This window comes from Alligator mississippiensis, chromosome 2 (assembly GCF_030867095.1).
Source record: "Alligator mississippiensis isolate rAllMis1 chromosome 2, rAllMis1, whole genome shotgun sequence".
Classification (NCBI taxonomy): Eukaryota; Metazoa; Chordata; order Crocodylia; family Alligatoridae; genus Alligator; species Alligator mississippiensis.
Window position 1 is genome coordinate 102,651,952 of NC_081825.1, and position 1,076,628 is coordinate 103,728,579.

A 1,076,628-nucleotide genomic window follows, 5' to 3' on the forward strand; every position below is an offset into this window, starting at 1 on the left:
GAGGAACAGTTGTTGGGAAAGCTGTCAAGGCTTCATAACCATTTATTTGAGAAAAAACACTAGGCAATAACTTGAATGAAAAGGACATGAATTTTCAAATCAGAGATGGCTCTGGACCAAAGCTTCTGCTCCGAAACACCAGGGCACTTTAGCCAATCTGAATGTGAATATTGTGTTGCATGGCAGGCCCTATTGGTTTTAAAAAAATTGGAAGCTTATTATTTTACTCTGTTTATTTGCTTTATTCTTATCCATTTCTATCTTTCTTTTCTGGACTGTAATCTCCCTGGGACAAAGAAGTCGTCTTTCTTTGTACTTACACAAAACAGAGCACAACAGGCCCCCAGACTTGGTTGGGATTTTACTGGCATCAATGAAATAAATGACTTATGAATCCTAGACTAAAATCCATTACTTGGAGGCACAGTACTTCATTATTTTATTAGCAATCTTCCAAAGAAAAGTTTTTCAACAACATTTCTAACTTATCAAATGATTTCTTTGTCACTGGGAGAAAATACTTAGTTTAATGTTTTTAAATTGTGAGCGGGAGCTCCTAGATCAATAATAAAGAGAAAAAAAACTTTGACTCCGGGTTTCCCACCAGTGTTTTTCTTTCCTGTCATGACTTGATGGGAGTTCATTAAAAAAAACAACGCAGGATAACTCTGTGTTCTAATTGTAGTCGAGATTGATATTTTGGCTTTTATTCCCTTTATGCCTCCGCAACCAGAGGGCTGCTCACTTTCCAACCATCAGCCTGGTCTTGGCCTTAGAGAACATGACCTCTGATAGCTCTGGGTCCTTACTAGGAACCCTCAAAGGAAAACACAAAAATCAAAGTACCTGTCACAGGATGGGGTCCCTAAGGACAGCCGTGATCTCCTAAGGCCCCTAGACTGTGCCAATTTGGTCTGACGGGCACCCTCTTTTCTTGCCGGCCACGTCTTGATGTAAATGTAATGCAAGGAGGCTACCTTCGTGTCTGGTTGGACCCAGTTCTGATGGACTTCCCTGGACCTTGTGGGTCCCCAGCCTTATGGGCTATATGCGTGGCTCCCACCACCCCTTTACCATGCCCCAAGCCTCGCAGATGGCATGGACATTGTTCGGTCTGAGCCTTGCTGTGAATGGGCCCCCTTGTCCTCTCTGGGCTCTCTGCAGCCCTGTCTCTGTGCCTCACTGGCGCCTGGGTCTGTGCACCCCAAATGCCATGCCCTCGCTGGTGCTGAGGTCTGTGCACCCCAAATGCCATGCCCTCGCTGGTGCCAGGGTCCCCACACTATAGTGGGGTCCCAATGAGGCCTGCTTCTTCCCCAGTAGCCTCTCCCAAACCACCGGTATTATAAACAACAACCAAACATAATCCCCTGGGCTATAAAATAACACAAACTGCATAAGGTGTGCTCTGCCCCTTTCCATTACTAGGAGCAGAACTTAGTCAGGTCTCTTCCCTTCACTCACTCTAGGAGGGCTCCTTCCCCCTTGGCCGCCGGCAGAGAACTGCCTTCCTTGGTTCCAGCCTGGGGTTTATATGGGCCTAGGCCCTGCTCCTTCCAGCCAGCTGACCAGGTGCAGGTGTAGGCTAATTTCCTCATTAGCTGGTTGCCATGACTGGCTGGCTCTTTGGGCTCTCCCCCAGGCAGTTTCTGCTTTTCTAGGAGCAGGCACCTAAGTGCCCTGCGACAGTACCAATCAGCCTTTTTGTCAGGCAGTTTCTTTCCCCCCCACTTCTCTCTCCATGGGAGGAGGAACTCTAGGCAGAGGATATACAGTCAAAATTCCCATTCCATAACTTTGCTGGAAAAGTCTGTAATTAATTCTGAGTACCTTATCTGGGTTGTTTTTTTGTTTGTTTTTTTTACCACCCAGTGCTGGGTTGTGCTCCACCACATTGATTCTTGATACTTGCTCACTGAGGGACACTGCCCTCAAATCACTCTTGTGCCTCCACACGAAATCAGCTCTGTCACTCTTTCTCGGCATGGCTCTCAATTTCCCTTCTGGGGGTGTTGTTTCAATCTTCACTTCCTTTTAACTGGGTTAGTCCCAATTAGCAATTTACAAGTTTCTTTGTTCCTCTGGTGCGGCAGATGCTTCTGGTACCAGCTGATGATGTCATCCACCTGGGTGTCCTGCCGCTGATCAGGTACATTTCTTTTTTTTGTAGCTACTCTAAGTAACGGAGCCACAGGCTCCCCGTTACATATGTAAACCATGCTTCTACACTTTGAAAAATAAATATGTCCAACTTCTTAATGCACTGAGGATAGGGGAAGGCCTCGAGGATAGGGGAAGGTACCGAACCTGGCAAATGCATGATAAATTCGGCCAAATTCACTGTGAGTGTAAATAAGTGAGGCTTATGTAAAGCAGCAAGAAATCTGACCCATGATGTCTTTGAGTGGCCTACAGAATCACTGGAAACACCAGCCTGGGGATCAGCTCTTTCTGAACTCTTAAGGGAGCATAATATAGCACTTTACACTTTTTTTTCTTTACACAGCTCAGATAGGGCAAGTCAGTCAGAGACAAAGCCCAAACAGAGGGGTGTGGGGATGACAATTCCTCCACTCCCTAAAACTGCACCCTGGCTGAGTACACAAATAAAGAAAGAACTCTTTCCATGCTTTCCTCATCTTCATGTATCCCCACAGGACCAGCCATATTTTGTCCACAAAACTTAAATTATTTGGGACAAGTTTAGGATTGGAATGTCATTTAGGCTAGGGACAGACATTTAAAAAGCCTGAGCCTGAGCCTTCAATCTTTGAAGGTTAGTCTAACTTGGCTAGGCTAAATCAGTTTTGTAACCAGACATCCCAGAAATGCAGGCACATACCTGCAGTGACTCAGACTAGAAGCTGGGGCCACTAGAGCAGCTCTCCGTTCCTGTGTATACTGTTGACCTGAGGCCCTGGCAGGATGTTTGGATTAGGGAGGGGTTCCCCACTCTGCCCTCCATTTCTGACCAGCCCAGCAGGAAACTGATAACAGTGTTTATCACCCATAACTCAGTGTTTATCACCTCATTAAGAAAACAACAGAGGGACATTACCAGCTACCTGTTGATTCTGCCTTTGTCCCATCTGTCACAGCACAGACTGTAGCCAGCATGTGGTTTGCTAGCTAATGCTGTGTGTCTGTGCAAGGCAGAGGGGACAGTGGAAGAGGGGGAATCCAGGCAGATGCCTGCAGTCTGTGCTGAGCTCCAGTCAGGGAGCAAATAGGAGGGGCCAGACCTGCTGTGAAGCAGAGAGCCCCACCTATCCCAGAGAGCATGCTGGGATACTGGGATGTCTGATTTAACTTAAACCAGCAAGGGGTCTGGGACAGACATTGCATAAACCAGTTTGACCCACATCAGTTAAGTCTGATACTACATTCAACCAGGTTTATCTCAAACCAGTTTCAGCCATTTTCACTTCCACAAGGAAGTACCAAATGACAGCACCATAATCATGGCACCATAGGGGCACATGTAGACATGCCCAGAGAGACCTGATCACTGCATCACAGACCAAATTTCTACACCCATTATGTTAAATAAATAAAAGGAAAGTGTGAATGGAAGGAGAAGAAAGTTAATAAGGCATCCTGTGGAGGAGGGGGTGGGAAAGGGGGAGGTCAGAAAAAACAATTTGGAACATGACAGCAGCGAGCTGAAAGAAAAGTACATAACTGAAGCCACAGATATAATATGCTACATTGGTAAGTCTTATGGTGGCTAAAGGCAATCAGAATATATTCAAAGTAAGTATCTATAGACTATTAGTCTATTGTGTGGCTTACTGCTTAATGTATCTGAAGGAACATGTATAAAGTCCCTGCACATATTAACTATTATAGATTCATCTATCATGAATACATCTTAATGACTCTGAGTGGAAGGTACCAAGTTTATGCATTATTATTTTATTTTTGATGAGGATGTGAGTGGATGCTTCCATTTAACAGATTGCAAGGCTTCAGAGGCCTCATATTCACTGATGTGAAAAATTACCTTTACTTAAAAAGAAACAGAGGAGGATAAAGGCAAAGCAACATGGCCAGGCTGGTAAACCCAATAAAATGCATCTACATGAAAGCTAATATATTAAAGAAATGTTAGAAAGAAAGAGCTAAGAGACTTCAAAATTAAGAGGATTTCTTAATTTAGTTCATCCCTGTTCATCCTTGGAATACTTGGTCAAAATAGAGTAGGTTACCAAAACAGTGGGGATGCTAACTCCACTCTACACCTTGTTTGGTCTTTGTCAGTTTAGTTCACACTATTACTATTCCTTTGTCAACAATTTTGAAAAGAAAGATATAGAACAATTTGGCAGAAGGTTTTTTGCAGGCAAGACTACTGAAATGGCAAAGTGCATCAGGCAACCAGACCTCAACTCATAAGATTGCGAATTGAGGTTACTAACAAAACCATAACCAATTGTTACTGGAGCTAACGTGTACCAATAGATGCTGTATGCAGATTTCTAACTTGCTTTCCATGCAAATGTATGTCTTTCTTTTAAAAAAAAATCATATTTATAAAATCCTGAGTTCAATTCCATTTGATTAAGTTGTAGGTGAAACTGAATACATCTACACAAACAATTAACTTGGATCAATAAACTTCAAAGCAGTTTGTGCCAGAGAAAACTGCTCCCAGTAGCAGCGTTTACACATGCACCCAGGACCATAGCAATTCAAGCCAAGGCAGAGCAGCCCCGGGTGGCAGGGGACATGGGGTGTCAGCCCCAGGCTCCAGGTGGCAGCATCAGGTGGCCGAGGGGCTGGCTGGGGCACAAGGGTGCTGTAGTGTTGGGCTAGCCAGCAGGAAGCCCCCACACTGTAGCACCCTTATGCCCCAGCCAACTGCTGTCACAGTCTACATGTGTTTCAGTGTGTATAACTACTCCACAGTAGGATAGTATTGTCCTGGACAGTACTATCCTACAGCAGAGTTAATTAATTTACTGCACCTTAATACTGGCACACACTTTATTGCAGAGCTAATTAGTCAATTCTGCAGTAAAGTGTGCATGTAGATGCACCCACTCTGAACAAGTACTGAAACAAGGTATTTTAATAGCATGTAATTTTTTCCTCACACAATTGAAATTCTGCCTAGAAAGGAGTCAAACTTCTGGAACCAAAGAAAACACAACATGCTGGATATTTACATTTGAACTATCTGTGGGTACTAATAATAATTAGATACAAACACCTGTGCCAAGAGAACAAAACTGAGCACTTCAAAATGAGGAATTACAGAATCTACCCCCTTATGTGTCTGCATTATGTTACAATCTGGTATTACCTAGGTTCTTCTCTAGCACTCCTTTTGCAGCTGAGCCACTTCCCCCTTGTATTTAACAGTTATTAGATAAAATAGATGGAGTTAAGTGCAGTTTTGGCCCCATTAGAAGAAAGGGTCTAAGTTAAAAACTAAGGTCTCTGACAGAAGTGACATTTATCATGCAATCAGACCCCTGAAAGTGCTCTATAGGCATGCTATGACACATGCTCACTACTGCAGAGAGCTTTAAAAGTGGCTAATTGCATGCTAAATTAACCCTCATCTAATGAGGGTTCAGATGAAGGCACTCCTAAGTGGAACACTTTAGGGAACTTCTGTTCCCTATGTTCAGTCTATCAGTGCAGTCTGTCAACCCTGCCTCTGTTGCTGTCTGCAGGATGGGAGGGGAAGGGGGCTGTGAACTAGGGTTTGCCTAACCTGACTTGGAAGAACCTCCCCCCACCTTGATCCCCTCCCCAACCCTCTTCCCCTCCAGCTCAGGTCAGGCAAACCACAACCTGTAGCTCTCCCCCTCTCCCCCTCCCTTTCCCCCTCTCCCTTCCTGCAGATGGGAGAGGCGGGGTGGGGCTAGAGGGAAGAGGCTGCAGGAAGGTCCTTGACTGGATCAGCTCCAAATGGAGCTCTCACCCCTGACCCAACAGGCACATGTCTGTTAGGTTGTGGGGGTTTGCTCTAACTCATGGCACTTTATGTAAAATACCATGAGTTAGAGTGGGGATCTACATGCCTGTCAGCACCCAAAAACTTCCACAACAGCAGCTGTATCACTGAGGACATACCCTCTAACTTTCTTTCTTTCTCTTGGTTCCATATATCTTCCTGTTTTGGCTGTCCAGGGTCCTCTTCTTCCTCCCCCTTGTCATTAGTCATAGGGTTTTTGTCCAGCGACATTGTTGTGACTTACATCCATTATAGGCACATATGCATGACTGGTATGTATGTGGTCAGCTTGTAACTTACTGTGGATGTCTCAGGCTTATAGATCCACAGTGATGGATGACAGAATTGCAATTTGTGTGCAAGTGTTAAAAACACCTGGAAGGCTACCATTTTGGCATCTGAAGATTACTATTTGGTCATGTAGGCATTATGCATCTGGAAGACTACCATTTGGGCACACAAAGGGTAATAGAATTCCACCCTAAGTATTTGCTGATATCAGCTACAGCTGTACATGTTCAGCACTTCTTCAAATCAAATCCTAGAATCTCAAGGCAGACACCCGAAACATGAGAAAAAGTTTTAAGCTACCTTGGAAGGGTCTAACTTACATAATTTGCTCTGCATCTTCTGGCTCAGGCAGATACTCAACTGAGTTCTCCTGTACATGACAAACACAGGCATTAAACACTTAACCTTATCCTCTCCCCTGCCTTACTCTCTCCATGTCTTCCAACGTCTAAAGCATATGAGGCAGCACACAGGCTCATTCACTTAATAAGACTAATTAATTCAGTAAGCAGTGTCTATCCTATGTGGGGAAAAAATAGTATGGTATCCTGTAAATTAAAAAATGTATTATAATGCTTCCACACCAGGGGAGCAAATTAAAGGTGCACAAGACTACCCTAGACCAGCTTTTTAGGGATGTTGGAAAGGAGTCAGTGCCGGTAACCATATTTAGTCCTAACTGCCCAAGATTTGGTCTACAGGGGCTGTGTCTAGACAAAACACTTTACTGTGCAGTAGACTAATCTACTGTGCAGCAAAGCATCACTGTCTGCATGTGCAGGCACTTACTGTGCAGTAAATTAGTCTACATTATCTAAATTAGCATATCTAAATTAGCATATGAAGGTAGTAAGTTTACTGTGCAGTAGAGCCAAATAGCATAATTACACATGTAGATGCACCCAAGGAAATTGTAATAGTACTGACAACTGTCATACACGAGTCCCCGGAATAGTTAAATGCCCATGTCACAATAGATTGAGCGAGCAACAAAACCCCACCCCGAGCAACTGTCGTTGCCACCTAATATGGGCATATCCCGCATCAACAATCCGGTACCGTACCTGGCAGTCTGTCATTGGTTAACCTGCTTTATAAAAGCCCATTTAGCTTCCGCCCAAGCTGGAGACCTCTGAAAACACCTCAGAGGCAATCGGCGGACTGATCAACCCCGACATCTCCCCGTCAATGACCGGCCCGACGTACCCCTTCCCTGGCATGCTCGCTGTGTTCACGAACTTGTCAACTCGTCACGTTACGTTATGTTAACTGTAACCCAGCAAGTACTCCTCACCTACGTCAGTGTCATCGGAGGCGCAAGTAAAAATTCTTTGCAACTAATACGCTGTCTCGGCCTCTCCATTCACTCGCCTGCCTGACGGCCCCACTTCGCTTACCGGCCCCGCTCTTCTGGACCGGCTTGACCGGCTCGCAGAACAACAACATCATCAGTTTTGATATACATGGAAAAGGGGGGAAAAACCAAAGATATTTTCCACAGCAGCATTTAATTTTTTTAAAGAAGGAACTATGCCAAAATGAGGATGTTAGAAAGAAATTGAAAGGGGCAGCAAAGAGTGTTAAAAAGATGTTGTCAGCATAAGGGTTGCTTAAAAATACCATATTGGAGGCACAAATTAAATGCCTACCACAGATAAAAAAAAAATTATTATATTAAGCAAATAGTAAATGGACTATAAAAACAGACAGCATGGCTAATTGGCAAAGCAAAGGAAGCTATTAAAGGCAAAAAGATGTCATTCAAGAAATGGAAGTCATGTCTGAAAGTGAAAAATAGAAAAGAGCATAAACGATGGCAAGTTAAATTTAAAACTATAGAAGGCAAACAAAAAAGAGTTCAAGCAGCAAACCTGCTAGAGGTGTGAAACAATAATATATTTTTTAAGTACATCAGATACAGGAAGCCAGCCTATAGGGCCCCTGCTCAATCAGGGAGTGAAGAAAGCATTCAAGGAGGTGAAGGCCACTGTGAAGAAACTAAATGAGCTCTTTGCATTGGTCTTTACCTTGTAAGAGGTTAGGAAGAACCCCATGCTAGAGCCACTCCTTCCAGGGAACAAATGATTAGAACTGACTCAAACTGAGGTGTTAATAGAGAAAGTTGTAGGGGAAACTGATACACTAAGCAGCAGAAAATCACCAGGACTGGATGATATTCACCCATGAGTTCTGAAGGAGTTCAAGCTCAAAATGGCAGATCTACTGATTTTAGAAGTTGACCCCTTGCTAGAAACACTCTGTATCAGAGGATTGGAGGGCAGTCAATGTAATGACAGTCCTTATAAAGGGCTCTAGAAAGGAAGCACAGACCAGTGAGCCTAACCTATGTTCCTTTCAAATGGTAGATAACTATAATAACAGATAGGATTGTCCATCACAATCTAACTGCACATGTAGGTTCTTAACCTGCATACAGAACTGCTCACACAGGTTCTTAACCTGCAACCAGGACCTCTACCTAATGCAGGGGTTGTACTCAGAGAGTGGTGGTGGATGGATCAGTATCAACCTGGAAAGATGTGGGCACTGGAGTCCCATAAGGCTAGGTCCTTGGACCAGTGCCATTCAATGTCTTCATCAGAGACTTGGACGAAGGCGTGGAGAGCACCCTGTCCAAGTTCGCAGATGATAACAAATTATGGGGTAAAGTTAACACACCAGAGGGTAGGGAACGGAACAGATCCAGACAGATCTGGACAGGTTGGAAAAATGCGCAGAACAAAATAGGATGCAGTTCAACAAAGACAAGTGCAAAGTGCTGCATGTGGGCAAAAAGAACCACCAACACACTCACAGGCTGGGAAGTGACCTTCTCAGCAGCACAGCAGCAAAAAGGGATCTTGGAGTCATAGCTGACTCCAGGATGAACATGAGTCGTCAATGTGATGAAGTGATCAACAAGGCTAACTGCACTTTATCATCCATTAGTGGATGCATGACAAACAGGTTCAGGGAAGTGATGCTTCCCCTCTTTGCAGCACTGGTCAGACTGCAGTTGGAGTATTGTGCCCAGTTTTGTGCCACACTTCAAAAGGGATGCGGAGAATCTTGAAAGGGTTCAGAGGAGGGCCACTCGTATAGTCTCAGGCCTTCAGGAACCCTACAAGGAGTGACTGAGGGACCTAAATCACTTCAGCCTTTGCAACAGAAGGCTGAGAGGTAATCTTGTGGCTGTCTATAAATTCATCAGGGGAGGGCAGTGGGGTATAGGAGATGCTCTATTTACTAGGGCACCCCCTGGAGTAACTAGGAACAATGGCCACAAATTGACAGACAGCAGATTTAGGTTGGCCATTGCAACAGCGGGATCCTGCAGGAGGGCCGTGAGCTCCTTAAGGCCCCCTCTCCGTGTCAAGTTGGTCCAAGGGCACCCTCTATTTCTCGCCCGCCACAACTTTGATGGTCTAAATTGGTTGGGAGGCTGCCTCACGTCTTCTTGGACACGGTCTGATGTACGCTCTAGTCCTGTAGACTCCTAGACCCCCCGTGGGTCTTGTCCTGCCAACGGGTGCTTCGGAGCACCCTAGCCTTATGGGCTATGCGTGGCTCCAACCACCCCTGATACCACGCCCCAAGCCTTGCAGATGGAATTGATGTTGGATTGTCCCTATCTTTCTTTCTACATACACTGCCGCCCCCTCCTGGGGCTCTCCTCAACCTCTCGGGGTCTTCCGTGCGCCGTCGCCCTCTCTCAGGGCCTTCTCTGCGCTGTCACCCCCTGTCTGGGGCCTTCTCAATAGTGCCCCCTCCTGGGGCTCGCCACGCCCGCACTGGGCTTCTCAAATGTCCCCCCCTTTCTGGGGCTCTCTGCGCCCACGCTTGGGCTTCTCAATAAGGCGCTCCCCTCTTCAGGGCTTGCCGTGCCCAACTTGGGCTTTCCAATAATGTCACCCCCTTTCTGGGGCTCGCCACGCCTGCGCTAGGGCTTCTCAGAAGTGCCCCTCTCTAGGGCTTGCTATACCCGCACTGGGGCTTCTCCAAAGTGCCCTTCTCTGGGGCTGGGGTCTAAGCACCCCGTAAGCTGCGCCCTCACTGGTGCCGGGGTCCTCACACTGCGCTGTGAGTCCCCGATGAGTACACTGCGCCCGCTCTGGTGCTGGGGTCCTCACACTTTGTTGCGAGTCCCCAGTGAGGCCTCCTCCAACCCCTTACAGCCTCACCCAAACCACCGGTGTAATAACAAAACAAAACACAAGCCCCTAGGATACAACATAACTATAAGTCGCCTGGCTGTAACCACATTGCTCCAACATCTTAGAGCTGCCTTCTGTTATCTGGCTTAGGCAGTACCTGCGGTTCCCACTGCTTCTCATATCATGGCTGAGGGAGCTCCTGCCTCTCTGGCTGCTGGCAGGGAACTGCCAGCCTAGCCTCAGCCCTGGGCTTTATAGGAGCCAGGCCCTGCCTCCTACAGGCAGCTGACCACTGGCAGATGTGGGTCATTTGCTCCCTCCAGTTGCCCTGGCAACCCACAGGTGGACTCCTATTCCCTGCTAGGGCTCTTTTCCCCGGCAGTTTCCCCTCTTTAGGAGCAGGGCACGTCAGTGCTCTGCGACAGACATGACAAAGAACCTCTTCACAGTAAAGGTTGCTAGAATCTGGAATGGACGTCTGAGGGAGGTGGTGCTCTCCCCTACTTTGCGCATCTTCAAGAGGAGACTGGACAAGCATCTAGTGGGGGACGTCTGACTCCAGTGATCTTTCCTGCCCAGGGCAGGAGGTCGGACTTGATGACCTACTGAGGTCCCCTCCGACCCTAACATCTATGAATCTATGAATCACATGGACGAAGGAGACTTGTTATGAAAGAGCCAGCATGGCATTCGTAAAGGGAGGCATGTCTTACTTCGGGGGTGTATTAGAGTTCTTTGAGGGTGGCAGCTAGCATGTAGATCAGGATGATCCAATCAATATAGTGTGTTTGGGCTTTCAAAAAGCTTTTGACAAAGTCACACAAAGCCTCTTTATAAAATTAGGTGGTCATGGAATTAGAGAGGAAGGTCCGTTCATGGATTAGTAACTGGCTAAACGACAGGAAACAGAATGGGATAAGTGACCAGTTCTCACAATGGAAGAAAGTAAGCAGCAGGGTCCCCAAGAGTTTATGCTAGGACCTGAGCTGATTAGCATAGTAAGTGATTTGGAAAACATTGGGCAAGTTTGCGGGTGACACCAAAGTATTCAGGGTGCTAGAAAACAAAGCTGACTGTGAAGAACTACCAGATAAGGAGTTACCATCTGTCACAATACTTGCCAGGCCTCTGAATGATGGAATCTGTAAGGGGAGAGGTGCAGGAAACATCAATCTGAATATGTCCTGCAGATACATTCTTCCTTTTAGCATCCACTCTCATCTACTGTAAGATTCAGGATATTGAGCTCAATGGATGGACTTGGGGTCTGACCCAGTATGGTACTTTTTATGATCATATGAACTTATGGTGTAGCCCCACTTTCCAGTGCTTGATTTTGCAACCTAAATAACATTCTTTTAACGTATTTTTTCAACTGTTATGATTTCATTTTTAAAGAAAAAAGTCAAAACAAATTCTACTTTGCTGCAACTGCAGCAAGCTTCCTTAAGGTTCAGGGGAAGACCATGAAAGTATTGCACTGAAAATGCTCGAGCAACTGGAATGAAGGAATTACCCAAAGGAGATGACTTGTATCAAGGGGGTGGGTCTGGTGCTGAGTCAGGAGTAGTCTGGCCTGACTCTCCCACTCCTCATCTATTCCTGGAGTTCCCAGTATAGTGCATGCTGCTGCTGAGATCTGGTCTTAGGTGCTGTCAAAAGTTTGCTCATAATGCAAGCAATACAAGGGAAGGTCAATTTTTAAAAGTTTAAATCTTAGCCAAACCTGAACAGAATTTCATGGGACAAAGGAAAGACACTTTTTTTTTTTGGCTCCAAAGCTTTCTCCCTGATGAATTTCAAAGTTCAAGAGTAAGCAAGGGAGGTCTTAAAACTTTCAACAACAACAAAAAAAGCCAAAAGAAATGTTCACAATGGAAAGTGTTCAGCACTAAATATATGGGTTGCTGCCATATGTAGAACTAACTAGTTCTATAATATTTTGCACAATATAGCAGATTACTTCATGTTTCATTCCAATCAACACAGGACCAATCTGTCTTGCAAGGTCTTAAACCACTCAGCTCCTATTAAAGTCAGAGGAAGTTTAAACACTCAGGCTGCCTGTACATGCACTCTGTGGTACAGGGGATGCATTTTAATTAGAGTGTTTTCCCAGAAAGCCACTCTAATTAAAATGCCTCAGTGTCACATATATTAAGTGTTTAAAAATGGTCACAGGATACTTTAGCTAAACCTAATTCGATAAGGCTTAGCTAAAGCACCCCCGTGGCTATTTTAAAACATGCAGTGTCTTAATACACATGACAGTGAAGCAATGCTGGAGCTTTCTAATTAGAAAGCGGAGCAGACTCGATCAATCAAGTCTACCCAATGCATTCTAATTAAAATGTGAACTAGCATGTGCACAGGCAGCCTCACTGCCTTGGAGGACGAGGACCTCTTGGCATACAACTCCCCCAGGCAACACTGTATTTACAAAGAGATGTCTCAAATTCTATCAGCCCCGATTGTGATATTATATGATGTCACACCTGAAGTATTGCCACCTGAGGAGGTACCTAACCAAAATGACATGTCAGTATGTGTCACAGTGGGGTCCTACAGGAGGGCCGTGATCTCCTTAAGGCCCCCTCTTCCATGCCAAGTTGGCCCAAGGGCACCCTCTAATTCTCGCCCGCCACGTCTTTGATGTTTAGGTAAAGTTGGGAGGCTGCCTCACGTCTCCTTGGGCACGGTTAGTTGTACCCTTTAGTCCTGTAGACTCCTGGATCCCTCGTGGGTCTTACTGTATGATGGGTGCTTTAGGGGCACCCTAGCCTTAGGGGCTATGCGTGGCTCCAACCACCCCTGATACCACGCCCCAAGCCTCACAGATGGAATTGACGTTGGTCTGTCTCTATCTCTCTCTTTCTACGTACACTGCCGCCCCCTCTTGAGGCTCTCCTCGCCCTCTCTCTGGGGCTCGTCATGCCCACACTTGGGCTTCTCAAATATTGCCCCCTTCCTGGGGCTCTCTGCACCCACACCTGGGCTTCTCAATGTTGCCCCCTTCCTGGGGCTCGTCATGCCCGCACTGGGCTTCTCAATAAGGCGCTCCCCTCTCTGGGGCTCGCCGTGCCCAACTTGGGCTTTTCTAATAATGTTACCCCCTTTCTGGGGCTCGCCACACCCGTGCTGGGACTTCTCAATAGTGCCCCTCTCTAGGGCTGGGGTCTATACACCCCATATGCTGGGCCCTCCTGGGCATCGGGGTCCCCATACCACTGTGGGCTCCCCCTGAGTATGCTGAGCCCTCATTGGCGCTAGGGCCCCCACACCACTGTGTGTTTCCCCTGAGTACACTGCGCCCGCTCTGGCGCTGGGATCCTCACACTTCGTTGTGAGTCCCCGATGAGGCCTCCTCCAACCCCTTACAGCCTCACCCAAACCACTGGTGTAATAAACAAAGCAAAAACACAAGCCCCTAGGCTATAACATAACTATAAGCCGCCTGGCTGTAACCACATTGCTCCAACATCTTAGAGCTGCCTTCTGTTATCTGGCTTAGGCAGTACCTGCGGTTCCCACTACTTCTCGTATCATGGCTGAGGGAGCTCTTGCCTCTCTGATTACTGGCAGGGAACTGCCAGCCCAGCCTCAGCCTCTGGGCTTTATAAGAGCCAGCCTCTGCCTCCTACAGGCAGCTGACCGCTGGCAGGTGTGGGTCATTTGCTCCCTCCAGTTGCCCTGGCAACCCACAGGTGGGCTCCTATTCCCTGCTAGGGCTCCCTATGCACTGCCAGAGATTTTCTCTGGCAGTTGCTGCCCTCTAGGAGCAGGGCACCTCAGTGTTCTGCGACAGTATGGCAATCCATTACATTGTATGTATCCATTACATTTCTGTATCCATACCTCAGGCAGTTAACAGGACTGGATATTTGTCATTTCAATGAGCCAGGTATTTTAATAGTCAGTCCTGGATGGGATGCATGTTTAAGGATTGGAGCAAAGTACTGCTGGATTCCTACATTCTGTTCTTGGCTCTTCCATTTGCACTGTACTGGACTCTAGGCCTATCACTTGACATTTCTGTGCTGAAGGTTTTCTCATTTGTAAAAGGATTAATACTAACCTCCAGAGGTTAGTGGAGTTCTGAAGCTTGATTACTATTCATGATTTTTTTTGTACCTCTAGACATTTTTACCCATGAATTATAGACCAAAGCATGGCAGATCCTTGACAATTTAAGCCTTTATCTGCAGGGATTTATTTCTCGACCGTGTAAAGGCAAGCAGGCTAATTAAAGACAGGCAGTAGCACTGCCTGTTATAATAACTTCCCAGTTTCCCATTATAGGAAACTGTTTTCAGTGGTTTATAATTTTGCCATCTTTAACTCTTTGAAAATGAAATTGTCTGTGCCAGATGTCTGTCTGAGACTACAGTAATTTTTTCTAAAAATTTCAGACAAAAAAAAATTAAAAATCAGCCATTTTCCAGAATTCAGATCAGGAAAAAATACATGGTCTTGCCTTTGTTAAAAAATAAAATACTTGAAAAGCTCTAACTCCCTCCCACCTCCCCACCCACCCACATTGGAGTGAGGCCTTGAAATCTGGTTGGTGTGGTGGCCTTTGTTTCACCCCTTGAAAGTCAACCCAAGTTTGGCCATTTTAAGATTTTTAGAAAACTGCAGCTTTAAAGTACAGTAGAGACAGAACTTTTCATATTATTAATTTCCCCAAACTTCTATTTGCATGGACATGCATCAACCTGCAACTGCTGGGGCCTGAGCAGGATTTTCCCTGTATTATACCTGTGTAACTCCACTGCAATGAGTGATAGACTAACCCCAGGGAAGAAAGCACAACACAACTATCCACACAGGTGATACTGTTCTAATCAGGGATGCATGCAAAGTTACAACATTTAAAGAAACAGTATTCTTTAGTGGTCCCTTGTAGTCAAGGATAATTGTTTTCCATGACTGTCTTATCTGGGTGTCTGAAGATGTCTGATGAGGGCTATCTGGGATCAATGGACTCTACTGCAGCTCAAACACGTGTTTCCATGTGGGGTGGGTGGTGCTGGATTCTTGATTTGGTCCTCAAGATGCAGTTTCTGCTGCTTGCGCTTTTCCATCTCCTGGTGTTGCCAAGAGGTTTCAAAGCACTGAGATCCTTGCGGCAGACTCTTCCTCTATTTGGGAGAGTCCTGAGTGATAGTCTCCCATGAGCTAACATTGATGCTGCATTTATTAAGTTGGCCTTGAGAATGTCCCTGAAGTACTTTATCCGCCCTCCTCTCCTTGGCTGAGCTGGGAGAATATAATTTGCTTCGGTAGTCTGGAATCAGACATCCAGATGACATGGCTGGCCCAACAAAATTGATGTTGGATAATCATTGCCTCAATATTCATGGTGTTTGCTTGTAGGAGGATGCTAACATTAGTATGTCTATCTTCTCACTAGATTCAGAGAATATTCCTCAGGGAATGTGAATGGTACTTCTCCAACAACTTAAGAAGTTTCCTATACATTGTCCATGTCTCAGCTCCATACAGCAAGGTGGGGATCATAACTGCTTGACAAAACATAAGCTTTGCTTCAGATCTGATATTGTGATCTTCAAACATGTTTCTTCAGATGATGGATTTCTTTGTTGATGTCAGCCTTCTGTGAGAGATGGCTTCCAAGGTACAGAAAATACTCAACATTCTCACCAATGGATCTGGATTACCAGAGCTGGGGACTGCTTGTTAGGAGCTTGTTGGTGGAGGAACTTAGTTTTCTGAATGTTAAAGGTCAGTCCCATTTTCTTGTATGCCTTGCTAAAGACATTGATGATTGCCTCAAGGTCTGCTTACCAATGAGGACACGCTATAGCATCATCAGCATACTGGAACTCAATGACTGAGGTTGGGGTGGTCTTGGTTTTGGCTTAGCATTAGATGAAGTTAAACAGCTTACCATCCATTTGGTGACTTAGTTCCACTGTGGCTGGAAGCTTTTTGGTGATCAGAGGTAGAAACATGGCAAAGAATATTGAGAAGAGTGTTAGAGAAATGACGCAGCTTTGCTTAACTCCCATTTTAACCTCAAAGGGATCTGTGATAGATCCATTATTGAGAATCACCGCTCACATAACATCATGGAGCAGGCAGAGAATGGTGACAAATTTTGGTGGGCATCCATATTTCAGAAAGAATCCTCCACAAAACTTCTCGGCTGACAGAGTCAAAAGCTTTCATGAGGTCAAAGAAGGCCATGTAGAGAGGCTTATGTTGATCCTGGCATTTCTCCTGCATGGCAAGCTGTAAAGATCATGTCAGTTGTGCTTCTTGATGCCCTAAACCCACACTGAAATTCTGGGTAGAGCTCTTCAGCAAGTGGAAGGAGACAGTTCAGGAGGGTTCTCACAATGATCTTTGTGACAGGGGGCAACTTCATGGCCAGATCTCAAAGGAGCCACCCCACCTGCCTAGGGCAGTCTGCCCCATCTCGCGTGCCATGACTGGGTTGTTAACTTGATTTATTAAGTGGGAGGCTGCCCAATCCTTGCCCTGATGCCAGGGGGTGCTGTCTGTGGCTCAGAACCTTCCCTACACCACAGCCCATGCCTCGCAGATAGCATCCAGATTATGATTACTTCCCCCGGCCTGAGGCCAGGGCAAACTCAGTCCATAATTGGGCTCCATTCACTCTCACACTCACTTCGCCTCACCTTGCACAGGGGGCCTCTTGCACTCTGCTCCCCTCTCAGAGGGGCCTCTTGCATACCACCCACCCTGGCCACACTGTACTGCCCTAACTCTTTTTGAGCAACCCCTCGTGGGCTTTCAGGCTTAGCTACTCTCTCCCTGCTACCACCACACAGCAACTTCAGTTCTCGCGAGTTTCCCTACTCTACGTGGCGTAGCCTTAGACCAACGCTGGGCTGCATTTGCCCCAAGCTCCTCACTGGGCAACTCTACATCACACCCCACCCTGGGGTCTCCTCATCATACTTACAACTAGTTACTCATGGGGTTGGCCCTTGCACTGGCCTTCAGGCTTACTCCCAGTTTGGCCCTACTCAGCGTGCTCCTTGGACTGTCCTTCAGGCCTACTCCCAGTTCAGACCTACTCAACCCCCATCTCTCACACAGCCCTTTAGGCCTAGTCCCAGTTCATCCCTATTCTCTCACCATGTTCACCAAATTGGTCTCATACCATGTTCACCAACTACCCACTCTGGGGCCTCCAGGATCTCATATCCCTGCGGGGCTCAGGCACCTACAAGTGAGCATACCTGGCCCCACTACTCCCACAGCTGTCACAATTACCCACCAGACAGTGGGGGCTGGGGTTAAGGCACCCCTACCCACCTTTCACCAGGGAGGTTAGCGGTTCTGGCATTTAGTTGAGACTGCCCTGCCACAGGCAGTCCCAACAAGCCTCCCTACCCCAGCAGAGTGCAGTTTTAGGTCATGCCCGGGAGCCTCTATACCATCCCCATAACTCCTGCCCTTACCCCCAGGATGTTCCTGAGCTGTAGTTCAGCCGGCTGATGTTTGCCTCACGGCCACTGGCAGCAAACTTCTACCTCCCCCTATATAAGCTAGGTCCTAAAACGGCCACCCTAATCAGGCACCTGCTGGCTGCCTGCCTCAGCCCTTAAAGTGGCAAGCACCCAAAGGTGTGCTACCACAATTTTTCCTGTGGTGGACAACAAGATGATGCCTCTGTAGTTTCCACAGTCAAACTTGTCTCCCACCCTGAAGATTGTCACAATCATGACATCCCTGTGGTCATATGGGATTTCTTCATCATTCTAGATCCTTGAGATAAGGGCATGAAGCTGTAATGTGAGCTCCTCTCCTCCCTGATTGAAGATTTCTGCAGGGATTCCATCCACTCCAGATGCCTTGTTGTTCTTCATCTGCTTGATGGCTTTCCTCACCTTGTCAAGAGTTGGAGGGATTCTGAGATTATCTCTGACTGAGTGTTGTGGGATGGAATTGAGAACACTTTCATCAACAACAGAGTCTCAGTTGAAAAGTTCTTCAAAATTCTCCTTCCAATGGACATTGATGGCTTCTCTTTCTTCCATCCTTAGGTCTCATCCTTAGGTTGGTTCCTGAGTGGTTGGACCATAGATGGCTTTGGTGGCACTGAAAAAAAACGGACACATCACGGATATCAGTGAGTTGTCGAATCTCCTTAACTTGCACTTACAATCAATCAACTCTCAGATCTCCTGGTCATTCTCATCAAACCAGTCTTGATGTTTCCTGGTAGAGAGTGGCTCTTCACAGGTGCTGATGATGGTAGCCTTGAGGACACCCTATGTGCTACTGACATTCTCCCATTGTTGTTGATTGAAATTCACCAGTTTTTCATTGAGGCACTGGTGGAAGAGGTCTTACTTGCTTGGGTCCTTGAGTCCTTCAGTTTTGATCTTCAGTCAACATTGCTTCTGCTGCATCCAACATTTGGGAGCCAATTTGAGTGACATAACTGAGTGGAAGAGTCAGTGATCAGTCCAGCAATCATCAGCTCATAGCATAACTCAGGTGATGCCAACATCTTTGCAATCCTGAGCATGGACAATGAGATAGCCAATCAGGTGCCAATGCTTAGATCATAGGTGTTGCCATGATGTCTTGTGCCTGTTTTTCTGGCAGAACAGGCTGTTGGTGATGGTGAGTCCATGTTCTGCACATTTGGTCAAGAGAAGGATGCCACTGAAGTTAATCTTTCCTAGCCCTTTCTTGCCAGTGGTTCCATTCTAGAGTTTAGAGTCCCTTCTGACTCTGGTGTTGGAATCACCAAAAAGAATAAGTCTGTCTCCCTCCAGAATGTCAGAAAGGACTTGGTCACAGTTGGCGTAGAATTCCTTCTTGGTTTCATATTCCTACTGCGTATAGAGCTAACAGACAATATATCACATCCTGAAATTGCAGCTTTGGGATCTTCTGAGCCATGCTGAACATAGGAGTAGGTGCCAAAACAAGTAGCAGACACCTTATCTACCCTGAACTCTCAGTATTCTCATTGGGTACTCAGGCAACATAGAGAAGCCTGAAGTGAATGCAGAAGAACTGGGCCTGGTAAATGTGAGGATAGTAGATTGGGACAAGAAACCTGGTTGAAAGACTGGGATTGGTGACTGGCAATTTTTGGTCGGGAAAAGGGAATTAGTTTTGGGAGAAACTGCACCTGGTTGGAGAAGGAGCCTATGCATGAGGAGCTGGGACATTATGTTTGGAATAAAAAGCCTAAGGGAAGAAGAAGGCCTGACTAGATGAGAACAAAGAGCCAAAGCTGGGGAAGAAACCAGACTTGGGCAGAAACAGGTTGAAGGATACAGCTTGGAATGAAGGTACAGAAGATTCTGTGTCTACTAGAGAAAATCCACTCCAGAATCAAGAATTTCTGAGCCTCGCTATTTCTTTGCTATCAGCAAACATCTGTGAAACCCACTGACAAAGTGTCTCTTCACATCTATAAAGCTGGTCCATATAAAAGATGTCACTACTATGTTGGCAGTTAATCCAGTAAGCAGATGGGGTGAATCTGAAGGTACCAACAATGATGGTAACCCAAATCATCATCAATGCAATGATGCCACATGATGGAAAATGTTTTGGGCTTAAGTTCCATTTTTCAAAATCAAGGAAATTATGCACAAAAATGCTGCTAAAGACATGTTATTATGGTTCTGAAGTCAAGGTAAGGAAGTGAAGATTAGGAAATGCCTGTGCATATGTACTGTATTATGATCATGATTTATACTTGTTCTCGAACTATTTTTCCATAGGGCCCCTGCCTCTTTTAGCATACATGATAGACAGTAATCTTTGAATGAATCAGGCTTGTAGAGAGAAGGAATTTGTCGTCTTTCAGATCTTGCTCCATTTGTTGCAAAAGTCAGTGGTTGTAGGGTAAATTAAGCAGAAAGGACTGTAAGAAAAGAAAGGGCCTCATAGCTAAGGTAGCTGAATGCTGACTTACAAAGCTGGATTCTGTCTCTGCCTCTGTCACAGAATTTGCTTGTAATGCTAATCATTTGAGTAAGCCAAAATAACCATATATTTCTCATTTTCTAGGTGTCTGACTTGAGACTCTGGGGAAGTGTTGAGCACTCACAGCTGCATCTGAGGTCAATGGGAGTTGGCCTTGAATATATAAACTGCTTTCTATATAATGCTAAGTGCTCTGAAAAATCACGTCTTAGGCATCTCATATAGGACACTGAAAATTAGAGAATGCATATTCTGTGTCTCACGTCTTCCTCTGTAAAATGAAGATAATAAGGTTGCACAGACAACCTTAACTTTGGTATTTCCTAATTTCCAGTGCCTGACTTGGTAACTATAATAATGTTTTTTGATCATTGCAGGTTTTATTTCTGTAATACTCGTGTAAAATTGTACATACCTTGGCAATTTTATATTGTGTAAATTAGGTTTTTTACCTTAATATGGTTGCAAACAAATTTTTGGCCAATGTAGGACACTTTTTAAACATCAGTTTGCTTAGCAGTTTACTCTCTTTCCATGGTCTTCGTCTCTTGCTATTCTTACAAACAAGAACAAATAGAAAGTAGAATATTTAGGTGGAAAAATAACCACCACTTGCAGAATAGTTACTTTACATATTTTTATAGCAAAGATGTTATAAAAAGATATGAAGGTAATAAAGTTTTGAAGATGTGATCAAACATTCCAATGTGATGTATGCACTAGTCATCTAACATTTAGTGTGAGACTAGATCCATTTATATACAGGCATATTTAATTGTGAATGGGGAAAATGAAAAATGGCAATGGCACTGTATGTAACAATATCAATACAAGCTTAAAAAATAAGCAGAAGAAACTGAATAAAAATACTCGTTTTGCCATTCTAGAAAACATACAAAGCCTCTTAGAATTAAGGTAAACACAGCATCCTTAACTTTTAAATGCCACAACCTTTTAAATACTACATATAGTTTTGTACTGTAAGCGACTGTCCACAGACCCCCAAATGAAAGACTGTATGCTTTGCAGTTGTAAGCAACACAAAATAGAATTAAATATAGACTGGCTGCCTTAACTCAGAATTTCCTTGTTTATGCAGATTTATATTAATCCTTAATGTTATTTTAAAATTGGGGGGTTTTTTGGTTTTATTTTATCATTAATCTTATTATCATCCAAAAAATTAGTGGCAAATGATTGCTTTGAGGATTGGCACACACATTTCTACAGCTTGAAACATTTAACTGAAACCATGTTGCTTACTTCAGAGAACAGGCTGTCTTTAACTTCTACATTTGAAGGGAATATATTTTTCTTATTTTTTTTTTTCCTTTATGGATTCTAAAGAGACGAGAAAAGGAGAAGACTCTGTGGTTTTACTCCTGAGACCCTCCATTACTGCTGAGTCATAAACTTTATTAAATAATTCATCACAGTCCCCCTGAGACATTGAAGGGCACTGGCCACTTTGTAGAAGTAGACCCAAAGACAAGAGAGATTAGTGCAGAATTGTTCTAATTTCCAACCACTGAATTGATCCCCATGTAGGTTTTGAAACATCCACTTAATAAACTTTCATTATAAACTATGCAAAACCTCTTTACTTCTCAGCCATCATTTTGCATTGGTTAATTGTGTGTCATAGGATGCCACATGGCATAACCAATATAATCTAATGTTTTAAAATATTTTTTTTCTTCTCAGACAAGGACATGCTAAAATGCTGAGTCACCACAGCCTGTGCACTGAGAGATTCAAGTTTGGCAAGCAGGAGATTTCTAATCTAGGGTACTCAGAACATTTTTGTTAATCAAATCTCTGTAATTGTGTGAGCTAAAATGAATAGTTAATAGTGGTTTATAGTAAATTTGCTGTTTGTTTTTATAGTGTGTAAATATGATCTCAGACTAAGACTGAAACAAAACAAAGTTGTACCCCTAGTGTGCCCTGCTGCTGCCCACCTGAAAGGTCTTCATCTATAGTGACAAAACTGAGGTGAAAGCTTTTGGGTTTTCACTGCAATCAGACAAAAGCCCAGGACACTTTCTTTATGTCTCTATGAAAAACAGGATCATTATTAATATTACTGACACACATGAAGAGTCAGAAAGCTGGAGCATAAGGAGTACCTTAAATTAGTTTCTCTAGATTTAATAGGGAGTAAAGCCAGTAGCAACTTCTTGTAGGCAACTGACTAAATGATAAATTCAGGCCAGAAGTGAGTGACCAGTCTATTGGAGCTTGGCTCCTCTTATATCCACTTATTTTGAATGCCCAAAGGTTAGTCCTGAAAATAGGAGTCCAAACTAATTCTCTTAGATAGTTCAATACACAATGGCCGTGTCTACATGAGATGTTAACTGTGCAGTAGCTTGTTACTACTGCGCAGTAGCATCACGTGCCATGAAGCGTGATGTAATGCTACTGCACAGTAGTAACAAGCTACTGTGCAGTCATTGTCACAAAAAAGCCATTAGGGGATGCTACTGTGTAGTAACACTGGTTACTGCACGGTTGTTTAGTACTTGTGCATGCAAGTACTAAATGACTGAGCAGTAAACGCTGCACAGTCAGCGTCTGGTGTAGACAAGGACAATCAATAGTTAAAGTAGGATACATGCTTAGGCATTCAGACAAGTTGCCTTTTAAGAAGTCTCTTATTATTTAACACCTCGGCTGAGAATGGAATCTTTGGAATGCTTTACATGGAAAGGTTCTTTAGATCAGAGAACATGCCTAATACGCTTAAAGATGTACTTGCAAGTGAGTCAGACTTCAAAGATGTATAATTCACATCAAAGTCAATTTCCTTTGAATATATTGAGATGTTTTCTAGATCATTGGCTGGCTAGTCAGAAATTAGGTGAGCAATTGATAGTTTCCTCTAAAAGTTTCAAAGAGGCAATAGGATATAGTGAGGTAAGCACCGGTCAGGGAGCCAAGAATGCCTGAGGTCAAATAACTGACTTAGCCACTAACTGACTGTGTGGCTTTCATCAATTTGTTGTATCTCAGTTTTCCACTTAGAAGATAGGAGTAATATTAATGTTATTCACTCCTTCAGATCATTTTGAAGATGAATGAGTGCGTGTTTCTGTGATATTTCAAACATGAAACTCTATAAAAGGGCTAAGTATTATTAATACAGCAACTCTGCCAAATAAACTGTTTCCATGCAGATACTGAACATAGAAAGTTTTAGTTGGAAATTACTATTCTTGCCAAAGCTATAACTGTTTGAAAACAGGATTTTGGTACAGAACAATTACTGTAACATCCCTTGTGAAATGCTACTAAATCTAAATCTCTTTTAATGTTGTTTATGCACTGCCATAGAAGCATTTCTATAATGAATGTTTTTGACCTGTTTGAGGCAAAGATTTCTTAGGGTGATATTTTTTTATTGGACCAACTACATAGTTGCTTTTGAAGCTTTTGAATGCAAGACATTAGGCGCGTCTACACGTGCATTAAGGCACTTCAGTTAATGTGCATTAAATCTAGTACCGCCATTGTAAGGGTGCCTGTACACGAATGCAGAGGCTGTTCTGATACGCTGCAATTACAGCACATCAGAACAAACTTGCTTAATCAAATCTGCTGAAGTGTGTTAATTACCATGCTCCAGTAGCCTCCTGTGTCTCGTGTACCAGCCCTCCCCGCACTTAAAAATGGCAGCAGGGTGCTTGAACTGAAGCTAGTCAAACAAGCTTTAGTTCAAGTGCCCCTACCATCATTTTTAAGCATGGGGATGCTGATATACAAGACTCTGTGGCACTTTAATTAGAGTGGCTCTTGAAGCCACTCTAATTAAAGTGCCACGCCCTCCCCTGGAGCACATGTAAAAGTGTCCTGAGGTACTAGGAAAATGTATATTAGCCTGTTTTAATGTGCATTAACTAAAGAGCATGGTTGTTAAGTGGTATTTAATACTCATTAGCCTATTTTAATGCATATTAACTAATAAGCATGGTTTTCAGTGATGCTTTAATGCACATTAAAATAAGCTAATGCTCATTAAAGCACACATGTAGACACGCTCATTCTTCCACAGATCTGATCATCTGAGATCAGACATGTAGATGTGCATGTACATGTACCTGTACCTGAGATGGAAACTCTCCTCTTTGCTGCTTCATTTGTACTCTTCCAGAGCCTCCTTTCTTTTTTTTAGCAGCATAGTTAATGCCAACACAACTGCCAGGATTTGGTTCTGCATGACCTTCACTTGATCTGTTTTCATTTCATTATAAAGTGTTTTTCAATTAGACTTTTATGGTGCCATAGTTAGTGTATTAATTGACCTAGGCAGATGAGAGATTCTTGTGGAATAATTCTGGTTTGGGAGGCATTTCTGGTACTCTTTTTTTGTAGAATCTTTTTATTGACATTCTTGTTTTAAACAAATGAAGCTACTACACAGAGATTAAATAAACCTTATGCTACTTATAGGGTGTGTCTACATGTGCATTTACTGCAGGGTAATTTACTGCTCAGTAAGAGGTTTTTACACCAGCATCCACAGTAACGCTGTGTGTGGACTGACTTGGGACTAAAGTCTTACTGTGCAGTAACTACTCGGGTGTAAATTTGCTATGTGCCTCATGCATGTACCTAAGTTATTGTGCAATAACTGTGCACATGTAGACATGCCCATAATGTAGTTATTTCTAGTAAGAAAAGGAGTATGATAGCACAGTCATCAAAGAGTGAATGTTCTATTGCTTCACTGGCCTGTTGTGATGACCAGTTGAAACATGCCAGAAATATAGCCCTAAGTATTGAGAAAAACAGATCAGGTAAAAGCTTCTCAAAAGATGTACAACTGCTATATTATGGTTGAATTACACTGGCCAGCCAACTCATTTAAAGGTATAGTGTAAAATATTTTTATTTGGCCATCTATAATTGACCTTAACAGCAACAAGAGATGAAGGCCATATGCTGGCAGTATTCACACAAAAAATTGTCCTTTAGAGAAAGTGGGGATCAACATTATTCAATGACATACTAATGTGCTGATATGGCCTCTAAAAATAGTTTAACTACTTTTCCTTTAAAGATCAAGCTTAAAGGTTCATCATAGCCATTTCAAGTGGCTAGTGAGCTTTAGCTTTTCTCACAAGGCTACAGACAATTTGTAATGCTATACCCAGTCTTTTCCAGAGCCAGACAAGTGCTAGCTCAAAAAAAGAAAGAAAGTCTCTGCGGCCCAGGAGCCACTTTTGCAGCCCCTACCCCAATCTGATATGTCCGTGCAAAAGCAGCCACCACCATAGTGGTGGCTGACCGTACTGCCACAATCAGCATGGCAGGAGCCAATGCTATCCCATGCATTGGCACCTGCCCTGGGGGCAGACCTGCTCTGCTACACCTTTGCTTTCAAGTAGAGGGTCCTAACACTACCTAAATTAGGCTTACATGCTATGGCAGCTAAGGACTTGTCTTGTAATAATAGGAATATCAAATATTTAAGAATATTTAAGAATATTGAATGTTGATCCAATAATTAGTATGGAGCTTACTGCCTGAATAGATGTATTAAATAAGGCAGCATATGTATATATGCAGGAGAGAAAAGAATCAAGATAGTTACTTATCAGAAAACACTGAAGAACTATTAAGGGACAATGTCAAAATTAGATTTCCTTATTTGGTCTCAGTCTTGGGCAACCTAAAAAATGGTTTAGTTACCAGGAATGAGAAAGGTACTGCAAATGCAGGAAAGCAAAAATACCATAGGTCTTCAAAAGGTATCCTCTTTATTGGAGGGTGGGAGAGGAAGAGACAAGGGGAACCAAACTGAGACAGAGGAACACATTGTGACAGTGGGGGCCAACCTTTTTGTCAAGTGTACTATAAATTAGCCCTGTATCATCTACAAGTGCCACTCCAAACCCCTTCCCCTGCCTGCTCTGCTTTCTACTTCCTGTCCTGTTCTCCCTGCCCAATCTGCTACTCTACTTTTGGTTTCTTACCCTACCTCCCACTTTGCTGCATGCCCCAACCCCAGTCTGCCATGTGCCACACACAGAGGCTGCTCATGCCACAGGCTGGCCACACCTGCATGAGGGTATGTCTGGGGAAACTAGGCCTACTGAGGTCACCACCTGGGGACTGCAGGACTTAGGATACGGTGGACAGGCATATTTATTTTCAGACACATAGGGGTTTTTTTAATTTCTTTTCTCTGAAGGAGTTTTTCTACTGCTAAAATAAAAATTCTCCTTTTTCAAAGGTGACTGGTTGGTCACCCTAGAGCACCTGAAATAAGAAACACAGGCAACGTTGACACCAGCAGTGGACTATGCAGTTGTTACTGTGCAGTCATTTAGTACTTGCATAACCAAGTATTAAATGACTGTGCAGTAACTACGCAGTAGCGTCCCCACATGGTTTTTTTTCTGACACTACTGCGCAGTAGCAACAGTCTACTGCACAATAGCTCCTTACTAATGTGCAGTAGCATTGCGTCATGGTTAGTGCCCCCCAATGCTACTGTGTTGCTATTGCACAGTAGCATCTTATGTAGATGTGGCCGCAGTTGTCTAAATCTAGTTCTATGAGTGGGAAAACTCCAAAACTCCAGCTCAGGACAGGACAAGGTATGAGGCTTAACATATGAGGGAAGTGCATTCAAAGACACCAGAAAAGCAGGGGTACAAGCAGCCCTACAAGCATAATACATATGTATGTACCTTCTGTAGCCAAAAGAGCTCACAGCAGGAGGGTCTAAGCTTCAGCTGCAGAAGATACAGATAGCTATGGCTTGTTCCCTTGAGAAATAAATCCCTCTCTTACTGCAGAAGAACAAGTTGGGGAAAGAAGAGGAATTCCTCAAGGAAAACCTTATGGAAATTTCTTCCCTTATAGCTTTTCCCACTTGAGGGAGAGATCATGTCCTTGAGTAAAGACCTTACAATTTCCCCCATTCCCCTATTAGAACTCCTTATTTACTTCCAGATATCCCCTTATTGATCATTTGGGTACTAAGAATTTAGCTCTTCCCCTAACTTGACTTTCATTCTTCCCACCAGGTTAGTAAATTTGTCCAGTATAAAGTAATATAACCAGGAGGTAAGTTTTTTGATGTTCCATAACCATTTAACCATCAGGCTTAACCTCATGTTTGACCTTATGAAGGGAATAGTTGGAACTCCCACACACACTTGGGTTGTGTATGGTAAAGGGTGTGCTTTTGGTGTGTGTGTGTGTGGGCAAGATGGCCCCTGTTGTTCTGGCCATGTGACCTGCACATGGAAAGTTGAGGCCTGTATTTGGGCAAAATATGTAAAATGGGCCAGAGAAAGCAGAAGATTCTCCAGGCAGAATGAATAAAAGAGAGGCTGGAGCATGGTGGCACTCCCTAATTGGTCAAGGCTTTGGCGATGTTACACCAGGTATATAAGAACAACTCAACTAAGGTTTTTCTCTTTTCCCTGTGGGGCTGCTAAGATCTGCACAGCTGAATTAGAAGCCAGAAAAACTGCTCCCCATGGGTGGTGGGGGGGGGGTCTCCCCTCCCTCTTCACTGCAGAGGCGAGTGAAAGCTATATGAAGGGAAAGTGTCTGGTACAGGGAGAGAAAGTCTTCCTTGGAGTGAGACTCCTATTCCCTCCCTCTCCCCCCGCCCGCCCCCCCCCCTTTTTTTTTTGATTAGGATAATAACATGGGGGTGTTAATCCCTGGAGCAGACTGACCAGGAATGGGATCCCAGCCGTTACTGCCATGTGGGCCTAGGCCCCTCTGTTTTGTAATTGTATCATCTCAGCATAGTGATACAGCTGAGACTGGATGTCCAGGCTGCAGCCATGGGCCTGAGTCCTTTTCGCTGTTTCACAGCTATTGCGTTTCAGCCTGCCTGTGTGGCTGAACCCCAGCCATACTTTTGACTGTCAGATTTAAGCCAGGTTGAAACCTGGCACGGTTTGAGCCTGGCACTTCTTGTTGTTGAACCAGACCTTAGTGCAGCATAGACCTGGCCGACTTTTGCTGCCCGGTCCAGGCCCAGCAAGATAGGCCTGGGCCTCCCTTAGCTCCTTTTGTGGTTTATGTCCCAAACAAGCAGGGCGGTTGGGTGCTAGCTGCAGTTCACACCCAAGCTGAGATGAACCTGACCTTTTCTTCAAACTCTTTTGCAGTTTTCTGCCCAGCAGAGCTGGAATTGGGACTAGGAATTTTGGGGTATGGTATGCCGATGAAAGCCACAGTTAACCCCTCAAAGCCACCATGCAGCAGTTGAAGTCAGCACTCTACCACTTCTCTAGGAGCAACAGAGCCTTGCAGCGCAGTGAACCCAAGGAGTAGCTCATAGGACTCTCCAGTGTGCCCCCCCCCCCGCCCATTGCTGAAGGGCAGACATAGGGGTGAAGGTCCCTAGAACTACACATTGGGGATCCCCAAGTCCCAGACTACCTAGGTCTGGGTGAAGCTTCTCCCAAGAAGGTGCCACCTATAGACTTTTCTTTGTAGTTAATAGTGTTTTAACGTTATGTTTAGTGTTTTCTTTTGGTTTTTATTCTCTGTAATACATTTGGGGTTTTGTGTTTACATTGCTTGCAAGGACAGGGTTTTGTACACCCCAGCAAATTTAATGTTCCCAGATATCTGGGTGGGGGCTTGAGCCCCTGGTATAATTTATGAGATACCCCAAAATGTGAACCCAGCCCTTCTTGCTGCCGACCAGTGCCCGGCAGAAGGGTTACATCATATTAGTTATTTTTCTGATAAAAATATCATTGTTACTTATTCTCAGTAGCACCCACAATCTATGCAAAATACGAATAAATAATTGGAAAGATGTATATCATCTTGATCAGGTGGCTTTTATAGAGATATGCTGGACTGAGGAGGACAGGAAAGTCAAACTACGCTTAGCCAGTAGATACTGCTGGATGAAGAAAACACTTGTACTGAATTCTAGGTTATTAGGTTGAGAACATCAAGATAAATAGGTTAGATTTTACTGGCTTGATTCTGAATGCAAGACACTAGTACAACTATGACAAGCATGCTATAAATACCTAGACAGCCTGACAGGCAGGCAGGCATAGGAGAGTGCAAAGAAGTGGACTGGCAACATTTACGGATTTTTGTCAAACAACAAAGTGTGTGTAGAGAGCACTGTCATTTGTTAGTGACTTGGCTCATTTCTAATTATCACAGAAAAATCCTCTTGGGCTCATATGGTTTGAGCAACTTGCAGGCTATGCAGAGGCTTTTCCCTGAAGCCACGTCAACAGCCACTGGAGGTGAGCAGCCCAAAAATAATATTTGAGAGAGAGCACTGCCAACCTACCCTTTGTGCAAAAGAACAGTTTTCTTTCCTGGCTCTTTTTAAGGTATTAAACGTTGTAATACCAAATTGCTCTGGGCTATCTTTGGCTCCTTACATTGCCTGTCTATCTTTTGTGATTTATTTTAGTTGTCTGTGTTGTCTACCAGGCAATTGCACACTTTTGTTGTTCATTAGTATACTTTGCTGAGTTATCCCATGGCTGCAAATATTCTCTAGTGATTTTTCCTTTATTCCCTTTCCCTTTCAGCAGATTAGCTCCAGGATAGCTCATTTATTAAGAACAGAATTTTTGCCATGAGCATGATAAAATGTCATGAACTCCTCCCCACTGCTGTATCAGTGATGCACAGTACTAAAGGAGAGGTGGAATAGCCAACCATTGAACTGAGGCCTCTTCTGCTGGTCTCAGCCCAGATGGAGATTTAAAGATTCTGTGGTATTCTGTACAAAGAAAGACAGAATTAACCCATTGCCTTGACAACCACCCAGCCTTTGGAGAATAGAGCCTGAGAGAGAAAAATGGCAATGACATGATTGAGATGGCTAGGCTTCTAGAAGTGCCCTCCAAGTCAGAGACAACCATTAGGGCCAGGCTAATGTATGCTACAGAAAAGCAGCTGCATTAATCAAAAGCTGTAGGTGAGACCCTCAGCAAGAAAAGAATATATCCTACAGCTGTTAATAGAGAAGAGCAGATGCCTAGGAAGGTAGGGTAAGGAAAGAAAACCTCCAGGAAGTTTAAAAAAAATAAAGTAAGCCAGCATCTCCACTACAACACTTCCTCACCTCTTAAACCTTATGGGTCAATACTGGATGAAAGCCCCCAATCCAATTTCCCTGCTATTGGCTGTCACAAAAACCTGTGATGAAATTATCTGAATTTCCTATCTTTCCCAAAGTAATTTAGACTTAACATGCCTGAGATCTCTCAATTGCGGTTTTACCATCACCACTCACTCCTTTCAGTAGCCTGGGTGTACTCAGATAAGTACTCCCTCCTCTGATTGAAGAGGAACTGTTAACTGACAGGTGTGCTGTAGACAAAACTGCAGACCTCTTACAGTTCCCCTCTGTCCTTACAGAATCAGGCCAGGACAGTTATAAAATTTAACTATGTACAAATTTGTTAATATATGTACAACATACAGGAAGAAAAAAATAAAATCAATCTCTCTCTCTCTCTCCCTCTATATATATATATATATATATATATATATATATATATTAAACACGCTATTTAGAAATATTTAAATTGCTATACATTGATAATTGACTTCTGGGGCATTGCTCTGAGGGGCCTTGAACCCACACCGGCAAATAAGAAATCTGGAACAGGTAAATACAGGTGAGTTAAGGTAATCAGCAAACACACTTAGGCACACCCAGATAAATAATGGCAATTGGAGGCAGGTGTCAATGGGGGAGGGTTTCAACCAGATATATACACATCCACATATATAACAAATAAACAACAAATGGTTATTAATGACAAAATGTGAGGCGCTGGATACAAAATATAAGGTGCATACCCTCCCTAGATTTCATAGATATTAGGGCTGGAAGGGACCTCAGAAGATCATTGAGTCCAGTCCCCTGCCCCAGGGGCAGGAAGTCAGCAGGGATAACAGGATCCCAACAAGATAAACATCCAAATGTCTCTTGAAGGCATTCAAGATAGGTGCTTGAACCACCTCTGGCAGCAGTCTATTCCAAACCTTGGGGGTTCGGACAGTAAAGAAATTCTTCCTTGTGTCCAGCCTGAAATGGTCATGGAGGAGTTTGTGACCGTTCGACCTTGTCATCCCTTGGGGCACTCTGGTGAACAAACGTTTCCCCAGATCCTGGTGAGCACCCCTGATAAACTTATAGGTGGCCACCAGATCACCCCTGAGCCTGCGCTTTTCCAGGCTGAAGAGTCCCATAGCTCTCAGCCACTCATCATAAGGTCTGTTTTCCTGACCTCTCTGATCATGCGTGTGGCTCTCCTCTGCACTCTCTCAAGCTTCTCCACATCCTTTTTGAATTGTGAAGCCCAAAACTGGACGCAGTACTCCAGCTGCGGCCTCACCAAGGCTGAGTAGAATGGGAGAATGACGTTCTGGGATTTGTTTGAGAAGCATCTATGGGTGCAAGCCAGCATTTTGCTCGCTTTACTAGCCACAGCATCACACTGAAGGCTCACATTCATCTTGTGGTCAGTCATGACTCCCAAGTCTCTTTCGTCCATATTGCTAGCCAGCGTAGCACTGCTGAGCCTGTAAGCATGCTGCAGGTTTTTCCTCCCAAGGTGCAGAAGCTTGCATTTTTCAGTGTTATACACCATCAGGTTCTCGTCTGCCCATTTCCTGATCCTATCAAGGTCAGCCTGGATTGCCCTCCTGTCCTCAGGTGTGGATGCTTTTCCCCAAAGTTTGGTGTCATTGGTGAACTTGGCCAGTCCACTTCTGATATGAATGTCCACATTATTAATGAAGATGTTGAAGAGTATAGACCCAAGGACAGAGCCTTGGGGGACCCCAGTGGTCACAGTGAACCATGACAACTGACTTACATCAACCACCACCTTCTGGGTCCTACCACAGGGCCAATTCCCCAGCCAGCAGATCGTGGTGAGGCCGAGTCTGCAGTTGGCCAGTTTTGCTAAGAGGTATCATGGGATATCAGATCAAAGGCTTTTTTAAAGTCAAGATATATGACATCAATCTCTTCTCCCTTGTCCAGGTGATAGGTCACCTGGTCGTAAAAGGAAATAAGATTAGTCAAGCAAGACCTACCCGCAACAAACCCATGCTGGCTATCCCTCAGGATGTTGCCGTCAGCCAGTCTGTAAAGAATCATCTCTTTGATAGTCTTTTCTAAGACCTTCTCCAGGATAGAGGTCAGGTTGATGGGCCTGTAGTTTGCCGGATCCACTTTCCTCCCTTTCTTGAAGATAGGCACCACATTGGCCTTCTTCCAATCATCGGGCACTTCACCAGAGCACCAGGAGTTCTCGAAGATCCGTGCTAGGGGCTGAGCTATGATGCTAGGTAGTTCCTTGAGTACCCTGAGAGAAAGCTTACCTTCACGGTATTGATATCACTGTGATTACTAGAATCTCCTTTAGGGGAAAAGAACCCGGGACCAGCTCCCGAAAAAGGGGAAAAGGGCTGGTTCCCAATACCTCCCCACCCTCTGGGGCATGGCCAGGACCCTTATCCTTCAGGGCCCTTTCACAGCTCCCCACCCCTGCCTTCCAAGGGGGCTCCTCCCCTGTGGGAAACCCTTGCCCAATAACTCATGACTCCAGCGCCATAAAGGGGGATCAGTGCTCTTCCACCTGAACTGCTTCTCACTGCCAAGCCTCTCAGGCTCCAGCTCCATCCCAGCCGCCTGCCTGCTACTAGCCCCAAGCAGTCATGTGCTCCTGGAGGCTACTGCTTTCTCCCTGGGGTTGGAGGTCTGGGCTGCCTTGTGCGATGCTGGGGCTCGGTTCACTCTAGGACCCTTCCTGCAGTGAGATCGGTCCTGCAACCTGACCCCAGTGCCAGGGGTTAGAGACCCAAGCTGCTGCTATTGGCTCCCAGAGTCTGGGTTCTGCCATGCACTGAAGCCCCAGCCACTTGCCATGGGTTGCAAACCCTTGCTGCCTTTCACGGCTCCCAGGATCCAGCTCTGTGCAACAGTGCCTGCACCCTGCATGCCAGGAGTTACAGACCCGAGCCTCTTGCTCCCAGGGTCTGGCTCCATGCAGAACCATGTGCACTGAATCCCTGCACACCATGTACTGGGGCCAGAGCTGACTTCTGCTCCCCCACTACCATGGGCAGTCTTCTGGAGCTCTTCAGGAGCAACAGGAACTGCTCCGCTGGGCAGCTCTTCCCTGCTCCACTCCATTTTGTCCCTCAGCGTGTCTGTTTTATGCGGTGCATGCAGCTCCTTTTATTCACCTCAGAACCCCGGGGGCGGAGCCTCTCTCACACCTGGCAGAGCAGGGTCTCGAACAAGGTCTGGGGTTTTTTCCCCGCTTTGCCTGGGCAGGGGCGGGGCAAGCCCCACCCTTCCTTTCCCTTGATTGGTGGATGGGCTGCACCAATCACAATGAGGATTGTCCAAGCTCAGCATGCTGGGCTGTTCCAGTAAGTCTGCATAATTTCCAACCAATACTATCAACTTGGTGAATCTGGTAGATCCTGGTGCCTTTTATAAGAAACAATTCTACCCAAATACAGCAGGGCAGAAAAAAAGAACCCTCAAAACATGGTTTATTTCACATGAAGCACAAAGCAAAGCAATTTTCACGTCATGGACTATGCCACTAAGGCCTTCAAACAAAAACAAAAACAACAAAAAAACCCAACATATATTTATGACTTTGAAGGAGATGAATGATCTGTGGGACGTTTATGTCACAGTACTATACAGAATGAGACCTTATTTCAGTAGGTCAGTGTGATTTTGATTATGGGCATCAGTTGGAGAGGGACCAGGCCCTTTTTACCTTTATATAAAGGTGCTTCTCATCAGCCAACACAGGTATAGGTCTTGTCATCCACTTTAACTTTCAGCATGTTATGAGGACATTTCTATATCCTTCGTGAATTAATTATATAGCAGGACGTAGCACCCTCTTTCATATTGGTATCCCTTCCCTCTCATACAACACAACTCTGATATAAAGAAGGAATTTCCTCTATTGACAGAGAAACAATAACTCTATAGTGCCATCTAGTTTTAGTCAATAAGAACAGATCCCACAGGTCAGTTATTCCCCCAATGCTTTCACTGTTCTGATCAACACTTAATTAGCTCCCTACTGGTTTTAATGATGTATTAATTTTTAAATATCTATGGTAATTAATTAGTGTAGATATTTACAAAAAAAATCAAAATACTACTTGGCTTATAGTTTTTGGTTTATTTTTGGGCGGCATAATTTAAGAATTAAATACTTCTCATCAATTTCATACAACATTTCATAGAAATAAAGCCACTTACTCAAAGCAAACACCCACCAGCTTCCAATTTCTTATTAACCCAATAATGACTGAACTAAAATACCTACAAAGTATGATGATTCAGCATACAATTTTATCCCCACATTTAATATCACTGAAGAACTCATGAACAGTTGAGGCATAATCAAGTCCAACAGATATTTCTGCTGTTTGGCTCTTATTTGGCAACCATTGTTACAATATCTGACCACCTTACAAGAACTAAAAACAACATCAGTCTGTTTCTTACTCCCTTTTCTTTCTTCTAGCAGGTAAGATGAAAGTTACTTGCTTAGATGACTGAGAATGTTCAGGGAGGAGCTGATGAAAGATATGAGCTTTGCATTTAGTTCTGAATACTTTGAGGCCTCTTGTTATGCTTATCTCTTTTGATAAACTGTTCTATAGTCAAGGTCCAACTCCCATAAATATTCTGTCTCCTACGCTCACCAGTCCTCCCCTATTACTTGGCAGTTTTATAGCGGCAGTGAAACACAGCTGCTGGGGAAGTTCATGGCCACAGAAGGAGAGGCAATTTCTTAGGTAGTTAGGGTCAGTCCCATAGAGAAGTTTGAATCTCAGAACAGACAATGGGCGCACACCTACATGAGACATTTACTGAGGACTGATTAGCTCTGCAGTAAATGTTATGTGTTTACACATGTACCCCTATTAGGCTGGCGTAAACTCATTAACTCTGCAAGTAAATTCAAGTACTATTCTGCTATGGAGTTTTTAACTCTGCAGTGGTGCATATGTAGTTTCTGCCCCAGCTGACTGAGGCATGGGGGTGCTCTAGTGTTGGGGCTACCTGCTGGCTCACTGGAGCACCCTTGTGCCCCAGCCAGCCCTTCTGCAGCATATTGAGCCTGTGGGAGGTAGCAGCCCCAGGCTGGCAGGCTGATCCCCAGGGCCTTCTGGCAGCCAGCGCTACTCTGACCTGGCTCAACATGCTATGGTCCCAGGCACACATTCAAACAACACACCAGGGAGCAATAAACTCCGGTGCAATAAGCACTGGAGTTTATTGCTTCGTGTTAATTGCACATGTAGATGCACTCAATAGCTTTAAAAGACAGCCCATGTAGAATACAGTGCATCAAGATAATGAACTCACAGAACTCCATGTTATTATGCGGGCAAGCTGCTGGATTTTTATTCTGAATTAAGCTTTTTCAGGGTGTATTGTTTCATTCCTATTAACTAAAATACCCCGACTTGGAGGTCTCAAGTGCATAGATTACTGGAGCCAGATCTGTGAGAGACAGAATGAGACATAACCTTCTAGCCATTAGCAGATGGCAGTAGTTATTTGTTTATATGCTGCTGTGACTACTTTGCATCTGAAGCACTAAGGAGCCTAAAAGGACCTCAGCACAGACATAATCTTAAAATATATGCTCTTTCTAGCAAGCAATGTTATACAGGATGCAAGATCTTTCAGGAAGGTCTCTCTTCCTAATGGCATCAGCTTTTGCCTGCTTCTCTACATTTGCTGTTCCCACACAAATAGCAATAATATGCACTAAACATGACTTATTTTGTTAATTTCATATTTACTTAATATTGGTAGTTTTTGGGGGGCTTGTTTTATTTGTTCCGCCCATTAATGGGTGGAGCTTAGTGACATCCACAAAAGCAGGTAATCCCTTGGTTTGCAATTCATGCCATGTTTTGTGAGATAGAGCATATGCTTGAATTTGATTACAAATGTAGGGTAAAATGGACACCACAATGACTGCCTCCATCTTTCACACTGAAAAAAATCACCTTTTCCCCTGGATAATGCCTTAATATATAGACAGATCTTTTATTCTTCTCACCATCTCATGTCCAGACATTAGTTTCCTGACCACCAACCTGTAAGATTAGTAGCTCGCAATAGATAAAATTCATAGTTTCATAGTAGCTAGGGTCAGGAGGGACCTGAACAGATCATCTAGCCTGACCCGCTGCCACAGGCAGGAATAAATGCTGGGGTCACAAGACCCCAGACAGGTGATCATCTAACCTATTTTTGAATTTGCCCAAGGTAGGGGCAAGGACCACTTCCCTAGGAAGTTGGTTCCAGATTTTGGCCACCCTAACTGTAAAATATTGCCTTCTGATCTCTAACCTAAACCTAACCTAAATTATGACATATCTACAAAGATTTCTGTAATGACACACACCAGAGATTAATTTTTGGTTGTAAATATGACCTACTGCATTTCCAAATAGTTGAAAAGACACTTCTAGTGCTAACATCTTGTGCTATTGCCAAGACTTCTCTATTATTCCATGCCAGCTATCACTGAAAGTCAAGCAGTGGGAAAATACCAGGCTTAGGAGTTAAGCAGACATAACTGTGGGAGTTATCTCCTACAGTGGATTCTATCTAGGTTATACTATTTATGAATTCTTATTTCATTTTTACTGGAAGCTTTATTCTCCCTTATTTTCCTCCATAAAAGGTTATTGAAGTGGTGAAATCTACAAGACATTGTATACCCAATGCTTTGAATTTTTGCAAGCAAAAGTACTTAGTTTGCTTTGCTAAGGAAGACTCAATATTATTTTATACTTTGAGAACAGCTTTTATCTAAAAAACTCACATGCTTTACCATTAATATGGGAGAGGTATTATCCTCATTTCACAGATAGGGAAGCTGAGGTGCAGAGAAGTAAAGTGACTTGCCCAACATGAAACAGAAAGCCCAGAGAGCTAGATATGGAACATAGTTTTGTTTCTCAGTTTGTTGATCTAGTCCAGTTGTGTCAAGCATATGGCCTGCAGGCCGGATCTGGCCCAAGGAGCCATGTCATCTGACCTGTGGGGCTCCTGGAGGGGTTGGGAATTTGGGAGCAAGGCAAATGGGAGGACCCACTGCCAAATTGCAGGGTTTAGAGCCGCACTGAGGATGAACTTTGGCAGTGACTGGTAAGCAACAGCTGCATTATGACCCATGGGTCCCTGATGCCACTCACCCTACCTCCTTGATCTGGATCCAGCCTGGGGGGGGCAAACAATTTTGACACCCCTGGCATAGGTTGATCTGTTGGAAGAAGCACCATATCACTTCCTTTCTAAACTCTCATTTCATTTACAGCCTTAAATTACTCATTTTTAACAAATTACAGATGAAATTTCAGTGGCCACGGGCATTCCAGGTGCCACTTCTTTAAGATCACTGGGGCTCAGTCCTGCCTTCTGCCTAACTTCAGACTAAAACAGATCTTTCTCATCTCTACCAAACAAAGGTTTATATTCATCATAAATTCCGATAAACTCACAGTAGTTGCCACACCCTGAATAGCAATGATTTTGCACGTGAGATGAAGATCAGGGTGAAATCCTGGCTCCATTGAAGTGAATGGCAAAACTCCCATTTACCTCAATAAGGCCATGATTTCACTCCACATTATAACCACATGATAGGTTTTAGGGCTCAAAGGACAAATCTGACAGAAATCATAGAATTTATCTTGGTTTTTCAACAAAAAATAAATATCACGAAGAACCAGTCAGTACTATTTTTATGGGGCAGCCCTTATCTTACGATTCCTCTGCCTAAAAAGATGCTTTTACCTGAATGAGAAACTTTTGTATAGCTTTTTTGTATAAAATTTGCTTTAAACTTGCAAAGATTTGGTTCAAAATAGTTTCCGTCACTGTATTGCAGACATTGTTGCACTGTTTAGGTTGGCAACTGATGTTCAATGTAAGTCCAAATAGAATATTCTGGTTGATTATTTCCCTAAACCAATACACCAAATTTAGCTTGGAATGCATTCTTTGTTCTTAATTGAGGAGGGGGTTAATGGATTTGTTTCCTTTAGATTTTCAACTGAGTATTTTAGATTTTTAACTGAGAATTTTGTTTACCTTAGCAATAAAAATTGCACGTTACCTATTGATTTAGATGTGCATGAAATATAGTATTTTTTCATGCTGAAAGAGCATTACTGGGAATCTTTTTTATTGAGAGGAAAGTAACAAGGATAAAATTCATAGATTCATAGATGTTAGGGTCGGAAGGGACCTCAATAGATCATTGAGTCCAACCCCCTGCATAGGCAGGAAAGAGTGCTGGCTTCAGATGACCCCAGCTAGATGCCTATCTAACCTCCTCTTGAAGACCCCCAGGGTAGGGGAGAGCACCACCTCCCTTGGGAGCCCATTCCAGACTTTGGCTACTCTAACTGTGACGAAGTTCTTCCTAATGTCTAGTCTAAATCTGCTCTCTGCTAGCTTATGGCCATTATTTCTTGTAACCCCCAGGGGCGCCTTGGTGAATAAAACCTCACCAATTCCCTTCTGTGCCCCCATGATGAACTTATAGGCAGCCACAAGGTCGCCTCTCAACCTTCTCTTGCGGAGGCTGAAGAGGTCCAGGTGCCCTAGTCTCTCATAGGGCTTGGCCTGCAAGCCCTTAACCATATGAGTGGCCTTTCTCCAGACCCTCTCCAGGTTATCCACATCCCTCTTGAAGTGCGACACCCAAAATTGCACGCAGTATTCCAACTGCGGTCTGACCAGCACCCGATAGAGGGGAAGTATCACCTCCTTGGTTCTGTTCGTCATGCATCTGCTGATGCACGATAAAGTGCTATTAGCTTTTCTGATGACTTCATCACACTGATGACTCATGTTTATCTTGGAGTCCGCTAGGGCTCCAAGATCCTTTTCCACTTCCATGCCACCAAGCAGGTCATTTCCTAGGCAGTAGGTATGCTGGATGTTTTTCCTCCCTAGGTGCAGCACTTTGCATTTCTCCTTGTTGAATTGCATTCTGTTGTTTTCCGCCCATATGTCCAACCTGTCCAGGTCTGCTTCTAGTTGTTCCCTGCCCTCCGGCGTGTCCACTTTTCCCCACAGTTTTGTGTCATCCGCAAACTTGGACAGAGTACACTTCACTCCCTCATCCAAGTCGCTGATGAAGACATTGAAGAGTATCGGTCCAAGGACCGAGCCCTGCAAGACCCCACTGCCCACGCCCTTCCAGGTCGATACCGACCCATCCACTATGACTCTCTGGGTACGACCCTCTAGCCAATTCACCACCCAACGGACTGTGTAGTCATCCAAGTCACAGCCTCTTAACTTGTTCACCAGTATGGTGTGGGATACCGTATTGAAGGCCTTCCTGAAGTCTAAGTAAACGACGTCAACCCCTACTTCTGTGTCCAGGTGTTTTGTAACCTGGTCATAAAAAGAGACTAGATTAGTCAGGCGTGATCTATCTGCTACAAACCCGTGCTGGTTTCCCCTCAGCATAATTTGTCCTGCCGGGCTCTCACAAATGTAAACCTTGATAATTTTTTCAAAGACTTTGCCAAGGACGGAGGTGAGACTGACTGGCCTATAGTTGCCTGGGTCCTCCTTCCTCCCCTTCTTGAAAATGGGGACCACATTGGCCCTTTTCCAGTCCTCCGGGACCTGGCCCATGTGCCACGAGCGTTCAAATATTCCAGCCAGCGGCTGTGCAATGACGTCAGCCAGTGCCTTCAGTACCCTTGGATGGAGCTCATCTGGGCCTGCCGACTTAAACGCATCCAGTTCCTCCAAGTGACTCTGCACCATCTCAGGGTCTACGCTTGGTAGTCTGGCACCCTGCTGCTGCCTCTCTACAATCTCAGTGAGAGCCTTGTCTTGCCCCTCGCTTAGAAACACTGAGGCAAAGAACTCATTGAGGAGTTCAGCCTTGTCCCCCCTGTCCATCACCAATTGCTTCTGCCCATTGAGTAGAGGTCCTATTCCACCCTGGGCCTTCCTTTTACTCCCTATATATCTAAAAAACTTTGTGGAGTTGTGGGGGAAAAGAAAATATTGTACTATGTTCCTAGACAGAGACGACCCTAGCAGGGCACGGGGCCTGGGGCAAATCAGCCTGTGTGGGGCCCAGATGCAAAGAAGCCAGCAGCAGTGGCCGGGGGGGGGAGCAGTGAGCGGCCAGCTGCAAAGCTGGCGGCAGCAGCAGTGGCAGTGGGTGGGGAGGGGGGATGGCAAGTGGCTGGACATGAAGCCAGAGGCAGCGACGTGGAGGCACCAGCACTAGGTGGGCCCTGCAGGAGGGGCCGTGACCACTCCGCCTAGCTCTGCAGGGCCCTTCCAAAGTGCAGGGCCCAGGGTGGTCACCCTAATTCACCCTCCCTAGGGATGGTCCCGTTCCCAGACATCAGATTCACACAAAGATCTGCCTACTTAATACCCCAAATTAAGATGTTGCTCTCAGTGGGCATGTCTACATAAGACATTTACTCCAGAGCTGACTAATTTACTCCACAATAAACATCTCACATCTACATGTGTGGCCCTATTGAGGTGCAGTAAACTAATAAACTGTCACAGCTTGGTACTTATAAATATAGGCTACTTGTACACAACACAGGGCGTTAATTCAGTTTAGTTCCCTCTAAATTGAAACGGTTTCCACTGTTTCAATTTAGGGAGAATTAAACCAAACTAAACCATGGAGTGTACACAAGGGTGGGGGCCCGATCCTTACCTGCCTCTCTGGCAGTGGGGGTGGGAGGGTGGCAAGCTGCCAGTGGGCTAAGCAGTCCTTGAGCTGCGCAGGGGCCCAGTGCTTCCCTCCACAGCTGTGGGGGGGCTGGTGATTCCCTCCATGGTGGTGGCAGTGCCCCCAGGCGGCATCTGCCTGCTGGCTCCCAGCCCAGGGGGTGTCACAGCCATGGAGGGAAGCACTGGGTCTCCATGCAGCTCAGGCAGGCTGGCAGATTTTGGGAGAAAAAAAAAAAAAGATCAGGCTCCTTGCTGCTTTTTTTTTTCTTCAATCAAGCCTGCTTGCCTGCATGGGCTGCTGCCGGGGATGGTGCATGGGGTGCTGGAAGCCCGCCAAGCTCTGAGCATGTCAGCTTCCAGTGCCCTGTGCACTGTGGCACTTAGTTAGGTAGCAAACTAAACACCTCGGAGATATTTTATCTTGCTAGATTCCAAAGGCATTTAAAGCAGAATACTCTGCCAAGCATGCAAACAGCAACGCCATTAAAGTGGAGTGTGCTGCCGAATGTGCAAACAGCAATGCCATTAAAGCGGAGTATGCTGCCAGGTGTGCAAATGGCAATGCCATTAAAGCAGTGTAAAAGGGCATTTAAGCCCCTTTAAAGGCCAATTTTGTGGCATGTACAAATGCTCATTAGTACTATTTTGCTGTGGAGTTTTTTAGTGCACTGCAACATATGTGTACATGCTGATGGGGCTGGCTGGGGCATGAGGGTGCTTCAGCTAGCCCTACACTGGAAAACCTTTGTGCCCAAGCCAACCCCTCCACAGCATACTGAGCCAAGTTGGAGCAGCCCCAGGCTGGTATATTGTACAGAGTTTAACAGGACTACCATATTTACTTGAATAAGACAATGTAAGACCCTCATCTTATAACTGCATACAAGGAAACCTCATAAAGTACATTGTTGGTCATTAAACTGCTGCCAAATGCAGCATGAGCTTATCAGTGGAAACCACCTATGAAGTTGATTAAATGCAGCCAAGACTGAGCATGATTATAAAACACATAAACCTATGGTGGCAAGCATACTGATGAGAACTTTTTTTGTGTGTGCGGCCCTTAAAAAAACCACAGTTCCTCCCCCTTAAAAAAATGGGCAGTTATTCCCCCAGGACAGAACAAGCACCAGTACTACAATACTAGGCTAGCACCAGAAGGACCAGAGTCAACCCTGACAACCTTCTGTTGGTGCCAAAAATGTTATTAGTAGATGTTTAGAATTATTTAATTAAATTAATTATTTAATTTAATGACAGACAATGTACTTTATGAGGTTTCCTTGTATGTAGTTATGAGAGGAGGAGCCAAGTAACTATAGGCCTGTAAGCATTACCTCGGTCCTCGGGAAGATCTTGGAGAAAACCATCAAGGAGCACATCTGTGGGGGGCCAGCAAGGGAGATCATGCTCAGGGGCAATCAGCATAGGTTCATCAAAGGCAGGTCCTGCCTGACCAACCTGGTTGCCTTTTATGACCAGGTAACTAAATCCTTGGATGATGGTGTCGCCATGGATGTAGTCTTTCTAGACTTTAAGACGGCCTTTGACACTGTCTCTCACCCCATTCTCATTAATAAATTAAGTGACTGTGGCATTGATGCCTACACAGTTGGATGGGTAAAAAACTGGCTGATGGGGCGCACCCAGAGAGTAGTGGTGGACAGGACGTACTCAAACTGGCGAGATGTGAGCAGTGGGGTACCCCAGGGCTTGGTCCTCGGGCCCTCACTGTTTAACAGCTTCATCAGTGACTTGGACGAGGGGGTGGAAAGCACGCTAAGTTTGCTGATGACACTAAGATGTGGGGCGAGGTGGACACACTTGAAGGGAGAGAGAGGCTGCAACTAGATTTAGACAGACTACAAAAGTGGGCAGACGAGAATAGGATGGGGTTCAACGCAGACAAATGCAGGGTGCTGCATCTTGGGAGAAGGAATCCACAGCATACATACAGGCTGGGAAGTTCCCCTCTTGAAAGCACAGAGGCGGAAAGGGATCTTAGAGTCATGATTGACTCCAAGATGAACATGAGCTGCCAATGCCAGACCGCAGCGAGCAAGGCCAGCCGTACCTTGTCATGCATCCAAAGATGCATCTCAAGCTGGTCCAGAGAGGCTATACTCCCCCTCTATGTGACTTTGGTCAGGATGCAGTTGGAGTACTGCATCCAGTACTGGGCGCCGCACTTTAAAAAGGATGTGGCCAGCCTGGAAAGGATTCAGAGGAGGGCCACCCACTTGGTGAGAGAGCAGCAGGACAGGCCCTACGAGGAGAGACTGAGGGGCCTATACCTGTTCAGCCTCAGCAAGAGGAGGTTGAGGGGAGACCTGGTGGCTGCCTCCAAACTCATCAGGGGAGATCATCAGCAAATAGGAAGAGCCCTTTTCTCCCCAGCACCACCTGGGGTGACAAGGAACAATGGTCATAAGCTGATGAAGAATAGGTTTAGGTTAGAGATCAGAAGGCAATATTTTACAGTTAGGGTGGCCAAAATCTGGAGCCAACTTCCTAGGGAAGTGGTCCTCGCCCCTACCTTGGGTAAATTCAGAAAGAGGTTAGATGATCACCTGTCTGGGGTCTTGTGAACCCATCATTCATTCCTGCCTGTGGCAGGGGGTCAGGTTAGATGATCTGTTCAGGTCCCTCCTGACCCTAGTTACTATAAAACTATGAATTCAAAAAGATGAAAAGCCAGTAGGGAAATACAGATCACTCGGGTGAGGGACTAACATAAGAGGGATGGGGGTGAGGGAGGGGAATGCAACTAGGTTACAGAAAATACAATGTTAGCCAACTAAGCCCAGGGGTGGAAGGTGGGGGAAGGGGAGGGAGGGGGTTCACAACACAGAGAGAAAGAAGATAGATACACACAAACCCATACCATGGTCCACAATAGTGGAGGAAGTAAGTTGAAGAAAGTGTCTCAGTCGATAGAGTCTCATCGCAGGGATCCTCTTCAGGTGGAGCAAAGTGGTTCGTTGCTGAAGATTCTTCTCGAAGTGAAGTCCATCAGGCGCAGAGGGGGGTTCAGGCGGTCCCCTTTGAGTCTGGTCCAGCAGCGGTCAGTCTGGCAGGATCAGTGTACTGGCGGTGGCCTGTGATGTGTTCCACGTAGATGTCACGGGACCAGCGGATCGTGTCGGACACCGTGAGGCAGCACATCAGATCGGCATAGCAGTGGGAGACATGGTAGGCATGCAGGATGCTCTCGTTGCTGGGATCCCATGCTCTGAGTGTTCCCACGATGAGCACGTCGACCATCACGTTGTAGCCACAGCCCCTCAGGGTGTTGGCCAGCATGGCGTACTTCTCCCACTTGCAAGCCTGGGCATTGGTGAAGGCTTGGAGCTGGTCCTCGAAGGGGATGGTTATGTCCACGATCACGATCTTCCTGGCCTCTTCATTCGTGATCATGATGTTGGGCTACATTTGATCTTAGCCAGAAAGGCAAGGTACTGATCCTTTTATTTCTTCATTTTGTGTCTTCGGACAAATCGGTTCTGAATTCTATCAACAGGTCAGGGCTCTATTGTTGAAGTCTGTGTAGTTGAGATCCTGATGGGAACAATTTTTTTTGTGTGGCCCTTAAAAAAAATGGGAAGTTCCTCTTCCAGAAGGGAACTGGCAGTGGGCCTGGAGGTACTGCATTAGCAGGCTAGCTCTGGGAGGGCCAGAGCCAGCCCTGACACCTTCCCCTTGGTGCCAAAAATGCTACATTTGATCTTAGTGAAAAATGCCAAAATGCTGATGGGAACGTACCTTCTTCTTTTTTTTAAGACAATTTTTCATGTTCCAGTCCAAATCAGCCAAATCAATTCCAAATCCATGAGTCATTAAAGAACCATAAGTGTCCCTACTACCAGCAAATATCCTCCACCCCACCTGGGGCTTCAGATGTTTCCAAATCCTTTGGCAGACATCCTACATGCAGGCCCAAGTCTGGAGGCTAGGGGTTTGGATGCCTCTGAGTTTCGCTTGCCCTCAGCCATAAGGCTGCAGGAGCAAGCTAGGGAGGCACCTTCCATTTCCATAAAGTGGGCATAAAGCCAAGATCTTCCCACTTGAACAGCAAGTGGGAGGTACTACACTGGGTACTACCCCATGCCAGAAAAGCAGTTATCCCTGGATGCGACTAGGAAAACTGCCCTGGTGGTCATGGTATTTCCCCCGAACCTACCACAGGGGTAAGCCAGTGTAGCACATCATAGCACATCTAAATAATATATATAGTAGTGCCCATTGCATACAATCTCCCTCATCACTGACTCTTTCTCAAGTCAAGGTGAGCCACTACACTGAATACATTTTTATTTCCTCTTCACTCCTACAGCTGAGCTGTGCCTTTTTCTTTTCCATTTTGACTGATTCCTGTTGCTTCACCAGCCTTAAATGTCTGGCAAAAATCTCCAAATGGGGCCCAAACAGTTTACCCAAAACCCCTCTGTTGCCATCTCTCTCAGCCTGCTGAATGTGATTAGTATCATAGTATCATAGTAGCTGGGTCGGAAGGGACCTAAACAGATAATCAAGTCCAACCCTCTGCCCTGGGCAGGAATGGATGTTGGGGTCATATGACACCAGTCAGATGTCTATCCAGCCTCCTCTTAAAGACTCCCAAGGTAGGAGTGAGCACCACTTCCCTTGGCAGTTGGTTCCAGGTCCTAGCTACCCTAACCATAAAGTAATGCCTCCTGATGTCTAGCCCGAACCTGCTCTCTATCAACTTGTGGTTGTTATTCCTAGTTACCCTGGGTGGTGCCCGGGGGAACAGGGCATCTCCAATTCCCTGCTGATCCCCCCTGGTGAATTTCTAGACAGGCACCAGATCCCCCCTCAGCCTTCTCTTGTGGAGGCTGAATAGGTCCAGGACCTCTAGTCTCTCCTCGTATGGCCTGCCCTGCTGCCCCCTGATCATGCAAGTGGCCCTCCTCTGGACCCTCTCAATGCTAGCCACATCTCTCTTGAAGTGTGGCACCCAAAACTGAACACAGTACTCCAACTGCGGCCTGACCAATGCTACATAGAGGGGGAGGAGCACCTCCCTGGACCTGCTTGTGATGCATCTGTGGATGCACGACAAGATGCAGTTAGCCTTACTGACAGCTTTCTCTCATTGGTGGCTCATGTTCAACCTGGAATCAACAATGACTCTAAGATCCCTTTCCGCCTCTGTGCTGATGAGGGGTGTTCCCCAGCCTATAGGTATGCTGCTGGTTCCTTCTCCATAGATGCAGTACCCTGCACTTGTCAGCACTGATTTCCATCCTAGTCTCATCTGCCTATCTTTGTAATGTGCCCAGATCTAGCTGGATTCTGTCCCTCCCTTCTGGCGTGCCCACCTCACCCCACCTTCCATAAGAGGGAGCTGGACCAGGTTACCCTGTGCCTCATTTGCATATAATTTTTTGGAGTATCCCAGGACTTATGACAAGAACACCTGGTTCCAGTCATGACTGGGGGAGCTAATTAGCACATGGCTTCTTTCAGGGGGGAGTATCTGCAGTACATACATATACTGAGCAGTGCTGAGCTATGGGGTTATCATTAGGACTGTGCAAAATTTTGCCAGGTGTTTTGTTTCAAAACTGTTTCAACTCCTTTTGAGCTCAAAACAGTGAAATCAAAACAAAACAGAAAGCTTCAAAACAGCTTAGAAATGAAACAAGGGCACTCGAAACGTTTCAAAAGTTTTGAAGCGTTTTAAGTTTTGAAGCTGGGCTTGCTTTCAGGGAAACTGAAAGTAGGAAGAGGAGAAGGTGGGGAAGGACTGCTCTGATATTGACATGTGTAGCTGGCCAGTGACTGATCCTTCCCTGAGGTCCCTTCCAATCCCAGTGCTCTGGGGGAGGGACAGAAAAACAGCTGTGCCTTAACACACACAGTCACACATCACGAGTTTTGCTTGTCAGCAGCTTGAGGTGCAGTTTCCCAGAAACCCCTGCAGCTACTTCCTTGAAACCTGGCAGGCTTCATGGCCTCAGCAGGGGCTACCATGTCTGCTGTTTTCACTGTGCTGTGCCTTAACACACATGTGACACGAGTTTTGCTTGTCAGTAGCTTATGGTGCAGCTTCCCAGAAACCCCTGCACCTATCCCCTTGAACCTTGGCATGTTTCATGGCCTCAGAAGCGGCTACCATCCCTGCAAATTTCATCCAAATCAGGCAAGAAATGACAAAGTTATAGGCAGTTTTGTGCTTCCTCATTATAGACTATAGGGAAAACATTGAAACAGTGTCAAAACAGCAAAACAGTTTTGACAAAATTAAACAGAACAGCGGTTTCGAAATGCAATGAAACTTGAAATGGTGAAACGGAAGTCGAAATAAAACGGTGCTGTTTCACACAGCCGTAGTTATCATGGCTTGAAATGCTGTTGACTCTTGTGGGGCCCAGCCCAAGAAACTATGTGGTAAAGTGCACACGTTTGGCTTTGACTAATATCATGCATAGTTTGAACTATGTGCGGGTAGGTACAGAAGTGCTGTTTTTTCAGAATGCCTGTGCTAAACTTTGAAGCAGTTTCAAAATAGGTAAAATACATCAATTCTGGATAAACTAAGTCCATGGATACCTGTAGTAATCTCTTTATATCATAAATTATGTTTATTTCAAGGTCAGTGCTTTCATATTTACTCCTCACTTCCACGTGCTCAGGGAGAACATGGTGTGACAGTAAGGAGGAGATGAAGGGACTGCAAAGGGAAAAAGGTTGTGGGGGGCAAAGGGAAAGGGGACTACTTGACTCCCCCAGATTAATTTGCCTTGTGTAGTACTGAGAAGGGGACAAATTCAAGGCAAACTTCTGATAATTAGATTCTATACCTTAGGAATTATAACAAATTCATAAGTTTTCCATATAATCTAAATATTGAGGGTCTCCTTATATTCAGGATCATCTTATATGCAAGTAAATAAGGTATTTCTCTTCTTTCTTACCTCCTTTCTTACCTTCTAACAATGAAATAGTTAGAAGAGGTTTTGCGTGATGTAATGATTGTTAGGCTTCAGCATTCATACCAGCCAAGATGGAGCATTAAAATTTACACGTCTCCCCAGGCTATTATTTCAGACTTTCTGCACACTAAAGAGGGATCAATTTACACTGTTCATGTGGTTAAGATTCTCTTGTAATCGTAAGGGAGAGATTTTTTTTTAAAATGAGAATTTAGATTTTGGAATACAAGGATGCAGATGCTAGGAAAAATAACAGCTCACTGACCTCCTGTGAGTCATCCCAACTGATTGCTAGGCAGCAGAGTAAGGAATATTCTGAGACATGGATATAAAGTACGCTGAATATTGGCATTATGGTTTACAATGATTCTGTATAAATTCTCTTGAAAACTGAGTAGCAAGATTGTTTTTTTAGATCTGCCAGTCATGTAAACTCTGAGACTTGAAAGGCTAATTTTGCTCTTTCTGGCTATGCTCCATCATCATTAATAACGATTTTAACTAACGGCACAGACAGACATAAAGACTGTATCAATAGCAAATGATATAAACTGTTATGATGTAACCATTACATCTGCATGCCTCTGTAGCAATATAAGCATAGCAAAGCTTTTTGCAACTTTAACCGTTTCATACAGTGTTAGTAGTAGTGGATCCAGGACACTGCAAAGGGAGCTGTGGCAGCAGCAGTGGCAGAGAGATTACTGTGCATGTTTGCCAGCCAGGACTAGAGATCTTGGGAGTGAAGCGGGGACTGACAGCACCAGTGCCTCCCACCCTGAATCTATCCCAGAGTGTTACAGCATTACAGCTATTTAGTTAACCCCTATCACCCTAGGAGTATGCAGACATAGCAGTTAGATTGCAACAGCTAATATCTGCACCCAAGTGATGCTTCTCCCTCCCCTTTTCAAGAAGGTCCATACATTTGTCCATATCCACCATTTCAGCTTCAAAAGATGACACAGGGGTGGAATGGAATTAAAACCAAATAATAAACATATTTGTTAAGAGATATAGCTCAGACAACAACCAACAAGCAAAAATATTGCTATTTTTACACAGTAATTTACCTTTGATAGACTGTAGGATGCTAGAATTAGGGGCTCTGTCCTTGAGGTTTAAGCTTAACAAAAGAAAATCAAGATAAAAACTAGGAACATATAATTTTTAAGAATCCCCCTGTGACACCAACCAACCTTTTATCTGAACTAATTATTTAGTAGTTCTGCATAAGTAGCCATTCAGAATGCTGGCTGCTAGCCAGCTTCCAAACAAAAGACCTTCATCTGTCTTTGACTATCCATTATAAAGGAGCCACTTGAGATCCTGGTGCTGCCCCATATTGTATGCAAATATTAGTAGGACAATTAGTATAGACTCTGATGACTGCTTCAAATGCAATGTAACAGAGCTTCAAACCATGCATTGATTTATTAAGACAACTACCATGCAGAATCTGGACTGGCATTCCACCTCCTTGAAATGTAAGCTCTCAAAATATGAGCTACCACAAAAGCAAAACAAAATAGTTTTAAAAACTGTTCTTCCACACTAACTAAATATGTAATCTTCAGAGAAGGCAATACCAGTACTGCTCTCTACTGGATAAGTATTTTATTACCACAGAATCAAAATACTATACTTCATACTGTTTTAGAGGAACCTTAATAATCGATTCGGTGGATTAAAAAAATTAACCCAAACTATTGAAATGGTAACTATGTCTTGCTTTAGACAAGAAGAAGAATACTGGCACTGGAGCCAGAGTAAATCTTTGAGGAAAAACACTGCACATGCAGAAGTGCTTGAAAACAGAACACAATTAGCATTGCAACACTGAGGCCTACCGATCCTAAAACTTAGAAAGTGAATCAAAATTTCTAGGCAGAAAGCTATAGAAGAAGAATATTGAAATTTGATGTTTTTCCTCCTTATTACCATACCCTGTGCCAAATACTGTCCCTACATATTCACAATTTATAAATACGAAATCCCTCATTCAGTGTTTCCTTCTGGGCCAAATCCTCCCTTAAAACATAGCATCATGTTAAGTTGATCCAAAGGCACAAAGATTTTTTTCTTTCAAGGCAGCAGCAAGGCAGGCTTTGTACTTGGCAGTCAGATAGGCACCTCCTGCATGGCCTCCTTCATAAAAACTCATGAGTAGTTGCCCAACAGCCTCCTGCTAGCTAGCACGCTTATAGTTGCTGACATCATGATTTAGTGCCATAGTCTATACTTTCCTCTAAAAGAAGTAAACCAAGTAAATCAGTTCCTTCCAGCCTCTGAACCCTCCAGCCCTGCAACAGCAGAATGATTACAGTGCTATATTGTTCAGAAATCACTGAGTCCATGATCAGCAAAGTAACATGAGCCTTTGTACCATATGACTGGTTCAAACTAGCCCGTGCCAGAGTCACTTAATGGTACATTAAGACAGAGAAACATTGAATCCTTCTACCCCTGTGCAGCCACACCTGTTAACAACAGGATTTGAGGACAGAAAATACATTACAGCAAGAATGATTTGCCTGAATGTTTACATCCTCATTGATTACCATATTATTAATGGGCAAGGCATGATTAAACTGTGTGTACACCTTACAGCTCATTTGTATGTGATTTTTTGCTGTAAATTTTCAATATATTTCTGCCGTGCCTTGGAATGAAACATGTTTATGATGAGGGTAGCACATAAAAGCGGACCAAGAATGGGGCTCTATTGAATGGACACAGTAGTTGACAGTTTCTGGCCCCAGGAGCTGGCAATATAAATAGGACAGACATGTGGTGAGGGAAGGATAACACAGACAGTGAATAATGCAATGGCAGCACCTGGCATGTTAGTTCCATGGTGATTTAATTGTTCAATGGGATGGATTCACAAGGAAGGGAGAAAGCTAAGGGGAAAGAAAAGGGAATGGAAAGAGGGTGAAGGGGGCAGGGCAGAAGAAACTGTGAAGGAAAATGAGAACTGGTATGAACGTTCAATCAGCCTAGGGCAGATAGGGTCCAGTCAAACTGGCAGAAAGATCTCTTAGGGCGCATCTACAGGAGACATTTACTGTGGAGTGGACTAATTAGATCTGCAGTAAACATCTTGGTGACTACACGTGGAAGGCTATTAGGCTGGAGTAAGCTAATACGCTTGTATTTACAAGTACTACCCTGCTGAGGAGTTCTTTTACTCTGCAGCAGCACATGTGTAAACACTGAGCCGGCTGGCTGGGGCATGAGTGTGCTTCAGTGCGGGGGGTTGCCTGTGGGCTAGCCCCACACTGGAACACCTTCATGCCTCAGCCAGCCCCTCTGCAGCACATGGAGCCAGGTGGAGCAGTCCCGGGCTGGCAGGCTGACCCCCAGGGTCCCCTGACAGCCTGTGCTGCTCCAACCTGGCTCAACATGCCGTGGTCCTGGGTACACACGTAAACATGGTACTTGGGAGCAATAAACTCCAGTGCAATAAACTCCATGATAAGCACCAGAGTTTACTGCATCACCTTAATATGCATGTGTAGACACACCCAGTAGGCCTAATAACACTGCGCAGTAGCATACGGGGCAAAAACCATGCTAATATGCTACTGTGCAGTAGTATTAGGCTACTGTGCAGTAAGCATCACTAAATACCCATGCGGTGACACTTGCACAGTAGCATGAGTTACTGAATATTGATTTAGTACTTGGTTATCCAAGTACTAAACTTAATGCACTGTAACTACAGCACATTAATGAACATGTAGACCCACCCTGCAGGTCCAAGACTTTGAACTTGACCAGCTTCTGCAGCTGATCCTGTGAGCTGGAGTCTCTGACTGACTCTTCTCCTCAGTCCCCCTCCAAAAGCTACAAATGAGAGAGCAGAGAAGAAAGGCAATACCTGTACTCTAATGGCTCCTGCATGATGGAGAAGAGAGGGGAGAATCTCTCCTGTATAGTTTTGAGCCCAGAGGATAGCTGTGGGGGAGGGATGGATGGCTGCAGCTCTATCTCATTTTACAACATTTGCCCCTGCTGCTGCTGCTGCTGGTTCCATCAACTTGAATGTCTCTGGCTGGAACCATCACATTCTTACTGATGTTAGTCAACAAGTAATCCCGTTAATGTGTGTATGTTTATAATTAAAATGTCTACTGTGCTTCATGTGCCTCAACTGGGGAAAAAATCATTATTAATTTTCTAAAGAAAAGGTCTTTGATTTAATCATGTCAAAAAGTCAGGATAAAGAAAAAAAACAGCTAGAAAAAACTTGAAGTATTAAAAAAACCCCAACCCTTCTATAAAATAACTGCTCAAACAGTTGAGTTTAATCCTAACATGGTTAGGATGTTTTTTGCCCTACATGGAATTCTACCTGAGTTCCCACATGTAGGGTTATGAAATGTAGGAGAATGGAAATTAGCTTAGCCCTAATGATGATGGAGCAGAAACAGATAATTTCTTATTCATCTTGCCAATTAATTGGTTAGTCTTTTTATATGTAGCTTTCCTTTAAACACACAAGGTATGTTTTAATTTGGTCATTTTTTATTTAAATATCCTATTCTTGACTCACCGGGTAAGAGGATAAACACTTTGCAAACTCATGCATCATACTTCAAAGAGCATTGGACAGAATGTTCAGCTACCAAATCAATTCCTCTAAAATCTCCACAGAGTTAGGGTCCAAACACAGGCTATGTCACATCTTCAGTTTGTGTATATGACCAATGTCCCTCCTCCCCATATGGCTCAAGAATCAGCTCCAACCACACTTGCAAATCTGCCATATTGCATGCAATCAAACAGCGTATGCTAGCGTAACTTTTAACCCATTTCTCTTCAGGAGTAAATTTAATGACACCATTTAAATACTGGACCTGATGTCATTCCAAAGACAAACATGCTTGGCTACCTTTTAAAAGTGTTGGTTTCATCATCACGATGTGAGTATTCAACTTTTGGAAGGTTGCCACAAAGAGGATGGTGCACAGTTGTTCCTAGCAGCCAGTAGGATAAGACAAGTGTGAACCTGTGATCATAATTATTAGACTCTGGAAACAATTCAGAACCAGTGCATGGACTGAGTTGTGGGAAGGAAAGAGGAAGGACCAAAAAAATCACTGCAACCACAGAATGGTTTCAGCCTCTTCAAGCCCTTTAAAAATAACACGATCCGTAGCAACTCCCTCAAGCCTCCTCCTGTCCCTCATCATATGGTGCAACATGGTGCTGCTGTGGTTTCCCTCCTTTATCTGGGGCAGGTTAGGGTGTTATGTCTTGCGTTGCCTCAGGGCTTACAGTAGTTTTACAAAGAGTTTAAGTTATCGATTTGTATAGGGATGATCCTGCCTCAGGCAGGGGGCTGGACTACATGACCTTTGGAGGTCCCTTCCACCCCAACGTTTCTGTGATTTCTATGAATATAAGTAGCTCTTTCCTGTGGTGCAGTACCCTTCAGATAGTTTCAGCCTTGCTAATAAATCCCACCTTTCCTTTTCTTTTTGACCTCCAGGCTTCTCTCCCTGTGAAATCTGTTCTCTTTATAGCTGGCTGTGTAACTTTCCCTCTTATCTGAGCCCTCTGTGCTCCTTGGTCTATTTCTCCTGATATACCCTGGTATCAGATCTTTTAGCTTGGTCCCTATATGCAAACACATGAGGTAGCCAATTCTGCATGGTGAAGCTATCCAGATGGCCATTGGTCTTGTGTTTCCATCTCCTTTTTCTGCTGAGTTTTGGACAGCTTCTGTGTTCATGATCCCATGGATCTACTACCTTTTCCAGCTCTGAAATTTGCAGTGGGCTGTTTCCATAGAAGCCACTGAAAGTTACTGACTACTTGGCAATTTTGAAAATCAGACTGAAGAGCTTAAGTGCTGTGACTCCAGGAGCCATACTTTAAACACCCACATTGAAACAAAAAATCAGCAGCCAAATCGCCAGACAAGGTAAAAGTTTGTTCTGTCCCTTCCCTTAAAGTGAGCTGCTGGGTACAAATCATTGTTTGAAGCAACCTGCATGGATTTTGGATCAGGGCTGTAAAAGCAACAGAGGCTTTTCACGCAACACAGGACAAATAACACAGAGCCTGTATAAAGCTGGTCTAAACTTCAGCAGTGGCATTTTCTGGCCAGGCTGGATCCAAGCACATCCTGCTCATCTGCCCCTGCTTGCACACTCCACACCCAGAAGGATGCCAGTGAAACTGCTCTAAGGTCACACCCAGCACTTGATCTCTAGAGATCCATGGTTCAAAAGCTGCTTCAGAAGCACACCCCCACACATCCTCCCCAGCAAACATCCGACTCTGGAGTATGCTTAAGCATATGCTGGCCAGGACACACTGCTGCCACAGCACAGGCAAGCCCAAAGGCTTCTATTACCAACAGATGGAAAGCTCAACATCATAATAGTTGTTGCAATAGTCCACTAACCCTTTCTTTTCTCTTCTGTATACCACCTCGCTCAAGAGAAACTTGCAGCAGATTAATTCTTCATAGCTTGCAATCTATTAGTTGTTTGACTTCCATATGCATTTGAATCTCAGTCTTCATTTATAGGAGGCCTGAATGTTCCTTTGCCATACTGTTCATCCTGGATGAGTTCCATTTTCATTGTGAATTGTTGCATTTTAACTGGTGTTAATTTTTTGTAGTAATGTCATGTTTTTTCAAGGTGATTTTACTTTTTTATACACCTATATAAGCAAGGAAGTTATGCCTACAACCAATGATACTATTTTTGTATGCAAAGAATCTATCATTAAGATCTATCCTGCTCATCCTTCACCCCAAAATATAAAAGCAGCCAAGTGAAACAGAAAGCATTTAGAATAAAACCCTGAAATCACCCTTAAGTATAAGATTGTTATCATGTAATAGTTAGAATTCATGACAGAATAATACATGCAATTTTAATATACACACTAACATTTTGCTTCTACAAACCTGTAGCTTTCCAAACTGTGTGCCGCGACACATTAGTGTGTCGGCGGCAGTGTGTAGGTGTGTCATGCGAAATGCAGAAAATTTTGTGGAAGGGCACCGCGGAGCTCCCTTACTCGCGTCTGCTTCCCTTGGCCCCTCCCCCGGAACTGAATTACTGTGTCGCGAAATGATGCATGTCTAAAAAGTGTGTCACCAACATGAAAAGTTTGGAAAGCTCTGAGTTAGATGTTGCTGTTATTTATTTTTCTGTGCATCGGAATGCATTTTTGTTAAAGGAATTTGTGGACACCATTTTCCAGAGCTTCAAGCTAGGGCAGGAAAAGTATTAATAACAGTCTTTACCCGAATAGTTATTAGATTAACTTAAATTAATAAAAGCTTTGATCACATTTGAAAATTACTGAACTAGGAACAAAAGAAAACTCCACCCTTCAACTCTTTTGCACTTCAAAATGTCTATAATCCATTCATTGACTACTCCCTGTCCCTGTTCTTTATTTTTCTAACTGAAATACAGTAAAAGTATTGTGCATGTACTGTTTACTGCTGGTTTACAAAAATGCACATTGAAAGTAGTGCTTTATAGCTGAACAACAGTGTTACTAGATACTTCGTAAGCTGGTACACCAAGCATAAGAGAAGCCATTTATAAGAAAATTGAAAAGTGACTATGCTATGTATTTAGAAAAGCTCTGAACAGTTTAATGTGTAGTTCTCATAGTTCCTGTAGAAAGAACACAGTTTTAGAGAATGGTTAAGTCAGTCAAATGATGACAGTGTTGCTTTTAAAATGGAATATTAAATTGGCTTTGTCTACAATTTTGGAAAAATGCTCTCACCTCCAAAGAACTGAGAAGTAATCAATTTGCAGTAATATAAATAAGACTTGCATTCCTCTTTACAGTAGTACATACTGAGCAAAAACAAGAAAGCAAGCAATGTAGAAATTGAATTGGTAGGCATCTGGAGCAGGCAGTAAATCAGGCGCCAACAAATCTATCAAATGCCAATCTAGTTTAGTCCAATAAGGAATTATGGCTGACAACATTTTAAAAAAATGTAACTCCTATTTCTGCTGATTTTTGAGATTAAGAGCTAGTTTTTTATTGTGGGAAGTGAGAAACAGAGATGAATTTTGCAAAGATTTTTGTTATAAACCAAAACAAGTGGTTTTCATTTCAGCATATTCTAGAATTTTATATATTGCATACCTGCCCTGATGATAGATTTTGCTGCCAACTTTTTATCAATTCAAAGGCTACATATATTACCAAAATGGGATAAAAGTACTACCCAATGTGGCTCCCTTTTATATAAGATCTTCAACGAGAAATGGTCCATGTTAAGAGCTGCCTTGCCTTTGAGCAATACAGGGAGTATCTACATGAGATGCTACTGTGCAGTAGCAATGAACTACTGTGCAATAGCTCATTGCTACCACGCAGTAGCATTGCCAGTCACTAACTGTGCTGTGACACTGCTGTGTAGTAATGCTGGTTACTGCTCAGTCATTTAGTACTTTTATAAGCTTCTAGTATCAAAGTATGTGCATAAGCAAGTAGTAAATGTTCATGTAAATGTAGCCAGACACTGAGTAAGCCTATGATGTAGATGGAGATGTGTATGTCAGGACATTAGCACACATATAGCTCATGAAGATAATGAGACAATTGCAGGAAGCAGTTTGGGGATGCCTTTATCAGTGCTTTTCCAATTAGCTCTAAGAATAGAATAGATCATATTATATTTGCTCAGGACTAGGAAGTAACAAGGATGATGTTATGTCCTGCATGTGCATGCTAAAGGTTTGTCTGGAAACCTTCTTTTGCTTGAGGCTTTATCTTGTTTTAAACAATTGCCATCTACCTACTGTATGTTATATTAAGTTTTCATTCCTATACTGTAGATACTCTATCACTAGTTACTTTTTTTTTAAGATGTCAAGAGGGGTTTTTTGTTTTCTTTTGTTTTTTACAAATACTCTCATCAGTGCTGCTTTTGTCATGTTTGACCTGATAGTCTAGGGATTTTATAGCCTGTTTAATCCTCTATACCAGTCAACTCAGGTCCATCTTAGTCTGGATTCATAGAATTTAGTGTCATAAGAGACTATTAGAGGGGTGGGCAATTATTTCAGCTGGCAGGCCATTTAATGAGTTTGGATGAACTGTTAAGGGCCACATGCAAAATAGTTCAGAAGATATAATTTAAGCAAATTATAGATAAAAACAAATCATATACTAAAAATCAAACATCCATTATAATATACTTTATTTAAAAAAAAAATTGTTCCATTATATGGGGTTTTTTTGGAGTAGTGTATATAGAAGCAATTGCATAATAGCTCAAAATGAAGTCTTAGTCTTGTATATTGTGTGTGCAGGGAGGGGGCTTGGGTAGTGAGGGGATGTTTGTGTGTGTGTGTGTGTGTGTGTGTGTGGTTGCCCACATGCTAAGTCTTGGGAGTTGGCCTGAGGTGGGGTGGGTAGAGGGGTGCATGTAGCAGAGCTCACCTCACCAGTATTGTGCGGGTGCATTTCATCCACTTCCACCCAGCCCTGGCTAGCTTGCACAGCTTCTTAGCACAGGCCTGGTCCTGCTGCTGCAGCTGCTCAGGTACTGCTTCCTTGCCTCCCAGCACTTCTAGTAGCTCTTCCTCCTGCTCCTGCTGTACCACTCTAGCTGCCTTCCACCCACTCAGCCACCCACAGGTGGCTGCTTATCATACCAGGTAGTTGGAAGATGCCTGGGAGCTGGAGCTGAAGCCCTGTATGTTGGGGCAAGAGCTGCCTTGCTGCAGCTTCCCCCCTGCCTGAAGTGGTGCAGCAGACGTAGGAGGAGGAGGAGCTGCTGGGGGGGTGCAGGGGGTAGGGGTAACAGAGCAGTATGCAGGCAGCTGCAGCAGCAGGACCAGAGCTGCTAGGACGTTGTATACACTGGCTGGGCCAGGGCTGGAGCAGTGCCCTTGGTGGATGCTGTAGGGTGCAGGTGGGAGTGCAGCACAGGCTACTGCAGCTGGGAACAGGCAGGGCACAGCCCCATGCAGAGTGCTACAAGGGTTTCATGTGACCCTGTGTGGGTAACCAAGGAGCAGCTCCCCACTTAACACAGACAGTGTCTTTATTATAGCAATTTCTTACAGAGCTGTTACAGGGCCTGCTGTTCTCCCCCAGCCTCTCTAACTCTCTTCCTCTTCCTGTCTCCTCCCTCTCTCTTCCTGTTCCTCCTTCAGACTCCTTTCTGCTGCTGATGATTTTGCCTCTGAGATCCATACATATTGTTATAACTTTCCTTTCAACAGTTCAAAACAGATGATTAACTTATTCCCCTGGTTGGGCCAGAGGTTGCTAGCACATAGTCCGCGGTGGAGACTGAGCCTTTACCACTGGTCTGCTGTGTTGTTTAGGGCTCTTAGTGATCCAGGTATGCTGGTCATTGTACCAGCCTCCCACTTCTTGTTTGGTTGATTTTCCTGGGTGCTACACCTGCTTCTGGTCTGTCCGTGTCTTTGTTTTGCGGGCTGGACTCTGCTTGTGTATCTCTTTTCTTTGTGGAGTCCATGGCATCTTTCTCCTCTACCTGGGGCTCACTGATGACTGACTAGTTGTCAAAGTTGTCTTGGTCCTGATACTGGGATCTTTTGCTCACTTGTATTTCTGCTCTGCCAGCACTCCGCAGCTGCTTGCGGTTACGTTTCAGTCACTGTCCACTATCTGTGACAACTTTGTAGGATCTATCTCCCACTGCGCCCTCAATGGTGGCCTTTTGCCATTCTTTCACATGTGGACTTACTGGTTGTACCCAGACCTTTTCCCCTCTGCACAGTGGTCTCACGTCCCTGGCTCCTTTGTTGTACTGTGATACTTGCTGAGACTGTAGATTTTTTTAGCTGCTTCCATATACTGTCGCCTCTTCCCCCCTGGGGTAGCAAACAGTCTCTCATGGGGAGTAATGTCTTAGTTCTACAGCCCATAGAGCCAGGTAGGGATCCCCTGCAGTCTTATTTGCCTTCAACGAGAGTCTCTTGGCTGTCTTTACTGCTGATTCAGCCTTCCCATTACTTTGTGGGTACCCAGGGGATGATGTCTTGTGCTGGAATTCCCATTTAGTGCAGAATTGTTTGAATTCTCTTGAATTGTCTGAGAACAGAGTGTCAGGTATCCCATGCCATGCAAAATGAGCCTTCAGCTTCCTGATCACTGTTCTTGCCCGAGTATCTTTGAGGTAACCCATCTCCCAAAAATTGGAATAGTAGTCTACGGTGACCATATAGTTTCTGTCACTGACATTGAACAAGTCAGTCCTTACATTCTCCCAGGGCCAAGAGGGGATGTCAGGAGGGTTCAATGTCTCTTTTTGCTGTTTGTCACTGTATTCCTTACACACCTCACACTGCTCCATGTATGTTCTCAAGTGGGCATTCATGCCTGGCCAGTAGATGCACTCCCATGCTCTCCTCAGGCATGACTCTATTCCCATGTGTGAAGCATGGAGTCGGTTTATGATGTCTTGCCGCAGAGCTGCTGGGATCACTACCCTGTCTCCCTTGAACAGAATTCCATCCTGTGTACATAGTTCATCCCTCCACTGGTAGTATGCGGCAACTTCTGGCAGTACTTGTGCCTTGTGCTGTGGCCAACCCTCTAGGATGGTTCATTTAACTGCTTGTAGCACACCATCCTGTTCCGTACTCTGTTGTATTGCTTGCTTTGAGACTGCTTTTGGTGATGGGTAAGTCTTGTACCATATTCATGGACTCTATCTCCTGTTCTACAGATCCATCTGTGCTGCACTCTGGAATGTATGCTCTACTTAGTGTGTTTGCCACTTGCAGGGACTTTCATGGGCAGTATTTTATACTCACATCATAGGACTGGAGTCTCGGCAGCATGTGCTGAAGTCTCTTAGGAGCACTCAGCAAGGGTTTTTTCATTATGATCTCTAATGGTTTGTGATCTGATTGCACATCTACTCTGTGTCCAAAAGTGAACTGATGGAACTGTTCCAGTCCAAACAATACTGCTAGTAACTCCTTTTCTATCTGTGCGTATCTCCTTTTGGTTTTGGTCATTGCTCTACTAGCAAAAGCTATGGGCTGCTGGTTCTGCATCAGTACTGCTCCCAGACCTCCTTCTGACACATCACACTGTCGTACTAGTTGCTCAGCTGTGTTGTAGTACTTCAGTACTGGGGCCTTGCTGGTAAGCTTTTTAATTCTTTTGAATGCCTCCTCTTGGGTCTGTGCCCATTCCCAGGCTGCATCGTGTGTTAGCAACCTGAGTGGCTCACAAGCATCACACAAGTGTGCACAAAATTTGGACAGTTAACCATCCCAATAAGGCACTGGATTCCTTTGACATCTTGTGGCCTAGGCATCTCCATAATGGCTTTCACCTTCTCTGGGTCTGGCCATAGTCCTTCCAAAGTCAGCAGATGTCCAATGTAGAGTACTTCTGGTCTTCTCAGCTGTATTTTGTTAGCATTCAGTTTAATGTTCCTCTCCCGGCATCTGTTAAGGAGTTGCTGCAGTTTGGCATCATGGTCACGGATCACCTTTTCCTTATCATCCCCTTCTCTTATGACAAGAATATCATCAGCCACAATCTTGATACCTGGAAGACCTTCCAGCTCCTGGTTCAGTTTCCACTGGAAAACTTCTGGAGTTGGACTGATCCCCATGGGCATCCTTAACAGCAATACCTGCCAAAGGGCATACTAAAGGTTGTCATGTGGCTGCAAGATTCATCTAGCTCCACATGCCAAAATCCATTCTTGACATCGCAAACTGTGAACACTTTTGCCTTAGACAGGTCAGGTAGTACATCCTCAATTGTTGGCAGTGGGTAGTGGCTTCTTTTGAGTGCACTCTTAAGTGATTTTGGATCAATGCACATTCTCAGTTTGCCTGACGGCTTCTTTACTAGCACTAGGCTGCTGATCTGGTCAGTGTTTTTTTCAACTGGTGTGATGATGCCTTTTTTCTACAGGTTTGTCAATTCTTTCTTCAGTGGCTCCAGCAGGGCTAGGGGAACTCTGCATTTTGGTAGTTGTACTGGTTGCACCTGTGGATCTCTTTCTAACTTCAGTTTGCCTTCAAAGAGTCCAGTGTCCTGGAATATGTCTCCATATCTTAACAGAATGTTAGGTGCTGAACCTAATAACCGTTCTTGCTCTTCTGTGACCTGTGTTGTGGTGTTGCACTATAATTAAATCCATGGCCTGTGCTGTTCGGCTGCCCAGCAGTGGATGGGTGTCTGCCCTGTCAATCATTATAAATGCCAGGCAGTACTGTTTCTTGTTGCGTGGATTTATTATAGTCAGCGGCACTTTCCCACTAGCCTCACAGTTGTTTTGTTATACATTAACAGGACTTGGTGACATTTTTCCATTCTGATGCTACTACTCAATAGATTCACAGGAAGGACATTGCAAGTGGCTCCACAGTTCACCTGGAATCTTATAGATCTTTACTCTAGCATCATAGTTGCAAATATGGCTGAGTTGTTGCCCACTTGTTTCTGTAATGTGTGTATCCTGTGAGTCTGTGAATCTGTCAAATTTACGCTGAAAGCTTCATCCTCATCTGTAGTCTCCTGATCTCTCATGACTGCGTGGACTGTTTTTTTTTCTATTTGGATGGCTATGACACTGACCCCTGAAATTATTCTTTTTTCCACATTTTTACACTCTTTTCCATAGGTTGGGCATTTGTCCTTCCACCTTTCATGTAGCTTCCCACAGTACATGCACTGAATCATATTGTTGGAGTTTGCAGTTGGCTTGTCAGGTTCCTGCTTTCCAGAGTCCTTTAGGTCGAGCCTGCGAGCCTGCTCTGTACACGTGGCTATTGATATCGTTTAGATCCTTTGTTTAGACAATTCTGCTGCCCTTGCAATTTGGTGACACTTTTCCAGGGTTAGATCTACCTCTCTTAGTAGTCTCTTCATCAGGGCAGAGTCCCATGTGCCACACACAATCCAATTCCTGATTAGGGAGTATTTTATGTTTCCAAAGTTGTATGAGGATTCCAGAGTTTTCAGTGCTGTGATATAGGCCTCTATTCTTCCTTCTTCCTCTTGGTTTCGGGTAAAAAATTGATATTGCTCTACAGTCTAATTTTTCTTCGGGTCACAGTATGCATCAAACGCTTCCAGTGTGTCAGGGTTCCCTGGGATCAGTTTGCAATTACTTATGACCCTTTTCCCCCACTAGATAGTAAAACAGCTTTACCTTCATTTTTCTTCTTTATTAGCCATGGTTAACTCTGTTTACAGACTGAATTCTTGCTTCCATTGTTTCCATGTCTGTGCCAGGCTCTTTGTGTTGAAATCCAGCTGTCCTGGGGGCTTCAGTCCCTCCATGCTCCTTGCAATCTGTTTGAATCACTGCTGGGGCCCAGGTCTCTCTTTTCTTGGGCTTCCTCACAGACTTTCTGCTGACACCATGTTTCATGTGACCCTATGTGGGTAATCAAGGAGCAGCTCCCTACTTAATATAAACAGTGTCTTTATTATAGCAGTTTCTTACAGAGCTGTTACTGGGCCAGGGCTGGAGCAGTGCCCTTGGTGGGCGCCGTTGGGTTCAGGTGGGAGTGCAGCACAGGCTACGGCAGCTGGGAACAGGCAGGGCACAGCCCCATGCAGTGCTACAAGTGTTTCATGTGACCCTGTGTGGGTAACCAAGGAGCAGCTCCCTACTTAATACAAACAGTGTCTTTATATAGCAATTTCTTACAGAGCTGTTACAGGGCCTGCTGTTCTCCCCCAGCCTCTCTCTCTTCCTCTTCCTGTCTCCTCCCCCTCTCTTCCTGTTCCTCCTTTGCACTCCTCCTTTCTGCTGCTGCTGGTTTTGCCTCTGAGATCCATAGGTATTGTTACAACGAGGGCAGCCGCAGATATGATCAATTTTGCTCGCCCCTGGAGAATTAGGTCATCTAGCTAGACCTCGTGTATGTGACAAGACACTAATTTCACTCAGTTACAGGTATTAATCACTGATCTTAGCCAAAAGGCCGAGAAGCGAACACCATAACTTTTCAACTAAAACATATATTCCAGAGAGTAGGACTGCGAAATTTTGCCGGCTGTTTTGTTTCAATGCTGTTTTGACTTATTTCGAGCTCGAAACAGCAAAATCAAAATGAAACAAAGGGCTTCGAAACAGCCTCAAAATGAAACAAGGACAGTCGAAACATTTCAAAAGTTTTTAAACGTTTTGAGTTTTGAAGCTGAAGCTGGGCTTGCCTGGAGGGAAACAGAAAGTAAGGAGAGGGAGGGGGAAGAAGGGGAAAAGACTGCTCTGACATTGACTGTGTAGCTGGCCAGTGACTGTGATCCTTCCCTGGGGTCCCTTCCAATGCCAGTGCTCTGGGGGAGGGATGGAAAAACAGCATAAAAGTCAGCATTGTTTGAACCAGTCTGCTTTCTGCCTTGGTGTCAGTTATTGAGCTATCTTCCAGAAGCTCAGGAGTGTTAGACAACAAAAGCTACCTGCAATTCTGCAATACCTTTTGCTTTCTTTCTAGACCCTTTTATTATATTCATTGATTTATTCTTTTCAATTCCATAATTTTATTGGATATTATACTATAGAACTTATATAGGAAGGCACATACACATTTATATATTTTTATTTTTATACATTTATATCTTGGATATTATAATATAGAATTTATATAGGAAGGCACATACATTTATATATTTTATACATTTATATCTTGCATATTATAATATAAAATTCATACTGGAAAGCACACATACTTTTATATATTTTTATAAAGACAAGACACTATGAAACACACCATGAAGTGTGTTGGAAAGGCAGCTGGCAAGCCTTCAGGGAGGGGTGGAAGAGGGGGTAGAGGAAGAGGTATAAGTTCCTCCCTGAAAACTGAGACACAGCCTCTTTCCTACAATTAGCAGTGATGAGGCTTCCAGTTCTACAGGCAGGAGAGGGGAGCAGTGCCACTGCCTGTGCCTAAGTCTGTATCCCCTCCAAGAGCACCATGCATAACACCTGTCCACCCCCCACCATGACTAGAAGAAGCAGCACCAGCATGACAGTCTCCTTGACCCCCACTTTCATTTCCCATACGGAGCCTTCCAGGGCCAGAGGAAGAGCTGGAGCTGGATCTGAGTGCCCTAGCAAGGGAAATTCTGGGGAAGGAGGGGGAATCATCTGAGTTTGTGCTCCACACCCCTCAAGTTTCCCCTAGAGCCAGATCTCCTTCTCCAGAAGGCACTTCAGAGGAGGCTGAGGTAAAGGTTGTGGAAGCAAGCAGCTCAGCTGAGTCCGCTCCTGTTGCTGTGACTCTTCCTGCTGAGAAGCGGGACATTTCAGCATCCACACATGCACTCGCACACCAGAAGGGAGGGGGTAGTGTGGGCTGGGATCATTTTGAGCTGGCAGATAACCCCACATACACTATCTGCCTGAAATGCTGAGCCAAAACCAGCCAGGGCAAGGGAACAAAAGACATGAGCACCATGGGGATGCTGATGCATCTCCACAGGCACCACCCCCTTGCCCTTTCTCCTCCTCATCCTGGCACCAGCAGGGGCATGCCCAAAGGGAAATCCCCCTCTCACTCCAAAGCCCTCATCCCCCCAAAGCACAGGTAGGCCATCCTGGAACAGTGGGGGAAAGGTGGACAGAAAGGGGGGCACATTGCAACAGCAAGTGAGATCACCCAGAGCACTGGGGAGATACTTGCTCCGGATGGCCAGTCCTTCTCCTTAGTTGAGCAGCCAGAAATCAGGTGGCTCATGTTGCTTGCACCCCTGTCATTCCAAATGGCTGCCCACATCACCTTTAGCAGGATGGTGATGCCCTCCCTGTATGAGGCATGCAGGGAGTACTTGAGGGAGGAGCTGTGCAAGGCAGGTCCACAGGTGGCCTTATACCTCACCTCAGACATCTGGAACAGCCAGAATGGAGGTCACGCCTATCTCTCCCTCACAGGGCACTGGTGCGACCAGTCAGGTCATCAGTGGGCTCTCCTTCAAGCCAAGGTGATGGGAGTCCCACATGGCAACAGAGATCATAGGGGCCATGAACCACTTGGTGCAGGGGTGGCTCATTGGGCAGGGAAAGCTCACCCATGGGTTTGTGGTCACTGACAATAGGGCCAATATGGTCAAGGCAGTCCATAATGCCAACTTTGTTGGCATCCACTGTGTAGCACACAAATTCCACCTCATTGTCAGGGATGCCTTAGAGGAAGACAGAGCTGCCAGCACCACCAGCAAGCTCATTTACAAATGTAGGAAGGTGGCAGGCTACTTCCACTGGAAAATCAAGGGGGACAAGATGCTGCAGGACAAACAAGCAGAGCTGAACATCCGGTAGCTGAAAATCATGCAGGTTGTGGAGACGCGGTGGAATTCCACATACATGATGCTTGAGAGGCTGGTGGAGCAACAGAAGGCCATCCATGAGATAGCCTTGCTCAGGGAGATTGGGATCAACGGCCCCCTTAATACAGCTGAGTGGGATGCCATCTCCCAAATCTTGGTGGTCCTCAAGCCCTTCATCAAGGCCACTGAGACCCTCAGCTCTGCCGATGCCCTCCTTAGCTAGGTGATTCCCATAGTAAGGGAACTTCAGAGCCAAATGGAGAGCTTCCAGGGAATCAATGTTCCTGGCTGGGGCAAGCCACTTTCACCAGATGTCCAGGCACTGGTGAGGTGGCTGAAGGAGGGCATCATGAAATAGCTTGAACCCTTGCAGTCCAGTATGGTCCACGTGCTGGCTGCCATGTGTGACCTGAGGGTGAAGGACAGTGTATGCAGCAGCCACAGCCTGAATCAGTGGATGGAGGTGCTGGTGAAGAGAGTCAGGGAGGCAGAATGGTGGAGGCAGAGGGGTGTGGAAGAGGGAGATCCACTGTCCCAGGCTAGCACACCATCCACCAGCCAGTCTCCTCCACCACAGGCACTGCCAATGTGGGCCATGGTCATGGCTTCTATGGTAGGGTCCAGAGGCACCAGACCCCACTCTCAGGCAGGTAGCACTCAGACCTTGGTGGCTGCCTATCTCACCAAGGATGTGGAACCACTGCTGTGCAACCCCTTGGCCTACTGGGCAAGCTGCAGCCAGATGTGGCCAGATCTGGCCATGGTTGCTCAGGAACACCTGTCGTGTCTACTGACCAGTATTCCGAGTGAGAGGGTGTTCAGCATAGGGATGTAGTGACACCCAACTGCACTTGCTTGGATCCTGGTTTTGTGGAGCAGATGGTGTCCCTGAAGGTGAACCTCCCACTGCTGAAACTCCCCAAGCTCCAGGTGCAGATGGAGTGAATACCACCCTCCTCACTGCGTCCACACCTATTTCCTTTTTTGATTTTTCAAAAACCATTTAATGGCCCGCTCTCAGAGTTGGAGTGGGCACTCACTGCATCACCAGTGAGCAGGGGAAGAACATATCCCTGCTGAGCTTCCATGCCAGGATCAACTTGGAGGTATGGGCTGGGACTATGGGGAAGGAGGAGGTCCCAGGTCCTAGGCATGACCACTAAAACTTCATTCTGCCAGGGTCAGGAGGCCTGGTGGGACTGCTGGCGGTGCAGCAGCCCCAGGAAATGCCAGGACTGAGGATCCCCCTGGTGAAAGGTGGGTAAGAGGTGCCATAACCTCTAGCCACCACATGCACACACAGTCCTGGCTGGGGAAAGCCCAGACCTGGCATGTCTTTGACAGATCTGAGGCTTGCTGGTTGCAGTGGAACTGTGAGGCTCCAGGTGAGCTCAGCTTAGCTGCCTAGGAATTCAACTTTAGGGTTGAAAAACCCTCTATCAAGCTGAGGAAGCACCTGCAGTTGGTGAGTGTGCTGTTCCTGGATTGAAGGAGTAGTAAAGAAGCCAGAGGCTGGCATGCAATGCAGGCAAGAAAGCCAGTTGGTGAAAATGGAAATAGAGGCGTCACGGGGTGAGGGACAGGCTGGGGTGGGGGAGGAAGGGCAATGTAGCAGTGCAGGTAAAAGTGGAGAAGTATCTGGGGAGTTAGATGGCTGGCAGGTTGTAGTGTGTCACAATTCCAATGTCTATATTGGGTCCATGAATCTCAGTACCTAGGAGGTTGATAAGTGCAGTTCATAGGCTCATCTGTGAAAAGTGGTTTGTAAATTCCCTTTGAAGATCAGGCCTGAGCGACTAGAGACAGGTTGTGTTCTGTTATTGTCTTTGACAGATTTTCGGTGTGTGCTGATTCTGGTGCGCAGTTGTTGCTTGGTGTCTCCACGTGTTTTCCACCAGGGCACAAGATATGGATTGTATTGTGAAGATATCGCCACACTGAAGATATTGTTGGCAGGTTTTGTGCGTCTTGTCATAGTTTCATAGTTGGTAGGGTTGGAAGGGACCGGAGCAGATCATCAAGTCCAACCCCTGCCATGACAGGAAAGAGTACTGGGGTCAAACGACCCCAGTGAGGTGTTCATCCAGCCTCCTCTTAAAGACTCCCAGGGTAGGAGCCAGCACCACTTCTCTTGGAAGTTGGTTCCAGATCCTAGCCGCCCTGACAGTGAAGTTGCACCTCCTGATGTCTAGCCTGAATCTACCCTCTGCCAACTTGTGATTATTATTTCTTGTCACTCCTGGTAGTGCTCGGGGGAACAGGATCTCCCCCAATGCCTGCTGGTCCCCCCTGACTAGTTTTTAAACGGCCACTAGATCCCCCATCAGCCTTCTCTTGTGTTGACTGAACAGGTTCAGGTCCTTTAGCCTCTCCTCGTAGGGCCTGCCCTGCTGACTCCTGATTATGCGAGTGGCTCTCCTCTGGACCCTCTCCATGTTGTCTACATGCCTCCTGAAGTGCAGTGCCCAGAACTGGACGCAGTACTCCAACTGCAGCCTTACCAATGTCGCATACAGGGGGAGGATCACCTCCTTGGACCTGCTTGAGATGCATCTGCAGATGCATGACAAGATGCGGTTAGCCTTCCTGACTGCGTCCCCACGTTGGCGGCCCATGTTCATCTTGGAATCAATAGTGACTCCAAGATCCTTTTCTGCCTCTGTGCTGACAAGAAGGGAGTTCCCCAGCCTGTAGCTATGCTGCTGGTTCTTGCTCCCCAGGTGCAGTACCCTTGTCAGTGTTGAAACCCATCCTGTTCTCATCCGCCCACCTCTGTAACCTGTCTAGGTCTGATTGCAGCCTATTCCTCCCTTCTAGCATGCCCACATCCCCCCACATCTTAGTGTCATCTGTGAATTTGAACAGGGTGCTTTTTACCCCCTCGTCCAAGTTGCTGATGAAGATGTTGAACAGTATGAGCCCAAGAACTGAGCCCTGGGGGACCCCATTGCCCACATCCCTCCAGGTCGAAAATGACCCGTCCACCACCACTCTCTGGGTGCGGCCCTCCAGCCAACTAGTGGCCCGTTTGAGGGTGTAGGTGTCGACGCCACCGTCCCCTAGTTTTTTAATGAGAATGGGGTGAGAGACAGTGTCAAAGGCCTTCCTAAAGTCCAGAAAGACTGCATCCACTGCTACCCCTGCGTCTAAGGATTTTGTGACCTGGTCATAGAAGGCCACCAGGTTGGTCTGACAGGACCTGCTTCTAATGAACCTGTGTTGATTGCCCCTAAGCGTAACCCTCCCCTCCTGGCCCCTCATGGACATACGCCAGGATAACTCTCTCAAAAAGCTTACCCAGGATTGAGGTAAGACTGACTGGCCTGTAGTTCCCTGGGTCCTCCTTCCTCCTTTTTGGAAATGGGGACCACATTGGCCCTTTTCCAGTCCTCCAGCACCTCGCCAGAGCACCACGAGTGCTCGTAAAACCATGCCAGGGGTCTCACAATGACCTCTGCTAATTCCCTCAGCACTCTGGGGTGGAGGTCATCAGGTCATGGCATGACCTGGATCCATTCAGTGTATTTTGGGCTGTAGGAAGTTGGTTTCTGGTGATGAGGTTAGCGAGGTTCAGTGCTTGTTTGAATTTACAAGGCTATAGCTGTCCTCAGCAATTAGCTGGTGGTCATCTTCATCTTTGAGTAATGTGTAGGGAGGCTGAATGAGAAACTTTATGGATCGAACATTAGGAATATACTTCATTTCTGGTGCCCCAATATTACCTGGAAATGATAAAGCAGGAAAAATAATTTAATGAGACTGAAGGTGATGAGTTACTGACACATCTATTTGGTGAGTATCATTATTTTTGGCTAACGTTGTACCATCTAGATATCCCAGATGGACTTGAGACCCCTGTGTGGCTTTCACACTTTGGCCCGTGTAGCTAACTCCTAAACCAGCCTTGCCTGTGGCTCTGTCCCACAAAGGAGTTGACTGCATTTTATGTTTCTGGTTAAGGAAGTGCAGCTGTTACACCCAGCAGTTACAGTCAGGTTGAATTCAGCTCATGACCATATAATTTGAAAGCAGCCTCCATTAGCTCTTTGATACCACAAGCCTTAAAAAGTCAAGTGAATGACCTTGAGATACAGTGTAAATTCATCTGTGTTGTGCTTCAGCGAAAGGAATATTTTAATAATTAAGGCTATCATGGGCTCTTTTATGTGTTTGTGGAAGGCTCTCAGTCTTCTTCACAAGCATTGTGTTCAAATGCCTCCATGAACCAGTCATTATTCTCCCAATTTTATGAAAAGGAGAACTGAGGCATGGAGACACTGTGGCACTTGCCCAAGGTGAAACTGCACATCCGTGACAGAGATGCACTCTGGGGTTTGGCACATGAAGCGTGTAGCATAAGTCTGGCTGCTGATCCTAACCACCAAGAGTTCTGTAATCTCACAGCCTCCAGGGGCAGATCACTGGTTGCTGCTGGCTCCCCATCAAGGTCTTCTTTGTTGTCCCTCATAGTTGCCCTCTCCCAACTGTTCCCAAACTTTCTGGGTATGTGACCCCAATCCTAGGTTTACAACCACGCCATGTGGTATAGCCTGATTTTTCCAATAGCATTTCAGGACTTATTTGGGCATGTTGTGGAATCAGAAAAAATATATGCCTTAAACTTTGATTATTTTAGTTATGACATAACCGCTTTGTGGAGAATTGCTGGCTCTGTACAGTAGAACAGATAAGGGCAAGTGTTTGTTCTTTGTAACTCTTCTGCAACTGCCTGAAGGTAGCAAAAAGTATGTACAAAGTAGATTTCCAGGTGCAAGAAGGAGGTTTGTGAACTAACCTCGCCTCCCCCATCAGTTCCCATCCTGATTACAGCAAAGAAATAATGAAGTAATATTATAGCCGCTTTTCATGCTAATTTCACTATATGATCATGTGAGTTGTAAGTGACTGTTAAAAAGTATATGAGCCTCCTGATTTTGCTCTTGGGGGGGGACCCCTTCCAAGTGCTGGGGAAATCCATGTCACTTTGGAACTCCCCCTACAGCTGTAGTTTCTTTTGAATAAAAGCTTCTGCTGACCTGACCCAAAAGTATGCTGCGTGTGTTTCCACGACAATGTGATCTCTAGTTTGGGAACCACTGCTCTATTCCTTCAGAACAGGCCACAAATGTCCTTTCTCCAGCATCACTCTGGCCAGAAATTTCAGAGCAGGCCCCAGCACCTTCTCATACTCCCAGCACCCTCCTTCCCCCCATCTCCAGCAGCAGAGTCCCCTTCAGGGTTGAAAAGCTGACAACCTTGTTCCTGTAGATGTGTCTGGGCTTGCAACACGGATATCAGTGCAAATGGCAGCAGGACAGAGCCTGCAAGCGTCAATGGATCCGCAGAGCCACTTACTATGCTGTTCGGATTTAAATCTCTGGGAGCAGAACCAGTCCGAGGAGTAGCCATTCAGTGCCACGGCCCGCGCTCTGCTGTAGTAGTACTCAGTGAAGTCTTCTGTCTCACGTGTGAGCTTACAAAAGGGCTGTGAGATGTTCTGGCACTCGGTTTTGGTAAGCCATTTTTTCTCCACGTACCTTAGAAAAGACACAGTGCATGCTTTTAATCCGCCATATACTTTCAATCCACCATATATAGTTCCTAAATATTTAAGAACTGAGTTTTATAAGCATGAACATACTCTGCCTGTGAAGTGTCATTTCCAGCTCTGCCGTTATACAGATGGAGAAACTGAGGCACAGGAAGGAAATGACTCCCCCCAAAGTCAGTAGCCAATCCAGGACCCAGATGACAGATTCCAGACTGAAAGTGGTTTTTAACCGTCTATGAATGAATCAGTATGCACATTTGCGACAATTCCTGGGTCTTTTAAAAGTCCTTTTTTTCAGATTCTGATGAAAGCCAGTAACTTTGCTTAGATCTTCTACCTACAGTGGAGCCTTTTGCTTTTACAAGTCACCAATAACACAAAGGCAACAGTAAATACAGGTAGCTCACATACTTCGTTGAGGCAAAGGTATTGAACTAGGCAGTGTTTTTCAAAGTGAATACTTCATTTACCAAAAACTGCAGTTGCGTTACACTGAAACTCTTTGCTATTGGTGCCTGTGGTAAACTGCGGCGGGTGAATAGCCACCCCTCCAGTACGACCAGGCCGGGGACGAAAGGGACACTGACCCAATTGAAGATGGTATGGTAAAATGAAGTTTTACTTACAACTTATGTAGGAAGACAGAAAACTCTTTAACAACTGTTTGCGATGTTACAGTCAGAGAGCGATTGCAATAACGACAACAGCAACAATAACTGCCACACGAGAGCTCACTATGTTCGGGTATTGAGTATACATTCGACCTAGGGGATGTGGGATCCTGGAAAGGGTGATCAGGCCTCTCCAAACTGATGCGTGGATCCCCCCCCTAAGCTCTGGAGTTCTGTCCCTTTTATAAACTAGTGAGCCAATTAGAACTTGCTGCTGATTTTCAGTCATGAGCCCTGACTGCTGGCCTTGCAGTCACACGCTTCATGTAGCCTCTGATTTGCTTGAGGCCATCTGACCACGCGCCTGTCAGCATTGTGATCTTGAGGTTTTCACACCCCAAGCATAACTTGCTCTCGTGCTTTACATTGGTCTGGCATGTGGACTGGCGTTTGGTCACCTTTATATTCAGACAGTGCCGACTTGGGCCAAGAGTTAAAAAAAAGGAAAATAAATGTTTGCAGCAAGTTAAGTGCTTTTTAGAAACAGGTTGCTTCCACATTTTTTAAATGAAACAATTTGGTATTTCATTTACAGTATTTCCAGATTCATTTTAGCTAAATTTAATTTTTAAAAAGAAAGCTAAAAATGCCTGAAAAAGAGATTCTTTTATCTGCACCAAAACAATATTTTCTTGGTTTTCACTTCAGTGAGACAAGCCAGAAAAAAATGTTTCAGACTGATCTGCAAATAAATTTCTTTTTTTGAACTGTCTGTGTTTCTGAAACAAAAGAAAACAGAAAACCCTCATTGTTCCCTTAGCCATAGAAGGACTGTAAGCAGTGTACACATCTCCCTAGATGTTTGCAACCTGCCCACAATGCATCTGGGACCCAAATATATGCTCACAAGCATAAGCAGCAGGTTTGCTAGGTTCTGGTAATCCATGCAAAAGGTGGGTGAGCTGATGGGAGCTGGGCAGTCCTGATCCCAGCTGGCAGACCCACTCTACAGACTACTTTGCATCCCCCTAGCGGAAGTGTCAGCAAAAGCTGATCCCAGAGCAAGGAGTGTCTCCTGTAGATTGCCAGGTTGAGGAGCTTCTCAACAGAGCCCATGGACTGGCCCCAGTCTGCATTAAGGCTAGGGACACACATTACACATAAACCAGTGCAAGTGATCAGAAACTGGTTTAAACCTTGAACAGAACAGATGTTCAGTGAACATAAACCAGTTTGAAAATGGCTGAAACCAGTTTGAGATAAACCTGGTTGAATGTAGTATCAGACAACTGATTTGGGTTAACCTGGTTTATACAGTGTCTGTCCCAGACCCTTGGCTGGTTTAAGTTAAACCAGACTCCCCCAGCATCCTGGCATGCTCTCTGGGCTGGGCGGGGCTCTCTGCTCCACAGCAAGGCTGGCCCCTCCACACTTCTCCCTGTCTGCAGCTTCCCCCCTCCCCCCACCACTCCCTGCTAAGCAGGGATCTCCCATCCCCTCTGCCTTACACAGACACCCCTCAGCATTAGCTAGCAGACCACATGCTAGCTACAGTCCATGTTGCGGCAGACGGGACAAAGGCAGAACCAAACAGGTGGCTGGTAATGTTCCTCTGTTGTTTTCTTAATGGGCTGATAAACACTATGTTATCAATTCCCTGCTGGGCTGGTCCGAAGGGAGGTGTCTTGGGGGAAGCCCTCCCTAATCAGAGCATCCTGCCTTGGCCTGGCCACACACCCCCTCAGCTCAGACCTGTGGAAGTGAAGGGAGGGCTGCTCAAGCACCCTCTGGCTTCTAGCCTGAGCCACTACAGGCATGGGCCTGCACTTTCTCAGTCTGGAGGGGATGTCTGTAGTTACATACTGATTCAGCCTAGTCAGGTTAGGTTAACCTGCAAAGATTGAATCAATTCAGATACAGGCTTTTTGAATGTCTGTCCCTAGCTTTTAGGTCCCTCATAGCTCTGTCTACCTCTGCTTTTGGGATGGCAGACCTGAAATGTAACCCAGGTAAAGCAGCTGTAGCTCTCAGAGCCCAGGGGTTGCTGTTTTTTCTGCATATGGGGGGGGCAATGACATTAGCAAAGGAGCAGTGTGTGGTTCTCATCCCAGAACATGGGCAGGCGGGAGATTGTTTTGGAGTGCTTACAGGAAAGGACGGCTGTACAGCAGGAACCAACACCCTCCTGGGGTCTCTCCATAATCCCACCAGGCTAAGATCCTAAGATTTCCTAAGAAGCCAGGACTCCTGTGCCCTGTTTCTAATTTTACCCCAAATTGTCATGTTGAAATTTGCTGTTGCCATTTATGCAAATGCACAGAAGCCACTGGAGAAGATTCGTACTGGGCTTCTGATCAAATCCATCTACCCAGGACATAAAGCAATGAACAGAGTCTCTCAGCCAATGGCAGGATCCATCTTGGGCCTGATTCTGCAGCTCAAAACGTTCAGCAGCACCAAGGAAAGCCCCCATGCAGCTAACTTGAGAAAATGCATTTCAAGCAAAGGAAAGACTCCATATTTGGGTCCTGTGAATCCTTGGGACTCTCAAGGCTTACAGGAAGCAACAGATGTCCCTTGAAGGAGTCTTCTTGTCAAAGAACCACTTCCCCTGGAGTTCTTTGCTAGCTCTGTTAGGCCAAGGGAGTCTCCCTTGCTGGGCTGGAGAAGGCATGGCATATCATGTTCCAAGGGGGCAGAAACATGAGCTCTCCTCTGGGAGCAGAAAGCAGGCATGCAGGAAAACTGACAATAATGCAAAGTCCCTGTGTGTGCAGCTGGTATAGAACTATTTGCCCTGTTTCAAATCTGACTCTCAAACATCCCTCCTGAGTGCATGGTTAAACCCTTCTGGGCAGACAATATGTGCCCATTAGGATTGGCTGAAAAAGGACTACACAGTTTCATAAAGCCAAATTTCTGGATATTGCTGAAATCATGCCTTTGCCCAGGTTTTCCAACTATCTCCCATCCTGAAATAATGTTTTACTTGTTACAGTCCATTCCTCATCTCTGTGCCTCAAATCACTCATTAAAGGCAGGTCACTAGTATTATTTGCATTTTACTAATAAGGCAACTGAGATACAGAGAGAAGGGGCACAGGTGAGTGGCAGAACAGGGCCTGGGACTGAAACCCCAGGCTGCTAGCTCCCAGCCCATTGCCCATGTCAGTGGGGCGATACTTTGGTCTCCAGAGCAGCTTAGTGACTCTTCTTAACGTAAGGTCACCTTCCAGCTGAGATAACTCCAAGACCCTGTTCTTTTGCTTGGGTCCTGTTCCAAACAGCCGTGTTGGTGGCAGTAAAGCAACAGCAATTAGCAGCCAAGCCTGCTTTTCTAGGTTGGCTCTTTTTTCTCAGGAAGCACTGATCTCACAACCTATTCAAACAAGTCACCAAAGAAGACACAAACCCTACGTACTGTTTATAGTGGACATTGTACACTGTGCCCGGTGGTATCTCATCTTCAGTTCCCCACTTCAGAATGTTCTCGAAGTTTGTAGAAAAAACTCTGCATTTTTGAGAAGCAGAAGTGGCGATCTCTCTGCAGTCAGACAGCCTAGGGGAAAAAAGGAGCTAGTACTAAAATGCAGGCTCCATGCCACAACCCAGGGGTTTCCAGCTTTGACACAGGTGTCAAAGGCTGTCCCAGGCATGGATGCAGTATGTATCAGTGGGTTCATGAGCAAGGACTAGAGATTTTCTTACTTACAGGCAGCTAACTGGAGATGAGCTGAGGATCAGGGGTTTGGCTCTGGATTAGCATTAGGCCAGGGGCTGAGGCCAATGAACTTCTGTTGCTGAGAGAAGCATGTCTATAATGCTGAATACAGGGTGATTATATAGAGAGTGTCACTCAGAGGAATCACTGAACAGCCTGAAAATGGACTCTGGCCTGAGAGTGTCTGCATGAAGACAGATAATTCCCTGCCCTTGTGTATTCTGGTGACTTCCCCAGGCTCAGAGATTTCTCCAGCCTCGGCTTCGCAGCCACGGAACTCAGTTCTCCCTTGTGAACATGCTCAGAAAACTCGGCTCTGCCTCCGCGCATCAACAGAGAATAATGTAGGCATGAGCTTCTAGGCTTTGAACAGTGCTCAGAGACAAATGTTTCCATGCCTTTTGGCTCCTGTCTTGTGGTTACCCTCATGCAAACACACAATGCAAAGTTTTCCGTCGGCTTATTTGTTTGCCTGAGATTCTGGATTGCAGTCAGTGTTGCCGATCTTGGCCCTGGTGTTTGTCTGTCTTCCTCAGAGATGCATTACTTACACAGTATGCCTCCACTGGTCCTCTAGATGCAGTGGCTTGTATTTTGACAAGTAATTGGTGATTTTGGGTCCCCAAACTTGAGCCATTTTAGAGAGGCCTAATTTTCAGAGGGCACTTACTGAGCACAAGCTGAAAATCAGCTTCTTTAAAACCTCTCAAGCTGGGCTCCCCAAAATCCCTACTTGTTTTTTAAAACAAGTCTTGTACTTTTTTTAAATTGGTCTGTTATAGGCACCTCCTAAAAGAAATGAGAGCATTTGAGATGGAGAGGGTTTTCTTTAAATCTAGAGCAGATCACTGTTTTTTCTTTTGTATTCCCAATACCATTTTAATTTCTTTTCCCTTCCATCTATACAGAAGTAGCCAGAATATACGCTGGACCATTCCTAAATATGGGCGGGGGGCAGGATGTTTTTAGAGTTGGAAGAGCTGAAAGCCAGTCTTAGCAAGACAACATTTTCAAAAGCAGCCAGTAATCCCAGGTGTCTTGGTTCTAGACATTCAATGTGCCCACCATTTTAAGATAAGTTGATCATCCAGAGCTTTTCCCCAATCCCCTCCCCACTCAAGTTTGGCTACATTGGGGACTTTCTGCATGTGTGAAAAAAATAGGCCTTTAAATTGTCAGGCCTTCAGAATTGGTGAGTGATTTGGAACCATTTGGCCTACATAAACCCCTGTATGGTGGCCGATTAGCAGTAAACCCATTCTACAGACAAGGAAACTGAGGCTCAGAGGAGGTTTTTGACTGGCTTAAAATCACAGAGTTTGTGGCAGAGCCAGGACTAACACACAACAGTTCCTGCCCTGCCTCCTCTCTCATGCCTAACCCCCAGCTACCTCTGTGTCAGTAGGGTCCTGCCATCGTCAAGACCACTGCATGTGTGAAGGGAATCCAGGCACAAGGTCTGGATCCAGCTCTGAGTCCTGATTGCCAGGTTATTTGAGTTGAGCACATTGCTGTCATATCCCTGGAAGTGGACCAAGCAAATTCTGCCCTGGCTGGCACTGCCATTCTGCCCCGTGCCAAGCGTGTCAGCAGGGTCTAGCACAGCGATCCATGCAGGGTCTAGCACAGCGATCCTGGCTAGGGCACTGCTGTATCACAAAGCCGTGGAAACGTGGGTATCGGAGGAGCCCATGTGAGCAGGGTGCAGTCCCAAATGTTCCCCAGTCTGAAAGCCCCTCCCACCCCAAGTGTTTTCTCTTGCCCCTTTTCCTACATTTCCCTGCTTCCCTGGGCTCAAATCTAAAGCCTAATGAAGCCAGTCGCAGTCTTTCATTGACTTTGACAGGCTTGGGATCAAGCCCACAGGAGCTCCAGAAGACAGAGGCAGGGATCAAGGCATCTCTTTATGAATCTGTACAGCACAGGGCACTCCAAGGACCCCATGGAAACAACCAGCTAGCAAATAACCCTGTCTGCAGAGAGCTCAAAAACCAGTCTGGAGAGGAGCTAACTACCTGGGTCTCATTCCAAGCAAGCCAAGTGCCTGCCACCTGTTCTGTGGGACCCAGCCTTGCTCGGCTAATCCTGCTACAGCAGAACAATAAAGGTCAGCAAAGCCTCTGGTTGAAAGGAAGCAAAAGCCAGAACTTACGCAACTGGGAACATATGGTCCAAAAGATCAGAGCCTTCGTCATGAGTAACTCTGCAAGCTGGAACGCGAGCTCAGGCATTGGTTCCCCAGCCCAGGTGAAGCACTTCTGAAGGACGCAAACTTCTTGCTGCTTCGACTCTGGTCTGCGCTGGTTGCCCCGTACCAGGCTGCAGAGCTATCAGCCTGCCTGCAGTCGCATTTCAGCTCGCCATGCCAAGTGTGCATTTGTGCACCTCAGTGTGTGCGTGTGTGTGCGTCTCTCTCTCTCTCTAAGAGGAAGCAATCGAGCTCCCGAATGCCTTTTACCTCCCGTGTACACACACCTCAGCGTGCAAAGATGCAGGAGCTGGTGGGCTAGTAGATCCCCAGGTTTCTGAACTAGAGCCAGCAGCCTGCTCCGATAAGGAACATCCTGCCTAGAAACCCTTGCCGGCCTTTTCCACTTCTGAGCCTTGTTTTTCTGGTCTGGTGGCTCTGCTCTCTTATATTTTAGAAGGTAAAACGTGTGTGTACACGTGTGGAATTGTATAACCACTGCAAACAATACTACTTCTTATTCAAGAAGTACTTTGGGGTGCTTCCTTAAAGCAGAAGTCACCCATGCTTCCAGCTTGCAAGCTCTGCTGCTGTTCTAGTCAATGTGCATGCTGCGCCCTTCCCCATCCTGGTTGGAAACTGAACTACAACTGTGTGTCTTGGCTTCTATTAATGGTTAGTCTCCAAGGTGCTTCCCTGCCCTGCCTTCCTCATCAGTCATGCTCAGCTTTTTGGTGTTGTGGCCTAATGAGGAGCGCAGGCTGGATCAGGCACTGTGCCACCTCCATTTGGCCCTGTGCTTTCAAATGAAAGCTTATTCACCTAATCATAGGCTATTGGGAACTGGGCTTTAAGAAAATCACCAAATAATCACAAGACTTGCAATGAAATCACCGGAGTTGTCATTGCTGCGTAGTCTCTATCCAACCTGAAAGACTCTAACCCTGGGAAAGTTCACAGGCATAGTCTGTGTGTGGGAGCTCCCCTGTCACTGCACGTGAATTTTAAGGGGATGATTGCTCCTAGTCTTTTCTCCTGCAGCTACTGAGAATACTCTAAATCCATCATCTTTATAACCATCCTTCAGGTATTAAAAGATCATTATCAAATCCCACCTCAGTCTTCTCTTCTCCAGACTAAACAATCTTAGTTCTTTCAGCCTTCCCTAGTAAGTTATATCTGTCAGACTTCTAATCATTTTAGTTGCTCTTTGCTGAACTCTTTCTAATTTGTCCACATCTTTCTTGAAGTGCAGGGCCCAAAACTGGATGTAGGACTGTAGGTGAAGCCTCACCAGTGATGACTAGATCTGTGGGATGCTCAGAGCCCAGGAGGCTCATCCAGCAGGTGCAGGGGGGCTCCTGCCACTGTGCAAACCTTGGGAGAGGCCCAGGGGGCACATGCACCCCAGATTTGTCTGCAGGGCAGAGGCAGGATGCTACTGCAGGCTGGGCTCTCTGCCCCACTGCCGCTGTCTAGGGTTTGGTAGTCTAGGGTGGCTGGATGGTCCACGAGCAGTGGCATAGGGGACAAGGGTTAGAGGGCTAAAACTAACCTGGTGTCAGGGGGGTGGGGGCTAAGAAATGAGCAGCCCCAGGGCTGAGGCCAGTGGCTGGGTTTTGCAAACCCCAGGGCTGTGCTGGGAACTGTACAGAAGTTCAGTTAGATCAGGTGGCCATTTTTGACCTTATCTATCCTCCCCCTAACTTCCTCGAACATCTGTTCCTAGCCTGTCTGCCCGACAGAGCCCCTCCTTGTGGTTATGCCCATGGTTTTCCTCCTCTTCCAATGTGCTGCCCCAAGGGCTTTTAAAAATGGCTTCTGCAACCTGAGTGGCCACATCTTGGACTTCCTGGGAGGTGTCCTGTCCCAGAGTTTGCAGAGCAGGAAGGAAAGAGGGAGACATTAGTGAATAGACACTTCCACCTCCGGGGAACACTGGTCACACATGCTGGCAGTGCCAGAGCAAGGCCATCCCTGGGGAACGGGGCTCTGGCATGATGTGCGGGTGGGCAGTGCACAATGGATGCAGTGTTGCTCCCACCATCTGATCACCAGCATCTTGAACAGCCCCAGACTTGTGGTCTCTCTGGGTCCCAAGCTACAGAAACTCTCCCCCACAGACATGGCTGTGGCTTCTCCTTTGGGAGCTTCCTGCATTCCCAGCTGACAGGAGATGCCAGTTCTGCTGGGCAGTGAGCAGCTTTCCTGCTCATGGAGGAAGGCTGACATTCTCAACAGCTTCCACTGACAAGGTTCTCCTGCCTTTCCCACCAGAAAGCTTCTCAAGAGTTGCCATTGCCAAGGGGATGTGACTGGCCACTCAGACCTGGTGTGGAACAGGCCTGGTTCATGTTGGTCTGCACCTGATGAAGGGACCTGACAGACAGGCTGCCCAGGGGAGGATTGGCAGTGGCATCCAGTGGCACTGGCTACAACTTTCCCCAACCTGAGGGACCCTAGGAAACCAACTGAGGATGAGGCCTGGGCAGGACAGTCAGGAGATGCACAGATTAAGCTCCTCCGTGCTGCACCCTGCTGCTCCAGGGGAATGTGAGCTGCCTGCTCGGAGCAAGGCTCTCTTAGGTTAAACTCAGGGCAGAGCAGATGCACTGGGCTCCAAAGCACAGGAAGGGGTCGATCCCTGCAGCTTCTCAGCTCCTTCTGGGCTCCAGGAGGGAAGTGCAGGGGCTGGATTTCTTACTTACAGCTCAGCAGGTGCACAACCTTTATCTGTCCACCACTCCTGGGGGCAGCATATTCCATAAGGATGCCTAAACACACAACAGGGAGAACAGATCAGCCTCCCATGGTCAGGACACAAGGAAAACTCAGCCCAGAGGCTGGTCTTTGGCTCCCCTGTGCTGTGTTTGCCATCACAGGTGGGTTGTGCCCAACACGTTCACTGTTGGGTCTCATTATCTGAGTAAAGGGCTGGGAGCCAGGAAGAAAAGGGCAGTCTACACACGAGCTGCTCCCAACATCTCTGGTAATCCACAGAAACCTGCCTCTTTCCCTGGGCTGGACTAGGGGTGTAAAGGGCACCAAGAGCCTCTCTGCACCCTGAGCGCAGGGCCAGGCCGAGCAAGGACCCAGCCTTCCCTGACAAGCTGGGTTGGACATGCAGGCGGATACAGCCTCCTTCCCAGGAGGAAGAGAAGCCGAAGGAGCTTCAAGATGGGCTCAATAAGGTCGTGCAGGGATCTCTCTGACAGGACTGCTCCCAGGACCAGGTCCCTGCACTCAGTGGCCCAAGACGCCCGTGCCCCTTCCCATCTGCCTTCGCCATCAACTGGCGCTAAGCAATTGTGAGCTGTGCTGGGTGACCATGTCCCAGACACGTCTCCATCGCTCAGAACTACTGAATTACAGCACAGGTCTTGTCTGCCACAACCCCCAGCCTTACTGTCCGGTTGAATCCCTCTCAACACCAGCCTTGCAATGCTGGGAGCATCATCCTTTCCAAATCCTTTCAGGGGAACCTGAGGCACAGGCTGATTAACAGCCTGATCCTGCTCACCAACAGCTTTACCATTCCTCTTGGGGGTGAACGGGAGAATGAAAAGGGACCAGGCATCCTCTCTCACCTGTAAATTTGATGGCCACCATCTGAATTTCTGGCCATGGGCTTGAGTAGTGTCCCTGGCCTGCCTGGCAGAGACCCTCCAAAAAAGCAGGTTTCTCTCTGGCCTGGAGAGAACCAAGGACACGTGAGCTCCCTCTGGTGAGAAGTGCTCTCACACCACACGCTGGTACTGATCAGGAGGAAACGGGAACACCAAGGGACTAGAAGGAGCAATCATGGCCTGTCCCGTGCCTCCTGGTCCTAGACCCGAGCCCTGCAGTTATTTCCACTGTGCCCCAGTTCCCTCCCTCCATCCTATGAGCCCTGACCTCAGTCACCTCCTGCCACTCACAAACTCACTCACCAAATGCCTGCAGATGTCCCGCAGCAGCTGTTCCTGCTTCCCCTGCTCTGACCCCTGGATATGAAAGGCCAGGGCGGCCTGGACCCTCCTTAAGCTCAGGTAAGGGCAGCACAGGCCCAGCGTTGTTCTGCACTCCTGAAAAACATGGTCACATCAGGTGTGTACTCCCTGCTGACTGCTGAGCTGAGGCCAAGGGTTGCCTCTTGACCCAGGACTGTGCCCAGGCCAGGAACAGGATGGCCTGGCCAGGAGGTGACTAGCACTAGGCATAAAGGAGTGGCTGTGAGCAAAGGGAGGACTTCTCCTGCCTTTCACATGGCACCTGCAGACAACACCCATCTTCCCCGCAGTAAAGCCATGCAGGGAGATTTCCTGCATGCACAGGGGGTCAGGTGTGCAACCTGCCCTGGACCTGGGGGGCAGCCCCGAGCTCAAGGAGGTGCCTGCATGAAGCCACCTCAGCAGGAAGGGGATGGTCACCACTGGACGCAGGAAGGGCAGAGTGCCCATGGGGCTGGACTGAGGAGACCTGGCGGGGCTGAGGAAATCACTGTCACCGGTTCTTACCTTGGCCACCTGCGGGTTGGGGTCCTCCAGATGAAGCAGGAGTGTTTCCAGGCTCTGCCTCACCTGCCTTTTATAAAAGGCTTGCCTTTTCCTCATGCAGCCTGCCAGGGCACCGAAGAACGAGAAAGCCACAGCACAAAGACCGTCGTTGTCCTGTGACCGAGAAACCCCAGTGTGCTCACAACCAAGCCTCTCTCTCTCTCATGTGCCTGGCACAGCTCCTGACGGGAGGAGCCTTTGGCTTCCAGCCTGCCAGGTGGTGTGCCAGGAGGTGGGCTCTGGCAGGTCCTGGCTCCAGGTGGGCTGCCTGGGCTCCAGGGCACTCAGCAGAGCTCAGGGAGCAGCAGCGAGCCTCGTTCCCTGAACGTGCGGGCACTAGGGGCTCCAATCCTTAATCCCAGCAAAACCACATCCCCCGGCCCCTGCGGTCGCTTGTCTCTGCCCAGCTCTGCTTCCGACTCAGGAGAATCAACACGACAGAGAAGAGCCCCAGAGCCCTACAGAGCCCCATGACCCCAGCCGCAGCCTCGCCTGGTCTCCTGAGCGTCCCTTCCTGTCTACAAGGGCCCATCTGTCATCCTGTTCTCTTCACTTGCTTTTCCTCCTGAAAACTCATCTCTTTCATAGAGCTCAACATCTTCCAGCTTGGGCTGGAACAATGGGCAGCAAGTGCATCTCCCACCTCTGAAACGGCCCCAAATGAAGAGCACTGGAATGGGGGTGGGGAATGCTGCTGCTCACTCACATGGTTAAAAAAGGACCTGACGTGCACAACTGCATCCTCAACCAGGGACCCTGCATCCGTCCCTAGATGTTTAAAGATGCAGGTGAGTGCCCACATGCCCTCCTCCATGATCTCAGCCCTGGAAGGCACGAATGATGCCTGGAACAGGGTCTCCAGGATGGCCTTCTGGTGTTTTTTCAGCTGTAAAAACACAAGACATGACACACCGATCAGTGCTTACGCCCCTCACCTCTGGGCTTTCCCATTCACAGAGCACTTGGGACCTCATCTGACCATGACACCATGGCTCCATTCCCGTATGCCTGTGAGACACAAGGCACCCGCTTCTACACCAAAATTACACTTGTTACACCCAACTGTCTCCAGAGACACCAGAGGGGGAGAGACAGCAAAACTGCATACACTTCTAGTCCCTTCAGCCCTGCCTCACTGTTTGGTCTCTACAGCCGAGCTGCGTTCTAGAGCGTGCAGGGGGATTCCAACCTCACCTGCTCAGGGGCACTGTACATGATGTTGCCTAGTCCTCTGGCTGCCATTTGTTGGACAAGGTTATTTGGGTCCCTGGCTCGCTGGTGAAGTAAAAAAAGGACTGCCTTCAGGAGCTTCTGCTCTTCAATGACCGGGTCACACACAAGCTGAAAAAAAAATAAAATAAATCAATGTGTTCGTGAGATCCAGCACAGTCATTCCCAACAGCCCAGCCCTGCAGCAGAAAAGTAACTCATGCCAGAGCACAATCCCACAGATCACCGCGAGGAAGAGCCTCAGCACATGGCGCACTCCTGTTGGACATGGGGAGGTTTGTCTCCTTAGAGCCAGGCAACTCATGAAAGCAGGGGCTTAGTCTAAGCAGGAGAGATGATGCCAATGCAAGTAGATGGGGACATTGCTTGCTTTAGAGCAGTGTCTACCTGGGATGCTGGGTGGGTATAGAAGATGCAGGAGTTAGGACCAAACTCAGAGCTGCTGGCTAGGATGAGGGCTCAGTAGAGGCAGGTCAGTAAGGCAAGCCTTGTCTGCCTCTCCTTCTCATATGGGAGAAGTGGCGATGCAGGGGCCAGGACAGAAGAGAAACCTCTCATCTGCCTCCAGTGATCCTCCCTCCTAGGAAGGGGACCAGGGGACTCCCCAGGGAAAGAGCACAGCAAACAGCCGCCTGTCCATCAAACTGCTCGTTCTCTATGGGGCCTTACCTGGCTGATGAAGGCTGTACCAGTCACATGGAGATTTTCCGTTGGGGAACTGGCCCACTTTAGGACCTGCCCTATAAATTGGGGCGTTATTATTCCCAGTGGGAGCAGAGCCCTGCAAGAGAAAACCACTAGTTCTGAGATCGGCTGGGCGCTGCCAACACTCATTTGCTCTGAGGCGGCAGCTCTCATCGCTTGGAGCACAAGCTCTAGGTCTCCAGCCCCACGCAACCCTGCATGTTCAGCACAGAAAGTTGCCCTCCACCACTCGTCCCACAGCCTAGAGCACAGATGCAATCCAGCCTGCCTCTCTTACCTTGCCAGCTGGTGTGTCTGAGGGCTCTCAAGTAGTGGCCAGGTTCCTGCTATGCAGAGCTCTGCAGCCTCTCTCTCCCCAAGGCCCTTTGATATAGCGCAGGCCAGGGTCTCCATAGAAAGCCTGGGGAGACAAGATTTACAGATTTACAGACTGTAACAAGATGCTGCGGCCAGAGCAGAACCAAAACGCCCTGTCACTCGGGGGCCTGTTCCTCAGACACTTGCTGCGCAAGGCAAGGAACTCAGATCAGACCGATTTCTCACGCCTTGCAATCCCGACAGGGAGGGCAAGGCCTTGCACAAATCAATGCTGGAAGCCAGACGGGACGCACGGAGGCTCTCCCAAGCCGAATGCACTACGGAAAGAACTGGGCAGCCATTTTTCTCTCCCTACAAGGACAAAGGCCACATGTAGAGCATGGGAGCATGCAGACGTCACATGCCCAGGTCCCAAGCACTGGGAGCCCAGCGTGTGCTGGTTGGTAGGGGACACCAAACAACAACTGCCCAATTACCGGTGGGGGCACATTTCTCACAGGAGGGCCACTCTCTTTCCAATCTCTCAGTCCTGATCCTCAAGGGAAACTTACACAACACTTCCCAGAGACAAGCCTATGAGCTCCATTTCATCAACCTCCTGGATACTAGAGATCATGGACTAAACACAGACATTGGATTTTTGATACATTATAATCTGCCTGGCAACTGACTCCCCAGCCCAGACCCTGGCTTCTTTACTTTTCATTCCATCCAGGAAGAGCACACACCAACTGCTGAAACTTCCTTACCTGACGAAGGGTTTTTGAACCCGAAAGCTTGCTTAATAACTATTCTCCAACTGTTTGGGTTGGTCTAATAAAAGATATCGAATTCACCCAAGGAACCTTGTCTGCCTATGTCCTTAGACCAACACAGCTACAACCTAAACCCCTGCCCCATGACCTGGCATCCTACCTGGAGCTCTTGAGAATGAGGACTCTAGCCCTCAAGGGGGAACGGACAGAGCTGGGCCTGGGCTGTCACTTACTGCGAGAGGTCCCAGGGCTGTGGTGCCCTCAGATGAGCTACCCTCCGTGCCAGCTGGATACTGGATCTTCTTCAGAAGCAAACCGAGTATATGGAGGGTGGAGAAATCATCCCACCCCAAGGCCCTCCAGAGCTCAGAGGTGTCACTGTAATTTAACACAAATTACACATGAGCTGCAGATGCTCCTGTGATGTCATGAAGCAATAGGACACTGAAGCAAAGGCCAAGGGCTCTCCTGGTCTAGGACGGGGTTGGGGCACAGAGATGTCATCTGCCAATGCTGTTAGGCACGAGCCTGGTATTTCCTACCCATACGCACTAGGACATTGACTCTTACCAAGTCAGCCCAAAGGATCTGCAGCTGACTTGAAACTATTGGCTTTGCCAGGCTATGGGATGTGCGTGGCCACCAGGCACAAGAGGTAGGGAGTAGCAAGTACCTGTCCATTGGCAGAGGCTTGGCAAGGAGGCTGGTGATCACTGCCTCTAGGTATAACACGGCAAGAATGCCAACGCCTTCTAACAGGAAGCCTCGCATGGACCTCTCCTGCATTGTTGGCATCCGAATAAAGATGGTGCCCAGGATGTCTGGCACCTGGAGAGAAAAGAGCAAGAACAAGGGTCCCTTTCTCATTCAGCCAGCACAATCCAAACCAATCCCTCCTGCAGTTTGGCATTTTGCTGCCATCTTAGAAATTCCTTCCTTTAAGGGACCAGTGTCCAGACACTGCTGCCTCCAGCTGATCCTAAGAAGTGAGCATGTCCCTATGCCCCTACTTGGGGTGAAAGTGGACACCACGACATGTGGGCAGACACCAACCAGCCCACACACCCTCTAATCTAATTGCATGTCTGCCCGGGACCCATTTCTGCCTGACATGCTCACACAAACACCCCAACAAATATCAACATCTGGGGGTGGTTTTAAGAAGCTAATTTTGACCTTCTGCTGTGTGGATGCTCAGCTGGGGGCCAACAAGCACCACCAATGTCAAAGCCCCTGTAAGAAGCCCTGGCACCGCAAACAAGATGATTGTAACTGCAACTTTTCCAGGTGAGACCAGCTCTGCTGGAACTGCACACTGGAATTCACACTCCTCGTTACTAACTGCACCTCCCTATTCTGCACATGGCCAGGCCTGCGGGACAGTAGGTCCAGCTGCCCATAGCCAGTCCCATCCAGAACAGGGAGAGGGCGGAGGCTGCAGTATCTCTAGCATACATTCTTTCCTGCGCCCTGTTCCCAACCCTGCAGAGAGGAGCAGCATGGAAAGAGCATTTCACATAGCCTCTACCAAGGCTGGGAAATGCCTGAGGATACAGAACCATCTCTAGCTCCTGTCTTGCTGTGGACCCTCTGCATGGTATGGCACTGAGGGAAATGTGCATCCGTTCCTCATGCCTAAGCATGGTGTTCCAGCCCAGCCACAGCCAGGTACCTCAGACTCCTTGTTGCCCTCTCCTGCTGTATTTGCCCCACAGTCTATGTTTCCAAACCCTCTGGGGCTGAAAACTCTTATCGATAACCTAGGTCACTGAATTCCCATCTTGCCTTTCTGTGCTCTCTCTCTTGGCTGCAGCTGATCTGCTCTTCCCCATCTCTGGCTAGTAAGGGAAATGGAACTTGCTTCATGTCCAGGGATCAACACTAAGATTGCTGTTCACTCCACATGAAAGCAGTGCTTGAAAAGCATAAGGCAAATGCAGAAAGCCTCCTCAGCTTCAATTTTACTTCATTGAGAAGGGCATCTCCATTCTCCCTCAGGATTGCACAGAACCAGTGGCCTGCTGCTGTGGCACACATGGGGCTGGCAGAAAGCATGCCATCCATTATTGTCCCCACCAAATCAAGGGCCTGGTTGGAGGGCAAGAATTTGCCAATGACCTGGAAACAAATAGAAAGAAGGGAAATTGCACTGAACCCCAGAATTCAAGACTGATATTAAAGAGTGGTGGTGTGCATCAGCTTGTGCCCTACGGCGACTTGGTGCATGTGCAAGAGGTGAGTCCTGGGTTTGAACGTTCCACCGGTCTTCAACGGAGAGAGCATCATTAGACAACACAACACAAACACAGCCAAGCTGCACCCCAGGATAAGTTAAAACGGGCACACAAGGAGACCAAGTCCTGGCTGAGGCTGTCACTTGGATGCTGTACTGACAAAGGTTTGTTCTTCTGTGCAGGGACAGAACTATCTACCAGACTTTCTAATCTTGCTCTGACTTATTCTTTCTACACGGACATGGGCAAAGAGCAGCAAACAGTGGGTGAACAATATGTGTCCCAAATGCCTCCCCCATGCACTCCAAAGAAAGAGACAAACCATGTGTGAGCAAAAGAATGGACAATGAAGGATGCCCAGCTCCCAGAGTTTCCACACCAGCTTCCTGAGTCACTGACCTTCGCCATTTCGCAGGATGATGTCAGCACAGCCTCAGGACTGGCAGCTTTGAGCTCCTCCCGGAGACCTCTCAGCTCCTCCTCTGCTGCTTCCATTGTCCTGGACTGGTCTGGAATGAAAATAAGGAGGAAAAAGTGCTGTAATGATGTCTAAAACAGAACCGTGGCTCCATGCAGGAACCATGTGCAGTGTCATGAGCAGCATGGTCCAAGGGTGATGTTCGAGGTCGGAGTGACTTCAGTGGGGTCAGAGGTGCAGCGGCATCAGAGCTGCTACAACCCTCTCCCCATTCTTGCTAGGGGGGCTTCTTTTCACACTTCCCAAAGGAGGGTCAGGCCCTTCACACCTGGGAATTGCAGAAGCCCCCAAACAAGGCCTCATCTCCTTCCATTTCTTGAGCTCAAAGACTGTACGGAAAGGCTGGAGGATCCCAAATGGACAGCTCTGGATGCCAATCCAAACTCAAGGACACTGGCAAACCTTCCAAGTTGGACTCTTGCTGGGTTATTGACTTTCATCACCTCATTTCCCTGAGGCATGAGGGAACCCTCCCTTCGCAGACAGCCCTACCCAGTCTGGCTGGCTGCAACAGCAGCTCTGAGAGCCATCCTGTACCTTCAGCAGCAGGTGCTGACACCACACGTTGTCCTGGGAGGTCTCAGGATTTCCTGAAGGTGGGAGGCAAACAAGAAGAGTCCTAGTTGCCTCCCTGGGCATCAAGTCTTTCGAAACTGCTGCATCCGCACCGTCACCTCCTGTGATCCCAAGGTCACAGGCCCTGCGCTCTAGTACATACCATGCTGGCATGTCTGGAAGTTGTGCATGACCAGTTCCTGCCGAAACAGCCATAAGGGGCATGGAGGGTGCTCAGCACCTCAGGGATGTGCTCAGCACAGCACAGTACAGGACTGGGCTTCATAGAAGGGCAAAGTGCACAGAGGTTTCCTCTGGCAACAGAAACCTCCCAAGTGTGCAGGGAACTGCAGGAGAGTGATTGCTCTGGTAGAGTCCTTCATGGGCAAACCCTACCCTGGGTCCCATCAACCTCCGTGTTCTCAAGCCCCTGGATTTGCCCCCTGTGGCAAGGAGTAGAAGCTCTCGAGCAATCGATGCTGCAGAAAGGGAATGGTGCCACGGGGAGCTCCAGGAGGCTGCAACCTCCCCTCTCCCTTTCCATTCTGCAGAGATCACTGTGCTCCTTCCTTGTTACCTTCAATAGTCGATAGCAGGATGGGAATCTTGATCCTCCACTGCTCTCCAACAGCAGGGTGGATCGTGCGGTGCAAAGCCCACAGTCCCCGCAGGGCAGAATGTGCGCAGCTGCCATCACCCAGGGCCGAGGCAACCACCTGACAGCGAGAGAGGAACAGGCCCAGCTCTGGAGCGGGGCTCCATGGCTTTCTTTAGGTGGAAAACTGGCCTCCACCATACATGGCCAGAGCATTCAGCAATCAGACTTAGGCTGAGGTGCTGTGCTAGGCTGATCCTGCATACCCCTCCCGCAGGCTGTGAGGCAGGTGCAGAGCCTGGCTCTGCTCTGCCAAGGGAAGGAAACTCTGCCAGCACAGGGCAGCGCGGAATGTGGGAAGAGACGGCGCGTGCTCCTCCAGCTAAGGCTACAGGCATGAGTCCCCACACCACTGACCCTCCCCACACCTCTGGCAAGTACCTCTCCAGGGCTACTCACCAGGAGTCGCACCACCAGCCCCTGGGCCTTAGGAAATTTGACTGGAAAGAGAAAGAGAGCATGGCCATGTGGGGCTACTTTGGAACAGGGGTGATGCTGCTACAAGCCTGTCCATTCCCAATGCGCCCACCTGTGGATGCTCAGGTCGCTGGGCATAACTGGCACTTCCATGGCACCTTCCGTGTCTGGATCTCAAGGAGCTGTACCAAGGAGCCTTCACTCCCAGCCCCTCTGTGAGGCAGGCACTGCTCAGTCATCATTGGTTGAGTGCAGAAGCTGAGGCAAAAAGGCCCTGGGATTCCCCTATGGCACAGCATAAATCTGGGGCAGCTCACATTGGAGGAGCCCACATTGCCTGGCTCCCCCTCCCAGGTTGTAATGACCCAACTGTCCCTCCCGCCTTTGGGCCTCCTTGTAGTGCATGGAAGAGGCCGAAGATTTTCTACGAGGCAGGTGGAGCGGGTTCAAACCACAGAGATCTGGATTTCAAACCTCTTTTGCTAGGGTCCATGCAAGCCGCTTCTTCTCCCTCCCACTGCGGTTGCTCGGCCAGGTCCCCGAGGCATCGGCACAGGGGGGTCAGAGTGCAGCTGTACTGAGCTGGCACTATGTACTCCAGCAGCCGGGGCCATAAGACCTGGAGAGAAGAGCCAGACAGCTTGGACTCAGCTACTTGTACCCCTGCACCCAGCTCTCTTCATCCAGTGCTCAAGGAGTCTCCTCTTTGTCACCAATGACCCCACTTGAGGGTCCTTCCCCCACCCATGACCTCATGTCTGTCTCTCAGGAATAGCTGATCTCTGAAACCCTGTTCTAACACTGGCCAAACAAGTCTCAATTTCAGAGAAAACTGCACAGAGCAAGGAAAGAGAATGAGGAGGCCAGCTCAGCACAGGGATCCCTTGCAGCTGGGGTGTTGTATGTCAATCCTTAAATGGCGGCAGCTTGCTCCATAACTCACGGCCAGCACTGGCCATGATCTATCTCCATTACCCTGCCAATGCAGAGAATTGCCCAGAGAAGAGGTACAGGGGATGAAGAGAAATTCCTTGATAATGCAAGGGCAGCAACTAACTGATCACCTTCTTGGCTCATACCACTGATTGAGACATCCAGATTTTCCAGGATCTCCACACAGGTGGCTCGGATGCTCTGTTCCTCCTCAGCATCCTGACTGGAACGGTTTTTGGACTTCTGCACAAGAGACCGAGAGAAAGCTCACGAGCAAGTCAAGAGGCAACGACTGGACACTCAGTCTCCATCTCCTTGACAGCCAGCTTGAACGCTGCAGTTACCACTAGATTTTATGTTCTGCTGAAAGCACAACTCACTGGAGCTGAGATAATAAAAGAAAAACCAGGCTGATGGGGCAGGTTCCCAGTTCAGAAAGACCTCCAAAACTGCAACGACTTGCTGGACCAAAGTGTTTCCGGAGCCTCGGAGTGGGTTATGTCTTGAAACCTGCCAACTATTCACCTCCCTCGTCCTTCGAAGAGAACCCTTCAGATTCAGCCCAGCAGACACAAATGTGCAGGCATCACACACCCGTTCTGCTGCGTCTGCTCCAGGGCCCAGCCAGCTCAATTGTCTCGTCACTGTGATTCTACCAATGGGCCAAGCTACGTCCTGGGCACCAAGACACGTCCTCGGGAGTCTATTTCTACCAGAGAGCGTTGCTGTTCTCAAGGAAGTCTCCCTGACAGACTGTGTGGTCAGGGTTTTCACTCCTCAGTGCCTGACGGGGCAAATCTCAGCCTCATCAGAAGATGTACATAGTCCAGATCAGAGTCTGGTCTTGCTAACACCCTGGGGAAAATCCAGAGGAGCTGCACTGACATCCCGAGAGCTCCCTTGGATCTGTTGTACCAGTGGAAATGGTCTGACCCTGGTTCTAATGACTCAGCCTGGCAGCCCTGGGGCACCCCACTCTCCTGCTTAAGCCAATGGCAGGCTTCAGCCTGCTACAACAGAAGCACCAAGTCCCCAGCTTCGATTTCTCTTACCATTTGGCTGCTAGACAAGCTGGACTGCTTGAAAATATAGGCCACTAAGTCCCAGGCCCAGTCATCCAGGCCCTGCACACTGAGCAGTGTCCTGAGGAAATGAAGGATGGCCTTCTTCACCTGGAGGGGAGGAGAGGACAGATTGGAGTCAGGACGGCCCTTATGTCCTAATGGTGGCAGGGACCGGCCATGGCACTGTCTCTAGTGGGTTATGGAATAGAGAAAATCCCACACAATTTACTGATTCTTTTGATGCACTGGCTGGGGAAATTTTTAGCTACTTGCACGATTTCACAATGATTACACACTTAATTCATACAACACAATTTTATTTTAAAATTCTTTGCTACGCATATAACACTGCTTAGCTTTAAGAAATACCACAAACATTAAGAACACAATAACTACATATATCAGAAACAATGCTCCAAATGCACTTCCTTCCCAAACAATGCTATAAGAATTAGTATTACAAAAACAACTACAATTACAACTAAAAGTTGAACTGGAATCAATACTATTATTTTTCATAATATACTTACAATCCTAGAATTCCGAGAAACCAAATCCCCAGGTATACCTTCATTCTTTAGTTATGGTTTTAGAGTTGGTCTCAGTAGTACGATTCAATGGGCTGGCCTCAGCAGTGATAGGAACAAGTCCCCTTCCTTCAGTCCCTTTCGGGCGCTCCGCGGCTTCAGCGTGAACTAAGAGATTCGTGTTCACGGAGAGGCTTACACTTGCGATTCTTCCTTCGATATTCTGCAAGTGAGGTTACCTCCAAATTGGGACAGTAGGTTACAGTTTTTATCGAGTGAGTTGCCGTCTTGGGCCCCTCCTACCCAAACTTGTCACTACTCCCAAATTTGGGCTCGGATCTTACTTAACAGATTCTTTTGCTTGGTAATCAGTTTATTTTCTTGGCTATTCTAATTACTTTGGGGAATTTCCTTATCACTGAATTGACTTTTATTTCCAATCTTGTCAAAGGCCCTAGGGTTTGATCTCTCAGAATGTGGGATGTTTGCTTAAGGGTCATTTTTATGTTAACTTTGTTAAAGGCCTCTAAAGACAAAATTCAAGAGTTAAGACTTTGAGCCAAGTCAGGACCTTCCGCAAGTAGGCCAAAAGAATAGCCTAGATAAGATAAATCGTGTCTTCTTCCTAAACTGGCTAATGGGCAACTATTACAAACATTCAAACTATTACATTCAATATGACAGGCACAACCCCTCCCTCAAACCTTGTAAAGGATAACAGGGAAGGAGAAGGGTCTCCAGGCCTCCAATTTTATTTCTAGGGTTTATAAAGAGGCAAGAGAACAGCGTGTCTTTGCTACTCAGTAGTCCCATATTGGCATCTCAGGGAAAGCAGATCCCCTCCCCACTGGCAAGCTGATAACACTTCCCCAGATCCTGACTCTCCCCAGCTCTGGAAGCAACGGGGCAGACTCTCTGCACTGCCTTCCCTGAAGACGCTGACAGGGAAGAAAGGTTCTCTCTACAAGAGAACCAAGAATCTCGGGTGGGAATTTTGTGTCAGGTCCATGTGCCATCCCCAGCACAGCCACTACTCACAAAGCACCTCACCTCAGTGCTCTGATCACCAAGCGTGCACCTCATGGCCTTGACTACTGCACACTTTTTCTGGCTCATCTCCAGCACTGGAAGAAAGAGAAGGAGGGCACAATATTGCTGTGTTCCGGGAGCAATCCACAGTAACAGGAACCCAGATTGCAAAAGACCTGCTTGTGGTGACCTGCACAACCTCCTGTCTCTACTTTGGAACCTGGAAAAGCGTCTTGGGCCATAACAAAGGGCTCGTTAAACCTCTCAACTTGAGAGTGCTGCCAGGAAAGGTGTCCGAGCAGGATTCGGCCCCAGCATTCTTGTGTCATCCAGCAGGACGCAGGGTGCTACTGGCCCTCTGGGACCGAGCAGCAGAGGATGAAGATCTGACTCTAGCTCTACGCAGCCAGAGCTCTTGAGCGCAGCTAGAGCAGGGCAGGCAATTCATCCTGGACAGTCCTAACTCAGTTCTTGAAGGGTCAGCCAAGACGGCAGTCAGCACGTTTGCTCTGGTCATACTTAGTCAGAAGCAAAGATGCCACTAAAGATAGAAAGGGACGCCACACGGCTTCCCTCCTTATCTGTCTTGAGCCAGGAGCCCACAAGGGAAATAAGTTGGTTTGGGGAAAGACAGGCTTCAGGGGAGAAGAGCAAACCTCAGTGGCCTCAGCACTCCTCGTTCTCATTCCCCTGTCCAGGGTTTGGCACACAGCAGGGAGGTTCGAAGGAAACCCCCGTGTCACTCGGAGCCCCCTCTCCTTACCAAGCAGGCGGAGACAGTAGAACACCTTGACCTGGATCTCTGATTCCAGCAGCTGTGCGATATCACACACCTGTGGGAAGAAGGGAAGGGATTCTCCACAGTCCCAGCTGGGTGCAGATGGAAGTGTGGAATGGATCCTGAACTCCCACTGTCTAGAGTCCTTTTGAGTCCCAGGAGACATCACTGCTATCACAGCAAGAGCCAAGAACTCAAAGGTCCAGACCATAAGCAAGAGGGGACCCTGATTTCCAAGTCCCTTTAGCAACATGGCTGCTCTTGGCTGGACTCGCACCACAGGGTTGATTGTTCAGGTCCTGACTTGCTAGGACCAAGGGATTTGCATGGACCCTCCTATCAGTTGAACTGGACTGAGGGAGACAAGGAGGCCACGACCTGTTTTCTTCTTCTTGGGCAAGCAGAGAGGTTGCCAGCAGAGTGGGGCTTGGCACCTCCATCAGCTGGGTCTGTCTGGGTAATGGGACTTGGACCTGCTGGGCCTTGGGATGAGCGGTATAGAATCAACCTCCCCTTACCTGGGTGTGCAGGGCAAAGCAGATGCTCTTGAGTTTCCCATCGGGGAGAGGGACCTCAAAATCATAGGCCATCTCCAAGATCTGGCTCAGACTCTGCAACAGATGGTGAAAGTCAAAGGGAGGGTTAGAGAGGAAAACCGTGGAGTGAGCAACAGCAGAAAATTAGTGAGTGAGAAAAGATACCTCACTGCCCCATGCTTAGTGCTTTATTGCTTTGGGGCTAGAAGCTTCCACATCTGCAACTCTGACCACACCACACCATACTGTTCTGTTTGAGCCCCTGCCCAGTACCCTGAATACACCCCGCCTGGACTACCACTCTCTGAAGATTCAGATTCCTTCCAAAGGATGCCAGGAGGAGAGTGGGTCCCACAGGTGTCGTAGGCCCCAAAACTGACTGCAGAGTGAGGACCAGCCAGCATCTGCCCCCACAGCCCCAGGGACACAGGACAAGGGAGCACAGAGCTGAAGTGGGATTCTCCCCTGGGGTAAACCTGTGCTGCCTCAGGGGGCTGCCCAGGTGCAAACAAAGACAGAGCACAGGAGAGACATGCTCCACAGGCATAACCACTGTATAACATGCTCCACTTCCATAACCCATAGCAGGGAGCCCCAAATCTCCATGCTTTAAACTGCCAGGCCCTGACCATAATCCCTGCCAAGCCCAGAGGGAGCAGAGCGAAACTCAGCTGGAAGGAGTGGTCTGGTAGTTCATTTCTTTTGTCTCCCCTTTATCAGACTTCCTAGAAAATGGAAGCGGCATTCCCATCATAGCCATGATCTACAGATCCAGCTGCGGTGAGTTTAGCCCCCAAGGGTAGGCAAGGCCAATCTGTTAAGGGGTCTTGAACTGCACCAGGAAAGCTCCGAGAGCTACCGAGTTCCTAGGGCAAGTCGTACATGCACGCACGTGTGCCAGTGCGCACACCCACGTATACAGACAAGAGCCAATGCTGGTTTCCCAGGTGGCATGTCACCATGGTGACATGAAGATTGTTGACCCTTCCCTCGTATTGCTGTAGGAGACAAGGGAGCCTCTCAAAAACAGTATTGCACTGCCTCTCATGGTGGAGAAGGAGGCCCATTGCAGGTCCCAGCACCTTGACCGCAGCCTGCTGCAGCTGCAGAGAAGAAATGCAGGACTTAGTCCCTCCGACAGACTTTCCAGGAGGTTGCTGTGGGTCAGGAAGAGGCACAGCTTTTCTCCTTCTCAAGTCAGCAGTGTCCTTGGTCCATCATTGGACCAGCCCAGTCTGCATGGTTCCCACCTACAGCAGCTGCGCCATTAGCGTGCACAACTGCACACTGCCTGTGGGCAGAGCAGATTCTCAGACACGTGATATGAGCCCCAGAGACTGGGTCTTCCCTGCCAGGACTGTACACCTAGACAGAAATAGTGAAACATGACAGTTGTGCTATGGAGCTAGAAAGACAGCAGCCTTCACCTCCAGGTCCTCGCTTGTCAGCCAGCTGCTGCTCATGAAGTTCAAGAAAGGGAGCACATGAAAACCGTAGTCGGCTGCCCGACAGCTGTGGAACGAGCTCTCGTCCCCGATATGGAATTTCAGGTTGGCAGCCCGGGCAAAGCCTTCCACAACTGCAGAGGGGGAGAAAAGACGTTTGCACAGGAACATCGGAGTGAGGTGCTGCAGGACATGCAGGCCTGGTGGTCATGGCAGTGTGCAGGCAGCCTCAGTGCTGCTAGGGGCAGATGAAGAATTTGGGACAGGTGGAGCATGGACCAGGGGCTACAACTAGGATTCAATCTGCACCATCTGCCCCAGGGCCTAGAGGGAGCTCTAGCCTCGGTGATGGCTCCTGGGAAGTACTGTGCAGGAGTCATGAAGGGCCCAATCCTGCTCACAGCTCAGAGCCTCCAGCCAGCCCAGGGTGGGACAGTTCTCTACTCAGGCCCAGGAAGTGCAGTGAAGGCCCCGCTTACCAGTGTGGGACACTCCAGAAGGGCCCAGGCTCTGTGTTAGGCCCTGGGTGCCCAGTGGGGGCACCTGCAGGAGGGGCTGGCACTCACCTCCACACAGCACCTGCTTCATCTGGTCGGTCTCCACCAGCCTCAGCACAAAACGCAATTTGCTGAGCGTCAGCACAAGGAAGGGCTCAGACCTCAGTGCTGCAGGATGAGGATACATTGTGCAGTTAGAGACATTCCTGTCCACCTTCATCCCTCACTCTCAGGGTGAACAGCACTAAGGGGCTTTGAAGAAGTCAGAGGAACCCCACAGTAACTGCCCTATGTAGAGCAATCCTCTGTCTGCTGCCCCTCCCATGCCCAGATGCAGGGCAGCAGGAGGGAGTGGAGGGTCCTGCCCACCTGATCTGCACTCCTTCCTGTCCTGAAGGCCCTTCCAGCTGTTACAAAAGTTAGTGCTGGCGCCTTGGAGCCAGAAGCTAGGTTCTTCGGGCCCCTAATCCAGCTCAGTTGTGATGGCCCCATTGGGCAGAGTGGTATTTATCCGCTCCCTCCACAATCCCTGATGAGAGCCCGGAAGCAAGGGAGGCAATGCTGTACCATAGGCTGAGGCCACGTCGCCCAGTGTAATCACGAAGTAAATTGGAGGGAGCTCCATGATCCCCATGTGACACTGCAGCTCATACATCACCCAATTATAAAAGATGCCAGCAAGTGCCACGAGGGTTTTTCCTGCTGCCAACCGCACTTCATCATTTTCTTGCTAGAATAAAAAAAGAAAACTGGAGCACATGCCCAATATACAGTTTATACAGTGCTAAGTCAGGCTGGGGATAACTCTGAAATGGAGGGAGAACAATGCACTAGCCTCAGCTCCTCCAGTGGTCCAGTGTCATTTCATCCTTGGCTCCAAGCAAACTGTCTTCCCCACCACCTACCAGCCACAGACTAATAGCTGCTCCTGAATTCACTACATCCCCCTCGTAATTCCTTGCACGAGATCCCTCACTCATAAATGCCAACTGAAACACTTGACTGAACAATGTTTCGGCTCTGGTTGGCTGGCCAACTGCAGAATTCACCTGGGCTGTAGCACACAGCTTCAGCATGGACCAGGAAGCTTCTTGGACAGTCCCCAGCAAAGCACCTATGCACTCTGGTCTCTCTCAGCAGACGAGCTGCCCCGTGTTTCAGAGGAGCTCAACACTGGGCTGGATCATGTCCCTGCTCTCCAGAAACATCTGGAGGAGATCTGTCTTCAGCAAGCCTGCAGCCTCTAACCAGGGTCCATGCAGGAGATACACCATAGCTCAAGCTACATTGGACCAAACAAACTACGCATAGAGTAAGGTCTTGTGAGGAGAAACTGGGCAGAGCTCACTCACCTGGGTCTCCCTCATGTCTTTGGAGGCCAAGTGGATGATCCTCCTGACAAGGTTCCTATCCAGGCTCTTTATGTCCCCCTGCAAGACTTCCTGCAGGCTGGAGTAAATGGTTACTCTCATCTCCTGGGAACACACCGAGAAAGAGAACAATGGGTTTCCTTTGGGACCAGTGCCAGATCATCCAGGACTATGTTGGACATCAGCTAACCAGGGATTCTTCTACAGCCATGCTAATGGGGACCTTGCTCCTGGACAGGAACACAACCCAGGGTGTCTTGTGTTTGACCTCTCATGCAGATGTTCACAGCTGGCACTGACAAGGGAGGAGTGTCAGGCACTGTGAGGGAACAATGTAACAGACTGGTGGAAGACAGAAATATGATCAGAAAAGCAGTCAGATGCATCACAGGCACTGTCACCCCAGTGCACTGGGGAGGTGGGAGTGACTTGCATTTCTTTCAGAGAGGGGGACACCAGGGGAGTGACAAGGAGCTGCCGGGTGATCCTGAGCAGCAAATTTAGCAGCCGTTTGCCAGGCAAGATGCTGCCAAAAACCATTGTGTGATTAGTTCTGTTACTGAATGAAGAAGGGAGTTGAAATATTTGTGAACCAGGTTGCACTAAGCCAGCCGAGTCATACTTGGATGACAGGTATTCACGTAGGGAAAGTGTGTTGCCCAGGGTCTCTAGACAGAGGCTCAGCACCCTTGGCTGTATTCCCAGTTCTTTTCCTGACTTGCTGGGGGACAGTGGGCAAGTCACTTCATTTCCTGGGCGGAGGCTTTCCAGTCTCACAAGGCTGCTGGGAAACTAGATTTCATATCTCGGTGCTGTGAGATACTTGGAGGAAGACACTAAAGAGGCTCATAGCATTACCCGTAGGGTGAGGGCTTGTTTGAATGTGGCTTATACCATATCTATCATCCACTGGGATGGGGGAGATGATGCCCATGTGAGCATGCCCTGATATTGTGACATCACAATATAACAAGGGCATGTTGTATTGTGACCGTTAATAGGAGAGGAGGAATGGAAAAGACACAGCAGATGGACAGGGACCAGTTTTAGTTGGGGTCCCACCCTGCACAGCCTTGGAAGGAAATGCTTAGAGCAGCTGTGTGATACAGAGCCATTTCCCTACCTCCTCCTGTTGGAGTCTCTCCAGCAGAAGGCTCACAGTAATGTCAAGGTCCATGTCTGCCTGGCCAAACCCTGGGCCAAGATTGCCCTGAGCTTGGTCCACCAGGCATCTCCCTGCAGAGGCACCACTGGTGGAAAAACCTGAAATGGAGGAAAAGGATTCTTTTGATTTCCATTGTTCTTGTTCATCACCACCCACTAGCAGCTCTGCTGGAGCCAAACCCTGTGGCCTGGCTACAAAGGAAAGGTTTCCTAGCACAGCAACAAGGGGAGAGCTCTCCAGGCCAGCCTTCTGGGCTGAAACAGCTGGTACTGCTAGAGGCACTTTCCTTTGTGCAATTTAGTTCTGCCAAAAAGCCTGTCTTTGTCAATAGGATAGAGATGATGCTCTGTTCTTAGCCAGCATCAGAAGATAAAAACCTATAATCAGTCTTGTGTGCAATGGCCACAGCTGTACCAGCCAAAGAGGCAAGATAGGAGCTGGTCAGGGAGAAGAAGATGCATCTTCCCCTTTCTCCCGCTCTCTTATGCTAGGAGATTTGCTTGCAAAATGGCCCAGCTGGGTGGAAGGGGAAATTACTGTGACATTTGTTTTCAGGAAAGTAAGGGAAGTTGTGCAGGCAATAGCAATTCTTTTCTCATTGGCAATTAGTTGGAGAAATGGGATCACACGCCCAACATGATGGTTTAGGGCCAACGTTTTTGAAAGCAGAGTTGCCTATACACATACCAGGAATAGGGAGGGGCTGGTTAAATTAGAGTGGTTCCCCAACAGCCACTCTAATTAAAACAGCTCACCGTCATGTGTATTAAGCACCCCATATTTTAACATTGCCATTGGAACACTTTAACTGAAGCTTATTCAATGAGCTTTAAAGCACCCGCACAGCCATTTTAAAATGTGGTGGGGGGCCCTTAATCCACATGACAGCGAGGCAAGGCTGGAGCGTTTTAATTAGAAAGTGGAGCAGACTCGATTAACTGAGCCTGCTCCAACCGGTTCCAATTAGAACACGAACCAGCACGTCTATAGTCTGCCGTCATGCTTTAGCTTAGGTAATGCATACAGAAACACCTCACACCACCCACCTGGCTGCAAGAGGGACAGGGTCAGAAATACCTTGGGGATGGAAGGAGGCCTTTCCCAGAACATCTAACACAGTCTCCAATGACTGGAGGCATATCAGTGTTCAGGGGCTGAAGGCTTGATCCTGACCTGGTATCGATCACCCAAGCTGCAGTCCAGGCCCCCAAGTAACAGTGGTTTGCACAACTGAAAATCTAGCTGTAGCAAAGCTGATTTTAGCTAATCCAGCTATTCCTTGTGCTTCCAAGAAGGGGTGTGGGACTAGAGATTAGGCATGGAGAACATGGTGGGGATATTACTTCTGCCGGGTTGTGTCAGATCGATGACTTTCATTGTTCAAAGTTGGCTTCAACAAGCTTTCCTTCTCTAACGCGCTGAGCAGCTCCTATCACGAAGGCGTCCGGAGGCACTCAGGGCTCCAGGTCTAGGACCCAGGAAAGAGGTGAGCCAACAGCCTTTGTGATGTAAGCACCACTATGACAACTAGGTGACCATGTTCTACCTCACAGGTGGCTGCTGACCAATGAGGGGCTGTGTATCAGGGAAGCTTTCACAGGGCTGCAAAAGGCTCCAGATACAAGTATTCCCAGAGGAGGGTAAATTTGTTTTGATGTAGAATATCCTAGTCCCCCAGATCACCTTCAAGTTTCCTGTCTTCTCTAGGTGTGCTGTACCTTCCAACACTGATCGAGTATTTAAGTCTGCCCATGGAGGAACCAGGAAAAGCTTCCTCTCACTTGCTAGTTTTTGACCTCCTTTGATTTTGCATCTTGTTGTCCAAAAAGGCTTGTTGTAGCCCTCAGATGTTACACCACTGGGCTGCAACCATCTTGTCCATCCAGCCTGCCAAATGCATCCTGCCGACATGGTTCCTGGGTCTGCCTACATGCAGGCCCCACCCACCCCCTCCATCCAGTGCCCCCAGTGGTGGGTGCAGGGTGGACACTGCCAGGAAATCTACTGGAGAAGTCAATGATTCAGGACTTTAAAACCTGGCCCAATGGGAATCTCACACAAATGTCTCACGAGGTAGAAAATCTGTATATAAAGGTGCTCTCATTTCAATCCCTTGTTGCTGCCATATCCCCTAAACATTAGTTATTTAACTCATACACAACCCCTGTCAGATTGCCAACGATCACTATTCTCAATTAGCAGATGAGGATAGGGAGGCAAAGAGAGAGTAAGTGGCAGGTCTAGAAGACATGTGCTGGTGCAGGGAACTGAACTAAGACCTCTTGAGCCCCTTTTCAGAGACCTCTGATGTATCAGTCTCACTGCAGAGGGTTTGCTCTTGCTTTTCCCGAGATTGCCTGTAATTCATGGAGGGGAAGGGAGCTTTTCCCGATGATACTAGAACGGTTGCATGTACTGCTAAACGAACAGATGTGATTAAGTGCAGTGTGCGCCTGCATACACTGGAGGACCTGCAAGACAAGTAAAATAACGAAGTGAATGGAGGAACTGTACAAGATGGTGGAGCTGTTATAATTTTTACGTGAATGCAGCATCTGGCTTAATCAAGCCCTTTTCTTCCTTCAAAACACAGCGAGAGGCTGACACCCGCTCTGTGCAGAGCTACCTGCATGAGCACTTCTCTGAACTTAGCAATAGCAAGGCCTGTGATCTTAGGTGCGCGATGTCTCAGTTCCATATCAGTGAAGTTATGCCAAAGTTTACCATACTATTAAGGCTGGCTGTGCGGCATCTTACAGGGTGCCGAGCGCAAACATCAGTCTTCTAAAATGGTGCCTGCTAGCGGCAGGTCAGGCATGCAGTATGTGCAGCAGTTTCCCTCGATTATTGCATGCTTCTGGCTTGAACTTCAGAAACAGACATCACCCTTTCACTCCTGCTGCAGGTGCTCACACGCTCTGGGAACTAGGCCATCATCTTAACTCCTTCTATAAAGAAATGGGATGTCTTCCACGTGCCATTTCCTCTTAGCTCATGCCGTCTCTTCAGATTTAAAGACGGAAGGAAGTCTGGTTTGGTGTCTGGGGCTAGGATTCCCATCTACAGGAGCTGGATTAAAACTCCTGGTTCACTTCACACAGACCTCTGGGGACAGGTGTCAGTCCCGCCTTAGGACTAGTGTGAAACAATACTCTGGAGTGCCAATCTCAATCATAGCCTTGTTGTTGCTGTCTCTAGTCATAGAAGACATGAGGTATGCTGATATGGGAAGATGAAAGGCTTTGCATGCAGTTAACCAGCTCCCACATCAGCTGCTCTGCCCTTTGGATCTCCCAGTCCTTGGAAGGAGGGAAGCATTAAAGGCCTCCATTTGTACCCTGCAGGTACAAACAGGGGTTTGTACCTCTTGTGAGGTACAAACCTCCTTGCGAACAGGGGTCAATGGCAGTGCATGAACTCCCATCAAAGGCAGTACATCCTACACATATGCTACTGCCAACAAGTTCCTTTGACCTGATAACGTAAGTAAAAGTGCGAGGTCTCACCACCAGCCACTTGGCCTGCCCGCACCCTCCATCCCCCACTCTTATATAGTTTAGTGAAGCTTTGACTTTGCTCAGAGGGATGGGCAGGATCCAGACCCAGCCAGCATGGGAACCGCACCCACCGACAACCAATAGCGCCCGGGGAGGAGAGACAGGAGATGGAGAACTTAGAATATCATTCAGAATATCAAGGCAGCAGGTTTCCCAGGGGTGTAGAGGTGCCCTCAGTTGGGCTGGCCGGGCAAATGCAAACAGGCAGTTATCAATCAGTCCATAGCACCACTGAGCTGCTCTGCTCAGCGAGACTAATTTCACCTCCAACATATTTTTATACAAACCAAAATAAAGCCATCTTTCCTGCCCCAGTGCAGGGGGGCTGGACCTCATGATCTTGTAAGATCCCTTCCAGCCCCTAACATCTGGACAGGTTGGACATATGGGCAGAAAACAACAGAATGCAATTCAACAAGGATAAATGCAAAGTGTTGCACTTAGGGAGGAAAAATGTCCAGCATACCTACTGCCTAGGAAATGACCTGCTCAGTAGCATGGAAGTGGAAAGGGATCTTGGAGTCCTAGTGGACTCCAAGATGAACATGAGTCGGCAGTGTGACGATGTCATCAGAAAAGCTAATGGCATTTTATCGTGCATCAGCAGATGCATGACTAACAGAACCAAGGAGGTGATACTTCCCCTCTATCGGGTGCTGGTCAGACTGCAGTTGGAATACTGTGTGCAATTCTGGGCACCACACTTCAAGAGGGATGTGGATAACCTGAAGAGGGTCCAGAGAAGGGCCACATGTATGGTTAAGGGCTTGCAGGCCAAGCCCTATGAGGAGAGACTGGGGCACCTGGACCTCTTCAGCCTCCGCAAGAGGAGGTTGAGAGGCGACCTTGTGGCTGCCTATAAGTTCATCGTGGGGGCACAGAAGCGAATTGGTGAGGCTTTACTCACCAAGGTGCCCCTGGGGGTTACAAGAAATAATGGCCATAAGCTAGCAGAGAGCAGATTTAGACTAGACATTAGGAAGAACTTCTTCACAGTTCGAGTGGCCAAGGTCTGGAATGGGTTCCCAAGGGAGGTGGTGCTCTCCCCTACCCTGGGGATCTTCAAGAGAAGGTTAGATAGGCAACTAGCTGGGGTCATCTGAACCCAGCACTCTTTCCTGCCTATGCAGGGGGTCGGACTCGATGATCTATTGAGGTCCCTTCCGACCCTAACATCTATGAATCTATGAACCAATGAAAAAATAACAAAAATAAACACAGCCTATATTTTTGGCTTTGATTTTTCTTCTGTTCGGAGACATGGTGACCACGAGTTTCTCCTGAACCCACACAAAGCAAATGTGGCAAAATATCTGTGAAGGAAACAAATTTCAAGCCTTACTTTGGCCCCCAAGGAGGGGGAATAACTTCACAACCCCAGGTGAGCAACTGGTGGTGGATCAGCTTGGGTCCCAAACCTCATGCAACTGAAACCTGCCACATTGCCAGCATGGGCTGGTTGTTTCAGACTTTGCTTTTTCTGATAATTATCTCCCTGTAAAAAAAATGCTGGTTTCACACACAATCCATATCTCACCATGAATTCCTATGGGATGGCAAGGCACCTGCAGTGTTTGCTGCAAGAGAGATGTGTGAGATCATCACTACGTTTGAGTTTGTCCTATTTGCCCAGCAGTAAAATCACAGCGACTTTGGTCACTGAATGGTGACCAGTGATGCAGCAGGATGGTGAATGGGTGTTAGCTACCTGCAGTGAAAGCACACCTTTTTTTTTGCAGTTGGAGCTGTAGCACCTGATAAGACAGATATAAGTAGAAGCTACCCTCTCTGGGTAGTGCTGCACAAAAAGGCACAGGCTGACAAATGGCTTGTCCTTTCATTCCTCCCATGATACCATCAGTTTCTTGACATATAATGCACCTGCAGAGAACCCAGGAATTTAAGCTTTTTCAAGATTTTTTCCTCCACAGTCCCATGCTTTCCCCGTGTCCCAGCTTCAAAAGTCTCCCTTAGCATGGTGGACGGAGGCACTGTTCCTCCTGCTGAGTATGTGGCCAGAAAGTCTGTCTCGCTGTCACAGTCACTTGAAATGTCCTTGTCCCCTGCGAACTGTCAAGTACCAAGGCCAGTGCCGTGTGGAGGAAGCTTACTGGAGTCCTCAGAGACTCGTACTTTCAAGTAAGTTATGTGCTCAGGGAAGGGAAGTCTCTCCAGGTCAGGTTGAAGGTGGCCCCTTGCGGAGAGATGCAAGTCCTCAGAGGAAGGGTTAAAATGAAGACCCTCTGTCAGCACACTCACCTGAAGGAAGGCCTCTTGTGGACATGGACAGGGGCCAACATTATGCTGCTTGTATCCTTCTGCTGGATATCTAGAGTCTCCCAAGGAGGAGCTGTCCGAAAGGAGGTTCTCTCGCTGTCTTGGAAAGCCAAGGTGTCCTCTTCAGTCTCCCTCCAGACAAATATAAGACACCCCACACCCTGTAAAGTTGGGCACAGACCCTCCGTCCAGCTGGGAGACTCCTGATTCAGAACTGGACTCCAACCCTTTCTGACTCGCACTGGACACTCGGCAGTTCGGGTCTCTCTTTGGGAACCTAGGCATTTCAGTGTAGGATGTGAAACTGCTGTCATCCTCCTCCTCCAACAAGGAAAGGAAAGAAGCTGCTGGTGACATGTTGTTTCTTGCTGAGGGATTGTTCCTCCTCTTCTGTGATTCCCGCTCTTCCACAAAGAAGTCTTCCTCATTAGGCTTCTTCTCAAGAACCAAATGGCAGAGGCCTTAGATAGAAAAAAAAACCTAGTGGGGAAATGAGATTTGCAGGTTAGAGGGATTTTTATTTTCCTTTGATTGATGTTTTTTTAAAGCCAAGGCAATGAGTGGGCAACATGCCAGCATCATAGCCTTAGAGAACAACTCTGATCATGGACCTGTTGGTAATGGAGCCCCAGCAGGCTACAGTGGAGTTATGCTAATTTACATATAGGCAGGGTACGCAGGGCAAGGAGGCTCCTTTCTGAGCAAAGCCGCCCAGTTCCAGCAATGCAAATGGCAAGGTGTACGCTGGAGCATCCTATCTGACTGACTCGCCCATTCTAAGTGCCAAGCATCTTTGCCTCCCTGCCTGTCTTTGCTATTAGGAAGACTTGCAGGGGCTTAGCAGCAGGATTGGACCCCTATCATCCCCAATCTTTTCATACCAAAGTTTGAGGTCTCTTCATGCTTTTAGCAACTTCTTTGCACAAACAGTTGATGGAGAAAGCACTGGCAGGAAAAAGGAGGAACAACAAGGGGACAACAATGGTAAGCAGGAGTTTCCCGTCCACTCCTGCAAGAGAGAATGCCATGAAACAATTTGGTCACCATAGACCATGGGCAACTGGTGCCTCCTGAGTCAAGCGGGGCATATGCTGCTCCAGTGGCTGACCGCACCAACTGGGAAGCAGCGCTCCTGCAAGTGCCAGCGGGGCTCCAGCTGGCACCCCTGCTCTCTGGCTGGCACTCGCAGGGGGGCACTGACACTTCTGCCTGCCCCCCCCGCCCATCACCTAAATAGAGAATGCTGCCTGTCAGGGGGTGCACCAGCGCTCAGGGGTTTCACATGTACCCCTGTGCATCACTGCTGCTGTAGACAGACCTTATAAATGATGGTCCTAGGCTCTTGCATGGACTTTCCCTCCAGAGATCCCAGGCAATAGCAGCATCACTGATGTTGGTAGAAATCTGCAGTGAAGAATGCATAAATATTGGACTCTCAGACAGAACATGTGCAGAGACTTTTCACACATAAGCCTATGAACTGCACTTCAGCAACCTCCTAGGGACAGACACTCATGGACTCAACAGACAGTGGAACTCCCCACGCACCTCTCCACTTTTACCAGCGCTGCTACATCACCCTTCCTCCCCCACCCCAGCCTGTCCCTCACCCCCTGACACCTCCATTTCCATTTTCACTGACTGGCTTTCTTGCCAGCATTGCATGTCAGCCTCTGGCTTCTTTACTATTCCTTGGATCCAGGAACAGCACACACACCAACTGCAGGTGCTTCCTCAGCCTGATGAAGAGTTTTTCAACTGGAAAGCTTGCTAAGATATATTTCTGTAATTTTTCAGTTGGTCTGCTAAAAGACATCAGATTAGATTGACCCAAAGGACCTCTTCCAGTGCTATGTCCTTAGACCAACACCTCTAGCACCTGACTGGAAGGATGCAGGGCCGTGGGCACATCTAAGCCCCAGGGCAGCTGCTGGAGAAGCAGCTCCTGCAGGAGAGGAAAGAAAGGCTGTCAGAGCTTGGCTGCCTGAGACGCTGCTGGTGCTAGTGTCAGTCCTCACTTAGTTATTTTATTACCTATTGTTGGTTAAAGTGGTGGACTGAGCTGAGGCTACAGGGGAAAAGGAAGGCCTCATTTGGGCAAACTACTGTGCCGTGTAGAGGCCCCAGCACCAGTGAGGGTGTGCCTTAACACACAGACACGTGTCATAACTTTTGCTCATCAGCAGCCCAAGGTGCAATTTCCCAGAAACCCCTGCACTTATCTCCTTGAAAGCTAGCAGGCTCCATGGCCTCAGTCAGGGCTACCAAGCCTGCAGTTTTCACCCTGCCCCAAAGCTTGGGGCTCAGATACCCCTGAGCTTGGCTTGCCCTCAGCTGTAGGGCTGCAGGAGGAAACTATGGAAGTGGGAGATTGCTCCCTGAAGTGGGAGTAAAGCCAAGATCTTCCCCCTGGAAGTGCAAGTGGGACGTTAACTCTACATACCTCAGTGGGTACTGCCCTGTTGCAGAAGGGCGGTTACCCCCAACGACTAGGAAAACCACCTCAGTGATCACAGTATTTCCCCTGCCAGGAGGCTAGGTTAATGCAGCCCAACTGAATAAGTTATAGTGCCCATTGTGGTCAGTCCTCCTCAGCACCAACTCTTTTTAAACTCACAGTAAACCAGTACATTAAATGCATTTTTAACTTACTCTTCACTCCCACAGCTGAGCAGCGCTTCTCATCTACACAGACTTTTGGTGATATTTGCTAGACATTTAAGATTGGTGAAAAAACAGGAATAATTGGAAATGGGGAAACAAGGTGCCTTCTTTTTCCATTTCCAATTATTCCTGTTCCTTCCCCACCTTAAATGTGTAGCAAACATCACCAAGTCTATGTAGATGAGAAGCTCTGTCACCCACTCTTTCAGCCCATGGCATGAGATTGGTGGCCCTACCTTCCTTGGAGGTAGAGCCAAACCAGATGGCCCCACACCTCATTCACACCAAATCTTTGGAGAATCTCAGGACTCTTGCAGGGACACCTAGTTCCAGTCATAAGTGAGGATGCTAATTAGCACATGGATCCTTTGTGGGGGGGAGAGGAGGCACATGTCTAGAGCAGAAGCACGCATGCACCCACACAGCTGAGCTACGGGGTCACAATAGCTTGACACATTCTTTACTCTATTGGGGCCCAGCTCAATGAACTACATGATAAAACTATAAGCCTTTTGGCTTTGGACTAATATCATGCATAATTAGTACTGTTTATAAGTAGATATAAAACTGCGGCTCAAAAGCTTGTTTGTAGAGTACCTGTACTGAAACTTGCAGCAGTTTGCAAAAAAGTTTAAACACATCAATTCTGGATGAACCATGTTGTAGGTACTTTGAGTACTTAGCCTATATGCAAATTACTCATCCACGTGGGAACCAATGACACAGCTGGGAATAGTCCTGACCATGTCATGGGTGACTACAAGGCTCTGGGGGCCAGGCTTAGGGAGATGGGGGTGCAGGTGGTCTTCTCGTCCATCCTCCCGGGCAGAGGTCGCAGTAGGCATCACAGCGCCTGCATCAAAGAGGTCAACCTGCCGCTCAGGAGTTGGTGCCATCATGCAGGATTTGGCTTCCTAGACCACGACCCACACTTCCTGGCAAGGGACTCCCTGGGGCGCGGTGGACTTTACCTCTCAGCGAAAGGTAAGTCTTTTCTCCAACAGGTTGGCTGATCTCCTACAACGGGCTTTAAACTAGCTCAGACAGGGGACAGGGAGGCAGAAGAAGGACAACATCAGGAACCTGCAATCCATGGGACGTCCAGTAGTACAGCACAGGTAAGCAATAAGCAGGTAAGCAATCAGGGGCCCACAGGGCATCAGAGCCAGGGGGCAACAAAGGCTCCAGTCGCAGGGCTCAAGTGCCTATACACTAATGCTAGGAGAATGGGGAGCAAGCAGGATGAATTAGCACTCCTGCTTGCAGAAAACATTTACGCCTCAGTGGAGTTAACAGAAACCTGGTGGAACTCTACTCACCACTGGGTGGTACACATTGAGGGCTATAAGCTGTACAGAAAGGATAGAGTGGGGGGGAGAGGTTGCGCTCTATGTCAAGGAGTGTTATACATCAAGCCTTATCAAAATGGAATCGGAGGAGGAGAAAGTAGGATTGTGGGTTAGGACAGTGCTTCTCAAAAGTGGTGGTCCCCAGACCGGTGCTGGTCCGCGAGCCACCGGTCGCCAGTCCACAGCGAGTTGCCTGGAAAGAAAGAAAGATATTTTCAGAAGCATAACATTGATATGTCATAGCGCCACAGTTCGTATGTTCCAACACCCCAGGGAATTTCATGTCATGCGAGGTGAGGAAAGAGAAAGAAACAGCCAGTCGCGCATTTGTGTAGCACTATTGCACACAGTTGCTGCCACTGGCTGAACTAGGCACTGGTCCCTGGCCCACTGGAGGGAAAAAAATGGCCAGTCCACCACATCAGATAGTTTGAGAAGCACTGCATTAGGATACATGGAGGTCAAGGAGAAAGGGATTTGGTGGTAGGGGTCTGCTACAGACCCCCACACCAAGGGGAAGAACTAGATTTGGAACTCCGGAGGCAGCTCTCGGAGACCATACAGCTAGGGAAGCGGTAGTCATGGGGGACCTAAACTACCCTGACATCTGCTGCAAGACACAGACAGCAAATTCCCACCGTTAATGCAGGTTCCTATCCTGTGTAGAGGACCTCCACCTGATGCAGGAGGTACATGGTCCCACTAGAGGGAATGCCTTACTGGACCTGGTACTGGCAACGGGGGATGACATGGTAGGGGACCCACAGATCTGTGGTCACCTGGGGTAAAGCGACCATCAAATAACAGAATTCACCGTAAGGTGTAGAGTGGGAAAGGTAACCAGTAGGGTGGAAGCACTAGACTTTAGGAAGGCTGACTTCAGCGAGCTCAGGAGTTTAGTCAATGACACACTGAAGAGTAAGAGATTTGGCAAGATGGGAGCCCAGGAAGAGTGGCTGTGCCTTAAGGAAGCGATCCTTTGGGCACAGAGGGAGATGATCCTGATGCAGGGGGAAAGGGTCCAAGAGACTTCTTTGGCTGACCAGAGAAATCTAGAGCAGCCTAAAGGCAAAAAGCAGGGCATATAAGCAGTGGAAACAGGGAGAGATTACTAAAGAGGAGTATATCTCCTCAGCTTGCAGTTGTAGGGAGGCAGTTAGAAAGGCCAAAGCTACCATGGAGCTGAGGATGGCATCCCACGTTAAGGATAATAAAAAATAGTTTTTCAGCTATTTAGGGAGTAAAAGGAAGGCCCAGGGCAGTATAGAACCACTACTGAATGGGCAAGAGCAATTGGTGACAGACAGAGGGGACAAGGCTGAACTCCTCAATGAGTTCTTTGCCTCAGTGTTCCTAAACGAGGGGCAAGCCAAGTCTCCCAATGGGATCGTAGAGAGGCAACAGCAGGGCATCAGACTACCAAGCATTGACCCTGAGATGTTGCAGTTGCTTGGAAGGACTGGATGTGTTTAAGTCGGCAGGTCCGGATGAGCTCCATCCAAGGGTGCTGAAGGCACTGGCTGATGTCACTGCACAGCCACTGGCAAGAATATTTGAGCACTTGTCACGCATGGGCCAGGTCCCGGAAAGCTGGAAAAGGGCCAATGTGGTCCCCATTTTCAAGAAGGGGAGGAAGGAGGATCCAGGCAACTGTAGGCCAGTCAGTTTCACCTCCATCCTTGGCAAAGTCTTTGAAAAGATTATTGGGCTCATATATGGGACAGCCCAGCAGGAAAAATTATGCTGAGGGGAAACCAGCACGGGTTTGTAGCAGGTAGATCATGCCTGACTAATCTAGTCTCTTTTTATGACCAGGTTACAAAACACCTGGATGCAGGAGTAGGGGTAGACATTGTTTACTTAGACTTCAGGAAGGCCTTCAATACGGTATCCCACCCCATACTAGTGAACAAATTAAGAGGCTGCAACTTGGATGATTATACAGTCCGGTGGGTGGCAAATTGGCTAGAGGGTCGTACCCAGAGAGTGGTGTGGATGGGTCGGTATCAACCTAGAAGGGCGTGGGCAGTGGGGTCCAGCAGGGCTCAGTCCTTGGACCGATACTCTTCAATGTCTTCGTCAGTGACTTGGACGAGGGGGTGAAGTGTACTCTATCCAAGTTTGCAGATGATACAAACCTGTGGGGAGAAGTGAAGTGGACACACTGAAGGGCAGGGAACAACTACAGGAAGACCTGGACAGGTTGGCCAAATGGGCAGAAAACAATAGAATGCAGTTTAACAAGGAGAAATACAAAATGTTGCACCTAGGGAAGAAAAATGTCCAGCACCTACTGCCTAGGAAATGACCTGCTCAGTAGCATGGAAGCAGAAAGGGATCTCAGAGTCCTAGTGGACTCTAAGATGAACGTGAGTCGTCAGTATGACGAAGTCATCAGAAAAGCTAACTGCACTTCATCGCAGATTCAGAAGCAAGGAGGTGATACTTCCCCTCTATCGGGCGCTGGTCAGACTGCAGCTGGAATACTGTGTGAAGTTTTGGGCGCCACACTTCAAGAGGGATGTGGATAACATGGAGTGTCTAGAGAAGGGCCACTCATATGGTTAAGGGCTTGCAGGCCAAGCCCTACAAGAAGAGACTAGGGCACCTCTTCAGCCTCTGCAAGAGAAGGTTGAGAGGCAACCTTGTGGCTGCCTATAAATTCATCATGGGGGCGCAGAAGCAAATTGGTGAGGCTTTACTCACCAAGGTGCCCCTGCGGGGTCAAGAAATAATGGCCATAAGCTAGCAGAGAGCAAATTTAGACTGGACATTAGGAGGAACTTCTTCTCTGTTAGAGTGGCCGAAATCTGGAAAGGGCTCCCAAAGGAGGTAGTGCTCTCCCCTACCCTAGGGGTCTTCAAGAGGAGGTTAGATGGGCATCTGGCTGGGGTCATCTGAACCCAGCACTCTTTCCTGCCTATGCGAGGGGTCGGACTCAATGATCTATTGAGGTCCCTTCAGAGCCTAGCATCTATGAATTTATTACAGATATAGACATTTCAACATGAGCATTTTTGGGTCCTTTGCATTTCAAATTTACCTTTCATTTCCACGTACTCAGGGAGGGACAAAGCCTTAAAAGGGTCTGACAGTAAGGGAGAGGAGTAGGGCAAAAGTTGGTGGGGAGGGGGAGGGGGACAGGGAGGACTGCCCCAAGGGGAAGGGAGCCACCTGACTATCCCAGTCATTTTCCCTGCTGGAGCAGGAACAGGACAAATTTGAGACAAACCTCCAATACTTAGATTCCATACCTAAAAAATTATAACAAATTAATAAATTTTTCCTTATATAGAATATAATTTTTGGGAAGGGCATCTTATATTCAGGGTTGTCTTAGCTTTGAGTAAATATGGTACCTTTTCTGGGGTAAAAGAAATGGGGGCTGGAAATCAAAAGGTAACTCACTTTCTGAGCATAAATAAATTAAAGTTAGTGTTAAAGACAATAAGGATAAAAACAGCAAAATTAGATTTTTGAAATTCTTGATATCAAACATACTAATTTAATTTCTTATTTAATTATACTAACCAATTAGCACGCCAAGCCTTTATATAGGGTTCCAGGAGTGGATGAGCAGTTCTACTGCAAGCCAGGTCCAGGACACTGATCGAAGTGGCAAAACTAAGCAAGGAAGCCATACAAAAAGACTCAAAAGAGATTGCTCAAGGAAGTCACTGACAAATCATTTAAAAATAAAATGCAAGTGTTTAGGTGATTCATGTAAAATTAACACAGGTGCATGACTGTCTAATAGAGCAATAAACATCCTAGAAAGATTCTTTCCATTTAAGACCAAAAATGTATAAAAATAAAATCTGATACCAGGTGAACAAACTTAATTATTCTTAATCCACATCTGCCAATTTTTAGTCTTTTAAAATTTCATGAGATATAGCTAACAGCAAGGTCCAAATCAAAGAATTAGACTGAAAGACAAATAAACAAAGCAAGTCGAAGTTAAGAAACACTCAAAATAAATACACTTACATTTTGAGATCTCTCTCTCTCTCTCTCTCTCCTCCCCCCCCACCAGTAAAGTGTATGTGTACTTAATTTCAGTTTCTTGCTTTGGTTATAATCTTTCACATAGAATGTATATTATAGTTTAACACCTTTGCCTCTATACTTCTCAAGGAACAAATAAAATAATCTTGATACTAGAAGATTAAGACAGCCTTAGAACTCATGACCCCTTCATACTAATGGGCACATCAGCCTTTTGGACAAATAGTTTATGGTTCTGCATATATGGATCAATATTTATTACCAGCTCTCATAGTAACACCGGCCACAAAAGTTATGATGCACTTCCATCTGAATGGAAAATAATGGACAACAAAACTTACTCTTTTTAGAATCACCAGATTTTACTTCTGGAAAATCTAATAACTTTCCAAAAATGTATTAACTCCTAATATTGACAACACAAAATTGATTTCTAACATTTCATATTCTTTAATACTTCTGCAGCCTCAGAAAGTTTTGTATTTTAGTTACAGTACTGCAAGGCACATACAGACCCTCTTTCAAATACACAGCAGATATACTCCCTGAAATAATTTAAAAACCCTCAAAACAATTAGAAATACTACAAAGTTAGCAATTTCTAGTTAAAAACATTTCTCCAACAAGACCATGCATTTTTTCTTTGAAAATGATTTAGCAAACAGGTATAAATGATTTTTTTTTTTTAGACATCTGTACTTGAAATATAGTGAATTTGAATAACTTATCCTGGAAAGTACTATAGCAGGTCACATTTTAACTTATTGCCTTTATTATAAGGTTGCACCCTCTCTTGCACCTTTAAGAATCTATAGATTTCTGAAGGAAAGTGCTATGTATGTAATTAAACTCAACTGAAAGGACTGGCATGTTAAAATGATAGTATCTCTTAAGAATAAAAGTGAACTCTTCCTTCATTAAGTTGGTTGGGGTATACAAATTGATTTAAGTGCATTTATTAAGTTCAATGCAGCGTCATTAGGAATTACATACACATTTTCATTTAGTCTTTTGGCCAAGCCTGTCTTACTATAAAAGCAACTGGAGTTTGAAGAGGTAGATTTTTCCATGATGTACTTGTTTATTTCAAATAAGAACAAAACTGGAAAAAAAAAAGTCAACATTTGTTTTTGAACAAGGATCACATCTCAGAACTTGGTACAACATTTGATACAGTTCAATATTTTAACAGTCCTAAGCAGTAATGGGCTGTTCAGTGTATTCCAGATCTTTATCAGAGTCAAAAAACTAATCTACCAATTGTACTAAATCCTCCCCCACCCCCTCCACCTGTTGGTCCACAACTTCCTGGGGGATCATTATCATCAAATCCATTGGGTCGAAAAGAGCATGAGGCCGAGGCAGCTTGAAGTGCCTGTGTTCGAGCACTAAGTTCTTGTTCCTGAAATTAAATAAATTAAAATCACTAATTAAAAAAAAGATACAACCAATTATCATAAAGCTTATTTTTCATATGCCAGAGTCCATTTTTTAATGATCTCAAATAAGTAATCAATAAGACTAGGAAAAACACCCAAACAAACAAACCAGAAAATAATTAGAAACCACTTCATATCCCAAACTGATTTGCCATTAAATTGTTACTTTATTTCCAACTTGTGATAAAATATTCACGGTCTCTTGCAAAAGTATTAATATTGAAGACGGGTAACAATGTCACAACCTGGACCAGGGTAGATAAAAACAAAACAAAAATGACAATTTTTTAAAGTTTAAATCATATTTTTTGTTTTTAATTTAAATCGTACTTTTAAATTTTTTTTTTTTGGTTACGATGTTTTTAAAAAAAAAAACAACACCTATATAAAGATAGCTTTAATTTAAGATATGTTACAGCTCAAAGATATCTTCATGGAATACAGATTATAACTTCTAATTACAGCAAAAGTGCTGTTATCTGGCACCCACGGGGAACGTGGGGTGCTGGATAACCAAATGTGCCAGTTACCTGAGAGGCCCGAACAGGCATCTTTGCCTGTTCAGGCCACCACCACACCTGCCACGTCCAGTGCATTGCTGCCCTTCCTGCCGCGTCAGTGTGCTGGGGGACAAGGAGGGGGGCCCTCGCACAGGCTGCTATCCCCTGGACCATGGGGGCTCGGAGAAACCAGAGGTGCCCACCGTGGGCACCTCTGGTTTCACTTTTACCTTAAAAACTGGCATGCCAGTTAATAGAGGATGCCAGTTTGTAAGGTGCTGGATAATGATTATTTTACTGTATATGCTATTTGAGACAATATATTTATGTAACCTTTTTTAGAAATAGGTCACAACAGGCCATGGAATATATTAGAGGCCCAATCTTATGGGGTTTTCAGAGGCTCCTTTATAGGTTAGTAAAGATTAAAGAAAACCACTCTACCCAACGGGACTCAGTGTTCAGTCTAGAAGATCTCATTAAACATCTCTGTGATGCCTAGTTTCAGTTCTCAAAGTGGACTTGTGTCTCCAGAAATCACATCCTTGTTAACAGCAGTATATGGAAATGAGAGATGAGACCTGATATTACCTACCCATCAGCCCTATTGTGTCTTTGCAAGCTTGTGTACACAGTCAAGCCCTTACCTCTCTCTAAAAGTGCAAAGTTCCAAGAACTGAAATGAATTCAGGATTGGAGGTGGAGTAGATTTGGGCAAGAAGGAGTCTGGAGATAAATACAAGGAGGGAGGGGCAGGAGAAACAGAAGAAAAACATTTTGAGCAGAATATTCCAGAAGCCTTGAGGGGTAAGTTTCTGAGTATAGCCTCTCCACTGACTTGAGATCTAGTGAGGAAATGGTGTGGTAGAAGAGAAAAATCTATCATTGACAGCAGGCTTGCCAGGCAATAAAAATAGAGAAGAAATCTAGAAAGAAGTGAAGAAACCCCCAAGCTAAAAACATGTGGCTGCGGCACTCATTTGATGTCCTCCTAACACAGCATGGCAAAAGCATCCCCCCCAAATATCCATGATTAAGCTAGTGAATTGGAGATAGATATTTGTGAAGTCACTGGGAGGCAAACTGCCTCAAGTAGCTTTGGTAAATAAAGTAACCAAATCATACTTCAGTTTTCTGATGTAGCTGCAAAAAAATTGATCTGAAAAAAAAAAAATCACAACAAATCACTGCTTTAAAGTGTATAGTATGTACCTTCTAAAATTGAAACCTCTCTCTAAGCTGTGAATAGTATATATTAAGGTTATACAAACAACAAGAATGAACTTTTTGTAGAAAGCTATGGTTCTTTACCAGTGATTTAAAATCAAGTTGATTCGATTTAAATCAAATCCATCCTGACCTGGGCTAATAAACATGAATAAAAGTGTCAGTAAATGTGTTGAAATGGTCTGAGTTTCCGAATTTTTCACAGCAGAAGGAAAGAAAACTTTCATTTTAGCTGAATCTGACACCTTACTAATTAAGCTGGTAAAATGCAGGGTTGAGTTGCACCATTAAACTAACCAAATACTAACTATAACTAGACTCTTCAACTGTTTAATACGATGCTTCACAATTGTATTACTATGAAGTGGCACAATTATTAGGTCCCGAGTAGATATTAATATAAATCAGACAACTGGGAAACAGAGGAATTTTATGCCCCCCCCAAATCTCATAACCTATCCTACCAGATGTAACAGTACAAAATTTGGGGGATCAAGGATAAAATTCATCAGCTCCCAAAAAATTAACTCTCCCTTATGCCTATGTGAGGACTGAATGGCATTCTCAATTCAGATTTTCCTTCTAACTTAAAAAACAAGGAAAGACCTGTAAGTAAGCAAAACTTATACCTGATTATATATCCCTAGGTTAGAGCCCTGAATGGTCCATCTCCTTTCACACAGAAAAAGTAGAATCCAAGGGTAAGATATTAAAAAAAAATATTTTCCAATGACAGGAAATGCCAAATAACATTTAGCTAAAGGTGTATGGTGCCAACTTGCTCCTAATGACAGTGGTGGACACTTACAATTTATTGAATGAGAGACGCTGTGGAAGCAGATGGATTTAGAAAAAACAAAAAGTTGGACATGAGAAACAGCAAACCACTTCTTTTTTTTTTTTAAACTCTCTCCCTCCAAAGCAATAGAGTGAAGGAGAAAAAAAATACCTGCAGTGTTATAGATGATTCCTGTTGCTTACAGTTCTTTATTGTATGTATCCACTAACATCTGAAATGTAATATTATGTTTGGCACACTGCCGTAAGATACTGATATAGTTCAAAGTTCTTTCCCCACAAAAAAACTTAGTGCAACCCAGAGGTCATCTAGCTGGAGCAATTTATTTAGCTTTTTATGCATGTTAATATTCAAGGTGTGTATGTAGTATAATAAATTATTCATCATCTTTATACAAATTAAAGTACTGAACATGTCTAGAAAGCATATATTGCTATTAAAAAAATTCCTCCTAGGGTCTTCAAGAACAGAAAATTACTGTGTGCCTTATGCAGTATTGCCAACTTTCATGGTTTTTGGCATTGTTCCTAAAGTCTACGCTTCGGGAAAATGAAAAAAACCAATACCTTAGCTCTTTTATATATACACACGTATATAAATATAAATGAAAGAGCTAAATTTTTCACTTTCCCGAAGCATAGAATACAACCAAAAGTCAGGAGACTTGGCAATACTGCTTCTCCAACATTTGCTTGACACTTGTGTCCTCCTCCTGTCAGGTGAACAGTCTACTATAAAAATATAAGAACGGTCAATGTGACAGCAAACACAGCAAGCCACCAAGACCTACACCTCCCACTTGCAATATGAGACTACTGACACACAATTTTCATATCTGTTTAACTCAGTCTCCAGAATTTATCAGAAAGAAGATTTCTTTACAATACACCATATCCAACTTATTTTTCCCCCCTGTTTAAAGGAACACCTATCTCATAATGTGCTGAGACAAAGTGGAACAAAAATGGTGAACAGCTGAATTTCTAAGCAATAAGCCCCCACTATCTTGCTAACATATTCAAGACATGATCTTGAAAATCATTTTCAATTTGAAAAAATTATCAATACAGAGCATTTCCTTTTGCTAAGGAAAGATATGATCTTTATCCTTGATGGGACAACATTAAGAGGATGGAATTTAAGGAAAGAATACAAAGGAGGATAAACTGCATCCCATAAAGCTAAACTGCATCCCATAAAGCTAAAGAAACTTTTTTTTAATTATATTTTTTAAACAAAACTGTGTTGGCTAGTTTTTCTTTTTAATTAGAGTACTGCATTTTCAAGAAAGCTATTAACCTGGATTCCACTTGCATGCTACAAGTCAGTTGGGCTCACAAGTGAGACAGTTTATGTGCACCCCATACCAAATGCCATTTGCCCAGTCTACAGGCAAAATTCATTTGGTTGACTGCCAAAATTTGATTTCTGAATACATTCATGAACAGCTTTCATTGGAATTCTATAGCACAGCTAAAAGTCAATAAGAAGGAAAAGTTTCTATGACATTTTATGTATTTGTTTTTATCCCTATTATTCTATAGAACTTAATAAAAAAGGTCTTAATAGGTTAATCTCGAAACCTAGAGGCAAATATACAATCCTGATTTGAACATTATTCAGCTCAGCAGGGAGCCACCTTTTAGTCCGACATGATACAAATTAGCCCCACGCTCTGCTCAAGTACCGTTCCAATCCCCAGCCGCCACGTTCCATTTCTCCCTGCTTACCAAGCAGAAAGCAAGCACACAAAGGCCGTACAGTTGTGGCCATATTTTAACCACAGTTTTGAAAAATAGCAAACCAAGAACAACTCAAACCCACAATCCTCTATAGTTTTAAGTTCTGAAAAGCACCTGTAGTGACCATTAAGAGCTCTTCAGAGTGTTTCTTAATTTCAGTTTAGGTTAGGTAGAAAGGGACATCTCTGATAATTTAACTTACTGGAAGAAAATTAACCAAAATGTTACTATACTGAGAGTCTCAATTTAGCAAGAGGGATTCTCAAATGTTCATAGCATGGATTGTTTTCATACAGATTTACATAGGCAACAGCTTAATATCCTTGCTACACTGTGCACTTCAGGGCTTTCCAATTGGTGGTTTGAGGGATGCATGGAATCCTTGAAAGGTTACCATGCAACCTGCAGGCTCCTGCCTGGCATCCACGAAGGGGCTAGAAGTCCCAAGCTGCAAATGTAAGAGGGAGCTCAGCTGCACACAACACAGGCAGGTGTTATGAGCATGGCAAGGGGGGAAATCAGGCCACTTGTACTGTGGTGAGCAGGGCGGGCTGTGGCGGAGGGAGTGCTGGGCAGCATATAGAGCTGAAGAAAGATTGGGAGGATAGAAGGCAACAGGCTGCCTGCATTATATGAGCACCAGTGGGGGAGTGGAGCTGGGTAGGCTGGGAGCAGGGATGCCTATACTAAGTGCTCAGCAGGGAAGGAGGCGCATGCCCCATGTCCACAGCCCCTGACCACCCAGAAGTTGGACAACCCTTGTGTACTTAATGAAGTTAGGATTTCATTTGGGTTAGTAGCTCCTTGACTGTCAAGAAGAAAACCCAGGGATATTTTACCATCCAGCTTTGCACAGAGTACAAGCAATCAAAGGACCAATCCAATTAATTACCACTACTGTGAAAATTTGATAGGGAATTGAACACATGAAGTTTTCCTGCAACAAGTTTCATAACACTGCATATGGAAAATATGATCCATCTTACTGTATAGTTAGTTAAGTTATAACAAATCCTCCTACAGTTATGGCATCTACATGATTATTCTCAGAAAGTTTAAAAATAAATATAGTGCACAAGTTGATCCACATTCCCTCAGAAAGTATCATCTTTCACACTGTATGTTTTTATCTTACCTGTAAATATAATTTATTGTCTTTTGTAATAGCATCCATAAGTTCTTTCTGAAGAGGAGGGTCTCCGTTCACGCACAGTCCATTTGCTGAATTGGCATTGAAGCGACCAGTGCTACACTGTTTTTTGTACAACAGCACATAGGCAGTGTCCTTTGGAAATCTACTGGTAATTTTCTGGACTGACTGAAATGAAGTAAATGTCACTCTGCTGTCATTAAAAAGAAACCATTCTTTTGACATCTCGTTAGTGTCTGGGTCATTTTCTATAATTGCACTGGGATTCTCCCCTGCCAATAAGTTATTGTGAGGAGAAATGAGAGAGAGAGTTTTTGATTGATGGCACAGTCCTGAACCCGTCACATTTCTGGCATAAGAATAATAATGTCCACTTTCAGAGGATACACCAGAGTGCACTACAACAGAACTCAGTACATAGGGCACCAGTTGTGGGCAGTTCACTTCATCAGCACCTGAAGGCTTCAGTTTTTTAGCAAGGTTTTCTCCAATGTCAGAGAATTCAACATCCTCAGGCCAACCCCCTGACACTGTAGATAAAGGGGATGCAGTTCTTTTGACAGGTAACTCCAAAACAAGTGGCAGAGACACATTGTCCAAGATTTTACGTCTTATGTGACACTTTGGATCGTATGAAAATCTTAGGAGAGTAAGAATGAGGTATTCAGGTTCCTCAATGATTTGCATAGTTTTCTCTGCATTCTGTAGAGAGGCACATTTTTCACAATAATACTTGTTTTCCCCATTAAGGATCTCAGGTGCCAGAAAATAATTCAGTAAGTCAGTAACTGAAGGAGTACTTTCATTTACTCCTTTCTGAGATGCATCTGTATGATCCTTAACTTTGTTCAGAGCAGAGTCTATAGTATTCTCAGAGTCTGGCTCAGAAGAAACATCTCCTGGAGTTCCTTCACTCATGACTGCATCAGAGCCATCACCTCCTGCTGAAGAATTATCAAGTGCTGGCTCTTCAGCAGCCACAGTACTAGCTTGCAACATACAGGCATCTTTCCCTTCACAATGTGCTATGGTTTTCAAGCTAACATTTTCCAAAGGAGTAGGAGGACAAAATGCCAGTGAGAGATCCGTGAAGGCTTCCTCTTTCTGAGAAGTGCTTTTGCAGTTCAGACAGCATATACTGGTCTTCAGTTTCCCTCCAAACATTTTCTCAATTAAAGTTCTCTCTTCACCTCCTGTACATGGTGCTTCAGTAAACAGCTGTGCTTTGTGGGCAATTTCTTGTGCCAGGGACTCTTCATTCATACTTTCAGGAAGCTTTGCTGAAGACAAAGCTTTCAAGGTTCTCTCTTCTTCATGCAGTCTGAAAGAAGAAATCCAAAAGGCACATGATTTTCTAAAAGAATACTTCTGAAAAATTTCATGCAGCACTTTAAAAAAAATTATGCCAATTAATGGAAAGGTTAGCTTATGAGATATTTAGCCAAATTTTGAAGTTAAAAGACAGCATTTTCGTTAAGATTTTCATATGATTTGCATTCAAATTTCAATATCCCAAACGCCATATATAATAACACAACTCTGGAGAGAGGGACTTTTATGGAAACCTGGAATTTTAAAGTGCTCAAATTCATAAGAGCATTTTTATTGATTACTTCAAGATACTATCTACTCATTCTCCATCTGAATCATCTATTTAGGATTCAGTAAGAAAGTTAATAAGGTTGCTACATACATAGCGGCTTAAGGAAAACACAGCATTTCCCTCACAACTGTAAAGTCAAGAACTCATTCACAAGAATGAAAGTTTCCTGGACAAAGCCTGGGCTGGGACGGGTTCGTCATGAATGATCCTGGCGTGAGCAGGGGGCTAGATGAGATGACCTGCGATGTCCCTTCCAGCCCTACTTTTCTATGATCCTAAGTTAGAACAAAACAAGTAAAAGAACAGACATGAAAGCAAGGGTGAGAAGGCTACTTTTTCTGTTGGGGCTGCATTTTGTGGGAAATTGCTTCAAAAGTGCAAACTGAGACACATTAAATGTGGCTTAAATTCTTTTCTAGATATCAGTTTAGGTACATGCTTAGCTGTAAGCATAGGAGTAGTCCCACTGAAATTACTGGTAATAAAACCACTCATGTAAGTCTAAAAGGGGCAATTACTAACCATCAGCAATGTGGTAACTGTTCTCATATCCACTCCCACCCGGCAGTAAACAAAAGCTAAAAATCAAGACAGTTTACACTCACTGAAACAGGACTAAATTACCACAGATTATTTTACACTAGCCACAAGGCATGAACACTTTCCACAGAGCAAGCAACATATGAGAAGTTCCCTTCTCTAATCCCTGGCTGCAATCTGTTCAATTTGCTAATGAAGGCAGTTTTCATTATCCACTTTAATGCTATAGTAGGACTAGTGAACTTAGTCACGATTCAAATATATCTAATTATTACGGCAATATACCTCACTGAGGTAGGACAGATACCCAGATTTTACAGTGCATAGAGAGGCAGAAGCGATTCATAGAACATGCAAGAAGTGGCAGTGTCAGGAATAAGATAGGGAAAGTCCCAACTCTCAATCTTCTACTGTAACCAGTAGAGATTTGTTCTTAAATAAAACTAAGAATTATACAAGTCTGAAGATTTATCACTTTTTCTTCTTCTTTTTGCAATACCCATACCTGTCTAGCAGAAACCTGAGATATTCAGAGCAGTCCTGCTGGGATCTAGGAGTAAACCAGGGTGGCCTGGAGGCCTCAAAGAAAATCCGAGGAGCATATGCCTCCCTCTATCAGATGGAATGAGAAAGAAGCTATTTATACAAGCATTATTCAATAATTTAGTTAAACTACAATATTGACAACTGAAGTCTGAACTGCTCTTCTAAAGGAAGTGTTGAACACTGTCCATTAAATATATCATCTCCCTAAAAAGATTTCTCTCTTATGGGGGAAAAAGGCATGCATATTGCATGCTTTACTAACTGTATCTAGTGCAAAAAAATAAAAATAAGATGAGCAGATGCTGTGTAAACTACAACTATTCCACTGCTTGGATTCACCATTTCTATTAGCTTGTGGATGAGTACAAACTGAAGAGATTGCGTGCAGTAGACCTTATCATTGGCTATGGCAATTTTAATTACATTTACAGTACACGTTACACATACTCCTGGACAAGAAGATTGCTTTCTCTTTTTCAGGGTGATACTAGCATTCTGCTAATACTGCATACTTTAAAATGATTCCACTTTTTAAAAATATGCTCATTTGCAGAAAATAAACTGTGCATGTCTTATTACTCTATTAGCAAAATCTCTTCATGTCTCAAAACACCATAAAAAGTTGAACTGAAATTCAGTTTTAAGAGAGGACTTTAAATGAAAAGACCACACAAACTAAACTACTCCAGGCTTAGAGTTTAACCTATTAGATTTATTTTTAGGGTTAACAAGCTCTACCTTTCGCCCACTTATAAAAACTAGTTTGTCCCCATGTTACAGGGGTGCAGGTACTAGCAGTTTGTCAGCATGATATTTCATCTGATTTGGGAACACACACACCAGGTTTCCTTGAACTTACCAATACTTTGTTTGGTGGTGCCAGGTACTAAGTAACTGAAATAATTCAGACACATTCTCATTCTTCTAGTAGTATCACATTTACATTTGCAAAACACATCTTGATCACATCTAGTACAATTAATATGCCTGTACCATCACAACCAGTCTTGAGTTTTGCCCTTTTCGTTAGACTTAAGAAAAAAAAGATGAAAGTGATTGAACACATACCTGAGTATGAGCCAAAAATGCAAAAAGATGTTGTAGCTTTTTCATTAGGGAATTGCAGCCATTTAGATTTAAAGATAATACATGTCTTCTGAAACTGAAAAGTAAAAAGACAGGAATTTGTTTCTCCATCTACAATGTACCAACCCTGCAAAGAAAACGTATTTATTTGACAGAAGGCAAAACATTTAGTACATGCTTATATGTTCAGTGACTGCTTTTGTATTATAGAAAAGCTTAGAAACCTTTTTCATAAATTGGAAAACGAATATTCTAGAACAAGAACCAATTTATTGCAAAAAGCTCTCCCAAGGCAGATTACAGGAGCACAGCAACAGCAAAAAGTATTTATAGTGAGTCTAAAAATTTAATATAGCACCAGAATTAGCACTGGGGAATAAAACCTTGTTTTGGGCTGGGAATGAGTGCAATATTGCAACTGTAAGCCAATTTCAGACACTGAGAAAACTGACAGTAATCACCTACAAGATTACTCAAGAAGGTACACCACTACAATTTGACCCGTATACATTTTATATTCACTTGACAGAAATGACTGAGATTTCTTTTATGACACCACAGATTTAGATTTTAAAATGCACTTTCCTACATGTTCTGATTTAACAAATGATTACAGAGGAAAAAAAGGGAACACTGATACAGTTCCACTATGAAACTAAGAGCAAAAGTACTTGACAAAAGAAATAATTGGTTTGTGAAGAAAGTTTATTTAACATAAGTTTTAAAACTTACTCTGTGGCCATAAAAAGTGCCTGAATAACACTGTTCATATAGCATGTGTTCCCAAGATTAATAAGACCAGTTTTCCCAGTTTCAGATTTTCCAGGAAGTCTAGATAAACAAGATGGCAAGGAATTGGATTGAGAAGTCCAGGCACTTTGACTAAGAGTCAACTTAATCTTGTCTTCACTGGGCTTGGGCAGATCCTACAAGAGAGAAACATTTTTAAAACCCTTAACAACGTGCATCTGTATCTGTGTTCACAATACGCAATTCATCCAACAAATGTCTTTTATATCATTTATTTCCCTGCCGTCTTCCACTCTTCAACTCTCACCCCCTGCTAGCCTAGAAGATGTGCTACAGTTGTCTTTGAAATTACTGACAGTGCTATTGTTTGGCCAGCCATCAAAGGCTCATACTGTGCATCATGGTCAACCAGCTCCTTCTCAAGGCTGATTCTATCAACTCTGATGCAATTGCAGGACCAGAGGTTTGGAGGTCACCTTTGATGGACAAGTTCCTGCAATCTCTTTATCAATGAAAAACTCTCACGTAAGTTGTATATGTTAAAAGCTGAACACAGGATACTGTGTTCTTCTTACAGACTTCTGTTCCATTAAGTTAGACCGCAGGAGTCAAAAGAATCAGACTAAAAACACTCAGAGCCGAGGCTAGATTTCCATCTTAACACACAAATTTAACCGTCAGTACACTTCACTGCAATACTTCTGATAATATACTTGCCAAAGCCACTCTTAAACTTATTACTTGACAGTAACGTGTTAAAAGTATACAGAATTGTAAGCTGCATGATTCACTTATGAAGTCATGCAGACTGATTTCTCCTATAGATTTAAATGTGCATTTTTCTTTTGTGCTATTGAACAGGTTGGTCAATGTGCATTCTTTTTTTACCCAACAATTAGCCTTAGAAGTAGCAATCAGTAAGTTTTTACTGATTTTCACTGTAAATTCCCTGATTTTAAGTAATTTGGTTTTTACTGATTTACATCAGTTTTTCAGTTCAAATCTCTGTTAACCAGCACGAGTGGGGAATGGCCCATTCCCCTATTGTGCCGGTTAACAGGGATTTGAACTGAAAAACAGGTGAAGCTGGAAAGCTAAAAGCGCTGCTGTGCCAGTTACCGGAGGCACAGGTTTCCAGGCAGACTTGAGGGGGGCATGGCAGCAGCTGCGCGTGGGGGGGGGGGGGGGGGGGGGGCAGTGGCGGCAACCATGCAGGGACCAGGGGAAGATGACTGGAGCTGCTGCCTTGGGGCCCAGGGCTCCCAGCTCTGACCCTGGGCGGGCCGTGAGAATCACTCCTGGGGCAGGAGGGAGTGAGCTGCACCCTGGCAGCTCTGGCTTCGTCCCTGCCCCAGGCACTGGGAGCTGTGAGCCCTGCCGGGGAAAGAGGGGTTTGGGGAGGGCCAGCAGGAGAGCCTGGCCCTACTCCCTGTGTCGGGCGCTGCACCCAACTGCTCCACACAGGCCCATGGGGCTGGAGTTGCTGCCTGGGACCATGGGGTTCCTGGCTCTGACCTCGGGCGGGGCAGGCAGGAGGTGCTGGTGCCAGGGTCACCCCCCCATCCAGCCACGCACCACTCCCCCCTCCACCCAAATGCCAGGGCAGCCTGGCAGCAGGGGGGAGGGGCGCAAATGCAGACAGGAAAGAAAGGCAGGGCATGGTGCCATATGCTTTCTGCCACTGATCCAGGGGCATGCATCCCCTGGGAAAAGCCCAGCACAGGACCCATAGCCTGTAGCCCTCCCAGGGGGACATGAAGCAACAAGAGCTGCGTCTCAACCCCCCCACCCCAGGCATCCACTGACATCTCCCCCCACTCTGCTCCTTGCTGCAGCCCTGGGAGTGGCCGATGGGTTGTGCTGCACCCCTCCCTGACCTCTTCTCTTGTCCCAGCCTATTCCCTCCCTCCACTCCAATTTTTCCCTGATTTAAACGGATTTTTTTCCCCTTCTATTCTGTTTTTGTTTCAAAAATAAACCCCAAAAAATTCCTGGATTTTTTTTTTTTTAAATAAAAAAACCTGAGAATGCAGAACACCACATAGTCCTGTCCAAGAGCATTCTATACCTTTCTCAGGACTCTAGCAGTCTCAGGCCATTAAAAATACAAAATGGAGTAATCAGGTAAAATATTGGATTACAACAACATCGCACCTGACTGGAGAGCATACAGAACTACTGAAGGCACATTCATTTCACTCAGTGAGAAAAGCCTGCTCATGTTGTAGCACAAAACAAAACAAGTAGTAAACAAATGAGCTGACTGAAGTCCAAGGTAAAAAATAGCGCAAGCCCTATAGTAGAAGGCAAGTGAAATAGTGTTAACCCCTCCATTCAGATTGTGGCATACCGTTAACAATAAAAAAATTAAAATAGCTATTGCTTAGATATTTAATTCCCCAGATCCCTTCAAACCAAGATGAGAACACTACATCCCCATATGTCACCTCATGAAAACTCCTGAGCATTCATGGTTTTAACAGCAAAATATGCTCTTGTTATACTCTGGAAATTCTATTAAATAAAGTAAATGCATGCTGTTGAGAAATATTCAAGACCAGTTTGCTGGCTTAAGTTCAAATCTCAAAGCCATTCTTACCATCAAAAGCTCCTTAAATAGTACAGTGGTCCTGAAAAACCCTGTCACTGTGGGTACTTATACAAATTACATTTTTCATGTGATCAGGGGACCTCTGAAAGTGCTCTACACTACAGCCATGCCATAATACATGTTCACGGCTCCAGAGTGCTTTTAAAATGGCCAATCACACAAAAAAAATTAACCCTGGTCAAATGAGGTAATAGATGAAGGTGCTCTAAAAGCAGAATACTTTAGGGAACTTGTGATCCCCCCACAACAACAGGAGCTGCCTCTGCAGCCCAGTAGGCAGGACCTAGCACAGAAAGGCAATTTTTCCTGCTTTGTGAAGCTGTAGGTGGGGGAAGGGGAGAGCGCAGCCAGCATGGAGCAGCCAGCTGCTTTGCCTAGCCAAAGCTGGGCAGCGGGATAAAACTGAGCCCCCGCCCCCCCCCTCACAGGCCCCCCCGCAGCAACCGTGGCTGGGGTGTTGGGGGAAAGCCAGACCTGGGCCACAAGGCAAGGAGGCTCCATTCCACACCCTCCCCCTCCCACCTGCTCTGGCCAGGCAAAGCAGTTAACACCTCCATGCTGGCTGCTCCCTTCTCCACTGACAGCCCCAGAACTAGGTGGGGGGGGGGGGGGGAGGAGGAGGAGGAGGCACAGTTCAGCAGTCTTCTTAGAGGCTACTGGAGTGCCCCTGCCTGCTGGCCAGGGCTGGTGCAGAGGCTCCAGCACCCTCGTTCCCCTCTCCCCCCTCTGCCCAACAGGCAAACATCTGTTGGTTCAGGAGGCGGGGACAAGGGGGCTCTAAATCATGGCAGTTTACGTAAAGTGCCATGAGTTAAAGCAGGGTGTTACACATCTGTAGGCACCTTGGGAAAGGCATCAAGTAAATTCTTGAGGCATCCCTCCTTGCTAGAGACTCATAACAAGCAGTGTAAACAGAGTGGTGGTGAAGAAGCATGAACAGATGAGAAAGATGCAACAGAAGCTAAAGCAAAATTAATTTATAGTATAAAAATAAAACAGGCTGAAGACGGTAGTTCAGGGGTGACCAACCCAAGGCATGATTTCTACAAGTAGCATAGGCAGACTCTGTATGTAGCATGTGGCAAGTAGGACAGAGGCCAGAAAGCAGAGCAGCAGATCAGGTAAGGGGAAGGGCTTAATTTGTGGCACACCTGCCAAAAATTTTTGGCTCCTACTGCACTAGAGTGAGACACTCCCCCATCCCCACCCCCCAACCCCCACCAGATCTTTACAGTAGGACCACAATTGCCTATTGTACTATATTGTTAAGATAGGTGGGAGATTTGTAGAGTTCAGGCTCCCACTTGTAATATTTTTATATAAAGCTGATGTGCTCAGATCAAAACTAGGAACAAGAATATGGGAGTAGTTATGTGAAAGAGGTTTTCAACAACAGAAGTTGAACTTCAAGCTGTTTTTGAAAATCTACTTAACTTACTCTGTATCTTCACTGCCACTTGAGCCATTCATTTAAAAGTCTATACTGCATGATACTTAAGAGGGAATTTTCCATGAGGACTGCAAGTATGAATCTATAAGTACCATCTATACCATCTGATCTATGCTAATGATTAAGAGGTTTATTTTTTAAGCAGGGCTCTACAAGCAAAAAAAAGTAGCCTTACCAAATCACAGGTTTCATTACAAAGAGAAAGCACTTGTTAGTATTCATATTATACCTTTATAGACTCCAGAATAGGTTCGTAGAGTTCTGGAAATCCTGAATAATGATACATCATACAGTGTATCAGCTCAGCCAGTTGCATCAAGAAAGCTGTACTGGAAGGCAGACCATCTCTCTTAAAGGAGTTAACTAAATTGACTACGTGAGGAACAACCTATGCAAAAAATAAATAATGGTGATAATAAAGTCAAAGCAAACACATCTCCCTTAAAGAGAAAAGAGAGTATTTTTTTCTATTTAATGCATTTTTAAATAGATTAGAAATTTGAGGTCCTCTATAAAAGTATGGTAGAGATCATTAGAAAGTTTTCATCAGAAAAATATGCATTATTCATCACTAGCTCATCTAGAATTTTCTAACAACGCCGTTCAATATTCTTTCCCCTCCCCACAATATCCTCTTCAAGTTCTGAAGTTTTAACTCAGTATCTTAACTAAGTTTCTAAGTGACAAGAGTTCAGAAGCACATTTTCTTGAAAGAATAGTCAATGTTTTGCTTATAAGCAGGGATCCAGGTTTTCCATTTCCCACAGAAAAAAGTTGATTTTCTCCTTTAAAGTGCTAGGAGCACTGCACTGCCATAGCCACTTAGGTGAGGTGCCGCACAGTTGTGCTCGCCCATCGCTGTAGTGGGGAAGGGACACTTTACCTTGGTGGTGTGGTGCTCCCGGTGGCAGTAGCAGCACAGAGCCTTCCCACCTCACTCTGCCTTTCCGTGCCAGGTCCTGCCTACTGGGCTGCAGAAGCATCTCCTGACCAGTGCCAGTCCACCATGCTGCAGCCCCATGCCCTGCTGTGGGCACAGAAAACAAGGGGGGGAGGGGGGGCACATGGCCCCCCCACTGTGTTGCCTATGACACTGTCTGTGCCTACACATCCCCTGCCCCACACATCCCTACCCCCTTCCCCACACACTGGGGGGTGCAGGTCAGGAGTGAGGGGCACACCAACAAGGATGGGGGGTTGGGATTAAGGAGCAACAGCATGAGCAGGGGCAAGGCACTGGCATATCAGGGCTACTCAGCATCAAGCAGCAGCTGGGGGGCAGGCAGCAGCCACAGCTGGACCTGCATCCTGGTGAGTGAAGGAGGCAATGGGAGCTCTGATTTTTCATGAGAAAAAACCAAACGCCAAAATAATAAATATTCAGAATGTATTTTATTATAATGACTGAAGTACCGGTAGGCTTCCAAATTCTCTTAAATTATAAATATCTCAATAAAACATTGTGTTCAATGTATGTACGTACTATGTATGGTGGCAGTGTTTCAGTTTAATTGCAGAAAAATACAGGTGGGGGAGGTTAAATCAGAGAATTTGGGATTTCTTTTTTTAATCTGAGAAAGCCAGGATCCCTGTTTATAACCCACCATTAGCGATTTAGTGCCTACTGTTATTTCTCACACATCTTTTAAAATACAGAATAATGTGTTTTATATATAATATACCAATTCACCTCCCTCATATTTTAAGCTTTATTCCTACTTTATGGGGCTGATGTAGCTTACCAGCTCCACCTACTGAAAGTGATATGGCTCAATAAATCAACAGGTTAATTTACAAAGAAAAAAAAGTATGAAACTTCAGAACTGGCCCAGAATAAATTTCTGGTTTTTACAACTGTAAACAGTGATCTTTAGCGCACTGTAAAAAATATGTTTCCTCATTACTGATTTGTAGAATACACAATATCCTCAATAATACAATTACTAGGATATACATCTCTCTTAGCACTTGTTTTTGATAATATTGGTGAAAGGAGTTCATATTCATACAATAGTGAACTAAATATATAGTGACTTAGTTCAGAAATGTGTGTGCAATTCCACAGTTTATCTAAACTGTAAAAAAAAAAAATGCAGGTTAGTTAATAAGCCTGTTCTATAGTAAGAATAAAATGCACAAGAAAACAGTAATCAACCCCCCCCCAAAACAAACAAACAAACCAAAACAAAAACACCACAAACCCAACATGGAGGGAATCTACAATGATTGCAGCAGAGTTACTGGTCCAATTTAGTGAACCACCTCCAAGACAACATAGATACATGTATTAAAAAAAAAGGGTGCTCAACCTCCTGCCCATGGGCTGGGAAATCTGGCAGTGGGTGAATAGCAGCACTGCAAATCTCTGAGCCCACGAGAAGCGCCAGGCCCTGTATCCCGGATCTGGTGCCCAATCCCAGCGTGCAGAGCTGAGCAGGGATTGGGCACCAGATCCGGCACCCTGGGCCCCATATCTAATCTCTGGGTGGCGGGGTCAAGAGGAGGCAGCTCTGGGCCCCCGAGACCCAATGCTGGCATAAAGGGGGTAGAAGAGAGTGGCAGCAGGCCCCTGGGACCCAATCCCAGTGCATAAGGGGTGATCATGGGCCCCAGAGCCCAATCTGACCATTGCTACATCTGCTCCACAGAGCCCAGAGGTTGAACACTACTGCATTAAACTAAAAAACATTGAAAGCTTTTTTGTACTAGATCAACAAACATGGCCTGCTGGCTGCATCTGGCCTGCCTAACTACCAATGGGCCACCAAAAACTGGGGAGGTGGACACACCGGGGGGGGGGGGGGGGCTGGGAAATGTAGCCACAGGCAGAGGTAAGGGAGTGGTCTGCTGCAGTTTCTGGGGCAATCAACAGCAGGAGGGCAAGCAAAGGCTGACACAGCCCTGTCACCCTCCAGCCCCTTCACCGTCTTCACTGCCACAGCTTTACCTCTCCAGCTACTGGCCTCCACCATGTGTCTTGTACTACAGCTGGAGCTACCACTGCAGCACAGGGTGCATGGCAGCAGCAGTTTCAGCTCTGGCACAGGGCACGTGGTGGGGGCTGAAACCACCCAAAATTGATAGAGTGGACAACCCAAGAAACAAGCATAGGCTGTTGTAAAAAGTGATGCTGGAAATATATGAGAGGCTACATGAGCCCTTGTCCACATATTTTAAGTCTTACAAGTTCATGCTGTCATGCAAAATCATTCTTGGAGCGAACAGTGTGCCTAATACAACATTATGCTCTATTTAGTAACTCTGAAAAAAGAAAGCTGCTTGTCAAGAAAGCCATTTACACACAGATCACTCCAGTGGCAAATATGGCAGTCCTGGCAAATGTCAGCAAAATTGATTTCTGGATTGATCTATACTGTAATGCTTGAAGAGCTTGTATGAAAAAACACAACAGAAGAAGAACAATTTAAAAGGATGCACTACTACTACCAATTTTACTGGCTTTGCATTCTATTTTCCTCCTAAAAAAAGGAGACTCTTTAAAAACAGGAGGTGAGAAATTCAGGCAGTTGTGTCTTCTTATTCTTAAGAACACATAAAAATAGTATATAGTTACTAAAGGTTCCCTCTGGATCAGGTACAAGATAAAACAGATTTAGCAATTCCCTGTCCTATTTTACAATCATACTATTTATATATCAAATCATAGGAGTAATTATAGTGCAAGACAATGTGTTCATCAGGAAACCAGCAACAAGCATTAACTTGCTCCATGTAGAATGATGGTGGAGGCATAATGTGCAGCACTTAAATGCAGGAAAAAAATTAAGACATCACCAAAAAGTTTTCTCTTTAGAAAACAAATGTCTAAATTTAGGAGTCAAGCTGTGTACAATTCTGGAGAAAAACCTCTATTTCTGGCAGATGAACGTTTTGTCTGTAGTCTTTTTGGAAAGAGAGAGGAAAAGCAAAATGGTAAATATTTTCTTTAGTTATTTACATTGTGATTAAAAGCTTCCAGGCTGTTTATTTTATTTGCAATTCTGTTTTCTACCATAGGCTAAATCAAAAGTTTAAAGTAAATGGAATTAGCTTTGAAGACTGGAGGGTGGGAAAAAACTTTCAGAAGAAAGCTGACTTTTGACCTTAAAGTGACGCAAGATGAAATTTCTTAAACAAAATAATAAGAGGCAGCACTGGTACAGGCCATGAGAATGCTGCATGATATTCTGACTCCAGATAGTGTTTTCCAGGCTGAAAAACCTGTTTATATGTAAATTGAACAAATATGATGTAGGGAATGCTTCAGGGCTCCTATGCCAGTTTTACAATCATTTTAAAAAACAGAAGTAGAACTATATTTTTAATATTAAGAAGTGACCGGTATCTTAAACAATGTAAAAGTCTCAATTTAAATACTTACCAAGTGAAAAGCCTCTGGAGAATGCTGAAAACTAAGCAGCATGTGGGAAAGGACAGCCAGAGCACCAGGCCTCACAAGAGGAAACCAAAGTCGATTGAAAACCTGACAGCAGGGGTGGGGGGGGGGGGGAAACAGATCTTTTTATACAGTAAATCTCAAAAATGAGAATTCCAAGAGCATGGATATAATTCTAGTTTTATAAGTAAGAGCTTCCCTATGCTACAGCTAAACATCTTGAAGAAATATTTACACCATCCTATCCTGGCAAAAAAGGCAAAATATTATTAAAGCACAAAGTATCTTACACAAACCACCCAGAAAAGTTTTGCACCCCGCATACCAGTTCAATCTTAAGCAGAGTAACATCAATGAGAATGGTAAACTTCTGGACTGCAGCCAGTCCTTTCAGCAATGCTATCACCCAAGTCTCTACATGCTGAGCAAGAGGCCAGGACAGCCAGTCAATCATTCTGAAAGATTAAGAAAAAAAAAAAAGAGAAATAAAGAACACATTCACTATATTCCACTTGTTATTTCAACCTCAACCAAGTTACTTATGCATGTTACTTATTTAAATCATAGGAAATTACATAAAAGCCTATACAAAGTAGGCTGAGATGAGAAAAGCAGCAAGGAAAATAAAAAGCTCTATGTAGCTATTACGGCTGTGCAAAGCTTCGGTAGCCGATTCGATTCAGAGAAGACGCGGTCCAAGTCGGGGACTGAACCTCCAAATCAGAATCAAATCAGGGGACCAAGTAAAAACTCTGAATCGATTTCAGAAAAAGATTCGGCCAATTTGGAGATTCAGCCATAGACTAAATAAGCAGCTGACAGCTGCTCCCAGCTGGTAAATCTGTTGGGGTTGGGAGAGGGAGGGATTTTAAAAAAAAAATAAATAAATAAAAAAAAAAAATTAAGTCCCACTCACCAGCTGCAGCAGCAGTGATCAGGGCCTCTGAGGGCTCGTGGCAGAGGCCCCTGTGTAGTGCAGGGCAGTGGGGAATTGCGCCCCCCCCCCCCACCCCAGCACCTGCGCGGCAGCTGCCCCATGGCATGGGTGCAGCATGGCTCAGTAGGGCGCTGCACGCTGCCTGGGAGCTGAGCACTGCCACGCTCCACCTGACACATGGAGCTGCCTCAGCTCCCAGGTGAATCGAACAGGAAGCTGGAGAATCGAACCGGTCCAATTCCCCAGCCCCATGCTCAATTTGCCTGGGAACTGGGGCAGCTCCATGCATCAGCCAGAGCCCGGCAGCACTCACCCTGGCGATCCCAGCTCCCAGGCAGCGCATGGTGCCCTGCCAAGCTGTGCTGAACCTATGCCACACAGGTGCTAGGTGGGGGGGGCAATCCCCACTGCCCCCCACAGCCCTGCACTGTGCAGGGGGCTCTGCCACCAGTGCCCAGAGGCCCCAATTCCCACTGCTGCACCAGTAAGTGCAGGGCTTTAAAAAAAAAAAGTGCCAGGAGGCTGGAGCCAGGTGGGGGATGGGACCAGGCAGGGCAGCCATGGGGGTTTCTCCCACAGCTTCCACCCCCAACCAAGGAGAGGCAGGCACAGCCACCCGGCTGTGCCTGCCTCTCCCCAGCCAATCTGAATCACCGAATCTGTCCGAATCAGTGCCAAATCTTCTGAAGCTGATTCGGTTCGAATCACTGTCCTCCGAATGCACCAAATCTGAATTGAATACTTCCCTATTCACACAGGCCTAGTAGCTATGCTATACAAAGAAAAAAACATTGTTGAAATGTGTATAGCAATTATACATTTGACATTCTGTCCAAGAAAAGAAGTTAATGTAAAATGACTTCCGTTTACACATTCTTTATGAAAGAGAAAACGGAGTGATTTTTATATCAAACCATACCACCTGTACTGAATTAAAACTGAACTGTGGCCTCATGCTTAGCACTGCAGTGCAGGAAGAAAGCTAGACTTTGCCTCTTAAAACTTAAGTATTGAGAGCACAGAAGAAGCTGAAGGCTTGCAAACATTCATTACAGAAAGTAAAGTAAGTGCCATGAAGGTGAAGATTTTTGCAACCATGTATGTATTACTGATCTGCTGTCTGTGGCCTGAGTGTGTTTTACTCAACACAGTTATAACACAGTTAAGAGATGTGAAAAGGAGTTTGGCAGCATCTAGATGAGTGATTTTCAACCAGGATGTCATGCACCTTTGGGTTCTTTGAGATCCTTTCAAGGGTGTCACACAACATTAGCGCTGTTAGGTGCACACACTTGATTTACAAGATAAAGCCAGAAATTTCAAATAGAAATCCAGAACATAAAAACGTTCTGACCCATTGCACTTCGATGTCTTGCAATAAACCCTCTTATTTTTTTACTCCAGAAGCCTGCATTTGCTCTAAAAGCTTGTATTTTTCCAAGGGTGCCGAGTCCAAAGAAGAGTGACTGGAGTCTACAAAGGTTGAGAACCACTGAACTGGACAGCATAGTGAAAAATTTATAAATGGAACATAAGGGGAGGAAAGGGAAAGCCTTTCGAAATCATAAATATGTTTCCTATAAAGGAATAGCAATGAAAATAGTCTAACTTGTACTTTCATGAGGGTAAACAGATTTCAGCAGGGGTGTTAAATTCAAACCAACTGGTAGGCCATATTCCCTGCTGGCAGCCAGGAAGTGGGTTATCTGCCCCCAGGGCTTGATGACCAGATCCTGATCCAGGCCATGGTGCTTCTCATCACAGCTGCTGGACCACTGTCAGCAGCCATGGTTCATCCCGTCTCATTTTCCCATTGCTGCCTCCCCCCCCCCGATTTTAATCACTGAGGTGTAAGGTGCCAGCAGCAGCAACATTAACCCTCTGGGTGGTGGCCCACGCTGACAAAGCAGCTCTAGCAACAAGTCCCATGGCCTGGATCAGGAAATGGGTCATCCAGCCAATTAAAAGCACTGCAGGCCAGAGCTAGATCCATCTGCATGTCTGATGCTACACAGCATTATAGCAATCTTAAGACATGGTTATTACAATACATTACCATAGCATACATTAAAACGGAGGTCTTACTTTTTTGAGGACCTTTCCTCTATGGCCTCTAAAAAGGAAAATGCTTTTTGGGGTTTTTTTTGTCTTTAAGCACCTTTCCTTCTCTAGATGTCCTGTCATTGCATCATAGAATTTTCTTTATAAAAAGGAAGAAGGGAGAGAGGAAGACAAACTTCCTTACCCCTTTCCTAAAGCACAAGGGATATTACCTACAAACTATAAATTGTACCTGGTCAACTGTTCTGTATCAGGAATCCGTCACCTAATAAAATGCAATCTAGCTTCAGGACTCATTTGCCATCACCATGAAAAGATTAACTTAAGACTTCCACTGTATTAGGTCTTTGCTTGTGTAGCAAAACCCCCAGGTTCTCTTTTTTTAAAATGATTTATTTTAAAACGCATTCCCTCCCCTTCCCCAATCATTTCTGACTTTTTCTCTCCCTCTCTTTTCTCTATAGATAAGTATAAGTAAGCTAAGATGTAGGATAAGCTTTAAACATTTTTATTTTGGTAGCAAGTTTTTGGTTTTGCATATCCACTGTAGTATATTGTATTATCATCATTTTCATACTGATTTTTATTGTTTCATATGGATAGTGTATGTTTTAGGCCTGTGTTTGTAAGTGAACCAAAGTCATGTCAAGTTTCCATTTTATATGTCAAGCCTCCATCTTCTGTCCTCTGCCTGGGCATCCCATGTTGCAACTGTATGAGTCACATACCCCTCCCATGTAAATTGGTTCCCAGATGAATGAGTGTGATTGGAAATGACTGAAATACAATGGTAGCAGGCCTCTACTGACTGGACCATCACCTTGCACTGATTCACCCAGGAACCACGGACCTCACCCAGGAACAGAGACAAGACCAGCATTTGAAAGACAAAGGACCCTGCAAAACCAGCAACTCTCACCATTACAAACACCAGAAACTGCACATCCCTGCACGGAGCACACATGCTCAGTACACCAGGGGCTGACCCTTGCCTGGGGATGCCTCCTGTCACTAGGGTCACACAAGGTCTGCCCCTATAAAAAGGGGCAGTGAAGACGGACCCAGTGGGAACGCCATTTCCATCTGGACCAGCACCATGCCACACCACCTATCCACCCAGAGGCCCTGCCGGCGACCCCCCTCTGGACAAGGATCCTTTCCAGCCCGGATAGGTAGATATTTACCTGCACACCTCCTCCTACAATTTGGACTCTCTCTCTCCTCCTGGACTTCAGCCCCCGCACCAAGCCTCTTTAACCTAACCCCTGCTGCCATGGGGGGGGGGGGGGGGGTGTGTGTGTGTGTGTGTGTGTGTGTGTGTGTGTGTGTGTGTGTGTGTGTGTGTGTGTGTGTGTGTGTGTGTGTGTGTAAGGGAACCAATTTGGCATTGTGTCACCATCTCCCCTGTTCAATAAAACCACTGTCATTTTTAAGCCCGAGCTGGGTCATGTTTTACTGAATCCTAGTCCCTTCCTTATCTTAAATTCCTCCCTCATTCTTTCTCTCTCTCTCTCTCAATTCCAGCCCCCACCCCTCTTCACTAGTTTCCCAATCTCCTCTCAATTCCTACTGCCTTTTCCCTGTGACTTTCTGCTGCCTTTCTCTACTTTCCTGCTGCCCCTCAGTCTCTTCTGCCACTTTTCCTGTGATTTTCTGCTGTCCCCCTGCGTCCCATGCTCCTACTGCCTTTTCCCTGTGGCTTTCTGCTGCCTTTCTCTGCTTTCCTGCTGCCCCTGCCACCTTTCAGTCTCTCCTGCTGCTTTTTCTGTGATTTTCTGCTGTCTGTCTCTCTGTTTTCAGGCTTCCCCCCTCCCCTGCAGCTTCCCAGCTCCTGCGGTTTGCTCCAGCTTCCAGCACCTACTACTTCTCTAGCTTCCCCGGAGCCATCGTCTGGCTCCCCACACCCAGAGCCCCTCTTTAACACCCACACTTTCCCTTAGTCCCATTTTTCCCTCTCCCCATCTACCTTTTCAGCTTCCCCGTAACTCTGGCTCCAGACCCAGCCTCTGTGCCCGCACACTTCCCTGTTCTGCAGGCTTTGGGCATTGTCTTTTAATCAATTAAGATCAATTAACCTAAAGTTACCCCCGAGCCTTAGTTCTTCAGCCCAGGCCCCTGTAGTCTACTGGTTCTAATCCCGGTCCTGGTAACTAACTCCCTACACTTCTACTTTCTTACCTTAACCTTTCCCCAGGTATCCCAAGTACACCAAACACATACATACATACACATCACAACACAGGAATTTACCTGTGTATATGTGTAGGTGGGTGGTGTGTGTGAGTTAGTGAATACACATATATACACACACACCAGTGTGTGTGGGGGGGGGAGGAGATATGAACTAGTAACCCACGTATGTGTATTGGATGTGCAGGTGTTGGTAACTGATTCTGTCCAAATCTGGTGTGTGTAGCGTGTATGGGCTTAAACTGGCGATATGTGTGCATGAACCTAGACTGGTTATTTTGAATGTGTGTTGCTAGTGTGAGTGTGTGTATATATGGCATTGTGTGCATGACATACGAATTAGTGATCTGTGTCTAACTTTTGGGGTGTATAGTGTACGTGCCTGAATTGGTGATAAGTATGCATGTGCCTGGGTTGGTTTGGATGTGTGTGTGCCTGAGCTGGTAGTGTATGCACCTAACTGATTTGTGTGTGTTTTGTATATGTGCAATTGTCACACCCTCCTAACAGCGCAATATTGAGATCCTGAGAGTTGGCCTGATCCCCCAGGGCAACACCTGCACCACATTCCAAACTACAGCATGTATTCTAGTGCTGCACACAGAGATTGAACTTTTCTGCCTACCACTGTGAGCTTACAGATACAAAACACTAAAACAAGACCTCTCATTTGATTCAAATTACTTTTTAAACATTTAAAAACAGGTCTCCCAAGGTGTGTCTAGATGAGCATGGACGTACAGTATGCAGTGTCGCAGACCCATCTATAGAGCCACATATTGCACACACCGCACATGCAGACATTCCCTGCACTGCTACTCTGCAGCATGGAGAGTTTTTTTGACCCTGGGAGATCCTGGGGTGTCCAAAAAAACCCCCATACCTAAAATAAAAAAGGGGCAGCACACATGGCAGAAGTGCACACCACCGTAAGCCAGAGCTGCTTGAGAATACATCTATATTTATTAATCAAAGAAATGCATGGAGAAAACAACATACGAAGTTAAGAGCTTCCAGTTTGTTAAGCAGATTACTAGTAATAAGATTTTCTTTTTTAGGTTTGATATTTTCACTCAGCAGTAATGAAATCAGTAGAAGCCAACAGATCTGCCTTACATTTTTAAATAGCTATTTTAAGGAGGAACAAACCCACTAGCATATCCTGACATTTTCACAAGTGTCATTTTGCAGCTAAGTCAAGCTATATTTTTAATAAGACATCTTGCATCTTCAATACACACAGAAAAAAGCTGCAGGAATTGCTCTGCTTTTTCCAACAGAACAATGTCACAAAAACTGCAAAGCCATGATTGACATGCCTTGCACATAAAACACAGAGCTATGGATGAACGGCAAATTATAAAAGAGACCTTAAGTAACACAACACCTAACATTAAATTTCTAAGCCATTTTCCAGGATTTACACAATGATTATCAACTTACATTTGCCTGAAGTGTTATATTCACAGCTTTAGGAATTCTGGTATCTGATTAATGTGTATGCTGTATGTGCTGTAGCCACTTTGTAGTGTTTATGAAGTCTTTCAATGTGCCCTTGAAAAGGGAAGAGATGAAAGAGAAGGAATATATGCTCTTAGGCACTACAGAAATATACTGCTGCTTTTCTTTTAAAGACATGCATTGCTTAAAACTAATGTACATTTTTACTTCCTTTTGTTTACCTGTAGGGCTCACAAACTTTAGAGAACAGAAATATGGAAGAAGCTTAAACCTGAGATTCTTCGCCTCCAAGAGGAAAAGCAAGGTATGTGTATATCTCTCTCTCAATTCCAGCCCCCATATCTATCATGTTCAGCACAGTACTACACACCCTACCTTGCAACTCACTATACTTTCTTTAAAATAAAGAAGTATCACACACCCCTTATAAAATACAGCTCACCATAAAAACGACTCAAAGTACTCTCTATACACAGCACTTTGTCTATTTCCTTTATGTCAAGGAATAGTGTTACTGGACTAAAGCCTCCTTAAAAAACCAAAACAACAACAACAACAAAAACAAAAACTTGTCAATTGAAGTGGCCCTGACACCAAACCCCGCAAGGTCCCAATCTCTTCAGTATCTTAAGATCCTATGCGTGCTTAGTCCAGAAAGAAGAGGTGCAAGCACTACGAAAGCCTGCCACCAAGTCTGCCTTAGTCCTGATACCAGTAGCTGAGGATTTGACAGAGCTCTTAGTCCATTTTGATACCATCATTACACAGTGAGAAGCCTTAAAACACATGAACACCCCCTCCACCCCCAAAACACAATATAGAGTTCAACTACCTACACATAGTTCTGTCCCAAGCCACTGGTTCTCAACCTTTTTAGACTCAAGACACCCCTGAGAAAGAGTGCTAGTTCTTAGTTTTCACTCTTTTTTTTATTACAGAAAAATAGAACTATTCTCTAGGGCAAAGAACTCAGAAAGACCACAACAGGTCAGAATGATTTTAACACTACGCTATTTGAAATTTCTGGGCTTAGTTTGAGAATCATGTTAGCACTGTTAGTTGTGCAAACATTTCAGGGGTATTGTGGGATGCCATGAAAGGAGTGCTATGGAACCCTGGTTAAGAGTTATTGTCTTAAGCATATGATATTCAAAGACCTTTTGATATGTAGGGTACAGACTAATTTTAGCAGGATGAAAATAGAGGTGCAGGAAGTGCACCAAGAGAATGTTAGGTTGATTTAAAAAAAAGACAACCAGAAAATTCTGACATTAATTTTGGCATAAATCTAAGATGGTGATGCAATGGAACCGTGTTCCTGAAGAATACAGTGAAGGAAGGAATAGCTTTCAGAACTTAATCTTCTTGTAATAGATGTGTGTTCAGAAAGGACAGGTGAAGTACAGGCACACCTTTCCAAAGCCAATACATCCTCTAACCCTAGGCTCAGATCTCATATTAACATTGACTCAAGAAGGAAATTTAGTCTTTTAAAAAACAAAAAGTCTCTGACAGTTAGATGACAGTATTTGCTACACTGGTAGATAAGCATGTTTCTTTCCTCTGCATAAGAGGAACACCTCTGCAATTGATTTTCTGAGCATAGTGGAGAGCACATTGCAACACTGCTCACCACAACTATTCATTGACCACTTGACTGTCCTATTTCTTCATCAGTAATCTTTCTACTGCTTGTTTCAAAAACCACCAGAGCTAGATATGTCATCTGCAAGTCCATATTTTGTTTCCTAGATGACTGGCAGTGACAGAGCACTGTTCCACTTGTTTACAAAGAACTTTGTGGTCACATGATTCTTGAATCATATTCTTCTGTGACAAATGCTGTGGACAAATAATTTTAAGAGACCCAGTTCTCACTATATTGCTTAACATGTGAGACTTCTGAAAGATTAAAAGAATTTCCATGTCATCCATGTAGCTTTTACCCTAACTAACATTGCAACAGTACCATTCACAGTTAAGCATTAACACTTACAAGATCACCATGAAACACAGCACTAAAGACCACATCACTGATCTAGCAGCTTTCCTTCAGCAGGAGTACAGCTTGCTAAATGTCTATAAAGGCTCCCTCTGGTGGGGGAGGGTAGCTGGTCTGCTACAAAGACCAGGATAGCACAGATAGAGGATATTTTCTGTACAGGTACTAAAGTAGATTTCTATTGTTAGTATATCCACAGAACCAGGAATGAAACAAAGGATCACTTTCAAAGATTTCTCACAAAGTTTGTAACAGGCAAATTTGTAAGAGTTAGGTGTATTCTAGTATGGGTACATAAAGGTTCCCTGGTACCCATGGTAAGCAGCTGTCAGTGCCAAGCTTTTCTTGCTGAGACACTTGACAGAGAAAAAAAAGAACTCAGAAGATTAGACTGATTACACATAAGCGAGTGAAAGTGTTTTGTTAAACTAGGACAACTATAATACGAAAAAGTAAGTATAGTCCAAGCTACAAAAGGCTAGGTAGAAATGACAGTATTAGCAAGATCAGCCTGTATGTGCTAAAGTAGGTTTGGTTTACTTTTAATGTCCGTAATAGGATATGGGCCTTCTTTTCAGGATATGAAGCATCTTAGGCAGAAGACTTCCCCCACCCTGAATTAGTGAGGCACTTGCACAATTCCATATTTAAAACGAAATCTATTTCTGCTCTGAAAAGTGATACCATTAGCAGGATCTGTGCCATTCCCCATCCATTTTCATAAAGTAGAAAAGAAAACTCTCTCACTCAGCTCCATAATTCTACCTCATGTTACAAGGAAGTTAGCAAGGGTAAGGACAATCAAATAGCAGCAAGCTGAAACGGCAACAAAAGATTTACTGCAGAACAGCTGATGCATGTTAACTAGATCTTCCTGCCCTTCCCCCTGGTAAGTGAAAGCTAAACCCTGACAGCTTAGCTCCATTTTATTCATGGATAAATCATACCAGGTTACCTTACACTTATCATGAAGGAAAAAGCAGCAGACTGACAGTTACACACATCATCCTGAGTGCTGTCAATCTGCTGTACTCTGTTCACACCCTCACATTCCTCTAAAACCAGGTTTGCCAAACTCATCTGGACCCAGAGGCAAGATGAGCAGCACAAGAATGGTTAATGGACCTAATCAGGCCCATGGTGTCATGTTCCCTGCCCACCCTCCCCTGTGTGCTGTCAGCACTCAACTGGGACCGACAGCCATCACAGTCTAGTCAGAGTTGTCCCATGTGGCATGTGTCAGAGACCCAGGAGCAGCATCAGGGGGTGGATGACAGGGCTCTGTAGGCCAAATCTTTCAACACCCCTGCTCTATACTATATCAAGTTGAATTAGTGGTGACAACACAGCATGAAAGAGCAGAAAAGAAACTTGAAAATAATTACATATATTAAAACCAAGTGCTTTCTAAAAAGGGCACTTCAAAGCTACCTCAAATCATTTCTATGAGACAGACCTTTCTAAACCTTTTAAAATCGGGGACTTTGAGTTAGATCTTGAGAACACATTAAGAGGACAAAAATCTAACAGACGTAAAGATGTCTTATCTTATTCTAGCAATTTTCTAAATCAATACTACATATATTTCTGTAAATTGCAGCCAAGTCTGCAATCCTAAAACATGCCCTGTTCACACTAATCATCCTGATGATCCCAAATGCTTAACTGAGTGATAACAAGTACAGGGGACAACCGATTCAATTCTCATTCCTTCCTTCATTGTTAAATATATATATGTATTATTATTATTAATAATCAATTCCAGCTATATGGAGGCTTCAGGGAGATGGAGGGAGCTAGTGGCAGTCCCTCTCAAACGCCCAAGAATTTAAATAGAACAAAGTCAATTAACTCATGCTCTTTCCAAACTGTCCAGCCTCTTCAAAAAGGGAATAAAAGTAAACATGGGCTATACAGGGCAGTAAAACATCAGTGAGTCAGTCTTCTACATGCAGTAGATGAAAAGTTGCATCCCTGAAAAAGAAGTATCACTTCCTTGCCAGCTCGTGTGCTGTGTGGTATCCTGGTCTAACTCAGTTCCCAAAAAAAGCAACATCAAAAAGAGGACACAACTACCTTTACCTTAGGGCTTCTAATTGTCATTTTACCCTCCTCTCGTCAGGTCAGAGTACTAATCAGACCGCATTAGTGATTAAGGTAACACTGCTGGTAACATTTGTGGCCTTAGAAGCAGATACTTATCTTAAAGTTCCAGGTAACACATCTTAAGCGTCTTCTAAACACCAATTTTAGATTTTTAAGGAACTTAAGTGGTAAATAACTTCAGAAAATAAGTTAGGAAAAACAAGCAGCAAAAAAACAACAAAAAACAAAAAAACAAAAAACCACAAAAAAACAGCCCCCTTTCCAATGAGAAACAGTACCTGCACAAAGCTTGAGTCATACTTGCATCTTTTACATTCGGATCTGTAGTAAGGCTCCTGATGAGTACTGTAATCATCTGTAATGGGATATGCTGCACAAGGCTTGCCAGTGCAACAGAAGGTTCAAATGAAGCATCTATAATAGTTGAACATGACATCTTGTGAGAAACAAAGGTACATAAACAGCTATGTTTTACTTCTTATCCAAACATATTTAAGTTTTTAGTGTGGCTGGAAAAGATTTTAAAAAAAGACACTGATGCCCTGTCCTGATACTGAAGTTCTTTCTGTGTACAGATCAATGTTTATTAAAATGTTAATTTTACTTTATCTGATAGATTCACTTCTTTCATTAAAACTGCCTGACAGATATGGGTAAAGGAAAGTAACAAGTAGTTCAAAGTCTACTTTATTTTGATTGTCTAAAAGAGTAGTGCTTTTCAGTTCACTAAAATGTTTTTTGGAAGATGATTTGTCGCACTCTGCGTTAGAAGCCAAGTGTTGTTTTGAGCTGCTTCATTATGATATGGTATATCAGCACTGCTTTAGCGGCAAGGAAGGTTTCTATAGCATCTGGATTTTTACAATATCAAGTTTCTAGCTCTTCCAACTCGTTTTCATCCAAAAGCTGTCTTTGCAATGCAGTATCTTCTCAGTGAGTCTACATATCAAGTTTATAGGTTTAAGACCAGAAGGGACCATTACAATCATCTAATCTGATCTGCAGAACACAAGTTACTGAATTTCAGCCAGTAGCATATGGGAATACATGCTGATGAATGTAATGCAGTATCTTTGATGTGCATTTGCTTAAAACCTTCCTCATCCCAAGAAAAAACGTTCACCCTGGCATTAAAAATTGTAAGTAGAAACTTGAGTTCCTAGGAAAGTGTCACCATCTATCCTAACAGATTAATTTAGGAACCTGTCTGTTACAACAGTATCCCTGTGAATGAGAATATTATCTCTGAGAATTCAGTCCGAAGCCTCCTACTACACTAGACTAGACAGCAATGAAGGGAGTCCAGCTTTGCCATTTTTCCTCCAAACCAACTGCTAGGAGGGTGACTGACCCCAGGAGAACACTTAAAAATTATAATCACCTTGAGGAATAATATTCAAATTTAACCAGCAGAAGAAAAATAAAGTGTGGCTTTAAACCACACTGAGCCACATTAATGTCACAATTCTCAGAGGACACATGTCAGAGAGTAAGAAGCTTACTCTTAAATTTTTGACTACATGAATATGTACAGGCTTTTTATCATACAGGCACCTGCTCTAGTGATAAGAGTAAAGGTAAGTTCCTGCCTCTCCCAAACCTTGTAAATGACTAAGAGCTTCACAGTGACATGTGGTCATGTTTACAAGCGAGCTTCCTGTTTCTTTGGTCTGATGGCCACTCCATAAGTCAGCAAAGGCCAACATTCAACAGGTGCACCACAAATTAGCCCTGCAGTCTCCCTGAGGGCCACTCCAATCCCCTACCTTTGCCCAATCTGCTATTCTGGTTTCTGTTTCCTATCTCATGCTCCCTGCTCCACTGTCTGCTCCTGGCCAACCTGCTATGCTGGTTTCCACTTCCTGCCCTGCGCCGCCCGCCTGACCTGCTGTTTTGCTTTCTGTTCCCTGCCCAACCTGCCAGTGCACTGTTTGTCCCCTCCCTGATCCCCTGCAAGCTACGTGCAGACCATGCCTGTGCCATTTGTGGTGTCTGTCCCACAAGGTGGCTGCCCGTGTTGTGCCCCCTTCATGCCCAGCCCCAAAGCCCTCTGGGCGACCCAGCAGGTTCCCCCTCCTCGCAACTGCTTGTGCCCGAGACCTCCGAGTCAGAGGCACTAGACAACAGGCACTGCTACCCTCTCAGGGGCCATCACAGAACTACATGTGAGCCTGGAAAGCCCCCGCTGCTGCCCCCAAACTGCCCTCCCCCCAGCCAGGCCAGCCCCTGCTGGCTGGGCCCTCCTCACCCGTGGAGGAGATAAGGGCGAAGAGCTCCTGCAGGGAGGGCAGCAGGGCGTCAGGCTCAGCCTTCCAGAGGGCACGCAGGAGGCTGCTGACCTGGGCCACTTGCGAGACGTAGAGGCGCAGGTCAGGCTCACGGCCGCCCGGCGGGCTCTGGAAGTGCGCCATGGTGCGCACCAGCTGCTGGCAGAAGGCGAGGGCTGGCTTGCGGCCGCGGGGCAGGCACTGCGGGAAGTCGGCCAGCAGCTGGCAGAGGCGGGCACAGAGTGGTGGGCCCGGCCGTTCACCCAGCAGCCGCAGCGCCTCCGCCCGCAGGGCCTCGAAGAGCTCCAGCACCGAGGGGCAGCTGATAAGCAGGCGCAGGCCGGCGCGCACATAGTCCAACACGGCCGGGTCGCCGCGGCGCCGCTCGCCGTAGCCGCCCCGCAGCAGGCCCAGCACCAGCGCGCGGTTGAAGAAGGCCTCGAAGTCGGCGCGGTGGTAGCGCGCGTAGGCCTCCAGCACCTGGCGGCCCACCTGGCGCTGGAAGGGGTCGGGGCCCTGCAGGATGAGGCGCGTGCTGAGCGCGAACATGGCGCGGCACTGCGCCTGGCTCAACGGCGTCTCGGCCGATTCCACCACGCGCCGCACGATCACCCGCTTCAGCGGCAGCGGGTGCGACGAGCTCACCAGCCCCTCCAGGATCTTGTCCATGGCCGCCGGAGGGGGGAAGCGGGGGGCCGCGCTCAAGCCCGGCCCGGCCGCGGCCTCCGCATCCGGCCCCGGCTGCCGGGCCACTCACCTCCCAGGCGCTGACCCGGAAGGAGAACCCCACCCGCCGGAAGCCGGGGGTGGAGCAATTGAGACTACTCAGAACGGCCCAAGCCGCTGCGGCCTAGCAACGCGACGCAAACCTCACCCCCCCCCCCCCCGCTCCTCAGGGCGGCTTCGTGTGGCGTCACTGCCCGCCTGGCCAATCCGACGCGGCCGCGGGAGGGAGGGGGCGGAGTGAGGCGATAGGAGGGGCTGAGGGAGAGCGTCAGGTGCTTCTTGCCTACCCTCTCCGCCACCTGCTAGCTCCCATCCTTGTTCTGAGCGGGGCAACGTTGGGCGCCAACGGCTGGGCCGCGTAGGCAACGCCCTGGCCCCGCGCCCGCCCCCACCCCCCCGCCCTTCTCGGGGTGGGCTCGGACCGTGCTGGCATCATGCGTGGAGGAAAAGCAAGGGCGCCTTAAAGAATACCTGTGCACGTAGATTCATAGATTGTGAGGCTGAAGGGACCTTGTAAGATCGTGGGGTCCAGCCCGCCCTGCACCAAGCGGGAAAGACAACTGGGGTCAAGTGACCCCCAGGAAGGCGACCATCCAGGCTCTTCTGTACATACAGACGTGCATGCGTGCACGTGTACGCATCTAGGTTGTAGCCCTAGTGGTCTAGAGGCAAAAGGAATCAGAACTCGTGACAGAGCAGAAGTGATTTGGGCAAAAACAATTCCTTTAATGCCAGCGTTTGGGCACAAACACCCTTCTTCAGGAGAAAAGAGTGTACCGTTCTCCTGGGGATTCCAGCTTTTCTCTTGAGCCGAATCTGTGTATGTAATGAACTGCTCCAAACTGGCGATTTTATCTTCACCTCTCCTATGAAATACAAGCTTTCATTTCTACCCAGGAGAATGTGTACAATCTTTTCTCCTATGCCTGAAGAAGGGTGTTTGTGCCCAAAAGTTTGCAATTAAGGATTATTTTTTGCCAAAATTTAGCTGATCTAATAAAAGATGCCACCACTGCCACGAGCTCTGATTCCTGTGTACATATATGTAATGGCAGCCATCAACCGTGTGTGTGCACGCGCTCCTTAGACTCACTGTCTCAGGGGTGTATCAGGTCCTGTGCGTAGGAGGGTGCCACACCAGTGCTCTGGCCCTCAACTCTGTGGTCCCATGGGTCAGAGGAGTGCACAGGGAGAGTGCCCAGGTCTGGCCTCATGATACCCAAATGAGGCACCGGGTGCCTGGACCCACGCTTCGTGCAGCCCAGCTCCTGTCTTGGTCTGCCCATATTGGGCCCCATGTGCCCAGGTCTTGCTGGGTCCTGTCCCCTTGCGCTACCCCAGCTCCACATGCCCCATTCCATGTGGAGGGCCTTGCTATTCTGCCTGCAAGCAGGGTGGGAAGTAACCCTGGCAGCAGGGGAGTGGCAATTAACACTGGCATCTCTTACCCTCCTCCCATTGTCACATTTTTGGACCCATAGGAAGCCCAGCGGGCTGGATGCCATGGCTCAGCAGGCCAGGTCTGACCCCAGGAGTGCCCCATGCTAGAGCACAAGGCCAGCTGCCCAAGAGCAGGACTGGGTCCTGCAGGAATTCATCATGAGTTTTGGTTGGCTTCATGAGCCCGAGAAGGGTACAAAAAACCTTGTTACAAGGTGTAAACTGTAATCTTCTGTCCTGTCCCTATGTAATATGAATGTATCACTAACAGAAGCTGCTCTATCACTGGACTGAACTCAGGGGACAAGTGTGAAAGCAGCTGAGTAAAGAAACCAACCAACCAAACAAGGTAAACCGGTCATAAAACCATTCTTAGTCAGAAAACAAAAGCAACTAAAAAGGCCACACGTGCAAAGGGCAGATTACTTTGGATGTGATTTGAATCTAAATAAAGCATTTTTCTTTCTGCTTTTCAAACGTGCCAGTATCAGAGTCTGGTTTGTCCCAGCACAGGATGGTGCCATATATAACTACATTCTTAACCCATTTAATCCACTAATGGGTTCAAGCCACTCTGTACTTTTGCCGTGTTTCTTCCCTCATCTGTAGAAGGCGATAATACAGAGCTGTTGTGTTGATTAATTATGAAGAGGCAGCACTATGATCATATGTGCTAATTATTAATACTATGCAGGAAGTGGTGACTAAGGTAGGTTCTATGCATTTCCAGGTTGCAGCACAATTACAAACTACTTTGGCTTCATTCTGTGATTACTGTGGTGTCATCAACAATATCTAATGTGTGTTTGCATTATCATACAACCTTTAATTACATGATCACATGCCATAGCCAGGTATTTCATGGTCCAAAAATGAGGATTGGACAATTAGTGGCCAGCTGTGAACATACTGGTGAGTGAGTTCCTTGTTCAACCTCGTATTGGAGCTCTGTGGCAAAAGCAGAGATAGAATCCAGTTTTCTTTAGTAGCACTCCCTTTTGGGGTAGACATAGTCTATCCTTGCTCCATTCACTGCCCTCCTCCCAACTTATGTAACAAAGGTCGTCTTACAAACAGCATCCTTCAGTTTACTACCAGAGAGCATTTGAGCACTAAACGATGCTGGGGTTCTATATAAAAACATCAAGGGATCATGTAATTAAAGACTGTATTGCATGAGGGCATTTGGCGTGTTGGATCAGATGTATCATATTTTGGGAAAGACATGCATAGGAACCATGGTTCTAATGGTTTTGGTATGGGGGTGTTGATTGTAGCAGCAGTGGAGATATGTTGATAGGTTAAGCATTTCTTTCAAGGCTATGTCTCACTTGATATCTGTTGAGCAATGGAGTATTTGCTTCTGGTGATGGATTGGACAAGATTAAGAGGTTGTTTGAAACCCAGGAATGGAGGGGTTGGGAATATTTCTCTCAAGATCTGATCTTTGTCAAGTATAGGTTGTAGTTATTTGATAATTCTTTTGTTTGGTTCCAGCATGGGGTGGTAGGTGGCCACCACAGAGGTGTAGTCGCAGGGAATTTCTTATTGTATTGTAGTAGGTTTCTGTGGAGTATTTGGAAAGCTCTTTCAAATGTACAGTCTATTTCTCTGCTGGAGTGTCCTTGTTATATAAAGATATACAAAAAACTACGGTTTCTACACATGACTTTTCCAAACTATGATGCATCTCATCCAGTTCACCAAATGGCAGCAGCATGAGTGCAACTAAGCAGCAACTATGCACCAGAATGAACTCTCACAGGAAAAATATAAAGACCAGGGACCACATACACCGTTTCTCACAGAACAACTATTCCCTCTGACCTTACTATCCTCGTGCTCAAGGAACACCTACCAAACATCTTTAAAAGGCAAACCTGGGAACAAAAATTCAGAATCTGGCTGGACACTAGGAACCAAGGATTTGACATTGATATTGGTTTTATGGCTCATGATAACCTACCAGATCTCTGAATTCTCTCCACACATGAAAGGTCAGGTAGACCCTCCTCCTCTTTGATAGGCCTGGATCTCCCAGTAATCAGCTAATTGTTTGTCTGAAACCACTGGGAGTTTTTCTCCCTTCTCTTGGAACTTTTTTTTTTACTATGCTGTGTTGGCTCTCACTGCTCAGACCCAATGAAGAATGTTTTGCATTCAAAAGCTTGTCTAATTCTATCCTAAGTAAACATTTGCATAATTCCTGGGTCATTATAGCTACATCCTCACGCTAACACTACCATAACATTAAAAAAACAAAGTAAGGGGGAAACCCATTGGAATTCCAACCAGTATAACTATACTGACCCTCTGCATCAGTCATCATAGATTTGGACCTTTAGATCCACAACAGAGATTTATGCTGTTTGAAATAATGCAGTAACTAGTTGCATTAGTGGGCTGTTATCATGTACATGGACTAAATGCTACAGGGGAAGGAGATTCCCACTTGGTCCCTGGGTTTCAGAGCTTGTCACTGACATGCTGAGGTTGAGAACTTCTTTCTACTTCTATTCACCACCTTCACCAGCTCCTATTCTTTCATCTGCTGCTGATGCCTGCCTCTCTCCTTCTCCCGCACTGAAGGGGATTCAGCCCCTCCCCTTGATTTTTTTTGTCTTTCCAAGGTGCACCCTGACACACCACTTTCCACAGCCTCCCATTTTTCACCTCCCTGCACTATAGTCACTGCTTTTCCCATTTTCTCCACACCACTGAGTACCAGTAAAAGGGACAGTGAGAGCACAGAAGAGTCAGGCTGTCTACTCTCAAGTTTTGGTGCCCAGTGTTACAATAGCTAGGAGAAGCAATCACAAGGAAAAGTTGTGGTTAGTCCCTGGGTTGGAGCATAATCAGTGCAGACAGATTATTCAGAGGATTTAGATGCTACATCTCTACTTAAGTGTATGCCTACTGAAATTTTTTTCAGGGACTGATAAATTGGCCAAATACAGATCAATATTGTTAAGGAAAGTGCAGAGCCCATTCCTAACACAAGAGAAATTTGCTCTGTCAAATTTCAAGACCTGTTTGAAACAAGGAAGAATTAGAGCCTCTTGATAAAACAGCTGCAAAAAGCAACACATTTTTTTCTTACTTTGTTTTTATAAACAGCTAGATCATTTTACATGATCCATTTAAAAAAAATCAACCTGGCATAGACAGGTCTCTGACAAATTTCAGCTCAAACAAGTAAAATTTGACAATGGGATCAGATCAGACAACGTTAAGTGCTGCCACTAGCTCTAACAAACTTAGCAATTTTCAATGCTCTGTGAGCTCATGTCAGCCAGTGCCATCTCAGCAGTCTCTGGATCTGAGATCTTCCATAAACTCTTCAAAAACATTTACCCTGTCCAGCTGTTAGAAAAAACATCTTTATTTTAGTTTTTCTTTACTTGTTTCTTCATTGGTTACAGACCATTCCTTTACTTCATCTACTCTTTAAAATCTTGCCCTTTAAAACACCATCACTTTTCACTGATGCCTGATGGTGTAATGACCTACCTTAACGTCCTCAATACCTGTTCTACAACCTTCCATAGAATAGGAATTGTTTTCTGAACAATCTTCTTTGATTTGATACTGGTTTTCAATCTCTACATGTTCTTCTTGCCCTCACTATGACATCTATGTCATTTGCCTGGCAACTGTCACTTTGGTTTCAGGCATTTTTCCCCTGGGTTTTGCTTCTATGTCATGTGTGATCAGTCATCTTATTATTGCTATTTTTTTCCTTTATCACTAAGCATTCAATCTCCTACAGCTCTCTTCCATTCCATCTGTACATTTCCATAATTTAACACTGGTTAAATTGGACATAGCCTTTCATCTCACCAACAATGCCATATGAAAATTATACCTGAACCTACCGTGAAAGTAATTCCATTGCCATTTCAGCCTGTTCTTCACTCTTTCTTCTCTGGCTTATCTCAAATTTTCAGCATTCAGCTTCTTATTTGTACACCTTTTATTTTCACACCAGATAACATCCTTGGCAGGGATGTAAAATAAAAAGTTCCACAGCTTGAAAATACCGTGAATTTCTTTCCCGGAGTACTATCGAAGAACAAAGTTTACAAGCCTTCAGATTAAAATATATCTCCAGCATTAAGAACCCTGAAAACTAAGCTCCACCTCACTAATTAAAATAAACCAACTCAGGCCAACCACATTAGTCACAGGGTGAGCAATAAACACTCTGCTATGCAGGTGACTCATGCCTACACTTTGGCATAAAGAAAGTGGTAAAAATGTCTCAAATTAATCTCTTGGTAATAGCTGCTGTGCAACACGTGCAGAATCTAAATCAGATCCAAGCTGATAGTAGACACAGCTATCTGAAAAGAACAGCAAACCTTACAATAATGTAATGTTGTAGCTAGCAAAAATAACTGGCAAACCTCTCCCCAGCCCCACAACACTTACCCCCCAAAATAGGTATGGGATCAGGAAAATCAGAGTTAACTTTAAAAGGAAGTCTAATGTCTCCTAAACTTTAGAAATGTACAGTCAAGGTATTTAGAGAATCTGAACTCCTCTGGATTCCAGTCTTCCCTCAGTTCATTCATAAAGCCCAGTTCTAGAAACAGTTATGTACACAATCAAGCAGAGACATAACAGGAAACTCACTTCCTAAACATGACCTCATGTGACTGTGTAGCTCTTAGTCATTTACAAGGTTGGGAGAGGCTGGACTCATCCTTACTGCTATCAAGCAGGGCAGAGATGCCAGAGAGCAGCTGAAGGAGGGAAGAGGAGGGAGAGTATTTCCTGAGTGCTGGTGAGTATGGGATGGTGATGGCCAGTCTGGAGAGTCTTATCTGATACTGGAGACTCAAAGGTCTCACATGCTGCTGCTGTGGCACAATCTGCCCTTACACTGATTGCTGCTGCCTCTATGCAGGCACCCTCTCTAAATCAACATCCAGGCCCAGCGCCCCACTCACCCACTCCTAGTTATGCTACTGCTCAAGAGCGTGAAGTTTACCAAGCCAATTACAGGTGATACCTTGCAAAATGTATCAGGTTTTGATCAAGGACTTTACAGAGGTCATAGACTAGGGCTGTTAATACCTAACATTTTTTAACTGTGTGAGCTCCACATAATCTTTTCAGCTTCTTTTAAATGTGTCATGGCTATATCATTTTGTCAAAAGGACTTTCAGAAGTTTACAATCTATGTCCACAGAAATCTTACCTTTAAAGGGACACCGTATTTTACAGTCTGTACAAACTAGCTTGTTTAATGACAGGTGCAGGTATGGTGCTCTGTTTTCATGCTAACTATTGTCCTTTTGTGTATGTGCTATAATTTCATGGTTCAAACTGAACAGTTTTGTATCGTCAGATATGCTCATCTGTATTCACTTTTAGAACTATTATTCATGGCACAATCCCTGAAGCTGGGAAGTGTATAGAAGAAGGCTGTCAGAGTCTCTCTTAAATGAGTTTTAAAGTAAGAGAAAGTGTCCATGAGCTGTGGGTTTGGTATCATGGTATCAGTGGCACATGGAAGGGATATGGATGGTCAAGGCACATGCCAGGAAGGTTGTATGGAAGAATCAACATGTCCGAGACACATAGGATGTCAGAGGTTAATAGAATGCAGAAATACAAGACATATGGGTAGAAGCTCATGATGGATGGGATTATAGGTCAAGGGCACAGGAAGATCAGAGCACTGATTAGATGAACAGAAGTCATGGGAAGAAAAGGTCATATGGGTAGTGCAAGAGTAGGCATGCAACAACTGCTTCCAACGAGTTGTGAGTGATCCCTTGGAGCATAGGCTTCATTTACATGGAAAAAGAAGGTAGAACAGAACTCTGCCAGGTGGGCTTAAGGGATGGAACTATTAGATCATGAAATAGATCTATGTGGCTGGAGGTGGGGATCTGGGGAATGGATAGCCAGTCCCAGGGGATTTCCCTGTAGATTTTACTTTTTTGTCCACAGAACCATATCTGAAAACCTATAATTTACAGGAGACCTGTGAAGTTAGCAGGTAACAGGGGATGTAAGGCTACAACGTGGTTCCCTTGCCTGTTCCTCCTGTCCCCGACTTAGGGTTCTGGAGGAGCAGGTACGGGAGCTCCAGGCTGAGGTGAGCAGGCTGCAGGGGATCAGGGCTGCAGAGGATGTAATTGACTCATATTTCTGTTCACTGCAGGACCAGTCATCCAGTGTACAGTCCCCTCAGGAGGTGCGTTCAACACAGGAGTGGCAGAAGGTATCCACCAGATCCAGGGCTGCTCGGGCTAGCGTGGTGGAGGCTCCCCAGGTACAACTGGGGAACAGAAACGAGGCCCTGGCAGCCATGGTGGAGAAGGATGAAGGGGATGCCTCCAGCGGGGACGATGCCACTTCATGCAAGACACAGATGGCGCAGAGAGGGAACATCAGGAGGAAGAAACGCTGGGTCCTCGTCATTGGGACTCCATCCTAAGGGGAATGGAGGGATCCATCTGCTGACCCGACCCTATGGAACGAGAGGTCTGCTTCATGCCTGGGGCTCAGATTCAGGACATCACAGAGCGGATTCCAGCCTACATTCGACCCTCAGACCAGCACCCCATGATTCTCATCCACGTGGGAACAAATGACATGGCCAGAGGCAACTCAGACCGCATCATGAAGGACTTCGAGGCCCTGGGGCACAGGTAGTATTCTCCTCTATTCTCCTGGTGAGTAGGCATGTACGGCGACATGAGGCCTGCACTGGCAAAGTCAACCGGCGGTTGGGGAGTTGGTGCTGCCAGGCAGGCCTCAGGTTCCTGGATAATGACCTATACTTTTGCGCAGCGGACTTGCTTGGGTGGGATGGGCTACACCTCTCTCCTAAAGGCAAGCGTGTCTTCTCTTCCAGGTTGGCTGATCTCATGCGGCGTGCTTTAAACTAGCTTCACTGGAGGATGGAGCCATAGGAGGACTTGAGGACACCTCCCAACCAAGACAGGTGACATGCACAAGGAGTACCCAGGTAAGCAACAGGGGTCCTGATAGTTCTGGGAATTGGCAGTTGGCACACACACCAATTCAAGGCCTTAAATGCCTCTACACCAATGCTCATAGTATGGGGAATAAGCAGGAGGAACTCGCCCTCTGGATAGCTACTTCAAACCCAGATATAATAGGGCTCACAGAAACCTGGTGGGATTTATCCCATGACTCGGCAGTTAACATTAGGGGCTATAGACTATACAGGCAGGATAGAACGGGGAGGAAAGGCAGGGGTGTGGTGCTCTACGTCAAAGAGCAATACACATCCTCAACCAGCAGGATGGGGTCTGAGGAGGGGCAGGCTGAAGTGCTCTAGGTCAGGATACAGGGGGCTCGTGGGGAAAGGGACTTAATGGTGGGGGTCTACTACAGACCTCCCAAACCAAGGGGAAGAGCTGGACCACGAATTCTCGGGTCAGCTTGCGGAAGCACTTAAGGCAAGGGATGTAGTTGTCATGAGTGATCTAAATTACCCAGACATCTGCTGGGAGGAGCAGTCAGCCAGGTCTGACCACTCACAAAGGTTCCTTGCCGAAATACAGGACCTCCACTTAACCCAGGAGGTGCACAGTCCCACCAGGGGGAATGCCCTGCTGGACCTGGTCCTGGCCACTGGCAACAACCTGGTGAGGGGACTCCAGGTCCTTGACCACCTGGGTGATAGTGATCATCACTTGCTGGAATTCACCATCCAGCTCAGGGTGTCAAGGGCCTGCAGCAAGGCAGTAGAAGGGAGCAGCAAGGCAGTGGAAGGGAGGGGCTATCACCAAAGAGGAGTATACCTCCACCACTTGGGTCTGTAGCGGGGCTGTTTGGAAAGCTAAGGCAGATACGGAACTAGGGCTAGTATCAAGGATAACAAAAAGTCCTTTTTTAAATTCATAGGGAGTATGAAGAAGGCACCGGGTAATGTGGGACCCCTGCAGGATATGTTTGGGAATCTGGTGGTTGCACCAGAGGAGAAAGCTGACCTCTTTAACAATTTCTTTGCCTCCATTTTCTTGTGCAGGGACCGGGACTCCCCTACCGAGATTCAGGATGAACTCAGGAGAAACTTCTCCAGGCCTAGGGTCAGGGAGGACTGAGTTAGGGAACATCTGGAGGGGCTGGACATGTTCAAATCAGCAGTTCCAGATGCTCTGCACCCCAGGGTGTTGAGGGAATTGGCAGGGGTTATCGCGGGGCCCCTGGCATGGCTTTACAAGCACTCGTGGTGCTCTGGCCAGGTGCCGGATGACTGGAAGAAGACCACTGTGGTCCCCATCTTTAAAAAAGGGAAGAGGGAGGACCCGGGCAACTATAGGCCTGTTAGTCTTACTTCAATCCTGGGGAAGCCTTCTACGATCAGGTCACAAAAGCATTGGATGCAGGTGTCGCGGTGGATGTAGTCTTTCTGGACTTCAGGAAGGCCTTTGACACTGTCTCCCATCCCATTCTCATTAAAAAGCTAGGCAACTGTGGCATTGACGCCTACGCAGTCAGATAGATTGCAAATTGGCTGAGGGGTCGTATTCAGAGAGTGGTCATATTTGACCTGGAGGGAAGTGCGCAGTGGAGTCCCCCAGGGCTTGGTCCTTGGGCCCGAACTGTTCAATTTCTTTATTAGCGACTTGGACAATGGGGTGAAAAGGGCCCTGTTTAAATTTGCAGACGACACTGAGATTTGGGGTGAGGTGGGCATGCTAGAAGGGAGGGACAGATTACAGTGGGACCTGGACAGGTTACAGTGGTGGGCAAATGAAAATAGGATGGGATTCAATACTGACAAATGCAGGGTGCTGCATTTAGGCAATAGGAACCAGCAGCATACCTGTAGGCTGGGGAACTCCCTTCTCAAAAGCACGGTGACAGAAAGAGATCTTGGAGTCATTATTGACTCCAAGATGAACATGGGCTGACAGTGTGGGGAAGTGGTCAGGAAGGCCAACTGTACCTTGTTATGCATCCCCAGATACATCACAAGCAGGGCCAAGGAGGTGATCCTTGCCCTCTATGCCACACTGGTCAGGCCACAGCTGGAGTACTGTGTCCAGTTCTGGGCACCACACTTCAGGAGGGTTGTGGACAGCACTGAGAGGGTCCAGAGAAGGGCCATTCGCATGATCTGGGGACAGCAGGGCAGACCCTACGAGGAGAGGCTATGGAACCTTAACCTGTTCAGCCTTCGCAAGAGAAGGTTGAGGGGGGACCTGGTGGCCGTCTATAAACTTACTAGAGAGGACCAGCGGAGATTGGGATAGATCTTGTTCCCCCGAGCGCCTCCTAGAATAACAAGGAATAACAGCCATAAGTTGTTATAGAGTAGGTTCAGGCTGGACATTAGAAGGCACTACTTCACAGTCAGGGCAGCCAGGATCTGGAACCAAATTCCAAGGGAAGTGGTGCTGGCTCCTACCTTGGGGGTCTTTAAGAGGAGGCTTGACGATTACCTAGCTGGGGTCATTTGAGGCTGGTTTTCTCTCCTGCCCAGGGCAGGGGGTTGGACTAAGATCTACAAGGTCCCTTCCAACCCTACATCTATGAATCTATAAGAGCATGGAGAGAGGATTTTTCCATTTGACTCATGACCAAGCACACCTACTTTTATTTCACATAGATACATTTCAAGTGCTAAAACTGTAACATGCAAATGAACTGGCAACGCAGGATAATGATTGGTTGAGTCTGTTAGTGTTGTTATGACATCAAGGGGCTCGTCCACATTTGCAACTACAGAAGCTCAAATAGCAGCTACACAGATTTTGTGTCTCAGCACACGTGCCTGAAAATACACTTTGGTGTGTGTCAAATTGTGCCACTTGGAGCAAACTGACCCTGCCCAGCTCCTCCTAGATCTTCATCCAGGGGGAGCTAGAGGTGCTGGCCCCAGCAGTATAAAAAGCTTCCCTGGTGAGCAGCTTAGGGCTACTTGCCCTCAGGAGCTTCTGAGGCCTGGCCAGTTGGTATCTGGGGACACTTGCCCCCTGTGCCAGCTGGACTGCTGCAGCAGCCCTAACCTAGAGTGGCCCCTGCGCTCTCTACCCACTGCAGCAGTCTGGCAGTGGGGGCTGCTGCCTGGCTGTGACCTGCTGCCACCTGTGACAGCATCCTCCCCCTTTGGACCTGCAGCCCCATGGCTGCGCACCTACCATGGCTGCCTGGGCTGTGGTACGGGCACTGTAGCAGAACCACCTGCACCTCTGGGCCAGCTGCCAGTGGCTGTGGCTGCACAGTTGGCCTTTGTGCAGCATTACTGTCATGTCTTCTGGTGCCCCCACTCTGCCATGTGGATAGCTATTGCCCAGAAGATGTGTTCCTTGCGGTGGCTGGCTTGAAACTGTTGAAGAATGTCCTCCGAGTCCCAAATGGCCAAGAGGTCAGCCACCTTGTCTTCCCTCCATGTGGGTGCTGGCCATGGGTAGGCTCTTTTGCCCAGGTCTCTCCACTTGCCTCACAAGCGGAGATCCTGGTGTTCCCTATTTAAAAAAAAAAAAAATTAAAATACCCCAAATTCATGTTCTTCCACGATTAAACTGAAATGCTACTATATATAGAGAGATCAGTTGGACAATGTTTTATTGATATATTTACAATTTTAAAGCAATTTGGAAGCCTATCACTGCCTTTATCATCATCATAAAACAAATTCGAAATACCTATACACTTTTCTGTTTCCTTTTGGTTTTTTGTCATAGAAAAATCAGAGCTGCTTCTGCCTCCTTTGGTCACGAGGATATGGGGCGCTGAGCAACACTGATATGCCGGTGCCTGCCTCTGCCCTTGCTCCTCACTCCCAACTCACAGTTCTGTCAGTGTCCCTCATCCTGACCCACAGCCCCTGCCTGCCCCCACTAGCTCCCTCCCGACAGAAGCTTTGTCCCAGCACCAGGACATGAGGCCAGCTGCAGCTGTTCTACCTGCTGCTTTGTGGCTCTGAGCAGTGCCAGCCCTTGCTGTTCTGCTCTCTGCACCTGTGCCCAGGCCCCAGCGATCCCCATTCCTGGAAAGCCCTCAACTGGGGCTTAGAGACTGGGCTAGGCAAGCCTCTTCCCTTTCAGGCTGGCCTTCCCCTGCACAGGCTGCTTTAGAGGGCTAGGGAGGCTCTAAGCCCAGCTCTGGTGGCTTCTCCTATTTGGAGCACTACTCTATCCCTGAACCCTATCTTTATCTCTTTCACACACAGCACCAGTGTGGTTATGGGGATGTGATGCAGTGCTGCAGTATTCCCTGCAACCACTCCTGCTGGTCCTGTCCCATCCTGTCTGGCTGTGGTCCATGTGGGTACAAATGATGCATCCAAGGGCAAGCTGGATAACATCATGGAGGACTATAAGGCCTTGGGACACCAATTGAAGAAAACAGGAGCCCAGGTGGTATTTTCCTCCATTCTCATGGTAAGTGGACGGGGTAGGCATCATGAGGCCTGCACTGACGTGGTTAACCGGTGGCTTTGGAGCTGGTGCCACGAGGCAGGCTTTGGGTTTTTTGACAACGACCCACGTTTTTGTAAGGAGGGCATGCTGGGGTGGAATGGGCTTCACCTCCCCCCTAAGAGCAGACGTATCATTTCCTCTAGGTTGGCTGATCTCGTACAGTGGGCTTTAAACTAGCTTCGCCAGGAGAAGGGGCCACTTCGAGTGGAGAGGATGCTTCACCAGCACTCAGGGTGACAAGAGGAAGGGAAGCCCAGGTAAGCATCAACGTCCAGGGAGCAGGGGGCCACAACTGTCCTGGGAGTGGGAGAGAGGCATGTGCACCCTCAGGAGGCCTCAGATGCCTCTACACTAATGCTCGTAGTATGGGGTGTAAGCAGGAGGAACTGTGCCTCCTGATTGCAAGTAAGAACCCAGACTTAGTAGGGCTCACAGAAACCTGGTGGGACCCTACCTACGACTGGGCGGTGGGCATTCGGGGATACACCCTATATAGAAGAGACAGGACAGAGAGGAAAGGTGGGGGGGGTTGCGCTCTATGTCAAAGAGCACCTCACGTCATCAAGGATTAGCTTTGGGTTAGAGGAGGGTCGGGCAGAGACACTATGGGTCAAACTACAAGGGGGGCGTGGCAAAAGGGACCTTACAGTGGGTGTTTACTATAGACCACCCAATCGGGGGAAGAGCTAGACTAGGACTTCTCCAGTCAGCTTATGGAGGCGGTTAGGTGAAGGGATGTTATTGTCATGGGTGACCTAAACTACCCAGACATTTGCTGGGAGTAGCAGACAGCCAGGTCTGACCACTCGCGTAGGTTCCTGGCTGTATTACAGAACCTTCACCTGGTGAGGGGACTGCAGGTCCTTGATCACCTGGGCAATAGCGATCATCACCTGCAGGATTTCATTATCCAACACAGGGTGTCTAGGGCTCACACCAAGGCTAAAGCCCTTGACTTCAGAAGGGCCAACTTCAATGAGCTTAGGAGACTAGTGGGGGAGGTACTAAGGGCCCAGAAGGTAGAGGAGATGGGAGTCCATGAGGGATGGTCATCCCTTAAGGGGGCGATCCTCCAGGCCCAAAGGATAACAGTCCCTGAGAGAAACAAGGTGGGTACGAGTCCTCAGAAACCCCCTTGGCTCAGCAAGGGCATTCAGGAATGCTTGAGGACTAAAAGGGGTCATACAACCAGTGGAAGGGAGGAGCTATCACCAAAGAGGAGTACTCCTCCTCAGCCCAGGAGTGTAGGAGGGCTATTAGGAAGGCCACGGCAGAGATGGAACTCAGGCTAGTGACCAGGATTAAGGACAACAAAAAGCCCTTTTTCAAGTACGTTGGGAGCAAGAAGAGGGCACCAGGCAATGTAGGGCCCCTGCAAGACACAAACGGTAATCTGGTGGCCACGCCAGACAAGAAAGCTGATATTTTTAACAGTTTCTTTGCCTCTGTTTTCTTGAACAGGGACCAGGATATCCCACCCACCAGAGGTAGGGACAATCTTGGGGATAGCTCTATCAAGCCTTCAGTCAGCGCAGATGTAGTTAGGGATCTTCCTGAAGGGCTGGACATTTTTAAATCTGCAGGTCCAGATGCCCTCCACCCAAGGGTGTTGAGGGAGCTGGCAGGGGTCATCGTGGAGCCCTTGGCCCAGCTGTATGAGCATTTGTGGTCATCTGGTCAGGTGCCGGGGAATTGGAAACTGGCTAATGTGGTCCCAATTTTCAAGAGGGGGAGGAAGGAGGACTCAAGTAACTATAGGCCTGTAAGCCTCACCTCCGTGCTCGGGAAGATCTTGGAGAGAATCATCAAGGAGTACATCTGTGGGGGGCCTGCAGGGGAGATCATGCTGAGGGGCAATCAGCATGGGTTCATCAAAGGCAGGTCCTGCCAGACCAACCTGGTTGCCTATTATGACCAAGTAACTAAATCCTTGGATGATGGTGTCGCTGTGGACGTAGTCTTTCTAGACTTCAAGAGGCCTTTGACACTGTCTATCATCCCATCCTCATCAATAAATTAAGCGACTGTGGCATTGATGCCTGCACAGTTGGATTGGTAAAAAATTGGCTGATGGGGCGCACCCAGAGGGTAGTGGTGGATGGATTGTACTCAACCTGGCGAGATGTGAGCAGTGGGGTACCCCAGGGCTCGGTCCTTGGGCCCGCACTGTTTAACATCTTCATCAGTGACTTGGACGAGGGGGTGGAAAGCACGCTGCCCAAATTTGCTGATGACACTAAGATGTGGGGCGAGGTGAACACACTTGAAGGGAGAGAGAGGCGGCAACTAGATTTACACAGACTACAAAAGTGGGCAGACGAGAATAGGATGGGGTTCAACGTAGACAAATGCAGGGTGCTGCACCTTGGGAGAAGGAATCCACAGCATACATACAGGCTGGGGAGTTCCCTTCTTGAAAGTACAGAGGCGGAAAGGGATCTTGGAGTCATTATTGACTTCCCAGGGAAGTGGTCCTCGCCCCTACCTTAGGCAAATTCAAGAGGAGGTTGGATGAGCACCTGTCTGGGGTCTTGTGAACCCAGCATTCATTCCTGCCTGTGGCAGGGGGTCAGGCTAGATGATCTGTTCAGGTCCCTCCTGACCCTAGCTACTATGAAATTATGAAACTATGAAGTCCTAGCCTAGTCACGTCCTAGCATTTTTCATCTTTTGATCATGTGTCCCTGAAGTTTATTCATCCAAAGCTTGTAGCTCACCCCCATTCCCTGAAACCTGTCATGACAATGTAACAAATGATTTTCAAAGAGTGGAGCTTTGTCCTATTGTTAAGCTGTTTCCCCGCTATTGTGGGTGTGATGTGTCATGACTCGGGTTCATACTAGTGGTACCTTCATGTTCTCATGTAACCAAGAAAAATGTTCATTGAGTCAGGCCTGAATAGCAAGCCAAACATGCCACACAGCTAAGAGGTGTAAGTAACAAGTTTTGTGCAGATATACCAAGGGGCAAGAGAGGGGAGGGGAGTACCAGATCTTACTTTTGGAGAGACACCACCAATCTGGCCACTGCTGCTGCAGATGGGCTCCCAGCATATGGGCTGCTGCTGCTGCCACTCCCAGGTTGCATCTACACATGCCTGGCAAGGGAAATATCATGACTACGAAGGTGGTTTTCCTAGTGGCTGGGAAAAACCATGAACGTGGCAGGGGGTAGTATCCTGACTGAGGTAATGCATAGTTAGCCTCCCACTTTCACTTCCAGTGGGAAGATCTTGGCTATACACTGACTTTATGGAAACGGGAGACTCCTCCCTAGTTTGCTCCTGCAGCCATATGGCTGAGGGCAAGCAAAACTCAGGGGCATCCAAATCCCAAGCCTCTGGGTTTGGGCCTGCATGTAGGATGCCCGCCAAAGGATTTGGAAGCATGTGAAGCCCCAGGTGGGGGTGGAAGATGCTTGCTGGTAGCAGGGCTACATATGGTTCTTGAGTGACTAGTGGATTTGGAATTGATTTGGCTAATTTGACCTGGGACGAAAAATTTTCCTTAAAAAAAAAGGTGAAGCATCTGCACACGTGCCTGGCATTGCAGCACGTTGAGCGGAGTCGGAGAAGCCCCGACTGGCAGCGTGCCCAAGGGCTGCTCCCCCACCTGCTCAAAGTGCTGAAGAGGGGCTGGCTGGGGTATGAGGGTGCTTCAGTGTGGGGCTACCCAACAGGGAGCCCCGCACTGAAGCACTCTCATGCCCCAGCCAGCTCCTCCAGCGTCTACCATTGTGCTGCTATGGAGTTCTTTACTCTGCAGCATGATAGTAATTGTATTTACAAGTACTTGTATTTACAAGTACTATCAAGTTGTGGAGTAAATTAATTTACTCCACCCTAATAGGGACACATGTGTAAATGCTGAGATATTTATTGCACAGCTAATTAGTCAACTGCACAGTAAATGTCTCATGTAGCTGCATGCCCAAAGAGCTCCCTGGGACTGCCATTCTGGTGCCTCCTCTAAATCAGCACCTGGAGGTTGTATCCCACTCACCCATCCCTAGTTATGCTACTGCTAGTAGATATTAAGATTATAGATATGAATGTCCCTCCCTCTGTAGTAACAGTAAGACTTAAAAGGGAGCTGTGATTATGTATGTTAAAACAGGCACAAAAAATAGCTACTTCTCCAACTGTGATAAGTAAGTAGCTGGCTGGTCAAAGCATAAATGGCTGAAATCCAAACACGGGGAGGCTTCTAGAGAAGGTAGATGAGTTCCTTGGTAACAGTCCAGCAAGAAACTGCCCTGAGACTAGGCCCCAGAAATACAGCAGGCTGGGGAGAAGATCCATGTTGTTGGGCCTTGGGGAGGAGACCGGGGGCAAAGCAGGCATATTGTGGACTGGAGGACAAGGAGGCTGGTGTTTTAAAGGCTTATGATGCTAACTTGAGCCCCCACTCACAAGGTCTAAAATAGTAAGAGATATCTTTATAGTATCTTGATTCAGTGTTGTGTCACTACACTGGTACAAATAATCTATTCAGATCCAATTCTACACTTCCTAGCTAGACAAAACTGCCTTTGATTTTAATGTATGATTCCCTCAGTAAGGAGGGCATCTTATATTTAACCCCTCTCCATCAAAAAGATGACTAATAATGCTACATAAAATGTCTTTCTCTAAAAAGTAGAATATATGAAAGAGTGGCAATGCCAGTTACTACACCTGTAAGAAAAATGCCTGTTTTTGTGTTCGTCTCTTTGCACACTAAATGCTCTATAAATAAGCATACTAAGCTAGCTGTAGCTATACAGTGGTGATTAGTGTTATGTTTCAAATACTAGGAATTTAGTTTTGGATGAGATGGAATGATTACTTATTTCTCAATAAATATTCTCCTTCCATTACGCCAGAGTGAAATATAGAGTTACTTCAGTAAAGTCCCACTAAAATCTAAAGGTTTTACTGTGCCATGAAATTTGCAGCGACACACTACTCTCATCATAGGTGGAGGGATAAAAAATTATTGGGTTGGGGCTGTGTGTGTGTGTGTGCACCCCACGCCCCTGCCCAGCAGGTATGTTTGTGGGGGAAGGGCCTGGGGGGGGTGGGGCAGATTGAGGCCCCCACTGTGAGGGAAGGAGAGGGGCAGGGGCTGGGGTGAATGGGACCCCAGCTGGGCTGGGTGATGGGACAATCCGAACCCAGACGGCTCACCCAGGGGTGCGGGGGACTCCCAAAACTGTACGCACCTCAGTGGAGGCCCGGGGGACATGTGCCCCCCTCCACCAATCTGTGTGTGGGGTGGAAGTGATTGCAGCTGTGGGCTAGGCTCAGTTTGCTGCTGCCAGAGTAGCCACCACGAGAGCCATGCAACACTATGTGCTTTCCTCCACGGGGCAGGCAGGGGGCATGGTGCAGCCCAGCAGTGGCGAGACATACATGGCATCCTGCTGCTCCCTGGGCAGTGGCAGCAGCGTGCTGAGCTCAGCCCACAGGGGCAGCTGCCTCCACCCCATGCACAGATTGGGGGGGCCACAGAGCCCATGGCCAGGCTGCCTTGCAGCCCTACCCACTGCTGCACATTTGGGGGGCTGAGCCCCATCAGCCCTGATTTTCTGCCGCCTATGGCTGTCATTAATGTTTATAGTTCAGGTCTCACCAATAAATTCATATAGCTTTAAACGCTGACATCTCCAGCTGGTTAACTGGTAGCATGCCTCTTTCTTCTCCTGGAACATTCAGAACTTCACTACTAGTGTCTGTAGTTGTATGAAAGCCAGCATTTAAATATCTAACCAGTAAGTTAACATAAAACATGTTATACTTAGGATACAAAGAGCCAAAGAATCAGATTAAGTTATGCTAGCAAACTTGCATTTGTGTGCTCTGTTAACCATGTTACCTTTGGTGCTGCATTTGAAAAAGGGTCATATATAGGAATGTATATACAATGGTGCATTTCCATGGAATGGTTTGCTCCAGCCTGCTTGATTTTTTTGCTCTTGGCAGTTTCATCTGCTTTTTTGGGGGAAAAAAAATATAACACTGATATTGCCTCTCAAGAAAAAATGTTCTTGCATACAAAGAAAAGTAAAGTTTTTATGAAGAGCTTCTTTTGATGAATGTACATGCAATAATAGAGCTCAGGTACCTGCTGTGGGAATAGTCTGCTTATATAAATATATCAGCCCAGCTATCTGTCAGATAACAGTAAAAATAGATTGGCTACAAAGTCATCTGTGACTCAGAAATTAGAAAGAATGTAGACTGTGGAAAAGCCAGCTGTGAGGCCAGAGCAGAGAGTCTGTATACTCCATTGAATTTGTACTGAAAGATGTGTCACTTGAAGGAAAAGATTCATCAAGTGAAGAAAAAGTGAAATACTGTATGATGCTGTGGGGGGGGGGGGGAGGTTTTGCACAGAGGACTTACAAGGGTGGTTATGCTTAGATATTTTCATAACAGCTTTTCAGAAACATGTAATGACTGTAGATGGATATATGCTATTTATCTTATGCAAATATGACAAAACGCTCCCTTTTTTGCAGTTTCTTACTTAATTAAACTAGAAAGGCACTTGCTCTTTTATTAGATCAGGCAGATCAGATACTGAAATTCCTGTGGATACCTACCAAAACTTATAATGCCAGGCTATTTAAGGAAGGTATAAATGGTACCATGGAGCTGCACTGATTGTCTCCAGTTCTTTCCATGTAAGTTCCCAATAATGATGAGTGAAAATCTGTGTCACCATCTTCATTTTGGACAGGCACAGACGTTACACTTTTACCAGTATAAGTGATCAGAAGCTGATCTATACCCACAACAGAACAGAAATTCAGCACACACAGACTGATTTTAAAAAGGCACAACCCCATCTAAAATTTGCCTCTCCCATGGGAGAACATGTGCTCTGTTTGCTACTGATCTAAATTATGCCACATACAGAAAACCACATCACTTAGATTGATTCTGCCTCGGGCTTTTTGAATATCTGTACCTGGCCATAAAGTCCCTGTTTACAGTAGCTGATATCTATCAAGGCAAATATTTTGAACAAGAATAAGCAGAGTCGCCAAAATGCTAAAGACTTCCATCTTCTTGTTATAATGTAATCTAAGAACACACATATTTCATAGACATTAGGGCTTGAAAGGACTTCGGAAGATCATCTAGTCCAGCCTCCTGCCCCAGGGGCAGAAAGTCAGCTGGGGTCTCAGGATCCCAGCAAGATAAACATCCAATTGACTCTTAAAGGAATCCAGAGTAGGTGCTTGCACCACGTCTGACAGCAGTCTGTTCCAGGTCTTGGGGGCTCGGACTGTAAAGAAGTTCTTCCTTATGTCCAGCCTGAAACGGTCTTGGAGAAGTTTGTGACCATTTGACCTTGTTATCCCTTGGGGCGCTCTGGTGAACAGGCATTCCCTCAGATCCTGATGTACACCCCTTATATACTTATAGGCAGCCACCAGGTCCCCCCTGAGTCTGCACTTTTCCAGGCTGAAGAGTCTCATAGCTCTCAGCCTCTCATCATAAGGCCTGTTTTCCTGCCCTCTAATCATGTGCATGGCTCTCCTCTGGACTGTCTCAAGCTTCTTTACATCCTTTTTAAATTGTGAAGCCCAGAATTGGATACAGTACTCCAGCTGCTGCCAGAGTTTTGCTCACTTTGCCAGCTGCAACATCACATTGGTGGCTCATATTCATCTTGTGGTAAATCATGACCCCCAAGTCCCTTTCGGCCGTGGTGCTAGCAAGTGTAGCACTGCCGAGCCTATAAGCATGCTGTGGGTTTTTCTTCTCAAGGTGGAGTACCTTGCATTTTTCAGAGTTGAAGGCCATCAGGTTTTCACCCGCCCATTTTCTGAGCCTGTCAAGGTTGGCCTGGATCACCGTCCTGTCCTCGGGTGTGAACGCTTTACTCCAAAGTTTGGTGTCATCAGCAAACTTGGCCAGTTCGCTTCTGACACCAACGTGCACATCATTAATGAAGATGTTGAAAAGGATAGGCCCAAGGATGGAGCCTTTGGGGACCCCACTGGTCACGGCGCATCACAATGATTGACTTCCATCAACTACCACTCTCTGGGTCTGACCTTGGAGCCAATTCCCCAGCCAGCGGACTGTGATTTAGCCGAGGCTGCAGTTGGCCAGTTTTTCTATAAAACGATCATGGGATACCAGATTGAAAGCTTTTTTAAAGTCGAGATATATGACATCAATCTCCTCTCCCTTGTCCAGATGATATGTCACCTGGTCATAGAAGGAGATGAGATTGGTCAGGCAAGACCTACCCACAACAAACCCGTGCTAGCTGTCCCTTAAGAAGTTGCCTTCAGCCAGTTTGTCAAGAATGATCTCTTTGACGATTTTCTCCAAGATCTTCCCGGGGATGGAGGTCAGGCTGATGGGCCTGTAGTTCCCTGGATCTACTTTCCTCCCTTTCTTGAAGACAGGCACCACATTGGCCTTCTTCCAATCTTTGGGCACTTTGCCTGAATGTCATGAGTTCTTGAAGATCCATGACAGTGGTCAAGCTATGATGCTTGCCAGCTCCTTAAGTACCCTGGGGTGTAAGCTGTCTGGGCCAGCTGACTTGAAGGTGTCCAGCCTCTCAAGGTGTTCCTTTACATGGTCAACATTGATGAAGGGTAACAGTTTTCTCTCACTCCCCCATACCGTATTGAGCAGGGCGGTCTCTTGGGGCTGGTGAAAAACTGACGCAAAATACCCATTGAACAGGTTGGCTTTTTCGTGGGTGTCAGTTGTCAGTTGACCCATATAGTTTAGCAGGGGTCCAGTGTTGCCCTTGCTTTTCCTCCGGCTCCCCACATATCTAAAAAAGGACTTTTTATTGTCCTTGATATGTGTAGCCAGTTGGAGTTCAATTGTAGGCTTGGTTTTCTTGGTTCATGCCCTACAGGTCCAGACCAGTGCAGAGTACTCCTCCTTTGGGGTAGATCCAGCCTTCCATCCTTTATAGGCCTTTCTGTTTTAGATGCAGGAGGTCCACTAATTCCCTGCAGAGCCAAGGGGGCTGTTGTGCCCTTTTGTTGCCTTTCCTCCAAGATGGGATAGATATTGCTTGTGCTTTCAGGATCGCTCCCTTGAGGAGCAACCACTCGTCCCGAACTCTCCTCCCCTTTGGGTCATGGTCCCCTAGGGCCTTACCAACAAGCCTCCTGAGCTTGTCAAAGTCAGCTTTCCTGAAGTCAAGGACTTCTGCTTTGCTAACTGACTTGCCTGCTTTATGGCAACTGTTGAAGGTGATCAGCTCATAGTCACTGTCTCCCAGCTTCCCTTTGATCATTAGGTCACTGATTAAATCATCCCTTATTGCCAGTACCAGGCCGAGCAGCGCTTTGCCTCTCATCAGTCTATAGACTTCTTGAGTCAGATAGAGCTCATCCACACACATGAGGAAGCTTTGCAACTGTTCGGATGTGGCCGAGTGCTCTTCCCATGAGATGTCACTGTGGAATCAGAAAAAATATATGCCTTAAACTTTGATTATTTTAGTTATAAGATGACATAACCGCTTTGTGTAGAATTGCTGGCTCTGTACAGTAGAACAGATAAGGGCAAGTGTTTGTTCTTTGTAACTCTTCTGCAACTGCTTTGCTCACCGCGGCCTTGAAGGTAGAAAAAAGTATGTACAAAGTAGATTTCCAGGTGCAAGAAGGAGGTTTGTGAACTAACCTTGCCTCCCCCATAAATTCCCATCCTGATTACAGCAAAGAAATAATGAAGTAATATTATAGCCGCTTTTCATGCTAATTTCACTGTATGATCACGTGAGTTGTAAGCGACTGTTAAAAAGTATATAAGCCTCCTGATTTTGCTCTTGGGGGGGGACCCCTTCCAAGTGCTTGGGAAATCCATGTCACTTTGGAACTCCCCCTACAGCTGTAGTTTCTTTTAAATAAAAGCTTCTGCTGACCTGACCCAAAAGTACTCTGTGTGTGTTTCCACGACAATTCCTGGTGCCGTGACTCGGATCCAGAACACAGGCTGAGGAAGGAGGACCACAGGCTACCCCTCCCCCGAACCCTGAGGCGCCAAACTTGAGAGGTAAGAGACCTAATTCAAAATCTCTATTGGGGTTTCGGAGGAGGACTGCCTGTAAGCTCCCAACTTGGCCGTGGTAACTGGATCTGAACCTTGTTAAAACAGGTCAGTCTGAACCTTACTGCTGGCTAAAATTTTCTGTCTGGTAAAGGATCCCATTTTGTGTCTGGTAACGTACGTTTTAGGGAGAAACTGTTTGAGGCACCTTCATCCAACAGCACATCGGGCTTGTAGTTAATTAACTAAGGGGGCGTGGGGTAGGAGGTCTGGCTGACAGGGCTTATTGAATGAATGTGTGTGTATTTAGAAATATGAGCCACTGACCAGGACTGAGACTACGGTTGGGCTCAGCTGCCCCAATTCTGCCTGACAGGGCAGTTTTGAAAGCAAGGGGGCCCAACTGGAACCTCGTGACCCAGTGGACAGGGCTTATTGAATGAATGTGTGTGTGTATTTAGAAATATGAGCCACTGACCAGGACTGAGACTACGGTTGGGTTCAGCTGCCCCAATTCTGCCTGACAGGGCAGTTTTGAAAGCAAGGGGACCCAACTGGAACCTCGTGACCCAGTGGACAGGGCGTCTGAGTGATTTTGTCTTTTCCAAACCCCTTGTCCCAGGAGCTTCTGCCGAAAGCAGGAGTGAAAGGATCCCTCTAGTGTTTCCCTCCCCATTTCCATTTTATGAGCCGGTGTTGGGTCAGAAGCCTTTTGTCTGGGCAGTGAAAAACTGCGGGGCAAGGCACTGAGCGGCCCGGACATCCTAAATAAGCCTCTCCTACGTCTCCCTGTGTGACTGAAAATGGGAACAAGTCAGTCTAAACAGGTTCCTGTCCCCCCTAAGGGGACTCCGGCGTACTTTATGTACACACACTATTCTCCCGAGACTTGCAAGTACCTGGATAAGTGGAACTGGTATACTAGGGATGATCCTGTGAAACATTTTCCACAGGAAGGAACATTTGATCAGGATAAAATAGTGCACTTGAGAGGGGCGTTAGAGTCCCGTGGATCCAAAACACCACAAAACCAGTGGGACGCGTTCTTTTATTGGTATGATAAAATGTCCAAAAGGCGGACAGAATCTCAAACTAGGAGCCTAAAAGACTCTCAAGAAAAATTAAAACAGCAGTTAAAAGCTGTTCGGGAGAAATTGGCTGCTCCCCCAAATTACACGCTGGCCACTGCTCCGATGTATCCAGCATTGCCCGGGGCGCCCCCACCACCGGAGCCAGCAGAGGATATCCTTGACCGTTGTTCGAACCCTGCTCTCCTGGGACTCCCACATCAGCAACAACCGGTTCAACATCAGGCTGCAGCCCAGGCTAGTGACCCATTAGCTGAAGCTCCTTCAGTAAATCCATCCACGGAGCTTAATAGTCCGGACTCATCCACCATATCTGCCACTCAATCATCACCAGTGTGGCAATTTACTCCTGGGTCACAACCCACCACAGGTGTATTTAGAAGAATGGGAATAGGCATGGAAAGATCTCCCATCAATCTGAGATCCCGAACTGCACAAGTTTACCCCCTAAGACAAATGCCAGGCATTGGCACCGATGGACAAATTATAGTAACCGTGCATGCACCCTGGACTCCAGGTGATCTCTACAATTTAACTCAAAAGTTCCCAAAAATCAGGGAAGACCCAGAAAAATTTCAGGAAGAATTGCAGACTGTTATAAATTGTTATAATCCAACATGGGCTGACATTAATCAGCTCATGCGATCCATTTTGCCCAAGGAAACTATGCTACGTCTGTACGCTGCCTGTACTTGGCCAGATCAAAACCCAGGGATTGGCCAAGACTTTATTGACAAGATAAATGCTTTGGTTCAGGCAGTTCTCACAATTTGCCCAAAAAAGGCAGACTGAACCAAAATAAATACCTGTAAACAAAACAAAAATGAACACCCCAGTGACTATTTAGAACGCCTCAAACAGGCATTTGAACGATACTCAGGAATGGATAACCCAGTCGGAAATGCTAAACAAGCAATAGTGGCAGCATTCGTCCAGGGACTTAACCCTAAAATTGCTGAGAAAATTCAAACAGTAATTATTGGCTGGGAAACTAAAGATTTGACCGAAGTCCTTGCTGCGGCTAACCATTTTCATAACAAATTGGAACGGTCTAAAGACAGTGCCGAGTTTAAGTTAATGGCCTTACAGATTTCTCAGTTGCAGGGTCCAGGTAGAAGAAGGGGACGAGGACGGGGAAGGGGAGGCCCAGGTAGATTCAGGGGAAGAGATAGATCCTTGAGCCCACAAAACCCAGGCTATGGGAACCAATGTCATTATTGCAAGCAAGAAGGACATTGGAAATCAGAATGCCCCAACCGCCCCGGCCAAGGACCCAGACCCCAGCCCCCACCTCCACTTCCTGTCAATTTTCCCAGTGTTGAATAGGACAGCCTGAGGGACAGTGACATCATTGCTCCTTTGCTTGCTACTGACCAATCTGGTCCGTTTGTTGAATGCCTTATTTCTGGTAAACCTGTCTCCTGTCTTGTTGACACCGGAGCATCCCGCTCCACACTAAAGGCTGCTGAGTTTCCTTTTCTACCTTATTCTCCTGAAACTGTAAATGCTGTCGGTATAGGCGGACAACCTATCCCACATCCCGTCTCTGAACCTGTCTCCATCTCTATTGGCCCTTTGTCTGAAAATCATGCCTTTCTTCTTAGCCTCTGTGCACCTGTCAACCTTCTTGGTAAAGATTTGCTGTGTAAACTGGGATGCGTGATTTATTGTAGCCCAGATGGTGTTTACCTTGAGGTACCGGAACATAGGGAAACCGAGCTTGTGGCTTTGCTAACCCAGGAGTACTCTGATCCTGACACTTCCTACTTGCAAGAGGAACTGTTGGCACGAGTACCTCCACAGCTGTGGTCCACCCATGCGAATGAAGTGGGGCACATGCTGAGTGCTGAACCAGTGCGTATCATCCTGAACCCTGCCAAGCCACTTCCTCATGTCCCACAGTACCCCATCTCAAAGGAAGCTGAGGAAGGGATCAAGCCTGTCGTTTCCTTACTCCTTGAGCAAGGGATTATTGTCCCAATACGCTCCCCTTGCAACACACCTATCCTCCCTGTCAAAAAACCTGGTAAAGATACGTATCGCTTTGTGCAAGATCTTCGAGCTGTAAATGCCGCTGTTTTACCCTCTTTCCCCGTGGTCCCTAACCCTGCCACTATTCTTTCCTGTATCCCTTCATATGCTACATATTTCACAGTAGTGGATCTTTGTTCTGCTTTTTTCTCTATCCCCGTTCATAAGGATAGCCAGTATCTGTTTGCATTTACTTATCAGGGATTTCAATATACCTGGACAAGACTCCCTCAGGGATATACAGAGTCCCCAACCCTGTTTTCCCAGATCCTAAAAAAAGATTTGGATCCTATCATGTTCAAAGGGGGGTCCACCCTTGTTCAGTACATTGATGATCTATTGTTAGCCTCACCCACTTTAGAGGCCTGTGAGCAAGATACTTTGACACTCCTCACAGCTTTAGCTCAGAAAGGCCACAAGGCCTCAAAATCTAAATTGCAGCTCTGCAAGTCTAAGGTACATTATTTAGGGCATGATATCTCAGCAAGAGAACGACACCTTTCCCCTAGTAGAGTTGAAGCTATCCTCAACATTCCCAAACCTATGACTAGAAAACAGATGAGGGGATTCTTAGGTGCAACGGGTTATTGTAGACAGTGGATCCTGGGTTATGCTGCTTTTGCAAAACGCTTGCAAGCATTCACTCATGATACCACCCCGGAACCCCTCCCTTGGACTCCTGAAGCCGAACAAGCATTTGTGGCCCTTAAGCAAGCCCTCACTCTTGCTCCCGCTCTTGGACTTCCTAATTATAAGAAACCCTTTACCTTGTTTTGTCATGAACGGAAAGGAATCGCTTTAGGAGTACTCACTCAGCTGCATGGTGAAAAGTATCGCCCAATTGCATATTACAGCTCTGCCCTTGATCCCGTAGCTGCGGGACTTCCTCCTTGCCTCCGTTCAGTTGCAGCTGCTGCCTTGTTGGTTGAAAAGGCAGATTCTCTAGTTTTGGGACACTCTTTAACCGTTGCAGTTCCACATGCTGTGATGGCCCTTCTGCTCAAGGGCAAAACTCAGCACATTTCCAATTCCCGTCTTACTAAATATGAGAAACTTCTACTGTCAGCTGCAAATGTAACCTTAAATCGCTGTTCAATTCTGAATCCTGCATCACTTCTGCCTATTGCCTCTGATGGTGAGCCTCATGATTGCCTGTCTATCACAACTCAATTGTTAACCCCTCAAAGTGACCTCAAGGACATTCCTATCCTGAACTCTGACCTTGTTTTGTTTGTTGATGGTTCCTATCTTAGAAATGATGCAGGCAAATTAGTTGCGGGATATGCAGTATGCAATCAGTATGCTGTTTTGGAAGCCTATTCTTTACCCCAAGCTCGTTCTGCTCAAGTTGCTGAACTCATTGCTTTAACACGTGCTTGCATTCTTGCAAAAAATCAAACCACAACCATTTATACTGACTCTAAGTATGCTTTTGGTGTTGTTCATGATTTTGGACAAATCTGGAAACAAAGAGGGTTCCTCACTTCATCACGGACCCAAATCAGTCATGGTTGTTATGTAAAAGCGCTCTTAGAAGCTGTTCAATTGCCTCTTGCAATTGCTATTGTTAAATGTAAAGCTCATGAGAAACCCTTTGATGATGTCACACGAGGAAATGATCTGGCAGACCGTTCTGCCAGAAATGCGGCCCTTTCTGGCCCACAGGCTCCTAACTCTGTTTTTGTTTGTTTTTCAGCAGACCAGTCTCCTTTGGCTAGCCTTTCAAGTCTGGCCCTTCTTCAAAATCAGGCCCCAAAAAAGGAAATAAATGACTGGCTGCGTGCAGGATGTTCACTGCACCCCGACTCTCTCTGGCGCTCCCCGGACGGCCGCCTGGTGGCGCCTAGAGAGCTTTTGCCACATCTTGCTCGTTTAACCCCCTCTGTGGCCCATACGAGCAAAGGAGGAATGATTGCTACAGTACAAAGAAATTGGTTTGCCCCAAATTTTCCTTCCATGGCACAACAGTACTGTAGCTCCTGTCCCATCTGCTTAGCTCACAACATTGGGCAACGGGTAAAAACGACACCCGCAGCCCATCCCCCTCCATGGGGACCGTTTGTAAATCTGCAAATTGATTTTGTGCACCTACCTAAGTGCTGTTCTTATGAATACATTCTTGTTATTATTGATGTGTTCTCTAGATGGGTGGAAGCCTACCCATGTGTACATGCTGATTCCATCACTGTAGCAAAGAAATTGCTCAAAGAATTCATCCCTAGATTTGGATTGCCCCTCACAATAGATAGTGACCGTGGCACCCATTTCACAGGACAGATAGTAAAAAACATCTGCCAAGCACTCAACATACAGCAACACCTACACTGTAGTTATCATCCACAGTCAAGTGGTGCTGTAGAACGTAAAAACTCTGATTTAAAAACGCGCATTTCGAAGATTTGTGCTGAAACAGGCCTCAAATGGCCTGATGCACTGCCCATTGCTCTTATGCACATTAGGAACACTGTTAACAGAGAACATGGCCTAACCCCTTATGAAATACTCATGGCACGACCCATGAGGATGCCAGCTACACCACCTGTTGCCCCTCACCAAACAGACCTACAATTAACTGATGAAACTGTACTAAATTATTGCAAGGCATTAATGAAGTATGCCAGGTCTGTTCATTCACAGGTCCAAGAAGCCTTACCTCAACCACCGGATGTTCCCTGTCACAACCTTGAACCAGGGGATTGGATCTACGTAAAGGTCTATCAACGGAAAAACGCACTTCAACCCAGATGGAAAGGACCTTTCCAGGTACTTCTGACCACTAATTCTGCTGTTCGTTGCCAAGGTCACCAAACGTGGACTCACGCCTCGCACTGCAAGAAGGTATCACCTCCATTGGACCCCGAAGCAGCTGTATTCCAACCAAGGTTGAGATCTTTCCCTGAGTCCAAGGACAAAGACCCTAAGGACCTCACTCAGGCAAGTGAGGAGCATCAGGGTGCAAGTGCTAATAACCTCTCCCCTGCACCCAACACCTCAGCCCAGCCGGATTCATCAGTTGAAGAACGAAGATATCATCTTCGGCCTCGAAGAAAGTGAATGCTCCCATTCGGAAGATCACCACCTCGATCAAGACCAAGAGCCAACATTATCAGTCCTTTAGGTAACTTGAGCCCAGAGGACGAAGAAAGACTTTGGCTGCCATCCTGGGTTTGGCTGATAGTGTTCTTTTTCTTACTGGTGCTGGTTATGTTTGTTGTTAAGATTCTTTGTCCCTCCTGTATCTAAAAATGGCACTGATATCCTTATATATCACACTTGGGTATCTCAGTATCACCCAAGGGGGGTGGGAGAAAAATTTGTATTTGCAGATCTCCCATGCCGTGGCTCAAGCTGGAAATAAAAGTGACTGCTGGATATGCTCTCACAGCCCAGCACACCTACACCAAGGAATCCCAATGATCGGAGTACCAATATCCCTCCAGCAATGGGGAACAATAAACGGCAGCTTCGTTAGACTCTACTCGTTAGCTGCCCATCGGTCCGCTCCTAAAGAATTGAGGGCCGCCCCTGCTAACTGGATAATCTCCCCAAGAGTAGAGGCGCCTTTCTGTTACAGATCCAACAACACCGGAGCTTATAATAAAGCCACACCTGTAGGACACTACCCTCATTGCCTAACTACTCTAGATTATAGCCCTAGTAGCACCAGTGGAATCCTGTTGGGTAATGTACCCTCTCTCAATTGTACAGGATTCATGGTCTACAGCTTTTCTAAGGAATCTCATGTTGCTCTCATTGCAAACAGATCAGAATTTTACATTGACTCCAATTTTACTTCTTGTAATATATCTCGGTCCAGCAGGATAGCAGCTGAACGTGGTCCGTCCTATACGATGCATATCAATCGAAAGTGCCGGATATGGCACAACAACTGTCGGGATTTGAGTACCCTTTCTGCCCCAGGCCTTTACTGGCTCTGCGGAAACAGGGCTCATAAAATCTTGCCCTGGAATTGGGTGGGGGCATGCACTCTTGGACGTGTTATCCCTGGTTTTGAAATGCATAGTGCAATATATCTGGAACAAGTAAAACATTTCAACCATCACATGAAAAGGGCGGTTAACCCCTTAGCTACCAGAAACACAGGGTTCCATCGATTTGTGAGAACCTTCATACCGTGGCTTGGAGTAAGAGAATTGGAACTAGCCATAATTAACATTTCAGCCACAATGGAAGCTATGGGAAATGCCACTGCGGATGCAATTCAGGCTCTGCAAAAAGAGATCTCCCAGATCTCACAAGTAACTATACAACACTGCATAGCCCTAGATTACCTATTGGTATCCCAGGGAGGAGTATGTGCCTTAGTAAACTCCACCTGTTGTGTCTATGTCAATCAGAACATGCGAATCGAAACTGACATTCGCAAAATCCGAAATCAGTTAAGGGTCTTACATCAAGTGGCCTCAGAAAATACTGACTGGGGTCTAGAAGAAATGTGGTCTTGGCTAACCTCCTGGCTCCCAGATTTCGGGGCCCTTGGCAAGAAAATCCTGTATGGAATATTGTTTGTCTTGATAGTTCTGATAATGTTCTATGTCTTAGTGCAACTGATCCTCTGCTGCGTGACAGCCAGCAGGAGAAGCTTTAGTAAGGCAAGAAAACCCACAGCAGAGTCTAGAATAATGGTGTTACAAAAGTGTGAGCAGATTGAAAGAAAACATGAAAGGCTGCATGATGAAATAGAGGGGCTCATGAGAATGGAAATTTAAGGCTAAAGTGAGACTAAATAGTCTCAAAGGGGGAGCTGTGGAATCAGAAAAAATATATGCCTTAAACTTTGATTATTTTAGTTATAAGATGACATAACTGCTTTGTGTAGAATTGCTGGCTCTGTACAGTAGAACAGATAAGGGCAAGTGTTTGTTCTTTGTAACTCTTCTGCAACTGCTTCGCTCACCGCGGCCTTGAAGGTAGAAAAAAGTATGTACAAAGTAGATTTCCAGGTGCAAGAAGGAGGTTTGTGAACTAACCTCGCCTCCCCCATAAATTCCCATCCTGATTACAGCAAAGAAATAATGAAGTAATATTATAGCCGCTTTTCATGCTAATTTCACTATATGATCACGTGAGTTGTAAGCGACTGTTAAAAAGTATATAAGCCTCCTGATTTTGCTCTTGGGGGGGGACCCCTTCCAAGTGCTTGGGAAATCCATGTCACTTTGGAACTCCCCCTACAGCTGTAGTTTCTTTTAAATAAAAGCTTCTGCTGACCTGACCCCAAAGTACTCTGTGTGTGTTTCCACGACATCAGGGTAGTTGAAATCTCCCATGACAACCATGCACTGGGAGCATGCAGCCTCAGCTAGTTCCCTGGCGAATTCCTGGTCAAGCTCTTGGTCCTGGGTAGGAGGTCTGTAGTAGACTCCCACCATTGTGTCCCCTGTGCCTTGTTCACCATGGATTTTGACCCAAAGAGTCTCCAATTGTCCACCCTGGGTGCCAATGTCAGCTTGCAGGGATGTGTAGCTTTCCTTGACATAGAGAGCTATCCCCCCACCCCTTTTGCCCATACAATCTCTCCTGTACAAGGTATAGCCATTTATACCTGTGGCCCAGTCATAGGTGGAGTCCTACCAGGTCTCTGTTATCCCTATGAGATCATAATCCTTTTGGTTTAGCAGGAGGACCAGTTCCTCCTGTTTGTTCCCCAGGCTCCTAGCATTGGTGTACAGGTACGTGTCCCATTGGGGGCCCTTGTCTTTCCTACAGATCGCTCTGGGGCTGGAGTAGGGGTGGATTCCCTTGAGTGCTTAGCCTTCTTGGTTTTACAAAAACTGCCCAGTGGGCTTGCAGTGGCGGTACTCCCCGCATCCCCTGGTGGGCTCATTTTAAAGCCCAGTTGAGCAGGTCAACAAGTCTGGCTGAGAAAAGCCTCCTCCCCAGTAGAGTGAGGTGGAGACCATCTCTTTTCAGCAGCCCACTGTCTCCCTCACCAAAGAACGGTCTGTGATCATGGAAGCCAAAGCCTTCACAATGACACCAGTGCCACAGTCTCTGGTTGACTATCTCAACCCGTCTCTCTCTCCTCAGCCCATGACCCACAACTGGAAGGAGTGAGGAAAAGACCACCTGCACCCCCAAACCTCTAAGCCCCACTCCCAGAGCCCTAGTCTCTCATGACCCAGCTGGGATTGCTCCAAGCTGTGTCATTTGTGCCCACATGGATAAGGAGCATAGGGTAGTGGTCGGAGGGCCGGATAATCTTTGGGATCCTCTCGGCTATGTCCCAGATGCGGGTCCCTGGGAAGTAGCAGACCTCCCGGGCTAGGGGGTCGGGGTGGCAGATTGCTCCCTCAGTCTCCCTCAGGAAGGAGTCTCCCATGACGAGCACTCTGCGGTTTGTCTTAGAGAGATTGGGGTGGGTGATCCTCCCTTTCCTGCAGGAGCTGGCATCTCTGCAGGGTCTACTGGGGCTGCAAGAGGTTCGTACCTGTTGCAAAGCCCCAGAGGGGAGGGGACCTTGGTGTGGCAGGCCTTGAGGTCCTTGACCACCTTGGTCCAACCGCCTGGTTGGACAGCATGGGAGATCCCTGAGTCCTCCCGTGTCCTAGAAGATGACCTTGGTCTACCCTCCACCTCCAGGGGGTGAAGTGCCTGACAGTAGGAGTCTATCTCCTGCTCACCATCCCTGATGGCACGCAGTTTCTGGACTGTGGCCTGGAGCTCCTCAATCTGATGCCCCAGAGACTCCAAAGTGGAGCAAAACCTGCAAGGGGAGGTGGCCATGCTCCCAGTCCCATGTGCCTGGAAATGTGCCAATATGATTTACTCATGACATCTGAAGAAATAACTATAGGCCAAATGGTACCTTCCAACTGAAAAAAGCTCAAGAACATGTTACACAATTGGCCTTACAGGGTATGTACAAGCATCACATTTATATGACCCTATTCAAAGTTAGGGTGATCTAATTGGCTGGGCCTAAAAAAAAAGCCCAGCTTTTGCAGGGCATAAGTTCCCCTAAAAATGATGTGTCCAATTTAAAGTTAGTTCTGGTCAGAAGTGAACCAACTTTAGATCAGCAAGGGGTTGACCTGGCTCAGTGAATGCTTGTACATGTTCACAGCATAGCTCTGGGGCTGTGCTGTTTTTACTCCTTTGCCAACTCCCCCAGACTGGGACCTCCTCCCTGGACCTGCCAACCCTTCCCAGACCTACCAGCCCCCCTGAACCTGCCAATCTCCCTGCACATCTGCCAGCTTCCACCAGACCTGTCGGCCCTTCCCCCCTCGCTTACCTTCCTGTAGCCGACTCAGCCTTCTCCAAACAAGCTGGGAATGCTTGCATACTCTGATCTGCTCACATTTAGGTGTCTTGAACTAAGCCACCTGAACCTGAACAAGGCCCTGAGAACACTTGTTTGCACACCCAGAGTAAAAATGCAGGAAAATAGGCCATGGAAAAGTTATGGAATGTAGTGCCTTAGCTCGTTTGACCATGAAGATTTGCCAACAAAAGAAGAACTATGTATTGGAACAGGGAATCATTAATTCTGTGTACCTTCACTCTATAACAATTCTATTATCTAAGTTCTCCATGCTTGCATAAAATCCACTTCTTTGAGACCCCAACTCTATAATGTATTTAAGCATGCACATAATTTTGGCAAATTATTAGTCCCATTGCCTTTGATGGGACTACTCTGATGCTTAAAGCTACATGTATGGTTATATAACCTGCTGAGTTGGGAACTACGGTTACAAAACCAGAATTAATGCTTGTTCATACAACAGGGGTTCTATGAACCCCTTCTCTCTCTCTCTCCCCCCCCCCCCAGCCTGTCTCTCACCCATTGACTCCTCAATCTACATTTTCACTGACTACCTGTCTTGTATGCATACCAGCCCAGCCCCTGGCTTCTTTACTTTTCATTCCATCCAGAAAGAACACACATCAGCTGCTGAAACTTCCTTAGCCTGACAAAGGGTTTTTGAACCCAAAAGCTTGCTTAATAACTATTTTCCAACTATTTGGGTTGGTCTAATAAAAGATATCAGATTCACCCAAGGAACCTTGTCTGCCTATGTTCATACAACATTAATTCATGTGAGGGTATCTAAGGATATATTCCAGCTGATGGGTAAAAAATGGGGAAAGCAGCTCCTTCGCACAGTCTTGTTTTCATCAAATCTCATCTAACCAACTCTCTGTGAGGCACTGCAGAAGGCACTTCAAAAGTTATGAGAGAAGAGAAGAAAATGTGAAGAGGTGGCTCTTTTCTTCCTTTCTGCCCATTACTTTGAGAAATCAAGAGGCTGTCTTAGGCCCTATGCTTTTCAGCTCTCATTTGTTTAATCATTACAAAGCTAGCTGGCTACAACTTTTTATAATGTCTCTGAGTCTTTATCCCTAAAAGGTACTAAGAACATTTTGGGATGAGTTTTAATTGTATTATGGTAAGGAAACTTGTCACTGTTTATTGATACTTCCCTGTATAATAGCTATAATGCTTATGGAATATTACCTCACATTTCTGAATGAATTACACTGCTTCATTAATTTTGTAGTTTCATCTGTGAAAAGATCTCATCTCAGCCCTTTAGTCTCAATATTCTATAACTTTTTAATAAGCAATCCATGATGGAATCACCTTATAGTAGATATCACTTTGGGAGAATGCAGCAAAGAAAGTGTACTGGGTTCCTTGCATGGCTGGAGAATTTTTCATTTAACTCTCAAACAGAGATGAATAGGATATGAAGCATTAGAACACATATTTCCTTTGTCTCTTTTCATATCAGCTTCCCTCCTTGTTTATCATTTTTCCTCCTGTCAAAATGTGAAAGCTCAGTTCCTTTGGTATAATTCAGGATGTATGGACCTATGTGTTAGAGAGGAATGGTTGCGGTGGCTGGGCCTCTCACAGTTTGGTTTTGTCTCTGGTTTGCTGCACATAGTACGTATAGAAACAATACAGTGGCCAGGTCCACACAAACAGGGGTGTGACTTTGCAGCAGCGCAAATAGTTGAGATACAAATTTGTGCCCAAGTGCATGTCCCTGCCCATGTGCTTTGCAGTGGAGAAACATTGTCCCTCCGCTTCATATGCTGCAGGGGAGGCCAAAGGGAAACATTACAAAGGTAATAATATAGGGTAAGAAAAAGGCTGTCAATGAAAAAGGAAAAGTAGGAAATCAGGGAGACAAAGGGCAGAAAAGTAGGGGAGGGAAGGAGAGGGGAGAAAAGAAGAATGTAAGAGGTCAGGTCAGGCAGGTACCTGTTGAATCAGATGTCAGGCAGGATGTAATGTGTCATAAAACAATGTCTATATTGAGTCCATGACTTTTTGTATCCAGTAGATTTATGAAGTGAAGTTCATAGGCTTGTCTATGAAAGGTGTTTTGTCAGTTTCCTTTGAGGATTAGAACTGAGAGATCAGAGAGGGAGTGATTGTCCTGTGAGAAGTGTGCCCCCACAGGTAGTTGCGTATTCTTGTCTTTGATAGATTTTCAGTGTGTGTTCATTCTGGTGCGCAGTTGTTGTTTGGTTTCTCCAACATATTTTTCATCAGGGCATTTTTTGCACTGGATGAGATATATAACATTTCTGGAGGTGCAGGCGTAAGATCTAGAAATAGTGATGGTTCTGCTGTGAGGTGTACAGGCAGTCCTTGGACTTACAACACAATTGGTTCCTGAAAACCATGTCTTAAGTCGAAATGTTGTAGCTCAGAACCGATTTTCCCAAAGGAAACAATGTTATAAATGGCGCATTGGTTCCTGAACCAAGGTCAATACCCTATTTTCACCAAAAAATAACCCAGAATTTTGTACTCAATCAATTATAGATGAGTAGCATAGCTACATTAATGTATTTATATTGTAAATAGCAATCATATTGATTTTGGAAGGACTTCTTTGAGGTGACTTTGCTGGACTTTTTGAAGGGTTCTTGGCTGGAGTCTTCTCAGGAGTCTTGTCTGCAGGTTTTTCTAGAGTCTTTTCTGCTTTCTTAAAGAAAATGTACAAGAAAGTTTGGACAGATGTTTTCCAGGGAGATGTACGACGCAGTGAACTTGTTCGCTGGTGTGGTGTTGCATCAGATCAAGTGTTGTAAAGTCGAAACTGACATCAGAAAGTTACAAAAGTGTCAATTTATAAACTTTCTAAGTGTGAAACATTGTAACTCAAAACATTGTAAGTTGACGATTCCCTGTAGTTATAATGTTGTGGGGGGGGATGGGGGGTGGAGATGTGTTGGCAGGTTTTGCATTCCTTGTCCTGGCATGTTCAGGAACCATTCAGTGTGGTTTGGGTCATAGGGAGTTTGCTTCTGGTGATGAGGTTAGCAAGGTTCAGTGCTTGTTCAAAGGCTAGGATGGCTGGATCTGGGAAGATCTCTTTAAAAGAGGGGTCTTCTTATGCATTGAATAACTGTAGAAAACAATCTGATTCTAATGATGCCATAAGAAAATTACTACACTAATACCCATGCAGGTATACCCTATTTCACTACTTTGGTATGCATACCAATTAGCTGTCATCCTCCCTGTTAAACCTCCCTTCAAACCTTTGTATCTTCCTAAAAGTTGTGTCCTTTGACAGACTTATCTTCCTGGTGTGATTTGCAAAGGCCTTAAAAGTCCCTGCTTCTGTTTTTGGCAGCACATTTCTGCCTGGTTTTATCTTATTCTGATGTTATCACCTTCCAGGTAGAGAAACGGAAGGAGAGTGCAAAACTTAGTTGGAAGCTGAGACCTCATTAAATTAAGGAGAAGTGGGGGGATGAAGAGAGAGAGGCTTGCTAGAAGCTGAGGCCTTGTGGAGCTAAGGGTTTGCTGAAGCCTTAGCAAGACAGTGTTTCTAGGGTGGTGGTTCTCAACCTTTTTAGATTGACAGCATTCCTCAGAAGATACCAGCTGTTAGGTTCTTTTCAGTTTTTGGCTAAGGGAAAAATAATAGAGGAATTCTTCTGTTGCAAAGAAATCAAGAGAACTACAATAGGTCAGAATGTTTTTAATGCTATTTGAAATCTTTGGGTTTATGTTGTGAATCCTGTTTGCATACCTAACAGTGCTAACATTGCATGGCACCCTGTGGCATCCATGAAAAGAGCTCAAGGATCTCAAGGCACCCCAGGGTGCCGTAGCCTCCTGATTGAGAATAATTGCTCTAGGGCCTCTAGTCTATCCAAGAAGAATATGCAGCCAAAGACTATTGACTTCTGACAAAAAGCTTTAGTTCATTTTAATGGTACCTTTGTATTGTTCAGTAATCACTCAGAGTAAGGAATCAAATAGAAGTCAGTTCCTTAACTAATTAGCTTTGTTTACCATTAGGCTCCACATAACATAACAATTAGGTCCACCTTGCATATACTGGAGTCTTTTAAAGGTACAGTTTTCCACAGCCTTCACCTGGCACAAAGCTCAATGGTGACAAGCAATGTAAATACATTTTTCTCCTCACCGGTAACTGCATTGTGCATAGATATCACTGTCCTTCTTGGTTCAACTGGGATGCAAATTGACTGCTCCCACTCAGACCAGTGGGAATGGATCAAACTTTGTATTTAATAACTCAGAAAGGCATTCTGGAACAATATTTAATAGAAGGTTCTATGTAACACTAGATTGCATTGTCATTCAGTGTTGATGCCATGTAGATCTTATTAGACCGCATTCTTGTTTGTTGTTATCCAAAAATGAAACCTGTCTAAAAATAATTTACCCACGGCTAATCCAATATTCTCCAAGCAGAAAGATATTTATGTGCACTTGCAATCACAAACCATGAATGCCATTTTCTACTAACATATACATTTCTGGCTGAAAATCTAGGATTTGCAAGGGAATTCTCCTAGTCAGAAAGCTGCACATCTAGCTATTTTTCAGGCTCCTACTTTTTGTAAGGTATACAGGGTTTGGCAACTTACCATCTGTGGGCTGAATCTGGCCCACAGAGCCATTTCATCTGGCCTGCAGAGCCAAGGGGTTTGGTGGTGCTTCTGTTGCAGGGGCTTTGCCTGGATGGTGGGCAGACACAGGAGCAGGGCACTGCAGATAGGCAGGGGAGCAGGAAGCAGCGACTGTGGCTTTAGCTTCAGCTCTGACAGTAGTGGCACAGACCAAGTTGGAAGTAACCCAGAGCTAAGCTCCATTAAAATGGCTTCTTGTCACAAAATGTTGTCAATGCCAGATTTATACAGTTAACTTGAAGCTTTGAACAAACATTGATTGCTTCTCAAATGACATTATATTTTCCAAGAGCAGAAGATCTACAAAAGTCTCTATGCAACACTTATATCCCTCACTAACGGATATAAATAAAAGTGGGGCAGGGCAGCACATCTGAACCCTGCCTTATGCAGCATTGAAGATCTCTGACTTGCAACCCAAGAAAACATTTTTACTTACAATCTGCAAACTTTTTACCGACAACCAAACTTTTATACTGACACATATTTTTACTGTCAGTTAAAAAAAACAAACAACTTGGCCAAGCACCCTTACTTGACTGCAGCAGTAGTTTTACACCATGCTGCTTCTACCCATGGGTCCCCTACTCACCCTCACACTCTGACACTCCTGACTATACCCCATGCAATACTGTCCCCACTCCTGCACCTGACCCCCTAGCCTTACACTCACTGGCCCTACTCCCTCCATCCCAGCACAGACCCCAACACAGACCCCAACACTCTTCCGACACAAGCCCCAGCCCCACAACTCTTTCCTTGTTCTGCTCAGCCTGGGGCTGCATGACCCTAAATACTTTCTGGATGAGCACAGAACAGCCAAGTGATGGTTAGGACACTCAGTGGCAGCACTTGCTAGCATGGGAGGAGAGAAAGAGCTACTGAGAAAGCCTTGACAGACAGTTTACTGCAGGGCTCCAAGCAGTGCTGTCATTAGACACCAGGCAGCATTGCTCTGCTCTCTCTGTCCATCCATGCTTGCTTTCCAATTTCATTCCAGTGGTGACTAGACCATAGATCTTCAAACAAGTGCACTGTTTAGGAGTTTTTTTAAGGACAACTTCTTTTTTATTTTTTTACAGATTTCACAGACAGGTGTTTTTAGCATCTTTGTTTTTACAGATGGCCTATAAATTTACAGACAGTTGGAAACCCTGTCTGTACTGGCTTTGAATAAAGTGGCATATTGAGAGCAGGTTACAGGAGAAGCCATTGGATCCAGTGGATCCTATGTAAGAGGAGAAAAGGAACTCCCTGAAAGCCTTGTGTCCTGTCCCGTCCTATTCCCAAGTCCCACTTAGTTACCTGACCAAATCGCATTTAATCAGATGTTATGAAAAGATGAAGTAGTCATTATTATCATATCAGATGCAGTGGGCTCTTGCTCACAAAAAGTATGTATTTCTGACTCAGTCTACAAGGTATATCTCTATCCTGGCTTCTGCCTGACTTCAAACTAACATGACTAACTACATCCCTCCCTATAAAAAGTGAACATGATTACTGAACCAGACGTCAAGCCAGCTCCCCTAGCCAAGATCCTTCAAAATGCAAGGACAGGATACCACGTGCATTATATTGCCCTTGTACTGTGCAGACATCCTCAAAGATTTCACACTTAAGTAAGCAGATTACACAGAGACAGGAATTTGCCCTTAAGACATAATGTAGTCAAACTAATAATCAGAATATGCAATTAGTTTCCATCTTCTGTTAAGCATGTCAGTGTCTTTTAGTGATTTTATGGAGAGTTATTACAGTTATTAAGTCATTTCATGGTGAGGAACTCCCCTGAGTGCAAGGTGGGTAAGTGGGAGTGGGTAGGGATGGGAGGGAATATTGTAGGGTGGGAATTTTTGTTTTCTTTTACAGTGGTACTGAATGTGGTTTGGGCAGTGAGGTTGGGTTGGGCTGGGGGATGCTGTCCTTGGTCAGAGCCAGGGGAGGAGTAGGTTATGGATTGACTTGGAATTCTGGGAGCTTGTTGTATCTTCTCATTTTACTATTTTATTTTGCTTCTGTATTTTATTGTAAACTGCCCTGAGCCTTGTTCTGGGAAGTGCAGTATAAAAATCAAATGAATAAGATTCCATATAAGGTTTCTCTCTTTTCTCTCTTTTGAGGTCTACTCAAATTTTGGAATCTCAGAAGGATTTTTTAACAATAAAATAGTACATCCAACTCCAGCTTTATTAACCTGAAGCTGGGATTTACGAAGCAAGCCAGCCTGCTCTTGACTGAACATTTTGAGCAGAATTGCATGCAATTGTTCCAGAGAGATAACATGACCCTAAAGTATAACTCATTGTGGTTGAAATAACTGAATTTTGCACTGAAGATCTGAAACTTTTTTCCCTTAAAGGTGCCTCTGATATCCTTGAAAACAAACATTTAAGAGTGTTAATTGAATGTGTGTCATAAACATTTTATATAGAAAACACAGGGAAATATTGCAGCAATAGTTCTGTTTCCACTGAAAACTAAAACTCTGTTAGCACTGAAACTCTATTTGAATACCATTTCAAATTTCAGTACAGGTGAATTATTAATAATAATATTTTGTTTCATCTTCAAAAAAGGAACAAACTTATTCTGCACTCACAGCAGATTCTAGGAGACGCTTAGTTTAATGCATGTGACAACTGCTTTTTGAACAGTTGGGCAGCTTCTCAAGGTCCATCCTCAGTATCAGATTTTTTAAAATCAGAGATGAGTATGATTTTTATTGATGCACCATATCTGCTGTAATTAGTTGGAAAGAAATTCCTGTGAGAAATACAGTGATCCTATAGAAACAACTGTGCAACATTACAAATAACTTGTGATCAGGCAAATATATTCAGCTTATAGAAGTTATTAAAGCAGCATTGTATGTCAAGATGAAGTATGTACTTCTGTGCTCTGATTTCAATTACTTTATTCTTCAGAGGAAGGATCTATTTAGTGGAAAGGAAGGAATAGCATACATTTATATCAAACAAATAATTAATTTTTCATTAAACAAAGCAGTTTTGTTATCTACAATTCATACATACATATCCAGTGGTGAGAAAATGGAAACTCTTTAAAAGTGTGTTTAAAATGTGCTTTAAACATCGAAATGCATTTTTACAAAATGTGTTTAAAATCAGGTTTTTACCTCCATATAACTAATAAAGGAGCTTGAAAGGAAGCCTTTTTCTTTAATAAATAAGAAATCACTTTTCTGTTTGTTTTTACATTAAAACTCAAGTTTCATTAACCCTAATTTTCCTCAAATTTAACAACTAAAATGAAATGTGACAAGGTTGCAATGCCACAGATGCCAAAAAAGTGAAACCTAATTAATTGAGAAGAAATGTCATTTTTATTCATGCTGCTTGCAAATCTTTTCTGTTAGCACACATTTAACTGAAACATCTAGCAAGCAGATGATAAACAATTGTTTGTTAAAGATTCAGCACCTCTTTTAAAGACAGTTGAGACAGTTCCTAGTTCACTTCTTTGGGCTCTCCAGAGAGTCTTATATGTTCTTGTTCATCCTCAAAACATGGACCAGGAAAATCTGCAGAGAAATTTCATTCATGGATTTTACCAGACTGTAAGGCAAACAATGTAAGCAGGGGAAGCTCTTATGTCTCAATTGCTCCCTATTTCAACTTCTTGTTAGCAAGTCTTTTTGTTTCTCTTATATTTTGTTTCTCTCTTATATTCTCTTATTCTCATAATTGTTTCTCTTATATTTATCATTATTATCAATAAGGGCCCCCCCCTTGCTTTTCTGAGTCTGAACCTAAACAGGGTCAGCTGAACCTAATTGTGTCAAAGTAGAATAGTCATTCCTAGCTGGACTCCAATTTCCATGCTGGTACTTAGTGCATAAATTCTCCACGTTTCTGCCAGCCTTGTCGGGACATCTTCCTGTAGCTGTCATCAAAAAATAGATTATAGGGCTACCGAGCAACCTGTATATCCTGTGACAGTCTGATTTCCCCCACTGTCACTAGCTGGCAAAAAGCAACTCCTACTCTTCACTACACAGCACTAGTGTACACTAGTGGAGCCTACGCACTAGTGTTTCACCCTGTCCCTGATGGGTGGGACCCATAAATACCTGGCAGACCACATTTAAGTGTTGCTGCCAAACTTGCCTTGGGACCTGAAACCCTTGTCTGAATGGCTCTGTCAGATAATTAGGAGTCTTGATTTATACAATTATTGAATGAAGACCAGATCTTCCAGGAAAAATGGATCCCTTTTGTAATACTTGGCATTTAATTAATGCTTTACTTCTGATCTCATAGAACTTTCCAAATAATTAATTAAGCTTTATAATTTCCCTGTGAGTTCCCTAGTACCACCAGCAGCTCCCTGGTAGGTATCACTGTACAGAATATAAAGAATTTACCCAGGCCACATAGAGACTTGACCGGTAATTGGAATTATACTTGCTGTTCTCTTGCAAAATTATTAAAAATACGCATTTTGTTCATACTATAATTCATGTGTATTTCAAATATTTCATGGCCACATTTAAAAGGGCTTGAGAGAAAAAAGATTTGGAGTAGGATTTTCAAAAGTGTCTAAAGTGACGCAGGAATACAAATCAGGTAAGAAAGATGGAAAGAGGATAGGAGTGTGTTTATGTTGGGAGAAAAGGAGACAGTAGGGTGCTCTGTGAGGCAGAAATGGAGTCAGAGATCACACCCCTCCTAGCAAAGAGCACAGCTTAGACAACAGCCCAGAGAGAGAGACAATCCCTCTCTTGCCTGGCAAGAGATCCTGATAGCCTTGGCTTCTAGTCTGCCCTACAAATAATGCTTCTATAACTTTATGTTGAACAACATATATTATGACACAATGCCTGAACCAGGTCTTTTACATCTCCATCTTTGACAATTACAGTTTTAAATTTGGGGGATGCTGACTCTGATTGGCCAAAGGCCATTGGTGGTGGTGGCAGTCCAGAGGGATGGGGCAGGGGGAGAGGAATGGATCATGAAGGGCAAAATGACAGCTGGTTCCGGGAGCTGCCAGAATGACATATGAGTACACAGCAGCTCCGTTTGAGCCCTGATTCAATATCTCTGTCCAGTCAGGAACAATGGCCATCTGGAAAAGCCTCATTTGGGTTTCTCTGTCCTGGCAAAGGGACTGGTCTTTCCTGGTGTAACCTGTGAAATAAACAAATAGTTTGTAAACATTTCTAACATAGATATTGATTTCAAAAGGGAGTTTGGAGATAATGGATTGTTGTCAGAATTGTCAAAAGTGTCTGTATGACATTTGGACACAAGTCCAAATGAAAGACAGGGAGATTTTTGTTCCTTAGTGACTTCAGTGCCTTTGAAAATCCATGTTTCAATAAAATGGACATGAATCTGTAACTTCCCCTCCAAGGACAGTTGCTGAGGAGTGTTGAAGAAGCCAAGCGTTGCTTAGTCCCTCACCAATTTTTGTTTTCCAGCAAAAGCCATTTATTTCAGCTTCACTTCTTTACCAGATGTGCCGTAACACTATGGATCTTCTTTTTAAAAAGCTGCTCAAGGTCTCATGATGTATACAGGGCACATCAATTTGCCCTGGCCCCCCATCCTAGGACACATTTGCACCATTCTAGCCAGTCCTTAAAACCACCAATCTCAGCAGCCTTATAGGTGGTTTGAATGATAGGTATTCATAAATATAACTCATAAAAGATATTGCTTTAAATCACTTGTCAAAATTATAAAGCAAACCTATGAATGAGGCAAAAATGCTACTTTAGCTACCAGACTATGCTTTCTCCAGTCCAATTGTGGGAAATTTTTCACTAGACTGACCTCAGGGCCAGACCAAAGAGTCCCTAGGTTTAGCTGCTGTGCTGTCATATTTCCACTAGAATCAATGTAGCTTGCATTGTATCTCAGTAGCTTACAATTAGCATAGCAGAGCCCTCTTCAATTTAGTTTTTGCACCTTGTGCTCCTCTGAAATGGTTCTCACCAAAGTCTCTAACAGCCTCTTTCTGGCTGAAGCTCTAGATCAGTTTCCCATCCTCAAATCTAGACTAGATAAAAAAGTCAACTAAGTTATGTTTAACTGTGTGTAGACTATGATCTCGCCTACGCTTTCGTGACACTATCCTATCTGGTTCTCTTCCTGTTCAGCTGCTTGTTTTATAGTTTAATTTGGAGGGTCCTTTTTTCCACTGCGTTTCTCCCCACTCCTCTCCCCTCTGTCATTACCCAATGATTGTGTGTGCGCTTTGGCACTGCAGAATTATTTCCTGCTACATGGAGCTTTCTTTGCACGGTGCAATTCTCAGCTGCAGAGAGAAAACCCCGGTGCAAAGGAGTTCCCTCCACTCGCATGTAAATTTGTTCCCCATTATTGGCTGTTTCTAAATTATTCCCACGTGGCGGCTAGCGATTGGCTTGCTAGCCGTATAAGAGGCTTGAGCGGTTTCCGCCCAAGTCGGAGATCTCCGGGGAGGACCTCATTCAGGAGGACTCCACATCCATCTCATGGAGAACTCTGGGCCACGTGGTAGAGCCTAGCAAACTCTGCGCGTGTCTCGGAGCCAACCGGTGGTTTGATCAGCCATCAAGAGTCTCTCCCCGTCGCTGACCGATCCCTCGACGTACCCCTACCCTGCGCGCTCGTCGAGAGTCACCTTTCAGACTCTCATTTTGGTATCCAGAGCTCTGCCCGGTTCGTTTTACGGAGTCTAGCAAACGCCGTGTGTGTGTGTCTTCAGTGGAGCCTAGCAAACTCCATGTGTGTTTATCTGTAACTGCAACGCAAGCAAGTTTTCCTGCCTGCACCGCGACCATCTACGGTGTAAGTAAAATAATCTTTAATCAACCTCCACGCGTCTGTGCCTAATTCTAGTTCACCGTGCCGACTTCCCCGGCCCACGTGCCCGGGCTGCTGGCCACAGCCCCTCGGCCCCGACACCCTCCAACTTTCTGTGAGGTTCCACAAGGCCCCAATTCTAGGTCCTGTCCTCTTTTTGATCCTCACCTTTTCTTTAGATGTCTCATTCTCAAAAAAGATCAGCAGTCATATCTATGCTTGCATATCTACATTTCCAATCCCATCCTATTTCTTTCCGTCCAAACTAAAATCATGGACTGTCTTTCTGGCATCTTGTTGTACATGTTTAGCTGTCAAATGACTCAAACTGGTCATTTTCTTGGCTCATGTCCTCAACCATGTCATCCCTCTTCTTTCATCCCTCTGCTCACTCCCCTTGCTCTCCTTCTTTTCACTTTCAAAGCCCTTCACTGTCTATCACTGGCCTCTCTATTTGTTAGTACATGCTGCCAAGACATGACCTGCATCTGCTCTGTCAATGTTGTTAGTTCCATTGTCCATCTTTTAAGTTTTCTCCCATGTCATTCCTCATGGCAGGTCTATGCAAAATTGCCTTATTGTTCCTTTTCAAATATTTTCCTCTGCTATCATGCCTATCAGAAAATTTGACACTGGTCAGGCTCTGACCCCTTCCTATCTTACTGACTAGTATTAGAATCATAGCAATATAGAAAAGTAAAGCTAGAAGGGACCTCCATAGGTCCAACCCCCTGCATTAGACAGGATTATCCCTATCCAAACCATTCTATACAACTGCATTGTCTAAGCCAGGGTGGGCAAAATACAGCCTGCGGGCCAGATCTGGCCTATGGAGGGACTTTGTCCAGCCCGTGGCGGGTCCCTCAGTCCCACCTGGCCCAGGCGCCATCTAGCTCATGGCACATCCTGCTGCCCCCTGGGCATGCAGTAGGGCTAGGGCAGTTTCACAGCTGGACTACCTTTCTAGGTGGCTCTTTCCGGCTGCTGCCACCACTGGGCCCAGCCCTGTGGTAGTGATGGGGACCCACATGCACAGCCCCAGCCATGGCCTGCCCCTTGCCAGCTCCAGACTTGGCTAGCTCCGGACCAGCTGGAACCAATGCACACAGCCCCAACCCCAGCCCACCCTGTGCCTGCTCCAGACTCATCTGCCCATGCTGAGCAGTAGCAGTGGTGGCCAGGCAGAAGCTGCTGCTCAGTGCAGAAGAAAAGCAGCCCTCCCCTTCACTGCTGCTGGGCCCTTCTTGCTGCAGCCACCCGGAGCCCATGCCTGGGCTGCTCTGGGGCTCCTCTGCACTGCCACTGTTGCCCTGTTGGGCCACCTGGATGTGGCGGTGATGGCAGCAGAGAGGAATCGCAGGGCAGCCTGGGCATGGCAGCGGCAGCAAGAAAGGTGCAGCAGTGGTGTGCAGGGGGCTGCTTTTCCCCCATGACAAACACAGCTTCTGCCTGGCTGCTGCAACTGCTCAGCATGGGTGGGCAGCCTGGAGCAGGCATGGGGTGGGCTGGGGTCAGGGCTGTGGGTACGAGTGCCAGCTGGTCCACTCTGGCCGGGGTAAGTCCAGCGTGGGCACAGGGTGGGCTAGGATCAGGGCTGTGCACTGTTGGCAGTGGCAGGGTGGAGCTGCAGGGTACATGGGCTCCAGGCTGTTGCAGAGGGGTGAGGTGCTCACCAGCCTGTGACAGCTCCCTAGAACTGTCTATGTGGCCTGCAAGCCCAAATAATTGCCTGTCCCAGTCTAAACTCTTAGCAAAACTACATAATCAGCCTCAAACACCATCACAAGGTATAACACCCTAACCTGCTACAGATAAAGCCAGGGGACAATGGTGGCCAAAGTCTGGCTGCTGTAACTGTTCTTAAAATACACTAAAGGGATCAAAGGAAGAGAGCCATGCCCACCACTTCAGAGGAAGGCAAAACCCCCCAGTCAATTTCAATCCAATCATGAGGTAAAATTCCTCTCTGCCCCTCAAAAATGGTGACCAGTCTGATTCTGACAGGAGGGGAAAGACCCTCTAGTCAGGAACCTCAGGGTTTAAGTCCATAGGCAGTGGAAGGCTGGGGCTGACGGGGCTTATTCCCCACAAACACAGGCAGCCCAGGCATGGGCTCCAGGCAGCTGCAGCAGGGAGAGGTGTGCCCACAGACAGAGACAAGCAGCTGGAGCCTGCAGGTGGCTGGGAACGCAGCCCGGCCCGGCCATGTGTGGAGCAGTGCCCAGCAGGTAAGTGTGTGGATGGGAAGGGGCGCCGAGGAGGGAAGGGTCTTGGGGTGGGGCAGATTGAGGCCCCCGCAGAGGGTTTGAATAGGGCCCTGGGATGAGTCATGGGACACACAGAGCCCAGGCGGCTCATCCAGGGGTGCAGGGGGGTTCCTGCTGCTGCCCGCACCCCTGGGGCAGGCACAGGGGATACGTGCCCCCCAATCTGTGCTGCGCATGGGGCAGAGGTGGCTGCCAGTGTATGAATCAGATGTCCCCGGAGCAGCGCAACACCACGTGCCTCCCACCACAGGGCAGGCAGTGCAGCCAGTGCACAGGAGGCATGTGGCATTACACTGCTCCTGGGACATCAGCACTGGGGTGCTGACCCCAGCCCACAGTGGCAACTGCCTCCACCCAGCGCACAGACGGGGGCACATGCCCCCTGTGCCTACCCTGGGGGTGTGTGAAGCAGTGGGAGCCCCCGCAGCCCTGGATGAGCCACCCAAGCTTTGAACATCCCATGACCCACCCTGGCCCCGGGCCCCATTCCCCCCAGCCCCTACCCTGTCTCTTCCCCACTCCCTCCCTCACTGTGGGGGCCTCAATCTACCCTCCCACCCCCCTTCCCCATGATAGAATTACTGGCTGGGGGGAAGGGTACGTGCACATGTGCGCTTGCACAAGCACTCATCCCCACAAACATATTTTCTTCCTCCGCCTATGTTTAAGTCCCAGAAAGGGCACTGGTGCACCCCAGTCCAAAACTTCAGCTTTGGCAGCTGCCATCACCCAGTGCTTTTAAGGAAGGCGAAAAAATAAAAACCCTGATATGTGTAGCAGAAGTGTGTTTATGGTGAGGAAGGAGGGGACAGAAATATTTTCCCTGCCCCACGTGGCAACTTCAGAGCCCAGGAGCATGGGAAAAATCCATAGTAGAACATAAGCATAGCTTTGCCTAGAGCATCCCTGAACATCCTCCCTTGAAAATCTCCAATGTTGGAGAGTCCACAACTTCATTAGGAAGTCTATTCCACTGCCACAGTGTTCTAACAACGAAGAAGTTTTTCCAGATATCTTATCTTAAACCTACTTTTCTGTACCCAGATTCTGCAGCAAAAGAGAAAAGGTGTTTTTCCCTCTTCTTCATGAGGCCTAACAAGTGCTGAGTAAACAGCCAACATCACTTCTGTGTCTTGCACCTAATGCTCCTATTGATGCAGCCCAAAATTGCATTCACATTTTGTGTAGCTACATCATGCTTCAGACTCATATTAAATTTGTGGTCTACCAAGATTTCCAGATGCTTCCCTAGGCGTCAACCATGTATTTTTTTATTCTTCTTCTTGAGGTGTAGCACCTTGCATTTATCAAAAATGAACTTTGTCCTCTTAGTCCTTGCCAGGTTTTCTTCCTTCCCTGTTACATGTCATCTACAAATTTGATCAAAAACTCTCTATGCCAGCATCCAGATTATTAATAAATATGTTGAACAGCACTCAGCCTAAGACAGACCCCTGTGTGATTCCACACTAGACTGCCTGTTGTTCTGACATGGATCTATTTATAATTATCCGTTGCTTGTAGCTATTGAGCCAATTGTCTATTTACCTTAAAGTAGTTTTATCTAGTCCACATTTCTCCAGTTTATAGGAAGATCACATGATCTTTGTCAAAGTCCCTTAATGAAGTCCAGATGCACTATATCTACACTGTTCCCTTCATCTACCCAAGTAATTACTTTGTCAAAGAAGGAGAATAGATTTGTCTGGCAGGATTTATTCTTAGTGAATCCATGCTGGCTGCTTGTGATCAGCCTTTCCTCGTCAAGATGCTTGCAAATGGACTTCCTTATGATGTACTCCAGTAACTTTCCAGGCATTGAGGTGAGGCTAACCGCTTGGGTCCTCCTTTTTATTGTCTTATTGTTACCCTATGCACCCCCTGACTACTGTTCTCTTGTCTTATACATAGGGAAATGTTCCCTATCAGGCAAAAGGAAAATGAATTTCCATGGAAGGACGTACATGGAGTAACATGCAAATTCCTTCATTATGAGATGGCTTTTTTTAGCACGCTTACCTTACAGCAATAGAAATTGCTTCCAAAAGAATGGAAGCAAACAAGTGGCAACATTTATACAAAACCCTCTCTGTATCTCATTAAGGGTTTAAACTAAGTAATATAGGCTCTGAGCCTCATGGTAAAAAAATGCAGTGGGAAAATGAATCACAAAACGATTCTTTAAAACAAGCAATCAATGTTATGGAATTTACCCAGTACATTATCAGTACTGGTAGCTGATTCACATGCTTCCTGAATTCCAGTAATGTCCTACTCATCTAAAGAACAGTAGCTCCACTATCTGTCTGTACAGTCGGGATACTTGGGTTTCATCTGGAAAGTATGAAACAGAACCAGTTTTTCATTAATTTGAGAAGTAAAGCAGGAGAAAGATAACAATTATAATGCTATTGACACACTTGGTAGCACAACAGAAATAAATCAGGATTCCAATTTAATGAGATTTTGCAGAAAATGAGAAATTCTTTGGATTCTTATTGATGAAAGAGGCAGAACTGTTACCAAAGGTAAAAAATAGCAATTGTCAAAATGTCGCATGTTTAAGAAATGGTGAAAATCCTACATTGAAAAGCAATGTAGGAATACTGATAAGCATAGCTGGTTTAGCAGAGTTTCAAAGAAAGGCAAGATTCAAAGAAAGAACAGACATTATTTTCCTGTTTTTACAGCAGCTGGGAGTGGTATTAATCAAAACTGAGATAAGATAAATTTTGAATGTATGCTTCATCAGCAAAGTCTCCTCTGTTGTTCTCCGCTGACAAAATGTTTCTATGTACATTTGACATATAAATAATATAGTTGTTATATTGAAAGTAATATAGTAGAATCTATAGTGCGATTACCAATGGTAGCCTAATGTTAAGGGTTTTTTTTAATTGGAAAGCACTTTGGGTTGTCCATTCTAGAAGGAATACATACAATCTATCCATTTTCTGATATGACAAAATTATCCCAGCAGAAAAGGATGGATTGTGGGCAAGGCATTGAATACGATTAAGAAACTTACATCCAGTTCCTGTTTCTGCCAAAAATGCCTTGGGACCACTCTGCCCACCGGCATCTTGCTCTTCCCTCCCCGCTGCCAGCGAGGCAGGTAAGTGCATGGTTCTGTGCACAACACAGGGGGTTTACTTGGCCCTAAATTGAAGCAGTGTTTTTAAAAACCCACCACTTCAATTTAGGACCCCCACTTCATCTACACACACCCTATATGAGAGCAAACCTCTGTTTTTATTCAGTTGTTATTGTACCTTTTTTATTTACCATTTACACTGATAGTGAATTTGAGAATGCTATTTATTTAATGGAGAGGAATTATTTTTTATCCAAAGATTTGCTTGTCTAAATTCATAAGCCTAATTACTCCTTTAAAACTTAGATACATTATGAGATTAATTTAAATCATTTTTCTTTGATTTGTCATCTGAAGCTAGTGTGGTACATTAATATGGTATTAACATTACTATTTAATGATAATGTGTAAAATTTAATGTGCCAGGAATATACCATAGGTTTCTAAAGGGTAGAATAATAATAATATACCATCAGATTTGTCTAGATAGGTAAAATATTTTTTGGATGCCAGAGTTTCTTTTAATTATTCCTAATTATGGTAATTAATACACATAATTATTTAGTTATTAGAAATTAAAAATTGTAGTGGTTAGAAAACTTGAGTGGAAAAACTACTGTCACCTTCAAATAAAACATGAAATTAGCCACTTAGAAAGTAAAAATAGCTAGTTTATTTTTTTAAACATTTACTGCAATCACAATCCTTTTTAACTGGCACAAGTTGATAAGCCACAGTGGTTTTGTCTGGAAGTGAACCAAGGCAAGAGTTAATATAATTTACCCATCAATAACAATCTACTTGCTGCTGCACACCCTTGTTATGCTGAATTGTGCATAATATTACCATACTTACCTATGAAGCTGAAAACTTTTTCTACTTCTAAAGCTCTTTTTTATTCTAATGTGGGGCATGAATGGGTACAGGTTGCCCTGAGGACTGACTGTTAGTGGATCAGGTCATAGAACCCACAGTCTTAGCTTGTTTGTGGGTTTTAGAAGGAAAATCAAAAATGGTTCAAACTAGCATCAATAGGTTGGACTATGGATGTTGAAATGGCCAACTGACAGGTGCCTGTGGTATACCCAGTTGTATTATGAATGCATTCTGTGGCAACTGGAAAATATTTTTGTGACCAGTTGTAATCTGAATGAGGGATATGGCCAGGTAATACTTGTGCAAGTGATGCTTTAAAACAATAGGAAAAACACTATTTCATCATTGCTCGGTCTCAATTGCAGCTTGTTGCAGTCTTGCCTTTGTTGATAGGTATGCTCATCTAAAGTTCTGATGACACTGTGGGTCAGATCCTATTTCATCTCTAATGTGTGGTGTCACTTATGTAGCTTTTAGGCACCTAAGTCACAAAACACAATCCTATTCCATCATGTGCATCAGCCACCAAATCACTGGGAGATATAGATTTTTCTAAGTTTTGCCCTAAGTCTTATGTTCCACTTGGATTTTCTTATGTTCCATTGGATTTATAACATATTACAACCTGCCTGACATCTGATTCACCAGGTACCTGCCTGACCTTACCATTTACACTTTTCCCCACTTCTTCCTTTCCTCCCCTCTTTTTCCATCCTTTGTCTTCCAAATTTCTAGCTATTTACTTTTTCACAGACTGCCTCTTTTTTCTGTCTTAGAGAACTTTGTTACCAAATTTGCCCATCACTTTGGGGTGCACTCATTTATTAGAGTTACGTTTCTGGGGTCTCTAATTCTGTCAATGTACTGCTTGTGTCACTCGTATTCCTATACAGAGCTCTCTCTCTCCCTTCTGCAAGTCCCCACCCCCACACACAATGGAGCTACCCTGCAGGGCTTAATTTCAACAGGGCTGGGTTCCTCCAGCCACAGAATCAGTTGAACACGCACACACACACACACACACAAACACACACACACGTTAACAGAGCACATCTGAGCAGACAGGGTCAATCAGCACTTCCAAGCTGACATCCTCATATGCCATGGACTCAGCATCCCCCCAGTCTCTTGTCACAATCGTTCTTCTGGTAATAACTCCCTGGATGAGCAGATGCCACTGGATTTTTGGGCACTACCGGGATCTTTAGCTTAGGTAAGAGGAGCGTTATTGCAGAGCAAATGGGGAAGTTGAGGAAAAGAAAGAGTAAATGAGATTCGGAGACAAAGTATGGCAATCCTCTTGACCATAAAAGTTATTTTATTGCCATGTATATAAAACTTATAATGTTACTAATGGTAATAGCTGTACAAGGAGAAACAAACAAAACAGTTACAATATTACACGGTTTCAATTGGGTATTTGGGGAAATCTAGCTCAAGTTTGATCAACAAAAGTCAGGTTTAGAAAGCTATGCCTGGAGTAAGAGAGAGAGAGAGAGATTAAATCAAGTCTGAGGTTTAGAAAGTGGGCTTAAACAAAAAGAGAGAGAGAGAGAGTTGGGGTCACACCACTCAGTGAAGTTTGAACCAGTCGAGGTTCCCAGGTAGGAACTTGGAGCTTGTAGACAAGCTGCTTAGCTTAGGGTCCAGAGTGCTTGAGACAGGCAGAGCCCTCAGCATGATCAGTGAAGATATTCCAGGCAGCAAAAGGAGAAGGTGAAGTCCCAGTGAAACTGGTGCAGCTTTTGGATCCAAGCACCAGTACAGGAACTTGAGCTTGGGTAGGGGTTTTTGTAGGGAAACGACAATGGTTCAAGGGAGAACACTAGATTTGTTTCTGGATAAATGATGGCTCAAGAGAGTTTACCAGAGTTATTTTGTTTACGCTGGGCAATAGGAACTGATCATTCCTGGCTATGAGCAGTGTTATTCTGAGGGAGCTCACAATGCAAGCATGCAGATTCAGTATTTTGGGTACCAATAAAGGATTCATCACTAGAATTGGTCTGATAAATGCTGAGCTGGTGTGTGCAGGCTTGGGCTCGTTAACATCTGGAGCAGAGAACCCCCATCATGCAGTGCTCCCCTGCTTCTCTGGTCCCAGAGTTCAGTGAGGTCCTTGCCTTGGAATTTCTGTTCTCTGCTCTGAATGTTAATGGAGTTGCCACCCTGTCCCATCTTCAATGTAAATGAGAGTAGGGGACTTGCCTTAATTCTGTCACCCTTGTCCAGAGGGGTTTAGGTGTGTCTCCCACTGCATCTTCCATCCCACTAGTCGGCGACCTAGTGATCGATGGGAAGCTGGGTGACAGTGACCACGAGCTGATCACCTTCACCATCCGCCGAAAAGCTGGCAAGTCAGTCAGCAACACAGAAGTCCTTGATTTCAGAAAAGCCAACTTTGACAAGCTCAGGAGGCTTGTCAGTGAGGCCCTAAGGGACTGTGACCACAGGGAGAGGGGAGTTCAAGAAGAGTGGTTGCTCCTCAAGGGAGCAATCCTCAATGCACAAACTAAGTCTATTCCATCTCGGAGGAAAGGCAGCAAGAGGGCACAGCAGCCCCCCTGGCTCTCCAGGGACCTACCAGACCTCCTGAGGCTAAAAAGAAAGGCCTACAAAGGATGGAGGATGGGAGTCACCTTCAAGGAGGATTATTCTGCACTGGTCCAGTCCTGTAGGGAGCAGACCAGGAAAGCCAAGGCTCCAACTGAACTCCAGCTAGCTTTGAGCATCAAGGACAATAAAAAGTCCTTTTTCAGATATGTGGGGAGCCGGAGGAAAAGCAGGGGCAACGTTGGACCCCTGCTGAACCAGATGGGGCAACTGACAACTGACGCCCAGGAAAAAGCCAACCTATTAAATAGGTACTTTGCGTCGGTCTTTCATCAGCCCCATGGGACGCCCATGCCTGCTACTGGGCCGGGAAGTCCGGGTGAGGGTGATCCCCTGCCCTCCATTAATGCTGACTTCGTGACTTCGTGAGAAGCTGGATACCTTCAAGTCAGCCGGCCCTGACAATCTTCACCCCAGGGTACTCAAGGAGCTGGCGAGCATCATAGCCCAGCCTCTAGCGCGGATCTTTGAAAATTCTTGGTGCTCTGGTGTAGTGCCCGAAGACTGGAAGAAGGCCAATGCGGTGCCTATCTTCAAGAAAGGGAGGAAAGTGGATCCGGCTAACTATAGGCCCATCAGCCTGACTTCTATCCCGGGGAAGATCTTAGAAAAGTTTATTAAGGAGGCCATCCTTAATGGACTGGCCGACGCCAACATCCTAAGGGATAGCCAGCATGGGTTTGTTGCGGGTAGGTCTTGCTTGACCAATCTCATTTCCTTCTACGACCAGGTGACCTATCACCTAGACAAGGGAGATGAGATTGATGTCATATATCTTGACTTCAAAAAAGCCTTCGATCTGGTGTCCCATGATCGTCTCTTGGAGAAACTGGCCAATTGTCGCCTTGGGTCCTCCACGATCCACTGGCTGGAAAATTGGCTCCAGGGTCGGACCCAGAGGGTAGTAATTGATGGAAGTCACTCATCGTGGTGTCCTGTGACCAGTGGGGTCCCCCAGGGCTCTGTCCTTGGACCCATACTGTTCAACATCTTCATTAATGATGTGGACACTGGAGTCAGAAGCGGACTGGCCAAGTTCGCCGATGACACCAAACTTTGGGGCAAAGCATCCACACCAGAAGACAGGCAGGTGATCCAGGCTGACCTGGACAGGCTCAGCAAGTGGGCGGACGAGAATCTGATGGTGTTCAATGCCGATAAATGCAAGGTTCTCCACCTTGGGAAAAAAAACCCGCAGCATCCTTATAGGCTCGGCAGTGCTATGTTGATTAGCACTATGGAAGAAAGAGACTTGGGGGTCATCATTGACCACAAGATGAACATGAGCCTGCAATGCGATGCTGCGGCTAGTAAAGCGACCAAAACGCTGGCTTGCATCCATAGATGCTTCTCAAGCAAATCCCAGGACGTCATTCTCCCCCTGTACTCGGCCTTAGTGAGGCCGCAGCTGGAGTACTGCGTCCAGTTTTGGGCTCCACAATTCAAAAAGGATGTGGAGAAGCTTGAGAGAGTCCAGAGAAGAGCCACGCGCATGATCAGAGGTCAGGGAAGCAGACCCTACGATGACAGGCTGAGAGCTCTGGGGCTCTTTAGCCTGGAAAAGCGCAGGCTCAGGGGTGATGAATGCCACCTACAAGTTTATCAGGGGTGACCACCAGTATCTGGGGGAACGTTTGTTCACCAGAGCGCCCCAAGGGATGACGAGGTCGAATGGTCACAAACTACTACAAGATCATTTCAGGCTGGACATAAGGAAGAATTTCTTTACTGTCCGAGCCCCCAAAGTCTGGAACAGCCTGCCACCGGAGGTTGTTCAAGCACCTTCATTGAACACCTTCAAGATGAGACTGGATGCTTATCTTGCTGGGATCCTATGACCCCAGCTGACTTCCTGCCCTTTGGGCGGGGGGCTGGACTCGATGATCTTCCGAGGTCCCTTCCAGCCCTAACGTCTATGAAAACTATGAAATCTTCATTGCCTTTTGTAAGTCCTTCTTCTGATTAGTTCTGGTTTAGGCAGAGGTTGGGGGGGGGGTGTCCTTTGTGAGTCAGACAGGCTGGGTACCATGCCAGAGTTTCCCAGGAGCACAGAGCTGACAGGTAACAAACTACAGTAGAGTCTCCCTTACTTACCTTTGGCATTATTTCACCCTCGTTTCCACACACTACCTTCCCTTCTCTACCCTTTGTTTTCCTTATTTCCACCTATTTACATTCTCCCTGACTTCCTGTCACACTTGTAGCTTCTTTCTTTCCTTGGAGATCTCAAAACAGCAGAGATTCCCTATGCCTGAAGAAGGGTCCTTGTGCCCAAAAGTTTGCAAATAACCTTTTTTCCACCTATTCAGTTGGTCTTATAAAAGATATCACATCTACCCAAAGAAGCTTGCCTGCCTATGTTTCACTTAGGTGTCTAACCTCACTTAGAGTCTATTGTAACCAAGTTTAATGAGGGAAAAGACATACACTCTGTGCAAGTCCCTCAATTGTTAGTCAGAGAAAAACCACAACTAGCAACAGGCAAGAGAAAGGCTTTCCCACCTTTTAGTTAGTGCTTACATACAATATTTGCCTGAAAAGTAGGAGGCCTGGGATAGAGCCTCCATCTTCAGCCAGAGTGGGTTGAACCCACCTCTTACACTTCCATGGGGCAGGCAAAGCTGACAGCATCCTCCCGCACTTCAACGAGCTAAGAGTAAAGGAATCAGGGTGTCAAAAGCACAAGGGAATCCAACTCTGTGGACCAGTGAAAAAGTCTGTGGCCTGGAAAAGAGGAAAGCCTTGAGTTTTAACCCCTGGTTCCAATGCTACTTATTTTTTAATTAAACAGGTACTGGATAAAATGCATAAATAGTATTTGGAGCAAACTGCATGGCTCCCTCTTTCCCTGGGCACTGCCTGCCTTGCTGGACCAGAGCCCCAGCATTCCCTGGCAGGAGAGGATAGAGACCCCCCCTCCACACAAACACAACAATATATGCCATTAATCTAAAACACTGGTTGGATACTCACTAACGCCTGAGTGCACTGCTAAGACTCATGTTCATATATATGTACTACTAAGTCTTTGCTGAATCTGTTTTAGGCAAGGAATGATTCAGAACGATGGATTTTTCATGCAAAGGATGGTGGCAGGTTGTTTCAATGATAACTAAGAAAAAACAAAGATAAAATGAAAATGTGGAAATATCAGGACAAATATCTGATGAATGGCTTCACATTGATTGATTCCATATAACAATATATAGTGTGTTCAAAAGTGTCAAGAGTATGAAAGCTCAAAAGTCACTGTGACATTTAGAAACCAAATATCCATCAATGAAAGATAAATCTGAAGGGTTTTTTTTCCCTGAGTAAACTTGCAGCCTTGAAAAATCAATGAGTTGAGCACTCAGACTGGCAGTGTCAACATGACTGTCCTTCAGGGATCCTATCTAGTATCTCTGCCAATCACACAACAATCTAAGATATACACTAGTGCAGAAGGTCATATTTGTCTCTGTAAAATAGAAATAGTTTGGAAAGTTTGAGGGCCTGAATTGTACACCTGTCTGGAAAAATCAGATTGCCTGGCTTCTTGAAGTAAAGTGGGTCAAAAGTGTCTGTAATAAAACAGATACTTTTCAGCAGGTTCTAATTAAGAGGTAAGGGCAACATATAAGGCTAAAAAAAGGTGGGGCTTGGTGCTTGTGGGACCTATGGCTGTGGTCTAGTGAGAACTAGCAGTGTAGTATTGAGGTTTAGCTGCTGGAATCAATATTTGGTGAAGGTAGGAGAACAACAAAATGGTTGGGTTATTGGGTTTTCCTAGCTGGAGTGGTCTGAGGAATGGAAACAGTAGCACAGTCAGGGCCGGACACAGACATGGGCAAACCAGGTGGCCACCTGGAGCCTGGACAGAAAGGGGGCCTGAAAATGGAATTTTTTTCCCATTGTCTGATTAATACTATTATCATTATCTCTGGTGAAGGGGAGCCCAATACTAAAAGTTTGCCTGGGGCCACCAGGAGTATATGGTGCTGAGCACAGAGGCTTGCTCATCTCTTTAAGATGGAGTACCTGACCAGGAGGGGGTTGAGGTCTGAATATAGGCCTTGCCTATCAATTCAGCCAGGAAAAAGAATGAACAGAGTAGCAAGACGGGTGGATATTTCCCTAATGAAAAGAGAGCTCTTGGCAGAGAAACTGGCATGTTCTATTAAGTGGAGAAGGAAAGGACTCCATTGGGAAGGACTTGGTAACAAGGGAACAAAACAAAAGCCACATTAATAGCAGAAGGTGCTGGAAATTGAGGAACTAACGTTGGCATTCTAGGCTTGAGGATTTTCCAGTTTTTATATGCATTGTGTGGAACCAGTGAACCAAGTGCTTAGGAACTTTAGGAACTACAGTATTTTCTCATATGACAACCATCTTCTCCCCTTCACATTCCAGCAGGCATTTTTTTTTTGGTGGGGGGGAAGTGCATTTTATAAGTGAAGAATAATGATAATAGCAATTTCTACTTCTGCTGGCATAACTAAAAGTAATGCTGCACTGGGCTCAGCACAATGAGTATAGGGCTCCCTAGCTGCTGGCTGTGGACACTTTCTCCCCCACTTCCTCCCTAGCAGAGACTCCTGCTGCGGAACCTGCTATTTGGTTACTAACGGTAAGAAAGACCTTTCTTTCCTCATTCTGCCTTTCAAAGGTGTATAACTTATTGGGGGAGGAGGGCGCATATGATATATGAGAAAACATGGTATGTGCATTTTCTGTGTAAGAAGGGAATATGTAGGCAATGCCCCCGTGATAGGCAGCTGCCCCCAAGAATTGCTTGGGCAGTAAAACATACCTGTCACACAAGCAGAGTCTTGCACCTCTTTGCAAATGTAGGTGCAAGGGATAAGGGTGATATTAGGAAAGTACTCTACCTACTTTTAGCTGCTTCTGATATAGTCTAGCTACTGAAAATGAGAATGTGCCAACACCACATAAAAGACAGCTCTCTATAGGCTACTGGTGAGTTCTCCCTAGAATACAAGTGGGAAAACTGACGTCCTAGTGATAGAGCTTTTACTACTTACTTGGAAGACTGGGATCTAGTAGTCCTCACCTGCCAGGGGAAAAAAAAAGAATAAACACTGGAAGTCTTTTCATCCCAGTTTTGTCTCTAGGCTTATCCTCCTCTTCAGTCCAGCCGTATGTCCTTCCCTCCAACCAAACTAAAATGCTGATATCTCCTTGTGGATGTCAGCTATCAGTTTTAATGCAGCATGGTCTAACATGAGCTTTTAATTTATCCCTCCAAACTTTCCTCTCTCCCTTTATAGTATAGCTCTGCAGACATCCTAGATATCCTCTTTAATTCAGTCCTGTCTTTCAGAACAGGCATTCAGGATTTCTCTAAATCTTACCATTTTCCCAGCGCAACTGGAAAAACAGTGCTACCACTGATACCACTCCCCCACCACCAGATTTCCAGACCTGTGGCGACCTCCCTGAGTGGATGACATGGCTCCATGTACTCCATCAGTTCATGGATGGACTCAGCACACCAGATTGGACTATTTCTGGTTCAGGAGAAAGCATATGTGGAATGTGCCTGGCATGTCTCAGTAACTAGTGCCAAAATTGAGAGGTGTAAGTGTACCCTAAGTCCTAAAAATAGCAAGATGACTCCTGGTTCCTTATATAATGTAATATGCTAAAGAGCATACTTCTGAAAGTTTAAAACTTGTAAAGTTCACTAGACATGGATCTGTTCATCTTGCATCTGAGCTGACAACTGGAACAGTAACTTACCAGGGGATTTTGTCTAAAGAAACATGTGTCTTTAGGATTAGCTGTGGATAGCAATCTATGAATTGTCCCATTTTTCTAATGATATCAAGAACTTCACTTCAGGCAAAAAGTTGACAACTGCCCTAGTAACCCCATTTTTTCTTTCTCAGATATGTATGTTCTCTTCCAGATTTCTTGATTTTTATAAATCTGCTGCTCACTTCAATTATGTGAGAAAATACAGTATTCACTTGTTTATCTTGATTCCTTCTCCACATGGGAAAAAAACTCCCAATACTCTACCAGAAGCAGCAGCACGTTACTTTGACTCAGCTCCACAGCATCTGTATAGACTGGACACTTCAGCAGGGCTTTTTGGTGCTTTTAGCTAAAGCTGATTCAATCAGCTATTAGATAAAAGTACCAAAGAAGCCCCACTAAAGTGCCTGATCTCTACAGATGTTGGGAAAGCTGGATGCAACTAACACATTGCCTCTTCTGGACATGTGCTGGTCTTGGTGTGGGAGTGCACTGAATTTCAAGCAGAGTGCTGTTATTTATTTTTTTCCACATCTGCAAGCACTCTGAATATCTGTTAACTTGCTTATTGGTTCAATCTACACAACTTAGGCAAACCTACAAAGATTGAATTGATTCATCCTCCAGCTTTTTGACTATCTGTACTTAGCCTACTTGTCTAGATCTTCTAGTTTAGACTGAAATACCAGGCTTCATAGATTCTACAGAAATAAGGCTAAGTTTTCACAGTGTCTTCATCATGAAAACATGAAGACACTTCATATTTCCAAGAAACAACATTGGTACTTTCCCAGTGTAAGGAAAATCCTGGTTTCTTCTTCAGCTATTTTCTGTTAACTTACATTTTTAATACATCACACATGCTATCAGCATTCATACAGAAGTATATCATCGATGCAAAATAAAATCATAAAAGTGCAAGAATAAAAACATCAAAGATGAAAAACTGCTAATAAAATTTTATACTACCTAAGGAATATTAATATAATAATACAGAATTAAGGGCAAGCCATAGATTACCATAATTTTTTCATCTCCTGAAAAGAATATTATTATAGTTAAAATGTTAACTGATATTAATACTCTCTCTCTCTCTCTCTCTTAATCTCACTTAATAAAGCTTTTATTCTATGAGGGGTCAAATTAATTTTTGGTGGGACTTTAATATATATTGTATATATATATTTATTGTATGCCTTTCAGAGATGCTGAACACTGTCCCTTACCATTCATCTTAGTTTGACCATGGATGGTCAGCATTTCTGAAAATTAAGCAACTATTCCTTAAGATGCTAGGGTCATGAACATTCTGTGTCCCATGGGCGAATGGTGCCTCCGTATTCAGGGGGGGCACATGCTCCCCCAGTGACCAGTCAGTGAATGGGGGGGGAAATCCCCCCGTGGCCGATCATGCCAACTGGTGGGGATACCCCTGTGGCCGATCATGCCAATTGGGGGGGGGGTGGGGGTCCGAAAGTGGCCACGGCACTTCATCCAGCACTCCTACTCCCTGGCCAGCACTCGCAGGGGGGCACCAACACTCCAGGCTGCCCCCCTGCCTGTCGCCTAAGCGGGCAGCACGGCCTCTCACAGGGTGCACCAGTGCTCTCAGGGTGTGCATGTGCACCCCCTATGCTTTGCTACTGCTGTGTGCTATCAAACCCTCTTCTGAACTCAGTAATAGGTTTGCTTACACTGGGATGTAGAGTTATTAGTACCTATTAATGTCAATCTGGGCATGACTATACTACAGCAGTTGGTACTCAAGTGGACATACTTGGGCTAGCTTTAAAACTAAGTATCTTGGATTCTACACACAGGGCAGTCATGACAGCATGAAATTCAGCCCAGCTGCAAAAATCACCTGAGAAGCTTAACTAGCTAACCCACATTGAGTTCTCTGGTGTTACCGGTCCACTGCTAGGAGTAATTCACCTGTCTAATTTAAAGCTGATTTTGGGTATGTCTAAAAAAGCTGCAGACACTGCAGTGTTGATTTACTCAGTATCATGGATAAATGGACCATCACTCATTACAAATGGGTGAAAATAAGCTAACAGGGTAAGGGGAAACATGATCTGTTCTATTCTATCCTTTCTTATGTGTATACTATTACCTTTTCCTCAGAAATAAACCAAAATGTCTCTTGCAGTCATTGGAATTACTATTGGTACTTCTTTGTTACAGGGGTGTAGGTTGTAGCTGTGTTGGTCTAAGGACATAGGCAGACAAGATTCTTTGGGTGAATCTGATATCTTTTATTAGACCAACTTAAACAGCTGGAAAAAAAACTTTAAGCAAGCTTTTGGGTTTAAAAACCCTTTGTCAGGCTAAGGAAGTCTCTGCAGTTGGTGTGTGCTCTTCCTGGATGGAATGAATAGTAAAGAAGCCAGAGGCTGGTCTGGTATGCATGCAAGACAGGAAGTCAGTGAAAATGTAAATTGAGGAGTCAGTGGGTGAGAGACAGGTTGGGTGGGGGGTAGAAAGGGGATGAATGTAGCAGTTAGATAGTGGAGAGGTACCTGGGGAGTCAGATGTCAGGCAGGTTATAATGTGTCATAAAGCCAATGTCTATATTTAGTCCATGATTTTTTGTATCCAGGAGGTTGATGAAGTGGAGTTCATAGGCTCGTCTCTGAGAAGTGTTTTGTAAGTTTCATTTGAGGATCAGGACTGAGAGATTGGAGAGTGAGTGGTTTTCTTGTGAGAAATGTGCCCCTACGGGTAATGGGTATTCCTGTCTATGATAGATTTCCAGTGTGCATTCATTCTGGTGTGCAGTTGTTTGGTCTCTCCTACATAGTTTCCATCAGGGCATTTGGTGCATTGGATGAGATATTTTACATTTCTGGAGGTGCAAGTGTAAGATCTGGGAATGCTGATGGTTCTGTTGTTTACACAAGTTAGTACATAGAAACACAGCATCTCATTTGCCTTTTTCTTCCTTACTGCTGCTGTGCACTTGACTAATGGTCTCAATGATTTTCCTACAACAAACGTCAAATCTTTTTCCTGTTCACTGTACTGCATGATTGTTCTATTTAGCACATGCTCTCTTAACTCGATTCTTCACTTCCAGACTAATCATTTGACAAGGTGGACTGGCAAATAAAAACTGTTACATTAGATGGTCGGCTTTCATGGCCATCTTTTTCTCTGCAAAAACAACAAAGCAAAATTCAATAAGAATAAAGAATGTGAGTGTAGAGTTTACCTGGAGCACAGCCCATCTCCAGAATGCTCTGTAAATTAAGTGACAAAGAACAGAGATCAATGAGGTGCTGTGCTGAGGATGTCCTATCTTAGCACTGCAAGCTTCCTTCTTTCCCTTTCATGGTATCTAGGCACTTTTTTGCTGCAGTGACATCCTAAAAGATCTATATTTCTTCACTTACTGCTCTAAACATGGTTATATAACAAGTAAGGTACAGTCATTTTTCTACCATCAATTTCCATCTTTTTTCCTGGGTTATAAGGCTCAGAGCCTACATGCAAATTATCCCTCAGCCAGTAATTTCCTCCTCCTTTTCCTAGGATACTGGCATTTACCTTTCTTATTTCAAGAATCAATTTTTAGGAAGACTTCCAAACTGATAAAGATGTCTGAACAGTTCTCTTCACCACCACAGCATACAAATAAATAAGAAAAAAGGTCAAGCATGTGAATTTGTATATTGACCTTAACAAGTGAGCAGTTTTCCCCGTGATGGGATGTGTGACCAGTGGCAGAAGGCAAAAAAAGACTGATATACAATCAAGAAATGTGTAGGTCAGTCATCTCAAGTGAAGTAATCCCTTAAAATACCTATTCTCATCGAAGTTCTTTGGACAAACACAATTTATATAGTAGAAGCCAGCAGTAGCAGATGCTTTTGTAATATATGGCTATTTGCTTCACTAAACTTTTTGTAAGTTTTGTTTCAGCAGCTGTGGGGCTGAGTCAAAAGAGGGACAGTGTCTGAACTGATGGATAGAAAACTGGAGGCAGAGGGAAGGAGGAGTACATGAGAAAGTATGGAGAGAGTCATTTAAGAGAAATAGTTTTTGGGAGTTGTTTGTCGTTTTGTTTTGTTTGGTTTGTTTTTGATGATAGATCATGACCAGGAAGGTTTCTGATAAATTGAACCCCACAGGAGAGGGGCTATTTGTTCTGTCTCTTATAGTCATTCTCTTCATTTGGGATTCTATCTAGGTTTAAGGCAGTAGTGCTGTGCCCAGAGGCATCCTGGTTCATTCAGTTGAATGCTTTTGTTAACACCAGGGGAGCAAATGCCTAAGCAGAAAATTTTAGTTTCTTCTTCCCTCTAATATGTCTGTCTTGATTCTTGCAGAGGTTAGAATCCCACAGCAAATCAAGAACTAGATCTATTACAAAGACATCTTCAACCTCTACAAGTACGTGCAATGTCTCCAGTGGAATTAGTTGTCTTCCAAAGAAAATAAAACATAAAACAAGATCAGATATATTGAAATGCCGGAACTTATCAGATAGCATGATCAACTATTTCTGTTCAGTGTAATGAAAACTAACCTAGTTTCTAAGATGGAAGTTATCTCCATTATCCTAGACAACTTTGCATTCAGTCGTTTACTGACCCGTAGTTTTGAAACAGTGACTGGAAATAATTTTTCACTTAATACTCTACAGTAATGCATACAACTACTCAGTTGAGATAACTGGTTAGGTGGAAACTTACAGCTCAGGCACAGATCAAGAAGAGCAGGAGAGGAGGCTAAAAATACTATGTGGATATTGGCACTGGTTTCTCTCATTTGCTACAGTAAATTAGATTCTGAGAACTGTAGTGTCTTTGGGCAAGCATAGCATTATTGTTGTACTGATCAAGGAACAGAAATGAACAGAGCTTGAAGACTGACATTGGTAACATACCAATTGTCTGATTCTCCCACCTTAGAAAATGTTTCTCTCCATCTAACTCTGCAGGGTATCTTAATGGATCTGCACTCTAGGAGCTTGTTGCATTAAAGAAATCAGTAGAGCATAAAGACGTTTCCATTTTAGACACCATAGGCATGAGAGGTTTTTCTGGATTATGTGTTGATGTTTTTTGGCAGGGCCTCTGAACTACTTCCCCTGCTTATAGTGTTCTTTTTACAAGATTTTATTTTTCCTCTCTGAAATATTTCTGTGCTGCACCAAGATGGGAGCTGTTAATGCACAGCCTTTAATAAACCTTTAATAACAGTAAGAAATGAAATGTTTTTTGCTTCAGTCAGCATATTTTCAGAAATGTTGAAGAAACATAACTGAATGTTAGCACCCTAGACACATACAAAGAAAAGAGTTGACAGGCATTTGGCTGACAGGGAAAGTTGAGCTCATTTCAGTGTTAGTTAATGATTTAGCAGTGCTTATTTGAAATGTTCTGCTAAATTACTCTGCTTCCTATTTAATCCTTTTATGCCCTTATATTTCTTCATGTGTAACTTCTTTTTTTCTTTATTTTCCTTTCCTGTTCTTTAGTAAGTTTGAAAATACTGTCATCATCTCTAACACAGTTACCACCAATCTGATCGTGACCACCAAGTGCACTCTGGTCAGACTGACGGACAAACTCATCAGAAGCAACAGGAAATGGAAAGTAATTTTGATCCACTTAGTTCCATGACCCTACATACAGCAATGACTGTAACGAATTTCCAAGGGAGTTTCATTGGCAAATGTTTATGAAACTGATCCTGCAAGATGCTGAGAGCCTTCCTCTCTTGGTGGAGCAGTGGAAGTTGAATTGTCTTCGCTCCCAAGGATGAGGTCCTATTCTCATAGGTGTTGTCAGAAACTGTTACTTGTAGTCTGATACCACTGTGTGATCTATCAAAGTATTTTCCTAGATCTAAATGATTCTTCTTGTAGGTTTCTTATCTTTTTCTGATTCTGACTGACTGATGTGATTGCACGTATTCACTCTGGAAGACTCGGGATGTCTCAAGCCATCTTATTTCAGTGACTCTGCTCAACCAGTAGGACACCCTGCCCCACACTGGAGTAGTATCAGGTTTTGGCCCACTATGAATCAGCAAACAATTATTTTAATTACCTTCCTAAAATTTGATTTGTCAGTGTTTCATCATCTTGATAAAAATGTTGATGGTTGGGAGGGGAAGGAGAGGCGCAAAGAGGAGGAGAGACTATGCCTGGTCACATTGAGGACAATGGGAATTTTAATACTGATTTTAGTGGAATTGGCCTTATGAGCAATCTCTTCCAATGCCTTGAAGTTGCAAAAAAGTAGGTTTAGATTGGATATTAGGAAAAACTGTTACCGTTAGAACAGTGAGGCACTAGAACAGACTGCCTAGGAAAGCTGTGGACTCTTCATCACTGGAGGTGTTCAAGAAGAGGTTGGACTGGTCGGGTATGCTCTAGGTGTAGCTATGCCTGACACTGAGGTACAGCTTTGAGTCAGAAATACTGAGTTTTCAAAAGGAAGAGGACTGCTAGAATTGCTGAACATCCCCCAGTCCCAACTTCAGTGAGAGTTTAGAGCACTCAGCTCTGTGGGACCAGGCCCTTGTCAATCACTTCTGTTGACAATACTCAGGAACTCTATAATCTTTTTATTAGATGCTTGCTCACTCTCTCTTAGCTAGGCCAGTTCTACAGGCTAACAAGAATAATGTTTATTTTTGTCATTGCATTCAGCTGACATGGCTCTGATTATGCTAAGGGAATAGATCTGTTGATTTAGGCAGAGACATTTTTATACAATCGCTTTTCAAATTACATAACAGTGGAAAATATATTGAATTTTATAGTGGTAAAATACTTATGTTCCTGTTGTTCTCTGTTAAAATGAGGCTAGATGATATTGTTTATTGCTGCATACATATTTTACATCAAAGGTGAATACCTTGTATTATATCTCTCCAAGTAAGTTCTTGATGAACCCAGAAGGGAATATATAACTATTTATATAGGAAATAGTAGCTTAGCTCTGTTGTTTTAATATTTTTCCACTAGGAGAGCTGATTTTGAAGTCTAACTAATCATTTGATTTTGAGAGCTGAGCTAATGTTGAGTTCAGCTGTCATTACAGCGTAACTAAAAGCTAGTTTTGGCCTACAGAACTTTTATGACACATAACGGAAAGGAAATAATCCTGCTTGAATCTCAGAACCCCATTTGATTATGAAAAATTTGTACTTAGGGGAAAACCACTTATATTTAAAAATTAACACATTGCTCTAATTTAGTTGAGGGATGTATGACTGCGAAGGCCTACCTTTCAATAGGAGCTGAAAGCTCTTGTCACTTCCCGGAACCAGACACTAGTGGACATCTGGTACAGCTGGACTTGTTTGAAAGGTTCCTTTATGTTGCAAAGCAGGTAAAACAAACAGAATATTAATGCCCTAGACTCTTCTGGAGTAAGTTTTGGATGTATTGGTATTAATGACCCCTGAGATCATGCCTTGTGACAAGGACTTTCCCAGGTAAGAACAGAGTAAGGCAAAGGCTTTGAAAGGGAGCTGCTTTTTCAGCTACAAAAGCAGATGTAAAAAAAGTGAGATACCTTTGAGCCTAAGCAGAATAATCTATATGTAGCCCTGTTGTTGTGTTCACTGAAAGCAAGTAGATTTGCTTATATAGAATTATAGAAAAATAGGTCTGGAAGGGACCTCTGGAGGTCATTTACTCTAACTTCTTACTCAAAGTAAGATCATCCCTATCTATACCATTCCACAGAAGTGTTTGTCTAAATTGCTCTTAAAAAATTCCGAGGATGAAGATGACACAGCCTTTCTCAATGGTCTTTTTGAATGCTTAACCCCTTTAATAGTGAGAAGGTTATTCCTACTATCCAACCTAAAAATCCCATCTTGCAATTTAAGACTGTTACTTCTCTCTTTCCTTGCAGCCACAGAAAAAAGTCTATCACCACACTCTTTATAATCACCAGTCTTTTTCAGGGATTTGCAAACTGCTATCAAATCTCTGTTCAATCTTCTCTTTTCCAGACTAAATATTCTTAGTTCTTTCATCTCTTCCTAAGTTATGTTTCTTCGATCTGTAATGTTTTCTCTCTCTGCTGGACTCTTTCTAACTTGCTTATTTACGTCTTTCCTGAAGTGCAGTACTCACTCCAGGTAAAAAAAAAAAACCTCATCAGTACTGGCAAAAGCAGAAGAAGCACTTACCTTGACTTGAAAGCAACTTTCCTTTAACAGGCTTTGCAACAGGGCCACACTGTTGATTCTTATTCACTTTGCAGTCCACTACAACCCCAAGATCCTTTTCTGCAGTCCTGTATCCTAGCCAGTTGTTCCCGATATATATTTGTGCACGTAATTGCTTTATGATAAATAAAGGACTTTGCATTTGTTCTTGTTGTATTTCATTCAACTAATTTTGGATAATTTTTTTAGTTTATCAGGTCATTCTGAATCCTAAGTCCTATCCTCTACAGCAGGGGTTTTCAACCTTTTTTAAGGGGTGTACCACTTCTGTTGGGTACCTCTTTGGAGTGTACCCCCTTGTAGATGGGGGCTGACAGCCAGTTAAACACAGTCAGTGGCATGCAGTGGCATGGGGAAGTGGCAGTGTGGAGTGGTGGATGGCTGCAGTAGGGGGCGGCGAAGTGGCGTGCAGCAGCGCAGAGTGGTGAACAGTGGTGGCAGGGGGCAGGGAGCTTGCACGCAGCCGCCACCGCTGCCATTCACCACTCTGCACTGCCACCACACACTGCTTCACTGTGTATACCCCCTGGGTCCATCCTGAGTACTCCCAGGGGCATGTGTACCCCCAGTTGACAACCCCTGCTCTAGAGTGCCTGTGATTCTACCCAATTAGTGTCATGTGCCAATTTGCTAACTAGGCACTTAATCCCATCCTTAATGAATATAATAAAAATAGTACTGGGCCCAGGACAGGCCATGGGGAACACCACTTGATACCTTCTCCCAATTAGACATCGAGCATGGCATCACTGAGCATGATGATTCAACTAGTTATGCATCCACATTCCAGTATTTTTGTGTCATCTGTATTTCCTTAGCTTGTTAATGAAAATGTCATGGGATACAGTATCAAAAGCCTTGTCAAAGTTGAGGTATGCCATATGCACTGCTCTCCTCCCATCCACAAAACCTCTCACATGCTGAGAGAAGGAAATCAGGTTAATGAAGCATGACTTGCGTGTAGTATAAATAAATTAAATTAGAAAACATGCTGAGTCTTTCTTTCTAGCCAAGGACAGGCATTCCTCTCTAATGGTAAGAAATTCTTACAGGTAGAAATATAGCCCAGGAGCTGGAACACACACATATTCCAGGTGAGCTTTTCAGCCAGGGAGCACTAGAGAGGAGCCCATTAATTGACAGCCTACCCTCTCCCCTGCCTGGGAAGGGGGCAGGCTGTTAATTGGTAGTTGGCACCTGCTGAAAAGCAGCAGCTGCCATGGACAGTCCCTGGGAGAATGCAGCCTCCTCATCCCACCAAACAGCTGACTGGCGAGCTGGGGGCTATTTTCCAGTGAGGGTACTCTCCTAGTTCCCTCGGCAGGAGAACAGCTCCTGCTCCTTGCAATGTTACAGGTTGATCCAGAGCAATGATCCAGAGTCAGGATAATTCCACCACAGCGGCAAGACTCCCCAAGCCCCAGGGAGCCCTGCAGCAGCAGCAGCAGCACAGCTGTCTCCTATTCCCTGCGTGCCTCCCAGTGGATCTGGAGGCATGGGGTAGGGAGGAAACAATTCTTCCAAGACTGCAAGGCTCCATGCTCCTGCGGAGCCTTGTAGGGGCAGCACAGCTGTCTCCTGCTCTTTCCCCTGCATATGTCTCAGTAGAATTGGAGGAGTCTGGGGGTGAGGGACCACTCTCCCTCTGTGGCAACCCTCCTGGGGCTCCAGGGGAGAAAGCTCCACTCTCTGGCAGATCATCTGATTGACAGGGGATTTTCTCATGCAGGGTCCCCATAGGGCTTCCTCACAGCTCACCCCTGGGGAGGCTATTGGAGAGCCAGTGCTCTCCTTCCTTCCCTCTACCTTGGTGTGAGGGAGGAAGAGTAGAGGACTGTGGAGCACTGCAGGGGTGTAGCACACCTGAGAGAAGTGCACAGCCACCCACACAGGAGGGCTTCCTCATAGGTAGGTAGTCTGCTTTTTGGTGGAAGAGCCAGTTCTCTTCCACAAGAAAGTCCTTGAATGGTTCTCTCTCTCTCTCTCCTTTTATTTTGCCATGAGAGAGACTTTTTTTCCTGGCACAATGTAACGCCTGTTCATGGCCTCCACGTCTCTCTAACATCTCTTCCAGGAAAAAAGTCTCTGAAGCCTCAAACTTATTATTGCCTGACAGAGGAACAAGACTGATCTTCAGGGAAGATACCATTTTTTAATTCCAGTTCACACAGGCAACTGGTAGGAGGAGCACAGTGGGGCATGTGCGCCCCCTAAGATTGGCCCCCGACTCAGCACCGCTCAGTACAGGGCAGTTTTTTTTGCCACATGGGCCAGTGGCGTGTTGGTGGGGAGAGGCACTAAGCCATGGCACAGAAGTATAGGAGTGGATATGGGGCTTTTGGCCCATCTCCAGGCCTGCCCACAAATTGTGCCCCCCCAGACTCAAGAGGCACCAGTCACTAGAGCTGTGCAAAATGGGCCCTGTTTGATTTGGATTCAGCCTGAATTGGGGACAGTGATTCAATGAATTGATTCTGATCACTGTCCCCGATTCGATTGGGATGAATCTAAATTTGAAGATTTGATGCTGATTTGCAGAATCAGTGATTCAGACATAGATACAGCTTTAAATGTTTTTTCTACATACCTTAAGGTACCAGGCGCAGCTCATGAACACTGCAATGCTGGGGCAGATGGACTGTCCCACAGGAGTACAGCCCCCCCCGGTGTGCTTGGCATTGAACCCAGAGTCTGATGGGGAGTGTGCAGGGGGGCTCCCCCTGCCTCCCTCCCGTGGCTTGGCAATTGGCTGCAGGGGCATCCCGAGTATTCCCCCCGACCCAGGAAGCACCAGTTGCCAAGCTGGGGTGGTGCAAGGGGTGCCCCATGGAGTCCTCTCTGGCGGACCCGGAAGCGGATCAGAAGTGCTTCTGGTCCACTTCCAGGTCTGCTGCCGAGCGCATTGGAGAGCCCCATGCTTATGTGGGAGGCTCCATCCACCCCAGCATCACAGCATTCATAAGCCGCCTGCTACCTACAGGTATGTAGAAAAACCATTTAAAGCGGTGTCTATGTCTGAATCGACGAATCTTTCTGAATCTCTTTGCATCAATTCAGAGGGTTCCAATTTGATTTGGAGAGATTAAAGGGTTCTCTGATTCGATTCCGATTCAGAGATTCAGCCACCGAATCGGGCCAAATCTCTGCTGAATCAAATCAGGGACTAAAGCTTTGCACAGCCCTACCAGTCACCCCTGCCATTTCATGTCTCTTGATGCTACTGTAGTGTCAGTGATAAGTTAATTGTATAGAGTAGAATAGAAATCTGGATGAACTTGGCCCATTGCTTCTTTCTTGTATGCTATGGCTAGGTCTATGCACGTCAATGTAGATGTCTATTTAAAGGTGTTTAAAGGACTAAATTAACCCATTTAAATTATAGGCACAACTTAGATTCTTTTGCTATAAAGCTTTTATGTATGTTTTTCTTGTTCCTTCATTCATTTGACTAAATGGGGTATGAAGATTGGATTGTATATCATTTATCAATTAAATCTTTTCCCACTTAGCTATTTTATTAGCAAGATGTAGAAAGATACAGTCCATTATTAAGCAAATACACTTTTAGATTCTCCTTAAATCACATTGAAAATGACTGCAATAATCATAATAGTCCAGTAGGTGGAGAAAATAAGCTTAGTTTAGCAGCCTGCAGGCACAAGTCAATTAATCAAAGGAGCACATGTTCACCATATTTCCATTTCCATTTCTATTTCAGCTAAACGCAAGTGAAAACCCCAGCAGGAAAATACATACATAATAAGAAATTGCTTCTTTTTTATGACATTTTATTTTCCCTTTCATGAACCTCTGTAATCTTCTTCCCTTCAGAGAAGTGTGTGTGTGTGTGTGTGTCTGTTTGTTTACAAGTATTTGAAAGGAAATGCCTCTTGCAAGAGCTTCTGGCACAAGGGAATTAGCTCTAATGTGCACAATCAAGTTATCAAGGCTGTAGCTTTAAGCACAGTAGCTCCTGCTTTCAGACAGCTGGAGAAATAAACACCTTTTTCCTAATTAGCCGGTAAAAAATAGGCTGACATTGTGTCATAATAAAACTTTTATTATATGCTAAAAATGTTCGGAAAACAGGTATTGGAATGACAGTGCAGCACTTTCGCTGAATTAAATAATGCCCTCCTCTACTATGAACCAAGCCGTACGCAACAATCTTTCATGCAGAGAATTAAAAGAGAATTAGCTCTGAAATTAATTGGGAATCTCACCTTTATGCTGGCCCTCTCCTGGAAATTGTGGTAATGAAAGAAATCAATGTGTGCCTTGATTTTTCAAGGAAGCTGGTAAAGCTCTAAATATTACAGAGTCTACTCTGTTATAAATTAATTGTACCAATGGCTCCCAAACTGTGCTCCATAAGGCACTGCTAACCAGTAGAGCATTGCTGGTGTCAGGAAAAGCTGGCTTTTCACATGGTGTTTCTTGATTCCAACTTCTACACTGCATTAAAGGTAGCTCAAAACACATTAAATAATTCCCTAACATTACTTTACCATGTAAGTAGTTACTACTGCTGCCATAAGGTTTATGAGACTGAATTGGGAAAAGAGGCAGCCTATGTTTCAGTGAATGAAAGGGCAGGGTTGTTGGTATAATCAGGAAAAGGGGATACACTAGATCAGGGGTCAGCAACATTTTTTGGGTAGAGTGTCAAAAACACCCACAACCTCAACTTGTAAGATATTGGTGTGCCGGGGGAAGATGGTGGGGGAACCACAAGGGGCCCAATCCTCGTTGTGGCAGTTCAGCCCCAGCCCTTTACCTGCTGTCCACCCCGAGGCGTATGTGTAGCCACTGCCAGTATTGAGCCAGGCCGGGGCTCCTCAGACTCTGGTGCAGCCACTTGCAGCCTCCTGGCTGCCTGCCACAGCTGGCCTGGGCTCTGGGCAGGCCCCTTGCTGCCTGCCACAGAGCCTGGACTGCTTGCAGCAGATGGCAGGGAGGCTGCAAGCAGCTTCACTGGGGTCTGTGGAGCTGCAGCTTAGTTAGCAACAGGTGCGCATGCACCGAGGTAGACAGTGGGGAAAGGGCCGGGGGTGCCCTGCTGCAACAAGGATTGGTCCCCTTATGGCTCCCCTGACATCCACCCCAAGGCATGCATGCCAAGGAAAATGCCTTTGTGTGCCACGCTCTGGCATGCGTGCCACGGTTGCCTACACCTACTCTAGATGCTCTCTATTAAAATATGGTCTGCATTCTGAAAAAATTTGAGAACCCTTGCACTGTGTATCAGCAGGCCATGAAAAGGCCTTGTGGAGGGTAACGAACTTAAACTCATGTGCCAAAGCTCCCAGCTTCTGAAGTCACAGGTTACATTAAAAAAATAATTAATTAAAGCCGCCCCCCATGGATGCAAAGAATAGCTTTGAACACAGAACTGAAATCTAAGCAAGTTATGTCTCAGTCTGTTAAGAAGATGAAATGATAGCTCTAGGAGGTATAGATTTCCCTGTTCATTTTAATTGAAACCCTGTGCAATCCAAAGAGGGGGAGGTAAGGGTACAGCAATACCCTGTGGGTTGAGGAACACCACTTGGATTCTGTTTAATGCTCAGAATTTCCTCATTAAGCTCTGAAAGCACTTGGGTTATCATCTGAAGATATTCTGAGAGGTGCTTTACTTACATGCTGTTGTGTACCTAGGTACCTGACAATCGGTGGCCAAAGAAATAGTGAAAATAATATAAAATCTGAAAGTACAGTAATAATGGATGAGTTTTATGAGGGCTGTTTTTAGGTACAGAATAAAATCCCAGTTGAATTGCCATTGGCAGTTTGTTGTAGTAGCTCACACTGAATTTTCTCATAAACTAAGACAGTGTTGTTTTAGTAGAGGGTAAGCAGCCCCTCAAAGGGAAGAAATGCTAGTGATATGCTGTAGTCTTAAATCAGAAAGAATTGCCTGTTGTCCTGGTTTAACTGGATTTTTATTCTAATATTATTAGGTGCCTGTAAATGTGTGAGATGCCTGCTCTGACGCATTCTAATTAGAATTAGAAAGTGTACACGATTAATTGAGTCTGCTGAAGCACTCTGTTAATTTAAATTCTCCAGTAGCCTTGCCATCATGTGTATTCAGTGTCCCCACATTTCAAAATGGCAGCAGGGGCCATTTACTTTAATGAGCCAAGTGGGACAACGTAATGAGCATTAGTTAAAGTATCCCCACCGCCATTTTAAAGCATGGAGCACTGACTACACAAGACACTGTAGGTATTTTAATTAGAGTGGCTCTTGGGAGCTAGTGTGCCAGGTGTTTTAGTTAAAGCCTCCCTGCTGCCATTTTGAAGCTTGGGATGCTGAATATACAAGATGCTGCAGGTGTTTTAAATAGAGTGGGTGTCAGGAGTTGGTGTGCCGGGGCAGATGGTGGGAGAGCTGCAATGCGCCCAGTCCTTCTTGTGGCAGTGCAGCCCCGGCCCCTTCCCTGCTGTCCACCCCAAAGCATGCATACACCTACTGCGAGCAACAAGCCAGACCAAGGCTCTGCAGACGCGGCTCTTGGGAGCTGCTCTACTTAAAATACCTCTCCCCACCCAGGAGCACATGTATAAATACCCATTATGATTTAATTCTCCCTCCCTCTTTTTTCCAACTTAATTTTTAAGAAGCTCAGATTTATAATAATGATCAGAAAAATATTTAAATGTTTTTGAATCAGAAAATGATGTTCTGGCAAAAACAAATGTTTTCACCAATTAAGTTGATTTTGAAACTTAGAAATGGAACAAAAACATAGAAATGTTGCAGTGTCCCATTTCAACGCTTGCAGAATGAAAGTTTTGTCTGTTGTTTGGAAATGATGTCTTGATGAACCATTACACAATTTTTATATAGAAGGGTCAACATTTAAAAAAATCTTTATTTGGAATGAACTACATTTTTTTTTTATTTCATGAAAAAAGTTAAAAGTTCAGCTTTTGGTCCAAGTTGAGATAACTTTTTTTTTTCAAAATCTCAATTTTTCATATGATGTGAAATCTATTTTCCAACAGATTTTCATGTTCCTATATTTTCATGTTCAAGTTCAAAAGTAGGAACTCATGACAGCTACTGAAACCCTCTGTCAGGTTCCTTTTTATTATTTTTATACTTTTCAGATCGATGCCGGTTATATTTAGCTTGCTTCACTCAACAAAAGAAACCATACTTCATAATGATAGCTTTGTATTTTACATTTAAAATATTGATAGCCTGAAAAATTCACTTGTCATGAGATTGATCCAACAGTCATGAGAGGGAGAGAAAGAAAGAGTAACTTGTTTTAGTTCCTGATCTGTGAATTCCTACAACTCACATCTATGTTAGTCAATTAGTAGTCAGTGTTTACAAATGTGTATGGTAAGGCCTTACTTTTACTGCTACTACAGGAGCACACCTTACAGAGTTCTCAGCCAGGGTGCTACAGCCTTGCAAGCTTCTGTCTCCAAGGCTAAGTAAAAACAGTCAAAAAGCCCAAGGCTGAATTGATTTAGTCTTCACAGGTTAGTCTAAACTGTGTAGATTGAACTACTAAGCAAGTGAACAGACATTCAGTTTTGATTTCAGAATTGCAGCCACATGCCTGCAGTGGCCCAAGCCAGAAGTTGGGGCAGGGGAGTGCTAGAACACACTTCTCTGCTAGACTGGAGCAGACAGCTGTGACCAAAGCTAGCCTGCCCACCCTGCGAGCAGCGGAGGGGTGGTTGTGGGGGAGGTACAAAGCATCCTGGGATGCTGGGGAACTGTGACTTAACTTGAATCTGGACGGGATCTGGGACAGAAATTCAATAAACAGATTTAAACTAAATCAGTTAAATCTGATACTATATGCATCCAGGTTTATCTTAAACTAGTTCTGACCATTTTAAAAGTGGTTTATGTGCACTGAATTTCTGTTGTGTTATAGATTTGAACTAGCTGCTGATCACTTATACTGATTTATGTGTAATTTCTGTCCTTAGCCCAAGAGGTATATGCAAGGCCAGACCAGGAAGTTGCTGCAGCAGAAGGTGGTGCCTCTGTGTGTATTCAGTTTATCTAATAAAGTCAATAAACCGAGATAGTACAACAGGGATTCAAAACCTGGGTGTTGCTAAATTCAGAAAGTTTATGGACAGGTGCCCAGAATCTAAAAAGATTGAGAACCACTGCCTTAAATGTTCTAGCCACAAGCAGGGCTAGGCACTGTGCAAAGACAGACCAAGAATTTAGTTAGTTTAAACTCTTGTCTGACACACAGAAATGTATGTTTAAGGAGGAGCTAGAAATAAAACTGACCAAATAAATCTTGTGTAGGTAGGGACTACCTAACTTCTGCAAATACAGTACAATTTTTAATCCCCATTGAGTCGGGCAGGATTTAATTTGTTTATCAACAGGTGAAAAGCCTCCTAGATCATTAGCAACACTGTAAGGATGCAAGCTCCATAAGCACTAATCAGCGCTGTAGCAATGAAGTTTGGCGCCAGGGCAAAGCCAGCCATGGCAGCCTGCCCTCACCCCTATGCACAGATCCGGGTTGCACATGCCCTCCCGTGCTTGCCCCAGAGTGCTTGCAGTGGCAGGAGTTGAGCTTCCCCCATCCCCATGCCCCACCCAAATGAGCAGCTCATAGCTCTGTCCTGCGCCCTGACCTAGCTGGCACCTGTTGGCACCCCTTCACTTTGGGATCCAAGGCAGTTGCCCCACTTGCCCCTCACCCCTTGCTACCGCACTGGCACTAATATTTTGCCTTTGAGAATGAGGTTTGTGTTCTGGGAAAATGATGGGTCTTACCCAGAAATGGGCTTCCCCTCTCTGGACATAAAAGCAAAACCTCCTATACAAATTCCTCCGTTCCAGGCATTTACTAAATCTACCCCACCTGCCCTGAAAGGGATAGCTGCCTTCTGTCAAAAGAGCAAATAATAAAAATGTAGCCACGGAGCAAGTATTAACACAGTATTTGTAGGGATAAAGTTTTGCACAAATAATATATTCCAGTAATTTTTCCTGAAGCCATATGCAAACTTTTATATACATTTTAATTGGGTCTAATTTTTTACCCAAGTTGGGGAATTAGAAGGTTTTGAACAACCTTAAAATCCACAGAATAGACTTGTTCTATATTAAGAAAGGAGTAACAGAGCAGAAGGAGAGTATGCTAATATTGTCTATATGTACCAGTCCCTTCAGGAGCTACAACAGTGGGTTATTTGTGACAAAGCAGTAGAATAGTGGGCATCTGGATTCTAGGTTTCTGTTCCTAAAATGAGGACCAGATTGTGAACCTGTAAGTATGGGTAGAAAAATCAACTGTAATTCCTGTTTGGGTCATCCATGAAGAATGAGCCTGGGACTACAGGAAGTAAAAGACTGAATCTCTACAACTAGATTTGAAAAAGAAGCATGTAAGCATACAAGCACTAAACCTTTAGATAAGAATCTAGCCCGGGGAATGTGGAGCATAGTGTAAATTACACCAGCACCTATTTTGAAATATTATTTCTGTAAGACTGTGTGGTAAATAGCAAAATCCTTGACTCTCTTCTGTTAGAGGCTCTGTTGCCTTGGTTCTGTTTACATCTGTGCCAGAAGTCACTGCAGGCACCTGTTTGTGAAATTTATGAATAATAGCTGCTGCTTAATGCAAGAAAGGCACAGAAATATTAACAGTGGTTAGTGGGATTCTAAGACATGTATACATAGCTTTTGGGTTGTGACTGAATTCCCATTCCACAAAGCGAAAGAGCATTGTGAGGAGAGTTATCATTTCATTCTCATTCTGTTTCCCAAAAAATTGTGTGACAGCTGCAACTTTACATTTCACTGCAAGACAGCCAAAATTACATTATCTGAGATAAAATAATGAGGGTTGGCAACACTGTCTTAATACTGCTTTTTCAACCTTGAAGAATCCAAAGCATTAATGACTTAGGGCTTGATCCCTCCCCTTGAAATCAGTGGCAAAAGTCTCATTGCTTCGTACTAAGCAGGAGTAGATCTCTTAAAAAACGAATATACAAATGACATATGCATGGCTCAGTTAATCTTCCGTTGACTTACCAGGAGGAGATTGAGACAGAAACAATGGGTACCTTGTACGTAGCACAGTAGGGATTTTGAGCTACCCCACAATCCACATGCAGCTCAAGATGGGCTGCCATAAAGTAGAAATGCTGAGAATTTGCTATCTTATGCCAGGGTTAGTTTTTGGCTGGATGAACACAGGGGGCAGCAAAATGGCAGCATAAAGCCATAGACATCTCTGTGCGTCTGGTTCCAAAAGGCTGTGCTTTTTGGAAGCCAGTATGAAATCATGCCTCTGGGTTTTAGGTCTTATTTGAAAGAAGAGCCTTCAGCAGCTTAGCACTCTCCAACTCCAACTCATCACTGGCTGAGGGGAAAAAAAAGAGAGTATAATTGGTATCTGTCAAGACTCATTTTTTACATGCCCCCTCCTTGATACAGAGGCAATGACCATTTTGTGGTCAGATGCAGCCTGCTACAGAGGAGATATGCAAACCATCTCCCTGGAAGATCTTTACATTGGTTTTTTCTTCTTCATGTATTCGTCTAATATAAGATAAAGGTCATTTCTGAGAAACATAAGAAATTTGGGGAGGAAGATGAAACATCTAAAGCAACAAAAGAGTGAGGAGGTTGAAAATGGTTAAAGCACCTTAAAAATGGAAAAAGGAAAACCAGCTGCTTATGGAAATATGTAAGGTTTCTCGTTTAAATGAAAGATGAACCATTTGTATTATATCTTTAGAGAATTGGGCAATGTTTTATGAATACCTATAAAAACACTTAAGTGGAAAATCAGTTTCTCAGTCATTGGTAGGGAATTTGATGCTTGCAGCACTTCAAAACCTATGTTTTCCAAAAAAAACCCAACTGGGTAAGATGGAGTGGTGCTTAACAGAGGTACTTAAATGTTATGTGCCAAAAATAAACTTGTAGCTCAAAGTTATAAACGCCATATAAAGTGAAACAAGTTATAACAGATAGAAGATATCCACCATATGCTGAATCATTTTTTGCAGCATCCAGCTATTTCTTCAAGGTTTCCCATCCATGTCTTAATTGTGAAATGGGAGAGAGTCAAAACACAAGGTGATAGTACTGCAAGCATTATAGTTAGCAAGCGTGAATTTGAGAAGGAGCCCCTCAAGCAGTTGGGGCACTCCTCTAATGGTACTTTTCAGCTGCTTAAACTCTCTGAATGCTAATCTGAATCACGATGACACCAAAGATTTTTCCTTCCTTTTGTAATCAAGATTTTAGGGCTGTTTTACTGCTAGGTAGAGATGCATAAAGTAGGGGCTGCTGGGGTTGAAGCTGAACTAATAGCTAGTTGGGACCCAAATCCTCTTTATGTGGAAAACTAGCTGGGTCAGACTGCAATACAAACTCATTTCAGTCTGACTAAATTGCCAGAGATTTAAATCTGGCAAATGATTGACATAAAAAAACTGGCCCAAATTAAATTATTTCGTAGTGGTCTCAATCCAGTTCTTATGGAGCAGTAGGGCTGGTCAAGAGGTCACCTAGACTGACTCCCTGCTCAAGGCATGATCATTTGTGTCCCCTCTATCCTAGTCTTTTTCTAATTTGCTCTTAAAAACTTCCAAAGATAGAGATCCCATGACCTCTCTAGGTCAGTGTTTGGCAACCTCTTAACGCTGCAGCCCAGATTGATGCAATTTTTGTAGCAGGTGGGAGACTGGGCATTAGAAATCCACTGTTGCAATGCTACCTGCAGGTTATAGGCAGCCAAGCTCTGCTCTAGGTAATCTGTTTTAATATTTAACCATCCTCAAAAGAATTAATAGTGGCTAATAACTACTCATATCACACCAGTAGAAACCACCAACATATCTGGTACTAGTTGTTACTCATCTTGGTCAATGGATGAGTTGTTACACATCTCTGAATGGAAACGCCGAGGACTGAATGGGAATATAAACAAAAACAGACTCACATCCCTAGAGCAGGAGTCAACAACCTTTTGCTGCTATGAGCTGCTACTTGCAACATGGCCTGCGTTGCAGGCCACAGATCTCCATTGTTCAGAGTACCCAAGCTACTTGCACTTACCCTGCCACCAATCCCTGTCTCCATTGGCATTACAGAAGGGCAAGTTGTGCAGCAAGGGTAAGTGCAGGCACAGCTGAGCAGCACCAAGGACTGGAGGGAGATGGGACACTGAAGAGGGGATGGGCAGCATGGTACAGCTGTGTCCCATTGATTCTGCATATCACCTCCATGCTGCATCAAACCTTTGTAGGCTGGATTCAGCCTTCTTGAGTAGTCTATTTGGCCCGTGGCCTTCTAGGGTTGCCAACCCCTGCCATAGAGAATGGAGTCATAGCTGATGCTAAAAAGAAAGGATTTTTGGGGGTGATATCTTTTATTGGACCAAGTGTATAGCTGGAAGAGATCATAGACAAACTTCCAGACATAGTATTCTTTCCCCGTGTCTGGGAAAGAAACAGACACAATTTAAGCCAAAGTGCAGATAGAATAAATAGCCTGTGTAAAACTTCATATGGAAATGAAAACCAAAAATAGTCTGCTTAAAAGAATGGAGGAGGGCTTCAAAACAGGGGGGAAGAGACATTATCAGGAATAACAATCCTATTCAAGATGGAGGAGGGTATTTATCACTTGTGGAGTGCAGAGGGATTAGCAGACATCCTAGGTGGACTATAATGAGTCATGAAGTCGATGTCTGCCCCTGGTTTTTAGTGTCTCATAAGATCATGAATGTTTGTTCGCACACCTGTTTTCTGAAAGTGTTTGGTTGATTATCCTTGAGCACTAGGATTGTGTGGTCCATCTGCTTATCCTCTAGTTTATTTCAATGAGGAATTCAAAATAGTTCCCTCCTCCGAAAGAGATAATTCAGTTCTATCAGTCAACCAGCAGAGTGTGCTCTATGAATATGCAGTTGCAGGCTTTCAGTGAAGAAAAAAATCATGTTACTTTCATTACTTTTAAGAAATAGAAAGGGAGATTGTACATTCCTTCAAAATAAGAATTGCCAATTCTTTAGCTCCATGGTTCTGTGATTTTTATACCTTTTTGGCAGATGAACATGGATAATTTTGTAAATATTGACAGGGAATGTGGTTGATGTGCAAAGCAAATCTCTGATTTGTCCCCTATCTTTTGTGCAAATGGTCCCAGAAGGCCCATGCCCATAGTGGGGGTCCTCCAGCAGTCTAGGGTTGGTATAGCGGGCTTCAATGTCCCCTATCTATTTCAAACTATAGTAGGAATATGGAGAGGGAAAAAGGGGAATATATCCAAAACAGTCATATTCCTCACTTCAGTGCTGTTGGTAGCAAGTGGAAAGTAGAGCAGTTGGAAGGCTGCTCTAAGTTATGCCAGAGGAATGCCATGGTACATTACTGGCCTCAGAATATGGGAATATATATATGAAGTAAAACTATTTGTATTCACACCCAATGTGAGGGTGTGGACCATGGTGCATAAATATATGTAACAAACATGTCAGCTGGTAATATTACTGACATGTTACTGAAAAAGAAGAAGCTACAATGTGAGACTGAAAATCATAATTAAAAAGGTCTTTTTCTGACTAAATAAATGTATTTTTACATGATTAACTTTCAATATATATAAATACGCTTTGTGTTTCTGAAACGTGCTGGATTGGCAGCTTGAAGACTGAGGTCCTCTGTTTATCCATAGAGCAGGTTCAGCACAAGCAATGACAGTGTAAAATACACCAAACTGAGCTGCCAATGTGCCTTTATGCTAAATTGGCCATCTCCTAGGAGTTAAAGGGCAGTTCAGTCCTAATACTCCTTGAATCCATGGCCTTTCTGCTGTGCCTGCCTACAGGGAAGGCAATTAGTGCTTGCTTTTTTGACATAAACACAAAGAGCTGGAGTGTGAGCATCTCAAGAAGGTCAGATATATTTTTCAAAACAATGCTTTTCATTTTACAATATTTTAAATTGTTATATTACACTAATTACTGCATTACATAGAGATGCTAGAGTAGGCCTGCGTGACCAAATTATCACCATCACATTTAGTTTTCTTCTTTAGGGATAAAATTTGACTTGACCCTGCCATCACTCCCCCTGCATACAGAGAAGAAATGCTTCTGCTTATTTCCCACCCTCTTCCCATCTCTCTCTCTCTCCTCCCCTCCCTCTCTCTGCCCCCCACCCTTCACTCCCTGGCAAGTAGAAGTAATAGGAAATATGAAAATACATAGACCTTTGACTCCTGGCCAGCACAATTCAGTTTAGCTGGTGTACAGGGGGCTGGGGGGAGGTTCTATTGACCTCCAAGATTTGTTTCATCTAGGGTGGAGAAGAAGTATGTCACCTTAGAACAGGTAATACCACCTTTGGAAATTAATATTAAGGATAAAAATATTAAGATGTCAAAATTATCAACATATTTAACACATCACTTTATTTCAGATTCACTTCCTGGGTTACATTTTTATTTGGAAGCAGTAGGTAAGTTTTCTTTTTTCAAAAAAATAAGCAAGACATATCAGAGTAAAGTGTTGTTGTTATGATGGAGAAAGACACTATACAGGAAAAGCCTTTCAGAGCAGGGCTAACTTGTTCCTCTAAGCATTTTAACTGATTAAACTTAACTTTCAGTGGATGTGTCCCTGTGATGGGCTGAAATCTCTCTCTCTCTCAAACATACATTATTTGGAGTGAGGCAGCCATGTAGCAAAATAGTTCTTTCCTTACTTCATTCATATTAATAATTCATAGAGCCCTGTAGCTGTACAGAGCACTATGTAGGGGAAGAAATGTGTCAGGCAAGTATCAGGATCCCTGTCCCAAAGGAAGAATCTAGGATGTTAGACAATAATACAAAAAAATAAATAAAAAACAGACTGGCATGGGGTATGTTCAGCTGAAACGCATTAGGAAACAGGCAAATAGGTTTTGGAAAAGTAGGGAGGTGGAGTCTGTTTTCGTTCTTGCAGTTGGTATGAATGAAGGGAAGAATGGTGCGAACACAATTATGTTGGCCTTTGTGTAGTCATTTAGACAAGTACAAAGTCACCATAAAACACTACTATTTTCACCTAGATGATCTCAGGTAGATCTTAGAAGTCAACCTCAGTGCTGGGACACGTGACTAAGCATTTTCAGAGCACCAGTCTCAAACCTGGAAGCTTTGGCTTGCAGGGCATTAGGGCTGCTTACAGATATTCTGGGAGGTGGGGTGGGGGTTAGATTTTGTTAAAAATGGCAACCTGCTCCAACTTAGTTCATCTATGTGTGGACCTCATACTAGTTAGGTGGAGCTAGGTATGAGCTGTACAGAAGTTCAGGACAGTTAGACTGATGTAAAAATGACCAACCTGATCTAAGTTAAGCGTACCTCCGAGCTAATCTAAGTTAGCTCGGATCCAGCAAGACTAATTTAACTGAACTCCTGTACAGTTCCCTGTGCAACCCCCACCAATCCCCCACACTCCAAAATGGACAAACACCACTACCACAAACCAGCCAGTGCCCCACCTCCCCCGAACCACCACAAGCCCACCAAACCCCCCATCCTGCAAGCTGTTCCCAGTGCTGGTTTTATCAATGTTTACTGATGCCAGAAGCTAAGGACATAAGTCAGGGTGGGAGAGAGCAGGAGGGATGGGAGGGTAGGTTCACCAGGGTGCAATTGTTATCCAGGGGGTGGGGGGCTTGGGGAGTTAAAAATAGCCCCTGGTCCCAGGGAATGGGAGTGAGAGCTCCCCTATCTCCCCAAGGTCCCAGACAGACTCCAGGAGCCCCCTGATCCTGCCAAACCCTCTTGGACCCCAGAAACCCCTCACAGAACCCACCTGTCCCCCCAATCCCCCCTAGGGTCTGCCTGTTCCTCTGATCCCACCATGGACCCTCTGGTCCTCCTCCAGTCTGCTTGCCACCCCAATCCCCACAACCCCTTCACTAGCCCCCCTCCCCCCTCAACTTACCTTAGATTGGGTGGCTATTTTTAATGTGATCTAACTTCCCCTTACCCTCCCTGAATGTCTGTACACAGCCTAGGTTAGCACTAGTGTAAAAGATTGCACATGGTATTTCCTACCACACAAGGTTACCAGCATTGCTGTTTCAGTTCCCTCTTGTGTGCCTCCTTGGTTTTCCTGCTGAGGTTATTCTCCCTTTAGTGGAAAGTGAAATTTTCTCTACCTTCTCTTCTGATAGAGGAGTTTTATTTAATTTAGGATACTGTGAAGGTTTTCATGTTTTGGGTTAGTGGACAAGGTAGAAGACTCCCTCCAGCATAACCAGAGCAGTGCAGGACAGTCTTTCACTTCCCTTGGCTCAAAAGTCCTTGCACCACCCCCAGGCAAAGTGGTGGAGCCCCTACATGGATACTGCATTGCTAACCCATTTCTTCCTTAAATTTACATGTCTGTTTTCCCCTTCTTTACAGGTGGCCTGTAGGAGAATGGGGGGATCTCAGAGTGAGAGTTCCCCGCTTTCCCCCTTTCCCTGAGCCCCTGAGAACCAGGCCATCTTGCTGGCACTGGGACGAATGGCAGCAATGGCCAGAGTGGGGCAGCAAGCAAGCTAGCCCAGATGCCATCCAGCAGAAGCACCTCGAGGTAAGGATTTTTTTCTTACCTGTTGCCCCTGATTAGGGGACAGACAACCCCAGAAGTGAGGGAATAGCAGCATAGAAGTTCCAAGGGATCTGGCGGCCTGTACAGCCCTGGTTTGGCACCTTAAAGGATCCCTTCGGGAAACAAGGCCATCTAGAGAAAGAGGCCTTATCTGGGAACATAAGAATTGAGAAATAGCAGTTTGAGTGGGCAGATTCTGGAAAAAGGGAACACTTGACCCTAGGTTACCCCATGTGGTTCCTATTAACACAGGAGAGGTGAGCCACAGTTAAGGAGCAGAAGCCAACACTGCTGGGCTGGTAGCATCTAGAAGATACCCAAAAGGGATGCCAGAAGTAGTAGAGGGAGAGATCTTCTGCCAGAGAAGGACAATCTCAGATCGTGAGGGGTTGCTTCCCCATATCCCTTTATTTTTGCATCTGATGACTTCTAGGAATTCCTGGTAGTTGCATGGGAAGGCACTGAGACTAGCTTCTTAGCTGTGAAACTATAACAGCAGAAGCCAATAACTGTGTCAGACTGGAGGCCAATGGTGAGGGTGTAGGAGATGGAGGAGCCCCTGTTGTAGGCCTGAATTCTTATCAGAGGCCATAGAGGACTATGCGTCTGAGAAAGAGGTGCCCTGATGAAGGAAACTTTCGCTTCCTATGGGACAGAATTCTACTGAAATTTTCCATTGAGTCATGGCACAAAATTGTTCCAAGGGAGTGGAAGTTTCCTTAGCAGGGCATACTGTACGAGTCAAGCCACTGAATGGGGCCTGATTACACGGCCCAATAATAGATATCCCACACAAGAATTCTGGCCTCTTACACCCCTTCAAGCCATTCTTCACCCTTCTCAAGCCAGTTGCCCCCCTCTAAGTCTATGCCTAAGCTTGATACTGCCATGGGCCTTGTCAGAGGTCTAGGAAATCCTTTGTATTCCAAACTCCATGGAATGAAGCCTAATCACCTGCTTCATTTTTCCCAGAGCCACTTAATAGATCTGCCTAGCTCCTCAAAAGTCTCCCTGAAGCTGCTTTATCCAAATTCACCACAGGCTTAATCCTCACCTACTTTCTTGCAAATGATCCATCCTTCTTCCCTCAGATTCCAGACTACACATCCCAGTTCTACACAGGACAAAAACAGGACCTGACTTTACCTATAATCATCTTCACAGAGCCCCTGTACAACCTATTACACTAACTAGCCTTTCCCTCCTCCTTGCCTGTATTTTGTTATCACTCATGTAAGAGGAAATTGGATTTAGGTTTTATTCTGAAGCTTTTCTCCTGCTGTTTTGTGCCAACTAAATCTCTCCAGTCATATACTCTCATAGTCATAGTTCTTGATCATGGAGTTTTAACTTTGTGTTTCTTTTGTGGTATCCTATAGGCATGAAAAGCATATAGTAGGTCTGACTTTTATCCCCCAAAAGAATGAAGAATCCATTTTTCAAAGAAAAAAAGAGAATATGTAATGGTGTCCCGTCATGGCCACATTCTTGCTTTTACCACTCTTCTTATTAGTAAGCTTTCTATGTAACTTCAATATTTCATTTTTGGTCATTAAGGCAATTGTAAACAGGATTTGAAATCCCAGTCTTGGGTCCATTTTTTTTAATCATACCTGATACTTTGTCAGATTACCTATTTTAGGTTATAGACAGACATAACAATTCTATTGCTATCAAAGGATACCAATACAATGTTACTTCTTTGTTAGGTCTGCCTGAGTTTATAGTATAGCAAACCCACCTAGATTTAATCCCACTTGATTCAGGAGAAAAATTAGGGTGATTTAACTCATTTGTATCACTAACAGGATCTTGAAAATGTAACAGTTAGATCATAACAGCTGTTGCATTTTCCTTTTTAAGAGGGATCATGTTGACACTTAATTGCCATTCCCAGTATTTTTAATTTGGTATTCATTTTAACTTGGCAGTCCAGGATGAGAATGCTCTGCAGAAATGCTACAAGTGAAATAGGCTACGATCAGCTTCACAGGTAGGGGAAGACAGTTTTCTGTGTCAGATGCCAGATATCAAATGTCTTACAGTAAGGGCTCAGACAGATTTAACTCTCGCTCTCTTCAAGTCTTGAGTCAAGCCTTATCTCTTTAATAAGACTTTTACCTAGTCATTGCATCTTCCCAGAACCAAGCCACAGTTTAGGAATAGAAAGAATTTAAAAACAAAGAAACAAACAAACAAAAATGTCATCTTTCTCTCCCAATCTCCCTGCAAAAACCCAACAAATACAACCCCTAACCTTAACAATACTGACTAAAAAGGCTGCTGTGAGAACCTTCCCACAAAAAGCACAGTCAATACTATCTCCAGTTGCTGAATCCACATGACTCTGATACCTCTGATAAGTACTTGGGAAAAACAATAGGATTCATTGCTACCAGGAGTACATTCATTGTCTTTGTTTGTGAATTTGGGTGTCACCAGTGGGAAAGATGTCTTAAAGAAAGATGTCTGTACTGCTGGCAAAGCCCTGTCCCTTGGTAAATCTTGCAGACGTCCATACTGTTTGTGTTTGTGAGAGTCGTATATTCAAGTTCATTACCTCTTATTGCTCCGTCAATATATTGGAACTGGAGATAAATTGAAAGGCTAACAGTCATTATGCTAATGCTGCTTGATTAAAGAATGAAGCCAGAGCTTAAAATCAAATGCATGCCCTTATTTTGACAGTCATCCCATTGTTATATCAAAATCCGTTTGCTGCTGTACACTGAGATGGTAAAAAAGGAAGATAGTAAATTTCTTAGGTTTTGATTGAGTATTATGCTTTTACTCCTATTTGTTGTGATGCCAGTTAAATGACATGTCATGGCACATTTCAAGTGAAAGCTGCTTTATTCTCACATGCAACCCCACTGAGCTAACTTCTGATCTCTGTTACACTGATGTAAACCCAGACTAACTCCTTTGAAGGCAAAATAATTAGTCTGGATTTCTGCTGGCATTACTGGCCCACTGGGATTACTCTTCTGTAAATGCAAGCACAAATTGGCACAAAGTATGTCATGATAGCCTGGCATGAATTATGTTCACATTGTTGGTAGTGAAGGGCCAAGAGGAAGGAGTAGGGATGATAGGCCCAGGGTGTGTACAGAAGTTACATTTTTCATGTGATGATGCCCCTGAAAGCACTCTGTATCCATAACACAACAAATGTTCACAGCTGCAGAGCACTTTTAAAATGGCTGACTGGGTGAAAATTTAATCCTTGTCTGATATAGTATCAGACGGGCACTCTAAGGCAGAATGCCTTAGGGAACCTATGTACAGGTTTCATGAGAAGATTAATTTTAGGTGATTCTGCCCATATCCCATGTGGCTTTGTAAGGTTGGGCTGGTGCTCATGCAGGCAAACACAAGCCTAGCCCCATCCCTGGAGCTGTCACAAGAGACCTATGTCTCCTCCCAGAGCAGCTAGGGCAGGGGAGGAAAGAAGTTCCACTCCTCCACTGTACATGCCCCGCCTAGCTACCTCTGCTGGGGTCTTGGGGGAGCCAGGCTGGGCCTGCTTGGTGGGAGGGCTCCCTTCCACCTGCTCCCTGCACAAGTGTTCTGATAGTGGCAGCTGCTGCTGTGCCTGGAGCTGAAGTGGGGGGATGAAACAGAGCCCCTGCCTTGTGGACCTGGCTCCACTCAAAAGCTCAACAGGAGTAGTTGGGGTGGGCATACAGCAGGGGAGCTCCACCCCTCTCCTTCCCCTGCAGCTACTGCTGACAGTTACCAGCTGGCAGAGCGAGTAGGACTGGGCAGAGGAGCAATCTGTCAGCCCCCTGGGAAGCTGCTGGAGCACCCCCACCTATTGTCCTGGGACTGTGAAGACTCCCCTCCCCACCTAACAGGTGAATATTGAACCTGTTATGTTCAATGGCATTCTAACTCATGGCGCTTTGTGTAAAGTGCGATAGTTAGCATGCCTTCCTGACAGGCTGCCTGAACTTCTGTACATACCCTCAACCCTGTTTCCATTAATTAGGCAAAATTCCCAGTGATTTTAACAGATGATGTGCCTGTTGGAAGGGACTCAGTTTTTAAACAGATCATTCACCAGCATCTAATAACCTTCTTCTGGGCAAAAAGGGAAATAGGCAATAGCTGAGTGCGAACCTGCAAATATTTGGGGAAAATGGTACTAAACAGGAAATATCTGACTTTAAAGCTTTGCTTGTTAACTTCCCAATCCAGCATAGTGCTTCTACAAAACATACTAGCATGAGAAGCTACTAGCTGGGAAGAGAGCCAAGAGCCAAGAAAATTAGTGAAGGGAGAAAACATGTACTATAGAGGTTGAGCTTCAAAGAGGATACACTATAATCTGATCTTTTTACAGTTTCCTTGGGATTGATATTCATATCCTTAAAGTACTATAATTTTATATGAATAATTGTTTCTTGACTTTGAAAAGTAAAAGATTTTGCAATTCCTGTTTTTCCCCATGAGCTGAAGAACAGATTATAGTAATTGTTTTACAGTAGACCTTAGGATCACCGAATTAATGTTAGAAGTTGAAATAATTTCCTCGATTTTGTCACTGGGAGCAATTTTATAAAGAAATGGTCAATTTTGGTGGTCCACAATTCTGTTTATTACTAACCTAGTTGTAAAGTATTCTATAAAATTATAAATTTCTCTGGGTTTGTAGTCCCACACCTCATTAGCCTGTCAAAATGAATAGTTACATACAGTTTTGATATAACAACACACATAATTATAAGATATAAAACTTGGATGGAAGCATATAAAGGAAATAAACTAGATTGTATTGCATAAAAATGAGTCAGAAGGGTGTAGTGTCCTTTCAATAAGGAACATCATATTTCAAGGAACTGATACCAATGGTCATAGGAGAATTCCACCTCAGAAAATAAACATGTCCTGGGGAACAGAACTGTTGGATAACATGTCATGTTAAAAATAATGCTTTCATTGTTGAGTATTTTATAACAAAGTATAGGAAATACAGTGGAATATCATGGTTTGGCTGATACAAATACTTTTAAATATTTATATTGAATGTTGTTGCCCAGACAAAGGCTATTCTGGACCATTTCTCTGATGTGTGCGCTACTCAGATACTTCAAATTGCTACTGTAAACTATGGGAACATACAAAGTTTGTAAACAGGGCACTGGTCTCACATCAATGTTTTGTACTATATATACAAGGTTCTTTGGGTAGATGTGATATCTTTTATTAGACCAACTAAATAGTTGGAAAAATTGTTCTTTGCAAACTTTAAGGCACAAACACCCTTCCTCAGGCATAGGGAGAGTCTCTCCCTCTATACTCTCCCTATGCCTGAAGAAGGGTGTTTGTGCCCAAAAGTTTGCAAAGAACAATTTTTCCAACTATTTAGTTGGTCTAATAAAAGATATCACATCTGTCCAAATAATCTTGTCTGACTATGTCCCTAGACCAACATGGCTACAACCAACAACCCCTGTACTATGTATGTCACCTCATAGTTGATTAGAAAGGACCCTGTAGATGTTAACTTAGTTGAATTAATCCAAACTCTCTTTAATGCACTTTAGCATTAAATTTGCTTTTTACTTTCCTAATTTTCTACTTTCCTACACTGAATGTGAACAGATCCCAAATATTTTGTCTTTCAAGTTGACCTAAGCACCAGGAAACTGAGATACTTTGTAGCTAAGGAAAGTGTGTATGCAAAATGTCTGAAACTTAAGACTACAAAGGTGAAAAAAACCTTTGCAGAGTTATCAAAATTGGTAAATTGCTCTACCTCTGGCACTGAAAGATTGTGTTAGCATGACCAGTGATGAGTAAAGCTTTTTGAAATTGAAAATAATAAAACCTATTCCCATTCTTGCATGGGTCACAAGAAGTTGAACAGATTAGATGCTTAAACACAGCAGAAAGTTGTCTTTTCTTAAATGATAAATTGCTTTGTAGCAGAGAAATCTCTCACAAAGTGATTTTATATTCCTATTTTCTATAAAATATGTGATTGATTTTATGATCATTTTACTTTATTTTATTGCTTTCATAAGAATTCTTGTTATAAATTTTCAGCATGCTTTTTACAAGTAGAATGGTAAAATAGGATGATATCATTATATGGTTGCTGAAATTTATGTTTACATAATATATAATTTTTCCCACCCAAAAACTTTACTAACTTATTAACTTAGCGTGAAGTTGCCTGAAGTTAATACTATAAACCATATTCAAGCAAGCTCACTACAGCATTCCCTTTCAAAAAAATCCCTAAGCACTGAAAATGCCCTGCAATGAACACTTGGGGTTATTTACATAAATATTCTATCACCATAATATATTTATTTAGTTACTAATAATTAAAATGTGTGAAAATTCACACATCTTAAGCATACAGATAACATCTTTCCCTCTGACTCTGACTGTGACCACAATTTGCTGCTGTTCACCCAAAGTTGGGGCTAACCCTAGGAGCAGACAACAGGCAACTCTGCTCTACTCTAATGACAACAAGCTATGGCCCTAAGGGTCATTTGCCATCTGGCGATTGCTGGCACACAGCAAATTCCAGCCACACACCTCACTCAGGACCCATTGCATATCCCTGTGTTGCAAGCTTGCTACACAGGCTTTAGACTCATGGAAAATTCCCCCATGCTGGGAGAAACCCCCAACTAGGGACATGTGACCAGTTTCCAAGTCTTCTGTTTTGGTGGAGCAATGCAGAAGAGATGGAAAGGCCAAACAGTCTGGCCTATAATTTTAAATTCCTCAGTAAGAGGCAGATGCATAAAGCTCCTACACTGATATACAGCAGGGACCCTGGATTTAATTGGCCAGATGTTTTGTCAGCTGGGAGCCTGAGGGTACCATTACAGTTGAAACCTGGTTGTTCTACACATGCACAAGTTTAAAAAACATGGAAAAAATTATGTCCTATGTGTAAAACTTTGCCTTCCCTCACAGGCCCATAATGGTGCAAGTCTTCCAGTTTCCCTCACTTCCACAGTGCCAGCAGAGAGAGTTCATTTCCACCCATCTTTAGACCCTCACCTCCTGAAAATCTGGACAAATTGAAAGAGAGAAGCACTGCTCTGGGAAACCTCATGTCCCCTCCTGTGGATTTTTTCCTGGACAGTAACTGGAGAAGTTGCTTCTAAATCAAGATTTGCATTTCTGCCAGTCTCCCCAGGGTAATCTCAGTAACAATCACCTTAGATTCTACTGCATCTCAGCACAATAGTGATTATGGGTGACTGGTGTCACCTTAGTTGGGGGAGGGGGCACATGCCCCTCCAGTGACCAGTCAGGGACTGGGGGGGTCCCTGCCCCAGCCAATCTCACCAACCAGGAAGTGGCCACAACGCTCCCGGAAGTGGCCGTGGCACTACATCCGGCATTCTCACTCCCCGGGTGGCACTTGCAGGGGGGCACCAGTGCTCCCGCCTATCCCCCCTGCCTGTCGCCTAAGCAGGGACCACGGCCTGTCAAGGGATGCACCAGCACTTTCAGGGGTGTGTGTGCACCCCCATGCACCTGCTACGCGTTGCCACTGATAGTGATTCTCAGTCAGGGTGCAGGAGCATCTTGGAGTGCCTTGAAATTCTTTCAGGGATGCCTGGCTTGCCATGTAATGTTTAGCACTGCCAGCTGTGCAAACCTGATTCTCAACATATACCCAGTGGCTGTGTCCACTCGTGCATGGACGTTTGGTTTATCGGGGACAGTTAGCGGCGGTGCACCTTGTGCCACTGCTAGTTCTCCCCTGGCAACGTCTGTGCCATGCATCCTCTGGTGCATGGCAAATTACCCTGGGTGGGGCAGGGGAGGCTGAGGCCAGCACTGGGCTGGCCCAGCAGCCTTACCTGAGGTCCTGGGGGTCTTCTGGGGCTGCAGCAACAGTAATCCTGCTGCACAGAGTCTGGCTAGCAGTGGAGCGTGGCTCCGGCCAGCCAGGCTCTGGTTTTGAGCGGCGTGTACTGCCCCTGTGTGCACTGCTCCGCTTTTTCTTCTGCAGGTATTTTTGACTCCTGGATATCCAGGGGTCAGTCCTCCCCCTCCCTCCCCCCAACCATGCTGCTCCCTTGCAGCATGGAGAACAACTGAACATACAGTATGTGGCACCGCAGACATGTCTATGGTGCCACATACTGCACAGCTACACTTGTCTGGATGTGGCCAGTGATTTCAAATAGTAATCTATAATGTTAAAAACATTCTGACCTGCTGTGGTCTTTCTGAATTCTTTGCAACAGAAAATTGCTGTATTATTTTACCATAGTCCAAAAATGAGGGAAAACTAAGAGCTGGCATTTTCCAAGGGATATCTTGAGCCTAAAAAGGCTGAGAACCACTGCAGTACAACTACCACTCTAACTGCAAACCTTCTCTGCTTCCTTCCAACCTATGATCTGCAAAAGAGAAGACCCTACTAGCAAAGAGATTGTATTCCATTATGTTTCTAACTTAATGCTTTGCCTTCCTTCCGTGTATATGGTGAAGTCTTTTTGCTTTATCAAATCTACTATGGTTTTGTGTGACAATTCAAAACACTGCACTGTCCTGTGTCATGCCTTACCCTAAGAACCAGATGAGGAAACGGTGACTGCTTTGCTGGACATAGTAATCTTTCACAAATGTCTGACAAGGAGATTTTTTTTACAAGAATAGTATGCGTACTTCACACATTTGAAGAATGTGTTGGTCTGCTCTGGATAGATGTTTGTCACAAAAGAGAGTTATTTTTGGTATCTAAGAACTTTTTAAGTCTCTTCAGCCTTCACTCAAGATGTATAACTACTCAGTACTTCAAATTGTGGCATAAGACAGACAACAGCATATCTACTTTGCATTAATACACCTTTTTGAATACACATTAAATTTAATACCTCCAATGTGAGATACTAAATTAATGCATATTAGGCTATGCTAATGCACAGTAGTGCATTGGCATGTTTTTTTAGCGATGTTTAATATGCAATAGACTATTTTATTGCACATTAGCATGTCATGGTTTTTATGTGATGCTTTAACGCGCAGTAAAACAGTCTACTGCACATTAAAGTGCACATGTAGACGTGCCCAGTGATAGTCTATAGGAGATATTAACATCTGTGACACTTACCTTAGACCATCTTTTACATTAAAAGAGAAATTGAACTGCCATGGTGTTGGTTTACAATTTAATTCCAATCTATATAATATACATTTTCCAATCTCTTATATACATAAGACTTTGTAGAGACCAGAAAATTTGCAGTTTCTTGCTTAAATAATCACTTTGTAGTAGAGATGGGTTTAAGTCAGGGTTTTTCAACCTCCAGCCCACAGGCCAGATCCTGCCCATGGAATAATGTCATCTGGCCTGCTGGGCTCCTCAGTGGTCTGGAAATTTGCAGTGCAGAAGCAGTGGCAATCTTAATAGGGAGCTCAGTGGGCTGGATAGTGTGGTCATGTGCATTAGATCAGACATGTAGGACTGGGGCAGTTCAGGGCCATATCACTGCATGCAGGGCCAGGCTAGGGTGGTGCAGGGTCTGATCCAAGCATGCAGGGCAAGGATGAGGCAGCTTGGGACCTGACTTATATGCATGGGTCTGCACCAGGGGCAGCACCCCACATGCTGATATCATGAGGGGTCTGGCTTGTGGACCTGCCCTGTGCATCTCATTCAGTCAATGGGGCTGAAAGGTTGAATGCCACTGATCTACGCTAAGTCCTGGGTGTGGAATACACACAAACAATTTTGGCTGTGCCAAAATTATTATAATGGATAGAACCAAAACTCTGGATCCAAACTCATCAGAAGATAGTGCCTGCTTCTTTTGCACTAGTTGAAAGTACTCAAATTCTGTTACAATAATTGAGCTCCAAGACTGGAGAAGGGATTTGCCACCTGGGAGGTGCTGAGAGTCTCCTGTAATTTGGTCATTGGAAGCTGTTGAGTCTTAGTCCCTTGAAGTTGCAGGTCTTGTCATATTTCTATGAAATGAGCCCTGTGAACAGAAGACATATGTTTATTTGGTAAGTGTTTCAGCTGTGTGAGTAACAACCTTGTCAAAAGGTTAAACAATTTGCCCTCCTAATATGTAAGGGAAAAATCTTATTTTTTTACTGTGATTTAAAATACACTTGAGTCAAATCCTGCAGTCTTTACTAAATCTATAGTCCTTACACTGAGAAATCACTCCTATTGAGTTACTACTGAATTAAATGTGTGTTTATTCTATAGAAATAATTTGAAAAAAAGAAAACAGGATGTTAGCTCCTGACTTTAAGGACCGAAAGTTTTCTGTAACTGGTACAGGAAACCAATTATTTGCAGATCATAGTAGATTAAATCAACAAATAAAGAGTTTTCATTTTAGCAGCTAGCCACTGGTCAGCTTGGGGTTAGAGAAACTAAAATAAGGTTTAATGGAAAGAATCAAGGCTGTTCTTCATATACCCAATGGTACAGTTACATTAGCAAACTTTCCAAGTAACCTGTGATCAACAACGTGACGAAGCTGTGACCATTCAGAAGATTTTGCTGTTCTCCTAGAGAGAAGCCTAATATTCTAGATGCATTATCATGGAGTCCATTGTCCACTTTCCAAAGTACTAGATATTCAGTTGCAGTTCATTCTCCATATGGAGCCATTGGTAGTTTAACTAAGTTACATCTTCAGTCTCAGTGGGTTCCACAAATTATGACAGCAAATACAGATAACCATTGTGCTGAAAAATGTAAATAGACAACATGGCAGATGTTTTAGCTCAAAGGCATGTCAAACAAAAATCCATATATGAGTAAAAAGAAGCCTCATGTCATCCAAGATGAATGATCCCATTAGAACCTGTAGGCACCCCAACTCAAAATCACTGGTACACTTCACTGCCAATCTCACATCCATTTTAAAAGCCCTGGATGCGTCATTTACCACTTCTTGTATGTGAGCTAGCAATTATGTCAGCATTCAGTGGGGAAAAAGTGGAATGCAGGGCTTCATGTAGGCAATGTTTTGTTTTTCTATACTCAGGATAATGTAATAAAAAGAAAATGACATATATGGATGCACATCATTATCGGTGCCTTATATCATAGGTTTTAATAACATTTATTTTTGTGGTGTACATCAATTACATGACAGAAATCTTTTACAAGAACACAGTACTCTGTCCTTAAAGAAATAGGATGCAAGTCCCAGGAACACTGAGGTCAGAATGCAGTCCTAGGCAGCCATTATTCCTCTCCGGATTCTGAGCTTGCCAAACCTGGCCTAGTACCTGCAGCAAGCTAAAGCAATCCCAGGCCTACCCCACCTACATCTATTTTGAAGAGCATCATTGCAAACATTCCATCTGCTGGGTGGGGGTCAGGGGAACACATCTTTTGAGATCAGATCACTCCCTCTTTAGTTGATCCTGGCACCAAAAAGAGCTGGTATAAAAGTAAACCAAAGCAACACAGCTTCTCAGATTAGCCCTAAATATCACCAGCTACCCTTGAATAAGAAATGCCAAATCATCTCTGACAAAAGATCCGACAAATAAGTATTAGAATTACTTTTAAAAATGAAATAGACCTAACCAATATTTCCAGTACCAATATACAGCTATACCAGTATTTCACCTATGGCTTAACTGTCTCCAAATTTGTCTAACACTTCTCATCTAGTCAACCCATAGCTTGAAACGGACTGGATCAATTTGGATTTTTTTTTATTTTTTTTTTTACAGAGAAGCTGACAAAATTAGCTTTATCCTTATTATAATCTGTTCTGTCTCCATAACATGTAATTACTAATCCCTGAGCCACTGAATTTCCCAGGGGAAATGTGTATATTATGTGACTGCCTAGCTGGCAGTGATTTAGCCCAGGGGTTTTGAAAGGGTAAAAGATGATTGGAGGACTTGGGATTCCCCTTCCTCACCAATCTGGCAGTGATTTGGCCCAGGGGTTTTGAAAGGGTAAAAGATGATTGGAGGGCTTGGGATTCCCTTTCCTCACCAATCAGGCCTCAGAGACTCACCCTCCCTGTCCCCTGATTGGCCCCTTGGGTCACCTGGAGGGGGATAAAAGGGACAGTGCAGTTGACTCAGAGGAGACCAGTGAAGGACCACAAGGAAGGAGTCTCAAAGAGCTGGCAAGAGCTGGGCCAGTGGGGCGGGAGCAGTTGCCCCAGAAGCACCTGAAGGAGTGGGACCTGCAGGCAGCACTTGGACCCTCAGCAGTGCTGCGTGTGGCTGGTAGGAGAGGCTCCCTGCTGGGCTCCAGGATCCCCTACGAGATGCTGTGGCCAGCAGGAGAGGTTCCCCAGCTCCAGCAATGATCTGAGCAGTGACCTGAGAGGTTCCCAGCTCGGCTTCCAGCTCCTCCAGCAAGAGACCAGGCAGCTTGACATGAGGCCGGGGCTCTTGGAAGGTTAAGCCCTCTAGCAGCTTGGAGTGGCTGTATGGTAGCGTTCTTGTTTTCTACATGGGAGAACCAAGTTCAAGTCCCAACTGTGATAAATTGGGGTGAGTGAAGTAACATAGGGAAGTTCTTGTTGCAGTGGAAAGGGGTCACTGTGTTTTCCCACTTCCCTCCCCCTCCAGGTACCTAAGCTCTATATCTCTTGTTATTTGACATTTTGTGCCTTTTATATTTTGCCAACCAGTATTGTTTGTTCTGCTGTTTGTGTTTTTATATTTTGTTAACCCTGTCTTTTGTCAACTGGATGAATATGTGTGTACCACCCGGATTACAATTATATATCTTTTCAATTTAAAATCAAATGATTAAAATATATAAGGCCATGAAGTCAGTATTCATACCAACTATGAGCCACCTCTCTTTTATCTTTGTTTTATTTTTTTGTAGCTCTTGGCCCCTATTGACGAATCCAGACAAGCCCACACATGCCTCTTGCAGCATCTCAAGACAGTTTGGGATGCCACAAGAGGCATGCTGGGAACAAAAAACATTCCCCACGCTGCATATTTTTCAGCACGAGCTGAAAATGTAATACCTGGAAATCCAGGTATCAGAAAAAGAAAAAAAACCCCAAGGAAAAAAAGCGGGGCAGGGCACAGTTTTTGACCATGCCCTGAGGGAACCAGAGGCTAGGGTCCTCCAAAGAGATGCTCTGGTAGCTGACCAGAGTGTCTCTTTGGCTGCCCCTTGCCCAGTGCTTCAGCACGCTGCTTCAGGGTGCAGGGCATCCTGGAGCGGTGCAGCCTGCAGCCTGATGGGACTGGGCTCTGTCCCTGGTAAGTAAGGGAGTTCGGGGTGGTGGGGACCAGAGCAGGGGGGCTGTGTGGGTGCAAGAGTCTGTGGGTGTAGGAGGGGCTGTTTGGGAGGGGTGGGGACCTTGCCTGCACCCCACACAGCCCACAGTGCCTCTGTAGCACTGGGCAGCATGGCACAGCCCGGGCTGCCTGGCACCTGGCACTGCCTGTACCACATTGCACAGGCCCAGCCCAGCTTGGCACAGGGCTGTATGCCTTCAGGCAGCTCCGGGCCACTTGGGCTGTCATTCATGGCTCAGCGCTGCTCACAGAGACCACGTGTCATGCCCGGCTGGGTCCTGCCTCCACAGAACCAGCTCGGCCCAATGGTGGGAGGAGGCAGGACCCAGCCCAGCGCAACACACCATCCCTGTGAGCAGCACTGTGCCCCAAGTGATGGACTGAGTGGCCCAGAGCTGCCCAAAGGTGCACAGCCCTGCGCCGAAATGGGCTGCCCCATGTCATGGAGCGGGGCTGTGATAGGAGGGCCTCAAGTGCCCTGCTGGTGGCTGCTGCTGATGGGGGGGGATGGGACATGTGGGCCCTGGGGGGACATGTGGCCCTGTAGGGGGAGCTGTGGCCCTGTGGGGGGGGGGGGTTCTGTGGGGGGATCTATGGGTCCTTTGGCTGAGACAGTTGTGTGCTGTGCGGGGGGCTGCACCTTGTGGGGGGGCAGGGGACCTACCCCTCCTGTGCAGCCCCCCCATACAGCCCCCCATACCCACAGTCCCCCTGCAATCTACCTACAACACCCACATCCTCAAGCTACCCCCACAAACCCCTCACCCACAAACCCAGCCACAAACTCCAAACCCCTGCACAAGCTCCATACCCCAACAAACCCTACACCCACCCACAAACTCCCCCAACCCCCACCCTCAAAATTGCTTTACACTTGTAAATATATCAATAAAAATTGCCCAACTGATCTCTCTATATTGGCATTTCATTTTAATAGTGGAAGAAGACTATTTTGGGTATTTTAATGAGAGAATTTGGGGTTCTTATCAGAGTATTTGCAACTTTTAAACAGGGAACACCAGCATCTCTGCTGGTGAGACAAGTGGCTGATGAAGTGGCTGACCTCTTGGCCATTTTGGACCAAGAGGACACATTTTGACAGTTCAAAGTGGGCCACAACAAGGAGCACATCTTCTAGGCGGTAGCTGCCCAAATGGCAGAGCCGGGGCACTCCAGCCGGGTCTGGCAGGGGTACAGCCATGGGGCCACAGGTCCAAGGGGGTGGATGCTGTCGCAGGTGGGAGCAGGTCAGTCGGCAGCAGCCCTCACTGCCAGACTCCTGCAGTGGGTAGAGGGTGCTGGAGCTGCTTAGGTTAGGGCTGCTTTAGCAGTCCATCTGGCAGTCCCCAGATACCAAGTGGCTGGGCCTCAGAAGTTCCTGACAGCAAGTAGCCTTGAGCTGCTCTCCAGGGCAGGTTTTTATACTGCTGGGGCCGGCACAGGGCAGGTTTTATACTGCTGGGGCCAACACAGGGGCTGGCCCCAGGCTCTAGCTCCCCTTGGCTGCAGAACCAGGAGGAGCTGGGCAGGATCATTTTGCCCCAAGTGGCACAACTTGCCCCACACCAAAGTGCATGTCCAGGCACGTGCGCTGAGGCAAAAATCCCCAGCACAAATTTGTGCAGCTTCTGTTTAAGCTGCTGCAAGTGCACATGGCAGTATGTGTGGATGCGCCCTATCAGACCCTAATTAAGACACCCAAGGATGCCACGTATCCTAAGACCTGCGCTGAACACTAAATAACATTTAGAAATAATTTTACCTTGTGATTTTTTTTTAAACTAACATAGACTGTGCAGAAGTGCTAGGCACATGTTTTATTTATGGTTATACAGTGTTTTCAGATTTAGCATGTTCAAAAGTGTAAAATCCACTGAGATAGTCCGTTGTTGGTGTAATTTCACTGAAGTCATCAGAACTAGACCAGAGATTAATTTGACCTCAGTTCTAATAGAAATAATTTCTGAGTGCTAAGAACTCCTACTGGGCTATCTCTAATTTTTTCTTATAGTTAAAAAACATAAATTAAATTTATTATTGTTATTGTTGTTATTTCTCACCCATGTTGAGTAAGGATAAATTTGATTTAAAAATATGTTTGAATACATAGAATGCAGAAAACTTATATCAAGAGTGAATCTGTCTTTCTTGAACTATGAAAACTGATCCCAGGAAAATCCTGCAGTAATTTAGTCAAGAAACTTTTGTGAAGCTAAGGTCATGGCCTTTGAAGAGGTAAGCCTGAACATAACCTCATGATGACCATGCAGCTCTTTCTAGAAACACATGAGATTTGTGCTGCATTTTGCCTTTTTGGGATGAAATGCCTTGTTGTCAAAACAGCTCTTGAGGCATCCTGGAAGATGTTGACTAGAATAAAATCCTTTAGTTTAGTTCTGTTTGTTTTTTTTAATGATAAGGATATTTCTGTGCTGCAGCCAGGATGTTACAAGCAGAAAAGAGGTACAGCATCATCAACAAATGTCAAAGCTCATGAATTTAAACTCGGTAACGAGGAGGGAAACTACTGCTAGATAGCAGAAATAGTTTGCTACATCTATTCTGAATGTGACTGTACTCTAAAGAGTACAAGCTGCAAGTATGGAACAAGTTCTACACATAGACTTCCCAAAAACAGTGGATAATCAAACCCATAGTTTGGGCCAAGACCTATGTCTCTCCTGTTAATTATAATATAATAATTTGGCTGTTTTATTAGTCTTTATTTTTAAAGCAGTAGGCTATTCTCATAAAGTCATAGAGAAGAAGAACTGGAAGGGACCTCCAGGGACCTCTGGCTAAATCTAATGGGTAGGGAAAAGTTTATGAATTTATTAAATTATTATATTAATGTTAGTCTTTGTTATGGTTTTAACACTCATATTACATCTCCTCTCTTCTGTAAGAACTGGCTTGCATGCACATACTGCTCTTGCCAACAAAGGGTCCTAAAAATGAGATTTGGAAGTGCTACATGTTAAAAACAGGAAGCAAACCATAGCGTTTGGGGCTGTGGAACAGAGAGGGAGTTTTTTGAGTGGGAAAGAAACAAGAGAGGCAGGTTTCTTAATACAACTTTTGTTAATCTTCCAAAACATTATAGGCCTTTATATTGCAACTATCATATATGTAGGAGTATTCTGCACAAGGTCTACATGCATTATCATAATTAACTAAGGCAGCGGTGCTCAATTTTTTAGGGTGGTAGGATGGGTAATTGCAACCCAACTACACTGCAAGCCACCACTCTCCTATCATAGGAGAGGAGGGAGGAGGAGAGGGGAGGGAAGTGACTTTCTGCTGAGTACTTAGCTGCCAAGCACCAAGCCCAGCCACTGCCAAGTGAATAGAGATAGGGCTGAGGGTACCAGCTCCTAGCCAGGCCCTGGCACCTACTCTCAGGTTCCCTGTTACCTGCAGCTTCCTGCTCTGGTGCTATCATGGGCAGAGCCTGAGGCACCCCCAGCCCCTCCCCTTTGCCATAGACAGAGGGGCTGTTAATGACTTGTCTCTGCAGTGCAAACCTGCCTCTGACAGCAGTGGCAGGAACTCCTGGGTCATGGAGCAGGAGACTCCCAGGAAGCCCAGGCTGCATATAATGGTTCAGGAACCAGAGTCAGGTGGTCAAAGGCTTGGGGAGTTTCTTGAAACTCTAGATGAGGCTGTTAAATGATTGCATAAGGCTGCACTGCCTCAGGAGTACTACTTCTTCTTTTTTCAGTTGAGCAGTCGGTACTCGATCAATGCAAGTGAACAGTGGGAGATGGAGCCAATGTTTCTCCATTCATCTCAACCCTTCCCTGCAGAGGAAGAAATGGGCAAAAGACTTTACTTGTTCGTGCAATATATTTAGTGGTACAATATAAATGCAGAGAGAGGTTTATTTTTTCTTCTCTGTGTAATGCAAGTAACACATGGTCACTTTGAGTGGCTGGTAGGGGTCACTAGTATGGGTAAATTCAACAGAATATTCTTTTTCACTCTTTCATGAAGCCCTAAGCTCGTTTTTTCTTTGTTGTTTTCCTTAATCTGAACCATCCATACTTAACCTTTAACTTTTTTGCTGTTTGTCTCTAGGAAGCATAACAGAATGAAACTTGATTAAATAACAAATGCAATTTCTTAATAAATGTCTCGTTGTCATATAAAGTATAATTGTATGCCTGTAAATAATTGCATTACTGTTCAGAGTTGAAAAGCACCAATTGTTGAATCTAACCTACCTGGAGTCTTACTGTTCCTGTCTGAAAGATTTATCTCTGGAAGGAGGAGGATGGGGGTAGGGGAGAGAGGTGTGAGGGGAGGGAAGTGAGGAAGAAGAGCTATGGAGATGCTCAAGAATGTAAATGACAGCTGGACTAGGGACAGAAGTTACACATAGACCAGTTTAAGTGATCTGTTACAGGTTTAAATCAATTTTTGAATAGAAGTGCAGTGTACATAAACCAGTTTCAAAATGGCTGAAACTAGCTTAAGATAAACCTGGTTGAATGTAGTATCAGACTTAAGTGATTTAAGCCAACCCAGCACTCTTTCCTGCCCAGGACAGGGAGTTGGACTCAATTTGCTAAGGTCCCTTCTGACCCAAATATCTATGAAATTTGTCTTCCAGCCCCCTTTCTGGTTTAAGTTGAATCAGAACTCTGGCATCCTAGCATGCTTTCTAGTCCTGGGCTGTTTGCTTCAGTGAGCAAGGCTGGCACCACCCCTCTGCTGACTAGCTGTGGCAGTAAGGGCTGGCTCACTGTGCCCCCCAGGCAAACCCCAGCTGAGGCCTCGGGCCACGGTGGGGGGTTAAACTCACCGTCCCCCAAGTACATAGGTGCTCTGCCCTGCTAAAAATAAGTGCTGGTTGTGCCTGTGAACTAAAAATCCCAGAGGCACCTGGAAGCAAGAAGAGGAAGTTATGAGCAACCCTCCACCATCCTGCTGCTTTGATGCTGGACTGCAAATCCCAGAGAGCTTGGGGGCAGCAGGAAGAGTAAATGAACACACAGCTCTGGCTGTGTTTATAGCTCTTCAGTTTATAGATTTTTACAGAAAGAACTATTCTTGTTCAAGCTTTTATGAATTCAATGCTACTACTTTCCTCTCCCCACCCCCACCCCCAACCCAGGCAGAGCCTGGGCTGGGGCCTGGCCATCCCCCTCCACTCCAGCAGGACTTTCTCTCTTCCCTCCCCTTTGGCAGTGGTTGGCAGGCCTTCTCTAGCAGCCCCCCCCCCCCCAGCTTCTGGCCTAAGCCACTGAAGGCTGTGGCTGCATTTCCTGAATCAAAAGTGAACGTCTTTTCATTTGCTTATCAATTCAATCCCTGAAGCTTAGACTAATCTGCAAAGACTGAATCAACTCAGTCTGTACTTAGCCTTAAAGCTCAACTTTCTGCAAGACTATCTTGCTAAACAAACAGGCGATGTATAATGAGAAATGGCAGAGGAACAGTGCCTAATTTTTGCCTATTCATAAATGGGTGTTCAAGAGTGCAAGGAGCTCGCTCTCTCCACTAATAAGCACCTACACAGGAGATAACCAAAACCCTGGTTCAAATAATAACTGATGCTCAAGTTGTGAGTTGTATTGATCCACTTCAGCAATTGGCCATAAGGGGAAAAACATAACAAATAAACGCAGTATGCCATCATGGGATATGAAACCTGTTGCAGCTTCCTTTTATTAGGTAAAATGAAAGTTTCTTGACTTCAAATGGAAGCAATTTTACACTGAACTTCAATGACTCATAGTGAGTTCTGTTTAATCTGATTTAAAACCAGGCCTTTAACTGAAATTTTTTCTTACATTATAAAATAGTGCAATAAAAAACAACTTGTTTTGTTATCTGAGTTAATGATTTATTTGGTTTGCTTTATCCTGGACTGCTTGTAGAATAGTAACAAGACATAGTACCATCTACCAATTATCATTTGTCTGTGATTTCTCCTACATAAAAGCCAATCTGTCAATGTTTTACAGGTCAAATCCCTTTATTGTCTGATTGATTGTCTTTCTTTCACTCTTTAGAGACATTTCTATAAACCTTTAAGATACAGTTGATGTGAAAGATCAATAATTGTTTTCGTAATTTTTAGGAAACTTCAAAGAAAGCCAAACTGTCAATATTTTGCACGTTTATTCCCAAATAATAAATATATATATATAAAGATCATGTACTATTTTACTATGGAATTTTATAAAGAAATTACACAAAAGTGTTTTAAATTGCATGCATAAGTAAACTCATTAACAACAGATAAAAATTAGATGGGAAAATGTGTATTTTTCAAGAAAGACATTTGTATTACAATATACATATTTCTATGTTACTTTTTGGAGAAGGGGAACATTATTCTTCCTGCTAAACATAGGTGGACAGGGAAGTTGTGTCTATGCTGTTTTCTAAATTTCCAATAAGCATCTAAATAAAAATTCAAGCAATGCAAATATTTTGGTTGGTTAGAGCAAAATGACCCTATCAGATTCACCAGGTGGATTTCAGCATGGAGTTGAAAACTTGTAAAGGAGGAAAGGCTGAAAGAACTAGGGTTATTTAGCCTGGAGAATAAAGGACTGAAGGGGGATTTGATAACATTCGTCAAATGCATGTGGGGCAATTACAAAGAGGATGGAGTTGGGCTATTCTCAATGGCTGTAGGGGACAGGACTAGGAATAAGGACTTAAAATTGCAACAAAGCAAATTTAGGTTGGAGATTAGGAGGAACTTTCTGACTCTGAGAGTGGTCAAGCATTGGAACAGGCTACCTAGAGAAACTGTGGCATCTCCATCCTTTGAAGTTTTCAAGAGCAGGTTAATCAGACACTTGATTGGGATGGTTTAGTCAGGGATATTCCTACCTTGAGCAGGGAGGCTGGTCTGGATGGCGCCTTCCTGCCCTGCTTTCCTATGATCCTGTGACTATAACTTGAAAATATTTACCTGACAAAGGGTGTTAAAGCTCCAAATAAGTTTAAAGAAGCACTTCTTGGTTATGGATTCTGGTGAAGGGATTGTTCAAAAAGATTTGATTCAATCCTCCACACAACAGAGAGGTCCACTCTTGCATTTTATTCACATTGATGCAAAGTCCTGGTCATTTGCTTTAATTTTCTTTATTTTTCCAGCTACAAAGATCAGGAGGATGGGGTCAGCTCTTTCATCATTAGCCAATGGGACAGATTCAGCCCCTGCTGGTGAAGGGAGGTGAAAATGTGCCTCTCCGTGCCAGGGCTGACTGCTGTACCCTTGAAGGGATTCTCTGCCACCCTCCCCCAGGGATTCCATATGGCACAACAGCTTTATATTCTGCCAGAGTCTCCACAGGAGCCCTGCAGATGAAAGCTGCAACAGGGATCTGCTGGCTGCTTGTGGGTCCCTACCTGGCACAGGCCTCCTCAGTGGACTGTGTACTGCAGGGGCCTTATGACCGAGTCTGAAAGCCATGGACTGTCAGCTTAGAGTCTGGGGTGAATACGATTCAGTTCCTTTGTCGTCTCCTTATCAACATTTGAAGACTGTTAAGGACCAAATCCTCTGCCTGTGTAAACCGGAATCAGTGAAGATATATCAGCTGGGGACTTTTACATTTTTTCCCCTTAGCTATAACAGGGAGAAATTTTGTTTTAGCACAAGACCCAAGGGCTGATCTTAGAAACTCTTGCGCAAGTCATCTCAATGAAGTGAGTGAGGTTGTTCACATGAGTAAAGACTAGTCCCTCAAGGGTTTGCAGGGCGACTTCTTCATACAGTGGAGTTATTCTGGAATTGTACTGGTGTAGATAAGAGCAGAATTTGGTGCTAAAGAGACAGGAATACTTAGTGACCTGGATTCAGTCCCCCATTCTCCTATAGACTTCCTGTGCAATCATGGGCTATTACCCTCTGTGGCTCAGTTGCTTCTCTGTAAAATGGGGATAATAGCACTTGCTTACCTCACAGAGCTATTGTGAAAATAAATGCAATGAGAACTCAAGTGCCTAGTCACTATAGCAACAGGGCCAAAGACATATCTTAGATTGGTAATATAACAATGCTGTTAGTCTGCAAGTAAGCAGTTGTGCTCTGCTTAGCTCCTTTGTCACAGCTCTGCTGCAGCACTGCAGACAACACAGAGATGGAACCTAAACCAGTGATGGTTCCTGCAGACAGAACCTATTACAGCCTCCCTCAAGTATGAAGTGTAACATCTTTTACTCTTGAAAGTCAGTGTGACTCCCATAATTTATTCATCCCAAGATGCATTCATCCATCTATTATTTATTTAGGTTTGTTTTACTCGTATCATTACAATTTTATAAACAGCAGCAGTGAAGGAAGAGAGAAAATGTTAAGCCGGGATATTGTTGCTGCCCAAAGGGTCTGGGTTAGGCTCAATTTACTCCTCATTAATAGTTTCCAGGCTCTTGAAGCATGAATGCCTAGTACAAGGGTTCCAGATCTTCTCCCTTTCCTTTTCCTTTGTTAAACAGTGAAAATCCATTGTACGTTCCAGGTGAATTCTGTTGTCATTTGTACCCATTTAATATGGTGAATAAAACTATTGGGCCAATGGCTCCATAAGGAAAGGGAGGCAGGTGTGGGAATGACAGCCCTGACAAGATTCCCCTCGTCCTCCCGGTCTCTGTGGATAGGAGGAAAGAAGTAGGTTAAGATGCATGGAGGAGGCTGCACTAACAGCTACAAAGGAAATGGCTGCTGTGTTGAAAATGGTAGCTTGGGAGCCAGGGGATGAAGTTGTATGTGTTGAACTTTACCTCCGCAGTAAAGGCCACACTCTGTCTGCACAGAGCACAGAGATGCAGGTTTACTGTGTGAGGAGAGGATTTTACCCACCCTACAATAAAGCACTAGATCAAAGGCCATGTGCCTTCAACCATTTGGGAACTAGAGTCATACTACTGCTCTTCCTGAACTGAATTATTGATTTTATAAAAAACAAAGAAGAAATTTTTGTTATGAGTATTGCCCTATAGACATGCCTCTTAGAAACAATTCTACTACAATGCTACTTTACTTTTACAGAGGAAAAAAAAAAAATTGTCCATGGAATTACCTGATTTACGTAAATCAGGAACCAGTGGCAAAGTGTAGGGGTGCACAGGGGTGCCCATGCACCACCTGCGAGTGCTGGTATATCCCCTCACAGCCAGTGTTCCCTACTTAGGCGGTGGGCAAGGGGGGCAGGTGGGAGCACTGGTGCCCCCCCCCCCCCCCCTTAGAGCGCTGGCCAGGGAGTGGGGGCAGCGAAAGTGCTGCTGGCACTTCCAGGCAGCATTCCCTCTTAGAGCCAGCTTAGAGAGAATGCTGCTTCCGGGTTGGCGTGCATGACCAGCCACACAGGGACTTTCCCCCGCCCCCTTGGGTCAGCACAATCAGCCATGGGGGGACCCCGCCCCAGTCACTGACTGGCCACTGGGGGGGGAGGGGGGCAAGTACCCCCCCTAACTCAGGAGGCACCAGTCACCCATTTCAAGAGGAGAGCTTGCACAATTATAAAATAGTCATTTAACCCTCATCTGCTTTCATTAAACCATAACCATTGTTGTTCTCCTGGGGTAACTTGTTACCCCCACAATTCAACATAGTTGGTCTCATGGGGTAACTTGTTACCCCACCTGCATGAACCAAATGGAATTAGTGACAACAGTATAAATGTACCAAAAACTATTGATTAAACATACAGAATGTTTGAAAGGGTATTTATGATGATTTGAACTCAAAATATTATTTAACTAGAACTATGAAAAAAAAATTAAACTTTTTAGAGTTTCAAAATGTAAATGAACAATTTGCTAAGTCTGAGGTTCACACTGATTTCAAACTAACAATTACTTCCAAAAACATTTCTTAACTGTTTTAACTAAATATTGCATTGCTTACAAAGCAGCAGTGATGTACTGTGGTGCACACAAGCAAATCACTTACAATCTTTGCATCATTTCCAGGTTTTGCGGTCATCTGTCCTTGGACAAAAAGCACATCCACTCATGCTTTCAGAAGGTTCTGCTGTGGGGTGTTGTGGCAATTTGTAATTTAGGGCAGTCATACCAGACTTGACAGACTTAGACAGATTAAGTGTATCCATCATTCTTCATTTTATTTGTCCATCTCTCAACTGTTATCCAAGCTCCTAAAAAAAATGTGTCATCTTCTTAAATGTGATCTTTGCTTCTAGTTTGCATTGTGGCCTAGCCAAATGAGGCTCACAATAGCAGCCACATCCAGCATATTGAAAAATAGTGTCATTGGTCACCTGTTGATTTTCTGTCTGCAGGTGGTCATACGAACTAAGTAGTCAACTTATCCACTCCACCCTTGTTTTTATGGTCATCATGGATGATGTTCGGCTTTCTTTGCTCCCCACCTACTGACAGCTCATGGTATATGCTTGACAGCAACAGCACAAATTTTGGACTTCTTTGGAACACAGGAAGCTAGGGTGCGTTCCCCATCAAAAGCAAAAGTGAATGAAAAAGTTTCCCTTCTTAAATTTGCTTGCATTTTGTTTGGGATATTGGCTTTGTTTTTCTGAATCATACCCACATAGATCAAGTCCTGCTGTAGCAGTCTTTTGCCAGGTCAGTACTTGTGAACAAATCATCACCCACAATATTCCTTCCCATCTTGTACCAGGGATGAACCAGTTTTTCAGTGACCTGGGTATCAATATTACCTTGGCATGGAGCTTCTGGTTGCTTGCCCAGGTAGATGTTTCCAGACAGGGGAATGATGTTGCTGCATCACAGCACCAAATTTTCAAGCCATATTTGGCAGGCTTGCTGGGCATATAACGTCTGAAGGGACAGTGACTCCTGAATGCAATGAGCTGCTCGTCAAACGTCCGGTGTATTCCTGGAATATACCATTTCCTGAGCTGCTCCATAAATTGTGTCCAAATGTCTCTGAAGGCAGCAAGCTTGTCCATAGCTCTCCTTTCCTCACGTCAGTTTGTTGTCAAATCTCAGGTAGTTGGCGATTTGATGGAATCATTTTAAACTCATAGTGGCATGGAAGCAAGGACGCTCGATGCATTGCTCCCACAACTCCTCCAGTGCCTTGTGACCACCATGGTATAGACCACTCAGCAATAGGAGGCCAATGTAGGCTTTCAGCTCTGTTTCGTCCAGCTTTTTCCACTCCTTTCTATTTTCAGGATGGCTATCATTCCACTCCCTGCATCTTCTTTCTGCCTCTCTGTTTGTTTCTCTTATGGTAACAGTCAGAATATCTTGTGAGAGAAACAGGTGGAACGTTTCCACCACTGTGTCTTTATTATTTCCTCTTGTTGGCTCAGCACTTTCATGGACTATGTCCTTGGCTGTTCTCCAACGAAGTATTAGCTGTGGACTTTTTCCACACTGCCATTCCTTCCCCTAAAGGTGTCATTCATCTGCAATGTTTTCTGGGGGTGGTGGCAGTGGTTCTGCTCCACATCCTGCTGTAGCGCTCCTCAGTCTTCCACAGTAGCTCTGGGCTGGTTCTGTTCCCTTTCCTGCTGGAAGTGTTGGCATCACTTCTGCTTGTGGCACCAACTCCTCCTCATCTGAGCTGGATGAAGCTTCCATAGACACATGGTCTTCTTGCTCTGAACAATCTCCCATGTCTGGAACAAAGTCAGCATGCTTACTGCCCTAGGATATGATTTCATCAGTGGATGTGTCACTGTCATCCCCAGTTACCTGTGCAAGACAGGTTTCAGCACTGAATATGTGCTGCCCTCTCATTCTGGACTGCATAAAAAATGTAACATGTTACCCCAGATGTGAATGTGTTTTTTCTTTATGGGGTAACAACTTACAGCAAGCCCATGTTAACGCATTGGGGGTCCACAGTCACAGATATCCTGACTGTGATCATAAGAGAAACAAATAGAGAGGCAGAAAGAAGATGCAGAGAGTGGAATGATAGCCATCCTGAAAATAGAAAGGAGTGGAAAAAGCTGGACAAAACAGAGCTGAAAGCCTACATTGACCTCATATTGCTGAGTGGTCTATACCACGGTGGTCACAAGGCACTGGAGGAGTTGTGGGAGCAATGCATCGAGCGTCCTTGCTTCCATGCCACCATGAGTTTAAAATGATTCCATCAAATCACCAACTACCTGAGATTTGACAGCAAACTGACATGTGAGGAAAGGAGAGCTGTGGACAAGCTTCAGTGCAGATGCTTCTTGATTAGGGAATGTCATCTAGATACAACTCTCTCACATTGTGTCCCATAAGAAGCGGGTGTCTCTGGGCCAGTCCACTCATTGGCCTTCCCACTTGCCTTTGGGAAAACTTCCTGCCTACCTCACCTGCCACACCTTGGTGTTAATATGTATCCGGTGTTAATCAGGCAGGTGGCTGCCCATTTGCATGCCCCAATGACAAGGACCTTACACATGACTGCTACCTTCCCTTATCATCATGTCCCATGCCTTGCAGATGTTTCTCCAGTGGCTCACATTGGGACCCAGAGTCTCACCAGGACTCTCACTCCCCACCAGAGCTCGTGGTCTCAGTGTCTTCAACCTGGGTTCTTTCTTTACACACACACACACACACACACACACACACACACACACACACACACACTCTGGGCCCCCAAGCCCACACACTCTGAGCCCCCAAGCCCACACACTCTGGGCCCCCAAGCCCCATCCCCTTGCCCTCCCTGGGCAATCCCCTTATCCCTGGCCCCGGGAGCTTCGTTAATAGTTCCCCAAGGCTCAGGGCCCCACCCCACTGGAGCTTCAGTCTAGCTCCTATGCAGCCTCAGATCTCCACCGTGAGTCTGGGCACTGCCACAGGTCCCTCCACTGACCTGGGCCCTGCCTCCATACTCATAATTAAGAAACTGACCTAAAGAAACACTTTCCCACATGATTCATTCAGATATTAGACCTTTGTTCACTGCATAAAATTGCTAGACATTCAAAGAACTGAGAATATAATTTTTTTAATAGAAAGAACAGTCCAAAATGAAGTGGAGTTGTATGGCATGTTCACAATAAAACCTCAGAATGCTAGAGACTTACCAAATCTGGAGTTTCATTACAAACTCAAAATTCATTGCAGCTTTGTAGAATGATTCACAAACCTTTCAAGTGAACCTGAATCTGGTTTCAAGTGGATCCGGCCTGATTTGTGGTTGTTCACTGATCTCACAAGGATTTGCACTTTCTCATCATCTGGCTACAAAAATCAAGGAAAATTGAGTGATTGTGATGGCGTTTCATTTAAAAATGTGTGGATTTCAATCAAATCTGAAACAACAATAATTTAAGGTATAGACACGTATGCTTTGAAAACAAATAAAAGGACTCAGGATGGTCTTTTGGTAAAGCCACCAGACATCTGTGTTCAATTCCTTATTCTACCACAGGCCTTATTCTTTGAGGTCTTGGGAGAAGATGTATACCATCTTCTCCCACTGATTTAAGTGAACTCAGGCGATTAGTCAAGGACGCACTGCAGAGTAGGAGTTTTGAAATGATGGGAGCCCAAGAAGGGTGGCTGTGCCTTAAGGAAATGATCCTTCGGGCACAAAGCGAGACGATCCCCATGCGGGGTAAAAGAGGGAAAGGGGCCAGGAGGCTTCCCTGGCTGACCGCAGAAATCCAGGGCAGCCTAAGGGCCAAAAGGGGAGCACATAAAAAGTGGAAACAGGGAGAGATCACCAAAGACGAATATACCTCCTCTGCTCGTGCTTGTAGGGAGGCAGTTAGACGGGCCAAAGCTACCATGGAGCTGAGGATGGCATCCCAAGTAAAGGACAACAAGAAATTGTTTTTTAGATATATAGGGAGTAAAAGCAAGGCCCAGGGAGGAATAGGACCCCTGCTAAATGGGCAGAAACAATTGGTGATGGACAGGGGGGACAAGGCTGAACTCCTCAATGAGTACTTTGCCTCAGTGTTCCTAAACGAGGGACACGACAAGTCTCTCACTGGGGTTGTAGAGAGGCAGCAGCAAGGCACCAGACTTCCATGTGTACACCCTGAGATGGTGCAGAGTCACTTGGAAGAACTGGATGCCTTTAAGTTGGCAGGCCCGGATGAGCTCCTTCCAAGGGTGCTGAAGGCACTGGCCGACATCATTGCAGAGCCACTGGCGGGAATATTTGAATGCTTATGGCACACGGGCCAAGTCCCGGAGGACTGGAAAAGGGCCAATGTGGTCCCCATTTTCAAGAAGGGGAAGAAGGAGGACCCAGGCAACTATAGGCCAGTCAGTCTCACCTCCATCCTTGGCAAAGTCTTTGAAAAAATTATCAAGGCTCACATATGCGAGAGCCCGGCAGGACAAATTATGGTGAGGGGAAACCAGCACGGGTTTGTGGCAGGCAGATCGTGCCTGACCAGTCTAGTCTCTTTTTATGACCAGGTTACGAAACGCCTGGACACAGGAGGAGGGGTGGATGTCGTATACTTAGACTTCAGGAAGGCCTTTGATACGGTATCCCACCCCATACTGGTGAACAAGTTAAGAGGCTGTGACTTGGATGACTACAGTCCGGTGGGTGGCGAATTGGCTGGAGGGTCGCACCCAGAGAGTCGTGGTGGATGGGTTGGCTTCGACCTGGAAGGGTGTGGGCAGTGGGGTCCCGCAGGGCTCGGTCCTTGGACCGATACTCTTTAATGTCTTCATCAGCGACTTGGACGAGGGAGTGAAATGTATTCTGTCCAAGTTTGCAGATGACACAAAGCTATGGGGACAAGTGGACATGACGGAAGGCAGGAAACAGCTGCAAGCAGACCTGGATAGGTTGGACAAGTGGGCAGAAAACAATAGAATGCAGTTCAACAAGGAGAAATGCAAAGTGCTGCACCTAGGGAGGAAAAATGTCCAGCACACCTACAGCCTAGGGAATGACCTGCTGGGTGGCATGGAAGTGGAAAGGGATCTTGGAGTTCTAGTGGACTCCAAGATGAACATGAGTTGGCAGTGTGACAAAGCCATCAGAAAAGCCAATGGCACTTTATCGTGCATCAGCAGATGCATGACGAATAGGTCCAAGGAGGTGATACTTCCCCTCTATCGGGCGCTGGTCAGACCGCAGTTGGAGTACTGCGTGCAATTCTGGGCGCCGCAATTCAAGAGGGATGCGGATAACCTGGAAAGGGTCCAGAGAAGGGCCACTCGTATGGCTAAGGGCCTGCAGACCAAGCCCTACGAGGAGAGACTAGAGAAACTGGACCTTTTCAGCCTCCGCAAGAAAAGGTTGAGAGGTGACCTTGTGGCTGCCTATAAGTTCATCACGGGGGCACAGAAGGGAATTCGTGAGGATTTATTCACCAAGGCACCCCCGGGGGTTACAAGAAATAATAGCCACAAGCTAGCAGAGAGCAGATTTAGATTGGACATTAGGAAGAACTTCTTCACAGTTAGAGTGGCCAAGGTCTGGAACGGGCTCCCAAGGGAGGTGGTGCTCTCCCCTACCCTGGGAGTCTTCAAGAGGAGGTTAGATAACCATCTAGCTGGGGTCATCTAGACCCAGCACTCTTTCCTGCCTATGCAGGGGGTTGGACTCGATGATCTATTGAGGTCCCTTCCGGCCCTAACATCTATGAATCTATGAATCTCCATGCCCAAATCATCCTTTTGTACAATGAAATGGCTAATAGTCAAAGACAGCAGGCTCTTTAGAGCAGGGCCTGCCTTTTGCCTTTGTGTGTCTGTGGATACCTAGCAAAATGAGGACCAGATCCCTGATTAGGCAATCTGAATAGTACTAAAATGGCTAACAGATTGGTAAAAAAACCCTCTCCAGAAAACCATCTAACTTTCATGTGTTTTTAGTATGAAGGTAAAGTTGTAGGTTTTTCATAATACCGCTGTCTAGTGCAGCTAATCAATAATTTGCTGACATATTTTTCCATTGAAACTTAAGGAAAATGGAGTGATTAATGCATCAGCTTCATTACACTTTTCAAGGATATTATTTTAATGAGGGCAAAAGATTTTGTTTCAACTTTATAATTTGAACTTTTATATCAAATTTGCATCAAAATAGGGTTGAAATTTAACTTATTACCCAAGAGGTGGCAATGTTTTTAGGTACAGTGCCAAAAACACCAACAACCTCGACTTGTAAGATGTTGGCACAACAAGGGAAGACAACAGGGGAGCCATGAGAGGCCCGATCCTTATTTTGGCAGCACAGCTCTCTTCCCCACTGCCTGCCTCAAGGTGCACGTGCCAAGCAAAATGCCTTTGCATGCCACACTCTGGCACCCATGCCAGGGGTTCCCTACCCATGTTTTACTCTATCAAAACAAAATTTTTAGAATGTTTTGTTTCTTATAAAATCAAAAGATTTTGAATTTATCCTGATTGATTATGCAACCGTGTTTTAAAATTTTGGAATGTCCCATAAGTTGGAAATTCCACTTTTCAAGCTGCTGTCTTATAAAGTATACAATGATATCACCATTTTAATAAAAAACACCCTGAAAGCATTAATTCCACTATTACTAATTCAAAAGCTTCATAGAAATTTAATATTTTAAAAGGACATTTTTTCTTGAGTTCACATTTATGTATACACACGTACATGCACAGACATAAGTGTGTGTGTGTGTGTGCATGTGCATGTGTGCATGTGTGTGCATCCATGCATATGTGTGTATGTAATCACTCAGATACAGCTGCACTGAATAAGAAGCAGCCATGAACTATAGATCTAATTACTGGGCAGTGCTAGCTCAGTAGTCATAACAATTTAGCTGTGAATTAACAGTCCAGCCTCTGTTATTAAAGTGTAACAATTACCTCTGGTAGCAAGCAAATGCTGTATCTGTTTACAATAAAGAAATTAATTAAGTGAAAAGATTAAATCAGTTTATGTGTCCTAAGGAAGTCCAACTAGAACCAGGTCTGTCATTGCTAAGCTCTCACTGAATTCTAATCAGTGTATGAAAATCAGAGAATGGCTGTCTATCGATATATATTGAGACCTGTGATCTGCTGAATTCAACATGAGGTTGGGCATTCAACTCTAAAAGCTGCCTCTGGCTTACTGTTTTGGAAAATGCTCATCAGGGGTTTAGTTCTGTTCCCATTGATTTCAACAGAAGAACAGCATTAGGCCAACAAGTGCTTTTTAAGATTCTTTATTTATCAACAGGAACCAGATTACTCATGCTCTGAGGAAAGGGTAAGAAGGTAAGAAGAAGGAAATCTCTAAAGAATCTCTTGTGCAGTTCTTTTCAAATTGTATTGAGCATGAGGTTACTCCACCATGGAGTATAGTGCTGTGTACTATACAAACCCCATGATAGCTAGAAAAAGTGAGAAGAATGAGGGTCCAGCCCACACACATAGAAGACCATGGCTCTGAACCAGTTTGGGCACCTTAGCTCCCAGAAATGCAACTGGCCTAGAACTCTCCCTTGTAAGGCAGCCCCTGGACAAGATTAATAGGGTTTGACTGTATTTGCTTTCTTCTGGCACCTCTGTATCTAGATCATTCCCTCTTCATAGGTGGATTCCTGGATTTTTGTTGCTGAGCCAATTGTTGGGTTGATGAGAAAAGGCAACATTGATGCATTGGTTGGTTGTTCCAAGATATGCAGTACAATCTTTGCAGAGAGCGTCTGCCATATCCAGCTGAAAGGCATGATCAAATTCAATGCAAATGCTTACATTTCTGCCCCTTTACGATGCTTCCCTCTCTCTCTAAAGGAAAATTCATTTGCTGATATGGTGACACTTGTCACTAAGAAAATGAAAGAGAAGGAAAGATAAACACTAGCCAGGAGAGAAATAGCTTAGTTAAGGCTCTGCTCATGGCAGGCTCTGCATGTCTCTGAAATGAACAAACGTGAGGTCTGAAGGAGAGTAACATTCAGATAGAAATGATCTATATGACAACACAAAAACAAACATTTTCCCATCAAAAGGCTGTGGAGCCCATCAGCCAAAGGTGGGGTGCTCATGCAAAAGGCTTAAAACCTAGCTTATCCAAACCAAGAATGACATCCTCAAGTAGCATTTACCTCCTCAATGTCAATTGGTTCCCAAACCAGTTGCTTTGCCTCTTGCTTTTGCCTCATATTGAAACTCCTAAAAGAGGAATTTTGTAGCACTTGCTGAATTGAGCAGTGCATCTGAAACCAAGGGAACTGGAATAAGCAGGGACAACATAATCAGGTTTTAAGTCAGTAAGGCTATAAGGCTGGATCCTAACAGACAAAATTGGAAGTGTAAACTTACCTGTAGGATAGCTCCATTTTAGATCAATAGCATATATCAAATAGCATTCAAATTGGTACTATAAAAAAGGGGATGCCTGTGTTAAATCAGAAGATAGAAATATATATATATATATCCCATGCCTCATTAATTCACTACTAGTAACACAAATCTGTATAAATTGTCTGGAAAAACCATTATGCGAGGAAGGTGATAGTAAATAGTCCTCAAAGCTTATGATAATGTAGTGCAAAAAAAAAAAGGACTTGGCTTTGTTCCCACTGCTCTCAATGGCAAAGGTCCCATAAATTTCAGGGCAGAATCAGGTCTAAAATGAGAAAGGAGAGCTCTTAGGTGGCAATTTTCAGACTGTCTGAATCCAACCGTGAATACCCTACCCTATCCAAAAAAAAAAGACTCTGTGGAGGAAGTAATATTACAAGAAAATTTCTAAAATATCTGTTCCCATATAGTCATTCATTATAAACATAGCAAGTTGTGTTTAACCAGGCACCCAAAAAATGACAAGAATATTTTACTCTAAATGCTGCAGAAAAAAGTTTCCAGTTCTAAGTAAATGTCCAGTTATGCTTCTGAAATCAAAGGCAAGATTTTAGTTGTCAAACAAGAGCTGTATCAAGCTTTCAAAGCTTGTGAAGATCCCTTAGTCAAAATGTCTATCCAGAACCGTTGACACAGTAATATCAGTCTAGCAAACAAAACAAAGCACGCACATGGCATCTTAACCAACATCCTGAGGGGATGCTACTGAGGGTTGATAGTGAATTAAAACACAGAGCAGCCACTTGCCAAATATTAGTTTACACATACTGAAACTTCACAGGTGCTAACTGTGACATGAGTCAATATATATGGTATACACCCTCCAGTTTACAAATAAGCCCATCCTAGCTCTTCCTTTGTTGTTTGCCCAACAAAATTGAACGTCTCAAATTATCACTTTGTAGCAGCAATGTGTGGCACATGCAGTAAAATGTTAGTGGTAAACATTCAGGACTGTATCTTTAAATCTGCTTAATATTGCTATGACAGTATAAAGGGGTCCTAAAAGTAGGTGTTAAGTTACACTTGTACATCTATTGAAGTCCCCTTCATATTGCCAAAGTGATATACAGTGGCCATAGAGTAAATGAGAACTAGGCCATTATAGTTTTAAATCCAGCTATTATTAGAGAAATTGCCAATTTCAGTCCCTTTTATCTCATACTGGGGAAAAAAACAACAAAAATATAAAAAGGAAAATCATGGGAGAATAAACTTGTCATTGATAAATATAGGCCATAAATGAAGACTGCAGATTCATTTCCTTGATTTTAGGTGACAAAGAAGATCAAGTTAGAACAAATGACACAGAAAAATGCACTTTAGATTTGAGCTGTTTCAACAATAATTTGTTGTCCATCAGACTCATGAGGCTTAACTAATGCTTTGTGAACTATATCAACTAGGATATCCTTTTCCTTCAAGTATGTTTTCCAGTTGATTAGCTTGTAACTAAAATGTCTCTTGAGTAAGGTACAAATTCTGGAAGCCCTAATAAACTGACTCACCAGTAATCCCTTCCTCAGAGCTGCATAGTGATAACTTTCATAATTCAGGAGGCTATTTTTGTTGGTGTCAATTTTCTACAAAGTGAGTTGATTATTCCCCACTGCCTCAATGTCTCACCTTGCCCTTCTAAATGTTTGTATAGAAAATGAATGCAATACTGAAAGCTGTCAACATAGGCTTTGGACTTAATGACAGGATGGACAATGTTGATTCTTCTACCATATCATATAATAAAAATGTCACACTAGCATCACAGATCTAATAGGGAGAAGTAGCTGGACCCTTTTTAAGAATAACAGATTGGGCTTAACTTTCTGAAGTATGTCGTAAAAAGATAACAGTTAACTGAAAAAAATTACAAGAGATTTTTTGGGTTACTACAGATGTCTTCAATTAAGGCAGCATTATTCTTTGTTGTCTATTAGAAACAGAACAAGAACTTACCGTTACTAGCAATAGACTAGCAACATAAAAACTGAGATGTTACATTAGTAGATGTGCATCATAGCAAAGCTTTTATTTTGCAGTGACATGGTCCAAATAATTTTTATGTACAAAACAAATTTTCATTATCATGCATGGCATATTAGACATGAAATTTCCATTTATGGGCGTAAGAAAGGAGTTACCATTTATACTATGGTATAATTTGACTGAAGGCATATTTTCTCATTGTGTTCAGGCAGCTTTTTCTGGTCTTAATCAGGCTTTTTATAAACACCTTTCTACGTGCCTCTATCTGCACTTAACGGTTTACTACAGGACCTCCATCTAACCCAGGAGGTGCATAGCCCCACCAGGGGAGATGCCTTGTTGGACCTGGTGCTGGCCACGGGCGATGACCTGGTGAGGGGGCTGTGGGTGCTCGACCACCTGGGTGACAGTGATCATCGCCTGCTGGAATTCATCCTCCAGCACAAGGTGGCAAAGGCCTGCAGCAAGGCAGCATCCCTGGACTACAGGAGGGCGGACTTCAATGAGGTAAGAAGAATAGTCAGGGAAGCACTGAGGTTCCAGAGGGGAGGGGAGTTGGGTGTCCAAGAAGAGTGGTCGTTCCTTGAGATGATCCTCCCAGCCCAAAAGAAGGTAATCCCAACACGGATCAAAGGGGGCAAGAGGGCGCAAAAGCCCCCATGGCTCACCAAAAGCATATGGGAACATCTCCTAGCTAAAAGGGAGGGGTACACTCAATGGAAGGGAGGGGCCATCACCAGGGAGGACTATACCTCAGTTGCTAGGGGCTGCAGGGTGGCAGTCAGGAAGGCCAGGACGGAGATGGAACTGGGACTAGCTACCCGGATCAAGGACAACAAGAAGTCCTTTTTTAAATACATAGGGGGCAAAAAGAAGGTACTGGGTAATGTGGGGCCTCTGCAAGACACGCTAGGAAATCTGGTTCTCACATCAGATGACAAAGCTAACTTATTTAACAATTTCTTTGCCTTCTGTCGCGGCGCACCTTGCTGCCCCGCTCCTAGAGAGGGGAAAACTGCCAGAGGAAAAGCTCTGGCAGTGCATAAGGAGCCCTAGCGGTGATTAGGGAGTACAGCTGTGGGTTGCCGGGGCAACTAAGGAGAATCAGCTGCCAGTAGGAGGCAGGGCCTGGCCCTTATAAAGCCCAGGGCGGAAGCCAGGCTGGCAGTTCCCTGCTAGCAGCTGGAGAGGCAGGAGCTCCCTTGGCTAGGATATAGGGAGAACCCTGATCGCAAGTATAGCTCGTGAGATCTCCAGAGGCTGGAACAACGATGTTGTTACAGCCAGGCGGCCTTGAGTTAAGTTATAGCCAAGAGGCTTGTGTTTGCTTTAGTGTTTGTATTAAACCGGTGGCTAGGGTGAGGCTATTAGGGGTTGGAGGAGGCCTCATAGGGACCCCCAGAGGGATGGGGGCCCCAGCGCCTGAGGAGGGCGCAGCGTACTCATTGGGGACTCACAACGAAGGGTGAGGACCCCAGCGCCAGAGCAGGCGCAGCATATTCAGGGGGAACCCCCAGCGGTGGGGGCCTCACGGCGAAGTGTGAGGACCCCGGCGCCCAGGAGGGCGCAGCATACGGGGTGCATAGACCCCAGCCCCAGAGAGGGGCAGTATTATTAGGAAGCCCAGCGTGGGCACAGCGAGCCCCAGAGAGGGGACAGTATTATTGGGAAGCCTCAGGGCGGGTGCAGCGAGCCCTGAGGAAGGCCTAGTGCTGCAGTAAACCCCGGAGAAGGGCGGTGTACTGCGGTGAACCCTGAGAGAGAGGGGGTAGTGGTGCGGTGAACCCTGGAGAGCGGGGGTAACAGTGCAGTTGGGCCTGAGAGATGGGTCGCTCGTCAAGAAGTCCCAGAGGGGGCACAGAAGTCCCCAGGAAAGGGGGCGACATTGCAGGGTAGGCCCCAGAGAGGGGCAACATTGCAGGGAAGGCCCCAGAGAGGGCTCAGAGAGTCCAGGAGGGGTCAGCACAACATAGAAGGCCCGAGAGACGGGCAGGAATATAGACAGAGAGACACACCAACATCTATCCCACCTGCGAGGCTTGGGGCGTGGTATCAGGGGAGGTTGGAGCCACGCGTAGCCCATAAGGCTAGGGTGCCTGGGAAGCACCCATCATACAGGGAGACCCCCGGTGGTCCGGGAAAACACAGGGACAGAGGTTCCAGCTAACCGTGCCCAAGGAGACGTGAGGCAGCCTCCCAACTTAACCTAACATCAAAAACGTGGTGGGCGAGAATAGAGGGTGCCCTTGGGCCGACTTGGCACGGAGGAAGGGGCCTCAAGGAGCTCACAGCCCTCCTGGAGGACTCTGCTGTGACACCTTCATTTTCCTGAGCAGGGACCAGATCAGCCCCCTCATTGAGACCCCCACAGGCCCCAGGGGAGGCGCACCCAGGCCTAGGGTCAGTGAGGATCTAGTTAGGGAACTTCTGGAGGGACTGGACATTTTTAAATCAACTGGTCCTGATGATCTCCACCCCAGCGTGCTGAGGGGACTAGCAGAGGTCATTGCGGGACCCCTGGCATGGCTTTACGAGCACTCATGGGACTCTGCTCTGTTGTGGTGCCAGAGGACTGAAAAAGGGCCAATGTGGTTCCCATTTTCAAAAAAGAGAGGAAGGAGGACCCAGGAAACTATAGGCCAGTTAGTCTTACCTCGATCCTGGGTAAGCTTTTTGAGAGAATTATCCTGACACATGTCCATGAGGGGCCAGCAGGGGAGGTTATGCTTATGGGCAACCAACATGGGTTCATTAGAGGCAGGTCCTGTCAGACCAACCTGGTGGCCTTCTACGACCAGGTCACAAAATCCTTAGATGCAGGGGCAGCAGTGGACGTAGTCTTTCTGGACTTTAGGAAGGCCTTCAACACTGTCTCTCACCCCATTCTCATTAAAAAACTAGGGGACTGTGGCGTCGACACCTACACAGTCAAATGGGTCACTAACTGGCTAGAGGGCCACACCCAGAGAGTGGTGGTGGATGGGTCATTTTTGACCTGGAGGGATGTGGGCAGTGGGGTCCCCCAGGGCTTGGTCGTTGGACCCACACTATTCAACATTTTCATCAGCAACTTGGATGAGGGGGTAAAAAGCACCCTGTTCAAATTCGCAGACGAAACTAAGATGTGGGGGAATGTGGGCATGCTAGAAGGGAGGAATAGGCTGCAATCAGACCTAGACAGGTTACAGGGGTGGGCGGATGAGAACAGGATGGGTTTCAACACTGACAAGTGCAAGGTGCTGCACCTGGGGGGGGAAGAACCAGCAGCATACCTACATGCTGGGGAACTCCCTTCTCGTCAGTGCAGAGGCAGAAAAGGATCTTGGAATCATTATTGATGCCAAAATGAACATGGGCCGGCAGTGTGGGGACATGGTCAGAAAGGCCAACCATACCTGGTCATGCATCCACAGATGCATCTCAAGCAGGTCCAAGGAGGTGATCCTCCCCCTCTATGCAACATTGGTCAGGCCACAGTTGGAGTACTGCGTCCAGTTCTGGGCACCGCACTTCAGGAGGGATGTGGACAATATGGAGAGGGTCCAGAGGAAGGCCACTCGCATGATCGGGGGGCAGCAGGGCAGGCCCTACGAGGAGAGGCTAAGGGACCTCAACCTGTTCAGCCTCCACAAGAGAAGGCTGAGGGGGCCTGTTACAAACTAGTCAGAGGTGACCAGCAGGCAATGGGGGAGATCCTGTTCCCCTGAGCACTACCAGGAGTGACTAGAAATAACGGTCACAAGCTGGCAAAGGGTAGATTCAGACTAGATATCAGGAGGCGCTACTTCACTGTCAGGGCAGCTAGGATCTGGAACCAACTTCCAAAAGTGGTGCTGGCTCCTACCCTGGGGGTCTGTAAGAGGAGGCTAGATGAACACCTTGCTGTGGTCATTTGACCCCAGTACTTTTTCCTGCCATGGCAGGGGGTCGAACTTGATGATCTGCTCAGGTACCTTCTGACCCTACCAACTATGAAACTATAATGTAGTACTTATGGCTACATACAGGCATTCAAAAAGCCCAAGGTGGATTCAGACAAATTTACATGGGTTTCTCTAAGAAGACTAGGTTAGTTTGGTAGTGAACAGAACACAAGTTCACCCTTTGGTGGGAGGGGCATGCAAGCTGCCTGCACTGACTGAGGCCAGTAGGTTGGGGGTAGTCTTGCACTGCCAAGCCCAGCCCACAGGCTGGGCCACTCCCAATTGGCTGCCAGGCCTATGCCCCCCTCCCTCTGCTGGTCCTCTGTCAGCCACAGGCATGCCAGCTATAGACAAGCAGAGGAGCAGCACAGGACAAGGAGAGTCAGCAGCACAGTCTGCTCCCTGGGTCTGTGCCAGCTCATAAGCAGCATGGGGTTCCCTGGGTGGGCTCCCACACACCTACCCAGGGATCCCAATAACCCCCGTGAGTGGACACAAACCCTGGGAGCATGAGTGGGCTGCAGGGGATGGCCAAGCACCTCTCTTCCCCGTCCCCCAGCATCATCATCAGGCACTGTTCTGACTCTGCTCTGTGAGAGGCTAGGGGCAGGGCTGGCTGGACACTTGGCTGGAGCAGATGAGCATGGGCCGAGTTCCAGCATAGGCCTCCCTGTGCAGGGGAGGGGGCTAGCAGAGACCTGCATAGGCACCTGGGATGCCAAGGAACTGTAAACTGACTTGACTTGATAGGGGATCTGGTACAGTAGTTCAATGCTTCAGACTTGCCTCATTCGAATAAGTTTGACTGCACGTTGATCCAGGACTCTGTTAGATCCAGTTCTGCCATTTTTAGTCCAGACTGTGTGCCCTGAACTTCTGCATGGTTCAAATACCAATCATGCAGATTATGTGTAATGTCTGTACCTAGCCTATATTATCTTTACAGGGAAGTAGCAAGATTAAAGTTCAGCACCCTAGGAGCGCTCAAAGGGATTCCCAGATAAAGGAATCTGAACTTGGATAAAGAAAGGGGAAAAAAATACTGGTCAGGGCCACTACCCACTCACCAATAAGTGGATGGGATGACTGTATCCCCTAAACCAACATGCACATGTTCCAGCCAGCAAATCTGAGCTGGCATAAGGGTGAGAAAACATATTATATCCTGCAGCAAAGGGGAAGTAAGAAAATAAGTGTTACTCTCAGGTATAATTCACTCCCCATCACCATTTTGCTACCTGATACCCTAATTCAGGCATAATTGTTATGTCTCAGTCCAAAGCTAATTCTACTACTTCTCCTCATGTTCAGTAGTAGTTTATTCTGCCAATAATTTCACTCATTTCAGGGGGGCTATTTGCAGACTGAGGCACTATTCAGTGCGAAGCAAAGTGATAGAATTGGGCCATTATAACCAAACACAGGTCTCAGGGACAAATGAACGGGTTTGTAGAACAGACTTACCCTTTAATAACCATTTATCTATTCTGGTGGAGGATTTTTCCACACAACTCTTCTGCTGCACTGTTCAGCTGGAGACAGAGTAAAGGAATACTGGAGTAGACTGCAGGATTTCCTCGCCGTCTATTTTTGTTCACTGTCCTTGAACTGATATTATCCTTCTTTCGTGATGTTCATTACTTTGCTTATGATAAAGCCCAACCATCTGACATGATTAGCTTGCTTACAACTTGACATAATTAAAATGTTCCCTGAAGCTTCTGGGAGGGGAGGAATTCAATGAAAGCAAAGTAGAATGGCCTTCTAGTGTCTTTCACTACTTGGTGCCAACTGCTCCTGAGTCGGTTCACAGATATACAAACAAACATTCTCTCAAGTGCTGTCTGGTCAGGTTTGTATACCCCATGAGCTTCTTTATGAATTGCGAGTTTAAAAAACTCAAAAGCTCAAAGTGAAACACTTTAAAAGCAGACGTAAAATAATCTAATTTCCCATTCAAATGGCAGGTTCTGCATGACTGCAATGCAAAACTATTAAAACTTGTGTTTACTTGAAAGAGTCAATTTTTGGATGAACCTGGTCTGCGTTATACACTGAAACATGAAACTCAGGCAAGTTTCCTGTGATTTCAGTTTCTGCAAATAAAATATCAATAGTGCCTTTATGCTTTATGCTCCTGCCTAATATGACCATGAAAAGACATATATGTGTTATCAAATGTAACATTTCTGGTAAGTTATGAATATTTAAGAACCTGCCCAGGTATTTTTAAATAACTTTATTTAAAAAAAATGCATATTTAACTCAGGCCATATAAGAGAAAACAAAGGATGAATGGCATCAGGAGGGAAAGGTGTGTGCCTCTATATAGAAAGATCAGGCTGGGGTCTTTAGTTTCTATAGAAAGTGATTGAGTAGAAAGGTGCAAGGAGAATCATGTAATACGCATTTTCAAGACCAGGTGAAGAGAATAGCTGCAGCAGCTCATACAGTGGCAGTAGATCACACAGTTTTTTCTAGCCACATTTTAAATACTGGCACTTTCTCTCTTTCTTAACCAACTGGCCTTTTTGTCCTTCAGAGACCTCAAGTTACTCTTCTAGCTGAGGTTTATTTGTTTGAGGAAGGTTTTTTAGGGTTGGGGGGGGGGGTTGTCAGATTTGTAAATAAAGAGGTTTCAGGGATGCATGTTATATTTATTCATAAAAATACATTTGCATTTGATTGTATCTTTGCTATATAAAGCCATACATCTTTTTCCTATGTTAAACTGGAAAAAGCAAGTGTTTCAAATAAAAAAAAATACTAGATTTTCAGCAAGTATGCTGCACTTACAGATCTTATTTTAGAGAAACATTTTCTTTTGATGTGGTTCCTGACATTTTATCTTTTATGCTACTTTATTGCCTATTACCAACTTTCAGCTGTAGTTTGTTGCCATGATGCTTTCTTGGAGTAACATTCCTAGCTGGCAGTCCTGTTTACCACTCTTGTGTGGAGCATCTCTCCCAAAAATCCTAAAAAAAGGTGTAGCTGACCTCTCTGTTGTGATGACAATAACAGCCATACTAATGCCCATGCATTTTAACAATTATAGTAACACTTTTGTGTATTGACATTAAATTCACAAATATGTGCTTAGCCTTTTTTTTTTGCCTCCTTCTCCTGAATGTCTTTACATAAACCCATATTATACTGTGTGCAGTGTATACAGTCTATAACGGCAGTTACCAGTCCACAGTTAAGTAGAAATTCCTTTACAGCATTTTGTTTAATCTGCTATCTCTTTTATGTGCATCTCTGCTGTTAGCTTATTTTTTTCAGGAGAAATAATGATATAGAGCAGTGTGGGTTAAAGTCTCTGGCAAGAAAGCGAAGCTACTATTGCCAGTGGCTGTTGAGGTAATAAATGTCAATGCTAAGTGAAGGACTGCAGCAGCTCAAAGAGCAGCTGATTTTACTGTACTGATTTTCAGTACTTATTCAGATTTTGGTTGGATTATCTCTTCAACCACATCACTTCCCCACATCCTAAATTTGATTGTCTTTTTGCTAGCAATGCCAGTTACATTAATAACATTTCAGTGTATAACAAGAATGTGCTACTGATGAATGACAAAAAAAAATAAAATACTTTGACCTATTCCTCATGAAAACTGCTGCCTCACATTTCATTTCCCTTCATATATGATGCATTCAAAAACTAATAGAAAATGAATAGGTATGTTAGTGTGTATTCAGTCTATAGGAATGAAAAACAGAGGCATCTGTCAGAATTAGTACTTTTAAAAAGCTCTGAACTGACAGTCTTGGAAACTCAGGTCCTCCATTTACAGGCTGCTGCAGTGACAGCTTTTTCACCCTATACACCATAACCCTGTTCTTGCCTCTACCAGTGAAAGGGCAGTTCATTCTCCATGACCTCTCCATTGAGACTGACACCAGGGGGGAGGCAATTAGTGTTGGTTTGTGCTATAGAGATTATCCAAAGGAACTGGATTAATATCATGAATCTCTTTCACATAAATGCCTGAATAATGAAGGAACTGCCACCTTGGGTAAGATTAAAATAATAATACCTAGCCTAGTGTTAGGTATTATTAAGGTTAGGATAGACAGTCAATCCAAAATCCCAGCTATCTGCTCTAGTCTGAGCTTGTTTAGGCCTGAGTGCCCTAGGGATGCCTCAGTCATAGCCCTGATTTACCTCCAGCTGGAACCTGGATCAGCCCCAGCTGAGTCTAGACTTGTTTCATATTGTCCCCCTATTTAGTCAGGTCTAAAACAAAACTTAGCCCCACCCCAGATGCGGACCTGGATAGCCTTTTTCACTAGAACTTCCTTAAATGCACCAGGCTATTAAAATCTCCATGTTCTGTTTCAGATACCAAAGCCTCATTCTCACACCTATATCTGGGAGAGAAAAAGCTGTAATTATGGAAACAGGAGTTTTTGCAAGTGTATCGGCCTTTTCAGTGAGGCCCCTCCATAGAAAGCCTCCAGATATCAGCTTGTATGGTTAAAATGGGGAGAATAGAGGCACTTCAACCCTTGCTTGGATGAGAACCCAGTGCAAAGTGGAACTATAATTTATACTGTTTCACCTTCATGCTATGAAACCTTTTAGTTTAAGTGTGGTAGGGAAGCATCTAAAAGCTCCGACTGCAGGTGCTGCTGGAACTGTATACCAGGAAACAAGGAGTTACACTTCCCTTCAAGAGATTCACAGTTTGAAGGGGTGAGTTTGCTGGCTTTGTTTGCTAACCATGGCCTCCCCCCAAAAAACAATTAGGAAAAAACTTTTCCTGCAGCTGTTATTTGCACATAGGGAAGAATATAAGAATACTGTAACATTTACAACTCCATAGATTCCCCTTCCTACCTGTCACACATCTCTTTTTCTGCTTATTGTTTTCATCATTAAATCAAATTAATGTTTCCCTCCCCCTACCCCTGTATGACAAAATTAACAGAGATAAACATCTAAAGAGAGAAGCCTGGAAATGCAAAAATGCAAAATCTGTGTATACATTTGAGTGAGCTCCTTCCCCACGGTTGCCCCCAAGTTCTAAGTAAGGGGGCAGATACAAACCTGATGATGTTCAATATTGATAAATGCAAGGTACTCCACCTCAGGGAAAAAACCCTGCAGCATACTTATAGGCTCGGCAGTGCTTTGCTTGCTAGCAGCACTGCTGAAAGAGACTTGGGGGTCATGATTGACCACAAGATGAACATGAGCTACCAATGCGATGTCGCAGCTGGTAAAGCAAACAAAACCCTGGCTTGCATCTATAGATGCTTCTCAAGTAAATCTCAGGATATCATCCTCCCACTGTACTCGGCCTTGGTGAGGACACAGCTGGAGTACTGCACCCAGTTCTGGGCTCCACAATTTAAGAAGGATGTCGAGAAGCTTGAGAGAGTCCAGAGGGGAGCCGCATGCATGATCAAAGGGCAGGAGATCAGGCCCTATGAAGAGCGGCTGAGAGCCATGGGACTCTTCAGTCTGGAAAAGCACAGGCTCAGGGGGGACCTGGTGGCTACCTATCAGTACACAAGGGGTGTTCATCAGGATCTGGGAGAACATCTGTTCACCAGAGCACCCCAAGGAAAAACAAGGATCAATGGTCATAAACTCCTACAAAACCATTTTAGGCTGGACATAAGAAAAAAAATTCTTTACTGTCCGAGCCCCCAGGACCTGGAATAGACTCCCTCCAAAAGTGTTGCAGCCACTGGCTCTGGATTTATTCAAGAAACAGTTGCATGCTTATCTTGCTGGGGTCCTATGACCCTAGCTGACTTCCTGCCCCTGGGGCAGGGAGCTGGACTTGATGATATTCGAGGTCCATTCCAGCCCTAAAGTCTATGAAATCTATGAAAATCTCTTTGCAAAGATTATTCAACATTGTCGCATCAAGGAGTTAATACTTTCTGTCCTCTGTACCCTACAGAATAAGTCCCAATTCTGACCTACAATCTTGAGATATTTCCAGGGACTCATAGTCAGGCCTAAGCACATAGATGTCTAATGTCTTATGTCCTTGTGCTAGCTCAGGCTCTCAACACCTCCTGTCCATGCCTCTGGCCTTCCTCTCCTACCCTAGCCTTAATTCATCTCCAACTCCCAGGATCCGCTATAGAGTATGATAAAGGGATCAGTACTGCAAAACAGGCTGAGTGTCCACTTACTCTCCAAGAGCAAGGAGCTGTATGGAGGAGTGTTCCACCTGTAATTATTCTGTAGCAGACTTACCTTTTGAGCTCTGTATGAATCCTGGGCTCAAAATTCTGCAGTTCCAATTGGTGGAGCCCATCCACCAATCAGAAGCATACCAGAGTAAGCAAGGCCATTCCCTTTCCCTGAAGGGAGGGGATAGGGAGCAGTCTGGACCTGGGTCGAGACTGCACCCTGCCAGGTCCAGAGAACTTTGGGGGTGGAACCCCTGGAGCATATAAAAGGAGAACGTGCTTGGCATGCTGGAGAGAGAAGGGACAGCAAAGAGAGAGGAGCTCTGGAGAAGACTGTCCTCAGGACCCTGCCTGAGCTTTGACAGTACGAGGATCGGTGCATAGCACTCAGGCTCTGGGAGCCACTCAAGGCGGCTTGAGCCGGTAAATTTAAGAAGTGTCTGGGAGGACAGTGCATGGATCCGTGCACGGAGAGCCAGCCCTAGGAGCAGCTTGAGGCTGCTCGGGCCCCACCCAGTGTGCAGACCAGCACACAGAGAGCCAGCCCTGGGAGCAGCTCAAGGCTGCTCAAGTTAGCCCTGGCTCTAGGTTAAGTGACCAGAGCCCCACAGTGTGGCTCTACATTAAACTAAAAGGCCCCAGTGCCCAGAGCAGGGCCCAGGAAAGGGAAGGACCCCCGGTGTGAGGCCAGAGAAGCAGAGCCAGTAAGGGGTCAGCTCCCGTAGGAGCACATTGGGATTCCAGTGCAGGGCACCAGGCCATCGAGAGGAGCCAGAGAGAGGCCCTCACAGGACTGGCCACCAGGGGATGAGACTTGGCTGCTTCAGAGTAGGAGTGGGACTTGCTGGGGAAGTGGGTCCCTCAGGGGAGGTGGGCTTGGGAGAAGAGGGTCTACAGCCTTCACCCTCCTCCATTGTGGGAGGGGGCGTGTCCACATCCCAGGGCCGTCAGGGGGAGGGGCTCCAGGGAACACCCTGTGGGGTGCTGAGTGCATCCCCATACTTTGTGATTGAGTTTGCTTCATACTGTAGCGGTTAATATAGTTATGGATACTTGTGACGTCGGTGGGCCTCACGTCCAGTACCACCCTTCGTCCGGTAGCCCCTCCCCCTCGTCCCGCCTGCCACGACTTGGATGTTATAAGTGATTCAAAGGAGGGGTTCAGTGGAGATCTTCTGTCAGAGGGGCTTGCCCGACGTGGGGGGGGTACTCACAGTTGGGACCTCAGATGTTCCATGGGGCTCCGCCACCCCTACACCCCATCCACTCGCCAACCGGTCACCTGTCGATGGGATGGTTGTCGGCTGCTACTTGCAGCCCTTCTTACTGACAGGCCTTCCCAAGACCAACGGTCATCTTCAGGCAGCCTGGCTTAGCCTCCGCCTGACCCGGGCGCTAGCTCAGGTCATTTCTTTTCTTCTTTCCCCTGTTCTCAGAAATAATACTCCTCGGGAATGGGGGGACTTCCCGAGTCGCTGCTCTGGTCCCGGCAACCCCTGGGGATCACTCCTCCTGCCCCCACCGGGGTTTCCGGCTCTCGCCTCAGCTGCTGGGCTGATGCCCAGCTGCCTGCCTGAGGCTCTGGCTCTGGGGAAGCCGCAGCGGCAGCGACGTGCTGCATGCCTCCTCTCCCCTCCTCTGGCTTCCCCCCTCCCACGGGGTTTGCTGGAGTTTTTAAACGCCCTGCGACAGCCACTGCGGCTGCCGCGATTGGCTCAGCTCTTCCCCTTATCGGGAACAGCTGTTTAAACAGCCGGCGTAGCGCTGGCTCACGCGGCTGTAATGGCGGCTGCAGCTGCTGCCGCGATCCTGGCTCCGATGCCGACTCCACTCCCGAAGGTAAGTATCTCAGCCCTGGCTTTTCTTGAAGGGGTGTTGCTGCCCCCCAATCCTGTCTGTCCTCCACCTGCGTCCTTGATGACAACGGGCCGCCGTCACAGACCTCCCCCTTCAAGTCGCCTTGTGGCGTCTGTGTAGTGTGTTGTGCCCCCCTTCTGCCTAGGTTCTCCGCGCCATGGCAGTGGTCTGGTTCTCCGAACTGGTCCAGGTCTTCCCATCTGGATAGGAAATCGGCAACAAAATTATCCGTGCCCGGATGGTGTACCACGGTGAACTTAAAAGGTTGCAACGCCAGTGCCCAGCGGGTAATTCTGGCATTTGTACTTTGCTTCCTCGTTAGCCACTGTAACGGAGCATGATCGGTTATCACTAGGAATTCCCTCCCCAGGAGATAGTACTGGAAATACTCTATGGCCCATCGTATGGCCAGGCACTCCCTTTCTACGGTAGCATACCTTGCCTTGGTGTGACTAAGCTTTCGACTCGCAAAAGCAATCGGGCGTTCGCCTTCCTTCCCATTCTGTAACAACACGGCTCCCAACGCCCGTCCCGAGGCGTCCGTCTGCAAGATAAAGGGAGTGTTAAAATCTGGGGTATGCATTATGACAACTTGGCACATTGCCTCCTTCAGGCGGTGGAAGCTGTCTCTCATTCCTCGGTTCCATATTAATCGTGCCGAGGAGACTCCGGCCAACGCGTCTGTAAGGGGTGCCGCCATTCTTGCGAAGTGCGGTATAAACCGGCGGTAATAGTTGATGAGCCCCAAGAAGGAACGTAACTGTTTACGAGTCTGGGGCTCCGGAAACTGCCTTATGGCCCTGACTTTATCGGACAAGGGATGTATTGTTCCCTGTCCTACCCGGAACCCTAAATAGGCCGTTTCCCTCTCTGCCAACTTGCACTTCTTAGGGTTAGCTGTTAAACCCGCTGTTTGGAGTTCTCCTAGGACCGCCCTCAGGTCCTCGAGATGCTGCTCCCAGCTGGAGGTGAATATAATGATGTTGTCTATGTATGCTGCAGCATAAGCTGCATGGGGAGCTAGTAGCGTCTCCATTAACCTTTGGAAGGTGGCAGCCGCTCCATTAAGGCCAAAGAGCATTCTCACAAATTCGAACAGGTCCCAAGGAGTTCCAAATGCTGTCTTGGCGCAATCAGTGGGCCGCAACAGGATCTGCCAGTAGCCCTTAGCCAGATAGAGGGTGGATATGTACCGAGCCTCTCCAATCCTCTCGATGAGGTGGCTCACGTAGGGCATTGGGAAGGCATCGAATGTTGTCAAGGTGTTCAATTTCCTAAAATCTATGCACAGACTGAGGGAGCCATCGGGCTTGGCTACCAGCACGATGTGGCTACACCAGGGGCTACGAGAGGGCCATATAATCCCCTGCTCTTGCATTTTTAAGACTTCCCACCGTACCTCCTGCTGCCATTGCTGGGGTATCAGTCTCCATCTCTCTCTTACCAACGTACCGGGTGGCGTTCTTATTTCGTGCTGGATATTTGCCGTCCTCCCTGGGTTCTCCTGGAACACCCTGTGGAACTCCTTGATTAAGGCTAATAGTCCCTGTCGCTAGTGATTATCTAACTCGTCACTCAAGTGGACGGCCTCCTCCGAGATGGTACGTCCTAACCCTGGGCAAAGGGGTCTTAGATCCCCTTCACCTGCCTTCTCTTGGGCCATCCATGCCTGCGGGATCTTCCACTCCTTTAACCGATTTACATGGTAGATCTGCTGCTCCCGGTGGTGACCCAGTTTCCGGACCTCGTAGTCCACTGGCCCCACTTGCCTAATGACGGTGAAGGGCCCTTGCCACATCGCCAGCTGCTTACTGGAAATGGCCGGTATCGAGACCAAGACTTGGTCTCCGGGTTGAAAGGTGCGGGGCCTTGCCCTCCTGTTGTAGTGGGTCTCCTGCCGTTCTTGGGCCTCCCTCACGTTATGTCGTGCGATCTGTTGGGCCTTCTGGATACGATCCTGCAGGTCCCGGCGGTACTCTTCCGCAGAGACCCCCAACCCCATCGGTCATTCCCACTCTTCACGGACCACCTGCAGCAAGCCTCTAGGGCTGTGGCCATACACTAATTAGAATGGCGAATAGTGGGTTGATTCCTGGGGAGTGTCCCTCAGGGTGAACAGTAGAGGTATCAGCAGGGTATCCCACCGTCGGGGATCTTCCTGTGCACAACGCCTCAGCAACCGTTTGATGGTACCATTTAGCCTTTCCACCAGGCCATTGGTCTGGGGATGGTAAACTGATGTTCTTAGTTGCGTGATGCCCAGGGTCTTGCAAAGGGCTTTCATCACCCCTGACATAAAGTTAGTTCCTTGATCAGTCAGTATTTCTTGCGGAATGCCCACCCATGCTATCCATTTAAGAAGCTCCTCAGCTACTTTTGGGGCTGTAATGGAGTGCAGCGGGACCACTTCCGGGAATCGGGTGGCGTAATCCACCAGGACCAATATGTACTGATAGCCATTGTGCGACTTCAGAAGAGGACCTATTACGTCCAAGGCGACCCTGGAAAATGGTGTCTCAATTATCGGCATGGGTCTCAGGGGTGCCTTAGGCGGCCCCCACTCCTGAGCCTTCTGACATTCCAGGCATGCGGCTCCCCACCGATCCACATCCTCGCGTAGGTGTGACCAAAAAAACTCTTGGGCCAATCTAGCCCGGGTTTTGGTGTGCCCCAGGTGACCCCCTAGCGGCGAGGCATGGGTCAGCCTCCAAACAAGGTGCCGTAGGGGAGACGGGACCACCAATTGCCTCCCTTTCAATTCGCCTCCCTCTTCCCGCTGTACCCGATATGACAACCCGCCTATTACCTTGAAGGCCTCCTGTCTCCGAGACGTTCCCTCTCCGGGGTCACTGGTCCTCAGCTGCTGGAGCTCCTGGTCCTCCGGTTGAGCTTGTCGGAATTGTGCCGCGCTCACCAGGGATTCCACACTAATGCCTTCCCCGCCTTCCTGACGGGAAGGCTCCGAGTTTTCTGCCGCCCATCCTTCCATTCTTTTAATTCGCCTCCTCTCCTCCTCCGTGGCTTGCACCTGTTCTAACACCCTGTAGAAGGGTTCCCATTCGCGGCCCAGAATCATCTCACAGGCTAGGGTGGGAGCCAAGCCCACTCGTAATTCGCCTCAGAACTCCATCACCCTAACAGTTACGTAACAGCAGTGGAGTTGCATTTCCCCGCCTAGAATGCAGGTCATATTGATGATCCCTGCCTCTCTTTTTTTCCCCAGCGGGGCTAGGTCTGCCCGAAGCAGGGACTGAGAGCATCCTGTGTCTAACATTGCTCGCACTGCTCGACTGCCTACCCAGGCTGTGACCATGGGACGGTTCCACCCTTCTTCTGGGTTGGTGAACCCCACACTACAATCCATGGGTTCCCCCGTGCTCTTCTCCCTGACCTTCTCTTTTGTCGGCAGGAACACTACAGGACCACGGCTTAGGTCACTCAGCCCCATTCTGCAGTCCCGGGAGATGTGTCCCGTGCATCCACATTTATAACAAACTACCCCCTTCGGGGCAGTCTTCCTAGGGGCTGCCCGGTTTTCTGCCTCGCCCCCCGAGCCTTCTTTCGAGACCCGGAAGCCTCGTCCACTCCCTTTCTCCTTCTCTGAGTTCGAAAAGGCCTCTGCTAGGCGCAAGGCCTTCTCAGTGGACCGTGGTTGATGCCTCTGTACCCACCTCTGGGTGTCTTCCTCTAAGTCCCAGAGGAACTTTTCCAGTAAGATCTGATCCAACACCCCCGCATGATTGAATTTGCCTACCGGCAACCATTTTTGCAGGGTGTCCTGGAGAGTTTGCAGTAGGCCCCGGGGTCGTTTACTCTCCCTTGGTTTGCGTGCCCTGAATGCCTGCCAGTAGCTTTCGGGGGAGATCTCCAGCCAATACAAAATCGCAGCTTTGACGGCCTCATAATCCTGGGCCTCCTCTCTGGACAGTGCCCTGTATCCTGCTTGGGCTTCATTGATTACTAAGGCGCCCAGCTGGTGGCCCCATTGGCTTCAGTCCAACCCCGTCTGAATGGCCGTCCGCTCAAAGGCCTCGATATAGGCCTCAGGGTCATAGTCCTTAGTCATACGGGGCATCCTGAAGAGGGCTGCGCTGCGCTGTATCCACTCTTGCTGATTCGCTCCCTGTAACTGCTGGACCGCCAACAACTGCCCCATAGCCTGAACCGCTTGAGTCAACAGGTCCACCTGGGACAACCCTGATGGCTGCAACTTGTTTTTTTATTCCCGGGTGGGGCTCTGCCCCACGGCCCTTGACGCTGTCGCCAAGCTTCCAGGCCAATGCACCACTGTGACGTCGGTGGGCCTCACGTCCGGTACCACCCTTCGTCCGGTAGCCCCTCCCCCTTGTCCCGCCTGCCACGACTTGGATGTTATAAATGATTCGAAGGAGGGGTTCAGTGGAGATCTTCTGTCAGAGGGGCTTGCCCGACATGGGGGGGGTACTCACGGTTGGGACCTCAGATGTTCCACGGGGCTCCACCACCCCTACACCCCGTCCACTCGCCAACCGGTCACCTGTCGATGGGATGGTCGTCGGCCGCTACTTGCAGCTCTTCTTACTGACAGGCCTTCCCGAGACCAACGGTCGTCTTCAGGCAGCCTGGCTTAGCCTCCGCCTGACCCGGCCGCTAGCTCAGGTCATTTCTTTTCTTCTCTCCCCTGTTCTCAGAAATAATACTCCTCGGGAATGGGGGGACTTCCCGAGTTGCTGCTCTGGTCCCGGCAACCCCTGGGGATCAGTCCTCCTGCCCCCACAGGGGGTTTCTGGCTCTCGCCTCAGCTGCTGGGCTGATGCCCAGCTGCCTGCCTGAGGCTCTGGCTCTGGGGAAGCCGCAGCAGCAGCAACGTGCTGCACGCCTCCTCTCCCCTCCTCTGGCTTCCCCCCTCCCGCGGGGTTTGCTGGGGTTTTTAAACTCCCCGCGACAGCCGCTGCAGCTGCCGCGATTGGCTCAGCTCTTCCCCTTATCGGAAACAGCTGTTTAAACAGCCGGCGCAGTGCCGGCTCGCGCGGCTGTAATGGCGGCTGCGGCTGCTGCCGCGATCCCGGCTCCGACACCGCCGCCGCTCCCGAAGGTAAGTATCTCGGCCCTGGATTTTCTTGAAGGGGTGTTGCTGCCCCCCACTCCTGTCTGTCCTCTGCCTGCGTCCTTGACGGCGATGGGCCACCGTCACAATACTCCTTAAGGGGGTTTATATGGGTTTATCTATCTTTATTGCCTATATGTGTTTATTGCCTATTATCGGAATTTACCTGTATTATTGCCTGTGTACATCTACGGTATTGCTACCTCAACTTACCTGGGTTTACCTAAGTTGATGCTTTATATATGTTTATTGTGTTACCTGTTCCAAAGTGTTAATGCTTATTCTGTGCAGGGGGGTTAATTATTGCCTATGCTGTGAATCATCCGATTTATGTTTTGCAGGCCCTCGAAGTGGTGCAATACGTTGATTGCAGGTTATTGTGTATGGTATCACATACTAATTTTAGTGTAGTTATTTAATGTCCTTTCTTCATATGTATTTTTGTGTAGCAATAAATTTATATATAGTTAAGCACTTTGTCTTGTCCTGGCTCTATAGAGAAGAGAGTGAAATGCTCCCAGGTGGCAGGCCCCTCTCATAGCACTCTTGCCTGACCACCCCATCCCTTCCACTTGGGCTACAGTTAGGTTGTCTAATGTACAGTGAGTAAAATCCTGTTCTTAATTCAACCACAGCTAATTCAGAATAATTCAGTTTAAAAATACAGGGGTTTTTTTTGGATTTATCATACTATAAAGAACAGGATCTGGCTCTATACATACAGGATAGGTAAGTTATTTTATGACAACCGTGAAATTTACATTTTTTATGTCTGTCTTGGTCGAATTTAGTGGATGTATGTTGCATTTGTCATGTATATTGTATTGTATTTCACATATAATTTATATGATATATTGTAATATATACGTATATATTCCTAATATACGTATATACATGAATGTGGGTGTGTATACACACAGAATATATATGTATTATATTGTAGTTGACGTTACTTTGTTCTTATCTATAACGTTCTACAAAGTTGAAGAGGAAGTGGTTACCAACAGTTCTTGATACTGTCTTAGCACTTACAATCACTAAAATATTTTTCTAAGAATCATGTTTTAAACAATTCTATAATTAGCTGAATTATAAAAAGCAACAAAAATACTGCATAAGTGCAAAAGCTTTCCTATAAAGGGTTTAAATTTGGAAGTGGGAGGTGGGAAGTAACTTACCTAATGTTATGTGACCTTTACAAAAATTGGGATTTAATCATTACTGAAAAAGCTGATTCTAGTGCTTGCGCTGAAGAAATTATATTTATTTGGAATTAGGTTGTAGGAAAATCCCTGCTAAGCAAACCCAAGCTAGTTTTAACATTACTTAAAATGGCTGACTCAGGATGGCCAAGAGAACATGCTTTATCTTTCACAACATGTGCTATATATAGACAACAGAAACCTGCCATATGTGATTTTAATTCAGGATTCAAAGACTGTTGAATAGCATGCAGAATCCTTCATGATAGCAGCAAAACATTAAAATGTTTGTAGACATATAAGCACAAATATTATTCTAGTCCAAAATTCTCAACTGTGGAGCTCAGAAGGAGATCCTGCAACCTTCTGTGAGTAGAGCTGCATTGCATTAAATGGGATTAATTATATGAGTAATAAGGAAAGGCTTCAGAATTATCTTTGGCTCTGATAAATTTCTTCATGATCCCAAGAATAAGAGAAGGAAAGGAAGAAATTGTACATAGAAATTATCTAAATAGAACCCAGGAAGATAAAATGGTGAAGAACCTATCTTTTTTATTCTAAAAATGACGGCCAATGCAGAAAAGTAATCATTGATGAAAAGGAGTGCAATTTCATGTATCCTATCTGACCTGTGGGGCTCAAATTATGTTTAAAATATATTAATAGTAACTTATTTTCCAGAGCCTTTCAACTAAGGTTGTCTGACCATTTTAAAAATAGCAATGAATTAAAACCTATATTGCCATAAAAAGGCATAGACCTGGGCAAAACAGTGTGGTAGCACACCACCCTACTAGAAGCCTTTTAGCATCTTTAAGGATTGTGCAATCAGCACTCATGGTCATACCTCTGGCCAATCTCTTTGGAGCAACATGTACCCTTTGGGACTCAAGGAAACAACTCATTTCAAGGCTTTCCTGAAAACAAGGGCTGCTGTTGTGCTCATAAAGGGCATGCTACAGGGCCTTTATGCCTGGAGCCCCATCCACTCAAACAAAAGCAAGTTGTATTCAAGTCCTATTATTAACACCACCCTCTGTGGTAGGTAGGTGTTGTTATTCCTATTATGCAGGTGAGTCAGAAAGTCTAAAGCTAGGGACAGGCATTCAACATAAACTGGTTTAAGTGATCAGAAACTGATTTAAATCTGTAACAGAACAGGTGTTGAGTGCACATAAACCACTTTGAGAAAAACCTCGTTGAATGTAGTATCAGACTTAACTGATTTGGCTCAAACCGGTTTATGCAATGTCTGTCCCAGACCCCTTGCTGGTTTAAGGTAAACCAGACACCCCTCTCTGTTTCACAACAGGGCTGGCCCCTCCGCTCTGCTCCCTGGCTGTAGCTCCCCCGCTTCCCCCTCACCACTCCCCGCTAAGCAAGAATTCCCCCCTTCCCTCTGCCTTGCAGAGAAGTGTCTGTGTATTAGCTAGCAGACCACATGCTGGCTATGGTCAGTGCTGATTCAACAAGTAACTGGTAATGTCCCTCTCTTGTTTTCTTAATTGGGTGATAAACACTGTTATCAATTCCCTGCTGGGCTAATCAGAGCTCCTGGCCAAGCTTGGCTACACTCCCCTCAGCTCCATGCTGTGGAAGGAAGGGAAGGCTGTTCTAGCACCCCCCAGCTTCTAGCCTGAGCCACTGCATGCATGTGCCTGCATTTCTGGGATGTCTGTTGGGTTACAAAACTGATTTAGCCTAGCCAGGTTAGACTAACCTGCAAAGATCGAATCAATTCAGGCTCAGGCTTTTTGAATGTCTGTCCCTAGCCTAAGTGACTTTCTCAAGGTTAGACTGTGAGTTATTGACAAAGTTGGGACTAGAACCCAGGATTTTTTATTCTTGGTCACTAATTATTCTTATTAATAGGTATTTGTAGAGTCTATGGCATTCTTTCGCTATAGAAGGGAAAATATGGTCCCTGCCCTGAAGCATAGACAGTCCACTTTAAGCAGCATTTGTTCCCCTCTAGTGTATTCATGTTACATACTGGCTTCCACAGGTCCATGCAGGGTCAATATTCAAAACAGATCAAAGATCAGGACATGGCAAAGATAGGGGACATTATCAACTAGAAACATTCCAAGATAGTTTAAATAATCCTTGTAGTGTTAAATTTCAATACAATAACTATAATAAAGTAAATCAGTAAGCAAAGATGATTTTAGATTAAGCATTTACTCTAAGACACTGCTGTAAGATGATACATAGAAAGAAGACTGCTATTTTTGAATATCAGATTATGAAATGAAGCACAGTGGGTAAGAAAATCCTGAACAGGTTTGAAAAGTGATTGCTCATCTGTGTAGTAAAGTAGGCTCTTTTTTAAAGCCCTGCTGCAACCAGTATAAAAAGGTTAGGAGGTGGGAGTATGGATGTGATCTGCATAGTAGGTAGGAGATAGAAGGAAAATCACTGTGCAACCTAGCTCTTGGTATGTCGTTTTTATTTTTTAAAGTCTTTTTGTTTTCTTAGAGCAGCTGATTATGGGTATCTTTAGGCTTGCTTCTTTGTATGAATTTAGCACATGCTAGTATACTGTATCTATATTGGGTGAGAATTAATTTCATTTCACAACCTACCATTAACATGGAATCATATAATCCTGTTACTTCAATCTGTCAGACATTTTGTGCGTGTTTAATTTTATTGAGCTCTCATGATTTAAACACAGTGCCACAAAAAGGAGCAAAATTCTGTTTCAAACCAAGCACCAAATTCTCTCTTTCCCTTGCAGGGAAAACTCTCATAATATGAATTCCATTCCCCCTCACCTAGCACTTTACTTACATGCATTTTGCACTCAATTTACAGTTAGTGTAAACAATTATATTCACATTAGGACAAAGGGGAATTAGATCAACAAGTGTGTTCTAATGTTTTTTCTACTGGGGGATTAAAAGAGATCCAAGAAACACTCCCCCCCCCCCCCAAAAAAAACAAAACAAAACAAAAAAACTTCAGTTTTTTGGTGTGGTAGTGTTTGAGTGATGAAGCTGTAATGTTCCAGGAAATGTGGGAGAGGCAAGAATTTTTGTGGATCATATCTCATGTAGTTAGTCCAGTAAAAAGTATCACCCCCAAAAGGCCTTGCCTTTATGTGTGCCACACAGGAATCTGCTTAAGGCAAATGGCAACTTCAGAGAGGTGTTATGTACTACTAGCACCTGGATGGGTTCTTTTACAAGTGCCGAAGCTGAAGGAAATACAAATGTGATACAAGAAAACTTCCAGATTCCCTTGAGCCCTTAGAAGAATCTGAAGAGAAAAGCTTGTTCATTCTCTTCCCAGAAATGATTAGTGCAATTGGACACTTGGATTGAAATTTGGATGAAAAAAATGGAGGTTGCATCACCAAGAACAAAAGAAAAAGTGCCAGGAAAATGATATTTCATCTCAGACCTTCTGAATACTTTTTAAAAAAGAAGTGTTTATTTGGTTTTGGACATGAGAAGAAGAGAGACCAGTGATGATGAAGGTTATTAGTTCCTAATATTTTGATTTTCTGGCGTGCATCAAAGGAACACATCAAAATAAATCTGTTATGGATGCACAGAAGCCTTTTCAGAAATACATGCTGTAAAGTAGAAAACATGAAAAAACCAATGGCAAAGTGGTCAGTAAATAAGGAATTCTATATTCCCTGTATTATTGCTTTTTTTGATGATTTTATTGCTTTAGATGGTATACTATTTTAGTGGATGGCCTGGCCTTTCACCTTCTGTGCTATACAAGTGTCGCAGAAGAATATTAGACATATTTTACCTTTACAGAGAAGAGTTGTGTGATTTTTTTGGCAGAGGTTAAGTATCCAGGGTGTATAAACAGGGTTTAGATAGAAAGCTGGTGTATTTCCAGTAAATCCATAGACTTCATATGAATTTCAGTTTATACAAAGGCCAATATGGTTTCTCCTCTTGAAACCATCAGGGTGGGTTGGTACTAATGTAACTGGGAAAATAATTTGATTCACTAGACCTGATTCTCAAATGCCTTGCACTTCAGGCAGTTATTTGCCTAGGTTAGGTATTTACCTGGCTTAGGTTGATCTAACTGCCCAATGGTACAGGCATGCAGAGGTCTCATGAGTAGGTGCACTAACTTAGATTGAGATTGGGTTAATGTGATTTTGTGAAAACCTGTCTGCATTCACAGCACAGCCCTGGGGTTGTGCTATTCCCACCTCTCTGGTCCAGACTGGGTTGCTAGAGGAGGAGACAGACCTTGCATTTCTTTGTGAAGGGAGATCCACATTTTATTTTTCCAGATGATAATGAGGCCGTGAAATGAGTGTACTTCATTTCAATAATACCTTACCGGCCTGACAAGCATTCTAAGTATTTCCAAAACACAAAGGAGACAAAATCTTCAAGTAGGTACAATCTATTCAAGGTTTATGAGGTGGGCTTTTACTTTGTGCATTACTATCCACTTCTGATTCGGTACATAGGATGATGCCAGCTCAGCCCTCTCTTTTTAAAGGGCGTATTCACTTTTTCTTCATTGCTTTTTAACAAAACATATCCAGTCATTTTTGATAATCTGAGAAACTATTCCCCCCCCACCATTTCATTTGGCAAATAGTGGTAGAAAATATCTCTCAATTTCATATCCCCCTCTGTCATGTTGGTTATATAGTTTTTCTTTTGCACATTCATCCTGCCAGTTGTGCTAAAATCTAGGTGGGCTCAAAGGATGGCTTGTCTCGAACAGCTTGAGAAATGGGACCTTAGTTTGCTCAGCTCTTTGTTTTTCAATTTCTGTCCACAGAACTTGATTCTCTACTGTCTTGCCCCATTTGTAGTCATTTACAGTTATTTAAAGTGAAAGCATATGGGGTGAAGAAACAGAATAAAAAATTAGAACAGGAACATTTTACACGCATTTTTTCACTGGTGCAAATGACTATAGGGGGTGCAAGACAGTAGAGACTCAAACTTGTATTTCATGGTCAGTGATTCTGCATTGGTAAGTCTGCCTTAGCTTAGCAGATTTCACTTTACTGAGTTAATATGCAGTGACATTTCTGTGCAGGGAGCCGTACCAATAAAGCTCATTGTTGTTTAGGATTTTCTTCCAGACCTCCCCAGAGGCTTTTGTTGGTGTTTCAGGTGTTGGTCTAGTGCAGGGGTTCCCCAACTGTGGTACACCTACTCCTGGAGGTACACAAAGCATCTCTGTGGGGTACATGGGAGAAATTGTGTAATGGTGGATTTAATTTTTTTCATTATAATAATAATTGGCATTCAGATGGGATTGTGGATTCAATAGCCAAGGGTTGGATGCTGTTAAAACATGAGAGTGATAAGTGATTGATATAGAAATGGATTTTACCTTCACATTTGGTTGTAATATTTTTTTATCTCGTGCTTTATACTGTGTATTGCTTTGTTTAGTACAGGGCTTTCCTTTTCAGTATGTTGGCTAGTATGGGAAATTTAATTTGCTTCTTCTATATAGTAATTTATGCTGGCATTCCTGTGAACATACAGGACAGCGCTGTCCAACTGGCAGCCTGCGGACCACATGTAGCCCCTAAAGGATTGGCATGTGCCATGCTGCACTCCTCTCCTCCCAGTTGCTCCTGTCCCAGTGGCCAGAAGGGGGATGCTATGTAGCAAAGAAGGGATGCATGCAGCAAAAAAGGGAGCTGAGCTGCCCACCCTGTGAGGGCTGCACACACCACCTGCAAGACAGCTAGGCTACCTGTGCTGCAGAGGGGTGGGAGGGTGCTGCCCACACAGTACATGTGGTTGGGAATGGGGTGCTGCACATGTGGTAGGGAGAACCAGGCTGCTTGTGCTGTGGGAGGTGGGGGACACACACACTATGTCAGGGGCAGGAAAAATGCAGTCCGCGGGCCAAATCCGGCCTGCCAGGCCATTCTATCTGGCCCTCAGGGCTCCTAATAAATTTAGTAAATTAATATTTATTCACTCCAGGCTCCCTGTCAATGCTGACAGGTGCCAAGGGCAGTAGGACCCAGGGGAAGCCTTCAACAGCCCAGCCCCGCCCCACCTGTAACCAGTTCCCAGCTTCCTGCCCCTGCCCTGCTCTAGCACCATGTGGCTCCTGGCTGCTTCGCATGACCGTGGAGCACGGGACTGCACTGGTAGTTGGTGTGTGTGTGTGTGTGTGTGTGTGTGTGTCTGCAGGCACAGGGCAGTGTGTGTGTGTGTGTGTGTCTGTGGGCACAGGGGCTGAATGTGTGTGTGTGTTCATAGGATGAGTCCCACATGCACATCCCAAAATACACATGCACCCACACTTCCCCTTGCACTGCCATACACATATCCCAGCCACCCTCCCCCCATACCTACCCACACCCCACATATCCACACACACACACACCCACATGCTCCATCACCCCACATACCCACACACCCACAGCCCCCATAAACCTATACCCACCCACCACAGTATACAAGAGTAAGACTTCATTTTAAACTATTGTGCAGTCACGTCTGTGTAAACTACACAAACACACATAAACCAGGACAAAAATATTTTTTTTTAAATCAAATTAATGAATGTTGTAGATGTTCAATATTTAGAATATTGTATTTTTCTGGTTCTGAGATGGCAAAACCCCTTGCTGAAAGGAGTATATCCAGGGGCAAGAGGGGGGATTTCTGGTGGCAAGGGTCAGGGGTTAGGGAGCGGGGCATCTGTCAAGATGGCAACCAGGGGGCAGGGCCCCTGTCAAGGGCTACCCATGTGGCCCTTGACAGTTTGCCAAAACTCGTTAAGCGGCCCTCCGCCCGAAAGAATTGCCCACCCCTGCACTATGTGCATGTCTGGAAGAGAGAGGGAGCCAGGCTGCCCATGCTGTCCACACAGTGAGGGGGGTGGGTGCTAGGTAGCCCCATGGTGGGGAGAAGGTGGATAAGGTGCCTACACATCATGCAGCTCCTGGGTCTGTGGCCCTCACAACATGCAGTCCCTCTGCTACCTGGAAGTTGGACAGTCTTGATGCAGGATATGCTTTTTTCCCTTGGAGGGTGGTGACTAGGATGTTGTGTCAGCCACAGGGAGAGCTATGCTGTACAGTCTTGGGGCAGGTGGGCTACAGCACTATGAGCCACATGCCATGTGGGCAGGTGGGTGAGCAACACCCCAGCTCCCCACTTCAATGTACAGGCTGCCAAGTACCTCTACCCACTGCACACACAGCCCTCCCCCTCTGCCCCATCCACACTTGCTGTGCGGACAGTCCCCCTCCCAGAGGACAGGTAGCTCAGTTCCCTGTACAGTCACAACAGGGTGTGCAGCTGAGATGGAGGGGTGGGGAGCCAAGATGCCCAGCATACCACTCCCGCCATGTGAACAGCACAGAAAGACCAGTTTTCCCACCTTCTCAACTGTGTGGGAGGTAACCTGTGGACTGGATGTTAACCCTTTGGAGGTCACATGTGGTCCACAGACTGTCAGTTGGATAGCCATGCTTCAGAACCTTTTGGTATCTTTTGAGTGCACTTTTTTGATGATAGGCTAGGCTTCCTGCAACTCTCTCCAAGGTGGAACCCCATGGTTCAACTTGTCTCTGAGTAGATCTCTGGTAGGCAACCATATTAGGGCAACACACCTATCATGGGCACATTTTGTTTTCCTAAAATATGTTTTGTTGATATATAGTAGGTTTCCACATGAACATGTTGGAGGTTTCTGGTAGGTGCATGCTCCTTTAGCACCATCTTGCACGTCCGTAGCATGACTAAGTTATCAACATGCAGTAGTTTAAAAAGCAGACTTCCTCTTTTCTTTCCTCATGCTATCTGGATGGGTTTTATTAGAGATTTGTCAAGGAAAGAACAGTGCTTTTCAAGCACCATCATTTTGATAACTTTTCCTGCCGTGTACATCTAAGTGTTCACTTCTATATGTTTAAGAGTTCTTTAATACAGCATGTATACAGATGTTATCATAGCAATTTCTGCTAAATTAACTACATTTCAGTTTTTCAACCTTGATTGTCAGTTCTGCCAACATGGGGATCATTTCATTTGTAAAGTGACACTATATTGAAATGTTGCCAGAGTGCAATGAAAGGAATAACCTATATTATAAAATTATAATATCAGTCCTTTATTGATAGCACCATATGTCCCCTGAAATGGATTCATGCAACAGGACATTACTGATTTCCATTGCATTGTGAGACACTGGGCCCTGGTAGACATTACAACCCTATTCCTGGGGAAAGCAGCCGTGCAGTAACACCCTCCTTTGATCTCTCTTCCACCCAAACTTAAAAACCAACTGACTGGGAGGAGCAGCAGCATATCTATTCAGGTAGTAAAGTGACTTAATGGGTCATTATTTATCTCCCTAATTCCTGCTCATCTCTCTCCACCCACAAGTGTTAACAAACTTCTGTCCTTTTTGATTGTTTGGATATTCCACTATTCAAACCATCCTTTCTTCTGCAGTCTTGCTGTCTGTTAACTATTCTTGATAATGGTTCCCTTCTATCTCACAACCCTGCAGGCTGTCTTTAGCTCTAGCTAAAACTTTAATCAGGTGTAGAAATGACTGATAGTGAATGAAGTATTGGAAGATATTGTTTTATGAATTGGAATGAAATTTAACTATAATGACAAGATATCTTTTGACTATTTTGACGAGTTTGTTGTGTTTTTAAATGGTTGCAGTAGTTAGCAAATAAGTACACATTCCAATAGTAATATTTGTTTTTGCTTTGATCTTAAACTGAATAATGCAATGCTAGCCCTCTAGCATATTAGTAAAATTTCTAGTTTCTTTTTAACTCGAGAAAAATGTGTTGTTATATGTGATGATTTGCTGCACCATTTGCATTTCCCTTGTGAAAATCCTAGATTTGCCCATGATGGTGTCTTAAACAGTAACCCAGCTACACATTCAGGTAATTAATGGTGCAATAAATCAGGAAATAAGCCACAAAATGATTATACAAAACTATGTATCATAATTTTGTGGCTATTGTGTGTTAAAGTAAACTTGTGGCAGAATGGACAACACCCTGCACAATCAGCTGATGGTTGGCTGGATCCAGGACTGCACTTGGGCTTGAATCAGTCCCAGTACAGTCCTTGCTGGCTGACAATTGGCAAATGATTGTCCGACTCTGGTCCCCGTGGGTTCTCTGCCAGCTGAAAATCAGGTGATCATTGGCAGGATCAGTTCCAGCCCCAGTGAGATCAGTCAGCCTCAATCAGCTGTTTATTGGACACTCTAGCTTTCAATTTCCTGGGGTGGGCAAAGCCCAGCATCATGGTCCTCAGATCCTCCTCTACTGGCAAGTAAGCCATGCTTGGGATCTAATTCTTGATTCCCAAAATCACACGGCCTGGCAGAAGGCGTGATTTTTGAGACTTAGGATCAAGTCCTTTCACATTTTTAAATGTACATTTGTCAGCAGCCATAAAAACTGCGCACAAAAAAAAAAAAAATGGGCAGAAATGTCAGAGAAGTAAAACTTTATTCTGGAAAGATATGAAAGAGAACCATTCTTGGATTTAGATGAAAAGTTTCATTCTAACATAACAATTTATAAAGTTTTAGTTCTGATCCTGTAACATTTAGACATACCAGTAATTTTAAACACAAATAATCCTTTTGGATTCAGTCTTTTGTATGTATTACTTATGTGCTAGAACTGTTTTTAAGATTTAAAAAAAAACATTTTCTCAGTATTTTTGAGTTTAAACCATTTTATATTATAAGTTTAAGTTAGCTTCCCCCTTTATATCTCCAGAACTTGCTGATCTCCAATATAGGATTTTTGTTTCAGGATTTGGGATTTTAAAGTAATTGTAAAGTAATTTTACTATTAAGCTAAACCACTGAATATACCACTGTATTTATTAACTGGAAAAAAAAAGTGGGGGAAAAAAACCAACTGGAAGTTTCCAAAGCAGAGTAATTAAAAAAGATGCGATTTTGGATAAAGCACCCTTTAAAATGGCATATCTTTTCAGAATTCCTTTAAAAATATGTGAGGTGTATTTTTTTTTCTCTTTGACTGTCAATATATATTTTTTAATATGAGAAATCCTATCCTAACATCTGATCCTGCAGTAAACTCTACCTTGGTGGGCCAAACATCTGTCAGAGTTTCATTAACTTCACTGGGGCTTGATGAGGAGGACAAGGGGGTGTCCTACTGCAGATGTAGGTCCTAAGTAAGACCCAGTCAGGAAATGATTTGTGCATAAGCAGTAGTAGTCCTGTTGATCCTAATATGACTTTGAAGCACCTACTGACTCTAGTAGAAACAGCTGAACTGGCAGATTGCTGCCAAATATATAAAATAAACAAACTGGGAAAAGATTTACTCCCTCCCCTCCCCTCGCTTAATTTTCTTGGGTGCAGCCACCGTAGTTATACTGTAGCTATGATACATACATAATTTCCAGAAGCATATTACAAAACTGATATAGTCCTGATACTACTTTCGACCCAAGAGATTAATCAATATACTGGGCTTGCCAGGTTGTTTTCATTGGGAAATCAAATTGATACTATAAATCTGTTGTTTCTTTAGGCCAGTCGTGTTTACAAAAGAGTATACACACAGTCCTGGCTCTCAGTGAAGTAGAAACAAACAGTAGGAGGCTGTTTCCTGCTGCAGAATTTCCAAGCTTAGGTCTCTAGCCTGTCCTGTACCTCCAGGGGCTGTTTCTCAATTCCCTCCTAGGGTCACCATGCTCACCACCAGTTCTCTCCCTTTCTGCCGGGCTCCTGACCTAAGACACACATGCATAGCAGCAATCAGTCCCCTCATACCTGCCCCTAAGAAGGTACCATGAAAATAACAGGCTGTAATTTAGACTAGTTAAGAATGATATCTAGTTTTTCTTCCCTGTCTTACAAACCAAGGGAACTGCATAGACCAGTGGTTCTCGAGTTTTTTTAGCCTCATCGTTGGAAAAAGACAGCTCTTAATTTTCACTCATTTTTTTGACTACAGAAAAATAATAGAGCAATTTTTTTCTGTTGCAAAGAACTCAGCAAAACCACATCAGGTCAGAAATGCTTTTAACACTCTGGTTTCCTATTTGAAATCTCTGGTTTTATCTTGCGAATTATGTTTCACACTTAGCCGCCCTAACGTTGCAGCAAAAGGATCTTGTGGCACCTTGGTTGAGAATTACTGGTTTAGACTAAGGAAACTTTTTCAGCCTTGCCACGGAGCACATTATCTTAGGCCTCATCTGTCAGCCAAACTTTGAGGGCGTTCTCACTCAGAGCCCCTTCAGTTGTGACTGGACTTTGCCCATAGGGCTATGCCACATCTGCATGGAGACAGGAAGGGACTGCATTGGGATGGGATCAAGCCCCAGTGCCCTCCTGGATCCAACAGATGATCAGATGATTTGCCCAGAGTGCAGTCCACTGAAGGGGTGTGGAGACGCTCTTGTTGCATCTTCAGACTCCTGCTGCAGCCGCTGTGGTCTTGGTGACCTCTCCAGAGCAATTGGCCTTGTAGCTGCACAGCTTCTGAGTGGAGCCCCACCAAGGCACCAGCAGTTTACAAGTCTGTACAGAGTTGTGGCAGCAGAAGCAGTTTGGGGCACACAAGGCCTGAGACAATGGCTTCTTTTCCAGCTAGACCTAGAACCTAGACCTTTCATTGCTCCTTACATTTTGCCTCCCTGAAAGGCACCTGGCACATCCCTTGGCCTTAACAAGGTCTCTGACTCCCTATTGATCAAACCCTGCTGGGTAGAAGCCATTAACACTTCCTAGAACAACCCCTTTTCAGCTTGGCCCAGGCTTGGGTAATGCGACACCATAAGCTGCTACTACTGTTGACGTCCTTCTCCATAAACATTTATTTTTGGGAAGCTATTCCCCGCTTTCTCCTCGTGATCTCTACAGCCCAGGTGGCTCAGCAGAGTACACTCAGTAGCTGCCTTTCCTAGGGTGCCCCTCTTCCTAGCTCTCCAGAAGGCATCACTAACAGCTCTGCTTTGGCCATGAAGCATCATGTCAGCCAAAGGAGTCCAAAGAATGGTCATGCACACGATTAGAGGTCATATGAGTAGAAGCTGAAAGACTTGGGACTGTTCAGCATGGGAGAGAAGACTGAGGGGATTTGGTGGCAGCCTCTAAGTATATCAGGAGAGTACATCAGGGCCAGGGGGAGCAGCTATTCACCAAGGCCCCCCAGAGCAGGACTAGAAGTAATGGGCACAAACTAACTGCAGATCGCTTCAGACTACATGTAAGGAGATAAGGAAAGACTTTTTTACAAGCTGAGTGCTGAGGGTTTGGAACGGGCTCCCCCCAGAGGTGGTACAGCAGTGGTTCCCAACCTTTTTTTGCTGTGACCCACTGCTGGGAGCAGTGTGGCCGCTGGGGGCACGTGGTGTGGCTCATCCTTTGTGTGCAGTGTTGCCACTATGACCCTTATTTGGGTTGCAACCTGAGGATGGGAACCGCAGTTACCCACCCTGGCGATCTTCCAAAAGCATCTTGATGCCCATCTTGCTGGGGTCACTTGACCCCAGCGGTCTTTCCTGCCATGGGCAACTGGTACCTCCCAAGTCTGGGGGGGCACCAGGTTGCCGACGGAGGGTGTGTGTGTGTGCGCGTGTGTGTGGGGGGGTCCCCCAGTGGCTGGTCGCGGAAGCACCGGTGGCAAAACCTGAAGCGCACTTCCGGTTTTGGGGCTGGTGCTTCCAGGGGGCGCACCGCCAATCTCAGGGGGTGCATGTGTACCCCTCTTCACGTCACCAGCGTTTCCTGCCCAGGTGCAGGGGGCTGGACCCAATGATCTGTAAGGTCCCTTCCAGTCCCTAACAACTATGGAATCGTGCATTTGATTTCATGATTTCAAGCTATGCAATCGTGCATTTGCCTGGGTTTGGGGGCAGTCTTGGTTGTATGGGATGGGCTGGTCCTGCCTCAGGACTAGGGTCCCTGCTTCTCTAGGACCACCTGGCCGAGGCCGGGTGGCTGGGGCCGAGCAGTCCTGGATCCCGAGCCCCTGAGAGAGGACCCCGGTGGCTGGGGCCCTTCCCGACCCCCGCGGGGGGGACCTCCTCGTTTGCCCGCCTCACGCCCGCCTTTGCCCGGCGCCGGCGGTGCGTGGCAAGCGGCAGCGGCTCCCCCCACAGCCCAGCGACGGCCTGTGCTCCTCCTCCAGCGGCGGCAGCAGCGGGTCACCTCTGCACGGCGCTGCCGGGCTGTGCCAAGCGGGGGCCAAGCGCACACGGAGCCGGGCAGGGGAGGCGGCGGCAGCAGCAGCAGCAGCAGCAGCAGCAGCTCCCGCGGGCGGGCGGCGGTGACATTGGGGAGGAGGAGAGCGGGCTGCGGGGAGACGCCGCGCGGGGGAGCGGGCAGGAAGGGAGGCTGCTCGCCCAGCTCCGCTCCTGCTGCCGGGCTGCCGGCCCCGGACTATAAATAGCCGGGACACAGGCGCGCAGAGGCAGAGGCAGATCGGCGCTGCCCGGCCAGGTAAGGAATGACCCGGTCGGCGGGGCTGTGGGGCGCGGGGGCTGAAGGGCTGGGCGCGCTCCGGGGCAGGAAACCTCCTCAGCCGGGGAGAGTTGCAGGTGCTGCGCGCCCAACTCGGCGGCACGCGCCGCGCGTGTGTGGCAGAGAGACCCGGCGTGTGCGTGTGCGGGACCTCGCGGGGTGGAGGGGAAGGGGAAGGAGCCTCCCACCCGCCTTCGGTGGCAGGAGGCGGGCAGTCGCCGGCTCCGCGCTGCCCCCGGCCCGGGAGCGGAGCCGCAGCCTGGCAGCGCCGGGCCTGGTGCCGCGCGGTGCGGACCCCGCGCACAGGCGCAAGTTGCGCGCGGGGCCCGCGCCGCGGGGCAGGCGCCGGGCGTGCGCGGGGGCGGGGGAGCCCAGTGCCGCGCTGTTAGGACTCCCCCTCCCCGGCCCCTCAAGGGGAGAGCCTGGCTTTTGCAGCAGGGTGAAGACCTTTCGAAAAGACCCACGCCTGCGAGCTTCTCTCAGCCCGCTTTCCCCTGCTGGGAGGTAGCTGTTCCCTCGCCGCCTGGTTGGCCGGGTGCGTGCGTTTCCTCGTTTCGTTGCACGTTAATGAGCAACTAAAAACGAGCCGGTCGGGTTGGTTATACCGGGTCATATTGTACTAATGCTGGAATCGTATCCTGCTCTATCATATCATGTATTATAATCCTATCATACTGTAGCCCACGGTATCATGCGTTACACTGGAAGCATGTCAGACTATATTGAAATATATCCATATGATGTGACTATAACATAATATATTATGATATAGTATGCCATGCTTCCAGTGTAATGCATGATACGGTGTGACACAGTATGATGTGACTATAACATGTCACATGGTATCATGCGTTACACTGGAAGCGTGGCATACTATATCATAATACGTTATGTTATAGTTGCATGATGCATCATACTATGGCACTCTCATGTATATTATAAGCATATACTACATCATAATGTATTAATCGCTCTTATAATCATACTATATCATGGATCCAACTATATAATGATGTATAATCATACTATATTATATCATATGACACCATATTTTATAACCATACATTGGATCACATAATCGTATGCTATATCATACTATTTCATATTCATATTTATAATATTATATCAAAATCCATTTAATTCTGTTGCCAAGTTCAAAGAAAGTAGGTCAGACTCTTTTCTAGCTTTCGTTGATGGTCACTGTCTTTATTGAAGGCTCTCTACTTGGCAATACTTGGTGTCATATGTTGTGGACATCTGCCAGATATTGGAGACCCACTTTTACAACATAGCAAGGTAGTAATCCATATTAACTAATTGCAAGTGAAACCTGACCTGAAAAATGAAGATCTTGCTGGCATTGTGATACATAAATCATAGAGACATAGGAGGGCTGGAATGGACCTCCAGAGGCCATCCAGTCCAACCCCTTGTCTGAGAGAGGACCATGCCTATCCAAACCATGCTATATAATCCATAATCTAAATTTTGCGTAAGACTACCATCAACCCTGATGCAATACAGACCTAGCACCCTAACCTGCCACAGGTAAAACAGGGAAACCACAACATCCAGCATCATGATTCAATGAAATGTTGTCAATATATGCTCAAGAGATGGGCTGTGGTGGGGGCTCAAGAGATCCCAGGTAGAGTACCATGTGTCCCCTGCTACAGAGGAAAGCAAAAACTCCCACAGTCCTTACCTGTCTGATCATGGGGTAAAATTCCTTCCAGACCCCAAATATGGCAATCGGTCTGACCCTGAGCAGAGGGACAAAACCCTCTAGCTGGGAACCTCTGGTGCCAGCAGAAGCATTTGAACACCCCTGTCAGAATCCCAAGCCTTGGTCCTCATTAGTGTTGTTTGGAAGGGCAGCTCTCATACAATTGATGTCTTAAATGACATTTAGATTCTTGTTGAAATCTTGGGCCTGGCCTCTAATTCAGACATTTGGATCTCATCAGCATGATTTGCAGGAGAAAATGCAGCTTGACTTCTGTATCAAAATTAAGGTACTAGTCATGAGAGTAAAGTGAGCAAGAGTTGACCCTTATCACTTTTACAGTCCTGTTAATACTGGAGTTTGTGTCCGTGTCTGGCACCTTTGTGGCTTGCTTTGGAAGTTTTCCCCGTGCCCCAGTTTCCTGTGAAATCTCAAAGCTCTCGCAGTTTACAGAGGATAAAGTAGTATCACCCTTAAGTTGCATCTCAACAGCTTTACCAGATGCAACCCTTTTTGGCCAAACAGGCTTAACCTTTTGCTTTTACGTCTTCTCCAGTTCATTTGAGACTGTGTGCTTTGCAGTTTCAGGTATCAAGAGAGTCTCTCTCAAATCTTCTCTTACCCTGGTTCTTTGGATTCACAAGTGTCTCCCTTTGGCTCAATGGGCTGTGCAATGATTCTGTTAGGTTTATTCAGTCCCACTCTATCTATTGACAGTGAGCTCTTAGCATTTCGTGCATCTTCCCTTTGGTTCTGGGGCCCTTTTCTCTGGGTTCTGTTGCAAATCTGGCAGTTTTCCATGTCTACTCCACACACTGCATCCTCTCTCATGTTTCATGGCTAGTCACAAGGGACTCAAGTCTCCTGGCTCCTTAAAAAAATTATCTAACTCCTTCCTTAGTAAGATAATTGCCCCAAGCCCTAGCTGATTAGGGTCATTTAGAGTTAGGAGTGCATAGTTGATGTATCACAGACAAGGCTGAGCCGGAGTTCTCTTAAAGGACCAGCCAACTTGTAGCAGAATTGCACCAGGTTTAAGCCTCTTCAGAGTTAAGTTTAAAAATAAGTTTGTGGATTTAGTTTTAAACTTCTTAGCAATTTGAAGATAGCCTTGTTGACACAAAACACAAGATAAAAATGGTGTGAATGGTAAAGAGGTTTTTGTACGTCTTTCACTGCACTTGGGAATCCACATTTAATTTAATTTTCTATCTTAAGAATGAGCAGAGATCTAGAGAAACTATTTCTTCCTATAATTTAGAGGGAGAGAATTTTAGTAATTTAGTCTTACTTCAAGTGGTTTGCCCTGTTCAAATCATTCTAGTACTCATTTTCTGCTACCTCTCTAGGCATTTTTATACTTGGATAAAAATTGATTAGATTCACAAACTGCTCATTTAAACCATTGTTGAAACTATAGTTAGAAGAATTTTTACATTTCTCTATCTATATAACTTAACGTTGTGTGTATATTATTATTTTTAAAATTTTCCACTTTTATTATTTATATTTCTTGATTAGCTCTTCCATTTATGATGGATATTGGCAATCAGTAAAGTCAATTTCAGAGGCTCGTTTTTATTTTATTTAGAACCTGATCACTAGGAGGATGATTTTATTTAAAAGTTAACAACTTTCATTTGACTCATTTCTACATTAAAAGATTCTGCTGGTTTGCTTCCATTGGTAGTACCATACATTTTTCTGCAACACACATTTTTGGGTTATATTTAATTTGACACTTCCTTTACATGCAAAAGATAAGGGGCTGAATATTTTCTCATTTACACTGAAGTAATTCTAGTGATAGAAAAGTTATTTAATAAGCAAGTGGAAATGAAAAGTGTTTGGGTCCAAGCTGTTTAATAGGCCTCCTGCCTCATTCTGTTGGACTAAGGTTCTTCAACCTTTTTTCCTTTTCTCCATGTCCCCTCCCCCACACAACCCATTGACCTCCTCTAACTTATTTTAACGAATGCAAAGGTTTGCATTAATGAAAACTTAGACAAACTACTGCTAGTTGTGTGAAATATGTTATAATATTAAATGTCTGGTGTTATTTATTGGATTTATTTCTGTGATGGATGAAATCACTACTGCTTATGCTCTCGTGTCCAAAAATGCTTTTAAAAACATCATTTTGTTTTCTTGGTGGACATGTCTCACTCATGAATATTCAGTTGCATTGGCAATTCCCATATTATAAGACCCATGTAATGCATTTCTTGATGGGCTTGCTCCTTGACATGGTACTGCACATGTACCTGGCATGTTGTAGGCATTTTGATGTGAAGGAATCAAAATGGTGAAGTGATCCTTTGTGTTTTATCTGAATGAGAAGCAGAACTGATTTGACAGATTGTTCTTGTTTAAAATGAAAGTATTCCTTGTAATTCACCAGTATTCTAATCCTGTTGCTAATATATACCTGCCAGTGGGACACCTTCCTGCAATGTAGACGATAATGTGGGAAGTGTAGGGAAATCTGTTAAAAGCAGCCTCTAAAAGGACTCTAGTTGTTCTGTTTGTTTGAGATGGGCATATAATATGGTATACTTTTTATGGGAGGCACAGTTCCAGGAAATGAGATTTTAATGGTCATTAATAAAGCTTTCACTAATATAATTTACATTGATCCAGAGGGATCAGAGGACGACTACCTCTACGTATTGACTTGCATTGGGTGCTGTTAGGTGGCTAGGCACTTATAATAGCTTGTCTGCCTTTAGCCATGTGGTGTTCTTTTAAAATGTCTTTGAAAAGGTCAGGGAATGATTGTAAATATTTAGGGCTTGCTTGTGGGCTTGGACATACAATACACTTCCTCCTTGAGTAAACACCTAATGTCCTTATGTAAAACCCTATATACAGCCCCTCAATTGCTATAATTTATCTGCAGTAGAGTTACCTCAGGAAAAAATTTGGTATAAGCACTTGAATATTTGGAGTTATAGGCAAATGAGCTATTACTTGCTCTCTGTGACCTAGCGATGAAGAGCTGTAGTAGCACCTACTCTGAACAGCTACCCTGGAATAGTTGGTGATCTGTTCACTCTCAAGTCCTGATGTAACTTTACAATGGTGTAATAAACCAGTGCAAATGCCACTGGTGCAATTTACATTGACTGTTCAAGCCCTCAGACTTTAACCATGTTTTTTTCTTTGTGCAAATTTAGTGTGAAACACTACCAAATCAGATTGGAAGTGCTGTGCAGCGTTAACAAAAGAGCAGTAGCACTCTAATGGTATTTTTATATTCTCCTTGCACATGAGTAAATGGCTACACAGAATAGATGGCAGTAAGAAATTAGGTGTATGCAGGTTTTTTTCTCTGTTACAATGGTGTAAATCTATAGTAACACTCCATTATTTTAATGAATCACCCCCACATACACAATTGTAAATGAGAACAAATGTAGCTTAGAACTGAACTGTTGCACCTGATGTTCAGAATAATTGCAGCCTGTCCTTGTTAGTGAGCTCTCTTTTAATAACATAAATTTCAATTGTAAGGAACACATCTTAGATTGACAGATAAAAAATATAACAAGGGGTGTGTGTGTGTGTGTGTGAAGGACCTTTTTACTTGTAATCAAAGTAACTTAACAATTAGCCCAATTTCAAAAGGCATTTATTACAGAAATACTATTTATGGACTTTCTCTGCTGCTGGCTGTCATGACAAACAATTAGTGTGGCTGTTGTAGAATAGTCAGCTGACACTGCTTAGTTATGTTATTTGGAATAATGACAGAATATTATCTGTGAGGGGAAAGGTGTCATCTGCACAGGTCATGAAGCTAACTTTCCTTTAAGCCTTTTTGCTGGCTTGTTTTTCAGCTGCAGAGGGGTCAGGTTTCTCATTCAAAGATGTTGGGTTGTAGTGTTTGAACACTTAAGTAAAGAAATGGAAATATTTGAAATATTTACATTGAAATAATCTAACTGCTGAAAGGTATTAGTGGTTACCTTCTTTAGCATGGAGAGGTGTTAAACTTGGAGTATCTAAGTGTCCCACTTTGAAAATAAATAGTCCAGGTACACATAATTAGTTTTATACACTGAATAAGGAAAAAAACTAACTTGAATTCTCATATGTTTAGGCATTTCATAATTCTAAAACTCTGCCTCTTTCATGACTGTCAACATCTTCGTATTTTTATATCCTGAATTTGTCAGACTAGACAATTTCATTAGTGTGTACAAATATGAGGATTTTTGAGAGAACTAATCTTTCAAACAATGTAAACAAATGGACTGGTGACTTTATAGAGACATTTTGATCCATTTTGATGCTCTTGAGGTCTGTCAAATGCTTGGAATATAAATATATCTTACACTAGATGGCAGTATATGATACAAAGAAGCTATAGGTCATTTTAAGTAACCAATTATTAGAAGGTATGGGTAAAATTTTCAAAAGCACCCAAGTGTCTTAGGCTTGTACATTTCATTTTTAAAAATCTCTCAAGTATTTATGTCAGATTTTCAAAGATATTTAGATCAGCACAATGTAACAAGGACTAAGATCCTCAAAGGAAGTAATTCTGAGGCCAAAAATCTGTTCACTTTAAATCAGAAATTAGGCTTCTAAGTCATTTAGGTGCTAGTGATAATGTTTTCCAAGATGACAGTTTAAAATTGTATGGACCTGAATTATTATAAGTGAATTCACTTAATCCCAACAGGTAGATTAAAATCTCAATAGTTTAACACCGATCTACTAGTACAATTTAAAGTGGTATAATTTTGTATCTCTTGATAGGTTCAAAGGCCCCTTTATACACCTAAAGTGATGGAAAGGGATTTAAGTGAAATTGAGAATTAGTCCCATTGTTTGTGAGTTAGCAACACATCCTTTTTAATGTGACTTAAACTTTTATCTACATAACAGTGCTGGTAACTGGAACTATTGCGATATGATTATAGTACTAGAGAAATATAGAAAAGAATGCTATGAAAGTAGTAACTTTTCCCCATTGATTATAAATTAGGATTTAAATGTAAATTCAGCTGTTTTAAACAATAATATTAAGCGGCAAGCTAAATTAAAGATTGAAACCAATAGCTTTAAAGAAAGGAAAAATCAAATTTTATTACGAGCCTTTTAGTTGCATTGTGTACCATTGAGTGGTGATAGCTACATACTAGTCATGACTGCAGACATAAAAGCAAGGCAGACTGATTTAGATGATCTAACCTTCGAGGCGTACAGGCACAGTCTGAGCAGCTTTGTTACATATTTTTGCAAATAAAATTTTGTTAGATTGATGGAAAATGTGAAAGCTCCGCACCCCCCACAATCAGATTTTCTTTCTCAAACTAAAAAATCTAGACCTGATGATTTTTTTTAGAAGTATATATTGAAAGAAGCAAAACTATTCACATGATAGGATTATTAAGTCTTCTCTGGCTATCAAAATATACATGGATCTGTATGGTACTTTGTAAAATTGGAAAGTAATCAACCCAGTGGTAAATTGGGAGAAGTGGGCGTATTTCAAATAACGTTCATGAAATGCTAAATCTGTTTTTGTTTTTTTTATGTTTTTTTTTTTTTTTTTTGGTGGGGGGGGAATCACTTTTAAAAGTACAGTATAAACCAATTGCTGTTCTTCTCCCCCCTCCCCCCTTTGGACTATGGCTGAAAAATCCATTACATGAAAAAAGCATAGGCAAAAACGTTGGTGAATAAAATTCCTTGGTGGTCCTGCTTCAGAGTGAAAAGCAATTAGAAGTACCAAGCTTTAGTAAACTGTGATCTACCCAGATGATGCAAGTTTACTGTGGAAAACATATGCACCAATAATTATAGTAATTTGGGATGGGAAGGACCTTCTGGGCTATCAAGTCCTGTTCTGTATATATTTGCATTTTACAGAAGAGTCTACAAGAACATCTACTTCAGCTTCACTTTCATACCAATGCCCCAATGATCTGGTAAAAACAACCACAACCCCTACAATTTAAGCCTTTGCTTGCAAGCAGACACTGAGGTGGGAGTGGGAGTGATTTAAATATGTTTTTTTGGAGGCTCAGCAGGTGAACAATTTATAAAGTCTTCTGAAAATCCAGCTTTGATGTTTGTCATCCATTATGTGCAAGAAGGAAATCCCTATATAAAACTTGCTTACTAGCTTAGAAGATCAGGTACTATTTAGCTGTTCGTTGGACTAAAACTCGAGTTGAAGTGGAGCTACCAAATTACAAATCCAAAATTTGAGTTTGTTCTTAGCTGAATGATAGCATATTATGGTTAGCTGGGTCCAATGAAGTAGCATTGTTGAATATCCATCTTAACAGTAAACAGTGGTCCTAATACTGCTGGTATTGAGGTTTAATGGGACTTTTGCTAGTGACTTGAATGAAAAGATGAACTGGGTCTATAGGAAGATGGGTGCAAAGAGTGCTCCAGATTTTGCAGAGATAGCCTCCTGAATTCATACCATGAATAGCTCTTTTTGTTATTGTATTTAAACACATTTTTTTCTGTATTTAGAAAGCATTGTTTTCATGTTATTTTGGGAAGATACATTTATTATCAATATTTTAACTATCTAATTCAGTACTGGTTCAACAGCTCACTAATGAGGTGTCAGAGAGCTAACCGTGAATATTTATTAAGATTTATATAAACGAGTGAATACAGGAAAACCGGTCTGTTTTGAAACAGAAAAATTATGGTTTCTCAATTTTAGATGTGCTGAAATTGTGTCTAACAATCAATTTTGACACAATACAATAGAATGACATAGTTGGGCATCTCGCCTGAAGCTGTGGTCTGCTTTTTCTTCATTTTTCTTTGCACTGTCTAATGCAGTTAATCAAAACATATAACGGGTAATATGAAGTAGAAATTCACCTCAGGTTTATGGTTATCTTTTATTCAGAGAATTAATTTGCTTCTTAAACTCCTCTAATTCATGAATTAGACTGTTCTTGTCTGTTAGTTTGTTGAAAACAATCCATCCCCAGGTCTGGGGAATTTTCTCTACATTTTTCTTGTCAAAAGCTTTTTAAACTAAGCATTGGATTTCTGTTCTTATGAGCCAAAATGGGTGTGAAACATAGCCTGTGGCACCCCTGGAGGGACCTGGAAATTTGGAGTTGGGGTGGGAGTCCACCACTGAATTCTGGGATAAGGAGCTCCACTGGAGACAGTTTGGGTGGTGGTGGGGTGGGCAATGGCTGTGTTAACCCCCCTTCCCTCCCCAGATCATTGGTGCCACTTACCCCACCACTGCTTGCTCTGCTGCCAAAGGTGGGTCTGAATTTGGCCTGTGAGGGACCCTGTGTGGCTCTGGCTTGGGGTGGCAGTCTAGGAGAGCAGTGTCTTCTAGGGCTGTGTGAAGCTTCGGTCCCTGATTCAATTTGGCCTGATTTGTTGGCTGAATCTCTGAATCCAAATTGAATTCGGAGACCTTTTAATTTCTCCGAATCGAATTGGAACCCTCTGATTCAATTTGGAGACTTTTGGAAAAATTCAGAGATTCGGACATAGAGACAGCTTTAAATGTTTTTTCTACATACCTCGAGGTACCAGGTGGCTCGTGAATACTGTGATGCTGGGGTGCATGGAGTGTCCTACAGGAGCGTGGGGGGCTCCCCAGCGCACTCGGCAGCAGACCCGGAAGTGGACCAGAAGCACTTTCGGGTGCACCGGGGAGTGTGCTGGAGGGCTCCCCTGTGCCCCCCCCCCCCCCAGCTCAGCAACTGGTGTTTCCTGGGTCTGCAGGGGCACCCGGTGTCCCCCTGTGGCTGATTGCCAACCTGGGGGAGGCACGGGGGGGCCCCTCATATGCTCCCCTGTGGACCCAGAAGTGGACTGGAAGTAGTTCTGGTCCACTTCCAGGTTGACCGCCGAGCACATAGAGGACCCCCCCGCACTCCTGTGGGACACTCCATACACCCCAGCATCGCAGTGTTCACAAGCCATGCCTGGTACTTTGAGGTAAGTAGAAAAAACTTTTAAAGCTGTGTTTATGTCCGAATCGCTGATTCTCTGAATCAGCATCAAATCTTCAGATTTGGATTTGGCCAAATCAAATTGGGGACAGTGATCTGAATCAACTAATTTAATCACTGTCCCTGATTTCGGCCGAATCCAAATCGAATAGGGCCTGCTTTGCATACCCCTAGTGTCTTCCCTTGTTCTTTCAAAGCTAAAGGCAGAAGTATTTTGCTAACACGGGACACATATTTTGGTTTTAAAACAGTTTAATCTGTCATGGTTAAGGGGCTTTTGCAAATAGGACACAGTAACACCAGCTATTCAGTTGTGACTCTAGGGGGGGGGGGGGGTTTGTTTGTTTTTAGTTTTTTTCATCCAGGGGGATTGTTTTTACTATATTTAATCATTCAACACAGCCTTTGTTGTGCAGTCAGCAGCACCTCTTATCTATCAGCTCTCTTAAGTAACATGCTTTGGGCCAGATTATGACCCTGTTTACACTGAGGTAAACTTTTTCTGAAGCTAGAAGGAGCACTATGGTGTAAATAAGATCAGAATCTGATCCTTGATATTCTTCTAAAAATAAATCTGTTAAAGATACTATGACTATTAACTCTATTTTAAAACTGTACTTTTAATTAAATTGAGGTCATGTTCTATTACTCCTGAAAAATGCATGGATGAAGCAAACTGGTTCAACAGAATAGTGATGGAACTGGCAGTCGGGAGACACATGTTCTGTCTACAGCTTGGTTGCTGGCCCACTGCGTGGCGTTTGCCCACAATTGTACAGATTTAAAGATGTGTTGGGGGTGGGAGTTTAGATGGATCAGCTGATGTATACTCACAGGTAATATATTAAGTGTTTCAAGAAAGTGCTTCTATCCCACCTAAGTGAAAGATGAACCAGGGCAGTTTACCACAGAATAAAACTGCAGAGGAATAGGTGATTTAGCTTCCACTTTCTGAGGGACAGAACAGATACATGAATGGTGTATCAGGCTGATCCATTTGTAAGGCTGCCCCTGAAATTGGTACAGATTGTGTCTATCCAGGCAACACAAGTTTATTTATACTGAGTTTAAGGTTTTTCCATCTCTTTGGGTTGAAGGGCCAGAATCAGATTTTGGTTAAAGCTATGGATGCCTTAATAGAAGGGATTAGAGGGCAGAATGCCTGGAGCCACTGTTTTGTGTATTAGGCAGAAGAGAGAAGTGAGGAGGCAGAGGAGTTGGGAAGTAGAATGCCCACTGTGTATGCTCATAGGCATTGGTGCTAACAGAAGACCCCTTCCCACTGCCAGAGGTTGACTTAACCCTACGTAGAGTCTAAACTGGCACCTGTTGTAGGCTTTATTTTTAACCACTTGGGGAATGAGGATACCAAAGTTTAGCTTAGATCCTCTTTCTTCACATGTTTGGTTGCTTCTTTTCTCTTCACATAAAAACAAACAAACTATTCCCTCCATCCGGAGCACCACTTCTGCCATCTGTTCACCTGGGTTGGGTGGTGAGCTGGTTGCTGCAACAAGTCAGTGAATCTTGGGTAACGTACCTGTGCAGGAGCAGCTCCTATTAAAGGAATGGGATGTTACAGCATGGCTTGAGTTCAGGGAAAGAGTGGTGTCACCTGGAATGGCTACTATTTGATAATCTTTCCATATTCATGCAGTGTTGACCTTGATAATGGTCAGCGGCCGTGTATTGTCCTTGATAATGGCTTCCTGCTTCACAAAACATTGAAACCTGTCTTTTTGCTATGTGATTGGAAGTTTTCCTAAGATAGGGATGCATGTAGTTCTCTTACATCCCTGTTGCATCTCCTGGCACTCAGCCTAGTGGCATACTGGAGTATGGTGGGAGGGCTTCTATATCCTAGAGGTTATTGGCTGCTCTAACTTCAGCTGTCCTGTTAAATGCTGCTGTAGTTCATCTGGGGTCTTGTTCACCCGTTGGTTGGACTCGGAATCTGGGGGATGCAAAAGTGTTGAATGTCCACCTCTGTTCCTGAGGACAGTGTCAGAACAGAATCAGATCACTGTGTACTGAGTATAGCATTGCTTTTGATATGGTGAGCAGACTTTTAAAAACTGTATAATATAGACTGTACAATCCAGTCTTTCTCTTTAAATTGATAAACTTAAGGGCTATTTTATGACAAGAGATGACAGCATAACAAGGGATTCGTTCTTCAACCTGAGGATTCCTATATTAGAATCTCTGATTTTAATACTGTTATTTTGCAAATACTTTATAAAAGGGACATGTCTTTTTGTTTTTTCAATCTTCTGTCCCTCTGAAATTGCAAGTTGTGAGAGCGCTTGGTTCAGTAGATATCTGTAGTGTCAATTCTTCAAATATTTATGTACACAGTAAAACTTCAAAGAGAAATTAGTATATGTTTACTGCCAATGACCTTACCACTCATTTTCAATTTCCCTTTGCTCAGTAAGACTATTGTAGTGGTTTTCAACCGTTTTTGACTCAAGGCACTTCTCATTAGACTCAAAGTACCCCCAAGAAGATGCCAGCTCTTAGTTTTAGTTGTTTCTTGACTGTGGAAAAATAATAGAGTAATTCTTTTGTTGCAAAGAAAACTTAGAAAGACCGCAACAGTTCAGAATGTCTTTGACACTGGATTTTGATTTGAAATTTTTGGGTTTATCTTGTGAATCATGTGTAGTTGTTTACACACCTAACAGTGCTAATATTGAATGGCACCCAGGGGCACCCTTATAGGATCTCATGATACCCCAGGGTGCTGTTGGCCCTGATTGAATATCACTGGACTATTGAGAAAATGACAACATTGAAACTCCAGCAACATCTCTCCTTTGACTCCATCCTAAGGTTTCAGAGCAGGACATGAGTAAAAAACTGCTTCGTTGCTAAGGCTGGCTGCTGCCTAGGAGATGCTCTGTTCTTATCTTGTTTCTGCATTCTCTGGCAGTTTTCTGTGGCTTATTCTATTCGGCTCTGGGTTGTCTTTGTCATGTCTCCAATCCAGCCTTTCTATATGGTCTGTTCCCCATATTCTGCACAAGCCACTGTTTCTGGTGTTGGTGTTGCCAGATCTTGTTGGGTACATCGTGGTGCTACAGGGCATCTCAGGAGATGATCTATGGTTTGCTTCTCCTGACAAACATGTTGGTCAGTTGTGTAGAGGCCTCGTGATTTAATGAGAAGGTTGCATCTGCCGAGACCCACTCTGTCTTTTCAGGCCCTGTCATGTATGCTGTTTGTAGGTGGAGCTGGATACTAACTCCTCACTGGGGATAATTCCTTGCTGGCTCCATTCAACAGCTTGGTTGCCCAATTTTGCCCATTCTTTTTGCTAGAGGGTAGTTCTGGCTGATGCTGATGTGGTCAGTGGTATGGTAGAGGAAAAAAATGCTATTTCTTGATGAGCTCTGGGTCTTTGGATTAAAGGCATGACTAATTTGCTATGCTAAGTGGTGGCCTTAGGGTTGTTGGGGCCCTGGGCAAGTAAGTCATTTGGGGCCCCTTAGAGGCTTGCTTTTGATGACCTATAAGCAAGTCTGACATTTTCAATTTCAATTTTACTTTGCCCTATCCATGAAACTGCAATGAAAGTATCTTAATACAATAACGATAATACAACAAAAGAGTTTTTTAACATTGAACTATATTCTAGTTTCATTCTGGATTCAAAATTTTGGGGCTCCCTAAAGTTTGGGGCCCCAGGAGGTTGCCCAGTTTGTTGTCCCTTAAGGCTGCTACTGCTATGCTGTAGCTGCATCCTTCTAGCAGAAACTTTCTGACTTTAGGAGCTGCTGGAGCTGAGGCAGTAAATAAAATTTTTCAGGACCTGAATTTTATGTGACTCTGTGTGTACAATTTATGCATTACTGTGCTTCAGACATTTAAATAAAACTTCATATCATCCCTAAAAATAAACTAGGCTGCAAAGCATTTGTCTAAATTAAACATGATCCTATCTCTGAAAAAAAAAATTAGTGTAAATAAGTTTATAGATGAACTTTAATGGAAAAAGACTAGGCACACAGCATCTATCATGCAGCAAAGGCTAATGCCATGCCAGAGAAGAGAAATGCCTTAAAAAATCTACCAGGCAGCCAAGAGATGATAAAGCCATGAAACACAGGAAGTTTTATATTCATTATGGGTAAGCAACTATATCTGCTAGAGGCAAAGAGCCAACTTAATAAATGTAAATATTATAATAAAATATCAAATCCAATTAACTTCACCAAAGAAACCATCAGAAATATGGGCAGACTTTCAAGAAAAGTAAAGAACTTTTAAAGTTCTCCCTTCCTTTCCAAATATAAAAATTAAACTTTTTTGCTGTAGTTTTAAAAAGATCAGAAATGTATTTTACAAAATTTGATTGAGTCTTAGACAATCTGACATTTATTTCCTTCTTCTTTTTGTAAATATCCTTTTTTATATACTCATTTTGGTTGAATGAATTTTAGGTTTAAATCCTGCATAATGATGACAGTATTAATGTTATTCAGTGTTTGGTCTACAGTTTCTGACCATATAATAGCAGTTTTAATCAGATAGTGCTTATTCATTTGGAGAAATAAAATTAGCCACTCAAAATCACAAATCTTTGGAAAATTATAACATTTTTTCATGTTCTTTGCTTTCTTTTTTTCTCTCCCAAGGGTCAATAGAGACTGTTCCTCCATATGCATGCAAAACATCACAAATCACCAGCCTGCCAAGCTAAAATGAAAGGGAGAAAAATTCATGGATCCCTAGCAAAAATGTATAACTACTACTTAAACAGCCAGGAGATTAAAGGCACACAGGCATTAGATAACCACAAACATAATTAAAAATAGCATATCAGAATGCTAATTTCAAACCACACAGGAAAATGAACTGCTGTTCAGAAAATGTTAAATATGGTATGTCATATACTGTAAAACATGAGAAACATAATGTATATTCTTGAAACACTGGATGAAATTAGGCCGTAGTTAAGTTAGCAGTTTCAAACTTGAAACAGACCTACTTTGAATACCTTGTAATTTGGAATACACCAATCCTTTAGGGGTGTACACTCTGAAAAGAAAAAAAAAAAGGGTGAGTCTCAGATTAAATCAACTGTATAAAAATTTATCTCCTACATGGAAAACAATACAGGACAGAAAAATTCAAGAATTTTTATTTGAAGACTTTCTAATCCGTTAGGAAGAGGGAAGTAGTTTTCTAAATGTGAAAATCTTTGATCTATGTAGCTTCAGAGTTTTCTCTGAGCTCCCCAGGTATATGCTGTCCTCAGATCTGGGGATGGGATTTCCACTCTGAATGTGATAGTAAGATTACATAAGCAACATAAACATTGTTTTATTCTATGACATTTCAAGGGATTGAGCTAGGAAGTTTGACTGTTGTAATGGCTTGGTGACCATCTTTCCAGCCTCTTGCCTACCCACTTATGTATCCTGATTGCCATGAAGTTCTTGTATGGGTGTGCCGCTGGGATTGGGTGGTATGATGCTGTGAGATGAGACTTCCTTTTGTTCTTAATGCTCAAAATAAGATACTGAAGGAGTTGCTTCAGACTAAAAGAAGTGGGAGTGCAAGTGAACATATTAGGGAATTTTTCATCAGTGTTTATTCACCTGAGTGAAGGTGGCTGAGTAGAGAAGAGTATGTGGCAAAAGTAATATCTCTTCAGCAGTTGAGAGCCCTAAACCCAGAATCATAATATTTTCAACATGCTTCTCTAATACAACTATAAAGTCCTTTAAACCCTGTGTATTGGAATCTCTGCTAGATCAACCTCTGAGCATAGCACCAAATGGTCTCTTTGTTGGGAGTCCCTCCATACTAAGATGACAGTCTTCCAGTAGATAGAAAAGTCATCAGTGAGTTTGGAGAGGACTCAAGGCCAATCCAAAATTTGCATATCCAAGTGCAGACATGTCACCCAGTTCTAGAAGGAAAGAGTGGATCCTGGTGATGCCAGGTCACAGCTCTTTCCCTTTGTGACAAGAGTGTCTATCCGCCTCCATAGTGAGACAATTTTGCTCAAAATGATTGATGCCCTGCTGTACTTCATGGCGCCACTGGACAATTCAGTGCTTGAGTTTACCAGGTCTTGATGTTAATATTTCATTTTCAGATTGGCTTACAAGGTGTCATTTGAATCTCTTCTTTTGCTCACATCCACAGCAGTAACCATTGGTGAGTTGGGGAGCCAACTGTCTGGCATCCTTATGACTTACTGTCCTATGAAGCTGGTGCCATATAAACATGGCTTCAATGCTGGTGGCGTTTACTTGAGCCAGAATGCTGGTAGTTGTTCGTCTGTCCTTCCCGTTGATATAGGGGATTTTCCAAAGACATCACTGATGATAACATTCCAAAGCTTTCAGGTGTTTTTGATATGTTGTTTAGGTTCCACACCCATACAACAGGGTAGGGATGACAACACGTTGGTAGACAAAAATTTGGGTCCTGATGTCATGATTGAAGACACTATTTTGGAGACCTCCAGAGACAACACTGGCATACTTTATGCAGTGTTGAACATCATTATCTATGTTTACTTTTTGGGACAGGTGACTACCCAGGTAGGGGAACATTCGCCAAGGACTGCCCTCTAATTGTAAGCATGTGGGTGAGCAGCTGATTGGTTTGGGGTAGGCTGGTAAAGTTTCTTGGTTCTCGTGAAATTGACAGTCCAGGTGAAGCTCTTCAATTGAGTGGGCATACATGATGCAATCATCAGCATAGAGAAGATCAGTAATGGAGGTATTGATGATCTTGAATTTGGAACCTAACCAGTTGATGTTAAAGAGATTCCCATCCATACAACTGGATGCTGACTTCAGATGGAAATCTGTGAGCAATGAGAAGTGGAATAACTGAGATATAGATGGGGAAAAAAGTGCTGGTGCAATCACACATATTTGCTTGGCTCCAGTTCTAATGGTGAAGGAGTCCATTCCCAAGCCATTGCTTAGGGTGATTGCTTTCATGATGGTCTTCTGCAAGGAGGCACACTGGATTTACTCCAGTTTATATTAGCTTCTGATGGCTTAGCCTAAGACAGTGTTGTTGTGGGGCCAGTCTGTGGGTCAGCTCAGACTCTGTACTCCAGCATGAGGCCCACACACCTGGATCTAGACTATGCTGCCTGGATCCAGTCCCTCATGCTGGGATCAGGGCTGCAGGACCTTGCTTCGTCTCTCCTGAGCTCTGAATGTCAGGATTGGCCCCAGGACCCCATGTTGCTTCTACGTAGCATCATGTACAGGGATTGGCCATGCCTCATAAGGTTTCCTATGGGTCCATGGGGAGCCCTATGGGCTGGATGACAAAGTACAGGGGGACAAATTTGGACTGCAGGCCAGAGGTTGATCACCCCTGGTCTCAGGCACAGAACTTCCTTTCACAGAAAGTTTGTCCAACCACCTGTGATGAGTCAAGACAACTTGCTTCTACAGCTGATGAAGCCTTGAATGTGTTTGGCACTGGCCAGAGAAGAGAGACCCAAATTGGCTAGGGGTTCAATGGAGTTTTTCATTTGGGTAAAGTTGGGTGTGTATAAGTGTCCCCCAGAATGAATCTCTTAATTGAAGGTGCCAAATCTAAAACTTTAATATGTGTGTGAACTTGGCCGAAAAATATTCATGTGAAAATGCTCCCTGTATTTATTACTTTAATTGCTTGTGTGTGTAAACACCCATGCTTGTATTTAGTTTCCTAAGAATTCTGTTTTAGTGACTTTTAGTATGTGAGCATGTAAGATGATCCAGTAAATATTACATCACAGGATGTAAATGTGTTAGGCAGTTAATGCTTTCACATGCTACAGTTAATATTTTTGAGGCATCAGGGTGTAAATGAAGGTAAACACAAAGCCCTTCATTCATTCTCCCATGCTATCCTTTCTGCATGGCATGAGTTTCCTTAAATATCTGTAAAGTTACCTCCTTATCCCCCTTCATGTCCTTTCTTAAAGCTCTCCTTTGCTGCTGTTGTGTCTGTAACATACTGCCAATGTGGGCTCACCAGATTGGCATGAGATACTTACCCTGGGCTAGAAACAGTGCAGGTGAACTCGGAGCGACCCCAAGGGTGGAGTAGGGGAGCCCTGCCCTGTGGGAAAAGGAGAAGCCAATCGAAAGAAGGGGTTTTCAGTCCCCTCATTTGCATGGAAGGGGAATGGCCGGGGTGGGGGGCCAGCCACCCTGAGCCCTGCTTAGCTGGTTTGCAAGCCAGGGAGGGACCACCGGAGGGAATAAAAGCAGCAGCTGAACTGGCGTGGGGGCTGCTGACAGCGACTCCAGGGAACAGCGCAGGAGGCCTAAGAAGAGCTGGGGTGAGCTGACCCAGCAGAGGGAGCAGAGAGACCCCTCTGAAGAGCCTCGAAGGCCCTGGGAAAAGAAGGCAGCAGCAGTCGGCTGTGCCTCCAGCCCTGCAGCAGAGAGGGAGCAGCAGCCAGGGCTTGGGGCAGAGAGCTGGTGCCCTAAAGCCTCATTGCAGTGTGCTGGACATGCTGGGCATCCCAGAGGCTACGGGTGGCAGTCGGCCCCCCCACTTCACTGCAGAGAAGAAGCAGCGGCCAGGAGCGTAGGCAGCATCCTTATCCGGACCAGGGAGCTGGGCCGGTGAGTTGAGGAAACCCCTTACCTTCCCTGGGGAAGCAGGACAGCAGCAGGCAAGGCATTGGGATCCTGAGGAGCAGCAAAGCACCGGGACAAGGGTCCCTGGGAGCTCGGGGCACAGGCTGGCACTCGGAGCGGGACTGGTGAGCCGTGAGGTGTGTGGGGGTGCCCGGCCAGTCATCTAGAGCAGGGGTTTAGAGCAAAGACCCCTGGGAGCTGCCTGTGCTGTTGACCCTCTGCCACTGACTGCCTCAGAGGGGACTCAGTCCTGTCCCTTATTCTGCAGCTGATTGTCATTGGATGGAGTCCCTGAGCTTTGTGCTTGGGTCATGCTGTTTGCTGCAGGAGCCTACTCAGTTGCTTGTTGCTTGCCTTTTTAGTTGCTACAGAGGGTCACCCTTCAGCCTCTTTGGGGGGTTGGGGTTTGATACAATTTGATTGCTGCAGACCAGAAGACCTTAACCTGTTGCTTATTGGGAAACTTGTTGGAGCTGCTGGGAGTGACCACCTTGCTTCCTTGTGGTAGCATCTCAGCAGCAGCTGAAAGCTGCCAGTTACCCTACCTGTGGTTCTTGAGTCAAGGGTTGACTAATGCATTCAGGTTTGTTTTGTGATTCTGGTTATGTCATTTAAGTTCACTTGTAAATAGCCTTTCCTATTCTTGTTTTGTAAATAAAGTGTAAACAGTTAAATCAGTTAAGTGTTAGACCTTCTTGGGACCACGGGCTGCTCTGTGGGGAGCAGGGGCCAGCTGGAAAGTAAATTGGTGCTGTCCAGAAGCCCTGCACCACTCTTACCTCACCATCCCTGATATTGGGCAGGGGTGGCAACTATTGAGCCGCCACCCGAGTTACATATCTAAAAAGAATCAAGGGTAGTTGGTTATGGTGCACCAGCTGCTTTCTGCTTTTCCTGCTGTGCACGGTGATCTACTGGTATTCTTGCTTCCTTGTTTTGCAAGCTTTGGGAGAAGGACTGTCTCTTTTTGAGGGGTGGGAAATGTAACACCCAGCATAGTGGGGCTCTGCCCACAATTGCTCAGTCCCTGAAACTGCAGTACAAGTAGTAGTCAAACACCTTGGAAGCCATTTAACATTCTCTAACTATACCTTCATTGGGCATTTAATAACAGAATCACAAAGGTGTTTTTTTGTGTTTGGTTTTTTTGTAAATAACATTAAGAAATATTGATGTAAGTCAGTGACAGAGAATATACCATCCTATATATGGATTTTTTTGCAGTCTGAATATGTCTATGCACTCCGCCAATGCTAGGGCATCCCATCCTTCCTATTATGTATCCGTCATATGTGAGCCTGTATTGACATTCTAGATCCAAACACACACAAAGTTTGGAAGAATTAGGATCCAGATCAAAATTTGTAGATTTACCTAACATCTAAAGTAGTGTATCATTCTGGTTTACAGGACTTATGACTGCTCTGTGTCAATGTAAGGTACAGAATGCTGGGCTAAATGGACCTTTTGTCTGGCCCATTATGGCATCTCTTATCTTCTCATTTAAAATAATGGGATTCTTTATGGTATGATGGGGTTGGTTCTCTTGTGACCTTCAGGGAGCACAAATTGAGGGACATCAAGTAGCTATCTGCAGCTTCTTAATTCTGTGCCAGGGACTGGTACCAGGGTGAGATCGGTGTAGAGCTCTGCGCCTGACGGGTGCATAAGCCATCTCTTGTGGATCTATGTAAGTAGGATTTCTCTCTGCAAAGGGGATTTTTGGCCACTAACAGCCAGAATCCAGAAACTTTCGTACTGCCTGAATAGTCCAACAAGACAATGGGTTAAGACAATGGGTTGCATTATCTTAAAATCCTGACTGTACTGGGGATTTTAAGAGGTTGTACTATGAGAATGAAAAAATCCAAATGCCTTAAATCTGTATGCTTATGAAAAAGAGAATGGGTTAGTATTTATGGGGGGTGGGAAGTGGAGGGGGAGAGAAGAGCCTCACTTCTAAACCATTGTTTCAAGTAATTTTGAAAGTCTTTTCACTAAGTGGATTCCCTTTGTCTCTCCTTTCTCATGAATCTTTTAAAGATATAAGTAATACATTTGCTAGTGTCTGTTGGCTTCCCTGGTTATCAGTCAGCTTCTTGTTAGCACCCTTGAGGGTGCATGCCGTTGCTACTGCTTCTGTTTTTTCCTTGCTTGGCTTTATAGGAACAGGCTGGAGACTGTTTTATGCTTGGAATAGAGCTATCCATTGAGATACCCATTTTGAACCAGAGTGCTCTGCTCTACCACTATGTTTAAAAAGAGATGCCTGACAAATAGAAAACATGCTACTTTTCTTCTGTTTCTCTGTAATTAAGAAATAGAATAAAATACAAAATATTTACTTTGAGTTCAGTTCAAAATGAGGCTTACAACTTCTGGATGGAAATATCTTACCTTTTTCGAAGTGGAAGAAATGAGAGCTGGTGTGGGAGTTTTTAGTAAGAGGTTTTGGAAGAAATTATGGTGAAGTTCCATGAAAAGCATAACCTGATACCTGGGGATGGAGTGATATATATTTTAAAGGAGCTTCTGTAAAGGGTGAAAATGCATCCGTGGGAAGAGCAACTCTCTGTCAGTACCGAGAGATTTAGTTGTTCCTAAATGGAAGAGAGGGATTATAATTGAATTGGGGATTATGTAAAAAGGACTGGTAGGCTTTAGGATCAGGTGAGGATGGAGAATGGGAGACATGGCTACTGGAAACTGGAAAGTTGAATGAAAGGGCATTTGGAAAGCCTTGCTCAGTACATGGAGATTTATCTATTTATTTATTTCTTCAGGCCTGATTTGAGGAGTCTTTTATGCCTGAGTCATGAATCCTAGTTGTGAAAATGCCTGTGTCGCGAAATGCCTCTGTCCATATGAAGTTTGCCATGTGCTGACAGGGGCTGTACCTGCCAGACTAGGTACAGTAGGAAATTGTGGGAACTTAATGGCTGCTTATTTCAGTGGTGTAGCACCTTGGTATCCAGCAAGCATGTTGACCAATGCCAGCTTTTTGCAACCTCTTCATTGTTGTATTATGGGGTTTGGAGCATAAAGAAGTTCCAGATTTGGAATGGACAAACCAACGTGGTTGATATTGGTTTTAAAAAAAAGTAGAGTTTGGGTGGGTCAGTTTGGGAAGACTTTCAGGCCATGCAGTTAGTTGTGAGGCAGGAAGAGGCAGACATTGCAGTGGGAGTAATTCCCCTTTAATTGGGGGAATAACCCATTTTAGAGAAAGTGGGCTCCCCTAGAGAGGCACCATGATTCAGAAGACAAGCCATGTCCTACAGGGCACTGACCTTATCCACAGAGTGTTGCAAAATATTGAGGAAACTGAGACTAGGAAATCTGTGTGTAGAATCTGTTATTCTGGGCAAAATCTATATTTTGTGCTATGTTGTGCAGTTGAGAAACCCTGTTCCTTAAAAGTCCATGTGGCTAGGGATAACGCTTCTTTTTATTAAAATGTTTAAAGTATGCCTACCACTAGCTCCAGTTCATCTAAGTGGGAGCAGAAAGGAGGAGATCAGAAGCAGTCTGGGTGTGGGAGGAGCCTGTGCTTCTGGACAGGTCCCAGTGGAACCAGAGCATAGGGTGTGGGGCACTGGAGGACCAGATGAAGAAGAGGCAGATGAAGAGGGTCAGGGACTGAGAAATGAGGCAGCCAGAAAGCCAGAGACAGCATTTAGGAACACTGGGAGAGGAGGCTATTGAGATAATGAGTACTGTGGTAGGGAAGTACTGTCAGTGAAAGAATTAATAAGGATTACTAAGCATTATAGCCTGGAAAAATTTGTGTCTTGGTGATTACGGGTGAGAGTACAAGATTATTAGGTGTGATCACTAATATCACTATTATTCATCTCTGCTCATTGGCCTTGTGATGCATTTGTAGTTGTCATGCTTGAGGCAAGGAGTGTTCAGTGCTTCTAGTGACCTGCTCTTATCCTAGTTCTGGCATGTGATATGGAGGATCACATTAGTGACTAGAAAAATGCACTGTTGACTGGAGACCCCATCCAGAAATAAAGATGTGGCAGCCAAGACATAGCAGGGGTCTGTGTGACATGACAAGTCATGTGCTCTGTGAAGTTTTGTCCCTGAAGATTTAAATAATAAATTCTCAAGGGTGGCATTTTGGAAAAGCATGTGCCTAAGATGCTGGGAGTCTGTTGGGCAAAAGGAGGCTCATCACTGCTGCTGGGGGCTAGGGTCATTTGAGTGTGGAGCCCTGTTTTCAGATTCAGCTGACAGAGCTTGTGGCCAGGGCTTATTCAGAGGAGTGGGGAGAGGGACTGGCTCCCAGCAGCTGTGCACACTCCTGGGGAGGCAGGGGGGACCTGTGCCCCCCAGACTGGTGCATGGGGTGGGCTGCCTGCTGTGGGCTTGGGCCTCCGCAGCCCGGCAGATGTGATCTGGTACTGCAGGGTGGAGCAGGGCCACACAGGGATCTCCTTGCTGCTGCGAGTCCTGTGCTGCCCTGGTGACACGTCCTCTGTGCTCATGGCTGCAGTGAGGGGCAGGAGCCTGCAGCCCACCCTCACCCTGTGCACAGATCTGGCAGGAGTGCAGAGTGACAGGGAGCCAGCCCATCCTGCCTGAGCCCACAGCAGGCAGGCAGCAGGGTAGGGGGAGCTGGGCTCTGTGCTCTGCTCCATTGCAGCAGCCACTGCTTCCTACTGGGGGCAAGGGGCTGTGGACCTGGGTCCTTGGCCCCATAGTCCTGGCATAGTTCTGGGGGCCCCCTCCAGCAGGGTGGGTGGGGTGAGGGACACCAGCAGGGCTGGAGGGACTGTGGGGGCGGGGGGGAGAGTGAGGGGCACGAGCAGAACCTGGAGGCTTGGGGGAGGGGGCAGAGTGAGGGGCCTTTAGTTTTGATCACAGATTCAGGGGTTTTATCAGAGAAGTTGTGATTTATTTATTTTATCAGGGAAAACCAGGATCTCTGATGATCAGCACCCTGGACTTAAGTTTCTAAATTAGACAGGCTGCTTTGACCAATTATTACTACTTTTAAATATTTAATCATTTTGCTTTGTAAAATATCAGAAAACTTGGATATATAGCTGCTAGGCATGAAATACAAGGTAATAAAAAAGGAGAAAACAAGGAGGAGTGGAATGCTTTTGGCTTCTTTATTGCTGTGCAGTGTTATAGTACAACCAATATATTATAAATGACATGCTTAGTCCTCATTTCTTTTGCTGGAGTCATGATTTTCCTAAACAAAGCTTGCTTTCTGTCTTTATTTTTCTCATTCTGTATTTTTGCCAGTCTGCCAGATATTTGCCAGCATTTATGGGTCAGGAGAAACTTATACCCAATTCTTTGTCATTGTGCATGGGAAGGAGAGAATCCCTTCCCATGCACAATCACAAATAAAATACACTGCTCCCCCTCCCACTTCCTCTGCTCTGTACTCAAATCCAAGATGAGGGGCTTGCCCCATGGGGAATACCTTGTCTTGGATCTGAGTAAATACAATACAGTATATAAATTTAGTTTTTGAATGAGTTCACAAAAGTTATGAAGGGGTGCCTCCAAAAATGTTAAATCCAAAAAGCCACACAGTTTACATCTGCAGAATATTTGGCCCACTGTTTGAAACTAGATAGGCCTATATACTGCAGGGCAAAAGCAGTTTAATGTACTTTAAGAAGATTGTTCCCAGATTGATTATTTATCATTTTAGAATCAATATGCAAACTACCAGTCAAACGTATTAATTGCTTTATCAGCATCCATGGAAATGAAATTAAACGGGAGAGAATACAGCTGTCAGTGGGACATGTGCTCAATTAAGGAGTTCAGTATTTGGCTGCAGGCTTGCAGTCCCTTTTATTTATATATTTATTTTGTATGTAGAAAGCATTTGATGACAAGCATTTTGGTCTACAAACACTTCAGCATTTTGACATATATTTAAATGCATGTAGACTGTTTTCTTACATCTATATTTACCCTTTTGTTTAACCTGCAGTTTTCACTTCAAGCCAGATAAATGAACAGAGCAGTCAATACATTTTTCCTGAATGAAATCCGAGTGACATCTTTAAAGAAGAGGTAAAACAAACTGGATGTCACAATCTTGGTAGATCCTGTTTGACCTGGCAAAAATGTCCTTCAGGGCTTATATATGAGGGCACGTGTTGGTCTCAGCAAATAGACTTCTCAAAGTAAAAATATTAGTGGTGGGCATGCTATTTTGTGTTCATAATGATTTGTTTAATGGTAAATAAGCAAAGAAAAATATGGCTTTCATTCAGTGTGCTGCTTTGGGGTAAGATCCTAGAGTTATTTTCTCCATCTTTGTTTGATGTATGGAGGCTGACAACACAGCTGTTTGTCTGTCTCTCTCTGGAAGTGGTGTGTAAAAGAGAGAGACAGACAGAACAAGTTCAGAGAGTCTTGAAGTGTGTTTTGTCCTTACAGAAAAAGAGCCCTGAACTATATACAGTATTGTGCGTCTCCAAAGTGCAGAATAGCAGATATGGTACAGCAATTGAGGGAGCTTCTTTTCTTCTGTCTACCCGCTTCCCCTCCAGTCCCTTTTGGTTTTCCTTCCTACTGTTCCAGCCAGTGTGTGTTGTGTTCTGACTATAACACCTCTCCTATCCTCAGATTGGTCCCTAAAAGCTTCATGCATTGCAGGGATAGTTCAGGTCATTATGCTGCTGAGGGTGTTTGTCAGAGGATGACTTTCTAGCCCCTTCCTTTAAGGGCCTGCAGTGAATCCCAGGATAGGGACAAACATCATTTTATCTGTACTACACATTTCTACTAAAAATATCTCCAAGCACTATGCAAATTTTAATGGTGAAGCCATTTATGGCTATGTTTGTCACTGATTTATTTCAATTTAGGATGAAATGAAGTGTTTGTTTAATAGCATGCATGAAGAACAGCATAACACATCCATTTAAAATGGAACAGGAAATTTTAGGTAGGCCACTTGGTAATTCTAATCTGGCTAATAACATCTTTAATTGAAGAATGCCACATTATCTTTCATGCTTAGACTGGATCTGCCAGCACCTTTCAGGTGTATGTGTTCATACCTCCTACTGAATTGCCAATATTTTATTTATTTATTTACGCTTTTGATGGTCAGAAACCTTTTCTATCTTGTTACTAAATCCTAGAAGAATACACTTGAAGGGCTATCAGGAGGCTGTCTAGTCCAACCTAGTGCTTAAGGTAGGATCATCCCTGTTTAAACCATGTTAGACAGTCTTTTTTGTCTTACCTACTCCTAACCTGCATCAATAGATGCAACAGCCTCTAGGCAATTTGTTCCAGTGCTTAATCATCCTCCTATTTAAACTTCTTCCTAATATTTAACTTTAAATCTCTTGCAGTATAACCCTATTACTTCTGATGCTGCCTCCTGTGGATACAACAATTGATTGGCAACAATCCTTTTGATAACAACCATTTTCATATTTGAAGACTAATCAAATTCTGCCCCTCAGCGTACTCTTTTCTACAGGCTAAAAATCCCAACTCTTTCAACCTTTCCTCACATGTCTTGTTTTCTAGACCTGTCATGATGAGTAAGGGAGAATTTTGGATTACCTGAATATTGTCTGGGTGTGATCTTTTTAATCCCTTTGCTGTTAGCAATACAGAAATGCATGATTCTACATCTTCACCATATTTTGTTGCTGAAACAACAGCAGACTGAACTCCCAGCTTTCTGAATTGTGAAACTTAATGCAACTAGGGATGTAAATATCATTTAGAAAAATGTTTAACCACCTCCAATTATATTGGTTAAATGGTTAACGGATAGCACAGCAGCTCAGACATAGGTGGTGCTGGGAGCTGCTCCCATACTCTTTTACAGTGTGGGGATGGAGGGGGTGGCAAAGCCAGCCACACAACACAGCCCAAGTGAAACCCCTTCACTTGGAAGGAAGGAACTAACTGAGAACAAGCAGCTAATTGTTTAATTGAGCCATTAGGCCACCTGCTGTTTTTTCTTTTTAACTTCATAAGCTAGGGGTACTAGTCCCCTGTCTCCCTCCCCCCTGCCTGCCCTGCCACCTTTTAATTCCTTTTGGGGCACCAAGCAGCTTCTCTCCCCTCCCATCAGACTGCACCCCACCCCTTGCTAATGATATAACCAGTAAACTAGCTGGTGATCACTGGGATTATCAGTTAAATTATAATTAAGTGATTAATCATTTAACCTTTCACATCCCTAAATGCAGCTGGCAATTTATTGCAGAAAGATTTCAGAAACTCATGGATTCGGACTAACATTTCTTGCTTTGAGGAAACTTTAAAAAAATGACAAAACAAACAAACAAAATCAACCCATTGTTATGTCTTGCGGCTCCACAGTGGTGGGGACATCAGACTAGCCTGGGAGAGAGACAGCAATGCACAATTTACATGGTTGGTAAATTTATTGTTTTAGGAGGAACCAAAATTGCAAGCAAACATGGTGCCTAAGGAGGCCCACAGCAGAACCACATTTAAAGAAACAATACCATGTATACTGCCTAAGGCACAATATGTCACATCCACAAACATCCTGCTCACCAGCCCTCCATTGTGACTACCTTCCCAAGTCTTGGTAGGACTAGCACCAGGGGCTGCAACAGCTTCTTTTGAAGAGGATGAAGTCCTGTTACTTGGTCTACACGAGTACCTAATTTTTCAGCGCACCTTGATTAAGTCAGCAGTGAAAGAAGTACGTGAGGAGAAGCAAAGTGAATCACGGCCTCCTGCTTTTTGTCTCCCTACAACCGAGAGTTAGCTTTAGCTTTTTTAACATAACGCACTGCCTCAAAAAGATACGGTGTTTCTTCATCAAAAGGGGAAAGGGGTGACAGTGCTTTTTTATGCTTCTGGAAGTGGGAAATTACTTCCTATCTTCAAGACAGTTACATTTGGACACCTCTAATGCCCTTGCAACTCCTAGAAAATAAACAAAACCAAGCTGTCAGATCAGTCAGCAGGTTGTCCAGGAGTGCTCTAATTCTCCCAAACCCTAAGCCGTTGAGTACAGAATCTAAGTTCTGCTCCTTGAAACAGCACAAAGCAGAAATCACCATTTCAGAAGGCATATTAAGTATAGGCAATCACAATGCATTATTGCAATGTGTAGAGTCACTGCCTGTTTGTTAAGAGAGAGTTTTCTGATGTGTTCAAGTACAGGACCAAGGAGGATAAGGGGGCTTGGGGCTCTATAGCCACTGAATCAGTCAGTTCTGGTGTGAAGTGACATGTTTACAAGGCTGCCAGAATTCACAAAGAACTACTTACAATCCAAAGGGGCTGTTATGCTACTCCAGCATGTATCACTAGAGCATAATGATTTGTGTTGTTCATGTATCCTCTTCCATTATGAAGTATAGTAAAGGACTGTGTCCAGTCAGCCCAGATGACTTAGCTGTGAGAGGTTGTGATCCGTGCAAAGATCTTAGTGGCTTTGGAAGGATGCTTCAAGATGAAGCTGTATGATATCCTGAAGAGTCCTGTCTGGGCTGGGTGAATGGGCCAGGTGCTTTAAATTGGGGTAGTTCTTTGCTTACATAACCTATTTGATTGTGGTGGAGGTTGTGGCATTACAAAGGACTAATTCTGTTAGGAGCATACCTCCCATACTTAGAAAGAACAATGTGGACGTGAATTCCTTTTGAGGAATTTGACCAGGCTGAGCTTCCCAGCCCTGGCTTGAGATGGTGGGAAACTGAGACAAGGAACTCATAGGTTAAAAATAAAAGCATGAGCTCAGAAAAGACATGGAGAATGTTGGGAGGGGGAAATTAAGTGAACTGCTTTCCTAGAAGGGGTGAAGGCAGGGGTGGCCTAGAAATGCAAAGTTTCTCTAAGTTTACTATCTAAGAGTCTGTTTCTGCTAAACACCATTTTATTGTTATACTCCAAGGCCTACCGTTGAGATAAAACAACACTTTATTTTGAAAACATTGGTTTTCACATGATTGTGCGCCCACAGATTAGGCTAAATGTTACAGGGCAGCCAAGTTCAGTGGAGCTTGCAAAATAATTGTGATTTGTGAACTGGAGTGCAGCTGTAGACCTGGTGTAAAGAATGTGTGAATGGATCATGGGAAATGGTACCAGAGAGGTGAAGGATTAGAGCTGACTATCTGAATAGCTTTCTAAGCAGAGTGAGAGAGGGGTCAGAGAAGCAGTAGCCACTAAATATTGACATTTGTTTTCCTTCAGACATGTCTTGTATGCCAGTGGCTGTATGGTTGGGCTCCTTTTACAAAGGGAGGATTTTCCACTACCTAATTGAACCCATTTAATTGTGTAGAAAAAACTAATTCTAGCACAAAACCCAACCCTTTAACCAACCCTCCCTTCCCACCCTCCCATAAAATAAAATAAAACAGGAGCAGCAACAATAACAAAACAGCCTGGCACTGGCTCTGTAGTTCTCTTCATTGAAGGGATCCAGTGGATCAATCCAAAAGCTCCAGTTCTAATAGGAATGGGGTGTTTGCTGTTGACTCAGCCAGATTATTTTAATGTGGGAAGAAAAGGCTCAAATGCTTTAGTGGCAGAATCCATGGGTCTCTGATCAATAACTTTTCCATCCATAGCTGTAGCAGATGAGACTACAACTTGATCAATCAACCTCTGAAAGGGATTGATATCTAATGGTGTAGCAATGACACTTCAGTTAAGGTAAGAGCTTTGATATTGTAGCAGTAAGTGAATCGTTACCCATTGTTGGCAATCTTCAGCAGCAAAGAAAAACAAGCATATTTAGACCCACATATATGTAATATTTGAACACTCGTGGCACGTGGGCCAGGTCCCGGAGGACTGGAAAAGGGCCAATGTGGTCCCCATTTTCAAGAAGGGGAGGAAGGAGGACCCAGGCAACTATAGGCCAGTCAGTCTCACCTCCATCCTAGGCAAAGTCTTTGAAAAAATTATCAAGGCTCACATTTGCGAGAGCCCGGCAGGACAAATTATGCTGAGGGGAAACCAGCACGGGTTCATAGCAGGTAGATCATGCCTGACTAATCTAGTCTCTTTTTATGACCAGGTTACAAAACTCCTGGACGCAAGAGTAGGGGTTGATGTATACTTAGACTTCAGGAAGGCCTTTGATACGGTATCCCACACCATACTGGTAAACAAGTTAAGAGGCTGGGACTTGGATGACTACACAGTCCAGTGGGTGGCGAATTGGCTAGAGGGTTGTACCCAGAGAGTCGTAGTGGATGGGTCGGTATTGACCTGGAAGGGTTTGGGCAGTGGGGTCCTGCAGGGCTCGGTCCTTGGACCGATACTCTTCATATCTTCATCAGCGACTTGGATGAGGGAGTGAAGTGTACTCTGTCCAAGTTTGTGGATGACACAAAACTGTGGGGAGAAGTGGACACGCCGGAGGGCAGGGAACAACTACAAGCAGACCTGGACAGGTTGGACATATGGGCGGAAAACAACAGAATGCAGTTCAACAAGGAGAAATGCAAAGTGCTGCACCTAGGGAGGAAAAATGTCCAGCATACCTACTGCCTAGGAAATTACCTGCTTGGTGGAACGGAAGGGGAAAGGGGTCTCAGAGTCCTAGTGGACTCCAAGACGAACATGAGTCGGCAGTTTGACGAAGCCATCAGAAAAGCTAATGGCACTTTATCGTGCATCAGCAGATGCATGACTAACAGATCCAAGGAGGTGTTACTTCCCCCCTATCGGGCGCTGGTCAGACCGCAGTTGGAATACTGCGTGCAGTTTTGGGTGCCACACTTCAAGAGGGATGTGGATAACCTGGAGAGGGTCCAGAGAAGGGCCACTCGTATGGTTAAGGGCTTGCAGGCCAAGCCCTATGAGGAGAGACTGGGGCACCTGGACCTCTTCAGCCTCCGCAAGAGAAGGTTGAGAGGTGACTTTGTGGCTGCCTATAAGTTCATCACGGGGGCACAGAAGGGAATTGGTGAGGTTTTATTCACCAAGGTGCCCCCGGGGGTTACAAGAAATAATGGCCATAAACTAGCAGAGAGCAGATTTAGACTAGACATTAGGAAGAACTTCTTCCCAGTTCGAGTGGCCAAAGTCTGGAATGGGCTCCCAAGGGAGGTGGTGCTCTCCCCTACCCTGGGGGTCTTCAAGAGGAGGTTAGGTAAGCATCTAGCTGGGGTCATCTGAACCCAGCACTCTTTCCTGCCTATGCAGGGGGTCGGACTTGATGACCTATTGAGGTCCCTTCTGACCCTAGCATCTATGAATCTATGCTTACCCTCACCTGGTTGGAACACAGGGTAATGCAAAGGAATCGTGTTTACAAAGTTATTCTTATTCCTTTGGGGTTTTTTTCACCTAATTGGTTCATGCACTGCCTGTTGGGTTTTGTTTTGTTTTCCTTTGCTGCTTGGAGCAATAAAGAAGGCTTAAAGCAGTAATAACTGCTTGCCACTTGCCTTTAAATGCTTTGAGCATTTTCTCAATTTTGAAGACCATATTAATGATTTTCAAGATAAGGAGCTCAAGGAAAAAAGTTTGCAGAATGTCACTGCATCTCTGCTTTCACATCACCAGCATCTACCAGCTGACTGCTGTTTTGCCATCAGAGAGCATAAACACTGTAAACAGCCTGTGCTACTGTTCTTCTCCTAGCATGTTAAAGGGCACTGTCAAAAAACAACCCCTCCACACCCCTCATAACCCTCACTTTATACCTACTTGTTACTAAAGATATCTGTGTGACTGGAAATAGTTAACTACATCAGCGGAAGAAACATACAAGTTGCTTTTTGTTTAAGGCCCATTAAACTTTGTGCATCTCAGCTGTAGTTTTTGTTTAAAATTAATTTGAGCATCTAAAGGAAACTTACTATTCAATAATTTAAGACACTTTCTGTATCTTTAAATATTTCAGTTTTTAATTTTTCTCTCTTCTCTTCCTATTGTTTGACCTTTTAAAACTTCCTTTTATGGGTACAACATTTGAAACTAAAATTAATTCCATATACTAATGAAAAGATGAATTACTTTTTTTTTCTTTTCTTGAGATATTTTAAGTTGGTATCATAAGCTACAGTTCATATTGTGTGTATAAATTTATATTTATAAAATATTTAAATTTACATTTAAATATTCAGGTTTATAATAATATGATATAATTTATGTTCTGTGGGATTTGCTATTTTGAATTATATGGTATATGCCTCCGCCAGTCCATGGCAAGGGGCAGGGCCTCCAGGAAATGCCCGTGAAATCAGCTCTTCATGCCATGACTGAGTTGACCATAATTTATTTTGTGGAGCATTCTACAAAAAGTTTTCGAATACTAACTAGCAGTACTCTTAATAGAAATACTGTCACTTCCTTGACTGGCTCTTTCACTTTGTCTACATCACTAGCAGACAGTAACTGAATCACGTGATCTATGGCTACAGTGATTGTTGCATTGTCTTTGTATTGTGGTAAGTTTTGTATTGAGACATTCTAAAACAGTGTATTATATAAATAATACGCTGGGTTGTTTTCTTTTTAGAGTTGATTTTGCAGGAAATCATGGCCTATGTAATACTTTTTGGCAGTAGCAGAAATACTATTTTTTACGGTTTCCACGAAAACTGCAAAACCACCGATTAAGTAAACCCCATCAATAACAAAGGCTGTAACTAGAAGGGTTCTAAAAGACATCTCACTTAATACTTGGCAATAAGTAACTTCTGTTCTAATAAAATAATAGAACAAATATTGAGACAAAACTCTGAAAATATCTAGACCTAAGAAAATGAATAGCAAGCAACAAAAGTTTAGAACCACACCAGACAAATGTGATAGCTTTATGCCTAAATTATAAAGTGATCTTCCTACTATCACTGCTAACCTCGCTGTACTCCACACATAATAACAATTCTCATCCCTTTTGAATGGTCTTACTTTTTACGTAATTGTATTATTGAGTTCAACTGCCCCCCCTTTTTTCCTGATGCTCCCTTTCTCCTCTCCCCAGTATGCTACCCAATTTAATCTGCAGTGCAGAGGTAGGTAACCCCTGGCACACATGCCAGTGTGTGCCACGCAAAGGTGTTTGGCTTGGCATATGCGCCTTGTGGTGGACAGTGAGGAAGTGGCCAGGGCTGCACTGCCCCACAACAAGGATCAGGCCCCTCATAGCTCCCCCACCATCTGCTCCTGGCACACCAACATCTTACTAGTTGAGGTTGCAGGTGTTTATGGCACTCTGCCCAAAACATTGCCCACTTCTGCTATAGTGCACAATCACAGCAGCTTTTCCCAAGAGGGGTGGCTGTAGTTGTGCCCCACCCAGTAGGATGGTATTCCTCAAACAGGGTGCCTTGGCTTTTCTGCCTGGCTCATCTCCCTGCTCCTCATGCACTCTCAGGGCAGGTGGCTCTAGTCACCAGCATGGAAGTCTCTGAAGGAGCAGCTGCAGCAGCAGGTAGAGGATGGGGTCAGCGAGGAGGCAGAGAGTAGATTAAGCAATATTCCACAATATTCTTATTTCCAGCAATAAGAAAATGTTGCTAGAAAACATTTCATTTTACTGAAATTTTTTTAAATGTCATTTTTATTTTCCTTCACAGAATACACTACTGTATTTACTGGAATTTAAGGTGACCTCCCCATAATTACATTCTGTACACGGGGAAAACTTAGAAATTTGTTATAAATTTCCATATATAATTGTTGAAGGGTTGTGTTTTAAGTTATTTCCCCCCCCCCCCAAACTGCTGTAGCAAGTAAAGCAGTGGTAGGGTGCAGGTGGTGGTAGAAAGGCAGCAATAGGGGAGGTCAAGCAGTCTGACCCCTGCCTCTTGCCCCTGCCCCCCCAAACCTTGGTATCTGAACCCCCTTGTAGTTGTTGTGACTCCCTCCCTACAGCCTCTGCTCCCCCCACCCACCTTGTTTTTTACCTTCTGGTTAAGGCAGGGTTCTGCTGTAGCCCAGTCTGATGCCAGTGATAGTTCTAGCCTGGGCTCTGGGGTCAAGCCAGAGTTACAACTGCTGCTGCATCATCTGTTACATCTCTGGGTTGAGGCCAGGCTGTGTGCTCCATGTTTTGCGCTGGAGTGGAGCCAGAGCCTTGCCAAAGCCAAAGGGTAAGCAGCAGCAGTGAGGTGGGTAGGACTGAGGCTGTTGGGGGAGGGTGATGGCAGGAGACAGGCAGCATCTGTGACTATAGCCCCAACCCCAGGTTGGCACTGGAACCACAGCAACTGCCTGCCCTCTTGCTGCCTTATACAAGAATCCAAGACAAGGAGCTCCCTCCCATGTCAAATGAGGGGGAAAAAACCTTGTCTTGGATGTAAATTACTGCAGTATTTTCCAACCAGCTCTTACTTCAGAGTCCCTGGATAGAATCAAAGGAAGTATCTGGCTATTTTTTTTCAGAATTAGGTTTCCATTTTTGAACCAAAAATCTTTTTAGTTCCTGTAGTTTGGGAAAGTTGGCGGTCAGAGTGTCAGAGTGCATCTATCAGCACCGTACCTAGGCTTCTGGTGGCCCTGGGAGAACTTTTAGTATTGGGACCCCTTTCACCAGAGATGATAATAATAATAATTTTCACAATTTTTAGGCCCCCTTTCTCTCCGGGCCCCAGGCGACCGCCTGGTTCACCCATGTTTGTGTCCGGCCCTGGCCCCTATCAATATTAAAGTGTTTTTTCTTAAAGCAAAATTACAGTGAGTGGAAATATGGCTATTTGTGGAGATTCAGGAACAGAAATGGAAGCCAGTTGAAGGCAAAACTGAACGTGGCTCACTGCATACAACAAGAACCCTATTTTGTTTCTCTAGACCAGGGGTTTTCAACCTTTTTGGTTCAGTATGCTCCCAGCAGCTGGACGTGGACAAGTGTACTCCCGGTGGCTGGACATAGTGGCAGGAGGAGGTGGAGTAGGGTGGCATGCGGCCAAATGCGGAGTGGCAGCGGGCACCACATGCGAGCTTCCCCCGTGTCCAGCTGGGTGGGTGGTGCCTGTTTGGCAGCATAGGATGGTGCATGGTGGTGCTCCATCCCCGCCTGCCCGCTCATACCCCATAGGGCCTTCTCAAGTACCCCTGGGGGTACACATACCCCCGGTTGACAATTCCTGCTCTAGACCAGTGATTCTCAGCCAGGGTGTCAAGAGATCTTTTCAAGGATGTCATGGGCCACTGCTCAATACAGTGGCTGTGCAGTACAAAATGGCTGTGGGCCCTACGTGAGGAGGTAAGCCCTTGCTTGTACCCCATCCTGGTCAATAAATTGGGGTGCTACTGCATTCCTAAAAGTTGTGGAGGGGTGCCTCAAGTCATGCTGAAAACAAGTGCAGTAGGCATTTTTTCTTTTTCTCTGCAGAGGTACAAACTGTTCATCATGATGCATGTAGGATTTAATTCTTGTTGCCTTCAGTGGCAAGTGCTAGGTTTAACATCTCTTGGGATTAAGCTAATTGTTTAACAAGATCACATTGGATCTGTGAGGATCTATGCCTTTTTTCACACTTCTTGTAACTGTGGGATACAGGCAGTTATACTCAGAGGGCTACTGTTTACTTTGAGTTTTTCTGCAGTAATATCTCAGTTCATTAAAACGATTTCAAGAAGTGATTCCACGTTTTTAGCAACCATATGTTAAAATGGTGACAAAACCTGTGTATTTACTTATTAAGTATGTGTGAGTAACGTTTGTTTGTTTTTCCTAATATAAAACATAAATAGCAAATGTGTTCAGATAGCACATGCTAATAAGATTTACTGTTCCTTTTCCATAGAAGAAAATTTTATGATCTTATAAATTGTAGTAATAAAATTAGCATTTTTGTCATAGGCTTCTGAACCTGAAGCAAAACATCATGAAAACAGGATAATCTCAGAGAATTTAAAAGACTATATAGTGTTGTTAGAAAGCTGCCTTAAATATGTTTAAAAATGAAATTTCTGCTTGTTTCCTTTTTGTTCAATGTTATAAAGAACTAAAATTATTTCTTTGCTAGCCATGTTGCTACTGTGTAAGTTTGCTCATTTTGTATTCTCTTTTGAATAAATAGAGTTTATAATCTTGTGTAATCCAACATCTTGTTTCAGAGACAGTGCTAGCTATTATGTCATTCTAAATTGCTTCTAACTTCATTTTACATGTGGGGAGTTACTGAACTATTGATTGTGGTTCCTGGTTTCGCACTTTGTCATAATTTTCTTTCTCATCTCTTAAAGGTGACAAGTTGCAATTCAGTATTCAGAGACTTTTTATTATGGAGGTACTTGCAGCTGCATAGTTAAGGTTGTTTTGCCTCTATAGGAAGACTAAAATATCTCCCTTTTTGACTGAATCTGTTCCCCATATTGAATATGCTCTTGCTTTTTTAATAGGCTAATTGTATTTTCTATAATACAGCTAAATGTTTTGTAACTTTGGGGAGAGAACTTTTAGGCGTTATCCCATTTAGAATTTTGTCCTAAAATTATACCGCCCCCACCTGGCACCAGTGATTAAATAGTTGCGGTTTTTCCACAATACCTCCCGCTCCAGGTATTACATGCAGAGACACTCCTAGGCATATCCCACTCTTTACCTATACATGCAAAAAAAAAAAAAATTCTACTTATAACCTATTTTATTTCTGAGGGGGAAAAAGCTGACAGAACTGTCAAGTTGCACTAGCTTCTTTTGTTTTCCAAAGCTGTTAGCCTGCTTTGCTGAGTCCTCAGCTTTGTTCAGGAGAGAGAGAGATATTGGAGTAAGCAAGGTCTATAGTGCTGTTGATGACATGCTATGATAAAAACTGGAGAAAGAGGGATAGAGGAGGAAGAACTGAGCAAATTGGAACTTGCTGCATTTACCTTTTCTTGCACCTAGCTGCAGCCATGGGGGCATGAAAAAGAGAATGAACAGGACTCAGAGATTACCTTTCCTGAATCTTATTGTATAGGCAAAACCTGAGCCTGTGAGAGAGCATGATGGGAGGCTTTTTGGCTAAGTACAAACAGTCAAAAAGCCAAAGGCTGAATCAATTCAGTTTTTGTAAATTAGTCTGAACTGCATTGATTAAACTGAGAAACAACTGGACACACATTCACTTTTGATTCAGGAAATGCAGCCAAATGCCTGCAGTGGCTCAGGCCAGAAGCCGGGGGAGGGGAGGTGTTAGAGCATGCCTCTCTGGCACCTAGTCAGCATGGGCTGTGCATTTTCTTCCTCTTCCTGCTGCCCCAGAGGTCACTGGGATTTGCAGACCAGAATCACAGTAGCAGGACTGTTTTGGGTTGCTCATTACTTCCTGTTCCTACTTCCAGGTGCCTCTGGGATTTGTAGTGCACAGTTGCAGCTAACAGTAACTTTCAGTAAGTTTAGCAGCAGGGCAGCTCTGTACTTTGGTGAAGGGGGGTTTACCTGCCTCCCTAGCCCCAGATCCCAGCTGGGGTTTGTCTGGGGGAGGGCAGTCCCTGCCTCCCCATACCTTCTCTGCTGAAGCAGACAGCACAGCCCAGTCCAGGGCTGGAAAGCATGCAGGGGGACTGTGATTTAACTTGAACTAGCAAGGGGTCTGGGACAGAAGTTTCGTAAGCCAGTTTGACCCAAATCAGTGAAGTCTGATACTACATTCAACCAGGTTTGTTTTTAAACCAGTTTCAGCCATTTTCAAATGAGTTTGATGTGCACAGAGCTTCTGTTCTGTTACAGGTTTAAACCAGTTTCTGATTACTTAAACTGGTTTGTGTGTAATTTCTGTCCCTAGCCTTTGGAGAAATGGACTTGCTCCTTCCCATTTTCCCCAGGCCCACTACTGTCCTCCTATGATTGGCTTCTAAATGTTGATACCTATATAAAAAGTCAGCTATGAAGTGCACACTGAGCTTGTCTACCTCATAGACATAATTTTAATTTTCATGTGCAAATAACACTTGCCAAGCACATATGTGCTGAAAGTTTAGAAAGAATGTTAATCTTATGTGGTTAGAGTTGTACATTTAAGTCCTGTATTTTCAGTGCTTGTTCATCTGGTTCAGTCAGCTGTTGCTATTTGGTACAAGTCTAGCAGGTAGTTTGGCCATTATGCTATCTTTGTATGAGTTGTAAGAACAACTCTTATTTAGAGCTGCAACTTTCTATTGAGGTTTTAATCCAATTAAATTGAAACGGCTCTAAAATATATTTTTTAAAATTGCCTTAAACCTGTCACTTTCATTTCAAGAGATTAATGTTTTATAGGATTTTGAGCCTTCAAAACAGGTACTGTCAAACTGACAGAACCAAATTAACATACTTTAAAAATCACTGGATATACTTAATTGGGTTGTTCTAATCCTTTCGCTAATGTGTTTTTTACCTCTGTAAAAGATTTGCATTTATTTAAATAGAATTTTTTCACTCCAAGTTAGCCTATTAAAACAAACATTGTCCACTCTGAAAAGTAGAAGCCTAGTGTAATTTATTCACCTGACTGTGGGTAATGTGTCTGTGAATATCTTATTTTTACAGTCCTACCTATTAAAGCAGATAGAAGAACAGTTCTTATTTAGTTTGACTAGTATTACTCCAAAGCAGAGCCATTTAATTAAACAGATTTACTCCTAGGTTTAGCTTGTTTCAAAGGAAAGAAATCTATGAGAAGAAGCCCTGTTTCCATTTTGTGTAGTCTTGCATGCATGAAGAAACTCAGATTTTGTAATTCTTGAGCTAAAGAGTGGTATGTTCGCTTGGAGGACTGCTAAAGAAAATTGACTTTAGGGACAAGAGTTGCAATCCTGGAAGCTGAGATAGTTGCAGTTTTTGTGAGATAAGATGGGAAAGAAGTGCATTGATAGTAAGCAACACATCAATTAAATGCTTTTGCCATTTCCAAGCTGCAGCATGTGAATAGGAAAATAAACTGCATTACTCTAGATATTTTTAAATGGATAGCAGTACTTGTTGCAGAGAAACTAGAGTAGAGTTTGACAAACTTTGAGCCAAATGGAGATTTGTACAGTTATATGAGTTCTTTAATTGTTTTTTATCTTGTATTTTACTCCCATAATTACCTCAATGAAAATAAATTAAGTGCTGCTGCTGCATATTAATATCTATAATAGCAACCTAAACTAGAAGGTGCATTTCCACTGTTGGTTTAACTCAGGCTTTTACCCAGTCTCTCCCCAAACTATCTACTGGTATATAGGAAATCTACAACACAGGTGTTCTAATTCTAGTGTATTTTAATCAAACAACCACCCTGTTGATCAGAGCCCAGGCTTTGGCTTATTTTGCTGCAAGTGGCTCACTTTGCAGTGAGATGCAAGCTAAATTATTCACAATCTGGTAGTTGTGTAAGATCTTTCCCATGGTTTCATCTGAGGAACAGACTAATAAGGGTACCATTTGCAGTGGAATGCTAGGCACCCTCTATACATGCAGGTAAAGGTGCGATGGGGTCTGATACATGATTCACACATTTGTGCCTCTTACCGTACCACATTTGCATGGCTGAAGGTGTGACTGTGGAATTGCACATGAGATCCCATCATGCCTTACTGTTGGTGCAAGGGGAGCCTGATCTTGGGCTCCCCCTGCATGGGCAAGAAGCAAGCTTCTGCAGCTGGGAGCCCCCTCAGTTGAGCCTGAAGCTGGGGGATTGCAGCAGCCATGATCTCCTGGGCTTGGAGGCGCATGAAATCCGCAGGGCTCAGGTGTGTCTGATGCAGATTCAAGGGAGACCCTGCTACATGTGCAAATTTAGTTGGTTGCTATTGAACTTTAAAGTTGGTACACATTTTCAAGGTCTAACTTTATAGCTGTTTGGAGCTTTTTATCATGTGATAAGTACTTTGCATGGGTAGCTGGTTTTAAGGTAATTGTGCAATTAACCAGTTAATTGTGCAATACTTGTAATGTGCAGTGGGGGCCCTAGGCTAGGCTTGGATGTCAATCACCAGACTGTGAAGTTTATTTGCAATGAATTGGGTCTTTCCCTTTACCTTTGTCATGTTTTGGTTGATGTTTCTATCATTTACTTTTGACAAATCGTTAGCCTGTGATCATTTTTTCAGAAGAATTTTCCAGCTGGTTGTTGTATTGGGAAGCATTTTTTGTCATGTTCTGGAGTGTGAATTTAGTAGTAAATAACCTGATACTAGGTTGCTTGCTGTGATGAAGAGCAGGCCTGATAGTAATAGAAACTGCTTGTTTGTAACAGAATTTTTTTTTTTGGTTGGTTGGTTGGTTGGTTGTGTCATTAGCATCCAGGTAACGGAAACTGATCCAAGTGAAAGTAGAGGCAACAGTAGAGATGCTAGAGAATGAAGTTTTTGAGATCCATCTTTAGCTTAATAAAAATGTAGGAAAGTTCTCCAGTCTGGTGATCTTCAAAACCTCTTTAATCAGTTGACAGCTGAAAATGGATGAGCACATTTTACATAGTGTGACACAAGGATAGCTGCTGATATACTTTGAGTAGTCTAGCCCTGCCATTTTTGTTTAAATTCTTTTTTACAAACCTTAATTCACAAAAGGACTTCTTTAAAGAAAAATAGTACCAGTCTTTTCTTGGGGTTTAAATCTTCCTGCCACTATCTGCAAACCAAGTATTATAGTGTTTTTGTTACTCAATGACAGTTAGATAATTAGTCTTTTATCTGCTACTAGCAACATCTTAAACAACTGGAAAACTGTTGTTTTATTAATTTTCACCATTTGTTGTTTGGCATTTCGCACTTTGCTAAGTTTGAACAAAATTCATGTTCAAACTTGGCAGAGTGCAGAGCAAATAAATCATAAATGGCAAAAAATAATAAAAGAAAAATCTTTTTCAATTTTGGTTTTTTTTTTCTGCTACTAACATCTTTAAACAAGGAAATTTACTCTGAAAGTGTCATGACCTCAGTATAAAGGTTTTAAGAACAAGAAACTAGTCTTTCTTGGCAGTGTGTTAAGACTTGACCCTTGTTACCCAGACAAGCTCAAAAGACAACCTCTTGGCTTTCTAAAAATAGAGTACAATGTGCTGCTTCATCTTTGTTTCCTAAAAGGACCAAAAGTAAACAAAAGAAAGGGAAAGAGCAATGTGTGTGGCTGGGCGGAGAGGAGAGCATAGAGAAGGGATGTGAAAACTTGATCCTCCTCAAATTCCCTGATTTCTTTAAGAAAAGCAGAGAAGAGACTGAGTCATTTTCCAGGTTTACTTTTTCCTCTCTTGAGATATGTTGAGACACTGCTGTCATAGGTGCTTTGGTAATAACTTGCATGAGCAAACTGAGTGGACTGTTACTGTAAAATATTACTGTGAGGGGTATGTATGCATAGTTAAAGTTGTAACCTGTAAATTCATCATCCTTGTTATTAGTCAGTGATAGGCAAGGGCAACAGCCATTTATTAGCAGAATTTCTCTTGTTTTGTTTAGAGGCATCCTTTTCTGGATCCCTGTCTCGCATTTTAAAAAAAGAAAAAAATTCCTGACAGCAAGGCAGTCACAGTAACAGCAGCTTTGTAGGTACCTGTTTGACTAATATGCTTGAAAATAAATTCAGGAAGGAGTAAAATGCACCAGTTGACGTGTTTGTTCACTGCAGTATGGCTCGCTTGCCTTATGTGCCCACAGTACCTTCTGGTCTTTGTAATATCCATCAGATCAATTAGGGCAGGGGTATCAAACTCAACCTTCCCCATGGGCTGGGTACTCCCTGCCACCTCTTCCCCCCTGGCTAGGGACAGAAGTTGCACATAAACCGGTTTAAGTGATCAGAAACTTGTTTAAACCTGTAACAGAACAGATGTTCAGTGCACATAAACTAGTTTCAAAATTGCCGAAACCAGTTTGAGATAACCCTGGCTGAATGTATATCAGACTTAACTGATTGAGCTGAAACCAGTTTATGCAACTCCTTCTGTCCCAGACCCCTTCCTGGTTTAAGTTAAACCAGAGCCCCCCAGCATGCCCTCTGAGCTGGGCTGTGCCCTCTGCTCCAGAAAAGCAGGGCTGGCCCCACTCTTCTGCTCTCCAGATGGAGCAAGGGCAAGCAGGGGTGGGGGCCTGTCCAGAAGCCAGCTCCAGAAGGGGAGCAGGGAAGAAGGGGGAATAACCCTCCTTCCTGCCCTCTCTGCCTCAGGCAGTCACAATGGCCAGCATCTGGCCACGTCCTGGCCTTGTGGCTGTAGCAGCAAGGGGGAGCAGCCAGTGGACTCCAGCTCAGGTCCATGCTGGTGAGACAGGGAAGGGGGAATTAAATCTCCTCCCTGGTCAGTTCTCTCCAAGCTACTGCTGGGGTCATGCCCCACCACAACCGCCAGGTCAGCTTCCCTGCAGCTGAAAGTGTGCTCTAGTGCCCCCCGGTTCCTGGCCTGAGCCACTGCAGGCATGTGCCTGCATTTCTTTAATGTCTTTTCACTTGCAAATTTGGTTTAATCTAGGCAGGTTAGACTAACTGCAAAGAATGAATGAATTCAGGCTCTGGCTTTTTGAATGTCTGTCCCTAGCCCTTGATGCTGACATGCAAGGCTCTGGACCTCAGATTTTGTCAGTGGCCACTACCTCTACTCGCTCCTTCCTCGAATTTCCAGCCTCTCTGGGAGTGCTGCTGGGCCTGCAATGTTTTTCTATTGGCCATATATTTGACAGCCCTGAGTTAGAGCCTGAGGTTTACTTGTGTATAGAGCCTTGGTATTACAGCAGGACAGAGGTGCGGATGGATGACCAAACAAGACTCTTTTCTTAGCCAGAAGTTGACCCATGTGGGGTGCCAGACTCTTGACTTCCCTGTCAGTCTTTTTGACCATCAGCTGCTATGTGAAGGATTCTCTTCAGCTAAGGACTTGATTTCAGGGATTGCATCCTTTCCTCCCTTTTGGATATGGGAAGCAACCATCCAGTCAACCTATGCCACAAAATCTGTATCTGAGACTCCAAGGCCAGGTATAGACATCACACTTTTACTGGTACAGGTGATCAGAAATCAGTGTATATGCATAACCAGAACAGAAGTTTTTCACACACAACCTAGGTATACCCATAACAGAACAGAAGTTTAGCATACACAGACTAGTTTAAAAATGGTGGAATGCAGTTTAAGATTTGCTCTCCTCCCAACCTCCCCCAACCAAAGGGTGAACATGTTCTGTTCGCTACCAGGCTAAACTATGCCACTTACAGAAAACTGTGTCATTTAGATTGATTCCACGTTGGGGGTCTTTGAAACTCTGAACAAATTACATGTACAAGGTGCCCCAGAGCTGCATGTAGGACAGCAGGCTTTCTAGCTCACAATCCAGCCTCTGGTACAAGCCCAGCTCTTCCAGTAAAATATCTGTGTTGCTCATGAAAATGTACTTGAGATTGTGACCCTAGTTTGAAGCCTAGAATTCCCACAGCTTAGGCCAGGAGTCATTATGTTTAACTTCTTTGGGAACAATAGGGCAGGAAATTAAGAAATGCCTTTGCTAAACCTGCATTCCTTGATCACAGAACTTTTTAAAACTCATGACTTCTGTTTGAAAACAACAAAGTTCTGAGACATGCCCTCACCTTTTTGTAAACTTGAGGATTGATTTATTTTTTTTGATGTTCTAGTACGATGAGAATTCCTTCTGCCATCTGTCTCTTGCAATTTCCCCCTTGTGAGTGCTGATGGCTCACTGCCCTGCACAGAGCAGCACTTCACTAAGTTTCTGTTCCTGTGTCACATACTCCGTCTGGGAAGCTGCACCCTTTCTCTTCCTGTTTGCTGCACCAGGCAAGCAAATCCCTAAGTAAAAAGTTCAGTTTTTCCATGGGGATAGGCTGATAGTTGAGAGCTTTTCACAGTTGATAGTTCTCTCCAATGGGCCTGTAACCACTCATCAAAACAGCTTTTCCAGGGTTGGCTAGAACTTCAGTGAGTAGGTTGTTGGACAAGATCAAACAACTAGTCAATGCACAGTGCAAAAGAATTAATTTTTCAATTACAGATGTAGCCCATTTTGTCATAATTGCATTGGATCACTACCATATGGTATTCAAAGTCCTTGACTTGTCTAAGGCTAGGGACAGACATTTACACACACACACACACACACACACACACACACACACACACACACACTGGTTTAAGTGATCAGAAACTGGTTTAAACCTGTAACAGAACAGATAGTGCATATAAATCAGCTTGAAAATGTCTGAAATGGGTTTGAGAGAAACCTGGTTGAATATAGTATCAGACTTCACTGATTTGGGTCAAACCAGTTTATGCAATGTCTGTCCCAGGCACCTGCACGATGGCGAGGCCTACTGCTACCTGGGGATGCCCACCGGCCACCGGGCCAAGCAGACGCCTGAGGAGACCATCAACGGGATCGTGCAGGATGCCCACAAGCTGGACTCTGCCTTGCTGGCCCCCTGGCAGAAGATAGACGTGGTGAACACTTTCTTCTTCCCCCACTTCGTGTTTGTCCTGAGAGGCTCGGTGGTCCCCAAGACCCCCCTCAAGAAGGCGGATGCCGAGATCCGGCGGCTACTCAAGAAGTGACTGCACCTGCCGCTAAGGGCCAGCAGTGAGGTCCTGCACATCCCCTACCGGCAGGGAGGTGCCAACGTACCCTGCATGGGAGACCTCTGCGACATTATGGTGGTTACCCACACCTTCCGCCTCCTGACCTGCCTAGATGCAACATAAGTACCATCGCCACCAGTGCCCTTGAGGAGACCGCCTGCAAGAGGATTGGGAGGCAGCTGACCAGACATGACTTGGCCACCTTCCTCAGCGGCTCACTGGAGGGTGAGTTCAGCAGAGACAGCAGGGACTTTGCCTCACTGTGGAGCCAAGCCCACAGTGCCATGCGCTGCCTTGGGAAACGCATTGGCTGTGCCTGGACCTGGACCGAGGAGCGCCGGGAGCTGGGAGTCTCCTTGCAACCAGGCCCACATGCTGACCCCGTGACAGTGACACCCCGCACGAGGACCTTCCTGGAGAGGTTCCTGAAGGACGCCGTCTGAAACAAGTATGCCGGCGACCTGAGGGCCAAACCTGACCAGGGCATGGTCTTTGATGTGACCTCGAAGTGGGACTCCAGCAACCGCTTCATGCCCAGTGGGAGCTTCACGCACTTCGTGGACTGGTGCTTCTTCCACCACGCCTGCCTCAACTGCCTGCCTCTGAACGGGGCCGTCAGCTTTGGCCACTGGGACGAGGTGCCGATGGTGTGGCTACGTGGCAGAGACCCTCCCCCATGTGCTATGTAGCTGCAAGCTGCATGCCAGAGCCTGGCAGCTCTGCCACAACGCTGTCCAGAACTGCCTGGTGAGGGCCATCCCGGCCGCAGTGGGGGAGATGTCCATGAACTGCACCATCCTGGGCTGCAAGAGCCAGATGTGTCCCGACATCGTCATCACCAATGAGGAGGCCAAGAAGGTCATGATCATGGACGTAACCATCCCCTTCAAGAACCAGCGCCAAGCCTTCACCGACACCCGGGCTCGCAAGTGGGAGAAGTACACCCCGCTGGCCGACATCCTGAGGAGCCATGGTTATGACGTGACGGTCGATGCACTCATCGTGGGAACGCTTGGAGCCTGGGACCCCAGCAACGAGAGCGTCCTGCATGCCTGCCATGTCTCCTGCTGCTACGCCAAGCTAATGCTCTGCCTCCTGGTGTCCGACACCATCCGTTGGTCCCGTGACATCTACGTGGAACACATCACGGGCCACTGCCAGTACTCTGACCCCACCAGATGAACCGCCGCCGGACCGGACCCAGAAGGGACGACCTGAACCCCTCTGTGCACCAGATGGACCTTCACTTCAAGAGGATTCTTCAACTATGGACGACCCTGCTCCACCCGAAGAGGACCCCTGTGATGAGACTCTATATGGACTGAGACACTTTTTCTTTGAACCACCTCTTCCACCATTGCAGACCATCGTAATGGGTTTGTATGTATCTATCTTCTTTTTCTCTCAGCGTCGCAAACCCCCTCCCTCCACTTCCCCCCACCCCCGGGCTTACTTGGCTAACATTGTATCTCCTGTAACCTAGTTGTGTTCCCCTCCTCACCCCCATCCTTCTATTGTTAGTCCCTCGCTCGGGTGCTATGTATTTCCCTACCGGCTTTGTCATCTTTTTTGGATTCACAATCCTAAACATTTACTAATAAAAGTCAATCAGATTAACTGATTGAGGTTAAACCAGTTTATGGAATTCTGTCCCAGACCCCTTCATGGTTCAAAATAAATCATAGCCCCCCCAGCATGCTCTGCAGCCCTAGGCTGGGCTAGGCTGTGCTGTCTTCTCCAGTGGAGCAGGGCTGGCCCTGCCCCTCTGCTCTCTAGCCAGAGCAGGTGCTGGGGAATGGCCAGATGCTGGTAGGCATGGTCCCCTAAAGTGAAGAGGACAGGGAAGGGGTTTATTTTCCTCCCTCTTCCCCTGTCCCACAAGCATGGACCTCAGCTGGGGTCTGCTTGGCAGGGGCACAGCAGCCTGTCAGGCATTTTGCCCCCTCATCACTTAAGTGGAGGGGGTGTGGCCATTCCTGGCACCAGCCTCAAAGAATGGGGGACAGCAGTGTTGAATTCCCCACTACCTTGTCCCAGTGGCATGCTGGGGTGTGTCTGGCTGGAGCAGAGCAGCCCATGTCAGGGTTTCCCCTTCCCCACTCCCCCTCACAGCTGAGGCAGGGGCATGGCCAGGTGCCAGCCCGGCATGGCCACCTGAGGTAAAGGGGGCAGGGAGGGGGCTTATTTCTCCCCTCCATCCCCTCTCCCACTGGGGTACCATAGATGGGGTCTGTCAGACCCTGGCCACCACCTCCACCACTCACACCCATCTAGGCAGACCCTGGCGCTGCTGTTCCACAGGGGAATAGGGGAGGAGGGGGGGAATACGCACCTGCCCTGCCCCCCTTGCCTCAAGGGGCCATGCCAGCTGGCATCTGGCCATGCCCCCGCTCCTGCCACTGTCATGGGTGTCCTGGAGAGCACAAGTCTCTTCCTGGTGGGCGGGGGGGGGGAGGGGTGCACTGCAGGCAAGGAAACTTATGGCCAGCTATTATAGAAATAGACAGTTAAAACAATAACTTGATGTGACTTACATTTTTATGCTTTATTTGTTGTTCAATTTTTGAGGCAATCTGCTCTGTTTCACCTCTTTCCCTGAGTGTGTTCCTCCCGTAGATAACATACCATCTTTTAAAACTGAGACCTTCACTGCCTGTTAATAATGTATGGTGCAGTTAAAATGATTTATTACTTTTTAATATAATGGCATTGAAGTATTTTCCATTTTTATTCATTCAGCAGTTGTTATGGTCTCAACTGATATTACCTTTTTAATTAGAAAAAAGGTATTTGTGTACTTTCAATAGTCCATGTGTATTAAGGATCTTGTTTTCAGGAACTTTATTTGAGTTTTTAATTATCCAAGTAAATAATGTCCTGGAATTGAAAAGTTAATTTTTTTTTTTTTAAACAACATTTCCTCCCAAATCAAAAACTATTGAGGTAAGCTTAGTATTCTGTTATATAGTGCTCAGGGAAGAAGGTCATGCCTTCTTAGTGCTGGTCTCCTGAGTTTGGGAGCTGTGGAATTTTGGGGGGGGGGGGGGGGGTTGTGTATGCCTCTTGTTGCTCATTGGTTAGTTCTGTGCATGTTCTTGGAGTAGCATGGACTGTCTTTTGTATGAAGGCAAATTCTCTTCTTCCCTGTTAAATGTAAGGTGGTAAAGTTGAGGATAATGAAAAAGAAAATGGAAACATTTTGAAGGGGAAGATATGGTTGCATTAGATGGAACTTGCAACAGCTTTCCTCTAATAAATGTTGGAAGGCAGTTTTTCCGTATTAATTTTAAAGGCTGAATTTCTACAATTTGTGTGTACCGCTAATTAGAAACTGACTCACTGAGTTGTCCTTATTTATCATTAAAACTAGTCGGTTGCCTGTCAGGAATGATGGTGGGGGGAAAGCATGTGGTGACGGTGCCCAGTGCTCTCCCCATCTGGGCCCACTCCCCCTTCACCTCCTGCTGCTTGGGGTCTGGTCCCCCTCCCTGCTGGAACAGTGAGAGGAGGGGAGGAGTGGGTCCGGGCCTGATGCAGGGGAGGCCTGGCCCAAGGGTGGGGAGAAGATGGGCTGCTGTGGCGAGGGGAGCAGTGGACCCAGGCCGACTCGGCAGTGGTGGGGGAATGGCAGAAGCAGGTTTGGAACCGCCCCCCCACCCCCCTGCTCTATCATTGCTACCTGGAGGGAGCAGGGCAGGGGGAGTGAGGCCAGTGCTGCTGGCCTCGCCCCCCGCATTCCGTTCACTCCATTGCCCCTGCCTCCAGGGAGGAGGGAATAGCGGATGAGAGGCCAACTGTACTGACCTTGCCCCCCCCTCCATCCCCTGTGTCCCCACCATCATGGCGGCACTCCACCACCGCCAATTTCTGTTTGAACACCTGTTCACACTCTGATTGACCGTTTATCAGCCTATCAGAGTGCAAATAAAGCGTTATGGATGGACGGACTCAGGCTTTAATAATATTAAAATACTTGGAGGGATCTGATTTATGCACCAAAATCTGACCCTTTCCTTACAGTAGAGCTGTCCAATGGGCAGCTAGTGAGCTGCATATAGCCCATATATTAAGTCTTCATTGCCTGTGGGCTCCTGTCTGGCTGCTATTTCCCCCTATGACTCCTGATGCGGTGGCAGTCCAGGTCTCCAGGGGCCTCCCCTCTCACATTTTGGCTTCCACTTCTTTCCTCTGGCCCCAGGCATGAGATTGGAGTAGCAGAAAGAGGCTGGGCTGCTCATACTGTGCATGTGCCCAGCAGGTAAGTCTGGGGAGAGGGAAAGTGGGGTGTGGGGGGTGCAGATTGAGGCAGAAGGATAAAAAATTACTTTGGGGTGCACCTCCCTAGCAGGTAGGTCCCACCTGGCCGGGACCCCACTCACCTTACCCCTGCTCATGCCTCTATGGCACTGTCCCTTACTATGGGGGCCTCGATCTAGCCCCCACCCTTTCCCACCCCCATGGACTGACCTACTGGGCTGGGGCACGTGCATGTGTGTATGCAGGCACTCACCCCCAACCCCAGCCTCGGATTGACTCCAAGAGGCTCCGAGATCTACTGGTGGATCGAGGTCCACTAGTTGGTGACCACTGACTTAGAAATATCTCATTTGTCTTTTTTCAAGCAATGTATCACAGTGGAACAAAAAACTGTTTTAGTACAAGAGTTCATGACGATAAAAATTACGAAATCTCTAATGGAAGCTTTTCTTTTGAAAAAGTGTTTTGTTTTTTGGTTTGTTTGGTTTTTTTTCCTCTTCAGGGTGCCCAGAAGATTTCAGACTCTAAAACTGCGTAATGTGGTGTGTTTATAACTAAAAGTATTGTGCCTTTTCAAATGTGGGAGGAAGGGAAGAGGAAACGAATGAGAATAAAAACTTTTGACGGGGTCTCTGAGGGTTTTTAGAATTAAGTAAAACATTTTTACGTTGGAAAAGATTGTCAGTAAGGATGATGACATACAATTTTACTGATCTTATTTAAGGGCTTAGAGTCTGTGCAATCAAAAGCCCTGTACTTTCAAAAACAGATTTGCAGTGATTTGAGTATTATTATCTAAATATTTGGAATTTAAATGCAATATGAATAAAAGCTACAAAATGTTATGATCTTAGTTCTTTTGTGCTGACTAACATTTAAAAATTCATCGTAGGAAATTTGGAGCTTGAAAGGAAAATGATCAAAGTGTTGTTCTAAATGCTGTGCAAGTGGTCATGGAGGCAATGGCAGTTTTTGATAGTGCTGCCGCTGACCTCCCTGCAGTCATTGCTTTGAGTTGCTACTTTTAAACTATTACTAGTTGGCAGTCATCCTAATCTAACAAAGTACTGTTCATTAGTTTTTCTGATTCTTTTACGAAAATACGAGTTGCTGATCAGCTGTGAATTATTTTGTGGAATTGTTGGTTTATGTAGGAGTCTTATTTGCAGAGGCCTATCTGGATAAGGCTAAATGATGCTGACCTAGAACCATTTTAGTAAGTGAATAATAGTGCTTGCACTTACTGCTTGTTTTGATTTCTCATTCTAGCACTTACAAACAGGATCAAGGTGTCATTTTCAATCCTTGCAATTAAAGGAAAACAAGGCTTTTTGTTTGTTTGCTTGTAATTACAATACAAAACATATATTAGTGGCTAAAAATACTTGGGTTTTTTTTCCCTTTTCATTCTATTTATTGTGTTGGTGCATCTACATTCATAACCTCTAACAGTTAGAATGGTTCAAAGTTCTTGTTTATCTTTATTTGAATCGCTTTCCTATAATTTCAAAACAACTTCATGTCTGCAGAAAGCAGCTGTAAAAGCTGACTGAGTGAATAAACTGGATTCCCTTTGCCTTCCAAAGACTAAGAACTATACAAAATGGCTCCTAATGTAAAAAAGTTATTGTTTTTGCTTATTTAGAACTTATTATTGTTTTTGCTTATTTAGAAGGGAACTGATTTGTCTGATCTACGTACAACTGATGGTTGCAGAAAGATGAAAAACGTTAGGGATGCATTTTCAATGTGACTCTCCCCCCCCCCTCCCCCCCCCGTTAGCAATGATTTTTGGAAGATGCTGGCTTCATGAGGGAAAAGGGAAGGGGTTCACTAAGCCAAAAAAAATCTCCCTGCCTGTTACGAGAGAACCACCAGCACAGCAATGAGGGACATTTTCTGTAATTTTTTTTCTTTAGTTTTGTCCCAGCTCTGACCAGAAGGTTACCAAGCTGCTGTATTACAACCAAACTGGATCTCAGTGACTTGGGTTTGGGCATTCCCTAGGACTCTCTCATAAAGTCCTGGAGAACAGACCCCAAAGCACTGGTTCCCCTTTGGGATAGGGGATGTCCCAAAGCAAGAGGGCAGCTCTGGTTTCTTCTCTGACTCCTCTGGTTTCTCCATTAGCTTCTGCATAGGATAATGTAAAGTTAAAAGACTTAGTAAAGGATTTTTTAACCCTCTATGCTTTCCTGATAGGTAAAGCACAAAAATATATGGTTTTATGGAAAATGATGAACATCTTGTACAATCTCTCCATGTTTGATGTACCCCTCCTGAGGTTCTTTGGGTGTTGGTGCTGTTCCAAGGAGTTCAGGTTCTTCTTGCATTTTCCCTCCTGCTAAATCTTTTTTTTCTGGTCCCTTATTAGAAAGAGTATTACAAACTACAGGCAATCCCCCCTTAACACTGTTTTGTTTAGTACTATTTCGCTATATCACTCATTTTAAATTGATACTTGATTTCACTTAGCGCTCAGTGAGTTTCATTATAATGCTCACACTTGCCATGTTTGGTCATTAAAAACACTTACGGTTGCCATCTCTGATCGTTAAATAGTTTCGGTTTTGCTTAACACTCAGTTTTTCAGGAACCAATTAAGAGCACTAAGCCGGGGTTGCCTGTACTGTTAGAACACACCTTATCTCATTTCTAGGACTCTTTCATTCTGAACTGCCACCTATATTGTACTTTTGTGTTCAGTATAGCTTGTAAGAGTCATTGGCACACCGAGCAGGGGGTGGCCAAGAGTCTCACGTCTGGCTACATTGTTAAGGTTAATTCAATTTGGTGGTGGTTCTTAATAGCTCTCTAATTCAAGGCCAAGCTACCTGGGGGCCAGACTTTCCTTTACACAAGCAGTCTAGCACACAGTGGAAGACAGCAGTAAGGGCATAAGCATATGAAGTGCAGAAGATGGGCTGGAATTCATCAGCTACAGATTTAGGTCACAGATGTAATGTGTTTAAAAAAAATACACATATTTTTAAGAAAGATGGAGTGCTGAAATATACAAAGGGAATTGTAATTTCCTTGCACTGTGACACCTCAACGAGGACACACTTGTGACAGAACTGTCCAAAAATAAGGAGCTACAGAACAAAGCAGGCAGGGAGCCTGTTTGTATGACCAATTAGCAGCAGCTATACAAATTCCACTGCTGAGCTTTTAATAAAAAAAAAATTCTCAACCCCTAAACTCTTTCATCTATCAGAATACAGTTTATGAAACAGAATGGGTACCAAACATTCCAAACCAAAACTCCCTGTTTAGCCATATGCAGACAGCAGAAGGCTAGGGCTCATGGGGCTTAGCCCCACCAAATACGGCTCCACTGCTCCAGCGCCACTGACACACCCTGCCCCTGCAGTGCTGTGCCCAGCACCCCTATTGCGCACAGGCCCTGCAATGGCCCTGTGGGAGGGAAGGGCGGCCCCATGCTGCCCTGCACTGCCCACCTCTGAAATAATATTTTCTCCCACCACTGCTGGCCATGTGGCACAGGCCAAGCTGGTCCTTTCATAGATCATCATTAATTTTCTGGAAATTATTCAGCTCAGAAAGCATCTGCATGTTTTTTTCTTCTTCATTGAACTTTCATCTCTCAAAAATCTTTTTAGGGTTGGACTATTATTTAGTGTAATGTCTTATTTGTATACCATGTGATAGTAACCATTATAGAAATTATACAGTTGTGATCCTTAAGGCTAGGTACAGACGTTCAAAAAGCCTGAGGTGGAATCAATCTAAGTTATGCAGTTTTCTGTAAGCAGCATAGTTTAGAGTGGTAGTGAACAGAACACTTATTTGCCCTCTGGGAGGGAGGTGGGTGTTAAAGCTTAGACTGGGTTCTGCCATTTTAAAACTAGTCTGTGCTGAACTTCTGCTCTGTTGCAGGTACAGACTGGTTTCTAATCGCTTATACTGGTAAAAGTGTAATGTGTGTACCTGCACTCAGATTGCAAAATGGGGGCAAATTTCTGCACCTGCATAGTATGTCAGTGGAGATGAAAGGGATAGAAAAAGTTGAGGAATAAATGCTGCAGATTTTGAAATGCAGGGAAACAAATGGCATGATACAGTAGAAAACATTTAAGTCTCAATATTTGAAACCATTGGGCGCATCCACTTGAGCACGCATGTGCCTCTTGCCTTGCCTCAAACCCCTTTGAGGCAGGGCAACAGGCACGTGTGCGGGGAGAAAATTAGACCCCTGGATATCCAGGGGTCTAAAAAAAAAATTGGTGTTTAAAAAAGCAGAGCAGGGCACAGTCTGTGACCGTGCCCTGAGGCAACTAGAGGCTGGGTCCTCTACGGAGACACTCTGGCTGCCAGAACGTCTCTATGGTTGTCCCTCACCCTGGTGCTGAAACACGTGGCCAGCCAGGCTGCATGTTTCAGCACCAGGGTTCTGGTGCCGGTGAGTAAGGGGTCGGGGGGGGGCTGGGGGAGGGGGGAGGGAACCATGGGCGGACCCCCGACGGCTCTACCCATTTCCCCCAGTCCCCCTGACCCCTGCCAGCCCCCCCACCCCGAGGCCCCTGCCCTGGCTGGCCCCATCCCCCCCAAGCCCCCCAATCCCTGCCACCGCACCCCATAGTTTTAAAAAAAACCAAAAAACCCCCCACCAGCACTTACCTGCAGTCTGGCTGCCTGGGGCCCTGCCCGCACAAGAGCAGGGCAGGGTGACAGCCCCAGCGGCCCCAGCCTGGGCCCTGCTGCCCCCCCCTCCTCCACCCTGTGCTCCCTGGGGCAGCTCTGTCAGGAGGCCCTGGAGCCGCCCCACCCCTGCTTCTAAGGTAAGTAGAGGCTTTTTTTCCCCCATTTTTTTTCTGTTTTTTTTTTTTGTTTTTTTTCCTTAAGTGATGGTGCCTGGAGTTGTGGGGGTGGCCATGGGGGCCTGGGGGTGCAAGATGGGGGAGGTGAGGCTGGGTGGGGCAGCCATTGGGTCTGGGGGAGCAGGGGTGGGGCAGTCATTGGGGCTGCAGCAACTGATGGGGGATGGGACCAGGTGGGGCAGCAGTTGGAGGGCTGGGGTGGGGTATGTGGGCCCTGCAAGAGGGGTGGTAGCCAATGTGGGGGCCATTTGGCCCCTGTTGGGGGGCCTGTACCCCTCGTGTGGGGGATGAACCCCCTGTTGGGGGGTCATACCCCTTGTGAGAGGGCCAAAGGCCCTGTTGGGGGGGCCAAACCCCTTGTGTGGGGGCCATCGCCCTGTGGGAGCGCAGCAAAACATGTATTCATGAATTCATGAAACATGTATTTGGAGTTCACTTTATTATTATGATAAGAGACTTGCTTTAACACTGTAAGATATATCAATCAAACATTGTCCAACTGATCACTGTCTCTGTCTTGCTTTCTGTCTTTATAGTGGTCTTTTTTTCTACTTGTGGAGGAACATGGATTTGGGGGTATTTTACAGAGTGACTTTTGGATTTTTTTTATCAGGGATTTTTCAGTTTTCCAATAGGGAACACCAGAATTCCTGCTAGGGAGGCCAGTGGCAGGACCCTGCCTGCTCAGAGCTGGCACCTTGGACCCAGCTGGAGGTGGCTGAGCTCCTGGACAAAGGGGGCCAGGAGATCATTTTTTGACAGTTCAAAGCAGGCCACCACACCTGGAACGTCTTCCGGGTGGTAGCTGCTCAGATGGCCAGGCAGGGGGCACAAATGTCAGTAGTGCTGCACAAAGGCCAACCCTGCAACTGCAGCCTACTGGCAGCTGGCCCAGAGGGGCAGATGCCTCTACTGGTTATACAGCCCCCATCCAGGTCTGGCAGGCATACAGCAGGTCACAGCCAGGCAGCAGCCCCCACTGCCAGACTGCTGCAGTGGGTAGAGGGTGCAGGAAACTCTCAGGGCTGCTTCAGCAGTCCAGCTGGCACAAGGGGTAGTGTCCACAGGTACTAGTTGGCTGGGCCCCAGAAGCTCCTGAATGCTAATAGCCCTGAGCTACTTGCCAGGGTGGCTTTTTATACTGCTGGGGCCAGGACAGGGTAGCTTTTTATACTGCTAGGGACAGCACAGGTGCTGGCCCTGGGCTTTTTAGCTCCCCCTGGCTGAAGATCCGGGAGGAGCCAGGCAGGGTTATTTTTCCCCAAGTGGCACAATTTGCTCCACAACAAAATGCATGTCCGAGCACGTGCGCTGAAGCAAAAAAGCCCGGCTCAAATTTGCACAGCTTCTATTTGAGCTGCTGCAAGCGCACGTGCTTGCATGTGTGGATGCGCCCATTTGGTACGTTAATAATTTTTCATACATAGGATTACTAGTGTTTGCGTGCTCTTTAAAGGATCAAGTTTCTCATCTTCTGCCTAAAGATTATTTCTGCAATTTTTTATAAGAATATTCAAGACTCTTTTTTGGATTTTGCTAAGAAATGTGGAGTATTTCATGGAATCCTCTTCTGAATACTAGTTTTGCAATTAGGTTGGTTTCACTGTATGTATTTTTACTAGTAGGAAAAGTGCTACTTAGGCACCCTTCTCCGCACTTGCCCATCCCGCCATACCTATGCCCATCTACCTGGCTCCTGCTGCCACCCCCCTGCTCCCTCGCTGTCACCTGTCCTCCATGGCTCCAACTCTGGGCCCATTGTGGCTTGGGGTACAGAGCACATGGTCGCTTTAGCCCTGCCTCCCCCAGCCTGGCAGCAGTGGTTACTGCAGCTCTGGCCCCAGCCCTGGAGCTGCTGCCACATCTACTACTACTGTTTGGCCGGGCAGAGGCTGGAGTGACCATGTGCTCCATACCTTTGGCCAGCATGGGGCCAGAGCTTTGGAAGGTGAGTGGTGGTATGGGGAGCAGAGGTGGTGGAAGTGGTGCAGATGAGGGTACAAGAGGCTGTGGGGGCCGGTGATGGAGTATGGTAGATGGCTGTTTGGCTGTGGCTACAGCCCCGACCCTGGCTGGTGCCAGAGTTGGAGCTGCAACAGCTGCCTGCCCCCTCCCCTGCCCCGCTTGTACTCAAATCCAAGACGAGACTCCCCCATGTTAAATGCGGGAACAAAGCCACGTCTTAGATTCAAGGAAACACAGTAACTTATTTTCTGATGATGCCATTGCTTCCATTTTGAAAAACAAAAGGGTAGTTGTAGAGGTTTGTTGTTTAGCAGCAAAAATCTTTCTTCTGAAGTTGGCTTATCCATTGCCTTTTGAACATGCAGAAACACTAAAACCCATCTGAGAAACCTGAATTTCTTGGATATATATAATGATAATAAAAGATGTGCTATAAAGAAGAATCTTTGAAGGTAGGATTTTATCTGTTAATGTTACCGTTTGATTTATAAAACCGTAGTGTACTTCCTGAGCAATAAGAGATACATGTTTTAAACTATTTGTTCCTATGTTGTTTTTTCTTCTAGCATGACTCAGTCCCAATCCAAAGACAGAAGTGACATTTTATGCAGCATTACTCCAATAATGAAATATTTTTCATCCACCATGCCTCCGTCTCCACTAACAGATATTATCCTTAAAATAGAATTAGTTTGTTTGAACTGCATATTCAGAACTTTTGTTTTTATTGTTTGAATGTATAATTCTCTGAAAACACTGCAAGAAATGTCCAAGGAAGATAAGACAGGGGTGTTTTGACACATTGTTTTTCCCAAATGAGGAATTCAGTCACAGAGATCATATCACAGCAACCCAAATAATATTTAGTAAATTTTTCATTAGTTAATAATGCTACTCAAATGAAGATGTGAATGGCTTTGGAGATGGGATTCTTTCTCTTTTTATGTATTTACATGAATGCAAGCTTGAATATTTTAGTTTATTCCATAGATAAGTGTACTACTGGTTGGAATTGTAAAATTGTGCATGGAAGTACAGCATAAAAATCATTTTCCTGCATAAGCTTGGGGAGGGAGTGTACTCAAAGTTAATATAGATGCTGCTATCAAATTTTATTAATAGAAAGAATAGTAATGTAGCCTTCCACTGATTTTTTTTATGTTAATCGTGACACTTTCATATTTTGAAAGAATATAAACTGTATATATAGCATGCTCATGAGATCCGGTATAGCATCATAGTATATAGCAGCATCTTCTTTTTCTTTTCTTTTTCTTTTCTAATATTTCAGTTGACCTTGATGTCTGCTGTTTTTTAGATTTTGCTTCAACAATTCGTTACCATCATAATTATTTTCCTCCATCCCTTACTCCTCCTCTTCACTTGTAATCCAGTGAGGTTCAATGCCAAAGTTCTGGCTTCACTGGCTAGAAGACCATCAGCTTGTTTTGATAAGGAAGGAAAATTGAAGACTTGCAGAGTGGTCGGGGATGGAACTTTGATAGGTAAAAATAGCTTGTATAAAAAAAATGAATAGGTAAAAGTACCTTGTATGAGAAATTATCGTTTATTGATGCACGTGCTTGGCTGCTGCTGTCAGCTTTCAGTTTCACTAATCACACATTTATCAGTGGGCTTTTTGGTTTTCTCCAGTGCTAATGCTTGAGTGATACTGTATACCTTTTAAAATGAAAATGAGGGTTTGAAGGGACCTCAGGAGGTCATCTAATCCAACCCCGTGCTCAATGGTGGAACATCCCTGACTATATCATCCCAGCCAAAGCTTTGCCTGCTTGGGCCTTAAAAACCTGCAAGGATGGAGATTCCACAACCTCTCTGGGTAGCCTGTTCCAGTGATTTCACTATCCCCCCCACCCTGAGTTGTTTCCTGATATTTAACCTAAACTTCCCTTGCTGCAACTTGAGACCATTGCTTCTTGTTCTGTTATCCACCTCCACTGAGAACAGTCTAGCTCAAGGGTGGTCAAAATCCAGCCTGCAGGCCAGATCTAGTCCACCAACAGATTTAATCCAGCCTGCAAGTGGATAGCCACCAACTCAGTGGATCTGGCCTGCGGGCAGCCAGTGGCTCCAGCTGCTGCAGGGTACTGGGCAGGTGTGCGGGACTGCTTTGGCTCAGCAGCATCAGACATCAGCTGAGGACCTGGGCAGGGCTTCCCCCACAGTGGGTGGGCAGCAGTGTCAGCTTTCGATGCAGTGGGCAGATTCAGGAGCCTGGATGCAGAACCTGCCAGAGGTGTCTGCAGCTAATCCACCACTCTCCCAGTGTGTTGGAAGCTCCTGCGCAGAGCCCTGACCCAGCTGCCTGCCAGAGGCATCAACTGTGGACCCAGGCAGGAGCTGCTGTGGGTGGATGGCAGCTTCTCTCTTCTTGTCTCTCTCCCTCTCCCTCCAAAACTGGCTGAAACTGATGCAGCTGCCCACCCAGCCTGGGTCCATAGCTCGGCCTTGAGGCTCTTAGTGAACTACAGCTTCAGTTGGGTTCTGGAGGGAGGGGAGGAGGGGAAGACAGAGAGAGAGAGACAGGCAGAGGAATAGAGGGACAGAGACATGGATAGGGAGGGAGAGATGAACAGAGGGAGAAACAGAGGAGGAGGAGGAGGGAGAGATGGTGAGAGGGGGAAAAGATGAATGTGACCCTTGACATTACCCCAAAACTCATTAAGCGGCCCTCCAGCTGAAATAATTGCCCACCCCTTGTCTAGCTCTGTCTTCTTTGGAACCACCAATCAGATAATTGAAGACTGTTATTGAATCCCGCCAGTCTTCTCTCCTCCAGACTGCATAAACCCAGTTCCCTCGGCCTCTCCTCAGAAGTCATGTGCCCCACCTCCCTAACCATTTTTGTTGCCCTCCATTGGACTCTCCAATTTGTCCACATCCTTTCTGTAGTGGGGGAGGGGGGGGGGCAAAACTGAACACAGTACTTCAGATGTGGCTTCACCAATGCTGAATAGAAGGGAATAATCACTTTCCTCAATCTGCGGGCAACACTCTTACTAATGCAGCCCAGTATGCCATTAGCATTCTTGGCAACAACAAGAGCACGCTGTTGGTTCATATTCAGCTTCTTGTCCACTGTAACTCCCAGGTCCTTTTCTGCAGAGCTGCTGCCCAGCCAGTCAGCCCCCCAGCACGTACTGGTACATGGGATTGTCCAATCCTAAATGCAGGACTTTGCACTTGTCCTTGTTAAACCTCATGAGATTTGTTTTGGTCCAGTCCTCCAATTAGTCTTGCCATTTGTCCAATGACTTCTTTCAACTACATTTTCAGTAGCTAAGTTAACTTACCTAGCTGCTCTTATAAAGCATGCCATTATGGTGGATGGGTGTGTGCACGTGCGATATAACAATTGTTGAGGCTTGCCCAATAAATGATTTTTCTGGGGAAAATACTGATCTGCATTGTAATGACATTTAGCTGCCAGTCATGATCAGGAACCTTCTAGAATTCCAGTTTCACAAAAAAGTTAAAGTGTTTCCTGTTTCAGCAAACTTTTGTAGCCCAGTGTCTTCCCACCCTCTCCCATACAGGTTTCTGTTGCCTTGTATGGTAATGTGTTTAATATATCTCAATTTCCAGTAAGCTTGAATAAATGTCTGTTCCCTAGGCTGTTGTTAAAAAATCACTCCTGTTTAGCTGTAAAATCATTCCTAATGTAATAATTCCCACAATAGAGAATATGCTTTTTTTCCCCCCACTTGCCCTATAAGGGGGGGGGGGTGTGTGTGTGTGTGTGTGTGGAGACAAGAGGTGCAGATATTCACCAACCACAGGAACAAGCCTGATCTCTTAGCTGATAAGCTAAGACTGAGTGAGGCTCCCCCTGCAGACAGCGCACTAGTGAAAAATACAGAAACCAAACTTTGCTGTGGTCTCTGGATTCTGCTCATAGGTACCATTTCTTGTACCAGACTGTGGATAGTAAATGCTTGTTGCATCTGAAGGCAGCCTGTCTCTTCAAGCCTGATATTTCATTAGATTTTTCTATTCCAATGAACTAATTCAGTGCTGCTGCTTCTGCAAAGACATTTTTCCAGGATCAGCAGTAACATTCAACTGGTTTGATTCTTTTCTTCTCTGTTTTACTTCAGGCTAGAGGTAGAACTCAAACTGATAAAATGCTTGTCTAATGCTTTAGAGTGAAATATAACACTAGAGGTGTTGTCTGCAGACTTCAAGTAACAATACTGCATTACTTCATTCTGTTCCATTCCACGTTGTATTGAATTTTGTACTTCAGGAGTATTATCCTATACTTATGTACTAAGAATCTAAGTTATTTAAAGAATGTGATATCATTATACCCATTGCTGACAAAGGCAAGCTTCTCACTTTCCAGTAGTCTGTAGCCAAAATTATTTTTGAAGCCTAGTTTAATTGACTTCAGTAAAATTATCAGGACAAAGAAATATTCTTATTAGAACTTGTAAGCAGTCCACCTAATCAATAGCCTGTCTTTAGTGGCTACTTCCAAAAAGGTGCAAGGATCCCATAGAAAAATCCCATACAGTAACCAAGCACAGGTTTTCTGAAATCAGCCTCTAATTTAGTGAGGGCTATTTCCTGAAACAGAAGGTTTTCTGTCCCTTCCAGACTTGTGGGGGTTTTTTTTGTTTGTTTTTAGTTTGTTGTATCTACATAGCCTGTTTTTGTCAATAAAGATTTAATTGTAGGAAGGTAATCCAATATATCAGGCTGTATTTTGAAATACAGATGAGTTTAGTAACATGCATCTCTTTTGAATAAAGATTATTTTTGGAAAGTTAATCTCTGACATTTTTTCCTCTCTTTAAAAGAGTTTGAGTATACAGAAATCATGCACTGTAACACTGTTCATTTTTCTGTCAAGGAATGGTAAAGTAGCAAAACTAGAAAGCTTCTATAAATATTTTAGTTCTCATTTGGTGTTTTCAGATAACTGTACATTTAGATGAGTTCAATTTGTCATAATCCAAGTAAAATAGTAAATATTATGTCCCAGTAAGATTTATCTGTTGAAATGATGGAACCAAAAGCTGTTCCATGCTAAAGTGCCAGTTTCTGCTCCCATGTGAGGAAAGGGAGAAAAGCAAAGAAAACATAGTTGAATATATGCTGCAGTCACCAATTCTCTCAGCTGCGGGGTAGAAGAAACCTTCTGGGATGTTACCTGGCATTTAACAGCATGTTGTACATAGGCAGCTGCTGAATGAAGTCTTTTTTTTAAGATTTCTTCTTTGACCTTTATTACTAATGCATCTTCTTTAAGAAGCATTTAATGTGCAAAGACAAAAGGTTGTTTTTATTAATCTCTCACTTCTTTGCATACAGAACCGAGAGAGAGATGGTGCCGTCTGAAAGGAAATCTGCTTTTTCTAATGAAAAATAAGACCAAGGTAATTCTTTTTTTTTTTTTTTTAACTGATTTTTTTTTTCTTGCATTTTGGTATAATCGTCCTAATTTTAAGTAATTTTTTCTTTGTGGTAGTTACTGACATTTGTTTTAGGGACAAAAATTACTCTATTTTTAGTGTGGTATATGTGGGTGGGGGAGGGGGGAGAATCTCATTTACTTTCATAATATAAGGTATTCTCCATCAACAGCATTCGTTAGCTGACTTGCATGTGATTATATAGGGCCAGATTCTGCTTGTATTGCATACTCTGGAGTAACAATATTGACTTTACTGGTATAACTGAAATACAATGTTTGTACTTCTCAGAGTGCAATTTCAGACCCAATACTCAATGCCCCAATGTCACTGAACCTGATGTGAGATGGGGAGTTATTTTTTCTCTCTCCACATAAGCAGGTCCCTCTGATCTAAAGGGCAAATATATATCCAGACCCCTTGAACTAAGGTCTGACCCTGCCAGATCATGAAGGTCTCCTGAGAGTCACTGAGTGTTCTCATGCCCATTGAATTTAATAGTAGTGAAAGGCAATTGGTATCAGGAAGAAAAAAGCGCTATAAGTAGAATAGCTTGTTTTCTTGCTCTTTTTGTTTTATATTATGCCTATAGTTTATGTAGGTGGCTGAAAATGCAGAAGTGCATGAAATCCTAAAGAACTGAAGGAAGTGTACGAAATTTGAAATCACCTGTCATTAACTGCAAGCATTTCATAGCCAGTTCCTAGAGTATTTTTGTATTGCATGGGCCAGTGGTTGAATGGAAATGATAGCGATGTTTGACAGATTTTATATTCTGTTTAGAAAGATTTTCAGCATGGCACAATGGATTTTTTTTAAATATAGTTCTAAATGTTCATATACAATGAACAACAGTTCTTGCAAACATACACATGGAAGTTTTATGTGTATGCAGACAAGGTGATGTAGCATGGCATAAAGGTTTTATTGGCAAGAGTTTTTGGTTTGGTTACATTACTTCTGGACAGTGAAATGACAAGTAGATTTTATATAGGTTATATCATATTCATGCCAAGTACATGCCTCTCTCTCATACCTTCACCTATTATATACAGGCAGCATAATTTATAGAAACTGTTTCTAGTATGATGAGAGTTTTTAAAACTATCCTGTGACTTCCCCCTTTGCTTTTCAGTCTTCTATGGTCTTAACTTCCTCATGATGCTTGAATGCTAGCTAGGAGAACACTTTGTGGAAAGTGGAGACAGGTCCTTTCTCATTTCCAAAGCTTGGTTTTACAGTGACTCCTGGCATCTACAGAAGTAACAGCAAGGAGAGTCCTGTTCAAACTGTACAGCCCTGGGATGGAGTATGTTCAGTAAAAATGCAACCCTTAGAGAACTTAAGCATACAGCTCTAATAATCTTCCACTTGTCATATCCATTGTGGGGTTCTGCACAATTCAAGACTAAGTCTGAGTTCCCTTAATGGCTCTATTTGAAAGTAAATATAAAACTGTTGCTGAATCAAAATTTGCAGATAACACGGAGTTGTAGAAGGGTAGATAATGCAAGTGTTATGTATTGATCTGGACTGCTTGGTAAGTCAGTTCAGGCCAAACCATGTTTTTAATGTAGCTAGTTAAAAAGGAATAAAGAATTTGTGTTGTACCTACAGAATGACTGTCTTGGACAACAGTGACTTTGGAAGAGGGCTTAGGGATCACAGTGGAAAAGCAATCTATTGATAGCTCTTGGTGCAGTATTATGACACAAAAAGTCGAGTGCCATCCTTGAATGTGTAACAGGCAAACGGTGAGTAGGAACAACTGACAAGATAGGTAAAAGTACTGCTCTATCTTGTTAGGAAGACCGCAGTTAAAATAAGGCCTATCATTCTGGTATTCCCATTTTAAAAGGGCATTGAAAAGCTGGAAAGGCTGCAGAAAAGAGCCACAAAAATGATGCAAGAGCTAGAAAAATGCCTTATATGGAGAGACTTAAAGAGCCCAATCTGTTGATCTTATCAAAAAGAAGATTGTGTGGAGACTTGATTAGTGTCTGAGTACATTCATGGGGGTGATATAGTTGGTATTAATGAGCTCTGTAATCTAATGGTGAAAAGGATAAGAAACAAAGGCTGGAAGGTGGAGCTAGATGAATTCCGATTAGAAATAAGATACAAATTTTGAGAATTCTGGGAAATGTTTGAATTATTTCTTATACAGTTTTTGTTTGTTTGTTTTGTTTTGGTTTTTTTCTAAGTCAACATGAGACAGATACATGGTATGGAAAATTTTAGCCTGAATGGATGAAGTTTAGGAATGTAACAAAAACCTGGAAACTGGGTTTTAAAATAGGCATGGCTGCTAGTTTTCTCTTTAATTCTGACTTAGAAAATGTCATTAGCCTAGGAAATGTAAAGTAGAGAGCTGGGGCTAAAAAGCTGATAAAAACACCCACCCTCTGTGTTGTCTTAATCAGACTTATCTGCTGTAGTTTTCTACACAGGATGGGAACTTTGATCCTTAGGAGGCTCATTTGAATGAGACTCCTGCTGGTGAGTGGATTACAGTAAGCAGTGTGGTGGGTAAAAGAAAGAAGTAGACTTGTTAGCTATTTATCTGTTTCTTGTAGCAGTACACCTGTTACATAGGGATTCATATGTAATAATGTGATGGATGGACAGTGCGGCCTTCAGCCTCATTCAAATATTTTATTATCAAATTACATGCTTCCTGGAAAAAGGCTCTATTGTGGAAGTACTCAAAGAATTTAACTGTGAGACTGCAAGCTATGCTGGTGGGATTTTGAAAAGTGGAAAAGTGAATTTAGAGGTAAAAGACCTGTAGAAAGTCAGTGGAACCTATACTGTTCTCACCTAGTCACTCAATTCCATCATCATATCCCATACACTAGGTACAGACATTCAAAAAGCTTGAGGCAGAATTGATCTAAGCGATGTGTTTTTCTGTAAGTGGCATAGTTGAGATGGGTACCAAAGAGAACATGCCCTTTGTTTGGGAGGGGAGGGGAAAGGATCTTAGACCGGGTTCTGTGATTTTTTTTTTTTTTTAAACTAACTAGTTTGTGTGCTGAACTTCTGTTCTGCTAAGGGTATAGACTGGTTTCCAGTCATTTATACCAGTAAAAATGTAATGTATATACATGAAATAATGTCTTACACCTTGGAAGCCTCTGACTCGTTCACTTTGACAGACAGTCAGCAAGCCCAAGCTGGAATCAATTCAGTCTTCACAGGTTTCTCTGAGTTGCATAGATTGAACTGATAATGAGCTGAACTTGCATTCACTTTTCAGTTGGGAAAGGCAGCCAGATAACTGCACTGGCCCAGGCCAGAAGGCGGGGACACTAGAGCATACCTCCCAGCCTGATGACCATTGCTAAGCCCAGCCAAGCAGGGGCCATCTCTGATTAGCTGCCTAGCACATACACCTAACCTCCTGCTGTCCTCACACCCTGCAGGGGAGGGAAGAAAAGGACCTCCCCCCCACAATCAAGGTGCCAGCCCCCAAGCTGGCTGGGGTCCCCCAAGCTCTGGTCTGCCCTGCCATGGGAGCAGAGGGGAATTTGCTTTTCTCCCTCCCATCTGGTCAGGCTGCAGCTTGGCCTTGACCCTGCAGTCCTCCAAGTCGGTGCTGGCCCCTGCAGCCAGGCATCTGCCCACGTGCTGGGGGGGGGGTACCCCATGCCTCAGTTCAATTCTCCTGCCCCAACCCAGGGTCCCCTGAGCCCTGGTCTGCTGCAGCATGTGGGGGAAGGAGTCAGGAGGAGTAATCTTTCTCTGCTCTCACTGCAGGGCAGACCAGGGTTTGGTAAGTGTTACAAGTGCAGGCAGGACCCATCTAGGTCTATCTTCAACCCAGTTTGGCCATTTTAGACTGGTCTGCATGCACTGAACTTTTGTTCTTTTACAGGTTTAGACTGGTTTCTGATCACTTATACTGGTTTATGTGTAATTACTATCCCTAGAACAAGGGAAACCTCTACTATTTGTAATGCCTACTTGTGTTAATAGGTATACGTGAGTAAGTGTCAGTTTCCTTGATTTAAGAATACAGCCTTGAATTAATGTTTGCAATCCATTTCTGTACATCATGTTAACTTTTTTTTAATCACAGATTTTGGAGCTGATTTCCTTTGCTTTTGGGTTGTTTTATCCTCTCTCCTTTTTATTTTCAATTCATTCCCTGTCCTTTTCTTCTAGATTACTGTGGTGCATCCTTTTCTATTTTCCACATTTTCTCTCAGAATAATTTTTGAGCAATTTTCATACTTGAAAGAAGTAAATGTGTTACTTTACTTTCAAATCCCTCTCTTTCCTCTTTGCCAAACTCATTTTTCTCACTTTTTCACACCTCTGGCCAAAAAATTGTCAATTATACGTGTGAATCTGAGTTAATTCCATTGAACTAAAAACAAGTTGCCTAACTCATCTATGGTTTAGTTTCTTCACATTTACAATGCTAATACTGGTACTTGGCCAGCTTATTAAACCAATTTGTAATCGGATGAAAAAAGGCATCTACGTACAAAGTACACTTATGTTATTACTGTTTGGTAATGGTACCAAAAGACACCTTGTGCTGTACTGTGCAAACATGTGTTTTGACATGTGTGCTTATTTTAAAATGAGTACTTAGACATTTATTTGAAAGTGGATTATTTGAAAGTGATCCATAGCAATTAATGCCTATTTTAAGAGCTGTTAGTGTCTACTGTGGAAATCTTCCTTAGTTTGCAGTTTAATGATCCGTTGTCTCTTCGGTCAATTTGTACAAACATATGAAACCACTATACTTACATTACTTGGATTTTTCAGAGTTTTCTATGTGAAAACTTTGCATCTTGGAAACAGCGTTAACCATGTTTTACAACTTGTTTTAATTAAAAAAAAATCTAATAAAAAGAAAAAATACGTTTAAAACAAAGCCATTTAAACAAAATATCTTCAATTGGCAGTCACCTTGTATTTCATTTATGCTTGTCTAACTAAACCAGCTAGCTGCACGTTTTTAAGGTAAAAATGCTTTCTGGTAGCAAATTTTGCATGGTAATTTGTGCTGTAGTGAATTTGTATGGTAGTTTCCTAAACCCTGAAAATAAGGGATTTATTCTGAAGCTATGACAGATGTAGTTATACTGGGATAAGCATGAATTCCATCATACAACTAATGCCCAAGAGAATTAAGTAAAAGGGGTATTGTTTAGAGACTGGTTCTGTAATGAATTGCCTCTTTATCTGAATGCATTACTTGGCATAGGAGTGTTTGCAGACAAGATAAATGAGCAAATCTAAATGGTCATGCTGTCAATAATCCCAAGCTTTCATGCAATGTTTGTAAAAGCTTAACATAAATTACGTTGTTCTAGCATTTATCACAACTCTAATGTATTATTAACAGTGGACAGAAAAGCATCAAAGTAAAATTGCAGATTGACTCATAAATCAATAACCACAGAATTATGTGCAAGATAGAAATGCCACTATTTTATTATTTCTAAGGTTTTGACGTGACTTGCATAATAATGCAGTTATGAAAATACTGTTCAGGTTTTTATGGCATGGGGTATTCATTGTCCACTTAAAAAGTAAGAATGTATCAGTGAATCATGCCTGCCTGCATTCAAGCCAAAATGTACAGTGTGCCTTTCAGTATTTCAATACAGCCATATATTTTAAGATGCAATTTATTTATTATTTAGTTTTAATACTTTTAGTACTCAAAAAGGTAAAGCTTTTCATTTCTGAATTGTTCTTTGAGTTGTTACTTTTTTTAAGTCAATGATCTCCCTAGGGCATTTTATAAATAAAAGCCTCACTTCTGGCTAAGGATGTACTTTTCTATAGATTTTTTTCCCCAGTGTCAGATGCTTAATACCCCTTAAGGTGCTAGGGTCTGAGCAATGTGAGTTGTTGCCACAAGTTGGGTGCTACCTCATTTGGATATCATTGTTGATGTACGGATGGCTAAACGGTGAAAATATGATGTATTTGTACAGCAATATTTTGCAATGTTTGTAAGCATAGAAGCAAGGAAGTAAATTAGTTTTTGTAGTGGAATATTCCTTCAATGAGTTTTAGTAAAGTTTCCTTTTCTAGGGCTGATATGCCTTTGGGGGTATAGGGTAGAGATGGGAAAGTTATGTATAATAAGAACTTGGAATATTCTTTGAAATGTATCAACTATTGCAGCTGCAGCAGAGTTTGCAGAATAGTTCCAGCTCACTTAAACTCCCAACCCTGTGAGCACTTATGCATGTAATCTAACTAATATATTATCTAAGGAAGTTGTCCACTTTTGAAATTGAAACCAGTCATAAAACGAAGCACATGGAGGAAATGCTTGCAGGATAAGTGGATGGCATATTGTAATGTAGCTCACTGTCTAGTAAAGAACTGACGAAGTATTTGACAAACAGCATAAACGTTTGCTTTCCCAGGAGAAACGCTCCTGGGAGTCATTTAATCATGATTGTTCCCAGGTTATTTTTCTCCTAGAGTGGCCATTTTTAGTCTGGTAGAAAAAGCCTGAACATCTGTTCACTTGTGACTTTTCTTGAGAGAGCAGTGACTCTCCCAGGAAAAACTGAACATCTGTACAAGGCCATTATGAGCTGCTGCTTACAAAAGATTGATGCATTTCTGAATTAGTCTAAAGTGCAATTCTACCCTGCACTCTGCCAGGCTAACATGGTTAACTACCTCTCTCTTGTAAAGAACTGATTATATATGGAATGAAGCATAATAATAATATTTTTAATGCCCAAAAAGGTATTTTAGTCCTGATATAGCCTGATATTTAATTGTGTGTCTAACTAAACATGGATATTCTTTTTCTGTTCACTAAGACTATTTGCCTATGTAAAGTTAAGCAAGTGCTTAAGCACATTACTAAATCAGGACCTCCATTTTTAAACCTTATCTTTTGTTATGCAGTCCTTCACACCACACCTAAAAGCCAGTTGAGACTATTTCCCTTTTTTCATATCTTTTTGGTAGTAACATATTATATCCACTTCCAGCAGTTGTGTCTTTTGCTTTCTGCCCACATTAAAGTAATTTTGAAGTGAACTGAAATGCTGAAAATTATTTTTTAAATTGCCCTTTTAAATAAATACTAGCAGCTTTCCAAATCATTGCTGTACAAATATTAAAAATACAAATATCAACAATATGACCAACTTACATGTCAGATACTAAAATACAATTTAGAGCTAAAAGAAGAGAATGATGGATCCAGTAAATATTTGATTTGAAATGCAACCACAAAAATCTTGATTTTTTTAAGCCAGAAGATTTTGAAGGGTTTATGCTGCTCGGAGGAGCTCATGAATTTCATGTACATTGGAATGTTATGCATCAAACTACACAATACTTTTTGCCAAGAGAGGTTGTATATGGCATGATGGTTTTCTTTTATGGAGGATGTAGTATTTGTCTACCACTGCCACATGTCCTTGAATAAAACTGCTTCAGGGAAATTTTTTTTCAAATCAACAGTTATTTCTGGTATCAATTAAAAATCCAGAAAAAATACCTTTTACCTTCTGTCCATTTATCACCACGTGAACAGAAATTAACTCATAACTTTTTCTTTGGGCCAAGTGTCTTTAAGGTTTAGTTGCACGGTATTGTGAGTTTTTTCTACAAAAGATATGCAAATACAGCAGTTGGTAAAGCTTTTTAGGAAATGCTGGAAAAGGAAAAGATGGAAGAAAAGAGAGAGGCACTACCACTGACAGTGTTAGCACAAAGCTTTCTCATATTTACAGATTGTGTAGTTTTGCCCAGAGCTTGTAACCATAATTTTATGCAACTAGTTTTTGGTGTTAAACATCATAAGCTACCAGCCAGCATGCTGGTGGCTTGTGCAGCAGATAGTTAATACAAAATTTTAGAATAGGGAATTCCTGTTTTTTAGATATTAAAATGTGTAATTGAAAATAGCTGGTGAATTCAGTTCTTGGCATGTGTACTATGCCTTGGCCTGTTGTCACATCACTGAGTTCTTCCCAATAGAATAATAAAATAGATGATAATACTTCTGCTAGTTGAAGAATTCGGAAAAAAACTGGTGGACATCAAGAATGTTTCTGTACTACGCTATAAAGAACATGGATAAAAAAAATAAATGCTATGAAAACAGTAATACTGAACCCCTCTTTTCTTCAGCCATGTTTAATTGGAAGATGATTATGCAGATGTTCATTTCATACTATAAATCTTTTTAGCTTAGAGGTTGACCATTGTGATGCCAAGGCTGTCTCTTGTAAAATGCAGAACAATTATTAATTCATGCCACTATAACAACTGTGGAACACAATAAATATTGAGTCAAGACTGTTACCAAACTATGCAACAGATAATAATGGAGACAGCAGGCAATCCTTTTTCTGGTGTCTTGTCCCAACAAGATCCGAGTTTGCTCAATAACTTGATTAAAAAGCTGAATTTCTGTACATGCAGAACTGCATATTTCAGTAGTCCTACAGAATGTGCAGGGTGTGTATGGTGTTTTGTATAGGTCATTTCAATAATTCTTAATATAATTTATGATAAATAAGGTACACATGTTTAAGAATAGGTCTTTCTGTAGATTACACACAGTAAAAGCTACTAGAAATAGTTGCATTACCATGCTATTACTGGAGATTTTATTCTTAATACTGTAGAAGCCAATATAGGTGTGTGGTAGATGTCTGCTATGCTGCCTTGTAGACCTTGACCTTGTGAATAGTTCAGAGTAGGATCATGCACATGTGCTAACTGACTTCGCATAATGGTCTGCTTTTCTGGGATTCATTTGTAGAATTGGAGCCTAAATATTGATCACTGTTTATAGCTGCTATTGCTACAATAGGAGATCTCATTGCATCTTAAAATTGATTTTTCATATGCTGCTAAAATAAACTAAACTTCTACAAGTTACCCTCCTAAGTTAGTAGAGAAGTCCCTTTTCCATAAATGACTCGGGCATTTGGATTATGAAGACCCATTGATTGGCTGTGAGGCATTTTTGAATATTTGAGTCTATTCTTCTTGGGGTGCAGATTTGTAACATGTTTTACTACAGAAGACTTCTTCACTATTAGCATGGTGTGGTGGTAGAATAGATTGCCCAGGGAAACTGTGGACTCTCCATCACTGGAGGTGCTCCAGAAGAGGTTGGACAGCTACTGATCAAGGATGATCTAGGCATATGTATGCCTTTTTTTACCAGAGGTATTTTCCTTCTGGGTTTTGCTGGTTGCCCCTGCACCCCCCTGCCCTCCTCCCCCTCCACTATATGGCTAGGGACAGACATTCAAAAAGTTTGAGCCTGAGTTCATTCAATTTTTGCAGGTTAGTCTAACCTGCCTAGGCTGAATCAGTTTGTAAACATTCAGGCATCCACTCTGGCCTGAAAAAAATACAGGCACATGCCTGTAGTGGCTCAGGCCAGAAGCTGGGGAGTGCTGTTGTAGCCCTCCCTTCCCTTTCACAATGCTAAACTGAGCTGGGGTGTGGCCAGGCCCTGGCAGGACGCTCTGATTAGGGAGGAGTACCCCCACTTCCCTCTTACTGGCCAGCAAGGGAGCCAGCTGGGATTTACATAGCATTTAGCTATACAGCAGGGAGCACTTATCACCCCATCAGCAAAATAAAAACCTCTCTCATTAGTTCAAGCTCTTCTTAAACAACTTCTTCCAATGAAGGAATGGAGGGACATTACCAGCTGACCTGTTGATTAGCTCCAAAGAACCCTAAGTGGCACAGCCCTGCCCGTCTTTGTCCTGTCTGCCACAGCATGGACCATAGCAAGCATGTGGTATGCTATCTAATGCTGAGAGATGTCTGTGTAAGGCAGAGGGGAGGAGGAAATCTCTGCTTAGCAGCGAGTGGTGAGGGGAGAGCAAGGGGAAGTGAGGCAGACAACTGCAGTCTCTGCCGCAGCTCCAGCCAGGGAACAAAGGGGAGGGGCCAGCTCTGCTGTGGAGCAGAGAGCTCAGCCCAGCCCAGAAAGCATGCTGGGATGCTGGGAGTGTCTGGTTTAACTTAAACCAGGAAGGGGTCTGGGACAGACATTGCATAAACTGGTTTGATCTATATCAGTTAAGTCTCAACCAGTTTCAGCCATTTTCAAACTGGTTCATGTGCACTGAATATCTGTTCTGTTACAGGTTTAAACCAGTTTCTGATCACTTAAACTGGTTTATGTGTAATGTCTAGCCAAGAGGTTCTGAGTAGAGGGCCATACCCCGTGCTACAGGGAAAGGCAAAACCCCCCACAGTCTATACCAATATGACCATGGTGTTAAATTCCTTTCTGACTGCAAATATGGCAATTAATCTGATCCTGAGCAGCAGGGCAAGATCCTCTATCTGGGAACCTCTGGCTTTGGTCCCAGCAGGAGCATTGCTCCAGAGTTGGGCTGGCTCTGCCCCTCTGCTTTCTAGCCAGAGCAAGGATGGAACATGGTGAAACACTGGGCCGCATGGCCCCATTAAGGCAAAGTGGGCAGGGAGGGGATTAATTGTTCCCTCCTCCTCTTCCCCCACTGCAGCCAGGGTCTGCCTGTCAGCCAGGGAGCAGAGGGGAGGGGGCTGTGGCAGTGGCCCCTGGGGCTGGCAAACCCTGGCTACAGGGCAGAAGGGATGGAGGAAGGATTTAACCCTTCTTCCTGCCCGCTTCACCTTAGCGGCGCCATGCCAGGACAGTTGTCTTGCGGGGCAGAGAGGGGGGCTCTGTTCTGTGCTGGAGGGGGCTCTTTCACAGTCTTGCGCTGATGCAAGTCACTTCACTCTTAAAAACCCCAGAAGAGAGGGAGGAATATACCCAGGAGGAGATATATCTGGAGTATTTTTGTCGAAACTGAAGCTCCCCTGAAGCAGCCAAAGATTGCGCTGTCAAGGTACCAGTTCATAGTGGGCCACTAGATTTTTCCATCTGAATCATGTGGAAAGTGGAAGGCAGATGCTATACAGTGATGAATTCTAGGGACTGAAGGGCAGCCTGGCATCAGCACATTGAATTTCAACATTACATAGCAACTCCTTGTGCAGCACTCCCTGTACATTTTCACTATGAATCTGTACTGAACAAAGTTTGCAGCTTTTTTTTTTTCCACTTGTGCTTTGATGTGTAAATAATTATGTAACCAAAACTGACTAGTGTTCCAAAGGGAGAAATGCTCTATAAACTAACTTTACTTTTCAGTGCATTCAAACCAGGATTTCCTGTAAAGAAGCCGGAAGTGCAACATAAAAATATATATACTTTTTCTCTGGCATTTTAACTGTGTTGATTCCTAATTAGAATACTACTATTGTAGTATTCCAGTATACTGTCATACTACTAGTAGTATTTCCATTGAGAATACAAGCTTTGGATCAGGCCTTTTGTGGGCAGGATCATGAGTAGGAAGGAAGAAAGGAAGGGTAGGTTATGTTTTTGGCACTAGAGTCATCCTGCAGTTGCAGAGATGGATTGCTTTGCTTGTAAACATGAGGTGTATGTTAGTGTCATGTTTCTGGGCTTTTGTAGATGGCCTGAAGGGGGCAGGTATTTTTTTTTATAGGTCTTCTGTGAAGCAATGTTTCTAGAGCAAGCTGTCCCTTGGAACTGGTCAGTGCTGGAAAATGTGCTTCTTTGAATTTCACAGCAGAAGAAAGAGACTATATAATTCTTTTCAGCAAAGATCCACAATGAAAATACCACTTTCTCTGTCCATGAAGCACTGTGTGTTGGCTAGAAGTGGGGATTTGGCTGATGCATGCTGGTGCTCTTATTGTGTCCTATAGACCTAGTTGGTGGGTCTTGCTCACATAATCAGGTCAAACTGGCCATCAGGGGCCAGGGTGAGGGCAGCTGTTTGTTTGTTTGTTTACTTTCCTCTAATACCTTCTTATGACCATCTGGTCACATGCAGATAAGCGTGGCTGCACGGTATGTGGCATCAGTGACGCATACCACACATTCAGTTGGTCTCTTTGCTGCAAGGGAGCAGCGTGAAGGGTTTTTTTTGACCCATGGATATCTGGAGCCTGGCTGGCTAGAGTTGTACTCTGCACCCATCCAGGCTCCACGTGGTAGGATTGCAGCCCTGGGAGGCCCCTAGCACTCCAGGTAAGGCTGCTGGGGCCAGCACTGGGGGGCCAGCCTCCCCTACCACACTTGGGTAACTTGCTGCCCACCAGAGCATGCGTGACACAGGTGTTGCCTGGGGACAACTGATGGTGGCACAAGATGCACCGCTGCTAGTTGTCACTAAGGAACCAAACATCCAGGCTATGTCCGTCTGGACATAGCCTCTTAATATATTTTGATCTAATAAATTTCTTGCCATGCCTGAGGTGTGCCTTTATCTCCCTTTCTCTTGTCTATGGTGTGTTGCTTCTCTCTCTTTAAAAAAAAAACAACCCAACAACTGTATGGCTGTGCAAGGTAGCCTGGAGAATGCTTTTATGGACACTTTTGGACAAACAAGGGGCCAGACTTAAGACTGGAAGGGACCATCATGTTCCAGGAGAGTTTTGTGAAAACAAATTAGATCAAAGGGGCAAATTTTGAAATGGGAAGGCTATTTCTCTTCAGTGTTTTATCATCACCAATATATTTCAGCACACGACAGAACAAGGTTATGTGCAAGTGAATTGTGTTAAAGTGTTTAGGATGGCAAACATAGTGGAAGGGTTTATTGGGAAGCTGTTGCTAAAGCTGATTTGTTGAAAGGTGTCTGTAATTGTCTGAAAGATTATTTTTCGTGCAGTTGTCTTCTGGGTGGATAGTGCTATCAGAGAGCCTCCCTGAAAAGGCTGATCTTGGGGAAGGCAGGGGAGAGGGGGATCAAGTGCCAAATTCTTTGAGTGTTTGCCTAATTTTAGATTAGATTATGTGAGCTCTTCATCCTCTTACTGTTGATTGGTTTTATATTGTTTAGAATGGCAGTTGTCACTAGATGGCAGCAGCAATCTCTTCAGTGGAAAACAGATTTTGCAGATTACAGACATGTTAACTGGCATTTTATACTGAAGGTAGTGAATGCTGACAGGAAGATCTATTAAGAATAAATTAGTCAGTGTGAAACCTTTCTTTTATTTTAGGCTTGATCTTGAAACCAAGGAATCCTGGTGGCTACAGTTAATTCTGACTCAGTCTTTTTGTGAGCAGGATGATTAGAGTAGGAAGGAAGCAAGAGGGGTAGGCTATGTTTCTGGCACTAGAGTCATCCTGCAGTAGCAGAACTGGATTTGTATAGATCAGTGGTTGGCAACCTCTTCAATCAGGGGGCTGGAACGACCCAGTCTGAGTCTGAGGAAGGCTAGCGCTATGACCTGGCTGCTGCTTCTCTCCACTGCTGCTGCTCTTTGCTGCCTGATTGTGGTGTGGCACAAGAAAGTTCTTTGCTTCCTGGCTGTCTAGCTGCAGAGTGCTGTGGGCAAAATCCCTGCTGCCAGATCCAGTGGCTCCGTGGGCCATAGATTGCCAGCCCTGGTACAGATTAGCAAAGGGACACGTCACTTACCTTCTCAAAGAGTGCTGGGATCCTCTAGCTAACATACATTAACTGTATCTATCTTGCAAGGCACACTAATTAGTTAGCTAGAGGGGATAGGCTGGTTGTCTGCCCCTGAATCAAATCCCATCAAGTTCCACCTGGTTCATGCTGACTTTTCCTTCCTAACATGCTTTATATCATAGGAGAGAAATTCTGCCTTGCTTTTTCATGAAAGTTGTAGAGAACACCTTTTATGCTTTCCTCCCCCTGCCTTTGCAGAAGGATATGGAATTTTGCCCTAGTTGTAATCAGTTTATTAGAATATATATATATAATATCTTTTTAAAAATGAGAACATCCATAACAATTCCAATAACTTGGTGTTTATAGCGCACTACATTTTGACCGGGATTATTTTTATCTGGTGGAAGTGTAATAGAAAAATCAGGTGAAAATATCCAGTGTTGAGATGATATAGACCATATTTCTTCCCTAAAAGTAAGGAAACTGACAGATATGTCTCTCTTCTGGTGAGGTGCTGGTAGATTATTTTTTTCCCCCCTCTTTAGCCCAATGTAAGATTTCCAGACGGTACAAATTTTTTATCATGTACTTTTAGGCCCTTTTTGTTCTTCACTTCCTAAATTTTTCTTTCCCTGCTTGCTCTTCACTATTTGAAAACACATTCAACATTGCATGTCTGGAACTGTTTTCAGTGATCCCCTCTTTTTGTTTAGAGAAACATTATAAAGGATAGACAAGGTACGAAATGCTAGGCATGTGAACTAAAATTGATAGCTGTGTGTGCGTGTGTGTGTATAGATGCATAAAAATTATATATATATTTAAAGCTTTCTTAATGTAAGAATGGTTCAGAAGTATCCCAGTGAGAGGGAATAAGATGTGATTTAAAAAATAAATGTAGTCAGCAGCACTGTGGTTTAACTTACTAATGCTAACAGATCAGCTCTTCAGAGGATGAAATTTAATTCTAGTTCTAAGTGCAATGCAATGCAGATACCACTGCAGCAGTGCAGAAGAATCCCTCTGTCCTAGCAGCATCAGGTAGTTTTGATTGCACTGGTACTGTGATTATGGGATGCAGCACTGCTGTTTGTAAAGAAGATTATGAAGAATCTGCAGTTATTCCATTATCTCTCTTTCTTTCCCTCCTTGTTTTTTTAAAGCAAGGATTGCTTTGAGTGATCCATATTGATAGGATCATGAAGGGTAAGGAGGAGAGATGGGAAAACAAATAATTCATTTGTTTACAACCTCCTCTTTATATTCTGAACCTGGGAACACATTGCTGTTTAAAAATTAGTAGAGATCTGATGGCTGCCAACATAATCTTTGCTTTTTTTTTACTGTCTTTCAGATGTTCAGGAGAGTTTAAGACAGTCCTAAATGTAAGTTCTGTCTTAGGGCTCGCTCATTGTAGTATGACAGTCTCTAGGGCTAGGGACAGAAGTTACTTATAAACCGGTTTCAGTGATCAGAAACTGGTTTAAACTTGTAACAGAGCAGAAGCTCAGTGCACATAAACTAGTTTCAAAATGACTGAAACTGGTTTAAGATAAGCCTGATTGAATGTAGTATCAGACTTAAATGATTTGGGTCAAACCGTTTTATGAAGCTTCTGTCCCAGACCCCTTCCTGGTTCAGGTTAAATCACAGTTCCCCAGCATCCCAGCATGCTTTCCAGTCCTGGGCTGTGCTGTGCTGTCTGCTCCAGCAGAGGGGGGTTGGGGGGGGGAAGCAGGGACTGCCCCCTCCCTCGGCAAACCCCAGCTGGGGTCTGGGGCCAGGGAGGGGGGTTAAACCAACCTTCCCCTGAGTACAGAGCTGCCCTGCTGCTAAACTTACTGAAACTTACTGCTGGCTGCAACTGTGACTGCTAGCTGGTTGCGAGCTAGCTGGCTGCAACTACAAATCAGAGGCACCTGGAAGCAGGAAGAGGAAGTGATGAGCAGTCCTGCAGAGTCCTAGTGCTATGATTCCGGACTGCAAATCCCAGAGACCTCAGGGACAGCAGGAAGAGGAAGCAAACATACAACCCGTTCTGGCTATATGCCATAGCCATGCTCTAGCACCCCCACCCCCCAGCTTCTGGCCTGAGCCAGTGCAGACATGTGGCTGCATTTCGTGAATCAAAAGTAAATGTGTGTCCAGTTGTTTCTCAGTTTAATCTCTGCAGTTTAGATTAAGCTTCAAGGCTGAATCGATTCATCCTCGGGCTTTTTGCTTGTCTGTACTTAGCCCTGGGCTTCAGTAGAAGTTGAAGGATTAAGATCTTGTAGGAATGGGCATTAAGATTAAAAATAATGCTTAGGATCAATTGCATGGAGAAATGTTTCCCTGCATAAAGAACAGGAATGACCGATTTGTTAATAAGACAGTTGTTGAGGTATTGCTTCTTTATTTTGTCAGTCATTTGATAGGTTCAGGTTTGCTTTACTTTGTTTGAATGGCCATGTATATGGACATCTTAATACTTTCAAGGGACTAAATATTCATTAATTTGATTGTATTCTTTGGGAAGACAAAACAGCAGTATTAGAGTCTAATTTGTAGTATACCTGTGGATTGTAATTTTAACAAAACAATAGGAATGGAGGCATACTTGTTAAACCTTTTAGCTTTGCTCTGCTTGGCAAATATATATATATATATATAAAATGTGCGTGTGTAATATGCATATACATATTGCTGCCTGCAGCTGGATTTCATGTTTACTACTTATTCAAAATGACTTGTTGTTTTGGGGAATAAATAGCTTCCTTTTAGTCAAGTGAAGACAGCAGGGAAGAATTTAAAACTAGGCTTCCAACACATTGTTGTGTAGACCAGTTCCTAAACATGTTTTATAATGGTATAAGTACTTTAGTTATGCTTTCTCCCTTCTTCCCTCTCCCAGCTCTATTTGCTGGGTTTTATTTTAGTGAAGATGCATCTATTTTTAGGATGAAATTGATAGCACCATGAGGCCTATGTTCATATACAGTGGCCATCTTTTTGGTGGTTTACACTGGCATGCATTTTAACATTAAGTTAGCAAACTGCATTTTTAAAATCTATCCTTTTTCCCCTAGTATCATTTGATTTTTTTTTTTTTCCTGTTTTGGTGCACTGAATAGTGATCAACGCACAGGGAGGGCATTTGCAAGAAAAATTGCCCCCCTCCCCCATTGGCATTCCTCTTCATAATGGTTTATGTCCCTATACAGTTTAATTGTTAACTGTACACGTTGTTGTCTTGTCTTGTGGGCACACACAGAAAGTGGGATCTGAAGAGAATTATACAAAGCAGTTCTGGGGGAAGGCCTAAGGGAAATGGTGATGTTCCTTAAAATAAGTACATAAATTAAAACCCTTGGGCATTTATACACATTTTTTTGTGTGTATATAATTTTTGATTAATCTAGTCTGTTTTGCATGTGAGCTGACACATACTGCGCTGCACTTCATGCAGTTGTACAAGCAGTTAGTTCAAAAGCGCACTGCTGCCATTTTCTAAAGCACCTTCAAGGTGTTTTAATTAAAAAATGCACCATCGCCATTTTCTCTGCGCTGAGGTGCATTTCGCCACTTACACAGCTGTAAGTGTTGCAGCGCTGGATGCTTGCACTTGTAAAAATGCCCCTTGTTTTCTGCTTTTGCGACAGAAAATCCAGCACGGGCAGCCAAACATAGGGTTTGCACCAGTCATCTTCTCTAAATCTGTGCTTGTTTAAAATTGTTTTGTGCATACTGGAATATGTGGTTATTTTAAATTTTTAAGGATTTTTGGTTTGGGTTTTTGCTTTTTAAATGTGGATTTTTTTTATTTGCAGTAGGTAATAAATAGGGTAGGGTGCTGCCAAAGAGGCAGGATCTGGCATTTGAAGTGTGAAGATCTTGGCTAGAATGGGTTCTACTCCACTGGTTCTTTAGTTCCCTTGGTTTGGTTTGTTGTGGAAAAATAACTATTTTTTTGTGCATTATAATTGTTCATGGATATTTAGAATATGTTTTAAGATTGGAAAGCACGCTAATCATAGTACAGAGAGACTGCCTGCAGTGAAAAGAAATTAAAATTTGAATTGGATTAAAACTTAGGTAGTCAGCTCTGCCATCCTAGAATGTGTGCATTGAGGCAGGGGAGAGGGGGAACAATATTGTTTTGATAAATGTGTTGATAAAAATGCTAGAGAATTCTTTGAAATGACCCATGTTTCACAGAAGAGAATGGAGGAGAGAACACTGTATCATAGGGGAGACAGTAAAAGCCACAACAGGACTCTGAGTGTGTCTGAGCTGATATTCAGAGGTAGGGTTGCAGCTCATTTTAACAGTTGACTTATCTTTGAACTACTAAGATTGGGTACCAACAGATTCAGATGCTAAGCATACCCAGGGTCCTCAGAGGCCTGTGCAGCTTATGGAATTGCAGCTGTGTTGCTATTTCTAGGACATCTGTATGAGCTGCTATCCCACACTGAATGCAGGTAGGCATGTGCTGGTGATGTTTTTATCTTGATGATATGACAATCTGTCCTCTTTTGGCGGCTTTTTTTCCTTTTGTCTTGTAACATTGTGTACACCAGGAAGTCAGGAAGCCAAAGACTTTGGGTAACTAAGCTTTGGGGGGCGGGGGGTTGTGTGTGTGTGTGTGTGTGTGTGTGTGTGTGTTTGAATTCCACTAAATTTCATCTTCAGTCATCATTGTCTTCAGCAATTCCTTACAGTTGCAAGGGAGAATGTGTGTTCTGTTCACTACCAATCCAAACTAAGCTGCTTACAGAAACTCTGCAACTTAGATCAATTCTGCCTTGCACTTTTTGAATGTCCGTACCTAGCCTTGGTGACAACTTTGGGGGAGGGAGGAGAGCAAAAAAATATTGGCTGCTGCTGGCACCTGTGTGACTGGAGCTATGATTGCGGCAGCAACCAGAAGTTGTTACTGCTTCTCTGCCTTGAGTGCCTGGCTGTGTCCCTTGTTGCTGGCCAAAGATTTCTGCCTTGCCCAACCATCTTTGATTCAGTCAGTTCTGGCATTATGGTAAGAATTCTTCTTCCCATTCTGTTGATACCTCTGGTCTTTCAAGCTCTGGTTCTTCTGTTCTCACATATTCAGTGTCCTTTAGTTGCTGTCATACAATGTAATGCCTCTTCGTTGTTCTTTCTTTGTTTCTCTATCCTAATTCCTTTTGATGCTGATTGTTCTTGATCAAATATTAATACAGACCCCCAGCATGCTTATATGACCAACATCCAACTCCTACTTCCTTGTTCTAAGAGTCCCAGTAGAGGACAATATAAAAATGACTGATTTTCCTTAAAAATAAGGCAGAAACTTCCTACACTTTTTCAGATCAAAATAATATATTAAAGAAACCAATTAACATGGTGATCTATTGCTAAAGTCACTGGCAAAAAGGAAAACATTTGAATGCTATTGATACAGAGCTCTTAAACTAACTGAAATGGGACTTACTGACCATAATATGGAAATAACTGTCAAGCTGTGGAGCTTGTTGACTGTGATCAGTTAGGCCAGGTACAAACATTACACTTTTATTGATATAAGTGATTGGCAACTGGTCTATGTCTGTAACAGAAAAGAAGTTTGGCACACAAAGCTGGTTCATACCTGTAACAGAACAATTTTAGCAAACACAGAATGGTTTAAAAATGGTCTAAGATTTGCTCCCCCCACCAAAAGGCGAATGTGTGTTCTGTTCGCTACCAGTCTAAACCATGCTGCTTACAGAAAACTGCGATACTTAGATTCTGCCTCTGGCTTTTTGAATGTCCGTAGGTAGGCTTGTCTCTAGTGGGTTATGGAATAGAGAAGATCCCACACAACTTACTGATTCATTTGATGCACTGGCTGGGGGAGTAGTTAGTTGATTGTACGATTTCACAATGATTACACACTTAATTCATACAACACAATTTTATGTTAAAATTCTTTGCTACGCATATAACACTGCTTAGCTTTAAGAAATACCACAAACATTAAGAACACAATCACTACATATATCAGAAACCATGCTCTAAATGCACTTCCTTCCCAAACAATTACAATTACAACTCAAAGTTTGAATCAATATATTATTTTCATAATATACTTACAATCCTAGAATTCCGAGAAGCCAAACACCTAGATATGGTTTCATTCCTCAGTAGTACAATCTAATGGGTTGGCCTCAGTAGTACGGTTCAATGGGCTCGCCTCAGCAGTACGATTCAATGGGCTGGCCTCAATACTGATAGGACTAAGTCCCCTTCCTTCAGTCCCTTTCGGGCGCTCCGCGGCTTCAGAGTGAACTAAGAGATTCGTGTTCAGGTGATCAGTCTGATCCGGCCTACACTTGCAATTCTTCCTTCGTTGTTCTGCAAGTGAGGTTACCTCCAAATTGGGACAGTAGGTTACAGTTTTTATTGAGTGAGTTGCCGTCTTGGGCCCCTCCTACCCAAACCTGTCACTACTCCCAAATTTGGGCTCGGATCTTTCTTAACAGATTCTTTTGCTTGGTAATTAGTTTCTTTTGTTGATCATTTAATTACTTTGAGGAATTTCCTTTCTTTCCAATTTTTTCAAAGGGCCTAGGGTTTGATTTCTCAGAATGTGGGATGTTTGGTTAAGGGTCATTTTTATGTTAACTTTGTTAAAGGCCTCTAAAGATAAAATTCAAGAGTTAAGATTTTGAGGAAAGTCAGGACCTTCCAGACATAGACCAAAACAATGGTCTAGATAAGACGATGAATCTTGTCTTTTTCCTAAACTGGCTAATGGGCAACTATTAAAAACATTCAAATGTTACATTCAGTATGACAAGGCTTAGAGTATAGGTGGGTATGAAATGGCTGCATAGGGTAATTCTGTGAAAGTGAAGGTGAGGCCATTTTTCATACACTGTGCAATCCTATTGAATTTTGTTCAGGAACAGAGTAATGCTCACATCATGATGATAAGAACTCAGGCATTATTACAAAGATGTATTTTAATTTATACATTTTTATTCTACTCATGAGAAACCTGTCTCATGGTTTCATTATTTAAAGGTGGGTTTAGCTTAATTCTATTCTATGGCATGCTGATCATTTAAGTAAATTTAGACTTTCCAGTATTCAGAACTTCTTTATAGGAAGAAAGCTTTTCCAATAGTCCAGTGGAGAGTGACAAAAATGATTAGCGGCCTGGGAAATATGACTTGTGAGGAAAGACTGATTAGTCTAAAGAGGAGAAAAACTGGTGGGGGGTTTGATAAATCTTCAAAGACCTGAAGGGCAGTTTTATAAAGGGGATGGAGATGGGCTTTTCTTTGCAGCTGTAGGAGACAGGATTAGGAGCAATAGTCTCAAACTGCAGCAGAGGAAATTTAGGTTGGAGATTAGGAAGAACTTGTGGACTATGAGGCTGCATTAGAACAGGCAAGTAGAGAAGTTATGGACTCTCTCCATCCCTTGACATTTTCAAGAGTAGTGTAATGGGTCTAGATCTTTAAGTGGGAGCAGACAGCCTGTGGTAGCATCCCAGTTGCAGGTATCTATCTGCTCAGGGAGTACCCACTGGCAGTTAAAGAATCCAGTAAGAAAGCAAGGAAAGAGTTATGGAGAAGGTGGTTCACAAGCAGGAGGTGGACTGAGTTTGTATTTAAGGGATTGGCTGAGGAGCTACAAGGAAGTAGGGTCCTGTCCTGACCTAGATGACCTCCTGAGGTCTCTTCCAGCTCTAGTTTCCTATGATCCTATGGTTGGTTAAATGACATTTCATCTGACACAGTGGTAATAGAAGGACATGGAGAATTCTTGTGCCCCATTCATCACTTTGCTCTAACTTTTCTTCATTACAACAGGTGCATTTATTGAAGTTTCAGGTAATTTATTTGCTGGTAAAAAGACAGTAGCACTTCATGCAGAGTGCATAAGGGTAAGGTTATGGGCATTCTGAATGTTTATTACCATTTTAACAGGAAAGCATTTTCTAGTTCTAGTCTTAGATCAGCTTGGAGATTCTGTTTTTGTAAAATCACAAATAGGTAGCCTTGGATCTGGATTCTATTGGTTAAATGCTCAAGCCATGGGAAGTGTGTGGATAAATAGCCCTAATTTTGGCATCTCCTCTTTTTTGAGCAGTTTCAAATGTATGTGTAGTGGGACTGTAGTTTGGGGAGTCATGTTTTGGGGAGTCAAGTTCTCCACTGCTTGGAATTAGAGACAAATTGCATAAAGCCAGTATTCCACTATCATCATTAGTTGCAATGATTTTTTTCCTCATATCTTCAATATTCCTGGATTCCTTTAAGCATGCATATGGTATGGGCATTGCTCCTGCAGTATTCTGTTCAGAAGGACTTCTGTGCAATAGAAGAGTAGTTTTAAAAAAGGCCTGAAAACCTACCCCATTTCTACAAGCCAGGAAAACTGGAAAGGGGAGGTACAGGCAGAACTAGCTAAGGTTGGGAGTGACTATGATTACTGATTATATAAGGCTGCTTTTTTTTCTTCCTATACTTCTTCCAGTCACTAAGCTGCTGCTTCTGCTTCTGTTGTTGGAACAGAAAGTTCAGAGTTGATATACAAATTCTTTTTTCTCCCTTAATTAGAAGTAGTATATTTTAGACTTTGAATGAGAACAGAGCTAAATATTCCCTCCTTTTCACCAAGGGGAAAATTGTAACCCCTAAATGGCGTGTTGCCACTTATAGCCTCAGTGGAGGAGCTATGTATGTAGACCCAGTGGGCACAGTCTTTGACATGCTGGGTATCAGATGCTTCCCAGAGGTTGCTAACCGAATGTCCAATGATTTGTGTGCACCTGTGCACAAGTTACAATTAGGTAACTGATTAACAACTTTGTATTGGTCCCACTCTGAAGGGAATGGTGCAAGATGGAATGAGACTGCAGAACAGCTGAATGAAAATCAATGTGATAAGCATTCAATTTACTGAAAGTTTGCAAGAGAAGCACCACTCATTTCCAGAGCAGTTGTTTACACAGCTTTGCCTCACTTCCTGTTAGCCATTGTTATCTGTGTGCAAGCAGTTTCTAGAGCTCTCAGCCAGCTCTGGTGTTATGCACTGCATGAATATACTAAAACTGTTTCCACTAACCCATAAGAATTTAGAGTCTAAGCATGCCTCAGTATTCTGTGGCACCAAAATGCCATTCTAGTCAAATGTTGCATACAACTTGAGCTCTCTAACTTTCCCTCACCCCACCTCAATCCAATGGGAAAGCTAAAATGCGTTCCTGTTCTTTAAAACATATTAAAACTGTTAAAAATACAGCTTTCCACTAAAATTTGAGCTGGCTCAGACTATCCAATCTTAAAAGCACAAATCAACAAATATGTTTGTGAGTTTTAAAGGTTACCCCATTGGGAGTCTCCAAATATTTACTGTTTTGTTTTTTTTGTAAACAAGTTTTCCCATCCTAGAACAGCCTGTAAAATACTGTGTAATATAAACTTCTCCCTAGTGAAGATTTTTTTTTTTTTTAAACCATCTTTGGCTTTCCCTTTTTTCTGCAGTCTAAGATTGCAGTCTAAATTTCTGCAGTGCCAAAACTGTAAATATTCAAATGTTCTACTTGTAAAGCAATATATATACACTACTTTCTTTAGAAAGTAGAAGAGTGCTAGCAGATGCCAGCTTTTGCTTATTAAATATATTGCTATGGTTTGTAAAATAGGGAAATGGAATATCTGAAGCTGCAGTATCCATTTTGATGTATCACTGACTGTTAGGCCTTTCAGAATTATAAAAGATGTACTTAAGTATGAATCAGAGTAATGTTGGAGGAAATAATGTCACATTTTGGCAGCAGTTTAAAACCAATTAAACTTTAGAGATGTTCAAAGTCAAAAGCCTTCTTTTTGATTTATTCCATTGCATTAACATATACTCAGCATTCTGCATGCTGACTGACCTTTTGTATTTAAGATTTCCTAAAATGACAGTGTTGTTGTTTTGGGTTTTTTTGCTAACTTTGTATTCCCATTTTAGTACATTTTTTAAATGAATAAGAAGCATCATTTTCACTCAGGTGTATGAAAAATTTCCAGTCCAATAAAAATTTCAACCTGTAGGGGGAGCTGTGGATTAAAACTGTGTTGAGAATGGTAACTGGAGGATTTCAGAATTGAGCTCTGTTCCAAATGGGAATGAAACCCAGCATATTTTTGGAATATTCTGTGACAAGGAATGGAACTGGGGCACCCCTAGCAGGGTGCTTCAGACCTTGGGCTACAAAGGCTCTGGGACAGTTCACATAGTTGTCTGTTCCAGTTTTGTGGGCTCTAAAAGCTGTGGGTCTGCTGGAACCTTGGGCAGTCTACCTGGTAGGCTACCTTGAGCACATGGGTCCCAGAAAGTTGGGCTGTTTGTCAGAACTGATTTATTCAGGTTCTCTGTGTGAAATGGTCTGATTTCATTGAATCAGCAGATTCTGCAAAACAGTATTTGTTCTAAAAATTCTTATCAGCTGTACTGAGGCATTACTAACCCCCATGCCTAGAAGGAAGAGTAAAATAAACTACTTCCTAGCCATATTCCAGCCCTGCAAAGTTATATGTAGGTAGAACTAAATGCCATAATTTTGTATGCATGCTCATGTATTAGAGGCAGAGTATGGGATTGGAACTATATTTTCTGAAGAGGAGCTTTGGAAAGGATTGATGGTTCTTGGTTGGTTAGGGTGTGGTGCTAATAACACTAAAGTCAGAGAGTCTATCCCCAGTTGAAGTAGACGATCTCTTGAGGTCCCTTCCAGCCTTACTTCTCATTAAGAAATCTTCTTCCTTGATTGGATAGATTAGAGGAATCATAGAAGAGACTACTTCCTTCTCTTTCTTTTGGTGAGTGGGTACACTTTGCTACTAGAAGCTTACTGATCTGTTTTGGTTTAAGTTCTTAAATAACGCAATGATGTATACAGCATAAGTGCTTGCGCATTTAGTTTTTTCTCCAAAAAGTTGCCATCAGAATTGGAGACCAGCCAAACTAGAAGCTTTGGATCAAGGATGATTGTACTTGAATTTTGGATTCCATTCATAAGGTAAATGGTTCCAGTTTTGGTGCATGCCTAATGGAAGTGTACATTTTATTTTAGTTTAGCAAAATAATGAAGAATCTGAGGAACAATCAGAAATGAGCCAAAAGGACCTCTGCTCATCTTATCTGAAAGAGAGCAAGAGTAAGACCTTCTAGTACTGAAATGTTATACAACCATTGACTACGAGTTTCCATGAACAAATGACCATAATTGCAGAGGCTTATTGACTGACTGAGTAGGTATGATGCATACGTGCAAGTGGTGACTATTTTCATCACAAATTGATACTTTAAGTCAGGGCTTACCCACTTTGGGCAGCTGGGGGCCACACAACACACAGACCACACTGGTGGGGATCACATGCCTCATGGGCTGCAATAGTGTAAGCCATTCTGCCCCCATATGGATCCTTCCTCCACTTCCCCCCACACTGTACCATGTACATGGACAGGTGCCCCTCTCAACACCACACATGCAGCAGGTGGCATCTCCTCCCTGTACAGTATGCTTCCTCACCCCTGCTGCCTTGTACTTGTGCGCAGATGCTCCCTCTCTAGCTCACTGGCCACAAGCTTCCTTGCTGCACCATTATTCAGGCTTCACTCACCTGGGCTGTGCTGCACGTGTTCTGTGTCACGTCACAATGCCCTGGGGCAGGGGCAGAAAGCAGAAACCAGAGGGGAAACTGAGAGCCCCTAGCTGTTGATGCAGTAGAGCGATAGGAAGAATGGCAACTGAGTGGGAGCCTGGGGGACCCATTGTGGACTGCTTGCAGCCCACTGGGTTGCCAGTTGGAGAGTCGTGCTTTAAGTTACTTTGTCATATGTGTGTGTTCAACCATGTGGTAAAGCAAGAGGGAGCAAACGTTGTGTTTTGTTGAAAGGAACATAAAGTATGTTAACTAAGAGGTTAATGCTGACTACTTCTTAAGAAACAAGAAGTATTAAGTTTATTGGAACAACTTGTTCTATGTATTTCCTTGAATGTTCTAAATGTATTTATCAGGAATATCTACTGTTCTTTTAATTAGGGCCATTAGTTTCTTATGTGCAGCAATTGTTCTATCTGTTATTTTTAAACTCTAAACAGGAGTTGATAGAAACAATGAAACATTAATTCTTCTCTGGAGGAACCAAGCATGAAGCAGAAATTTGCATATGTCATGAGTTTTTAATGGAAGTTATGTTCCCTGAAGAAGTATGTAACTCTGCTTGATTTTTGCATGGCCATTCTCAGCCAATTGGGGCAGGTCTCTCATTTTCCTCGTGTACCATATATTCCTTTATTTAAAAGCTGAAGACTAAGCTCATGAAAATCCATTACATCTAAATATAAGAGCTCCCTGTGCTGCCATAAAACTCTTTTCAGTTCAGCGATATGGAAGTGTAACTGGTTTACATTCCAGAGGTGCGGTTCCTCAGGTATGAGGGAAAACACTATTAAGAAGCAAAACTGAAAGCAATATTGGACTTGTTTTCTTGCAATAGAAGTAAAAGTTTGTAATTTGCTAATCATAACAGCAGTTGAATCTGATAATACCATAGTTACTTGCATATCATTTGCACCTTTCCGCAAAAAATCAGCCCCCAAATTTGTGGTATCTGGCAAGTGGGGAAGCTAATTGTCTGCTCAGAATAGAAGCACCCTGCTTTGATTCCTGCTCCAAAGCACAGCAGCAGTTTGCTTTCTACTCAGTCAACTGCCAGAGTCAATTGACTTAATGGCTTATTGTCCTTCACAGGTGTTAATGACAGTCTCTCCTTTTTAATAGTCTTGATGTTTTAAACTACCTTTTCTTAGGGTAGTATTGCTTTCTGCTAGATGATCCTGGTTTTTCTTCCCCTGTTTTGAGCCCTGGAGACTTCTTAAGCTCTTTTCAAAATCACACAGGTCCACCCATAGAGACCAGTCTTCAGTGGTAGCTGGGGTTTCAGCTTTTGGTTAATCAGGAAAGGAGGAGTGTGTATGAGCTGAAGATTAGGCTTTGTCCCTGCTCTTCACAGCCATAACTTTGGAAAAATCTTTTTTTCCTTCATTCTGGGTTTCTGGGAGAGAGCAGGGGATTTAATTCTACCTCCTTCTCTCCCATCTTCCTCCCTTCCCTCTTATTCCACTGCCATCACCTGTACCCAGTTCTGCTGCTGATAACTTAAAGGGATGAAGTGTGGTCTTGGTTGTGACCATTCTGTTTGCAAGAGTTCAGCATATTGTCTTAAGTATCAGGCGGAGTAAAGGGAAAAAGTAACAACAGTGTACAACAAAATTTGGTCGTAGATCCTACCATTGAGCTTCTGGGTTTCCACCTGCAGTATAAATATAGGATTGTACTGAAGCACATTCATATGGGACACAGAAGTTGTGTCTATTTATTGAACAAATGGGACATTAAGAATTTGCTGAACTGCATATGCAGTGAGGTGCAGTCAGTGAGCCACATGGCAAACTCCTGCCCTGAACTTGCACGTAATGAAGGGATTGAAGCAATCCATTTAGCCAGCCTGGATGTTGTCAGCTGGCTATCAAACCTCAAAACAGAACTTTAATTAACCTGCATCTTTTCTGCTGTTACTTGCCCTAGCCTACTAAAGAAGGGAAAATGTACAAAAATACTCTTTGTTCACTGTATCTAGAACTGTACAGAATAAAAGCCTGCTGAAACTGGGAAAATGCTTGCATTAAAAGAGCTATTAATGAACACAGTGCTAAACATGTCGTAGCCATTAATGTTGACAAGGAGAAAAGTGTTTTTAAAAAGTGTTAGCTAGTTGTAATTAACCCTGGAGTCCTGACTTCCACCATAGTCTGCTAACATATTTTGATTCATGACTGTTCTTGCCCACACTGAAGGCTAAATTGTGTCTCATATTACGTTAACAATTTTTCTAACACATTTTTCCAGTGTAGACATATACTATAGGAATAGCTGTATTTAATTCTATGCATTACACAGAACTCTGAAATTTCTTGTAGTTTCCCAAATGAAGTGTTAATGTTTTAGTATAATTCAGTTCCATGAAATAGCTATTTTAGGCTTCCAAATTTAAAATGCAATTAAATTGAATGCTTCAGGTGCAGAACTTTTTCTTTTCTCCAATCCACACTCACACCACAAAACAAGCAAGCAAGCCAGCAAAGAACCCCCAAACCTTCATAAATTAAATCAGTGTCTCAGGAAAATAAGAAATAGAATTAAACTATAGGTCAGTAATCTTTTAAAAATGCTGTTATGATTTTGTTGATTTGCGGTTTTAAAGTGTGGGGGCAGGGGAGGGAATCCCCCAAAACCTGATAGCAGGGAATGATAACCGCTGAAGAGAGATTTCAAATGCTCTGTGTTGAGAGAGAGCGCGAGCAAGCACAATTTGAAACTGAACATTCTTTCGAACAAAGTCTCCAGAGATACTCAGAGTTTAATTCTTAAGGAACCATTTATAGTTATAAATAAAAATGTATTTTAAAAATAACATATTTTTAGGATAGCACAATACCTAGCACTTTTCAGCTGTGTTATGGAAACATCTGTGCTGTGCCCCAATTAAAAGTTAATGAGAATTAAGCAATTCCCCCCCCCCCCCCCGTGTGATTCTTTTCAGTGTAAAGTATAATTAGTGAAATATTAGAGATCTCTGAAGGCTTAATTCGGGTATCTCTATCCAGAAGTGGGTTCATTTTTGTTTGGTGTTGGTTTTGGTCTTTGAATTTTATAAATGAACAATGTCATGCGTTACTTATATTTTTACAAAATGCGGTGTGCTCTGAAATGAGTCACATTTAGTAAATGTAGTTCTTGAGCTCTGTAATGATACCTGCCACGGACTGTGGTATTCCGTCACCCTGTTGGAGATGAGCTTTTCATGGTATTGCTTGTCTGTGTACACTTGGGTTTGCATTCGTCCAATTTTAAGATGGTATTAAACATTACAGATTAGTATATCCTATTGTATATTATACTAGTGCAATTCACAGATTTTTACAGCATTTGTTTTCAGCAGGATATTCAGTCCCAAGTGCATTTTTCATGTGTCATTCATTATGTACTTCACAATAATTATGAGAGGCTTGTGCTTCAGTCCTACAAACTTGTCTTGCCACTTGCAAGACGCTTGTCACTTACTTTAATGGGAGATCCTGAGTGCTGTAATAGGGCAGTTCTTTAAATTCAAGATTGAATACTGTAGATGTTGCATTGATTCCGGAAAATGAGTAAGACATAATTATACTGAATGTAAGTTTATTGCATTAAATATTCGGGGGAAGGGGGAAGGAAGGAGGGAATGCGAAGATATGTCTAAATAGTATAAAGCATGATGGAACAAATTAACTGGGTGAAAGACGGACTGTTTTCACATTGTTAAAAAAAATTGTTTTCAAATGTCATAAAGCTGATGATGAAGTAACTTAACTGGCATTATTGCGTCTAGGGCAAAATGTAATTATAAACAGTGGGAAATGAAGAATGCTGTAAGTGCCAGGTCTGTTTTTAGATTAAAAATGCACATGGAGGAGGAAGATAAAATGCAATTCAGTTGGTCACATTTTTTTGAGGATACATCAAGGCTAAGTGAGAAAGTTAACTTAACAAAATAAACCTAAAGAATGTGAATACTAATAGAATTACAAAAATAGCATTTTATTTCTGGAACTAGGAATTGGATATGCTTGCTTGGGATATATCTGGGAGCTTTATTTATAACCTCTGGGAATATTTTTAGGCATTGCTCTGGCATCCCCTTTTGGTCAGTGATGAGGGTCTTTGAAACAATAAAAGGGAAACATTCTTCCCCCCTTCTTCCCCCCCACCCCTGTAGTCTTAGAGATTTTCAATCTCATTTACTACAATTAGTTAGAAGTAAACATCCAAATTCCTTAGGCACTTTAGACAGAGAAGGATCTTTGGGTAAATGTGATATCTTTTATTAGACCAACTGAATAGTTGGAAAAATTGTTCTTTGCAAGCTTTCCTGCACAAACACCCTTCTTCAGGCATAGGGGAAGTCTGCTGGTGACTGTGTACTCTCCTGGGTGGAGTAGAAGCTTAAGACAATATACAAAATACAGGTCTCTGAAAACGCACGTGTGTGGCAGGGAAGATCAGAGGGGAAGCGAGTTAATAGGTGTGAGACAGGTGTGGGGTGGGGGGACGGCGGGGTTGACCAGTGATGAAATGTAGCTGGTAAAATGCAGAGAGGTTACCTGGGGTCATTGGATGGCAGTAAGGTTATAATGTGCCATAAATGCAATGTTTATATTTAGTCCATGATTTTTTTGTATCCAGTAGAATTATGAAGTGAAGTTTGTGGGCTCATCTACAAAAAGTGTTTTGTAAATTCCCTTTGAGGATTAGAACTGAGAGATTGGAGTCAGAGTGGTTGTCTTGTAAGAAATGTGCACTTGACACTGGCTGATTGAGCATTTTTGCCTTTGATAGATTTTCAGTGTGTGTTCATTCTGGTACACAATTGTGGACTGGTTTCTCCTACTTAGTTTCCATAAGGGCATTCAGTGCATTGGATGAGATGTATAACATTTCTGCAGGTGCAGGTGTAAGATCCAGAAATGGTGATGGTTTTGTTGTGGGGTATAGTTACTGTGAGATGTGTTGGCAGGTCTTACATTTCTTGTCCTGGTGTGATGTGGATCCATTTGGTGTGCTTTGAGCAATGGGAATTTTGCTTCTGGTGATAAGGATGGTGAGATTCAGTACCAGTTTTAAAGGCTAGAATGGGTTGTTCTGGAAAGATCTCTTTAAGAATTGGGTCGTCTTCTAGTATGGGCTGTAATTGTTTGAGGATTTTCCATATATGTTCCACGGAAGGGTGGTATGTCATAAATAATGGTGTGTGATTTATGGGGATGTTCTTTTTTTATTGCAGCAATTCTTCCTGTGGTATCTGGGTGGCTCTTTCAAAAGTGCGATCTATCTCTGGAGGAGCATCCTTGTTGAGTGAAAGCCCTTTTGAGATTTGTGAGGTGATGATAGCGGGTGTTCTCAATGAAAATTTGGTGGTATTAGAGGGCTTGGGTGTATATTACAGCTTTCTTTGTGTGTTTGCAGTGATTGCAGATTCTGTGCAAATGCGTATGTTGGTTCACGGATTTCTTGTATATGATGGTTTGTATTAGGTAATTTAGAAAATTTCAGCCATGTTTTCTGGATTAGACTATATGAAGCTCTGCAATATTGCCAGGGCCTGTTTTAATGGAAAGATTCTGAATTCTACTGGATATTCTGTATGGTGTTGTGTCAGATGAAACTAATTGCTCCCACTCCATAATGTGTAGAGTGAATATTGTTACCCTATCCCTGTCCCCTCGTGCATATTTTGACATCTGGAATTTGGTGTTAGCTTTTCTATGTGATTACTGTACAGATGCTCAGTTTCTACAGGGAGAGTTGCTGTTCCCCCGGTAGAAAACAAGTGTGCAGGTGCTCCAGCTTATTATTCCAGAATGGCCACTTTGGGAGAAAAATAACCTTGGAACAACCAGGGTTAAATCGTTCCCAGGAGAGTTTCTCCCAGAAGACTGAACTTCTTCATGCTTTGCTCCGATTTAACTTCTGAGGTTGAGGAGGAGTGGAGCCAGTGGAACCTTTCAGAGACCAGGGTTACTGGTTTGGTCAGGAGAAGGCACAGGGAGCAGCTGCTTCCCTCATCCCATAAACTAGGAGAGGAAGGGTGGAGCAGCTACCAGCTGTTCCTCAACTGCTTCTTGCACCTAATTTCCCAGTGTCAGAAGCAGACAAGGGCTTTGCCATGCAGGTTCCTCTGCTTGGCTCTAGGGTACTGGAAGCTGAGTACAGGAAGCATTGACCCCTGCCTGCTTCTCCTTGTACCCCTTGCTGCTCAGCTGAAAAGCACATCCAGGAGCTGGGCTTGCAAGTCTGACTTTTGGCTGCACCTGCTTTCTCTTGCTTCCCCCCTGCCGCTCAGCTGAGCACCAGGAGCAGTGATGTAGAAGCTGGTGGAGCTTAGAGCTGTGCTTAGGAAAAGCTTCTTAAGCCTGACTCCCAGTCCCTCCAGCTTCCTCTTACCTTCCAGGAAGAGCACACACCAACTGCTGCAGCTTCCTTAGCCTGACGAAGGGTTTTTGAACCCAAAAGCTTGCTTAATAACTATTCTCCAACCATTTAGGTTGGTCTAATAAAAGATATCAAATTAACCCAAGGAACCTTATCTGCCTATATCCTTAGACCAACACGGCTACAACCTAAACCCCTCTTACCTCCCCTGCCATTTAGCTGAGTGGTAGGGACAGTAATTTTAAATGCTGGCTGGGCTGGAAGTTGAGCATAAAGACACTTTTCCCAAAACCAGCTCCTAGCCTGGACAGCTTCCCTTTGCTGCCTCCACTGCTCAGCTGGATGGTGATTTTAATAGAGGGGCTAGGAGGAAAATTCTGCACACTTGGCTCTAGGTTCCACTTGCCAGCTATCCAGCTGACCCGGAGCAGTACCAGGCAAGATAGGTTGCTTTTGCAGTCACAGCAAGGTTTGAGAGTCTTGTTGCTGTGGAGAAATACTTTCAATCCCCCAGTACTTCTGTGGGTCAGCCCAGAGGAATGTGGAGTAAGCCTATAGCCTTGCGGTTGTGGCTGAGTGCTCCTGCAACCTCTCTGCATTCCTCTGGGTCAGTCCAGAGGAGTTCAAGGAGTGGGGCTGTTTTGCGGGGAGAATAAAGGGGTTTCCCACAGCAGAATACCCCTTCCTGACAAGAAGCTGATTGGCAGGATGGGTTTTAGGGAGGGGGAGCATTATCCTGGGGCTGGAACCCACCCAGGCTGTCTGTAGCAGCTGCCAACTGCTGCTTGACAGCCTGCCCACTTCCCAGGCAGGGACTGGAAAGGCTGGCACTTAATTTGCTCCCCTAAAGTGGGGTGACTCAGGGAGTAGCCCTCTAGTGCCTCTTGGCTAGAGAGCTTGCCTGTGAAGCTCTCCAGCTGTGGGGCTGGAGGAATGTTTCTACAGTCCAGCTCCTAGGCTATTTTACTACTGGAAAAAATTTCTTCTGGCCAAAGCAAACATCTGTTTGCAGCCTGGAAACTATATTTATGAAGGCAGTACTGTGAGACTAGTGCTAGTTCTGTATAGTTGAATAGCTTTGACTTGTGCTACCCAGAAAGATCACGGAGCATTTTCAGCAATCTTTGATGATTCAAGGATGATCTCTACCATGGCTCATGATGTCTTGAGGTTACTTATGAGTCCAGTTCTAGAACCATACACCTTTCTGCAGAGGCTGCAGGTTTTTCTACAGGGAAGAGTAGGCCCATAGGTTGGAATTTCTCTCCTTTCCCTTGCTCCACTCCCTCTTCTAAGCCTGCACATGACTGTTTAATGTTGAGGAAGCTGATGCGTGGAACAGCAACCACATGATCTTGACAAGGCAGAGATCTGAGCCCAGGGGCAAGAACTCTAGACCATGACAAGGAATTCGTGGAATTCATTGTAAAGCACCTAGAAGAGAACAAGGTGATCAGGAACAGTCAGCATAGCTGATTTCCTTCTGTGACAGGGTGACAGGCTCTGTGGATGTGAGGAGAGCCATGGATCTCAATCTATGGTTCAATGTCTAGTTGGGAAAAGGTATCAAGTGGGGACTTTCCAGGGGTTTGTTCCGGGTATGGTATTGTTTAATATTTTCATTAATGATATAGATGATGGGATTAAGTATACGCTTAGCAAATTTGCAAATGACACCATTGGGTGGAGTTGCAGATGCTTTGGAGGGTAAGGCTAAAAGCCAGAATGACCTCTATAGGATGGAGAAATGGTTTGTAATCAATGAGATGAAATTAAACAAGGATGATTCCGAAGTTCCATGCTTGGTATGAACAATTACAGGCACAAATACAGACTGGGGAATGACTGGTTCAGCTGCAGTACTACAGAGAAGGACCTGGGGATGACAGTGGACCATAAACCGAGTATTAGTCAACAGTGTACTCTTATTGCTAACAAAAAGCTAACAGTATACCGGACTTATATTAACAGAAGTGTCACTTGCAAATCAAGGGAAGGGATTCTTCTACTCAATTCATGACTGAGGTCTCACTTGGGAGTACTGCATCCAATTTTGGGCCTTGCACTTAAAGAAGGATGTGGACAGATTGGAAAGAGTCCAGCACAGAGCAGCAAAAATGATTAGGGGCCTGGGAGGCAAACCTAATGAGGAAAGGCTGAAAGAACCAGAGTTATTTAGTCTGAAGAAGAGAAAGCGGGGAATTGATAATGGTCTTTAGATGCCTGAATAGTGATCAGAGAGGGGATGGAGGTAGGCTTTTCTCTGTGGCTCTAGAGAATGGCCTCAAACTGCAGCAGGAGAAATTAAGGTTGGAAAGAAGGAAGAACTTTCTGACTATAAACTCTTTTTGTTTAGAAATCAGTGCCCCTCTGCTTTGAGATCTTCCTTGACAGTTTAAGAATCTCCTATAATGCTTAAAATTTGAGAACATTCCCAGTTGAAGGTTCTACCTTTTTCAGCATCTTGCTTTCTCCTGTTGTCTATCAAAGCATGATCTGAGTATTGATTAATTGATTTTTTTGCTCATTCTGTTTGTTTTGTTTTTTTTCTGTTTCACTAATGCCCAAAACAGTGGGATCCAAACTTCTGGCCTTGTCACCCAGATGAGTGGTCTAGGGTTGGTCTGTGGGCTGGATAGGGTCAGCATTTGGGGCTCCATATTGGCCTGACCTTGTGCATGGGGCCATGTTATCTGGCCCGTCGACCTCCGCAAAGGTCCAGGAGATTGGCAATCAGTGCTCTCCCTGTTCCCTTACTGCCAAATTTCTGGACCTTTGAGGAGCCCTGCAGGTTGGATGACATGGCTTCATGGGCCATGGGGTTGAACACCTTTGTCTTAAGGTAAGAAATGTCTGGCGCATCTTAGTGCTTAGGATAGATATTTTGAAATGACCATAACCAAAAGTTCTGCAATAAAATACAGAAGACAATAAAAACACTGTAGACTATGTGAACAAATGGTAGAGCAGTACAGTTATTGTTGGAGTCATACCTCAGCCAAAGAAACCTAGGATCGCATATTGACAAAAAGGTACACTAGCCTCCTGGTAGCAATACCAGACAAAATGTGTGTTTGTTGCTTGTTCTGACAGCTGAATTCTAGTACTTACTACTGTTCTGGGTATTTATAGGTTGTCTAGCTGTCACACTGCCACAGTAAGATAAATTAATGAGAAACTGCTTCTACAATGGCTGTGTTTTTCCAAATGGAGTTAAACATGCAGTTAATCTGTGTGTTTTAAAATCTCTAATTTTAAAATATTATGAAAATGCCTGCCTGTTTTTTGAGAGTGGCTTTACAGGGAACTGTGGATGACCAAGTGTTAGGAACTACATAAAATAACAAATTTTTTCTTTGACCACAAACAATATTTTGGCTTTGGCAACTCAGAATAAGTTAATTGTTTTTTAGTAAAAAAAAATTAATTTCAGATTCATACTAAGAGTTTAGTTTAACCAAAAAAAAAAAGAAAAAAAGAAGGTTTTATTTTGGAGTGACTTCACTTTTTTAACCCTATAAAATTAAGGTCAATTTTAGAATAAAAGCATTTTTCAAAGTGAAGTGTTGAAATACTTTTTTGTTTTAAAAATGTTGAAGCAATAGTTGATTCTTTTGAGTGTTCCCCCTTTTAATAGATAGAACTGCTCATTGAATTGGACCCCCCATCATGAATGTTTTTAATTGGTTGCAAACTACATTTTTGGCTAATATGTTGGAAATTATTTTGCACAACATAATTGGATTATTTGACTTGATAATTAAATCAAAATTTAATTTTTAACAAAAAATCTAAGATATTGAAAGTGATACTAGCAGAAGCAGCTGCAAGTTGGCCCATAAATATCCAGCTAGGGAAGATGTCATGTGGATCCTCAAGAGGCTGTTGATAAGCTCTTTTAAAAAAAAGAATAATTTGGGAATTCTTCTGGTGGGGCTAGAAGGGATAGGGAGTTTGGCATGTACTTGGTTTTTGGTTTTTTGGAAAACTCTTACCTCTCCCCTGGTACCTTTCCATAGTCACACTTTTTGGGATAGCCAGCATCTTCTACTGTAGTGTCTCCTTGAGGGTCCAGCATGACACATGTTCTTCTGTTTTCGAAGTGCCATTCTATTTAGACTTCAGTGGAGTCACTTTGGGAGCTGGTTGAGGAAGAAATAGCTTGCATAAGAAATTACTTGAAGCTGGCACCTGCCACCTCTTAACAGTTAAGACCATATTTTTAATGTTTATGTCAGGGTCAGTGCCAATGCCTTTTTTGTTCACTTGTGAGTTTTCAAAGGTCAGCTTCTCTCTTAATGGTTGAAAAAAAATATTTTTTGCACTCCACTCCCAAGTGAGAGATGGTTAAAAAAGGCAATCCATCAGCAGGAATTTCTGAACACATGTTTTAGATCACAGGGGATATACAGATACTAGTGAAGATTCCTAGCAGTGAGCCATTTTTGTATATCCTCATTTGGACCCAGACTTTCAGGTTATACTCTCTAAAAGGATCCAAAGATATTCATAGAGGCTGTGGAATATGCCACAGAACCTGAATTTCTCCTTGTGGCAATTCACCAGAACAGGAAGCCACTGGTGTTGTGCTCGGGGCTCCCACCCTGTTGTCCCCCACTGCCCCCCAGGGGCCTCCATAGCTCAGTGGGCAGACCCAGCATGGCAGGCCAGAGTGGGACTGGGCGGGGAAGCTCCATGCCACTGCTGCAAATTCTGTGCTGCCATAGCGAGGTCCCCCCTGCCTGCCCAGCACCAGTGAGTGGCACAACTGCATGCCACCAGTCCTGCTGCTGTCAGCCAAGCAGGACGCACCTCACCAGGGCAGCATATGCAGCTGAAATACCAAGCTTCCCTGCCCCACTCTGTCCTATCATGCTGGATCCTGCCTGCTGGGCTGCAGAGGCCCTGAGGGGAGGGAAGCAGGATGGGGAAGCCTGAGCCTGCAGCTGGCAGCGCCCCCTCCCACCCCATGCACAAATCTGGGGGATATGTGCCCCCCCCCATGCCTCCCCCAGGAGTGCGTGCAGCAGTGGGGAGCCAGCCCCTCCCCTGCTCCCTGCCTGGGCCCCGCAGCCATGCATTTTGGCCCTGGGCCCCAAGGTCCATGCACTGCCCCAGGTGGGCAGAACCCCCAGCCCTGCCCAGCTCCCTGCCTCCCTCCCTCCCAATGGGGACCTCAATTCCCCCCTTCCCCCTCACCGCCAGACTTACCTGTAGGAACTGCTGTCAGGCTGCTTGGCAGCCATGTGCATGTGTGTGTGTGTGTGTGCATGCACATGGTGCCCCCTGCCTGACTGCCCTCTTCCTGCTCCCCTCAATGCCGGAACTCTGCCAGCCTGCAAGGGAAAACCCACAGTTCCCCTTATTTTTCTCTTTACAATGAGCAAATCCGGGTTTTACTGCATTTTTCTTGCTGAACAGAAAACTCGGATCCCTGGTTATTAGTGAATAAGGGCCTTTGTCACCTGTGGCAGAAATCATATGGTGCTACTGTAGATTTCCAAGAAAGGAATGATGGGGAGTCTCCAAGACCAGCTTTGTAGCACAGGACCAGATCCTGTTCCACCTACTGGTCCTAGTCTACTCCGCTTGAGTCCCTGAAAAACTGTTAGTACAGATGGTAGGTAAGTTCTTCTCCATCTTACTCTTTGGTAACTTCATCTTAAGCCTAATATGATAGCATGCTAAAAAGATGATCCATTAATGGATTTTTAGGGAGACAAGCAAAGTGTAATAGGATAAAATTGATGCATTTAATCAGTAAAATAGGATCTGGCCCATTGTCTAAAGGTATTCTTTCCTATACAAATTCTTGTGGATCTGAAGGAGCTACAGATTTCTGTGTATTTTAAATGTTTTTAACAAGCAGCACATAGTTTAAAAAGAAACAAGAAAATAGTGGATCTAGTAAAGAAGAAATCTACAGGGGAGAAAAGAGCTTGTAGGCTCTGAATCAAACTTTTCTTGTTGCGGTTTGGGAATTATTGTCACCCAACCAAGGTAGGGGTGGTACTGAATTGTTCTGTTTAATAATGATACTTGGAGGGAAATCAGTCTATTGATAAAACACCTCACCTTTTACTAGTGATAAACATGGAGGTGTTCTTACAGGGTGATGAGAACATGCATCAGGAAGGCATGTGAGCCTTCTGCTGGTCCTTGGACCTAACCCATAGTTCTAGTTAAGAGAAAAGATGGCAGTATCAGATTTGGTGTGGGCTGTGGAAGACTAAGTGAAGTCATTTTAAAGGCTTCCTGTCCATTACTATGACTAGCTGACACCCTGGATACTGGAGCGGGTTCACGCTAGTTTTCTACACTAATTATTTCAAAATCAATATTGGCAAATGGAAGTAGATCCAAAGGACAAGATGACAACTGTTTTCACAGCAGGAGAAGACCTGTAGTAATTAAAATTTATGGTTTTTGGCTTGTGTACCTGTCATTTTTTAGAAGATAATGAAGTGGGTACTGGTTGACATACCTCCTGGTCTGTTTGTTATATCTAGATGATATTCTTGTGCATGTCAGAACCTTTGCAAGGGAGTCTTTACAAATAGACTGTAATACTCTTAAGACCGCTGGTCTGAAATGTAATCTAAAGAAACAAAGTTCTTTTTCAGAAAAAGAGAATTTAGCTCGGGCACACATTGAGTCAGTGGGAGAGAGGAGGTGGAATTTCTACTGAAAATTGAGGCCAGCTCCCCAGACACTCATAAGTGCAGATTTTAGAAGCACTTTTTGTCTGTTATAGGAGATTTATTCTGTGAGTTTGCTGTTATTGAAAATTCACTACATAGGCTGGGTAAAAAAGAAAACCAAGCCATTCTGTAATCAGCTATGTGATTCAGCATTTTTAAAACTCCAGGGCTCTTGTGACTGCTCCAGTCACAGCCTACTTGTGTTCCTTAACTTCCTAACACAGATGTTAGTACTTACGATTTAAGAATAGTACTGTCACAAGAAAATGAAGAAGTTCAAAAGGTGGCTGCTTATTAAAGCAGAAACCAACCTGTTTTCCTGACAGAAATTACTCAAAAGTGACTCCTGGCAGTAGAACAGCTGTGGAACAGCTTTTACCATTGTTTCTGATTATGGAAGTTTGTGACTGCCTACAGACATTCATTTTTACCAAAAGAAATTTCTTTCGGTAGAAAAATAGTTCAGAAGCTGGATTGTACAGATGTTCCTCTAGCCCCACGGCAAGAGAACTTGATAGGCAAGCTCTCCAGCCAAGGGACGCTAGAAGCCTGCTCTCTGAGCCACCTTGGCCTTAATGGGAGTCTATTAATTGACAGCCTGTCCACTTGCCTGCTTGGGAAGGGGGCAGGCTGTCAAGTGCATGTTAAAAAGCAACAGCTGCCACAGACAGCTGGTGGGGTCTTATCCCTGAAATGCTGATTTGCAGGTGGATGGCAGGTGGGGTCAGGGTTGGCATTCTCCCATTGTAAGAACTCTTATGGTTCTTCCCTGCAGGAGAATAGCTCTACTCCTTGCACTCCTCCAGGCTGACCTGGAAGAGTGTGGTGTGTGGGGGGTGCACTTAGCCACTGCTGCAGGGTTCTGGGAGGCTTGCTGCTATGGCACAGCAGGCTGTCACACCCTACTCTCCTTCAGGTCAGCTGCATGGCAGGGGAAGTGGGCAGGGCTGGGAGCTGGGCTTGGGGAAAGATGTCAGGCTCCCAGTCTCTCTGGCTTTTAAATTTTCACCCTCACTGCTCAGCTGAGCAGTGGGGGGACAGTGGGTAGCTGGATGGGCTTGAAGCCAGCCTTAAGATGCTTTTCCCAAGCCTGGCTCCAAGCCTCTCTGGATTTTCAGCTGTGACTGCTGGTGCTCAGCTGAGGGGAGGCAGGGGTAACAGGAGGAAGCAAACAAGGAACGACATTTCCTGTGTTCAGCTCCCTGTGCTAAGAAGGCAAGCAGAGGAAGTGGTGTGGCAAACTACTCTGACTGCTTCTTATATCAGGAATTCCATGTGAGGAGCAGGTGGGGTGCAGATGGTGGCTTTTCCTCTTCTTCCCTACCTATGGAAAGGAGGCAGCAGCTGCCCCTTGTGCCTCCTTCACATTGGGTTGACCCAAGTTTCTGGAAGGTGCCTGGAGCCTTTTTCCGAGCTATACCTCTAGTCCCCAGAAAGTATGCAGATGTTCTGTCTCCTGGGAGAAACTCTCCCAGAACAATTTTAACTTTGGTTGTTCTGAGGTTATTTTTCTCCCAGAGTGGCCATTTTTGCTCTGGGATACAAATCTAGAATGTCTGCACCCTTCAGTTTTCTACCAGAATAAAGATTCTTCCAGTAGAAACTTGAACATCCCTACTATGGCTCTTAAATTCAGGAATCATAAGAAGCTACTTGCTTGGTAGCTGGAAAGATAGTGATGGTATGATTTCACAGTCACAGACCGACTGGGGACAACCATGGAAATACACAGATTCATAGATGTTAGGGTCGGAAGATTTTGGCCACTTTAACTGTGAAGAAGTTATTCCTAATGTCCAGTCTAAATCTGCTCTCTGCTAGCTTATGGCCATTATTTCTTGTAACCCACAGGGGCGCTTTGGTGAGTAGAGCCTCACCAATTCCCTTCTGCGCCCCCATGATGAATTTACAGGCAGCCACAAGGTCGCTTCTCAACCTTCTCTTTCAGAGGCTGAAGAGGTCCAGGTGACCTAGTCTCTCCTTGTAGGGCTTATCCTGCAGGCCCTTAACCATACGAGTGGCCCTTCTCTGGACCCTCTCCAGGTTATCCACATCCCTCTTGAAGTGTGGCGCCCAAAACTGCACGCAGTATTCCAACTGCGGTCTCACCAGTGCCCAATAGAGGGGGGAAGTATCACCTCCTTGGATCTGTTTGTCATGCACCTGCTGATGCATGATAAAGTGCAGATAGCTTTTCTGATGACTTCGTCGCACTGCCGACTCATGTTCATCTTGGAGTCCACTAGGACTCTGAGATCCCTTTCTGCTTCCGTGCTGCCAAGCAGGTCATTTCCTAGGCAGTAGGTGTGCTGGACATTTTTCCTCCCCAGGTGCAGCACTTTGCATTTCTCCTTGTTGAATTGCATTCTCTTGTTTTCTGCCTGTTTGTCCAACCTGTCCAGGTCTGCCTGTAGTTGTTCCCTGCCCTCCGGTGTGTCCACTTCTCCCCACAGTTTTGTATCATCCACAAACTTGGACAGAGTACACTTCACTCCCTCGTCCAAGTCACTGATGAAGACATTGAAGAGTATCGGTCCAAGGACAGAGCCCTGCGAGACCCCACTGCCCTCGTCCTTCCAGGTCGATACCGACCCATCCACACCACTCTCTGGGTATGACCCTCTAGCCAATTTGCCACCCACCAGACTATGTAATCATCCTAAATGCTTATTTCTTCCAGACAGCTAACTGTCAACACCTCCCATATGCAATAGTACTTTGGAGGGGCGAGGGGCAGCAAGGGAGAGTAATGCTCTCAGTGTATTTCAGGCTGTGCCTAGGACGTAGTCTAGTAATCAATATTTATTGGACTACTGTGTAAAACGACATTAAGATTACCCAGAAAGCAACCAAGAGGGTATTAGAGTAGCAGAGGTTGTAAGGAATGAATTATTCACCAGAAATGGGGCCTGTGGTTGGCCATTCAGTCACAAAAAGGGGAGAAACTTTGAGATGTTTTCGCAAGTTTGACAGACTTTAGGGATCTATAAAACGTACACTGCCCCAGCACATTCAGAATTTGGTGGGATGTTGGAAAGATTCTCTGACTCTTTTGATAGAGCAGTGCTAAAGGCATTTGGACCACTGTGTCGCACTGAATAATCATTGTTCTACAAACTCTTAAAAAGGAGAGTGTGATATGTATCCCACCTCTCTTCTTGAAGTTAGTTCTTGGGTATGAACTAAGCATTCAGCAAACTTGGTCTGTATAGATCTTAATTTTCCAGTCCGGTTGTCATCTTTCAGTTCCTTCCTTCCATTTATGAACAGTTTTCTTCTCTAAAGTGCCCAGAACTGAATAAAATATTATAGATCAGTGGTGCTCAACTTCTTGGCCCCATGGGCCAGATGAGTGGCATGGGGCCCATCTGTGGGCCAGATAGGCCCTGGGGTCTGGCACTGTCCTCTCCCAAACTTGTGCACCAGGATTAAGTCTCAGGGGCCTATCACTGTCCCCTTCCTGTTTCCTGCATGCAGGAATTGGGTACTGGGGGGCCTGGGGCCACTTCCACCCCCATATGCTGGGATTGGGCCTCAGGGGCTCAGTACTGCCCACACCCAGTCCCCCACACAGGGATTTGGCCCCATGGATTCAATGCCACCCCTCCTGGCCCTGCATGCTAGGATTGGGCACCAAATCCAGCACGCAGGGGCCCAGGGCTCCCGATGGGTTTAGAGATTTGGTAGTAGGGGAGTGGTGCTACTGCTCTTCCACTGCCAAGTTTCTGGACCTATTAGGAGCCCCACAGTGCAGATGACATGCTGCCACCCCTGTTTTAGACTTGTCTAGTGCTGGTTTTGCATAATATTAGAGAAAATGCAAGAATTGCTTAGATCAGGGGTGCTCAACCTCTGGCCTGCAGGCCAAAAGTGGCCCATGGAGGCATTGCATCTGGCCCTCAGGACTTCCTACAAGTCAGGAAATTTGGCAGATGGGGAGTAGTGACCATTAATATGCAACTCTAACCGTGAAGAAGTTCTTTTTGATGTCAAACCTAAATCTACTCTGTCAGCTTGTGGCCATTGTTCCTGGTTATTCCAAGGGGTGACCTGGTAAACAGAGCATCTCTTATTCCCTGCTGCTCCCACCTGGTGAGTTTGTCTATTGCCACAAGATCCACCCCCTCAACCTTCTCTTACGGAGGCTGAAACAGTCCAGGTCCCTCAGTCTTTCCTCATACGGCCTTTCCTGCAGGCCTTTAACCATATAACTGGCCCTCCTCTGGACCCCCTTAAGGTTGTCCACATCCATCTTGGATTGCAGCACCCAGAACTGAAAGCAATACTCCAGCTGCGATCTGACCAGTACCTTGTAGAGGGGAAATATCACCTCCCTGGACCTGTTCAGGATGCACCTACTAATGCATGACAAAGTGCGGTTAGCTCTGCTAATTACTTTGTCACATTGACTACTCATATTCATCTTGGAGTTGACAATGATTCTGAGATCTCTTTCTGCCACTGTGCTGCTGAGAAGGACATCCCCCACTCTATAGGTATGCTGGTGATTCCCTCTCCCTAGATGCAGCACCTTGCACTTGTCCTTGTTGAACTGCGTCCTATTGTTCCCTGCCCACTTCTCTAACTTGTCCACATCTGCCTGGATTTGGTTTCTTCCCATCATTTCTTCACCCCATGGTTTTGTGTCATCTGTGAATTTGGACAGAGTGCTTTGCATACCCTCATCCAGGTCTCTGATGAAAATATTAAACAGCACTGGCCCAAGGACCGAGCCTTGGGGGACCCCACTGCCCACATCTTTCCAGGTCAATACTGACCCATCCACCACCACTCTCTAGGTATGACCCTTAAGCCAGTTTGCCATCCATGTGACTGTGTAATTGTCTATGGCACAGCCGTTCAGTTTGTTTATGAGAATGGGATGGGATTCTGTGTCAAAGGCATTCCAGTTTATTAATAAGTAAAAACGTTGCATCTATGTTATCAGCCCAAAACTGTTGGCCTGTAAGCCCAAATATTGAAAATGTGTTTCTAACTTGCTGTCTATTGCCCATACTGCTTTCCAGATATTTCTCTGCCATGAAATATCTGTCTCTCTTTATGTATCCCAAGATATATTTGTTTGCATTTTTCAGGGTTAAAACTTGTGTTACCAACCTTTTTAATTTCTCTGGGTTTCTGTATGTATGCTTAGATATTCAGAGTCATTACCTAAGTCCTGAAGGTTCATTAAGGGCTTGGACATGACATGCTTACATTATGATCAAGGGGAAAACCCACAAAGTACAGTTCTTCACTGTGTAACTTGAATCCAATATAGCATTAGCCTGAGAAACTATGCTAGTTTAAGTTACACCAATGTAGGTGTCATGCTCAAAACTGCCTGGTGGGGTACCTGTTGTTAATAACCATAATAGAGCCTACTGTGAGCTGCTGTCTCTAGGTACTATCCTGTCTGATTAGTGTAATTTACTTCAGTGTATGAAACTGATGTAAAATATACCAGGGTAAAAGTATTGCACTCGGGCTGTAATTAACTACCATAAAAAGACTCTGGGATGCATGTCATCTGGGCATGTAACTTTTGCTTACAGTATCTAGGTAATTAATTAAAATTTGGAAGGTTTTTTCAACAGCAATCTTTATTAGAACCTTATGTTTTCTCTATTTTTCTTGATATGGATTGATTTCTCTAATCAGCCTAAGAATTTGGGCCATTTTAGATGTATTGATTTACTTACATTTGGTGCTTTAATTTAATTTAATTTTATTATTTTATTTTATTTTTACTGCTTTCGCTTTCTCTCTGAATCTTTCCTTCATGATACATTTGTGCACAGCAGTATGTTTGCAAAATAACAATATATAAGGCTTTGAAGAGGTAAAGCACTGTATATGTTCCAAGGATTATTTTTAATCTTTGTTTTTGAACTGTATCTTTTTCTCCAAATATTTCTTGGCTTGTCTTCTCTTTCTGTATCATCAGCTCACACTAATCAGTACTAGATTCTGTTTGATACCACTGGTAATACATGTTGCTTATTTCCCATACTTTATTAATGCCTAGATATAAATAAATTAATGTCTTTTATTCATCTTACTGATCATTTGCAAAACTATTCTGTGCTGCCTTCTTTTTATAGTGCAAACTGGGATTGAAAGTCAACTTTTCTTTTTCTTACAAAATGATTCTGTTATCCCAGTTTGCTGTTGGCTTTGAAGATTTTATAGTTAACTGCTTTAAACTTTTATAGTACAGTGACTAGACACTGAACAAACCACATGTAAAACTGTGTCAGGTTTTTGAGCCCTTTTTTCATTTTATATTCAACCTCAACTTGTGTTTCTGAGGTATACCTTAACTCCACTAGGACAGTAGTGGTTATAAAGATTCGTTGTTGTTAAAATTTCAGTTAATAATTTATTATTTTTTAAAGAATAGTATAGATTATGTATTGTAAAATTGGGGTCAAATAATTCAGTTATTGTACAGATTAAGTAAAATAGCCCCTCCAGGGCTAGGGACAGAAGTTACACATAAGCCAGTTTAAGTGATCAAAAGCTGGTTTAAACCTGTAACAGAACAGAGGCTCAATGCATATAAACCGGTTTTCAAAATGGCCAAAAATAGTTTAAGATAAACCCAGGTGAGTGTAGTATCAGACTTCACTGATTTAGATCAAATTGGCTTATGAAACTTCTGTCCCAGACCCCTTCCTCATTCAAGTTTAAATCACAGTCCCCCAGCATGCTTTGCAGTCTTGGTTGTGCTGTCTGCTTGAGCAGAGCATGGTTGACCCCACCCCCCTGCTCCCTTGCTTGAGCACTGATGGTTGGCTGATAAGGGAGTGGAGGTGGGAAACCTGGTTGGCATAGCCTGGCTTGACAGACTTTTTCTTGCTGGAGTGGAGGAAGGGTTAGGGTACATGAGCCAGCAAGCTCCGGGGAAGGAGGGGGTTTAAATCTCCCTGCCTCCTCTCTCCTACCCACATGGGACCCCAGCTCAGGTCTGCTTGGCTTCCCGTGCTGCTTGCTGCTCTAACAATGGGGGGCATGGCCAGAGCTGGCCTGGGCAGCAGCCTTAGACGATGGGGGCCAGAGGGTGATTAATTTCCCCTGTCTCCCCTCTCTACCAATGATATGGGGACCCCAGCTGGGGTCTGCTTGGCTTTCGACATTGCTAGCTGCTTGCAAGGTAGGGGGCATGGCCAGAGCCAGGATTAGGGCAGAAAGCCAGGCAGACCCCAGGAGGGGTCCCCATGCTGGTGGGAGAGAGGGGAGGCAGGGGAGTTTAATCCCCCTTCCCACCCACCCACCCCCTTTTGCCTGAGGGTGCTGCTCAGACCAGCTCTGGCCATGCCCCTCCCTGCAGCTATAGCAGGGAGCATGGGGGAAAACCAGGTAGATCTGGGCCGGGGTCCCTATGCTGGCAAGAGAGAGGGGAAATGGGGCTGGTTAATCCACCTCCCTCCCCACCCCCGCCTTTGCTTGAGGTACTACCTGGGCTGCTGGCTGGCCTTGCCCCCTGCCACTCAGGGACTAACCTGGCAAGGGCTGCTTCCCTCTTCCCCCTCCAGGCACACCCTGGCTAGGGTCCCTGGCTAGGGTTTAAAACCCTCCCCAGTCATACTCAGTGGCCTGCCTGGGCCTGGCCACGCCCCCTTCCCACCCCAGCTCAGCTTCCCTTCAACCTTGTGGCTGCTGTCAAAGGGAAGGGAGGGCCTGCTCTAGTGCCCCCTACCTTCTAGCCTGAGGCAATGCAGGCAGGTGGCTGGATTTCCAGAATCAAAAGTGAATGTCTGTTTCCTTGCAAATCAGCTCAATCTATACAGGTTAGACTAGCCTGCAAAGATTGAATCAATTCAGGCTCAGGCTTTTTGAATGTCTGCACTTAGGTCATAGGCAGACAAGGTTCCTTGGGTGAATTTGATATCTTTTATTAGACCAACCCAAATGGTTGGAGAATAGTTATTAAGCAAGCTTTTGGGTTCAAAAACCCTTCGTCAGGCTAAGGAAGCTTCAGCAGTTGGTGAAGACCAACACGGCTACAACCCAAACCCCTGCACTTAGGTCAGACATTCATTTTGTTTTTAGCAGGGTATCAGAGCCAACATACTTGAACATGGACACTTGTGCTGTCCTTTTATTTTGTACCTTTTTTGCTTGTTTCCTCCTTTTGAATATCTTACATGTTTTTGCTTTTATTTTGACATCTTTCCATGGCTGAAAAACCAAAACTTTCAGCAAATTCTCAGCCTACCTGAGATACTTTAATACATCTGGTAGAAGGAACTTTCAGACTAGTAATAGGTGTAAAACTATTTATTGCACATTTAACTTCTACTTTAACCATCCCTAAGGAACCTTTCACACCTAACTTCACCTTAAGATAGCCCTAGAGTGGGCTATGGAAGATGCATAATGCAAACTTTCTCGCAGTGTCTGGACATTTGTGTCTCAAACCCTGAGAGACAGGGACTTGACTCTAAGTTCAATGGTGTAATTAGCTCCATGCTCCAGTTATGTTGGAACAGTCAAGTAAAGGTGGAAATACCTTGCCAGCTCTAACTGTGGACATTGGTTCACAAACAGCAAATTTTAGGCCCTCAACCTGTGGTTTTTGTTTTCTTTTTTTAACAATTTCAGATTGGAATTCAGACTAATTTGCAGGAAGACAATTCTTACTCATTCTCAGTTCTTTCATATATCAAGTTCCAGTATATCCATGTTCTATTATTTCATTCTTTTCTGGAGCTTTTTCTTCTTTTTTTTTTTTTTCATTTTTCCATCCTTAATTTTCTTCCTTATTTCTAGCTATCTCTCAGCTTTCTGCTTTTTCTTTTTTTCTGACCCCTTCTTTTTCTGTTTAACTTTGGCATGCATTGTCCTCAGTTCTTTGTCTTGTTTTCAAACTTCTTTTTCCACTTCTTTGTCTCTCTCCTTTTCCATTTCCTTCACCTCTCCCTGCAAGTCTTCTAGTTTTACTTTTCCCTTTTCCCCCTTTTCTTTGTTTTGTCTATCCATGCTGTGCATGTATGCATGTGTACATTTTGTTTTAAATAATGCTTAGCATACTATTAGATAATCCTTAGTTTACTTTTATTTTAAAGAAATCGTTAAACTTTATGGACCTAGTGACTTTTACAACAGTATGCAATAGTAATCAACACTGTTAATCAAAACAGCCAGATTTGTAATTAAATTGATACATTTGATTAGTGTCACAGGATAATTATTTACTAGTAAAAATATAATGTTAGTAGTAAGAGGTAAAATCTGAAAGGCAATCAGCACTTCTATATAGTGTGTTAGTTTACAAAGAACCACTGATATATGCAGTTCTTCAATAGGGTATCATCTTTCAAAGAGTTGTATTTTTTCAGTATCCACTGACCAATCAGCACCTTACTGGAAATACTCTATAGTCTACACATCATGGGACTAAATCTTAATCATCTACAATTGAGTTCACATACATTTTCTTCTCTAATTTGCAAATAAGTATTTTTTGAGTAGATCAAGCAAGACTTGCCCCTTCACCTTTTCCATGTATAAAATATAGGAACAGCTCTCTCAAAATCTTGTTTTAATTGCTATCTAGAACCAAAGGGATACCTTTGAACTCCAGCTGTGAGACTACAGCAGATTTTCTTCCTGCTAATAGAATGTAGCTCTGTCAGCAAGTAATTCTGAGAGCATATGCAGTGAACACATTTATGTGAGTCGCATCAAACTTCTAAATCAAAACCCTTAGTATAAATAAATACACTCAACTAACTGTTGATTTAACACACAGTTCCTAAAGATATACTTGCAAAGTTGACAGATTTCAAACTTAGGCAACTCTAATTTTACAATAGATTTCCCCCCCCGCCCCCCCCAATCTGCCTCTTCAAAACTGAAACACCACCAAACACAAAATCGAGGTGCTGAGGTTTCTTACAGCTGTGAGCATAGTTGCATGTGGTATGCATCCTTCCTGAATGCCTGCCTGTCTTCCATAAGCAGTTGGAGCACTGAAATATCCTAGAATATGTTGGAATATAATCACATTCAAGTCTCTTGTTTACTTAAAAAGGACAATATATGCAGAGATGGGAGGAGAGAGATCAGAAGAAGGGCTTGTGTCTACAAATATCCACAAATTAAAAATGAAATGATGTATTTAATTTTAGGCCTAATAATCCTGGATCTTTTGAACAAACCCTTTATAGCTGCCTAATTAAAAGTTGACTTTGTTTCAGAACTGTCAGCTGAGAGCTGTCTTTAGCCCAGGCTGGACCAGTCTGCCTTCTCACTCGGCTGGGAAGGAGGAGGGCCTCCAAAGTCATCCCTCAGTGTCCTGAATGACTGGTGTTACAGCTGTGGATGATGGGAGTACTGTATTTGGCAGGGTTGTAGAGCTGTACTCCCTGCAGATGTTCAGACCTAGTTAGGTATCTTTGCTGGTCCTGTCCATGTGATGGTATGCTGCGTGCATGCCCTGCCAGTTGTCAATCCTAAGCCCCACTTACTGGTTCATTAAAATGAAACCATATAGACTAGAGTGATCTATTACTTGGACCAGTTTTTTCAGAACCCACATAAGACTGCTTTGTGCTCCTGGTATGCAGCAAATAGATTCCCTTGCTTTTATCATTTTTCTTGCAGCATTTTTTGAAAGAAATAAGCATGTCACATAGAGTAAATACATTTTCTCTGCAGCAAAACAAAACATAAGAAATGCTATGATACAGTGGAGCTTTATCACATAAATACCTGTCAAAAGAATATATCGGTTAAAAATACAAATAACCTATGTACCAAAGATAAAATATGGTAGTAAATTGATCCCTTATAGGAATTGACATGCTCAAAGAGTGCCCTCAAGGCAGAAAACATGAAATCAAATACAAAATAAATAAGATTTCAGCCATGGGGTTTTAGTGCTACCGATTGTCATTGTTGGGCCCTAGTGTAGCACAATGGCACCAGAATGGCTAGGCAGGTAGCGGGCTGAGACCGCTCCAATGGAGCTGCTTAAAAGAAACAAAACAGGAATACTCTAAGGCTATAGACAAAGATAACACTTGAACTGTTCCAAGAATGTCACTGACTGGGAGCCAGTTTGCATTTGTCCATGGATAGCAGTGTCTGCCCACACACTGCTAGGAGATCTAAATAGAACCATCACTTTTTAGGGATTGCATTGCTGCTAAAACACCCCCAGGGGGTCATAGAATACCCAGACCATCACCAGACCCGCTGGACATGTCTACATGTTCTGGGCACCACGCTTCAAGAAGGATGTGGACAAGCTCAAAAGGCTGCAGAGAAGGGCTACTCACATGATCAAGGGTCTGGGGGACAGCCTATATGAGGAGAGACTTTGGAATCTGGGACTCTTTAGCCTGAGCAAAAGAAGGCTGAGAGGCGACTTGATAGCCTCGTACAAATACATCAAGGGACAAGACCAAGACCTAGGTAAACAGCTTTTCAGAAAAGCCCCCCTGGAAAGATGCGGACCAATGGGAAGCTAGTCGAGGAAAACTTTTGGTTGGACATAAGGACAAACTTATGTTCTGTACAGTAACTAGAATCTGGAACACACTTCCAGCAGAGGTGGTGCAGTTGCCATCTCTGGCAGTTTGTAGGAGGAGGCTGGACAAATACCTTGTTGAGCTTGTTTGAGCCCAATTACCTCCTACTCATGGCAGGGGACCGGACTTGATGATCTTATAGGTCCCTTCCGGTCCTTCTTTTTTCTATGGTTAATGCACTTTAGGTAATGCACATTAAATCTAGTATCTTCATTGTGAAGTACTAGAAAATACTCACTAGCCTGTTTTAATGTGCATTAGTGAAAGAGCACAGAATTTTTGTGACTCTTTAATGCACATTAAAATAGGCTAATGCACATTAAACTGCTTGTGTAGATGCATCCACTGACTTCTAGAAGTGAATGCCTGAAGTTTCCCTAGGATTACTTTCCAGGTCTTCCCACTCCTCTATTACCTGGATACCAGGAATGAGAAATACGTCATTACCCACATCTGCAGTTTTTTGCTCCCTCTTCTCAAAAGTGCTGAGTTAAAAAAGTCTGATAGGATTTATTTAATAAAGAACATTGTTGCACTTTACCAAAGTCTGTGTAGTTGACTGGAGATGCACAGGTCTGTGGGGGGAGCAGTCTGAACCCCACTTGCCATGGTCCCTGGGCTCATTTAGGGCAGAAGCATGGTGGAAGGTGGAAGGGTTGCCAGGTGCTGGTGGGGCCTGTGTGCTCTCCTGCTTGTGGTTCCCAGGGGGCTTCATGGTCTGTGGGGCTCCCAGGAACTCCTTGGCTTTTCCAACCCCTGCCCTGGGTTCCAGTTGTGCCTATTCACCTGCCCACTATGGACCCTGGGCAGTGGGGTCCCAGCAGGGTTGCCAGTTCTCCATAAGTTTACAGAAACTTGATAAAAATCAAGCCAAAATGCCTGTCAGTAAAATCCATAAGCAAATTCTGCTGTAGGAACAGGAAGCCACTGGAGCTTCAGTTAAGGTCCATGGCTGGAAAGAAGCTCACTGTTGAAGCAGAGATGGAGTAGAGCAGCACCACTGAGTGTCCTGAAGGGAACTCTTTTAAAAGCTCATGAAATTCTCCTGTGCTCCCTGCCCCTCACTGAAGCCATATGCTCTTTCTTCTGCTTCTGTGTCTCCTGTGCCTGTAACACTACTTGTGCTACTTGTTTTGGGTTGATCCCAGACTCATCTTGGGGGAGGAGGGGGCTGGAACTGGAGGGTTCACTAGGTGTTGGGAGCGACTTCCTTGTCCCTTGCTTCTGAGCTGCCACGGCTGCTCTCCATCCAACCCACAGTTTCCCTGCATGCCTAACCTGCACAGTCCAGGCCAGTACTTGTTTGCACATTACCAAACTCTGTGGTACTCAGACTGGGGGTGACCAGGCATGTATGTGTGTTAGGGGGCCCAGCTTCTTCACCAGGGGCTGGTTGCTTTGAGACTTCCCATAGTCTGCCTCACACTGTGACTGGGAGCTTTTCCCCTGCTCCCCACTTGAGCAGAGGGGTGGGAAGTGTGGACAGATGCTGGGCAGACTGGCAGCCTGAGGTGGAGAGGGGTTTAACCCCACCCCCTCTGCCTCAGCCTATTGGCTTGCCCAGCATCTGGCTGTGCCCACCCCCCTGGCTCTCTGCTTGAGCAGGGAGCAGTGGAAAAGCCAGGCAGGGGCTGCTTTGCCCCTGCCAAGCAGACTCTGGCTGGGGTCCCTTGCAAGCAGGGGAGAGGGGATTTAAAACCCTCTCTCCCTCCCCTCCATCTCATCCTGCTGTCCTGCCTGGAATCTGGCCCCACCTGCCTCCCCTCTGCTCCATCAGGAAGCTGGGGAAAAGCCAGGTAGAGACTGCCCAACCCCCTCACCCCAGGCAAATGTTGGCTAAAGTCCAGAGCCCCTGCCTCAGCCTGGAAGCCCTCAGTCAGCTTGGGCATAGCCATGCCCCCTGCCCTCCATTGAAGTAGGGGGGCTGGCAGAGGCTTCCCCGCTTCCCACAAGGTAGATTCAAGCTGCAGTCCCATGCAGCCAGTGAGGGCCTCCCCACCTCAGCCTGTGAGCCCCTGACTAGGGTGTGGCCATACCCCCCACAACTCGAGTGGGGTAAAACCCTGGCAGGGACTGCCCCCCTTAGCAGTGAGTGGGGGACAGAAGGCTGGCAGGGGCTTCCCCCTGCCCCTGGCAGAGCAGGGCTGAGGTCCCATGTTGGCCAGGGAGAAGGTTTTAAAGCCCTCTTTCCCCTGGGGCCTCACCATGCCCCCTCCACTCAAGCAGGGAGGTTGGGGAAGCCTTGGAGGGCTTCTCTCTTCACTTCCATCTGGCAGTGGCTGGGAGGCTTGCTGTAGTGCCTCCCAACTTCTCTCCTGAACCACTGCAGGCATGTGGCTGCATTTCTGGAATTAGAAGTGAATGTCTGTTCACTTGCTCCTCGCCATTTAGACTGACCTGCAAAGATTGAATCGATTCAGCCTCTGACTTTTTGACTGTCTGGACTTAGCCTTAATGCCATTGTACAATGACTGTCCCTTCTCTCCCTTCATCTCTGCCTCCCCTGCATCCCCCCCAACACAGCAGTTGACAGGTGTTTACTGTTAGTGGCCCAACCACCTATGCACTACAAACAGGGAGTCGCACAGAAACTGTAAAGCCCTCCCACCATGCCCAGTGCATCTGGGGCTCATAGAAGGGAGGTGAAATTGAAAATATACTTTTCAGTGGAGGCAAAAAAAAAAAGGAGTTCTGGAGAGGCCCTTGGAGTACCCATCTTCTTGGAACCACAGATGGCAAACCCCTAGCACCTGGCTACCCACTCCCTGTCCCCAATGAGCTTGAGACTCCCATCCAGGGACCTTAGCAACAAAGTGCAAGTGACACAGTCTTCCTGCTTCCCCACCCCTGTGTACTGTGATCTCTGTAGGTGATAGATCTTTGGACAGGAAAATCCTGTGCATCCCAAGGCATCCTCACCACCACCCTTGCCCTGCACTGGTGGGCAGTAGTGAGCTCAATAACAGTGAGAAATAAGAAACCAACCAAATAAAAAATATCCACTGACTTGGCAGATGCAAACATGACATTAGTTTTACTATATTCATTTTTCCGAACTTTGTATGCTGTGACTAGATACGCTAAGACAGGTGGGCAATTATTTTGGGCAAAGGGCCGCTTACTGAATTTTGGCAAGCCATCGAGGGCCGCATGACAAGCAGTCAGGGGCAGATAAATGTTAATTTTCTTAATTTTGGGGGGGCCCCGCAGACTGGATAGAATAGCCTAGTGGGCTACATCCAGGCCCTGGGCTGCATTTTGCCCACACCTGCCCTAAGAAAATACTATATACCCTAAGAAAGTTGCCTTAATAGACTGGTCACCAAACAAAAGTTTGGTGTTTGCTGTGTGTTTGCTTGTGGTTGCCCTGTTTGCTTGTGGTTGCCCTATAGGTGGTGGGCACCTTTATTAGCTCTAAATCTATTTCACCTAGCTCTAAATCTATTTCTTGTCCTGTTAAAGAGAGTTGTGACATCGTTAAAAATCATTAATAATATGTTCACCTTCTTATTGATCAGTTTCCACAGGATTGTGAAGGGAGGTGACCCATACTGCAGTTTTTCAAGTTCTGGCATATGGTATGACAACGTTTTAGAAGAAGAAAGTTGGCCTTAAATGATGTGCTATATAATTAAAAAGAGCATTAAATCATTAAACCAAAGATTTACTAATGTTCGGTTTGTTTAAGCAGCTTATGCTGCTTTAAGGCCCTTGATGATTTAGTGTACAAGCAACATTACATGGAAAAGCAGTTGTGGAAAAGAAAGCTTAATGGCCGTTCCTTGGTGGGATGTGTACATGTTCCATAGAGACTTTTTGAAATGCATGCAATTAGAAAAGGATGTACATCAGCATATGTAATCCTGGTACTGGGTCATTCCAGTTGGCCTCCAGACTTTGGTTCATTAGTGTGTCATTTATGAATGATGCTAGGTATTAGACAGTTATGCGAACAAGGGAAAAGACATTAAGTGGCTGGTGGAGTGGAAACAGGACACATTCAGCTGGTGAAAAGCAAAGGATAATTAATAGGGGTGCACCAATAGAGATTTTGGGGGCCGATACCAATAGCTGATATTTAAGGAGGTGTATCGGCCAGTACTGATCTGATACCTGATACAGCTGCCTCCACATGGTAAATCTGGTGTGGTGGAAGTGGAAGGGCGAGGGAAGGGGTGTGGAGAGGGCAGATCAATGCCCCCCTGGTGGTGACGGAGGGGGCAGGGGTAGGGGCAGCCGCTGCCCAAGGGGGTGGGAGGGCATGGGACAGCGCCACGGCTCATGGGGTGGGGGTAGCTCCCACTGCTGCTTGCACCCCAGGAGGGCGGGGGGGGGGTATTTGCCCCTGGATCTGCATGGCGTGGGGCAGGTGGCAGCTGTGAGGTGGAGCCAGAGCCAGCACTGCACAGCTCTTATTGCCAAGGACTGGGGTGGAAGGAGGCTGCAACCACCCCAAATTTCACTGCATCTCTGATCCCAGCCCCACACCATCTCCCACTGCCTGGCACAACCCTGGCTGAACCCCCGCCTCCACCCAAGTGGCTGCAGCCTCCTTCCAGCACCACCAGAGTCCACTCTGAGCTCTGCCCTGGCAAGAAAAGCCCTGTGCAGTGCTGGCTCCGGCTTCACCTTGCAGCTGCTGCCTGCCCCGTGCCATGCAGATCCAGGGGCATCCCCCCGCCCCACCTTCCCAGGATGCAAGCAGAGGTGGGAACTGCTGCCACTCCACAAGTTGTGGCTTTGTCCTGCATACCCCTGCCCCTCCTTGGGCAACCCCTGTCCCCTCCCTCACCACAGAGGGTGTTAATCTGCTCTCCCATGCCCCTTCCCTCCCCCCTCCCCTTCCAATTTACCAGCCGGAGGCTTCTCTCCACTCTGCATGTGGGCATTTATCAGCTAGATTATCGGCCCCATCGGGCCCATATCCGATATAGACAATTTTCTTCATATCGGTACCAATCCGATATCAGATCGATGTATTGGTGCACCTCTAATACTTAATCAAGAAGATACGCTGTGATCTGTAAATAAAGGAAATAATTTTACATTTTCAATAAAAGAAAGCCGTTTGGAAGAAAATAATCGTTAACACCTGCTCCTATTTACATTGCAGTTTCCATGCTCTTATAGAAAAACAAAATGGATTAGTAGAGTCTGCTGGAGCATGGTAATTACTGTACAGCCAGCCTCTCTCGCATATCAGTGTCCCTGTGCTTCAAAATGGTAGTGGGTGCACTTCATCTAAAGCTCATTTGACGAGGTTTAGATAAGGCGCTCCAACCACCATTTTGAAGCATGGGGACACTGATGCATGAGGGGCTCCCGGGCACTTTAATTAGAGCAGCTCCCAGAGTCACTGTAATTAAAGTGCCTCTGCCCTACCCCCAGAGCACGTGTATAGATGCCCAAAGTACTGTGGTAATGATGGTGGATAGAATTACAATATCATGGCAAATAAACTTATGTTATGGCAGGAGGGATTGTTTTTTCCTCAATTTAAAATGCTATGTTAGATAGAGCTCAGCCAGGATGTTTTTTTTTTAATAGACTTTTATTTAAAATTTGAACTGCCATGGATCTGAACATAGCTGTTTCTAGTACCTAATACTTTATTGGCTTATTTCAGTTGTTATTGTTGGTAAATCCTTAAGACATTAGACAATAAAAGAAACTAGAATCTACAGATTTACATTTGACCTCAGATTTCCATCTCCTGCCCCACCATTAGGAAAGATTTTAAATGTCACTATAAAAATTAAGAGAGAAACGAGGTTAATTGAACTCGTACAATTTTTTTTATGCTAGAGCAGGATATGGTGTAATAGGCTAAATTCACTGCTCAAGTAATTGCAATGTATAAAATATTTTTAGGCTTACGGGAAAATACAATGCACCGTGCAGTCCCGTTCCATCCCCCCCCCATCCCTCTCCTCTGTCCCTCCTGCCCAAATTTTGTTGTTAGTATTTCAATTACCTTCTTTGAAATCTGTCATGTGTATATGTAGGTCTACTAGAAAAATGTATACTATTTTTTAAAATGCAGGAAAGAAGGAATTGAATTTATTTTGTGTGTGTGGGTCAGGGGGCTGTTATTGAGGTCTGCCTAGAGTTTAAGCTGCATTTAAAGGACTAAGGGAACAGGACAAAGGTAGCTCTGTTGGCCTTTTGGTATTTTATCCTGACTTATTTGAGCCCTGCCTGTATTCTGAGCACTGTCTAAATTGTACCAAGCAGTCTAAAGTTCCAAGCATCATTGCAGAAGACCTTGAACCTTCCTTTTCTAAACCATACTTGTGCCACAAGTTGCAGGGAAGTAGTAGTGTAGTATTGTTGTAATTCTCAACCTAATGGCTACGTTGTTTCGATTCAGCTGAACCTGTTTCAGAGTTTTGACACTGTTTTGATGTTTCGGCCATAGGCTATAATGGGGAATCATTAAAATGCCTATACATTTGTCATTTCTTGCTTGATTAGGATGAAATTTGCAGGGATGGTAGCCCCTTCTGTGGGCATTAAGCCTGCCAAGTGTCAAGGAGATAGGTATAGGGATTTTTGTGAAACTGCACCTCAAACTGTTCAAAGCAAAACTTGTATCAGTTGCCAGCAGTGGCAGCATGCTGTCATCCTGCACGAAGATCCAGGAGTCTGTGCCCCCTGGGAGGGCTGCGGGGCTGTGCTGAACCATTCCTGAGGGGTGCAGGCCCCTTGATCTGCGTGTGGGATGACAGCATGCTGCCGCTGCTGGCTGGGGCCAAACCTGAGTCTGTTCTGCTCACCCCGTGCCGAGTGCTGGGAAGACTGGTGCTGCCGTTGGCCCCATTCAGCAGTGGTAGCATGCTGTCATCGCACACAAGCCCTTGGATCTGTGCATGTGATGACAGCAGGCTGCCATCCCTCCCTCAGAGCACTGAGATTAGAAAGGACCTCAGGGACAGATCGCAGACACTGGCTAGCTACAGATGTCAATCAGAGCAGTCTTTCCCTCCCTCTCTTCCCCCTCCCTCTTCTGAGTTTCTGTTTCCCTGCAAGCCCACATCTGAAACATTCTGAAACATTTCAGATGGTTTCGCTTCATTTCGGAGATGTTTTGGAGCCTTTCGTTTCATTTTGGATCTGGTGTTTTGGGCGCCAAAACGGGCCGAAACACGTCCGAAACAGAGTGGCTGCCAACATTTCGCACAGCCCTAGTAAGCACCAAGCAGCAATTGCTTTCTCTTTATGTGCTAAATAGTTGGTCTGAAAAATAATTATAACATTACAAAATGTTGCGATCTCAAATTGAATGTTTAATTTGTGTGCGTTTGTGATGGGAGTTGAGGAGAGGACAGTTAATCAAGCAGTGAGTTTCCTGCACCCTGTTGCAACATTGAGGGACAATCTGGGAAGGTATCATATACTTGTCATAACCAGCATAAACATTTCTAGAATTATTTATGGTCTTCCTCATATATTAAAATTATCATTGCATGTATAGTATACTAGCATCACATTTTGTTTTTAATTTTCTTTGTTCCTACAGACATGAAGAATTGGGGATAATCTTCCCAGTTATTATTTAAACTTGAATGGCAGAGCTAGGATTCAACATGTAATCTCTCAGGTTCAGGGAGGGAGAGGCGGTGCAGAAGGGGAGGGGAGGCAGTCAAAAAGAATTCTAGCCCAGCAAGCATATGAGGCTAGCCAGTATTTTAGTGTTTTTGAAATGTAAACTGTAGAAGAAATTTGGAGTAAAGAAAGAGGGAAGCCAGTCTATGAATTGTTTAAGCTAACCCAGTATAATGTCAGGAATGTTAATAGCATATGTAATACTGCTACCCAGAAACCTTTGGCACTCCAGTGTGAATTTTTAAGAGTTGACTTTGCTTGCATGCCTTTTGAATAGGCAATATAGTGTAGTGTGTAGCTCTTTTTTTAAAGATACACTAAATATTGGAAGCCTTGTGCTCATGGGGGGGGGGGGGGTTCTAGAGACACTTTTATCTATTATTTATAATACACTGAGATCAGGAGTAGTGATTTTTAACATTTCTTGTTTGCCCTGTTTCTCCATATACCATCACAATTTACTGCCAAATGCATTACTTTAACCCTGGTAGTTATTCTGCCTTTTTCTCCTTCCCAGTACTTCAAAGGCAACTTAGAATTTGGTGTCATTTGGTCAAGTGAAAGTTGAACTCCTTAATGCAGACAGATTTGTGCTGCAAAATATTGCAAGTGTATTTGTTTTTTATGTGTATACTTTCAATTGTGTGTCTAAATAATTTATCTGAACTAAATGGTTAAAGATTTTGGACCAAGTCAGATCATATAGGTATAAAATATTGTAGAGTTTAGCTCAATATCAGATTGTTTTGTTTGGGAACTATGGCAGTTCAGATTCTGTGGCCTGCTCTCAGAGCGGGGCGCTCGGCTCCACCACAGGGCTGGCCCCTTCCCTCTGCCCCCTGGCTGGAGCTCCCACAGAGACTTGCTGGCACAGCAGGGTCTGTCTGGCTTCCCCCCTCACCATTTGCTGCTCAAGCAGGGATCCCTCCCTCCCCTCTCCCACAGCACGGACCGTAGTCAGCATGTGGTATGCTAGCTAATGCTGAGAGATGTCTGTGTAAGGCAGACAGGGCACAGACAGACAGGACAATGTCAGCTTAAGTCTTTTTGGAGTTAATTAACAGGTAGCTGGTAATGTCCCTCCATTCCTTCCTTGGAAAAAGTAGTTTAAGAAGAGCTTGAACTAATGAGCGAGGCTTTTGTTTTGCTGATGGGTTGATAAATGTTGTGCAACTCCCTGCTGGCTCCTTCACTGGTCAGGAGCAGTGAGGGGGAGGGGACCCCCTCCCTAATCAGAGCATCCTGTGGGGCCTGGCCATACCCCCTGCTCAGCTCAGCACTGTTAGAGGGAAGGGAAGGATGCCCAGCTTCTAGCCTGAGCCACTGCACGCATGTGCCTGCATTTTTTTTAGTCCAGAGGGGATGTCTGTTCTGTTCTGAACTAGTTCAGCCTAGCCAGGTTAGACTAACCTGCAAAAATTGAATCAGTTCAGGCTCAGGCTTTTGAATGTCTGTCCCTAGCCTAGAGGCATTGAAGAACTGGTGCTTACTCCTCTTTACCTCTGGCCTATGGTGTTTGGGGAATGGAAAACAGGGAAAAGAGTGTAGAAGAGCAGCTCCTAGGTTCCATTGGTGTATGGCACTGTAGGGAAGCAGGCATTTGAAATTCCTCCAGTACTGGTTAGCATAGGATCAACGAGATTACCACCAACAACCTACCGTGTGTCTCTTGTTGCAGTGTAGAAATGAACTGGAAGTGCAGTTTATCCACTTCCCTTGTATCAATAACTTTTTTATAGCAAATTCTGCTCTCTTATGTAATAGCTTCCCTATTGGAGTTAATGGATTTGACTTCAGAATGACACTGGTGACACTCAACAGATTGTGGTCTGTTTTCCAGGGTGGAACTGTCCTTTTGAAATCATAACAGTTGCCAGCTTCAGATGCAGTATAGTTAGTGGTTGATGGCTTGGTGTTCTTTCCAGCTTATCAGTTGAAAACAGAGCAGCCTCTTGGGATAAATCATATACATGCTTGCAAGAAAGTTCTTTTTTTTTTTTCTGTCCTTAAAAAAAAAAAAAGGGGGGGGGGGAGGGGGATTCAAAATTACTCCACATGTGGATTTTTTCCATAACACTAATTGGATGGTTAAAATGCTGTGACAAATAGAGACTCATGTGGTAGATAAATTGTTTTGAAAGCTGCTAAATTTCACCTTCAAAGTTTTTATCTGATTTCACAGGGGATTGTCTATTTTAGGGTAAAATAAGTTTTAAGAGTGACTAGGTGTAGGAAAAGAGAGAAAATTGCCAACGCTTCACTTAGGCAGGTGCTGATAAGTGTCTTTTCTGATATAATTTTTCTGTAGCCTTCAGATAATACTGAAATATCAGAAGAGGGGAAGGCTTTCAAAATTGGTCCATCTTATATAATTATGGTCAAACTCTTGGCAGTCTGCCTTGTTTTCTCCTGTGCACTTTAAAGCTGGTATTAGTTATTGTGGGTTGATTGGGGATGTGATAAGATATTTGCTCTTTGCAAAGAGCTACTAGACACGGTACATTCAGTATGATAGCATTAAGACTATTTGGGTACTTGAGCTCATGTTTTTATGCTAAAGGTTGTGGACTGTAGTGAAGAAAGACTGCTTCTAACTGTCTTGACCACACCCAGGAATCACACTTAGAAATTTACTTATACAGATTAAATGACAGAGTGGAGTATAGAAATGAACTGGGCAGTTTTGTTTAAAATGCGGTACCTTTTATATGCACTAGTTATGCTAATAAGCTGTTCCTAACATTGAAATCTGAACTGTACATTGGGCAGAACTTGGCCCTTTATGTTCCTTTTGCGGATGAATATGATTGATAATTCCAAATGTAATCAAATAACTTGGTAGCCTTAACTTATATGATAACCTCACTCAAGTCAGTGATATATATTGATGATCTCTACTATGTATATCTATCTGTCACAATTTGTTTTCTTGATTGCTTACATCTTATTCTGTATGAAACCAAAAGAAATGCAATTAAACTTTAGCTGAAGTGAGAGGGAGAATAAATTGAAATGAGTGCATACCATAACCTAATTGGAAAAAGCTTATGCTTTAAGAAGACTTGTCTAACGTAGCTAATTTCAAATTTGGTTATCTGAAAAGAATATGCAATTGTGCTGACTTCTTTCTGTTTTTTTGAACCAGCGTGAGTTAATGTTTTAAATTAAGTGGGGGTGAATGTTTTACCATCAAGGACAAGATGTTGATCTGATCTAACATATACTTAACAATCTGGGCTGCATTTCTTGACCATTTCCTCAGACCTGAAGCTATAAATCAAAATTGGTCTTTTGCCTCACTTTTCCTTTTAAACTTTTCCAAACAGTATGTTTGGAAATCTTGCTCCTTGGGGCACAACTTCCTGATGAGGTCCAGAGCTCAAATTCAACAGCATGGCAGATCAGGTGGAAAGTTGCACACCCCTGTGACCTTCAGAGTTGTTTACTGAAGGTATAGGGCAGTTTTCATTTCAGTCTTCAGGGTGGGTAGTATTGGTCTGTCACTTCTCACAGTCTAATATATAAGTTTTATCCACTACAACAACCTGGTGAATTAAGCTCTGACTAGGTAGAAGCTATTGGAGTTACTCTAGATTTACACTGAGAACATAATTTCCCATAATTCTTTCTATTTTTTGGATATTATGCTGTTCCTAATCACTAGGATCTGAACATGTTCCATGTAAAATAAAGAGTGGCAAAGTCTGTAATGGATTTTATGGAGTCTACAACGTTCTTCTTGTTTTGGAGCAGGGTGGGGAGGGGAAGCTTGGAATAGAGGTTGTATTTTAAATGATGCAGTTATTTAAACATTCAAACTATTTACATGAATGTAAATCCTAATCAGTCTAGTTAATTAAATAAAAATTCAGGTGCGTAAGGAAAGAAAATCCAGAAGTTATTGTTTGCAGTCTTCTTTTCAGCATGTCTATAGTCTTTGACATCTGCCAGGGGCCTGAGAGATATACTTAGGACATGATTAACCTGTACTGGCAGGATGGCACAATGGGGATCTGATTCCCCATCCCACAATTGCACCTCCTGTCATGCACATGTAACATGACTGGAAGCATGATTGTTGCAACCATGTATCAGCTCACATGATGTTTTTAACTAAACATCTGGCTTTGGGACAAGTACAAGATTGCAGTTGATTAGGGCACTATCCTTGAGTTCTGTTCTCTATTTTTCTGTGATGAGTGCCTGTGACAGTGGGCCGTCATGTGGCTGGTCCAATCATTGTCCCACCTAAACCTGTCTAGGACAGTCTGCCCACCTAACTCATCTGCCATGCCTTTGATGCAACTCTGAAGTAGTTGTTTAGAAGGTGGGAGTCTGCCCATTTACTGCCTGATGCCAAGGGCATAAAACCCAGCTATGTACTACCCTTACACCATTACCCATGCCTCACAGATGGCATCACTATGTGGCTCTGGCTCCACTCTGGGCCTCACTATATGCCCACCAGACATTTGGACCTCACCTGGATCCCTCCTCCTCAGGCGGTCTAACCTCCACCCTCATTCTGGGCTGCAAAATTCTGTAGGCCCTTTTCCCTCATGGCAGTGGCCCCATCTAGGACCTTTGGACACACAGGCCTTGGCAGCACCTCTAGGCTAGTTGGGACTCCAGGCCTCTAGCCTCTGGCCATCCCTCGTGGTGGGCACTCTGGTCCCTTGATTGGTCTGGTCCTGGTCCCAGCATGGGCCAGTCGAGGTTATTTTGGGTAGGTTATTGAGCCACTCGCCCTTCCTCTGCCATATGGGTCTCCCTTCTTGGGCCCCCTCCAAACACAGTTAATTAGATCACTAAGGCCTATGTACAGCCCTTCAGGCCTGCCCACATGGACCCTACTCTGTGGCCCATGTACAGTCCTTCAGGACTTTCATGCAGATTGTACTCTACACAGCCTACTGCTTTTTCATGTGCTCCCCCACCCCAAGCCACTACGTTCTCTCACTGCGGCTTTTGGGCTTTATGCCCCTTGGGTCTTAGGTCTGATGACATGCCAAACCCCTTGCCTGTTCCCTTTATGGGGTAACCCACCAGGTCATGGGGGCTGAGGCTATACTGCACCCCATACTCACCTTTCACTGGGGAAGCACAGATGTGGCATTTCCTGGAGACTGCCCCATCACAGAGAGCCCCACCACACTATCCAACCCCAGTAGGGTGTAGTTTTAGGTCATGCCCCAGGACCAGGAACCTCCTACATCCCCATAGTTCCTACCTTTAACCTCCAGGTGTGCCAGGAGAAGCAATACTTCAGCCAGGAGATGTTCATCCTCTGGCTCCCCAGTTGCAACTACCAGTTCAGCTCTGAGGGCCTGGGTTTATACTGAGGCTGCTCAGCCCCATCCTAGAATACAGGAGCCCTCTTGCGATCATGTGACTGCCTCATTAAGCCCACTCACACCTGGCAGATGCTCCCCAGCCTGTTCAAACCTCTTAAAGTGGTAGGCACCAAAGGTGCCCTGCCAGAGTGCCATATAAGGAAGAAAGATAAAGGTAAACAGAAACGTCTTGAAATGTTTCTGTGGTGTTCCAAGAAGGATTACAAAGACCTTGGACATCCTCCACCTTCCTTCCCCGGGGTTGTTGAGAGACTTAAACCACCCAATCCAGTGCAGTCTACTGTGGTTTTGTTTTATTTTTCTCGAGTTTTTCCCCTTCATCCTTTAAACTCTGATGTCACTCTCCTGAATTTATATGAACACAACAAAAAGGAGCATCCTCAGCAAGCCCTCTTTTCCCTAGAATGGTAGTATATCATGAATCAATCAGAGAGTGAGCATGGTTGGAATGTACTGTTCCCCAGCTCTCTACAGGTGGTGGATGGATACTGTTCTGTGTTTGAAGGGAGAGGTGCTTAGTTAGAACTGGCGGGCATGTGCCCTGCAGCATGGAGAGTTTGGGCCACATATATCTATATTCACTTCTTATAACTTGTATGAATGGGTTTGATTTTTTACTCTATCTTATTTAGGAAGAAATAGGTTCCATCCACCTGGATGGGGAAATTCAAAGCACCCCTGTTTCAAAATAATTGTTTCTGACCTGGGGAAGAGAGGTTTTCTTTTCTAGATTGTTTTGTTCCAGTGGAGAATTGTGAATTGCACAGGTTTTGTTCCAAAAATAATCAATTTTTTGCAGTGAGTCTGCATGGATATTTCAATTTGAAAGAAAGGTTCCCTTGTGTGTAGAGCGCTCTGCTTTTTTCTCTTTTTTTTTTCTCATCTCTATTAGCTAGAAGTTCAAAAGAACAAGCCTAGAAAAAGAAAGAGTTTTGATGACTCCCTTTCTGCCTTTCAGATTCTGATGTATCTATTTTTTTTAGCTGCAAGCAGTGAAACTAGTCTGGATAGTTATATATCCTGATCTTAGAGTTAGAATCATATTGTTCATTTGAACATCTGGTGGCCTTGCAGCTGAAGAAAGGGGAACCAGTTTTACTTCCATTTAGGTAATCAGCCATATTCTTGTTGAATTTAGCATTACTTGAGTAAAGCTGTTTTAGAACTTCTTTGTTTGTGGCAGTTGACACGAGTTTTTATTGATGCTAGTGGTCTCAATTTTCTATAATAGGTGACTAAATATGTATTTAGCTACCTAATGTCAGGTGTACAAGTTGCTATTTATTCTTCTGAACCTGGTTGCTGGTGCCTAGGAGCATTTAAATCAATCCAGTCATGCTCATTTAAAACTGTACCTGAATTACGTAACATACTTTTTTCAATACCTAAAATAGTGATGAGAATTATTATAACTCCAGTAAATTAGAATTGGAATACAAAATACAGCAAACATTGAATCACACTGACAATTGTTAGCTTCCATTTAATAAAAATAATTTGTTAAAGTCTCTTTAAGTCCTGTGCCAAGAAGTTTGTAGCAGATTTATTTATTAGCCCATATATCATAGAGTTAAACTTGTGATGTAGCTGATTATTTCCAAAATTGAAAGCACAATATAATAGTTCAGTATTCAGGTCAAGGCAGCTAGCTACTGGAGAAATTATTTATGGATGGAAGGGAGGGAGGGAGGACTTTGACTTTTTAGCTACTTTATTCAGGGGTTCAGGGTACAAAAAGCTGGCCCCTCTGGGGTCCAGGTCTAATACTATTGCACCGTAACATCACACCGTGACAAACACTGTTGCAGTATTACACGCCATGCTTAACACACCGTTACATGGTTGGGACACCCAACCACGTGGTTGTACAGACCGGAGCCTTCCATCTGACAATGCCTTCAAACACTTGCACAAAAAAGAAAGAGCAGAAATCAGTCTGGTGAGGACCCAGGGTGCGGCATAAACATAGGGGTCGTAGTCCATCACTAAGCCCTCCTGGTCGCCCAGACTGGTTATGCCATCAGAGCTCATGCTGAAGATGGTCATCCTCCACATGGCACAGTGTCCCCTCAAGGGCCCAGTGCACCTCAAAGGTGGGCACCGCCAGCTGGAGCACACCATGCTCGAACTCCAGCGAGAGGTGTCCCTGCATCAGGAGGTGGAAAAGCCACAGGATGTCATCTGAGCTCATCTTGGCAAGCCAATTGCGGTGGCTCTTAAGGACAGCCATCTTGGCCTGGCCCAGCAGAAAATTGGCCAGACATGTGGCACCCCGTTCGGCTGCCTGGTATGGATAGGAGTACACATAGGTGCTGTCTGAGAAGCCCCTGCCCAATGCCTGCAGTGGCGGCTCAGAGGCAGTAAACAGTGGCCGTAGACGGGGACAGTCGAGGAAGGTGTGAACGAGGCTCTCCTCAATGCTCCTGGGGCAGAAGGGGCAGGTTGTTGAGGTGGCCAGGTCAAAGTGGGATGCGAACGTGCCAGTGGATAGGATGCTGTGCAGCAGCTGCCACTAAGTCACCAGTCTTCTTGGTGGTTGGCAGCTTATACAGTGTGCACCAAGCTGGGCAGGCCAGTGGGGAAACTAGTGACCCTAGGCATTGTCACCACAATGTATCGGGATAGCTCACCAGCACCTGGGCATGGCAGACACAGACCACCCAGGTGTACAGGTTTCTACGTTTCAGGGAAGCAAAAGGGCAACCCAAGTCATTGTCAGGAGGCATGGGGAATGGCAGCAGGGTGCCTGGTCCACCGCCTAGCTCCCTGGCCATGGCCAGGGCAACCAGGAGTGGGGGGTAAGAACTCACTTGGGCCATCCATGGGGAGGAGGACCTGATGTGCCCAGAGGTGATCATCCAAGGTGGTTGCTGCCTCCGGTGGGAGGGCGGCTTGGATGACACGCTGGAGACAGGTCACACTGTGTGCGTGTCCAGCTGGGTGGCTAGGGCTTTGGGTGGAAGCCAGGTCGACCAAGCAGGGTTAAGGAGGTGACCCAGGTGGAGGATGTGTGCCTGGATGAGGGTGGCTGTAAGGCTGGCAGAGGCCAGGCTCGGCATCAGGCACTGCAGGGCCAGGTTGTGCACCAGGGGCTTTTTCATAGCTGCAGGAATAGCAGGCTCTGGGCCTGGGGCTGGAAGTGAATGGCAGCCTGCTAGGCTTGTACTACCCCACAATAGAAGGCTGGTATCACTGCCCAGTTCAGAAGTGTGAAGTCCAGCAGGAAGACCTCTTGGTCGAAGCTAAAGGCCCCCACTGTCTGCAGGAAACAGTTGTTGTTAGGGCAGGCACTCTGTGCTGTAGAGGAGTCACTGGAGGGTTTGTAGAAGAAAGGCAGCCTTGTTGCTTGCCAGGTCGACCAGGACCTGGCCCCCTTCAGTGACAGGTAGGTAAAGGATGGCTAGTGGGAGCCACTGGTGTCCATCCTAGAAGACTCAGAGGACTCTGGTGAAGAGGGGTCCGAAGCCAATGGCCTCAGTGATCTGGAAGAGGTAGGCATGGCCTACCCAGCTGAAGGTCGTCTCCTGGTGTAGGGAGATGAGGCCGATGTCCAGGCCAAAGAGTTTACTGGCTGTGAACAAGTCGTGCAGCAGGAACAGATTGTCTTGAATGGTTCTGCCTGGCATGCAGTAACTCTGCTTGGGCCCAGTGATGGAGGCCATGACGGTGTGGAGGCAGGTCACCAGTGCCTTGGCCAGAATCTTGTAGTCTTCACACAGCAGGGAAACTGCCACCACTTCTTGATGCAGCCGAGGTCTCCCTTTCTTGGGAAGCAGCGTAAGTACCTCTTGGCAGCAGCTGACTGGTAGGATCTTGTTAGTAAGGCTCTTCTGGAAGACATGCAGGAGGCAGTGGCCGAGGAGAGGCCAGAAGGCCTTGTAGAATTTGGCGGGTAGCCCGTTGAGACCTGGGGCTTTGCCGGAGGCGAGGCCAGCCACAGCGGCTTCCAGCTCTTCCATAGACAGCTTCTGCTAGAGCTCACTGGCCTTTAGGGCACAGAGGTGCAGCAGGCCCTCGTGGAGCTCCCGCGTGGCCTCAGGGCAGGGCAGCTTGGCCACAAACAGGTCATGATAGAAGGTGACAGCTTGCTCGTGTACTTCGTCTGGGTCTGTGATTACCTGGTCCTTGGGGGTCTTGAGGTGATCCAAGACTTTGCCCACTGCCACTCCAGGTCAAAGAAGTGGGTTGAGGCATCAGTTTCTGTCAGTTCCTGGCAGGAGGTGTGGATTCTCACTCCGTGGGCTGCATTCTCCGCCACATTGCACAGACATTTCCTGTAGAACTGGAGGCTCTTGCGCAGTGCTGTGTCATTGTTGGTGGCCAGCAGGGAGGTCTTGAGCTCTGCCACATCTTCTAGCTCTTAGATGCAGCAGTGCAGCTCACTTGTGGTCAGCTGGGTGTACTGTTGGCAAAAGGCCCAGATCTGTACCTTGCCCACATCCCACCATAGTTTCCAGGAGCAGTAGTGCATTCTTGTGGCCTCCCAGCCCCACCAGAAATAGGCAAAGCAGTCCCAGAAGTAAGAGTCTTGGAGCAGGTTGACACTGAAGCACCAATAAGGTGCTTGCACAGAGGTCCTGCGAGGCAGGTTCAGTTCACAGTAGGCCAGGCCATGATCTGACCGGCCAGAAGGGACTCTTCAGCTGCCTTGCAGGAATGGCAGATGATGTTTAGTGACGTAGAGGCGCGGTTGAGGTGGGCCAGGGCAAGACTGCCAGTGCTTATTCTAACCCAGATGTACTGGTGCGCATCAGTGTGGAGGGCTCGCCAGGCATTGACGAGGTCTACGGTCTCCAGGGAAGACTGCAGCTTGTGGGCTGAAGGCAGGTGAGCCTCTGGCCCTGTGTGGTTGAGCAAGGTGTTGGTGGTGCCGTTAAAGTCCCCGCCCATGAGGAGTAGGTCATTTCTGTGGCTGGCGTCGTGCAGAAGGGCAGCCAGGGTCTCTAAAAAGGTGACTCTCTCCTAGCCATTAGTGGGTGTGTAGACACTGATGAGCAGCAGGTGGTGTTGCACTAGGGCAATGCAAACGGTCAGCAGGCGGCCAGGGACTACTTCCCATGCCACTGCTGTATCAAGCTGCAGCTGTGGTGATAGGAGGGTCACAACTCCAGTGCCGAGGCTGATGCCGTGGCTCAGGAACAAGTGGCCTTGCCAGGCAGCATGCCAGTCTACTTGTTTGAGCCCATCGGAGTGTGTCTCATGGAGGAAAGCAACAGCCAGCTGCTACAGGTGCAGGAGCTCAAGGATGGCTGTTCGCTTCACCTGATCTTGATGTCCATTGCTGTTGAAGGTGCCAATGGTCACAACTGTCATGAGTGTGGATATGGAAGAGTAAGATAAGATGCGAGGGGAAGAGCAAATACCCAAGGACAGAGCAAGGCAGCAGAGGCAGGTCAGGGAAGACCTACCATGCCCTACCCTACTCCAGGGACCCTCCCAGGACCCACACATCCCTCACCCACTGTGCCGTCTTCTCTAGGTAGTAGGTCATCTGCTGGGTGCCTGAGTCTTGCTGCATGAGTTTGGCCGCAGCCCTGGTAGCTTGGATAAAAAGCGTAGGGTCTGTGCACCACTGGGTGATGTGCCCCACTACATTCTTCTGTCCCTTAGTCTGCTTCAGGAAGGTCAGCTTCTTCTCATCAACCAGGTCAAGGACCTGTTCTAGAAGAGCAATCCCTGCCTTCTTGGGGGAAACAATGTTATCCTGCTCCTGAGGTCACTTATGATGCTTGGAAAGCTGGATCTCCATCTTGCCATCCTCGCCAGCTGGCCCAATGGGTTGAGGCACAACTGAGGGGTCAGTAGACTCCTCTGCTGCCCTCTGGGTCAGGTCCTCACGAGGCAGGCATTCTATATCATCTTCACTGCCACCTGACTCCGGGAGCTGAGAGGCGGGTGAGGGGTCAGTAGACACCCTCCCCCCCTGCCACCTTCCACGCCACTGAGTCATCTCCAACTGTAGCCATGTGCAGTGGGGACACCGGCAGGACAGTTGGAGTGGGGTCCGGTGCCCCAGCGGAGGCCTTTCCGGCACTGACCAAGGAGAGCTCCGGTGGGGGTGAGGCCTCCTGAGAAGCCCCTCTCATTTTCCTCTCCCTGTTCTTCTTCTGTGAAGAAGCAGCAGGCAGCCTCCCCTTTGCAGGGGACTGACAGGGTTGCCCCCGGCCTGCCTCCGTGGGGCCAGTTGCCCCAGACAAGGTGGTGGTGGAGGGTGGCCAGAAGGAGGCCCAAGCTCCATCATCTGACGGGGCCCTGGTGCCACAGTCACTGGCTGCCTCAGCTGGGGCAGTCAGGGGCCAGGTGGGAACATCAGCCCCTCCACTTGTTGGGGCTCCTGCATTGGGGGGGTCAGCACCATGGGTGTAACGGGCAAGGGAGGGGGCCGGGTGGAGGTCCTAACTCCTCCACTGGATGGCGCTCCCACGCCAGAGGCCCCAGCTCCCTCAGATGGAGCAGGGGTAAAAGGAGGTTGGGAGGAGGTCCTGGTCCCTCCACTAGGTGGGACCTGCATCCCAGAAGTGGCTATGTCATTTTTTGGTGCAGTTGCCAATGTCTTGGCTGCTCTTCTCAGTAGGCACTGGGTAGCTAAGTGGGAGGAGTTACCTCACTGGAAGCATGTGGTCTCCCCTAGGGAGAGAGAAATCACAAACCTCCGCCCATCTACTCTGAAGCTCAAGGATAGGGATAGGGACTGGAGGCCCTCCTTGAGAAGCATGAAGACCTGCCTCTGATAGGACAGGACGTGCTTTAGCTTCGGATCTTTGCTTCAGATTGTCAACCGGCAAAAGGGGCTTATAGGAACCCCAAAGGGTTCAAGCCCCTTGGCCAGTTCCCGATCAGATAGGTATAGGGGTACATTGGAAACTACCACCCTTACCACCTGGGTCTCTAGGGGTGTGATGAGATAGTGTATGCCTACAATGTCCAGGCCCTCCATGCACGTCCTGTTGACCAAGATGGGAGTACCTAGGTAAATCACCGGGACCATGTTAACACGAGCCACATAACATATGCTACGCCATCCCAGGAGATCAGCCAGAGCACCTGCGCAAACCTTGACCCTGACGTGGCAGGATATGGACCTTCAAGCCATGGTTAAGGGGGAGGTCCTGAGAGGCATCCCCATACCAGCCACTGGGTGTAAAAGCAGCCATTCCTGCTAAAACACGCTTAATCCCAAAAGCTGAAGCTAGCTAAAAAAAAAAGGGGGGGGAGGCTTGAAGGGAAGGAGAGAGGGAGTGAGAAGGAAAGGGTACAGCTGCAGGGAGAGGGAGAGAAAACAAAAAACAACCTGGGGGGGAGGAGGAGAGGGGCAGAGGGTTACTGCAGGAGAAATGGCTGAGAAATGGCAGGGGAAAAGGCAGGAAAAATGAAAAGTGGGGGGCTGCAGTGGGAAAGAGGCCAGACTGGGGGAGGGAAAACAAAAAAAAGAGATGGAGAAAGGCTCACAAAACAGAGAGAAGCTCTCAGAGCTCTGACCAAACACACTTGTTGAGGCCTGGGGAGGAGGGGAGACAGGACTTGCCCTTTCATCAGGAGTCTCAGCATCATAGATTCATAGATGTTTGGGTCAGATGGAACCTTAGCAAATCATCAAGTCTGCCCCCCTGCCCTGGGTAGGAAAGAGCACCACCTCCCTTGGAAACCCATTCCAGATTCTGGCAACTCTTACTATAAAGAAGTTCTTTCTGATGTCTAACCTAAATCTGCTCTCCGTCAGTTTGTGGCCGTTGTTCCTGGTTACTCCAAGGGGTGCCCTGGTACACATAGGATCTCCTATTCTTTGTTGCCCCCCGATGAATTTGTATGCAGCCACAAGGTCACCTCTCAGCTTTTTCTTGTGGAGGCTGAAGAGATCCAGGTCCCTCAATCTCTCCTCATAGGGCTTTGCCTGCAGGCCCCTAATCATACGAGTGGCCCTCCTCTGGACCCTCTTGAGGTTGTCCACATCCCTCTTGAAGTGTGGTGCCCAAAACTGGACACAGTACTCAAACTGTAGCCTGACCAATGCTGCATAGAGGGGAAGTATCACCTCCCTGGACCTGTTTATCATGCACTTGCTAATGCATGATAAAGTGTGCTTAGCTTTACTGATTGCTTTATCACATTAACAACTCATGTTCATCTTGGTGTCAACAATGACTCCAAGATCCCTTTCTGCTGCTGTGCTGCTGAGAAGGTCCTCCCCCAGCCTGTAAGCGTGCTGGTGATTTCTTTTCCCTAGGTGCAGCACCTTGCACTTGTCCTTACTGAACTGCATCCTATTCTGTTCCGCCTACTTTTCTAACCTGTCCAGATCTGTCTGGATACATTTCCTACCCTCTAGTGTGCTAACATTTCCCATAATTTGGTATCCTCTGCAAATTTGGACACAGTACTTTCCACTCCTTCATCCAAGTCACTGATGAAGACATTGAACAGCACTGGTCCAAGGACTGAGCCTTCTGGGACTCCACTGCCCACATCTTTCCAGGTTGATTCTGACCCATCCACCACCACTCTCTGGGTGTGACCCCTAAGCCAATTTGCCACCCACCCACCTTCCACGCATTAGGCCCTGTGGGAGCAGCATTCTCTGAGAAGTTCTGTGGGGGACATCAGTCCCCGATTTCTTGGGAGAGGTGCTCTTCTTGGCCAGGCACTCTTGCTCCCAGAAGGCCCAACCTCCATGTCAACCTCATCAGGCTCAGGGAGCTGAGAGGCAGGGGGAGGGTTGGCAGACCCCTGCCCCCAGGTCACCCCGACCACTACTTCTGGGGAGGGGGACGAGGAGGCAGGAAGAGGCTGGGGTTCCTAGTCACTAACCTCAGCTCCCCTTGAAGTGGTGGGGAGGTCTTGAGGGGATGATAAGGCCTTTTTAGAAGACCCCTTCTGTTTCTGGGACTTGCCCTTCCCAGCAGGAGTAGTCAAAACCTCCCCTATGGGGGGACTGAAAGGGGTGGCCTGAGTCCAGTGCTGCGGAGCCAGCAGTCTCTAATGAAGGTGTGGGGAGTGGCTGGGAGGAAGGCCCATCCCTACCACCCGACAGGGCTACTTCACCAAAGGCGGACAAGATACCATTGGGCACAGCCACACGTGGCTCTGCTGTGGTCAACTTCTTCTTTGGGCACTAGGTAGCCAGATGGGACCATGAAGTGTCCCCAGTGGTGAGGTAAACCTTGTATCTCTGCTCATCAATCAGGAAGGACATGGAGTGGGGCAAACCTTGACTCTTCCTGTCAAGAAGCATGAACATCTGATGTTTTAAGGACAGGACGTGTCGGAGCTCAACGATCTTCCTGCCAAGCAACAGTCACAGACTGGGCCCATTACTATGCCATAAGGGCTTAGGAGGCTGGTGAACTCATTGTCTGAGAGAATGGGGGGACATTGGAGGCTACTACCCAAACGGCCGGTGTGTTAAGGGCGTTGTGAGGCAAAAAACACCCCCGACAGACGCACCTATACCAAGACCTCAAGCACTAAAGCCGGGGAGCTGAGGAAAATGATAGGGGTTGAACTCGCCCCAACAGCATAAAGGACATTTTTGCATCCTACCAGTTCCCCCACAGCAGCAGCACAGTTCTCCACTCCAATGGAGGGAAGGGCATGAAGCTGGAGACCAAAGCTCCGGTCCAGAGGGGCAGAAGCCCCAGCAGTGAACCACCGGGAGCTGCCTTCAGCCATTCCAGGAAAAAAAAATCCTGCAAGGAACCAGAGGGGTGGGGGATGAGCAGCCCTCTGCTAGCAGGGAACAAAGAAGCTAAAAAAGAAACAAACATCAGAGGAGGGGAGAAAGGTGAGCAATGTAGCAGGGAAAAGAAGAACAGCAGAGCAGTTGCAGTGAGTGGGGGGAAAAACAAACAAACAAACCCCAGGGGGTGGGGAGAGGGCAGAGGGGAGGGTTAATGCAGGAGAAAGGGCTTTAAAAAAGGTGAAAAAAGGCAGGAAAAAGTAATGAAAAGTGGCAGGCTGCAGTGGGAAAGGGGTCAGACTGTCTGGGGGAAGGAAAACAAAGCAAGAGAAGGAGAAAGGCACACAAAACCAGGAGAAGCTCTTAGAGCTCTGAGCAAACACACCTGTCGGTGGCCATTTTGAAATAAAGGAAGAAAGGAATGAATAAAGAAAGAAGCTACCTATTTTACAGCATCTCATAAAAGGGAGATAATTGTGGGATAATGCCAACTTGTAATCAGGTTTTGTTTATGCAAGGTAGTTTTGATGATAGCATTTGTTTAATATAATCCTTATATTCATTCATATCCCACAAAACCACCAGTTGCATTCTGTGCCGTTGTTCATAGATTCATAGATGTTAGGGTCGGAAGGGACCTCAATAGATCATCGAGTCCGACCCCCTGCATAAGCAGGAAAGAGTGCTAGGTCTAGATGACCCCAGCTAGATACTCATCTAACCTTCTCTTGAAGACCCCCAGGGTAGGGGAGAGCACCACCTCCCTTGGGAGCCCGTTGCAGACCTTGGCCACTCGAACTGTGAAGAAGTTCTTCCTAATGTCCAGTCTAAAAGTTGTTGTGGGTCTGCTGTAGTCTTTTTTTATTAGTTTCTCTCTCTTGTGATTCATGAGTTCTGTAAACCTAAATAAAACAACTGGGCATGCATACATCTAAATTATAAGCTGAATGTCTTGGGAATTATTTTCTAGAAAGACATGCCCATCCCTGGAGGGATTTTTTTTTTTTAATTAAAATTTTGTTCCATAGGGCTGAATTATGGTCCAGCAATGATAATGACTTACTATTCATAGTAGTACAGAAAAGGGGCCAGGCTGTATTGAATTAGTATGCCCCCTTCCTCCCCAGTGCAAATGGTTTATCCCTGTAGGGTACCAAACTGCTGGCTTTTAGGCAGCATATACTGGACTGGATTTAATATCGGTGCACTTAATTTTATCCTTTAAATTGATAGGAAACCAAGAGGGAAACAGGATTAAGGAGTGTCATCTCATATCCCAGGCTGCTTTTCAAGGCCCCTTTCATTGAGCTGATCTGTAATGACATAATCCAGTCCTAGATTATTGGAATCATATGTGGCTATTGAATCTTTTACTGCAACAGGAAATTAGAAGCTACTGTTGTAGTAAGAACTGAGGCTAGCAGAGGCAATCCACTCTACAGATAGAGAAGATGTGTGATTTATTTTTAGAGGGCCAAGCTATTACTTTGTTTCATTCTCTTGTTCATCTTTATCCAACAAATAATTGTCTTTAATGCTAAATTAATCTATTTTTTTGAGGACAACATTTCTTTTCAATCCTGTCTCTTGTAACTGTTTGGAAAGTGAGTTTTAGTTTAGGTTTCAAATAGTAAAAATTATTTAACTTAAAAAAATCCTGTTTTTTTTGCTTTTTTTGTTTTGTTTTTAATACAGAAATAAAAATAAAATATGGAGGAAACTCCAGAATAAAGCTAGTATATCTGCCCAATATTTAGATCATGGGCAGTTGATAGAAGGAGAGAGAGTTATATTAACTTATTGAATGTTTTAGGGAAACATCTTTTTCCAAGTGAAGTTGGTTTTCTTAGGCTGCATACAGATATTCAAATAACCTGGAAGAATTCTCTCAGGTTTGTTCTCTGGATAAAGAAACTTACCCAGAGCCATGTCTGCTAGCATGGACTGCTGAGGCACTGAACACTGGAGAGCTTACAGTACAGATACTGCAGCTGGAAGGGGGAGGGGGCTGTGCACCTCTCTTGGAGTGCTCTGCAGGCTTCCTTAGTCTACCTGGCAACAGATGGCAGCAGTGCATAGGGCAGCCCTGCATTTCCCTGCAGCATAATTTGGGGATTGCCAAGAGGGAGTGTTTTGGAGCAGCAGAGTCCAGTGAGCAAAGAGACATAGTCTGCTTGGGGGAGAGGAAGAGAAGCTGGAGGACTGTTATCTTCTGAGAGAAGCCATGTCACATATAGACAGTTGCTGTTCGCAAAGAAACTCTACTGAGACTGATTTTAATCCTTGTTGTTCCCAGGTTATTTTTCTCCTGAAGTGGCCATGTTTACCCTGGGAGAAAAAGCCTGAACATCTGTGCATTTGCGGTTCTTCTGGGAGAGCAGTGACTCTCCCAGGAGAAACTGAATGTCTGTATGAGATGTAGCTTCTTACTCAGTGGTCTTGGATGTCAGTGAAATAACATACAGGGATGCTGGAAAATTCTAAGGCAGTTTTCTCAAATTGCATCTGTTTTCAACTTTTTCTTTTTGTCTGTTGTTGTTGTTCTAGGGCCATTCTTGAGGTCAGAGTTCACATGAGCTAATCAAATACAAGATTAAATCATTAGAAACAACGGCAGAGATTCTGAAATGAATGAATCTTCCATTTCTCTGTAACCTCGAGTTCACAGTGAAATGTTACATGGTGACCTTGCTGATTCAAAACAGACTGTATCAGTCAATAACCTATTAATTTGACAGCCTGCTTTCCTGCCCCCAATTTCCATAACGACTTAAGAAGAGTTGGAACTGAGTGAAGTTGTTGACTGTGCATGAATACCTGAATGACCTTTAAAACGCATTGCATATGGTAGCGATAATATTCCAGAAGCTCTTTTTGAGCAGTTTTATAAGCTTATTTTAAAGTTCTTCTTCAGCTTGTATTAAACTGAGTGTTATGTTTTTACAGCTTTTATATGTACCATTTTTTCATTTAATCAAGGAAGTTGGTTATTTAAAAAAAGTTTTTACTTGTATTTTTAAAATGGCAATGTTTGTCAAACTGCAGATTTTACTATTACCAGTAGGTATTTATTGAGGCTTTAGCAGGATGTTCTTGACCATAACTTGGATAATGAAGGTAAAATGATCAGGGAGGGCATGGGTTATTGTGTGAATTAAGCATTCCTGTAATGAGGTAATTAATTTAGCTGTTGCTTAAATATGATGGGATTGGCCAGATGGTTGGTACCTAATATAGACCATTATTATTGGAAGGTCCTAAAAACAGTTTATTGCATTTATTTGACAGAAATAATGATGAGGGTGTTTCAGAACCTAATGGCAAAATGGCTGCTCATGCTCTATGTCTGCAACAAAGTGGTAAACTACACAGCAGTGGGGAACACTGATGGTGCCACTATCAAATACACCTATTGTTTACAACTGTCTATAGAGAAGTCCAGTAAATATGTAGAGAGGTTCAGTAAATTATCATTGCATGGGTCCTATTTTATAGGACCTACTCTGCCATGAATGGACCCACCATGTTACCACCAGGCCCTCCATTTGGATGTGGTTTATAGTCATACCCAGGATCTGCATCTTATTATGCTTAAATAAAATAGTACTGTGGGGAGAGGACAGAGTACATTTAGAGGGATTCTGGGATATTGGGATAGTGGTAAGGAATAGAAATCTGAAAAGGGAAAAGTTCTCTGTCTCTTATAGCAAAGATGTCAAACTTACCCTATGCAATGTGCCAGATCTGGCCTGCAGAGCTTCTCACAGGCCAGATCCAGACCTGGAGGCAGCAGGACATGTGGCAGTGGTAGCAGGGCCAGTGACTGCAGCACTGGGGCCAGTGGTGGGCCAAGCAGCATTGGGAACAGGGCTGTTGCTGGCATAGCCTTTGCTTGAAACCCTGCTGCTGACAGCCTTGCCCAGAAGAGCCCCATAGCCCCAGACACTGTGTCAGGTCTTGCCCCTGCTAGCTCCTTGTCCAGCAGTTCTCTGTGGGCTGTATGGTTGATACCCTTGCTCACAACCTCAGCCAGCTGCTTTGGGAAATGTACTCTGCATCATTTGTCATTCCTGAATTTTAACTTGTAAACTGTGTTAGCGTAGAAAAAGATGAAGTATGATTTCTTTTTTTTTTTCCTAACCAGGTGTTAATTTTCTTTTAACCCTTAGGAATTCTGACCAAGATATAATTTTACATTTTATTTACACAGTGGACTTGAATTGCTTCATTTGAGTGCAGGGGTGTGTGAAGCTGCACTGTTCAAATGCTTTTTAGAAAGTTCTGACCAAGCAACTTCCTCTTTCTGAACTTCTAGGATAATATAAAGATTCAGAGTTACTGGTAAATAACCTTTATTATAACCCTTAGGGATGAGCAAAAGGCACAACAATTTGAACTAGTGATTCAGGTCACAACATTCCTAATCAATTATGAAAACAGGGCAGCAATAAGCAAGATCTGTTGCCAAACTTTGGACAGCACAGATGTTAATGACAGTGTCCCTAATTTCCATCAGGGCAAATTGGACTCAAGAATTCATTCAATGGACAGCGGTTGGTGTTGCAAGAGCAGAAGCTACGTTAGAGCATCTTTGACCTTTTAATTCTGAAATGGGCTGCATCACACTAGACACCTCTCTGCAGCAAAACTTAGAAGGGCAGGAGGTCTTGATATTTTTCTTCAGACTTGACTGACTGTTCCTGGGGATTATTCACTTTTTCACTCACCTGGGTTTGGGAACACGTCTTCCTTGCATTACAAAGGGCCAGATTTGCCAAGTGATGGGTTTTACAAGGACTGTACATGCTTTCAGCCATGACCATGATTATCTTAATTGATATTAATCTATTCTTCATTGAGCTAAAGTCCAGGCAGATTTGTTTACATCATCCAGAAGTGATCATCAGGGGTCTGGGTTTTTCTGTTCACCAGGGCAATATGTGGTAAAGCCTGGATTTTTCTCATTTTAAGTAGAGTTTAAGCAGAAAAATGTGGGAAACGGTGGGTTTCCCCTTGCAGACTGGCAAAATTCCAGCCTTCCAGGGGCTGGGGCGTGGGAGGGAAGAGGGCAGTCAGGTAGAGGGTGCTATGTGCATGTGTGCATTTACATATGTATGTGGCCCCCAGGAAGCCTAGAGAGCAGCTCCCCACAGGTAAGTCTGGTGGGGGTAGGGGTGGAAATTGAGGCCCCCATAGAGGGTGGGAGGGAGTTGGGCAGGGCTGGAGTCTGGGCAGCGCACAGGGCTTGAGGCCTGGGGCCAGAATTCACAGCTGCAGGGCCCAGGCAGGGAGCAGGACGAAGCCATGGATGGCTGGGTTCTGACTACTGGGCTGTGGAGGCCCTGGGGTGAGAGCAGCAGGGTGGGGAGCCTGAGCCCGCAGGGCACAGCCTACACCTCCCACTCCCAATGGGCTTTGCTTCAGCTCTGTCATTTGTGGGGGAGGGGGAGCTGGGCTCTGCTGCAGCAGCTGCCATCTGCGGGTGGCAGCTGGGGCTTGGGTGCTGCTGCAGGGGCTGCAGACCTAGGTCCCTGGCCTTGTAACCCTGGCAGCTCAGGGCCCTTTGTGGCAGGGCTGGGGGGAGCAGGGGGGCTGTGGTTGGAGAGTAAGGCACACTGGCAGGGGGCGGGGAGCTGTGGGTGGAGAGTGAGGGGCACCAGCAGAGCTGGGTGGCTATGGGTCAGGAGTGAGGGGCAATGTCATGGGCAGGGCACCAGCATATCAGGGCTGCTCAGTGCCACAAAGCAGTGCGGGGGGCGGGGAGGACAGCTGCAGCCGGATCCGTGTCATGGTGAGTGAAGGGGGCAGGGGAAGCTCTGATTTTCCATGATAAAAAAACAAAACAAACCCCAAATCAAATGTCAAAATTTATAGGTACTTAGAATTTATTTAATTATAGTAATTGAAGCACTGGTAGGCTTCCAAATTGCTTTGAAATTGTAAATATAGCAATAAAACACTGGTGTTCAATTGTTATCTCTCTCTCTCTCTCTTGCTCTCTCTCTGTCCCCCATGGACTTGGGCATCTTTTAATCAGAGAATCTGCAATTTTTAGAGAGAGAAAAACCAGGATTGCTGGTGATCATGCAAAACTAAATTGAACACTGAAAATTAAGCCATAATAGTCCCTCAGATATTTTTTGTTGATCTACTTAAAATATACTTCTGAAGTGTAGCAGTAAATGTAAGAAGTCTTTTTATGTCAGCTTTGTGCATAATTTCAGTGAGGATCCATGGCCTCTTTCCACTAACTTATGCCTACTTTAAACTTTTTAATGCTTCTAGAATAAGTGCAAATATGGTCCTTTAAACTCACAATAGTGATTTGTTCTAATATGAAAAATATTTATTGCAATAAAAAATAATCAAGCTTTGATGTATTAGGTGCATTTGATTATTTGATGCATTAGGTAATTTTATGCTGGTTGGAAAGAGAATCTTATGAAGTCATATCTCATTTCTATTGACAGTCATAATGTGGCATTTTACTTAAGACTGGAGCATGTAGCCAAAAGGGACCTGTAAGTCTTGTCAGAAACACCCTTTGAACCTCTAGAGCAGCGTTTCTCAACTGGTGGGTTGCAGCCCAAAAGTAGGTCGCAAGAATATTTGAAATGGTCACAAGCAGGTCCCCAGAGAAACCTGTGAAAGTACAGGTTTTCCCTTGCAGGCTAGCTGTGTTCCAGCCTACAAGCGACTGCTTGGGATGATTGAAGACAGTGGCTGCACATGCATCTGTGCACGCAGATGCACATGGCCAGCACAGTGAGGCCAGGTTGTGGGAGCAGCTCCAGCTGCTGGACACAGGTACGTATGGGGAGCAGGAGATAGAAGTCCAAGGGACTGTCTGGAGTGCTGGGTGTTTGTGCGTGTCTGCTTGCCTGCCTGCCTGCAGCAGGGGAAGGCACGGGACGGTCTTTTGCAGCAGGGAGCTGTGTGCTTGGCCCTGCAGCACGGAGAAGTATTCATATATGCAGGGGCCCTCACTTGCTGCTCATACTCTGGCCTGAGCAGGACGGAAGCAGCTAGGGGCCCCCTCTGGCAGGGCTGGGAGGGGGCAGGGGGCTGTGGGTCAGAAGTGAGGGGCAGCAGGATGGCCTTGAGGGCAGGGAGCTGTGACTTGGGGGTGAATGACACCAGCAGGACCAGGGGACTGTGGCTTGGGGGTGAGTGGCACCAGCAGGGCCCAGGGGGCAGGGGACCGTGGGTTAGGCACCAGTAGGGCCAGGGCAGTATGGGTTGGGACAAGCCGTCAATATTGGCAAATGGGTCCTGGTATGAAAAAGGCTAAGAACCACTGATTCAATCAGCTATTGACCTGCTGAAACATACAGTCAATACAGATGCTGGGAGTGCTGGGTGAAACTGACGTGGTTTCTCTTCCAGTAAAATGCTGCTTCCTTCCTCCCCCCACATCTGTCAGCAGCGTATGAGTATCATGAGGTTTTACTCTTTTATTTGACTTGAACTGTAGAGTTAGTATAATGCTGGCTTTGCAGAAGTAGTAAAATATGGAGGGGATAATGTGATTTTTGGGAATTCTAAGATTGTTGGGTTATACAGTAAAAAGGGCAAATATAAGCTGGAACACATTTTTTCATTCCTATTAGTACTGATGGTAATCTTTTTGTACAAATCCTGTGAACAAGAGGTTAAAGCACAGCTCAGAAATCTTTTTAATAACTTTCCCTTTCCCACAATCTCTCTCTCCTGTGTGTGTGTATTGTTTTTTTTCCTTTTTTTTCCTTTCTTTTTTGATGTGCTATGGATATCTCAGAACAAAATGTATTTTACGTTTTATTTTTACATGCCATATTGTAAATTTGAACGTCTGATAGTTTTGTTAAAAAGCCCTTCATTTTAAGCTTTTGTAATTTTTTTCTACTACTGACCTACTGACGGAGAAATAAATATAAATATTACATAATACTGTGATTAAATTGGAAGCTTTTTCAAAAAAGGATAGGTTGAGAAAACATAAGACTGAATTATCTTTCACCTTTATAACAATAATTATGCTAGTTAAAAATTGAGAGATGAAAGAACAATGTGCATTTTTCTTTTCAACTTAGAATTTGCCTGTATGGTAGGGGGAGGATGGAAGGGGTGTGTGTGTGTGTGTGTGTGTGTGTGTGTGTGTGTGTGTTACTAGCGCTTCAATGATTTATATAGGGAAGACAGATACAACATTAGACACAGCAAATCCATTAAGCATACTGTAGATCCAGACTATGATACTATGTCATAGTCATCCATGAAATCTTGGATATGGGTCCACGGTGAGGACTTGAAGGACCTGTTTTGATGTTGGTAGATCAAGTGATGATTGTGTTAACCCCAACAGCTGCTGATGCTGACACAGGGATAGGTTCTGCTAGACATGGATTCTGCTATGGTCTAGAACCAGTCTGTAGGTCCAAATTAATTTGACATCCTTGTTATAGAGCATAGTCTGTGCTGTTCATATATCACTAATATGAAGGTTCTGTGGATGATGATAAAATTAAGTTCAAAATAAAGAATTTAGTAGGTTTATGTTAATTCTGTCCACAGTGAATAAATGGATTTCTTAACTTTCAATAGCAGAAGTACAGGCAGTCCTCGGACTTACAACACAATTGGTTCCTGAAAACCGCATCTTAAGTCGAAACGTTGCAATTCAGAACCGATTTCCTCATAAGAAACAGTGTTATATATGGGGGATTGGTTCCTGAACCAAGGCCCGATACCCTATTTTCATCAAAAATATCCCAGAATTTTGTACTCAATCAATTATAGATGACTAATATAGCTACATTAATGTATTTATATTGTAAATAGCAATCATATTGATTTGGAAGGACTTCTTTGAGGTGACTTCGCTGGACTGTTTGAAAGGCTCTTGGTTGGACTTTTTGAAGGGTTCTTGGCTGGAGTCTTCTCAAGAGTCTTGGCTGCAGGTTTTTCTGGAGTCTTGTCTGCTTTCTTAAAGTGTTCAAGGAATTTTGGACAGATGTTCTCCAGGCAGATGTGGTGTTGTGTCGGATCAAGCGTTGTAAAGTTGAAACTGTCATAAAGTTGAAACAGGGTGTCAATTTATAAATGCTGTAAGTGCGAAACCTAAGTGCGAAACGTTGTAACTCGAAATGTTGTAAGTCGAGGATTGCCTGTATATAGCTACAACTTTAGAGAAAAAAATATGGTTTTAGTAGGTTTTGTTGTATTTATTATATTTAATTATCAAGTAGAATATTTTGTTTGTTTGGGACCTAATGATATCTGAAAAGTTTCTCTCTGCCCCTCTCATTGCATGCACAGCATGGATTCCCAGTTTCAGATCAGATGCATTTCTCAGTTGAACACTATCATTTAAAAGTATATTCTTTTCATGAGGTTAAGTAAATGTAATATATGTGACACTCTGACAGCCTGCATCTGTACATAACAATGATAGTTGTGAGTTTACTTAATCAGTCATGTACTCAGTATTTGCAAACAAAAAATTTGGCCACATTTTGTGTAAAATTATCAGGGCTTGCTGGGGGCAAGAATGGTCATTTTGGTGGGTGAATGCACTAATTCAGCCCTTTTCAACAGTCTCCACTAGCACACTTTCTGTGGAGCCGCATCTGAAGGTTTACATTAGACCCTGAAGTTACTCCTAAGTACCATGAATCTTCAAAATATCAAGATACAGTGATGTTAGTGACAGTGTGTATTCTGTTCTGATAAATATCTTCCAGATCACAGGGGTCTTGCTGACATCGGTCAGTATAATTTACTTGCCTCAAGGTCATATTTATTGAATCATGCTTGTTGATTTCAGTAGTTAAATGAACATCCACAGATGCAACTGAGCAAAGAATCCAAGATTTAGATTTTTTACATTTTATTTTTTAAGTGTACAGCTTCCATTTAAAATGAGAAATGTTATTCCTAAAAGGAAAGAATAAAGATGAAATCCATACCTCTGTCTTGCACCTGTTTTTTTTTAATGTTCAGCATAAGCTACGTGGTTTTGATTTATTATGCCCCTGCATAAATATCTGCAAGTGCTAGAGAAATAAATGTATGATACTCTGTGGAAATACTATGTGGTGTTCTAATCCCAATATAGCATTTCAGTTTTTATCCATAGGTCTCAAAGTGCTTTAAAAAGACAGTATTGTTATCCATATTTACAGATCAAGACATCAAAGCAAGAGAAGGCCTACGGCATTTGGGCAGATTAGCAACAGAGCCAGCTGGAAGTTCCGAAGTCTAAGTGTGTGTAGACTTTGGACACATTTTTGATCCCCTAAACAGTCTTTTGATTGAAAATCTGGAAAATACCTAAGGCTTACAACTTGCCCTTCCTCCCCTCTTCCTCAAACCAAAAACCCTCATGAGTTTTGATAAGACGAGTAATAGGCTGGTTATTCAGGTGACCTATGATGGTCAGAAGATTAGGTAATTAGACTAACTTTATAATTATTGAAGTTTAAGTTGTTTGCATATACTTTTTCTTGTTCTTTTTTTAAGAACATCGATAAGTTATGTTATAAATTAGAATGAATTTTCTAAGGTTCTTTGAGTAGATGTGATATCTTTTATTAGACCAACTGAGTAGTTGGAAAAAAGTTTTTGGCAAGCCTTTGGGCGCAGCCACCCTTCTTCACACATAGGGAGTCTCTGCTGGTCTGAGATTCCAAGAAATGGATGTATCCGTTAGAAATTAGAAAGACAGGAGGTAAAGCAGAGAGCGGAGGGGGAAGAAACCAGGGGGAAAAAGGCTAAAGAGAGATATTAGAGTGATAGAATACAAGGTAGAAAAGAGGCTTTTAGCCTTTAGTCTTTTCCCCCCCCCCCCCTTTAGCCTTTCCCCCCCCCCCCCCTCTGCTTTACCTTTTGTCTTTCAAATTTCAGAAAGACAAGTCAGAAAGTGTTTTGCTAATCTCCAACCTAAATATCCTCTGCTGAAGATTGAAGCCATTGCTCCTAATCTTGTCCTGTCTCATACAACCACAAAGAATAGTCTATCTCCATCCTTTTATAATCTCTTTACAGGTGTTTGAAGACTAGATCAAATCCCTCCTCAGTCTTCTCCAAACTAAATGATTCTAGTTCTTTCAGTCTTCCTCACAGGTCATGCTTTGAGGCTTCTACTCTCTCTGTCTCTCATATTCAGTTTATGGTCCACTGTGACCCCCCAAGCTCCTTCTTTGCACTACCAGAACATTCCCTTTGCTTTCCCACTTTCCCACCATGAGAGGATAGGGTACTATGGCACTCTTAAGAAACTATTCTGATTGAAGGTTTTCATTAAATAGCACTGATGGTATTCTTCCTAGGACCCTAAATACTAGTAGTATGTCTTCTGAAAAAGCTTCCACTGTGGTTTATAAAGAGGGGTAAGTATCCTTTATCCCAGCTTTTATAGATGGGGAAACTGGCATTTATTAAGGTTCTAATTTGACTGTGTCAAATAAGTGACAGATCTTAGAAAAAACTTATTCCCATGTCTGTGTTCAGACAAAGTGTTTCTTAATACAGCCAAATGGAAGTAATACATCAAAGAACAAGGACTGTGGGTCATAACAACAGGATGAGCGGCTATGGAAAAAGTCACGGGGGATAAGCAACTCATTACAGGTTGCCAGCACTAGGTTGCCGCGCAAAAGATGTTGCCAAATATGTTTTATATGAAATGATTATCTCTGCTTGGCAAGCAACCAGACCAAGAAATTTATCTTTTTCTAAATTACATTTACTCATTTTATTTTTTCTATCTCTGATTTTTATCAGTTAATTGTCTGGATCATTTTCAGCAGTTATACCTCTTTGTAAAGAAAAACAGATTAACTTTTTTTTGTCTAGAACAGAAAAAAACAGATTAAATCTTTTCTCTTTTGTCTAGAACAGCAGTTCTTAAAACAATACATCCAGTTGAATTGTTAATGAAAGACTGAATTTTTTAAATGAAGCCTGCCTTTGCACTGCGTGTCTGAAAGTATGTTTTGACAGCCGGGTTGGTTAAATTGTTAAAGTGTGATTTACAGACTTTGCTACAGTCTCCTTCCTTTAACTTTCATGACAAATTGAGAAATGTTCAATTCTCACAGAATCAACCAATCTGATATTTACATATTGCAAAGGAGCATAGAAGCCTCCAGATTTGTATCAGATTGAGGGAAGGGGGTGGGGGGCTTTTTTAAATTATGAAAGCCTATAAACTACCTTTATAAATATGTAATATTTTACCTATTGTTCCTCCTTTTACCCTTCTCATTTCATATTTTAGCAGTCTATGTATTCCTGCATTTGTCAGCAGTGTGGCTTTCAGCCAGTAGATGATTAATATTGACTGAGGTCAAGTGGAAACAGGGAAATGCCTTTCTTTCTACTTATCCATTCCATAGGTTATTTTGACCATGCCTTTTTTTTTTTTTAGATTTAGAAAGAAAAGTATTTTTCAGTTTATCATGCAGGTTGGGTGTACCAGTATCACATTGATGTGTGTGCACATGCACTCACACATGCTTCATACTTCAGGCAAATCTAAGAGAACCAGAGGATGTAGTTGGAAGTTTGCTTTCGCAAAAAGTATCCTAAAAAGTTGCAAAGAATTGTGCTCCAAGGCATACATGGAATTCATGTATTTTGTATAGTGTCCCAAAAATTTAGCTTCTTATCCCATCTAGTGACACCCAGTTGTTATCTGTACCCTTATGGAAGTGGAGCATTCATAGTAATTGGAGAAACGATTTCAAAGAGCACAGAGAAAGGAGCATGTAAAGGTCATTGCAGGGCTCAGCAGCTAAAAAGTCCCTGTGTTCTCACTATTCTGAGATGACAGAACAGCTCATACAGTTTTTGTAGTGTGACAGACTATGGTTTTGTTCTAGCATTTCTGTTTTAAATGTGTTTGTGCTGGAATAATATTACAAATGTCTCCATTTCTATGATGAACTTGTGCACAGGGAAAGAATGTGAACAGAGTCCCTGCTAGAAACCAGAGCTGTCTGCAGGATGAGTAGGATAAGATGGAGCTTGACCATCAATAGGGAGGTGAATAGTCCTGGTGACACATCAGGTACACTTGATACTTATTCTTTGGAGAAGATGCCATGGAGGCATCAAGGGAAGCAGACTGAGATAAGTGTCACAATGAACAGAAAAGCCTGATGAGGATTTCAGTTGTGGAATGGGGGGAAAGTCTAAAGAGAATGAACAGCTGAGTGACTTTGGGTCTTGGGGCTGTAAAAACCGGAGGGAGAACAGCTGAGCTAAGTGTGTAGTGCTCATGGCTGTGCAGGTGAGACTGGGCAGCAACTTAAGTCTTTGGAAGGGGCAGAGAACCTTTGTCAGGGTGGCCTTTGCTCCAGTAAATGCCTTAATTGAAAAAGACCTATCTATTTTCGTGTTTGGTGCCCTTATTATTAAGAGGTGAAGTCCTTACTTTGTACTGGAAGACAACTGTCTGAGGCAGGACCAGGGATACCCAGGAGAGGGTCAGGGACCAAAAGGCTGGGGTCTCAGGGTCAGAAAAACCTAGGGCTTCCCTCCCACTAGAGTGTTTAGACAAGGTTGGAGGTCCTGAGTAAGTGATCATCTGGGAGACTCCATGACATGTGTCTATAACATAGCTCTAATTTATGGTGTTACCCTGAGCACAGTAGGACTAAAGCATGCCTTAGCTAGAATAGGCAGGTCAAGGGAAACTCTTCCTTTCAGTTTGAAGAAATTTACTGTAAGTCTAAGTTTTACCTCAAAAGTGTGAGGTTAATCAAATATATGGTTGTTTGTATTTTTGGATTCAAAGTACTTTACCAGGTAGACAGTTTAGGGAAAAAATAGGTTTTTTTAAACTTTCCAGAAACAGCTTTTTCACTTGGAGGATGAACATGAAACTAGCAAGGAATTTCTGGAGGATGGAAGTAGAAATGCTGTGCTTCAAACATTGCTGTAAATAATGTTGGTGAGTGCTGTGCATGTGTTTCTATTTTTTTTGTGTTTTTGTTCCATTGTGCTTCGTGTTTTGGGCCTCAAACATATCCAGGGATAGAGCTCTTATATTCATGTTTCTGGAAGATTGGAGTATCGAACTCACTTTATGCCTTGGGCTGGATCCAGACTATGGTGCTCCTCGTGGGTCAGGTCTAGCTTAGGAAGTTCTGGCAGCAGCAGTTCTGGCTTTAACCTAAAGCATGTAGCAGTGGCAGCAGTTCTGGCTCTGACCTGGAGCGCGTGGTAGCTGATCCCCAACCCCTGACATGTATCCTGTGATGCAGCAACAGCTTCAGCTCCAGCATGAGTGATGGCAGAGGCTGGGGAGGTAGAGTTGTGATAGGCAAAACAATGGGCACAATGGCCAGAAGGTGACTGGCAACCTGTTGCAGATCACCATCTCCACTGGGGTCCAAGGGCCCAGATTCTGTGACAAACCATGCCCCATATTTCCAGTGGCCTGCTGGTAGGCCAGTGGACCATGTAGAGCAGTTCTTCAGGCCAGATACAGCCCAAGGACTGTATGTTTGACACCTGTGCCATGAGAAGCGTCTTCCCTAAACCCTTCAGTCTTTAATCAGTCCCAGTGTTTGAAGTGTCTCAGGGATTAATCCCTTCCTTCCAGTGGGGGTAGTTTCTTTGTTGGTGGACTGAAGAGATACTTGGTTCATGAAGTGCAGGGTGAGGGACAAGAGAAGAAGAATAAATTGGAAGTGTGAATGTTCATATTGCACAATCTCTGAGAAAATGAGATTTCTTGGACAAGCAAAACCTGACATGGTTGTCACAGATGCCAGCAGGGGAAATAATTTTTATAAAGATGAGAGGGTTGAGGAGAAACTTAAGAAACAAAGTGGCACTTATGATCAGGATAGAGAAAAGAACCCTAAGGAAGTATCACAACATTTATTATATACTCAGTGGGTGTGTCTGCATGAGACGCTTACTGAGCATTAGCCTGATTACACTGTGCAGTAGCGTGGTGGTTAAAAACTGTGCTAGTAGTTTACTGCACAGTGTGATTAGGCTACTGCACAGTAAGCATCACTAAGAAACCATGCACTAGCACTACTGCACAGTAACTCTAGTTACTGCATATTTAGTTAGTACTTCATTAAACAAGAACTAAACTAAATGTGCAGTAAGTAGGGCACATTAATGAAGGCATAGATGTGCCCAGTAAGTATATCATGCACTGAGGATTTTTTCTGGAAGAAAGTCAGAAAGTTACAAGGGCATCCCTGTGGTAGCAGCTACTAAAAGAGGTTCTTCATGCTATTGAGCATGAGAGTTAGAGGTACAGCCAATGAATTAGAACTTCCAAGATCTTAAATGCTGGAGGCTGCAAGTGAGAGAGGAACGGGGGGGGGGACGGGACCCTTGGTCATACTCCATTCACTCTCCCTTTCAGCATTCGCTCTGCTTGTGTGAAACAGGATACTAGGTGAGATGGACCTGTGGTCAGCCCCAGTAAATGGCAATTCTTATATTATGTTTAGTCACGTCAGAAATGAATGACTTGCATTAAGAAGAATGGATAGAGAATTCAGAACAGGGCACAAAGAGAACAGGAGGGTGTTCCCTGTCATCCTGGAGCAAAATAGGGATGCGGTGCCAGAACTGGACAATATCATACTTGCAGGACAGATTTTTTGCCAGTGGTGATGCACATTGTGACAAATAATATGATATCATGTAGGCTACAGAGTTTATAAAAGTTATAAAGTAGCTTGGATGAGAGCTAAATAAAAGGAACGTCTCCATGGTTTCGGAGATCTGACTAGTCCCATGAGCAAAAGAATAGATAACATAACAGAGAGAAAATGTTGGCTGTAAAACTGGGATGAAAACAGGCTTTGATTTTTGCAGAATACTGGCCATTTTTCGTGGGATTGGGGTTTGTATGAATGTATTCTGTTTCTCTGATAGAGGGCTGGTTGTCATCTTTAGAGACTAGCTAAGAACATATTAAACTAGCAATGCAAGGAGAGGGTACCAACTTGAACCAGCATGTTGTGAACAAATTGAACTGATCTGGCAAGGAGGTAAAAAAGGATTTTTTTTTGTAATTGCTGCATGCCAGTGTGAAGAGTCTGGTTAACAAAAGGAACTGGAAATTCTCATTTATGGAAGGGGAAGAGGGAATATATACTTTGTCTTACTGAAACGTGGATAAACTGCATGATTGGGATGTTAAAATCTCTAGTTCAAACTTGTTTTGGAACAGTAGAGTGGTTACTAGAGGCATGTAGGGGATGACATCCTACATCTTGCATGATATTCCTTGATTTAGAGTTCTTGATAACTCAGGACTGTTGGATTTTTAATACGTATGGATGAATGTGCAAGTTAACAAAGCTCAGGATAATGGGATATGAGTGTCAGGGTCTGCTGCAGAGGACCAAATCAAAGTAGAGAACAGAATGAGTTGCACATTAACCATCTATCTGAAATGGGTTGAATGGAAAAAAAAATGGAGACCTGGATTGAGGTCCTATGCAGGCAGTGGTATCATCATTCATTTCTAATGTACAAAGGTTAATACTGGGTTAATTCTATTTTTTACTTCCATTATGTTTAACTAGGCTAATTGCAGAATTGGCCATGTAAGGACAAGTGATTCTTACCTTGCATATGGGCCAGGAAGACAGTCTCCACCAATGTTAATACTACATAGTTCACGAGTCAGTTTTCCAAAGCTGAGGAAAATTCTTAATGAATTTCAGCAGGAGAGGAAAAATGGTGAAAAAATATGAATGAAAGCCAACAGTTCTTTTAGAATGTATTAGGTGGCAAAAAGCTGTAATCCTGTAAGGAAGGACAACTTTGGCTGAAAGCTTATTCTAGTCCAGTGGTACAATGAAGTTAACAACTGGAAATGGAAAAAAGGAGAATGTGAGAGAAATCAAGGTAAATCACAAGCTATAAAGTGATACTGTTTGTTTGTTTTATTTTTTCTAAGGGTAAAGGAAGTAAACCACATAAAAGAAACATCCAGGTCGGGCAAAGTTAAGGATGGTTAGAAACAATTTAATCATGTTAAGAGCAGATGAAACCTTAGAAATGGTATAAGCCTGTGTGTTGAATAGAAGTGGTAGAATTAATTATAAAGAATTGTTAACAAAGGAGTAGTTGAAATGTTCAATAAATATTCATGTCTTCTAGTTGAAAATAAGGGGTATACTGCCCTCTTACTGTAGGAGGAGGACTAAGTCACTAATAACCAAGCAGGATGTTGGTCTATCCAGCTTGATCTGACCTAACTAATCATTTGTTACTAGGGTCCTTTATTTTAATTATTAAACTGTTCTAGAGAGAGCCTGGAGATAATTTTATGCATGATTATAACTCTTCCTGGTCTGGATAGAGATGCCAGCAACCTACAGCCACGATAGCCTGACATCATTCCCAGGCAAAATAATAGAAATGTTGATATAGGATTCCTTCTGGTGGAGAACTAAAGGATTATGTTTCTGTGTAGTTAAATTTATTCAGTATGGTTCAGTGGGAAATAGGTATGTCAAATAAATCTGATTTCATTCTTTGCAGAGATTAGTATAGTTTGATTGATTAGATAACTGCGCAGATGTAATACAGACTTCTGTGAGGTATTTAACTGAAAAACACATGACATTTTGATTAAAAATAAGATATCAATAAAGCACATGCTAAATAGATTAAGAATTGGCTAACTGGCAAATCTCAACAAGTAGCTGTCAATAAAGAATCACTGTGTCTATAATGGGGTTCTACGGAGTCAGAACTAGGCTCAGCACTACTGAACATTCAGTAATGATCTGAAAGCAAATATAAAATTGCTGTTAAGATTTGCAGAAAGGGAAACAATGATGTCAAGGTTGTTTTATAATGTGATCTGGCTCACTTGGCAAGCTGGGCCCATTCAGACAGAGTGTTTCTTAATACAGCAAACTATTTGAAAGTGATACATGTAGGAAGAAGGACTGTGGACACTAACAGCAGAATGAGGGACTGTGGAAAAAATCATGGTGGATGAACAATTCAGTAAAAAATGCCATTGCAATGCTGTGACAGAAGGGGCTAAAGTATTCTTGTAAACAATAGAGTAGCAATTTGGATTAGTACTTTTATCTCCGTGCATAGTGAGACTGATATTGGAGTACTATATACAACTTGGTATAAAAAAGATACCAAAAATTGGGAGAGTGTAGAAAATGGCCACGCATGACTCAAACAGGAAAACGCATCTCATAGTGAGAGATTTGATGATCAGTCTGTTTAGTGTATTTAAAATAGATTGAGATGCAATCTGATTAATGTGTATAAATGCTTTTTATGGAGGAGAAATATGAAGTACAAAAGATCTATTTACTTAAGTATAAAAAACCATAGATAATTTCTACTGATTTATTTCTGGGATTCTTAAAAATAGTGTGTTCTGTAAGTTTTTTTTTTTTTTTTTATATGTTAATAAACTCTATAGGGTATACAAGAAAAATATTACTGAGAATACCTTTTCCAATCCATATATTTAATCATAGTTCTTTGAATTTTTTCTATATCTAATCAGTCTTGTCACTTCAGTGTAATGAAACTATATCATTACTGAGTTGAACATTGGTATGCATATTCTGTTGAAGACAATTGTTTTATGCAAATATTTGGGCAATTCATGATGATAATATTATCATTATTTCCTGAAGAAAAACAGGTGAAGGCAAAAGCAGACTGTAAGCTTTCATTGCTTTACACTGAAAATAAATGCTTATCTTTCATCAGCTAGCTGTGAGATGGATTTTTTTGGATTTACATTGACATCTCTCAGCAGTTAGGATTAGGAAGCATTTTTGCAGTCTCAGATGTCAGAGAAGCAGCTGACAACATTGCGTATATAGGACTTCAGCAACTGCTGGCAGCTGTGCTGAAGTAGTAAGGTTGTCACTATTCCAGTCATGTCTAAAAACAGGACATTTGTTCATAGATTTCATAGACCTTAGGGCTGGAAGGGACCTCGGAAGATCATCAAGTCCAGCCCCCTGCCCAAAGGGCAGGAAGTCAGCTGGGGTCATAGGATCCCAGCAAGATAAGCATCCAGTTTCATCTTGAAGGTGTTCAATGAAGGCACTTGAACGACCTCCGGTGGCAGGCTGTTCCAGACATTGGGGGCTCGGACAGTAAAGAAATTCTTCCTTATGTCCAGCCTGAAACGATCCTGTAGTAGTTTGTGACCATTCGACCTCGTCATCCCTTGGGGCGCTCTGGTGAACAAACGTTTCCCCAGATACTGGTGGTCACCCCTGATAAACTTGTAGGTGGCCATCAGATCGCCCCTGAGCCTGCGCTTTCCCAGGCTAAAGACCCCAAGGGCTCTCAGCCTGTCATCGTAGGGTCTGCTTCCCTGACCTCTGATCATGCGCGTGGCTCTTCTCTGGACCCTCTCAAGCTTCTCCACATCCTTTATGAATTGTGGAGCCCAAAACTGGACGCAGTACTCCAGCTGCGGCCTCACTAAGGCCGAGTACAGGGGGAGAATGACGTCCTGGGATTTGCTTGAGAAGCATCTATGGATGCAAGCCAGCGTTTTGGTCGCTTTACTAGCCGCAGCATCGCATTGCAGGCTCATGTTCATCTTGTGGTCAATGATGACCCCCAAGTCTCTTTCTTCCATAGTGCTAGCCAACTTAGCACTGCCGAGCCTATAAGGATGCTGCAGGTTTTTTTTCCCAAGGTGGAGAACCTTGCATTTATCGGCGTTGAACACCATCAGATTCTCGTCCGCCCACTTGCTGAGCCTGTCCAGGTCAGCCTGGATCATCTGCCTGTCTTCTGGTGTGGATGCTTTGCCCCAAAGTTTGGTGTTATCTGCGAACTTGGCCAGTCCGCTTCTGACTCCGGTGTCCACATCATTAATGAAGATGTTGAACAGTAAGATGTTGAAACTTTTCTAAGATCTTCCCCGGAATAGAAGTCAGGCTGATGGGCCTATAGTTAGCCAGATCCACTTTCCTCCCTTTCTTGAAGATAGGCACGACATTGGCCTTCTTCCAGTCTTCGGGCACTACACCAGAGCGCCAAGAGTTTTCAAAGATCCGCGCTAGAGGCTGGGCTATGATGCTCGCCAGCTCCTTGAGTACCCTGGGGTGAAGATTGTCAGGGACGGCTGACTTGAAGGTATCCAGCTTCTCAAGATGTTCCTTCATGAAGTCAGCATTAATGGAGGGCAGGGGATCACCCTTACCCGGACTTCTTGGCCCTGTAGCGGGCATGGGTGTCCCATGGGGCTGATGAAAGACCGACGCAAAGTACCTATTTAATAGGTTGGCTTTTTCCTGGGCGTCAGTTGTCAGTTGCCCCATCTGGTTCAGCAGGGGTCCAACGTTGCCCCTGCTTTTCCTCCGGCTCCTCACATATCTGAAAAAGGACTTTTTATTGTCCTTGATGCTCAAAGCTAGCTGGAGTTCAGTTGCAGCCTTGGCTTTCCTGGTCAGCTCCCTACAGGACTGGACCAGTGCAGAATAATCCTCCTTGGAGGTGACTCCCATCCTCCATCCTTTGTAGGCCTTTCTTTTTAGCCTCAGGAGGTCTGGTAGGTCCCTGGAGAGCCAGGGGGGCTGCTGTGCCCTCTTGCTGCCTTTCCTCCAAGATGGAATAGACTTAGTTTGTGCATTGAGGATTGCTCCCTTGAGGAGCAACCACTCTTCTTGAACTCCCCTCTCCCTGTGGTCACAGTCCCTTAGGGCCTCACTGACAAGCCTCCTGAGCTTGTCAGAGTCGGCTTTCCTTAAGTCAAGGACTTCCGTGTTGCTGACTGACTTGCCAGCTTTTCGGCGGATGGTGAAGGTGATCAGCTCGTGGTTGCTGTCGCCCAGCTTCCCATCGATCACTAGGTCGCCGACTAGGTCATCCCCAGTAGCCAGTACCAGGTCAAGCAGCGCTTTGCCTCTCGTTGGCCCATACTTCTTGAGTCAGGTAGAGGTCATCCACGCACAAGAGGAAGCTCTACGACCGCTCAGATTTTGCTGAGCGATCCTCCCATGAGATGTCTGGGTAATTGAAGTCACCCATGGCAACCATGGTCCTGGAGCAAGCTGCCTCAGTCAGTTCCTGAGCAAACTCCTGGTCAAGCTCAGGACTTTGGGTGGGAGGTCTGTAATAGACTCCCACCATTGTGTCCCCTGTGCCGTGTTCCCCATGGATTTTAACCCAGAGGGTCTCCAGCCGTCCACCCTGGTCGCCAATATTGTTGAGGAAGTATATGTTGTCATATTTTTTAAACTCTGCTTTCCATGGAAAATTTGATCAAATTGATTAAAGAGCATCGATTGATTGCTTAATAGGATACTTAATTTTAATATTCTGGTCATTACACTACTTGAAAGGCATATACTTAATGCTGTGTACTATCGAAGTCCAAAACCTTTTGCTGCTAGAATGTCCAGTGAAATTTTGATGATAAAAAAGTCATTAAAGATCTAACTTCAACTTTATTTCTGTACCCAGGCTAGGGTCAGAAGTTGCACACAAACTGGTTTAAGTGATCAGAAACTGGTTTAAACCTGTAACCGAACAGAAGTTCAGTGCACTTAAACCTTATGATGAGAGGCTGAGAGCTATGGGACTCTTCAGCCTGGAAAAGTGCAGGCTCAGTCCATCTTTAAAGGACTGGCCGATGCCAACATCCTGAGGGATAGCCAGCACGGGTTTGTTGCGGGTAGGTCTTGCTTGACCAGTCTCATTTCCGTTTACGAGCAGGTGACCTATCACCTGGACAAGGGAGAAGAGATTGATATCATATATCTTGACTTCAAAAAAGCCTTCAATTTGGTATCCCATGATCACCTCTTGGCGAAACTGGCCAATTGTGGCCTTGGGTCCACCATGATCCACTGGCTGGGGAACTGGCTCCATGGTCGGACCCAGAGGGTGGTAATTGATGGAAGTCAATCGTCATGGTGCCCTGTGTCCAGTGGGGTCCCCCAAGGCTCTGTCCTTGGACGCATATTGTTCAACATCTTCATTAATGATGTGGACATTGGAATCAGAAGTGGACTGGCCAAGTTTGCTGATGACACCAAACTTTGGGGCAAAGCATCCACACCTGAAGACAGGAGGGCGATCCAGGCTGACCTGGACAGGCTCAGCAAATGGGCGGACGAGAACAAGATGGTGTTTAACACTGGGAGGAAAAACCTGCAGCACCCTTATAGGCTTGGCAGTGCTACGCTGGCTAGTACTACGGAAGAAAGAGACTTGGGGATCATCGTTGACCAGAAGATGAACATGAGCCTGTAATGCGATGCTGTGGCTAGTAAAGTGACCAAAACTCTGGCTTGCATCCATAGATGCTTCTTAAGCAAATCCCGGGATGTCATTCTCTTCTTGTACTCAGCCTTGGTGAGGTCGCAGCTGGAGTACTGCGTCCAGTTTTGGGCCCCACAATTCAAAAAGGATGTGGAGAAGCCTGAGAGGGTCCAGAGAAGAACCTCGTGCATGATCCGAGGTCAGGAAAACAGACCTTACGACAACAGGCTGAGAGCTATGGGGTTCTTTAGCTTGGAAAAGCGCAGGCTCAGGGGTGATCTAATGGCCACCTATAAGCTTATCAGGGGTGACCACCAGTATCTGGGGGAACGTTTGTTCACCAGAGTGCCCCAAGGGATGACAAGGTCGAACAGTTATAAACTACTGCAAGATCATTTCAGGCTGGACAGAAGGAAGAATTTCTTTACTGTCCAAGCTCCCAAGGTCTGGAATAGCCTGCCATCAGAGGTGGTTCAAGCACCTACATTGAACACCTTCAAGAGTAAATTGGATCCTTATGTCAGGGGAGATCTGGTGACCACCTATAAGTTTATCAGGCGTGCTCACCAGGATCTGGGGGAATGTCTGTTCACCAGAGTGCCTCAAGGGTTGACAAAGTCAAATGGTCACAAACTCTTCCATGACCGTTTTAGGCTGGACATAAGGAAGAACTTCTTTACTGTCCGAGCCCCCAAGGTTTGGAATAGACTGCCATCGAAGATGGTTCAAACACCTACTTAGAGCGCCTTCAAGAGACATTTGGATGTTTATCTTGCTGGGATCCTATGATCCCTGCTGAATTCTTGCCCCTGGGGCAGGGGGCTGGACTCGATGATCTTCCGAGGTCCCTTCCAGCCCTAGTGTCTATGACTCTATGGAAAAAAAAAACTGCTTTCAAAATGGCTGAAACTAGTTTAAGATAAATCTGATTGGATGTAGTATCAGACTTAACTGATTTAGGTCAAACCGGTGTATGGAACTTCTGTCCCAGATATCCTCCTGGTTCAAGTTAACTAACAGTCCCCAGTATCCCAGGATGCTTCACAGCCCTGGGCTGTGCTGTCTGCTCCAGAGGAGCAGAGTCTCACCTGCCTCCCTGCTCCCTAGGCAGAGCACTGTCATTCCTCCGGCTGGCTGAAAAGGGGGAGGGGGAACCCCCCCAGCTCAGAACCAGATCCCCAGCCAGGGCCTGGCCAGTAGTGGGGGGGAAGGCCGCAGTGGGACTTTTTATTTCACCCCCCCTTGTGGCCCACAGCTGGGAGCCAAGTGATTTCCTGAGCCATGCCCTTGCCTCAGCCCTGGCATGGCACTGGACCCCCAGGGGGAGTGAGGGAGAAAAGCCCCACTGCAGGCTTCCAGTCCTCCCCCATAATGGGGAGACTCTGGCTGGGGGTCTGGTGCTGGGTGGGGTGGGGTTTCTGCCCATGCGCCCTCTTCAGCTGGCTCCCAAGGCTGAGGATCTAGCTGGGGGAATCATATGGCTCCCGGCTTTCTGCAGTGGTCCGCAGGCTGAGAGGCATGCTCTAGCACCCCCCGGCTACTGGTGTGGGCTGCTGCAGGGGTGTAGCTGCTGTTCCGGTTTGAAAAGTGAACATCAGTTCGTTTGATTATTGGCTCAATCTTCTCAGTTTAGAGAAACCTGTAAAGATTGAATTGATTTAGCCTTGGTCTTTTTGACTGCTTGTAATTAACCCCTCTGGATATGTACTGCACATGGGGGGCCCTGTGTGTGCTCTGTATCTGTGTGGTTTAAGGAATCCATCCTTCAGTTATCCCTGCTCAAATACTGTATTCCTGAACCTAAGTTTTCCTTTAGAAAAAATGTTTCTAGCACTAACAGGTGTGCTGTAACCATGCTAATGTGAACCAAGTGTAAGACAATATATTTTCTTTCTGGCTAGGGACAGACATTCAAAACATTGGAGCCTGAATTGATTCAATCTTTGCAGGTTAGTCTGACCTGGCTAGGCTAAATCAGTTTTTTAACGAGACAGATATCCCAGAAATGCAGGCAAATTCCTGCAGTGGCTCAGGCAAGAAGCTGGGGGGGTGTTAGAGCAGCCTTCCCTTCTCTTGCTCAGTACTGAACTGTGGGGGGAGACCAGGCTCAGGATGGTCTGATTAGCCCAGCAGGGAATTAATAACAATGTTTATCACCCCATTAAGAAAGCAACAGAGGGAAATTACCAGCTACCTGTTGATTCTGCATGTTGATTTTACGTATCGATTCAGCAGGGACCGTAGCCAGCATGTGGTCTGCTAGCTAATGCACAGACACCTGTCTGCAAGGCAGAGGGGAGGGGGGAATTCCTGTTTAGCAGGGAGTGGTGAGGGTGAGGGAGGTAGACCGCCTGCAGTCCCTGCCAGAGCTCCAGCCAGGGAGCAGAGGGGAGGGGCACCCCTGCTGTGGAACAGAGAGCCCTGCCCAGCCCAGAGAGCATGCCAGGATGCTGGGGGAGTCTGATTTATCTTAAACCAGCAAGGGGTCTGGGACAGACGTTGCATAAACTGGTTTAACCCAAATCAGTGAAGGCTGATTACTACATTCCACCAGGTTTATCTCAAACTGATTTCAGCCATTTTCAAACTGGTTTCTATGCACTGAACATCTGTTCTGTTACAGGTTTAAACCAGTTTCTGATCACTTAAACTGTTTTATGTGTTATGTCAGTCCGTAGCCTCTGAACCTGCAGGACAGATGGAAACAATAGTGTTGAGAGCTGTCATTTGGCTCGTTTATCTCAGTGGGTAGTTAACTTTGATTCCTAAATGTCCCATATACTCTGTGGCAAGTTGGACCTTGATTCTGCAACTAGATATTATGTGGCAGACTGGAAATCTGCCAGTTTATAGTACCATAATGAATGTTTTTAATGAATGAAATATGAAGAGAGATAATAGGACTGTTAGAGTAGCCTATCTTATTTATTTTGCCACTAATTGCATTTTAGCTTTGTTCAGTCCGCTGTAGAGTTTTGGGGGGTTTTTTGTATTAACCACAAGTAACTAAATCATGAAAGTTGTTTGGGTAAAGTTGGGAGTTCTGGCAGTGGTACGAAGGGGCTTTGGACACCTGAAGAAGCTTATGAAGTAGGTTTGTGATTGTGGTTTGTGCAACAAACATTTTAACTGAATGCTTCTGCTAAAATACAATGAATTCTCTGAAAAGATCAAGGTTACATACCTAGAGCAGACCCCTGGCCAGGGGAGTTTGCCTAACCGCAGCAGTGTGGCCATGCTCTAACGGGAGCTCCCGACTTTCCCCAGCACCACTTTATCACCTCTTCAGGTGAAGCGGATTGGGCTCATTAAGCAGCCCAGGGTTATTTCCCATCCCTGGAGATGGGACGACAGCTGACGGTAAGAGAGAGAGATGGGGCATACAGACAGTGTGAGTGCCTGTCTGCTGCCCAGAACTGAAGTCCCTGGGAACAACGGGGTGAGAGACCTGCATGGTCTTGAGAGCTTGGAAGAGCTGACATACCCAGGGGAAACCGATGCTCCTGCGTTAATTGGCTGCTGTGCGCGGTCAATTAAGCCGGCGTGGCATCAATCACTGAAGAAGAAGAAAAAAGAGGAAACGTTTGATCGTGGCTTCAGCGATCAAGTATCCAGGGATTAAGGAACCAGGGGAGTAAGAGGCTGCCTCTGATTCCCCTGCAGCTGGGAGAAGCACCACTGGACAGATGGCAAGTTGCCTGTAATTTTACTTCCTATGCTAAGAAGTTTTGTTTCATTGAGTATACCTGGTTGGGCACTGGCCAAGTGACAGCCAACTCTGGGTCAGGGAGTCATTACCCCTCCCCCCATTAATTAGGTCATCAAAGTCATAGCAGGCGAGATAATAGAGAGGAAGACTGACCCAGTTGAGTTGCCCAGCTGTATACATGACCCTTAGCTCAATCTTTTAGGTTAGGGACAGACTTTCAATAAACTTGAGCCTAAATTGATTCAATCTTTGCTGGTTAGTCTAACCTGGCTAGGTTAAATCATTTTGTAACTACAAAGATATCCCAGACATCCTTAGATGATGGTGTCGCTGTGGACATAGTCTTTCTAGACTTTAAGAAGGCCTTTGACACTGTCTCTCACCCCATCCTTATTAATAAATTAAGTGACTGTGGCACTGATGCCTACACAGTTGAATGGGTAAAACCTGGCTGATGGGGTGCACCCAGAGAGTAGTGGTGGCTGGGTCGTACTCAACCTGGCGAGATGTGAGCATTGGGTCCTCCAGGGCTCAGTCCTTAGGCCTGCACTGTTTAATATTTTCATCAGCGACTTGGACGAGGGGGTTGAAAGCACATTGTCCAAGTTTGCTGATGACGCTAAGATGTGGGGCGAGGTGGGCACACTTGAAGGGAGAGAGAGGCGGCAACTAGGTTTAGACAGACTACAAAAGTGGGCAGATGAGAATAGCATGGGGTTCAACATAGACAAATGCAGGGTGTTGCACCTTGGGAGAAGGAATCCACAGCATACATACAGGCTGGGGGGTTCCCCTCTTGAAAGCACAGAGGCGGAAAGAGATCTTGGAGTCATTGTTGACTTCAAGATGAACATGAGCCACCAATGCCAGACCGCAGTCAGCAAGGCCAGCCATACCTTGTCATGCATCCAAAGATGCATCACAAGCTGGTCCAGAGAGGTGATACTCCCCCTCTATGCGACATTGGTCAGGTTGCAATTAAAGTACTGTGTCCAGTACTGGGCGCTGCACTTTAAAAAGGATGTAGCCAGTCTGGAGAGAGTTCAGAGGAGAGCCACCCATTTGGTGAGAGGGCAGCAGGACAGGCCCTATGAGGAAAGACTGGGGGACCTGAACCTGTTCAGCCTCGGCAAGAGGAGGCTGAGGGGGACCTGGTGGCTGCCTACAAACTCATCAGGGGAGGTCATCAGCAAATAGGAAGAGCTCTATTCTCCCCAGCACCACCTGGGGTGATGAGGAACAATGGTAATAAGCTGATGGAGAATAAGTCTAGGTTAGAGATCAGAAGGCAATATTTTACAGTTAAGGTGGCCAAAATCTGGAACCAGCTTCCCAGGGAAGTGGTCCTTTCCCCTACCTTGGGAAAATTCAAGAGGAGGTTGGATGATCACCTGTCTGGGGTCTTGTGAACCCAGCATTCATTCGTGCCTGTGGCAGGGGGTCAGGCTAGATGATCTGTCCAGGTTCCTCCTGACCCTAGCTACTCTGAAACTATGAGACTTGCAGGCACCTGGTTCCAGTGGCTCAGGCTGGAAGCTGGGGGGTGCTAGAGCATCTCTCCCTTCCCCTGCACTGCACTGAGCTGGGGTGGGGTGTGGCCAGGCCCTGGCAAGATGTTCTAATTAGCCCAGCAGGGAATTGATAACTGTGTTTATCACCCCCTAACTCAGTGTTTATAACCCCATTAAGGAAACAACAGAGGGACATTACCAGCTATCTGTTGATTCTATCTGTTGATTCAGCAGGGACAATAGCCAGCGTGTGGTCTGCTAGCTAATACACAGACACCTTTCTGCAAGGCAGAGGAGAGGGAGGAATTTTTGCTTAGCAGGGCATGATGAGGGGGAAGGATGGAGCAAACAGCCCTTTTTAAACAGCTTTTCCAAGGAAGGGCATTAAACTACCTGTTGATTAACTCCAAACAGCCTGTTTGCCTTAGTCGTCTCTCACAGCACGGACTATAGTCAGCATGTGGTATGCTAGCTAATGCTGAGGTATCTGTGCAAAGCAGAGAGGTGGTGGGAATAATCCCTGCAAGTTTCTGCTGAGCTGCAGCCAGAGAGCAGCAGGTAGGGGCCAGCCCTGCTATGGAGCAGAGAATCCCATCTAGCACAGAGAGCATTCCAGGATGCTGAGGGTATCTGGTTTATCTTAAACCAGGAAGGGGTCTGGGACAGACATTGCATAAACCAATATGAGCCAAATAAGTTAACTCTGACACTACATTCAACCAGGTTTATCTCAAACCGGTTTCAGCCATTTTCAGACTCGTTTATGTGCACTGAACATCTGTTCTCTTACAGGTTTAAACCAGTTTCTGATCACTTAAACTGGTTTATATGTAACGTCTGTCCCTAGCCTTAAGCTATATTGCTGTGAGGCTCTAAAGTGTATTTGTTTCCTTGCTGTCTCTCTCAAACCGCACTCAAAAGAAATTATGCAGTTGTCATTGGAAAAGCTCAAAGGTAGGGTGATCTGTTAAAATGAACCAAATGTGCACAAACCTACCATTGGTGTTGTATACACACACACAGTCAAAACTGCATATGAAACAGCATCACTTGATGAGGGCCATAAGGTCACAGGGGAGTGGTGACAGTACTCCAGAGGTAAGATGACTTGGCTCCATGGGCTGGATCTGACCTCTCGGCTGTATTTTGAGCACCACTGGCATAGAGGAAACCCAAACAAGCCCTCTACCACTCCTGTAAGCCCTTCAAAGGCATGCTGGGGTGCATGCTCAGGACTTCTCTAATCTGTCTATGCTGCATAACTGCTGGTGCTGGGCACGTGGAAGGTGGGAGTGAATGGGATGTTTTCTGGTGGGGCAGGGCATGTGGAAGACGCAGTATTGACACAGATCCTGGGTCACTGAGTGCTGTCCCCTACTTTCACAGGCAACCATGTAAATTAAACTAAGCAAGGTCCATCTTTCAGTGGCTCTTTCTACTCTAATTGGAAGTTGATTCCAGAAACTGATCGCTTAAATGGGTAGGGACTAGGGCTGTGCAAAATGTTGCTGGCCGTTTCGTTTTGACACTGTTTTGACTCATTTTGAGGTCAAAACGGCAAAATCGAAATGAAACAAAGGGCTTTGAAACAGCATCGAAACAAAATGAGGCTAGTCAAAACATTTGACCATAGCGCTGGGGATGGGAAGTCAGTCCAGCTGGGCTGAGGTCCCCTCCACAGTGCCACCATTGCACTGGGGAAACTCAGCCTAGCTGGGCTGAGTTCCCAATTCCAGTGTGGCGATCACACTGAGAAAACAAACTCAGCCCAGCTGGGCTGAGTTCTCCTCTCCAGTATGACCATCGGGCTGGGGATGAGGAGTCAGCCCAACTGGGCTGACTTCCTGTCCCCGGCCAATCTAGCAAAACAGAGTTGAAACAGCCTCACTGTTTTGATAAAGCAAAATGGAACAGCTGCTTCGAATCAAAATGAAATTTGATATGAAACGCTGTTCTGTTGAAACCTCAAAATTCAAGGTGAAACAACGATGCTGTTTTGCACAGCCCTAGTAGGGACCTCCTTATGCATTCCAGCTGAAATTTATTTATGAACGGTTCATACCCATTTGCTTTTGTGTCAGCATTGTCATTCAGCTTAAGCTCTTTTCCCTCCCTGTCGCTTATCCCCCCGATGCATTTATACACAGCAATCCTATTCCCTCTCAACCTTCATTTTGCTAGACTAAACAAGCAATGTTCTTCTTGTCCCCTTTCAATGTAAGGCTGTCCCTTTCCCTGAGTATCATCCCCCTGGATTTATCTTTGCTGAATACATACAGCCTATGTGAGGATGTGCCAGTGCCTTGTGTAATGGCATTAATAATGGTTTTTGTTTGGTCCTTAAATGCATGACTGTATATTTTGCACAACTGAATTTCATCCACTTTTCTTACTCCTGTCCTTTAGGTCATTCACTTCTTCCTGTGTGATATCAAAATTCTCTTTTATATTAACTATGCCTTTTAGCTTTGTGTCTTCAGCATGTTTCTACTTCATTTCCAAGGACTTGAATGGAAAAAAAATCAAACAGGAAGAGTCCCATGACTGGTCCCCAAGGAGCAGCACTAATAAGTACCCTATAGCCAGACAGTTCTTTTTCCAACACTGCCTGTTGGCATTTCCTTTCGTTGCAGCCTCAAGTGTCGGAGTTGCCTTAAGTGGTCCTTTTTACTTTTCTTCTGAAGGAAAATTACAGCTGTCCCTTTCCCTCTGCCCTTCTCACCCCATTATTTCTTTTTGGAGTTGCTGTTGAGCCATTGCATGCATGTAGTGGGCATCCTCTTCACAGATACCAAGTTCACTCCATCTTGTCCTGCTACTGTTAGGCCTACACAAGTGGAAAGAGGACTTGGTACGGTGGCCTGACATCTTATAATGTTACAGCATTACTGTGAGTCAATATGCCTTTGGCAATTGTTTGGTTGGAAACAGTCATAAAGTAATGTTGTCTGTCACAAAATCTCTTAGGATATCTCCAAAGAATATGTTACCTGCATTATTCAGAGATAATGAAAAGGTTTCCTAAAGCAGTTCAAATATAAAGTACTAGCTTCTAGCTGTCACTCTTTTAAATAGATGTCTTAATCTTGAAGAGTAGGTGTGTTATCTTGATGAACTTTGTATAACTGACATTTCACAGTATCTCTTATGTGTTCCATTAGCAAGCTAATTTTTCTAGTAATCTCTTCTTACCTTCAGAAAGGGCAAGGTAATAAAATTTATAATTTGTTTTAAACGGTTATAATTCCCTATGAATGGAATTGTTAATGAATAACAGTTATCCATGACTAATAAAGGAAACAAGAGGCTAATTATTGTGTGAATAATTTTTTTTATAGTTTAATGCTTTGAAGCATACATAGAGACAGACTGTGAAGCAGACTTTCCTACCTGAGGTAGCACTTGTTTCCTTCCCTAGGAGGCACCCACACAGTTGCATCCCTTAGGAATGGTGCTGATCACTGGCCTGCACGGCTAGTTTGCTCATGGCAGATATAAGGGGAGGGCTGCCCCTTACCCAGCACTCTCAGTTCCTTGTGGGGTGGTTTGCACTTAGGCTGAACTGTAAGGCTTTTTTGCAAGCGCACAATAACTTAAAGCCCCAACGTATGAGTTGTGAAGGTGTGTGATGCATTTTGGGCCTTCCATTGTGCTTTGTGCACCTGTGCAAGGGCTAGATATGCTCTGTCCCTAGAGAAACTCAGATGTTAATTTTGATATGTGTATGTTTCTTCTATATCAGAGAACAGAGGTTGGAATCAATGCACTGGAGGTGTTTATTAGCATATACTACTGCTGGAGTACATGGCGATTGTAGTTTTGCAGAACTGAGTGCATGCTATCTAGGAGACGAGGTTGAGAAATAATACCATAATAAGTATTGTAGAAACACTGGCTCTACCTAAATTTCTGCTCATCAGAGTATCCTACTTAATTAATTAGAAATAACATTTATCCTAAAACTGATTTGGGAAATTTCAAAATGATAACAGTAATGAAATATTTTCACTTTAAGCTTAGTTGGCAGATACAAGCAAAACATATTTTGAATGGTACATATCTAAGAAAGCAAGTGGTAATTACTTGTAGGGTCCAATAAAAAAATCCTGTACTACTAACACATTAATATGATTCTTCAAAAGTGGCCTTTTTATACACTTTAGTGGAGAAAGAATGTATTTTAAAAATTCAGTTCTTGCAATGCATGGTGCTACTGTTGCATTTTCCGATTTCCTGCTCATATTGTACCATGGAGATGTACATCCTACAACTTGTTTAAAAAAAGCAAAGCAAAAGCCCTCCCACCCCCTGGTTGCAATTAATAGCTGTGGACCTTAAGCACATAAGCAGTTCAGTATACTGTTTTAGCAGTATGGAAAAATATCTTGTTTTTAGAGGCTTCAATAGTTTTATCTCTTTTTCAGTTGTTTCACAGGGATAGATATCAACTCCATACTTAATCATGGAAAAAGAATGCAAAAAAGCCAGTAGCCTTGAAAGTCAAGATTAATTTCTGTAAAAAAAAGTAAGAACTTCTTGGTGTGATATTGCTGTTTAATATTCTTTACCGTTCACTTGGGTTAAACTTCAGATGAATTTTAAGAAATCGCTTAGCGTGGGTCAATTTAGAAATGGCACAAGAGATTAAACATTAGCTACATTTCTCTCTTAATATTGCATTGGATGTGATGTTTATGAAAGCTGATTCTGGTTTCTTTTCTTTTTTTTTTTTTTCTTGTAAAGCTTTGTGCTCAAATGATAAATTTATCTCAAGAGATGTTCTCTAGTTAAGAATTAACAGAGTGATCATGCACATTGATGGCAATAGTAGCGGGAGAGCAGGTAAAATGGGTCCAATTTATCTTTTCCTTTTCTCAGAAAAGACCGAGGCAGGTGGAATCCTTAGAAGAAATTAAGAATGTGTTGTAACTATAATTACAATTAAGCTTAGTTTCCTTTCTTCAGTTTATTGACTTTTATGACTCAGAAATGAGGGAATGGTGGCAGACAAGGAAGTATCTATTAGCTTCTCTGGCTTAGTTAATCAGTGGTAAAGCCAGAACTTCCCATCTCATGCCCTGTATAATTTACAACTGCAAAATGGATTCTTTTGTTATAAATTTCAGGATTAAATATTGTGCCCATTTAATAATTAACAATTGAATATATAAAAGTCTTTTATCCTCTCTTCCTTCTCCTTCACTTTCTTTTTTTGCATATTGTTTCATAATTTCTGTCCAGGTGTTGCTTCTCACAAATGCATGTGCTTTTTTACTCTCAATTTCTTGCAGTTAAAGTGGTATTGAACAAAAAACCAGAACAAAACAACAATAACAACAAAAATGCCCCTTTTTCTTGTCCAAACGCCTGCCACTAAAATTGCTGAATTTGAAATGCTCTGAATGACCCCACTTTTTCCCAGGATTCTTTCTTCTGTTGTGTTACCTTGTTGCTGGTCTTTCCATGGATATAACTCCAAACCTAGCACGGCAAGAATGTCATCCTCTGCCCAGGTGTGGGAGAGGAGGGTCGGAATTTGGTTCAGAGGCTCACTTGAACTTACTACCTCTGGAAGTCTGGAGGAGCCATCTCATAGTGTGTTTGGTTTGACTCTTCAGGTTTGGCTAGTAGGATGGTAAATTACTTTATGGGCAGGAACAAGGGATTTCTAGGTCCTCTTGTTTGTTAAAAGATCAGATTGTTTTATTATAATTGAGCCAGGTATGTAGAAGTTATAGATGTAATTTTATATGCACATTTCCTGAAAATCTGTTACAGATACATCAAGTCCAAACCTACTTCTTTAAATCATCAAAACTAATATATATATATATATATATATATATATATATATAAATACTTGTTTGGGTCAGTAAGGTATCCTGGCCACACTCAGCCAGGTAGAGTCAGCTCAGTCCAATCTGAAGCTCAGTGGGAAGCTTGTGGATCAGGCCCAAGATTGTGGGTTTTTTTCTTTTTCTTTTTTTGTCGTTTTCCTTTGCGGCACTCCCTCCCATTTTTCGCCTCTTGATTTGTCCTCTTGTGTCAGACAGACTGCGGAGGATATAAGTCTCACAGCCCTTGAATATGGGTGAAAATAAATGATGTGACCAGGACTGCTGAGTTTTTGTGAAAAGCTAGGAAGATAGTAGCTGGGGATTTACTTATAAACAGGAGAATGGGGGAGCCTGCATTGACTATGATAAAAGGGGAGATGACTTATTTAACAGGATTTTCCTATTATACCTGTAGATTTCTCAACCAGCATGAAGGAGTTTGTAATCAGCACAATATGCCAGTGGAGGCTAAGCAATAAATATAACTCTAGCATTAGTGAAATACCCATAAACAGGATCTGCGCTGACTGCTGGTTTTACAGTATTCTCTGAACTACTCCTGGAATTTTATCCTGCCTGTGCCAAAAGGAGCAAAAGTACTTCCATTATTGTGTTGCTATAGATTATTTTCCTCCAAATATGCTGGCTGAGTAATACCCCAAAATCTAGTTAGGGCAGTAAAGAGCAAACCAGTTTCCTTTTGTGGGTGTGGATACTTAACTCTCATACTTCAAAATTGGCTTTATTTATATGCTACAACATTTGACAGATTGTTGTGTATTCCCCTGCTTCCATGTATACACTCCTTTTGTTCCTTGCAGAGGTATAAACAATGACATTGTACACTGATATGCATAAAACTATTCTTGGACAATTAGAGACAAAATGAACATACAATTTATCAGCTATGCATTTATCTTCCTTTTCCATTGTAACCGTTTAAAAAGTTGGCCTATCACTATTAATTCCTTTTGGTATTTATTGCAATAATATTAATACTGATGAACTCATCAGGTACTAAAGTGAATGTTATAAGCCCTTTTATAAGGTTCCTGTTGTAACTGGATGTTATTAATGTGCTATTTCTTTTATGTGTTGCTATTTTATTACACTCTAGATTGTTGGGTGCCCTTTATGTCGTGTGGTTTGGAGGAATTTTGTGGTGAACATCTAATATTATGTTAAATGTTTAAGGGATAATGCTTGTAGTGGAAAAGTATACGAGGCAAATGGCTTTTGTGAGTGATTAAACGCCAAAGCAGTGATGAGGTATCTGAGAACTGAAAAGGCTCTCATTTATTGAGAATCTATTGCGACACAAGGAACATTTTTATATTATTGGACTAGATGAGGATTGTTAACATCTTTTTTTAACATAAAAATAAGCTGCTTTCTAATATCTGAAAGGACTTCAGCGTTTGCTGCTCATTCAGGTTTTCACTTTCTGCGTGCGCTGTTGATAGAAATTGGTGTGAAGGATTTATCGGTATGGAAGAGGAGTGATGTGATTTCAAGCTCAAATATTTTAGAGTAGATGCTAAAGTACTCCCATGTAGTTATAAACAGATTAGTATAAGTGCAGTTGCATTATTTTGTGAACACACGAGTGATCACAGAACCTTGCAAATTTTGTATACATTAAGTGAACATTTGTTTCTGAAAACGGGGGCCGGAGAAGATTGCTATTTACTTTGCTGCCATTTGTTAGAAAATATATTGGATTTTTCTGGGCTGAGACTAGCATCCCTTTTTATTAATTTATTAAAAGCTTAAATATATCTAATTTGCTAATAAAGATCAGTGTCAGCAATCCTAGAAGTACGTGTTGAATCTTCCACATTTTGGAACTGACTTGGAGCTCCAGTTGACAGAATTTGAAGACCAGATTAAGGTTGAATTTGCTTCTGAAAAAATGTTTCTGGGCTGATGTGACACAATACGCTTTGACATTTCCAGAACACTGTAAATTTTCATCATGTTTAATCCAATCTTCTCTGATGCTTCTTCTTTTCACAGCAGCCACAGGATATATTTTAATTTTGTTCTGGACATACTTTTTGATAAGTTAATTACTGTTATCTATAATCAAGGATGTTGAATAACTGTCACAAAAAAGTTTTGAGTTTCTGAAACGAAAGAAAAATGAAACACAGAAGGGCAAGATAAAGGTTATAGTAGCATATCCCTGATTAGTGAGCATAAAGTAATTTTGGGTTGCCAGTTTATAAGTACAGCACAGACAGAAAAATAGAAGATGAACATCCTGCTCTTTGTTTTTTCTGTTTACTGTACTACAGGAGACAATGATCTCCAGTTTCCAGGGGCAAGATTTTTGTTTTTGTCTCAGTGACAAAATGAGATCAGAATCTGTGATCTTGCTTTGGACCAGTGCTATCAAATATATGGCCAGCAGGCCAGAGGGGACCCACAAAGCTGTTTTGTCCAGCCCACTGAGCTAACGACATGGCTGGGAAGGAGTGGCCTTCTGCATAATTTGGGGCCCTCGGGCTCTGGTGAACACGGTGATTGGCTGCAGTAGGGTTAGTGAGGGCTGACACCAGGGATGGCGCCAGCCTCTTCCCAGTGGGGAAGCTGAGGTGGGCTAGACAAAAAATTGAGGGGACTGTGGAGACAAAGGGGACACGGGCCCCACAGGCTGGGAGTGCTGTGCCTCTGCAGGCTGTGGGCAGGAATGGGGCAGGCTCAGCTGCGTGGGGCAGGCAGCGTTGGCCCCGGGGAGAGGCAGGGAACTTGGACAGGGGTGGAGCTGGGAGGGGCGGATACAGGGGTGCTAAAGTGAATTTTGGGGTAGCTCTAGCCCCTCAAAGCTCCCCCTAGTGCCACCCCTGGCTGACAGTCCCGGTTGCCCTCTGTCAACTTTGCTCATGCACACTGCTATGGCCCTACCTTCCGACCTGCTGGGCTCCCCAGCTGCAGCACAGGGCACATGTGGGAATTGGAGCCACTGTTGCCAGCTGCAGGTTAGAGCTGGAGTTGCTGCCACCACTGCAGCTTCCTTATCCTGCAAGGAGCCCAGCAGTTTGAATCTGGCATGATGCATGAGGTGAGTCTGACACCCTTGTTTAGACCATACTACTCACAGTCCAGTCTGTGGATGAATCCTTGTTCTGCAATTTCCATTCAAGCTCATTTGAAAGTTTTGCTGCCTAACAATGGGAACTGTCCAGAGAGGTTGGCATGAAAGGTCCAGAGAGGTATAAGAGATTTGCTACAAGCTTGTCTCTGTTTCTGGAACTGGTGTCATGTTGGTGTTCATTTATTTCTCCATGTAGGGATTGCCCCTTTTATCCTGTTATCTGGATTAATTTTGATAACCTATGTGTCCCTCAATAGGTTAATTGCTTTTATCTCTCTCTTATCTGCGTTACCTCTCAGCAGCGTCCATCTCCCACCACTTCCCTACTGTTTGTATTCTAATCACTGCTTTCCTGCAGTCCCTTCACAGCTTATGATGAAGGAAGCCTTGTGCTCATGTTATACACCTGTTTTAGTCTATAAATGCAAATCTTCTCTGCCTTCTCCCTGTTGTTGTTGGGGGGGGGGGGGGTTGTTGTTGTTTTTTTAGCTAGGCAGATTTGAGTGCCTCCTCTGATTTCAGTGCTCTCCAGTTCCAATCTTTCCCTTCTTGACTGCCAGCCTTGCCTTTTTTCCCTCACCCCCTTCCAGTCCTAGATGAGCCTTGCTTCCTGGATGGCTTGTTTTCATTAGTTTAGCAGCTGTCTGTCTCCTTTCCATTTGAATCCAGTAGCTACGTTTTCTGTTTTCCCTGAGTACTGTGTCACAGAGAACACTGGAGAGCAGACTCCCCTCCCCTCCTGGAGTAGCTTAGATCTGCAGTTACAGGGAAGGTCCTTTGAACCCCCTGAATTTCTTGCTTCAAAAAAAAATAGTTGTTCAGTGATCAGTAGATCTAAACCCATTGAGTTCTGATGGAATTCTGTGTTCATTCTGTGTCTTTATTTTGGGCAGGTGCTTAAGAAAATAACTATGGTACTGCTGAAAATTATATTTGTTCTCTTGCTACACTAAGTTTTCCTCCTCGTTACAAAAATACAGATTTCACATAGCTACTGTGTTTGTTGATAATGTTATTCTGGTTTACTGTGGTACAAATAATTTGACTTTGTTTTCTTTTTGTGTTGCAATTTCACCTAAGACTAAAGAAACTATAGTTCTCCAGGATTGTCAGTTTTGTGGTAAATGAAATCTACAGGTAGCTAGCACATCTGGTGCAAAATTGTCTTGTTTCACTTTTATGGCTAGTCACTCTTCTCTGTTGCTGACCTTAAAGTAATTTTACAAAGTTATGATTGCCCTGCCATCGTATCTAGCTATAGCAGAGTGTGGGAACTAGCTTGTTGGGACATCTGACATACAATTGTTAACAGTGAAATAAGGGTTTTGTATGTCTTCTGTTCTAAAAATGTCAACAAAATGTTTGGATGTACACGAGAAATTTAAAAAGGCTTAATTTCTAAAACTTTCTTAAGATTTGAAAATGTCTTTTGGCAACTCAGCAAGTTTGCAGTTGACACCAAGTTGCGGGAAGCAGTAGATAAGCAGAAAGGTAGGGCTAGATGTGACAAGTGGGACTCCTCCAGCCAGTCACAGCACTGGCCACCCACCCGTCTTTGGGCAAGCTGCCTGCGTGCTTTCCTGCTATGCCTAGTGGGTAAATAATGAAGTTGGGAATTAGGCAGGAGGCTGCTCTTCGGCTGCCCTGATAACAAGGACCAAACATACATGCTTCGAACTTCCCTTATACATGTCCCGTGCCTCGTAGATGGTTCTCACAGCTGTGCAATGCTCCGGCCTGAGGCCACGCCGAATTTGACACAGTGTTGAGCCTTTTTCATTCCCCCCTGCTACAGGCCACACTCACCACCCCTCTCTCACTAGGGCCTCTCACTCCACCGGCTCTCACCCAGGCTCTATCATGCCGCCCTCTTTGGGGCCACACTCATACCGCCCTTTTCATGCAGATCCTCAGGCTTTGCTCTTCACCCTTCATTCAGCCCTGGCACAGTCTTTCGGGCCTTTCCCAGAGCCATCACCTGAACGGGACTTAGTGATTCAGAAAACATTAGGCTAATTCTGCCTTCTGTCTCATGCCAGGTATCACACCGCAGCAGTTCCCTTCAGGGTCTGAAGACACCCTCTGTTCACTAGCAGCTCTCACTCTGCCATCTCTACTGGCCTTCGGCCCACTTGCAGCCCTAAGGCTTACCTGGACCAAGCCAACCCTTCTCCCCAGGGCCCCAACTCACTCACCTCTCTCACTGGGGCCTCAACTATTACACCCTCTCAGGGCCTCAACTTACTCATTCCACTCCCAGGGCCTCAACTTACTTGCCCCTCTCCTGGGGCACAGCTCTCTCAGCCTAGCACCCAACCTCCTGTGTGGAGGCACACACCAGGTCCTCCAACTCTCACCCTTCTTCTTGCCCCTCTCTGATGCTCACAGGGTCTTTCACCCAAAGGGCTCAGGTGCCCCTTTTTCGGGCGTGCGTGGGCCCTACTACTATCCATGCTACAGGGTCTTACATCCCAACAGGCTCAGGTGCCTCACATGGGTATGCCTGGCCCCACTACCCTCTCTCTGGGGTCTGACACTCCTAACAGGCTCAGGTGTCCCACATGGGTGTGCCTGGCCTTACTTCCCTCTGATGTTACAGTAACCCACTGGGTGGTGGGGGCAGGGGTTTAGGTGCCCCAACCCACCTTTCACTGAGAAGGTGAGCGGTCCTTGCATTTGAATGGGGCTGCTACACCACCGGCACTCCTACCACGCCTTCCTTTCCCAGCAGGGAGCAGTTTCAGGTCATGTCCGTGACCTCTTTTGCCATAGCCTCACCCTTACCTCTGAAGTAACCCTGAGCAGCAAGGGAGCTGAGTGATGCTTGGCTGCTGGAAACAGACTGCTCTCCCTGCTTGGCTGGCCTTTGTTTGAAAATGGCCACCCACATCAGGCACCTGCCAGTTTCCTGCTTCAGCTCTTAAAGTGGCAAGCAACATAGGTGCTCTGCTACCACCTTCCCCTTAAAATGGTTCCTGAGGGGGAAGCTTCTCTTAGGGCCATAGCCCCTAAGTCACGAGCACCCCACTGGTACTTTGCCACACTAGGATTCAGAGAGACCTCAACAAAATGTAGGATTGGACCAAAATAAATCTCATGAGGTTTAATAAGGACAAGTGCTAAGTTCTGCATTTGGGATGGAACAATCTCACATACTGCACATGCTAGAGACTGACTGGCTAAGCAGCAGCTCTGCAGAAAAGGACTGGGGAGAGGGGGTTACAGTGGATAATAAACTGAATACAAGCCAAGAGTGTGCCCTTGTTGTGAAGAACACTAACGAGGTACTGGGCTGTATTAGTAGGAGCATTGTCAGCAGGTCGAGGGAAGTGATTATTTCCCTCTATCTGGCCCTGGCGAGGCCACGTCTGGAGTACTGTGTCCAGTTTTTGGGTCCCCCACTACAGAAAGGATGTAGACAAATTGGAGAGAGTCCAGAAGAGGGCAGTGAAAATGTTTAGAGGCCTGGGGCACATGACTTATGAGGAGAGACTGAGGAAACTGGGCTTATTTAGTCTGGAGAAGGGAAGATTGAGGGGGAATTTAGTATCAGCTTTCAACTACCTGAAGGAGTTCCAAAGAGGATGGAGCTAGACTAGTCTCTTTGGTGACAGACGACAGAACAAGGAGCAATGGTCTCAAGTTGCAGCAAGGGAAGTTTAGGTTACATATGAGGAAAAACATTTCCCTAGGAGGGAAGTAAAGCATTGGAAAAGGGTACCTAGAGAGGTTGTGGAACCTCTATCCTTGGAGGTTTTTAAGACCCAGCTAGACAAAGCCTGGGCTGGGATGATGGTCCTGCTTTGAGCAGGGGTTGGTCTGGATGACTTCCTGAGGTCCTTTCCAACCCTAATTTTCTGCGATTTTTGTGATTGTAACTGACCAACAAGTGTCTGTCTCCGAGGCTTAATGTTCCAGAACTTTGCAAAACAAGAAAACTTTGAGTCAACCAGGAGATTTTTTTTTTTGTGTCATTCCTATTGTGGATCATACTAAGTGTCTAGAAGGTCCTTAAGGTTATTTGATCGTCTTTCTGCAATGTGTGTATGATTTGCTTGTGGATGTTTATAAGAATGAACCGTCAAAGAAATAGTAGTACGATGTTTTCTAGGTCATAAATATGACAAAATATACAATGGTAGATGTGCTGCTAAAGTTGTCTCATAACTGCTATTTGGCTACTATGGTTACATGTTCATACTTGGGTTTAAATACAAAACTTCAGATTTGTCCACCCCAACCATTACAGCCCTCTGCTAGTAAAAGTCCTACTGGCAGCAGATAGCTGCTGCCATAGGGAAGTTGCCAGAGTGCATTATCACCAGAGTGCATTATCACCAGTGTGACTTCTGGTAGTTTCATACAACTCCATTATAGTGCCTACAGCCAGAAGATGCACAGTGGCCAGTCACCTGATGTTAGATGCACTGTAGCTGCTTGCAGTCAGTATAGACACAATTTCATGAGCTTTCTAGGAACTTTAATAACTGGAGCTTCGTGTTGGTTGTAGAGCTGGCTTTCTTCTGTCAGTAGAAGAATCCCTGCCTTAAGGAACCTCCCAGTGTGGATGTACATAGTTTTGTCAGAAGAACCTAGGTACTGTAGATAAAGCTCTGGGTATACTGCTAATAAAATTAGCCATAGCATGCTTTTCCTTAGACACTGGAGCCCGTAAGTATGCGTCATTTATGCACAAGATGTGTCCCATTTACTGCTTCAGGACTATTCACAGTGAATGCTTTAAGCTTGTAAAATTTTACAGGATAAGGGGGTAAGCTTTAAAGCTCTTTCATAGGCTTTCTGTGGCTGCTGTGTCCACATTACTTTGGTGTGTAAATTATATAGGCTAGGTACAGGCGTTACACTTACTGCACATGAAGCGCTCAAAAAGCACTCAAGCTGTGACAGAATGGATGTTCATGGCACTTAGTGTTTTAAAAATGGTGGATCCTGCTCAAAGTTAACCCTTGATGAATGTGGTATTAAACTAAAGCACTTTAGGTTAGAGGACTTCTTTGAATATCTATACCACATCCATCATGCTTCAGTGTGCTGCCATCATAAGGGCCCCTCTCAGGACAGCTTGCTAGCCTTGGCTAATGCTTGTCTGCTCTAGGTGAGCAGCAGCCCAGCCCTGCTCATAGGCTGTGAGAGAGAGACAGAAGAGGTGGGGGAAAACGGAGCCTCTCTGCCACATGGATATCCACCCAAATCTTGTGGGGTCAGGTCTTGGTAGGAGTCAGGCCAGGTCCGCATGGCAGAGAGGCTCCATTTTTTCTCCCTGGCCCCAGTTCCTGGTGAAAAGCTGCTGCCCCGCCCCCCCCCCCTTGCTTTCTGGCTGGGGTTTCAGGGTGTGTGTGTGGGGGGGCACTGGGCTGGGTCTGCACGGCAGGGAGCCCCAGTTCCTGACATAGCAAAAAGCTGGGCTGGGCAGCTCCATGCTGCAGCTCTTGGCTTCAGTTGTCAAGAGGCGGTGGCAGAGGGGAATGGGAGTGCCCATCCCATTCAGACCTGGCCCTCCCCCACCTTGAACTCCCAAGGCCCCAGTCAGTAAGCTGTGGATTGGCCCTTGCAGCAGAGGGAGGTTCCGTTTCCCCCCCGCCCCCCTTTGCCCCCAGCCGCTGTTGACAGTTGCCAACCAGCAGGGTGTGGGGCTAGGGAGAGTGGCTGCTCTGGCAGCTTCCTAGAGGTATGCAGGAGCGCCTCCCGCTTGCTGGCCTCAGTCAATGTAGGCAGGCACTGAGTACCCCTTGCCAAATGATGAATGTCTGTTTGGTTCATTGCCACTCTAACTTATAGCATTTCAAGTAAAGTGCACCTTCTGCCAGGGTCAATACTTAACCCTAGTGCTACTTTAATATATAGTTTAGGGTAAGTATGTTCCTGGTCCAGTTTATGGTTAATGCACAATATATCTACACTCAAATCTCCAGTGATAAGAAATCACATGTCCATTGCAGTGGAAAAATAAACTTTTAAAATCCGTTATTACTTTTTTTTCCTCTTCTTCTTAAATTTCTTGAAATCTGATATTTGTTCTGCTTCCCTGAGGGGGAACATAGTTTGTTTTCTTTATATGGTGGGTATTTATTTGATTTTTTTCCCCTAACGTTCCATATTGATGTAGACATTGTTTCCCTTCTATTAAAATAATTCAGTTAGGAAATGAGCAGCTTGAATTTTTATGGGTGCTTAACGTATTTTCTTGATGTGAGTAATATTTTGTTTCCTTAAGAATATAGATTTCTAGATATTTCAATCCTCGTCTTGTTTTTCCTTGCAAACATTTTGATTTTAATAATGTATATAGTATAAATAGACTAAAGAAAAAAGTTACCATAATTATGCCTTTAGTGCTAGCAAAATCTTCTGTCCTTTACTTGCACATTTTGCGTTATAGCCACACTGGAAAAATTCTGTTTTCTTCCCAGCTTTAAATAATTGATGATTAAAACCCCACAAATAAGTCATTTAATTTTCTGTAAAAGCAAAATTTACATCTACAGACTAGCATATATTTCAGTCAATGAATAGTTGTGCTGAGTCCGTTTTGGCATTATAATCTCTAACTTTCTTATATTTCTTTCCTGTTTCTCTTGTGTATACATTCATTTGGGAAGAATTTGCCCATACATCACTATTATTTAGCAATACTGACTAAAAATGACCTTCATGCAGATTCTTAAAGAACAAGCTCTTAAAAGAAACACAATTATAATATTAAACAAAGATAGCACTGCTTTATTCAAGTGTAGAATAGACTCTTTTAAATCATGTTGTAATAACATTCAAAGTAAAATCATCAGCTTAGCCATTATAAAAGAGAAATTGTCCAGAAAAAGCTTCATAAATGTGTTCAATCAGCAACATGAGACAGAGTTTTTGTTTTGTTTGGTTTGGTTTGGTTTGGTTTTTTATATATAGTCTTTCAGGCAACCTGCCCAACATCTTTTGAAGTTTTTACTTCAGAAGACAAGACTGCAAATAAAATTAATTGATCTTCTGGCTGAATACCAAGGACAGTGAACCCTGAGTTGTAGAACTGCTGGTTGTAACATATTTTCCAGGAAATCCCTCTTTTCAGCATTTTATTTTTAATTAAGAAACTTGTACTTGAAATATAGGATTTTTGTTTTATGAGAGTCCTAGTTTATGCTCTCAGTGTTTTGTACAATTACAGTTTTAGGCTAAAAAGTGTGTGGAAGGTGCATGTTGTAACTCTTTGCAACCTGATACTTAATTTTGTCTATGGTTGTGTAAAAATACTGCTTGGTAGTCTTGCATGGGAACTGCTTTACAGTCCAGAAATAGTCATCTATGACACTGGAAACTATAAGAACACCTTATGGAAGTCTGTGTACGAATTATCTAGCTGCCAATTCCTAATGACTATGTAAACCTGAAGAATTTTAACTAAGGTATTTTGAGCCATCTTGCTAAAATAAAGGCAGAATGCTATTTTAAATTTTATTTAAAGATGTATCCAACCTTTGAATCTGGGGTTTTTGAGTATATTTGAATAGATCATAATGTTTCTGGAGGGGTGTTTTATTTGAAGACAAGTATGATCTTATCATTATATAATTTAGTTATTATTATTAATCTGTTTTATTTTTAATTATACTCAGTATGCCTTACCATAGACCCTTGTTTCCTTAAAATAACGGTATACATAGACTTTCTTGAAGTAAAAGGTATTAGATGGACATAGCTGAGTAACTTTTCACTGCAGGGAACATAACTCCATTCTAGATAATGAGGGCTTTTAGTAGAGGTGCACCGATACATCAGTCCAATATCAGATCAGCAGTGATATAAAGAAAATTGATGGCATCGGAAATTGGCCTGATGTGGCTGATAATTTGGCCAATAAATGCCCGTGCATGCGCAGAGCTGCAGCACAGCATGCAGGCAGTGAGGAGCACAGCCCGGCAGCTTGGAAAGCTGCGTGCAGCTATTAAGTCTGTTGTGGTGGGAGGGGAGAGGGGAGAGAAGCATGGGAGAGCAGATAAACCCTCTTGCGGTGAGGGAGGGAGTGGAGCAGGGGCTGGGGCAGGCACTACCCAGCCATGGCAGGGCGCGGGGAGGCAGAGTGTGGCTTCCGCTGCTGCATGCCCCACAAAGAGGACATAGGGGTCATATGCCCCCGGATCTGTGCAGGGGGGTGGAGGGGCTGCAGCTTTGGGCTGGAGCCAGTGCTGTGCTGGGCTCTTCCTGGTGCATGGGGGAAGGAGGTTGGGCTGAGGCTGTGCTTGGGGGATGCAGTTCTGGTGCTGGGAGGGGGTGGCTATGGGAGGGCTACAGTGAAATTTGGGGTGGCTGCAGCCCCCTCCCCTGTAGCCCTTTCCCAGTGCCACCACCACCTGCCCCAAACGCAGCCTGGTCCAGCCCTCTCTGGGAAAAGCTCAATGCAGTCCTGGCCCCTGCCTGCAGCTGCATCCCGCTTAGCCTCGCCCTGTGCAGATCTGGGGGCACAGGCCCTCACCCCCCTCCCTGTGCCCTCCTGGGCTGCACACAGTGCCAGGAGCTGCTCCCCCTCTGTGCCCCCTGGACGAGCCACAGCTCCATCCCACGCTCTATGCCAGCCCCCTCCTCAGCCCCAGCCCAACTGCCTCCTCACTGCAAGGGCCTTGATATGCCCCCCTATGCCCCTTCCCTTCCCCCTCTCTTTCCACTACAACAGACTTACCAGCTGCACACAGCTGTGTCAGAAATCAGATCAGTATCGGCCGTTATGCCTCCTTAAAAATCAGCCCCCAAAATCTCTATTGGTGCACCCCTATTTTTTAGATAAGGGCATGTTGTAAACATTATTTGTATGATGCCTCCTTAGTTCTAATTTTTCCAGGTTGTGTGCAGATTTATACATACATTCTTATGGTACCAAGCTTTTCAGATCTATTAACTCCTAGCTTAACTCTGTTTACCCTTGGCTTCAAATAATTATTGTTGAAGGTGTTGTCACTTATAAATGAGGTAGTGACTGAATTTTTCTGATTTTTAAAAATATATATATATCCTGATTTTTTGTAAAGATGAATACAGAGAACATTTTTAATTTTATTCGAAAATGTTAAGAGTCATGAAACAAAAATGACAAAGCCATAAAGGAAATACAGAGTGCCCAAGTGAGGGGCTAACATAAGAGGGATGTGGGTTGAGGAGGGGAATGCAAGAAGACTAGGCCAGGCCTAAATACAGGAGTATATATGCCTGTATTCATTAATATATATTTACTTTATTATGGGCTTTAATATGGGACAACCCAGAAGTATCCAGAATTGTTCTCTGATGAATTTTGCTCAAATTATTTGCATTGTAGATTAAATTTTCAAACAAGCTATACATTTGAAGACAAATTTGTTTGCCTCCATTTGCTAAAACACATGATCTGTTTGCACATGTTAATTTTCCTTGCAAATTATTTAATATGCTGCTTTAAAAATTGTGACTTCCTACACAGGTCATTCTAAAATTAGTTTAAAATGTACCCATCTCTAGTTGTTACGGTTCCTTGTACTTCCAATATTGCAAAGTCAGGGGAAAGATAAAGCACAAACACAGTCAATACCTCACGGAATACAGTTGTTCAGAATATTTTATTGCATCTACAGTTCGTGATATGGAAGTACAATACATTAAAATAAAAAAATAAGATTAGTGTTTCTGAAATGCCTCCCCTGGTTTCATCATTTGTTTGGATCAGAAAGCTTTTGGTTGCTGCCTGTGTTCATGAACATTTTCTCAATTGTTCTTCTAACCCTTTAACATTTTATCTTTCTTCATTTATTATTGTTTATAATATGACTGTTCAACTGGTCCCCTTTTATGCAAGAGTGTTTGTGGTGGTCCTAAAGAGCTGAAAGTCCAGTACTGAATTTAAATTAATGGAATTAAAAAAAAATCAATATGGAAGAAGTGCGGTCTTGAACTAATAGCAAAAAAAATGTTGTGTAATCTATTGCATTTGTAGAACTTGTGAGTTAAACTTGTGAGTTCCTTTTAGAATTACGCTTTAACATATAATAAGATTAACATTGGTTCAGTGTTTTTATAATGTGAGAGCCATCTGCAGTTTTTTATTACTTTGTAAAATATTAAGACATTTTGCTAAACTAAGTAAGAGAGGTAATGAAATATACTTTGTCTTTTTCTGTCATGTACTGCAATATTTGTTTTGAGCTGTATGTTTAGTTTCAATACCAAAGCCAGGGAAATATTAGAAGAATGGGGAAAAAATCAGGCAGCTAATTCTGGGGTTAAAAAAATTGAGCTGGAAGGGAAATTGTTTTTTGATCCTAGATAATTCATTGTTGTGGGTTTTTCAGTTTTTAATTTCCCATTCCTATCAGGAGAAAACCAAGAGAGAATTTACAGAAACAAACAACCCTCCCCCCAACCCTCCCCCCCACCAAATGAAAACAAAATCACATGGCAGAGATGGAGAACAGCTCAGTGATTTGGATACTCACCTTGGTCTCTGACATTCCTAATCAATACCCTAACCTAACCTCTCCTTACCTTTACCTCACTAATCTGGCAGACCTTTCCAATAGAAGTTTTGTTTTGAAGAACTGATATTTTTCCTAGTGTAATACCATTGAATCAAAACTTTGCCTATCAGCTTCAGTTATAATAAAGGGAATTGCCCATTTACTGGGCAAAAGGGGGAGAAAAATCTGCATACAATCCACAGGGAGCAGGACAGTGAACAGCCCCAGCTCCCTAGCTGCTGCTATTCAATTACTTGCTACAAGGAAATATTTTTTTTCTCTTTACTCTGACTTTTGTAAACAAGGTGCATATCTTAATCCAGGGGGGTGTTATATTAAAAAAATGGTATTTTATATTTAATTCGGGTTCTATTCAGGTTTAGAAGAGGGGAATGATATAGCTCTGGGAATTTAGGGATTTTTCCAGGTTTTTGGTCTTTCTTGGACAACCACTTAAAGAGAATACATATTTTTCCCTTGAGAAATATTATGCAAAGTAATATGGAGTTACTTGCTACTGTTGATAGGAAGTATAGCTTAAACATTAATAGGAAAGACATGTAAAAAAGCAAGAAAAAAGCCTGAGGAAATCTTGATCATAGTTGTGCAGTGATTTGCTTGAGAAGAGCATGTTGCAGTTAGTGTTGAAAAATATAAAGTGGCTATTTGAAAAAGAAACACAAATATGAACTTTCCATTATTGGCTGAACATAGTATATGAGCCCATTATATTTTGAATTAACTTTTACCCTTAAATATACTGTGTTCTGTTTATTTCTTTTCAGCCAGCCAAGTATTGGTCTTAATTTGATTCCTAAAACTAAGCTTTGCTTCTGAAAGTTAAGTTATCATTTATAAAATGTTAGATGATGAGAACTATGCAATACCCAGTATCTATAATACTTCCTTCTAAAAAGTACTGTATGTAACTTCCTACCTAGTGGACGATTCCTTAAAGACTACTACCGGCTGGAAGAGTTTGGACAGTTCTCCCCTAGGGTTACTGCAGTTTAATACTAGCCAGAGTCACTATAACCTGTTCTCTGGTGACCTTCCATCTGTAATTCTCCATGTGAAAATTTAGTGCAGCAGAGAACCTGGGCCAGCTTATTTTTGTTGCTTTTTAATTTCCCAGATATCTTTTAGTGTCTTTCAATTATTCTTTTGCTTAAGTAAGTAAAGATACAGATTTTTTAATTATTAAGTAAATGGAAAGTTGAGGTCACTAGTTTATTGAATAATGAAATTTAGATGGATGGACTCATAGCAGATGGAAACAAATACCCATATTATTCAGTTTTGTAACATCCTGAACACTTGAAACTGTCAAGGAAAGATTCTCTCAGGATTGGGCTTTCAATATGCAGTGCATCTGAGCAGAAGGGGCAGGAGAGGCTGAAGAGCTGAGAGGTACAATCTCGGTTTTATAGAAGAAAGAGAACCAGAGTTCGTCAGATGCAAAGAGAAATACAAAATTGCTTTTACGCTCTCAGCATAATAAATATTGTTGAGAATAGCTTGGGTAGTTTGACAGATGGAAGGGAACAAAAGCAGATCCCACTGAGAAGAAGGTAGGACTCATGTAATTTTATGGATCAGAATTCCATACACGCAAGAAGAGTGAGAGGAGGAGTAAAGTGGTGGTAGTTGAACAAGAGCATATAAATTACACAAACAGAGTTGTAACAACCAGTGTCTGGGCCCTGGACAGCAGTGGTAGAAGGGGTGATAGTAGGAGGTGGGCCAGCTATAGTAGCTGGCCCAGCAATGGCAGCATCTGAGGTTCTTTTAAGTGCATGAACGACAAGTGTCCCTGGAGGCTGTGGGGCATGACAGCTGTCCACTGGCAGCAGTGGCAGGGGAGTTGTGGCAGCTAGCAGGCAGCTCCCGCAGGTGGCCGTGGTGGTGTCAGCGGCAAGGGGGAGGGGGCGGTGGTGAGCAGCAACTGCCCACAGGTGCCACCAGCATTGGCAGCCAGTCTCAGGGGGTACACATGTACCCGTGTACACCCATGTCGCCAATGTCTAAGTGGATGCCTGGAACTGGTGTACCAATTGCCCGTTCCTCATTATGCTCCTGCAAATTAATAAATAAATACCCCGATGAGGAGAATTTTAAAACTCTGCCAGCCAATGTGCAAATAAGATGAGGATAAGGACATGAGGCTTAATTTTAGAGGGGAGGCGAGAAACCTATTATAGAGCTAAAAATAGACATAAGGAGAGAAAGCAGGACACCCTGCAAAGTACTTTTGATGCCATATGTAAAAACATAAAGATAATATGGGACAAATAGGCTAGACTGTAAGTTACTATAATATATAAAGTAAATAATGCTTTAAACTACAAAGTGTCTGCAATGCCAATTTATTTATGCAGTTGAAATATCAGCATATCAGGGCATAGATTATTCTGGTATATAGATATGAGGGGGAAAATGGGTATATATTTCAATATATGTCTAGGAAGTATGCACTTGCATCTCTGGATGAATAAAGTGGGGAAAAGAAAAAGTATTTCTGGTGCAGATCTACTATAGGCTACTAAATCAGGAAGCGGAGGTGGTTGAGGGAAACGGATAACAACAAATATTTAAAGAAGCATGAGTTAGTAGCATTGGGTTTTTTTACTTCCTGATGTCTGTTTAAAAAAATGCATCAAAATATAACATGTTCAGCAAGGTCTCATTATGGCTAGTAGACAACTTTGAAGTGTGAGGAAACATTGATTTTTGGATCTGGTTCTGACCAGTACTGATTAGCTGATTATGAATATGACAGTAGTGCATCTTATAAGGAAGTAATCTCAATAGGATAGAATCCATGAGTCTAATGAAAGGCAGACAAAAGAACAGCAAACACAGACACCATTTCCAACAGGTGGATTTTGACCAACTTGGCAAAGTAGTAGATAAGGTTTCGTGGACAGACACATTTAAAAGAAAATTGAATCCAAGAGAGCTGTCAGTTCATAAAGGAAGTCAACATCAAGCTATTCCAGTGGAAAGAGATAAGAACAGCAAGAGGTCCATATGGCTTTATAACAGGAGGTTTTTTTAGCTATCTGAAAATCAAGAGACATACAGGCAATGTGAGCAAGATCATGTTGCTTAAGAAGTACAGAAAGGTATAGTGTGAACTTGTTGAGATGATGAGGAAATCAAGGGGGTGATGGTAGGAAAGAATTGTACCTGGCAAGAGATATTAAAGAAGAGGCTCTACAAATGTGTTGAGTAGAAGAGAGAGACAAGGTAAACTATGGATCTGCTGCTCCATGGAAATGTGAAAAAAATTCGAAGACAAAGGTGCTCAGTACTAGGGGTGTGTGAAATGGGCTGTATTTGATTTGGATTCGGCACCAGTCACCAAGCCGGGGGGAGCGGGGGGAGCCTCATGCTTCTTGGCAGACCCAGGAATGGACCGGTAATGCTTCTGGTCCACTTCCAGGTCTGATGCTGTGTGTGCTGGGGACCCTCCTGTGGGATGCTCCATCTGCTCCACCATCTCAGCATTCATGAGCCACCTGGTACCTTGAGTTATGTAAAAAAAACCAAACCAAACCAAAAACATTCTATGGCCAAATCGTTGAATCTTTCCAAATCTTTCTGAATTGGAGGGTTCTGATTCAATTCAGAGAGATTTAAAGGGTCTCCTGATTCAATTTGGATTCGGAGATTTGCCCACCGAATTGGGCCAAATCTCCACCGAATCAAATCAGTGACTGAAGCTTTGCACAGCCCTACTCAGTACCTACTTTGCCTTAGCCTTCACAAGAAATAAACAGTCAGACTACTGGCAAAATATAATATAAACAAAATGGGAGAGATTCAGTTCATAAGAGAAGCAGCTGTCAGTAAACATGAAAACTGGAATAAGATTAAGTCAGCAGGGCACAAAGGAATTTGCCCCTAGGGTGCTAAAGCAACTAGCTGAAAAAAAGTCTTGGAGCCATTGACAATAATATTTATAACTTCTTGGTTAATATTTTTGCAATCCTAGGAGACTAGAGATTGGTTAACATAGGGCTCATCTTTAAAAACAGTGAAAAGGAGATACTGGGGTTTTATAGACTGGTCATACTGACTTCAGTGCCTGGGGAGTTACTAGAGCAAAGGCAAGACCTCTTGCGTTTTGGGGTTTCATTAACAGAAGCATCATGTGCGAGACATAGGAGATAATAGTATCACTTCACTTAGTGCTGGTTAGGTGTCACTAAGGGCTCCTATACATGTGCAGGAGGCTGCTCTGATGTGCTGTAATTACAGACTAATCTTACAGACTGATGTGCTGTAATTACGGTTAATCGAGTCTACTGGAGTGTGGTAATTACTGTGCTCCAGCAGACTCCAGCGTCACATGTTTCTAGGAGCCACTCTAATTAAAGCACCACTGCATCTCCTGTATCAGCGTCCCTGTACTTAAAAATGGTGGCAGGAGTGCTTGAACTGAAGCTTGTTCAATGAGCTTTAGATTAAACACCCCCACTATTTCCCATATGCTGGAGAAGCCTCCGTGCTCATGTGTAGGTGCCCATGGTTTTTAAGTGATGCTTAATGTGCATTAGCTTATTTTAATAAACATTAAATAGCATGGATTTTTAGTGGCACTTTAATGTGCATTAAAATAGGCTAATGCACATTCAAGTGCATGTGTAGATATGCCTAGTGTGTCTCAGTGGTGTACCTGACCATATCCAGGGTCAAGGTCTGTCACAGTAGGCAAGGTCTGTCACGGGAGGTCTGTCCACTGGAAGAATCATGAGTAAATTTCTACAGTTTTAAGTTACACTAGTTCAAGTTTTGTCTCTCTGCTTCTACCTTGGGGGTAGCTGTTTGCTAAATCCAAGCAGACTACTAACCCTGCCACCTAGTGATGAGCCATTTTAATAGCCCCTAGGACTCTGGGACAGCCATATGTCTGTCTACTCTATCACAATGCAATTTGCATCAGTCTACAACCCTGATATAAATTGTATCAAGGTAAGGGAATGTCTGCCTATGTCCCAGGTGGAGGGTAGGGTAGGGACGTAATAGGAATTTTGCAATATGTGGAAGACTGCCATAAAGAAGATAGATGGGAAATTGTTCAACCTGGTCTCTGGGGACAGAACATGAACAAACTGCTTTAAACTATAACAAAACAGATTTAGATTAAATGTCAGGAAAACTTTCTAAGTGTAAAAGCAGTAGGACAATGGAACAAACTGCTTGGGAAAATCATAGGATCTCCTTTCAGTGGAGGTTTTCAAGAAAAGTCTGAGTCATCTATCTGAGATGATTTAAGAACAGAAAATCTTTTGTTGGAGTTTTGGATTAGATGACCCTTTTTAGTTCCCTTCCAACACTGACTCTATGACTTCATTGTGTTAGCAATGGTCAGGTAAAGCATGTGCTTCCCAGAGAGCACTGTACAAACAGTGCTTCACCTGTGTATCTATGCTATGGTTCTTGAAGAAAAACTTTTGATAGTCATTGGAGAACCTATACTGTGTACTTTTTTCCTTTCCACAGCTTTCAGTTATGGAAGATTGTGTCTAGGTTTTATGTGCTAGCAGTTTCTTAAATTTTATGGATTAGATTTTCCATTTTAAGAGGTAATCTGTAGCTGTAATAGGAGTGTGCAAGAGAAGTAATTGTAGCCTCCTCAGGAAGGGAAATCATTGCTGTAAAAGGGGAACTTCTGGTGTGTTCAGAGGATCTTTTCCAAAAATCAGATTTAAAACTTGAAAACAGGTTTGTCTTTAATAGCAGTAATTTATATACTTTTTCAGAAAAACCCTTTAACAAATAAGAGTCTAAATTCCATATGTATTTTCAGAAATCTTCTATCTCAAGAACTGTTTTGTAGAATTGTTATACACTGGTAAACAGCTGCTGCATCCTGCCTGATAGTTGAAAGTATTGTCTTGGAAGGCAGAGGGATTCCTCTGTATGTAGGCATGAGCGTCGTTAATTTTGTCTTCATGTATAATTATCATATTGTTGGTATGGAAAAATTAGGAAGTGCAGAATCTAAGCGAAGGTGGCTGAAGACCTTCTGCTTCCACAGGGCACAGAAGTGGGGAGCCAGTTGAGCGAGAGAAGTGTGACTTTAATACTTCTGATCCATTGCATTCACTGTTTCCCTTGGCATAATCAATCAGTTTCTCGTGTTTTCATGGCTTTTACTCAGCGGTATGGAAGGAAAAATAAGGAATAGGAAAACGTGAAACAGGAAACTACTGAACTAGGAAAACAAATTGTTAAACTATCAGTCACTACTTTGTGTTCATTTTTATATTGAATTAAGAAATTGGTGTCTCCTTTCAGGCAGCTTAAAATAGGTTGCAAGATGTATCTAGTTGCCATTATTGTGAATTGGGTATCGCAAATTTGATTGTCTGCTCTTATAGGCTGTTTAATTTGTAAAATGCACTATTTCAGGCTTCTGCTGTCTCAGTACATCTTTGGTGTAATCCAGTGCTTTGGTGTAAGGATCATATTTTTTTAAAGGAGGAAATATTTGATAATGGGGTTCAAACATATAGAAGTATATAATATAACATGATGCATTTGGGAGCAACTTAATATATTTTAATCAGGGAACCTTAGAATTGCTGCAAGTGTTAAGAGGTATTTGCCAGTTACTTCAGTAATGCTCAATAGCCAGCTGTTGTTAATATGACACAATTAGCATAGTTAACAGAACTGTTGGCATGCTATTAACAGCTGGTTGTCTAATAAAATTATTTCACATTATTTTACTTAAAATGCAATAAAATTGATCTATGAAAATGACTATTATGAAACACTCCAAAGTCCTGTATTAAAATATAAAAATGCTGTACACATGCAGAGCAGCTGCTAGCTCTGAGTTGTTTACAACCCATAGAGCTACTGGTGGGTACCAGAACATAAAACTCATGCGGGTTATAAAGTCATCTAAACCATGAGATTTGTTACAAGGTTTTAAAAAGCGTAGCCAGAAGTAATGACATATACATATAGTATACGGTCAGTTTGAGTATTAGAAATCCAATTTTGTTATTGTGCTAAGCATGTGACAGAGAGACAATGTTAAAATGACAGCAATACTGAACTTTATTTGGCAGGCTGCATAGGGTGCCTGACACTTCAAGAGGAGAACCAGCTGTCATAGTAGCCTGCACATGGGGCCAGAGCTGATTACAGGGTCATCTGACCCAGGGAGCCTGCAGATGGTGCCTAGGGCTGATTGGAGGGAGTCATCTGATGCAGGAGGAGGGCTGGGCTTAAGGCAGATATACGCCTGGGCCCTGAGCAAAGCTGTCAGTAAGACCTTAGAGCCTGCTAAGAGAACGGGGGGCTGCAGCTTCAGAAGGTCAAGGTGGAGGGTAACACCTAAAGCAGTCTGGTGGTTTGGGAAGGAACTAAAGGAGTGGAGGAGGTTCCTGCAGACCCAGGGAGGAGTTTGGGTGAGGCCGGAGAGAAGGGCTAAGTGTATGGGACCTATTGTGGGGTCCAGGTGAGCCTAGAGAAAGGCACCAAGTATATGGGACCTGATGAGGGGTCCAGGGCCTTGAGAGAAGGCAAGAGTGTTGGACCTGATGAGAGGTTTGAAAGAGGCTGAGTTTGGGACTTCAGAGAGACCAGGGTGGGGAGAGCTGGGGTCAGAGGGCCCGGAGGTGAGACTTTTCTGGGGTAAGACGGCCTGGGGGTCTGTAGCCCAAGAGTATATAGGGAGTAAAAGGAAGGCCTAGGGAGGAATAGGATCCCTGCTAAATGGGCAGAAACAATTGGTGACAGACAGGGGGGACAAGGCTGAACTCCTCAATGAGTTCTTTGCCTCGGTGTTCCTAAGTGAGGGGCACGACAAGTCTATCACTGGGGTTGTAGAGAGGCAGCAGCAAGGCGCCAGACTTCCATGCGTAGACCCTGAAATGGTGCAGAGTCATTTGGAAGAACTGGATGCCTTTAAGTCGGCAGGCCCGGATGAGCTCCATCCGAGGGTGCTGAAGTCACTGGCCGACATCATTGCAGAGCCACTGGCAGGAATATTTGAAAGCTCGTGGTGCACGGGCCAAGTCCCGGAGGACTGGAAAAGGGCCAACATGGTCCCCATTTTCAAAAAGGGGAAGAAGGAGGACCCGGGCAACTATAGACCTGTCACTCTCACCTCCATCCTTGGCAAAGTCTTTGAAAAAATTATCAAGGCTCACATTTGTGAGAGCCCAGCAAAGCAAATTATGCTGAGGGGAAACCAGCACGGGTTTGTGGCGGGCAGATCGTGCCTGACCAATCTAGTCTCTTTCTATGACCAGGTTACGAAACGCCTGGACACAGGAGGAGGGGTGGATGTCATATACTTAGACTTCAGGAAGGCCTTCGATATGGTATCCCACCCCATATTGGTGAACAAGTTAAGAGGCTGTGACTTGGATGACTACACAGTCCGGTGGGTGGCGAATTGGCTGGAGGGTTGCACCCAGAGAGTCGTGGTGGATGGATCGGTTTCGACCTGGAAGGGTGTGGGCAGTGGGGTCCCGCAGGGCTCGGTCCTTGGACCGATACTCTTTAATGTCTTCATCAGCGACTTGGACGAGGGAGTGAAATGTACTCTGTCCAAGTTTGCAGATGACACAAAGCTATGGGGAGATGTGGACACGCCGGAGGGCAGGGAACAGCTGCAAGCAGATCTGGACAGGTTGGACAAGTGGGCAGAAAACAACAGAATGCAGTTCAACAAGGAGAAATGCAAAGTGCTGCACCTAGGGAGGAAGAATGTCCAGCACACGTACAGCCTAGGGAATGACCTGCTGGGTGGCACGGAAGTGGAAAGGGATCTTGGAGTCCTAGTGGACTCCAAGATGAACATGAGTCAGCAGTGTGACGAAGCCATCAAAAAAGCCAATGGCACTTTATCGTGCATCAGCAGATGCATGATGAATAGGTCCAAGGAGGTGATACTTCCCCTCTATCAGGCGCTGGTCAGACCACAGTTGGAGTACTGCGTGCAATTCTGGGTGCCACACTTCAAGAGGGATGCAGATAACCTGGAAAGGGTCCAGAGAAGGGCCACTCGTATGGTTAAGGGCCTGCAGACCAAGCCCTACGAGGAGAGACTAGAGAAACTGGATCTTTTCAGCCTCCGCAAGAGAAGGTTGAGAGGCGACCTTGTGGCTGCCTATAAGTTCATCACAGGGGCACAGAAGGGAATTGGTGAGGTTATATTCACCAAGACGCCCCCGGGGGTTACAAGAAATAATGGCCACAAGCTAGCAGAGAGCAGATTTAGATTGGACATTAGGAGGAACTTCTTCACAGTTCGAGTGGCCAGGGTCTGGAACGGGCTCCCAAGGGAGGTGGTGCTCTCCCCTACCCTGGGGGTCTTCAAGAGGAGGTTAGATGAGCATCTAGCTGGGGTCATCTAGACCCAGCACTCTTTCCTGCTTATGCAGGGGGTCGGACTCGATGATCTATTGAGGTCCCTTCCGACCCTAACATCTAGGAATCTAGGAAGAGGGGCAAGGAATGGAGATGGAAGCCCATGGCCCAGGAGGGACATGTAACATCAGGATTGCTAGAACAGGGTAATCTATAGGTGGTCCTGAGAAGGACTGAAAATTGCACCTTGCTGAGTTTTGTGGTCACAGTGGTATGGCTGCTTCTGGCTGGGTAGCCCCTATAAAGTGACACCGGTGGGAAACCCCAGGGAAGGGTGAATATGGGGTGCCTGAAAACCCCAGGCCCCACTGCCTTGTTAAGTCACCCCTTTTTGGGGGAAAGGCTAGGGGAGCACACCCTAAGAGAAAGGCACTGAAAGGTTTTAGCAGTCCTAGAGCCCAAGAGGGAGTTGGGTAAAGGGACCACAGCCAGGATAGTTAACAGCAGAGCCAAAGAGCCCATGGGTTATGGGCCCAGTGAGGGGCAGATTGGAGCCCAGGGGAAGGCCTGAGAGGGCTTGAGCCTGCAGAAGAGGCATTTGTTAATAGAGTAAGCTGGCTCATGGATGAGTAAGGGCTGGCAGCAGAGATTGACCCACAGAATCTCAATTGGCCCATGTAGGTCGAGGGCCCAAGAGGGGTCAAAAGGTCCAGGAGGGAATGCAGCTGAGACTGCTGGAGACTGGAGATCTCAATTAGCCAGAGGCAGGGCCAGGGTCTTGGAATGGATAGGTCAAAGGTCCATGTGTGGCTACAACCTGAGAGGAGGGAGATCAAGGAGACTGTGGTCCTGCATTATGGTGGCTAAGGTGGTGCCATCTGAATTGGGGAAGGGTCCAAAGGAGAAAGTAAGAACAAGAGCCCTGCAGCTGAGAGTGAGCCCAACAGAAAGAACAGGAGCCCTCAGGCAGGGGGAACTGGAGCCTAGAGCAAGAGTGGGACCAGAAGGGTCCAGAGGCCCACTGAGGGGCTGGGAAAAGAGTGCACCAGAGGGGTCTGGAGGCCCAGTAAAGGCCTGGGGAAGAGTGATTCAAAGGGATCTGAGAACTCAAAGAAGGGACCAAGTGAGAGACTGAGGTGTCTGAGCCCATTGAGGGACTGAGTGAGAGGTCAAGGGGTCTGGCAGCCCAGGGAAGCCCTGTGTGCATAATGAGAGAACATCAATGAGGATGACATATGCAAGGTTTGTATGGATGGATGGATCGGAGCCGTGCAATCAGCCCATAAGGCTTGGACCACAGACAGCTGGCGGTCATTCAGTTAAGACTAGGGGAGCCTCCCACATTTTAATGGCAATTACCACCAAGACATGGTAGGTGAGGAGGGCGGGCTGCCCATAGAGCAGAGTAAAAGTAAATGTTTTGGTCTCCAGGGGTTTTACAGCCACCTTTGGAGATAGTACCCTGTGACACTATATCTATATTTTAAATCTCAGACATATGTTGGTTTTGGCATCTACCTGCTCATGTAAAGTAATGAAGTTAATAGGAAACAGATAATTTGAAAAGATGTTTGTATATTATATGAAACTATTGTACTGGCAGTTGGAGCCCCTTGTGATATGTCAGTTTTAGATGGTTTATATTTGTGTTGATGTATTGGGATTATTTATTTATTTATTTGATTATCTCTCAGTGAATAATAGAAAGAGAGAGAATGGGATAAATTCTGAAATCTAAGGCCAAAATTCCTGTTAAGTTTTTTTTTTTTTTTTACATGGTTCTGGTAAAAGCTGTTATCTGAGGGACTCTAAAGCTATATATTTGTAGGCACTCAGCATAAAGAAATAGGATTTTTTTTTAAAAGCTCGCTATACCTACGCCCTTTGTGTGATCAGTACCTAAAATGCAGAACATACAATGGAGCCATAAGAAACCGAATTTTCCTGAATGAATGAGATGACCAATTTAGTCAAATTAATAGCAGTTGCTTAGTAACAGAGAATATTCTCTTGTAATAATTCATTATGTAGCCTTTGGAGCATTATTCCCTTCCTTTATTGGTCGGAACATTTCTTTCTTTGTTGCATTGTCCATCACAGTTCTTCTGGCAGAGTTTTGAGCATGTTTGCACTAAAACTGTTTTGCGGTAGCAGAGCATTCTGTTAGCATTACTTCACCTGTTCTGAATGAATTGAGACTGCTGCCATTATCCATTTAGCCACCAGTCGCTCCCAGGGAGCACTTACAGCTCTAGTGACGCAGCTGCTGTAGCAGAGCCTTGCAGAGCTGTCAGCAGGATGTGGGTATGTGTGTACTCTGTGGGGGGGTCACGGGGCGGATGCTGCCTGCTACCAATGTTTTAGTTATGTGACTCACTAAGTTGAGTATATTTCACTCACATTATCACTTCACTTAGCCATTGAAGCTCAGTTAAGACTGGAGTGCTATATATTCTGTTCACTGATGTCCCCCTCAGTATCAACAATAGGAACAGATCATGCCCATTAAGGCATTCATCCAGAATAGACTCCCAGTAGGGTTGGTGCAGGCACCTACCCTGGAGATCTTCAAATGGAGACTGGGTGCACACCTTGCTGGGGTTATTTGACCCCAGCAGTCTTTCCTATCCAAAGTAGGGGGCTGGACCCGATGATCTCACAATGTCTCTTCCAGCCCCTAAACTTCTGTGAATTGTGGTTAGGGTGAAAGTGGTATTGTGTAGGCAGGGGTACTCAGCCATTGGCTTGTGAGTCACATGCAGCCTGTGACACTGTGTCATCTGGCCTGGGGGCTCCCCACAGATCTGGAAATTTGTAAGTGAGGGAGCAGTGGTGCTTGGGCAGGTAGGGGGTGATTATAAACCATAGGGACCAATACTGGTGTGCTCAGCTCAGTCTGGCCTGTGGACTGGCCCCATGTCACTCATCTGGCAAGCTGGGTCAAAATATTGAACATCATTGGTATAGAGCTGTGTTTGTGGGGGTCACAGTAAATGCTTCACTTGATTTATTTTATATTTTTTCCCCAGAGTTAGAATGATGAAAATTTAAAAATTGTTGTAACCAGAAGACATTCACTAGCGGTAAATGTTGTATTCTATGTATATAAAACTGGAGAGACTACATGCATCTTATTTGTGTTAATAGCATGCCACAGATCTGAACACTCCCCCATGTTCCACCGCAACCAACTGTAACAACCCCCCCCCCCCAGTTAAATGCTAATTTTTTATTGATTAACTTGTAATATTTTTCTTAAAGAAAAATGTAACAGCATCGTTCCCATTCTCCTCAATAAACTAGATTCATCCCTGCCAAAAAGCATGCATTTTGCTGTATCATTGAGAGCTAACAAACTTTGTAAAGGATTCATCTCCGGGTATTGGAAAGTGGTGTCTCCATCACAGCTACTTATCCCTGTGGATTCCCCCAGGATAAGCAGTAATGTGAGTTCCTGTTAGTGTTTTCAGATTGGATACTTCTAAATGGGAGAACTATGGCCTCTTGTGTGTAGCAGTGGGTGAGTTAAAAACAGTGCTGTCAGTCTTAGGCAGTCAGAAATAGTGTTCCTCAAAAAGTAAAGAAATTGGTTTAACATCTTGAGTATTTTTTGTTTTAAGCAATAAGTTTTTGGGATCTTTTGGTTTATATTTTTTTCAAGCTTTTCTTTCCATGAGGACTAGAGACTTTTGTCGTCTTTAGTGTTAATAAAAATATACTGTGAAACTGGAAGCTGGAATGTTACAAGAAAAACCTGAGCCTTTCAATAAAATAGTGAGAGGTGACAGATCTAGCAGGAAGTATCCCTCATTGTCTGCCTCTCAGATATCCAAAGGTATCATGTCTTCCACAATGCCTTGTAGCAAGATCCTTACCACCTTAACTTCCCTGGCACCACTCAAACTCATCAGAGCTGCAGTTAAGTTCTTAAAATTTTATTTCAGAATTATAAGTAATATTAAAATTCTTAGCATTTAAATCTGCCTCTGAAGGAAATGGCAGTATGTTGAGGTTTATGCCAGGGGTAAATTTTTCGAAATGACAGCCAAAGCAGTTGGAAAACACATGAAGACAGGACACGGTTTTAAGAATATATTATTTAAGTTCTATTTTTGTGGGCGGCTTTTATGTCATAAAATGTAACTCAGAGAAACTAAACTAATTTGCATTTGATCTATATATAATTACCTTTATATAGGTAGGGTAATTTGAGATTGGTTTTCAAGCTGCATGGAAAATATAGAAGGAGCTTAATTTTCCCTTTAATTATGGTTTTGCATGATAAAATGCATCAATACGGATATGAATTAATAGAATTTGTGTTTGTACATTGTTATTACTGTTTTGGGAAAGGTTAAGAAATTGGCTATTGTTGAAGTACTCACATTTGTTGAAGGCAATATTATCTATATTACCTTTTTTGTTCTGAAAGATTTGTTCAGTGATGTAGCAACTCAACAATATTATCCAAAGTGAATGCAAATTGTCAGTATGAAGTTGGTAACTGGTGGCATTGCATGATGGATTAATCACAGGGGATAGTGCACTGTCTGCATAGGATGATGGAGTATCTTTCAATGAGCTGACAGTCTATAAAGGAGATAGTAGCAAGCCAGCAGGTCACTGCCACTCTGGATTAATTAAACTATCTCATTGGAACCCTGGATACAGTATTTTTCCTTATTGCATAGTTTGGATCACAAAGGTATAAAATACTCTAGATACTAACTCAGAGCATAAGAAAACTAATTTGGTACAGGGATGTGGGGTATTAAAGAAGACTTCAGGATGTTGAGAATTGAATATATCGCACTGAACTCTGTTTGCAGAACATTTGAGATTTTTAATTACATATTTTACCTAGTCCCATATTAACAAATGATTGTACGGCATAAAAAAAGAGAGTAGCATGTTTGGCTCTTCTTTGAAATATGTATGTTACTTCTAAATAGATTGCAGCAGTCTTATTCTTTACACCTTGTTTTTTTTTAAGTTAGTGCAAGAAACACCACAATATGAACTTCTCTATTTATACATAAAAAATGTGTCTAAACAGTTGCAGAGCAAATGGGCATGTTTGAACTAGCTTTATGTTTGCTATTGGTGTCTCAGCCAGCTATGAAGCAGTAGCTGCATGGGCTTCAGTGTGGGCTAGCCTCCCAAGTAAGTGGCCTTCACCCTCTGGCCTAGGCAGGGTTGTGCAGCTTGCACTGAAGACCATGCCACCGTAGCTTTTCTGCTGTCAGTTCCTAAGCTACTTAGACCAGGGCTGCCCACCTTGTGAGTGGCTGGGGCCCTCAGGCTATAGGGTCTGTACACCCCTGGGCCATGTGCTATATAGGCCACATGGCTCCTTCCCACCCTACTACCTGCTTTGGCTGCCTTTATACCCTGTGCTGCATTGTGTGACTCCTCCCATCGTGCTGCAGCAAGTGACTCCTCACTGTGTTGCATCAGTCCTTTGTGTCATACAGGTCCCCAGGTCCTTGACTGCAGTCTCTCTCAGCTCTGCAGGCTGTATCAATGCCACCCCACCACCATGGGTGAGGCAAGAAGCAGAAATCAGAGACAAGAGGAGAAGCCCAGGTGACAGCAGCTGGAGACCAGCTGGTGGGGAGTGGTGCCTGGGCTAGGAGCCCAGAGGCTACAGATTAACTCCTTAGGGGATGCAGATGCCCTGGGAGTTACCAGTTAGACAGTGCTGACTTAGATTAGAGCTAGTTCAGGTTGCCTGTGTGTGCAGACATGCATTTAATTGCAAGACACTGACAGTGTGATGGACAGAAACAGAATCATCAATACACTGTGGATGCAGACGAAGAGCAGCTCCCCATTGCAACTTTGTAGGAAGCATTATGAGTTGCAACGATTCCCTGGACCGAGCAGAAGTTCACTGTTGGGTCTGGGAGTTGCTTGGAGCCTGTACCCTGGTCTCCACAAGAATACCACTCCCTACTCCCAGCCTGGACACAGAATGGAAGGCAGGGAAGGGAGCAGAGAGTGAGGGGCTCCAGTCTACCTGCCCCATTCTCCAGCGCTGGCTGTAAAAATCCCAGACCAAACTCCCTCCACTCCCTTCCCCACTCCCATGCAATGAGGGTTCAGATTTTCATGGGATCAGGCTCTTTTAAAGTGGTTTGCAGTCATGCACTTCTGTTTGTTCATGGCTGTAGAGCACTTTCTGGGGTCAGATTAGATGAAAAATTTCACTTCTGTCTGTGCCCTGTGTCCTACCATTCTTTCTGAACAGAGTGGATAAAAATTGATGATTTTTTAAAATTAAAAATCAGATTTTTTAAAATTTAGATAGGATTTTAAATTTTTTAATTTAAATTATAATTTAGTTTTCCTTTTTTAAAATAAATCAGCTTAAAATGAAATTTGAATGTAGTACAGTATAGGCTAAAATAATTTTTAAAAAGCTACTAAAATAATTTAAAAATAACTAGCCTCAAATAAGAATTCTGATTTTCTTCTATGCAAGAATGGGTGGGGGGAGAGGGGCAAACATCTAACTTTTGAAGTCAGACTTCAAAAGTATGACATAATATTTCATGTGGCTTGACCCTGCAAGGGATGTAGCATCTGTACTGTTGGTCAGCAAAATCATCACAGGTGTTGGACACTGACCTCTGACTCCAACAGACACCCTGGTGTACTCCTTTATCAGGCTTAGCCACTGATAATGACTTTCTCATTTTAAAGAGATTTAAACAAGTGGGAACTTAAGCCCAAATGCCTTTCACTTACATATTTTAGAAAATTTCTCCCAGAGTAACCTGAAATAATTGGTTTAATTCACTAAACACAGTTCATAATTTTAATACTATAACCATTAATACCAGTGTTTAATAAATTAGTTGTAAATGAGCACTATGTTTTTATTTTAATTTTTTTTTGAAAGTTTCTGTATCCAAAACACTAATGTTTTTGTTTAATAAATTTTAAGTGCTGGTTTTGTGTCTTTAAATTCAAATTGTCATCTTAATGTAGCTTGATACAAATATGAGCAAAAATCATCTAATGAATAAGGAACCTATATTTTACCATTTTATAGCACACTAAAGATAGGATTTCTAACAATCCTATCCAACTATCTTAAGCTATATAGTTAAAATGTTTATATAGTTTGTGAATCTAGAAAACATATGTTTTACTACTGTAAAAACTGTTTTAATCAGGGTTTGAATTATGGGGGAAGGCGTGATCCCCCGCCCCATAAAAGATAAGAGATGAGAACCCTGCCCCCCCCCCCCCCCCTGCAGCTGGGCAGAAAGTGCAAGGTGGGGGGGGGGGGGGGGAGAGGCTTCTCCCCCTTGTCATTTCTGGGTGCTTTTTGCTGCAGCTGCCTGGAGCCTGAACCCAGGCTACCCTGCAGCTTCTCTCCACTGTCACTGCTCACCCTGCCTTCCCCTAAGAGTCAAAGTGTAATTCAAACCCTGGTTTTAATTATGCCAACTAATGAATATACACCTTTCTTTACCATTGCATAATTTATTTTTTTTTGTTTCTTAAAGTTGATAAAAAAATCAATTACTTAAATTGGGCTTTTAGGTTGCTGATTTCAATCTGATTTAAATCAATTTGATTTAAGCAAACCCACTTTGTTTCTGAGGTGTTTATCTCTTTGGTGGGAGAATTATATTTGGACTGCTGTACAGATGCACTTAGATACTTTAATAATGCACATAGGTGCTTAGTGATGTTCACAAAAACACATAAATTAGTTAAGTACTACCTCTCATTCACTTTCATGACAGTTAGGCACCTATCTCATTTAAACACTTCTGTAAATTGACAATACCTTTGTAAATCTGGTCCTCAGTCTGTGACTTTTCCACTGAAACTGCCCACTGTAGATGTCAGTTTAGTTGGTAGTTTTGTGGATATTTGTTCATTAATAACTTAAGTGTCATTAACAACTGGAAAGTGATGATATTGACTTTAAAATGTCCGTTACTGACATAAATTGAATGCCTAAAGTTGAAGCATTCTGGCTGCTATTACCAATCCCCAGAGCCAACGTGTCTTGTGAAATGTTTTATTTAAAAATGCACGCTAACTAAAATGACCTCCTATATTTGTGTGTTTTTTTAAATACAGTTAATTTTACCGTGTTTCTAGTAACCATCTCTCATGTTCCACATGTAACTAGTTATATCAATTATAATTTTGTTTTATAATTCACTTCTAGTAAATATTTTAATATTGACAACTTGTCATCACTGTAATATTTACAAGTGAAAATGTGAATAAGCTATAGCACATATGAGTTAATTTACTTTAAAAAATGGCAAGTGTAGCAGTGCACTTACAGTCCCTAATTAGCAAGTTTTTTGATCACGTGAGCAATGAAGCATATTAAAATGAACTCAGGTGTAAACATTACAAAAGGCACCCTCTGAATAACATGGAATGAAGTTTAACTTTTAATTGTGTAGCCTTATGCTGTTTAATATGTATGATGTTTACTGTTCTGTGTGGTATTTTCCTGTTGACAGAATGACTTTTTTGTAGTATCTTTTGAGTAGTCTTGTGCTTTCAAGGTTTTTCTAATATTTTGCTCACATTTTTACACGATGTCATAGCCTCTCTTCTTTACACACTGTTCTAACACTGAAAAATTGTTTAGGAATGTTATTTTGGATATGAACTATATAGGTTGAGTTCAGCGCTTGACACAGCTACTAGACAATCTTTCTCCATGACATCAAAACATCCACAAAAGCCACTTGAGATTATAGCACCTTTTCACATTTTTCTTTTATGACACATGGAAGAAGATCAACAGGAATACAGAAACAGCTCTAACATTCTGGCCTTGTCTGACCACTTTCAGAGCCTTTGCTAGAACTGTCATTCTCTGGAGTGGAAAAATATGCTCAAACAATAAAATAAAAAACAAAGAATCAAAATATTGGGATAGAAAGAATCTATAAAATAAAATCTGATTAAGTTACGTATCCAGCTATAATAGTGCTTCTCCTTCTACTATCAAAAACCCTCTTCCTGCACTATCAGTCTGTTCTCATTATACTCTTTTTATACACCCTTAAAATGCCAAATTGGTATTTTTTACTCCACCACTTATGCCAGTTTTCTGATCTTCTTCCATTTGATATGTACCTTGCATCATGATCTAATTTGAGCTAGATTCCTGCATGGTAGAAGATCTCATCTAGTAGTTACAAAGGATTTTAATTCCTATACTATAAGATTTGATGAGAAGATCTGCATGCACATGTCCTAGGTTTTTGTTTTTTTTGTTTTTTTTAAACAGTCAATAGGTTCCTATAATTCTGGGTGTAAATTCAATGGAAAGTGGGACTTGCTTCAGCTCTGTTACAATGGTGCAAATTTATAGTAATATACATGGTATTATAGATGGATTTGCAATGGGGCAACAGTGTCAAAATCTGGCTCATATATCGAGAAACTAGCTTTTAACTACTTCAGAGTTTTGGACTTTGTTCCAATGACATAAGCAGAATGATTGGCACATTTCATTTAGGTTTATGATGTCATGACCTCATTATACTCTGAGAGTTTGTGGGGTGTCATGAGTGTTTTCTTTTATTTCACTGATATAGTGTGTCTGGTTTCGTTGGAAAGCCTGTTATGATATATCCATTATGTTGCTGTTATCACTGTATAGATTCTTATGCTGTCACTATATACCTTTTTGATTTGGGACATGGTTTAACCAAGGAATTGTCAGAAGCATACTTAAGGAAAAGGGAATGGGTAGAACTGCTAAATATCTTTTTGCCATTGTGTCACTAGGGTAAGAAGAATTGCCACTCTCAGACATAGGTAGAAGGAGACATTATTGGACTGAATGCTTAAGGCAGGGGTTGTCAACTGGGGGTACACGTACTCCTGCGGGTACTTGGAAAGGGACTAGAGGGTACGTGCAGGCAGGCAGGGACACAGCGCCGCCAACCGCCACCCCGCACTGCCGCCTCCCAGGAACAGGGCCGGGGGGATTTGAGCGCAGCGGCTTACATCTGCGGGCTGCGCAGGCACCACTCAGCTGGCCGGATGCAGCGGGGGCAGGGGGGAGCTTGCATGCCATCCACCACCCTGCACCACCACCGCATGCAAGCCCCACCCCCAGCTCTGTGTCCGGCCACTGCTACCTCCCTCCCACCCCTCCTCCACCAGATGTGTACCCAGAAGGGGTATACTCCTCAAAAAAGTTTGAAAACCCCTAGCCTAAGGCATTGCCTGCCTGTAATGGGGAAATTAACTTTATAGAAAGGCACCTGTGAGAAATGGCTTATTAGCGAGAGGTATGCCACGTGTCCCAGGGAGAAATTTCTGGAGGATTCTGGAGACCCATGTGGAATTGGGAGAGTATTGATGGTGGGGAGGGGAGGCCTGGTTTAGAGGTATTATAAGAATGACCATATTATTTTGAAGGAAATCTGGGACAGGCGTAAGGAAACCCAGGATTGGAGGGTGCCATGTGTGTGCACATGTGCACACACACATCCCTGATCCCAGGCCTCCCAGAAGCCCTGGTGGAGGTGTGGAGTGGGACAGGACAGAGCTGAGGTCTGAGGCTAGGCTCTGTCCCCTGCACACGGAGACTGGACCTGGGGCCCTGGACTCTGCTGGCCTGTGATTTGTGGCTGCAAAGTGCTTCCCCTGCCACTGGCAGCCACCCAGCAGCCAGGCACAAGGCTGCTGGCAGAGGGCAGCCATCCTGGCTGACCCCACACAGGTGCCAGAGCCCCAGGCTTGTCCTGCCCAGGCCGGGCCGATCCCTGCCCCAGGCAGGAGTGGTGCTCAATCCAGCCCAGCCTCCAGCTGTTACTTGGGAGGAGTGGGTTTGGGCACATGTGTGCAGGGTGGCACCACCAATCTCAGACTTTTGCTTCAATTTTAGCCAAAAATCCAGGATGCTGGGACAACCTATAAAATCTGGGACTGTCCTGGCCAAACCAGGACATATGGTCACTCTAATTATAAGGATGTTTGTAAGGTGATCAGGGTCTTCTGCACTTCTCTAAGGATGGAGAAGGGTCCAAGGTCCCAGCTGCCTGTGCTGGCAGAATAAGCAGGAAGGCTGTTTTCTGGAGATACTGACAGGACTTTCAGGTAGGCTAGGTGGTAGCTAGAGAAGAGGGTACGAAAATTTACTTGTCTTTTTGTTCTGTCTCTAAACTTATGGTCTGTTTTTCTTGTTTTTCACAATCCCAAGGAAAGGCCACCTAGGGCAGGCAGAGATTCCCCTCCTGCATCGGTGAGGTCTGGTATAAAGGCAGTAGAGCTGACGTTTGCAGAGATAACTACTTATCCCAGGGAAAACCTTGGTCTGTTCTTTGGGATAAGGGTTGGACAGCAGGGAGAAACTTGGGGCTATAGGGCATCCCATGGACAGGTTTGTGAGACACAAATCATGTAAATTCTTCCTCCAAACCAAAATTGCAAAAGTTTCCTCATTCTGGAGGCCTGGTCTTTTAACCCAAGTCTTGGCTCTATGCTTCTCATTTAAGGTTATTTCTGTGCAACATAATGAAATAGCACAATGCCAGTTGGTTACGCTGGATCAGTGTTAATAAAATAAATCACTGAACAAGCTTTCCATAGTTGTTTTTATGGTAGGAATAACCATGTCTTTGGATGCCAGCATCTACTGTAGCCCTGATTCTGATCTCCTTTTCATGGGAGTAAATCATATAAATCTCATCCAAACAAGCTGGCTAGGTATTTAAACCAAGATAACACTTTTAGGCCCCTTCAGATGCTCATAAACAAAGTTGATATCCATCAGTCACCCATAATGTGTCCCTTGATTACAGCTCTTGTCATTTCACTTGTAAATATATTTCTCATTATCTTTTTATGTGCCAGAGCATAGAGCATATCTCATCTAAATAACATGTAGTTAACGCTGGCCCTGAAGCTTTAATTTTTGCCTCGTGGAGGGTGGGACAGGGAGCACACGGCAACTTCCCATCACAGCAACTAAGGTGCTTTGGGACAATCCCAGAAAAAGCATGTTCTTTTTTTCCTTCTTATTTAATCTTTTCCTTTCCTGCCACCTTCTCTTCCTTGTACCCAGTGATCAGTTACTGTGCATCATCTTGAGGTGTGGAAGGGCAAGCAGATTCCTTTGAGGTTGCAAGGCTGTGTCACACAAGCTTCAGTACTGTGGATGAACAATCTAAATTGCACTCATGTCTCCAAAGAAACTTGACAATATCACTCTTTAGAATGCCTACAGCCCCAGTTTTCCTAAATATCAAGACACTTGAAGAGTCTTGAACCTTGGTCTCTTGTGCTTGTAGTTAATCACATGTACAACTAAACCACCAGCCTCCAACACCATTGCCATTTCTGAAGTTTTTGTAATCTTTCTGTAAAAGTATTTGAAATCTATCTTTAGCTACATGCTTCATCTTTTCTTATACATTTCCAAACATCAAGAACTTGACCTTCATCAACTAAGAGCTACTGACTTTTTTTAAAGGCATAAATTTGAGTTGGAAATACACCTAAAGTTCTCATAGGTTTAGTGTCCCACATTGTTTATACTGGGTATACACAATTACTCATTGCTGGTTAGACTGCTAAACATATACCTTTTCACCTTAGCTGGCCTGGTAAGTTATTGTTCCAGTCTCTCTTTCTCTGCTGCTTTGAAGGAATTATCAACTAGGGTGGTCCAGTGACTTTCTAGACTCTTCATTGCTGCTGAAACAACACAAATGGACTATAGCAAGAGAGAATCTAATCTATGTATGTATGCATATGCATGTGCATGATGGGCTGGTTGAAGCTGCTTATGTGAATGCACATAGCAGGAAGAAGGAACATAGAACTTCATGGGAGTGAGGTTTTCTGACAATGAATGAGTTGGTCTGGTGAGGACAAGTGGGCTAGGACTATTTATCCTCTAGTAATAGATTTTTCATCTCCAGGTTGTGTCCACTGGAAGATCTTTGTCTCCACTGGAAACTATTTTACTTGTGTACTGATTCTTTAGCACTTTGGACACACCTTAGCTTTCATGAAAGCCTCCATGGAGGCTGCAACCAGTGAGAGACCCTATAGAATACCATAAGAGACTGCTTACCCTCTGCCATTCTTTTGGCTGTTTTATTACCTTTTCATGATCTATTACCTTCAGTTTCCAGGAGGTTATTGGGTAGAAATTGGAGAGAGGAGGTGATTATACTGCTTTACTCTTTAGTACAGGCTTTCCCAAGTACATCAATCCCCAGCAGCCATGGAACAAGAGATGCTCCCTTTTCCATTACAGAGGGTTACTCTAACCTCAAAATACTTAGCATATTCAGGTATATTGCATACCTTTAGTTAGTTATTTTTGTTATTTACGTCTCATTAAAGAGCTTTGTACATCAGTCCAAAGGAAGGCTGCATATATACTACTGTCAGATAAAGGGTAACACAGTATTCATACCGGGAGGGACGGGGGGAAAATGTGAGTGAGGGAAGGAGTATAGTGAGCAGGAGGCAGTAAAAAGATGCTTTTAGCTGCTAAGGAATCACTGCCTCAGCAGCTGACCATTGTTAGTAACCTAACATCAAGACAAGGTTTGCAGTTGAACCTGAGTGGAGCGACGTGCCTGTATTTGTGATTTTTTTGGTGACAGATTAAGTCAACCACTTCAGTATGTCTACATGCCATAATGCAGCTGAGTTTTTATAAACAGCTGTACAGTGACACACTAGCATAGCTGTGGTGCTTTGGGTACTCAAGCTTACTCATTCAAAGTTACTTTAGTTAGTTCCATGTGGCCCTGCTCCCCTGTCCCTAGTCAGCTTCTTCAAATTCCCTTTCTGAGTATGTTAACTATCCTCTGCATGCTGCTGAGAGCTCTATGGATGACATGGAACAACCTAAGCTTGGACTGAAAATACCACTTAACAGGAGTGGGCAGTCTCTGCTTAGCTAAGCAATGCCTACAGTTGTTTAAACCAGTGCTTCTCAACGTTTTTAGAGTCAATGTTCCCCCTCAAGAGACTCAAGGTACCTCATGGAAAATGCTAGCTCTTAATTTCACTTATTTTACCGTAGTCAAAAAACAACAGAGCAATTCTTCTGTTGCAAAGAACTCAAAGACCACAACAGGGCAGAATGTTTTAACACTATGACTTCCAATTTGAAATCTCTGGGTTTATCTTGTGGATCATGTCTGAACACCTAAGAGTGCTAACACTACTTCACTAAACCCCTGCAACACTACTTGACACTTTTTGAGGATTTCAAGCTTAGGTGTTCAGACACGATCCACAAGATGAACCCAGAGATTTCAAATTGGAAGTCATAGTGTTAAAACATTCTGCCCTGTTGTGGTCTTTGAGTTCTTTGCAACAGAAGAATTGCTCTGTTATTTTACCGTAGTCAAAAAACAAGTGAAATTAAGAGCTAGCATTTTCCATGAGGTACCTTGAGTCTCTTGAGGGGGAACATGGACTCTAAAAACATTGAGAAGCACTGGTTTAAACAACTGTAAGCATTGCTTAGCTGATTGAAACAGATTGTGCATTCCAAACACAGTAGAGCCTCAATGCGAGTGAGACCTAAAGGTACTACTTCAATATAAAGATTAAAATAACTCATCAAAAATAAACTAGGTATGTGTTTAAACTATACCTCTCAAAGCCAAGCACAAGCCTTCTATTTTACTGCCATTCAGAAGCTTCAAAAGCTGTTGCAGAATTTGCTCTCCTTTGCTACACATTCTTTCTCCATCTGCAGGAAACTTCCCCCTTCCCCCCTGCTCATGTAAGTGTCCGTTTCAGTTGTCACCTTGGCTAGGAACAGAAGTTACACACAAACCTATTTTAAGTGATCAGAAACTGGTTTAAACCTGTAATGCAACAGAAGTTCAGTGCATATAAACCATTTTCAAAATGGCCAGAACTGGTTTAGGATAAACCTGGTTGAATGTAGTATCAGACTTAACTGATTTAGGTCAAACTGGTTTATGGAATTTCTGCCCCAGACCCCTCCCATTTCAGGTTAACTGATGGTCCCCCAGCATCCTATGATGTTTTGTATCCCTGGGATGGGCTGTGCTGTCTGCTCCAGGGAAGTAGGGTCTGCCTCACTCTACTGCTCCCTAGCCAAAGCACTATCACTCCAGGTGGGCGAGGAGGGGGTGGGAAGAAAAAGAACTCATCTCTCTGGCCCAGCACCACACCCCCAGCTGGGTGCTGCCAGCCTGGGGAAGAGAGGGGGAGTCTGAAGCAGGGGCTTGACCCTGCCCCGCAGAGCTGAAAGACATGCCCCCTTCTCAGCCTCCGGGCTGGCTGAGGGCAGGGGATGGGGAAAAGCCTGCACCGGGGCTTGGATCCACCCCCAGAACCAGGAGTCACAGCCACTTTTTAGCCTCTGGGATGACTGAAGGGAGAGGGGAGTGGGGAAGGCAGGGAAGGAGAAGCCTGCACCAGTGCTTGGCTCTCCAGGAACCATACCTCTTTCTCAGCCTTCCGGTTGGCTGGGAAGAGGGAGAAGCCTGTACCGGGGCTTGGCTGCGCTCCCCAGAGTTGGGAGCAGGCTGGAGTTCCCTTGCCATGTCCCCTTTTCAGGCTCTGGGCCAGGGCAGGGGCAGAAGCCCTCGGCAAGGCTTGACAGTGCCCCTCCAGAGCTGGGAGCCATGCCCCGCTGTCAGCTGGCCCAGGGGCTGAGAAGACAGTGTGGCAAGGGACTCCAGCCCTGCTCCCAGCTCTGGGGGGGTGGAGCCAAGCTCCTGTGTAATCTTCTCCCTTTTTCCAGCCAGGTGGGAGGCTGAGAAGGGGGCATGACTCCTGGCAAGCTAAGCCCTAGTGCAGGCTTCTCCTCTCCTCTCCCTCCTTCCCTCCCTCCCTTGACCCTCAGCCAGCCCTGAGAAGAGGCTGTGGCTCCTGGTTGCAGGGTCAGAGCCAAGCCCCAGTACAGGGTTCTTCCCACCTCCCAGCCAGCTTTGGGGGGGGGGGGGGGGGGGCAGTGCCAAGTCCTCTGCAGTTTTGCCCCTCTCTATGCTCAGCCTGCCCAGAGGCTGAAAAGGGGGCATGACTAGGGGACTCTAGCCCTGCTTGCAGGTCTGGGGGGAGACAGAGCCAAGCCCTGCTGTGGGCTTCCTCCCCAATCAGCCTGGAGGCTGAAGAGTAGGCGTGACTCCTAGCTTCCAATTGTGGGGGCAGAGTCAAGCCCTTGCTGCGAGCTTCCCTTCCCACCTCCCCTCAGCCAGCCCCAGGCTGATGAAGGGGCATGGCTCCTAGCTCCCTGCTCTGGGGGCAGAGCCAGGCCCAGGTGCAGACTTCCCTCCCCTACTGCCTCAGGCAACTGGGAGGCTGAGAAGGAGGCATGGCAAGGAGATTCCAGCCCTGCTCAGGGGGGGGAGGGGCACAGGGTAAAGCCCTCAGTTTCAGCTTCCCCTCCTCCCTCCTGGGCTGTTCCCAGCTGGGGATCTGGTGCCAGGCAGGATGGGTGGGTTTTCCCACCTTCCCACCCCTTGCTCAGCTCAAGGGGAGGCTCAGGAGGGGGCGTGGCTTGGGGAAGCCGAGGTCTCCAGCTCTCTGCAATGGCCAGCAGGCTGGGAGGTGTGCCCTAGCACCTCCCGACTTAGCATGGGCCACTGCAGGGGGCTGGCTGCCTTTCCTGTTTAAAAAGTGAATGTCAGGTCACTTGCTTATTGGTTCAATTTATGCAGTTTAAAAAAAACCCTGCAAAGATTGAATTGTTTCAGCCTCAGGCTTTTTGACTGCCTGTACTTAGCCCCTGAGCTCAGATCTTGCCTGCTACTGTCTCTACCTCTAGCTTTATTCAAATCAGTAGTGTTAAACAGTTTAGCTTTAGTAAATGAGGAAAATGTTTTGTTTTGTTTTGGTGCCTTATACCTTGTGCAGTTCCATATGCCTGTGCATGGTTGGTATAAAGCACTGCCAAATCACAGTTCTTCATCTGGTCATTGCTGCTGCCTGGGGATTAAATACTTGAAGGGCATGTCACTGAAGAACAGCCATCAATAAATGCTGCCTCTATTATTCCTTCTTACTTAGTTGTTAACTTTGACTGCAGGCTTGTTGTATAGTTTTTGTATTTTTATTTAAGAAATTAACTTGCACTAATGCTTTCTGAGCTTTTCCAGTATTTAAGAAAGTTTATTTTTTTAACGCATAATCACTTGTTTTTCCCTGCGGTGTGCTTTGGATTTTCCTGTTCCCTTTCCCGAGTCTTCCCCATATTGCAGAAAGCTAAATTTGTGTCTTTGTCTTCCAAGAAAAAACAGAGCAAGAACATTTGTAAAAGTATAAATAGCACAATCAAGGACTTGCAATTATTTTTTTGTAGTCAAGAAATGTATGAAAGATGAGCTGACATTTTTTGACAAGTGCCTTGAGTTTTAAAAGGTTGAAAACCATTGAGTTAGTAAAACATACGTGACACAATCCACTTTATTGATACCCTGATTCACTATATTGCTGTTAATCATTTATGATTTGTATGATGGGGTTGAGTACATGCTTAGCAAATGTGCAGCTGACACCAAATTGGGTGGAACTGCAAACACTCTGGAAAGCAGGGCTAGGGTTCAGAATGACCTGGGTAGACTGGAAGAATGGTCTGCAATTGATGAGATGAGATTCAGCAAGGACAAGTACAAAGTCCTGCACTTGGGATGGAATAAATGCACCCAGAAATACTGGCTAGGGAATAACTGACTTGGCTCAGAATTGCGGAGAAGGACCTGGGAATTACAGCGTGTCTCTAGTGGGTTATGGAATAGAGAAGATCCCACACAACTTACTGATTCATTTGATGCACTGGCTGGGGAAATTTTTAGCTACTTGCACAATTTCACAACGATTGCACACTTAATTCATACAACACAATTTTATTTTAAAATTCTTTGCTACACATATAACACTGCTTAGCTTTAAGAAATATCACAAACATTAAGAACACAATAACTACATATATCAGAAACAATGCTCTAAATGCACTTCCTTAAAACAACTACAATTACAACTAAAAGTTAAATTTGAATCAATACTATTATTTTTCATAATATACTTACAATCTTAGAATTCCAAGAAGCCAAACACCTAAATGTGGTTTCATTCCTCAGTAGTAAAATTTAATGGGTTGGCCTCAGTAGTACGGTTCAATGGGCTCACCTCAGCAATACGGTTCAATGGGCTGGCCTCAATACTGATAGGAGTAAGTCCTCTTCCTTCAGTCCCTTTCGGGCGCTCTGCAGCTTCAGCGTGAACTAAGAGATTCGTGTTCACGGAGAGGGTGGTTCAGGTGATCAGTCTGATCTAGCCTACACTTGCGATTCTTCCTTCATTGTTCTGCAAGTGAGGTTACCTCCAAATTGGGACAGTAGGTTACAGTTTTTATTGAGTGAGTTGCCGTCTTGGGCCCCTCCTACCCAAACCTGTCACTACTCCCAAATTTGGGCTCAGATCTTACTCAACAGATTCCTTTGCTTGGTAATCAGTTTCTTTTGTTGATCATTTAATTACTTTGAGGAATTTCCTTTCTTTCCAATCTTTTAAAAGGCTCCTAGGGTTTGATTTCTCGGAATGTGGGATGTTTGGTTAAGGGTCATTTTTATGTTACTTTGTTAAAGGCCTCTAAAGATAAAATTCAAGAGTTAAGATTTTGAGGAAAGTCAGGACCTTCTGCACGTAGACCAAAACAATGGCCTAGATAAGAAGATGAATCTTGTCTTTTTCCTAAACTGGCTAATGGGCAACTATTTACAAACATTCAAATATTACATTCAATATGACACAGTGGACTGTAAGATTAATGAGCCAACAGCGTGCTCTTGTTGCAAAAAAAGACAACAGCATCCTGGGTTATATTGATAAGCATCATTTGGAAGTGGTTCCTCCACTCTATTCAGCACTGATGAGGCTTCGCTTGGAGTACTGGGTCCAGTTTTGGACCCCATATTTCAAAAGGGACATGGACTGTTTGGAAAGAGTCTAGTATGGAGCAACAACAAAAATGGTCAGGAGCCTGAGACATGAGACCTACAAGGAAAGGTGGAAAGAACTAAGGTTATTCAGCCTGTAGAAGAAAAGACTGAGGGGAGATTTGGTAAGCGTCTTCAAATACCTGAAAGGTGATTATACAGAGCATGGAGACAGGCTGTTCTCTGCGGCTGTAGGGAACAGGACTAGAAGCAGTGGTCTCAAGATGCAGCAGGGGAAATTTTAGGTTGGAGATTAGGAGGAACTTTCTTACTATGAGGGTGGTCAGACATTAGAGCAGTCTGCCTAGAGGAGTTGTGGAATTTCCATCCCTGCAGGTTTAGACGGACACTTGGCTGAGACATGGGGGCCTGGTCTTTTCCAGTCCTACTTTTCTGTGGTCCTATGATTTCCACCCCTCCCGCTTTATTTTTATTTTTTTTTTTAACATCCCATTGGCTGGTTTTCAGTGTGTGACAGGGCAGCTTACTAGGCCAATCTAAATAATTTTTCATATAGTAAATGCTTTCTGAATACATTTACATACCATACCCGCTGCATTTTCTTTAATATGATAGTTTGATTAGGGACTTAAAGAAAAAAGAAAGTAAGAAATGTACCAGGTTTGTCCTCTTCTGATTATCTATTACTTACAGATAGAAGCCCACAGTATTTATTGTACCTTTGGCCACAAAATCTGCTATATTATAAACAAATTCAAGGGGAGAAAAATAGTCAATATGAACTTCTTCAACTAAAAGTGCCTCGTGAAACATTTAATCTTACTCCTTTAGACTGAGAATTTCCTGGTTCCATTTCAAACCTAACATTCAAGCACATGTATTCCAGACCCTATTCTGTTAACCTTTTTCCCCCCCTACAAAGAATATTCACTCATGCAAGTACTCCCATAAAAGTCCCATATTCTTATGGGAGTAAAGACCTCCTTGTAAAGGATGCAGGATCAGGCCATCCTTTTAAGGATACGTTTAAAACTGTCTGCAGCAAAAATGACAGTTTTGGCATATGAATCTGACAGGCCAAATCACATAATATAAGTACAGAAAATGAAATAGACATGAGCTTGCTTTCCTATGAAGCAGCTGTTATTGATATAAAAGTATTTTATGGAGTAATCTCTTAAAAATAGCAAAAGTAAGTACAAAAAATTTCACATTTGGAAAACTAGTCTAAAATGAGATCCATTCCTGTCCTTGGAATCTCCTTGAGTATAGAAGTGCCTGAAGCAAGCACATTTATGGAAAAATTAACTTCTGCACTTCTTAAGCTCAGTCAAGTAGAGGAATGGCTCTGCAAGACATCAGGATCCTAGTAATGAAGAAATGTATAGAAGAGCTGTACTCTAATGGTTATTTATTACCAGATGTTGGGGATAAAGAATGGATGATAAAAACTCCAAGAAAAAAGGAGATTAATTGTGAAGGGATGATTGATAGCTTCACTTTTCTGAATAGGAATCTCATTTATTAAAGCTAAAAGAAGCTTCATCCTCTCAAAAAGGGATTTAATGAAAAGAACATTATACTAGTAACTTCAGCTTCCTTCCCTGCAGTGGTCCAAATCACTTACCATTACCTGAGTTATACATTCTGGAATATAGAGGCAGCATCCAAGTTTTCAAAGATGACAATATCTCTTATAAAAAGAGATTTAATGAAGGTTTCTATTACAGGTTATCTATTTTATGTCAGAATTAATTTTATTGGTATGAAAATATTTTACTTTTTGACCAGAATATCTGGTCTTAGTCCATACTATCTATTTAATAAATGTGATTTAATATTATTAGTTAAGTACTTGGAAAGAAACAGGCTGATTGTTTAGAAATTTCTTGGCATCTTATATTGACTAAGAAAGGGACAAGAAAGAGAAAATTTGACTACTGTGTTTTTTCCATCTTCTTTTCTAGTATCATCTTTTCTCAGGAATTTTGCCCATAATAGTTTATCGAGTTGAAGCAGAATGACACAGAAGAGTAATTAAAGGATGGCTTATCCATCTGCCTAGCAACTATTATGTTTTGTTGCCTTTATAGCTATAGGCTATGTTAGGGGTTGGCAATGTTTTTGGGTAGGGTGCCAAAAACACCCACAACCTCAACTTGTAAGATGTTGGCGTGCCAGTGGCAGACTGTGGGGAAGCTGCTAGGGGCCTGATCCTTGTTGTGGCAGTGCAGTCCCGGCCCTTTCCGCACGGTCTGCCCCAAGGTACATGTGCTAAGCAAAATGCCTTCACGTGCCGTGCTGTGGCACATGTGCAGGGGTTGCCTCCTCAGGGCTACATCAACATGTTGGATATGTTGGCTGTGAGTGCACTAACAGAAGGACTTCCCAGTAGGTTCAAAATCCTAACATTTTGTCATCTTTATCTCTTACAGAGTTCTGAAGCTTATGAAGTGGTAATTCTGGAGCGGTGCTGGATTGTGGAGTTCAGGAATAAAAAAGTTGTTTCAATAATTCTCAGTAAGTAAGCTAGAACTCCATGTGTGTATAACATTCATTTTGTGTTCCTATGTCAGTATTTAGAAAAATAATTGAAATTCTGCTGAACATTTTTATCTTGTTGTCCAATACACAAACATCCATCTTGGCATCACTTGTTTTTATCTCAAGTCTAAAAAGAAAATATCAAATGGCTTTTGTTGCCTTTTCTGAAATTGAAAGAAAAGCCATATGTGTTGTAGCTCCTTTGACAACAGCATATGGGTTTAATGTTCTGGTTCATTAAAAATAATGTACAATATGGGTCTTGAGTTGGTGCATAACAATTCAATTTTTTTTCATGATCATTTGTTTTTAATCCCAGTCATCTTTCATGAAATGTGGGTTTTATACATTGCCTTTATAATTTTGGCATTTGTATATACTCATTCTCCATTTAGTGGATCCTTTCAAGAACAATAGATAAATATAATTTAGAATAATGTAGCATTTTAAATATAAAGGTTTTCACTTGTAAAAATATATTTTCAGGGTTTTTTATTATAAATATTTAAGTATAAGTTTTTGTCTTTGAAAGAATGGCTTACAGGATTGCTGTCAACCAGCTGCTATTATGGTTAAAATTACTGTGATTCAAAGTTGGGCTGATATTATGACCAACTTTTAAAGTCTCTTATATTAATTTACCATGTTTTGGTAGCTCTTATGGTCCCTACATTCTGAAAGAAAGTTGACTGAGACCTAACTGGATTGAGGTGTCATGATTCTTTTATTCAGTGCCAAGCAGGTTCTCTCAAAGCATAACCATTTTAAGGTATGCAGTGAAACATAAGTGGTACAGTTGGACTCATTCACAAGCCTTTAACTTGTGGATATTTTAATTTAAATGCTTATATCTGTTTTGTGTCTACTTCAGGGAGTATCGAGGATTTGGCACTTGATGGATATGTCTTTGGTATGCATCTCAGAAACAAAATGACACATTTAGACTTGGTTGACTCTCGGTTCTCAGGAGAAGTATAGGATTAGTTTGGCAGGAGTTTTGCAACTCAGGATGCTGATATACTAGCAAAACTATATGCAAAGTAATTTACACTTCATTGACATGTTTAGGATCTGGATATAATTGTTGTTGGTGATTTAAGTTGTTATTGGCAAGCTTGTTATTATCATTCCCTTATACAAGCACCAAAATCCACTCTACCAGGAAAAAACTTAAACAATCTCTTTGCTGTAGCCCTGAGATGATTCTCTGTGTTCAGTACCATTTGTGAGATAAGTAGTTTAAATCTGATATATTTAAATTTTTAAATATTTTTTTCACGGGTACTTTTCTAAGGAACTGTTAAACACTGCCTCTCAATGATCTGGATTAAACCACGCATCATGTACCTTAGGTGAAGCAATTGGTTGAAAAAGACTTTTTGACTAAGTACAGATGGTCAAAAAGCCCCAGGTTGAATTGATTCAGTCTTTGCAGGTTAGTCTAAACTCTGTAGATTGAACCAAGAAGCAAGTAAATATACATTCTGAAAATGCAGCCATATGCCTGCAGTGGCTCAGGCTAGAGCCTGGGGGTACTAGCGCAAACCTTCCCTTTGGCAGTGGCCAGAAGGCTGGAGGGAAGCTGGGAGAGAAGCATTTCAGACTTTTCCCACTCCCTGCATGAGCTGGGGTGGGGGGAGGCATGGCTAGGCCCTGGCAGGCCTGCTGAGTATGATTGGGGAGGGGGGTTTAAACCCCCACGCTGGCCTGCATGGACCTCAGCTGGGATGTCCTGGGAGTGGGGAAGCTGCCCCTGCCTGTCTTTTCTTCTGCTCCCCACTGGAGTGGGAGGGTGTGTGTGGCTAGACCCCAGCTCAGGCCAGCATGCTGAGATGGATGAGGGGGGAGGGGGGCTTAAACCCCCTCACTCTCATTGGACCCCAGTAGGGGTCTGCTTGGCAGGGGCACAGCAGCTCCTGCCAGGCTTTTCCTGCTCCCTGCTTGAGTGGAGGGGCTGGGGGCATGGCCAGACACTGGCCCCAAGCCAGCACACTGAGGCAGAAGGGAAGGAGAGAGGCTTTGAACCTCTGCTTCAGCATGCCGGCCCAGAGCTGGCATCTGGCTGTGTGGGGAGTGTGGAGCTGCACTCCTGCCAGCAGACCTGGGCTTGAGGAGGGAGAGGGGTTTCAACCCCCTCTCACTCCCCTCTGCCTCAGTGCGCCAGCCCAGGGCCAGCTGAGCTGGCAGCAGGGAAAAACCTGGCAAGAGTTGCTGTGTCCCTGGCAGGCAGACTGCATCTGAGGGACAAAAAGGGGTTTTAACCCCCTTTCCCTCCCCTCTGACTCAGCATGCCAGCATGTGGCTGGCATCTGACCATGCCCCCTCCGCTTAAGCAGGGAAAAGCCTGGCAGGGGCTGCTGTGCCTCCCTGCCAGACAGCCCTTTGCTGGAGTCTCGCACAGTGGGAGAGGGCTTAAAGCCCCCTCTCTTCCTCTGCCTCATTCTGCCTGCCTGGCCCCAGGGTCTGGCCACCCCACTTTCTCTGCTCCAGTGGTGAGTGGGGGAAAAGACTGGCAGGGGCTGCTCCACTCTAGGCAGGCAGACCAGGCTGTGGTCTGGAGCCCTGTTTCCCACCCCCACCCTCTTCTAAGCCAGCTGGAGCAATGTTAGTGCTCCAGCCAGGGAGCAGAGGGGCAGGGCCAACCTTGCTCTCTGGAGCAGACAGAACAGCTCAGCCCAGGGCTGCAAAGCATCCTGGGATGCTGGGGGCTGTGAGTTGACTTGAACCAGGGAGGCGTCTGGGACAGAAATTCTATAAAGTGGTTTGACCTAAATCAGTCAAGTCTGATACAGGCAGTCCTTGGACTTATGACACAATTGGTTCCTGAAAACCGTGTTTTAAGTCAAAACGTAACTCGGAACCAATTTTCATATAAGAAACAATGTTATAAATGCAGGATTGGTTCCTGAACCAAGGCCTGATACCCTATTTTCACCAAAAATACCCCAGAATTTTGTACTTGATCAATTATAGATGAGTAATATATCTACATTAATGTATCTTTTTCATAAATAGCAATCATATTGATTTAGTTGCAGATCCAGGAGGAGCCAGGTAGGGTTATTTTGCCCCAGGTGGCACAATTTGCCCCACACCGAAGTGCATGTCCGGGCACGTGTGCTAAGGCAAAAAGCCCCGGCTCAAATTTGCACTGCTTCTATTTGAGCTGCTGCAAGCACACGTGCCTGTATGTATGGACCCGCCCATTCAGTATTAGTCAGGAAGGTGATGCAACTAGTGATCACTGTACTTAATCCATTCAGGGAACTGTGCAAGGTCAGGGAGAAACAACTGAAATGTTTGTGTGTTAATGCAAGGGGGCTGGGCAACGAAATGGGCCAGAATCTGCAGAATGTGAAACTAGGTATTACAGGGGTAATAGTAAAATAGAGGTAGAACAATCATGATGGGAACACAGGTGTATTGTGTTCAGGAAAACTGAAACAAAAGAACAAGTGATGGGATAATTATGTATATTGACATGATAGACTACAAAGGAACAAGAAATGATAGCATAGGATACAATCTGGGCAAAAATCACTCTTGATGAAGGATGGTAAAAAGTTCTTCAAGGGTGGTGCTGGGCTGCTGCTGCAGAACCCAATGGTTGTATTTAGAGACAGAAATCTCTAGTAGTAGTAGAAGAGAGAAAAATATTACTGGAAATTTTCATCATGGGGGGGAAAAAGGAGGACAGAAAAGTTGTCACTATGCAGTGCAGTCAAGAATAAAGATAATCTAGGTATAGTCCCATATCTAAATTAATACCGTCTTAGTTTCCAAAAGAAAGGTGATCTAGAACATAGGGGCATTGGGAATAAGTGTATAGAAATGGAAATGATCACATCCAGAGGTGGGGAGGATCAAAACTCTAATTGCTTAATGCTTTAAAGGTGAAGGTAGGGAGAACTAGACAATATGTAGCTCAGAATACTGAAATTTCTAATACACGAAATGGCAAGTGTGGTAATATGGAGTTTTAATACATTTTTTACATTGTAAAAAAATAATGTGTATAGGACCAATAGACTGGGGGCGGGGGGGGGGGTTGAAGAGAGGGGGGAGCAGGAAAGACCTAGACCATGACAAACCCTTGTGTGACCAGAACAGTATGTAAGGTTTTGGAACACGCATCAAAGGAAAGAAAAATTAAAAATATGGAGATAAATGGAAAAGGGGATCAAATATGACATGTTTACAAAAGTTGAATCTTGTTGCACTCACCTGATATCTTTGATAATGGTTTTCTTAAAATGAGGGGATTATGATAGATCTAATCTGTTTGAACTTTTGTAAAGCTTGTGATATGGTTCCATTTGGGTGAATAGTAATCTGAAAAAGACTGGGTTTAATATAAGAATTATCATATCAGAACTGGTTGTGTTGAAAGGAGAACTATAGGCTAGTTCCAAGTGGAGTTCCACAGGGACTGGTTTTAGGACTAAGTTTATTTAAGATTTTCATTAACTGCTTCACACAAAAAGTAGGAGTTTGCTAAGAAAATTTGCAGAGGACATGAAATTAATAGGCTGTGTCAATATAGAGAAGAATCACAGTTTAATATGGGAAGAAGTATATGACCTTGAGGACTGGAAGTAATTGAAATGGGCTTGAAATTTAATAGTACAAAGGGCCATGTTCTTATGGCTACTCAGAAAAAATTCTCCTGTAAGCTGAGAACTTGTCAATGGGTAATGACGCAAAGGGTACAGATCTGGGGGGGTGGTATTAGTCATGTATCTTATGATCTACCTCTACAGGTTAAAGCATGGAGAATACATAAAGTAAGGAATTTCCAGTAGAGAGAATAAATATTTAATGCATTTGTAAACGACACTACTAAGACCACATCTGGAATGTGTTTGCATAGTTTGGTCACCCATATTCAAGAGACATGACCTCAAACTAAAATAGGTGAAAGGGAGGGAAACTAGGATGATTAGGAAAATGGAGGTGAAATGAAAGCTTGTTCAGTCATAGGCTGGGAATAGATATGATTACCCACTAGAAATATATCAGCGAGGAAAATATTAGGGTGGGAGAACTGCCATCTAAACTAAGGGACAATGTTGGCATAGGAACAGAGTATAAATGGGCCAAGAATGAAATTAGGCTGAAAGTAAGGAAGTTTCTAACCATCCAAGGAGTGAGATTGTAGAATAGCCTTCCAGTAATAGTAGTGGAGATAAAAAATAAAAACAAGTAAGTGCTTTAATACATTTTTGAGTGGAGTTATACTAGGGGTTCCTAGAATAGCAGGGGACTGTAGTCAGGATACAAGAGGTTCTTTCCAGTCATATCTTTCTACAATTCCATGTCCTCTCACCAAGGAGGTCTGATGTCCCCACCCAATGCTGTGTCATTGCAGCAAGTGAGTGAAAACTTCTACTAAGCCTAAAAAATATTTCAAAGCAATGTTCTTAATATTTCTGAAGTAAGAACTGAACCTTTAGCTCAGGGCTCTGTCTACTCCAACACTCTTCTTTCCTTTTCCCTCCCTTGCCCTGCTCCATTCCTCCTCCCCTGCCCCCTTCCTCCTTGGGCAGTCTGGCCATTAGCACCCTAATGTGCTTTTACCTGGCCTGGCTTCAGAGGTGCAAGCAGCAGAAAGAGCTATTACAGTGGTCCTCAACTGCTCAGATAGTGCCGGTTTTTAGTTTTTATGTATTATTTGACTACAGAAAAATAATGGAGCAATTTTTTGGTTGCAAAGAAAGAGAGCTCACACAGGTCAGAAGGTTTTCAACACTATGGATTCCTATTTGAAATCTCTTGGTTTATTTTATAAATTATGTTTTCACACCTAACAGTGATAACATTACATGGCATCCCACAACACACTTGAAAGTTTCTCAAGGCACCCCAGGGTGCTGCAGCATCCTGGTTGATAATTACTGGGCTATTACAAGAGAGCCACTGTGAGTGTAGTCACTTGATTTGTTTTTATTTTTACCTAGTTACAATCAGTTCTGTAAAGAAAGGGACTCTACTCTTTCAGGAAGGTGCTATGCAGGCCTTAAAAGAGGGGCAATGGCTGCGTACACACATTTAAACAATCTGGGATAATTCTCCCAGGTTTGTTCTCCTGGTAAAAAAACTTAGCAGAATTGCATGTACAGACATTTGAATGCTAGGGCCCTAAAGAGTGGAGAGCTTGCGGTACTGACATTATGATTTAACCCGGGTTGATTCCAGGTTATTTTTTTCCTGGAGAAGTCATTTTTACTTTGGGAGGAACAGCTTGAACATCTGTACACTCATGGTTTCTCGTGGCAGAGTAGTGACTCTCCCAGAAAAAAAATGAATGTCTGTACGAAGCCGGCATGTGCCTGATCTTGTATCCAGAAAACCATCTTTGAGGTGTACTATCAATTAGGTGGCATGAGTCCTGATGAGCAAGGGCATAAATATCTTATGTGACAGCTTCAGGAAATGTGTGTGTTAACTATGGATTAGAGCATCTGCTTAGTAGAAGAAGGTTGACATTTAGTGGATAGGTCATGTCTAAAAATCTTTGACAGAGTGATCAAGGATCTTATGGGAGCAACAGGTTTTGTACTGATAAAGCCATTGGTTTTCAAAAACTCCCTTTTATGGGGGCCCACAGGTTTGAGAGGAGATTACAGGGCAGGAACAGAGACCTAACCCGAGCTTGTAGCACTAACACATGTGGAAAGAGGAGAGAGAGAGAGAGTCCTTTTAAAAAATGAAGCTTATTTAAGCAAGGGAAGCTAAACAACGCAAGAAGAATCAGACAAAAAGTGTTGCCAGACCTAAGGACAGTTTCACTATCTTCTGGTACAGACCTTCATACACATCCTCAATGGTTTTGGTTCCCTGCCCCTACAATGAGTGCATGTTCTTAAAGAAAGTGACGGCTTGCTTTGCTTTTAACTTAATGGGCATTTTTCTCCTTAATCCTATTCCAGTAACTTTTTAAACTGTTTTTCCTCATTTATTTAGTTCACATTTCCTTTAGCAGATAGGCTCGCTACTGTTAGCCGAGAGTTTTATCTGTTAAGCTCTGGCTTTTTTCACTTGAAAATATCAGTTTCTGGCACTACACTGGTCTGTATACCAAAGTCAAGTTTAAATTAATAAATGTCACATTTGTTTTCACACCTGATAGTCTCTTTACCTTCTGGTGCAAAGTTGGTTATTTGTCCTGTAGAGAATTTCTGTGAGCTAATGGTAGGGTTGTTACCTTTTGCCCAAGCTATACACACTCCGCTAGCATTCATTAAGTCTTCTGGAGCAGTGTAGTTCCTGTATCATTTTCCCAAAGGCCAATAATTGTCTTGGTTTGTGCTGTTGATCATGGTGTGTGTAGCTCCCTTTGCTGTTTTGTGGACTCTAATTTTACACTCCCTATGCGTTTCCACCTCAGGTCTCTGTTCCTGTTGCAGTTTGGATTCTCTATTATGATAACAGTGTTGAAGTATTGTCAACCCTTCATGAACTTGTCTAAGCTAGGTAACTTACCTTTCTTGCCAAATTTTGATTGCTTTCTCAAGAGATAACTCCAGGTCTTCCTTAAGTTTTTGTCCCCAGATTCTAATCACTAGGATGTCTCTTATAAGGGAGTTGGTTAATCTACCAAAAGTTCATGAAAAAGCTAATGTTTTAAGTTTTTATCTTTTTCTTTTACTACTCAAAAGTTGAAATATCTCTCTCAGATATTTCAAATTGTATGTAAATTTCTATCATACAATTTCACTGTTAGCCTCTTCTGCTAAAGTCAACTGAACGCGGAGAACACAAAGTGCTTCAGAATCGGCTATTTCCAGAAAAGAAGCTGTAATTTTGTCTGTCTTCCTTTTCTTCTGGCACCCATTGCTTGCATATATGGAGTGCTGTTTAAATTTTTTCCAGTGATCCTTCAAATTTCCAGATATGTTCAGCTCTGCTGAGAACTCTAGCTGATCTATTCTTCCTCTCAGGCTATCTTCATACTTAATTCTGTGCTTAGTATCATCTGTTCTTCAGATATCGCTTTGTGCTAAGGATTCCAAGAGCAGTCCACTTCTTTAAGTGCCTTGAATTCTAGGTGGTCAGCGTTGTGTAATAAGTGCCTCCACTTTCCCCTGCTGCTCGCGCCCCACAGTTTGGACTGGCTGGGAGCAGAGCCCCTGCTGGGTGCAGAGCCAGTGTGAGTGGTGGGTGGGGGCACTGCGACTGCCAGGCACTCCGAGGCTGTGGTGTTCACTTTACCAGATCTTCCTGGGGGTGACATGGCCCTGCCATACCCCTGCATCCCCATTTGCCCACTGTCTCTTAGGATGCTGGAAGACTTCAACTTGGGCAGAAAAGCTGTGCAGAACAGCCACAAATTAATGGAATAGGAACAAAATTAGGTAGATTAGAGATGATCCTGCCCTGGAGTACTGTAAAGTTAAAATGAATAATGAGTGCTTTAAGACACTTAAGATGTTAATATGTAGTCAGTCTAGGGGTTAAGAGCTCCAGAAGCTACCTAAAATTACCATGTAACAAGACTCTTCTTTCTCGCTTTTCTTCCATCCTCTGGATCAAAACCACTTTACATTGAGCTCTACTCAGTGCCAGAGGTTCCCTCCAGTTCAGACAGGATTCTGCGCATTCCTCCTACCTTTCTACGTTCATGTTGAACGACTTCATATCATTTTTGCATGCATTGTGGTACTGCCACAGAGGGCAAACCCACTTTCTAGAGCTGTCTTGAATCTCATTATACAAATTCTTGGGGATACAGTCTTCTCCCATTCTCCTGACATAGCTAATCCATCGCAACCTTCTTTTCATAATGGTTTCTAAGTGTGTCAGTCCTGCACCCTCAAGTACCTCTGTCTATTCCCACTTTATTTTCAGGATTTTAAACATGCAGGAATCTCACGTGAAGGGTGTTCAGTCTCTTTATGTGCCTGACATGTTTCTGAACCACAAAGCGGGGTTGACAACACACAAGTCTCGTAGATTGGTATCTTCACCTTATCTGATAGTTTGCTGTTATTCCACGTATAGTTCTGTAATAGCCTGAAATTCTTAGCTGCTTTTCTGATTCAGTTATTCAGTTCAGTCTAAAGGTCAAGATTACTGCTAAGCATAGAACCCAAGTAGCAACACCTATCAACAACAGTGAGAGATTGAACCTCCAGAGTGCTGCTGGGCTTAAGGTTAAGCTAAATAACCACAGAATTTGCATTTTTCTAATGAATTTAATGTACCTGGTAGCAAACTTAAAACAGCAAGATTTGCAGGTAATTTACAAGGAAGATGAGATTCATACCTCAACATACATACTCCCACAGTCAAGGATAAGATCCAAAGTTTGCTGGGTATAATGAACCATATAGGGAAATGCGTGCCTAATATGATATCTGAACCAGCAGCCTCTGTGCACTATTGTTAGGGGTCGGCTGAAGTCAAGGTGGCTGCCAGCTGATTTTGCAGGCAGGTTGCAGGCCAGGCAGCCATTTTCATGGGCAGAGTGTGGACCTCCCCTCCCCACATGCCTCTGATTGGTGAAGAGGTCCCAGTGGCCCCAACCCCTTGTTGCTGATTGGCTGTGAGGGAGCCAGCATTTTATTTTTAGTGAGTTACTTTTTTTTTTTCTTCAGGGAGCCCACCAAAAGCATAGACCCTGTGCTTTTTTGTGGGGCTGGCACTTTTTCATGGAGCCTGCCTAAAATCACTGTTTCTCTGAAAATCTCAAAATCATGATTTTTGTATGTCCCTAGCTATTGTGTAAAGATGTCCAATGAGCATGAGATGCAAATCTTAAGAATTGGAACAACTGAAGAGTGAAGGTTAAGAGCCCAGTCCTGAGGCTCTGAGACAGGAAGTGTAAAAATTAAGTTGTCTTCAAAAAAGGACTGTGCAATACCATCTGTCAAAAAGTATGGTGATAGCTGGAAAAACATGGTGTATGTATCAAGAAACTTATTAAAAATGGGAGTGGAGTGACATAGTTTCACTCACACTGCCTGCATAAACCTTGTATGTGTCTTAGATCCAGGCTATTCAACTTCTAAGAAGCTAGGAGCCGGATCAGCACAGGCCACAGGCCCCAGGGCTGCACAGCATGAGGGTAAATCCTCTCCTCCATGTGGCTCTTCACATGGGCATCCCAACAATGAACCCCTGTGCTGTTCTGTGCCATAGGCTGCTTTGGCCCTGCAGGCTCTACTATCCTGCACTCTGGGGTTGGGGCAGGAAGCAGAAGCCAGAGGAGTGGGGCTGGAACCCAGAGCCCCTGGCTGCTGATGCAGCTAGCTTTATGGGGGGAACAGCAGCTGGGTGCAAGTCTATGAGCTGCAAATTAACCCCTCAAGGGTCGCAAGTTGGACAGCCCTATGTTAGATGATTAATCTTACTGTCCTGAGAGAGCCTTATTAGAAATTAAGACGGCTAAACAGGCAGTCTCACACATCAAATCCATATTCACTAAACATAGTATTACTGACAATAGATCTCAGCATGGTAGGCATGAGTTTAAGCAGGTAATAGACTAAGGAAATACAGTGACAGGATAAAATATATACTGGAAAAAGCTGTAGAGTGAGATTGTAATCCATATTTAGCATTATTAAATTACAAACCTACTGCAGTGAAACAGGGGTTGTCACCTCCTGGTATTTTGTTCAACAGAAAACTAAAGCCACTGCACTGTTAGAAAACTGATGTCAAAGTTGGTGGGAATTTGTAGATCTTGCTTTCTTGCAGTAATGCAACTTTCCTTGGTACATTATGGCTAAGTACAGACAGTCAAAAATCCGGAGGCGAAATTGATCGTAGAGATTGAACCAACAAGCAAGTGAACAGACATTCACTTTTGATTCTGCAAATGGAGCCACATGCCTGCAGTGGCCCAGGCCAGAAGCTGGGGGAGGGTGGCGGTGCTAGAGCATGCCTCCCTGCTAGGCTGGGGCAGACAGTTTGGGCCAAGGCTAGCCTGCCCACCCTGCACGGGTGGAGTTGTGGGGAAGGTGCAAAGCATCTTGGGATGCTGGGGGACTGTAAGTTAACTTGAATCTGGAGGGGATCTAGGACACAAGTTAAACAAACCGATGTAACCTAAATCAGTTAAGTCTGATTTAGGTTACATGGGTGTGGGCAGTGGGGTCCCTCAGGGCTCGGTCCTTGGACCGATACTCTTCAATATCTTCATCAGCGACTTGGATGAGGGAGTGAAGTATACTCTGTCCAAGTTTGCGGATGACACAAAACTGTGGGGAGAAGTGGACACGCCGGAGGGCAGGGAACAACTACAAGCAGACCTGGACAGGTTGGACATATGGGCGGAAAACAACAGAATGCAGTTCAACAAGGAGAAATGCAAAGTGCTGCACCTAGGGAGGAAAAATGTCCAGCGTACCTACTGCCTAGGAAATGACCTGCTTGGTGGAACAGAAGCAGTGGACTCCAAGATGAACATGAGTTGGCAGTGTGACGAAGCCATCAGAAAAGCTAATGGCACTTTATCGTGCATCAGCAGATGCATGACGAACAGATCCAAGGAGGTGATACTTCCCCTCTATTGGGCGCTAGTCAGACTGCAGTTGGAATACTGCGCGCAATTTTGGGCGCCACACTTCAAGAGGGATGTGGATAACCTGGAGAGGGTTCAGAGAAGGGCCACTCGTATAGTTAAGGGCTTGCAGGCCAAGCCCTATGAGGAGAGACTAGGGCACCTGGACCTCTTCAGCCTCCGCAAGAGAAGGTTGAGAGGTGACCTTGTGGCTGCCTATAAGTTCATCACGGGGGCACAGAAGGGAATTGGTGAGGTTTTATTCACCAAGGCGCCCCTGGGGGTTACAAGAAATAATGGCCACAAGCTAGCAGAGAGCAGATTTAGACTAGACATTAGGAAGAATGTCTTCATAGTTCGAGTGGCCAAGGTCTGGAATGGGCTCCCAAGGGAGGTGGTGCTCTCCCCTACCCTGGGGGTCTTCAAGAGGAGGTTAGATAAGCATCTAGCTGGGGTCATCTAGACCCAGCACTCTTTCTTGCCTATGCAGGGGGTCGGACTCGATGATCTATTGAGGTCCCTTCCGACCCTAGCATCTATGAATCTATGATACTACGTCCATCCAGGTTGATCTTAAACTGGTTTTGGCCATTTTGAAAGCAGTTTTTGTGCACTGAACTCCTGTTGTGTTACAGATTTGAACCAGTTTTCAATCATTTATACTGGTTTATATGTAATTTATCTCCCTAGCCTCTCTGTGTATGTGTGTGTGTAACAGGGCCCCTGCCCCATTACTTAGAAGGAGAAAGTAGAAGAAGGGTGAAGCCCCTTTAAGAGGACTCTGGCTTTACATGTTATTTGCAAGGGATAGAGCCTAGCTGCCATAATAGCTAGGCTCTGGGAGCTGAAGTCTGTCTAGTGCTGGATGTGATAGGGAAAGCAGCTCCTGAGACAACTGCAGAAAATTGGAGCATGGAACCTGAGCTTAGCAGGATTTGGCTGTCTGTGCTATCTGTGGGCCAAACAAAAAGATTCCTGCACAACAATGAGGGTGCCAAGACTGTGGGTTCCTTTTGTTTGAGATAGGAAGCATTGCTTACTTTGGGAATGTGACTGCTGGGAGCCCTTGGGTTCTGTGAGGAGCAGAATTCTATGGGTTGCTGACAGGTGCCACCACTCTGTTCAAGTCTGCAGGACCATGGTCGAGCTCCAGGTTTCTAAGTAGACTTGGTGAGGCCATTGCCTGGCCAAGAACTCTGTGGGACCATTGAGGACCCTCCAGTGGAACTGTAAAATTGGATTACTGAAGCCTTAAACTAATGCTTAGTGAAGAGAGGTGGCAGGTGTTTGAGGGTAATCCTATAATGGAGGCAAGTTGTATGGTCCAAAGAAGTAAGGACAAAGGTCTGCAATGGAGCCATTCGGTTGCTTACGGGCTTACCTGAGGAAGATGGAGAAGGTGTTGTAAGATGTAAATAAGAGCCTGAGAGAGACTGAGTAGGGAAGAAATTGGGATTCTCTTAGTGGGAAGTGGGGGCCAGATTGACAATCACACTACCTAATGGCAGTCTCCCAAATCTGTTGCTTTCAACATCAAGGTGTGGCAGGCCAGTTTCACATTGGCTTCTGGGTGGCCAGGTCTGGGCCCACTTGGGAATTGAGGTTCTGACCAGGGTCAGGAGGAGAAGTTGAATTCAGCGACAAGCTGGGTCAGGAAGTTAGGAGGCAAGTCTGAGAGCAGAGTCTAGGAACAAGCCAAGTCGAGAAGCCAGGAGATCAGAGTAAGAGAGCAAGCCAGAGGGAATAGCAAAGCACTCTGGGATATAGTTGAGTTCTGTTGCCCCAGTACTACCTGTTCCTGCACAAGAACTTTTATGGGGGAAGTAGACGCAGATCAGAGACTATGGTGATAGGGAGTGGGAGGAGGGCTAGGCCCTGATGGAGGCACCAGGCCAGCCTTGTCTATAGAGGTTAGCTGTAGGGTGGCAGGCCAGGATGAGTACCCATGGTGGCTCAACCAGGTCCCCTAGTTTGGTGCTGTGGTCTGACAGTGAGATGGGATAGTGTACTAGGGTGCCAGGGGAAAAAAAACAGGTCACCAAGATCCACAGTAATCTCAAGGAACTCCAAAGCCTGCTACAGTATTGGGAAGAGAGAAGGCAAAAAGGAACCTTAAGATTTGGGGGAGGGTGTCAGCAGTTGCTACCATTTAATATTTATGATGAGGACTGTAATTGCAAAAAGCCTTCGTTATTACAAGAGCTAGCCACACAGGTCAGGTGGTTGTTGCCTGAGATGGACATGCTTTGTGACAAAATAGCCAACACCTCTAAATTCCAACAGGGATCAAATTGAAGGACACTGAATGAGCCATCTTTCTTGAGAAGGTCTCAGACCAGGCAACAACCACAGCAGGTTGAGACGGCTGAGCACCAGGACATAGCACAACCAGAACTAAGGTATTTAAGAAATTACAGAATCTCCTTCATTGAAGATTTTCAGCAAAAGGCTGGATAGAAATCTGTCTGGTTTGGTTTAGGAATAGCATGTTCTGCAAGACCCTTCCAGCCCTATGATTCTGTAATGTATTGTTGTATGCTTGCAATTGTTCTCCTATTTTTGGGGAAGACCTTAGGTCTTGTTGCAGAACAAGATACCTCATGCCTATGAGATTGTTTACATGTATTAATTATGTATTATGCTAATATTGACGGAGATGATGGTTATGCTAACTGGGCAGAAGCTGTGGGCTCTTAGAGGCTCTGTGAAGATCCTTTTTGAACCAGTTTCTGTGTTATATGGAGGTTCATTTTACAAATTGCTGATCAGAGTTAAGGTTGTAATGATAAAAGTTATCATTTACAAACATTCCCTATTTAGAAATGTTGGGAATTTGGAAATGGTCCCTCAGTTAGGGAGAGTTAGTGAAAGAGAGGGTCTGAAGAGGTTTGCCTGGTGCTTAACAATTAAAATTTGTTGTTCACTTCTCATTAATGTATTTCTGTTTTTATTGAACCTGATAATCACTACATGCTGCCAGAAGTGGTAAATGAGAAAGTCTAGAACTCAAATTCTTTTAAGTTCTGAAAAAGAATGTAGAAATAGAGCAAATGGAGAAATATGGAAGGACAAAGACCTCTGTAGGTGAGCTGCACTAAATAAGTAAAAGGATAGTTAGTCATGGAAGTGTGGTAACCTCCACCTGCCATTCAGATTTTGCATAATATAGCAGAGAACTGGTGGGTGTTTAGACAAAGGTTTGCATGGTACCTAGTAACCAGAAGAGAAAGATGATGAAGTAAAATAATGTAACTTTTTGCGTATTGTAAGAGATGAAGCCTTGGCTGTATGCAACACCTTCACTTTTGCAGAAGGCCTAATAGTTAACTGTTATACTGTACAAATTTGAGGAGTGTTGCATTCCAAAAATGAATGAGACCCTTAAGTTACAGATTTTCAATGTGAAAACAAACAACAGGAGAAAGTCTAGATCAGTATGTTACTGAACTAAAGAGACAGAGTAAAAACTGCTTTTGGGAACTTGACAGAATTTGTATTAGATAGGATTATTTGTGACATTGCAGACACTGCATTAAAAGGAAAATTATTGCGTGAGGGAGACTTGTCCCTAGGAAAGGCTGTCCAAATGTGCAAGGCAGCAGAAACTGTGAAGGCCCAGGCTGCAAAGTGGAATGCATCAGAAGGGATCATCTATGCATTAGGCCTTGAAAAAATGTGGGCAGAAGCAGCCACCTCACAGGGTGAATTTTCGACTGGCAAGAAGCTTCTGCACAGGGTGAAATTTTCCATTGATAAGGAGACCTCTAAAAGAGAGAGAGCTTACAGGCAGTCATGCAGGAGGTGCGAAAGGCCACCTGGCCCCAAACACTGGGCTGCATTTGGAAAGCTCTGTTCTAACTGTGACAAGAGGAGTCATTTTGGTAAATGCCACAGGTCCAAAATACAAATTTCAAGTGCACACAGTTGAGCTGGAAGAGCAGTTTTTGTAGATATAGTAGAATAAAGCAAAACTATGAGAGGGACTGGATTTTGCTAGTGGAAGTGCGAGGAACAATGGTTTCATTTAAATTGGAGATCACATTAATATTTTATCAGAGTATGAATATAGAAAATAGAAGTTCAGACTAAAACTGAGTCCAACAAACATCAAAATAAATGGCTATTTAGGAGCAAATATACCAGAGAAATGGAGATGCATTGCTAGCATCTAATATAAAAGTAAAGTATATAAACTCTCATTTATTGTAGTAGTCAGGAAGGTGATGACAACTTTAGAACTGGCAGCCTGTGAGAAAGTGAATCTAGTTAAGTTAGCCATTATAAGGATCTCAAGTCTTTCAAGATTTGGAGAAAAAGCTTCCCACCAAAAAAAAAATTGGAAACTAAGTTGGAGGAAAGTGAAACCATCACTTTCCTTCAAATTTATTGGTTGGAGGAATATGAAACTAGATTTACTAAAGGTTTTGCAAATGGAAGGGGAAAAGCCCTCTGCGGTTGTGGATGTTCACCCCAAGTCTGCGCAGCACAGCGTAGTAGGTGTGCCAGCACCTGGCACTCTTTTCTTGCTGCTGCGTTGGGGTGCCACATGCAAGTGGACGGGGGACTCCCAATGGATCCCAGGTGCCCAACTCATGGCAGGGCACCTGGGATCCCTATCACTCAGGACTGGGCCCTTAAAGGGGAGAGGCAGCGGATTGACCATGGGAAGCAACAACCTGAGTGAGGTCTATTAGACATCCGTGAAGCAGATCAGCTAGTCTGTGACATACAGTGGCATAGCTGATCACACTCCACAGAGGGCCTCTGTTTCCAGCCTGAGGGAGAAGGGGAGGGAAGACACAGGTTCTGCCAGTGGGTTCAAATGTCTAAGTCAGACTTTTCAAATGATGTGTCACAGCAACCTGGGGTACCATGGGATGTCTCAATACTAGCACCATTAGATGTGCAAACACCTATACATTATTCACATAATAAACCCAGAGATTTCAGATAGGAAACGAAAGTGTTAGAAACATTCTGACCTGCTGTGATCTTTCTGAATTCTTTGAAAAAGAAGAATTGCTCTGGTATTTTTTCTGCAGTCAGAAAATGAATGAAAGTTAAGAGCTAGCATTTTCCAAGGGGTGCCTTGAGTCTAAAGGTTGGGAACCACTAGTCTTGGCAACCAGGCTGCAGGGTACCAGTGTCTAAGAACTAAGTCAGATATGGGGTTCTTGTCATTCAAGTGTACTTGAGACATCCTTGTACAAGTTTGGCCCCATCTTCCTTCTTTGGTAATCACAATCAAGGATGATTGTTTTCCATGATTGTCTTATCTGTGGGTCCAAAGATGGCTGATGAGGCTGATCCAGGATTGACAGACTCTCTTCCAACTTGGGCACATGTTTTCACATGGGTGTGTGGCTCTGGATTCTTGATTCTGTTTGTGATGCACTGTTTCTGCCACTGCCACTTTTCTGTCTCCTGTGGTCGTTGTAATATTTCAAAGTAAGATCCTTGTAACAGACTCTTCCTCCATTTGGGGTGGTCCTGGGTGATTAGTCTCCCATAAGTTGATGTCAGTGTTCCATTTTTTTCGAGTTGGCCTTGAGGATGTCCTTTAAGCTCTTTCTCTACCCCCTTTTTGAATGTACGATGTGATTGAACTGAGAGACTAAAACTTGCTTCAGGGGTTTGGAATTGGACATCTGAATGATATGGGTGTAGTGAAGCTGATGTTGGGTGATCATTGCAACAATGCTGTAGTGTTTGCTTGTGTGAGGACACTAATGTTGGTGCGCCTGTCTTCCCACTGGATTTGAAGGATCTTTTCTAGGCAGCATTGATGGTACTTTTCCAATTACTTGAGGCGTCTTCTGTATGTAGTCCACGTCTTAATGCCATACAGTAAGGTGGGGATCACAACTTCTTGATAAACTATGAGCTTGTTTTCCGATCTTATGTCATGATCTTTGAACTCCCATTTCTTTAGGTGTCTGAAGGCTGCACTTGCACATTTGAGGTGATGTTGGATTTCTTCATTGCTGTCAGCCTAATACACAACATTCTTCAGAGTCTCACTGTGAATCTGAATTACTGAAGCTGGGGACTGCTCTTTAAGAGCTTATTGATGCAGGACCATAGTCTTCTGAATGTTAAGAGTTAGTCCCTTTTTCTTGTATGTCTTGGTTAAGACGTTGATGATTGCCATGCAGTTGTGGCCCCATCATTTAGAATAATAAATAATTTTTCTTATAACTTGCTGCATTTTTCAGTAGAAGATCTTGAAGTGCTTTATAAAGAGAGGGAATTATTGTCATCTCTCTCTTATGGATGGGGAAACAGGTACAGGTCAGCGGTTGGGCTGGGAAGAAAGTCTAAGTCATGCCTCCCAAGTAGGCAAGTGGGACTGGGATGTTTTTTCTAGCTGGAAAATCAGTCTACTGCTTTTCAAAGGCTATACGTTTTGTGGGTGTTGCATTGCTGCCGTTTAGTATTTTTGCAATTGATGTATCATTGTATAAACATTTGTGTGGTCTCCCTTGTTTCTAGAATAGATGTGGCATTGATTTAATTACGTTTGCAGAAACGAAGAAGGTGAATGGCATGTATAAGTAGTTGCTGATGTTAAAAGAAACATTATTATGCTGCAATATTTAATGAGAGAGCACCAAGTTATGTATCATGTTACATTAATTTCAAATACCTTCAGGCACTCTTCATGAGCTTCTCTGGGGACCTAAATGGAGATTATAATGGTAACTTATATAAGTTTATTCTCAGCATTGCAACATAAAAAAAGACACCGAAGATAAAATTTTAAATTAAATTCTTTATCTTTGATTGAAAATTTAACTTGCAAAGGAAGATTAACACAGCATCATCAGTAACCAAGGGATGATTTCATCACTACTAATTTGAACATGAAATGCATCAGCATATAGAATTCACTCAGCTTTGTGAATTAAAAGTCTCTGATGTCTGTATTAGAAATATCCTGCAGATATAATTTACGTATCAAAGCTTCCATTCTACTTTTGTTAAAGCATATGGTGGTTAGTCGTGATGGTGCTTTATATTTTAGAGGGACATCAACTCATTGATATTCCCAACCATTTTCCACTGCTGAGGTAGCAGTTCAGAATTACTGTTTGCCAGTGTGGTATAAAAAGAGAGAAACACTTTAGCCACTTTGAACTCTTATTTTTTGTGTATTGCCATAAAAAAAAAAAATCACTTTAAAAATAACCTTTGGAAAAGGGTAGCTTTTACATAAACATAGAAGCTGCATACTTTGCCCAATAAATACTTCAAAGAATTTTCTAACTTAATGCATAAGCATTTATGTTTACAACTCTCATTACTGGGAATAGAGCAGGGTAATGCCTACTACACTTCAACACTTTTCCTGTCACTTTTCCATGGTTAGCACAGTTTAATAAAAGCTTTGTATGATAATTGGATTGACAGTTAATGCTAAGTGGAAAAATATTTAAAAAAAACTCAAGTTTTTTCTCGGTAGTTTAAAAAACTTTCACATTTTAAACTTCCACCTTTTCAGTGAAAAGTATCTTTTCTAGAGACATATTTGAGTTTTATGGTGACTCATTTCACCTGATGAAAATAATTTTCTGATGAAGTAAAGCACCATCCAGGTTATTCTCTATATTTCTCTCTCTTCCCCCTGTCTCTTTCCAGGAATTTCCCAAAATATCTATGTAAGGGAACAATGCTGAGATTAAAATCAAATACATATTTTAAAATGAAAATGCAATGTTAGGTTTAAATGACCTGTCAGCATCCATTTTAATTTTAGGAACCAGAGTATTAAAGAAGTAAATTGCCAGCTGCTGCTTTAAACTGATGTGGAGATGATAGTTGTTGTCAGTTTTTCCTTGCCAGTAAATTTGTTGCTCTCTATGTTGCCTTTAAGTAAAAGCACCAAAGGAACCTTGTGTGTACCTTCAATAGAAGGGATGCAGGAAAAAATTCTCTCTCCTATGCTTAAAGGGGTGTCTCTCTTTCTGTCTGTGTGACTCCTTGTAGGATAGGAGTTTTGTTGTTCAGGCTTCTTGTATTCTTTATTTGAAATACAGGAATCCTCTGGGACTATAACCCTTTTCTATTTAATACTTGCTTCTGTGGGAGAAAGTCTGTTCAGATCAGGTTTCACTAAAAGAATTCCTGACAAGCAGAATCCTGATCAGAAGAGACTTAGACATGTCAGCTTTGTAATAATATTTGGTGTTACCGCAACAAGCTCTCCCTACTTTTCATTACTTTGGACTGAGGCCTGCAAACAAAAACAGGAAAAAAATATGGGTGGAGTTAAGCTGTTTAACAGGGAAGCCAACTATTTGTTAGTGAAATACATCTATATTTAAAAGTATGTTTAACTTAAGGTAGCCACAGGGCAGCATTAGCTGTCAGTTACTGGAAGTGTGGAAGGTTTCAGTGTTTCTATTTACTGGTCACATGAGCAAAACGCAGGGCCACTTAGTTCAGGAACTGGCATATTCAGTGTTAGTCTTTTAAAGACAAAACCTCTTCCTGAATATGTGCATGCTTATTTTTGGCTGAGCAGGGCAGCCTGACTCTGTGATACTAATACATCAGGGTGGTAAAGGTGTTTGTTTTTTAATGAAATATTTAACCCAACAAGGCATTTTCTGAAATTATTTCCTCGTTCTCCTTTTCTAAGTTATTGCTAACACGGGAAATAGAATGGGGAAATAGAAGTGCAAGAATCAGCATGTTTGGGCACAGCCTGCATTTTTTTTCCATGGCTATGAAAATACTTTAAAATGATTATTGGTGAACATGTCTGAGAAATAGTCCTGAAGACTGAAATCCAAATGCTGCAGGGCAGGTATGGTATGCCTTGTTACAGGTTTCAACAGACTTCGCTAGCTGTACCTTAGCCCTGCTTGGCCTCCATCGTACCACCAGTGTATAGCAGTACTAACTTTTAGTGATTACTTTTTGGGATTAAAAGATAGTCCATCTTTGCTACTTTATCAGTCCTTTTTTTCCCCTTCTGGAATTGATTACTTTGATTTTTTATTTTTTTTTAAATCAATGGAACAACTGTCATCTAAAAGTCAAACAGGAGTCCACATAGCACTGTCTTGTTTGACTTGTCTTTGTGACAAAACAACAATATTTGGGCATATATTTATCCACTGTACAGTTCTCATGGGCTAGGGACAGACCTTCAAAATCCTGACCTGGAATTGATTCAATCTTTGCAAGTTAGTCCAACCTGGCTAGACTGAACCAGTTTGGAATCGGACAGACATTCTCTCTGGACTGAGGAAATTCAGGTACATGCCTGCAGTGGCTCAGGCTAGAAGCTGGGGGGAGGGGGGGGAGGGTGTGTGCTAAAGCAGCCCTCCCTTCCCTTCTGTAGGGAGCTGAGCTGAGGGGGGGCATGGCCAGGCCCCAGAAGGACACTCTGATTAGGGAGGTCTGCCTGCACCATCCCAGGCTTTTCCCTGCTGGCTGCTCAAGGGGCAGGAGTATTGCCAGACCCCAGCCTAGCACTCTGAGTTAAGGAGGGGTGTGCAGTGCATGCATCTGTTGATGATATGGAGCTTTTCAATGTCCCTCCCTACTTCTTTATACTGTCTGCATCAAACTGACAGGAAAGCAAGCCAGCAGGAGGCTGATAAGTGTTTATCATCCCATTAGCAAAACAATAGCCTTTCTCCATTAGTTTAAGCTCTTCTTAAACAGCTTACCAACTGACCTGTTGGTTAGCTCAAAAAAGCCCTACACAGTTGCTCTTGCCTTTTCTAGTGAAATTGGAGACATACACACAGAGACATCTCTCAGCATTAGCTAGCATACCACATGCCTAGGGGCTGTGGGGTTGGGGTCCATGCTGTGGGAGATGGGAGAGGGGGATCCCTGCTTGAGCAGTGTGGCGGGGTAGGGCAGGGGGAAGCCAGGCAGACCCTGCTGTATCTGCAGTCTCTCCCGGAGCTCCAGCCAGGTACCAGAGGGGAGGGGCCAGCCCTGCTATGGAGCACAGAGCCCCACCCAGCCCAGAGACCGTAATGGGATGCTGAGGGAGTCTGGTTTATCTTCAACCAGAAAGGTGTCTGGGACAGACATTGCATAATCCGGTTTGATCCAAATCAGTTGTCTGATACTACATTCAACCAGGTTTATCTCAAACCAGTTTCAGCCATTTTCAAACTTGTTTTGTGTGCACTGAACATCTGTTCTGTTACAGGTTTAAACCAGTTTCTGATCACTTAAACTGGTTTATGTGTAATGTCTGTCCCTAGCCATGTAGTTAATGCAATCAGCCTTTATAATGGTGAACACAAAGAATATCCCTAAATATGCACAGTATATATTTTCATTAGAAGATGAAGTAAGTAGAACTAAATTATCCCTTAAATTCTTGGCTATATGTCTGAATAGATACTATTTTCAGGAAAGATCCAAAGTAAAGCTTTTTGTAATGTTGGGTTGGGCTTTAATTTAAATTAGAAATGTGCAGATCTGAAGTTGATCAAGTTTTTCTATGAACAGTATTGGATCCCTGCAACTACACTGGGTTTTTGTATACACATACGTATATTTACCTCAGTACATTGACTGAACTCAGAATCTTATCCATTGCATCTGGTTATTGAGCTTTTGCTCACCTATATAAACTTTGCTTCAAGAAAATAGGCAAATGTGTAACATCTGTTTTGAACTAGGAGTCAGTAAGTCAACTGTTTATTTAAGGTTTTGCTTTTCCTTTGATTCGCCAAAGGAAAACAATGAACTTTGAATGAAATACATTGTTGTTAGGAGTGCAAGTGAATAATTTTCTTGGGTAGATGCCACCAAAGTTGAATGTCCTGTACCACAGAGACTATGTAACAGTAGAATAAAAAATACTGTTGTGGTGTTACACAATATTTGTCTAGATAAGTATAAAACTGTCCTAACAGTATTATATGTTCTTCTTAAATCTCACATACTCATTCATAAAAAAATATTGTCATAATTTTAAAATTATAGTGACACACAAAGGGTGAAATCAGTGGCCTCTTTGGAGTGAATGGTGAAAGTTGTATTGACTTCAGAAAGTCCAGAATTTCACCTAGCATTTGTGCCATGTTGTATAAAGCTCTGTAAAGTAACACTGTGTACAATAGTGTGGCATGCCATTCATGTTTACTCATGCTTTAGCTATAAAATATAGAGTATTTCATTCCCTGTAAATAGAATAATTTGTATGCAGAATATTTCAATACGCTACTCTTCTTGAGAACTTGATGAAATTTGATATCCCTTTATAAATCTTCAGATTCAGGGAGTTTCAATTCAACTAAATATCTCTGACCTGAAACTTGGCTTCAAAGCTATGAGTCTGAGAGGATTTGTATTTATTTACTTTTGAGGAAAGCAAAACTACTTGGCAATTAGTGAGATGGAAAAACTAGATGTGACTACTGTATAAAAAGAAGCCCACTCTTTTATCAAAACAAATATGTGTTTGTAGTCTGAAACATGACTCTCTGCTGTTTAAAAAAAAAATAAAAAATACCATTGCAGGAGAGGCAAGGATTTTGTGGGTAAATCTTTTATTAGAACAAATGCATAGCTGGGATAGACTTTGAATACATTTATTTGAAAGCTTGTCATCCCAACTCTGCTGGTTGTCCAGTAAAGAATACCACCCACAAAAATCCTTGCCTCTTACCTGTGTCCTGGACCATTTAAACTACAACATCACTCCAGTGCTACTACCATGCCTATTACATTATTTTACTTCAAAAATTGTTTGCAGCACATGCATACTTTGTAGCTCTTTTAGGATACAAATTTATTGCATTTACAAATTGTTTTCCACATTACATTTCAAAGTATGCAATCAGAGCGTTTGATCTGCAAACTAAAATGTTTTAACTTTCACACTGATTTGGAGCCTTTGTAGTAGGTCATGGCAATTGATAGCTAGAGCCACCTATATCTGACAGATGCAGTTGTTATGGTCAGTGATCTGAGAAATGCAAAGATCTTGATACAATAAACCATAATATTTCTGAAATGTGGATTGGAATGAAGGTCTGGGTCTCAACCTTAGATCATGTCTGGCCAGAATACATTAAATCATTGCTCTCTGAGGTAAAAGTAGATCAGATGCTTGACAGGCAGGCTTTCTTCATTATAAATCACACTACTCCAGGATAAAATAAATCCATGGAAAGTGAGGAATAATTATGCACCAGTTTAGGTTACACCGGTATATCAGTTGCGCCTCTGCTACCCTTGTCAGTAACATCCTGGGATGGCTGTTTGCCCAACATTTACCCAAGGCAGACTGGGTCTTCTACCACCTGCTGCCAGGGACCATAATAGCAACTCTTATGGGCCTCTCTTCTAGGAGATCTAGTTGCATGTTGCTGTGTTAACACAGAGTAAAATCTAGGGCAAACTATGCGGTAGTAATCACGTCACGTGTCTGCATCTGAAGTCAATAATTAACAAAACTTATACTCATCTATTTTCTATTGGTGTTAGAAAATCAAAGCCAGTACTTCCTGTATAGGTGAGACAGCCAACACCTGACCTCTATTGTGGATAAGTATAGCACTATCATTGCTCTTTCTGTATCTGTCCTGGGGAATATATAATGAAGGCCCCAATCTCCATGTTGTATATTTGTTATCAGTAAAGCTGAAAATATTCAAACTTGGTGTCTAATTAGAGGCACCTCAATATTCATGTTTTAGAACTTAAATATGTGGTTTGATGGTTGGTACCTCTGATGTCAAATATCAAAAATATTTTTATACTTTAAATGGAAACTGCAGATGCTCAACACCTTACAAAAACATCATTTTAAGTGTGAACAGATGGATTTAGGTGTTCAACCTTAGATACCCCACTTGAAAATGCTAACCTAAATTTGCAGGTTTTATGTAGTTTTGCATATTTTAGGCTAATTGTTAATATGTCTAATTGTTTTTGTTTATTTAATATCTTCTATGGCTTGTGTCAAAATATTCTTCGCATTCAGCTCTAAGAGAAATAGTTGCCAACTTTATTAATAGAGTAGATAGGCATTTAAATAGCTTTATGTTTTTTCCAGATAAGTAGGTAACTTCTTTTAAAGCAGCATTGATTTCCCCTGCGCCCCCCCCCCCCCCCCCCCAATTTGTTGGCCATGGATATCACGCTAAATGTCACACTGAATTTACAACTCTGTGAAACTGTCTATGCCATGGGATTTTAAATGCCTGGAGACTTTTTTTCCTGTGCTGTTCTAATCAAGTGAATGGCTCTTGCTATTGCATGCTTTTCCCTAGGAGTGTAAGTGATTTTTATTCTTTTCTTCTTCTTAGAAAATCTGATAATTAAACACTTAGACTTTTATCAGGCAGAACAGCAACAAACTCGTGGATTGTAATGAAGTCGGAAGCTCCCACATACAACCTGTTGGCTCCTCACAGAGGAGCTATGTCACGCTAAATTATCTCCACATGCTGATGAGCAGTATTCTGGCAGGGATGGATTAGAGGCTGAGCATAAAGGACAGTTCTAATAGAAGAAATGATGGACACATTCACCTTTGTGAATCCCACTGGTCCCTTTGTCAGAATGCTGGCTGCTGCTGCTGCTAAATCGAATTCTTGTTTAAGGTAGCAGCCCTGAAAGGTACCTGCTGAGCAGCAAAACATGTACTAAAAAAGGATTTCCCATTTCAGCTTGATGTTTCTTCCACCCAGTTTAGCAGTATATTAATTGTTTTTGGAACTGCTACGTAATATGGGTTTGGTGCACTGAATGTGAAACAACAGGGCTTTCTTTCAAGAAGGCGTGTTTGGTTTTCTGGCAGGAAGACTAGATACATGAAAGCTTTTACTATACGCAGGATCAATCCTGCCATGATCTCCAGCCCATCCTTTGATATCTGGATCCCTAAAAAGTATATTAATGTTTTCTGAGTGCAGAGTTTCAGAGTGGAGAACCAGATCTTTACCTTGAAGCTGCATCAAAGGCTGACTGTGAATCTTGGGCTGTGGCTCTGGGAGAAGCAAACTCAGAAGGTTTGCACAACAAAATTCAGCAACTCCAGAGGTTGATCATGGAAATCAAAGAGGAGAGAACCTCAGATGAAGCGCAACAATTTCTCTCTCCAGTGCAGGCAGACAACCTAGGAGAGTTGCAGTTTACAAGTAAGTGAACATACGCTTTATGTCACGTTACACTGTAATGCTTTTAAAAATGTTCTACATTCTGTAACTGTTGGAATTAAATTGCAGTTTCAATTGTTGACTGACAGTCAGCTATAGTAGTGGGAAGAAATGGAAGAGAATTAAAATATTCATGATTAGCTATATTTAGGTTCAGTCAAATTAGTCTCCTTTGGGGAAACAAAGGTGTGCTTACAGCGTCAGGTTTTCTTTAATAAATGTTGTTTTTCAAGTTTGAAAACTCTTCATTTGAAAACAAAAGAATAACCTCCTTTATACCACAGATGAACATGCAAACTATGAGATAACAAAACATAACTTTGACAAACTTAGGAAGAAGGAGATACAGTAAAACTGAATATTAGTACTAATGAATTGTTCCTTCTGTGTGGCAAAAACACTGTAGCTTTGAAAATGTCTGGCCATATGTTCAACTCATGTTCATTGTTTTATTCTGGAACTATGCTGTTTTCTAGGAACTGTCATCTTCAGAGGATTTTAGTTGTCCAATTACCTAACCCTGTCAGGTATACATTTGGGCTGCGCATAGAAGTCATGTTATAGACAAGTCCGCTGCCAGTGTGAATGGTAGCTTGATTTTGGGTAATTTTTCAGAACACTTAATTGTTAAAAACATTTTTGAAAAACCTAATTACTTCAAAAGGCTTTTAAACTCTAGGATAGTTTTGAATTGTTAACTCTAGTAACACTACCAATTTGAAACCAAGTTATCTATACTTCAAGCTCTTGTGGAGAGGATGCAGTTTAAAATTCATAACCTCTCTTCTACCTGCCGCATGTTTGCGTGCATGTGTGTACACACACACACACACACACACACACACACACACACACACACACACACACTGTATCTGAAAACCTGCTCTTCCCATCCACGTACACGCTTTCTTCTTCATGTTAGTCTTTTCTGTTGGAGTCTTTTCTTTTGTAATGGTAGTCCATTGTATAGTAACACTGTGTGAACAGGAGGCAATTACATAACTGCATCTTCATCAGTGTTGCAGGCGTTATCTGGTTATATTCTGAGGAGGCTGAGCAAATCATGTTTACTTGCACACCTTCCTTTGGTTTCCCTACCTTTTCCCATTGGCCAGTTTTGCAATTCAGTGGTTCCTCCCATGCACTAATGAGTTAAAAGCATGCTTCCATTTCAAGTTCAACAGTGGGCATCAACATTATTAATAACTCAGAAATGCAGATATGCAAAGGATTATAGGGTACTTGTCCTCAGTACATGAGAGAGAATTAAGTAGCATTTTTTCCTACATGTATAAAAGCACAGGCATTTCTGTTTGCATCACAACTTTGTGCTAAAATCGCATAAGGTAACGTGTTACTTTTAGTAGCCTAATTGATGGGTTTGGAATAAATATGGTTATTTTTGTTGCAGTCATATATTTTTGTTCAGATAGGTATTTAAGCATTATACAGCATTGTTTAATATACACCAAATACATAACATTATTAAATATTTTACTAAAAAGTGCATAGCCATGAAGGTTTTCTATTTTTTTAAAATGAATTTTCATTCACCTAGAGCTGTCTTCTGGGCCTCACAACCCACGGACGTCCCCCACACTGTGTGCCCGTAACCCACCCACCACTGCTGCACTGTATACCTGTGACCATCCCACTTGCTACACTGAACCCCTAAGCAAGTGCTTGCAATTAACTGTGTACCCGTGACCATCCCAGCTTCCCACTACCTTGCACACCTGCATGGGTGCCCCACTGCTACATCACATACCTGTGACCCTTCCTCCTCTGCTGTACTGTGTGCCTGAGGCTCACCCTCAGCTCCCTGCGTTGCCACACCCTTTGGGAGAGGGGCAGGAATTAGCAGTGGGGAGGGGAAGCCCAGAGACTCTGGATTCAAGAGCCAGAGTAGCAGGTGGACAGGAAACGTGGGGGCTGCATATTTACCCCTCCTAGGCTGCATGTGGTCTACAGGCCACTGGTTGAACAACCCTGGCCTAGAAAAAACAAGTAAAAGTGATCTTCCTAATTGCTGAAATAAAACAAAAAACAGGTTTTCTTTCAATGGACAGGCACATTGTGAAACTGTTTCTTTACAATATGTTTTCCTTAAAAATATAGTAAGTTCATAGATATATCTAGCAATGGTAAGGGTATGTGTAAAAGCAAGGTAAGATGTGTATTTAAAAAAGATTATATTATATATTTATTAAAAATAATATCTTTTCTAATTATTATTTTTTTAAATATTCTTCAAGGTATTCAAAGGATTGCAAATGAGCCAAAGCTGGAATTCAGCGTAGGTAAGCCATATTTTTTATTTCAGTTTAAAATTGGAGTGCATGGGGCAGATCATGTTTAAACAACTTGCCCTGCTATGTAAAGGACTCTGTGCTCCTGGATATGAAATATTGGGGCCAGACTTTTAGATGATGTAAATAATTGGAAATCAACTAAGTTAGTTGAGCTATTATTACTTTGTGAGGTGAAAAACTGATTCTTAGTGTTGTATGAAACATTAAAGGCTTTTGGTTAGAGAATTGAAAATCACAGTTCTTAAAAGTATAGGGAGTTCAGATAGAAATACTTTTAACTTTAGTATAGTGTGTACACTTGTTTAAAAGTACAGACTATTATTTTTTGGGGGGAAGGTTAACTGCAATTTCATTTTCAGTGGATTTTATTGCTGCTCTGGTGGATGTACAATGGAATAATCTGTTGCTGCAGGTGTTCTGTTAGTTCCTGCTTCCCTGTCTATTCAGATGCATATAGTATGATTAGGAACATTCAGTCAGTCAAGCAAGCCAATTGACTGAGCATGTTTTGTATTACAGGATAAGGATAAAGTGAAAAAATGAATACTTCACTATATTGTGACTAGATATTTGGTAACAATAAATATTTAAATTAAATTACTTTCCACTGTGAAGTCTGGTACATTTCCAACCTTTTTATTTTAACTTCTTTGTCCATATTTTTAGTTATCTTTTTCAATTTTCTAGAACAGAAAATCATTACATATAAAAAGAAAAAAATTGTGTTCTTCTGGCTCAATAAAATTAAATTATATTTGTAGCCTAACAGAAGTGTCATTTAGAAAGAAGAATTGTCTGCTTTATATCTGCGTTTTAAAATCTGAGTAAGATACCTTTATATTTTTAACTTTCAAGCGATTAAGAGAAAAAGCCGTGCAGGCTAGGGCCAGACATTCAAAAAGCCTGAGCCTGAATTGATTCAATCTTTGCAGGTTAGTCTAACCTGGCTAGGCTAAATCACTTTGTAACTGCACAGACATCCCAGACATGCAGGCACATGCCTGCAGTGGCTCAGGCTAGGAGCCAGGGGGCTCTAGAGCAGCCCTCCCTTCCCTTCTACAGGACTGAGCTGAGGGGGGGGGGAAGGGGGCATGGCCAGGCCCCTGAAGGATGCTCTGATTAGCCCAGCAGGGAATTGATAACAGTATTTATGACCCCTAACTCAGTGTTTATCACTGCATTAAGAAAACAACATAGGGACATTATGAGCTACCAGTTGATTCTACCTGTTGACTCAGCATGGACCACAGCCTGCCTGTGGTCTGCTAACTAATATACAAACACCTCTCTGCAAGGCAGAGGGGAGGGGGGAATTTCTGCTTATCAGGGAGTGGTGAGGGGGAGGTGGGGAACAACTGCAGTATCTACTGGAGCTGCAGCCAGGGAGCAGAGGTGAGGGGCCAGCCCTGCTATGGAGAACAGAGCCCTGATGATGGGGATTCAGGCAGGGAATTGAGTGGTAGGGGGCAGGTGGCCAAGGTGGGCAAGTAGATGCAGTAACAGAAAATGAGGGGAAGAGGGTAGATTTTAGGGAAGCAGGCACTGTGGGATGAAATTGAGGGGGTAGACACCCTACCCCCTGTGCTGCTTGCCTGCCTGCCTCTGCCTTCCCGACCATAGCAGCAAGGGGAACACATTTAAAAATACCTTACAATTATTAGATTCTATGCATCAAAAATTATAACAATTTTATAACTCTCCATGTATAGAATCTAATTATTGGGGAAGGGGGTGTCTTAAATTGGAATTGGAATCAGAGAAATATTGTGTTTAGAAGATATTATATATAAGCTAACTTCCTTATTGTTATAATTTTATGTTCATATCATGAAACAAAATGCATTTGATGGTGTATAGGTATACAAGGAAGAAATATTAATACTAAATGCTAGTCAGTATATATCTTTTACAATAAATGAACATGTATAATAATATGATCAAGCATTTTAAAATACTTATGACATTTTCACTAATCTTTGTACTAGCCTATGCAGATTGTGAGAAACATATTTTCTAATGCTAATTCCTCATATCCTCTAAGTCTGTTTTGCCCCATTTCACCAACAATTTTCAGTGGTATAACAGAATGCTTCAGTGGTATAGAGCAGGGGTGGCAACTGTGACCTAAAGGCTAAATGCAGTCAGTGGAGCCTTGATATCTGGCCTGCAGGACTCCCCTGGAATCAGAGCAGCCCTGGAATCAAAATTTGGGGGGAGCAGTGGCCATGACTATGGCCAACCTCTTTGCTGTGCATGGCCCTTCAGAGCTGGCCTGTGCCCCTTTACCCCCATGGGACCAGGTCACACCCCTTCCCTCACATCTAGATTGGGGCTGGGCCATACCCCCTCCCCCTGAGGAGTTGAGTTGAGGCCCAGTCATACCTTCTTCTCCCTGCCCCTTTCCCCCCTGCCTTGCCAGGTTGAGGCTGGGCCATGCCCCCTTTCTCCCTGCAGGGCCAAGCCACACCTCTTTCCTCTAAGGGGCTGGCTTGCAGCTGTGCTGCTCCCCATGCCCCTCCACAAAGCCAAATGGTGCCCACCATGCCCGCCCTGGGTGCTGGATCAGGACCACTGGCCATTTCTGGCCAGGATGGATTGGATACTGTCCACCTGGCCCGCGGGTGTGGAGAAAATGTTGAACACAACTGATACAGAACATTAACTCATTTGATGTCAAACTGACCTTCCTTTCTCCCCTTCTTTTCACTTTTTCAATTCTTTTCTTTGCCCTTCTGCCTAGGTAATTTCATACTCAGAGCCCCACCCCCCAAAGATTTCAAATAAAAATTGACCGAAAAGTCATGACACAAATGTGATGCTTGTATACCAGCAATATGCTTACATACTTTTATTGGCTATAAATCTGATTGTAGACTGGTTCAGTATCTTTACCCTAGTACAAGGATGTCACACTCGCCATGCTCCCCTGCCCCCCACCTTGGGCCATGCACAGACTCCTTATGGACTGGATTCAGAAGCAGCAGCAGAATTGAGTGGCAGCTGCAGTGGGGCAAGCAGCTGTGGTGGGGGTAAACTCAGCCATCACTCACCCCACCCTCCCTGATTTCCCCCGCCTTCCACCCACAGTCCCATTTACTCCAAATGGGATCTATGTCCTGGATTTAGGGAGTAGGCACAAACCCTTGTGGCCCCACGTCCAAATTACCAGTTCTTCTACCAGTCTTGGGTGCTACACAGTGCAGCTCTGCAGGCCTGCACTTGTATAACTGGCACTTCTGCACTAGTATAATTGCATCTGACATTCCTGCACTAGTATATTTGCATCTGTTTTATGGGGTGGGTTCCAATGTAGCTATGCTGGTTTCAAAGTGAAAGTATAAATATATCAGTGCAAATCATTTGCCTGTCTTGTCTACTTGGACTTTACACTGTTCTGTACAGGGACAGCCTCTTGTGGCCTTGTACAGTGTCTGGCATTATGAGTAGGGACCTATTCAAGTCTTAGTTTCATGGAAATTGCAAAATTGCAGATTTTGCAGACAATGTCCAAAAACAACCCCTCCCCCCCGCAAAAGTAAAATGCTGGCCCCCAGTGGGAGCCACTGGTCCTCATGGCTGCTGTGGCTTGGCCTTGCAGCCTAGGGGGAAGTGGGGGGAGGAAAGGAGGGGAGCTGCTAATGCAAGGAGGAGCAGCCATGATGGCAGCTGCCCCCTTCCCCCTCCCTGCCTCTCACTGCTGATTGGCTGAGAGAGCTTCATATTGCATGGCACTGCTCCTTTCTGATAATCAACGATGAGGCACAGGACTACATGATGGACAGCCCTCTCTCCCATTAGCAGTGAGGGGCCCCTTGGCCAATCAGAGGTGTGGAGGCATCCCTCCACTATGAGCCCATGAAATCGGCTGTCTGCCTCCTTGATTTTGTTAGGTTCCTAATTATGAGGCTCTTCCTGCTGGCCATAAGGCCTGATAATATTTTCATTATAAAGAACATGAAGTGGTAGGTTTCTCCTACGCTATCCAACCTAGTAGCCTATATTATCGGTGATGTGACCATGGAAGATGGTTCCCTTGTTGCTGTGCCTCTACAATCTCCAGCTTCCAGAATACCTCTTTAAGATCCATTGCAAGTGCTTGCAAAATAGATATGTGCTGCAGGGAGTACTGACTTAAGAATTAATGTGTGATGGTGCTAAGATGATACAAAACCATTTTTTGCTCCTTCAGATACTTGAGGCTCTATGTTTGGCAGAGCTCTGTCAGACTAAGGCTGTAGTTTTATTTTTACATGTGCATTAGTTGTTTCTATTAGTGACTGACATTTTATGGTTCATTGTGTAACATTATTAATTATGTCATTGCAGATTTAATAATAAATTTTGTTAATTAACTACTGCTGCTTGTTCACAAGCATATGGCGCACAAGGGTGCCTAATAGGGCTGTGTGAAATTTCACCGTCTGTTTTGTTTCAACACTGTTTTGACTCGTTTCGAGCTTGAAACAGCGAAATTGAAACGAAACAAAGGGCTTCGAAACGGCCTTGAAACGAAATGAGAGCAATCAAAACATTTTGAAAGTTTCGAAACATTTTGAGTTTCAAAGCTGAAGCTGGGCTTCCCTGCATAGAAACAGAAAGTAAGGAGAGGGAGGGGAAAGATGGGGGAAGGACTGCTCTGATATTGACTGTCACAGTTTGGCTGCCTGAGATGCTGCTGATGTTACTGTGCTGCTGCTTACTAAGTTATTACCCATTGTCATTTAAAGTGGTAGACCAGGCTGAGGCTGTAGGGGAGGAGGAGACTTCATTGGAGCACACTACCATGTCATGTAGAGGTGCCAGTGAGGGTACACACACACAGTCACACACGTCACAAGTTTTGCTTGTCAGCAGCTTTAGGTGCAGTTTCCCAGAAACCCCTACACCTATCTCCTTGAGACCTGGCAGGATTCATGGCCTCAGTAAGGGCTACCATGCCTGCAGTTTTTACCTTGTTGTGCCTTAACACACACATGCGACATGAGTTTTGTTTTCAAGACTTTGAGGTGCAGTGTCCCTGCACCATCTCCTTGAAACTTGGCAGGCTTCATGCCCTTAGAAGGGTCTACCATGTCTGCTTTTGTCATCCAAATCTGCCAAAAAATAACAAAGTTATAGGCAGTTTCATGCTTCTCCATTATAGCCTATGGGTGAAATGTCAAAACAACATAACAGTTTTGTCTAAACAAAATGGAACTTTAAACAAATCACTGTCCCGTTGAAACAGCGAAATGGAAGTTGAAATAAAATGGTGCTGTTTTGCACAGCCCCAGTGCCTAACCCTATGGTACTATCTTTCCAATGGTTTGTGTGCAAGAGCTGACAGCAGAGCATCATGCCCTTTATGATAGGGCATTCAAGTGAGATCTTTTGTTTCAGATTTTCCAATTAAGCCCCCTTACATTAAATTTGACTTCCTTTCGGTAGCGAACAGAACACACATTCGCCCTTTGGTGGAGGGAGCAAATCAGATCAGGTTCTGCCATTTTTAAATCAGTCTGTGTCTGCTAAACTTTTGTTCTGTTATGGGTATAGACTGGTTTTGTGTGCTGAACTTCTGTTCTGTTACAGGTGTAGCCTGGTTTCACATCACTTATACCAGTAAAAGTGTAATGTCTGTACCTGGCCTAAGGGTAATGTGAATAGACTTTTCTTCCCCAAAGGTCACTGGAGGATGCTGTAGAGTAGAAATGGTCAGGATTAAACTGTGATCTAGACATTTTTAAACATTGCTTGTTAAAAACTGGTCAGTTAGATTCCTAAGGCCCAAGCCCTTAATGATTCAAACAATATAAGAAATTGTGATTGATTTGTAGTGGGCAACCACAAAGAAATCAAAAGTTGCTTTGAAATTGCTTGATTTACTAATGTCAATCATGTTGGGATCAGAGCTTTCATTAAATGCAGGTCCCTGGCTTCCTGCTTCTTGAGAACTTTCTGGGATATGTCCTTCTTTTGAAGCCCAGACCTCTTGGGAGTCTTTATTTTTCAAACTGCTTTTGCTCTTTGGTTTTCCTAGTCATGCTGTTGCTCACTGTATGCTGGTAGTGGAGTGTGCTAAAATCCTGTTTTCTGAAGGATCAGGAGTGAGGCAGAAAGTAGCACATGAAATCCAGCGCACAGAATGTGAGGGAGAAGGAATAAAACTGAAAAAGAGTGGATGGTAGAGCAATGAGTGAGAGACTAATCCAACAGCGATGGGCACTGGGTTGGCCCCTCTCAAAATGTGTTTCTTTTAAAGTGTGTTTGTTTTGTTTTTAATTCTGGACTCTTACTGATTCAACAATATTTTAACAGTGAATTGGTGTTTTTGCAGCCCCTGAAAAGTCTTTAAAATGTTTCATTGTCTAGTACCATTTGCATTCACTTCTAGGTAAAACAATGAATAATAGCGTTGTGGAAAGTGGGCCATATTCGGTTTGGATTCGGCCTGAATCAGGGACAGTGATTCTATTTGTTGATTCGGATCACTGTCCTGATTCAATTCAGCTGAATCCAAATCTGAAGATTCAGTGCTGACTCAGAGAATCAGCGATTTGGAAATAGACACAGCTTTAAAAGTTTTTTCTGTGTGCCTTAAGATAGCAGGCGTGGTTCGTGATTGCTGTGATGCTGGGGCGCATGAAGCATCCCGCAGGAGTTTGGGGGGCCCTCCACATACCCAGCGGTGAACTCGGAAGTGAACCAGAAGTACTTCCAGTCCACTTCCAGGTCTGCTGGGGACTGTGCAGGCTTCTCCCCCCCGTACCCTCCTGGCTTGGCAATTGGCCATAGGGGAACCTCAGGTGCCTCTTCAGATGCAGGAGGCACCAGTTGCTGAGCCGGGGAGATGCTGGGGGGGGAGCGGGGGGGCCAGCACACTCCACAGTGGACTGGGAAGTGGACCAGAACTGTTTCTGGTCCACTTCCAGGTCTGCTGCTGAGCACGCTGAGGAGCCCCTCACACTTCTGTGAAACTCTCCATCTGCCCCAGCATCACAGCATTCACGAGCCTCTGCTACCTCAAGGTATGTAGAAAAAAACATTTAAGGCTGTGTCTGTGTCCAAATCTCTGAATCCTTTCAAATCTCTCTGAATCGATTCGAAGGGTTCCAATTAATCATGGAAAAATGTGGATTTTGGGTTACTTTTTTTAACCTGAAAAATTCTGATTTTTTTTTTTTTATCAGAGGAAACCAGGATCCCTGCTGATGAGCATGGTAAACATTTCTTTGGAAGCCAGAAAAAAATAACCAAATTATAATTTAATTCCATTAGTGGCTGTGGAATTGCACTGCACGTTTGCTAGGACTATTGATGTTTACTATGGTGGGTACTAAGAGTATATCTGAATGGGTTGATTTCACTGTTGTACAGAGATGGTCTAAGCTGGATGTGAATGAACTATTGCTTCTTTGCAGAGGAAATTAAGGCCAGGCATCAGAGGGATAACTACAAAGTTTTGCACCCTGGGTGGTAGTAGCAGCCAGCTTGGCAGTGGTGGCAGCTGCCATTCTTGAGCCCCCTCTCAGTTGGTGTGTGGAGATGTGGTGCCCCTTTCGCCTACCCCTAATTATACTACTGACAGGCATAATGCCATGCTAAAAGTGATACACTGCTTCAGGTTTTGGAGTTGGATCAGCTCCACTTTGCACAGCATAGATATGACTGAAGATGCTATGGTGAAGCAATATGGGTGGTAGTTGGATAAATCATAAAGACTGTGTTACCCTGTGTATATATTGTGTTAGCACATAAGGCACTAATGATATTCAGTCTATTGAGCATCTCAGATATTTTGTAGGGTGTCTGAAAACATGTCTGGACAAAGAGGTTTGAAAGGCTGGTCCTGATTTGTGTGAGCTCTAACTTATTTACAGAAAAAAAGAATAAGGACATTTACTGTCTGTTTCAAACTCTCATGAAATAGCATGATTCAGTACAAGTGTTGTTCCGAGAGGGTTAAAGATGAAGTTTAAATCTATAGGGGACTTGTTTCTTTTCTTCTTTCCCAGCAAGATTTGAGTGTGGAGCTGTCTACATGTACAAGCAAAAGGTTTTGTTCTTTCTGTCATAACATTTCTCTCTGAGTAATATTGTGATAGCACTTAATTGGGATAAGGTCATGGAGCTGATCTAACGCTGCATACTAAACCTAAATGTTACACTGCATAAGCACTCTGACTAAATGTTTTCTTCATCTTGGATACACCATCTGGAGCTCTTTAGGCAGCAGTCTTGTCACATGAAGGAAAAGCAGAAACACTGTTTAAACCACTAAAATATTTGTGTCGCAACTCCTCAGGCTTTTTTGTTTGTTTTTGGTTTCTGGCTTTTAACACTTATAAAAATTTAATGTTGGCAATTTTCTAAACACAAATGTCATTTTAAATTGTTAATTAAAAATATCAGCTGAAACATTTTAGTTTTTCTGTTGTAGTTCTTTTTTTGTTTGGTTGGTTGGTTTTGTGTTTACAATTTTTAGCCAAAACTAGTTGCCAAATTTGAAATGAAATTACAAAGCTGTATTTTTTCACAGAATAAACATTTAGTAGAGCAAAATTGCTCACCTTTAAAAGTGAGTTTTAGAATTGGACTCTTGTTCACAATGCACAGAAGTTGGATACTCATTAATTAGTCCAAGGCAGCTAAATGAAAAAGAAAAGATGGACAGGGAGGAGGCTTTAGGAATGTATTTTCGGGGAGCTCTTTCAACCCACTGGTGCTGGGTTGTTTGTCTCTGCTGGTCTCAGTACTCTGAAGTGTAGAATGAGAAGTCCTAAGAAGTATTTGTATTCTGCACACCCAATAGCAGTTGCTCTGGTTAGCTTGTCATGGACATGAAGAATTCTCCTGAAGATGTAGAAAACACTAAGCCTAACCTATATTTAGGGGATTTTTTAACTTTGGGGGGTTAAGTCCTAAACTAGGTACTTGAGGAGTCGCTTCTATTCCCATGTTGTAATCCTGAGATACCTGAACCAATAGGCCCCTAGATTAAAAGTCAGGGGACTAGTGATGGGGCACTTTCCAAGAGAAGTCCTGTGGAACCTAGTCTGCTTCTGTTAGGTTCCAGATTTTGCTTGAAGCACCTCTTTCTTTTCTAGCAGCTTTTGTTGTTATGGAGGTTTGATGGACACAGGGCAGTTTGATAAGAGAGATTATTTTTGAGTTGTTGGCAGTGCCTCCTTGGCCAAAATTAAATTAAAGCGTTATAACTCCATTTCCTAGGCTCTACCCCTTCCTCTCTACTACGCTTCTACCAAAGGAAGCCAGTGTTTTTGAATTTCATCTCAAAGAAGAGTCTTATTGTAGCTGTTTTGCATGTGTGGTGTGGCTAAAATTGGTTAGGCCATGCCTCCCCGGTAAAGTTTGGCTGTTTGTACCACTCCAGTGATACAAAGGGCATCTTTACACATGCTCTGGGTGGGGGACTTTAATTAAAGTGGCTCTTGGGAGCTTTTCATGTATTCGGCGTTCTGTGCTTCAAAAGAGTGGTGGGGGAGCTTTAACTAAGCTTGCCATTTGACTGCCACTAGGGTAGTAAAAAACAAATGTTCAAGTCTTATTTTCATTGTTAAGGCCTTACCTAGTTCTCCATTAGTCTTCACCCCTCTATAAGCTACTCCACCCTACCTCCCATTAGTCTGTCACTCTTTCAACAGTGCCAGCCTAGATGTCCCCTTGGTTATTTGTTCTCTTCTTTCATTGTACACTTTTATTTTTAATGCTGCATGTCTTATCCTGGTTTGCTAACTACAACCTCTCTTCCATCTTCAGCTCTTTAAGACTTTCTACAGAATTAACAAGAAAAGAACAGAACCAGGCATCTAAAATAGAAACTTTTCTAAAGTTTTGACTACAAGACAAGAGTCAGATTTTTAAATCTGTACCTTTATCACTTAAGGTACCTTAACATTTTGATATTGAATCTCTTGAAGGCAGGAATTCACACATCCCACACACTACTGAGCACACTATCACTGCTTAATAAACAAGAATAGCAATAACAACATTGTAATTGCAATAGCAACATGCATGGTAAGTTGAGAAACTTGATTTATGGTATATGATCTAAAAGATTAGTGTTTTTTTTCTGTCACTTTTTAAATGAGAGCATCTGGCCTAAAAGCTCGAGATTGGAATCTGGAGGTGCTGAAATATGGCTTTTAGGTATACATTTGAAAAATAGGGTATGCAAATAAAAATGGTTCCTTTCCTGACAACACATCCTGTGTCCAGTTTAACATTATTCCTGCCTCTCTTCATTTTCCTTTGCTAGCTAATTAGCTTTCATCTCAGTAATCAGTGTATAATTGTTGAGGGAACTGGTCACAAGAAAATGTTTTCAACTTGTGTAGCATCTGTTGCTACTTAATGATAAATGGAAAATGGGATGTACCTTAGGGCTCCATTCATTAAATGGCTATGTTTTGTGTAAACTCCAATTCTGTGTAGGTTAGGGGGATAAAAATCCCACACTGCCCCTTTCTGTGTTGTTATTATTCATCACTACTGGCTTCTTATTGAGCACAGGGATGCTTATTTGCTCTGTAGCGGGTCAGAGCACATGCTGAACCAGCATGTGTGGTACAAATGACTGACACACTGGTACCAAAAGCAGATGATGTGAGGGCAGCTGCCTTTTTTTGGGCACCAGCAATAGGAAAACTAGCAGCAGAATCAAGAGCAGACTGTTTTGAGTCACTTTTTTCCCATTCCATTATATGAACCTAAATTGTTTTCCAGGTTCTTGTCAGAAGCTGTTGTATTTTTATGAATTATTTTTTCCCTGAACTAATTTGTGCACTCCAAGCAAAAAAAAAGTGACAACCTTATAAATACAAATATGTTTAATACAGAGCTTTGAGTGGGGAGAACTTTTATTTCAAACCCCGTGGAATAAAGACTTTACCACACTGATTTGCCTACATGTCTTGGAATACATTTTATATGTAAGGATAGATTTTTGAATAGCTGAAATTAATCTATTTAGAGAAGAGTTTGTGGATAACTGAACTTGAAAAGCTTTAACAGCTGTAAAGGTTCTGTTGGGATTTGACCATTTTCAGAGAGAGGGTTTTCTCAGTATTGTTCTGGAGTGATGCAGCAGATAATGGGATTGAATTCTGACATAAGTGCAAATTCTGAATTCTTGGTTGCAGATGATGAGTGCTTCCTTCTCATGAAAGGGAAAAGCAGGGAGAAGGGTGGGAGAGAGCTTTCCTTTTTCTTTGAATGCAGAAATGTTTACACTCTAACTAAAACCAGAGGTTTTGTTTGACATTATTCTTTTACATACTTTCTTTTGTTGGCTATAAGTGTTTTCTATAAACCTTAAAAAAAGATGAATACAATTTTCAAAAGCACTTAAGTCTACTTTTCAGTCTGTATGCCACTTAAAAAAAAAAAAAAAAAGGAGAGGTAGATGAGGTAGTTTAAAACAAAACAAAAAAGAAATTTGTTTCGTGACAAGGTGAACCAGTACATTGTAAGTATCACAGTCATTGAAGGACAGATTTTCAAAGGTTTGCACGTGTCTGAAGATACAGATAGACATCTTTGGTACTTTTGAAAAATTTACTCATATCTGACACTCAAGTTTATTTTCTTTTAATTCTCTTTTCTAAAATGATGCAGGTTTTAAGGTGAATTCAAAGTAAATTCTTGGTACAAAAACATTATATATAAGAACTCAGTGGGTTCACTTCAAGTATGATAGCTTATCATAGTTGCATACTCCATTTAAGGCAGAGGGTTGTTCTTTTACGTATAGGATAAAGACAATGAATGCTGCTGTTGAAACACATTAGTTTTGATTTTCTCATTTTGATCTTGCTTTTATAAGTGTAATAAAGAACCCCAGGTGCAGCCACTGAAAAATATTTAATTTGACAGAATCCAAGATATATAATTTTGCTTAAAAGAAGGAAAAGAAAACTGTAGTCAAAATAAACAGGTAGACAGTAGGGCTGTGCGGAGCTTCGGTCACTGATTCGCTTCAGCCTAATTTGGTGGCCAAATCTCCAAATCGGAATCAAATCAGGAGACCCTTTAATGTCTCTAAATTGATTTGGAGAGATTCGGAAAAACTCAATGATTCAGACATAGACACAGCTTTCACAGCGTTCATGAGCCATGCCCAGTACCTTGAGGTACATAGAAAAAGCATTTAAAGCTGTGTCTATGGCCAAATCGCTGATTCTCCAAATCAGCATTGAATCTTCAGATTTGGATTCAGTCGAATCAAATTGGGACAGTGATCTGAATCAACAAATCGAATCACTGTCCCTGATTCAGGCCAAATCTGAATCAAATATGGCCTGTTTCACATACCCCTAGCGACAGGACTAAATCATACAAATTCTATCCCTATTTTCTCATCATTCCCATTTATCTCACCATTTTAAAAAATATTTTAAAAATTTGATTATTTATTACATCATTTGATATCTACTCTTTCTATCAAACAACAGCTTCTTAATATTTAGCAGGTCTATCTCGTATCTGTATTTTCCCTTTTTACTTCACTCTTGGTTTTCCTTTTCTCTTTTTTCCTGTGTTATCTCCTCCAACAAATGTGAATTGCCCTTCCTCTGTCATTACATTCCTCTCTTGTAAGCCGCAGTTCTAGTCTTGTCCCACTTCTTTCACACGCACACTCAAGCAGACTTAAGCACCGTCTCTTAAGATGGCCCCAGTATTATCCTCTCTCTCCCCACTACAAAAGAGAAGTATCAAGATTCTTATCAAGAGTCATGTTGCTGTATAACGGGATATAGTTAGAAGATAGCCAGACCAGAGTCAGCTACTTCACTGTTCAAAAGAAACTGGAAGAACTTTTCATCTTCAGCAGTCTTGTGGATAGAAGGTCTCATGCTTTTTTTTTTCTTTTGCCTGCTACCTAGTTTTCTCTTCCTAGACTATTCCTTACCCCACCCCATCTTTGAAGATTGAAGGGCAAGATATGTAGCATGAAATGTGGTCCATGTTCATCTTCAAAATTCTCTTCTGCAAAACATTTGCAGTTGGCCTATCTGTCACCCATCTTGCAGCAGAAGGAACTGGAATCGAAAGGGTTTTGCATCATGATAGGTTACCAGTTCTAAAATACTGCTTCCCCTTGACTCTCTCCTCTTCCCCACTTCCCTTCCCCCAAAGCATAGGCGATGTGTAGATGGGACATGGGAGGCATGTGCTGCTGCAGAAGTCACCGCTGGCTTCTGTAGTGGTCGCTGCTCACCACCTGCCCCCTCTCACTGCCAATGTGGCCGGCAGCGTCTGCAGGCAGTCCCCACTTGCTGCTCACCACCACTCCCTTCCCCCCACTGCCAATACCACCGCCGGCATCTGCGGGCGGTCCCTGCTCACCACCATGATGCCCTCCACAGTCTTGGAAGGCACCAGTTGTTCATGCCCCAGAGGCTTATATTTATCAATAAAATTGGTTCGGAGTTGTGGTATTTTGGTTAGTGTGCTATGGTAGATTGAAATCTGTCCTGCAGTCTTCACCTCTGTTCCTAGCTCATGTCTCTTGTAGTCTTAGCTGTCCTCAAAAGACACAAGATGTGCAATACTTGCAGCTGCAGCCAGGTCTGAGCCACATGAGCATTCAAAGTCAGCTCTTTCTCCTGCTGCTCTTAAAGGACCCAAAGTAGCTCAGACAAAGGAGGAGACAGAGCACATACCTCCCACCTTTTGAATGAATGCTCTGACCACTGAGCTATTGGGAAGGGAGGCTTGACATGGATCCTCCTGGTATGGTTTGAAGGAGAGTATGGTCCCTGGAGTACTTTGCACAAAGCCTGGTACAGTTGTTGTGATCCAAGAATGTCTACTGAGTCAATCCTTTAGGGTGTGATAGTCAGCGAGAGACCTGCTTTATGAATCCCCATGAGGCTTAAGCATGAGACAGACTTGACATTGCTCAGTACTGTTAAGACTACAGTGCTTTACAGAAGCAGAATGTTGGGCCTAGAAATATAATGTTGAACACCTAAGAAGTTCAGGTATCTCCACACTTAGGTGGCAGTTGAATGGAAGTTTTAGGATCCTGTCTAAGTCCTTTTCTGGATCTAGCCATAAACTTGTTGCTACCAGTTGTTCTGGCTGGTCATCTCTAACCTTGAGCTTTCTCCATGAAATAGTTAGTAGAAAATTATAAAGAGATTACTTGAAATCTTTTTCCTGTAAATATTTGTGTCTTTCTCAATGGACTGTGTAGCATGGTATGGTCACAATGAGGGTTACAGTGGACCATAAGTTGGATATGAGTCAAAAGTGTGCCCTTGTTGCCAAGAAGACTAACAGCATACTAGGTTGCATTAGTATGAGTGTTGCCAGCAGATCAAGGGAAGTAATTATTCCCCTCTGTTTGGCCCTGATGAGGCTACATCTGGAGTACTGTGTCCAGTTTTGTGCCCCCCACTACTGAAAGGAAGTGGACAAATTGGAGAAAGTCCAATGGAGGGCAAGGAAAATGGTTGAGGGGCTGGGGTGCATGACTTCTGAGGAGAGGTTGAGGGAAATGGGCTTATTTAGTCTGCAGAAGAGGAGACCGAGAAGGGATTTAATAGCAGCCTTTACCTACCTGAAGGGTGGGCCGAAATAGGATGGAGGTAGACTGTTCTTAGTGGTGGCACATGACAGAACAAGGAGCAATGATCTCAAGTTGCAGCAAGGGAAGCTTAGGTTGGATAGTAGGAAAAATGTTCTCACTAGGAGTATGGTGAAGCAATATGATGGGTTACCTAGAGAGTTGGTGGAATCTCCATCGTTGGAGGTTTTTAAGGCCCAGCTTAACAAATACCTGGCTGGAATGATCTAGTTGGGGCTGGTTTTGCTTTAAGTAGGGGGGTGGACTAGACCTCCTGAGGTCCCTTCCAATCCTCATTTTCTATGATTCTATCAAAGTAAGTTCCCTTGGTATTCTAAAAAATGTGTGTTTTGAGATTAGAGTCTATTTTGGGGAAAAATGTGAAGCAACAAGGCTTATATTCCTGTAGTATTTTTCAGGATCATTATTGTAATGTGAAGCATGGTATAGACACAAGAGATATGGAATCTTTTGTTAGGCCAAAAATATATTAATATATAATTTTTAAGTAATGTAATGCATGATAGATCTTAATGGCTTATTTGAAACAAAATTTCAGTTAAAATGGTACAGTGCTATTAGTATTTCAGAAGTTTAAATATTTCTTTATACCTACTGAAAGATGTACAATTAAGCTTTTATGTTATAAAAATACTGTTTTTTCATGAATATAAAACAAGGTATTTTCCCTAATCAGCATGGGGGAAAAATCCTCATCTTACATTCACATACAAGGAAACCTTACTAAATACTAGGGCTGTGCGAAATTTCACCAGGTGTTTTGTTTCAAAGGTGTTTCGATGCGTTTCAAGCTCGAAACAACGAAATCAAAATGAAACAAAAGGCTCTGAAACAGCTTCAAAAAGAAACAAGGGTGCTTGAAACGTTTCAAAAGTTTCAAAACATTTTGAGTTTCAAAGCCGGGCTTACGTGGCTTCAGCGCCAGCAGCAGCAGCCTCCTCTCATCCGGCGCACAGATCCAGGGGCTCACAAACCCGGGAGGACTGTGGGGCTGTGCTGGACTCGTCATGGGGGTGTGAGCCCCTGGATCTGTGCGCCAGATGAGAGGAGGCTGCCGCTGCCACCTGAGACCAGTGGCAGCAGCAGTCTTCCCTGGCACTGGGCGCAGGCTGTGTCCAGCACTGTCCCAGGCAGCAGCCTGAGCCTCCTGTCATCTGGCATGCAGATTTGGGGGCTCACACCCCCAGGAGGAGTCTGGCACAACCCAGCATGCCTCCTGGGGGTGCGAGCCCCCAGATCTGTGCCCGAGATGAGAGGAGGCTGCCCCTCCCACCTGTGCCCAGCACTGGAGAAGATTGCTACTGCCGCCTGTCCCAGGCAGCAGCAGCCTGAATCTCCTCACATCTGGCACGCAGATCCAGAGGCTCGCACCAGTGGGTGGGCTGGTGGGCTGTGCCAGACTCCTCCTGTGGGTGCGAGCCCCTGGATCTGCATGCCAGATAAGGACTCCCAGGCGGCAGCAGCAATCTTCTCCAGTGTTGGGTGTGGGCTGCAACCAGTGCTGGTCCCAGGCAGCAGCAGCAGTCTCCTTTCATCTAGCGTACAGATCTGGGGGCCCACAACCCTGGGAGGACTCTGGCACAGCCCCACAGCCCTCTCAGGGGTGCGGGCCCCTGGATCTGCATGCCAGATGAGAGGAGGCTGCTGGCAAGTGTCAGGAGTTTTGCTTTAAAGAATTTGAGATGCAGTTTCCCAGGAATAGCTGCACCTATGAAACTTGGTGGGCTTCATGCCCTCAGAAAGGGCTACCAGCAATTTTCATCCAAATCAAGCAAGAAATTACAAAGTTTTAGGCATTTTCATGTTTCCCCATTATAGCCTATGGGCTAAACGTCAAAACAGCAAAACGGTTTCAACAAAATGAAATGGAACAGCGCTTCGAAATGAAATGGAACGATGAAACAAAACACTGTCCGTTCAAAATGGTGAAATGGATGTTGAAATGAAATGATGGTGTTTCACACAGCCCTACTAAATACATTATCTATCGTTAAACTGCTACCAGAAGAAGCATGTGTTCAGTAATGAAAACCAACTATGAAATTGATTAAGTACAGCCAGTACTGAGCATGACTATAAAACAAATAGCCCATACTGGGGTCATGGGGACCTATCACAAGGATAGGTAAGTGAAGCCTATCTAAATAAGATATACAGTAGTGCCCATTACATGCAATCCCACTCAGTGCCAACTCTTTTACAAGTTATGGTAAGCTACTACATGGAATACATTTTGACTTCTTTTTCACTTTCACAGCCGAGTTATGCCTTTCTTTCCCATTTCCAAAGATTCCTGTTTCTTCACCCTTCTTAGATGTCTGGCAAACATCACCACATGGAGCCCCAAACAGCTCACCCAGAATCCTTCTGTTTTCTTGTCTCTGATCCTGTTGCATATAATTAGAGTAGCCCCACTCTCTATTAGGTGGAGCCAGGGCAAGTTGCCCTGCATCTCATCTGCGTATACATTTTTAGAGGATTCCAGGACTCATGACTAGAACACCTGGTTCCAGTCATGAATGTGGGGCTAATTAGCACCTGGATCCTGAGCAGTGCTGAGCTATGGGGTCACAATGGCTTGAAATGCTGTTGACTCTGGTGGGTCCCAGCCCAAGGAACTGTATGGTAAACTGGAAGACTTTTGGCCTTGGACTAATACCGTGCACAGTTTATACTATAGATAAGTAGGTACAAAAGTGCTGCTTAAAAGTGTGTTTATGGAGTACCTGTGTTAAAACTTGCAGAAGTTTAAAAAAACGGTAAATTGCATCAATTTTAGATGAACTAAGTCTATCGGTGCTATAGGCAAATTAGTACAGGTATGTTTCCTTCAAGTTCATTGTTTTCAAATTTGCCCCCCACTTCCATGTGTTAAGAGGGAGAAGGGGGTGTAGGGAGAAGAAATGGGGGAGGGGGGGCGGCTACGGGGGCCTCTGATTTACCCCAATGTATTTTCCCTGCAATAGCAATGGGTGGGGGGCAAATTTAAGGCAAGCCTTCAATAATTAGATTCTATACTTGGAAAATTATAGTGAATTTAGAAATTCTCCAAATATAGAATCTAATTATGTGGGGTGGGAAGGTGCTGTTATCCTCAGTGCTGTTTTATATTCAAGTACATATGGTACCTCACAAGACTTTCTTCAAATCCTTATGCATGTGTTTGGAAGTGTCATGGAAAGAAACCATTATCAATAATGGAGAGCTGAAGTCATCCTCCTTTTTTGATGTCTTATTTAAATATATACTTATTTAGGAGGTTTTGAAAAATGAGTCCTGCCTTGTTCTATGACTTGAAAATGAGGGTCTTCTGCGGGTCCTGAGAGAACTGAAATTTTCATATCGCTAGCAGTCACAAAATACAGTGGGCACTTATACACATGCAGTTTCATCCTGCGACACACCGGAGATCTGGTTGGTCAGAGAAAGCTTGATTCATCGCAGCTGATGCGCACTGCGTTGCATCACGTGCAGTTGCAATATGCACGTCAGTGTGCAGAAAGTGGCAATGGTGAGCTTTTGAACAAAACACCTTCAAGTCAACCTTTAAGGTGTTTTAGTTCAAAATCACACCACTGTTGTTTTCTCGGCACTGATGCACATTTTGCCACTTACAGAACTGGATGTGACACAGTACTGGGCGCTTTTAAAAGTTCCTAGCTCTGAGGTGCAAGCATGTATACAAATGCCCAATGCGACATCTGTTCTAAGATGGCTGCTATGACTTGCTGTCAGGTTCATCTGAGATGCTCCAAAAGGGCTCACTTTAAAATGAAAATAGGTAATTTTTCATGGTCTGCATGACTGAAAAGGGGTACAGGCAAGAGATTGAAATGTCTAGTGCAGTGATTTGACTCTTCTGTGAATTAAAATGTGCCATGTTTTTTAAATATTGTTTATATAGAACATTACAAATATTTAATATAATAAGAAATTGAATGGAATTAAAAAATTAAGTAGCTTGAAGTATTTGCTCTGGATACCCAAAAATAGTTAAAGCTGACACTTGCCTGAAATCTGCTCTTGTATACTTGGGTAACTCCACTGACTTCATAAGGGTTTCACGAGTGGAACTGATTGCAGAATAACATGCTATGAATGATGAAGAGTTTGTCATTCCTAGCAGTTAGCTCCATAGATCTAAAGAGCTGTCGTTTAAGGATTTTAGTGGTTAGAGTTTGCAACAGAATTGCTTTTAAACCCTTTAAGTGCTAGAATATGAGATATGTGGTATAATATATTATTAGTACTGGCTACCTGGAGTTACCACCTTATTCCCATTGAAATCAGTGGATCCAGTGCTATCAACTTCATTGACAGCAGAGGCGGGCTCATTGTACATGTCAGTTTTAAATCCTTTGCGAATCCCCTATATGAGGAGATAAAAGAAGTTTAGTTTTTGAAAGGTTTAACTAAATCTTCTCATTCTGGTAAATTAAAGTCAATTATTTTTTGCAGTGTTTTTATTTAAAGCGAGGATGGTGGGTGGCATTATTAATTTACATAATGCAAGTTTAGAGCAATAACAGCAATTTCAAGCATGGTCAGTGTTCCAACATGAACATTGACCTTTTAAGGAATTCAGGTGGAAATAACGGTGCATTCGGTTTAGTAGGATCAAGCAACCTTGCTTGTATGCAACATTGAGGTTGTGGAGTCCATTGATCTGTGGATGGTGAATAATGTATTTTTCTTTTTTGATAGACCTTAAAACACCAGATACAGTTATCTTCTCTGCTAGGTCATGAGATGATTATTTAAAACAGTGCCCTTAGGGCCACCTTCAGTCTTCTGAGGAGATGAACCCATTGTTGACATTAAAAGTTCTGAAAATACCAATAGACGCACTATTTAAAACAAATTTATTTTGAAATCACCTTGACTTAGTTTTGTAGGAGCTACCCACAGGACACTATGGCTAGGGACAAACATTCAAAAAGCCTGAGCCTGAATTGATTCAATCTTTGAAGGTTAGTCTAACCTGGCAAGGCTAAATCAGTTTTTTAATCAGACAGACATCCCAGAAATGCAGGCACATGCCTGCAGTGACTCAGGCTAAAAGCTAGGAGGTGCTAGAACAGCCCTCCATTCCCTTCTCCAGAGCTGAGCTAAGCGGGCGTGGCGAGGCCTGGACAGGACACTGTGATTAGGGAGGGGTCCCCTCTTGATACCAGATCATTTGTCAACTCTGTTATCAGCATTTAACGCCCCTTCAGAAAACAAAGCCTCACTCATTACAAGCTCTTCTTAAATAGCTTAAAGATGTTTAACTGTGTGTTCAAATATCCACATAAAAAAAAAAATTTAGTTGCTCAAACATGAGTCTTTCTTTTCATTTTGAGATGCTGTTTTTCATGGAATCCCAAGACATCATCCCTTCTCTGAATCCTGCTGCTATTGCCACATATTACAGTGTGGTCTCAAAAATACTCTGTAGCAAGCCTGTAATGTCTGTGTCATGAAGAATATTAGGAAGCAGCTGAATTTTAACCGTACTTTGTACTGAGGTGCTAAAAAAAGGACTTTCTCATCAGGCTTATCTTCAACCTTGTAAAGCTACTGCTGCTGCTGTTGTCTTTGCAATTTTTTGATGTCTATATTGCAGTGCTGTTTGGGGCCAGCAAGGTCAAGGCTCTTTTGCTAAGTGCTATACAGACAGAAAGTAAATGACAGTCTTGCCCTTACGAACTTTCAGTCTAAGGGTATGTCTGTATTGCAGTTACATATCCATACTGCTTTTAACCTAGCTAGCTTGATTACAGGTATTGATCTGACTGTGGCAGAGTAGAACTTAGTGAAAGCTGCAAAACCTGCAAGGATGAATTTAGCCTGTGCTGAGCTCTTTGATCCCTAGATTGCTACCAGTACTGAGGGAAGCTAGTTAGAAGACAGTTGTGGTATTTGTATGTTATATTCCAGTTGCCAACAATTCATGTTTCATGAAATGCATCAAGTAGGCCATTCAGTCTTTTCAGAGAAATATGTCTAATACAGTCTTTAGGTTTCATATTGTTCATTTTTTGGTTCCTTTGTGAAGGAAACTTCTTTATAGGTGAATATAAAAGTGTGATTTGAGGATGCATCTGATGATAGAGTGAAAGAAGAAAAGGACTTATTTTGGTATAAGTAGTTTGTGGCTGCAGTAAAGCATTATTCAGGAAATCACTCTCATTGTTTTCCTTTCTGCTACAGGAATTCAGATTGGTGGTTACCTTGCAACCTGTTTCAAATATAGTGCATACATTATTATAGCATAATATTACACATATAAAAACAAATAATACCTCTTTTGTCAGGTATGAACCAGTATATGAACGTTAGTGCAAAAGATAAATATCTTTGTGTAAAAGGCAAAGTCAGTGTATCCGGCTGAAAAAAAATTCTAAATTAGGAATCAGTTAGAGCTCTTTATGTACAGTTTGCTTCCTCTTCTTGCATTTGTGACAAGTCTTTTCCTGTTTGTATTTTTTTAGTTTCATCCAAAATAAGCCCGCAGGTAGGAACCAGTGGAATGCATTTCATTGGTAACATTTTAAAATAAATTACTCAAAGATTTAGTGTTTAGATCTAGATCCTGAATTCACTCTTTTTTGTGCAATGGGAAATCTGTGAGCAGAATTCTCACGAGTTGGGACCTTTACTACAACAGGCATTTGATATGACTGAATATTAATAGCACTGAAGTGGCAACAGTTGCCACTGTTTCCAAGGGATGTAAATTCTAGGATGGTATTCTAAACTATCAACATGTGCCAAATTAGTTATAACTTTGGAATATCACTGTCTAAACCCATTGCATTTTGTGTAGAAGACTCCAAGCACTTTAACAGCAGGTTCCCCCCCCCCCCCCCCCCTCAGATTTTCTCCCCTTTCTCTCACCAGTGAAATGAAGTCACCTCTGGACCTGTGGGCCAGAATGGGAGTGCCATTGTTAGTAGTACCAGCCACTAGATAGTTTAGAGGAGGTAATTAAAAATCTAAATTGACTGCTGAAGTTCTGCTTTGCTGTTATTATTCCAGTTATGTTTTAGCAATATATTATTTTACGCTAATGTTAAAATTCTCCGCAAGTACTGGATTTACTTGAATACAAGACAATTTTTTCCCCTCCCAATCAGCATGGGAGAGAAAAACCTTTGTCTTACATTTGTCCACAAGAAAACCACATTAAATACATTATCTATCATTAAACTGCTGCCAAAGCAGTATGTGCTCAGTAATGGAAACCAACTGTGAAGTTCATTAAATGCAGTCAACACTGAGCATGACTATAAAACACATGGCCTGTAATGGGCAAACATATTCTTGGGAACCTACTATAAGGATAGGCTAGTGCAGACCTTCTGAGCAACATATGGCAGTATCCATTGTGCTTAGCCCCCCTCAGCACCAACTTTTTCAAGGGGTCCTCATATATTCAAGGCTGTCTTATATTCAAGTAAATATGGTACTTAATAGAAGTATGGAAATATTTTTTGTAAAGGAGGAATTAAAAAAAGAACATATGACTGTACTAAAAAGATAACCTAGAGTCATAGAGAAGTAGGATTGTAAGGCACGTCCAGAGATCATCTAAGCCAACACCCTGCCAGAGGCAGGATCGTCCTTCTCCAAGCCATCCCATACAACCATATTCTAAATTGTACTTAAGATTACCCTCAACCCTGACACAACACCTAACAGCATAACCTGCCACAGGTAAAGTAGGGGAACCACAGCAGCCATGAAGCTATCGGACCTGAGGAAGGGCAGTTGATGCACGGAAGTTTGTCTATCAGCTCTTTGAAGTACACAGTTGATCCAGTGAAAGATATCGCAAAAAAATCCTTGCCTGTCAGGCATTTCCTGGACCGTCATTACTATAGCAACAGTCCAACTCTAACATAGCATAAAGCTACATGTACACTAGTAGCTTCCAAAGTGGAGTGAATTTATAGGATTTGTCAAATGTACCATCTTCTTAATTTTTTTAATAGAGGTGGCAGTTTTATTTCAAACAAAACTGAGACCTCACATCCCAGTGTATTGGAATGTATAAAAGAGTAAGTTGTATACCCACTGGTAGGAGGGAAGTGTGTATGTGTACTACAGTGGTTATGCATCAGGCAAAGAGAGCTGATCCTAGTCTGAAAATACATGTGGAGACCCATGGCATCAGGGTGTGCTCATAAAATGAACTGCTCAAAACAGAACATGCAACACCAGCAAGTAATAAATGGTGCACTATTCAGATTTACTGCTGGAGCATGGTTATGTGTGCACAGCATTGCACCTGGATCTTAGTGCCCAAAGAGAGGTGCATCAGTAATTTGCCCTTGGCTATCCCTTATGATGAACATAACTGAGGACCATAAACAGAGCTTCCCAGATTGATCTGTGCGCCACACAATGTACCTCAGGATCTTAGCATAGCAGTGGTATCACTTTAGGGTGAATATGTTGTATTAATTCCTCTCGTAAGCTAGAGCAGGATGACCTTCTCCTTTCATTGTAATGTATACACTGGCTGGGAAGGGTGTATGCAGCAGTTAGTGCTGGTTACTGAAGTCCTAGATGTCAACTATGATTCAGAAGTGATAGCCTGTGGTCTGATCAAGTCTGAGGCACCCACTATTCCACACACAGGATATAATAAAATGTAATTTTCTCTAGTACTGCAGTTACCAACCAAAGTGATCAGACTATGTTGTGGAATAGAAATGTTATGGTATTGACCATGGTAATTTGAGCTAGATTTCTTCCTTTCACATGCAAATAGCCGCTATGCGCATGTCCAGATGAGTGCAGTCTTGCAGTATGTGGCACTGCAAACACATTTGCAGAGCCACATATTGCAGTCCGGTGTTCTCCATGCTACAAGGACATGGTGCCTGAGTGTTTGCTGTGCTAGGTTTTTTTCTGCAGGTTCTTTTTTACTACTAGGGGTCAAAAAGACCCACAGAAAAAACAAAACAACGGTGCAATGCACACACAGCCAGTGCACACTTCTGAAAAGCAGAGCTTGGCCACCCAGAGTCATGTTGCAGCTGCCAGCCAAGCTCTGTGCAGCAGAATTGCCACAGCTGCAGCCCTGGGAGACCCCAAGGACCTCACCCCAAGTAAGGCTTCTGGGGGCCTCCTTGGGTTGCCAGGACATGGCTCTACAGGCTACCTCTAGTCTGCTGGCTTTATGACACTCCTGTCCTATATTGATGGGTGGTTCTGAGGCAAGACCTGCCAGTGGCTTTAGCACTCCTCTCTGAAGAGGGACACTGTAACCTTCATGCAGCTAAGGGAGGCCATCTCTTTCTTATAAGTAGATTGTTATTGCTATCAAGAAGGTGGCTACCCCAAACTGCTGAATTTTAGAGGTTGACCCAGTTTGATGTTGACAAGTCAGTTGGTGGTTTGTGCAGAAATGATTATTGTGGGTCATCCACATGTGGTGAAGATTGCTGGTGATCCTGAAATAATTGCTGGCTTTGAGAAAATATGTTTTCCAAACAGTCTTAGTGCCATCAGTCCCATGCACCAGTACAGGATATCACCCCAGTGCTATCCCCAGCCTCCCCTACCCAACCCAGGGCAACTTGCCATCTGCCAAAGTGTGCATGGCATGTGCTTCTGCCCAGGGACAAGTAGCGGTGGTGCAAGGAGCACTGCCACTACTTGTCCCCAGGGAGCCAAACATTGACACATGTCTGGACGTGCCATGTGAGTATAGCCGGTATTAGGGCTGTGCAAAACAGCACCGTTCCACTTCGACTTCCAGTTCAACAGAACAGTGTTTCGTTTTGAATTTTGTTTTGAAAGCACTGTTCCATTTCGTTTCATCGAAATTGTTTCAATGCTGTTTTGAACTTTCACCCATAGGCTATTCTGCACCCATAACCAGGAAGATCAGTGCTGCCTCTGGCTCCAGCTAGCAGCACCAGCCAAGAAGCCCTTGTTTCATTTCGAAGCTGCTTCAAAGGCTTTTGTTTCATTTTGTCTTTGCTGTTTCAAGCTCAAAACACATCAAAACAGCTTTGAAACGAAACCCCAGCTGAAATTTCGCACAGCCCTAGCCGGCATCTCAGCTTTCAGATTTTCACATCTGTGGCATCTCTGCTCACACGTTTCCCCCCTTGCACCACAGGCTTACAGTATTTTCCTACAGTGGCCTTCATTTTCTGTCACATGGTCGCATCGGCTCACGCTAGACACCTTCAGCCACATCTAAAATGACCATAAGTTTGTTCTAGTTGCAGTGTAGCAAAATGATGGGTTTTTTTCTTATGGACTGCAGCAGGGCACTAAAAGGTGCCTGTTCCTTTAAGGCTGAAGCAGTCTGGCCAGGGAGCTCTGCTTAGCCAGCAGAGCTCTCCAGCTGTGAGTTGCCGGGGTAACAGCATAAGGAGGTAATTGGGTAACACATGCAGGAGACACATGACTGAAAGGAGGCAGGGTTTGGGCTATATAAGCTAAGAGCTGGAGTTGGCTGGGTACTTTCTCTGGCAGCTGCCGGAGAAGGAGCTCCTGCCTGTTGAAGTTGTCTGAGAGCTCATGCTGCCTGCTTTGTTACTCACGTGGTGCGAGCCTATAGGAACCTCACACGTACTAGGCTAGAATTGTGTGCTGTTATTAAGGGTGTTGGTTTGATCTCAAAAGAGAACATAAACTGTTGCTAATACTTAAATTATAACCTAGAGGCTTTTGTTGGTGTTTGTGTTTACACCAGAGGAGCAGGATGAGGCTAAAGGGGGAGGTTTGGAGGCATCGTTACTGCCTGGAGAAAGGGTTCAAGGATTTGAGTTGAGTAGTGATAGGCACACAGACTGAGAGATGTCCTAGAGCCAGGAGGGCTCGGAGACAAGGGCGCAGAGAGCCCTAGAGCCAGAGGGGTGTAGATACAGAGGTGTAGAGGTGCTCAGTGTCCGAGGGATGCTGAAGTGATGGAAAGTAACAGCACCTGCAAGGTTTGGGACGTGATAGGGGGAGGCTGGAGTCATGGATAAACCCTAGACATAGTGATAGTAAAACAGGCAGCCTCTCGCCTAGAAGTAACTTATTCATTCCATTAAAGGCATGTAGGAAAAATACGTGGGCAGACTTTCCAGATAGGTGAGCAGGCCAAGGTGACAATTGGCCTTGTGATATACACCTGTTACATGGACCATACAGACTTATTACTTACAGGGCACTGTTATTGTTATGTTTGTCCTTTTGCAAATCTATGGTGACAGACATCACTTGGATTGCTGTTTTATTGTCCCTAGTCTAACTGAGACAACCCCTCTTTCCATTCTTCTTCTGTGAGCTGTTGATGGTAATTGTGCTCCCACTGGTAATTATTGACATCCCCCTGAAAGATATTAACTGCCTTATGCATGTACACTTCAGTTGAACTCTAACTTGGTTACCATAACAACCAGTTGGGAATGCCAAGGAGCATCTGTTTTGTCTGTATTTTCATACATACTTCTCTTCCCAGAGAGATGAGGGCAGCAGTCTGGGACCTTCTACTCAGAGAGGCAGGAAGGGTTGCAGGTAAAAAGTGTTTAGGTGTATCTGCTTGAATGGGTGTTCAAGGTGCACTTTTCTCTTCCCTCCACTAAGACTGTATCTTCTCTACACTGATACTTCAGTAATCAGGTTGTGTGTTAAGACTTCTGGGGTTGTATCTCATGGTTTTTAGCACAGAATTAACCTCACTGCTTTATGAATTGTCACCATAGATTTGGAGAACTTCAGAGGCCCTCCCAGGCCCTGACACAGAAGTGTGATTAGCCCATTAACACATAAGCTGAAGCAGTTGTGGCTTCATGCTCCGTGTTTCCTTCTGTGATTGCTGATCCAGCTGGCATCCAGACATAGATCCAGCTCAAGACACTGACTTGTTCAAACTGTTTCTGCTGTTAGTGCATTGTCCTTTTCCACAACTATGCTGTGCTGGCTTTTACTGATCAGACCTGAGAAAGAAGGCCTTGCATTCAAAAGCTTGTCTAACTAACCCAACTAAGCAGTTGATGCAATAAAAGATATCACCCTAAGAAATCCTTGCCTCTCTCAGTTCCTGGACCATCATGGCTAAATCACTCTAACACTACTGTTTCCACAACCACAGAGAAGTGGAGAACATGGTATGTGGTGAAGGACTTTAATGAGATAGTGGGCTGTAGACAGCTGATAGAGATTGGTAAGGGCTCTGGGATCCCCCCTACCAGTGGTGTCAAACTTGCCTATCCCCCAGGGGCACTTGTGGACCATGAGGCTCCTCATAGAATGGCACTGGACTGCAAAGAACCACTAGGACTGGATCTGGACTTGGCAGTGGGGCAGGTAATGGCAGAAGGGGTTTACATAGCCATTGTTGTTCCACCATGCTTGCCCGTGGGGCTCCATTGCTAAGAATTCAGCATCAGGCTGTGCTGCCTCACCTTGTCCCCAAATTTCTAGCCCCTCTGTGCGTTTTGTGGGTTGGGTGGCATGGCACTACAGGCTATCTCTAGTTTGCAGGCCTTAAGACACCCCTGTCCTATACTGATGGGTGGTTCTGAGGCAAGACCTGCCAGTGGCTTTAGCACTCCTGTCTGAAGAGGGACACTATCGCCTTCATGTAGTTGTGTGGGGAACTTGTCGCAACCCTTCAGCTCCAGGACATGCAGCTAAGGGAGACCATCTATTTCTTATAAGCAGTTTGTTATTGCTATCTAGACGGTGGCTACCCCAGACTGCTGAAATTCAGAGGCTGACCAGTTTGATGTTGACAAGTCTGTTGGTGGTTTGTGCAGAAATGAGTTTTGTGGGTTATCCACATGTGGTGAAGATTGCTAGTGATCCTGAAATAATTGCTGGGTTTGAGAAAATAAGTTTCCCAAACAGTCTTAGTGCCATTAGTGACACACAGATACCCATTATATGCCCCTCCTTTGCCAGCTTCCCATAAGATACATTCTAACATATGAATTGAAATGGATATGGCTTGAATTGGAAAGAATATGGTGCAGATGATGCCAAGCTGGCAGGGAGTAATAGAGGGATAGGATTCAGAGAAACCTAGATAGACTGAAGGATTGGACCAAAAGGAATCTTATGAGGTTCAATAAGGCAAAGTGCAAAGTCCTGCACTTAGGATGGAACAGTCCCATGCACCAGTACAGATTGGGAACCAATTGGCTCAGTAGTAGTTCTGCAGAAGAAGACCAGGTATTACAGTGGACAACAAGCTGAATATGAACCAAGAGTGTGCCCTTGTTGCCAAGAAGGTTAATGGCATACTGAGCTTTATTAGTAGGAGCATTACCAGCAAATGAAGGGTTGTGATTATTTCCCTCTATTTGGCATTGGTGAGGCCACATCTGGAGCACTGTGTCCAGTGTTGGGCCCCCCACTAGAGAAAGGATGTGGACAAACTAGAGAGAGTCCAGCAGAGAGCAATGGAAATGGTTAGGGGTCTGGGGCACGTGACTTATGAGGAGAGGATGAGGGAGCCAGGCTAACTGAGTCTGAAGAAGGGAAGACTGAGAGGGGATTTAATAGTAACCTTCAACTATCTGAAAGGTAGTTCTGAAGAGGATGGAGCTAGACTGTTCTTTGATGGCAGATAACAGAGCAAGGAGAAGTGGTCATTGCAACAAGGGAAGTTTAGGTTAGATAGTAGGAAAAACTCTCACAAGGAGGGTAGTAAAGCACTGGAACAGGCTGACGTGTGAGGTTATGGAATCTCCATCCTTAGAGATTTTTAAGATCCAGCTAGACAAATCTTTGGCTGAGATGATATAGTTGTGGATGGTCCTGCTTTGAGCAGAGGGTTTCATAGTTGTTGGACTAGATAACCTCCTGAGATCCCTTTCCACACTAATTTCCTATGATTCCATGATTATGTAGCTGCTGTTGAAAGAATATATCATGAATATAATGCTGTTTCCAGGCTATCAGGTTAAGCCATCACTTGAACTACTGTCACTAGCTCTGATTCCTAATTGCCCAATCATATTCAAAGTGCACCACTACTTCTCTCTTCAAGCCTGCTCTATCAGCTGTTTTAGCATTTTTAGGCAATGCTCTGACCTGTCTCAAAGTTCTTATGCATCCCACAAAGTGGCTTGTCCCTAACTCTTTTTCTCTTCACCCCTAAGTTCTCCTAACAGGAATGGATGGATATCTTAATCCAGCTGAGATAGATGGCACTGCAAAGACTATGAAAAAAATGCTTGTCTAGGGGCAGAAAGAAAAATTTTTCTCCTTTTAACTTTCTGCCATAGCAAGACCCTAAGTCTTCTCTCTTTGTATACCCTTTATTCTGTCTGTCTGCTTTTGTCTGCTAAGAAACAGATGAATTTCAGGTCACCTGCTTACCACTAGTAAGTATGTCATGCATTTTGGTCTAAGAAGGATTTGGGTCCTACAGAACAAAAACCTTTTATTAGCCGGAGAAAAGCATCTATATATGTTGAAGAGGATTACAGTGAGGAGGGAGAGGAGTATGGGAAGTTTATCTTGCTGAGGAGTCTCATGGACTGTCTTGTGTTTCTTCAGAACAAAAGATTATCAAATGTACTCCACTAGGAGTGGACAAAATACAGACACATGTAAACAGGATGCTGTACAAGGATGTGGAAGTAAACTTCCAGCCCGCCCTTTATCTCTCCAGATACTCAACTAGTACTACCAAAAGACTTTTTAAAGAACTCTGTACTTAATACAGGGACAGGCCATACAGTGGGCTTTATAATTTGGATATCTTGGATAGTAGTTTAGTACTTGCGAGATATGAAAAGAAAAAACTGAATATGGTGCAGGGCATGTCCAAATTCTGCTTTTGCTGTGACAGGCAGCACTGTGCTGAATGGCACCACTGCTCTGCATGTGCTACCTTCTGACCAGTTTGATTAGTTCTGTCTTTCAGCAGAGCTAATCAGACTACTTAGAGCACAACATTAAACACCACATTATGTTGCTTTTGCTTTGTGACATGGTATATATGGAGCAGCGTGGCATATTTAAACAGGGTATCATTTACCCTGTAAATAAGCTGTACGGTAAATGAACTGTATAAATGTGCCTATAGATATCCAGGTTAGTTTGTCATGTGTCCCTTTGCATATATGCATTATTTGTTTGGTAATCCTAATTTGAAATGCATATGCTAGTATGTGCCATTCTAGCACAGTGTGTATTAAAATAAATGGGTAGCTACTTGTTGCATATTCAGTTTTTTTTATCTCCCTTGAACTCCATCTTGGTTTGAATGTGGGTGTGAGAGGTGGGGATTCTAGGGGTGGCCATGACATGTCCTGGTTCCCCATGACAGGGCCAACTCTGCCCTGAGGGTACCTACTTAACTCGTGGGCCATGCCTTGTTGGTATAATAATAACTGGGGAGGCTACCCCTGAACCGTTGCACCTCTCTGGTGCCGGGCCTTCCGGCCCCTGCGTCTGCGTACCCCTCTGGTGCTGGGCCCTACACAGTAGGGTGCCCTGCCAACTGTGCACTAATGAGGCTCCTTATAGCCTCATCCACCATTCAAATAATAAGACAAACCACCATTCAAATAATAAGACAAACATAAGCCCCTGGGCTACAACACAACAGTTATAATGATGACTGTGTTCTGCCCCTTTAAGAAGGTAAAACTTCCACTGTAGGGCATACATCTCCTAGTCCTAGGTCAGCAAAGCAGGCAGCCAAATGTCTCTGGGTAGCTCTCTAAGGCTGTGCTCCTTCCCTTGGCAGTCTCTGGAGAGAGTGAACCTGCTAGCTCCAGCCCTGGTCTTATATGTCCCCAGGGCCTTGTGTCCTCCTGGTTATCTGACTGCCTGCAGGTGCTGGCCAATTAGCCTATTAGGCTGTTGGTCAAGCAACCTGCAGCAGTGGAGCTCTGTCTAGCCTGCCCGGCTCGCTGGCTGGGCTGATTCTATACTTAAAGGAGCAGGCATATCTTAGTGCCCTACTACAGTGGGGAAAAAGGGGGCCAGAGAATGGTATGGCTCCTGCCTCAACTGAAGCACACGTTTCCATGCAGCGTGCACAGTTCTCTAGAACAGTAACTGCATTAATCACAAACTGGTAAAAACCTTCCTTATTTATAATGAAATTTGCTCGCTAATGATAACAAAGGTGACGTTAATCTCTTAGTCAGCTGCGATTCTGTTGCCAGTCCCTCTATGATTCCTTCTTCGACCCTGCTTCCTAAGAATTCCATGAACAAAAGACCAAGGATGTTCCTCGAGCTCTAAGAAGTCGTATGGAGACAGCTCTTTTGGCACAGCCTGAAACATTGGTCTCTTAGGGGTCTACCAGCCTCCTACTTTACAATGGGCTCTATGCTCATGACATGGCTCACGATCAAACTTTGTTATAGAGCAGATAGATGGTGGATTTCGAGACTTGTTAGTGATGTATTTCTCGCCCTTACAGTATGTGGTGTTCAATTTTGTATTCTCCTCTTACACTGAATTGCAAATCTACACTATTTCCTCTTGTGCCATGTCACTGAAGATGTTGCTACACTGATGCTAATTTCAGAACTGTGGTGTAATTCTCTGGTCAGCTAGCAGGGTGTCCTGACAGCATCTTGGTTTAAGTACTCTTTGAGTGATCTGCTGAAACAAAGCAAGCTTGTCTCAGTGGGCGAGGGAAGGGGCAGCGATGTTAGCATCTTCTATCAAGCTGGGTACTGCTGCAGTCAATGGGGGACCTCAGAAGTGGTCTTCAGCTCAGGATGGCATGCAGTCCTAAGGCCCACAGGCTGACTAGCCCCTTTTTTGTTTGTAGGTGTTAGGGAGTTTGAGATTATCTGGTCAAGAGCCCTAGTTAATTCTGTTGTGAAGGCAGAAAGCATGTGGTTCAAGTCTAGTACAGAAACGGCCAGGAGCAGTCTAGCTGTGATAGCACAGAGCTCACTCAGCATTTGCTGTTTTACCCTAGCGAGCGCCTTGCTGCTGTGTCTAGACTGCTACCACTACCTGAGCAGTTACTTACAAGTTAGCTTGAGTATCTAAGCTGCCTGTTGATGTGAATGTTTCAATTCAGACTGCTACCATCTGTTGTTTCAAGCTCTATGTAGACTATGGAAGATGCTACTAAAGTGGTTACTTTTGATTCCCATCTTCAAGATTTTTTTCAATAACTACAGGGGCCACAAACTTCCTTTTTATCTGGAAGTTTAGGTTCTGGTGCGACTCCATGAAGATAATCCCAGCAGTAAATCCCTTCCACAGTCTTGACATTCAGATAAATAACAAGCCCCAACAAAATGCAGAACAGTATGCTAGTGAAGCAGAGAACAGATCATAATATTAAATGCTGCAGGCCTCAAGAACCAAGTATGATTTAATCGTAGAGAGAAAAAAAGCATTTTGATGGGAAGTGTCTGTGAAATAACAGTATAGAATCACACAAACAAAATAGCAGAGAGGAATATGCTCTTTCTTTACTCTATACTGTAGATTGTACAAGCATAATTTTAGTCTTGATAGTGGAATAGAAATAGTTAGTCATGGAAATGGAACAATATTTTAAGTACTCTGTCTATACTTTTATTCTTTTGAAAGTAAACTTTGTGTTGAAGGATATAATTTATTAACAATGTGCTTGTTCTAAGGCAGTTCTGCTGCATTTATAGTATAAAACAGCATTTATACTGTAAAACAGTTGTGTAAAGAGTCTGGAAGATTTTGTAAAATGTATAAATATAATCAGGCTCCAGTGTAATGCTGCTTTTCTTCCCACATTGCCACACACCAATTAACTTGAACATCCCTCATTATTTTTATGCCCAGTGTTCAGTGCCTGCCTTTCCTTTTGTTGACTTAATATTATGGGACCTTTTTTCTCTACATGTCTTCAGGATTTTTTTTTATCCCTAATGCTTCTTGTTTCTTAAGCTTTCATTGTACCCTGGTGGACTTAGCAGAAACGGGATCATCATCAGGATGAATGACTCAAGTTTTTGAACATTGAGTCAATGGTCACAATGAATCGATTCATATACCTTTAGTGAGGAAGTACAAGCTGCAGTGTCTCAGTGCACAGTTTTCTGAGCACTGTTGAAAAGTATTATAAACATATACTATATATATTCTACTATTTTATTAACAGTATCATAAACATACACTATTTATTATATTATAATAAAAGTATTATAGACTATTTATTTTATTATTATAAACTGTGTGGCTCAGCTTAGGGTATGAGGGGGAATTATTTATCTTTTGCCTTCTATATTATACTTCTGATTAAGAATAAAAGCCTTAGAGTACATATCAAGGTTGTTTCATATAGGTAACTATTTATTTTTTAAAGTAGTTCGTTTGCCATGTTAGTCTGAAATCAGGAAGAAGACAGAAAAATGCTACCTTGCCCTGCCTTTTTCCTAAAGTAGATTTAAATCTATATTAGATGGATATGCATAATTATATATAGACTTTTTATTCAGTTAACAGATGCTAGTTTTCTGAGCCATACCATAGTTCTCTTTCTCAAAGGAGCATTAGGTGTTCTCTTCAAGCTTCTAAGATCCAGAGCAGTGATTCTTAACCAGGGTGCAATGAGGTCCTTTTAAGAGTGATGAACAATGTTACCGTTGTTAGGTGTGCAAACACCTAACATGTCTACACATGATTCACAGGATAAACCCAGAAGTTTCAAATGGGAATCCATTGTGTCAAAATATTCTGACCTGTTGTGGGTTTTCTTTGCAACTAAAGAATTAGTCTAATATTTTCCTGTAGCAAAAAATGAATGAAAACTAAGAGCTGGCATTTTCTGAGGCATGCCGTGAGTCTAATGAGACAGGTCTTAAGTTTAAACAGGTTGAGAACTACAGATCTAGAGTCTCCCAGGGATGTTACCTATACAGCTATTCAGAAGACAAGAATGTATTGTGAACAGGATTTGGAGAACTTTATATCATCTCAAAGATTTCATCTCTTGAAAATTCACACTGGAGTATGACATTCCCTTAAAGAAATTATGAACAATAGACATACCCTTAAACAATTTTGAAAATGTTACCCCAGATACTCAATAGTTGTTGTCCAAACTTGCTATATTGGCTGAGCCCGGTGACTCTTTGAAGGCTTTCTAGTCATGTTCCAAGGTAGCTTGCTAACAACCACAAGTCCAATTTTTTTTTTTTTTTTTTGCTCCTACTGAGGCACTTGTAGTAGGGTCAGAGTGTATATTTTCATGGATAAATTCTGGATTGGAATCACAGATAGATAGATTAGAGCCTCTTTGGATGGGGTGTGGGCAGAAGCAGCTTTTAGTTACCCAGATTGAGTTGCCTGCCAAACTCTGAAATCTCCACTGGCACTACATAGGTTTGATAGCATTTTTTTGCTACTCAGTTTGTCAGGCTACAGATGCCTGTGTCCCCTTATCATCTAATAAGGCCCTGGCTAATGGGTTTCAAATATACCACCAGTGAAATTAATACTGTAATCAGTCAGATGTCTTTTTCCTTGGTTTTAGTAGTCTGCTTCTTGTAACACTTCAGTTGAAGAGGTGAGGGGGGTGGTGGCTAGGATTCTGGGCAAAGCTGTAGCCTAGTGCAGCTGAACTTCTCTCTCTCTCTCTCCCCCTCCCCCCCCCTGTAATCTAGTATTTTCCCATCATATTTAATGTTTTGTTGAATTGGTTCACGCCTTTCTGTATTGGCTTCTGTGCTCAAATGACTTCTCAAAAGTTTGGGTCAAAGGAGGTAGTTTATTATCTGGAGTGCCTCTGCCACAGTACTAGCTTGGGACAGTGAATACAGTCTTGCAACTTCACTTGAAAGGTATCCAAATATTTTTCTAAAATAGTAGATTTTGAAGTTCTTCACAGCTAATCCCAAATCAAAAACATTGGATAAGTCAGTCCCTTAGGAATTGGGTAAATAGCCAGAGATTAGGACCTTGAGAGACATAGCTGGACCCAGAATTTGTTTTAAGAACTGCTACCCTCAACTATTAATAATTTGCTTGATTTACTGTTCCGAACCTTATATCCTGCTTTGCTTTGTCCTTCAAGAATGGTCCAGTCCAGATAAGCAAGTGTGTACCTGGCCATCTTGCTTCACGAATAACTTTTTTCAGTAATATAGTGAGTTAACTTCCAGTCAGATAAGGTAATGCTAGTATTAATATAAGTTTCAGTAAGTTGGTGACCTATACAAGCTCCAGGTCCAGGAATTGCTTCTCATTTGGCATCTGAGCCTGCTGCTATTGTGCCAGCCATTTCATGAGTTCTTTGACAGACATAGAAGATGTCCATTTTCTCACTATTAGTGTCAAGTTACAGTAGGATCAGGATACAGTGCCCTTGCATGCAGTACAGCATGCAGTATAGCTTCTACTTCTCACTTCTGAAGGACTGTCTCATCACTGTTTTTATAGCACCCTTGCCCTTTCTGTTTCAAGGTATGGCAGTCTTGATCTAGGAAATAAACTCACGTGCATGTACAGCTCTGTGAAGCTCTAATCTCAAAGCTATGAACCCACCTTGAAAATTCATTATTAATTGAAAACTGAATTCTTCCTTATTGATCCAGTAAAATGAGTTTTAATAATGCTGTGTTTATAGCCAGAGTGCAATGACACTACCCATTTGTATCTGTTAGTCACTGACAGAGCCGTTGATTTTTGCTGTCTGCTTTTAAAAATGTAGATCTTTACCCTATGATTAGTGTTATCGAGGTATTGACAATCAGGTGCTAAAAGATATAATCAGTAAAACATGTTAATTGTTTTAGAATTTTCTTAAAGTAGTTCTTTACCATGAAGTTTGTTAGACAGAAGTTGACGTGAGAGAGATTACATGACAGATTAACTGAAAGCTCATGTTGCAACTGAAACATTATCCACTATCATAAAACATGTGTGCACTGATATGCAAGAGCTGACGAGCCTGTCAGGGGTGGCTTGCAGGAACTGCACATGTGGTTAATGGAAATGAAATCTAAGTGCAGTTCTGTAGCATGTGACTTCCTATTTCTGCAAGGTACTTCCAAGGGACTTCCTCTACTGAATCGGCTCCTGTCTCTAGGGATTTGATCTAGAGCTGTTGCTTAGTCTTTTTTCCTTCGGTGGAGTTTTCTGAGTTTTGTTTTTAGAGTTTTTTGTTTTTTTTCCCCCCCTCTTGTGCCTTTTCCAGCATGCAAGGATCTAGTGTCTACTACCCGTGACAGGAAGCTGAATACATTTGTACAGATCTCAGTGGTACATCCAGCAGAACAGACTTTGACGAGATATTCAAATACTGAAATCGTGGAGGTGAGCTGCTTTTTATCACATTAATATTCATTGCTGAATTTTATATTATTTACTTGTAAAGTAAATGAACAGCTGAAGCAAGTTAGTACATGGTCTGTAGTAATGGAAGCATACTGGAGTTGTTAGTAAAGCATACCTGAGAATGTTCTGAAGTCCTTGGCATGTAACCAGGATAAACAGTCAGAAATGAAGTTGCCTTTTCATGAAAGGTCTGTTTTTCTAACAGGAGACATAAAGAACAGTCTGGCTTTTCAGACATAGATTTAGAATGAGCAAGGAAATAGTTGCTTTCATTAAGGAATAAAGCTATGTAAAATTAAACTAAAATATGACTGCAATGAGTTTTGGTTGAACATTTTTATTGTAGGAGAATGTAGTACATGTAATATTCTGCTATCCATTCATTTTTCATTTATTCTCCTTTCAACTGGAAACTTGACATTTTTGTAGCTTGAAAAATGTGTGCTTGCTTTTATGATTTGAAAATGAGGATATGTACAGATTTGAACAACCTACATTACATTTGACAGCAAAACTTACATGGCATCGCTTTCCTAGTATTTGTCTACACTCCCTTGCCCCTTGCTCTAGAAATGTTAGTGTAAGAAAAAAAAAAAAAAGTAGAGTCTATATTTACAAAAATGCTGGGTCAGGCCACATAACACATTGTTTGATGTATTAAATGTTGGAGAAATTATTAGAAGCAGGAAGTTCTCTTTCCAGATTATTTTAACAGGGAAAAAATGAATGGCTTAATAAATCCAAAACACAAGAATGTTTCATGAGCTCTTTTTGTGATCTTCTGATTCCAACTGACTGCTTATTCAGTTGTCATGATTTGAACCATCAGCCACCCCAAAACTGCCTAACTCAAGTAGCCTGCAATACATCAGAATGGTTCAGTGCAGGCTGGCTGTCCTGATATGCTATAGGAGGTAGAATAGATGTTTCAGTATTTTATACCTTTTCTAATATGGGGATAACCCAGATTCTGAACAGAATCCTGAATTTCTTGTGTTGTACCTTTGGGTTTCTGTCACACTTCCTTACTAGTAGCTTATGAACATCACCAAACTTCACCAAAGGAAAAATTTTCTTTGTGCAAAATCCTTCCTTTCACTTTCTGGAAATGTAAATGCATCTTCCCAATAATATTTACATTTCATATGGAGTTTGCTTGTTTTGTTTTGTTCTTTAAAAAATACAACAACTCTTTTATTTGTGACTGGGAAATGACAAGCAATGGTTTCATATGGTTTATTTAGAAGTTCTAATATCTTAAAAGATAACATTATTACTATTGTTTCTCTATTTACAATTGTTCAAGAGAACTAGAAAATCATCATTTTATAGGATTCTGTCAAGCCTTATTAATTTGGTATTGTTTAAAAGAAGGAAATGTAACATTCAGGGTCAGTACCAGAATTAGTTGTTCCTAAACTCTTTTGATCAACATACCACTGTCATCTGTCAACGCTGCTTATAGACCACCATGCCCTCTTATTGTCACTCTTAACAGAAAAGGTATGTATGATTTGTGAGCTGCCCATACAAAGACTACCCATGATCTTTGAACCACAGTGTGGGAACTACTAGGATGTCATGTTATGCACATCCTGAGCCAGAAAATTATCATGAGATCATTCATTCTATATGTATTAGGGTAAAATTCTTGTATATGCCAGTCAGGGCTACGATTAAAGATGAAACTTCAAAAAAAGAAAAAAAATCAATGAGTACCATCCAAGTACACTTACATTCTTGAATTAAAAAAACTGAGAGATCAATTATGAGCTAAGAAATTGAGTTAATTGTCACGGTGGTACTTGAGCCCATTGAGTCTTTTAAAATCATGCTGATACCATTCTGAACCAAATTTGGAGTGTTTTAATCAAATATCATCAACAGTTGATAGAAGTTATACCTTTTGTCCTTGTAAATGGAAACAAAAAAATAGTGACTGTTGGCCCTAAGCAAGTACCTTTGTAAAATTTCTTATTGGAAAAAAAATATTTCTGAACTCTTAAAAGTACTCATATAGGTTACTTGGCCTCTCTGAAGCACCTCTTTTCAATGTGATTAAGTTTTTATGCTATAAAGTATTATATTGCTAATGTTGAGGTAGCATTTTGCAATTCAGGTAGGTCTCTATGTTAGCAGAAATATTTCTTTTTAAGAAGCCCGTAGTTTCTACACATTTATCCATAACTGTACACTGCACAGCTGTTACCTTACTGAATATAAGCTGTTTACTTGTTCTATACAGGGAACAAGAGACCCACTGTTTTTGACTGGTGTGACGTTCCCACCGGAATACCCTGTCTATGAGGAGACTAAAATAAAACTAACGGTCTATGATGTCAAAGATAAATCTCAAGACACAGTAAGTATCTAGCTCCTTGTCTTGCATAAATATAGTTCAGAGTTAGGTTTTCTTGTCTCCCCCCCCCCCAACACACACGCACACACTTTTTATCATTATTTTAAACTGAAGGAAATACATGTGAGGTTCTTGGAATTGCTCTTTCTGTATCCCTAAAATGATATTTATGTATTCATAATTTCATTTCGAGAAACCGAAAGAAATTATTAAAGAGGAAAAGTTGCTCCTTTCCACCGCTTACAATGGACTATGTAGTAATGGTTAACGTCTTTCTTTCTGAGTATTTTGAACTGTTTTCTAGTAGAGAGCATATGGAATAGATTGAGATAATAGGACTGCAAATAATCTTACCGGAAATATGTTACTGATCAGATAATGCTATCCATGTCAAAACCATGGCAAAATTGAAGCCTGGTATTTGGGGTTTAAGAAAGATTATGAGTAATCACATTTTGTTTTAATCTTTTGCATGTTGAAATCTGTAAGCCTTTCCTCACTGTCATTGTTATCAGTAATTGTCTAAGACATTCTGGATGATGCAGGAAAATGTAAATCTAACCTTGTAGAGACGGATATTGCATATCTCTTATGCTGGTGAGCAGTCACTCACATGAATGTTCCTGTTGAAGTCAGTGAAACTATTTGAGTGATTAATTTGATCACCAATATGAGTCAGAATTATCTAAGCTAATGTACAGTAATGGCAGTACACAAACATTATCTAGAGGCCTCAAGTAGGAAACTGAGCATGTAACTTAGCTGTTTATCCTGATGATCCCATAACAGAATACCCAGTTAAATTACTCCAAGTTCATAGGTATTCATGTTTTTTCTTTAATAAAGAAAGGGATGGATGTTTGTTGTGCATCTATTTTGGATTTGCAGAGAGTGAATCAATAGGTCCATGGAGTGTCACCATTAGAGTAAGAAAGAGTAGCTGACCACCAAAGACTTGTTCTCTTCTGAATGCATGGAGGATTTTAGGAATAGTGTTTTAGAACTTGTTTTATCTGTATAGCTTGCATAGCTTAAGGTCACGTCTAATGTATTTAAGATACTGGAGTTAACATTATTATTTACTTTTTTTTTTCTCGCTATTTTAACAATTAAGGTGTTCTAAGTATTGAGTACAGAATTCTAATAATTCCAGCAGGGAACTTCCCCACTTGGGAAACTATGCTTCATGATAAAGTGGGAGAGAGTTGGTGAGGGGATGTGGGCACTGTGTAGACCTTTCACTATAACGCTTCCCCTTCACCCAGTGCAGCTGAGCAAACACTGTGGGTAGTAATCTGCTGTCCATATGTACCAGCATAGTATGAGCAAAGGGTTGCTTCTTCCCTGATCAGATATTTGGGTGGTAGGCCTCCATGGCACCCCTTATACAACATGGACTATAAATATCCAGTCTAGTCTTATTTAATTCATACAGTTGGATAAATTTTGCAGCTTTTAAAAACTATTCCATAAAAATTACTACTTATAATCAGTGCTGTAGAATTTTACAGGATTGTTCACAAACCTACAAGGAGAATTTTTTTCTTTTTCAAATTCTATAGCATATAGCTTAACTTCTCATCTCTAGAACCATATTTCATTCCATATTCATTCTGTTATATTTTATAGTACTTTTCCATCGGGGAAATGTTTTGTACCTTCTTTAAAATTTCATATGTTTCAAATATTTAGCATCTGTGACATTGAACTGCAACATGAAAACAAACAAACAACCTGTAAACTATGGATGTAACTAGCTAGTAGAATATGTGCGTCATCGCTGCTTGGACTGCTCCCCAGTAGATTTTAATATCCAGTCATACTTGAACCTTTATATGCATGGTGGCAAATAAGCTTTGAAAAAGATCATGATTAGCTTTACTTCAACAAGGCACTTACTAGAAGTCATCATATTTGTCAGTCAGTGGAATGAGCTGATTGTGAGGCTTAGGAGAATGTGCAAAGCTGGCTTGGTGTAGCAGGGCACTAAGTTGCCTGCTACTTGGAGAGCTGGGATAACTCATCAGGTGCCGGTTGCTGGGGCAACCAGAGGAAGCCAGTGACGCACACCTGCTAGCAGTCAGCTGATTGGAAGGGGCAGGGCTGGGCTCCCATTTAAACTCCAGGGCTAATGCCAGTGGGGGAGTTCCCTGCTAGCAACCAAGGGGGGAAGGAACCCTGATGGAATGAGTAATTCATAGAGACCAAACTGCAGGTACAGCCCGAGATTGGGGACAGCTGAAGCAACTCTGGTGTGACGAGAAGAAGGTTGGAGCCAGATGGCTTAGATTTATGTTATAGCCCAGGGGCTTGTGTTATGTTTGTTGTGACTGGCGGTTTGGGTGAGGCTAAGAGAGGATGGAGGAGGCCTCATAGGGGACCCACAGCAGCGTGGGAACCCCAGCCCCAGAGAGAGGGTGCAGCAAGAAGCCTCAGAGAGAGAGGGCGCAGTGCGAGACGGGGCCACGGAGAGCCCGAGTGCCACAGAGGGCGCAGTGCGAGATCGAACAATGTCAGTTGCATCTGCGAGGCTTGGGCGTGGTACAGGAGCCACGAATAGCCCATAAGGCTGGGGTGCACAGAACACCCAATACAGGAACGGGACTAGTGATAACAAGAGAACTGTGGCCAAGAGGACAAAAGGCAGCCTCCCTATAAAATATATATGACATCAAAGTTGTGGCGGGTGAGAGTTGAAGGTGCTTGTAGGCAGCTTGGCACAGTAAAGAAGGCAGCAGGGGAGAGCACAGTGACCCAGCCCGCCCTCCTGTTACACTTGGATATTCACCGTGATATAGCTGCAACAGCACAGATCTCAGTGTAGGCCACGAAGTTTGCCTGAGAAACTGGGTAAATGGTTTGGGTGACTTGCCCATTCTAAGTTGCTGTGGCTGTGTTGGTAGTAGGAGCTAAGTTAGCTTGTTTAAAGCTAGCTTGCATTTTTCTAAGCAAACTGTAGTCACAGAAATAACTGTAGGGTACAAATACCCCAGGTCACTGGAAGCACAAAACTAGTGCTGCTACTACACTGCCAATAGAGTCCATCTGCTCTGGAGTCAAAGCTGTGATTGCAACTTACGTAGACATACCCCAGCTAGTGCTGTTTAGCTAGCTCAAACATCTATAAGATTATAGCCAAGGCAATGTACAGGGTTTGGTGTGGCTTATAAAACCTTCCTTGGTGTAAAAACTGTGGCAGTTTGCTTGTTCTAAATAGCACTTTGCCATGGTTGACTACCAGTACTCAAGCTAGTAGTTTAAACCGTGTGTGTGTGTGTGTGTGTGTGTGTGTGTGTGTGTGTGAGCTGAATTTACTCTTTTGACTGCAGTGAAGACAAGCACTTTGTTATTCTTTGTGGCTTCCTTTCTCCTGAAATTTAAAGCTGAAATAGTTAAATTGCATGTATTTGATATGTGTAAATGTTTGATCAGTGTAATTTGCCTGCCAAAAATGGGGGGGAATATGGGAGGATTTTGATCTATTTTGTGCAACCCCACTCTGTCCTGTCATAAGAGGTATAGGCCTCATGTTCAAACACCATGGAGGTGCTAACATAATAACAAAATGGTAGGTAAATCCTGTTCAATATGCTCACGCAAGTAGTCACAACAAGATAACATTTTTGGTTTTGGTAACGTGCCATTAGTGCTGCCTTTTTAACAGATTACTTCAAAAAGATTTGAGGATAACCTTGCAAAATCAGAACACAGAGATTTAATTTCTGTGCTGCCTGTCATTTAACTTGAATTTATATAAGGGCAGCTTAATTATATCTAAGCACTGTGCACCTGTTATCACATTTACAGTACTTGACATACTGGCTGCTGTAGCCACACTTTTCATATTTTGTGCAGATTTCTATTATTCTTGTCACAGTTGTGACGTGGCTGTGTGCTATAATAGAGTTTCTCATAAAATGAAACGGCTTTTATTATTTAAAATATGCTATGCCTAGTTAGGAAGACTGTTTTATTAATTCAGGGTTTCATACAGAATTAAACTTTTTCATGAAAAGGTTGCTTTTTACTTTACTTTGTAGCAGGAATAAAGAATGCTCAGGTTAGCACTGAAATTCAAAAGAGATCATTTTAAATTTAGCAAGCAAAACCATGTGTTCAAGGCAGCAGGTGATGCCACACTCTGAAAAATGTACAGTGACATCTGTTTCCACATCACAAAGATTTTCTTCCCATATTGCCATAAGCCAGTTTATTTATGTTTCACTGACTTAAGTCAAACTGTCTCTAAGATTTGAGAGTTGAGTTTTGCCCTAATGTTTGGGCTGCAACTGTTCTTTAGATCACAGTACTAGAAAGCCAAAATTTAAACCTCATAATATGGATTGTTAAAATAATGGCATTTCCCTTCTAATATGAGACTTAAAACCTTTGTGAAAGTTAAGAATTCTTTCAGTTGACTTCTGTATAGCATGCACACATTTGCACAAATTGATCTAGCATATTTTGATGTAACATACTGAAAATGGACTCATTCTTATATGAGATACTGTATAGCACTAGTCAGATCATATTCTCATATGTGTAGTTGAGCTGCAGGAAGAAACTATAATATAAAGAATTACTGTAAATTACAACTGAGAGAAGAGCATGTCTTTAGGGTTGGAGTCAGGACTCCCACTCTTATAAAAATTAAAATACCATAGTATTCTGCAGTAATATTCCTGAGACACTGTTGTTTCAAGCAGTGCAGCTGCATTGATTTAGTCAACAGTTGTGAAATAGTTGGCATTGTTTTTATCAGGATGTATTCTTCTGTTTCCAACCCTGCTGCTGACTTGCCTTACTGGTGTGATCTTATACAAGAAACTTAATCTCTCATTTCCATAAATTTCCCATCTGAAAAATGCTCAAAATAATATTTAGCTACTTCACATAAGCCTTTGCTATAAGAGTCTTAGATTAAAAGAGTTAGAGATTACGAGGCCCTCTCCACACACTACATTTATGCAGTGATTAACATGGTAATTGCAGCATAAATGGCTAAGGTGCTACATGTGCACTGAATTTAAGGAGCTATAAAATGACAAACCAGCCATAAAAATGTTCTACATATAAAACATTTTTATGGTTGTTTTGTATGGCTCCTTAAACTGAACATGGTTGGGACCAGATCCGACCACCAGTTGATTGTCAGCTCTGGCCAGAGACTATACCAGGGTCTTGAACTAGTCCTGGTGAACTCCAGGGCTGAACTCCAATCTCTCCAGCCCCGGCCCCAGATTTGCACTGAATTTATAACCCAAATACTTTGTTCTAGGTGAACCCAAACCCTCAGACCGATGACAGCCTTTCCATTTGATAGTAGGTGAATTTTATTGATATGCAGTAATAGCAGATAAGAATAATGCAAACAATTCTATATCTACCAGTCCCAGGGTTGTCACCCAAAGGAAGGTACATCTGACCAGTATGTGAACTTCACTCCGAGGTTCCCTCTTGAATGTCAGATGGCAGCAGCCTGGAAGTTAGAAGTCGAAGCCCAGTCCTCCCAGTGAGGTGGATGAAACGTGTTGGTAATATGCCCTCTGTCCATGATGCCTTGGGTTCCCCTCACAGGGGCACTTTTCTACTCTGAAATCCCTTCTTTTGTATCTTTTTCCCTCTGTAATGACTCTTCATTTCTGGCCATTGCTGATTGGTCTCTCAGTGGTCATCATACTGTCTATGTTTTGTCATGTCATCATAAGCCTTTGTTTCACAAACCCAGTACATGCCTACATCCTAATTTGAGCATTACTGGTATCCTCCTAATTTGGTCTGTTCCCCAAAACTGGAAAGCCCAAGGGCTCTCAGGTGAGCGCTGTGACCTGATGCTACCTTATCTCATGTTATGGAACATTGTAGTACATACCTACAGTTTCCCAGTCTGTGTGTCTATCCCTGCCTGCCTTGAAGGCTGTGAAACTGTGTGACAGTCAGGTTTTTAGAAATCAATTACTTGTTGCTGTTGTCCTGGACCATTGTTCTAATGCATATCTACTTTACCTATAAACCAGTTCCCAAAAGCAAACCTCTAAATACCATTTTCTAGCCATCGTGCCAGAGCATAAGAATGGCATGTTACAGGCTGGTTACTTCCTTGTGATCAACATGCAGAACTGTCTTTAACACTTGGATCTGAGCTTCCTGCTCATGAGAGAGGAGATTCAGAAATTCCTATAATACGGTGCCCCAGATCTAGACAGGATCCTGTCAGATCCAGACAGAATCCCTTTACACAGATTCCAGATGCAGGAGGAGACAGAGATAAGGAGGTCTGAGACCACAGGGCTAGACTCTGGTCCTGTAGAAGTTATCTGGAAAAGATAATACTGAGTCACAAAGAGCCAACCCTAGGGGTGAGTGGGGCCCAGGCCATATCAGTCTGTGTGGTGGAGGGCTGGGAGGGTAGGGGAGGGAAGGAAGGAAGGAGGGGGTGGTGAGCAGTCAGCAGCTGTGCGGAGTGCTGGTGCCCTTGGCAGGGCCTTTCCAGTATTGTCCGAGGTGCCCCACAAAGTACAGGGCCTGGGGCGGTCGCCCCGATTTGCCCCCTGCCAAGGGATGGCTCTGGAGTCACATGACTTGGGGCTGCAGCTCAGGGGATAGCAAGTCTGCACTCTGCTAGGAACTTCTGACAGCAGAAGTCACTTTTAGGGGATGACAAAACCTGGCTTCCTGTGGATTCAAGAGATCTACTCGCATTGGCAAAGTTACCTTAACGCAATGCTATGGGAAACCTATATTATGGATTTTTTTTTATTATTTCCAGGCCTAGTAATAAGAAGAAACAGAATAATCTAGCCTGTTGTTATCTATTAATATTTAGAGCAGTAGTTTTCTGTGTTAGTCTGAAGTCAAGCAGAAGGCAGGATGAAGTGGCACCTTATATACTAAACCCATTCAGAGAGACATGAGCTTTTATGTGGTACAGCCTATTTCATGAGATGCAGTAAATGAATTTGCAGAAAGCCGGGGTACTAAATAGAAAGGAATAAAATAATTTAAACACAAAGAATAGGGAAAGGAGGAGGGTAGGAGAGAGTGCTGCTGAAATGAAGGTGGGCTGAAGAGATCAAGTGGATTAAAACCATGTCCCTCTATGTCCTTCAGTGGGTTATACAAGCTAGTCCAGATACTGGGATAAGAATTCAGTATCAATGTTGAGACCATGCCTAATACAAACCAGTCTGTAGATCATTTTCTTGTTCTGCAATTTTGTGTTCAAGTTGGGGTTGTGGTTTTTTTTAGAGTTTTGTTTCTTAAAAACAGCTACCTTGAGGTCGATGATGAAATGTCCAGGGAGGTTAAAGTGTTCTGCCACAGGCTTTTGGGTCTTGCTGGAATTGATGTCAGATCACTGCCATTTATTCTTTCACATAAGGATTGCCCCATCTGGCCAATGTGGGCAGCATAGAGGCACTATAGGCAGGTAATAACATATATGATGGTGGCAGAAAAGCAGGTGAACAAATCCTGGATGTTATAATCCATGTGTGGTCCAGGGATGATTTTGTCTATGTTTGAGGTGATTCAGCAAGCATCTGGATCTGTTGCAAGACCTGGTGGCTTGATGAGAAGAGGAGTTAGGTAGGCTTGCTGGAGAGATGGTTTAGTTTTTTTTGGGGGGGTAGCCTGTAAAGTAGGACAGGCTTGTGCCACAAGGCTGCCTTGAGATGGTTGTTATTTTCCAGGAAGGGTTGAAGATCATTAATAATGTGTTCAAGCTATTAACCTTTATATAGCTTCCTTTTCAAGGATTTATTCTTTTATACAATGCATATGTGGTGAAGTTGTGGTCTTACTTTTAAAAAAAATTGGAAGTATAAAATTTCTCAGAAGGAGAAATCTTGCATAGACTGGTTGAATCTGAGTAACTGTATTATTTGCTGTATAAGAGTTAGATGCTGGCATGGAAAAATAAGCCCTGTTTGGCTATACTTAACAGCTGGAATTTATATGGGGCTTGTAAAATACAAACAGCCATCCAAATGCTGGGTTTCTAAAACAACTAGAAACTGGAGGCATACATGGCAAATGTGACATAACACATACCACCTGTTCTGGGCCCTGCATTCCATATATACCAATCTCTCCATTCACAATTAACAATAACAATCAGTTTATTAAACAGTTTCATAGCTACTCAGAAAAAATGGTTTTGATTACAGAATGTATTTTTACAAGAATAATTTCAGGTTGTTTAGGCCACAGACTGTCTTTAATTGCTGTTTCTGTTCAGCTCCCCATTTCTTAGCAGGTATTCACAATGAATGCATTCACATAAGAATGTGACTTTCCTTTCTTGCCTTTGCTGGTCTCCCTGTATGGAAAAAAATCACACTGGGGTAACTAGAAATGGAGAATTTCTATTGTAAATGAGATGTTTTAAGATAAGTAAATTTAAAAGCAAAATCTAAAGTGACAATGTTCTGTGTTCCTAGTGGGTATTGATCTATATCACAAAACCATTGCACAATTTTGCACGATTTGCTAACTAGGTCCAAGGCTGGAATACCAGAGATGCTGCATAACAGGATTTGAAATGCATTCATAGAGATGTATGTAAAAGCTTGCAAATTACCTGCATGCACTATATACCTGCCTCTAGCAAATGCTATTAGATGCTCACTTTTACGAACACCAACGTCTCAGAAGACGGATTGGCGATTCGGATCGGCTGGGGAGAGGAAGGCACAGCTCGGCAGCTGCAGGTTCTCTCACGGCTCCTCCAGCTGTGCCTGCCTCTCCCTGGGTGCAGGGAGCTGCGGGAGAAGCCCCCATGCCTGCCCTGCCCGGCCCCAGCTCCCACCCGGCCCAGCCCCCCCTGCCTGGCACCCGTGCAGCAGCTGTTGCATCATGTGGGTGCAGCATGGCTTGGCAGGGTGCTGCGTGCTGCCTGGGAGCCGAGGCCACTGGGGCTGTGTGCTGCCAGGCTCTAGCTGACAGGTGAAGCCACCCCAGTGCCCTACTGAGCTGCACTGTACCTGCACAATGGGGCAGCTGCTGCGTGGGTGCCAAGTGGGGTGGGCAATCCCTGCTGCCACCCACTGCCCTGTGCTGTGCAGGAGGGCTCTGCTACAAGCCCTCAGAGGCCCCCAATAGCTGCTGCCAGAGCTTATGAGTGCAGGACTTTTATTTTTTAAAGTGCTGGGAAGCTGGGTGGGCAGAAGATGGGGTCACATGGGGGCTTCTCCCGCAGCTCCTTCAGCTGTGCCGGCCTCTGCCCCAGCAGGGGGAGCCACGGGGGCTATACCCTGCTGCTGCTTGCCCAGCCAGCATGCAGGGGGTGTAGTGCAGGCATGGCTCACTCCAGGCAGCGGCAGTGCATAGTCCCTGCTCCCAGCTCTGCCACACCCACATCAGTGCTGCGAGTGGGGGTTCTGCCCTACTGTTGCTTGTGGGTGCGGCAGCACTAGGAGCAGGGGCTATGTCCTGCTGCCGCTTGCTCCCTTCTACCTGGAGTGAGCTGAGCCCACATCCCACCCTCCCCCAACCCTGGCTGGGCAAACGGCATCAGGGAAGAGCCCCCACTCCCAGCACTGCTGCGCCCACATCCCACACCTCCTTGCCCCCCTCCCTGAATAACATGCCCCCCCACCCTGGCTAGGCAGCTTGCCCCAGTCCTTCTCTCCCCCCTCCCCCAACCCCAACAGACTTACCAGCTGGAGGCAGCTGTCAGCTGCCTGTTTAGTCTATGGCCAAATCTCCAAATTAGCCAGATCTTTTCCGAAGCTTTTCTGAATCAATTTGGATGCTTCAAATCAATTCAGAGCTTTTAATTGGCCTCCCGATTTCAATTCAGATTTGGAGATTCAGTTCTCAAATCAGGCTAGATCTCCTCTGAATTGAATCAGCTACCTAAGCTTCACATAGCACTATTGCATATCTACTGGGTAATGATGCATAATGATTTAAGTCTTTGTAAATCTCAGAACAACTTTAATATATACTTTTATCATATTCACAACTTGTCAGTTTGTGTTTGTTCCAAGGGTTCATGTTTACCCCTCCAAATGTCAGCATTAAATCTGCAGGAAACCAAGAAGTTTTCATTTACAGGCAGTTGGACCTTTTGTATCATTTTGGCTTCAGTTCAGTCTCTGCTTGAGACAGTATTTTGCACCGTGAGGGTGATGGTACATTTACACAGAAGAATGCAGTGCAATTCAGAGGTATCTGAAGTAGCTCAGGTATCCACAGTAGTACAGCTACCTAAATATGACACTGTTCATAGGTTAAGTAGATCAGCTGAGAAGGCAAGTATATTAACCTGGGCTGAGTGCCCACACTAATGTGAATATTCTGCTTCCTTTATCTATGATTGCTGTCGACACTGTGCCATGTAGACGTATTCTGAAAGTGCTTAACATGATGATGATGATGGTGGTGATGTGCTGTCTTGATAGTGAGCATCACAAAGAGCAGTCTGGTTTCAGGAGCAGGAACTTCTCTGTGCTGCTAATGCTGAGCTTGGAGATATTTGCTTTCTGTACTTTATTGTTGGGGAAAAGTTACCTGTGTCTGGCAAATGACCTCTTCCAAAGAAACTGGGAGTTGTTACCTACTTTTTAATCTGCTTCCTGTCAGTAGCTTCAGAAACCCCAACTGAGGCCCCTGGAAGTTCATAAAACTTGATCTTATGTCAGTTTAAGTTGTGCGGGAATTTTACATGCTCATCTAGGCTGTCAAAAAGCCTGAGAATGAATTGATTCAATCTTTGCAGGTTAGTTTAATCTGTGTAGATTGAACTGATAAGCAAGTGAGCAGACATTTGCTTTTGATTCCAGAAATGCAGCCATATACCTGCGATGGCCCAGGACTGGTGGGCGGAGGGCAGGTGCTAGAGCATGCCTTCCTGCTCAGCTAGTGCAGACAGTTTGGGCCAAGGCTAGCCCCCACACCCTGCAAGGGTGGGTTTGTGGGGGAGATGCAAAGCATCATGGGATGCTGGGGGGACTGTTAGCTAACTTGAATCTGGAGGGGATCTGGGACTGAAGTTTAATAAACCGATTTAACCTAAATTAGTTAAGTCTGATACTACGTTCATCCAGCTTTATATTAAACTAGTTTCAGCCATTTTGAAAGCAGTTTATGTGCGCTGAACTTTTGTTGTTACATATTTGAACGGCTTTCCAATCACTTATACCAATTTAGGTGTAATTTCTGTCCCTAGCCCCAGATATTGCAGACATTGTGAGATTTCCTTTGCTGGCTTTAGCGAAGGAATTCTGTGCTGTAGCACAGAAAAATCCTAAAGGCTTGGTGGATCTGATGTGATGTAGTTTTACTTCTTTGAGAGGTAGTTAGCCATGTTAGTTTGAAGTCAGTCAGAAGGCAGGGTAGATATGCACCTTTAAAGACTAAATAAGATATAGAGAGAGCATAAGCTTTTTGTGAACCCAAGCTGAGGAAGTGAACTTGGGTTCACGAAAGCTTGTGCACTCATATATATCTTATTTAGTTAGCCTTTACTTAAACAAACATAGCTCTATGAATGCTGATAACTTCTTCCCAAATAAGTCGTAGAATAAAATTATGGCAAAAAAACCTAAAAGATAAGAAGCTGTTTTTTTGAGGCTATAACTAGTGCCATGTTTACCTATATGCCTAGGGCCTGATCCAAAGCCTGTTGAAGTCAGAGTATTTCCATTGACTGAAATGATTGACTGAGCTTCAAATGGGCTAAATCCTTGGCTCACAATAAATACAGGACTGTGTCCGAGAGAGAAAAGGATTAAGCAGATGATTTCTTTAGAAAAGAAATTCCATTTTTATGTCTGTCAGACCCATTTTATGGCAGTCTAACTCAGCCCTTAGTAGATGCCATGCTGTCTTGTTGATGTGCTGAGCACTCCTGAATTTCAGTGTATGTGGCAGGCAGACTTGTGGAAGGGTCAAAGCTTGTGTCTTGGTTTGGTTCTTTCTTTAAGTTTTCTGTGTTTGTCAGATTGCAGCAGTTAAGATTTACAAGTGCTCTTCAAACTTATTCTTTCTATATGTACTGGAAAAAATACTCTTTTATTTTCTAATATTCATGTAGCCAAAAGCATGTGTATTAAACAAAAATGAAATATCTATAGGTTACTCAGTTAAATATGGCTTTTTTTTCTAGCATCAAAAAATTTAGACTCTCTTACTGCCTTTTATTCTTCAAGAGGGTATTTCCATGTTTTTTCTCAAAAACCAATTCCAGATTAAAGAAAATAATTGCAGCAGTTTTCCTAATAAATTCTTCTCTCTCTCTGAAATTTATTATCTGAATTCTTAGCACCTTGAAAGGTCAAACATTGTTATTCTATTCATCTTCTCAACCATCTCCTGCCTTTATAAAAGGGCACCAATCTACACAATATTGAGGCAAAATAGAATGTATGATATGTTCAGAACTTAGCTCTTCAATTAGACAAAATGTGACAGTATATAATAAAGTCTATTTAGACACAATAACACTTGAAAGGATAAAAATGAATCCTGTATTCTGAATTGCTGGAAAACTTTGAAATTATAATATTGCCCTATTATTATAAAAGTATGCAGTTGAAGTCATTTTATAAATAGTGGCTAATTGTCCTCTAAAGTTTTGCCTTATAAAGTGTAGGAAATTGAAAATAGAGCAAATTCAGTCAGATTAATATGCAGGCTTTTCCCCCCAGTGGGTCACAGAGAGGGAATTACATTTTATTTTATTTTATTTTATTTTGCCATTGTAGGCATATTTGTATTAGGAAATGTTTGTATCTGAAATTGTGTTCTGATTACAGTAGAGCTGAATGAAAAATTCTGTTAAAAATTCAACCTAGAAAACTCTACTTTCAATGCAGTAAGGGGGGAAGAGAGGGGTCTTTTCTTAATAGTTTTTCAAAGCATGCTGTAAACTGCTGTCAGAATGGGCTAGCTAAATATTTAGAACTATTTATTCCTCAAGTATATAAAATATAGCACCTGAAATCTGTATAGGCTCATACACACTTGTTAGGAACTGATGATTTCACAAGCGATTCATATTGCATTTTGATTGTTACATCTATCCAAGACCTCTTATCTGCATATAGTCAGTTTATTATGTAAACAGATCTATGTGGGGCCAATGTTTTCCATGCTTGGTCTCACTGCAGAAGTCATCTTTTTGTTTTGTTCTTGGAGTAAATGTGAGTATAAAAGCTTTCACTTTTTAACGTGTGGTGTTTTGTAAACTGTTTGTGAAGAGCAAGAGCAGAAAGGTCACAGTTATGAGACTCAGTCAGTAGAAAAAGCACAATTCTCAAGATACAATAAAACAAATGCCTGAAGGACTCAATATAAACATACTTTTCGCTGCATAATGAATCAGTAGCATTTCTTCCTAAATTAGAGGACTCCTTGATAAAATCATGGGAAGGATGAAATGTTTTTGTTTTGTTTTCCTGTGTACAAATGGCTAATGCTTCAGTGAGAACATTTTTATTTAGCTTTTTTCATATTTCAGGTTTAATATTCACAGGAAAAATTAATTCAGTTGAGGAACTTCTCTCTAATTCAGGCATTGTTTCAAGGCTTGGATGTTCCTGTAGCACCTTTTATATTGTCACCTTCAGAATATTTTGGACCATTTATTGCTCATATATACTTCACCACAGTTGTCTTGTTCTACTGATGGTAACCAGAGTCCTGAACAATATTCTGCAGGAAAATATGTTTTCTCATGCTTTTTCAGGTTTCATCGGTCAGAAGTTTTAGCTTCCTTTATTACGCACCTATTTTGGAAGTTTTCAAGAAAAAGCTGTTATTTCAAGTGTCAGTATAGGTTTCACTCTTAAGAGGAGAAAATTTTAAATGTAACTATTTTAATAGTCCAAATTAGTATTAATTGAGATCTCTAAGTAATGTAACTTAGAGCAGGGATGTCGACTTCACCCCAAGCCAGATCCAGGCTTGCTCTACAGAGCCAATAGCAGTTGCAGCTGGTCCATGTTTGAGCAGCAGCACAGGTGTGGGGGCCTGCCTCTGATGGCCATGTCCATTGGGGCTCAGGGACCCCAGCTTCTGCATCAGGCCATGCTCCCACTTCTGGTAGCCTGCCATATTACCAAGGCAGGATAAAATGGTTCTGGAGGCCAGATCTGACCCCTGGGGTATATTTAATTTAGTATATGGTGAGGTACCTCAATTTGCAAAGATTTAGTCTGCACTCTCCAAAAGCTACAGGCCTTTTCTTAAGCTGAAGACAACTAGAATTTTTACTATAAAACTTCTAATTAAATGCAAAATCCCTCTTGTATTCAGTGGGAGGGCAGTCCTCTACTGTGAGTAGAGACGTATAGTCTATCTAGCATCTAGCAATCTAAATATGTTTGTACATACAGTGAGGGCAAACTAGCAACTGTTCTAATGAGGAAGTTATTTCTGCTAAAAGCAGCAGATAAAAAAAAAAAAAAGTAAAAAACAAAGCGTAGCGTTTTTCTGATTGGACTCCTATGATTACATCCTGTTGGGGTAGGGTTACTTTTGTGTCTCATGCTTTTGGTTGTATAGCAAGAATTTGGTCTACTGTTTGCAAGTGCTATTATTAAAGGAGATGAGGAAACTCGGGTATACATGGGATAAAACAGTTTAGCCTAGAAATCTTCATTAGAATAGAATTATGCACATGTTTTTAGCTGTCAACTATATATATTTTTCTGTTCCATCATTTGGGATCAGAGCCAGAAGCACAACTGGGAAGAACAAACATGCTCAAAACGTGTAATCCAGAAAGATTACATATTTTACAGTGTACAAGAACATCATCTTTGCTGTCCTGAAGCACCTAATTTAGAGCTTGATTTAGCCACATTTTCTTATCTTAGACTCAGGGTGCATTCACTGCATAAAAGATGGATTTCACTGCTGAGATCAATTCTGACTAGATTGTCTGGCTCCCTGACAGCAGAACAGTTTCCTGGGGGCAAGTGTGTGTCTTCTCTACATCAGTTTCATCTAGTCTCTCACTGAGATGATGGGGAACTTGAGGAGCCCATAACCATCTTAGCTGGTGATATCTAGTGTGGAGGTCCTGGCTTTTTGTGACAGATTCTTAGTACCTTCTTTCAGGGGAGTAGCCTGGTGGCATTATAAGGAAGAGTTGCTAGGTTTTTCTGCAGGAAACCATCTAAAAGATTATTAAAATCTCCTGAGGATCCAGACAATTGTTGTATCTCTTTTGTCCTATCTGCTGTTCATTATGGCAGGAGAGAAGAAATACTGGCAGTTTCCAAGTCAAATTTTGTCAGTTTTGTTTTAGACCTGGGCTTGACACAAGAGACACTGTGTTAGTTAATTATTTTCTTCTAGTCTCATTAGTCAGTTTCTTCTAATGGACAAAGATGTATGTACCTTTGTTTCATAGATTTCATAGACATTAAGGCTGGAAGGGACCTCACAAGATCATTGGGTCCAGCTCCCTGCCCAAGGGGTAGGAAGTCAGCTGGGGTCAAATGATCCCAGCAGGATAGGCATCCAAGTGTTTCTTGAAAGTGTTCAGAGTAGGTGTTTGCACCACCTCTGGGGGGAGTCTATTCCAGACTCTGGGGATGTGGACAGTAAAGAAGTTTTTTCTTATGTCCAGCCTGAAATGGTCTTTGTGGAGTTTGTGACCATTAGAGCTTGTCTTCCCATGGGGTGCCCTGGTGAACAGATGTTCTCCAAGCTCCTGATGCATACCCCTTATATACTTATAGGCTGCCACCAAATCCCCACTGAACCTCCGCTTCTCCAGGCTGAAGAGTCCCATGTGTCTCAGCCTCCCCTCATAAGGCCTGTTCTCTTGTCTTCTAATCATGCGCGTGACTCTCCTCTGGACTGTCTCAAGCTTTTCCACATCCTTTCTAAAGTGCAGAGCCCAGAACTGGACATGGTATTCCAGCTGTGGCCTCACCAGGACCAAGTAAAGTGGCAGGACAATTTCCTGGGTCTTGCTTGAGAGGCATCGGTAGATGCAAGTCAGGGTTTTGTTTGCTTTGCCAGCTGCGGCATCCCATTGGTAGCTAATGTTCATCTTGTGGTCAGTCATGACCCCCAAGCCTTTCGGTCATGGTGCAAGGGAGTGTAGCACTGCTGAGCCTATGAGTGTGATGTGGGTTGTAAAGAACAAGAGGTTAAACAATAGAAGCAAGGGATATAAACACTTGAATGACAACTCGGGTAAAAAGGATGAGATATCCCATGCTTCTTAAATTGTTTAGCTAATTTGGAAAGTAATAATGACCACACCAGCTGTAAACCCACCCACTGTCTTAGGCTAGGTACAGACATTCAAAAAGCCTAAGGAAGAATTGACCTAAGTTACACGGAGTTCTGTAAGCGGCATAGTTTAGATGAGTAGCGAACAGAACACGTTTGCCCTTTGGCAGAGGGCAAATCGTAGACTGGTTCTGCCATTCTTAAACCAGTCTCTGTGCGCCAAATATCTGTTCAGTTACAGGTATAGACAGTTTCTGATCACTTATACCAGTAGAAGCGTAATGTCTGTACCTGGGCCCAGGGCTGTCCCCTCCGTGTTTTGAGTTTCATTTGCTTCCATAGCCACTTTGGTTAACACTGAAGTAGTCTGCAAAGGATCTTGAGTGTAAAAGGCTGAGAGATAACAAACTAAGCTAAAAAAGAAAACCCACAAAACAAACAACCTCCTTTTCCCTCCTCCAGAATTTAGTATGATCAGTTATAACAGCATACTTGGTTCACTGTATGTGCTTTTATGTTTTTTGAAAAATGTGGCCTGATATCAATAAGCATAATGTGTTGAATTGTACTAATAATATACATTCCTGCCTGTGACAATCTAAACAAATAATATTTAGCTATGAATAGACCACTGGATTACATTTCCCCCATCTTATGCCAAAGTAGCAATTTCAGATAATTGTCCTGCATTTTATTTGTGGTTTCTCATTTATGTGATTTATGTCTTCTTGGCTGGGGGAGATACCTTATTAATGAGTCCTTTAAACTATGAAAGGCTGCCTATAACATTTTATTAGAGCCATTACGCTTTTAATATTTTACCAAAAAAAAAGTTGTCTTTTTATGAGGGAAAACATTTTAAAATACTGTTAAATTAATGTAATAATATTGCATAATTTGTATAATCAGGAAGCAAGGTCAGAAGGAAATTGTACTAACTGCAAAAATTGTTTACTTTTGCTAAAATTAATAATATGAAGAAGGCATCCATTTCCAAAAGCTCTGATTTATTTTTTAAATAAATGCTGTTATATGATAAATAATTAAGCTTGTGGTATGCATCAGTGATTCTTGCTGCATTTGCATTGTACATGTATTATGAGCTTCTGTATGAAATGATTAATGTTCTGAATGCACACTGCATTTAATTGATGTATTCCCACATCTGAAATAAACTTTCCATGTAGTTTCAAATGTAAACCTGTACAAATTGTGTGACAGTTTATGGTTTACCTCTTGGCAGAAAGGTCACAATCCAACTGCAGACTCTGCTAAATGGTAGGACAGCCACTATTTTTATTTTGCTGCATTTTCTTGGGTCATTAGTTATATATAGTCTTTATGATTGTGAATTGCCTCCACAGAATTAAACAAATAAAACTATGTTTTTTGCATATAATTACTCTGATTTCCTGTGTAGTTCCTTAACTGGTTTTGAATCTTTGCTGGAAATGCTAATAGAAGGATTGGCATGGCATAATAGCAACAGAAATAATTCTATTTACAGATCCTGTTAGTAATGCAGTAAGTATATTTACTGAAAGTTGAGAACAAGGTATGGAGCTAGGAGTGGTGGTGGCAGTTTGGCTGCACCCCTCTTTGGCTGTGCCATGCATATGCTGTGAGCTTAGAGCTCACCACCTGGTCAGCGTGGGCTCCCATTGATTGTCCCAAGATGTGACTGCTTTTGTGTGGATCCAGAGTGCCTAGGTGAATAAGAAAGGTCCTTACTCATTGGGCATGCAAAGCTTTGGCTAACCAGGCGGTGAACTCAGAGTTCATTGTACATGCATAGCAAAGTCAAGAGGATATATGGCTGCACCCCTCTACCCCACTCCTGGATCTGCTGCTGTCTTGAGACTCTACCACTGCTACCTTTTTGCCCTAATTGCACCCTTTTAATTATCCTATCTTTTATTCTCTTCTTAGTATTTTTCTTTTAAATGTATGTTGATAGTTCTTCCAAACTAACATATACAAAACTTGGAAGACCATATCTTGTTCTGCTAAGTAACTGCTATTAAATTAATTGGGCCACTTGCTGTGTGACAAATGCTGTGTTTGACTTGTTTATTTTTTTTCAGATAGGTCCTTTGCCTGTCTTCTGTGAAATGTTTGGAGAAGAAAATAGGTTTTAAATTGTAGTACACAAGTTAAAAATCATTGAGTGTTTGATAAAGTGGTAGATGGATATCGTTCCATCCATAAAAAGTTTGCATGTATGTGTAAACTACATATGTAGCTTGTTTGTTCAGTCTTTTGTGTCCTTTTAGTCTTCTCTCCTTGCGTGAAATTGAATTAACAGCACCTTTGCTATCAAATGATCAGGGTGTGTAGTGCAGGTGGTTTGAATTTTTTATACCTTTGGGCTTGTCGTGTCTAGCCCATGTGCATATTGTTATCTTGTGGCTCTGCAGGGTTGGGAAAATGAGACCTAGCAGAAAGCACCATACAACTGACATATCTGGTAACGTTATTATTCTGAACAGAAACGAAAACTGAAAATAAAATGTGGGCTTAAGGAAGCACACAACATAACCACATTTAAAGGAACAGTATATACAGGGGCTTCATAAAGTTATTGAAGTTTAAAAGTTTACAAGAACTTAGGTTGTAGGTATGATAGAAGCAATCTGTAAACAGCATTTAAACGCAAATTTATTAAAGTTTTAGGGCAACTAAAGTACAGAATGATAGACTTCATAAGTAATACATTTATTCTTAAGCTTATTCTGTCACCTCTACAAAACTGGTGGGTTCTTATGGAGGTGGTGAGTGACCTGTACTGAGGACATTGCTCAGTAGGTCAGGACAGGTTTCTGGCAGTGGAAGAAGAGGGCAGGAGCCTTGAATGAGCCATGTCTGGACCTAGTCCTGACCATCCTGTCTTGCAGCTTTTGAAACCTTCCTTGACTCCTGAGATGTACACTCCAAGTCCTTGATGCTGCCACAAACATTGTGGAACCACACACTGCATTTGGACTACATCTAGAAAATTGTGGATGCTGTCAAAATACCAAAGTGCCACTATGCTCTGAATGTACAACAGTTCCTAAATAAAGTTTTCCCAGAGAAGTGGATAGGCAGAAGTGGACCAATTGCTTGGCCACCTTGTTCATCTGACCTGTCGCCATTGGACTTGTTTTTATGGAGACACGTTAAAAGTGTAGTTTACTTGTCAATACCACATTCTTTGGTGGAACTTAGGGCTAGGATCACCAATGCAATTAGTGCAGTAACTCAAGAGGAACTGGGAAATGTTTTTAAGGAGTTGGAAGATTGGTTTGAGCACTGTATCATGATGGATAGTGATTATGTTGAAGTCTAGCACTGTGTACTCTAATTGTCCTAAAACTTTAATAAATTTGCTTTTAAATGCCATTAACAGATTGTTTCTATCATACATACAACCTAAGTTTAAAAGTGCACAAAGACTTTATGAAGACCCTATATAATAATTAATATCCAATACATCACATTCCTCCCCACCCCACCTTACAAGTACTACACTTCAAAATAATAACACACAAAATAACAACAACAAAAGGGAATATTCGGCTCGTTGCAACTTGCCAACTAAACAATTTAAACATCAGGGTGCATGACAGATTTTCATACCCTCTTAAAATAATTTGCTGAGGATAAAGTGGTGTTGCCTTGTACCACAGGATCATCTGGTGGTAAGGAATCATTAGTGTATGGCACTTCAGGCTTCTCCAATATATCAGCACAATCAAAACTTATAACTGGAGCAGGGTTACCTGCGGGAACTGGACATTCAAGTGGGGCTTTCTTAGACTCCTGTATATATCATAGTTTTAACTGCTCTATATGTCTTTTCCATGAAGTACCATCAAAGAGTTGCACTATAAATGAAACAGGCTCCATACATTTAATGAGTTCCCCAGGTACCCATTTGTCTCTATCAGAATAATTACAAGCCCAAACCAAGTCCCCTACTTGGAATGAGCTACTGAGAGAGACATGTCATTGATCCACTTGTTTGCTTAGGAATCTGAGTACCTGTGAGGTAACATCAGGATATAAACGGTCAAAACAAGTATGCAATGGTCTATTCCAGGTATGGGCAATTATTTCAGCTGGAGGGCTGCTTAATGAGTTTTGGTGAGCTGTTATGGTTATGCTGTTATGCAAGGGTATTCCTGCCCCTTGACAGATGCCCTGCCCCCCTGGTCGCCATATTGGGACCAGAAGTCCCACCCCTAATCCTGACCTTTGCTACTGGAAGTTCTTTCCCTTGCTCCCAGAAGTAATCCTTTTGGGAAAGGTGGGGAGAGGTTAGTTGCCATCCTGGAACTGAGAAAAACAAAACAAATCATATACTAAAAGTCAAACATCTGTTATAACATATATTTTATTTAAAAAAATACCGGGTGTAATAGCTCAAAATAAAGTCTTACTCTTGTGTATTGTGTGTGTGGAATGTGGTTGGGGTTGGGTGTGTGTATATGGTGGTGTGGGGGCAGTTGTGAGGGTGTAGGGTATGTTGGGAGGTGTGGGGGTATGTATATATGGAAGGGGGTGTGTGGGAAGGATGTGGGTGTGTGGGGTTTGTGGGCTGTGAAGGAGGGTGGGGAGGTGTGGGGACCCTCTCCCCACAACCTTTATGGCACACAGCCCCCATCACTGAAGGCAGCAGCAACAGCAGGTGGCAGGTCCTTAGGTTGCTCATGGCCTGCACAGGCACAGCCACCCAATGGCTCATGGCTCCAACAAGTTCTAGGAGCTGCATGTGCAGCTCCTGCGAGTCTACCAGGAAACAGGAGGTAGGGCTCCCTGCCACTTCTGGTGGAGTCCCAGGAGCTGCAGGTGGTGGTAGGGAGCAGGGAAGGCATCCAGCTCCATCATGCAGGCTTCCTCCCAGTGGCATGCGAGTCCCAGGAGTTCCATGTGAGCCACGGGGAGTCCTTCATAATAGGCAGGCTGGCCTGGATCTACTCCTTGCCTTCACATGCAGCTCCTAGAACTGGCTGGAGCTGTGCACCACCAGGAGGCTCCGGCCACCATGGGCCACGAGCACCCCAAGGGCTTGCTGCCTGCTGCTGCTGCCACCAGTGACACGAACTGCACGCCTTATTGGGGGTGCTGGGTGCAGGCCCTTGGATCTGTTCTTCTGCCAGCCTCAGCCCTGCATTACACACTCCTGCCCAGCTACAGCGTCCTCGCACCTGCTGCCACTTCCCTACCTGCTGCCTGGAGTGAGCGCTGCAGAAGGCTGGGGAAGCCAAGCAGGTCCCTGGGCAGCTGCAGCAGTGGCAGCAGCAGCCCCACACGGAAGCTGTGCATGCTGGCCTGGGCCGGGGCCTTCCCACACACAAGGGTGGTAGCGAAATGTGTGGGCTGGGTAGGGTACAATTTATTGGTGGGTGCCTATGGGCCAGATGAAATTGCCTGGTGGGCCGGATTTGGCCCGTGGGCTGTATTTTGTCTGCCCCTGGTCTGTTCAGTAAAAGAGTAGCAAGTGACTCCTCCATAGTAGCATGGGGTGTGTTGCAATAAATGAGTAAGAAATTGTCCAATTTGTGTTGAAGACTTATGGTAGACTGATTGGCTTGTAACACATGCTTGAGAGTTTGTACAAAATGTTCAGCCAGTCCATTTGTAAAAAGATAAGGATCAGAATATATGTGTTGAATTTCATTGGAAACAAGGAACTTCCTAAATTCCTCCAAAGAGAGCTGAGGTTTATTATCATTCACCAAATTGCAATGGTAGTCTAAAGTAACTAAATAATGTATGAAAGTGCTAAGTAGTCTAGGTAGCTGTACAAGAAGACATTTGGAAAAATTCTGAATGCATGGCTGTGGAGTGTGAGGACATGTCCGGGGGTGCAGATAAGCTGGGCCAGGATCTTTCTGAATTTATTTACATGCAATACAGCATTTTGCTGTCCTCTCAATGTCCTGATTAATGCCTGGTCACCACACACAACTCCACACTAAGGCTTTCATCCTCACAACACCAAAATGTCTTTCATGAAGATCTGACAAAACAAATTTTGGAGTGACCTCAGTATGATCACTTGCATCCTCTACAAGAGGCAACCTTCAGGCACCAATAATTCTGACTGATGTGATGCAGAGGTGTCAGCTGAGGGTTGTTGTAGTTTAATAGGGTACCTTTTAGAACCATGCCTTTCAGAAGAGAAAGAACAGTATCCTTAACAGTTTTCTTCTTAATTTGTGTGTAGGTAATAGGTCCATCAAATTCAAATAGAATACTTCCATGGTGTCTTCCTTTTGGTGGTCACTGGGACAAGGCAGGGGTGAGAGCCCATGAGCATTGCTGTGCTAAGCTCCTTTTCAATACTGAACACTATAAGAGTGAGCAGAAAGTAACAATGCCCAGCGTTGTTTGGGACCTGCTGCAAGGGAGGCAATACCTTGAATTGGTCTAAAAATAGAAAGTAATGGCTAGTGATTAGTCAATAGAGCTAAGTGTCTGCCATACAGATAAGTATGAAATTTCCATACTCCAAAGATAATAGTGAGAGCCTCCCTCTTTGTATATAATTCCTTTCAGAAGCAGTTACTGTTTGTGAAGCAAAAGCAATTGATTTCTCTGAGCCATCAGGAAAGGTGGCGAAAGGACTGCCCCCACTTCATGTGGTGAAGTATCACATCACTACAATGGAAATGAAGCATCAAAGTGTGTAAGAACACCAGTCGATGTCAACATTTTTTTTGCTTCCTTAAAGGCATATTGATATTCTCTAGTCCACTTCTAGTTCTTTTTTGCTTGTAATAGTTCAAGTGTCCATACCAATATTATTGCTAGATTAGGCAAAAAGTTACCATAATAGGTAAATAATCCTAAAAAGGAACATAACTGACACATTCCCTGGGGTGGTGCTTTGAAGGATTGCCTTCTCTTTCTCTGGTGATTTCTTTACCCTTGTGGCATCAAGGTATTTAGTAGAGGTATTTAGTAGAGAGCTTGAAAAACTTGCATTTGTCCCCGTGCACTCGCAGTTATGGTCTTTGAGATGTTGCAGGATAGCATCAAGCTTCTGACAAGCTTCCTGATCTTTTCCTGTAACCAATATGCCATCCTGTACTCCTTTCAGGCCTTTTAAGATTTCGTCCATGGCTTTCTGAGAGAGGGTAGGAGCAGAAGTAGTGCCAGAAAACAATCAATTATAGCAGTACAATCCCTTTGAGTGTTTATTGCAACATATTTGTGAGATGCAGGATCCAGTTCTATTTGGACGTAGCTAAATTAGCTAATTTGCTAAATCAGTTTCCTCTACTAAGAGCAACAAACAAATCTTCAGTGGTAGGCAAAGGGTATTGGACAGCACATAAAACCAGATTCATTGTCACTTTCAAGTCACCACAAGTTCAAACTGAGCTGTCCTTTTTGATCACTGGAACAATGGGTATAGCCGAGGCTTGGGCAAAATACAGCCCACAGGCTGAATCTGGCCTGCCAAGGGATTTTGTCTGGCCTGTGTTGGGTCCTTTGGTCCTGCCCGATGAAAGCACAGGGGGCAGCCCAAGCCATGGTACACGTGGTCATTTCTGTTGCCCCCCAGGAGCACAGCAGGGCTGGGGTGGGTCCACGGCCAAACTTGCTTCCTGGCAACCCCAGTGGCAGCAGCAGCTTCTGGCAGCCACCGCTGCCCACATGTCCCTGTGACAGGTGCGGGTTCCACAGGCAGAGGCATGTGGGGAGTGGATTGTAGCTCTGCCCCAGGCCTGCACTATCACTGCCCCAAAATCCTGGCCCCAGGGCTGGACCTGGACACAGCTCTCTGCCCTCCCATGGCCCCATCCTGTTCAGCTGGCTGTGTGCCTTGCCTGTGTGAGTCCCAGTTAGGCAGTGAAAGGGGGGGGGGGGCAGGGCCTGAGGCAGAGCTGCAATCTGCTCTGCATGCATCTGCCAGCAGAACAGGCACCTGTTTCAGGGGCATGCGGTAGATAACAGTTCTGCCCCAGCCCCAACCCCATGCTGTCAGCGCTGAGCCTGCCTGTCCTGCTCTCAGATGCCTCTCCCCACTTGCCCGCAGCCCCATCCCTGCCACTCAGCTAAGCACAGGAGTTAGGGAGGTTTGGTGAGCTCTTGCATGGGTGGTGGTGCTGATCTGGCCCGCAACAGCTCACCAAGACTCCATATGTGGCCCTTGGGCCCAAATAATTGCCCACTGCTGGTGTAGCCCATTTAGTATGTGCAACTGGTGACAACACCCCACTGCTTACTAAATAGTCCAAATCAGCTTCCACTAGCGGTCGCGGAGCATAAGGTACAATTTTGGGCTTACAGTATTTTGGCTGACTTGCAGGCTTGATTTTGAGCTGCAGTAGGCCTTGAGGTGATTTTCTGATCGACTTGATCTTATTCCAAGCTTCTTTTAGCTTCTTTAGCTAAGATCTGCCAAAAATGGTGGATAATTTCCTCCAATCACATAGAAGGGTAAATGGACTGGCTGCCTGTCTAGTTGAACAGTCACACTTTTGGGACTATCTTTTCTCCAGTGTAAGTCTTCAGAAGTATGGAGGTTTTCTCCAAAGGTACCTGTGGCAAAGACTGGCTATACAGAGATGCAGGTAACAGGGAATCAGCAGCCCCTCTATCTAGCTCCATTCTTATAGGGATGCCTTCAGTTAAGGGTGTGGCCTGGATACCATCTCTCACAGCTACTTTTGATAGTATATGCAAACCCAGGTCTTGGTCAGTCACACTAGTACTCTGGTCTTATTATATATTCTGGACTTATGTCCTCTACTGGATCTCTCCCTGATAGATGCTTCGCTGGATGGATGGCTCCAAGGTGTTACTCTGTTTTGAACTTTGCAACAGGCCACAGCAATGTGTCCTTTTTTTTTTTGCTGTGCTTCCTGCAAGTGACCTGATGGTGCCTACCCATCCCTTTCATTGTGCTTGGTTTGTGTACAAGGGCCACAGGAAAAGTTCCCAGGTTTCTGTGCCCCTCAGTCTTGCTGGTGCAAGCAATGCACTTTCCAGTCCATACTAAATTCCTGGGAATCCTTCTCAGCAGTTTCCGTGGCAACTGCTATTTCTACAGCTTTGTGAACGAAAGAGTGGACACAGTCAATAATTTCCTCTGAGTTTGTTCACTGTGCAACCCTGCAACAAATTAATCTTGTAGGGCATCATTCAACCCTTGTCTAAACTGACAGTGCTCTGACAACTTTAAAGCAGCCACAAATTGTGCTACAGACTCCCTGTTCTCCTTGGTTCATCGGAGGAATCAGTACCGTTCTGCAGTCCTAGATGTGGTAGGTAAAAAAGTGTTCTTTCGTTGCCTCAGTTTTTTCTGCATAGGTGGCCTGTCCTGGCAAGGTTGGAGTCCAAAAAGCCCATAGGAGGCTTTATGCCCTGGAATCTATCACTGTCAGCAATGTTGCAACTCGTCCTTCTGCACTTGAACTACAGGCTATAAACTGTTCAAAACATCTGATATACACTACCCACATCTCTTGGTTTTCATCAAATTCACCAATATTGCCTGTACAAGTGGCCATTTTTAAAATTTTTTTTTTTAAATCTGTCCACACATGAGCTCACCCTGCTGACAGTATGCTCTCTGTGCAGGCTGCAGGCTCTTTTACTTTAGGTGAGAATACAAAATGACTATTCTCCTGTCTGGCATGTTTCTTTTCTGTACTTCACAATGATTGCACTGCATCCACTTTTGTTTAGTATCAGTTTGTTACTTCTATTTCTCTGCTAACCCTTCTGCTATGACCACAGCAGTGATTGTAGGTCTAACTGGATGTTCATATGAATCTCTTCAGTGCATATGTAGTAATAATAAAGTATTTTCTTACTGTTCTGGATCATTTAGGCTATGGCTCCAACCACCAGTAAAAGTGAAGATCCTTGTCATCAAAATCATTGTATCTCTTGGTTTCATAGTGACGGGAAGATTCAATTAGCTGAGAGAGCACAACAGCTCACATGGCTGGTAATCTTATTGTTCTAAAAAGAAACCGAAGCCGAAAGTAAAACATGGTGCCTGAGGCAGCACACAGCCTAGCCACATTTAAAGTATATATATAATGACTAATGCACAATACATCACACACATCATTTCTGGAGTCTGGAGCATGGGGTAGGAAAGATGTGCATAGGTGAGTATGGGATAAAAGCAAATTCACGAATGATCATACTGTTTTTTGTGGAAGAGAGAAATTTTTTTACCATTCCCTTTGGTCAAAAATTCTTTTGATTTTGTGTTTATGAGAAAAATGAGGTTGGAGTTCCCTGCATATTTTTGGATGAGACAGAACTTTGAATACAAATGTAGTTCTGAAATTCTCTCAGTGTTGCCATTTGGGGTATAGTCTTATTGCTGAAAGGTAAATGAATCAAGTCAGTTCAGTATGTGGTAAATATTTGTTCAATGAATTACAGGACACAACTGCCATATTTGAAGGATTTCAAGTAGACAAAAATATCTTTAGAAGTATGGAGGTTCAGAAAAATGGAAACAATACCTACATAGTTCTAAAAAGTGTTGGAGGACAAAACTGAATAGTACTTGCCTGAAGAAAACTTGAATAGTGTTCACTCTTCTCTGTTGCTTTGCATGTCACATAGTTATTTATTTTAGTGTAAAGGTCTACCAAATCACTAATCTCCATTTATTCACATGGGCAATAACTTTTTGTACCTAGTTTTTACTTGCTTTTGCATGGGTGACCACACAAAGTCCTTAGCAGTGGAGAACCAGATTGAAAGGACTTAATGTAGAAACATTAAAAACAAGGTGAAGTCAAAAGAAGGATTGGGGGTACATGTCATGTTTTATGTTATATTGGTATAAAAGCAAGCCTTAGAAGGGTGGGAAGTTTGAACCTTTAATAGGTGTGCAGCTGCTCTTTTGGGCTAGGGACAGACATTCAAAAAGCCTGAGTCTAAATTGATTCCTTTGCAGGTTAGTTTAACCTGGCTAGGCTGAATCAGTTTGTAGCTGCACAGACATCCCAGACATGCAGGCACATGCCTGCAGTGGCCCAGACTAGAACCGGGGTGGGGATGCTGAGCTGAAGGGGGCATGGCCAGGCACTGGCAGGATGCTCTGATTAGGGAGGGGTCCCCCCTACCTTTTGACCAGCCCAGAAGGGAATTGATAACATGGCGTTTTCACCCATAACTCAGTGTTTAGTACCCCATTAAGAAAACAACAGAGGGACATTATCAGCTACCTATTGATTCTGCCTTCTTCCCATTTGCCACAGCATGGACTATAGACAGCATGTGATCTGCTAGCTAAAGCTGAAAGATGTCTGTGCAAGGCACAGGGGATGGGGGAATCCCTGCTTAGCAGGGAGTGGGGAGGGGAGAAAGGGGAGCAGAGGGAAGCCATGCAGATGTCTGCAGTTCCTGCCGAGCTCCAGCCAGGGAGCAGAGGGGAGGGTCAAGCTCCGCTGTGGAGCAGAGAGACCTGCCCAGTCCAGAAAGCATGCCAGGATGCTGGGGGAGTCTGGTTTAACTTAAACCAGCCAAGGGTCTGGGACAGACATTGCATAAACTGGTTTGACCCAAATCAGTTAAGTCTGATACTACATTCAACCAAGTTTATCTCAATCAGGTTTCAGCCACTTTAAAACTGGTTTACGTGCACTGAACATTTGTTCTGTTACAGATTTAAACCAGTTTCTGATCACTTAAGCTGGTTTACGTGTAATGTGTGTCTGTAGCTTTGGGAATAGCCTGTTAATTCATGTTAACTAACCTCTCTTTGCATACCTCAGAACAGTATCTGGGTCATTCACTGATTCATAGATTGTAGAATCAGAAGGGACCACGAAGGTTCACCGTGTCTGAACCCTGCCTCAGGCAGGAAAGAGCGCTGAGGTCATACGACCCCAGCCAGGTGTCTGTTTAGCCTCCTCTTGAAGACCTCCAAGTTAAGTGAGAGTACCACCTCCCTTGGCAGCCTGTTCCAGATTCTGGCCAGCCTTACTGTGAAAAATTTCTTCCTAATGTCCAACCTGAATCTACTCTCCACTAGTTTGTGGAGACGTGCAATCACTCTCCCTAGGTGGATCTGTGGTTTACACTTTTGCTCAGCGCTTTTTATTTAAAAAAAAAAATTAAGATAAATTATTTAGTAGTATAAATAAAGTTCACTTTACTGGGGGCGATGGGGATATTTAATTTTGCCCTCTTGGAATTTACTCTTATAGGTTGTGTACTATATCTAGAAGTTGCAGTTTTAGCGCTGAAATGGAGCCATCTATGGAGTTAAGTACAACAACTGTGCAGTGTGAAGGAATTTTTTGGTATGCAGAATATAGCTGGTCAGATAATTGGCTAAAATACTGGGGATAACACTTTTATTCTTTGGTAGAGTGCCATGAGACTTGAGGGACAGATCTTCCTGTGAACTAAATTGCTACTGCATTTCAACCTCTTCCCTTTTGCTTTTTTTTTCCCCTCCTAATTGACTTCAGTGGAGATACGTCAATCTGCTATATGATGATCTGGCTCTCAAACCCACTTGAATTTGCATTAGAGCAAGAGCCTGGATAAATGGTCAGGACAATGGTTTTATGTCAAACACCAAATAAAGTCTGAGAGTTATTTATGTCCTAGATATAATGGAAAGCCAAGGTCCTGATCACTGTGGAGATCTGGCTAAATTCCAAACTGAGCAATTACATTCCATTTAACTGAACTCTCCTGGCAGTTTTAAATATGTATAGTATTCATTACAGTGGCATTTACAACAGAAAGTGACATATTCATTGTATACCCCTACTAGCTATGTTTTCCCCTAGAGTTGTTAGCATTCCTGTTGGGGGTGGGGGGTGAAATGAACCCTGTAGATAGTTTAACTGAAAGCTGTTTATAATGAAAGGCTATGTGTGCTAAATATAAGATCATTAGGGCTAAGTACAGACAGTCAAAAAGTCCAAGGCTGAATCGATTCAATCTTTGCAGGTCAGTCTAAATTGTGTAGATTGAACTAATAAGCCAGTGAACAGACTTTCACTTTTGATTCCTGAAATGAAGCCACATACCTGCAGTGTCCCAGGCCAGAAGCCTGGGGGCGCTAGAGCATATTTCTCTGCTTGGCTAAAGCAGACAGCTTGGGCCAAGGCTTGTCTGCCCACCCTGTGAGGGCAAGGCAACATTTGTGGGGGAGGTGCAAAGTATCCTGGGATGCTGGGGGACTGTGAGTTAACTTGAATCTGGAAAGGGTCTGGGACAGAAGTTTAATAAACCAATTTAAATTAAATTGGTTAAGTCTGATACTACATCCATCCAGATTTATCTTAAATCAGTTTCAGCCATTTTGAAAGTGGTTTATGTGCACAGAACTCCTGTTATGTTGTGGATTTGAACTGGTTTCCAATCACTCATACTAGTTTATATGCAACTTCTGTCCCTAGCCTAATGTCTTTCTGATGTCTTTAAAATTATTACTTGAATCTAGTATGTGCAAAAATAGCTAACACTAAGTCAGCAATTTTCCTTACTTGAAAGTGAAAAGAATATATCCCTGAAAAAGAAGAAAATACCAATCTTTATAAAAGTTGTTAAAACCAAGGTCAAGTCAGCAAAAAATACTGCCATTTTGTTGGTTTTTGGTTATTAAAGTTACTGCCTTTTGAACCTAGGGAGAGAGAACTCCATAAATATTGAATCAAAATATATTTACCATAACACCTTCAGCAGCTAGTGAACATCAGGAATGCCATCACCAGCACAATGTACATTGGGGCAGCCACCATGAGTAGTTGGAAATGTAAGAATAGCAAATATTGAAGAAGTGACAGATAATACCAAAAAAGCCAACTAATGGAATGTAGTCAGATTTGTTTGCTCTGTTAAGATGAAGTATTTTTTTTCAAATAATTTCTATTCACCTCTGTGTGGCTTTATAATTTATGATATCCTCTAAGATATTTATTATCAAGAAAAGTATTTGTTAGTTGTCTGCATTTGAGTGTGTCCTAAGATTCTATTTACTTTCCTGCATTCCTTATTTAATGGCATTCATTATGTGGTGTTTTCTGACACATCTTGTCAGTGTTATAGGAACACTTTATGATATTCTTAAATTCCTACTTGGCAGTTGTATTACTAAGTTGTTGTGTAATGCCTCTTCAGTATTCCGTTATTTGTTAATTCTGTCCTGTCTTTTCAATGGCACTGAAGTTCACATGGAATTCTTTGGTTCTTACTTAGCAATCGTTTTTTGAGTTCTTATAGAATCCAAACTGTCTTTATAAGTTTTCTTTATATGCTTGTTTATGTATTTTAAAGATGTTTAATTTAAACTCAACAGAGCATGTAGAACCACTGATAGGAGACACTGTGAATCTGGAAACCTTTTTCAGCTTTTTTTCAAGATACTGGCAGTTCTCATTTGAGATGGGTGAAGCAATAAGTAGCAGAGAGTTTATTTGTATCTGGATCATTCACTACATAAAAGAATCAAGGAAAAAATCACTGCAGGTCTATTGGCTTCTACCAGTACCCCTCTTTTTTAATATCAATGGACAAATGAACCACTAATGTTTAAAAGTTTTGAAATGAGATATGAATTACATTTTAATTTATGTTTGTTCTTGAAGCAGCATGAAAGTCTTTGTGTGAATAATGGGCTCTTATGCATCTAAATCTTCGTTATATAGCAGCACTGGATAAAGGAAATTAAAAATTAATAAAGTGTTTATTATAGCAATGAGAACACACTTACTAAAGCCTCTGTCAGCATTTCCTTTATAAACTCCTATTCTCAGGATTTTATAACTCAGGCATAAAAACTGGCTAGGGGATGAATGTTAGAAGATTTAAGACAATTTTTATACTAGTGCATAGAGATTTTGCTGCATAAATCTCTCATGGTAGTGATGAGACTATAACTCCTTGTTTGGAAGATGCATTGCATTTTAACAAATATGAAAAATACATGTTCTGTCATTTTTAGTTACTTGCATTTGTTTTATTTATTTATTTTTACTTTTTCATTTAAATACTTTTGGCAGAGGAAAAAAAATTAAACAATTAGTGTGGTTGAAGCAGTATTGACTTCTGGCTCATTCCTCACATCATGATGATGATGATATGACATATGGCATTTACTTCATTGCTAAAAGCAGGAGTGTGTTCATACAAATTCTTGGACCTGTGAGCCAGCTTGTGGCATTCCTGATGTGGTTGAAGGTTGAGGGTAGCAGGGAATATTACTAAGTGTTCCAGAAATCCAGAGAAATGAGATCTACTACATTTCATTTATCTGGAAAATGAATTATCAAAGGAAGGTATCAGGTTATTATGGCATTATCTATTTTTGGTAAATCCATGTTGCTTTTTATCTTACTTTCCATTTACCTACCTCCATTTATTCTTTTTTCAAAATTTGTCCTTATTCTTGCATACTATTGGGGTCCGGCAAATGTGTCTGTAGTTCTTTTGATCTCTTTTCCTCCTTTCTGAAATATGGTACTATGTTTGGTACTTTTAGTCATATGGCACCATTCCTATTTTAATGGCATTATTAAAATCATGCTGTGGCAGAGCACCTTTGGTATCTGCCACTTTAAGGCTGTCAGCAGGCAGCCGACAGGTGTGGGCCAGCTCTGATGAGGTGGCCATTTTAGATCCAGGCCCACAGGGCTGAGCCAGCAGTCAGCTGCAAGCAGCCAGGGAGCAATAACACCCGGCTGAGCTACTGCTCATAATACCATGGAGGTAAGGGAGGAACTATGGGGATGGCAGGAGGTTCCTAGGGGCCCAGTGAGGGCTCAAATCCCAGAGAGAAGGCTTTGGGCCTAAAGAGAACAAGGCCCAGCCTGTGAAGGCGCTTATGGTTTGCAGGCCTACACAGGGCTAGGCAAGCCCCTGATGCGGAACAGGCAGGGGTGAGGCCTAGGGCTCAGGTGAGCCCAATTGAGAGCAGAGCTATGTTATTAAGACTTCTGGGGCTCTAAGTAAGGGGTGAGGGCCTGGAGAGTAGCTGGGAGAATACATAGGAGCTAACACCCTGGAGAGGGGCCAGGAGAATGATTGTAGGGCCTGGTAGCCCAGAGAAAGGGGCCTGAGCGAGACCAAGGGACCTGGTGGCCCAGGGAGTGAATTGGGTGAGACAAGGGGTCTGGCAACTGGAGAGGGGCCAGGAGAGAGACTGAGGGGTCTGAGGACCAGAGTGGGGCTGAGAGACCAATGCATTGGAAGGCCTAGAGAGGAACTGTAGCAGTGACTGGCAAAACATCTGCAAGGATGCCATGTGAGGCATAGGACAATGGTGTAGGTGAGGTATAAGCCATGCAATTGGCCCACAGGTCCATGACCACAATCTGGGTGGTTATTGTAATAAGATCTGGGAAGCTTCCTTCTTATCCTATTTCCATCAAGGCATGGCAGATGAGACGAGAAGGTGCCCTAGGGGCAGAGTGGGCACGGTCCTGGAGCTTCCAGGGGGTGTCATGGCCACCCTTGGTACCCCAATATGTGACATGTGGCTTAAGAACCTTTTACCACTTTTAAATTTTTTCTTTGCAATATCTAAATCAACCTGCCTTTTATTCGTTTTCTTATCCCCTTGCACCTTGCTTTCTAACCCGCAAGATGTTTTTTTTGTACCAGGCAATATGGGCAGCTCTGCCTCTTCATCAGACTGGGCCACACTGGGCCACAGCAGCACAGTGCACTGTGCTGAACTGTGCTGCTAACGTGGTGGGGTGAGGGAGATACCAAAATAAAAGTTCTCCCAGGACACCATTTTCCCTAAGGCTGGTTTTGCAGTCAAGTGTACTATTTCGTGAGAAATGAAATTAACTTTGGTTACCAAAGCAGGGGAAGTGAAGAGACAAATTGGAAATTACTGCAGGAAGAAAAAAAACATGAGTAAGGAGAATTCAATTAAGTATTCAACAGGTCTGACTTTTGAGAGGAAAATAATTAATTAGCTAACAGGAGCCTTACCTCTGGAAGCAGTCTGTGCCACTAGGCAAAAAGAAAAGAGGAGAAGAAAAAAATCCACAGACAAAGCAGGTAAAATAATTATTCTTTGTTAACCCTGCAGTTTATCATGTGCCATTATATTCTGTATTGCATTTAGGCCCATAGGATGCTGAACCATAGGCAACAGAATTGTTCTCCTAGAATTTGGCCCGTTGTCTCTTATTTGCCCTTATTCTACTGGATCTCTGCAGTGCAGGAACTGATAGCAGATGTTTCATAGATTGTAGGCTCGGGAGAGACCACCAAGGATCATCGTGTCTGACCCCCTGCCCTTGGCAGGAAAGAGGACCAATGTCAAATGACCCCAGGCAGGTATCTATCAAGCCTCCTCTTGAAGATCTCCAATTTAGGTGATGATACCCCTCTCTTGGAAGCCCATTCTAGATTCTGGCCACCCTCAGTGTAAAAAAATTCTTCCTAATGCCTAACCTGATCCTACTCTCCACTAGTTTGCACCCATTATTCCTAGTTACTCCTAGAGACGCTCTGGTAAATAGCTCATCTCCAATTCCCTGTTGACCTCCCTTGATAAACTTATAGGCAGCTACAAGGTCTCCCCTCAGATGTCTCTTGTGAAGGCTGAAGAGATTCAGATCCCTCAACCTCCCCTCGTAGGGCCTTTCATGGAGGCCATTAATCATGCTAGTGGCCCTCCTCTGAACCTTCTCCAGATTCTCCATGTCCCTCTTGAAGTGTGGCGCCCAAAACTGGACACAGTACTCCAACTGCGGCCTGACCAGTGCCGCACAGAGGGGGAGCATCACCTCCCTCGATCTGTTGGTCATGCATCTGCTAATGCACAACAAGGTGTGATTGGCTTTGTTGATGGCTTCGTTACACTGCTGGCTCACATTCATCTTGGAGTCAACTATGACTCTAAGATCCCTCTCTGCTGCTGAGGATGTCATCCCCCGACCTATAGGTGTGCTGGGGATTCCTCCTCTGTAGGTGGAGTACCTTGCATTTATCTTTGTTGAATTGCATCCTATTTCGTTCTGCCCGCTGATCCAACCTGTCCAGGTCGGCCCGTACCCACTCCCTGCCCTCTGTTGTGTTAACTTTGCCTCATAACTTGGTATCATCTGCGAACTTGGAGGGGGTGCTCTCCACATCCTCATCCAAATCACTGCTGAAGATATTAAATAACAACGGTCCAAGGACCAAACCCTGCGGGACACCGCTGCCCACCTCCTTCCAGGTTGAAAACGATCCATCCACCACCACTCTCTGGATGTGGTCCCTAAGCCAGTTGGCCACCCACCTGACTGTGTAAGCATCCATTCCACAGCCTGCTAGTTTCCCTATGAGAGTAGGATGCGAAACTGTATATAAATAAAGTATGTTAATAATTGCTGGCTTCCTTTTAGATCCTCATTGCACTATACTAACTTGCTACCCCAGCAGTGGGAAAGAGAAAGTTGCTGAACCATTAATGAACGACGGATAATTTTAGTTTGAATCAATACCTGATCAATTCACTTTTCCCATGTAAAAGCCATATCTCACATTAAATCGGTGTCATTCTGTAAGTACACACTCCCAGAGATGGATCTTGTGGTATAGCAAAGCTTGAGTAAGAAGCTAAAATTTGGACTTGTAATTGTTACCCAATTTGCCAGAAGTTATATCCCAGAAATGGCACAATCTGAATACATTGTGTGTGTGTGTGTGTGTGTGTGTGTGTGTGTGTGTGTGTGTGTAGACCAAGGGTCAGCAATCCCTAGCATCGGTGCCAGTGTGTGGCATGTGAAGGCATTTTGCTTGGCACACGCTTCTCGGGGCAGACAGTGGGGAAGGGGCCGAGGCTGCACTGCCACAACCAGGATCAGGCCCCTCACAGCTTCCCCGCTGTCTGCCCCGGCACTCCAACATTTACAAGTTGTGGTTGCAGATGTTTTTGGCACTCTTCCCCAAAAACGTTGCCACCCCCTTGTATAGACTTTCTTCAGAAAACCTTTACTTATATTTTAGTGTGTTTGCTTCAGCATTGTGTCCACCAGATCCATAATGGAACAGTCCAAATACCAAAAGTACTGGCTCTTGAGTCACTCTTGCTACTCCTTGTAATACTTTTTTTTTTTTATTGGGATTTTGGATCCAAGTAAATGGAAGCAGAGAAATGAGAAGTGAAGAGTGGTTTAGCACAGCTGGAACGCTACAGAAAAAAATACTCAAGAAGAGAAAACAATCCCCTAGTTATGTAAAATATGACTTTAACAGACTAAATGTGGCTGCTGTTTAATGCACAGACATTTTAATTTAATAGTTAATGAAATCAGAAACTTGAGGAAGACTGAAGTTAGTGATTGTACAAGACCAGTAATGACAAGATGAGAAAATATAAATGCACTAAACAAGATACTTTTGGCAAAAGATGTTCAAAGAAGAAAATTTTAGAAGTACATAAGAAATGGCAAAGAAAATTGTTATTTAACAGGGAAGGAAAAAATAGGTGATGAGGAAAGGACTGATATATTTAATAGCTATTGTGACATTACCACATTGGTATATGCAGGCATCCTTGCTATGAAAACAGGAAAAGAAAAGGCAGGCCAGTCCAGAGTACTACTCTGTTCAAAAACAGTAATCTCTACTTTCAGTACTACTGAATTTGCATTGTGGATTAGTTTATCACCACACCAACCTCCACATTTTACAAATAATAATAGTGTACTTCTCGCTACTTCCTTTCTAGTTATTCAGGCATTGTTCAGGAGCCCCATGAAAGATGGGTAAGGACTCTGCACCTTATCCTTCACTGACTTTAACATTTTTCTAAATTAGGAGTAAATTTACTGCTGATTGTACAATGATATGAGAGAAGCACATGGTACTCTCTTCCTTGAAAGATATCCATAGAAATATAAACTGATCATTAGGGATAAAAGATTAGTTCACTGGCTTAATTATACTCTTATATTCCTTACATGAAGAATGTTCTTGAACTCTTTATTCAAGGTCATCCTAGAATTTTCAGTGCTCATAATTTTATTGCAAGTCTCATAGGTTTGGGGTTTTGTTTTTTTAAGCCCTAGCTTCTGGATTCATGGATTTACATGAAAATTTGATTTCTGGGTTAACTTCTATTTTATTTTGTTTGTTTGTTTGTTTGTTTATATATTTATTTTTTTAGTAAGTTTCAAACCACCATGGTTTGTGGAAAAAGTTTGAAAATGAAGCAACTGATTGGAAAATCAGTAGAATTTACAATTCGCTGTTTCTAAATTTTGATGAATTTTAAGCCAGTCTATTAAATATGTAGAGAGAAACTAATGATTTTGATCATGTTAGGCCATTGACAGAGGTGTGTTTGTAGTGCTGCAAGGGCCACGGTGCTTTGTATTGCCACAAAAATATAGCTCTAGCGGGGGTGTATGTATGTTTTGAGCCCCCTGGCTGGATCACTACTAAGTCACCAAAAATGCTTGGTGGGCTGTCATTGAACCAGCTGTTTACCATTCCTCCCTCAAAGGAGCTAGGGAAGGGTGGAGCATTATGGGATGTGGAGGAGCAAGAGACCCTCTGTGGCACTACATTACATGTAGCTCTAGAAAACATTGGGCTCACCAAGAAGTTGCTGTTTCACTAGGAATATTTATGTAGTGCTGCAGGCAGAATGCACATTTGCACACCTGTTTTTGGAGCTCTACAAGCATAATGCCTGTCCACAGCTTAGAGTTTGTAGTGCTAGTGTAGTCTTGGAATTTATGAAAGCCATGACTATAGATTTGTCAAATTGTTGGGAAGACCCCAGGCTAATTTATAGCCATCGGTAAGGTACTGATTAGACTGGCCATTACAATTTCCCTCTCAGCCAGTTTGCCAGTAAGTGATCAGGTTGTGAGAAGTTTAAGCACAGAGACCACAAGAAGCTGCATGGGCATAGTAGACAAGAAATGAAATGTATAAAAAGGAAATCCTGAATTTCAGCACAGATGATTGCGTGACTTGTGTTCTAGAATGTCTGAGCATCTTTGAACAATCAGCTGTTTTGGCACTTTTGGATGGTTTTTCTCAGCACAAAAGCCTGATTTTGTAAGATTGGTTTGTTTGCTTCATTTAATTATTCCCTAAATTCCCAAGTATTTATCACGGTAAATGTATTAGTCACAAGTTTGTAAAAGGTGTATCCTGGATATGTTTCTCTTTGTTATATACCACACACACTTACAAAATGTTTTTGACTGTAACTTCTATTATAGCTTATTGTCACGGCGGGGTCCTGCAGGAGGGCCGTGATCTCCTTAAGGCCCCCTCTCCATGTCAAGTTGGCCCAAGGGCACCCTCTGTTTCTCGCCTGCCACATCTTTGATAGTTTGAATTGGTTGGGAGGCTGCCTTATGCCCTCTCGGACACATCTCTATGTTTATTCGGACCCCGTGGTTTCCCAGACTCCTCGTGGGTCTCGTTCTACAAATGGGTGCTTTGGGGCACCCTAGCCTTATGGGCTATGCGTGGCTCCAACCACCCCTGATACCACGCCCCAAGCCTCGCAGATGGAATTGACGTTGGTCTGTCGCCCTTTCTCGGGGCCTTCGCTGTGCTGTCGCCCTCTCTTGGGGCTCATCGTGCCCACACTTGGGCTTCTCAAGTATTGCCCCCTTCCTGGGGCTCTCCTCACCCTCTTTCGGGGCCTTTGCAATAGTGCCCCCTCTCTGGGGCTTGTCATGCCCACACTTGGGCTTCTCAAATATTGCCCCCTTCCTGGGGCTCATCATGCCTGCACTGGGCTTCTCAATAAGGCGCTCCCCTCTCCGGGGCTCGCCATGCCCACGCTAGGGCTTCTCAAAAAGTGCGCGCCCCTCTCTGGGGCTTGCTATGCCCGCACTGGGGCTTCTCAATAGTGCCCCACCTGGGGCTTGCTATGTCCGCAGTGGGGCTTCTCAAATGCCCCCTTTCTGGGGCTGGGGTTTAAGCACCCCATAAGCTGCGCCCTCACTGGCGCCGGGGCCCCCACACCACTGTGGGTCCTTTTATGAGGATACTGCGCCCGCTCTGGCGCTGGGGTCCTCACACTTAGTTGCGAGTCCACAATGAGTATGCTGCACCCTCCCTGGCACCGGGGTTCCCACACTGCTGGGGGTTCCCCCTGAGGCATCCTCCAACCCCTTATAGCCTCACCCTAGCCACCGGTGTAATAACAAAACAAAACACAAGCCCCTAGGCTACTACATAATTATAAGCCGCCTGGTTGTAACCACATTGCTCCAACATCTTAGAGCTGCCTTCTGTTATCTGGCTTAGGCAGTACCTGTGGGTCTCGCTGCTTCTCGCATCCCTACTCCCAGAGCTCCTGCCTCTCTGGCTACTGGCAAGGAACTGCCAGCCTGGTCTCAGCCCTGGGCTTTATAAGAGCCAGCCTCTGCCTCCTACAGGCAGCTGACCGCTGGCAGGTGTGGGTCATTTGCTCCCTCCAGTTGCCCTGGCAACCCACAGGTGGGCTCCTATTCCCAGCTAGGGCTCCCTATGCACTGCCAGAGCTTTTCCTCTGGCAGTTTCTGCCCTCTAGGAGCAGGGCACCTCAGTGCTCTGTGACACTTATCTTTCAACTTCCCTGCATGTACCAAAAAGCAGCAGATGGTTCTAAGTGGCTGGCAGTTGATTGGAGACATAAGGTGGTGCTAAATGTTGCTAAATATCAGTGTTGTTCATTGTTTGTTTGTTTTTTTTAATTTTACATTTATACTTCTTATACTATTTTAACACCTAAACTAAATTGGAGCAGGACTCGTCAGAATGGAACATAAGCTTTCTTTAAATGCAAAAATACATTATTTTGACTAGGGCCTCTGGCAGGCATGATGGGATTGGATTCCTGGTTCCAGCAATAACACTTCCTGCCATGCCACACATACCTGGAAGGAAGCATGCTTTTGGGATCAGGGATCAGATCCCAATTGTGCCCTACTTGCCAATACAGGGTGATTCATTACTAACTGGGGAGTGGGTAAACTTCCAGGCTAGGGACAGACATTCAAAAAGCCTGAGCCTGAATTGATTCAATCTTTGCAGGTTAGTGTAACCTGCCTAGGTTGAACTGGTTTGCAACTGTCCAGACATTACCTCTGGACTGAAGAAATGCAGGCACATGTCTGCAGTGGCTCAAGCTGGAAGCTGGTGGGGTGCTAAAGCAGCCCTCCCTTCCCTACTGAGCTGAGGGGGGGCATGACCAGGCCCTGCCAGGATGCTCTGTTTAGGGAGGGCACAGTCCCAGGCTTTTCCCTGCTCACTGCTCAAGGGGCAGGAGTGTTGCCAGACCCCTTCCTGCTAGCACTCTGAGGCAAGGGTGGGGGAGGTGTACAGTATGCAGTGCATGCATTTGTTGATGATACTGACCTTTTCAATCTTCCTCTTCCTGTTTCTTCATACTGTCTGCAAACCTTGACAGTTGAGAGCCAGCAGGGGCCTGATATCACAGAGTTTATCAGCTTATCAACAAAACAAAAGCCTCTCTCATTAGTTCAAGGTCTTCTTAAACAGCTTTTTCCAGGGAAGGAATGGAGGGACATTACCAGCTGACCTGTTGATTAGCTCCAAAAAACCCTAAGCGGACATGGTTTTGTCTGACACACACAGGCACTTCTCGGCATTAGCTAGCATACCACATGCTTAGGATCCATGGGGCTAGTGTCCATGCTGTGGGTGATGATAGGGAGGGAAGCAGGGAATCCCTGCTTCAGTAGCAAAGAAGGGGTGGGACAGGGGAAAGCCAGGTAGACTCTGCTGTGGCTGCAATCTCTACTGGAGCTCTGGCTATGGAGCAAAGGGGTAGGGCCAGCCCTGTTCTCTGGAGCAGAGAGCACAGCCCAACCCAGAGCTGCAAAGCATCTGGGATGCTGGGGGACTCTGGTTTAACTTAAACCAGAAAGGGGTCTGGGACAGACATTGCATAAACCAGTTTGACCCAAATCAGTTAAGTCTGATACTACATTCAACTAAGTTTATCTTAAACCAGTTTCAGCCATTTTTAAATGGGTTTATGTGCACTGAACTTACGTTCTGTTACAAGTTTAAACGAGGTTCTGATAACTTAAACCAGTTTATGTGTAATATTTGTCCCTAGCCCATTGACTTCAACCTGAATGGAATTAGGCCATGGATAAAAGCAAACAAAGCCCCAGGTTGGTTTTTTTTTTTTTTTTTAGAGGAATAGGAAGGGAGTGGAGGGGGTGCTAAAAAACCTAAATGAAGAAAAGCTTTTATAAAAAAAAAAAATGTATATGTATACTATTAGTTATTACAGTAATTACTAAAGATAACAATTCTTCAAATCTAAAATATTGGCCTAGTACAAAACCTGAATCTCCAAAACTATTTTAATGGATTAGAATAATCAGCTATGCGCCAAAAATGTTGCTTAATCAAATATAGCAGGAATGTCAGACATCGGGCTCATGGAGTTCCACGCACAGCTGGAAAGTTGGCAACAAGGTGAGGGTGGCAGTATTAATTGGTACTGCTTTTGGAGTTATGGTAGTCACTGCTTGCCCTGCTGCCAAATGTTTGGACTTGCCTCTGTGCTCCAAATCCTGGTTGCAGGGCTACCCACTGGCAGTAGGGTTAGTAGTGGCAGCATTAATTGCCACCGCTCCTGGCTAAGGTAATTAACACTGCTGCCACATATCCTACCAGTACCACCCAATTTCCAGCTCTGTAGGATGGATCCAGACCATGAAGCTGTGTCATCTAGGTTGCAGGGCTGGAAATCTGGCAGTGAGATAAGTGTTGGCTACCGTGACTCTGGGAATGCAGCAATTAACATTGCTGCTGCCACATTTCCAGCCCTGTAGGCAGCCCCGGGGCTAAGACGACATTGCTTTATCCTCCAGATCTGGCCTGCAGATCAGACCCAACTGCCTTACCCAGCCCATGGGGCTGTGTGAGTTTGACACCCCCAAAGTATAACTATTAGTCATATATACTAATTAATCTGTCTTAATGCTTTGAAAATCCAGACTCTTGTTTTATAAAATATTGCAGTCCATATGTGTGTAAGATGCCTTTTGCTGATTGTGTATAAATTCAGTATGGCAATTAAATTTAAGAGGTCTCTGTAAAGCCTATTTTTGAACATGGCTTTGCCCAGCTGCATGTTTTCATCTAGTTGTGGCTCTGACAAATGTTTTTTAGACATCTTCAATTAAGTGATGGACTCTGAAGAGACCTTTAAATTAAAGCAACGTTTATTAAGACAAAATCTGTGATCTGTTTCTCTGTTCCTAAGTTTGCCACAGGCTTATTGGTTATCACAGGCAGTTCATTTAGCACAAAATTTTGGGGCATTCAGATTTTGGAAATTTGACAAAAATGTTGCTTTGTAAAGAACAAATCATAGTGCTTAAATTAAATGGGTTTGCAAGTTCAGCAGGATCAGGCCTTCAAAGTCACAGTTCAATTTTTAGATGTACTTACTAGGGACATCCATTCAGTTACCCTGCAGTTTCACCCTCTATAAAATGGAAATAAATAATACCCAAATATTTCACAAAGAAGTGTATAGTTAGTTTTTTTCCCCAAATCCTTAAATAAAAATCACTATTGAAATGCCAGTCTTTTCATCTTTAGCTGTTCTTCCCCTCTCCAAATTATGATCTATTGCAAAAAAAATTGGCATAAGTAAGCTTATTTTAGGCATTTTTATTTTCATTAGTTGTTTTAAACACAAAATAAAAGCTGTTTTGTTTTAAAGATAACCCCTTGGATGTAGGGTTGATGCATATGGAAATATACTCATCTATGACAGAGTAGTTATGAATATTACAGTTTACAGCAAATTTGAGATGTTTCAAAAGCTTAATTCCAATAATGTACTAAAGATTAATTCACACACTTGTTTTTGGTTGAAGTAATGTTGATAACCATTCCATAATGAACATTTAAGTTGCTTCGTGCTTATTAACATTTAAAGTTAGAAGTGGCAGCATATCATTAATGGTATGTCTGTCATCCTACTTCAGGGTGAAAGTAGGATGTTTGGGTCAGAATTGGGTTCCTGTTTTTGTGATGCAGCTGTTCGCAATTGGTACTGACTCATCTTGCTGTAAAATCACATATACATATCAATGCCAGAAAGAGAATATCTGACCATATTGTTCAATGATCTGCTTGGGAAAAGAACCTTTTATTTACCTTTTATTTACTTTATGTCCACCTAAATCTTTTGTGGAAAACTTGACATATTTCTGTTAGGTAAAATTTTTCTGTTATGTTGCTTATGTGCACAATGGCAACAAGAGTGGAGCAGGACTGCTGTAATGTAAAAGGTAGTTTCTTACTGGCTAATCCAGATAACAGCCCTAAAGTTAAGTGTGTGTCTCTTGCTCGTGGATGTTCTAGCATACCAGCACAGATTAATGTGAGTAGTACAGCTAGCATATTATTATTATCAGAGTTCACCTTTTATTGGCAATGAACTGGATACTGTCACAAGAGAGTCAGGAACAGCAGTGCTGCTGTAGCTTCTGGATTTGTTTGGTCCATGAAGTCTGGTATAGTAGTATTGAAAATCTATTGATAATGACTTGTGGTAGAGTGGGGGAAACATGACTTGAGCTGCACTGAGTTTACAAGATATCAGTGATTAATTTGTGTGTTACTGTTGTGTACTGCCTATAGTGTATGTAATCACTTCTGTAATATTTTATTTTGGTCCACTTTGCAATTGAACCAAGAACTTCACTTTCATTTTTCAGTTCAACCTCTGTTTTCATTTTTCTTTATTAATTCTCATTTAATACACAAACATCTGGGAATATTTTGTAATCTTACAATCTTTAGGCATAACTGCAAGGGCCTCCAGATGTACAAGACAGGAATTCCTGTAATTTACAGGAGGACAAAGCAATAGGTGAGAAAATACTTTCCAGCGTGCGAGAGAATGGAACTCATTCTTTGAAACTGGAGAAGCAGGGAAGTCAGTAATGGACTATAGAACAATTATTAAACTGATGGTGCGTAGGGTTTCAAAGAATATGGATTCTTGATCTATAGCAGGGGTTGTCAACCAGGGGGCACACGTCCCCCTGGGGGTACTTGGGAAAGCCATGAGGGTATAAGGCAGTGGCACAGAGAGGCGGGGGCACTTCTAGTTTTGCTGCCGGCACTTCTGGTTTTGTCGCTGTGTGCGGCCCCCACTGCCCCTGCTTGTTGAACAGCTGGGGGGACTCCCTGTTTCTCAACTGGCCACCAGAGGTACACCAACCAAAAATGGTTGAAAATCCCTGTTCTATAACATGTAGTATACGCACAGCATTTCCTTGGACAATTTGTGTGCAGTCCCATTTTACCATATCTGTCAACATATATTTCTACTTTTTGTGGTAACTAATATTAGGATAAGGTATTTAAGTAAAAGGCCTGGTTTTACAAACTTTTAATATTTCAACGCCATGTTATATCCATGCAATAAGTATACAAGGTCTTTAATAGAAAAAAAGCTGTATATGCATTCAATGAAAAAAGTGGGGGTTTTGTGATGTGAACTTTTTTAACATTATATATATATATATATATATATATATATATATATATATGCTTGATAGTTTGTACTTTTGTCTAGAAAAATAATACACCAAGAGCTGTCTCTTCTCTAACAATTTAGTGCAAATGAAACAGTGCTTTGTCTTAGTATGTCAGGCATAGACTCTTTTTTTTTTCTGGCTGTGTGCAGCTATACTGCTTTTACCTCTTCCGTGTACATGAAAAGTTATTCTGCAGGATGATTCATAGGTTACCAAAGTCATAAGGCTTGTAAAGAATGTGCTGGCACCCTTCATTATCAAGAGAGGGATGCAGGAAAGTAAGATAGAAAGAAGTATAGGAAAAAATGATTTCCTATGGGATTTAAACTGTTCAGTTAGAAACAGCTTTTGGTATTTTACACAGAGGCTACCATTGGGAACATACCAAGAAAAGATCAATAAGAATGATGCCATCCATTATGTCCTGTTGCTTATCTTTAAAGAGAAGGGTTTTCAAGGTGAAATGACAGACTGTGTTTTTAATTCTTAGAAAGAAGAGATTACTGAGACGACACTATTATTTAGATTTAAATAAAACAAGAAAAAATTGTTATGCTCTTGAGATATCTTAGCATCTGTAACACTGTAGATTACAGAAAGGTTAAAAGCATGAATAATTCTAGGTCATTTTGAAGAACAGTTCTTAACAAGGGGAGAAAAAAATCTTTGAGGCTTAACTTCAGAACAATTTTCCTCTGCAGCTTATTTTATCCAGTAGTGTTAGCAGTAGTAGTACTGCCACTAGGTTTCTAGAGCAGAGGTACTTGTAAACTGAAGTGTATGACTATACAAAAGATCTTAAACCCAGTTAGGAACTCAAGAGGATTAATAGGTAATCTGTGGCCATATTACTTGTGTTGGTAGTGGGTGGTGGTAATGATGTACTTAAACAGCCACTTCAGATCATTGCTTCCAGGAAGATCTGGGCTTGTTGAAATATAAACTGGGTGCATCTACACTTTCAGTTAATGAGACTGAATATACTCTGGCTCAATTTGGTTAGTAAACTAATCCCAATGACACTGTCTACACATGCATTTAAGCACAGTAACTTGTTGCCCTGCCAGATACTACTTGTATCTGATGGGATTATCTGACAGTGCACTAAATTAGTCTGCTACACCTAATTGCCACACATGTGTAGACGGTGATGCTTTACTGCACAGCAAGTTAGTCTGCTGCACAGTAAATCATCTCATGCAGATGTGCCCACTGTATAGCTAATATTTATTTTAAGTATAGGTGAAGTTGAAGGGTGTGAAATGCTTGGTCACTGGGATATTTTGTGAAAGGAAAGTGTGACAGAGTAGAAATTAAAACTTTTCTTAACCTTCAGATGTTGTGATCTTTTCTCGTTTTTTAACTGTAATATCTGTCATATTCACCAATTGAACTGAATTCTTTATCAGACTAAAGGTGAATGGATTTTTTTTTATGTACGTGTTGCCTGAGTCCTCTATATGTAATGTAAAAGCAGTTCACATTTTTTTCTGATAGTTTATAATATAGCTAATGTAAAACATATGTTTTATCTAATGTACTATAATTTGAGATGTAACTCAGTTGTGCCTCTGCAGGGCATGTGAAATAAAGATCTTTCCTACAGGCATTACTGTTAAATTGTAGCTAATATAGCTAGCTATTGTATTGTAGTCTAGCATAGTAAAAAGTTGGCAAACTAGCCAGGGGATCTTTCTCTTCAAAGGAGTATATAAACACTGGAAAAATTGCATGTGCTGTGTGATCCTCATTGGTACTGTCAAGGCTGAGATGTAAATATCAGCTTCTGACTGCAGTCTTGCCATTCTCTGCATTCATCTAACAGCTGAGAGGAGCAAAACCATTCTCCCCTCTAGCAGGAAAAAAAAAACCCTAGGGAGAAGATGCATTTGTGGTTGGCATGTTTAAATTCTGAAGCAAGGTAGGGCCCATTTTTGGATACAACATGAGACCAAACTGATTCCCTCTTAAGAAGATTGCAAATATCATTATTAATCCATGCCTTAATGTGTCTGTGACTTTGTTTTTTCATTGAAAGAGAGATTTGTAAATGAGAAAATGATGGGAGTTCATGAATTGTGAGGTTTCAACATCCACTGTTTACCTGCCAGGAACAAAAATATTCTTTAGAAAGAGAAAATAATTGAGTTTTGGATTAGAGGTGGAAGGGTCGTATCAAAACAGGCTATAGAAGTAAAACTGAAAGAACATTGAGGCCAATCTATCAGCCTCCTAGACTTCCAAAGGGCAGAAAGAATCATATCCTCTAGCATAGGCATTTAATTCTTCAAAGGGAAAAGGTCATTGGCTGTGATAGTAGTTTGATGGTCTCTTTCTTTCTCTCTCAGGTTTAAGATTGGTGAGAGAGAAAATTGCATGGGACAGCTACAACAGAAATGTGGCTGACCATACTTAAAATAAGGGAAGAGTAAAAGAGGTAGTACTTTTATTATATGAATGTCTGAAAGACAACTGGATTTGAAGCATTTGCCACTTCATCCTCTGGGACAGAGGGAGGGGGGAGCACTCCCACATAACAGATAGGATTTTTTTTTTTAATTTGGGGTAGTAGAACTTCTTTTTCAGCTTTTAGTTAATGGAACTTTGTCCGACTTGCATGTGGCTCAGTTTTCATAGTCCAGTGGAACCCATAAATCTGTGTAGATCTTCTTGAGAGATTGATGGGAGCACAGGACCAGAGAGGTCTCTACGCATGTTCACCCCAGTACACAATTTACCCCAGTATTCCAGTATAGATCAATGGAACAGGGAATAATTCATTGCACTCATGCCCTCCCATATCCATTTATCCTGATCCTTGATTAGATCATGATTTTAAACCAAAGTGTTTAAATCAGGACTGCCATATCTTCATATTTCCTTGCCAGCCCTATGAATGATTGTGGACCACTCGGGTTGTGGCAGACAGGAGCTTAAACTATTTTGTATGAGTTTAGGGACGTGCTAGTCAAAGGCTGACTACTTTCCCCTCGCACAGCTATCCAGGGAGAAGAACAGTTTGGTAATTAACCACCAAATATATTATTTGATTGTCTGTCCAGATCTTATTCAAGGCAAAGAATGGCAGAGCAGTCTTTTTAAAAGACCATACAGCATTTGGAAATGACCAGAGGACAGAGCTTTAGGTAGTTTCCTTTTCAAGAACTCCTGAACTTCAAGAACAGATGGTCAAAAAGCCCAAGGCTGAATTGATCTAGTCTTTGCAGGTTAGTCTAAACTGCAGAGATTGAACCAATTAGCAAATAAACACACATTCGCTTTGGATTCAGGAAATGCAGGCACTTGCCTTCAGTGGCTCAAGACAGAAGCCAGGGGAGCACTAGAGCATGGCTGTGAGCCACTCAAGGGGAGGGACCAGAGAAAGCCCTCCAAAGACTTTTCCCCCTAACCACAGCATAGGAGGTATGTGTGCTTCCTCTTCCTGCTGCCCCTGAAGTCTCTGGGATTTGCAGTCCAGAATCAGAGTAGGAGGACTCCATGGGGTTGCTCTTCACTTCCTCTCTCTTTCTGCTTCCAGGCTCCTCTGGGATTTGTAGTCCACAGTCACAGCCAGCAGTAAGTAACCCCACAGGGCAGCTCTGTAGTCAGGGGAAGGGCAATTTAACTCCGCTCTCTGGCTCCAGACCCCAGCTAGGGTTTGTCGGGGGGGGGAGGGCAGTGAGCCAGCCACGCCTCAGTGCTCCATATAGGGAGCAGAGGGGCAGAGCCAGCCTTGCTCTCTGGTGCAGACCGCATAGCCCAGCTGAGGGCTAGAAAGCATTTTGGGATGCTGGGAGACTCTGATTCAACTTAAATTAGGAAGGGTTCTGGGACAGAAGTTTCATGATCTGGTTTGGCCTAAATCAGTTAGGTCTGATACTACATTCAACCAGGTTTATCTTAAACCATTTTTTGCCACTTTGAAACTGGTTTATATGCACTGAACTTATGTTCTGTTACAGGTTTATGAGTAAATCCTGTCTCTTGCCCTGATGTGTTTGCTGTGTCAAAGGCTTTAGAGATGATAATAAGAAGCTGTCTGCACCAAATTCCTAGTTCATGAGCATGTAACCTCCTAACTTTGCAGAGCCTGTTAGTTGTAGTATCTCCATTCGGTGCCACTACACCAGTCTGAATGAAAAGCTGATATGCCAGCATGTGGAAGGCACTTCAGGGCTTGCCTTGTCCAATGGAACACATATTGTTATTCTCTCTGATGGATTTGTTTGGTCTTTCCCACTGCTTTGCTGTAAAGTTGAGACAGCACTAATAATTACAAGTCTGACTTTTCACAAATACACTGTTTATTAACCCCCACCCCCAACCCTTTTAAGCATCTTATATTATCCAAGCCAAGTGGGGCGGGGGGGGGGGCGGGTTGTTGTTTTGTTTTGTTTTTGGAGAGTTTTAGAAATATCTTTCTGTCATTTTTGAAGTGTCAATATTCAGATGAGCTGAAGGTACATTTTATCCTGCATGGAGAAGATTATACTGAGCATAATGAAATGAATTTTGTATTTAAACCTCTGGTATTTTATCTGTTTAGGAACAAAGACAGTGAAATGTAACTGAAAAACATCACTTGATTCTATGTTAAAATTGAGATTATAATCCTGATAAATACCAAGTTATTTGGAGTTAAGGTTTCCACAGTAGTATTAAATTTGCTACCTTTTGTATGCATCATGTTAAGGGCTTCAACTGAGGAACATATGCTATTTACAAAAATAATCAAATAGAAAGAAACCAGTCTTTTGATGTAGCTTGTTGGTTAAATTTGTATAATGTTGTTCTGAAAGTACATTTTTCATTAATGTACATTCATTGACATAGGGTTTGGTACAATTTTTATACTTTTGTAAACAAAAATAATAGTAGCAGTTCCTGAGAGAACCTTTACTTTTGAATTTTCTGCAGTTAAAATCTAAACATCTGCATTGAATTATTTTGCGTTGAGCAACATTTTATTTGGCAAACTGTAGGGAAAATATAAATTATGTTTCCCCTTAGTCTCCTTATCTGAGAGAGAAATTTAGTGCCTCATACTCCATATATCTATTTAGAATTTTTCATGTATTAGAAAGCCGCAAACTAAAGGAGAGTGAATTAAAAAAAAACTTTCATCCGTGACATTAATTAAATAACAATTAAAAAAGGGGTTCCAAAAGCAGCAAAGGTTCATATTAAAGTTCAGGGAAAATGATGTAAATATACACAAAGCTTTGGATTTATTTATTTATTTATTTACTGTTTGTTTAATCTTAATTGCAAGCCCTGCTCAATACCCTGAGACTCATTGATCTATGGTCAAGAATTCCTTATTAGTAATAATAATACTGTCCAGTGAATTTAGTATTCATAAAAGATCCTTGATTGACAGTCTTATAAAGTTGTTACTCAGAGCAAGTAAAGAACGGGCAGTCACAGTGAAAACATCTCTTTGGTATGTTGGCCTCAAACTTAATTTAGCAGTGGTGCTTCCAGTGTGAGAGCTGCTCAGCTGCATAGACATTTGGTTCCTGGTCTTCCTAGACATGCTGCATGTTAGTGCAAACTATGGTGTTGGTATTTCTATGATGGGGAAGCAAAGTTTTAGAAAATAGGCAGTGCAACCTAGGCCTGTAAACAGCCTATCGATAGCAACACATTTTGGTTAATATCAGCATGGGCTAAATTCAGACAAAGGGTTACAATTCACAGAATGTTACTAAGCCTTAGATTAATCTGTTAGGTTCATAGGAAAGTAGGGCTGGAAGGGACCTCTAGGCCATCTCGGCCTTCTTGCCAAAGCTGGATCATCCCTGACTAAACCATCCTAGCCAAGTGTCTAGCAAATCTGCTTTTGAAAACTTCTAAAGATTGAGATTTCAGGATTTCTCTAGGTAGCCAGGTCCAATGTGTGATTGTCCTCACAATCAGAAAGTTCCTCCTAATCTTCAATCTAAATTAAATTTCCCCTGTTGAAGCTTGAGATCACTGCTCCTAGTCCTGCCCCCCACAGCCTCTGAGAAAAGCCCTTTTCAGTCTTCCCTATAATTATCCTTAAGGTATTTGGAAACTTATCCAATCCCCCCCTTAGTCTTCTTTTCTTCAAACTGAATAATGCTAGTTCTTTAGGCCTTTCCTCTTCAGTCTTGCTTCTCAAGTCTCTAATAATTTTTTTCCCTGTGCTGGACTCTTTCCAGTCTGTTCACATCCTTCTGAAAGTGTGGAGTGCAAAACTGGACATGGTACTCCAAGTGAGGCCTCAGGAGTGTTGAAGAAAGCAAAAGAATCACTTTCCTTGATTTGGAAGTGACACTCCTGTTGATACAACCCAACTTTTTTTACAAGAGCACATTGTTGGCTCATATTCACTGTCACGGCGGGGTCTTCGCGGAGGGCCGTGATCTCCTTGAGGCCCTCTCACCGCGCTACTCCGGCCCGAGGGCACCCTCCATTCTCGCCCGCCACGTCTTGATGGAATATATGTAATAGGGAGGCTGCCTTGTGTTTCCTCGGGCCTGTCAGCTCCTGGACCCCTCGTGGGTCTCCCCGTATAATGGGCGCTACCCAAGCGCTCTAGCCTTATGGGCTATGCGTGGCTCCTACCTCCCCTGATACCACGCCCCAACCCTTGCAGATGTAATGGACGTTGTTTGGTCTATACGCCCACTTCCCGGGCCTCCTCTCTCATGTGGCCCACTCTGGGCTCCCTCTCTCGTGCCCAGCCTCTTGCTGGGACTCCCGTCTAGCCCACTCTGGGCCTCCCCTGCCAGTGTGGTTCCGCTCCGGGACTCTCCAGCGGGCCTCCAGTCCTATGGGCCAACCGCACGGACACCCTCCCTGACTCTGGCTCCCTGCGCTGCTACTCCCTGTCTTCTCAGGGGCAACTGCAGCGCCCTGCCTTGGTCTGAGGGGGATTGCCGCAGTAGCCTGCGGCCGAGCTCGCTATGCCCGTGTGCCCACACTGGGCTACTCAACAAAGCACAGTGGCGTTCCCCCTTTCTGGGGCTCGCTGCGCCCACACTGGGCTACTCAATAACGTACAAGGGCGTTCCCCCTCTCTGGGGGCTCGCCGCACCCACACTGGGCTACTCAACAAAACACAATGGCGCTCCCCCTCTCTGGGGCTTGCTGCGCCCACACTGGGCTACTCAATAACATACAAGGGCGTTCCCCCTCTCTGGGGGCTCGCCGCGCCCACACTGGGCTGCTCAGTATGGCACTCCCCCCTTCTCTGGGGCTCGCCGTGCCCACACTGGGCTACTCAGTAATACCGCCCCTTTCCTGGGGCCGGGGGCTATGTTCCCCCCACACGCAATCCGGGGTCTCGGTCCCCGTCCGCAACCTATGGGTTGTGCCCGCGACCCACTGGCCGCGCTCCTCGCCGCCAGCTGCTCGCGCAGTGGCGTGCGAGCTGCGCCTTCGGGGTCTATGCTCCCCCACATGCAATCCGGGGTCTAGGTCCCCGTCTGCAACCTACGGGTTGCGCCCGCGACCTACTGGCCATGCTCCTCGCCGCCAGTTGCTCACGCACTGGTGTGTGAGCTGCGCCTTCCCTGGCGCTATGAACAATAATGCGCCCTCCTGGCGCTAGGGCACCCCACACTCTCTGAGGTCCCTGTGATTGAGGCCTCCTCCAACCCCTACAGCCTCACCCAAGTCTCCAGGTGTAATAGCACAAACACAAAGTAAAACCACAAGCCCCTAGGCTGTAACACAAATGCAAGCCGCCTGGCCATAACTCATCATCATAGCTCAAGCCTCCAGGGCTATTATGAGCTGTACTTGCCACAACCTCACTCTCAGAGCTCCTGCCTCCCAGGCTGCTGGCAGAGAACTGCCAGCCTGGCCTCAGCCCTGGGCTTTATAAGGGCCAGGCCCTGCCCCCTACAGGCAGCTGGCTCCGCTTGGTTGCTCCGGCAACCCGCAGCTGTGCTCACTTGGTTCTGCCAGGGCTCTCTCCCTGGCAGTTTCTCCTCTCTTAGGAGCAGGCACTAAGGTGCCCTGCGACATTCACCTTATGGTCTACAGTCACTCCCAGATCCTTCTCTGCAGTATTGCAGCCTAACCAGAGGTTAGTTGCATTGTCAGGACATTGCGTTTTGCTTGTTAATTTATTTTTATATCTTTTAGCAGTCACTGAGAAAATGAGTTTTTCACCATTTTTATTGAAAATTCTTAAGTCAAAGCAAAGAGTACGATGTGGGAAAAAAAAAGAAATGAAACAGCCAATTAATTGTTAACCATTGTTCTGTCATCACTGGTAAGTTTTCACAATAAAATTTAGTTAGAATGGGGAAAATAATAGATTTGTTTTCCAAAAGTTGCTGAGGGAGGGATCAGTCATTCATTTCTATGTTGTCTGCAGCACTCACTACTTGGATTTCTTTAAACTGTGTTCAGAAGTCTCTTATATGCATGTACGAAGAGTTACATTTATCTCATCAATCCAGCTATCAATTAATATATACCTTTTTAAGTTAATAAACATTTGCAACGTAAGTAGATCTTTGAAGCATGTTTCCGCAGTAATAATGTCTATTGTATCCAGGTCTTATGTGGCAATCAACTATAAAAACAGTTTCTATAACCATTGGAATGAAGCCACTAACATGAAGTAATCTATATGTTGGCATTTAGGTTTTTTTTTAAATTGGTAATTAAAATGATCTGAAGTCAGACTAAAAATAATAAATAAAGCTTAGCTATGATTATTTCAGACAACACCAGAGTAGTAGTTCAGGCTGACTAAATTTGTAATATTCAATTAAATTAGTCACATATATATATATATAGCCACAGCCACTTAAGTTTCTTTGACATAGAGTGTGTTTATAATATATATAAATGAATCTGTCCAAGTGTGTAATTTAATACAAAACAGTATTGATGTCACTGACCTGAATCCTAATCCTGTTATATGTACACTGAGGGGCAGTTAGGTTTTATTTCTATGCAGAGAAGCCATACTCGCAAGAGCAATTCTGAATGTGCCTTGGGTATGGGGCAGAAGGGATGATGTAGCTTCTCCATAGTTCCTCAGCCTCATTATTGTAAGGACCTATGAAGCTAACAAGAAATGTTGGGGGAACGGGCAGATCTGTTCCTCATCCTTCTCAGTAGTCAACTCCCTTTCACAGGTCAACCCTCTCCGGCTCTGTTAAGTCCAAAAGAGAATTACAGCAGTCTTTGGGCTTCAGTATACTCAGCAGGGATAGACATTTGGAGGGGGCTGGAGGTGGGGGGGGGTTGGGGGGGAAGGTGATGTGCTTTGAGTGCTCACCAAGCAAAACTAATTTTAAATATTTAAGAAAAGTCATGTGTAGGAAACTTGTGGTCTTTCACCTTTTCTAATAATTTATTTTGTTCTTTCTGCCTGGTGGGTTGGTTCTCTCTAACTCATAGCTCTGTCTTTGAGCTGTCAGCCAGTATTATAAGCTGGGGTCCAGTTGGTCCTTAGTGTCTGTCTCCCCAGCTGCCATTCACATAGGAAAACCCAGACCTCAAGCATGTTGAGGGGGATGCAGGGTACTTCTCCTTTTGACATCAGTTCACTTGAAGCCTTACTAATGTTTTTGGGCATTACAGGACAGATTTTTTTGGCTGATATAAATTGCCATAGCTCTGATCTCAGTGGAGCTATGAAAAATTGTATAGGTCAAGGATATGGCCTGTTCTCAGTGGTGACAGATAACAGAACAAGAAGCAATGGTCTCAAGTTGCAGCAAGGGAGGTTTAGGTGGGATATTAGGAAAAAAACTTTCTCACTAGGAAGGTAGTGAAGCACTGGAACAGGTCACCCAGAGAGGTAGTGGAATCTCTGTCCTTGGAGGTTATTAAGGCCTGGCTCAAAGCTGTGGCTGGAATGATCTAGTTGGGGGTGATCCTGCTGAGCAGGGGCTTGGATTGGATGACCTCCTGAGGTCCCTTCCAACCCTTATTGTCTGTGATATGCCTCAGTGACTCAGTCTCGGAGGTTAAGGCTGAGTGGCCCTGAATGAGCTCTGCAGCCACTGGTGAAGGATATATTTTCTAGACAGATTAGGGCTTGGTCCTTTAGGAGACGTGGTAGAGTCAAGACTAATTAATAGGGAAAGAAAAAGAGTAAAGGGAATAGCAGGGGAAAGATTGTAAAACATGATACAAAGTTGAATCTGGCCTTACAAACTTATCTCATATAGGTTGTGAGTAAATAACAACTTTTAAAAATATGATTAGCTTTGTTAGTAATAAACTTTCTAAGAAAAATATACTTTAATCAGATGGTATTTAGAAACTTGTTCTGGAGAAAAATAACAATTCCAATATTTATTTTAAATATTATTATTTTTATTTTACCTAATAGCTTTGTGCATTATACTGATTGGGATGTACAGTTGCATTTTTATATTCATGTAAATGCTGTCAGTCATTGTGAAGTGCGTCATTCAGTGGCATACTTGTATTATTTGTTACAGCAGTTATGAAGTTTTAATGACAGGCCTATAATTTACTGGATACATATAGACTGTGTATAGATATTATAGCCAGAAGTTAAGGCAAGTTAGATCAGGTTGAAAATGGCCCCCTGACCTAACTTAGTAATAGATAGGTACCAGAAGCCTGAACCTAAGGTAGCAGAGAGGGGCTAGTGGGGGGAGGGAGAGGACTTCGGCAATCAGGGGGCTAGTGTGGTCTGCAGGTGAGTTTAGGGGATCGGGGGGCCAGCAGTGTCTGTGGAGGGGTGGTGGGATTGGAGAGGGGGCTCAGTGGGATCAGAGAGGCTTCCAGACCTTGCCACCCTGCCCCCCCCAGCCCACCCCAATGCTGCCAAACCAACCCAAACCTGCAAATAACTCCTGGGACAGGTTTTACCAATATTCTGTGGTCCTGGGAGCCCAACTGAAGAAAGATAGGATGGAGGGAGGAGCAGGCAGACTGAGGAAGCTGGAGGCTTTGTGGGGTGTTGCAGGGATCAGAGAGGGTTGCTGTGGGTAGATTTGGGGGGCTCCCCCCCAAACTGGCTATTTTTAGCCCTCTAACCCTCCCTCCCTCTTACCTGCCCCATGAACAACCCCCCGATGAACAAACTCCCTTCCCAGTTCCACCTGTCCCTCCCCCTTCCCTGACTTAACTTTGATTGCCTCCTGCCACCAGTGAACACCAGTAAAACTGGCACTGGGAGCAGCTTGCAGACCTGGGAGTTTGGCAGGCTTGTGGGGGTGGTTGACCTTTTGAGGGTGGGGGGAAGGAGCTGGGGCAGGGTGGTGTCTAAAAATAACCTGGTCCCTAGGGGATGAAAGGGGGAGGAAAAGCACAGCCCTAGGGCTGCCCTCTGAACTTGTATAGAAGTTCGGTTACATTGGGCTACCTCTACCAGATCTAACTTAGTGCTCCACCAGGATACAGTTAAGTTAGATCGGTTCAGCCATGTTTTGATGGATCTAACCTTCCTGGACTTTTGTACAGTTTGCACTTAGATTGACCTAACTAGGGATCTAAGTGTAAGGTTTGCATGTGAGTGGACTAAATTAGTTGTGGTGGCCAGGGCCCCGCTCGCCCCTGCCCCAATCCTTCACCCACCACGGGGGCCTTGATCTGCCCTGCCCCCCCCATACTGACTTGCCATGCCCCCACAGTCCAGCCCAAAAGTGAGGGGTAACTGCACCATTATACTTCCTCCGAATCTAAACCTGATCAGTAGTTCTCAACTTTTTAGGTTCAAGGCCCACCTTGGAAAATGCCAGCGTTTAACTTTCACTCATTTTTTGACTGTAGAAAAATAATAGAGCAATAGATTCTGCCTGCCCTGAGGGGGAGGCTGAGAGGAGTGCAGCCACCTCTGCAGCACAGGTCACTGCTCCCACACCCCACTTTTTAAAAAGCATGGTGCTGTTTGCTTGTCTTTCATGGAAATGGGATCCTTGCTTTCGCTGGCTTACGCTTCCAATACTAATGCTAGCCTTTTAGACTCTACAGGTTTTCCAGAACTATGACATTGTGAACCCTCTATATTTCCACTTTTACTTTTCAGAGATGCATAATCATGTCATAAAACAGGCACACAGATCTTTGCATAATTTGTCCACTCTCACATTCTCACCTGTGGGTATGTCTGAAATCCCCTGACCTTGGACCAGAGACTGAACAGTGCATCATTTCTGCACCTCAATGGCCACATCTACATGAGAGGCTGACTGCGCAGTACTGTTGCATGTCAGGGAACATGATATGGAGCTACTGTGCAGTCCGTGTCCCCTAAAAGCCATTTGACAATGCTGCTGCGCAATAACTCTGGGTACTCTGCAGTCATTTAGTACTTGTTTAGGCATGGCCAGTATCTCTGAACTGCCTGGCTAGAGATAGATTCTCACATCCTACCAGTTCTGAGCCTTAGGTAACACTCCAAACTCATATTTCATTTTTCTCTTTTCTTCTTACACTTTCTGAATACCTTCACTGTTCTGGGAAGCATGCTTGAGAGTCCTTTTCTGCTGTACAGCAGGCTGCAGTCTTCAGCTGCTGCTTGGTACCTTTACCTGGTGCCATCTCCTTTGTGAGACTGCATTGAGGCGCTGCCATATTGTGTCTTTGTTGGCAAAACTTTTGGTTTATTTGCCAATCATTTCCCTTTTGCCCTTTTTTATCCCAGTATTGTACCCTTTAAATCAAGGCAGGGAGCACTTTTTTCTTTTATCAGAGTTACCTTCTCTCTGGGCTTCCAGATTTTCATGTGCCAGTATGGTCTCAGCCTCTTGCAGACGTACAGGCTGCCTTTTTCTGCCTGAGGGATACCTATATCTTTGACATCTTCTCAATTTGTTGGTCCCTCAAACTGAAAACTAGGAAAGACTGTCTCCCACCAGGTAATTTGTTATTTAATAACCCCCTTCTGGAGGATTTCAGAGACTTGTTTGCCCAGGGGATGCAGCTTTGTCTTTGGGTGCTTCATTTGCATGGACAATCTCCAAAATGTAATACTTCTCAACTGTTAGGTCTGTGTATTATGAAAGACTTTATTCTGACACTTTCTAATGGTTTTAGCTCACTCTGGAAACAAAGGATGGAAGAGGAGTTGACAAGTCCCCACATTCAAATTGGGTTTGCAGTCTGACACAGATGCACAGAGTCCCACAATATCAAACAGAATTTACAAGTTGTAGCTAAAATCCTCATATCATCCCATTAGTTGTCTTCCTCTTTATGGTCTAGTTCTCACCTTGAATAAGAAATTTTCAGTATCATGGAGAGCTGGTAGCAATCTCTTGAAAACTGACAGCACTAGTTGTGCTATCATGTTGCATTTGATGTATTTATGATTTGTAAAGGATGCTTTGGAAAATCTGCAGCTTCAAACATAAAGTAATTTCTTTCTCTCATAGTCTGATAATATCGCATGACGAATGCTGATGGTGTTGATCTAAGGAGACATCCTGTCTCTGGTTTAGCTTACTGTGAGATGAGAATTCATAAGTCATTTTTTGCTTATCATTTGCATATCATTTGATAATGAAGAAATTAATTTGCTGTCTCTTCAGTGCTTGAATGTGAAATCTCCACTGAAATGTTAGGCAATTTAGGAATCAATGTTAATGATTCACTGTTTAGTACAGTCATATCATAGCCAATACTGAAGAAATGCCCCTAAATGGAGTTATGTAGCTACCCTGTATAAGTGCTGTTTTCATTTTGGCATTACAAATCTTATAGCACATATTATAAAACTAGGCATGTTAGACCCTGACATTCTTGCTCAACTGAGCTGAGATAATGTAGTCAGTTTTATAAAATTCTCCCTGTAATTTCTGCTAGATAAAGAATGATTTATTTACATTGTCCAATGCTGTTGTGTGTTACTGCTGTACAATTTTTCATGGCTCCCTACTTTTACCTTTAAGGCGATTGCATTTCAGCAATAAATGTAATGAACCACTTGAATGGAAATAAATAGTCTCCAGTCATTTTGTAAATGTGTTGATTGAGCTGGAAGATGTTATATGAAAATAATGTTGTTAATATTTTCTGTAGAATAATGACATGCAGGCTTGTCATACTGTTACTTTGTATGCACTCTTCTATATAAATTTTTGAGTTGTAGAAGGGGAAACCATCAAACTTTAATTTTCCAGAAGAATTGCCAGCAGCACTTTCAGCAAATAGGTTCACATACTATCCACTACAGCTCATTATATCTACCCTTCGACTGATAATGACTAATTTTCAAAAAAACTATTAATTAAACAGCATCTAACGATTTTTCCCAGGCAAAAAATTGCTGTACATTTCATGGCCATAACAAATAAGTCTCAAAATTCCAGTAGATCCCATGATATGAAAACTAAACAAGTCTACTCCTCTGATTCACCTGTATTCAAGCCAAGGATAGATAGTCAGCCCTGTGATACAAAATGAATTATAGTTCAAAGATCTTCTTGCCAGACATTGACTTTCTAGTAAAGCCAAAACACAGGTTTTTTCATGATGAAAAAGTGTTTTTCTAGCAGACTGAATTTCAAATAGAAACAAGAGCACAGGTCAGCCTGACTCAAAGGTCCAAATACCTATAAGGCTTGGTCCCAAATTAAATATGGACCCCACAAGTATATTCTCTCTTAGAAAATTGGTATTCAGGTATCTCTGATTAGTATTCTTAGAATAAGGCCAACTAAGAATAATTGCTAACAATACCTCAGAACCTCATTTTCCATTCAGGAGTGCTGAAACACAGGGGAGCAGCTTTTTCTTTTAAGATTTCAGTTCCTGACCCTGGTGTATATCTGCATATCCTGATTTATGAGGCTCAATGAAATCTCAGTATTCACCTCAGTGCTTTGTGTTGCTGTTTGAGGCAGTACTGAGTGAGTAAGTGAGCATTGTCTTCTGACCACCACTAGCAAAACAGTGGTGGAGGCAATTAAGGATGTGGTAATGAAAAAAAACAAACAGGTATTCGTCTTCTCTTATTATTCGTCATAGGTGAAAGAGCAGAATACAACACATGAATGTGAAGCCCAAGAATGGGGGAAGAAGGCTACAGCAGGACTTCATGCTGTTGTATTTTCCTCCTTTTCTTGTGGTGATAATGGTGGTTCTTTTATTTTTGGTAAACTGTAGACCTTTTAATGATATTGAGACACTGTGTTATGTTCTTGTCCTGTCAGCAGATTAGCTACCTTTGGGCTAGGGACAGACATTACACATGAACCATTTGAAGTGACCAGAAACTGGTTTAAACCTGTAACAGAACAGGTAAACAGTATATATAAACAGTTTGAAAATGGCTGAAATTGGTTTGAAATAAACCTGGTTGAATGTAGTATCAGACTTAACTGATTTGGGTCAAACTAGATTACACAATGTCTGTCTCGGACCCCTTGCTGGTTTAAATTAAATTGAATTCCCCAGCATCCTGGCATGCTCTCTGGGCTGGGTGATGCTCGCTACTCCACAGCAGGAATGGGTTGGCCCCACCCTTCTGCTCCCTGGCTGGAGCTCTGACAGAAACTGCAGGCATTTGCCTGGCTTCCCCCTGCTCCCGCCCTAACCCTCCCAACTCTCTGCTAAGCAGGGATCCCTCATCTCCTCTGCCTTAAACAGACACCTCTCAGCATCACCTAGCAAACCACATGCTGGATACAGTCCACACTGTGACAGACAGGACAAAGCAGAATCAGCAAGTAGCTGGTAATGTCCCTCTGTTGTTTTCTTAATGGGGTGATAAACACTATGATATCAATTCCCTGCTGGGCTGGTCAGAAGGGTGGGGGGGTATCCCTTCCCAATCAGAGTGTCCTGCCTGGGCCTGGCCACACCTCCCATAGCTCAGCACTGAGGAAGGGAAAGGAAGGCTGCTCTAGCACTCCCTGGCTTCTAGTCTGAGCCACTGCAGGCATGTGCCTCCATTTCTTGGATATCTGTTCAGTTACAAACTGATTCAGCCTAACCAAGTTAGACTAACCTGCAAAGATTGAATCAATTCAAGGTCAGGCTTTTTAAATGTCTGTCCCTAGCCTTGGAGTTGTAGAACAAGAACAGTAGTTCAGGCATAAATGGTAACTTTTTTTGTTTTCAATGACTATAATTTTCTTAAAAAGAATTTACAAGATAGAATCCAAAGCACATCTGCCACTTGCTTCTAAAAATGTTAAGATTCATACATTCAGATGCGTGAACCTTCTTAGTGCTTTTGTTGTTTTATTTTACCCAAATATTTAAATTTATTTGATGTTCACGGTAGGTCTCATACATTTGTATGCTGAAAACCTAGGTTCTGAAATAAATGAACAAGTTCATCTTTGAAATACTCCCCTTAATGCTTTATTCAGATTTTTGTGAACCAAAAATATGAGAATTTAAAATACTTGCTTTCCATGGTCATGTTATGACTATCCTTCTACAGATCCTCCTTATTGGCTTCAAATAGAAGGCTTGTAGCTTATTCAGTTTCAGCTAAGATGTTACAGAAACATAATCTTTCTTATTTAAAAGTACTGTCATATGTTTGCTTTAAAAGGAAGTTGACAGTACAGGAAATGTATATAGGATATGGTACAATGACTCAGATTTTCAAGTAAAGAAAATTCAACTTTCTGAGAACTCCCTTTGAGAGCAACATTGTGACTACTCCATATAGAAAGCTTTATGAATACAGTCTCCTGATAACAAAATAATGAACCATATGTGTTGTTTCTTTCTAATGAGAGGGAAGAAAGAGTGGTGTCAGGTTTTTTTTGTTACATATCCTGTAGTTAATAAAGTTATCTCATCTTTGCTGCACATACAATACAAGGCCACACAACAGCAGCTGATATAGCAGCTTCTCTGAACTGTAAGAATGCATTTGTGTATTCTGTGTGGTGTTTGAAGATGGACTATTAGGTAGCAGAAAGTCAGGTAACTAAGTAAGAGAACAGGTAATTAACATGTGTTTAATATAGATAGATGCTCACATCACAGCACCATGGCATATGGACCCAACTCTTAGAAGCCTGGAGCCTAGAGTCTGATCCTGGATACATCTAAGTTATCACAGCCAATCTAATTATCATCAGTCATGAAAGGGAGGAAGAGCCTGAGAGAAGCCCCACTCTACCCCAGAATCTCCTTTGATATCAGAAGTGACTTACTTCATTTTCTCAATACAGAATGGAGACTGAAAATCAATCCCAGTATCTGGGCAACCTGTATACATAGATTTAAGTACCTAAATTAGGGTATATAGGTTTTAAATATCCTCTAATCCCAGAACATAAAACACATTCTCAAAAGAGAAAATAAATGCATCTCTGTCAACAAGGGATAGTGTTTACATAACAGAAAAATCATCATAGCATAACTTCTGGGCATACTTCTTAAAATAATATATAGGCTTCAATCCATATAAAAGGTGTCTCATCTGGGATTGACTAAACTTCTTGCTTCAGAACAATTTTTATTTCTTGAGGAATGTTTCAAGCTTGTAGTACTGATAATGTTAAAAGGGACATATTTCATCTTCATACATTTCATAGACATTAGGGCTGGAAGGGACCTCGGAAGATCATCGAGTCCAGCCCCCTGCCCCAGGGGCAGGAAGCTAGCACGGGTGGTATCATATGATACCAGCAAGATAAACATCCAAATGTCTCTTGAAGGCGTTCAAAGTAGGTGCTTCAACCACCTCTGACAGCAGTCTATTCCAAACCTTGGGGGCTTGGACAGTAAAGAAGTTCTTCCTTATGTCCAGCCTGAAACCGTCCTGGAAGAGTTTGTGCCCTTTCAACCTTGTTATCCCTTGGGGTGCTCTGGTGAACAGGCATTCTCCCAGATCCTGGTGAGCACCTCTTATGAACTTATAGGTGGCCACCAGATCACCCCTGAGCCTGCGCTTTTCCAAGCTTAAGAGTCCCATAGCTCACAGCCTCTCATCATAAGGTCTGTTTTCCTGACTTCTGATCATGTGCATGGCTCTCCTCTGGACTCTCTCAAGCTTCTCTGCATCCTTTTTGAATTGTGGAGTCCAAAACTAGACGCAGTACTCCAGCTGCAGCCTCAGCAAGGGCGAGTACAATGGGAGAATGATGTCTCAGGATTTGCTTGAGAAGCATCTGTGGATGCAAGCCAGCATTTTGCTCACTTTACTAGCTGCAGCATCACAATGAAGGCTCGCGTTCATCTTGTGGTCAATCATGACCCCCAAATCCCTTTTGTCCATAGTGCTAGCCAGCGTAGCACTGCCAAGTCTATAAGGACGCTGCAGGTTTTTCTTCCCAAGGTGGAGAACCTTGCATTTTTCAGTGTTAAACACCATCAGGTTCTCATCTGCTCATTTCCTGAGCTTGTCAAGGTCAGCCTGGATTGCCCTCCTGTCCTCAGGTGTGGATGCTTTACCCCAAAATTTGGTGTCAGCGGCGAACTTGGCCAGTCCACTTCTGATACCAATGTCCACATCATTAATGAAGTTGTTGAACAATACAGGTCCAAGGACAGAGCCTTGGGGGATCCCAGTGGTCATAGTGCACCACGACAGTAGACTTCCGTCAACCACCATCCCTCAGGGCCCGACCACAGAGCCAATTCCCCAGCCAGTGGGTCGTGGTGAAGCCGAGGCCTCAGTTGGCCAGTTTTGCCAAGAGATGATCATGGGATACCAGATTGAAGGCTTTTTTAAAGTCAGGGTATACAACATCAATCTCTTTCCCCCTTGTCCAGGTGATAGGTCACCTGGTTGTAAAAGGAAATAAGGTTGGTCAAACAAGACCTACCTGCAACAAACCTGTGCTGCCTATCCCTCAGGATGTTGGCATCGGCCAGTCTGTTAAGAACAGTCTCTTTGATAATTTTTTCTAAGACCTTCCCTGGGATAGATGTCAGGCTGATGGGCCTGTAGTTAGCTGGATCCACTTTCCTCCCTTTTTTGAAGATAGGCACCACATTGGCCTTCTTCCACTCTTCAGGCACTTCACCAGAGTGCCAGGAGTTCTTGAAGATTTGTGCCAGGGGCTGGGCTATGATGCGTGTCAGCTCCTTGAGTACCCTGGGATATAAACTGTCAGGGCCGGCTGACTTGAAGGTATCCAGCCTCTCAAGGTGTTCCTTCACAAGGTCAGCACTGATAGAGGGATGGAATCTCCCTCACCCAGGCTTTCCTGTCCCATAATGGGCAGGGGCGTCCCTTGGGACTGGTGAAAAACTGACACAAAGTACCCATTTAGCAAGTTGGCTTTTTCCTGGGCATTAGTTGTTAGTTGTCCCATCTGGTTTAGCAGGGGTCCAATGTTGCCCTTGCTTTTCCTTCAGCTCCCCACATATCTAAAAAAGTACTTTTTATTGTCCTTGACACTTGTAGCTAGTTGGAGTTCAGTCACAGCCTTGGCTTTCCTGGTTTGCTCCCTGAAGGTCCAGACCAGTGCAGAATATTCCTCCTTGGAGGTGGATCCCATCCTCCATCCTTTGTAGGCCTTTCTTTTCAGATGCAGGAGGTCCGCTAGTCCCGTGCAGAGCCAAAGGGGCTGCTGTGCCCTTTTGCTGCCTTTCCTCCAAGATGGGATAGAATTTGCTTGTGCGTCCAGGATCGCTCCCTTGAGGAGCAACCACTCATCCTGAACGCCCCTCCCCTTTGGGTTGTGGTTCCTTAGGGCCTCTCTGATAAGGCTCCTGATCTTGTCAAAGTCAGCTTTCCTCAAGTCGAGGACTTCTGTATTGCTGACTGACTTGCCAGCTTTATGGCGGATGGTGAAGGTGATCAGCTCATGGTCACTGTCACCCAGCTTCCCTTCGATCGTTAGGTCGCTGATAAGGTCGTCTCCCATTGCCACCACCAGGTCAAGCAGTGCTTTACCTCTCGTTGACCCGTAGGCCTCTTGAGTTAGATACAGCTCATCCACGCATGTGAGAAAGCTTTGCGACCATTCAGATTTGACCAAGTACTCTTCCCATGGGATATCTGGGTAGTTGAAGTCTCCCATGACAACCATGAACCAGGAGCATGTGGCCTCAGCCAATTCCCTGGCCAACTGCTGGTCAAGCTCTTGAACCTGGGTAAGGGGTCTATAGTAGACTCCCACCATTGTATCCCCTGTGCTGTGTTCCCCATGGATTTTAACCCAGAGGGTCTCCAGTCATTCACCCTGGGCGCCAATGTCAGCTTGCAGGGACGCATAACGTTCCTTGACATAGAGAGCTACACCCCCGCCTCTTTTGTCCATGCGATCTCCTGTACAAGGTATAGCTGTCTATACCTGTGACTCAGTCATGGGTGGAGTCCCACCAGGTCTGTTATCCATATGACATCATAATTGTTTGCATTGAGCAGGAGGACAAGTTCCTCCTGTTTATTCCCCAAGCTCCTGGCATTTGTGTACAGGCAGGCAAGCGTCCCTTTGGGGGCCCTTGCCTTGCCCCATTCCAGGGCTGTGGCAGGGGTGGGCTCCTTAGACAGCCATGGCCTGCTGGCTTTGCAAGGGTTGCTCAGCAGGCCAGCAGTGGTGGTAGTCCCCCCACCCCCCAGTGGGCTTAATTTAAAGCCTGGTGGAGCAGGTCAGCCAGTCTAGCTGAGAAGAGCCTCCTCCCCAGTGGAGAGAGGTGCAGGCTGTCCCTTCCCAGCAGCTCACTGCCTCTCAGCAAAGAGCGGACTTTGGTCACGGAAGCTGAACCCTTAATGATGACACCAGTGCCGCAGTCTTTGGTTTACTACCTCAGTCTTCCTCTCCCTCCTCAACCCGTAGCCCAAAACTGGGGGTATCAAGGAAAACACCACCTGCGCCCCCAGCCCCTGAAACCTGGCTCCCAAATCCCTGTAGTTCTTCATGACCCGGGTGGGATTGCTCTGAGCCGTGTCATTCATGCCCACAAGGATAAGGAGCATAGGGTAGTGGTGAGTGGGCTGGAGGAGCTTAGGGATCCTCTCTGCAATGTCTCAGATACAGGCTCCTGGGAAGCAGTGCACTTCCCAGGCTAAGGGGTCAGGGCAGCAGATTGCCCCCTCAGTCCTGCTCAGGATGGAGTCTCCCATGACGAACACTTTGCGTTTTGTCTTAGGGAGATCAGGTATGGTAGCTACAGTTGAGCCTGCAGGAGCTGGAAGCTTAGCAGACTCTCCTGGGGCTATGAGAGGTTTATACCTGTTGCAAAGCTCCAGCAGGGGGGGACCTTGGTGCAGCAGGCCTTGGGGCCCTTGATCACCTTGGTCCAACCCCCTGACTGGACAGTATGGGAGATCCCTGAGTCCTCCCTTGTCCTAGGAGGTGACCTTGGTCTACCCTCCACCTCCAGGGGTTGAAGAGCCTGGCAGTAGGTGTCAGTCTCCTGCTCATCATCCCTGATGGCATGCAGTCTCTGGACTGTGGACTGGAGCTCCTCTAGCTGGTGTGCCAGAGACTCCAAAAGGGATCAGACCTCACAAGGGGAGGTGGCCGTGTTCCCAGACCCAAGAGCCTTTAAGTGTCAGGCAGCCCCTGCAGCTGAAAGCCAGAGGCTCTGTCTGTGTGGAGCCCAGAACCATGGGTTCCACCTGGGTGGAGGCCTCTGAGGTGCCAGAGGGGGAGGCCGCAGACTTTGAGGGGACCCTTGGGGTGCAGCACATACCCATCCACATGATGCTGCTGGTAGGCTGGCTGCTGATGGGACTGGCTTCCCTAGGGCGCACTGGCAGGGCCTCGGGCCCTCCTGCTTACCCTCCTGTGCAGACTCCATGCTAACTCACATGCCTTGTAGACAAGCACGCCTGTTTCCACAGCCTGCTGTCAAGGCTCTGGTTGTGTGGCTCCCTGGGGGGCCGGGCGAAGTAGGAGCTGGGGCGAGATGAGACCCTTCTCAGCTCCTCTCAGCTGCCTCCCCACAGCTGAGCTGGGCTAGTCCCCTCCCACCGCAGGCCCCGCTTACCTCCGGCTGTGCTGAGGGTCGGCGGGGGCTCTTTGCAGCTGTTGGGGGTCGCTGGGGGGCTTCAGGGTGTGGGAGCATGAAGGGCTTTCACCCATGCATCTCGCGCCACTCCCTAAGCTCAACTGGGGCTTTTTTTCCTTTGGCAGGCCCTTTAAACCCAGTCTTGTCACATCATCATTTGCCTGGGAGCTGCAGAATGCTTTAGGGCTTTTCATTATTGGATCTGTGGCTGCAGCTATTAGTCTGGCATAGGATTCCTTAGACTTCAGTGGTGCAGTTTACATGGGTAAGCTCTGCCTTTATTGATTGCCTATAGAGACCATTTAATTAATAATTTAGCAATTTCAATTGGCAACTGTAACATGTTTCCTTTTGTTTTGGTTAGCTGCAAATAACAGATGGACACTTGTTGGTTTTGATGCTAGTACATGACCCTAGTGTGCAATAAGTGCCCTACACAACACTTATAATGCTGGGCCTAAAACAGCAGAAATATCTTCTCTTCTCTAGCTGCTACTCAACAGATGCTCCAGAAGCCTCCCAACTGGTATACTCCTGATTCTAATAAGCAATTTTGCCTCTCTTGGGGTCAACGAATACTCCCCTTTCAAAAGCTGGACATGTCTGATTGACTGACTAGATTTCTGTGTGCTTCAGGCTCCTAAAAATGACACCTTTGGACACCAGTGAGAAAATTCCTTGCTGCCCTAAAGAACATGTGGATTGGCTGAATGTCTACAACCGGCAAAAAGAAGGCAATGGTGCAATGGATTGGCTCAGTGTCCTTGTTTTTGTAAAAGAAGCTTAAATAATTATACTCCTAAGGTGACAGCTCCATGCCTGTCATATTGGAAGGACCATTATCTAGGTGAATAGGACTACTGGCTGTGAAAAATGAGTTCCTTCTGGTAGTCAGAAACCTTCCCATGTAAGTGAAAAAATAAGAAGAAACTTAAAGTGTAGCCCTCCCAATCTGTTTAGTTTATAATTACTTCACTCGTCATTTATAATGATCATGAGGGGTGGATTTACTTAGAAATACCCTTATTTTAGAAAAAAAAAATCAACTTTTAAATAACAGAGTTGACTATCAAACCCAGAAGTATTATTGCTTTTTGTTTTAAGAAGAAAACTACCTCTCATCCTTATTATCAGAATATGTCACTGACCTTTTTTCACAATTTCTGTCAGATAGTTTAAGACCTCTTGTAGAACTGAGTTGTGTGACCTTTCCGTAGTGTGCAGGCCCAGCAATGATGCAGAGTAGCTAAAATTCTATCAGCCTGAGTCACAGGTAAGCTCTGAGGAGGGACTGTCAGAAACTAGCAGTATGTAGGGTTACCATACATCTGGCTTTTCCTTGACATGTCCTCTCTTTTGCCCCCCTGTCCTTGTGTCTGGGCGGGTTTTTAAAATGGGAGCAAATGTCCAGGTTTTTGCTAAGTCTCCACTTTCCCTGGGCTGGAGCAGCTTGGCTGCTTGGGGCTGGGAGCAGTGGGCAAGGTGATTGGCTGTCAGGGGTCACCTGCTCTGCTCTGCATGGGCCCCAGCAAGTGTGTGTGTGCACGCACGCGCACGTGTGCTGGAGCTCCATGGGCATCAGTATTGGGGGGACAGGAGGCTCTGGGTTAGGAGTGAGGGGCAATGGCAGGGCTGTGGGGCAGGGTGCTGCAGGTCGGGAGTGAGGGGCACCAACAGTGCTGGGGGGTCAGGGCTGTGGGTCGGAAATGAGGGGCACCAGCAGGGCTGGGGGGCAGGGGATTAGGAGCGAGGGGCAGAGGAAGGGCACAAGCATATCACTGCCCCCCCACCCCTCACAGTCATATTACCTGCCCCACTTCCCCCGGCTCCCTGCCCCCTTTTTTTTTTTGATCCTGGAAATATGGTAACACTAGCAGTACGTAAAGCAAAAGAAATAAAACACTCTAAGAGCTGTGACTCTGTGTACTTCAGATTCACTCCTTGTTCAGTCTAGCTGGAGTAGACCAGGAGTGGCTCTGGTACTAACCCTGTCTCCTACCCCAGTATCCATATTTAAAAAAGAAAAAAAATCTTATTCCACATGGTTTCTCTTTCACAATAAACCAAACACGTTATCTTTCCCAGCCTGTTTAAGCTCCTGTGCATCTGATTGTTGATCAATGTCTATTTTAGAAGTAGATTTTAAAAGGTGAGTTCCATAAGCTTTGCGATGTTTAAAATCCAAAACTAATTTAGAAGGCTGCTAGTACACTTAGACATAGAAATAGAATATGTGCATCTGTGTACACAGATGCAACATTTATTTCTAGACTTGGACTAGGCCATTTTCTTGAGGCTGTGGAATACTTACTTGTGTAGGTGAATAAAATTTCCAAAGAAATAATTTATATATTTTTCTTTCTGATTCATACCTGGGCTTGTAATGATTTCACCACCACAGAAGTACAGTGCAAGTGATAGGTAGACAAGGTTCTTTGGATAAATCTAGTATCTTTTATTAGACCAACTCAAATAGTTGGAAAAATTCTTCTTTGCAAGCTTTTGGGTTTAAGTTCCCTTCATCAGGCTGAGGAAGCGTCTGAAGTTGGTGTGTGCTCTTCCTGGATGAAACGATTAGTAAAGAAGCCAGAGACTGGTATACATGGAAGAAATCCAGTCAGTGAAAATGTAAATTGAGGAATCAGTGGGTGAGAGACAGACTGGGAGAAGGGGCATGAATGTAGCTGGTAAATAATGGAGAGGTACCTGGGGAGTCAGATGTTAGGCAGGTTATAATGCGTCATAAATCCAGTGTTTATATGTAGTCCATGATTTTTGTATCCAGTACATTGATGAACTGAGGTTCATAGGTTTGTCTGTGAAAGGTGTTTTTAAATTCCTTTTCAGGATTAGAACTGAGAAATTGGAGAGAGAGTGGTTTTTGTGTGGTATGTTTTTATTGTTACTTTTCTTATTCAGTGACCAACAATAACCTTTGCTTTTGACAGTGCTGATTTAATTGATGTGGTATTAAACCCATTTTAGGTAATGCCTTGGTGGAGTTGAACTGGTGGTAACTCTGGGAATTTTTAGCTCAGACACCCTAGTACTGACATAACCTAGGAGATAGACTCTCCATAGCAAGGCTAAGGTACATTGGGATAGCAGAATTACTGTAGAAGGCTTACACTGAGATTCACTTAAATAGAAAATATCAAAATATTTAGCTTTTTTGATTGGTAAATTTTGTGACAGTTCTCTTCGCTACTTCCTCCTCAGGGAATTAAAACTGGTTAGCACTCTAACTTTATGATGCAAAAATAGATTCTTCAAAATGCTTTTGAACTTTAAAGTGTCTGTATACTCTGTATCTCTAGGCACCAGCAAAGCAAGACTATCCACTTTTAAAGGAAGTTTAAATAGAGCAGCACGTTTGCTAGGGACAGGACTGCTCCATCTGCAGAGAATTTAAAATTTTAAGAGTCTAGCTTTCAAGTGCTCCCTCAAGCCAGAACGTTTATGGAAATGCTGAGTAAAGAACTGGAAGGTCTTGAGTTGTATGGGAGAGCAAGAATGTTTTTATATTTAATGCTTGAAATGTATTTGTATAGTTTAATTGAATTGCTTAATTGAATTGCTCTTTATACTTCTAAGAGCTAGGAATGTTTAGATGTAAACACAGATGTAAAGGACCTACGTTTCATGTACCTTTCATGTCATAGCAACTGTTAGCATGTTCAGAATTAGTGACACTTTTTAGAGGAACGTTGAATGCATTTTAAACAGTCTAAGGCCCACAATATGCAAAATTGAGTGCACACAAACAAATTTTCTATTTTTCAAAAGTGGTTAGTGAATTTTAGAATAAGTGTGCTAACCCATTTCAACATCTGGTAAGAGAGAGAATTCATCAGATTTTAGCTAATTTATGGAGAAGGTTTTGTTCTTGTTTGTTACATCTTCCCTCCATCTTCTCTTCATGTTTGTTGGCTTTTTTTCTTGAAGATATCCATGACTTGACTTGTAAATAATAAATCTATGGCACAGTGTCCCAGTAGTACTTCTGTTGGTCTGAGTGGTTGTTTCTTTCCCCGTGTTAGCTGGTATGCTTCCTTGGACCAGTTCCTGTCTCTGTTACTGCTTCACACAATTGGAACCTTACTGCTGTGGATCCCCCAGGAGAAGTGCTGACACATTCCTTTCCAAGTGCTCCAAACTTGTGGATCTCCTCAGTAATGCATGATAGGAGCAGCAGAAAGACATAGTAAGATACCCCTTTCCTTAAATACTCCCAATAAATATTCAGATCCAGACAAAACAATAATTGCCTACCAATATTTTTATGCCTCAGTTTCCTTGGAGTATCTGTATCAGCTCTGATTTTTTTAGCGTAGCCATGATCCCTTCTTGTACTTTATGGCTTCTATCCCAAATCTTCATCTTACATTGCCCACTGAGCCAAGAAGGCAATCTCCGCATAAAAGAATGAATGGACACTGATTTGACATCAGTTTCAGAAACACTCAAAAGCCCCTGGGAGAACACTTTAACCTCCTTGGATGTCCATCATTAGCCTCAGAGAAGCTGTCCTTAGACCATAAAATTAAAAAAAAAAAAAGTGGCATAAATTCTTTGGGTGACCAGCTGCATGGTTGGGATAGATATAGGTAAGCTTTTGGGTATCATGGTGCCCATCTTCAGGCCTCTAGGACAGGAGCAGAAACAGCAAACTAAGCGGCAGAACAAAAGCTTGTATAAAACTATATGTAAATGAAAACAGGATACAACAGAAATTATCAGGTTGCTAACAAACAAGAGAGATGCAGTAAAAACTTGATAAAAGAGGAACAAGATTGTTCAAGAGGACTGTTATCACCTGTGAAGTGCAAAGGTTAGTGAATATCAGGTAGATTATAATAGACTATGAAGTCATTGTCTATTTTAAGTCCCTGGTACTTCATGCCAAATAGGCTAATGCATTTCTGTTCCCAAGCTTACTTTGTAAATTGTGGGGTAGATTTCCTTCGAACACAGGAACTGTGAGGTCAGACTTCGCAGGTGATAAAGACCTTCTGAACAAACTTGTTCCTTCTTTACCAGGTTTCTACTGTATTTCTTCTGCCTTTTGGCTACCCAATAATCTCTCTTATATCCTCTTTTATTTACCTTGTTTACTCAAATCCAAGATTTTTCCCCCTTCAACTTGGGGTGCCTACAGATGTTTAGGGCCCTGCTCTAGCTTGTGGCACTTGACACAAATTGCTGTGAGTTCAAGCCCCTCCCCCCCCAACAGATATTCACCTGGGGGCACTGGAGCCTGCCTGCACCAGCACTGGCCAGCAGGCAGGGCTGCTCCAGAAGCCTCCGAGAAGGAAGCTGCTGTACTACCCCTCTCCCCAGCCCAAGTGGTCCCAGCTTGTCTCTCCCAAATACCCCAGCCAGGGTAGGTGGGAGTGGGGGCATGAAATGAGGGGCCTGCATTCCACCTGGCCCCATCCCCACCTCTAGCTCTGGCCAGGCAAAACAGCCAGCAGGTCCATCACTGGTATGAGCACCAGCCAAGCCCTGGAAGGTGGAAAACATTAGCCCTGGAGGGAACACAAGTTCTCTTCATCTGTTTACCCACATGTGCCTTCATCTATAACCTGATTTGATCAGGGTTAATTTTTCATGTGACCATCCATTTTAAAAGTGCTCTGCAGCTGTGCAAGCATGTTACATCATGGCTGTAGCATGTTTTCAGGGGCCTGATGGCACAAAAAAATGTTACTTTTATATAAGCACCCTTGGGGTAAAAGGCCCCCTCTTCTATGACTTAAATTCAAGGTGATGGGGGGTGCAGGGGAATGGCAGCTGGCTGCTGCTTCTCTGGCTCCAGTCCTGAGCTGGGCTGGGGATCAGAGTTGGAACTGCATCAGACCCCACCCCCATGCCTCCCCCGCTGTCTGCCCTCCCTACCTTCTGCCACCACTTACTGCCAGTTACAGCATCAGCTCCAGTTCTGGCCCTACTCTGGCTCATTGCATAAAGTCCATGATGGCTCCAACCCCTCCTGCCCCTCCTCCACCACTCAGCCAGGCAGCAGTCGTTGCAGAAGGGGCAGCTCTGGCTCTGGCCCTTGCCCTGGCCCAAGGTCAGAGCCAGGGCCGGAGCTGCTGCTCCCACCACCACTGCTGCTGCTACCATATGCTCTGTGCCCTGGGCCAGAGCTAGAACTAGAGCTGTGGCTCAGGGTAAGCAGCAGCAGGGAGAAGGGGTGGCAGGTGCTGGGGGGGGGCAGATAGCAGCAGGGGCAAGTGGCAGGGGTAAAGGCAGAGGAGGATAGAAGGCCTGGAGGGGTGGAGTCTAAGGAGGCAGGCAGAAGTTGGAGTAGGTGGTAAGGAATGAGGGGGGAGAGGGGCAGCGGTGGGCAAAGTCGGAGGTTGAAAGCACCACTGAGAAGCATGTGGGGGGCAAGGAACACATAGCAGGGGCACAAGCACCAAGGGACAAGCTGCAGGGGGACAGAGGGCAGGGGTCAGGCTACTGGACTACCTGCCACCCTACCCCCTGTCTCCCCCACCTTGTCCCGTTCCCCCCTCCCCCCCCCAACAAACACACCATTACTGCTTTCCTTGCTGCAGTGATGAGGGGGCAAATTTAAGATGGCCCTTCAATAATTAGATTCCACACTTGTCAAATTGTAATAAATACATTTTCCATGTATAGAATCAAATTATTGTGGGGTCATCTTAAATTCAAAATTCTTTTGGGTTCAGATAAATATGGTGCATATGGAGTTTTACACAAGCTTGTGTTCCATCGGCTGCTTGGCTCTGCTGTGTCATCTTCTCTCCAGATGCCTGAGGAAGGGTGCTTGAAACCTTGCATATATCTACCCCATCCATGAAGTTGGTCCTGTAAAAGATATCGCCCACAAGAAGTCTTGCCTCTAGCATATTTCCTGGACCATTATGGGAACCAACAGCAACTCAGCACTACCAAAACTTTAAAAACAACTTGAGTATGTAATTGCAGAACAAGAAATCACCCACAGCCTTGATTGCATTAGAAATGGTTTCAACAAAGACTATGATTCTTATTCCATTACCTGGACTAGCTATTAACTCCAGCTGTTAAGTGTGATGTCTCTCACTGTGTTAACTGCCTTCCTTTGTCCTATTGATCTAATATATCCTTTTTTTCTCTCTCTCAGCAATGGCCCTTCCCCTTTCCTTTAAAACCCTTTCTTTCTTTCTTTTCTTTCTGCAGTCTGTTTGTGGCATCTGACAAAGTTGGCTGTTGCCTGTGAGAACTCACACCAGTTAGTCTCTAAGGTGCTTCCCTGCCCTGCCTTCTGCCTCTCTTCAGTCTAACACTACTAACAAACACTACTAACAACTTTTCTCGAAATTACAGAATTCATCTGTCCTACAGCTAGCTTTCTGCTCCTCATCTGGTCTCTCTGTCTTTCTGTCTCTTTTATAGCATCCTGTCCCCTTTGTCAGCTGAAGCCCTGATCATCCTCATCAAATTCTGTTGCTTAGTTACCATGCTGGGGTTCACACTTGGAAAAACTGGATGATAGCTCTTGGTTTAAAGTATGGCAGTAATCTAAGATGAGTGACCCTCTATTACTGGCTTTCAGCCAGATGCAGGAAATTCTCGTAACATCTCTTGCAGGTATATGTTTGCAATAGAAGCAAGAGGCAGCAGAAAAGATTCATTCCTAAATCCCAAACTCAGATTTGTCCCAGAGTTTGCACCTTCGCATAAATATGCAAAAGGCCCTAGACAGATTTCTCAAATCATCTCAGAAGAAAATTGGCAACATAGTAGAAAAATAATTCTACTACTTTTTCATGAGTATAAATTCTATGAGGTATGATCCTGTATAATTGGAAGTTCAAAAATACCTAGCACTCATACAGTCTTTTAAGATTGCAGTGTTTTGTTCCAAGGAGATGGGAGACAGAAAACCATTCACATATTTTGCCACTCTTGGAACATCTGTCAACATGATGATGAAAAGCCTCTGAAACTACTGCTGCCTTGAACTTTTAAAACTTGACTGGCAACCTATCTGCTAGGTGAAATAGAAACATTTGGCATGTTACATTTATGGTGTAGCTGGGTAAGAGCCATGGTACAAGTATCAATTCATGTTGAGCTGTAATGAACTCTGTTGCTGACCAACTATATTCATTGTCACTTCCCTAGGGTGAATACATGTGTGAAGGCTGACAACATGATTGCAGTGGATGCTGCAGGTCAGCATTTTGTGGTTCATAATCATTTACTTCAAGTCCGTGTGCTTAATAATTTAAGGCTCTTTCAAAAGAGTTGCTCCTCTGCTGAGGAATGTCAGACTATTTGCTGAGCTGTGGGGCACGTTCCATGAAACTCTCATGCCACCTCCTTGGAACCCCTCCAGGAATAAGGGCACAAAGCAGTTGGTAGGGCATTCATTTTGGATTCTTTTTCTGAAGATGGAAGTACCCTTAGGCATTTAGTTTAACAGCTGTGAATGGTGCATTTACTTTAGTCCTTTATTTTTCTGAATAAACTGATGTCTTCGGTCTCCCAGTAGTTCAACCACCATTGCTAGCTGCTTCCTTTATCAATGTTTGCCATATGCACTGAAACCACATGGTGAAGGCCTTCTTTCCTCGCATCTGCTCCTAGAATCTAGTGAAGGTAGCTCTTCTGTGCAAAAGAGGCTTTTGTGAACATAATACAGCCTTTCCTCCTCCATTGAGAGTAATGAAGTTTTAGCAACTTACATCAGCAGAAGGTCTGCACCCTGAGTCTATATAAGAAAGAAATTAATTACTAGTAGTAAGTGAGCATCTTTTTTTAATGATGCTGAGGCTAGTTGTTAATTATCTTTAATTTATGAGGATCATTTTTCTTCATGGTTTTAAATCCCTCACATATTAATTATAGTTTGTCATATCTTTATCCCTTGGAAAAAAAAGTATTGTTTAAGCTAGTTTAAAAAATGAACCTATTGCTCATGCTGTGTGCCCTATTAGCAAGGTAAATAAATAGGCTGCTTCCTTCCTTTCATTTTTTATTGCATTTACTGAAAACATATTAAGATTATTTAGATTTATATAGACAGATTTGGCAGCCTTCTTGTATTTACACTAACAGCAAGGTATAAATCAAATTAGGGTCTCTAACTGCAAAAATAACTTATTTTTATGTGAAAGTAAATCAGACATAGATAAAGTGTTATTGTTAGAGCTATGTTTGTAAGGTATGAATTCCATTGTTTCAATCAATGTTCTCTTTGGACCTAAAGTTTATCAATTTATAGTTTGCATTTTCTAATGTCTTTTGGTAAGCAGTAAGTGATTGGCTTTGTGTTACTTTTATGGGAACATGTTTTGGGACAAACGGTACTTTTTTCTTTTTTTTTTTAATGTCTGTAATCCAGTTTCTCTAGTAATTTTATTTCTGGGAAATGGCAAACAAATTATGAGAGAGGTTGTCCCTTACTAACTGTATAATTTCTGAAACATGAAATTTTAATTTTGGAGGTCTAGGATCACAGTTTGCTTCTCAAGGGCTAGGAACAGACACTGCTTTTGTCCCTGGACAAGCTGTGCCTGTGTTTGTTCTAGAACAGAAATGTCCTGAGAGTGGTGTGTATGCATAATTATCACCCTTCTAATCAGAGTTTAGTGAGGAGCTGAATGCACTCTTGCTTTTATGCCATTGATTCAGAATGCCCTGGGAGAACATGTTAGTACTTCTTATCTTGTGAACCTTTTAAAGATTTATCCTAGGACAGTGGACATGGATGTTTGAAGGAGTGTATTTTGACCCAGGATAAAATAGTTTATCCTGCGATAAACACACTTGTTTGTAGCCTAAGTTGAAAATGGATTTTCCTTGTCTCTTTATAGTTCATATACAGTTGGCCTAAATCCTGTTTTCTTCAAGCTCTCACTCAAGCAAAACTTCCAGTGCTATTCATAGTCTTTCTATTGTTTAGCCAGTGCCCTGAGTCTGGGGATGGTGCAGACACACATGGTGACTTTGCAACAAAAGAGATTATACAATTGCATGATGGCTGGGGTGGAGAGCAGTCTGTGCCACCTCTTATGGACTCCCCACAGTCTATCCTGTAAATTTCTCTTGGGTAGGAGAAATTCTAGCCACTCCTCAGGCCAGTGGTTTATGGAAGAAAGCTTCTTATTCCATCTTCTACAAGAGGAGCTATAATCCAACTTTTAATCACCACCAAATAATGGCATTTTAGGTAATTTTTTACAAATTGAAACGAGGGCAAAATCTAATTCTATTTTAAATTAAGGCATTGTGGTAAAGAGAAACTTGTAAAGTCCTGGTCCTTTATTAAATACGTTCTTAGCGACTTGCCCTGTAAACAAGTGCCTAACCAATAATATTTAAGTAAAATGTATTTTATGCCAGAATTATATCATGTGAACTGTTTAGTAACTTTTCAGTTGTTCCAGCACAAAACACAACATAATTAAGTTACAACCCAATGATCTTGTATTAATATGAGGGAAAATTAATTAACATTTTGGTGTAGTAGGTAAAGTAGTTTAGAAATTCTACAGCTCTTGAATGCTTTTTTTTGTAATCCTTTTTTTCTTCGTGATACTCCAACTTCTGGTTTCAGGACTTAAATTTGGCTTAATACATTTGCATGAAAAATACAAGAATTGCAAAATGCTAACCAATAGGATCCATACAATTTTTCTGAGTTGTTACCTCTTCCATTTTTGTATCCTAAACAAACGTCTTCACCTTAGTACAAATGCTTTCTCCTCATCATAAAAGCTTATTCATTCTTAAAACAGATCTTTTTGGCACTTGAATATTCACCTTTCTTAATTCCCAACTGCTTCCCAACACATACTAAGATTTCTTAGTATTTAATACCTGAGTCTGAGAGTCTGATAGCTGGGACAGTTTTATACCTGTGCAACAATCTGATCATTTCTGTTATATTTATTATGACAGTTGCTTCATTTATTGTTTTAATAGCAATAGTAGTATTGCTTGCTACTTATATAATACAGTTGGTTCATGGTTTATAGGTTATAGCTAGGTTGAGACTTAAGGAAAGGGGTAAATGGAGGGACAGATTCAGAGAGAATTCTGAAAAGGGTATTCTGGCTGTTCAAGTCCAAGAGAGAGGCTGTACTATGTCTTACTGCTGGCAAATTCCAGGGCATTAAGGGCAGATGATTATTAGGTCTGTGCAAAGCGGCTAGTATTTACTTTGTATTCAGATTCAGCCGATTTGGGGGACAGTGATTCAATTCGGTGATTTAAATCACTGTCCTGAATTGATTCACCCGAAATCTGATTCAGAGATTCAGCCACTGCTGAATCGGCTGAATCTCTGAATCAGTCAGGCCCCATCCCCGCCTGCTGTCCCAGCCCCATCAATGGCTGCCGCCCAGCCCCAGCTCCCAGTTCTTAAAAAAAAAAAATAAAAAAAAAAAGGCCCAGACTCCCTGCCGGGGAGGGAGGGATCCCCACTCCCCCATGCCACGGGGGCTCTGGCACGGGTCCCCCGACCCCTTCTTTCTCTCCCAGCCCTCCTCCCATTGCTGCCCCACCCGGCCCCAGCTCCCGGTTTAAAAAAAGAAGAAAAGCCCTGCCAGGTGAGGGATGATCCCCACTGCCTCACACTGCATGGGGTGCTCTGTCATGAGCCCCCAGAAGCTCCAAGGCCTCTGCAGCATCCGGTGAGTGCAGGGCTTTTTTTTTTCCTTTTCCTAAAGACCTGGGAGCTGGGGTGGGCAGGGCAGTCATGGTGGAGGGGGGGAGCTGGGAGAGTGGGTGGGGGTCGAGGGGCTTTTGGAAGGGCAGTGGGGGGCAGCAGAGATCACCCCCCACCTGGCAGCAGTTGGTGAGTGGCAGCTTTTTTTGTTTTATTTAAAGAGCTGGGAGCTGGAACTGGGCAGGGCAGCCATGGTGGGGCTGAGGGAGCAGGCAGGGGTCAGGGGGTATTCAGGGGGCCTGGGGGAGCAGGGATAGGGTCTGGTGGGGGTCCCCCCCCATGGTCCCCTCCCCCCTTCCCCACCACTTACTTACCAGCACAGAGTCTGGGTCCAGCTCCCTGCAGCAGTGAGCGGGAACTGCCCAAATCTCTGAAGCTCTCTGAATCTTTTCCAAATCTATTTGGAGATGTTTGAATCTATTCAGACCTTTTTCTTAATCTCCTGATTTGATTCGGATTTGGAGATTCAGCCAAATCTCCTCCAAATCGAATCAGCACCTAAAGCTTTGCACAGCCCTAATGATTATTACCTTAACATTTGTGGAAAGCTATAGCTGCTGGTTGTGTCAGCTGCATTTGTAACCCACAGGCCACTGGTAAAATAACTGAAGAGGGAAATGCTAATCCATTCTTTCAGAGCAGATCCAGAGAATATTGGTGTGAGAAAGGAAACTCCAATGAGTGTAAAAAGGTTCTGGGAGACTTCCCACAAAGAGCTAATGTATACTAGATCGTAGGCCATCAGTCCAGCATATCTTTCAACAGTGTATCTTATGCTGCTTTATGACATGTTCTTATAATGCCTAAATATGTCGAAGTGTCATTATTATGAGACTACTCCAGTAAGTAAATAGGTGTTAATAATTTAATGCATTTTAAATTCCCAAAGTAATAAATATCATGAATGCAATCTAAAAGCAAGTGGAGTTATTTTAGATTTATGTTAATGTAACAGTGAGCAGAATTTGGCTTTCTCACTTTAGGGTCTGCAGAGCTCCTTCTCTGAGCCTGGCAAGGACCAGTCTGAGGCCCTATCAATAAGTCCAAGATTATAATAAGGCCCTTGGGTTACTTAACTTTTAAGTACTTAACTTTTAAAAAATGGTTACTTAACTTTTAAAAAATGAAGTTCACAACTTACAAACAAGTCTTCAGTCATAAAATGAAATGTAGAGGCTTGAACTAAGGTCAGGCATAAAATATTAAAATGAGAAATTGTCTTTCACTTCCACCTTGAATTAACTACTTGTGGCATGTTTGAAGGTATACAAAAAAGTATATTCTTTTTTAATTATACTAATTCTTGTATAACTCTGAAGAGGTATCAGTGATGGTAAAGGTTCAGTAAGTTGAACACTAGCATGGTGTACATGTGATGTAGTATGCTAGGAATGACCAAAAATGTCCTGTTTAATTAGCCTTTATCTTCTACTATAGGAGACTAATTAAAACGGAATTTAACTTTTATCCAAAGAGGCATTTAAGACTTGGGTAGCTCAGTGCACTATGAAGGCATGTGAATGAATATTCTAATGTAAATGCTGATTTTTCTATGATTAAAATGCTCATAATGAAAACTTGTACTAGTGACAATTTCAATACTAAGGCAAGAACCACTGAAAGAGAGCTGCCCCATAACATGCTTACCTTTTGACTGTCTTTAGAAACCTGTTGTCTCTGGTGAAAAGATAATATAATTTGTTCTAGTCGAGCTTAATCTTGTGTGAGTTCTGAGCAAAAAATTTCCTCAGTGCATCACACTTTACTTTGAAAAGCATGAGCAAATTATGGGGAAAATCTTTCTCTCCTCATGTAATGTTTATCTAAGCTTAAAAATCTGTCTATAGATGTAAATAACAGTTTAGATGTGTTCTAGTGATCCTATGGAGAATGTTGAGGGAATTGCTACTTATGATGAGATTCTATAGGCTAGGGACAGACCATCAAAAACCCTGAGCCTGAATTGATTCAATCTTTTCAGGTTAGTCTAACCTGGCTAAGCTAAACCGGTTTGTAAACATTAAGACATCCCCTCTGGACTGAAGAAATTCAGGTACATGCCTGCAGTGGCTCAAGCTATAATCTGGGGGGGGGAGGGGGGGCACTAGAGCAGCCCTTCCTTCTCTTCTACAATGCTAAACTGAGGCGGGGCAGGGCCTGGCAGGACACTCTGATTAGGGAGGGGTCCTGTGCCCCCTTACTGTTGATAACAGCATTGAGGTACACAGCAGGGAGTTAAACAGGGAGTTGTTAGCATTTATCAGCCCATCAAACAAAACAATGGAAGGGACGGAGGGACATTACCAGCTACCTGTTGATTAGCTCCAAAAAAGCCCTAAGCGAACACTGTCCTGTCTGCTTTTGTCCTGTCTCCCACAGCACATACCGTAGCCAGCATGTGGTATGCCAGCTAATGCTGAGAGGTGTCTGTGTAAGGCAGAGGGGAGGGGGGAATCCCTGATTGATCAGGGGGTGGTGGGAGGGGGATGGGAACAGGAGGAAGCCAGGGATAAGTCTGCAGTCCAACCAGGAAGTAGAGGGGAGGGGGCCAGCCCTGCTGGGCTGGAGCAGAGCCCTGCCCAGGGCTGCAAAGCAACTGGGATGCTAAGGGACTCTGATTTATCTTAAATCAGCAAGGGGTCTGGGACAGACATTGCATAACCTGGTTTGAGCCAAATCAGTTAAATCTGATAGTGCATTCAACCAGGTTTATCTCAAACTGGTTTCAGCCATTTTCAAACTGGCTTATGTGCCCTAAAGGTCTGTTCTGTTACAGGTTTAAATCAGTTTCTGATCACTTAAACTGGTTTATGTGTAATGTCTGTCCCTAGCCATAATGAGGCCCGTGTCCAATTACTAAGGAAAAGAAGGCCAGAGAGAGATAAGGGACCTTCAAGAAGAACCTAGTTTGCCTAATGTGGGGCAAGCTCCAGAGCCCTGTAAGAGCTGCTGTCAGGCTCCAGGGCCCCATGAAGAGCTGCAGGCAGGCTCAAGGGTTCTATAGGAGCTGATGGGAACCCAGAGACTGAGTTACAGGGCTGCTGTTCCTACTTCTGTGACTGGGAGCACCACCAAGCAACACAGCCAGAAAGCTGCAGGACTCCGGGCCATTATCATCAGGCAACTAATTGGATAAAAACTGCAACTGACCTGAGTCCCACAAAAAAGCTCTTGCAGCCTACTGGGAAACAGGCAAATTGGGTAGATGAAGAGGAGGGGCCCAAGGGCCTTATTATAATCTCAGACTTATTGATAGGGCCTCAGACTGGTCCTTGCCAGGCTCAGAGAAGGAGCTCTGCAGACCCTAGAGTGAGAAAAGTCCTGCAAGAATTTCTATACTCATTTGTGTTGCTCCTTTTTTTTCTGTGCCTGTTTGAAATCCAGAGTGTGGCTAGAGGACTGGAGGGACACTAAGGGCACCTGGAGAAGGTACTGTAGATTTTCCTGTAAGACTGCTAAAGACTGTGAAATGCAGGAGAGAGGAGCCTGAACTCTGTGGGTCTGTAGCCTGGCTGAGGACTGCAGGCTAACCCTCTAAAAAAGGGCCAGAGGATTGTGAAAAGGACCAAGTGAGCCTAGAGACTTACAAGAAAGGCCCAGAGAGGCACAGAAACTGTCGGTGGTGGTGAAGTCCAAGGACCCTGTAAAAGCTTTTTCAGGGCTTTAAACCAGTTGTTCTCAACCTTTTTAGTCTCAAGGCACTCTTGGATAAGCTCATGGCACCCCTAGGAAAATGCCAGCTTTTAGTTTTCACTCTTTTTTTTTTTTTTTTTTACTACAGAAAAATAATAGAGCATTTTTTCCATTGAAAGAACTCAGAAAGACCACAACTATGGATTTCTACTTGCAGTCTCTGGGTTTATCTTGTGAATCATCTTTGCATCTACCCAGTACTAACATTTATGGTGCACCCCGCAGTGCCCTTGAAAGGATTTCAAGGCACCCTGGGGTGCTGTGTCACCCTGATTGAGAATCTCTGCTCTAAACTGTTGCTTGGCAAGGGAGGTGTGGGTATTTTAGGGCAAGACCAGTGGGAAGGCAATACATACAGCACAAGCATAGAGCGGACGTCCACAACCCAGAACAGCCATGCAGGCATACACAGACTTACCCAACACTAACTCTAAAAGAGAGAGAGAGAGAGAGAAGACAAAGGAGAGAGAGAGAGAGACAAAGAACTCCTTTGCAGTGAAAGGATCTCAGATAAAATGTGGTTAAACAAGTAAAGTCTCCCACTCTCGTAACATCAAGCTGTAGCAAGCAAGCTTGGAGAGTGTACCAGGTAGCCAGCAAGGTAAGCAGGCTAGGGCAACATGCCAGGGGTCAACAGACTGCCTGAGGCATGCCAGGATTGTTACAGATGCCAAAAAGGAAAAAAAAATGTAACGACAAGTTACTTGCCTAATATGTTTTAAAATGCTTATTCGTATTTGTTTAGTCTTAATCTTCATGACTTGGCATGAGAGCTCAGGGAACTTTTCACAGTAATAGTTGCCATGTGTATTCATCATGTATAAATATTAGCTGAACAGTTCCATACATTTATTTCAGTCTATGGTTTTTCTGAAAAATAACCCATTCATTTTTAGCTGCTGCTTTGAGTATTTGCCATTTGTTCTCTGTATTGTCGTATGGGTTACTTCTCTGTGACTATTTAAAAAAGTCTGCAGTGTATCATGACAGATGGAATCTGTCCCATAGTAGGATTAAACTCAAAACATAGTAGAGAATAGGGAAATGAAGCAGCAAAACTACCATTCCAGGAGGCACCATGGTGACATCTGAATCAAAATAGTTCTGTTTTTAGGTGATTTTTTTTGTTCAAAAGTTTAATGTTTCCATGGAAAACAGATGCTTGGCACAAAAATGTCATTTAATTAAAAATCCATTTTTCATTAAAAAGTCTAGGTAGAAAGTTTTTTAAACAGCCACCACAAAAATGTTTCCATGTAGTCTTATTCATATAGATATTTGCTCACAAGCAGCCAGCTGTTCTAATAAAAATGAATTTGCACATTTATACATTGTAAACTTATTTGTAAAAGTGTGTGAATGTGGCTAAATTAGAAAGCAAATTAGAATTGGCAAATTAGGATTGTAAATAACTTTTCCCACTAATCCCTCAGCTATACTTAGGGTTTAATTAAAATTGTTCCTCTGCAGTTCCTCAGCTCAAGAGAAATTGTTTCCCTTATTTAATTAATTCACTTTTTATGTAATCATAAAATGTATCTACAAACTGCAAGGAAGTCAACTCTGTAGGTTTGCTGGTTTTTTACATATTTGTTATACATATTTCTTTCTACCAAGACTCTGCCTCCCTTGCTCCTCTTACCCAGTACCTGCAAGCAGCTCTTCAAAAAGGGTGATTTAAGTGCTCTCTTGAGTTGAGACCATCATTTCGTTTACACATGCCTCTAAGGATCAATCCGATCAGGTTCTAAGCCTTACCTAGGAAATGATACTGCAGCAAGTGTAGAGGACGTTTATCATTTTGCAGAATAAGACCCATAGTTATTTTATTTGAATATGTGTCTGCCTATTTGACAAATTAGCTGGGCTTCAGTTTCAGTGGGATTTAAACAAGGACTTAAAACTGCACATGCCTCAGACATTTTGTTAACTGGAGAGTCTGGTTGCCCAATGCAACTGCATAGGAATCAGTGATAAAGAAGAGTTTGCACGGTAGTTCTTAAGCAAATTATTTTTTAATTAAGATTATTTTTTAAGTATTTAAGTTGTTGTTTTTTTTAAAGAAATATAAGATTAGGGAATTGCATTACTACAACCCTGGGCCAGATGTTACTTTTTAAATGTTAATGTATTACACTAATTTTAGCTTATTAAAAATGCATGCTAACCATAGCCTCCAATGGATACAAAAGCTTTTCTTTAAAGGACCATATGTATTCTAACTTCTGTTCTTCCCAGCTCCTTAAGTAGAACATCTCTTAAGAGGAAGTGACATGAATTTATTTTCTCTTGTAAAACATTGTGCTATTGTGTTAAAGCCATGATTGTGTTTACAACTGCTTTAAAATTTAAAGATTTCATTTTTGTGCAAGAAACTGAAATAAACGATGTAGATGACGTTATATTCCTCTGAACTGGCAATATTTTACTAAAGAAATGTACCAAATTATCAAATGGTATCCAGAAAAATATTCACATAATGTCCTACTGTGGTCCAGCTTGGGGGTCAGCAGCCTATGGCATTGGGACCAAGTATGACGTGCCAAGATCAGCTTTGGCTTACAGGGGGTCATGTTAAAGCAGCAATTTAAAGGTTGCATGTTGAAGTGATTGCATTAACACAGCAATTTAAAGAGACTACATCAGGGGTAGGCAGCATTTTTTTGGCTGGAGTGCCAAAAACCCCACAATGTCAACTTTGGAAGGTGCTGGAGTGCCAACATGCCAGAGTCTGGAACAGCTGTTTGCAGCCTCCTGGCTGCAGCCGGCCCACGGAGCCTTGTCTGCTTGCAGCAGGGCTTGCAGCCTCCCAGCTTCCTGCTGGGAGCAGCCTGGGCTCCATGGCTGGCAGCAGGTGCTCAGAGCTCGGGGTGGTGGTTGTGTGCCGAGCAAAATGGCCTTACGTGCCATGCTTGGCATGCATGGCAAGGGTTGCTGACCCCTGGACTACATTAAAGCAACCACTTGAAGCCTCCTTATCCGTGCCCTTGCTGACAAATTTGTCATTCTTTGTTGGCATTAGCTATGGGTTTTGGTGGTACCTGGTAAGCAGAGGGCACAGAACAGGGAGGGGATTGGAGCAGCAGGGGACAGGGGGTGGGGGATTGGCAGCCCATGGTGTCATCCAGCGTACAAGTGCCTGGCCTGCTACTCTCTTGCCCAAATGACTTGATCTTCAGTAGAAAAAAGGTAACATCCTGTATCTTCAAACTTTGTGAAAAAAATGTTCTTCAGTACAGTAACTACTAGGGAATATCAACATCTCCTTGCTCTAAGGCAGTGGTGCTCAACCTATGAGAGCTTGTACAACTTGACCTCTAGCTTGTGTGGGGTCCCATGGGCCTACTCCTATGTACTTGATCATGGCAGCATGTGGGGTTACCTCACAACTAGGCCTGGTGCATGGGACGAGGCTGGCATGTGCAGTCACATCTACAGACTAATATGGGATCCAGCCTGTAGACTGACCCCTGCACTACTCCTCAGGGCTGGATAGGTTGCGTTCCACTGCTCTAAAACATAGGTACATTTAAGGAAACAGTATTTCTCATATTTAAATTGGCAAATGAATAAACCAGATTAAAATTGCCATTTTTTTTAAGAAGATTTCTTCCAGTTTATAAATTCTAACTAGAATAGAAATGCTTTGAAAGATATTACTCAGTTTCAGGCTGTGGACAGTTGAAAAAAGTATAGTAGTAGAAGGGGATGGAAGACTTACTATGCATCATGGTAACTGTTTTTTTCATGTCCACTTTATCCCATGCTAAGATGAATCCAAAATGTTGCAATTTAGTGGTTGTTTCATTCAGGGAGACATGGTTCTGGCTTGGCTGTCACTTGCTGCATAAAAGAGGTGATGCAGTTACTATGCATCAACTGATCGGTAGTAAGGGCTAAATCCTTTTTCACTTGACATGCCTCAGTGGCACTTACATAGCCACGTAACTGCAGTTTTTGGCACTTTATACTTGGTCTGAGAAGGATAGCATGAACCCTTTTAGATCAACGAGGAAGAAACTTCCATAATCTCTCTGCTTCTTTTCCAGTAAATATAAATGCAAGATGAAGTGGGTCAGTTTCAAGAGGAGAGTTGAAGAGGGATCTGGTTAATGCCTGACCTCTGGGCTGGTCATTAGAGCACACTGCTGGGAAGCAGAAGATGCAGGGTCAAACCCACTCTTGGTGAGAGGAGTCTAAAATCAGGGTCTCTTGCTCCCTGGGCATGTGCCCTAACAATCACTATGCTGATAGGCTAAAACAGGGGTGCTCAACCTCCAGCCTGCTGGCCACATGCTGCCCATGGAGCCATGGCATCCTCCTGCAGGACTCTCCAAGGGGGGGAAATTTGCTGATGTGGCAATACTGCCACTCTCCCCTGCTTCTAAATTCCCATGTCCCCCATAGCTGAGTTGGAGCTGGGCCATGCCTCCTGTCCCCAGCACAACAGATCACAGCTGGGCCCCACTTTCTCCCATCAACAGGGCTGGGTTGGGGATGGCCTGCCCCTGCCCCCGGCTCCCTCTGTGCGGCCTAATTGGGACACCAGCAAACCCTCCCTGGCCCTTGAGTCAGGACAGCCTGCCAGCTGTGCCCCACAGATGGTCAGGGTATTTTCCATCAGGCCTGCAAGGCAGAAATATTGACTACCACTGGGCTAAAACATGGAAGCAACAGAAACCAGAACTGTGTATGTGAAAAAGTTGTAGTTACATAGCTACATGCATGCCATTTAGGCACATAAAGTGAAAGAGGATTTAGCCCTAAATCTCCCATCCTCCTTTTACCTCAATAAAATTGCTTCATCCGTAGCCATAGTTTGACTTCTGTTACCAATTTCAACTCTACAATAAGCACTGTAGTCTACTTTTAACTTATACATACGAAAATTAGGTAGTAAAAATACTTACAAAGCATTGCAAAGCTGGTTATTGAAATTAAAATTAGGCCATATTGTCCCTGGTGTTTGCCAGGAAAATGAAAATTAGTCATGCATGCCGTTCCATTTTGTAGAAGGACCAGGGATAATGGGAAGCGTGTATCCTTGGAGGAACTTAAGGACTGCTTAATCACGAAATGCCTTAGGGTAAAGGATATGAGAAGACATGGAATAGACTGGTGAGGTAGGGAATCAGGCTGTTTCCTGATGTGAGCATTACCCATCTGTTGCAGTAGAGTACATAATGGCCAGGCTGCCATTATGTCAGTGGAAGTGAACTTAATTTTGATTTGGTGTGTATTTCTACTGAAGAGAAAGGAACATTTACTAGAAATTGCAATACCTACTTGTTTACAGTACACAGTATCCCCACTGAAATCACAAACATGCTGGGAGAAGTGAAAATTTTGAAGAGATTTGAAAGAAGTAGGGCAAAACAGGTTTGCCTGTAGGGCCAGGAAGAATATTCTGTACTTTGCCATATGTATGTTACTAGAGAGTAAACAGCATAGGTTATGATTTAATTAGAACTGAAATCCAATCTAAGGACTTTTCTAGACCTGCTGCTTATACTAGTTTAACTAAATTATTTTAAAATCAATGTAATAAAACAGATACAGGTATGTTAATAGAAGTTCGTATTTCTGTTTTAGGTTGATTCAGCTCAATCTGTAGAAGTAGGGTTAAGTTAAAAAAAACAAAACCCTGCTCTTAAGTTGAAATACATGTGGTTGTTTATGTACCTGCTTTAGTTTAACTACACTGGTTTAGAAACATTTTAGGAAGTTTTGGGTTATGAAGAGGTAGTGTGCAAGTGTGTATGCCCAAAGGTATGTACTTTGATAAGTGAATCTGCAATACAGCCCAACCTTGTCATGACATCATCCTGCATTATATGAATGAATCATTTCCTAAGAGTGACCCTAAGTAAAAAAACCCCTGTAAACACTTTTCTGGCTGTAGAGTTATTTTTACCGAAGGTCTAATGTATGAGGGGAGCAGTTGAGCACAGCTCTGTCTCCTGTGGAGAAATGGTAGGTTTTGGAATGACAAATGGGTTATTGCAAAAGAGGACTTGGATAAGAGGCCAAAAATGTTGAAGTGTTAAGTTATTAAAAGAAAATATTAAATTATCAGAAGTTACCTGGGCCTGGCCTGAGCCCAAAAAAGGTAGAAGGAAGAGGAAGAAAATCCACATGTAGCTTCTTTTATTCCCTTTAAAAAAATACCAAGATGGTTTATGGTTTGTTTTTTCCAGGTCCGCACCAATGTCCTCTCTGAAAACAAGGAGCCAAGAACAGATGCTGGGGTGAGCATTTTCTGTTCAATTTCACTTTGTGTTGACAGCTTAACCGCTGCCCCTTCACCCCCTCCTCGGCCCTCTTCAAACAAGAGACACACTCTAACTTTAAAATACATGTAATGCTTCTAGATGGTTATCAGGTTATTGGGAGCTAACAGACTCAGTTTCTATTGGAAGGTGGGGTAGCTTTTTAGAGGTTCTTGACAGGAATAATAGACTTGATAAGTGAGTTGCTTTGAGTGCATTTATTCCTTGACTCCTGAAAACCCTTCTCATATAAAGTTAATCTCAGTTCATTGAAGCCTTCTAGAATACTGCTATTATCATATAACTAACTGGGTTAGGTATGGAATTTGGGATCACACTTATTTGAATAAGCATGGACTTTAGTTTTCAGGGGGTGCATCTACACATGCCATTAATGTGAAGCAACAAACCTTGGAGTTTATTGCTCTTGGGCATGCTGTTTGACTATGTGTGTGGAGCCATAGTATGTTGAGTTGGGTTGGAGCAGCCCCTACTGGCAGGGGACCCCAGGGGCCTGTGCCAGACCAGGGCTGCTGCTCCCCAACCCCACCCCACTGCACACACACATACACAGCTCAGTGTATTGCGGTGGGGCTGGCTGGGGCATGAGGGTGCTGCAGTGCAGAACTAGCCAGCAGGCATCACCCTCACTGAAACAGCCCTGTCAGCATCTACATGTGTGTAGATGCATAATAAAGAACACTGCCATAGGATAGCACTTGTGTTTAGAAGTACACCAGCAGCAAAGTTAAATAGCTTACTATAGTCTAATAGGGGTGCATGTGTAGATGCATGACTTTTACTGTGGAGCTGACTAGTCTACTCCGCAGTAAATGTCTCATGTAGATGCTCCCAGCATGAAGCAGAGGGTAAATTTACCACTGCTATAACAGTTATCTTTGTTGTGTTACTAAGTAATTTTGATGATCTGTCTAAAGCCCACTGCTGTGCCCTACTTTTAAAAAGGGGCCTACTTTTAGGGAGGAATTGGGCTATTGCTTCTATGTCAGGGCTTGATAAACACAAATAAAACTGAAATGCCATCGGTTTGAGAAGTGGCAACCTTGTTATGTAAGAACCCAGAGGCTCCCCTGATTGCATTTTGAAAAATCTGGAGTCACTTTCTTCCACAGTGGAAGCATCTACACTATTTATTGATTGATTTATTTGATTTGCCCTTCTCCAAAAAGGCTCATGGTGGCTTACAATAAAAACAAGATAAAATATAAAAACAGATAAAATATTAAAGTAATAAGTAATAAAGCAATTCCCCAAACAGTACCTTAGAACTTAACCCCACTTGCAGTAACATAATATGGGCTAGGTGAAGAGGGCATGTTTCCCAGGCACTGCCTAAGGGCGGGGTGGCGGATGCCTCACTCCTGCTTCTTGCTCAGCTTGTACTTCCCAACTACAGGAAGCAGCAGGTTCAGGAAGTGTGGGTCACAGTATTCCAGAAGTCATAGTTTTATAGGGCAGCAGGGGAGTTTGCTTTTGGGCTAGGGACAAACATTCAAAAAGCTTGAGCCTGAATTGATTCAATCTTTGCAGGTTAGTTTAACCTGGCTAGGCTAAACCATATTTGTAACCAGACAGACATCCCAGAAATGCAAGCACATGCCTGCAGTGGCTCAGGCTAAAAGCCCGGGGGGGGGGGTGCCTTAGTACAGCCCTCCTTTCTTTTACACAACAGTGAGCTGAGGGGGGGGCATGGCCAGCCCCCTGCAAGATGGTCTGATTAGCCCAGCTGGGAATTGATAATTGTTTATCACCCCATTAAGAAAACAGAGGGACATTACCAGCTACCTGTTGATTTTGCCTGTTGATTCAGCACTGACTGTGGCCAGCATGTGGCCTGCTAGCTATTACACAGATACCTCTCTGCAAGGCAAAGGGGAGGGGAGAATCCCTGGTCAGCAGGGAGAGGTGAGGGGGAGGTGGGGAGCAGCCCACAGTCTCCACAGCTGAAGCTTGGGAGCAGAGGGCCCCACCCAGCCCAGAGAGCATGCCAGGATGCTAAGGGAGTCTGATTTATCTAAAACCAGCAAGGGATTTGGGAAAGACAATGCATAAACTGGTTTGACCCAAATCAGTTAATTCTGATACTATATTCAACCAGGTTCATCTCAAACCGGTTTCAGTCATTTTCAAGTTGGTTTATGTGCACTGAACTTCTGTTCTGTTACAGGTTTAAATCAGTTTCTGATCACTTATACTGGTTTGTGTGTAATGTCTGTCTCTAGACCTTGTAGTAAGGGACAATTGACCCCATTTTTTTGCCAACCAAATTCAGCAAATTTTTCCCACCCAACATGGACTTCACTGGCAAAAAACGGAGTGAAAGTTTCCACCTAGCAGCAGCCAACTCCACTGCTACTCTACAGAACTACCTGTCCCAGAATGTTTTGCACTCTATGATACATTTCCTGTGCCTGTTGCTTGTAGCTACTCTTCATGCTGCCTTGTGGGAAAGGCTGAAAGAGGTCTAGCCTCTACGCTTTTGCCCACCTAATAAAACCCTGCACAAGTAGAGTTTTATTATGATTCCTAAAGATGTCAGGACTCAGGCTGTGGCAGGCCTCAAGAAGGAGGAAGCTGAAGGTGACTATGGGGGATAAGCTTCCATGTATTGTCTCTGAACAAACTTGGGGCACAACTGGAAATTGCAGGAGGTCTCAGCTTACCTTTGGGATTGTGATGAAACATAGAGGAGGTGGTTCCTTAGTTATGTAGGGCACAGGCCATTTGTAAAACTTGCCTAAAATTTGGAGATGGGGCACCAAATAAATTTTTAAAGGGCAAATGATTTATTTAGTGATATATAATTTTGTGATATCTGAGTAATTGTTCTGAGGTGGCAACTTATATTGAGTTGGGATAAAGGGGAGGAGTTGTCCCACTTAGTGTTACCTTCCTTATATGACCTTGACAACTTTTAGTGTAAAACATTCCTCTTCCTAATGAAGGTCAAGACAAAAGCTGGGACAGGCAGAAGACTTTGGGACTAGAAAATAATGGTTTGGGGTTTTTTTTTTGGGGGGGGGGGTCCCCAACTCCCCTCCATCCCTGCCTCTCCCTCCCCCCCTGCTCCCCACAATACAAAAATGATGTTTGGAATTTAGAAAATAATACTATTTTTACCCTGTGTTCTATGAGCTTGGAGAAGTTAGGCTAATTCCCAGAGGCCTTTCAGACCTGTAATAGCAAAGGGTCTTGGCTTAAGAGAGCTGCCACAGATATCCAGATTTTCTTATTTGCTATTTCATTTCATCACTATACATTTGCATTACAGTAATACCTAGATCCCAACTGAGATCAAAGCCCTGTTGTAAACCCTGTGTAAGATAAGAGAAAGTGAGTTAGATGGTGCTTATCATGGAAAGCTAACTTATATGCAAAAGATCGTGTTAAAGGATTGATAACATTTCAAAGTCAAGTGCACACGAATTGGGAAATGTCCAAATAGACTTTGTTTGTGTGCAGTTTGTGATACTGTCTATGTCTTTAATTCTAAAACTGGTTTGCTTTCACAGTGTTATAGCTAATTAGAGTTAGGTATCTAGTCTTGGGCATTATGACATGAACTGGCTACCTTGAGGTGAAAGCTACTTGTATCCTGTCTCACTAGGACTGTTCATATGTGTATGTGTGTGTGTGTGTGTGTGTGTGTGTGTGTGTGTGTGTGTGTATATATATATATATATATATACTGTACTTCCATCCATCCTTGCACACACACACACACACACACACACACACACTTCCTTGCATACAGCATGCAAATTTTCCCCCCCAAAATAGCCCCCAAAATTAGGGTGTGTGTATTCAGTAGGGAAGCTGATTTTCTGGCTGGAATGGAAGCACCCTACTTTGATTCCTGCTGCATAGCACAGCAGTTGGTGCATTACTATTCAGGCAGCCTAGGGAGTCAGTTACTTAATGACTTATATTGTTCTTCACTCCAGGGGAATTAACAATCCTCTCTCCTTTTTAACGGGCTCGATGTTTCACTAATTGAGCTAATCTTTCTTAGGACAGTTTTGCTGTCTACTGGCTGCTTCTTGTCTCTCTGTTACTATTTCACAATCTTGGAGACACTTTAGTTCTTTTCACCCATGGAGACCAGATTACAGCAACAGCTAGATTTTCAGCCTTTCTTATGCAGGAAATGCAGGTGGAGCCATCTGAAGACTAAACTTTGTCCATGCTCCATGTAGTCCTAATTCTGGAAAAATCTTTTTTACTTCATTCTGTCTTTCTAAAACAACGTGCGTATTATATTCGGGGGCATGTTGTATGCAAGATGATACACACAGTTTATTTAAGTTATTCACAGCACTTTGTAAAATCACTTTTTGACAGTAAAGACTTTGCCACATTCTACAATTACGTAACCACACTATTTTTTACCCTCTGTTTCTGTACAGTCTCATTTCTCCAATCTGCTTCCTTCCTCCCTGGGTTTCCTATTCCCCCAACCTTTGTCTTGGTACTTTCCCTCACCCATACTGTTTTGAATTTCTGTACCTACTCTCCTTGCCTTCCTGTCTAACTGTGCAGCAAAGAGAGGGAAACTTACATGGACATCACCATGAGTGTGGGACTGGGGTCAGGGTTGGGGGTTTGAGTAGGCCTTGCTGAAGACCCCATTTTTCAAACTCAGAAACCATATTTGGGTCCCCAAATTGACACTTAGGTTTATATCCATGTATTTTTAGATGCTTGAAAAATCTGTCCGGGCACTAAACCTCTGTGCCCACTTTTAAAAATTCAAGGATCCAAAGGCAAGTTGACCTTACTGATGGAGGCATGGCCCAACTTTTATTCAACAGTAACGAGTGTTGTTCATTTTCAAGAGCTGAATGTGCTGTCTCCATAAAGCTTAGGCTGACACTTGAAGCATGTAACTTGAGCCTAGGACCTTCTGTCCCTGGGTTCTCCCTACAAGAGCACATTGCTTTTGCCATTAGTCTTTTCCCTTTTGTTATTTTGTTAATCTGACAAAAATAAAACTAAGTATATATGCTGTGACAGAACTTGGTGCTTATTTGCTTACCCTGTTTCCAAGTCTGTACGTGAACTAATGAAAATACCATCTTTTTGTTTAGTCACAGACAATCAGAGTGAGTTGTATATTGAAAAAATATTGGCATGGAATATGTACATAAGGTTTTTGGGGTTTTTTCCCTTTCTTGTTTGTCCCTGGGATAGAAAGAAATTGATAAATTGATATTTCAGTGTTGAGAGCAGTGGGGATATCAGAAGAGGATGAAAAGTTCTCTCCCAGAAAGGGAATAATGAGTTTGAGTTTTGCTATTTGTACTGGTTGCTCAGAGATGCAAAAAGGGTGACCTTGAGAGAGACATGACATGTAGCAATGTTTGTCAAGAAAAGTTTAGAAAAAATGAGCAGGGTGAGCGCATTTCCCTTTAAATGTACTAGAAAGTAATTGGTCCAGCGAAATGTGGGAATAACAAAGAAAACAAATGTTCATGTGTTTGGCTATAAACTAGGCAGATACAGTATTTCTATTAATAACTTGTATTGAGCTGCACAGAAAAATAGCTCCAGCAAGCAAATACATTCATATCTGGAGTACAAAGATGATAGAGTACAAGGGATTGAGGAATTACTGTAGCAAGAGCAACATGGGTAAAAACCTGAAAATTTAACATTTCCTGTATTACAGAAATCACTTGCAAAGGGGAACTCCTTCTCCATGCAGAATGAAAATTTTCCTGTGGCTCTACTTTTCATGGCCTGTATGTGGCAGGTTGTTAGACTGTTTGTTTTTAATGAAAACGAATGGGTTCCCGTCTGTAAAAACGGAGCTTAACAGCTTATCGATAATCATGTCAGTGATGTATGAAAGCATTCTGCAAGATAATACCTCAAGGCAGTGGGCTTCGTTTTAATATTTCTCTCTTGCTGCGAGAGACAGATTTGCAGGCATAGGGCTAAAAGTTAAATGATTAAAACTTCGGGAATTAATAAAGATGTCCTTCTTTCTTTTCCCCCCCCACCATTTATAGCGAAGTTTCCTGGGCTGCACTACTTTCAAAGTAGGGGACTTGGTCAAATCAAAGGAGCAGCAGTTGACCCTTAGCCTGAGGTAGGTCTTTTTGTCTATTGTAAACCATTTCAAATTAATAACCTGTGACATTTAATGATTGCTGCTTGACTGTATTTGAAACTCAAAATTACTTCAGGTATACTAGATGTCAACTTCAGGTGCTTCTCTTTCTAGTATGCACAAAGCCAAAGTGAAATAGCAATTATTTAAGTCAGAGCTGTCCAAGTGTCAGGTTAGAAAAGGTTACTAGCTCTTTTGATATGATCTCCTACGGAAAAATCCCAGAGCAGTTGAATTGAGAAGAGTCCTTTCAAAGATGCCTTCAGCAAGGAATATAGATGTTATTCACACTTATTTAATAAGTTATTCAATTTTGTAAAATTTAAATGTTAACACAGTTAGTAAAGTTATTAGGACTTGAATGTTTAAGAATTTATATATTTTAGACCCAATTTACCCCTACCTTGCATCTTTTGTGATCACTGTATAAAGTGAATATTAAACGTTACAAATTGGGATAACAGCCCTGAACTGTGCAGAAGCATGTGTAACTAGACAAGCCACAGGGTTACGGAGAACAAATCTGGTGTTTGTTAGATGTGGCACTATGTAATCAGGAATAAAAGGATGGAGTGGATAAGCTTGTGGTTAAAGCAGCAAGCTTGGAATCATGAGGATTCATTCTCCCCTCTGAGACAGACTTGTCTGAACTTAGGCAAATCAGAGCATGACCCAAAGGCTTTTGAAGGCAATAGAAAAACTCATAGGGCCTGATTTTTTACAAAAGTTGAGAGCACTTTTGAAACCAGCTTCCATTCATCTTGAATTTCAGGTGCTTAATGTCCTGCAGGTTGAACATGTGTGGTCTCTGTTCAGTTTTGATATTATAAACTACAAATTAATATTTCTTTAACTCCCAATGGTAGGGTGAATCCACTAACATCCGTGAAGCATTCAGTCATTCTGGTAAATGAGGGCCATATAGCACTTAAATATCTAAGCAGATCACTCTTTCAGACTTTGAGCCCTGTATTCAGAGCTTGTTTTCAATAGAGCCTCTTAAACCTTCCTGCTGCTTCCCAGTTGGGAACTAAGAAGTTATATAAAGCTATACAGATGCACTAAGAGGCTGTCTAAAGCTAAATTCCACAGGGAATATAATATATACATACACTGTGCCTTGGCTGTTAGCCCAGACCCAGATCCATTCAGCACAACTGCAGTGGTTTCATTTTGTCTAGGGCCATCAACATTCTTTGGAAAGGGGGACAAATTTGCATGCTCTTGCACCTGCATTTGTATTTAAAGTAATAACAGTTGCCTATGTACAGGGGGGCAGCCTGGGCAGGAAAGGTGGAAAGAATATACTCCTCAATCTATATACATATGTATGTGGGTGACTGGTGCCTCCTGAGTCTGGGGGGTGCACCTGCAGAAGCCACTGGCAGCATCGGCGGGCACGGGGCTGGCGAGCACACACGGAAGCCACCAGTGGCGGAAGCAGCAGGGACAGCCCTGTTGTGGGGGACACGTGCCCCCCCCCACCAGTTGACTATGCATATGTATATACCAATCTATATTGGTAAGTAAGTATATAAAGAACCTTGGCTTTATTATATCTTATTATATAACATTCCTTTATAACATAGTATTTTATATAGTAGATGTCACAAACCCCAGGGCCTTGAGTTTTAAAGTGGGTTAGCCTGGAATGTCAGTTGCCTGGAAAATCACTTCCACAGGCAACCAACAAGGAGACATAACAACAAAAGGATTTGTTATGCAAGAGAAAAGAATTATACAGACGAAACTGACCATAGGTTTGAAGACAGAAGAACAAGACAAGTAAAGCTTCTTTCCGTCTCATTTGGCTACACCCTAGACTTCTTGAGAGTCCTGCCAGAATTTTTAAGAGATCAGCCTTGCAGCTGATTCTATCAGCCCTGGCTCCTAGGGTCTTGGCCCTTACTCCAGCCAGGTAAGAATCCAAAAGACAAAGCATATCCCACAGATCATTTCCTAAATCACTCCAAACCAACCCCCAAGTCAACCTTCTCGTGAGTCATCAGAACCCTCCAGAATTTCTGGCCTCCCTGAGATGCCTGGAATTCCTCTGGCCAATGAGCCAATTGTCTCTGTAACAGGACCAGACCCCAGGGGCAACCATGATGCAGTGCGGCTTCTGTTGGGCTCCAGCTCTGGGTACCCCCCTCTTTTGCCCTCTCACAGCCTGCTATACCTTGTTGGTTGGCAGCTAGTTTACAAGCAGTTAGCCTGTGTATTAGCAACCAGCCAGCCCAGGGCCAGCTCAGTTTGCTGCAACTCGTCTTAAAATAATAGGAGCACTTCGGTTTCTTAGTAGAGTCTTAGATGCCTTTTCTATAGAGGAGTTGATTTCCCCATTACAGGCAGAAAGTGCCTTGGGTGCCCAACCCAATAATGCCTCCTTCTGCCTGTGTCTAGGAATAGCAGTTCTTTTTGCCCTAGTGTCACAACAGCAAGAAAGATTTGGCAGTTCTGTCCACTCCCTTTCCTTAGCTAAACCATGCCCCAAATCTCAAAGATATACACAGACAACATAACATGACATATATGGGAAAAAGCAACATAAATGGATACATCATAACATGGGCTTTCCAATGAGACTATACATGCCACATCAGTGAAATAAATGCAAGAAAACAGTCATGACACCCCATGAAGCCCTGGGCCAAAGGTGGAGGTCATGACAGTAGAGTAAACTGTTTTTTTATAAAATATGTACTGATCAGACTCTCGTATGCAGAACTTGCAGTTGGGATACGTTTAGGTAAATACCCATGTATCAAATCAACCTTCCCTAGTCCTGGTGTGAGATTAGTGTGTGAACTGAAGGTGTTGTGCAGAGGCTGTAGAAATTCAGATATTCAGATTGTAAGCTGTTTGTGGCTGGGGCTTTGTCTATCTCTGTGCCTAACTAATGACACCTGAGTCTGATCTAGGTCTCTGGCAGGTACCATAATATAATACCAGTGAAGTGGCAATACCAGGAAGCTTGCAAAAGGGTTCAAAAGTTTAGATAAGCTGTAATAATTATGTAAAAGATTCCTGCTTGGCTAGAATTGAACCTTTGAACCCATGTTCATTACTTTATTATTAGTCTTGTGTTTGTGGGATCTGTTTTTGTACATACAATATTTAAAATCATTCCAGTCAAACTCCAGACATTTGAAGTTGTAGTCATTGTTGGCTGCAAATTTAAAAAAAAATATTTTCCAAAACATTATTAATATTGAATTATTTATCTTGGACTTAGTTTCACAGATGTGATCTGCTCCCTTTATGTTGCCAGGCAGCACAAAAGAAGTAGAAATTATGCCCACACCTCCTCAGTGACAGTACAGCCAATGGAATGAACTCTAATGTATGGAGTGTGTTCACCTTTTATTAGCACCCCTTGCTCAGGTAGAACTGAAAATTAAACAGTATAAAGATGGACTTTGAAAGAGTGGTCTTCTGTCATCTGAAACACTGTAAGTAGGGTTCTTTTTCTCTGGGATATAGAGGCAGTAGTGAGAGATTGGGAAAAGCAGTGATTTTGTTCTTGTTGAAGTTCCATTCTTCCCCAAAGCTTGCCTCCCCCTGCCCTATCCCCAACCCTACTTCCTTTTCTATTTGTCAGTGGCTAGGATACAAGCTAAAGATTTGTATTCCTGAGAGATTCACAGGGTTTTTGATTTATCCCTTCCTTTTGGATTGCCATTTTTATTTTATTTTATTTTTTGTATTGCAGCCCTTAACATTTAAAGCCTTAGAAAAAAAATTCTGGACTCTCAACCAAATTAATGTTTAGGAGGATAGGTGTGTCTGCATGTAGTTCTGTAAGCCTGAACAGGTCAATTTGAAGAATTGCTTTTATTTCAGCAGTGTACAAAACCATTGTCTACAGAAAAAGCTTAATCACTTAGATATTTGCCTTACAGAAGTTTCCAGTCCGAAGGGCTAACTTCCCTTGGTAGATTCAGATTTTTCACTTTGCCAAGGATACTGCAGTGCAGTTTTTCAAAATTTAGCGTGTTTTCATAGGGTGTTTGTGATGTGCCAAATGTGGACTGGGAAATAAAATTCTTGTCCTATTTAGCAGTCTGAATTTTAGCTGAATATTCACTGGAAAATATATGCTGACAGGATATTCAATCTAACTATCCCTGGACTGCTGTCAGAAAACCTCAGTATGGAGCACTGATCACAGATTCAGTAACCAAGACTGATTTAATTCGTCAATTTTGATTGCAAGGTCTTCAAAAAGGGCCAGTGTCTTGCTGTATTTTTGTACCGTGCATAGCACACTGTGGCTAGGTACAGACATTCAAAAGCCTGAAGTGGAACCAATCCAAGTTATGTGGTTTTCTGTAAGCAGCATAGTTTAGATCAGTAATGAACAAAACACTCATATTCAACCCTTAGTGCAGGAGACAAATCTTAGACTGGGTTCTGCCACTTTTAAACCAGTCTGTGTGCTGAATTTCTGTTCTGTTATGGGCATAGATTGGTTTTGTGTGCCAAACTTCTCTTCTGTTACAGGTATGGATTGGTTTCTGATTACGTATATTGGTAAAAGTGTAATGTCTCTACCTGGCCTGTGTTTCACCATTGGCTGGGACCTTTGTCCTTATTGTAATTACTGACCCAAATAGTAAACTTTTTCTGTCACTGAATTTCCAGTAACATCCAGTAAGGACCTTATCGTGCCTTATTCTCTGTAAGGTCCTTTCAGTTCAAGTGCATTATATCCATTATTCCAGAGTTATTCTGGAGTACTAATAGCTCCATAGGCTTGTACTTTATTACTGCTCCTGTTCAGTGTTCAGTGATGTTACCCTGGGAGGTGGCCATACAGGTGCACAGATGTTATTTCTTTATTGAATTATGATAGTGTGCTTTTCATTGGGCTACACAGTGGTAGAAGTGCTGCCAAAAGGGTGGTGGTGCTCTTATGGGTATGCCTTGTGAGTTCCACTGGATTCCTCAGAACTGTCTTTTCTGGGGAGTTTGGGTTCCTTTCTTTGAGTTGGGCTTCTTCTTGACTGGAAAAAAGAATGCCCTGAGTGGAGTTATCAAAGTACCTGGAATCATGGTAACAAACTAGATCATCTCTGGCAACAAAATGGATCATCTCTACACGTGATACTATGTCACCATAGTGACATGCAATGGCAATGAGTTACTTGCCTATAGCATACCACAACGGTGACGTAGCTACTAAAAATAACCATGTACCGCCGGAAGCAAGTACTGCCTAAAGCAAATAACAGCTGCACCGTGGGGAGCATGTATAGATGCACCCTCTGAGTAGGCTGTAAAGAATAAAAAAAAATCAGATCTACTCCTTTCTGACATGCTGTGATGAGCAATAAATGATTTAACTAGCTCAGCTATTCAGTTGTTTTTAGCTATTTTGACATGCAATATTATCAGTGGCATCTAAGCTATACCCATGGCAATGCATGTGACAGTTTGCCATCTCAGAGCTCTTCTTTCAGGCAGATATCTTTGTCTCAAATACAGGATGTTCATATTTTCTTTGCAAACACAGCAATTAGAGATTTACTTAAAAAAAAAAAATGTTAAAATTTTAGAAGAGCAGGAAGAGAGCATGGGAGAGGTCTGCCATGCTAATGCCCACTACTTTCATTTGAACCCTCAAGGTACACCCTTTGTGCCTGTGCCTCTGATTCTCTGAATCAGCATTGAATCTTCAGATTCGGCTGAATCAAATTGGAGACAGTGATCTGAATCAACGAATCGATTCACTGTCCCTGATTTGGGCCAAATCCGAATTGAATAGGGCCCACTTTGCACGCCCCTATAGTATACTACTTCCAGGAGATAACTTGGGTTTCAATATTTTCTGTACTTTTGGTGTGTATCAAAGTTCTGAGCATTCCAGCACAGGAAGACTTTTATTATAAAAGAACAGCATACAGGAAATAGTGTACTCTTTGTAGATACTTAATAATGCAAGGTCAGTTTTTTTTTCTTTCCTGTGTATTGCTTTGCCTTCTTCTCTAGTAGTAATCTATCACAAGTTATCTATCACAGTCTAGTAATAGTATTACTATACTAGAAGTATTTGATACTTGTTATCCTCCCTAGAAAGATTCTGTAGTTGCAATTTGTTTGCCATGTAGTTAAAGTGTTGTTTGGTTTCTTACTTTGCTTTGTCCTTCTGGCTTATATATTTTCCCTCAACATGCAACTGGAACAAATCCAAATACATTTTTAAAAAGATAAATCATAGCTATTTTCTAAGATACAGGTTGAAATTGTAAGACTATGGTTCAGTGGGCCAGTGGATGGTGACATCATTGAACATGAATGCTATTTAGCTTCATATAATTCAATGAAAATAAATTTGAAAGCACCTGCATACGTTTTGCGATTTGTCTTTGTGTATATAATTTGCATAACAAACAGTACAAAAAAACCTAACACATATGGTCTGTTCTTGCCCTTTAAAGATCAGATTGAGTCTCTTCAACTAGTTTCACTTAGTCTACCAGATGAAGTTGTTTTCTGGTTGCTTCTGGGCATGTTATGCCACAGGAGGCAGATGGACAAAAAGTTGGCTTTACACACTAGGCAGGACTCCAAGAGAGTTGAGAGAGACTTGTTGTGACAAAGAACGTAATTAACATTACACTAAATACATGACAGCAGTGAATACACTAAATGATAGTTTCTAGTATGCACTTACCATAGGTTAAAGCATCTTTTTTTTTTTTTTTTTTAAAGGTATGAGGCAGAATGTTGATTGACATGGGCCCTAGGTGGAATTTCCCATAATAAACAAAAGAAGGGAAAATTGCTGTCAGAAAATGTTATTTAAAATGAATTATTTCCACGTTAAAGTATTTTTTGTGTTAAACTGTGTATGAGTCTGCTATTTAGCTTCATTGCACTTATTGTATATGTTATGCCATGGCAAAAAGGGGCTGGTTGTGAAACTGGAACAACTGAAAATCCTGAATTTTCCTTTTCAGGCAGTTACTCATGAATCTCATTTATAATTTACAAGACTATGCAAATACACAGTCTGCCTCTCTTTGTGTTCTTAACCAATTTTAGGAGTGAATATATGGCCATGGGAACCAATTAGTAGTTCAGAGTTTGCATATTCTGAGAATGTATTAATAGTCAATAACTGTGTAGGAGGCAAAATGGATTGAAGTTTTCAATCCTTCAAGAGTTAGTAAAATCTCCATTTTTATGATTGGCATAATGCATATTCATGTAAATATGAACATATATATTCATATTGATATATATTGATTCATATTCATGGGGGGTATATGTGTGTATGGATGGATTGTTGTGTATATACTGGTATATATATTGGTGTATATATGTATGGATTGTTGTGTGTGTGTGTGTGTGTGTATATGTATATATATAGGGTTGTGTGTGTGTGGTTAAACTGCATATTGGTTTCCTGTGTTGCTTTGTTTTTCTGACTTATATTTTTCCTCTCAACACTCAACTGGAACAAATCCAAATGTGTTTTTTCTTAGATAAATCATAGCTATTTTGGAAGATACAAGTTGAAATTGAAATACTATGGTTCAGTGGGTGCACACACGCATGCTTACTCACATATTTGATTATATATATTTGATCATGCATGTAGAAATACACACATATATTTATGTATATTAACATTAAATGGTAGCATTAGACACAGAGGAAAGTGACTGTGGTTTTGAAACCCGAGTTGTCTTGTCTTCAAGTCATCATCAAAGAGCTCCTGGACAGTATCAAAGAACTAAATAGGCAACACATTTGCAGCTAAAGATGACAGACACATTCGTTCAGATTTAAAGGCACACTGTTCTATTCAGATTTAGAGTAGCTTACAAAATATATAAATGAAGACACTATTATGGGGAAGCACACGTTCTTCATGCAGTTAGAACACATTCACTGCATTGGAGGCTTGATTCTTCCTTCTGTGTAATACATCAGTGTAATTTCAAAAGTTTTCATATTTATGTTTTCCTGTGCATTATTTGCAGCGTCATTCCTAATATAAGGTCTTCAAGACCAAAATGCAGTAGATTTTAAATCTAATTTTGAAAGTTAATGAGGCAGGATCATTGCCTCACTCCTTCCTTTTACTTGTGAGGAGCAGAGGAGGAAGCACAAAAGGAGGAGAAACCACCACCATTTCTCTGAAAGGCAGAGCCTGTTCTTGTGTCCTCATACTCTGCTATGATGGTGCACTGGCATACCCAGCTGGCTGTCTAACATACACTAAAACCATGCATGGTATGGAGATGAGCAGAGAATTAGAGCTCCCAAGCTGCCTTATTCCCTGCCAAGCAGGTCTTCTGTCCTTCTCAGAGTCTGGTTAAATAGCTCTTGAATTTGTAATATTCCTTATGGAACAGTGACTAGTGAGATTAGTGTAGAGTTTCCAATGACTGCTAGAACTAATAGGCTTTAATTTAAAGATGGGGAAATCTCTCTCTCTAACCCTTTTCCTTTTAGAGAGAGATCTCAAAATGTAATTTGTTCACTAGGGACATTTTTCAATGGGGGAAAAAATTCCACCATACAGTCATAGACCCTTTTGTGAGATAAGGCAAGCGAAGTGTGCACATTAGTGTCCAAAAATAATTTTTATATGACTTGTCCTTTTCACTGTAGTTGTGAAACAGCAGTAGCAGGTGTTATTTTCTGTCTCGCTGATCATCTGTAGGGATAGACATGGTTTTTAAAGATCTACAACTGAAGAATCTCAAAACACACATGTTCTTAGTTCTTAATCATGTGAGCAATAGAATGGCTTTTCAGGTCCTCTCCTGCGGCAGCATGCAGCCTGAAAAAGGAAAAAGAGATGAGGAATTTCTATAACTGCCCTTCACAGCACAGAAGGGGAGGAAGAGGGGAGCTCACTGTACCACGCATGCCTGAGAGTAGAGGGAATAGAAAATTACCAGTGGTTACCTTCCCCTCCTGCTAGAATCCCCACCTTTCATATTGTTCCTAGGAGGGTTTCACTTACTGCATGTCAGATGGGGATATTCTTAGCATGAATTTATTACAGAGGGGCTAGACTGCTTTATATTCACACTTTTCTTGGTATCTTCCCCTTGTACACAAGCTCTTACACTAAGAAAGTCAAAAACAACAACTTGTATTATATTGTATGGCATAACTGTATTTCCTTATGCTAATCAAAATAAGGAACACACAAAGAAATACATCAGTCTTTAACACTGCAGAAAAAAGATTTGGTTTCTGTTGCCTTAATTAATGTCTGTATTGAGACTGTCCTGGTTTTACTGTATAGGCAGTACTCAGACTTACGACAGTTGGTTCCTTATAATTGCGTCTTAGGTTGAAATGATGTAACTCGGAACCGATTTTCCCATAGGAACAATGTTTTAAATGGGGGATTTTCTGAACCAAGGCCCAATACCCAATTTTCATAAAAAATAACCCAGAATGTTGTACTCAATCAGTTATAGATGAGTAATATAGCTACATTAATGTATTTATGTTGTAAATAGCAATCATGTCAATTTGGAAGGACTTCTTTGAGGTGACTTTGCTGGTCTTTTTGAAGGGTTCTTGGTGTGCGCGCCGGGTCTGACCCTGGGTCGCTTACGTCGCTCTGCACGCGGGCTGTGGCCAGTAGCCCGGGCAGGCCAGATCGGAGAGGGCGGGCGCCGAGCTAGAATTAGGCACAGACACGTAACGGTTGATTTTAAGATTATTTTACTTACACCGAGATGGTCGCTGAGAACTTGCTTGAGTTGCGGTTACAACAAAAAACACGAACACACGTGGAGGTTGCAAGGCTCCACGCAGACAGAACACGAACAATCACGTGGAGGTTGCTAGGCTCCACGCAGACAAACTCCGGATGTCCAGGACAAGCGCGCATTAAACTCGTCGTTACATCTTATTGTAGGCTCCGTTCGAAGACGGGAAGAGGTGGGCGGTGGATCAGGCCGCCAAACTCCTCTGAGCGACACACAGGGTTTCTATTACCCTGCCGCGCACACCCAGAGTCCCCACGAGATGGATGCGGAGTCCTCTTCGGCTTGGACGGAAACTGCTCAAGCCTCTTATACGGCTAACAGGCCAATCGCTAGCCGCCACGTGTGAATAATTTAGAACTAGCCAATTGCGGGGCACGAATTTGCATACGACGAGCGGGAAACCTTTGCACCGTGCATTTCTGTGCTGCAAAGGAAATGCACCCTGCAAAGATCGCTGCAAAGTGGCGGGAACACTTCCCTGCACGCGGGTTCTCTGCGCAACAGAACTCCTCCGTGCAACGAAGTTGTAATCCCACGGGGATAATTCTTAGTGCCGAAGCGCACACACAAAAAAATCAGACCTTTGGGTCATGACACTTGGTTGGACTTTTTGAAGGGTTCTTGGCTGGAGTCTTCTCAGGAGTCTTGGCTGTAGGTTTTTCTGGAGTCTTGTCTGCTTGCTTAAGAAAGTGTCCAAGGAAGCCTGGACAGATGCTCTCCAGGCAGATGGGTGATGCAGTGAACTTGTTTGCTGGTGTGGCATTGCCTCAGATCAAGTGTTGTAAAGTAGAAACTGATGTCAGAAAATTGAAACAGGATGTCAATTTATAAATATTGTAAGTGCCATTTATTGTAACTCGAAACGTTCTAAGTCAAGGACTGCCTGTATATACCTTTAGGAACACATTCATAGGAAAAAAGAATTGGAGAACTTAGTACTTTTTCCATCTAAGGCCAGATTCTGTCCTGATTAATATTATTACTTTTCAACTTAAGGTGAGAACTTGATGATTCCTAATGTTACTGTAAAAATACTAGTTCTTTAAATACATTCATTAAAATTGTACAAATCTTTCAACTTAATGCAGAGAGACCAGAAATAGTTTTATGGGATCAGGGGGGCTTATGGAGTCCATGCAGGGGATGGGGAGCTCTCTCTCCCAACCTCCAGAACTAGGGGAAGATTTTAGCCCCCAGAGCCCCCCTTCACTCCCAAATGATGAACTCCCACCTCACACCCACCACCCCACCTGCCCTTCCTCCCACCCCAGCTTATTTGTTTGGCTCCTGACACTGGCAGATGCTGGTAAAACTGGCACTGGAAGCAGCTTGTGGGATGGAGGGGCTTGGTGAGCTGGGGGAGACATTCATAGTACTCTCCACACCCTCGTCCGAATCACTGCTGAAGATATTAAATAACACCAGTCCAAGGACCGAACCCTGTGGGACATCACTGCCCACCTCCTTCCAGGTCAAAGACAATCCATCCACCATCACTTTCTGAGTGCAGTCCCTAAGCCAGTTTGCCACCCACCTGACTGTGTAAGCATCCACTCCACAGCCTGCCAGCTTCCTTATTAGAATAGGATGCGAAACTGTATCGAAGGCCTTCTTAAAGTCCAGGTAGATTACATCTGCCTAAACTCCAGTGTCAAGGCAGTGTGTTAGTTGGTTGTAAAAGGCTATAAGTTTGTCAGGCAGGATCTACCTGTGATGAACCCATGCTGGTTTCCTTTCAGCATCAATTCTCCTGCTGGGCCTTCACAAATGCGCTCTTTAATGATTTTTTCCAGTGTTTTCCCAAAGATAGAAGTAAGACTGACTGGCCTAAAGTTACCCGGCTCATCTCTTCTCCCCTTCTTAAAAATGGGCACCACGTTGGCCCTTTTCCAGTCCTCAGGGACCTGGCCAGAGCACCATGAGTGCTCAAACAGCCATGCCAGTGGCTCAGCTATGACATTGTCCTGCAGGGGCCCTATGATACACTGCGCCTTCCTTTTGCTTGCTATGTATCTGTAGAAGGACTTTTTATTGTCCTTGATGGTTGTAGCCAGCCTAAGCTCCAGTTCTGCCTTGGCCTGCCTAACTGATTCCCAGCAATAGTGTGCCAGGGAGGTGTATTCCTCCTTGGCGTCTGCCCCCCACTTCCACTGCCTATAAAACTCTTTCTTTACCCCCAGTCTTTTCTGGAGTTCCCTGTTCAGCTAAGGGGGATTTTTTTGTCCCCTTTCCCCCTTTCCTGCGTAATGGAATAGTCTCCTTTTGTGCACCAGGGATCACTCCCTTGAGAAATCGCCAACCCTCCTGGACCCCCATAAACTCGATGCTCTTGAATTCAGCCACCTCACTAACTAGCCTTCTAAGTTTACTAAAATTGGCCTTTCTGAAGTCTAACACTTTAGCCTTGCTGGTTATTTTTCCCACCCTTCACTGGATTGTGAATTCGACGAAATGATGGTCACTATCTCCCAGGTTACTGTGCACTCACAGGTTACCCACAAGATCATCCCCTGTTGCTAAGACTAGGTCTAGCAAGGCATTACCCCTGTTGGGTCTGGTCACCTCCTGGGTTAGGTGGAGGTCCTGCACGCGTTGAAGAACCTGCATGAGCAGTTAGTTTTGTCTGTCTGCTCCTCCCAGCAGATGTCCAGGTAATTTAGGTCCCCCATGACCACCGCCTCTCGCATGAACAGCCTCTGAGAGCTGCCTGGAGAATACCAGGTCTAGCTTGTCATCCTGATGAGGAGGTCTGTAGTAGACCCCCACTACCAAGTCCTTTTCCCCTGGACCCCCCTGTATCCTGCATTGCCATCTGGGAGTTGTGGGGGAGGGGCAAAAGACAAAATAGTCCCCTGCCAGGGAGGAGGTAGGAAAAAGAAGCTCTGGGGCTCTGCTGGGAACTGTAAGGAAGTTTTAGATAAGTCTAAAATTGGTTGACCCGAACCGAAGTATACCTCCACAATAGGGTTGACTTAGATTAGGTCAGCCATTTTTAGACTAATCTAACTGTCCTGAACTACTGTACAGTTCACACATATATCTACCTAATTAGTATAAGGTCCTCAACTGGGTGAACTAATTTAGTCCAGGCAGCCATTTTTAATGCAATCTAATCTCCCCCTCACCCCCTCTACCCCTCATGTCTGTACCTAGCGTTAGTTAAGTAGTGAAACCTTTTGTTGTGGACTTTCTTAAGCTGCATCAAGTAGGATTTTCTATCAGTTTAGCTTCCCCTGTCCACATGCGGAGTTGCAACATTTTAACTAAATAAATCAGATCAGTGTTCCCCACCTTAAGATAAGGGTGCATAGATACCTAACTGTGTGATAAGCTATTGTATGTAATTACAGGGTGTCAGTTGGGGTACCTGGCTATTGCATGCATTTTCCACATGGTAAATGCAAAGCAGCTTACAAATGAATGGCTTAAACAACCTTACATTTACTTTGGGGTAAAAGTGTTTACACAAATTGTTACCCCATAGTAGCTGTGCTATAATTATACTGTCTAGCTTATCTCACAGTATGGGTCTGTCTACCCCATACCCTTAGGTACAGTTAATATAGAAACAGTTACTGTATGTCCTCAGAATAATTGGTTCAGATTTAGACCAGTGTTAACAAAATTAGATTCTGACCCAGGGTTCCTGACATCCACCATATTATGCAAGGTATCTGTTTCTTATTTTTCATTAAAATTTTCCATTCAGTGTTTTTTTTTATTTTTACACTGCTGTAATAAAGACTGGGGTAGATCAGTTAAGGTATCTTGCCACAGCTCCAGAAGTATGAGTTCAGTCCCTGCACTGGACTTATGCCAAAGGCTGCCTGCAGTTGACCCAGCTATAATTGGGTATCCAACCATTTGGGGAATTGATGACAGCTGGCTGTGATGCTGGCCATATCACTCCCTAGTGTGCTGTAACCATGCTAGTCCAAGGGGCTGCTCAGCTTGTGTGGATCTTTAACCTTAACCTTTGTAGTAAAGAACAGTTTAGAATGCATAAACCAACTCCCATAGCAGTGCACCAGCTTTAATCAAGCGTTGGGAGGTCACAGCTGCATTATTGGAATTTTGAAACTAAGTTTTGTAATTTTTTTATACTACTTGGGAAACGTTATCTTTCTTTATAAGCATTTTATACTGTGGGCAACATGTGCACAATAGCGGGTTGTTAAATGCTTAAAACCAGTTGAACTAAGGATAACTGGTAAGATTGTCTCAGTCAAATGTGCTATAGTTAGGGCATCTTACATTAATTAGTCTCCCATGGTCATCACTTCTGTTTAAAACACGTTTAGTTAAGACCTCTAGAGGTGAGGATGCCTTGATCCAAGAATGGCCAACCTGTGGCGCACATGCCACAAGTGGCATGGGCAGTCTCTGTGGGCACTGACACAAGTGATATTTGTCAAATGATTGGCCCCTTGAAGGCACTCTACAGCTGTGCCCTGACAGAAGTACATAGCTGCAGAGTGCTTTAAAAGTGTTTAGTTGTGTGACAAATTAACCCTTGTGTAATGAGGGTTCATATAAAGGTGCTTCAAAATGGAACCCCTTCATTAACTTCTGTCTGTTCCTGCACATGATCAGGGCTGGGCTGCATCAGCCCAGCCCTGCCCCTGGTGCTGTCTCCAGCAAAGGAGAGAGAGAAGGGATGGGGAGGGAGCTTCAGTCTGGGGTTTGCCCAACCTGAGCTGAAGCAGGATTTGGGGGGTGGGGGGGAGGGCTCCAATCCACCCACCGCCACTCCAGCTGAGGCTACACAAACACCAGCCTGGAGCTCCCTCTCCTCCCTTCTCCCCATTCTCATCCTGCAAACAACATTGGAGCTGGGAGGGAGGGAGGCCATGGTTAAGGGAGAGAGGCTGCAGACAGGTAGCTCCTCCTGGATTGGCTTCAAAGTAGAGCTCAATCCAACACACCCCTGACCCAACAATGAACGTCTGTTGGGTTGGCGGGGGGGGGGGGGGGGGGGGGGGGGGGGAGGTTGTGCTAAGTCATGGCACTTTCTTTTCCCTGACACACTTAAAATTTAGGGTGTCAGGGAAAAGATACAGGAATTGGGAACAAGTAAAGAGATTGTGATGATTTGGGGAACCTAATATGACTTCTGAATTTTGGTTGATCTTGTAGAATTATGGAACTACTTTAAAATTAAAGCTTCTATAATTATGTGCCCACCTCTGTCAAGGCCAGTATTCAACTGTTAAATGAGGGGGGGACCTAATTAGGTTTTAATCCATAATTTTATTAATGGATTTTGGGTTTCTAATCATAAAATTTGCAGGGGAGGGGGTAGCAGAGAATTTGCAATTTTTAAACAGAAAAAAACAGGATCCTTGCACAGTACTAAGTAGAGAGGGAGAGAATTTCCCAAGTTCAGTGTACTTCCTATTGCACTCATGACAACTGTTCCTTCATTAGTACTTGAATGTTTCTTACTTGTTGAGGCCCAACAAGATGCTTATAAAGACAAAATACAATATGAAGACAGTCCATGCCCCCAGGTACTTACAGTCAAGTTATAAAAACATAGAAGATGTGTACTGCAAACTCCAACAATAAATGGAGTATTACATGCACACATACATATGCATACATACAATGCGTGAAAGCTTAGCAAACCAATAAAGCACCGGCCAGCCTGGCCCAGTGGTACATGGACTGGGAGGGAGTCATGTGCCATCAGGCTGGGTGGACTCTGTGCCTCCACGTGGGCCTTCCAGCACTCCAGCAGGAAGCCTCATATGGAGGCAAGCAGGAATCCACTTAGCCTGACGGTGCACGACTCCCTGCCTCCATGTGTGGCTTCCCAACTGGCCCAATGACACGTGCCTTCTGGTCCAAACACCATCAGACTGGGCTGGGCCGGCCCTCCATGTGGGGCTTCCAGCACTCCAGTGGGAAGCTGCACAAGGAGGCATAGAGTTGTGCACTATTGAGCCAGGCAGGCTTGTGCTTGCCTCCACATGTGGCTTCCCGCTGGAGTGCTGGAAGCCCCACATGGAGGGCCGGTCTGCCTGGCCAGATGGCGCATGGACAGCAGCAGCAGCTCGGCACTCACCCCAGCCTCCGGCATGCCACAGCGTTCCTTGAGCTGCAGCACTGTACTGTGACCACTGCCACCTTCTCGCAGGAGCGGGTCACAGGGCAGGTGCCCTGGCTGTTCAACACAGATAGACATGCAAGTAAAAGACCCTGCCTGCCCTACCCCTGGCAGGGCGTAGGGATGCTGCCCGGGTTCTCCTATGTTGGCCTGAGAGTGCCTACAGACACTGTCCCACTCCTTCAGCCCTCCCCCTACACACCCCTTCCCTGCCTCCCACCTGTCCTGCTGGCTCTTCTCACAGCCTCCAACCCACCCACCAGCCCTGGCAGTCACCCATACCCAACCTACACCCCCCACCCAGCCCTGCCAGTGCCCCTCATTCCTGACCTGCAGCCCCTTACCTACCTCCTCAGCCCTGCTGGAGAGAACCCAGAGCTGGCCCTCAGCCTGCTGAAAGCTTCACCTACCCCAAAGGCTTCAGGAGGGAAAGTACGGCAGAGCCAGGCCCTGGCTGACTCAAGAGTCTCAAGTCCTACCCCTTCCCCCTCTCCCTCCCCCTCAAGACGGGGATTAGGGTTTGCTGCCTTTTTTTAAAGAAACTCTTGCAGGCTGAAACTCTGCCAGCCTGCAGAGAGCTCTTTGTAAAAGTGGAAAATCTGTGCGTTTCTCCCTCAAAATGAAAAATCTACTTTTTTTCTCAGTTGAAAGGGAAAATCTAAATTTTTTCCATGGGAAATGGAAATCCTGGATCCCTGGTAATGTGTATGCATGTGCACTACTAGAAATTGGATAAAGTAGACAGGCATGTTCATGGATATCCCACCATATTCATTAGCACAAGAGCAAATGACAATTGTTTTAACTAAATTTAAGTAGGTTCATGTTTTTGTTTGTTTGTTTACTGCGTTTCTCTTTTCTTTTACTAGTTCTTGCAAGATTTTAATTTGATATTTGTGTCTTCACAAGTTTTAAATGCATGGCGTGTCTATTGTCTGAAGGCTCTCATACAGCAATGGTATTTTAAATTCAGTGTCTGACATAGCTAATGATGGTTTCTCCCTGGACACTCTTTGTTGATTTGTGTGCCTGTAGCATTAAGAAAATAAACCTTGTTTCATATTGTTGTTACATTTCCAGAGCCTTTTTTTCTTCTTTTTTTGCTGTGGGGAGATGAAAGACTATGAGAGCATAGACAAGATCTCAATGTTTTAGTTTCATTCTGTTATAGAACATTTCTTTTGTAGTTTTGAACAGATCTATGTTTCGGCATGCAGTATGGCAGACTTTATTAGGATGTGGGAAGTATTCAAGAAATAACTATTTTAAAGGTTAGATTAAAGATAAATTATATTAAGTGCATATTTCAAACTGTGTATGGCTAGAGTAATCAGATAGATATTGATGCTGAAAGGAGAAATCCAGCATTCAAGGGGAGGGAGAGAGGAAAGAGATTTTGCAAGTGCTTTGTAAGAAATATTTCTATTTCAGTTTTGATTTATTTGGTCATGTCTTGCATTGTAGCACCATGGATGATTCTCTTGTCAGCTCATTTACAAAGTGAACCTAAGTTGTCATTCATTTTCATTTTCACCTGTTTGATACTGGTATAAGTGACAATAGACTCAGTTCTATTGTTTCCAGTACAATCTCGAATATGCCTGCAGGTTTACTTTTGCCCTGAAAACAGAAACCATTTAAATCCAGTACTGACTGCAGGTTTTAGTTAAATATTTAAGACAACCAGGCCATAAGGCGGAAGTTTGGCTTATTGATCAAGATGTATTCAATTTTTGTGAAATACTGGTCTTTTATCAGCACATCTGCCATGGCACCTGGATTTTTAAAGTTATATGTGACTTGGAATTAGCTGTTTGCATTGCATATTCACTTGTTCCTCACAGGGTGATTTATCCAGTTATTAACATAGCCTGACCTATTCAAGGCAATTATGACCTGAAAAGAAAAAAGATAGAAAAATAATAGGTCAAACAAGTGAAGTGGTCTGTAGTAATTCAGAAAAAGAAGTGACTTGTCATTAATTCATTACACACATTTTGTATTTTGTTATTTAAAAAGAAAATACATTATTTTTTCATCATAAATTTTAAAATTAATATTATGTACTTTTGTCAGTGAAACCCTCTGGCAGCTGAAACATGATTGCTCACTAATAATTTCCACCTTTGTTTTATATTAACTAGTTTGTTCATACAGAGTCATTTGATTGAAGCCTGCTGGAATTGGTTGGTTTATTTATTGTCGTATCACTGGTGAACTTGTTTTGAACCAAACAAAAAAAAGCCCCAGGGCACAGTGTAGATAATTATGTAAAGTTTGCAAAGGTTTCTATTGAAAAGTATTCAGTTTGTTTAGTGTCAAATAAACACATTTAAATGTCTCCCATGTTAGAGAATAGTGATCAAGACCAAAAGCAAACATTTTTAAGTTAAAGTACAGAAGTAGACAATTTGCAAATTTATTCCAGAATCTGGAAAATATTCCAATTTAGAAACGTGGAAAAGGGCCTGACTGTGAAAAGCTATGAGCATATGATTGTAAGACTTCACTAGGACTACCCAGCATGTGTGAAATTTGTAAGGACATGTGAAATCATTGAAATTTGAGGCCCATATTACTTTGGAAAGTTGCTTAGTATTCTCTTGGTCTGATTCCTTATTAGTAACATGGGGAAGATAAGGCTATTTCTTATCTCATAGGAATGGTGTGAAGATTACTTACCTAATGTTTTTAAGATGCAGAAAAGATTTGATGCAGAGGAGGAGTGCGATGTTTTCCTGGAATGAAAATTCTCCCAGGAATACAGAATATGTTTAGTCTTAAAAAAAAAAAAAGTATATTTCCCAGCATTATCTTGACTCTGGAAGTTGCTATTTTTCTCCTAGCCATGTAGTCTTTTCCGCAATGCCTTCATTCAAGTGCTCATCCTAACCTATAAGATTATACCTGATGCCCCAAATGCTTCTCTGCTCTCACTCTCCCCGTTTCTTATATTCCTCCCAATCTGTTAAGCTCTCTACAAAGCTCCTTTCATCTGTTTTTCTTGCTCTCAACTTTGCCTTTTATCTTGCTCTCCCCTATTTCTGGAATAGTCCTTTACTCTCTATCCTTTTTCTCCTAAAAGTCCAGTTCTTCAGTAATCTTCACCTCCTTCTTTTTTCTATTCACAATCCTGTCAACCTCCCTTTCTTAAGCTGTATTTTATGGTCAGTGAGATTTGAGGAGGTACTTCAGCTTCTGTAAGGATATAGGTTTTCAAGTCCCCAGAATCTATGAATACCAAGGTTATCCCATCACAAATTTGGAGTTCTGCATCTAAACTTAATTTCTTTGATTGAAGGAGACTTTTTCCAAGTCTAATCAAATCAATGTAAAAAGGAATGTGTTTTCTCTGCTTGTTCACCTGATATAATAGCAGTGTTTCCCAGGCAGTTGAGGAATGGTACTTAGCAATAGTTAGACAAGGAAATCAAAGAATGGGTATTCACACTTGTTTTACTCTTTGATTTGGTTTAGCAGTAGATTTTGTGATATACTAAAAATGTTCTCTCTTCACAGATAATGCTAGAAGCAGGTACTGATGTATGCTATGGTGTTGTAGATTATAAAGGGATTTGGGCAAAAGGGGTATTTTATTTTTTCTTAAAGTACCCTTATGCTGAGACCATTTAGAGCATCTCCCCACCATGGCAGATGGTGGGGGGAGGCTACCTCCATCCTCCATAGTTTTAATGAAAATTTTCAAAGTTATCCTTGGTATAAGCAGGAAGATGCAAGTAATTTATTTATAATTTGCTTTATGGTGGCAGAAAAGCAGTTTCAGAGAGCTAAAAAATAGAAGAGTAAATATGTACTGAGTAATATCATTCTTGAAAAAGTCTTCTGAAGAATTCTTTTTTTTTTTTTAACCTAATATTTGGTTTCAGGACTTCTGATGGTGGAAAAACAGTGGGTACCATAGAAGTCAGCTTTGTGAAGATGGGAGAGATAGAGGATGGGGAAACGGACCACATCACAACAGATGTGCAGGGACAAAAGGTAGGAACTCAATCAGTTCACTGCACAAATTAAATTAGAATGATCAGTTATGCCAGATGCCTATATTACTAATATCACACCGGGGTTTAAATGTGTGTTGTTTAAAAAGCTAGAAAGAAATCCTCTCTGGAATAAAGCAAAATGTTTGCTTTCTAAACTAAAAATAGATTTGTTCCAAGTCATATTCTGTTCTCATAGTTTTTCCTTATGTGGTTTTTTTAGAATAAAAGTATTCATTTTACCCTCAATTAACCACTCCTTGAGACTGTCACAATATTGAATGAGGTACTTTAGATAGTTCAGTTCCCTGTGCCGTACTTGGTAGAGGCATTAAACTTTAATATTGCTAAACTTTTCATGCAAAGGGCAAGTCTAATGAGAACTTCACATCTTGTGAAATAGCATGGGAACGCATTTTCAGAGAAGCAAGGTTGGAAATAAGAGGCCGCATCATGAATGGTTTTACCACTTTTCTTCTGTATGTTCAGAACTGTGGGCTACAGGTCTGAATTGTAATGATACACTTTCTGTTTCTGTACACCATTCTTCTCAAAAGATACCAAAACACTTTTAAAATGTTAGGCCATTGTAAACAGGTAGTTTTTTCACCCACTTCCAAAGCAGCCAGGAAATGCTGTGAAGAGTCAAAATGTGCTTTTTTTTCATGGATTTGGCTCTTTTAATAGAAGTTGGCACAAAACATGCAACATGAACTACAGCCCTTGCTGCTGTCCTGGGGATCCAGGCCGACCTAGATAGGTTCACAAGGTGGCCGGATACAAACCTGATGACCTTCAACATAGAGACATGCAAGGTCTTCCACCTCAGGAGGAAAACCCTGCATCATACCTATTGGCTTGGCAGTACTTCACTGACTAGCACTACGTCTGAAGGAGACCTGGGGGTCATGATTGACCACAAGATGTATATGAGCCTCCAATGCGATGCTGCAGCCGGCAAAGCAAATAAAACCCTGGCTTGCATCTACCAATGCATCTCAAACAAGACCCAAGATATCATTCTCCCACTTTATTCAGCCTTGGCGAGGCCATAGCTGGAGTACTGCATCCAGTTCTGGGCTCCACACTTTAAAAAGTATGTGGAGAAGCTCAAGAAAGTCCAGAGGAGAGCCATGAGCATGATCAGAGGTCAAGAGAGCAGGCCATAAGAGGAGAGGTTGAGAGGCATGGGACTCTTCAGCTTGGCAAAGTGTAGGCTCAGGGGGGACTTGGTGGCAGCCTATAAGTATATCGGGGTGTTCATTAGGACCTGGGACAACGTCTGTTCACCAGGGGTCCCGCAGGGAAAACAAGGTCCAACAGTCAGAAACTGCTGGAAGACCATTTTAGACCAGACATAAGGAAGAACTTCTTTATTGTCCGAGTATGCAGAGTCTGGAATAGACTCCCCCCCAGAAGTGGTGCAAGCACCTACCCTGGACACATTTAAGATGTGCCTGGACAATTATCTTGCTGGGGTCCTCTGACCCTAGCTTTCTTCCTGTCCTTGGGCAGGGGGCTGGACCAGATGATCTGACGAGGTCTCTTCCAGCCCTAATGTCTATGAAATCCTCAGACTTGGTTGTACCACATTTGGGATAGGGACAGACATTTTAAAGCCTGAGCCTGAATTGATTCAGTCTTTGCAGGTTAGTCTAACTTGGCTAGACTGAATCAGTTTGTAACTGTACAGACATCCCAGAAATGCAGACACATGCCTGCAGTGACTCAAGCTAGAAGCCAGGGGCCTCTAAAGCAGTCCTCTCTTCCCTTACATAGTGCTGAGCTGAGCGGGCCGTGGCCAGGCCCCAGCAGTATGCTCTGATTAGAGAGATCTGCCTGCACCATCCCAGGCTTTTCCCAGCTTGCTGTTCAAGGGGCAGGAGTGTTGCCAGGCCCTAGTCCTGGGCTACACTCTGAGGCAAGGGAGGTTTGTGCAGTGCATTCATTTGTTGATGATATGGAACTTTTCAGTCTCTCTCCCTGCTTGTTTATACTTTCTGCAGCAAACTGGCAGGCAAGCAAGCCAGCAGGGGACAGATAACAATGTTTTATCACCCCATCAGCAAAGCAATAGCCTCTCATTAGTTCAAGCTCTTTTTAAACAGCTTTTTCCAAGGTAGGAAGTCGGGACCTTACTAGCTGACCTATTGATTGGCTGCAAAAAGTTCTAAGTGGACACTGTCTTGTCTGCCTGTCCCAGTGAAATTGGAGACACACACACAGACACCTCTCAGCATTACCACATGCCTAGGGTCCGTGGGGCTGGGGTCCATGCTATGGGAAATGGGAGGTTGGGGGATTCCTGCTTGAACAGCAAGGGTGGGGGAGGGGGGAAGAGGAAGCCAGGCAGACCCTGCTGTGTCTGCAGTCTCTGCTGGAGCTCTGGCCTGGGAGCAGAGGGGAGGGATCAGCTATGCTGTGGAGCAGAGAGCCCTGCCCATCCCAGAGAGCATGCTGGGATGCTGGGGGAGACTGGTTTAATTTAAACCAGCAAGGGGTCTGAGACAGACATTGCATAAACTGGTTTGACCCAAATCAATTAAGTCTATTATATTCAACCAGGTTTATTTTAAACCAATTTCAGCCATTTGAAACTGGTTTATGTACATTGAACTTATGCTCTACCTGTCGCCCAGAGCCTGGCAGCACACTGCCTCAGCTCCCAGACAGCATGTGGCGCCCTGCCAAGCTGTGCTGCACCCGTGCAATGGGGCAGCTGCCGTGCAGATGCCAGGCGGGAGGGGGGGGAGGGGGGCAATCCCTGCTGCCCTGCAATGCATGAGGGGGCTCTGCCACGAGCACCCAGAGGCCCTGATCCCTGCTGCAGCCAGTGAGTGTGGGGCTTTTTTAGAGTGCTGGGAGGCTGGGGATGGGGGCCAGGTTGGGTAGCCTTGGGGGCTTCTCCCATAGCTCCTCCCCACCTGAGGAGAGGCAGGCACAGCTGGAGAAGCCACGGGAGAACCTGCAGTCTCTCGGCTATGCCTGCCTCTCCCCGGCCGATCTGAATCGGCACCAAATCTCCAATTCTTATTCACCCGAATAATCAGAATGTCCTGCAGCGGCCTGGCCATGGCCGCCTCACCTGCCTTATGGAAGCAAAGGGAGGGCTGCTCTAGCGCCCCTCAGCTTCTAGCCTGAGCCACTGCAGGCATGTGCCTGCATTTCTGGGATGTCTGTGCAGTTACAAACCAATGCAGTCTAGGCAGGTTAGACTAATCTGCAAAGAGTGAATCAATTCAGGCTCAGACTTTTTGAATGTCTGTCTGTTGCCTAGAAGTCCATCAGCGTGGAGATGGCCTGGAGAGTCCCTCTCAGTTGAAGCAACTGACAATTTGTTTTAGAAAAATTAAACCAAAATGTTTGGATTTTTCTGCAAATAAAAGTCTAAAATATGTTTTGATTGTGGAATTCTAACAAATATACTTTTTGCCCCAAATTGGCATGAAATCTTCACATTTCAACCAGCTCTAATAAAGAGGCAAATACTGTTTTTTGACTGCAAAGAATTCCATACTAGTGTAACCCATGACACTCTGCTGGGGGACTGGGATGAGAAGGTGAGGTGACACCCCACTTCCCCCAGCTTCCATTCTGACACTCCATCCCCCTCAGGAAGTGCCCAGGGCTCATGTCCTACTCATTTACCCACACTACTGATACCAGCCATAGTTTTATCATGTATCTCATCTAGTGGCTATAGAACCACTAGCCATATGAACCCATTGTGAGTCCTGGAGGAGGAACATTGCATTTGTCCTGGGACAAGTTATGCTGTGCCTGTTTGTCCCAGAACAGAAATGTCACAGGGATGGCATGCACACACATTTCCCTTCCAATCAGGGTTCACTGTGCAGCCAAATGCACTATCAATTTTCTGCATTTGATTCAATGTTGCAATCCTGGAACAACACTTCAGAAGCACTTTACAATGTCCGTAGAGCAAATGTTAATACTTCTTATCCCATGAACCTTTTTTAGGGTTTTTTCCTGGGACAGCAAGTATGGATATCTGAATGATTACACTCTGTCCTGGGATAAAATGGTTTTTCCTCGGGCAAATGTCACATCTGATTGCAGCCTTGGAAACTTATATTCATCCCTTGCCTTTTGTTCCACCCCTTTGGGCGAGGTGTGTTGAAGCCACAATGGCTACTGCATCCTTGATGCATCACTAACAGTTGCAAAGCACTAGTCTTTCCAACACCTTTAAGAATGGTTCCTTCTCTCCTACTCCATCTTGAACAGATTTAAACACAGCAGAGGACTCAGGCTGTTTGCTAAGATTTGAGCCTAAATGAAATGCAAGAAAATAAGAGAAGTTGATGTGCTGCCTTTGAAAGCAGGGAAAATTTGACATAATTTAAAATATAAGCTTTTAAAAATATATTAAGATTGAGAATTATACATGAGAGTAGGGCCAGAAAAGCAGCCTTTAAAAATGAAGTTGAAGATTGATGTAGAAAGTAGCACTAAAAATGAAATCATAAGGTGAGGAAAGAGATGTTGGGAAAGAATAGTAAAAAATGCATGTTTTAAAAAAAGTGTATATAAGTTACTAAGAGTCTCCAGCAATAGCCTATATGCTTTTCATTAAGGACACTGTTCATAAAAACATTTAGAAATGTCTCTCCCCATATCCCAGTCTTATGCACTATTTTATTAATTTCAAACAACACATAGTTTTCATGGGAAATAATATTAATTGCTCTAGTAATAGCTTTCATGTCGGATAGATAACTTCTGTGTGTGAAATAAGGTAGTGTTTGAGCTGATGAAAAAAACAGAAATATCATCCTGTAGAAGATTCTGAGATTTTGACATATTCATTTGGGCCAAATCTTTCCAGAAAGTAGGAATTTCACCATTTTCCAGGAGGAAGCATGCTGAAAGATTAGGTTTCAGCTGTACTATAAAAATTGAAACAATGTTTTAGGCTCATCAAGAGACAATATTTTGATAATTGCTCCATAGTAATTTTGATTATATGAAGATATTACCATGCAGGAGCAGCAAATGCTTGCTCACTGCTGCTGTGGGAAATGTCACTTCCTTTGTTGCCTTTGGAAACCAGTATTTTCTTTCCTGCTCAACACTTGTGTCCATGGAAAAAAAAGAAAAGGAGATGACATCTCTCCCAGTGGCAGAAAATCTCTGGCCACTGTTCCTGCAGTGTGTGCTGCTTGCACTCAGGGTCTGTTATACCTCTGGCTGGTTTTTTTTATTTTATTTTCATATGAAAGCCATTTCATTAACACATTTTTACTTGCTCAAAGTGTTATGTAATGCCATATTAGTAATTGTTTTGAGCCATGAAGAATAATAAAGACAGGTGCAATAACATATGGTATATGTTTAAGGATCAACGAGTCATTCTTTGGTGCTTTTTTCATCAACCATGAGTTTAAAATTTTTGGGCTCTTTTATTCTGGTTTAATGATGCAAGTCCATGGCCTAACTGGGAGGGGAGGGCAACTGGGGGACCAGCCACACGTAGTAAATCAGAGTGGGTGCCAGAATGGCAGCCCCCAGGGGCCTACATTGGTGCTGCAGCCCATTTAAGTGACCTTGCACCAAGGCAGCAGCAGCCTAGGCCACTGCAGCCACAGCCCCTTACTTACTCCCCACTCCCTTTCTGCCCAGGGCATCAAAATTTAAAGTTACATCTCTGGTGTCAGTGTCTTGTCGTTAGTAATAACTGTATTGCTTTGCCATTGTTCTCACAAGAAGTAATGCTATATATATACATAGGCAATGCATAAGGGGGGCACAGGGGGGATGTACCCCCTGCGATTGGCCACTGTCAACTTCTGAGGGCACTCACTCCTCACGCAGCCACCGCTAGCTGTGGGCGGTCCCCACTCACTGCTGCCGACAGCGCAGACGGCAGCTGTGGGCGGTCCCCACTCCCCACCGCCCCACCCCTGCCACCACCGCTGCTTGCGGGTGGTCACCATGTTCAGGAGGCACGCATTTTTGTGTGTGTGCGTGTGTATATGTGTGTATATGACTATTACTCAGTATGTGCGTGTGTGCATGTGTACATGAAGTTTCATATTTTATAAACAGTTTCCAACTACTGATTTTTTTTATTTTTTAATTTTTGGTGGAAAGGTAATTATGTTAGTGGTTGTGTGTGAAAGTGAATGTGATGGTAACAGAACGTGATGGATCTGTTACTGAGGTCCCTGGCAAACGTTATACTTTCATGTAATTAGCTTTACAATAAAACATGGAATAAGCCACGAAGTTATTACAATAAATGTATTAACTTAATAACAAAATGTATAATAACTTTGTGTGTTGTTCCCATTGCAGCTGAAACTGAATGTGTGTTCAGCACTTGAGAGTGTAGTGGAGCCCTTCAGAATCCCAGTTTTCCCAGGCTAGGAGTTCCAAACAGCTAAGTGGTGAAGCCACAGGCAGACCAGGCAGTCAGCTTACTACTTGCCAGTGCAGGGGAGCCAGGCATCATGACCTCGGCCTCCCTCTGCACTGGTGATTGGGATTTAATCCTTCATCCCACAGATATGCCTCCTGTCATGTGGCATTCATATGCATGTGTGGCATGGCAGGAAATATGGTTGTTGGAATCATGAATTAGATCCCACCATGCTTTCAACTGAACATCTGTCAATGGCCTAAAAGCTAAGAGCAGCCATGTCCAAATTTAGTGTTCATAGGATATTAAGAATGTAGGAATTCTCAAAATTGGAGCTAGTGGCTTGTCATTGTTGGTGATTTGTGTATATTTCTGAGAGAGGTAGGCACTCGATCTGGTTGAAAACATGTTCTTTGCTGTGCAGCTGTTCCAGCTGCCTTGGTGGACAGGTAGGCAGGAAAGACTGAAGCTCTTGGACTAGGGACAGACTTTCAAAAAGCCTGAGTCTGAATTGATTCAATCTTGGCAGATTAGTCTAACATGACTAGACTAAATCACTTTGTAACTGCAAAGACATCCCCTCTAGACTGAAAAAATGCCAGCACATGCCTGCAGAAGCTCAGACTGGAAGCTGGGGGGCACTAGAGCAGCTGTTCCTTCCCTTCCACAGCGTTGAGCTGAGCTGGGGCCAGGCCTGGGCTGGATGCTGTGATTAGGGTGGGGTTCCCCCCTGCTTGATAACAGAGCGTTTGTCAGCTCTGTTATCAGCATTTATCAGCCCATCAGAAAACAAAACCTTACTCACTAGTTCAAGCTCAACTTAAACAGCTTTTTTTAAAGTAAAGAATGCAGGGACATTACCAGGTGAGCTGTTGATTAGCTCCAAAATGCCCTAAGTGGACACTGTCCTGTCTGCCTTACACAAAACTAGCCAGCATACCACATGCTGGCCACGGTCTGTGTTGTGCGAGAGAGGAGGACGGGATCTCTGCTTAAGCAGCGAGTGGTGAGGTGTGGCAGAGGGGGCATGGAGAAAGGGGGCAGGGGGAAGCCAGCAGACCCTGTTGTGCCTGTAAGTCTCTGCTAAGCTCCAGCCAGGGAGCAGAGAGGAGGGGCCAGTCCAGCTGTGGAGCAGAGAGTCCTGCCCAGCCCAGAGAGCATGCCGGGATGCTGGGGGAATCTGATTTAATTTAAACCAGCAAGGGGTATAAGACAGACATTGCATAAACTGGTTTGACCCAAATTAGTTAAGTCTGATACTACATTCAACCAGGTTTATCTCAAACTGGTTTCAGCCATTTTCAAACTGGTTTATGTGCACTGAATGTCTGTTCTGTGACAGGTTTAAACCAGTTTTTGATCACTTAAACAGTTTATGTGTAATGTCTATCCCTAGCCTCACAGTTCAACCCTCTCCCTCCCTGATGCTGCCAGGATTGAACCAGCTACCACAGAGAAGTCTTACACTAATATGTACTATAAGCAGTAGAAATTATTAGATAAAACAGTTTTAGAAGATGATGATAATAACAGATAAAGTGTTCTAAAATCATGTCCTGACACACTACATTTTAAACTGAAAATTACTATCTTTGACTGTAACTCATGTGAATTTTCATGTAATCACAACCCTACTCCCCAAAATGATTCTGTTCTGTTTTCTAAGTAACTCTTTTGGTCACAAGTGGCAACTTAAATTTTAAATAGTCCCTCTAGTCTTCATCTTTCCCCCCCTATTTAATATTGCATTTGTGCTAAACTATGGAACTGCCTGCTATGTTTCCACAAAAGCCAAGGTGAATGAGAGCTCTTGAATGTGTATTACATGTCAGAAATGTTGTGCTCTGCCATTGTATTGCTGGCAACATCTGTTTTCTGCATTTAGGGACAATCTTTCATGCTTTGCCCTCTTCTCTATCCTGGCTCTGATTTGAAACTAAGGCCTCTTCTTATGGCTAAGATATAAAGGAAATAGGCAAAATAGGAATTAACAATAAAAACCCACTTAAATATGAAAATGTTTCATAGTACCACTAGGATTGGAAATTTGTCAAATATTTGCCCAGAAGATATATACTGGCTTATATTTTGCTGCAGCAGCATCTGAAGACTACTTTTTTATGCTAATATGTTATACTTTTTCTTTTTTAGTGTGCATTGGTTTGTGAATGTGCAGCCCCTGAAACTATAAGTGGTAAAGACAACTTACCTTTGTTAAATGCAGGTACGTGTTTTAACATCTATAATTATGAGAATAATTAGTGTTAGGAAGCTGCATATATTTATATATATATATAATATAAAATTAGTAGAAGAATTCAGGGGAGGAAATCTACAAAGTCTCAGTGGAAATCTACAAAATCTCGATGGACTACTGAATATAATACTTTTTAAAATGTGGTGCTCCATTTAATATTCAATTGAAGTTTAATGTTTACATATACACTGTACTGATATGTTTAGAAAAACAAGCTAAAAAGGATATTGAATGGCATATTAGCAGTTCAAACCACAAAATGTATAATCCACTTGCATCCAATCCATCCAACACATTTTAAATTCCCATTTGATTCAAAGACAGTGTGCTGTTTGACAACAATATGAAATGAAGAGTTTCAGAAGTATGAAAAATTACTGTCTTGCAAGCTCAACCCCTAGAAGCTATCTTTATTCACTTGAGAATGGTCCTGTCCCATTGATCTCTTATATGAGTAAAAATTTGTAGTCTGGCTGTTACATAGCACTTTCTGATACTCTTGAATTCTTCCTCACTTAAGGCCTGATCCCAAGCTCACTGAAGTTGGTGGAAAAACTCCCAATGACTTCATTGGGCATTAAGGTCTTTTTGCATATGTGTGTTAGATTTGGAATTGTATTGCTGAATCTTAAAGCAGTTATACTGAATATATGGCTAATAGTTAGGCGTATAATGTCAGCTTGACACGCATCATTTAAGCTCTAACTACCAGAGACTTGTGCCTCCCTTAGTAGATACAGTGGCACCTGTGCTTGAGCTGAAAGTCCTGAAGTTTTAAAGAAAGTAGGCTTTTGCAGGGCATTGAAACTCGGTTTGTGCTTTGGTCTGATGCAGCCTGAAAATTCAGTCTATTTCTCTTTCATTATACAAAGAGTTACTACCTGCAACACTATAAAAGTTTTATCAGCCTGAATTTATGAATCCATATTACACAGCAGTAGCAATACCCTGCTGCAAAGCAGCAGTTTTGTAAGATATCCAAAACACACACCACCCTCAGGTATCTTGCATATGCTATTTAATGTTTTAGATAATTGTAAAACATTTAATGTAATTTCTCTCATATATTTCCACCTGCAAAGTCTGGTTCCCTATTTACCATGAGTCCAGTTTTTCAGGTTTCAGAGGGAACCATGGAAATCTCTGCTAGATACCTGAAATCATTTTTTCCATGTATGTGAATTCTGCATGTCTTCCTTATGGCTGTCGGGTCTAAGCAAAAAGCAGAGAGGCTTCTTTCTGTAGTGACAAAGTCACCATTTATAGTTCTGCCTGGCCATGGGATACATCGGTATTACTTCAGTCCACCTGAGTGTACGTGTTTGTGTGTTCTTTTAAAAGAATGTTGCTTCGGTTGCAAAGTGAAGCACTTTAAAGCTAAAAAAAAAAGTTGGAATTAAACCTATCTATGCAGTCTTACTAGTTCTTCCTTGTTTGTATACATTATAGTATATAGTCTTTTGAATACAGAATTACTTCACATGTTTTTTTTGTACAGTACTTCTACCTCTAGTTCACAGGCTTTTTTTTTTTTATCCTGGGAAGGTTTCAGGACCTTGACACACAAGATTCTGAAGGACAAATAATGGAAATAAAATGATGTGGGTCAGGTTCATAAGTTGGAATGGGACATGAAACAGGAAAGCCTGGAAAGTATCCATTGCTTCTTAAATGGATATTGTCCTGTGATACTCTGTGCAATGACCCATAGAAACAAATACATGGAAGTAGTCCTCACAGTCACCAAGGATTCCTTACTCTGCCTTAGCCTCTCATCTTGGCTAGGGTTGGGTCCCTTGGTAGACTGCTTCTAAATTAAAAAAAAGTGCAGGGGAAAAATGAACCCAGATCCTCAGCAGAAGTTCCTAGAGGAGGTAGAAAAAAGACTGCAATCCCATGTGTATACATACCAGGATCTCTTTTACCCACAAAAGATATGTGTCAAGAAACTTTGTAAACAGAGATCAAAACATTCCTGTGTTCAGAGCTCTGTAGAGTAACCACTGACATGACAGGCCATGGACTTAAAGTGGACTAAAGGCTGGCCCATATGAGCTTTGTCATTCACTGATGGTAAAAGATCTGATCACTTAGTTGGGGGGTGGAGAGAAGGGGAAAGGAACAAGAAGACAAGTAAATGAACTGTATAGACCATGAATGTATATAGTTTTTATCATGTGGCTCTGGTAGCTCATTGAAAAACTGGTGAGTGGCTTGTAGGTTAAGGCCTGACTTCAAGATCTCGAGGGCCAGATGATATGCCTCCTGTAGGGCATGCTTGAGATAAACAAGAGAAAGGGGACCTGTGAGGTGGGCAGGTTTTTGTGCTGGCCAAATGTTACAGGGTCCATTTGGTCAATAAGAGCTCTGATTCTGGTGACAACAGTGACAACTAACGTCCAATAAAGCAAGGGAACCTCCATCACTGTTCAGTAAGATGTAGGTAATATAGCAGAGTTTAAGTGAGGAGATCCTCACCCTTGGTAGCTGCAGTAGACCTGGTTTCAGAGATCAAATTCTAGGTCCTAAGAAATTCTGGTGAAAGTCCAGCAAATATCTCAGGGGAGACCACTTTTGATAAGTACTGAAGAATTGCTGGTCACAGCAGAGCCCTCAGTTATTGTAGAGGAGTCTACCAGGGCCATTCAGAAGTAGCTTATTTTATTCTCCTTTTAGCCTTACAAAAGTGAAGCTGGTGGAGTCATCCAGATGTTGATTGTGCCAGACAGGCCATAAAAAGTGGTGTTTTCTCAGTGCCTGTATTGAACTCGGTGATTCAGGAGGTCCTGGAGCCTTCAGTTTCGCTATATAAAGCTTTGTCACTTGCTCTAATGCAGGGATGCTCAAACTTTGTCATAGTGAGTCTAACTGAGCAATGGAAAAAATGACTGCACCTCCCCATAACTTTGTCATATTTTCAACCTTTGCTTTTTGCTGGAACCTCTGCTGCTGTGCTCTCTTTGGCTTGGGTTGTATGCTTTTCTCCCTTTGTCACAAAATGATCCATTTTGCATTTAAGCAGCTTCTCACTAAGCATGCTGCTTATTTTTAAAATATTTTTAATTTAATTTCAAAAAATATTTTTGCCCTGATTACATGTGTAGGCGTACCATATATAGAAACAATTGCATACTAGCTCGAAATAAAGTATTACTATTGTATGTTGAGTGTGTGGGGTTTGGTTGGGAGGGGGGTGTATGGTGGGGTGTGTGTGAGAGGGGGTAGGGAAAGGGTGCGTGTGGGAGAAGGTGTGCAGTTTGTGAAGTGCGTGTGTGGGTGGGAGGGTGTGCGTATAGGTATGAGGCGGTGTGCATGTGCCAACGCCCCCTCCTCCCCCCCCCCCAATGGTGCAACAGCAGCAGCAAGAGACTGGCCTTTGCGTTGCTCATGGCCCGTGCAGGTGGAGTGCCCTGATGGCACATGGCTTCGGCCAGTTCTGGGAGCTGCACACAGTGGCAGAGAGTGGGGCCAGGCTGGCCCAGTTCCATTGGGCAGGGCTTCTGGTGGCTCATGTGTAGTTCTCGGGACTCACACACTGCTGGGGGGGGAAGCCCCATGCAGTGGAGTCAGTGGCCTGGCTCCGTTCCCTGCAACCATGTGCAGCTGCTGAGACCCCACTGGAAAGCAGGGAGTGGGGCCAAGCTGGCCTGGCTCTATTACACGGGCTCCTTGCCACTTCCACTGAAGCCCTGATCTGGACTCTGTACTCCTGCTGCTCTGCTGGGCATGAGCCCCGTGTTTCAAGCTCCTCACTCCTGCTGGCCCCAGTCCTGTGCTCTGTATTTGTGCCCAGCTGCAGCTTTCCCCTGCCTGCTCCCCCTCCCTACCTGCTGCCTGAAGCATTGCCCTCTCCTCAGAAAAGAAAAAAAACCTCACAGCTCATGCCTCCCTTGACGTGACACTGCACCTCCCTGGGGAGGCCTGCCTCACAGTTTGAGAACCACTTTTCTAAAGGAGTAACTGACAGCAGCAGTAGGTGTCCCAGTTTCAAGGGAAGGAAGAATTGATAGCAGAGGCTTAGTTAGTGTCAGGAGTGTATACCAGCGAGCACCCAGTCTCTACCTATCCAGCCCTTCTCCCCTATCTCTTCCACTGTCCCTGCCTTAGCCCTATCTCATTCACCACTGGTGCATTGTCCCAGTCTCAATCTCCTCACCTAAGCAGTCCTAATCTCTAGTCTGTTTTAAGCTTCTGGACCACTTGATGGACTCAGTCTCCTTTCTCAGTCTCATTTCACTAGACTCCCTGTTCTAGTCTCCTCCTGGATCTCATTCTCCTTGTTGAGGAAGTCCCAGTTTCTTCTACAGTACTCTGTGTGCTGCCAAACCATGCCATTCGCATTGCACATTTTCAATGTCCCCAGTGTTTCCCAGCCTCTTTTCCCAGGCTTCTTATACCCAGCCTTGCATCCTCTGACTCCCTGTCTCAGTCTCTTTGCCCAGCCAGTCTCAGTCCCCTTCTCGCCCCTCCCAATAACCTGTCTTCTGACAGATCTGTCTTCCCTCTGTTCTCAGTCCCAGACTACCGGATGTGGCTCTTTTTCTAATGTCAGTTTCTTCTTTGCCCATTGACTCCTTTTTCGTCCCCCACCTTATTCTATTTGGCTTCTAGACATGGTCTCCTTGCCCAGCCAGTCTTAATCTCTTGTCCCTTAGCACTGCAACCCCTTTCTCTACACTACCACCATAAGAGCCTCTAGTCCTGTTCTTTAAGAATCTTGTCCCTGGCCCTTTCCTGATGTTTCTTTTGCAATTCAATCAGCCAGTTTAATACTGCTTATGTCAGAACAGAACCAAGATAGGCTCTCTGCTCTCAGTTCCAATGCCCAGTCACACCACAAGCTTGAGCAGCCTGCACCAGCTGTCACAGGAAAAATCCAGCTTTGCTTGTGTAGCCAAGTAGCTGTGGACTGGAACACAGCCACTCTGTGGTGGTGTTGCATGCCCAGCCTGGTAAGCATTAGAAGCTCTGAGAGGCTCAAGCATGCTCAGCGAAGCTCTAATCTTTGAACATTTTAGATGTCAAGTTCTGGGAAGTTGCTACTGAACATGTACAAACTGAATTTTAAAAAGTGGCTAAATTTGGACAAATTTCCATGGGGGTGGCAAAAACTATATCCCTGACACGAAGGCTGCATATGCTCCAAATTTTATGTCTTCATTCCAAAGTTTGGGATAGTAGAGCTTTCCAAAGAAAATGTGGATAGAATTTTAACAGTGACTCCTCCTACCCAACTATTTTTTTTATCCAGTCTTGTTCTCCGAGACAACTGAACTGTTTTGATTGGAATTTTTCCCAATATACTAGGTATGGGACCGATAAAGTTTAGTCTGAAAGTCTGGAAATGTGAAAAGCAACTTGAAACAGAGTCATATAATGGACATTATTAAGCAACCTCTGTAATGAAGTAATAGTCCATGGTATCATCCAGTTTGCAATATGCACCTTTGTTTCCCCTCTCTATAAAACATACATGTACAATGAGAGATGCATCTACAGTGCTACACAGATACAAAATTCATATATGTGGGTATTATTTATAAGTGTACATATATATACATACATATATATATGTGTATGTGTGTGTGTGTGTGTGTATATATATATATATATGTGTGTATGTATGTACTGGAGTATAAACTTTTGGCTGTCTCTTGAATTGTTTATCATGCGTTGAAAATTTTGAAACCGAAAAAGTACCCCCATGTGAATTTTAGAGCCTGAAGGCAAAGAAAGGCGTTGGCTTTCTTTCTAAGCCTAGATCTTAATATATGGAACTCATAGCCTTCAAGTGAGTTATGAAGCACTTATTGAGTGAGTGGGAATGAATGTCATATCTCAAAGAGACTCATCGCTATTCCATGTATACCTCAAGAGATTTCAGTTATACTACTAGAAATTCACTTATCCACTTATAACACTGAAAAATTTCTCCCCATGTTTTTCTTGTAAACATATTACCCCTAAAGGTGGAAATGAGAATTAAAGTAATTGAAATTGAAGCAAAAATAAAAAATCTGAGGTTATTTTCCTGAAATAATATGCACACTTGATTTTCTTCTAGAAAGGCATACATAGAAGTGCTTTTAGTAAATTAAAACATGACAGCAATTTGCTTTGATCTTTGCTTTGATATTATATGGGGAATAAGAATTGAATCAAAGATAGTGTTCATTCTTTTTTATTTTTTTTAATTTTACTTGTGGGTGGGGAAGCAGTGTAAGGAAGTAAAGGATTTGCTTAGAACAAAAAACATGGAGATCTCTAAATTTAGAGAGAGAATGCCAGATAATGCATGTTGTTAGATAGCACTGGTTTCTAGGGTTTACCTACAAAAGAACTTTTGAAAGAAAGCTTTTCCCCATTTTACCCAGTGAAGTATTTTGATAGTTCATATGTAAGCAGTTTTCACTGTAGATACATTTCACAAAAGCAAGGGTTTTTTATGATATCTTTTATTGGACCAACTGCATAGTTGGAAGAGATTTTGGATAAGCTTTTGAACACAAAATGCCCTTCCTCAGATCTGGGAAAGAAGCAGGTATAGCTGAAGCTGAATACAAGCTAAAAGAATGGCTTATGTTTAACTCCAGCTGTAAAAGAAAAGAAGCACTTAAAGGAGTGGAGGTGGGCTGTAAACTATGAGCAAAGATAAATTATCAAAACTAAATTCATAACAAGAGAAGATTCGTTGAATAGATAATCTAATTATGTAAAAGAACAAAACTGTTCAGAAGGGAAAAGGGTTGTTATTACCTGTGGAGTACAGGGAGGTTAGAGAAACCAGTTAAATTATGATGAGTCATGCAACCATTGTCTATGTTTAGTCCATGGTGTTCAGTGCACAGTAAAGTTATTAATTTTTGTCATCTCTAACCTCCCTGCACTCCAGAGAGGTCTAACATCTCTTCCAGTTATACATAATTATTTAGTTTCCCTGGACCATCATAGATTGCTTTGTGCATGCCCTTTCACAGCATCTGATAAAGTGAGCTCAGGCTCACAGAAGCTTATTCATCTCTAATTTAGTTAGTCAACAGAGTACATCTCTACCCTGCCTGCTACAGCACTCCAGCCAACTTCATAGCTTTATAAATGCAGGAGGGATTAAATTTGATGAAGCTTTCCATACATGTATAGTTGTGCACTCACAGTATATATGCAGTATTTCCAAATTTTTTTTAAAAATCAGGAATTAAATTGCTCCTGCCCAAATTGGAAGACTGATTTAATCATAAGGTTTGGGGGTGTTTTCATTTGTCTTCTAGCGTTCAGCCATTGAAGTGTTCTAAGCCTTTCTCCACCTCCATAAAGGGAGAAACTGAGGGCCATGTCACATGGGACACTTAATGTGTGTTAAATGCACTTAACACATAAGCATCCATGCACTCAAGCAGTAGAACATATGCTAAATGCACTCGTATCATAGCAAACTTATAACTTTAAGGGTGAGGAGTATCTTTAGTTCATATTAAGTAACACAGATTCACATAACATTGGCCTGCTCCATGGAGATAATATAAGCAATTTGTGGTTCTCCAGCATCCCAGAATGCACCAGTCACAGCCCCTCTACTTTCACTCCAAACACTGATCTATCCCCTTGCCCAAACTGTGTTGCCTAGGGGGGTGGTACCAACCACAAGGTGACATCCCTGTCTGTCCTGGGGATGTGTAACCATAGCCTACATGGCATCACCTGAGCACCCACTGAAGGCTACCAAGGGTGGGAAGAACACCTAACAGAACCAGTCTGTGAATGCATTGAGGCCCAAATGGTGGCTTGGGAGCACCAGCAGGACTGGTAACAGATCCACACTATATCAAGTGCATGAAGTTTCAGGATGTTTAGGACAGGGACACCAACAACCATAGGCACTGCAAAGGCTAGTTAAGGCATTCAGTCGTTAGGCCAGTTAGAGTTAACCCCACTTAAGTGTTAATTCATGCATGCAAAGCAGTTGGAGGAAACCCAATCCACCTGCCCCAGTCTAGACCATTTGTCTAGCAATGGCAGTTGGCAACACATACCAACCCCCCCACCCAGAAATCCCATGCACATTACAATACTTTGGTGGTTTTGGGGGAAGCTGCCTCCACTCTGGTCCATATTGGTTGCTGCTGGTTAAATTTCACATGCCATTACCTAGGGGTGGTCTCAGCAGAGCTCCTGCCCACATGACCAGGATCCAACATCTCCATCAGATAAGTTTTTCAGGGTAACAATATGCAGAAATACACAATCAAAGGCTTTTTATAGGCACATATGAGCATGAGCAGAGATGTGGCAGAGGGGGTAAAACTCTGAGAGGAGGGAAAGTTTAGATCACACTACAATGCCACCCTACATCTATGCCCCCCAAAGACACTGTTGATATGACTGGTGGCAGTCTTATATGTTTCTCCTTGGGGGCAAGGCATGGACTAATCTGGCACCGGGAATGCTTCATTGGTTGGGTCCCAGTATGGTAGCTGCCTCTGTCATTCCAGGGATACTGGGCACAGCCATTTCAGGTGGCAGTGAAAACTGTCATCCTTCAAGATTTCAGGTCCCCTCACAGCTTAGTGTCATGGGGACAGTGGTCTCGGAAGTTTTGGGCAGGGCATGAGACAGGGCATCATTCTTTAGGGGAGACCTTGTCAGGGGGATAACAAGGTGATCCTAGTTTAGGACATGATCATTTATTAATTTCACTGCTATGAGATCTGGCAAAGCTACGAAGCTGTAACACAGATGTAGGAAAGCTTCCAAACCCTCACCTACATATGGAGTCATACACACCTTTCCTAGGAAGCCATCATAATTGGCTATCTTTTCCATGAGTCTGCAGCTGGTTTTGGCACAGGAAGTCACAAGAAGCATCAGGACATATCTTGCAGGGTTGCTACCTGCAAATTCCAAGTTAGCTTGAAAAATGTTTACTAATGTTTTGGAAAAGCATATTAAAGTACATCACAGCAAGTAAAGGGTTCACAATCAAAGGGCCCCTAAACCCCCTCCCACTTGGTAAAATATTGTCTCAGAAAGCCAAGGCCTCTTTGATCAGAACAGCCTGGAGGTGGTTCTTTTCAGGACAGTTGACTGGCAGTGCAGGTTGAGCCCAGGTGCCATCCAAAGTGCTTGGGGCTTCCCCCAGTGTGGATCTGTCCAGAGCTGGCATGGTTTTCTGGAAGGTTTTCCTGCTCGTCTCATATATATTGTGGAACATGCAAGAAGCTGGGAACATTTCTCAGCCAGAGTTCAAGGCAAACCCCAGGGACCTCCATTGTGTCTTCAGGCACCCTTCACAATCAGACATCTACTCACAGTTGCCCCCTTCCTGAGGTCCAGCTGGCTGATGTATGGCTTCATGAGCCAGGGGAGCAGCAGGCAGGCCAGGTCCTTGATCAGTGGGGGAATGGTCAGACTGCCTAAATCCATAGTGGGAGTGCCACTCCTCCACTCTCCATCATTTCCATGAAAATAGTTTCTGATTACATTGTGTACCGAGCCCGAACACCCAGCACTGATGTTAGTGAAGCATCCCACAGTGGTACATGACTTCCTGGAATATAACTGAAAAGAACCCCTTATGATTGATATAAACTGTGGCATAGTGAAGGGGTCTCAGAATATGGATGTGGGTCATGGCCCCTGTGCAGTTCGTGAAGCCCATATTTTTGAACTCAGTGATGACCTCATGAGGGTCCTGTGCTGAATAAACTGAGGCCCCAGCTCCTCAAGTATGGTATCACACATTTTGTGTACAGCTGTCATCACCATTGTCTGTTCCATACCAATTTGGCTGGTGAGAGAATAGAGGCTGTCGGTGTTCACCAACTTCCAAATCAGGGCTATGCCTCTCTTGATGGACAACGAATGTCAAATCCCAATGTCCTGCAACTGGAGCACAAGGGACAGCTCAGTGCAAAGGTTCATAAATGTGTCACAAGATATCCTAGAGTTTTGCCTCCACTCTTCTTCATCCCAGATTCCAAGCATGAGTTGTTTCCACCAGTTCTCACTGGTAGTGACCAGCAGCAACAATATATCCTCTGATACCCAGCCTACAGCACCGTGACTTGTGCAGCATCATGCATCTCCTGCAAATGGGCCGCTATGAGCTTGTTACTAGATTTGCCCATTGCTTTGGGGTGTGCTCATTTATTAGGGATACATTTCTAGGGTCTTGGTAATTTTATCAATGTACTGCTTGTGTTTCTATACGGAGCTGTATATCTCCCTTCTGCAAGTCCTCACCCTCAATGGAGCTATCTTGCAGGACTCAGTTTCAATGGGACTGGGTTCCTCCAGTTACCAAATCAGTTATACACACACAGATTAACGTGACACGCCTGACCCGGCCAGGTTGATCAGCATGGAGAGGCTGACACCCTTATATGCCAAGAATCAGTTCATCAGAGCAACAATACACTGCAGTCAGACACAAGCACACAGGTAAACAGAATGCCTCTGAATCTGGCTGGGTGTCCAGCTGACACCCTCATGGGCCAGCATTCAGTTCATAAGGGCACGTCTGAGTCAAACTGGGTCGATCAGCCTGTACAAGCTGATCCCCTTATATGTTTCAAACTCAGCATGTCCCAATCTTTAGCCTCTTGATGAACAGACCCCACAGTATTTTTGGGCTTCCCAGGGATCTTTAGCTTAGGTAAAAGAAGCATTGCTGCACAGCAAGTGGGGAAGGAGAAGTAGAGAAAGAGAAATATACCCAGTTACTACCAGTTTGACTATAAAAGTTGTTTATTGCTAAGTGTATGAAATATATAATGGTACTAGTAATAATAGACATGCAAAGGAAAAACAAACACAAACAATTACAGTATTACCTTGGTTTCACTAAGTATTTGAGGAAACTTAGCTCAAGCTTAACTAATATAGTTCAGGTTCAGAATGTTATGCCTAGAGAGAGAAAAGAGAGAGAGAGAGCGAGTGCTGGGATCTCACCAGTCCAAGGCACTTGGGTTTCAATGCTGACAGGTAAAGTAAAGTTCTTAGCACAATCCTTGAAGGGAGGTGATCTGTTTCTTCCAGCCTCTTGAGAAGAACAGCGGGTGGTGTGAGAGAGACTTCTCCTCTTGAAGCACGCACACACTTTGCTGGTTTTTACAGATTTTTATACTCTCAGTTCAACTTCTTCAAAGCATTTTCAATAGTGTAAATCATTGTCTTTTCTCTTGACCATGGGTTATCTGGTTTGGAACAACTCAAAAAAACCTGATTGATACTCATGAAAACATAAGGTTAAGGAGTAACCAGACACTTAGGAGCCAACTTGAAATTCCTATGGGTAGACTGATGGAAGCTGGCAGCATCAGGATTTTGGATTTTTACTTGTTGTGAACAAGCCTCAGCTTAGCATGACTTTTCCAGATCTTACTATAGTCTTTTAACCAACTTAAGGCAATTATTGGAGTGTTTATAACCTTCTGTGAGGGGAGGACTTCTACCAGTCGTCCCAGGAAAGGTATGGCAACACTTGTGGTCAGGCCTCCAACGGGCTGGATGCTGTGATGAACCCTTTACCATTGTTAAGATGTTGCCCATACCCCCTAGGACTCGGTCTCTTGCCTCAGCATTCCCTAACCCGGCAACCGTGTTTTTGCCAATCAAGTTTAAATAGACCTCCCATAGTGGGACCGGGGAATGTACGGCCCGAGATGCCTATTAAACTTTACTTCTGCTTAGTTCTGTGTGCTTGTGTTTTGGTGGGGGAAGTCCTTTATAAATCCAGATTAGAACTGGTCTGATAAATGCTGAGCTGGGTGTGTGTAAACATGGGTTGACTAGCATTTGGAGCACAGATTCCCCATCATGCAGTGCTTCCCTGCTTCTCTGATCCCAGAATTCACTGCAGGCTCTGCTTCAGGCTTTCTGTTCTCCATCTCCCATGTAAATGAGTTGTCATCTGGTTCCATCTCGGATGCAAATGAGACCTTGGGCAGTTGTTTCACTCTTGTCACCCTTATCTGGAAGGTTTTAGGTGTATCTCCCACTGTATCTTAATTGTCTTTCATTATCAGTTCTTGTTCAGGGGCGGGTGGGAAGGGGTGAGTCCTTTGTGAGTCAGACAGGCTGTGTCCTGTGCCAGGGTTCCCCAAGAACACGGAGCTGAAAGATAACCAGCTCCATGGCAACATCACAGTCCGCAGAGTTGTCTCATCAGGGCCTGGAGCTTGAGAGGTCAAAGAATGGGATGTCTGTAGATAAGAGTGGTCAGAGCAAGGATTTGCTCAGTTCCACCATTCATCGTCTCCAGGAAGGTCCTGGAGACCCAACACTAGCTGGAACGGTCGGTTAAAGAGGGATTATAATTCATGTCCTTGTCTCACATCACTTAAACCACTTGGTGCTTTTGTTTGCACCTGGCTGTTTTCAGCTGCTGTCAGAAATATGGGAAAAATTCACTCCAAGGTGGCATGCCAGGAGGCCTGCTCACCGGCTGTCTAGCGGCAGAGCTAGAGGGCATTAACTGTGCATGTAGCGTTTGTAATAAACATTACTGGATGAGCTCTCAGAACACATTTTAACTTTTAATGCCTCATAACATCCCATAGATTTAACACATACTAAGTGTGACAAGGTCCTTAGTAAGAAAATATTAGTTGAAAATCTCATGTGATGAATCGTCTGACCCCAGAGATTGTGTTTTTAAGAAAAACATTTTCATTTAAGGCACAAGAATTAGTAACGCCACAAATGGGACTATTTGGATTCCTTCTATAAGCAAGATGCAGGATCTTCTCTAGAGCTTTAAATTGAAATAGAAATTTTCACCATTTTCATTTGGGATACTGCTACAGTGAAAATGCAAGAGAAGAGATTGTACCTTAGTCTTTATGTTGGCTGACTACTCTTTAAAGGAGAAATACAAAACCCTAAATATTCAAAGTGATCTACATGTCTGTCTCTCTTCCTTTTTCCATTTTTTTTCTGGCATTGTTACATCTGCAACCTTTGGCATTGATACATACACACTTGCACAAGCAAACAATGCTTGCATTTACTGACCCAGCAGTTAAATGACATCTTCTTGGTATGTGCATATTCACTTTGCACGGGTAAACATGGTAAATTTTGAACACAAATTTAGCAGCTCTTTCTGGAAGTGTCTCCTTTAGTATTTAGGTGCATTATTCAAAAAGTTATGCAGGGGTGAAATGCAGTAAAGAGATTTTTGTCTGGGTTATCATCCAAAAAGTATTGAGTATTGTAAATGAAGGGTCAGTGTGCTTTTTATTGAGAAGGTCTCTACCTGGCAGAGAACAGAGGTTGGCAGCATCCAGCCCATGAGTTGCAATCCTGCCCATGGAGCCACTGGATCTGGACTGTGGAGTTGGAGGTCTTTACCTGTGTCCCTGATGTTGCTGAGCAGCAAGGGGCTATGTCAGAGTATGGTGGCTTGCACCAGTGTCCTTGCCACTGTTGCTTCTTCCTGCTCTTTCAGCTCTGGTCTGACGTGGGTTGGGTGTTTTCAGCAGTACACCAGAGGCGGGGGTGGGGTGTCTTTGACTATACCTGTGCCAGGCAGCTGGATGTTGTGCCTATGCCACCACCACTTTTCTCCTGCTCCCTTGCTGCAACAAAGGTGCAGCTTCCAGTCTATAGGGTGCCAGCTATCTGCAGACTGTCCTTGTTGCTGCCACTTCTCCTTCCTTGCTACCCCTCAAGCTGCAACGTGGGTGCAGCTTCTAGTCAGTGGGGAGCTGTGCTGGGGTGAGCAACTTCCTGCTGTGCCTGCACTGTATCTGGGCCCTGGGGGTGTGGAAAAGCAGGGAGAAGCATCAGTGTGGGCACAGTCTGCAGATGCCTGGTCCTGGTACAGCTCCCCATGGGCTGGAACCTGTGGTACAACTGCAGCCAGGAAGCAGGGAGCTGAGAGAAGTGGCAGTCATATGGCTGCAGCTCCTATCTGCTTGACTCCAGACCAGGCACAGAGAAAATCCTCCATTGTTGATGCACTGCTGAAGCCACCCAGACGATATTGGACCAGAGCTGGGTTCTTCTGGCCTATGCCTTATAAAAGGTTGCTAGCCCCCTGCCCTAGAATGTCATTCATCTTGGCATCTGCATATTCTTGAAGCCAAAAGCTGAATTATCCATGCATATTGAGCTACTTTCATTCTGGCAAATGTCTTTCCCTGTCTTGGTTGTGGAACACTGATGCATGGAACTACTGGTGTGGTTTCTGGTTTATGGATTGACAGAGGACTTTGCTCTTCTGTGTTATCAATAAAACCTCTCCCATGAACATAAAAACATTACAAAAATAGGAAGAAAATGGGGAAAGTTTTCAATATATTAACCAAATTACATTTTCTCAGAGACAGCTCCATTGAATAGGGCACTGTAATGAGAGATTCTTTTAATTTGGGTAAGTCTTATAACCTCTGTTCCTAAATTTCTTCACCTGTAAAACGTGCTTAATGATGCCTGATCATTGCTGTATTTTGAATTCTATGCATAAAAACATACTGCTGTTCATAAATGTGAAAAATTACTAACGACCCTGTTTAGTTGTAAAATTCTTCTTCATTAATATTAAATGAAATGTATTAATAAAAAATTAGGTTGCAAAGCCTTGTGTTTCACATGAAAGAAGGGTATTTTAATTAATCTTAATTTAAAATGTAGGAAAAGCCAGGTTGTACAGGTTCTCTAGTAATAAAGAAGCATTATTTAAAAAATAATATCTGCTATGTTAATTGTATATGAAGTGGATTGTAAATCTCCCTACTAATAATCAGCTTGTTTATGTTGATTTTCAAGTGTCAATGTTTTCTGTTCAATCTTTTTCTGAAGGAGTTTTGTGTAGAACAGGATGGCGGTTTTTGGTATTTTGGAGGGGGTTTAAAGGTTCTTTTGGAAGTCTTTGGTGATTTGGCTTTTCTTTATTACACTTGTATTGTTCATGCTACATGAATCAGTTGTACACAGGCAATGAAAACAGCTTCTTCCACCAACAAGTTACGTAATATAGGTTGCAAGTGCCACTTGTTGATGGGCTTTTAAAAGCAACAATTTCTTTAAAATGAACACAGGTAACAGTTTTTTGAATGATGCACAATATTGAGTGGTAGAATCGATGAGAGGCAGCTTTTAGCAGCAAGCTGATGGAAAGATACTTTTGTAGGTTTTGAATTGCTGCCTAGAGTCATTCTAAATTAATAGAGAGAGAATGTTTCTGCATGTGCATATAATGACAAATATTTATCTCCTGGTAAGCTTGTCTATAGTAAAATGAAAGTCATCCTTCCTAGGTTTTGTCCCATATGCTTCTTCCAGAAAATTAGTTTAAAACAGGAAAAAGTTGTAAGGGAAAGATGAGACCAGCCTTGAAATAGCACAACCTTGTGACAGAATGCTGGTATGAGTAAACGTATAACAGGTCTGGGAGAAAAAAAAAACAAATGTGCTTTTCTGGGGCTTGGTCCTTCAAGGTGCTGACCACCATGACTCTCATAAGTAAGGAACCAAAGTACAAAAATAACCCCCTTTCTGGACTGGGAGCAAAGTGTTCAGTGCACTGCCAAATTGTATATTCTGTATAATTTTCTAGGGTGCCAGCTTCTTGTCTAGTGACACAGCAAGACTTTTGTCCTTTAATAGAAAATTGGGAGAGTACAATACCGCTGCTCATGCATGTTTACAGATAATGTTCTTATTTATTAGTATACGATTTCACTGTTTATTAGTACATTAATAATTTTCTTGCTTTTGTCTCAAGTCTAAGTGGTAGAGAGCTTGAGCTTGAATTCATGCGATAGCTGAAATGATGAATTCATCACCAGCTCCACTGCAATAGACAAAATTTAGTTGTGTACTCCAGCTGAGTAGTATAATCTTCAGTATTATGCTTTTAATAAATAATATGCATGTTTTTGGACCTTGGTTTGGAAACTTAGGGAAAGATAAAGAAGAAACTTTTTATCATTGGATTAAAACACTTTGAATGCTTTTGAAAGAAACACATTTAATGTCATCGTTTTACATTTAATATCATCATTTTCTCCCTTTCTCCAGTGTTAAAAAACCCAATCTGTAAATTATACAGATTTCCTACTTCTGACAACAAGTGGATGTGTATTCGAGAACAAATGGCTGAAACAACTCTTTCTTTCCATGTTCCCAAGGAACTGATCAACCTGCACATAAAGGAGGATATGAGAAGGTAAGGGAAACAAAATTACAAATCAGATGCTATTTTTTCCTAAGGAATTCTTTCTCAGTTATATTATACATGACTACTGATCAAGAGAAGCTAAAATATGCTGATTGATATTATGAAATGGGCAGAGGAAATATGGTGATGTCCTTGGCTGATAAATTCATAGCTATGACTGCAATCAACACAATTCATTGCTCAGAAATTTTCAGCCTCTAGTGACTTCATGAATTCCTAGTAGTGCATTGTATTAAATACAATCGTGGTTCTGAACTTCTGAGAATAAGCAGCTTATTAATAATATAAATATTTTGAAAAATTAACATGTTTTAAAACCAAATAGCATATGGTAGGTTGCAAACTGCATTGGAGTGTGTTTGGCTTTCTGCCCTAGCATCATTAATGCCATGGAATAATAAAATACAAGCAATAAGGTAAAGGATGGTTGAATGAAGGATAGGACCAATAAGTACACAAATTATTTCCAGTAATTGCTTTGCATTATTCAGTTAAAATGCTTATTTTCAAATATGGGGCTTTAAAAAATCTTCATGTGTGAATGTGATGGTGCAATCAAAAAGGATATCTGAGAAGCATCTCGGAAGGTACAGTTCAGAGAGGGAACAACTGTGGCCAAAGGTGGCCGTATGCCACCCCAAATCTGAGGTGCCATGGAAACTGAAAAAGGAGCCTGTCCGTGGCCGTCTATTTGTTGTGCTGCAGCCCAGAATTTGTATAGTTCTGTAATAGTATAATTACATACTCCATAGCTCCCCACTCCCTACTTGTTGACTCCCCAGTATGTCCTCCTCTTTGTAATCTGTGACATCCTGACACTGTTTTATGTTGCTTTTATCTTGGGAGTATTTTTGTCACAGTCTTTACAGCTCTTCCATGACAATTATATGTCACTGGAACCTGTAGCTGGGATCCAGAACTAGTCCGCCAGCTTTACTCCCACTGATAGTGGTGTCAAAATTATTGGCCCCTTTGATCCTTAAACTAATGGTATTGAGATGGAAGGATGATAAGTGATATGAAGCACATGCATAAGTTATTACAGAATTCTCCTTTGTAATGTTGCGTTTATAATTTGCATAGCCTGATCCTGTTTGGGAATGCTAAATTGTCAGGTTTTTTAGGTGGATACTGAAAGCAAATTGCTTTGACTGCACAGTATAGACAGGTCCCAGATTTTCATTCATTTAAATGGGTGTGTATTTTTTAACGGAGGGTTGAATGAGCTGTTTCATTTATATTCCTTCTTAGGCATTAGCAGTACCAAAGCTGCTTTGGAAACAGCACGTTTTATTACACTGTTTATAAGAGTGTACTGCATAGGTGAGGTCATAACATGTGATTATATATTAAAATAAGAATGGGACATTGGAAGGATAAATAGGCATATTTCTATCCATCGCCCATCAGCATAATATCTGAGTGCCTTTCACAGCCGAATAAATACATTAACAGCTGGAAATGCTGCCCCAACCTTCTCTCCAAGTGGTACAAGAGACATATTTCACAAGAAACACAAAATCTCCTCCGTTCTCAGGAGTGCCTACTAGAGATAGCCAAGCCTCTGCCCCTCTCGCATCATCCAAGTGAGAAATGAACTAAAATAACAACTGCTCAGAGTCTAAGTCAAGAGCTGACAATTTCAGTGCTGCTGCTGGGGTAGCTGTTGAAGTCTGCTCGAAAGTGTGTGTGTACATGAGCATGAATGTGTGAAATTCACTGTACTGACATGGTGAAGTGGGGACACAATGATGCCAGAGATCGGTAGCTACCAAAAGTAGGAATACTGGCAGCTGCTAGGTTGAAAAATAGCGATGTGATTACACTTGTGTAGGATAGTGCATGTCCTCACTTTTAAATGATTTTCAGGGGAAAATGTCCCAATAAACTTGCAGTTACAGCAGTGGTTTATGTTGTGAAAGCTTTTCTACAAAAAGAGACACTGCGAAATTACTTTTTTATTTTTTTAATGAAATCTTAGATTAGTACTGACATTTCAGCACTAGCAGTCAAGTTATTGGCAGAAGGTTTTACTGCCATAGTTGCTGGTTTACAGTTAGTGCAAAATTGTGGGTACTTCTGAACATTTTAATACAGATTTTCTTCAAAACTGGATTTCCATTGACTGTTGTCTTTCAGTCTGTGTAAGGGGTAGGGTATAGTAGGGTCTTTTTTCTTTTCTTTTTTTTTCTCTAGGATTTTTTTTTTTTTAATCTTCCCATGCCTACTGCATTTTTTTCCTTTTTAAAGAAACTAAGTACAAACTATGTATGAGTGCAGTGCTCTGTTTCATATTTGTGACTCCTGTGGCAAGTCTTACAGTTCCTATTAAGATACTAACATACTCCTGTTGTATATACATCATATTTTTAATTTCTATTTCCCCTCATAACCTGAGATAATGTTTCCTTACAAGATAAACATACAAAAAAAAAATATTGTAGCTAATCAGAACTTTTACATTTCTTAACATTTATTTGTTTTTGAACAGGCAACTTGAGGGAACATTTAACTTCAAAGGTGAATAACATTAACTTTGTTGGTGCTATGGTATTTTAATAGTAACTAATATTCTCCAAAACACAAATACATGAATTAAGGACTTATGCAAATGTCCACACAAGAAAGTCTCCATAAGGATTATAAAGCTGTATTTCAATTTTGATTTTCTAGTGTAACAGCAAATTACTTTGGATTCATTCTGAGGGTTTGCAATAGGTTTCCATTTTTTCTGTAGTTTTATATTATGTTAAGAAGGTTTTTGGATAGGGTAGTATGAATGGCATGGATACTGTTTATCATTTTTGTTCGCTTACCATCTTTCATATAAGAATAGCATATTCATTTTTCAAATTTCAAACTTAAAGATTATAAATAAGGAAAGGAATGAATTCTTACAATGAATTATTCAAAAAGTTTTGACAGCTCTACAGTATAACGCTGCAGTAATAAAAACACAGCCTAGACTGGCTTTAAATCAGCACAGCAAAAGACTAGGAAGACTACAGTTGAGGCTGTTTTCACTGTATGGCTAACAAGTTCCAATGAAGTTTCTGTTAATCCCTTGGGGTCAATCTTGGCTAAGAAGGAATGTCACCAGTTTGTCGGGGCTGAATTTGGCTCTTGGGATTTATGGACAATACAAATTGCAGGAATTGAACTACTGAACTTTCCATGAGCCATCTTTCTAACTTACAAAGCATAATCAGACTTCTTTCTGCATCAGGATTTCTAACTCCAGCATGCTTTTCCTGTAAAACAAATACGTTAAAATCCATTTGTCTGATTTTATGGATTCTTTTTTGTAATGTTCCAAAATATTGATATGTTTCAGACCATATTCCAGAACTGTTTTCCAATATCCCATCTTGAATAATATTCCCATGTGGGAGCGAAATTGAAAGGATTTTTTAGACTCTTAACACCAATTCCAGATTTTGTGCAATAGCATTCATTAGCTCCAATTTACAAATGAAGATTTAGTTTGACTCCTTTGCTGTTGTGCAGAGAATAGGATATTTAAGCTATTATAGTGGCTTCAGTAATGGTAATAGTGTAAGAAGGTTACACTGATTTTTTTTTTTGACATTTTAGGACTTAATGCCTGGGTTATGGTGGTTGATGAGCCTTTATAGGTGCGTCCACACATGCAAACATGTGCACTTGCAGCAGCTCAAATAGGGTGATGCAAATTTGAGCCAGAGCTTTTTGCCTCAGCGCAGATGCCCAGACATGCACTTTGGTGTGAAGCAAATTGTGCCACATGAGGCAAAATAACCCTGCCTGGCTCCTACCAGATCTGCAGTCAGGAGGAGCTAGAGCCCAGGGCCAGTACCTGTGCTGTCCCCAGCAGTATCAAAAGCTGCCCTGTCCTGGCCCCAGCAGTACAAAAAGCTGCCCTGTCAAGTAGCTCAGCGCTGTTTGCTCTCAGGAGCTTCTGGGGCCCAGCCAGTTGGTACCTGGGGACAGTACCCTTTGTGCCAGCTGGACTGCTGAAGCAGCCCTAAGAGTTCCCTGCACCCTTTACCCACTGCAGCAGTCTGGCAGTGCGGGCTGCTGCCTGGCTGTGACCTGCTGCACACCTGCCAGACCTGGATGGGGGCTGCACAGCCAGTAGAGGCATCTGCCCCTCTGGGCCAGCTGCCAGTGGACTGTGGCTGCAAAGTTGGCCTTTGTGCAGCACTGCTGCCATGTGTGCCCCCTGCCCAGCCATCTGAGCAGCTATTGCCCTGAAGATGTTCCCAGTGTGGTGGCCTGCTTTGAACTGTCAAAGCATGTCCTTCTGGCCCCAGTTGGCCAGGAGGTCAGCCACCTCCAGCTGGGTCCAAGGGTGCTAGCTCTGAGCAGGCAGGGCCCTGCCACTGCCTTCCCTAGCAGGAATTCTGGTGTTCCCTATTGGAAAACTGAAAAATCCCTGATAAAAAAATCCAAAAGTCACTCTGTAAAATACCCTGAAATCCACGTTCCTTCACAATTAAAGGAAAAGACCTCTCTCTCTCTCTCTCTATATATATATATATATAGAGAGAGAGAGAGAGAGCGCGCGCGATCAGTTGGGCAATGTTTTATTGATATATCTACAGTGTTAAAGCAATCTGGAAGCCTAAGAGTGTCTTTATCATCATAATAAAGTGAATTCTAACTACCTATATGTTTTGCTGCCCCCTCACAGGAGCTACAGTCCCCCCACAGGAGTTACAGCCCCTCCAACAGTAGCCAAATGGCCCCACAGGGGCTACCACCCCCCCTGCAGAACCCAACATGCCCCACCCCGACTTGCTCCCCCAGCCCCCTGGATTGCTGCCCTGCTTGGCCCCATCCCCTGCTGGCTCCTGCAGCCCTCCCGATGGCTGCCCACTCCAGCCCCCCTCCCCCCAACCACTCTCCCGGACTACCTCAGTGGCTGACCCACCTGGCTCCATCTCCTGCTTGCGCCCTCAGCCCTACAATGGCTGCACCCCCCCCCCCCCGGCACTTGAATTAAAAAAAAAGCCTTACTCATCGGCAGTAGTGGGAGCTGTGGGTCCTCCTGTAGAGCCCCCCCCATACAGCACGGGGAAGCAGGGGCCAGGCTGGGGCCACTGGGGCTGTCACCCGGCCCTGCACTGTGCGGGGAGGGCCCCAGTGACCCTGACAGCAGCTGCTACTGCCGGTGAGTGTGGGGGGGAAGGGGTTTTTTTTTTTTTTAATTGCTGGGATGCTGGGCCCAGAGGGACAGTGATCGGGGGATTTGGGGGGATGGGGCCAGGAGGGGCAGTAATGAGTAGGCTTGTGGGGCAGGCAGAAGGTAGGGCTGGGTGGGGCAGCCATCGGGAGGGCTCGGGGCAGGTAGGGGATGGGACCCAGAGTGAAAGCAATGTGGGGGCTGGGGGAGCGGGCAGGGCCAACGGGGGTCCCCCCCCATGGTCCCCTCCCTTCTCCTCCAGCCCCCAAACCTCCTACTTGCCGGCACTGGAGCCCAGGTCCAGCTCCCTGCATCTGGCACGCTGCCTTACCCTGCACATGCAGGCAGTGTGCTTCAGCACTGGGGCCATAGAGATGCTCCAGCTGTTATCGGAGCGTCTAAGTGGAGGACCGAGCCTCTAGTTGCCTCAGGGCAAGGTCCAGGACCGTGCCCTGCCCTACTTTTTTCTGCTGCAGGTTTTTGGGGTTTTTTCCCCCCTGGATATAGGCGTCTAATTTGCCCCTGCACCGCAAATTTGCAGTACAGGGAACATTTTCTCATTCCCACACATGCCTTTTGCAGTATGTCAAAGGACTTTCAGATGCTGCAAGATGCACATGCGCGCTTGTCTGGACAGGCCCTGTGAGCCTACTTGAGGTTTTATTAAGACCTTATTCTGGGTAACTGCATAACATATTTTGTCTCTGAAAATTTTTTTAAAATATCAAAATGAAATATCATTCAGATATTATTGTGCAGTATGTTCAAATGTCTTTTTCCCAGTTAATAGATGGATTTCTTTATACGTCAAGAATGAATAATTCCCGAATACTCAAGATGTATGTTCTGTGTGCTCTTCCTCATAGAGGACTGAAGTTCTATTCAAGAATAGAAATGTTTTTTTAATATGTTCCATGCAGAGTTGTTAACAAAATGCACCTAAGATTCCATGCAAAAAACTAGAACTCTTGGTTCCAAAATGATACCTTTTATTAGACCAACTGGAAAATGGCAAGAAAATTGTCCTTTTCTGCAAGCTTTTGGGATCAAAGTCCCTTCGTCAGGCTCTGGGAAAAATGTAGACGGTACAAGATGGTAAAAAGATTGGCTAAGATTCCATGCCACTTTGTACAGTTAATCCCTGCTCTCAATTTTCTTCTGACTTTGCCAACTCTTACTTAAGGGTGAATTGTCCATGCTTCCTTTGCCTTAAGCTGAAGTTTTACAAGACTACACCCAAAGAGGTTCTTTTATTTATGGAAATGAGTTGATTAAAATGGGTAGTTTTTTTTTTCCATGGCAGTCTTCCCACTGCTTCCACCCTTTCTCTGAAGAGATCTAGTTCCTCTGAGGCTTGAAGTAAATTGACATTTGAAACAGGGATACCCTAAAATAAGGGAGTTTCTTTTTGCTGTGTTCCACAGGCAAATCCATTTAGATTCCTAAAACCATTGTATATTTGTTAATTTAGCTGCTTCTAAACATGTCTGTTTGGTGGGGGGGTGGGGTTACTGAATACAAAGACCTTCATGCACAGTAAATTAATAAAGTATTGTCGTCAAGCCCCACAGAGTCTCCGTATGCAGTAGGCACAGTGCTAGACCTCCAGATGAAGGTTTGGACAGCAGTACAGAAAATACCATTCTTCTCAACAATTTAATGTTTGGGTCATTTAATAATGTTCAGGATTTTAAAAGCATGTGAATCAGTCATTCTATGGCTTCTGAATTTTTTTGAAGACACCTAGGTTTTGCTCTGATCTATACCCAAGTCGTCCTAATAGGTCTGACTTTACTGAAATGATACCAAGGTTGAATTCAGCCCATTCACTTCCATGAAAACACACAAGGCATGAATTAGGACAGAATTTAACTAAGTACAAAAGAAGTAATACTTTTTTTTTAACAGAAAAAAATGTTGCACAATTTAATTATTTTATTTCAGTCAAACATCTCTAGTATTTATTTTGAATGAGGCAGTCTGACTAGCAAACGGGATTTTTTTCAAAGTTTAAGTAATCATCCAATTAATCATCTGCTTTATCTTACCATAGACAAGGGCTCAAACACAAAGAAATTAATTAAATCAACTCACAAAGAAAAGCCACAAAACTAAAATGTTCATTATAACTCTAGAGCATCTAGCTCTAGTATATAAAGGAAAGCATTCCTGTAATTTGACCCAAACTTACTTGTGCTGTTTTCTTTTGACATAAGCAAACGTAGTGTTCAATTAAAAAACAAAAATGCCCATCTAATAGCCGATTATTAAAATATAATTTTGGATTAAAATGTAATTGATACAAACTCCTTTGTTCAGACTGTTACTGAGTTTAGGAGCCCTCTTGTGTAGTTGAATAAGTGAAGAGTTGCACACAGCTGTTCCATGAATATTATGCAAAAGTAGAAGTCTGTTAACCCAATACATTGTTCTCTTTGGAGACTAAGGAGTTAAGTGTCTGCTTGGGAAAAGTGTAGGTGATAAGCATCACAGGAAGGGAAGAAATCAGCTAAACCAACTCGAATGTTATCCAGTATCTTATATTTGATCTGATATGGAAGAGGGAGACGGTAATGTTATGGGACAGCACCATTCTTGCTGGTTGTGGGTGAGACAGGCTAGGTCAGGGGCATCAAATTCATCTCATGCTCCAGACTGGATCTGGACTGCAGAGCCCTTGGGCGGGCTGAATCTGAGGGTAAATGGTCATGGGCCGGACAGCCACTTGCTGTGGCAGAGGCTGGGCAAGTGGCAGTGGGCTGAGTGGTCTCACCCCCAGATGTCAGAAACCTCTGACCTTATTAGAACTGTATCAATTTATACCACCTTAGAATCTGAATCAATAACTTTGCTTTTTATTCAAGGGTTTACTAATACCTACTGAGAGGGCCTACACATGCACAGTTACTGTGCAGTAACTGAAAGTTACTGTGCAGTACAGGCACATGTCTACACATGCTGCACAGTAACTATGGCAACTTGCACAGAGTTTAGCAAATTTACGCCCACTTAATTACTGTGCAGTAAGGCACATGTAGATGCCTTATTCCACAGTAATACTGTGTGTGCTCTAACTTTACTCCCAAATTGGAGTGCACACCACATTACTGCGCAGTAACAGCTACACATGTAGGCTCTGGTCTAAAAGCCACTTACTGTGTAGTAAGTTACCATGCAGTAAATGCATATGTAGACATGCCCACTGTCTCTAGATCGCACCTGTTACTTGGCTTAGATTTTGTAATTTAATGCAAGATCCTCAAATTGATTAAAGGTAAAGTAGTAATTCTGAAAGAAAATAGACTGAAAGCTAACTGCTCTTACATTGTTCTTTGGTTATAAACTGCAATTTCTTGCAATTGCAAGAGAGAGTGGGAAATATGTTTTGTTATGTGAACTTATTCATTTGCTTTCAATATAGCTCTCTCACACTTAGTAATGTTTAACCTCATAAAATATTATTGAAGAGGTTTAAGTGTTTCTATTGTAAATATGATACAATGTTAAATCATAATTCAAAGCAGAATTATTATCAGTGAGCTTGAAGGTAAGATTGCAGATGTGACGGGTAGTAATAAAATTCTAAAACATCCATTAATAACTTCGTTGTTCTGGGGCACAAAACTTGGGTTAGCCCCCTGGCTGCAGCACGGTTCCATGCCCAGGTTGACCTGGTGCCCAACCTCCACCCGGAAGTCTGTATGGGGTCGTTCCAAACCACATTGCCCGACTGCTCAATCCAGGTGGCTGGGGCCGGATGCCACATCTACAAAACTTTGAGAAAACGTCCGCGGAGATTTTTGGGGTCACGTTTTTCAGGACCCTAAATGCCCAACTTTGGTTCCCGAAGGGCAGTGAAAGAAACCTTCAGTGCAGAACCATGCTGCAGTCGGGGGGCAAACCCGAGTTTTGTGCCCCACTACCATGTCAACCGAGAGCTGAGGAAGGGGCCTGATCCGGTGGGCCATGCCAAGCGAGAGTTCCAGGAGCCTGGCCCAATTCCGGCTTCGCCCCGGTGACCTGCCCAGAGGTCGGGCAGGCCGGGGGCAGCTCTAAGGGTCCCGGCAGGTCTGCGGGGCCCTGGGGTCAGAGCCCAGCGCCTTGGCGAGGGGCGGCTGCCCTGGGGTGGGGCGGCAGGAGCCCACGCAGCCCTCCATGGTGTCATGTCAACCCAGAGGTCCGGAGGGGGACCGTTATGGCGGGCCAGGCTGGGCAAGAGTTCTACGAGCCCGGCCACAATTCCGGCTTTGCCCTGGTGATTTGCCCGGAGGTTGGGCAGGCCGGGGTGCTTCCCCAGGAGTGGCAGGGTTCTCCTGTTGGAGAACTGGGAGGACCTGGTGTCCAGCGTGGGACTTAGAAAAATTTCACTCTCCTGTGTTGCGAGCAGTTGACATGGGCCTGGCGGCGTGGCCCAGAAGTCCGTATGGGGTTGTTGAAATGGGCATTGCCTGATCGTTCGATCCAGGAGGGCGGACACTTTTGGTGGCTGCCCCCAGTCGCTGGGCCGGGTGCCACATCTACAAAACTTTGAGGAAACGTCCACGGAGATTTTCAGGGTCATGTTTTTCAGGACCCTAAATGCCCATCTTTGGTTCCAGAAGGGCGGCAAGAGACACCTCCGGGGCAGAACCGTGCTGCAGCCAGGGGGCAAACCTGAGTTGTGTGCCCCACCGCCATGTCAACCGAGAGCTGAGGAAGGGGCCTGATCCGGCGGGCCATACCAAATGAGAGTTCCAGGAGCCCGGCCACAATTCCGGCTTCGCCCCGGTGACCTGCCCGGAGGTCGGGCAGGCCAGGGGCAGCTCCAAAGGTTCCGGCAGGTCTGCAGGGCCCGAGGGTCAGAGCCCAGTGACCCCGGCAAGGGGTGGCCACCCCAGGGTGGGGCAGCAGGAGCCCGCGCAGCCCTCTGCAGTGCCATGTCAACCCGGAGGTCTGGAGGGGGACCGTTCCAGCGGGCCAGGCAGGGCAAGAGTTCCAGGAGCCCGGCCCAATTCCGGCTTCGCCCCAGTGACCTGCCCCCGGCCTATAATTACTCAGATCCTCCTTCCTCCCCTTCTTGAAAATAGGGACCACATTGGCCCTTTTCCAGTCCTCCGGGACTTGACTCAAGCGCCACAAGCACTCAAACAGCTGTGCCAGTGGTTCTGTTATGACACTGGTCAATTCCTTCAGTACTCTCGGAAGCAGCTCATCCGGGCTGCTGACTTAAACACATCCAGTCCATCCAAGTGACTCTGCACCAAGTCAGCATCGATAGTTGGTGGGCTGGTGTCCCTCTGATGCCTATCTAAGAACCCATTAGGAGACTTATTGTGACCCCTGTTCAGGAACACCGAAGCAAAAAAGTCATTGAATAGCTCAGCCTTGTCCCCCTTGTCTGTCACTAATTGCTCCTTCTTGTTCCATAGGTGTCCTATGCTGCCCTGCCCCTTCCTTTTACTCCCTACATACCTAAAAAAAGACTTTTTGTTGTCTTTAATTTGTGTTGCCAGCCTCAGCTCTGTAGTTGCTTTAGCTTTTCTAACTGCTTCCCTGCAAGTGCGGGCCGAGTAGGTATATTCCTGTCTGGTAGCTTCCCCCTGCTTCCACTGCTTATATGCCTTCTTTTTTGCCCTTAGGTTCCCATGTGTTTTGCTGTTTAGCCAAGGAAGTTTTCTGGCTCCTTTCCCCCTTTTCCCTCGTACTGGGATAGTCTCCCTCTGCTCCTGAAGAATAACTTCCTATAGAAATGGCCACCCTTCCTGGACTCCCATCTCGGCAATACTCTTATCCTGCTGTGAGTCATTGACTAGACTCCTGAGCACACTGAAGTTAGCCTTCCTAAAGTCAAGCACTTCCAACCTACTAGTTATCTTACCTATCCTATGCCATATGGTGAATTTGATTGATTGGTGGTCACTGTCCCCAAGATGACCACGAATCTGCAACTCCCTTACCAGGTCCTCCCCTGTAGCCAACACCAAGTCCAGTAAGGCATTCCTCCTAGTATAGCTCCTGCATTAGGTGAAGGTCCTGCAGGCAGGTTAAGAACCTACATGAATGGTTGGTTTTGGTTGACTGCTTCTCCCAGCAGATGTCAGGGTAGTTTAGGTCCCCCATGACAACCATGTCCGTAGATTGTACAGCCTCTGAGTGCTGCCTCAAGAATTCCAAGTCTAGCTTTTCCTCTTGGTGTGGTGGTCTGTAGCAGAACCTCACCACCAAGTCCTTTTCCCTTCAACCTCCATGTATCCTAACCCACAATGTCTCAACTTTCTCCTCCTCTGATCCCATTTTGCTTACAGTAGATGTATAATGCTCCTTTACATAGAGAGCAACCCCACCCCCTTTATTTTCTACGCTGTTCCTTCTGTACAACCTGTAGCCCTCAATGTGTACCACGCAGTCATGGGTAGGGTCCCACCAAATTTCCATTAGCCCCACTGCATCGAAGTTATTGTCTGCAAGTAGGAGTGCAAGTTCTTCCTGCTTGTTCCCCATACTCTTAGCATTAGTATACAGGCACTTGAGCCCTCTGAATGGTGCCCCCCCGTTCTGATGCCCAGAGGGCCCATTGGTACTTACCTCGGGTGTACTGCTGCATGTCTCACAGTTTGTAGGTTCTAGACTCTCTCCATATCCTGCCTCCCCATCCCCTGTCATACTTAGTTTAAAGCCCAACGTGGGAGGTCAGCCAACCTGTAAGAAAACAGACTTACCTTTTGTGGAGAGATGAAGCTCGTTGCGTCACAGGAGGTCCCTTGCATGAAAGTGCGGATCATGGTCCAGGAAGTCAAAGCCCGCACAATGACACCAACTCTGGAGCCGTGAGTTGACTTTTCTGACACTGGTGACATGATGCCTACTGCGACCGCTGACCTGGAGGATTAATGTGAAGACCACCTGCACCCCCGTTTTCCTGAGCCTGGTCTACAGAGCCCTGTAGTCCCTCATGATATGGTCTGGACTACTCCTGGCCACATTGTTTGTTCTCACATGGATGAGGACCATGGGATAGTTGTCAGAGGGCCGGATGAGGTCAGGAATTCTCACCATGATGTCCATGATCATGGCTCCAGGCAGGCAGCAGACTTGTGCCGTGGGTTCCGGATGACAGATGGGTCCCTCTGTTCCTCTCAGCAAGGAGTTGCCCACAATGATGACACGGTATCTCTTCTTCTGCTTACCTGGCCGGCCCTCAACTCACTCAGTGATGGCAGCAGGCCCCTCCAGTGCACTTTCCCCCGCTGCACACTCCTCCAGTGCAGCCAGGGCATCATATTTGTTCCCCAACTGCCCCGGGGGAGTTGTCTCTACTGCAAGAGGTCTGGCTTCTGAGGTGAGCGTCTTCCACTCACCAGCATCTGCTTTGGGGCATTCCCTTGCAGCTTCTCCACCAGGTGTCTTGTCCTGCACAGAATGAAAGTAGCCAGCAATCTCTTCTTCAATTGCCCTGATCCCCCGCAGCCTGCTCACCTCTGCTTGCCCTTCCAGGGCCTCAATCCAGGCACATGTGGGGCAGGCATGGGAACCCACTGCCCCCACACTACCCCCAGGCCTCATAGGTCCCACCAGGCACCCCCTGCAGACAGGGGGTCAGGTCACTGCCAACCTAGCCAAGGGGCGTGTCTGGGTGGAGGCCTCACAGGAGCTCCAGGCCGGAGGCAGCAGCAGGGCAGGGACCTGGCTGCGCTCCATGTCACCACCCCCATAGAAGCCCTCCTCCTCATTCACTTACCTGAAATTTTTGTCAGAATGTCCTGTGTACTCTGGCCCATGACTGGCCTGCGAGCTGCCTGCAAACTGCTCCCCTGTTGGCAGTCCCTGGTCACAGGCTCCCTGGTCACCTGGGGAGTCTCCTTTTATACCCTTCTGAGCCTGGGCTGACTCAGGCCCAGGCAGCAATCCCACAGCAATTAACAATCAACAGTGACTCAGCACTCACTCCCAGCTTCTCAGAGCACACACCCACCAAACAAAAAACAAACAAACAGTCAGCTAAACCAAAGGTACAGGCAGATTTTCTAATCAGAAAGTTCCTTCTAATCTCCAACCTCTGTGACAGTTTAAAGTTATTGCTCCTTTGCCCACTCACTGTTTTCTTCTCCAGACTAAGTAACCCTTGTTCTTTGGGCCTTTTCTTATAAGTCATGTTTCCAAGGCCTCTAATGATTTTTGTTACTCTGTGCTGGAGTTTTTCCATTCTGCCCACATCCTCCTTGAAGTGTGGGGCCTAAAACTGGATGCATTACTTCAGATGAGACCTCACCAATGCTGAACAAAGCAAAAAGAATCACTTGATTTGTAAGTGAATCAAGCCTGTTACTACAACCCAGTATGCTTTTGGCTTTTTGTAATGAGAGCATGCTGGTGGCTCATATTCATCTTATGGTCCCTGTAACCCTCAGGGACTTCTCTACAGTACTACAGCCTTGGTGATCACTTCCCAGTCTGTATTTGTGCATGCAGTTATTCCATTCCCAGTGCACAACTTTGCACTCGTCCTCCTTGAATCTCATCTGATTGGTTGCAGACCATTTAAAGAGGATAGCCACTAGCTCTGCAATTACCTGGCCAATTCCTTCAGTACCCTAGGGCTAAAGGATCCCATCTGACCCTGCTGACTTGAAAGCATGTAGCTTTCCTAAGTAATCCCTAACTTGTTCTTCTGGTACTCGGGACAGTTTGTCCCTTTCCCTTTCTTTGCACTCATCATATGATAGTTGCCTTTATTTGTGAAGATTGACGTAAAAAAAAAGGCATTAAGCTAAGTAAGTAGCTTAATGTAAGTACAGGTTGGATGAATGGATTGTAAAGTGGACAGAAAACTGGCTAGACTGTCAGCCTCAGAGGGTAGTTATCAATTTCTTGATGTCCAGCTGGCATCCAGTATCAAATGGAGTATCTCAAGGGTTGGTCTGGAGGGTAAGTTTAGGATTCAGAGAGGCCTTGACGAATTGGAGGATTGGAGCAAAATAAATCTCATGAGGTTCAATAAAGATAAGTGCAGGTCGGAACAATCCCATACACCAGTACAGGCAAGGGACTGACTGGCTGGGCAGAAAAGGACCTGGAGGTTACAGTGGACAATAAGCTGAATATAAGCCAGCAGTGTGCTCTTGTTGCCAAGAAGGCTAACAGCGTACAGGGCTGCATTTGTAGGAGCATTGCCAGCAGACTGAAGGAAGTGATTACTCCCCTCTACATTCTACAATGCTTACATTTCGACTTCCTCTTCACTCCGACAGCTGAGCTGTACCTTTCTTTCCCATTTCCAATGATTCCTGTTTCTTCACCATTCATTAATGTCTGGCAAACAGCAATAAATGAGGCACTGTACGGTTCACTTAGAATCCCTCTGTTACTCCCTCTCTCTGCATATACATTTTTGGAGTATCCCAGGACTCATGACAAAAACACCTGGCTCCAGTCATGAGTGGGGAGGGAGATGTAATTAGCACATGGATCCTTTTGCAGGGGTACTTAGAGTAGACACACATACTGAGCAGTGCTGAGCTTTGAGGTCACCTTACCTTGAAATGGTAAATCAAGAGCCTTTGTCTGTGGACTAATATCATGCATAGTTTGTACTATACATGAGTACAAATATGCTGCTTAAAAATGTACTTATGGAGTACCTTTGCTAAAACTTGGAGCAGTTTCACAAAGGGTGAACTGCATCAGATCTAAATAGCTAAGTCTATGGGTCCCTGTAATAATTTGTCTATATTCCACCTACTAAAGGGATGCTTATTTCAAAATCAGTGTTTTCAAATTTTCTCCATGGTTCTGTGCGCTCAAGGAGAGTAGGGTTTGACAGTAAAGAGTGAGGAAGGGGCTGCAGGGGAAAGAATTGGGGGGGGGGCAGAGGGCAGGGGGGCTACCTGACCCTCCCCCTAGATTTATTTTCCCTGTTGTAGCAGTAAGGGGGGAGACGCATTCAAGGCACCTCCAATAATTATATTCTATGCCTAGAAAATGATAACAAATTTATCCCTTTTCCATATGTATAATCTAAGTATTGGGAGGTCATCTTATAGATTCATAGATGTTCGGGCCGGAAGGGACCTCAATAGATCATCGAGTCCGACCCCCTGCATAGGCAAGAAAGAGTGCTGGGTCTAGATGACCCCAGCTAGATGCTTATCTAACCTCCTCTTGAAGACCCCCAGGGTAGGGGAGAGCACCACCTCCCTTGGGAGCCCGTTCCAGACCTTGGCCACTCTAACTGTGAAGAAGTTCTTCCTAATGTCCAGTCTAAGTCTGCTCTCTGCTAGCTTGTGGCCATTATTTCTTGTAACCCCCGGGGGCGCCTTGGTGAATATAACCTCACCAATTCCCTTCTGTGCTCCCGTGATGAACTTAAAGGCAGCCACAAGGTTGCCTCTCAACCTTCTCTTGTGGAGGCTGAAAAGGTCCAGGTTCTCTAGTCTCTCCTCGTAGGGCTTGGTCTGCAAGCCCTTAACCATATGAGTGGCCCTTCTCTGGACTCTCTCCAGGTTATCCGCATCCCTCTTGAAGTGTGGCGCCCAGAATTGCATGCAGTATTCCAACTGCGGTCTGACCAGCGCCCGATAGAGGGGAAGTATCACCTCCTTGGATCTATTTGTCATGCATCTGCTGATGCACGATAAAGTGCCATTGGCTTTTCTGATGGCTTTGTCACACTGCCGACTCATGTTCATCTTGGAGTCCACTAGGACTCCAAGATCCCTTTCCACTTCCGTGCCACCCAGCAGGTCATTCCCTAGGCTGTAGGTGTGCTGGACATTTTTCCTCCCTAGATGCAGCACTTTGCATTTCTCCTTGTTGAACTGCATTCTGTTGTTTTCTGCCCACTTGTCCAACCTGTCCAGGTCTGCTTGCAGCTGTTCCCTGCCCTCTGGCGTGTCCACTTCTCCCCATAGCTTTATGTCATCTGCAGACTTGGACAGAGTACATTTCACTCCCTCGTCCAAGTCGCTGATGAAGACATTAAAGAGTATCGGTCCAAGGACCAAGCCCTGTGGGACCCCACTGCCCACACCCTTCCAGGTCGAAACCGACCCATCCACCACGACTCTCTGGGTGCAACCCTTTAGCCAATTCTCCACCCACCGGACTGTGTAGTCATCCAAGTCACAGCCTCTTAATTTGTTCACCAGTATGGGGTGGGATACCGTATCGAAGGCCTTCCTGAAGTCTAAGTATACGACATCCACCCCTCCTCCTGTGTCCAGGTGTTTCGTAACCTGGTCATAAAAAGAGACTAGATTGGTCAGGAACAATCTGCCTGCCACGAACCCGTGCTGGTTTCCCTTCAGCATAATTCCCTTATATTCCTCCCTTATATTCAGGGTTGTCTTATATTTGAGTAAATATGGTAGTTAAATGTAAATTTAACTACCACATTTATTTTTAAGATGTATCTAATAACATCAGTAACTGAATTTAAAAATAAAGTAGAGTCTAATCATACTTACTTCTACTGGCATTGTTTTGAATTTTGTTTTTGTGTTCCAGTTCAGTATAAATTCAGTCTAATCATATATACTTGAAGTGATGATGGCAAAATATAAGGAATTAAAAAAAAAAAAAGGTTTTGTGAATCACTGGCTCCTGTCCAGAATTCCTTAGAATTGTTGTTAATTTTGTTTTGTTTTTTGGGAGGGTGGGGGTTGGTTTGTTGGGTTTTTTTTACTAATTGACAACTCTGAGAAAGTGGTTCATAGAAATTATGTTAAAACAATCTCTCAGCTTCCAGTCATTGTCTTGTGGCTCTGTATAAACTAGTGGTAGAAGTGAGCAAAACTTTCATAATATCATTCAAGTTTTCTTCTGAACAATTCAGTGTGGTATAGAATCAAAATCTGTACTTTTCAACGCCTTTGAAAATTGTGTGTGTTTTGTGTGAAGCAGGGACACCAAACATTAATGGAAACTTTAAGATAAACTTGAGTAGCAGGTTGGGGGAGAAAAAACAGAAAGGCCTAATTCACTATAGCTGCACTTGTTTATGTAGGATATTAAAGTGATCTCAATTTTGTTCAAGTCAGCTCTCAAAAGAACGCACAGGAAAATGAATAATTTGCTAAAGGATTTCCTTTTGGATTTTCAATGATATGTCTAGTTTCCACAACACTGGTATTTTGACCTAGTGAATGCAGCTGCAAGGATGAAGATTAAGCATTAGAAGAATGCATCCTGATTCAGCACTTGATAACAGTTGAAGGGGAGAGGAAAATGGTTGTTGGTTTTGCTGATGTTTTTAGAAATGCTGCATTTGGGTTTCTTTGTATAGGGTTTTTTTCAGAGTAAGAATAACATTTATGAAAGAGAAATAAAGTATTGAGGAACTTTATGCCCAGCAAAGTAGCAGTTAACATGTCTTCACAATGCTGATTGAGGGTTCATTTCCTCCTTGTCCCGGAAAGAGGCATTTTTTTGGGATGCAGAATAGTCCTCATGCCACTGAAGTTATGCCTACTGAACACCATTTTCTTCACAACTCAGTAATACTGTTCTTTGAGAGCTGAGCTCATTTCACATAGGTCACGAAACAGATGTGAGGTTGTAATGACTTTATATTTAGTATTAGCTGATCTCCATTTAAAACAGAAACTCCATCAAAAGTCTATTTGAAACTTTGTATAAAGAACAGATTAATAGTTTATAACCATTAAATATTAGATTTTTCTTTCAACAAATGGAGCTGTTGTATGTTTTCTTAACGCTCAGTAATTGGGCTAATGCTATATTTTTTGCCTTTTCATACAGGAATCAAGAACTAAAAGAGTTGGGGGAACTTGCTCCTCATTGGGACAACATGCGTAAAAGTGTAATTGCGCACTGTGATCAGATGTTGAACATGTACCAAGACACTCTTGCAGAACTTGGGAAGCACACAGGTATGAAAATAATCTCCACGGTCCTTCAGAAGAACAAATACCTAAGTTAATCAGTATTTTATATGAGGGTATGCAGCAGAAATAAAAGCACAGTTAATCATAAAATGATAGAAAAGTAGGACTGGAAGGGACCTCTGGAGGTCATCTATTCCAAACCGCTCCCAGAGACAGGAAAATTCCTATGCAAACCATCCTATGCAAATCCATTGTTTAACCCATTAGTAAAAATATGTAGTCAACTCTGACACACAGCCACAAGACATAACACCCTAACATGCCAGAGGTAAAGCAGGGGGACAGTGACAGCCAGTGTCCTGCTGCTGCAAGTGTTGTTAAAATGCACTTAAGAGATCCAAGAGCCCCCACTACAAAGCAAGCCAAAACCCTCTACAGTGGGTACAATTACACGTGCAATTAATGCAACTGAATAAACTCCAGTGCAGTTTGAGCTGGAGCAAACTAATCCTGACATGGAGAGCGGGCAGCGAATGGGGCCTGTTTGATTCAGAAATTCGGCCGATCCGGCAGTGGCCAAATCTCCAAATCAGATTTGGCTGCATCAATTCAGAACAGTGATTTGAATCACTGAATCAAATCACTGTCCCCTGAACCATGCATGCCAACCCTAGAAATGAGATGGTGAAGCTGTGCTCAGGGTATTGCCCAGTCCCTGCTGTCAAGCATATTAGAGGCAGCTCTTAAGAGCATCTGCATCTTCAGCACCCTCACTGCATCTTCAGCACCACTTTTCCACTTTTGTCCTGTGCAGAGTTAAAATGGGCAAGTGGAGTGTGCTGTACAGAGGTGCCACAGGGACCAGAGAAATAGACATGCCATAAAAAAATATTTCTTGATAAACATTTCCACCAGCATATGTGGTCATGTATGCTGTGAGCCTACCATTTACTGTGCATGGGTTTTTTTTGTAGAACACCATTAAAGCCTACACAATTCCCTGCAGGTACAAAGTTTTGCCTCTGCATAACCAGTTGGGAGACTGCAGCTTGGAATATTTGTAAAAAAACAAATACAGAAGAGATGTGAATAGTAATTTTAAAATTCCAAATAAAGATTTGGGATATATTTTACAGTATTTGCCTATTTCTATTTCCAGCTTTTATCAGTTCGGTTATGAAACTGTCTCTTATGTGTACAAAAAAATATGAAGCGTCTCAGAGACAAATCTTTCTCTTCCAAAATGGTAATGGTATGAACAATTCACTCATCCTTTTTGTGTCTCATTTTATTTTTAAAATGATCATGATACCTAAATGTGATTCGGTGCTTGTTTACAAAAGAGGCTGTCAAACAAACAATTCCTGGATCCCATCATTTAAGATTTATTAAAACCATACTCTGGAGGTTATATTATATGGCAATTACATGTGGATATAAATAGTAAAACCCATTTGGATCACAATTTCAATAACCTATTAATCATTTAAGAACAATGGATTTCTTATTTACACACATGCACCAAAAAAAACCCCTCTCTAGATGCAAGTATTTAGAATAACTTCCTGTTGGACTGCAAGCTGTTAAACATTAGGTAGTCTGACTTTCAAACATATCATTAAATCTTTAATGAGCTAAGTGAGTTTGAGCAAGTTGATGGTTCTGATTTATTTTTCTTAAATGTTTTCTGAGATGGCCACTAGGGATTGTGAAAGCTAAGATTACTGAAGAGAACAAAATAAGCATACATAAAAAAGAGATGAGAAATAAAGAATGAACGGATAATCGGAAGACTAACATTCAGACCCTTCCTTAAAATTCACTTCTGCTAATTCTTTTTGTATTAATCAATATTGAAAGGTATTTGTTGATATATGTAAAAACCTGTCTTTTTCACATTAAGCCACAAAAAGTGGCTTAATTACTGTTTTGAGAAGGCCATTGTAGCGGAACCGTTGAGATGTGTGCACACTGAAACCATTTTCCTTGCCCCATATTTTTATTATTTTAATTCTAGTTTATTAAGATGCAGGTAAAGTTAGATTATAAATCTTTCAGAATACTGGCCTTTATATGTGTTCTGTAAGGCTATAAATAGATGTTGTCAAATGAAATGGATCAGCTGTTCTAGGTTGTGTCCCGGTATAAATGATCCACTTTGTTGGGCAAAACATATACCACCTGTTGTCCCACCCATTGATCTTGCAGGACAACAGGCAACGTTTTCCCCACTTAGAGAAACGAGCCCTGGGAATCCCCACAGTATGTCTCTGTAAGTAGAGAAACTCCGGCTTTCCCTGGTGCCCCAGATGCCACACCAGAGCAAATTGGAAACTGCAGCGTGGTCCCAGCACTGTAACTGATTGGTGGTCTCAGCCCCAGGACTGAGTTAGATACTTCAGTGTGATCCTGTAGCTGGGATCACACTGAAATGTTGACAGGCACCTGGGAAATTACAAATGGGGGAACCCAGGCAGGCATAAAATTTATTATGGTAGCACAAAGGCAAAATCTGTTTCCACCCTAAGGTCTCTAACATGCTTTTGAACACTACATAAATGCATAATGTGCCATACCAAGGCTCCAAACTTTTATTCTGATCCCTTTGAGAGTGCAAGATTCATCCCCCAAAGTAAGGTATACAGGTTGCTCAAGTGAACCTTCAGAAGCCAGGGTGGTTTGAAGGCTCACAATATACATGTTGTCTTTGGACCCTTGGCTGAGGACTTGAGGCAAAACACATTTACACTGATGTAATTGACCTTTACACTGGTGTAATCAGACAGTGGATGCCAAATGTACCATAGTAACTTGAATCTTAAACTACCCCAGGAAAAATCAAAGGTAAAACTAGTGTAAATTATGCAGAAACGCCTTGAGTATCTGCAGTTGTTATGAGGTAACCATTTGTTATGGTCAAACAGGCTAATACCTGCTCCTCTGCCCCCAGTGGCAAGGGGCTATAATAGCAATTCCAGCATAGCTGAATGCCTGTCCAGTCCGTATCTCAGTGTAGTGTACTCATCAGTGTATAAAACCAGAATAAATTGCACCAGTGTAAATGTGTTGTGCATACAGGACCTGAGATTTTTTGTTTTGCTCTTAAAGGTATGTTTTTGCTTCAGACTCTTATGGGTTCCTTAAAGTAGAGTTTTCCATGCTGAGGTCGAATTGTAGAAATTCTAAATATATTATCATACACATTGGTGCAAGGATGAAAAGGGCAGTTTGTACTGTTTCAAAAAAGTTTTGCATTCTATCCCAATGTACTATTAACAGTGAGCTTATCTGTATCATTTTTACTTGATCAGTGTATACTGAATATGCCGTTGGTTATGTACTGCAACCAAAATGGAAAACGAATAAAACTGAAACTTAAAAAATATTTATTATTGACTTTGAAGTCATCCTAAATCAGCCATGAGAGTTGCCCTTCCTTATCTCTAGCACACCTTATAATCTGCACCAAGACATCCATATTGTGCTGCTTTTCTCTCAAAACATGGCAGTAAGGTATACTCCAGTTTTCTATGTAAAACCTTTTTAGGAATATCAGTATGTCTTCAGAGTACTTGTCTCTTCTCTGGGGTTATCTCTGGTTATGGGTGGTTGAGAGAAGGAGTGGCATGCAGGAAGACAGGAACAGGGAATAGTGGGACTGTTGCTGGCAGATGTCCTCCACTCAAAGTCTGCAGTGTGCAGATGACTTCTAAACATACAGCTGAAAGTGGAGGGCTAAGCAGGAGTGGGACTGACCAAGTTCAACAGAGCTTCTGCAGCTGGGCTGGATGGCCACCAAGGGAGAAGCATAGTGATATAGATAGTCGGACAGGCCTGGAGCAGGGCTGTCTGACTGGCAGCCCATGGGCCTACAAGGGATTAAGTTGCAGCCCCTGGGCTCTCGTCCTACTGCCTCCCCTCCCTCTCACCCTCCGTTCCATTGCTTCAGCTGCAACAACAGAGAGAGTTTCTGAGATCCTCTTTCTTCCTCTGGCTGATGCTTCCTGGTGAGGTAGTGCAGTGAGGGGCAGAGAGAACTGAGGGTGAGTCCAGGGTCGTGCGATACAACAGCTGGGAGGCTCCCGGGTGGGCATACATTCAGCAAGGGGGTGGGGAAAGTGGAGTTGTACTCAAGTGTTCCAGCAGAGTTGAGGGATCTTGCTCATGCTTTCTAGCAGGGGAATGAGATTCACACTCATGTGCCTGCCCTATCCAGTGGGGTGGGGGAGACAGTGTGCCCACTGCAGTGGTGGACAGAGGGGTACTTGCACACCCACATGGTACAGTCAGGGGGGCTGGGAGGCTGTGTCCATGTAGCTTTAGAAGGCTGAGAATTTGCACAGTCCTGGTCTAGCGAGTGACCTTAAGGTTAACTTAACTATCAGGAAAGATGTAACTAGCGTTGTCATTTTTCCACAACCTGAGCTTATTTGACTGCCTTAATTATGCATCTTTATTGGCAGTTTTAATTATTACTGTACTTCCATTTTTTCTTTTGAGCCAACTGTATAGCCATCACTGTGTGTGCATAATCATTTAAGAGATGAAAAACAGATAATTTAACTGTAAAGTTAGGTGGCTTATATATGACTTTTTTATTTTTTTTTAACTATTGGGCCTCAATCCAGCAAAGATTTATATGAACACTGAAATTTATACTGTGAATGGTCCTTTTTTGATTTATGTGTATCCATTTATCTTTCTGTAATATATATGCTGTTTGTGGATGAAGATATTTCATTCCATTTCAGACTTCCCTCAAAAATCTCCATTTCAGTTTAAATTATGAATTATTTATTATAAATTACTCTTTGGTGTCTTAAAGTTTGGTACTCTTGAGGTACTGAGTGCCTTTTTGTGAGATACTTATTGCTCTCAATTTGGGTTCCTAAAACCTGTGAAATTCATGATGTTTCCTTTGTTACAGTTGTTATATCTGTATCGTGTGCTAAATTATGTTTCTTATTTATAAAATGCACAGGTATTTATTAGGTGATATCTCAAAACCAAAGGAAGGCATCTTTCCCCATGTAGCTAATTTAAATCTACATCATTAGGATTGTTGTTTCCTTCTTGTCTACTAACAATATTAGAATGTGTCCCAATCCCCTTCTCAATCAAACTGGTTCAGACTGTTCGTTTACTTTAGACCTACCAATGTTTTTTAATAGCCTTCTTTGATTAATCCTGACAAAGTTTTAATGAAGCTCTCCTGATATCTTCTATCTTTGGTCTGTAGAACTTAGTATCTATAGATTCTCTGTATAGACCATTACTTGTTTCTGCCAGATGTTTTTCTTCCTGAATCAATTCTTCTATTGCACAGAGATTCATCTTTCCATTCATTGTTTTCACAAATTTGTCCCTAGTCCTTTTCATTAAAATATGATAATGCTGAGTAAAATATATATATATATATATATATATATATATATATTTATCTGTCTTGGAATACAAAAGAAAAACAAGTAATAAAGTATTAGATTTATTATTAATATATCAAAGAAGAAGGGTCCAGAAATCTCAGTGCTCAACTATGTACAAAGATGGTTTATTAACTTTTTCATTTGTATTAGTAAAAGGAAAGCATGAGATTAAAAGAACACTTTAAAGGTTGTCTAAACCAAAAAGAATACCCGCAGTAACCTGAAAATTGCAAATTTAATTTCACTATTTAATTTCCCTGAATTTTTTCCACCCAAATAAGTATTGCTTCAGTTTGAATGAAAATGGGCCTTTGAAAAAGGAAGTCAGAAGAGTATTTTCTGCAAGAAGCGTAGATTATAGTAGTTTTAAATATAACGTCTGATCAGAGGCATAGGAGATGTAAATTGTTACATATTGCACATCCAAAAAAACAACATTAAGAGAAACGTTATTAAGACTTCAGTTCAAGTATGCAAGAAGTACCAGAATTAAGGATGCTTATGCAACATTAATTTGGTCCACCTTATATTTATTCATTATGATACAAACTTACATTCTGCTTTCCTCCACAAAATCCTTGTATAATTCAATGCAGAGGCTAAGAGTAGTTCTGGAGATGAATTTGGTTTCCATAGTAAAGAAGGCTGTTGTCAGTGGTCTGCTTAATTTATTATATAAGTTAGAAAATGTAAAATGAATGAGTCAGGAACTGTGGTTAAGCTTTTGAAATTATTTTGACTGAGAAATAGAGTTTTAGGGCAGACCAAAACTGTTTATGAATGTGTGTTCAGTTCAGCAAATAGCTTCTGCCAAAAAAGAACAGTTTTGAAAATGGCAAACTATTTCTGTTTCTAACCAAAAGTTTGCGGTTTGTTAGCGTTACCAGTCAGTAGCAGTCAACCTGAGCCAGCGTTCTCCCCAGCTGAGGTCTGTGACTAACTGCTTTCTGAGTAAACTAGTCCAGAGTAACCACGGATAGACTGGCCTTATGTGATTCTGATTTGTGGCCAGTAGGTCTGTGATTTAGGGCAGCATCTATAGTTATTCTGTGCTTATTAACGTTGATGTTTTTGGCTGTTTCTCCAAACTGCACTCCATCTTTTGATTTTCTTCTTGATTCTTGACTTTGACCCTGAACCTCAGTCTGTATCCTGGTTTCAAAACTTGGCCCTAACTTCTGATCTGGGCCACTGGCTCCCCATGCCCTTTTTCAGAGATTATTTTTATTTTTATTTTTTTCTGGCTAAACCAAAAATTTTAGTTTTTGGAGTCTTTCCTTCAGTGCAGACTTTCTGTGCAGTGCTTGATAAGTCATTTAAAGAAGACTTTTACAGGGGATAACTAATTGTGTATACCTCATCTTTCAGGTGCTTAGCTTGAAAAATCATGATCTGTTTTTCTGAAGTGATTAATACTCAAAGGGAGCTCTGCTTTTAACATACAAAATGCTATGTAGTGCTAAGTACTCTGCAGATCAGGTCCTGGATGTCAGAGTTAATGGATGTTTTTAACCTTATAGAGTTTGTGCCTCAGTTCATTGTCTGTATAATGGGCATCGTATGGGTAGAATTACAATATATTCATTATTCTCTGTGAAGCACTTTAGTGACACACATTGTAGAAAAAACCTGTAAGGAAATTCTCTTTTCCAAGCAGGATTTGAAGGGTTCATTTAATAGGTTATGCCACCGACTAAAAAATATCCAGGATTAATGATTATTTTGCTTTCTCTTTGTGAGCGTTCTCCATTCTATACACTGAATGAGGTATGGGTCTTGTGGAAAAAAATAATTTGTGATTGTCATGAAAGACTAATATAATCCCCATGTGCAAGGGTATCATTTTGAAGTTGCACAAGAAACTTTCATAACAGTGTTACATAGTTTCTCATAATCTTCTACTTTTGATGTGATGAGTATGAAGAATCTATTAATCCTCCTTGAAAGCTAATTTAAACCTACTGAAATAATATAAGCCACTCAATGTATTTTTGAACTTTCTGGGAGGAAAACAATGGCATAATCACTATAAAAGTTTTGATTTAAAAAAAATATTAAGCATTCCTTTGCCTATGCAAATGTGTATCACCTTTGCATGGTGCCCTTGTATTTTAGCACAGTATAAACATAATATGTGTTAATTCTGGCATCTTTTCCACCATGCTACAGACCGATTGCAGACAGCAGGAACAATGTCTATCACCTAGAAAAAAATTAGATTGGTTTGTGAATTAAAAGCTGTTTTGTCGGCTGCAATATGGGTACATGCTGAGATGCAGTTAGGAAGCCATACTTTTCTTAATACACAATTACACATTAAAAGCAAATTAAAGGATGCTGCTGACATAAACTATTGTCCTCACATTTTAAAAAATGAGAAAACATCTGGTGGGTGCTTAAGATAATGATTCTTTAAACTTTTGTTTTCCAGGATCTTCCTTCAAATCAAGCTGTAGTAAAGGAGAAAAGACACTAGAATTTGTTCCAATAAATCTCCATCTGCAGAGAATGCACGTGCACAGTCCTCGGTTGAAAGGTAAAGTATATTCTACCCAAAAATGCCATGTATAATGTGTCACTAGATGATTTGTATAAACAGAAAGTGTTTTGTTTTCTTTTTCAATTGTATGCATTTTAATTCACAGCCTTGCTGTTACAAAATGTCTTATTTCTTCTGTGTTATACTTCTGTTACCAGAGAGACGCGGTGATAAGACAGATGAGCTTTCAGGTGAACTGTATATTTTCATTAGTATTAAAACACTTGTTTATGTAGGGCCAACTTCTGGTTACCTTATGGAAAGCGGAATTTTGTCTTTGATTTTAAAAGAACCAAGAATTCGCCAGTATTTAAACACAGAAACCATAAACATGGTGCCTGAAGACGTATAATGGGAAACTGGTGAAATAGCTCAGTTTCCTTTTAGTTAGGCTCTTCAGTAGGTTTGCATACAACTTTGCTGGCTTTAGTAGTGGGAGTATAGTGAGAGAAATATTCAAAAGGTTTATACATTTCTGGAGGCAATTTTGTGTGAGCTGTGAAACTATTTGCTTTTTGTTAACATTCATGTTGGGAAACTTGTATGTATTAAAATACTTGTGAGAAATGTTTTTTTTAAACCATAGCTAAGATTCATATCGTCACAACATATGCAGAAGTTATTTATGAAGTTTAGGTAAACCAATCAAAGAAGGGATGTAACACCATGTGATTGTTGTAACCAATTACATGGTTCAAATACTCTCAGGGATACATGTTCAATATCTAAAGGACTACTCATGGTGAAAAATTTGCAGGTATACTGTACCCTGGAATTTACAAAGATATTTCATAAACAATTTCAGTTTCAAATGCAAGTTTCTAAGAAATTCAGTCTGCCAAGTTGATGAGAAAGAAAAGAACTGAATTCCACAAATACGTTGCATGAATGAAATGTATATCCAGGTCTAATTAAAACTATTTTTCCCCTCTCTCAGTTCTCATGGTTTAGTGTCTATTGAATTTTGCTTTAAAATCTCAGTTTGTTAGAACTTAGTGTAAAAAAGGAAGAATGCTACACACACCGAGTGATGGCATGTTTATACAGCCCAGTATAATTCCAGGCTATTTCAAGCAGTAGGTGAAAAGCTCCAACTGGGCTACTTCACCCTGGTTTTCTGGGAGGGCATACTAGCTCTGAAGGAGCACCACAGTAACACTTGGGTAATTTCTGTATGGTACTGCACTGTGATGTGTAGATGCATCCTGAGTTGTGTGAAGTCATTTAAGATTAGAGCTTTGAGACAATGAGTTGGGAATAGGAATGGCTTCAGCCAGAAGCTCTATCACACTACCAGTTGTGACAAACTAAGCTGTTGCTTACGAAAGCTTATGCCTCTCTGAATTAGTTTATAAGGTGCCACTCTGTCCTGTCTTCTAGCTGTGTCATGGTGCATTATAAAATCAAAATGAAGCTTAGAAACTCTGTTAAAAAAATCTTTTGCTCCAGAGATGCAGCAGCTTTCACGTTACCATTTTAATGGGCCTTAAAAATGTTTCAGATGGAGATCTTTTTTGTGTTTAACAAAAGCCTGAAACTTAACTACTTTCACTTTCACTTGCACTTGAGTTGCATTATTTCCAGGCTTACATAACTACAAGTAGTTATTGGGATGTTAGGAATGTTTCTGGAGGCATTCAGCGATGTTTCTAGATCAGGGGTGGGCAAAATATACCCTGTGGGCCAGATCCAGCCCTCCAACTGATTGTGCCTGACCCGCAGGCAGTTGCAAAGTCATGGGATCCAGCTGGTGGGTCATGCCGGGCATGTCCTGGCCTCTTCCACAGCTTACACCAGCTCCTGCCTCATGCACTGAAAGCAGCGCCATGTGGGCAGTGGCATCAGCTGTGGACATGGCCAGCAGATTCTGTGTGCAGATCAGGGCTTGGGATTTCTAGCCTTGTCTGGTCTCTCTGAATACCCACTGAAGCCAGTCCAGGTGTGGCTTCTGGGCAGTATCCAGAGAGGGAATCCTGACTCCTCTTAATCCTGTGACCCCAGCTGTGTCAAAGGGGAAAGAAGCAAGTTCCAAGCAGCAAAACAGACAGTTCCTCTTCAATCAAGGTATTTAGCTGGGGGCAGAGGTGAAAGAGCAGAAAGACCATGACCCCTCAAAAGGGTTAAACAGTCCTTTTGTCCCCAGTCCAACCCAAATATCCTTGAATACCCAGTTAGCTCAGCTGTTTCCTTGCTTCAGACTCTGTCCAACTCCAGGTGAAAACCTTGCTTTGTAGGCTGCACCATCCCTCTCTTTCCTGGAAGTCTCCCAGGTGTCACATCCAATCCTCCTGTGCTGCTTCAGGTCCGCCTTTTCTCATCCCACATGCAGGTAGCTCTGAGTCCTAGCAGGGACTCTAGCTCTTCTTTCCCCATGTTCAAGCTAGTCAGGGAAACTGAGGCACGTAAGATCATGGTTATTGTTTGGTAATATAGTCTTAATTCCAAAGGACCTTTATTGAACTAGCTGTAGGTCTTATTAAAGAAAAAGAAAAGGTATGATAGGTTTTGGATTATAATGCAATTTGCTGAGATAGTATGTGATGAAGGGAGCAGCTGAAGTTTGGTGTGTAGGTAGGAAAGTCAGCCTATAGGATAAGTTGGGGACTTGATGATGGGATTTTATATAATATATTTTTATTATGATTTTTCTCTAATGTGTTTTCTGGATTCGTTTTCCTTCCTTTCATATGTATATGCTTTGCCACTACTCCTAGTGTCACTGGCGTGTGTGGCAAGAGGGAGAGGTATGAAGGTGTCAAAACATATAGCTCCAGCACAGGTTCAATATCTGCTGTGATTGGGATGGGAGACTTAACTCCTTCCTTTTGTGTATAAATTGATTAGAGAACAATGTTGGAAGTTACCATCTTGCAGGGCAGTACTTTTTCTAGTTAAACATTAGGTGTCTTAGACTAGTAGCAGGGATTTCCCAGTGAAGGGCCTATAGCTCCATCCCTGGGGCCTTAAAGTACATTGAATGTAATGCAAATCCTATCGAATTGGAAGTTATTGCAAGGCTCAGCAATTAGTTTACTATGATCATAGTCACTACATTGTTTATACTTCCTAAATTATGATCATCTGCCTAGGGACATTCATGGTAGGCTTGTTCTGATAAATTTAAAAATAAGTAAAATAAAGGCAGCGCACACATCACCCAGAATACAACTGCAGTGATGATGTGCCAATGTACAAAAAGGTATAAAATGTGTTTTACTCACTGGGCCATTGAGACTGCCAAAAGTCAATAGGATTGGGAAAAGCCATGTTTCATGTTCCCTCCATATGTTTTTTACAGGGTATTTTTTCAGTGTCACTTATCTATGCTTACTGCAGAGTATTCTACTGGTGCTGCTTGCATATGGTTTTACTATCATCTTAGTCACTTAAAGAAATGTTGACAAACAAACTCCAGTATAGTTAGGAAAATATTGCCTATAGACCTATCACATTTTGTTCTATATTGTGAAACAAATGTAGAACATATAGCTTTTAATATCTGTATACCATATTGGCTCTGCCCAGTTTCTGAAGGGCTTAAGAACCTGTGCTGTTTGTATAAGTCATAGGCATGGGCTTGTATAGAAGGTAACATGAATGGGAGGGAACGTGTGTAACCATTTGTATCCTATACTGTGAATATGCTCCTCTTGGCAGGTCCTTGGGAGTTGTTTACTTTTAAATTGTTGTGTAGAGTTGTTGTTTTGTACCAGAAATGAAGAAACAGCATATCTAAGAGACCGCATGGGGATTTAGTAGGCAGAATATACCTACACACATTTCAATTTAACCAACAGCCTGAAGCTAATGCCTCCATTTCTCTGAAAGTACTATCATGTTTTTAATGACCACAAGTTGCACAGAAGTTTAATTTATGCCTCACCCAAGGACCACAGCTGTCCAGTGCTGTGCTGTTAAACAGCAACTCAGAAGGAAGGTTGCCACTTGATTAAATCATGATTAACATTTATTGTTCCAGCACCTGACTTTTCCAGAGCAGTCTTCTTTTCTTTTTGCCATCCCATTCTGACCCCTTTAGGCTGGGAGATAAAACATTACAACCTGAGGTGACATGATTGTCCAAATTTGGGGTTTGTTTAAAAGAGTGAATTAAGTTGCCTGAGAAAAATTCCAAATTTTTGTCTTTCTGTCCACCCCTTAAGGAGGGTTTTTGGTGGTTTATTTTGTTTTGTTTTTTCTATAAGATGTGGTTATCTCAGTGACATCAGAGCTAGATGGACACATTCCATTAAGCTCAGTGAAATTCACAGATCTAAAACATTAACTATACAAAGAGATGCTGCACTGCAGTCAGTGGCTGTCTACATGGAGGCAGAAGTCTGCTTACGCATACCTCTGCAAGATTGGGATTTCAGACTGTAAATTCCTTGATACGGGAATCATCTTTCTATTTATATGTGTTTATACTCAGTAGGGTCCTAATCCTGATTGGACCCAGAGGTAACAGCACAGTACGAATAATACATAATAGTAAGTCTCTGAGCGTCAGGGTAAGGATAAATAATTTCTGAGCATATGTCCTATCTGGCTGTCACATTACATTTAGTTTATTGAAATAGGTTTCCTTTGACAGGCACTAAAGACTGATGCTTTGTGTCAAATATATGCTGTGAGCAGTTCAAAGTAACTGATAATCCTTTTGTGGAAGTTGCACTTTGACATCCAGTAGGTATTTTCTCATCTTATGCTTCACTTGTCATGTTTCAAAGGGCATCCAGGGTATTCTTAAGGGGTTTGCAGGAAAAAAAAATTAGCATGTAAATGTTAATAGAGATAGTGATTAAACAAGCTGATGAGTCATAAAGCTGCCATTAACCCTCAAACTGTCAGATCTCTTTAGTGTTTTGATACAAAATGGGTCTTAATTTCATCTACCAAATGTTTCTTGCTTAACACTTCAAACTGACATGCTCAATGTCAGTTCTTGAGCAGTTGGTGATTACGTGGGAGGAATGTTTGATGGCACTTAACAAATGCAAATATGCACAATATTCTGTGCTTTGTACACTTCATATATTTACACTGAAAAGGACCTATGCATGATCTTAGAATCAAATATGAATGATTAACTAGCACCCACCAAAAACCTCCCCCTGTTGTATGTTCAAAGTAGGGCAACTGTGCAGTTCAGTGAGTATTGATTTAAACAATGATATAATTTTTAAGCAAAAAAGAATGAAATGCAGTCTTGAGCACTTGACCAGTACAGGACTTATTCATTAGTAAAGTTTCAGTTAACTATTCAAATTTGTACTGAAGAAGGCTTTTAATGAGTCATGGGTTCTGTACTGGCTTCCTGTTTTGGTATGAATTTCACCCCAAAATGCCTGCTTGTACAAAATATATGAACAGGCTCCTTGGCACATGCAGTTTCACTTTTGTTGGAATATTTGGCTTTCTTTGTGACAGATATGGTGAATTTGTGTATGTGTTGATTGTATGAACTTCTATAGACACCAGAGGGTTTGAAGACAGTAAACTTTCATTCAGTTATTTAATCAATACTGCTGTCTTTTATGTGTGTGTGTGTGTGTGTGTGTTTCAATTACTTGAATATATATATCAAAACCCTCTGAAATCAGAAAACAATATTTCATTTTCTTTATCCATTTAGAGAGCGCCTTATTTGCTGGGGTGGGGGGGAGTTTGTGCTTCAGAGGTTGTGTTTAAAGGTGGCTCTGGCTTTTGTTTATTTTAATATCCATACAATAAACCTGCAAGATCATTAGAAATGGATTGGATAGGAAGAACCAAAGGGAACCATACATTCTATCCTGCACTTACAGAAAATCAATCCCATTTTAACAGGGAAGAAGCAGCTCAATTCAGAAATATACAGACTTTGCTTGCACTAGAGAAGTGCTCTTAATTGTATTCATAATTTCTCTCACATGTATTCCTAGTGTCTGGTAAGTGGTGCCTATAATATTTCTTGAACCCTAAAGGTTGTTTTCTTACCAGCAATAGTCAGACATAGATTCATAGATGTTAGGGTCAGAAGGGACCTCAATAGATCATCGAGTCCGACCCCCTGCATAGGCAGGAAGGAGTGCTGGGTCTAGATGACCCCAGCTAGATGCTTATCTAACCTCCTCTTGAAGACCCCCAGGGTAGGGGAGAGCACCACCTCCCTTGGGAGCCCGTTCCAGACCTTGGCCACTCTAACTGTGAAGAAGTTCTTCCTAATGTCCAATCTAAATCTGCTCTCTGCTAGCTTGTGGTCATTATTTCTTGTAACCCCCGGGGGCGCCTTGGTGAATAAAAACTCACCAATTCCCTTCTGTACATACATTTTTCTGTCTGGATTTACCTCTGAAACTTTATTTGTTGTTTCAGTTACTGATGTGTTTGTAGTTTTCATAGATTTCATAGTCATTAGGGCTGGAAGGGACCTCACAAGAACATCAGGTTCAGCCCCTGCCCAAGGGGCAGGGAGTCAGCTGGGGCCAAATAATCCCAGCAACATAGGCATCCGAGTGTTTCTTAAAGAAATCCAGAGGAGGTGTCTGCACCACCTCTGGGGGGAGTCTATTCCAGGCCCTGGGGACTCGGGCAGTAAAGCAGTTTTTCCTTATGTCCAGCCTAAAATGGTCTTCCAGAGGTTTGTAACTGTGGGACCTAGTGTTCTCATGGGTTGCCCTAGTGAACAGATGTTTTCCCAGTTCCTGGTGCACACCCCTTATAGGCATAGATGATGCATGGGGGGGGGGGAACAGGAGGGCACATGTCCACCCTGAGATTGGCTGCCGCTGAAACCACCACCAACTTCTGCAGGTGGTTGCCCTCCCCTCCCCCCCACTACCAATGCAGCCACTGGTGGCTGCAGACGGTCCCCGCTTGCCACCCATCGCTCATCACCCCCCACCCTTGCCACTGAAACAGCCATGGCCACCTGCAGGCGGTCCCCGCTTGGCCCACCCTCGCTGCTGACGTCACCATGGCCACCTGTGGGTGGTCCCTGCTCGCTGCCACCATGCCCCTGTCACCAACACTGCCACTATCGCCTGCGAGTGGTCGCTGTGCCCCCCCTCCCCCATCCTCAGGAGGCACACATTGTTCATGCTTATAAGCTACCACCAAGTCGCCCCTGAACCTACGCTTCTTCAGGCTGAAGAATGCCATGTCTTTCAGCCTCTCCTCATAAGGCTTGCTCTCTTGTTTTCTAATCATTCATGTGGCTCTCCACTGGACTCTCTGCAGCTTCTCCACATCCTTTCTGAATTGCGGAGCCCAGAACTGGACACAGTATTCCAGCTGTGTTCTCACCAAGGCTGAGTAAAGTGGGAGGATGACTTCCTGGATCTTGTTTGAGATACATTTGAAGATGCAGGCCAGAGTTTTGTTTGCTTTGCTGGCTGCGGCATCTTATTGGTGATTCGTGTTCATCTTGTGGTCAATCACAACCCCTAAGTCTCGTTTGGATGTGGTGCTATCTAGCATAGTATTACCGAACCTATAAGTGTGGTATGGGTTCTTTCTCCCAAGGTGGAGCACCTTGCATTTCTCAGCATTGATTGCCATCAGGTTTTGATTGGCCCACCTTCTAAGCCTGTCGAGGTTGGCCTGGATTGCCAGCCTATTCTTTGGGGTGGCTGCACTCCCCCATTGTTTGGTGTCATCAGTAAATTTAGCCAGTCGCTTGTAACACCTAAGTCCAGATCATTTATAAACACATTGAAAAGTACAGGTCTGAGAACAGAGCCCTAGGGGATGCCACTGGTTATTGTGTGCCAAGTTAATTCGGTTCCATCAACTGTCACTCCATCCACAGAGCCAGTTCCCCAGCCATCAGACCGTGAAATTGTCTAGACTGCAATTCCCCATTTTTTCCATGAGGACATCATGGCACACCAGGTCAAAGACTTTCTTGAAGACCAAGAATATGATATCCACCTCTTCTCCTTTGTCCAAGTGATGCATCACTTGGTCATAGAAGAAAATCAGGTTGGTCAGACAAGATCTACCCACCGCAAAGCTGTGTTGGCTATCTCTCAGAATATTATCTTCTGTTAGGATGTTGGTAATGGTCTTAATGATTTTTTTCCAGGATCTTTCTAGGGAATGAGGTCAAGCTAATTGGCCTGTAGTTCCCTGGATCTTCCCTTCACCCTTTCTTGAAGATTGGCCCCTTCCAATCATCAGGGCACCTCACACGAGGACCACAAGTTCTTCAATATCTTTGCCATAGGCTGTGTTATAATGTCAGCTGGTTCCTTCAGCACTCTTGGGTGCATTCCACCTGGGCCGGCTGATTTGTGGATGTCTAGCCTCTTAAGATGTTCCCATACAAGATCAGTGGTAATGGTGGCTGCAGGTTTGCCCTTCCCCTGGTGATCCTGCCTCTTGTCAGGCAGGGTGATCCCACTGGGATGATGGAAGACTGACGTGATATAGTCATTAAGGAAATTGGCTTTTTGCTGAGTGTCTGTCCCAGCCGCCTGCGGAGGGTTTGGAATTGAGAGTATGGTCGGGGGTAAGAAATGTAAGAAAGGTTTATTGATTTAACAAAAACACAACTATGAGCAGTATACTAAGACAGATAATGACAGACAATAATAATTCATGTCGGCAACGTATCGGCAGTCCCCTCTGATGCCTGATGTACGACAAGTTTCTCTTTCCACAAAGCTCAGCAAAGTCAGGCATCCCTGATCACCGCTGTCCGAGAGGTACCAGGAAGGACCTGGTATTCGGTCCTTGGGCTCTTTGAGATCCACGAGCCCGCTGATCCAGGTCAACAGATAATTAGTCCCTTTCACAGAGCTGTATCTTCCTTCCACATGATTTCCAGATGTGCCAGCCAATGTATACCTTCTGAGCTATGCTGATAACTTACAGCCATTCAGATTCTTCTTACTTCAACTGTCTTTAGGACTGACCAATAACAGTACAAGCCTTGCGTTCTTTTGATAAGGTTAATTTTAACTATGCCACAGGGCCTTACTGCTTCAAGGCTTTGTTAAATTTACTAGGCCTTACTTTATACGAGTCTTTGCTACATCTTTGACTTTAATTAGGTTCATAGCAACATCATATAGCTTACTATCTGAACAAATGACAGAAAAACACTTGGTCTAATCTTCATAGAGCCTTCAGCTAGCACCTTTATCACACAGACATAATTTTCAGCTATCACAAGTGTCGGTTATCAGCTGCTTGTGATTAAGACATGGGAACATTTTTGTACTAGTGGTGCCTGATGAAGCCCTGTGGGCTGGAGGTTATCTGGCCCATGGGGCTCCACACAGGTCTGGAAATTTGGCACTGGGGAAGAGTGGCAGCATTAATTGCTAAGATTTCCAGAGTCATGGCAATGAACATTGCCATGGCTCTGCTGCTACATTTCTGGACCCATTGGGAGTCTTGTGGGTCAGATGATATGGCCCCATGCACCAGATCACACAGGTGTTGTAAGGTTCCTACACAGCTAGATCCAGTATGCGGGGTCAATCTAGTGCACAGGGTTACACTCATGGACTTACTCTGTATGCCAACCCCATGCTGGATCTGGCCTGTGGACCAGCCTTATACTATTTATCTATCTTGTGACGGCAAAAAGTTGAGTAGCACTGTTTTGGACAAAACTTCTCAGGGAAAAAAATGCAGATTTAACAAAGTCAGACTATTTTAACAATGTTTTTATCCTTTAAAAACAGTCAAGAAAGGGCAAAGGGTGTGTGTGAAGATTAAGTTGAGAACATTTGTTTCAGCATTTGAAAAATTGTTTTGATTTTTTTTCTTAAAATGGCTTTCTGTTCCAAAATTCATCTCCACACAGCTTATTTTAAACAAAATGTTTAGAAATGCTTGAAATTGAACTGAAATATTTAATTTGGAGCTCTAAATTTAACTTTCCAGTTCACTGAAATGCTAAGAATAATTCCATTGGATCAACCCACAGTGAAACAGCTGGAAGTTGCAAGCAGTTCTACAAGTACCAGATTGCTTAACTTTAGTGCAGGGGTGGGCAATTATTTGTGTTGGAGGGTCACTTTTGGAGTTTTGGTGAGCTATTGCAGGCTGGTGGGGGGTGCTGGCATAGCACGGGGTGGTGCTGAGCTAGTGTAGTGGTGGTGGGGGCAGGGGCATCAACCCACCGCTGGGGGAACCAGACAGATTGGGTAGGTGGCTTCTCCATGGAGATGGTCGGGACCCCTGTGGCTTGGGCATGCTTGGCCAGGTGGATAGGAGGGATCACAGACAGGGAGCAGCAATTGGGAGTGGAACAGGCAGGTAGGGTCAGGGTTGGGGCTAGGACTGGGCCCGGGGCCGGGCCAAGATTTGGGGTGGAAACAGCGCAGGGTTGCGGCTTGGGTCAGAGTCACAATCTACTCCCTGAATCATGGCTCTGACCCATGTTGTCACCACCCACAATCCCATCCCTGGCCCTGCCCACCCATCCTGCTCCCAGATGCCACTCCCCATCCACCCACAGTTCCCATCCCATCTGCCTAGTCAAAGATGCCCTTCCTTCAGGAGTCGTGGGCTGGTCTCCATGTAGAGCCTGCCCACCCATGCCATGTGGCACCCCTGGCAGCAGATGTGGGGTGGACAGGCTGGGATGCCTGGGCAGCAGGGCTGGGTCCAGTGGCAGTGGCAACACTGGCAGTGGCAGCCAGAAGGAGCAACCACTCCCAGGGGTGCTGGGAAACTTAGTTCAGCTGTTGTGCCACCCCAAGCCTGCTGCACATCTGGAGGCAGTAGAACCAGCCCACGGCTGGCACCACGGCCTAGGTTGCCCCTGCGCTTGGGATGGGCAGGGCCAAGGGACCCACCATAGGCTAGATAAAATCCCTGGGTGGCCTGGATCCATGGGCCATATTTTGCCCACACCTCTTCTAGTGGGAATTTGTGTGGAGTGCATTGCCACTAGAACTGCTTTGATTTTCATCAGAAAATATCCTGCAAATAAGGAAAGAATATTTTCAAAAACTTGACTTTTCTCTTTTTTATTTTTTAAAACTATTTTCCTGAAATTTACATATAATTTTATTAAAAATATTATTACCCTGTTGTTTAAATTGTTTATAATTTCTTTCTAAATAAAATATAAAACATTTGCCCTGTCCTGTGAGGGAAGGACAGAGGTTTCTCCATCACCCTCACAATCAGTATCTGTTGGTGCAGTTTCTATACTTAATCTGGATTTGGAACAGGAAGCTTTAACTCTGGAGCTAGTTCCCTTTGCTCATATTTCAGCTATATTGCAGGACTCATATTTTAGTGAAGTTTTTCTTGACTAAGTTATTTGGGATGATGAATTAGGTAAAGAAGAAATGAGGAGGTAAGGTATCAGGGAGTCTTCTTACACAGTTGTTCAAGTATTAATCTGTAATTAATGTTAGGGGATGTACGTGTCAAAAGGTTTGAGTTGAGGACACCAGTATTTTAGAAGTCAACATAATTTATAGAAATAATTGGGTTTTAAATTAATCATCCTCTATTTTCTACTCCTTTTGCATTCTCTTCCTTCACATTCTGTAATAATTAAGTTGTGTTTTTAACTGTTTCTGTAACTTTTGAGGTATGCATTGAAACTAATGATTTTTGCCACATTTTCTGCATCTACTTCCTTTCAATACACAGTAAGCAAAACCAGCGATGTTCAGTTTTTAGAAAACATTTCATATCGTGTGATATCTAAAAAAACAAACATCCCATGCCATTATACAGTTAAACTAAGTGTTTTGTTTTCACTGTTTTCTAAAGTCATTTTTGTCCTAAGCAATATAACAATTTACTGCCATATGTAATAGTGTAGTTCTAATGACCCAAGATTATATATTTTTGATAAATCTTTATGATAGACCTGTAAGACAGGATACTTTAGGAACTTAGGAGTTCACTTGAGGCTCATGAAATTGTTTCACTTCTACTTTTAAATGGAACTGAAGAGCAACCAATATATCAGTGTTAAAATAAATTTGAATGGATCTACTTTGAAATTGAGCACCACAAATAAAATACAGTTCATTAACTGTGAATCATTTCTACAGTGTTCCAGCTTATGGCGACATTTGTCATCAAAATGCAACAAAGATACATTTGAGGACAGGCTTGGATTTCAATTTAAATGTGAAGCTTCCTTGAGGGATACAAATTGTCTTAGCTAGAGACAGAGCCTTTTACAGTACCTTTGGAACCAGATTTTAAAAGGGCCACAACCTGACATTAATTTTCATACCTATGGTTATTGTGGGCACAAAATAATGACTAAATCCAAGCGTAAATAAAAGCAATTAAACCTTCAGCTACCAAATTTACTGATGAAATCAGATCTCTAGCTAAACAAAATGTGTCCACAAATAATTATGTCAGTAATCAAGTATTAGTGCAAAACAAGCTATTTTTCAACCTCATCACTTTTTGTTTTTCCTTTTCTTTCTCCGGTGCCAGGAAACAATAAGGAATATATGCTTGATGTGTTTTTTGAAAAAAGTGAAGACAAACATCACAACAGTTAAAAGAAAGGAGAGCTAGTGTTTCACTCTTAGAATTAAAGGTGTTGCAGGGTTTTTTTCTGTTTTTCCCTTCCAGTGTAAGTAAAATTGGCTGTGAATTTGATTTCATAGGATCATAGGAAAGTAGGACTGGAACTGAGCTCACAACATCATCTAATTCAGCCCCTGCTCAAGGCAGGAACATTGTTCCCAATCCTATACAGGAACCTATACAGCGAGATTTCTGAAGAGAGAGGGCCCTTTATTTAATAAGGCCCAATGGCTGTAAGTTGAAGCTAAACAAATTCAAACTACAGAAAAATGCAGTCTTAATAGAGAGCTGTATTAACCATTAGAGCAACTTACCTCCAGAGGTGGTAGATTTCCTGTCACTTGGAGTTTTTTAATCAAGTTTAGATATCTTTTAAAAAGATATGTTCTAGTTCAGCAGAAAGTTATGAGCTTACTGCACGAATCACTGGGAAAAATCTGTGGCCCATATTATACCTGAGGTCAGTCTAGTTGAGCATAATGGTCCCATATGGACTTAGACTCCATGAATCTATGAAATTCAACATTACTGCAAATTAAACAATATAAGGCACAATAAAGTGAAATGCACAAAAGACCAATTTACATTGTAGCTGAGCAAACTACAGAGCTAGAACATATTGTTCTACGCTGTGGCATATCATTAAAATGAGCTAATAAATCAGATAAACATCCTAATTTTCTGAGGTATGTAGGTGGCTGTGTGGAAGCATTGATCAAGCCTTTGCCCCTTGAGATAGAGGCTAAATGCAGATGTTCAAAAAGCCAGTGGCAGAAAGTGCTGTATCACACCTTATGTAAAATGCTATAAGTTGGAGTGTGTTATAACCAAGCAGATGTGTGCTGTTTAGTTGTGGGGGGCAGGCTCAGTGTCTGCCTGCACTGGCCACAGCCAGCAGGTGGGGGCAAAGGGGGAGCGCCTTCATGCCTCCCGGGAGGCTGCTGGAGCAGCACCCCCTCCCACCACTTCCCCCCTCCCCACCACCTGGTGACTGTCAGCAGCAGCTAGGGGTGGAGAGATGGGGAAACAGAGCCCCTCTGCTGCAAGGCCCCCACAGAGCATACTAGCTTGGGGGGGGGCACTGGGCCAAGTCGCCACAGGAGAGGACTCCCTCCCCTGCATCCCCCATTCCCAGCATGGGGAAACACTGGGCTAGGCTGCCCCTCCTGCAGCTGCTGGTTGCTGCTGTCAAGAGGCTGCGGTATGGGAAAAGGGAGTCCACCACCATGACCCCACCCCTCCCCAAGCTTGCTAGCTGAGGACTTGGGGGGGCGGGCTGGGCTGTGTCCCTGTGGCAGGGAGGCCCCCTTCCCCCTCCACCCAAGCCTCTTGACAGTGGCAGCCAGCAGCTGGCAGGAGGGACAGCCTGGGCCAGCATTTCCGCATGCCAGTAACTGGGGAGGAGGGTGCCCCTCTGCCATGCAGGCCGGCCCAGCCTCCCCAAAGACCCCATCTAGCAAGATGGGGGGGTGGGGAGAAGCTCGGTTTTCCCCTATCCCAGCCTCTTGACAGCGGCAGACAGCAGATGCAGCAGAGCTATCTGGCCCCATGTTTTGCTGCATTGGGAAGTACAGCCAGGGGGAAGGGAATGCCAGTACCTCAGACTGACCCCCCCACCCCCTCAAAACAGCAAGCTGTGTAGCTTTGTGGCACAGGGGACTCCCTTTTTCCCTGGCCACAATTTCTGGCGCAGCGAAAAGCTGGAGCAGCCTTGCTCTGCAGCTTCTGGTGGCAGCTGCTAAGTTGTTTGGGTGGGAGATTGGGTGAACAGAGCCCCCCTGCCATGCTGATCCAGCTCAGACCAACCCCTCCCCCTTCCCCCCCCCCCCCCCCGAGCACCAAGCCAGCAAGCTGTTTGCGGAGCAAGGTCTTCATGGCAGGAGGGCTCCATTCACTGACCCTCCCCACCCAAGTGACATGGCAGCTGGAGCCAGAAGCATGCAGTGTGGAGCTGCTCCATGAATTGCAACCAGGGGTGAAGTCTCTGTGCTGCACAAACCCAGCCTGGCCCCTCCCATGACCCTTTGCCAACAAGCTATGTAGGGGGACCCTTGCAGCAGGGGGCTCCCTTCCACACTCTGCCCTCCAGCCACTGCTGACAGATGCCAGTTCATGAGTAGGCAGAGCTGGAGAGATGGGCAGTGACTGCTGGGAGAGAGACCCCACAGCACCTCCTGGCTAAGATGTGGCACACCATGGGCCTGGGACAGTTGAAGGGATAGAAGGCCCCTCCCTCTCCTCCCCCCATCCCATGGCCAGGCTGTGCAGGGTGCCGGGATCAGAAGCTACCACTGATTTGGGTCATTGCAAATCAGCTCTACTTGAGGCTAGAGTGCAGACCTATGCAATGCTGTCTGGGATGGTGGCAACCGTGTTCTAAGTTAATCCCTCGATGGGATCTGGCACAAACATTCAATAAAGCACCGTAACGGAAAATGCTTTAGGTTAGTACACAACCATCCAGGGTTAACTTAGAGTGGGATCCATTTTTAAAGTGCTCTAAGCACTGTGAATGTCTGTTCTGTTATGGCTGTAAAGCACATTCTGCATGCTTAAGTGTAACATCTGTACCTAGCCAATGATGCTAGGTTGTTTCTGGCATAATATGATGTATCATTCCCTCCATTTCTTGTATAAGGAACACAATAGTGCGGCCATGGAGTGGGAGGGGTGTGTGTGTGTGTGTGTGTGTGTGCATGCACACACAGCTCAATACTTTGTCTCTTATCATTCCAGATTCTCTGTATGATGTCATCACAGTGGGAGCCCCTGCAGCACATTATCAGGGATTTAAGAATGGTGGCCTTCGGAAACTGCTGAATAAATTTGAGGCAGAAAGGCGAAAGTAAGTACTTATAAATAAGTAGGACACATTGCACTGCAATTTGTCATCTGCTGATCAAATAGTCTTATCCGCTTAATGTGTAGCAGGTTAAATGTACTGGCATCAGATAAGGCTCTGCTTGCCAAATAGCTTCTTTATCTTCCACTCTTTATTAGATTGTTTTAATTATTTGGGATTCTATTTTAGTTTTTATGGGCAAAGTTTGTTTACCATGGAATCAAATAAAGCAAGGGTGTCAAACGTAAAGCCCGTGGGCTGGGTATGGCCTACAGAGCTGCTCTGTCCAGCTTGGAAGACCACCAGAAGTTGGGGGTGTGACCAAGGAAAGTGGTCTGCTACAAAATCCAGGACCCTTGGGCCCTGATAAACATTGCAGTTGGTGGTGGGAGAGTGAGTGAAAGCTTATACAGCCCCAGGTTAGTCAGAGCTGCTGAAACCACCGTTGTCACATATCCTGGGCTGAATCTTTTCAGCAAGGAGCCCCATAGCCGAGATTCAGCCTGGGAGGAAGTGGTCCTCTCCCCTACCTTGGGCATATTCAAGAGGAGGTTGGATGATCACCTATCTGGGGTCTTGTGAACCCAGCATTCATTCCTGCCTGTGGCAGGGGGTCAGGCTAGATGATCTGTTCAGGTCCCTCCTGACCCTAGCTACTATGAAACTATGAGTTTAATACCCCTGAAATAAAGTCAAGTCAAGCTATAATATTTTTCTCCCCACATTTCAGGAAAGGAGCACTTGTGTTTGAAATTACGTCCATAAGAAAGGGCAACCTCTTCTGTAGCATTTTATAAAGGCTTTGTAACAATCTGTGCTAACAGAGAAAGTAACATATAACCACATTTCAACAGTTCTTTCCTTTGTAACAATTGTACATAGAATGTCTGTAATAGCACTTCACATTTTTTCAGAGCTATATGCAAGTATAGATACCATCTTCACAAAACACCCCACTGAAGTAGGTAAGAAACTATTGTCCTTATTCTACAATAGGGAAACTGGGATTCCATAAAGACAGAGAGCCTTTTCATGATCCTGGCTCAGACAAGCATCTGAGCCCATAGTTACAGTCAACCTTTCAGTTTAGTATGTTGCTGACTGAGTAGGAAATGCATGTGCTTGCTGAACTGGGGCCTTTCAGGAGTTCTGATGAGCCTGTAACTGTCACTGAATTCAGTGGTAGCTGTGAATGCTTTGTCTTGTTGATATTTAGGCCTGCAGTGACTGAACTAATCTCCTACAATTTAATCCACATGTCATTTGGATTAGAACTCAAGGGTTACTGACTGCTGTTGTCATGTTCATTTATTAGACTGTCTTGAGTCTCCTTTGAAGATGAATTATCATATATACCCAATGCTAAACAATGTTTATTGTTATCACCATCACAAAGCACACAAAGGAGACTGATGAAGTTTTACTGTTTACTTCAGTGTTGTGTAATAGCATTTTTGCATTAATCCCCCCATGCACACGGTTTGCATTTTCTCTAGTGAGCCGTCAATAAAAAATGCATTTTTATGCTGTCAGCTGCACCTCTGCTCCTGACTTCTTATGGTAGCAGAGTAAAATAAAACATGACTATTAACAATAATAATATTACAGTACCTAAGAGCCCCAGTCATGTATCACAGCCCCATTTTGCAAGGCACTAGACTAACAGACAGTACCCAAGGAGCTTATTATTTGAATTAATTTTGAAGGCTGTTTGAGTGAGTGAACTACTTGCTTATGCAGTTGTGAAGCAGCACCACAGGGAATGATGGAAGTGATTAGCTCAAACATATCTGATGTTTTAATAGCTTCAATTTTTTTCTATTTTAAACTGTGCATGGATATAAAAGTTTTAAGGAAAAAGTTTCCCTGGCCTGCTTACAAAGCAGAAAAGTTACTGGTGAAAGGCAAATATTGCTTAGCACTGACAAATTCCTGAAATGGAAGTTAGTACTGAGAATACATAGGATCATAGGAAAATAGAGCTGGAAGAGACCTCATGAGATCATCTAGTCCAGCCTGCTGTTCAAGGTAGATATACTTCTTCCATTAAGAACATGGTTGTTCATAGGCACCAACTTTGGTTTTTGCCAGTGGGTGTTTAAAGACATAAATGTGCCCCACCCCCAAAAACGGCACTTTACTTTGAACTTGGCATGTTCCTGTGCCAAGCTCCGCACATGCCCAGAAGAGGCAGCACGCTACTTCAACCTGGCTCTGGAGCATCTGTTTAGATCAGGCACTTCAGTGGGGCTTTGGGGGGGCTTTTATCTAATAGCTGATTGAATCAGCTTTAGCTAAAAGTGCCAAAAAGCTTCGCTGAAGTCCCTCATCTTTACAGACTAGGCAGATCTGGGTCAAAGTAATGCACTGTTTTTTCTGGTAAAACACGTTTTTGTTTGGTTTTTTTTCACATCTTGGCCATGGCTCGTGGGTACTGAGCACCCGCTAACTTTTTTTCAGTGGGTGCTTAAGCATGAGAGCACCCACAGAGTTGGCAGCTGTGTGGTAGCTTGTGTTCTAGAACAGCTGGTTTCTTTCTAAAAAGATTGTCTGGATGTAGATTTTAAAAAATTGTGTTGTCTTGTACTGTAAGCACACACATAACTAGATTCAGTTTCTTAGAAGCTGCAAGACTCTAAATTGGTGTCAGGTCCTGAGGTACCACAATGAATAGGAGTTTGTATGCTGTGTGTTTATGTTGGATGCTAGCAGTGCATCTCCCTTTCACTGGTATGATATGTTCCTGAATAGCCAGTTATTGTGATGCTTGTTGGACTCACTTTTGGTCTGTTATAATTTTCAATATTCATGCTCTGGTATAATGTTAATCCCGAGCTCCAGTGTCCAATTTAAATGTAACTATTGTTCCTTGCACTTCCACTGGCAAAATCCAATCCCCCTCCTTGATTTTGCTTGATTCTACTATGTCTATAGAAAATTCTTCTGATATGCTGTCAACTGTAAGCACTTGAACTATTTGTGTTTGGGATCTGCAGTACCTGACTAAATGGTTCCACCTGTTACAGTTAAAATAAAGCTTTCCAAATGCAGCACATTTGGGTTCATTTTGTCTTTCATAGTTGCTGCAAAATTGGGTGACTGCTTTCTCTTGTTTACAGTCCCTTTGCTAATGGAAAATACCACCCTGTAAGGTGGCTTTTTCTGGCAACATTATTTCATGCATGCTGCATGGACAATGCCTTTTGGTGCATTCAGCTCTATAGTCTGAATCTTCACAGTTTCTGCTGCCCTGTACATCTGCATAGTCTTTTTTTAGGGATAAGTCTTCCTCACACAATAGTTTTTCTTGTAATCATTGTCTACAGTGCCACAAATAATCCCATCTCTAATCAGGGATTCTGTTGGGTTCCTAAAAGCACTGTTCTTACTCAATCTCTTTAGTTCAGTAACATTCTGATCTGTACTTTCTCCTTGTTTGTTTTCACATTAAAAATCCGTATCTTTCAGGTGTTTTATACTTTTCTTGCATACAGTATTCTTGAAATTTGGACAGTATTACATTTAACTACTTAGGTTGGCCTTTTGCAAAGGTAAAAGTATTATTAACAGCTTTTTCCCCTACAATATGCAAGAAGTTTGAGGATTTGACTTTGTTGTTTTTCTATTCTATATCTGTGACTGCTAGATACTGCTCAAATGTTTGACTGAATGTCTTCCACTTCACTCTTGTATTGCCTGACATCAGAAGGCCAAGTGGAGGTTGCAAAACTTCCACAACTGTCTATTTACCTAGATTATAATTGTGCAGAAAGATCATTTACAGTGGCTGTTGTCCTTCCACATGACTCATTGCCCCAGGTACTGTCAGTTTCCATCTTCTGTTTCAGTCTCAAACTCAAACTCTTTCAAGTTCTTTCTGACTTACCCCTTTCTCACTTACCCCTTATTAGCTTCAATACATACAGGTTTACAGTGAATGAGAAGAACTACAAAAACTTTGAGGAGAAGTAGGTAACCTCTGCAGCCCCTTTGTCTCTGTCCAACTCAAGTAGCTCTTTATTTTAGAGACCACCTCCCAATTCTCAGCTCCTTCAGCCTACTATCAGGAAGTGTCAGGAAGTTATTATTTCAGTTAATACACATCCCAAGTACAGGGCAGTTCAGTTACTACATATCCCAAGTACAGAACTTTTTATTTGTTTGTCCTTGTTGAATTTAATCTAGTTGATTGTGAATCGTTCTTCCAGTTTATCCAGATTATTCTGGGTCTCTGTCGTACATTCCAGAGTGTCTGCAACTCCACCCAGCTTGGTATCATCTGCAAATTTGCTAAATGTGCACTCAGCCCCATCATCCAAATCAATAATGAAGATCTTAAACAATACCAGACCCAGGACAAACCTCTGGGGAATGCCTCCTGATACCTCCTCCCAACTAGACATTAAACCATTGATGACTACTTGGTGAGGACAATGATCCAATCAGTTTTGCATTCACCTTACAGTACTTGCATTTAATTTGTATTCTCTTAGTCTGTTAATGAGAATATGGGAGACAGTGTCAAGAGCCTTGCTAAAGTCAAGGTGTATCACATCCACTGCTCTCCCTCCATCCACAGAGCCTGTCACCATATAGAAGGAAATCAAGTTGTAATTTGCTTTTGATGAATCCATGATGGCTGTTCCTGAGTACCTTTTTCTCCTTGAGGAGTCTCTACTTACAACTCCAGCAAATGGCTCTGAAGAAACCCAACCCCGAGAATCAGGAAGAGTACGCTCCAACTGCCAAAACTTCCTTAGCCTGATAAAGGGTTTTTGAACCCGAAAGCTTGCTTAAAAATGTTCTCCAACTATTTAAGTTGGTCTAATAAAAGATATTAGATTCACCCAAAGAACCTTGTCTGCCTAATTTAGATGACCAAGTTTTGAAAATTTTATCCTAGGTGATTTGCCCAAAATCCTACAGAAAGCATGTGGCAAAGTCAGAAATGATGTCCTATGCTTTAATCACAAAAGCATTCATATCCAGTGCACAAAAGCAAGTCCAATTTTGAAAATGTTGCCTTTACCATAAGTTTGTTTTAGAGATCTTTTTTCTCATAAGGAAAAGACTCCAAAATGTGCAGAAAAACTTTGTAAGCAGTGTGTAAGCACACACTGCTTACAAAGTTCTTGTAGCATGATTTTGCCCTCAGGATCATGGCTGATTTAACAACAACATGGCTTTCACATTCTTGAATTGCCATTCTCCCCTTCCTGTGCATGTGCTGAGACTATCACATTACATACTTTGGAGGATGTCAGGGCATTCTCAACTATACAGCTGGCTCTTAGCTGTCTGATTCATAACTCTAACAAGCTTCTTTTCTAACATTTGTTCTTCACTTTTCTTTTTTCAGTTTCTTTTACTACATTTGAGAAAATAGTTAATAACTATAGGAACTGTTCTCGCATCAGACTGTTTCCTTTGTCCTGGCTTCTGTTTTGGCATCCTAAAAATAGAGAAAATTGATATTGATAGATGTATGTAGTACTTTCTGTATCTGCTCTATTTTAATATGTGCACCAACTTTTGTGTTGAACTTTATTTTTTTCAAATGTATGCAAGTCATTGAATTTGCTGTTGCTCCTCATAAATACAGCTTAATGAGTCTAATTACTTCTAAATAGAATGGTTTATATTAGTATAGTGCCTCTCCTCCAGAAAGATCCCAAAGAACCTTATATATTGGTTTACATATTGCAGATTTATTCCATGGAAAGAGTTGAACTGCATTTTCAATTTGGGTCTGTACATTAAGGTTCCAGAGTTAGATACCATATAGAAACCTCAGTCCACAGCGAAACTCTGTTACTTGCCAGTCAGAATCTTGTATGGAGACTCAGGATAGAATATGCTCCCTCCAATACTAACTAAACATTCATTATTAAAGATAACTATAAGACATACAAAAAACTAGAACTCTTGGTTTGAAAATGATACCTTTTATTAGACCAACTGGAAAATGGCAAAAAAATTGTCCTTTTCTGCAAGCTTTCGGGATCAAAGTCCCTTCATCAGGCTCTGGGAAAAGTGTAGATGGTACAAGATGGTAAAAAGTCTCCATAGGTAGGAAATAAACTTCATTTTTGCACAGAGGGAGCTGAAGATGGAAGGCTGTGCCTCTGGGTCCATGAGAGTGTCTTTGTGAGCTGTGTTGAGTAGCTCTTTGATGTGTTGATCAGGTAGAATTCCTTCCCTGGAGGTGTCAGATGGCAGGCAGGGAGGTAAAAGAACTTCCTTGTTGTTCTGCAATGAAGTTTAAAATCCAAAATCAGCTAAAATTCGGCATCTTCCCAAAAGCTTGCAGAAAAGGACAATTTTCTTGCCATTTTGCAGTTGGTCTAATAAAAGATATCATTTTGGAACCAAGAGTTCTAGTTTTTGGATGTCTTTTTGTCTCAGACCAACATGTCTACCAAGTACACCCCTAAAGACCACCCCCTAGATGCTAATGCACTTAGCCTGGCAGAAAAAAATATTGTGTGATGTGTCTCCTTTTTTTGATCTCTTTCACTCAACACATTTTTTTCCTTTTCTGTCCAGGAAGTAGTCTCCATATTCTTACCAGACTCCAAAACTGTTCTGCTTTCCTCACTCTTGCCTCACTCTTCCTCATTCTTGCCTCTCCCAAATCTTGCCTTTACCTTGGGAAAAATAATTTCCTTCTGGGACCTTAAGCAGAGTTTCTATTTCTCTGCCCAGCTCTAACCTTACCCCAGAATATAAGGGGAAGGGGCTGAAAAATGTCTCACTTTTCCAGGCCCTTGATTTAAGAAGCATTTCTGCACCCACCTCTGTGATGGAAGGTGGCAGTTTTGAAACAAAACATAGTAGCCGTGCGCAGCAATAGACAGCAGGAAATGAAGTAGGAACCAACTGAAGTCACTGAGTGAATTTAGAAGACAGTGTTTGTTCCCTGAATTGGAATTTGGCTGGAACATCAAGGGTAAGAGCCACACTCTTATACGAAGTCCATAAACACATTTTGGTATGTGCAACAATTATGTATATGTCCTGGTCAGTCAGGAACTGGGGGAAATTGCCATGTAAAGAAGAAACATGACCATAGAGTTTCTATAGGGGCTGCATATGTTGCACAGTTCTTCAATCCGTGTCTACTCAGCTTTATTTCTACCACTTGTGTCTTTACACCACATTTGATCATTTTGTTGCACATACTTGTGCTTCTTTATTGTACTTTGCAAGGTCTTTCATTGTACATGTGCCTTCAAGCAGTGGGCATTGCAGCTGGTGTTGCATAGTCTGAGGCTCTGTGCCACAGTCACAGGTGGTTAAACCAATGCTATATCTCCACTTCTTCATGAGTTCCTCGGAGCATCTGACTCCTTTGCCATGGTTTATCAGCATGGTTCATGAGGACTCGGCTGTTGGAATGTCCATTTTTCCTCCGTCATGTATTTTCTTCAGCCTCTTATAGATTCATAGATATTAGGGTGAGAAGGGACCTCAGGATATCATCGCATCTGACTCCCTGCCCTGGGCAAGAAAGAGCGCTTGGGTCAGATGACCCCAGCCAGGTGCTTGTCCACATCTTGTTCCACATCTGTAGTTGTGTCTCCTTGGGTGTAGCATTGAGAGGTTGGGTGCTGGTGATGAAGCACCTGCATAACTTCAGATGTTTGTGTGCTGTGGGATGGTCGTTCAGTGGGTGTCTCATATCTTTAGTTTGTCTCCATCTTTATATCTCACTGGACCTTTACTTCTGTCTTTACTGAATAGGATCAATGGAGGCATGACTACTTTATGGCCCCCCATCAGGCAAGTATATCAGCTCCACTCAAAGAAGTCTGCTTGCTGAACTCCCAGAGTAGGAGTAGGGGAGTAGGAAACAAGAGTCAGAAAAAAGGACAAAGAATGTTGTGGGGTTGTTAATGAAGAGGGTACCAGCAGCCTCCTTTTACTTTTACATTCATATGTCAAAAGGTTATATCCTTCAGATGTGTTGCTATGCAGAGGGGCTTGTATGGTTTTCAGGGGCTAGGAAGTGAAGGCAGTGCTGCTTTCAGTGCTGCTTACATGCTTGTTCCTGAATAAGTTCCAAAGTCTGCCTATGAGGTAATATAAATATGAATAGTATTGCTGTCCTTTTTGACCCTTTTCATCAGTGGTCTCTTTTTCAGCTCTGTACATGAGGGATTCATATACCTATGAATCCTCAAGAGCCACGAAGAGCTGCATCCTCCAAAATGCACAGTCCCTTGCACTGTTTACCTGAGAGGGCAAAGGAAAGGGGGCACTGTCAACATTTGTCCTCTTCCTCCTTGACCCCTGTGTGTATTTTTGTTGGAAAGTGGAAAAGAGGGACTTGCAAAATAATCATACACATCTTAATGTAGGGAACACTTTAGATAGGCAAAGTGTAAGAGCACAAACAGATATTTGAAAGGACCTTTCTGATTTTTACCAGGAAGATTTTTTTTTTCAGTGTGGCAGTGACAACTATTTTTGTATGCACATGTTTATTTAGTTGCATGAAGATGCTTTGAGGCCACATAGCATTTCCAAGGGCAGCTTTTACAATTCAAATTTTCTGTATTGTAGAAGGAACACCTGTGTGAAGCCTCAATTGAGGGAAGAGGTGACACTCTGAGATAGTAGGCAGAATATAAAGCGAACAGATAAAAATGCAGATTTATCAGCTGTCCCCTCTGGGACTGAGTTGAAGACCTAGAGAGATATGTGGGAAAAGATTACTTCCCAAGACTACCTAGGACATTTTTTAGAACTGCGTATTCCTCACATCTTGAACCTCCAGATTAATTACTACAGCAGCTTATAGAAATATCAAAACAGTGTCATCATTGAAAAAATACCATTCTTTGAATGGGTGTCTTCATTTTGCTTCACGTCTACCTATGGTAAGTTATACCACTGTCCAAGTTATGATCTAATTACTAGTTTGCAAGAGTACAAAAACAGAAAGAAAAATCTATTGCAATAAAGTTTTTACCGAGGCAGAAGAATGAAAAAGATTGCATACAAATTGGAGGCACATTGAAGGAATTTGCAATTATATAGACTTCACTTATAGCAGAAGAAAAATACCATAGATGCTGCTAAATCCAATTATAAAAAACACTATTTTTTCAGCTCTAACCGTGATCATTATAACCAAATGATTGATATATCCAGGTATGTAAAACATAGACCTAAATGAGGTACTTGCAAAGAAAAAAAATCCATATTTCAAGAAAAAGATGAGGTTTACTGGGCATTTGTCCCCAAGACAGGTCAGTTAGGTTATAATAGGGCCCAGCTGGCACATTCACAATCTATATATTTCTTTACCAGGAGCAGAATGGCATTCAAAACAATGTTACCATTGGAAACAGCAGACATAATAATTCCATCTAAAACTTACCCCTTAAAATTACATATCCCCCAGTCAAGATAACAAAACGTATGCACCTCAGCATCAGGAAGAAAAAAAAAGGAAGTAATGTTTGAACCAGATGAAGAAATCAACCCCAAGAGAAAATATACCGAATTCAATGTCTATGAAAGATAGAGGTGTGTTGCTGTGATGTGTGTCAGCTTTTAAAATACAGGAAATACAGAATTTCCTGTGACTTAAAAAGAAGAATTAGTGGGACAGGTGTATGCTCTCTCTCTCCTCCCCTCCCCCACCCCTTCAGTTTTTTTAAATAAATTGGACAGTGGTGATGTATAAATAACCTGCATGTAATATTTTTTAAAATGTAAATGTTTTATAGCATAATTCAGGGATGGCAAATATACAAGCCACAGAGCCATGCAGAGCTTGTGCAGGGAGTGTGGCTGGCAGAGGCACCACCAAAATCCGGGTTACAGAGCTATGTTGGGGACACATGTCAGTAGCAGGGTTTGAGCGATGGATTCAGTAGCTCCCTCTCTCTGCCACCATGGCTGCTGCTTCCCCCACATTGCCACCTCATCTGGATCCAACCCATAAGCAGACCTGTGGTCCAGAATCAGCCAAGGAGGCCAAGTGTGTTTGATACCTCTAGCTTAGTGATTTTTTTTTTTTGCTTTATTGTTTCTTGTTTTTCAAAACAAAGCTATAATTTCCAACTTTCAAAAGACAAAAGAAAGTCTATTGTCAAAGTTGTTCTCCAACTGGTATAAGCTGCTGCTTCTTCTAGTAAATGGAAGCACTTGTCTTTTCACCAGTATACATGGCAAAGCTAATTATTTTTTTTTATAACAGAGTTGTTCAGGAACATAAAGTCAAATGTACTGTAAGGTATATTGATGCACTGCATCGATGCTCTAAATGTTTATAAATCATTTTCAAGATACACTGAGGACTTTTTCTCTTATTTTAAAGCTAACTTGATAATACATGCTTCAGCTAAAACACACTGGTTTTAACGTTTGATAAGATCTTTAATGCCCCAGTACTAACCATCAAGCAAAACAGAGGTGTCCCAGATGCTGAATTAGCTTCTAGGATTTGTTGTTTGTTTGCCAGTTTTTAACAAGGACAGTGGAAATACTCCTAGTCTTCAAGAGATCAAACTTGAGGCTGAGAGAACACTGAAAGGATATTTTAAGAGCTGTAATTATTTGATTTGGGTTTAAACTATCTAAAAGACACCTCTTTATACAACTAGACCTATAGATCTTGGGTCAAAGTGTGAGGTGAGTGTCTTTGACAGTGTACTCATTACAAGAGATGTCATTAAAGTTGAAATCTGCAGGGTTCCTATTACCTGAGTTTCATAACTTTCAACCCATTTCTATCCTCTGTGGAGCCTGAATTGGTACTGTTTCACAGAAAAAAACAGAAATGTTGAAATAATAATGACTTGTGTTTGATCTAATTGTAGCCTTTATTCTCAAAGGGAAATCACAGCCTGTCACACATAGCACTTTCCAGGAAGACATTATTCTTTGTTCACTTTCCCTCTCTTTGTGTGTGAGCTTGTATCTGTGCGTGAGGGAGAGACGAGATGTCATGGAGATGAACATTTTTGCATTGACCGTAAAATTAATGCATCAGGTCTGTGGATTTTTTTGGTAAAAATTCAAACAAAAGATTTGAGTGCTATTCATTTAATATGTAAAAAACCTGTCAAAATATTTCCTGTTTGCTAGATTTTTCTGGGTCAGATTGCCCCAAACATTTCTTCAGTTGTGAAATAAGGGAAGGAAGGGACCTTGAGCTTCCCACAAAAGGGCCAGGAAGGATTACAGTTGCCTGGGTTGGGAGACTTTATTCAGCACTCCTTTTGTGACACTTTTATAATCCTTAAAAGCAGTAATGGTACGGTGGGGTTAGATCCATGGGTTTGTTCTGTCTTCTTGGGCAGCCTACAGTTCAGGCAGGGAAAGAACATGGCTCCATTTTGAAGGCTGGCATAGCATTTGTACTCCTGAAGAAGTGCATCTTAACCCATTCCTAGCAAAAGATTTTGCTTAAAAGACTCAATTTATCTAGCTATGCTTTGGGGTTTGGTGGTAGCATTAAGGATTTTCTAGTTGCATGAGAACTGTGCTCGCTTACCTGCATTAGCATTCCTGTGATTCATTTGGCCATTAGAGGCCTGCCCCCATCATAGGATGTTCCTTGGGTAGCATAAAGCCACCAAAGCAGCGCAGATACCTCTGACCCCTCACCCTGCATGAGGCCATTAGAGATCTTGCAGACGGTAGCACTGAATACTTTTAACCAGGCCTAGAGAGCTGATGGCATTTGAAGCAGTTGGAGACCTGTTCTAAGATTTGGGAGGGGAATGGGAGGTGTCACCTAGACAGTCTTTGTAATCATTCCTAAAACTGTACATTCTGGCCTTGATGTGGCTGAAGACTGTGACCTAAAACAATTGATTTGTTAAATGCAGGTAGATTAGATTATAGAATTGTATTGAGTTTTACATTGTAATTTGGGCTGTCATTTTCAAAGAAGCCGTAAAGAAGTTGGTTGCACAGCCACTTGTGAAGCTCAAAAGTAGCCCAATCTGTTATTGCAACAGGCATGTTTGAAAATCCCAGCCCAAGTAAATGGGTTCAGTTTTATTTCCCAGGTACTGTGAGTTTTCCATATTTTTATCCATTTAATTTTTATCCTAAATTTTTGCTTCCAAGTTTGTTGCCATGAGAATAAATAGGACCAGGAGCAATGGATACAAACTCCTGGAAGGTCACTTCAGGCTCAATTCCAGGAAAAACTCCTTCACAGTCAGGGTGACCAGACTGTGAAATAAACTCCCTCCAGTGGTAGGGCAGTCACCTACCCTGGAAATCTTCAAAAGGACACTGGACAGTCACCTCACTGGGGTCAAGTTGTCTTTTCCCGCGTAGTGCAGGGGGACTGGACCTGATGATCTACAAGGTCCCTTCTAGCCCCTAACAATCTATGAATCTTTAAACAACAAGTTGCTGCATAGGTTGCTCAAGCGGCACATGCACACACTCAAGGTTATGCTGTAAGAGATGTTTTCTTGCTATACGTAATTTATACGCATTCCAAATGTTATCATCATTACTGAGAGAAACAGTAGGTCAAATGTTCATTGCTAAAACATTTTAACCTAGTCCCAGATGGTGGCAATTTAACTCACTTACAAGAATGACTCAGTTAACAGCAGGAGTGGAGTTACACTGAGCTTTATTAAAAATTCAACATTTAACATACTGCAATATTTTTCCTAAACAAAAACTCTCTTCACTTAAAAATAATTCCTGAAGTAATGTATATACTTTTTTCAAATAACATGAAAAAGCCATTACTGTAATCTGAAGAATGAAATGACCTCTTAAGATAATGCGAATATAGTTGCCTATTGGTAGTAACGATGTTGAAAATTTGCTTTGTACACTCCAGTGAAAATTTTTACTCTAACCCAGAGGACGTAAGTATAATTCTTTCAACATATACATGTCTAATTATATACTTAGCATATCAAATGTATATTTTTTTCTGTGCTTACTGAATTCACTGGTAGTGTTACCTAGGGTTACCATATTTCCAGGATCAAAAAAGAGGACACCTGTGGCGGGGAGGGGGCTGAGAGCCGGTGGAGGGGGAAGAGGGGGAGAGGGGTATATGACTGTGGGGAGGGGGCAGTGATGTGCCTGTGCCCTGCCTCAGCCCCTCACTCCTAAGCCCCTGCTCCCTCAGCCCTGCCAGTGCTCCTCACTCTTGAATCGCAACCCCCAACCCACAGCCTTGCCCCCCTTCCCCCCCGCAGAACTGCTGGTGTCCCCAATCCAAACCTGCAGCCCCCCCACAGCCCTGCTGTGTGCATGTTTACACACACACACACGCACACACACATATACACTTACTTGCCAGGCCCCTGCATGCATCCAAGCTGCTTGTGCCTGAGAAAAGCAGAGGCAAAGCAAAAACCTAGACCTTTGCTTTAATTTAAAAAACCCGCCCGGACCTGAGGGTAGGGGGCCAAAAACGAGGACATGTACAGGAAAACCCGGACGTATGGTAACCCTAGCGTTACCACATTTCATTTGCCTCAGTACACAAGCTTGTTTTCAGTGTAACTTCATTCAGCTTTTTATTGATGTGCCTGTCACAGGAACAGTTTTTCACATCAGTGTTATTGTCAGAGCCTCCTGTATACATTTTCAATAATATTGAAATACAACATTTTTTTGTGTATAAAAACTGAGTTCTGCAAAGCATGTTGCACAGAATTTAATTAAAGAAACTATTTTTTTGGTTAATCCGGAGGACAAGAAACCTTTTAATCAAGTATGGGAGCATAAAATTTTTTTTTAAGTCCTTTCCTTCAGTGTTGGGACAGAAAAATCGATGGAAACTTTAAAAATCCATAGAACAGATCGTTTTAATTGTTTCTGCCTACGTATTAATTCCCCAGTTTTCTTAAAGTTTTACCAAAAATTGTTGTTGTCACTGAGCATTGATCTTAAAACTGAACTCCCTGAAGGTTTTGAGTGGTTTGGTATATTGTGAGGCCCAAGGCATGGCAGAATCAATCAGGTAATGGAGAGCTATGATGTCAGAGACTTTCAAACTCTCCATAATTTACATTTATTTAAAAATACATAATTTTCTGTATCTAGGAAGAAAAACACCTCCCATGTCTCAGAAAATTTTATAACTGTGTGTAGTATCTTCTTATTTAATGGCATCCGGTATAATATCTTTGCTACAGTATTTACCATGAAGAAGAGTCAGGGATGTTTGGGATTCAAAGGGGTAAGCACTAAACAGAGGTGTAACCGTGTAGCTCTGTCCTGGGCAATAGCAGATCTTGGTTACCAGTAGTGGCATAAGCCACCTGGCAGCTGTGGCAGCCATTGCTTTTGCACCCATGCACCCCACTCCAAGCTGGTGCCTTCGGTGCTAACCCCATTTCCACCCCCACCCTTAATTATGCCACTGGGATTAAGGATGTTGAGAGAGAGAATGTAAAATGTTAGGCAGCCAAACGTATGAGAAAAGGAGGCTAAAGGATGAAAAGGAGTGGAAAACTAAGAAAAGGAACAAGCAGATCCAGTGGGTGGTGTGGTGGTGCCCTGTTTTGCTGCCAGTTCAGCAAGAACTGATCCCAGTTGCCAGATGCATGTGAAGTGAGCTTACTGCATGTGCGCTGCCCTCCTTTTTACTATCCTGGGTCCCCTAAGGAAAAGGAAGCATGGGGAATGGAAAACATCAAGGATTTGGAGGGTGTATTTTAATTGGAGAGTTAAGTTTCATAGTTACTCGAGTCCCTAGGCTTATTTGCATGCACACACAAAACCTCTGTGTTAAGTTAGATAGTGCTTTTAACTGAGAGTAGCTGGCTTAGGAAGGGTGGGAAGTGGAGAGGTACAGATTTATGCTCAAATATTCTTTTTACCTATCTGCTTTGCAGTGAAGACAGTCACTCAAGCTGATAGTCATGCAGTGCCTTCTGACAGTTCCTTCCTTGTGACCAGAAGGACAGTTAGTTTCTCCCACAGTTCACTGGAAAAGAATCCTAAGGCAGCACTGCTTGGTGCAGCACAGAAAACCATGAGACAAGCTCCTACAGTGCCACATCTGGACAAGTGTGGTCCCAGTAAAGAACACCATAATTTGAGTACAGTATGGTAATTCTCCAGTAGGCTAGACTAACCCAGGTGCTCATCACTCAGGTTAACTCTGCGGTAAATACATCATTCAAAATGAGAAGGAGTAATGAAAGGATGAAAGTCAAGAACAGGATTTTAGGTAGGATTTTAAGAAAATAGTCAGCCAGATACCCATGGTTAGTTTAAAACATGCATATTTAACAAAGGGCTTAAGCATAGTTAGTTCTCCTTGCCTTGCTTTGATTAACCAGACTGATAGAAAGAGAAAACTGATGGCAAATGGTAAGTCAGGTGCACAGTGAATAGAGAGGGGCAACTGGAGGTACAGTAACTGAAGAAACAGAGAAGAGGAACAGGAGAGAACAGAAATGAAAGGATGGAAAAATCAAATGTAGGACAGAAATAAAGATGTAAAAGAAGAGGTGTGAAAGAGATGGAGAGACTACAAAATGAAGAAAGGAGGCATGGATAGGAGGAAGAAAGAATACAGTAGTGATTTGTTACTGGTAACATTTCAGAAGCCACTTAGGAAACGAATGTGTTGCATCCCTATGTCACTATAATGAGTCTTATACCAGGCAAGGAGACTAGGACACGGTTGCCCTAAACTAAAAGCAAGTTTATTGAACCCTAACAGATACAATTCTAATTCAAATTGAAGCAGCATTAGCAGTTAAAAATTTGAGGTTTGTAGCTAGTCAAAGCAGATGCTCACCACCCCGTAATGTTATGAATGCAACTTCACTGGTTCACCATCAGGCCATGAAGTCTTGTCCAGGGCTCCTGGCTTCTATGTCCGACGTTGAGACAGGATCTTGGATCGCTGACAGGATCTCTTCAGGCTTTCTTCAGTAGCGTTCTGAAGGATACACTCTCTCACCTCTCTGTATATACCATATAGCTTGCATTTCTTAATACATAAAATTAATTTAAGCCTTCCTCCTAATGCATATTAATAATTTTGCTTCTGTTTGCCAAACATAGTTTCCTTTAACTGGAATTTTCTATCCTGAGATAAATCTTTTCATTCGTAGGTGGGGGTAGATTTTGCTCTGACTGTTCCTCTTTTGCCCAGGTTATATTTATTCAATTTAGTTAGCTAACTTCCTGATTTGTTTTAAGTCAGGGACAGTATTTTTCCATCTGCTCCTTTCACAGAGCACATGTCTCAACCACAATTCAAGATAAGCATGCAGCTTGGGCTGAGCACAAAGGTCAGATCTAGGTCTGAAGGCTTCTGGGTCCCAACAGATAGCATAATGGTTTAACTAATGTTTACAGTATTCAGCAACAGCAGACCAGAACTACCCTCTACCAAAGCTCATCTCATCTTCCCCATCCTGGCATTCTCTAGGTTTAGAAATACTGCTTATAAAGTTTGATACCCCTATGGAGAAGACAGTGAGGTTAAGCTAAAATCTGGTGGAACCCTAGGATTGCCAGCTGGCAACTCTTGGAAGCAGCTACGGAAAGTGGGGGGGGGGGGGGAAACGGACTCTCCCGCCACAAGGACCCCACACAGCTGGAGTCTCTGAGGGACCTGGGCTTGGTCCCTGAGGCCCCTGGTCCTAGTTGCTGGTATGGGGACGTGCCGGGCTGGGCTGCCTCTCCTGCAGCTGCTGGCTACCATTGTCAGGAGACTGGGGCAGGGGAAAAGGAAGCCCTCAAGCCATGTTGGCCCCCCTACATTTAGCTAGCTGGGGTCTTTGGGGGACCAGGCCAGGCCAGGTCCCCAGACTGTAGAGGTCTTCCTAATAGTGCACAGAGCTATTAAATGTATAACTAGATGAGGAGTGGGAGATAAGGGTATGAAGAGAGTATTGTGTGGCTGGTAATAGCGAGAAAACAAATGAGGAATACATTTTAAAAAAGATAAGAGAAAATGTAAAAAAAAAAAATCAACAAAATTGTTTGTGGGCAATGAAAAAATGGAAAATAATAATTTTGTGATAAGGCACTGTATAATTAATTTCCTCTCTCTTCTGTATTCTTTTCTTCCTTCACCTTTGTCGTCACTTATTTTGCAAAATTAGATGTGTGACCTTACCATTGGAAATAATTCCTGTCCTTACTACTGGGTGGGCAGATCACTGATGCCGATCAAAACATATTATGAGCCATTAATCAATTAAGCACTAATGACCCATTTTGGAGGACTTCACCAAATAGGTAATAACTGGATAGGGAAGTTAAGATGGAAACCTAAGTGGCTCTTTCTGGTCATTACCTGACCCGTGTGGATTTCTGAATGAGTCATTAATGGCATTATAAACCTTTCTTTTCTGCAGAATTATTAAATAAAAATTGAAGGGTTTTCCTTTTTTTCCCTCTTGTCACAATGAATCATTCAGAGCACCAGGGGGATAATTAGTTTGAATAGCACTGTCTGGAGTGTTCATCGATGGACAGCCCACTGTCCTTTAGCATTTCAGCCAGGACTGCTTTTTAGCCTATTGGGATGACAGACTTCAGTACAGATGTATTGTAAAGCTTAGAATGCCTTTCTTTCTTCCAGTATACATGGTAAGAGTGTTAAAATACTGTGAACAGTTAGCCAACCTGGCTACTAAATAGTGGAAAGAATTTTGACTATTATATAACTGCCTTTGCATTTCTTGTTACAGCACTGGGTACCAGTGTATTTATTACTCACCTGAAAACACAGCCAAGGCAAAAGAAGTTCTCAGCAACATCAATCATCTGCAACCTCTCATATCAAGCCATGCAGACCTGCTGCTTAATTCTGCAAGCCAGCATTCTCCAGACAGCTTGAAGAATTCTTTAAAGATGCTTTCTGAAAAAGTAAGATTCAAATCTTCACTGCAATGGAAAATGGAACAACCAAATCCCTAACTGCTGTCTTTTTCTGCATAAATTGACTTTCATAGTACTAGGAAATGTTAAGTATGCTCACTTAAAATAAGATTCAAAATGTTGCCATAGGAAAAAGAATGCAACAGTCTTTTTGAATAATGATTGAGCATTTCCTCTTGAATTATTACCAAGCATTTATTTAACCTTGCATGTAGGAAATAATGCAGCTTATGGAGTAAGGTTTGGCTTTATACAAAAGTATTAATTTTATTTACATGTCGTTATTTTCCTCTAGTGGCCACACAGTGAGAGGTTATCAAAGATAACTACCTTGAATTTTGAGGGATGTTATTTTATTTACCTTTCTTCCCATTACTTTTGTCTACTGACTGCCTTCCACTTGCAGTGGGTAGTTCAGGCCTCTTTTAAGTCTGAAATAATAGTATGAGCCCACACACAATGCAGGTGGTGTATCTGAAGGAATAAGCGCAGGAGTTTTAGTAGCCTGTCAGTTCTAACTTGCCTTTGACACTCACTGGCTTTGGGGGCCTTGGGCAAATCCTTCTCTTTTCTGCCTCAATTTCCCAAGCTCTAAACTCAGAACAATAATCTTTCCTGTCTGTCTCACTGTAGGGATTATTTAGTTAAAATCTGTAAAGAACTTTGAGCATATGTCACACCATGACCATAAGGCTAGGGGCAGAAATTACACAATCAGAAACCGGTTCAAATCTGTAATACAACAGAAGTTCAGTTTACATAAATTACTTTCAAAATGGCCAAAACCAGTTTAAGATAAATCTGGATGGAAGTAATATCAGCCTTAACTGATTTAGGTTAACTAGGTTTATTGAACTTCTCTCCCAGATCCCCTCCACATTCAAGTTAACTCACAGTCCCCCAGCATCCCAGGATGCTTTGCACCTCCCCCCAGCCCTCCCTCCCACCCCCCCACCCACCCCCCCCCAGAGTGGGTGGGCTAGCTTGGCTGCAAGCTGTCTGCTCCAGCCAAGGAGGGAGGCATGCTCTAGCATCCCCCAGCTTCTGACCTGGGCCACTGCAGGCATGTCGCTGCATTTCTGGAATAAAAAATGCCTGTTTACTTGTTTATCAGTTGAATCTACTCAATTTAAACTAACTTGTGAAGATTGAATCGATTCAGCCTTGGGCTTTATGACTGTACTGAGCCCAGAAGTTAAAAAAGGTTCCTTGTGCTTGATAAGCCACATCCACTGTAATGTTTTCTTTCTGTGATTTAAATGACATTACCAATAATCATTTAAATCAATAATCATTTAAATACATCTCCAACGCTGATCTGTTGAGCAACTCTGCACTAACAGTACATCCTTCAAAGTGGGAGATTTGGATCTGAATATTGAGCTCTGCTTCATACTGTGGAGGCATTTCATTCAAACACTGGGGGGCACAAATGTTACTCTCACTTACAGTTATGTAAATATACTGTGAACAATAGAATTACTGCAACTTTTAGCAGTATGCATGATAGCAGAATTTTGCCTCATTTTGCTCTGTTGTGATTACTGCTGGTTGTTTAACAGTAGTATTAAAGAGAATCTGGAGTAAGTCATGTTTATGTCCTCATAGTAAAAGTAAAACTGCTGTGAAATGAAATTATTCAAGTGAGATGCAGGAATGTTGTTCAGAGATAAATTATGAAAGCAGCTCTGTGGGGCAGTGTTCAACACCCTGTACCTTAAGAGCAATAGTTTGAGCCCTAATCAGGGTTTTTGCTCTTCCCATTACATTCTGTAATCCTTTTCTACCTGAGTGGAAAGGAGAATCCCTTTTATGAGAGGCGGAGGTTGGTTGTATGGAAAAAAACCTTTTCACTTGGAAGTCAGCCTCTTACAAGAAGTTGGTCAGAAATCAACCTCAAGAAAGACAGCCCAGATATTTTAGAAAAGGCTTTAAAATTGTGTCAATTTAGCTCTTATGAGTGGGTCCAGATGAGCACACACATGTGTTTTCTCAGGGACAAATAGAGCAGCACATAATTGAGCCGCTCCTACCTGTTCCCGGGGAACGCCCCTGCATGTGCGCTCTGGCACACGGGAAATTGCCCCAGGTGGGGTAGGGAAGGTTAGGGCCAGCACCTGGGCTGCCCCCAGCAGCCTGACATGGGTTCCTGGGGGCCTCCTGGGGCTACAGTGTTGGTGATCTTACCAAAATTGCTCCAGTTTTGGGGGGCACATGCTGCAGCTACGTATACTGCCCCACCTTTTTTTAAAGCCATTTTTTTAGATACTGGAATTTCCTGGTATCCAATTTTGGCTCCACATTGCATGCAGCTCAGAGAACCTCTTCACATGGGTCACATATGTTTTATAGGCACCTCAAAGCACATGTAGGCACTCATTTGGACATGCCCTATGTGTCCTAATGAATAACACGTAATTACTAGTTAGCATATAAACACCAGTTTCCAGAAGTGAAAAGTGAATGCTGTAACCCCAAGCATGATTTCAGTATCCTAGCAGTGGGAGGGACTAGGGACTAAGAGGGTGTTTGATATGAATTAGCAAAGATTCACGAAGAACATTGCAAAATGCTAGCCTGCGCCATTCTGATTCTGACACAGCTGTGTGAGGTTTCTGAAAGGCAAACTGCAGCAGGAATGAAGCAAAGCAATATGGTGCTGATCCCTGCATGGCAAACAGTGGGATTAAGATGCCTAACAGCTGAAATACCAGAAGACCTACCAAAATATACCAGCGCTTGTCTTTTGCTGCACGAAAATGCACGTGCCTCTGTTCTTCTCATATATGTACGAAGGCATTGTTTCTACTAGCATCATTCCTAGAAAAGTGTGTGAAACACAAAATAACCTGGGGTGGGTAAGGTTGACACAAGTGCTCCCTGTTTACCAGCCTGACAGCTGTGCCTTAGTGGTGTCATAACCCCTTTTACCAGCAAACCATTTCAGCACTTTGTATTTTTGGCTGGGACGACAGCCTTTAATGACCGTGTCCACATTTACCCTTGAGATAAGTCAGAATGCCTCTTTCTAAAGATTTTAGTTGGCAGTTAGTGCATCTGAGAAAGAGAAAAAGGAAAACAAAATGGAGAGAAATATTGCAATAGAGGCAAGTAAATCTTTTTTTTAGGCCTGGACTTTACTGGGTGAATCTGAAGTGAATGTTAAAGGGAAAAGGTCATTATTTATTTTCTCTGTGTGTCAGAGGCAGCAACCAGTCCTCATCTACAATTCACTGCAGTGGTGCTTTTTGTTTTCTTGGGCCTACCCTTTTTATCTAACACTTTCTGTTAATTAAAAAAACTCTTTAGTGTCTATACACTTATCAGTATTTGCAGCTTGCAGTGGTCTTGATGAATACATTTTTCCAGCTATGCCTATTTTTATTTGCAAAAATTATTCATTAGTCAGGTATCTAAAAGAATTTGCAAGGTTTGCATTTCTTCATGCATACTGGCATGGCAGAGATTAGTACAAATTTATAAATAGATGTGTTCTCTGAATTTAGCTTTACATAAGAGAAAGTTCTCTGAGTAGCATTTATTTAGTTAATCCAATGAAATCCTCGAACAGAATTTAATTACAGAAGCAGTTCAGCCTCCATATGAAAGAAAACGGAATCATTTCATTTCCATGCCAGTTTTTTTTTCATCAAGACTTTTTTCCCCATTAAAAATATTGGCAAAAGCCAAGTGATAGGGGTGGATTGGAGCAGAGAGGTTGGGACATAGGGTTCAAGGAGTAGGATAAGGAGATAAGATGGAGGTGATAGAGAATAGAGGATGCAGAAGAGCAGATAGGACAGTATGTTTGGACAGTAAATAGTACTAGAGGGAAAAAGGAGGCAAAGAGAACCATGATGGAGTACTAAGGAGCAGAAGGACACAGGGCAGATACCCTTAAAGTATATTCTCCTCCTTAGCCTGACATTGAGCACTGAAGTCCTGAGTTGACATTTTTCTGCCAGAGGTTTAACTAGCCAGGAGTGTCTAAAACATATCAAGGACTTAGTATCTTAAACTTTATACCTAAACAGTACAAAATGATTAATGTACAATAAGGGGTCATCATCATCTATGATTATCTGGGATAATCTGGACATTTTTTATCACACCAAGGTTACTTGGTGTGATAGCATGAGCTATTGCTTTTTGAAGTTAATAGTCTTTCAGTGTGTGTTTGATCAGGTCCTAAGTGAGGATATAGAAACTGCATTCATCACCAGAAAATTGTGGCAATTAGCAGGGATAGTGTAGTTAAACTACCTGCGCTATGGCAAGCAAATCATGAGGGTTTATCTGTATATGTGAAGTTTAGTCAAGCATCATTTATCCAAACATTGATTATCTGAAAAATGTTTTTATAGTAATCCAAGTCCTAATCCCTGGCATGTATCTACTGCATTGAAAAGTCCTTTGTCTGTTCAGAACCTGGATTACGAAATTACTTTCTCATCCCTCAATTCATTCAGATAAAGAAATGTTGATGTTACAGGCGAAATTTACTTCTGCTGTAACTCCATCTGTGTCACTAGAGTTATGCCTCTACTGTACTGTAGAAATTCTTCTGATATAACAGAAGTCCTTACCCTGCTTCTTATAGTAGAGGGAGCACTTTGTTTCCATTTAAACATTTGATAATTTTAGACACCTGGCATACATTACATTTATGAAATGATTAACCAGTTAATCATATTTTAAATATTTACCCAGCCACCCGTTAATGCAATTAAAGGTGTGATAAAGCAAGAAATAAAGCTAGCACAAAATAAAGGTGTGATACAGCAAGGAATAAGATGTGATAAAGCAAGGAATGAACCACAAAGTTATTATGCAAAATACGTGCAATCACCCTATGGCTAGTTCCTTTCGTGCTATTAATTGAACTTGTGGCCAGACTAATATCTGGTTCCAGCCTTAGGGACCCATCAGAGTCCAGGGCTCCTATGTGCCTTGAGCCTGAAAGCTGCAATCAGTTGCTGCTCCCAGCTACAGGGACACATCGAAACCCTTGATTCCAATACACCACCTCCAGTGGGAGCTGTGCGAGATTGGGTCTCCTGCCTCCAGCTGGAGTCAAGGGTTCCCCTGCAGTCCTGTGCCTGGGAGGACTATCTGTTGATTCAGGCTCCCAGCCACAGGACAGATGGTGATTCCCTGTGCTGGAAGCCTGGACCAGCTGAGGGCTCTAAGTTGTGGGGGGCATGGTGCTGATGGGGCTCTGAGCAGCAGGAGCCCTACATCAGCAATATGGCATAATGTGATCCGATGCTTGATCTCACCATCACACCTCCTACCATGCATGTGTGGCATAGCAGGAAGCACGATTGTGGGAATCTTGCATCAGATCCTATCGTACCTTAAATTGCACATCTTCCAGAGGCCTTAGACATAAATATTTCCTGAGAAGTGTACCAGTGCAGTAGTGGTGCTTCATGTAAGTCTGTAACTCCATATTAAATCTTTTATACTAAATGGTCTGCCAAATCACCACACTTGTGTTGTATCACATTTTAAGAGGCCTGACATTCTTTTAAATAAATTCACAGATTTATTTGATACTTGCCTACATGGAACTGGAATGGAACTTCACTGATAGACCCTTTCTAAGGAAATACAGAGGATAGTTGCTAGAGGATGGTTGAATTATTATGAAGTAGAACAAAGTGATACAACCCTAAGCTAATGGAAACTGATAGGGAGCAGATCCTAGGGGCACAGGATTAAGAATCAGTTGAAGTTCAGTTACACTTAAGTATAGGTTAGGAATTGGGAGGTGCACAGAGCATGTGCATTTGCTGTGCTCAGTGAAATCTAACTCCATAGAGCTTCCTGCATGCTGTCATATCAGGGGATAAGCTACACTCAGTCTTTTTATAGTTTAGTGGTTTTTGAGAATTGAAGACACAGCAGCCTTTTATGTGGAAGCTCACAGAGAAAGAGTGGAGCAGGTACAATGCTACTTTATTAGCTTCCCTACAGCCATTTCATATAAGATGTACATATCACTCTTTAAATCCAAGAAAGAACACCATCCAAGTGACTTATAGTGATGCCACTTTTAGATATGCTGTCATGATACCCCAAAGCAGTGAAGTGAAGAAATGGAACATTTAATGACCTTACTATATACTGGATGTACTCTTCTTTTAGCTAACAGGTCTTTAATCATCTGGGACAGGTACCTGTTTTTGACCTGAGGATGGCTTTGAAAAGTGAGAGTTTGACAATTTATAGCAATACAAAATGAACGGCAGTGTGTGGGAAGGAGGAGCTTACCATGGACAAATTTAACTTCCACTGCACCACTATTCTCTGTAGGGATGTTATTAGTGTCTGATTAGGAAACAATGGTAGGGTCTGACTTTGCTCATTAATTTTGTTTACAATACAGTTATCTTCAGCCAGTGATTTTTCCTGTTTTAAAAATATTAGAGGTCAGTTTTGGAAAGAGAATATCTAAGATTCTTCTGCTGTTTTTCTTCTGCACAGTTTGCAAGGGGTCCAATATGTCTCCAATCTCATATGTGGGACCTTTGTTCAAACACAGCACATCCTATATGTCCTAGTTTGCCATGCTCTAGGGCACAACATGAGTTGGCTTCACATCTGCATTATGATCTTGCCCTGCATTTGGAGTTATATGAGGGGAAAAGGTCTGCTTCCCTGCCAGTCAGTTCAAGTTCTTTGTAGTTTATTTTTCCCCTTGGCAGCAGGGGCTCTTTCTCAGGACTACAAGAGCACACTCTGCTTTGAACAGGTAAAGCAGCAACATTGTGGTTGCCTAATACGTATGCAAGGAACTTATTCAAGCATGACAGCTTGGGTAAATAGGGCCGGTATCGGGTATGCTTCTCTTCCTGTCACTCACAGAAGCCTCTGCTGGGATGGTGTGGGCAACAAGTCCTAGAGCAGTGGGTTGTCCTAGTAGACACTCTGTTCAGATGAATGGAACAGTTTGCAGTTTTCAAAGCTGTGTTACTTTATCACTCATGCTTGAGTCACTTTTTCAAGAGATTTTCCTGGATTGCTGTTATAGCTGTGATGATCCAGGAAACACGTGAGACATGCAAAAGCTTGTCTAAGGCTATCCCATGGGTAGCCAAGCCATAGCACACATGCCACAAGCATGACACCATTGCCCTAGGGTGCAGATTCTATTTGGTATACCTCTAGCGGCAGGGATCAGAGAATTACTTGGGGAGGGTTAGGGCATGTTTGCCAAAAAGGTTGGCTACTATTTGTCTGTCCCAGCTATGCAGTTGATCCAGCAAAAATATCACCCACAAAAATTCTTGCCTTCTGCATCAGTAAATATTTGTTTTACTTATATTGTTGTAAAATATTAAATACTTAAACTATACTAAACTATTTTAATAAAGATAATTAAACTATTATACTTTGTGGTTAATGCTAACTTTCCATTATTTCTCTCTAGACAGAGTTATTTGTGCATGCATTCAAAGATCAGCTGATCAGAAGTGCCCTTTTAGCACTATACACAGCCCGTCCAGGTTGTGTCCTAAAGAAACCAACTGTGCCCAGGAACAGTGTGGAAGAGGGTGGTGATTCACAGCATCAGGACCATCCATCTCAGATCAAAAGGCAGGACTCTATACCTCACCACTCAGAATATGATGAAGAAGAGTGGGTAAGTAGCCTCAAAGCTCTTGCTTGAGGTTCAATCACAAAAAAATATAGCTCAGATTAGACAAATACAAGTGGTTGATATCCATACCACCTCTTGTTAGAGAAAGGACATTTTAAAACTATTTTGCTGATGCCTAATCCTGTTTTGATTCATTGGATTGCTCTTCATGTAGAACTCCACAAAAGTAACCTGAAATAATTTTCTTAAAAGTAATTTATTCACATTTGAGTGCTCACAGCCTACAGTAGTATAGATACTGAATATCTTTGGGTCCAGACAGGAAACTAGCAAGGCTGAACATTTACTTCAATCCTGTTGCCATTTGAACACATATAATCAGGACAAAAAAAAAGTGCGGAATCAGTTTATGCCAAGACAGAGAATAAATAGTTTTAAAATGTGTGAATTAACTATTGGTGAAAGAACCATTTTCCGTGAGAGTCTGCTCTTAGATGCAATCTGAAATTACATAAAGGAATCCAACATAGTTTTAAAATTTTAATATTCTTAGATCTTGCAGTGATTTGTACTATTTCTACAGCTGAGATTTTGTGAATTAATTATTTCAAAAGATGGTCTTCAGATCTGTCTTCTTCCTCACCCTCCCTGTGCCCTCCATTCTATTTCTATTCAGCTTATGCTCTTTTGCTCAGTTGATCACTGTGGTATCAGAGATGCAAAGAACACTAGCCTATTAAATTTTTGTTGTAAATAATTAATTACTTTGCATAAGGCACAGTATCTTCACACCTGAGCTATAAAATCTTCTGTACCAAGAACATGGAAAGAAAAGTATATTTTAAAGAAAGAATAATTCTTTAATAATCTTATAAAGAATAATAATCTATAAAGAATTATAAGACTAATTGGGGATTACTAACCCCAATCATTCACTAATCATAGAATGAAAAACAACAAAGAGAAGTGTGGGGCAGTTCTTTTTATTTGCCAATTAGCTTCAGAGGCTTCAGTCACATTTTTAAGCATCCACCACAACCACAACAGATAAAAACATGCTTTATTATTTAAAAAAATGAAAGCTAAACTTCTCGTCTCTTCACTTGACTCCAACGTCCAGGGTTTTCAGAAACCACCAAACTTCACAAGACTTGTGAAAAAATCATGAGAGTTAAGAACAATGAGAGGCTGATATATTTGTGCAAGTTGAATCTAGCTTTGTTTTACTTATTTATTGAAGCTTTATTTATTTATAACAATGGTTACAAAGTGCTCCCTGTTTTCTGTCCAGTAAATCACTTATGCATGTGTTTACTAAGATGTGTATTAGGTATTTACACTGAAGTAAGTGGGATGATTTGAGTGCTTAAATATTTTGTGAGGCCATGGCCCAAGATAGAAAGTCACTTGCAAAGATGGAACAGTAGGGAGCATCTTAGAGAACATTTTTCTAGCATTCAAGAGCTATCCTCCTCATTATCTTTATGTACTCTGTTTTAATGGAAAATTAATGGCACGTACAGTCCTAATTTTAATTATCAAACTTTCATTAACACAGTGGAAATAACAAAGGGCAAGCATTTAGAAAGTTTAGGAAAATGTTTTCTGTTGTTATAGAAACTTTTAAAGAAATCTATTAATTCATAACTTAATTTCAGACTAAATTAAGCAATCTGACCTCAATACTGTATTATGCATATGATATAATGTGCGATATTCTTCTCTTCTATGTTGATAAAAAAAATATTCATTTTCTTTTGCTATATTAAATGCCACCGATGCTTCTTGCATCTGGGATCTAAGATTAGTTTGCTTGAAATCTGAAATACTGTTGTCCTACCTAATTTAAATCAGATTTACTAAAAATGATCCATTTTGGCTGCTTTAAATAATTATATTATTTTTTACAATGCTGCTGATTTAGTCTGAGTACCTGGCATCAGGAATTCAAAGCTTGATTTTTTTTTTTTAATTAAAGAAAAAATAACAAATCTTCTCTATAAAAGTAGCTTCCAACATTTTTCCTTTATATTCTGTTTCTCACACTGTGTGTAGAGCAACAACTGAAAAAAATAATTCTTCTAACCCTGAATTAGTCTGTGCATCATACAAAGACATTTTGGAAGAGTATGAATATACAGCTGTCTAGTGGTTTTTGAATACATATGAATTAAGAAGCATGCATTTTAAGCTTAGAAATTACTTAATAAATTTAAGTCCTTTTGGAAGAAAAGTTCCTTTTTTGTAATTTTTTTTCCTTATCGTTCCTATCTGGTAATGGGGTTTTACAATTTTTTTTAAAGGATAAATCCAAAATTCTATTACTGCCACTGACTCAAAAACTATGGATTTTTGGGGCTCCTACACAAACTGTGGTCCTAAACAGTGAGGCTATTATACTTTTCTCATGTCAAATGCACGTATTAATATCACACATTTGGCAGCAGTATTGCCTGCCATGTTTCTGTTGAGGTAATTTGAAGAAGTAAGTGTAAGCAGTACTAACCCATTAGTGTTTAAGCAAAAATATTTAACCTGATACTTACAAATTGCTTCTTTATAGTTATTCCCATCTCCTCCTGCCCGCTGTTTCTGTCATCATAGAACTTCCCTGTGGAAAGAAAAAAAAATGTCATGAATAATACAAGAGGAGGAAGTACCCCTTGGAATAATTTATATTCTGCATTTCTGACTGACTTCTTAATGTGTTCTGTGTTATAGTTCCGTGTGGAAAATAATGAAAAATACCTCCCTTCCCCCCAAGTTTTATTTCCTTAATTAAAGCAGAATTTCTAGACAAGTTTGAGTCGAAATATTTAAAAGGAAAACAATATACTGAAAACTCTACATATATATTATTGAACACTGACAATGGGAAATCGTCAGTAGTTTGTATGTAACCATGTTTCTTATTTAAGCTAGGGATAGACATTACACATAAACCAGTTTCAGTGATCAGAAACTGGTTTAAACCTGCAACAGAACAGATGTTTAGTGCACATAAACCAGTTTGAAATAGCTGAAACTGGTTTGAGATAAACCTGGTTGAATGTAGGATCAGACTTAACTGATTTGGGTCAAACCAGTGTATGCAATGTCTGTCCCAGACCCCTTCCTGGTTTAAGTTAAACCAGAGTTCCGCAGCATCCAGGCATGCTCTCTGGGCTGGGCAGGGCTGTTTGCTGGAGCACAGTGGGGTTGTCCGCGCCCCTCTCTTTCCTAGCCAGAGCACTATCACTGCTCCAGCTGGCTGAGGGACTGCAGCAGCTGCCAGGCTTCTCCTTCCCTGCCCCCCTGGCTGCTCAAGCAGGGATCCCTCCTCCTGCCCCTCTCCCACAGGAGGGACCCCAGCAGAGAGACATGGCATCTGGTCATGCCCCCTCCCATGCCAGCTAATGCTGAGAGCTGTCTGTGTGGGTCTTCAATTTCACTGGAACAAAGGGGCAGACAGCTAGTGGCTTGCAAATGCACCCTGCAGATAAGAAGAGCTTGAAACTAATGAAGGCTTGATGGGCTGATAAACTGACTGCAGTCTGTCAGTCTTCAAGAAGGGACAGCAAAAGGTGTTAGAAATCACTTGGTTTCCAGACAGTCTGAAGAAGCAAGGAGACAGAGATTGAAAAGTTCAGTATCAACAGATTCAGGGTCTGGCAACACTCCCACCCCTTGAGCAACTAGCAGGGAAAAGCCTGGTGCTGGAAAAGACCAAAGTGTATTTTTCTCACTCTTACATGAAATCAGTTAGGCACATTTGGCAGGTAACTAATCATGTTAGGGATGCCACCAAGACAGGGTCGAGTGGTCTTATCTCTTAATAAGCTACCTTTACATCATTGGCTTCACTGGAGTTACTCCTGGTTTGTAAAGCTGGTTAAAAGAATGCTGAATCATGATTCCAGGAGGTACCTGCCAAATGTGCCTAACTGATTTCATGTAAGAGTGAGAAAATACACTTTGGTCTTTTCCAGCACCTTGCTACAAAAGCAGAGCACAGCCTTCTGCATACTGGCATTTATGGCATTCAGAATAATTACATTTTTGGAGTGGGAGACGTTAGACAGAATTGTTTTACAGACCCACCTAAAAATTAGAAGCCTTGGAATGCTTGCTAAAAATATTCAGCCTTCTCAGAGGATGAGACCAAGTTCACTGCTGCCCTCTCCAGTAATTACCATGATGTAGGTACACCAGGTGCTGCCACAACAGCTTATGAAAGAGAAACTTCCCTCCCATATCACTTACACATACCACTAGATGTGTATGGGGCACGTACCTTAAATTCCAAATGCCTTTTTAGAAGGAAGAGAGGACACAAAAGCCAAGCTGCTGCTGGACCGAGTTGCAGCCTTGTCTTCTGCAGCTCTTCTCCCTTTCTGCCATTGGCTTGCCTGCCTGAAATTGAAACAGACAGTACTGTCAAGGATACAGAAACCCTGTTTTCTTTTTCTTGACCTTCCATCACCACTCCAAGAAACCTGCTTCCCCAGGTGAGCCCTCTGGCAACCAGATGAGGAATACCTTGCAGTTAGGGAATTTGATTTCAGGAATCAAATGGGATCCAATATCCACTCTTCTGCTACAGAAGATGCCCTTTTTATTGCCGACCAATGCACAGTAAGGGCTTTCAGAAGAGTTTACCTGCTATTGTTGCTGACAGCAGAGACTTGAAGTGCATGCTCCTGTTACTATTCATTATTCCTGTAAGGAACCTTTCTGTGAAGGAACCCTGAAGAGAAAACATGGTGGGTTGCAAGGAAAAGGGGTGGATTGAAAGTGTGATGGGTGGAGACAAATAGTATGGAAAGAATGCATTTTTGAGAGGTTAGAGAGAAAAGAAATTGGATGGATTTCTCTGTGGAGGAGAATAGCACAAATGGATTGTTTAATAAGAAAGTGGGTTTTTTTACTCAAATGGCTGGTGTTTTTTGTCATACGGCTGGCATGTATTTTTTTATGGGAGGTGGGGGCAGGGGAAGTTCTTATTAAAATTTTGATGTACTCATATCTGGGAAGAATGCACTAATATCAAAGTTAGCCATGCAAGGTATTTGGGACAGTTTCTCATATGGCATAGAAAAAGGTCCATACAATAAGGACACGCCTTATTTCTCTCTGGCTCTCCTGTATACACAGAAACTAGTCAAATATATTACACCCAAAAATTGATTTTTCTGTATGTGATTGCTTATGACCTCAAACTAAAAACTATTAGGGAATATTCATGAACTGTTGAGTTAACAGATGATGTAAAGAAGAAAAAATGTATTTATATTAGTTTGTGCAGTAACCAAAAAGGCACATTAATGACTTACCATTGCTTAGGCACATATTTTTTATGTTTATTATATTTTGTAGAATTCCTTTCCCAAAATCACACACTCAGTATTAGTTGAAAATCAACAATATTTTTACATATAGGGCCACACTTTCAAGGAATATTGTGCCACACCCCAGATGCTGTTTTTAAATGTTATGCTTGCATGTGAAAATTGAGTACAGAGGTGTGTAAATGCCTGATTTGCATGTATAATTGTAGAATTTTTCACTCATTTAATTGTATGTGCAGTATTTGACAGTTATTGTCGAGGTCATCTTTGGAAATTATGGCTTCTTTAGCTAGTTAAGTGGTGGATTATTTTCCTGCCTTAGAATTGGCAATTTCCTGTATTTGCAGATACCCATAGAGATTTTCTTCAAAACAGCCCTCTGTTCAAGAAAGGTCCTGAAAGAAGCATTTATTAGGGCTGTGCGAAGCTTCGGGTGCTGATTCGATTCGGAGGAGATTTGGCCCAATTTGGTGGCCGAATCTCCAAATCCAAACTGAATCAGGGGACCAATAAAAAGGTCCAAATCGATTTGAAGCTCTCCGAAAGTTTGTAAAAGATTCGGAGACCTTCGATGATTCAGGCAGCCCCTGCCTGCTGCAGCAGGGAGCTGGAGCTGGACTCGGAGCTGGTAAGTAGGGGGCAGGGGAGGGGGGGGGCTGGAGGAGAGGAGAGGGGACCATGGGGGGACCCCTGCCAAGCCCCATCCCCTGCCTGCTCCCCCAGTCCCCCAAACACCTCCCAACTCCCGCCTGCTCCCATAGCCCCTCCATGGCTGCCCCACCCACCCCAGCTCCCGGGGCTTTAATAAAAGCTCCACTCATGGGGTGCTGCTGGGTGGGGGGGAATCCCTGCTGCCCCCCACTGCCTCACACTGCATGGGGGGCTCTGCACAATCCCTCCGACCCGCCCCAGCTCCGGCCCTTTAAGAGAAAAGAAAACAAATGAAAAAAAACCCCGAACTCGTGAGCTCCTGCAGTGCCCTCAGAGCTTCAGGGGGCTCATGGAAGAGCCCCCAACATGGTGTGGGGCAGTGGAGAGCAGCAGGGATTGCCCCCCACCGGCCAGGAACTGGTGAGTTTGGGGTTTCTTGGGGTTTGTTTGTGGTTTTTTTTTTACTTAAAGGGCCAGAGCTGGGGGGGTGGAGAAAGGGCCTGGGACATCAGGGGAGGGTTGGGGGGCTCATGAAGTCCCCCCCACACAGCGTGAGGCAGTGGGGACCAGCAGGGATCGCCCTCCTGCCCGGCACCACCTGGTGAGTCTGGGCTTTTCTTTTCCAAGTGCGGGGAGCTGGGGCAGACGGGGCAGCCATGCAGGGGTGGGAGAGCGGGTGGGGCATGGGGCCTGTTTGATTCAGACGAATTAATTCGGGACAGTGATTCAAATCGAATCACTGTCCCCCAAATCGGCCAAATCTGAAGGAAATACTAACTGCTTTGCACAGGCCTAGCAGTTACTTAAATCAACAGCAGTTCTTTAGGCAATGCTACTTTTTTTTCTTTGAACTGAGATAGGCAACCAAGCTGAAGACTGCTAATGCTTATAATGTGTCTGGCTCTTTATGGACCGTATATAGTTGGTGTTTATATCATTTGTTTACAAACAAGTATACTTTATATATAGACACGTTTTCATAATTAACAGTGAAATCATTATATCTTAATGATAGCCATTTATCATATGAACAAATTTTATGCCATACATGGCCACTGTTGGTTATACTAGCTGATTAACCAATCTGTAACTCATTACATCCTTTGCATTACCCCTGAATTTGTTGTGTTTGGAGTGTTGGAGTGGGGGAGAATAGAAAAAAAAACATGTAGTGGATTAAATTAAGTGTATAGGAGTGGAACTTTCTTATGGAGGATGTGGCACATATTGAGGGTATAGTACAGCTAGTAACTAATTGGAAGGTAGAAGATAAAGCAGATAATAACCTTTAAAAATGGGAATATGGTAGTAGAACCTGGCCCGTTGTTTTTAGGAAATAATTTCTAAAAAAATTAAAGCAGCCACAAATCTAAGGTTGTCCCAGATGTAACCAAGCAGTTTTCAGTAGTTTATGCAGACCCTGTAGACAGAGTACTTAGCTTTCAGACTGACTACTGTATATGACTATTATAATAAAATATCCTTAAAACTCATTGCAATTTAAAAAACTAAAAACTACCATATATCCTTACCAAAGCCAATAGTCTTATAAAGTTGCCTCTAAATAATAAGATGACGACCGAGTCTAATGGTTATCTCAGGATACCCATATCCCTAAAGGACATTGAAATTGAAGTCCAGTAGATATTTTTAGCACTAAATAAGTTATAGCTATCCCTGTATGATTGCATATCCAATTATTACTTTGAAGGATTTATTTTAAAGCGGCATGAAGCACCATACTACAGAGAGTGTTTTATTTAGATGCCAGTTTTTGATTTTCCTTTTAAATTGCACTTCACTCAGTGATGAGTGCGTTTTTTTTCCTTTTTAATTGTCACCACTTCTCACTTGTGATGCATGCTGTATAATACATACATTGTTAGTACTAAACATATGTTGTTTTTCTGTTGCCTTAAATATACTTCTTGTTGTTCTGCACATCCTCTAAATTTAGAATATTATTAATAAATCAGCATTAGTTTACAATATCAGGTAAGTTTAGTCACTACATTTTATTTGATCTGTCATAAATTGGATATAGTAATTTAATGTTATATATCCTGCTTCACAATGGCAGTGCAGTGTCCACCAACACCTTTGTTATAAGCAAAGTTTCTCATTAAAAGACCTTCAGAAACCAGGAAATCTCCAGATATCAAAAAAGTACCCATAAATAGCTGACATACCTTAGCAACTTCTGAAAGTATATTTTCTATGAAAGATTTAAGTATTTTAAGTAGTGGTATGTAATTCAAAATAGTTATTGAACTAAAAAGCTGGTCTGTCTGTGACCTTACTTTCTAAATTTGCCTATTGTCGCTTCCACAGCCTTGTCTGTATTAAAGATGCCTCTTTAATTCTGACTGCTTAAAGACCACATCCTTACCCTATTTCCTCACTCTGTCTGTTCCAACTCTCTTCTTACGCCTTCAAACCAAGCAAGATGGCTCTGCCTACCATATCACAAATACAAAGAACAACAAGCACTTTACAACTCAGCTTTCAGAATCCATATCAAAACAATTCAGTTTCAAAAGCATGGACAGGCTCAGGCTCTTCACTAAGCCAGTCTCTAGTTATCTGGCTCTGGCCTCCTACTGGTTTTCCACGCAATTCTGCAAGAGTAGTTGCAAGACCCTTCTCTTCTGTTGCTCTTGTGGCTACCTGGAGGGGGCTATCCTGTGACACTGTGCTCTCACATAACAAGCTCAATTTTATCTTTTAATCTTACACCTTATGATTTATCTCAATTTATCATTTTGCTATTTATGATAAATTTTGTAAATTTATCACTCATCTCCTTACTAGTTTGGACCTAAAGTGGCTATGCAACTGAACATGCTGTTTAGTGATTGTTGGAGATTTCAGTTCTTGGTTTCATATAATGTGTGTTAAAGGACCGATTATAATTATTTCAGTGCCTTAAAAAATCCATTGCAGTAAAGTAATTTACAATGTAAAAACAATGTCAATAGAAAAACATGAAGTAATGACATTTGTAAGAATCTAATCTTTGTTTTACACAACTATCGTTCTACCACAACAGCTTTCTATGTTTCTTTCAATAAAGTGTAGTGATACTGATACTTTTTTCAGGACAGGGTGTGGGCCAATGTGGGGAAGAGTTTAAACTGTGTTATTGCCATGGTGGACAGACTGCTTGAAAAAGACAACAGCGGCAATGTGAAAGAAGGTGAAATTGCCCCTTCCCCAGCAGATCGCATGGTATCTCATACAGGTGGTAAGCAACCTTTTTTCAAAACATTGACTGAGTAAAGAGCATGAAAAAATTACAACAATGTGAAGAGTCAATAGTGTCTTTGATGAAAATTCTGATAGCAAGCTATTGCACACTCCTGGCCTTGAATGATAGAAGCTATTTATCAAATTGTATCTCAGTTATACACTCAAGAACTGCTTGCATTGCTTCTTTTTTTTTTTTTTGGCTATAAATAAACACCTTGAAAGAACAGTGTTTTGCTTTGAAGTTTCTGGAATGATTTAATTTAATTTAGGTTTTCCTTGAAAAAATTAAGAGCATACATTAACCCTTAGCAAACTTGTAAGGAAGATTTAACACACTGTTTCAAAATGCTTTTTGTTTATACATCTTCCACTGCTTCCAATATCAATTTGATTTTTTTTTAATAATACACTGCGTCTCTTTTGTGAGTACAGCAGTTACTTCAGAGTTAAATATCAGGTAGAGAATGGTTTAACAATACTGTGAGAAAATTCTGCATGATCTCTACAGTGGACGTTGACTCCAATATTCAGATTTTCCTACATGCTAGGATTTTTAACTGTTTTCACTACATGCTCTGTACATATCAAAAGGACAAAGGTCTGTCTGAGACAAATAGTCCATCAGGCTGGCACACTAGTTAAGGCACACTAGTTTCTGTAGCTAATGGTACTATCATGTTAGTCTTCCTTTGACTCTCCAGTCCAAATAACTTGATAGGTCATACCTGGGCAATAGGGACAGCCTGCACATGTAAAGAAGGGGAAATGTTGATGTTGAGATAACTTTATAAATATGAGGAGAGTCTTTTTAAAGTTTATATTGTACCCTGGAAAAGCAGGCCTTCAAAGGTGTGTGCTATACCAAAACCTTAGGAAGGAATGCTTACTTTTCCTTAGGACAGGAAAAGAAATAGAACCCACTTTTGTGCTAGACACCACTACAGAACCTACCTTTCTTTTATTAGATGGCCTTAGTTTTGGTTCAGTGGTTTCTTTTATGCTCTTTTTGCAGATGTTCATGATTTGGTCTTACATCAGAGATTTTTAAATTAGGAGAGTTAGTTTTTAAGTCTATGTTAATTTAGTTAGAACTAAAGGTATTCTTCTTGTATTATTTGTGTATTGGCTTTTGGTTCTATCCTTAATTTTGAATGAAGCTGTAAGACTAACACCTTTATCAGTATGACAGGTTTGTGCCAAGAATGATGCCATTCCAGATTTCTGTGACAAATACGTTACTTCCGGTTCTTTATATTTAGACCTGGGAGATCTACAGAAAGAATGTATCCTTTACATTTGCTTCTAAGAGTTTTTTGCTGTCAGGTAGAGTCTACCTGTCCCTTAGAAGAAGAATGAATGATTAATTTGTGTTCTATGCTATATTCTCCAATAGTTATCTCAGGGGCAGGGTATCAGCAGAATACATTTTCGAAGCAATGCTTTACTTACTTACTGTAATGTGTCACAACCCAAAGTTGTGATTTTTTGTTTGTGTGTGTGCTTCGGCACCGCTAAATTATTTCCCGCCAATTTGTCGCTTTCTTTGCACGGTAGAGTTCTCTGCTGCTAGAGAGAACTCTGGCGCAACGGGGGATTTCCCGCCAGATTACAGCTTCTTTGCAGTGTGCATCTCTTTTGCATTGTAGTGATACACGCTGTAAAGAAGTTCCCACCATTTGTATTAGGATTCGCGCCACGTTATTGGCCAATTCCTAATATAGGCACATGTGGCGGCTAGCGATTGGCTTGCTAGCCGTACGAAAGGCTTGGGTAGTTTCCGCCCAAGCCGGAGGAGGGAGGACGAGAGAGATTCTGTGTGAAGATCTCCAAGCGCTGCGGACCCTCGCGGACCTGACGTGCTTCCCCTAAGCAGGCAATAGAGGCAATAGAACCGAGCCTACGGAGCTTTCGCTTCTCGCTTCTCCCCGTCGCCGAGCGCAATCCTAGACGTATCCCTTTCCTGTAACTTCGGACCCGCGGAGCCTAAGTAACTCCGGGGAAACTTTTCGAACCCAACTTAACCGGACCCGCGGAGCCTAGCAAACTCCGTGGGAGCAATTGATTTGTCAGAGTCCTCCAACGAGGATTCAAGCGGGAACTGTGCCTGGAAACCTGTCCAGCCTACACCAATACCATCTTTGGGTGTAAGCAAACAATCTTTTCAATCAACCATTACGCCTCCGTAACTAATTCTAACTCGCGCACGCTAAACCGCCCCGCGGTTCTCTCTGGCCCCTCATGCCCGGGCTGCTGGCCACAGCCCGTGTTCAACGAAGACGGGTCCAGTACGACCCCAGTTCGCCCCCGGCTCGCCCATGGCGGCCAGAATGGAATTGGAATCACCACCGCACATGGCGACGAGGGCAGGATCGGGGCCCGGCCCACACATGGCGACGAGGATGGGATTGGGATCGGGAGAGAATGCACACGTAACAACTCAGACGGAATTGAGAGAACACGCTGGAGTTAGAATTGGTTAGGAATTGCCCTTGGCGCGATAACCAACGCCAAGTGAAAAGCTTTGAAGAATTAGAGATCCATATCGCTTACCACCAGGCAGGCAGAACGGGTGAAAGATTTGTAAGCGGCCGTTTGTCACTAAGGGAGAAGAGGGAATCTCCGAAGACGGAGCCCCGAGAGAAAGGGAAGTGTACTTGCTCCCTGCGGCGTTCGGGTGTATAATGAGAGATGAGTGGGTCCTGTTTAGGCCCCTCGATACTGTGTCCCTAGCCAAGCCCAACCCGGCAGGTGAAACGAACCCAAATTTCACCTGGGAATGTGCCCGATGCCTACAATATGCTCGGGAGAGTGAAGAACCGGAGCCCATCGGCCCGTTCTCTCCGTGTATGGTAATGTCTAGATTACGGGGTTGTGAGCTTCCATCCGAGCTCCGCGAAGATCTGGAGACGGAGGAATGCCCCGCGGACAAAAGAATGGCCTTGCGGTACGACAAGGGGGGAGAAGGTAGTGCAACTATTCATACTATAGTGAATCTAATGCAAAGGAATTTAAATTTGAAAACCCAGCTGTAGATGGCGATCCGATCGGTCAAAGAAGTGGCTGAGAAAAAGGAGCTTGAAACTCCAGTTCAAGATGGCGCCGAGCAAGAGGGAGACCGCGTGGAAGAACCGGAAAAGAAGGGTGGAGCTTCTAACGAACCCGCGAGAGTTCAGTCAGCGACTCCACCCATTGACGCAGCGTCGTTGCCAGCAATCCCGCCTAGCGACGCAGCAGCATCTCGGCCGATCACGCCTTCCTGCCGACGAAGGAGAGAGTCAAGCGGAGGAGTACATCCTCCCCTCCTGCCTGAAGCAGCAACAGCAACAGTAACCCCCGCGGCAGCAGTTCAGCCAATGACAGCATCATCTCCCGAAGGAGCAGCTTGTTCTACAACAACAACTAACCGAGTTGCTACTACCTATTATGCTCGCACTAGAACTGAGTTGCAGGATTTATGTAGAGCATCAAAAATTCAACCTGAAGAGACTCTAGCTGTATGGTTAGGACGTTTAGTCATTGAACTTGGATCCGACCTGCTGAACCAAGAAGAAGCAAGCTTCTTAGTCAGACAAGCTTCGTGGAGTAGAGGACATGTCACCGACATCGACATGATAACATGTAATACTCACTGGCCTATTCCACTGCCAGCGCTTGTTGCAGGGCTGATTAGTCAAAAGGCCCACGTGTGGCATGCAGGACGGCCAGAATATGTCGGTGCAGATCACCTTATGCTGGCAATGATTGGTGTCTCGTATTGTGCTTGGAACCCAAGAGCATGTGCGCTAGGACTAACATCACTCCAGTGAATAAGACCATGGCCTCACCGTCACTTGCAAGATCCTGGAACCGTTCCACTAACCTCTCACAGTCTAGACAGTTGTCTCGAGATCTACGGACAAAAGAACATCGTCGTTCTTCGAATTCTGTTCAGTCCAATGGTAAACCAACCCGTGAGTAATCTTCTTTGTCAATTGCCGAGACTGCGTATCCTGATGGAGCCAAGATTGTCTTTTGATCGGGACTGTCAACACCCGACCAGGACCCAAGGACACAGACGACGTGGATCCAATCTCCCACCACTGCCACCGAGAACCCTAGAGGAGCGATACATGTTTGGATTTCTCCTACAGCGTTCCGGACTTAACAAGCGGCAGCTTCGGATTTTAGGGGACGCAGGCCAGTGGCAATTAGCTTATGAGTTAGGTTTCCGTTATTTAGAAGAGCCAGATGATGAATCTTCAACGATCTCGTCTAATTAAGCCATGAAAATCATTTAAAATGTTTTAAGTTTGTTAAATTAGGTCATTAATCTGTTTTGAGAGTTTTCTGTTTACAGATCCGGGATTCAGAGCATATGGCAAGGAGGAGCCTTAGGAGAGATGACATCACTGAGGAGAGTGAGGAGACGTGTAACCTCGTCACGATGCCCACTGAGGCCCTGATCGTGCAATTTTTGTTATGAATCAGATTATGTGTTTATGTTGGTTATTATTTCTTGATTGTTATGTAACTTGATCCCAGGACAGCGAATTTTATGTTTGTGTATTTGTTTGATGGCTTGTTTACTCGTTGGATGATCACGACAAACTTCTAGATTACTCAAAAGAGTGTGGCATAATTTAGCTATGCTCTCAGCAAGGGGGGATGTCACAACCCAAAGTTGTGATTTTTTGTTTGTGTGTGTGCTTCGACACCGCTAAATTATTTCCCGCCAATTTGTCGCTTTCTTTGCACGGTAGAATTCTCTGCTGCTAGAGAGAACTCTGGCACAATGGGGGATTTCCCGCCAGATTACAGCTTCTTTGCAGTGTGCATCTCTTTTGCATCGTAGTGATACACGCTGTGAAGAAGTTCCCGCCATTTGTATTAGGATTCGCGCCACGTTATTGGCCAGTTCCTAATATAGGCACACGTGGCGGCTAGCGATTGGCTTGCTAGCCATACGAAAGGCTTGGGTAGTTTCCGCCCAAGCCGGAGGAGGGAGGACGAGAGAGATTCTGTGTGAAGATCTCCAAGCGCTGCGGACCCTCGCGGACCCAACATGCTTCCCCTAAGCAGGCAATAGAGGCAATAGAACCGAGCCTACGGAGCTTTCGCTTCTCGCCTCTCCCCGTCGCCGAACGCAGTCCTAGACGTATCCCTTTCCTGTAACTTCGGACCCGCGGAGCCTAAGTAACTCCGGGGAAACTTTTCGAACCCAACTTAACCGGACCCGCGGAGCCTAGCAAACTCCGTGGGAGCAATCGATTTGTCAGAGTCCTCCAACAAGGATTCAAGCAGGAGCTGTGCCTGGAAACCTGTCCAGCCTACACCAATACCATCTTTTGGTGTAAGTAAACAATCTTTTCAATCAACCATTACGCCTCTGTAACTAATTCTAACTCGCGCGCGCTAAACCGCCCTGTGGTTCTCTCCGGCCCCGCGTGCCCGGGCTGCTGGCCACAGCCCATGTTCAACGAAGACGGGTCCGGTACGACCCCGGTTCGCCCCCGGCTCGCCCATGGCGGCCAGAATGGGATCGGAATCACCGCCGCACATGGCGACGAGGGCGGGATTGGGGCCCGGCCCGCACATAATGTTTCTCTGATAAGAAGGTACATAGTAGCACAGGTGACTGAGGCATATTCTTAACTTTGTAACTGACCTCAAGCATGGAACTCAACAATCCTACTCTGATAAAGGAAACGAAACTGAATGCTGGCATTCTTGTGGAAAATGGCTCATTTCCCTCTCAAATAATTAGGTTTAACTAGTTTTCTTACTATTTGATGGTATCTACTGGATGTTTAAATAGCAAATATTGGATTTGGTTTGTAAACAAAGCAAATACTTCCAGACTTTCCCCCCTTATTTTTACTAAATGTGTTTGTTTGTATATGAACAGTGCTTTATCTGTACTTCAGATGGCATGGATTACCTTGCCTGTAGAAAGAAATTTTAGGTTATTTTAATTTTGTTTTACCAATCTAAAGGAAATACAGAATTTAGATTCATAATGTATGTGTGGTTTGGATGGAGACCCTCTGTTTTCAAAAATAAGAAATTTTTGAAGACACAGAAAAGCAAAAGTTTAAAAAACTGACTTCTACTTTTCTCTTGTTCTCTCAAGGCTTGGGGACTTTTCCTCTGAGGTCCTTTATAGATTTAAAGATCTTTGAGCAGTCTCATCCCATTTCAGTTTGCTATTGCATATGGCCATAACAAATGGTGAAAAAGTGCTTCTGCTTTCACTCAAATTTTACATTGGTAGTTATAATATTGATTAGAATTGTAGCTCAGAAACTCAATATACTTTGAATTACATTCCTCTAAGAGATTTTAGCTTGAAGAAAATTTAAGAAATGTAATAAATTTTGCCCTTTAAGATTGAAGATACTGCTCTATGCTTAGCAATAACCGTGTTTGTAATGGTTTGGAAATAATGGGAAATGGCTTTTGTGAGACATCAGCTTGCGAAGTACTCTTCTTGAGCTAACAGGTTTCTAGAAATTACGGCCCTGGAGTAAATTCTTCTCTCAAACTCTTCTGTTATTTCTGCTCAGTGTTTGCTAAGGGCCTGATACTGCTGAAAGAATCTCCAAGAATTGATTTCAATGGTGACAGAACTGGTCCCTTATAGAGACTTTTTTCTGGGTTTCTGAATCATCTAACTAGTGTCACATTATAGGTTCTTCATCTCTTTCTGCATCGCATTTTTTCTCATGAAGGCTTGCATTTAATGGTCATGTTAGCTTAAAGCAGTTTTATCAAGGATGAGTCTAGGAACTGAAATATTTTGACATATTAGACTTAGGTCCACATTAAGAAAAGTTTGGAAAGCAGCAGCAACTGTTTTATTTCAAGGTGCATAATGGTTTCACTATAACTTCCTGAACTTTTTACCTTTGGGGCCATATTTTCCATGCTTGATCTCTGCCTAAAAGTAAGTGTTCCCCCCACCCCTTTTTTCATGAAGTGCAGCATCTAAGGATGCATGGTTACACACCCAGTAGCTGAAAGTTGTAAACTAAGCCTTAGCTCTACTCACTTAGACATAACAGCATGTAGCCTTTTGGTTACATGACACCTTACTGTTTCTCAAATCCAATGTATTATGATATATTTTAGCAGCAGTAGCAATGGCAATCCCTCAGTTCAAGGATGATCTCTACCATGGATCATTGATGGGTCTTGAGGTGACTTAACAGTCCAATCCTTGAGCCACACATCCATGCACAGAAGTTGCTATTTTTTCCCCAAGGGAGAGTAGGTCATAGGCTGGGATTTCTCTCCTTTTCCTTCCTCCATTCCCTTCTCTGTGTTGAGGACAACATCCTTTACCACTTAGTTGGAGTTGCACTCCCACTGCAGTTGGTTACCAGCCAGCTCCTCCCAGGTCTTGATTTTGGCATCCATTTTTTGAGGTATGCCTTCAGTGTTTCCTTGTAGCATTTTCTCTGGCCGCCCCAAGATCTCAGGCTGCAGCTAAGCTAGGAGTAGAGCAGTTTGAGGATCACTGACACGATGCTGGTAACATTGGTTTCAGCAAGGATGCTGGTGTTTCTGCAGTGATCTTCCCATTTGGTGGAAAGGATTTTCCAGAGGCTTCATTGGTGATAGTTCTACAGGCTCTTGTGGTGACAACAGTAGGTCATCCATGTTTCACATCTGTAGAGGCAAATAAGGATGATGACTATGTTGTAGATTCCTTCAATTGCTTATTGATATGCATGTACTCCCCGAGTGCACAGGTACCACAGTCACACAAGCTTGGAGATTTATTTGCTTTAATTGTCCTTATAGACCATGAATGGGGTACACCCACCCTTGCGTTCCACCCCTAGACCAGAAAGGTCAGTGCAACCTTCACTCCTCATTTTCTTTCAACCAGGTTGTCTTAAGAACTAGCATTTTTCCTACCAGCTATGATCTGCTCTGGCCTCTAGCTCTTCAAGGCCTTTTGTCTCCAGATTCAGTCTGGTTTCATTCTTTTATCTCTTTTACTTTCTTTACCACTCTCATCTTTCATTCAACTTTTTTTTGGTTGGGGAAGTAGGGGAGAGAATCCTTCTTCAAGTAACGGGACCCTGCTTCCTTTGTTTGTATCACATGGTATCTCCATACCTGAGGCCCATTATTTTGGCTTCACACTCAAAAAGAACTCACCCCAAAATGCTCTCTCCTTTTTCCTTTCTTTTATTCCCATCATGATGGTTTCCCTCAGTTTCTCAGGATTTAATCTATGACTTTGATGTGACAATGCCACACCTTCATCTAATGGGCATGAGAAGTTGTTATTGCCTAGAAGGGTCTGACAATCCTGGGAAGTGCACCAATTGCAAAGTTTTAACCTCCCTAAGCTAGAAAAGAACATGAGACCACAATTCAAATCTAAAGTCCATAGGGTTGGTCTCTGATCCTTTTTGAAGAGAGAATCTGTTTTTCAGAACCTGGAAAGACTGCTACAGAACACAGAGCCAGAACTTAGAGAGTGAAATTCTCAGAGGGTGCAAAGTTTGTTTAATTGGATGTTGAATTGTGTTAAAGTTTGCTAAAAGACCACCAAGATGGGCTTGCCATCAGTGGTTACAGTTTGTTTTACCAATGTACGGGCAACTTTAGCAGCTTCCCTAAGAAAGGCTTTAGATTGAAATCTGCAAATTAGTCCCCTGGAATTTAATTCTCACCCTTACAAAATGTTCAATTGGTGGAAGCCTCCAGCAGTGATGATGCATTTGACAAAGGGTTCCTGCAACAGATCTATGACTCCAATACCCACCTCTGGGTAGCATGGGTATTTGATTTGGAGTTGCCTACAGTGAGAATATGCATGTAGGCAAGCACTCAAAGGAGAAAGAAAAATTACTTAGCAGTAACTGGAGTTCTTCAAGCTCTGTTGTTCATATATGAATGAAACCTTCTGTTCTCCTTTCCTCTTCCCTGGAGTCCTTTACACTGTGGAACTGTGGTTGAGAGAAAATTGAGAAGTGGGAAGTCTTCAGTATAGAGCACAGGGAGGAGCAGAGTGCATGTATGATGTGTAGGTAACACTCAGGCAAAAAATCTCCCAGCATGTACACTTGAAGCACAGGTCCATGTGCACAGTAAGTGCATCTGGATAACTGCTAAGTAACTTCTCATTTTGTGCTCATGTACACACATGCATGCTGTGTTATCTGTGTGTTAGACCCAACCATGGAAATCATTTATAGGAAAATTTTACAATAAATTGAACTCCAATATTATACATGCAGTGTATGTACAATCAGCTAATTAATACTGAAAAAAACTTTCACTAGTGAACTTACAGCTAAGTTATTTCATAATCGACTGCCCTATCCTGGGATTGACTCTTAAGAAAGGCTGTGGTTTTGATTGAAAGAAAAATGTATAATACATACAGAGAGGAGAATCTATTATATAAAAAGTCTGTCCACAAGAATTTATTAGCTATAATGGCATGAAAATAGTGTAAGTTTAAAATAATTGGGGGGGGGGAAAATATGTTCCAAGACATGTAACACACATGCATATAAGAAAATATGAAAGTGATACTCAAAATTATTTAACCCATTGCTTATGGTCCTTAATTAAAAACTCATTAATTATATACACAGTAACTGCAAAAAATTGGGTTGTGCTTGCAACTTCAGTGTTGGCATTTCCTGATTTCTCTGTTCAGTGTATGGAATTCCTAAAATTTTTAAATAAATTATCTTTAGCTTTTAAATTTTTTCATCATAGTTGCTGCCCATTAAACATAAATTATGCCCTCCTTAATCTAACATTTTTCTTGCAGTCTGACCTTTGAATGTATTCTTAAGGCATTCCTTAAGTATTCTTAACCGAGTTATCGGTTTCCAAGGTAACAGTGTACAGTTTCATCAGCACAGGATTATGATTTCATTGCAGGATAAAGCTTGAAAGTGAAGATGGATTTTAAGGGAGAGCATTCTTTTTAAACATACCTGATTTTGCTGTTGAAAATTACTTGAAAAGTTACATTTTTTTCCAGTTTTCTTTTTTTTTAGTACAGAGTGCAAAAGTCTCTTTTTCAGGATTACAGTAGTTTACCATAATTCAAATACAGAATTATATATTCATATAAATATATATCTTATAAATTATATGTGAAACAGACTGAGCGGATAGTTTTTGTAGATGGATCTGCTCATTAAAATTAAGAGGGATTCCACAGATCTAAATTGGATCACTTCCATAATTACATATTCTTTGAAACCAAGTTGAGTGTCTCTGCACCTGACCTGATATCTTACTTATGACAAAATAAATCCAAAGCATTTGAAACCATGCTTTTTATTATTTTCGTTCCTAGTTGAATAGTTTGGTGTTTTAAAATTGCCATTAATTCAGGGGAAGATAAACAACTCCCCAGGGGAAATTTGTTTTCCCTAAACATCAGAAGCTATCTACTTTTGAAAGTAGAATAATGGATACTTCCACAAAATTTTCTCTTACGTTCCTTCCTTTTCCTTTTGTCCTCCTATCCTTTCTCTCCTTTCTCATTCTTCTGCCCTGTAGCTTTCCTGTCTAATCCCCTTCTTGTTTTTGCTCCTGTGGCCCTTATATAGTTCCTTATCTTTTCCCTTTTCATCATATTTCTTCCCCCTTTTTATTTTCCTCTTCTTATTCTTTTCTTAAAATATATATAGCCCAGACTACTGAGATGTGTCCAACTTTACTTTGTAATTTCCATCTAAGTCACTGAGGTACACAAGATCCTCCAGGAGCCTAAGTTTTTGCTGAGGACCTAAATGTCAGCTATTTAGAATATGCAGAACTGTTGCCATCTTGCCTAAACCAAGTGTTTAGGGACCTATCTTCCACCTAAAGCTATTTGGGATTTTCAGTCTAGGTACCCCTGTGACTGAGTTCCTAGTGAGGTTTGTTCCAGTAGATTTGCTATGATATTCACTTCAGTGGACCTCAGAGCCATGTTTCCTTCCACAGCCTTTCATATGAAAGGATGACTTTGATGATTAATTCTAAGTGAGGGTTTCAGATTGTGAATCCCAGTCTCACATAGGTACCAAACAGCTGCAAGTAGTTGCTATGGTCCGAGGAAGAGAGGCTTTCAAACACACCCCTCTGTTCAGCAGTTCCTGCTGGCTGAGTTGAGTTGTCCCACACTCTGAGTTTGGCAACAGTTGTGGATTTCAATCCCACTCCTAAACACCTGACTTTTTTCATTTAAAGTATAGAGAATTTAGATCCCTAGTTTTTGAATTCTGCTCTTGAGTTGGGCACCTAGATCTTAAGTGCAGAGACTCTCAATGCTGCCACATCTAACCCTTTATGAGTTTCACCTACATATTTTAAATGAATCAATAATATTTTGAAACATATCATTTGAAAATGATATAATTCTGTTAGCGTATAGATTTGGTGAGTTTTGTGTCTGTAGAGTTATTAACCACCTTCTGTTTTCTGCATGGCTTTTCTCCTGAACAGCACTGATGACACACATTTGTTTGTGTCACATGATTTCCGTGTCCACTGTTAATCAGTGCACATGTATAATATCCCAGGTCCTTGGCAGTAAACTAATAATCTAACTTTAATCGTTGATGCTGAACTCCACTTCAGCATCAAAGTTGAGGAGTTGTGCAGTTGTTGTGCAGTTACAGCAATTTGTGGCTTTTGTATTGCAAACTATAGCTCTAAGTGAAGCTATTATTATTACTGTAATACTTACCACAATAACACCTGTAAGAGCTTAGCTGCTGTCTTTGAGTTAAACCTAACTCTGAGACCTTAATTAGAAAAATAAATTGTTTAACTTCATATAGTACTAAGTCACATAATTTGAGCAATGATAAATAAGATTTTTAACACCCTCTCAAAGATGCTTACCTCAGAAAAATTATTCTATTTTAGCAAAAATAAATTTAGTTTACCTAACTTGCTTAATTTGTGAATAGCAAGACAGCACTTTTTTGTTCCTTCATTTGTGTTGCTTGACTTATTTCATTTCCCATCTTCTAGTGTTTCTAGTAGGTTGTTTACCTAGTTCATGTGCTGAGGGAAAAAGTGAAAGAGATTAAGTAAGTAAATAGTAAAGTTACTTGTGAAGTATGGGCCCGTTACCTTTTCTTTACCATAGCATCCAACAGTGGTAACTCCCCCTTCTGATTTCTATGATCATTCATTTTGTCAGGTTTTTAATTACATATACTTTTTATTTTCATTCTGAGGCAGCTGGAAGCTTCTGCAATCTATGGCCATGGACAGCTGTTCATTTCTAGCAATAAGAATTTCTCTGAAATTTCTCCCACCATAGCACAGTAACCTGTCTCCCTCGTACTTTAATAGCAGCTTTCAGCTACCTGAAGGGGGGTTCCAAAGATGGAGGATGGAGCTAGACCGTTCTCAATGGTGGTAGATAACAGAACAAGGAGCAATGGTCTCAAGTTGCAGCAAGAGAAATTTAGGTTAGATATTAGGAAAGACTTTCTCATAAGGAAAGTAGTAAAACACTGGAACAAATTACCCAGAGAAGTTGTAGAGTCTCCATCCTTGGAAGCTTTTAAGAGCCAGGCAGACAAAGTCTTGGCTGGGATGATCTAGTTGGGGGTGGTCCTGCTTTCAGCAGGTGGTGATGACCTCCTGAGGTCCCTTCCAACCCTAATTTACTATGACTCTATGATTCTACTGCTTTGCATTGACCTGGAGGAGGCAGGGGGCCAGGGCCCTTTCTCTCCAGCAGCAGCCTGTCTGCGGTGCAGACAGAAGTGACAATTTTGACTCGATCTGGCCACAGAAAGCAGTTTATAGCTGTGATCAAACATATGTGCATGGCTAGAGGCAGCTTCAAAAAATGGCTGATCAGGTGAAAATCTGACCCTCATTGCATGAAGTATCAGATAAAGACATTTCCAAATGTAGCATCTTTTATAATTTGTGTCTGTGGAGCTCCCAACCTGTTGCTGTTTTCAGAATGGGAAGGGAAAAAGGGAGTGGAAGGAGTTCACTCTGGGGTTTTTTCACCACCACCCTCCCCCACAGAGCACTAGCTGGGGAGCCCCAAGAATGATTCCCTCTGCTTCCTTTCCCCCCTCCCATTCTGAAAACAGTGAGCACTGGCAGAGAGTCATCGCTGTTGCTGTGGGAACCTGGCTGCAGACTCCCAGCCCACAGCTAGATTCCCCTCTCCCCTGGAACCAGCAGTGAACTTCTGTTTGGTCTGGAGTAACGTTGTATCTCAGAACGCTTTTCAGAAATTGTTCTGAGTTACAGCTGGGAGCTGCACTTCTGTCTGCACTCCTGCAGATCCAGGAGGACTTCTGTTGCAGGAGAATGCCCCACCCTGCCCACTGGACAGCTGTTGGTGGGATACATCCCTGAACAGGTTTCTGCTGCAAGAGAATGCCTCCACCCTACCAAGCAACTGATTGGTGGGAACAGGATGAAATTTTTCAAGGCAGGGTCCCTGAGAGCTCACTCCTGGACAGGCTGTCAGAAAACCAGTGTTCTCCTTTCCTTCTCCTTCCTTAGAGAAAGAAAAGAAGAGAAAAAGACTGTGGGATATTGGGTGCCCTCAACACTCGAGAAGCATATAGCCACTCATGTTAGATTGAGAGGAAAAAAGGCTTTTAATCCTGGTGTTTCTTGTGTTGTTCTGAAGGTTCAAGGTTTATGTAAGTACTTGATAAAACACCTGTTTAAGGAAGTTGTAGTTTGTACCACTTTCTTCCTTCAGGAATTCCATTAAGAAAAAATAGTTTTAAAGTGCAATTAGGATTCTGTGGGGCTAAAAGCAAAGGTAGCATTTAATCCGAGGCTGGAATTAACCACTGTTGTTGTCCTGGGGCAAAGTGTTAATTCAGATACTTCTCTGGTACTCAACCTTGGATAATAGGGTTGGCCATCTATAGGTTCTTGCTATAAAAGCCTTTGTCCTGTGAGAAATCCAATACCTGTTTTTGGTTTAGGAGATCTACTGCTGCCCAGTAGATGTCCTGAATCAAGGTAATCTGCCAGCCACCACAGCAGCAAACAGTTTGGAACTAGCTGCAGGCCCTATGATAGAGGGGAAAGTTCTTCGCTACTGCTGCCATCCTCTGGATCAAATTAATACTGCTGGAGTCTTACCACATAGGTTATGGCAGCAGATGACAGAATAACCTAAGGTTGAATACAGATTATTATTATTATTATTATAATCTTCTTTTATAAAGCTACCTGTATGCGACACAGTTTTACTTGGTCAAATTTACTAAGTCAGTAATAAATTCTAAAATGTTCCCCATAAATCATTCATACCTCATTTCCCAAGAACAACCTAACAGCTGCAGTAGTTCCCAAAAATAACTGCTTCTATGGGCTATTCAGAGATTTATGTAGAATGAACTGATGACTTCAGGTTACTTCCTAGTTGAAGTATCTGCATCAGAGAATCAGTAATCATAACTGATGTCCTTATTGGTGTTTGTGGCAGTGCGTTTTTGGTGCATGTCACTTTAAGTGCAAGGAACAGGCACCCTGCCTGTGCAGGCCAGCACTGATGAGGCGGCCATTTTAGGTTCAAGCCCACAGGGCTGGTGCAGGAGTTTGCTGCTAGCAGCCAAGGAGGCAACATCCATCTGAGCTGCTGCTCGAAACACCTTGGACGTAAGAGCTGGAGCTATGGGGAAGGAGGAGGCCCCGTGGTCCTGGGTATGGCTTGAAACTCTACCCTGCCAGGGATGGGTGGCTTGGTGGGGCTGCTTATGGCGAAACCGTCCCCCAGAAGTGCCAGACCAGTTACCTCCCTGGTGAAAGGTGGGTAGGGGTGCCTCACAATCCTAGCTCCCACTCTTTAGTGCGTGATTATGAGGGTAGGGGGCCAGGCCTGTCTTTAAAGGCACCTGATCCCCATGAGGGGAATGTATGTCCCTAGAGGCCCCAGGGAGGTGGCCGTAGTGTGGCCCCAGAGAGAGGACAATGAAACAGGTGGACCACACAGAGTAGGGTGTGCAGCAGTGGCCTGAAGGCCTGTGCAGCAAGAGTGCTGAGTAGGGCTGAAGAGATGGCTTGAAGGGCAGCACAAGGGGTGCGTTGAGTTGGGCCAAAGAGGTGGCCTGAAGGGCAACATGTGGGCCATCCCCTATGACTTTTTATGTATATGTATGTAAAGTTGCCCGACGAGTGGCTAGGAGTGGAGCCAGCCCAATGTTTGGAGAATCGCCTGGCCACCATACAGATGAGGGTTGCAGAGGGCCTGAGAGGCTGTGTGCTGGCCAGCCAAAGAGTGAGTGTTGCTAAGCCTGATGGCCTATGGGAGCTGCTCAAGGGAGCAAGGCAGGCCCCGTAAGGGGGAGCACGAAAGAGGCCCAGTGGGAGAGGGCAGAGAGGAAAATGCTCCCAGTGAGAGGGGTGGTGTTATGAGTGAGACCCGGAATAGGGTAGTATGGGAGAGTCCTAACAGTATACTGTGTGTGGCTCAGCCTCAAGCGGGAGCAGATGGGTGCCATTTGCAAGCCATGGGCCATGGTGTAGGGGAGATACGGAGCTGTGGATAGAGCCCCCTGGCATCAGAGCAGTCAAAAGGGCAGTCTCCAGCTTATTATATCAAATAGTATAGCAAGTCATGGCAGGCGAGACGGGGCAGACTGCCCTAGGCAGTGGGCAGGCCGATGTGAGACCCAGCCCCCTATCAGTCTTCTTAATGGAGCCTGAGGGTCATGGAGACCAGCCTTAAAGCTGGACCCATCAGAAATACATTGACAGGCAATAATGGGGAAGCTTTCAGTCTTCTTGTTGTTGTTCCTGTTCCATGGATGGATGGATGGATTGATGGAAGCACTTAGTCTCTAGGTCTGCCAGTTTGGAATTTATTCAAATATTTAATTTCACTTAAAAAAATTAAAAGAACAAATATGAGATTATCCCCTTCAATGAATGAATTCTCTGGTTTTTACACATGAAAGGCTACTCTAGTTTTATAATGGAGATTAAGTGGCAATGCAGTCCTGCTCCAGACTTATTAACTAGCTCCACCTACTGGAGATGAAACATAATGTACTTTTAAACAGCAAACAAGTTTTCAGCATAGTCAAGCAGTTGTTTGCTTGGTACAAGTTACATAGATCAGTTTGAATAATTGTATCTCTTAATCTGCTGGAAAACAAATCTGTTTTTATTCTAGATCAATGTTCCAGTGTTGTCCAGAACTAACAGTGATTGTCCTCATAGGGCATTCATGTAAACTGAGTAATGTTTTCATTGTTGTTGAAAACCATTTTTATAAGTGTGACCAAAAAGAAGCATCAAAAGTGATATAAATATTTCTAATGGGTAATTTGTCTGTTACTCCATAGTGTTTGTAGGACTAAAAAGTTCAATAAGAGTTAGCTGAGCCATTCTTGTATACTCCATGTTAGTGTTTTTGACTATTAAAGGAAAAACTAGTTTTGAGAAATTCCAGAAAGTGTCAATCACTTAAAATTGTCAGATTAACTAAATTATCAACATGATGAATCATTCCTTGTTTTCATCTGTATACTCAAGGAAATTGCAAACATACTTGGATGGCAGATATCCAGAAATATCTTGGTGCTGAAGGAGTTTATTGTGGTTCAGGACTGACTCACAGAATGGTGATTCAATAGCTATCACTTTTTTAACTATCTTGTTTTAATGAGTGCTGTATTACTGGCAAGGGCCACTTGTATTCTGAGATATAAAACCATGGCTGTGATTGATTGAAATCATTGAAAATTATGAAAATGTGTAGTTCCAGGCTGTAATTCCTTAAAGCACTTCATTAATTAGTGTCACGGTGCAGTGTCTCCTGTAATTCTTGTACTATCTTTTTATCCTGATGTTCCATGAAATTTCATTGTGAACCGTATGATTCTGTCTAAGTCCCACTGAAGACTGTGGTTATTCTCTGCTTCTCACAATGCTCTGTGTTCTTGAACATCAGAGCATTGGTCTCAATTTCTGAGGCAAACCTATTTTTATGTTATGTTATGCATTGGATGCATCTAATGTCTGGCCCTAGCCATGATTTTTTTCAGCTGAAATGTTCTGTTAAGGGGAGTATAATTATCCCATATTGTTATATTGACTTAAGGATTCTTTAAGAATAAAGCTTAAGTTTTGTGGGAGTACTGATTTAGTCCTGCAGAGTTGGAGTTCCAATGCTGCTGATTATCGGTCCCATAGCATTTAATAGTTTTTTGGGCAGAAGCTCTCTGGAAGACTTCTGTTCTTTTTCTCCTCTGTCGGATAGTTCTGTGTATTTATAATCTGGATCCCCTCTGCAACAAAAGCCTTTTCCTGCTTTTCTTTCTGTTGCCCAGCATTTTTGGTCTCTCTCTCTTTTCCCATGAGTCCTTTTAAAAACCATCCTTTGACATGTCTGTTCCATCTGCCCTGTCCACTTATCCCTTGCTTTAGAGGATGGAAAAACTTAGATCTTCCAAGCCAAGCCACCTCCTTAGTATATCTGTTCTTAGGCAAACCACAGCTGTCAGTCAAGTGCTTTCCTTGACTTTCCTCATCTTGTGAGTACATATTGGCAGCCATGTCATTAAGATGAACATACAGTGACAGAGGCATTCATGATACAGCACATTTCCTAGTAACAACTATATAACAACTCTATAATATTAACCAAAATTCCCAAGTATTAGAGTTGTATTTCTCTCTCCTTTCCAAATTAGTAGTTATTTGAAAAGTGCTTTGGGGACCTCTCCTTTAGAAAAGGGCTATTATGATTAATGTATCCTCCTCAATGCTTGTTGTTTAAACACAAGATACAGGTCCTATATAAAAATTCCTTAGCTCTGCCTAAGTAATCCCAAACCAGTGAAGTTGTATAAACTAGGTCACAAAATGAAACTAATTTCCAGAGCCTACATTCTCCTTTTCATTTGCTCTCTGGTTATCGTTGCATTTGCCAGACCTTCAATGATGTGGCATTTTGAAGTTCCAAGTTCCCTGATACCAGCAAGTTCTGACCCTTGAGATTGGACAGATGTCTGTCAATTATACTTCCAAGGCTACTCTGATGTGGCCAGGTGTGACCTTGTTCATTACTATGCCAAACATGAAGAAAAATCCTTTTTTTATTGTTAAGAGAATAGACTCTATTCTTATGCAGGCAACGTTGCTTTTGTGACTTAGCATATATTATATGTTCCAGGCTCAGTCATTATTTTATTTGCTATCATTATCAAACTGTTTTAATAGATTGGCAGAATTTGAAACTAGAACGGATGATTAAATCATCCTGTCTGACCTCTTGTATAGCGCAGACCATTAAATTTTACCTAGTTAGGCCTGTATTGAGCCCGCTAACTTGTTTTGATGTTTGATTAACATACCTTTCAGAAAAACATCCAGTCTTTATTTGAAGACAGTAAGAGATTGACAATCTACCACTAACCTTAATAGTTTCTTTCAGTGGTTAATCATCTTCCCCTTTAACTCAGATTTAAAAAATTGTGCCTTATTTCAAATTTGAAATTGTCTTGCATTAGTTTCTATCCATTAGTTCTTTTTATGTGTTTTCCCCCTAGATTAAAGAGCCCATTAGTACCTAATAAATCAGAAAAATCAAGTCACTTCTCAGTTTCCTTGTTCACAAGCTAAACATATTAGCCCTGTAAGTTGAAGTAAGACATTCTCTTCTTTGTAATTCTTCTCTGTTCAGTTTTAATACTTCCTAGTTTATATATCCTGTTATCTCAAGATTCAAGAATTACACTGGAGTTACAGAATTACACTGGAGGTTCATTTTTAATTGTTTGTCCACTGTGACCACAGTTCCTTTACAGTCACTAAGTTTCAGGTTACAGTTCTCCATTCTCCAGACATACAGCATTTCTTTACTCACTTGTATAACTTTCTATGTGACTGTATTAAAATACATTTTGTTGGACTAGGTTTGGTTTACCAAGCAATCCGTATTATTGCCTTGTCCTTGTGTTTGTTTCCTGTAATATGGGATCTGAAAAGATTGATTTATCCTTTGTAGTTCCCTATCCGTATTATATACCTTAGCCAAAATTAAGTTCATTTGTATATACATGTTTGGATGTCATAGCTTATATCCATTTCCCCACTTCCACACAGGACCTTTCTGTCTTCCCTGCCAAAAGATTTTTTCTGCATTTAAAGTTGGCCTTTCCCTGATCTGGCTTGGCATATTACCTAAAACAATTTGTCATTACCTGTCACTTAATTATGAATTTAAATGGAATATATGTTCAGATAAATTGGTCATCCTTAATTGCATTCATTTATAGCTAATCTGATTTCTTGATGGACAGGATTTAGTTGGTCATATACCATATACTTACTTGTAGTGTTTTCTGGATCTTTTGATTGCCATATACAACTTAAAATGATATGATTAAAAACTGCATATCTATTCCAGATCAGTGTGAACTTTGGTTTGATAAAATTAGGGATAGGCAGATAATGTGTGGTTAAGACATAGGCCTTACTTTATTAAAACCTACAAAACCTGAGATGTGGTAGGACCAGTTGGGATAAATGATTCAATTTTTGTATATAGTTATTCTTTTTTGAAACACTCAAGCATTCCATTTTTTAAGGATTTAGGAATTCTGTTTTTCTAATATTATCCTTCCTATACACAGCAAGACCTATTTCAAAATACGGTGACACATATTCATTTTCATTACCTTTGTCTAACCTTCAAAGAATTCCAAAAATATTTATTATTTTCCATCATTAAATACCCAAAAGAAAAATACATATACAGTTCAAAAAAAGGAAAAGAAGAATGACTTGGAGGTTAGTGCTTTTCTAGGCTATAAATTAAACTATTACTCCACCATGCTGGTATCATTTTTGTATTGCCTCCTTCATGATTCTTTTCTCAGCTCTGAGCTGTTCTGCCTTTCATGACTAAACAGTAGTTATCTGAATGTGCAGACATTCAAAAAGCCCCTGGTGGAAGCGCTCTATCTTGCTTTACTTAAAGTACTATAAGTTAGAGCATGAGCAAACCAAAAAGACATTCGCTATTCAGTGGGGGGCTTCAAACCTGTCTTCACTGGCCACTGAGTGTGCTCCCCCCACACCTCCCAGGAGCCCTCTTCCCAGCTCTGTCCCCCCCTCACCAGCTCTCAACTGTCACTAAAGGTTGGGGGAGGGGAAGGGGAGACCCTGGACCCCTTTCCCTGCAGCCCCCTGGCCAAGCACATCACGAGGCTGAAGTTGCAGCAGGGAGAAAGACCCCCACATCCCTTCCCCCAAAGCCCCCTAAGGTGGGCAGCCCTCCCAGCCAGCCCGGTGGGGTTGCAGGGGAAAGGGTTCTAGGATCTGTGTCCCTGCAGCACCCCAAGCCAGGCAGCGGCCTACTGTGGGGCCAGGACTGCTGTGGGGAGAGAGACCCTGAACCTCTTCCTCTGTGACCCCCCCTCCCCCCCCCCCGGACAAGCTGCAGACCACTGTGGGGCTAGGACCATTTCAGGGAGAGAGACACCCCTTCCTCCCACCCCCGCTGCTATGGTTCTCAGCTGCCAGAGGGAAGAGGTGGGGCTGGGATCAGAGGATGTCACTGACGTGGGTCAGTGATAACTGAGGAGACAGGGCTAGCTGGGGCAAAGCAGACAAGATCTGCCCGAAACTTGAGTGCAGCCTGTGCAATGGGATGGCAACAGTTACACTCTAAATTAACCCTTGATGGGATCTGGCACAGATGTTCAATAAAGCGCTCTAACAGAAAGTGCTTTAATCTAAAACCTTGTCCATCAAGGGGTACCTTAGCATGTGACCTGACATTTTTAAAGCACTCTAAGATCCATGAATGTCTTCTTTTCTGGCTTTAGTGTGTTTTCTGTGCTTAAAGCATAACAGATGTAACATCTATACCTAGCCTTAGATTTTAAACTTTATCAGTGTAGGTGATATAGCTTATTTTAAATTGTCATAGTTCCACTGGCTTCAACTAAGCTATGTCACTGTAAATATTTGGTCCTCTGTCTTCCTCTGCATTTTGTATGGAGCTTCAGCAATTGTGCTATGATACATAACATCATAAATAAATTTAGCAGCTTGGTATACACAAAAGTCTTTGTTTTGGGACAAATTTTTTCCAGCTCCCAGCCTGAGTATCTAGATTAGGAACTAGGGAGTTCTTCAAGAAAAAGAAAGAGAAATATTTCCCCATTTGAACCATCCTGTGGATGTTATTGTAGTGAAATTATTTGCAATTGTAGGTCCACCCAGTCACTACCAAGCATCCCTGAGAAGAAGCTCTTGACTGCATTTCTTGTTTTAATGATCTAACCACTCTTGGTGTTCTGTGTTGTTCCAGGTGACTGGTATGAGCAGCTTTATCCTCTTGTGATTACTCTGAAGGACTGCATGGGAGAGGTGGTAACAAGGGCAAAGCAATCAATGACTTTTGTTCTGCTTCAGGAACTTGCATGTGGTTTGCCACAGTGTTTAATGCTGACCCTAAGAAGAGATATCGTCTTTAGTCAAGCAGTAGGTGCTTCTTGCATCATTTGTTTCCTGTTTCAGTGACTGTTTTTGTTGCTCTTGGCATTACTGTAACTAGTTATGGTGTACAGACAGGTGTTCAGCTTTTTAGTGCGGTTTTTTTCTGTTCATTCACTTTAACATTCTGTACTATGATGAGGGAAGAAAATAAAATACTGTCATAGTAATTCTCAGGCTGGGTTTTTGAAAGAGCCAAGGGATTTTAGTGCATAGCTGCTATTGAATTTCAGAGGGAGTTGAAAGTCAAATGCCTTTAGGCTCCTTTGAATACCCCAGTTTTAAACTATTAATAACCTTAAAAACTGGATTCTGATCTCTGCATATCTGCATAAATTAGATGCAAGACTTATGGCGTAAGTAGTTTGCTTAATGTAAGGAAACATCTAAATAAGGTCAAACTGAGATCAAAATGTTTTATTATATTACCATTATTGTATATAAATTGAGGTTTGAATGTGCATGTATGTGTTTCTCAAATGCCAAATATAACTCAGTTCATGTACAAAAAGAGCAAATGTTAGAATTGCTGTTAGAATATATTAAGGCAGAGGTGGTCTACTTCCTGCGTGCATGCCACAAGTGGCACAGGCAGTCTCTGTGGGACATGTAGCAGACTGGGGACAGCCAGCACAGCAGCAGATTAGATAGAAGAAGGGAATTGGAGTGGGCAGTTGGGGAGGGCATGGGGCTTTTTTGTGGCATGCCTACCAACAAGGTTGCTCCCCACTCACAAAAGTGTTTGGTTTGTTTTTTTTTCCTTAAATTTCTCTCTCTCTTTTTTTTTTTTTTTCAGCTTGCAGGATTGGTCTGTGGGTTTATAATCAAATTGCACACAAGCTTACATGACCAAGGCTTCCTACAACAGCTTCATACTGTTGGTTTGCTTGTGCAATATGAAGGACTTCTCAGTACATACAGTAAGTATTACTATTGAATTACACTGCTTACACATCCTTGCACCAAGAAATTCACCCAGTAAGCTATTATTTTAACTTTCATTCAGGAATTTGGCTTATTGAATCAACAAATATTATCCCATTAGGAGTCAGCAGGCTTCCACATAATAGTGCATTTGAAGTCACTGATATAGTGCTATATATCAATTCAACATCACAAATTACAGTAATTTTTTCCCCAATTTCTTTTGGAACCTTAACTGCTAATTATTCAATGCAGAGTACTAAACTATATTGTCTTAAATACAAGAGACTCATTTTCACAATGCAGCTAGTGGGACTTTTTCCTATTTGAAAAATACTGGGCACATCTACACGTACAATTAATGCGAAGCAATAAACTCCAGTGCTTATTGCATCACAGTTTATTGCTTCCCAGGTGCCACATTTACACATGCGCCCAGAACTGCAGCATGTTGAGCTGGGTTGGAGCAGTACTCTCTGGCAAAAGGCCTGGGGAACTGACCTGCCAGCTTGGGGCTGCTCCAGCCTGGCTCTGTGCTGCAGAGGGGCTGGCTTGGGCACAAGGGTGCTCCAGTGCGGGGCTAGCTGGCAGGCAGCCCCCACATTGAAGTACCCTCATGCCCCAGCCAGCTGAGCCAGTGTCTACACATGCACTGCTGCAGAAACTCCACATCAGGATAGTACTTGCATTTACTAGTATCCTGCTGCAGAATTAATTAATTTACTTCTGCCAAATAACACTCCTTGTGTAGACATGAGACATTTCCTATGCAGCTAATCAGTCAACTTCAGTAGAAGTCTCATGTAGCTGTGCCCACTGTGAACTACACTCATACGAGCATTAAGCATGGCCCAGCTAGACTTTTTTTACAGCTGAGACACCAAGCTAAACTGCTGCCAACTCTGGGTGATTTCAACCCAGACAGCATTTCTGCAACTTGCAGGTCAGACTTTGTGATATGAAGATAACTCTAAACTATTCATTCCCAACTTATTCATAGATGCCAAAATTTATATTAGCTATTAAGATGGATTTTTGGAAAGAGAAATTGTGACATACTTTACGCACATTAAAGAAGTTGGATTTTTTTTTCCAAAACACAGACTGACCTGTGTAAGCAGGAAAAATGTCACCACTGGAGCTGTTTACCAGTTCCAAAATATGCTGTAGAGCCCCACTTCTAAAGTTACTGCAGTATAAGGGGCTATCTGCCTCATAGCTACCCTGAGGATTCAGACAAGCAGTCATTATATCAGAACAATCTATAAAAAAGGGCTTTCACAATAGACAAAATTAAAAAAAAACCCACCTGCCTGCTCTAAAGTTGTTTGTCTCTCTAGTCCAATACACTGATTTTTTTCAGAAATGTTCAACATCCAGAGATACTATTAAGACCATTGGGAAGAGTGGAGGCAGATACTATTCCACCTATTGGGCAGCTAAGTACACATAAGCACCTAAATATGACACTTTCACCCTGCTCAAATCCATGAAAATATACAAACACATCTAATTTGTAACACACCATCACCCTTACTTTTAAGATTAAGTCACAAAAGAGCAGCAAAGAGAAGGACCCGCCTTTTATGTTTCAGGGACTTGAGCAGACTGGAATAGGCTCAAGGTTGGTACCTAAGTCCACCTATGCAGCTAATTGCTGAAATAAAATCTAGCCCTTAAAGTTCTCGGCTTCTTTGAAAATAGAGTTTCTTTATTTAGGAGCCCTAAATGTAGCATTAGGAGCATAATTTAAGTACTCAGGTTTCAAAATGCACGTATGGCACTTAATTCCCTTTATTACCTTATAAGTATCAGTTCTGTAGCTAGTCAGACACATCAGCATCTGTTAACATTTCAAATTTTTCTACATAGGTGAAGAAATTGGAATGCTGGAAGACATGGTTGTGGGCATTTCAGATTTACAAAATGTAATGTTTAAAATCATAGAAGCCAAATCAGATGATTTCTTGCCTATTATAACTGGAAGGCGGTAAGTAGGCGCTGTTTTCTGAAGCAAGAGCCTTATTGCTGTGTAGTTTTACATGCTGGTGGTAAAATCAAGTGGGAATCCAGTTAATGCTTCTCTTCTTTCTGTGTTTCCTTATGTTGGAAATCTGCAAGTGTGATTTTCCTGAAGTGAATGGAATTATGAATAATTTTCTGGAGGACCTGTAAAGATGAACATGAGCCGCCAATGCCAGACCGCAGCCACCAAGGCCAGCCATACCTTGTCATGGCATCCAAAGGTGCATCTCAAGCCGGTCCAAAGAGGTGATACTCTCCCTCTATGCGACTTTGGTCAGGCTGCAATGTTGGAGTACTGCGTCCAGTACTGGGCACCGCACTTCAAAAGGGATGTGGCCAGCCTGGAAAGGGTTCAGAGGAGAGCCACCTGCTTGGTGAGAGGGCAGCAGGACAGGCCCTACGAGGAGAGACTGAGGGACCTGAACCTGTTCAGCCTCAGCAAGAGGAGGCTGAGGGGGACCTGGTGGCTGCCTACAAGCTCATCAGGGGGGATCAACAGCAAATAGGCAGAGCCCTTTTCTCCCCAGCACCACCTGGAATGACAAGGAACAATGGTCATAAGCTGATGGAGAATAGGTTTAGGTTGGAGATCAGAAGGCAATATTTTACAGTTAGGGTGGCCAAAATCTGGAACCAACTTTCCAGGGAAGTGGTCCTCTCCCCTACCTTGGGCAAATTCAAGAGGAGGTTGGATGATTACCTGTCTGGGGTCTTGTGAACCCAGCATTCATTCTTGCCTGTGGCGGGGGTCAGGCTAGATGATCTGTTCAGGTCCCTCCTGACCCTAGCTACTATGAAACTATAAAGGTAATAAGTAGGGCTTCATAGTGCCTTCCTGCTAAGGATCTCAGCGTTCAAATGTTAATACATGGTAATCCTAATGTTATCTCTGTGAGTTATGAGCTGTATTCCTGTCCCCAACACATTGGGAAACTGAGGTGCAGAGAGCTGTGGAGATCAACATTTTCATAAGTGGCTTCTAATTATGGGTATTTCAAAGGTGAGGTCTCAGAGTGAGACACTCTTGAGTTCTCTTACCATTCAGTTCACTTGGACCCATGGCACTGCATCTCTGAAAATCAGGCCTGAGGTATCTTGAGTTGTGAACTCAGAATGAGATGTCCCAAATTAATGGATGCTTTTTAAAAATAAAGCCTAAGATCATACAGGCAGTCGGGGACACCTGTACTTTACCCACTAATACATTATGCTTCTCGAATTACTTGCCCTGGAGTACAGTACATAAATTGAATGCTATAATAATGCCTGTGACATAAAGGAATTAAAAAGGATATGTTGCCTGTGATGAACATTTTTCTCTCTCTCCATTATTATCACAGTCTGAAGCTCCAAATGTTTTTACTTTTGCAGAAATCATTTTCTTAATAGTACCATAATTCTTAAGATGACTGTAAATTAAATTCAGTTAAAAGCAGCAACTTTTTAGAAAAGATGTATTTCCTCTGTCATGGGGGCATACGCCACTGTTTTTCTTAATTATTTCTGACAATTCACTCTCGTAGCCTGAGCTTTCCGAGAAGGGATTGAAATAAATAGCTAGGAAGGGCAAGACATCAGGAATAATTAAGAAAAATTATGGTATGTTGAGTTAAGTCCTAATCAGAAGAAATTCACCCTTTGTAAATCATTTCCATCAAGTCTTGAAAAAATCAACAGCCACTGCTATTGGCCTGGTGCCATTACTGCAGTACATTGAACTGTCACACTTGGAGGTCCAGGTTTTGAAACAGACATAAGCTTCAAGCTGCCCAAGACATTATGGATTGAGGGAGCAGTCAGTCTTTAGGAAGAAGAGTTACGGTCTGTGATTACTATACTGTACTTACTGGAAGGTGATTCAGAGAAAGGAATTGGTGATTTCAGTTCAGAACGAAAGAAGGTTTAATTTTCCTAAGGCTCAATCCAGTTAGATTTGATGACATAATATCTATAAGGAGATAGAAGAGGGTAAATGTCAAGAGTAAAAGTGGTGGACAAATTAACATTTTTCTGATTGCTGTTAAAAATAAATGCTTTTCTAAAAACAACTCACCCCTTTTTTGGTTAATTCCTATGCAGCATGGCCTTCTAAAATGAGATTTAAACCCACACTGCAGAAATGCAAGTCAGGAAATTAATCTGCCTCTGTAATAAAAGAGCTTGCAGAGTCACAGTACTTATTTGTAATTTGTTATCAAGGGAAATGCTTAAGCACAAGTTTCTGTGCCTAAAAACAAATCAATCTTATGAGCACAATACTAATGAAAAATATGTATGTGGCTGACCCTAAATATCTTAATGTAAATACATTTCAGTTCAAGTGCCAAGGAGTTATTATAAATAAAAGTAGTTACGATTTCTTTTTAAAATCTCTCAGCAATGTTCTTTTTTATTGTGCATCTGAACTTTGAAGCATCACACAGTAGGGTACTGTAAAAATTTCAACTAACGCTTGTTATCATTATTGTGTGGTTATGCCGTTAGGCAAGTCAAATTGTGGGAAGGAATATGCGTGATCACTTACATTCATCAAAGAATATTAATTTTAAATAGATAATTCCAAAATTTAAACTATTACTGCTGAAATGTACTGTTATGTTTTATTATTATTCCCTTAAACTACTTATTTTTTCTGTTTTCAAGAGTAAATATTATGTGATAAGAATTCTGTAACCATTTTATGCTATAGTGTCCACTCTCTGGGAAATGTAGTTGTATGGTTGTCTAACTCAACCTAAGTGCACTAAGCCTATCTAGAATGAATCTAGCTATAAAAAGAGAAAAATTACTTGACAAGGAAGCATTTTTGTTTTATTACCATTCCTTAGTTAAATAGACCCAGCGGGTATTTATGGTCCAGGAGTTGTGGGGGAGCTGCTCTAATTAAAGCACCCAGAGCATCTCATGTATCAGCATCCTTGCACTGAAAAATGGCTGTGGGGGTGCTTTAACTAAAGCTCATCAAATAAGCTTTAGTTAGAGCACCCCTGCCACCATTTTTCAACTTGGGAATGCTGATACATGTGAGACTGGAGTCTGCTGGAGCACAGTAATTACCACACTCCAACAGACTCAATTAATCGCCTCTGCTCTGACGCGCTGTAATTATGGCACGTCAGAGCAGCTTCACTGCACGTGTATAGGCACCCATAGAACCTATAAAACAGCATTAAATTAGTCTCTAATTAGTCCTCTGAATGTCAGTGCTTGTTTTTCTCTCACCTGATTTCAGTGTCACTCTTTGGCCCTGTTATGTTTCTTCAGTGGCGTTTCACAAAGGGATTGCAAGTGCAGCTTTTGTGCACATTGTGCAATAGAATGGAAATGTAAGAAGTCATAAAGATGGTACCATTAAGGAAATTCCATCCTAGATGGGGGAAAAAATCCAAATCAACATTCTCAAGGTCTTTCAAATGCACCCATTGTAATGTGTGACAGGGGGCAACCTCTGCAGCCTGGTCACAGTACCAGCCCACCCACCTGTCTAGGGCAGTCTGCCTGGTCTTTCATGCCACACCTTATTGTTATGATACTGGTTGTAATAATATGGGAGGCTGCCCACCTAATGCCCCGATGACTAAGACTTTACATATGGCTCTCACCTTTCCCTTACTATGTCCCATGCCTTGCAGATGGCATTATAAGTTGGCCATAGCTCCAGCCTGTGGCCGGGCCAAACTCTGCCCCTTGTAGGGTCCCTAACACTCAGCTCACACACTCTGCTCTTCCCAGGGTCTCTTTCATACCACCGTCTCTCACAGGGCCTCTTTCATACTACCCCTCACTGGGCCACTCTCAACCCGCCCTGCTCCATGAGCAGCCCCCTTGGCCCATCAGGTTTAACTACTCTCATTCTGGCCAGTCGACACGCAGCCCTTTGGGTCATTTGGGCAACCCTACTCTATGTGGCACTGGCTTTGTGCTTCACACTGGACTGATTCCTCCCCCAGCCCCTCGTTCGGCAACTTCATAAGTTCACATTCTTATGGGGGTTGGCCCCTGTGCTGCCACTCAGGCTGCCTCTACAGCCCTACTCAACACCCAGAGTGGAGCCTTTCAGCTTGCCCTTGCAACCCTACTCTACACCCCAAAGCACCATCCTTCAGGCTGCAACAGCACACCCTACTCTGTGTGGGCCACCATACTGACTTCTGGAGTTGCTCTATCTCTCTGCCCCCCCTTACTGGGGCCTCCAGGGTCTTTCACCCCATGGGGCTCGGGTGTCCAGAGATGTGCCTTGCCCCCGTGCCTGTCCCTACATTGGGGTATCCCACCAGGATGTGGGGGCTGGGGTTTTGAGGGACTCCTACCCACCTTTCACTGGGGAGGCAACGGGCCTGGCATTTCTGGGGAACTACCTCAACACTATTTCACCAGACCATCCTTCCCCAGCAGGGTATAGTTTTTGGTCATACCCAGGACCAAGCAGGCCTACCTGCCTTTAGTGTAATTCTTTCTCGGGGAGCCTGGATGTAGTTCCTAGGCTGCTCTTTCTCCTAAGCCCATCTCTCACACTGACCCCCTTTTGGAATCCTCCCCTCCAGAGGCTGTATTGCGGCCTCCTTCATCACAGCCATTATGCTGACTGCCCTCTGTTGGCTGTGATGTGTCCCTCCCTTGAGAGGACCTTCAGCCTTTTTAGGTTCTGGCCCCACCTCCAGGCCAGTTGGGGTGCCAGATAGCTCTCCGCAGCCCTGGCCTGCCTCTTGTGGTGGGCCCAGTTGCCCTTTGGCCTTATAGCCCTGGCCCCCTTGCATTGACCAGTTGTGGGATCAGAAGGTCAGTGTGGCAGCCGCTGCCCTCCATATTCCAGAGGGGGTCCCCCTCTAGACCCCACTATATAGCCATCACCTCAAGCCAGGCTGACAGCAGCTCAGCAAAGTTGCAAGAAGCCTAGGTCCACTGGGTTCACTTGAGCCCCCTGGCTTCACCCCTGCCTGATCTAATCAGGGCCTGCCTAGCCCCTGCATAGGCCAGCAAGTTGTAAGCCCCTTTTCTGGGTTGGGCCTTGCTCTCTCTAGGCCTAAGCCTTCTTCCTGGGACTTGGGACCCTACTGGGTCCCCAGGACCCTCCTGCCAGTCCCCATAGTTCCTCCCTTACTTCCAAGATATTATGAGCAAAAGCAGCTCAGCCGGGTGTTGTTGTTTCAGCTACCAGCAGCAGACTCCTGGCTCAGCCCTGATTCCTGAACTAAAATGGAGGCTGCTCAGTCCTCCCCTCCAATCACATGGCCCATCCAGCAGCCATGTGACTGCCTCATCAGGGCTGGCCCGCACCTGCTGGTTACCCTGCTGCATGCTGTTGTGCTTAAAGTGGAAGGCACCAAAGGTGCTCCACTACACCTCTTCCGTCTTAAAATGGCTTCCCTGGAAGCCTGCTTCCTCTTAAAATGGCTTCCCTGCTCACCATGTAGGTTCCTCTGTAGCCTGCAGCAGCCCATTAAGTGGCAAGCAAGTGGTGCTCTGCCACAATGTGATAATGATACAGCAGTATTTGACAGTCAAATTCAATAAACAGTAATTAAAGCCTGCAGAACTAGAATGAATAGCACTAGAAAAAGTTTGTATGTAAAGAACCTTCTATACAAGCAGACTGGGAAGCCAAATAAAGCAAGCCTAAATTAGCCTTATCTGGTTCTTTTTTTCCTTTTAGACTTAGGCCCCCTCTATATGTGCAGGTAAAAGCATGTTGGGATCTAATGCACAATCCATGCAATTGTGCCTCCTACCATGCCACACATGCATGGCAGGAGGCACAATTGTGGGATCATGCATTAGATCCCATCATGTTTTATTGCCAGTACAAGGATAGCCCTATCCTGGGGGGCCCCCAGCGCCAGCAAAAAACAGGTTCCTGTGGCTGGGAGACCCATACACCCCAGTTGGGCTGCCAGTCATGGGGGTACCCCTGGGAAACCCTTGTGGATGAAAGATCACTGCAGGGACAATCCCGATGCCTCAGAGCTGTAGGGAAACCACTGGAGCCAGAGAATCATTTCTCCCCACTTCCCAGGGCAGGGGCATAACCCCTGTCATGATCCTACTCCCCACATCATGAATTGCAGCTGCCATGATCCCTAGGGTGTGATTGGCTTTGTTGATGATTTTGTTACACTGCCGGCTCATGTTCATCTTGGAGTCAACTATGACTCCAAGATCTCTTTCAGCTGCTGAGCTGCTGAGGAGGTCTAACCAGGAAGTCTTTACTTTCACTGATGCTTTAATTGTGTGGAAAGTTTGTGCTTCCAGACCTTACGCAGAGTTTCTATTTCTCTGCCCAGCTCTAGCCTCACCCCAGGATATAAGGGGAGGGGGCTCAAAAAACAGAAAAGAAGTTACTTAAAATTCCAGAGAGTAACTGGTGGAAAAGTTGAGTTCTAAATCTAACCATTCTTTCCTATGAGATCTATGAATTCCCATCTCTTATTTTTCCTTTTCTTTCCATAGAGAACATTATGTAATAGAAGTCCAGCTTCCAGCAAAGATGTTTGAGTTGCTGCCACAAGAGATTAAAGAAGGAAAGCTGCTCCATGTGTACCCAGTGCTCTTTAATATTGGAATCAATGAACAGCAAACGCTTGCAGAGAGGTACGACAGTCCCTTTTGGAAGGTTCATTATTCAGTTTTTTTGCTTGAACATGCTGTGGTAACCTTGATGATCTCACACTGGATAACACAGGATCCTTGTTATTACTGGCCCTTGTACCAACTCAGTGAGTTTGGTATATATTACTAAATTAGGTTAAAGAAAAAAAACCCACAAGGTATGAACTAAAACAAAATAATGAAAAAAATTACGAGAAAAAAAGAAAGAAAGAAAGAAAATCAACTCATCTATTTCATATCACTAAAGTCCATTTTTTTTCCTGGAGTGTGCATGCATAGCTCTAGTTCACCCTTGCAAAAGTATATCAAAGAGCAGAATACGGCTCTTTAAAGCTTACTTTGGAAAATTCCCAAACCACTTCTCTATAACAGGTGAAGCTGAAAAAGGTGAGCAGGTTGCAGGCCTTGGAGGGTACACTCCTCATATTAATTGATAGTATAGGGTTCATGAGCCAAGGGAATCAACAAAGTAGTAATGGGTTATTGTAACAATAGGGTCATAGCAGCAGGGGGATGATGTTTTATTTTCTTAAAATTCTTAATTATGTTTGCCCACTTAAAAGATCTTAATATACCCCTTGAGCTAGTTTGGTGCCTCAGCCTAATCCAACTATGCAGTTCCAGTCAGTTTCACCCACCTAGGTGGAGAAAAACTGTGGATCACGTCAAATAACCCAAGACGCCTGCTGCTAGTATTGCTGGGCTCACATATACAATTGGACAAAGAGAGGGTGTGTCTACACATACTCTGGCAATCCTGAAGCTGCTGCCAATAAAGGAAGCTCCACCCATTTGCTCCATTTCACACGCACTATATGCTGAAAAATGTTACTTATTTCTTACCAGCAGTCTTTGATTGCCAGAAAGGAGACACAGACCTACCTATGTTTGCATGTTTGTTATAACTGAAGCACCTAGGAACCAAGGACCAAAGACCCACTGCATTTAGGCACTGTACAAACACCAAACAAAAAGGTGGTCCCTGCAATATAGATATGAGATAAGAAAGAACATGAACAGAGAGAGATAAGGGAAGGAAGTAGTGAGAAACTATTGGTTGGCCCAGTAGATGGGAGTTTTAGCACACTGGCAGTATATCTGTTGTCAGTTTTTTTGTACACATCCTAGCAGAGAAAATGTTTAAAGAGGATTCAAAAAATATAATGAGGTAAATTAATGGATGTTTATGGGGAACTCTTCTCAAACTTGAGGGGACAGTATGGGAGGATACACAAGATGCTGCTATGAAAATTTAGCAAGTTGGGAACTGGATAATTGGCCAGTCAGAGATAGGATTCAGCATCTTAGTAATGAATCAGAGGGTTTAGGTTGGGTAAAGTAGGTGATGAAGAACCTTGAAGGTGAAGTAAAGTAGCTTTTATGTTTGGTGCAGTAGAAAACACAAAACTAGTGGAGAGATACAAATGAGACTGGTAGGAAGCAAATCAATAAGAAACAAAAATGATCTTTACAGAAGTATCCTGAAAAGATATAAGTAGTGCAGGTTTCCACTTTCTAAGGCCAGGGGAAATGATGTTGCTGTAATCAACATACTAGATTGTGAGAGCCTGGTTGAGAGCTTTAGCCATTTGGGGAGAGAGAAATATTTTGCAGAAAGAATTTGGCAGGATTTAGAAATAACCTGCACACGAATACCTAGAAAGAAGTCTGAGTCAAAGATGGCAACCAAATTATAGCACTGAGTGACAAGCAGGATGGTACTATTTTCTAAAATGATTGGTGTGCTGCTCTTTTCTGTATACAAAGGAAAGAAAATCATACTGCAAAAAAATTAGAAGTTAAGGCAATATGTCCATCAGGCAAATGCAGTGAGATCAATTTATGGAGAAATAGCAGTTCTATAATTACAGATATAAATACGAGACATCCAGAGTTTAGAATCTTACCTGAGTTTACTGGTCTCTCTGAAGTTTAGGGCTTAACATTTGTGCTTGAGATATGAAATTAAGATTGGAATCGCTGAGTCTGGTTTTTCAATAAAAGGTTACCTATAAGTATTGCAGGAGAATAACAATCCTAAGAGGAAACATTAATAACAATAGAAATAATCTTTTATTTATTGTAAATGTTATTTCAGTGGAACCAAACATATGCAGTTTCAATGAAGCATGTTTGAAAATATATTTGATTTAAGAAAACGATAAGCAAGGTTCAACATCTGAACATTTATGGTTCATGTCTATTTTAGTGACGTGCATGGATGTAACATACAGAGCATGGGACAAAATGTTAAGATGCAATGTAACCTTTTATGATTTATTGTCACCAATACTCTTCTGTTCACTTTATATATGACAGAGCAGTTAAAACATATGGGGTGTGTACACGCAGACAAATAATCTGGGTGAATTCTCCCAGGTTTGTTCTCCTGGCAGAGAAACTTACCCAGACCTGCATGTATAGATATTTGAATACTGAGACCCTCAAGGGTAGAGAGCTTGTAGTGCTGACACTGTGAAGCTGGGAGAGGAGGAAAGGAGGCTCAGGTGGGCCTGTGCACACATTTCAGCATCCTCTACAGGCTGCCTTAGTCTGCCTGGTTACAGATGGCAGCAATGTGTAAGGCAGCCCTGATTGGCCGACCCAGCAAGCATTACAATGTGGGGATAGTGAAGGGGACATGTTCTGTTTCCTGCTGGAGTAGCAGAGTCCTGCAAGTGACACGCTGTGTGGTAGAGGGCTATGTTTTCTTCTGAGAGAAGCCACAGCATGTACAGACATTGCTTTCCCAGGAGAAACTCTCATGGGAGTGATTTAACCCTGGCTGTTTGCAGATATTTTTTCTCCTGGAATGGCCATTTTTACTGTGGGAGAAAAAACCTGAACATCTGTACACTCACGGTTCCTCCTGGGAAGGTCCTGCAGTGACTCTCCCTGAAGAAACTGAATGTCTGTACAAGGCTTTAGACAGAAATTCTGGACATATAGGCACTACTTTCAGAATATAGTTCCACTGTGACTTGTGTGGACAGTGCAAAGATGGACAGGAGGGATGATGGTACGGCAGTTTAATCTTAAAACAGCTAGGCTTGTGCATGATTAATTTCAACGACTACACACACAGCACTATGACTACACATTGTAGTGAGGAGCTCTTTAAAAATAACTAGATAATAAATGGATGCAATAGTGACTGAGGTCAATCAGTATGCTATGTGGAAAACCACACAATTCCTGTCTGGGACTCTGTCCTGCATTTATTACCAAATGGCCAAGATCTTTCCACACATTATGACAGCACACATTAGACTCACTGATTTCTAATCCATTTTCTTCTCACTTCTCTCTGTTCTCTAGCCCCCTTTATAATTCCTCCTTTGTTCTTCAGTCTTCTCTTTCTTTTTGTTGTAGTTGCTATGGAAATGCTCAACTGAAAAAATAAGTGTTGTGTGTCATTCTGAAGGCAGTGGAGCTTAAGGCTATTCTCAAATCTTCCAAAAAAAAGTTCCACAGTCTTGGGCTTACTGCCAAGATTCTTCCATCTCCACTCTTAAGAGTTTCATTCAAGAGGTAGAGACAGTCTGTAGTTTCTGCAAAATACTTTTCATGGGAAATTATGGGGAGAGAAGCATTGTCTTAGGTATCTTGCTTGAGCCAAAGCCATGGAGAGCCTTAATGATGAGAACAGATACCCTGAAGCTGATTACGTTTCTTGGAAGAACCTAGAAAATGAGCACTTGCATGATATTTTCTCATTAACCTGTATTGCTGAAAAAATGGGCAGAAGCATTGTGGAAAGACTGAAGTTCTTTTACCTTGCATAGTAGTTTTTGCCTGAATGCTGTAAATTGCAGTTATCTAGCATGCAGGTCTCAGTAGTAAAGCTATGTTCAACAGTACTGAACAGAGTTTATTGGCAAGTAGTAGTAGATATAAGAAGGAATGCTTGGAAACACAGCCTAAGTGTTCATAAGGACCCCAACTTGATGGACAAACTTGCAGCTCTGTCAGATGACAGTGCTGCTGTTGTTGTGCCCTGTCAGATTTATTCCTTCTCCTTCGGACATAATTTCTATCACGGCTGGGTTCGTCCATTGACTTTAGCTAGACACTGAGATAAAAGAGTTAATGTTGTTTAAGCAACATTGGCATTTGAGACATCCAGAGGAACCTTGCAAAATATGGATTTACTCTGGCTTTTTTCAGAGTGGCAGGATTTGGGCTTTAATAGTATGAAAGTAAGTGGATTTTTTTTGTTTGTCTGTTGTTGGAGAGGTGTACGAAAGTAATATTAGAAGTAATATTTCTGAACAATGCAAAGATTCAGAGGTTAGTCACTTAATTTTTTGTTGCATAACATCTATTTGAACAACTATTGGAAAATAAAAGGAAATTCAGTTCAGTGTTTACATTCAGAAGGCATAGCTGAGGTTGGATTAGATTGGGGATATCAAAGGAATGGGAGACTATTTGTTTTTAGCAGGTCTATCCAACTGGCAGACGGTTGACCCCATATGGACCCTGGGTTCCTGGTGTGGGTGCTACTCCCCACCACTGCTCTGGCAGCTGCTACCACTGGAGTCTCCAGGCTCTCACTCCCTTCTCTGGCTCCTGCTGCCTGACCCCTAGGGGTGGCCCTAGAGGCAGGACTGAATAGTCTGCAGGCAAATAGCTCCAGATGACCCAGGGACCCTATGTGGTGCGGCACAGCACAGCAGACCCATGTGGCATGGCAGGCAGGATATGGGGGCACTGAGACAGTACAGCCAGTGGGGCAGGGTGCTCCCACAGTTCAGAGAGGGGTGGGTGTGCACCCACTGTGCCAGGGAGGAGGGTGGATGAGTGCAGTACAGTGTGGTATGTGGCCCACACAGCATGCAGCTGGGTGTGACCTGCATGGTGTGTGGCACAGCCACTCAGAAGTTGGATGGCCCTGTTTTAGAGAATGGTTTTTATATTTATTATTTTTCTGTGGTCTTTTAGGTTTGGAGATACCACTTTGCAAGAGAATGTTAACCAGGAACATTTTGAACTTCTTAAGGAATATTACACATTGTTTACTGAAAAAATGCCTCCTGATTGTAAGTATAAAATTAATAGAATCTAACTGGCTTTTAAATTTTATAGGCGATGTACCATAATTCGTTGCAGTGGTGAAACGTTAACAGACTTAGCATGTATCACCTTTATATTTAGCCCTTAGTCCTCCAACTTGCTCCACAAAGTAAACAGCTGGGACTAGTAATGGACCCAGTAAGAGTTAACCCATGCAGAACAGTTTGCAGGATCAGGGCAATAGAGAAGATGGTGGAGAAGGTGAAGCAGAGTAAGAATATGGTATATTATAATGTGTGCAGACTTACTAAAATATTTGTTCACAGTAATCTAAGTAAAGGATAATGGACACTTAGAATACTTAGTGAGGCCGCAGCTGGAGTACTGCGTCCAGTTTTGGGCTCCACAATTCAAAAAGGATGTGGAGAAGCTTGAGAGAGTCCAGAGAAGAGCCACGCGCATGATCAAAGGTCAGGGAAGCAGACCCTACGATGACAGGCTGAGAGCCCTGGGGCTCTTTAGCTTGGAAAAGCGCAAGCTCAGGGGTGATCTGATGGCCACCTATAAGTTTATCAGGGGTGACCACCAGTATCTAGGGGAACGTTTGTTCACCACAGCGCCCCAAGGGATGACGACTAGGTCGAATGGTCATAAACTACTACAAGACCATTTCAGGCTGGACATAAGGAAGAATTTCTTTAATGTCTGAGCCCCCAAGGTCTGGAACAGCCTGCCACCGGAGGTGGTTCAAGCACCTACATTGAACACCTTCAAGAGCAAACTGGATGCTTATCTTGCTGGGATCCTATGACCCCAGCTGACTTCCTGCCCTTTGGGCAGGGGGCTGGACTCGATGATCTTCCGAGGTCACTTCCAGCCCTAATGTCTATGAAATCGATGAAATACATAAATACCTGATAGAAGTTTGTATCCATTTCAGTCTCTTTCTGAATACATGGCAAGATGTAAACAGCTAATGAGTGATGCAGATAATCTAATTCCAGTGAAGTCAGAGGAGAGGTTCTCATTCACTTCAGCTGACATTAGCTCAGGCCCTCTCAGTAGATACAGTGTTAGAAATATAGTACCATATAGTACTTAATTGTTTAAATCAAATGTTGAAAAGATCTACCAGATCATCTAGTCCTGCCAAAGCAGGATTATTTCTGAAATTATGTTCCCAAGTGCCTTGTCAAGCTTCATTTTAAATAACCTGAATGTAAACTTCCATCACATCCCTTATGAGATTATTCCACTATGTAAAGACCTTTTTACCTTCACAATTAAGGTTCTGGCCTTATATTTCTCCTTTGCTCAATTTGAAAACACTATCCTTGTACACATCCACTTGTACCATCCTTAATATTTTTTCTCTTTTGTGTATACTGTCAGATACATTTGTGTTCCTTCTGACTCATCCATGGTAATTTAGGTTTTCAGGATCAGGACTTTGTATTAGCTCATTATTATTTGCACTGGGCTCAACAGTTGTAGTACAGTAATGTCGCATCTTACACAGGGGTTACGTTCTAAAGGCAGTGCGTAAAGGCAAAAATCGCGTATAGTGAAATCGCATATTATCGTGCCAGCGGTGACTGCCTATGCCTCCAAAACCTCCTGCTGCCACGGTGGAGCCATGCTTAGAGCTCTGCGGCCGGCGGCAGCGGCGCAGCGTGGGGTGGTGGTGGGAATGGCTGCGTGCCGCCCGGCCACCACCACGCCCGGTGGCCGGCCACACAGCTCCGGGCACGGCTCCATGGTGGTGGCGGGAGGTTTTGGAGGGAGAGGCAGTCACTGCTGGTAGCGTGGTGGTGGCCGGGCCTCCAGGTAAGCGGCAGCGCCACGTGCAGACTCAAGCCCTGCCCTCCCTCCCCACCTGCGTATAGTTGAATTCACGCAAGTTAAATGTGCGTATGATGCGACATGCCTGTATTTTCTTTCTGATACCAACCCCATTATGCTAATCCATATTTTTGTCACTTTGAGGTTCATAAAATTACTTATCACCTCTGGGCGCATCTACACGTGTGCTTTAATGCACATTAGCTTATTTTAATGCACATTAAAGCATCAGAAAAAACTGTTCTTTTGCTAATGTACATTAAAATAGGCTAATGTGCATTTTTCTAGTCCCTCACAATGGAGGTACTAGATTTAATTCACATAGATTTCACATTACCTAAAGCACATAATTTAAAGTGTAGATGTGCCCTCTATGTCTCTTCCTTTGTTTACCCACTTTTTTCAAGGGCTGAGAGCACTACAAATGAATATGTATTCTTTTTATTTAGCCTCCGTTACCTGGAACCTCTGGGGACATCCAACCACCAATGCAGGTTTAACTTAAAATGTACCATTAATGTGTTTCAAAGGTTACATTCTTGCTCAGTATTTTAGAGGTGCCCATCAATTTTGCTTGTGGAAGCATACATACTCTTATAACAATCCTATGGTAATACCCCTATCATGAGATCCCACTGCACGACTAATAATTGACATTGTGCTTATGCTTATGCCACAGATTTTCTTCAGTTGTTACACCAACTGATTCTATAAGTCAGTGTTTTCTTGCATTTTCATTTGAAATTTCTCAGAAATTGAAAACAAAAATCATAATGAAATGTACTCTCTCCCTTTTAATAATCACAATATCTGATTTTCTAGAATTTGTTATAGCAAAACCCCATAATATTTTTATACTTAGATTATGGGCAAACACAACTTTTCTTAAAAGGGGAAAGGGAGATGCTGCTGCGGAGTGCTTATCAGCTATTGTGAGCTATCTGTTACATCTGCATGTTCCTGTAGGGCAGAAGTGCTCAATCTCCAGCCTACGGGCCAAATGCAGCCCTGCAGAGTCTTGGAATCTGGCCCATGGGGTTCCTCTTGGGTTGGAAAATTTAGCAGCAGAGAGCAGTGGCAGTTAATACTACCACCCCTCCCTGCTGCCAAAATCCTATGCCCTGTGCAGTGGATCAGAGCACAGGACTAGGTCATTCCCACTTCCCTCGCTGTGGCTGATTTGGAGCCAGGGCATGCTCCATTCCCCTGTGCTGCTGGTTCATGACTGGGCTTGACCTGTCCCCCCTCAGTGGTCATTCCCCCTTTCCCTCTGCCTGGACAGGTTGGGCCAGGCTACACCATTGCCCATTCCCTGGATCAGGGCCTGGTTGGGACCAGGCCAAGCCCCTTTCCCTTGCATGACTGGATCAGGACCAGGCTGCCCCCCACCCCCTCTGCACAGCAGATAGGCCCCCAGAGCACCTGCTCTGGTCACTGGATTGAGACCACCAGCTGGATCAAGCCTGCAGAGGGACCCATCCCTGCCTATCTAGTTAGCTGGAGAAAAAGGTTGAGCATCACTACTGCAGGGTGAATCACTATAACCATCACCCTAAACAAATTAGGGTTAAAATTGCAGTGGTTTTGCTATATTTGTATTACTACAGAATTGTGTAGCTACAACAATTACATTGAAGAATTTTTTTTAAGTATCCTTTGATATCAATACAGGTATGATATCTCTGAAATTGTCTTAATCTCTATCTACCAAAGTTATAATACTTCTCTCCTTTTTGTAGTTCATATTGCTTATGCAGAGCCAGGCGTACAGCCCTGCCAGTGCTCATCTCCAGCCAGGCTTGGTACATCACATCTACTTAGATTATAACTAGGCTTGGCAGAATTCAATGTTTATTTTTTTTAACACTTTCAACAGATAATATTGATGTTTATTTTTTAAGCGTTCTTATGATTTTTATTGACTTCAATTTTTCAGGATTGTGCAAAATAGCACCCAGCACACTAGCAGCCTGCCTGGGGGGCTCCAGGGGGCACTGCCACTGCAGAGGGAAGAACTGGGCCCCCTGCAGCTCAGACGCCACTGGCAGCTCACCCCACAGCCACAGGAGGTGTGTGCAGGCTCTGCCAGAAAAAAAAAATAAAGTGGGACCCTTACCACTCCCCCGTCTCCTTCCCCACTGGGGCTTCCAGCTCCCCATGCACTGTCCCTGCTGCCTTCCCGCTGCCTGGGACTGTCCAGGATTAGGATGGTTTGCTCCTGGGGCAGTGCGGGAAGGCAGTAGTAGGGTAGCTGGGTGTGCTGGTGGCTGGAGAAAGTGGCGGGGATGGTGCATGGGGCACTGGAAGCCCACCAAGCCTGAGCTTCTGCAAACTTTCCCAAGAGTCCAGCGCCCCATGCACCATCCCTGCTGTCTTCTCCAGCCACCCTCCTTCTGCCTTCCTACACTGCCTTGGGGGCAAGCCAGCTCATTCCCAAATTGCAGGAAGGCAGCAGGGACAGTGCACGGGGCTCTGGAAGCCTGCCAAGCCTCTCACCACTTTTTTTTTTTCCAGCAGAGCCTGTCTGTGGCCTGGGAGCGAGCTGTTGGTGGACCAAGCAGCCCCTGAGCTATGGGGAGGCCCAGGAATGGATGCATCACCTGCAATTTGTTTCGTAGCAAACTAAAATACATTGGGATGTGTTTTAGTTTGCTACATAACAAAGTCATTTAATATGCAGTGTGTGTAAGGTGTGATGGGATTAAACCACTAAAAAGGGCAATTTCATCACAAGTGACCTGCATGACTGGAATGTAAAATGGTGGTAATAAGAGTCATTTCCTCTACCAGAAAAGCTTACAGTCTAACAGGCAAAGCTGTAATTTTTATTCTAGCCTCCAACCCTGCACACTTGCAACATTCAGCCTTCCACGAAAAGGGATGTGCAAATAGAAAATAATTTTTACAAATCTCTTTATAAACATCCTTTTTTCCTATAAGCATGTGGTATAGATAAAGATATTAACCCTTTCTTCATTATATCAAGTTCAAAGTTTTGGTGCTTATTGTCAAAGTCCCTCACAATTCTGCCCATCTGTGCTTGACTGCTTTTATCTCGTCCTGTGTTCTGAAATTCTTTGTACGTCACTGCATGCCCTCTTACATCTAACAGCATACTTTCTTTTATGTCAGGCCTGGAACATGACTCTTGAACTAGCTATTACTGTTCCTGGACTGCAGCTCCTGCCTCCCAAACCCCTCTTATCACAACCCCAGCATACAATTATTTGCCTAACTTGGCAAGAGAGAAAGACAGTTGCATAAGGGGTTTTCAGTATGATTGACTAAATAGTCTCTTGGTTTGTTGCTTGTCTTTTACACCAGAGGGTGCATCCAGGTGAGCATGGTCATGCAATTTGTGGCACTGCAGACACATCTGTGGTGCCTCATACTGCACATTCAGCTGTTCTCAACACTGCAAGGTAGCAGCACAGAGGGATTTTTTGACCCTGGGAGATCTCGGAGTCAAAAAAACCTGAACAGAAAAAAAGCAGAGCGGCGCATGTGGGGACAGAGCACTTCATCCAAAAGCAGAGCCTGACCATCCAGAACCACACTCCAACTGTTGGCTAGGCTCTGAGCAGCAGGATCGACACAGCTGCAGCCCCAGGAGTCCTGAGGACTCCAGGTAAGACTGTTGAGGCCAGCCTAGTGCTGGCTCCAGCCTCGCCTCCCCACCTAGGGTAACCTGCTGTGTGTCAGAGAGTGCGTGGCACAGGCATTCCCTGGGGACAAGTAGCAGCAGCACAATGTATGATGGTGCTTTTTGTCCCCAGGGAAACAAATGTCCATGCTTGTGTGGATGTGGCTAAGGTGGTCAATCTGTGGCACAAGCAGCCTCTGTGTGTGGCACATGAGGGAGCTGACAACAGTGCCAGATAGTGAAGGGAGCAGAAAGCAGAGCAGCAGATAAGACAAGAGAAGAGGATCAGAGTAGCATTTGGGCAGGGTTGGGCAAGTATTTCAGATGGAGGGCCACGTACCAAGTTTTGGCAAACTGTCAAGGGCTGCATAGGTAGCCCTGCCCCTTGACAGGGGCTGTGCTCCCTAATCTTTGACCTTTGCCACCAGAAGTCCCCCCCCTTGCCCCTGGAAGTACTCCTTCCAGCAAGGAGTTGTGCCCTCTCAGAACCAGAAAAACATCAAATGATATTCTAAAAAGTGAATGTCTACAGCGTTCATTAATTTGATCTCAAAAAATATTTTTGTCCTGATTTACTTGTGTTTGTGTAGTATACACAGAGATTATACAATAGCTTAAAATAAAGTCTTATTCTTGTATGTTGGGGTGGGTATAGGATTGTGGGGGACTGTGGGTATGTGGGGTGTGGGGAAAGGTGTGGGTGTGTCTGTGGGGAGTGGATAGGGGAGGGGGTGAGGCTGTGGGGTGAGGGAGCATATGGGTGTGTGGATATGTGAAGTGTAGGTGGGTATGAGATTTGTTGGGGGCTGTGTATGGGGGAGGGTAGCTGGGGTGTGTGAGAGAGTGTGGGGGTTTACATGTATGGCAGTTTGACGGGGGGTGCATGTGTATGGTGGGGTATGCATGTGGGACTCACCCTATGAACACACATACACACACTCCGCCTCTCCCTATACACACACACATACACGCACACATGCTCTGCTTCTCCCTACACATGTGCGCGCACACATACACCTTGGGTACTGGTGTATCCCCATGCTCCCACAGTTTGGTGATGCAACTGGGAGCTACCTGGTGCTGGAGGAGGGCGGTGGCAGGGAAATGGCTGGGAATGAGGGGGGACTGGGCTGTTCGGTCCTGCTGTGAGCTCCCCCTGGGTCCTACTGCTTCTGGCTCCTGTAATCTTTGGCAGGCAGGCAGGAGCAAATAAATATTAATTTACTAAATTTTCTAGGAGCCCCACAGGCCGTATTTTGCCTGCCCCTGCATTAGGGGAAGATGTGGATTTAATTTGTGGCATGCCTGCCAAAAAATTTGTCTGCCACTGCCTTGCACTCAGATTGTGTCTTTCTTCTTGTGTGGTCTGTGACTAGCACATTGTGATTGCTATCATAATAGGAAAAAAAATAAATGCAAGTTGTTACATGTTTAGTCTGACTTGTGTAATTCACAACCGGCTTTCTTAAGGCCACCCCAAGCTCATGTCAATAAACTTTTATGCTATAAAAGTTGTTTATTTATTTCATGTATAGAGGGTTTGATATTGGAAAGGAGGTACACTGATAAGCCTATGCAGGTTAACTAATATGTTCAGTATGAGCTTTTCAACAGTAAACTTGGTGTCTTTTATAATCAGGCCCCATATTCTACTGACTCACTTATGCTTAGACTGTAAGAGCATCAATGTGAATAGATAACCAAGGTTTTTTTTTTTAAAAAGAAAATTTATTCACAATAAGTAACTCTCAGTGCTTGGAAGCATTTTCGAGGAGTCTCACTGTCATCATTACTGCTGCTTGCATTTTCTTTCTTGCTGGTTTTTGACAGGTTTGACTCAAGGCTTTGTGGGTTTACGTGATGAATTTTAGCAAGTGCACACTTTCCTGCCATAACAACATAATTATATTCCATATAAGCTGGTGGGTTCTTACTTGCTGAGATTTTTAACAGTTGCTGAAATTAGCACAATTCAGGTTAATCCTCCTTTTTCCTTGACAGTTAATCAGTAAATTATTTTCATCTTGGGCTGCTACAACTTGACTTTGATGTTTGGAATAGACATCTCTGCAATCTAAAAATCAATGGAAACTTAAGTACCCTGTAAGAGATCCTGTTTTGCCTGAAACTGAGAGTTGTTACATTAGCTTGAAAGTAGTCTTTCACTAATAAATTTACCCACTATTTGCATGCAGCAGTAATCTAAATAGTTTACAAGCTGAGACATTCAGCATTTCAAATGGCTGCATGAGACTACTGTCCCTGACAGTAAATTCTAATTTTCAAGTACCTAATCCTGAAGAAATGGTGATTCTTCTTCTTTTGTATAGCTGACTTGGAGCAACAACTATAAGTACAGTTTAAGGTCAGTTAACCAGTCTAATGTTCTTGAGGAAAGGGACCGTATCTCTGTGATGTCATCATCAAATTTGTATAGAGAGCAGAGTGTTGTTATGTGATCCATAGGTTGATCAGGATTACCGCAGTCACATTTTGCAGAACTCCTAATACACCATTTGTGTATCAAGTGACCGCAGCTTTGCTATCATGTCCTACAAGGGCTTGTACGTGTGTCCACAAATCTTTCCGGGAGACCAAGTGGTGAGCTTGGAGGTTCTTTAAATCTCTGTGGATGGGAAGGTCTGGGTTGTTATTCATGTGGACAACCCTCTGTATGCAGCTTCGTCACTATGAATGTCTGGGGGAGCAATATTGGCCAGCACTGGTAACCAGTGAATTAGTGTAGATTTCATGGTTCCAGTGATAGCACACATTGCAGAATTTAACTGGACAACCACACATTTGGTATGAGTGCTAGCAGCCCAGACAGATGCACAGTACTTGGCCATTGTGAAGACCATGCCATAGCAGAGATGTGGAGTACTCGTGCGGTGGCACCCCAGCTCATTCCGGCTAGTTTTCTCACTATGTGATGAAATATCTCTTCTAAATAAAGTGCAAGATAAGCTACTTTTGAGGACCTTTTGTGAGAAAACTGACCCTTAAGAAGATCCCAGAAGTTCAGCAAGTAAATATTGGAGATTCAATGATAATTTTTACCTTTTCTATGCTAAATGACTAAGAACATGAATTCCATGTAAAGGTGTAGAACAGAATTATTTGTGTTTCTGAATAAAAGCTGTAAGACTTTACAATTTTAAAGTGGGGTTAACTAATAGGTTTCACAGTTGACTATATGGCCATTATTTTCAAAGCAATTTCCTTTTAGTGAATCCATGAAGCAGTTCTAGCAGATGTGTTTTGTAATGAAGTATTTGTTTATATAATGCATGTATAGATTTTCCTTAGATTCTTCATTGTTACAAGAAACAGTTTTGTATTATATACTTTTGAGTACATAGCATACTGTAGTACTTGAAACTGAAACACTGCATAAAATTGTCATCTTTTCATGGGGTTTTAAGGTGGATCCCATGACCCACTCTTCTTCACAGTGCAGAATCTTGTCATCTGAATTCTGGGCAATGACAGGCCTGACTGGAAGTTTGGCTTGTTTTACCCCTCATGTCCGGAGGGGGGAGGTGTAAAACAGCATGCATGTGCAACCAATTCAGGATGTTTCTGCTTAAAGCAGTCTGTGCTTCTATATAGGAAGTTTGTCCAAACCATGAATAGGATCCCCATGTGCAGAACATCTTGAAGAAATACAGTTACTGTAAAGTTAAGTAGCCATGTTTTTTATCCTGAAAGACATGACTTTCATTTTTGTAGGCCATCCCTGACTTGGTGCATATGTTTTTGCCAGGATTGAGGATTCTTTCTATCCACAGTGCACACACATGGAGCTCCACATTTTTGTATATTAAATTAATTTTTCAAGATCCTACAGCAGTGTATGTACAAGAAAATACTAACTGATTTAGGATAGTATTGGTCAGATAGCATGTTGGGGAACAGTATTCAGTAATCCTTCTTGGATGAGTTCCAAAGTCTGCTATGTCCCCTGGACCTAAATAACTAAAAAGAAAAGTTCTCATACAAATAGCACTTACTACTTTTCATCACCTGAGGAACCCATCCGTAAGTGTGTCTCTGAATAGTTGATCTCAGACTGCTTTTAGTTTCTGATTTATATGCTAGTTCATTAATTTCAAATGGATGGAAATATTTTTTGCTTGTTTTCACTGTCTTCTGGTCTTGCACATACTAATCTCTACACAATGAGTTATGCTTCAGAATCTTTTCCCTTCCAGAATTTTTTTAAGCTATGTTTTTATTTTAATCCGACATTATTTATTACTTATTCTTGGTCTAGGCTGTCTCCAATTGTGTGCATATGTGCACGTGTGTGTTGTTTTTCTTTTCTTTTTTTAAAATAAAAAGCTACTTGATCTGTTTACTAGGGCTGTGTGAAGCTTCAGTTGCTAATTCAATTCAGTAGAGATTCCACCCAATTCGGTGGCTGAATCTTTGAATCAAAATCAAATCAGGAGACTCTTTAATCTCTCCAAATCAAATCGGAACCCTCCAGATTTATTCGGAGAGATTCAGTGATTCAGACATAGACACAGCTTTAAATATTTTTTCTACTTACTTCAAGGTACCAGGCGGCTCGTGAATGCTGAGATGCTGGGGTGGATGGAGCATCCCACGGGAGCATGGGGGTGTTCCCAGCTTGGCAGCACACCCAGAAGTGGACCAAAAGCACTTCCGGTCCACTTCCAGGTCCTCCACGGAGTGCATGGGGGACCCTCCCCCTGGCTTGGCGACTGGTGCCTCCTGGGTCTAGCGGTGCACCCAGGGTCTGTGCGTGGTCAATCGCTGAGCCTGGGTGGGGTTTCCCCGCATGCTTGGTGGCAGACCTGGAAAAGGACTGGAAATACTTCCAGTCCACTTCCAGGTCCGCCACCAAGCACGCAGGTCCACCGCCATGCTCCTGTGGAATGCTCTATCTGCCCCACCATCACAGCGTTCACAAGCCGTGTCTCGTACCTCAAGGTATGTAGAAAAAACATTTAAAGCTGTGTCTATGACCAAATCGCTAATTCTCCAAATCAGCATCAAATCTTCAGATTCGGATTTGGCCGAATTGAATCAATACAGTGATCTGAATCAACTAATAGAATCACTGTCCCCAATTCTGGCCGAATCCAAATCGAATATGGCCCGGTTCACACATCTCTACTGTTTACATGTTGCTGCCAAAACGTAACTGCCCTTTTCTAGGTCATCCTCATTTTACTTCATTCTTTTTTTCTGCTGATTACTTTCAGTTTCTTTAACCTTATTGCCATATTACAGACTTGGACATTGCATGGTATTCCATTGCCCAGGGCCACTTCCAAATCTGTGTGAGTCTCTCACGTTCCATTTAAGAACTAATGCTTATCTGCCTTAGTCACCACTTTCTTTAACTTCCATATATTTTCCATCTCTGCTCATGGTTCTTTTTCCAAGAGCCCTTTCTCTATAAAGATTTAAAGGTTTCTCCTTTTTTATGTTTACCTTCTCCCTTTCTGCTCTTTAGTTCCTCTCACACGTATAAAAATGTGTGTGTGTGTATATATGTGTATATACAGATGTGCATATATAACCACTAATAAGCTGTAACTCAATGGTGTAGATACTGTTAAACACCTTTTACCATTTATTCCTGTCAACTGTATACATCATGTCTTGACCAAATACATTCTGGCTTATTTTCTTATCTTAGGAGACCTTACCAAGCATCACTCTCTCTGAATTATTGACCCATATATATTCTTCCACCCCTCTGCTTCTATCCAGTCTTGTATAACATCCAGGCCACTAATTAAGTCCATTTTTCCCATAGCCTCCTTTTCCTTGTGCCTCCACTGTTGTCTTTTCCATCCTTCTGGCCTTCAAAAGTCCCAGTTCTCCAACATTTTAAAAATTCCATGCAAAGTAGGATGTCTACATCATCCTGTCACAGACTAGTTTACTCCTGCTCTTTAAAAAGACTCCTATTTTTCATGAGCTAATTCAAACCACTGAATCCCACATGCCTAACCACTGCCTCAAGTTATGGATCACTTGGGCACACACTCCAGGTATACATCCTGCACCCTTTTGGCACTGGTATCATGTTTTCTGCCCTGGAGGCAGTGCCTTAGACATAATGAATTCCCAACTTACCTAAGCAATATCTCTCTTGAGTCTTCCTGGTTGTTTAAGCTGTGTTGCTAGTTACTACATGGCAGTAAAGCAAGGAGGCAGGTTTAATAAAGGAGTTTCTTAAAGAAGTATATGCTTTACTCTTAAAAAGTACAAAAGAGTTACAGGTCTGGAAAACAACAAACACCTGATATCCCCCCTCCCTATCACATCTCATCCCCCCCTTTTTTTTTTTAAGAATCCATGGGGTTTTATTTAAGTTCTTATGGAAGGCAAAGGCCCTGTTGCCTCCACTCTCTTTCAGAAAGTAAAATGACCCTTCCCGTTTGGCCATGTGGTTAGTTGGATAAAAGTGCAGCTCTGCAGCCATGTGCTCAAATTGAGGGAATTCTTGCTCCACCTTTTATCTAGACATACTTCTTTGAAGAGAGAGACCCTTCAAAAGCAGAGGTCCTGCCGGCTGAAATTCCTCTGGTCAAACAAGTGAAAACCATTCAATACTGATTGCCCTTAGATTATATTGTCACACCTTTTCAAAAATAGTTTCTTTCCAAGGGCCAACATCTTGCCACAACATAGATATCTCATTCACAATGACTAGGTCTACCTAAATCAAGGTGGTTGCTGGCTGATTTCACAGGTAAACTGCAAGCCAGGCAGCAGTTTTCACAGGCAGAGCGCAGCAGGCACCCCATGCCTCTGATTGGCTGAGAGGCCCCAATGGGTCAGCCTCTTGCTGCTGGTTGGCTGCGAGTGCTGTCTATCATGCGGCCCCACCCCTCCCTGCTGATTGGAGGCCATATGCTGGACAGCCCTTCCAGCCAACTGCAGCAAGGGGCAAGGGTGGCAGTCATCCTGCCATGTCAGCAGCCCCACTTCCCCCATGGTGGGCTGTGTGGTCAGGCTGTTGTGGCCACAAGGACTGCTGGCTCCCCAAAGAGAGCCAGCATTTTATTTTCAGTAAGGTTTTCTTTTTCCCAGAGATCCTGCCAAAAGCACAGATCTTGTGCTTTTTCACTGGGGCTGCCTGAAATTCCAGTTTCTGTGACAATTGTGAAATCGCAGTTTTGCTAGGTCCCTAACAATGACAATTTAAAGTCACAGTAGTGTTGCCAAATCAAATGGAATTCATAACTAGATACAGGCATATTCACAAAACTGTCATATACTGCCATTTTCAGAGCTTCGTTGTCTGCCTCTTCATTTCTATATTGCATTTTGGATTCTGGGGGGAAAAAGTAATGCTTTTTAGGAACTACTCAGCACACACTATTAGTTTCCATCTTGTGCCTCTATAGTCCTCAGTCTCTCTGCTCTTCAGTCCTCTTCTGTTACTCTGCTAGTTTACACTGTTTTTGGTTTGCAAAATTTCCTCTACAGATTTGCCGTCTGGAGCAGTCATGCTGTATTTCTCTGCTTCATTGACTTTCCAACTTAATTCAAATCATACTGAAAAAAAAAATCTTTCCCCCTGCCTATACTTCATTTTTCAATCTCTTTGACTTGTTATTCCTATTAAACTGAAAATAATCAGTGATGACAATATGTTTTGGAATAAATTCCTACCAAAATGTGGAACATATCAAGTTGTATATTTGTGACCCAAAATACAGTACCTCTGCTAGAGCCTCATGAGTACACAAATGTAACATGTTTATTATAAAATAAATGTGATTAAATATACACAAAGGCAATAGTGTAGTGGAAGAATGTTAAGTTTCAGTTTAAGGAACTATCAACTTGAATTCAGAAGTGCCCATGTCACTGTGGTTTTACATTGCCGTGTTGATACTTGAGTAGCACCCATTCTGGTGTCAGACTGTTGTGTGATGTTCCTCTCCAACCTGAGCAGAGGCTGGCATGCAATATTCTCAGGATCCACATGCAAATCAAGAATCCCTGGCTTGGTACCATGTCACTTCTGTAGACTGTGCATTCCTCAGAAGAGAAGCTGACAGGATTCAGTGATTCTGGGTCATTTTCCTCTATAATCCTCAAGAATGATTTGTCAGTTTAATACTGTTAAAAGATTTTCAGGATTTGAACACTGTCAAACGTGCCAAGATATGACTTATTTTAGGAATGTTGTATGTTAAAAACAAACAAAACAAAACAAAAACCCCCTTGCCATATCAATAAAAATGCATGTCTGACTAATTAAACATCATTCCTATGTGTTGGAGAAAGGGCATATCAGGGAACTAATACTTCCATATTGATAATATGATACAAGTTTAGAAATATTGAGGAACAACATTTTATGTTGTTGCTGTAGATTTAAAAAGTAGATGCACTATATCTTTCAGATATGTAGGGAAGGTAATTTTCAATAAAATTATGAGAAAAAATATAACAAAACCAGTTCTAAAAGCATTCTTCAATATTCTTTGGGCTCTCAGTGGTGCAATATAGCATGTGGATCAGGCAACTGCAAGAGATTTTTAGCATATTCATGTTTCTTTTTATGTATTTTTAAATGACTTCTCAACTATGCACTATGGATGAGAGAAACTAGCATTCATTAGAGATAAAAAATGAAAGTTTGTAGATCAAACAGATGTCATTCTAGCTGTGGGCAGGTTAGGAGAATGGATATTTGACCTGCATTATAATACCTTTTAGTTTTTACTCTGTGAATTAGAAATAAACTTGGCTCACTCCAGTTTTAAAGAACGTGGTTTCAGCAGTAGGAGGAACACCCTGATTGGTTTTAGTGTAGGCAAAATGAGTCAATTTACCAACCTGAAGGAAAGAAAGGCTTCTGAATAGGTTTGGTTCCATGATGCTTTCTCTGGCTCCAAGATATTGTTATATTTTGAAGCATGTTAACAGCTAATGTCTCCTTTTCTTCACTTCTATAAGAAAAAGACATACGGAAAAACTGACAGAATTTGTCTCTACTATTATTCAATACTAATGAGTACAAAGGTGATGTTAAATATGCTGTTCTTTGCCTAGATACATGAAGCACTAGAATAACTGAAAGTGGCCAATACTTAATTGCCTAGTCACTAATGTCTTCCAATGATATGTCCTCAAGAGGGAATTTGGGTGTGTAAAGAATGCAGCTGTACAAATAATGTATTTTCCTGCCCCATAGTTAAACAGAGATATGTTTTGAAACAATCATATTAGGTCTACTCAAAATTATATTTTAAATTGGAACCTACCCCAACAAATTGTCATGTTGAACAAACTAGTCTGTTTAGCTTTTGGGACTTTTAACCTTTCCTCATCTCTTAAAAGTGTTGTAAGCAAAGACATTGTTTTGACCCAAAAAGTTGAGACGTTCTTTTTGAAAATATCAACAAGAAATTTTTCAGCATTTTAAAAAAATTGTTTTCCATTTTCTTTTCTTTTTCTTTTCTTTAAAACCCAGATCTGTACACAGCCATAAAATACCAGATTTTCTTCGGACTCTCTTCTCAGCTTTCTCACTTCTATTTTAACTGTCAAATATGATCTAGCACTCAGGCTACATGGAAGGTGCCCTATAGTCTCAACTATAATTTAAGAGAGGGTAATTAAAACACTTAGTATCTCACAGGATGGGATCTTTAAAAATAAAGCCCTTTATTTACAAGGAAAAGGTACTTTTTCTTCTTCATTAAATAGTCAGTATTTATCATTGCAATCTGCATGAATTCTAAATGAGACATAACAGCTTTTGTATAGTGAAGAAATCCTTGTCAGCATAACCTTTCCTTCTTTTTAGGCTTACCACATTTTCAAGAACAAAAAGACTTAAAAGGATTACTAGAAAATCTCCATCAAAATATCCAGTCCAAAAAAAGAAAGAATGTAGAAATCATGTGGCTGGCTGCAACGGTAAGCTTTCTAGTTTTCACCACTTTCACATATGATGCACTAATTTTCCATATATATTTTTGGTATTTTAAGGAAACACTTCAGAAATTATAGTGATTGGGGTCACAGAAGCAGCTACAGAACCATGGAGCTATATTTGTCTGGTTTTATTCTGCAGATATTTTTAAAGAAAGAGACCCTGTTGTGGGTCTAGCTGGCCTCTCAGCACCTGAATCCCCTAGTTCTCAATTCCCCAATTTCCTCACTACTAAGGGCTCCATTGCCAAAATTATTAAATAAAAAATGTATATAATTCAACCCCTTATATCACTGCTGAAGACTTATCAGTATCCTGCAGTTCATCCCCAGGAGAAGCAGCTTACATTTAAGAAAATTGTTTATGGTGAAGCTTTATGAAAAAAATTTAATGAGATTCAGTAAAATACAGTATGATATGCATATCTACATACCAGTCCTTCGCTTAGCTCCACATAGTCAAATGCCTATGCCTGTACCTATACCTATGAAAATCATTACAACCCCATGTATGTACAAGAGTGAATTCTTGTACAATGCTGTAGTATCAGTACCTTAGTTAATAATGCATACTCATAAGAATATTAACTAAATTGAATGTTATTTCTTCCTAAATTTAAACTAAATCCATCATTGTGGGAGTCCAAATTTCAATTAGTCAAGCCTATCATTTCTTTAGAAATGAGGGGCATGATTCATAGATTCATAGATCGTAGAGTTGGAAGGGACCACAATGGATCATCGTGTCCGACCCCCTGCCCCTAGCAGGAAAGAGGACTGAGGTCACATGACCCCAGCCAGGTGACTATCTAGCCTCTTCTTGAAGACCTCCAAGCTAGGTGATAGCACCACCTCTCTTGGAAGCCCATTCCAGATCCTGGCCACCCTTACTGTGAAAAATGTCTTCCTAATATCTAACCTAAATCCACTCTCAACTAATTTACACCCGTTATTCCTAGTCATTCCCTGGGGTGCCTTAGTAAACAGCGCTTCCTCTATTCCCTGTTGACCTCCCCTAATAAATTTATAGGTGGCCACAGGATCTCCCCTCAGCCGTCTCTTGCGAAGGCTGAAGAGATTCAGCTCTCTCAACCTCCCCCCATAGGGTCTTTCATGAAGGCCACTAATCATGTGAGTGGCCCTCCTCTGGACACTCTCCAGATTCTTCACGTCCCTCTTGAAGTGTGGCGCCCAAAACTGGACACGGTACTCCAACTGCAGCCTGACCAGTGCCACATAGAGGGGGAGCATCACCTCCTTTGATCTATTAGTCATGCGCCTGCTAATGCATGACAAGGTGCGATTGGCCTTGTTGATGGCCTCGTTACACTGCCGGCTCATGTTCATCTTGGAGTCACTTATGACTCCAGGATCCCTCTCTGCCTCCGAGCTGCTGAGAAGGACGCTCCCCAACCTATAGATGTGCTGGGGGTTCCTCCTTCCCAGGTGAGTACCTTACATTTATCTTTATTAAATTGCATCCTATTTCTCTCTGCCCATTGATCCAACCTGTCCAGGTCAGCCTGAATCTGCTCCCTGCCCTCCGGTGTACTAACTTTGCCCTATAACTTGATACCATCAGTAGACTTGGAGAGGGTGCTCTTCATGCCCTCGTCCAAATCGCTGATGAAGATATTGAATAATACCGGTCCGAGGACCAAACCCTGCGGGACCCCACTGCCCACCTCCCTCCAGGCCAAGAAGGAACCATCCACCACCACTTTTCTGGGTGTGGTCCCTAAGCCAGTTGGCCACCCACCTGACTGAGTACGTGTCAATGATGATGAAAGATGCAATTCCTTGATTTGCTACTTGTTTCATATTTCTAAACCTCTTTCTCATTCTCAATTCTCATTCACTCTGTCATTAGAGTACTTTAACTTTGTAAGCAACCGTTTAGCTGCTACTCAACAGGAATTCCAGGAATCAACTTTAAATAAATAGTACTTATTTTATTCATTTGTCTATGTCATCATGGCATGTAGGCATGCAATTTGATGATTTCTAGCATGTCTGGGACTTGAACTGGGCAGGGTTATTGTCCCCAGGATTAAAGATATACCTTTGCTACCCTTGTAAAGTTTTGCCCATTTATACCAACTATGAGTTTGGCCTTTAGTATATACTGTAGTTGAAATATGAACTCTTTTCCTCCTGCAAATTCTGAAATGCACATACTACTTAAGTCAAAGTAATGGCACAGTAATACAAAATATTAGTATAATATGAACTGCCTTTCATTAAAAGGGTGAATTACAAGTTCCCAGTTGTGAATGACATTCATGTACTTTCCTTAGTAATTAATAATGTTGCCTTTTTTTATATTACTAAAACAATTTCATATTGAGACTAATACATTTTATAATACATTTTTCAATAGCAGTCCTGTAATGTCTATAACAATAACATTTTTCTACAATGCTTATAACATAGCTTTTAGAAGACATAAAAGGTAAATCAGTATAGGTCTTTATAAAATATAGTGTGAAGATCTGAGCAAGACTTACTTTTACTTCAGGTCTCCAAAGATTTCATTGGTAACTATTCAGCACATCCTCAAAAAATTTGTGGAAAGAAACAGTCTTCTGAAATACAAATACTTCAACAACTGTCTTCATTATGTTACATATCCCCTAATTTATGCTATTATGAATAAACTCCCTGATTCTGATTAGTCTGAATCCTTTGATATTGATAACATAATGCATCAGTGTGTTTGTATTGGAAAGTCACAGTTCCCAGCTGTAAGGTATTAATGATGTTATTATGATATATATATATATTACCCCTTGTTATATTGGAACGATGGTATAGCTATACAAAATGTATAAAAAGCCTACATTTGCCAAATGGTTATTACAGACATTTAGTTTTCTAAAGTTAGTAGGAAAGTTGTCCATGTCCACTGCATAGAAAACATTGGCAAATACTATTAATATAAAGGTTTCCTGTAGTGGTGACTACTGAGTAAGAGGTGAAAGCTAGATTTTGTACTTGTGGGTGCATGCCCCCATGCAGGGCTGTGTGCTTGCAGTGGCAAAAAAGCAGTGGCACAAATTTGTGCCATTATTTTTTGCTGCTGCACGCACCCCTGCTTGTATATTTTCATGCAGGGCAAAATGCCATTTCCCCACTCTTCCCAGCTCCCAGTGTGCTGGTGGAGTAGGGGTGGCATTAAAGGAAAGTAGGCCCTCTGGCCAGCAGCCAAAGTATCTCCCAGGAGGACCGAGCCTCCATGTCTGCCAGTGGCTCCTATGGTGTGTGCCCCTTTTTTCAGGTTTTTTTGTTTGTTTGTTTGTTTGGTTTTTTTTGCTATCAAGATTCACCGGTAGCAAATTTTGCCCCCATGATGCAAATTTGTAATGCAGATCATGTTTTAATGTGCCAGGCATGTGGCTTGTGGCATCACAAAGAGGTTTGTGGCACCACAAAACACACACATCTGCACGTCTGGATCTGGCCAGTGGGTGCATCTACATGTGCCATTAAGGCAAAACAATAAACTCCAGAGCTGTTTGAGACGGAGTCAACCGCTCCTGGATGTAGCATCTACATGTGCACTGAGGGCAGGAGCAGTTTGAGCCAGGATGAGGCAACCCTGGGCCGGCAGCAAGTTTAGGGTGGGGGGTCAGCCCCAGGCTCCAGGTGGCGGCATTGGGTGGTGGTGGGGCTGGCTGGGGCACGAGGGTGCAAAACCTACCAGGTGGCAGGCAGCCTCTAGACTTTAGCACCCTTTTGCCCCAATCAGCCCCTGTCACCATCTACACATGCATTTTGTCACATTTAATTACTCTGCTTAAGATAGTACTGTCCTTAACAGTATCATCTTATTCTGGAGTTAATTTACTGCACCCTAATACCAGCACTCATGTAGACAGTGACGCTTTATTACAGAGCTAATTAGTCAACTTCTCAGTAAAATTCATGTGTAGAGATGCACGCAGTTACACTTATTTATCTTCCTTAAAATCAGATTTTGCACTTAGCCTGTGAGTGAACAGAGAAACTATTTAACTGGATATAACCAGTATCTTTTCTGCTGCAGCATCCTGTCTCCAGCAGTGACTGAGATCTGATGCTACAAAGGACATTCTAAAAATTAAGTACAATTAGGGAATACAGCCCATAGAGAATTTTTCTTCTTACCACCAAATGTTTAGACCTTGAAGTATGAGAGAGTTCTTGTACCATATCTTATTTGAGGGCCTTGTAGACCCTACACTGTGAGCTGCACAAATATTGATCAGTGTTAGTGCTAGCTCAAGTTTGGAGCAGTCACACTTCAGGTCAGCAGGGAACTGGAGGAATGAAAAATAAGAATACCCTCCCTTCCCATTCTGGATTTTCCCCCTGTCCCCTGCCCTCTGGGTCTTCCCTCCTTACCCCACAGTATTCCCTCTTGCCTCCTGACACTTACATGTGGCTGCCTGCTCTGTCTGCCCCAGGGAGGCAGGCAGGGAAGGGTTAACTTGCCTGCCCAGCCCTGCTGCCACTGCTGCTGGACAGCTTCTCTCTCAAGCCTGGCCCAGAGAGCAGCAGCCATGATGGCAGGGCCTAGGCAGGCAGGTTAACCCTTCCCTGCCTGCCCCCACAGGGGAGATGGCACAGGCAGACACAAGTAAAGGAGGAGGTGGGGACAGTGGGGTGAGGGGAACAGCGGGTCCAATCTGGACCAGCAGGGGAGGGGGGCGGGTGGGATGTCTATGGTGACGTGTAGCTAGAGTGGCTACACCTTAGTGTAACACAAGCTGGGTGGCAAAGATCAGAGAGAATCCTGCCCTGGAGTGGTGTAACTTTGAGCCACATAAGGAGTGCTTAAAACTAGTTTCAGGTGTTAATGTGTGAACAATTCAGGTGTTTAGAGCTCCAGGAGCTGCCCAAAATTACCACGTAGGAAGGCCCTAATATAACTATAGTCATTATTCATAAAACATCTGATCTCTTTTTAGCTAGGATTTTAATTGAATGGGGTTTTGCACCACTGTATTCCATTAGGTCTGTGCAACCCATTAATTCTCTGCTATGTAATAATATTTTTAATAGTTATAAGTATACTGTCTTTCCATTTAATCAGTTGTACCCTTGATATTGCATCATAGGAAAGAGTTAATAGGAGTGTTTTCTTAAAGAGCCACCAAGGCTGGGGATTTTGATTGGGATTTGCAAATGCTCCTATTGGGACTTAAACCTAGAGGTTCCTGACTAAAGGACCTTGTCCCTCTACTCAAGAGTCAAACCCATTGCCATATTTGAGGTCAGGAAGGAATGTTTAAACTTTACCCTGTGCTCAGATCTGTATGGACTGTGAGGGGTTTTGCCTTCCTCTTTAGTGGTGTGGCATAGCTCTCTTCCTTGGATCTCTCAACCATATTTTAATGACCTTTGCAGCAGCAGGACATTGGCCATCATGGTCCCCCTGCTTTACGTGTGGCAGATTAGGGTGCTATGTCGTTTAGTTTTGCTAATAGGTTCGACCAGTGAGTGTCACAGGGCTGGCCCATGGATTAGATTGGGTCTGCATACACCCTCCTACCACCCACCCCTCCTCCCACATGCCAGATCCAATGCATACAGTGCCTGTTTTGGCCAGTGTGGGGCCAATGCCTGTCCTGGATGGTCCTAAAGAGGCTGGAGCAAGGACCAAGTGCAGCAAAATCTCAGACTGGCCAGAGCAGGCACTGCATGCAGCATGGGGCCCAGACCAGGTATTGCATGCAGCATACATCCCAGGCCCTGTGTGCAGGGCTGGACTGGTATGCACCATGTGGGTTAACTTCTGAGACCCAGTGGTAGCACTGAGGGCCAGATGATGGGGCTCTGGAGGCCAGATATGGCCCAGGCTATATCTTTGACATCACTGGGTTAGACAGTGGATTTGTATAGGGTGGTTTGGATGGGGATGATCCTGCCTCCTGCAGGGTGTTGGACTAGATCAGCATTTCTCAACCTGTGGGTCATGACCCAAAAATGGGTTGCAAGAATATATGAAAGGGTTGCAAACAAACTTTAAAAATGGATCCTTCTTTAAAAGAGAAAAATGTGGAAAACCATGGGTTACCCCTTGCCACTCTTCTCACACCACCCGCACTGCCTGCTACCGCACCGCCCTTCCAGGATAGGTTTAAAGAGCTAAGTGGCGGTGGCAGTGCCTGGGCCATGGTGCCAAGGTAGAGCTGCAGCCCAGTGCGCAAGCAGCTGGTGGTGGGAGGTGGTAAGGGTAGTACAGCACTCCCCATCCATTACTCCCCATGTTAATTACAGCACAGCTGGCATGGGGGTCCCAGCTGTGGTGGTGGCAGGAACAAGTTTCGCTGCCTTGCTCTGCCCTCCCATGCTGGGTTCTGCCCACTGGGTCGCAGAGGTGGCTTCTGCTGAAGCCCCATGCCTGCTGCAGGTGCACAAATCTGGCGGGAAACATGCCCCAGACACCCCCTCCCTGCCCTATGCAGCCAAACCCTGCCACACACAGAGGGCTGGGGCCTGGGAACAGTGGTTAGGGAGTGAGGGGCACCACTAGGGCCAGGGGGCTATTTTCTATATAAACTATTTACTGAGTCAGGACTGGCCATTGATGTTTACAAATGGGTCCTGGTACAAAAAAAGTGGAGAACCACTGGACTAGATGACCTCTGGAGGTCCCTTCCAGCTGTATATTTTTAAGATACTATGATTCTGTGATATTTTCCTTGTCTTATGCCCTTTCATAACTCTTATTCCCTCTTTAAACCTAACCTTATGGCTGGTCTTTTCAGTTCTCTTCATACAGATCTTCCAAGCCATGAAAATCGTTTATGCCTCTCTTTGTTCTTTTATTTTTGCAATATATGTTGTGTGGAATATGAACAAAAATGATCACAATAATCAAAGTGATGACATACCAATGATTGCATGTTTTGGTATTATAATAAGTGTTGGCTATGTTCCCATTGTAGTTCTTACACATTCTAAGAATAGGTTTGCTCTTTTTTTTACTTTTGACTGCCTATCGGGCAAATGTTTCTTTGAGCAAAGTTTACTTTGAACTGAGCTGTATTAAGGATTGAATCTGTGCCAGGGTATTAAGTTGACATAGGTTTACCTTTAGTTTATCTATAGTTTAAGTCAAACTTTAAAAAACATCATTTAATATTGTATTTAATTAGTCCACTTATAAATAATTATGCCAACTGCTTGCCAAAGAAACTCCTCTACATGTGTTTATTAATTTGTTTGTTCTACCTGGGTGTGTATCAGTCAAAAATTAGTGTTCTCACTAGTGACTTATGTATTTATACATTATCAGCATAGAATTAGGACTTAGCTCCTCTCACCCATTAAATAACAATTCATCAGTCAAACAATTATCTTGTTATCCCTCTAAATCATTCAGTCCTGATATTCAGTATGACTCATGGAATTCAAGAGATAGTAGAGTAGAGATTAATTATGTTAACCATATTAACAACCCTACTCAGTCCTTTTAAAAAAAAAACTGATTTATAGAACATGGGTTAAATCCCAAATGGAACTTCCCAGATTTTTAAATCTCCAGTTAAGTTTCTTGTACATTTAATTCTCTCCATATTATACGTTATGTTAACTGTGAGTTTGAGGTCACTGTAGGCACATATGAGACTAGAACTAGTCTCGCCCCCTTACTCACACTGCCTTTCAGGTTTAAGTCACCAGATCTACACACTTCACTATTTTGTTTATATTATAATTGTCCAGAAATGGAGCCCAGGGGCCCTGCTTTCTGATATTCTTGGGCAAAGCAATCTCATTTGAAGGAATTGAACTATGGATGAAGCACCCAGAAGAATGTATCTATGTATTTATTTGATTTCTATGCTACCCTCCCTGGAAGAGGCTCAAAGTGGCTTACAATAAAAAGAAATAAAATAAATGATAAAATGATTCCCCAGATAATACCCCAAAACTTGACTCTGCCTGTTATAAGCCTGCCCAAGTAAGTTCTTATACCACTTCTGAAAGCTGTCCAGACTCAAAATCTAGTGAGCCTCAAGGCAGAGGGAGTTCCAAAGCTAAAGAACAACTACCAAAAAACCTCCCACATTTTTTTGCCAAGTAAAGTTGATGCACAGGTGGAACTTGCAGGAGGAACTTACTTTTGGGTGACTTTTAGCAGCCACGATGGGAACATAAGGGAAGAGGTGGTCCCTTAGGTACATAGGACCCAGGCCACTCAAGCAAACTCAGAGTCAGATCTTCTTTAGGAAATGCTAAGAAAAAGTTCCTCAAAAAAAAGTTAAAGTAACAGAGAAAGTAAAAAGTAAAGTAACAGAGCAAAAATAAAAAAATTATCTGATCACCTTCTCTTCCATCTTATTCAAAAGAGCAGAATTATTTTAATGAAAACAAAGAGAATTAGAGACCCTGGACTTTGCTACTGATTTCGTACAGCAGGAGTTAGAGACTGAAATGATGTGTAACAATATAAAACTCTAAGACAGAGTATTACTTACAGGAAATTGTGCTGTTCCAAAAGTGTGTAAGCTATATCCTCTTCTAGCGGCTGAATTATATAAAGATTTATTCATAAAAGTAAGTAGTTGTCCTTAAAAGGTATTAGAGCTAGCGACCATTATAGTTTGTCACTTCCTTTCAAGGTATGCAGCCAAAACAGTCAGTTCAGTCATTGTTCCCCATTGTGATTGTTTGGATCACAGACTGGATGATACGAATATTAAAAATTAAGAATGACTTTGAACTGATGACTTCAATATAGGACCAGATTCTGTAAGTTCATGCTTTCATGAATAAGGATGAATGAATGCAGATTTACAGGCTTAGGATTCTATGTCAGTTTTTTCCTCCCCAGGTCACTTGATTCACATAATGGGATATATACAGTGGAACTTTAAATGAAATGGGCCAATAGCCCAAGAAATGAGAACAGACAGTAAAAGCCTTTTTCCTTTTAACATTTGACAGTAGTCTCCCCAGCTAACACAATTATTTTCAGTTCCAAAGCCAGGAAGTTGTAGTATCTTAGGGCATTTATAGACATGGTCCGGGAGTGGGGGAAAGGAGGCACTTTAATTAGAGCAGCTCTGAGAGCCCATCTAATTAAAGCACCTGGAGTGTCATGTGTCAGTGTCCCCACACTGAAAAATGGTGGTGGGGGTGCTTTTACTAAAGCTCGTTGACAAGCTTTAGTTAAAACACCCCCACTGCCATTTTTCAGCACAGGGACACTGATGCATATGACGCTGCAGTCTGTTGGAGTGCGGTAATCACAGTGCATCAGAGCAGCCTTGCTGCACATGTATAGGCGCCCTTAGATTCCGGGGCTTGATGAGTGTTTGTAAATGTAGACTGTAATATACTTGAATGTGCTTATGAGAATCTAAGATTGAATTTTTTGCTATTGAATCTGCTGTTGGTAACTGATTTACAGGTTTCCTTCCACAATGTATTCTATGCAGTACTCCTACGGCACACCAGTGTGCCGAGTGGTCTTGCTTGTTATTCTAGTTGGAAGAAACACATTATACTTACTACTACTATTCATGTTTATAAGTACAGGCAGCATGCTTTTCATATGCTGCATCTAAATTTGACTTTTCTTGGTCCTTATTGCACTACTGTTCTCTCCCCTCTGTTACATTCTGATTGATTATTTTAATGATTCTGATTGAACATTTTTCTTTTAATAGGCCCTCTCCACACATTACATCTATTGCACAATTACCTGGTTAAATGCACAATTAATTTAGCCTGGTGACGCTTGCATATTAATTGTGGTTCCTTAAAAAGGGCCAACCAGCTATAAATGGTGTCTATAAACATGGTCCGGGGTGTGGGGGTGGTCCAAGCAGTCTGCCTTGCTACTGTAAACAGGCAGCCCCTCCCACCATCTGTTTCATTTACCATTGAGCTGTGACCTGGGCAGGAGACATTCCTAAGAGAGGGTGGGGACCTGCTCCCTTTGTTTCAGTTTCCCACTCTTGCAGGTCATGTGACTAGTTCTCTCACCTGGTTAGTAATTTGGAAGCATCAGGCAGCCACCAGTAGGACTGCTTCTGGTGGGAACTTAGTGATGAGGTCATGGCAGGGATATATAAGGTCCCTTCTTCCTGGAAGTGGGAAAGATATGTTTTGGGGACACAGCCAGCTAGCCATGCAGCCTCTAGAGCAGGCTCAGTCAGCCCCTGGACAGAATTGTGATTAACTTACATAAAATGTAGCAGGGAATTTAGAATCTAGTATTTTAGTTGCTAGTCAGAAGGCTACCAAACCATTTCTGTTTGCTCTAGTATTTTCATGTGATACTTCTCTGTCTTCTACCTATCCCCAAGTCTGCCCTCTCTACCCAATAAAGGTACGCATTAGCCAGCCTTTTGGTACATGGTTTAGAGAGTTTGAGCATGCCTTTCTGCTCCTTTCCCTTGTCTGACTAAGGGAGACTATCTTCTATGCTTCAGGCTAATAGAAGCACTCCAAGATCCCAAGGTCTATGGGGCTTGTGTATCCCGGGTGGCATGAAGCCCAGACGAAGACCAGAGTCCAGGTGGTGGCAGCGCTACCCCAGGCTTGCAGGTGTGCTCCAGGAAGGGGGTAGACCATATGTAGGAGCCCCAAGGGAAGCACTTGAAGCTTGGTTTTTGGCTGGGCGCAGTGAGGCGGGCAGCTCAGCACAGGAGTGTCCCCTACTGGCCTGTCACACCCCTGTACTGGCAATGAGGCACTAGAGGATCTTATGCTGGCTCCCACAATCATGCCTCCTGCCATGCATGTGTGGCGTGGCAGAAGGCAAAATTGTATGGATCATGCCTTAGGTCCCATTGTGCCTTTACCTGCACATGTAGAGGGGGCCTTAGAAACTGAAATGTTAAAGGTTGCATGATAGAAGTAGTAATTGATAATAGATGGGGACAGACATGGAAAGCTAAGAGGGAGTATCTTAAAAATGCAGCCTTGTCAGTAATGTTTTCTGTACAGGCAACCCCCCTTAACGCTCTTAATTGGTTTCTGAACAACCGAGTGTTAAATGAAACGAGTGTTAAGTGAAACTAAAAGTATCTGATGATCCAAGATGGCAAACACAAGTGTTTTTAATGACCCAAGATGGCAACCACAAGCATTATAAGGAAGCTCACTGAGCACTAAGTGAAATAAGGTATCAATTTAAAATGAGCATTATAGCGAAATACTGCTAAGCAAAATAGCATTAAGCGGGGGTTGCCTGTATTAGAATCCCTGATTATTGGTCCATTTTCAATTTCTAATATACTTTGGAAGATAAAATTGAGAGTAGCCAGCAATGTTGCCATGACCTCCAGATCAGTTGTTATCATCCTTCACAAAATGTATTTGCATTCTGATGGTACTGCCCTCATGCCTTTAGTCTGTATTCTGCTTTGCATAGAGATGCTATTCCTCATGGGACATGTGGTGAGTTATAAATTATGATGCAAAACCTACTGGTGCTGTTAGTTATTATGGCTAATAGCAATTATGCAGAAAGCACGGCCTGATAATGAAATACAAAATAACAAAAGAAAAATATGTAAGACCATCCAAGTTGTGTTGTATGAAGCTATTAATGATCACCTTCCATGGTTGAAGTCACAAGGCCAAAGCATTGGAGCATCAAATGTACTGGAATTATATATTTATTACAGGAGACTTCAATGTAACAAAAATGCTGCATAATCTCAAACACCAACTGGCTGTAGTGCATGAGTGCTCACATTTACCTCTTAAAATCTTCTAGATAGCCTTTCAATTTTTCCCACTGGACCAGATATTTGTAGGCCTGTCCTGCTAATAAAGGACCTTAACATCTAGTTTTAATATATGTAATTTGGATGTAATGGTCTGGAATAGAAGCTGAAGCCTTCTGGTACTATTTACAGGGACTGTTAATGCCATGAAAATTAAGTTAAAAAAAAAAAAAAAGGATTCAATGATCCCTCCTTCATCTCTGTTGCTTCCATGTATGCCAGCTGATATAGTCATGACATGAGCCCCCTCTGCATGTCATTCTCAATGATCTTGTTTACAATGGAAAGTACATTATGATAGGAAATAAGTTAGCTAATATGTTAAAGTGGATGAGGACAGTAGGACTAACATGGCTTTATGAACAAGTTGAGGTCAATCTTAGGACAAATACCAGGATTAATTAAAACTAGTTAACATGTTTTTTAACACATGACTTGTCCCTGACTACACTAAGAACAGATAGAAAATTAGTTAATTAACATATGTTCATATAATACATTTTTTGTGGGGTAGAAATGGACTAGTGCAGTGATTCTTAACCTAGGGTGCCATGAGACCCATGCACCAGCACCATCACTGCCATGACTAGGTGAAACTGCCCCCATGTCAGGAGGAGCATGGAGGGGACAGAGATGAGGGATGGGCTGCAGCAGGAGCAGGCACTCCTCCCTTCTTTGCTTCCCACCACTCTCCTAGTGGTGATTAGCATATAAATAGGACATGCAGACAGAGCAGACAGAGCCGTCCCTAGGGGTGTATGGTGGCTGCAGTGGGTCCTATACAGAACTGACCACTGGGGCCCCACAAAGCACAAGGCCTGGCCCGGTCACCTCAATTTTCCCCGCGTGCCGCCCCCCACCCCCCTGTATGCAGGAGGCAGCCCACAGGGGGACTCTTTGGGTGTAGGGCATAGCCACATTTGACTTCTGAAAAACTTCCATGTCCTGTTTAAAAAATGCCAGCCGGGGGAGGGGTATATAGCAGAAAAGGGAAAGGAGGGGAAGCAAAACCTAACACAAGCAGGAGCACCCACTCCTGCAATAGCTGCTCCCTTGGTTGGCCCCTCATGCCCCTCCTACAAGGAAAGGGGTGTGAGGCAGTCCCACCTGGAAGTGGTGACAGCCTTGGAAATAAAGTAGGCAAGTTGAAACTTCACAGTAGTTCTCAACCAGGGTGGCGCCAAATTCAGGAAAGTTATGAGAGGTTGTCTTGAGTTTAAAAGGTTGAGAACCACTGAGCTAGTGGATTCAGACCACCAGCAGATCCTGAGTGTAGCCCCAGCTGGGACAGTAAGTAGTGCAGCAAACCTTGTAAAGCACTTCTGTGCCTGATTGACTTACATGTTAGAGGCAAGCCACACTTTTGCAATACTTCTAGTGCTAACTTGGCAATATAATATAACAGTGAGCATTAATTACAGTAGAGCATGTTACTGTAAAAAAAATGGGTATTTCCTTCTTTATTGGGCTCTTTTCTGTTTAACCATTGATGTGCTAACTGGCTAGCCTACCTACACTAGCATGTCAGAAGCATAAACATTTCACTTCCATTGACTTATGCTTCACAAGAAAGAAAAGTTTTTGGGGAAAAAATTCAGCCTAGAAGTTTAAATTTCTGTAGTACTATAATCTGAGTTCCATAACATCCTAGCCTTTACCGTATATAGGAAGCATAATAATAGTGACAATTTGATTTTTTACCTACATTGTAGATTTGCCGCAAACTAAATGGCATCCGTTTCACCTGTTGTAAAAGTGCCAAAGACAGGACATCTATGTCAGTGACACTAGAGCAGTGCTCAATCTTGAGAGATGAACATCAGCTGCACAAAGACTTCTTTATCCGGGCACTGGACTGTATGAGAAGGTATATATCTATTTTTTTCTTTTTCCTTTTTTTTTTTAAACATATGTATATTTAGTAGTATATTGCCTTATTAGCCAATAGTGAATGACAGAAACTTTGGCTTAGTGAGGAGTAAGGACTGCACAATTTGGCCAGTTAATTAGTAGCTCATTTTTCAACACTGGTTCATAGGCTTTCATAAGACACACAATTTTAGCAACATGTCCTTATATTGTGAAAAAGAAAATAGCTTTTGCTCTTTTTCAAGACTTTCATGCTGTTTTAAATTCTCATTAAAACATTTGAATAAAACTGAGCCAGACAAATATTGCTAGATCAAAATTAAACATTTGTTACAGTTGGTTGTTCTTGTTAGCTCATATTATCAGAGATAAAAAGGACAACCAAGCAAGTTTGGATTTATGTCGATTGTCACTTTATATTTAATTGAATTCTTGTAATTTTTTTTTAAACTTCCTTGTATTGCATTGTTAAGTGTAGCTATGCAGAAGTTAATATGGAAGTAATCAAGAATGTGTAATTAGGAGATCTAATGAGGGTTTGATTGTCTGTATTTTAGACACATGGAACAGATTTTAAGCAGGCAAATTTGGATCGTAAAATAAACTTCTCCCCTACATTCCTTTTTTCTGTTAGCTGTAATGGGACTGCTGTTTCATAGACTATAAGTAGACATCTCACTTGAGGTGGTCCTGATTGCCCTGGGTTTTAACCCAGATCAGAAAATAAGCACTACAGCCATTTACATGTGCACAATCCCATTAGGTGTTCAGTTAAAGGTACCGTGGGGTCTGGTGCATGATCCCAACAATAATGCTTCCTGCCATGCTACACATGCATGGCAAGAAGTGTGACTGTGGGATTTCCAATCAGATCCTAATTGCTCTATATTGTGGGTGGAAGTGGAGCCCAGGATCATGACCCTGGGCTCCCTCTGCTCTGGCAAGTAACAAGCCAATCAGCAGGTCTCCGCACCCAGCCTCACGAGTCAAAGGCTCTAATGCACCCCCAAGGCTAGGAACACCAGCCAGCTGACTGCCACTTCCAGCCTTGGGGGCACATCGGAGTCCTTGACTCCAATGCATCCCCAAATATTGGAGCCCTAATCAGCTGCTGCTCCCAGCCTCTGGAGCTTAGGAACCCATGGCTCCACTGCACTCGAGAGGCTGGGAGCAGCAACTAAATGGGAGTCCCAGACTCTGGGGTATTCAAGGGCTTCAATCAGCTGCTGGCAACAGCAGCTGATCAGGGCTTCCGGCAACACATGAGAGTCAAGGACTCTGTTACTCTCCTACAACTGAGAATGGCTGTCATCTGTTTGGCACTTCCAGCCTTGGGATTGCATGGGGAATCAAGGTTTCCCATATACCCGCAAAGCTGGAAGCCCCAGTCAGCTGGTGCCTGGCAACACGTGCAATTTAAGGCATGATGGGAAGGAGCCACAATATTTTTACACATATTTTATGTAATAACTTTGTAGCTTATTCCTTGTTTTATTGCACCATTAATTACATTAGCATGTGTTCAGGTTAATACTAAAGTCATGATTAATTGGTTAATCACATCTTAAGTGTAACGTCTGCCAGGGGCCACAGGTGTTCCAAGCTGCTTTGCTGCCCCTCTCTCAGTAGGTGGCCAGTGAGAGCACACAGCCTGACAGATCTGTCCTTGCAATGACCCGTAATTAACTTAAATGACTAGCAGCATTGTCCTGGGGAAAAATGTTATCACAAACTTATTTCACATATTTATCAGGATACTTAAAGTGGTATTATGGATTTATGTGTCTGTAGGATCCTAGGATGAAAGGCTTTCTGGTGGGAGAAATGTGACATCTGTTTATACCCATAGTTAGTTAATTTTCATGAATACTATATAGTTATGCAGGTGCTGTTTGGTAAGATTTTAAAAAACCATTTTGCAGGCAAGTTTTTTAAAGCATATATGACAAAAGCACTGCATAACTAAATGTCATAGCAGGCTCACATGAAGTTACTGTTTGGCCTCCATTGGAGTGTAACACATGATTAGAATTTCTCTCCTACTTTCTTTAAATTGTTTAAATCTCCTAATTCGTTTGCAGAGATTATACCTAAGTAAATGATTGTGTTATAAAACTCCAAACCAATGTTTTGTATTCTTGATGCTAGAAGTTTCATTTCTAAATTGATTTCAGCTGCTGTTAAATCTTGACGTTGTTGCTAAATGGATGCGTTTGCAATGTGTCCTTCAGCAGGGACACACATTATTTATAAAGAAAAAGTTAATTGCTGCAGAAGGTAATTCAGCAGAGCATAGTGAGGGCTCAGTAGGATAGTCAGCTTGCAAGTTGCTAATGTAGTGTGATGTTATACTAAAGTACCATTTAGTATATATCATTAGCTTCCACAAATCCTTTAACCACTGCAGCATTTCAGCTAGAGGGTGACACTTTCATGCACTATCTTTCATATTTCCATGTTTTACCACTAATGAACAGTTTTTGAGTTTTCTATATCAAACACTTCTTGTTGGCATTTCAACTGTTTTGTTTTTCTTTTATAAATTGCCCATAAATGTAAGTGTTTGCAAGCTGCTGTGTGTTGCTGGGCATAAGCATCTCAATCATATAAAATATCTTCTGATAAAGATTAACACTCAGTGGTATAACAAAACAATTTAGTAGTAAGAAACTTAGTAAATTGGACCCTGTGTATCATACAGAATAACACATTGGTACAGAAGTACCATAAGTTTTTGAGATAAAAACACCCCTCATATTGGAACTAGTGTAATTTTATATCCTTATAATTAATCTGAAAAGTGAAGTGAATGGTGCACCAGTGAAAGTTGTAGAGGGTACCAAAATAGAACTTTTAGGGAACTGGGCAAATAAAACATGAAAGTTAGTAAGATGCAAGGTTGCATATGTAGGCTCTGATTTGGGAAAACATCCCTGTTTAGGAAGGGCACTCCAGTGCCTGCCAAGTATTAAATATATGCTGGAAGGTCAGCATTTTCTTCAGCCTATTTCTAAAATTGGCATTTAGAGAAGAACACCACTAAACAATAATAATAGTAAACTGAATTAGGTTGAATAAAATGCATTGTAATACAAAAACTAAGTTAGGTGGTAAGGGTCATAAACTGCTGTAATATACATAATTATTTCCCCAATAGCTTGAACCAGTGAATATAGCAGCTTATGATTTATTGCTAGCTAATGGAGCTAATCCCTTAGGGTAACACGTCCCAGTGTTTTGGGTATTGAAGGTTTGATCCCATCAGTCAACCATGGTGTCTGCTTCCACATACCACAGTTTGTCACATCATTAAATATGTTTTCTGTATGAAATACAGTAAAATGTCAAATGACATTGTTTACTAGCCTATAAAAATATAAAACCCAAATAGTGATAACTCCTCTATATGCAGTGAAACCAACTTAATTTTATCAGGTTTACAGTGGTAAAAATGATAACTGTCTATATTCTACTATTGATAAAACCTCATTTTGAGTTACTAAGGTTACGTTTACAGTTTTTATAAATCCAGAAACCTACCACTGTGGTCAAATGAGCCACTCTAATTTTACATCACTGGTATTTATCTCAGAATCTGTACAGTCCAGAGCAACCTGCTATGGATAAAATAGGGATAAATTAGATGACTTACAAAAAGAAGAGTTGTGAATGTAAGGAAATGGAACTTCATGTAGTTATGCTGACAAACTCTCTTTTCATAAGTTCAGCAGAAAATTTAGAAAAGAGTGGCAAGTTTGGGCAGAAAATAATCAAAACAGGAGAAAGGAAAATGTCCAACCCCCCCCCCCCCCCCCCGCTTTTTTTTTTTTTTAAAGAAAATCTGCAAGATAAAAAAAAAAAAAACATTTATCAAGAAAAGCTTTGAAATTGTGTATTGGTTTTTACAAAAGTAAGGGGGAATCTAGTTTTGGAACTTCCAGTTTTTATTCCTCCTGTTATTTTCATTTTCAGAAATTTCTGAAGAGCTAATGTAGAATGTTAACTTTATGTCATTTTTATATTTGTAAGGGAGGTATGAAAGAAAAAAAAAAGCCATTATTTTGTTTAATATAAGCATATTAACAGTACCTTGGTTGACATGTTGACTACGGGGGTGTTTTCTAAGTTGAGAGAGGTAGAATTGACTACTAATTAAAGCAAGACCACAGGTTAACACATTTGAAAATATGAATCTACAACATTCTGGAAATTAGATAGATAAATAAATAAATAAATGGTAAACATTTAGTTCATGCTAGAGTCTTCCTGTGCTAGACTGCATGATGAGTTTCTGATGTGCACAACAGGAGATTTGACTGAGAACAGAAAATTCATTTTTCCTTGTGTGATAATTAAGATCTGAGACAAGCTCTTGAGAATGAACTGATAAAAAATCAAATAGAAAAAGCACTTAACATTAGAGATTGGTTAGGCAGTTGAGGTCTAGTTTTATCTATCTGAATTGTTGCTCAAAATCTGAAGTAAACTTTTAGACCTTTAAGCTGGTCTCTATGGGCATTTTTACATGTGTAAGTGCCATAGTGCTGGGTGCTCTGAAAAGTGCCAGGCGCAGCCACGCTTGCAGTTGTATAAGCTGAAAAATGCACGTCAGCTCTGAGAAAATGGCAACGGCACACTTTTGAATTAAAACACGTTAGAGGTGCTTTAGTTCAAAAGCGCACCACTGCCATTTTCTGCACAGATGCATATTTCGCCACTTTATACTACTGCATGCGCCGCAGCAGACTCAATTAATCTCTGGTGCATCGTGGGATGAAAAAGTATGTGTATAAATACCCGTTGCCTGGGCCCACCCAGAAATGAAGATTTGAATTATTGGGCAAACAATATTGGGCAAACAGAAATTCCTGGATATTATCCAAACTTCACCTCCTCACACCCAGCTTCTCTCAGCCTTTCTGAGATCTCCTGAATTGCCACAGCCTAGCCCCACAATTATTATCCAACTTTCAGGAAAGGGGGACCATTGAGGGAGAATCATGATCTAGTTCAGGGTAGGCAAATACAGTCCATGGGCCGCATCTGGCCCACCAGGTGATTTCATCTGGCCTGCAGGCAGGTGCCTACCAATTCACTGTATCTGGTCCAGCCCTGGGCTGTCACTGCTGTGCTCACATAGGACCAAGCCCCACTCACTCCCATGGGGCATTGCATGCTGTAGTCCCACCCTTGCCCATGGGATGGCCCTGACCCCAGCCCTCCAGGGAAACAGCAGTGGATGGGGAGGGACAGCAGCAGCAGGCAGGAAAAGTGATGGCAGCGGCAGCAAGCAGAGGGAGGGGAGGGGAGTGGCTGGCAGGTGGGAAGGTAAGGAAGCAGCAGAGGAAGAGCAGCAGTGGGAGAGGGGAAGTGGTGTCAGCCACAGCGTCAGCAGGCAGGTGAGGGGAGTGGCAGTGGCAGCGAGTGGAAGTAAAGCAGCAGCTGGGCAGGTGCATGGGGGCCCATGCCAGTGCCGTGGGGCCAAGGCCAATGAGGATCCAGGGCAAGGTGGCAGGAGTATGGAGCCTGGGCCAGTGAGGGCACGGGGTCTGCCTGGCTCCATTGGAGCTCACATGCAGCTCCCGGGTTCTCTACCTGAGCTGCACATCTCTGGGTGGAGCCTCACATGGAGGCAGTGGCCCAGCCCCACTCACTGCTATGCTCAGGCCATAGGGAACAGCAAGGAGCTCCAACCTATGGAACGAGGCCGGCTCTGCCCCTCTCCCTGCCATCCTGGCTGAGCCCCATGATCTGCACCACCAGCTTCATCATGTGGGGCTCCCCCAAGCTGCACATGGCTCACACACACCCCACCATACACATGGCACACACCCCAGCCACTCTCCCCCTCCATACACCCCACAACTCCCACATACCCACAGCCCCCACAGCCACCCCCACATCCATACACACCCTCACACCCTCCCCTACACCCCACATACACACATACACCCACACCCCCATACCTTCCCACATCCCCCCACAAACCCTACACACACATCCACACACCTACACTGTCCCTCTCACCCAACATACCCACACACATATACCTACTCCCCCATACCTCTACACCCCTCAACACCCCCCAGACAATACTGAAGAGTAAGAATTCATTTTGAGCTATTATGCAATCACCTCTATATATATGATGCAAACATACACAAATCAGGACAAATATTCTTAAAATAAAATTAAAATGTGTTATTGTGGATGTTTGATTTTTAATAAACTATTTGGTTTTTTCTCTGGTTCTGAGCTGGCAAACCCCCTACCCAAAAGTACTTCTGGGAACAAGGGGAGGTACTTCTGGTGGCAAAGGTCAGGGGCTAGGGGTGGGATTTCCAGTCCCAAGATGGCAACCAGGGGACATGGCATCTGTCAAGGGACAGTGCTACCCTTGTGGCCTTTGACAGCTCACCAAAACTCATTAAATGGCCCTCCACCTCAAATAACTGCCTATCCCTGATCTAGGGCCTTTTGATGCAGGGAGCTCAAGAGAAGAGAACTGGACAAAAACAGATTTGGGGTAACAAACCAGAGAGGAGAACTGAGGGAAGGGATCACAACTGGACAAAGGGGAGAAAAGCTACAGTTTTTACCAGGGGATGTAATGGCCTTCAAACAAACACTCACTTGATTCATTCAAAGGAACTTGACAACCCTGTTCTGGGAGCTTGTCTAAACAAGGTTAATGGACTTGATACAGGATGTGACACTTCTGTATTTATCCTTTCTATCTCTTTGATTACTGCTGTACAGTGTTATTTAGAAGCTTATGCTGTGCATTACTGAACTCTTCATTCTTTGCCTGCAGAAGCTTTTAAAATGGTTTATGCCATTGAAGAAAGCATTTTGTTTTAAGTATAGACAGAGGCACAACATCAGTGCTTCTCTAAATGTGTATAGCTTGGGCAATTTTCCTCTGATGAATCTCTGATAGAGCACTTCGTTAAGCCCCATGTCAATTTCATACGTTTGTGATGATTGCCAGGGAACACTTTGAAAAGAAACAGAATACAAGAAAAGCTAAGTTTTAACCTACAGAAATGTTACAAGCTGGATTGAGCTTTGAAAGGTGACTTTTCAGAATTAACAGCAGGAGCACAAAATGGTGTACAAGCTAATTGGTTTATAAAAGTAAATAGAGATTTAAGAGAAGCCTTGACTGGAAACTCTAATTCTGAGGCATAAAAAATCCTGGGAAAATTTTATAGGTTTCATGTTTCCTTCTTCTCTGCCCATTCTGCCATGGCCGTGATTAATAATTATACAGGGATGGAATAAGTTTGTAGCCCTCTTCTGTTTTGGCCTTGTGGGAAGTTTAATGATGAGGCATAGATTCATAGATGTTTGGGTCGGAAGGTACCTTAGCAGATGGTTGAGTCTGACCCCCTGCCCTGGGCAGGAAAGATTGCTGGGAGAGTCAGGACTCCTAATACTTATATCTTCCCATTATTTGATACCCTTGCATAGCATAGTATAAATTTAGCATGCATCAGAGGCTACCTCTCACATTCATATTTTGTTTAATTTTTATGCTCTGAAACCTTGCTTTGTAAATTCTGCTAATAGGGGTTTTTTTAATCTTATGGTATGACAGTTAACCATTAGAAGAATTTGAGACTTGTACTGAAACTCCATGAAATATTCATCACTTGTAAAAAAACAAAAAACCCAGAAAAACAAAAAGCAGTGTTTTAATGGTTGTTTTACTGTATGTCCTTTTAACTTAGTACAAATGTTACAAATTAGCTAGAGAAATTCAACTTTACTATCTACAATGCAGGTTTATCTTCTTGGTATAATTTATATAATTAAAATACTCATGCAAGTAGGGGAGTGTTCATGTTTTTAATAAATAATTCTGTATATGAGTTAGTCTTCCCTTGCTACATATATAATCAGTCTTAATGGAGTTATCTGCATATTTACGGTGACTATAACCAATGCATTATTCCTTTGAATCAAGTATCTCATTTCATGTTACCAATATTACATCTTTGATATCTCAGTCTTCATCAAATGATATGATCATCTTTTCTTGTCTTTTATTTACTAGAATTTGTGCCATCTTACATTGTTCCTATATGGGACAGAATCAAACACAAACACATTTACCATAATTAACCGCAGGTTACAGGCTACCACACAATGCTATTTCTTTTCCTTGGACCTTCCACTCCTTAAGAGGGGTTGGACCCCAGAAGGTAGCATAAATTGAAGCTGCTTTCTATAGAACTCTTACATTTTGTGCCTGTGTTGCCTGTTAAATTGTCCTTTTCAGTGAACTGGTCCGTATCTATTTCGAGAGTCTTGTATGGTAAATAACCAGAGAATCTCTCTTATTTTCAGAATGTTTCCAATAAAGCCTAACAGTGAAATATAAATGTGACAAATCTACTCTCTTCAGTGAAGCCTCAGGGCTGCCAAGCCCATCATCATTCTTAGCAGGAAGCAGTACCTGTCAGATGTTTTTAGACAGTGAATACAAAATTTGATTCAATGCAAGACGCATTGTTTTCACTCGAAACACTGGTTGAGGATATTTTGAATAAATTGCCTATCAAAGAGCAGATTGAAGCACATAGAACAAAGAGTGAATGGTCTGGGCAACAAGATATAGGCTTTTGATGGTCCAATTGTGAAGCAAATAGCTTATTTTAGAGAGCTATTGAAGGCTTCATTGCACAGAGATCACTAGCAAAATCAGCTCACTCAAAAATGCTTGAATTTTAAGAATAGGACTCGTTTTTTGTAAAAGAAAGGACAGCTGCAATCTCTCTTCTATAGCAGCAGCATGCATTATGCCTTACAGGAAAAAAAGGAAGGCAAAATGAAAAAAAGGAATGAGAAGTAATGAAAAGCAGTGCAATCAGTGCATGTTGTTGGCATTTTAAATGTATCCATTTATGCTTATTTGGGAGGACTAGGATTTTATTGATCTTCTGGGAGAAGTACATATTAAGGATTAAAAGTTTCAGTGAGATATGGGGGACCAGGTGAACAAATAGATTCTTAATGATGATGGCAAAAGGCTCAGAAAATATTAAGACAATAGTGGGTTGCATGGGACACCTTAATTCCATCATTTCCTAACTCCCGAGTGCTTGGCTTTGTGACTGGAAAGTTACTTTATATTTTTAACTTTTAACTCTAACTTTTTAAATATTTAAAAAACAGCCAAAGGGTCCTGATATAAACCATAGTGACACTCTACCTGGGTCATCAGCACAATTTATATTTTCAGATCTGAAGTATGTTCCCTCTACCATTTGGGCTCATGCAGTAGCTGGTTAGTGGCTGTTAACAGTAGTGGCTGTTAACTCTTAAATGGACACTGACTTTTCCAGTGGGTTCAACAGGTATGTGCTGACAGCAGAGTGATATAGAGATCTAGGACTGTGGGGCTTAAGTCGAGGTTCTGTAGCAGAGTGTGCTTGAAACAGGAGGCATAGTAGGGCAGCTTCGTGCCTTGGGCAGCTGCAGTACACAGGACAGTGCTGGACTGCTGCAATGCTGATCACAGTGGCACGATAGTCCACTGCTATGATGGTAGCTGTTTTTGTGTGCCCCTTCACAAATGCAGTGATGGGAGCTGCTGCCCCATGTCCTCCCTCTCCCTCCTCCCACCCTAAGCTACTGTTTGAGAGGTTCCTGTCCCACTTTATGAAGTCAGACTTCTACATCTGCCACCTCCAGCCTGGCTTCATCCTGTGACATCTATCATAGCCTCCCCTCACTCCTTTTCCTCTGTCCTACTCCATGGCACCAGCCCACTTGTAGCTCCTCACCTCTCTACATTCCCATGTGGACGTTCTGAGTTCCTCCTCCCCCGCCACCACCATATGGTCTGGACACTGGAAATTTAAGGGCCCAGGACAGCCAGTTTCCCTGCTCTCATCCCCTAACTACCAAGAAGACTAATTACTGGGAAAGTTTTGTTCAGCATCTGCAGGCCCATCCTAGACTATACTGTGTGTGGACACAATCTTCAGCAAATTCAGCTGCCAAACTCTAACAAGTCTCTATTAAGCACAGGTGCACAGACATTTTCAGAGGCTCTTCATCTGGCCTAATTTGGATGGATTATCACAGGAACAGCAAAAGTCTGTCCTAACACCATGATGAACCCATTGTAAAAAATCAAAACAGTTGCTTCTGGGGATGGAGGCGTTACTAAATTTTCATACTACTTTTTTGCTATAATTACTGGTTTGTACACTTGAAGTTTGATGCATATATTAGCTACTGGAAAACAAAGTCTTAAAATGAAGTGTTTGATAAGAACTATAAGTGTTCTTATCTGTGCTGTCTGTATTTACAGTTAGTGGTCCTGAGATTTGTCTGTACTGTAGACATAACTACTGGGGTTTTTTTTCCTTCCCAGAGAAGATGGTACAAGCTCATATTCTATTTTACAAGAAAATACCAAGAGAGACATCCAACTCCATCTATTAGGCAGCTAAGTGGTACTTAGGTGTGTAAGTGCCATCCTATTCTGTCCTGCTCAGGTCAAGTCCCTGAAAAAGTATTAATATAGCATAAAGTGTTGGGACATTGTGTTTCTTGCCATTTTTTTGTGATTTAGTCTTTAGGCTAAGACTAAATATGGAAATATGTACAAAAGTAGGCAGTACTGTTTTTTTCTAAGATTCAAGGAGGTGGAATAGGAATGCACTTACACTTTTTATGATACCACTTGGATACCTGATAGGTAGAAGAGTATCTGGTCCTATATTTGCATCAATTTGTGAAACGATCAATGTACAGACAGGAGCCATTAAAGGAAAAATACCTCTTCTTGTCTACATAGTTGGCCTTTTTGATCTGCTTTCTTAGTGTTCTTATACCCATTTAGCTAAAGTCCCACCACTTGACAGGCTATATGATTTGCTTTCCTTCCTTTCTTCTCATGTCCTTGTAGTGACAAGGAATTTAGCCGAATATGCAGATTCTTTGAATCTGGCAGGGCCACACCATAAGCACTTGTGCTATGGCCTTGAACTAGCAACCTCTGGCCTGTCAACTATGCGCCTTAGCACCCACACTGCCCCAGTCCCCATTTATTTCCTTAAAGACAGCCATAGTAATGCCAGTCAAGGTTCCAATGGCTTGTGCTACATTTTTCTGCTGTGATTATTTTATTCTCCTGTGGAAACAATGACATGATAAATGATGTCTCATCTAACACATTAATATCCAAAACCTTGCTGGCACATATTAATGTCACCATAATTTTGACCACAGTAAGAAGCAGGGAACTTAACTACAGTTTCTGTCAGTGAATTTTTTAATTCCAGTATATACTGTGGATAAGCTACATGATGAATCTCATACAAGGTGAGGGTTCTGATATTCAGCTTTCAGTGTGGATGCCAACCCCTTCCATACATATTGTCACTTACGTTATTTTAATTGCAGGATGCATCCTTTACAGCAGATTAATTTCAGTATCAAATGTTGAATAGTTGGAAATGTACTGAAAAGTGCTTGCAATGTTTGTTCTGTTTTAAAGCCCTCCTGAGCAGCAGTAATGCACAAGGAAGCATTATTGGCTGCACTGCTAGCATCATGGTGGCAACTGGTCTGGGAGCACTTCTGTTTCTTTGCCCCTTTCCCCTGCCCCTTCCCCTCCCCCCCCCAGTTGATGCTCAAAGCTGGTGCGCTGGTCATTCCGCTTTGTTATGCTATTGCCTCCTAGTATAAGATGTTCATTATCACAATAATTGGCCAGACATAAACTATAGACGCTCATGACTTCACACTAGGGATGTAAATATCATTTTTAAATAATCATTTAATCTCCTTTAATTATATTGGTTAAATGATTAACCAATAACACAGCAGCTTGGACACAGCTGCTCCTGGCTTCTAGAGCCCTTTGACTGGGAGGAGGAGAGGAGGAGGCAAGTCTAGCCAGACAACACAGCCTATGTGAAGCACTGATTGACCCTTGGCAAAGATGGCCCTGAGCTCTTCAGAAAAGCTGGGAATGAGTATGGAGAACCAGCAGCCCCAACAGTTTTTCTTCATCTTTAATCTGTATAAAGCAGTGTATAAAAGTCTCCAATCCTATTATCCTCCCATCCTTCCTGTTATCTGTTGCCAAGCTCTCAACTTTCTCCATTACTCAATGCCCTCTTGACCTTGCTTATTTCCACTGTAACGCTTAAAAATTCCTTATTTTAACCATACTTTTTTCTTGCTTCTTTCTGTCACCATACAGGAGTGCTCCTGTGTCCTCACTCCTGAAAAGACAAGTAAGCTGCACTTGCCCTGTATCTGAATTCCATTTTTCACTTTAATTCTTCAGTACACTCCTTGCTTTTTCAGATCAGCTCTATTTTGGCATTTGCTCTCTCTACTCTGCTGAAATGGTCCTTAGCAACAGCTTTAATTTTCCATTTCCCATCCTTCATTTCTGCTATTATTTACTCACACTGTGAAGCCCCAGCAAAGATCAGAACCACATTGTTCTAGGTGCTGTAAAAAGATGACCTTGTCCTGATTAAAAAACAAAATATAAACAAAAAAAATTAAAGATGGCAGAAAAAATATTACCAGCACCATTTTACAGATGGACAGTCTTTGTCCAGGGACACACATGTCACTGACCAGAACTATCAGCCCCAGGACTCTGACATGAGAAGGGGATGGGGGGGTAAGGAAATGAGCCAGGCTGAAAAGAGCAGCCCCACATCCCCTGTCTGTGGTAGAATGTGCTGCTCAATGTGTGGGGGTTGCTGGGTGGCAAGAGATGGCAGCAGGAATGGGAGTCCCTGGACTAGTCACAGGTGCCATTTGTCCCTGGGATCTGGGGCAGGCATAGGGTACCAGGCAAGGGGAGGAGTGAGCATTTACCTCCTTGCACAAGAGCCACCACACCTTTAAAAGGATTTCATATCTCCCCAGTTGAGAATTCCTTGGTAAGACAAATCCAGCATGTTACCACTTTACAGTAATTTCCAACTTCCTGTGTTCTTCCAGCATTTTGTGTTCACTTCAAGATCCTGTTTATTATTATTGGGACAATTCATCAGCAATCTTATTTGCACACTGTAGATTTGCTCCTTACAATCAGCAAAATGGAGGCTGAGTCTAGTTCCATCATTTAGAGAGAATTTCTTTGATGAAACTCAATTCCACTTGAAATCGAAAATAAAGTGCATCTCTCTTATAAGTATCCAGTAGCATTTTTATTCTTTATTTTGGTTTACAAAAGCCTTCAGAGTTACTGTTTCTAAGAATATTATAAGGGCCTGATCCAAAATGAAATGCACCTAGTCAAAGCCAAAGTAAACTAAAACTTCCAGCCATGGCAACACTGCCTATAATGAAATTCAGATAAAAGGAAAGGTACGGGAATAAATAGGCATGAATTAACTGCTACTAGAAACAGAATTAATAGTAGTCAACCTTTGCATGAAACTATCTGCCTTCAACCACTTGATATTGTATTTCAAATAATTTTGCCTGGGAAGGAAGTTCTAGTTAATTTCTGCAGTCATGGGCAGTTGAAAATTATTGACAAGTTGGAGGGAATTCAGAAAATGGTAACTAACATAAGGAAGGATCAGGGGAATTTGGCATGTGGAAAAAGATTTAAGGTGCAGTGTCACTCCTTTGGTCATACAGTCTCCTAGTACAACTCTAGTCAGTTGCTGGTATATAATCTAAAGCATGGTAAAGCTTTTCAAACTCCATTTTTCATTTTCATTTAAAGCTCCTTTAATCTGCCTCTGACTTTTTGTTTCAATATATTGTACACTCAGTGTCCCCATTTTGGTCTCCTCTTTTCCCTACTCTAATGGTCTCTTCTACCTATCCATCAGGACTGCTTCCGACTTTCTTCCTCATGCAAGGTCCTTGCTCCTGTCTTCTTCGTTCGGATGCCTGTCTTCCATCACTTTATGCAGTGTTTCCATTCTGTTCTGCCTCTGCACTGCTTTCCTCTTTCCATTGTTTCATTATTCTAACTATTTACTAGTTGCTATTGGCATCCACCTCATCACTGAATCTATAATGATCTCCTACAACGACTCCTATGGTGTCTGCACTCAAATCAGTCCCTGAGCATTGTCTCCCAAGTGTTCCTCCACCATGCTACACCTCTGGCAGCAACTCTTGTTGGTCATGGCTGAGCTATAGCAGTACCTCTATCAAAAGAAAGTTCTTCAGTTGCATAGGCAATGCATAAGTACTGACAGTGGAGGGGCACAACTCCCCACTGCTGCCACTCCCACTGCTGCCTGGTGTTGGATCCAGCCGGGCTCCAGCCCCACACACTGCCATTGGCACAGAAATCACACCACTGCTGCCACCACCCCCAGTGCTGCTGGGCCCTGACTCCAGTAAGGCTGCAGCCCCGCGCCTACTGTCAGTGCAGAAATTGGGGGAGGTACTTCCCCCCCATGCCTCTCCAATGCATCATCAATACTTGGTTGCTTTCTCAGGGAGTAATTTCTTGCAGCTGCTTGCATTTGGGTGACAAGCAACTCTGGTTATGAGCCCACATCACCTGCTGGAAGTCTCCCAGCTTGCAGACATTCAGGCTGGAGCTGTATGTAAGAATTTGAAGCTCAAATTCCTAAACTACTTGAAGGGGCCCTAGAAATACATTTGCAAACGTGTAGAACCTTATATAGTATGCTATACCCCAGGAAATCTGAGTTTACCAGGAAAATTAATAATGAAGCAGAATATGAAATACAATGCAAAATCCTCCAAAAACTCACAGCAAAGCCACTTTTCTGAGTCTATATCAAGTAAAATGGTTTCTCCTTATATATTCAGTTCTGTGTATAAGCAGTTATTACAATTTTTCTTCTTTAAACATTAAAGAAACTAATAAATCTAATTTTAACAAGAGCTTCTTCAAGAAGTACAGTTAGCTACTGGACCAAAGCAAACACGAGTTAACTCACTGAAGACTGAGGTGAGATTTCTGCCTTTGTTACAATGATTAGAGTTGCTCTTCTTTTTTACTTATATACCAGTGTGCACGAGATCACAATTTGGCCTAGCAGGATTACTTACTAGACAACAGGATTTAGCCCTCAGAAAAAAGCTTAAATGAAATGCCTAGTAGACTGTGACCTGTTCAGGACAGGGACTATTTTTTCCACACTTCGGGTACCACTGCAATCTAAACGAGATAAAAGAAAAGATGACAGCCATGACAGTTAACAGGTCAGTAGAATTAAAGTTTCTAAAACAAAATAAATATATCTCCCACTGTCATGTATATCTAGAGTCTTCTGCAGCATCTTTCTTCATTTGAAATGAAGATTTCTGTTTCTTCTGTCCCAAATACTCTTCAGTCAGCCCTCTGCCTGGGCAGATATGAGATTTCCATTTGGTTTAATTATTTTTTAGGAAGTCGGTCTGAATTTTAGCAGGTTAAGAACAATCTGGTCCTATATCCAAATAGTTTTAACAGCTTGCTCCACAACCATCTGATAAATAATTCTTGTCTTGTGTAAACTGTCAGTTTCAACACCAAATTTATTATTCCAGTTAAAAATAATACATTTTGTTTTGTATGCATTTTGAAAAAAACACTGCTCTAAAGCTGTTTGCTGAATGTTATTAAAATTGTGTGGTAGCTCATTCATAACTGTTGACAATGGGATGCTGAACAGAATGCAAAACAGTGTCGACAGCATAAAGATGAACTGTGCAACCAGCCCCGTACTATCAATTGCATAACTAGGGATGGGCAAGTGGGGTACCAGCCCCGGGCACCAATTTAAGAGGGGTGACATAACCTTACCCTTACCCCCATAGAGCCTGTGCCCTCGCAGAAAAAAACAACCCTTCAGTGTTGTTCTTTCAATTGCAGCAGCCAGGTACTATAAGAACAACTGAGGCAGGCAGAGCATGCAGCAGTAGCTGAAGCAGCAGCAGCTGGGGACTGTTTTTGAGTCCCCGGCTTAGGTAAGACTCCTGCATTTCCTGCCCCCACCTCCTCTGAGTTCTGTCTTGGAGCACACACCCACTGGCACTCTCCCCATCCTTCCCCATGCTTTGACAGGTTGTGCCCAAGGCTCATCACCCCTCTGCTTACCATAATGCTGCTATATAGAGAAACTCTTTTAAATAAAGACTTCAGATGTGAAATAAACACCATCCTATTTAATACTGTTTCTTTTAGTAGTGTTAGTTCCAGAACTGACCTCAAGAATCATTCCTAATATTATCTCTTTTGAAGTCCATTTTATAAAATAAAATGGCCCATTACACTGCATGTTTTGAAAAAGTCCATCTGAAAGGCAGAAGCATCTTGTCACTTTGTCAAAAGCATTAGTATTATTATCGGTTATTTTCATAATGGCCAAAATAGCACCATAATGATTTCAAAATACCAGCCGACTAGGAGATGATATAATTTCAAGCTAAATAGTGCATGAATTGATGGTTAATACTTCCAGAATTTTAGAACAGGTTAATTAGATGCCTACTGGTTTGTAACATTTTAAAACATGTTTTTCCATTATCTTTAATTTTAAAAAACTCTTTTACTATCTTGTATACTATATTGCTTATATTCCACTGTATTAACCTATGTGGTTTGTACAACTGCAGGGTTTAACTAGTATGGTTTGTGCCCTAGACAGACAGTTCTGAAAACAGGTGGGATGGGGACCAAGAGTGAGGGGGAGTGCCACTGCATACTGGAAGGGAAGGGAGTGCTAAGAGCAGGGCAGGAGTCTTACCTGCTCCAGAGACTCAAAAGTCCCTGGCTGCTGCTATTGCACTTTGGCTGTTGCTGCCCTCAGGGAGGAGGGGAGTACCCCTTCTAAGGTGGGCTGGTGCTCCACTCACTTCCCCTATATCACACCACTGCTCAGCAGACACAAATGAAGTTGCAAACTTATACCTTGTGCCTTTAAAGTTCTCCATTTTTGTCTTTCTGGTACATCTACAGGGTGATAGATGCTTTCCAGACTTATGATAAAGCATGGTTCCTGGCCTGAAGTTTTTATTGCTCATCCTTTTCCTCCCACAATATGTATTCTGAAAAAGATGGATCTTTACTAATTTTTCATGCTTAATGTTTTCTACTTTATATTGCAACTTTCTATCCAGCAGTGACATACCAGGGCAGGGCATTGGGGGTGGCTGACTTGGAGGGCGGTGGGAGTGGATGGAATAGAAAAAACAGCTGCTGCAGCAGTCACATAATCATGCCAACAGCACAGTGGCAACTGAAAATCGCTGCTACCCGCTATGTGTCGCAGCTGCCCCAGGGGCCCTTCCGTTTCACTATGACTCCATCTAATAGCTGTTGCATGTGTGCTTATCTTCCCTCAAGATAAGCTAAGTGACTTGCGCTTAATTATTATATCTCCTAGTCACACTAGGAGGCCTTGATGGAGCTTGGAGCCCCATTCTGGTCAGTGCCTTACAAATGTATTACATAGAAACAGTTCTTGATTCCAAGATCTTATCTCTGAAATAGACAAGCCAAGTAAAGGATGTGTGAAAGGAAGCAGCATTCTCCCAGTTTACAAATGGAAAACCAAAGCATAGAGAGATTAAATTATTTATTCCTAATTGCTTATGAGGATGTCTGTGACTGATGCAGGAAACGAATCCAGGTCTCCTGAGTCCCAATCCAGTGTCCTAAGCAGAAGATTCTGCTTTCTGTCCACCACCTATCTGAGAGAGGGATGGGAAGGATCTGCTGCTATACTTAGGTGCACAGTAGCTGCCTTTGAGCTGTGGTTTGTGTAAGCTTATGCATCTCTAATTCTGTTTGTCTATAAGGTGCACCTCCTCCCTGCTTCTGGTTGATACAGTTCAAGTCTAGTGCCTCTTGAACATAGCAAAGCTGGTGGACTGGCAATGGTGGTAGTTGGTTGTTCCCTCCCCTCCACTGTCTACAGTGCTAGTTTGGAAACCTACCTTGCTGCCCAAGGGAGGAAGTGGGTTTATTTGCCCTTCTGCTCCATAGGAATTTGCTCTTAGTACACTCAGGAAATTGGTAAGCAGTTGTTGAAAATGACATTTATCTTATGTAGTATATAGAATCATAGAAGATTAGGCTTCAAAAGGACCTCAGGAGGTCATCTACTCCAAGCATATAAAGCAGTATGCCACAGTGAGAAGTTGCCTAATACTACCTGAAAAATCAGACCATACGTGTGGAGCAATTACTAAGTTTAAAAAAAAAAAACCTGCTTTCCTTAGAGATTTAATCAATTTGTTTTCTGTTATCCCTAGCTATTAGAAATGGCCTTGTAGTTTCTGCCTCAGGTCTCTCACTAATAGGTGAGCATTCATTCTAATTCTGTATATTCCAGAAATTAGTCTTTACCCTATATCTCCTTGTTGCTGCACTTTTTGAGAAATTTGCTGCTACGGCTTGGTCAGTAGCATTCTCATCTCTGAGAAAAAAACTGCATTGCTTCATCAAGCCCTACAGTAGGCTATGACCTTATGTTTGATGCCTACCCTGTAAGAAGAAGAGCATACTGCTCAAGGCAAGAGTCCTGTCCTTCTTTAATGAATGTAATTTGCAACCCTATTAGATTAAAAAAATTACCAAACAGTTTTTTCAGATATAGCTAGGACTGAAATCCATCACAGCTGTGATAGCACGTAACTGAGCGAGCATATAGGAAGGTCCATTTTCTAATCCACATATTAGATGCCTACATATAATCTTCTACCTTGCTTGAGTCTCTGCAAAATAATTAGCTTAAAAGTGAATGGGTAGTCACAGAATCACAGATTTACAGAAAATTAGGGCTGGAAGGGATCTTGTGAGATCAAGTCCAGCCCTCCTGCTCTGGGCAGGAAAGACTGCTGGGGTCAAATAAACCCAGCAAGGTGTGCATCCAGTCTCCTTTTGAAGATCAAGTCAGCAGGCCCAGATGACCTCCATCCATGGCTGCTGAAAGAATTGGCCAGTGTCATAGCTGAGCTGCTGGCACAGCTGTTCGAGCACTCGTGGTGCTCTGGCCAGGTCCCTGAGGATTGGAGAAGGGCCAATGTGGTGCTCATATTCAAGAAAGGGAGAAGGGATGAGCCAGGTAACTTTAGACCAGTCAGTCTTACCTCTATTCCTGGGAAAATGCTAAAGAAAATAATCAAAGAACACATTTGTGCAGGCCCAGCAGGGGAAACGCTGCTAAGGGGAAACCAGCACGGGTTTGTCACAGGTAGATCCGGCCTGACAAACCTTATAGCCTTCTATGACCAGGTCACACGCTGCCTGGATGCGGGAGCCGAGGCTGATGTCATCTTCCTGGACTTTAGGAATGCCTTCCACACAGTTATGTACCCTATCCTCATTGGGAAGCTAGCAGACTGTGGAGTGGATGCCTACACTGTCAGGTGGGTGGCCAACTGGCTTAGGGACCGCACCCAGAGAGTGGTGGTGGATGGTTCCTTCTCGGCCTGGAGGGAGGTGGGTATTGGGGTGGTCCCGCAGGGTTCGGTCCTTGGACCAATATTATTCAATATCTTCATCGGCGATTTGGACGAGGGCGTGGAGAGCACCCTCTCCAAGTTTGCTGATGATACCAAGTTATGGAGCAAAGTTAGCACACCGGAGGGCAGGGAGCAGATTCAGGCCAACCTGGACAGGTTGGATCAATGGGCAGAGAGAAATAGGATGCAGTTTACTAAAGATAAATGTAAGGTACTTCACCTGGGAAGGAGAAATCCCCAGCACACCTATAGGTTGGGGAGTGCCTCTGCTTGGAGGCAGAGAGGGATCTTGGAGTCATAATTGACTCCAAGATGAACACGAGCTGGCAGTGTAACGAGGCCATCAACAAGGCCAATCGCACCTTGTCGTGTATTAGCAGGTGCATGACTAATAGATCAAAGGAGGTGATGCTCCCCCTCTATGCGGCACTGGTCAGACAGCAGTTGGAGTACCGTGTCCAGTTTTGGGTGCCACACTTCAAGAGGGACGCAGGGAATCTGGAGAGGGTGCAGAGGAGGGCCACTTGCATGATTAGTGGCCTTCGTGATAGACCCTATGGGGGGAAGTTGAGAGAGCTGAATCTCTTCAGCCTTCACAAGAGACGGCTGAGGGGAGATCTTGTGGCCGCCTATAAATTTATTAGGGGAGGTCAACGGGGAATAGGGGAAGCGCTGTTTACTAAGGCGCCCCAGGGAGTGACTAGAAATAACGGGTGTAAACTAGTTGAGAGTGGATTTAGGTTAGATATTAGGAAGAAATTTTTCACAGTAAGGGTGGCCAGGATCTGGAATGGGCTTCCAAGAGGTGGTACTATCACCTAACTTGGAGGTCTTCAAGAGGAGGCTAGATAGTCACTTGGCTGGGGTCATCTGACCTTGGTCCTCTTTCCTGCCAGGTGCAGGGGGTTGGACACGATGATCCATTGTGGTCTCTTCCAACTACAATCTATGAATCTCCAGGGTAGGTGTCTGCACCACCACTGGGAGTCTATTCCAGAGTCTGCTCACATGAACTGTGAAGGAGTTCAGGTTTCCTCAGCCCCAGGAGAAAATAAAAAGGGCTCCAGCCCAGGTGGCCTGAGAGCCTTAAAATTCTGCTCACAGCTTTTTAGTGACTTCATGTTAAGGCTAAGGCTATAACGTATATTTTAGTCTCTCCAGTATAATCTCATAGCCACATTCAAACAAAAACCTAATACATAAAAAAGTATAAATGTCAGTGAATAAGGTGTTATTTTAACTTATTGCCTTCACTATAGTTTTACAAGTTGTTTTATGATATCGTGGAATGAGTTTGGAAAATTAGTTGGGCCAGTTTGAACACATAAAATGTGTGCATATGCTTTGGTAAGAAATGGAGTTTGACATATATACATTTAAACCTGCAAATTACACTAGCAGATATGGAGTTGTGTATGACTTCGATCACAATATTTTGTAAGCATCTCATTTTATATGCTTTTTATTTAAAATGTCATTGAAAAACCAACTACCTTTACTCCCCTGAATAGGGTAAAGCTACCTGTTTGTACGTGCAGATTTTGTTGGCCTTCCTTAAGTACTGGTATTTGAAAACTTGGCTGCTTGTCACGTACTGGGATGTGGCATGGCATCCTTCTGTTTGATACTATGGTGGGAATAGGAACAGGAGTACACTAGCATTTTTTCAATCAGGCAGCAGCTCTTGCTTTCAGACAGCAGGTATTCAATGTGAAACAGGTGCTGAAAGAAGAGGGAGCACAGCAGTCCATGAGCCATCTGTAATGTTAGATGATTTTTCAGGATTATTCTGTGGAAGAGGCATCTCAAATTCTATGTTTCCAGTCCCAAAGGCAATCATTCTCCCTATTCTTGTGAAGAATCTTCCCCTAGGCAGCACAATAGGGATAACAAAACTCATTTCAGTCTCAATTTAAGTTTAATTCCCAGCTGAAACTTGAAATGAGGCTATAATGAACTTGAACTTGCACTACTGATTATCTCATGCATGCTTATAAAATTGTTCAGATACAGTACTGGTATTTTCCAGACAGAATTCCACTCTGAAGATGTTATTTTCTTTTGAGCAGATTAGAAAGGAGAAAGTTGCTGCTCCTAAGTGTCATTACAGTAAATACAGGAAGAGAATCCATAATTCATTGTTTTATTTTATGCTTAACTCAGGCTTCTGTAAATACATGTGAACATCAAAAGAACACTTGTAAAATAAAATAATCTTTATGACTAATTTAGCATAGGGGTTTCTGGGGAAAAGGGAGTTGTCAGAACAATGAAGGACAAAGATTTTGCTAATTTCCCTCTCCCTGCTAAAGAGAGGAAGATAAAAAAGTTATTATAAGATATAATTTTGAGGCAGAACTTTTAAGTTAGGCTTTCATGACCATACACATGCAATCTCTGGTGTGCAAAGAAATCTGGCACAGATTGTGATTTTCTCCTGTACCCTGGAATTTGGCTCTGTGTTTGCTTTTGTGGCAGATACATTAACTATACGCAAGGGTCCAAAATCTTTCATCTGGTACAAATCAGCATAGCTGTAGTGAAGTCAATGGAGCTACACTAATGAACACTAGCTGATAATCTTACATAAAATAGATACACTCACCTCATTATTGCATGATGACACATGCTGTATTATATCAAAGTGAAACAAAATTGCCATTTTTTATCAAAGCAAATATCAACATGTATGGTAAAACCATAATGCAGTGCTCCAGCTCACACTGGGACTTCGGCCAACCAAGACAGCAGAATCAAGTCCTCCCAGCTGGCTCCCTTTGTATTTGTTCTTCTATACGAAGCAAATTTCAAAGGCAGATGAGAATCTAGCCTGTCATGTTGCTGGGAACAGTGCCTTATCCCAGCCTGCTCCCCAGAAGCAGTCTGCTAAATTAATCTTCTTTGCTTGGGTTGGCTTTACTGAAGAAAAAAATGAGATACATTTTCTCCCTAAGCTTGGCTACCTGCTTTGGCACCTTCTATGGGTCATCCCACCTCACTTCAATTCAGGTGAAGTACTGGATCACGCTGACCTCCTGGAACTCCAGTGACCTTTTTTTCTAACCACGATCAACAGCTGCTAACATGGTGGGCCGTTTTATGCAAACTCTCCCACTTTGTCACTTACCACTGTATTATAAGATATATTAAGCATCTAGGTTCTTTCATAAATGAAACACTACATTACCACAATAGCTACTTTTAAAGCTGTTGTACAACTCAAAATACAGATACTAAAACTAATGGAACTAAATGAACCTCTTCTGCATTCTAATCCTTGAATAGAACAATGTTTTTGGAGGGGTTTTTTATTATTATAAAGGTTATTAAACGGAACACACTACAATGAGGAGGCAAAGTTGAATCATCTTTTATTGCAAAAATAGAAATTTGAACCTTTTACAGTGTACTCCACTGGGCATGAAACACTAAGAGAAATAGAAAATTTTAGCCTTGCCACAAAATTTAATGTATTGTACCATATCGTAACAGAATCTAATTCAGACAATTGCTTGCTTTTAATTTTTTCCCTTTAATTTTCATTTCAGTGAAAAGTCAGATTAGTCCTTTTAAAATATGCTGGTGATTCTTTAGTCAAACAAGCATCATAGTGTGGTTCCTCATTCAGATTTACAGCATTTAGGATGCTGGAAAGGGGTTTTGAAAAGGAGCTTGCCTGGTACAGTATTTCAGTTCAGTGTCAAAGCAGTAAAATTGATAAAGAGGCTAAGATGAAATGTATGATTCAATAATGGGCAGCAAGGTATGATCCAAAAGAGACATGCAAAAATAATAAAATGGATGAGATTCAGAAACACTTGTAAATTATGCTACCTTTTGCAAGAAATGCCCCGTGTTTCTTAAAGGATATTTTCTCCTATGAAAATAGCAGTCCATAAAGAGACAATTCTTCTTGGAGAAAGTGGATGAAATTTATGTCTGCACCCTTTCCCTCTAAAGATCTGGCTTGTTCTGGTCCTCTGTCCCATTAAGGGGTTGTGGCACATTGCATTACTTAAAAAGGTTGTGTCATTGGGCAAATCTGGCTGAGCTTTTACCAACATATGTGACAAATAAAAATGGGACCCATCTTTTTTTATCTTTGTTATGTGCAAGTCCAGCAGAGCTCTTAATTATATGCAGAACTTTGGCTAAGTGTCTGGGTAGTATTTTTCTCAATATTTTTTTTAAATCTGATGGTTGCTATTTTTTTTCCAGGGAACTATATATTACATTAGCAAGTGTATGATATAATGGAATTTTCTATCTCCAATCTCTCAGTGATCAAACTACTGGTCTATACCCTCCCCTCCTTACCTATCTGTGAGGCATTAGCTTTCCAATGTAGGCTGTTATATTAAAAAGCCAACCTATTTTCTTGATTTAGAGTCCCGTATATATTTTTCTCATCTCTCTGCAATTTTGTTTGAAAAAAATGATTTTGTGATATCCCCTCAGCTGCATATGTGTATTTGTTTAGGTAGAAAATAATACACAGGTATGGGGAAATATTCAGTAAAGAACAGTTTAAGATGGGTGTCAGAGCTGTGTGCAAGTTTTAAAAAGTGTGTGGGGGGAATAGAAAAAGAAAATAGAGGCCCCTCTTTTGACTATTGCTTTCCTTGAAATGTCCAGCTTCTTCTGTTTAATGGTAGATAGTCTTTAAGTTTAGTTTTAGAGAGCTGGGAACTTTTCCCCACCTGTTTATATTAAACTGGGGAAATAAGATTCTTTTACAAACTAAATTTTATTTTTGTTTCATTGCATTCTTATTTGACTACTAGGTATTGACATGAATGTCATCCTCACTTGGTATATAAAAGCCAAGTACATATCTGCTATTGTACTTTTGTGATCAATTGGTGTACTTCCCAAGCAATCTTCACAGAGTTAGTATCCTCCCAGCATCTTCTCTTGGGATCAGCTTGAGGGAGGAGAAAGTAATGTACATGTGTGGAATGGAGGGATGTTGTGAGGAAAAGGACATCATTTACTTTTCAGACTTAGGAAATTGGAGAGAGATGGATCTGTTGATCACTACATAACTGTAAAAATAGCTGTTGACTTCATAGAGATTTGGATCATATCCCTGTGGGTCCTGCTAAAAGAACCTTTATTTAGCATTCAGAGCAGGGGCAGATCCAGAGGAGGGGTGGCAGCGCAGTCGCACACCCCTTTAGCTGTGTGCCACATGTAGTGAGCTCATTGTGGGTGGCAAGGGGTCTGCCTGGTGTTTGTGCCTTCAAGCAGACCCAGAATCCAAGGGGTGAAGCGGCTGCTGTTTTCTCTTTCCCAGCCTTCTCTGACTCCTCCCGATTAAGCATTAGAGGAAAAGAGGGGATGAGCAGCCTCTGCTTTCGCCCAGAGCCAGGATGCCACTGCCACTTGTCCCTCCCCTCCTTTCCCCTGCTGCTGAATCCAGCAATAGGGAGAGGGAGGAGACAGGGAAACAGTGAACAAAAGCAGGCTCTGGAGCTGCTTGAAAGCGAGGACTCCAGCAAACCCTGCTCCAGCCAGGTGGTGAGTCCACAGAGCACATGGCACATCAGAGCAAGAGCTTTGCTGACATGCCGGTGAGCTGTGAGGGCTCAATGATGTCCAGAATCACAGTGAGGTGTTGCAGCTGCACCCCTTTTAGCTGCAGTACGTATGCAGTGCACTTTTTTTACTGCATATGTGCCACATTGCATGTGCACCACATCGCTGAAAGAGGGGTGGTTGCACCTCTATTGCCATGATCCTGGATCCACTCATGGTTCAAAGAGATGGTTAGTAATGAGGTCACAATGAAACACCACTATTTAATTGCACTTCTTCTTCTTTAAGGAAAAATACTTAGACCATACTGTTGGGGGTGTTGGTTGTAGCCATGTTGGTCTAAGGATATAGGCAGACAAGGCTCTTTCAATAAATGTGATATCTTTTATTAGACCAACTAAATAGTTGGAGAAAGTGTTCTTGGCAAGCTTTTGGGCACCAACATCCTTCTTCAGGCATAGGGGGGTTTGCGTATGGGCTTCTGTTTCATCCAGGAGACCACAAAACAACAGCAGATTCTTCTGATGCCTGAAGATGGGTGTTTGTGCTTGTAAAGAACAATTTTTCCTACTATTTAGTTTATTTAATAAAAGATATCACATTTACCCAAAGAACCTTGTCTGCCTAGACTATATTGTGGTATGTAATAAGCAAAGATCTGTATTTTAAAGGAGAAAAACCTGGGAAGCCACATGTTTCCCCTTATAGGCTGAGAGAGTTCCTTCCTCCTGCAGCAGTGGGAGGAGGGTGATCAGAGACATGGGGGCACCATGTACAAGTGTGTATGCACACATGCATGTGGCTGGTAGATCTAGACAGCATGGTGAAGAGCAACTCCCTTCAGATAAGCCTATGGCAAGGGATGTAGGCAACAAATAGGGGGACACATTGTGGGGCACAACTTGTGGGGAGATTGAGGTAGCAGCAGTGGCTTGCACTGAGCTTGCAAGGTGAAGTAGGGGAGTGGAGCAGGGGTAGTGGTTGGTAGCTGGGGCTGGGGACACTGCCCAGCTGGGGCATTGCCTGGGGGCCGGGGCCGGGGCTGGGCCTGGAGCAGGTGGGAATTCACAACAACGGGGCCCAGCTGGGGAGTGGGATGTAGTCATAGGTGGTTCATCCCAGGACAGGGGTGGGGAGGGTGGCTCCCTGCTGCTGCATGCAGTCGTGGGGAAGGGTCAGAACCATAGACAATGCTTGGGAAGGACAAGAGACTTTCTAGGGTGAGGAAAAATAAATGATTCATTAGGCAAACAATATCGGAAATTAACTTTTTTTTGCTTTCAATTTGGCAGCTTCTTTTCTGATAGATAATGGCTCAGTTTTTCTATTTTCAAAAGAGGGAGCCAGATTCTCAGCTGAGGTGAATCAGCTTTATTCTACTGAAGTCAGTGAAGCTATGCTGATTTACAGCAGCTGTGAATCTATCTATCCCACTGTTCTTTCTGCTTTATATAAAATATTGCATTCTTAACTGGTATCGTACCTGGGAAAGTATTATTCATTGCTTCAGGCACCCCTAATGTCCTGTCTGCATTAATTTGCATACCTGTTTGGCAAGTGGGAAAGTTGGACTGCAAACATACACCACCAGCTTTGTTTTAATCAGTGTAACTGCTATTCCCACACTTTTATGCCAAGAATACTGTACAAGGCTAGTTTAGGGCATTTCTGCTAACTATGTGATTTAGTCATGTTGTTGGAGAGTTAAAAGGATATTATTAATCTAACAGTACATAGTGCGTAAGCTCAGTTCTGCACACTGTGTACAATTAATAAGATAACAAGACAAGCCTGTAGCTATGCAGTGATAATTTTAATTTTTTCTACTTAATTGAAGCTTTTGTATTTTACTGACTGTGCTTAAACTGTGCAAAGCAACTCATCATAGAATGCATTTTTTAACTAATACAGGATTAACTGCTAATAAAGTGAGACATGCAAAACTCAGTTCCCCTAAAACTTCCTAGTTAGGCTTGAGCTGAGACTGTATGAAACTGCTTAGTTTGATTTTGACTAAAGGCCAATTTACAGTCAAGTTATGAAAGTTGCTGAGACCTTCTTAAAGACAGTTCTGCTGCTTTGTCTAAATGTGCTTGCTTGGCTGCCAAAAAAAAAAGAATTAAAATAATTTAGAATAATCAATTTAATGTATTCTGATAGTACAGTTAATGTGTGCCAAAATGGGAAAATAACCAACCTAGCCAGAAACCCATAACACCAAGTACTGTGACAGCTAAGAACATAGCATTAAACAAGAGACAAAGAAAGCAATCTGCTCTGTCCAGAACAGGTGGATACAATTTTTCATAGTTTATGAGGCACAGGAAGGTATGAGAGGATTCTGAATGCTGATATCTTGCAGTGCCCCAAACTGCAGCATCATGGCCAGTAAGGTGTATGTGGGATATATTACAAGATAATGGAAGATCATTATCATTTATTAGAAATTAAAAAGAAAGCAGAATCCCTCTAGGGTTGCCATTGTAATAGGCACTCGTGGAGATGAAGGGTTTCTAATTACCAGCCTGTGTGCTGTTAGAAGATGAGGAAAACGTCGAGCTAGTCTGAGCACCTGGCTTCTGGCGCACAGACAATCAGTCCAAACACCTGAATTATGTGAATGACACTGATGTTATTCTTGAAGTGGTAAAAAAAAAGTCTTGGTTAAGACATTAGTGTCTGTGGCAGACACTATAATAAATGCTCTTCCACGCCACAAGCCTCATCCCCAAGTAGATGAACTAAGTGACTTGCAAGACAAAGACTACTCTGATTTAGGTCAGGTTGAGCATCTGTATTGATATAAAGAGACTTAAAAATGGGAGGATCCAAGGGTGTCTTCCAGCAAAGCCCAGTTTGATTTTCTGTTTAAGATATTCCAGATTTTTAAAAAGACAAATATTTGCCATAAAATCTTTTTTTTTCTTTTTTTTTACTCAAATATTTACAACTTTTCCCCCAAAATCAGCTGTCCAAGATTGGGGTGTATATCTTAAGCAGGGAGGCTGAGTTTCCTGAGCTGGAATAGAAACAGGGGAGAATAGAGCAACCAGACACTATGGCTTATGACTGCCGCTTCTCTCTGAGGCTGCAAAGAGCAGGGCTTGAATCCAGTATTAACCTGCTCATAGCCACTAATAAGGCAGTAGCTTTTGGCTGGAGAGTGAGAGTTGGTAGCTGAAGGCGAGCAAGCTGCTGCTGCATGCAGTCTGTAGTAACTTGAGAAGGCTTGGGGTATGGAAACAACACTTTATTATTTACAGGAGATTATATAAAAAAACTGTTTACAGTAAAGATGGAAGAGTCTTGCTACTGCCCTCACAAGAGTTTGGGGCCTAGCCTCATTGCTGTCTTGCCACAGCACAAAGTTCCTCCTGCATCACATAGAACAAGGGCGCTCAACTTCCAGCCCATGGGTCATATGCAGCCTGCTGAGCCATGGCATCCAGCAGGAAATTTGGTGGCAGGGAAACAGTGGCAAATAATATTGCCACAACTCCCCTGCTGCTAAATTTCCAACCTCCATGGAACGGGGCCACGCACCTTCCCCGCCCCTCCATATGGCCAAATCAGGTCTATGGTCCATGCCTTGCCCCCTTACCCTCATGTGGCTGGATCAGGCCCAAACTATGCATCACCCCCCCCCCCCCCCAACACAGCCAGATCGGGGCCCAGACATGCCCCTTTCCCCCCTGTACAGTCATATTACAGCAAGGCCATACTCCCTTCCCACCATGTGCCCATATCAGGGCCAGGCTATATTCTTCCTTTGCCCCTGCCGCCACTTCCCCCATGGCTGGATCAAGCCCTGCCTCACTGCCCCATTCACCACATCATACCTACAGACCAGATCCAGCCTGTGGATGGACTGAGCACTGTCTTTCTGATCTCAGTGGGGAAAAGGTTGGGCACTACTAACCTAGACTATCTCCTGGAAAGACACACTTCCTGGATACTTTGTGTATGTCACACAGCCAGCCATGACTGTGGAAAAATCTTTTTTTCTACCTTCTGCGTTCCAGAAACAAGATGCATATTTTACTTGGGGACACATTACATGCCAAAAAATACAATATACATTTTCTATCTGAAATGGGAATATTGTGATGAAATGTTGTGTGGCTGGGAAGTTTCTGAAGCTTCCTGCTTCAAAACTACCCCCACTACCCAGTATGGGAACAACAGGGAGTACCTGATGGAAGGAAAGCTGTCCAGGCAAGCCCTCTCCTCTATCCACTTCAATAGAGGAAAATTTGGAGCCTGCTGTTTGCTTTCCCATCTCCTTCTGGGGACTTCTCTTGAATTTTCATAATCTTCCAAATTAAAGGAAACTGCATTGTAAGTTTCAGGATTTTCTTAGAAAAATACCCCTTCCTCCCACCTCTGCTCCTGGTTTTATGTTCTCAGTGGTGGTTTGTATAGAAATGGGGTGGGAGACATCACAGGGATCCACACATACTTTTCTGGGGTGTCTTAGGGGCATGCTTGAGGACAGGAACTGCCCTCTGGCAAATTTCTTTACATGTTCCTGTTCTCAGGAAGCTCTCTGGAATCCCCAAAATAACAAACAAGTGGTACTTCTTCTACCATGAAGTGCCAGCTCTCTGCAATAGTCTTCCAATTGGCAGTATACCAGGCTGTTGTACTACCCCTGGCAGAACAAGGGTTAGCCACTGCTTCTGTGTTCATACTACATAAGACAGCATGTTTTTTTCCAATTTAATCCTGATTTTTTTTCCCATTAACCACTACCCTCTTATTATCCCACTATCCCAAGTAGAAGTCGGATGCTGTCCAACTTCTAAGTGGCCAGGGGCCGCACACCACATGGACCACTCACCAACTGAACTATACTCCATGGCTGCCCTGTGCTGCATGCAAGAGTGCCTGTCCCACTCTGTCTCCCCCACCTTCCCCCCACGCTGTATGCATGTGCACCCCACCTTTGGATCTCCTGCTGCACCACGCTACACAGACTCTGCCAGGAGTCCAGGATGCATCATGCCAGCCACCAAAATGGAGGCAGAAAGCAGAAGTTGGGGGAGGGAGCGGGAACCCAGAGATCCTGCTGCTGCAGCCAGAGCAGTATTGGAAGTAGTGGCCAGTTGGGAGCCTGGAGGCTGCAAAATTAACTCCTCATGGATGCATGCAGCCCATAGGGCCGCCAATTAGACAGCTGTGGTATACTGTGCACTCTTTATTGCATACAAGCAGTTCTGACACTGAATATTTTTTACTTCTAATAAATCACTCATTGATATCTATGTATTGATCTGCAATCTCTACCTTTTTGGGTTACCACTTACGATAATTGGGAAGATATAGCATTCACTAAAAAGAGAATGTATACGCCCTAGTGTTTTCTTTTGTCTGTCTCCTTACAGCTATATACAAAGTGTTAGGCAAACACAAGAATGTAGAAGGCATGCTGCCCATGGGGTCCTTAATGTATAATTTCTACTGTGGTTCCATTGCAAACAGTCAAATCTTATGAGAGTTACAGAAACAAAAATGTAGGGGACACCATTTTTTTTACTAATGAACTCTATTTGAATTTATGAAATGATAGCACATATGCCCTTGATTAAGCTAATATTAACTTTGCAGTGCTGCGGAGAAGTAGAAATAATTAGAAAAGGAAGATTGAGGGAGAGGAATCTGTTTGAAACCTTCTGGGTAGAACCCTATTGAAAATCTGCCCGCAATGCTGAGAGTTTGGTGAAGGGCCACACAAATGGAAACAATGCTGATAATGACCATTGACAGGAAAAAAATCTGCAAGACAGTCACTCAAATGTATTGACCAAAAGTTCAAAACCCTTCTAAGTGCAGCCTCACTGCTGTTTGGAAAAATACTTTCTTCTTTGTTGACACCAGGACCAATTCCCAGTCTTTGTGCAGTCAACTGCGCACCTTCAGTATGAGACAAATGGGAGATGGTCACGCCAATTCCCAGAACATACTCTGTTCTTTAAAATCTTTATATGGCTATTACTAGAAGACAGAACAAATACATGAATGTAATAGAGGAAATAAAAACATGTCTAGCTCAATAGAATCTCCACCCCTTAACTATTCAATGATTCCCCTCTGAAAGTCTGGGGAGAAGTAGTGCATGAGATGTACTTTGGGGTTGGAAACTAGTGTTGCTTCTATTTCAAAGGATTCCTTTGTTGTGACTAAACCACCAAAACAGAAAAACAGAGATGTTTTTTGATTAGATGCTCATAATTGGCATCCTCAGACACCAAAAATAACATCAGATAAATGTGTGAAGTGGTTAACAACCTACACAAAAAATATGTATTTTTTTTACTTGGCTTCATCCGGTACTGCTAACACCAGTTGTCTTGCAACATCAGTTGAAGTAAGGGGTGAAAGTCCTTGGTTCTAGCATGTCTTCCTGAACAAGTAATCTACATGTGTGTTTGTTATATTGATACCTGGGCCCTGCCTTTGATACTAATGCTAGCAGAATATCAGGTACCAGATTAGATCAGGTCTCAAATACTCAAATATATAAAAAACAAAGTAATGGCAGAGTGTCAGTGAAAAGGGATGTCATTTAAATGGGCATTTATTTGCATCTTGTGATTTGAAGTAATTTGCAAATCAGCCTTGTGACTCAGTCTTCCAAAATATTTTGTTAGTCCTAAAACTCTCTTGTGAAACCTACAGTTCCATGCTTAAGAAACCTAAGTTATAATTTGCAGATTTATGTCTGCTTACTGCCTAACACCTTGATATTGAGATGTTTGAATTCTCAGCATCTGGAAGGTATTGTTAAGATTGGTTAAACAAATTGAAACTTTTGCATGATTACAGCTAAACAGTTAATACTTCAGCAGCAACCAACACAAGAGATGATGGTCAGCTGCCTATACTGAGGCTGTTTAAGGGTTAAGGAGACTGTGAGTTTATAACTTCTGACTCTTTGTGCTTCAGTTTTCTGTGAATAACTTTGAAGTAACCTGTTTAGCTTCATCTTAAAAGTGAATTACAAATGTACTGTAGTTCACTATTCAGGTATCTCTTGGTTTACATCTCCTTAATTTTGTGTCATCAGTTAGTGCTAGTATTTAAAGATTCATATATTAATTTCAGATTTTAAGCACTAGGCGCAGCCATTTAATAATGGAATGCTGTTTTTCCCTTCTTAAATCATACTTTGATGTCCTAAACCCTCTAAAACCAAGTTAAAAAAATACACTTCCACTCCTCTAAAAAACCAACCCAAAAGCAATTTAGCAGTCAGGGAATTATTTATAAAGGCTTTTCATGCACAGCACGAATCCTATACCAAAAATGAGTGCAATAGTAAAGTTATTTAAAATTTACATATGACTTCACATTTTTAATGTGCTACATAAACAGTGGGCCAAAATAAAAAAATAAGTTTTTGGTAAAACTCCATTACAACAAGCAGAATTGTATTTGAGAGGAAAACATCGGCGTACTAATTATTTCTCATGTCATCCCCTTAAGCAAGAAAAATATTATTCCAATTCTGTAGACTCATATGTTTTTGAAGTGTACCCAAAAACTTAGCCTGGTTACAGGTCACAGAGAAACCAGAGATTTGTTTGGCATCTTCATAAATTCATCAGGCAGGACAGATTTACTTGAAAATTAAGAACAGGTTGAACTGAGTTTCAGGTTTTATAATAAAGTTCCAAGCCAGGTAAGAACTGAAATTTTGTCCTGAACATTTTACACTGTGGTAATCCTAACTTCTCACTCCAAACAAGAAGCTCAACAAGTCTATTATAATAATTATCCCCACTTTAAAGTTAAGATAACAGAGGAACACAAAGAGTTAAGTGATATGCCCAAACTTACTGACCAGAGATGAGAACCTAGGGTGCCTATACATGTGCTAATTAGAACGTGTCAGATTCATCGAGTCTGCTCCATGTTCTAGTCAGAACACTCTAGCATCACATGTATAAGCCCCCATGGGTTTAAAATGAGCTTTATTTAAAGCTTCCCATGGCCATTTTTAAACACACAGGGGCTTAATACATGTGACTTCCTGGGAACTGCTGTAATTAAAATGCACCCCCCTGCTCCCTTGAGCACATGTATAGGCGTGACTCCAAGGTTTTTTTTACTGAATCAGGCTACCTCTGTACTGGTAAAAGTGCCCAACATTTTCAGAATTATATGTTTAAATGGAAACAACTACATTGATAAATAATAATAGAAAATAGTAAATTCTATACTTCAAAGTAGGACAAAGCTTTTGCATCACATTGGTAAGAAGATTTAACATCCTGATCAATCAGAAAGAATAATAAATGTGATTTATAAGAAAAACTAATATAGAAAAAAAAAAGTGATGGTCTTGATACTGAGTCAAGTTTGCAGATTAGAAACAAGGAGGTAATAAAATGGGTAATGTCCTGTTCCTGACATAACATTATGTAGGGCTGTATAAAATTATAGAAGAGTACATCAGTTCAGTGGTCTTGGAAGAGATCTTGTATTTTTCTCTAGGGCTACAGTATTAAGACTTAAAACTTGCCTTTCAACATCCTGCAATTGGTATAAGAACCTGGTTAAGGCCTTTTAGAGTAAATTTTATTCAGAGGAGTTGGGCTGACATCTTGCCTTTTATCAGCGGCAACTGGGCTATGATTTAGACCTTTGATATTATAGATTTGTCTGCAATACATCACAGGTTATGTTAGTCAAGTATCACCTCCCAAAACTGATCTTTTATGTTGAAAGTGACCCCTTAAGTGGCTAATGCCATGATTTTGCAGTAGCCTGAATGCTGTGACAGTAGAAAAGAGTGAATATTAGAGGCCATAATTTTTAATATTTTACATTTAAAATTAGCGTATGTATTAATTTGAAAGAAAATTTAGTATGTGTTCTATATGAGCCACTGGGCACATCTACACGCAACACGCTATAGTGACATAGCGTTGGCAGGCACAAACCGTGATGCCACAGCTATGTTACCGTAGCAACGTACTTCCTCAGTATAGTGCATTGTTATGGCAACATAGCAACTAAAAATAACCGTGCACCTCCAGCATGGCGTGGTACAGGCTGTTACTGTGCCATCATTTAGGAAGTACTAAATGATGGTGCAGTAACAATGGCACCATAGGGACATTTGTAGATGTGCCACCTGAGTGTGAAATCCTGACCTTAAAGAAGTCAAAGACAAAACTCACTTGGACTTTAGTAGGGCCAGTATTTCACTGTGAATTTTTCTGTTATAACTCAGCAATTATCTATATCTGAATCACTTATGCCTTTCAATGAATCATTACACTTTTGTTGCTATTCTTAGAGTAGTTAATAATATGTTATAATTAGAGTAGCGTGAAAAATGGAGATCTTGGTTTTCTGGATGAACCAAAAAAATGGGAAAAAAATGGTTTGGGTCTGTTGTGTGTGGAATATACACACAGTCATCTCACAGTAGCAGCCACACACACGAAAAATACTTCATTTTTGGATATTGGGCACAAATCTCCCCATGTTTCAAGACAGAAGGAATTTTATTGGTTTCTTCCTAATATTCAGTGGAGATCACATGGTATACTGTACTTACTAGATTAGAAAGATGTTTTTTTTTTCACCCTATTTAACATGGGGGGGGGGGGAACCCCTTGCCTTATAATTGAGCTCAAGGTGGAGGGGAGGAAGAGCAGGCAACTGCTGCAGCTGTGGCCCCAAGCCAGTGTTGGGGCTGGAGTTGGAGCAGGAGCTGGAGCCACAGCAGCCAACTCTCCTTTGCCCTCCTCTGCTACCTATCCATGGTCTCCACTCTCCCCACAGACCCTAGTCTCCATAGCCCTCTCCCCACCCATGCGCCACTTCTCCCTCTCTCCCCCCACACTGTTGCATTCCTCCTTACCATTGCTCTGCACTGGCATGCTCTATCCCGGCTGTAGTCTGGGGCACAGAGCAGTCCTATAGCAGTAGTACTATAGCAGTAGCAGTAGGGAGCTTGCATTGCTGCTACACAGTTGGGCTAGAACAGCAGTGCCAGCTCTGCATGACTGCTACAGGGCCAATCTGGAGCCATGCTCCATGCCCCAGGCTACATCAGTGACAGAGCTTGCAGGCATAGAGAAAAAGTAAGTGGGGAGTGGAGAGACAAGTGGGGGAAGAGACTTCAGGAGGGAGAGAAAAAAGGAAGGGGAGTGGGGACATGAGGCTGCAGGAATCAGAAGCAGTGTGGAGGGAAGATGGGGGGAGAAGGGGGAATTGGGGAAGTCTGAGGCTGTGGGGAGAAGGAGCATGCACACTGAGGGGTAACTGGGGGGCAGACAGCAGGGGGCAATCTGCCGGCCTCTTTCACTGCTTGTCCCACTGCCTTCACACTGCCTCCCCCCCTGCCCTTACCATGTTCTTCCCATGCCTCCCCCACTGTCTGTCCCTCACTGCTTGTGCCAGTACTGCCTCCCTCATAACTTCCCCCACCCCATCGGCAGTGGGTAGGAGCAAATTTAAGATGATTCTCCAAAAATAAGTGTCCCTACATGGAAAGTTATAATACATTTATAAATCTTCCATGTGTAGAAACTAATTACTGGTGGGCGGGGGTCATCTTACGTTCAGGATCATCTTGTATTTGGGTGAATACAGTATGTGGCCACTGGTAGGCACAATGCATAAAGTAGGAGACAATACAAGGTGTTTTCCAGATGAGGACCATCAAGGGGTATTTTTCAAAACCATAAATGAGCATTAATCATTTAGCTCCATTGACTGGTAATCAGAATTGGACACCTAACTCCTCTAGTCCCATTAGAGAATCCCAGCCAAGATATGTTGGCAGATCTTGGTAGGAAGCCTTGACTGCCAGTGCTTTTATTCCTTTATGTTAATGAGAACAACATTTGCCCAACAGAGTTACACAAATAAACACTGGGATAAATTGATTTTTGTTACACACTTGTATTCTTTCTACAGAGCCAGTGCTTGTCTGGTCAGTCACTTAAAATAATTTAGTTTTCCTTGTATGGCTTTGTTAATTCAAGCCAGTTTGCTTGACTTTTCTCCAGTTATGAAATATGGTCAGCATGATATAGAGCTGCCTTCTGCTTCATCTGTCAGTGTCTGGTTTTACATTCTTAACCTATCCCATCACAACAGCAATGATATATTTTAATGATAGAATGAAGGTTAGAATTTGCAGTTTGTTAAAATGCATTTTAAATTTTGCAGTCACTGAGGTCCTGGTACCCAACAAATAGTCTCATACTCCTAGCAAAAGATCTTCTATCCTATCTCCACTGAATATTTGTCTGGGACCAAAATGGTTTTTGTAAATCAGCTGGTCTTATGGTGGTCTGTTAATTTGCAGTGACTTTTTGATATTATCTGGGATGGGGCAGGGGGCACTAGGAGTGGGTCAGCAACCTTTTACTAATGCTGACTGCAGCTTGTGACCCAGCTGCCATTACAGCCTGAAATTGCCCTCCAGCCCCTCTAAGCAATAATGAGCAGAGGCAGCACTCCAGGCAGGCGGCTAGAGTTCCCAGGGGCTATTGACATCCCATTATCAAAACAGAGTAGATCAAAAGGCTGCAAAAACCATAGTAAAAACCAGACCAGATCAGGTTTTGTGGGTTAGAGCCAATCCCTTTGCAGGCTGAATCTAGATCTGGCCCATGAGGTACAGGTTGCCAACACCTGGTGTAGGCATTTAAGCAATATTGTGTTTTTATACACAATACCAGTAACAATCTAAACAATTAGTCCATTAGACCTCCAGTGTATGAAATTACCATTATGTCAAATCTCTCATTAGAAACACAGCTAAAACTCCAAATGCGTACATCTTTCAGGTGTTTCTTAATGTCAAAACTTCTCCATTTGAGACTGTGGTCACCTCAGTCCTTGAATAGATAGCTGGATGGTTCAGGTTCATAACTTCTGTATTACTGATTCAGGAGCAAAGTTGCAGAACCTGTTGGAGGTTAATTGCTTTGGTTCTGTATAAATAGTTACAGTGCATTTATATAGTCCTCACTGGCCATGTCTACATAACACACTGACTGCACAGTTGTTACAGCAGTCATTTAGTACTTGCATACCCAAGTAGTAAATGATAGGGCTGAGCGAAATGGCTATGTTTTGTTTCAGTTTTGGATTCGGCTATTTCAGAGGAAGAGTGGTTTGTTTCAGTGTTTTAGATCGCTGTTCCATTTTGATTCAGCCAAATCTGTTTTGGAGTGTCGGTGCTGATTCGGAGATTCAGAGCAGCCGGGGAGAGGCAGGCACAGCCGGGTGGCTGCAAGTTCTCCCACGGCTCCTCTGGCTGTGCCTGCCTCTGCTCCAGTGGGGGAAGCCACGGGAGAAGCCCCCATGGCTGCCCTGCCCGGCCGCATCCCCCACCTGGCCCCAGCCTCCCAGCACTTTAAAAGGGGCTGTGCCGAACTATTCCCAGGGGCTCCTCTAAAACATTCCAAAACATCTAAAACATTTACAAAACTTTTTGGATGGTTTTGTTTAGTTTCAGAGATGTTTCGGAGCCTTCCATTTCATTTCAGATTTGGTGCTTCAGGCACCAAAACAGGCCAAAACACCTCCGAAATGAAACAGCTGCCGAAATTTCGCATAGCCCTACTAAATGACTGCACAGTAACTGGAGCTACTACACAGTAGCATCCCCGCATGGTGATGCTGAATGCACAGTAGCTCGTTACTACTGCACAGTAGGGTCGTGTCATGATTTGTGCCACACGATGCTACTGCACAGTAGTTACTTTGCAGTAAGCATCTTGTGTAGACGCAGCCACAGTGGAGGGATTTATAAATCCCTTACCCCACACTGGACTGCTTTGAAATGGCCACAAACATGTGCAGTGATCATTGGGTTCCTCAGCATTGCTAACCCTCTGGTTTGGTTGAGCCTATACTAATAACAGTTCGTAGATCTTGCCTTTGTCTGAACTACAACACTTTTGTAGTTCGTATAAGCAGTTGCTGAATGCAGCTAATCCACTGATGTAACTGAATGGGGAGCTGGTGAAGTTTCACTAGGAGACATATTTGTTCCAAAGAAATAAAAGGTGTCACCACATAAAAAGAATCAATATGATATACAAAACAGTGCGATAATCCAGGGCCAGCATCTGCTTTCACATTCATGGTTGACTTCATTGAGAGTTACATGTGCTTATGAGAAGTATTTTACTTCTTTCATTTTCTCATCTACAGCGCTTAGGGGCTCTTTGCCAGTTTCACTTGGTAGTAGGCATGTAAAGCTACTCCAGTAGGAAATAGTGGGCACTTCTACACATTCATTAATGTGCCATAATTACAGCACCTTAAGTTTAGTTCCTGTAATAATAGATACTATTTAATGCACTGTAATCAGTGCTACTGTGCATTAGCATAAATGAACGGGGTTTTTTGTGATGCTTAATGCTCATTGAACTAAGTTTACTGTGCATTAGCACGGCTTTTGCCAGCCACGCTGATGTGCAGTATAATTAGTCCAATGAGCATTAACTGTCTCGTGTAGATGCGCCTAGTATAACCAAATGAAATGGAAGGCAGATTAAAATGATCCATCCTTTGGATGGATTTGGTGGTAGCCTCAGGTAAAAGAACCTGAAATAAAATTATATAAAATAGGATTATAAGGTTGAAGAGGCACTTGCAGCCCCAGGTATTGATGGTTAATGAGCTTCATGCTCTTCATTTCCCCCTCTTCTCTCACCCCTTCCCCCAAAAGACATTGCATCTCAAATCAGCTGTGAAATAAAATCTTACTTGGGCTTCTTGAAACTCATTTATGCTTTTTGGCATAGATTCAGTGCTCTGAGGCAGTATGGGTGACTGGGCGGATGACAACTGAGAATCCTAGGCTTGTTCATCTGGGGCTTTGGAAAAAATGTAAACCAAATACTTTACATTTCCCTTCTGTAATCTGGGGCCCAGATAAAACTGTTTGCCCATTTCAGGTTCTGAAAATGAAACATATTCATACATTCAAAATGTGCATTTCAGGATATACTTTCGTTTCCAACCCTCTCGGAGAGGACCTTTCCAGATTTCAATACATTCAGCAAAAATGCAGTATTGGAGAGAATTGCACTTCTTTAGGAGTTCCTGAATCAGTAACAGATCAGTAACTAGTGAAATCAGACACGTTCACACACTTCATAATTTTACAGGGTTTAAAACTGCACCTTTTTTTAATTAGGATACTCCAGTCTGCCAAGTTGGATGGGGACATGGCAGAGCAAGGATTTGCTACATCTGATTTCTCTACTGAGGGAAGCCTGTAACCAAAGCATAAGTAAAATCTGCCCATTTGCAGCTTTTACCTCTGCTGGGTCAGTCAGATGAGAATAGGGAAGTAGCATGCAGCTCCCTGTTATTCCCCCGCATTGCAGCTGAGACTTAACCTCCTGATAGCTTCTGCCCTTTTCACAGGATTTAACAATTTTTCTGAACAATTTAGGATGTAGGAGAGGGTGTAATTCTGGGCCCAAATCAGCAGAAAGTTTTGCTTGTTTTTCTATGCTGTTCAAGTGCAAAATGAGAGCCTTTGCTGGATGTGTAATTTTCCAAGAAAAGGTCAGCCTCCAGAGGAAAGCAAGAACCAAAGCAAACAAAAATTCTAAAAGATCCCTGACCAGGATCATTGACACTGTTAGGTGAGGAGATCTGGCAGAGAAGAGTTCTTTGTTCTTCAGCTGTATATGCAGAACCTGATTCAAAGCCAGTGATGGTCAGTTTAGTCCTTCCCTTGAGCTCTATGGGCTTTTGGTCAGTTTTTTTTTTATGATGCGACTGACTTTTATTCAGGTTCCTTAGAAAGAAACTACCTGTCCCTTCCTTTTCTCATATCACTTACATTTCACTGAGCCCTACTCCCATAGATCATTTGCGTGCTGAGCAGAAGCCATGACTCGTCCTTTGAAAGGGGTTGAGTATGATTAAACACATGATCTACGGTTGCTAATGATGAAAGACTTGTCCCTCAGAATACTAACAGTGGCGACGTATAGGGGATGCACGTGCATTGGCCGTGCACCCCCTGGAAGCACCAGCCATGAAACCGGAAGTGCGAGTGGAAGTGCACGTCCTTTTTCGCCACTGGTGGTTCTGCACTCGGTGATTGGTCTGCGATCAACCACAGGGGGACTGCCCCCCCCGTTGGCGATCTGATGCCCCCCACAGACATTCACCAGTCACCCATGAATACCAAGATGCTGTGTGCAAAGCTGGCAGGGTTTTTATGGGACAGCACTTAACAGTGGGAGCAGTGTTCAAGAGTCACTGCATCCTGGACAGACAGACAGGGAAAAAAATACTATCAAGTTGAGGGTAAGTCTTTGCTTCGCTTGGCCAACTCCCTGTTGCAAAGGACACTGAAATCCACATTGGTGCTGCAGTAGGTTACTTTTAGTAGCATCTGAGAAAATACCTGTGTTAAGATAAAGGTGTATTTGGATATTTTACTTAGTATTCAATTGAGTTACCTCATAATGGATTGAGACAGTACTCTCCTGTCCTCTGCTTTGACAATATTTCTTATTGTATCATGTATACAATAAATGTGTGTTAGGTGATTAATTCCTTGGAATAGAATTCCAGCACATCAACTGTTGATAACATGGGGTATCATGGGTTAAAATAATATAAAATAAGCATGATAACATGGGGTAAAATATAATATCTATTATGTAAATTTAAGCAATATTCAGGCTTTTTAATATATATCAAAGAGTAAATTTGCTGTGGAGTGTTAGACCTTTTAGCTATATTCCTGTTGATACACACACACAAATCCCAGTGATCCTAATGGGAGCTCTAGAAGTACAGATGAAAGAATACAACTCAGTTACTGAGGTGCAGACCAACAAAGAACTGACCATCCAAAATAAATAAAGGAACTGTGTTCATGAAATAACAGCATGTAAAGCTCTGCACTCTACCCAATTAAAATCAATTAAAACAATATGTGCAGTGCTGGTGCAAACTGACAACCTTATGTACTTCACCTCTGTTGATGGATAAAGTAGACAAAGAATAGTCCAGTCTGTCTTTTGTGCCTTGAGTCTATTATGAATTTGATGGCAAAAGACACATAGCAGGAGCCATCAGTGAGACAGACAGACATGTATTGTTGAATGATTGAGTGATATGTCAGAAGTTAAGTCTGTGAATCAGTAGCATGTTGGTGATAGCATATAACCATCAGGTCACCAAAAGATTGGGAAATGGCAAGGGCAGAAGCTTCTGGAATTCTGTAATGGGCCCCTTACCTCATTATCAAAGAGGAGAGAGCCAGGGGTACCCAGGTGCAGGAGGACCTGGGTAGGGGGCCCATTACAGGTATGGAAAACCCAATGAGGACTATGATTGCCAGGCCTGGTGGGGAAGTGATGGGTTAGGCGACCCAGGCTTCATAAGGACCAGGACCGTAGTTGAGGCCTCAGACTGGTTTTGACCTGCCAGGGAAAAGGAGCTCCCGGGGGCTAAAAGCAAACCCCATGGCACTGGGTACCAAACCAAGTTATTTTGGTTATATTCTTATTTGTTCATATGGTGGTGTGAGACAGATCCAAGCTGGAGAAGGACTTTAGTTTGGAAGCAGTTTGCTTGTGCCTGTGTTCGAGTTTAATACTGGAGGACCAGGAGCGGCTGTGCGTGGAGGCTTGAAGGTTGTGCCCAGTACCTAGGGGTGTGTTGCTGTCATTGTAGGAGGACTGGGATGCAAACCAAAGATCCAAACCTGCAACAAAATAGACTGTGGCTGCAGGCCCAAACCCCATGGGGGACAGGAGGGCGAGAGAGGGCCTGAAGCCCCCAAAAATGAGGGCAAGAGCCAGAGCAGACAAGGCAGGGGCCAAGGGGCCCAGAGCCGGAGAGGGTGAGATAGGGGCCCTGAAGGCCAAGTGCTGCATTGGAGGCTGGGGGGAGCACTCTGAGTCAGTACCCAGAAGGCTGAGAAACATGCAGTGGGGTCAGGACTCTGAACCGAGCAGGCCAAGCTGAGCCTAAGGAGAGGTCCCTACCCTAAGCCCACTAGTTCCTAAGGTAGTAGGGATGTGTAGGGGGCACAGCGGGGTGCATGTGCACCCCGTGAGAGTGCCAGTGCACCCCCTGACTGGCCGTGTTCACTGCTTAGGTGATGGGCATGGGGGGCAGGTGGGAGCACTGGTGCCCCCCTGCAAGCGCCGGCTGGGGAGTGGGAGTGCCATGGCCTCCCAGAAGCGGCCACAGCCACTTCCGGAAGTGGCCACAGTGATTGGTCACGGGGGACCTTCCCCCTCCCCTTCCCCCGCCCCCGGTCAATGGGATCGCTGACTGGTCGGGGGGGGGGGGCTGACTAAGAACTAGTCGCCCATGTTTTAAGGGCAACATCCCCACTTTACTTCAACCTCAAGGCATGGCAGATGAGATAGGGTGGGACCCTGAGAGGCCAGAGGGGCAAGTAAGGCAGGATCCCATTGGTCACTGGGGGTGACATGATGACATGACTGCCCCAGGGCCTGACCTTTCTACAGATTCCCATGGAAATTATGATAAGAAAAGAAATACAAGGCAGTATATTCCAAAAAGGACACAGAAATTAATGTTAAAGAAAACAGAAAGTAATGTGTCCCTTGTGTGGATGCTACATGATAAAAGTTAACATTTTGAACAGAGAAGGGGGGTGTCATTAGGTTAGACACAAACTAAGAGATGTCATCCAGCTGGAGAGATGTAGAATACAGTAATGTCCCTGTAAATCTAGGTCATAGCACTGAGCAAATCAGTATAACATACTAGGCCAGCTTCATTTCTGAATAGTTTCTGTGCAAATTTTGTCTCGGAGCTTTTTCATTAAGGGCCATTTACCGGCACTCAAAAGCAACAGGCCAAGCACTGCAGGCAATTTACGACATTTCATACTAAAATGAATAGTCACAATAAGGGCCTGATCCAGCTGCCTTTAAAATCAATGGGCTTTTGGGCCTTTAACTTTATTTTGTTGTCAGAATACTATTGGGAATCCTTTTTACCCTTTGCTACAACATAGACTTAAAATGGAGTACTTCTCTTTCTCTTTCCTCTCCCTCCTTCCATAGTCTTTTACAAATATGATTGCTCGGTGGCAGTTTTTGTTCAGCTCCTTCTTTGGCACCCCAACCATAATTGCAGTCCTTGCCCCACCTGAGTACAAAGACTAATAGCTCTGTGAGTATTAATTTTTCTAATGAGCCAGAAGGAGGCCGGCACTTGTCTGCCCTTCCGTACAAGTCAGTATGGTAGCCTAGCTGCACTCTTTGCACCCTGCTACAGGCAGTGCCGTAACATCATAGTCTTTCTGTATCTTTGTTCATAATAAATAATATTGCTGTGGCAGGTGGGTCTGAAAAATGCTGTGCTGCAATGTGACACCTTGGCTTTTTTGAGCATCCATCCTTCTGAGCAAATTTTTCTTTGGAATTATTATTAGGACTCTCTGATGATGGCAAAAGAGTGAATTCAGTTTTTAATCTTATGCCTGCCTAAGAAAAAAAACCTTCACCAGAAATTGCGAACACATGCAAACATAACTTTAATGGGGTTGAAAGGGTTAGTCCATAATTCCACTGACTAGAGGATATCTGGATGAGCTATAAGGGTTAAAACAGAAATGGCTGAAGAAGCTTTGAAAGTATTCTTACTGCTCCGGTACTGTGGCTACACAACTCTTAAAGATTCAGAAGACCTTGATATAGAGGCTAGTCTTCAAATTAAAAAACAAGTAATTATTTGTATTTAAAAATTGCTATTTCCTTTTAAAGTTAACTATTCTGTAGAGTTAGCAGAAACTAATCAAACCTGTTCCAATTATTTTTAAAGACTGTTAAAATAATCTTGTATACATGCAAAAAGAGCTTCTGTACAAGAAGGAGATAGTGAAGCAGGTGTGAATTAAATCACATGAACAGGACAGAAACACTGCTTTATCGCTGATGTCACGTTGTGACACATTTATGTCCTTATTTCCTTTTAGCTAAACCCATGTGTTTTCCATTTATTTCACTTCAGATCGGTTCATGTGTTTGTTTGAGTCACAGTCTGTTTTGTTTCAATTCTGTTATTAATAGCCGCTAACCTGTTGAATGCTGCTTCAATACACTTAAATGGCTTTAGAAAATATCAGACAGCTAGTCAGCTATTTCATTGTGCTTCCCATTCCAGTGCAGAATAGGATAAAATACTTGGAATTATTTGGCATAAAACTGTCACATCACAATGGCCATATTTAGCATCTCTTTGTTGTCAAAATACCTAAGTGTTGGCTTTCTTTGCTATTTAAACGCTATTCTATTTGTTCCTAACTTCCCCTGTTTAACAGCAGACAAACCCAGGGAGCACTGAATGAGTCGGATGATCCCGAGACAGGCTGTCTAACTGATAACAAGCCAACTTCTCGTCACTTCTATCCTGTCGCCTTGCTGCTTGTCAGCTCACACTTGCTGGTTGTGTGGCTTATTTTAAGTCTTGCTTTACTATTAGCCAAATATCAATAAACTTCACTTGTGTCCCTTGCTTTTCTACAAACATCAACAAACTAACTTAAAAAAGAATTATTCTGTAAGGTTTATACATTTTCAGACCCAGAGGATTTGTCTTAAAGATACAAATGTCTGAATTGTACAGTGTTTTCATTATTTTTTCTGAAATTTAAGAAGTATACTATGCATCAGGTGAATTATTTTGCTTTTTTGTTCATGGCAAAGCTTCCCTCTGTAATTAGCTCAAAGAAAGATCATTTATATTAGTGTCTCTCTATAAGACAAAATACAGGATCCTGAAAGCTTGAACCCACTTTCCAGACTCCTATTTAGTCTAAAATTTTAAAAGGTTAAAAATTATTTTGCACACTGCAAGCTAACTCTGAACTAAGAATCATGGATGGGACAAATCTGTAGGATTAATTTTTACTGTGCTACTTTCATTGTTATTTATTAGCTGATGGACTCTTCTGTTTTGTTTAACAAATAGGTTATGTTATTACTTTGCAACAACTAACCCTTTTCTGTCAAGTAACTACATGGAAATATAGAATAAGTTCTGTTTTGTAATTAAATTAGCCTGTTTGTAATTGTTGCTTCGGTTGCTTTTACTTTCAAGACACTTTTATATTCTTTTTAACAAAGTCTCGTTTGTGTCTAGATGCACCACTTTGGCACTTGTGACTTTTGTACTGTATGTGAGCAAACATCCTTTCTTTATGAAGCAGAGAGTTGGATCAGGCTGTTTGAAAAGCCATTTTCTCTTTTTTCATTGCAAAGCTAAACATATTGAAATAAAGTAGAAATGAACCTTTCCTTTACAAATCTATAGGGCCAGACTTAATAAAATGCCTTATTCCTAGAACCTGCATACTTAGGGCTTCGTGTAGACTTTAACATGTATTATAAAAAGTCTGAAAAAATATGAAAGGATGTAAAAGGCAAATATATTTCTAAAGTTAGAATTAAAATATATCATTAAATAAATTATTTAAAAATTTTTACTAAACTTTATTTAAACCTTATGGGCAAATATTTAAAAACAAACGAACCCCATTACTGATTTCTGAGGGCAATAACTATATTGGGCCTGGCCTTGGATTTAATTTGTAAGATGTATCATCACTTGTGGAGAAACAAAAATGTAGAGTTCAATTTTTGTTATTTTTACTTCAACTGTTGCTGAAACTCTGCAATGAACAAATAAAACATATTTATTTATTCTGTGTTTCATGAAGTTGTACTTTTTCCCCTTTCACTAGAGAAGGATGCCGCATAGAGAATGTACTGAAGAATATCAAATGCAGAAAATATGCATTCAACATGATACAGCTGATGGCTTTCCCAAAGTACTACAGACCACCAGAAGGGACATATGGAAAAGCTGACACCTAAGTTTACAAAAATGTAATCAGGAACACACATCTATGCTAATTAGCTAATATAAAATTGCTGTTTGTGTATCATGAATTGGGAATGTGTAACAAATCTAGGAATTAACTTCGTCAGCTATCACCGCATCTATTTTAAGTTATAAAAACTAGTCAGTCGCTATGAAAGAAAGCACAACTAACTAAATATGGTCGGTTGAATGTTCTCAAAACCAAATAATATGCAGTCCTTCTGTGTCAGGGATTAAGTTAACCAGATCAAATAAGCTAAGAAGAAATCAGGTCTCATGAATTTTTGGATAGAAGAAAAAATGATGTGGATTGCTGCAGGATCTGATGTTAGTGATTCAAAGGGCGGCAGGCACGGTGGTGGTGGTACTTGGCCCAGTACCTGAGAACTCTGTGAAGAGGCAAAATCCAGTTGGTTGTGCTCTTCTCAGTCAAGGGTAAAATGCATGTCTTGGCTGCTTATGGTCAAAACCCCACAGAGCTCTCTTCCAGAAATGCTGATCTTAGTCTCCCAGTCAAAATTATGTTGGTAATTATATTTTGCTTCTCTATAGAAGCTTGGTAGTTACATAATGTAATTTTAGTAATTACAGCATGTAATTTGCTAATTACATTCTTCTCCTCTGTAGTTTCATTTGGGTGTATTATTCTTTGCTGTCTGTACCCATGCCAAATCCTATTCATTTTACTTAAAAATTAGTCTCATTGGAGTCAGATTATTCATGAGTAAAGTGACCTGAATTTGACCCATATACTCAGTGTTGCTGTGATCAGTGAAACCTCAGTTCTAGCTTCATTTTAACAGTAGTTAAAGTGATTTCTGTATATCACTCAATCCAGATCTTTTGGATGAAAAAAAACTGTATACCTGTAAGATTGTATTATTTTTATAGCACAAAACCCAACATAAGCATAAAAATCAATGTAAATACTCCTTAACCTGTGCACTATGACTGATTAGGTATGACAGCTGATTATATATCACATACATGGACACAATGCTTTAAAAGATGTATTTTCAGTGTTGACTGAGAATTCTAGTGCTTTTCTCAAGTTGTGTCATATTTATTGTGTAGCTGTCATTTGGGTTTTTAGTTGCATCAGATTACTCCCTCTCCCCAACAAAAAAAAAAACACATTAATTCAAAGATTATTAACATTTATATAGACCCTTCATTTAAGGTATAAACAGGTTAGGAAAGGAAGAAAATAATTTTATCCAAGTGAAACCACAATGGAAATTAAAAATTCTTTGGAAAAATATAATTAGCAGAATCAAAATTTAGTGAAGACACAAGCTAATGAATTTCTGCTGTTATAGAAACCACACAAATGCTAATGCACTAGGAACTGTTACCGTATTTGTTTTAATAAAAATACATACTCAATAGCCTGATCCTGCAAAATATAAATGTGTAATGTTATGGAAATGAACTGCTATGTGAGTGGAGTTACACATGTCAACATGTTTGCAAGATCAGGTCTCTGGGCAATTAGTAAAACATAGGGAATGAATTCCTGCCCCAACTCTTGGGGACATCATTGAGCTTGGACTTCATCTGTCTAATGTATATACATGATGAACAGCTTTTTCAAAGCAAGTGATACTGATATTTAAATATTTTGGTAAATTGGTTTACTCACATTTTATGGCTCCTTTTGAGGGGTCTTCTTCTGTCATAAGATATAGAAGTTGTTTTTTTCTCTTCATGTGAGACCACAAAAGAGCCTTTGCAGTTGTTATAGAACCTTCCATAAATACAGTAAATACAGTACATAGTTAAGATTGGGCCGACATAAACCAAAGGGATTTTCTTTTTAGTACTATGTAATTTATTAAAAGAGGTGGCCATTACAGTCTGTCATGTAAATCTGTATTTGTATATGGATTAACCATTATGACCTGATCTGTTTGTTACTTCTAGGTTTATTGAACTGATGGCTTCCTAGGAACAATATAGTCTATGCTGTGAATCTGTCACATTAACACTCCGCATCTTTTTTGACATGTTTACTATAAAAAGGTGACTGGATGTGCTCACTAAGTGTGTAAAACTGCATTTCTCATGCATCTCTGGAAAAAAAAATCCCATGGAATTAAGAAAAGAATGAGAGATTTTTTACACTGTTTTCAGATCAATCTGCCAAATTCTGTGGCAAGGTAAAAATATTACAGGTTTTAGAGTGGTTTATCTAAAGCACCATTCATTTTATCTAAATTAAAGTCCACAGAATTTTCCCCCTCAGAAGAAATAATTCAGGGCCTTTCCTTTTGTGATCTTTCCTCAACATTTGGGACCTAAATTATCCTTACAAAATAATCATATTCTGTTTGGCTACTTTAAGCAGAAGAGCTATATGAGTCATACTTGTACAGGCAGAATTTTGAAGTACACGCATTTTTCTAGCCTTTCTCATCTTAAATATGCCAACAGCGCATTCTTTTGAAACTTATGTTGCCAATCAATTCTCAATATTCCAAGACAATATTAAAAGATGTTTCAGTGAAACACAACTTTGTGCACATGATGGTATCTAGGCTGTCCGGGAGAGAATAAATATTACTTTGTAATCTGACAAGGTTGAAGCTTTGCATGCCAGGTTTTTGACTGAAACACATTTTTACAGATTAATGATAAGCCCCCTGTAAGAAATGCTAATGCAGTTTTCAAGCTTAACATGAGCACTGCTGCTTCAGTACGTTCATGTGAAATATTTGCACTGCTATGGATTCCAAGGGGTTTTGTGGCCTCTAATGGTTTTGCCAGATAAATATTTGTCCCCAAATTTGAGTGGCCAAGTAGTCATAAATGCCAAATTTAAGTATTTTTTTCTTTTTTTAACACAAGTAATCCTATGCAACTACCTGGTGGTTGTAGCTCCAAGAATTGCATGCCTCCCTGTCCCAATAGAGGACATGCAAAAGCCCCCAAGACCACTTGTAAATTTAGCAGAGGATTAGTAGTCCCAAAAGCCTTGAGCAAATGCTTTGCAATGGAGTAATCCAGGCCAAGTGGATTTCCATGGGTGAACTACGTCTATGATATTTGCCAATGTATTATTGAAGAAAACATGGCAGGTCTTAATGGGAGACTCACAGACCATGCTCTGATTTTGCACTGTATTAACTTTTGTAAGGTCTGAAAAGTTCTGTCTTGAGATCTGAACAATCTTTCAAGGGGTAGAAAACAGCCATATTGGAATAAATATATGGCATTTATAGCCAAAACCAGCTTGCTTTCTTCAGGCCAACACTTTACTTAAATCACTGTTGCTACTTGTTTGAGTAAAGTCAGCAGGATATCACTTGCTGAAGTCTGAACAAAGGTGCTTCCCACTTTGATGTTTGTTTAGTGTATTGTTCCGTAACTGTATATATTTTATACTATAGCTAAGTGTTAACATAGCAAACCAGTTTAGCTTTTCCTTTTTTCTTACAATTTATAGAAAACCACATTGTAATATTTTTGCAGTGATAACTGTAAAATTGTTATACTGTGTAATAAATGAAGAAATGACATTGTCATACAGGCAGGTTTTTTCTTCCACAGTCTTCTTTTGAGGAGTTTAGCACAACAATATATTCATTTTAATGTCTATAGTTTAGTTTTTATTAAACGATGAGAAAATAGAGAACATTTCTAATTCCATTATGTCTGTGTAAAGCAGCTCAGATTGAAACAGTAGCAAGGCACGTACTGCAGAAAAATCAGCAATATACAAAGCCTGCCGAAGCCAAGATAATGTTAAGCGATTCAAGGTCTTTTTGCTATGAATGTTAATGTCCAGCTTATTGGCCTCTAGTGCAAGTACAAAAATGAAAATTAAGAACAAACATATTTTTGTGCTAAACTTTTAAATAAATATCAATCAATCTAAACGCATGGTGTTATCTTAAGCTTGGCAATATTCTAACTCATCACTGATGTTTTAAGTGCAAAGAACTGCAGCAAATAATTTATTTAGATCAATACACAATACGCATCTTATTGTCCTCAGGAAATAAATTTAATTTTTATTTTCAGTTCTAACAGATTCTCTGGCAAAGTCTGTAGGTAGCTAGTGTTACAAAGTGGTTAATATATTGAGCATCTACTGGTGTAATTATTAAAGAATCACATTTAAAAAAATTATACAGGACAGAGTGGTGTGGTTCATAAATGTAGCCAGTTGAACATTTTTAAAATATTTAATTTCAGTTGGCCGCTTAAACACTTGTAGCCATTGGATTCTATATTTATGTTTTATTGCCATAAAGAGGGTGATATCCTGGCATGCCATTGGACAGAATTTGCATCTCAACTTTTGGTTTTTTGCAGTTTAAAAAGAAACTGTGTATCCAAAGAGATGTTTACAATGAAGCAAAAAGTGCTTCAAATAATTAACTCTGCTTTAAAAGGGAAAAACGAAACATACTTGAAAGATTAAATATTTAAAAATAATTCATACAATTGTTTCCATAGTTAGAAAAAGAAATATTTTCCCAGTAGCTTGGTGCATTGATGAGTATTTTGTTTCCTTAATCATACAATACATCAGCCATATTTTGCTTTCTCTTACTAGAAGATTCAACTTATTGTTTTATAGCTTCTTAAAGTTTAAAATACTTTCCTTTTTTTTCAAATGCTATCTCCTGAAAAAGTAGCATAGAAAATAAAGCAAGCTAAAAAGAGGCTACAGTATATAACCAAAAATTAAAACATGAAAAGTTCTATTTGGTCATACAAGCTTTGGAATCAATACTGTAAAAATAAAAAAGCTTGTGAAAAGACAGTTATCCAAATTCCAGTGATGACACAGGGAAGAGAAAACATCAGAAGTTTGCATATCTGAAGAATTGGTTAATGGATGCAAAATAATATGGTGCTCTGGGTGTGGGTGGGTTGTTTTGCTTGGTTGGAATTTTTTTGGATGCTGCTGTTCTGATGACCTTCTAGTAGCTTAACTAGCGCCTGGACAGTAGTGTTTGTATGTCTTCCATTTGGTATGCATATATTTCTACTATATATACTTTTAAATTATGGATTTTTCATTTTTTTTATGAATAGTCTGTCTTTCAGATTTTAGTGAAAGAATTATATAATCACGGGTTACTTCTGGTACTTGGTCTCCTTTTGTGTACCTATTCTAATGTAATTGCAAAGATCAAATTGCATATTCTCGCTAGTCAATGGGACAGCTTTTATGAGGCAAAGTAACAGGATTTATCCCATGCTTTGTGTTTATGAAGAGAAACTGATGCACAGCTAGATAGCCTCAGCTCCTATCTTTGTACTTCAGGAATTATCATTTTGTTTTGCTGTGTGTAAGCCATATCCATTGTACACTGTGTGTATATTTTTATTTAAATAAATGTGACTTTTATTTTTTATGTTTCAGACGTTTTGTGTTTGTCATTTATTTTTCATTTTCATGAAAGCATCTAAAAGTAAACTTGCTTTTCCCATCTATCTGCAATCTCATTGCAATTTTCATCTAAGCTTAAGGTGGAATTTATATTTGTTAATAATAACAAAAAGATACCTCTGTGTAATTGCTGATCCCCAGAGGGATAATCTAACATGATAGATGTGGAATCCATATTTCTTCACAATAATGATCTTAAGAAGTCGAAATAGTTTAGTTCTGTACTCAATTTGGTATCAGCTCCATGGGCTCAGTGCTTTCTGGCAGAGTCCAGATTTTAGGAAATAAAGAAGGTTTGCTTTAGGCAATATTCAGTTTGTCTCCTCCCATTGCTGAAGCATAACTTTACTGTACTGGTTATGTTCACAGTGAAAGGTAAGTCCTCCATGGTTCACTGAAATATAATAGGAGACCTTCATTTGTCTAGTTTTGGCTACAGGGTATTAAAATATGTTTCATTATCTACTTACCTCCCATATTTCAAACTAGAACAATGTTCTGTGTATATGTATATGTTTAGTTTTTATAAGCTAGTAAATCTAGTGAGCTGTTAATTGCCCTTAAGTGTTTTAATTGCATTTCAAAAGAGCCAGGAACTCAAAAGTTGTTGTTTTAGTAATCTGTTAGGCCTGGTAATTTTGTATCTAATTAATAAAAATGAATGTATTTAAAAATAGCTCCTATGTTTCTTTGCATAGTACAGACTTCACCATCCATTTAGATTATTCTGCTGTCTTTCTAATGACAAAAGGGTAAAAAATACAGAAAAGAGAGCAAAATTAATCTAAAAATGTAATAAGGTAAGAAAACACAACAAAGCTGAAGCATGCATTTGCTCTTGCAACTTCCCTCCTGTAAGTTCCTTTCCAATGTAGATAAACAGAAGTGTGAATGACCTGAGGCTTTTGATCCATAAATTGCCTTCAACTGGTACTAAAATTTCACCGTTGTCACTGGGAATGATGTGCATTGATTATGAAGGTATTCTTGACATTTCCGAACAAAGTCAATGCTACCATCTTCAATGGGAGCATTAGTTGAGCCTTCTAAGGCTCCGTTTTTATTTATGTAAGTAGCTCTGTGGTCCGTCTGACTTGGCTTGTGTAACGTAATGGGTTTTATTTATCTCTTGATATTTAATCTAATTGTTAAAGTACATCACTGCTTTTCTTACCCAAGAGAGTAGATCCCCTGATATGTGTGTGAGCTGTTCAAATTCCGAGTTAACTTCTTCACCTGCAGGGGAAGAGACATGATTTACCCACAATTTGAGGAAAACTGTCTAAGAAATAATATTTAAGGGCTAGTCAGGATATTGCCTTGATATACATAATGTCATTATAATGTCTTGGAGGGGAAAAACAATAATGTAGGATAGCACTCAAGGGGATGAGGTCATTACAAAATTTAAGATATGAAGTTTGAAAAATTATCCCTATTTAAAATGACGCAATTTTATACCATTGATTTTGGAAGATTATTGCTTATGGAAGAAAACAAAGGTATATTTGCTCTTCATTCTCATTTTCTTGTTGTCAATCATATGCTCCCCCTTTTTATTAACAAACCCTCCCTACCTTTCCCCCCCCCCGCCCCCAACACATTCCTTATGGATTTCTACTTGCAGATCTCTTCTGCCTGAATAATTCTTGATCATTGTGCTTTACAGGAAGAGGCAATTTAAACATTTGATTTGAATAAAAGTAGTGTGTCACACGCACACAAACTGATAATCACATTCGAATTTGCCCTGCACATTCTTCATTGTAAAGCTTCAGGTTTTTCAAATGGGGAGTGGAGGAAGGAAGAAGGTAAGGCCTGATCCTGAAGTGATTAAGTGTTTACAGATACTAACTAACTGTGCAGTAGCTGTTGCTCACAGTTGCATGAAGCCTTGCTGTACAGTAAAGCATCTTGTGTACACACGTTCCTTATGTGCTAAGCTACATATAGCAGTCAGAAAATTGTCCATCATATGGGGTAGACAGTTAATCTTTGTACCCTAGAGGTGTGGCTGGGCTACTGCCAGCTGCACCAATCCAGCAGCAGCAATGGTTGCTATTTTGCACCCTCCCCAAGTTGGTGCCTGAAGCTGCTGGCCTATACTCCCCCATTTAGTTATGCTGCTGCCTATTGTCAGTGACATATTTTTTGGTGGCATCTGTCAATTCTAAGGCTGGTATTGGAGTTAAGGCAGGACTAGACAATTATTTGGCCTGTGGACCACATAGGGAGTTTTACCGAGGTGACACGGGCTGGGTCAATCCCTCTACCTCTCCCTCCCCCCACACAACATCTCACCAAAACTCCTTATGTGGGATGGGCAGGCTGGGAGCAGTGTTCAGGAGTGGGCCAGGCCAGGATAATGGGGCAGGGTCATGGGGTGTGTCAGTGCGGGGCCTGAGGCAGAGCCACGATCTGCCTCAATGTCCCTGCAATGGGTTCAAGTTCTGTGAGCAGGGGCATGCAGGGAACAGATCACAGCTCTTCCCCAGCCCAACCCCATGCTGTCACTGCCCCAAGACCCACAGCCTCCATGGAGACTGGCTGGGAGCCATGCAGGCAGGGCAGTCCAATCACATCCACCTGGCCGCATGCCCTGTCGATATGGCTGTAGCCTTGGTTGATCTGTCGGGAGCCTCGGAGGCAAAGTGCTCCTATCGCATCTGCCCGACAGAACAACCTCAGGGATGGGTCTCCATAGAGACCAGCTGGGAGCTGAGTGGACAGGGTGCTCTGAGTGCATCTGCCCAGCAGAGCACTGCCTGCGCAGTTTCCAGTGGGTCTCTGTGGTACCCGGGCAGCTTGGCTGGGTCCAGTGGCAGCTGGAAGGCGCTGCTGCCAGGAAATGGAGCCAGCAGGAGCACTGCCTCTGCCCCACTGTGCACCCAGGCACATGCCCCCACTCCTGGGCTGGGCAAGGCAAGGCAGAGAGACCTGCCACAGGCTGGGAAAAATAGTTCTGCAGGCCTGATCTGGCCCACAGGCTGTATTTTGCCCACCCCTGAGCTAAGGTGACCTGAGAAATAATGTGATTGAACCTTAAAGAAGTGTGAAAAGCTGAGAAAAAGCTTCAGGCAGGCTTTGAGTAACAAAGTAGTGAGAGTGAACGAGATTTAAAAAGCTGAGTCTAACAAAGCAGACATGACAGCACACTTAAATAGGATTAAGTGATGTCTTTCAAATTTAAATAAATGTTTTTTGGCAAATGATTAGTTTCATTTGCCTTATTTAAATGGCTGTCTGCCTTACCCATAGGCATCTTACATAGCTTATACTATACTGTAATAAACATAACAAACAATAATGATGCTAATTAATATATGGCTTATAAAATAATAAATCCACTTGTATAACAGATTTGCGCACAGAAGAAGATAGTTATCTTGACAGAGATATCTATTATATATTAAACAGATATATTATATAAATAGATAAATACATAGACTGAGATATCTATTATAGATATATAATAAATAGATAAAAAATAAAAATTATTATTTTCTATTATTTCAAATAGTTATCTTGACTTTCACCATTTGTAACTTTAAAAGGGAGATGTCCAGTAACATTTGCAAGGCTCCTACATAACTCTGGAGTTTTTTATCCTGGGACTGAATCTCTTAAACCTCTTAGGCACTGCTGAAAATGTTACCCATAGAAATTAAAGGTCAAATTCTGCCTTCTTATACTAATAAGGCCATTCTGATACAGGTCTAGTAGAATTTGTCCTTCAGAAACCACATAATGGTGCACTGAATCTCAAGCCTCTAGTTAAAAGAGTTTTAAAGAATTTATCTTAGCTAAATAAGTTTGGCAGATAATTAGACACTTAACATTTTCCAGAATACTAGGAGATGCTGATGAGTAGTGATGTCTGTGCTGACATGCCACATAACTTGACTTGGCTCTATGACAAATAGTTTCATAGTTTCATAGTTGGTAGGGTTGGAAGGGACCTGAGCAGATCATCAAGTCCGACACCCTGCCATGGCAGGAAAAAGTACTGGGGTCAAACGACCCCAGCAAGGTGTTCATCTAGCCTCCTCTTAAAGACCCCCAGGGTAGGAGCCAGCACCACTTCTCTTGGAAGTTGGTTCCAGATCCTAGCCACCCTGACTGTGAAGTAGTGCCTCCTGATATCTAGTCTGAATCTATCCTCTGCCAGCTTGTGACCATTATTTCTAGTCTAAATATTGAACTGTAACAAACTATATCTGCATCTTGTGACAGCAGCTAAACTTATTTATGCAGAACATGTATCTGGGTGGAGACCACCCATTCTGGAGTGTTTCAACACTAAGTTTTATGCCCATCAATGACGGCTGTAGTAACCCAAAACATACATTCCCCCTACTTGTACTGGGACTTTCAAAATGGAGTTGTGAAAGATACCAAGCTTTTTATTGACCAATGGTATCCATAAAATTTCAGTCTTTTTGAATGACAGGAAGATATAAGACAGAGTATTTTGCAGCACTGAGGCAGCAAAAGTCTTACATTTTTACTGCTAGGTAATCAAGCATTTCCATTGCAGAATCAGAATTAGTTTAAGGGATGTACAGTGACAGTCGAAAAGATACCTGGAGGATAAAATAGAGTCAGAGAACAAAGAGGTATCTGCCCTAACCTGAGCTGCAATAGCATTTTATATTTTGGATTGTGTTAAATAGTTGTGCCTTCAGTCAAAAAAAAAAAAAAGAAGCTTTGAAGTGATGAGCACTTTGTTGGCTCAGGACTGCTGTAGCAGCCTTAAATTATCAGTTTGTAAGCAAAATCATGAAGAATTATGTGCAGAACATCCACACACAGACAAAAGGGTGGTTTCATTTTAAAAAGCTGCTGGTTCCCAAGCAAAACAGCTTCATGTATATATGTATATAAATATATGTATATGTTGTATGTGCATTTACACAATCACATAAACCTCTGTAAAGCAGGGACTTTTTCAGAGATATGGTTAGCACAATCATTGATATATCTGAAAAGCAACATGCTTGTAAAATTGGAAGGGTAGAGAAGTACAATGTCAAGTTATTAGAAACCATGGGAGAGAATATCGCAGGCATTGCCTCTCATACTTAGACAATCCAAAAAAGACAATGCTGTAAGTGAGAGGCTCCACTAAAAGATCTAGTCCAAAGAAGATATCTTCAGTATGTTAAGTAAGCTAAATGCTTTACACCACTTCTGAGGATCATTTGATAATTTAAAATAATTGTTGCCACCCTGGAAAGAATGAAAAGAGTCCTGATAAATTACCAGTGTGTTACACTCATTGATACTTTTAGCAGATGATTTTTCCATAAAGACTACACATGGGAGAAGGATTTAATGAACACATGGGTACAGAATGAATTGCCTGTGTATTAAAAGTCACAGCCAAAGTTTGTCAAGATGAGAAGCTATTACAACACAATTTTCAGGGTATGTCTTTTTTCTTCCTTGATAAGAGAAATAAGATAGGAGAAAACATTTTAGATAAGTAGAAAATAGCTGCTAGTAGCTGTTTTGTGTGCATGTGTGTGTGTATAACTTTAGCTAACATGTTTGGCTATGAATTTCAGATAAGAGTTGGTTTTAAAAAAGTGAAGCACCCAATTTATATGTATATATTCATGGGCACAGTTAATGGACATCAGCAGGGAAGATGTGCTCCCACACTTTTCAAAAATCAACAGGGAAGCATCAAGCATACCATACAACTCCCTTCTGCATTAAACTTATTAAGTCAAATCAATTTTTATGGGTACATAGGCCAGAGCTGTGGCACTTAATTCCTTTTGATCTTCAGCCTGCTAAATTCCACTTCCCACTGTGCTACCCTGCAGTTTATTTTTAACAGTTAATTTGTTTGGACATCATTAAAAAGAAAATGCTACAACTTTAGAAGCAATAAAGCACTAAACTGCCTGTCAATCTATTAACTCCACAAACAAAGAAACAAAAGGCAGTTTCAAATCTAACAAAAGTGTGACCTGTTCTATTAATGAAATGAAAGAAACAACACACCTGACATTGACTTTTGCCAAACCAGTTTTGCAAATAGCTCCCACCAATTTCCACGCTCAACAACTGTCATGGCCATTAAGCAGTTAGAGAAACAGCATCTTCGGAAGTGACAGATTTTGATAGAAAAACCCTGTTGAGTGGTTCAACTTGTTTTTCGTATTCTTGAAGTGATGTTAACTCTCATGATTTATCTATTACTGTGGGCAGAGGCACACAAACAATGAGCACAGGGATTTACAAGGCATCAGCTGCTCCACAGTTAACCCTGCACATGCTGATAAATGAACACTAATCCATAGCAGTTTGCCCCTCCCTCTTTTATTAAGAACTGGCTTTCATTTACCATGGGATAAGAATGGGCACACAAGCTGTTATTGTGGACCAAGTGACACTCTAAATCCCCTCTCTCATTTACCTCATGGTAACATGTTTGTGTGTTCAGGGCATTACAGATATGGCATGAAAAATAGGCTTTCCTAATTCTGGATTCCTTGGTTAGTTTGTTACCTAATTCTCTAAGTGCCTGTTGCATAAATATTGCATATTTCTTCAAATAGGTTTTCTGTGTGTGTGTGTGTGTGTGTGTGTGTGTGTGCGCGCGCGCATGTATGCGCGCAGGTTAAATCCATTATGGATCATGCTACGATATACATTTTTGAGTGGATTTTTAAAAATGGTATTAAAAAATCTATTTAATATTCCATTAAGTAATGGTCCCCAGAAGGAAGGAATTTTCCCAGGGCTTGTCTACAAGTGCATTTACTGTGAAGTAACTTACTGCAAGCAGCTTTTAGATCCACGCCTACACGTGTAGGTATTACTGCACAGTAACACTGTGTGTGCTCCAACTTTGAAGTAAATTTACTCCCAAATGGGAGCACACGTACAGTATTATTGGGCAGTAAGGCATCTACACGTGCCTTACTGCACAGAAACCAAGTGGGCATAGATTTGCTACCTGCATTATGCCGGTAGCAAATTTACACCCAACTCAGTGCAAGTTGCCATAGTCATTGCACAGTACGGGCACACGTCTACATAGGTAACATGTACCTCCTGAGGCTGGGGGAACATGGCGACTGCCTGCAGGGGGTGGCAGTAGTGTCAGCGGTGGGGCATGGCGATGGTGAGCGGGGACCGCCTGCAGGCTGCTATGCTGACATCAGCGGCGAGGGCAGGCCAAGTGGGGACCATCCACAGGCAGCCAGGGTGGTGTTGTCGGCAGGGGAGTGGGTGTCCCCCCCGCGGCTGGACACCAAGCCTGGAAGTGCAGGCAGAGCTTCTCGGGGGGGCACCAGCGCTCCACCTGCCCCCTGTGGCCCATCACCTAAGCCAAGAGTGCTTGCTCTCAGTGGGGCACCAGTGCTCTCAGGGGGTGCATGTGCATCCCCTACGCATCGCCTATGCATGTGTAGACACGTACCCATATTGCACAGTAACTTTGCACATGTAGATGCCCCCAAATGTGTTCATCATTTTGAAGCACCCAGTTTCACGTTTGGGTCAAGTCAGCACTGCTGTGCAGTAAAGGATGAAACTTACCAAGGGTCAAAGGGAATGGCTAGGGTCCTCAAAAGTGTGCAAATTGAGTGGCTGCTCCAAAGGATTTCATGTGCCTGAACACAGTTACCAGCTAATAAAGTGATTAGCTTGTAACTTCCAGAGTTAGTTACTAGCTAATAGATACAGGTAACTAACTGGAAAGTAAGTTTAGGGTTGGGTGAGAGCACATCCAGTAGGTCTGTGATTTGGATAGACCATGTAGGAAATCCCCAGGGGTCATAGTAGCTAATCCATTGGTTAGAACGAGTGTCCTGAGCCTTGGCCACACTGAAGTGGCCTTTTCCCCCATCTTATTACCACGTGTCCTTGAGCTTTGTGTAGGAGCTACACAAAAGGTGTGGATGCATGTCAATTTGAATAATCAAATGTAGTTGGGTTAGGTGGTAATTGCACAGTCTTCCTCTTTGAGCCCCTCAGTGCCATTTAGTAGAGGAGGCCGAATTTTTAGAAGTATCTTAAAGAGGAAAATAAATTGTAAGTACATTTATTCAGTATCATATGCCTATGCATCAGATCAGTAGATGTGTAGATCCTATCAGCCATGATATGAAATTGTTGTACTTGCATTTATTGGTGATAGCAATGTGGGGCACTAGCTTTCAAACCCTTTTTAAGCCCATTAAAAAGAACAATCACTTCTTCAAGACCTGAATTAATGTGAGTTTATAAGTGTCATAATTCTATCTCAGCATTTTAGATTTGAATGTGTTTATCTCTCACAGACCATTAGTGATAGGTTGCCATTTTTATTGTGCCTCTTCAACAAACACACACACACACACACACACACACACACACCCCCTTACCTTGCATTCCCAAAGAATGACAGGAAAATCCAAATTGGACACTTGTCCATTGCCACACATACACATGTGTGCACACATAGTGATCACCCATATCATGGTCAGACGCTATATAGTCGTACCATGAAGTTCTGAAGTCCATTTTAAGGTCAATTAATCAGGTAAATAGTTACAAGCTCAATGAACAGTACTTTTAATTGTTTTACAGCTGAATTTTTCATTGTGGAAGGTATTTTCATAGAAGCATAATTATTTTTAGTTATGTAATAGAGGTTAAAGGTCAATGCTTTTCACACTCCTAACAAGTCTCTTGTTGGGATGAAACCCTTTTCTCCTGATTGCATTTGAAAATAATTATTAAAAAAGTACAGAAGAGTTAAGAGAATTAACTGAATTTAATAGGAAATCTTTAAGTATTCTCAGGGTTGGCATTTTGATTGATAGGCTTGAGACTTAAAAACTAGTACAGCAATATAATTATGTAATAGCAGCCTCAGCCTTCTTGCATGCTGATGAAGCCTTTTTTTCCACTTCAACAACCTGTTCAATCATTTTTATCACGGTGTACAATTCAATACAAGACTCTGTTCGACAAGTAAATGTGTCATAATATCTGCTGCTAATGTAACACATTATAGAAAAACCAAAATGAAGATGAATAGCAATCGAGTCCATATAGCTACTAGTTCAGTACATAAGGTGGATTAATTTTAGATCAGCAGAAATCTTTTTTTTTTTTTCATTTCCCACTTAAGCAACTATAAATTTGTATTTGTGGGATCTTATTTTCTTCATGCAAACAATATCAGAAGAAAGTGACTCTAGAACGCTATGATATGTTAGAGTGCTCTCCTATTTTGTCTAATATGCTGCAGGTTTTGCTGGCTGAAAATTTTCATTCTCCTGCACTGACTAAATAAAACATAAAACAAATGAGTGAAAGAGGCAGTCAATCAAAATACTGTATGGCGATATATATATTTTTCTACATAATTGTGTTTATATATTGGCATTTATGGAAATACCCATCTATCATATACTTCTCTCTCTAGCACTGCCCCAGCTTGCACTAGAGCAAGTTAACATCATTCTGGTGATAGATTCTGGAAGCTGAGATGAAATCTACAGCAGTGGAAATAACACAATTCTCACAGTTTTCCAAAAACTGATTGCACTGCGCTTTTGAAAATGACACAATACCTAATCAGTTGTCACTACGGGCCTGAGATTGCTATCTATATCTAAAGAGGCATTTTTTTTGTTTTACCTCAGTGCCTTGACCAGACAAATTCCATGGACATCCTTTCCACAAGAACACCAGACATTTGCATTCATTTTATTTAATAAAATAAATTGTAGTTAAGAATCCTGACTTCAAAAGTGACCTAATTTGTATAGGATGAGTCATTTCCTGTACTGTGGTTCTGTGCATCATTTGCATTTGAAGATAGGTCATGACTCATTCATAACTCATTCATACTTTTTGTTTTCTGCAAAGATGTATAAAATTAATTATCTGATGATAAAATTAACACAGCAAGAGAAGCGGAAGGCAAATGAGGGTTTACAATGATGAAAAGGCAAATCTGTTCTCCAATAAATCACAGGCCATTGAAATTCCTCAAACTATGAAGTCCAACATCTTTAGTTAAACTACAGGATTTCACTTTTTTGGAGACTATACTACTGCACACTATACCACTACTATATTGTACACATGCCAAAAAACAAGAGAGCCAATGCTCCAAGGCCCTGTACCAGTAGGGAATGAATCATGTGAGCTATGCCCGCACAATCACAGAGGGTAAATAATTGACGCTGCAGTGGAAGGCACAAAACTCCTAAGGGAACCCTGCTAATCTGACGGGGGGAGAATTGCTTTTTGACTGTGAATTTGATGGTAATTCTAGACCTGGTGACAATTCTAATCCTGAGCAAATTTGTAAGACACACCACTAAGGCACCAAAGCAAAAGGATTCTTAGTTTTCTGCAATGCAGTGGTCTGTCCCATCTGATGCCCCATTTCCAACTGTAGTAAGTGGAGGTGAATATTAAATCCAAATTATCCAACATTTGAACTACTGAATTCAGAGTTAATTAGGCTTCCATCTTTCACTTCAATGCATAGTTCCCTGAGACAAAAATCTTTTCTTTGGGTGACTTCCCCTGCAGGATTTGAATGCACCTACATATATAAATGCAGATAGCCATACTTTCAGACAATTGCACACAAAAAATAAATAAATTAAAGGCCAAGATGCATTCTAGTCAATAAGAAGCAAAAGGCAAAAAACAGAAAAAGGAAAAATAAGATGCTTAATATAACAAATGCTTAAAAAACTCTTCAGTTGGATGAACTGCAGCACAGTGGGAGCTGAGAGCCATGGCCAAGGAGCCTACATGTTTTTCTGGTATATTATTTCTCATAACAAGCTTCCTCAGGTGCATGTACAGACTGGTCAAAAGTCTGATTCTTTGTCGGTGTTGTAAATTTTTTCAATGGTGAGAAGCAAGATTTGTAAGGTGAGGTAACAGTAATCTATTGGGCCACCTTGTATGTTTGGGAGAGGTAAGAGAGAAGCTTTTAGGCTTCAAGCATCTTTCATTAGGTCTGGGAAAGAAGGAATGTTCCAGTGTAGAATGATGTATGACAACCAGAGGCATAAGGTCAGTGGTGGGGCGAGAGGGGGGATTTTTTTTGGTACTGTATTAGGTTTGTGCGGGGTTTTCAGGTGGTTCCTTCAGAGGTGTGATCTATTTCCTTGGTAGAATTTCCTTGTTTGCTAAAGACAGTTTTTAGGTTGACAATGGGGTTGACAGTATTCCCTGAGCAGATGTGGTAGTATCTAAGGGCCTGGGTATAGATTACAGTTTTCTTGGGTGTTTGCTGGTTTAGTGGATGTAACATAGTTCATAGGGTTTTAAAAATCATTTGTTTCTCTCATACCCCTGCACCATTACGGCAACAACATTTTCTAAGGTACTCACTCTTGTGTATTCTGAAACATTAGTCTTCACTCATATGGCTTGTTAATACAAAACATACCACTTCCTGGTCTTGGCCTTGAATCTTGTGTTTTTCAAAACTTATTTGGTATTCCAAGTTGTGTGTTATGAGGTCCAACTTGTTTAAAATCTCTAAACCTTGTGTTGCTCTCTTCTGGACTCTCTCCAGTTTGTCTTCATCTTCTTTGAGATTTAGTACCTAAAACTGGACAATAATTAGGTTGTCTTGCTTCGCTACTCCAAATGGAAGGCTGTTCCACAATCTCAAGGCTCTGATGATTACAAAACAACTCATGATTTCCAACCTAAATGTATTCATGATCAGTTTGCACCTATTTTTTCCTGTCCCATAGTCCACTAGCCTGTATGGCTCTTCTCCATCACTGGTGCTTATCCACTTGATATATTTATAGAGCACAGCCCTATCTGCTCTCTGCCTTTGTTCTTCTGGATTAACAAACTATGATCTTCTAGTCTTTTCTCAAATCATCCTGATAGCCCTTTTCAGTACCTGTTCCAGATCAAATTCCTGTCCTCAGGGTCATCCAACTCTTTCTTCATGACTGTCTGATCCTTTTCTTGTATTGATGATGCCTCTCAACTTAGCTTCATCAGCAAATTTCACGAACACATCCCACTTTTTGTGCTAAGAACATTTAGTGGCTTTTTCTGCATGGCAATGGATCGGATACTTCAGTGAGGTTCAGCTAACTGGCTGCATTTTCTCCCTCTATAAAAACTATGATTCTTTTTTCAAAGAAACCTACCAGATAATTCTGGCAAAATCCATTTTTGATGAACCATGTTGCATTTCATCTCATGTTCCGTTTATTTCCCCATGTATTCACTATTCCTTCATTATATGCTGGCACTACTGAGTTGATAGATTTACTAAAAATACTTGCTACTGGCTATGTGATTTCAAGTGTCAGTTCTTTCATAATTCAGGGATAGAGGTTAACTGGTGTCCCCAACTTGAGTACATTAAGTTCTTTGAGTTTTATTTTAACCTTGGTTATGTTAATTTCCATTCCCATACCTTTGTTCCTATTATCCATCTCACAGTTGGCTTCATCAACATCCCCCTTATTGAAACCAGAGCCAATTTAATCACTGCATTTTTGGAAAATATTTATATTATCCTTAATGTCTATCCAATCCTCTCTACATAGTGGTCCCTCTTCTTTTCTTATCATCTCCTTATTTATATGAAGAATCTTTCACTATTTGTTCAAATATACTTTGTAAGATTGACTTTTAAAAGCTAGATTTTTCTGGCAATTCTCTATCCCTACCTTTCTTGACCTCTAAGATGTAGCTTTTTTGCTGACCTGTTCTTTTTTCCATTCTTTATAGGTTCTCTGGTTATTCCTAACATCTTTTTGTGGGGGAGTTATTCATCCAGTTAGGTCTGATTCCCTCTCCTACCAGTATTTTCTCATTGTTCAGAATCTAGATGCCTGACAATTTTAGCTCCACGGATTTAAAGAAATGCAAGGCCGCCTCCACATTCAAGTCCCCCAGCTCCTCAGGGAAGTTGACTTCATTAACTAGTTCCTTTAGCTTAGGGGTGTCAAACTTACCTGGGGACTTGGGCCAGATCCAGAACATGGGGCTCCTCACAGACCAGATCCAGTCCAGGACACAGGAGTGGCTGCCATGGCCCCTGTGGCAACAGTGACCACAGTGGCAAAACAGCAGGTCTGGAGGTGGTGAGTGGTCCACCAACAGCACATCTGGAAGTGAGCTCAATCCTTTGAGAAAAGTCCTCTTTTTGTTCATCTTTCATACAAAAAAAATGGTGTCAGTATCTTTATCTTTGTGCATTTTGGTATTTTTGGCGATTCAGGAGATCTTGGCCATTTGAGACATTACCAGGGATCACTACACCTCTTTCTGTGAATGCATGCCAATGGTTTAACATCCAGAAACCTTCCTTTAGAACAAATCTTTGATCTTCATGATGTTCTTACGTATTCATCCTCATTCACTATGGAATGGACCAGCTGAAGATCTTCTGCATACTGATGTTGTTATGCTTTAACAGTTCTAGCAGGAATCTTGTAGTCATTTCTCCCAAAGTGCAGATGACCAGCAGATTTTTTCCCACTCCCCTCAGGATCCCAATCAATCTGAGGTCTGCATCTCATATCCTTCTTCCTCGCACAGAAAGCCTTTCTATTTTCTGGATCTGCTCTGGTAACATGCCGGGCAGTTGTTTCTTCTCTTTCTCTCTCTCATTTTTTTTCTTTTTTGGTGAACTTCCAGTCCTCTTTTTTCCATTATGCCTTTTGTTGGCAGCACATTCTTCCAGTCTTCTATATATCATCATCCTTCAACATATCTAACATCTTCTAGATATCATTCTTCCTGGGTCTGCAGTGCCTACTTATCCTCATTGCTTCCTCTTTGTATCTGGAGCTATTGCTTTTTCTCAACTTATTCTTTCATTAGCTCCTAAAATGACTTCCATTTGGTTTGAAATAGGACAACAACAATTCTTAGGAGATGATTTTTGAGGGCTTAGTCTCTGCAGTTCCTGCAGACTTAAGTGGAGTTGTGGATGGTCAGTGTTTCTGAAAACCCAGCACTTAATGAGTTCTGCATCTCAGTAATTTAAGCATTTTGAATGTACACTTAAGCATATGTACATTCCAGACAAAACAGATAGTCCTTCAGGAATACTAAGCATCACAGGATTTAAATGTGACCCAGTGTACCAGAGTGTGTACTCCCCTCTCCAATAGAAGGGCAGGATCATCAGGGTGTACATGCTGGAGATGGAAACTGCAGCTTGCTTGCAGCTTCCCCTTCTCCAGTGTCTCTATAGAGGAAGACCACGACACAGTATCTTAACAATATACATGGTTTATCCAGGTGCAGAATAAAAGAGGAGGTGATAGAATAAACTGGATAGGTGATAAAGATGATATTTACATATAATATATTCAAGTCAGCAAATAACAGAACAGGTAAGTATAGCAGTCCCCCAAGACCCATGAGAGAAACCTTGCCCATGGATCCCCAGAGGGTAAGCATTTCCTAACAATCAATGGATAAGTACCCCAAAATATAAAGCGCAATAAACAGTTAATAAACACTCCAAAATATAAGATGCAGCAAGCAATTAAAAATACTCCAAAATGTATGGTAATCCCAAATACCTACCTCCTCTAGAGGAGTCTCTCTCTCTCTCTCTCTCTCTCTCTCTCGCATAAACCCCCTCTGATGAGACTATCCACTGTGTCCCTCCCCGGTGGGAAACCCCTTGCCCGAGAACTTATGCTTCCTGGTGAGTAGGGTCCAGCAAGCGTTCCCTGTGTTTCATCCCCAGTTAGGCAAGCAGCTCCTATAGCGGGTGGTCTGTCTCAGTCCCTGCATTGGGTGCGTGGCTTGTTCATGTGCCTGAATGGCTCGGCCTTCTCAGCAGGTTGCAGGCCTGGGCCTCCTACTGCATGTCTAGTGCCGGTGCTCCAGTACAAGCCCACTGCGCTGCCGAGCCTGCACTGCCCACGGGTCCTCGCACGCAGCAGCAGGGAATGGGGCCCAAACTGCCCCCTGCCCCCTTCGAGGGCCCTCAGCCCAACAATGACTCACTGTGCAACAGTATCTGCATCAGTGCCAGCCTCATGCTGGGGTTGGAGACCTGAGACACCTCAAGCAGCTCCCAAAATCCCGGTCCCTCTTGGACCTTCTGTGCAGCGACGCCTGCACCATCCAGCCTCGTGGCAGGGTTGGAGACCTGAGCCACCTCAAGCGGCTCCCAAGGTCCCAGTCCCTAGCAGACCCTCCATGCAGCGATGCCTGCACCAGCTCACCGTGCTCTCTTGTGTCAAGGGGTTGGGGATGCGGCTGCCTGCCGCTCTGGTCCAGGCAGAGTCTTCAGGCTCTTCAGGGCAACTGGAAGCACCCTGTGGCTAGCTCTTCCCCAGCTGTTCCTGACTCCTGGGTTCTTTCTTCTCTGTCCCTCGTCTCCTGCACACGCTGTGCAAGCAGCTCCTTATATACCCTTTTGGGGCTCTGCCCCAAGATTGAAGACTAGCCTGTCAGGGGGGAGGTGGAGCACAGTCTTCAATTAGGTCCGCTCCCTGCCTCGCCCCAATGTAGGGGTGGGGCAGACTCCTGAGGCTCCTCCCCTGCCAGTCTCTGATTGGTGGGTTTGCCCCATCAATCGCTTTGGCAATTCTCTAAGCCCAAGGAACCGGGAGGAGATAGGCAAGCCCGCCACATAAACATCTATGTTATTTCAATTTCTATGCCTTTCCAGGTATATTTTACATTAAACACCAATAAGGGCAGCCTTGAGTTTAATGCTTACTATGCCAGATGATCTGTAAAGTAAAGGAAAATCCTTATTCCAAAAGTATTTCCATTGCCAATTAGATCAGTGTCTCCTGCATAGAAGCTCTGTCAAGAAAAGCATATGCTCTAAGAAGCACAGTAACTTCCTTAACTCTTAGAGCACTAAAATGTTCCTTGTAGTCAAAGAATGCTTAATTCAAAACGTTAATCAAATAGAAAGGGATTTTTTTTTTTAGTGGTTATCACAATATTCTTCTGAAACTTCACTGTTAGACTCCCATTAAATAGTTCTCTGAGTTATCTTCCTGGTAGGTAAGCTATACGCTAGGGATGATTTAGATTGTCCTCCTGGGTCTTCTTTTAACTTCATTAGTTTCTTTCTTGTCCTCATCGAGTTGCACATTGCAGTAACCTTCCCTCAAGTGAAGACAGCTATGCATGGCTCTTCTTCAGAAACTCATCAATGCTACTTTTATGCATTGGCCGGAGGCAAATGTGAAATAGAAGTCCAAAGTACGCTGTACACCCAGCCACAGGGAACTCTCTCTGCACTGCTTTCCCAGAGAGAACTCAAAACAGGCATGGCAGCACAAGCTCCAAATTGATCATCTATGATAGTAACACATTCCTCAGGCAGCAAGTTGAAGCACTCTATAATCAGAAAATATCAGCAAACAAGGTGCTCCCACAGCATTCATTCTGTCTATTTCCCAAACTAAATATTTTATGGGATACATTAAAAACAAACCGTAATGCACAGATGCTTATATGTGGCCACTTTTTAAAAGAAAACAGTAATAAGACCTTCTATTTTGCATCTGCAGTCAAGTCCAAGGAACCAATGTTCTCCCAGGAAGGCATGTTGCCAGAGAATGTGCCAGTGTAGTTAACACCTCTGTGCTCCATCTAGAGGGTGCATCTGCTTCAACCTTGCATGTGCCATTAGATCCAGTTGACATTTTAGGCCAAAAAAACCCTTAACTTTAGAAATTTTCTAATGTTTGAAGCCTTGAGTTTGCAACCATAAAATACTACTACATTAAAACTAAATCTGTGCCTTTAACAGCAGCTTCGCTTGCTCTTACAAAAATGAAAAAGAAAAATCCAGAGCTATTTCCTCAGTGCAACTTAGAAGCTTTGCAGATCTGAGCAACATAATTTTCATGTTCCTTGAACTACAGAAATTCAGCCCTTGCAGCTAGCAAGCTCTGATGGCTTCAGCAGCAGAGCTTGTCAGCTCAGTGTTCCAGGGCTAATGGACTCTCTTGCTACAAAGGTGCTGAATCAGGAGGTTAAGAGCTAAAACTCTTCCTATCTTAACTATAGTGGACACAACCACTATAATTATACTGGAAATATATTTAAACATTTGCAACACTCTACAAGTGTAAGGCCTATAGCACTGTACTTGGAAAATGGAGAACGCCATTTCAAAATACGAGTATTTGAAATATTCTAAAAATCTATGTACTTATGTTTCTTTTTTCCTTCAGTTTCTATAAAGCCACATGGAAGATCGCAAAAGAGTGCTTATTATAAGTGGCAACTGTGTAAATCAGATTAAGATATAACTGAGCTAGGAATCAGCCCTCTGTTTCTTGCTCACATAATACTTACTAGTCAATTGTTATACAAAGACTGCTGGGTAACTGAGTAGCTGCTTCTACTATTGTCTGTAACCATTTAATTCAGAATTTTAGAAATATGGCACCATTTTTCAGCAAGTGCAATAGGTTAAAATATTATTTTTTTGCTAAACTTTTCTGATAGCCATTCCATCTTTTACTTTGTTCCATGAATTAAACCACCCCTTCCCTTTCTCTTTTCTGGTCCTCGGATCTCAATTCCCTGTAAGGTAGGCTATAGAATTAACAATGCCTGACAAGGTCTTTGGGTTTTGAGCACCATTACCCATATTCCTTCACATTTCCTAGACACATGCCTCGGGTGAATACACATCTGCCAAATCAAATGTGAAACTTTAAAATGCTTATTCAAGCACCAGTATTTAAATAAATGCCTGCCTTTGTGTAGCAGTGCTTTTTCTTTTGCATGTTCAGCATATTAGATCAGTACATGACAAACAGGCTCCAACAATGTGTCATATACTATATCTGAAACTAGCATGCAGGACCACATTCTTATCCCAGTAACGTTAACTGAAGAGTTGCCAGAACTTTGAGGCCAGGGCTTTGGATAATATTGGATATTATAATGCATTCAAACTTGTTCATATTAACTACTGAGCCTAGGATGTAAGACACCACTGTGCTGAGTCAAGTATTTCACTGAGGACAGGGAAACAATTGCTGTCAGAGCCATGCCCTGCCCCCCATGAGTTTGGTTTCTTGAATCACATAAGGACTATAAGACCTGATGGAGGTTAACGCCTTGTGTAAAAAAGAGGTCTTTGTGATACTCTGTGCTAAAAGTTTCCAACAATCCTTGAGATCTTGGGTCTTCCAGGACCCGCCTTCCCCTTTGTACCACTAAGACATTTCACAGAATATCTCTATCATTTCTATTCCTTTCTTGAGGTGGCTGTAAACCTTTGGGTGTTTCTGTCTATATAAAGCAATACAGTTTTTATTTATGCTGCAGGAAAGCTACCTTTAGCTGTGACTCAGCTTAATTGGGTGTTGCTGGGGAATCTGGGAGGAAAGGGGACAAGTGATTCTACACCACCTTTGTGGTATCCAAGTATACTCTAACTCACCCCTAAAATAACTGTCTAATTTGAGCCCTGGCATGGGGGGATGGGGCCCATGAGCCTGAAGCTGCCTTTATATTGCTTTTAAACTGCACTGGTTGCAGTGGTCCAAGGGGTCATCAGGCCAAACAAAGATCGTCATAGTGTGGCAATATCCCTCACATGGAGGAGCTTGCTTAAGGAGGGGAACAATCCTTACACCCACCCACCGTGGTAAAAAGTGTTCTAAGGAGGTGTGGAGGACCATGTATTGAAGGTCTTCAGGAAGTTGAGTATGACCAGCAAAGTATCAGTTGTAACCTGCAGAGGTGTGCCATACTGTTATTCATTCCTGAATATATTGGAGACTTCATATGCGCTGAGGGCAAGCTGAAGAAGCTATACTGAAGAAAAATGCTCAAGGTCTGGAGGCACAATTTTCCACACAATTAAAGCATCAGTGAAAGTAAAGGCTTCCTGGTTAGAAGTCATGAATTCTATCTACCAGCATGGCTAAAAGAGAAATCAAAAAAGGGAGCCAGGCAAGGTTAGAAAATAAGGAAGGCAATTGGCCACCAGAAAGAAGTAAACCATGAAACATCTGCACAAATGGAAGTAAGCACATATTTTCTAGCTTTCAGCACAACTACTGCAGAAAGTATCTCAGATCATAGGAATGTAAGCCTGAAAGGTACCTCATAAGATCATCTAGTCCAGCCCTCTGTTCAAGGCAGAATCATCCCCAACTAAACCATCCCAAAATAATGATAAATTTGACAAAAAGGAGCTGGTATCCTTGGTTGGAAGATAGGTACTGCACATCCTAAAAGGCCCACCCCATCACACTACCACTGACAAGGAGAAGAAAGGTGGTGACAGTTGGAGGCTCTTTCCTAAAAGGGATGCAGGCATCCATCTGCCAGCCTGACCTAGCTACCCAAAAGGTATGCTTCCTGCTCAAAGACTGAGTGTGGGATGTGACAATAAGGTTGATGAGACTCATCAGACCTGATCACTTCTCTGTCTAGCTTGGTTTGGCCCTGAGGAGATCAGAAGAAATGTTGAAGCTCTAGGCAAAGGGTTTTAGGAGAGAGAGGGCCAGGTGGTAGTAATCTTTCTTTCTGAAGGCAGAGGCTCAGACAAAGACCATCATGTCCTGGAGGTAAATGCTCCTCTGCTGTCTACATGAGGCAGCCGGACTGATCCCTAAATGATTGAATGAACGCTGAACTGATATGAGCTACAGAAAGATGCGCAGGCCTGTGGCAGAACACACAAACCTCCTTGGACAGTCCATCACTGACTTGAGAGTGGCTGTTTGGAGGCAGCAAACCTTTGAAAACTTATTTGAACAGGAAATTGCAGAACAAGAAATCATCCACAAACCAGGTTGTTAAGCATGGTTTAAACAAGGACTATGGGTTCACATCCCATTATCTGGATCAGTTTTTGTGACTCCTTTGTTCCTATGGGTTTATTGCTTGTATGTTTGCCTCTCCCAGCACTGCACCCTCCCCTCTCTTACTCTCTGCCCCTCTCTTCTGCTTTTGTATTCAAATATCTATTTCCTTACACACGTCTTTCACAGCATCTGATGAAGTGAGATTCAGTCCCCGAAAGTTTGTGTTATATATATTCTTGATGCATCTTTATATATCTAGATCTACTTGGATTAATCTATAAGGTACAAATCTACCCTGCCTTCTACAAAATTAGTGTCATTGGGATAGCGTTGCTTTCTTTCATAATGGGCTGTTGCTCCATGATAGAATATTTACAGACAGGGATTGGATTAATTGTACAAAGTTCATAAACACCATTTTTTGACATCGCTTGGCAAGCCTGGTGAGTAGGGCTTTAAATTAGATCCTATGGAGAATAGAGACACTAAAACTGTAGGCTACTTTAAAAGTAAGAATAAGGGATGCTAAAAACAGAGAATTCTAGAGAAGGGTTAGGAAACTATAATAAAATGAGATGATGATGCAGGCCAAAATGCAGAAGGGCTGTCTGCCAATTATCACTGATGCCCATACACCAATGTGAGGAGGCTGGATACAGGAACAACCTGGAAATCACAGTACTTAAGGAAAACTATGATTTAACTTGCATAACAGAGAATAGATTAAACAAATGCTATTACTAAGATACTGAAGTGTTTAGCTTGCTCCAGGATAAGCTGGGGAGAAAGGGCATAGAGGCTTTCCATTGTATGATAAGAATGCATTAAGACAGATGCATTAAGAATATCTGGGTGGAGATGAAATAAGTTATGAAAGAGAATTTGGAGACTACCATTTGGAGACCTGCAAATAAGGAAGTGGAGGATGATGTGGGATTCTTCAAACAGGTATCAATAATATCCAAAAAAATCTGAAGTAGTAATAATGGAAGCCTTCAGCTATAATGATATCTGCTGGAAGGATAATAGAGTCAAACAAAATGCCCAACAAGTTCCTGAGACCACTGTCTCATTCAGAAAGTTGAAGAATCAGGTCAACTATTTTAAATTTGGTTCTGACCAATATTGAAGAATTGGATGAAAATTTAACTTGAACTGGTTGAAAAGGCAGCAAGTGACAGTCATAGCATCCATGACCCTAAACAGTATAAGGTGGATGAGCAGCAAAGTAAGGATGGCAAACTCCAGAAAAACAGATTTTAATACACTTAGGCAAATGGCAGATGAGGTCCTAAGGACAGATAAAGAAAAAAGAAGTTCACAAATGCTGACTATTTTTAAAAGATGTGATTGCAATCCATGCTCATGCCCAGAAACATAGGATAACTCAGAATAGAGCAGCATAACTGCACAAGGTGCTTTTTATGACCTGAAAATCAAGGAATGGAAGTTAAGAACTAAAGGTTAATAGGAAGTATCATAATGTATTCACTAAAGATGTATGCAAAGTATGTAGGGATAAGATACAGTGCAATACAAGTTACAGCTGGCAAAGGATGTCAAAAGCAGCAAGTATGCATAAACAATAGAAAGGTGAAGGAAACTGCAGGTTTGCTACTTAGTAGTAAAAGATGTTATTAATAGAAAATATAAAGAAAGCCAAGCTGCTGCCTATGTTGCTTCTCTCTTCATAAAAAGGTACATTTTGAACAGATGGTTAGCAAAGTCAGCATGGACAAGGACAGGGAAAGGATGCAGATCAAGATAAGAAAAGAAGGCATTGAAGAATCTTTGGCTGTTCTAAAAGAATTGAAGGCCAGTAGGTTTTAAAGAAATATAATTTTATAGTAATGAAGGAACTTGCTGATGAGATCTTGGACTAAATATCAAGTATATATGAGGAGTTTTTGGTCCCACAAAAAAGGCAAACAGTGCTTGAAAGGGAATAAAAAAGACCCAGGGAATTTATAGACCAATCAGCATGGTTTCAATACCCAGAAAACTTCTTTTAAGCAAATTCTAAAACAACCCATTTTTTCAAGTCCTTAGAAGACTAAAAATGATTATTAGTAGCCAATGTAGATTTCTTAAGAACAAATCGTGACAAATCAATCTGGTTTTCCTTTTTAAGAGGATAACTGGATTGGTGGATAAAGGGAACACTGCACACATAATGTATTTTGATTTCAATAAGGCTTTTGACACCAAAATAGAGGTTGGTGAATCCCACTCCCCCGGGCAACAACATGCCCCCATTGCCGGAGAACATGTGCATCCAGAATCAGGCTCCTCAGTCACCTGAGAACCCATCAAGCCTGACGGACTTCATCCTCAACTTCGAGGGACCACCACCGAACAGCTGGGTCCTAGTGCCTACCCATCTCTGACCTAGGGTGGGTCATTCCAGCCAACAGCCATGTAACATTCTGTAAGCTGGCAAAATGTGGACTAGGAGGAACTACTGTATCATGGAGATACAAATGTTTGGAAAGCTGTACATACCAAGTAGTTATGAATAAATAAAGATAAAAGGGGAGGAGCTTTGAGTGTGATCCTGCAGGGATCAGATCTGGGGCTGATCAATATTTTTATTTGAGGTTTTGATGGAGGAGTGGAGAGTATATACACCAAGTTTGTAGATAATATAAAACTGTGTGATACACTTTAGAGGACAGGATTAAAATCCAAAACAATTTTAATAAAATAGAAAGTTGGGTCATAACTATAAAATGAAACTCAACAGGGACAGATATACAGTACTTTGCATAGTAAAGGAAAAACTAATGCACAAGTGCAAAACGGGGAATAATTGATTGGAAAGCAGCACATCTGAAAACAGTCAGAGGGTTATAGTGGATCACAAGCTAAAAATGATTCTGCAACATGACACTGTCTCCAAAAAGGTAAATGCCATCTGGGCATCATACCCAAGACGTATAAAGCAAAGGTATTTTATCAACTTTGGGAATCACATTACAGGAAGGATATAGTAGGAAAGGACCCACAGCAGGATCATGAATGGGTTTGGAAAGTAAGGTATGTGAGGAAAGACTGAAGAAGTTGGGAATGTTTTTCTGAGGAAAAGAAAATTAAGAGGTGACATTATGATAGTTTTTCAAGTATTTGAAAGGTTGTCACAGGGGGCATGGTGAGCTGTCAATTTCTTTAGTTGCTGAGGGTAGGGCAAGAAGCCATGGAAGGGAAGCAGATTCAGATTAAACCTCAAAGAAATGTACCTAAATATCAGACCTCAAGGAAATATACCTACGTATCAGATTCCTAAATTGTAGAATCTATTTCACTAAGTATTCTGAAAACAAGGCTAGAAAGCCATATGTCAGGGAGGGTATAGCTACAATAAAACCTGTCAATGTGCAGGGGAACAGACAGGATGGTCCTTGAGCCCTGTGATTCTATGTCCCAGCACTTGTCACAGGCCAGCTGGGCACTGTGAGTGTATCAATTTTATCACACACCAACTGGGCTGTTTAATTCAGTTTTGGATCGAGGAAGCAAAGTTAGGAGTGAAGTAAAGGCAAATCTATTATAGCTTACACACACACAACAGTTAACAGAAAATAAATGCGATAAGCAGATAATGCAGTATTAAAGAGCTAATAGTAAATAATAATAACAGATAATAGCAACAGATAGATAAATCAATTCTGTCGCAGGCCAGCTGGGCACTGTGAAGGTATTAGCCACTGGGCTGTTCAAAACAACAGATAGACAGACATGGGTTGGCAATTTATCGATAGTACCTTGATGCCAGGTACGCGTCAAGTGATTCTAGCAAAGTCAGGCGTCCCTGATCAGCGCTGTCAGAGGGATTACCAGGGAAGATCCCTGGATCAGGATCTGATCCTCACTGACACCGGGAGTCCGGGGTCCAGGCATGGAACACCAATAACCATTCTGTTCCTTCCTTCCTGCTGATCACCTGATGCATGTGCTTTTTATACCCAGTTTTATGCTAATATGTTGGCTTTAGAGCCACTCACAATGTTACCCTATAGCTGTTACTCTATGGGGTTGAAAGGCATTAAAAAATATCATAAAAGGTTACTACCCAAACTCAGGTTCATCCAATAAGCAAATTATTATGCAGCACCTTTAGGTTTGAAATCGACATTGCTTCACCTAAACCCCAACCCCTTTTAGGTTTCATTTGAATATGCTTTCTTGGAATGTGCTTTCCTGGAATGTGTTGGGTGTGCCAGGCAGTTAGATCCAGGCTTATCATCAAGGCTGAACCCTGAGCAAAAAACTGTTAGGTCTCCTAATCTTACAGCTACAGCTTTGCCTATGGGTCCCAGTCAGTTCCACAAACAGTTAATTTATCATTTTGGTTAAACTTATGACAGACAAGTTACATTTGCAGTTTACAAACTTACAAGCTTTATATTAATTAATATTACCTGTTTAGGCAAAATACCAAATGCCTCCAAGAAGCATATATTTATTGCTTATTAATCCCTCTGGTTCTGGCCATAGAGCACTATGGGCTCTATGCAATTCAGAGATTCCCCATGTCAGTGTTATATCCATCTTATGTCACCAAAGTGGTACAAAATAGCTGTAGTACCAAGATCTGTCCCACAGTCTGATATCTTCATCCTTAACACAGAAGCATGGGTGACCTGATAGGACTCTTTAATGATGTTATACACTTACATAACAGGGTTTTTTTCTGTCAAATGTTCTCTACATATTATGCGCAGAATATATTGCTAAGTATATAACTAGAAGTATAAGAGACCTATTATTCCCCCTGACCACATTTCTGTGTTTTCCAAAGAATAGCAAAGTATTTGAGCTTCCAAGTGTCCTAAGGGGCTCTTTCCACTCTCCTTTGCTCACACCTCTCAGGAATCACTTTCTGGTTTTCTTGAGGAGGGTTGCTTCTGTTTATTTTTATAGAGGAAGCATTGACTGTCACTTATCTCATTCAGTCATGAATCAATATATTGTGCCATGCCTGGGGGTGTCCATTCTGGCTATAAAATATAAGTAACATAGGATTTACCATTAAACATTCGTGAGTGAGTGAAATTACACAACAGTCACTACATAGAAAGGCCATGGGGATCTGGAAAACCTTGCATTTAGTATAGAGAGGCTTGTTTGTGAGATAAATAGCTAGCAAAAATTTAATTACTATACTTAAAAGCACATATACAAAAGAAAAGCAAGCACAAAACTGGCACATATCATTTTTTGATAGTACCTGATTCCTCTATACTTTTTAGGTGCAGCATTACCTGAGTTATATTTTTGGTGATTCTGGTCCTTGCTTCACTTCACTTTCTTCACTTTCAGATATAGAAGATGACATGTCATTAGTGGTTATCATTATTATAATTTTTGCTCTCACTAACTATAGGTTTTCTATCACCCAATCCTATATAGTTATACCCTAGATCAGTAGCTATGAGAGGCAATTACTTTTCTCTAGAACTTGCGTTTTCATTTTTGTTCTATGCCTACAGTCTGGCAGCTAATTTCACACCAAGGACCTAATTACTTTGCTTCTCCTGGCATTTCTTCTCTACTTCAAGCATTCATAAAGATCATGTAGCTGGGTCTCAGGTTCTCATTAGAACCGTGAAAAACTTGCCCAGGAAGCAAACACCGCTTTACACACATGCGCGCGCGCGCACACACACACACACACACACACACACACACACACACACACACGTGTGTGTGTATGTATATATGTGCATGCATATGTGTGTATATACATATATATATATACACACACACACACATATATGTGCGTGTGTATATGCGTATATGTGTGTGTGTATGTATATACACACATGCATGCGCACACATACACACATGTATATACACACGCATATATATATTTTGATACTTCTTTGCCTAGTGAAAGTTGCATTGTACTATTTTAAAATGGGAAGTGTCTGAAGCAGGAGTGGGGAAAATTATAAATGACAAATCAACATTGTACCATGTACTTATGCTATTCATGCAAGCATTGCAAGGTTTCACTTTTTTTTAGATACATCGACCTCCTTTGCACATTTTATAAACTTCTACTTCTCAAACTGCATTTCTGTTTATATTAAATATCTAAAATCTGGGCATTTTAGTAAGTGGGAATTTGGCCATTGCTTTCCCAGGGGCTAGGTTTTCACTGCAATTTCTTACTGAACCCCTGACCTAACAGGTGGGTTAAGACTGATGCCCTAACCCTAAAAAACGTCTCTCAAGTGAACAGCTCTCATCCAAATATACCAAGGAACTATGACTGCATACATGGGACTTGGTAAAAAGATAGGAAATTTTCATTTAGTAGTTAGATTGACTGCTAAAGCTGCCAAGGGAAGCCTTCCAATTTCATTTTTTCCTTCTTATTCACAGTCTTGTCTTATCCAGTTTAGCAGCTCAAAACTGATCCAAGTAGTTCCAGCGTTCATTTTCTAGTACTTCTGCTCTGAAGGGTTGTCGGTGTTCTCCCTGGAGTAAAGCCTACAGTTAAAAAACACAGTATTTAATTCCGTCAAGTAGTTACAGCTATAAATCACCTGAAGAAACGGCAATACTTGGCACCTTACACTTTCACTCCACTCTCCAGACATGGCAAGTTACATACTAGCAACCATGAGCCTACTCTGTCTTTTTAAGAGAATAGGACAGTCAGGCAGAACAGGTCTAATTTTGAGTACACTCATCTTTCAAAGAACAGCTGAAGATATTTAACTAGGGGCAGAACTGACTTTTCTAGACTTTAAGAAAGAATAAGATAGAGAAAAGACTAGAAATTGGAACTAGAATAGAAATAGAACACAAAAAATGGAAATTAGAATTCATTATTAACAGTAACACTGACTTGTACAGATACTAAAATATACTGAGCATAACAGTCTTTAAAAACTGGTTTCAGTCCCTTTAACAATGAACAATATTGAATGGCTTTTCCCATGGGAATATTGGAGCAGTGCCTATCCTGTTGTTTGGAACATTAGAGTGGTGGCAATATCAAACCAATTTGAGCAGAAAAGCAAGAGCATTACAAATAAAAATAGATCTGGACCTGAAACCTACATGTAACCCCTTCCCTGGCTTTGGGAAAATTCAGATCCAGAAACTTTGCATTATGCTCAAAGTTGCCCTTGCTAGATGCATTAACTAAAAATGTAATAATAGAAATTAATTATTAACATTTTATAAGTAATTAACTTATAATTAATTGAAAATGCTTTAAAAAAAAGCTAAGATAGCAGTTGCTGGGCTTTCTGTTTCTAAGTAATTTGTTTATTCCACATGATGAGCCCAAATGTACAATTTTCTCGATAAGCCCTTTTTTCTTATCCAAACCGCTACTGTGGTCTCCTAGCCCTGACATCAGCACAGAAATTTGCATGAAGGGAACTGCTTGGAGGTTAGTCTTTACTATATTTATAATACTTGACTGATTTGCACTTGTTTTTCTTTTGTGGTTAATGGCGGCAATTAAAGTGTGCTTTATAGTTTACACAATAGTTTTCTTTTAGATGAAGGAGATGGCTTTAAAGAAGCCTATCCCCTATTTTGCAACTGTTTCTCTGAGTCGTACTGTGTTAAATTAATCATCTGGATTAACAAGGAAAGCAGTGATTGATATGTACAAGGAATTATTGCTTAATAAGCTCAGCTTTGTAAATAAAACTTCATATATTTTATAGATTTAGCACAGCAGAGCCCTCATCATTTGTGGTCCAGTGGAATACCTAATATGGTGATGCTGAGTTCACAGGCACCATTTTCTTGTTTATGTGCAGGAAGCATGAATGCAGAACGCTTCAGTTTCCATGAGTGAATTCTGCACCTCTTCAGACTACATCTTTCCACTGGCATGTGGAGGCACATGTAGGGCTTGATCAGATGTGCTGGATAGTTCCAGAGCTGGGGTTTGCTCCATTTACCTGACATCTTTGGCAGCTGTGATGTGAGACAATTAATAATTTACAAAGGTATGACAGATTACAGGGTTTAGTGTGTTACTTTTGTTTTAAACATGTTCATTTTGTAATCATGTTGTGTGCCTCAGTTTTCCTTGGCTACTTTATACAGGGGACAAAGAGTAGGTTAAAGAGACAGTGAAGCCAGAGTTGCTGGACAAGGACTTGAATAGCTTTGTTGGCACATCACCAAGGTGGGATGGGCAGTGACAACCAAGAGGCTCCAGAGAAGCTTGAAGGAAATGTGTGTGACAATGGACAGTGCAGGGTAAACCAGCCAAGTGCCTCTTGATGGGAGAGGTGAGAGAGACTAGCTGAGAATCTTTTGGGTATGGGAGCTGAGCAGATTGGAGAGACTAGAGCTGAGTTTACTTTGGGGTATTCAGGGTGTGCAGGCTGGACTGGGGACAGAGGGACTGCTTAATACTTTGAAGGGGTAGGGTGCTTTTGTTCTGTGGCCTTTGCACCAACAAATGCCGTTATTTAATAGGAGCTGTCTTGTTCCAGTTTTGCACTTTGGGTTACACTAGTTATCTCTAGGAGAGAAAGTTGCTCTCTCAGGAGCTGAATTGAAACACAGTTCCTTGAGTCAGGGCTATGGGGTGCATGTACACATGACGGGGTTTAGTCCTCAGGGTTTTATTCTATTCCCCCTAAATTGAAATGGTGAATTTTTAACTGAAACCTACTGCTTCAATTTTTCTGTCATGTTATGACACAGGGACTGATCTGTTTTGGGGTTTTTTTGTCAGAGTTGGAGTTTGCCTGCCATCAGGGGGTGCTGCTGGCAGGCCAAGCAGCCCCTGAACTATGAGGGGTCCTGGTCCTCCCTCCACAGTGGCTGCACCCTCTGGGGCTGCCCAGGTAGGCTGCTAGCAGACCGGGCTCTGCCCCAGCTCAGAGGCAGCACCCGTCCCGAACCAACTGTGGGTAGTAGCACCTGGTCAGCTTCCAGCAGGTGGGCTCAAGGAAGAGTTGGATCAGGCTGGGTGGTGCTTCTGAGCTGGGACAGCACCCAGCCCACTAGCAGCCTGCCCTGCCAACCCCAGGGGGCGCGGCCACTGGAAGGAAGGACCGGGGCCCCTGTAGCTTAGGGGCCACTCGGCCTGCCTGCAGCTCACCCCCGCCCCCAGCCAGGGGAGAGGTAGGCAGGCACCTCTGGGGAAAAAAAAGGATCAGGCTCCTCACTACTTCTGCCTTCAGCCAGCTCCTGTGGTCAGCAGGGCAGCTGGGGCCCCCCAGAAAGAGGCTGGTTTGCCCCTGAGGCAGCATAGGAGAAGGCAGGAGGGATGGTGCATGGGGTGCTGGAAGCCCAGGCAAGCTGCTAGCTGGTCTGGTGCTGCCCCAACTCAGAGGTGTCCAATCCAGTGGGTTTCCAGCGCTCAATGCACCATGCCCGCCACCTTCCCAGGCTGACAGCAAAACCAGCTGCCCTTCTGCCACCTTCCCGGGCTGCCCCAGGGGCAAGCCAGCCTTTTCCCAGGTTGCCCAAGCCCTCCTTCTGGCCCCCAGAGCCTGCTGAATGCAGAAGCAGAGGCTTTTCTGTGGAGCCTTGCCTGCCTCTCCCACTGCCGGGGGGTGAGCTGACAGCTGCATCATTGCAATTTGCAATATTGCAAACTAAACTACATCAGGATGTAGGTTATTTAGCAACAAAGCAAACTCATTTAAACCCCTCAAACTCCTGCACATGTACAGTGTGACACCATTAAGCCACAAAGTGACATTTTTATCACGTGTACATGGTAATGGCATCGCATGTACAAGCACCTATGGACAATTAGGGAGGGTTGATGAATGGAAGGCCAGGGTCTCTAAGTAAGAAGGAGCCAGGGCTCTGAAGCCACACTGAAGCTGCTGTATTCCCAAGCATGTACCGCCAAGAAGGATATTCATGCTACAGTACAGCTAATCTATCTTTTGTCTTCAAACCATGTGCCCTTCTTTTCCACACTGGTGGAGTGTTTTGTGCCATTTAAGTGTTAGCAGATCGGACCATAAGAAAAAGTACATTTATCACAACGGTTACATAAAAAGGTCTCTGGAAAAAAGATATTCTTCCATAAATTGAGTTTCCATGTCTAGTAGATCTGCATTATTATATCATGCAACTGGGAGGAAAGAGCCTCTGTAAAGCAAACGAAGATATAGTTGTACTTGAATTTTTGCTGAACAGGGTGGTTTATGGGCTTCCAAATATAGGAAGTCTGCCTGACATTTTTGCTGACACACAGGCCTCTTAGTAAAAATCATGTATTACATTAAGAAAAGTGCCAATCTAGTTTTCCAAAAAATATTGCTGGATAGATAGATAGATAGATAGATAGATAGATAGATAGATAGATAGATAGATAGATTTAAGGCTTTTGCTAACAAGATTACCTTGATAATTAGATGCAAATATGGTCAGCCTTTTTGCATCCAATACTGATTACTTATTAAGCATGGGACTGACAACAGACAGATACATGGATGGCCTTATTCCAGCAGCCAAAAGCCTGCTGTGTAGTGGTAGGAAAAAAAGCCAGCAAATCTGCTTTAGTCTTGCAAATCTCAGCAAGAGCAATTTGCAAAATCCTGGAAGAAAAAAGGATAGAAATATTGTGTAATTCATACTAAAAATCTCAATTATTTGGGCAAAGTCCCTCAAACAAAATTTCTTAACTTTTGTTTCAAAAAACCACATCACCTTGGAAGTTGAATAGAGACTGGCTCTCTCTTTCAATTTACACTGTAGTCTTCTTGGGGGGTTTTTTGTTTGTTGTTAAAAACCCTCTGAATGCCCCTAAACTATTACAGAAATCAAAAGTTCTTGATAGTAATGTAGATGAATGCCTGACATATACTTTAACCCAGTGAAAGTATATGGATCAACGTTAATTCATCTGCATTTGAATTAGGAAAAGGGATATGCCTCGTGCTATAATATGTTAAAGTTTATTTTTAATTAACCTGATTTGCACTTGTAAATCAAGCTAATTAGCAGTTTGTTTGTTGTTTATATCTTTGGCCACTGAGGATGTCCTTTTTTTATCTGTTTGATTCAAAGCCACAGAAATATACTCATGATATATACTCAAGCCTTCCACTGAATTAATACTAGCATCTGTTGGGCTTCGTATTTAAGTGCAGTTTTATTTTCTAGGGACGGATCTACCAAAATCTGGAGGCTATAGTCCTCCACACTGTGGAAATTGTTGAATGTAGATGCAAGATGCAGATTTGGCTTTTGCAGATTGGGCCTGTTTCAGTTATATTTGTAAGTAGCCCAGGGACTGCTTCAGCAGTAAAATAAAACAGGTTTTTTTGTCTGCTTGTTTTTGTTTTTCCCTGAAGTAGAGAGAATACTTTAGATAATAGGGTCAATATACTCCCCTCACTTCAAGAGCATACCTGGGAGTGGACAAACTAATGGGAAATGGCCTGTGCGGGCTATTTGGAGAGGGAATACAACAATGTTGTCATATCATGGACTGTACCCTCCTCCTCCACCAGGCCCTGTGCAGAAAATAGTTCTGCGCAAAGGAGTAGGTAAATCTTGAAGGGATGTTAAGGGAAGGGAAAATGAGGCAACATACATATGCTAAATATTTCTACGATGTCTTGAGATCCTTTCAAGGGTGCTGTACGATATTTATCACTGTTAGGTATGCAAACATGATTCACAAGATAAACCCAAAGGGCACATTCACATGAGTGCACACATGCCTCTTACAGTGTCTCAAACCCCTTTGAGACGCTACAAGATGCAAGTGCGGGAACTAAAAAAGTTCCCCGTGCTGCATATTTGCAGTGCAGGGGCAGAATTTGATACCTGGAAGTCCAGATACCGAAAAATACAATGGGGGAAATAAGTGGGGCAAGGTATGGTCCCAGACCATACCCTGAGGCAAAAAGAGGCTGGGGTCCTCCACAGAGCCTCTCTGGAAGCCAGCCATAGTGCCTCTATAGCTGGCCCTTGCCCCGTTGCTGAAGGACACTGCCTACCCATACAAGGCAAACAGCAGTGCAGACTGCAGGGATCTGGACCCGGCTTTGTGCCAGATAAGTAGGGTGTTAGCAGGGCTGGAGGAAGGAGGAGGAAACCGGGGTGGGAGAGGGGGGGGCCCTGTCTCCAGGCCCCCCTCTCATTCCTCCAGCTCCCCATCCATTCCCCAGCCCCTGCTGATTTCCCCACCTCCCCATCCTTTCCTTCAGCTCCCCGTGCTTCCCCAGCTCCCTGTGCATTCCCCCAGCCCCCGCTGGTCTCCCCAGTTCCCCGTGCTTTCCCCAACTCCCCGTTCATTTCCCCACCCCCATTCATTCCCCCAGCTTCCCGTGCATTTCCCCAGCTTTCCATGTTTTCCCCCAGCTCCCCGTGCTTTCCTCAGATCCCCATTCATTCCCTCAGCCCCCACTCATTTCCCTAGCTCCCCATACCTTCCCCCAGCTCCCTGCACTTTCCCCAGCCTGCACTTTCCCCTGCACAGCCCACACTCACTGACATTAGCAGTGGCAATCAAGGCTGCTCAGAGCCTCATGGCAGAGCTCCCCCACATGGCATGGGGCAGCAGGGCTTGACCTCAGTTACCTGGCACGTGTGCTGCTGTTGCCACATCACACGGGTGTGGCCTGGCTCAGCAGGGCACTGTGCACTGTTGGGCAGCTCAGGGGCTGCTGGTGCCGAGTGGTACCAGCCCTGGTTGACAGCCTGAGTGCCCCAAGCTGCCAGACAGCACGCAGCACTGTGCGGGGCCCTGCCAAGTTGGGCTGAACCTGCGTGATACGTTAGCGGCAGCACAGGTGCCAGGCGGCCGAGCCCCACTGCCCCACGCTTCATGGGGTGGGGGGCCTCTGTCATGAGGCTCCAAGTACCCTGATCACTGCTGCTGGTAAGCTCTGGCTGTGCAGGGGAGGGGCAGGGGGCTGTAGCCCCTGCTGGGGGGCTCTGGGCCCTTCAGAGAGGGCAGTAGCCCCTGTGGTGGGGCTCTGGACCCTGCAGGGGAGGGGCTGGGACCCTGGGGCAGTCCATGTAGTGTGGGGGGGGCTTTGCCCTGTGGGGGACAGGGGACCCACCCCTCCTAGGCAGCTGCCCACACAGTCCCCCCACGATCTTCCCATACCTACCTACACATTGACCCACACCTCCCACGTCCCTCCACACCCACGCGCACACCCACCCACATCCCCCACCCGCCTCCTGCAAACCCACACCCCTGCATCACACACCCATTGTGTGATAAGAAAACCAAAAGCAAATATCAAAACATATATTTAGAATTTATTTTATTATGATTATAGTGACACTTGTAGGCTTCCAAGTTGCTTTAACATCGTAAATATATCAGTAAAACATGGCCCAACTGATCAATCTCTTTCTCTCTGTTACTGAGAGAGAGAGAGAGAGAGAATGGTCTTTTGTTCTAATTCTGGAAGGACATGGATTTTGGAGTGCTTTAAAGAGTGAATTTGGGATGCTGGTTTAACAGTCCAGCTGCCACAAGAGGTAGTGTCCCCAGATCCCAAGTGGCCGGGCCCCAGAAGCTCATGAGAGCAAGTAGCCCTAAGCTGCTTGCCACAGCAGCTTTTTATACTGCTGGGGCCAGCACAGGTGCTCACCTCAGACTCTAGCACCCTCTGGCTGCAGATCCGGGAGGAGCCAGGCAGGGTTATTTTGCCCCAAGTGGCACAATTGGCCCCACACCAAAGTGCATGTCTGGGCACATGTGCTGAGGCAAAAAGCCCAGCTCAAATTTGTGCTGCTTCTATGTGAACTGCTGCAAGCACGCATGCTTACATGTGTGGACGTGCCCAGAAATTTTACATAGGAATTCATAGTATTAAATATATTCTGACCTACTGAGGTCTTTCTCAGTTTTTTGCAACAGAAGAACTGCTCTACAATTTTTTTTTTTGTAGTGAAAAAGGAGCAAAAACTAGGAGGTGGCATTTTCTGAGGTGTCTTTAGTCTAAAAAGGTTGAGAACCACTGGTTTAACTAGATGTGTGTTTTAAATCAGTACACAAAGCTATGCATTTTCATTTTAAAGCTACCTATTTTCTTTATATGGAATTATTAGAAATAGGAACTGGAATAAACCACTCAAAATAAATAAGACTTTCCATGTAAGTGTTTCACTCTTATTTTATGTTTTTATTTGTATGTAAATAGTTTCTGTGCTTCCTTACTCTCTTGTTTAGAGTAAAATCTTAAGAAAAAAGGAATTAAGTTCTGTCACTTGGCTCTCTCTTTTTTAGAGGTTAAAAGTAAATTTACCATTGGTTTCAAAAAGGGTTTTTTTCAGTAAGTAAAGATTAAATCTGGGGGAATAAAGCAATCCCTGAGTTGAATCCTTACCCCTGCATAACTCAGTGGACAATGATTTTTATCCAGACAGAGGAAAAAGAGTCATTAATGACACACTGCATGACTGTCTTTGACAAGCAAAGATCTTCGTATTCTGCATGAAAGTGAAATATGAGGAACTAGTTTGTGAGAAATTACAAGCATAGAGAACTTCTGAATGAGAGTACCTTATACTGTGTTTGACAAAGAAGAGCTATTGCACACTTTTGCTGCTATGCTTTTACTTTGAAGGAAGACGGCACCATGAGACATGCATTGGCGAGGTCAACTGGCAGCTTCAAAGCTGGTGTTGCTAGGCGGGCCTTGGGTTCTTGGACTATGACCCGCATTTCCACACAGAGGACATGCTTAGGTGGGATGGACTTCATCTGTCCCCAAAAGGTACGCATGTTTTTTCTTCCAGGCTGGCTGATCTCATATGGTGGACTTTAAACTAGGTTCGCTGGGAAACGGGGATGCAGAGGAACATGAGGAGACTTTGCCGTCAAGCCAGGTGATGCACACAGGTAGTACTCAGGTAAGTGACGGGCCAGGGCAGGCTTAGGAACAAGGGGGTGGCACGGACACCTACAGGAGGCCTCAAATGCCTCTACACAAATGCTCAAAGCATGGGGCAAAAGCAGGAGGAACTCGCCTTCCTGCTAGCTAGCAAAAACCCAGACCTAGTGGGGCTCATGGAAACCTGGTGGGAGTCTATCCATGACTGGGCAGTGGACATCAAGGGATACAAGCTGTACAGGTGAGACAGCAGGAAAAAGTGGAGGGGGGGAGCGTAGTGCTATACGTCAAAGAGCAGTACATGTCCTCAATGATCAGGATTTGGTCAGAGGAGGGGCAAAATGAGGTTCTCTGAGTAAGAATGCAAGGGTGACGTGGGGAAAGGGACTTGATAGTGGGTGTCTACAACCTGGAATTCTCAGGTCAGCTCACAGAAGCTGTAAAGTCAAGGGATATGGTTGTCATGGGTGACCTAAACTACCCAGACATCTGCTGTGAGGAGCAGTCAGCCAGGTCCAACCACTCATATAGGTTCCTAGCCAGGATACAGGACCTCCACCTAACCCAGGAGGTGCATAGTCCCACCAGGGGAAATGCCTTGCTGGACTTTGTCCTTGCCACAGGCGACGACCTGGTGAGGGATCTGTGGGTACTCAACTACCTGGGCAACAGTGATCATCACCACAGGGTGGTGAAAGCAAGCAGCAAGGCAGAGGTCCTTGACTTCAGGAGGGCTAACTTCTGTAAGCTAAGAAGGTCAGTAGGAGAGGCATTGGGGTCTTGGTGCTTCAATGAGATGGGAGTCCAAGACGGGTGGTTGTTCCTCAAGGAGACGATCCTCTGAACGCAAAGGGAATCAGTCCCAATGCACACCAAGGGGGGCAGGAGTGCTAAGAAGCCCCCATGGCTTGGAAAAGGCATCCAGGGATCATAGTTTCATAGTTGGTAGGGTCGGAAGGGACCTGAGCAGATCATCAAGTCTGACTCCCTGCCATGGCAGAAAAAAGTACTGGGGTCAAACAACCCCAGCGAGGTGTTAATTTAACCTCCTCTTAAAGACCCCCAGGGTAGGAGCCAGCACCACTTTGCTTGGAAGTTGGTTCCGGATCCTAGCCACCTGAGGGCAAAAAAGGAGGTGTACAAACAGAGGAAGCAAGGGGCTATCACCAACACCTCCATTGCTCAGGACTGCAGGGAGGCTGTTAGGAAGGCCAAGGCAGAGATGGAACTAGGGCTAGCAACCAGAATTAATGATAATAAAAAGTCCTTTTTCAAATACGTAGGAAGTAAAAAAAAGGCACCGGGTAACATAGGACCCCTACAGGATAGGCTTGGCAATCTGGTGATTGCGGCAAATGAAAAAGCTGACCTCTTTAACTAATTCTTTGCAAGGTACTGCGTCTAGGGAGAAGGAACCAGCAGCACATCTGTAAGCTGGGGAACACCCTTCTTGTCAACATGGTGGCAGAAAGAGATCTTGGAGTCATTGTTGACTCCAGGATGAAAATGAGCAGCCAAAGTGAGGAAGCGGTCAGTAAGGCTAACTGCACCTTGTCATGCATCTACAGATGCATCACAAGCAGATCTAGGGAGGTGATCCTTCCCCTCTATTTCTCATTGGTCAGACCACAGTTGGAGTATTGTGTCCAGTTCTGGACACCACACTTCAAGAGAGATGTGGTTAGCATTGAGAGCATCCAGAGGAGGGCCACTTCCATGGTCAAGGGGCAGTGGGGCAGACCCTATAAAGAGAGGCTAAAGGGCCTGAACCTATTCAGCCTCCACAAGAGAAGGCTGAGAGGGGATCTGGTGGCTGTTTACAAACTCACCAGGGGGGACCAGCGGGAATTGGGGGAGGCTCTGTTCACCCGGGCACCACCTGGGGTTACTAGGAATAATGGCCACAAATTATTAGAGAAGATTCAGGCTGGACATCAGGAGACATTACTTTACACTTAGGGCTGCCAGGCTCTGGAATGGGCTCCCAAGTGAGGTGGTGCTCTTTCCTACCTTGGGAGTCTTCACAAGGAGGCTGGACAGATATTTGGCTGGGATGATATGACCCCAGCACCCATTCCTGCCAGGGCAGAGGGTCAGACCTGATGATCTTTTTAGCTTCCTTCTGACCCTAAGCACTTTGATACTATGATACTATGAACAAAAGGCAAAGTTTTCTTCTAACATCTAATTAAAGAGTGTGCATGTCCGCATCTGGGTATATATCTACACACTTTAATACGCATACACAGACATATATTCATTTACTCCAAGGATAAAGTTCAAAATCTGAGGGATGCTTCCTGATGTGCTTATGGCCTTTTTTAGTTTTAGTTTGTACCATCCTTTGCCCCCAACTTGCGGCTGATTTATCTCTGCATTAATTCCCTAGCTAGGGAGGAAGAGAGATGAGGGAAAGAAAAGGAAAGCAAATGCAAGTTAAAGCTGTTTTTCTGAGATGCTAATATGTTCTTTGGGAAGTCACCTCTCAAAGGAGACAGTTATTCATTTTAGCAATTGCTGTCTTTATGCAGGGAAGCTGCTGAGTTTTGAAGGTCTGTAATGTCAATGTTATTTTTGGGTCCTTTAACTCTGTGTTGTTCCCCCAAGTCTCAAGTATTTTGTATCTACTTTGTTCTATAGTAGGTTTGTCCATTAGTCTTACTCTTATCTGCAGTACTTCAGCTTTTATTTCAGCCTATAATTTACCCCTTTATTTATGTATTCTGGCTTTTCTTTCATAAGTGATTTTATTTGTTCTTGGTTTAATAGGTCACTAACAGGAAATACGTACTGTCAAAGTTAGAATTTCTAGAGCTGGATTCTGAGATTCTGCTAATGCAAGGTCAAAGGCATATGAAACCTCTAGAGTCTATGAATGTCATTCTGGGTACATGACAGCCAGCTACTGATCTAAATGTCTGTTAGATCCAGATAAGGAGACCACACAATGATTTTTTTTAAATAGCACATCATTTGTAGCCATATTTCAAAGCAGTTCTGGGTGAACTTTTATTGCTCTGAGTTTTCACTGCCCTGTACTCTTAAACAGCATTGTACAGACATGTCAAAAGAATCCAGTGAACACAAAGGGAAAGTATCTCCATTCTATTGCTGGGTTGCTGCCATTGTTGTTTATTTGCATCTAAAGACCTGAGTCAGGGACCAAAAGAAACCCTGCACTTGGCACTTTATGCTGACATATAATTAAAGACCCTGTACCAAAGAGACCTAAAGTCACTTCTACAGTTCACTAGGCTTGAGCAAAGTGGACTGCAGTCTGAGGTTCTAAGCAAATTCCAACAAGTCCAAAACATGCAACACTGCGGGCAAGCTTAAATCCTATTACCTAGATGTGAGTCTTTAACCACACTCTCCTTAAGACAAAACGCAAAGTGTTTGTCATGGGAGACACCATCCTGAGCGGGACTGGGGGGGGCGGCAATCTGCCACCCCAACCCCTCAGCTCGGGAAGTCTGCTGCTTCCCGGGAGCCCGTATCCAAGACATTGCAGAAAAGATCTCTGAGCTCCTCTGGCCCACTGACCACTACCCTATGCTCCTTATCCATGTGGGCATGAATGACATGGCTCAGAGCTATCCCAGCTGGGTCATGAAGCGCTACAGGGATATGGGAGCGGGGCTTAAGGGGTTGGGGATACAGGTGATGTTCTCTTCGATCCTCCGAGTCTTGGGCTATGTGCTGAGAAGGGAGAGGATGATTGAGGTAGTGAACCAAAGACTGTGGTGCTGGTGTTATCGGGAAAGTTTTGGCTTCCATGACCACAGTCTGCTCTTTGGTGAGAGAGACAGTGAGCTGCTGGGAAGGGATGGTCTCCGCTTCTCTCCACTGGGGAGGAGGCTCTTCTCAGCTAGACTGGCTGACCTGCTTTACTGGACTTTAAACTAAGCCCACCAGGGGGTGGGGGGACTACTGCCACTGCTGGCCCGCTGAGCAACCGTTGCAAAGCCAGAAGGCCATGGCACTCTAAGGAGCCCACCCCTGCCGCAGCCCTGGAATGATCTGTGGGCAAGGCAAGGGCCCCCAAAGGGACGCTTGCCTGCCTGTACACAAATGCCAGGAGCTTGGGGAATAAACAGGAGGAACTTGTCCTCCTGCTCAACCCAAACAATTATGATGTCATACGGATAACAGAGACCTGGTGGGACTCGACCCATGACTGGGCCACCAGTATAGACGGCTATACCTTGTACAAGAGATCGAGTGGACAAAAAGGGCGGGGGTGTACCTCTCTATGTCAAGGAAAGCTACACGTCCCTGCAAGCTGATATTGGTGCCCAGGGTAAATGACTGGAGACCCTCTGGTTAAAATCCATGGGGAACACGGCACAGGGGACACAATGGCGGGAGTCTACTATAGACCCTTTACTCAGGTTCAAGAGCTTGACCAGCAGTTGGCCAGGGAATTGGCTGAAGCCACATGCTCCCATTCCATAGTTGTCATGGGAGACTTCAACTACCCAGACATCTTGTGGGAAGAGCACTCAGTCAAATCTGAATGGTCTCAAAGCTTTCTCACATGCGTGGATGAGCTCTGTCTAACTCAAGAAGTCTACGGGCCGACGAGAGGTAAAGCACTGCTCGACCTGGTAGTGGCAATGGGAGACAACCTTACCAGCGACCTAACGATCAAAGGGAAGCTGGGTGTCAGTGACCACGAGCTGATCACCTTCACTGTCCGCTGTAAAGCTGGCAAGTCAGTCAGCAATACAGAAGTCCTCAACTTCAGGAAAGCTGACTTTGACATCCCTGTTCCCCAGCGAACCTAGTTAAAACTCGCTGTATGAGATCAGCCAGCCTGGAAGGAAAAACACGCGTACCTTTTGGGGAAGAGATGAAGTCCATCCCACCCGAGCATATCCTCTGTGTGGAAATGCAGGTCATGGTCCAAGAACCCAAGGCCCTAAGAAACCACAACCCAAAGGGGAGGGGAGTTCAGGATGAGTGGTTGCTCCTCAAAGGAGTGATCCTGGATGCACAAGAAAAATCTATCCCATCTCAGAGGAAAGGCAGAAAAAGGGCACAGCAGTCCCCTTGGCTCTGCAGGGAACTAGCGGACCTCCTGCATCTGAAAAGAAAGGCCTACAAAGGACAGAGGATGGAAAATTCCAAGGAGGAATATTCTGCACTGGTCTGAACCTGCAGAGAGTGAACCAGAAAAGCTAAGGCTGCGACTGAACTCCAACTAGGTACAAGTATAAAGGACAATAAAAATTCCTTTTTTAGATATGAGGGGAGCCAGAGGAAAAGCAAGGGCAACATTGGACCCCTGCTAAACCAGATGGGACAGTTGACAACCAACGCCCAGGAAAAAGCCAACTTGCTAAATGGGTATTTTGTGTCGGTCTTTCACCAGTCCCATGGGATGCCCCTGCGTATTATGGGATTGGAAGGCCTGGGTGAGGGAGATTCCTTACCCTTCATCAGTGCTGACCTTGTGAAGGAACACCTTGAGAGGGGGGATACCTTCAAGTCAGCCAGCCCTGACAGCTTACACCCCAGGGTACTCAAGGAGCTGGCAAGCATCATAGCTCAGCCCCTGGCACAGATCTTCAAGAATTCTTGGTGCTCTGGTGAATGCCCAATGATTGGAAGAAGGCCAATGTGGTGCCTATCTTCAAGAAAGGGAGGAAAGTGGATACGGCAAGCTACAGGCCCATCAGCCTGATCTCTATCCCAGGGAAGATCCTAGAAAAGATTATCAGAGAGACCATTCTCAACAGATTGGCTGATAAGTTTATTAAAGAGGCCATCCTTAATGGACTGGCTGACTCCAACATCTTAAGGGATAGCCAGCACGGGTTTGTTGTGGGTAGGTCTTGCTTGACCAATCTCATTTCCTTCTATGACCAGGTGACCTATCACCTGGACAAGGGACAAGAGATTGATGTCATATATCTTGACTTCAAAAAAGCCTTCAATCTGGTTTCCCATGATCGCCTCTTGGAGAAACTGGCCAATTGTCGCCTTGGGTCCTCCACGATCCACTGGATGGAAAATTGGCTCCGTGGTCAGACCCAGAGGGTAGTAATTGATGGAAGTCACTCATCATGGTGTCCTGTGACCAGTGGGGTCCTCCAAGGCTCTGTCCTTGGACCCATACTGTTCAACATCTTCATTAATGATGTGGACACTGGAGTCAGAAGCGGACTGGCCAAGTTTGCTGATGACACCAAACTTTGGGGCAAAGCATCCACACCAGAAGACAGGCGGGTGATCCAGGCTGACCTGGACAGGCTCAGCAAGTGGGCGGATGAGAATCTGATGGTGTTCAACGCCGATAAATGCAAGGTTCTCCACCTTGGGAAGAAAAACCCGCAGCATCCTTATAGGCTCGGCAGTGCTATGTTGGTTAGCACTGTGGTAGAAAGAGACTTGGGGGTCATCATTGACCACAAGATGAACATGAGCCTGCAGTGCGATGCTGCAGCTAGTAAAGCAACCAAAACGCTGGCTTGCATCCATAGATGCTTCTCAAGCAAATCCCGGGACGTCATTCTCCCCTTGTACTCGGCCTTGGTGAGGCCGCAGCTGGAGTACTGCGTCCAGTTTTGGGCTCCACAATTCAAAAAGGATGTGGAGAAGCTTGAGAGAGTCCAGAGAAGAGCCACGTGCATGATCAGAGGTCAGGGAAGCAGACCCTACGATGACAGGCTGAGAGCCCTGGGGCTCTTTAGCCTGGAAAGATGCAGGCTCAGGGGTGATCTGATGGCCGCCTATAATTTAATCAGGGGTGACCACCAGTATCTGGGGGAACATTTGTTCACTAGAGCGCCCCAAGGGATGACGACTAGGTCGAATGGTCATAAACTACTACAAGACCATTTCAGGCTGGACATAAGGAAGAATTTCTTTACTGTCCGAGCCCCAAGGTCTGGAACGGCCTGCCACCGGAGGTGGTTCAAGCGACTACATTGAACACCTTCAAGAGCAAACTGGATTCTTATCTTGCTGGGATCCTATGACCCCAGCTGACTTCCTGCCCTTTGGGCAGGGGGCTGGACTCAATGATCTTCCAAGGTCTCTTCCAGCCCTAATGTCTATGAAATCTATGAAAAAAAATCCACACCTGAGGACTGGAGGGTGATCCCGGCTGATCTTGACAGGCTCAGGAAATGGACGGACGAGAACCTGATGGTGTTTAACACCAAAAAATGCAAGGTTCTCCACCTTGGGAAGAAAAACCCGCAGTATGCTTACAGGCTTGGCAGTGCTACGCTGGTTAGCACTACAGATGAAAGGAACTTGGGGGGTCATGACTGACCACAAGATGAACATGAGCCTTCAGTGTGATGCTGCAGCTAGTAAAGTGAGCAAAACACTGGCTTGCATCCATAGATGCTTCTCAAGCAAATCCCGGGACGTCATTCTCCCCCTGTACTCGGCCTTGGTGAGGCCGCAGCTGGAGTACTGCGTCCAGTTTTGGGCTCCACAATACAAAAAGGATGTGGAGAAGCTTGAGAGAGTCCAAAGGAGAGCCACATGCATGATCAGAGGTCAGGAAAACAGACCTTATGATGAGAGGCTGAGAGCTATGGGACTCTTTAACCTGGAAAAGGTCAGGCTCAGGGGTGATCTGGTGGCCACCTATAAGTTTATCAGGGGTGTTCACCAGGATCTGGGGGAAGATCTGTTCACCAGAGTGCCCCAAGGGATGACAAGATCGAACAGTCACAAACTCCTCCATGACCATTTCAGGCTGGACATAAGGGAGGACTTCCTTATTGTCTGAGCCCCCAAGGTTTGGAATAGACTGCCACCGGAGGTGGTTCAAATACCTACTTTGAATGCCTTCAAGAGACATTTGGATGTTTATCTTGCTGGGATCCTGTGATCCCTGCTGACTTCCTGCTCCTGGGGCAGGGGGCTGGTCTCGAAGATCTTCCAAGGTCCCTTCCAGCCCTAATGTCTATGAAATCTATGAAGGGGGTACTGTAGTGCTAGGCTTGGTGTTCTTTGAAAATGCAGCCAGAAACTGTGGCACTGGTAGTAAATTTACACACACATACATTATAAATTTGAAAGTATTTTCTTGGCCTTGAAAGTTGGAGCCCAGATATTTAACACAAAATTATATAAAGAGCTCTGGGCATGATCTCAAGCCAGTTCTCCAAAGAAGTGGGATAGTTAACAAGGATCTATGTTATCACTTTCTGGTATCCCACTATCCCCTCTTTTTTTTGCATTTGGGTATGGGCAGAGTTAATCTACACTCACTGATGGACTGCCTGGATGTAACAACTTCCAAAGGCAGTGGTTCTGAAAAGAAATAATTACATTAAAGATTGAAGGTCCTCCTAATTAGGTCTCTCTCTGAGAAGCCAAATCAAAAAGTGAACCTGAAATGAAGGACTTCCCTGATATGGACCTGCAGTTTGTGACAATATAGTGGAATTCAGGAATTTTTTTTCAGTGAAATGTTGAGGTGGGTTTTTCTGCACTAAAAGTGAGCCTGCAGAGAGGGAATGTCTCTTCCTAAGGTACCAGAGACAACAAGCATGACTCTCCAAAGGCAGACATATTGCTGTTAGAAAAGCTGTAACATTTAACTATTCTGGGAGCTTAGCATCTCACAACATAGTATTCAATAAGTAGGAAACAGGAAAGGAATAAACTCCGTGAACTGCAAACCAGCATGGAACCACGCTGGTTTGGTTTACATTCTGTGTTTAGGATTTAATAAGAGATGACCAATAACAACAAATAAACTACATTATATCAAGATGTTAAAACTACTTAAAATAAGCAATCATCACTAGGGATCTACCCTATTCACGATTTCACATTTTTCGCAAAATATATATTATATATATTAGAGGGAGGAGTAATATATATCATCAAATATGAAGCTTAGAAGATCAAAATATATGTAACCTTAGCTTTGTAAATGATATAGATTTGTTATCAGGATCAGTAAGGAAGCTGTTAGAATTAAGAGGGGCTAAACAATATGGCAACATCTCATGGACTGAAAAGCAGTGTGGACAAAAGTGAAATCATGTCTGTAAGTGAAAATAACAATATGGGATGTAATGAAACAAACTTTAAAGGAAGGCATTTCAAAATGTGAACTGCTTTAATTACTCACAAGCCATTATTGTGAAAGATTGTACATTAGACAAGAAAGTAAAAATAAAATTGCAATAGCAATTTGGAGAATTGTCCAATATCTTTTAGGGTAATAATATTTCTATCAAAACAAAGATCTATCCTCTTGGATTAATGGCAATAACCCATGTAAAGGATGGAATCCGGTTGTAGAAACACAGGTACAAGCATCTAAAAAAGCATTTTAAAAGTGCCTTAGGCTGTAAGCAGATGTTGCATTTCTCCTGAGAGAGAGACTTTTGTCTTGGGTTCGTACAAACGTTCACATCCTACACTCATTGTCCTGCTTCAAGTACCTGTGAAGTACGCCAGATGAAATGTGTTGACATGTTTTCCTAGGACATTGCTCAGGGCTCGTGGACAGAGGTGATATCTTTTATTAGATCAACAAGATTCTTACAAAAAAAACTTTTTAATTGCAAGCTTTCAGGCACAAGCACCCTCCATCAGGCATCAGAAAAAAGGATTGTAAAAGTTCTCATGAAAGTTCATATTTTATATTCATACAACTTGAATACCTTGGATATTGCTCTGTACTTCTAGAACATGGGCAGGCAAAATATGGCCCGCGGGCCATATCCAGCCCACCGAGTGATTTCACCTGGCCTGTGGGCAGGTGTCTACCTATTCACTATATCCAGCCCAGCCCCAGGCTGCCCCTGCTGTGCTTGCATGGGGCCAAGTCCTGCTCACTCCTTCTGGGGGGGTGCACACTGCACTACCACCCTTGCCCGTAAGACGGTTCTGATCCTGGACCTGCAGGTAAGGAAGTGGTGGCGGGCGGGGGGGGAGGGGGAGAATTGTCAGCAGCAGGCAGATAGAGGGTAGCAGAGGAGGTGAAGGGAGTGGGGCAGGTGGGTGAAAAGGTAGGGAAGTGGCAGGGGAAGGGCAGCAGCGGAGGGAGGTTGGATTAGTGGTGGAGACGACAGAGGACAATGGTGGTGGTGGCAATGGTGAATGGACCAAGGGAATGGTGGCAGCAGTGGGAGGCAGCTGGGTGGGAATGTGGGGTCTGTGCCAGTGCCCTGGGGCCAGGCCAGGGCTAGGACCAGGCCTGGCAGGGACCCAGGGTGGGGCAGCAGGAGTGCAGAGCCTGTGTTGGTGGGGGCATGAGGCCCACCTAGCTCCATCACATGGGGCTCACATGCAGTTCCTGGGTTCTCTACCTAAGACATGCACTTCTAGGCATAGCCCCACATGATGGAGCTGGCAGCCCGGCCCTGCTCACTATTACATTCAGATCATGGGGAACTATAGGGTGCCCCATGCAGTGGGGCTGGGCCAACTCTGCCCTTCCCACTGCTGCCCCAGCCAAGCCCCATAATCTGCACCACTGGCTTCATCATGCAGGGCTCCCCCAGTGGTGGGGTCAGGCATGTGATCCCTGTGTGATGAGGCTGGTGGCCCAGCCACATGCAGTCCTATGGCTGGCTGGGACTGTGCAGTGCCAGGGAACTCTGCCTGCTGCTGTCGCTAGCTGCAGGGGCTGTGTGCAATGTGGGGGGAGGGCAAAAATACACCCCACCATACACATTCACCCATACTCCCCATGCACACCCCACACACAGCCCCAGCCACCCTCCCCTCCACATACCCCACAACCCCTCCCACACACCCCCATATATCTCCACAAGCACACCCCCACAGCCCCCATACTAACCATGCTACTCACATCCCCACATCCACACACACCCCCACACCTCATACATACACATAGTCCCCCCAAAAACCCATACCCACCCACCCACACACCCCACACCTACCCAGATTCTCCCACAAACCCCCCCCACACACACACCTACAGAACCCCACAAACCCCATACCCCCGCCCCCACAATATACAAGAGTAAGATTTCATTTTGAGCTAGTATGCAATCACCTCTATATACACAATGCAAACACACACAAATCAGGACAAAAATATTTTTTGAAATAAAATTTAAAAATGTTATTGTAGATGTTTAAGTTTTAGTATATAATTTGTTTTTTTTCCATTTCCAAGACGGCAAACCCCCTTCCCAAAAGGAATACTTTTGGGGGCAAGGGGAGGGGTGTCAAAGGTCAGGGGTTAGGCTATGGGACTTCCAGTCCCAGGATGGTGACCGGGGGGGTGGGGCACCTGTCAGGGGTTGAGGCTACCCTTGTGGCCCTCAACAGCTTACCAAAACTCATTAAGTGGCCCTCCAGCCGAAATAATTGCTCACCCCTGTTGTAAACCAGTGCTTTTCAACCAAGGTACCAGGGCACACTGGTGCTGCCAAATCCTTTGAAGGATGCTGTGAGTTGTGAGGAGATAAGCAGATAAGCTAAGTAGATAAAGACAGGCTCAGGTTTGTTCCTGCCTGAACAATCTCCCACCTGCAAGGAGGTAAGCACTGTAAATATGTAAATTTATTCTTGAAATTGAGTACCACTTTAGTAACAAAAGTCATGGAGGGGGAACTTGAGTCCAAAAAGGGGGAGAATGACTGGTCTAGACTCTAAGCCAGTTATGGTTCATTTAACTTAACTGTATTTCATTCCACAGACAGTCTTCTCAGGCTCTCCTTGGCCAGCTACTGGCAGAGGGGCAGCAATGGAGCTTAGAAGGGCTACGTGTGTAAAGACTATGCTGCTTCTGTTTCACTCTGAGTCAAAACCAGCAATAATCAGAAACAACTCAAATGAGACATCAGTTTACAGCCTTAAAAATAAGGACAAATCAGGACAAATCAGTTGCTAAGACTCAAAGTTGCAGCCACTGTTAGAAAATATGAAAGTATCCTGGGTGCTTCAAGACATAAGACAGTTCAACTTCTTTATGAGACATTTTAGTTTGGCCAATACAATACTTAAAGGAAAAATGAATGGAAGAGGAAAGAAGCAAACAAAGAACAAATGTGAACAGATAGCATTGTTGAATGGACAAGACAGACCACAACAGAACTTCCTTACTTGGTCAAAATGACAGTAATGGAGATAGGCTGTAAGCAAAATGTTATGATGACACCATATTACCTTGGAAGTTTTGAGAATTTGACAGGCTGGTTTTGGAAACTGGTTCTGACTTTTAGTTCTGAGAATACACCAGTGCCATAGAAAGTAGATCTTTGCTGTTGGTCGACTCAGAACAAAGAATAAAGTTTTCTTTGGCTTATGTTGTATTGTTTGAAGAGAAATAGTTAAGTGGCATGGCATTAAAATGACACTAAATGGTTTGTTCTGGATTATACATTATATCTATAGCTAGATAACTATATCTATATCTAGCCTCTATGAATCTATGAATATCTATATATCTCCATATATACATATCTATATATCTATATATCTAGATATAGATATAGATATATAGATATGTATATATGGAGATATATAGATATTCATAGATTAGATATAGATATATAAATATGTACATAGATATATATAGATATGTATATAGATAGATACATAGATATTCATAGATTCATAGACGCTAGGGTCAGAAGGGACCTCAACAGATCATTGAGTCCAACCTCCTGCCTAGGCAGGAAAGAGTGCTGAAGTCAGATGACCCCAACCAGATGCCTATCCAGCCTTCTCTTAAAGACTCCCAAGCCACCTCCCTTGGAAGCCCATTCCAAATTTTGGCCACCCTTACTGAGAGGAAGATTTTCCTGATGTCCAGCCTAAATCTGCTCTCTGTCAGTTTGTGACCATTGTTCCTTGTTACCCCAAGAGGCACCCTGGTGAACAGAGCATCTCCGATCCCTTGCTGTGTCCCCCTAATGAATTTGTAGGTGGCCACAAGATCACCTCTCAGCCTTCTCTTGCGGAGGCTGAAGAGGTCCAGGTCCCTTAGTCTCTCTTCACAGAGCTTGTCCTGTAAGCCCCTAACCATACCATTGACCTTCCTCTGGACCCTCTCGAGTCTATCAACATCCTTCTTGAAATACAGTGCCTAAAACTGGATGCAGTACTCCAACTACAGTCTGACCAATGCTGCATAGAGGGGAAGTATCACCTCCTTGGTTCTATTTGTCATGCATCTGCTGATGCACGATAAAGTGCGGTTAGCTTTGCTGACAATTTTGTCACGCTGATGACTCATGTTCACCTTGGAGTCCACTATGACGCCGAGATCCCTTTCTGCTTCTGTGCTGCTGAAAGGATCATTTTCCAGGTGGTAGGTGTGCTGGATATTTCTATGCCCTAGGTGCAGCACTCTGCACTTGTCCTTGTTGTACTGCATCCTATTGTATACTGCCTACTTTTGTAACCTGTCCAGGTCTGCCTGCAATCGTTCCCTACCCTCCGGAGTGTGTACTTCACCCCACAATTTAGTATCATCCACAAACGTGGACAGAGTACACTTCACACCCACATCCAAGTGACTGATAAAGATATTGAGGAGTACAGGTCCAAGGACAGAGCCCTGCGGGACCCCACTACCCACATCCTTCCAGGTCAATACCGACCCATCTACTACCACTCTCTGGGTGCGACCACTAAGCCAACTTGCCACCCACTGGACCATGTAAACATCTATGTCACAGCCTGTTAATTTATTTATGAGAATGGGATGAGATACCATATCAAAGGCCTTGCTAAAATCCAAGAAAACTACATCCACCTCTACTCCTGTATCTAAGCATTTTGTGACCCTGTCTAAAACAAAACCAGATTGGTCAGGCATGATCTACCTGCTACGAGAATCCATGCTGTTTTCCCTACTGCATTATTTTTCCTGCTGGAGTCCCAGAGATACCTAGATATAGATCTATCTATCTATCTATCTATCTATCTATCTATCTATCTATCTATCTATCATTACAATCCATTAATGAAGAAATGTATTTTCTGTAGTCAGAGAGCATAAAGGTGGGCTGCAAAATTTATTATAAGCAATGCCCCTTGTACTGCAATCACTTTCCCAAGCATGGTTTACTTCAATGGTATCTCAATGGGACAAATGCCCTATGTATCAGTCTGTTACTAGTAAAATATCACCAGGCAACATACTGTAAATTATAATGCAAACATAATTTCAGATTAAACCTGCAACATCTGTTTCATCCTTCTATTGCAAATGGAGAGAAAAAATCATTCTTGCATCATAAAAATAAAAGATGTGATTAAAATGCATGTGTTTGAGCTTTACTTACTGCAGTATTGCATCTGTTATGGGTTTCTAATGTTTCATCCTCAAACCAAGGAAAAGCTTTTATTTTGCTCATGCCATAAATTGTCTCAATGAATTGTTTTAATGGCAAACAGAAAATTCATCAGAAAATGATCACTGCATGGTATAAAGCACCTTCAAAATGAATACAACCCTAACCTCTAGTAACAGAAAACAATGAACATAACAATACTACAAAGTTTAAAAACTTGTAAAATAACAGTATTAATGCAACATTGAGGCAAACTTAGGCACTCAACATTTAACAAATGCATACTTTAAAGGCTAACAGATGAACATTAGCCTGTTACAGACTTCTTAATAGCCTAAGTTTTGTACATATATTATTTGGCAAATAAGCACAATATTAATATTACACATGGCTCATATAAAATATACATAGTTTTCATACTTAAACTAGATTTTTGAAACTATAGTAAACTCTATGAAATGAATCAGGTTTGAAGAAAAACAATTCCAATAGTTTTAAAGTTATCAGTTATGACTATGGGGAAAAAATGACAGTTTAATATTAGGTGAACTCTCAGAATCAGTTGAGATGTTCCAACTGTTTCATATATATTCCAATCAGTAAGTTTATTCATCTGTATGTTAACAATAGAAGAAAATAGCAAAAGTCAAAATTGGCTTTGTTTGAGATTCAAGAAATAAATCAATTTGAATCAAAGTTGGTACATTAGTTATAAAGTTATGATAATTAACATTTGCTAATTTAACATATGTAGATATACTGTAATTAACTGGACATAAGGTTATATAATCACAGTCATATCTTGTCGGCTGAATTGTTTAATATGTATATTATGACAAAGAATCTATTTTAAGGTACGCATGTGGGAACACAAGGAGTTAAACTGAAGCCCCCCCAGTTCTATATCTCCTTACATTTGAGTGCTTCATTTCTGGACCTTACTTGTACAAATTTTTAGCTAATTTTGAGTTTTAGTTTTAGGGGTTTTTTTATATGAGTCTTATAATTTAACTGAAAGGGGAGGAAAACTCTCTGCAAGCTGTAAATCTCTTGGTATGGAGTTATATAGCTTAATGTCTTCTGAACACAGGTTATATTCTTAACCCTTCTCTTATCACTTTAACAACATGGCCATGTCAAAATCTATGTCATTTCAAAAGGTTAGATCTACAAAAATCCAGGTAGTAAAATTCTATTGACATCTGTGACATTTTTAAATGTAAAGTGTCCATAAAACCACTCAAACCATTTTCTTCAAATATAGTGTATTCCTTAGATCTTAATGAGATCTATAAAGTAACATGAAGAGTGTTATTTTTTTTTACTCTACTGGTTGATTCCTAAATATGAAGTTTCAAACGGAAGTTGGGAAAATGAGTATTTTTCAGAAATAATGTAAAAATAGCTCCATTATGGTTTTCCATTAACTTTCAACAACAGCAACACTATACCTGTAGACTCAAACCAGACTCGGCAATTGTAATTCAAAAGGAATTTGTTTGAGAAAGTTATAAACAATTAGAAGTGGGGTAAATGGACTAGAAAGGAAGTTAATGGAAGTCATGCTATAAATTACTTGCACTCACTTGAATATTCAAAGATAGCTGCAATGATAGATTCAATACTGTATTTGTTCTCTTTCCAATGCTAAAGTACAGGACGTAGTTTGAAAAAGAATCCCTCCACTTAATTATTGTCAGTATCACAATTTTTTATATGTTGCAGTAAAAAGGCTCATTCAGTGCTGGAAAGTGCGATTGAATGCCTGTATACAATTTAGGCCGTGAGACCCCAGGCAAGGACATAAATGCTGCATAGTCTTTCCTGTGGTGCTCCTCAAATAGATGAGTAAAGCTGTGACTGATGAAGTAGCAAGGTAAGGAAGTAGGACCACAACTTGTCTTTGTTTAAACCAGAGCTGTCCAACTAATAAAGGTCTGGGAGCTAGGGGCTACAGGCCCCCAACCATGTCACAAGGGCCACAAATCCCCAGGTCCTCATGCTACATTGGCCAGAGGCTGCACCACACCAACACCTGGTGTTGCACTACATGGGCCTAACCCAATCACACTGCAAGGCAGATGCCCTTGCACCATGCAGGGCTGCTGGGGCCTCTGGGTCCCCTCAAGCCCATCAGCCCTGGGTTTCTTTGGCCCCTCAGGCCAAGTAGCTCCACCCTGCACTGAGGGCTGAGCCAAGAAACAGAAGCTGGAGGAGGTAGGGGGAGCCCAGAGACCCCAGTGGCAGCAACAGGAGAGCTTAAAGCAGAGCAGTATGTAGACAAGAGCCACCAATTGGATAGCCCTGATTTAGAACAAACAAACTGCCATATGAAATGAATTATTTGGTAGGAGAGGAGCCCAGTATTTGTTGCATTTAGGAAGTTAGGAATATAATAATATACTAAGAGATATATTATTGGAGGAGATGTTGACCTATTTCAGATGTTTTGTGTCAGCATTTAGTAGCTTGTCTGTTATAGATATATTCCTAGTTACCTGAGTAGTATCTACATACCTGTGGTAAAGACTCCTGCTGTATGCTTCAAAGGAAACATGGAAGAGGAAGAAGTACAATAAACCTATACAAAAAAAAAAATAATCTTGACACTGAAATGAGAAGCATCAGTCTATTATATCATGTGATTCAGTTGTTCAGTTCATGTTTTAACATGTACAACTGATGAGGTTGTAATTTGTTAGACATCTAGCTCACATTTGGCTAACAGCACCCATTGTAGTCATTTTGTTGTTACGGATTTCTATGCTATATGTGTATCACCTTTGTACCAACCCAATAGTCTTCCAGTTTTCAAATGGCATGTTAGTGTAATAGTACTGCCTATTCTTCAGGATACCTAATGTTTTTCATTATAAGAACCTTTCTTCAATTGCTTATAACTTTGCTAAACTTAAGCTGTCTGAAGTTTTCTGTGATGGCTCTCTGCCTTAGGCTGCATTTTTTTAAAAGCTTCAGCGAAGGCAGTAATTTCTGAGAATGACATTAGGGGAAAATTGTGTATTTAGCCAGTTAAAAAAAAAAAGAATAAAAAAAAAAGCTTACAACTGTTTCAGCAAAAAGTGCTAGCATTTCCTTGAAACGAATGGCTAACCAGAATATTTCTCAAGTGCTATTGTAGAAAAGCAACTGGTGTTTAAAGTGTTTTCTTCTAACCCTGCTTATGACTGATCTAATTGACATGGTACCTAAACTCCTGTTGGTACATGGTCTGCAGTAGGAATCCCAAATTTGCCTCTGTCAGTGGAGCCCAACTCATATTAGGAACAGTGGGAAAATTTGAAATATTTCCCTAGTGTAGCCAAGACCATTGAGTGCACACAAATCCTTATCTGTGCAGCTTAGTAATAAGCTGTGAATTGAGATATACCCCAGTGTTATAAAGAAGTAGAGACTTGCAGCTCTGTTGTCCTTAAATGTCATTTGTAAGCATATATCTGTCTCTTACATGGCTTCCATCACTAGAGTACCTGACAGATCTCCTTTTCCAGATTCTGAACACATTAGAAAACAACATAGTTAAATTGCAAATCCTAGGAAAGAGAGATAAAAGTAGCTTGTTTATTTTTAGGGCTTGGAGCTACTATGATAGAGTAGTGCAACGTAGTGCAATCTCTCTGGGGAGGGATTGATGGAGAAAAAGCCTAGCACCTTTTGGTGGCTTGCCCAAGCACTCAGCTCACTCTGTCTCTGCTCAATCTTCTGGAAACATTCAGTTAAACATTAGTTATGCTTAACATTCACATGAGCATTATTAGGATGGGTACTTTGATCATCTTCTTGCATTTCTCCCATGTCAGTTTAATGATATATCTCTTTTCAGGGAACTAACTAGTTTAATTGCTATATAAAGGGAAACAGAGTAATGCTTTCTCCCCTCTTTTGTTTCAACTGACTGTTGGGGCCACACAAACCTCATTAAATCAAGACTGAGATTCTACAGACCCTATTAGAATGAACTATTTGAGCCACTCATCCCTTTCTGATCAAGATTCACAATGATGTATTCTTTGAACAATTAGGTCATGCACCAAAATTACAACAGACAGCAGGATACACTATTTAGCAAAACAACAGGCTTCAAAGTCACAGTACCATGATCAAAATGTTAAATTGAAGTTAAAAAGTAACTGAACCAAGTAATGCATTAGCATTTTTAGCAGCATGACAAAGCTGAGATATGTTTATAAGAATGAATGCAACGCTAAAAGAAAAAACATTCATTATTTTTATTTTAAAATATTTCTTTGAGACTGGATGTGTGGGGGAGATCATGTCAGAATGATGGAAACTGATCTTATTACCTCCAGTGTTATCTTATCTCATATACATGCTAAAGAATCATGGTCAAATAGATGTAGACAGCTTTCATTAGGTACTGTAATATTAGTAGGAATGTTTTCAGGAGGTTAGAGAGAGAATTGGTAGCTAGCACTGACTGGAAATTTCTGATATGCTTCTCCTCGCTCCCTCCCCCAGCATTTGAATGTTTGTCCAAATTGAAATTCCTTGTGGCCATGGCTTGGTTTTGAACAAAGTTCATCCAGCAGAAACCTGTCTGACTTCATGCCAACCTACTTGCTTGGCTCTTAAGCAGCTTATCCTGTGAGCTGCTGCTAAGCCTGGGCTTCAGAGTCTCTCTTCCAGGGCAGATTCCACCAATGAAAAGCAAACCAGAGTTTCTAGGGTCTACAGCAGCCTGCCAAGGAGACAGGGAAGGCCAAATTGGAGGGTTTTCATTATAAATGTGAAAAAAACATATTTTCAGTGTAGCTAAATTCTCTCCTACATAGAATAACTTTCTTCACTTAACCGAGCTCTGCTATAGCCCTGGTTATACTTAAAGTTCCTTGGTCCTTCCCATTTTAGGCCCCCTTTTTTGGTTGCTTATAATTAGGAACTTACTTAATTTGTGATTCTGCAGATTTCTTGGAAACCGTGAAATCTTCAATTATCCATAAAATCAACTTAAAAAAACTTAAAAATACAATGCTGGCGCCCCAGTGGGAGCCAGTGGTCCTTGCAGCCCGCTCTGGATTGGAGGGTGCCAGCTGGCAGGGCGGCACAAAGGGCAGCCAGCAGCCAAGATGGTGGCCACCCCCTCATCCCTCCTCTCCCACCTGGGGCTTCTCTGCCAATCAGTGGTGAGGGGCAGAGCTGCCAGAAATGCCCGTGAAATCAGGTCTTCATGCCATGACTAAGCCACGACAATTCCTTTGTCTGGCTGCAAATGATGTAGGTCTCTACTTCTAATCTTGCCAAAATTTCAGTGTTCAGAAAGAATGTTTCCATGCCAGAGGTCTACTTCAGGCTGAATTCATTAACAAAAGATTCACCAACAAAGATTTGAAGGACAGAATTAGTGAAAATGTCTTGTTTTTCCAATAAAATGAATGTATGAATCATACATAATGATAAAGTATTCAGTAAAATATTCTTCCCACAGTTTCACTGAGAGGCACTAATACCTTCATGTTTTAGTAGGAGGGCTTGACATTTGGGTGGCAAGGTTTCCTTCCTGCCAAGAGTATCTTTCACCATTCCTGTGAAACATTGCCAAAAGTGGGTCCAACTGTAAGGCTTTGACAAATCTCAGTTCATAGGACTTCTTCAAGTGTCAGAGTTAAATTGATTTGTAATGTGGTTTTAAAAGTATATTTTGTCACAGGAGTGCAGGGGATGAGCAAGAGGTGTGCATGAATTGCTCTTCCTGGCCACTGTTCCCCTGGCTATCTGAACTGACAAGAGAAAGATTGGTTTTTTTGTACTTTGTTCTACCCTGCCTGGTGTCCAGGCAGTAAAGAGCAGGAAACAGCTTGATCCAGATTCAGAGGAGACGGGGGCCAGACAGCAGAGAGGAGGGCAGCAAAGACAGAATAGTGGGAAAAGAAGAGTGAGCAGAGAGACTGGAAAGGACTGGGACTAGAAAGCCTATCATGGTGATAGGATAGGAAATGGGGACGGGGGTGCCAAATGGAAACCATGAGCTAGAAGACTAAGGCTGAATGAGAGGATGGTTAGACTGAGGCAGGCTGGGCAAGGAAACTGGCACAAGAAGTCTGTAAAGGAAGACTAGAATGAATGTAAGGAGAAAGTAATGTAGGGGAAAGGCCCAGGATTCAGCTTGGCAAACCAAGAACAAGACTTTGGATAAAGTCAAGGAATTAGAGTCAAGGAATTAGAGACTGGAACTGGCTAGGAGAAGGGACTCTGAAACAGAAGAAGAGAAAGGGTGTAGAAGACAAGAAAGGTAGAAGAATAAAGCAGAGGGAACAGGGATGGAAGGATTTCTAACCTTTCTGAAACCCAGAGTTGAACTGAGGAGCCCAGAGTCTAAATATTCCTATGCTGTCAAAACTCTGGAACTCTTATTAGATTAAAGCAGTGAAAGATGGTAAAGGTCCCCAAAATGCTAATGACTCAGGTGGGGGTAAGTACGATTCTGAAGTGGGGAGGAGGAGGGAGAAGAGCCCTTCCCCACCACCAAACAGAGCTACCCTCCCAGCCCTGAAGCAGTGGGGGAGAGGGAGGAGGGGGACGAGTTCCCCTCTAGGGCCAGGCAACAGTGTGTGCCCGGATTGCTCCCAGCTGTTAGGGAGCCACTGGGGTGGGCCTGCCGGGGCCTAGCCAGCCCCTCCCCACCCCAGCTCAGCTTCCCTCCGGGAGGGCTGCTGTAGCATCCACGGGCTTCACTCGCTGCAGGTTAGACTAACTTGCAAAGACTGAATCAATTCAGGCTCAGGCTTTTTGAATGTCTGTCCCTAGCCCAGGGGAACAGAGAAGCCTGGCCAGCAGACCTGTTTTCCCCTTGAATCCAAGACTGTGTAAGTGCTGTCTTTATTAATACAAATAAGTCTTTGCTGTTGTGTATCCTAATAAAGTTTTCAAGTGACTGGAATATTCTCAGTGATCATCAGTCTCACTCTCAACCCCAGTTAAAACTTGGAATAAATAACACCAGCATTGCAGACCTTGGAAGAAAGGGATCTCTGGCACTGGACCGTTTAACCTGTTTGGGAGTACAGGGTCCGGGGCTGTGGGGGCAGACTAACTAGGCTGAGAGACTTCAGGATTCCAGGGTCACAGTCATGCCAAAGCTTCCTGGCCGAAAGCCCTGAGATCCTCAGCTGTCCTGGATCCTTACTACAGAGCCTATGAGACCTGAAAGCCATGGTCAGGGCTTCCAACTGCAGAGCCAGAACTTTCCCGAGTCTGTGACTCCAAGTTAATTCAACAGATGGGGCTGCTCAGGAGCCACAGATGTTGGGAGCCCCCAAGCACCTTACCTATTAGCAGCAGCGAGACAAAAATACCAACTCCACTGAGCAACTATGGGGTTACATTTTTTAATGTCCTCTTCACAGGAAGTGTTGAAATTCCTATTCTTACTTGCAGTTCTTGAAGAAAATCCATTCTGAAATGACTTTCTTACTGAGTAGACTTTCTGAAGGCATACCATCTTTAGTCAGAATACAACATAATCAGGCCAACACTAGTCAAGTCCAAACTAATGCTGCCAGTTGCATTATTGCAACACAGGTAAAAAACTAAGTTCAGAATTTTACTGCACATAACCAAAGTGAAGCCAACTGGTATGTGCAGTAAAATTCTGAACTTAGTTTTTGACCTGTTTTGCAATAATGCAACTGTGGCAGCATTATTTTGGACTTGACTAATCCAAATTAACTGGTAGTCCAAGCCAACTGATATGGCCATTGTTCAAGGATAGTTATGCATTAAAAAATTACATTAATGGTTAAATCATTTGTTTCAATAAGAAGTTTGCTTGGCAATTTTGCTTAGTCTGGCAAAACCTTTGCACCTGTCCACAGCCCTTTTTCTGACTGGAGTCCTAACTCGTATGCCCTGAAGTTTGTCATCATTTTCCTTCTAAAGGGAATATTCCCTCTGACAAACATTTTTCAAGAGATTGCTTAAATATCAGTAGCTGTTCACCAAACCAAAATCTCATGGGCATGGATTATTCCATATAATAGGCACTATGCATAATAAACTGCTTATCTTTGTTATGGAAAGTGGAAAAGACCAGTCACAAAGTCTCAGAAACATATATGTGCAAGAACCACTTAAGCTTTGAGCTCCACATTTCTTTTTTTTTTAGAATGGTTGTGCTCACTGTACAATTTTTTCAGAAGTGAATCAGGAGCACAGAAAGGAGAAAACAACCAAATATAAACTAAATGCCAGTCTCTCATTGCAGGGGTGTAGGTTGTAGCCGTGTTGGTCTAAGGACATAGGCAGACAAGGTTCCTTGGGTGAATTTGATATCTTTTATTAGACCAACCCAAATAGTTGGAGAATAGTTATTAAGCAAGCTTTTGGGTTCAAAAACCCTTTGTCAGGCTAAGGAAGTTTCAGCAGTTGGTGTGTGCTCTTCCTAGATGGAATGACAAGTAAAGAAGCCAGGGGCTGGGCTGGGGAGTCAGTTGCCAGGCAGATTATAATGTATCAAAAATCCAATGTCTGTGTTTAGTCCATGATCTCTAGTATCCAGCAGGTTGATGAAATGGAGCTCATAGGCTCATTTCTGGGAAGTGTTATGTAAGTTTCCCTTGAGGATCAGGACTGAGAGATTGGAGAGAGAGTGGCCCTCCTGTGAGAAATGTGCCCCCACCGGTAATTGGGTGTTTCTGTCTTTGATAGATTTCTGGTGTGCGTTCATTCTGGTGCGCAGTTGTTGTTTGGTCTCTCCTACGTATTTTCCATCAGGGCATTTGGTGCATTAGATGAGGTATACTACATTCCTGCAGGTGCAGCTGTAAGATGCAGGGATGCTGATGGCTCTGTTGTGGGGTGTAGTAATTGTGGGGGTGGTGGAGATGCGTTGGCAGGTTTTGCATTTCTTGTCATGGTATGGTCTGGATCCTTTCAGTGTGTTTTGGGCTTGAGGAAGTTTGCTTCTAGTGATAAGGTTGGCGAGATTCGGTGCTTGTTTGAAGGCTAGGATGGGTGGCTCTGGGAAGACCTTTTTAAGAATAGGGTCTCTTTCTAGTATGGGTTGCAATTTTTTGAGGATTTTCCGTACAGGTTCAAGGGAGGGGTGATATGTTATAACCAGCGGTGTGCAATTTGTGGGGGGTTTTCTTCTGTACTGCAGCAATTCTTCACTTGGTATCCAAGTGGCTCTTTCAAACGTGCGATCCATCTCTCTGGAGGAGTGTCCTTGTTGGGTCAAAGCCTTTTTAAGATCAGTGAGGTGGCAATCCCGGGTGTTCTCTTCAGTACAAATGCGGTGGTATCTGAGGGCTTGGCTGTATATCACAGCTTTTTTAGTGTGTTTAGGGTGATTGTTGGTTCTGTGCAGATATGTATGTTGGTCTGTGGGTTTCTTGTATACTGTGGTCTGTATTTTACCCTTCTGGATACTGATCATTGTATCTAAAAAGGAGATGTTGGTGCTGGAATATTCACACTTACACTCGCACTTACTTATGATCATGTACTTTGTTCGCTTAAGGGTTCTAATCTGCAGGGAGGATTGTCATATGTTTCTAAATATAAAGTAGCAATTGCTTGAAATATTTTTAAATGCATCAACTCTGACACAGTTTACTGCTTTGTAAAATTCCTCGCAAGAAGCAAATGGCCTTTTGGACCATAGAGTAGTCTTGGAGTTTTGCTGTCATTCAGTGGAAATTTACCTCTTTATTTTATATATCTGATAGAGGCATTTTTAATCATTCCTCTTATACCTGGATAATATGACAATGACAGAGAAGTCTTCCCTCATTCTTTTGCCAAATAATTGGAATAATCATCTCTCATGTAGGTATTGTTTCTTTTGTTGTTTGGAATTAAGGTTGGATCTTATCTTATGTCATTCGTAATGAAATGAAGAGAAAAGGCTTTTTGGTTGTAAAAGCTAGATTTAACCTGGGCAGCACTATAACCTCATAGGAAAATCTAACCTTTGTGCCCCCATGAAAAACAACCGTAATTGCAAACTCTTACCTCAAAATGTATGGTTATAATTTAAACCACAGACATAATCATAGTATCCCATTTAACTTCCTGCTTAGGTTTTTGTAGAATTGAAAGAGGTTCAAGAGTAAGTGTGCACTTAAGAATCTCAATCAGAAAATCAAGTATTTGTGTAGCACTCTTTAATCAACAGAGCTCTCAACTGCTCTACAAAGTTAGTTAAGTTTCACAAGGCATAGAGAAGTTAAGTGACCGGTCCAAGATTGTTCAATGAATCAGTAAGAGAGCAGTGAATAGCATTCAGGCCATATCTTTAACTGGTGTAGTTATTGTAACTCCCTTGAAGTTGCTAAATTTGCAACATTGCTGAAGTACTGGTTCTAGGTCTCCTGAATCTAGTGCCGCAATCAACCTACTGAACCATGTCTGTGTTAATGGGGAAAGAAGAGAAGAAATCAATCCATATTCCACTGAATGAGTTTGAATATTGTAATCTGAGACTACTAAAATCAAATGATGGACTTTATTTGAAAACATTCAGTTATCTGGAAAATGTCCCCAATTTGTCACTCTATGCTTCAGGATTTAAATTAACACTATAATGTGAAATGCCTAGTCTATTATATTTTAAAAAGTAGTTTCCTTCCAAAGTTGCCAGTTGTACATTTATAGAATCGGGGTGGTCTTTGAACAAGAAGTTTCACCTTAGAGGAAACAGGATCACTGTCCTGGAGTCCCAACTGACAGTTCTCATATTTTAAATGAAATATGGGGTGATATTTAGGATACACTGTCTCATTTAATTCTTGGGATTGTGAATTTTAAGAGTCAAATTGGCAGAAACAGAGGCAGAAGACTTGTTCCAGGTTTGAGAAAGTAGAGTCCGTTGTTGGCGTTCTCTGTTTGGAGTAAAACCTGTCAAATCTGAAACAGAACTTGAAACTATGTTTTTGGGAATCACCTCAAAGTGCTCTATGTGGGTGCTTGTACATGTGAAGGGGGTTTAGTTGTCCCAAAATTTAATCAGTGGGTTTTTAATTGGTGGGTTTTTAATTGTGTCATTAAAAAACCCATTGTTTCAGACTAGGGGCTTCCGTGATATCACGTGACATCACTGTGCATCACAGCCCTCTGCCAACTCACCCGCCACCCCCTCCTACCCTCAGGCTCCACCAGAAAAAAAAAAGCAACGAGGACCCTGATCCTTTTTTCCCCCCCTGAGCCTACCTGCCTCTCCTGCAGTGGGGCTGCTGACAAGCTACCAGTGGGCTGAGTGGTCCCTGAGCTGCAGAGGACCCCGGTCCTTACCTCTACAGTGGTGGCACCCACCCACTAGCACCCCTCCCTGAGTGGTCCCAGGGGGAGTCACCACTGCGGAGGGAAGCACCTGGCCCTGCACAGCTCAGGGGCTGTGCGACCCAGTGGCAACTCATGCAGGCAGACTCGAATGAAGAAAAAAAAGAAAAAAGTGGTGAAGAGCCTGATCTTTTTTTTTTTTCCTCTGGTAGCCTGCCTGCCTGCTGTATCTGTGCAGGGCCCAGTGCTTCCCTCCACGGTGGCGGTACCCCTTGGAACCACCCAGGTGGGCTGCTAGCAGGTGGGTGCTGCCCAGTGAGGTGCCACCGCTGCAGAGGAAAACACCAGGCCTTGCACCAGGCAGACAGGCTCTGGAAGAAAAAAAAATCAGGTTCCTCGCTGCTTTTTCCTTTTTTTTCCCTCAGTCGAGCCTACTTGCATGAGCTGCTGCCAGGTCGCACAGCCCCTGAGCTGTGTGGGACCTGGTGCTTCCCTCTGCAGTGGCAGCACCACTGTAGAGACAAGGTCTGGGGTCCCCCACAGCTCAGGGGCTGCCAGCAGCTTGCCCCCTGGCCACAGGAGGGACAGGTGGGCTCCAGCACCCTGTGCAGTGTTCCTGCTGCCTGGGACTGCCTGGGAATGGGCTGGCTTGCCCCTGGGGCAGAGCAGCAAGGCAGCAGGAGGGTGGCTGGGTGTGCTGGTGGTGGGAGAAGGCAGCAGGGGCAGTGCACAGGGCTCTGGAAGCCCGCCAAGCACGAGCTTCCATGAGCATATCTGGGCTTCCACTGCCCCGTGCACCATTGCACTTTGTTGTGTAGCAAACTAAAATACCTTGGATGCATTTTACTTTGCTATGTAACAAAGTCATTTGAAGTGAAATATGCCACTGAAGTGTACATCATCATGCAATTAAAGTGGAATACACTGCAAAGGTATAAACAGCGGTGCAAAAGGGCAATTAAGCTGCTTTAAAGGCCAATTTTGTAGCGTGTACAAGCACTCTGTGAAACCCCCATTTTCTGCCCCTGCTTAGCCAATCATTCTGTAAGTGGACTGTAACTTTAAGGTGTATGGATAGTTTGGTAGATTGGTAGCAGGTTTCCTTGTGGGAGCTAGAAATATCTGGCCTTTCTTGGCAGTTCATATATATAAAGAGTGCATGTTTTCCTTCAATTAAATATTTTAAGTGCTTCAGAGTTAATAAAATGATTTTCAATTCTAGATATTTTATGTTCCTTACTTTCAGGCATCCTCCAAACAAGCTAGTGATTATCCTATCTGCTTTTACTAATTAACCCAGGAAAAAACTGTTTCTGTTCCTATGTACAGGCTTAAACAAAAGAAACAGTATTTTGGAGGGCAACATTTATTTTCTTGGCTTGATGAACAATGAAAATGGGAAGGAGGGGGTAGGAAATTAACATCTTTAGGGGAAAATTTGAAGGCACATTGATTTAAAGATATTAATGCATGAAACCAGTATACTCAAGAGTCCTATAAAAGGATCTGACATATGCCAGGATCCAGTTTACTGCATCTTCTGAAGCTTCTTTTCTGTTATACGTGGTTACTTTTTGATGCATCTTTAAACCATGGGTACAGAGGTCAGAGTACAGATAAATGTTTTCTTGATTTATGATTGCAAACATTAGAGAAGATGTATTGGTATTCATGCATCTAGCTTGACTTTTTTTGTAGCATTCTCTGAGCCAAAGATCATCCAGAAACAGGGGCGACAAGTAGGGGGTGCACATGCACCCCCTGAGTGTGGTGGTGCACCCTCTACAAAAAGGCACCACTGACACTGTCAGCAGTGCCTGTAGGTGGTCACTTCTCCCCACCCCTGCTGCCGAGACCTCCACTGGTGTCTGCAGGTGGTCACCGCCCCCTGGTCAGTGCTTGCCACCCCACCCCCAACTGCTGACAGCGCTGGCGGCATCTGTGGGAGCTCCTGCTTACCACCGCCACGCTCCCACCACTGCTGTGCCCCTCCAGCCACCGGGGGAAAGCATCATTCATGTCCAGAAAACATTAGATACATTTCTTTAGTTTATATCTAGGATGCCTGCCTCAAAGGGCTTCCACTATGGACATTAGGATATTTGTCTGTGAATGTCCTTGGAGATGCTGGATAAATCTAGATACTATGCTTTGTGCTTCTTCTAGATCAGTTGAACCACCTGCTTTTCTAGACCTGTTGAATCTTGAAAGATAAGTTATGCTGAGTGGAATGTAGCAGACTTCCTTAGGAGGTATGTAAAAGAAAAGACCCTGCTGTGATATTGCCAATGGAAATGGCTTGAAAGATACTGAACTGTCAGGAAAGGTCAAATATTTCATCTTCCACAGAGAAATCTACTACCAGTTTACCAAACTATCCATTCACTTTAAAGTTCCACTCCATTTTTAGACTGATAGGCTGAGCAGGGTAGATTAAGGGGGTTTCCACACCAAGCATTTAAAGATAATTCCCAAGAACATATTCATATTCAAAGTTCTGTTTCAAGGATGCTTTATTTGAATTGGAAGCTGCATTCAAATAGTGACATGCTGTGCAATTTTATGCTGATGTTACATAATTTTTGGGTACCACAAACATTTTATGCATAATCCATAGTACTTACGTTGTGACAAATTGGCTATCTCTCTCTAGTAGAGAGCTATTTTAACTGTTTCTGAAAGTTGCTAGAAATCTGAAAGTGAATGCATTTTGACTTAAGTATTCCTAAGATTCTATAGAATAACCCTTGTGAACTAGGTAAACTATTCACATTCCCAGTCTATTGACCGTGAAACAGAGACAAGCTTTTTCAGTGCAGAGTGAAAACATTTGATGTGTGGAATCTGGAGTCCTATGGTTTTGATGGTTGTGGGTTGACTTAAATGTGTTCAAGTCATTTTCCTCCTTTACTGTTTCTATTTTATCCTTTTCTATCATAGTTTGGATGAGCAGGATGTTGCAAAAGAGAATATCTGAATTTGTGGTATATTCTGAAGTATTTTCTGTGAACAACATTTTTTATTTTTCAGGTATCTACACTACTGCTCTATTTTTTTAGGAAAAAATACCCTCAGAGTATTTTAACAATATCAGATTGTTTAAACTTGGGGACTGTTTCTCTTTTTGCAACTATATTTGATGCCACAGGTTGCACTTGTATATCTTAAGGGATAGCAGCAAAGCAATGATATTTATACTATTTATACTAGTGATTTAAATATACTATTTATACTAGTGATTTAAATGTGCTGTTCATAGCTGCAGATATTCAGGGGATACTGTCTGTCTATGTTCCGAAACAGTTGAAAGCCTAACAGAAAACAGACTTTCAAGGTTGTTAATGTAAGCTTCTAATCAGTTTCCAAGTCAGATTTAATTTTCCTATCCATTGGTTTCTTGGGAAAAAAAATCCCTTTCAAAGGATGCAATCATGTATTTTGCTTGGTAAAGGCTTGCTGAATATATCTATGTTGAAGACTGCTGTGGAGTGTGGGGATACCCGAGCTATTCCTACAAGCCAGTTCACATACCAAATACTTTGTAGTTGTAGCAGTGTTGAGCTCTGGGCTGGCTTGTTGTTTGAAAGACAGGGACAACTAAGGTCTTACTATACACTATAGTCAATGAGTAGAGTGACAGGATCCACTTTATCTTTTACTATTCACATTCAACTTTTGTCTTTTGCATCTTCCTCCTGTTCTCTTTCATCACATCCTCTAAAACAAAATGCGATCAAATCTACTTTTAGCATTATATAAAACTTGTTTTCTGAAGGATTTGTCTCCTTCCTGAATTTTCAATTTTTGGATTTGATTATTTGTATTGGGGATTTAAAACATTTCTGGTGGAAACACTTGAATTTTCTACATAGGTCATTTGGTATGATATTCATTGTCTTCCCTGGTAGAACAGTTGGGGAATAAGGAACAATTGCACTTCCACTTATTTTTTTAATCAAAGACTTTTTTTGATAAAAAAGCAACAAGCTAAGAGATCTAAAAAAAAATATGTATCCTTTGTTTGTTTGTTTTCTAAAATAAATCAATTTAAGAGTTTCTTTCTCTCTGAAAAAAAAGATCCGTCTGTGGAATAGAATTAAAATCTCTAATATAATTTGTATGTTGAATTTTCAAATATAATAGATTGGACTAACAGCAGTCTATTTGGTTTACTTCTGCAAGGCGGAGGTAACCAAAACTATTTTAAGAACCCTTCTCCCTTTTAACCACCACTCTGAACTCGTTGTTTAAATATCTTCTTCTCTGAGGATCTAAGCTATTTAGTATCCTTAACTTTACTTTTTTCCAGCTCTCCTTCTTCTTTCTTCCTTTGAGAGGATTCTTTGCTTCTTGGACTATCTGGATGAATATGGGAACTAATAGTGAGTGTGGTACTGGAAAATTAGAAAGCTGAGAGAATTTGTCCATTGCTTGATTCAACTGTATAGATATTAGGGCTGTGCAAAATTTTGTCAGGTGTTTCATTTTGAAGCTGTTTGGACGTGTTTCGAGCTTGAAACAGCAAAATTTAAATGAAACAAAAGGCTTCGAAACAGTTTTGAAATGAAATGAGGGCACTCAAAATGTTTCAAAAGTTTTGAAATGTTTCAAGTTTTGAAACCAGGCTTACTTGGCTTCAGCACTGGTCCTAGGTGGCAGCGGCAGCCTCCTCTCAACCAGTGTGCAGATCTGGGACCTGCACCCCTGGAGGGCTGCGGGGCTGTGCTGGCCTCCTCCCGGGGGTGCGAGCCCCTGGATCTGTGTGCCAGATGAGAGGAGGCTGCCTCTGCCACCTGGGACCGGAGCTGGGTGTGGGCTGTGCCCAGCACCGGAAAAGATTGCTGCTGCCGCTTGTCCCAGGTGGCAGCGGCAGCCACCTCTCATCTGGCACACAGATCTGGGAGCCTGCACCCCTGGGAGGGCTGCAGGGCTGTGCTGGACTCCTCCCAGGGTGCGGGCCCCTGGATCTGCTTGCCAGATGAGAGGAAGCTGCCGCTACTGGCAACTGTCAGGGGTTGTGTTTTGAACAGTTTGAGGTGCATTTTCCCATAAACCTCTGCACCTATCTCCTTAAAACTTGTCAGGCTTCATGCCCTCAGAAGAAGCTACCATCCCTGCAATTGTCATCCAAATCAGGCAAAAAATGACAAGGTTTTAGGCATTTTCATGATTCCCCATTATAGCCTATGGGTGAAACGTTAAAACACGTCAAAACAGCAAAACCGTGTCATCGAAATGAAACGGAGCTACAAAATAAAACACTGTCCCTTCAAAATGGCAAAAAGGATGTCAAAATGAAATGATGGTATTTCACACAGCCCTAATAGATATACCCCATTTTACAAAAGCCGTTCTGTCTTCGAGGGTAATCTGGTGAATCTGTAAATCTATGTGGCTTGAAGAAAAGGCTGCGCAGCAGTCAGCCAAAAGGTTTCAGATTCTTGTCCTGATTCTGCCACAACTTTGTGGAGACCTGTGCGTTACTTCAGTGCAAGTAGTTTCCCTGGCCTACTTCACAGGGTTGTTTTGCGATTCAGTAATTAAAGCTTGTGTATTGCTTTCACTACATAAAATGAAGCAAAATGCAAAACAGAACCTACAATATACAGTGCAATCAGTTACTGAAAGACATAAACAAACAAGGGGAAGCTGCAAAAGCCACAACACAAATTCATTATTAGAAAAGTATAAACAAACAGACTGCTGGAGCAGAGTAAAAGCATTATGAATCAGGGAAGGCTGGACAGCAAAAGTTTTGGAAGGAAGAAGCTCAAGAACTGAAGGGTAAAGAAAACAGGATATGAAAATGATAAATAAAGAAGATTGGGTTATATAAAAATGCAATCAGGTAAACAACACAATTTGTCACAAAAAAAGGAGCTATTTATGAAGTGACAACTACTACTAAAGAGGTCTTTGAAGTATGGAAGCAGAAGCCTGGCAAAGTGCTAAATCTGTATTCCACCAAAAGGCACGTATTCTGCATGGGAAAGATGAACAGGACAGCTTGCAATGCAGAATAGTAATCAGTACTGAAACACCATCAACAAACAGAACAAAAAGAGCAAAGAAGGTAGTTAAAAATGCAGAGCAGCAGAAATATGTCATCTATTACAACAACCAGGCTTTTAAAAGCCCGTGGGGCAAATGTCAAACCAAGTATTAGAAAAATATATATAGAAAGGTATGGGAACAAGAGTAGGGGCCCGATAAGTGGGTAAAGATAGAAGAATCTGGAACCAATCTGGAAGAAAGGAGAAATCCTGCCAATATGAACAATTAGAGGAATACATGTACTGTCAACGCTGGGCAATCATGATGAAAGTAACCGCAAACAGATTAAGGTCAATTTTAAAGGAAGTGTGTAGAAATAGCCTTTCCCTGAATTGAAGTTGCATAATACAGTGTCCAGCTGGAAATATGGCAAAAGTGAAAATAGGGATTAAAGATGTTCATCATTTTCCTTGACTTCACAAAGACATTTGATTCCATTTGGAGGGAAGCATTGTAGAAAACAGCCAAATCAAATGGTGTTCCAGATGAAATAGCTGCAGTTATAAAAGTTTATATAAGACTTCTGCAGTGCTGTAAAATCTGGTGGAAAATCAAGAAAGTGGTTCACATCAGTCTGGTGTAAAACAAGGTGGAATAGAATCATTTTTGCTTTTCATCATGTTCCTAAAATGGACATTAGGAATGTGCTATTTCAGGCAGAGCACATGATCACGGTTGATCTGGAATTTAGCTCTTTAGTTTAGGCAGATGACATTGTACAATTGGCAAAGTCATTTGAATTAATTATGTTACTTTTTCCTATCTTGGAAAATTGGTGTTGTCGACCTGGTCTTACAATAAGTGTCAAGAAGATGAAGTGGTTATATCCAGGAAAGGAAATAATAGATAAAAAGTTGAAAGGCAGTGGTGATGAAGTCATAGAACAAGTAGATTTTTATGTGTACCTAGGAAGGTTCACCAGTGCTGTCAGTTCTGTCAAGGACAAGTTAAAGGAGAAGTAACTCAGATGCAAACACTGCACAGGAATCAACAAAACTATGGACAAACAGAAGCACTATATTTAGTATCAAAGTGCAAAACAGTTCAAAGCACTATGTTAACTGTGTTTCTCTATAAATTGGGAACAGCTAAAATAAATGATAGACATTAGAAGGATGGAGGAAGAAGAGGTGAGAGGTCTATAAAAATGGCAGGTATAATAATTTGAAAACAAATGAAGTAGTTAGGAGAAGATCATATGGAAGCAAGGTACGAGACTGGCTACAAGTAAGGAGCTAACAGTGGCAATTCAAAAGACGCACAAAAATTAGAATGCAAAAGAGAATCTTGCAAACTTAACCAAGATCAATCCAACCCAGTGGCTGACCACCAGCTAAATGGCTAGACATAATACAAAGGGATGTGGCCAAGTTGGAGTTAACTGAGGAATAAACAATGGACAAAAATTGGAATGGCAGCACTTTACTGCTCTCTATGTCTGCAAAGGGAAGGGAAGTGAAGGGAAGGGAGTCTTAGCACTTGAGATGAACATCACTAGTAGCATTACTTTGTTGTACAAACAGAGAGGTCCTTATACCCTGGAATCTGTTTATGTTCTCCAGAGCTGCAAATCAGGGCAGCTACTCTGAATGTTGACTTCATAGATTTCATAGACATTAGGGCTGGAACAGACCTTGGAAGATCATCAAGTCCAGCCCCTGCCCCAGGGGCAGGAAGTCAGCTGGGGTCATAGGATCCCAGCAAGATAAACATCCAATTTTCTCTTGAAGGCGTTCAGAATAGGTGCGTGAACCATCTCCAATGGCAGGCTATTCCAGACCTTGGGGGCTCAGACAGTAAGAAGTTCTTCCTTATGTCCAGCCTGAAACGGTCTTGCAGGAGTTTATAACCGTTTGACCTTGTCATCCCTTGGGGGGCTCTGGTGAACAAACTTTCCCCCAGATCCTGGTGAACACCCCTGATAAATTTATAGGTGGCCACCAAATCGCCCCTGAGCCTGCGCTTTTCCAGGCTGAAGAGTCCCATAGCTCTCAGCCTGTTGTAAGGTCTGTTTTCCTGACCTCTGATCATGCACATGGCTCTTCTCTGGACTCTCTCAAGCTTCTCCACATCCTTTTTGAATTGTGGAGCCCAAAACTGAATGCAGTACTCCAGCTGTGGCCTCACCAAGGCTGAGTACAATGAAAAAATGACATCCTGGGATTTGCCTGAGAAGCATCTATGGATGCAAGCCAGCGTTTTGCTCGCTTTACCAGCTGCAGCATCACATTGAAGGCTCATGTTCTCCTTGTGGTTAATCATGACCCCCAAGTCCCTTTCACCCGTAGTACTAGCCAGCGTAGCACTGCTGAGCTTATAAGGATGCTGCAGATTTTTCTTCCCAAGGTGGAGAACCTTATATTTTTCGGTGTTAAACACCATCAGGTTCTCATCTGCCCATTTCCTGAGCTTGTCCAGGTCAGCCGGGATCGCCCTCCTGTCCTCAGGTGTGGATGCTTTACCCCAAAGTTTGGTATCATTGGCGAACTTGGCCAGTCCGCTTCTGACTCCAAGGTCCAACGATTTGACAGATGCATTTCTTGCCATGAGTAAGGTAGAAAAGAAATGTGTTAGTTTTGTTGCAAATTTCTTTAATGTCTCAATCTATATAAGTTTATTGAAAAGTTTTGGTTTATGAGCAACATGGGCACATCTACGGGCGCATCCACATATGCAAGCATGTGAACTTGCAGCAGCTCAAATAGAAGCAGCGCAAATTTAAGCTGGGGCTTTTTGCCTCGGTGCACGTGCTCGGACATGCACTTTGTTGTGGAGCAAATTGTGCCATTTGGGGCAAAATAACCTTGCCTGGCTCCTCCCAGATCTGCAACCAGGGGGAGCTAGAGCCTGGGGCCAGCACCTGTGCTTCCCCCAGCAGTATAAAAAGCTGCCTTGTCCTGACCCCAGCAGTACAAAAACCTTCCCTGGCCAGAAGCACAGGGTTACTTGACCTCAGGAGCTTCTGGGGCCCAGGCAATTTGTATCTGGGGACCCTAGCCCTTTGTGTCAGCTAGACTGCTGAGGCAGCATCCCAAATTCACTTTTTAAAATACCCCAAAATCCACATTCTTTCACAATTAGAAAAAAGAGAGAGAGAAAGGGGGATTGATCAGATGAGCAATGTTTTATTGTTATATTTACAATGTTAAAGAAATTTGGGAAGTCTATCAGTGTCTCTTGCATCATAATAAAATAAATCCTAAATACCTATATGTTTTAATGTTTGCTTTGTGTTTCCTTATCACATGGTGGGTGTGTGATGGGGGGAATTGGGGTTTGCAGGAGGGGGCGGGAAGGGGGATATGGATGGATGTGGAGGGATGTGGGGGGATGAGTCACTGTGTGGGTAGGTATGGGGGAACTGTGGATGTGGGGGCTGCTTAGGTAGGTCCTCTGCATGAACACCACATGCCGCCGGTGACCGGTGGGGCACGGCGGCGCTGGTGGCAGTGGGAGCGTGGTGGCAATGTTAAGTGGGGAGCTCCCAGAGATGCTGCTGGCACTGTCAGCAGCGGGGGGAGGGGTGGTAAGCGGCAAGCACCCACAGGCACCACCGGCAGTGGCCAGCGGCAATTGCTGACTGCCCACAGACACCACTGGCAGCAGGGAGGGGTGGTGGCAAGCAGCAACCACTTACAGGCACCACCAACAGTGTCAGCAGTACCTTTTTTGAGGGGGTGCACTGCCATGCTCAGGGAATGCACATGCACCCCCTATGCATTACCAATGGTCCTCTGCCCCCCCACAGGGCAGCCCCCCCCTCCCCCCACAGCACATGGACTATCCTGCCTGCAGGGTCCTAGGACTCCCTGGGGCAACAGCTTCCCCCACCCCGCTGGTCTCCAGCCCTCTGCTCATTACCCTGCTCTTCTCCAGCCTCTGTAGCCACTTCTCTCAGGAGGTTGGAGAGAATAGGAGAATGATCAGGAGGCCCCTTTCCCCCTACCCCCATTGGTTTCCCCAGCTCCCCATTCATTCCCCCCATCCACCATTCTGTCCCCCTGCCCCCTGTTCATTCCCCTGCTCCGCAGTTATTCCCCCTGCCCATTCCCCCAGCTCCCTGCTTGCTCTCCCAGTGCCGCAACACTCACTGGCAGTAGCAGAGAATGAGCAGGAGGCTGGAGAGAGCAGGGAAAGTTTCCAGCTTATATCCAGGGGCTTGTCTCCAAACTCCTGCTAGTCTCCAGCCCTCTGCTCCTTCCCCTGCTTGTCTCCAGGCTTGGGAGGGAGCAGGAGGTTGAGACTTCCTCTGGAGACATTCCCCTGCTGTTTCCAGGCCCCTGCTCCTTCCCTTGCTTGTCTCCAGCCTCGGGAGGCTAGAGACAAGCAGGGGAAGGAGCAGGGGCTGGAGACAGCAGGGCTGCTTCCCTGATGGCCCCGCTTCCACCCCGCTCCATCATCGCCACCTGCAGGGAACAGGGAGCAGGGGGGCAAGGCCATAAAATTGATTTTGTGTCAATTATATCTGAGAAAGAATGGGATGAGCGACTTATTTTTTGCAAGATAAGTAATCTTTGGAAAATCTGATGAGAAAAGCATTATTTTAAAAAAAGAACTGTTTTACAGCTCAGACAATTAAGCAATTCAGTGCTGCACTAGTTGAGCTACAGGGAATGACCTCTACTCACAATCTATTTTCTGGACCAGAGAAAGTTTTCCTGATGCCTGCAGGGGAGGAGTCCATTCCTTAACATAACTCCTCATACCACAGAATGAAAGCACTCCTCCTGAGGAAGCTGAGAGTTACTTTGACTGGTCTTCACCAAGTTTCACTAGTGTTTCCCTTGTTGCTGTACCTGTGCACTGTCATGGCAGCTCCTTCAAGTGGTTAGTGGGCTAGCCTTGGACTGAGGAGACTTGGCTTCAATTCCCTACTCCACCTCAGACCTGTCATGTGATTTCAGGCAAGTTATTAGCCTCTCCATGCCTGAATTCCAATCAGTAAAAGGGGGAGACTAATACTTCTCTACCTCAAAAGTGTACCATGAGAATAAATCCATTAAAGATTTTTAAGCACTCAAACTACCACAACGGGGGTATAGCAGTACTTAAGACAGATTTCAACAAGACAAATACATTTTAAAATGTACAACTTACCTAAATACAAACATTTTCCAGAGTGCATTGAAAGTGATAACATTGTGTAACTGAAAGTAGGTGAATTGGCTTATCTTTCAGTTCTTTGTTGCCTACATTGTTTTGGGAGAATAGATATGAACAGAGCAACTGCAACTCTGAGGAACTGACTGCCAAGCTAGTTGGACTAGTGTAACTTTAATCAGCTTTTAAACTGATATAGTTAAACTGTACAAAGGGTTACATGAACGCACCTATTTTGGTATCAAGGGTGACTTATTTTAGTTGACTTAAATTTGCTTCTATTCTATTAAGATAAACTCAAATAAGTCATTTTATTCTGAAATAATGGAGTATAGTAAAAAAAAGGACTATAGATCACTGTTATAGAGTGGTCTTGATTAGTTGTCCAAATGGTCACAATCCAACAGTATGTGGTAAAGCTAAGTGCAAGCTAATACGTCTAATTACTGGAAACAAGGAATGCAAGATACACTTACAGGACAGAATACAATATTTTGGAAATCAGTGACTCATAAAATGATCTAGGGATCATTGCGATTAACTACCTCATGATCAGCCCTCATTGCTGTGTTTTGGTGGAAAGAACTAATGTGATCCATAAATATATAAGAAAGGGAACTATTGTTTAGAAGTAGGGTGGTGATCTTGCCTCAGTATGAAAAGCTTTGTCCCATTCTGTCGTCCGCTCTTCAAGAAGGATGTTAAAATACTAGACAGAGTTCAAAGGAGGGCCACAAAAACAACGCTGATATTGGAAAACGAGCTTTTGATGTGAAGCTTAGTATTTAATGTATTGACCTCACTGGAGACAAAGCTGGGAGATGACTTAATCACTTTGTATAAATACTTATATATGAGGATAGTTGAGGGAGGGAGGAGGGATTTAGGATTTAATGGCTGAAAGCTGAAGTGTAAGAAATGTAACACTGAAATAAGATGAAACTAACTGGCCTTAGGAGTTGTTAAATATTGCAACTGCTTACCAGGGGAAGTATTGGTTTCACAATTGCTTCCAGTCTTTAAGGCAAGATGGGATTTTTCTAAAAAGATATGTTTTACTCTGGTTTTTAGGTGAAATCCTTTAGTTTGTGTATGCAGAGGGCAATTTGGGGTAAATAGTTGTAGTAGTCCCTTCAGGTCTTGGAATCTGTGGGTCCTGTGTCTCCCTCTTCATTCCCTTGCTTCATTAACAAGCAAAGGAAATAGAGACAAGACAAAAGTACTGTAACATAACTGCTTGAATTCTCATGCTCAACAAGTAGTCATCAAAGGCTCAATGTCTAGTTGGGAGGGGATATCAGGTGGGATTCCCCCACTGGGTCTGTCCTGAGTCTGGTACTGTACAACATCTTCATTATTTATTTGGATGATGGGACTGAGTGCATACTTAGAAAATTTGCAGATAGCACTTAGTTGGGTGCAATTGCAGACACTCTGGAGGGCAGGGTTAAGATCCAGAAGTCCTGTCCATGGGATAAAATAATTTCATGTACAACTACAGGCTGGGGAATGAGGAGCTAGGTTGCAGTACTGTAGAGAGGGACCTGGGGGTTACAATGGACCATAAGCTGCATATGAGCCAACAGTGCTCTTGTTGCAAAAAAATGACAACAGCATCCTTGGTTGTAACAGGACTGTCACTTGGAAATCAAGGTAAGTGATTCTTTTTCTGTGTTCAGTTTTGGGCCCCACGCTGCAAGAAAGATGTGGACAGATTGGAAAAAGTTGAGCATGGGGCAACAAAAATTATTAGAGCCTGGGAAGTAAGAGTTATGAGGAAAAGCTGAAATAGTTCTTTAGTCTGGAGAAAAGAAGACTGAGGGATAAAAGTCTTCAAATACCTGAAGGGCAAATACAGGCCTCTGTGGCCACAGGAGATAGGACTAGGATCAATAGCCTCCAGCCACAGCAGAAGAAATTTAGGTTAGGGATTAGGAGAAACTTTCTGACTGTGAAGGTAGTCAAACTTTGGAACAGACTACCTAGAGAAGTCATGGAATCTCCATACTTGGACATTTTTAAGAGCAGATTGGACAGATACTTCGCTGGGATATTTTAGTGCCTTGAGTAGATGGCTGGATTAGATAATGTCAGGAGGTCCCTTCTAGCCCTACTTTCCTATGATCTCTGGACATACTCATAATACTTGCAGCTCAACATTAAGATAACAATAATAATTAAATCTTTTGATTCAGGGCTTCAGCCAGTCACCTGCAGTGAATTTTCCTTCTGATGCATAATTTGGCATCCTGTTTTCTCCTTACTCTCACCTCAGAGAGAGGGTATAGTTGAAGATGGGATACTGAGGGGGATGAACCTGTCATCTGCGGTGATACAGAGAGTCCTCCAGTCTTTTGGTGTATCTCGCTCATGTGATCAGGGTTTACTGATAGCCAGATTTGGTGTCAAGGAATGAAGGATTTATTTTTCCTAGGTCAGATTGGGGGAAGGAAGGGTTGCCTTAATTTGCTGTATGCAGTAGGATTTGCTTGTTGGGATTATCTGGGTATCTTTCACCTAATAAATTCCCTGGCACACAGGCACTAGCATGGACAGATTTAGGATTTTGAAAAGAGTGCAGATGATGTGGTACACCATCACATATAAACAACGTAACAAACAATTTCGTAAATGTAAACAAACAATTTCCTCTAATTAAAGAGAAACTAGAAGCTTTGCTAATGTGCTGTGGGGCTAGTACTTTATTATTCCATTTAACATCAAAGCAAAAACAAAGATAACATTATTGGAATGTGCACTAATTGGCTAAATTATATCAGGAGCAATCCCTCAATTCGAGGATGATCTCTACTATAACTCACTGATGGGTCTTGAGGTGATTTATGAGCCCAATCTTTGAACTGTAGATCTATCCACACAAGTTGCAGCCTTTCCACAGAGGAGAGTAGGCTGTAGGCCAGGATTTCTCTCCTTTTCCTTTCTCCACTCTCTCTTCTTTGAGGGCAAGGTGCTTTACCTCAATGTGGACTGCCACTTAATTGAGGTTGCAATGCCCTTGGAGTCAGTTAGCAGCCAGCTCCTCCCACGTCTTGATGTTGCAACTATTTTCTTGAAGTATACTTCATTGTGTCTTGAAGTATACTTCATTGTGTCATTGTGGATTCCATCCAGGAAGAATGCACACCAACTGCTGCAGCTTCCTTAGCCTGACGAAGGGTTTTTGAACCCGAAAGCTTGCTTAATAACTATTCTCCAACCATTTGGGTTGGTCTAATAAAAGATATCAAATTCACCCAAGGAACCTTGTGTCTTTGTAGCATTTCCTCACACTGTCATGAGATCTCATGCTGCAGCTAAGCTGAAAATACAGCACTTGTTTTGGGAGTTGAGCATCTGCACAGACTGGACCAGTGAAGTTGGCACTTGAGGTTTATTGACTCAGTGCTGGTAACATTGACTTCAGCAAGGATGCTGTTGTTTGTGCAGTGATCTTCCCATTTGATATGGGAAGATCACTACATGGAGGCATAGTTAGTGATTATTCTCCAGGCTATTGAGGAGATGACAATAGTAGGTCACCCATATTTCACATCCATAGAGGAGAGCGGGGATGACAACTGCATCATAGACCTGGAACTCTGTGTCTTTCCAGAGATCGCAATCAATAAAAACACACTGAAGCAATTTCCTGAAGGAAGCACTTGCACACTGGATCCTGTGCTGGATCTCTTCACTAATGTTCACTTTCTGAGAGAAGTGGCTACCGAGGTAAAGAAAGTTACATTCATGGAATGGAGCAGGCTGATGGAGCACTTTAGCCTTCCTAGTATTGAGAAAAAGAGACCCAAAATTTGGTAGGCTTCTGCAAAGAGATCCAGCATGGTTGGGGGGAGGGGTTTCCTGCAGTATGTGCAAGAATGCTCAAGTCAGAGTATTGAAGGTCAAGGACGGTTGTTTTGAATGCTTTCGTCTTCAAGCAAAAATGTTCCCGATTTGAAAAGCACTCCATTTGTTCAGTACTCAGTGTCAGTTCTGGAAGGGAGGCAATCCTTAATGAGAACCAGGAGGATGCCGGTCAAAAAAATGGAGAACAGAATTTTGGCAAGAATGCATCCTTGCTTGACCCCAGTTTGGAGACACATGGATCTGTCTCTGATCCACTACAAAAACCCCCCCACCAGTCTCAATCATCTGGTCATGGAAAAGCTTCAGGACCTTAAAGTACTTTTTAGGGCATCCAAATCTAGCCAGTACTTTCTACAAGGCTTCACAGCTGAGTCAAAGGCCTTAGTGAGGTTAGTGAAAGCCATATACAGGCCCTGATGCTGTTCTTGACACTTTTCTTGGACCTGGTAGACAACCAAGATCATATCAATTGCCCTGTGGGATGGTCTGAAACTGCACTGAGATTCCAGCAGGAATTTCTTGGCAAGAAGTAGAAGATGGTTCAGGAAGTTGTTGGGGCAGGTTTTTCCTTCTGTGGATGGGAGGGTGATACCTCAATAATTTCTGCACATCATGAGTATCTTCAAGGAGATATGTTTATGTTAGCATTCTGCAGGTCCCCAGGGAATCTCCTTGTTGTTCCAAAGCTGAAGAATAAATTTGTGGTGTCTTAGTACCAGTTCCTCTCTGCCAGCCTTGAAGATTTCAGCAGGTATGCCATCCAGTCCAGTAGCCTTGCCAGAATGTTTCTAGGATAGGATGGTTGGCAACAGATCCCTTTTTGGGATCCTAGGGAACAGACTGTCACAACTGACTCACAGTTCAAAAATACCTCAGTGTTCTTTTCATCTAGCTTGGATAGATTCATTGTCTTGCAGGATGGTTCAACACTCCGCAAATTGCAGGAAAGTAGGACCATGGGAGGTTGGATTGTAGATGGCTTTTGTTGCCTGAAAGAAGCTATGCATCTCATATTTGTTAGTGCAGAACTGAATCTCTTTTTGCCACAACTGTTTTTTGATTTCTCAGATCCTCCTTGAAACCTCAGCTTTGAGAAGCTGATATGTCTCCTTCTGAGATGAGGTGTCACGTTGCCAGGCAGAATGAGTCCTTCTCTTCCAGTCAAGGAGGGTTTGGATCTTGGTGTTGCTGTCTACGAAACAGGCTTGGTATCAGTGGGTCATATAGCCAACAGATTCAGCACAGCCATATGGAGAGAAGTTTTAAAACCCTTCAAGATTTCCTCAATATTGCCTTCAGTTGTGGGCAGGGCAGAGAGCTTTTGGGGAAATCACCACTGGAAATCCTTACAGACCTTCAGCTCTTGAAGAGATTGCATGTTGAAAATGTTTTGCATTATTTGTGACTGTTTTTGGTATTTTGGAGCCATCCAAATTTTTATACTGGATCTGACAAGATGACTATCTATCCAGCAATAATCAGTTCCTTGCATTAGTTCCTCACTAATTTGCTAAAATATATTGTAACCCTGGGCGTGACACTACATGCACCCTCACCTGAATAATGGGATCCTAGGGTACCCAGTAGCCCTGCCCAGCCCCCCGGGAAGCTGCTGCAGTGCCCCCCGAGTGAAGAGCCTCCCCGTACAATCAAGCACCCTTGCAGACAGTTCTCAAACTATTTACAAGATTTAATTACATCAAAATAAATAATCATTAAGTAAGCACATGGATATACTGTCTAATAAACCCTCAAGAACTTATTTACACAGTCTCTCACTTGCACACGGTGTACTGGGGATCCCGTGTGCACTGCCCCTGGCGGGGTATCTCAGGGAGCGGGACTGTCTGTGTCCCTGCATGAGGTCTGTGCACACTCCCTGGCACTGGTGTCCGATTCCATGCTCCTGGGGTCTCTGAGCAGCAAGCAGCAGCTCCTCTGCAGTTCCTGCAAGACAGCCTTCCCCTGCCTTTGCCCCCTTTCCCTGGTTCTGCTGTGAGCAGTGTCTGGGCTGCAGGCTATAGCAACCCTTCTGCCCCACACAGCCTCACAGCCCCAGCAAATGCAGCCCCTCCCTGGGCTTTGCCTGCCCTGGGGCCCCTCACCCCTCAGGGAAACTAGGGCAGACTCCAGCAGTCCCCACCTGGCTCTGCTGTGCTCACCCAGCCACACCGGCTGCAGTCAGGTCTCTTCCGACTTGGGTTCTCCACACCAGCAGTCCCTGCCTGCTCCTGCCGCGGCACCTTCTCCACTCTGCTCCTGCAGGCCTCTCTCCGGGGCTGTCCGAGAGACCGCTGCGCTGAGACTCTCAAGCCAGTCTCCAGCCTGTCCCTCAGCCCCCTCTCCCTCTCTCTCTTGTTCCCCCCCCCCCGCGGGAAAAACTGCTCCCCCTTTTATCCAAGCCTCTCAGCCAATCCCAGCTCAGGGCCCTTCCAGGGCTTTTGCTAAGGGCTCTCTTTCAAACTTTGCTGGGGTTACATCACCCCTCCCACTTCCAACAGGGCTGCTCCCAAACAGCTTCACTCGCCCTCCGAGCCTACAGTGTCCCCTCGGGGACAAACTCCGTCTCTGCCAGGCAGCTCTTCCCTCTTCAGGTGGGTCCATTTTTTAAAGGTGCTACAATATATTAATTTTTAAAAATACAAGAAACTAGGCAAAGATGGTCAAAATAGTGAAAAAAATATTGAAGTAGGTTGGAGGGGGATAACAGGCTACTTAAACCCCCACCCAAAGCCCAGAGTGGGGGGAGGGAGGTAAGAATATTTGAGCTGGATCAGAAGCAGTAGCTGTGGAGCAAGGCAGGCCTGAGAGGGACAGCACAGCTGGAGGCAACAAGGGGGAGATTGTAAAAGGAGGTGAAGCAGCCTACTCGTGGGACTCCAGTTAGAAACAATACAAGTTTTGTTGTTTTCTTGGCCTTTTTTTTGCCATTCTGGGGGCGGAAGAGCTTTATGTTGTCAATTTAATTTAAATCAATAAACATCTAAATTAACACTTAAAAATAAACATTGATTTTAGTTGTCAAAATTATTAAAAAAATCAAAATTGAATTCTGCCATATCTAGTTATAGGGTATATGGGTAATATTTGAATAGCCTGTAATACACAGGAGGTCAGGTTAGATGATCTAGTAGTGTGCCCTGGCGTTACTTTCTGTGAAATGAGAGTTTATCCAGAGTCTCTTGCCGGGTTTACTGTTTTGGTGCAATTTTATTTTACAGACCAACCTTTAATTAACAGCCTGTTGTGTTTGATTATGTGTACATAAAGGTAAAAAATACATTCTGTGATTCTGGCAAAAGAAGTACTTACAGGGCACATCTGCATGAGACACTACATTGTCATAGCTATGATCATAGCTCATTGCTACAGCAATGTAGCATCGCCAGGTACAAACCACAATAGCAATGCTACTGTGCAGTAGCAACTAAAAATAACTATGCAGTGATGGGACAGGACTGTGCGGTACCACCGGTTACTGCGCAGTCATTTAGTACTAAGCAACAGCAATCCAGCACACATGTAGATACACCCATAAATATCACGGATGAAAGCAGAAGGCTAGAACTACTGGGGCACAGCCTTTTAGAGCCTAAAACATCTGCAAAATATTTCTAAGGGCATGGTGCTTTGTAGATCTTTCTGCTGAAGAAATATGATTTCTATTTTTATGATTAACAGCAAACCCACTAATAACATGCAGGAAAAGCAGGTATCAATTAATATCACTAGTATACAACAACAAATCAACTGCAAGTGAGGAAGGAGAATTATAATGAAAACTTATCAGGGCTAGGTACAGACATTCAAAAAGCTCGAGGAGGAATTGATCTAAGTTACATGGTTTTCTGTAAGAAGCATAATTTAGATCAGTAGTAAACAAAACTCACATTCACCCTTTGTTGGGGCGAGGGGGCAAATATTAGGCTGGCCTCTGCCATTTTTAAACCAGTCTGTGTTGCCAAACTTCTGTTCTGTTATGGATATAGACATGTTTCTGATCACTTATACTGGTAAAAGTATAATGTCTGTACCTGCCCTATGTGTGTTTCAATCCAATTTACAAATTTTCTCCCAGCCCATTTTAATTAAAACCAAGCATATGAGTTGCATCCATTTTTGCTTTTTCTGCAACAAGGTTTGCGATGGCCATTGGGGTGATCTGACTGATTACAAAAATGAAATCTAGTAATTGCCTTGTGAATATTATCATGTCTCTGCCTAGAAGAAATTAATCCAGTTTAGTTATTATGGTTTAAGAGACTGATTTACTTTTAAAATCTCTTGGCAACTATTTTCAATGTTTGTTAGAAGTCTCTCTTCACACAGCATGTTTCAGTCTTTGTTATTTGAAACGGAAAGTAAAGTATGACTATTGAGATGCAAGAAAATTCAGTTTTTATATATAAATAAAACCCGTGTGTGTGTGTGTGTGTGTGTTTAATAAAAATAATAGGTAAAATAAGTGTCAAAATATCAGTATATCTATCAGGGCTGTGCAAAGCTTCAGTAGCCAATTTGATTTGGAAGAGATTCGGCCTGATTTGGTGGCTGAATCTCCAAATCTGAATTGAATCAGGAGACCTATTAAAACAGGAGGGGGCAAAATACGGCCCCAGCCCACGAGGCTATTCTATCTGGCCCACGGGGCCCCTAAAAAATTTAGAAAATTAATATTGATCTGTCCTTGGTTCTTGTCAAAAATGAAGGAACCAAGGGCAGTAGGACCCAGGGAAAGCCTGGCAGGATCCCACAACAGCAGAGCCTGCCTGGCCCCGCCCCCAAAACCAGAGGCCCCAGCAAGGGCTTCTGGCCTGGGACTACATGACTGCCCCAGAAACTCAGGTAAGGGGTGGGGACGAAGGGCAGGGAAGGAGCCTGGGGAAAAGCAGTCCCTCACCCACTGCGTGGCTGGCACTCCCTGCTGCAGCCACTCGCAGCCTACGCAGGGCTGTCTGGAGCAGGCACAGGCAGCCCCATGCGGGCTGCGAGCAGCTGCAGTGCAGGGCACAGGGCGGGGGGGGGCCACTTTTCCCTGCCGCGCTCAGCACCAGCTTGTAACCTACCCCCACTGCCAGCCCCAGGCCAGCTCCGGGTTTGCCCGTTGGGGCTGTGCCTGGTGGCAGCAGCTGCGGCCCCCTGGCTTGCCATGCCAGGCAGTGTTTGCTGCTGCTGCCCACCCAGAGCTCGCTCGCTGGGCAGCCCAGAGGTGGCGGTTGCAAACACTGCCTGGCACGGCAAGCGGGGGGGCCGCAACTGCTGCTGCTGTGCACAGCCCCGACAGGCGAACCTGGAGCCGGCACAGGTCCCAGGCTGGCAGTGGGGGCAGGTTACAAGCTGGTGCTGAGGGCAGAAAAAGTGGCCCCTCGCCTGCCCTGTGGCCGGCGCCCCATGCTGCAGCTGCTTGCAGCCAACATGGGGATGCCTGTGTCTGCTCCAGACAGCCCTGTATGGGCTGCAAGTGGCTGAAGCAGGGAGCGCAGGCCATGGGGCAGGGGAAGGGCCACTTTTCCCCACGCTCAGCACCAGCTCGGTCCCTGCCAGGGAACAGGGGGTCGGGGCTGCACGCTGCCCCCCGCCTGTACTGCAGGGCTGGGGGGACACTGGGAGTGAGTGGGTGCACTAGGCCCACACCAGTGTTCCGGGGCCATTGCTGGTGGTGCCCAAAGTAGAGCAGCAGGAGTACAGGGTCCCAGCCGGCAGGGACTCTATGGAGCCGGGTCAGCTTCCCCCTCCCTGCTGGTGCAGCCCTGCCTGGCTCCACAGACCCCTGCCAGGCTGTGCCCTGCTCTGGGCCCCACTGGTGCTGGCCTTGGGACATTGGTACCAAGATGGTGAAAAGGGGGCATGGCACCTGTCAAGGGGCAGGGCTACCCATGCGGCCCTCGACAGCTTGCCAAAACTGGGTAAGCGACCCTCCACCTGAAATAATTGCCCGCCCCTGTATTAAAAGGTCCGAATCGAATTAGAAGCCTCCAGATTGATTTGGAAAAGATTCAGCACTGCTTCAGAGATTTGGCCATAAACTAAACTGGACACAGCTGCCTCCAGCTGGTAAGTCTGTTGTGGTGGGTGGAGGGGGGAGGGAAGAGGCATGAGGGGGCACAGATCAACACCCCCACATCCAGGGAGGGATCGGAGCTGGGGCTGGGACCCGGGCTGGGGCAAGTGCTGCCCAGGGAGTGGGTGGGGCAGCTCACACTGCTGTGCACCACCAGTCCAGGAGCTTCTTGTTTGGTGGCTTGTCCAGCAGCTCTCACCACTGCTCCTGCCACCAGTCCAGGACGGCATGGGGTGGGAGTGCGTGCCTCAGGATCTGCTCAGGGTGGGCAGGGCCAGGGCTGCCCTGGGTGAGAGACAGAAGATGCTGGGAGTAGGGGGCTGTCTCAGCCAAACTTAATATCAAGAGGGCATTTGCTTTTCACCCATTCAAAGGAGTAAAGTTGGGGCTTGGGGTGAAATTCTAGATTCACTAAAGTCAATAAGAGTTTTGCCATTGTTTTCAATAGGGTCAGAGTCTCATCCACTGTGACTTTGTTAATTTAAAAACATAAATAATAACAATTCACATAAGGGGACTCAGCAAACATCTCAGGCCAGTTGCATACTTGAGAACACTTCACTAATCCTTGCTCAGTGCAAGGGTCTTCTTCACAGCCTTGAGGACTTTGATTTTCTTTTTAAGTGAAAGTTTGCATGCTCTAAAGTCTAGTTGATGACAGACATAGTAAATTACTTTGTCTTATTCTGATATAAATGAAAACATTCATCCCTAAAAGAGAAAATTAAAAAATAAAGCATAATTAACTGAAAGAGATGGGTATCATCTTCAGAAAAAAAATCAAAAGACAATGTAAGAGATTATTTGAAAGTGGTATTCAAATATTACTATACTCAACTAAAAATTCTTAGAATATTCATTCTGTACTCCAAGAATGCATGCTGAATTTTTTGGAAGGGTACACAAATGTTATATATATGGAACACTTATTTAATCCTTGGCTTTAATGCATCTCTCAATAGAACTGTAGCCAAGAAACCACTGGTGGCATGGAGAGGGTGCACACAAGTGCTCGTGCACCCCCTGAGTGTGGCGATGCACCCCCTGTGAAAAGGCACTGCCAACACTGCCAGTGGTGCCTGAGGGTAGTTGCTGCTTGCCACCCCTACCCTCAACTCCGACACTGCCAGTGGCATTTATGGGCAGTCCATGATTTCCACTGGCTGCTGCCGCCGCTGCCGGCATCGTCTGCAGGTGGTTGCTGAACACTGGTCAGTGTTTGCCAGCCACCCCCCTGCTGCCAACAGCGTCACTGCTGCTTGCGGGAGCTCCCCACTTGCCGCTGCCATGCTCCCACTGCCAACAGCACTGCTGCCACCTGCAGGAGCTCGCTGTGCCCCCCAGTGTCTGGGGGCACGCAGTGTTCCTGCAAAAAACTGATGTAACAACACTGAGAGGTTATCCAATGTAAGCACTAACAACTAACTGTAAAGCAATCCTGCATCTTGAATTGCAGTGGTGCATCACAGGGTAAAGGGTGTGGGGAGAAATTCTTATTTTTGTTTTGTTTTGGGACCTGTAAGATATGGAAGGCTGGGGAACAGATGGAAAAGTGTGAAAGCAATGCTGGGCAGGAAAAATGAAACCAGTGAAGGAAAGGAGTAGCAATTTTGAAATCCTTTTCTCACTCATTATCATTATCAGATGACTGGCTTAGAGATTCAGGAGCTAATGTTCACTGGTTGTGTCAGTCACAGTACTGAGACTTGGCTTCCCACAGCTAAACAGGATAAAGACAAAAATAATATGAAGTTCAAGTCTCTCATCGTTTCCTGCAAGAACGAGACTTGACTGTCACACACACAATGAAAAAAGAGTTAAAGTTGAAAAAAAAATTGAAAACCTTGTTAATATACAAAGCAGCTGTTTCCTTTAGTACAGTGGTGCCCCTATCCCTCCTGCCCCATGGGCCAGGAAAGTGGTGGAGGGCTAGTCTGCATGCTGGATCTTGTGCAGGGTCAGCACATGGGGTTAGGCTTCATGTATCCTGATTTGGTCAGTCACCACCTGGATTAGGCCTGGACACCTAGACCTGGTCATGTGGACCTGGCCTTGCACCACCTGGATCAGACCCTATGCACCCAGACTCAGCCTTGTGCTGCCCAGGTTGGGCCCCACACACCTAAATATGGCTTCACGCTGCCTGGATACAGCCCTGTGCCTCCCAGATCCTGCCTCATGCTTCCCAGATCCCATCTCATAATGTATTGATCACACCTGCACACCCAGATCCCACCTTGTACTACCTAGATCAGACCCACACTAACCTGGCATTGTGTGCATGGATTGGGCCTGTGCTGCTTAGCCTCCATGCATCCAATTTAGGGCATAGGGCCATGCTATCTACCTGCAGGGCTTCTCATAGGTCTGGAAATTTGGCAACCAGTGAGTGGTAAATAATGCTGCCACTACTCCCCCACTGCCAAATTTTTAGATCTTTGGGGATCCCTTTAGGCCAGATAACATGGCTCCACAGGCTGAAACTGGCTCACATGCTGGGGGTTGAGTACCCCTGCTCTAGTGAGTTTATAGGATTTTCTGAATTAACAGCAGCAACAAATCACCACAGCTCTTTTTTGTTGTTCTTCTTTAAAGCTTTTCAAGGCATCGAAGGCAGTAGTTGCTTCTGTGATTTTTTCACATTATTTTATGTTTTCACTTTTATGGGATTTTTGCATGTGTATGGTTGGTTATACTACTAAAAAGCTGAACCAGTTTCCTTTGAAAGGAGTCTGATCCAACCCTGGGCTACCTTGGAGGGTAATATGAAGTAGCCCTTTAGTGGCTCAAACTAATGAGTGCTCAGGGGAAAGGATTTTAATTCATCCAAAGTGTTCAGGTTTCTTCTTTTCTGAAAGGTAAAGAAAAAATAATTTGGAAAGAGTTACATCAGTCCACTGTGGCACCACACTTAGCTTGTTCAAGTCTACCCAGTTGTAATAATAATTCTATTGTTATTAATATCTGTTTGGAAAGCACACAATTCTATAAACATATTACAAATACAAAGATTGGAAAGAATAGAATTCAGTAGAGGGTTTTTTTTTGTCAGTTTAACTCACTTCTTGCTGAATTGAAGTTACAATATTTGCAGTAAAATGGCAAATTAAGTTTATTTGGGATATACAATAAGGCCTGTGCCATTTGACTTTTAAACAACTACAGTTATATCACAATAGCAACTTTTCATTCTAACATGAAAAAACAGTTCCATGCTTAAACAGCCTTCACCATAATATACTCTGTGGGGGTGTCTACACGTAAACATTTGCTGCACAGTAATTTAGGTCAACGCTCAGTAACCAAAAATTACTGCACAGTAAGGGTATACGTTTACACGTGCATGCCCTTACTGCACAGTAAGTATGGTGACTAAGGCAACTTGGGCATAAATTTGATACCCGCATCACACAGCTATCCAATTTATGCCCAATTAGTTATTGTACAGTACCGCATTACTGCTCAGTAACATTGTGTGTGGACTGACTTGGGGCTAACTTTAGTCCCAAGTCAGTCCACACGCAGCTTACTGTGCTTTAACAGCTACACATATAGACGCTGGCCTAAAAACCCCTTACCATGCAGTAACTAACGGCGCAGTAACCGCGACATGCAGACACGCCCTGTAAGTACAAATTGTAGTAAATACTGCTATGTGTAATAGATGCTGCCAGATTGCTTTTTAAATGTGAATTAACAAAGAAGTAATTGTTATTCAGCAAATGTTCCTTCTGTCCTACTTAAAGATTTTGAGATTCATTAATATTAAAAGATAATTCTAGGAAAAAAAATTATGTTAAAAATAAAATCCAAGCATTTTCTCATAAACTCTTGATCCTTATTCCTTATTTCCCTGATATACTCACCAGAGAGAACAGCTGCCTTTGCCAATAGCCAGAATTCTTGTAAAGAAGAAAGGAAAAAAAAACCCTCATGTCCAACCTGTGTATGTTACTACTACATCACATGGCCATAAGTATATCTAATTTGGCTTGAAAATACTTTTTTAATCGAAAAAATTATCTTACCGGTTTTTCATAAGGTATTAGACCAGATCCTCAGTGGATATGCACCAACCTGTGTATGTTACTACTACATCACATGGCCAGAAGTATATCTAATTTGGCTTGAAAATACTTTTTTAATTGAAAAAATTATCTTACCGGTTTTTCATAAGGTATTAGACCAGATCCTCAGTGGATATATACCAGGGTAGTCCACAGACTTAATTATGAAAATTGACCTATAGCTTAACAAAATGGTTTGTGTCCTAGACCTGCACCAGAACTCTGCTTAACGAAAGCAAGAAAGAAAGTGGGAAGTTGTCTGTGGCTGTGTCTACACATGCATTTGATCCAGGATCATTTAACTCACAGGTAAACTACTCCTGAGCACATAGCTTGCTTGAAAGTACGAGTCTCTGAGGACTCCAGTGAGTTCCCTCCCCATGACATTGGCCTTCAGACTTGACAGTTCGCAGGGGATGAGGACATTTCAAGTGACTGTGACAGCGAGACAGACTTTCCAGCCACACACTCAGCAGGAGGAACAGTGCCTCCGGCCACCATGCTAAAGGAGACTCTTGAAGCTGGGACACTGGGAAAGCATGGGACCGTGGAGGAAAAGATCTACCAAAAGCTTAAATTTCAGGGCTGTCAGCAGGTGCATTATATGTCAAGAAACTGATGGTATCATGGGAGGAATGAAAGGACAAGCATTTGTCAGCCTGTGCCTGTTTGTGCAGCACCACCCAGGCAGGGTAGCTTCTACTAATGTCTGTCTTATCAGGTGCTACAGCTCCAAATGCAAAAAAGGTGTGCTTTCACTGCAGGTAGCTAACACCCATTCACCATCCTGCTGCAGAAACCCTGTGACCATAAGTCACTGCGATTCTACTGCTGGGCAAATAAGGCAAAATGAAACATGGGCAGTGATGATCTCACACATCTCCCTTGCAGCAAACACTGCAGGTGCCTTACCATCCCATAGGAATTCATGGTGAGATATGGATTGTGCGTTAATTATCTCTCTGTAAAAACACTGGTGTATCAGAAAAAGCAAAGTCTGAAACAACCAGCCCATGCTGGCAACGTGGCAGGTTTCAGTTACATGTGGTTTGGGACCCAAGCTGATCCACCACCAGTTGCTCTCTTGGGGTTGTGAAGTTATTCCCACTCCTTGGGGGCAAAAGTAAGGGTTGAAATTTGTCTCCTTCTCAGACATTTTGCCACGTTTCCTTTCTGTGAGATCGGAAGAAACTCATGGTCACCATGTGTCAGAACAGAGGAAAAATCAAAGCCAAAAAAATAGGCTGTGTTTATTTTTGTTATTTTTTCATAGATTCATAGATGTTAGGGGCTGGAAGGGACCTCACAAGATCATCAGGTCCAGCCCCCCTGCACTTGGGCAGGAAAGACTGCTTTATTTTGGTTTGTATAAAAATACGTGTTGGAGGTGAAATTAGTCTGGCTGAGCAGAGAAGCTCAGTGGTGCTATGGACTGATTGATAACTGCCTGTTTGCATTTGTCCAGCCAGCCCAACTGAGGGCACCTCTACACCCCTGGGAAACCTGCTGCCTTGATATTCTGAGTGGTATTCTAAGTCCTCCATCTTCTGTCTCTCCTCCCCGGGCACTAGTTGTTGTTGGTGGGTGCAGTTCCCATGCTGGGTGGGTCTGGATCCTGCCCATTCTTCTGAGCAAAGTCAAAGCTTCACTAAACTACATAAGAGTGGGGGACAGAGGAGGAGGGGGCAGAGTGGGGGCAGGCAATAGGCCAAGTGGCTGATGGTCAGACCTTACACTTTTACTTATATTTCCAGGTCAAAGGAACTTGTTGCCGTTCTATTCCAATAAAGGAAATAAGGACAAATGACACTACTAAATAAGAGAGAAATGCCAGTAGCACATGTGTAGGATGTATTGCCTTTGGTGGGAGTTTGTGTGCTGACATTGACCCCGCCTCATCCCCCCAGGTTCACAAGGAGGGAAGGACAGCAGGGTACAAATGGAGGCCTTTAATGCTCAGATCCTTCCGAAGACTTGGAAATCCAAAAGGCAGAGCAGATGTTGTGGGAGCTTGTTAACTGCATGCAAAGTCTTTCATCTTCCCGTATCACTGTACCTCATGTCTTCTATGACTAGAGACAGCAACAACAAGGCTCTGATTGAGACTGGCCCTCCAGACTATTGTTTCACACTAGTCCCAAGGCAGGACTGACACCTGACCCCAGAGGTCTGTGTGAAGTGAACCAAAAATTTTAATCCAGGTCCTGTAGAGGGGAATCCTAGCCCCAGACACCAAACCAGACTTCCTTCTGTCTTTAAATCTGAAGAGAGGGCATGAGCTAAGAGGAAATGGCACATGGAAGACATCCCATTTCTTTATAGAAGGAGTTAAGATGATGGCCTAGTTCCCAGAGCGGGTGAGCACCTGCAGCCGGAGTGAAAGGGTGATGTCAGTTTCTGAAGTTCAAGCCAGAAGCATGCAATAATCGAGGGAAACTGCTGCACATGCTGCATGCCTGACCTGCCGCTAGCAGGCACCATTTTAGAAGACTAATGTTTGCGCTCGGCACCCTGTAAGATGCCGCACAGCCAGCCTTAATAGTATGGTAAACTTGGCATAACTTCCCTGATATGGAATTGAGACATAGCACACCTAAGATCACAGGCCTTGCTGTTGCTAAGTTCAGAGAAAAGTGCTCATGCACCCACGTGGGCAGGGTGCATTTGGCAGGCTGGATGGACAAGATGGCTGCAACCCAGTCGTGTAACATCTGAGGGCTACAACAAGCCATTTTGGACGACAAGATGCAAAAACAAAGGAGGCCAAGAACTAGCAAGTGAGAGGAAGCTTTTCCTTGTTCCTACTTGCTTTTATTTCTTACAAATTCAAGTGTAGCAGCCTTTAAAAAAGGACCCACCTGAACAGAGTGGGAAGGGCTGCCTGGCAGAGACAGAGTTTGTCCCTGAGGGGACACTGTAGGCTCTGAGGGCGAGTGAAGCTGTTTGGGAGCAGCCCTGTTGGAAGTGGGAGGGGTGATGTAACCCCAGCACAGTTCGAAAGAGAGCCCTTAACAAAAGCCCTGGAAGGGCCCTGAGCTGGGATTGGCTGAGAGGCTTGGATAAAAGGGGGAGCAGTTTTTCCCGCGGGGGGGGAACAAGAGAGAGAGGGAGAGGGGGCTGAGGGACAGGCTGGAGACCGGCTTGAGAGTCTCAGCGCAGCGGTCCCTCGGACAGCCCCGGAGAGAGGCCTGCAGGAGCAGAGTGGAGAAGGTGCCGCGGCAGGAGCAGGCAGGGACTGCTGGTGCGGAGAACCCAAGTCTGAAGAGACTTGACTGCAGCCGGTGTGGCTGGGTGAGCACAGCAGAGCCAGGTGGGGACTGCTGGAGTCTGCTCTAGTTTCCCTGAGGGAAGCGGGGCAAAGGCAGGGGAAGGATGTCTTGCAGGAACTGCAGAGGAGCTGCTGCTTGCTGCGCAGAGACCCCAGGAGCATGGAATCGGACACCAGTGCCAGGGAGTGTGCACAGACCACGTGCAGGGACACAGACAGTCCCGCTCCCTGAGATACCCCGCCAGGGGCAGTGCACACGGGATCCCCAGTACACCGTGTGCAAGGGAGAGACTGTGTAAATAAGTCCTTGAGGGTTTAGTAGACAGTATAGCCATGTGCTTATTTAATGATTATTTGTTATGATGTAAATAATTAAATCTTGTAAATAGTTTGAGAACTGTCTGCAAGGGTTCTTGATTGTAAGGGGAGGCTCTTCGCTCGGGGGCACTGCAGCAGCTTTCCAGGGGGGCTGGGCAGGGCTACTGGCTACCGGGTACCCCAGGATCCCATTATTCAGGTGAGGGCGCATGTAGTGTCGCGCCCAGGGTTACACAAGCATAGCTTCATAGATTCATAGATGTTAGGTTCGTAAGGGACCTCAATAGATCATCAAGTCCGACCCCCTGCATAAGCAGGAAAGAGTGCTGGGTCTAGATGACCCCAGCTAGATACTTGTCTAACCTCCTCTTGAAGACCCCCAGGGTAGGGGAGAGCACCACCTCCCTTGGGAGCCCGTTCCAGACCCTGGCCACTCGAACTGTGAAGAAGTTCTTCCTAATGTCCAGTCTAAATCTGCTCTCTGCTAGCTTGTGGCCATTGTTTTTTGTAACCCCTGGGGGCACCTTGGTGAATAAATCCTCACCAATTCCCTTCTGTGCCCCCATGATGAACTTATAGGCAGCCACAAGGTCGCTTCTCAACCTTCTCTTGCGGAGGCTGAAAAGGTCCAGTTTCTCTAGTCTCTCCTTGTAGGGCTTGGTCTGCAGGCCCTTGACCATACGAGTTGCCCTTCGCTGTACCCTCTCCAGGTTATCCGCATCCTTCTTGAAGCGTGGCGCCCAGAATTGCACGCAGTACTCCAACTGCGGTCTGACCAACGCCCTATAGAGGGGAAGTATCACCTCCCTGGACCTATTTGTCATGCATCTGCTGATGCACGATAAAGTGCCATTGGCTTTTCTGATGGCTTCGTCACACTGCCGGCTCATGTTCAACTTGGAGTCCACTAGGACTCCAAGATCCCTTTCCACCTCTGTGCCACCCAGCAGGTCATTCCCTAGGCTGTAGGTGTGCTGGACATTTTTCCTCCCTAGGTGCAGCACTTTGCATTTCTCCTTGTTGAACTGCATCCTGTTGTTTTCTGCCCACTTGTCCAGCCTATCCAGGTCTGCCTGCAGCTGTTCCCTGCCCTCCGGCGTGTCCACTTCTCCCCATAGCTTTGTGTCATCTGCAAACTTGGACAGAGTACATTTCACTCCCATGTCCAAGTCGCTGATGAAGACATTAAAGAGTATCGGTCCAAGGACTGAACCCTGCGGGACCCCACTGCCCACGCCCTTCCAGGTCGAGACCGACCCATCTACCACGACTCTTTGGGTGCGACCCTCTAGCCAATTCGCCACCCACCGGACTGTGCAGTCATCCACATCACAGCCTATTAATTTGTTCACCAGTATGGGGTGGGATACCGTATCGAAGGCCTTCCTGAAGTCCAGGTATACGACATCCACCCCTCCTCCTGTGTCCAGGCGTTTCGTAACCTGGTCATAGAAAGAGACTAGGTTGGTCAGGCACGATCTGCCCGCCACAAACCCATCTGGTTTCCCCTCAGCATAATTTGTCCTGCCGGGCTCTCACAAATGTGAGCCTTGATAATTTTTTCAAATACTTTACAAAGGATGGAGGTGAGACTGACCGGCCTATAGTTGCCCGGGTCCTCCTTCCTCCCCTTTTTGAAAATGGGGACCACGTTAGCCCTTTTCCAGTCCTCCGGGACTTGGCCTGTGCGCCACGAGCATTCGAATATTCCCGCCAGTGGCTCTGCAATGACGTCGGCCAGTGCCTTCAGCACCCTCGGATGGAGCTCATCCGGGCCTGCCGACTTAAAGGCATCCAGTTCTTCCAAGTGACTCTGCACCACCTCAGGATCTACGCATTGAAGTCTGGCGCCTTGCTGCTGCCTCTCTACAACCCCAGTGAGAGACTTGTCCTGCCCCTCGCTTAGGAACACTGAGGCAAAGAACTCGTTGAGGAGTTCAGCCTTGTCCCCCCTATCTGTCACCAATAGCTTCTGCCCATTTAGCAGGGGTCCTATTCCTCCCTGGGCCTTCCTTTTACTCCCTATGTATCTAAAAAACAATTTCTTGTTGTCCTTTACTTGGGTTGCCATCCTCAGCTCCATGGTAGCTTTGGCCCGCCTAACTGCCTCCCTACAAGCACGAGCAGAGGAGGTATATTCATCTTTAGTGCTCTCACCCTGTTTCCACTTTTTATGTGCTCCCCTTTTGGCCCTTAGGCTGCCCTGGATTTCTCTGGTCAGCCATGGAAGCCTCCTGGCCCCTTTCCCTCTTTTGCCTCGCTCGGGGATCATCTTGCTTTGTGCCCAAAGGATCGTTTCCTTTAGGCACAGCCACCCTTCTTGGGCACCCATCCCATCAAAACTCCTACTCTGCAGTGCTTCCTTGACTAATCGCCTGAGTGCAATGAGATCAGCTTTCCTAAAGTCTAGCACTTTCACCCTACTAGTTACCTTACCCACTCGCCGTCTTATGTTGAATTCTATTATAAGGTGATCACTGTCTCCCAGATAGCTACCGATCTGGAGGTCCCCTATCATGTCATCTCCCGTTGCCAATACCAGATCCAGTATGGCATTCCCCCTAGTGGGACCATGCACCTCCTGTGTCAGGTGGAGGTCCTGAACACAAGTTAGAAACCTGCGTGAGTGATGGGACCTTGCTGTCTGCGTCTCCCAGCAGATGTCCGGGTAGTTTAGGTCCCCCATGACTACCGCCTCTTTAGCTTTTATGGTCTCCGAGAGTTGCCTCAGGAGCCCCGCATCTATTTCTTCCTCTTGGTGTGGGGGTCTGTAACAGACCCCTACCACCAAATCCCTTTCTCCTTGCCCCCCATGTAGCCTAACCCACAATCCTTCTACTTCCTCAGCCTCGGATTCTGTCTTGATGAGAGTTGATGTATATTGCTCACTGACATAAAGTGCAACCCCCCCCCTTTCTTCCCCGACCTGTCCTTTCTATACAATCTATAGCCCTCAATATGTACCGCCCAGTCATGGGATGAATCCCACCAGGTCTCTGTTAGCCCCACTAAGTCATAGGTGTTTAGTGCAAGCAGGAGCGCTAGTTCATCCTGCTTGTTCCCCATGCTCCTAGCATTAGTATATAGGCACTTGAGCCCTGCGACTGGCGCCTTTGCTGCCCCCCCGCTCCCAGTCCCATGGGGCCCATTGTTTCTTACCTTCTTGTTCCTTACCTGTTCTGTTGTGCTGGCCTCCCCATGGCTTTCAGGTTCCCAATGTTCTCCTTCTTCAGGCTGGGCTGTCCTTGTGGGTGCCACATGGTTTGGTGGTCCACAGCTTCCCCTGCCCTCGTACTCCCCTCCCCCCGACGAGCCTAGTTTAAAGCCTGCCGGAGGAGATCCGCCAACCTAGAAGAAAACACACGCTTACCTTTGGGGGACAGGTGAAGCCCATCCCAGCTGAGCATGTCCCTCGTCATGATGTGCGGGTCATGGTCCAGGAAGCCGAAGCCTGCCTCGAGACACCACTGCCGATGCCGCCAGTTGGTCTCTCTGATGCAGTTCTCCTGCCGTCTTCCTCGTCCGGTCACTGGTAGGATGGAAGAGAAAACCACCTGGGCACCGAACTCCTTCAGCACGCCGCCCAGAGCACAGTAGTCCGCCATCAAGTGATCGGGGGTTCTCCTGGCCGCATCATTAGTACCCACATGGACTAGGACCATGGGGTAATAATCGGTGGGCTTGATCCTGGCCTGGATTACCTCCGTCACATCCCGAATCTTTGCTCCAGGGAGGCAGCATACCTCTCGTGCTGAGGGGTCCTGGCGACAGATGGGTCCTTCCGTACCTCTCAGGATGGAGTCTCCTATGACGAGCACTCGTCGCCTCCTCCTCTGGGTCCTCGTGGATCTCTTGATCTGTTTGGGGTGTGAAGAACGTGGTGTTTCTTCTTGCCCAAGGGTGTCCTCCTCCCCTTCCATCTCCTGCAGGGTCGCCAGGGCCTCGTACCTGTTCACCAGTCGGACTGGAGAAGCTGGTACCGGTTCACTGCGTGCCGCTCCGGTCCTGGCTGTGACCGTCTGCCACTCTGCTGTGGAGGGTATTCCCCGGGGTGCTTCTTCCTTGGGTGCCTGGGCCTGCAGGGAAAGGAAATAACTGTCAATTTCATCCTCCGCCTCCCTGATCCCCCTCAGCCTGCTAACCTCCTCCCGGAGCTCCCTCACCTGCGCCTCCAGAGCCCTAAGACGGGCACCTGCTGGACAGGTGTGGGGGCCCCCAATCTCTGCTCCCCCCGGCCCTGCTGGGGATACCCCACAGGCCAGGAGGTAGGGGGACACCGGCTCCCCCATGGGCTCGGTCTGGGTGGAGGCCTCAGACCTGCCCCTGGTAGCCTTGTCCCCCTGGGCAGAGGCCCTAGCAGTACTCCTCGTAGATACCATTCTACAAGCTGCTGTTTGTAGACCTGCGCGGTGTCTACGCCCTACCCCTACAGGAGTCCCACTCCTGGCCCTCCTGGCCCGCCCTCCGGCGCGAACGCCCGCGCAAACGCCGGCGTGCTCTTACAGAGTGTGCCTGTTTGCGCGCTCTGTTCGCGCTGCGCGGCTCGGGAGCGCGGCTCCCTACCGGCTCATCTATATGGGACCCGGGGGGCTTCCCCTCCGGATCCGGCTCAGCTGCGCCGGGTCCCTCCGCCCCACTTACCTTCGGGGGATCAACTGCTGCTGCCCCCACTGCCGATTCCTCTGTTGTTGCTGCTGCCGCCGCCGCCTCCGGTCAGTTGGTTGGTAAGAAGGGCACACGTGCGTGCGGGACACACGTGTGCTGCCTCCTCTCCTTCCCGCTGCTGGTTCCCGAGTGCCCGCTGCTGGTTCCCGAGTGCTGCTGCTGGTTCCCATAGGCAGACTTAAATACTCGATCAGTGTTGGAAGGTACAGCTCACCTGGAGAAGACAGGAAACTCCAAGGTGATCTGGGGAACTAGGATATTCTACATCAAAACAAATTTACCCTCCTCTGGGAATACTTGTATCTGGAGCCTTTTGCAGCCCTGTGAAAGCTTCCCTGATACACAGCCCCTCATTGGTCAGCAGCCACCTGTGAGGTAGGACATGGTCACCTAGTTGTCATAGTGGTGCTTACATCACAAAGGCTGTTGGCTCACCTCTTTCCTGGGTCCTGGACCTGGAGCCTTGAGTGCCTCCGGACACCTTCGCAATAGGAGCTGCTCAGCGCGTTAGAGAAGGAAAGCTTGTTGAAGCCGACTTTGAACAATGGAAGTCATCGATCTGACACTACCCGGCAGAGGTAAGATCCCCGCAATGTTCTCCATGCCTAATCTCTAGTCCCACACTCCTTCTTGGAAGCACAAGGAATAGCTGGATTAGCTAAAATCAGCTTTGCTGGAGCTAGATTTTCAGTTGTGCAAACCACTGTTACTTGGGGGCCTGGACTGCAGCTTGGGTGATCGATACCAGGTCAGGATCAAACCTTCAGCCCCTGAACGCTGATATGCCTCCAGTCATTGGAGACTGTTAGATGTTCTGGGAAAGGTCTCCTTCCATCCCCAAGGTATTTCTGACCCTGTCCCTCTTGCAGCCAGGTGGGTGGTGTGAGGTGTCTCTGTATGCATTACCTAAGCTAAAGCATGACGGCAGCCTATAGACGTGCTGGTTCGTGTTCTAATTAGAACCGGTTGGAGCAGGCTCAGTTAATCGAGTCTGCTCCACTTTCTAATTAAAACACTCCAGCCTTGCCTCACTGTCATGTGGATTAAGGGCCCCCCACCCCCCATATTAAAATGGCTGTGGGGGTGCTTTAACTAAAGCTCATTGAATAAGCTTCAGTTAAAGTGTTCCAATGGCAATGTTAAAATATGGGGTGCTTAATACACATGACGGTGAGCTGTTTTAATTAGAGTGGCTGTTGGGGAACCACTCTAATTTAACCAGCCTCTCCCTATTCCTGGTATGTGTATAGGCAACTCTGCTTTCAAAAACATTGGCCCTAAACCATCATGTTGGGTGTGTGATCCCAATTCTCCAACTAATTGACAAGGAGAAAAGAATTGTTATTGTCTGCACAACTTCCCTTACTTTCCTGAAAACAAATGTCACAGTAATTTCCCCTTCCAACTGGCTGGGCCATTTTGCAAGCAAATCTCCTAGCATAACAGAGCAGGAGAAAGGGGAAGATGCATCTTCTTCTCCCTGACCAGGTTCACTCTTGCCTCTTTGGCTGGTACAGCTGTGGCCATTGCGCATGGGACTGATGATTCTAGGTTTTTAGCTTCTGATGCTTGCTAAGAACAGAGCATCATCTCTATGCTATTGACAAAGATGGGCTTTTTGGCAGAACTAAACTGCACAAGGGAAAATGCCTCTTTAGCAGTACCAGCTGTCTCAGCCCAGAAGGCTGGCCTGGAGAGCTCTCCCCTTGTTGCTGTGCTAGGAAACCTTTCCTTTGTAGCCAGGCCACAGGGTTTGGCTCCAGCAGAGCTGCTAGTGGGTGGTGATGAACGAGAACAATGGAAATCAAAAGAATCCTTTTCCTCCATTTCAGGTTTTTCCACCAGTGATGCCTCTGCAGGGAGATGCCTGGTGGACCAAGCTCAGGGCAATCTTGGCCCAGGGTTTGGCCAGGCAGACATGGACCTTGACATTACTGTGAGCCTTCTGCTGGAGAGACTCCAACAGGAGGAGGTAGGGCGATGGCTCTGTATCACACGGCTGCTCTAAGCATTTCCTTCCAAGGCTGTGCAGGGTGGGACCCCAACTAAAACTGGTCCCTGTCCATCTGCTGTGTCTTTTCCATTCCTCCTCTCCTATTAACGGTCACAATACAACATGTCCTTGTTATATTGTGATGTCACAATATCAGGGCATGCTCACATGGGCATCATCTCCCCTGTCCCAGTGGATGATAGATATGGTATAAGTCACATTCAAACAAGCCCTCACCCTACAGATAACGCTGTGAGCCTCTTTAGTGTCTTCCTCCAAGTATCTCACAGCATTGAGATATGAAATATAGTTTCCCAGCAGCCTTGTGAGACTGGAAAGCCTCCGCCCAGCAAGTGAAGTGACTTGCCCACTGTCCCCCAGCAAGGCAGGAAAAGAACTGGGAATACAGCCAAGGGTGCTGAGCCTCTGTCTAGAGACCCTGGGCAACACACACTTTCCCTGCCTGATTTGCTGTCATCCAAGTATGACTCAGCTGGCTTAGCGCAACCTGGATCACAAATATTTCAACTCCCTTCTTCATTCAGTAACAGAACTAATCGCACAATGGTTTTTGGCAGCATCTTGCCTGGCAAACGGCTGCTAAATTTGCTGCTCAGGATCACCTGGCAGCTCCTTGTCACTCCCCTGGTGTCCCCCCCTCTGAAAGAAATGGAAGTCACTCCCACCTCCCCAGTGCACTGGGGTGACAGTGCCTGTGATGTATCTGCCTGCTTTTCTGATCATATTTCTGTGTCTCCCACCAGTCTTAAATTGTGCCCTCACAGTGCCTGACACTCCTCCCTTGTCAGTGCCAGCTGTAAACATCTGCTTGAGAGGACAAACACAAGACACCCTGGGTTGTGTTCCTGTCCAGGAGCAAGGTCCCCCTTAGCGTGGCTGTAGAACAATCCCTGGGTAGCTGATGTCCAACATCATAGTCCTAGATGATCTGGCACTGGTCCCAAAGAAAACCCATTGTTCTCTTTCTCGGTATGTTCCCAGGAGACGAGAGTAACCATTTACTCCAGCCTGCAGGAAGTCTTGCAGGGGGACATAAAGAGGCTGGATAGAAACCTTGTCAGGAGGATCATCCACTTGGCCTCCAAAAACTTGAGGGAGACCCAGGTGAGCGAGCTCTGCCCAGTTTCTCCTCACAAGACCTTACTCTATGCGTAGTTTGTTTGGTCCAATGTAGCTTGAGCCTATGGTGTATCTCCTGCATGGATCCTGGTTAGAGGCTGCAGGCTTGCTCAAGACAGATCTCCTCCAGATGTTTCTGGAAGGCAGGGACACGATCCAGCCCAGTGTTGAGCAACTCTGAAACATGGGGCAGCTCGTCTGCTGAGAGAGACCAGAGTGCATAGTTGCTTTGCTGGGGACAGCGTTGTCCAAGAAGCTTCCTGGTCCATGCTGAAGCTGTGTCCTACAGCCCAGGTGAATTCTGCAGTTGGCCAGCCAACCAGAGCCGAAACATCGTTCAGCCAAGTGTTTCAGTTGGCATTTATGAGTGAGGGATCTCATGCAAGGAATTATTAGGGGCATGTAGTGAATTCAGGAGCAGCTATTACAGTGTGTGGCTGGTAGGTGGTGGGGAAGACAGTTTGCTTGGAGCCGAGGATGAAATGACACTGGGCCACTGGAGGAGCTGAGGCTAGTGCATGGTTCTCCCTCCCTTTCAGAGTTATCCCCAGCCTGACTTAGCACTGTATAACTGTGCATCGGGCATGTGCTCCAGTTTTCTTTTTTTATTCTAGCAAGAAAATGATGAACTGCAGTTGGCTGCAGGAAGAACCCTCGTGGCACTTGCCGGCACCTTTTACAATTGGGTGATGTATGAGCTGCAGTGTCACATGGGCATCATGGAGCTCCCTCCAATTTAATTCGTGATTACACTGGGTGACGTGGCCTCAGCCTATGGTACAGCATTGCCTCTCTTGCTTCCCGGCTCTCATCAGGGATTGTGGAGGGAGGGGATACATACCATTCTGCCCAATGGGGCCATCACAACTGAGCTGGATTTGGGGCCCGAAGAATCTGGCTCCTGGCTCTGAGGCGCCAGCACTAACTTCTGTAACAGCTGGAAGGGCCTTCAGGACAGGAAGGAGTGGAGATCAGGTGGGCAGGACCCTCCACTCCCTCCTCCTGCCCTGCATCTGGGTGTAGGAGGGGCAGCAGACAGAGGATTGCCCTACATAGGAGCAGTCACTGTGGGGTTCCTCTGACATCTTCAAAGCCCCTTTGTGCTGTTCACCCTGAGAGTGAGGGATAAAGGTGGACAGGAATGTCTCTAACTGCACAATGTATCCTCCTGCAGCACTGAGGTCTGAGCCCTTCCTTGTGCTGACGCTCAGCAAATTGCGTTTTGTGCTGAGGCTGGTGGAGACCGACCAGATAAAGCGGGCGCTGTGTGGAGGTGAGTGCCAGCCCCTCCTGCAGGTGCCCCACTGGGCACCCAGGGCCTAACACAGAGCCTGGGTCCTACTGGAGTGTCCCACACTGGTAAGCGGGGCCTCCACTGCACTTCCTGGGCCTGATGCAACCACAAGTGGAGAACCGTCCCTCCCTGGGCTTGCTGGAAGCTCTGAGCAGTGAGCAGGATTAGGCCCTTCATGACTCTTGCAGAGCACTTCCTAGGAGCCGTCACCGAGGCTGGAGCTGCCTCTAGGTCCTGGGGCAGATGGAGCAGATTGAATCCAAGTTGTAGCCCATGGTGCATGCTTCACCTGTCCCAAATTCTTCATCTGCCCTAAGCAGCACAGAGGCTGCCAGGACACTGCCATGACCACCAGGCCTGCATGTCCTGCAGCACCTCACTCTGATGTTCCTGTGCAAACGTCTTGTCTTTTCTCCCCCTCTGCAGTTGTGGAAGGCTTTGCCTGGGCTGCCAACCTGAAATTCCACATCGGGGACCAGAGCCCATTCTCCAGCTGTCGGGCAGCCGACTATGGTTTTCATGTGCTCCCTTTCTTTAACTTCATGAGCAGCAGCTGGCTGACAAGTGAGGACCTGGAGGTGAGGGCTGCTGTCTTTCTAGCTCCATAGCACAGCTGTCATGTTTCACTATTTCTGCCTGTCTGTGCAGTCCTGGCAGGGAAGACCCAGTCTCTGGGGCTCATATCATATGTCTGAGAATCTGCTCTGCCCACAGGCAGTGTGCAGTTGTATGCACTAATGGATGCCAGTGTGGAATCAGAAAAAATATATGCCTTAAACTTTGATTATTTTAGTTATAAGATGACATAACCGCTTTGTGTAGAATTGCTGGCTCGGTACAGTAAAACAGATAAGGGCAAGTGTTTGTTCTTTGTAACTCTTCTGTAAATGCTTTGCTCACCGCGGCCTTGAAGGTAGAAAAAAAAAAAAGTATGTACAAAGTAGATTTCCAGGTGCAAGAAGGAGGTTTCTGAACTAACCCTACCTCCCCCATAATTCCCATCCTGATAACAGCAAAGAAATAATGAAGTAATATTATAGCCGCTTTTCATGCTAATTTCACTGTATGATCACGTGAGTTGTAAGCGACTGTTAAAAAGTATATAAGCCTCCTGATTTTGCTCTTGGGGGGGGGACCCCTTCCAAGTGCTTGGGAAATCCATGTCACTTTAGATCTCCCCCTACAGCTGTAGTTTCTTTTAAATAAAAGCTTCTGCTGACCTAACCCAAAAGTACTCTGTGTGTGTTTCCACGACAATTCCTGGTGCCGTGACTCGGATCCAGAACACAGGCTGAGGAAGGAGGACCGCAGGCTACCCCCCCCCCCCGAACCCTGAGGCGCCAAACTTGAGAGGTAAGAGACCTAATTCAAAATCTCTATTGGGGTTTCGGAGGAGGACTGCCTGTAGGCTCCCAACTTGGCCGTGGGAACTGGATCTGAACCTTGTTAAAACAGGTCAGTCTGAACCTTACTGCCGGCTAAAATTTTCTGTCTGATAAAGGATCCCATTTTGTGTCTGGTAACGTACGTTTTAGGGAGAAACTGTTTGAGGCACCTTCATCCAACAGCACATCGGGCTTGTAGTTAATTAACTAAGGCGGTGTGGGGTAGGAGGTCTGGCTGACTGAATAAATGTGCATGTGTGTGTGTATTTAGAAATATGAGCCACTGACCAGGACTGAGACTATGGTTGGGCTCAGCCGCCCCAATTCTGCCTGACAGGGCAGTTTTGAAAGCAAGGGGGCCCAACTGGAACCTCGTGACCCAGTGGACAGGGCTTATTGAATGAATGTGTGTGTGTATTTAAAAATATGAGCCACTGACCAGGACTGAGACTACGGTTGGGTTCAGCCGCCCCAATTCTGCCTGACAGGGCAGTTTTGAAAGCAAGGGGACCCAACTGAAACCTCGTGACCCAGTGGACAGGGCGTCTGAGTGATTTTGTCTTTTCCAAACCCCTCGTCCCAGTAGCTTCTGCCGAAAGCAGGAGTGAAAGGATCCCTCTAGTGTTTCCCTCCCCATTTCTATTTTATGAGCCGGTGTCGGGTCAGAAGCCTTTTGTCTGGGCAGTAAAAAACTACGGGGCAAGGCACTGAGCGGCCCGGACATCCTAAATAAGCCTCTCCTACGTCTCCCTGTGTGACTAAAAATGGGAACAAGTCAGTCTAAACAGGTTCCTGTCCCCCCTAAGGGGACTCCGGCGTACTTTATGTACACACACTATTCCCCCCGAGACTTGCAAGTACCTGGATAAGTGGAACTGGTATACTAGGGATGATCCTGTGAAACATTTTCCACAGGAAGGAACATTTGATCAGGATAAAACAGTGCACTTGAGAGGGGCGTTAGAGTCCCGTGAATCCAAAACACCACAAAACCAGTGGGACGCGTTCTTTTATTGGTATGATAAAATGTCCAAAAGGCGGACAGAATCTCAAACTAGGAGCCTAAAAGACTCTCAAGAAAAATTAAAACAGCAGTTAAAAGCTGTTCGGGAGAAATTGGCTGCTCCCCCAAATTACACGCTGGCCACCGTTCCGATGTATCCAGCATTGCCCGGGGCGCCCCCACCACCGGAGCCAGCAGAGAATATCCTTGACCTTTGTTCGAACCCTGCTCTCCTGGGACTCCCACATCAGCAACAACCGGTTCAACATCAGGCTGCAGCCCAGGCTAGTGACCCATTAGCTGAAGCTCCTTCAGTAAATCCATCCACGGAGCTTAATAGTCCGGACTCATCCACCATATCTGCCACTCAATCATCACCAGTGTGACAATTTACTCCTGGGTCACAACCCACCACAGGTGTATTTAAAAAAATGGGAATAGGCATGGAAAGATCTCCCATCAATCTGAGATCCCGAACTGCACAAGTTTACCCCCTAAGACAAATGCCAGGCATTGGCACCGATGAACAAAATATAGTAACTGTGCATGCACCCTGAACTCCAGGTGATCGCTACAATTTAACTCAAAAGTTCCCAAAAATCAGGGAAGACCCAAAAAAATTTCAGGAAGAATTGCAAACTGTTATAAATTGTTATAATCCAACATGGGCTGACATTAATCAGCTCATGCGATCCATTTTGCCCAAGGAAACTATGCTACGTCTGTACGCTGCCTGTACGTGGCCAGATCAAAACCCAGGGATTGGCCAAAACTTTATTGACAAGAGAAATGCTTTGGTTCAGGCAGTTCTCACAATTTGCCCAAAAAAGGCAGACTGAACCAAAATAAATACCTGTAAACAAAACAAAAATGAACACCCCAGTGACTATTTAGAACGCCTCAAACAGGCATTTGAACGATACTCAGGAATGGATAACCCAGTCGGAAATGCTAAACAAGCAATAGTGGTAGCATTCGTCCAGGGACTTAACCCTAAAATTGCTGAGAAAATTCAAACAGTAATTATTGGCTGGGAAACTAAAGATTTGACTGAAGTCCTTGCTGTGGCTAACCATTTTCATAACAAATTGGAACGGTCTAAAGACAGTGCCAAGTTTAAGTTAATGGCCTTACAGATTTCTCAGTTGCAGGGTCCAGGTAGAGGAAGGGGACGAGGACAGGGAAGGGGAGGCCCGGGTAGATTCAGGGGAAGAGATAGATCCTTGAGCCCACAAAACCCAGGCTATGGGAACCAATGTCATTATTGCAAGCAAGAAGGACATTGGAAATCAAAATGCCCCAACCGCCCCGGCCAAGGACCCAGACCCCAGCCCCCACCTCCACTTCCTGTCAATTTTCCCAGTGTTGAATAGGACAGCCTGAGGGACAGTGACATCATTGCTTCTTTGCTTGCTACTGACCAATCTGGTCCGTTTGTTGAATGCCTTATTTCTGGTAAACCTGTCTCCTGTCTTGTCGACACCGGAGCGTCCCGCTCCACGCTAAAGGCTGCTGAGTTTCCTTTTCTACCTTATTCTCCTGAAACTGTAAATGCTGTCAGTATAGGCGGACAACCTATCCCACATCCCGTCTCTGAACCTGTCTCCATCTCTATTGGCCCTTTGTCTGAAAATCATGCCTTTCTTCTTAGCCCCTGTGCACCTGTCAACCTTCTTGGTAAGGATTTGCTGTGTAAACTGGGATGCGTGATTTATTGTAGCCCAGATGGTGTTTACCTTGAGGTACCGGAACATAGGGAAACCGAGCTTGTGGCTTTACTAACCCAGGAGTACTCTGATCCTGACACTTCCTACTTGCAAGAGGAACTGTTAGCACGAGTACCTCCACAGCTGTGGTCCACCCATGCGAATAAAGTGGGGCACATGCTGAACCAGTGCGTATCATCCTGAACCCTGCCAAGCCACTTCCTCGTGTCCCACAGTACCCCATCTCAAAGGAAGCTGAGGAAGGGATCAAGCCTGTCGTTTCCTCACTCCTTGAGCAAGGGATTATTGTCCCAATACGCTCCCCTTGCAACACACCTATCCTACCTGTCAAAAAACCTGGTAAAGATACGTATCGCTTTGTGCAAGATCTTCGAGCTGTAAATGCCGCTGTGTTACCCACTTTCCCCGTGGTCCCTAACCCTGCCACTATTCTTTCCTGTATCCCTTCAGATGCTACATATTTCACAGTAGTGGATCTTTGTTCTGCTTTTTTCTCTATCCCCGTTCATAAGGATAGCCAGTATCTGTTTGCATTTACTTATCAGGGATTTCAATATACCTGGACAAGACTCCCTCAGGTATATACAGAGTCCCCAACCCTGTTTTCCCAGATCCTAAAAAAAGATTTGGATCCTATCACGTTCAAAGGGGGGTCCACCCTTGTTCAGTACGTTGATGATCTATTGTTAGCCTCACCCACTTTAGAGGCCTGTGAGCAAGATACTTTGACACTCCTCACAGCTTTAGCTCAAAAAGGCCACAAGGCCTCAAAATCTAAATTGCAGCTCTGCAAGTCTAAGGTACATTATTTAGGGCATGATATCTCAGCAGGAGAACAACACCTTTCCCCTAATAGAGTTAAAGCTATCCTCAACATTCCCAAACCTATAACTAGAAAACAGATGAGGGGATTCTTAGGTGCAACGGGTTATTGTAGACAGTGGATCCTGGGTTATGCTGCTTTCGCAAAACCCTTGCAAGCATTCACTCATGATACCACCCCGGAACCCCTCCCTTAAACTCCTGAAGCCGAACAAGCATTTGTGGTCCTTAAGCAAGCCCTCACTCTTGCTCCTGCTCTTGAACTTCCTAATTATAAGAAACCCGTTACCTTGTTTTGTCATGAACGGAAAGGAATCGCTTTAGGAGTACTCACTCAGCTGCATGATAAAAAGCATCGCCCAATTGCATATTACAGCTCTGCCCTTGATCCCGTAGCTGTGGGACTTCCTCCTTGCCTCCGTTCAGTTGCAGCTGCTGCCTTGTTGGTTGAAAAGGCAGATTCTCTAGTTTTGGGACACTCTTTAACCGTTGCAGTTCCACATGCTGTGATGGCCCTTCTGCTCAAGGGCAAAACTCAGCACATTTCCAATTCCCGTCTTACTAAATATGAAAAACTTCTACTGTCAGCTACAAATGTAACCTTAAATCGCTGTTCAATTCTAAATCCTGCGTCACTTCTGCCTATTGCCTCTGATGGTGAGCCTCATGATTGCCTGTCTATCACAACTCAATTGTTAACCCCCCCAACTGACCTCAAGGACATTCCTATCCCAAACTCTAACCTTGTTTTGTTTGTTGATGGTTCCTGTCTTAAAAATAATACAGGCAAATTAGTTGCGGGATATGCAGTATGCACTCAGTATGCTGTTTTAAAAGCCTATTCTTTACCCCAAGCTCGTTCTGCTCAAGTTGTTGAACTCATTGCTTTAACATGTGCTTGCATTCTTACAAAAAATCAAACCACAACCATTTATACTGACTCTAAATATGCTTTTGGTGTTGTTCATGATTTTGGACAAATCTGGAAACAAAGAGGGTTCCTCACTTCATCAGGGACCCAAATCAGTCATGGTTGTTATGTAAAAGCGCTCTTAGAAGCTGTTCAATTGCCTCTTGCTATTGCTATTGTTAAATATAAAGCTCATGAGAAACCCTTTGATGATGTCACACAAGAAAATGATCTGGCAGACCGTTCTGCCAGAAATGCGGCCCTTTCTGGCCCACAGGCTCCTAACTCTGTTTTTGTTTGTTTTTCAGCAGACCAGTCTCCTTTGGCTAGCCTTTCAAGTCTGGCCCTTCTTCAAAATCAGGCCCCAAAAAAGGAAATAAATAACTGGCTGCGTGCAGGATGTTCACTGCACCCCGACTCTCTCTGGCGCTCCCTGGACGGCCGCCTGGTAGCGCCTAGAGAGCTTTTGCCACATCTTGCTCGTTTAACCCACTCTGTGGCCCATACGAGCAAAGGAAGAATGATTGCTACAGTACAAAGAAATTGGTTTGCCCCAAATTTTCCTTCCATGGCACAACAGTACTGTAGCTCCTGTCCCATCTGCTTAGCTCACAACATTGGACAACGGATAAAAACAACACCCACAGCCCATCCCCCTCCATGGGGACCGTTTATAAATCTGCAAATTGATTTTGTGCAGCTACCTAAGTGCTGTTCTTATAAATACATTCTTGTTATTATTGATGTGTTCTCTGGATGGGTGAAAGCCTACCCATGCGTACGTGCTGATTCCATCACTGTAGCAAAGAAATTGCTCAAAAAATTCATCCCTAAATTTGGATTGCCCCTCACAATAGATAGTGACCGTGGCACCCATTTCACAGAACAGATAGTAAAAAACATCTGCCAAGCACTCAACATACAACAACACCTACACTGTAGTTATCATCCACAGTCAAGTGGTGCTATAGAACATAAAAACTCTGATTTAAAAACGCGCATTTCGAAGATTTGTGCTGAAACAGGCCTCAAATGGCCTGATGCACTGCCCATTGCTCTTATACACATTAGAAACACTGTTAACAGAAAACATGGCCTAACCTCTTATAAAATACTCATGGCACAACCCATAAAGATGCCAGCTACACCACCTGTTGCCCCTCACCAAACAGACCTACAATTAACTGATGAAACTGTACTAAATTATTACAAGGCATTAATGAAGTATGCCAGGTCTGTTCATTCACAGGTCCAAGAAGCCTTACCTCAACCACCGGATGTTCCCTGTCACAACCTCGAACCAGGGGATTGGATCTACATAAAGGTCTATCAATGAAAAAACACACTTCAACCCAGATGAAAAGGACCTTTCCAGGTACTTCTAACCACTAATTCTGCTGTTCGTTGCCAAGGTCACCAAACATAAACTCATGCCTCGCACTACAAAAAGGTATCACCTCCATTGGACCCCGAAGCAGCTGTATTCCAACCAAGGTTGGGATCTTTCCCTGAGGCCAAGGACAAAGACCCTCAGAACCTCACTCAGGCAAGTGAGGAGCATCAGGGTATAAGTGCTAGTAACCTCTCCCCTGCACCCAACACCTCAGCCCAGCTGGATTCATCAGTTAAAGAACAAAAATATCATCTTCGACCTCGAAGAAAGTAAATGCTCCCATTCAAAAGATCACCACCTCGATCAAGACCAAGAGCCAACATTATCAGTCCTTTAGATAACTTGAGCCCAAAGGACAAAAAAAAACTTTGGCTGCCATCCTGGGTTTGGCTGGTAGTGTTCTTTTTCTTACTGGTGCTGGTTATGTTTGTTGTTAAGATTCTTTGTCCCTCCTGTATCTAAAAATGGCACTGATATCCTTATATATCACACTTGGATATCTCAGTATCACCCAAGGGGGGTGAAAAAAAAATTTGTATTTGCAGATCTCCCATGCGGTGGCTCAAGCTAAAAATAAAAATAACTGCTGGATATGCTCTCACAGCCCAGCACACCTACACCAAGGAATCCCAATGACCAGAATACCAATATCCCTCCAACAATGGAAAACAATAAACGGCGGCTTTGTTAGACACTACTCGTTAGCTGCCCATCGGTCCGCTCCTAAAAAATGGAGGGCCGCCCCTGCTAACTGGATAATCTCCCCAAGAGTAGAGGCGCCTTTCTGTTACAGATCCAACAACACCGGAGCTTATAATAAAGCCACACCTGTAGAACACTACCCTCATTGCCTAACTACTCTAGATTATAGCCCTAATAACACCAGTGAAATCCTGTTGGATAACATACCCTCTCTCAATTGTACAGGATTCATGGTCTACAACTTTTCTAAGGAACCTCATGTTGCTCTCATTGCAAACAGATCAAAATTTTACATTCACTCCAATTTTACTTCTTATAATATATCTCGGTCCAGCAGGATAGCAGCTAAACGTGGACCGTCCTATACGATACATATCAATCGAAAGTGCCGGATAGGGCACAACAACTGTTGAGATTTGAGTACCCTTTCTGCCCCAGGCCTTTACTGGCTCTGCGGAAACAGGGCTCATAAAATCTTGCCCTGGAATTGGGTGGGGGCATGCACTCTTGGACATGTTATCCCTGGTTTCAAAATGCATAGTACAATATATCTAAAACAAATAAAAAATTTCAACCATCACATGAAAAGGGCGGTTAACCCCTTAGCTACCAGAAACACAGGGTTCCATTAATTTGTGAGAACCTTCATACCGTGGCTTGAAATAAGAGAATTGGAACTAGCCATAATTAACATTTCAGCCACAATGGAAGCTATGGGAAATGCCACTGCGGATGCAATTCAGGCTCTACAAAAAGAGATCTCCCAGATCTCACAAGTAACTATACAACACCGCATAGCCCTAGATTACCTATTGGTATCCCAGGGAGGAGTATATACCTTAATAAACTCCACCTGTTGTGTCTATGTCAATCAGAACATGCAAATCAAAACTGACATTCGCAAAATCCAAAATCAGTTAAGGGTCCTACATCAAGTGGCCTCAAAAAATACTGACTGGGGTCTAAAAAAAATGTGGTCTTGGCTAACCTCCTGGCTCCCAGATTTCGGGGCCCTTAACAAAAAAATCCTATATGGAATATTGTTTGTCTTAATAGTTCTGATAATGTTCTATGTCTTAATGCAACTGAACCTCTGCTGCGTAAAAGCCAGCAGGAAAAGCTTTAGCAAGGCAAAAAAACCCACAGCAGAGTCTAAAATAATGGTGTTACAAAAGTGTGAGCAGATTAAAAAAAACCATAAAAGGCTGCATGATAAAATAGAGGGGCTCATGAAAATAAAAATTTAAGGCTAAAGTGAAACTAAATAGTCTCAAAGGGGGGGGGCTGTGGAATCAGAAAAAATATATGCCTTAAACTTTGATTATTTTAGTTATAAGATGATATAACCGCTTTGTGTAGAATTGCTGGCTCGGTACAGTAAAACAGATAAGGGCAAGTGTTTGTTCTTTGTAACTCTTCTGCAAATGCTTCGCTCACCGCGGCCTTGAAGGTAGAAAAAAAAAAAGTATGTACAAAGTAGATTTCCAGGTGCAAGAAGGAGGTTTGTGAACTAACCCTACCTCCCCCATAATTCCCATCCTGATAACAACAAAGAAATAATAAAATAATATTATAGCCGCTTTTCATGCTAATTTCACTGTATGATCACGTGAGTTGTAAGCAACTGTTAAAAAATATATAAGCCTCCTGATTTTGCTCTTGGGGGGGGACCCCTTCCAAGTGCTTAAAAAATCCATGTCACTTTAAAACTCCCCCTACAGCTGTAGTTTCTTTTAAATAAAAGCTTCTGCTGACCTGACCCAAAAGTACTCTGTGTGTGTTTCCACAACACCAGTGAGCGCTGGGATAGGGGGAAGCATCTTCCGGGCATGACTCCTTCAGTGCCCAGGGGGGTGGCAACAAGGAGGAGTTTGCTTTCTCTGCGCATGAATCTGGGCAAATCAGCACAGCGGGGAGCCAGCCTCAGGGCCATGTCCCACGGCCCCTGGCAGCTGCCGTAGATGGGAACCATGCAGACAGGGCTAGTCCAATGATGGACCAAGGACACTGCTGACCTGAGAAGGAGAAAAGCTGTGCCTCTTCCTGACCCACAGCAACTTCCTGGAAAGTCTGTTGGAGGGACTCAGTCCTGCCTTTCTTCTCTGCAGCTGCAGTAGGCTGCGGTCAAGGCACTGGGACCTGCGATGGGCCTCCTTCTCCACCACGAGAGGCATCGCAATACTGTTTTTGAGAGGCTCCCCTGTCTCCTGCAGCAATACGAGGGAGGGGTCGACAATCTTCATGTCACCAAGGTGAGACGCGACCTGGGAAACCAGCATTGGCTTTTGTCTGTATGCGTGGGTGTGCGCAATGGCACATATTTGTGCGTGTATGACTTGCCCTAGGAACTCCATAGCTCTCGGGGCTTTCCTGGTGCAGTTCAAGACCCCTTAACGGATCGGCCTTGCCTACCCTTTGGGGCTAAATTCACAGTAGCCGGATCTGTAGATCATGGCTATGATGGGAATGCTGCTTCCATTTTCTGGGAAGTCTGATAAGGGGAGACAAAAGAAATGAACTACCAGACCACTCCTTCCAGCTGAGTTTTGCTCTGCTGCCTCTGGGCTTGGCAGGGATTATGGTCAGGGCCTGGCAGTTTAAAGCATGGAGATTTGGGGCTCCCTGCTATGGGTTATGGAAGTGGAGCATGTTATACAGTGGTTATGCCTCTGGAGCGTGTCTCTTGCGTGAGACGGGCTGCACTCTGTCTTTGTTTGCACCTGGGCAGCCCCCTGAGGCAACACAGGTTTACCCCAGGGGAGAATCCCACTTCAGCTCTGTGCTCCCTTGTCCTGTGTCCCTGGAGCTGTGTGGGCAGATGCTGGCTGGTCCTGACTCTGCAGTCAGTTTTGGGGCCTACGACACCTGTGGGCTGTGGGACCCGCTCTCCTCCTGGCATCCTTTGGAAGGAATCTGAATCTCTGGAGAGTGGTAATCCAGGTGGGGTGTATTCAGGGTACTGGGCAGGGGCTCAAACAGCACAGTGTGGTGTGGTCAGAGTTGCAGATGTGGAAACTTCTAGCTCCAAAGCAATAAAGCACTAAGCATGGGGCAGAGAGGTATTTTTTCTCACTCACTAATTTTCTGCTCTTGCTTACTCCATGGTTCTCCTCTCTAACCCTTCCTTTGACTTTCACCGTCTGTTGCAGAGTCTGAGCCAGATCTTGGAGGTGGCCTATGATTTTGAGGTCTCTCTCCCCGATAGGAAACTCAAGAGCATCTGCTTTGCCCTGCACACCCAGGTAAGGGGAGGTTGATTCTGTACCGCTCATCCCATAGGTCCAAGTCCCATTACCCAGACAGACCCAGCTGATGGCAGTGCCAAGCCCCACTCTGCTGGCAACCTCTCTGCTTGCCCAAGAAGAAGAAAATGTTGGTGGCCTCCTTGTCTCCCTCAGTCCAGCTCAGCTGATGGGAGGGTCCATTCAAATCCCTTTGTCCTAGCAAGTCAGGACCAGAACAATCAACCCTGTGGTGCGAGTCCAGCCAAGAGCAGCCGTGTTGCTAAAGGGACTTGGAAATCAGGGTCCCCTCTTGCTTATGGTCTGGACCTTTGAGTTCTTGGCTCTTGCTGTGATAGCAGTGATGTCTCCTGGGACTCAAAAGGACTCTAGACAGTGGGAGTTCAGGATCCATTCCACACTTCCATCTGCACCCAGCTGGGACTGTGGAGAATCCCTTCCCTTCTTCCCACAGGTGTGTGATATCGCACAGCTGCCGGGATCAGAGAACCAGGTCAAGGTGTTCTACTGTCTCCGCCTGCTCGGTAAGGAGAGGGGCCTCCGAGTGACACGGGGGTTTCCTTCGAACCTCCCTGCACTGTGCCAAACCCTGGACAGGGGAATGAGAACGAGGAGTGCTGAGGGCACTGAGGTTTGCTCTTCTCCCCTGCAGCCCGTCTCTCCCCAGACCACTGTATTTCCCTTGTGGGCTCCCGGCTCAAGACCGACAAGGAGGGAAGCCACATGGCGTCCCTCTCAATCTTTAGTGGTATCATTGCTGCTGACTGTAAGTATGACCAGAGTAAACGTGCTGACTGCCGTCTTGGCTGACCCTTCAGGAAATGAGTTAGGACTGTCCAGGCTGAATTACCTGTCCTGCTCTAGCTGTGCTCAAGAGCCCTGGCTGTGTAGAGCTAGAGCCAGATCTCCGTCCTCTGCTGCTCGGTCCCAGAGGGCCAGTAGCACCCTGTGTCCTGCTGGATGACACAGGAATGCTGGGGCCAAATCCTGTTCGGACACCTTTCCTGGCAGCACTCTCAAGTCGAGAGGTTTAACGAGCCCTTTGTTATGGCCCAAGAGACTTTCCCAGGTTCCAAAGTAGAGACAGGAGGTTGTGCAGGTCGCCACAAGCAGGTCTTTTGCAATCCAGGTGCCTCTTGCTGTGGATTGCTCCCGGAACACAGCAATATTGTGTCCTCCTTCTTCTTCCAGTGCCGGAGATGAGCCAGAAAAAATGTGCAATAGTCAAGGCCATGAGGTGCACGCTTGGTGATCAGAGCCCTGAGGTGAGGTGCTTTGTGAGTAGTGGCTGTGCTGGGGATGGCACATGGACCTGACACAAAATTCCCACCCGAGATTCTTGGTTCTCTTGTAGAGAAAACCTTTCTTCCCTGTCAGCGTCTTCAGGGAAGGCAGTGCAGAGAGTCTGCCCCTCTGCTTCCAGAGCTGGGGAGAGTCAGGATCTGGGGAAGTGTTATCAGTTTGCCAGTGGGGAAGGGATCTGCTTTCCCTCCGATGCCAATATGGGACTACTGAGTAGCAAAGACACACTGTTCTCTTTCCTCTTTATAAACCCTAGAAATAAAATTGAAGGCCTGGGGACCCTTCTCCCTCCTTGTCTCCTTTCCAAGGTTTGAGGGAGGGTTTGTGCCATGGCCAGTCCCCGCCACCATTAGTGCATAAGGGCCGTCCTGACTCCAATCTGTCCTCTCCTCCCCTCCAGGTGAAGAAGGCCGTCCTTCATTTCATTAAGACACTGCTCAATGTGCAGGGCCTGGATGACTGGGCCTGGGACTTAGTGGCCTATATTTTCAAGCAGTCCAGCTTGTCTAGAAGCCAAATGGTAAGAGAAATTGAGGCTGGAGACTTGGTCCTGCTGTTGTAGCAGGTTGAAGCCTGCCATTGGCTTGAGCAGGAGAGTGGGGTGCCCCAGGGCTGCCAGGCTGAGTCATCAGAACCAGGGTCAGACCATTTCCACTGGTACAACAGATCCAAGGGAGGTCTCAGGATGTCAGTGCAGCTACTCTGGATTTTCCCCAGGGTGTTAGCAAGACCAGACTCTGATCTGGACTATGTACATATTCTGATGAGGCTGAGATTTGCCCCATCAGGCACTGAGGAGTGACACACAGTCTGTCAGGGAAACTTCCTTGAGAACAGCAATGCTCTCTGGTAGAAACAGACTCCTAAGGACATGTCTTGGTGCCCAGGACATAGCTTAGCCCATTGATAGAATCACAGTGACGAGACAATTGAGCTGGCTGGGCCCTGGAGCAGACGCAGCAGAGCGGGTGTGTAATGCCTGCACATTTGTGTCTGCTGGGCTGAATCTGAAGGGTTCTCTTGGAAGGACGAGGGAGGTGAATAGTTGGCAGGTTTCAAGACAACCCACTCCCAGGCCCCAGAAACACTTTGTGTCCAGCAAGTCATTGCAGTGTTGGAGGTCTTTCTGAACTGGGAACCTTCCCCATCAGTCTGGTTTTTCTTTTATTATCTCAGCTCCAGTGAGTTGTGCTTTGAGCAGAACATAAAATCTAGTGGTAACTGTGCAGTGTGCAAGCTGGCTGTGAAGGAGATGGAGACTGAGTGTCCAGTCATTGCCTCTTGACTTGCTCATGAGCTCTCTCTTGGTCTCTTGTGCAGAAGTCCAAAAACCGTTCCAGTCAGGATGCCGAGGAGGAACAGAGCATCCGAGCCACCTGTGTGGAGATCCTGGAACATCTGGATGTCTCAATCAGTGGCATGAGCCAAGTAGGTGACCAGTTAGTTGCTGCCCTTGCATTATCAAGATATTTCTCTTCATCCCCTGTACCTCTCCACTGCGCAATTCTCTGCATTGACAGGGTAATGGAGATAGATCATGGCCAGTGCTGGCCCTGAGTTATGGAGCAAGCTGCCACCATTTAAGGAATGACATACAACACCCCAGCTGGAAGGGATCCCTGTGCTGAGCTGGCCTCCTCATTCTCTCTCCTTGCTCTGCTCAGTTTTCTCTGAAATTGAGACTTGTTTGGCCAGTGTTAGAACAGGGTTTCAGAGATCAGCTATTCCTGAGTGACAGACATGAGGTCATGGGTCGGGGAAGGACCCTCAAGTGGGTGGGTCATTGGTGACGAAGAGGAGACTGTCCTTGAGCACTGGATGAAGAGAGCTGGGTGCAGGGGTACAAGTAGCTGAGTCCAAGCTGCTGGGGTCTTCTCTCCAGGTCTTATGGCCCCGGCTGTTGGAGTACATAGTGCCAGCTCAGTACAGCTGCACTCTGACCCCCCTGTGTTGATGCCTTGGGGACCTGGCCAAGCAACCGCAGTGGGAGGGAGAAGAAGTGGCTTGCATGGACCCCAGCAAAGAAGGTTTGGAAACAAAATCCCTGTGGGATGAACCCGCTCCACCTGTCTCATAGAAAATATTCAGCCTCTTCCATGCACTATGAGGAGGCCCAAAGGTGGGAGGAACAGTTGGGTCATTACAACCTGGGAGGGGGAGCCAGGCAATGTGGGCTGCTCCAACCCACAGCTGCCCCAGATTTATGCTGTGCCATAGGGGAATCCCAGGGCTTTTTTGCCTCAGCTTCCCCACTCATCCAATGATGACTGAGCAGTGCCTGCCTAACAGAGGGGCTGGGAGTGAAGGCTCCTTGGTAAAGCTTGAGATCCAGACACGGAAGGTGCCAGGAAAGTGCCAGTTGTGCCCAGCTCCCTGAGCGTCCATGGGTGGACGCACTGGGAATGGACAGGCTTGTAGCAGCATCACCCCTGTTCCAAAGTAGTCCCACATAGCTATGCTCTCTTTCTCTTTCCAGTCAAACTTCCTAAGGCCCAGGGGCTGCTGGCGCAACTGCTGGTGAGTAGCCTTGGAGCGGTACTTGCCAGAGGTGCGGGGAGGGTCAGTGGTGCGGGGACACGTGTCTATAGCCTTAGCTGGAGGAGCATGCTCTGTCTCTTCCCACACTCCGTGCTGCCCTGTGCTGGCACAGTTTCCTTCCCTTGGCAGAGCAGAGCCAGGTTCTGCCCCTGCCTCGCAGCCTGCAGAGGGGCATGCAGGATCAGCCTAGCACAGCACCTCAACCTATGTCTGATTGCTGAATGCTCTGGCAATGTATGGTGGAGGCCAGTTTCCCTCCTAAAGAAAGCCATGGAGTCCCGCTCCAGAGCTGAGCCCCTGTTTCTCTCTTGCTGTCAGGTGGTTGCCTCGGCCCTGAGTGACAGTAGCCATGCACATTCTGCCCTGCCCGGACTGTGGGCTTTGCACCGCACGATCCACCCTGCTGTTGGAGAGCAGTGGAGGATCAAGATTCCCATCCTGCTCTCGACTATTGAAGGTAACAAGCAAGGAAGGAGCACAGTGATCTCTGCAGAATGGAAAGGGAGAGGGGAGGTTGCAGCCTCCTGGAGCCCCCCGTGGCACCATTCCTCTTCTGCAGCATCGCATGCTTGAGAGCTTCTACTCTTTGTCACAGAGGGTGAATCCAGGGGCTTGACAACGTTGAGGTTGATGGGACCCAGAGCAGGGTTTGCCTGTGAAGGGCTCCACCACAGCAACTGCTCTCCTGCAGTTCCCTGCACACTTGGGAGGTTTCTGTTGCCAGAGGAAAACCCTGTGCACTTTGCCCTTCTATGAAGCCCAGTTCTGTACTGTGCTGTGCCGAGCACATCCGTGAGGTGCTGAGCACCCTCCATTCCTAGTAAAGCGACCAAAATGCTGGCTTGCATCCATAGATGCTTCTCAAGCAAATCCCGGGACGTCATTCTCCCCTTGTACTCGGCCTTGGTGAGGCCGCAGCTGGAGTAGTGCATCCAGTTTTGGGCTCCACAATTCAAAAAGGATGTGGAGAAGCTTGAGAGAGTCCAGAGAAGAGCCACGTGCATGATCAGAGGTCAGGGAAGCAGACCCTACGATGACAGGCTGAGAGCCCTGGGGCTCTTTAGCCTGGAAAAGCGCAGGCTCAGGGGTGATCTGATGCCCACCTATAAGTTTATCGGGGTGACCACCAGTATCTGGGGGAATGTTTGTTCAACAGAGCTCCCCAAGGGATGACGACTAGGTCGAACGGTCATAAACTACTACAAGACCGTTTCAGGCTGGACATAAGGAAGAATTTCTTTACTGTCCGAGCCCCCAAGGTCTGGAACAGCTTGCCACCGAAGGTGGTTCAAGCGCCTACATTGAATACCTTCAAGAGCAAACTGGATGCTTATCTTGCTGGGATCCTATGACCCCAGCTGACTTCCTGCCCTTTGGGCAGGGGGCTGGACTCGATGATCTTCTGAGGTCCCTTCCAGCCCAAATGTCTATGAAATCTATGAAATTCCCCTTATGGCCAGTTCTGCAGGGACTGGTCATGCACAACTTCCAGACATGCCAGCATGGTATGTACTAGAGCACAGAGCCTGTGTCCTTGGGATCCTGGGAGGTGATAGGGTGCAGATGTAGCAGCTTCCAAAGACTTGATTCCCAGGGAGGCAGCTATGACTCTTCTTCAGTGCCTGCGGCAGTGGCATCCCTCTTGTTTGCCTCCCACCTTCAGGAAATCCTGAGACCTCCCAGGACAATGTGTGGTGGGAGCACCTGCTGCTGAAGGTACAGGATGGCTCTCAGAGCTGTTGTTGCAGCCAGCCAAACTGGGTAGGGCTGTCTGGGAAGGGAGGGTTCCCTCATGCCTCAGGGAAACGAGGTGATGAAAGTCAATAACCCAGCAAGAGTCCAACTTGGAAGGTTTGCCAGTTGCCTTGAGTTTGGATTGACATCCAGAGATGTCCATTTGGGATCTTCCAGCCTTTCTGTACAGTCTTTAAGCTCAAAAAATGGAAAGAGATGAGGCCTTGGTAGGGGGATTCTGCATTTCCCAGGTCCTATCACAGTGCAAGTTCAACACAACAAAGCACTGAAATCCCTGGCAGTTGGAGGTGCCTGTTGTAGAGCCCATGGCGCCTTTTTGACTTGATCCATCCTCCCTGCTCTACACAATCTGTCCCCAGTGGACAGGTTTCTTGGCACAATCTCTTCCAAATTTCTGTCCACTGGTGTCAAGGTTGTGAAGGATCCTTGGGCAGAGATGAGGAGGGGAGAGCAAGAAGCAGGAAGATCCTAGGGTGTCCACCTGTAGCGTTCTCCAAAGGCGTCCTCTCCCTGTGAGACTTGGGTGCTAGAAAGGGCACAGGAGGAGGACAACAGAGACTCAGCCCATGCACCCAACCCTTTCTTTCCCTTCACTTGTGCCCTCAGTTCCTGAACATGACACTAAAGAGCATTGATGACAATGCCTGGAGCAGTCAGCTGAGCCTGGAGCTGCAGCACCAGACAGCCAGTTATGCCTGCTCCTCCCCGGAGAAGGTGCGTGCCATTTTGGCAGTGGCTGGGTTTCTGCAGCTGTTTCGTGGTGCTGTGGCAGGAGGCTGCAGAGAGTTTCTCTCCACAGTTTGTGTTTTCCCGTTCTATTTTCTTGATCAAAGGCATTGTCCTTGGTTGTCTGTTTTCTTCACTGACCCAAAGGGAGTGCTTACCAGGCTCTTTCTCTGCCTTTAGATGCCATTTCCCTGCAGAGTGGGGCCAGTTATTCGGTGTGTGGGTGCTGGGGCTGGACTCTCTTGGTCCATCCTAGGGACAGGTGTGTTTCTGGCCTGTTCTTGTCCTGACCAGCAAGCTGCTGTGTTCCCAGCTCTGGTGATGTTGCTCTCCTTCTTTTAGAGTTTCCTATATAAGGCACTTGGTACCACATTGGCCTCTTGCCAGGATGTTGCCCATGTGAAATCCCAGCTCCAGAAATCTCTGAAGGGCACAGATTACATGAATGCTTCTGAAAGAGAGGTGAGGACCCCGTTCTCTCCAGACATGGCCAGGTCCTCCCATGTCCTCACTTCTCTGTTGCTCTGTGTCTGGGGCTTGTTTGCTTCATGGCCTTCCCTTGTCCTTTCCCTTGGACAGCCCCCTGGCTTGTTGCAGGTCAGACGGGCAGTTCTAGTATCGGGAGATGGGGAGGACTCTCGGGTCTGTCAGCCAGACAGTCCTGCTCACTTGCCAATGCGTTTCTTGGGTTGCAGCACGTTGTGACCATCCTGACATTCTCAGCCAAGGGCCACCTGGACCTCACCCTGGGCACACTGGAGGACTTTGGTGCTGCTATAAGTAAAGTGCAGGTGTCTGGGATAGTCGGCCGCCTGTAGGTAATGGAGCTTAAAGAACAGCTTGGCAGTGGCTCCTCTCCCTGGTAATGCCCTCTCCCAGGGGACGTGCTCCACATCAGGTCTCCAGTGATACAGAGGGGAACACAGTTTCTACTACTCACGTTTTTCATGTCCCAGGTTAATGGGCCAACAGTTAACCAGCCCCTTTCAGGCACTGAAGCAACTACATCTGTTGTTCACCCAGAGAAAGAGATTGTGTATTTCTCACATCTTTCAATTAGCCATGGGAGAGCAGATATGAGCCCTGTTGCCCAGCCTCAAAGTACCAGCTGCGAGTGCATAATCCACATGCCCACCCACCTCCCTGAGCAGGTGCTGGAGAGTCTAGAGGCACTTACCTGTTTGCTGCAAAATGCAGCCTAAGGTTCTCCTCTAGGACTCACCCAGTCCAGCAGAGCCACCACCACGGCTGAGCTGAGCACCTCAGCACTCACAGGTGTTTGGGTCCAGGCCGCATCAAGCAGGGTGTTCATGGTGCCCCAAACAGCTGCCAAGAGCTTCAGCTTCAGCTTTTGCACAAAGCACAACAGGCAAAGCCACCTCCTTCACACGGAGAAACCTACAGCAGCCTTCCCGATGCATTGTGCCCAGGGACTCCTTACTGCCAAATGCATGAGGAGGCCCTGGGCACAATGCATCTGCTGCCTGAGTTTCTGTCAGTCACAAACTCTCCCCTGCCCCTGCCCCGACTTCCATGGCTCAGAGTGGCACTGCAGCTCTCTCTGCCCGAGTCACCCAGGCTGCAGGACAGAGAAGATGAGGCATGGGAAACACAGCACTGATGATGGTGCTGTCAGAGCTGTGGGTCTCCTGTGACTGGCAAGGAGAGCTGGTATTGCTGCTGGGCAACTCCTTGGTCAGCAGCAATTCCTACTTGGGGGGCAGAAGGCATGGGAAACCCTGGTGTGAGTGTTGTGTCACCCTGTGCAAGACTATCACCAAGGGAAAAGAGCCAGGATCCACAGGGCTTTGATACAGGCCTACAGCCGAATTGCTGTCCATGCCCCCGGAACGCAGCTGCTCCCCCGCGTGCAGCGTGACATCACCAGGAAGGTCCTGCAGTATTACATGACCAGCTGCCAAGTAAGAACCTGGGACTGCACCATGTTGGGAACAGGCCTGCCATGGGACTGATGTCTCCTTTGCACTTGGGTGCCTAGCGAGGCTCTGACTGTCTGATCCTCCCCCTGAACTCACGCCTGTGATGAGCATCCATGTTAATCCTTCTGGGATGATGTGCAGTGGGAGGGACCCACGTAAGGAGAGTGCTGGGAGAGACGCTCCTGACAACCTGTCTTGTGCTGGAGCGGGGCACGCATTCATGCCCTTGCACTGCTCAACACTCCCCAGCCCGGCCCTTTTTTGGACCTGGCAGTGGGCTGTAGTCTGGAGCTGTTCCAGGCACTGATGCTTGTTTTGCATTTCACTTCCCAGGTGCTTGGCATCAACATTGTCAATAAGGTAAATGTTCAATGACCCCACCTCTGCCTGTGCTCTTCCCAGACCTGCCTGCAGGAGGCACAATGACCTTCCCCATGCAGGAGTCCCTGCTGCCACCATGCTCCTCGTCTGAGATGGGTGTGGGCCTGGGGCTTTCTGGGACCTGTAGACATCTCTCCGGGATGCAAATGAGGCTGCATTTCATCCCTGACTTTTACGTTGTGGGCCTTGGTTCTTGCCCATTCCTCATCCACATCTTGGTGTTCCCCCATGAAATTCAGGACCCAGACTTAAAGCTGACCTTGATCCGGTCAGTCACTGAGATCAGCCGTGCCATCCAGGATGCAGACGACTCCCAGAGCTTCCAGTTCACTTCCAAAGAGGAGCTCCTGGGGTACATGCTGGTGAGTGGGAGGAGCCCTGGGGACCAAACTGCAAAGGACCTAGTGGGAACCTAATGGGACTGGTTTCCCTGGGAGCAGCTGTTTCATCCCCTGGCTATGATGGGATTCTTGGAGCCTCATGAGGAGTCTGCTTGGGGCCCAGAAAGCTGGTGCCATTTGAAGCTTTGTAGGCAGTGCTGCATTGTGGGCTGCTCTTTGGAGGGCCCGGCTGTGTATGGCGAGTGACTGGAGAACAGCTCTGTGCCCTCTGCACTAATGCCATCGACCTGAGCAGGATTCTGGAGCTGTGGCCAGCACAGCCCTAGCTCTGTTTATGGCTCACCTGGGAGGGCAGCCTGGTGGGTTTGTGGGGGGAAACTCTCTGCTTCCCACATCCATTTCCCCTGTGTCATGTCTCCGTTTCTGCCTTTTAGGACTTCATGAAAGAGGAACCAATGGATTCCTTGGCCTCTCCTGTTCACCTCAGGGCCATGCTTGCCATTAAGCACCTGAGGTAGGTTATTCCTGCCCTGGCCCTTGGCACTGGGATGCCCTGGTCAGAGATGAGCTCCTTCCTTAACTCTCTGTTGTTCTTCCCATCAGATCTGGAGCTGAGAGACACCTGCAGGGCTCAGGTCACAGGCTGCTCTCACTGCAGCTGGGGTCAGAGGGTTTGAATGTGTTTGGTCCACTTGGAGATTTGGACTTGAAAGACTTGGTGGTGGTGGTTGTGGGACAGCTAGGAGTGGTTGTGGGGAGTGCCAGGAGCTTCTCAGCTGCCAAGTCCAGCAGGGTTTGGATTTTGGGTTCTAGGTTCAGATCATATCTTAGCACCCACTTTCCCTCAGGGCTGGCAGTCAGTGTGACAGGGCTTTTCTTCCTCTCATACTTCTGCCAGCACGGTGAAACCCTCACTAAATCTGGATGAAAACAGAAACATCCTGGATGACTGCTTAAAATGCCTGCTGCCTCTTCCAGCTGTTCAGGAGCTGAGGGAAGGGGGTGAGACCTCTCAGGACTCTGTCCAAATACAGGTACACCTAGACAGTTCTGGCATCACCTGCTGGGACCTGCTCCCCAGCCTGCTCTGGGTCCTGGCAGTCACCCCTGGCCTCCCTAGAATGGTTCTGGGTTTTGTGACACGCACTCCTGCTGGCCCTGAGCTTCCCTCTTCTATCTCCTGCTTGCAGGCACTGCACGAGTTGTCCATGCAGGCCTTGGGCGAGCTCATGAGGGGCCTCCTTGAAGAAGACCCCACTGAGAATTGGTTCATGGAAATGTTCCATGTGAGTAGCCAGCAGGAGCAGGCAGAGCTCTCTTACTGGGGAAGGGGGAGCGGGGCGAAAAACAGGGAGGAAGGTTTCCCTCGGCAGGGCAAATGAGAGGGGAGTCCCCAAGGTGTCCTTGAGGCAATGCATGGTAATTCCCTTGCATCCCGTTGACATCCCTAGTAGCTGCATCTTCTTGTGCCAGGGTCACTCAACAGCTCCTCTGGCTTCAGGGGAATTAAAGTCTGCCTGGGTTGTACCAGATGATAAAAGAATCAAATTGCTTGGAGGGATTTCAGTGGTGATGGTGATGTCTGCTGTTGAAATGGTTCCTCTGAGCTGTTTTAAAGGTTCCTCTGACAGTAGTTTGCTCTCTCAACAGCTGCTTGAGCCATGGATCTTCTCCGACAAGGAGTGGGAGAGAGATAGGGCCTGGCAGGCCAGCTCCCAGCTCCTTGTCACCTATCAGGAGGCAGTGTATTGCAGAGTAAGTATGGTCTCACTCTTGCCTTGATGTCCTCATGGCAGCCTCACCCTGAGATGTAGAAAGCTTCCCTAGCAGACAGAGTCCCACAGGGATGCATTCCTGTTTTCACCTTCCCAGGATCATAAATGTGAATATCACCCTAGCCAGATCCAAGCACATGTCATTCATTTCTTTTTCCTTTTTTCTCAGCTACAAGAGCCTTTGGAGCATTTTGGGTCCCTGCTGGGGCTGCTGGCGCCGTACACTTGCACCTCTCTCGCCACATCCCGCTTGTGGGCCGCCGACTGCATTTTCTGTCTTCTGCAGCTACAAGGTAAGGGCACTCTGAGTAGGTGCAAGTGAGTCTGCCCCTTTTCTCCCTCTGGTAATGCCTACTCCTCTGCTCTGTCCATTCACTGCTAGTCTAATGACACCTGAAAAGCACCTCAAAAGGGCCACGACTGGCCCTTGGAAGATCTCTTCCTAGGAGAGAAGAGTTGTCTGGTGTGAAGGGCCTGACCCTCCTTTGGGAAGTGTGAAAAGAAGCCCCCCTAGCAGGAATGGGGAGAGGATTGTAGCAGCTCTGCTGCCGCTGCATCTCTGACCCCACTGAAGTCACTCGGACCTCGAACATCACGCTTGGACCACACTGCCCATGACACTGCACATGGTTCCTCCATGGAGCCACGGTTCTGTTTCAGACATCATTACAGCACTTTTCCCTCCTTATTTTCATTCCAGGCCAGTCCAGGACAATGGAGGCAGCAGAGGAGGAGCTGAGAGGTCTCCGGGAGGAGCTCAAAGCTGCCAGCCCTGAGGCTGTGCTAACATCATCCTGCCAAATGGCGAAGGTCAGTGGCTCAAGAAGCTGATGTGGAGAGTCTGGGAGCTGGGCGTCCTTCATTCTCCATTCTTTTGCTCACACATGGTTTATCTCTTTCTTTGGAGTGCATGGGGGAGGCATTTGGGACACTTATTGTTCACCCACTGTTTGCTGCTGTTTGCCCATGTCCATGTAGAAGGAATAAGTCAGAGCAAGATTAGAAAGTCTGGTAGATAGTTCTGTCCCTGCACAGAAGAACAAACCTTTGTCAGTACAGCATCCAAGTGACAGCCTCAGCCAGGACTTGGTCTCCTCGTGTGCCCGTTTTAACTTATCCTGGGGTGCAGCTTGGCTGTGTTCGTGTTGTGTTGTCTAATGATGCTCTCTCCATTGAAGACCGGTGGAACGTTCAAACCCAGGATTCACCTCTTGCACATGCACCAAGTTGCCGTAGGGCACAAGCTTACGCACAGCACCGCTCTTTAATATCAGTCTTGAATTCTGGGGTTGAGTGCAGTTTCCCTTCTTTCTGTTTGTCTCCAGGTCATTGGCAAATTCTTGCCCTCCAACCAGGCCCTTGATTTGGTGGAGACAATAATGGATGGCATGCTTTCTGCCAGGCCCATTTTTGCCACAGCAGCAGGCCACTGGTTCTGTGCAATCCTGAGGGAGAATGGAGATGCCCTTCTGAATGAAGTAAAATTGAAGCTGAGGAGGCTTTCTGCATTTGCCTTATGCTTTTCAAGCACTGCTTTCATGTGGAGTGAACAGCAATCTTAGTGTTGATCCCTGGACATGAAGCAAGTTCCATTTCCCTTACTAGCCAGGGATGGGGAAGAGCAGATCAGCTGCAGCCAAGAGAGAGAGCACAGGAAGGCAAGATGGGGATTCAGTGACCTAGGTTATTGATAATTTCAGCCCCAGAAGGTTTGGAAACATAGACTGTGGGGCAAATACAGCAGGAGAGGGCAACAAGGAATCTGAGGCACCTGGCTGTGGCTGGGCTGGAACACCATGCTTAGGCATGAGGAACGGATGCACACTTCCCTCAGTGTCACACCATGCAGAGGGTCCACAGCAAGGCAGGAGCTAGAGATGGTTCTGTATCCTCAGGCATTTCCCAGTCTTGGTAGAGGCTATGTGAAATGCTCCTTCCATGCTGCTCCTCTCTGCAGGGTTGGCAACAGGGCGCAGGAAAGAATGTATGCTAGAGATACTGCAGCCTCCGCCCTCTCCCTGTTCTGGATGGGACTGGCTATGGGCAACTGAACCTTCTGTCCCGCAGGCCTGGCCATGTGCAGAACAGGGAGGTGCAGTTAGAAATGAGGAGTGTGAACTCCAGTGTGCAGTTCCAGCAGAGCTGGTCTCACCTGGAAAAATTACAGTTACAATCATCTTGCTCGCAGTCCCAGGGATTCTCACAGGGGTTCTGACGTTGGCGGTGCTTGTTGGTCCTGAGCTGAGCATCCACACAGGCAAAAGGTCAAAATTAGCTTCTTAAAACCACCCCCAGATGTTGATATTTGTTGGGGTGTTTGTGTGAGCAGGTCAGGCAGAAATAGGTCCCAGGCGGCACATGCAATTAGATTGTAGGTGTGTGCAAATGGGTGAGGGAAAGGCTGAGGGTGTGCAGGCTGTTTGGTGTCTGCCCACATGTTGTGGTGTCCATTTTCACCCCAAGTAGGGGCATAGGGACGTGCTCACTTCTTAGGATCAGCCGGAGGCAGCAGTGTCTGGACACTGGTCCCTCAAAGCAAGGAATTTTTAAGATGGCAGCAAATTGCCAAACTGCGGGAGGGATTGGTTTGGATTGTGCTGGCTGAATGAGAAAGGGACCCTTGTTCTTGATATTTTCCCTCCAGGTGCCAGACATCCTGTCCACTATCTTTATTCGAATGCCAACCATGCAGGAGAGGTCCATGCGAGGCTTCCTGTTGGAAGGCATTGGCATTCTTGCCGTGTTTCACCTAGAGGCAGTGATCACCAGCCTCCTTGCCAAGCCTCTGCCAATGGACAGGTACTTGCCACTCCCTACCTCTTGTGCCTGGTGGCACACACACATCCCATAGCCTGGCAAAGCCCATAGAGTTTCAAGTCAGCTGCAGATCCTTTGGGTGACTTGGTAAGAGTTAATGTCCTAGTGTGTTTGGGTAGGAAATACCAGGCTCGTGCCTAATGGCATTGGCAGATGACATCACTGTGCCCCAACCCCGTCCTAGACCAGGAGAGCCCTTGGCCTTTGCTTCAGTGTCCTATTGCTTCATGACATCACAGGAGCATCTGCAGCTCATATGTAATTTGTGTTAAATTGCAGTGACACCTCTGAGCTCTGGAGGGCCTTGGGGAGGGATGATTTCTCCACCCTCCATATACTCCGTTTCCTGCTGAAGAAGATCCAGTATCCAGCTGGCACTGAGGGTAGCTCACCTGAGGGCACTGCAGCCCTTGGACCTCTCGCAGTAAGTGACAGCCCAGGCCCAGCTCTGTCCGTTCCCCCTTGAGGGCTAAAGTCCTGGTTCTCAAGAGCTTGAGGTAGAATGCCAGGTCGTGGGGCAAGCTTTTCTCCCCTGCTGTCTTGTCCCCCGGGTCACCCCCACTCTAACGTCAGCAGCAGAAACATGGCAGCTTCATGCTGCGTGGCTGACTGACTCCATGAGCCTTTGGAACTGGAAACTTGTGTAACCAAGAGGCTCCTTCTGCTTTGCAGCTCTGCATTCGGGCTGCTGGTGCCCCTGCACTTCCCAGGCAGAAGTGCAGGGATGTGACTGGGAAGGGATGTGACTGGGAGTGTGGGGATGTGACTAGGAAGGGAGCTGCTGCCAGAGCTGTTCAGAGCTCTCCTGGATGTGAGGAAGAGACCTTTAGACTTGGAGTTATGGATTTCCAGTTGTCTTCCCCAGGCTGACTCTGGTCTTCTCTATCCCTTCAGGCAACATGTGCATCCCTGGAGATGCTGACTACCACACACTCCAGTTCAGTCCTGAGGGAGCTACTCCCCGAGCTCCTGTGCGCTCTTCTAGAGCAAGTTGGCCGCACTGTGGGGCAGGACATGCCGATGCCTGTGGCGGGCCAGTAGGGGGCGCTCCTGCGTTGAGCCGCCCACCTCCCTGCGCCCGCCCACCTTCCAGGCTCCGAGTGCCTCCCTTAGGGTGCCTCCCGTCCGGCCGACCCCTTCCCTGGAGCACACCCGCTAGCCTGGGGTCCCGCTGCCACCATCCAAGGCTCTGGACTCACTTCTGGCTCTGCGCGCCTTGGAGAACACAAGCCTGATCGTCCAATGGGTACTAGATCCAATACAAGCACTTGGGGCACTTCCCCAAGTCAGGGGCTTATTAGGAAAGTCTCCCTTAGTCCACAGACCTAAGGGGCCTCCTTGGCATAATTTAGTCCCACCCCTAAATAAGTCTCCCACACCGGTCACAAAGGAGAACTTTATTGATTACAGGGGGTAGGGTGAAAACAGGGTAAAAGGTAGAGCAGTATCATAGAAATCTTACAGGAATATCAAAGGAATCCCATTGAGCAAACCAGGGTGGCTGAGGTAGCCGTTTAAACGCATCTGAGTTACTGAAACTAAATATCTAATTGGATCTTTAGTAGCTTACTCACTCTCATCGTCCAGAGGTGGTTGTTGTATCCTCTGGAGGCAGGGCACTCTTGGAGCATGCGGTGATGAGGAGAGAGCCAGGCTCAGATTCACCTGGATGACCGCATGGCTAATGGCTGACTGCCCCTTCTTCTTGGACCAAGCCCTTAAATAACCTCTCTGACCTCAGCAGCCCGGTCCAATTGAAGCTGCCAATACTGGCCACAAGCCGACCAATCTCCCCAGCATCCCTGGCTACCTGGGCCTGCGCAGGGCCGGGTCTTTTCTCCCTGCCCAGGTGACTAGAGCATCGCCTCCCAGGTGCCAGGCTTTTGTCATGTAGACCAGGTGGGAGATCCCCACCCTGAGGAATGAAACACCAGCCTCCCAGGCTGGCTGAGACAGGTCTCTGGAGAGGGGCACCCACGGTGGCATTTCTGCCACAATGCCCACAGCCAGCATCCGGCGGAGGCAGCTGCGAAAGGGGTAGGCACGCACAGTGGGCAACCCTTGCAGGTAAGCAGTAGGCTGCGCCTGGTTTCACAGGTTTGGCCTCACTTCAGGCTAGCTGCCAGCAGGGTGTTCTTGTCCTTGCCAAGGGCTGTGCTGAGCTGCCTTGGTCCTGGCAGCTGAAAGAAGCTGGGGTTGTCTGAGAAGCTCAGAGTGTGACATGTTAAGGCTGGGAGGGCCTATTTATTCCTCCAGTCTGAGCTCCTCTGGGACAGGACAGGCAGTTTTAGCCCAGGGACTTCACAATCTCCATTACTGACCAGCACATGCTGGGCTCACAGTGCTTGGGACCTGGGCATGTGACTTCTGCATGTTCCCATGCTCTACATGTGGCCTTTGTCCTTGTAGGGAGAGAAAAATGGCTGCCCAGTTCTTTCTGTAGTGCATTTGGCTTGGGAGAGCCTCCATGCATCCCGTCTGGCTTCCAGCACTGATTTGTGCAAGGCCCTGCCCTCCCTGTCCCTGTCGGGATTGCAAGGCGTGAGAAAGAATGGCAGCATCGGTCTGATCTGAGTTGCCTGCCTTGCGCAGCAAGTGTCTGAGTAATGGACCCCCGAGTGACAGGGCGTTTTGGTTCTGCTCTGGCCGCAGCATCTCGTTATGGTCTGTAAATCTGTAAATCTTCTGTCTCCCCAGGCTTTCTATGGAGACCCTGGCCTGCGCTATATCAAAGGGCCTGGGGGAGAGAGTGGCTGCAGACCTTTCTGAAGCAGGAACCTGGCCACTACTTGAGAACCCTCAGATGCACCACGAGGGGGTGTGCCAGCTGGCCAGGTAACAGAGGCAGGCTGGATTGCATCTGTGCTCTAGGCCGTGGGATGAGTGGGAGAGGGGAACTTTCTGTGCTGAACATGCAGGGTTGTGTGGGGCTGGAGACCTGGAGCTTGTGCTCCAAGCGATGAGAGCTGCCGCCTCAGAGCAAATGAGTGTTGACAGTGCCCAGCCGATCTCAGAACTAGTGGTTTTCTCTTGCAGGGCTCTGCTCCCACTGGGAATAATAACGCCCCAGTTTATAGGGCAGGTCCTGAAGTGGGCCAGTTCCCCAACAGAAAATCTCCGTGTGACTGGTACAGCCTTCATCAGCCAGGTAAGTCCCCATAGAGAATGAGCAGTTTGAAGGAAAGGTGGCTGTTTGCTGTGCCCTTTCCCTGGGGAGTCCCCTGGTCCCCTTCCTAGGAGGGAGGATCACTGGAGGCAGATGAGAGGTTTCTCTTCTGTCCTGACCCCTGCATGGCCACTTCTGCCATATGAGTAGGAGAGGCAGACAAGGATTGCCTTACTGACCTGCCCCTACTGGGCCCTTGTCCTAGCTAGCAGCTTTGAGTTTGGTCCTAACTCCTGCATCTTCTATACCCACCCAGCATCCCAGGAAGACACTGCTCTAAAGCAAGCAATGTCCCCATCTTCTTGCACCGGCATCATCTCTCCCGCTTAGACTAAGCCCCTGCTTTCATGATTTGCCTGGCTCTAAGCAGACAAACCTCCCTATGTCCAACAGGAGTGCACCGTGTGCTGAGGCTCTTCCTCGCGGTGATCTGTGGGATTGTGCTCTGTCACGGGTTACTTTTCTGCTGCAGGGCTGGGCTGTTGGGAAGGACTGTGCTGGATCTCACGGACACATTGATTTCTTTTAGGTTATGTGTGACCCAGTCATTGAAGAGCAGAAGCTCCTGAAGGCAGTCCTTTATTTACTTCAGCAGCAAGCCAGGGACACAAATAACCTTGTCCGGCAAATGTCAGCCAGGGGACTAGGCAACATCATGTACGGTGCCCCTGAGCAGGTGAGGTTGAAATCCCCCTGCACTCTAGAACGCAGCTCGGCTGTAGAGACCAAACAATGAGGCAGGGCCGAAAGGGTGCGCAAGGACTGGAAGTGTATGCAGTTTTGCTGTCTTACCCCTTGTGGTGTCTCTGGAGACAGTTGGGTGTGACAAGTGTAATTTTGGTGCAGAAGCAGGTGCCTTGTGTCTCTCAGGCATACGGGAATGGAGCCATCGGGTCATGGTCAGATGAGGTCTCAAGCGCTCTCTGAATGGGAAAGCCCAGAGGTGAGGGGCGTAAGCACTGATCGGTGTGTCCTGTCTTCTGTTTTTACAGCTAAAAAAACACCCGAAGGCTGTCGTGGATACCCTGTTCCAGGCATCATTTGTTCCTGCCAGGGCTGAGATCGTGGAGGAGGGAATGCGGGCACTCACCCACGTCTTTAAACATCTGGGGATGGATGCGGGGCCCCTGGTCCAGGATGCAGCTATGCACATCAGGCCCTTTTTTAACCATGTGAGTGAGCAGCGCTCCCCACCCCCACTCCAGTGTTCTTTGTTCGGGCCATTTCAGAGGTGGGAGATGCACTTGCTGCTTCTTTTTCCAGCCCAAACTGGAAGATGTTAAGTTCTGTGGAAGAGATGAGTTTTCAGGAGGAAAAGCAAGTGAAGAGAATGGGATGACAGATGGGCCCTTGTAGACAGGAAGGGACACTCAGGAGACCAGGCGAGGCTGCGGCTGGGGTCATGGGGCTCTGTAGGGTTCTGGGGCTCTTTTCTGCCGTGTTGATTCTCCTGAGTCGGAAGCAGAGCTGGGCAGAGACAAGCGACCACAGGGGCTGGGGGATGTGGTTTTGCTGGGATTCAGGATCGGAGCCCCTGGTGCCCACACATTCAGGGAATGAGGCTCGCTGCTGCTCCCCGAGCTCTGCTGAGTGCCCTGGCGCCCAGGCAGCCCACCTGGAGCAGGACCTGCCAGAGCCCACGTCCTGGCACACCACCTGGCAGGCTGGAAGCCAAAGGCTCCTCCCGTCAGGAGCTGTGCCAGGCCCGTGAGAGAGAGGCTTGGTTGTGACCACACGGGGGTTTCTCGGCCACAGGACAATGACGGTCTTCGCGCTGTGGCTTTCTCCCTCTTCGGCGCCCTGGCAGGCTGCGTGAAAAGAAGGCAAGCCTTTTATAAAAGGCAGGTGAGGCAGAGCCTGGGAACACTCCTGCTTCATCTGGAGGACCCCAACCCGCAGGTGGCCAAGGTAAGAACCGGTGACAGTGATTTCCTCAGCCCCGCCAGGTCTCCTCAGCCCAGCCCCAGGGGCACTCTGCCCTTCCTGCGTCCAGTGGTGACCATCCCCTTCCCGCTGAGGTGGCTTCATGCAGGCACCTCCTTGAGCTCGGGGCTGCCTCCCAGGTCCGGGGCAGGTTGCACACCTGACCCCCCTGTGCATGCAGGAAATCTCCCTGCCTGGCTTTACTGCGGGGAAGACGGTTGCTGCCTGCAGTTGCCATATGAAAGTCAGGAGAAGTCCTCCCTTTGCTCACAGCCACTCCTTTATGCCTAGTGCCAGTCAGCTCCTGGCCAGGCCATCCTGTTCCTGCCCTGGGCACAGTTCTGGGTCAAGAGGCAACCCTTGGCCTCAGCTCAGCAGTCAGCAGGGAGTACAGACCTGGTGTGACCGTGTTTTTCAGGAATGCAGAACAACGCTGGGCTTGTGCTGCCCTTACCTGGGCTTAAGGAGGGTCCAGGCCGCCCTGGCCTTTCATATCCAGGGGTCAGAGCAGGGGAAGCAGGAACAGCTGCTGCGGGACATCTGCAGGCATTTGGTGAGTGAGTTTGTGAGTGGCACGAGGTGACTGAGGTCAGGGCTCATAGGATTGAGGGAGGGAACTGGGGCACAGTAGAACTAACTGCAGGGGTTGGGTCTAGGACCAGGAGGCATGGGACAGGCCATGATTGCTCCTTCTAGTCCCTTGGTGCTCCCATTTCCTCCTGATCAGTACCAGCATGTGGTGTGAGAGCACTTCTCACCAGAGGGAGCTCACGTGTCCTTGGTTCCCTCCAGGCCAAAGAAAAACCTGCTCTTTTGGAGGATCTCTGCCAGGCAGCCCAGGGACACTACTCAAGCCCATGGCCAGAAATTCAGATGGCAGCCGTCAAATTTACAGGTGAGAGAGGATGCCTGGTCCCTTTTCGTTCTCCCCTCCACCCCCAAGAGGAATGGTAAAGCTGTTGCTGAGCAGGATCAGGCTGTTAGTCAGCCGTACCTCAGGTTCCCCTGAAAGGAGTTGGAAAGGATGATGCTCCCAGTGTTGCAAGGCTGGTGTTGAGAGGGATTCAACCGGACAGTAAGGCTGGGGGTTGTGGCAGACAAGCCCTGTGCTGTGATTCAGTAGTTCTGAGTGATGGAGACGTGTCTGGGACATGGTCATCCAGCACAGCTCACAAATGTTTAGCACCACTTCATGGGGAAGGCAGATGGGAAGGGGCACGGGCCTCCTGGGCCACTGAGTGCAGGGACCTGGTCCTGGGAGCAGTCCTGTCAGAGAGATCCCTGCACAATATTATTGAGCCCATCTTGAAACTCCTTGGGCTTCTCTTCCTCCTGGGAAGGAGGCTGCATCTGCCTGCATGTCCAACCCAGCTTGTCAGGGAAGGCTGGGTCCTTGCTTGGCCTGGCCCTGTGCTCGGGTTGCAGAGAGGCTCCTGGTGCCCTTTACACCCCCAGTCCAGCCCAGGGAAAGAGGCAGGTTTCTGTGGCTTACTAGAGATGTTGGGAGCAGCTTGTGCATAGACTGCCCTTTTCTTCCTGGCTCCCAGCCCTTTACTCAGATAATGAGACCCAACAGTGAATGTGTTGGCCACAACCCACCTGTGATGGCAAACACAGCACAGGGGAGCCAAAAACCTTCCCCTGGGCTGAGTTTTCCTTGTGTCCTGACCACAGGAAGCTGATCTGTTCTCCCTGTTGTGTGTTTAGGCATCGTTACGGAGTATGCTGCCCCCAGGAGTGCCAGACAGGTTGCACACCTGCTGAGCTGTAAGTAAGAAATCCAGCCCCTGCACTTCCCTCCTTAGAGCCCGGAAGAAGCTGAGAAGCTGCAGGGACCGACCCATCCCTGTGCTTTGGAGCCCAGTGCATCCGCTGTGCCCTGAGGATAGCCTAAGAGAGCCTTGCCCCGAATAGGCAGCTCCCATTCCCCTGGAGCAGCAGGGTGCAGCATGGAGGAGCTGAATCTGTGCATCTCCTGACTGTCCTGCCCAGGCCCCTCCCCAGCCACAGCTGCCCAAGCCCCAGCCTCACTTGGCTTCCAAGGGTCCCTCAGGTTGGGGAAAGTTGTAGCCAGTGTCACTGGGTGCCACTGCCAATCCTCCCCTGGGCAGCCTGTCTGTCAAGTCCCTTCATCAGGTGCAGACCAACATGAACCAGGCCTGTTCCACACCAAGTCTGAGTGCCCAGTCACATCCCCTTGGCAATGGCAGCTTTTGGGAAGGTTTCTGGTAACAAAGGCAGGAGAATCCTGTCAGTGGAAGCTGTTGAGAATTTCAGCCTTCCTCCATAGGCAGCAAAGCCGCTCAGTGCCCAGCAGAATTGGCATCTCCCCTCAGCTGGGAATGCAGGAAGCTCCCAATGGAACAGCCACAGCCATGTCTGTGTGGAAAAGTTTCTGTAGCTTGGGACCCAGAGAGACCACGAGTCTGGGGCTGTTCGAGATGCTGGTGATGAGATGATGCCAGTAACACTGCATCCATTGTGTGCTGCCCACCTGCGCATCATGCCAGAGCCTAATTCCCCAGGGATAGCCTTGCTCTGGCACTGCCAGCACGTGTGACCAGTGTTCCCCAGAGGTGGAAGTGTCTGTTCACTAATGTCTCCCTCTCCTTCCAGCTCTGCAAACTCTGGGACAGGACACCTCACAGGAGGTCCAAGATGTGGCCGCTCAGGTTGCAGAGGCTATTTCTAAAAGCCCTTGGGGCAGCGTATTGCAAGAAGAGGAAAACCATGGGCATACCCTTCCCTATATCACCTCATTGCTTTGTTTTGGGTGCCTAAGGCTCCGCTCCATTTAAAAGCAAGGTCCTGTATTTGTATATGTTCAATAATAAATTATGTTCTTTCTTCTCCTGACTCTTGTTGCTGCTGTCCTCCTGAACACAGCAGGAGAGGAGGGTGAAGCCTTGTAGCTTCAGGAGTCTGCTTGGTTTGGGCTTTATGGTCAGGTTTGGGTAACTTACCTTTTGGTGGGGTTGTGTGGGCAGTGAGCTGGGAATAGGTGTTACCACATGTTAACTAGAAAGTGGGATTCTGCCAGGCAGACAGGCTAGGAACAGATGTTTGGGGACGTTAGGGGAAGGATAGATTGGGTTAAAAATGGCCGCCTGATCTAACTGAACTTTTATACAGTTCCCAGAACAGCCCTGGGGTTTGGAAAACCCAGCCACTGGCCCCAGCCCTGGGGCTGCTCTTTTCCTAGCCCCCACCCCCTGACATGAGGTTATTTTTAGCCCCCTAACCCCTGTCCCCCACGCCACCACTCGTGGACCATCCAGCCACCCTAGACTACCAAACGCTAGCAGAGGCAGTGGGGCAGAGAGCCCAGCCCGCAGTAGCAGCCTGCCTCTGCCCTACAGACAAATTTGGCCCTGCCTCCTTCCGGTCAGCTGACTGGGGAGAGGTGCTAGCGGTGTCAGTTGTAGCCGTGTTGGTCTAAGGACACGGCACTGGCAGACAAGGTTTTTTGGGTCAATCTGATATCTTTTAGTAGACCAATTGAATAGTTGGAGAAAATGTATCTTAGCAAGCTTTTGGGTTGAAAAACCCTTCGTCAGGCTGAGGAAGCACCTGCAGTTGGTGTACGTGCTGTTCTTGGATGGAAGAAATAGTAAAGAAGCCAAAGGCTGGCATGTAATACAGGCAAGAAAGCCAGTCCATGGAAATGGAGGCATCAGCAGAGGGACGACAAGCTGCGATGGGTGGAGAAAGGGGGATGTAGCAGGTAAAAGTGGAGAGGTGCCTGGCGAGTCAGATGTCTGGCAGGTTCTAGTGTGTCATAATTCCAATGTCTATATTGAGTCCATGAGTTTCTGTACCTAGGAGGTTGATGAAGTGCAGTTCATAGGCTTGCCCATGGAAAGTGGTTTGTAAATTCAAACAAGAACTGAACCTTGCTAATCTCATCACCAGACGTCAACTTCCTACAGCCCAAAAGACACTGAATAGATCCAGGCCATGCCATGACAAGACATGCAAAACCTGCCAACAATATCTCCAGTATGGAGATATCTTCACAATACATATCTGCATCATGTATATCCTGGTGGAAAATACATAGGAGACACAAGCAACAACTGCACACCAGAATGAGCGTGCACCAAAAATCTATCAAAGACAAGAACACTCAACTACCTGTCTCCAATCTTTCAGGCCTAATCCTCAAAGTGAATTTACAAACCATTTTTCACAGATGAACCTATGAATTACTTTTCATCAATCTCCTAGCTACAGAAATTCATGGACTCAGTATAGACATTGGAATTCTGACACACTACAACCTGAGCGCTACCTGCCTGATGGTGGGTTCTGGTGCCTCTGGGCCGCACCATGGAAGCCATGCCCTTGTCTCACATTGGCAGCACAAGTGGTGGAGGAGGAGACTGGCCGGTGGGTGGTGTGCTGGCACGGGACAGTGGATCCCCCTCTTCCATGTCTCCCCTCTGCCGCCCTTCTGCCTTCCTGACTGTCTTCACCAGCACCTCCGTCCACTGATCCATGGTTTTGCTGCTGCATACCCTTGGGTCACACATGGTGGCCAGCATGTGCACCGTACTAGACCACAAGGGATCAAGCCATTTCCTGATGCCCTCCTTCAGCCACCTCACCAGTGCCTGCACGTTTGGTAACAGTGGCTTCCCCAGCCAGGAACATTGATCCCTTGGAACTTCTCCATTTGGTTCTCCAGTTCCCTCACTCTAGGGATCACCTAGCTGAGGAGGGCATCGCCAGTGCTGAGGCTCTTGGTGGCCTCAAGGAAGGGCTTGAGGACCACCAAGATCTGGGAGATGGTATCCCACTCAGGGCTTCTGATCCCAATCTCCCCAAGCAAGGCCATCTCATGGATGGCCTTCTGTTGCTCCACCAGCCTCTCGATCATCAGGTATGTGAAATTCCACCGAGTCTCCACATCCTACGTGATGTTGTGCTGTGGGTGGTTCAGCTCTGTTTGTTTGTCCTGCAGCATCTTGCTCCCCTTGATTCTCCAGTGGAAATACCCTGTCACCTTCCTGCATTTGGAAATGAGCTTGCTGGTGGTGCTGGCGCCGTCACTGGCAGCCCTGTCTCCCTCCAAGGCATCCCTGGCAATGAGGTGGAACTTGTGTGCCACACAGTGGATGTCAACAAAGTTGGCATCATGGACAGCCTTGACCATATTAGCCCCATCGGCGACCATAAACCTACAGGTGAGCTCACCCTGCTCAACAAGCCACCCCTGCACCAAGTGGTTTATGACCCCCATGATCTCTGTTGCTGTGTGGGGCTCATCCATCACCTTAACTTGAAGGAGAGCCCACCAATGTCCTGACTGGTTGCACCAGTGACCTGTGAGGGAGAGGTAGGCATGATCTCCACCCTGGCTGCTCCAGATGTCTGAGATGAAGGGTAAGGCCACCTGTGGACCTGTCTTGCACAGCTCCTCCCTAAAGTACTCCCTACATGCCTCATACAGGGAGGGCACCACCAGCTTGCTGAAAGTTGTGCATGCAGGCACTTGTAGGATGGGGCCACAAGAGCCATGAGCCACTTGAACCCTGGCCACTCAACTAAGGAGACAGGCTGGCCATCCACATCATCAGATGTGCTGGAAAGTGCTCCCCAATGCTCTGAGTGATCTTTCTTGCCTTTGCAACATGCCCCCCTTTCTGTCTGCCTTTCCCCCACTGTTCCAGGGTGGCCTGCCTCTGCTTTGGGGGGATGCGGGCTTTGGAGCGAGTGGGGGACTTCTTTTTGGGCATGCTCCCACTGGTGCCAGGCTAAAGAGGAGCAAGGGCAAGGGGATGGTGCCTGCAGAGATGCATCAGCATCCCCGTGGTGCTCATGTTTTGTTCCCTTGCCCTGGCTGGGTTTGGCTTGGTAGTGCAGGCAGATAGCATATGTGGGATTATCTGCCAGTTCAAAATAATCCCAGACCACACTACCCCTCACTTCTGGGTGTGGGTACATGTACAAATGCTGCATTTTTCCCCTCCTCAGCAGCAGAGGCACAGCAACAGAAGGAGTGGACTCAGCTGAGACATTTGCCTCCACAACCTCTACCTCAACCTCCTCCGAAGTGCCTTCTGGGGAAGGAGAACTGGCTCTAGGGAAAATTTGAGGGGTGTACAGCATGGGTGACTGGTTCTGCTTAGTTGGGGGGGCATGTGCCCTCCTGATACCAGTCCTGCCAACCAGGGGTGCAGTCCCCCATGGCCGATCCTGCCGACCAGGGGACCCCCGCAGCTGATCCCACGATGGCTGATTGCTGTGGAAGATCACTGCGGCTGCTTCTGAGAGTGGCTGTGGCTGCTTCTGGGAGAGGCTGCAGCAATTGGCCAGCGCTTGCAGGTGGGGCGGGGGGCACTGGCGTTCCCACATGCCCCCATACCCATCACCTAAGCAGCGAGTGTGGGGGTGCACCGGTGCTCTCAGAGTGTGCACATGCACTCCTTACACATCACCACTGAGCACAAACTCAGATGATTCCCCCTCCTTCCCCAGAATTTCCCTTGCTAGGACACTCAGATCCAGCTCCAGCTCTTCCTCTGGCACTGGAAAGCTCAGCTTAGGAAGTGAAATGGGGGTGGAGGAGACTATTGTGCTGGTGCTCTTGTTGTCATGGTGGTGAGGGGGGCATTATGGCTGGTGCTCTTGGAGGGGATGCAGACTGAGGCAGTGAAAGTGCTCCGCTCTCTTTGCTGCTAATAGAACTGGAAGCCTCATACCTGCCAGTTGTAGGAAAGAGACTGCTTCTCAGTTTGTAGGGGGAACTTACACCTCTCCCTCTACCCCCTCTTCTGCCCCTCCCTGGAGGTGTGCAAGTTTCCTTTCCAGCATGCTTCATAGTGTGTTTCATAGTGTGTTTGGTGTGCTGGAAAATCTGTGTGTTCTTCTGTAATGTAATACAATTATCTACATATATTACATAAATATATATGTATGCATTTGTGTACTGTATATATATATTTATGTAATAAGTAAAATATATAAATGTATATCTGTGCTTCTGAATAAACTGTATGTTATAATATTGAATATATTCTGTGCTTCCCTGCAGAGTGAATGGAATGCACACTGTGAGAGAAAGCACAGATTTCTTTTCTGGGGGGAAAGAATCAAAATAGACTAACAAAAACAAAAAGAGGATTTTTGGAGAGGAATAAATTGAAAGAAATTAATATAATAATAAAGGGTATTAGAAAAGCAAAACGTACTGGATCCCACTTGCTAATGACAGGCTAGCAAATAGTCTGGTGCTGCTAGAAGACGCAGCTCAGTAAACAGACCCCAAGGCACAGAGAAAGCTTAGTTCAAACAATGCTTTTTATGATGTTTTTCCATCCCTCCCCCAGAGCACTGGAATTGGAAGGGACCTCAGGGAAGGATCACAGTCACTGGCCAGTTACACAAGTCAATATCAGAGCAGCCCTCCTGCCCTCTTCCCCCTCCCTCTCCTTAGTTTCTGTCTAGCTGCAAGCAAGCCCACCTTTGAAATTCAAAATGTTTCAAAACTTTTGAAACATTTTGAGTGCCCTCGTTTTGTTTCGAGGCTGTTTCGAAGCCTTTCATTTTTTTTTGATTTTGCTGTTTCAAGCTCAAAACAAGTCGAAACAGCGTCGAAATGAAACACCCATCAAAATTTTGCACAGCCGTAGCATTTAGAGTCTAGAGTTTTCAGTCTACAGGTAGTTTGACATATATATAAAGCTGGGTTAACATCACTGGCCCGTCAAACTACTAGCTCAGGGATTAATGGCAGCTAAATTACTTCCTTCAGTCATGTGATGATGAACTTTCATCAGTGCAAATTGTTTTTGTTGTGAAAGCTGAGGAATCAGGGGAAAAAATGGAATTACAGGCAGTCCTTGACTTACGACTGTTTGAGTTACAACAAGCTTCACTTATGACCTTTGTAAATTCTGACAGTGTTTCATGGCTCCAGTGGGGTTTCGACTTTATGATGCTGGACACAGCTGCCTCCAGCTGGTAAGTCTGTTGTGGTGGGGCAGGGAGGAACAGACCAAAGCCCCCACAGGGAGGGAGGGATTGGGGTTCGGGCTGGGGCTGGGGCTGGGACAGGGGCTGCCTAGCGGGTGGGGGGATGGAAGGGAGGTGGGGCCAGGGCTATGTCAGGCTGCACTCTGGGCCAGTGGTGGAAGGCACTGGGAATGGGGGCTCTGCCCTCCAGCTGCTCACCCAGCCAGGGCAGGGTGGAGTTGCTGCACTGCCTCTTGACAAGTGGTGCACAGTGGCCAGAGCCACCTCGCCCTCCCTGTATCTCCCAGCCCGCCACGGCTGGCCAAGCAGTGACAGGGCAACGGGTGGGGCATGGGCTGGGCTGCACTTCGGGTGGGTGACAGGGGATGTGGGGAATTTTAGGGTGGCTGCAGCCCACCTGTAGCCCCCATTCCACAACCTGCCCCACCCCAATCCAGGGGCACACTTCCTCCCATACCCTGCCACTGCTGATGCTTGCCCAGCCAAGGAGGTGCAGGGAGGCCAGAGAAGCTCTGCCTGCTGCACATCATTTCACTTGTCCATAGGCAACCCAACAGCTCCACCCCACCCCACCTGGGTGAGCAGCAGAAAGGCATAGCCCCCACTCCCAGCGCCTTCTGCTGCCCACCTGGAGTGCAGCCCAGAACAACCCCGGCCCCACCTGCCCCGCACAGATTTGTGGGCATACACCCCCCAAATGCCCTTCTGGACTGGCGGCAGGAGCAGCAGCGAGAGCCACCGGATGAGACACTGGACAAGCAGCTCCCAGACCAGCAGCCCACAGTAGCGGGATCTGCCCACCCCCTCCCCATGCCCCACACTCCCTCCTCATGTTGCCTTGCCCCAGCCCCTGTCCTAGCCCAAGCCCCCATCCCTCCCTCAATGCAGGGGCATTGATCAGCCCCCCTGCCACAACAGACTGATCAGCTGGAGGCAGCTGTGTCAAGAATGTTAAAGGAACCAATCCCCCATTTATAACTTTTTTCCTATAGAAAAATTGGTTCTGAGTTGCAATGTTTCGACTTAAGATGCAGTTTTTAGGAACCAATTGCATTGTAAGTCTGAGGCCTGCCTGTATTCATACTGTTGTTTTAAAAATGGCACTCTCTTTGTATGACATACACAGTGGGTGCATCTACACATGCTCATTTACTGAGCGGTAATTGAAATATGACAACTTACGTTGATTTAGGTGTAAATTTGATACCTGCATCACGCAGGTAGCAAATTTACACCGGATTAGTTACTGTGGAACAACTCGCATATAGGTACCTTACTGCGCAGTAACACTGTGTGTGGACTGACTTAAGACTAACTTTAATCAGTCCATACACAGCTTTAATGTGCTTTAACACCTGTACATGTAGATGCCAGCCTATTCCCACTTACTGCACAGTAACTTTAAGCCAAAATAAATTCACATGTAGACACGTCCATTTAGTGCAAAAGGTTCAGGTATGATTAAGTGAATGTGAGTAGGAATGAACCAAGTGTTATTCCATCTTTCTCCTCTTCCAAGATGTGCAGTACCTGAAGAATAATGCAGAAATTTTTGTGACCATGAGCTCATTTAATGAGATGCTATGAAAGACATGGACAGAGCAGGCTATTAGGGCTGTGCGAGGCTTCAGATCATGCTTTGGATCCAGGGCCACTTCAAATGCTTCGGCATCTGAAGCAGCATGCCTGGAGCGAAGCACTTGTGATAAAAATATAGCATAATCTATATTTTCCTGCTTTTATAATTGCTTCTGCATATTTTCATAATTGCTTTTGCTAAGGCATATATGCTAATGATAGATTTACGAGTAGCACAAAAAACTTCTGCAGACAGAGCCAGGAACAGATGCAATAAATAACTCCTTACGAGAGATAAGAGAAGAGGGGCAGGGAAGATGCTGAGGTGGAGAGACCAGACCCTGACCGAAGGATGACCGCGAGGGGCTTAAGAACTGCCCCTGGGAGGGGATTTAAGATGTAAATGAGACATGTATGTAAACCGTCATAGAACATGTAACTGCTAGACATACGATGCAAGACGTAATGCTAAGTCTGCCAATAATTGCACGATACGTTGAAATCTATTGTTTACCTTGGCTATAAAAAGAAGTTTCAGACCCAGTTTGTTGTCGACCCTGATCTGAGTGGCTCAACTCCTGGGTCGGTCTGTTTGCAAACAAATAAATCTGAAATTGAACCTAGCCTGTGTGTGACTCTCTCCTGGGGTGGATTGGACAAGCCTCCAGGGGCACGAAACTAGCCGTTTGTGCAACAATTTGACGAGCCAGGCAGGAGAGGCTCTTGGCCTACCCTGGGGTCAACGACGGAAGTGGGAAAGGTGTCTGTGAAGTGCGCACCAGACTGATTTTGGAGTCTGTCACGGTCACTGGGAACGTGAGTCGGGACACCCAGGAGGTTAAAAGGCTCTCCACTGAATGAGTCACCCAGGCTGAGCAGGGACCGAAGAGACGGCACCAGGGTGTTGGCAGGAGTAAGTATTCGCTTTCCTTGTGTCATTTGAGAAGTCTTTCGGGGACTTTGTTGAGTGGTCTCTCGGAGATTTTGGAATTTTGGAACGTTCAGTATATAAGTCTGAACATTAGCCCCGGGGACTTTGTTTTGAGTGATTTTGTTTTAGTGTTCAGCAAATAGGTCTGAATATTGGTTGACACAATAGGTTCGGGTAGCTCCCGGGAAGAAAACTCTGCAACCCCATTAGGATACATGCTAAGGAACTTTAGTAAGTTCAAAGGAAATTACGGAATAGAGATGTCAAAGGACAGATTGATTACTTTCTGTCAATTGGAATGGCCGTCGTTTGAAGTGGGGTGGCCGGATGTCGGTTCTTTTGGTGTGAAGTTGGCTAATGCAGTGTTAGGTGTGATAACAAGGGACGGTCATTGGGATCAGTATCCATATATAGATTGCTGGGTGAGTGCTGTGATGAATCCCATTCCCCCATGGATTCAGAAGTGTAAAGGAAAAATGTGTAAGATGTTATTGGCAAAAGACGCTGGGAAAAAGCCCCGAGTCCTCTCTGATTCTGGTAGTGAGGGAGATCTGGCTCAGGGACTAAGGCACAGGAACGAAGCCCGGTCACCGGCCAGTACAAGCACCAGAGATCAGAAACCATCACCATCACAAGAATCTGGCCCTAGTGCTCTGGAAAAAGGAGACTCAAAGAGCACCCCAGAATCGGCACCCCCATATGAACGTGAAGGGAAAGGTGACTCACCCCCGCAAGGGCCCGACCCGACTCAGCCCTGGCTACCAGACCCCTGGTCCCCAGCATGGTGTTCGCCCCTCTTGAATGGATGGGCACCAGATAGACCCCCTCGTTCATCCCATAACCCGGCCCCCAACTATCAGTGTCCCATGCGAGAGGTATTGCTAGGGGAAAGGGACACCTCCTTTGTTTATGTGCCTTTCAATACGTCAGATTTGTTCAATTGGAAAAATCAGAATCCCTCTTTCAGAGAGGATCCCGAGAAAATGCAAAACTTGTTTCGGTCAGTAGGGCAAACTCACCGCCCCACCTGGGCTGATGTTCAGATGATGTTGCATACCCTTCTGACCTCAGAGGAAAGGCGTTTAGTGTTGGGAACGGCAGATCAAATAGCCGAAGAGCGCCTAGGAGGAGTGGGAGGAAATATACGGAACGTATGCCCCATTGAGAGCCCTGATTGAAATAACAGTTCAGCGGACGGGAGACAGCGTAATCATGATTATTTAAGAATTATAGTGGAAGCTCTGGGCAAGGCAGTGCCACAGGTAACTAATCTCTCTAAATTGTATAAAGTCCGCCAGGGGAAGGATGAATCTCCCTCGGTTTTCCTGGAACGTTTGTTCGATGCCTTGAAAAAATTTAGTGACTTGAACCCTGAGGCCCAAGAAAATCAGCGCATGGTGAATCTGATGTTTATTGGGCAGGCAGCCCCAGATATAAGGAAGAAGTTGCAAAAGACTGAGGGGGCAGCGGGTAAACCGCTTTCAGAACTTGTAGAGATTGCATATAAAGTTTATGGGAATTGTGATCAGGTGGCAGAGAGGAGAGAGGAAAAGCGTGGACAAAGACAGATGGCAATGCTAGCAGCTGCCTTGGGAAAAAGTGCAGACATTGGCGGGCGATGGAAGGAGAAACCTGAGCGGGGGGGAGAAGACTGGAAAAGGCCAACCTAAGCCTGACGAATGTACATATTGCCGAGAGAAAGGTCACTGGAAGAAGGATTGCCTTAAGCTGAAAGACAAACAGAGGGAAACTCAGCAGGGGGGCCGCCAGATGCGAGCGGAATCCTCAGGGGAAGATACTAGCTAAAGGAGACCGGGGTCCAAGACCACCACCCTACGGGCGAGCGCTCGGAAGGATCCCATGGTGAAAATAAGGGTAGGTGGCAGAAACTATGAGGCTCTAGTAGATACTGGAGCTACCTTTTCTATGCTTCCAGTAAAACCTCTTCTAGCTAAAGAAAGCGGAAAGCATGTAACTGTAGAAGGTATAGAAGGAAAATGAACTAGATTGCCTGTATGCAAGCCCCTCCTCACAAAAATTGGGAATAATATGTTAGAGCATGCTTTTATAGTTTCACCTGCCTGTCCCGTAGCTCTCTTGGGGCGAGATATACTAACAAAACTCCAAGCTGAAATCTTCTTCCGTGAGGATCAAATTGTGATGCAGCTACCCGTGAAGCAGGGTTCAAATTACCAAATGGCCCTCAGGGCAGCTGAGACTGTGTCAGAAGCCAAAGAAATTGAGATTTTAGAGAATGTTGATTCATGTGTGTGGGCAGATGGAACTCCTGCCTGGGCAAAATACGTAAATCCAGTCAAGATTCCTCTAAAGGAGGGAGAGGGTCCTGTGTGTGTGAGACAGTATTCTCTGAAGAAATCCACCCGCGCAGGTTTAAAGCCGCTGATTGAAAAATTCAAGCAGTATGGGTGGTTAATAGAGGGATCATCCCCCTTTAACACCCCGATCCTGGGTGTGCCCAAAGCAGATGGTGCCTCCTTCAGGTTAGTGCAAGACTTGAGAGCTGTAAACAAAAAGGTTTTAGTGAATTATCCTATGGTCCCAAATCTACACACCATTCTAACCCAAGTTCCAGCAGATGCCAAGGTGTTTTCTGTGTTAGATTTAAAAGATGCTTTCTTCTCTATCCCGCTACATAAAGATAGTCAGAAATTGTTTGCCTTTAAATGGGAAGACCCGGACATGTATCATAAAACTCAATTGTTATGGACTGTGTTGCCCCAGGGATTCGTCTCATTTCCCCACATCTTCGGAACAGCATTGCAAAAAGACTTGGAGCACTGGAAAGAGAGACACCCTGAGGTGGCGCTTCTGCAGTATGTTGATGATTTATTGATAGCAAGCCCTGATGTGCAAACGGGAAAAAGAACAACAAAATCCTTGCTAAATACCCTGGGAAAGAAAGGGTATAAAGTGTCATGGGAAAAGGCTCAAATTTGTCAGCCAAAAGTCACCTTTTTGGGTTATGAGATTGAGGAGGGGGCTCGAACTTTGAGTAGGGATCGAATTTAAGCAATACAGGATATGCCTGCCCCCACAAATCCCAAAGAGCTGCGAGCGTTCCTGGGCCTAACCGGGTTTTGTAGACTGTGGATTCCTGATTATGGGGGAAAAGCCAAACCCCTATATGAGTCCCTCACAAAAGAGGGTCTCACAAATTGGAAATGGACTAAGAAAAACCAACCTGCATTTGAGTTATTGAAAGCTGCCCTTTTGCAACCCCCAGCGCTGATGATTCCAAATGGGCGCAAGCCCTATAGACTGTATGTGCATGAGAATAAAGGGGTGGCCTCAGGGGTCTTAACTCAACCGGAAGGCCCAACTTGGAAGCCCGTGGGCTACTACTCCAAGGTCCTAGACCCAGTAGCGAAGGGATGGCCTGCATGTTTGAGGGCTGTCGCTGCCACAGCTACTCTTGTGGAAGAGGCCCAAAAGATTGTTATGGGAGCGGATATGGAAATACATACACCCCATGGGGTTCCCCAGATCCTCGGAGGAGAGGGAGAGAAACTCTTAAACCCCTCCAGACAATCCAGATATGAAATCTTTCTCCTATCTAATCCAGGTCTCACCTTCAAGCACACCACTGCTTTAAACCCAGCCACCCTGATGCCAGAACCGGGACCTCCGTGCCATGATTGCTTAGAGGTATTGACTCAGACAGTACTAATTCGTCCTGACTTGACAGACGACCCACTCGAGGACCCAGAGGAGGAGTTCTTCGTAGATGGTTCAAGTAGTATAATACATGGCATGCGGCATATGGGGTGTGCTGTGATAACCTTAACTGAAACTGTATGGAAAAAAAAACTCCCTGCAAACTGGTCAGCACAGGCAGCGGAGCTCACTGCCCTGACACGTGCATTGGTATTAGAAAAAGACAAAAGAGTAAACATTTTTACAGATTTGCGCTATGCCTTTGCCACTGTACATGCCCATGGGTTGTTGTGAAAAGAACGTGGGTACATCACGGCCTCTGGACAAAAGATTGCAAATGGGCCACAGATTGTAATGCTATTGAAAGTCCTCTGGCTACCGAAAGAGGTGGCCGTGGTGCATGTTAAAGCCCATGGCAAAGCTGCAGACGAGCGCCAGAGAAGGGGAAATGCGAAGGCTGACGTAGCAGCCAAAGAGGCAGCACAGATGGGAGGAGAGGCAATGTTTCAGGGCTCGACCCATGAGGTGCCCTTTTACTTAGAAGATTGTAAAGCAACGTATGGCCCAGGATCAGATAAGCTAGCCACAGAGCTCAAGGCTATTAAGAACCCTCAGGGATGGTGGATTGTACCCAGAGGGAAAGTATTAATATCTCGATGCTTATTGGGAGAGATACTCCACCGGTTACATTATACCACTCACATGGGAGGCAATGCGATGGGAGACTTGTTAACTCGTCAAATGGTGGCTCCAGGACTTTATTTGGAAGCCCAGAGAGTGGTCTCTCAGTGCCCAACCTGTCAAAAGGTAAACCCAAATCTACAAGACCACCAGCCCCTATGGGAGGAAGACCGTGGGCCCATTATCCCGGACAAGCTTGGCAGATTGACTTCGCTGAACTTCCAAAGTCTGGTCGTTACCGTTATCTGCTAGTATTGGTTGAACAACTAACTGGATGGGTGGAAGCGTATCCCACAAGAACGGCTACCACATCCACAGTAACACGAGTACTACTCCATGAGATAATACCGCAATTTCTGTTGCCTGAATCCATTGAGTCAGATCAAGGAAGTCATTTTGTGGGGAAAATAGTACAGGAAGTGTCCAAAGCTTTAGATATCACATGGAAACTCCATGCTCCATGGAGACCCCAGAGTTCGGGTCAGGTGGAGCGCATGAATAAAACACTGAAGGCTATGCTAACGAAAATCTGTATTGAAACTCATTTGAAATGGCCGCAGGCACTCCCACTGGCTTTAACTCGTATTCGTAGCACACCACGTAGAGGGATTAAATTGTCACCTTTTGAATTAATGTTTGGTATGCCTCCCAGAGTCTTGCCAGCGGGGTGGAGGGAACAGGTTACTGTGGATTTGGGAAAATCCGAAATTTGAGAACATGTTATCGTCTTGCAGTCTGTTTTGTCTTCCCTACACAGGTTTGCTGCACCCTTCCAGAGCCTCCCGCTTGATGCACCAATCCACAACTTTAAACCGGGTGACCAGGTCCTGGTACAGAAGTGGAGAAAGAATCCCCTCGCGGAAAGGTGGGAGGGACCCTACCAGGTGCTGCTGACTACACACACAGCTGTTCGCTTATCAAACAGCGATAAGTGGACCCATTGCTCGAGAATGAAGCCTTTTCATCAGGAGGACACCAACTCCCAGGGTGTGGTCACTCCGGAAGCTGATAACACCCGGGAACAAGAAGCCAACAAATGGAAAAGTGAACCTGCTGGAGATTTGAAGTTACGCTTGCAAAGATGTGGGCCCTAGTCTATTTGTTAAAACTCTTGTCCCTTTTAGGTATATCAAACCCAGCTATTATGCCCACCTGTTGTAAGTGTCCCCAAAACGGGGGTGGAACCCTCACTGAGGCTAACTACAAACTTTCAAAGTCTACAATACTTAGTGCCCTCCTGCACCCCATTTCCCGGTGCTGCCCACGTCGAGAAATTATAATTCAATCCGGCGATACAACACCACTGTGTGTAAAGCCAGACCCAGAAATCTGGTCTGCAATCCTCAAAGATTGGCCTTCAAGCCTTCAACCTGTCAATAATATATGGGAACCTAAAGGCACACCTACAAATACATGGGTGGGAAATTCATGGGTGGCCCTTCTTAAAGACTCAGCTCGGGCTCTAACTAACAAAAGTTGTCTTTTGTGTGCGCTTACTCCTGTTTCTAGTGATGAGGGAGTCCCTTTCTTGCCTATCCCCCTCAATAGAACTGGTATAGTCTCAGATTGGGGTTTTAACCAGAATTTCTCTTTGTGATATAATGGTTCTGGGAGAATTATGGTGACAAAAGTTACTGGATCTATTTGCATTTCCCAACACGGAAGTGGATTTAAAGTGGGATAGTCAAGGTGCAAGGAAACATGGATTTCTAAGGAAATCGCCCCCTGGGAGGGTGCATGGACATGCGCAAATGTCTCACATAACAATTTTAACAATTGTAGCTGCCTATTGAATAAGGAGTGTATTTCAGTTTGGGGCATTAATTGTACCCACTATCGAAATGGTACCAAGGTAAATGGGAGTTCAACAAAAAGAAGCTCACTAACTCTAACTTTAATGAGGTCTCGTTCCACCATCACAAATGAAGCCTGTGGGCTATGGTGGATTTGTGGGTGATGGGCATATAGGCAGCTTCCCGCCAATTGGGCTGGGACTTGTTATTTGGGGGCTTTAATTCTGGGTGTTTGGATAACACAACCCAAAACTCATCGAGCCAAACAAAATACTGATGTTTCTTTTGAGGGCATTGCAGCAGAGGGAGGCCAAAAGTGGAAAAATGATGAGTGGCCAGCAGAAAGAATCATTCAGTACTATGGGCCAGCAACTTGGGAGCCAAATGTGGTTGGAAGAGAGCCCACATATTTGACAAATCGAATTATTAAACTCCAGGCCGTAATAGAAATTGTTACCAATAAAACTGGCGCAGCCCTGCGTCTGATTGGCAACCAGCTCACTCAACTATGTACTACGGTACTGCAAAACCACTTAGCTCTTGACTACTTACTTGTAAGTGAGGGAGGGGTGTGCAGGAAGTTGAATTTATCAAATTGTTGTGTTGAAATTGATGATAATGGTAAATTGATAAAGGCCTTAGCGGATGAAATGGAGGAGGTAGCACATGTCCCAGTCCAAACATGGAACGGGTGGAATTTTGATTGGTTTACATCCTGGCTCCCTAATTTTGGATGGTTAAAGGGAGCGTTCTTAATCTTTTGTCTGCTAATGTTGATACTTTGTTTGATTCCCTGTATTATACCCTGCATCATGGCTCTCGTGAGACAAACAGTACAGTTGGTCGTCAACCGAGAGATGTTTGTGCATTATCAAAAGTTAGCCACAGCTGAAAATTATTAAAATTAGAGTTAGAGAGCATCTTAAGGGGGGATAATTGTGATAAAAATATAGCATAATCTATATTTTCCTGCTTTTATAATTGCTTCTGCATATTTTCATAATTGCTTTTGCTAAGGCATATATGCTAATGATAGATTTACGAGTAGCACAAAAAACTTCTGCAGACAGAGCCAGGAACAGATGCAATAAATAACTCCTTACGAGAGATAAGAGAAGAGGGGCAGGGAAGATGCTGAGGTGGAGAGACCAGACCCTGACCGAAGGATGACCACGAGGGGCTTAAGAACTGCCCCTGGGAGGGGATTTAAGATGTAAATGAGACATGTATGTAAACCGTCATAGAACATGTAACTGCTAGACATACGATGCAAGACGTAATGCTAAGTCTGCCAATAATTGCACGATACGTTGAAATCTATTGTTTACCTTGGCTATAAAAAGAAGTTTCAGACCCAGTTTGTTGTCGACCCTGATCTGAGTGGCTCAACTCCTGGGTCGGTCTGTTTGCAAACAATAAATCTGAAATTGGACCTAGCCTGTGTGTGTGACTCTCTCCTGGGGTGGATTGGACAAGCCTCCAGGGGCACGAAACTAGCCGTTTGTGCAACACACTGGCTCATTCAGGCTGTCCAAAGCAGTTCAGAGCTTCTGAAGTGCTTCGGAAAAGCTTCAGATGCTTTGGACAAGCTTCAGAGGCTGAAAGTGAAAGTTAGAAGAGGAAGGGAGAACAGGGGAGGAAGGGAGAACGAGGGCCGGGAGGGGGAGCGGAGTGGGGGAGGGGACTGACATGTGTAGGTAGCCAGTGAGAAGGATTTCTCTCTGGCTGCCTTTCCAATGACAGTGTCTGGGGGTAGGGACCTAAAAACAGCATAAAAGCCTCTGTTTGGAGGTGTGCTGTGCCTTTTGCAAGCTTGTTCCCTCTCAGGAACTGCGTGAGAAAGGTACCCTAGAAAACAGCCTAGTTGCTTTACTCAGTAGTTGAACTTGCCTGCTCCTTTTTGTTGTTAGAAAGGATTGGGTAGGATTTAGCTTAGCTTAGCATCTCTTGGTAGTATTCAATTCATTTCTTTCAATTTATATTTGCTCTTTTTTTTTGTTGCAAACTTTGAAAAAAGAAAGCTGTGTTTTCCCTGCCAGTGTGATCCATCACTGTGCAGGGAGGCACACAGATTGCATGCACATGGACGTGCACGCGTGCGTGCGCACACACACACACACAATATAAAGAAGAAAAATCAGATATTCATAGGAGAAGAAGAGAGACAGACAGCACACAATTTTTACATAGCTCTTAACACTGAAGCAAACAATCAAAGAAGAGGGAACGCACGCACACAACAAAGGGAATAAAATACACAACACAAAAGGAGTGACACACACACACTCCTTTTGCAGCATAGGAAATATTAATATGAAGCGTGCTGGAAAGGCAATTGCCAGGTCTTCTGGCAGGGGAGGGAGAGAGGGTAGGGAGAGAGCTAGAGCAAGCCCCCCACCCCCAAACACAGATGCTTTCTCTTCCCAAGCAGCCATGACATCAGTGCTGCCAGTGGAAGCAAGGAGGTGGGAGCAGTGTCTGCACATAACATCCCTGCACCTGCACCATCTCCCTTCAGTCCAGAAGTAGGCACCAGCAGTGGAATCATTGTCTCTTCCACCCCAACGTCATCTCTCAGCGTGAGCCTCCCACTGCCAGAGGAGGAGCTGGAGCTGGAACCAAGGATGCTGAGCGTGCTGGCTCAAGCAATTCTGGGGACTGAAGGGGAATCAGAGTTTGTGCTCCACACCCCTCAAATTTCCCCTAGACCCAGGTCTCTTCTGGAAAGCAGCACCTCAGAGGTTGTGGAGGCAAGGTGCTCAGCTGAGGCAACTGTTGAGTCTCAGCCTGCTGAGGAGTGGGATAAGGTAGGATCCTCACCCTCAACCCAGAAGCAGGGAAGTAGTGTAATGTGGGAGCATTTTGAGCTGGCAGATGATTTCAGGCTTGCCATCTGCCAGAACTGCCAAAAGCACGAGCCATAGCAAGGATGTGAGACACTTCCACCACGGTGATGCTGATGCATCTGAACAGGCAGCACCCCCTTGCCCTTCTTCCTGCTCAGCCTGGCACCAGCGCAAGTGTGCCAAAAGGGAAGTCCCCCTCTCGCTCCAAAGCCCCCTTCCCCACAAAGCAGAGGCAGGCCACCCTGGACCAGTGGGGGAAAGGTGGACAGAAAGGGGGCATGTTTCCAAAGCAAGCGGGATCACCCCGAGCATTGGGGAGATGCTTGCTCTGGATATCCAGCCCTTCTCCCTAGTTGAGTGGCCAGGGTTCGGGTAGTTTGTGGCACTTCTGGCCCCATCATACAAAGTGCCCTCACACACCACCTTTAGCAGGATGGTGGTGCCCTCTCTGTATAAGGCATGCAGGGAGTACTTGAAGGAGGAGCTGTGCAAGGCAGGGCCACAGGTAGCCTTGCACTTCACTTCCAACATCTGGAGCAGCCAGGGTGGTATTCAGACCTACCTCTCCCTCACAAGGTACTGGTGCAATCAGTCAGGCTGTCGGTGGGCTCTACTGCAAGCTGAGGTGCTGGATGAGTCCCACACGGCAAGGGAGATCATGGGGGCCATGAACCGCATGGTGCAGGGGTGGCTTATTGGGCAGGTTGAGCTGACCCGTGGGTTCATGCTCACTGACAATGGGGCCAGTATGATGAAGGCTGTCCATGATGCCAACCTTGTTGTCATCCGCTGTGCGGCACACAGGCTGCACCTCATAGTGAGGGATGCCTTGGAGGGGGACAGGACTGCTGGTGATGGCGCCACCACCACTACTGCTACAAGCCAGCTGATTTTAAAATGCAGGAAGGTGGTGGGTTACTTCCACCGCATCATCAAGGGGGGCAAGATGCTGCGGGAGAAACAGGCAGAGCTGAGTATACCACAGCATAGAATCATGCAGGATGTGGAGACTCAGTGGAACTCCACATAGCTGACGCTGGAAAGGCTGGGGAGCAACAGAAGGCCATCCATGAGATGGCCTTGCTTGGGGAGATTGGGATCAGCGGCCCCCTGAATAGAGCTAAGTGGGGTACCATCTCCCAGATCTTGGTGGTCCTCAAGCCCTTCATCAAGGCCACCAAGACCCTTAGCGCTGGCGATGCTCTCCTCAGCCAGGTGATCCTCCTAGTGAGGGAACTGGAGAACCAAATGGAGAAGTTCCAGAGGATCATTGTTCCTGGATGGGGCAGGCCACTGTCACCAGATGTGCAGGCACTGGTGAGGCAGCTGAAGGAGGACATCAGGAGATGGCTGGATCCCTTGCAGTCCAGTACGGTCCATATGATGGTGGGCATGTGTGACTGAGATTGAAGGGGAGCATGTGCTGGCAGCACCAAAACTCTCCATCACTGGGCGCAGGTGCTGGTCAACAAAGTCAGGGAGGCTGAACTGCAGAGGTGAGGGGATGTGGAAGAGGGGGATCCACTTTCCCGTGCCAGCATTCCCAGCACCAGTACCGGTGCCAGCACCAGCCAGTATCCTCTGTGCCAACCACTGCTAATGTGGGCCATGGCCATGGCTTCAATGCTGGGGTCCAAACGCACCAGACCCCAGCTTCAGGCAGGAAGTGCCAAGGCTTTGATAGCTACCTATCTCACTGAGGATATGGAGCCACTGGACTGCGGCCCCTTGGCCTACTGGGCAAGCCATAGCCAGATGTGGCAGAATCTGGCCACGGTTGCATGGCAAAACCTGTCCTGTCCACCAACCAGTGTCCCAAGTGAGAGGGTGTTCAGCACTGCTGGGGATGTTGTGACACCCTACTGCACTTGCTTGGATCCTACGTTGGTGGAGCAGCTCGTGTTCCTAAAGGTGAACCTCCCACTGCTGGGGTTCCCCAAGCTCCACCTGCAGACGGACTGAGTGCCATCCTCCTCACTCCATCTGCATTAATTTCCTTTTTTGAGTTTTTTAAAGGTCGAGTAATGCTCCGTTCTCAGCTGGAGGAGGCACTAACTGCATCACCAGCCAGCAGGGGAAGAACATGACGCTGGCTAGCACTACGGATGAAAGGGGCTTGGGGGTCATGATTGACCGCAAAATGAACATGAGCCTTCAATGTGATGCTGCAGCTAGTAAAGCGAGCAAAACACTGGCTTGCATCCATAGATGCTTCTCAAGCAAATCCTGGGACATCGTTCTCCCATTGTACTCAGCCTTGGTGAGGCTGCAGCTGGAGTACTGCGTTCAACTTTGGGCTCCACCATTCAAAAAGGATGTGGAGAAGCTTGAGAGAGTCCAGAGAAGAGCCATGTGCATGATCAGAGGTCAGGAAAACAGACCTTACAATGACAGGCTGAGAGCTCTTTAGCCTGGAAAAGCACAGGCTCGGGGGTGATCTGATGGCCACCTATAAGTTTGTCAGGGGTGTTCACCAGGATCTGGGGGAACGATTGTTCATCAGAACACCCCAAGGGATGACAAGGTCGAATGGTTATAAACTACTAGAAGACCGTTTCAGGCTGGACATAAGGAAGAATTTCTTTACTGTCCAAGCCCCCAAGGTCTGGAATAGCCTGACATCTGAGGTGGTTCAAGCACCTACACTGAATGCCTTCAAGATAAATTTGGATGCTTATCTTGCTGGGATCCTATGACCCTAGCTGACTTTCTGCCCCTCAGGCAGGGGCTGGACTTGATGATCTTCCAAGGTCCCTTCCTGCCCTAATGTCTATGAACATGTCCCTGTTGAGCTCATTCCCCTGCCAGGATGAAGCTGGAGGTATGGGATTAGGGCTATGGGAAAGGAGGAGGCCCGAGGTCCTGGACATGACCACTAAAACTGTACCCTGACAGGGTAGGGAGGCCTGGTGGGACTGCTGGTGGCACGGCAGCCCTGTAAATGCCAGGACCAACAATCCCCTGGTGAAAGGGGGTGCTATAATCTGGGTAGGAGGTGCCATAACCTCCAACTGCCATAACCTCCAGCTAACGCACGCATGCACAAAGTCTTGGTGGGGGAACGCCCAGACTTGTCACATCTTTGACAGGCCTGACTCCTGCTGGTTGCAGTGCAGTTGTGAGGCTCCCGGTGAGCTCAGCTTAGCTGCCTGGGATGCCAGCTTTTGCATTGAAAACCGCTTTGTCAGGCTGAGGAAGTACCTGCAGTTGGTCTTGGATGGAAGTGAAAAGGTCTGAAAAGTGGTTTGCATTGTAATTTGTTCCCTCTCAGGATCAGGCCTGAGAGACTAGAGGCAGAGTATTTTTTGTGGTGAGGAATGTGCCCCCACAAGTAGTTGGGTTTTGTTGTCTTTGATAGATTCTGGTGTGCAGTTTGTGGGGGTACTGCTGATAGTTGGCAGGTTTTGTGTTTTGAGCTGTAGGAAGTTGGCTTCAGTTCTGGTGATGAGGTTAGGTGCTTGTTTGAATGTACAAACCACTTTTCAGAGCTGGGCCTATGAACTGCCCTTCATTAGCCTCCTAGGTAGTAGGTACAGAAACTCATGGACTCAGTATACACAGTGGAGTTCTGGCACACTGTAACGTGCCAGACATCTGACACCCCAGGCATCTCTGCACTTTTACCTCCACTGTTACATCCCTCTTTCCCCCCTACCCCCACCCCAGCCTGTCCCTCACCCCCTAACACCTCCATTTCCATTTTTACTGGCTGGCTTTCTTGCCTGCATTGTGGGCCAGACCAGCTCTGGCTTCTTTACTATTCCTCCCATCCAGGACCAACTGCAGGTACTTCCTCAGCCTGACAAAGGAGTTTTCAACCCTAAAGCTTCCAAAGTTATATATTTTTTAAGTACTCCTTTTTTTTCATAATAAACATATAGACAAAAACAAAAGATAAGCCATCACACACCTTGAGTAACATCATATGTCCAAACACAACACAACATCTTTACTTCTTGATGTCAATTCCTTTATAAAAAGACAGGTTCTGTGATAGTTCCGTGTGGGTACTTTTGATGCTGCTGCTGATGCTACTGGTGTTGAGCTAGCTAAGTTATTTTACCTGTTGTCACGCAAAGTGGTGGACCGGACGTGAGACTGTAGGGGAGGAGAAGGCCTCACTGGGGCACACTGCCAAGTTGTGCAGAGGCCCCAGCACCAGGAAGGGTGCACCTTAACACACACACAGTGTCACCCACCCACATCACGAGTTTTACCTGTTAGCAGCCAGAGGTGCAGGGCCCCAGAAGCCAGACTTCCCCAGCTAGACACGCACACAGCTGGCAGGCTTCATGGTCTGGCAGGGTGCAGCACCCAGGCCTGCAGTGGATTTCACCCCTCTGTGCCCCAAGACAGACGCAGTCACCCAAGCGCCCACCCACATCATGAGTTTTGCCTGTTAGCAGCCAGAGGTGCAGGGCCACAGAAACCAGACTCCCCCTGCACCTATCTTCTTGACAGCTGGCAGGCTTCATGGCCTCAGCAGGGGCCAGACCCCTGCAGTTTTCAGCCCACTGCACCTTAACACACATAGTATCATCTACGTCATGAGTTTTGCCTGTCAGCAGCTTGAGGTGCAGTTCCCCCAAAACCCTAAACCTATCTTTTTGAAACTTGGCAGACCTTGTGGCCTCACCAGGGGCCACCACCCCTGCAGTTTTCAGCCCCCTGTGTTGTAACACATACATGTAACATGAGTTTTGCTTTCAAGAATATGGGGTACAGTTTCTCCGAAACCCCTGCACCTATCTTCTTGAAACTTGTCAGGCTTCATGCTCTCAGCAGAAGCTATCATCCTTGTGAGTGTTACTCAAATCAGATAAAAAATAAAGTTATAGATATTTCATCGATCCCCCATTATATCCTATGGCCGGATCTCCAAGGCGGCTCCAAAGCTTTGGAGCCGCTTCAGCTGAATCGAAGCGGGAAACCGATTCGGAGTTCCGGATCGGATCACTGACATCTGAAGCAGCCAGATCTGAAGTCGGATCGAATACCTGCCTACTTGCACAGTCCTACTGGCTATCAAACACAGAGAGAGATTTGATTACAGAAGACAGGCGAGGGAGGGAGGAAGGTCTCTGTCTTTTGTGTTTAAATCCCTCTCTATTTGACAGCCTGGTTTATGCATGTCTTTCATAGCATGTGATGAAGTGAGTTCTTGCTCACAATAGCTTACGCATCTTTGATTCAGTTAGCCTCAACCCCTATCCCTGCTAACTATATTGGAAGGATTGAGGGACTTCTAATCAGCTAAGGAACAATTGAAATTAAGCAATACTTTAAACTGCCCATTGCAGAATATGAATATTTCCTTAGGGCAAAGGGGCATTTCCAGCAGATATGCTGAAGTACAAAAATAGCTAAAATGTCTTCATAATCTTGCAGTAGATGAGATCTAATCTAGCAGCTATCGAAATTCATAGGAAGCTTTTCACTGAGTCATTATTAGATCTTAGGTGCATTTCTGTTTTATTACAGACTTGAGAAGCTAAGGTAATTCCAAATAGATCAAGTTGAAAAAAAATTTAAAAATTAAAAACCAGAACAATCTTCATTTTATTTTAGGATTTTCTTGGAAATCTTCATGTGAAATATTTTATTCAAAAATTGTTTAATGTTTTCCATTTTTCAAAATAAGACACTTTAAACTCGTTTATATTTTTGTTTTAATTTAGTCACATGGTTTAATTTTGGTAGTTTTGGAAGTGCCAAGCATTTTTAAAATAATTTAAAAAAATATTACATGATACCTGATGAAAATGTTTGCAAAGTATTTTTTGCAAAAGTATCAATGCTAAAAAAGCATTTCTGATAAAAGAACTTCACTTGACAAGTTTCAAGTTAGTCTAACTTTCAAATGAAAAATTTGAGTTAACTGAATGTATGTCCTTCTGACTCATTCCCGTTCAATTTATGGCAAAAATGTGAAAGGGAGCAGATGATGTAGATATCTTAATACATAATTCTACCCTCTCAAAGTTTGCCTTCATGTTTTTAAATTATTCTGTAAAACTCATCATTAACATGTATGTACACACCCTAAGATATCTAATATAAATAATTGTTATAATTACATTGTGAATCACATTTTCATTATTTAAAAAAGGGGTGAGCAGCAGCTGCTATTGGAAGTGAGACTGCCTTTATGTAGCCCCATCAGGATGTGACAAAGCACTAGAAATGTAGATAAAAGCCTATTCATTGGATGTGTGCCTGGCTAGTGCAGCTGGATTTTTTTTCTAGTTTTTATCCCTAGGGAAATTGGAAGTGATGTCAAGAAGGTGGGGCACTTATTTATTTTTTATGTTTCATCTCTGCCATTGCAGCTGTTGTTTATTGATTGTAAATCAAATATTTATATTCATCATATTCTCTTTTTCCTCATTTAAATTTGATGGTAGAATTTCAAGCACAACCCCCCGCACTGAGTTTTTCAATTCTGTTCTCATTGGCCCTGTCTTTTAAATTGTTAGCATTCAGTCTCTAATATGTGAGCTTAACTTTGACTATGAGAAGCTGTCTTGACTTCTCTTTCTGAAGGAGGCACAAAAACCCTAAGAAGGTAGGTTTTACTGATTTTACTGCTGTAGCCTTTTATGGATCAATTAAATTAATTGCTGTCTCTGAGATGTTGGGCAGACTCACCCCATCGGCTATAGTATTACGTGGGAACAGAGCAAGGGCACTTCAATTAAATGTGTTACAAACTTAAAGGAATTATACAACAATACCTTAAAGAACAGGAAAAAAGAGAGGATATGGTATGGGACTCAGAATACTGGGCTATTTATGCATGCCCTTCAAAAAAAGATTCAAGGCAAATCAGCAAGAATCTTCCATTTCTCCCAAATTAGTGACACTAAGGCATTCTTCTTATATCCTTTATACTTCTGCGCATCAATGCTTATGCATATTCTTATTTGATCATCCATATATGTGCTTCTAAACATTATTCTCTGAGGATCGCCAACATTTTTTGCTCCTGAAGTATGGCTGTTTATTTTTTGGTTATTATAATATTTATTAATTGTCCCAGTATAACAATAAAATAAAACCAACACAGACAAAAAAATATAAGCTAATCAGTAAAATACAATAAGAAAGCAAAGCCAAAGTATTGCAAAATAGATAATTAAACATACATACTATAAATGTAGTAAACACTAGGGGAAGGGGAGAACTTGACATTCTATACAATCAACTAACAAATACACATAAGCATTTAAAGGATACTGTGACAGGGGGAAACTCTTGAGGCTGGGTCTTGTCCTGGCCCGCCCACCTGTCTCTATTGGGCAGTCCACCCAGTCTCACCTGCCACAACTTTGCTGTTCTCAAAATGGGTGATAAAATGCGGGCAACTGCCCATTACACACCCTGATGCCAGGGGGCACTATCTGCAGCTCTGACCTCCCCTACACTACAGCCCATGCCTCACAGATGGCATCACTGTTGTTAGCATCTCTGGCCCCACACTGGGCCTGGTAATCCTCCCGTCTGGACCCCAACTGGATCCTTCCTATCAGGCAGCCTACTCTGCCCTCATTCTGGGCTCCCTGTACTCTTCCCCCTCTCGGGCTTGGCCTCCCCTGGGACTTTTGGCCACACAGGCCCTGGCCTCACCTCCAAGGCCAGTCGGAACCCCAGGCCCTCAGCTCTGGGTGTCCCTCGCAGTGGATCCCTGGTCCTTTTCACCCTTCTGATCCTGGCCCCAGCATTGACCAATCGAGGGTGTCTCAAGTCATGTTTCTTGAGCATCTAGCCCACTCTTTCTCATGGATCTGCCTTCTCGGCCCTACTTTGGGGTTACCCACCTGATTGTGGGAACTGGGGTTATTAAGGTACCTCAACCTGCCTTTCACTGGGGTGGTAACTGGTCTGGCATTTTCTGGGGGCTCCCACACCACTAGGAGCCCCGCCAGGCCACCCATGCCCGGCAGGGTGCAGTTTTAGGTCATGCCCAGGAGCAAGAGTTTCCTTGCCATCCCCATAAGCTCTTGCTCTTACCTCCTAGTTGTTCCTGATGCAGATTAGCTAGGTGTAGTTTCTGTCTCTGCTGGCAGCAGCAGACTGCAGCCTTTATCTACTAGGTTCTCAAAATGGCTGCCGCCATCCAGCACCTGCTGGATGTGTAACTCAGCCCTTAAAGTGGCAGGCACCAACAGTGCCCCGCCACAGATACCAAACCACAAACAAATTAATTTATAAACGTAACGGAAGACTCATATTGCACCATATTTCTTCATATTGAGCCCAGTTATGTCTATTTGCATGTGTAATCTTTTTCATTAACACAACATGCGTAAGTTCTTTTGACCACTTCGAGAATGAAGGTACATTGGGAGTTTTCAATTTCCTTAAAATTACCGGTTTAACCACGAAAAATATTATACCTAGCCATTTTTCATGGGCTCAGACAATGGTAATTGTGCGGGCCGGGCCCCGAGCCCGCCCTTGTTGCCATGCGCGGCAGTGATTCCGATCCCATTCTGGCTGCCATGGGCAAGCCGGGGGTGAACCGGGGTCATACCAGACCCGTCTCCGGTGCACGCGGGCTGTGGCCGGTAGCCCGGACACGCGGGGTGGGAGAGAGCCGCGAAGCGGTTTTGCGCACGTGAGTTAGAATTTGTCACGAAGGCATAATGGTTGATTGAAAAGATTGTTTACTTACACCCAAAGATGGTATCGGTGTAGGCTGGACAAGTTTCCAGGCACAGCTCCTGCTTGAACCCTCGTTGGAGGATTCTGACAAATCGATTGCTCCCACGGAGTTTGCTAGGCTCCGCGGGTCCAGTTAAGTTGGGTTCGAAAAGTTTCCCCGGAGTTATTCAGGCTCCGCGGGTCCGATAAGTTTTCCCCGGAGTTTGCTAGGCTCCGCGGGGTCCGATAAGTTTTCCCCGGAGTTTGCTAAGCTCCACGGGGTCTGAAATTACAGGAAAGGGATACATCTAGGATTGCGCTCGGTGACGGGGAGAGGCGAGAAGCGAAAGCTCCATAGGCTCGGTTCTATTGCCTCTCTCTGCCTGCTTAGGGGAGGTGCATCGGGTCCGCGAGGGTCCACAGCGCTTGGAGATCTTCACACAGAATCTCTCTCTCTTCCTCCCTCCTCCGGCTTGGGCGGAAACTACCCAAGCCTTTTGTACAGCTAGCAAGCCAATTGCTAGCCCCCACGCGTGCCTAAATTAGGAATCGGCCAATAACACGGCGTGGATCCTAATACAAATGGCGGGAACTTCTTTGCAACGTGTATCACTACGGTGCAAGAAAGAGATGCACACTGCAAAGAAGCTGCAATCCGGCGGGAAATCCCGCGCTGCACCAGAGTTCTCTAGCAGCAGAGAACTCTACCATGCAAAGAAAGCGACAAATTTGGCGGGAAATAATTTAGCGGTGCCGAAGCACACACACAAACAAAAAATCACAACTTTGGGTTGTGACAGTAATGAATCCATAATCCCCAATATGCACAAATCTGGTGATGGTACCATGTTAATTTTAAGTATCTTAGAAAGCGCTACATATATGATAAGCTAAAAACTAGTAATTTTAGGACAAAGGAATAAAATATGACTAACAGACCCAACCTGGTTTCCACATTTTCAGCAATAGTCATACAGGGCTAGCCCTGGTTTAAATAAACCTTCTGGGGGTCCAGTAAAATCTATTTAATATCTTGTTCTGAAAAAATCTTTAAGTAATGAATTATATGTTTTACAAAGTGATTTCCAGATGCTATCCCATTTCTCAACCATTAAAAGTATCTGCAAATCCTTTTCCTATTTACCTATAATGATAACATCTGCTAGATATAATAATTCATTAAACTACTTATATATATTACCAACAAAGTGAGATTTATCTTTAGAATACAACACACATCTTTCCAAATTTATATCTGATAAATTATTCCATATATTTCCTTATATCTTATTCAGCCAAATACAACCTATTTTGTAGAATATCTCCTGCTTATTATATAACTGAAACTTATTGCATATACAAGCAAAAGGTACAAGACTACCATCCTTAATGCTGAATTTTATTGTAGCTATATCCCTTTCTCCCAGATATGTGAGATTCCATTATTATCTTTAAACTTCACTTGAGGATGTCCCTATAAAGGAATAAAGGGAGATCTTGTTAAATCAGAAGATGTTAACGCTTTAATTTTCTTCAATGCACTCCATGAAGAGTTAAATACAATGTTTAATTTCAGAGGTCTGTGTAAACTCTTAAGAAATGGAAATGAGTATAATGATCCAAACTTGGAAGCTAACCTTTTTCCACGCTCAACCATATAGGCTTGCCCCTGAAATAGTTTCGTACACCCAATATTTAAGCGCCCTCATATGAAAAGCCAGATAATATAAATAGAAGTCTGGGACACCTACTCCACCATGGCACCATGCCCTTTTGAGGGCTTTGGGAGCCATTCTTGGTCTTTTTAGATAGCCATGTGAAGGTGAATATCATTCTATTTATACACTTAAAAACAGATGCAGGTACTTTCAAGGACAACAAACTGAGTATATTGTTAATTCTGGAACACACATTCATTCTGATTATCTCTATTCTTCCTATTAATGATATGAAAGGCGTTTTCTGTCTTTCCATATCTTTTTTAATATTAGTTAAGATTTTTACCTTATTGTGAAGATTAGAGCATACCTGTATGCCTAAATAGTCTATTACCTTACAGTTCCTTAGCTGAGAATGGAAATATTTAGATGGATCTGGTCTCTTTGACACATTCATATAAGAGGATTTATCTCAATTGATCTTGAGGCCTGATAAGTGGCCAAATGACTCAGAGCTAGCACATGAGATAATGAATTACCTGGATTTTTCAACAGAAGTAGGATATCATCTGCATATAAATAGTTCACCAACTTCTAATAGTTTCTTTTCCCAGATGACTTCACCTTCATTCAGATTACAGTACCTCATCACCATGGAGTTTATATTTTAGGCCAACTACTCATGGCAGACTCCTAAACACAGGGCCTTATGTCTTGTTGATTCTCTACATGCAAACACTGGTTGCATCTACGTGTGTGCTTTAAGGCACAGTAGCCTATTTTACTGTGTATTAAAGCAGTGCATAAAAAGTGCTGTTACACTAATGCACAGTAAAATAGTCTCTAGTGCATTGTCACCTAAAAAGCATGTGCTTGTACTACTGCACATTAGTTTAATACCTCACATTGGAGGTACTAAATTTAATGCTCATTAGGAAAAGTGCATTAATGTACACATAGACATGCTCACTAGCACCTTTTTATGGTAACCCCAACAGCTAAACTGTAGAGTTTAGTCATGTGAAGAAGAGGAGTGTTTTTGTTTTGGTATGGGTTTTTTCTTTTCCCAGTTTTCTTCAACTATTTAAACTACTCAGTACTGCTTATAGTTTCATAGTTATAGTTTCATAGTAGGTAGGGTCGGAAGGGACCTGAGCAGATCATCAAGTCTGACCCCTGCCACGGCAGGGAAGAGTATTGGGGTCAAACGACCCCGGCAAGGTGTTCATCCAGCCTCCTTTTAAAGACCCCCAGGGTAGGAGCCAGCACCACTTCTCTTGGAAGTTGGTTCCAGATCCTAGCCGCCCTGACAGTGAAGTATTGCCTCCTGATGTCTAGCCTGAATCTACCCTCTGCCAGCTTGTGATCGTTATTTCTTATCACTCCTGGTAGTGCTCGGGGGAACAGGGACTCTCCCATTGCCTGCTGGTCCCCCCGACTAGTTTGTAAATGGCCCCTAGATCCCCCCTTAGCCTTCTCTTGTGGAGGCTGAACAGGTTCAGGTCCCATAGCCTCTCCTCGTAGGGCCTGCCCTGCTGCCCCCCGATCATGCGAGTGGCCCTCCTCTGGACCCTCTCCATGTTGTCCACATCCCTCCTGAAGTGCGGTGCCCAGAACTGGATGCAGTACTCCAGCTGTGGCCTGACCAATTCCGCATAGAGGGGGAGGATCACCTCCTTGGACCTGCTTCAGATCCATCTGTGGATGCATGACAAGGTACAGTTGGCCTTCCTGACCGCATCCCCACACCGTCAGCCCATGTTCATTTTGGCATCAATAATGACTCCAAGATCCTTTTCTGCTTCTGCAATGACGAGAAGGGAGTTCCACAGCCTGTAGGTATGCTGCTGGTTCTTGCTTCCCAGGTGCAGTACCCTTGTCAGTGTTGAAACCCATCCTGATCTCATCTGCCCACCCCTGTAACCTGTCTAGGTCTGATTGCAGCCTATTCCTCCCTTCTAGCGTGCCCACTTCTCCCCACATCTTAGTGTCATCTGCAAATTTGAACAGGGTGCTTTTTACCCCCTCGTCCAAGTCGCTGATGAAGATGTTGAACAGTGTGGGCCCGAGGACCGAGCCCTGGGGGACCCCACTGCCCACATCCCTCCAGGTCAAAAATGACCCATCCACCACCACTCTCTGGGGGCAGCCCTCCAGCCAATTAGTGACCCATCTGACTGTGTAAATATCGATGCCACAGTCTCCTAGTTTTTTAATGAGAATGGGATGAGATACTGTGTCGAAGGCCTTCCTAAAGTCCAGAAAGACTATGTCCACCACGACACCTGCGTCCAAGGATTTTGTGACCTGGTCATAGAAGGCCACCAGTTTGGTCTGACAGGACCTGCCTCAAATGAACCCATGTTGGTTGCCCCTAAGCATAATCTCTCCTGCTGGCCCCTCGCGGACATGCGCCAGGATAATTCTCTCAAAAAGCTTACCCAGGATCGAGGTAAGATTAACAGGTCTATAGTTTCCTGGGTCCTCCTTCCTCCCTTTTTTGAAAATGGGAACCACATTGGCCCTTTTCCAGTCCTCTGGTACATCACCAGAGCACCATGAGTGCTCATAAAGCCATGTTGGGGTCCCACAGTGACCTCTGCTAATTCTCTCAGCACTCTGGGGTGGAGATCATCAGGACCTGCTGATTTAAATATGTCCAGTCCCTCCAGAAGTTCCCTGACTAGGTCCTCTCTGACCGTAGGCCTGGGTGTACCTCCCCTGGGGCCTACAGGGGTCCCAGTGCGGGGGATGAAACTGGGACTTAAATGATAGGGATCATTTGCAACTTAAATTTGAGCAGCTATACAAACTGTATGATTTGAGGTCCTGAACCTGTAATTTGATTGGTTTAGAAGGGAAAAAATGTGGAAGATGTAAGTAAAAAGACTCCTAGGTGCATAAGGACAGCTCTTCATCTCTAGTTGGTTATTAAATGAAATAAAACTTCATGTACCAGAAGAAAATAATTTGATGTAAACACATACATGCCCATTCTTGGTCTCCCTAATTTGCTTACTTTATTAGAACTCCCATCATAGAAGTATACAATGTATGTCCATTCCCCATCTATTTTCCTTTTTCAGGTCCATACCATCTAACTCACAATCATGCAGTATCCTATCCCTTCTTTTCCATCCTCCCTCCTACCTCTGTCCAACTATGCTGCTTCAAGTGGTCTCAAGTGATATTGACATTAAAGAAACGAGGTAAATTATATTCCCAGCCAACTAGAGGACAAGGACTACAACTACAGCTAGACAGAGAACAAAAGGTTCATGGAAACAAACATAGTGAAAGAAGGGCTGGGGAGTAAAAGACTGGAGAAGGATTTTGTTTGGATCACCATTTTTCATGGACCAGTTGACATGTAAGAAAACCTAATCAGAAAGTGTTGGAGCACATGTAATAGTGTCTATAGATTCTGGCTCAAGTGAATATAAAAGAAACCATGTACTGGCTAAGAATCAATAGTATTTGTTCACAAACAAATACTTTCGTGTACAAGAAACCCTGGGGTACAGTTTAAAGGCCTCTATTACCTGTGTTTTCACAACAAGTGAAGTCACGTACTCCACCAAACTCCCCTCACTGTGAAACACTGAAAGATTTATAATTTATTCTCCTAAAAGTACTGTGTCATTAATGGACACATAACACCGGCACAGCAGTCTCTATTCAGTATTGACGTAGCTGTGTCTGTACTTGCACCTCTGATTCAGTACAAGCCTGGGGATGGCTTTGTAGAAGTATTGAGAGTGAGAATTGAAGGTCATTGACACAGCCATGTGCACATTGGACTTGACCCTGCTCTGTCCATGGAAGTTCAAGACAAGGTTCCTATTGATTTCAGTGGCACATGATGAGGCTGCACACCTGACTCACATCCATGTTTTCAGTTCTTCAATTTACTAAGAATGAATTTTTACCCACAAAATGAAAACAAGCCAAAAAAAAGGACAACTCAGTGGTACTTAGAGTCCTTGAACACCACTTAATTAGAGAGAATAAGTCTGATGGCAGCTTCAGCACTGGTTGACTTCCTTTATGTGACACTGATTAAACTCACCATGCAAGGAATACCTGACCTTTCTACATTATACACTTCAAAGAACAAATGTTCTTTCTGGTGCTGATGGCTCTAGAGGTGAAGTGTTGTCTCTGTTGTTCCTGCTTTCAGCTAGAGTAACAAAGGAGCCAGAACAAGTGAAAAACATTTTCTTTTACAAACATAAATGAGTTGATGGGGTCAGCAATAATTATATGCCCTGATTTTGTCTCCTTTTTTTAGACAGTGTAAAATGAGTTGGTGAACTTGCATATAATGGGTCTCTTCTAGCTTAGTGAACACAGAAACAGAAAATGCAAATGATGGTGATAGACAACCCATTTTTAAGCACAGCTTCCAGGTATTTACTGCTGAATAAAAACTGAAAGGTACAATAATCATACTGCATTTCTTCTAGCAAGTGCAGATTAGAACTTGGCAATTATTTTTGATATATTGCCAAAAAGGTCTTCTTCCACCCTGACTTCCTGAAATACATATTTTTCACCAAATAAAGACTTTTGGTAATGAATACAGGCATACCAAGTCAATAAATTACTTAATGCTAGTATTAAGTAATCATTGTTATTGTCAATCATTACTATTTTATAAAAATATTGATAATTAGGATCAATAATTAATCAGGAGACATAATCACTGGTAATTATTTATATTGTAAACAGTAAGGACAGAGTTTGTTTATACAGTGTCTCACACAATGGGATTCCATACCTGGTTAGCACCTTGGCACTCATAGGATGTATATTACTTTGATTCTGATTCCAATATATTCTCTTTCTAATTGTTTTTATCCTGGTTCACAGGATTAGAACTGAGTCACGGAATTACCAGTGCTGTAGTCCAGACCTGACCATTGGTAAGCAGTGGATGCCAGAAGTGCCATCTTCACACCTTTCTCCTGGCCTGATGTGAGATACTGCCCCAGTTATCTCTTCTGTCCCAGGTTGTCACATTCCCATCACACATTTCTCTCCTCTTGCCTTTCACTGAGGCTAAGTACATATGTTCAAAAAGCCAGAGGTGGAATTAATCTAAGTGGCCCTGCCAACCCAACCCAACAGAGGCAAGCCTGCTACACTGGTTTTTGATCCGGAGGCTGGGAGTGGGGGTGGTCATGCTGGGGTCTAGGTGGCAGGGCCCCTGTCTCTGGCCTATAAAATGTGGTGGGCAGGAGCCAGAGTCAGGCTACGTGGGGCTGTGCCCAAGCACTGGGGAAGGGGGTCCCTGGGTCTGTGGGAGCCAGATTTAGGCTCCATGGGGCTGCGCCCAAGCATGGGGACAAGGGGTCCCTGCTTGGTGTGCAGGAACAGGGTTGGGCCCTGTGGGGGATGGGATTCCATCACTGGGTGTGCAGGAGCCAGGGTCAGGCTCTGTGGGTCTGTGTCCGAGTACATGGCTTCTCCTGGGCCCAGTGTCAGATGTATGTGTATATTGTGGGGTGCTATATGATGGAGTGTGGGGATATGGCTTAGGGGCATGACTGCCCAGGTTCCAGGGCTTGTTCAGACACCTCCCTTCCCCCACCCCATTGCCTGCCTGTGGTTGAGATATGGCCAGAGGCAGGAGGTAGGGCTGGATAGAGGGTCTGTGCTGGGCCGGCTCTAGGAGAGCTCAGGGGTGGGACCTGCTCAGCCAGAGCAGCTGAGTGTGGGCTGAATACTAAAGCACCTCCCTGTGGGTGGGGAGTGTGGGAGTGGCAAAAGAGCCTGGGATGCCAGAAGATAGAGATCTAACTTGAATCGATAGGGGATCTTGTACAAAAGTTCAGTTCACCAGTCTAACCTAAATTGATTACATTTGCATGCACATTAAACCAGGTCTATCTTAGACTGGGTTCTGCCATTTTTAGACTGGTCAATGTGCACCAAATTTCTCTATAGTTATGGGTTTAGATTGATTTCCAGTCATTTAGACTGGTTTATGTATAATGTCTGCACCTGGCCTGTATGAATTATGTTGTATTGGAAGTTCCTTTCTTTACATTGTCATACTGGGAATGGTGAAATGTGATAAGACATCATCCTAGAAGCCACAGTATACTACTAAAGTCTACTCTCTGGACAAACAGATGTATTGGTTCCGGAACATAAGTTAGAAAAGAACCTGCCCCAGAACTTCTAAGTGCCTATACCTAATCTCCTACTATTTAGCCAAAGCACAGAAGATACACTAATTGATTTAAATTCAGCCAAATCTCTTAATAAACTACATTAGCAATAAAATCTGACACCTGCAATTGAAAATCTACCACCTTGACTCTGTGTACTTTATATGCACTGCCATTGTCTAATATTTTTCTCCTGTGTCTCATAGAATGCAGTAAAAATAACATCAATTAATTTTTGGTGTCCAATAGATATTGCTTAATCAGTGCCAAATTACTACTGAATTTAGTAATCTCCAGTTGTTACTGCTTTATAGTGACTTTGAAATACTCCAAGGGCTTATTTTCTAGGTTAAACTTATGAAGCAGTACAAAATCGTGTCACCAAGGTCTCTCTGCTCAGCAAGAAGATTGCAACAGAAATACATACATGACTGAAAAGGTGATTGTCTTCCTTTCTTTTCTTAACAAAAACATTCTTGATTTGTAAGTAGTTTTAAAAGTTTTTAAAGGGCCACTGTGGTCAGTTTAGCATGATGTTGATGCAGCTGCAGTTTCTGAACTCATAGTATCACCTCCGTTACATATGCAGGGAGAGGCCAGAGACTGAGTCAGGCAATTCCTGACCATGAAGAGACAAAAGCAAAGTTGCAAACGTCCATATAGAAGAAAGGCCTGACTACGGCTTCTACAGAGACCAGTCACTGTGTAAAGAGGAAACAGTAAAGAATGGTCAATAAAAACAGCATGGGGTAAGCATCTTGGAAGGTAAGAAAAGGCTAGAGAGAATCAATCTAAATCTTGCAAGCTAAATAAGCCTTTCTTTGAGGGAGGGGAAGGTGTTCATCCTGGAAAAACTGAAGATTAAGTTTAGTTCCATGCCAAAAAAAGATGGTTGCAAAAGTAACTAGACACTCTGTTGTTTTGGTGTTGGGATTCTGGATAGAGAGTTTGGAGAAATACACAAGTATTGAACCCAGTTCTCCACTTCAGTGGGAAGGAGGGTTGAGCTTCTGTCCCCAGAGGTTTAACTGGCTCATTTGGCACCGTGGGCAAAGTAGAAGGGGAAGAGAGGAGCCTTACCTCACCCCAGAAACTCACAAACCCCACTGCTACTACCATGATATGGGGTCACTGCACCCCGGCTGCAGCAACCAATTTGGCAGGGTCTTAGGGCTGCTGCTGCAGTGCAGACACCCCACCAGCTGCAGCTGTCATTGAGGCATGGCCCTCCTTGAGAGCCACCATTCTAACATCCCCTCTAAATCTATGCCTAGGGCTGGTCCCTCCTTGCCAACCCAGTCACACTACTTTTTGCCCTCTATCACACCAACTGACTTAAGCATGGTTGGCATAATATGCTTCAGTCTGCAACCAGTGCTTTTCCCACCATCAAGATGTAAAGGTCGAAGTCTGCTAACATCCACTCCATCAGTATTCTGGGTTATTATGAATAAAACTTAAGGTGAAAGAAACACTGGCTACTGTTTGTTAATCAAGAAATGCTTGAAAAGTCCTTTAAAACTGAAAAGAGCTAAAAAAGAAATAGCATGTACAAAATATTCAAAATAAAATTCTTGAAAAAAGACGATGTGTACATTATGCCTGCTGCTGAAGGAAACTCATATTTGCCCTTAATAAACTGTAGAACAGTTCTTTCTTTACAAACTTTGCCATGGTCAGCAGATTAAATTACCAGACAGACAAAGTATTAGTTGTTATTTAGTTTCACACTAGTAACATGCTTTCTATTAGATTTCTAGAGTTATAACGTTAGAAAATAACTTTGACCTTGATTTCTGTCCTCAACAGTTAGGAACAATGTTTTAATGTGCTACAAACCATTTCTCAAAACTATCCAGGTTTGCTTAATTGTCCATATTGGTAGTTAAGTACCAATGAGAGACCACTCAACATTCAAGAAGGGTTTTGACTGCATCTGAGAAGAATATATGGGGATATTAAGTAAAGGATTTTCTCACTTATTACTATATTTAAAATATTATAATTTTTTCTCTAAATATTAATCCAGGTGTGACCATCAATATCTGAAACTTTTCATATCAGCTATTAATGGATATCAAACAGATGTCTTAGTTGTTTAAATGAATAGGCAATAATAGAAAATCCATTTGTTTCTTTTAAAATCATTCCTTGATTTTAACACCATATCATGCTACAATGTTAACTGTTCCAGTCATCTAAACGTAATGCTTTTATCTCACTGATTTAATAGATTAAATAAGGTAGAATTCCATTTCCTGGCTGTTTTAGGAGTAGATACAGATTTTGCATAGATGCTATAGCTTTGGTCAATTTCTTGCGTTGGTCCTGTTTTTTATTTAACTTAAATTGTCACAGGACACAACCACAACCATGGGCAGCTTCCAGTAGTGTATGGGAACAGTTAACAAAACAGATTACTGTGCACTATCATTGTTATCCACTTTTACATGAAGAGAAGCAATATTAAGTTACTAGGTCAAGGGAATCCCAACCCTTGATTATAGAACACAAAGTTAAATGCTTTAGGGTATCTCTTCATTACAGGTAAATGACTTCAAGCTGAGGGACCTTAGGGCTCCTGTTACTTTAAGGAGAGAAATGCAACAGACAGAGCCCAGGCCGCTGAATAGGGGCTGGCTGCAATAGGGGAAGCAGCAAGGAAACACTGCCACTTAGGCCAGGGGCAGGCAAAGTCTAGCCCATGGCCTTGATTGGGCCTGCAGCGGATTCATTTCCCAGTGGCCCCTGCTTGCATCGCTGGAACTAGTTTCCATGGAGATCAATGTGGGGGCAGGGTTTCCATGGAGGCTGCTCCAGCAGTGCTGGCAGGGTGTGGAGCTGGGCAGGAAGCTGCTCCGGGGCTGGGATATTGTGGTGGTGACAGCATGATTCAGAGCTGGGGTAGAGCTGTGATCCACTGCCTGCACACCTTGGGCAGGGGTGTGCAGGCAGCCGATCATGGCTTTGCCCCTGCTCCAGACCACGTTGACACCATTGCAATATCCCAGCTCCAGCCCTGGAACAGCTCCTCGCCCAGCCATGCACCCTGTCAGCGCAGCTGGGGCCAGTCCTCATGGAAACCTTGGCCCCACGCTATCACAGCACTGCTCTTACTGGGGTCTCCATGGAAACCAGCCATAGTGACACAGGCAGGGGATGCTGGGAAATGGAGTCTTCTGTGGGCCTGATCCACCATTTTGCCCACTCCTGACTTTCATAGATTCATAGATGTTAGGGTTGGAAGGGACCTCAATAGATCATCGAGTCCGACCCCCTGCATAAGCAGGAAAGAGTGCTGGGTCTAGATGACCCCAGCTAGATACTCATTTAACCTCCTCTTGAAGACCCCCAGGGTAGGGGAGAGCACCACCTCCCTTGGGAGCCCGTTCCAGACCTTGGCCACTCGAACTATGAAGAAGTTCTTCCTAATGTCCAATCTAAATCTGCTCTCTGCTAGCTTGTGGCCATTGTTTCTTGTAACCCCCGGGGGCGCCTTGGTGAATAAATACTCACCAATTCCCTTCTGTGCCCCCATGATGAACTTAAAGGCAGCCACAAGGTCGCCTCTCAACCTTCTCTTGCGGAGGCTGAAAAGGTCCAGTTTCTCTAGTCTCTCCTCATAGGGCTTGGTCTGCAGGCCCTTGACCATACGAGTTGCCCTTCTCTGGACCCTCTCCAGGTTATCCGCATCCTTCTTGAAGTGTGGCACCCAGAATTGCACTCAGTACTCCAACTGCGGTCTGACCAGCGCCCGATAGTGGGGAAGTATCACCTCCTTGGACCTATTTGTCATGCATCTGCTGATGCACGATAAAGTGCCATTGGCTTTTCTGATGGCTTTGTCACACTGCCGACTCATGTTCATCTTGGAGTCCACTAGGACTCCAAGATCCCTTTCCACCTCTGTGCCACCCAGCAGGTCATTCCCTAGGCTGTAGGTGTGCTGGACATTTTTCCTCCCTAGGTGCAGCACTTTGCATTTCTCCTTGTTGAACTGCATCCTGTTGTTTTCTGCCCACTTGTCCAACCTATCCAGGTCTGCCTGCAGCTGTTCCCTGCCCTCCGGCGTGTCCACATCTCCCCATAGCTTTGTGTCATCTGCAAACTTGGACAGAGTACATTTGACTCCCTCGTCCAAGTCACTGATGAAGACATTAAAGAGTATCAGTCCAAGGACCGAGCCCTGCGGGACCCCACTGCCCACACCCTTCCAGGTCGAGACCGACCCATCCACCACGACTCTCTGGGTGCAGCCCTCTACCCAATTCGCCACCCACCGGACTGTGTAGTCATGCACGTCACAGCCTCTTAACTTGTTCACCAGTATGGGGTGGGATACCGTATCGAAGGCCTTCCTGAAGTCTAAGTATACGACATCCACCCCTCCTCCTGTGTCCAGGCGTTTCGTAACCTGGTCATAGAAAGAGACTAGAACACATTAAGGGAAGATGAATACCTGCAGCCAGTTTAAGCTGGCAGCAAGCAAATAGGGAGTCAGAATTTAAAGGCCATGAGTACCTATTGCAGAGCTACTTGTTCTGCCATAGTGTAAAAGGGCAGAGCCATGCTATAGACAAGGGCACTGCTAGAGCCACATGTGTAATCTGCCAGGGAGACCAGCTATCAGGCTCAGATGAGAAATGTCTGCAGGTCGCTGGGAAAGCCATCAGAAAGGGGAGGGGTGAGGGCAGCCTATAAACCTAATGCCTGAGCCAGGGTGGTCAGTTTGACCCTGAAGACTTCAGAGGAAGGAGTTCCAGAGCAGGAGAAATGCAATGAAGCTCCTGACAGACACTTGGGCTAGCCTGGGCCAGGCAGGTAGAATGCTGCTGATTTAGAGGGATGTGTGACTCAGGCTAGAAGGAAGTTATATGAATCAACCAAGGAGCTGCTGTTTGGATAAGATACAGTGAGAAATTTGTGTTATGGCCAAGAGGGCTTATTCTTTTGGACCAGTTATGAGTCATAATTTATAACTGGCGATTTGGGTCAGGGACTATCAGAGGAGGTTGGAATTCCCAATGGTGCCCAAGGGACACATGACTGTCTTGAGCCCTTCCAGAGGGCAGGGGCTTGATTGCAGTTGAGAGAGAGAGAGAAGCAGAAGCTTAATGTAGCAAGACAGGGCCAGGGCAAGACAGGGCCAGGGCCTGAGGGCAAGACAGGGCCAGGGCCTGAGGAGGATGGAGACAGAGCTAGGTGGCCCATGCCCAAACAGGAGTGGAGACTAGGGCCAGAGGTCTATGGCCCAAGAGGGGTGGGAACCGCAGAGTGCTAATCAGCCCAAAGCCCAAGAAGGGCAAGAACCATAGAAGACTAATCAACCCATAGACCAAGAGGGGCAGAAAGGACCATCGAGCCCACAGCCCAAGAGGGGCAAAGACTGAACAAGAGGATAGAGGCCTGAGGAGGCCAAATATTGGAGTGGAGCCAAGCACTCACTGAAATAATTAATTGGTATCATCTGCGAGGCATAGGCATGACTGTAAGGAAGGTCGGAAGCTGTGAATAGCCCATAAGGCAACAGGTGCTCTTGGGGGTATGTATGGGTCAAGAGGGCCTGCCTTGTGTGAAGACTAGTTTGGGGAATAGCAGGGTCTGAGAGGGATCCACTAGCAAAAAGACAGAGTAGGGCTCACTCTAGGTCTCTTTGGAAACCTTCCTTTACAGAATTAGAGGAGAACATGAAGGCATGGCAGGAGAAAAGGGAAGGTAACCTAGAGCCAGGGAAACAGGAGCCACATGGTCAGCAGTCATGCATCATGGCACCCCCGGGATTACTGATCTTTGTTACATTCCCTTATAGGCCAATAAAATATATTCAAAATACCTTTTCCATTTCAGAGGAGTCCATGAGGAGATGTGTTTGTTCTTATAGATTAAGGTCCCAATCCTGCAAAGACTAGCATCTGCTAGTCTTCAAAGACATGAGTAAGTCTCATTGGCTTCAGCTGCCCTGACTTGAGTGGGATTGCTCATATTTTTAAAAGTTAAGTACCTGTATGAATATTTTCAGTATTGGGGTCTAAATTCGTAAATATTCCAGTTATTCATGACATTCAAATCAAATGCACATCTGCAGATTTATAACAGTGAATATACTGCTATTATCATTGGGCAAATCACCAGTTGTTCCAGGAAGGTGAACGGTACCAGATTTGTCACACTTTGAAGGCCATGTATATTCCCACTGATGTGGCCTGTATAACAGTAAATTACTGGAACTGAATTATAGGATGCAAGTCCCGTGACATTGATTTGTTCTGTGTTTATTTGAAAATAACAAGGCATCTCCAAGGTCATCCTTCTATAAGACTAATGCAGGTAGGTAAAGCTTGAACTTGCTTGTGTTTATTAGTTATTAACTATTTGAAATACGAAAAGATTGTAAAGGTGAGTGCACAATACATGTGGATTTCATTAAGATGATGATGGTGTTTTCTACTGAATAGCACCTTTCGTTTGTAGATCTCAAAACACCTTACAAAATTAAGGATTTCCATTCCTGTGTTGACAGCAGAGGAAAATGAAGCAAAAAGACTTACTGAAGGTCATAAAGCAAGTAGGGGGCAGCAATAAAAATAGAACTCCTTAGTTCCTATGCACTCAGCTAGCTAAACAAACAGTTGCCTCCCTATTACATCTATTGATATTCAGTAAAGTGAATACGACATAAATAAGAAACAAGTCTAATGTGAGAAAACTAACATTGTGGAGATACTCAGAGGGTCATTTGATACTAATAGGAGTTTGCTAATTTGGAGCTTTTACCAAGCTGGAATTCAAAAAAACATAATTCTATTATCCTTGAAAGCTAATAGATATGCACTTTATTGCAGTTTCAAGCTGTCTATTCAGAGTTAAAGCTCTGTAACTCAAGTCCCATGATAGCTACCACTTACCCATTGCTTTTTTTATTGGGCAGGCAGAGAAGACTTCCTTGTGCTTTCCTGCAAAAAAGAGTGACATGACCCTGGTACATTCAGTACATAATAGACTAGTTGCAGACAGTAGATTTTTATGTTGCTACAACCCAGCATTCATTCCTGCCTGTGGCGGGGGTCAGGCTAGATGATCTGTTCAGGTCCCTCCTGATCCTAGCTACTATGAGACTATGAAACAACTAAATTATTATGCTACAGTTTTATGGAGTATACTTAATTTTTCAAGGAAATAATACTCTTAGTTTTCCAATATGAAAATACGTGATTCATTTGCTCTAAATTCAGTTGTTTGAAGAGAATTTTGAATCCCATGAGCAGTCCTATCCACTAATGGAGCCTCTTAGACTCGTTTTACCTACCTAGTTCAATACTCTCTATGCTAGTGAGAAAATGACCAACTGTCCCAAAGTATTTGGAAACATTTAGGCTAAGTACAGACGGTCAAAAAGCCCAAAGCTGAATCAATCCAATCTTCTCAGGTTAGTCTAAGCTGCACAGATTGAACCAAAAAGCAAGTGAACAGACATTTACATTTGATTTTGGAAATGCAGCCACATGTTTGCAGTTGCCCAGACCAGAAGCTGGGGGGTGTTAGAGCATGCCTCCGTACTCTGCTGGAGCAGATAGATTGGGGCAAGGCTAGCCTACCCACCCTACTAGCTGGGGGGAGGGCTGCAGGAGAGGTAGTACAAAGCATCCTGGGAAGCTAGGGGCCTGTGAGTTTACTTGAATCTGGAGGGAATCTGGGAGAAAAGTTCAACAAACTCATTTAACCTTCATAGAATCATAGAAAAATAGGGTTGGAAGGGACCTCAGGAGGTCATCTAGTCCAGCCCTCTGCTCTAGGCAGGACCATCCCCAACTAGATCATCTCAGCCAAAGCTTTGCCTAGCAGCTGGGTCTTAAAAACCCCCAAGGATGGAGATTCCACCACCTCTCTAGGTCACCTGTTCCAGTGTTTACTACTCTCCTAGTAAGAAAATTCTTCCTAGTGTCTAACCTAAACTTCCCTTGCTGCAACTTGAGACCATTGCTCCTTGTTTTGTCTGTCACCATAGGCAGCAAAAGAGGGGCCTACAGGGGCTCAGCTCCCCAAAATGGAGGACAGCAGGTATGGCTGCAGGGCAGCTGCAGCAGGGTGGGGTGGGGTATGCACAATCAGATATGTATGCAGCCAGGATCACAGCCCCAATGTATGGCTGCCCAGCACTGCAGGTAAGTTTCAGTTTACTTTCTTTGTGAAGGGGAAGTGGTTTGGGGGGGGGGGTCAGATTCAGGCCCTGACAGTGCAGGAGGGAGTGGGTCAGGGGCAGGGGTGAATGGGGCCCTGGGTGGGTCTGGTCATGGTGGGACAATTGGAGCCTGGCAGCACATCCAGGGGTGTGGGGAGGGGGGGTCCTGCTGCTGAGCACACCATGGGGGTGCCAAGTGGGGCAGCCCAATCTGTGTGCGGGTTGATGGTGGGCTGCTGCTGTGGGCTGGGTTCTGCTCTGTCTCTGCACCTCACTGCTGCTGCTTTGAGAGCAGCATGAGTGATGCCATGTACATCCCACTACTGGCAGCCAGCCCTCACTCCACACACAGATCCAGGGCACACGCCCCCCATGACCTCCTGGGGTATGTACAGCAGTGGGAGCTCACCCCGTCCCCATGCTGGGCACCCCCTGGACAAGCCACTTACAGCTTCATCTCACCCCATGCTCCAGGCCCAGCCCCACTCTCTCCTTCACCACTGTGGGCAGGGGAGCAGATCGAGGCCCCAGAGGTGAGTGAGGGAGCGGGGTACAGGCAGGATCAAGGGCTGGGGTGAACGGGGCCCTGGCCGGGCTAGGTGGTGGGACAAGCGGAGACCCAGGGGGCATGTGCCCCCCCAATCTGTGTGTGGGATGGAGGCGGCTGCCACTGCACGCTGTGCTTTGCTCCCTGCTGCAGCTGACCTGGGAGCGGCAGACACCAAACCATGTGCCTGCCACTGCTGGGATGCACCGCGCCCCCTGCTCACCCCACAGTGGGATGCACATGGCATCATGCAGCTGTCAGGGCAGTGAGGCTCGATGTGCAGCATGCAGCAGCAGCTGCCTCCGCCCCGCACATAGATTGGGGAGCTGGTGCCTGCCAGGCCTCCACTTCTTCCACCATCTGGCCTGGCTGGGGTCCCACTCACCCCAGCCCCTGCTCCTGCCTGTGCCCCGCTCCCTCCCTCACCACTGGGGCCTCAATCTGCCCCCACTCACCACCTGGCCCTTTCCCCTCCCTGCATAGATTTACCTGCTGAGGTGGGACATGCACGTGCACACATGCTGAGCCCTGCAAATACTTTTTTCTCCATCTGCCAATGGCTGCCACCACTGAGAACAGTCTAGAAGAAGTCCATCTTCCTTCAAACCCCCCTTCAGGTAGTTGAAGGATGCTGTTAAATTCCCTCTTAGTCTCCTCTTCTCCAGATAGGAGGTTTTGAGTAGGGTCCCAGTGGGGATTGTTCTGTGCCCAGTGCTGTTCAATATGTTTATTAATGATCTGTTGATCTACTCAGGGACATGGCTTATGAGGGCAGGCTGAGATAACTGGGTTTACTTAAATCTAGAGAAGAGGAGACTGAAAGGGGATTTAATAGCTGCCTTCAACTACCTTTAATCAGTTAAGTCTGATACTACATCCATGCTGGTTTATCTTAAACTAGTTTGGGCCATTTTGAAAGCAGTTTATGTGCACTAAACTTCTGTTGTGTTATGGATTGGAACCAGTTTCCAGTCACTTGTACTGGTTTATGTGTAATTGCTCTCTCTAGCCACATGATAATGGCATGATTACTCTGCGGACCAACACGCCTACAATTTGCAAGATCCTACCAATGAGGGAGCAGTAGCTGGATTACAAAGGTTATGTAAAATCCTGAACAAATGTTATAAAGACTGAAATAATCTAATTAACTCCCAAATATGGTGATGAGGTGGCTTAATTAATAAGCCTCTGATGTTGAGGTGAGATTAAGCCATTATTTTGACAACTGTATGCTATAAAGTTGGTCCAGCTCCTGCTGCTGCTTGAAAAATTCCCGCTTGTTAAGCTTTAAGAGATAGCTGTAGATGTATGGATATGATAAATGAATAAGAGATGCTACAGATATATAGATATTTTGCCTTCTCTAGATTACTCTGGGGAAGGTATAAACTGAATTATCACTGTTTCACTTTGAAAAGGCTCAGATTTTATCTTCATTTGCAGACTGACTGGGTGATTGCTGCATGTTTATAAACGGTGGTTTTAAATCTAAATATTGTTACAATTGCCAAATCTGTTTCTGGAGTTAATGGAGATCAACAAATGATTAACTGGGTTCAGTGTATTGTAATGAGTTTTCAGGTTTGTTTTTTATGAAGTAGCTTGGGAAACATAAATATCCAAAATGGTGTCTGCCAGTGCTCAGTGCATCTACAACATTGTGAAGTTTACACTGTGCTGTGAAACAAATGAATTCTATTTAAGATACTTGCACTTGTGAAGTGCCCTGCACTCAAGGATTGCACTGTAACTAATAAAATAAGTCTGTGGCTGAAACTTTAACTAGTAGTTATATGGGTCTATAGGTATAAATCATTTAAAGTTTGTAAGAAGGAAAGAATAGGTAAAGAAATTAGAAGAAAAGCAGATATAGTTGCTTGATAATGAATAATTTCAAATTAAAAAATGTTCTTGCAAGCAAAGATGTACCATTTACCTCCAGAAATGACT

At 43.9% G+C, this 1,076,628-nt stretch overlaps 5 protein-coding genes and 1 long non-coding RNA gene across 12 annotated transcripts; 2 read left to right on the forward strand and 4 right to left on the reverse strand.

The window, feature by feature from the left end:
- Positions 1–63,640: 63,640 nt before the first annotated feature.
- Positions 63,641–87,972, reverse strand: LOC102564784 (protein maestro). The gene is made up of 11 exons (XM_059722030.1): positions 87,630–87,972; positions 85,670–85,824; positions 84,201–84,323; positions 83,888–83,999; positions 83,183–83,329; positions 82,695–82,874; positions 81,950–82,102; positions 81,383–81,517; positions 74,966–80,227; positions 70,738–70,919; positions 63,641–69,104 (listed from the first exon to the last, which is right to left on the reverse strand). Exons 1-9 carry the CDS (start codon positions 87,723–87,725, stop codon positions 80,183–80,185), a joined length of 1,146 nt encoding a protein of 381 aa, XP_059578013.1. The 5' UTR covers positions 87,726–87,972; the 3' UTR covers positions 63,641–69,104; positions 70,738–70,919; positions 74,966–80,182.
- Positions 87,973–90,062: 2,090 nt separating this feature from the next.
- Positions 90,063–112,783, reverse strand: LOC106738644 (maestro heat-like repeat-containing protein family member 2B). Of its 2 annotated transcripts, XM_059722032.1 has the most exons (13): positions 112,058–112,783; positions 105,832–108,719; positions 105,395–105,522; positions 99,757–104,993; positions 98,638–98,777; positions 97,497–97,619; positions 96,712–96,874; positions 96,214–96,312; positions 95,630–95,781; positions 94,185–94,277; positions 93,545–93,721; positions 91,321–92,983; positions 90,063–90,511 (listed from the first exon to the last, which is right to left on the reverse strand). In XM_059722032.1, exons 5-12 carry the CDS (start codon positions 98,689–98,691, stop codon positions 92,972–92,974), a joined length of 873 nt encoding a protein of 290 aa, XP_059578015.1. In that variant the 5' UTR covers positions 98,692–98,777; positions 99,757–104,993; positions 105,395–105,522; positions 105,832–108,719; positions 112,058–112,783; the 3' UTR covers positions 90,063–90,511; positions 91,321–92,971. The 2 variants fall into 2 exon arrangements, with proteins under 2 accessions (XP_059578015.1, XP_059578014.1); XM_059722031.1 differs by lacking the exons at positions 98,638–98,777; positions 99,757–104,993; positions 105,395–105,522; positions 105,832–108,719; positions 112,058–112,783 and having other exon boundaries at positions 91,321–93,721; positions 97,497–98,608.
- Positions 112,784–113,591: 808 nt separating this feature from the next.
- USP38 (ubiquitin specific peptidase 38) lies at positions 113,592–146,176 on the reverse strand. Of its 3 annotated transcripts, XM_006278009.4 has the most exons (10): positions 145,379–146,176; positions 143,409–143,544; positions 132,699–132,828; positions 132,359–132,460; positions 128,207–128,365; positions 123,899–124,092; positions 123,149–123,242; positions 122,040–122,146; positions 119,377–120,712; positions 113,592–113,936 (listed from the first exon to the last, which is right to left on the reverse strand). In XM_006278009.4, exons 1-10 carry the CDS (start codon positions 146,064–146,066, stop codon positions 113,775–113,777), a joined length of 3,108 nt encoding a protein of 1,035 aa, XP_006278071.1. In that variant the 5' UTR covers positions 146,067–146,176; the 3' UTR covers positions 113,592–113,774. The 3 variants fall into 3 exon arrangements, with proteins under 3 accessions (XP_006278071.1, XP_019333802.1, XP_019333804.1); XM_019478257.2 differs by lacking the exon at positions 132,359–132,460; XM_019478259.2 differs by lacking the exons at positions 143,409–143,544; positions 145,379–146,176 and adding an exon at positions 139,005–139,090.
- A 149,048-nt stretch (positions 146,177–295,224) lies between these two features.
- On the forward strand, positions 295,225–902,186 carry INPP4B (inositol polyphosphate-4-phosphatase type II B). 4 transcript variants are annotated; one of them, XM_059722033.1, is made up of 26 exons: positions 295,225–295,431; positions 355,599–355,663; positions 505,654–505,738; positions 531,170–531,394; positions 533,668–533,712; positions 569,421–569,539; positions 571,806–571,922; positions 659,027–659,077; positions 665,131–665,210; positions 684,974–685,085; positions 693,618–693,690; positions 709,747–709,894; positions 727,806–727,936; positions 735,749–735,853; positions 751,106–751,214; positions 768,878–769,055; positions 776,503–776,715; positions 785,751–785,895; positions 807,178–807,350; positions 808,159–808,282; positions 810,159–810,276; positions 816,759–816,899; positions 821,862–821,959; positions 837,230–837,342; positions 850,799–850,953; positions 895,249–896,631. In XM_059722033.1, exons 2-26 carry the CDS (start codon positions 355,646–355,648, stop codon positions 895,421–895,423), a joined length of 3,051 nt encoding a protein of 1,016 aa, XP_059578016.1. In that variant the 5' UTR covers positions 295,225–295,431; positions 355,599–355,645; the 3' UTR covers positions 895,424–896,631. The 4 variants fall into 4 exon arrangements, with proteins under 4 accessions (XP_059578016.1, XP_059578019.1, XP_059578020.1 ...); XM_059722037.1 differs by lacking the exon at positions 895,249–896,631 and adding an exon at positions 896,676–896,796 and having other exon boundaries at positions 295,228–295,431; XM_059722035.1 differs by lacking the exon at positions 895,249–896,631 and adding an exon at positions 896,671–902,186 and having other exon boundaries at positions 295,240–295,431.
- LOC109280853 (uncharacterized) lies at positions 777,456–781,400 on the reverse strand. The gene is made up of 4 exons (XR_002087300.2): positions 781,312–781,400; positions 780,947–781,065; positions 779,220–779,284; positions 777,456–777,823 (listed from the first exon to the last, which is right to left on the reverse strand). It is a non-coding gene; the product is annotated as an uncharacterized LOC109280853 (long non-coding RNA).
- A 126,877-nt stretch (positions 902,187–1,029,063) lies between the features above and the next one.
- On the forward strand, positions 1,029,064–1,032,817 carry LOC132248343 (protein maestro-like). The gene is made up of 6 exons (XM_059721362.1): positions 1,029,064–1,029,240; positions 1,029,824–1,029,976; positions 1,030,410–1,030,544; positions 1,030,784–1,030,886; positions 1,031,699–1,031,758; positions 1,032,608–1,032,817. Exons 1-6 carry the CDS (start codon positions 1,029,145–1,029,147, stop codon positions 1,032,787–1,032,789), a joined length of 729 nt encoding a protein of 242 aa, XP_059577345.1. The 5' UTR covers positions 1,029,064–1,029,144; the 3' UTR covers positions 1,032,790–1,032,817.
- The last annotated feature ends 43,811 nt before the right edge of the window (positions 1,032,818–1,076,628 follow it).

Coding starts and splice junctions, on each gene's coding strand:
- LOC106738644 (XM_059722031.1), bottom strand. CDS start 97,616: ATGAGAGTAACCATTTACTCCAGCCTGCAGGAAGTCTTGCAGGGGGAC. Junction 96,875..97,496: donor AAGACATGAGGGAGACCCAG/GTGAGTGAGCTC, acceptor TTTTTATTCTAG/CAAGAAAATGATGAAGTGCG. Junction 95,782..96,213: donor GAAGCAGGTGCTGTGTGGAG/GTGAGTGCCAGC, acceptor CCCCCTCTGCAG/TTGTGGAAGGCTTTGCCCGG.
- INPP4B (XM_059722033.1), top strand. Junction 531,395..533,667: donor AGGAGAGTTGCAGTTTACAA/GTAAGTGAACAT, acceptor ATATTCTTCAAG/GTATTCAAAGGATTGCAAAT. Junction 571,923..659,026: donor AAGATAAATCTCAAGACACA/GTAAGTATCTAG, acceptor TGTTTTTTCCAG/GTCCGCACCAATGTCCTCTC.
- LOC102564784 (XM_059722030.1), bottom strand. CDS start 87,725: ATGGAAGCAGCAGAGGAGGAGCTGAGAGGTCTCCGGGAGGAGCTCAAA. Junction 84,000..84,200: donor CAGACACACCAGCTGGCAAG/GTAAGAGAGGCA, acceptor TTTCTCTTGCAG/GGCTCTGCTCCCACTGGGAA. Junction 81,518..81,949: donor CCAACCCGCAGGTGGCCAAG/GTAAGAACCGGT, acceptor CATGTTTTTCAG/GAGTGCAGAACAACGCTGGG.
- LOC132248343 (XM_059721362.1), top strand. CDS start 1,029,145: ATGCGGGCACTCACCCACGTCTTTAAACATCTGGGGATGGATGCGGGG. Junction 1,030,887..1,031,698: donor GGCAGCCGTCAAATTTACAG/GTGAGAGAGGAT, acceptor TTGTGTGTTTAG/GCATCGTTACGGAGTATGCT. Junction 1,031,759..1,032,607: donor GGTTGCACACCTGCTGAGCT/GTAAGTAAGAAA, acceptor CTCTCCTTCCAG/CTCTGCAAACTCTGGGACAG.
- USP38 (XM_006278009.4), bottom strand. CDS start 146,066: ATGGACAAGATCCTGGAGGGGCTGGTGAGCTCGTCGCACCCGCTGCCG. Junction 132,829..143,408: donor ATGACTCAAGCTTTGTGCAG/GTACTGTTTCTC, acceptor TTAATCTTTCAG/AATGATTGACTGGCTGTCCT. Junction 113,937..119,376: donor ACAATAAATTATATTTACAG/GTAAGATAAAAA, acceptor ATTTAATTTCAG/GAACAAGAACTTAGTGCTCG.